General features: G+C 39.1%; 3 pseudogenes; 1 reads left to right on the plus strand and 2 right to left on the minus strand.

Moving 5' to 3' along the window:
• Positions 1 to 21,002: 21,002 nt before the first annotated feature.
• On the plus strand, positions 21,003 to 21,634 carry LOC114510010 (annotated as a pseudogene).
• Positions 21,635 to 27,131: 5,497 nt separating this feature from the next.
• LOC114510385 lies at positions 27,132 to 27,990 on the minus strand (annotated as a pseudogene).
• A 270,989-nt stretch (positions 27,991 to 298,979) lies between these two features.
• LOC114510518 lies at positions 298,980 to 299,105 on the minus strand (annotated as a pseudogene).
• Between the last annotated feature and the right edge of the window lie 854,328 nt (positions 299,106 to 1,153,433).

Raw genomic sequence — 1,153,433 nt, forward strand, 5'->3', positions numbered from 1 at the left:
ATAAGCAGCCCCTCGGACAGAAGAAAGCTGGGACGAAGGGGACCAGCAAGTATTATGAACATCACACATTAAACTGTCCTTTCAGGAAGGAGCCAGGATGTGCAACTGGTAGGTCTGGTCGTTCCAGAATCTGTTTCCTTAGTCGTGGCATGGGTAAGGTTTTGTGGGTTAAAATAAAAAGGGTGATGTAATAGTCTGTTTGCATTGCCATAACAAGGTGTCACACACGCAGCCTGGACACTGGTTTCCTCACTGTTTGGGAGGCTGGAAGTAGATATGCATGCTATCAGGGTGGGTTTCTGGGAAGAGGCCTCTTCCAGGCTGGTGGACGAAGCTTTCTTGCTCTGTCCTTACACGGCCTTTTCCCTGTGCATTTGCAAAGAGAGCACTGTGGGTTCTCTTCCTCTTGTTATATGTTCTCCAGTCCCACTGGATTGGGGCCCCACCCCGATGACCTCATATAAACCTGTGACCCCCTTCATCTTCTCAAAGGCCTTGTTTTCGGATGTAGTCACATCATGGGGTTGGGGCATCGACACAGGAACCCTGGGGCGGGGCACAATTCAGTCTAGAGCAGATGGATTCTTTCTGGGGGACCCTGTGTGGGAACTTTCTGGAAGAGGTCTTCCCAAGTGTGCAAACCCTCCCCGGCTCTATCATTGAAACGGGTGGGGAGGGGGATGCACCCCTGAAATGAGACCTTCGAGAAGAGCTGACAGAGCCTCAGACTTGACCGTGCTTGTTGGGGTCAGGGACCGAGCAGGACCCTGGTCCGGGTTCAGGAGCCCGTGGGTACCTTCCAGTCCACGCATGTGCCGCGGGCGCCCAGACTCCAGCCTGGAGGCCGTCCGCGGGGTAGTGTGGCCCTGTAGGCTCCCCGAAGCTCTCTCCTGCAGGTTAAGTAAAGGCCGCCCTTTGCTTTACTGTAGCGTTAACCCCCACCCAGCTGCGCACGGTTCTGAACTCTGGATTTAATGCACAGCTAATGGCCGGTTCTGTCGAGGATTTGGGAGGGCTTCTGTGTGCTTTTTAGAAACGTGGGCGTGTCCACACGATTTTTTTCACCTGCCTCCCTCTGTAGACGTCCAGTTTCCCAGCCTTCGTAGGGGAACAACTGTGCCCTCCTTGGACACAAAGGCTCTTGCTGTCAGGGAAATCGGGTCTGTTTTCTTTTTCTTTTATTTTTTAAGATTTTATTTATTTATGTTTAGAGAGGGGCAAGGGAGGGAGAGATGGAGAGAAACATCAGTGTGTGGTTGCCTCTTGAGCACCCCTGGCTGAGGACCTGGCCCGCAACCCAGGCGTGTGCCCTGACTGGGAATCGAACTGGCAGCCCTTTGGTTCGCAGGCCCATGCTCAATCCACTGAGCCACACCAGCCAGGGCTTATTTTTTGTTTGTTTGCTTGGTTTTTGACTACCTGGGCATTTCCTCTTAGTGCGGTGATAAATAAGCAGAAAGGCAGGGGACATCAAAACAACTCTAAGAAGCAGAAAGCACGCCTCAGCATCCCCCGTCCTCTTACACCCCAACCTCTGCTGTCTCTGACCCCTTCCATCAGCTCCTCACACACCTTTTTTGGGGGGAGAAAGTAGAGTGGGTCACTTTTTATTCCGATGAAATTATACGTTTTTAAAATACTTGTAAGTATAATACAAAGAGCTCCCTTTTCAAAAAGCGTTATTATTTCTTTCAGAGCAGTTTTAGATTCACAGCAAGAGGGAGGGAAATTTCCCGTATCCACTCTGCTCCTACACATGCCTCGCTCCCCCGGTTATCGAGACCCCTCACCAAAGTGGGGACATGGTTGCATTGATGAACCTGGATTGACACATCATAGGAACCCAATGCCCACAGTTTCATTAGGGTTCATTCTTGGTGTTCTACATCCAGTGGGTTTGCACAAACGTATAATGACTTGTGTGCATCATTATAGCATCATCCAGAGCATTTTCGCTGCCCTAAAAGTCCTCTGTGCTCTGCCTATTCATTCCTCCCTCCTCCCAACCCTGGGCGACCACTGATCTTTTTACTGTCTCCATGGTTTTCTTTTTCCAGAATGTCCTATAGCTGGAATCCCACAACTTGGATCACTTTTAAGGATGGGTCACAAAAGGCTGGAACCTGAGTGAGGTTGGAGTCTTCCAACTGTGAGCTTTACTGGCTGTCCCCTTAACGCGTCCCATATATCAGCATTGTTAGGTTTTTCCGCTGGGGCTGGTTAGATTCTTTTGTTGTGTTTTGCCCAGAGGGTAGAATTTGGGGTGTCAATATTCTGGGCTCAGGTGGGGGAGGGAGGCTGGGTGGGGGAGGGAGGCTGGGCCGGGGTCTCATGTTTGGGTGGGTGGACTTTTTTTTAACTCTCCTGGTTTGGGTAGATGATCCCTGCCTTGGCCCTGAGTTATCCTAACGGGCCCTCTGTGCAGAACCTAACGCTTAGGGGCAGACTTGGTCAGCCCCCAGGCTCCTGGTGCCATCCTCACTCAGGGTCCCTGGGGCATTGAAGGGGACAAATTCCACTACATTTTGGGTTCTGATGTCAAAACGGGTTGCTTCTTGGACCTCACTACCGCCAGCTTAAGATTCTCTTTCCCCGCACCGGCTAAATCAAAGACCCCTTGGTCTAGAGCCCCGAGTTCTATTTTCATTTCTCTCTCCTCTTCTTTGTCCTTTTTAAGTCATCCTTTTGGAATGGATATAATGAAGTTTGGGGAGAGAGAGGAGATAATGCGTGTGTTCTATTTTCTGAATTTTATTGAAAGTTTCCCAACAGTTTCTTTGTGTTGTGTTTGGATTCCCGTGTAGGTAGGTGAGGCGCACGGCTGATTGAGAAGCCCTGCTGGTTTATCTCCCGCCTCGTTCTTCCAATTGCAGGCTCCGGGGGGAGACAGATGGCTGCTCCAACAGCAGCTCTGCCAGTTGCTACCTTTCTCACTCTGCGAGAGTCACTTCCTCTCTCCAACCCCCCATTTCCTTACTTTACAATGAAGATGAAAAGGGTGCTTGCCTCACAGGCATGTGTTAGGGATGAACTGAAAGGAGAGGTTTAATGAGTTACCAAGTGCCCGGGGGCGGGGGCGTAGTAGGTGCTCAGGAAAGGCTGCCTGTAGCCTTGTGCCAGTCCGCATGTCAGTTTAAGGTGTGAGCACAAAGTGGTTGAGAGAGAGAGCTGACTTTTTCAGGAATTGAGTCTGCTCCTGAAATGCCGAAGTCTGTAAAAGGTGATCTCCAGGTCTCACCTAGACTGGCAACTCTTGCCATTCGAAGCACAGCGACCCAATCCACAGGTGACACCTCGGTCATTCACTGGCTCCCTCTCCCCTTCAGCAGAAAGTGCCCAGTATGTGGAAGATTTTAAAGCAAATATTATCCATCCTTCCAGTGAATCATTCAATACTTCACAATGCCTTGCAGAAAGGGACATTGTTGTACAAGAAAACAATGGAATTAGGAAAATATACTCAATATTATCTAATATCCAGTATAGATGACAACTGCTTTGTCATAACATTTTTCCTCCCTCAACAATTACTCAGCTTATTGATTTGGTATTGATTTCGAAATGTGATCTGTTTATTGTTTTTTGCTTTTTTTTTTGATTCTTAGATCTCAGTGTTCTCTTAGCTCTATTCCCCCCCCCCCCCCACACCCCAGCATCTCCCTCTCCTTGTTCTCCCTATTTCTTTGCTTGTCGAAGACACAAGGCCACTGTCCCACAGAAAGTGCACGTCCTGGATCCGGGCAATGCCTCCTCCTGGTGCGGGTTAACGTGTTCCCGGAGCCCTGGTGCTCTGTGCGATGAAGAGGGTGGAGCTGAAAGCAGATTAGTCCCCACACCGATTTATTTGTTTGGAAGAACGTGCTATAGTAGACTACTATGTAAGTCACATTTCCTCTTTCCTGTGATGCTGTGCGATGTTTACTGTTTGCCATTAAGTGATGCTAATGTTGACTGGTGGGGTCAGGTGGTGTACAGTCTCCCATCAACATTTTATTTCATTTTTAAATCATCAGTTGATGCTTATTATGCCTTGAATTGTGTGCCCCCACCCCCACCCCAAGATCTGTTGAAGCCGTGACCTCTGGTACCTGTGAGTATGACCTTATCGTGGCTGGTAGTCAGGTTAAGGTGAGGTCCTTGAGGAAGCCTAAGTCCAAAGCGACTGGAGCCCTGTATGAGACAGAGGTGCCACGCGGAGTCAGAGGTACAGGGTGAAGGCCATGTGACAACAATGACAGAGACAGAGTGATGCCGCTGCCAGTCAAAGAGTGCCACAGAGCCACATGGCCACCAGCCGACGGGAGGAAGAGGCCAGGCAGGATTGTCCCCAGCACCTCAGCAGGAGCCAACCCTACCGACACCCTCACTTCAGACTCCCAGCCCCCCGAGCTGTGAGAGGACACATTTCCGATGTCCTGTGGCACCCAGCATGTGGTCCTTGGTCACAGCAGCCCAGGAAGTGAGCAGAAGGACCGCTGCCTGGATTTGGTTATTTCATCGAAAGGCTTGCAAGATGATGATTGTGAAATTCTTTCCTTTCTTCTGAATTTATCAGCTGGGATTCTCTTAGATAGAAAGACTTTCTTTCCTTCACTAAGGGTATTTGTACTGCCTTGAAATATATTCACCCAGGAAAGGTGTAGTATATATATATTTTTTTAACGATCAAATTTCGGAGTAGTGAGCTGGTCCTCTAGCAAACTTCAGTGTTGTCAGTGAGTTGGTTTCATTCTCCTTTTCCTTTTGAAAGTATTCCATACTTACGAAGAGAGCTTATTTAAAGAAAATGTCATTAACAAATTATTCTGGGCCTCTGGGCTTCCTCCTCACTGTAAATGGATCATGGGATTGATATCTTGCCCTTGAGTAAAACCATTCACCAAGACAAATGACCTTGTTAGGATATCTAAGATCAGATAATCTTCTGTTGACCCAGTGAGAGTCTATCTAAGCTTGAGAAGGATCAAAGTTGAGTTTGGTTTAGATAATTCTCTGAATACCAGTATAATATTGGGTATAATGATATTACTGTTTATATTTCAGTTTGATGAATCTTCTATCTCCTTAGAACTGCCACCATTTATTTTCTGGGAAAAAAATTAAACTTCGATACAATCTCAAAATTTCTTTCTCCACACTATTACAAGTTCTGAATAGAACCTCTCTTTTTACGGGGTAGCCGGGCAGGACAGAGAGCTGCCTAGTGGCGACCAAATGGAGGTTCCTGTTTATACCGACACTGTCTTTGAAAATAAAAATTTGGGTATGAGAATTAGTGCCTTCGAGAATAGAAAAGAATAGAGCACTTCACATTGGAAATGTCTTGGAAAAACCAATTTCTTAGTCTTGTCTATGGCTCCCCACTAAATTCAAGCTCATCCATTATAAAACCTTCCTTGTCTAACATCATTAAATCCCCAAACACTCAGTGTAATGTTTTCACAAAGTGGGTGCTTCATAAATAATAAATATAATCAGAATTTGGCGCCATTAAAGTTCCTCGAAAGATCGATATACTTGAGACAAATTGAGAGCAATGAACATCACGTGGGAAGACGAGAAAAATCCAATTAGCTTAATAATGCAATTTTAACTGTATACAGAACTCCGTGGAAGTACATTGGTAAAGCTGCATGAAATACAAACCAGGCGATGGTGTAACATAGCATTCCGCCGTACAAGGAAAAACGGTAGGTAGCGCGTCCACGTGAATTGAAAGGGACCGAGAAGAACATTTGCATAATGGGCGGAGTCAGGACGCAAGGAAGCAGCAAAGGCAGGTCAGAGGGGGGTTGTGTACCACTGGCCAACGCGCACGCGCACACATGCACACACGTGCCCCCCCCCCCCCCAACAGTAATGGTGAAGTGACTGGTAGAAATAGTGGATCTACAAAGAAAACACGCGGGGCAGAAGCTCACAGAGAAAAAATAATGAGGGATCAAGCGCCAGCTATGGAAGAGCCTGGAATACAAAACAGAGACTGGCTGAGTGGCAGGGGGTCTCGGGACCCAAGCCCTAACCCATCTGCCCCGTCCTCCACAGAGGACAGCGTGGGCGAGTTTTCCGCAGCACTAGGGGGCCCCACGGGAAACACTCCAGGGCGGCACAGGGCACCCTGCAGTGAGCAGAGGCTGGCAGCCGCCGAGAACCATGAACGTGTCAAAACCCTTCCAGTTCGGAGCTATCACGTCGCCATTCACCCTCGTCTGCCCGGCCACTGGGGTGGGTGGCTCAGAGGGGGAGGGAAGTGATCAACAGTGGCCCCTGACAGGTAGCAAGGGAGGAAGCGAAATGGCCACAGGTCGTGCTGGCCAGGCTGTCTGACTCTCCAGGCCTGCCCTTGACCTTCATGCTGGAGAGTCTGCATTCCTCCTAGTCACTAAGTCGAGATCACACCCGGAGGCCTTCTGGCGTCAATCCTTTGCTCACCCCAAGCTCAAACGCGCCTGGCCTTCAAAGCCTGCGTCATTTATGTACCAACGCCAACCTTCCTGCCGTTCTTCGGCATGTGCGCTGTGTCAGGACCTTGGCTAAGGCCTTTCCCAGCACGTACAAATCCACACACGAGAAGTTAGGGACGTTGTTATCCTGGAAGAGAGAAGAAAACAGAGGCATTCCGTTTGAGGTGTAATGTCTCCACTCTGTCCAGTTCACCACGGTGGGGAAGTTTTCCTTTTCACTCTCTGTTTAGGCACCAGGGTCCTGGCACCCCCCCGCCCTTCCCCCCCAGAAGCTGCCTACCCAGGAAGACCCTCTGGGCTTGTCTTGCCACTGTGGGCTTGCACGGCGCAGGCAGAGGTGGTATACATTAATGGGGTGGAGACAATAAATGAGAGCGGAAAGTGAAAGGTGTCTCTCCCTGCCCCACGCGGGAAGGCAGTGAGGTGGGAAGCCAGGTAGGGGCGCTGTGGCAGGGAAGTGGCTGATGTCCTCATTAGGTCTGCGAGTCGGGCGTGCTCGCTCTCCAGCTGCCTCCTAATGACGCTTTTTCTTCTTCATTTCTTCGCTATTTCATAAGAAAGCTCAGCGTGGAATGAAACTCAAAGTCCAGCCACTGATTTGAGTGGAAGCTTTATTATAAGTGATATTTGTGCTTTTTAAAATTAAAAGTCCCCCCCATATATTGCCCTGTGTTATAAATGATTTATATGTATGGGAAGGACGTTTTTCACCCTTGTAACCTCCCACCCTCTTTGGAAAACAGCTGCATGATGTCTTTTGACCACAGGAGGGCAGTAGTGTCACATGTAAAAGGTACCTGCCTTCTGCTCTCTGAACAGATGGCACATTCGTTAGACTTCATTGGATGTATTTTTCCCTTATTGAAGCACAGGGGAGTTTCACATTTGCAGGTAGAACGGGGGAAGATAGTTAAAATTTTATACCGTAGTTTTATCTCTTTGTTTATGCTGATAAAGGTAGCAAAGGCAGTTGATTTATCCTCGTTTTTGCTCTTTTGAGGGATGGGCGTGCTAACAAGCTGGGGCGAGCGCTCACGACCACCGTGAGACCCTGGCAGAGGATGTTCTGTTGATTTTGCACTTAATTGGAAATGTCACAAAGATAATGCGTAAGCCCGTCCTTCCTCCAGCTCCTCAATACCCTTAGATAGGACTTAAATCCTGCTGTTGCCATCAGGAAAATTTTGCATTTGATCTTTCTCTCTGCTTTTGAGGACGCAGAATCCCGGGAGCTTCCTCTGAAGATGGAACCGTGTGACCTTTTCCCGAAACCCCATGATCCCAGGACCTCTGAAGGGTCTCTTTCACAGGTAGTCCTGTTGGCCCTCTAATGTCCCGTGGCCCCCACAGAGGCGGGAGTTCTCCATCAGAGTGAATCAGTGGACGCTTGTACAGGCAGGATAATGCTGAGGTTTGGGCACCAGGGTGCAGAGTTCTAGTATCCGTCCTGCGAGCAGGCTTGGTTTGGCCCGCGGCTTTGGCCCAGTGTTTAATATATATATGTATTTTAAACGAGTTGACAACACGAAAATGCAAAGAATTCTTATTAAAGATCCAGGTTTCTTGAAACACTGGACCCTGAGGTATGACTGATCTGCACGGGACCCCTCCCCCCATGAGGGGACCCCCCCCCCCCCGCAGTGACAATCGACCGCAGCCATGTTCTTTGTGCCTACCCACAGACAGGACACTCCTGGGTTTCTTTTTGCTTCTTCCCCAACGCTAAGGAAGGTGCCCACTGACATCACATTTGCACAGTTTTGTTACAGAAAAGACGAAAAGGAGAACTTAATGCCCACATCTGCTGTCTCAAGGCAGAAACTTAAAAATTATAGCCAGGGAGCCCCATGTGTGAAGAAAAACGAGCCCGAGTGTAGCCTGGCCTGCTGCAGCACTCAGAAAGACCGCCGGGTCTCCCAAGCACCTGGAATTCCGCACCTGGGAGGGCTCCGCCTTGCAGGTGGGCGGGTCTGGGAGTGGCCTGGAGGCAAGTGGCTTTGGGGCTGCGAATCCGGCCTGGTCACCAGCACTCTGGCAAGTTGCAGATCCATTGCCTGGCCGGCTTGGGGTGCAGAAAGTTTTAAGGGGGAAGGGACGGGGAAAAGGAAAGCCCTTTGGGTGGGGGCTCTGACCCCACGCGGGTTCTCGAGCCTGGCGAAGGCAGCTGCGCTCCGCGCGCCCCCGAGGCTGGAGGAGCCGACGGGAAATCCATTCTTGCTCGGCAGGTACCTCGGCAAAACGCCCAAAGCAAACAGCAGGGGAAATTTGCTCTAGTGGAGACAAACTCACAACTTTGCTCTTTCAAAGCCTCTGTTTACAAGTCAAAGCCGAGGCTCAGACGGGCTTTCTTCGGGAGCTCACTTCCAGAGGTGTCACCTGCGGGCCTGTTGTCACGAAGGCGCCGCAGTGTGGGCACGCTCCGGTGGAGAACGAGCTCTCCATCACCTGGGGAGCCAGGGACAGCTCACCCCAGGCCTCCCAGGGTCCAATCTGAGCAACAAAGAGACGAGAAAAGCAATTCTTAGCACCTGCTAGAGTTGAGCCTCAGCTGTAGGTTGTGAAGTGAAAATTGACAGGTGCTGGCCTTAGGTAACCGCAGCCTGAACGGAGGTGCTGAAACACGCTGCTCAAAGAAGAGAAGCCACCCAAGATCCCTCCAAGGGGTGGGGAGGGTCTCGGCACCTGTACTGTATCCAATGCTATAACTGGATTGGGTGTATCTGTTAGTGTGAAATAAAATAACTGACAATAGCATCTGGAATAAAAAAATATGTAGGCTAAAGGTGGGCCTTGATAAATTTTAAAAAACAGTAGCAAAGATCTGATGTAACTTTATATTCCAATGAAACGTTTCCTGTGGGGCAAGCTGGCCAGTAGGGAAGAGGAGACCCAGAGGCACCTGGGAACGGTGGGGTTTGGGCGAGTGCCTGGCTTCTTCAGCCCTGAGGAGCCGGAGGGGAAAATGTCTCCGAGGTGGTGTAATACCACCTGCAAGTCCCAAGGTTCAGGAGGCGGCCACGTCTGGTCTTGAATGCTGGCTGGGATGCTTCTTAGCAGTGGAACTTTGGGCAAGTCGTACTCCTTCTTTAAGCTGTTGTTTCCCAGTTTCTGGGAAGCAGGTGGAGTGAGATTAAGCATCTAACCCAAGGTTCCCCAGGAGGTGGGTGACGGGGCTGACATACAAGTAGAAGTGTCTGGTGTCAAAGCTCTGGCCCACCCAGAGCTTTTCTGTATGCAGTGCCACTGGGCAAGAGTACTTCTCACCACACCCCCTGCTCCACCCTCCCCAGCATTTCCTTCCGACTCAGATTTTGAGCTCTCACATCCAGAGCATCGCATCGGGGAACCTCCCACTTTATGTCCATTCATTCTTTGCAGTTTCTTGGTAATCTGATCCTGATGTGTTCAAACAGAATCTTTGACTTTTCCCAACCATAATTTCTGGTTAATCTTTGCTCTTCTTCATGCCTTTTTTTTTAAGGGTAGCCCCACTTTCTGTAATACCCATTGGGTGGTCTTCCACCTCCTGCATTTCTTGAAACTATTCATTTGTAGGCTGTGCCTTGTGGTGCTCAGTGGACAAATAAATTTGGAACATGATTGCTTGTTTAACCGGAGTTCTATGCAGATGTGCTTTATAAATCTGTCGGGAGGATGCTATAGCATGCAGGGTTTCTCCGACTATTTGGGCCTAGGAATTTAGAAGTTCCTCCCTCCCTTCCTTCTTCTCTCCTCTCCTCTCCTCTCCCTCTCCTCTCCCTCTTCTATCCCTCCCCTTCCCTCCCCTTCCATTCTCTTCTTTTTTCTTTTCGTGTTTTATGGGGCCAGGATATCGTGATACCTGTACTGGAGGCTATAGCTCTGACCTTTACAGCTGAGGTTGTCGCCCGAGGCCACACTCTGGGACCAGGTCTGTTCCTGGGCAGGGCTTGATGAGAGCATCCTCAGCCGCCCGAGGATGCTCTGCTGGGAACTCGTGGTTCGCGTCCAGAACCGTGCTCTTAGCATCTCACCTGGTAACCAAATCCCTGTCTTTTTTTCCTTTTAGTTGTATTTTTCAATTACAGTTCACATGCAGCGTTGTTTTGCATTAGTGCCGGGTGTACAGCATGGTGGTTAGACAGTCGCATACTTGACAACATGGTGCTCCCCCCGATATTTGCAGTCGCAGCGTCACACACAGTTGCCCAGTATTAGGGACTCCGTCCCCCGTGCTGTGCTCAATATCCCCAGGACCACTTTGTAACCGCCCATCTGTGTGTCCTAACCCCTTCACCTTGTCCACCCAGCTCCCCAGCCCCCTCCGCTCCGGCACGCATCTGTCTGTTCTACCCACGAGTCGACTTCTATTTTGCTTGCTCATTTCCAAGGCCCTGTCTCACAAACCGTTCGGTAAGGGCCTCCCTGCTTTTGTCTCCTGACCATTATCCCACTTCCCGTGGCCTTATTTGTCGTTCCAAGATCTGGCATCCTACTGTGTCCCCAAACATTTCCCCTCACCCAGACACCTTTTCCCATCCCCACTTGCTTTCTCCCAGGAAGCCTTTCCCAGGGGCCTGTTTGGGTATGCCGGTCTCCATTGTTCGCCCCGTGTCTCTCTGACCCACCCTAGCTCTTCGCCAATGATTCGGTATGATGCAGTTGTTGAAGAATTCATGCTCTGGGGTCAGACACAGTAAAAAAATGGGAGTTCAAATTTCAGTTCCACCATCTAATAATTGTAAACTCTTGGGTTAATTATTTAACTGCGGGCCTCCAGTTTTCTTATGTGTAAAGAAAGCGGGGGTAACTCCCTCTTACAGCTCCGGTGAGGATTAAGTGGGAATCTGCCTGCGAAATTCTTCTCGTAGCGCCTGGTGTCCAGTGGGAGCTACTAGCAGACCCGAGCCCTAGGGTCTGCTATGATTGGTTGACTTTGGAGCTCGTGCCACGGACTGAGCGAGCACTTGGTTTTTGTTGTGTCGTGGTTAGAGCTCCCCACACTACATTTGGACTTGATTAAAAAAAAATCATGGTTAATTCCAAACAACCGTAAGTAAGCATAGAGAATAATAGCACGGATCTCCTGGTGCTTGTCGCTGGGTTGGGTTCTCACGTTAAATCAGACCCTGCTCCCTACTCAGGGGACACGATGCAGGCTGTGTGACGGGGCACCAGCCACGCCCCGGGTGGGAGGCTGTGCGTAACCACGTCTCTGCGCAGCCTCTTGTGGAGGGTGGGGCCCACCAAAACGGCCCTCTGTGCCGTCTTTTTCTAAGGGGTGGGAGGGGGGGATGGAAAAGGAGCAGTCTCCTGGGCTGTGTTCTGGAGGACACACTTCCTCTTCCAACGATAAACCTTCCTGCCTTCCCTTGTCCGTCCTTCCAGGGCTGGAACTGTGTGTGAGACTCGTTCTTGCACCCCCGGGCCCTGGCCGAGCCTGGTGCAGAGCAATGCTGGAACCCGTGACTTCCCGTTCTTAACTAAGGTTCTCCGAGAGCTGCTTTCTGGGGTCAGATTCGAGTTCCAGGTTTGCACCTTTGGGGCTTAAGGCTGCCGATGAGAGAAGACCGACCTCAGAGCTAAATCTCTCTCTCTGTATATTATTTATTTATTATTTATTTATTTGTTTGCACTGAGTGATTGGCTCCTGTCTCAAGATACGGAATGTAGTAAGAAGTGCGTGCAGGAGGAGACAGGCTCCTACCCTCGGTACCGTGGCATCAGGCGGCATCTCTGGGAACAGCTGTTTTATGCCGAAATTCCTCCTGATGGCACTGGAGCCTTGCGGATCATCTCGAGCCCGGTCCTGCACATTCTAAATCCTATTATCTAGGTTAGCTCATCTGTATTCAAAAGATCAATGTTGCATTATTACAAAGATCCTTTCAAGTGTAAAAAGGATGGCACTTCATTACAGAAAGTAAAAGAAGCTAATCAAACTTTCTTGGCGAAATCATTGACTTTTTTAAGTAAAGGGCAAATTTGAGAATTTGAAAGTCCGAGATGCGAGGCAACTGCTGGTTCGGGCGGAGGGCCTCTGGCCGTAGCCTGTGAGTCTTGGACAAACCTTAAGGAGAAAGAGGCATTTTGTTGCGAGTCTCCGTGCTCGAGGCTCTTAATTTCTTCTGCCGTTGTTTTGTGTGGCTGGGGGGTGGGGTGGGGGTGGAGAGTGAGCCGCTGCTGGAAGTACGCAAAGAGACAGTCCATGATGCATGGAATATGGGCAACACTTGTTTTGACCTCGTTAGTAACACTTGCTAGGAACACTGTGGCAAGTGTTATTTGTTCATTGTCTGGGCTGTAATTTCAACCAACAGTTCTTGCCGCTTATCATCACCCGGTGGGCTTTGTGTCCACAGGCAGCGTGTGTCAGGGAGTGCTTTGGGGGTGACACCTGTGGAAGGGAGGGGGTGGCTGCAGGTGGGGGCCCTGAGAGAAGCTGCTCCAAGTGCGTGCCCTGGGCCACCTGCACAGGGCTCAGGGGCTCTGGAGCTGGAAGGACTTGCAGAGCTCTCTGCCTGGAGGAGGAGGGAGCCGCCCGACGGCAGTCATTGTACTGTCAGCTGTACGCCTTGGGAAAGGGGCTGGATTTAAGGGAGCCAGTGGTCTTGGCGGGGCAGCCCCCTCAGGGTGGGGACAGCTGAGGGCTGCCTGCTACCCCCAGCAGCCTGGGAAAAAGTCCTTTTCTTTCTGAAAGTGGGACCAGGGCAGCGAGGGTAGGACCACGGTGCCCACCGCTCTGAACCTTGTAGAAGAACATGTTCATTGCCCACTTCGTGTCCAGGACCGTGAGGAACAGTCCTTGCCTTTGGGTGTCTCCGATTAGCATCCTCTGGCTGAGGTTTGTGGGTTGTTCTGATGCGCCAGGCACAGTTCCAAACACTCCACTTAGGTTCGCTGATGTAACCCACTAAGCCATATGAGATAGTCAGAGCTCTTACGTTTCTCTTACAGATGGGGAAACTGAGGCACGTGGTGGTGAAGCTTGGGGCAGGCTTTTCCCAAGGTCCTGATCACCTGCCTCTAAAATGTTGCCCTTTGTGTGAGATCCCAGCCATTCTTCAGCTTCCTGTAGCTTATGTCTGAGAATGTGAAAAAAAAAACCCCTCATCCATCTTTTTATATTAATTATGTAATGAAATGATGATATTTCAGATATAGTGTGTGAAGTAAAAATATTTTAAAAATGGATTTCACTCGTTCTTATGTGTTTTTGAACCCATATATTTTTATTTTTCTTTTTTTAAAAAATTTATTTTAATTGTTGTTGAAGTACAATTTTGTTCTTATATTTTAATGTGGCTACGAGAAAATTTTAAAGTGACTTCGTGCTTTGTATTTGCAGCTTGCATTTTATCCCTACTGGGCAGAGTTGCCTTCGGGGGTGTCTGAGAGTCTTCTGATGAAGACGCATTTTGCTCTTAAATTCAGAGAAAATTCTATTTATTTTGTTATTGGGATCAGGCTTTTAAAAACGTGCTTGATTTAATTTGTACTTATTAATAGGGGTGTTATCCACCAAATAGCCACTTGCTGGTTGTTTAGGGTTGTTGAAAACTAGTTAGAGGCAGCGAGAGTGAGATGAATTAAAGTTCTATCGTGGTTGGGGAACAAAGTCATCAACGTGAAATTAATCAGCGGGTTTCAGATCACCAGGAAGGGATGGTTCCCCCTCAGCACTACAGTTTGGACGTGTAAATTGCTGTTTAGAGGAGAGCCAGTAAAACCCATCCAACCCTTCTGCCTTCCGAAATGAAAAGCAATTTATATTTATTTTTGGCAAATTCTGAAAAGCACTCGTACGTCCAGCTCCTTCACCCTGACACCCCGCCCAGTGCTGCCTGTGGTTTGGACTTTTGAGTCGAGAGGCAGGGAAATTCGGTTGTCTGGGTGTCCCACAAGATTTGGAAGAGACCCCTCGAACTGCAGTTGGGGAGCCCATCTGTCCGCACCTGATACATTTTGTTTCAAATGAGTCAGAAACCCTGAAGTTACACTTGGCCAAAGTAGCACAGAGCATGTGGACTGCAACGGAAGCCGTATGCATCATCATCCCGAAGCACACCAAACTTGGCCCCCAAACGGGGTGCAGGTTTTCCAATCTGGTCCTGGAATTTGCCAGAAGGCAGGAGGACCACAAGGATGTGTGGGAAGCATCTGGCTTTCGTCCCAACTTCTGTGGTTAGTGAAGCTTGTCTGATCTGGAATTGGCTATAAACACAGCTTGTGCATTCAGAAGACACCGTATCACCTTCAAGGGTCATTTGGTCCAAGCTCCTGCAGAAAATACCTCCACAAATAGCTGTTTAACCAACCACCCAACTTCTCCATAACCCCTCAGGATTGGAGAAAGATCCTGGGAATCTTTCCCCAGGAATGGAGAAAGATCCAGAGATGGTTTGTCGATATATATGAGGTCTGTCTGGGAAAAGCCCAACCATTGTTATATAACAAGAATGGTTTGTACAACCTCAATGTAACCTGGCAGCCAAGGAGAGTGGACTGCAATGCACATGTGTGAACAAGGATGACCTCACTGTACTAGTCCACGGGGGCAGTAGATGCTGTTGAGTGAGCATGTGTACTGTGTGGCCGTCGCATTCAAAATGACTACCTCCACCAGCTCCCTTTCCCTCTGGTAATCACCATGCTGTTGTCTGTGGCTATGAGGTTTTTTTTTTTTTTTTTCTTCATCCCCTCCTCACCTTTTTCATCCAGCCCTGCAACCCTCCCCTGAGACACCTCTCAGTTTGTTCTCTGTCTCTGTGAGTCTCTTTGTATTTTGTTAGTTTATTTTGTCCATTAGATTTCATTTCATTCAGATTGTCCAATTTGTTGGCATATGGTTTTTCGTAATATTTTCTTTCATCTCTTTTTCTTCAGTTTATGATTTTCTAGTAGATTTCCCAATAACTATCACTGGCTGTGGACATCTAATAAACTCAGCATTCACTAGATTTCTCAAATCTTTGTTTTACAAACTGTAATCAGGTGTCATATTCATATAAATTCCTTTTCGCCCTAAAAGGCAGAATTTGTTTTTTTTTTGTTCATGGAAATTTTACCCTGTTGATTTCCACCGGTTGTTATTTTGGGAGCAGCCACCTTAGGACATTTGAGACGTGCAGTCACAGTTCGGAAAGGGTTCGAGGCCTGCCTGGCTTGTGTTCACCCCCTGCCCCTGAGTGAGCTTCCACCAGGTACATCTGTAGCTCCCCCTGCGGCAGACTCTTCTGAGCCCCAGATGTTGCCCTTAGAAAAAAGTACGACTTTTATGCATGATCTATATAAGACTTCTCAAAATATTTCCTGACTACACTCTTATTCTCTCTCTCTCTCTGTACAACAGCACACTGTGTTGAAGGAGGTCGTTGAGAGGGCATGACCCTTGGCTGACCCGTGAGCCAGACTGGGCCAATCAGCAGCTCCTCACCTCCTCCCGCCCTGTCCTTGGAAGGTGCCTTTTGCCCACTCTTCCCATGTGAGGAACTGTTTCAGGATGGAGTCTTGAGAGAGTCGAGTGTTACTGAGATCATCACTGAACTCCATTAAGGCCTCTTTACACGCTTTTAGGATTACGGCAGGTGAGTGAGGATCCCTACTTACCTTGCAACTGCTCAAGACAAGCTTTGTCTGCAAGTTCCCTTACTCATTCCAAACAGCCACCCACCCACCTGGAGTGCTGAGTGACTTTCTTCAGTCTTTCCTTGCCCTCTGTGTACAGAGTCAGTTATGTTTTATTTTTTATGTGTGCTTTTTATCCTCACCCGGGGACTTTCTGTTTTCATTGCTTTTGGAGAGGAAAGGAGAGAAGAAGCGAGAGTGAGAGAGAGCGGCGTCGAATGGTTGCCTCCCTTCCGTTCCTGGACTGCGGGCTGCATGCCCCTGGACCGGGACTGCCCCTGGACCAGGGCTGAACCTGCAGCCCAGGTGTGTGCCCCTGCCCCCCAGGAAAAAACCTGCATCCTCTCCCTTATGGGATGTCGCTCCAGCCACCTGAGCCTCACCGGCCAGGGTTACAGGGTCAGTTTTAGGTGTCACCCCAGGGAGCTCCTGAGTTTGCAAACCAGCATTTTCCTTTACACATTTTCTATCCAAACACGACTGTGGAAGAAATTGATGTCTATCCAGCAAGTTTCTGAATTTTAAAAATTTGTCCTAATAGTTTGTCCATAGAATAATCTGGATTGTCTGTGTTCACAATGTCATTGCCTTTGATCATACCAGTTGTTATTTTTCCTTTCCAGTGTTACGCATTTTATTTCTTATTGAGTTGTCTGCCCTCCGGTTCAGTGTGGAGCAGAGGCGGTGGCTGGGCACCCTTGGCTTTCTACCGACTTGAAAGGAAACACTTCTGACTTCTCGTCATTAAATATTCTGTTTGCTGTGGGTTTTTGTTTGAAGACACTAGTTATCAGATTAAGGCAGTGTCTTTCTTTTTTCCAGTTTGCTTTATTTTTAATGTCTGGCTGAATATTGAATTTTATGAGGTCCTTTTTCTGCATTAACTGATGATCGTAATCCCCTTCCTTCCTTTAATTATTGATATGATGAAATGCAGCGATAGGTTTCTATAGTCAAACTCTTGTTTCATTTCTTATTGCCGAGTGGTGTTTCAGCTCAACATGTATTGCAATTAGTTCATCGCCCGACTTGTTGAGTGGGGGACATCTGGGTTGTTTGCAGTGTTTGGCTCTTAAAAGTGAGCTGTTATGAATATTTATGTGCAAATCTGTGTGCAGACATACGTTTTCACTTTTTCATGAGTGAACACCTAGGGATAGAAGGGCTATCATATGAGAGGTAGATGTTTAATTAAAAAAAAATAACTACCAAGCTGTTTTCTAAAGTGGATGTACTGTTTCCCATTCCTATCCATGATCTATGAGAGTTTTTTTTTAGCTGTTTCACGTACTTTTACTCGGTATGAATATCTTCGAAACTTTAGCCATTCTAATCTCTGTGTTGTGATAGCATATGGTTCCAATTCACATTTTCCTGATGACTAATGCTATCCACCTTTTCACATGCTTCTCAGCTATTTATACAGCATCTTTATGAACTGCATTTCAAAGTTTTGGCCTATTTTTAAGATTGGGTTGTTTTCTTATTGAGTTGTAGTGTTCTTTATGTGTATTCTGGCTATAAGTCCTTTATCTAATATGCTTTTGGCAGATTTTCCCTGAGTCTTTGACTTGCTTTTTCATTTCTAAAAATGCTGTCTTTTGAAAAGCAAAATTGTTTAATTTTGAAATCCGACTTATCATTTCCTTCTTTTAGGACTTGCGCATTACGTGTTCTATCTAAAAACTTACCTACCTCCAGGTTGTAAAGATGCTTTTATTTTCTTCTAGAAGCTTTATAGGTAACTTTAACTTTTATTTGTATGTCTATGGCCCATTTTGAATTAATATTTTTATATGGTATGAGGTAAAGTGTTGATGTTATTGAATTTTGTTTGCCAATTAAGAAAATGTTTTTATATCTATGCTTAGTGAGTTGGCTGTATTTTTTCTGCATTGTAGTTTTTGTATCTGTTTTTGAGATGAGGTTGTTCCTGTCTCACAGAATGAAAGGGAGGGTTTTCTGTCTTTTCCTGTTCTCTGCAGTAGTTTGTATGAGACCTTCACAGCCAGAACGGTGATTGGTTCCTCATAGCAGCTCAATACCATGTTAACACTTACTAAAATTATTTTGTGATTTCTGTATGTGGAGAAAGAGAACCAAAACATTTTTATAAGCAAGGGGTACTGTGGAATTGTTTACTTATCTGGTAATTTTAGAAGATAATCATAGATGATAATCATGCAGGGACTATTTGGTGGCTCAGATACAATTGTTTAAAATATCGTACCTGAATGTTTTCACATTTTCTGATGCACTGATGAATATTTGACTTTTTAAAAAATGAGAGCCTTTTGCCTTCTTGATTTTCCATTTTCTTTCTCAAAATCGACTACTTTCTAAGCATTTATATGAATAGTCTAACTTGGTATAACTTAATGATATAACTTGACCTTTGCATGCTGGTATGTTGAACTTAACTCCACCTTGGTTTTTGGATAGCAGTTGAGTTTTTTCCTTGAATAGATGTACAGTTATGGGTTCTCCCAGCCTCCTACTGATTGTAGTGGTCCAGACTAGACAAGTTCTAGAATATTAATGCTGATAAAATGTTTTCACATTCATGTAAATTACCATGTGCTAAAGGGACTAAAGAAAATCAACTTGCCCCTAAAGGGAAAAAGGCAGAAATTTCAAAGGCATTTAAACAACAATAGTAAAATAAAATTAATTAACTTCCCTTTAAACAAATTCTTTTAAGTTTTCATGGCAATTTTGCTTGTGAAAAAGTTCTTAGCCTACCTTCTCTATGGAAGACACGAACTCTCTGGAAACCCCAGTGACAGGAAGAAAAGAGGATAACTCCAAGTACAAAGGAGAGACTCTATTCACACTGGGCAGAGCAGAAATAATTTTAGTTGTATGGTTGTTTGCCAAAAGGCCCTTTGAAGTGACCTGGAACTAAAGTGTTGATCCATAGTGGAATTTCCCTGTAGAATAATAAAACGTAGGTTGGTTATGAGGCGACGGTCTGTAGTCTGTTTCCAGACCCATTGTCAGTTCTCAAATGTTTGCGGAATGAACATGGGGTAGATGACCAAATGCAGACCTGGAGGAGGATGTGGCTGAGACCTTGTGGTGGGCCCACCACCACGTGGACCACGAGCCCTGAAGAATGGCTGGCAGCCCACTGAGGCTTCCTTAAGGGCTGCAAAGTGGCTTCAAAATTTGGCTAAAGCCCACAAATTGCAGTGTGGGGAATATACACAGTGCTCCAAACAGGGTCTAACCCTCAGCAGCCAGGCACCAGTTAGATGTTCCCACTGCAGGAAACCCCTCATAGGGACCCTCCTAGGGATACCACGAGGTAAGATTCTTACAAAGTTGAAGGATGATTATTAAAAATAAAGGATGCTCTTTGAATCATGTCAATGTCCTGCAGAGATCACTTAAAAAATGATTGCCAGGTGTTTTTCAATCACTTTTAAAGGGGCCTGTGGCCCTAGAGTAAAGCTTCAACGTTTGACATGCACAGAGAAGGAAAACATAGACCCATAGATACCGGAGAAAATTTGACTCTTCCTACTATAAATTGATATGGAAAGCTGTGACTTGGGAATCATGTGATAGATAATGATCTCTTGGAACCCTAAATTATCCCCTGGTAATAACGTAGTATGATGCAATTGATCAAATAGCAGAAGATTTGGGCTCTGATCCTCATTTTTGCTCTTTAACGACTTGTCTATCTTTAGGCAAGAAACGTAGCCTGACTAGGCTTTATCATCAGAAAGCTGGGAATAAAAATACCGGTCCCGCTTATTTTGCAAGGATGTTTCAAGGATGAAATGAAATAAGTGAATAGGAAAACATTTTTAAAAACGACTGTTCTACCACCATAAAGTTTCACTACTTGCTGAGTTTACGATGTCCTCAAACTTTAGGGTGTGGATAAGAATCTTTTATGGTGAAGAATGCAGTCTCAAAAACGTCTATTTCTAGCAATACTTAGGCCACAGAGTTGGAAAAACCCTTCCATTACACAGCGCCTAGGAATGCTGCAGGAAGGAGAGCTGGCATTATTACAAATGCATAACTGAGCTTTTGAGCAGGAAAGGACAGTTCCTGGGGCCAGAACCCGGAAGGGGCAGTGGTGACTTGGAGACGTAATTAGGTGCTAAAGCCACAGCTGCCTCCAGGGACAATAATTGGGTGTCATGTATTTTGGGCTAGAGGGGAACAGAAGGTGAGGTCTGATGCTCACCCAAGGTGCAGAGCGAGAATTGAAATTTCCCGTCTACCCATCTCTCCTAAAGGGATCTTTCCTCGTTAAAAAGGCAGAGCAAAAAATGAAGATAAGATCTGTCATCAGCAAAGGGAAGTGCCAACGGCTCTAACCCTCTTGGTCCGAGTCCCAGGAGGGCCGAGGGTGGGCTTTCTCTGGTGGGTTATATCAGAGGCTTGCCCGTTCATGACCTCACAGCACTGGGGTGGTCTGCCAGGACCCAAGCCCTGAAAGCTGCTCTGAGTTCATGGTCGGTGGAACTGAGGCATGGAGGGTGGATACCAGCAAATTCTCCCTTTCAGGGATGCCCCCTTTGCCCAGGTATCTCTGGACTCTAGACATAAAACCCAGCCTAACATGTATTCCAGTTCCTAAGCCCATTTGTAACAAGACCCAGTAGAATTATAGATATCCAAGGACTTCAGGTATTGGATCTAATATACAGAATATACATTTAAAATGTTTGGACAGTGCGGATTCCTGGGTCCCAATGAATTGATAGCTGGAGCGGGCCCAGGAATCTGCATTTTAAGGCAGCATGCCAAAGGAGTGAGATGCAGGTGGCCCTCAGAGGACCCACTGGGAAATGCAGCTTTGTCAATCCTCCAACATTGATTCCGTTGGCCACTTGAAAGACCAAAGGGATCCACTCTTGGTTCCACCTCCACGTTAGTGGGTTAGAAGGATAACCTTCAGTGGCAGCAGCCATGAGAATGGTCAGACTTCAGAAGAGGCTTTCCTCCAGTATCGTCCCCTGGCCAAGAAGGTCTGGCTGGACCCCGATGACCAATGAAGTCACCAATGCCGACTCCCGTCAGCAGGTTCAGAAGATGATCATCCAGAAGCCTGTGGCTGCCCATTCCTGGGCTCGATGCTGGAGCCACACCTTGCCTGCAGGAAGGGCAGGCCTATGGGCATAGGTAAGTGAAAGGGTATGCCAGTGCTTGAAGGCCTGAGAAAATGACCTGGAGGAGGAGGAGGAGGAGGAGGAGAATGCTTTGCTGGCGACTCAGAAGATACCGTGAATCTAAGAAGACTGACAGGTGCGTGAACCTGGAAGTGAAGGGAAACGTGTTCAAAAGCAAGCGGATTCTCATGGAACACGGGTTGAAGGTGGACAAGGCGCCCAAGAAGCTTCTGGCTGACCCGGCTGAGGCCCGCAGGCCTAAGACCAAGGAAGCTCACAAACGCTGTGAAGAGCAGCTCCAGGCCAAGAAGGAGGAAATCCTCCATACTCTGTCGGAGAAGGAAGAGACCAAGAAATAAAGCTCCACCTCTCTTATGTGTACAGAGTGGTTTTGGCAGATATATGGATCAATCATTGAGTAAAGTAGCCTCATGCACCTAAAAAAAATAAATAAAAAAAAATAGAAGGATATCCTTTAATGAGCAATGTCCTTTTCTCTTCTGGGACGATTCAGGCTTTTTGAGCCTTCCACTGGCCTAGATACGAGCTGACAACCACGAAGAGTGCTACTGAACTCACACGGAGAGCCAGCGGAGGTGACGGTCGCTCCCCCCTCTGCTCCACCGGCGCCCCTTGCGCCCTGCTGCCGAGTCCGCCGGGCTGGCGATGCCCCCTCATTGTGTTACGACTTGTGGAGGTTAAAACGCTGCACAACGGGCCACTGAGGCAGATGGCGACTTGCCTTCCTGTTGATGTTCTCTCCCTATCGGGAGCTTGTCCTTGCTGCAGGCGCGGTTTGCCCTTCGAGGAGGGTTGGGGAAGGAGCGGAGGTAGGCTTAGGGGAAGGTCTTCGGAGAACAGCCACCAGGAAAATTTTCGTCCTGGCTGTCCAGTTTTCTGATTCTTTGTCGCCTTTTTATCTATTGAAGGCACCATGAGAGGGGTTTGCTTTTGAAAGCCCTGTGCTCGGAAACGTTGTTTTTCCTATCTTTGAGCTGTTCAGCCATCTGTCCCAATTTCTTCCTGGTTTCCTGTTATTTTCAGTCTGCCTTTTATTAAGATTAACATGCAGCGCAACCGCATATTCTATTAAGCTTGTCTCCTCACTACTTTATCTCATTAACTGCTTGATCACTGTGAATAAAAATAATCTTCCATTAAGTCACAACTTCAAACGTCTGTGAGACTTTAGATCAAGCAAACCTTCAACAGCTTAAACAAAAATCTCTTTAAATCCAAGAGGTTCACTTCAAAGGAAAACCTATGGGTGTTCTCAACCCAACTGACAGGTAAATAGTCATTTGTAACTAAAGATATGCAAGTGAGAAAGCAGGACTTACTCGGGAGTCTGTAGCTTCTTCTAACTTTTTCTCTGGTTAAGGCAACTTAGAGATGGCGCCGGGATGGAATGGACTTGGGTAACACAACATCCTACACATGGAAATGGGATGGTGTCAACAAGCAACTGGGCAGTTCTCTGTCCAATTTCATTCTTTATTTTTTCTATCTATAAAATTAATACCAAAAGAAATAAAACTCTGGCTGATGTGGCTCAGTGGATTGAGTGCCAACCTGCGAACCAAAGGGTCACTAGTTCAATTCCCAGTCAGGGCACATGCCTGGGTTGTGGGCCAGGTCCCCAGTAGCGGGTGCCCGAGAGGCAACCACACATTGATGTTTCTCTCCCTCTCTTTCTTCCTCCCTTCCCCTCTCTCTAAAAACAAATAAAATCTTAAAAAAAAGAAATAAAAAATAAAACAGAAAAAAGGGTGGAGGTGGTAAGGGCAAATATCACCCTAATTGGAAATAACCAATGAAGATTTTGATAGCCCTTCTGGTTTTTCTGTGTGTGCGTGTGAGCACACAAAAAAGTAGTGTGATGTGCATATGCTTTTGTAGCCAGTCTCCCACCCCCAACATCCATATACTTTCTTCTTGCAAAGGATAACCGCTTTTGTGGCTGCTGTTTCTTTTGCCTACACTGTCCTTCTTTGACCCAAGCAACTCCCGCTCTTCCTTCAGATCTTTACTCTGAATCACCGTGTTCTTGGGGCCATTTGTCATGTCTCTGATCTGTCTGTTGCCATTGGATGTGTTCACCGCTTAGTGGTCTTCTTCTGGACACCGGTCACAGTGGTACATTGATTGCTCTGTCTCTCCCACTGGACTGTGAGCCTCATAAGGGTCACGTCTGTGAACTCTCAAGGCGCAGCACAGTGCCTGACACACAGTAGGTGCTTCGATGACTTTGGTTTGGACGGATGAGTGGTGGGCTTCCAGGCCTACAAGGCACTCCATGCAAGGGTGAATGATTGCTTGTCCAGCTGTAGTTTAACTCGGAGGTTGCTTATTGGCCATGATAAATGGGATAACGGGCATTTTTGTATAAACAGCCTTGCTCACATCCTTAGTCACATCTTTAGAAAAATTTCTAGGACAGAAAGTATTGAACTATTATTGAACTATAGAGTATGGGACACATAGTGCCTGAGATCCATACTGAAACGATAATTGCTTCCAGGAAAATACCAGTTACTACAAAGGCTCCAGCAGTAGAAGAGAGTGGCTGTTTCCCCACATTGTTGACAACATTGTCATGTTTTTATTTATTTATTTTAAAATATTTTAATTATTTATTTTAGACAGAGGGGAAGGGAAGGAGAAAGAGAGGGAGACAAACATCAATGTGTGGTTGCCTCTCTTGGGCCTCTAACCGGGCACGTGGCCCACAACCCAGGCATGTGCCCTGACTGGGAATTGAACTGGCGACTCTTTGGTTCAAAGGCTGGCTCTCAATCCACTGAGCCATACCAGCCAGGGCAACATTGTCATATTTTTAATTATTTTTGCTAATTTTAATTTTTTCTGAAAATTGACTATTTCTCATCTTTATTTTTGTACTTGGATATCTATCTTTCTGTATTTATAACAATTCCACAAATTAAGATTTTTGGCCAAGTATCCATAGTCTGTTGACTTAAATATTCTTTTAATCTATCAATTGCTGTATCTGTTTATTTGCAAAGATGCAAAGCTCTCCATTTTTTCCCTTTCTTGTTTTGTCTCTTACAAAACTTTTCCCACATTAAGATTATAGAAATAATAGCTCAGAACAAATAATCTCAGGGTATATGTTTGAGTCTCTAGAGGGAAAAGGCTAGATTCATTTGTAAGTGATGCTGGTGAACTGATCAGTTATGCAAAGGAGGGAAAGTTATCCTCGCTTAACATCTTGTATCCATGTGGATTCAAAGAAAATTTTTAAAAGCATAAAAGAACTGGAAGAAAATACTGGTGAGTCTATGGGTCAATGTATATGTCTTATTTAGCTGAGGTCTCCAATTTGTGAGAGTTTAAGAATTACTTCGGATAAAAAAAATTCCTTCTTGTTAAAAGTTTTGGTTAGAAATCTTGATAAGAAATTGCCCAAGAAGTTTAAGGTTGAAAGGGAGATTCTAACTCTTGGCCTTTGAACCCCAGGCATATTTTTCTGAACCCTACAACACCACTTCTAATTCAATCAAGCCAGGCTGAGTTAAGGGTATGGTGGAGAAAAGACCCTGGACTTGGAGTTCGGTGACACAGTGTTTGGTCGTGCCTTTGTCTCATTACTCATCGCATAGTTAGGTCATTTCGGAAGAACTTTTTTTTAGACATGCTCCTTATCTGTAAAATGGAATAACAAAAATCCCTGTGCGTTCCACTTTGCAAAGTCGTTGGGAAGTTCAGATCGGATACCGTCAATGAACACTTTTTCTTACGGAAGGGTTTCTTCACATGACATAATAATAGCAGAATGAGCTTTATATCGTTGCTCCTGATGTTATTACCTATCTCTCCTACAGAACTGTTATTTTACCAGCGACTTTGTCCACCCCTCTGATAATGCCTGGTGTGACGGCTTGGCTTAATAGATTACATTTTGCAGTGATTGAGAGCTCTGACTCTGGAGCCCTGCTGGGTTTGGTTTGAATCCAGGTTCTGTCATGTGTATTTTTGTGACCTTGGGTGAGTTATTTAATAGCTCTAAGTTTCAGTTTTCCCATCTTCGAAAAGAGGATAACAGTATCTCTCTTGATAAGTCAAGGCTCTTCGGTTATGTCAGTAATCCAAACTATGGTCACTGAAGCAAAAAAGGGATTGCAGTGGCTAATCTATTTCTATATATCTATATATCTATATAGCCATATATCTATCTAGATGGCCGTACTCTCCAGGAGTGGTTAGTTAAGGTATGATCTTATCACCCTCTTTTGAATTGCTGCTTCTTTTAGCTTCAAACTTTCCCCCGTCCCACAACAGGATTTGTCCACCTAGCAGAGGAAAAGGTGTTACAGCCTCTAATTTACATATATCCCATTTTCTGACTTCAGTTTACTGATTTTAAAAATGAGGGTGAAGTGGTTTTCATTGTTTCTCCTTTGGTCCTGTCCCCACCCTGGACCAACCCCTCTGTGTGGTGAAGAGGAAGCTTGGATTGTTTAGACCAGCCGGTGTGCCCTCCCTCGGGGCAGTGGTCCCTTATTGGCACTGTGGCCCCACCGCCACCCTACGAGTGGAGAAGGGGAGGGGCAGTTCCCCCAAGAAACTCAGTAGTGTAGGGTGGGTTGACAGACAAGAAGAACCAATGTCTACTATTTTCTCCATAGCCCGTTGTGAGAATTCATTTGATAGACTTTTTGTGTGTGTGTGTGCCATTGACACATATGAAGTGCTTAAGACAAAAGAGAAAAGAAAGAAGCTAGCTCCTGCTAGTAGTGCTATTCATTAGAAGGATGTTTGTTTCTTGGCATCCTGTGGGCGGCTCTCAGCTGTCTGCTGGCTGAATTGTTGCAGTTAGACGGCCTTTGAGTAAGTTTATTGTAAACACCTGAAAAAGAGTTCCAGGAAGTCATGTGACCTGAGGTGAAAGGGGAGGGAGTTGTCATTTCTCTTCTCAGGACTCAGCCTAGAGCAGGGGCAAGAAGCTTATGTTTTCTGACTAGGAGCTGCTCATCATAAACGCTCGTTTTTGGGGCGGCTGTAGGGGTGCACTAGCCTTGAGTCTGTTGACTTTCCCAGCCTCTCCTCAGAGTCAAGGGATCAGTCTCAAACTCCATTAGAGGGACACGCGACTCTGATTTCTCTCCCTCCTATTGGTTAGCCTGCTACACCAGGGTTTTGTGCTTTTGTCTCCTCGGGCTTGAATTTATCTTAGTGTGGAGTTTTTCTTCTGGTCTGTGGAGACGGAGTCCATATATTAGCACACAATGAGGAACAGGGGGTGTAGTTCAGCTTCTTTGTGTGTATTGCATTGTTAAGACTTAAAAAAAATGTTGAACTTTTTGATTTGGAGCCATGGAAACACATTCTTATTAAGTACCATCAACTTAAAGTTGAGGCTTCCTTCTTCCTTTTCTTTTTTTTTATGGCCGAGTAGTATTCCACTCTGTAAATGTACCACAGCTTTTTTGTCCACTCATCTACTGATGAGCACTTGGGCTGCTTCCAGATCTTGGCTACTGTAAGTAATGCTGCTGTGAACGCAGGGGTGCATCTGTACTCTCAAGCTGGTGTTTCGGGATTCTTTGGATATGTTCCCAGAAGTGGGATTGCTGGGTCATAAGGCAGTTCCATTTTTAATTTTTTGAGGTAACTCCAGACTGCTTTCCACAATTGTATACGTGAAACCCATATAATTTTATTAACCAGTGTCAGCACAATAAATTCAATAAAAATAAATACTAAAGAAAAATTAATATAAACAAACAAACAAAAAAAGATGAGGTTTATTACTGGCCCAGATCATCAGAGCAAACTGGCAAATCTGTTGAAACAAACCCAACTTTTTCATACCAGTTTGTAAAACTGGGCCATTTTAATGTTCTTTAAATAAGCAGTTCTCTCGGCGGCTGCAGACACGTAAGCTCTCGTAATATTGTAGCATGCAGAAAATCACAGTCAGGTTTTGCTGATTGGTGTATAGTCTTCAGTAATTACAAGGATTTGCTTGTGTGAAATTGCTGTGAAACCAGTAAGACTGCATTTATACATCCATCATTTTCAGGATTATTGGTAACCTGGGCATATTTTCCCCCAAATAACCTTGCCTCCTTGTGTCACCAGGCCCAACTCATTTATGTTCACCTCTGTTTTGGTGCCTTTGGTAATAACACCCCACGTCTATAAAGTGGGGATGAGGGATCCTGCTTTACACCAAGTATTGACAGCCCAAAGGTGGCTTTCCGTTCAGGATGTAACTTGGGCCCTCGGGAAACATAAGCCCATTGGCCTGATGGGTCTTTCACATTTAGGTGGTTTTCGAGGAAAACCATCTCCAACAAACAGACTTTAGGAACTACCCTCTTCCATGATTTTCCATGTATTTTCTCTTTCCTATTTGAATAACTTTTAATACCTCAGTTTCTCCCTGGGCACGAACTTTGGGCAGAGGGCCCTCCCATTTCCCCACTTTCTCCTTTCGTTTTTGTTTAATCATATTGGAAAGTACTTCAGCTCGAGACTGTCTGTCTCTGTCCAGTAGATATGCAGGTACTGTTCCTTGTGGAGTCTTTTCATTGTTCTTTTGTTTGGTGTTTCTCTTTTCCTGCATCATCATAGTCTTTCATTTGTATTTTCTCGGCATGTGGCTGTTTACGGTAGAGCTTAGCTTTCAGACCAATCATCTTTTTTGCCTTCTTTGAGCATTCATGAACCCCTCGACCTTCCTTCTTTCTCTTTTTCTCATGGTAATCCAAACGGTATCCACAGTGCTTACACCACAACTCAATATACTTGTTTTGCAGCATGCTTACCGCTGCTGGGCTGCAGGGTGCAGTTCCCTAGCGCACAAAGAAGCTTTCAACTTTTGGGTCTCAGGGAACTGCCGCATTTTTTTTTCTTAAAGACAGATATCAGGAGCACGTAAAAAAAATCATCTGCACCAGGATGTCTTTTGGGTGGCGACTTTTTTGATGATATACAACATTCTGGCTTGTTTCTAAACCATCTATGAGAAAGAGTTCAGGTGAATAAATACAGTGTCTGCATTTCATGATGTGATTTTAATGCTCCCACCTTGGCTGCTTAGGGATGACAGCTTAATCTTCTATCATTGAAAATAAGAAATATCTGTATTTCCATGATCACTGAAAGTTCCCAGCTCCGACAGAGCTGACCCGCGGCTTATCAGAGCCAAAGCAATGTGGAGCTGTGTGAGGACAGGGAAGATTTAATCAGAGAGAAAATTCTGCTTCAGAAACTGCCTTTGCCCCACCAAAAGGTGCTTGAATTTAGGAGGAAGGAGGAGAAGATGAGAAACAGAAAAAAGGAACATGTCAAACATTTTTTTTAAAGTAGTTTTTTCCCCCACCTTCACTCAGTTGGGTTTAATAGGAAGTAATCCTGCCTGTTTCTCAGGAAACCTGTCTCCATCCTTGTCGCAGGCGGAACAATGGGGATATCTGCCCTGTTAGAAAAAACCACCATCTAACAATTCTGTGTTTTGCTTATCATGCCTATTTGCGGCCGACATGCCTTCCCCTCTCTGCAACTTGGCTGCTTTATTTATGGAAGTGATTTTTATCTTTTCCTAATGGTGAAGTTTGGAGGACCAAGGGAGTAGTTATGAAGGCAACTCTGTAGGGCAGATAGCCAGGCCCGTGGAACTGCCTGACACCCTGAACTCACGACCCGTGGCAGGCTCGCTGTGTTCCCAAGGCAGGCTGTGCGTGCTTCAGCCCATCCTGCTACTCTTTGGGGCAGACAGGTGTGGGCACCGAAGATGCTGCTGTTGGAGGATTTTTCTGCTCAGGAAGAATGAGGGACTATAGCTAAATCTTTACTTCTTCTTCTCCTTATCTTTTTAAAAAGATTTTATTGATTTATTTTTAGAGAGGGAAGGGAGGGAGATAGAGAGAGAGAGAAACATCAATGTGTGGTTGCTGGGGGTCATGGCCTGCAACCCAGGCATGCACCCTGACTGGGAATCAAACCTGGGACACTTTGGTTCACAGCTGGCGCTCAATCCACTGAGCTACGCCAGCCGGGGCCTTCTTATTACCTTTTTAATCTCAACTTGAGGATATGTTTATTGATTTCTGAGAGAGAGAGAGAGAGAGAGAGAGAGAGGGATTAACGTGAGAGAGAAACATCAATCAGTTGCCTCCTGTACGCGCCCTAACAGGGGAGCAAATACACAGCCTAGGTAGGATGCCCTGTCTGGGGATCCAACCCATAACCTTTAGGTGTACAGAACAGTGCTCCAACCAGCTAAGCCGCCTGGCCATTGCTAAAACTTTCATTTTGACAAATAAGGTGACTGTTACTTTTCTAATGCCTGTGATTAAGGTTAGCAGTGGACATTACTTGGGAGTAACTGAGAAGGATTTTATGGGCAGATGACAAAGGGGGAAATTCTTTTTTCTGTCTCAAAGAGGGGGGCTACCAGAAGAAAATGTCTTGTATACAAATTCTGTCCGTTATCTAACACTACGTGATATGTTACCTCAAAACACAGCGGCTTCAAACAACATCCATTTGCTTACTCTTACTTGTGCAATGTAGGCAGGGCTCAGCTGGGCTGGCTCGTCTCTGCTCCATGAGGCCGCTGGATTCACTCACGCGTGTGCAGTCAGTTGGCTGGTTCCCACGGCTTCTCGGACATGCCTAGCAGTTGGTGGGGTTGCTTGGTTCTCCTGTGCATAGCTCCTCAGCAGGGTAGCATGGGCTTCTTACATCGCATGTGCAGCTTCCCAAGGACATAGCACGAAACTCAACCCCCTTAAGAAATATTTCACCCCCTTGCCTGGACTATTTCCTGTACTTCCTGGGAAAGTGGCACAAGTGTTCTCAGAAAAGACCCTTCCATGGAAATGTCCTGCTCCGCCAGATGCTGCGGTGTTTGGCTGTCCCTCCACCTCTTACTGCCCACCTTCATTCCCGTGTTGGACCCTCCTGTCCCCAAGGCAACGTGGCTCTCTGGAACAAGGTGGCACACTGCTCCTTTCACCCTTGGGCTGCTATTTCAGAGGGGTCCCCAAGCAAGGCCACTGTGTCCTCATTTTGTTCACCTTTCTCCACCCTCTGTTGTCCTTCATCCATTTCAGACTTGAGCCCAGTGTCCGCTTGGCTGGGAATGAATGAATTTGACAAAGGGCACCGTGCTGAATCAATCTGATGGTATTTTACATGATCAACCCTATCCTGCTCCATTCTATCTATCTTTAGAGTGAACTCTCCCAAGGTTCTGATTTTCTAAACAGTCTCTGATCTTCATCTCACTGTCCAGCTAGGATGACTATTTCCCTCTTCATCCCTCCCTTGAACTAGTACCATTATAAAGTGAGGTTCATTTTAGAGGTGAAGAAACTAAGCAAAGGAAATGAGAAATTTAATTACTTTGATTTAGGCAGTCACTGAAGTTCAGGGCCAAAAAAAACCAAAAGTGAGATTCTGGGGCTCTATTTAGTCCATCCCCTCAGCTGGCAAATCCTCCTTATCCTAAGGAATCAAAGATATCCTGTGGGGGTAGCAACGAGATACTCCATATGGTGCTCTGCTCTCTCTCACCCTTTTAATTTGGCTCATTGTTCAGTCTTAATTTGTAATTGTCACAGCTGCGATTACATTCCCGATGTTCCGTCAACTCTCAAAACCCTCGAATCTGAACCCTTGGCGGCTTTAATTTTATTTTTGTTGAGAAAGGTTATGTTGTCACAATGGGTAAAGCTAGCTCTTCCGTGAGGGAAAACATTTTCTTTTTTGGAGAAAGAGAATTCTAATTTCAGATTAAGCCGCAGAATGGGCTGCAACGGTGGAGCCTCAAGTGCAGGGGAGTTGACAACTCAGCCGTAATCAAGCTAACTGAATTGGACAGAGCCTTGCGAGAGACATAATTAGCAATTCCATTCAGCGAGCTGTCTCCTGCAAAACTTAAAATACCTTCGCGGCCTCATGCATATGCAGTGCCTCATTTGCTATTGTTTTTACCCAACAGGTTGGAATTCAAAAGGAAAAAAAATTCCGAGTTGTCTGTCTCCCTTTCACCCTCCACATTCTCCTCTCTTTTCAGCAGCGCCCCACCCCCACCCCAGCCCGTCCCATTTCAGTACAACGGGCCGCCGCAGTGCCAACTGCACACTGACAAATACAAAATACTCCGAGCACATTTTTTTTTCCTCTTGTCACGTATCAACTTTTTCTCTCAATTAGATCAATGGAGCAGGTGCATTTGTCCTGGGGAATTATGACCTTTGGTTGTGGGGGTCAGCCTTCTGTTGGGAATTCGTTCTGTCGCTTGGTTTTGGGGACACGAGTAGATTTGTGCTGGGTGGAGACGGATGGGTGAGCGCACACTTTCCCTTCTGGTCTCCATCCACCTGGAGCGGGGAGGCTTGTCTCTCCCTCCGTTTTCCAGGTGGTCGAGGTTTTGCAGGGAGGCCTTAGAGGCAATGGCGGGGGAGGGGGGAATCACGTACATTCCATCTGTTCATTGCGTCCCTCTGTAGCTGAGCCTGGAAGCTCCCCACGAGAAGGCTGGCTGTTTGGCACCCAGAATGTGTCGGGTGTGATGAATGCTCTGGAAGGATCCCTGGAAGAATGGTTGCTCGTTTGATGAGGCAGGATAGTGCGGTGAAAGCAAGAGTCCGAGTGAGAGCTTAAGTCAAATCCTAGTTCTATACGGATTAGCTGTGTGGTCTTGTTGAAAGATTTTATTTTTCAATTACAGTTTATATTCAGTATTATTTTGTGTTAATTTCAGGTGTGCAACAGAATGGTTAGACAATCATATACTTTACAAACTGTTCCTTAGTGGGTTCCAGTACCCACTAGGCACTGTACATAGTTATCACAATATTATTGACTATACTTCCTATGCTATACTTTATATCCCTGTGACTATTTTGTAACTACCAATTTGTACTTCCTAATTCATTCACCTTTTCCACCCAGCCCCCTAACCCCCTTCCCTTGGGCAACCATCAGTCTGTTCTCTGTGTCTGTGATTTTGATGGAGTTTTGCTCATTTGTTTATTTTGTTCTTTAGATTCCACATGTCAGTCAGTGAAATCATACAGTTATTTGTCTTGCTCTGACTGACTTATTTCACTCAGGGCACTACCTCTAGGTCCATCCACATTGTCACAAGTGGTCAGATTTCATTTGTTTTTGAGGATCCTCCATACTGTTTTCCATAGTGGTAAGACTCAAAACCATAAAACTTCTAGAAGAAAACATAGGCAATAAAATCTCTGATATTTCTCCTAGCAATATGTTTTCTAATATATATTTCCTCAGGCAAGGGAAACAAAAGAAAAAGTAAACAAATGGAATTACATCAAACTAAAAAGTATTTGCACAGCAGAGAAAACCACCAAAGAAATGAGAAGGCTGAATGAGAGAAGATATTTCCCAGTGATACACCTGATAAGGGCTTAATCTCCAAAATCTATAAAGAACTCATAAAACTCAATACCTCAAAAAAACCCCCCAAACAATCCAACTTAAGAAATGGGCAGAGGACCTGAATAGACACTTCTCCAAAGAGGACATAGCTGTGTGGTCTAGTCTTCAAAGGCTTTATCTGAAAACAAAGGTCATACCAAGCACATGTGTGTGAAGGCCAAGGCTATGACCCACCCTGCTCACCAAGAGAGATGGATGGACAGGAGGGACGAAAAGATGATATGGCCAGAAAAGAAGCCGTTGACATGAGCATGTTGAACTCCTGCAATGAAAGAGAGGAAGAATGGGGTGAAGATGGAGAAAATGTGAAAGACGGGAGAGAAATGGTGGTCTCTTGGCTTCCGGGGAGAGAATGTGGACGGTGAACAAGTTCAGTGTCATAAAGGTGGGGAACAGGGTGGAGGAGGTACTAGAAATCATGCTACTCCAGCTCAACGCGTCTCCAGCAGGCGCTTGGTTAGCAATACTTACCGGAGAACTCGGGGAGCCAGGACGCCGCAGCTCAGGGATGAAATAGTAACTGGACGCTGGCAGCCTCTGGAGAGGATCGCACACTGTTAGCAGTGAAAAATGCCGTCCTTTGCCTTCTTGCAAGAAAGTTCCCAGAGCTTTCAAAGGAATTAATCTGGTATCTCTCCATTAACCCTAATAGAAGCCTAAATCCTGAAAAGTCTCTGCAATAAGTATATTTTGTTGACAGGTCATTGTATAGGGTATAACCTCCCGCAAAGAGCTTGTCTAAATCCACCGGAATGGTGAGAGTGAATGATACTGTATCAAAGTCTTGGCTGTATTTGCTGCATTGCCTTCACTTTCTGCTTCTTTCTTCCTTAAACTTTTTTTTTTAAAGCAGGGAGTGTATTGAAAAGTCTTATTAAAAATCAGAAATAGAACAGCAGACTTTTTTTTTTGAGAAACAGATTTTAAATGATAAAAAATTCCTTTAATCCTTTTGTAACATCTTGACAGTTTTGCCAGAAAATGTCTGCTTCTGCCTTCAAAATATAATTGCTTTTGGTCTGACATAGTTCATTTCCCACTCTTTCTCCTCTACCGGAAATCCTTGCCCTTTAAGCTGAGGACTTTCCCTGAATTGTGTGGCGACTTTTTGGGAAGGGAACGGAAAAGGGTCTGGAGCCAGGAGATGAAGGAGACGGGCCTGACTGTCACCATACAACCCCTCATGTAAGTGTAACACGGGTGAAGAGAGCACACGTGAACCCAGGAGCGGAAAAGCCTGCCGTTGGTCATCAAACTGAGGTTCACGGGCACTGTGTCGAATACTTGGTGCCATAAAAGGTATTTGGCCTTTCAAAATCCACCTGAGCATGTTTCTGTTGTTTGTTTGATTTTCAATAACTTGGGTGAAGTCATAACACAGTTGAAAACCTTTCTAGCAGTTAGTCTGGAAGATCCCAAGTATTACTTGTCCCCCCCCCCCCCCCCCAAAGAATTACTTTATAAATACTGGAAGAAGAGTGTCATCAGATTGCCATAAAGTCTGTGTCTATGGGCTCTTCAGCATGCAACATTCCTGATCTATAAACAAACCTAACGGGAACCAGAAGTAAGTGATCTCAGCAAGAGGGAGCTTCAAGGCGGGGGGTGGGGGAGAGTGGCTAGGCTTCCGGGAGGATCCCTAACTGCGCTGTAGTGCGGGGTGTCGTCCTAACACCCAAACTCACGTCTGGATTCACGAACTCCAGAAAAGGAATGATAATAAAGGGGAAAAGGGGATGAGAGAGAGAGAGAGGTGTTTGATGATTGCTGTACATCTGGTCGTTTGGGGCTCCTTACAATGTAGTGTACATTGTTTTCATAGATTTCTGGCATTTCTTTTCCAAACCCGTTCTGTGAAGGTAGGTGTAGTCCACTAGCAATTCCTGCACTCCATTTTACGAATGTTTCTGGCTTCTTTGCATCTGCTCCTCTCCAACACCACCACAGCCTGGAAGAGGACCCTGCCTCTCACGTGGGAGTGGGGGAGGGAGGGGGTGTGGTTTAAGCAACTAACTGTGCTGCCCACTTCTGTCCAGATCTGATCTGCTGGATGAACGTGGAGATCGGTGTACTGGAGCAACTTCTCTGCTTTCCTCGCTGGCTAAGAACGTAGGAAATACCTTAATAAAAAGGGAGAAAAAGGGAACCCCACGCCTACGTTGCAGTAGTCCTCAGAAACTGTATCAGGCACACGGTTACTTTCACGAGCCTTAAGGCTACTTAGTTATGGAGGTCCAGGGCGGACACCTTGCGGTTCTGTGTAGGCTCCCTGAGATGCTGTGATGAGAGCCATTTCGGGGTCCTGTGTGTACTCTATGGGAAAGGATGCTGGGCTTCATCGCTATGTCTATCATGGCCATGTGTTGGGGTGGCTTTGCCAATTCTTCACCGTATCTCACGGGGTTATTCAAAGCGGGGGAAGTTGGATAAGGTATTGAAGAGCTGGGTTTTGGACCACTACCGTCCTGAGTCCACAAGGTACGAACTGTGGTGTCGACAGGAAATGACCCACCCCGTCTCCATTGTTTAATCCTTTGGCTGAAGATGGTCACAGTATCCCTACTTTGGGGTTATTGTGAGGCTTCAGTGAGACGATGTGTTTAAAATACATAATATAATCCTTGGCACATTAGATCTTCATTAAGTGCTACCTGTTAGAAATAAATGTGATGAGAATGGAAGGTTAATTTAATAGACCACTTACCGTCTTTTATTTTTCTTTCTCTAATCTTAGCGAGGTTCTATCTCTAAGGATACCTAGTTGACGGAGTTTTCACAGTGACATCAAAGAGTAGTTATGTTCCCATTTATTACCCTGACAGGTTTCTCTTCCCTTCCTTAAGATCAGAAGTCCTAATCTGGCTAATTGATTTAGTCAATAATGAGCACCAAACGCTGAATGGGAGACCCCGGAAAGAAGTCATCTGCAAAACCGCAGATGCAGGCATAGTACCTTTCAAAAAATCAGGTTAAGTGTAATAGTTGTAAAGGGCTGTAGGGGGTGCAAAGGAGAGAAAACCCTGGTGTCCTTGTTTTGGGGGAAGGTGACACTGCCTTTGCAGACCATAATTTCTCTGTCTACGCTGCCACGTTGTGAGAAAGAGAAAGATGAAAGGGGCTGGGGAGGGGCTGAAACTGAGAAATGTAGCCACAAACCACTATGTCTTGTCTCAGTTCCATTAGCACCGCACAGTCAAGTGCTCCGGTATCATGAGTGTACTTCGGAAGCTTGTAATTGTCCTGTGCTTCAGTCAAGAGATGGGTAATTGCTCCTATGGGCCGTGGATTTCCTGCTAGCAGCAACTGATTGAAAGCAGCCATTTATTGTGGTTAAAAACCCTAGACTTACTGCGGTGTTTACAGATAAACCTTCTGTGCGACAGTCATTTACTCTACCCAGCCATCCATATATTAAAGATATTACACACCGCCCCCTCCCTTTCTCTTGAAGACAGATCCACTGTTCTTTTCAGTTTGATCAAGTTTCAGTATGGCGTGCTGTGATGCCAACTCTTTTACTTCGTAGCTGATGCTTTAAATAACGTTGCATTTCTTTGGACCAGAACGCATTCTGTTTTGGGGGCACTTGTGAACAGCCACAGCGGTGCAGTTTTTAGTTACTTTTGCAAAGGTGCTTGTCCTCTGTCCTGTTCCTCTGATAAACTGGATACAGCCATTGTGCTGTGTGTCTGCTGGCGCCCTCACGACTTAGCCTGTAGGTCAGCCGTTCACTTTTCGCAGTCAGGAGTGTTTTGGGTTTGGGGGCAGCTGAAAGAGGACTCTGTGTTCTCAGTTCCGAAGGACAGCTGAAACAGTAATGGATACAATGGATGATGCTACACAATATCGTAAGATAGACTCTCCATCAGATGACAGTAGGTCCACACTCAGCTTTTCCGGTTCCTATTCCTCCTCCCTGCACGTCTATTACAATCGGGTTTAGGGGCTGAAGGAGCAGTTTGACATTGACCTATGGTTCACATCTGTCCTGTGAATATTGAGATTTGGGGTGGGTTTAATTTGGTTTCCCTGTTTATAAAAAGTCATATTGACACTATCTTCTTTTTTTCACTTATTTATGCATTCATTGGTTGACTCTTGTATGTGACCTTGACTGGGGATCGAACCTGCAGCCTTGGTGTATTGGGAGATGCTCTGACCAGCTGAGATATCCTCGTCTACTTGTTCCCTGTATTCTTGTGCCAAGAATGAAAGGTAAAATAGTTAGGGATAAACTTGGAATACCCTGGACTTGGGGAATCAGAAAGTCTGTCATTTCCCACCACATCCTCCTTTCTGCCAAATGCATACACATGGTTGGCATTCCAGAGTAATTTATGCTCTTTCTATAGGAACAAATAAAATTATCTGGTGATCTTGACACTGATGTGCAGATTCTCTTAGGTCGATCGGTAGGAAACAATGTTTAATTCAGTTTTTTGAAAAACTGAGTGACTGTGAGGGATTTATATCACCCTAGTCAGATCGAGTCAAATTAACAGGAAAGATGAGACTTGTTTGTGTGCTTTCTTTAGCCCTGTCATCTCTTCTCGTAGCTCTCTCCTCCTCACAAATACGGAGCTGATCAACTTATTTGTAAAGCCACACGAAGGGGTAAATTAATTAGCATTCTCAGGCTCATGTCTAAACCTGCGTTCCTGGAACCTCTAATAATGACTGAGGCGAAATTAGTGGTTTGAGCAGAAGCAAAATAAAGAAGCTGAATTAAAGCAAAGAGCACTTGCCCGTAGCAGACAAGTCCATGGATTTGGTCTCCTGGTAGATGACGGATGGGGTGCATACACTCTGGTGTTTAAGAACATGGACACGGGACAAGAAAATAAAATGGACTCCTACGATTGTACAGTCGTATGAGCATTATAGCAGATCCAAGTTTCACACAAAGATTAATGGAGTAATAGTTAGATTTGCAAAAGCAATTCTTCATAAAAGGGAAGTGATACATTAATTAACACCTACAGGTTCAGGCACTTTGCTTGTATCTCCTCATTCCTGGTTTACGGATGATGTCTTCTTACCTGCAAATGAGGAAGCGAAGGCTCCTGGAGGTGAAATGACTTGGCCCCTTGTCAGAAAGCTTGTGAGAGAAACAGCTGGGATTCAATTCAGGCATTCAGGCCGCCTCCTAAATTCATGCGCTTTCCATTATTTCACTGAGCCCTGGACTTTGCTTGCGAATTCTCCAAATATGAAATTTCCTCAGTGCAATTAAACATGATTTGATCGATCAGTATTTGGTTTTCATTTGGCTTTTCAGGAACTCATTTAACTATTGATTCATTCGGCTAATATTTATTTATTTTTTTATCTCCCGGGTGTCAGGCAGTGCGAGGCATGGAAAATACAAGATGAATGAGATGTGGTTTCTGTTCTGCAGAAGCTTTCAGGGAGGGAACGGATATGTTAAAAAACAAACAAACACAAATGACAGCTTGTGATTCTGTATGAGACCCACATTAGAGGCATATCCAAGTTCCAGGGATGGAACAAAAGAGTAAGTGGTCAACATACAGGGTTAGCAACAGGGGAGGGAGGGGGAGAGAGGGGGGAAAGGCAACGAGAATAAGTAGCATAGACGGTAGGTAGAAAATAGGGGGAGGGCAAGAGTAGTATGGGAAATGTAGAAGCTAAAGAACTTAGGACACATGGACATGAACTAAAGGGGGGAATGTGGGTGGGAGAGGGTGTGCAGGGTGGAGGGGGATGAAGGAGGGAAATGGGACAACTGTAATAGCATAATCAATAAAATATATTAAAAAAAGAGTTAAGTGATCCATTTGTTTGCAAAAAGAGGTTGTGTTTGGCAAAGAGGTTTTTTTTCAACCCCCTCCCAAAAAGGAAAAGGGCTTTAATGGTGGTCTTAAGAGATAGTGATATTGCTAATGATGATGGTAATGATAATAGCTGATAGCCTTTGAACACTGTGTTCTCCAGAGCTATCTGAGTAAAATCCTACTTCATTTCAACTGTCCACATCTCTAGGTGTTATTCCTTTCCACATCTCAGAGATGAGGAAGCAAGGCCTAGAGATGTTAAGTAACGAACTATGTGAGATGGCGGAGCCAGGATGCGAATCCAGCTGGCTAGCTCCCAAACCAAAGCTGCTCTGGGGCTCTGTATCACGGATGCCCTGGTGAACAGGGTTTGCCTGAGGATGGGTGGGCTTGGGGAAGCTGGTGGGCTTTGGGAGGGTTTGCCTGGCCAAGTGAGCAGCAGGTGCAAAGATGAAGGGTTGAGAAACATTGTGGCACCAGCTGGGGGGTTGTAAGGGGTAGCACTTGGCTGAATGTGCCTTGTCTATTGAGGGCTGTGGAGGACTGTGGCCCCGAGGCTGTGCCCAGATCAGGAAGGACCCGTCTGGACCAGACAGGATTTAAAATAGGGGAACGGAATCGATTTTTATCACTAAGGTATTGCATATACAGGTCATGGGGAGAAAGTCTAAGTTTCAGGAATATGAGTTAAAGCCCTCGAAATAGGTTAGCAGCAGGAATTTCATAACCTGATCTTAAAAAAGCATTTTAACAGTGTACAATATTCATTTCAATATCTAAAGATGCAAGGACCTCAACTTTTAATGACCTTGCATCTTTTCCTAGCCAAAGTGCTTCTAACAGAGAGGTTCCCCCAGTCCCTGAAACCGAAGGCTGCCGAGACCATGATCATTTGTCCACGTTTCAGACAGACCAGCGTAACCTTCATCACTCCCTCCGTCACCGAGATAAGGGACTCATTCTGGACTCGTGCAGCAGGCCCAGATGCTTTTGCCCAACGAAGGGTCTCAGGAGGCATTTGAAAAATCACAGATTCAGCTTTTGAGTTGTTCCAGGAGCCCATTCCAAGGTTTCACAGACTGTAATCCAAACTTCAGGCATCTGAGCCCACAGATAGGTGTTGACAAGCCATTTTGGGCATGGAGAGCATGGCAGAAAGGCCGCTGGGTCACTGGTCTTATTGGCTGCCTTTTAAGACCCTGCTGCCCTCTGAGGGAACCCACTGCCAGAAGATTTCAAATTAAAATGATACCTTCCGCCTTGGACTGGGTCGGCATTGCCCGCCCCTGGCAGCTCTTTCCCCTGACTTGCTGTGCTGTTATGTGATGACCTTTTCTTTGTGTATTGTTGTTTTGGACTCGCTGGGAGTTTGTGTAATTGATGGGTTTGCATGCCGCAGTGTGTCTGGGAATCTGCTGGTGATTTACTACAGTGTCTGAATGTGTGGGGTGTTTCCTTTCCTGCCTTCCCACTCTCACCCCTGGTGTCAGACGGCATCCCGGCTGGCGAGCTGTTAGGGTAGGACAGACTCTTTTTTTTTTATCTTGTAAGTGAAGGGTTTGGGTCCATCCGAGTCGGCTAGGTCAGCTCACTTTAAACATTTCAGCTTCTTGTTGACAATCTCCAGGGCGCTGGTGTAACACCTGAGCTGGAGGTTTCGATATATTTCTGAACAGAAGCTCACCTCGGCTAATATCACCTCAGCCTGACTGGGGAGATGAACTATGCAAATTATTAAATTATTCATGGCTTATGAAAAATAAGCAGTACTTGGTTGTCAATATGATTTGATATCGAATCACTTAACAATTTTATCTGATTTTAAAAACTATAGGCATGAGAGAAAGACAAAGAAAATGAGAAAAAAAAAAGCCAGCCAGTGATAAAACAGTGCATAGGACCCCAGTTTTGAACTCAATTATATATGATCTTAGATGAAAAAATGTGGAAGCAAAAACATCAGAGAGTGAGTACTGATAAGCTTGGACCCTCATGGGTTTTCTACGTCATCCTTCCCTGTGTTATCAAGGACGTAATTTCTTATATTTAGAAAAGTCTAAAAGCACCAGCACTTTTTAAAAAAGATTTATTTATTTATTTATTTTTAGAGAGGGCAGGGAGGGAGGGAGGGAGAGAGAGACACACACACACATCAACGTGCGGATGCTGGGGGCCGTGGCCTGCAACCCAGGTATGTGGCCTGACTGGGAATTGAACCTGTGACACTTTGGTTCGCAGCCCTCGCTCAATCCACTGAGCTGTGCCAGCCAGGGCTGCACTAGCACTTTTTTTATGCTGCTGGTATAACTCAGAAGCTCCTAATGTGCAGGGTGGTAGAATGATTAGTAAATGATGTAAATATGTTGTGTGTTTCAAATAAAGGAGGTAATTGTTCAGCGGACATTGTTAAACCTTAAGTTTCTTTTTTTTTAATTTATTTTTTTTTATTTTAATCATTGTTCATATACAGTTTTCTCCTTTTTACTCCCAATCCAGTCCCCCCTCCCACCCTCCCCACTTCCCTCCCTCCCCTTAGCTTATGACCATGTGTCCTTTAAGTTTGTTCCTGTGAACCCTTCCCACTGTCCCCTTAAATTCCCTCTTCTTTCCCCTCTGGTCACCGTCAGCCTGTCCTCTATTTCAGTGACTTTGGTTATATTTTGCTTGTTTCTTTGTTTTGTTATTTAGGTTCTAAACCTTAAGTTTCTTAATTGTTCTTTTAAATTAAATCGTGCTTGAGTTTTGCAGGAATCACCGAGTTGCTTACATTTTGGCACTAAGGAATCAGCTTGGTGAATCACCACTTCCATATTCGTAGAGCCTTGATCAAGGCAAGCATTATAAAAACATACTAGTTTTAAAAATTGATATGCAGACAGATGTACCTGAGCTGACTTGCTCACCTGTGCTGTTAGGCATGACCATACGCATATGCCTAACCGTAGATGTATCAATTGGTCAGTCTGTCCAACATCTATTGGGAGCATGCAGTGTGCCCAACACTGTGTTGGGTCTTCGAGATAAGAAAATACTCCATTCCTGACCTTAGGGAGCTCATGGTTGCTTTGGGAAAACACTCAGCATAAGGCTGAATTTGGTTGCTTAGGTGTGTTTTCCTTCAGAGAAGAACATCCTTTCTCGAATTGGTGATGCTTTGCCATCCGTTGGGAGAGGTGTTCTGAAAAATGGCATACCTGCCAGGCGATGTTGTGGTTGAATATTTTCTCAAGGGCATGCCGTTCATCATTAAGCATTGACTTTGGTGCTGATTTAGCAGCAATTCTCCATGAAAGTTCATGACTGAGATTTTCCTTGAGTTCCTTAGAATGGCTGTGGAAACCTGCAGGCAAGACGTGAAGTGTTTGATTTGGGTCAAGGGCATGATATGGAGGGACTTTTAAGGGTTCCTGCAGGATTCTGTAAAGTTGCTTCTGTGTTCCGTCTTTATGGGATAACACCTTACAAGAGAAGCTTCAAGGAGGATAGGATCGATGACTTAGAGGGCGTTCATCAAGGTGGATTAGTGTTCTACTCCATTTGGGCTGCTCTAACAAAAGACTAGACTGGGAAGCTTATAACATTAGTTCTCAATGTCCAGGAGGCTGAGAAGTCCAAGATCAAGGTGCCAGCATGGTCGCTTTCTGATGAGAGTTCTCTTCCTGGTTCTTTTTTTCCTTCTTCTTCCCGGGTCACATCCTTCACCTTCGCACTATGTACACACGTGACAGAAAGGGCAGGGACCTCCAAGGAGCCTCTTTTATGAAGGTACCAGTCTCATTCTCGAGGGCTGTATCCTCATGGATTAAGGACCTCCCAAAGGCTGGTACTTAATAAAATATAAAATGTCTGGTGGGCTTATAAAAAGAATCCAATGGATGAGCCCACCAGACATATTATATTTGAGGCCCATCCTGTTCTAATATGACCTTAGATTAACTGATTACATCTGTAACAACTCTGTTTTCAAGTAAGGTCCCATTGGATGTACTGGGGGAAGACTTTAACAAACTTTGGGGGACACAATTCAACCCATAATAGAGCCCTTTCTGATACAAAAAGTGTTTTGGTATCTTTCCAAGGTACATGCAGGAGCAACTGACTAGCGTTTCTCCCGAAAGCTGCAGTCATTGGAAAGTTGTATGTGTTATCCTGATGACACATACCGAAGAGCAGGTATTGGGAAGCCAGGTTTCCCTGGATGCTTTCTCTTGTCTAGATCCTTTGTCCCAGTTATTTCATGTAAACTAATTTAACTCTCATTAAAACGTGTTCATAAGGTCACGCCCATTTTGCAGATGCAGAAACCGAGGCTCAGAACCATGGAATAACTCCCAGAGTCCGGAGCCACAAACGTGGAGGCCTGGGATGGGAAAACTAACGTGTTGGGTTCTGGAAAACATCTGCTGCTCTCTCAAGAAAAGCTGTGATGATAAACATAAGATTGTGGAGGCCAAAGATCCTAGACCTCCTTTCCTATAAAAAGCACCTCTCCCAGGTGGAGCAAGTAAGCTTATGAGTTGCATTTTTTATCATATTTTAAAATTTTGTAATGGGAGCAGATCCCCCCCCATGTTCTCTCATTCTTGCAAAGATCACTTTACAAGGCTGAGATTAGAAACTCATCAGTCGAAGCTCTAATTCCAAAAACGTACCCTCGTGTGCATGTTCTTCCTCTACCTGTCTGCTTGTGGACCACCCTGGGAAAGAGCTGAGCCCGCAGTGGTGACAGAAAGAGACACTCTTGTGGTGGCTCCCCTGGAGAGTCTGGGCACTTCAAATTTGACTTTCTTCTGTTCGCTATGCAACATATTCAATTTCTCCCCCGTTCCCTTTTCTTCATCTCTATTCTTGTCCCACCACATCCGTGTTATGAAAATGGCTACTGAAATAAATCCGTTTCATTCGCGAAATCACATTATGGTTCTCTTTGCTCATGCCAGTTCGCCCAGATTAGCCCAGGCAGATGGCTGCAGAGTTTCATCGCTGGTGAGAAGACGGGCCCTTTCCAGAGATGAAGTACAGTGTGGGAGAAATGTCGTGGGTGCCAAAAAGCTGTGTGCATGCGTTTTTGGGCTTGCAAAAGTGGCGCTGTGCTTCAGGTTGACTTTGACTTCTGAACAGAGGGCTCTTGGAGAGCTAGAAGCAGCTGGTTTTGGAGAAAAGATGGCTTGAAAAGAATCAGAGGCATTATGAGTCTTAAATTATTTAAGTTCCTCCTGTGGCAGTGAACTGTAATTGCTTCCTATTTCTGTAAATATTAGCAGCTGTGAGCCTTTCATGTAAGGAGCTAAAACAGCACTCAGTGTATCACACTTAGACTCTGGAATATTGTTAAATATCTGACCTTGGGCTGTCAAAGCACACTCATTACCCACGCTAGCCCTTCTGCTGGGGAGCTGTTGACACTCTGAACTGGTACATTATTTTCAGCCTGGTCTGTAATAGCCTCAATAGATGGGGAACCGGCAAAGGGAATTGCAAGTCACCGAGTAGCAATGTCGTGATCCCTTTCCTCCCAGGAGGTCGCCTCTGTGCCCAGTGCCGTTTTGTTGTTTTCACACCTGTGACTCCACCTACAGCTGTCCTAGCTAATCCTTGATCAAATGGGCAAAAACTTGAAATAGGACTAATTTGCATAGCAGACCTTGTCTCTTTAGTCTCAGTTGATCTCTCTGCCTTGATCTCTATGTTTGGTGGTTTGTTCATGCTGAATTTTGTTTTCAGTCCTTCACACTCTTCATATTCATACTTGTCGCTTGCACTTGGCCTATGCCGAGCCTTCTGCCTGGAGCACACCCTGCTGTCCCACAGCCTCTCCCTGCTAGCTTCTACTTACTCTGACACCTGCTCTCAGAAGCCTTTCTTGACAGGCTTGTACATGGGCTCATTATGTCTTTATTATCCCACAGGCTGCAGGCACTTTCTCCAAAAGAACAAACATCATATTAGATTGTAATAACCCATTTAGTGCTCTTCATCTGCCATTGTATGGTGACCTCCCTGAAGGTAAGACAACTGCTGGCTTTATTTGTTGTTTTAGTTGCAGGATCTGTGTGGAGACTGGCAAATAGAAAGGGATTGATGAATATCACTTGAGTTGAATTCATAGTCCTGTATCTAGCATTGCTGGGATATAATACCTGTGGCAGAATCTCATAGATGTCTTCAGGTAGCTGTTTGCCTTTCTTCCTTGTTAGCACATTTGTTTGGGACAGAATGTGCCTGGCTCTGGTAGGTGAATCATGATTGGCTGAAGCTCGTCATCACAGTCTCATTCCTTTATGCCAGTGATTGGTCCAAGAGTGGGCACATGACCCCCTTCTAGCCAATGAGACATAAATGGAAGTATGTTGAATATTTTTGGAGTTATTATTATTATTTTTTTAATTAAGAGAGTTGGGTGAGAAGAAAGCCATTTTTATCCTTGTCCCTTTATTTTTACTTGGATGCTTTCATAGAAGATACAAAGAAATGCAACAACTATTTGGCAACCAGGAGGAAAAAGGCCCCAAATGAAAGCCACACGTGAGTGAGCATGGCAAATGGAAAGATGGAAAGTTCTTAGGTCCCCGATGTTATGGTTGAGCTATCCAAATCAACTCTGGGACAAGTGACCTTCAGACTTTTATAAAATGAACAAAAAAATAATCTCTGTCTTAAGGTAGTTTTTGCTAGGTTTTGTTACATGTAACTGAAATTGGCCTAACATGTAGATATCAGGAAAAGGAAGGTATGTGTGTGGATTTTGTAGCTCATTTCAAAAACATAACAGAGAAGGCAGCACAGAAAATATTTTGGGCCTGGAGTTAAAACACTTAGTTTACCTGAACCTTTCTTGGGTGATCCTGGACAAATCACTCCTCTCTCCAATTCTGTAGCCACATGGTCATACTATGATAAGTGTTTATTTGATTGCCAACGTATATTTAATTGCCAACTATGTGTTATATACCATTCTAAGTGCTTATTTAGAAAAATATGGTTGAACTGAGCTCTTTTATGTGTGACTCTGACCCTGCAAAGAGTTTTAGGAACCAGGAGTGTACAAATGCTCCTCAAAACCTGCCTTGATTCCCATCATGTTTTCCATGGGCCTTTCTCCTTATCCAAATTTCTTGCAGATCCCTATCTGGTAGAATTAGGAGAAAACAAAACAAACAAAACCCCACAAGCACCCGTCTCTGGCAAGCATGCTCAGCAGGCACGTCTCCTCTGAAGAGCTGAGTCTCGTGACACCAGCTGATAATAAGGAGCACATAGAGAGGAGGCAGCCTACTCAATTTATTTCAGTTCCAGCGCTAACTTCCAGTCCACGTGCACTTCTGTGTTCGGTCGCAAGGTCTGGGCAGGTGCAGTCTATTTCGGTGACTCTGCTCTGGCTCGCCTCTCCAATCTCCTGGCTGAAGAGAGAGGCGAATGAGCTGCCATCAGGGGTGTTAGAGCCACTGCTGACCAGGTTCAGTGGGTGGTTTCAAATTGGTTCATCACGATCCTACGCTGATGTGGCCAGGAAGCTTGATTCAAGCTGTGAGGGCCCTGTGAGTTGTCTGTACGCACCCATTCTTGGTGGTGGTGGTGGTGGTGGTGGTGGTGGGGTGAGATTATCATGGCACCAGGCTGCTAGATGGGGGGTCACCCATGCTTGACGAGGGCACTGGGCACTGTCTGGGGCAGAGATAGTCATCACTCTGAGTGAGACGGAGAGGGGTAAAGAACTGATCAATGGCAATTGGTGGCTGTAAGTTTTAGGAATTGGTTCAGCTGAGGACTGTAAGCAGGCTAGGGCTTATGTAGAGGGTCCTTTGTGTGGGGAGTCAGTTCTTGCTGTGTTGCCCCTCTTGCATTTTTAGCACGTGCCTTCTGACCCGTGGTCTATGGTAGGTGCATTCGCTCTCACTGCAGTGTCTGAATTCCAGTGAGTGGGAAGAAAGGCAGAAGAAGAGAATTGTATGTGCCTTATATCTTAGGGGCATGACCAGAAAGTTGCAGCAGTAACCTGTGCTCCTGTTTCCCATTGGCTAGGACTCGGTCGCATGTCACATCTGGCTTTAAGGAAGGCTGGGAAGTGTAGTCTCAAACCTGGCAGCCAGGTACACAGATGGGAGACTAGACCTCTCAGGCACAATGGTCCTTACGGAATAGCAACCTGAGTGGCTGCTGGTGAGCCTCAGCATCTACGCAACTCTGAAATCTTTGTGGAATGATTCTGCTGCAGCCACGGCTCTAGGTTTCCTCCTCTATTTTCTTGTTATTGTCTCTTCTCCCAACTTGCTTCTACCTTATGGGAATGGAGAAGCCTGTTTATCCCACGATCTTTCTATACTGAGTTTAGGTCAGTGATAAATACATACACAACACACACATATGTATATATAGTGTTATATATATATATATTTGTGATTTAAATAGTATTTGCACAATTGCCTCTGCTTTTACAGACTGAAGAAGCAGATTGACACCTAAACGTATACCTTCAAAACATAATTCCGCCCCATCCTCTCCCTCGCTGGTAACACAGCCCTTTGCCACTAGAGGAGGGAGCAGGACCCCAGTACCAGTTGCGAGTGCAGAAACCAGACATTAAAGGCAACTTTCTTTGCCTGATGGGGTGTGTTCTCTAGAGATGCTGTGCCTTGTTAAGGGAAAGCAACCAAACTGCCTTGGGTCTCTGTTTAGGATTTGTAAAAGACAGCAGCAGGCAACAGGCGGGTTGCAAATTCTCCAGACACATCAGCTCTCCGTGAGCACTAAGGAGAAATGACACGGTATCTGTTTCCTGACAACATAATCTGGGAATATTCCTCTGAAGAACAATTCTTAATTTGTACTTTATTTTTCTTTTTAAGAGATACGGTATTAGAGACTCTAAAAGTTGTAATATTTCATACTAGAGGGATTTAAGTTCTTTCTGTCCATTATTTTGACTGTGAATTGGTGACACTTTCTCATTCTCCAGTGAATCTCTGATATATCCTTATAGAACCCTATGAGTACACAGATCCATGCTCTGGCTTCTGTAAGGAATGAAGGGAATTTTTGAGCAGTCCTCCTGTACTGATCTCTACATAATTAACAGATTTAAACATGAACAGTTTATTCTGGTGACTTGTGGTTGGTTAGGGAAAAGAGGCCATTGGTGGAGTATTGTTCCCCTGTTGTATGGTGAAATTCATAAGGCTTTTTCCTACAGAAACATGAGGAAGGTCAGGAATAAGTTGGTGTTAGACGGGCAGTGAGCAGGGGGACACTACCTGACCCCCATTCCCTTATAGCCCTCTCTCGCTTTTGGGCTCTGGGCTGGTCAGGAAATGCCATCTTGGGACGGAATGTCAGTATCCTCTCTTCTAGAGATGCACCAGGCTCCTGCGCTCTACCATCCTCTTCCACGTGGATGAAGCTTGTGGGCTACGACTCACAGCTTCAGAGGCCAGTTCTCTGCTAGGTGAAAGGTTTATCACCCTAAGAAGATGCTCTAATGGTGGGAGCATCAGGCACCTAGGTGGCTGTACAGAAGAGATATTTAAAGGCAGGATATTTTTATGTTCTGTAGAAGCTCATTCCTGTCTAATTTCAGAACCATGGACTCACTTGGGCTAAAATAACTCAGAGATTAAATTTTTCCATGTAAATAAGGAAATGAAAGAAGCTTGAAGGGCAGGTTCTCGAGAGTGAGAAAGTTCTCCAACCCTCCTTTTTGCCTGGTTTTATAAGAATATCTTTCTATATGTATGTATGCATGCACGTATGTGTGTATGAATGGATGAATGGATATATGTATCTGTCTACCTATAATCATTTATGTTTCTGGAGGGGAAGATTCTCCAAGTATGTATGCTGCCAAAAACCTGCTTTTTACTCTTTAACTAAAGGGTGAAGAATGGGCTGAGGCAGTAGGGAAGATATCTGACTGCTAAAAGTGGGGCTGATGTCATTATAGATTTATTGATCCATTTTGTCCTTGTGAGACAATTCATCTTTCAGAGAATCAGAGCATGTTTTGCATTAGAAATCTGAAGACCGTATTTCCAAGTGCTTATTTTACACACGATGGAAACTTTACATCAAGAGATAAGTGACTTGCAGGACTTCCAGCCAAGATGGAGGTGTAGGTAGACACACTGTACCTCCTCGCACAACCAAAATAAGGACAACAACAATTTAGAAACAACCAGAACTGACAGAAAATTGAACCATATGGAAGTTAGACAACCAAGGAGTTAAAATAGACACATTCATCCAAACCGATAAACCAGGTGAAATTGGGGAGCAAGACAGACCACACAACCCAGGGTCCCAGTGCCAGGAAATAGAGCCTCAGGGCACTGATTGAAAACACCTGTGGGGGTTGAGGTGCTGGGAGAGACTCCCAGCCTCACAGGAGAGTGCACTGGAGAGACCCACGGGGTCCTAGAATGTACACAAGCCCACCCACAGGGGAATTAGCACCAGAAAGGCCCAGTTTGCTTGGGGGAAGCAGCGGAAGGGACTGAAATCCGACAGAGAGTGGAGCAAGCACCATTGTTCCCTCTCAGACCCCACCCCCACATATAACATCACAACCCAATGACTGGGTTGCCCCACCCTGGTGAACACCTAAGGCTCCACCCCTCATATGGAACAGGTGTAACAAGACAAAAAAAAAGGCCCAAATGGAAGAACAGATCAAAGCACCACAGCAAATACAACTAAGCGACTAAGAGACAGCCAAATTTATCAGATGCACAGTTCAAAGCACTGGTAATCAGGATACTCACAGAATTTGTTGAATTTGGTCACAAATTTTAGATGAAAAAAATGAAGGCCACACTAAGTGCAATGAAGGGAAATGCACAGGGAACCAATAATGATGAGAAGGAAACTAGAACTCAGATCAATGGAGTGGACCAGAAGGAAGAAAGAAACAACCAAAGAGAAAAGAATGAAGAAATAAGAATTCAAAAAAAATGAGGAGGGGCTTAGGAACCTCCAGGACATCTTTAAATGTTCCAACATTATAGGGGTACCAGAAGGGGAAGAGGAAGAGCAACAAGTGGAAAACTTATTTGAACAAATAACAAAGGAGAACTTCCCCAATCTGGCAAAAGAAAGAGACTTCCAAGAAGTCAAGGAAGCTCAGAGAGTCCCAAAGAAGTTGGACCCAAGGAGGAATACACCAAGGCACATCATAATTACATTAGCCAAGGTAAAAATGAAGGAGAGAATCCTAGAAGCAGTAAGAGATAAGGAGACAGTAACCTACAAAGGGGTTCCCATTAGACTGTCAGCTGATTTCTCCAAAGAGACCTTGCAGGCAAGAAAGAGCTGGAAAGGAGTATTCCAAGTCATGAAAGGCAAGGACCTACATCCAAGATTGCTCTATCCAGCAAAGCTTTCATTTAGAATGGAAGGGCAGACAAAGTGCTTCTCAGATAAGGTCAAGTTAAAGGAGTTCATCATCACCAAGCCCTTATTTTATGAAATGTTAAAGGGACTTATCTAAGAAAAAGAAGACAAAAAACATGTATAGTAAAAGGACAGCAAACTCACAATTATTAACAACCACACTGAAAACAAAAACAAAAACAAACTAAGAAAACAACTAGAACAGGAACAGACCCACAGAAATGCAGATCACATGGAGGGTTAGCAACAGGGGAGTGGGAGGAGGAGAGAGGGGGAAAAGGTACAGAGAATAAGGAGCATAGATGGTAGGTAGAAAATAGAGGGAGGGCAAGAATAGTATGGGAAATGTAGAAGCTAAAGAACTTATGACACATGGACATGAACTAAAGGTGGGGAATGTGGGTGGGAGGGGTGTGCAGGGTGGAGGGGAATGAAGTGGGGAGGGAAATGGTACAACTGTAATAGCATAATCAATAAAATATATTTAAAAAAAGACATAAGTGACTTGCTTAAGGCTCCCCCCATCCCAACCACAAAAATTGCTCTGTTGTTTTACTTTTTGGAAAGCAAACAGAAAAGTCCAAAAAAATTCCCCAAAGTGACTAGATTTGTATAACCAACTTATATACTGAGCACAGAACATTACCAAGCACTTAAAAATTTCCCTTCACAGTCACTACACTTTTCCTGACTTCCAAACTCAACTACATGCTATTCTACTTAACATGTAGCTTAATATTGCCTGTTTTAAAATTCTCTGTAAATTGAATCATACAGAATCTCTTGTCCTTCTTCTCCCCCTCCCTCTTCTTCTTCCCCTTCCCCTCCCCCCTTCTTCTTCTTCTTCTGGGGTGGGGTGAAGGGGTGGCATTGAATTCTGGCTCTTTCATTCAACATAATGTTTATGAAACCAATCGATTTTCCATGTTGTAATTGACCATTTGTATCACAATACTTTCCAGAGTATGAATATAACAAAATTTACTTTCCCGTTGCTTTGTTTTTAATGACCAGAGAGTCCTAGTGCTGGTTTTCACGTCTATCTTAATTATTTTGCCTCTAGTCAGGGGTATTTTCTCAAAATCAACCCATACGGCAGTTGTCTGAGGTTGAATCGTTAAGTACAACCACCAGGAAACCAAAGTGTATCCCACTACTTATTGTTTGCTACAGCAGTTCCTGTTTGCCTTTGGCCTGACCCTCTTTGATTACTGAGAAACTAGTTGAACACGAGTTAGATGACATTCATCCCCTTCTTGATTCTTCAGGATGGCATTTTGCTATTATGAATTGATTTAAAATTTGGTTTTCAATGATTCATGTGAGAGTGGTTTGTGACTTTCCTGTTCATTTTCCGCAGATCCGCTGGGAGAATCCAGATGGTTCTCGCATTTTTAGTGAATGAACACTTGCCATCTTGCATAATCTAATTGTCTGAAACTGTCCACATGCTTACCATCTGAGGGAGGGTTTTCTGCCAAAGGTGTCAGGTTATCTTTCAGATGGCTTGAAGAAAGAAGGCATTTTAATCTGAAAACATGGCATGCAAAAACATCTCTCCCGGGTGACTCATACCGACAGTTCTTCAATGCCTTTATTAAAAATACAATTCACCGGTCTGAAAGAGAAAATCTAATTATTTAACTGCCAGCCGTTTTCCCCATGGGAAAATAAACTTTAGGTGTTTACAATCAAGTTACCTAGATTTTAACCAATTTACTTATTTAACCAAGTACTTAAAAAATCAATACCGTACCTTGTAACTTCTTCATTTCCATTGATTTTGATTAAACAGGTAATTGGCAGATGATCAATAGGCACGATTCTGATGAGCTGGTTTGGCTGAGCATTCCCTGTGACAGAGCTCTGGGGAAAGGGAACCCAGAGGTTTGCTGACATGCCATTCTATCTTCAATAAATGCAAGCTGGCTAATAAATATTTAATGGGCGGTTGTTTGCAGTTAATAGAATTAGATAATTCTATTCAAATCCTGTTTGGAGACCTACAGGTATCATATATCACCGTTGAAGACATGATTAATAATTTAAGCTAAGTGACTAGTAATTAGAGAGACAGTCAGATTAAGTAGGAACTTAAGCCATTTGGGAATTTGTGTGTGTATATGTAGGTAGCGTGTGTGTGTACGTGTGTGTGAGGGTGAGAGAGTCAGAGAGACAGAGGGATAGAAAGATGAGAGAGAGAGAGAGAGAAACACACAGAGAGACATATATAGAGACAGAGACAGAGAGACAGCAAGAAGAAGAGAAAATGTGTATGATTTTTAGACTCTAAACCATTATAAGGATTAGCTAATGCAGCAAGTCTGGGACCAGTCTTAAACATGATAACAAAGCACGAGGCCCCTGGGGGTTATTTAATAACTCATCCTCTCAGTTAATGAGATGGAAAATAGTTCACTGTTTATCTACACTAGATTGAGCAGATGTTGCCAATTCCGTTTTATGGGATGTAATCTTGGTGAGATTGTCTTCTGTCCATTACCTTTTCACGGCCCCAATCTCTGCTGTACTCTTCTTATTGGGGGAGGAGGGTAGGTTGCTGACACCTTCCTGGCCAAAGACTAGAAGAAAAAACCTTGAAGTCAGGACTTAGTGGCCTTTCCTTCTAATACAGCAAAGCTGATTGGTTGACACCGGATAGTGGACAACACAGGGCTTCTTAAATGTGAAGACTATTGACTCTATGGACCTCACCCCCCAACCACTGTTTACCATGTTCTTTAGGCTTGTGATTTTGTTTCAGTTATTTCACTTGCCATTTTACACTTTCCTGTTCTGTGAATGCATAATGTATTAACTTTTTGCATTGGGCCTAAAAGCCTAATATGATTTTTTGGTAAACATTTTTAATTTTCCAGAGCCATTAGATAACCAGTATTTTCCCAAATTGTGGGACCGGGGAACAAGCTAGTTTAGAAATATAAAGCAGTAAATACTTAGTTGGAGATATTAAGCCACTTTAGGAAGTGGCGTATGAATGGATCTGTTAGGACTTCCCTTTGTAGCAGATTGCTGAACTTGTCCTAGGCATGAAAATAAAAAGATTTTTTTCATATGCAAAAGTGTCTGAAGGTGTGTGATATTTGGTATTAGATCAATGGCACAAGGATCTGAGGGTGAAGTCTCTGTTATTCTCTCTACTTTCTTCTCTTGTCCCAAGGTGGCTGCTGCCACTCTAACCATTACATTTGCTGTCCAGGCAGGACAAGCAGGCAGAGGTAGTGTTTCCCAGAAAGTCCCAGAAGATACCTGCTTACTTCTCATTGGTCATGCATGCGTCACATGGCTACCCTGACTGGCAGGTATCTCTGTAAAGGTGGGTGTGTATCTCTCTAGTCTCTATGGGAGAGGAAGGGAAGGGAAAGAAAAGGGAATTGGAGTAAGTATTATATGAACCAGCATGTTTTATCAGAATTAGTGTTTGGTATATTTGCCACATTCTTTAAGGACATTTTCTAATTTTGTAGTAAATACTGACTTAAATCTCTCCTATCAGAGCATAAGCCCTTGAACTTCTTTTAGGCTCCATGTTCCAGATGCTAAGTGTACGGGCTTACATGTGGCATATTGGAGGTTCTCGATGAATTATGCTGTGTTCCTGGGAGAAGGAAGTAAGAAAGGGAAGAATTAGGGAGAAAAGAGGAAGGCAGGGGCCAAAGATGATGTTAATATATGTAAATAACTAAACTATATATCATACTGAACTATTAGAATGTTCCAAACCCTACTTATCCCCAATTATTCTGGTTAATTAAAATTTTATGACCAACTTTGTTTATATTTACGAAGAGGTTATTATTACTGAAGCATTGCCAAGTAATATTTGCACTTGAGTTTTTCTTAGCCTCTTTTTCTTAATGTTTTAAAAATACTTATTTTCCTCTTATTCAAAATAATAAGCATTTATTGCAAAAGTTTTTACAAAATACAGATAACAAAGAAGAAACATTCAGAAATTTACTAAATAGATATAACTTATGTTGATATTTCTAGTATAATAGGACCATATTTTGTGCAAATTTTAAGCAAATTGTGAAATGATATCAAATAAATGTTAATGTTTGATTAAATATGCAGATTTGAAATGATACTGATTTCTCAAATTTAAAATCATGAATTACAAGGTGTAATTTCTAAGCTGGCTAGCCCTAGAATTAAAAAGGATGTTTAGGATTGTGGGTTGGGTCACTGTAGTTGGTAACTCAAAATCCCCAGCATGTTTTGTGAGAATTAGTCTTTGGTAGGTCCACATTTGCACCAATCTGACCATTTTTTGAAAGATTTTATTTATTTATTTTTAGACAGAGGGGAAGGAAAAGAGAAAGAGAGGGAGAAGAACATCAATGTGTGGTTGCCTCTCACACACCCCCCACTGGGGACCTGGCCCACAACCCAGGCATGTGCCCTGACTGGGAATTGAACCAGCGACTCTTTGGTTCACGGGCCAGTGCTCAATCTACTGAGCCACACCAGCCAGGGCCCAACCTGACCATCTTAAATATGACAGTTTGTTTATTTAGATAAATATAAGATTATCCTCTACATTTTTTTTGTAAGAAGATTTTATTTGTTTAGTTTTGAAGAGAGGGGAAGGGAGGATGATAGGGAGAGAAATGTCGATGTGCTAGAGAGATATCAATTGGTTGCCTCTTGTACGCCCCCAACTGGGCACCTGGCCTGCAACCCAGGTAGGTCCACTGACTGGGAATCAAACTGGTGACCTTTTGGTTGTCAGGATGACGCCCAGCCCACTGAGCCAACCAGTCAGTCCTCCACATTCTATTTCAATGATATCTTATTTTAATTGTTGGCCGGGTTTGTTCTCCCATCTTGTCGTTAGCAGATATGTAGCGGCCAGTGAGAAAAATGTTCAGAAATGTTTGTTGTCATCATTAACAGTCAAGATAGTAACAATATAGGGTCTGCTGTATGGTTCATTCTTCTCATTTGTTTCCCTCTCTCTTTTTTGAGTAATATAAACAAGGCTCAGATTCAGCTAATGTGTATTGAGCTCTGGTTGTGTTCCAGGCATCCTGCTAGGCACAATTACAAACATTCATTCAATTAGCACTCAGAATAACTCTATGTGAAAATGGTCATATTGTCTACTTGGCATTTCCCTCAATTTCTTTTTCTTGCCTCCCTTATCTAATTGGCAAATCATATCAGCTCTACCGCCCAAATCAGTCTGAGTCTGCTTACTTCCTGTCTACCACTACTACTTTAGTCTAAATCACGGCCATTTCTGCCCTGATGGCTTCAGGAGTCTCCACGCTGCTCTCTGCTTTCCATCTGCACCTTCTCTTCCTTCCTCTCGGTCCGTCATCCATTTCCTAGTGGAAAGACAGAATGGAAAAGTATGATCAGGTTAATATACAAACATACTGTATAGTTTCTAGTCTCAGGTGTGTCTGGAAAGTGGAGGAGAAGGGAGGTTTGGAAAAATGTTCTGCCTTTAAATAACCAGAAATGCAAAATTATGAGATGAGGATTCCATTTTCATTGATGTCTAGTCAACATGGAAGTACTGAAGAACAGATCTGATTATGTAGTGTAGAACATTTAAATATGCCACATATCTTTTCTTCTGTTGGGAGTAATGCAAGGCAGAATGTGTCAGAGTTCCTGTCCTGATAGCATGAGGACAAGTGCCAGTCCTGCAAACAGTGAGCGCACCTGTATATGATGTTGCATGTTTTCTGCATCCCATTGTCAGTGATGAATTTCTACCCACTGTGCTAGAAGAAGAACTGAACTACCTTTTTATTCTCTTAGAGAAAATTACAGTACAAAATTATTGTCCTTTGGAGGGGTGATTAAAGAATAGCACAAAGTTATTAGAGAAGTGTTATTGGCCAGTTAATTGGAAAAAATTCTGGATTTTTTTGTGGTATTTGTTACGTTTGTTAACATTCAAAAACTTAGTTTGCTTTGATTTTTTCATTCTCAATAAATATTCATGTTCATACCTAATTTGTATTTGAAATAAAAGAGACCACTCCCCCATCCACCATTATTTAAGCCTTGGGCACTACAAAACCTGGATCTTGCTATATGTTTGTGAACTTACCCAGTTAAATGATTTGCAGAAGTTTCTTCTCCTTAGCTGGAAGTGAGACACAACCCAGATCTATTTCATACAACCCAGAGAGCTTTCATGAACATGAATACCTGTAAAGAAGTTAGTGACACAGTGGGACCCAGAGGAAAGGAGAAGAGGACTTGTGTGGTGGGTGGGTAAAGAAAGGTCCCAATTAGGGGACACTTCTCAGGGGAAGAAGCATGCTCATATGGGTGTAGATGGGGGTCCTTAGGGTGTTCCTCATCATCCCAAAGGCACCTGGTAGTCATAGGACAAAGGAAACTCCTGGATGCCAGCCCTACAAAGAAAAAAGCCAGGAAGGAGACTGAAACGAACTGGAGGATTTAGCCAGCAGCCAGCCCACTCCTTGCAAGTTGTACACACTCCTCAGTCCGGGGTGTTGACTTTGTTCAATGGGCCGGGCGCCGCTCTCCATTCAGCCGGGGCCGGTGGTTAATGAAATCATAACAGCGGGAGCTGCTCAGTGGAGAGGGCTCTTTTGATTTGCAGCTCCCTTTGTTGCTTTCCTTTTGAGTTTCCTTGGTTCTGTGGTGTGGACCTCCAGTGCCCTAGAAAAGTTCAGGAACTTGAAAGGGAGAAAGCCCGCCCTCCCTCCGCAGGGCCGGCTCCTTCACTTTCATCCTGGGGCAGGTGTTCCCGCCTCACAAAGGTGCTGCTAAGTGGAACTCTCTGCAACCCCTGGGTGGCTGGGACTCCTTCTGAGATGTTATGTCCCGGAAATAATGGAGTCTTGTTACTACAGGCTGTTAACATACACCTTTCCATTGAAGAGAGACATCCAGGCGGCCGCAGAGCATGTGGCTTCCTGCAGAAGAATCTCAGGCTCCGGGATCTCTCAGGGAGTGTGGCTCTGTGAAAGGAGCACGGAAACCTCAGGCCCTTACTTCTGAGAGTTCTTTTTCTCCTTTTCCCTGTGTAAGTTGTTCAGTTTTATCTCTATGTTTTACAACATAAGCAGTGTCAAGTGGATGGTTGTAGGAAACGACCCAGTACAAACAGTTTCAGGGAATGTGCTCTGAAATGTGGCTGTGTTATCTTCTTTAAAAGACCGAGATTTAAAATATCTATATTAATATCTACATTTATGTCTATATCTGTATCTGTACCTATATCTCTATGTTAGGCTGGATCCCTTGCTTTCTGGAATTTTCTGTGTATCCTTCTACCTTGACTCCTACAGAGGATGAATACATGGACACCGTCCCCTGTCTGTGTAGGCACTGCTATCCGATCATGACATTTTTCCTGCTGAGCTCGGGTGTGGCTTCCAACCCATTTTTAAAGAGGGTTCAGGAGAGCCACTCTTGATGAATTGAAATTTGTGCCTTAATAAAAAAAAATTGTGGAGGGGACGAAACCTTCCCTTTACATGATTCTATGATCCTTTTACTGAAGATCCTCTTAAAGGCCAGGTACTTATTGGCTTAATTCCAAGACAGAAAAGGAGAATAGGAAGTTTACAGAAAGTTTAGAATAAACGTGGGATAGCAGGGCTGCTGAAATGTGAGGGGGAGAGAGAGATGTTTAATTTCTATTAGGTATTTTTTGTCTGCTGGGCTGAATAAGAAAAAAACCCTCAGCAAATCAATTATAGTTAGAATGACAGGGTGCCATACTAAGAGTTGAGACAAGCTTCATTAGGCATTTGTGAGTGTGGCTTTTTTCCTTCTCGAAGGTCTGCCTGGGTCACTGGGATAACTCTGAATTTGGGTCAAGGACCCAAGTAAGGAGGGGAAGGCTCATTTATCATCCGAGAGGGGCGAGACGACTGTCAGCACTCCATTTGATTCCAGCTGTGAAGTGAACGGCTTATTTTGTTTTAGTGATGATTTGAGAGACTCATCAATAACATCACCAATACTCTGCAGTGCAGCAATCCCTCAGAGTGTGTGTGTGTGTGTGTGTGTGTGTGTGTGTTTGCACATGTGCTTGCTGCAAGCAGGGAGAGACAAAGCAGGGATAATTTGATCTTTGCACACCGATACTCCCTCCTTTCTCTTCACTGGTGTTAGGGACTCATCCCAGGGTCTCCAGCTGGTCCACCGTCACCCACGATGGTTGGTTCGCATAGTGAGTTTGTTTCCCAGCTTTATTGCTCAGCTGTGCTCCAGCTGCCTACGGTGCTACTCCTGTAACCGAGTCCAGAGGACTCTTTGGAGGAAGGGGTGATTAACTGGAAGAAATGGACTGAGTAGCCTGTCATCAATCACTCTCCCCTATTTTCAAGAGCTCATCTCTTGCAGCTTAATCATTTTGAAGACTCTAAGGCCCTCATCATAATTTCCCAGGTACTTACTAAGCTAACACACACTGGACACTTAGGATGTGCCAGGACTGTGCTGTTTCTTTTTTCATGATTTTATTTAATTTCCACAGCCACACTGTGGGTCAGGCACTGTTATTATTTCCTGCATTAGTTAGTGTAGGCTCACAGTTCTAACAAATAGGCCCAGAATGAAAGATGGCTCAGATACCATCGGTTTCTTAATACAGTTATTCAGGGACCTGGGCTGATGCAGGCTTTGCTCTTTTTAACAAACAGTTTTTAAAGTCACCCTGGGGAATTACCTCCATTCTAGCAGCTGAAATGTGACAAGAAGAGGGATGGAGAACTGTGTGGGAGGTCTCGATGCATCAGGTCTGGAAGTAACGGGCTTAGCACTTAGTCACATGACCATATCTAATGGGAAGCCAGGCTGGAAAATTCCATCCCCTGGGAGGGGAGACCAGCCACTTGTCTGAGAACACTCCACACGCTGGGGGAAGTGCAGCACAGATTTTTGGTGATCTGTTAGCCATTTTTGCCCTCGTTTGTTTCTTCGGCTACCAAATACCTAAGGCTACCTTTCTTCTCGTGCCATTCTCTAAGAAAGACAATCGAGAGTCACATTCAGCTATTGCTGCCAGGTCAAAGTCCATGCTTTCTGGGCAGTGTACTGTTTCTATACCCAATGCAGATGGGTGTGATTCCTTGCGCCTTTCAGCATAGGAACTTCCGTTATCTTCCCTGCCCCAGCCGTATACCCAATATGAAATGATAGAATAGCCATACACACACAAATTCCATCCTGGAAGATAAAAGCATGGGAGACTCCAAGCCATCACTGACCTGCAGCAATGATGAAATCATCCCTGACCTAGTATATGATGGATTTTTCAAAAGAGGTTTTATGGACATTTGAGAAGAATGCATCTTTCCTGTTTGGTACATACACACACATAATATGTATGTGTATATAAATATACATTATATGTATCATACACATGTGTATGTACTGTATTGAATCTATATGGATATTTTATATTCATACTTGCATATGAAGAGAGAACACGTGCCATCAATAGTGAAGTCACTTCATTGGTATTCAAATCCTCAGTATTTTTACTTCATTTAAAACCTTTTGCTCTGTGAAATAAAGCATGTATTGAGAAAAATGCTTAAAACATATGTGCAGTTTAGCATAGCAATAACATGAACACTAGCATAGTCATTCTGTGGACCAAGAGGTAAGCTCACTAGCACGCCGGAAGCCCTTCTCCCCCATTACTTCCTCATCACAACCCTTTCTATTGCTGTCTAAGGTGCTTACTCTCCTCACTTCATAAGACCCACTTTCCTGTTTTCCTATGTAGTTTTACTATGTAAGCATGCACTCCTAATATACATACCTTCAATCTGTCTGTTTTTAAACATTTTATATTAATGGAATCATACTGTGTGCATTTCTGGTGCCTTTTTGCTAAACATTGTAATATTTGTTTAATACAACTGTAGCTGATTTATTTTCATTCATGATTTAGAAATGTTTATCTGTTATTCTAGTCTGTTACATTTTTAAGTCTTAGTTTTTCAGGAAATATATTTAATCCTACAATCTGTTGCTTGGTCAAAATTTAATCAAGAACAATTATTCTGTATTAACGACAAGATATATTGATTTTTGTTTTGCTTACCCCTTTAGCTTTTTTTTTTTTTAATCTGAGAGAGGGGAGGGGAGAGAGAGAAACAGCAATATAAGAGAAACATTCATTGGTTGCCTTTTCGTAAGCACCCTGACCGGTAACCGAACCCACAACCTGGGTATGTGCCCTGACTGGAAACTGAAACAGCAGCCTCTCAGTCCATGGGACGACGCTCCGACCAACTGAGCCACCTGGCCAGGGCCCTCTTCAGCTTTTTAAAAACGTTGTTATATATCCAGTAAAGTACACAAATTTTGAGTGCATAGCTCAATGAATTTTTATAAATGCACATTTGTAACCACAGCTAGGACCAAGTTATGGAACTTTTCTAGCACCTAAGAAAGGCTTTCCCCCATTCTTTCCCATCATTACTCACTCTCCACAGATAGCAGTCATGCTGAATTTTATCATCAGAAATTAATTTTTCCTTTGGTTGGCCTTCATATAAGTGAAATCATGTGGGAAATTCTCTTTTGTGTCTTTCTTTCAATAGGTTTTGGGGTTTCATTCATACTTGGGTGTTATAGTAGTGTAGTTTTTCATTGCATCAATATATCACCATTTGTTTATCCATTCTGGCTTATAATGAATATAACTGCTCTGAGCCGTCTTCAACACGTCTTTTTGTGGATATATATATATGCATTCATCTTGGAAATATGCATAGACATGGAATTGCTGGGTAACGAGGCAGCTGTATGTTTCCCTTCAGCAAAACTGTTTTCCAAATAGCTTCAGAAAGTGCTTGTAACACTTTTCACTCCAAGCGGCCCTGCCTGAGAATTCCAGTTGCTTCATATCATCATCAACACTGTGTTGTCAGTCTCTTTAAAATTCTAACCAGAGGTTGGCAGACTTTTCCTGTCACTGGCCAAATAGGAAATGCACTAGACTTTATGGACCAACCATTTAACTCTGCCATTGTAGTGAAAAAGCAGTCATCGACGGTAAGTGAACAAATGGGCATGTTTGCGTTTGCTTATAATTGGTGTGAGACATCTTTTCCATCTCATTTGCATACCAGCCAATGGGTAGGGGAGAGGAAAAGTGGAAAGCATCCTTCTTTTCTTCCAGAGCATGGCCCACATTTACACCTATCAACCTATTCCACATCTACTCGGTCAGAATGTTGTCACAGGGTTAGATTGCAAGAAAGAATGGGAAATTATTTAGCCTGGTCTTCTGTAATCAGCTAAAAGTCTCCAGGGTTCTAGTAGAAGAAGAAAGGGAGAATGATTGATAGACAATTAGTTGTCTTTCCCACAGTGGGCCATGTGCTGTTGAAAACTTTAAGTTAAGAAAAATGGACGTTTATTTGTTTCATTTTATGTTTCCTCTCTATGCTTTTCATTCTTTTTCTGGAACGCATCGTAGACAGGTATTGGCTTTCTAAGATCTGTCTTCTGTTGGTAGCTATCGCTTCTGTTATGGAGATTTCTCTCTCTGTCCATTTGATAGATTTTTAGCTTGTTAAAATTCAGTCGATGTCCATTTTGGTATTTGGTTGATTCATTTAGTTTTCTAAAAATCTTAGCAATCACATTTTTAATTTGTAGACTGTGATCACTGCTTCTCACAGTGTTCTTTTATAGCTGCAACATCCTGTCAAATCTGTTGCTGATATTTATTTATATATACATACACACATTTCTATTAAATATTGTTCATGAGCCCTGTGTAAGTGGGGTTGGTTATTTTTGTTTTCAGCCCAGTGCCTCATTCTCTTGTTAGTTTTCCTAAGTTTTGGTATTTCGGAGTTCTTGCTCACATTTATGAATGGCATCTTGATGGACTGTATTCATAGTTGAATGGAACTTCTTCAGCATAAATGAAAACAGCTGGTAGTTAATATTTAGTAGCCGATGTAAGTATCTGGATAGAGGATTCGGTTAGGGTTACAGGATCCAGGGCTCTAGCCCTCTGCGGGGGTGGAAGGATGGAGCAAAGCCCAGCTGTGTAGCTCCTCCCCAGGGACGTGAGCAGCGAGACTGTGGGACGCTAGGAGCTCCTTGCATAACCAATGTTCCTATGCTCACTCAAGTTATCTTTTGGGGTGTATTTTTTAAATTTTATTTAGAGTGGTATATTTGAGGCTCATCATTCAAAAGATATTGGAACCACTTTGAAATCAGGGACCCCTGCAATTTGTCTCCAGCGCATTGATTGATTTTCGTACAGTCACAAGATTTACTGTCTCTGCCAGGGCTCGCCCACTATACCTGATCCTCTTCTTTTGGGGGTTGTTCTGTGGCTCTGTAGGTTCTCTCTGGACTGCACGGGGCTGTAGATTTCTCAGTTCTGTGGGAGTTCACTGTGGATCTCATGGCATGTGTTTTCCATCTTCCAGAAGTTCCTTCGTGAGCAGGTTGGCCAGTGCACCGTCTGTGCTCAGCCGCCATGAAGCCGGGCTTGTCTGGAGCAGCGGAGGGCTGTAAGGGAGCAAGCCAAGAATCTCAGCAGGGTTCTTGGAACAGGCTAAAACTTTGAAAGCATTACCCTTTCTGTGCTGCAATAACATGTTTAAACCATTTCCGATGGAATGTTTTATTTTGCTGGCATCTTTCAGAAGGACAGTTTTGTGGTGAGCCTGGGAGGTATACATCTGGATCACAGCACAGAGGCTGGGACAGCGGGCATCACGGGACTGTGAGGGGATCAGTTACCTCGCCAGCACCGGCCTGGAGGAATGAAATTAAGTGACCAAATGGGAGATGGGGGTATTTTTGTTTGCTATATCTTTCTCTGATTTTGTTCCTCTTTATTTAGGGTTGAGCCCATCCACTTATTTCACATGGACTTTTGGCTTTTCTTTTTTAACCATATGTAGAGGAACAAAGTTGGGGTCTAACTACTGTTTGGATTCATCAAGAATTACTCTGTTAAAACTATTATTTTATGCATGTTTTCTTGGTTAAATTTATTATTATAGAATATGTTTTTATTACAAAAATAATATATGCTCAATTATAAAAATGTTTTAGATAATGCAGATAAACTAAAATAAAAAATTAAATAAAAATAATTTGATGCTGAATCCTTCTTCCTACAGATAATCACCATTAACTTTAAAACTATATATCTTTAGCTCTTTTGCTCCCACGTGTGAATGAAGCTTAATAGAAATTAGCTAATTTACTGACAGTTATACAGTAAATGGTGAAGCGGTGACATACAACAAGGTAGACGTAACCCAAAGCCTTTGTTCTTAAACACTGCAGTTTATGCTGGGCCTTATAAATCACATCGTGGCCTTAGGAAGCCCGGAAGGTGCAGGACTGTCGCAGTTGGGGGGCGTCAGCCTGGGGCCCTGAGTGGAGGCAGCTGACACTGTGAAATTTTCTCTTGGGTCCCAAGGGAAGGGTTGCACTGTAGGGCGTCTGATTCTCTTAAGTTTCCCAAAGGTCCTGCTCTTGTTGATGGCTTGTTGGTTCTGAAATTCTGTTCTCTTCCCAGTATCCTACAGATACTTAGTTTTTTTTTTTTTTTTTTTTTTTTTTTTTTTTTTTTTTAATAGAAACTTTGCACTGGTTAAACTCTATTGCAAAGCAAAAAAAAAAAAATCACAGACTCTCATCCTGGAATTATCAACCTGGGTGCAGTTTTCTCCTGGAGGCTGAGCAGCCATAGAGGAGATACGGTGCATGCCACAACCTTGTTCATTATCCTCCCATTTGCTCATCTTCTTGGCAGGCGCAGGGAAGTTTGCAAGGACCCAGAGAACCGGGCTGCCATAACGTCTCTCTAAGAACTGCTTCAGGCAGTGCATTTCAGCAAAGAGCGAGCCATAGAAGATCGCAGGTATCTGAAATTGAAGGTGATGGTCCAAATTCTGGGCTCCTGCTATGAAATACTGATTTCCCTAACTGCTCTGCTCTGCTCTGGGCTCTCTTGCTCTGGGGCCAGCCTGGCACCGTTTGTGGAGAGCTCTGTTCGGTTTGAAAACAGCTGTGCCTAGAAGCAGATGAGAGTCGGCAAAGCCGAGATCATAAGTCAGCAGAATTATGCTAAGAGGCGTTTTCTGTTGCTGCTTTTGGTGGATGCTGACTGGAAAAGCAGACTCTCCATAATCGAGGGAAATGATACATCCTGCATTGTGGAAGTGAAACATCTAAGCTCAGATCCTTAACAATTTACACCCCTGGACAAGAACCGCGGCTCATAGGGTCCGTGCTTCATGGCACAAACATTGTTATCTCATCAAAGCACAGGTTAGAAGTTTTAAATAGGTTTTTTGAAGTTTATTAACTTATGACTATACAATCTGCCCATTGCTCCTCTGCTGAATGTCACGTGGCCTCCCCCTCCCTACGGGGGTGACATGAGCTGCATCTACGGGCTTCAGTGGGATGTAACTATCCACAGGGACCACAGGGAAAATGTCGTTTCACTGTGTGAGGGGCCAGGGGGGTGATGGTTCCTGTCCCCTGGCTGTGCATACGCTCCTCCTCCCTCCTGTGCAGTTCTTGTAAATGACAAGCTTTCGGGTTTTTTGTTTTGTTTTTCCATTTATGAGTCTATGGTCTTTCGCTCCCCAGTAAAGTCCAGCCATCTCTGGTTGACTGAAAACGTAAGCAAAGCAGGAGTTTGAGATTTCCACTGATATGCTGAAGAAGGCATTTTAAATACATCTGTTTCCTTCCCTCTTGTGCCATCTGACTATCTTCTTGGATGACAGCATCTGACTGTCATCTGTCTCCTCTCCTGTAGCCCTGAGTCATGACCCAGAGCTTGGCCTGAGTGAGAAGCAGCTGCTGATGCTGATGGCAAAGCCGGTTTCATGCTCACACTGTGACCCAGGTTTCTCGGGCAGAGTTGGACACGATCAACAGCCTGTCACCAGACTGGGTGTGAAGCTTTGGAGCAGAGTGATGAAAAAATGAAGAAGCGTCAGTAGTTTCTCCTTCTTCATGAGAAAGGCAGTTGCACTCTATGCCTGCTCCTAACAGTGCACCTATGGGGCATCTTTGTTGTCTGGTTGGGTCTCCTCCAACGCCTTGGAAAAGAGAGTTAGCATGATAAGCATAGAAAATGATTGGCTCTAAGGAATTAGAAAGATGGGATGAAACACTCAACTCGTGTAGTCAGTGATAAAGCGCAAGATGAAATAACTGGGATCTAAAAACAGCTCGTGAGTTTGTTAGTTTATTTTGTTCATTAGATTCTAGATATAAGTGAAATCATATGGTGTTTGTCTTTCTCTGACTGGCATATTTCACTTAGAGTACTACTCTCTGGGTCCATCTATGCTGTCACAAAGAGGAAGATTTCCTTCCTTTTTATGGCTGAGTAATATTCTGTTGTGTAAATGTACCACAGCTTTTTTTTTTATCCCCTTATTTACTCATGGCCACTCGGGCCGCTCCTGAATCTTGGCTCTTGTACAATAAATACCGCCCAAACTGGCAGCTCCCAGATGGGAGGGGTTTGGGGGCTGGATGAGAAGGGCGAAGGGATTAAGCAAAGGAAAAAAAAGAACGACTGATGGACAAAGACAACAGGATGGTGAATGTCAGAGGAAATGGGGGGCAGGGGGAGGCAAGAAAGGGTCAAGGGGGAATAAATGGTGATGGAAGGAGACGTGACTTGGGGTGGTAAAGATACAATACAATATACAGATGATGTACTGTAGAATTGTACACTTGAAACCTATATAATTTTATTAACCTGTGTCATCCCCAGAAATTAAAAAAAATAGTTGCTAAGTAGACACATTATACAAGAGAACATATTCTCATAGAAGAGACTGGATCTTCAGTAAAATTTAGTGTTATGCCTTCCCTGGCACATATTCAACCTCGAAGCTACATTGCCCATTTAGGGGTCACATATCCTGGCCTCCCTTGCCTCTGAGAGGGGCCATGTGACCATTCTTGTAAAGGAGCAGAAGTACTATTTCCTGGGTCAGAGTTGTAAGCAGCCTACGTCTCCTCTACCTTCCTTTCCCCTCTCGCCTGGACCACACAGGAGACTCCAGAACAGACCGAGTGAGAAGATGGGAGGATCCTGGTTCTCTAAATGTCCATGTGGAGGAGAGTAGCCTGCTCCCCAGGAACACGTTCATTGAACGCTAACAGAACGCTGAATAAATTCTATGTATTTATTCATTTTATTTTAAAGAGCAGTTAGCATTGTCCTGACTAATACAGTCAGGGAGGTAAATCGGGATGATGCATCAGTCACAGCAATGACCTTGTCTGTATTTGTGGTTTGTGTTTCAATAGCCCAGATGATGTGGTACCCAAATGCTAATGTCCAGATGCCCCAGCAATTGATGTAGTCATTGAAGTCCAGCCACGTGATCCTATTCCTTTGTCACTATTTCCACTAGCCAGGGTTTAAAATGGAATGCCTTCCTTTCTCTGAATATGCACTCTCCAAGTTCTCCATCCACCAGCAGCCATAGACAATGCAGCTAACAAAACCTGCTTCTTTTAGATCTATCTCTGTATGTCTCATATTCTCAATGTCACTGCATACGACCCTCCTACACCTAAGTGGTCATCTGGCCTTCCCTAACACAGTCCTTTGATTTCACTGAGAACAGCCATTTGCCAGATTTAGGCGGCATATGTGCTAATCTCTATGTGTTAATTGGTCTCTCCCGGTCTGGGATGGTACAGGTGCGACACAAATAAAACATATATGTGCAAGGGAGGTGTTGGGATTACAGTCAACTGACAGGAGGCATCAACCTCTCAGTGGTTGAATAACTGGTTGATTGGATAAGACAGGACAATTACCGCAACTGGCCTGTCGGAATGGTGAGAGCTCCCCACAGGCTTTGAGGCAGGTGTTTGTGCCTTCAGTTTAATCTTTCTTTTTTTCTGGTTCCAGGCCGCACGCAGCCCTTGGCACCAGCGGAAGCATTTATACAGAAATGCGGGTCACCTGGATGTCCAGCCCAACGGATCTGGACGTTCATTGCCAAACAAGGCATGAGCTTCCTGGAATGCAAGCTTAATTTCTCCCGGGAAAAGGTAACTTGACTTGCAATCTTTTTCCGATCATCTGTGTGTTTGATTTAGTACAATAGAATCGTGGGAAATTAGAATGTTTTTCATCAGCTCCACGGGACCCTCTAGAACCTGTGCCTCTCCAATCTCTCATTTTACAGTTGAGGGTTTGAGGGTCTCAGAGAGGTGAGGAGAGTCCTCCAGGCGTGGCTGGTCAGGGTGAGTCAGCACGTGGCTTCTCAGCCGGTGCTGGTTCCACGGCCCATCGCTGCTGTTCTGAGCATCCTTTTCCATCGCTGGTCAGCTCCCACTCACTGAAGGAGATGATGCTTCAACATTTCTAGAGGTTAGAGAAGTAAAACCAGTACCTCCAGAAGGAGAGGCGATGAGTAATTATTTTCCGCTTTAATCCCTTTCTTTTCTGGGGCAGGGATTTTTGTATCCCATGGCTATCGAAGTAGTTGTTACTCTACGGTGGCGTTTCCTTTCCTGTGGGGGCAAAAGTTTTGAAATCTGTGACAATGCTGCTGGATAGCTGGGTTCTATCTCATATATTATTGTGGTTGATCACCAGCTTTTTGTTTTATAAAGGACATCCATGGAAGTATCATTATCCCCGTTTTAGAGGTGCAGAAATTGGGTGTAAGGAATGTCTTAGAATTTTCCTAAGGTCATTGGGGGTAGTAATGGCAAAGCTCATATTTGAACCTGAGATTGGCCTCCACCAAACATGTGCTGTTGACCCCATGATGCATGATGCCACAGGGCACCGAGCATTTCCATAGTTGTTTAACTTACTCCTGGGGAGTGGAGTCAGTTTTGGGAGAGTCTGTTGCACGGGGTTGAGATATTTCCTCAAAACTTCTCTTTCAGAGTCCGTGGACATTTTCTTTGTTTTAGAGCTTTTCAAACTCTGGGTAGTCTGGATATTGTCTCAGTGACCAAAGTAGGATGAAGCTTGGGGTTATGGAAATGGGCCAGGGCAGTGGAAAACACCAGAGGCCTTCCTGAGCACCTCCGTCCAGGAAATCCCTGCTCGGCTGTGTTACAAGCCAGTTCAGTCCCTTCTGGAAGCAACTTAGTGCCTTTGATGTGTGGGCCGAAATTGCTCCTGGCTATGTTTTACGTATTTATCACTTTCCTTATAGAAATATAGGCCTTGCTACTTGGGTCATTTCTGTCAAAGCTAAACAATTTCAAAGCTGGTAAAAAATTTGAGCATTACTGTTTTATGGACAAATTTATAAAACTGTCAGCTTTCTAGATGGTATTTTTTATTTGTGGATTTTTCTCAGAAAAGCACCCTCCCCCCCTGCATTTTTATACCATTTATTACACACCTCTTACCTCCATGATATCCCTGGTGGTTGTGGACCATTCATCCCGTTTCTTTTATTCTCATTACAAAGAACAAAAGGGATAAAGGCAGCGGAATGGCTTGTTAAGAAAAGCCAAGTTCTGGGAGAAATTGGCAGACACCGTTCGGTTAGTGGTTTAGGGAAAGCACTTCTAAATCCTTGTTTGGATGGCGGGGCGGAATGTGAAATTTGGGAGGCGTTCTGATCCAGATGGTTTTCTTGATCCCTCGCAAGTCTACATTTTCTTCTTTTTTGGAAGGCGAAGACAGAAAAATGACAGACTCAGATTTTGGTTAGCTTCACATTGAGCAGCAATTACTCTAGTCCACCCATGTTTTGCATGTATTGCTCTTCATAATTACCAGTTAGCCTATTTGAATATACAAACACGTCTAGATAAAAGTATGATGAATTTCAGAGCCTGGGCTACATGTACAAAGAATTGTCACCCTAAATAGATGTGTTCAAGGTTGGAAATGACCTGGACAGTCTTGTCCATCTGCCAGGAACTTGTTCAGTGCCTAGGTGCATACTTCTCATATTGTATTTAAAGCCTCATCCATTTTTTTTCATCTTTTTTGGCTTTTGTTTTCTTCTCTGGTATTTGTTTAACTGATGTTCCATTTTCTTTGGTGTAGTTCTCTGCTCCTTGGTTGGCAGATATCCTCATAGATTTAAGGGATGTGCAATAGGATTATTAACAGGATGAATGGAGGGGCTAGACCCTTGCCCCAGTCTGTCCTTGTCCTTTGACATAAGAGCTTTGGAGTGTTAGTTTGAATTGGAGGGGGGAGTCTGATTACAATAAAGTAATCAAAGTAAAGGGAGTTTGGTTTCAAGGAGGAGGAGAGGCAAAAATCTTGAGGGTGTTGCTTTGTCTTTCTTGTCTTATACAATGGAGTGGGCTTGAGTTCATTAGTGGGACAACAGTCTAAAGTTGTGGTCATTTTTCTTTCTTATGCAAGTCTTTAGGGACTCTACCCAAGCAGTGTGGCTTCAGCGTCTCAGTGTCAGGGCGTGGCACAGAATGGAAGAGGAGGAAGCTTCTAAGCACTGTTTGGTTCACCTTTGGGACTGTCATCTCGCAGGGACACTGGCACTAATAAGGTGGAGGTGGTCAGCAGTTGCCAGAGGGACCTCAAAACACCTGTGGAGGCAGTTGGCACAGGAGAGGGAGAACAAGGTCCTTTAGTGTGGGGACCTAGTTGACACATTGGTTTGTGGGCATTCCCTCAGGAGTAACAGTGATTGGGGAATATTTTAAGATCACTTAAACCACTGAAATTTGGGAGTCAAGCAACTTATTATGCCTATAAGGGAAGAATTGGTTATATTCTAGTTACAGGTTAGTTCATTAAGTTTGGGGAATGCCCAGAACTGAAGGTCAGAAGTTTAACTCTGTTTGCAGGGTTACACGTCATCCTGCAACAGGTTCGGGGATGCGGCTGAGGTGTGAGGCCCCTGGGGAGAGGCAAAGGACTTCGTTATTCACAGGTTGGCAGGAGCTTCAAGACCACATTGGTTCCCCTTGTCCCCAAGTCTGTAGGGTGGTGCAGAGGGTCCCTTGGGGAATACTGTGCCTGAAGTGGTTTTGTGTCACCGTTGAGGAACCCCAAGTTAGTTTAGAAAACCCCATTTTTTACAGGGCTTCGAGCAAACCTGTCTCAGCTTTGCCTCAGAGGGTGATGATGCCTTTCTTACCCTGGTCAGGAAATAAATCTGTCCTCGGCCCCAGAGGGGACACTGCATCTTTCAAGGCTATTTGCTGTTCAAACATCCTTGAGAAGCTGGCCAAGGAAAACCCTGCCAACGCTTCTTCTCAGAAGACTTCCAGGAATGTGAGAGACCCATCGAGAGGTGTCCCCCGACAATATGTTCCAAAGTCTCGTAGTTTTGTAATTAGTGCAGGCAGATAATGCCTTGAGTCACAGTGGGAAGACCTACAGTGATAAACAGGGGCAAGTACTTTGGGGGCCTGCTGTTTTTGTCTGTTGGTTTCCTGAGTTATACCCACGTCTTCCTCCTGTGGCCTGTGACAGGGGATGCCTTTTCCTGGGCTCTGTCTCTTCTCTCTTATTGTGTAGGTTTGTGTGGCTCAAATGCTTAGGATCTGTTCACAATGCTAATAGGTTTTAGCATTGGGATGCAAGGGAAAGGCCTCTGACTGAATGTTCCAGGGGCCATTAAAGACTAGAGACAGGACCAGAAGATATCTTCACATTTCCTGTCACTGTGTATTATGCTAGATCACTTCAGCAGATTAACTAGGAAATAATGACAAGTCCATGTGTGAATGATTGTGTGTGTGTGTGTGAGAGAGAGAGAGAGAGAGAGAAGAAGGAGGAGGAGGAGGAGGAAGGTGAAGCAAGAAGAAAAAGTGGGAGAAGAGGAAGAGGAGGAAGTGGAGGAAATGGAAGAAGGAGGAGGAGGAGGAGAGGGGAGGGGAGCAGGAGGAGAAGGAGGGGAGGGGGAGGGGGAGGAAGGGGAGGAGAGGGACAGAGAGAAGAGGGCAGTGGGAGAAAGAAAGGGAGAAGGAGAGGGAAAGCGGGCCAATTTCAGCCTGCATCTTGCAAGGAGCGTGCACACCTCTACACTTTGACACCTTGGGCTCATGCAGCTCACTTCAAAGGCATTTTAAAGCTCTTACGTTTATTCTCTTCTACTCTGAAGACCTGCAAATGAGAACCCGAGCTTTTGGGATGGTGATTATGTTGATACACATGAAATTAGCTTCAGCAACACCTCCTCTGAATTCAGATAGCTCTTAAATCTGGGGCTCAGTATTGCCAAGTCCTAAAGATTTTCTGGGCAGGAGGAGAAAAGAAGTCAGTATTTTAATTAAGTGTTTGGAAACATAGTGAGAAGAGGAAAATAATATCTCCTTTACAGGAAGAGCCTCCGAGGCCCTTTTTGCAGCTAATCTGCTAGGAATTTCTTGGTGGAGGTGGAATAAAGGTATTATAGGTGAGGCTCTATCGGGCACAGTGTGACGGCAGCTTCATCGGACTGTGGCTGTGTCTCACAGATCCCTGTACCCAGTCAATACTCTATTATTGCAAGTTAAGTGGTTTGCTACAGTATTCCACACACAGGGCACTGGAAGCTGCGCTCCCTAATTTCCTAAGCAATAACGGTGTAAGCAGTATGCATTTTTTATTATAAAAACTAACAATTGCCTCCACAGAGCGAATGGTTTTCTGCATACCACTGGTACCCGGGAGACTCAGCCATAAATCAGAGCAAAATTAAATGTAAAATGTACTAAATTTTGGCAGAATTCGATTTTCTGTGCCAAGAGGCTGAAGTCTTCAGTTTTGCTTGGAATCAAACTTGGGTTTCCTTCCTGGTGTTTTAGTTTTATTTTATTTGAACGGGCGTGTTGTTTCCTGATTAAAATTGATTCCGAACAGTAGGTCACAGCACGGGCCTGGGCAGCATTCTTTATGGCTCCTGGAGGCTGTCTGCATCCAGCCTCTCTGTGCTCACCAGTGTGCCAGTGCTGAGTGTGTCCGAGGCGCAGCCGGGGTTGAGAACAGCACCGCAAAGACTGTAGAATGGAAAGATCTTTGCTCCTTTCAGATGGCTGCTGTTTGGACAGTGCAGGGACTCTGAGCAAGATGGAACTCACTTAACTGACTTGCTTATCTCCTCATGTTACAGTGAGCAGGAGGTAAGAAAGGGCAATGGTTTTTTCCTGTAGAGGAGACTTGTTAAGAATTAGTTGCTTCCACGTATGAGGAGCCCAGTTCAGGAAGGGGGAGAGGGGAGTGGGTGACTGAGACGGGATGTGGGTGTCTCATTCAGACCAAAGTAGAATGAGAGCTGCTCTAGGGTGACAGGGGGAAGAAGTTCAAAGTCGGCACAGTCAAGCTTCCGTGTTATCTCCCTAGTAATCTCTACTTGGCTTCTCTCTGCACATGCCCTTCACTTTTTCTTGCTACAGTTGGACTTTCTTGATGCAGCTGCATCTTTCGGAGTATGGAGGCTTCGCGGGGTTCTAGGTTATACCTTCTCAACCTCAGTGACCAGTCCCGCCCAAAAGACCAGAGTCAGGCCCAAAGACCTTCGGGGGCTGGGCCACATTTTCATGAATGTAGAGTGATGGGACAGTGGCCATAGAGAGTACATTTCTAGCCTAAAAACATTCAAATGGAATAATGCTGATGGCCAAACGAAACATAGCCACAGTCTGAAGGCCTCGAAGCTACTAGTTTAAGATCCCCTGACCAGTGTTTCTCAGACCGTGTCCCCAATTCAGGACACACCCGGCTCTGTCAGCACAGATGGAACAGGGTAGGGTGAGTGAGACCTCAGGTAGAAAATATAATGTGACACCTAAAAGTATCAATAATCCAGAAAAATAATACTTCAATGAGATATTTTTTAAAATAAAAATTAATGCAAAAAATTCCATGATGAGCACAATGCAACATTTTAAATAAAGGCAGGATCGCTATTGATTTCTCCTCTTGCCTCAGGCTCCAGGATGGCGGGGAGCAGTGTGGTTCACCAGGCGTCTCCCTGTTGGTGGGCGGGGGAGTGAGCCCATCAACGCCCTGTGGGTGGGGGGGTCTCTGTGTAGTGGTGGGGAAGTAGGCCTGGCAGGTACACCCCAGAAACTACCTGCTAAAGGATGTTAGAACATGGTACTTTTTTTTGGATATGGTTCCTATATTAGTCAGCTTGTGCTACCGTAACAAAATACCATAGACTAGGTGGCTTAAAGCAACAGAGCTTTATTTCCCCACAGTTCCAGATGCTGGACGCCTGAGATCAATCAGGGTGCCGGCATGGTCAGGTTGTGGCGAGACTTTTCTAGCATACAATTACTGCATTTAGCCGTGGATAATACATAGCTTTTCAGGTGTATTCCCCAAACTTTTGAGGAAAAAATAAGGATGCACATGACACATGGGTATAATGATTACACACCGTGGGTATGATAATGGATATAATAATCCTGTGTATAATGCACACAGAAATGTGGGTGGGCATCATATACAGCCAAATATGGTGCCTTCTTACAATGTCCTCATACGGCCTTTCTTCTGTACTTGCCTTAGGGGTGGGGGGACAGTTGGCCCTCTGCTGTCTCTCTTTATATGGATACTATCACGAGGGCCCTACCCTAATGACCTTATCCAAACCCGAGTACCTCCCAAAGGCCCCAGCTCTAAAAACCATCACGTTGCGGAGTAGGGCTTCACCATGTGAGTTTTGAAGGCCCACAGACATTCAGTTTGTAACAGCCTCCAAAGATTAGGGATACACTCCACACATTCTAAACTCCCCTCTGGTAGTCTTTCTTGGATTGATCACATATCAATTAATCTTGAGCAAAATTAAGCTATCTTTTGACAGTTGTGTCAAAATAGAAGCTCAATAAGATAAGTTGAGGCTTTGTCATTGACTTCTTACCCGGAGGAAGTTGCCACAAGGGTATCTTCTGCAAAGCCGAATTAATCACCAGGAGAAAGACTCAAAGATTTAACTAGAAATTGAAGCTTGGGTGCTTACCCATTTCTGAAGCCTCTGGGATCTGACCAATAATTACCCTTTCCATCTGTAAGAAGACGGAAACATTTAGCATACGGTTCTTCCTTTCCCATCTGAAATCAATCAGAATGTGTCCCTTTGTGGCTCACTGGAGTCCATCAGAATGTTTTGTCTCGTTCTCCTAAATGTAAATCTCTTAAAGACATTTTTCAGAAAGAACTGTCAAATCATTAAGTGATAGGAATGTTGGTAGAGAAAATAAATTCCTTTAGACATTTTATAGGGACTAAAAAATTAGAGAATGCTTTTTTTTCCTCCCAATCTCCTTGAGGGTTGCTTTGGTTTTGGTGTTCAAACACCATATTGGAAAACGTTTTTACTGTGAATACGATTCTGAAAACACTTCGAGCCCTGACAGTATCTGTCCTGGGCAGTCTCGTATCAAGCTGGCGAAACAGATCCTGGAAAAATAAGGAAAAATTTTTTCAGAATGCTTTATATGCAATTCCCCAGAAACAGCTCAGAAAAGATGGATACTCTTTTCTAAAAGGTTGCTGGTTCAGCACTTTCCAACTCATAAAGGTTGGAATTTCCCAATGGCTCCGCAGAGAGATTTGTATCAGTTATTTTAGATTCACCTAATAGCGCATTTGTGTTTGAGATGAAGCGTTAGTCCCGCCAGACAAGTGAGACTGTTCTTAAAAATTGCTCTCCCTCCCCCCACGCACACTCAGGTCTAAGGTAGAGTCTTCTCAATGTTGTTCCACAGCTTGATAGGACATCTTAGCTGCTGATTCTCTTTGTAGAGAACATGGCTGGGGTCCAGCCAGGACGTCTGTGAAGACAGGGGATTTGTCAGTTCCTTAACTAAAGCCCTAACTTCAGTGTCCACCCCCACCGTTGTATGGGTGCAGATGGAGGCGAAGGAAGGGAGGTGCTGACACGTGGGAAAGTACTGTGAAGGTTTATACCAAACAGTCGAGGAACACCTGCCCCAATCACGTGTGATCTCAGGGTACTCAGTGCATTTTGTTTTCACATCTGCCAAGACATTCATCATATCTTATCATTTTCCTCCTTTGCTGGTAACCTTTATTATGATTTTTTAAATTAAGACTTCATTTTTAATTTTTAAATTGGTTTTAGAGAGAGGAAGAGAGAGAGAGAGAGAGAGAGAGAGAGAGAGAGAGAGAGAGAGAGAGAAGTGTTGATCTATTGTTCCACTTATTCCTGCATCCATTGGTTGCTTCCTGCGTGTGCCCTGAGTGGGGATCAAACCCTGGCACATCGGGACGATGCTCCAGCCAGTGGAGCTACCCAACCAGGGCCAGGAATTCACTCTTAAAGGCAGTTTAAGGTTCACAGCCAAATTGGAGAGAGGTACAGAGACGTCCTATATACCCCTGTCCTTCCCACATGCACAGCCTCCTCATTGTAAATGCCCCCGCCGGAGCGGAACACTTGTTACAGTGCATGAATCTACATCGACATGTTGTAATCACCCAAAGTTTGTGGTTTCTCTTAGGAGTTCACTCTTGACATTTCATGGGTTCGAACATATGTATAGTGACCTGTATCAACAGTTATGATATAACACACTGTATTTTACTGCCCTAAACATCTTCTGTGCTGTGCTTAGTTGTCCTTCCCTGCCCACCCCAGTCCATGGACACTACTGATCTTTCTACTGTCTGCATAGTTTTGCCTTTTCCAAAATGTCATAGAGTTGGAATCGTACAGTGTGCATCCTCTTTAGCTTGGCTTCTTTCATGGAGCACTGTGCATCTAAGGCTCCTCTGTGTCTCTTCATGTCTTGGGAGCTCATTTCTTTTGACGCTGAATACTTTTGGCAATGATGAATAAAACTGCTATAAACACCCATGGGCAGGCCTTTGTGCGGACCTAAGTTTTCCTTCCCGTTGGGTGGATATCAGTGAGCATGGTGGCAGGTCGTATGGTACGAGGGTGTTTAGTTTGGGAAACTACTGCTATCCTTGGCCGTTAGGTTTTACTGTAATAATCTTTAACTCTTTCCCTGTTCTCAAGAACCTGTGGTTTTGGAATTACTACTGTTTTGATGTTCTTTTGCAGTGTGGTTTATATCTGCTTACATCCCAATTGTACAATCTATTAAAAAAAAAGGGAATGTACTCAGGTCAGGTGAATGTAGCCTATTCGTGCCCGAATGGTTGTTGAATTTTTACAGTGACCTATCACATTTAAAATACAGAAAGTATTCTAATCAAAATTCTTTGTTTTCCAAGTGTCAAAAAATCATGGAGGGACTTAGCAATGACAGGAATTTGTGGGATCATATAATGGGGAAGTCCAGGATGTGAGGAGCTTCAGCAGGGTCCGGATAGTCAAATGGTAACTCAGTTGGTCAGGACGTGGTCCTCTAAGGTCTTAGTTTAGGTTTTTTTTTTTCAAATTGTATTTGATTGATTTTATTCATCAAGCTAAAGGTAAACTGGCAAGATGGCCTCCATCCATCCATCCATCCATCCATCCATCCATCCAGGCAACCATGTTATCTTCTTAGGCCTCAGTGGAAAAGCCTCCATTTTACCAATATTTTCAATAATTTCTAGAACTTGCATTCATTCAGCTGGCCGAGCTCATCAGCCCAACCTCGATCAGGCCGGCCCCACTGAAACTACACGGGCATACACAAAGGAGCGAGGGTTCTCCTTTAACATGTTAAAAGGCCACTGTCAGAAAAAGGGACCTATTTGTGGGTCAGGCCACCATAAACAAGCACGCGTAATCTGCACCCCATTGCGTGTAATGTAGAATGCATTACATATGCTACATGTAATCAGACTTTCTACTCTCAGGTTTGCCAGAGGCTTATGGAATCAGTCCCCTCCCTCTGTAGCCATGTGCCAGGCGCTGTGTACGTGTGTTTGTTTATATCTCGGATGAAATCTGCCTGATGGGAAGATCCACTGGTGCTGCCCAGCCAGCAAGTCAGCCTGGTGGGAGTGATCAGAGGATGTAGGTAAATTCATCTTTGAACAAATGAATTAAACAGGCACAGTAAATGGTTTCATGCACAGTGGGAAAGTGCCGTCTAATCGCTGGGGAAGAAGGCAAAGCCAGCGGAGCGGCGAGCCTCACGCAGTCCCTCCTACGGTTGGGTCCGAGAGGTGGCCGTAGCCAGGAGGCTAGCATAGTGCTCTGTAGCACGGCGCTTGCCTGAGTGTGCAGTATGCCGCCTACAGCTGGGTCTGGCATAATCATCCCTGACTAATGGGAGGCGAGAGGAGGGGGTTCAAGAGCTGAATAAATAAATTACTTAATTACATATTATCAGAGAGAAGAACAGATGGTCAGCTTAGCCCATCTCTTGATGCCTTGCGCCTCGGAATGGAGAGTAGATCCTCAGAGACGGCAGCAGGCTGGGCTCGTGCTTCTGTTTATCCACTGGTCCAAGCAGAGGCTCCTGGTCTTTGGGCACAAATGGGCCTCCTGTCCGCAAGGCCGAAAGGCACTGGGTGGCCTAAAGCCCACTCTGCGCTATAAAGCTGGACAGGCCTAAGCTGGTCGGCATTTTCCACTTTGTTAATTTGGGCGCCAGATGGAGGTGGATATGAATTTCATTTCCCAGAAAAGTGGTTGAAAAGTGATTTTCAATCGAGGGTCTAATCACACACGAAGGGGGTAGTTGAGCATTTACTTAATGTGCTCAGGAACGTCTATCGCTGAAGACCGTATGCTTGCGTTTCTCGGCTTCGGGCGTCCCCATGGAGAATCCGCTTCTTTGGCTGAGTATTGGTTGCTCCGGTGTGAGAGGGCAGTGTGCGCTGGAGGCATCGTGTTTTCAGTGCTCCGTGTTGGCAGCGCAGGGTCTGGACAGCAGCGGTTTGCAGATGCTGGTCTGGGGATGCTGGCCACGTTGGCTCTCCCAGAATCACCTGGGTTATTTATTCAAGTTACATGTTCTTTAGCTCCAAGTGTAGAGATTCTGCCTCGTTCAGTCTCAGGTAGGATCTGGGAATCTATGTTTCTACAAATGATTATGAAGCAAGTTCCGAGGTCACTGTGTGTCAGCTTGGGAGCAGGAAATAGTAAACTCAAAAGGGTTATTAAAGATGTTTTAATAATGGCTTATTTACAAAAGTATAGGCAAGTTTAAGGGACATTATTAAGGGACGGTGAGGCACCCACACCTAACAAGAGTGGGAAACAGATGTGAGGGGAGGCAGTATTGATCAGAACCTGGTAAGACTCGCAGGGGTAAAAGACCCCTGGAAAGGAACCATAGTCAGCCATTGTCAAACCATAGTCCAGTAAGGGGGAAAACCTCACTCTCCTTCTGCTCTCTGAATTCTTTTTGGAGCTGTCCATTGGCCAAAGACAACGGGCCAGGGAATCTGGATGATGCAGTCTGTAGAAGTCAGACTCCAGAGGCACAAAACAGGCTGGAGAAGGCTGGAAGATGGACCCAGCAGATAGAGACCATCTAGCACATGCTGATACACATAACATTTTCTGGTTGCACATCTATGTGCCAATTTGTGGATGGCAAATATACGGGTATGTTTTGTGCTACAGATATGCTATATGCTTCTTTTCTCAGTGTAAAGTCGCCTCTACAATTTCATCATAGCGACATAGAAACTCGTAAGGACCAGGGGTAACATCTTTAGATGTCCTGTGTCCTGCCCATGGTTCAACCAGTTCAGATTTGATCTCTGGAAAGAGCTGCAAGGGAAAGATTTTGGAGGATCATACTTGTCTACCAGGGGATCAACTTTAAATTTAGCAATATACCTGTAAGTCATTCTAGTCTCCCCAATTAAGTCATTATAGACCTCCCATTTTATGTTCTATGAATTTATTTACTTTCTTTATTGTAACTTTATAGGTCTTCATGTTGACTAGTCTAAACGTATCTTCTTCAAGAAACCACATTGCTATACCTCCTAAGTGATTGCATTCAGCTGTATTGCTTTGCTTTGGCTGCATTTCTCTCCCTGTATTTAAAGCATACCATTGATAGTCATTGGCAGTTGTAGCTCCATATGAGAAGGGTTGGATTGCTTTTTGTGTAAGCATGTTGCCCTTGAAGATTGGAGCACATCTTAAAACCCAGCACTAAAAGAAACTGTAGAAATCGTTCATGATATCCCTGGAGATTTATCTGTAGCTTCTGAATTAAGAGTCCACCTCCCTGTGCCCGTGAAGAAGTTCTTGGCATTTAGAATCCTCCTTCAGGATAGAAACCAACAACTCAAACCAACAATGGAGAGACGAAGTCTTCCATTACAGCTGTCCATTGGGCCACCTGTGCTTGGTGAAGAGGACAGTCACTGGTCTCACAACAAGGGGATTCTATGTGACCGACTGCCGGCGTCTTTTAGCACCTACTGCGTCCCAGGCCTTTTACACGCCGCTCGGTTCTTCCAGTTGCTCAGGCGGCAACCTCAGAGTAAACTTTGATTTCTCTTTATCCTGTATGCCACATGAATCTATCTGCAACTCCTGTAGTGTCTGTTTTCAAAATATGCCTAGAATCTGGCTGGTTCGAGTCCCCGGCATCTCTCTCCGGATTAGTGTAGTTACCTCCTAACTACTGTGCTTGGCTTCTCTCCTTTCTCCCTGCCATCTTTTGCCTACAGAGCAAGGAGGAAAAGCCTTGCAAAAGGTCAGCTCATGGAGCGCCTCTGTTCAGAACCCGTCAAGGGCTCCCATCTGACTCAGAGTAAAAGCCAAAGCCGTTACCAAAGCTTATGAGGCAGACCGTGAGCTTTTCCTCTGCTCGCTCTCTGGCCACATCTCCTTCCACGCTCCCCTTCTCATTGTATCCCAGCTGCAGCGGCTCCCGCTTCTGGGCCTTTGCCGTTCCTTCTGCCCAGGATGCGCTTCCTCTTGTCATCTGCCTGGCTGATGATGTGCCCTTTTCTTCAGGTCTCTTGAATGCCACCGCAGAAGAGAGGCCGTCTCTGACCGCCCTATGTAGAGCAGCCACAGCCCTCCTTTCACTGCCCCGCATTGTGGTTCCTCATATCGCCACCTGACACGCTCTCCTGTGAGCCTCTTCCCCACGAGGAGGAAGCCTTGAAGGCTGAGACCGTTGTGTTCACTGCTGCATCTCTGGTGCCTATTTCAGGACATGGCCCATAGCTGGTCCTCTGCCAATGTCGGTCGAATGAATGAGTGGACTAATGAGTACATCAATTGTTCTTAAGAAGTATATGCTGTTTAGCACTTAGCAAAAATAACTCACAGAGTTTCTATTTCACGTCATATTTTTATCGAGTTCTTCTCTGATGCTTTGCTAAGCATTTTGTCAGCCTTATTGCCCCTGGGAGGTGTTTTTGTTTATAGTCAGGGAAGGGGATATGGTGTGTGTGTGTGTGTGTGTGTATGGTATATATATATATATGTACAGAAAATAAGCACACACATATAATATATAAACACGTATGTGCATATAGGTATGAATATAAGTGAATGCTGTTAGAAGGTGTGTGTTTATATGTGTGGCCCAGGAAGGAGAGAGCTTTCTACTCCATGTCTCACTGGGAAATCTCCACGTTCTGCCCTAGGAGACGGAGCCAGAAGCGGGACGAGGAGGCAGGAGGATGGAGACAGTGGGGACCTGCACGCTGACGGTGGAATGCTAGGCAAATGTATTCCAGGACTGAGCCATATCTCTCATGGTCTCTGTGAAGCCTTGGACTTACTCAATGTCAATGGAATCTGGTCTCACAAAGACCATGACCTTTAGTACGAGTTCAGTCCTCGATTGCTACCTTGGGAAGCAGTAGCCTAATCAACTCGACTGGTCAACATTTCCGGTACTCCTCTCTCCCAGCATCCTTTAAAAATATATATTTTTTGGGATTTAGTTTTGCCTGAAAAAAAAAATCCCTGCATCCAATTTGAATGAAATTGAATATGTTTCAGGGCTCAAGCAGCATGTCTTCTCTCTGAAGCAAAATGGAGATGAATTTCAATTAGATGTTCCCATTATAATCTGTCTCCACCTGTAGTTTTCATCAAAAATTGCTAGGAAGTGTGATCTAATGTATGATCAGGATTTGCCCACCGGCAGCAACGTCCCATTTTCTTAGTAAAAAAGCACAAAATAATTAGTCTGATGCATATAGACAGCAGCTCCTTACTGCGAGCGACTTTAATTGTGGTGAGTAATATATATGGAGTTTAAAGCATTATATATTTCCCTCCCAGGAAGGCACCAATTACTAACTCCGTTGACAAAGTAACAATGTTCCACAAGATTTAATGGAAACTGAACACCACAGTCAATAGCCACTGCAAAATGTCCATTTTTATGGCCTTATTTTTGCCTGAGCTTAATTTATGGTAATTTGGCGGCAGCGTACCGTCTGAAGTATGCTCTTAACTGGAGAGTTAGTACTTGGTAATCGCATAAATCATGGCTGAATGCGTCCGCTCCATCGAATGCTCTTCCCCCCACAACTGGATCGTTCCCTTCTAGTTGTTTCCCTCTCCTCGTTCCTGCCTGCCCCTTCCCTGAGGCTCTCAGGGCGCAAGATTTAGGAGGTCACTTCTGTGTAGAGGGCATCTTCCCAGTGCCAGGTGGAGTGTTTCTGGGCTTTAGAGGGAAGGGGTTCAGCAAGGCTTTGGGAGATACAGTGTTTAGGCCAGCTCACCTTAAGTTCTTTAAAGGAAAATAAAATTCCCCTTCCCCATTTGCTGCTAACCTCTATGCTAATACAACAGGGGAGTTTTGAAAGTATACAGGCTGATTATTTGTCTTCGGGACAGGTTCATATTAGTTTGTGTGTTTTTTTTTTTTAAAGAACAAGTAATGTTTTGTTTTTGATGCGAAAACAAAACTTCTATTTTTTCAAAATTTTATTTTAATCATTGTTCAAGTACAGTTTTCTGTCCTCTACTCCCATTCCAGCCTACCCACCCATCCCTCCCCACCTCCCTCCCATTTCCACCCTCCCCTAGTTTTTGTCCATGTGTCCTTCATATTTGTTCCTGCAAACCCTTCCCATTCTCCCCTGAAATTCCCTCCCCTCTCCCTTCTGGTCACTGTCAGCCTCTCCTCTCTTTCAGTGTCTTTGACTATATTTTGCTTGTTTCTTTGACAAAACTTCTATTGATGCCAGCATGTTCCAGGCCTCCAGATAATCCACCTGGGGGCCTAAATAATCTGAACCCCATTAATTGCATTGTGGGGTTTAGTTTAGGCGACTGGTCCTCAGAGAAATATATTGGATGTTTCAGACTGTTGAGATAGTTGCCTACTTATTTACAGCGATTTTGAAATGTTGGTGGCGATTCATCCTTTTTGGAAGTGGCTATGTTTTGAAATAAACAAATGCCACACGTCTAATTGTGGACAACTTTATTCTAAATGTCGCAGGAAGCCATGTTGTAAAAGGTTCTTCCCTTGAACCCTTACGATCATAACACAAATATCGTCACCTACTAAGGTGGATTTCAATATTCTTCTAATTCATTTATACAGCTTTTGTTCCTTGTTTTATATTCTTGATAGCCAATGTATACATATCAATTATATGTTACAGTTATGTGCAAAACATGAATATCGGCTCCATGTTGTAGGCATTGTTGTCTGCAATTTGAAGAAAGAAACAAGCCAATTGAAAATTTGATCAGCTAGAGCATCGTGTTTACACTTGATCTTAGCCAAAAGGAGAGGTGATTGAGTACAGTGTTTAAATGACGTCTTTAGCCTTTCCTTTTACAAATTCCGCTAATTTCCAAAGTTACTTAGGTGAGCACCCTTTCCCCCACCACTTCGAGCGAGCTTGTTTCATTCGTTTGTGGTTCAGTTAAATGATCGTCCCGTTCTTCTTTCCACCCTGGGACCCCATGTCACCCCAGGTAATTTTAAAAGGTTAACGTGCATTAAGGTCCATTGTAGAATGCTGTCAAGTTGAGTGGGTTTTGATAGTTACATAGTTTCATTCATCAGCAGTTGTATACCGTTCAGGGTAGTTTTACCTCCCTAAAAACACCCCCTGTGCTGTAGTTAGCCAGCCTCTTCCTGCTGGACCCCTGGCAACCAGCTGCCTTGTCACGGTCTCCATAGTTTTGCCTTCTATGGGATGCCTTCTAAATGTAATCAAGCAGCAGGAAGCCTGTTTAGACGGGCATATATGATTCATCTGTGTATTTTGTGACTGCATAGCTCATTTCTTTTTGTTCCCAGATAATATTCCATTGTTTGATTGCCGTTTGATTTTTACAGAGGTGCACAAGCAATTCAATGGGGAAAGTATAGTGATTTCAGCAAACGGTGTTGGATGCATTTGGACCCACTGGCAAAACATGAGCCTACATCTCATCCTCACACCTTGTATGAAAATCAACTCGAAGTGAATTACAAATCTAATTTACAAATTATTAAACTTTTAGAAGAAAATCTTCATGACCTGGGGTTAAGTAAAGTGTTTGTCACGGAACTCCAAAAGCAGGATCCATCAAAGAAGTTGAAAAACTGGAATTCGTCCAAATTAAAAACCTCTGCCCTGCAAAGTGTACTATTTAGAGAAGGAAAAGACAAGCTACAGCCCGGGAGAAAACCTTGACAAACCGCATGCCCAACAAAGGACTCGTATCCAAAATGTATAAACCCCCTCCAAACCTGATGGTAAAGAAACAAGCGAACTAATTTCAACATTGGCAGAGACGGGGACAGACGCTTCCCCGAAGAAAACAAATGGCACTGAAAGGATGTTCAGCATCATTAGCCAACAGGGAAATGAAAACACATAATCCCGCCCCTAAGTCCTTCTCTGGACTCTCCTCCTGCATCTCCCCGCCTCACTTGCTCCGCATCAGCCACACACGTAGCTTTGTTCTCCTAGAATACCCTGTACAGCCTTGCCGTCTGCCTGAAATGCACTTCCTACCTGGACTAAATGCACCACCTGAACTAAATACCCACATAGCGAGCTCCCACCTTCTCCAAACTTTGCTTCACTGGCACTGCCCTCATGAGGTCTACTATCTCCACCTAGTTTCAAATCGCAGTCCCCCATCCTCTCTGGTTTTGTCTTTATAGTATTTGTCATCTTTCAGAAAATGACATATGTGCTGATTGCATTTATTACCTATTGATTATTTACTAATATCTAAATTTTATGGAGACCGAGACCTTGCATCTTATTTACTCATAAATCCCACTGCCTGGCATATAGTAGATGATCAATAAATATTATGTTTTGTTTTTAAAGAGATAAGGTTGTTGCCTATATTTGGGTAAGATTTTGACATTGTGATGTCTGAATATCAAATATTTTCTGTGCTTTAAATCCTTAAATTTAGTAGTCTGTTGTAGGGGGTAGCAGAATTACATGATGATTTTACCCAGAATCCCTAGTTCTAAGACTTATGACTAATTATTCTGCTTTCTCAATGCTACTTTATTTTCCTCTATCTTTCCCTCTTTCCTCCTCTCCTTTCTTGTTATTTTTTCATTAAAAAATTGAGCTATATTGGTGGGAGTCTTCTATTTTTCTCTCAAATATGACATTTTCCTCAAATAAGAGAATAAAAAAACCCTCAAGAGCTGAATGTATTATTATTAAATACATTTGTAGAAATAGTTTATTTTTCAAAGGAAGGGGCATTATAACAGAGCAAGGTTTTGCCTTTTTAATTCACTTAAAATGTGGAATTGGTACCAAGGGACCCAAGTAGGACCGAGTAGGACCAGAAGGAAGCAAATAGATATTCATTTTCACCTCACAGATTCGGTAAACCTACAGACACAGAAGGTTGGCCACTTTCATTTTTACCTTGTTGCGCATGACTCCGGTCGAGCCTTTTGGATATGCCTTCAGTGAGAAGAAAAGGGCGGATAAAAGTGTTTTGCAAAGTGTTACTGAAAACACATATGGGAGTTTCAGCTCTCAGCTCAGCTCTTAGCTCAAACTCATTTGAAAATACTGCTGCTGTTATTTCTCTTTTGTAAAATGAATCAAATTGCATAGGTTTAGAAAGCCTACGTAAGCAGTCTTCACATTGAGAGCTGTTTAGGTGAAAATGGCCATTTCTCCTTTGCCACATCTATCCAGAAAGCAGTGGGATGAGTACTAGCCTTGGGGCCAGAGAAGTCCTGAGATTTAAGAGGCGAGAAAAGCAAAGCAAGTCCCTGGCTTCCTGGTGAATACTGTCTGGTGCAGGTAGATGGGTATTCGATGAAACAATCACAGCGACATGGAACTGCGAGCTCTAAGAGATGCAGAAGTAGAGCAGATGGAGGTTAGAGAGGATTAGAGAGTGGTGTCTTATTTGGGGAGCTCGAGGCAGGCTTCCCTGTGGAAGTGGTGTTGGCCTTGGGATTTGAAAGGGGAGAGCTTAGTCGGTGATGTGAGATGAGGTTAGGAAGAATTTCAAGTCCGAGGTCATGATATTTAACAGTCTCTAAGGTAGAAAGGACCATGGTAGGTTGGTAGAACAGCAATCACAAAAGGCCAACAGGGCCCAAGTAGGGAGAACAAGAACAGGGGGAAGTGGTTTGCGATAAGATGTAGGCAGTGGCTAGATCATGCATCACCTTAAAGGTGCCAATAGGAATCTTGATCTAGCTTGAAAACATAATTCCTAGCAGCTCTGGGGAGCCATAGGAAGGTTTTATACAAAACTCAGAATTTGGTTTCAAACATGTCACTTCACCTACCCGCATGTGGAAAATCAACTGGGCTCAGGGGAGCTAGAGTGGAAACAGGCCAGGTAGGAGGCTATTTACTATTGGTGATAGCCAGGGAAGTGATGAGACTAAGGTGGTTTGGACCAGATGATTCAGGAGGCTCGTATAATAATCCAGGCAGGAGATGAGAGGGATTTGGACGAGAGAGGTGGTAGGGGATGGAGAGGGATGACTGTGTTCTCTGTATCTGTCTCATTTCTTCAGTGTCAAATGGACCAGGATAGGCTGTCCATGTAACCGATGCAATGAATTAGCTGCCTGATGCCAGCTGATATGAAATTTACTGGCATGGCTGTCATATAATGAATCCCATTTTGGAGATCAAATCACAGTGCAGTTTTTTTAAAGGACTAAGGTATCCATCAGGCTCTTTCTGCAGTTTTAAGAAAGATGGCAGGTTGCTATTGGGAATGACGGTGCGGATAATCTGTTAAAGCTCCAGGAAAACACCAGACGAGGAGGGCCCGTGACTCGGGAGCCGCTGCAATGGCTGGCAACTAACACAGCAGCAGGAGGTAGGGAGGCAACAGACACACAAGGCAGATGTTCCACTGAGCTCCTCCATCTGGATGGGGCCTTTTGGTTCTACTCCTCCCAGCTGTGCAGCAAGCACGTGCCAACCATGCATCTTCATTAGGATGAACAGGACCTTGGAGAGAGGAAAAGCAATAGCCACTTACTGAGAGCCCAGGGTCAATGAGAATCCAAAACTGTGCTGATCACCTTGTAAGAAAGAGATGGGGCCATAATCTGTTCCGCAAGTGTTGTTGTTGTTTTTGAAAAGTTAAATGTTGGCAGCGCTAAGGGAAACCAATTCGAATCCTGAATTGCGCCAGTAATACAGGGATGGAATGTGTTCACGATCGCTTCCTTTTGGATACTTGCTCTGCACCAGCCAGCCTCCCCTCCTTTCTTCTCACTTCTCAGAGCTCATTCCCTCTAACTCTCCCGTGGGCTACAATGACCACTGTGTCCATCAGGCACAGTGACCTCCTGATTGTTCTTGGAAGACCCCAACCAAGCATGGGCTGTCCCAGTAAATCTGCACTTGCTATCCGCTGTCTGGAATTCTCTTCTGCCACACAGGTGCATGGCTCGCTCTGACACTTGACTAGGTCTCCACTCAAACTCATGTCCTAAGGGACGCCTTGCTCGATCAGCCTTGCTTGGCTCCCCTCCTTCTCAGGAACACTTTTTCTTACTCTCTAGCCTCTCACACTGCTCTCGTTCCTCTACACAGTTCCCTGCACTGCCTGCCTGTAACGGGCACATATTTGGCTATCTCCCTACGTAGAATACAAGCTCAACAGTGTAAAGATTTTGAGTCTTCTTCACTGGGTCATCCTAAGTAGCTAGAATGACATCTGCCCAGAATAGACCCTCAAGAAGTACAGAGTTGAATGACCAGGGGGATCTTATTTAATACTCACAGCACAGTCTGAGAAGCAGCTTTTATTATTACCCAATTTGACAGAGAAGGAAACGAGATTAAGCATGTATACAGAATCAAACACCTATTGATTACAGAGACGAATCTCTCTACTTAAGCCATTCTGCCCCATTTTAATCTCTGATTTTTCTCTGTATCATATCAGCTGGAGGGAAGGATCAGAAAGTGCTGCTTAGCTTGTTACCAAAGCTGTCCTTTTGCCAGGCCAGAGAGCGTCACACAAAGAGAGGGTGGCAGTGTGGATACTGTCTAGGTGTAAGAAAGCCCTTTTGAGATGGGAGGTAGGAACGGATAAACAAATGTTTATGATCTGAATGTTTGTGTCCCCTCGAAATTCATATGTTGAAATCCTGACATCAAAATGACAGTAAGAGGAGAGAGAGCCTTTGAAAGATGATGAGGTTGTGAGGACGGAGCCCTGAAGTAAGATTAAGTTCTCCTTTTACAAAAGGAGACCATGCTCAGACCCTGCCTGCGTCTCTGTCTCTTGTTGTCTCTCTGTCTGTCTCTCTGTTGCTCTCTCTCTGCACATGAGGATGTGAGAACACAGCAGGAGAGCTCTCACTAGGAACTGAATCTGCCAGCACCTTGATCTTGGACTTCTCAGCCTCCAGAACTGTGAGAAATGCGTGCTAGTTATGGAAGCCGCCCAGTCAGGGGTATTCTGTCATAGCAGCCCAACCTGACTGAGACAAGAATATATTCTCAGCATTTATGCTGAAGGTCACCCCTATTTTGAGCAGTCTGAGAGAGAGAGTGTGTATGTCTCCAAGAAGACACAGGGACTGATGCTTCTTCTGAGTAGCCAGCAATGGCTTTTCTGAACAAAGGATCAATGAGAGAAACTCAAGACAAATGCCCAGGAGATTCTCAGCCTCTAGGAAGAGTGCACCAAGAAGGAAAACTGTAAGCTGTCAGTCTTCTAGAGATGAAACTCTGACGGAGGATCTCCTTTAGCGTTCTGGGCAGTCCCAGGCAGAGAGGGTGGCCTTGAGGAGGATTCAGCGATGTGAGGCTGTTTGTGTCGGTAACTGTGGGAAACCGCAGAGCTTACAAATGGGGGTGGCCATGAACCCCTGTTCCCTAAAGCCAGGTGTGTGCTGTAATCCATCTGCGGGTGTTGTGCTCGGCATCACGTTCAATGCATCACGTTCAATGCTTCCGGCCGGGGTATCACGTTTCCTTCCCTCTGCTGAGTTAGCTTCTATGGAAAACCAGGCACATTCCGCACAAAAAGCTCTAAGCGGCGTAGGCTTAACTTCTTGGTGAACCGTTACTGTAAGTGGGTATTTTTTGGTTTGTCGGTTGCAGACATAGTTCTTCTTGGTTAACAAGCACATTATCAATTTACATTCATTCGAAATGATTTTGCCAGCACGGAAACTTTGAACTGTAGATGTGGTAAGCAATAAGCGAAAGTAAAATGAGGACTTAGTAATGGAACTCGGGTAAAGTCGAGTGCTAGGAGACTGGGGTATTCTGGATAATGAAATCTGTTTATTTTTGGCTAGCTGAGGGTTAGGCATCCTTTCCCCTTTTTTTAACTCTGAAAACCTTAAATAATGTTTGCATTTACTCTTCTGTGATTAAAAACAGCATATTATACCTGATGAGATCCACTTTTAATTAAAAAATCTTATAGTGCATCAGGTAAATCATTCCAATTTATCAATTTTCATTGATTACCGTAGTTGGAAGTTGGGCCTAAAGGTTGGGACTGATTTTGTCATACCTAGAATTTTAAAAATTCACCTTTATAAATATTCTAAGTTTTAGTTAAATGGGAAAATCCTAGCTAGTGAAAAATTAAAGTAGTTTGAATTCCAAAGCTCCTCCCTGTTTTGGTATTTTCCCTATAAAAGGCTGATATTCCCCCTGTAACCTTTTCTTTTTAAATACCAATTTAATATCTCCATGATCTTATAATTCCTTTATTTTAGTGCTATTCCCAACTTCTAATAATGTCCTAGGACCTGAGTTTTAACTGTAGTTTTTACATTGACTCTCTTGGTTTAAGCCACTTTAAACCAAAAATTGACACCGTAGTCCTCCCTCCCCTTTGAATGTGATAAAGAGAATCAAGATGATTGGTCTAGAACAACAACAAAGGGAAACATCCAAATAAAACGAGACACACAATGAACAACATTTATAATCTTGATCTTCATGTGTGTTACCATCTTAGTTTTATTGGACAGATCTTTATGGGGAGCTCACCATATTTCAGGCACCGTTCTAAGGGTGGAATAGACATTAAGGCCTTTCGTTAATCCTTGTAACGCCCCTAGGAGGGGGTTAATTGCCTTCCCCATTCCGCACATCAGAGAATGAGACACAGAGAGGTTATGTAATTTTCCCTGGGTCACCTTCCTAATAAATGAAAGATCTGTTTTGAAACCTCCAGAATACATGATAGTAACTCTCATACGATGCTGCTAGTCTTGGTGGCTTAAAAGACAGCGGTGGTCAAAATGTCAACTTCCAGTATGTGTTACTGTTGGGGACTACTAACATCTGGGTGTAAATTAGATGAACTTTATGACTTATTTCTCTTCCCTAAGGAATGTGTAACAAATACTTTATAAGTGTGTGCATTTATGCATGTGATACACATACACTACAATAAAAGCTGTGTTTTTATAGTGCGGGTGTTTCCTTACAATTTGTCCTCTTCAAGGATGCAAGCATTTCTGGGTCATTGCAGAGGAGGCTAGGGGAGATGTCCTGGTCTTGATCAGTTTGTAGTTCTTATTTCTTTTCGCCTCCCTTCACCTGTGGGTGCTGATTATTTATGTGCTTGATGCTTTCCCATATTCTGTTTGAACCCATGATGTAGTCCTGCTTAACTTATGTCGTGGTTGATTACAGCCAAAAAAAGTCAGCCTGCAGCAACTCAACCTCCTCTGTGAAATAGATCAGAAAAGCCAAAATTCTCTTTATGACTTAGATGTGACTAAACACGCAGCTTTCTTCATTTCCTTTAACAGATCTGATACTACTCTCATGTTTCTCTTTTAGTTTTCTCTCTAGTGGAAGGAATGAAAAAACCATAAACTTTCCAGTCCTCTTACCTGGGACTCCCCCAGTTGGAGACCATCTCCTGGAGACAGAGACACAGTCATTTCAGAGCTGACACTAACCCGTCAGGGCTATTGGCCTGGCGCTGATGCCCACAGTGGCAAATGGCTGGTTTGGTTCCCTAGGCATCCTGGCGTCTGCCTCGGGCCATGGGCCCCTATCTTCATCTCTGGTTGTGGGGTCCCTACTTCCTGAGGTCTCCTTGTTCTGAGCACTGGTCTCCTCTTGTCACCTGTCCCTAGAAACACCTACAACAAAACACTGCAGTAGGGAACACTTCTTATCTTTCGCAAAGGTAAGAAGATGTTACAGATGCTCCTTAACTAGGGAACCAGACTAAAATGCAGCCCATGGAAAGGAGAGGAATCTTTCAGCCAAATCAAAATAGAGAAGTGTCAAAATATTGAGAAGAGAGCATTTGGGGAGATGTTCTTTAGAGAATGTTACATCAAACCCTGTGTTAGTCACAGTTCTCCAAGGAAACAAAGCCATTAGGATGCAGATAGACAGGCAGACAGGAAGACAGACAGAAAGATGGATTCGTTTTAAGGAACTGTCTCATGTACTCCTGAGCTCACAGCTGGGACCCCTGTGGGTCTCACTGGCATCAGAAAGATGGATCTGGAGAAACCCGATTAAAGACAGAGAGAACAGTTGGAAGACTGACTGCAACCTCATCATATCCCCTAAGGGCCAAACAGGAAATGCACCTTTTCCCTAGACCAAACGTGGTCCATGAAGGTCAGACCTATCCCTGGGCTGTTTCAGGTTCTCCCTAGGAGGAGAGGAAGAGCTGCCAGTGGCAGGAGTCTGTGCGTAGAGCTGCCGCTGAGAACCACCCCAGAGGAGAAATCGCATCCATACCCTTGGAGTGGTCCCCTGATGGGCCCAGGGCAGAAGGAGCCTCTGAATATCCAACAAAGCACCCAGCTTAAACACATGCCAGGCCCACAGAGCATGCATTTCTTTGTCCTTTTCATGTCTCATGGATGGTGGTGCCCTGATGAACACTCCGGCTTCTTCTGAGAAGCTTCTGGCCTCCTCAGCTATCCCCAGGGCAACAGGGCACCTGCATGCCGTGTTCTCAAATCCAACAAAACTCTCCAGGTAGTTCTGGGCCTGCTTCTCCCTGGAAGGTTGTAGGTCGTGAGGCCACTCCCAACCTTTTCTTTTTGTTCTTTATCTACTCCCCATCAGTGGCAGAATCTTAATGCAGGCAGGATGCAGGGAACCAAGAGTATTTTAGCAAAACTAAAAAAATATATTTGGGGAGATAACCTTAGAGCTGTTTCTTCAGAAGACCTTCTCTCCTTTGCTTGGCTGTATCAGTGGAATTTTCCGGGCTTGCCATGCTGTGGAGGGTTGGGGAGGTCCCTCATGGCACTAAGACCTAAACTCATGCATGTCTCCTGCGTTACACGACTGATTTCTCTCCTTTGATCTATCTGCCGATCTCTTTTCTTTTCCTTTTTTTTTAATTTAATAATCCTAAGGTTGCTTTTCAGAAGAATTAGCTGATTTCTGTCCTTTACTCTCTTTCATATAAGTTGTTTGTACGAGCCAGAATCAATCAATCACTGGACTCAAAGGAGTGGGTAAGTTGGACACTAACCATATTATACCATTTAAAGATGCATGCACAAAATAAAATCCTGGCTTTTCTGTAGATGAAAAAACACATGAATATTAGATCAGAGATATTTCTAATAACTTCAGCATTTTGTCTCAATAGGTAGCTCAGTGAGTTTATTTTTTTCTAGTGGGGGGGACAGAGGCATATTTTTCATAAAGATGTTAATTGTGTAATTTGACTTTTTAAAAATAGGATGCTAGATATAACGCCAGTACGCGCACTTTCATTAAACATTCTTTTCCATCAGATATATTTAAAGGTTCTTGTTTGGGTGAAGTCAGATGTGTCAGCTCTTCAATCAGTTTGTAGTACATTGTAAAAGAATATACTCAAAACAGAGCTAAGCTGTCAAGCTGTGACAACTTTGAATGAAGAAGATTTTCTAAAAATTATGAGTGAGATATTTTTAATGTCTCCTTGACATCCACAGCCCTATTCAAAATACTTCATCAGAGGCATGTGCTTTAAAATGTACTTGAAAATTAATGTGAGGAGGGCAATTTGTCAGTCTTTGTCTTGGCAAAGCGGCGCTGACAGTCCCGGAGCCTTTGCATGAACACTGCCCTGAATCTCTCTGCCAGGGCGCTGCCAGATGCCGGGGAGAAGGAGTGACTGCCTCTGGGGGCGCTTAGAGGAGCCTCCAGCAAAGCAGAAACAGAAGAGGCTTGATCCCAAGTCCTGTCGATACCTGTCTGAGCCGGTGGCGAGGGGCAAACTCCATTTGTCCTTTGCCAGGAGAACTGTATGATTTAGTGATTCTTCGAAGGGGCCATTTCATCCTTCGCTGTGAGTCGGGGACGTGAGCTATTTGTCCTGACTCCAGCTCATACTACGGAAGGCGATGGCAAGGAGACAATGTGTCGGCTATTTATTTTAAGGAAGTGTCTTAGGGGGCGAAGACATATCACAGGCCTGGGGCTGTTCTGCATTAGCTTCCTCTAAATGCGAGGAAGCCTTTCCAACACCCGCCCTGCAAGACCCTCCAGGAACACCACTGTCAAGGGGCTAAGCATGGATCTTATGAAGCCATGGACGTTCATGCCCCTTCTCACTGCTTCTCAGCTGCAGCAAAATGAATGTGTTGCATGCCCGTCTGTGGTCCAAGGTTAAGAAATCGAGGTGGCTGTGTGTACACAAAGCTGGGGAGTAAAGAGGAAACTTTAAATGAGATTTAATGTTCTCTCTTTTATTTGCATAGTGTCACCGGTCTTTCCAGCCCCCCGGTGCCCCCCCTCCCCCCCAGCAAGGGAAATTCACAGTGCACATTGAACATAAATGACACTGTCACAGAACTCAAATTCAGGAAGCCGGGGACCAGATTCTAAAAGCCAAAAGAAATGCAGGCCACTGCTGTCTCCCGCCCCGGTGGCTTCTCTTCTGTGTTAACAAGACTCAGGGAATGGACAACAGGGCAAGAGGCTGTGGAGGCAACAGCAGCCGCTGGGCTTAGTGATGAGGGTGACCGGAAGAACAGCTGTATCAGCGGTGGGGTGTGGGATGGACAACAACCATCCCACCCCCGCTGGAGTGGGCTGAGAAGTGCCCGAGAAGCAAGAAGGTGGTGATAACCAGTGTTTCCATGCCTTACATAGTCTCATTGCTCTGCGGCCAGCCCATCAGGAAGAAAGGGCAGTAGAAAGGTTCAGGACTCTGCCTGGAATTATACATCTAGTGAGTGGCAGGTGCGGGATTCAAACACATGAATGTCTGCCCTGCAGCACTGAGCTCTTAACTGTGGTTAATTTTTCCACCGTGTTGGTCAAGGCCAGGGGTACGTGGTCACTGACAGAACAGAGCCGCCTTGGTCCTGGGGTGTGCTGGGTACATTTGTGGCCACAGACACTGTGCAGAAGAGATACCTTGCGTATTTTGTTGAGCCTCACAGAAATATGACATGGAAGAGGGAAGGAATTTTGATTCTTAATTCAGTTATTTTTAGCTGGACTTGCCATCATCACAATTGTCTCATTCGTCCCAGCCCTCCAATATCAGTGGAAGAAAACATACTATTTTAGTGGCTTACTGTCCCTTATCTGGGCACCTATAATGATATAGTATTTGGCCATGTCACTTGTATATTCTATCTGTAGCTTTTAGGATAAAAGAATAATAGGGACAATTAGTCCTGCTAAATGCATCTTGGAGCCGTGTGCTAGCTTATCTATGGATTTTTCTCTTTGGATGTTTAAATATTCCCCCTGCAATTTAGGTTTCATCAAACAAAGGAGATCTGATTCGAGATAATTCTCCGGGTAAGAAAACAATTGTTGCTGCAATCTGCCATTCACCCAGAGCCATTGATCCCAGGATAAACATTCATTTATCAGAGAATTAGAAATAAAACACGACATATGCTGCCGTTTATAACAAATTGATGGGCAGAACTGCCGCATCTTCCTAGGTTCTCCTCTCTAAGCGTTGTTTCATTTACTCGGGTGAAAATTACTGTCAAATATCAGTTCCATCGTTGGCCACTCCCCTCAATTCCACATACAAGCTGGTTAATTTTTTGTAAAGTCAGCCCATCGTCTTAACCTCGCTGTACTGTTATGTTTATTTGAAATTGTCTTTTAAGAGCATCATGAATGTTGAAATGGTCTCTTTTTATAAGCCACTCCATCCTTCGGAGCCAGTTACCTTGTGTGATGTGCTAGGAAGTTGCTTGGGAGGAGTTCAGATGCCTGGACTGTGACTTCGGCCTTGCGTGGTGACCTTCTTGCAGCAAACATATAATCATCTCTGAAAGCAACAGTCCAGGTGTAAGGAGGTCACGGCCCTGCTGAAATGCCTTTCATCAGAGCTGTTACTGGGTTTTGCAGCCTGTGCGTAGCAGGCAAAATGACCATGAGATGATAATTAAGCGGTGTCTTTATTATTTCAGAGAGGAGAAAAGTTTGCAGTTCTGGTGATTGCAGAGCCTCTGAATTGGAGATTAAAAGGGAAAACACGACATAAAGCACTTGTGCAAGCACAGATTTCCTCCTTTCATTTTTTAAGTGTAGAGGATATTTTTTTTTCCTTGACTAATGAGTGTCTTGTAGGACAAGAGGCTCTTGACTGCAGGTTGGTATTACAATACTTGCTATCTAACAGCAGCCTAAGCAGATTGTACAAAGGAGACCACAGCTTAATAACTGAAGTTCAAAACCAAGGTTTCTCTCTCTGAAGGGTGTTTGGAGCCTCTGAAAAATGCAACAGATGGGTACCTCAAGTTTAAATTCTTTTGATAATGATTAAGGATTTTCCGCTTAAGATGATGAAAATAAAACTTTCACTGATGGGCTTTGAAGATGACAGGTGAAGATCTATGAGGAAATTATAATTTTTTTGTGAGACTCATTTGAAAACAAATGGTTTTTACTTCTCTGCACTATGCGATCTGACTTTTCTGCGCTTTAATAAAAGTTTTCACTTCGGTTCACATAAAACTCAGAAAGAGGCTGTAGTTCTAAATGAGAGTCTGTGCATTACTTCTTGTGCTTTTATTATATTGGAAAACTTAACAAAAGATTTTTAAATCTCTAGTGAGAGAAATATGGATGGTTCCAACTGAATTTTTATTTTTTCCTATTTTTTATTTTTAAAATATTTTATTTATTTTATTTTTAGAGAGAGGGGGAGGGAGGGAGAAAGAGAAGGAGAGAAACATCAGTGTGTGGTTGCCTTTCCTGTGCCCCCTCCTGGGCACCTGGCCTGCAACCCAGGCGTGTGTCCTGCCTGGGAATCAAACCAGCGACACTTTGGTTCACAGGCCAGCGTTCAGTCCACTGAGCCACACCAGCCAGGGCTGAATTTTTATTTATCATTCCTCTCTTGGTTTTACAGAACATCACCCCGTGAGCAGAAGAAAAAAATAAAAACCCACCAAGGACCACATGGCACAATAGTGCCAGCCATATATTTCTCTGCTAGTTTTCTCATCTGTTATCTGGATTGGATTAGGTTCAATTCCATAAACATCAACTATGGATATATATTGCTAATTCCTAATAAATTCTTGCTTTTTCCCACGTCATTAAGGAATTGTTTTGAAACCTTTCATTGTAGCAGGTCCTTCGGGCATTTCCAGGGAATTGCTACCCCATGGTGTTACTACCCAGAGGAAGAATATCTTAATTCACCTTTGGTTATGCTCAGTGTATAGTCTAACATGATGTTTATTACATCTATGGATACGATTTGCCATTCAGGTAGGGCGCCTGTGCTTTACCAATTCAGTAGTCAAATACCTAGTAAATTTAATATCTTTATAGAATCTGAAAGAGTACCTTGCGTAATATTCTTGGTTAATATCTGGAGGAAGATTTTATATGTTATAAACTGTCAGCAATTATTGATTGGACCAGAGAAGGCTGAGGAATTCTGGAGTGGCAGATTTGTACTAAGTACATATAAACAAAACATCATATAGAACCACGGATTTTTCAAGCTCCAGAAAGGACTTTTTATATCATCAGTGTATTTTGTAGTTTGGATGGTATACTGAATATGGATGAAAAAAATCAATACCAAATGCATTTTATTTAAATTAAAAAATATGCAGCATATTCAAATGCACCGGCTCAATGGCTGCACTAAAACAATCTGAAAGTTGTTAATTCCACAGCATGAGGTCCTCTGTATGGGAAATGAGGTGACATCCCCCACGTGCCAGAGTTCCAGATTGCCAGCCGCCTTTGCCTTCTGATATATGCAAGAGTTCAGTAAAACGTGGTCTGTGAGATGGGAAACCAGGGGTTTGGATTATTATTTCTGGTAGGAAAGCTACATTTCTTTGTGAATAATGTTAGAGCCTCCCATTGTTTGCTCTCCTCTTATTTTTGTGTTATAAGTTCCTCTCAGAATGTAGAGGGGTTAAAAAAAAAAAGGCTTTTAGATTTTTACCTTTAAGGAACTAGCCATAAATCTACATATATTAGGCTTCTTACAGTTGTATTTGCATAACTGATTTGAAAGCAACATTTGTTATAAACTCATGTCTTGATGCTATTATCCCATGGCCATTAATTCCAACCGCTGTGAAATGTCAAGGATGATCTGTGTCTAGCGTGACCCCTGTTCTTCTCCCTTGTGGAAGCAGAAGGCACTGGGTGAGCACTTACAGACTCTAGGAAGCTGGGAAATGCGCCCTTACCATTTCTCATGATTGGTTATTTATCTCCCCCGTCCCTATGGAGTTAAAAGCTTCCCCAGCTGTTGGGTGCCTCCACTCTGTTCTTCTTTTGATATTTCCTATGGCCCCCAACTAAAAAGTCAAATCCTAAAATTTGTATCTGATCGTGAACCTTCATCGTCCTCAAATTTATATGTTTACAGAGGCCTATTCCGCGCCCCGCCCCCCGCCCCTCCCAGCCACAGCTCAGCTGGAACAATGTAATTCTCAAGCGGCATCCTTGGCTTCAGAGCACCGATCACTACCTGCCACGAAGAGTGCTTGTTTACTGTCTTTACGCCGCACAGTCCTCACAGTCCCCGAACTCGAATGGACTGTCCATGAGGGCAGCGGCCCTGTTTCCTGTCCTGGGGATTGGATCTGGCACATAGCAGGTGCTCGATGAACATTTCCTTTGAAACAAAACCCATTTTCTTTCAAGGCGCGCTGTATCTCAACATTCCCGTCTGCCGTCTTGCAGTTCCGCTGTTTCACCATAGCGGGGCGTGCCATTCCTCATTTATTAACCCAAATATAAGTCTTTTCCTGGTTGGGTACAATGTGTGATATGTTAATTCTATGGCTGGAGAGCCCCCTTGGTTAAAGAGGCATTCATGAGAAATAATCAGTACACATGACAATATTTATGTTAAGCTCTTTTTTTTTTCTATGACAATAATTTCTTTAGAAATTTTGCTTTCCCTAATCTTTCCAATCTGCCGTAAGATTATCTGTGAAATTGCTACAAGATTTGCCTGTGGTCTCTGGGCGTGGGGGTGGAAGCATAAAAATTACACTAGAGTATTTTAGAAAAATACATGAGGATTAACTTGTTGTTTTTGTTTTGATCTATAAGTAGTTTAAATTCACACTGGCCTCTGCCATCTGTGGGAGAGCTCCACAGATAATTTGTGCTTTTCGTGACAGAAGCTCTCTTGATAGAGTCTTAACATGAATGCCCAGACAGCAAAGGTCAAGTTGCCTTTTTGCCCCTTAGAGACACCGGACAAAGCAGCGGACCAGTGTCACCTAAAATTTTGTATCATGCCAACCTACGCTCCTTGTGTGGGTTGATGAGGGTTTGCCTCCATTTTAGCGGTTTCCTGCCAGTTCCTCCAGAAATAAAGGGTTAGTTCACAGAAGGCAGTCTTGAGATTATTGATATAATCGCAAATTGAAATGGGACCCTGAGCTCTCTGTTCACGGAAAAGCCTGCCTCACTCTCCCTGTAGTTGAAGTGATTAACGATGCTGTGGCATTAGGGGAAAATGATATGCCTATAATTATAGGAAGCCACAGGGGGGAGAAACCCTTTCTGGTGGTGGTCTTTGAAGGCACTCAAGTTATTTGAGTCTGAGCCATTGCAGGGGGCGCGGGGTGGGGACAGGGAGAAAAAAGCATGACAAATATTTTTTTTTAACAAAGAACAGACAATCTGAATATGCGGGAGTGATTGTGTTTTAAGGGGAGATTGTGTATGTGAGAAAGAAAAAAAAACTCAGATTGGGGTCATGACCAGCTAATGGCTAGGAGGAGACAGTGGTTCCGCAGTTAAACAAGCCACTGTAAGAGAACTCTTACCCTCCCTCTGACTACCTCTCTCTATTGTTCTTCTCGTTTCACCCTCCTCTCTAATACGTAATATAAACACAGTATTTCTCACCATCTTTCTGAGGCACAATGACACAGACAGACTTTACTAAAAAGATGAAATCCTATGTAAAGATAAACAGTGGTATGGGATAAGTGATTCTAATTGCTACTCGCCCTGTTTCTTTGGTGTTCGTTAAAATATAAGCCTCCCGCCCTGGCTGGCGTAGCTCAGTGGATTGAGCTCGGGCTGTGAACCAAAGCATCACAGGTTCGATTCCCAGTCAGGGCACATGCCACGTCCCTAATGGGGACTACATGAGAGGCAACCACATGCGAATGTTTCTCTTTCTCCCTCCCTTCCCCTCTCTAAAAATAAATGTAAAATCTTAAAAATATATATTTAAAAAAATATAAGCCTCCTTAAAATTAGGAGAGTTTAGGATTCGTGTGCATTTCAGAATCACCTTCAGAATCATTTTGTCAAGCTTATATCTGGCTTTGTTCCCGTCCCTGGCCTTGGTCGCCTACTTCCAGGAGATTGGCGGGCGCCTCTGGCTGCCTGGGAACAGTCGACACCCCTGGCCAGCGGAGGATGTGAATACAAACTGGCCGCCCAATTCCCTCCCTGACCACTTGGTGCCGCTCTAGCTTTAAGAACTGCTCAGCCCCAGCCTAATCCTGGAAACCGGCTTCCTCCTGGGTTGGCTTCTGTGGTTTCAAAGACAGTCATTGTTTTGAAGAAGGTCATTTGGAGAGCTGATGTGATTAGAATGTGTACAGCAAGTCGCATTCCAGGTGCTTTGTGTGCGAACACTTAGGTGTTATTACCGGCATTAATTATCCCAGGGACATGTAACAAACACAGGTGGGCCCTTGTTGGTTCATTTATTTGAAAAGCAAGGCTCTGAAGAATGCAAAGCGCCAGGCAGCCACCCGGGCCTTTAAACCTCCAAGTCTCAATCTGGGGATAGGCTACGGCCCTCTCCTCCCCCTACCTAGTCTATTTATAGATCGGATGTTATAGAAAGAAAATCACTTCAATATTAGTTCCTCTGCAATATGTCACACACACACACACAGATACACACAGGCATCTATAGTAGAAGCAGAAAGAACTTAAAACTGATGTGGTTGAGTCAGCTCCCAGACATTCAGTAGTTTCAGGGATTTTTAAAAAAAATTTCATCCTCACCCTCCTTACAGGTCTAACTTTTTAATTCAGCAACAAAAAGGACATTTTCCTTCACAGAAAGAGTCATCTTTCCCATGTGCTAACCACCTTCGAGTGCTGTCCAAAATGTTACCCAGATGACATCTCTCTCCCCACCTGTTTTTCCTCTGGGGCCGAAAGAGCTTTGAGGAAGGAACCTGTGCGTGGGGCTTTTCCAGCGTCGAGGGGACATTCCCAGCTGGAGGTCATGACGTCATGCAGCTGAAGGTCCTGCATTGTGTCTTCACGGGAGCCTGGGAGGGGGGCGGGCTTGCCCACTTCCCAACATGCTACCGAGAGCACTGCTTTTCTGACTCATTCATTTGGAAAGGCAAGAAAAGCCTGCTGTTAAAAAATGTCTTTGCCACTAATTGCACGTAAAACTTCAAGTTGTGATTTTTTTTTCCTGTCTGATGCATTTATAGGAGCTGCTGTGCCTCGTTTGTGTATGCCAGGGCAGAGGAGTGGAACCGGCCCGAGGCAAAGCTGAGCCGCTTCTGCAACCCTTCTGATTCCCCTGCTGACCTGTGCCTCCTCTGAGCCTGCACCTTCCTTCTGTTTCCCCGTAAACCTTCCCAGTTTTGAGTTTCATCGCCTCTGGCATTTGGCCTTGCCAACTGTGGGCTGTCCTTGGGTTTGGGGGTCTGGGCGCTGTGTTAGGACCCTGATCTGCCATTTTCTTGCTGTGTAAGTTTAGGCAGATTATCTGAGTTCCTTGCACTTCGTGTGCCCGTGTGTCAGTAGGGCTATTTTTGAGCAATAAAGGAAACACCACCTGTCTGGTATCAGGAGAATCAAGCACTTAAGGTACCTGTTAAAAATGACGTTTTCTGAACCTTGTTCTCGATAACTGACTTGGAGGCTTCCAAGCTTCGTGGCCCTTGCTTGAGAACTCAGGGAGTGAGAGTCTTACCCCATCTGCCCGTTAAGTGAGGCTGCAGGTTAAGTGCCTCGGGCGGCAGGTGTTCAGTGACGGTCCCTTCGCTGCCTTCATTGAAGACAATGAGCTGTGTGTGATTCCAGTAGACTGCCAGGTCAGGGGGCACGGTCACCCTCTCCCGTGGTCCTTGCTATAGCCCCAGCAACTAGCAGAGTTCCCAACCCAGAACTTGCTAACTGTTGAGGCAAAGGGGAGACCTCTCAGGAAAAATGTGAGGGACTATCGTGAGGTCTGAGCCAGAAGCGTTCACACCTGGAGTCAGGTGTGGGCAAGTGGGAGGTAGAGGAGAACAGGGGCCTTGACCCTCGTGGAAGCCTCGTGCGAGGGGCTGGCTCTGCCCCACCCAAGGGAGGGCATGTGGGCGTGGCTTGTTCTCTCCACCGTCTGAGCTCTGCAAGCTACTGAGTCAGCCCTACATGGTGACACAGTTTGTCCACAGTGACCTGCCAGCCACGCACGCCCAACAGACAACAGTAGAGTGCCTTTGGGAGTTCTCTGATCATCCTAAGAGGATCCTGCATCGTGTGAGTGAAGAGAGAGAGCAGGACCCGTGTACAAGCCCCCTATTGTCTGCAGACACATGTCGAGGACCTTTGGCTACTTGCCGTAAGTTTCTCTACAAATTCCTAATGTGTTTATTCAGGAACCTTTGGTGGAGAGAGAAGGTGTTCATGCCATGGCCTTTTGTCAGTTAATTGAGTTCGCATACACAGCAACATTAATGATACAAGGAGGAGAAGCCAGTGATGTATGGAAAGCAGCAGTTTACACAAATGCCAGGAGCTATCAGAGCCCTTGGCATCAGAAACAGAAGGTGAATGCGGCGCTCCTCTCCCGTTCGAGGTACGAGAGCATTTGTGGAATATAGCATCCACTTTCGGATGACGCTGAAAAAAAAAATACTAGAGCGTTGTTCTGCCCCACGGGCATGGTGTCATTGTTTGCTGAAACTGAGAAGGTTCCTGTGACTTGTTAGGAAGCAGGAGTTGCCTTAGAGATTTCTCTTCCCCAGCCTACTGAGGTGCATGTAATGTACCCACAACACAGTTCACCCATAGGAGTGTAGAACTCGAATTTGGTAACTGTGTACAGTGGTGTAACCACCACCACAGGCAAGACGGAAGAATGTTTTCATAGCCCTGCAGTCCACCCTGGTCCATAGCCTCGGACAGCCCTGATCTGATTTTCATCACTGCAGTTTTATCTTACTTAGAGTATCATATAAACGGACTCCTCCAGGGTGCGGTCTTTCCTATTTGACTTGTTTCCCTCCTGAGCTATGTTTCAGAGATTTGTCCCTGTCGTGAATGAACTATTTCGTTTCAGTTTGTTGCTGAGTAGTGTTACATTGTATGAACATACGACCTGTTGGTGGACATTTAGGTGGTTTCCAGTTTGGGGCTATTATAGACAAAGTGGCTGTGGCCATTTGTGTACAGAAAAAGAATTCAAGGGCCTTACACAAGCACTTCCCAATTAAGTAGAAGGAGAATAGCGTTCTCTCATCAAAATATAATGACACTTAAATTAGTATGGCTGTTAACTGATTCAGTGTAAGTGATTAGGGGAAATTTTTGAAAATCTCAAGTTATGGCCCTGGTGGGTAAGTTGAGTTGGTTAGAGCATCATTGCAATATGCCAAGGTTCTGGGGTCAGTTTCCACTCAGGACACACGCAGGAAGCAACCAATGAATGCATGAATCAGTGGAACAATAAATCAATGTCTCTCTGTCTCCCCCTTCCTCTCTAAAAAAATTGATCAATAAATTAAAAATTCCACATTATGAAATAGACTACAGAGGTCTATTGCTAAAAGTCTTTAGGCAGAGTAGGATCCAGGATAGATTAACTTTGAAATGTGTTTTTTCTCATTTGGTTTTCTAATGATCCATTTGTTTCTGAGTCTCTTCAAAGCAACTGTTGCCAAAAGCACAACACTGCAACGAAGCTCTGCCTTTACTTTCACCTACCTCCTTTCCTTCGTCCTCATTTTTATAACCGCCCTGTTTCTAATTTGAGCTCTGACTCCATCCCGACTATATGAAACACCTTAATGACATTCTAAAATGAATCATCTTAACGACATGTTGTCATCCATTTTACAGATGGAGGAACTGAGGCTGTAAAAGGTAATAAGAAATAATAGCAAATCCAGGTTTGGAACCCAAGGCTGGTTTCTCAGCCTGGGCTCTTTCTCCTAGAGCACTTGGTACAGAGAAACATCTTCACATTTCTTTCTGGCTGGATGTGATTACCTATTGCTCCAGCCCTTAGCAAGGGTAGGTGAGCTCAGTGAGTCTTAGAAGACTTGTAGGTAGAAAAGGAATGGAGAGAGAATTGACAGAACATGAACCATAGGCAAACAAGGGTAGCTTTTGTCTTCAGCTGTGAAGTGCATGCGTGCACAGCAGTGTGGGAAAAACTTAAAAGGGAAAGGCTTTATTGATCTTGGACATGGACAAAGGGTTGCCCTCAGTGCTCTTGTCCGTTTCCTTACTACCAGCTGGTTGCTTCCGTTCCAAGTTGGGGAATTTGAGCTTAATTTTTCCCTGGCCTCTGACACTGGCTGAGTGGGCTCCCTCCTGAGTCCTCCTAATTCATGCAAACTCAGAGCTTCTTTCAAAGGAATTCTGACCAGTCCAGGCAAAAGTGATTGCTCCTTGGAGTTCCTGATTCTGTTTGACATTCATGAGGTATTTAACGACATATTGCTTTCTGGTAGCAATAAATTAGCTAAATACATGAAATAGCTAAATAAGAACTCATTTGCATATCCATAATAACATCACAGCAAAAACATGTTCTGTAACTTGTGACTAACTTAATTGTATGTCATGGGTGTCTTTTCCAGAAAGGACATGTAATTCTGTCATACTTTATTTTATTGGTTCTGTAGTGTGGATATACTATAATTTATTCAGTCATTCTACTACCTGTCAATGTCTAGATTATTTGTCATCCTGAGAAAGTAGGAAACTATGTGCATGTGAGTATTGTAGTCTCTACCATCTCTGTAAATGCCCATTTTATTTCTTTGGCTTAGGTCTGAAACTTTGGCATTGTCCTCATACCCCATGGACAATTCATCAGCAAATCCTGTGGATTTCATTTTTGAAATAAATGAAGATTCTATTTTAAAAATTATGCAGATATCAGCCATTTCTCGGCACCTTTAACCACCACCATCTGGTCCCCACCATTATTCCCTCTTATCTGGATTATTGTCATCATTTTCTAGCAGCCTCTCCACTTCCCGACAGCTGCTGCAGGTGAGCTCTTCAAACTCAGCTAAAAATCTCTCTGCTCCAAGCTCTTCCATGACTACCCGTCTAGCTCACTAAAATCTAAAGTTTTGCCATGGTCTTTAAGACCCCACCATGAGCAAGCATTCTGCTATATTTCTAGCCTTGACCTCTATCACTCTCCCGTGTACACCTGCCACATTCCAATAGTTGCTATTACTTAAATGTAATAAGCACCAGTTCCCCTCAGGGACTTTGCTTTCGTTGTTCTCACTGCCTAGAAACCATTGGGCCCCCTGCCCCGACCCCCCAGTATTTGTCTGACTCCATCCCTTATTTCTCCTTTAGGTCTCTGTTGCGATGTTGCCTCATGCTTGTTGAATGAGTGCTGAATGAACATAGCTTTATGAATAGATGCTTTTGTAGAATAAACTTCGAGAAGGGAAATTGCTTACTTTTGCACCGAGTGCAATTGTTATGTTTTTGTTCTTGCACTCCTACCTCCCACACCCATGCCTACTCCATTTTACTCTTCTCCTGCCCTTGTTCAAAATGGTTCTGAGTCTGCCCGTGGAGGGCTGCCTGCTCTCTCCCCAGCCTGGGAGCTCTGGGGGCAAAGCAGCCACTAGGCAGCTGGCCTGGTCCCCGTGAGCCTCTTCACGAGGGCTGTGATTTCAAGGGTGACCTTGGGTATGACTGCGTTGTCATTAAACAATTTTAAATAGGTGAAAACATCTCCTCTTCATACTTTTTTCACGTTTATTTCTCCCCCAATATCTGGCACTCCGTTGTATACATTCAATACCACAAAGAAAAGTTACAAAAAAGGTCTGAGGTATCATGTTGCTTTAACATTTTTAGAAGATATATTGAAATTGGAGTACATCATAGAAATCCTGGGATTTTAGTCATGAAATAAAATCCTTATCCATGTGTACCTTGAAAAGGATGGTGATCCCTATCACCATCTTTTTTTAAAAAAATAATACAAGTATTTATTCCTAGATAATTTGCATTGTCTCCTTGATTACTTGGATGATGATGACTGACCAGAATGACAAAATTATGGAATTGTTGAACTAGAAGAGCTCATTTGCTTAGTCCCCTAATTTTAGAAGAAGGGAAACAGGTCTATAGAGGTTGGGTGACTCATTCAAGGTCACACAGTTAGTTAATGGTACAGGTGGGTCTTCCAATTCCTCAAGTAGTGCCCAGGAGCATCCACTGAACAATGCCTGTGAACCAAGCTCTGTGCTAAATGAAGTTCTACCCACTAGATCATTTCCGTTCTTTCCAACTGTCCGGACACCCTGCAGTTTATTTAGATTACGTGATTTGGCCTCATATTTCTTCTGGAGCAAGCAGGACAAGGATCACCCTATTAGAGCGCTTAATTTTGCGCTAATGATCCTTCGTTCTGTCTGAAGTTTCCAGGTTGCAGTTTTTCAAAGGCACCGTGTGCTGCTTGTCCTTTTCTGCCTGCGACATGGTGTGCACATCAGAGCCTCCTGCAGCCTTCCACTTTTTAATTGCCTCTCCTTCCTAATGAAGCCTGCCTCAGCTCCAGTGCTAATTGAACTTCGTCCTTCATTCAGACTGTGTTATTAAACAAATAGTCACAGTGTTTGGTCTCACTTTAATAGGAGCATTGATGTTTGCTTAACATCAAAAACTTATTAGTAATCCATTGAAAAGGCAATTAATGGAGGACATGTGGGCGAGGAAATTGAACGAGTCTGGGGCTCAGGACAAAGAACGGCAAAGACACTCTGGCATTCTGGGGCTTAACTGTCTGTGTCCTGGAAGTCGCAAACTGATTGTTAAATTTGGGACTCCTAACCCAGGCCAATGAAGTTATCATTTGTACGAAGTAGCATTTATGTGTCTGTTACTGAACTGAAGGATGTCATCTCCTTCTATCCCAATCTCTCTCTCTCTGTCTCTGTTTCTCTCTCTTTAAAGCACTTTCCCCAAGCTTTTTAGCATATGCTTGTCATTATAGAAAACACGAACATGTAAAAAAGAAGCAAACACTTCATACGCACTCTCATTTATTTTATTTTTTTCTCCCCCTGGCTTAGGCTATTTTATTTCATTTATTCAGTTTATCGGAGGGGGCATTGTTAATAAGATCAGTAGGTTTCAAGTGTACATTTCTGTGATACATTATTTGTACATTGCATTGTGTACACACCACCCACAGTCACATCACCATGTATTTGACATTTTTCCTACCCCACACCCCCTCCCCTCTGGCGACCACCATACCGTTGTCTTCATATGTGCCCTTAACCGCCCAGAGATAACCACAGATAAGATTTTGGTGTATGTTCTTTCTTGCCCCATTTAAAAACAAGTATACAGGAAAAATATTGGATCACATACCATCTTGGCCTGCTGTTTGCTTGTGTTTTAAATGGTATTGTGTCCTAGGTGATAAAATGGAACCGCATGTCATAGTTGGTGGCTTTTACATATCCCCTTGGGTGGACAGGCTGTCACACACTTTCATGTTCTGTCACATTGTCGAAAGCTTAGAAACTTAGCAAGTGCCGCTTGTTTGTGCAATGCCAAGTGAGCACCGGTGTTTGGGTGAGTGATACTAACATTAGGAAATCAAACTGCCACACTGATCTCTTCTAAACGTCATCCTCTGTTGTGTGATAGTATGCAATATTTGGTATAATTAGGCTACAAATTTATATCCCATGCAACAGCTTTCCCTTTACTTGTAATTATGCCAATAAAATAATTCAGAAAAAAAACCAAGAGGCTGATCAAGAAATATTCTTAGACTCTAATGGCTAATGGGGTGGATTTCCCCTTACCCGTGAACTCATGAGGATAAATGATACCTGGGTTCACGGGAAAACAAACTCTAAAAATATGAACCTTATGCTATTTGGCAGTTGGGTGTAAGGCATCACAATTTATATTATTGCTTTTTTAATAATGCATGTTAAACAGATACAAGAGGAGAAAACCCAACAATAGGCCACTCCATTCCTTCCACAGGCCTGGGGTATGGCTGGGAAGCTCCCGTGTGCACTGATGTGAGGCAGGCAGGGCCGGGTCCCCAGGCAGTGTTTAGTAAACGGATGCAGCTCCTGCCTGGCAGAGACCCTTTCAGGAAGTGCCGCCCTTGGGAGAACCTGACTCCTAAATATATACACACACACTCTAGTTTAGCTAGGATTGTGGTGCATAACATGTTGGTAATAGGTTTAAAAGATTAGTACAGACCACCTTGCCATGAGATTGTTCTCTCTCTCTCTCTCTCTCTCTCTCTCTCTCTCTCTCTCTCTATATATATATATATATATATATAATTAAGTGTTATTTCTAATGTCTCCATAAAAGTAAGGCTGGAGGATTATCGGTTTTTGGAGGCTTTTTACTAGATAGCTTGATAATCGACTCACATTTTCAGTCCTTGGCCCTGGGTTTGCTGTTTACCTGGCTTCAACAATTTGGTATAATTAATTTTAACAGCTGTATTCACTTTTAGAGTTTATACTTTGGGGGAGAGTTATGTCTAGTCAAAGTCTCATAGAATTCTTAATGTCTCTTTTTGAGTTAAAAAGTACATTGGTTTAAAATAAAAATCTCCTGTACAATTTTAAGAGAGCAGAATGCGAAATCTTTTAACGTGTTTATAGCCCCCTGAGACAGAAATGCCTATAGATGAGGCTTGAAAAGAAAAACAACCAGAAAAGCAGTTAGTATGTTAGATGATGAAATTGATGAATATTTCTAGTAAAGAATACATAAAAATTGGAAAAAGGGGGCTTTTAGATAAAGTTAAGTCTTTTTGTTTGCTTGTTTTTGATGCTTCCGAAAAACTGAGTGGATGCTCATCTGTCAAAAGATGTGGCTGGGAAAATGGTTATTGATCATGGGGACTGATAAATGTAATCAATCAGGAATCGCATGTGGCTCCGCAGGCTTCTAAGAGAGGAGAGAAACCATGGGTCCGGTTAGAAAGGGATAGGGGTCCGGCTTTGGGGAGCCCTCCCTCTTCTCCTGTTCCTCTTCCTCTTGGCAGTTGTCTTCTAGGGGGTATTTTTTTTACCATATATTACCAGGTCTCTCAGTATCTCTTAGGCTAACACCTTGTTTCTTCTAATCTGATAATTAAGACAGATAGAAAATTAAAAAAAAACAGTTATGATCACAGGTCTCTATTTTTTGTTTTTAAAAGGATTTTAAGAAACATTTTAAAGTTAAATTTAATGGGGTTAATAATATTATGTCATTTTCATGGGTACAGATTTTTAATTCTGGATTTTTAATGTACTACATGTTGATTTTTAAAAGTTAGAAATGCAAATAATGAAAAGAAAACAAGTATAATTGATACTTTTTTAAGTCCAGGTTATATCATAGTATTAAATGGTTTTATTTTCAGACCCTTATTCTTTCCAAATATCCAAGTGTGTGTGTATTTTTACTACAAACATAGAATAAAGTGGTAATAAGCCCTTCTGTACACACATTTTGTGTACAGTTCTAATCATTTTTTAGCATAAATTAAAATTACTTTAAATTTCTCTGAAATCATCATGGGGCTTGGGGCTGGAGAAGGGGTTTGGTAAATAGAAGAAGGAAGGAACCACAGTGTTTGAAACATTGTTGGTTCTTCTGGTAAGCAGAGGGGATAATATGAAATAGTCTCTGGCTAGGTGATACTTCTGAGGACTCGCTGGCCGATTCCAGGGAACATGGGGAAAAAAAGTTCAGAAGGTTCTTATGCATGTAAGTCACTTCTTATCCATTTATAGAAAATTGAAGGTTATTTGAAATTATTATATGTTATAAATATTCTGATCTGTAAATTCATGGTTTTTTCCCCTTAGAAAACATATAAATCACAGAGTATCCTGAGTATTCTTTAAAAGAGAACATGGGTTCAATTACAGACACTCACAAATGGAGGAGTAAGAGAAATATGAAGTTTTGCTTTTGCAAACATACTGAAGTGGAAAATGGAAAAGCCAAAATCAACAACAATAACAAAAAGAATGCCACATCCATTTGGACTAAAATACATGTATATATAACACACCTTTCCAAGCATAAAACGAAAACTCTAACCAAGGGAATGAAAGAAGTATCTTTTGAAAAACTGCTGAAATAGGCCGGTTGTTGAAATAGTTTTATTTCCCCTTTAGGAGATCTATTTACTACAATTCTGAGAATGAGAGGGATGATTTTGAATAAAGAATAGAGCCATTTAAGATATTGTGCGCAGTACCAGAATTTATGGAGACTGGTTTGAATTAAAACGAAATGTCACCAGCAAATAGAAAACAGCAGAAATGTACATGTTATTTATTGTACTGGGAATTGGGGACAGAAGTTGAAATGGGCTTATTCTTACAGGATTCTTATGTGGCACTAATTTTTACAGGAAGAACTTAGACTTTACAAAGCATATATTTCTCCCAAATCTTCATAGCCATTGAGATGAATTCATTAATTGGCAAGAGTTGGTACAAGGTCCTTGGACCTAGTACAACAGTTGGAATTACACCTCCTCCTTGGACCGTATGGTTAACACAATTGTTCATGCAGCACATTTGTACTAAGTACCAACTGTTTGTCAGGCGCCATTCCGGCCGATGTGAATACTTGGGTGGACCAGACAGACAGGCCCTTGTCTTTGGGGTCTTCTCGAGTTGGAAGGTGGGTCATACATGGTGAGAGAGAGATGAGCGCCCTGCCAACGATTAAAATTGGGTAATTGGGAGAAGCTGGTTTGGAGACACTTCAGGTTGGGTGGTCAGAGAAGGCCACTGTGTCACATTTCAGAGGACCTATGGAGACAATTCTGCAAGCCTGCTTTTACTGTGCATTTCAGAGTCTGTCTCTGTCTTTTCTCCTGCTGTGGCCTTCACCTTCTCGTAGAGGGCTTGCTATCATGATTTGCTCTGACTGCAGAACTACAAAGCAAATAAAGATGCCATTGAAAAAGAAGAGTTGGAAATGCAATTTTTATAAATCAGAAGCTCTGGTGTACCTTCATTTTCTCAGCTCCAAGAAAATCATAAATTATTTTTTATTGGAGGGAATTACAGCAGCTCTAGATCTTAATGATTGCCGAACAGGAGGTCTTTTCTCGTGGTTTTTTTTTTTCTGCTAAATATCAAGTAGCTGTCAGTTTTAATTTTCCTTTAGAATTTACACATTAAAAACGTTGTTCTAGCTGTTGAACAAAACGGCCTATTACATCCAAGGGATGGTGCGAGGGTATGCAATGCACATCTCGGTTTGATTTCTTCCCCTCCAGCTTGAATTACGAGTGAAATCCAGCCTTGCACTTTATGATTAGAGGGCTAGTGTTCAATATTAATAACTATGGAAAAAATCAAACTCCAGCTTTACCCTTTAATACCTTCATGCGCAGAAGTCATATGTTCTTCAGAGCCGCTGGACCACATTCCTGCTCTCTTTACTTGATTGTGCTATGTGGTTGTTTAGCAGAGATTACTAGTGCATTAATTCTGGCAGGTAGATGGCAAGAACCAACAAAATAGCAAACAAATGAACAAATATTTACTCATTGTTTGTTATGCGTCAGATACTTTTCAAGGAGATGAAAGATAGCGGTGAACAAGAAAGAAAAGGGTGGGCAAAAATGACTTTGCCCATGTAAATTCATTCAGATGTGGGGAGAGTCAGACAATAAATGCCAGGTGGTGACAGGTACTATGAAGAAGGATTTCAGAGAGGGGATAAACGGACAGTCAGGATGGGGGTGAGGGTTGCTGTTTTAGAAGGGAAAAAGATTGCCTTGGAAAGTTATCACTGAGCTGGCAACTTTTGAGTATAGATGGGAAGGTGGTGAGGGAGTGAATCGATGTGAATATCTGGGTAGGTGAGAACAGTATGTGCAAAGGTCCTGAGGCAAGTGAATGCCTGGTGTGGTCTAGGAGTGGTAGGGACGGCAGTATGGCTGGAGCTGGGGAAGAGGAAGAAAGAGTTGTGGGACTCAGATGAGGTGAGGGAGCCAGATCACGTAGGCTATTAAAATCCGTTATAAAGACTTTTTGGCTCTTAGCTGGAGTTAAAGGGGTAGTAACTGAGCACAGGAATTTCATGACTTGACTTTCTAAGAATATATTATAGGAGAGAAAGGGAGGAAGCAGAAAGACCAATTAGGAGGCTGTTTTAAGAATCCGGGCAAGAGGAGATGGTGGTTTGGATTGAGCGGTAACAATAAAGGTGGTTGAAGTTGTCTGATTTTGACTTTGTTTATAATTAGAGCCAACAGGTATTACTTACTGTTGGGTTGAATGAATCCAAAGGTTTTTTTTTTTTTTTTTGCTACAGCAAGTGGAAGGTGGCTATTGGTGACTTGCCTAGAAATTTTGTTTGTGGCACCCAAAGTTGTAACCCAGCTTACAGCTGGGCCTCTCAACTGTGATCTCTGGCTTAATTCTGGGTTGGGACTGACTTTATGTTTATTTATTTATTTAAAAAATCAATATTCTTTATTTGCCCTACTCAGTTATAACCACATAGTTCCTTATTACCTGTGCTCCCCAAAGGGCGTGGGTGGGGGCCAAAGGGTTGTCTGTTGAGTTGGCAGCCACAGGAAAGCAATGCCTTTCTGATATTCCTCTGTAGAAGGCTCTTTTTGAGAACATTTTTGTTACCTTTCCAATTAACCCATCTTAGAGTTGATTATGGTTTTAAGCTTTATGATGCAATAACCTGTGACATTTGCAGAGTGCCATTATCTCTTTCCCAGCACTTGGTGAACATTTGTTAATTGCTCTCCTTATCACGCCAGGAGGCAGGTAAAGCCAAATTTGCATTCATTGTGGGAGTTTCCCCACAAATGGTGGTTTGAGCAGTGAAGTAACCGCCTGTCAAACATCTGGTCAGTCAGGGATGCAAGGATTCATGATGCAAGTAATGATGGTGAACGGATCTCCATTATTATTCTTTTAGTACTTCCTCGTAAAAGTCAGAACCCCAAATAAAAGAGGTGTTTTCTTTCCCTTGAGATGACAGCTGATAATGACCATCTTCATGAACAGATGGGTGCTACACAGCACCAAGAGGATAAATGAGGAGGCGGGCCGACTTTGCCTTTAACGCTTCTAATTATGAAGAAGGAGAAGTTACCTCCAGGGGGCTGTAAAGCACACTCAAGAATCTGGTAGAGTGAGAGCAGGAGCGTTCGACTAGCTAATTACACACTTCATTTCTGCTAATATTGTTGGAGGACTCGGGTAAAAATATTTTTTAATTTACTCATTGATAAATTTATTAATATATCCTATATGATATACACTTCCTAGTCTCAAAGGGAGATAGCAATGTATGAAATAGATTCCATCCCTTCCCCCATGGAACTTTCTAGGAAATAATGTAATTAACATTTAATGGGTGTTTACCATTACTGAACCCTCTTCTATTCTACATTAAAAAAAGCACTTAATAACAATAGTCCTATTATTATCCACATTTTTCAGAGAAGGAAATTAAGATATAGGGAGAATAAGTTACTTGCTCAAATGCCCTAGTTAGTACTCGGTAGGGCTTAAGTTGAAAGAGAGCTACTGTGCTTATAGTTTAGTTTTGTTTTCTACGTGAAGTATTGGAGATGAAGGGGGCGGTTGGTTTAAATAATTCACATTAACTACTGGCAATGGTAAAATTGGACATATTGTCCTTAAATTCTTCGGAGCCAAGTGCACGCATCCACAATTATGTCACAGGCTAGAGAAAAATAAAGTGGTCTCCCCTTGTTTTCCTTCAAGTTTTTCCCTGGGGCAAGTAGGACTCGGGTTATTCCATTCTCACATCTCTTCTTTGCTGTTTATCTATTTAATGAGGACTGCTGATTCTTTGGAATAAGTCTTATTTCTAGGATATTTGGTGATGGCAATTCAGGGCTGGCCTCAGGCAAAGTTGTGCAGCGTGTGTTAGGAACCGCAGATACAGTCTCTCACTGTCTCCCTACCCTCCTTTCACTCAGTCCCTCATGCAACCCCTTTTATGTTTCTTCCTACAAACAAAACACAACAAAAATAGCTCCAATTTAACCTTTTCACTGCACAAATAACTGTACTTTTATGTACTGCAGATGGGATTCCACTTTTCATGATGAAATTTCATGCAAACTTTAGGTCACGGTCCAGGCCTTGGGAGATGTCTCAAACACGTTTTAATATCTTCCAAGTATGATTGAGTACGATGCAGTAGAAAGTGTGGATACTTTCAAGTTGGGTAGAATTGGGTTTTAATTCTGACCCACTCATTTAAAAATTGTGGGATGCTGGGCAGAAGACTTCAGTCATTGATGTCTCATTTTCCACATTTAAGTAGGGTGAGATAATTTCTAATCATGTGAAGTGACTTTTTTATGCCTAATACTTGACAGGTGCTTAATAAGTGGTTGTTGTTTGTTAGTGTCCATCTAACAGGTATTTGGGTATCTGTTATGTATGGACTAGGTTCTGAAGAGAGAAATTAAGGTGCAATACAAATACTGTGGGTATTAATAAGAAAGACAGTGGAAATTGTATTCACTCTGAGCCTCAGTCACTGGACTAGATTCCCTCTTTTTCATATCTTCTTCACTCCCCCCATCTCTCTTATTGATGAGTACTGTGGTAAGTAAAACACGTTTCTCACTGCCCATTATTCTGTTAAGAATTTCTCCTCTGCATCCTGTTGTCATTTTTCTGGCCTAAGCTTTGAGAGTGGCCATGAGTGCTGCTCCTTCTATTTCTGTGGGTTTCTTATTGCTCTGTTCTTCTGTAAGATGAGGAATGTGGGCATTCTGATTGCAGCACCTCCACCTCTGAATCTGTGCTGTACCACCTCCCTGAAGCGATGACTGGGATCAGGCTCCAGGGGGAATACAGTGGAGGGCTGGATTTCAAATCTAAGTATAAGTAGGCAGCAAGGGAGAGGAGTTGGTTCTGCAAAGTTCAACTCCACAAGAATGGCAGTGCCATGAACTAAGATTGTGATGACATTGAAGAAGGCAGTTTCAAGTGGGTGACGGGAAAGGTCTGGGCAAAAGGCAGGTGGTCTCATCTTCAGACACCAGTTTGACATGTTCAAAATTTATCAGAGATATTCTATAGTTACCTGTATAGAGATCTTTAAAAGAAGAAAGGATATGGTATGTATTTTTCAATCTCTGGCAGTTCCCAGACTATACAGGAACGGAATGTGCGAAAGTTGAACAGATCAGGAAAGAGACAAGCATTTGGAAGAGGAGTCTGGGCTGGAAAGAGAGAGATGAGATGCGGATCAGAGTCCTTTGAAGAGTGATGATGTTTAAAGCCACGAGACTGAATGGAAATACCAAGAATAGCAAAGGGGCAGGTGGGGAAGGAGAGCAGAGGGGAGGATGAGGGCACTTCTCCAGGGGAACTCACAGCTAGTGGGGGAGCAGCAGGAGGACCTGCACTGGATCGGGCACAGAGGAAAATAATTGATCAAGAAGAAGGAAGACTGAGAAATAGATTTTGGATTTTGTGATGAAGTGGCCGTTAAAAACTTTCAGAGGAGCAGTTTGGGCATGGTAGTCGGCACAGATGGCTGCGGAGTAAGGGGGATGGGTAGCCCTGGCCGGTGTGGCTTGGCTGGTTGGAGCATCATCCCATACACCAAAAGGCTGTGGGTTCAATTCCCGGTCGGGGCATGTATGGAAGGCAGTCGGTCTATGTTTCTTTCTCACATCAGTGTTTCTCTCTCCCTCTCTAAAGCAATGGAAAGAATGTCCTTGGGGGAGAGTAAAAAGAGAAAAAAGAGAAAAGAGGCAAGGGCAAGGATGAGCTACTTCTTCAAGATCTTGGGTGGTGAAAGAGGTGGAGGTAGGGAGGCAGGTAGGCCAAAAGCAAAAGAAGACTTGAGTAAAGAAGACAGAGGGTAGGAGACAGCTTTTAGCAGAGAGGAAGCCTCAAGAGGAAAGGGGGAGAAGAAAGTTACAACCTCAAGTGTCTTCTTAATAAGAAGCATGGTTGTTCTTAGTTGCAAAACTAGTGGGAAGAAAATAGATTATATCTTCATAAATGCTGGAGGGTGAAATAATATTTAGGATTTAAGGAGAAAGTAAAGGCTTGATATAGGCATGCTGGTAGCTGTTTTGCTTTTGAGCAGTTACAATTTCAGACGAGGAGGATAGTAGGTATTTTTACTGGAACACATCAGTTCCATTTCAGTTTTCTCTAGCAATGCTTATGGTCACGTATGTGCTGTAACATTACAGTGGGACCAGTTAAACTGCTAACAGGACCATCAATACAGAGACTTGACTTCTGAATGTATCATCATTATCACCCTGAGTGTATGTTTCCCTTTTTCTGTTTCTGTTCACACATTCATTTAAGTCATATTTTATGATAAAAAAACCTGTTGATTTTGAAGAACTGAAAGAACCAAAGGGATCATACTACCTAATCCATTATGTTGATTTCAACTTATTAGCAGCCAATAGTTTTGTGTCCTTGTGTTTTCTTGAGGACGTGACTTTTCTTAGAATAATGAAGTTATGCTATTTCTGCAACGCTGTCTCCAGGGAGATAGGCAGAAGAGAGCTGAGATTTGGGAGAGCCCAGTCTAAGTCATGTGGCTTTAGTATCTCGTTGCATCACAGGGCATCATAATAGTGACGTCTGTCTCATGCATCTCTTAAAGCAAACATGAGAAATCATAATTTAAGAAAACTTTTGAATACTTAAAGCGCATAATGGTGTGTTTTTATTACGTCAATGATGGGCCCTGGAGAAACCCATTAGTTTATTTAAAAGATCAATATTTTATCAGTTTTAAAGTGTTATTTCTAAGAATTTGAGGTTCTAATTTTAAAGGACTTCAAAGGAAAGCCATTAATTTAGTGTCCAATTTTTTGTTTAAGTTCCAACTGAAAGTTTAACAGTCTGTGTTTACTGCGTTACGCATCATCTGAATAGATGATAAAGAGTGATAATTTCGAAGACAAGTGTTTACCAAGTATTTACATACTCTGCATCAGGCATTTTGTGCCATTCATGTCATGCTGTATTTAGAAATAAGCTTGGAAAGTCAAATTAAATATGACATGATCAAAATGCTAACATCTACAGTTCAGTTACATACCATATAGTTTAAGGTGAAGAGAAAATCAACACAGGTTGTCATAGGTTGAGAGGACCCCATTAAAAGGAGCTCAAGACAGAGTCTGAAGGATGGGAAGAATTTGATGTAAGGGGAAAGGTAAATGTGAAGTTTCAACCAGGAATCACCCGTTGTATTTTATTTGAACTTGAAACTATACTTTTTTAACACGAGGTCTATCTGTATCACTAGAGTACAAAACCTCATACATCTCAGACTTTAATCATTAGACATCATGCTGATATCAGCATTCAGACATATTCTCACATACAAGCAACTCTGCACACACACAGGTCATAGCTGATGAAGTGCTGGGAAGTTCAAGGGAAGACAACTTTAGTTAGACTCGTATGATGAACGGCCCACTTCTGCTGTGGTTTTGAGGAAATGACCCAGGGAGGGTCCTTTTATTTCTCCAAATAATAATAAAAATCTTATTTACCTTTGAGGGACTAAGATAAACTACTCACTTTTAGTAAAAAAACAACTAACCAGTTGAAATGCTTTTTTTGAATGGCTCATTTGCACAGAGACGTGGGGGCTGGTCCATGGGTCCAGTGGGAGAGGAGCACCTCCCGAAGCAGGTTACTTCCGGTAGAAGGGAGGAGTACTGGGAATCCGGTACTTGCAGGAATGCCTTGGGCTGCAGGTCACGGAATACTCAAATCCAACAGCGCTGCCTGTTGGATTAACACAAATACAAAGGGAGGTTGTTTTGACAGCTGATTGATAGTAATAGAACCTAGGTGCTTAATGATTTTTTACCCTCTTCTATTCTCGAATTTTCCTGTTCCCTTCTGAGGAGTGTTGCCTCCTGGCCACAAAATAGCTGCCAAATGCCGAGCAACCAAGTCCTGATATGACCACATAAGGCTGTATTTGAATAGGAGGCAAAGGGTTTGCCAGGGTGACAAGACAGCCAGACCTCTTCACGTCCTCCTGTTTGTTTTTGGTTTCATATTGCCAGGTACAAAACATCTCAGGAGAACTAGAGCAGAGTTGTTTCTTCTTTTTCTTCTTCTTCTTCAAAAATCAACTTTATTGAGGTATAACTTATTTACAGTAAAATTCATAAGTAAGGGTGCAAATTCAGTTGTCACGATGTTTATAGTCATGTAGCCAACACCACAATCATGTATTTGTGGAATCTTCCCTTCGCTTCACAGAGTTGAGATGTTCCTTTCTAGTGGACCCAGGTAGAATACAATGTCTCTCATGGGCAATCTGAAAATCCTGCTGTCCATGATGGTATTTTCTGAGGGCCGATCATCAGATCCTAATGGAAACTGCCATTGCAATACCAGCGCCCATTTATTGAGTGCTGACTAGGTTCTAGCCACTACACTATTGACACTCATCGTTACCCCCTTTACGTACCTCCACATGTACTTGACACACGTTACCTCCTTTAATTCTGAACACAGTAGGATGGGGTCAGTTCCGTGAACAGGGCTGCGCTAGTCTGTGTGGTGCCTTTGGGTGAAGTAGAAAAAGGAAGCCCCTTTGGTTGGAGGGAGGGGATGAGTTTGGCTAAGTAGAGCAGGGATGGACTTGGGCTCCATTCCTCCCAAACCCAGCCTCTCTGTGGAGCTCATCCACATTGCATCTGGATGAGGCAGCCTTGTCGATTGTCCCCCTTTTACAGCATGAAAGTTGCAGGTTCAGAGGAGTGAATCAATCTACTCTTATATCGATTCTATTATATTCTACTCTGCGTGCTTATATATGCAACAGGGGGGCATTTCTTGGCTTTTGACAATAGAGTTTTATTCATCAGCATCTTTGGTAGGTTTATGGAGAAATGTTCTTGACTAAACAATTCCTTGAATTTCCTCTTCAAGTTTCACCTCCATCCTATTACCTGTGTACCCAGTCTCATCCTTATTGGGGTATATGTCCTCATGGATCGATTCACATGACATAATTTTCTTAGTTATTATACTATTAACAATTATTACAATTACTATTTGTTCATGGAAACTTGCATAATAGCATATATTTTTTAATGGATATTAGTTTTAGATGAGAATTATTACATTAATTTTTAATTGAGTTTGTTAACATTCAGACACAAGACATGCTCATATGTATGATTTTTCTCGTTTTGATAATATCAGTCTTTATTGAAAACCCACAAGCCTCTTTGAATAACTATGTATTTTCTTTTATTTGTCATAGAAGGTTATTAAGCTCTGTTAAATTGCTTGATGATGCAACATAGAAAGACAAATCTGGTCCAACATTATATGCCTTGTCCATTTTTTATATCATTTTACAATTTTAAACCTGTCATAAAAAATCCCAAGGGAAATATCTTTGGGAATTGCAAAACAATTTTTTTAAATAAATTTTTTGAAGTTTCCAGTTGGTACTAGGTATTGCAAATGGAACTTGTAATTGGAATTTTCTGATGTTGAGAGAAAGTAAATTAAAATCAGATGTGCATTTCTTGCTATTTAAGTCCATGGCTTATGCGTCCTGTCTTCTGAAAAATAGGTATAATTAAATCTCTCACAAACTAAATATTCTATTAAAAGCAGCGTGCGGATTAGTAAGTAAATAGAAATGGTGACAGAAAAGACTCCCAGTTAGAAAATGATTGATTAGTTTGTGGAAGCTGATAAAGTATTAGTGTCACATTTTCAGATTCCAAGGCTCTAAAGCAAGTAACCTACTGAGCGTTAAAATCAGAGGCAGCCAACTGCTTTGAGACACTCTTTGTTCGAGTAAATTTGTTTCCCTATTTCTTCTGTTTTGCTTTTGTTTCTCAAAGATAATACATCTCCTTGAAATATTACAAGGCACCTCTTAAGCAAAAGACAAATTCCTTTACGTTTATGTCAAGGTATAAATCTGGGACGGTGATCCCCAAAGTGTGGTTCTTGTACCAGGAGCATCAGCATGGCCTGACAGCTTATTAGAAATGTGAATTTTACAGCCACCCCTTATCCTCCTGCCCCCCTCCCCTCAGACCCACTAGATCAGAAACTCTGGGATGGGCCCAGCGATCTGTCTTTGTTTTAAGAAGACCCCCCAAAGGGAATTCGGATTCGTGCTGAGATTTGAGACCTCCTGGTCTAATGGAAATTGAGTATACCCAAATGACCTAGACTGCTAGGTAAATTAATTATTTACAGTATTTTACGACTGGGACTGCTAAGTCACAGGGTATGGCTATATTCAATTTTACAAAGTAATGGTGAATAGTTTATAAACACTTTTCCCAATTTAACCTGTCCCCAGTCTAACTGGAAGTCTTAGTGTCTTTGTACCTAACTGTATGAGTTAATTTTTTACAAGTCTGGTGGGTGTGAGACAGTGTCCAGTTGTGGTTTTCATTTGAATATTCCTAATGAGGTTTAGCATCTTTTCATATACTTATTGGCCAGTTGTGTTTGCACTTAAGTGAATTGCGTATGTTTATTTTATGCCCATTTCTTAGTTGGGTTGTCTTATTTGATTTATAGAGGTTTAAAAATATTCTGGGTCCTAACCCTCTGCCACTTTATATTTTAGTTATCTTTTTGCTAATTATAATTTTGTGTCACTCTTTGTCATGAATCTTTGAAGAAAAGGAGTAGATAATTTTAATGTAGTTACATCTGTCTTTTTATGTATGAGTTTCCTTTCTGAGATTATTTTAAAAATATTTCTATTCCTAGAAAACATAGAGCTATTCTTTTTAAAAAAGGTGTTTAATGTTTTGTCTTTAATGTCTCAGTTCTTCATTCATATTTAAATTGTATATACATATATACTTTATTGAGGTATAGTTCACATAAAATAAACCCACTTAAAGTGTACAATTTGGGTTTTGACAAATGTGTGCACTCCTGCAGGCACCACCGCATCAAGATGTAGAACCTTTTCACCTCCCCTCAAAGTTCCCTGATGTCCTTTTTCAGTCAGTTCCTCCAACTTGCCTGGCCCCGGCCAGACATCGATCTGTTTTGTAAGCAGAGATACGTTGATCTTTTCTAACTTTCCTATAAATGGAACCATACGGCTGGTCCTGTTTTGCCTCTGGCTTCTCTCACTCCGCAAAATGTACCTGGGCTTTATCCATGTTGTTGTCTGTAGCTATAGTTGGTTCCTCTTTATTATTATTATTATTATTTTCCTGAGCCCTAGTCCATTGCATTGCGTGCACATGCTACAACTTGGGTATCTGTTTACCAGTTGATGGGCTGTCTCCAGTTTTTTGACTATCACGAATAAAGCTGCTGTCAACAATTGTATTCAGGTTATTTTGTGGACATATGTTTGCTTATTCTGGAAAGATATCCGGGAGTGGTAAGTTCAAGTTTAACTGTTAAAAACTGCGAAGTGTTTTCCAAGTCGTTGTACCTTTTCGTATTCTCATCAGCTGTGCAAGAAAATTCCAGTTTTTTTTTCATAGTCTCGCCAACACCTGTTACTGTCAGCCTTATTAATTTGAGACATTTGAATGTGTAGGTAGTAATATCTCCTTGTGGTTTTGGTTCACATAAAATTGGCTTTGTGATGCATGGGAGAATTTCCACTTGATTGTTTTTCCATATGACCAGCCAATTGTCTCAGCACCATTTATTGAATAAGGCAAATTTTTCTTAATGTGTCATATGTGATGATAGTTCTGTCACATGTTAAATGAAATAATTCAGAATAATTTCATATTGAAAGTTAGTCTTTGGCTTTCTCCTCAATCCCATTCTTCTATATGTCTTTTATCATTAAATATATAATCTGTCTTATGACTATTATTAAAACTTGTTTGACTACTTTTAAATTGTAAAGCTAAGACCTAGTAAAAACTATTTACATTATCGTGACTATATCTTTTGAATTTTTTAACTTATTTTTTAAAAAGAATTTATTTATTTATTTTTAAAGAGAGGGGAAGGGATGGAGAAAGAGAGGGAGAGAAACATCAATGTGTGGTTGCCTCTCACATGGCCCCCACTGGGGACCTGGCCCGCAACCCAGGCGTATGCCCTGGCTGGGAATCGAACTGGTGACTCTTTGGTTTGCAGCCTGCACTGAGCTATACCAGCCAGGGCCTTTTGAATTTTTTACATAAAATATTATTTTAAGACATAAGCACAACAACAATAAAAATATGTAGCCATGATTACAATTAAGAAGATACGTTCTAAAATATGTCAAGGTTGCAATATTATTTGACCTGAGAGCTATGTTTGGTCTTGTTCTGAGTCAAGGATGTTAAATTGTGCTAATGTTAGTTTTATATAACAATTTTTATAGAAACCCTATAGTGAGGTAAATAGTGCAAAGTAAATTCATCTATTTTTGTTTTTCTTGAGAAAAATTTATGTTTGCATCCTCAAAGCAGAAGCTTCAAATTTATTTTCTAACATTTAAATTCCCTAGTTAAGGGCAGAGAAAAGAAGATTTAAAATGTCTAATCTCTTAGGGTTTAAAAATACACACAATTATGGTATGTTGGATTTATTACTTTTGTAGATTAAAATCAATGGGATTTTAGCAATTAATGACAAAATTGCATATAACGGTCTTATGGGTCTTACGGTATTTATAGTCTTAGCAAGCCATCTGTAGCAATTTTCAATTCTCAACATAATTGCATAGAGTAGTTTATGTTTTCTAAGGAAAAAACCTCTAGACAAACTAAAGCTGCCTCATTTTACTTCTATCTGAAGCTCATCCCCTGACTAAATCTGAGATCTGTGAGTTATTCCTCTTTGGAGATTTGGGAGTTTGCAGAAGTATAGAGATTATAAAATCATGATTTGAAAAGCTGCATACTTTTTAGAGATAGCAGCTTCTTTCTATGCCAGTATCAGTATTTTCTTTCTTTTTCTTTTTCTTTTTTTTGGCATGGAGGAGGAGGGGAGAATGGAGAAATAAAATTCTCCCCTTCCATTTTGGTGTGCAGGCTCATCATTTGGGTGTAAAAAATATCCTGGAAGTCAATTGCATGGAATAAAATCTATCAATTGACATTTAGTTACATGACACCGATGGTCATTTCCCTTCATACAAGTGGATGTGTGCCTGAAGGTGAAGGCCATAGATCAGTGTGGTTTTCTTAGTGTCAACTTCAGGTGCAAGAATTTCATTAATTTCAGTCAACCCAATTTCATCACTGCTTAGTATCTTTTACCTTCTTTTATGATGTTTTCCCCCTTTATCTTCAATTCTTTTAATCATTCCACTGTGTCTATAAGCACCCAGTTTATTGAATTTAATACATCTTTCTAATCTATGTTCATATCTTATTAAGATATGTCCTTTGCAAACAAGATGCTATTTTGTGTGTGAGTAAAATTTTGGTTAATATAGATGGTATCACGCAATGCAACACACTCCTGATTTTTCCCGTCAACATTTAAAAATATTTGATTCATTATTAAAGTCTATTATTCATTACTGCTTGTTTCCATCATATACATTTATTACATTTACTTACCTGTTTTTTAGTGATGTAAACTTTGGGGGCCTCTCGCATCTTGGTATGAGAAAGAGTGTGCAGGAATTATCTTTGTGGGTGTCTCCTTAAGCAGTCTTGTTGGGTGCCAGCATGTACTCATACTAATGCTCTCCCACAATAATTCAAGGGGCTTTTACTAATTGATGTTATGTGATCTTTTAAATTTTAGCATTCTAATGTATGTACAATGGCATTTATTCCTTTGAATTTGCATTTCTCTGAGTACTAATGAGGTCAAACATCAAATACTTGTTAGACATGAAAGGTTTTCTTTTTGGTAAATTGCCTATTCATATTCTTGTCCATTTTACTTATATATTCTTAGTTTTTTCTTGATGATTTATAAGGATTTCCTGTACACTGTTGTAATTAATCCTTTGTGTTAATTACTCTAAATGTCTTCCCTTAGTCTGTCATTCATTTTAATGAAATTCTTTATTGAAGGTAAATATTTTATGAAATTTGCAATAACATTATTTTCTTTTCCTAGTATTTGATTATGAGTATTTAAAAATTATTTTTCTTCTCTACCTCCCAGGGTCTCAAAGATCTACTCTTACATTTTTACCTTAGCTTTATAGTTTTGTACATACAGTTTTTTCTTTTTGTATTGAAACAATATCCCAGCATAGTCTACTTTGTAATGCACCCTACACTTACTGATTTATGGTGTTTCTCTATTCCAAGACTTCTCTATTCTTTCCCACTGGCTTACTTGTCTATGAGGTCTGTCCAGAAGGGATCCAGCCAGGTAATATGAAAATTAGACATTTATTGAAGAAGATACAACATACAAGAAACACCGCACATAGTACAGTGACACCTCAGTCCCCTTCAAAATAGGCACCTTGGGACCTCACACAGTTCTCCCATTTGCTGTCAAATGCCCTGTTGTATTTTTCTGAATCTCATCGATGGTCTGAAGTCTCTTCCCTTTCAAAGGTGATTTTAGTTTTAGGAAAAGCCAGAAGTCGCAGGGCACCAAATCTTGGCTGTAGTGGGGCCGAGTCACCGGGGTGATTTGATGTTTCACAAAAAAACTCTTCATGAGACATGATACATGAGCAGGTGCATTGTCATGAAGAAACTGCCAATCACCAGTTGCTTGTAGCTGTGGTCTTTTGAATCATCCAAATAGTTTCTACGGAGGAATGTTCAAGCTTAGTGAAAAATTTAATGCAGATTTATTGCTCTACTCACTCAGTCATTTTGAATGTAATGGTCACAAAATACACATGCTCACTCAATGGCATCTGTCACCCCCACTGACTAGTACAGTGAAGTCATCACTGTTCACACATGCACATTCCAGTCCACTCTCCTTGGCTGCAGTTACATCGATGTCATGCAAACTGTTCTCATTCTAGTAACAATGGCCGGACTTTTTCTGGACGGACCTCATATTCTTGCACTAATTACTGTCTATTTATCAACATCATCATCATCATCATCTGTCTATTTGTCTAATATATATCTGTCATATATCTTTATGTCTTTGGCTTTATAGTAACTGTTAAAACAAGATCTCCTTTTTTCCCCTAAATTGTTCTACCTATGGTTGATTCTGTCTGTGTCCTTTCATATAAATTATAGGAAGAATCTATCAAATTGCATTCAACTTTGCATATTCATATTTTTTGGAATGACATGAGCTTTATAGAGTAGTCTATATCTTAACTTAGTTAATTGATATCTTAAGTATTTAATTATTCCATCCATAGACATAGTATAACTTTTTACTCAGTTTTAAACTTTTTATTAAAGTTATTATTTTTTCCTGCAAGGACCCTTTTACTTTATAGGGCAGTTCCTAGGTATTTGATAGGTACTTTGTCATGGCTGTTGCTGGTATTTTGCTTTCTATTTTATCATTTAGTGAGGTTTTGTTAAAGATATATCTATTTATTTTCATGTTAATATTTGCAAGCTTTTCTCAACTCTTATTAAAACATTTTATTAATTTTTATATGTTGGTTATGCGAGAGAGAGTATTATCTACTAAAAATAACAGTTTCACCATATTAAAAATCCTCATACCTCTAATTTCTTTTCTTTGACTTATGACATTGGCTTATGGCTTTCTCATTGTCTGTGGCTTTTAGTACTATGTTGAAGAGTAGCAGAGTATTTGATGTTAAAGGGAGTATGTCCAAACTTATACCACTGATTACGTATTTACTAGAGAATTTGGGCAGATATTTACCAAATTAAGAAAGGCCTCTTCTGGCCCTGGCTCGTGTGGCTCAGTTGGTTGGGTATCCTCCCTCATACCAAAAGGTCAGCAGTTTGATTCTGGGCCCGGGCACATGCCTGGGTTGCAGGTTCAATCCCTAGTCATGGCAAGTACCAGAGGCGACCAATCAATGTTTCTTTCTCATCCATGTTTCTCTCCCTCTCTTGTTCCCTCCCTTCTCCTCTTTCTAAATAAAAATCAATAAAGTTTATTTTAAAAAAATAAAGTCTTCTCATCTGGTTTTCTATGTTTTTAAAATAAATTATCCTATAAACCGTTTAGATTTGTATAATGCCTTCTTGCATCTACTGAAATTAAACGATCACATCTTTTTCTCTACTTTAGTCCATTGTTCTGGTGCATTACGTCGATTACATTTTACAGTTGCATCCTGTCTGCTGTTACACTTGCTGCATTCCTGGGACGAGCCCTGTTTGATCATGCTGTAGATATTTTCATATAGAATTAGAGCAGTGAGCTTATTAATACTTAGCTCTGCAATATAGTCATGGAGTTTATATTCTTGTTATACTTTCCAGAATTTCTTGAATAAGGTAGAGATCACTTTTGCCCTCAGAGCGTCCGATGATGGACTCAGGGTTACTGCTGATTAGCAGGGAACCTACTGACACCTTTGTATCTGTCACGGTTCATACTGAGCATATATAAATATTTAAATATTTAAAAATATTGGGGGAGCTTCCTGTTTTAAGTGTTCGACAATTTCTGTCCTGTGAATACTTGCCACCATGTCTGATTTCAAGCTATTGATATGAAGTCTGTGAGAAACTGGGAAGAAATACGCGTGGTCAGCTCACGCGAGCTGGTACAGGCTGGCTGCAGCATACCACGGGTCTGTCCCCACGTCTGATGGTGACGTCCTTCAGAGAGCAAGGGTGGCTGCTTTGTTTCTGTTTCCCCAGTCTCTTATGCATTCCTCTTTGGCCCGCTCTGACTCAGAACCACTCGGGGACGGGGGTTCTGGGAATCTTAGTTCTTGCTCAACACATGTCACACACTTAGTTTATTTTTGTAATTTCGTTTATAAGAGAAATCTGCCTTTTGAGTTCATCATCACCAAGCCCTTATTTTATGAGATGTTAAAGGGACTTATCTAAGAAAAGAAGATAAAGAAAAAACATGTGTAGTAAAAGGACAGCAAACTCACAATTATTAACAACCACACCTAAAGCAAAACCAAAAGAAACTAAGCAAACAACTAGAACAGGAACAGAACCACAGAAATGGAGATCACATGGATGGTTAGCAACAGGGGGGTGGGAGGAGGAGAGAGGGGGAAAAGGTATAGAGAATAAATAGCATAGAATGTAGGTTGAAAATAGATAGGGGGAGGGCAAGAATAGTATGGGAAATGTAGAAGCTAAAGAACTCATAAGTACGACACATGGACATGAACTAAAGGGGGCGGGAATGTGGGTGGGAGAGGGAGTATAGGGTGGAGGGGAGAGAAGGGGGGAAATGGGACAACTGTAATAGCATAATCAATAAAATATATTAAAAAAGAGAAATCTGCCTTTTAAAAAAATTATGTGGCTATAAAGGCACTTGAACCTAAACTGTCCACTCCTAAGTAATATTTTACTTTTCAGACATTTTATTCTCATGTTGTCGTTTTTGCCACACGAATTTGATGACATCATCATTATCACTACATCTTAGGGTACATTTTTATCCACATTTATCATTTTTCAACCTTCCTTCTTGCATTTTGGACTTCATCTGAAATCATTTTCCAACTTCCTGATGTACATTTTTTACAATAATTTTAGTGAGTAGATAGTGAGTTGGCTATCAACTTTTTGTCTGAAAAAAAATGTGTTTATATGTCCTTTGTGCTTGAAATTGTAAATTTTGCTAAATTTATAGTTATAGATTAACAGCAGTTAGACTTACTAGAATTATAGAATTTAGTTAACACTGGTCTCCCTACCCCTAGGCTGCCTCTGTAGTAGGATGTGAGGACTGACTCGCTACACAATGACGGAATAACTTTCATGGCTTCATTTGGATTTATTCCATTCTACCACTCCAGGTGGTAGTGGTGCTCATGGGATTCTTTCTGTGTCTTTGCTTATTGGTCTTTTGTTTTAGTTCATTCACTGACACTGTTCTCTGTTTTTCTCAGTTCACTCAGTAATACATTATGTTTTTCTGCCACATAGCTCATCATACAACTCCTTGACTCGAAACCTTTCATTATTTTCTCTGTGTTGCCTTTACTACGTTGTCTAACTCTTCACAGTGGCATTCACAGTCTTCGGTCTGGTCCCAACCTTCTCTTTCAAGCTCATTTCCTCCCGTCTCCCTGCATAATAACAACAGCTAACTCTTACGCACTTGCTATGTGCCTGGCATCGTTGTAAGGGATTGATATGTATCATGTCATTTCGCCTTTGAAACAATCTAGGGATATGTACCATTATTCTTCATTGATGGATGAGGATACTGTGGTTGAGAGGGCTTAAATAATTTGTATGGGTTCACACAGCTCACGATGGGTGAAGCTGGAATTTGGATCCAGGCCACGTCACTCCAGAGCTGATGCTGTAAGTCACCCACTTACCTGCTCACCTGTGTGCTGTACCCTGTTCTGAAGCCAAGATCGGTTATTCGTTGTGTCCTAAACCTACATTATGCTTTTTTGTTGTTGTTGTTTTGGTTCCTTTGTTTATACTTTGTCTTTCTTCTGCAATGCTGCAGGAATCACATGTCAGAATCTACCATGGGCCCAATTGGAATTTTATTTCTTGCAAATCTCCCCTCATTTCTCAGCTCCTAATGCACTCCACGTGCCCTCCCTTATCACCCTGTCACAAACACATACGTGTGTAAGATACAGTGATCTTCATCCACCTCCTTTCTCCCTGGGCCAGGGACCAGTTCCGGGAGGGGAGATGATGTCTGTATTTCTCCTGTAGGGACTGGCTTTGAGATGTGAGCCAGCAGAAGTGAGTTTAGGGGCTGCTTCTGCCGTGTTGTCGGGGTGTTGATCTTGAGCAAAGTGCTCAAGTTTGAGCAATGTGCCCCGGGTGTCGTTTCCTCACCTGTACCATGAAGTCGACAGCCCACCTCCTGGGGCTGCGGTGAGAGAGAAGCGAGGTGACAGAGGCCAAGCTGCTGGCAGAGCAGTGTCCGTCCAGTGCTGCATCCTCTCCTCTTCCCCATGTGTGACTAATACAGGACCTTGCATGTACTGCGTGTTTGGGAAAAAGTGGTTATGAGCTCCCTTGTGTCTGTCATTGGCAGACTCCACCGGTGCGTCCTGTGATTGCTTCTTTGGCCTGTGATTTTCCCGATGTTGCCCCCTCATTCTCCACCGCCCCCCACCTCCCCAAATATAGTCTCCTGGCCTCCTGGTACTTTTTTCAGGTCACTTCACTTTTTTCTAGGTGACAGTGGCTCGAGTTGGTTCAAGAGGTAAACTAATCCTTTCTGTCGAATGAGTCGTCTAGTGTTTCTTTGAGAACAGGTATTAATCCATTTCAAAGCAGAGACTCCTATAAATAACATATCCTTTGTGGGAGCTTCTTGTCGGGTTTAAAAGAAGTTACATTTGGTATGTGGGCTCTTTTTCAAGGATCGCTCAAGGCTGCTGTTGTCCTTCATAGGACTCACCCTATTCCCACTTCTCCTCTCGCCCCAGTGTGCAGATGGTACGGGGTTTGTCGTGTGAGTACTTGGAGAGGTGGAAATAAAATTCCTCATCACTGAGATCACTTTTACCTTAAGAGATGAGAAGCGGAAACCCCTTTTATTTGCGGGGCCATCAGGAATCACCTTGATCGGCAGGTCGCTCTGGGCCTTGCCCCAGCTGAACACGGGCTCCATCTGCCCACTGAGGAGCACCGTCTGTCCGTCTGTCCGCCGCCTGAGCAAGGGCCAGGGAAGTTCTGGGGCTGGCAGCCGCTGGGCGTTCTTCCGTCTCTGTTTCACTCAGAAGGTGGGAAATGGCTTTTTATTGTTTGTTTTGTCTTGTTGTTTTTTTTTTGGGGGGGGGGGGAGGGGGGGAGTCCACCTTTGGGCTCCAAAATAAAGTGTTTTCAAAAGGTCATTGCCATGCATGGTCTCTGAAGACTTAGTATTATTTACATATTAGTGTCCTTCTGCTCTATTTACCTGACACAGTTTTAATGATAATAACAACTGTTACAAATGCCTTGGAGAAAGGACACAAACCAGCCGTGGACACCTTGCGATGGATAGCTACACAATGCTGATGCTCTCTGCAAATGTAACCAAGCGATCTTTTCGACAAAGCCAAAGGAAGCTGTTGCTGTAATTAGTGTTAACATCCCCAACAAAACAAGGCTAATTACTAAAAATCCAGAATGAATTCTCAGAGAAATAGGCCAACTTCCTTACTAGGCAGCTTTTCTTTTCTTTTTTCTTTTTTTTTTTGCTGTTCCCCTAACTCTGGGGAATAGGAATTCTGATGACATTAATGCAGCTTATTAATGATCATTGTAATTCACTCCCTCCACTTAATTAAATCATCAGCTACAATCGGTAACAGGGGAGCATAATTTAAGCGGGGCTGTTCTGACAAACTGGATGCCACCTCACTCCTAAATATTTAATGCATCCTGTGGCTGCAGGAACAGCAAGGTTTAAAGTGTCATTTAGCCAGGTCTTTCAAAGGTGCTGAGGGACATTTTCTGTGCCTTTTTAGAAAAGTCAAATTAATTATAAATAAATTTCTGCCTAAAATCTTTTGTCATTGGGTGGAACATAGACTGAGAAATTATAATTAAAATCATTTTTTTATTCCAGTGATAAGACAGCTGAGCCCCTGAAGGAGAACTGATTTATTTTAAGCACTTTCTGAGGACCTCACATCCCCATGACTTATTTATTTTAGAACTGGAGTTTGTACCTTTTGACTCCCCTTCATCCATTTTAATATCAAGCCCCGACCCCTGCCTTGGCAACCGCCAATCTGTTCTCTGTGTCTATGAGTTTGTTCTTTCAAGATTCCACGTGAGAGTGAGATCATAGGGTGTTTGTGTTTCCTTCTCTGACTTATTTTATGTAGCATAATGCCCTCAAGGCCCATCCATGTTGTTGCAAATGTCAAGAATTCATTCGTCTTCATGGTTGGATAATATTCCATGGACAAACTTATCTGGTCATTGGCCGACAGGCACTTAGGTTGTTTCCATATCTTGGCTATTGTAAATAATGCTGCAATGAACATGAGGGTGCAGATACCTTTTTCACTTTGTGTTTTTTTTTTCATTTTTCTATTGTGGAATAAATTTTTACCTTTTTTGTGTATTTACTATGATAACTGACTAGATTTGTGTATTTGTGTATTTACTATGATAACTCTTAGATTAGATTTATTAATGAGTTATCAGGAAAACACTTACTAATGGATGGGAGGGCAGGAAGGTATAGATAGGTATTGCTGTGTGTAGCTGACAATGACCCTTGAAGGCTAGAGCGGTGTTGCTAGTACAGCACAAGGTTTAGCAAGAACTGCTTAGCGTACTTGACTGATTAAACAATAGGCATATCCTTAAATAATAGGCATATCCCATTTTCCTTATGCATTTATTAATGTACTTGTCTTGGATAGATTTGTGTCTTTTTGGGGGGTGGGGCAAGGAGGTAATGATTTTCCTAAGACTATTATATCCTGTATGAAGTAATGCTTTTATTTTCATAGGCGTAACCATTTACCCTTCAATTGTGTTTTTGCTTTAGCATTTTGAAATTTATACTTTAAAGAGTTTATTTATTTATTTTTAGAGAGGGGAAGGGAGGGAGAAAGACAGGGAGGGAAACATCAATGTGCGGTTGCCTCTTGAACACCCCCTGCTGGGTACCTGGTCGGCAACCCAGGCATGGGCCCTGGCTGGGAATTGAACTGGCAACCCTTTGGTTCGCAGGCTCAATCCACTGAGCCACAGCAGCCAGGGTGCATTTTGAAATTAAATTACTCTTATATGCCATTGATTTTAAAATTTTAGGTCCTGCTTTTTTATAGACTTCCGAAGTTTCCCATTCTGTGCTCACATGGCAATCTCTCCCTCTGTCTAGTTGGTCACAATACAGAGAAGTGAAATGAGGATGGTATTGTTTGCTTCTGATGGCAACTGAAGTGTGTAACCTTTAGGGTTTGGCTTGTTGCTTATATAAACACATGAGGTTGTTATTATGCAGAAGTTGGTCATTTTCTTTTATGGTATGTATGTGTGTATATATATATACAAGTCGACATGATACATATATATGCATGTGTATGCATGTGTGCATATGAATATATTTCATCCTGTTATTTTAAATTAACCTGTTGAAAAGTAATTTCATCTCTCTTGAGCAGGTATTGGAGCTGAGGTTAAGATAGTCTGTGACTGGTTCAAAGGATGTTAGTAGGTGAATGTGAAAATCCTATAGGTCAGGTTTAATCACGACCCTGCTCTTTTTACTGGGCATTGGCCTGGGCTGAGGACTTGGGGGCTTGACTGTTAAGAGACTTTTAACAGATCTTGTGAATACTGAGTCTGTAGCAAAGTTCCAAGCCGAATACCATGAACAATGACAAATTTCTTTGTTTTAGTTCTGTTGCATTTACATGATGGATTGTCAAATAAAAGGGCATGAATGTGACAGTTTAGTTTCACATTAATCAGATCCTGCTTTACTGCTATCACAAAACTTCTGGGGTCATGATCCAGAGTGTCTGTGATTCTGAATCTCATAAATATGGTTTTATAAAATGTCCATGCAAACTTGTTAATATTAATTGTGTGCAGTTTTCCCTTGGTGTTAAATCCCTCATTGCTATTGTTGGTTTATTCTGAGTTCTGTGGTTGGAATTCACAGTGTTTCTGAGATCATGCATATTTGAGTTGCTGTATATTATAATCTTTAAGAGGCATAATGGCTTTTTGGCCTCTGATCAGTTGTCCAAAAACATAAATGTTTTGCAGTTCTCATTATTTAATTTTTTCCCTTATGGCTCCAAAATTTTCCTCTGTGATGATTTGTTGGACCACTTTTTAAATTTCTGTTAGGCTCAGTTTCCTTCTGTAGAGTGGAGATGCTGGCAGTAACTTCTTTACGGTGTTGTTGTGAACACTGAATGTGCTAACAAATGTAGGGGAGTGAGCCCCATGTGCACTATTTAGTAAGTGCTAAGAAAATGTCATCCCCAAATGCACTGGTACTCTCAGAATTAGAAAATAGGCTATAGGCAAACTCGCACTCATTTTAATTTGCAAACGTGAGCATTTGTGTTTTCTTCCTTTTTTTCTGCTCAACAATGTCTAGTCCTGGACCTCGGTGTCAGGTAATATTAAGGAGCCACCTCTGAAAGGTCTTTAATATTTAGAGTCTGTTTATGCACAACTGAGTAAACTGACCCGCTAGGCTTTCTAAATGGTGTTCTAGAAGAGTTAGCCTTTCTTTTTTCTAAGAGGAAAAAGTAGTGGAGGTGGTTTGTGGTGGAGGTGGCAGGGAGATCCTGAATGCAGCTCCTCCCATGGGCAAAACTCTACAGCGATGCATGAACAACGTCCTGTGGAAGAGACCGGAAAACTAGCTAAACGGCTTCTCTACAACGAAGGATAAAGGGGCCACATCAAGGCTGGGAGGAGAGGCAGAGGCGTGGTTTCACCCCAAACCTCCCTCCCAGGGTGGAGGGACTCCCACAGCAGAGAGGGACTCTGACAAGGCAGAAACCTATAGCAGACACAAGAGACAGTGAAAAAGGAACCCAAGCTCAACACTATGGAAAGCCATCAAACCACAAGGTGAGCAAGCGAGAGGAGGAAGGAACAGAGGGGAACTACAACACGGCCAGAAAACGAAATGTCAATAAATACATACCTCTCGATAATTAATTACTTTAAATGTAAATGAGCCAAATTCTCCAATCAAAAGACATATAGTGGCAAAGTGGATAGAAAACCAAAACCCATAATGCTGCCTATAAGAGACTACTTCCAGATGTAAGGATACCTGCAAATATTTGTCCTTTTTTCCTGTATAAATATAAAGCATACCCCAGGAGAATCAAATATACAGGGGTGGGCAAAGTAGGTTTACAGTCATCAGTGAGTACACAAGACCCAGAGTTTATTTTTGTATTCTTAATTATTGTGTTATTTGTTTGTATTATGTAAATCTACCTACCCCCCTTGTAATATGAGTGGAGGATTCATCTTGTAGAAAGCATTCTAGGTAAGAAATGAATTGATACTGACAGGAATGGGGTGTCAACATTTCCTGTCCACGAATAAATCACTAGGCCTAGGTGTTGATCGTCCGTCACATTAGCATCGTAAGAAGACTGGCAACTGGACAATGTGTGCTTTATTGTGTGCATTATGATTGTTTTGGCCAAAGTAGCTGCACCTGAACCTGACTGAACTTCTAATTCCAATTTTCAGTTGACAGGAAATCCAGGGAACAAAGGTGTATATTGTACTTAGTAAAACCCAGACTTTGGGAAACTGGACAAGACAAATGAAAGAGAGTTAAGTGGGTACATGCGTGCATGTGCAAGACAAAGAGGGAGAAGAAGAGAGAGAGAGAGAGAGGGAGGAATAAGGAGAGAGAGAAAGAGAGAGAAGGGGAGGGTGGAGAGAGAGAGAGAGGGAGAGGGAGAGGGAGAGAGAGGAAGGAAAGGGAAATCTTAACTGTATAGATTTTAAAAGGCCTGAGAGATTTATTGCTTAATAAATATTAATAAATTTGAGTTTGATCCTGATTTGAATAAATAAATTATTTTAAAAATGTTTAAAAAAGCAAAACAAAAGGGAAAAGTAGTTTATCCTTTCCTCACTACAATTTTTAGACCTGTTAAGCTCAAAGTAATGGTAAAGCTTCTGTGACTGCTTTGAGGAATACACGTTTTTTTTAAAAAAAATTCTCCTTCTGAAAGGCCTATTACAGCTCTGTCATTGAGATGTTTGTTCTTTGATTTCCATCAAAGAGAGTAATTCCGGCAAAGGTTAACAAAGGCCTCTCTGTTTCTCATATTGCCTTTCTATTATCTGACTTAACATTTACTGATTATGAAAAAGTTAAATCACCACAGAGTTTAATAAAATAGTTAAATAAAATAATTAAGCAAAATGAAAAGCATAGCATATCTCAAAGGCTTAAAGGGCATTGTGGGTCTTTTTCAAAATTTAATTAGTGTACACAGCTAAAAGAAATACTAATTATCAGGATAACTCCTGGAAGGACAAGGGAAGAAAGGGAAGGAATGAACAGGTGGAATGAACTTTAAATATATATAAGATATCGAGTCTGGCTCCGACTGCTGTGGCTCAGTGGGTTGGTATCATACCACACAATGAAGGGTCACTGGTTCGATTCCCAGTCAGGGCACATGCCTGGGTTGTGGGCCAAGTTCCCAGGTGGGAATGTGCAAGGGGCAGCCGACCTATGTTTCTCTCGCACGTCGATGTTTCTCTTCCTTTCTGTCTCCCTCCCGTCCCCTCTCTCTAGAAATAAATAAGGAAAAACTTTTTAAAGGTGTTTAAGATACCAAGTCTGCCACATTGCTGAATATGAAATTTATGAAACCAAAAAGGCAAGTGGCCTATGAATTCGAGTATCTTTTGAAGATTAAATACTAAACTTGGGCAGTAGTCTGTTTGCCTGTTCATTTGGAGGAGTCATATTCCTTTCTCACTTCATCTCTCCCTTGACCTGGGAAATAATGAGAGAATCTTTTCACAAATTCACAGCCTTTTGGGGAAAGGTTCTGGTGACCCTAGCTGGTGAAGGCCTGGCACTTAGTAGTTCACCTTGTCTGCGTGTGTGTTGGTCACTGATTTTTGCCCATAGTCTGGTAGGAAATTAACTCACACTCAGATTTCTGAATGCAACTTGACCAGGGACTTTCATTTCAGAGCTCTTTGGTCCCAGAACTTCAGGATTAATCTGATGCCCTTCCAGTTGCCCCCCGGGTGGAAGAGGTACTTACTTTGGGAGCTCCTAGGTTAAAATCCCAGGAATTCTGAATGACAGCAAGGGAGGCCATTCTGCAATGCCGAGTATGATTGTAGGTACCACAGTTGTGACTTCCAGCAAAGCCCGCTACACCCGGGAGAACCCAGCCCCTTGAAGACGGCTACAAGCGGAGGATGCTGTGACTCCTCTGCAGAAGGTTTCTCCCAAGGTCCTCCATTACTCTGGGAAATGCTTGTTTTGTTTTATTTTGGTCTTTTCTAGTCACACCTGATCTCGGTGCGGTTTCTCTCTCTCCGCTCCTGGCCAGGCTGCCACGCTCTACATCATTAACCCTCCACTCCGGGGAACTGATCCCCTGACAGCCTCTTTGATATTAGATTAGATCTCTTCCAGGCTGCATTTAATTGACTGAGTTCCTGGGGGAATCACCGGCTCCCGTTCCCTCTGTGTTCCTGGGCCACTCTTCTTTCGTCGCTGGTTGCTAATACACTGCGCCTCCGTCAAGAAGAGGTATGACAGATAAAACAAATGCCTGTAATTCTGAATTCTGCTTCTTCCCCTTCTAATGACCAGTACATCCTGCAGTTAGACCTGTCAACGAACCCCATTGTTCTTTTTGAACCCTCTTCCTCCAGTTAATGAGAAAGGGGCTTCTTCCCTCTTATGTCATTCAGCCTGCACCTTGTCAATTTTTCCAGAAATGAAAGGCCAGAGTGCTGGTAATTAAAGGACCAGTGCATTCTCCTTGGCTCAGATATTTCACCTCTGTTTCTAAACTTTTAAAACGGTTTACTTTCTAAAAATTACTCTTACATTGTGAACGTTGTTGCTGATCTGGTGTTTTCTGGCAATGAGTACAAAATTAAAACCACCTGTTCTTCCCCAACTATAAGAGGAATATATACTCAGTGTCAAAAAATTCAAACATTATAGAGCTATATAATGCATAAAATAAAAATGTCCATAATAATAATGTATTTCTTCCTCCAAACCTAATTTTTATTTTATGTGTTTATATATATATATATAAATATATAAAACACTATATACATACTGCTAATTTTTAATGATATGTATATGGAAATAGAAGATATACCAGAGAACAAATATATATATAATTATTTTAGGGAGGATAAGTGTTAGAGGTAGAGGGTCATGCTGACTACAAAACCAGAACTGCTAGAGGAGAAAGGATATTTTCTGTAGGAGGATCAGAGGACGGGATGGTTGATCAAAACCCTGAATGAGGTGAAGGGTCGTACTGGGCGAAGCCCTGGCTAAACAGAGCTCCAGGTGGAAAAGACAAAGTCTGAGGCCGAGCCAGGAATGAGCCGGGAGCCCAGGGAGGCCGGAGTAGAGTGGGAGGAGGGCAGGGTGGCCCAGCAGAGCCCAGAGAGGCTGCAGACTAGACCGTGCAGGGCTGGAGAGGCCTGCCAAAGAGTCGGGAGCCTACACCGATGAGGACCATTCCTACCTAAGGAAGACTTTCTCTTGTGAGGTTGTCGGAAGAACTTGCCTGGTCATCACTCCCCCCTGGAGAACTATCAGGGCTTCTTTGAAGTAGGGAGCCTCACTGATTTTTTTAAAATATATTTTTACAGGCCTGAATTTGGGATGTGAGGACAGCTCAGAACAGTGTCATAGTGCCTTTGACATTTGTCTTTCCTAGTGGTAAATTAAAAAATGGAGCATCTTATTCCTGGCTGGTGTAGCTCAGTGGATTGAGCGCGGGCTGCGAACCAAAGTGTCGCAGGTTTGATTCCCAGTCAGGGCACATGCCCGGGTTGCAGGCCATGACCCCCAGCAACTGCACATTGATGTTTCTCTCTCTCTCTCTCTCTCTCTCCCTCCTTTCCCTCTCTAAAAATAAATAAATAAAATCTTTAAAAAAATGGAGCATCTTATAATTGATGATGTCTTAGATTTGGTGAAATATGGAGCATCCAGGTTTCCCAATGGCTCCTAATTGACATCTCTCCACTCTCCCTAGCTTCGTAGTGACCTCATGGAAGAGAGCCACAGTCAGACGCTCTTAAGTATTGAGGCCTTTTCTTAGAGTGAGAATGAATGCCTTTTAGGCATCCACGCTTAGGAGTCAGTCTTTCTTCCAATTGTGCATTTTCAAGGTGACGACCAACCGGAAACAGGAAGATGGCTTACAGGTTTGGGGTGGTTTGTTGTGTGCCGAGCTGACTGGGCCACAGGGCGTATGCGTGTACCTCCCTGATGTTACTGCTGCTCTGCGCGACTGGCTGAGCACAGCAGATAATAGTAAACCATCTGGTGATTTGGTGTGTGTTCCTCGTGTGTGTGCAACTTGGATGGCCCTTGCGTTCCCTCTGAGGTTTTAAAACATGGAAGGGATCTCTTTGCTTGTGAATGGACCTATGGGGCTCCCCTATTAGAATAATTTCTTTCTTTCTGTACTGCAGACTCTGAGCTCCTTGAGGGAAGGGGCTGTGCCATTCATGTCTGTATTTTTAGTCCCCACTAGAACCCCTTGGTCATGGTGGGTATTCAATCAAAGTTGATGAGATGGATGCAAGATAGTCACAGTTCATCACCTCAAGTAGCTTATGGTCTAAGAAAGGTCTTGCTTTTTAACATATTCAACATTTGAACAGATTCCTTGTTCAATAGGGCCAAACATGGATGTATTGCAACTCAGACATCAAAATAAAAGGGCCGTCTTTGTGGTTTTTGTCTGATCTCATGTTGTTCTTGGACTCCCGTTTCTGCTGACAACAGAAAATACTTAAACTTCATGTTTAAAGTTATCTCAGACTTGTTGGGTATGAAACAATGTTCTTTGGGTAGATATTCAGCCAGTTCAAAGTCCAGGAACTTATCAAAGTCAATTCTTTCTTCTTAGGCAGCCTTCTTTCCCAAGACGATATCATGTGTGCAGCGACCTTGGTTCAAATGGTGTATTGTGTATGTTGGCTGGTCTCCAGTGAGAATTAGTCCGTCAGTTCACTGAGTGTCCGTCTGGACAAGTAATATGAAGTCATGTCATGGTTTAGTCTTTGGTGGGGGGCAGGGGGGGTCACACTGTATTGGCCCCAAGCTGCTTTTGTGTGAGGAAGCCCAGGCTGAGAAGAAAGGCCACATGTCTGTGTTCCAGCTGACACTAGCGTCAGCTGGGTTCTCCAGTTGATAGCCATCATCACTGACTGCCAGGCAGCTGCGTGAGCACACCTTCAGGTGCTTCCAAACCTCAGCTTTCCAGTTTTGGGCGGAGGGTTCAGCCCCACAGGGAGCAGCGATAAGCCACCTCCATTGTGTTTTGCTCAAATTTTTGACCCAAAGAATCCACGAACATAACAAATGATTGTTTCATGCCACTAAGTTTTGGAGTAATTTCTCATGCCATCCTTGTTATGTTATACTTTTTCCCTCCCTCATTCCTCTACTTTCTTCTCTTCCTCCAAAAAATAAATTGCTTTAAAGATTCAGAATATTTGGAGGACAGTCCTAAAAATAAGGACTATTTTTCAGGACCATAATTAATGAGTATTTCATGAACTATAGGAATGATCCCTGAAAGTATAGTCTTGCATATTTTAATCATAGGGTGCTTTTAAAATGTGAAGAAAAGCATTCACTGTTTTTTAAAGGACTTTTGTTAAAGCCAAATTGTATGAAGATTTTTTTTTTTTTAGAACACAGGACAATTTCACCAGCCTCACCCCAGGCCAAAAGCTATTTTCATTAAAGAAAAAAAATATGTTTTTCATTTTCTCAAATGATAATATGTGCACCCAAATAAGTACAAAGTTGAAAGTCAAAAGTTGTGATACAGCTGGCTGCGTTACTTGATCTCTATCTGAATGTTAGTCGCGTGATTATTGGAGTTCATTGTCACAGCAGGGCGGGGAGAGGACATGGCGGCATCAAAAGGAAATTACATTTGCTGGAAAATATGGGTGAAAATGTCTTCAGCAATTACCACAGGTCATCTGTGCCGCACACAGCAAATGGCAGAGAAAAAGGGCTTCCTGTGGGAAGGAGCAGGGAGGAGGGTTAGAATGGGGCTGTTGCGCTGTGGAGAATCAAAAGCGACCCCCCATTATGCAGGCTTGGAATAAACAGTATAATGGGCTGTAATGAATTACTAGTGGTTTTTAAGACTGCGGTTTTGTTCTTTCAGGTCAGCAAACATGCCATCCACTTTCCTTGCTTTGTGTCGTCTGCTCTACCCTCTTAGACCCAGATGATTCCCTTCTATTCCAGCTGGCTGCCTTTCGATTTCCAAATTAGCACTCAATATATTTTAATTCAATTTGGGAACTAATGGATGCCTGAACTTAGTTAGCCCATCCATTCAAGCATCTTGGAGTGCAATTCTGATGGAGGCAATTTTTCTAATTATAATTTTAATTCTTCATTTTTTTCTCTCTGTTTCTCAAAAAAAAAAAATCTGCTCCATTGGTGATCACAAAACTCTAAGCAAGCAGTAGAGGGAAAGTAGAATCTAAATCTTTTGAATTTTTTTCCTGGTATGGCAAAGAAGATAAGTATTAAATAATGTTAGATTTATGGCGATTATAAAAGTCTTGTATATAAGTCAGCCTTTTTCTACCCAGATTTTACGGGTGGTCTGGGGGGACAAATTGTGTTTCTCTACCAGAAAAAGACACATGAAATAAAGACCTTGACATGGTTAACCTATCAGACAGGTGTTTCTCTTGTTACTTGGCTTTTTTTTAAGGGGGCTTAGGTATTTGCCTTTTGAGGACAAACTCAGCATCTTTTTGCGTCAATCAGCTAAGTATATATTCTCTATGTCCCTTCGCTCTGCTGTTTGAAAAGCTCTATGTTCATGGTGGGAGAAAGACACCTGAAGCCAACATGGAAAGGAATACACAGCTTTCCCCACAACAACAAAACCTCTTTTCCTGTGTTTCCAAGGGCGGAGCATCTGGACAGCCTGGGAGTTGAGTCATGTGTCATCAACTGGAGGGGATGGTGGCGCTCTTCTCTGGTTTGCTCGTCACACTTTTCTACCTCCCCCTTTTTGGGCAACTCACCTAGGATCCCAAACACAGGAATGGCTGGAATTGCGGTCAGACCTTGGTTCTATTTTCCATGTCTCTGGCAATAGAAATTGGTCCCAGGCGTGGGCTCATGGACCATGCAAAGGTCAGCAGAGTCCTTAAGTAACATTGATATGTAGACACTGGGAGAAAGAGGCTCACATTTTCTGATGAGAGTCCTTGTCTGGCTGTGGTTCCTGTCTTTCCTACTATTTCGACTACTCTATTTTTGCGACAGGTCACAGAAATGCAAAGAGAAACAGTGTAGAGAGAACGTGTGTCCTAGCAGCAAGGAGTTACACATTCTTTTCCCCAGGTCTGAGATTTTTGTGGCCTTCCATCAATTCTGTAACTTACTCCATGATTTAGCTACATTGCCCACACATTTCTCTTTTGTACAGGTCAGTTTGAGTTTGGTTTCTGTTACTTGCAACTAAGTCACATTGCATTGGATTATATGGTTGGAGTGGTGTATATGTAAATGGGTATTTCCTTCTGTCATGAGAGGTATATGAGACTGGCCATCCCTATTACCTCCCCCCAATGCTCTTTCTATAAATTAATTCAAAAGATGTATATATTAACTACTACTATGTAATGATTACTGAGGTTGCAAAGACCAGTAAGAAATCAGTTCTACTCTCAACTAGCATACAGATGCTTTGGGGAGACTGACATGTAAAAAAATAAATTCTGTAAATAACCACAAAGCAAGTCACCTTTCCTAAAATATTCTGCAGAACACTAGCCGTAGAAGTTACCATTTTCTACACGAACAACTGTATACCAACTTTTCCCCCATGCTGTATGTAGCACTACAGAAATCACGTAGTGGATACTAAAAAGAAATGGAATGAATATTTATTTTTTTTCTTCTAAAAGGAATCCTTGCTTTCATCTTGGCTTTTGTCTTTTTTGCTGGAGAACACAGTATTGATGTGACTCACCACACTGGGCTTTGGGAAGGTACTTTCTTTTTTGCTACTTGAATATAAATAGCATCGAACCAGATGCTTGGACTTCTCCATGACTTTATCTGGATACTTTAAGAGCATTTTTGGTTATCACCTTTTCTCTTCCAGTTGCCCTCTCCTGACAGCTGAGAAGTGCTTTTTCCCCTCTCTGACTGACCAGTGCTATTTTGTCTGGCAAAATTATCACCGACGTTCTCCCTTTACACTTTTAGGTCAACTCTGTCCTGTGGGAGGAATGTGGATGTGCAGGGACTGATCTGGGTCTTGTAAAATATGAATGAGGAGAGGGATGAATGCCTTTGGTACGTACATCCAAACGCCCCAGCCAGGGCTCCACTGAGCTTTGCTCACTTCTCATTAATCAGAACTAGGACTCAGGGAACCCCCATGGCTGACAGCTCCCAAAGTGTGTGCCTTGTCCTGAACATCAGGCTCTGCAGAGATCCTGGGGTGTGGGCAGGAGTGGGAGAGGAAGACCTGCCGTTTGGTACTTGTTACGTGTCAACAACCTAGTGGATTAGACATTTATTCCCACTCTCCGTGTGAGCAGACGGATGCTTAGAAATCTAACCAACCTGCTCAAAACCCCACACGTAGCAAGAGACACAGGTGGGATTAAAACCAGACAGCAAAGCCCTAAGTCTGTCCATCAAGACCTGATGCTTTTATTCTTTGCAGTTGTCTGGGGTAAGAATAGGATGCAGTGACTATAGTACTGAGAGTGTGTGGGCAGCAATGGGGTGAGAAGGATGCAGGAGAAGGTTGAATTGTCCCTTACGTTGTCCTGGACATTTGGAGACCTTGGTTGTGGTCTACCGCTCTTTCTTCCCGGTGTTCTGATGTTGAGCCAGTCATTCAGTTCACTCTGGCTTTCCATGGGGCTGCTGGGCCTGGCCAGGAAGTTGGTGCTCTGCACAAAAGCACTGGGCCGAGAGGGCGGAGGTGATTATCATCCCTGAAACATGGCTGCATTTGCCCAGTGCATTCACTCATTTATTCATTCTTCCTGATTATTGTAGGTATTTTTTCCATTTCCTTTTTTAAACTATTTTTTTTTATTTTTTAAAAAGATACTATTTATTTATTTTTAGAGGGGAAGGGAGAGGGGAAGAGAGGGAGAGAAACATCAATGTGTGGTTGCTTCTTGCACGTCCCCTACTGGGGACCTGGCCCGCAATCCAGGCATGTGGCGTGACTGGGAATCGAACCAGCAACCCCTTGCTTCACAGGTAGGCACTCAATCCACTGAGCCACAGCAGCCAGGGCTAAACTTTTAATTACAGTTTCCATTCACTTTGTTCTGTATTAGTTTCCGTTGCACAGCACAGTGGGTAGAGAATCATGTCCATTACAGAGTGGTCCCCCTGCCTCTTCAAGTACCCATCTGGCCCTGTACATAGTTATCATCATAGTGCTGACTGTTTTCCCTGTGCTGTAAGCTATATCCATCTCTGTGATTCTCTAACCACCAATTGGTGCTTTGTAATCCCTTCACTCTACCGATTTAACTTTGCAGCCTAATCTAAAGGATGGGTCCTAACGTTGCAGTGACCATGAGTACAAAAGCTTGGGGCCCTGCCTCGCTTAGAGATAATATTCTACTGCATTAGTTTAAAAATTGTGTATGTTAAACGTGGTGGTTGGGAAGATGAAAAAGGACCCCCTACATTAAAGAATTTGGTGTGGCTCCTTTTCTGGAAATTTCTATGCCAGAATTTCAACAGGGGAAATGTGAGTGATGGATTAGAAGTTTGCAGTCCAAACGGAGATGAACCCCGGAAATCTGCTCACGCTGCAGCCAGGCCCGGTGTTGGGGTGTGCGGTGTGTGGGTTCACGGAGAGGGACTTGCCGTCACGTGGTTACGCAGCAGGGATTAGAGCCAGCGGCGCGAGTTAACTCCCGTCCTTTTCGTGTGTGAAGGGAAATAACACTCTGTCCGGCTGCTTCGGGCACACGGAGCTTCACTTCTTAATTTAAACCCTCTTAAAGGTTTGGAGAAAAGACTGTAGAAACTCTCAGCCATTTGTCATCAAGGTGATCAAGATGATGGGGAAGCAGGAGCACGGCCCCTTAGGCGTTACCACCTTCCTACCCAGCTACCTGCAAGAAGCATTTGCTTTTCCTCGAACAGGAACTATCTAAATGGCAGTCGTGGGAGCAGCGGAGAGAGATTCTTCAGAGGAGGCAGCAAGAAGAAAATAGCCTTGTTATGTTGTCTATCATTTTTCCAGTTGGGGTCTCCTGGTTGGAAAGTTTGCTGATGCCAGAAAGCACTCAGAATTCCTCCCTGTTTCCCTGGGCTCCCAGATCACTGTCAGCACAAGTCCAAGTGCAGGTCCCTGGCCTGGCTGGGCCGCCACCCGCTGCGCTGGGCTCCCGATTCTCCTGCCAAGCCCGCGATGCCTCTGCGTTCACCCTGCGGGCTGTGCTTGCGTGCACTTCTCACTTATTACTCTCTTCAATTCAATTAGTGCCCTCGCGCCGGGGGAGGCCAGCGTGCCCCCGGAGAGCAAGAAGGAAGCAGCCCCAAGACCTTGTCTGTGGCCCTGGCTTGGCATTTTCGCGGAGTCCTCACCTCCTCCCCAATTTAAATTCAGCCCACAGCCAGGGTCACAAATCAGCAGTTGTTAGAATCTATTATGAAGAAATAAACATTTATCAAATTGCTTTTTGAGAAGGTGAATAATTTAGGGGGAGAAAAACATTACCGCCACCGTCACAAATGAGATTGTGCTGCTGACCGACTCTTTTATTCCTCTGAGAGGTGTGGAGCTGAAGCACACTCAGTGAATATTGATTAGCTGGTGCAGATAAACAAAATTCTTTGTAATTTTGGGTTACCAACTTGTTGCCAATTAAGAGTCAAAAAACCATTTAATTGCTCTCATAGCAGTGGAGACCCCGGGGTTTGCTGATGACCCGGGTCGCCGGCTCGTTACTGCCAACTTGCTGTTTAATCACCGCAGAACCACAAATTATTGCTGGAGTGCTTGAGAGAGGCCTTCCCGTTCGGGTCTGTCCGTGTAAAGCTGCATTTCTTCCTGGGAATGTTTGTTTTGAATGTGTATTATTATCACCTCTTCCAATATTTATTGAGCCCTCAAACTGTGTCAGGCATCTATTAGCTCTTTTAAGTAACAGATCTAATTTAGTCCTCTCCACAGCCCTGTATGGTAGATCCTATTATTTTCGTCTTACAAGGAAACGTGCTCAGAAAGGCACATTCGCTAGCCCAGGGTCACACAGCTTGGGAAAGTGCACAAGACCTCAGCCTACCTACGTGTTCAGTAAGGCATTTGGAAAATAATGTATTTCTAAGCTACGAAAAGATGCATGTTAATTCGATTGAGGATAAATGGTGGGGGTCGTGGGGAATGGCGGGAAGGAGGGAAAATGATTTGCCTGAGTCTCTGAAGAATGCCTCATTCAGAGGCTGTCGACGTCAGAGCCAGACGGGGTTGCTCCTCAGCGTAGGAACATTCTAGGTGAGGGTGTCAGAACAGACCACGTGGACGCCAGACAGCATTCCAGGATGAACATGCCCACTGCCAACAACGTTCCGGGATCTTCAGTGAGGAGAGAAGGGATAAGATTGACGGCATCCCCAAATTCCTGTTATCGCCCCCTTTTTCTAAAAAAACAATCTTTTACTTGTCACAAGCCCTAATCTTAGAGGAGTCATACCCAAAACTAATTGTGAGGACTTTTAGCAAGTCGAGATCTTTAATTTCTTTGTAAAGAAATGCATCCCGTCGTTGTGTTACTTATTGGACAATTTGGGCTGTCAGACTCTCAAGAGAAATCATTCTTTGTATCCTGAATCAAACTGGTGGGACACTGGATATTCAAGTTCTTAGGTCGAGTTTGCAACCGGAATGCGGCCCATAGTAACAGACTCCGCAGACACCCACAAACATTTCCTAGTTAAGACAGTATAAGCAGACATCTCAGAATTCCTGTGATTGATAGGGAACTGGCTTCAGTGTCGTGACTTCTTTTACTTGTCCTGAGACAAGTAAACAAGGCAAGAGTCAAGTAAAAATCTCCACACGACGCATTAGTTGGAGATGGGTCAAGAGCAGTTGTTTGGGAAACTCTTCTTGTAGTCTTTTGGACACGTTAAAAATGTTGCCATTTGCAGTGGCTGCAGGCTAAGTAAATATTTATTGGGTGCAGAACATCTTTGCATCTGCGAGCGAAACCTGTCTCGTGCCTGAAGCTGGTGTTTGCCCCCGCAGGCTTTCTCGCACGGTGTTAATGAGGAGGGGGTTCAGTTGGATGAGTGAGACCGAAGGAAAGCGAGTAGACATTTCCCATTTGAGCTCCCACTGCCAGAAAGCTTGGCAGGCTCCAGAAAGCAGCTACCGCAGGACTAGAAAGTTACAAGAATACCAGAGGGAAAAAACTGATTTGCTCACTGGGAGGCTCTATTAAGTGAACATCTGTTAACTGTAAAAATCCCATGCACGAAATGGGAAAATATAATGAAATTCAGAGCTTCCGAGCAAATTAAAATCATAAAATACCAGTGGGCAGGAATCGCTGTGTGTTTCGCGCTTCTGAAATTTACATGGAAACTTGGAGCAAGGCAAAACAGAGCGGAAACACTTAAGATTATTTACTGCAGGTGTGTGTGCGAGCGCTATCCTTCGCTTTGGAAGCAAACTGGCAATCGGGAAACTACACGCTCAGTGAGGAAGTTCATGTGAAAGGCCCCCTAAGCCCATAACTGTTGACACAGTAAAAGACTGAGGTTTTGTAGTAGGAGGGCTCCTGTCAGAACAAGGGAAGTCTGGGATTTGGCTCTGGCCTTTGCAGAGGTGGGGACTGTTAGGAGATTTGTGCTGTCCAGCTGCTGCTGAAATCCCGAAGGAGGGAAGGGAAGAAGCTGAGAGTGTGTGGTTTTTCCATATGGCATGTGCCCAAGGAAAAGGCCACTGAGCAGTGTGGCATGTAGAGGGGATTCTGTTTCAAATGCTCATCCCATTTGGGGCACTGAACATACAGGACAATGCTGGGACAACCTTTAGACTGGGATTTTGTGCATGCTCACAGCTGTGGAAATTCCATTAGCTATTTCCTTGGGTGTTTTGAATTGTCACCATCCTAAACTAGGCAACAAGAGAAAAACACAGGTTAACTAGCAAGAACAGCTGTACGTGGAAGATGGGATGAGGTCAGTTCAATTTCAATACTGCATAAATCCCTGTGGCCACTTGGGCATTTGTTATATTAATGGCCTTGAACGTGTTAGCAGTGGCATTGAAGTTATTTAATCTTGTGATTATCTTCACTGATTTCCTATGGGAGCAAAGGAGGGGTAGGGCATGAACAAGGGGACGTGGAGCAGAACCAAAGGGTCAAAGGTATATGGCACATGAGGAAAAGTTTGATTATTGTCAGGTGCATGTAAATGGAGTGGGTTTCTGGAAAGATGTGCTTTGTCCCGTGTTTGGCTGCGCTCTAATTGGAGGCCTCGCTTCCCTAATTGTGCGGTGAGGTCTAGTTACTGTCGTTAGGAGGGGAGCTGTATATCAGAGGCCAGAGGGTAAAGCTTTTAAGTAAGGCTTCTTTCCCAGATGCCTAAGCAAGAAATTGGAACAGAAAGAGACTGTAGAGCTAAAAAGTCTTAAAGTGCCTCTTAAATCTTTACTACAATTACCATAATATAGAATAATAGAGCCGGTACTATTTTTAAGAGCTTTTGAAGTTTGCAAGTAGCAGCCATAAATTGTGGGTTTCAGGAAATCTATAACTGTAGTTTTTTTCAGGGGCTTTTTATTTTAATGAAAGAGAAAAGGTTCTAATAAAACCAGAGAGAACTGATAGGGGACACTGTGAGGTGATGGGGATGGCTCCTTAGCTCTAGAAGTGCAGAGTAGTCTCAATGATTGGCCAGTGTGTGCTTTCGTTTTTTGAAGAAAAAATCAGATTCTTTTTCTGGCTACATTTGGGGATTTTCAGGTAAGTTTGATTTATTGTCAATGACATGGAGGTAGCCAAGCGTGAGAGCAAGAAATAATCGGACACTGCCCGAGATGTAAATAGTTTGGAGAAAACGAGGCAGATATTCTGGCTCCTTTGAAGGAAAGGACAAAATGCCATTGGGATGCCTTGCTGTAAAGAGAAACTCGGCACCAGTGACACGAGTGGCCTGGAGAAAATCGCTCCCGTGTCTGAGGAGGCATGTTATGGGTGGGAGTTCTGGAAGAAAAACTTTCAGTAGTTGGGCTGCTTACAGATTCCTTCCTTCCCCTGCTGACTTCTACAGATAGAAGGAACATCTCTTTCAGCGGCTGTAGTTAGCTGCTAACCAAAAACACTGTTCCCCTTTGAGATGTAATTAAGGTCTGATGTGTTCATAACCCATCAACAAAAGTTTAATGATCATTGATAGTCAAGGAGAGCAAAGTTATTAATGGCGTTGGGTTTCTTAAGGAAGTTGGTAGATGAAGCCCCAGATGGTTTATACCACAAAGCCCCTAAGAGTGCCACTTGCTGTGATGTGGGTGGGGCAAAGGATGCAGAGGCAGAGCGACGTCCAATGTGAGGTTTCTTTCTTTTCTCTTTCTTCACTCTTTCTTCCCCCAAAGCAGTGAATGAAAACTCTTTGAAGGCAGGGACTGTTGCAGTGTAAGATAGGGGGCTGACCCAAGGCAGTGAGGATGGAATGTGACAAGAGCCGTCCTGATGGTGGTGGGGGCAGCGATGCTGGCGATGCCGATGATGCTGGTGGTGGTGGAGGGGGTGGGGGTGGTGGTGGTGATGGTGATGGTGAAGGCAATACTATCAAAGACAGAAAGTGATGAAGTTATACACATCATTTTGTGAAAGTCTTGATTTAATACTTTGATGTAATATTTTGAGTATCTTGGACTATATCCAGATTATTTTGATATGTCTCATAGATGTAACTAAAAAGTAATTGTCTCATAGTATACCTATGAAAGAATACGTTGTGTATTGCACTGTCATGGAATTCATTTCCCAATCTGCTCTGCCGGTTGTGCACACGTGTTGTCTTTGGCTGAAATTTGACATGTACATTTTTATTTTTTTAACATTAATCAGTTTTCTTGCAGATTAATCTTGTAAATGAATTATTAAGCATTTTCATATTATAACAAATGACTTTAAACCATCTGAAACTCATTTAGAAGATTCATATACAAACTAGAAAATTTCATTTCCAAATTGAAATGTGTTGATATATATTTGTTTAAATATAGGGCATTCTTAAATTATTTTGGTATCAACATTTCTAAATATGAAAAAATTCTCATTGGTATTTGAAATGTTTTCTCCAGAGCTTTTTTTCCTCTCCCCAAAACGGTTACTTTCTTAGTTTTTAAAATGTTTACACTTAACTTGAACAGACAGATAAGGCATGTATGATACTTTAAATCTATTATTACCATAGAAAAGGCCAGCAACTGGGAAATCATCTCTCTGAAAGATAAATGTACAATTCGTCTTTAAATTGAGGAAACGGACAAACATCTGAGTGATATATAAGATGTTCCTGACGAGTCCACATTTTGTTATAGAGTATTACGAGAGTTCTAATTAAACTTACCCACACTGATAACGTCTCAGAGCAGCTACAAAGTACTGCAGGTGAGGGCGAGACTGAGGAAAACACACCCCCTCTGTCGAGATTCCTTTCAAGATCGTGTCCATTCGACATATGAACTAAGTAGGGAAGCCACACTGATTACTGTGTTCGATGCCTTAAGTAAGAAATAGATATTTTAACGTGTTTTTACTGCACTACCCTCAATGGATGAATTATTCTGTAAACCCTGTTCGTAGGCCCCTGCACGAGAAAATGAAGCCCAAACTCTCTTGTACAGAGTTCAGAACCTTCTACGACCTCATTTCCAGTTCTGACTTACCTGTAAACCTCTATCCTATACATTTCCTGTTACACATTCTACACAGACCACCATTCTCCCTCCCTCCCCCCATTCCGCCTCATCTGGTTCTCAACATTCTGCCCATCCTGCAAGCCACAGGGCCTGGCTTACTGCCGTTGCCCCGCCAGTGGTGGTTGAACGAAAGCCCTCTATTCACTTTTTCCCATATACTTTTCTTAATTTGTAATTACGTATCCACTGATGTGTTGATCTGTTTGTCCGTATGACAAGACCAAGGTCTGCAAAGGCACTCAGGCACTGTGACAGTTGTACTTACCATCAAATCAATATTTGCACCAAGGTCAGTGATGGGCACGAAGTAGGTGCCCTTTCACAGCTTGTCAGGTGAGCAAAGCTCGTGTCACCCTGAATTCTCATCCCACTTGGTCCCCACCTGGTTGTAACCAGTATTTTCCTTTTCTGTTCTCAAAATCTATACTTTGATTAGAGTAAGATTCACTATGTGGCTCAGGCTTTTTTAAATTGTTACTTTATATATATATATATAACATGTGTATAGGGTGAGATCTGGCCCCATGATAAAGGCACAGGTAGCAATTTGATTGCTCAAGTGCCTTACAGTCGAGATGGAATTTTACCCGGAAGGATGCCTGATGCTGAGCATCGAACCTTTAGTTGTTCGCTTACCAAAGTCATCTCTGTATGTTATTGCCCAGCAACGTGCAGATTGCTTATGACTGCACCCACTAGAGTGGTCCTCTCTATCTCGGCTCATTGGCAGCCGTTTAAAAACAAACTCTAGAGCCCAATATCGCAACTGTTTTCTTCCTTTTTGATCTTGCCTCATTAGGGGGACAGGGTCAGAGTCGTATAATGTGCTGAAAGCTGTCAATACTTTGCATTTCTTATTCATTAAAGCCTTCAGATGTTGTTTTCCTGGCAGGTCCATTTACCAGGGAGGGCAAGGAGAAAAGCACTAAACAGGTGTTCTTGACTTGAAAAATGGCAATTCCAAGCAACTCACAAGGGGAGAAGTTGAACATTTTTTAGATTCCTGAGTTGTCACTGGGAGATAAATTTGGGTACACATTCGTCTCTCATAAACAGACTTTCTTTAACATAAATTTCTGCTGTGCACGAGGCACCTGATTTCTCTGGAGGCAGACATGCTTCACGGAGCAATTGTGCAGCAAAAAGATAGCGTGTATCTTCCCAGCCTCGTTCCAAATGCGCAAATACGAGCTGGAGGAGCAGTATGCTGAGCTGCTAATAGGGAATTCTTGCTTCCCTTGGCAGGGAGAAAAATACTTATGGTAAATATTTGGCTTGATTGATGGGAAAGTGTCTGAATTTTGGGTAACCTGAACTCAAGCTCCAATGTTTCTTAACACCATAAGAAGATTATTTGTCAAATAAACAATGAGGTACATTCAGTATCGTATACAAAAGAACTAACTGCCTAGTACAGTGCTCAGTTTTGAAGCAGTAGCTTTCCGAAGCAAGGGGAAAGCTAAAAGAGAGATTTTCTGTCTCAGCGGTTCTAAAACTGTGGCCCCTAGGCCTGTAGCGTTTGCACTATGCAGTAGCTTGTTAGAAATGCATAGTTGTGGGCCACACCCTAGAACTCCTGAAGGAGAAATTCTAGGGGTGAGGTCTAGCAATCGATGTTTTCGATGTGCTCCAAGTGATTCTGGCACATGCGAAGATTGGAAAAATCTTGTTCTACTGGAATTCTATCCATGAGTTCATTCTACAAACGTTGATTGGCTATCTACTATGTGCCGGGCACTCTTTTTAGGCACTGATAATGGCTACCTACTATGCGCCGGGCACTCTTTTTAGGCACTGATAATGCAGCAGTATGAAGAAATGGTCAGACTCTTGCTCTCTTGCCATTCATAGTCTAGTGAGCCATCTTGGAGAGTCAAAAGAAATGAGGAATTCATTAGTTTAAGTCTGTCCTTTGGGGCCGCAAGGCGCTCTTCTTCGTGACTATGGTGTTTTTACTTAAGGCTTGGCAGAAGTAGTGTGAGCTTTTCAGAACGGAACCAGCCTGACTTCGTTTTCCAATGTCAGCTTTCCCGTTCCTTTCAGGCCAGCTCCCCTGGGGCTGGTTTCAAGGTCTCTTTCGAGGTGCTTAGGGTCCATGGCTTACCTGAATGGGCAGTTGATCTGCATTTTTGGTACCTTTGAATTATTTAGTAATCATCGCTCTGTGTGTGGCACCCTAGTGTGGGCATGGGAAATGAATTGATTGGCAGGATCCTGACGTCTGGGCTCTTACTCCAGACGCTCTATTTCTTTCTCTCTCTCTGTCTACACACACACACATACACACACACACATTATTTTGCCATTGCATTTGGAAGTTTAAATTGCAGATACTTAAAAATATTACTCACCTATAGTTCAGCGTGAATCTTAACAATAGAGACATTTGCTTAAATTACAACAATATCATCATCATTCCTAAAAAATAACAATAGATCGTTGAATATCTAAATCCTCCTCAAAAATATTTGAATTTTTCTCAAGAATGTCCTTTTGTAGTGTTTTTTTTCCCCATATGAAGGTCTTATTAAGATTCATGCAAATAACTTTGATTTTATGCTTCTTTGGTCTCTTTGAATCTAGAATTATTCTTCCACTTTGTTTTCTCCATGATATTGACTTTTTGAAGAGTTCAAGGTTGTTATTATGTATAATCACCCACATTCTTGATTTGCTTGATTGATTCCTCGTGGCATCATTTAATGTGTATCTCTGTCCCCTGAATTCACTGTGCGCTGGAATTTAGATCGAAAGGCTCCGTTGGATTGCATTCAATAAATGTTTGACTGCTTGTCATGTGCCAGGCATAGTGTGGTGAGCAAAACAGGCGAAGACTTATTTTCATGAAGCTCCAATTATTTGGGGAAGCATACAATAAACACATATATTATAAACTTTCATATATGTTTGTGTGTGTATAAAATGCACACACACACACACACACACACACACACACATACACATCTTACCTTCCCATAATGGTAAGTGCTGTGATGAAAATGACGTACAATGATGTGACTTGAGTTAATGACACTTGGTGGCACATGGAATGGCCAAGCAGGACCCCACTGTGGATATAGTTGAGATATTATCTGAATGGAAATGACAGAAAGTAGAAGATATGGGTGAAGAAAATCAATTTTCTAAACTCACTGACCGAAGCAAAGACTTCTTGGAGGATGTTGAATTTAATGAGTTTCTTGAGTGAAGGCAGGGAGAACTTGGGAAGGACTTGGCAATTTCAGGAGGTTACTCATGTGGGTCACTGGATGGAAGGCAGGGACATCAGTAATGAGATAACAATTCCAGGGAATCATGGAGCCTGTTCCTTTTTGGTGGTAGTAGCTGCACATAGATACATATATTTTTACCTGTCTACTACATATTTTTTTTACCAGTGCAGTGAGCCAACACAATTGGCAAAAAGGAGAAAATTTAAAACAAACTCACCAGGAAATAGAATGAAAATTTGTCAAATATTGTTGACTCTCTTTATTCTTGTAAGTTCCTAAAATGCTCTACAGAATTTCCTTTGGAGTCGTGTGCCAGGAAAATCTCGTCTTCCACCGCAAGAAGTTGGGGAAGTGGTTCTTCTGCCAAGTTTACCATCCTTCCCATCTCTTCAACATGTTATGTGATATTATTCAGGTTATCCCATGAGTTGCTGGAGCTCACTCTAGATGCATTTATGAATATGACATTATTAAGCACATACAAATAAATATCAGTATGACTTTTGTAGCCAGTAGAGAGGAAAACTGAAGAGGATGCCTTGCCGAATACTTTTCATTTGGTTCCTTGGCAGAAAAAGCAATATAAAATTGGATATTCAAGTACACTTTCATGTCATAATAGTGTGATGCTTAATTGAGTCAGATGAGATACCACCTAGGTGTATAGCACACATCTAGTAGGCAGTATCTGGTCCCTGGCTGATGTCTCAGCCAGCATTTGGCATAACCCAGGAGTGGTTTTGGACACCTGTCAGGGAGACGAAAGGAAATGCTATCTCTGGAAGTTCATGCGGAGGGAGCAGACTGAGCTCTGGCTGTTGCGAAAGGGGCTTCAGAGAGAGAGAAGCACACTGACATTCGTCATAACTCTTCCTCACACTAGGCCTCAGTCTGCCCACCTGGAAAGCTCATCTGTGAAATGTGTTTACTGAAAATGCTTAATGCATTGGCGTGTCGGGGAGAACAACCGAAAAAGAAGATGCTGACTGGTTATAATGTGTTTCTAGTGATTTGTAATCAAGGCTTATGGTTCCGTGCAAGTTGGATTTTGTTTTTGGATTTTGTTTTGGATTTTGTTATTGATGCTTTTCAAGGTGTAATGCTCTGTGTGTGTGTGTGTGTGCTTGTACTTCCTCTGGAGAAGAAGGACCGCAGAGGATGAATAGCCACTTTCCCCAACCCCTTCCTCCAGGTGTGTTTTCCTTGCCCCTCCCCTTCTTCCAGGCTGCAAGGACTGCTCTTCTGCCCCTGTCACCTGTTTCCTGAGCCCGGGCAGCTCAGCTGGCTCACTTCTTCCACGGCTCTGTTCTTCCACCTCTGGGACTTTCTAAGTAAACTTTGCTTGTCTTTGAAAAAATAGCATGATTCCATTATAATACCAACACATTTCAGGAAAACTAGTAGTTAGTTTAAATACTTTCAAAAGACTATTGTCTAGAATAGTGCTGCCCAATAGAAATTTCTGAGATTGGAGAAATACTCTAAATCTGCACTGTTCATTTCATTAGCCACTAGTCACCTGTGGCTATGGAGCAGTTGAAATAGGAAGTAAAATTTAAACTTAATTTAAGTTAATTAACTTAAATTTAAATAGCCAGAAGTGTTTATTAAAGGCTATCATTTTGGACAAAGTAGGTCTACAGAAAATGTTGAGGAAATACTTTTCGAAAGGTCATCATCTGGTTCTGCAGTTTGCTAATTAGATTAGTTTTCTCTGCATTCATGTTAGTAATATATTTTCTTGTACTTAAAATGCACATCAGTTCCTACCTATCTCCTCACTCCTTCCTCACACATACACACTGAATATACACACATACACACTGATTTTAGACACACACACTCCCATTTTTTTCTGCTGTTTTCATGAAGCACTAAAATTTTCTGTTTTATGACACTGCTTGAGGCTGTACTATATACATATTCTGTTGAATCAAATTCTTCACTGTTTGTTCTCCTTTAAAATTAGGAACCTAATATTCATCCCTGAGTTGTATTCTCGAAGGTTACCACTGTCTTCTGTGGAGGTCAGCTCTGTCTCTTTAATCTTCTAGTGGCATTTGCACTGTGACCAAACCCTGCCTGAAAACCACCCTTGAGCCTCCTAAGTGCTGTGGCATCCTGAGTATCTTCCCTTTTCTCCCATCAGTCTTTTTCTTTTCTTTTCTTTCCAGTTTCCTTCAGTGTTATGGGTATTACTGTTCTCAGATCTTCTCCCCTGGATAGAGCCAAAAGCTCTGATTTATGTTTTCTGTGAGAAAATACATCTAATTCTGATTTCTCCAGCTGTCTGCCTTAAAATTTCATTATTTTCTCCTTGAAATTTCTTGTTCAATGTGCACACATCTGTGCTTAATAGAAGAACATAACTCATCATTTTTCTGTCAATACTTATCTCCCACCATATGTTGAAAATGCATCGACTGTTGTTTCTGTCACCCAAACCAGAAGACTTGGGCATCCCAACTCTCCACACTTTATGGTCCCCTTCAACTCAGTCAACACATGCTGGAAGTTCTTATGATATAAGATGTGGAACATTTTGTGACCTTATGCGTTATCATTGTTCAAGGTCCGTGCTGTCTTCTCTGTGTCATTCCAGTTTTTGTTTTGTATCTACTACCAAGGTGAATGCAGTTTGTTCTTTCTGATGAAAGTGGGTTACAACTGGTTTCCTTCTCCACTGCCCACACCCTGGCTCAGTTTCCTTGGCCACTTACTGATGTTATTCCCTTCAGTCTCAGCTGGGGTTGTATTAATCACTTTAATTCCGTTTCATCTGATCGTTCTGCTTGCATCTTATCCTCCAAGTACGTTGGCCTGCCTAGTCTTGCTTTTCCAACCATGTGCTTTTGCTTAACATTGCTAGCTCTGCCAAAAGTTGGATTGCCTTTGTTTGTGTTTTCAAATCTTACATGCCTAAATCCTTTAAGATTTGTTGTGTTATTCACATATTATTAATCAACAGTTTATTGAGTACATGCTATGTGCAAGGATTGAGTCCAGCACCTGTGTCTTTAGTGCTCAGCTTATAGCATCACAGAAGCTTCTGTTGTAGCAGGAAATCTGGTAAGTAAACAGGCAAGGATGGTAAAATGTCAAGTTCCATTCCCCATCTGGAAACCATCCCAAACCGCTTCAGCTCCTCTGAATGTATAGAAATTACTTGTTGGCTGCTTAATTACATTACTAATTTTCATCTGTCCTATAGACTTTACTATTATGTGTTTATTTCCTTTATTAGATTATGAACTCCTTGTGGGCGGAGCATATATTTTATATCACTGAATATACTCTATCGCTTCTAGCCCACAATATTTCATATGAAAATTACATATTAAATACCTGGAAATTTATAAGAGAGCTATATTTTACCTTTGAGAAGCTTTCCTATGCACTGCATAACCATTTCTCTGTCTACATAAAATACAGACATATGGTGAGAAAAGGCGAGATTTGTTTGTATTCAGTTTACACTGAATGATGATTTTAAACACGTACATTGAATTACCTGTGTCACAGCATAAGACATATTAAAAATGTCAGGTGCTTATATTTCAGATTTCTCCTGACACAGAATACTCTATGAATCTTAAAAATAAAAAACATAAATTAGAATTGCACTTCCAAACTTCTATGAAAAATATGAAATATATGGTAATAACCAGAAGTCAAGAGTAAAATATTATAATTGTGAAGTTTTAAAACCAGATTTTGATTTCTTAAAAATGTGAGTCTTTTATTAATATAGCAGGACTTGTGAAGCCCTAATTAGATAAAGCAGGTGTTTCTGATGAAGTGATTTTAAAAAGTAAGTATAAATGAACTATAACTTTTCAATAGTCTCATCAATTAAAAAATTATTATTGCATGTTAATGTAGCCCTGACATATTCCCACATGTTGATGATAATACTTTCTATTAAATTAACTTTGCATAGGAACTTTTTCTCTATGCTTCTGGTTTAATTTCTAAAAGTTAATATACTATCTCACTGTGGTTTTAACTTGCATTTCCCTGATGATTAGAGATGGTGAGCATCTTTTTCCATGTTCATTGGCATCTCTGTGTCCTCTTGAGAGAAATATTTATTCAGGTACCAATGATATTTTTTAAAATTTCAAATTTTATCAACAATAGTTAACTGTTGGTGGAATGTAGAAATACAATTGGTTTTACATATTGATCTTTTATCTGCACCTTAGTAAACTCATATATTAGTTCTAGTACCTCTTTGTAGATTCCATTGGGTTTTCTATGTAGACGATCATGTTGGCTGTAAAGAAAGAGTTTTATTAGTTCCTTTTTAATCTTGATGCATTTATTTCTTCCCTTTCCTGATTGCACTGCCTAGAACCTCTAGCACAATGTTGACTAGAACTGCATAGAAATAGTGAGTGGATGTCTTTGTCTTATTACTCATCCGAGGTAGAGAGCATTTTATTTGGTCTTTTACCATTAAGAACAATGTTAGCTGCAGATTATTTGTAGTTTCTTTTTAACATGTGAAGGGATTTTGTTTTAGTTCTAGTTCTGAGGATTTTTATTAGAAATTTTCGAGTTGATTCATTTTCTCTTTGAATTATACACTGAAAGTTTTGAACTGAAGACGCATAATTTTCTAAGAGCCTATAACTACAATTATCATCTTTTTAAGTCATTTGTTTTAATTCTTAAATTTCACCCTTTGGCACCTTTACAAGTCATTAGTGCACTAGAGCCAAGGACTGATTTTTGTTAAATATATATTTTCCTTTTTGTTTCTTTACGAAAAGTTACTTTGACTATTCATGTATGATTTTAATGTTTTAAGATCTCTTAAATGTATTTGGTTACATTTGCCTAATAAGGATCCCTTGTTCTAAAAACTTATATGCATTGACTATCTATCATCAAGTTGGAGAAAATTCATTTTCCTTGAATTGGATTTATTAAAGATGAGGAGTTTTAAGCCTGAGTTACATGAATTTAGTTATTATATATAATAAAATGTGGTTATATGTGGACTAACTTCCCCAGCCTTTTGAAGTACAGGAGGAATTACATGGTAAGGAGGGTCAGGAAGTCTGGAGAGTATGTTCAGTTCAGCAGCACAGGGGAACTTCTCAGGGCTGACCTGATGGCGGAACGTCCCATTGGCCAGAATAACTACAAAATGCTGCCTTGACTAGAACAGTAGTCATGCCATCTGGGGTCGGTAATCACCTCACTGTCCATTGCCATAAGTCTGGTTGTCTGAAAGGTGCTATGCACAATCCAAAATTTCACCATCTGTTGTTTCTGATGCTTGAGATCCCAAGAGATTTTTATCCCTTCTTCTCCTGCTTTGCTGTATTTGTATACAACGCACATGTAGTTTTTATGTAGGTTTTGACAAATTAATTTAGAAACCCTATGGCCATACTAGAATCTGTTTTCTAAATTTGTAATTGATAAATTAGCATAATCCAACTAACTTCAGGGACTTTTGCTAGTAATCCAATGATTAGTACTTCGGAAATTCCTGGCAGTGGTGTCTTTGTCTTTTTCATCACCGATAGTTAATGGATGGGGCATTTTGAATATTTTGGGTTGCCATATCCTTAAAGAGAATTAGTTTCTATAGGGCCTAAATATCAAGGGCTTGGTAACAGTAAGTAGGGGTTTTAATTTAATTTAATTTTTTTCTTTGCTGTCAGCAAAATAAGGATCTTAGCATTTCAAACCTTACAGAATCCTGTAACCATTGCAGACAACCATTGCTGACTATTATCGCGTGGCAATTGTAACCTTCACACAAGAAGTTGCTGTCCAAGGTGACCGCTATTTCTTTCCCATGCTTTCTAAATATCAGGAACACCAAGGCTGATTGAGAGCCCCTGTTCCAGTTCTCTAGGTTCCTGACATAGGACCACGGGTCAGTAGTTTCAAGTTAGCGTCTTCATTGTAGCTCCAAACCTCAAGGTGGCCTGGGGGTGAGAGGGCTGGAGGGAAGGCTTACTACCGATACATGCTATTGCTAAATACGAGGGTTAAGACTGGTTTAAAAATGATTATTGTTCAGAGAGAAGGAAAAAGAGAAGGAAAGTTGTCTAATACTCTGATGCCATGAACCTTGAGCTCAAGCAAAACAGGCAAAGGAGAAGCCTTATTAAATTTGCACAAAGGTGTATTTCTGTCCATTTTGCTATACACATTTGGAGTGACTAATTGGGTTTTTTCCATCTTACCTCACAAAGACAAAAATATTAAAGGAGAGCCGGTTATTCATAAGCTTGAAATACAATCATCTTACGACATAAAAATTTCCTTGGACAGTCTTTCCCCTGCAGTGAGGTAGATAATTCAATGATGTATACTAATTGTGATTTACAATTATGCCTTTGGATGCTGTCATAGAAATGATCTCATGTTTTGGGAGTCACAACAGGTGCATTCCTGTAAATGAAAGGCAGTGCAGTAGATGCAGGATTAGATTTAATTAATATTGTCCTAGGAGTAAAAATTAAAGCCAATGAATAAAACTTAAGGAAAGAGAAGGAAGAATTTACCGGAAGTGGAGGTATTTTAAAGAATGGAATTAAATCTCTCTCTAGGTGGTGAATGCTTCCCAGTTGCTGACTCGCACAGTCAGTTTTGGGGTAGGTAGCCTCTGTTTGCATGCTCATTTCTGAATATTTGCTGTGTATCTGCCTTGTACTAACAAACTCAAAGTCTTCCCAAGATAGAGAAACCCATTTTAAGGAGATAAAGAGCAGTGTCTATGGTCACTTGGTTACGTTTTTCTTCTGTGCTTAAAGTTATTTAAATCCAAAGGAAAAAAAATAAAGTCCACTGTTCTGGCCAAAGAAAACCTGTCATCAGGCTAACCACTGCCTCTACTGTGGTAGGCATATGCATATGCAGTTTTATTTTATCATTAAAAATCAATACGCCACTATTCTGGTTTCAGAAATAAGGGACCTGAGATGAGAGGAAGTTGAATAATTTGTCTGAAGTCAAATATAATAGTTCTTCTGTGGAAGAGCTAGGATCAAACTCCAAGTACCGTTTATCAGGGCTAATTCATGTTACCTTCCTGATAACACAGATGTGAAGAAGTTAAATCACTTAGCTCTAACATCCCCAGGTAGTTTCTGAAAAAGCCCAAACTGGTTCATTGACCACCTTATGCTAAGTCAGCCTGGATTCTTTGATTGACATCTGTTGATACCATTGCCATTTTATGGATGGGACAATGGGCCCTTGGGAAGAGTTGTCTGTATGTAGTTCCAGGCTTGGAACCATAAGGAAAACATGGGAGGGAGACACAGATGGACTTTTGTTTAAACGAAGGAGTGGACCGCAGGGGAGGCATGGTGACCTCGGTGGGTAGAATGGTGTCCTCTCCAAGTCTGATGTCTACACAGAACCTCAGAATGTGACCTCCTTGGGAAGCAGGCTCTTTGCAGCTATAATTAGGTATGGAAATAGAAATGCAGATGTAATTAGTTAAGGATTTAGAGAGAAAATCAGCTTGGAGGTAGGAGGAGACCTAAAGCTGATGACGGTTGCCTTTCCAAGAGCAGAGGGCGCACAGAGAGACACACAGACGCAGAGGAGGCGGAGAGAGACAGAGGAAGACCATGGAGGGATGCAGGCCGGTCCTGGAGCCAATGCTGCCCCAGGCCAAGGAGCCGTGACGGGTGCTGGCAGCTGCCGGAAGCTCGGGTGGAGGCTCGGGACAGATTGTTTCCGAGAGTCTGCGGAAGGAACCACACCTGCGGACACCTCGCCGATTTCAGGCTTCGAGGATCCATGACTGTGAAAGAGTGAATGTCTGTTCTTTTAAGCCTCCCAGTTCGTAGTACTTGGTTATAGCAGCCTCAGAAGGGGAGGCGCTGCGGAGGGGCTCCCTAACGCCCGCCTCCCCCTCCCTCCGAGCCATGCACCTGTATATGCTTTGCAGCTTTGGGTCTCTGAAAATATTGCCGCTAGAATTCTGCTGAAGCCCATTCTTAATGTGATTCCTAACAAAATAAATGTGTGTTACCTGGGAAGAGTAACAAATCAGACATGGCCACAATAGCAGAGTCCTTTTTAAAAAACGATGATTGTTTCAAACATTTTCCTCTAAAAGCTCTTAGGCTGATTCGGACAGTATTTTAACTGGATTTGAGTTAGGATATTTGAAGGTAAAAGTCAAATGCTTCTGGCTATTAGTTGCTGAGTGTTGCAATTATTATAAATCATGAATCTATCTTTGAAGCATATTTTATATCATTAATGTACTAAAACTCATGGTGATATAGAATACTTGATTGTAGTCTGCTGCCCAAAGGAAGACATTTTTAAAGCAGTAGATTTAAATGTGGTATTGAATGTGTTCTCTATGTTTCAAGGATAGTAGGACTGAAAATTCCTGTGCTGGCTGGAAATCGGAGATAATTAAGCCTATATTTCTTACCACTTTGGGTTACTTGGAAGGGTAAATATTTTAATGGGTGCATTTTCTATTTTTTCTTCAGGTACTTGTGTGCAGGCTTTATTACGCATAAAGAAATGAACCCAGTCTAAATTTATGACAAGTCTTTTTACTCATAATAGAAGAAAGCATAATTTTTACTTCCTCTGCATAAAATGCCCATATATCTCCCATATAAATTTGAATTATTTTTCTCATTTTCTTAGAGATGATTTCTTAAGAGGAATTCTAGCAAAACTTCTGAAGTGATATTGAGATAGGACAGCCAGGGGTGAATAATTTATTTAGGTATTATTTCATTTTTTTTTAAAGCCTAAGACTTATACAAGCGGTTTTGCCTTAGCAGTGCAGCACTTGGGTATTTCTGGGATTTTCTTGCCCCCCCCCCCCGCCCTTAGCAGCTTCTGGAAATGCGATTTCTGCATTACTCTGGACACTTGGCACTACTGGCATTTTGCACCAGGCAAGTCTTCCTTTTGGGGCGCTTTCTTGTGCACTGTGGGATGCTTAACGGCATTTCTGGTTTTACCCACTGGATGCCAGCAGCACCCCCAACTCTGGACAACCACAAACATCTCCGGACCCCGCCAAACACCCACCCCCTGGGGAGCCAGATCACTCCTAGTTGAGAAGTGCTGAAGTTCACATGCATTTTCTCCTTGATGCTAAATCAATCAAAGGGCTTCCTGAGGATTTCGGAGTGGTCAGTTGCATCCTTTATTTTTCCCATGTCGTTGGTATTACAGGCTCCTGGAATTTTAGAATTCTTTCCCAAGTTTCCTTATACAAATCCAAAACCTGAGATTCAGAAAGCCACGGATTAACTTCCCTCAGCTGCAGAAGGGTAGAAACTGGCCTAGACCCTGTCACACTCCACGTCTTATAATCCTTGTGAACCTTCCAGTGGTTTGAGAGTCACGAATACTACTATGCATTTCAGCGTTTCCTTACTCTTATGTCCAAAAATCTCTCCACCTTTATTCTCCTTTATTCAGTAGTTCCTCCTCCATTTTCTGGATGTCCAATCTCTCCACTTTGTTTCGTGGGCATTTCTAGTTTAGTGCAGTAGGTTTACTAGGTCTCCCCCCCCACCATGTAATCATTTCATTCATTCTTTCATTTAGCAAAGATTCTAGGCATCTAATAATAAATGCGACTGCTTGACCTGAAGATAACACTTGACACAAACAAACTTAAAATACCTTTGTGGGGCATTCATTAAACCTCTCTCGGCTCCCTCTTCCCTGTACCTCTCATTTGCTGCAATCTGCAGGCATCAGCAGGTCTGGAAATCTCTCTCCTTTCTGGTCCTGGAGTTTCATTTGCCAAACAGTGTAAATAGTGCTGTTTACAGTACAACCTGTGGACGCCCCTTCCCACCCTGTGAAAGCCCGACTCCTGCCTCCTCCCCACTTGTTCAGGGGACCCACGGATTACTCCCTTCTCCAAAGTGGAGTCTCATTTTGTCATTCCCTCACTCACCTTAGGATTTGCTGGTTCAGTGTTGGAGAACTGTGATATAATTTTCAGTCAGTCACCTGAGTCACTTTATAAAGCTGTATGATAGAACTAGTATGTAAACGACATATGTGATTTAAAATTTTCCAGATAAGAGTTGAATTTCATTTTACTGATAGGTTTTATGTAACCTAATATAACTAAATTGTTACCCTTTGAACATCTAACCGTTGTAAACATTATCAACGTGATATTTTATATTTTTTGTTTATACTGAGTCTTTGAAATCCAGTGTTTATTTTATACCACAGCACATTTCAGTTTGGACCAGACACATCCCAAGAACTCAGTAACCCCACGTGGCTAGTGGATAACCTATCAGGTGGTAGAGATTGAATAGTAACTTTTCAGGCCCACCACAACCCGAGGGCAGAAAGTCCCAGCAAAGGGTTACCGTGTCCTCCAAACTGACACATTTTCCCACTCCTGACATATCTTTCTCTCATCTCCTATCCATTTAAGTGCACTCTCCATGGGCAGGAGAGGGTTATTCCTGCTGGATTCTTCACCGCAGTGAATGTAATAATCTGGGCTTTACACGGTTAGGTCCCTATAAAGCATGCTGTACATCTCCTAACAAGACTGCCATTCATTTTTTCAATAAATCCTGCACAAGGGTATTAGGGCCTGTGAACTGACAATTGATTTACTGCCTGGAAAATTATTCTTTATTGATTTATATTACATGGAGGCGACTGCAGATCTATAGGGTCTCTAATCAAAGGGAAAATGCTGAAGTTAGTGTCATTCTTATTTAGACAGGCAATTCCAAGTAGGGGAATTGGTTTAGCGCCTCCAGGTGACATCTGCATATTATTCAATTATGGAGTCCAGTAATCCGTGAATTATAATACATAAAGCAAGTGAGAGCAGGATAATTAATTAAAAAAAAACCACCCAAGTGTCCTTTGTGCAAACAAGTATTTTCAGTGTTAAGCTATGTTTCCCTTTCTATGTGGAATGTGACCGCCCGGCTTGACTTCTGAAAATTCTACATCATACATGGCTTGTTATCTACACATTGAAACTGCAAAAGCGTTCTAAATGAGTAGTACCTTTGAAATAGAAAGTAATCTAAGTTGCTTAATCAAGTTAGGGGAGGTTCCTAAAAACTACATGAAAAAGGATTTATTTACTGTCTGTGAGCTACATCAGGAAGCTCTCTAAGATTGGGGGAGGGGAGACAGGGTTTGAGATCACCTGCCGTCTCAGCCTGCCTTTAGGGGTCACCTTTTTGTGACCCGTTCTAATCAAGAGACTTCTATCCAGAACATAACCTGAGCTTGATCTAAATGCAGAAAGGCACAATACAGCAGCATGTTAGATTCCTGCTTGGACAGAGGGCAAAGGAATTAGTAGGATGGCTACATACATACACGCTAGCTACATGAATTGTCTTTGGAAGATCTGTAACTCCCCTGAAACTGTATGCAAGACACAGACGTATTTGAAAGTGCTGCTTTTTCCCCCGGTGAGGAGCGTGTCTATATATCAGATTCTTAAATTTATGCAGGGCCTTCAAAAATAACGTGGTCTGTGCATTGCCGCTTCACTGTAGGTGTATCCATAGCACCTAGCACAGTCCTTAGCGAATAACACGTCTTTAAGTATTTATTGTGTAAATGAGTGCTCTCAAGTCATGTCAATATATCAAGGGCGTTTCCTGGAATGCTCTAGTTTGTCCAGAGGGAATTTCTCTACTGAGCTAGTGTCTTGCAGTGCCCACCAAGTCTAGCCACAGTTTAATCAACTGTATTTAGGTGAGTGAAGATTGCCATTCGGGATCTGGAGGGCACGCTCCGGATGTGTTGGTGCCAGGTGATATTTTCCCATTTCCCAAAGCGTTTCTAGCTCTCCCATTTTTCTACCCTGGCCCCCAGGTCGCTTTCTTTCCCTTTGATACACTCTAAAAAGGGGAGATCAAGTGGGAGCTTGGGAAGATTTCCAGCCTGAAAAGTTAATGGTGAAATATATTTTGATTTCCATTCAAAGATACTTTTCATTTGAGTCAGTGGGAAATTAAAATTCACTTACTTTTTCAAAAGGCATATATTAATTGTGAGCCACATTCTGTGGTTAGTCTTGGGGACACAGCCGCGTGCGCACACACACACACACACACACCCCTCGTTTTTATGGTGCTTACAAATTAATATGGAAATGACTGAGTACACATTTTTACCCAATGGCTCAGTAGTTTGGTTTTATATCACATGATGTCATCAACAGGAAACTTGGAAGTAGTTCATCACCTTGATCTCTTTTGAACCAAGTGTACTTTAAGTGATTAAAAGCTTTTTGGTTGGTGTTTATGGGCTCATCACTGGGGCCTCAGGTGACAGGCAGAGTCCTGGGGAGCGGAGTTAGGGTGGGCGAATTTGTTCTTTGTCTGCCGGATTCACCTTCTAGGCTCAGGGGCCTGGGGTCAGTCACGTTGAGATACCAATCTTGCCCTGGCTGCGAACCAAAGTGTCGCAGGTTCGATTCCCAGCCAGGGCACTGCCCGGGTTGCAGGCCATGACCCCCAGCAACCGCACATTGATGTTTTTCTCTCCCTCTCTCCCTCCCTTCCCTCTCTAAAAATAAATAAATAAAATCTAAAAAAAAAGATACCAATCTCAACTCGTGCTTTCTTGCTTTATTTTTCTGTCTTCCAACCTAGGACAGCAAAAACAAAGCCCTGTGTTTCCTGTAAATAATCTCTAATTCTATGCTTTTTTCCAATGAAGGACATCTCTAGATCTTTTATTTACCATACAGTGCACCACTAGGTTAACTATTTTCCCTCATTCTATTACTTCATTTTTTTAAAAAAAACCCAAATGACAGAGATACTGGGCCTTAAAAAAAAACGGAAAACTAGATATTTTTTGCTTGTTGTAGACAAGCAATTTAATGAAAATGCTACTGAAATGTGTTTTCCTCTATGAAAACTAGTAAATCAATTACAAAAGCAATTTTCTTACACAGTATGATTTTATTGTGTTTGACCAGGGCATTTGATAAGTATTAGTTCTTGCTGAGAGCAAAGAGTAAATTTTATTTCCAGCTTTTCTCTCATGCAAACAGCAAGAGACGTTGCAGACGGACAGCTGGACAGCAGCGTTGCTGGCTTCAGTGCCCAGAGGAAGGGGGAACCCATGTATTGGCCTCACTGCGTCCACGTGTACGTGGAGAAGCACGGGGGGGGGGGGGAGACTCCTTTTCTAATAAAAATGGCGGAGAATGATGGGCTGATTTCCTGCAGGAGCAGGTTTTATGGGATTCCTTCCTCCTGCTCCCTGAGGGACTTCCCTGCATTAAGCAAACACATGCTCAACCCCAATCCAAACAAAACAAGTAAACGTATAAGGGAGAAAAAAAAAATCTAGGTCTGATGTGTGAACATATTGGAGAGGAGAGGTTGCAGCTGTGGATTTCATGTCTGCCCCCGAGCCTGGTTTGCCGATTGTGCTTGCAAACAATTTACGGTGCGCCTGGTACTGTCCTAAAAGTCATCTGACACATCTACCCCCTCCCCTTGCTCCCAGTGTAGTTTATGTCCGCTCGCAATGATTGAGGCTCTGCGGCACAGTGGGTAAATAAGATAATGGGTGCGCTCAACAGATGTTCGCCGCAGAAAGTGCTGTGATGAATGTGACGTGGTATTTTATCGTAGGGACTCAGAGAAAGGAGACGTAATACTTTTCTTAACGACTTCTCCTGTTTCTCTACATTCCATGCTCAGTCAGAAGGTGTTCGCTTCTCGAGGCTGACTCAGCATCTTCTACAGCGTCTCACTGCTTTGTATTACAACTATGCGTTTAAATACCTCCCGCTGCCACCCCCCTAGCTTGCAGGGTTTACAGGGTATAATCTATTACTTAATGGCCACCTGCTATCCTTGGCACAGAGAGTTGAAAAATGTTCCTAAAACAAGGAGCAGAAAGCAGGAAAAAGTCAAGAACTAAAGTGGCCCGTGGAAGACTGTATGAGAAATTAATTGTAAGAGATGAAGACAGTTCAAGATAGGAGCAATAGATTAAGCACTGACCAGTTGTGGGGAGAGGGGAGGAGTGAACTATGGGTAAGTGAGGAGGGAAATTGTTTGAAAATAGACTGTACATGGCACAAAATCGGTGTTTTCAAAAGGGTATTCAGAACATGCTACGTATTTGTTGAAAAGGTATTTGATGTCAGCTGGAAGAATCTGGTAGGAATTTGGGTTTTGGAAATCATTGGAACAACTCAATTAATCAAGCATTTAGTGAATTATGCTTAGTTGTGTATGAAGCCTATATGGATTTTTAAAAATACATTTAAAGCAGAATCCTAAAATCACCATGGACTTGCTTTCCCATGCCAAGGTGTGAGATGCCAAGCCTTGAAACCTGATGTGTCTGAGACAAGGAGAAGAGTTGGCAGTTCCTGACAACCTTTCGGTCTGCAGTCTTAATGAGACTGACTCAATAAATATTCAGTGACAAGTCGCTGTTTTCCCCGGCACCTTGCTAGGAGCTGGTGTTGCAGCAGCGAGCACAATAAAAATGGTCCTTGACTTAAAGGAACATGGGTCTGGCAGGGGAGAGAAAAGAACATAGGTGATGTGATAGTGTGGGTTTAGATAGGTAAGGCCTGTATTTCAACGAAAGGGTTCAGGGAATATTGCCCTCAAGGATGTGATGCATAAGCTGATATCCAAAGGATGAGTAGGAAGTAGCTAGAGAAAGGACTAGTTTGTGTAGAGGAGGTGAAAAAAAGTCAGTGAACCTGGAGGGTAAGTGTCAAGGAAATGTGTAGGGAACGCAATCAGGGCTCAATCATGTAGGTACTCATAAACTATATAATATAACTTCCCCTGTTTGCATAGTTTGCAGGCTGATTTGAGGGGCCAAGACTAAACAGGAGGGGTCCTTAGAAGGCTCTGGGTGCTAATCCAGGTGAGAAATAGCTGTGATCTGAGGTAGAGCTGGGAAAGTAGGGACTTGGAGACAGAGGAACAGGAGATATGTAGGAGTAGAACTGACAGGTGTTGATTGATTAGAGGTGTGCAGTTAGGGAGGGAGAGGTGAGAGATTTAAGTTTCGTATTGATTTTCGACTTGCGCATCTCAGTGGGTGGAAGCGAAACGTAGGGAGCCAGGAGGGAGAATGGTTAGGTAACATTGGACACTGAGCACCAATTCAGATGTGCTGGGTTTGGAATGTCTTGGTAACATCCAGGTGGAAATTGATTATATGAAAGTGGTAGTCAGGAGGTAAACTTGGAGATAAGCAACCCGGAGCTATAGAGATAAGAATATTAATTGAAACACAGGGAGGAGATAAACTGACCTGTGGCCTGCAAGCAGAGTAGGAAGGAGGCCAAACAGCTCTCTAAGGGACGCCAATTGTTTTCTTTAAATCATCTCTATAGGCATATAATTTATGTACAACCAAAGGCATTCATTTTAAAGACACATGTCAATGATTTTGAAGTATATATATAGTCCTTCAACCAACATGCTACTCAACGTACAGAAATGACCTAGTTTTGAGTTGGATCTGACTTGCAAGTTCTGATGATTTAATTTTTAGGAATTTTGGATGCTGATTATCCAAATAATGGATCATTTTGGTGGCTGATTTGGAAGCCACTAGTTAAAAATTATATGCTCTTACCATTAAGTAAATTATATTAAAAACAAAACATGCTAAAACTTATTACTTCCTACTTATTCACTATATTTAATCCTATCTGTGATCTTGGGGATGTTTACATGTGTTTTATCAAACAGAGGAGATACTATATGTTGGTATAGGTTCGGTGTTGTGTCGGTAAGTTGGATTCAGCCCTGGTGAGAGTACATGTACCATGGAATTTGGCAAACTGTACAAACCAGGGCTTGACTTATTTTTTTAGTTGATTGTCTAGACATAAGAAAGAGAAGGATAAATAGTTAATAACATAGATTAAGTGTAGAAGTTCCATGCCTGTAGCTGTGATTATGAATAGCACAAAAACGCTGAGGACATTTTCTTCCTGCATTTGAATACTATTATCTGGTCCAGCAAGGAAATCACTCATGTCTTTCATGAGCAAGTCAGTTTCCAACACACAGAACGCTGAAGCTCAATAAATGTAATTTTCAAGAGAATGAGAAAGAATTTAACAGTTTGTCACATGTCAGATGCAATGAAAATACATTTATTGGGAAAAGAATTAGAGAACTGGAATGCAGGTTCATTTGTGAAACCTTGGTAAATTGGAGTCGTGGGGAACTCAGGCATGTGAGTTTGGCGAAAATCAATGGGAGCATTCTGTGAGAATTAATTGGCTAGGTGGAAGTTACCGTAAAGCGTATTGTGTATTTTGTTATTCGTAAACTGTGTGCTGTACATTGTTTAATATCGGTAAAACTTACATAGGCACATGCACATACTCTTTTGTTCCAGTGAGCTGGTAGTTAAGCGTTTACCAGCACAGAACTAACCACTCTCTTCCCCCAAACTTCTCTCTTGGCCTTTGCTACATACCCCAGTCCTAGGCCCCAACCAACTGTTCATTTGCTTCCTAAAATTATAGAATAGTTTTCCGGTTCTAGAAGTTTCATTTAAGTGCAGTAATTCTCTTGCGTGTTGCTTCTTTTGCCTACTAGAAGGAGTTTGAGATTTATCCACGTTGTCCACTGAGACCCGATGTCAGCAGTTTAGTTCTTTTGATGGCTGGTGTAGAACCCCATTGTATGGATGTACCGCTACTGTTTTTTCACTCACGTGGCATGATGTCATTGTCTTTTTCAGTTGTTAGTTATAGATAACGCTGCCATGAGTTTTCACGTATAAGTCATTTTATGGAGCAAAGTTGTCATTTGCTTTTGAGCAAAGACCTTTGAGTAGAATTGCTAAATCATGTGAAACGTGTATGTTTTGGTTCTAAGAAGCTGCTAAATCTTGCTAAGTGACTACACTGTTTTACATTCCTCCCCGAAGGGGCCGAGAATTCCAGCTGCTCCATGTTCTCACCCACTGCACCGTGTTCATCTTTTCAGTTTTACCCACTCCAGTGTGTGTGCATTGCTTATTGTGGTTTTAACTGGCACGCCATTTTTGAAGAAATGAAAGAGCACAGCAAAATATCTAGCCGAGTCAGATGTCAGGGGAGTCCAGAGGGAAGGGTGTTTTGAGAAACTGGGAACAGCCTACTCCGTGCTAAGAGGTTAAAGAAGATGAAAACAGCAACGTGTCCATTGGCTTCAAGAGCAGAAAGGTAATTTGTTACTTTGGTATGAGTAACTACAGAGAAAAAATTGAAATCATCCAGTGGAAACTCCCATGGCTTTCTAGTCTAAAACATAGGATCCAAGTCTACTGTGAAAGTATCATTCTTTATATGGCTTCGAACCACAACATCGGACTTTAGACTGGCACAGAATCCTCCCTTGCTAGGACACTTCACATTCAGACTGACCTAGGAGTGTGGCATTCTCATCAGTCTCCTTCCTGGCTGCCACGTCCTTCTGCCTCTGCATGAGTTACCAGAGAGTGGGTGATACTTCATTCCAGCCGCAGTGTCTTTCTGCTTGGTGATATGTTCCCCAAGAGGCCAGGGTAATAAACTAAATTATCCCCAATTTGTTCTCATTAGGCAGTAAGCAGCACCTTGTTCGGTGCCTACCACATTAAATTTTATTTGATCAGTATTTATACTGAATATATAAGTGAAAGAATAATGGAGTGAATGCATTATCATATAAAATAGGGTTTGTGGCTGAAGTCTTCTTTTCCAATTTGGACCTGCTTTTCTTTTTCTTCCTGGAAGTATTCAAACCTGTATGAGGGGCTTGGTGGGCGGTAGTTGCGGACAGGTAGTCTTGACAGGGAAGTTGTGGGAGTTGGAGCTCTGAATTCTTTCCTTAATGAAGGAAGACTTAGAAAATGGCCAACAGGCTAAAAAGAGGGAATAGGAACTCTGATGGAGGGAAAGGCAGAGACGACTTGAAGTTATGGCTTCAGATTTTAGCTGATCTCTTCAGCTTGCCTCACTGCAAAATAAGGGTTTATTGTAAGATGCAACCCTTACAAAGGGTTGGTTATGTGCATCTGAGGGCTCTGGACAAACGTGGTCTGCAGTTCAGGCTTCTCTGGAGGGTATGTGGTGTCTGCTTCCAGATCAGAAAGGACCTGGTCTCTGGTGCAAAGATTTTCTTGAAGCAGGGAGTAGTTGCCGAGATCTATGGGGAACTCTGAATGAAGCCGAAGGTCCTTTTCCAGGGCTGATGCAGAAAGCCAGAAGGGAAGAGCTGAAGCCAATCATAACAAAGCTCCACAGCTCAACATGGTCCTGGCCAGAGCTATACTTCTCGCCCTTTGCCCCACACTCACGGTCGTTTCTCTGCAGTCCAAGTTCCAGTCCACCAGGAATAATCTCACGCACCCTTCGTTTCTATATGCCTAGCCTCTTCCAGAAGTCCAAGATTTCTCAGATAACTTTCATGACCTTGGTTCTCATCCCCACTTGGCTTGGCACACCCTCTAGTCTGGCTTCATCTTCCCCTTCTTGGGTTCCTTCTACTCTTTCCAAAAGTCTGGTGTCTTTGTCTGTCATTGTCAGTTAGAGGTCATTCTCCCTCTCTCTTCCCAGAAAGTCTGTCTTGAAGCTCAAAGGGTCGGACTACACTGCTCGTTGCCCCTTCCTTCTGCAGTCTTCAGAGAGACACTATTTCCTTATGTCATTAGGGTTTCAGCTCCTCACTCCCTGTCATTCCCTCTAATGCTTCCCCATTATCACTGTGCCGCCCTAACTCCCATATACCGTGACTCTTCCTCTTCCAAGGATCTTGTGCTTTGCCTTACTACAGCCAAGTCCTCCCTTGGTTGAATCCCAGACTTTGAGGTTCTCTGAAATCACACCCCTTCCATAATTTGAATTATGAGCATCTCGCTCTCCCACTACCACCTTTCATTCTTCTCACCAACAATATGCTCACCAACTGTTCTTTCACTGCATCGATTTCACACTGACAACACATTCCCCGTGTTCTTCTCCTCCCCTCAGGTTAGGAAACGTCTCTGCTCACACCTTGCACTGACACTTCAGGGTCTGGCCATTGCTTGACACTGTGTCTTTTCCTTCTTTCTTTAAAAGATTTTATTTATTTATTTTTAGATAGAGAGGGAGGGAAGGAGATAGAGAGGGAGGGAAGCATCAATGTGTGGTTGCCTCTCGCGCACCCCCTACCGGGGACCCAGCCCGCAGCCCAGGCGTGTGCCCTGAATGAGAATCAACCATCCACCCTTTGTTTCGCAGGCCAGTGCTCAGTCCACCGAGCCCCACCAGCCAGGGTATGACACTGTGTCTTTTCCAATCTTGCACCGGTTTTTCACTGAGTTACTTTATCCCATCGTGTTGAGAATCAGGCCCTCTTTTATTCCTGCCCAAGTGACCAGTTATGCCGATAAATTGAACAATACTAAGAAAGGCTTTCATTCCATTTCTTTAAAATAAAAAAGTGCGTTTCAGAATCCTATTTGGATAGAACTTCCTCCTTCTTGCCCTATCACTAGTGTCAGACTTGACACGCACAGAAACTCACTTTCCTCCCCAGAGTGACTTTCCCTTGCCTGGCAGGCTGATAGATTCGTTCAGCTTTGATTTGTCTGGTCTTCGGTTATTCTTGAACAGGTCTGCCATTGTAATCGCATCCCTACATCCATTCTCAACCACATCACCCTTTCTTTCTCTATCCCTGCACTGTATTGACCCGGTAACCCTTAACTCTGGGAGAATCCAGCTCTCCACTTCCTCTGCTTCTGGACCTATGTAGTTGAGCCTGACTGGGTAAAAAACTTACCTGAAAGGGCTGCTTTCTTCAAGTGAGCCTGACTGCTGTTGAGCTATCCTACCTCACCTCCCTACTCATCTGCCCTGTGACTGTCCTAGAGGACTCTTGTCATCTCATTTTATCAAACTTTCAACCCAGGCTTTCTCATCATCATTCTCATGGGATAACCTTGCTTTGCATCTCATTGAGAAAGCAGAAGTGCTTGCAAGAAAATTAATACATGGTTCCACTCTGGCATCTGCCAGTCTGCTGGAAACTATACCCATGCAATCTGTCTTTCCTTAATTTGCAGGAATGAAATCTTTGTGTTTCTCTGTAAGAACAATCTCAACACTTGTGTTCCAGCAATTTCCATCCTCTCTTCCATTTTACTCATTTATTTTTTTATCAGAATGCATATTTGCTATAATTTCCCATATCTGAAACAGATTTCCTGACCTCGCATTTCTCTCCAGCTTCTGCTCTATTTTTCTGATCCTCTTTCCAGCAAAGCTCCTTGAAAGTGGTGTTACTGGCTCACTCCCACAGTCTCTTAAACATACACAAAGCAGCTTTTTACTCCCACCACTTCTCTAAAACCACTTGTCAAAAATCACCAGTTGCCTTGGTCAGTGTGGCTCAGTTGGTTGAAACATTGTCCCATAAATTGAAGGTGCCAGGTTCGATTCCCAGTCTGGGCACACACCTAGGTTGCAGGTTCAATCCCTGGTTGGGGCACTTATAAGAAGCAACCAGTCAGTGTTTCTCTCTCTCATCAATAATTTTCTCCCTCTGTTTCCCCCTCCCTTCTCTGCTCTCTAAAATCAGTAAGTGTGTCCTTGGCTGGAGATGAAAACAAAAATCACCAGTGACCTCCACGTGGCTGAATCCAATGGTCACATCTTAGTTCTCATCTTTCTTGACCTCAGATATCGTCTTAGATCCTGGGTTTTCCTCTTAGAAACTAGAATCCTCTCCATCTCCTTTTCTCATCTGCCCGCCTTAGTCCTTGGATGTGTTCCCTTCTCTATTTACTCTCACTCCAGAGGGAGCTCATCCAGACTCTTGCTTTTTAAAAACTGTTGATTTCTAAATTTGTATCTCCCGCCGAGGCCAATAGGAACCCATCTATCTGGCTGCTCTCCCTATCATTCCATTTGGATGGTGCATTGGCATCACAGGCTTAATATATATTGTCTACAGTTTGACAGCCAATTCTTCTCTCTGTCTCAACCTGTTTCTTCTCGTCTTCTCCATCTCAGTGAAGAATAACTCCATCCTGCCAATTGTTTGTGCCAAAATCTTGGATTGGTCTATCACTCTTGTCTTTTTCTCAGATCCTCCTCTACCATTTGGCTCTACCTTTAATATATATATAGAATTCTGATGGTTTCTAACTACTTCTACTGCTATTTTACTCATGCAACAACCATAATTTTTTTCTCATGACCTCCCAACCCCCTGTCTCTGAGCACCACCAATACGTTCTCTAACAATCATAATTTTGCACCTGGATTATTGCAGTAGCCTCCTAACTGTTCTCTTTCCTGTGCTCTCACACAAATAGCCACTTGCAATCCAGTGGTCAAAAATGATCCCTTGAAAATATGTCAGATTACAGCATCTTCCAGTGGCTTCTTCCTCCTCCGACCACTTTCCCTTTCTTCCTTACTGTGTCTTATTTTCCCCCTAGTTTATATTTTCTGTTGTCTATTTGTTTACCAGCTGTCTTCTCAGCAATAAACTTGGAATTGTGAACTCCAGGCCATCAGGGGCCTTGCGTGTTCTAGAGGGCAGCAGAAAGCAAGGGCTCACTATGTCTTTGTTCAACTAATTAATATGAGATCATTCTCTCTCTGAGTTTCCTGCTTTTGGCTTAGAAAATACTCTTGTTTTATGAAAATTCTACAAACAGTGCTCACCAAGCAACCCCAGATTACTTTTCCCCTCCCATTCGGCTACTCCCAGTTCATCACTGGATTAGGTGATTTACCTGGCATGTCATTTCCCAAATGCTTTTCCACTTGAATTTTTTTTTTAAAGCAAGTAAACAAACATAAAAGCAAATAGAAAATCCTCACAATGAATATTTCTGGATGAGGGACATACTGAGTCATATTAGTGGAGTGGTAATGGGTTCTGGTGAGGTTTGAAAGAGCTGGGGGTCCGAGCAGGCTGGAGAGACCCGGAGAGGACGCTCCAGACACCCAGAGCACCGGAGGAGAGGGCGGGAGGAGCAGACAGATTTGCAGAAGCAAGTTGGACTTCATCCAAAGTGGGTTTTCAACATTCTCCGCAGGCATTCCAATTGATTTAAAATGTTGCAATTAGCACTAAAACCCCTTATTTATCTATTTGAGCATTTTCATCGGAATGCTACGCACTCATTAAAATGCATGGTTGGTGTAAAGCTCATGCTGCACTGCCCCTTGGCCTGAGGACCTGGACCTCTGACCCTCGTGCTGGGCAGGGGTCCCTTCCTCTTGTGGCCGTTGCAGAGGTGGCAACCTCAGCCCGCATTACAGGTGGTGGCTGAAAACAACACACTTCAACCTTCGGAGGCGACCTTGACTAGGCTACTCACAGGTCTCTCTCTCTGTGCTCCATAAATTACAGGTAATTACGCAGAAAGAGGAGATCAGTTCATTCCCTTGAGTTATCTATGAAGTGCAACTGATTTCACTTAAGGCTGAGCAGCAGTCAAGTATATTAATATCAGCTTAATTTGTGGTAATGAGGTAGCAATAAAGAATTATCCCTGGAATATTTTATTCCCATGATTATCTAAGTGTTTAAAATACGAAAGTGCTTTCTTTGGTCATAGTATGAAATGTCCCATTCTCCCCCATCAGGAACTTAGTGTAATTAGCATCTGGCAGACACCGGTGTTCTGTCATTTAGCCTGTCCCTTGGATGCATTTTTATTAGCCAAACCACCAAGTAACCTTATTTATTATTCTAGATAGAAACATTTTGATCTCATTAACATGGGTAATTTTCTCCAAACTTATGGAGTCACACTGCAGCCAAAGCTCCCTTTATGACTATTAAGATATACTGTTTTCCTCTTCTGATGCCGCGCTATACAATGACAATACCATTCAAATCAGTAAATTTATTAGTATATTAACACACTAATTGGATTACAAACACATCCTCTTATTTCTGAAATGTTTATGATTTAATCGACTTGTTAAACTAATTTTCATCTCCCTGTGCAATTAAAACTCGTAGTTAATTGAACTTATTTACACATGGAATACAGATATTGCATTCCCTTATACTGAGGAAACATATCTAAAGGTCTCCTCGGAGGGTTAGGCTCCTGGCTTTATTCTTTGGGCACCTAAAACGGCTCCCAGAGATCATAATGACCATGTGATGCTTATTTGGTGAAACGCACAAGAATTAGTCGCAGTAACCTTTAGGACAAATAAGTATGATTCTTTGAGTCAATAATCATTCGTTCACTCATGCACATTATATGTGGAAGAGCTATGGCTTAAAAAATGTATTACTTTTCTCCCTCCCTGGTTCGGGCAGGGGCTCTTCACTGCAGTGGCCAGGTCCGGTATCACAGCGATGAAGGACACAGTGGCGTGGATTAGGTTGCTGTTATTCTGTGCTGCTCTTTCCGAGTCTGGAATGCTTTCTGATTGAAAGTTTTTAAAAGAGAACATGCACGCACATGTAGGCAAAGTAATTGCAAGTGCATTATAAGGTTCAATGGTAACGATTTACATCCGTGGGGTCAAAATGATGACTTGAGCTCAAAAAACATGTTTTGGGAAAAACTAACTGCGAGGTACACAGAATTGTTTTTGGTGATTTTGAGAACTTTAGCACTCTAATTTTCCACTTGCAGCTTTACATTTTCTTTTTGCCAGTACTGTTGTTGTGAAATATAACCCAAATGCAGTAAAGCACACACAATAAAGATGGGACCCGTGTGACCACTCCCCAGGTCAAGGAATCGATCATCACTGGTATTCCACGAAACGCACCCCTGCACCCTGTCTTCCTGCTTCTCACAACGCCTCCCAAAGGTTCTCACCGTCCTGACTTTTATGGGAATGACTGCCTGCTTTTCCTTTTAAGTTTACACCTACCTGTGCATTCCTACATGCTGGAGGACAGCTTTTACTTTTGTGTTTTCCAACTTTCTGTGGGCAGTCATACACCGTATATTCTTTTGTGTCAGATAATTGAGCAGAGTAATATGTCTGTGAGTATGCGTTCAATATCCAAGTTGTCGTGGGTAGCTGTACTTCCCTTATTTTTATTGTTGCATAATATTGCATTCTGCAAACACAACCTAAATGAGGAATGTAGTCCATTGTTGATGGACATTCTGGTTGTGTCCAGGTTACAGCTATGACAGCTGATGCTGCTCTTCGACATAGGCCTTGGAGTGACATTGCTAAGTCGAAGTTGTACAGTTTACTCCTTAAAAGTTGCTTCTGAGGATTCCTATTGCTCCCCATCTTTGTTAACCTTTATATTGTCCATCTTTCTACCTGGTGCAATGGTATCTAGCTCTGATTTAAACTTGCCTTTTCCTGATGGCCAATGAAGTCCAAGAAATTTTTCACATTTATGTTGATTGTTTAGGTATGTTCCCAGTTTTTCAGTGTTTTTATTTACTGAAGTTTCTTTTCAGATGTTCTGGCTCAAGGTCCTCAAATCCCCCTCCCCTTGTCCCATGCTGTACCCCACCTTACCGGCTCGGATTCTGAGGTCCCCACACCCCAACACATTTTCACCCATAACTATACGGAGTAGTATATTTCAGAGCTTTCTTCCATGCATGGCAGGCACATAACCATGTAAATCCAGATTCCTTGCCAACAGTCTGTTCCTAACAATTTAGGTATTCTGAGACATAGTATATTTTCTCTAACTTCTCTTCATTTCCTTCGGATTCCTCACTAGCAGGGTCATTATCATCCATGTTTCCACTAACACTCCATGTGAGGCAATCTAGGTTTTTTCTCTCACAATCTCAAAATTTTTTCCATTCTCTCCATTTCCCAATTACAAAACCACTTGCAGCCCTGGCTGGCATAGCTCAGTGGATTGAGCTCAGGCTGCGAACCAAAATGTCACAGGTTCGATTCCCAGTCAGGGCACATGCCTAGGTTGCAGGCCACAGCCCCCAGCAACCGCACATTGATGTTTCTCTCTCTTTCTTTCTCCCTCCATTCCCTCTCTAAAAATAAATAAATAAAATTTTTTTTTTAAAAGAATTCTCTTAAAAAAACCAAAAAACCAAAAAAAAACCACTTGCACATTTTAGATGTTTGTTACAGCATCACCTGCCCCGCCCCCCATTCCAGGCACCAAGATCTGCATTAGGTTTTTGTTTGCCTCTCTAACAGATTACCACAAACTTGGTGGATTAAAAAAAAATCATCCATTTGTTGTCTTAGTGTTCAGAAGGTCAGAAATCTTAAAAGGATCTCACTTGGGAAAATCAAGGCTTTGGAAGGACTCCATTGTTTTCCAGAGACACTGGGGAAAATCTGTTTTTTTTTTTTCCCTTTTCTAGCTTCCATGGGCTGCCCACCTTCCAAGGCTCATGGCCTTTCCTTTCTCACATCACATCCCCCTGGCACTCACTTTTCTGTCTTTCATTGATAAGGTCCCTTGGGATTACAGTGAGCTATTTCAGGTAACCCAGGATAACGACTCCATCTCTAGGTCCCTTGATGGGCAACCTTAATTCCATCTGCAACATTAATACCCTTGACATGTAACATAACATATTCCCAAGTTCCAGTGATTAGGATATGGACATCTTTGAGGGTATATTATTATGTCTACCATGATTGTCACGTGAGGAAATGGTTAGAAAAACATCAGGAATCATATATGCGTACTAGTTTATGAAATTTTTATCCTGCATACATTCATGTTCTTGAACTTATTTATATGTTTGCTTTCCAAGCAGAGAATTGACCTTAGTATCATAAAACATTGTAGATTAAAAAATTCACAGAAAAAAATATTCATGGGCGAAAAACCCGAGAGTAAAATTGTGGTCCAAATAGATCATTTCAAACTTGAAGTTGGCGTAGCTGGTTTGGGAAGTCCCTTTTACCCTCAGGCAGATCATGCCACTTGAAACAAATCTGTTTCTTGCAGACGTATTTATCATTTTCACCACTTCATTCAATTTGCGTTACAAGAAATTCATTTGGGGATGCTGGAGAATGCTTTTCAAATGCATGCTGTTGATTAAACAGGGCAGAGAAGTCGTGGACCAGAATTGGTAAAGAGTTATAGAGGGAGAAGGCAGCGGGAACCGATGTGAGTAATGGTGTCTACCCATGCCTTGAAAAATCCTCCCTAAATTACACTTGTGAGTGGCTGGGAGAGCACATTCCCTTGAAGCCGCCATCAATCCTCTGCTCAGGTTGCCACTGTCTCCAATACATCAGCGGACCTCCCTTCTAGCACTCTCGCTCTTTTGCTGTGGGAAAGGTGAGAGCTGTAGTCTTCACCGTGAGAGAAGGACAGGAGGGCCATGGATTCAAGAGTGACATCGAAGGACAGACTAGCCCCCAGTTCTCTGGGCAGTTGAATCAACCTCCTGGGGCGAAGGTGTCCTCAATATAAGGTGTTTGCCATTGAGTTGAATTGAAAATATGGCTGATTCTTTTATAAAGCAAGGGAAAGAGTTCACTAATGAACAAGGTGGTCATCTTCCTTTAGTAGCTCTTAGATCATATTCTGATGCTTTTAGCTATTGTTTTGGGAGTTGTTTTTAATAGAAACATTTACAACATAGTCCTTTAGAAGCAATACACATAGTAGTTGGAGTACACAATTTAGGTATTATACAGACTTGTATTCAAATACCAGCTCTGCCGATTGAGTGTTGCATGACCTTAGGCAAATGAATACATCACTTTATCTGTAATATGGGAATAACCATGTGTAACACATTGGGTGGGTATTATGCTTGATTGTGGGGTAATATACGTAAAGCATTTAGTGAAGTGCTCCTGTATTTTCTTGATATCATTATTATCATCATCATCTTCCACCAGGGTTGTTGTTGTTGTTCTTCTTCTTCTTCCTTTTTAAGAGAGAGGGGAAGAGAGGGATAAAGAGAGGAATAGAAACATCAGTGTAACAGAGAAACATCATCAGTTGCCTCTCATGTGCACCCCAACCGGGGACCAAACTCTCAACTCAGGCATGTGCCTTGACTGGGAATCGAACTGGTGACCTTTTGCTTTGCAGGATGATGCCCAACCAACTGAGCCACACCTATCAGGCTTCCCCTGGGGTTCTGAAATTCTATCAGGAGCCATGAAATTAATGTAACTGTTGGAAGCTCAGTCTAACAGATGGCACATGAGGGAACTGTAACACATTGGTGAGCAAAGGACTTTCAGTTACAAACTGCTGAGGACACTTGGTGGGACAACCGTGACCTTCAGACTGACAGTTTACTGCTCCCTTCAGGAATCTTCCTTCACCATGACCACACATAGTGGAGGCTTTGCATTTAGACACTCCAGGAATTCAGAAGCTGTTTCTAGTGCTTCCCTGGCTTTGTGAGCCACTATTAGTTACAGCTGATCCTAAGTTACAGCGTAAAACAATTTATATGTACTTCACAGTGATACTGTGAGAATTAGAGGTGATGTCTATAAAATATGATCACTTTGTAAGGTATGTAAATGTCTAATCACTAAGCGTACTAAGTACACTTAGTACTTACTAAGTACTTAGTACGCTAAGCTTAGCTTACTTAGCTAAGTACGCTTAGCTTACTTAGTACGCTAAGTACTAAGGGTACTTAAAAACTAATATAATGTTGTATGTCAACTATAACTGAAACATTTAAAAAATAAAAATGATAAAAATAAAATATCTAGCAAAGGTTTAGAAACTCTGGGTACATAATGCACAATAGGAATATATTCTTTTGAAAACAAACTTGGGATAGTTTCTCATTTTCTACTATGCTCATTATAGTTATTTTAGTGTTTCTAGAATTGCCTATCTCTGTCCTCTCGATGGTGAAAATAATTCTTATTTTACTCCTACTATATCACAAAACCCCACACACTCAGCCATACTCAAGTTTAATAGGGAACAGGAAAAAGGAGAGAGATTCTATGGTCCAATTACATAAATAAAAAAATCTATTCACGCTATGCTGAGAATAAAAACCTTAGAAAGCATTGTCTCACAGAAGCGACTTTACAGATTGTGGTCAGATTCTGTCTCACGGTATTCACGCTTTTATACGGATGCAATATGTGTTTGCGGAGACTCATAGGGCTATAAACATTGTAACATAGTTTTTAGGAGAAAATGCTCCAACAAGCAGCTTATACTCAAGGTGCAATATAATAGAGTGCTTGAAAGCGTAGCTTCAGGAGAAAGAGAGCCCTTCATCGAAACCCCGGGTTTACCACTTCCTAGCTGAGTGACCGGGTGGCTTTCTTAACCCATCTGTCCTTCAGTTTCTCTGTCCACAGAGGAGGACGGCACACGTGCATCCCTTAGACAGTGTTAGGTGGAATAACTGAGATAATGAATGTCATACACTTAATACGTACATATAGTAAGGCGCCAGGTGTTAGCTGTTTAATATCACCATTGTTATTATAGGTGATGTTTGAAGACTCTTTTCAGAGTTAGCCAGTGTTTATGTTTATACTTTTGGAAATCACAGGGCAATTGAGAGAGGCCAAGTCAGACACAAAACACAATTTCCTAAATGTATACATTAGTTTGTCCAGTTACCCAGCAGCAGAGAAGCTTATGGTGCAAGTATTTGATGGCCTGTAGTTAATTACGGTTCCCAACCTTAACCCCGAATGATGCCAAAAGCAGATATGTAAGGAGAGAGATCTCAAATGAAAATATAATAGCAATCTTCGAAAAGTAAAACATGTTTTGTTCTCTTGTTATAGTGGAGTTTATATTAAGGTAAATATATTTTGGGGACTAATGTAGTGTGGCTTTTCCATAATACTTTAAACAAAATATATGTATGAAATATAATACTTTCTATTGCATTGTAATTGATTTCTCCTATATCTTTACGTGTAGAGACACTGTGTTGTGCTTCCTCGGCCCTTGTATCTTTTATTAAATGCAATAACATGGACGTAATCTCAAATAAAAGAGCAAGGGTGAAGATAACTCAGCAGTTTGTGTCTGTGGCATTTTCGATTACGTTTCCTGGGAGGCACCAAAGCGTGGCTTTTGTTGATTCACAGGAGGAAATAAAAGTTAAAGAAGTTGACTGCGTAATCCATCTTTCCATACACAAATTAAATATGTCTCTCAATGTGTACATAGTGCTTATTGCAGACTATAGAGGAATATGCCTTAGCACTTCAGCTAAGCCATCTTTTGCTTGATATTTAGCAAGATGTTAGACCGATATCACGGGCTAAAAATAGCAACAACCAGATAACCAGCCATGCACACTAGGTTGTATTCTAACGTGATGGAATAAATGCAATGTGTACAGGGGAGATGCTATGGAGATTGTACAAACTATATTTCCTTATTATCTGTATTTATTTTTCTTCAACATCTGAAATAGCTTTTTTTTTTAATATGAGAGGGTTTCTTCCCTGCTTGTTAAAGTTATACAGATACATGTTGGACAGTTTGGGAAATAAGAGAACTATCTACAGTCCCATCACATGGAAAGAATTCACTGTTGAAATGTGGGTGTGTTTTTTCCTAGTCTCTGTGCATTAATTAATGTTTATGTGTATGTAGTATATCAAACATACATTTCCCCTATTGTTGGATGTTTACATAGTTTTTATTTTTCAGATGGCCTGGAATGTGTCACTCTATCTTTGGTAACACAGACATCTATCTACATACATTTTTCTCCATATTTCTGTGGGATAAAATCATTTCTTTAGAACGAATTCCTGCAATTGAGTTGTTAGACCAGAAGACATGAATATCTGATGGATGTTGATACACATTAATCTAGAAAATTTGCATCAGATCACATGTACACTTATAATGTCTTGTTTCACCCAAAGTAGCGTTGAATGATTACTTGTTAATTTTTGCTATTTTGATAGGCAAAATGATATTATTCTTACTTTTTAACTTTATTTTTCAACTACAGTTTTTATTAAATACCTGTATTCTGTATTACTGTGTCGCACATGGGGCCTCACTGATAGGGTTAGGGAACGAGGGAGTGTGTCGGGGGGCGGGAAGCGACTGCCCCTTTTCTAGAGGGGCAGCACCGGCTCGCCTGTGAGTGTGGCTTCCATGTGCACACCAACCCATCCTGAGTCCACACCCACTCAGCCTCTGTTTACTGGGCTCCTGATGTCCTGGGCACAGTCCTCTTGCTCTGTGTCACACAAGACCAGATCCTGGGAAACCGGAGATCAGCCCTGTGGCCCAGAGCTGCCTGAAGTCGTTCAAGCCACTCGATCCCAAGCCCGTTCCGCTGCTTGCTCTGCCTGGCCCAGTCCTTCCCATGAAACCCACAGCGAAGGCTTTGCCCACCTTCCCCTCACTCCTTGCACCTCCTGACTAACCCTGCTGGGTGTCTGGGTGCCCCCTCCCCATGGGGACTGTGGACAACTAAGCCTCTTTTCAATGGCAATCCTCTCATCTGTTGGCCTCATCATATCTGAATAAAAACAAAATCCCACATTGACTTTCAGGTGCAAATCCAAGACATTTGTGTCATTCAGATTAGCTCTGGTGTCCACAGAACGACAGAAGAAAGCATCCCCCATCCCAGGAGTGGTCGGGAGAAAAAACTAACGAAAAGAGTACCTTTTTCTCTTACTTCATTCATTCTTTTGTTTCCTCTCCCAGCCGTTTATTATTACGTGCATATGTTCGATGTGACTTGCGGCATGGAGATACAGCGTTAGGGCAAAAGCTCTCCAGAAGTGTCATCCAGTGAGTCAACCTAGAGGACTGAGCACAAGGAGAGGCATGTCAGGGAGGGGGGAGTGAGCCGCCAGGGTAGAAATAATGAGGGCGTGTTTCCAAGAGGGAGTTACAGTTCCTTTGGGGTTTCCTGTGCCTGATAACTTTTTTAAAAGTGAGGCTGATGGGGGTTAAATTTTCATACAATAACATCCACCCATTGAAAGCATTCAGTGCCATGGTATTTGTCCAGTGTATACAGTTGCATAACCCTTATCACAGTCAAAGTGTCACAGGTGGGCACAGGTAACCAGGTTCTTGGTGATCGGGACAAAGAATTGAACCAAACACCCAGAGTTTATAGCAGAGAACATGGGAGCAGGCCCACTCCAAGCAGAGACTGACCTCGTGGGCTGGAGGGGCTCCATTCTTATAGGGCAGATGCTTTCTGGCTAGTTTTGGTGGGCTTTTACTGAGCATGTACAAGTAGTTGTATTACTTTAAAGCTACTGCACATGTGGTCTCCCATGATTTTCCCTGACTGGCCACCAGGGAAGAGGGTCCCACAATGCTACTGAATTGACCCCCCTTTCTCCTGGGGTCCCCCTGTACTAGGTTCACCTTTTCCTTTGCCAGAGAATTATGGCTTTCCATGTTAGAGATTGGTGAAAAGGAAAGGAATTATTCAAGTTATACAGACTTAAGGGTATTGACTTAATGTCTTCATCAAAATCCCAAAGTCCCTTAAAACACCCACAAACACACATCATCCTTCCTTCGCCCCTTTTCCCAGTCTGGGGTACTGTATCTCAGGAAAAGAAATAGAAGTCCATGGCTCAGGCAGCCCCCGGTTCTTCCCAGTAATCCGTGCTCAGCTGGTAGGCCTCCCTTGGTTTACGGCACCATCAGCTGTGTCACCTGGGTCTCCAGCTAAAGCTGCATGGTGGTTCTCTGCCAAAGCTGTGTGGTGGTTCTCTGCTGAAGCTGCATGGTGATTCTTCTCATGGCTGCGGGGGCGGGGGTCCCCACTCTGCCAAAAGTGCGTGGTTCTCCTTACATGATTGCAGCCACGGGCTTCTCTCCTCAATGGTTGCCGAGTCTGGGTTTAAATCCCTGCGCCAATCTTCCTCTGCAGCCCCATTTCCGACTCCTCCCACAATCGGCTACACTTGCCAGCACTCCCATATCCTTCTAGCTTTACTGGGCTGCCATCATGGGTCTGGGCAGGGGTGGCCCCATGTCATGGAGCCAATCATCTCCAAGCTCTCACGCAGGCTCTATAACTAGGGGGAGTTGCCTCTCAGTTACATCTTGGGGGAAAGTTCCTTCCATTCCCCTGGCTCAGAGCATGGCCACAGCTATTTAACATATCTATGCAACCAGGTAAAGTTATAGATGTGTTAAATGACCATACCAGAGGTTAGCTGCAAAGCTGTTGCTATGCAAAACAGCTCTCAATGGCCCTGCTCCATATGTCCCTTCCCCCAGCTCACACCTGTGGTGGAGGGTGAGGACATCCTATATATCTTCCTAATATTTCCTGGACATCTTGAGTTCTGGACCCCATTACAAATCCTTTTAGGGGCCCCCTGGCTGCACCCTCCTACAAAGGTAGAACATTCCATAACCACACCAAGGTTCTCTTTTTCTTCTTTGCAGTCAAACTTTGACTCTGATGCCTAGTCTCTGGAAATCTTTTTCTGATCTGTTTTCTGATCCAGTAGTTTTGACTTTTTCAGAATGTCATGGGAATGAATTTATACATATGTGTGTATGTGTATTGCCCATGCTCTCTCTTCTGTTTCTCAATTTAAGTGTCTGTCCAGTCCCACACTGTCTCAATGATTGCTGCATTCTAAGATAGCTTCAAATCCAGGGTTGGAAGTTTTCCAACTCTGTTCTTCGTTTTTAAAAGTCATTTGGGTTTTAAAAATTTCCTTAGTCTTTGCATATTAATTGTAGAATCATCTCCTAGGTTTCTACACAGAATCTGTTAAAATTTTGATTGGCCTGCAGTGAATCTATAGGTCAACTTTGAAGCATTGACATCTCACCAATAGTGAGTTTTCTAAAGTGTGGGAGGCCGCTCTCTGTGGCATGGACCCAGCTCCCACTGGGAGATGCACAGGACCCATGCCCAAGGATAGGTTTTCCAGTGGGGAATCAGGCCTGCAATGTACCTAGGTCGCCATGAGTCTTGCTTTTTGCTAAAACTCCCTCACTCTGAATTGAGGACATTTACTGCAAAGCAACTTTCTAAAAACTATGCTAAACCTTCCAAGGATGAGTATAACTGGTTCAACTACTTTTGCCTTTTCATTTGCAAATATCCTTCTTCTGTGATGTGATTACCAGCATTCTCTCCTTTGTTTTCTGTATAAGGTAACCACCTAAAGCAAGCCTGTGCATAGTTAATGAGGACCTTCTTGTAATGTGCCCAGTAAGACAATAAAAGCTCATTGGAGTGAGGGCCAAGGCTTTTGCCCCTTTTCCTCCACTGGACTCGGTAGTCTGTGTGAATTTGTCTCATATTTCATCCATAACAAGGTGGACCCCATGATCTGGGGTCCACATCACTAAAGTGTGAGGATAATCTTTTGTCTTTTTTTAGGTCTTTACAATTTTTTCTCAGCAATATTTTGTAGGTTGGTGTATTGCTCTTGCACATAATCTATTTAGTTTACCCTCGGTGTTTTCTGCTTTTATGCTATTATTATATAGATCGTATTTCTTTAATTCCAAGTTATGCTGTGGAGCGATATGCATGAGGCCAGCAGTTGGAGAAACCAGCGGGTGAAATGGACAGTTACTGATTTAAATGTATATTAAATGTGTGCCCAAAAGAGGCTGAGAATATCAAAAGTGTTCTGAACATCATTGCTATAGTGATATTGGTATTTTTATTATATGGACAAATAAATATACAAAGATGTATGTCATTGGTGCTATATTTCATTTTGGAATCAATTCTTTTGGGTGCAATGAGCTTAAAAAACTAGAAGTACATACTTAAAAAATTAAGTATAAAACTTCTGATTTTCAAGAAAGTTGACATAGAACACTTAGCTTAAGCAAAGCGTTTGTTGACAGTTGCTCCTTGCTCTGGGACCACAGTGATACCAGTGACTACATAGGATACATAAGACAAATATACTGAGGAAGCATCAGAATTTACTCCAAACCTTAATAATTATATTAAGAAAAATGTGCCTGAAAACTGTGATTAAATACGCAGCTGCAGATGGTATGTTTATATATCACTTTGTGAACGATCATTCATCATTTAGATAAAATGCTTGTTTAAAATAGCTTTTATTCCATTTTTATTCCAGACATTCTTGTGCCTGTAGAAAAACTTAAGCAGTAGCTGTAAATGTGTTGGTTGCATTAGCAGAAGATGATATCCAGTAATTAAATGATGGCGAGTTTGCATTGGAATGTTCAGACCTTTCAAACAGAAAACTAGTTCATTTCAATAGTGGATCAATTTTTTGCCATCCAGTTATGAAATCAAAGTTAAGTCTTTAGATGTACCTTCTGTCAAAGCTGAAATACCTGATATTGTGGTGGGTGCTTTCGTGAAACTTAGTTAAAAAATTCACCACTCAAAATAAAATTTCTTGGTTTGGCTTTGTTACTAAAATGGTGGAACATATTATCACAGGAAAATCATATTGTTATTAAATTAAGAAAACGTGCGGTAATGTGCCTGGTATTTATCATGGCAAGTACATAATTCGTCCTTGTTTCTATTCAGTCAAAGGTACCAGAAGCAAAAATGCTCAGATTTATAGTTTTAAACTTGTACACAATTTAGAGTAATTGAACTCCAAACTTTTTATGTGAGGAGCTCCTCTGAATAAGAGTAAAAAAAAATTTAGCTGGCAGAGGTGCTTTCCACCTTTGCTGTCCACAGTCAGTCAAATATTAGAAATGTTTTAGGCTCTAGAAATTCTGAAGTAAATTGAATTTCTCTCTCATGATACTGAGCCTTTTTAAAATTTTGATAGAGTCATCAAAATTTACTATTATATTTTATTCAAAATCAGCTGGAAATATTTAATCAATGTATTTATGAATGGAGCACCAAGAAACATCAGCTCTGAACACTTTTTAGCAATTTGCAATGTTCAAAATAAAACCCATGAACAGGAAACTGTGGCAATGAATCTCTCCCAAAGCAAAGGCATTCAGAACAAATTAAATATTATTCCTTGAGTGTGTATGAGATCTAAATGTGAAATTCTGTGATTGCACGTTGGAGCATTTCAAAGTGTGGGGAAGATCTTTTGATGGAGCTGCTATTTTTAATGGAATGCGTTTATCCTCTGTACTGGCAGTGATTGATTTGAGTAATTCTGTTTAAGTTTTTAGTAGTTGTATTTTGTGAAAGATGTCAATAACATATAAATATAGAGAAGACATTTGAACATTTTTATCATGTAAAAATGGTTATAAAGAAAGAGAGTTATAATGGAGGCAAAAAGTCAGTACTTATAAATATAGTGGGCTGAGAAGTATTTACAAAGTTCAACAAGAAAACAGTAGAAGCAGGAGTATTCTCTATTTAGCAGGGTTTGTTCTGCTTACCTTGGAACCTCAATAGAGAGTACTTTCTTAGTCAAGTACATGATACGGAGAAAAGCCAACTGAAAGTGTCAATGATTTCAATTTCACTAACTCTAAAATGCCCATTTGAAAAAGGATTACAAGCAACTTCATGAATAAATTAATAAGATCATGTTGGAAGAGTACATACTTCAGAACGATACCGGTGACTTCATAGGAAAGACACATGGATAAGAATGATTATTGTTCTTATGTTACTTTTCAATGTACAATTAGTAGAAACAAATATGCTTAAAAGAACATGTGTATATGTTTTGATTTTTAGGGAGAATTTTATTCTTTTTTGAAAATAAGTTTTGAATAGAATTATTTTATAAATCTAACAATATAGTGAAACAAAATTGTTGGCCAGTAAATACATATTTCAGAAAGTATATATTTTAATTATTTGAGCTTTGCTTTTACTTTCCACATTTTCCCAATTTGAATGATAAATTATATGGTCAGTCAACTCATTCTATCGTTGTTATGGTTATGTGTGTTATGTAGGGCAGGGGGCAGCAGACTGTGATTTGTATGACAAATTGGCCACTGCTGGTTTTTGTGAATGAGGTTTTATTGGAACGCAGCCACAACCATTTATTTATGTATTGTTTGTGGGTACTTTCACACTACAGTAGCACAGTTTGCTGTTGTAATTAAGATCAATAGCCTGCAAAGGTAAAACTATTTACAGAAAAATTTTGTTAACCCTGATATAGGGAAATTTTATGTCAAAAGTTTCTAAGGAGACTTCAGTCAGTGAAATGGTAACTTCTAGCTCCTAGACCTAAGAGAGCCTGGGGCATGGTGAGGAGGGTCTTGGGAATGGTATTCCATACTTATTATTTAGCTATACAGTTTTACAAACCAACAAAAAAAAGTTCATAGCTTTTCTCTCATTCTGTTTTATTTTTTTCTCAACAAATATGGGCTGGCTTCACATCAAATTTAGGAGAAATGATAGTTGTGTATAGATTGGATGAAAATCATCTAATGAAAAGTTATGATTCATTTTCATGAGTAGGTTATATAAAATGCATATAATTAAGCATATTTGATTTGAACCCTACACTTTTATTGGTTTAAAGTGTACTTTATTGATTATGCTATTATAGTTGTCCTAATTTTTTTCTCCCCTGTAATCCCCCTCCACCCGGTACCCCTCCTCCCTCCCGTATTCCCGTCTACCACTCAGTTCATGTCCATGGGCCATACATATACATTCTTTGGCTTCTCCAGTTCCTATACTATTCTTAACCTCCCCCTGTTTTATGCCTACCGATTATGCTTCTCATTCCCTGTACATTCCCACACCCCCCATTCTCCCCTCCCTTTCCCTGCTGCTAGCACTTCGTGGGATCTCCATTTCTCTGACCCTGTTCCCCCTTCTAGTTGTTTGCTTAGTTTTTGTTTTTGTTTTTTAGGTTCAGCTGTTGCTCTTGCGGGTGGTGTTATGACTCACACAAGTTCTAGCAAGTGTGGCACGTCCCAAGCGGCGCTGAATGTTGAAGCAGTTTTTTCTCATCCAAATACAATGAACACAAGGTTGACAAATACTGAAGCCGACGAGTACCAAGGTATGGCTGCGTTATAAGTGTACGTTTATGTGAGCATGCACTCATTGTCTATAGCATTTAACTGTGCATATTATACAGTATCCTAGTTTGTTCAAGTAGTATGCCGTGGCCGATTTTTCATAAAATAAATCCTACAGCCTAGTTTTAGTTTTTTATATTTTCCCCTCGTATGTATAAACTACAGTTTATTGAGCCCCTTTCTTAATTTGAGGAACTTCAGTTGCTTCCGTTACTTACTATTATAAACGTGCTGTAACAGCTATGTTGTGGTTCCAGTTCACACATCTTCCAAGTTCATTCTCTCTGCAATTTCTAGAATTGCCGATTATGGGATGGAGGGTATCCATACATGAATACTTAATCCACTTTCTGTTGCTGAGTAGTATTCCATTGTATGGCCAAACTACAAGTTGTTTATTCACTGGGTCATGGACATGTGGGTGGGTTCCTCCTGGTGTTGGCTCGTTATGAACAAGGCTTCTGTAAACATTCTTGTTCAAGCTTTTGTGGATGCATGTGTTTTCATTTCCCTTGAGTGGATACCAAGGGGTGGACAAGCTGGGTCATCAGGCAGATTTACATTTTATTTATCATAAACTGTCAACGGTCCTCCACAATGGTTATACTATTCACATTCCCCTCCAGGAAGAATGTGATTGCCCTCTGTCATATGTGAAGTATCTCATGGTGGTTTTTAATTTACGTTTTCCTGATGATTCATAGTGTTGAGTAAATATGCCTCTGTTTCTTGGCCAACTAAATATACAGGGGCAGGCAGAAGTAGGTTGATAATAATAAATAATACAATAATTAATAAATAAACAATAGTCCAAGAAGAAACTGTGTTTTGTGTACTCACACCTGCAAACTGGCTTTTGCCTATCCCTATATTATGGTGTTCAATGTCTGTTAAGTCTTATATCTATTTTTTCGACTTGGGAAATTTGCGGGACATTTTTATTGGCAATTTGTAGGAGGTTTTTATTCCGAATACAAGTTCTTTGTCAGATATATGTGCTGCAGATAATTTTCCCAGTCTGTGGCTTGTGCATTTTCTTCCTGGATAGGCAGACATCCTGCTGAGGTCCAGTCTGTCATTTCTCTTCTGGTAGCATTTGTGCCTTGTGTCCTGTCCAACCCTGTGCTACGTCCAGAGAAATATCTTCTATATATATTTCTAGAAACTTTATGCTTCCATTTTTGGTTCTATGCTCCATCAAGTTTTCCAATATGGATGGATAAAGGAGTTGACTACAGAAATTTCTGTTGAGCTTTTCAGTTACATAGCCTGTCGACTCAGGTGATTAGCCAGTGCTGATCCCAATGGCTGGATAAGAGACACTGAATGTTGGTCTCTGGATGAAACACTTTATCCAGATTTCCAGCTGTTCTCCAGAGGCTTTATCCAAAGCAAGTTAGGCCAACAAGGGCAGAAAGGAAGTCACACCCCTGGCTCACAGCCTCAGACTCCGGCTTCAGATTGCGATCTCGTATTAAACCATGTCCAGGAGCAGATGAAGCTTTTTGAGTTAGTTACTTGGGCACAGTTCCTCTTGTGCTGAAGAACTGAGAACTTAAGGAACGTACCCTGCCTTTCTCCCCTCCCCAGCACACACACAGGTAAGATACAGTGATGGGAAGTAGAGACACTAGACACTCTCGTTCAAAAAGGTGGGATACCCTGGCTGGTGTGGCTCAGTGGATTGAGCACAGGCCTGTGAACCAAAGGGCTGCCAGTTCAATTCTGAGTTAGAGCACACGCCTGGGTTGTGGGCCAGGTTCCTGGTGGGGGGCGCACAAGAGGCAACCACACATTGATCTTTCTCTCCCTCTCTTTCTCCCTCCCTTCCCCTCTCTCTAAAATTAAATAAATAAAATCTCTCAAAAAAAAAAAAAAAAAGAGAAAAAAACTAGTAATGGAGGAATAGGGCTCTGTCCTGCTCTCTGGGAACAATTCACTGCAACTCTTGGGCCTGCCCTCCGAGTTAGTCTTTCTTCACCTAAAACATGGCCACTGTTGCAGCTGAGACGCTGTCTTAGTCTGTCCTCTGTCCATGGATTTTGAGGTTCTTAAGAGTCTCAGAAGCACCGCTGTCTCGTTGACAGGGTCTCTGCGGCACGCTCTCAGTGCTCTCAGAAGCCTTTCTGTGTGAGGGAGAGAGGGAGGCGCCGACGCGTGGCTTTCTCACTTCTGAAGAAGGGATCTTCCAGCCGAAAGCTGGATTCCTCGGGGCTGTGTTTTATTTGCAGGGCTCTGAATTTGATCTCGTTCCTTAGGCTATGTCTTTGAACACATCAAGTTGCTTGGAAAGGATGTCTGGAGGCCTTTATAGCTCCTCCAAATCCAATTCAGGAACGGAAGAGTTTATTCTCTGATTCGTTGCTCTCCTCTTTCAGTTTATTGCAGGCATTGAATAGGTCAGAGTGGCCTCTCCAGCACTGTGTAGAGGTCTCCTTAGCTAGGTCATTGAATTCACTAAGTACAGGTGCTTCCTATTTGCTGTGGCACTCTAGAAAACAACAGTGTTGGCCAACTTTCTGCAACGGCATAACGAAATTTCTTTTCCTCCAGCCTCCCATAATTGTTCCTCATTTACCATCAAGCCCTTTGGCAGGCACCTGGAGGCCCCTCATGCTTTCATCCACGGCCTGTTTCCCGTGTTACACCCTGTTGTTGCATGTTACACCTTTGGTTTTGCCACTTCTGTTATCAGATTCTGTTGCTGTGTACCAAACTACCCCAAAACCCAGGGGCTTAACCCACCAGCCACTTTGTTATGTCTGAGTCAGGCATTCAGGCAAGGCTTGACTGGGTTTTTCTTCTGAGCAAGGGGGCATTGATGGAAGTCATACCATGATATGATGCTGGTACAATAAAAGTGCACTGACGGCTGGAGGCAGGTGTCACCTGTGTGCCTGCATGTGGCTTTCCTGACACAGGTTTTTCAGAGCCGTAAGATACTTCACACAGAGGCCCAGGGCTCCATTGGTGAGGGTTCCACTGGACAAGGCAGAAGCTGCATGGGATTTCGCTGTTTTCTAAATCCTGAAAGTCACAGTCACATCTGCTGTGCTCTACTGGTCAAGGCACTCATAAGCCTGCACTGAGTAAAAGGATCTGGACTCTCACATCCGGTGGGAGGAGCATGAAAGAACTTGCTACCACGGTCCACACCTGCTCCAATAGGATCTTTCTTCCTCCCTCCCTCCCTCTTTCTTTCTCTCTCTCTCTCTCTCTTCCTTCCTTCCTTCCTTCCTTCCTTCCTTCCTTTCTTCCTTCCTTCCTTCCTTCCTTCCTTCCTTATCTGCTTCTCTGAGTATGAGGTTTGAGGATAATTCTGCTCGACCCATCATTTGCTCTTGGTGTTTCCTTTGCATACTGAAAATTCTACTCTCTATCTTTTCCCTCCATTGTTGAGAATTGTCTCAAAACATCCAGCATTTCATGGAACAGTTAAAAAAATTTTTTTCCAGGAGTAATACAGATTTGTTCTATTGCATTTTTTTTTTACTAATTTTAAGGAAATTTGAAGATCAAGAGTGGTGGAGGTTTTATGTATGGGCTCACATTTTTATATGGAACCTGAAGAATAAACAAAGTTTTAAACCATGTTTAGAAGTAAGAGGTAAATTAATTTTTAAAGACTTGTTGAACTTAAGGTACCTGAGGGATATTCACAGGAAGATCTATAATTGCTTTTTGGAATCACAAGCAGAATTATTTATTGAAGCTCAAACTTTAATATAGTACTAAGCTCAGCTAGTTTCTATACATGCAAAGATGGTCATTTCCTTTCTTGTAATCTTTTTCTTAGTTTTAAAAAATAAATGAGCTTAGAGGAAAGGATATAGGGCTCCCAGTCTAGTTGAAAGTAATTAAGCCAATATCTTAGGACTTGTTATTATAAGTTATGTCAGAATCTTAGGGTTTCTAGGAAACTGGAATATTTGTTTGTTTTTAAAATTAATTGTTATGAAAGAAAAGATAGGGAGGTCAAGTCATAGCAGGAGGGAGAAAATGAATGACAAATATGGAAATTGAACCTAGTCTTCATTTGATTTTTTGTTTTTACTCACTCATTTGTTCATTCACGGGATCACCCAGTTATTACATTTGTGGTCTTTCCTTACTATGTAGATGGCTTGGTTGTAGCCAGCAGGAACCACTAGTGACTGATTGAAGCAGGAAATGCATTTATTTGTAGAACACTGTGCCGTTCTCAGCATCAAAGACCTGGGCTAATGACACATGGCCAATGACAGCACACACCACAGCCAGGCAGGTGCCAGGGTTCACGCAGAGTCTTTTTGTGACCGTGATTGCCAGCCCTGAACTCCGGATGGCACAGAGGGCACTGCAAATGATACCTGTTCCCTGTGCCAGGGGTGGGCGTGTGGCAGGCAGGTGTCCCGTGCAGCCTTTAAGCTGCGCATTGTGAGTGTGTGCCCTTTATTCTAGCACGCTGCACTTTCAGGGAGAAGTGAAAGGGACCAGAATCCTGAGGCCCCGATCAGGTTAGAGAATGACACATGCTCTTGTGCGTTCTTCTTTGAATTACGCTGGATCGCCTGTATCACGAGCTCATTGCTTCTCCCACCCAGCAAGTAGATGGCACTATCCCGTTTTGCAAAGGCAGAAACAGGCACGCATGGAGGTTCTTTCCCCAGGGTTACTTGTCTAACAAAGAGTTCAGTCAGAAAAGGAATCCAAGGTGTTTTACCTTGAAAGCGAAGTCTCTTTCCTCAATCTGGGTTCCCATTGTTTTACTCCCGTTCTTGTGTTTTGTATTCATACATTCCCTTGTTTCTTTGTTTACGGAATACATTCAGTGTGGGGGGGCTCGACTCTCTGGGCAATAGGCACCTGCCAGCCTTGCCCACACCTTTCATCATGGTTTCTGTAGGACCTGTCCACGTGCAGCACCTGCAGGACCTGCATTCCCGAACGGGCACCTGTCCCATTGCTTGGTCCCTGTTTCCAGTGACTGTCCGCTGGTCTCCCGCTGCCCACTGACCCAGCCCGTTCCATTCGGGTTTTGACAGAGGTTGTTCTGTGAATCAAACACATTTCAGACATTCTAATTGTGCCTTTTCAAAATGAAGGTGTGATACTGGGACTTCTTCAGAACAAGAGGAGAAATGTTCCTTTCGCTGAGAAGAGGGTAGAGGGAGAAGAGTCAGAGGCACGTGGGGAAGTGACAGAGGGGGAAGATGGCAGGGGGCAGGGGCACTTACGCCTGTATAGGGAGGGGGACAGAGGGCATCCTTTCTGGTTCCAATTCATAATTCTGGGCTCTCTGGAGGAAAGGTAAACTTTGTGTCTCTGGTTTTTTTGTGTGACCTCTACTTTTAACGTGCATGTACCCATCCATTTTGGGAGGTCGGGTGGACTTTTGTTATTTACAGTCATAGGTAAAACAAAAAAAAATCCAGTGAATTCTAAATATCTAATTAGGCCATAAAAATGTTTCACTGAGTTTTTCTTTAGACACGTCAGCTATGAATCTATTTGTGTAGGCTGACAGTTCTATATGGTTTCCCTTGAAAGTGGTTCTGTTGGGGGAATCCTTCCAGAGCTTCGAAAATCTCTGCTAACTTTTGCTGGAAGAGAGCATCCACCAGAATCACACTTTTTTTTTTTTTGGATGATTCAGGCATACCAGATGAACACTTCCATCTAATACTCATTTTTAAAAAGCAGATCCAGGGCATGCGTTAAATATACAGCTTGAATAATGTCATTTCATTATAACATTGATGAGATGGTGTAGGAGCTTAACTCTTGTTTGTATCAATTAGCTTACGGTAAAACTGGTTTTGTTACATGTTTTGCTTCAAGTCCCAGAACCTATCAATGGCCTTAAGTGAGGACTTATTCTGTGGAGAGAGGGGGAGAGGGTGGTGGATGGAAAGAGAGAGAGAGAAAGACAGCCAGACAGAGGAGAATTGCAATACTTCTACATTGTAATTGAGGCACTGGTCAATTATATTACAATAGGAGATCAGTTTAAACAATCAAAAAGAACTGAAAAACAGTTCACCCTTATTAGCTAATTGCAGTATTTCAAAGAGAAAAACACCCAGCTCTGATAAATTACCTTAGGCTCAAGACCCACGTTCTTTATTCCCACTTGACCTTCAGTGTTGGAAACAATCATTTTCACATGGGACATTTTCTTCAGCACTCAGTCTTACCATACGGCTGGGGATTGCATTTTGAGTCATTGAGCTGAAAGGAGGTCTAAGACCCCACGTCCTAATGTCTCATCATGGTTTCTGTAGGACCTGTCCACGTGGTGTGATTCATTGGTAAGACAGCTTTGCTGATTACCAGAATTGCCAGTTGTGTTTTTTTTTTTCAACTCACTTCAAGTAAATAAACCCTTAAGAAATTATTCTGAATCAAATTATTTGGAATCTGGGCTGGGCGAGCTGAGGGAAAACTCTGCAGTACTCTGTAATGTTTATTTTGCATCACACATTGTCAAGTGCTAGGAGAAGAGCAAATGCTTTAATTAAAAGGAACAATTTTCTTAGGAAACCCAATTGCTATGTTTGCTACCCGACGCTAATGCGTTGCATTGCCAAACTGGGGTTTTAATATGGGCTATCTTATTAGACACCAACTGAATCTGCGGTAGTGGGACTATGCACGTATTTAGTGTAATTGACAGAAATGTTTAATTAAATATCAGGAAGGGTAATTCTCTGGCTTTCGCTATCAGATAAATGGAAACCAAGGGCTTCGGAGATTATTCTTGTATAATTAAATAAAAACACCCAAAGAACAGAAAAGCAATGCGGCCAAAGTTCAAGATGGTTTTAAAACAGTTTTGCTTATAAAAAAAACCCTGAATAAGAAATTGCACTTGTTTCTTTTCACCACCCACCATCACTCCTTTTCTTTTTCCCTCAGTCATGGATCTGCAGTGTGAAGTGACTATTTGGGATAAGGATTAAAGAAAAGACGGACCTTCCATCAAAGATTAAAGGATTGTCTGATAAATAACAGATAATAAGTGCCACAGTGAAGAAGAAAGTAAATTATATTTTCCAATTGAGAGGGGAAAACCCGATTCAAAGTGACTCAAGTTTTAACATTTAAAACAAATTGTTAGACTGCCTTCAGTGACTTTATTTTAAACTCTGCTTGATAAATAGAGGGTGAATATTTTACTAGTACTTAAGCTTTAAATAGACCCTATATCACTGTGTTAGCTATCTGTGTGGCTGTAGCACCCTCAGGTTAAATATTTGTGCACTTGAATGTAGCAAATGTGCATTAAATGGCAAATATAGGCCATATTTTTTTTAAGTAGCTAATAGATTTGACAAAGTAATTTACCTACATTTTCAAGTACCAAACAATACTAAAAGGCATAGTTAAAAATAGCTGTCCCCTGCTCCTTACCTACCAACCTCCTACCCCTATATCATCTTTAGGGAGAAAAAAAACAATTTTAAACTATTTTGCCCATTTCATCTGGGATTTACGTCCATGTCCTTAAGTAACAAGGTTATCCTGCATGCTTTGAGGGGGAATAGTTTGCTACAGCAAAGATGATGACTAGGGAAGTCTTCTGTCATGTGTGTCTGTCTGGTCACGTGTGTCTGGTCACGTGTATCTGTCTGGTTATTTTCCAAAAATAGTCCCCATTTTTTGCTTGGTGATTTAAGAAATTAACATATAGCTCAACCTTTCTGAATAAAGTCAAATGTGATTTGCACTAAACAGACAACAATTTTTTTTCTGGGTGTCCATTGAATTTGTAGAAATTATTTGTGCAAGGTGAGAAATTTGTGATGTTAGAGAGCCAGGTGTTTCACCTGGACTGTTCGTGTCACGTGCAAAACGGCAGTGAAATGCCGGGAGCTCTGTGTTGCTGAGCAAAGACACTTCTTGAATGTGAACACTTCACCCTAGCCAAGCTTGTATATCTTTACATTCCTGGATACCTATAATAGCAACTCTTCTTATAAACTTCTTCATGCAGTATCAACCCTGGAGACCTTTGCTGGGTCAGGCTCCACCTGTGAGACCCCAGGAAGCTTCGTGCTGGATACTCTGTGTTTTGCTGGAGTTCTTGTATTCCCTAAATAGTATTTGTTTTACCTCTGCGCTTTTTGAAATGTTTTTCTAAGACTGTGGCCTGTGGCACACTGGTTCCAGGGTGCACTCACTAGAATTCCATGGTCAAGTGTGTTTGGGAGCTGTTATACCTTTTGCCTCCCCTGGCCAGCCTTGCCACTGGTGGGAGTGTGCTGAGGGCTGCTCTGAGAATCCCCCCAGTGTAACAAAACCCCCAAACAACAGAATATTTTATTGAACTGTTTATATTCGCCTTTCTGTAGCTCGTTTGAACTAGGGCACGTTCGGAGCACAATTATTAACAGTCGGACGAGCAGGCAGCCAGTTTTGAAGGTGCTGTTTTATGCTATCCCTTTGCCTATGATACTCCCCAACTTTTTCTTCACTGCTTTCTACGCAGATCCTATTCATCCTGTAAGAGGGAAAGGTATGTGGTGCTTAGGTAAGTCAGGAAAGAGGAAGGGCATTGTGGGTAGAGGAAAGTGTAAAATCATCTCTACCATTCAACTAGCATTGTGTCAATATTCGTCTCGCTCTTCTCAATTCTATTTTAAGCTTTTTTTTTTTTTTTTTTTTTTTTTTTGCGAGCAGAGCTTGTTTAAACAAAGAAGTACTGCAAACCAAACTCCACACAACTTCCCAAATTATCCTGAGACACTAGGTGTAATTCCAGCAGAAACACCCGGAAAAGACGTAATGCCATTTAAAAACGGTCTGTTAAGGAACCGGGTGACTGTACGAATCCAGAGTTGAAATCAGAGTTTGTCTAAGGAGAAAATGGGCTTTCTGTTTGAATCTGGAAATGTCAACCCAAAGGGATAGGCTGTGTGATCTGAGTGAAGTAAATAAAGGGAAAAAATGAGGGGAAACACTACAGAGTCACTAGCAGATGGCTGAGCAGAAAACATAAATGAACATAAAGAGGGTTTAGATAAACTTAAAGATGGCATAACGCCTCTTAAGAGAAACTGGGAATATACTTATTTTTTGTTTGTGGAAGAGAATAATTTTCCCAGCGTGTTACATATGGCGATCACTTGTTCGCTGTGCAACCTCATGGAATTGTTGAACTTCTCTGTGCTGCGGTTTCCTCAAATGTAAAAGAGAAATGATTGTAGTGCCTCCATCACTGGAATGTTATGAAGATTAAACAGCTCTTAATAGGAATTCAGCATATAATAGCTATTATTTTATTATTTCTTCTGTATGCCCCATGGTAACTAATAATGAGAATATTAGTAGCGAAGGGTTGGTGAGCTATGGCATATATCTTATTACTCACTTCCATTATCCACTTAATCCTCACAACATGGTGATTAAGTTTTATCGACTCCATTTTACAGGTTTATACATAGAAACTTCTGCTGGGGTAAGAACATTCTCCAAGCTTGCACAGCCAGTGAATCAGACTTTAGAGAGTTTAATTCCGAGAAGTGTGCACCTTAACCAGGGCTGGTGTGTGCATGCACGTGCGTGTGTATGCGCGTGTGACAACACGAAACACCTGGAAAGGAGGATGGATGGCCCTCAGAAAAGGCTGGTGACTTGACGAAAGAGACAAACTTGTTTTAAAGATTTTTGGTTGGAGAGACTTTTCCATCGCCACCCCCTGCCACGCCCACCAGGCACTCGCTTCTTCGGGCCTCTGACGCTGTCTGCGCATGCGGCAAATGCCCCCTCCATCAGACACGGCCCATACATTGGATCCTTTTCTACTGACTGGAATGGGGTGTGTAAAACAAGTATCCACTTCTGTAGGCGGAGGGAGTCACTGTCCCTGTTCAGCTCCACTCCCACGCAAGGTTCGTCTTCCTCGTTATTGTGATTCTTAATCACTTGGGCTGGCGCTGGCCCTGCGGTGGTCAGGTCTGCTGGAACGCAGCTCCTCCTGTTTAACCTCGTGTCTCTGTCCACTAACATGTAACCTACGGCCCATCGTCACTTTATCAGTGTCTGCTGCATTAATAGAAGCAAAATCTCCGAGTTATTCACCTTGTTGTTGCTGTGAACTCATTTCTTTGGATTGCAAAGATGGAACAAGGGTTTTGGGCTCCATTTATAGCTTCAGTGTACAACTTCTCATTTGATGGTAGCGCTGTATTTTTGCCAAATAGAAAACGGTGACACATTTTTTTAAAATGCTATGATGTCAATTAATCCGGCTAGTGTACCCGAAGTCTAGATAACCAATTTACTTGAGTCCAATTTTTTTTTTTACCTGATAACTTGGTCTTGTGAGTGTTTTTACAGCTCACAAATATGAAGAAAGAATGCAGGCATAGGTGATCTGTGAATGATTTGACAAATTTCCAGCATCGTAGAGGTTGTATTATTTAAATCCTTCCTTCACATTCCAATGGTTTCTTAATCACCCATGATATGAAAGACTTTTCTAGACTTCCCCCCCGTAGCAGGTCTGATTAGGGAAGGAGGATTTTTACATATTCTAAGACATCTTAAAACACACAAGGTTAGTTATCCAGGAAATTATTGTCTGGGAGTGTGATTCTATTTGGTGGTTTTGATTTACGGTCGCTGGACCTTGTATAGAAAAGGCAGATATTCCAAGAACAGCAACATGTCAGGAAAGCAATTTAAAGATTTTTGAGTGGGAAAAGGTTTTCATCCTAATAAAAGAAAAAGGAAGAGAACTGTGATCTTGAAATATCCTGTGGCCTGCTGACAGACCCGGGGAAAAGCCAGACAAATGGCTACAGTTACAGCTTCCCTATGCAGGTGTATCATTGTATTTGTGAGGAGCTTAAAAAAAAATACAGGCTCTGAGATCTGACAGACTCAGGTAATGCTTTTTCTCTTTATTTCTTCTTTTATTTAAAGCTAACTTGCTCATGAATGATAGCTATTTTGGTAAATTTCCTGTTGATGGTGAATTAGTCATTTGTGATGAAATTTACTTTCTACATGAGGCACTTTGGCCAGAGTTCCTATCACCATGGCAACCTGTTATTGGTATTAATAGTGCCAGAGTCATGGATTTTATTTCCAGAATTGATCCCTTGATACTACACTGTTTAGGGTTCCAAGTACACCCAGGCCATTGTTTTCCAAGTGCATGGTTCAATAGAAACTACAGAAGGTGTTATAAAGGAGCTCATCATATACATTCGTGGCATTTAAGGTGTAGAAGGAGCACAAGTCCCTGACTTCGCAGAGCGTGGTCTGTAGACCCAGGCCTCTGAATCCTTGTGGTGCTGTTACAAATGCAGATCTGGGGGTGAGAAGCCGGATCTACCGAACGAGAATCTCTGGGAGCCCTAGAAACTGCTTGTCAAACAAGCAAACCAGATCTGGTCTGCTCACTAACGAGATCGAAATGAGAGCCTTTTTACATACGGAGGTCAGCAGGTTATCATTAAATACATGAATGATTAGCAGCTGATTATTCAAATGTGTCCTTCAGATCCCATGGTTTCTGAATCATCTGTGGAGGAAGGACTTTCCTAGACTTTTTATTTTTTTATTGTAGGAAAAAAAATAAAACAATATGAGGTTTACTCTCTTAACAAAATGTAGGTGTACAATATAGTTATTGTTAATGATAGGCAGATCTCGAGAACTTTTTCATCTTGAATGACTGAAATTTTACACCGATTGGCCAGCAACTCCCCTCACCCCTAAATTTTCCTTGGCTTTTGATAGAGCAGTTCTGATCGAAGATGAGGGAGTTTCTTCATTCCATTCAAACAGGCAACATGTCAGAAACTCAAATACTAGATTCAGTCCAATGGCCCAGCAAAATTGGCATAAGTAAACATATTAGTTCTTTGTTTTCCTTAGAATTATTTTATTTCACCAGTATTACCCAATTGAAAGTTGCCTTGAATGTGAACAGAAACTATAATTTAGAGTCAGCCCAGAGATCTGAAGAAAAACAAGTCAGTTTTGAGCTACTGTTTCTTTAAAGAAGGAGACTAGACAAGTGGTAGCGTGACCTAAACAAGTAATAACAGCTGATATTTACATATGGATTTACCTCTGAGCACTCATTTCCGTTCTTTCCTTAAGCTGGATGTATGTAGGGTTACAATCTCTTTGAGGACAGTGACTGTAGTCCCTAATAAACATACATAATTCATTTTATTTCTAGTTAGCCTTTTATAATAAATGTTACCAAATGGCATGGCAAGCAACAAACATCTGATGAGTATCTGTTAAACATGTGCAAGATGCTGCTATTAGCTGAGTAGGTTGTAAAAATAGTCTTTACCCTCGAGAAACAAACAATATTGAAGAAAAGATGAATGTTTTCTTTGGGTTGTTTGACTTGCTAGGGTAGTGTTAGGATCAAGACTCAGATTTTTGGGAAGCCAAATGCAAATCTACACTATGGGGGTGTGTCTTTTGGAAAAAAGTAGAGGGACGAAGAAAAAGAGAGCTGCCATGCCTTGAGCAGTGCCGTCTGGAATCAAAATTTAAATACTTCAAAAGGAACATAGTGACTTTTTCCTTGTTTTTTTTTTTTTTTTTTCCCATGCAAATGAGAGCAATGGTCAATGAATTATAAGTCCAGCAAATAACACGGACATAGATTTCACATTCCCCTTTGAAATTAAAGAGTTGAACCGGGGGTGGGGGCGGTCACTGCTTTGTTACTTTTCAGTCACAGAGAATAATCTCTTCGTTTTCATCCCCTCTGGAACCCAGGGTTTTAGACAAATGTGCAGAGAGGACCCCGCTAAATGGTACGGGCAACTCATTGTAAAGGTTAAAGGATGAGATGCAATTAGCCTCTGAATTCGGACCTGATTATTGAATCAGATTATCCTTTGGTTTAGAACAACGTAACCAGACATTTTAGTGCATAAATGTGTCCGCGAGTGGGCAATTAGGGTTGTCAGTTTAAGCAGTCGATTGAAGGGGCAGGTTAAACTGAAATTGGTAGTGTTCTACGACCTTGTCCTCAGAAACATTTCTCTGGAAATACAATCACGAGTTTTGAATTGGAGAGGGAAGTGGCAGAATCTAATTATGGCCCAACTGCCAGTGCCTACCCTCTTTTCACGGACATCGCAGACAGCTGACCCACGAAAGGACAGGTACTGGATGGATAGTCTCGGAAGGCAACAGTCATTGGGACCAAGAGGATCCAGCAGTTTTTGTGGCCTATCGTATGCTTTTCCAATGGAGTCCTGATGGGGAGAAAGAAGGATCACAGATAAAGTTGTTTTCTTCATCTTCCCCTCTCTCCTGTTCGATATGCACGTGTATGGAATCTGCAAGGAGAATCCTGGTCATCCCTTGGTCATGAAAATAGCAGCTTCCTATCGGATGGCAATTAGTCAATTTTAATGATCTTTACTCACTCTGTTGACACTTTGTCCAACATGCCTGCCACCATGGCAACCAGTTATTTGGAAAGCTAGGCTAAAACCAAACATTTGTGTGGGAAGAAAAGTGCTTTTGCCATTCAAATTTGTATTTAATAAAGTGAGTAGTTATGGGAGATGTGATGAGAGATAATGAACCCATACTGGCAAGAGTTTCTTAAAGTAAGTAAAAAGCCGGTGGAGTGTCCCTAGCCCAACTGCAGCCTGCAAATGGCAGTGAGGGACCCGTGAACCCTAACACTAGCAACAGAACAAGGTGGGGACTTGAAGTAGGTGTGCTCAGCTAATTCCAGCAAGAAAGACACAGTCAACATTTTGGTCCAGGTTCTGTACTAATGATTAGCAGTAATAAGCTCTCTTGTTCATCAGACTGAATTGTTCTTGGTAATGAGAGGCCACAATAGCCTTTAATTTTGCACTTGGGCTTGTTCACAGGGAGTGTTGCGTGTTCCTGAAACAGACAAATGTGGAAATGGTAGTGAAGGAAAGTTATTAACAATGGGTGGATTCATTAGTGAATCTATGAACAGTATCCATGCTAAACCATATTAGTTTATTCTCTTTACCTTTTTTCCCCAGACAGTATATTGTTAACCTTGTTCTGTTGCAGTTCATCAAAGGATATTTCTGTTTACTACCTTTGTAAACTTAAGTCCAAATGAAGTTAATGAAGTTAAACTGGATAAAGGCAATTGTTATTTAGTATCTATGACTTTGCCTTAATTCAAATTTTCAATATGTTATGCAATTTTATTGCTATAGATGTGAGTGCAAATTGGGTGAAAATTTCAGCTTTTTTATCTCCATGACTTTCCTTTCCCTTATGAGAATCTAGTGAATGTTTTCTATATTGGAAATTAGTATTTAGTTCTATTTTTACGTGAAATTAGTATATAAACGAACAATTAGATTAGATGAAATAAGGTTATTTTTCCAAACATAATTATTTAATTTCAAGGAGCACAGAAATCTACCAGAGGAGAAAATTGACCACCTTTAACCTTTTCCCTTGGCTTTTAGTCTCTATATTAAGTGATATTTTGTCAAAAGATGGAGTTGAATACAATAAAAAGTATACAGACTGAGCAATGGACTGCCAGTTTGGATACTGATGTGCTTCAATGAAATGGTGTTGTTATAAAACCTTACCCAAGCTACATTGCCAATTGAAAAGGAATCTGATTAGCTGAATTTTCTACTCAACTGAAAGTAAATCAGTAGGACTTTTTTTGGGTTTGTTTCTAATTTGTTGCTAGAGTTCTAAATTCATATTACCTGCATGTTGTTCTTAAAATGCACTTATATAACTTTTAATTGTGTTCTTTGGGATGTGAGACTCTTTCTGGGCAGTGTATCATAATTCTGAACTATTATTTTCCTTGTGTAATACTAGCAATATAAATGGTAAAGTTGATGGAAGGTAAAACTGCTGTGCCGCTTGGACCAGAGTTTCCCAACTCTTACTACGGCCACATATTTCTAAAGTGGGGCTGAGTCAATAGATAGATATGGTCTCTGTTTCAAGTATATGCAATTGTCTAATGCATAATGAATTATAAATCCATGTGTTCAGTGCTACTGCATTTTTGTAACGTGGTCATGATAGTTTTAAACATGAGTATTCCTACTATTTTGTGGTGAGTAGAACAGTTAATAGTTTAAGTTGTGATTAACTAGTATTGACTGTTAACAGTAGGCCAGGTACTTTTCTAAGCACACCATGTGTGTTATTTAAATTCCCAGTGATGTCGGCAGTTTTATTTCCATTTTTCAAGTACAGAAACCAAGGCACGGAGAGCTGAGTTATCTGGTCCAAGTGCATATAGCTAGATATTGGTAATTAATGAGTTATGATGAGATAGGCCCAACTGAAAAAATTTGTGCCCGCTGCTCTAGATGACAGCATAAATGAAAAAAAAAATCCTCAGAACACTTTCTTTTGGTCTTTAGTCAGCTGCTGAAGTTCAAGGAGGAATGAGAAACCTAGCTGGTAACACGGAATAACTGGGCTCAGGTTTGCTGCACTTTATTCCAAGTGGGTATGACAGGGAGGGCAATTGATGGGTCCTGGTGGCTGTCGGGAGATGTGTGCTGATGGGCGACAGAACTGTGTCACCCGGAGTCTGCCAGCACTTAGCCCCGTTTGAGGGACTCAGCTCTGCAGCAGCCGCAGTCTCTGGGGCCTCAGCAGAATCCAGGTGCTCGTTTGCCAGGCAGAGCTGAAGTAACTGTTATTTATTTATAGCCTCTGGCATTGTCTGAAACATTCTGCAACACAGCTAGGTTAACAAGTTCAAGTTAATGTAAACACTTGGAAAATGAAAGCGCGGGGGCTGAGTCGCAGATGTGGCCAGGCAGAGCAGAGGGAAGGGGAAGGGGAAGGCCACACACAGGCTCCAGAGTCCACGAGTGAGTCATTCTCTTGGGTCAAGTTTGAAGATGCCTGGTTGATGCTGGGTGCGGCTGCCAGCCAAGGGGTCTGCCGCAGGCTTTCAGCATCTGGATGTGAATGGCTATTATAAAGGAAGGAAGCAGGAGGAAGAGACAGAAGTTCATGACAATATTCTACTCAGAACTTTGAGCTGCTGATCAAAACTCTGCAATTCACTCACAGTCCAGGTTAGCCCGTAAAGTGGTCTTCATGATCTGCTGCCCTGCTTCCTCTCTGAGCTCATCTCCTGCCACTCTGTTCTTTCCTTACTCCGCTTTGGCAGAGCCACCTGGTGATCCCTGAACATGACGAGAGTGCTTTCATGAGGTCCTTTGCCTGATACTGGCACGTCCATCACATGATGGTGCAGAGGTTGCCTTTACCAAAGGGGTACTCCTGACCACTCCCTGTGCCTCTGGTCTATTACTGCATATCAACTACCCCAACACATAGTTGCTTAAAGCAACAACCATTTTTTTTTATAGTGCACAATTTCTGGGGTCAGAAATTTGGGCAGGGCCTAGCTGGATGAACGGTCTAATGCACTTGGCATTGACAGAGATCATTCAGTGCTATCTCCTTGGGGGGTGGCTTTGTAAGGAGCCTTCGCTCGCATGCCTGGCACTTTGGCAGGGGCGAATGAAAGACTGGCCTCAACCAGGGTCATCTTCCAGGATTTTAGTTACTTGTTGCCGTGTAAGAAGCTACTCCAAAACATAATGGCTTAAAATGACAGATATTTAGTAACTCAGTCTCTGTGGGCCAGCAATCCAAGTGGAACTTAGCTGAGTCCTCTGGCTCAGGGTTTCCCACGAGGCTGCAACTGCTGTGTTTTCTGGGGTTTTAGTCATCTCTAGACTTAGCTGGGGAGGAGCAGCTTCCAAACCCATGGGGTTTCTAGGTCTTCAGTCCTTGCTGGTTGTGGGTCAGAGACTATTTCCTGCTACGTGGGCCTGTCCATAGGCTGACCTTCCAACATAGCGACATGGTTCTGGAATGAGGAATCTGGGAGAGAAAGAGCAAGAGAGACCAAGCCCAACAGAAGACCTAGTTTTTTGTAACGCAGTCCTGGAAGTGATACCCCAACATGTTTGTGGCCTTCTCTCTGCTGGAAGCGAGTCACTAGGTCCAGCCCATACTATGGGGAATGGGAGACACAAGGACATGCATATTAGGATGTTGGGATCATTGGGAGCCATTTGGGATGCTGCCAGCCACAAGCAGAGTGTCTGCCTATGACATCTCCAGACTGATGCTCCCAGGGTCCCCAGGGAGAGTGCTCCAAGAGAACTGGGCCATAGCTGCACGAATTCTTATGTGCTGGCCTCACAAGCTTCAGCAAATCACTGGTACTGCTTCCTTTTGTTCAAGTAAGCCATCAGAGCTGGCCAGGTTCAAGGGTAAGGGAATCAGGTTCAATGTTTCTTTTTCTTTTCTTTTTTTAAAAGATTTTATTTTTTAAAATATTTTATTTATTTGTTTTTAGAGCGAGGGGAAGGGAAGGAAAAAGATAGGGAGCACAACATCAATATGTAGTTGCCTCTCTTGTGCCCCCATAATTCAGGCATGTGCCCCCACTAGGAATCAAACCGATGACCCTTCAGTTAGCAGGCTGGCACTCAATCTACTGAGCCACACCAGCCAGGGCCGGGTTCAATGTTTCAGTGCAAGGAATTGAAAAGAATTTGCTGTCATCCTTCATCTACCACACTACTCTGTATAATATAGCATGCCTTCCCCCACCACAGACTAATTATCTGCTTTATCCCATTTTCTTTTTCTCCATAGCGTTTGTAGTTTCACAATTTTATTGTCTGTCTCTGACAACTAGACACGGAGGTCCCAAGGTCAGAGAATTGCCCCGGTAGTTCATGGACGTGTCCCCAGAGTTCAGCATAGTGCCTGGCACTGGGTGGGTTTTCAGGAAATATTGTACAATTCTTTGGGCCCACCGGGTCTTACATTATCCAGTCCTAACTGATTCCCCTTCCTCTAGGTCAGTGTTCTCCATCCACATCAACCTTTTTAAAAAATGTTGTGTTCCCCAAGGCACGCTACATTTATTCTTGTCTCACAGCCTTGGTACCAGCTGTCCCAACATTTACTCGATTTCCAAATGACTGGGAACTTCTCGTCATGCAGGACTAAGTTTGAGTGTACACACCTCAGGAAGCACTTCTGTGTGATGTCCCTGGTCATTTTCTCTTATATTACATAGTTTAATGTCTTCCTAGCCCTTACAGCTAGCTAATAGCTTCCGGTACATCTGTTCATCCAGCTATTTCATTCCACTTAAAAATGAGTTTGGTGAGCGGGAGGCCTTGCCAGTCTTATCCCAAGCTCCTTCCTTTAGTACCTGGACCACTGTTTGGCTCAGTCTCGGCCCCCAGTATATTCTGTTAATGAAAGGAGTCTATTGATAATCAATGTATAGAAATGCTGTTTTTATCTTTCTTAATTTATTTTTCGTGTACAATTTAAGTCTGGGTCAATGCCTGTAGGTCTCCCTGGCTGGCACCGCCTCCCTGCTCTGTTATTGTCGTCATCAAGAAATCACGGAATGTCATTACACCACTCTTCTTAATGACAGTGAAATATCTCCTCAAGATGGGCCTAATGACCCGAAGTAATTGCAAGAGTGTGCGAACCAAGGGAGCTGCCAGTTGGCCACCGGAACTGATATTTTATGCTCAGAGCCTTGTCCCCACAGCAATAAATCTGCCTTTGGTTTTAGACCTGTCATGGAAATTGATCATTAAAACTTGGAAGAGCTTGGGAAAAAAGAACACACAACACATCTGGAGACTTATTTTTTATAAAGTGTACACGCGGAGCTGGGGAGGTAGAATATTGGTGACATTTAGTGTGCGGCGGAGGGGGGGAGTTGTGGGGGTGGGTTCTGCATTTTGAACCTAACAATTTTCAACAGATAGGAGCATCTTGCCTTCATACCTGTCCTGTTGGATCCCCTGTTTTCTTCTCCCAGGTTCAAAGCTCTCCCCTGCCTTTTCACAGATAATAAAATTTCATCCCTCTGTCACCCTGCTGAAGTTTGGGAGACAGTCATGAGCTCAGCAGCAGTGGAAAGTTCTTGCTTCACGGGGGGCTTATTGAAATGGCTAGAAGGTGGTGGCCGGGCTGAGAAACTGAGAATGGGGGGCTTCAGGCGAGTCTTGAGACTGTTAGTCGTTGGGAATGTGGTGCATGACCCTTCCAGCCCCATCTGTTTTAGGCAATGCTGTCCCCCTCGGCAGACCCAAATTCCTCCTTAAGCATATACTTCTAGCATGAACATCAGCTAGCAAATCGTCCACATTGAAAAATAACTGTCTAAATCACAGCTAGTTTACCAAGAAAAGAAAAGATTAGATGACAGGAAGAATCGGCTAGATCGAAGATAAAGGTTCCTGAATTCTAGGCTCAGGTCACTGGATTCTGTCCAGTTGCCCCTTTCTCCACGTGAGAATCACCATGTCGACAGTGCAGACTGTTTGGTGAGAGAGCTCTCTAGTCTTGGAGCTCCTCTGGCACTGCCGCTGTGTAAGGACAGAGCCCCCACACACATGTGTATGGGAACCCATCATGTCATTGATGAGCACAGCAACCAGTATTGCAGGGTTTATTACTGGCAAGGGAGCATCCCCCTGGGGCCTAGTGCTATGGACATGAAGTTGAAAATGTTGGCAGCGCCCACAGGCAAAGCGGTTTTGACTTAACTTATGTTTCAGTGGGTAAATGGCACTAGAAGTCATTGATTTAGAATAGCATTTTAAATTTAGGTTTGTCACTTGCTAACAATAGCTTCTCGTCCTTTTCAAGAAGGCAGGCACGCTCTTGCTCCCCTGGTGCTTTTCACTCCTAACTCCAAATCTCCTGCCTCAAGGTTTCTTTGAAGTCCACTGAAAATTGCCAGATTGGAGGACTGCTCTTGGAAGGCCATGGAAGCACCGTCGGAAAATCACTGGGACCGGGTTTGGGAGTCTTTTGTTCCAGGTTCCCCAGTTCTGTGCTTTGGTGGCTTTTGGCAACTCATGAAAACAGTTTTTTTTTCCTTCTCTCACATTTTATAGAAGTTATTGTAAACTTAACAACTGACTTGTGAGAAAACATTTGAAAATATAGAATGCCAAAGGAATATAGGTATTATTATTTGTGTGCTTGAATATATACTTGTATGTAGTGTCTGCTGATAGAGATAGCTTACTGGTGCTGCTGGGTACAGAGAAAGGAGACTCTGTGTCAGACAAGACACCATTTGCCTGGCTGGCGTAGCTCAGTGGATTGAGCGCAGGCTGCAAACCCAAGCATCACAGGTTCGATTCCCAGTGAGGGCACATGCCTGGGTTGCAGGCCATGGCCCCCAGCAACTGCACATTGATGTTTCTCTCTCTCTCTCTCCCCCTCCATTCCTTCTCTAAAAAAATAAATACATAAAGTATTTTTAAAAAAAGAAAAGAAAAGGTACCATTATTTCCAAATGGAATTTATTACATATACAGCTAACTGTTCTGTATGAGCCAGTGTTTTAAGTGCATGTTCAAGGTTGAAGGAAAGTGTAACAAGAGAAGGAGGGAGATAGATCCAGACTCTTCGGGTATATTGGAAAGTGTTTCCTGCATAGAGACGAGAGTAGAGAACTGTGTTTGATTGAGGGATGAATGTCAATAGTGGTACAATAATGGTCTTTTGTCAGATTGTGGATTCTCTGAGGACAGCGTCCAACTGGGATCATTGTTGTATTTCGGGGTCCTGTGTGGTAGTGGGCACTTAAGTAATGTTTGAGGGTGAATAAATTAGGATGTCATTAAGGAGCCATTAATATTTTGATGTATCTGAAATATAGGGAGACTTGAAGGTTATTTTAGGGATGAGGCTAGAAAGGAAGATGGAGACACTTTTGTGACCTCTGAATAATCCTGGCTTCCTTTCCTTTCATCCTTTTTAATGAAGATACGTTGGTAACACCTATAGTGGTGAAATGATCATAACAATGCCCATACAACTTATGAGGCAGTTTAGCTTCTCCTTCCACATTGTACAAGTGAGTGTAATGAGATTTAGAGAGATTAAGCATTTGCCTGGGGCCACAGAGCTGGCAATGGCTGAGCTTTGATACAGAGGAGACAGAGGCCTAAGGCTGAGCCAATTCATCCCCCCCTATTACTTGCACTCCGAGGGGCCTTTAGATTTTGGATCAGTGTCTTCCAGATGATCTTGCAGGGATGTCTGCTGAGTGTGTGAACCATGGTTGAATGAAACTTTGAACACAGAATTCGTCTGAATCACATAAAAAGGCCACACTTGGAATGTCGGATTCCAGCTTCATTTACTATCCATCACTGCATTTTGAATTTAAAGACAAAGGAAGAAGAAGTGTTCCTTGATGTAATCTCTGGGCTACCACATTGCCTTTAATGATCTTACATGAAAAAATCACACAAGAAGAGGAGAAGCAAGATTCTCCAGGAACTGATGAAAATCCCTATTTTTTGTCCAATGGCAGTAGCTTTTAGAGGAGTAAAGGTAGCATCTCCCCTACTTTTTTTGTCCTATGGATCCCCCGCCCAAATGGAATGCTCACATCATCATTTCGTAATAGGCATTATGTAGGGCTTTACTCTACAACAGGCATCCTGCTAAGCACTTTTCAGTGCATTCTATTGTGATGCGTACACACCAGCCTATGAGGCTGCAGACCCTGGGAGAGGCTGGCCCTTACACAAACATCCTGTGTAGGTCAGATTGTGACCCCGAGGAAATTAGTCTAGGGTGCAAAATGTTTGTGTGAGTTAGGTGGATGCTGAGAGGTGGAAGGACTGGTTTCAGCAGATTTTAGCTTCCCTTGTGTCCCGGAGTCCCTAACAGGAGATCACTCAGATCTACAGACAAGATAGGGTCTCGTGTCACCTGAGAGTATGGCGTTTGCTGGGCCTCAGTCATTTTTGTGTCCCCATTCAGTAGGTTGTACTAACAGTATCTGTGTTCCCTCTTGAGAGATTTTTTACGATAACGGGACACATGTGACTCTGGAACCCAACAGGAATACCAACTCTATGTCCTTGCCTGGAAGCAGAACAGAATCGATGTGTAGCTTCTGCCAGTTTTCGGGAACTACAGAGATCCATTTCCCTGAAGTCTGCCTCAACGCTGGTTTAACAGCCTTTTATTTGGGTGGTTTGGATACTAAGTTCATGTAAGGACCATGGAAACACAGTCATTTTCCCACAGTTAGACATTATTATTATTATTATTATTATTATTATTATTCTCGCTGTAAGATGAGGAAACTGAGCCTTGGAGGTTAGGGACCCAGCACAACTTCTCACAGAGAGTGATGATGGAGTTCCGGCTTTGAACCCAGCCTAAGCTTTTAGCAATTACACTGTTCTCTTTAGTTTTGAAAGGAATTAATGCCTGGGCTTATGCTGTATTGTTTTGTGGGATTGGTTATATTGGTTATATTTGTGTATATTGGAGGAAGATGGAATAAATGATGTAACATGGAAAATCACTAGGAATTTGCTTTTCTGTGAATACAGTTGTTGCCCATGTATGGATAAGACAATAGACTATGAGAGAATCATTGTAATTCCCTAGTTTTTTATTTTTAAAAAATCCCCTGTTTTTGTTCATTGTATCTCAGACGGTGTGAAGTATTTGTATTGGGAATACGTGTGACTTATAAAAGGAAAAGTCACGGACCTCGTTCTTCATTTGAATGATTATACGTGGCAGATACGTGTGCCCAATCTATTTCAAAGCAAGGGGACAGAAGTGTGAGCCGAAGAGAACGAAAGTCCTGGGCATCTGCAGAGATTGCATAAAAAGGGCCTGAAACACTCTCGGTTTCCCCCCAATCTTGCTTATTCTTCAAAGGCTTCTTTGAGCAGAAATCTTGAAAAAGGCTGCGCTGACCATTTCAAGTCTCAGTGTACGGGAACTTCTTGCATGAATTCACAATGAGGAGTGACCTGTATAATACAAAGTATTTTCCATGACATTCCTCAACACTTACTCGATTCTCCGTTGTTGAGGGAGGATAAGATATATTCTATTTTTAGATACGTTACGATTTTAAGAGCTACTGCTATTTAGGATCTAAAAATGGAGGCAAATGTCTACTTGTTGGTGTGATGCTTAAGTTAAAGAATATATATCCAGATATTCTTTCTGTAGATCTTATTATATTATCAAAAATGGGAGTTCATGTGCCTTATGCCCTATAGTACTTAGTGTCAGTGCTGACTGTGTATATGCTTTCTTTGGATGGGGAAGTAACAGCTTTACTAAGATATAATTTACACACCATACAATTTACTCATTTAAACTAGACAATTCGATGGCTTTTATGAACAGAGTTGTACAAACATCACCACAATTTGGAGCGTTGTGATTTCCCCAGAAAGAAACCCCATGCCCTTCAGCTATAATTCTCTAATTGCTGCACTTCCCCTCATCTTCAGGCAATCCCTACCTTACCTTCCGTCTTCATAAATTTGCCTATTCTGGACATTTCGTATAAATTGAATAAAATAGTATATGGTCTTTTGTGACTGTATACTCTCACTTAGTGTAATGTTTTTAGGGTTAATACATAGTGAAACATGTATCAATAGTTCAAGGTTTTTTATTGCTGAATAATATTTCATTTCACAAATAAACCGCATTTTGTTCGAACCATATAATTATGAACACTTAGCTTGTTTCCCTATTTTGGCTATTACAAATAATCTGAATTTTGAGTGTGAATTTTTGTGTAAATGTATGTGTTCATCTTTCTTCAGTATAAATCTATGAGTGAAATTGCTTGGTTACGTAGTAAATCCGTGTTCAACTTCTTGAGGAATTGCCCAACGTTTTCCAAAGCAGCTGCACCATTTTATATTCCCACAAGGAGTGTACGAGGGTTCCAATTTTCCTAATCCTTACAAACCCTGTTGTTATCTGACTCTTTGGTTCTAGCCCTACGTGTGGGTGTGAAGTGGTATCTGCTGGTGGTTTTGATATGAATTTCCCTAGTAGTGATACTATTATGTGTGAGGAGGTTGGTATCTGTCAATGCTTACTCTTCAAGTTCTGATTCTTTTAAACATAAATATGTCCTAAGTTTTCAGTATTTCCTTGGCATTGCAAGGAGTTTTGTCTCATTTTCATCTTGCAATTCAGTTTATAAATGCCATTCACATTAAAATATCATCTGATCTCATTAATTATTATTATTATTTTATGGGTGACAACCAACACTCAGAAAATGTATGTGAGTAGCCGTAGACCTAGAGCTATTGAATCTCATTACTGGGATTTAAAAAGAGGTCCGTTTATCCCATATCCCGTAATTCCCCCGCTTCTGCCCATATTCATAATAAGTTAATTACCAATTTGGACCTGTAGCAATCTTTTACCTTGTATTTCAGTCTGTGAGACTGTATTTTTTTTTAAATGGCAAGAAATGACCAAAGACACACTGATTTTTTCCCAAGTTCATCTTACAGCTTTAAACTTTGAAGTTTGGGCTCAGCTCTGCGATAAATTTTTGCTTTTGGCTGAGATAGAAGAGCTTGTATTTGTCTAACCCCCTGTGGCAAACAATCATAAAAAACATAGCAGAGCAACCAAAGTATCCAGGATTTGAGGGTTAAAGATGCCGTAGAAAAGGGTGAGGTAAACCTAACATTCTCCTCCGCTTTTCATTAAAAGTGTTCCCCGGTTCATAAGTGCTATGGGCAGTGGCTCAGAGCTTTTGGCTGCGCCCTGGGGGATGAGGAGATAAAAGGTGGAGTTCAGGGCTATGAAGGAAGTCAGGGCCTGAGAGGCCAAGATTCTAGAGAGAAGGGATCAGCAATAATCAAATGGACTTGACATTCTGTGGTTCTTTCCCAAATGAGGCATTTACTGATTCATATTCTGGGCATGGCAGAAGGCTCATGCCTAGCGGGAATGAATGGAGGCTAAAAATCTAAGCAGGGTTTCTATCAGAATTCTGGCACTCCAGAGCTTAAAACAGCTCATTATTATGTTTAAGAAAATAGAAAAGAATATGAAGAATTAACTGTGAGAATCAACAGCAAAGAATCAAATGAAAATTCTAGAACTTGAAAATAAGTAGCAATTGTAAACCCAATAGTTTGGTTACGTCATAGTAGCAAAACAAAGCAAAGAATTGGAAGAAGCCTCTTAAATGATGTATATTTACACAGAAAAATAACAAAACATTGTTGAGAGAATTTAAAAATGTCAGTGACTAGCGGGACCTACTACATTAATGGAAGAAAGATTCAATATTGCAAAGATGTCAATTCTCACCAAAATAATCTATTCGTAATGAAATTGCATTAAAAATGCCTGCAAGTTACATTTTCTTGTGGACAAAGGACCAAAGTAACCTAAGGAATCCATTATGGAATGAGAACAAAATTGGAGGAGTAGTTCCACCAGATATTGTGACTTTAAAGCTGTACCATTAACTGGTGTGCTCTTGATGCAAGGAGAGACAAATAGAGCCCAGAAATAGACTTGCACACGCAGAACTGACTGATTTGTGAAAAGGATGCCATTGCGGTGCATCGAGGGTACGGGGTAAGGGTGCTCTTTCTAATAAAAGGTCACTTGTGTATATAAATGAAACTGGTCAATTGTGTATGTAAATGAAACAAAATAATTTTAATCTCCATGGACATCATATATAAAGATAAATTTGGATTGTTGACCCAGTTTGAAAGGTAAAACAGCAGAGATTTGAGAAGCTAGCACAGTTCACTCTGTGAACTTCAAAGAGGCAAAGATTTCTTAAACAAAACATAAAAAGCTTAAAATATCGATGAATTAAAGCTTTTTTAAAAATTAAGGACCTTTTAGGGACTCAAGAGGGTGAAAAAGCAAGCCACAGGATAAAAGTTAATTGCAATACATCTATCTCACAAAGAGATTGCATCTCGTGTAAATAAAAAAAAAGATGAATCAGCCGAAGAATGGCCAGATGACTTCAACAAACACTTCACAAATGACCAATAAATTTGAAAGTGTTCTCGGTTGTATTAGTCATCAGGGAAGTGTAAATTACAATTACAATACAAAACCATGACATACCCATGAGATTGCTAACATGAGAAAAGACTCATACTTTCAGGTGTGGTCAGCAGGTGGAGCGACTGAAACCCTCTTACACTGCTGGTGAGTGTCATTCATTTGGAGAATCGTGACCAGTCCACAGCTAGATCTAGTCCTATCAGAAGTGCATATGTATGTTCACGAAAGACAGGTATGAAAATAGTCAGAGCAGCACTATTTGCCATCGCCCCAAACTAGAAATCCCAAAAGCTTATCAATGGCACATTTATGGAATATACTTACCTATATCAAGGACAGTGAACAAACACTCCTACATGGAACAGAATGGCTGAATGGAGGAAGCAGAGTGGTGTGTGAATGAAGACAGACATAATATGGTGAAATGGAGTCTGCCTCCATGCATTTCAGAAAGACGTAAACTAACTACTTGGTGCTACAAGTAGAATAATGGTCATGTTGGGAAAGGCCAGAAGAAGGCCAGAAGAAAGGCCAGAAGAAAGGCCAGAAGAAATAAAAATAATAAGCAATTTTCTTTAATTTCTTTATCAGGGAGCTGTTTATATGGGTCTGCTCATTTTCAGAAATTCCTCAAGATATGTGTTTTTGATTTGTTCACTTTTCTGAATCTATTCGATGTCAATAAACATTTAAAAGTTGGAAGGATATTTTTTTTAAAAAGCTCTTGGAGGAAGCTGAAGGAAAAATCTTAATTAAAAATCAAACCACGTAGATGGTTTAAGATGGGATGAGGTTTCTACTTAATCGGTGCTTTGGTTCCAGGCCCGTCCATTCCGTAATCATGGGGCCCTCCCGAGCCTGCCTTGGTGACCCCTTCACAGGTGGCTTAATCTTCTTAAGATGCAGTTTCTTAAAGTATAGATTTTACTTCCATATTTAAAGCAACTGTGCTGAACAAAAGAGATGGATTAATTGATGCTTTAAAATCCCATAAAAATGCTAAATCCCAGCAAATGAAATTTACATCTTAAACAATCAATTTTCACAAGCAAATGTCTAAGCTCAGGGAGAAACAGCCTGGCAAATTCATCTGGTGTTCTGTATAAATACAATTTTAAACTACCTCTATTTTTTTTTTTCTTGCCATGCCATCTGCCGAATGGCTCTTGGAATGGAATTTTAATCTCTAATTGCAAATGCAGGGATTAAAAAGGTTACATTCAAAATGTGCTGAGAGACTGACTAACAATTCAGAAAGAAAGAAAAAAAAAAGTCTCTATCTGCAGGTTTTTCTGGCATAGATGTTTCCTGGAAATGATAATCGTGCCTTTCACTGTCAGAAGTGGAGAAGGAAAATAACCTTCCCTGATTGGGCCTGAACTGGCTGAGCCTTGTGTAAACTCCAGATGCTTTTGACTATGGAATCAGAGCAAGAAGGGACAACTTTACTCTTTCATTTTCTTAGAAATGAGAGCATTAATTTAGCTGTCAGTTAAACGATTAAGACGAAGAAAAGAGAATATAACACTTTTTTTTTTGCTTTGGGGACACCTGGTATACATTCGGTTAAATGAAGACGTAGGGCCCCCAAAATCACAATTGGAAATGGTAAAGTCCGCTTTGAACCCCCCAGAAAATTGTGTAAACTGATGACACACATATATCCTTGCTTCTCAACCAGGTAGACATGTATGAAAAGATTTCAATTGAATTTTTAGTGTTAATATGTTTAACATACAGAGGTAGCTATAAATCCTCCTCCCTTCTCATCTTTCCCCCTTACTTCTTCCTCCCTGGCCTCAGCTCCTGTGTACAAGATGTTAAAATGCGTATACTGTGCTCATACGTCCCCTGTGCACTCTCGTGATGGGACCTTCTTGGGCTGCTCTCCAGACAGCCGAGTCAGATCGCTTTCAGTAATGACTTCCACACACTGGAGTGTCATTATTGGAGTAACATTAGGTACACTTCTGAACTTTGTGTCATGGAAACTTAAACTCGATTTTACTGTTCCTCAATGGTTTTAAATGTGTATATGTAGTCTACTGGATTCCATATTGAGGACCATGACTACTTGTTTTATGTTTCCTAATGAAAGCGAGATTATAGGGGGCGTACTGAAAAAGTCTTTAAAAAAATCAGCAAGAGGACCATTTCAAAGTTGTAATGTGTAAATTTTTTATAATATAAAAGATTATTTTTGTAATGCATTTTAATTCTCCCATGTTTCATGATTTTTGTGCATGAGATATACACACACATAGAAAGTTACAGATATATAGGTATACACACATGTATATATTGTACACACACACATATACATGTTTTGTACGTGTATATCTGTATATCTCTATCTCTGTATTTATATATGCAAATTGTCACCCTATAATAAACTTTTGTGGTATATGGGGCTATGTCCTATGGGAGTATTTCCTTCCTTCTTTTCTTCCTTCCTCCCTCCCTCCCTAAAATGACTCAGGAAACCCAGTGAAATGAACATTAGATATCAAAAACAGCTCAAATGGGAAAACACTAGAAGCAGCTTGGGCTAGAACAGCTATGGTTAATCAAAAGTAATCTTACCTCTGAATATTGGCTTTGGTAAGGACAACTTAGTGAAACTTCACCAAAGCTTCTTCTTGGTAAGAGAGTCATAGAGGGAAAATAGACCTCCAAAACATGGACAGGGTAAATATTCTTTAGTGTGTTTGGAGCAATTCAGAGGTGTGACAGGCAGTGGGAGGGCCAAGGACAGAAGGCTGTATCCTCATGATTTGGGCTTTACTCCCACCCACCCGCCAGAGTTTATTCCACCTGAGGAATTGGATCTCACTTTTGAAGGCCAAATATTTAAAATTGAACGAAGAATCCCTCCCAAACAGAATTTGAAGCAAGGAGTACAATGTGAGGCAGTGACTGTGAACTCAGTAGTGATGGGATCCACCACATTTTTTATGGTTCATTTGTGACTGCTAAAACACAGATTAAAAGCAACCTCTCAAAACTCTACCTTCTCTAATAATAATATGAGGGTGGCAGAGCTGTCACTTGAACTTGAGTAACAGCCTTTGCTTTCCAAAGTAGCATCATTTCTACATGGTAACACAAGTCCCAGGAATCACCCAGAGTATCTGTTTGGGCAAGAGACACCTCTGTATCCCTGAGATCATGAATTTTCATCTTTTCTGCCTTTGACTTGGTTCACTGCTCTGCCTTTTGTTCTTCCAGCATTTCCCCAGGAGAATGTTGCTTTTCCTTTCCAAATCTGTCTTCCTTGGTAAGACCACATTTTCTCCTCGGGCAACAAAAATATACCCAAGGGTAAACAACTTATTTTTTCACAGATAAATAAACTTCGCAGTGTGATGAAACATTAAATTGACAAAATAATGATTATTTCCTAAAATATCTTTTCAGTGTCTTATGTTAAAGAAAAATGATTCATGGTGCTTGTTAAAGAACAGCAAGGCAGACTTGATTAGGACTATTGGGATAGGTCCAGGGGCCACTGCAATGGCCTTTTGCAGTAGGGTTAGAGATTGGGCTCCACTCTGAATACAAGGCAATGGGAGTTTATAGTCAAGAAGTGTGGGGGGCTCCGCCCACAGCCCCCCCTTCCCCCCGGCTGCCATGGTTGAGAACAAGTCTACCAAGACATGATCTGCTTGGGGAGGAAAGGTGGCCCATCTCTCAAAGGAGAAGGGCCAAGAGCTTTTTCCTCAATGGGTTTTTATTGGGTTTGTTTGCACAGGAATACAGGTAAAGCTCATTAATCATTGTCAGACAGTAAGGATCAAACAATAGATAACCAAGAACTCTGAGGGCCTATTTTGAGTCAGGGTCAGATAGCCAAAGAGCCATAAAACTTTGAGGAACAAACTCACTTTTTGCTTGGACCCTTATCATTTAATTGAGGACATTCTAAACAAAGCAGGTTTCACAGGATTTTACATATTCTTTCTTAGGCCTGATCACCTGGGGAACCCACCCTTTCCAGCACAGGGCTGCATTGCCCTCTGTCATTGTTTCAGGCTTAAGTCAGGCAGGGGAAGTAAGGCAGCCAAGAGATTAGGAGACTTCTCCCAGACAGAATAAGGACTCAGGGTTTGCCAAAGTCGAGGGGCAAGGGTCTATCACCCCCTTCCTCCATAGCCCCCCAAGTCCTTCCCTGTGGGCCTCCATGTGATTGTGCCTGTCTTAGGTCATTTCCCTTTTGGGGAATCTTACCTGTCATTGGCTAACCGATCAAGCATTGGGGGCCAGGCAGGGTGAAGAAAAAGGAGCAGAAGCGGCACCCCTGCCAGGGAGATAAGCTTTGTCTCCTTAGTGGCTTCTTGTCTGAAAGTTGCTCACTCAGCCTTAGCCTTGGTGGGGGGTGGTGAGGGGGGGTTACAGCTTCTGAAACCAGGCAGGGTGGTTCTCAACAAAGAAGTAGGTAGGAAATTGCTAAGAGAAAACACCAGGGGTAGGGAGGGATTCTGGTCAGACTGACCTAGCAGGATTCTTGCTAAAGGCCAGGCAGGGCCATCAGCAATAACCTGGGGTATAGGACGGGATGAGAAGTGTGATCGAATATCAAGGGTGGAGGATTCTTGCTAATCTGTCTTGGCAAGATTCTTGCTGAAACTGGATTTAAGGACATGCCCAAGGACAGTACCTAGTGAAAAGAGCTTAGGGGGACCTGACTAGAGTTTGGCCTTCGTTTTTATCAGGTTGGTGCAAGAGTACATAAACTCATATTCCAGCAGGACTAGAGGGTGAATGGTGAGGAGAGGACATGCAGACGCCAACATTTTCTACCTGCTGTCATCGATGGCAGTCACTGTTTTGTGTGACCTGACATCCTCTGTTCTTCTAAACCAGTCTGCATGAGACCGTAAAAGGTTTCATGTCTAAATCTATAAAAATTCATGATTCACACAAGCCTATAATACACATAAGATGTGTTGCAGCTCATCCTGTGATGATTTTATAGTTCCAGCAATAAAGAATCATTGACTTCCTCTTAAATATCTAATGTGTGAAGTACAATGTCTTTTGCAGAGTGCATCTACACTTTGTTATTTATTTATTGTCTAACCCAACTGCAGTTCACCATGGCAATGCCCTAGACAGTCAAGTGACATATTTTGAAAGAAAAACTTTACAGGTCATCTGTGGATCAGTTCTGGCGGGCAGTGCTTGTCTCTGCCAAGGAAGTCACAAAACTTATTACCGAGTGGTAAAGCCAACACAAAATCAAAAATCTCCTCCTGCTGCCACCCAAAGCAGAATAAAACAAAAACAAATGCAAAGCTTTTACTGGTAGAAGGCCCTACTTAAAGTAATTGTTTGGGTTTTAGAATAAATGGCTCCATCATCTTAAGCTATTATCAAGTCAGTATACCCAGAATACAAATGTGTTCTCTCTTCATGTGGATGGATTCACTCTTGTTAAAGTTTTGACCTAACTATCACATGCCTTGGGTGATATTAGAATAGACCATTGTACCAAAGCCAGGTGTCAGCACGGAGAGACGGGGTGTAAAATGGAAGAAATAACAGAAATATCCTCGGTGCCTACTGAATTCTTTGGGAGAATTTGACTGCACTATATAGTCTTATAGTAGTGCCTAAGTCAGGGGTGTCAAACTCATTTTCACTGGGGGCTGTATCAGTCTTGCAGTTGCCTTCAAAGGGCCAAATGTAATTTTAGGACTGTATAAATGTCACTACTCCTTAACTAGGGGCAAGGAGCTTGGTGCTGCTGCCAGGTAGAAACAAGGTGCCAGGCCAGATAAAACAAGGTAGAGGGCCAGATTCAGCCCACAGGCCTTGTGTTTGCCACCTGCGGCCTAAGTGAAAAGACTTTGTCCAAGTCATGTGCTTCTGTCTTTCATCCGTTTGCCAAGGCAAGAGTGGCTAAGATGCTAAAGAAAAGGCTTCAAAGTGATGGCACAGAGGTGGGAGGGACAGGAAAGACCTTGACCTTGATGTTTCCGGCGGAGGTGATGGGAAAATATGTGTCATGGAGTTAGGAGCAATGGAATAGTGAAAGACTGTGTTGAAAGACTGTTTCTAAGGACATTTTTCCATGGGCATTTCATCATTATTAATGGGGAACTGAAAGGTGTAAAGGAGGCTGTGCGGCTGGTACAAGGGTGAAGATTAGAATTTGTGGAGAAAGGTCATTAGTACAGAGAGTTCTCAAGTCAGCCACACCAATGTAGATGGCCAGCTACCAAGCCCTTGTTCTTTGTGTGGAAATGGGATCTCAGTCTTCTTCACAGTCTTTTTCTATTTCCTGCTCAAACTTAAGCACACTTGCCCAGATGTCTTCTCTCTCCCTTCTTCCCCCTCTCTCTACACCCCGTCTCTCCCTCCCTCCCTCTCCCTGGATATTTGGGAGTCCTCATACGTTTTATTGATATGGGGAGGTGATGATGGAGATGATGGGTTTACTGATATTTGAATTTTTAATTGTTGCTGATGTTTCTGTGATACGTGTTTCAAACGAGAGTCAGGATTTCTTCCTCAGCCTCTTCGTTGAAAAATCCTGAGAAAGCTTGGAGTGTTCACTTCAGTGTTCATTCACTTCAGTGTTACTAGCTGGGGCTTATAGTTTTCTCCTTCACAATTTTCTTCTCTGGAAGACTTGCTGTTAAATGCCTCCCAGTTCTCAGTGGGGATCAGGAGAAATGCGTCTGAACGGCATCTGACTTTTGTGGTATCCTTGTTGATGAAAACCAGAGGCCTAGGATCGATGCCCTAATCTCTGGTTGTGCAAATATATGCATTTCTTTATTTCCCTAAAGCAAACTTCACAACGGAGAACAGAGCTCTTCTCTGACACTTCAACAGTTCTTCTGACAGATACATTTGAGAGCTATTATTTCACAAAGCGCATTTGGAGGAGCAAGCCTAGTCTGCAAATGAAGCTTATACCTGCAACATAACCGAAGATCGCTAACATACATTTGTCGGTGGATCGGGGCGGGGAGAACTGACCCAGACCATATTCACAGAAGGAAATGACTTCTTTCTGTACATGGAAAACAATATTTTACAGTCATCCATCCTCTTTCATTCACCAAAAGCTTATTGAATGCTTCTCACAGTGTCAGACACTAGGCTAGACATTGGGGAGAGGAAGTTGAATATGATGCTGTATTTACCCTCTAGTCACCCATGGATGTGTTGGCTGTTTGATGTTCTGTTGTTGTTTGTTTTGTTTTGTTCTGAAAAATACGTGAAGGGTATCAACAAAATAGAAGCAAGAGTGCAATTGAAAAGGAAGAAAACAACTCTACCTTGCGGGGTTTTTGTTCTTTGTTTTCATTGCTTCATCTGCTATACAGGCATCTGGAAATGCAACACGGACATTCAAACACAGAATGATCGGTGGGGTCACTCACCGCCCCGTTATCAGCTGAGAGGTTCCTGGGCTGCAGGGTTTTCCGTGCTGAAACCGAGATATTGGGCAAATCTCATGCCACAGTTTTCAGAGAAAGGAGCATCTCGAACTGCTTAAGTCTATAAATGTCTCATTTTTAAAAGAAGCTGGTGATCAGTCATTTCCATTGGCAGAATGTCTATAAGCCTGGGAGGGTGTTTGGAGTATATTTTCAATAACGTAGATCGGTGTAAGTCTAGTGGTCAGTGGTGAGTCCTTACACGTGATCGTGGGCCGGAAGGAAATTGCGGTAGAGTGAGAAGGAAGGCATAGAACCTTCCAAGGATTACCATCTCTTTCAGAGTTTTCTGTATTGGTTCTTGTCATAACCATGTATAAATATAGATTCCTGCACCTACTCCAGAATTAGCCAATCAGCTTTTTAGGGACCATTAATTTTCTCAAGCAATACTTGGTAACCTTGCAGGATGGCTGTTCTGTGCTTCCTGTTTTATTTTGTTTAAATCATGCAATTCAGCTCTTGTTCCAGTCCTCTGTGTGCTCTTAGGGCACTTTTGAATAATACTTGATTTGGGGCAGAGGCAAACTTAAAAGACTCAAAACATTAAATTGTCACTGTGGGAGATACATTAAACAATTCTTCTTGTTTTGTTTTTAATTTTAACACCTTTAGGAATCACCCTCTTTTCTTGGGTGTTGTTTAGGACATGCTATTTTATTTTATTTTTTATTTATTTTATTTTTTTTAAAGATTTTATTTATTTATTTTTAGGGAGGGAAGGGAGGGGGGGAGAGAGAGAGGGGGAGAGAGAGAGAGGGAGAAAGAGGGAGAAACATCAATGTGCAGTTGCTGGGGGTTATGGCCTGCAACCCAGGAACCCAGGAATGTACCCTGGCTGGGAATCCAACCTGGGACACTTTGGTTCCCAGCCCGCGCTCAATCCACTGAGCTACGCCAGCCAGGGCAGGACACGCTATTTTAGAGAACTCTGTATCGCCACTACAGCTCCGTCATTCATCACAACAATAGGAAGCCATCAGCGTCCCAGTCAACACGAGTTCTCTGGTTGCTGCTGATGTTTTATCTTGTGGTCTTGACTTTCGGCTGTATTTGCCTCTTACCTGTTCTTTGAAGAAACAGGCACTCTAATCTCTATTGTCACAGCAACACTTGGAGTCGTGTTACCATGTGAATGTTATAGAAAATGTAAAATTTGTATCAGGATCAAGTTGTGGCCAAGCCAGTATCGAATGTGCACACTAGTTGCCTTTGGCACAGACATAGAAAACTACGGCCTTAGCCATCGGTAGAAAAGCGGCAGTGGTGCTTGCCTCCTTACAATAAATGAAACCGCCGTAAGGTTGGGAAGTATTTGAACAAGGGGACCATCGGACCGGGGCGGTTCTCGTGCCTTGGTGGCTGAGGTTGGCGAACCAGAACCTAAGCCAGAGCCAATGCGCTCACATCTATGAAAATGAAAGTGAAGCACGACCAATCACAAATCGCCAAGTAGGCGTTCCCCCAAAAGGCAACTTCTTAGGCTGTGACCAATCAAATAATTTTCCGCTTTGCTCCGGTCAGTGGCGAGCTCCTGCACCACCTTCAGTTTGGGTGCTGCCCGACTTGAATTGCTATGTGCTCATGTAAACTCTCGAGTTTCATGTGCCCCGTTAAGCCTTTAACGATGTTTCTGGTCATAAAACGTAGGTGTGCAGAAAAACCTAATTTACTTTTTCATAATTGAATGTGACTTTTATCTTATTTGTCTGTTGGCAGAAAATATAGTCTTACATTTTAATAGTATCGGAATATCATGCCCACTGAACTGATTTTGTCACACAGGTGATATAGATATTGCTCTGTTTTATCGAGCATCTTTTACAGTTCAGGTGTTTTTAGAAATACCTTAATCCGCAATGAGGTAATACTTTCAAGTCAAGTCCTGAGCTAATGACTAATGAATTTTTCTCTCTATGGCTGAGCCTGTGATGATCACAGTGTGGTCCCCAGACCAGCAGCCTCAGCATCACCTGGGAGATGGTCAGAAATACAAATTCTTGGGCCCCACCGCAGAGCTACTGAATCAGAAATACAGGTGGAGCTAAAGTTTGAGTGCTTGTGGCTTAGGCCTCTTGTGCTATAGAAATAAGGTGGTCTCAGCCACTTATCCCCAGTGTTTTATTTCTTCAGAAATCCAGCATAAAAGAAATGGAGAAATGGCCAGAAACATGCTGTCATCTGCATAGGAATAACAATATTGTTCTCCTCTTGTCTTGAATGCTCTGAATATTTTCTGAAACATTTGTCATTGGAGTAGGCATAGGGGGCCCATCTAAGAGAAAATGTATTTGTTATACAGGTACCTACTACTCAGTAACGCTGAGTGATAGATCTAAGAAAGTGTTAACTATTATCCCAACCATGGCCACTTACACATATTTTTTCCAATGAGCCTTTTGGGGTTCCAATTAGCTTAAGGGACAAGAGAAGATAAATTGTTGTTTTAAAAATATGCTAGCGAGGAGTTCTTTTAGACAGCGATAAGGTGTGATACCATCAGCATGCAGCGAACAAACCCAGATAAATGGTTCACCATTTACAAAAAGGTGAGGGTAGAAGGAACACTGGCCTGTGGGAAGCTGACCTTGAATTCTATCTCTTATTTTCAAAGGGATTTCTGTTTTCCATTCCATCTGACAACCGCGCGCTGCACCTCAGTGAACCCTTTAAAAAGAATATCAATAACGATGCACTGCTTTGCATTTGTGAGCCACACAGAAGCTACTCCCCTGTTATGTTTCACCTTCCAACTCTTCTAACTATGCCTGGCCTCCGCAACAAAGCTAGGGCAGCTGATAGAAATCGAAGAAGCAATTAAATGCAGAAGTTTCTTTTCCCTCTTGTCTTTCCTGAATAAGATATTTCAGACATAGTGAAAATAACCTCTTAGGTGCTGAGGTAAAGCAAGATGCTTTCTGGAAATCCTACGCCACAGATCCTTCACCGACACTCAGAAACTCAGAAATACGTGACATTTCTTGAAAGCATGGTCAGAGTAAATTTATGCTTTTTTTCCCTCCCTTTGGAAATAGATAGATGGTAAGTTAACATGTATATACATAAAAAAGCACTTTAAAATAAAACCTAAAGATATATAAGATTTAATATGCTAGTTTATTGCACTACTTAACAATGGTATACCAATAGGAGTGATGATGTAGCTATCCATGCAAAATAATACATATGCAGATATATATATTTTTTCACGTAATTTTAGGTCATTAAAGAAATCTCCCTCCAATTTAGCCCTGACTGGTGTGGCTCTGTGAATTGAGCACTGGCTTGGGAACCAAAGAGCTGCCGGTTTGATTCCCAGTCAGGGCACATGCCTGGGTGGCGGGCCAGGTCCCCGGTGGGGGGATGCATGACAGGCAACCGCACATTGATGTTTCTCTCCCTCTCTTTCTCCTTCCCTTTCTGTCTCTCTAAAAATAAATAAATAAAAATCTTAACTCCCTCTCAGGAAGCAAGAAATGTCCCCCAAATTTAGATTCAGAAACTTTGCTCTAAGCAAACCTGTGAACTTGGAGTGGTCACCCATTTATGGATGATCATACTCAAGCTCAGAGAAGTTCAGCAAGTGGACCACAGTTTATGTTCTGCAGTTGGTGCTGTCAATACTCATATTCAGGTTTACTTAACTCCAAGTGTCATGCTCTTCCTACTCCACTACTGTGTGCTAGAATTCCGGCTGTCCAGAGAAGACTTTCCCCAAGAACTAAAGCTACCTTTTACCTTTATCTTCCTCCTTCTTGGTCATGCTGATGTCTCATTAATGAGAGTTATGCGGAGAATCATTCGGAGATCTTAGTGTTGTTCAGTGTACTGTGAACTCAAAATTTAAAACACGTTTGGAAATCTCACCTGACATTTGTTAGGAGCTCAGTAAATGTTTGTACAATGCACAAAGTTGACTGACTTATAGAGAATGCAATATGATTTCTACTTTTACCTCCATGGGGTAGGATGAGAACAGAAACTACTTGACATCTCAACATATCTCCCTGAGCTCCAAATATTCTGTTAATTCAAACCACACTTCTGTGAGAGTTAGGTCTCAGAGCCTTTGGGATTCAGCCTGCCAGCATTTTGATGCTGTGGAAAGCGAATGTTGAATATTTATTTAACACTAATGACCCCTGCTCGAGACTTTCTTCTTCAGCTGTGGTTTCTATTGTACTCCATCATTTCTACCACTTATAAGCATCTCAGTGATTTTGAAAGTAAGACTTTTAATTTAGATTATTGTTACCCCCCCTTTAAATAAAATATCTTTAGTCTTTGCCTGTGCATGCATACTGCCTATTAAATCACATGTCCTGTTAAATTTACTGTTTATTCTATCAATCCTGTAATTTATCTTATACAAACAATTATACATATTTAGCAACTTTATATTTACTATCTTGCATTGAAAATAATAATAGTGCAAATGAAATGCATTGTTATCATAAAGTACTTGTACTAACTTGTGAAGAAGCGTAGTGTTATTTGAACATGGGCTTGGATTAGTAAACACACATAGCAAATCTATAGCAGCCACTAAGAATGTAAAAAAAAGGGTATAAATGATTTGCTAAAAAGGAGAGAAAATGAAATGATATAAAATGCTCAGTTAAAACCACAAAAGTCAGAAAAAAGACTGGAAGACAAAAATAGGGATAAAGAATGAAGAAATAAATAGAAAACTAGGAAATAAGGGAGAGATTAATTTAACTACATCAGCAATCATTCTGAAGAGTCTAAATCAATAGTCCAAATGTATAAATTAAAAGACAGAGATTGTCAGAGTGGATAGAAAAATAGGACCCAAATATATGTTCTATACAAGGAACCCACTTTAAATATAAAGACGCATACAGAGTAAAAGCAAGTGGGTGGAAAGAGATATACCATGCCAGCACTAATTGAAAGTAAAAGGTAGCCACTCTATTAAATGTAAACATTTCCAACTTCCAAGCGAGGAAAGTTATCAGGGATAGAGGCATTACGTAATGATACAGGGGTTAATTCTCCAAGAAGACGTAATTCTTAATGTGTGCACCTAACACTGGTGTCAAAGTTAGTGAGGCGAAAACCGATAGAACTGCCGGGAGAAACAGATGAAAACACTATTTTGGCTGGAGACTCCAGCATCCCTGTATCAGGCAGAGATGGACAGATCCAGCAGGCAGATAATCAGTAAGGACATCGCTGAACTCAACAGCACCATCAATCAACCTGGTATAATTGACATCTATCGACCCCTTCATCCAATGACACAGAATATACATTTTTCTAAAGCTCATACAGGGCATTCTTGAAGAAAGACCACATTCTGGGCTATAAAACATACCTTAACAAACTTAAAAGTATAGAAAATATATGTCTCCTCACAGACAATAATGGAAGGAGGTAGAAATAAATGAGAGAAATAGCAGGAAAATTCCAAAGTACTTGGAGATAAAATCAAACACTTCTAAATAACGTATAGGTCAAAGAAGAATTCTGAAGTAAAAATAAAAAACATTTTGAACAGAATGAAAATATATCTTATCAACAGTTGTAGGATGCAGTGAAAGCAATGTTTGGGGGGAAATTTAGAGCATTGAATGTATATATTACAGAGAAGGGAGATTTGAAACAAATAATCAAAGTTTCCTCCTTCAGAAACTACAAAAAGAACAGCAAATTGAATCCAAAGGAAACAGAGAAAAGAAATAATAAAACACAGCAAAAATACGTGAAATTAAATGCAGGCAGTCATTGAGAAATTCAACAAAACTAAAATCTGTTTCTTTGAAAAGATCAATACAATTTTAGGCCTCTAGCCAGGCTAAGAAGAAAAAAAGGTGGCACAAATTCCTAGTAACAGAAATAAAAAGGGGACATTACTATAGATCTCATGTTCATTGAATAAATTAGTAAAGGAATACAATAAATAATTCTGTGCCCGCAATTTTATAATCTAGATGAAATGGATGTAAGAAGAAATAAACTATGTGCCTAGTCCTATATGTATATTAAATACACCGAATCAGTAATGAATAATTTTCCAAAATACAAAGCATCAGTTCCTGATTGGTTCACTCTTATAAATATTTAAGGCAGAAATTATACCAGTTCTCTACAATTTGTTTCAAAAGATAAAAGCAGAGGCCATAATTTCTAACTCATTCAGGGAGGCCAGCATTACTCTTTTAGTTTTAGTATTAAAACTAAATTAAGACATTACAAAACAAGAAAACTACAGACCAATATCTCACATGGATGTAGGTGAAAGAATCCTCAACAAAATATTAGCAAATTGAACAATGTATAAAAAGAAATCCAACAATGTATAAAAAGAATTATACATTGCTCTGACTGGTGTGGCTCAGCTGGTTGGGCATCATCCCACAAAACCAAAGGTTGCTGGTTCAGTTCCCAGTCAGGGCACATGCCTGGGTTGTGGGCCCCATCCCTGGTAGGGGCATATTTAAGAGGAAACCAGATGGTGTTTCTTTCACACATCGATGTTTCTCTCCTTTTCTTTCTCCCTCCCTTCTCCTCGAAGAATAAATAAATAAAATCTTTAAAAAACAAACAAATAAATAAAAAGAATTGTACATCAGGACCAAGTGGGATTTATCCTAGCTGTGTAAGGCTGGCCCAACATTCGAAAATCAATTAACGTAACCCATCCCATTAACGAGCTGAAAAAGGAAAATCACATGATCATATGAGTAGTTATAGAAAAGGCATTTGAAAAAAATCCAACATCCGCTCATGATAAAAACTCTCAGTAAACTAGGAAAAGGCAGGGTAACTTCCTCAACTTGATAAAGAGCATCTACAAAAATCTACAGCTAACATCATATTTAATGGTGAAAAACTAGAAACTTTCTTTCTAACAGAAGAAAAAGGCAAGGATATTTTTCCTCACTATTCCTTGTCAATGTCATGCTGGAAGTCCTAGCCAATGCAATAGTATACAAAATGAAATAAAAGGTATATAATTTGTGAGTCATGAATGAAAATATAAATTATGATCCAATTGAATTCTTGATCTAAAAAAACAAAATTATAAAGGACATTATGGGGACAATTAGAAAAATTTAAATGTGCACTGTTTATAAAATAGCATAATCAAAATTAAATTTTTTGGTTATGGTTATGGTATTTTGGTTATAAAAGACATATCTGTTGAAGTGTACAGAGTTAAAGTGTCTTAATAGCTATAATTTACTTTCAAAAGTTTTAACAACAGTGAGAAGTGTACTCAATAATGAAGAAACATGAATTAACTTATTTTGTCTTTCAGTGTGGGAAAGATTAGCAAAAATTATAATATTCATGCATGATAAAACTATATGAAGGCAAATTTACATACTACTTATTGAAATAGAAATTGATACCGCTTTCTTGGAAGGCAACTTTCCTACACTTAAAAAAAGTTTCAAAATATATGTACACACTTTGACACTTCTACAAAGTTATTCTATTAAGATAATTAGAAAATAATACATAGACACACATAAGGATATCCCCTGAAAGATATGTATTGTGAAAATTAAAGAGAACAACCTAAATTTCCTGAATTGACTTCAGTCAAGTTTCCAGGGCTGGCCATGCCTATTAGTTCTGGCCAATCAGAATGTTGTTTCTTTCTACCTGCCTTGATTAGTTCAGGGTTGAGCATGTGACCCTGCCAGGATAAACCTGAGACTTTTGATGGAGTGTTTGAGAGAGAAACATTTAGTCTTCTACTGGATTCAAACCTGAAAAAATATAACACGAGACTTGCAGGAATACATCATGAAGAGAACCCTTTTTGAGAATGAAGCCAATCAATATGTAGGAAAGTAAATTTAGGACACAGAGAGATGTCAGTTATGAACTTGGTCATTTAGGGACCTGGCTCGGTATATAGTTGAAACTCTGGACTCTCTGAATCACTAAGTCTTTTCTTGTTTGTCCTAAATTCAACTTGAGTTGCATTTTCTGTTACTTGGAACAGACATCGTTCTGACAAACACAGTATTTTTAGACGTGAAATAAGAAATGTACCAACATGAAGGATATGTAAACATTCCTCACGTTAAGAATATGGACACATTATCTACATTGGTAGCCTGAAAGGAAAATTGTTATTAAGTATAGTTTTAAATGGGAATAATTATATACTGCTTTTCTGGTGATTTCTCTAATTTCTGTTTCTCTACAGTTATTTTGATTCAACTGTTCAATCGGCTGCGACATAAAAAACAGAGTTAGTAAACATCCACAGGATGCTCTTTTTGTGTGACAGGTATCACCAAGTTTCTCTGTATTACAGCGATTCCCTCTTCTGCTCCACACTGAGTCACCTTCAGGCATGCAGGACAGCAATGCACGTTGTAATTCACATTGTAAATGGAGTGAGGATGGTTCAGAGAAAACACAGTGAAAATAAGAATGTCTTAAGTGTGGAGAGGGAGGTGGGCATTGTAAATATTGGGACTCTCAAAATGATTTTTTTCAGTAGAGTTTCAAATGTTTTAAGTAGGCTTGTGCTGTGGGTATGAAATACATTAAGTATAACTTCATTTTTTCCATCTGTTGGTCCTTCTTAAACTCAGGTCTTCATCATCCTATGACATTGTAACGTTAAAAAAATAGAATAACCTATGGCTTTGAAATTAAAGTCATGCTTTTCAAGTTGGGTTCCTTGTGATGGTGCTTTAGGCATTCTACAATGCTTTACTCTTTTCCCTTCGACTTAAAATGTATTTGCTTTTTGTATTCCAGTGGGTTGAATGGTGCCCTCTCCTAAAATATGTGCAAGTACTAACCCTCCATACCTGGAATGTGATCTTATTTGGGGAACGAGTCTCTGCAGGTGTAATTAAGGGTCTGGAGATGAGATCATCCCTGATTACCTGGTTGAGACCTAACTCCAATGACAACTGTCTTCATAAGGGCACTTATGCCCTTATGCCAGAGAAGGGGGGAGATGCTTTGACGATGGAGGTTGGGACTGGCATAATGCTGTTACAAGGAACACTCAGAGCCACCAGAAGACGGAGGAGGCAGGAAGGATTCTCCCCTTGAACCTTTGGAGAGAGCACTGTCCTGCTGACACCATGGTGCTAGACTTCTGGCCTGCACAACTGTCTGAGGATAAATTTCTATTGTCTCAAACCACCAACTTTGTGGTAGTTTATTATGGCACCCACAGGAAACTAGGTGGATCTTAAATCTCATTAAAATAAAAGCACCTACCTATATAGGGTCTGTCCAGAAGGTATCTAGCCATGTAATATGAACAATAGAGGTATTTATAGAGGTATTAAGATACAAGAAACATTGTACACAGGACAATGATACCTCAGTCCCCTTCAAAGCAGGCACCTTGGGACCTCACACCCAAGTTCTCCCAATTGCCATCAGCAGCCCCACCGTATTTTCCTGCATGTCATTGATAGTCTGAAATCTCTTCCCTTTCAAAGGTGATTTTAGGTTTGGGAAAAGCCAGAAGTCACAGGGTGCCAAAGCTGAGCTGTAGGGAGGCTGAATTACCTGGGTGATTTGATGTTTCACAAAAAAACTCTGCAGGAGACATGATGCACGAGCAGGCGCATTATCATGAAGAAGCTGCCAATCACCAGTTGCCTAGAGCCGTGGCCTTCTGAATCATCTGAATAGTTTCTGCAGAGGAATATTCAGGCTTAACACAAAATCTGATGCAGATTCATTGCTCTGGTCATTTTGAATGTGATGGCCACACAGTGCACATGCTCACTCAATGGTGTCTACGCCCCCACTGACTAGTATGGTGGAGTAATCATTCACGCATGCTCATTCCAGTCCATTCTCCTCATCTGCCAGATTACATAGATGTGGGGCAAATCATTCTCATTATATTAATGATGGCTAGACTTTTTCAGGACAGACTTTGTTTAATCTGCCAAATCTGAACTCACTGGAGATCACTAGTATGTTTTTCCTTTGAGGTTCCCATTTTTGTGCAGAACTTAGACATCTGGATAAAGTTTCTTTTACCCATTAGAGTCAGTGATACACAATCCTAAGATTTCTTTCTTTTTTCTTGTTGTTGTTCAAGTACAGTTGTCTTCACCCCCTCCCCCCACTTCTCCCCCCTGGCCCCCTAAGATTTCAGTGTATGGTATTAAAATACTGTTACTTTGTAATCAATCACATTGTTTAGTTAGGGCTATTTCAGATACAAACACAACATACTTAGAAAGGAGGAAAATCATTTATTGGTTCATAAAACATAAAAGTTCTGGAGTAGTATTGTCACAGGTGGGCACAGGTAACCAGGTTCTTGGTGATCGGGACAAAGAGTTGAACTGAACACCCAGAGTTTAGAGCAGAGAGCATGGGAGCAGGCCCACTCCAAGCAGAGACTGACCTCGTGGGCTGGAGGGACTCTATTCTTATAGGGCAGATCCTTCCTGGCTAGTTTTGGTGGGCTTTTACTGAGCATGTACAAGTACTTATATTACTTTAAAGCTACTGCACATGTGGTCTCCCATGATTTTCCCTGATTGGCCACCAGGGAAGAGGGTCCCACAATGCTACTGAACTGACCCCCCTTTCTCCTGGGGTCCCCCTGTACTAGGTTTACCTTTCCCTTAGCCAGAGAATTATAGCTCTCCATGTTAGAGATTGGTGAAAAGGAAAGGAATTATTTATTCAAGTTATACACATTTAAAAGTAATGACTTAATGTCTTCATCAAAATCCCAAAGTCCAGCCCTGGCTGGCGTAGCTCAGTGGATTGAGCACGGGCTGGGAACCAAAGTGTCCCAGGTTCGATTCCCAGCCAGGGTACATCCCTGGGTTGCAGGCCATAACCCCCAGCAACCGCACATTGATGTTTCTCTCTCTCTCTCTCTCTCCCTCTCTCTCTCTCTCTCTCTGTCTCTCTCTGTCTCTCTCTCTCCCCCTTCCTTCCCTCCCTACAAATAAATAAATAAAATCTTTACAAAAAAATCCCAAAGTCCCTTAAAACACCCACAAACACACACCATCCTTCCTTCCCCTCTTTGCCCAGTCTGGGGTACTGTATCTCAGGAAAAGAAGTAGAAGTCTGTGGCTCAGGCAGCCCCCGGTTCTTCCCAGTAATCCATGCTCAGCTGGTAGGCCTCCCTCGGTTCCCAGCACCAGCACCATCAGCTGTGTTGTTGGGGTCTCCAGCTAAAGCCAAGTGGTGGCTCTCTGCTGAAGCCTCATGGTGATTCTTCTCATGGCTGCAGGGGGTTCCCCACTCTCCCAAAAGTGCGTGGTTCTCCTCACTGCCACAGCCACATGGTCCTCCCTCCAATGGCTGCCGAGTCTGCATTTAAATCCCTGCCCCTATCTTCCTCTGCAGCCCCATTTCTGACCCCTCCCACAATTGGCTACACTTGCCAGTACTCCCATATCCTTCCAGCTTTACTGGGCTGCCATCATGGGTCTGGGCAGGGGCGGCCCTATGTCATGGAGCCAATTATCTCCAAGCTCTCATGTAGGTGCTGTAACTAGGGGGACTTGTCTCCTAATTACATCTTGGGGGGAAGTTCCTTCCATCCCCCTGGCTCAGAGCACAGCCACAGCTATTTAACATATCTATGCAACCAGTTAAAGGTTATAGATGTGTTAAATGACCATGCCAGAGGTTAGCTGCAAAGCTGTTGCTATGCAAAACAGCTCTCAATGGCCCTGCTCCATGTGTCCCTTCCCCCAACTCACACCTGTGGTAGAGGGTGAGGACATCCTATATAGCTTTCTAATATTTCCTGGACACCTTGAGTTCTGGACCCCATTACAAATCCTTCTTTTTGGGGCCCCCTGGCTGCACCTTCCTATAGTATGATTAATTCAGGAACTCTTAACAGAGACTTTCCAGACAAAATACTCATGTGCCCAAATCATAGGCTTTTTATTACCCAACATTCTTCAGCTTAATTGAATAAAATGCTGAAATAGATGGAATTGAGGCTTTATATGACAAGATTTTATTTGTATCTTTATTTTCTAATTGTTGATATGATGAAAATAGCTTTACTTTTCTAAAGCATTGACTTAAAAAATGTGTACAGTTGATGCTTAAACAACACGGGGTTTAGGGAAGCAACCCTCTGTGCAGCTGGAAGTTCACATATAATTTTTGACTCCCCAAAACTTAGCTGTGTACAGCCCACTGTTGACTAGAAGGATTATAGATAAAACAGTCAATTACCATATGTTTTTATGTCATATGTATTAAATACTTTATTCTTACAATAAAGTAAGCTAGAGAAAAGAAAATTATTAAGAACATGATAAGGGCCTTGGTCTTGGCTGGGTGGCTCACTTGATTGGAGCATTGTCTCCCTCTCTCTCCCTCTCTCTCTCCTTCCCTCTTTCTCTAAAATCAATAACCACATCCTCAAGTGAGGATTTTTCTAAAAAGAGCATGGTACAGAAGAGGAAGTACATTTATGCACTTACTGTGTTTATTGAAAAAATCCATGTGTAGGTGAACTTGTGCAGTTCAAACCCGCGTTGTTCCCGCGTCAACTGTACTATAAAATAATGCCACGATCGACCCTATTTCTGAGTTTTCTCTTTGGTTTAATTTTGGGGGAAGCGGTGGCAGCTCTGTTGAGATAACACTGAGAGGCAGTGATTTAAAATGAATGAAACAAGCCCGTGTGCTATACTTGTCTTATTCGGATGCCTGTGTCTGATTCGATGCTCTGAGTGAAGTGGCCTCAGTGGAGAGGACACATCTTTGCTAAAAGAAGAGCTTTCAGTCAGAAATCTATTTTCTCAGAGAAATCTGGAAAGCCATTCTTTTATGTACTGTTTAAAATCAGTATGTTTATCTGACTAGTGTCTTAAGCAGACTTTACTAATTTGTTTTTTAAAACTTGCTCTATTGAAAATCAATTTTAAAAAAAAAATGCACTGTATATTTAAGCATACATTTCTTACTCTTTCCTTGACATTGGAGGCAAAAGTACATGTGAAAAACATCAGCATCTTGCCCCTTCCTATAATAGGTCTTGCGTTTCCATAGTTTCAGCAATGGCTGAATATGGAGATAAATATGGAGTAGATTCCCAGTGTTCTAGTTGGTAATCACTTGGCATTGTTTGCATGTATTCCTTGCTAGGCGGGCACTTTGTTTTTATCCTCCGAGTGGGGACCTTCCTCATTCAATATCAGATATTAGTTATGCACTTTCTCAAAGATTACACGTCTCACAATGGAAGAGCAAAGATGTGGTTCCCGGTATCATTTAGACGACATCGATTTCAAATTCTCACCGAGGCTTTTATAGGTTTTTCTAACAACCACTTTAAAACAGTAGGTGGAGTTGACTGGATGGTACTATTAGCAAACAACCAAGACTGATGAAATGACTATTTCGGAACGCCTCTTTTCAACCAATTTAGAATCAAAGCTGTATTTCTGAGAAATTGCATAAGTGCCAGCTATTCCATGTTGTTTTCAAGTCAGCCTGAAATATCATTACGTGCATGAATTCCCTCTATAATTTTGTATGCAACAAAACGAGGAGATTTGTGTTTCTTCTTTTTTGGTGGGGGTGGGAATAAACACTAAAATTGATGAAAACAAACAGACAATGGTTCCTTTCATGCACTCCCGGTCTTTTACCCTCCCCCTTATTTCAGTAAGCATGTTTGGAATTGGGATTATAAAGGAGCCACCAGGAGAGACTTTCCCCTTTCTTACTCAGTGAATAGCAGCACAGCGGGTGTGTATTTACTGATAGGTACTACAGAAGAGACTGCCAAGTGGTTTTGCTCTAAAACAATACAATCTAGGGACATCTCACCGCAACCTTATTTTACATTGCGTTCCTGTTCTCTCTTTGTTTTTACCTCTCCCTCTCACCTTTTACAACAAAGTCTAAATCCTCCCGGGGAGGAGACCACAATTATGTCAAGACACAGGAAGACGTACATTGTTTTAGTTATCCCGAGAGTAGCAATGAATTAACACTCCATATTGATAATTCTAACTTCTCCTTCTTCCCCGAATGATATTTGATGGTTCCTTCTGGTAGACCCCAATGTGCCATCATTTTTCTGCCAAGCCCTGCACTGGTGCAGCTTGGTGATTCGTCTGAGCCATCTGATCTAATCTGTTCTGTCTTCTTATATTGAAATTAACAAGGCATATACCCCGAGGCACAGGTCGTATCTACAACAGTGAGGCACAAATGAACTTGAACATGAGGTCAATCAAGTGCACAAAATACATCACACAGTTATTCCAAATCTCATGCTGTGTCTATAATTGCCCCTTGTTCTGTCATTAGGGCTCCCTTACAAGTCATTATTTTGAGTCAGCAGAGCGACAGGGAGTATTCTTCCTGATGGCTAGTGTAGAGTTGAATTGATAACATAAATATCTCCCAGCACAGAAACACAAGGAGCAGGTATTTAGGTTAGATCTAATAAAGTGTGCAGTTGTTCGGCCTCTTTATGAATCCTGACTACAACAATAATCACAACCTTCAATACGGGCTCTCCTTCAGTAGCCCCGTGAGAGAGAAACTGCTTTTCTAAATGAATGGACACGTGCCCTATTAGAATGTGCCAGTCTGCTCTTACCCTAGATTGTTTTTGCTTGGCCACAGCCAATGTGATCCTGATTACATGGGAATTTGGCCTTAGTCAGCACTGTGCAAAAATGATTTCATTTTAAGGTAGAAGCATCATTTATTCATTTTGTTGTGGAGAGAGGTGGTATGAGTTTAATGCTGAAAGAAGATACCCAGTTCATGGCCTCAAGCACGTTTTTAGAAATATTACCTTTCCTGGGAAAAAGGAGAATTCAAATCCCCTGCTCAAAAGTAGCTGGCAGGGCTCAGCTGGGGCTTGTAGAGATGAATGCATGGTAGATGCTGCTTGAGCATCTAGCCGTGGGGCAAAAATGAAGTGGCCAGAAGGCTGAGCAGGGAAGACCAGCGTTGGTTTTGGAAAAATCCATGCACTCAAAGGCAAACACTAACATACTTTTTAAAAAGTGACCGAATGAGGTGAATCCGTGCATGTGAGGTCCAGTTACTTAGTGTTGGAAAAGATTTTATCTCCTTCTTAATTGTAAAATGAAAGGCTTAAGCTGTAACACACAATGGAAAATCGTGGCCTGTGGGCTGGATCAGATCCGCAGAAATCCTGTGTTTGAACTGTGTTCTTTTTGAAAAGCACGAATTGGCTGCTAATATTTTAAAAATACTTCTGTTAGAGAGAAATATCTCTATCCTACAGGGATAATGGATGGGTTGTTAGAAAAGAGGAAGCTAGACCAATAAACAGATGGAAAACACTTTGTATTTTCTCCCAGATCACTTTGCATGATATTTCTCTGAACCTCTTTCAGGCATGAATTTTACAAATCAGAAGACTTCATTTAAGAACCTGGATGCATGTAGCAGTTTTCTACTACCACAATAGTGTCGCGTAACGACCGAGCACAGAGCTTCAGTGGCAGTGCCAAAGTAAGTTTGTTGCTCATGTGCCTGGGGTAAGTTGCGGGGAGAGCTATGTGGCTTCATGACCTTGGTGGGCTCACACATCTGGCTGATAGCCAGGGACGTTTGGCTTCTCGCCCATTCTTGTCTCTTGCACACCTCTGGCTAGCTGCGGTGAATCCTCGTGCTAATTGTGAAAGAGAACACAGTAAAACACGCAAGACCTCCTAAGGCACTACGGTCACTTGTACGTCATTCTGTTGGTCAAAGCGAGTGTCAGAGGTAATCCCAAAGCCAGAGCTTAGAAGCATTGTATAGCTGCACGACAAAGGGCAGAGACACAGAAAGAGGGGGCATTTTGGTTATTGGCCACATTTTGCTTTTCAGCCACATTTTGCTTTAAATTCAGACCTTCTGATGATGTTGGGATCAGACAGCAGGCATGGCAGTGACAGGTAAGGCTGGGGAGCAGCTGCCAGCTTCAGGGGACCATGCATTTGCCAGTTGGTGACCATGCCTGCCCACTCCTTATCTCTCTGAGATGAAGACCAATGTTCTTTTTTCATTATCATTGTGCTTTGGTGCTAACTTTCTCAGGGAGATGCTTGTTTGCTTCCAGGCCATTATGAAAAGGGGACAAGTGAGAGGCCATCCTCCACCAATTGTTTTTCACACACAGATCAGGTCATTCGCTCACACTGTTTGCCTAGATTCTGGGGTAATCTGAGTTTGGGGCACCTGACCTAGATGGCTTCTAATTCTGGAACATTCTTCAGGACTTTAGAATGAAGATAAAGCAAGGCACTGGGACTCTTGACAAAGCCTGACCAAGCTGTAAGTTCATGATGAACTCGTAAAATTTCTGAAACTATTTCTACAAGAGCTAGAAAGAACTGTTAGTTAGAATTTGTGTAAACATAGTGCAACCACGCATGACTGGTTTGGTCCGTATTCATTCACTTAACCTCCATGATAGACACATACCTATGTGCTACACGGATGAAGAAGGTCGTTAGAAATGGGGAGGCCAGTGCAGCCCGACAGACCCAACAAACAGACTGAAAACACTTTTCTCCCTAGATCGGGCTGCATGGTATTTCTCCAAGAAATGCTTTCAGGCATGAATCTCCTCACAAATTCCTGAATCCTACCACACAACATTTCTATTTTTACTGTTGCCCAGACTTAGAGAAAGATATGTTCCCAAGGGCTCTTCAAGAATATTTCCCATTTTTTCTTCCCTATTCCCTGCAGGGCCTCGCTCCACGAGTTAGTTATTCCTTGTAGTATCCAGCCTTCTTCTGTAGCCTTGTGAATATGTACGAGTGTGCCTGTGTGTATATGTATATGCCTGCCAACCTATATACAATTCCTTGCATCACCATTATTACTACAGGTTGTATCATGTTTGCATTTTCTGTGAGATACAGAGGAAGACAATTAGGGTAAGAGGATTTGCTGACAAGTTACATTGGTTGAAGAGGCAGGCTCTTGGACAATTCACCTATCTTCCTGCCTCTGTTTTCTCATCTGCATAATGGAGATACTAGGGTTTGTACTGCAAATAAAATAGAACCCAAACCATAGTGTTAGTGTTTTCTCTTGCTATTGTTGTTGCTTCTGGACCTGCTACTGTACAAATTGTGTAGAAATACAGAGTTAGCAGTGATTTGGGTGTGTGCTTTTAGAACCTTTTTATTCCTTTTCTTCTGTTTAGAGCCTCCTCTCCACCCTGCCACCCCCCTCCACCATTATCCTATTAAGGGATAAGTTTTGTTGTTGTGCATATACTAGGGAAATTTTACTTTTCTTAAGCGAATATACTTGAAAAGCTGTTTTTTTTTCCTTCAAAAATATGTATTCCACCACATTACTAGGCTTTGGAAGGGGAGTTATGAGGAGTACCTCCCCTGCCTTTCTGCACCCTTTCAGACTGAGAGAGATTATTAAATGAACTAGGTTTCACTGTTCTCTGGGAAGGTCCTGCCTTGTGGTCCTAACCTCAAAGTTCCCTTTTATGGTCATTTTTAAATACCATGCCCTGGTAAATCCTACCCTTTGCTGAGGACATTATATTTCTCCTCAGACTAGGAGTCTCCTGACCCTTCGTGGTCATAGAGCCAACGCAGGACCTTTGCTGGTGACTTGGCCGTCATCAGCGAGGCCATTTTAGCGTGCTCTTTGGCAAGGACACGCAGCGAGGGTTGTGTTACTGCTCCTTGCTCGGTGACTTCCTGTGGGCAAATATAAGCTTTGAGCACAGTTTATGTTTCCTTAATATGTTCCAAAAGGCCTCTGTTATGATCTAGAGCAGTGTGTGTTCTGAGGGTGAGCTGCAGTGTGTTATCTTACCAAAAGGAGAAACAAATCCATAGTCAGATGGACTTTGTGAAGCGTTGTAAATGGCTCCTCTCAGAGCAATTTGGTGACGAACCAAAGAACTCTGGCCACCAAGCTCGAGCAGAATTCACTAGGAAGGTCAGAGAAAGCTCAGAACCCTGGAGGAAACCCGAGCCACCAGGCCTTGGGAGGGAGAGGAGGCCCATAGCAGGGAAAAAGCAGTGATGACCACAGGGGAGATTGTTTCTTTTCCTGTCCATTCTTAGGAGGGAGAACCTGATTGGCCTGGACGTGGCCACGTGGCCACGAGTCCGGGAGGGGCTGTAACCCACACACTCCGACAGAAAATCCCAGTGTGAGCAGCCATCTTGCTTCTCGAAGGAAAAGTGTCGAGGTGTCGATGGGGGAACAGAGAACAGGTGTCTGCCAAGCACCTCCCTTGGTGGGCACCCCAGTGCGCACATTAGCTGTGAATATTCTCCGCAGGAAAGGAGCCTGTGCAGCCGCATGGATCCTGGTCAGTTTCCGTATTTATTGTTTTTATGTAATGCGTATTACCCTCGGGAGAGACTAGTATGCCTTGAATACCCTCTGAAAATGTTGGCTTATGCCTTTTGGGCATCACGCTTTAATATTTGGTTAGATTCTTCCTATGCTTTACACTGCAGTTTCCTAATCTTTTGATAGTATTATCTGCCCCTGACCATTTCTCGTATTTTAAAATGTCAGCTACTGTAGGTGGCGTGGGTGTTTGCTTGTTAATGACTTTAAACAGAACAGACATTTCTAAAGATGCTTATCTTTTGGAGCTTATTTGGAGCTGCTTATCCTCCTCTTTGCCTCTATGCCACTGTCTTGGTCTGTGACCCTTCTTCCATTTCTGAAGTCTTTGTCCTTTGGAACGACCTTCGTGTTCCCTGGCTCGCCTCTGAGCACACCTCTCCCAGCTTTTAGGCCCTGTCTGTATGTATATGGCTCCTGACAAAGGCTTCTTTCTATGGCTTTCTGTTTTTCTAGTTGTTGTTGACCTTGAGCCCTTCCTTGTGTCTCCGTTGGACATGTCCTGTAAATCCTGCCACTCACCAGATGGCCCACGTCTGCCTGGCGTCTCACTGCTGTCTCGTTCTTTTGTGCATGTGTCACTTAACTTATTGATTATTTAATCTCTCTTCTACCCAGGGTCCCTGAGTTTTATGTTTTTGGGTTATTTCAGGGTTTGACTTGTAATAGCAAATCCTGAGTTGGTAGCAACTCCAGAAGGAGAGAGAGAAATGATTCACACAGATTTCAATAATAACTGTTTACCAAATGTGAGGCCATCCAGTAGTCTGAGGGTAACTCAAAACATTAGGTTTCAGAATACAGGTGAACACGTGTTCTTGACTAACACTTGTTTAATGATTTCTTATGCGTTCCGCTGTTACCATTAGGTAATCACCTAGCTGGATAATACGTGATGATTATCTTTTATGCGGGGGCAGGGGAGGGGGGTTACATCCATCCATCAAACTGTTTTCAAAAGCTGTTCTTTTAGATTTCTTTTCTGTCACTTTCCCACAACCCATCTCCCATTCTGTTCTTGCCTTTCATTTCTTTTCCATTAAAACTGGAAACAGACACAGAGATTGGCTGCGTGCGATGGACACCTGTTCCTTTCTCTCCTCAAGGCCAAGATAGTTGATTACCATACCCACTGGCTTTTTTATTATTTAACAAAACCCCCAGTACCAAAAAAAAAGAAAAGAAAAGGAAGAACAGAAAAGCCATTTCCACTTCGATTTCTGACAGTTGCCCGGTGACACTCTCTATTTATTACACAGTGACAGTGACAGAATTGAAGGAACTTTCTTTAGTCCTGTCCCCTGGCTTTATGCCGTAAGCTCTATCTAATCTTTTCTAACAGACATCCAGGCTTTGTCTGCACCGTATCAGCAGACACAGCGTTTCAGTGCCACTCTTTATAGTCTCTCTGTGGACCCCCTTCCCGTGTGGTGCCTGCCTTCGGTCCAGGACTGGGAAAGGTTGTGTGAAGATAATGGGCCAGTGAGAAGTAGGTTTAGAGAATCTGACACTTCTGACTACTCATTATGGCCTCTTAAATAAATTTCATTTACTTATGATTCTGAATATAAAACACAACACACATTTTGGGGGCCCTTTCTGGGTTACAGCTATTGGACCAAGACTGTTATAGTTATTTCGTATTTAATTTTCACAACCAGCTGAAGAGATAGAGGAATCAGAGACCTAACTAGTCCCACAGTATATAAATAGCCTGGATTCTCCTTTTCTTTCTGCAGTAATAGGGACCTAGCTATAGCTGAACACATCCAGTGAAATACCACACTTCCCAGCTTCCCTTGCAGCTACTATGACTGTATGACTAAATTATTACCAGTGGCACAGGAGTGGAAGCGATTTGTACAAATTCTGGGTCATAGCATTAATAGGAAAGTGATGTCTTTTCCTTTTGCCACTTACTGCTTGACCAGCCACCACAAAACTTAGTGGGTTAAAACAACAGCAACTTATTTTTGCTCATAATTGTGTAGTTTGGCAATTGGAGATATGGTCAGCCAATAGGTTCCTCTGGCATTATCTGAACTTATACATCTGTGATTAGCCATCAGATTGGTTGGGGGCTGACCATTAGCTAAAGTAGTAAGGATAGTTGTGCTACATGCCTTTCTTTATCCAGAGGGCTACCCTGGGCTTGTTCACACAAGGGTACTGTAAGGGTACCAACAATGAGGTGGAGGAGTGCAAGGGCTTTTGAGATCTTGACTCAGAATTCACACACCATTTTTGGTGCATTCCCTTGGTTAAAGTAAGTCATAAGGCACGCATGGATTCAAGGGCTAGAGAAATGAACTACTTTATGGGAAATGCTAGAGTCACCTTGTGAAGAGGAATAGATTCAGGAAAGAGTGGAGAGTGGTGATCATTTTTATAGTGAACCTCACCTCCTCTTCCTTTGCTCACTTTCCCACTGGCTGGTACATGTATGAGGTCTGTAGGAAAAAAGTCCAGTCATTGCTAATATAATGAGAATGGTTTGTGTGACATCAGTGTAACCTGGCAGCCAAGGAGAGTGGACTGGAATGTGCACGTGTGAATGGTGACAACTTCACTGTCCTAATCAGTGGGGGCGGTACAGACCATTGAATGAGCATGTGTACTGTGTGGCCGTAGCATTCAAAATGACTGAGTGAGTAGAGCAATGAATCTGCATCAGATTTTGCATTAAGCTTGAACATTGTTCTGCAGAAACTATTTGGATGATTCACAAGGTTGCAGCTATGGGTAACTGGTGATTGGCAGCTTCATCACAACAGTGCACCCACTCATGCATCATGTCTCCTGTGGAGTTTTTTGGTGAAACATCAAATCACTCAGTTAACTCAGCCCCCCTACAGCCCAGATTGGCACCCTGTGACTTCTGTCTTTTCCCAAAACTAAAATCACCTTTCAAAGGGAAGAGATTTCAGGCCATCAGTGAGATTCAGGAAAATATGACAGGGCAGCTGATGGTGATTGGGAGAACTGTGTGAGGTCTCCCAATGGTGCCTGCTTTGTATATTCAATAAATGTCTCTTTTTCATATTGTATGGCTGGATACCTTCTGTACAGACCTCTGTACACATGATAATATGAACCACGTCCCCAGCACCATAGAACTGCTATCTTAGAATGTTGTGCTCAGCATGTCATTGAGAGCAAAACAAACTTTCATCTTGTTTGAGGCAATGTTATTTTATTGCCTGTACTATAGCAACTGAACCAGAAACCAAACTATTACTATAGCCATTTTGCAGATGAAGATGAGCTTCTGGGAGAAAAAGAAACTTGTCTAAAGTCACCCAGGAAGTGGATAGACAGCCATGGCACCATTTGAACCCGGTGTCAGATTGCAGAGCCCATAAGCTTAAGCCATCTACGGCATTTGACTATGTCAACAATATTTACTTTTCACTTCTCAGGGAGTAAACCTTGCATGATCTGTTTTTCCATCTTTACTAGGAATTTATGGATTCTCTCAGATGAGTGCACTAAATTTAGGATCTCAATCACCAGCCACCAGTCATATGTAGTTCAATACATTTGCCTTGTGTAGTTGAAGGTAAAAGTATGTATATGGGAGCTTATCTATCTATGTAATCTTTAAGCAAGCATCGTGCTTTAGCCCATCAGCTATTGTACTTCATCTCTTAGGAGTTTACGTTGTGTTACCAAGGCCAAAACTTGAATGATCGGCCAATCAAGGAGAAAATAATACAAAATATAAAGCATCTGAGGCAGTTGTAATTGATATCTCAAGCTAAGGGTGGTAGGAGACAGAAAGGCTCTGTGTTTATCTATCTTTGGGGTAGAAATTTCAAAACATGTAAAATGATACAAACAAGGCAGTCAGCTGAGGCATTATGGGTATTCCTAGTCAGGAACAACTTAAATGTATGGAAATGAGATCATCCCTGGCTTATATCTGTGATAGATAGCACGTTCCACTACTCTAATTAGAGTTTGAAACTCATCATTTTGGGGGCTTGTCTAGGGGTGTGTTGACATTGGGATGAAAAGCTGTTTGTTCTGGTTTGGTTTTTGTCCGGGTAACAGGTAAAGGAAACGAGCAACCCAGAACAACTGTTCTCCAGTACTTCGCTTCCTTACACCTTGGGCCGTTGCCTATTTCCTTCGGTTTGCTCTAAAGACTTAACACTAGATATTTCTATATTCATGGGAAGGTTTGTCTATGTCAAGTTATTAAAGGGGAAAAAAGGCTCAGCGCTGCTCATGTAGAGAACTGAGAATCTTCTCCAATTTCTTTCAATCTTTTGTGTACATGATGGGCTAGAATAACCTCACCGAACTGAATTATCCTTCCATGGTACGGTTCAGTGAATACCATTATATTTCAGCACAGCTTGAGTGATTTTTAATGCCAAAAACATCAGCAAGAAATACAAATGTTACAAAAATATTGAAACAATACCATAAAGAAGCCCAGGATCATAAATACTTTACTTTGCAAGGGCTCAGAGGTCAAAATAGCAATACCATGGAAAATTAAAATGCTGCTTGTGTGAGTGCCTTTCAGAGGAAAACACCCACAAGTGTTTTACTGTAAAAATGCACAAAACCATTTTCTCACTCTCTTTTAGGCTGATTATCAAAGAGAAGATGATTATTTTCTGGGAGAATAAACTTATGAAGTTATTCATGTGCATGTTTCTTTATTTGGTTTTAATTACAATCTAATTAAGGGAGAATTACAGCCTGCGAAAGAGAGAGATGACTTTTATATGAATCGTGCCCTTAACTGCACAAAGGAACAGGGACGACGTACAGAAAAAGAGTTGCGGATTTGGGTTTGGACGGTTCCAGTATCGAGCCCCGTTGCCTGGGAACAAAGGTTTTGAATGTGGGGAACTTCCTTTCAGGAGAGTGCTCTTTGAGAGACTGTGCCACCAGTGCACGTAAAGTGAGTCAGGAAAAGGGGAAAACACAAACTACACCTCTCGAGCTCTGTGCGCAGAGCCAGGCAAAGCTGTGCTTTATCCTCTGGCATTCTGACGTGCGCCGGCGGCTTCTAATGGATCTGCCCACCGTGGGTCAGATCCTCCCGTCTGTTCTTCTAGGTGATGTGTCAGCTTCAATGGAAGTCACTGCAACCATGGAAAAAAGAATCCAGCCCGATATTTCTAACAAAGAGAGGTGCCCCAGTTTCTTAAAAATCGGTTAACAAAGAAGGATGGCTCTGTATTACCGTCTGGGCATCTCATGTTTTTAGATCCTTTGGTGTCCTTTCAAGCCTCTGTCTTTGCACCTCTTCATATATCTGCCAGGGTTTCTTGTTTTTCATGTAGCTTGCTTGGTAGAACTATAGTGTGTCCCACCATTTTATTAGTTTCATTTAAAAAAATCAAAAAGTCTAAAAAACCTTTACCTGTAAAGGCAATTGATATTACATAAAGTTGCAGAGAACATTGAATGGAAAAACAAGAGTCGTTTCAAAAAATGGTGCTGGGAGAAAAAAAAATGGTGCTGGAATACCCGTGTGCAAGAAAATGAACATGGGCCCAGATATTCTATCTTACAGGCAAATTAACTGAAAATGTTTCCTAGACTTTGATGCAAAACCTAAAAGCATACCCAAAATCTTCTTTTAGAAGAATACATACAAGGAAATTTTTGTGATCTTGGATTAGGTAAATATTTCTTAAAAAGAACAATAAAACACAATTTTAAGAAAATGATAAAACAGTCTCCATCCAAATAAAAACTTCTGCTCTCCAAAAGACGTTCTTAAGAGAATGAAAATCTGCGGGCTGAAAGAAATGTTTGCAAAACGGGTACCTGATCAAGGACAGGCATTCAGACTGCCTGAAGAATGCTTTGATAGGAAAAGAGCCCACTTGAAAATGTGGGCAGAGGTCCTGCACAGCCACTTCACCGAAGAAGAGAAATAGATGGCAAAAAGGAAATGAAAAACATGTTCACTATTGTTTTTATTAGGGAAATGCAAATTAAAAATACATAGTGATACTACATACTCACTAAAACAACTTAAAAAATCAAATGTGACAAAAACCTGGTGCCGGTGAGGAAGGAGAACCATTGGGCCTTTCATACATACACTGCCTGTGGGAATGCAAAGTGGTACCACCACTTTGGAAAACGGTTTGTCACGTATATAGTTACAAACATCCTACATGGCCCAGCTCCAAAATATGTACCTAAAAAAATTAAAACTTAACATTTACCCACAAACTTTTATGTAATGTTTATAGTAGTTTTATGAATATTTGATGAAATCTGGAAATAATCCGATATCTTTAAACTGATGCATGCATAAACAAACTGTGTGGTGCACCCATACAATGGAAAACTACTGAGCAATATACATGCAAGAACTCTGATACATGTAGGTATGAATATAAACACATATGAGTGAACCTGACAAGCAATAAGTTAAATGAAATAAGCCAGACTCAAAAGGCTGGAAACTCTGTGATTATATTTATACTATATTCTAGAAAAGGCAAGACTATGGGGACAGAAAACAGATGAGTTGTGTCATTGGCTGGGGTGGGGAAGAGGACACAAGGAAATTTGGGGACAGTGGTAGAACTGTACTCCATTTTGACTGTTATGAGAGTTATATAACTGTATATGCTTCTCAAGCTCACAGAACCTTGCGCTAAAAAGATCTAATTTACAATGGGTAAATTATAGCTCAATAAACAAAGTATATCAGATAATTTGTTGAATCAACAATAGTGTTAATCATCATGATAATAAAGGCTTGAATGTATTCTAATTTATATTTTATCAGATCATTAGCAGATGTGAATTATACTCATTGAATACTTTATTCTGGACCAATTCAATTTCTGTGTGTGTGTGTGTGTGTGTGTGTGTGTGTCTGTTGGGGGTGGGTGCGTGGAGGCATTGAAATGGAGGAGAACATAATAGCAATCTCTTGCTCTTTTTTTCCTATATGGTTGTGTTTTAGGTGTACAGAGGTAGTTTAGGTAGCCACTTGAATTCTCAGAACCTAGGATCCATACTCGTGTGTGTGCAGGAATCCTGATTTCCTCTGCAGCATCATCCACGTCTCCCCCTTGTGCTCTAGCATCTGATAACTCAGAGAGCCTTTAATGGCTCTTGCATTCCTCGCCTCTGTATCTGTTTCCTCATTCCAGGTCAGCCCGGGATGCCAGTGCTCCAGTTCTCTGCCTGGTGAGCTGCTCTTGTTTCAGGCTCTAAGTCGAACCTTCTGTCCCCATTGAAGCCTCCTGTCCCCTCAAGGCAATGCCCCTGCACCTTCGTCCTAGCCCGTGACCCTTCCTCCGTTCTTCCCCTCACAGTGCCGTCTTGCCCCTCTCTGATTCCATGTTTAGCTTCCCTAGTAAACAGTGAATTACTGGACAGATCTCCTTGCTTTATAAAGTTTTACGTCTCCTCAGCTCCCAGTACAGTGCATAACATGTGGCAAGTTCTCAGTATATTTCTCTTAAGTGAACAAATGAATAAAAGCATACTTTCTTGGAAAAATATAAAATGCCCATTGTATTGCATATTTGTGCCTTCTTAGCATTTGCCTCCAAATTGAACTATAAATATGTAAATATAGATTCATTATTTCAGATGCATTCAAGAAGTATAGGATGTAATTTCTTAAAGAAGTATTCTTTGATTTTAAAAACTGCCTAATCTTTGCATAAAACAAAAAGGCACAAGAAAAGTGAAATTGCCACGTCTACATAGGCTTGAACTACTGATGTCTGTTTATTTTGGGAACATTAACTTTGCTTTAGTTTAGAATAATGGGGTTAGGACCATGCTGTGCAGAAGTGTTCCCAATTTTGCAGTGTTACAACTTAATTATTAGTCTTCGGATGGTATGGCCAGTCACTTGGCATCTTTATTAATTTGTGTGTAATAGGCAGAGCCTGGGAAAAGCAAGAGATATGGTTATTTATAGTCCCATGTGAAACATAAAGTTTATTAATTATGGTCATACCATTATATTATGCTTGCGTACAAAAAGGAGTTCAACATCTATTTTTGATTTGTGGCCAGGGCTCATAAGCGTATGAAGAGGTTGACAGCCCTTGACTGCTGGTCATTATTAATTTAATAAGCAGTCTTCAAAGCTCTCGCAGATACAAAGGATTCTGAAGTTACATGTGTAATATGCCACGTGTGCAAAATGCTTAATTCTATGCGCTTTGAATCCTAGATGACAGTTATTAAAATTGTATGGTGCAAATTAAAATTTAAGATTAAAATACAAGATCAAAAGAATCTTTTTTCTTCCCTCACTGCTATTAAGGATCAGCTTTCTGAATAGAGAGACTCGATGTTCAATGTCATGTCCTTTTCCTCTGGAGAGGCAGATGAGGGCTAATCAGAAGTGACGACAGAGACATATCTTTCTGTATTTTTTTAAGTGGGAACACTTTTTTATCGCTTTTAAATATATAGTGTAATTATAGTCACAGGGCAGAAAATATGGGTCAAATAAGTATGGGAAGACATTTTTGGAGAAGGAAGTACGATGGGAGAAAAGATAAAATTTGCATCAATGACATTCCTAGAACTTTGAACAGAGCTGTCGTTTCATTATATAACAGCTATCTGCAACATGAATAAATGCAGACTCACAGGCAAATTCACCTGCACTCTCACCTACACATGATTTAAACAAAAAAATACACTGGTAGTTCTTTTTTGGGAGTCCCCGTGAATGGTCAGGAGCATGTCAGATGAATTTTGAGGAGTGATTGGAGAAATCAACAGCAAAGCTTGTGGTTCTGGACTGGCACCTCTAGATCTGACCACTTCTCACATAACATGAATGTTACGGTGACCCAGGAGAGAAGACTTCTTGTGAGTGAAGAAATTTCAGTTTCTATCCAGTTGTCTCTTTGGCCGCTACACAGGAAGGAGGCATGTATGAAAATCCCTTTCCTCCCCTGGAGAAATTCCAAGGACAGCATAAGTATACTCAGAGGGCAAAATATCTCCTAAAATTAGTCATGTTTAAAGTTTATTGCTAGTCAATAACTTCTGTTTCATTTTTGGACAAAAAGAGGCAGTCATGGCCCTGGCAGGGTAGCTCAGCTGATGAGACCATCATCCCCATACGCCAAGGTTGTGGGTTTGATCTCTCGTCAGGGGTCATGCAAGAATCAACCAGTGAGTCAATAAGCAGAAAAACAAATTGATCTCTCTCTCTCTCTCTCTCCCCTCCCCTTGCTCTCTATTGCGCTCTTGCTCTCTTTCTCTCCCTAAAATGAATCAATAAATTTAAAAAAAGGTCTGTCATAATAACTAAGGCAGCACTTCCCCTTTTCTTCTGAATGTTCAGATCTTGAGCTTGTCCCCACACTGAAGTGCTGGGCAGAGCTCACCTTGTCTGGAGGTAGTGTTGCCTGTAGGTTTCTGCCAGGAGTCAGCAAACTGGAGCTCAGGGCCAAATCTAGCCTGCTGCCTAATTTTATATGGCCTGATATATAGTAATTTTGTTTACTTTATTAATGGTTGAAAACATAAAAATAAGATTAATAGTTCATGATGTTAGAATTATATGAAACTTACATTTGAGTGTAGATACAGTCATGCGTATTTATTTATATATTTTCTATGGCTGCTTTTGTGTTATGAGAGCACAGTTGAGTGGTTTGAAAAGATAGATGAAAGCCTATCTTCTCATCGTGTTCAGTTTGCTACAAATTGCAATGATGCTGTTATAAGTTGACAGCATTTCAAAATGCATATCATTATACACTGTCTTACATATTTACTTTTTATTTTCAGTGCATACTCATTATATAAAATTGAGAACAGTATATTATGGGCAGTAGGCTGAATATCACTAAGGTGTTCACATCCTAATTTCTGGAACCTATTTCTATCTCTTACCTTTTATGGCAAAGGGGATTTCGTCAGTGAGGTCAAATTAAGGATTCTGAGAGGGAGAGATTATCCTGGATTGTTTGGGTGTGTCCAGTGTGATCGTGGGCAGGAAATATGAAAAGGTAGAGAAGTCGATATAACAGAAGCAGAGATCGAAGTAATGTACCCCCAAAACTAAGACATCCCAGCCTCTGGGAGCTGGAAGAAACAAGAAACAGATTCATTCCAAAGCTTCCAAAGGACCTGGGTTTGGCAATATTTTGATTTTAGCCTGGTAGAGATTTATTTCAGACTTCTGGCTCCCAGGACTATAAGAGAATGAATCTGTGCTGCTTTAAACCACTAAGTTAGTTTGTGGTAATTTGTGACGGAGGCTACAGGAAAACTGACATGGGCTATCATACTTTAAAGCACATTGGAGTGTGAATTATCGTAGTGAATTAGATCCCCAAAGTTGTGTTTACGATGCAGTGGTGAAATAAATGTGGTAAAAGACGACACTGCGATGATATTACCAAAATGAGCACTCGTTACAATTTGCCCAATGCACAAGAAAGCAATGGTCAGGAAAATTAGAAAATATTACAAGACTGTCTCATTTCCAGCAGAAATTCGTCACAACAAGGAAAACCAGACATGAAGCTGCACACAGTAAGCTTCAGAATAGCTTATTTGTTAACTAAGCAAGAAAAGTGACTTACTGAGAGTGAGTTAATTAAATCATGTCTGATTGAAACAGCCAAAGAAATGTATTTAGAGAAAACCAGCTTGCTTAAGACGATGAGCTTTTCAGAGAGAAACTGTCTCTTACTTTAACTGTTGCTTAAAGAGTTGAGATCATTTGGAAAAACATCAACAGTCAATTATAAAGCAAGGCAAACAATTTTGAGTGGATTTCGTTGGTTATGGGTGAGTTGACAGATCTTACCTTACTTCTCATTTCTCTGAGGAGTAACACTGAGTTTGAAGTCACCGAAGAATCAGTCAATATGGATACTTACAGGCAAGCCTTTCTGAAAAGACTTGCAGAGGATGCTAACTTGATACCACCTGAAGTGGAATCTGCTAAGACGTGTTATAACCGAAGGTGGTTATAACCTGTCGAGCAGGAATCGATTTAGTTGGACAAATTTTAAAAACTTGTGACAATATGAAGTGTTTAAGTAGTATGGTTATTCATTGTGTCATGCATCGGCAGGTACTTTGCAAAAAATATTTGAATCTTTCATGTGTTACTAAGCTGGCAGTCTCCGTGGTGAACTTCATCCACTCTCATGGACTTAGCCATCGTCAGCTTTGTGATGTTTTGTCAAAAGGGAAGTTCAGTGATCATGACTTGCCCTGCACTCAGGAGTCTGAATACTTCGCGGGGATCAAGTTTTATTGCCCTTGTTTGAACTCGGGCCTGAGATTAAATTTTTCCAAACAAGAAGAACCATCTTCAACTGTCATGGGACACTGCACATTTTGGAAATGAATTTGTTTTTGTTGAGGACTTGACAACATGTAATACATTAAAACTAAAATTACAAAGCAAACAGCGCATATATGAAATTATTCTACAACAGTGCTATTTTGATGACAACTAATGTTGCTTGAATCACAACTAATGTCAAGCTGCTTGTGCCTTTTCTGTACTATTGAGACTTAAAATAAGAAAGATCTTCAATCACACACATTTACAACAGCTATGTTTTTGAAGCTAAACCTACAGATCTAGCAGCATTTTTTATTTTTATTTTTTTAAAGATTTTATTTATTTATTTTTAGAGAGGGAAGGGAGGGAGATAGAGAGAGAGAGAGAAACATCAATGTGCGGTTGCTGGGGGTTATGGCCTGCAACCCAGGCATGTACCCTGACTGGGAATCGAACCTGTGACACTTTGGTTCACAGCCCGTGCTCAATCCACTGAGTTATGCCAGCCAGGGCTTAGCAGCATTTTTTAGATCTTAGTGCAAGTGGAAAGGAAATTTCCATGTTTGAAAATCCATTTTACTGTACAGCCAAGGAGCTTCCACTTAACCTTCCACTGGAAGTGATTAATTTACATTGTAATGACATGCCAAAAGACAAATACCAAGAGAGAATCTAATGAAATTTATAAATGTCTTCCAAATAATGAATATCCTCAATTAAAATTATATGCTCATGAATTGGTGTTAGTACTTGACAATACCTATCTATGTGAAAAGACATTTTTTGAAGATGAAATTAGTATAATCTCATTACAGATCAGCATTAACAGACGGACATTTGAAACTGATTTTTATAATAGGGAAAACTTGTCATGTTAACTTCATCTCTCTGTGCATTTATCTACCTATGCTAAATCACTTATGCATATACTGCAAACATCAAACCACTTTATGTCCAAATGTTGTTACGTACATATTCCCAAAATAAATAATTCTTATGTATACCTAAGAAAACAAGCAGTAATTCTTTAATATCACCAAAATATAGTTCATAGTCAACTTTTCTTTTTAGTTTTATTTAATCTAGAATAGTTTCTAACCTTCCTTTCCTTTTTTTTCTTTTAAATAATATTGACTTGTGAAGAGATCTGGCCAGTTGTCAGGTAAAACTTCTCCATTCTGTACCCATCTCTCTGCTTTGCCATGGTGTGAACTTGTCTGTGCCCCTGTCTTTCTTATAAATTGAATGAAGGTTAAATAATATTCTGAGGGTGGGTCTCCGATCTAATTGTCTTTCTAAGAGGAGGAAGAGCCCCCAGGATGTGCATGCGCAGGAAAAGGCCACATGGGAGGACATGGGGAGAAGACGGGCTTCTGCCGGCCAAGGAGACATCTCACTAGAAACCAGTCCTACTGGCTCCTTGATCTTGGACTCAGAGCCTCCTGAACCATGAGAAATAAATCTCTGTTGTTCAAGCCACCCAGTCTACGACGCTTTGTTATGCAGACTGAGAAATAAGAGTCTGTGCTTCTTCACACTTCGCCATCCATTCACCGGTTTCTTTCCTCCCTGCTCGCTTCCACTACTCACTCCTTCTGAGTTCAACACCCTCTTCACAGGCGTTCTTGTAGCAAACTCGCTTCTCTCCCTCATTCTTGACTGACAGTTCTTTTATTTGCCCTCATTCTAGAATAATACTTTACCTGGTAGTAGTTTAACAGTTTCTTTTTATTTCAATAGATTCTGCACTCCACTGTTGCTACTAAAATTTTGTTAAAAATGTAATTGTCTCTTTTTAAAGGTTATCTGTTTCTTTCTACCTAGCTATTTTTAAGATTTGTTCTTTATCTTTATATTCAGCGTATCCAGGTGTGGGTTTTGTTTTACTTTTCCTCCATTGTATTCTGTATGTTTCCCAAGGCAAAGGATCCTTGCACTTCATTATGGAGAATTCTCAGTTGCAATATTCAGTATGTCACCTTTCCGAGTTCTTTGGACTCTCCCCTTTGTACATGACTACTAAATAGTATGTATTTGACCTCATTCTATCCTGGGTGTCTCTTGCCTGCTTTTCCAAGTGTTCTTCTATTCATGTGTTCTCAGTCCTGGGTGATTTCTTTACATGCACAGTTTTCTAAATCTCCTTTTAGTGACTTTATTTTGTTTATTTCCAAAAAAGCTTAACTTGTTTCTTTTTCAGTTTTGCCAGGTGTTAAAAATTATGTCTCTTTTATTACAACTTATGCCTTCAGGTTTCTTTTTTCATGAATATAATCGTTTGAAAATATGCAACTGTGGTAACTTCATCATCTGAAGTTGTGTGTGTATGTGCTGGGTGTACTGACTTACCTCCTGCTCTGTCATTTGCTCGAGTGGTCTGCAGCTTTGTGCTTTGCGGCCTTATTGTCAGAAGGCCTTTATCTGCAATAATTCATCTTTTAGAGGTCTGCACTTCCTTTTGCCAAGAGCTTTTGCTTGTTATCATTGCCTCTTTAATCCTAATTTTTCAGCTTGGGAGGGTCCAGATCAAATAAGCGATTTAAATCTGAATGTCTGGCCTATGAATTTTCAAGGAAGACTTAAAAAAAGAAAGGAATTCAAGCCTACATTTTCTTCTTGCCTCCCTATACGAGGTGTTAGGTAGCAACTCATTTAATAGCATTTTCCCGATTTAATAGCCACTCAAGTGTCCTGCCTTCATCTAAGAATCTATGCAATAACACCCCTTCCTCCTCTGTATTCCTATGATCCCTAAGTCCTGAGTCCCTTAGTTATGACAGCAGTTCACCCTCCTTGTGGCATCTATGGAGTCAGCTCACATGCCAGCCCCCAGCTTTCTAGATTCTTTTAGTTTTTGTTTCTTGGGAGACCCAATTTCTCCCATGAAACACATGCGCATTGGTATGCTTTTAAAGGGTTGCTTGTTATCTCCTAAAGTTTCTTATCCTTGGTAGCAGTAGGTTTTCAGTTAACAGCACTGTAGAACTGGAGGTCCACACGGGTCGTGACACAAATCCCGGATGGAAGGGACTACCACGTAGCAAGCAAGTTCACAGTCAAAAGAAGTGTGTGCACCGGGCTAAGGACCACGTCATTAGAAAAAGTTAGAAGGCTGAGCAAGATAATTTCAACCCTGAGATTCGTGGACAGAAATAATTTCTACCTAATAATTGATGTGGTGATCCAGGACAGTGGTTTGCGGGCCTTGGCCCCTGTTCTAGAAGCTTGCAGTTATTGCTGCCTTACCACAAACTTGTGCTGACATTTCTGAGAGGTGATAAGAGAGTTACAGGCTTCACTTTCGTGCTTCCTGAACCATTTCAACAATGACCAAACCAAGACGTTTTCTCTGGTGTTATTGAACTCGAGCAGTGCACTTTGATTCTGATAACTTTGACACTGTCTTTACAATAAGTGAATATCTATGCCATTAGTGGGAAAAGATTTGATTTCTAGAATTTTCCTTTCAAGGTATCCTTGAGATATTTGTTTTTTTCCTTTGTGACACTTTACAAAGGCTTCCTGGATAAAACAAAATATTAGAGAAGATGGATTATTTTGTCCTTACCCAAATGCTTCAGGTTATTAATTTTTCTTTGTATAAGAATGTTTTTACATCCCTACAAGCAGGACTTAAGCTTACTTTCTGTGGTAGGTAAGGCTTTAAACACCATGGCTTAACTGCTTTATATTATTGCACGGACTGTAGAAATGGATGGATTATCATCAAGAAAATAAAAACAGTTTTCAGAACTACTTTGCTTGGCAAATTGAGCCTTTTAAAGCATACCCCCTCCTCAAACACCGAGTATTATGTGGTCTAAGCTCCTGTAATTTCTGCAAAGAGCTTAAAAGACGGAGTGACTAGCATGAAAAAGCAATAGAGCATTAATTGAAATGATTTGAAACAATTGAGTTCTACATTTGTTAAGAACATAATAAAGGATGTTATCAAAGGTTCACATGTGGATACACCATTCCCAAAGCTGCTTATGAAAATAATAGACTTTGATGCTAAGAGTGAAAAAAAAGTATGGGCTCTAAAAATTCATTAGGAAACTTCCCATAAAAACGAACCATAGATATTTCTTTCTGACAGGACGCAGTTATCAGTTGCCAGATTTGCATATCGTTGAAGCAAAATTGTGAAGATACAGGGCACTGTAGATTGAATACAGAAAATTCCATTTCCTAACAGAAGTCAGAAATAGAAATGAGATCAAATGAGATCAAAGAGGGCAACTGGGAGAAGGAAAACGGAGAAAAAAATGTTTTCCTTTTATCTGTAGAGTGCGTCTAGGCAGCAGAGTGGAGAGGAGTGTCAGGGAAAACAACCAGAAATCAGAATCAAAGGTGCATTATCTGTCTACTCTTTGTGAACTGATCAGCATGCCAGCATATTTTAACTCGGAAATGTAGTCATCACAACACCCAATTGATAACTGTTTTGTGAAAACTGTTATTTCAGTAGTTGAGAAATTTACCTGTTTTTTAAAAAAAATGAGAAAAAGCTTTAAGATACAAATCAGTACTTTTTTTTTGAACAATTATGCAGAATTTGGTAATCTCTTAAAAGCACATTGAAAGATTTTGCTACTGTCTTGTGAATATTAAGTAATAAACATCTATTTTTTTAAGAGTAATCGTAGTCGACGTAATGTATATATTCTTAAAACAAAAAGCAGTTTCCACATGTTATCATTGGCTTCCTTATAGAATGTTGTCTCTAGGTTATCACACATGAATGACTAAATTCTATGGTATATTACTCCTCTTTGTGATAAAAGAATAAGCTTGTTCACCTTTTAAATAATGTGACAAGTAAGGAAGGTATTCATCCATTCAACGAGCAATTGTTGAGTGATTACCTCTTTGTTCCGAGCAACGGAAATACAGCAGTGAATAAAACAAAGTCCATGCATTCATGGAGCTTGTAATCAAGCTGGAAGGAAGAGAGTAAACAAAGAACACATAGATGTCACATAGATGTCAGCTGGTGATGAATGCTAGGGGTGAACATAAAGAACAGCAAAGGAATTACAGACAGAACGAGGCTGTGATTTTATGTAGATGGTCGGAGACACCCTATCGGATACAATACTTCAGCAACACTGCGAAAGTCAGTGTGAGGACTTACTTTACGTGTCCACTTGCTGGGGCCATGGGGGGCCTAGATAGTTGGTCAAACATTCTTCCGGTGTTTCTAGGAGGGTGTTTTGAGTGAGGTAATGTTTGACTCGGTAGACTGAGTTAAGCAGATGGCCCTCCCTACCGTGGGTGGGCCTTGCCAAGTCAGTGGAAGGACTGAATAGACGAAAAGGCGGACCCCCCTGTGAGTAAAAGGGAAATCCTCCTCACTGCCGTTCCTGCTGCGACAGGACCTTTCCTCTCTTTGGACTCAAACTGAAACATTGGCTCTTCCTGGGTCTCGAACCGGGAATCTGTATGTGTTCTGTATGCATCCTCTTGGCTGCATTTCTTGGGAGAGGCTGGCTAACACAGACTGTGAGCAGATGAGACATTTGGATCTGGGCAAGTAGAGAGCTTCAGGGCCCGGGAGAGGGGAATGCTGGGACCCTGTTAGTTGGGTGGCCAAGAAGGGATGGGAGGCTCTGGAGGTAGCCAAGGTGGTTTACCCAATGAAGCAGCAGGAGTTAAGTTTCGAGAAGTAGGGAGGGTAGACTGGTCAAATCTTGTGTTGGGAAGAGACCAGACTTTATACAGAATCTAGTGAGGAAGCATTAGATTCTGAGTAAAAGATGATATATTCTATACATTAAGGAGAGTAATTTAATAATAAAATAGTAAAGGTATCAGAGGTCCAACTCACCACTAAAATATTATTGACATAGCATTTCATTATTTTCATGGAGCTATAGCTACCTGCTATTAAGTGCATTTGAAATTTTGATATTCTGCCAATAACAGTTGCTTTTTTAAAAGCTGAGGTTCATTTGACAAAAAGGATGCCAGGCAAATCTTGACAGTGGTTTACCCTAGAGGCTCAGGTGGGTTATGTGTAACCCCTGGCATCCTTTTATTTATTTTAATTGCAACTGAGACATTCAGGACATTTCTGCCAACGACAATATTAATGATCATCATAGTAACGGTTACCTGGAAGCAATACAGATGCCCACGGAAACTTATTACTTTATAAAAAGTTCATCTTTAAGTGTCTTCCGGACACGATGGAACATTTAGGGTCTTGGCATGTCTCAGGAGTATAGCAGGAGTATAGTAAATGGACTTAGAAAATGCAAAATTGCTACATTTCAGGTGGTTGCCACAAGTCATCTGTTACATGCTGACTGCACCCATAAAATACCTCAATTTTGTATATTTCCTGAGGGAATGCCTCCCTTCCACATACAAATAAGGAAAGTTGTAACAGATGATCAGGCCAGGTGGTAAATATGAGAAGGATGGGAACTCTTTATCATACAGATGTTTTCTGGTCTTGTCCAGTTAGAGGGCACGGCCAACAGGATTCCTGTCTCTGACTCCTGTCTGTTTATGTTTCTAGACCTTGTTAGCTTTCTTTGTGAAGGCCGGTTTGGACCTAAAATATTCAGTCAGTTCATTTTTCTAAACCCACAAAATTGCACAAGCTCTCTGCGTTATGCAGCCAATGGGGTGGTTGGACTGATTTGGATATTCTGATGTGAAATTGTTTAGGCACAAAGTCAACTGAGCCCCATGCTATGGAGAATGTGAGGAACAACCAAAACCCTAGAAAGATTATGTTCACATCAACTGATGGCTTGGACATCTCAAATTGCAAATTAGAGGGGGAAGTTTAGATTATTTTCTTCACTTCCATCACCACGCATGTACAAACGAAGATGTCTGACATATCTCTCTATTCTGTTGTAGAACTATGTATTCACATTGTATTTAATTTCACATTGATTGTCTGGAAATAGTGTTCGAATTTTGTAATTCTAATTTATCTCCTACAGAGGAAAAGAACTAACATACAGCACATTCATATTGTAACGTGCATTTCGCTGCTATGATAAAATCCCCGTGAATGTCGTTGGGACACTCCCTGATACCGCGTACGTTGTGAGACAGGGGAACACAGGTATCTTCTGTTTTCCTTAAAAGCCTCCCTCGAGGAAGCTGGTTGCAGAGGGGCTCGGGTTTGAAGGAGGAGGTGAGGACCCCAGGAGAGCACATTTTGGGCTCGGCAGAGAGCGATATTCTTACACAGGATTTAAATCTCAAGTCCTCAATGGGTGATATGTGACTTAAGACCCTTGAAGGAGATGACTTGTCACTGGATGTCAAGTGCCACTCTTCCAAGGGACCACCAGGGGAGGAGGAATGACAGTATACTCTGGCGCTTTGGTCCGGAAGGGTCCTGGATGAGCAGGTGTCCTGAAACGGAGTGCTGGGTTTAGGACGGGCGGTGCCACTTCTTTGGAGTTTTACTGAAACATGCCACATGGTCATGCGTGTGTCCCATGGGCAGGGATAATGAGGAAGATTTTAGCTCTTACCCCTTTTGCAGGGGTGAGCTTTTTTTTTATTTTTTTATTTTTTTAGGAAGCTTGAATCTGTCTGTGGTGGTACTGTTGCTCCTCTCTTTATGGAAGGCGTCAGGGAGGCACACATCTGGAGAAAGTCCCACAATTGGGCTTTTGTTGCACATTGTGTTTTTCTCAAAGATAGCTGTTGCTTTTTATATCTTAGGGGAAGATCAGGATTAAAGGAACAATGGACTCTGTTTTCTTCTATTCATTCACACTCGTAGTTACGCATGTGTTGATGTATCAATAGCCACATAGCAGTACTTTGTTTTAACTGTTCGTATCACTTAAACAGTGTCCAAGAATCTGCAATTATATGATGAGTACTAAGACACACAAGTTCATCTGGGTAACTTGATTTAGCCTTGTGTTTGCTGATGAAGTCAATAGATATTCAAGTTGTGTGTTTTTAGTCAAGAAGGCATGCAGTTCTTGCTGCTAGAAACTGTATCTCCGCTATTATCAACTTGTAAATACCAGGAATGCTACCAGTAGAGGTACATTCACTGCAATATTTAATACTCGTCATGTGGTCTCTTAAGATGCAATTAAAGCAGCAGTAAAACCAGCACGCTTCCTTTAAGGTGGGAGTGGTAGAGACCATTCAAAGACACTGATTGCCAGTTTTGTGGTAGGTGAACGATGTCAATGATATTTCATAATTTTGCCTTTATTCCCAATTGCACTTGGAATCAGATATCTATATGTATACCTGTATCTGTGTATATGTATGTATGTATGTATGTATATATATATATGTATGTGTGTACATATATATGAAATGTTCTTTCCTCCAAACTTGCAATTTGAAATCCTAATTTCATTGTGATGGCATTAGGACTGTGGGCCTGTGGGATGTGATTAGGCCATGAGAGTGTTGCTCTCATGAATGGAATTAGTGCCGTTACGAGAGGAGGCCAGAGAGCTAACCAGCTCTTTTCTGCCACGTGGGAACGCAGCATAAAGGCCACTGTCCCTAAACCAGGAAGAGGGCCTTCCTCGAGAGCCCAACCATGCTGGGACTCTGACCTTGGACTTCAGCCTCCAGAACTGTGAGAAATAAATGGTTGTTGTTTAAGCCCCCTACTCTATCCTTACTTGCTAAAGCAGTCCAGGCTAAGACAGCATGCGTATGAGCAGCACCTCGATTTTAAACCTACTTCAGTTTACATATACATTTTCAGAGCTTCTCCACTAATTGTTAATGGTGTGACAATGAGCCCTAGTACTTTTACCTTTAAAAGAGAACAGCTTATTTGAGAAATAGGCTTTGGATGCTAGGAGGGATATAGCTCCCTATAAAAAGACAAATATATTTTGTGTGAAGGGGATCTGTACTGGGAAGATTGAAAATCAGCTTGCGGTTAACAGACGCAACATGGGTAAGTGGAATGTTTTTTTTAGCCTGCCCTGGAGACTAAGGAAAAATGAGTGGGTAGGTACCCAGGGTAGAGAGGGGAAGAAAGTCCTCTTCTTACTTTTTTAAAATTTGCACTAAATATTTGTTTTAATAGAGAAGCAATTTAAAGAAGAGTGGAAATAAAATCATTAAGATTATCTCTTTAAAGTAAATGCTCAGCCAAAGGAAAGAACAAAATACAGACAGTGGGCATGGATTTCCTATAATCCTGGGCCAAGTGTTGGGGCTACAAATTATTCAAATAGCCACCAACAAAGTTTCATGAAGCCACATGTGATTACAAAGGAACATTTGCACCAGGCCCTGGCGACTTGCTCCTAGTTTCTACTGAGACCCAGATGACTGATGAAAGATGATTGCTGGAGGGTATGATTTGTTTATCTTTAAAGGGTGACATATTGCACAGCGATGCAAGATACTCAAGAGCTGCCATGTCGGTGATCAGGCCAGACCTTATTCTGCTATCCCAGCTACCTGGAGTAGGTGTGTAAACCTGGTTTATCTGCCCCCCAAGCAGAATGACCCTGTCGGGCACCCATCTGATGATGGCTCCTGTAACTGTGCTTCCAAGTAGTTGTGACATTTGACACACCTTTTGACTGTCATCTGACTTTACGATTTCCATGTTTTTTCCCCCTTGTTTCTTAAGCAACTGGAAACTTACCTGTTTTTTCAATCTATGTTCAAGCTCTTCTTCCCAGCCCTCATACTCTTTCTTTTTTTGCCTTCCCCCCCTTTTTATTTCCCTTTGGCTCTCTCCCTCCCTCTCTCTTTCTTTCAATCTCTTTTTTCCTTCCCCTTCCCACTCCCTTCCTCCCTCCCTCCCTTTTCTTTTGAGAGAGGAGAAAAACCAAAACTAAGGATTCTTTTCCAAGGGTAAAGATGATTAATGTTGTACTTTACAAATTTAGCACAAGAGCACTCACCAAACAAGACTGATTAGCTTTAATACTGTAACAATTCATCAGGAAAACAGAAAATTTTGTTTCCCTTGCCTGAAAATCCTTTGCTTAATTTTCTATTATTTCAGTTTAATAACAAATCTTGATCGTAAGCAACGTTTTGCTGTCTCTACCCTCTTTATGTTATTAAGGCTCCGTGTTGAAGAAGGTAGTCGTATATTACAATCAATTTTATGAATATTTTATAGTAGATAATCACAGATAACCATGAAATAAGCTTATTTTGTTATTCTTACAGAGGAGAACAGGTTATGATAAATTCTTAACAATATTTAAATTGAGCAGAATTATAGGGGATTTATTTTTAGGGATATGTAAATGCTAAAAATGGGAATGAGTCATATGTATTCATAAACATTAACAGTGTTTATAATATTGGTTAGTAAGGACCGTATCAGAGTCTTGATTATGTTCATAAAGATATCAGAGGAAAAAGAAAATAACCTTGTGTTTGAGTTTTATGCTTATGCTGATCAGGATTCTCAATCATCAGTGGGTTATGGAGTAATTTTACATTTTCCCTTTCATTTGGGCTCTTATTTATATTTATAAGTATAGACTTCCTTTTTCTGTTTCCCTGTCAAAATAACTTACAGTCTATTGTAATGTAGCAAATGGAACTAACGTGGAGGCAAGACAGTTTTTCTAATAAGGTATTAAGCAACACCACATAACACATTTTGCAAACTCTCCCACCTGTCAAGATCCTTGCAATGCATCACAATGAGAAACCCACAGCAATTGTGTTATTAATTATAAAGAATAAAATTGCAATTGCTGATACATAAAATACTTTTACATCTTCAGGAATAATGTCTCAGGAGGAAATGATAGTAAATTTCAATTAGAAAATAAATCTCACACTGTAAACTTTGTTGTTCCACAGTGAAAATATATACAGCATAACTGCTACTTTGTTGAATGCAGCCATATGTTGGAAGGTTTACCTCGTTATCAGGGAAGTGACTGGTTTCGGGGGGCGCTGCTGGGAATGCGTCAGGGGTGTTGTGTATATACTGTAGGCTCTTCAGTCCCCAGGCAAAGTTCGAAAAACAATTTCTTGATCATCCATCGAATCCAGCGTAATAGTTTTGATAAGCGTTGGGTGGAAAGTCACTATAATTTTGAAATGTGTCACGGGGTTAGTGTTTCTCAAGCTCTTGTCTCTGTCTACATCCATCACTCTTTGGAAAGCTCCTATGCAGACATCTGAGCATGCTTGGACTGGTATGGCAAAATACTGCAGACTGCATAAACAACAGAAATTTATTTTCTCACACTTCTCACGTTACTGGAGGATCGATAGCCCAAGATCGAGTTTCTCTTCTTAGCTTGTCTTCTCTCTGCCTTCTCTGTGGGTCCTGACACGGGTGGGGGAGAGAGAGAGAGAGAGAAAGAAGGAGAGAGTCGGGTGGGGGGTGTGAGGGAGAGAGACTCTTGCTTTTCCTCTTATAAGGCCACAGTGCCATGGAATTAGGACTCTATTCTTATGACCTCTTTTAACCTTAATAACCCCCTAAAGAGTCCGTCTTCAGATGTGGTCATACTGGGGATTAGGGCTTCAATCTATGAACTTGGGAGGTGTACAATTCAGCCCATAACACACATGATTGACTGCCTTTGGTCTGTTTCTGTGTATGTATTTATGTATTCATTGACAGGGGAGGCATTGAAACTTGAAGCAAATAGAGACCAGCATCAAACCAAACAACAACAAAAAAACCTCTTACACAAAAATGCTATGTTTTCTTTGAATTCTGTTGTTTAAGTTCCTTTATGCTAAGCAGGGTTTTCTCATCTTTGGCCCTCTTACCATTTGGGACAGATAAGGCATTTCTGTGGGGCTGGCTGTGCATTGTGTGATGTTTAACAGCATCCCTGGCCTCTAGCCCCTGGATGTCGACCAAAACATGACAACCGGAAATGTCTCCAGGCACTGCCAAGTGTCCCTGTGGAGCAAAACCTACCTCAGGTGAGAATCACTGTTTCATAGGCAGAGTTAATAGGTTTTTTTCACTTTTAGGGATCAAAATAAACAATTACATTCTTTATATTTTAAAAATAGCTGGTGTGGCCCTGGCTGGCGTAGCTCAGTGGATTGAGCACGGGCTGCGAACCAAAGTGTCGCAGGTTCGATTCCCAGTCAGGGTACATGCCTGGGTTGCAGGCCATGACCCCCAGCAACCACACATTGATGTTTCTCTCTCTCTCTCTCTTTCTCCCTCCCTTCCCTCGCTGAAAATAAATAAATAAAATCTTTAAAAAAATAGCTGGTGTGGCCAGTGGATTGAGTGCTGGCCTGCAAAAAAAGGGGTTGCTGGCTTGATTCACTGGGCACATGCCTGGGTTGCCTGCCATGTCCCCAGTAGGGGGTGTGTAAGGGGCAACCACACACTGATGTTTCTCTCTCTCTCTTCCCCCTCCCCCCCCCTCTAAAAATAAATTTTAAAAAATCTTAACTAATTCCTATGAAATACAGGATGAAATAGGGACATTGGCACTGAAGAAATGTGAGTCACGTGCAGTCACATTCATGCCTAGTACCCTGTAGTGACTACTCATGTTACATAAAATAAAACCCACACTTTTTTTTAATCACAGTCTGTAAGGTTTTCACGAGCTGCTTCTGTTGCGAGCTCTCATTTTAACCCCTACCATTCACTCCTTGCTCACTCCAGCCCCTAGAGTTTCTGCCTGGTCCTTGAGCAACCCAAAGTTTATCCTGCCATAGGGGTCTTCGCTCAGTCTATTCTTTCTCCAATGTTCCTCACCCAGTTTTTGTACACCCTCTCCTTCTTGTCATTCAGGTTTTATCTCAAATGCCATCTCAAACAAAAAGACTCCTTCACCACCCTATCTAGATAGCAAACTCCCACCCCTGTCACTTCCTGTCACTTCCATTGTTAGAGTCCATTGCTATGCCTCACAGCATTAACGCTAGTTGAAATGATGCTGTTTATTTGCTTATTTTATTTTTCTGTCTGCCCTGGCCCTATCCATCTGTACTAGGATTGAGTATAAGCTTTTTGAGGGCAGGAGTCTTGTCTGTCTTGCTCACACTATTATCCCCAGAATGTACCTGGCACAGAATGAAAACTTCACCCGCATTTGTTTACAGGGAAATATTTAAGTGAGGAAATTTTCAGAAATGTTTTAAGGTCTAGTCTCATTGATGTAATATACATTCACATGCCTCCCTTGACTTTGAATGCTACCCCAGGCCTCCTTGGGGAGAGGAGGGAGCGGAGCACCTTCAGTAATAGTGTTGGAAATTTATTTGTATTCCTTTATCTCCGAACTCTTACTGAGACCCAAGAGACAGGCTTAAAACACACAAATCCTATTCTTTTTTCAAAAAACACATACTCTAATACCTCTGCAAAGGTGTCATCTGAGATTTGAGACTTAAATGAATATGTTTTAGCTGTTTCCTCTCCTTATTTTCACATATAAAACTGTTTTAAGAGAGAGAATATCCACGTCCCTCAGCTTGAAAGTGCATTACTGATACCAGAACTATTTGCAAAGCAGAGTAATAGATAAAAATGCCACAGAACTAGATTTTATTTGACAGTCCTGAGACTTTTTTCAATGACTGCACAAAAGCATTAAATAGAAATAGCCTAGGGATAGGCATTGAATCAATATGCACCAGTAAGTTTGTAGAATCAATTTTTTGCTCCTCAGATACAGGAAAATTGATGTAACTGATGCTGTGTAACTCCTATTAATTGCCCACAGTGACAGAAAATTTATCAATTGCTCATTGACTTCTTTGAGACCATGGGAAAATGGTAGTAGCTCCAAGGTTAAGTGTATAATATAGAAGTCTTTCCTAGCTGAAGGAAAGTGTAACTAGAAACCAACCAGATTTTAAAATGCATATCTCTGTGTTTAGTTTACATATTCATGTCTCTTCCCGCTGATGTCTTGCCTCGGACATTAGGTACCAGAAACGCCTGTCATTTAAAGTTTATTATTGCATTCTCCCTCAGTTCCACTTGGAAACATTTCCTTTGCTCTTCATTTTGTACCCAACTTTGCTCCATCTTCCTTCCCTTTTTTTCTAGTTTAAAAATTCTTCATTCAATAGACACATTGTGCCTTAATGCTTAGAGAAGAGATTTTATTGGCTCATGAGACCAAGGTTTTGTTGTGGAGAAACCTGTAGTTTCTTAGATAATGGTACTTTCTGTGTTATACTTCTAGTGTAGGTATTTTGGGACCACATCAAAAGTCCCTCTATTAGATTAAAACTTCTCAAAGATGGGGCATTATAGGGCCTAACCTTATTCATCTATACATTCTCCATAATGCCTTCACAAGAGTAAAAATAGATAATGAATGTACTGAATTGAAATAATTTCATTTGATTGAATCACTTGAAATTTTTCTGTGGGAAAGTATTATAATGGATTTCACATTTTGGCTAACTTTAGGTGGCTGATAAGCTTAGTTAGTGCTCTTAATAACTCAGGTTCATTGTAGAGAAGATACACCACCTATAATTTAAGCTTTTCCCCAGTAGAATGACTTCCCAAGTTTTCACCAGAGCCCATGAGAATTAAGCTAATGTAGTGCAAATGATTTCTGCTTCCTTCAGTTTTAACATGACTCACCGTTTGGACATAAGGTGGACAGGACTGTCACCAAGTCCCTAAGAGAAGAACTTTTATATTCCACACTACTTTATTTTCAATGTGCCCATGTGTTACCCTGAAGTCTGATGCCAAATTTAATTTGAATTGCATTTAAATCAAACACTCTTGGTGAGCTAATTTATAAACATTAAATGAGACGCTGCTCTTCCTCTTTGAACTTGCCCTATTGTATTATTATTTATCCTCAACTGTTATTGGGATGTGTGTTAGTTTACATCAGGGGTGATCTGTCAGGTACAAGGATTCTAGTCTACTCTCTTAGATCATACCTCAGACTTTCTTAAATCCTTACAGGTCAGTCATCGTTACATTTAGAGAAAAGCCCCAGTTCTGTGTATATAAAAACTCACATATGCATATATTACATTAAAAAGAACAGGTACACATACCTCCACATTTATTTCAATATATAAATCACTGAATGAATGAACTAAAATTCGTCATTCCTATATATTCCTTCTTTTGCAGAGACAACAATTTAAAATGTTTTAGAACAAAGTACAGTCATAAAAATGACCTTCATCTGGGAACTTGGTGTTTTTCCCTTATGAAGAACATTTTAATTTTTTGGAAAGCGGGTGGATGGCAGTTTCACAATGACTCCTTTCCGAAGCTGCGAAGTCCCTGTCAATGGGAACACCTTCCAGCGGAGGGCATGTGACCATCTGTCAGAGCAGCTGCGCAAGGAATTCCTACTTTGAATGGGAGGTTGGTCTTGATGAACTCTCGGAACATTTATGGGTCCAAGTGTCAGAGAAGAAAATAGGTATGTGTCACAGAATTGAGATATTTAATCAAGAACAGCCTCTATTGACTAGGGTAATTATCATACGAATAAAAGCTCCAATATTGAGCACATTTTATTTTCCAGGCACTTCGCTAAACAGATTTAAATTGCTCAGTGCTGATGTTCGTATAATAAACAGCAAGTTTAAATTTTTCCCAAACCACAAAAATCTAAGTCGATGACCCTCATTCCAAAACTGGCGAGCAGTGCAATATGGGCCATTTTTCTATCGGTAACCGTTTTTAGCCCTTGTGTGGTGCACGGAAACCGGGAGGGGCTTGGTTTCACGATCCACAGCTCACCCTGGCAGCTTTCCTTCTCCCTGCGCCCGTGCAGTCATTTAAGGGTGGGCTTTTCCGTTGGTGCACCACTTCCCGGAGGACACATCTGTCTGAGGGTCTTCACTGAGGTGACAAGACTGCTTGTCGCGTCACCATTTCCACCTCAGACTTAAACCTTTGCCCCATCTCTTACCTTAAGAACATGGCCTTTGGCCTCCTCCACTCTGTGTCAAGTTCCGAGATATCTAACACACCTGAATCTCACTGCGTTTTCTTTCATCTTTGTCTCCCCAAGCAGATCACCAGGGGCTTAGTGATCTGTTTGGGCTTGGCTTCCTGGCCTTTTATAAACAACTCCAAAAAATGTTCTCTAGGGTTGTCTAACTCACAGCCCACGGGCCACATGCTGCCCAGGAGGACTGTGAATGTGGCCCAACGCAAAAGTGTAAGTTTACTTAAAACATTAGGAGACGTTTTTTGTGGTTACGTGTCGTAGTGTATTTAATGTGTGGTCCAAGACAACTCTTCTTCTTCCAGTGTAGCCCAGAAGTGCCAAAAGGTTGGACACCCCTGCGTCTAGGGGTAAGGAAAACCTAGAACTTGCGGATACAGGCCTGCACACCCAACTGAACACCGGAGGGAAGAGTGCAAAAAGGAAGCTTCCGCATTCTATTTTGATTCTTCCTAGTGAACCTGTCATAGAAAGAATCAATTTGCCAACAAGTTATCCATGAATTTCATAAGAACATTTCTATTATTGCAAATATTGAATTTAATATTTATAAGATTATAACATAGGGATTACTGACCCAGTTTATAGATGAGAAACCTGAGGCTTAATAAATGGAAGCAACAGTCCAAAGTTCACACAGCTAATAGGTGGGGGACCACGAATGAAAATCCAGTTTGTCTGATTGCAGAGCCTGTGTTCATGGTCACTATAGCAAACCAACCTGCAGAGCAATGATTTCAACCTTTTTCATTTCATGGTGCATATAAACTGATTACTAAAATTCTTCAGCACACCACAAAATATATTATGTTTTTTGCCAATCTGACGAAAAAAAAAGAACAGGTATAATTTTGATTCATTGACACCAAATGGCTATTGTTTGGTTGTCTGATGTCATTTTTTTATTTGACAATGGAAGGGAAAAGAGATCAGTGCCCATGGTGAAGTAGTCAAGCATTGCATGCTTTAAAATTTTTGTGGCACACATTTTCGTGTTCCTCTTGCAGCACACAGGTTGAAAATTGCTGCCCTGGAGCACCAGAACCCTGGTCCTGAAGCATTCACCCAGATATTCTGAACACCTATGTAGGAGGTCTATAAATCCTTGTCCTTAAATGAACATAAGAATAAAGTGATAAACACATTTGAAATAATATGGCACACCTTAGATTAGTGAGCTCCAAGTTCACAAAACATTAGTGAATGGAGTGACTTGTCACAAGCTGAGAGGGGTCTTGAGATTTTACCCTATTTACAAGGTAACAAGTTAGCCTGCAACATGGGTGTTTTCAGAAGACGGGAGGAGGCAGTGTAAATGGTCCCAGATTGATGTTTGCACACACAGTGGATTGCTTTACAAGACAGAAACTCTGAGCTGAGGAACCCAAATCTCTTATAATGGGCAGTAAGCCTGACTGTCCTTTGCTTCAGATGAAAATATCCTCTTTCTCTCCCAAAGCTGTTCCACATACAAACATCTTTGACATGATTGTCCAGAATGAAAGGGCTAGCCCTGCTTGCTCATAAGATATGCAGAGATTCAAGAGATCCCTGGAGAATGATCTCCCGTCTTTACAACTTAGATTGAATTGACTGGAAAATTTGTTTACGAGTTCCATTTGGTTTGAACTCCTATTTTTCTATATTGAAGTAACAGGTTGCTTTGGCTTGTATAGGCACTGATGAATTATCATCTTTTTAGTAAAGTATGCACTTGTTAGAGCTAAAATACATAAGTTATATTCCTACAAATGCCCCATAAGTAGAGTAAATGAGTGATGACATTTGGGTATAAGGCAATTCTTAAGGGCTCAGTGTTGGAGACATGAGCAAAAAAGCCGAGGACTGTGGCGAAGTGGAAGAGTGCATTCCATTAAAGGAGAGGGGTGACTTGGGCTTGAATAGTTCTCTCCAGGTTTTCCAGTTATTGAAGAGAAGTCAGAATCTAGTGCATCTGTGAAAATCTACAGATTTTATCGAACTGGGCAATTTGATAATTTCCACAGCCTCAACAAAAATAATAACAATGTCTCAATCCCCCCCTCTCTAGAATACATATTCATACATATATATATCTCATAAAAATGTGTGCACATAAGATGTGTTCTGTAGATTTCTACTTTTCATTCCCTGATTTAGCATTTTCTAAGACGAGAAACAGGTCTGAGAACATTCATACAATTTAATGGGATTACAAATGATTCAAGTACCTAATGTGCCCAGAGATATTCATTTTCATTTCTACTATTCATTAATTTTCATTCTTGTCGAGCAATGCTATAAAAAGGACTCATGTGTATGTTTTTCCTGTAGTGTTTGAATAACTGTGGATTAAAAAACACTGAATACAGCAACACTAAGAAAAAATCATTTCTTGTTACCCTACTATTTTTTTTGACAGCCATTAGCTGCTTATGGTTTTCGTAGCAGTCTGTATTTGAGAACTCACATTCAAACGGCTGGTTGAAAATGACAAGGCATCTGAAAGGATGGATCATTTTTGACTTATCCAAGTGATTTCACTGAGCTGTCAGGATCAACATTCTTCCACCGTGATTTAAATAGTGCCCGTGAGGAAGCACGCGTGTATCAGGCAAAGAACTTAAGAAGGAGCAAGTTATTCATAACAATAGAGAATGTGGTGGAAATGTTGTCCTGTGTGTACACAGAATTGAAGGTTTTGTGGGGAGAACTCACATTATTAAAAGCTCATATTGTGTTTGTATGTTAAAAAATACATATTGTATATAAAGTACACATATATCATAAAGCACATGTGTTTTTATTTTAACTTATGTATAATTTAATATTGCATATTACATGTTACATAAATGAAGATGATAAATAATGTACAGAGTGATCCTAGCTTCCATAAATGAGAAAAGTGTTTGCAATTTAAAAGCAATGGGATCTTCTATCTATCAAAGGCATCGTAGAAAAATGAGGAGGGAAGCTAAAAGATACAGAAGTCTTACTGGGAAGCATGAGACTTGGATTCTTGTTCCAATTTGTTACCAATTGGCCATGTGAACTTGGAAAGGTATTTCAATGTTTAGATTTCAGTTTTTTTTAAAAAATATATTTTATTGATCATGCTATTACAGTTGTCCCATTTTTCTCCCCTTTATCCCCTTCTGCCTGATACCCCTATTCCCTCTAGCCTTCTCCCCAACCTTAGTCCATGCCCATGGGTCATACATATACATTCTTTGGCTTCTCCATTTCCTATACTATTCTTAACCTCTCCTTACTTTATGCCTACTAATTATACTTTTTATTCCCTGTACCTCCCCCCCAATTATCCCCTCCCTCTCCCCACTGATAACCATCCATATGATTTCCATTTCTGTGATTCTATTCCTGTTCTAGTTGATTGCTTAGTTTGTTTTAATTTTAGGTTTATTTTTAGGTTCAGTTGTTGATGATTGTGAGTTTGTTGTCATTTTATTGTTCATAGTTTTGATCATCTTCTTTTTCTTAGTAAGTCCCTTTAACATTTCATATAATAAGGGCTTGGTGATGATGAACTCCTTTAACTTGACCTTATCTGGGAAGCACTTTATCTGCCCTTCTATTTTAAATGAAAACTTTGCTGGATAGAGTAATCTTGGATGTATGTCCTTGCCTTTCATGACTTGGAATACTTCTTTCCAGCCCCTTCTTGCCTGCAAGATGTCTTTTGAGAAATCAGCTGATAGTCTTATAGGAACTCCTTTGTAGGTAACTGTCTCCTTTTCTCTTGCTGTTTTTAAGATTTTCTCCTTACCTTTGATCTTGGTTAATGTAATTATGATGTGCCTTGGTGAGTGCTTCCTTGGGTCCGACTTCTTTGGGACTCTCTGAGCTTCCTGTACTTCCTGGAAGTCTTTTCCTTTGCCATATTGGGGGAGTACTCCTTTATTATTTGTTCAAATATGTTTTCAGTTTCTTGCTCTTTCTCTTCTCCTTCTCGCACCCCTATGATCTGGATGTTAGAACATTTAAAGTTGTCCTGGAGGTTCCTAAGCCTCTCTTCATTCTTTTGAATCCTTGTTTCTTCATTCTGTTCTGGTTGAATGTTTATTTCTTCCTTCTGCTCCAAATCATTGATTTGAGTCCTGGTTTCCTTCCCTTCATTGTTGGCTCCCTGTATATTTTTCTTTATTTCACTTTGCATAGCCTTCACTTTTTTCTCTATTTTGTATCCATATCCAACCATTTCTGTGAGCATCCTGATTACCAGTGTTTTGAACTGTGTATCTGATCATTTGGCTCTCTCTTCATTGCTTAGTTCTATTTTTGGAGCTTTAATCTGTTCTTTCATTTGGGCCATATATTTTTTTTTTGTCTCAGTGTACCTGTTACATTGTAAGGAGTGGAGCCTTAGGTATTTGCCAGGGCAGGGCAACCTACATTGGTGCATTGTGGGACTGTATGTGGGGGAGGGGTCCACAAGGGAACAATGCTGCTTGCCTGGTTCTCAGATGGCTTTCAGTCACTTCCCCTGCTACCCACAAGCAAATTGGGTCCTTCTGGTGCTGACTCCCAACTGGGTAGTTTTGTGTATATTCTAGGACCCTGTGGGTCTCCAACAAACTCTTCTGTGAGCCTGGGAGTTTCTCCTGCAACAGCAACTCCTACAGATTTTTATAGCCAAAAGCTTTGAGGCTTTATTTCCCTATGCTGGAACCCTGGGTTGAGTGTTCTGTCTCACTCTCCAGTTGTTTCTCTCAGTATATCCACATGCAAATGTGGGACTGTGGTCCACCAGCAACTGCCTCACCTGCCCAGGTCCTGCAGCCACCACCTTGCTGCACATTCTCTCCACCCTGATTGCCCATCTCTGCCCCTCCTACCAGTCTGGATGAATGTTTCTTCTTTTACTCTGGTTGTTAGACTTCTATACAGTTCAATTTTCTGGCAGTTCTGGTTATTTTTTGTTTTTAAATTTGTTGTTGTCCTTTTGATTGTGTGAGGAGGCAAAATGTATCTACCTATGCCTCCATCTTGGCCGGAAGTCTCAGGAAGCTAGATTTCAGTTTTCATATATGTAAAACAAATGGGGTCAAACTGACTGCCAATCTACTAGAGAGCTGAGTGGTTGCAATCTTGTATTTATGGGGATGCCTTTCAGAATGCATAGCTGGAACAGTTAGCCTTTAGGCATCTATGGAAATGTGCTAGAAACCTTAAAGTAGAGATTTTAAGCACTCTTCTCTGAGATGTTTGATCCATGTAGGGTGTTCAATTTTTTAAAAAATTATTTGGTAAGATTTAAAAATTAGATTTTAAATAAAAACCTACGTTTCTGGAACAAGCAAGCAAAATATAACCAAAGACACTGAAATTGAGAATAAGCTGACAGTGAACAGAGGGGAGAGGGGAGGGGATTATAGGAGAAAAGGGTGAAGGGTTTGCAGGAAGTGTTATAAAGGACACATGGATGATAACAAGGTGGGGTGGAAGGGAAGGGTGTGGGGGGAAAGGCAGAAAACTGTGCTTGAACAACAATAAAGAAATGCTAAAAAATAAATTTTCTTATACAGAAAAAAACCCCTAGATTTCTGAATTATTTTAAAAAAATGGGCAACATTATTTCCACATTTCTGTCTGTTTATCATTCGTTGAGCCAAGTAACAGCTGTCCCCCTAAATGGGGCAAGTGCTCACGCAATCTGAAATCATGAATTTTAAGAACGACTGGGATAGGCATGATGAAAACTGAGCTTTGGGAAGCAAATATAGGGACATCAGACACAATACGGGGCAGAAGGAATGAAACATGGGTAACTTGGAGATCTATTATATTAGTATTAATTGAAAAGGGTTAAATCAGAATCATAGACAAAATGGCCTAGAGTGATTAGAAGGAAGCATGCTATACTTTATGAGTAGAGGGATCATCTTCGCCACCAGTCTAACAAATGAGGAAACTAAGGCCTGGATTGCTTAAGTGACATGCCCAAGATCATATAGCTCAAGACAAAGACAAGATTTGAATCCATTTTCACTGACTTGTGATCCAACTTTCTTTGCACCACTCTCTTTCCCCTCTTTAAGGGGTTATGTTAGAAGCTCATACACCACTGAGGCTACACACTGCTAGTCAGCTCTAAGTGTTAAAAAAGAAAATGTCAATAAGCCCTCTAAGGGTTTAGTCCCGGAAGAGTTAAGCACTCAGAACAAAGAGGCTGGCATAGCAATGGCGCCCTTGAGACAATTTTTTGAATGAAGGCATCATTATTTACCCCAGACAAGTTCTAACAGTTCATTTTAAACAGCATGGCCCTCCTCTGATGTGTGATAAAGGCAGACAAGCCTCACAATATCCCCTTTGAAGGATGGTTGGGATGGATGGAGGGAGGAGATTTGTATGTGACCTTAAGGAAAGGCACAATTAATTACATTAAATAATTTCATGTAATAGGACGAGATTTGAAAGTATGGAATAAATAGTGGCTAAAGTTTAGGTGACACATGTCTCATTAGTTACCCAAACTGTTAACGATGGCTTGCTTTCTTCTTTATTCATTTTCTATCTCGCAGTTCAATCAGGATGGAAGGCTATATATAATGTTCCATGGAGTTTCATAATATTACAGACTGCTTAATCATGCACCATACAGGTTGGGAGAAAATAACTTGTCTTACTGAAATAGGAACTTTTATAAATATTTATAACAGTGGCTTGAAATGATAATGCCTTAAAACCACCTGCTGTTTTATCAAGTTATTGCAGTTAGGAATAGCATGGTTGACATCAGCTTTATTGAAAATAGAGGACTGCCATTTTTAAACAAATGTAATGTCATGAGGTAAGCAGTAATATTACACATTAGGGAATTTCATAATTTAGGTATTTTTGATATAGAACCAAATATTACAGTAAGAATTAAACATACTTACATTTATCCATACTAAGTTTCAAGAATGGCTTCATTCATTGTCAAATACGAGCTAATTTCTCCCTGGGTCGAGGGAGAGAGGATTTCTCAGATAAGAAGCAATGATGCAGATCTGGGGAAAGAAAGCATATATGCTGCTTTGGTGTGTTATTTCACAGGCACAATGACTAGAATTAAATTTGCATGATTAGGATGATCTCTTTGTTATTATGCACCAAGAAAAAAATTTGCCACCTTGCACATTGTCTGGAAGAAATGTTGTACATATGGAAGATAACATATTTCATTTATAATTTCAGAGAACATCTTGTACAATATTCTTTCTTGTAATCGTATTTTCAACCTAGGGTAATCATCATCATCATCATCATCATCATCATGAAAAGCTAATAAGATTCATTATCGTTAATGCAGGCTAATATTAGTCTCATTGCCATTTCCAAGGGAAACAGTTGAAGTACCTATTAGTGCAATATTTCTCTCATTCATTGGCTGTTAGCTTTGCCAGTCTAATTCCAAAGATAAGAAATCAATGTCTGAATGTATCTTCTCTCTTGTAGTTACTATTTTTTCTTATTGATGTTTAGTAGAACTCTTTTTGAAGCCACAAGACTGAGAAGAAATTAAAAAAAATTTCAATGAAAATTAGGCTGCAAAACATGCAGGTTTGAAAGTGACTTAACTGTATTTTATAATAATTTAAAATTAACAGAGTTAGAGGCACTTCTGACCTAGAGAGATAGTATGGCTAATGTGTATTTTGACAGCATTGTTGAATATTGGATCCAAAGTATCTTTTGGCATATTTCTGATTAAAATGTGTTCTGAGATATTGATGGATGATTTATTATATGAAATCAACCCTAATAAGTCACCTATTTTCATATTCAGAAACTTGAAATTTGTTGTGTTTTGATCTTTGTAATTTAAAGATTATACTGTGACTACTCTTTGCTCTTTACAAATGTCAAAAATTAAATTCTTCTATGATCTAGAATGTTTCTGTATACACTCTTAAAAGATAAAACGGAAGTGTGGGTTTGCAATGGGGTGTAGAGGAAAGGTCGCCCCCCCCCCCAAATAGGAGAAAATCCCCAAACCTTTGGCTGGAGGAAGTAGATGATAGGACATTTAAGATACTTTGCATAACAATGGCAAGTGAATAGCTGTGCCTTTTGAAGTGAGAGGGCTGCTGCTCAGGGTAGAAGGTGTATGTGACTTTAAGAGTGTAAGTGATGTGTGGCATAGCCAGGGGAGGTGGATGCCCACCACAGTGTCTGTGTATCACTGGGGACTCTTGTCCTGACTAAAGATGGCAGCTGAAAGAAGGTAAAAGATACAGGGGAACTGCCAAAAGTGGCATGTGATGGAAAGGGCCAGATATGAGGTCGCATAAGAAGTTCTGGGCCAAGCATTTAACATAAGGGGGTACTGAAAGGGAGGAAGCAGTCATGCAGTAGGAAAGGGTGTGGGATGGGGGTCTGGTCCACCTTTAGGTCTGGTGTGTAAGAAGCAGCTATGCAGGCTGGGAGAGCAGCAGCAGCTATGTGGTCTGGAAGGGTGAAAGGAGAGAGCTGATGGAGTTGTGCAGGACCTGGCAGAGCTGATGGAGCTGGGTGGAGACATGCCTAACCAAGCACAGATTCGGGGGAGATGCCTGGAGCTGAACTGTGACAGGGAAGGCAGAACTACAAACTTCTGCTTTGAAGGATGTATAGAGAAGCCACCCTCTTGGGACGTGTGCCTCCCTGGATTCTCCCTGATCCAGTGTAACATGGCACATGTTTCCCTAAACTATTGCATGGAGACTGAGAACCCCAGATCCTGAAGGAGAGAGCTGCTGCGAGGGGATGGTGACTCTGCAACCCACAAGGGCACATTCCAGAGGGGATGGAGGGCTGTTTGTACAGCTGGCTGAAGAACAGATAAGGATATGGGGAACTTCTTGGCATGGTTTTGGCTTATAGCCATTTGGGGAGCAAAGGAAGTGCTGGGTCTTGTGGGAGAAAAGGGCTCTGAGCAGGAGTGCTCTCAGCCCCTCTGAGATAGGAACCCTGCAAATAAAAACCTGTTTCCTTCAACACTAATTGCTGAGCCACGTGTCAGGGCACCACAAGGCCAAGCCCGGGTTTGCTTGGTTACAGACTGAGTTCAAGATGGTTTGATTAAATTTGAATGAATGTGATGTTTTGAGGGGTTTTTTTGTTTTCTTTTGTTTTATCTGAGCTTCTTCACCAAATCTTAACATTACTGATTTATTTTGTTTCCTGTCATGGGAATGTTTTTCTCCCTATCTTTTGACCTTTGAAATTTGAACTTGTTTTGTTGTAACCATTTAAATTTTATAGCAAGTTTTCATTGCTCAACTGTATCTTTCTACTGGACATTGTGTGGCTTCTGTTCATTGTTGCATTATTTTTTCATATTGTTTTTCAGTTTTCTTTGTTCATATTTATAGATGAATTGCCTTTGAAATTTTACTTTGCTGTTTCACAGAAGCCCTCTGTTTTTTTCTCCCTCTTGTAACAATACGATCTCTGAAATATAGTTTTCTTCCAAAGATGCCATCAATATAAAAGCTAATTGTGATTTCACATACTAATTAGCTAGTTATACTATGCCTATTATTTCTGTAGAGATATTCAGTGAATATATCTTTCTCCTTTTCTTTTGAAATATGGAGAATAGAGTCACTATCATCTTTGTTAGCTCCATCTCTTTTCCTGTACTTTTTCTTACGAAAAGAAAAAGAAAACAACAAAGAAAATGAAAGAGGAGGAAGAGGACAGAAATTGTAAGAGAGAATTAGAAATATTGACTATTGAAAGGCCAGTGAAACGAAGATAGGCAATGATGAGAAAAAAAATGTGGAGACCAATAAAAGTTTCCACAATATTGATGAAACACAAAGAGGAATAAAACAGATGCTTGGCTTCTGCGATCCTTTGTGACGAGGCACAGGCTTCTGCATAGAGATGTAGCTGCTGATTATAATTAGTTGAAGACTTTATTTCCAACTTTCCATCTTTCAAATGCAAATTAATGGTTTCTGTGACAAAAATAAAAGTCCTTGACACCCTCTTGAAGAAGGACTCAAGTAACATGAATAATCATTCCAGATGAACAGCCTAAAGTTTTCAAGAAAGGATTCACAGATTCCGCTTTTCCAATAAAGCAGAAGGCGCGGTTGGAAGATAACATTTGTTTCAAAAGAAGCATTTGATGATGGGCATGTAAAATAATAATATCCGATTAAGACCTGGTGCGATGGGACGTCTGTGTGCGGATGGCTGCTTCCACAGGGTTTGATTACACGTGGCTCTACCTTCCCAGCAAACACTGTTCAGTTTTTCTTATTTATAGGTGCTTCCAAAAAAAAGTTAATCCTAAAATATTATATTACCAGAATTAACACTCCCCTATTTCTTCTTAACAGCAGCATTTTCCCTCTTTTCATTGCATCTGTGACAGATTAAATTTCTATGATTTATTTTTGTTTACTTTCTCTTCCTGTACGTGAAGTTCTTTTTCACAATGTTTCCAATAAGGATGGGGTAACTTCAGAGCGTTAAGAGGTTTCCTTCTGGTAGAACAAGCTGACAAGATTTCTCAAGCTAATTCCAAATGGCATAAAAGCAGATGCAAAAATCTAATATCTCCACAGATTTCACTTCTTTCAAAAACAGTTTCTTTAGGTATTTGTGCATGCCTGGCTCTTATGAAAGATAGTTATGAAAATGAAAATGTATTAAGACTGTCACTGCAAAGAGCCAGCATTTGGTAAGTGCCTACGATGTGCTAGCAACTGTGAAAGGCAATTTCTGCATATTATTTTATTGAATTCCCATGCAGTCCCATGAAGTGGCTGGTATTATTCCAGTTTTTAAATAAGTAAAATAAAATATAGAGGAGTTAATGTTACTTGTCCAAGATAACATAGGCAAAAAACCCAATACTGTTAAAAGACTATATTTTATTTATATATATGTGTGTATATATATATATATGTATGTGTGTGTGTGTGTTTACACTAGCTGTGTAGGCAACAACCATTGACTAAGCCCACAAGTGTGTGGATCCGTACATTAGGCAGGGCCCCATGGGGATGACATGTGTTAACTTCATGATGACTTGGCTTCAGCTGGGCCAGCTCCATTGTGACCATGTGCCAGGAGTCTCAGCACTGGCTGTTGACTGGATTCCCTTGTTCTTTTTCATATCGTGTCCGCTGGGTCTGGCATATCCGAGATGGCTTTCCCTCACCTGTCTAACTGGAACAGAGTGGTTGAAACTCATCAGGCCTCTTTCTTTTCTTTGCAGAGCCTCTCCAGATAGTAAGCATGGGCTTCCTCGCTGCACGACTCTCTCAGAATAGTTGAACTTCTTAAGTGGCAGCTGGTCTCTCGCAGAGTGAGCATTCTAAGAGACACAGGCAAAGCTGAAGGTCTCTAATGGACCAGTCTTAAACATTCCAGATAGTCTTTTCCAGCAGCAGGCTGTTGATTGGGGCGGGGGCGGGGGGTGAGCTTCCTGTGGCTTGAGCAGCAGGTTGGAGATGGTTGGACTTGGTCTGTTTTGCCAAAACTGAACTAAAGCTGTCCTCCTGTCAGCGGAAATGGCACCAGCTATAAGAGTCTGAGTTGGGCTGCCTTGGAGGAGGGACTGAGAAGAGAAAAACAGATAACACAGGAGCTTCCACGTCAGGGTTTTGTGCCATGGGGGTGGCCCCCTCCAGCATCCTTGAAAGACTAACTGCAAGCCAGCCTGAGGAGCGATGACAGCCGGCCTAATGGCAAACATTACTTTTGTCCTGTTAGGAAATGAGATGTTGCTCTTGTTCCCTTGTCTACTTCAACAGTCCCTACAGGCGAGCCGGTACTTAGGTAGGTGGGACAGGTGTGCACCATGCCTCTCCCCTCTTCTCCAGCTTCAAGACCTTATGTCTAAGCTTAGTGCAGGATTTACAGATAGTCATTTTAGGTTAAAAAGATACAATGAGCCCTGGCTGGCATAGCTTAGTGGATTGAGCGCAGGCTGGGAACCAAAGTGTCGCAGGTTCAATTCCCAGTCAGGGTACATGCCTGGGTTGCAGACCATGACCCCCAGCAACCGTACATTGATGTTTCTCTCTCTCTCTCTTTCTCTCTCCCTTCCCTCTCTAAAAAATAAATAAAATAAAATCTTAAAAAAAAGATACAATGATTGTGTATCTATTTTACATATTTATGGCACATATTTATATTTATTTCTTCTATGCATTCATTACTATGTATTATGTATTAATATAATTTATAAATTATATATGTATATGTTTTTTAAAACTGTCCACTCTGACTTTTTCAGCTCACACCATTGAATATGGCCGGGCAGAGTGCTCGGCTTCTACTGCAGGTCTAAGTCTGCATTTAGGGAATGACATAACCCCTGGAGCAGCTTTTGACTTTTGGGGCAGGCTCTGTTTTGTGGGGCATGGGGGAGGAGGCATGTATAGAGAATGGCCTGTTCCAAGGAGAAAGACACAGACTAAAGGAGGTGAGGAAGAGGGAAGGTGCCAGCCGATGATGCATTTCCAGTTCCTCTTTGTAAGCTTTTCCTGAGGATCAGCCTTACTGCCTGACCTTGACCTCCACTAGATAGTCATATAGCTTTAAACGCAGTTTATGTGTTTCCTCAGCTACGTGAAAATAATGACAATTAGAGGCACTTTGAACAAAATCCCAGGTTGTCCATTAGAAATGTCTGACAGGCATTTGTCTAAAGATATATTTTGTTTGAGGCCAACCTTTTGCCTAAAAGCAGCTTCTCTGGAAGGGATATGAGGTGGCCGAACCACGGCTACATCTAAGATCACAGAATACCTAAAAACACGGCAAAATGTCATTCTTCATTCCCAGAAATTATACCTGTCAGAAACTGTTTTCTTTTTTTCTTCCTCTCTTAGGCCCCATTTATGAGTGAAATGGACCACAATCTATTGAAGAAAAATTCTTATAGTTAAATGTAATTGTGCTAGCCAATCAAGGAACTGGAGGAAAAAAAAACCAGAATATATCATTGATATAAGAAAATCAATCTTCCAACTCTCTCGGCTGTTTTTCTTATTTCTTTCCATTTGTTCCTATTTGCCATTACCTGTTGACTTCCAAGGGCAGTGCTGGTATTTATCTTTTGATGAGGTTACTTTATTTTAGACCCAGAGACTGGAACAAACCATTATTCACTAATAAGTATCATTTATTTTCATTTGGGCTCTGGGGTTCTTACTAGGTGGATGCTTATTATGTTGAAATAATAAATACACTTGAGGACTAGCATATTGCAAAGCATTTTTTTCTTGGTGTTCTTGAGATGAAAACATTTATAAGAGCGTGTGACCCCTGGATTTGATTTTCCCTACAGCTGCTCATGAGTGACCTTGGGCAATTATCTCCCAGCTTGCCGTGACTGTGTGTCAGTTGAACTCCAGAAACAGCTAGCAACATCTGAGCCTTGGAGCTCTTTAGAGAGCCTTAGATTGAAGCTGTTAACTTTAAGCGACAAAATGTGAATTATGGTTTCGTTTAGGGACAACTAGGGTGTTGGTTCTATTCACCATTTGGGATGTTAAAAAGAGCGTATTTCTATATATTTAACTGGCTTTAAGTTCTCTTTTAAGACAGAAACTCAGTTCCAAATGAATGTTGCATTCTCTTTACAATATCAAATATAGGCTAATTCATGGCAAGTAAATAGGATATGAAACTAAGAGATTTTTTAAAGAGCCAGTAATTGCAAATGGGGGAATAATAAATCACTAAATTCTTTTGCTTGGCAGGCATTTGACGGACAAATCACTGATTAACGTTTAAGAACCTCAAATAGGGTTTTGGCACTGTATACATGTTTTGCCTTGAATTTTCCATCTGAAAAAATGGGCCTACAAATTGCAAAGATTACTAATGTTTTAAACTCTGAGAAAATTGTTATGTAAATATAGATTGTCATCTTACAGGTTTATATTCCAAATAACATAATTAGGGTAAGCTAATAAAATAGGATTCATTTTTGAAGCTTATATCCATCTGCCTATCTCTCTGTCTTCCCCCTGCTTAATTAAAAGTTCATTCATTTTGAATGGATAGAGATAATAGAAACAGGCAGTATAGAATAAGAAGTTGCTGACATCCTAAATTCATTAAAACTATGTAAAATTATAGATTGTATTATATTGGAACAAAAAATATAGTTCCTTCTTTTAAATGCATGGTTAGGGGAGAGGTGAGTCCCCCCAAATCTCTCTCTCCTATTGATTTTAATTTCATTTATGATTTTCATACTGAGAATTCCTAAATTGTAGTTCTTTCTAGACAGAACAAAAAAAAAAGTCCTTGGAAAATCCAGGTATTTCTCCTAGTTCCTAAGATAAGTGTGAATAGGAGTTAGCTCACCCAATAATGGTTGGCACATTTATAACCCAGATAGAAAGTTCTTGATATTTATAGGAAGACTAAAATAAACTAAGGGAATGAGGCTACCATCCTAAGATATATGTCTGGCTATTTGTTGAGTCTATGGATGGAATACATTTTTTGTTGCTAAGGACAATGCTAAGAAAATCCTCTGACATTATTTACATACAGGCAAAATAGCATAGGCTTGAATTGGGTGGCCCCAACTTCAAATTCCAAGTCTACCCACTCATTTGTGAAAACTTTGACAAGATGCTTAACTTTTCAGAGCCTTCAAACCTTTTTCTGTAGAATGGGGATATAATAACCATTCAGTTGCTGTAAGAAGTAAACATTATTATGCACAAAAAGAATTTAACCAGTGTCTAGCACATGGAAAGGGCACAAGAAATGGAAGTCATAGGAATGATGGTCACTTATTGCTTGGGACAGCCATGTTCAGATTGTGTATCAATTCAGAAATAATTTTCTCTGTAGGTTGATTAGATACCTTTTGGTCCTGAGAACAAAGAATGTTTGTCCAGAAAGGCCAGTTTTCCAGTGTGTTTTTAAGTTGCTCTGAAAATTACAAAATAGCTCAGATACTCTGGGGGAGAATTCCATCTGTTCAGTGTTTAGAGCAGTTAAGGGATGAGCCCAGTTTAGGATGGGACTGCATGGAGCATGGGGCTCCCAGTCTGTCCTCTCTGATGTCTTGTTGCCTGTCTTCTTTTTTTATGATTACAAGTTTTACACTGTTTTTGTCCTTCCCTGGTGAATTGACTATTACGGAAAACGAAGTGTGTGGTCTAGAAGTTAAGAATGAAGAAGTTAGAACCATATTTCCATTGTGACTTTGGGCCATCCATTTAGATGTAATTTACCTCATTTTCTCCCAGCAAATAAAGATGATAATGGTATCTATTTTTTAGAGTTGTCTCAGGCACTAAATAAATTAATGGTCCCAAAGCCCCCAAAATAGCAGTTGGCACTTAGAAAGTGCCTCATAGGTATTAACTATTATTGGTACTCTCTCTTCTGAATTTAATCTGTTTTCTAACTCTACATCCACCACTGCCATCATCCAATATTTTTGCACTGCCTTCAAAATTTTTCAATACCTACAATATTTTTCTGAAATTCAATTCAATTGCTACTTAGCTTTATACTGAGCATTTATTGTTATGAGATCATGGTTTTATAAGTTTTGCATATTTTCATTGCATTGCATGAAATCAACCTATTATCTGACAAAACCAGTTGTAATGTGTCACCTTAACTCCTTTTACATCCTGCCAGTATTATGTATACACATGTACTTACAGTTTTGTGTCATTTGCTTGGAGCTTCAAATCTACCTAAAACTACCTATTTCTAATATTATGCAAAAACTAGAAACATATTTTAAGAGAAAGAGAGATGCAGTTAATGAGGCCATACTGATTATACCCATTTTTAAAAATTAACATCAGCCTATGTTCATATAGTTTCCCAGATAATTTCTTTATAGGGAGATTAGACACTTTTGGTCCTGAGAACGTGAAATGTTTGTCCATGAGAGATAGTTCATACACAGAGTGCATGCATCCAAATGTGTGTATAGATATGCATAAACACACACATGTGTCTATATCAGAGAGAGAGAGGGAGAGAGAGAGAAAGCTCTAGTGGAGCCTTAAAGAAATTCAAATAGTGAAGTAATTATGGCATACTTTTCTTTGTAGCACTGCATTATTCATATGTGAAGTTTAATATTTGTGTCTATATGATGAGCTTTAGCAATGGCCCTGAAAGCACTCTCTAATGGTGATAAGATACAGATTTATTCTCAATAGTTAGCACTATGCTATCCCATCTGACCTTAAGGAAATGCCAAGTAATTCTCTAGAAACAGAACGATAAAATAGTAACTTCTTAGAACGACAGCTGTGTCTGTAAAGGGTCTGCTAATCATTTATGTTTCTTAGTAGAAATCAATAGCTAACTACTATTTAATTGGTGAGTATAGTGTGCCCTAATCTTCTTGACGAAGTCCTCCTTTCAGGAAGTTTATCCCTTGGGATAGCAGGCATGACCCTGAGGAATAAGGAATTAATTGCAGAAAGATAATGAACATGGTTTCAATCAGGCTGAAGGGGACAGACAATGGGATAGAGAATTTAAATCTCAAGGTTCTGATTCCTCTACTTTATTATTAATTAGAACAAAACATTAATCAAGCATGACATCAAAGTAGGTACTGTACAAAGATATAGACTAGACTTAATAGCAGAGTCGGGGAGAGACAAACTTAAAAATGAAACCTGGTCTCAGGGATTTCACTTAGATTCTTAGTAGGGAAAACCTCCACAGTGTATTCGATGAAGTCTGTCCAGAAAAAGCCCAGCCATTGTTGATATAATGAGAACAGTTTGTGCCACAACGATGTAACCTGGCAGCCAAGGGGAGTGGACCGGAATGTACATGGGTGAACAATGATGACTTCCCTGTGCTAGTCACCACTAGGGTGGTAGATGCTGTTGAGTGAGTATTTGTACTGCGTGGCCATCGAATTCAAAATGACTGAGTGGAGCAACAAATCTGCATTGTATTTTGCATTAAGCTTGAACATTCCTCTGCGGAAACTATTCGAATGATTCAGAAGGCCACAGCTATGAGCAACTAATGATTGGCAGCTTCATCACAACAATGTGCCTGCTCATGCCTCATGTCTTATGCCGAGTTTTTTGCAAAACATCAAATCACCCAGGTAACTCAGCCGTCCTACAGCTCAAATTTTGTGCCCTGTGACTTCTGGCTTTTCCCAAAGCTAAAATCACCTTTGAAAGGGAAGAAATATCAGACCATCAGTGAGATCCAGGAAAATATGATGGGGCAGCTGATGGTGATTGGGAGAACTGTGCAATGTCTCAAGGTGCCTACTTTGAAGGAATTAAGGCATCATTGTCCTGTGTACAATGTTTCTTGTATCTTGTATCTTCTTTGATGAATGTCTCTTTCATATTACATGGCTGGATATCTTCTGGACAGATCTCATATATATAGATTGCAGATGCTTTCAAATTCCTTCTTTTCCATCGGCACTGCCTTCTCCTCTTTTTATTTTTTAAATCCTCACCTGAGGATATATTTCTTGATTAGAGAGAGAGGAGGGGGGGGGAGAGAGACATTGATGTGATAGAGAAACATTCATTGGTTGCCTCCCATGTGCAACCCGCTACCAGAGATTGAAACCACAACCCAGGTGCATGCCTCCACCAGTGATCAAACCCAAAACCTAGGTATGTGCCCCGAGCAGGGATTGAACCCACAACCTTTTGGTGTATGGAACGACACTCCAAACAACTGAGCCACCCCCAGGGCCCTTCCTTACTTTTTTTATCTGAGTGGAGGTTCACAGCTTTGTCAGAAAACAGAGGTAGGCATTGCCTCCCAAAATATTTTAATTTGCTTATGTCATAAAATAAGACAAATAGACAAATAACAATAGAAAAAAACCATTTTCTGATGTTACCATATTATTTTAGCCAAGTAGACAGATGCACACAATTCATGCTACCACTTAATAGACACTATCACTAAATGGCTATGGAATCTTTTCCTTTTTTTTGAGTCAGTTTTTTTATTGTTATTATGTATTGGTTTTAGATGTACTGCTCAGTGGTTAGACAGTCAGATACTTTACATAGCGGTTGCCTCAATATTTCCAGTACCCCAATTGGCACGGTGCATAGTTCTTGCGGCATTATTGACTATATTTCCTATAGTTTACTTACTTCCCTGTGACTATTTTACAACAACCAGTTTGTGCTTCTTAGCCCCTTTACCTCTTCCACCTTCTGCTCAAACCCTCTCCCCTCTGGCTCCCACCTTGTTCTCTCTTTATGACCCAGCGATTCCTCTTCTGGGGACTTATCCAAAGAAACCCAAAACACTAATATGAAAAAAACACACACAATCCTTTGTTCATTGCAGCATTATTTACAATAGCCAAGCTATGGGAGCAACCCAAGTGCCCATCAACAGACAAATGGACAAAAAAAGCTGTGGTACATATATACATTGTAATGTTACTTGGCCATAAGAAATAAAATGTTAACCATTGTGACAGCATGGAGGGACCTAGAGGGTATTATGCTCAGTGAAATAATTCAGTCAGAATAAGACAAATACCATTATGATTCAGTTATATGTGGAATCTAAACAACAAAATGAACAAACAAAATGGAAACAGACTGGCTATGGAATTTTATGCAAAGTATTTTATCTCTTTAGGCCTTAATTTCCTGACGAGAAAATGATAACATCAACGCTACCTCAAAAGTTTTCTTTAAAATGTATTGTGGTAAGATCACTTAACATGAGCTCTACTCTCTCAGCAAACTTTTAAGCGTGCAACACAATATTGTTAACTATAGGCACAATGTTGTACAGCAGATTTTCAGAACTTATTTATCTTACCAAATTGAAACTTTATGCCCATCGATTGGCAACGACCTATTTTCCCTTCTCCCTCCTCCTCAGCCATTCTACTCTCTCTACTTCTAGCAGCCTGACTGTTCTATATTCTTCACAACAGTGGAGTCATGCAGTATTTATCCTTCTGTGACTGGCTATTTCACCTAGCACTACGCCTGCAGAATTCACCTGTGTTGTTGTACACTGGAAGATGTCTTTGCAATGTTGCACTGTCTCTACATTCCACATTTTCTGTCTTCATTCATCCATTGGTGAACTTTTAGGTTGTTTCCATGTCTTATGAATAGTATACTACAGTGAACATTAGGGTGCTAATATTTCTTCAAGATCCTGGTTTCCGTTCTTTTGGATATATACCCAAAAGTGGTATTGCTGGATTATATAGTGATTCTATTTTAATGTTTTGAGGAACTGCCGTACCGTTTTCCATCATGGCTGTAGTATCTTGCATTCTCACCAACGATACACAAAGGTCCCCTTTTCTCTACCTCCTAGCTGGCATTTATTAGCACATGTCTTGTATTTCTGATGATAACCCCTGGAACAGATGACGTGATACCTCACGGTGGTTTTGATGTGCATTTCCCTGATGATTAGTGGTGGGGAGTGCCTTGCCATGCACCTGTGGCCATTTGTACTTCTTCTTTGGACATTTGGGCTTGTCATATGTGGCCTTTGTTATTTTGAAGTACATTCCTTTTAATCCTGATTTGTAGACAGTTTTCATCATGAAAGGGTGTTGAATTGGTCAAACATTTTTTCTGCATTCATTGAAATTTCCATGTGATTTTTGCCCTTCATTTGTAATGTAGGGCATCATATCAATTGATCTGCAAATGCTGAGTCCTCCTGTATCCCAGGGGTAAATCCCACTTGGTCATGGTGTATGGTGGTATTTTCTTGAGAATTTTTGCATCTATATCCATCAAGGATATTAGCCTGCTGTTGTCTTTTCTTACGGTGTCTTTGTCTGGCTTTGATAGCAGGGTAATCTGGCCTCAGAGAAAGAGTATCTAGGGTTGAGGTAAAAGGCAGCCAAGAAAGATCTTGAGTTTCCAAGCAATATGATCCAACTTTTGCTTTGAAAGTCAACTCTGATAGTAATAAAGACAAAGCTTCAGCAAAAGGAGAGAGAAATTGGGGGCAGGAGTTGAGATATTTCAGCTATTTCAAAACTAGACTGACGAGGAGAGAGGAGCCATTCAGTCTGGCAGATGGACTCATTGACAAGATCTTTAAGCTGACAGTCAGGGAGCCCTGACAGTAGTATTCGGAGGATTAAGGAAGCAAACATGAGTAGTCGGTGAGAATATTCTGTTCATTTAAGGAGTCTGATAATGAAGAAGAGGCAAAAAGATGGGGGCGGTACGCTTGAAAATGAGGCTGAATGAAGAAAGCTTTTCCTTATAGGAGAGACTTGTGATATTCGTAGACGGAAGGGAAGAGATGAGAGGGAGACCGGGTGCCAGAGAAATAGGTAACTGGCGAAGAAAGATCCAGAAGTAGAATAAAACACACAGCAAAGATGCCTGCCATGGCTTGGAAGAGATTAGGATCAGATTTTTTTTCCTCTAATAAATAAAGGAAGATATATTCACATTTTAATAAAGAGAAATCTTATTCACCTCCCTTTTTCTTTTTTGATAAGCTTGATGTGATGAAATGATGAACTTGGACTATATAAGACAATTGGGTGACAAAGTCATGTGGATATGGATAGCAAGGATACGTATATTTTAGAAGTGAAAGAGAGAAACAGTTGGTGTGGATCTCGGCTCGTGTTCCTCTTGTCCTATCGGCAAGAAGCATCACGTCCTGTGTGAAGTCTGATTTCAATTATATAAGCCTGGGGAGGCAGCGTATTGACATGTTCCACTTCCCCATGGTCCTGATTTCCTTCACATTTTGTTACAGTCACAGGATCTGTCTCCCTTATAATAAGAACACCTCAAATCCCTTTGAGAAAGTAGTAGATACACTATGAATAAATACTGAGGATGTTTGAGAAAGAGTCTCGTTATGGGAGTGACGGGGCTGTATCACTGATGACTTAAAAAAGATACAAAATTAGAAGAGGTACCATAGGCCTTTGTGTTCAGTCTGGACATCTTGAAGATAAGAAAAGGCCTTTAGACTTTTGCAGGTGTCTCCTGCAAAGCAGGGGCATTCCAACGGAGCACAGAGAATCCTTTGACACTCATAGCTTTGAAGGCTGCTGTGTGTCACGGCTTGCTTCAGCAATTCAATAAGTCCAGTGCAGGGTCTCCTAAGACCATGCAACTCTCAGCCCTAATTTGTTCCTCTCTGTGGTGGAATTACCCATAATGCTAAGAGGTACATTCCCCTGTTGGTATGGTCGTGAATTGACTAAATGCAATAGCCAACATAACTGACATGAAGTTTAGCGCTGTCCTTTCTAAGACTGAGCACCGGCGTAAATCTCTAGATGTAGAAAGACACAAGACAATTATTTTTCATAGTCTCTGATTAAACACAATAAATTAGCTAAACGCTACCGCTGAGATTTGGGCTGTGGAAGTTGAGTTCAGGACTCCATTGACAGCTTGTTGGACACCTTAAGAAAAGAATAATTGCATCTGAGAGAACCTTACCTTTCAGCAAAGAAATAAAATAGATTACAAGTACTCCTGGAGATATGAGAAGCTTAAATGGGATTCTGTTTGTTAAATGTGAGGGGAGGGATTTTGTTTTTCAGGGAAGCTCAAGGTGACATTCCAAGGACTGGGGAGCAAGTTACATAGACAATAGCATTCTCCAAGCATGTGCCCTCCAGGCAAAAATCATTTAAAATCAGAAAGGAATCACAGTATCTTTTGAAAACCATCCTATCATGTAATTTGTTTTGCTTTCAAATGTACCTTCAAACTGGCTTGCTGTAATCACTCAATGAGAATAACCCCCTCACCTTTTCATCCCCTTTGTGATCGACACCCAGGTGTTGCTGCATAACTCCCTGCCTTCGGAACTCCAAGGGTTCCGCCTCCCCAAACCCAGGTCTTCCGTGCCCATAAAGATGAAATGGGAAGACAGCTCTTTGTTAACTTTCTATAGGAGCTGGAGTTCCCATTGCGCCGTAATTGGTAACCAGAGCTGAAGGCTTAGCAATTAAATCCCCCTTGAAAAATATATGAATAAAAGTAGAAATGTTATGGGCTGATTTTTTGACTAACCTTCTGCCAGCTCTTGCAATGTTTTATGAAGAGATGTCAGCACATTCAATAAATCTCAGCTGGCTGTTGTCCAGGAGAAATTATCACCAGCCTGTTGAAGGATCTCTGGCTTCTTTGTAAGAAAGGGAGGGGAGGAAGAATTGTTCTGGTTCATTCCGAGTTGTGCATTATACATTAAATTAAAATATATGTTTCACCCATTTAGCCGTCTGAATAATAAAAGCCGTATACAGCTGCAACAACTCTACTCCATGCATTTTAATGACTGATTTGTGAATATACTAGAATTATAGCTGCTATTCAAATATTTTCCTTTTTTGAAGAAGTCACAAATCCCTCTCTTTCAAAATTCACAGACAAACACTTTATAATCTTTTAATAATTTGTACTAAAGAGTTTTAAAGCTTAGACTATGTGGCAATTATTTGTTTTAGGGCCAGTAAATATAATGGGCTTGTCAATATGGTATTCAAATAATTGTCAAAATATTTGGAGTATTGCCAACAAAAGGAGCCAAACTTGATTTCTGCATTCAAATGAATTTCAAGCAGAAAAAGTGATATACAGTTCAAAAGGAGACATTAGACTATAAAGCACCTTTCCATTTCTCTAAGGAGTTGTGATCTCTTTCTCAAATAGACTTTTCAATGGCTGCCGAGTTTTCAAGGCTTCTCAGATGTTCATATGTAAATCAGTTTGAACTAGTTGAGTCACAATTAGAATTGTAATTTCTTTTCTTTGTAGTTTAACCAATAAGAAAGCTAATGAAATTGGGAAATGAACATCTGCAATATTTAATATGATGACTAGGTCTTAGAAGGCTGGAGCAATGCTGTCTTGACTTCCAGAAGCTACTTTTCTCAGTGTAATTCCAGTTTCGACATAGTGGTTCTGTGCTCTTTGTATGGCGATCTATAAACCACACACCAGGCGCTTTCTCGAATGAGTTCTAAAAATCAGGACATTTAGAGTCAACTGATAAGGAAAATAATGACATATTATGCCAAAGGTGGTAATATAATATTCTCAGTTTCTCAAAGAAACTTACAAAAATATTAACCCAGCAGCCAGAAGTTTAGGATGCTCGGATGCTTATGATCAGTGAAAGGACATTCCAGGAACTTCCCATTAATTCAGATGTCCATTCTTACGTTGGAAAGCCGTCAGTAAAACACGATGTTCTCGGGGATCTTTTGCAGTGCAAACGATAGCTCATTATGGCCTCAAATACCCCTCAGTTTCTTAACATTGCCCCAGGATCTTATTTTACAAAACATGGTTAAAAAAAAAAAAACCTACCGGAAGATTTTTAGAAGCTGGGAAAAAGTGTTTTATTTCAGAATGTGTTAGCGTTTTCTCATATTGACGATTCACATTTTGTCCGAAGCAGCTTTCTGCATCTACAAAACTGATTTAAATGTCTGTTATGAGGATTAATTTAGAAAAATGTATTTGGAATAGTTGTCCTAGAGCAGGGGTCAGTAACTTTTCCTGTAGAGGACCAGAGAGCAAATAATGTGGACTTTGGGGAGCCTCTCTGCCAGTCACTCTGCTGTGCTGTCGTAATGCAAAGGGAACCACAGACAACATGCAAACACACGTGTGCAGCTGCTGGGTTTGGCCCGCGGGCCATTCCACAGCAGCGACTCCCAGGCGGCATCTGTGTGTGATGAGGAAGGAACTCATTGGGGGGTATAGGTCAAGAGAATCTCTACCAAAGATGTTCATCTTTTTTCCAGTCAGCAGTTAACAGGAAATTGTTGTTGTTTTTTTGGCTGAAATAATAATTTGGTGGGGTCTACAGTTCATCACTTGTGTAAATAATGTACATGAGCACCAGAAATCACTTCAAATATTACTGTGTCATTCATGTGTAATATAAAATAGTGATATGCAATAGAAATGTATGAGGCATATGTGGTTTCAGATTTTCCAGCAGCTACATTAAAAAAAGTAAAAAATAGCCCTGGCTGGTGTGGCTCAGTGGATTGAGCACTGGCCTGTGAACCAAGGGGCTGCTGGTTCGATTCTCAGTCAGGGCACATGCCTGGCTTGCAGGCCAGGTCCCTGTTTGGGGGTGTAAGATAGGCAACTGATCAATGTGTCTCTCACACATTGATGTTTCTCTCCCTTTCTTTCTCCCTCCCTTTCCCTCTCTCCAAGAAGTAAATAAATGAAATCTTTCAAGAAATACTAAAAGAAACCAATGTAAACTAATTTTAGTATTTTATTTAACTCAGTACATCAAGATTATCATTATGTTACACCATCAGTATTAAAAACTATTAATGGAGTATTTTACATTGCATTTTGTAAAAAAACACTGAAACCCAATGTATATTTTATATTTACAGCATAATTCACATTGGACTAGTCATAGGTCCAGTGCTAAATGGCTGTGTGTGGCTAGTGACTGACTACCGTATTGGACAGTGCAGGAAAAGATCGGTTAATGTGTTATTTATGCTCACTGGATTATACTTTGGGAGCAAGTGATGTAGGCCACAGGACAGATAAACACTCTCTTTCTCCTCCATAACAGCCCAGCAGCAGCCTAAAACGTGTTTATTACACAGCATTTTGGGAAGTCACTGACAATCAAGGCAGCTGGCCTTTATGATGAAACCCCTCGGCCAGCCACACAGAGACCTTAAGATGGATTCAGCCACGTCATCGATCATTTCAAACCTCAGGACTCGTTGCAAACTGTTTTATTTGCCTATCAGGAGACAGAAATTTCAAAGCCAGGAAAGAGCAGAGAGAGAGAAATGAGAGGATCCAGCTGGGTGAAGACTGGAGAGTGACAGACGGAAGGGACCATCTGTGGCCAATGGCAAGTGTATACACTCTGGGAAGTATCCACATATCACAAACTAAACATCCCATCACCACCAAACAAAATGCAACTGCAAGGCACCCCCCCCCCCCCCCCCCCCCCCCGCCCAGCCCTGCCCCAGCCTGACTGGCCCAGATCTATTAGTTTGCAGTGTCTGGCCACACACATGAAGCCTAAAGATGTATTACTAATCTGAGAGTACACGAACATCACCGGACTCAAGCAGCTCAGCACTCGTCTGCTCTCTGACAGTTTTGTGGGGTCAGGTGACTGAACCCCAGCCTCGAGTCTTGCAGGGAGGGGTAAGTGTCCTGCTCGCTGTGACCAGAGAGTCTGCCGCACAGTCCTTTGCTTACAATGTCTGCGCTCTTATTTACCAACCAGGAAAAACACACCCCTTTCTGACACCTTCACAACATGTCCCTAATGTGCATAGCCATACAGACCCACAGAGCCAGAAATTCAAGGAGCTGTGGAAATGAAAAGCTTTTAGAAACTCCTCCATTGATGACATCTTACATGATCTGACCTCATTCCTCAGGAAAACCTGACTTTACTGATGGGAGCCTCTTGATAGCTGTTTATTTGTGAAAGTTCATCTTGTAGAAATATTAATGTTCATGAATGTAGGTGCTGCCCTAGATCCCACTGGGATGACTGTGCCGTGAATGGTATTCATCCCGTGTTATCTTTCTAGTACCAGAAACCTTCTGGAACACATCTGGCCCCAACGGCGCCTTTATTCATGCACCTTTATTAGTAGTAGGAGAAGTAATATGACTAGTAAATAGTCATTTACCCCTGCATATGGTCCAGGTGCTTTACCTTCTTCATGCCGCACAACACCTGTGTCAGGTGAATATTATTATTAACCTTCTTTTACAGATGTGAAAAGTAAGGTGCAGTAGAGTGAGGTAGCTTGCCCCGAGTCACACAGCTCCTGAGCGGCACCGCTGGGAAACGCCAGTAACCAGAGAGGGCCAGGCCGGCCGAGAGTCTGTAGTCTTGACCACAGTGCAAAGTGCCTCTCCAAGTCTTTGCTCTGCACCCCCCTCATGTGACGTTTCACGTGTGAAGTCTCTCTCCGGCACTAGAATTCCTGCTCCTTGAAGCCCGGGATTATCTCCCTGATGCCTTCTACCTGATAAGTGTGAACAGCATTTATAGCAAAGAATCACTAGGTTTAAAAGAGACTTATGGATTTCAGGCACTTACTATAGATTCTGCAGATTGTATTCCCTTTGGTTCTGTCTTCTGCAAACAGTGAATAAAGAAACCCTGCTTCCCTCGGTGACAATAAGCACACGCACAGCCACACAGGTAGCACCTGGACTCCAGCGACGGTGAGCTGTGCTTCTGGTTTTGCGTATTGAAGCCTTGCCCTGAGCTCTGGACACACTGCCCTGCCATGTGTAAGAGCTACCTATATATGTCTTAGCTCAGTTGTTCCCCTGTAGTTTCTGGGGAGGTGCCATTCCCGTTCCCCAGTTATAGACGGGAAGACCCAGATTGGGAGGGGGATAATCATGATGTGAAGAAGTGGGGAAGTTGCATTCAAACCCCAGAGCCCACAGTCTTCCTCTGTTTCCTTCTTTGCCTCCGGCGTTCTCCTGAGACTGCTTTCTAGGGTGCTGCTGGGGTTGCATTTCTGAGACACGGTTACTTTCTGACCTCAGTTTTTTCTTTCCGCTCCCATCTCTCGCCACTCCAGTTACATTGGAGGACTTACCAGTCTCGGAACATTCTCTCTCTTCACCATAGACCATACTCAGGGATCCTCATGAGAGCATTATGAATTCGTGCTGTTGGTGAGTCCATTCAACAGATGACAGCATTGAGGCTCATAGACTTGCATTCATTTCACACGGATAATTTGTGGATGACCTGGGACTCAAGCACGGTTCAGCTGATCTAAAATCTGGCACACTGACAGCCCACACTAGCCTGCCTCGTATTGAGTTAGTTTCTATAATGGCATCACTCTCAGCAAAAAATGACCATTACTCAAAAAATATGAAAGTAAGCCATGGAACTTGTTTTACCTGAAGATCCTACATACTGACTCAGTGGAGAAACACGAACTTACTGGACTATTCTTCTTAGATTCACTCGGGGTGATTTTTGGTCTTTAAACAAAGTATTTCTTGTGTGCCTCTGTTCAGCGTATACATTTCATTTTCAAAGCCAGAGTCTTTTTCCAATTAATCATATTTATCAGCAAAACACAGTCCAAGTCACTGAAGTAAAAACGAAATGAAATAAGAGGACAAAGGTGGAACAAAAAAAGTTCTGGACAAAAGCCTTTTGACCACAAATGGAAGCAAGACTGGGAATTTTGGTTTTCTTCAAAAGTGATTAATCATAGCAATCGCCAGTAAATAGCAATTCATATTTTTTGTGTCAGCTCTTTATGCATTAAAAAAAGATCAGAGCAACCCAGAACCAGCTCATTTGGTTTGACTGTTGGAACATCAATGCAGTTAAAAAAAAAAAAGACCTTATAAACACTCTGATTGATTGGAAGTTAAAAAGAGTGGGCATTTTTTTTTCTCTTTCCTTGGTCTTGAGTGCTGCGGGGGTGTCTCCCTATCTTTGATTGAGTCCCTCCAAGGGAGAAAGCATCCAGCACTTACAACACGCAACCTCAGTGCCTGGGGGGTCCCTTCACCTCCAGTTGGAAGTGTTCAGTGAGTCATGCAGATCTCGAAGACTGGGTCATAAAAGACCAGCACCATGCAACCAGGGAAGCCTATTACTCACCTCTTCTACTGATAAGAGTTAGCGCTTCGATGTGACAGTGCAAAAATCTCAGGTTTATTTTGCTTACTTGAATCTCAAAGCTTGAGTGGTCTCAGATTTGGGAAATGTAAATGCTGCTTCCCTTTAAACTAAGTAATAGTTTATGATGCTTGTCATGGCTTTTTGCTTCTTTTTGCATATGAAATGATGCAATACATACATGGACTCTCATGTTTTGGGTAGGGTATGTTCATCACACTGATTTATTAGAAAATACGCAAAAAAACCCCTCTAGAAACAAAAATGCGCTCACCTGGGGGTGGGGGAGGTGTTGGGGAGCTGTGGCCCATTCCACTGACTTACAAATGACAGACGAAAACCCATTCTGTCCCTTTGTAAATGCACGTGGAACCTTTCTTTTAGTTGGGCTGTTTGATTTCATAGCGGAAAGGTGCTGAAGGTTTTGTTTCAAGACAATTTCATTTCTCAGGGTGCCTCCTACCTTTTGTGTATCTATCATTTAGAAAACTGGCGAATAATAACAGCTTAAGCAGCTAATAACCAATTCCAGTTCCCATTTTTATCGGTGGAAGACAGTTTCTGTGTCAGAATGGTAAGTTAAATGCAAAACTAACCTAACCAACCATTGGGTGGCACTGTTGCTCCACTGAGTTCTTGGTTAAAGACCATTTCTACTAAAATGAAAAGGGAAAAAAAAACGAAGCATGATTTTACCCTAAGAAAGTAGCGTTGTTTACATGGGACGGTTGGCTTTTGTCTGATTCTTTCTATCTGCTAAGCACCCTCTGACTCAGGAATGACAAGGAGGATTAAACTCAAATGTCAGGATCTACTGTTTGGTGGTCACTGCCTAGACCCTTGTGTTGAGAAGGATTCTGAGATCACACCCAAGTCCATGGGGAGGATGTGACGGACTGATGAGCAAGGTCTGCTGGGAGTGAGGAGCATTCGAGGGTGACATGGCTCTAGCTTACGTTTTGCGCTCTGTGTACCAAGGACCTATGGGAAGGGCGAGTTCTGCATTCCCATGGGGGCTAGCAAGAGAACACGAGTGACATATAGAAAATGTTTGCGTCGTGACGGGCAGTGTGCTGGGAGTCAGCATATTGGAGCACATTGTTTATCCTTAATAATGCGAGCATGACCTGGATTATAAGTGTCCTCTTCTCTTGCCTCACTTCATCTGGCCAGAGTTTTCAAGATGACGAGAGAATGAGTCGTCACCCCAAGGAGGTTAATAGTTTTTGGCTGGCTGGTACCAGAGGGTGGAGGCCAAACAAAAAAAAATTCTTGATCACAATATCAGAAACCTCAAAGCCCAAATTATGTAGTCTTCTTAGAGCTTAAAACAATGCTGTTTATTTGATTTCAGCTCCATTATGGTTTTAAAATTGATCATGAAAGGACTATGACCGCCCCGTAAGTGTGATTCTATGAGTACATTAAACTTTCTGCAACTCCTCTAAAAATTGTACAGAATTCCACGACACCGGGGTATTTGTTGAATGGGCCGCACAGCAGCGTTTTCTGTGATGATGCAAATGACCTGCACCTGCGCCATCCAATAAGGTGCGCGCCAGCCTCAGGCTGCTACTGGGCACTTGGAATGCGATTTGTATGACTGAGGAACCGGCTTTTTTAATTCTGGTGTGACTGTAATTGATTTGCATGTAAATGTAAATAGCCAAACGTGATTATTAGCTGTTGTATCGGATTGTGAAGTTCTAACCACTGCAGAAATGACCGATACTGGGGTTGGAAGAATACACAGCCACAGTAACGCCCAAGAAGTGTGTAGTTAGGATTCTTAAGCACACACTATGGGTATGGCACTCTTTTAAACAGTTTACACATTGCATCTCAACAACATATGAGAAAAAGCTTTATCTTTGTTTTCCTGATGAGGAACTTTATAACAGAGGGGTAGGTCGCCCCCAGGGATCTGTGGGCCCTCTGCCTCAGCTGGTAGTTTGGGTTCCTTCTCAGCAAGTATTGTTTCAATGTGTATTCCTTGTTTCTTTAGAAAGGGATTGAGTCGGGGGTTGGAAGGGGCAGAGAAGGATGTCCGAGGCTGTCTCCGGTCCACTTTGCAGACAAGGGTCTTCTTTAGTGCCCAGCTCTTGTTCTCTAAGCAGCTACCCCTCTAAGTATGCTCCCTAACCAGACAGAATTCCTTCCCAGGGCCGTTTCTGGCAAGTACAATTTCCTCCAACTCACTACACGTACAGCGTTGTTCTAACATGCTCTGTGGATCAGCTCTGCCAGCGCGCACGGCCAGAGTTCCGTTGTAGCCAGAGGGTGGCAAGGCCTCATCCTACTCCCGAGGATGTCCACCTTGTAACGCCCAGAACCATAAATCTGTCACTGTATGTGGCAAAAGCACCTGTGAGTCTGGGACTAAGTTAAAGATTTTGAGCTCGGTAGATTATGCTGGGTTGCATCTCTGGGCTGGCTGTCACCACAGAGAACCTTGTGAGAGAGAGGACGGGGTCAGAGCTGAGAAAGCAAGGTGATAACGGAAGAGAGAGACGAGAGAAGACGCCATCCTGGTGGCTTCGAAGACAGAGGAAGGGTCCACGAGACAAGGAGTGTAGTTTGAGTCAAGAAGCCAGAGAAGGCAAAGAAACAGATGCTCCCTGAAATCCTATAGACCCATTTTGGACTTTTCACTTGTGGTCATAAATCTGCGTTAAGTAACCTGTTGTGGCAACAATAGGAAACTAGCTTCTTAGAGAGGGAGACCTTGGAAGAGTCTTACAGAACCGATGGGTAGCCTCAGATAAAGGAAGGGTGTTCCCATGGAGCCGGCATGTTCAAAGGCACAAAGCTCCAAAAAGGCGTTGCATGCATTGGAACCATGCGTATCTGAGGTATCCCACTGCTTAGATGCGTTTCAGGGGAATAAGAGGCCGCACCCTGGTGCCACTGCTGGAACTCGGTGGTACGGGGCCGGGAGCCTTCTGGGTGCACCGCTGACCACAGGCATTATGAGCCCCGTGCCCGGGCCAGGCTTTCTCTTCTGGGCCCCATGTGGACCTCCGGGGTCTCCTATGGTGTTGCTCTATGTATTTCCATTCTCACAGAGATCAAGGGAAAAACCTATAAATATTTGCTACAGGGAAGGATGAAGGATCAGAGTGAAGGTAACCATTAAAAGTAAGAAAACAACTTGAAAGAGAGAAAGCTACTTGTATTACCTCAGATAGAAGTTTTTGCTGGCATTAGGACATGGATGAGGAGACAGATAATTATCAGTTTTAGCGCAAAGTCTCCTAAAGGAAATCTTTTTGAACCTTATAATGCATGTTATGCTTTTAGCACATTTATAAATATTTTATAGCAGCCCTGGCTGGTGTGGCTCAGTGGATTGTGTGCTGGCCTGCAAACCAAAGGGTCCCTGGTTTGATTCCCAGTCAGGGTAGATGCCTGGGTTGCTGGCCATGTACCCAGTTGGGGGCACTGGATAGGCCACCACACATCGATGTTTCTTTCCCTCTCTTTCTTCCTCTCTTCCTCTCTCTCTAGAAATAAATAAAATCTTTAAAAAATATTTTATAGCAGAATGTTGAAGAGTAAAATTAGTTGAGATTTCTTCTTAAGGTCAAGCTCTTTTCCTTTTGGGAAACTTTTTTGATAAGCCAGTTCTCTGCGGGGGAGAAGCTAGTTCTGAAACCTGAATGCATACACCCCAAGTTTTCAGAAGCATTTGCAGGGGCTCACGATGAGGGGAGAAGAGGAGCAGCGAGGAGGCTGAGAGGAAATTCACTCTGCATGGGGCTGATCCAGGACATCACCAGGAAAGACTCCAAACGCCATGGAGTACCTGGCAGGTTTATTGTCGCACCTGGCGAACACACAAGCTCATGTCTGGGATGCTACAGTGGAGGGACAGAGAGCAGTCACAGAGACAAGCACAACAGGCCCCATGGACAGGTTTTCACAACGTGTTCTGTTTTTACACTTGATTTCTCTCTGTTACGCTTTGAATCTGCACCCATAACACAAACCAGTTTCTTCAGAGTTCCTAGGGTGTTGGTTGGTAAATGAGACAGGCCAGAGTGAGGTGAGTGAGGGGTGGGGGAGTGAAGCAATTACCTAGCACATACCATTTAACGACTACCAAAGTATCAGTCGTCAGGGTACAGGATATGTGAGTACGACATCTTTCAATTAGCAATAACCGTGCCTTGGACAAACCTCATTGGCTACGATACTGCCGCTGTGCAAAGCTTAAGTACAACATTTTTAAAAATTGAAATCAATGTGGAAAATAAAAAAAAGCACGCTGCCATGCTGGAGCCTAAGGCAAAATGAACAATGAGTAACACCGATCCTGTCTTTTTAAATTTTAAATGTTTGACATTTTTGTCACCACGGATTGTGCGTTGGCTTTGATTTGAAAAAATATTCCAATAATATACGATTTATCTTGACAGTTGAGTTTTTTGGCACCTCTTTGCATGGATACTGGATGGCCAACAGCAAGCTGGGAGACAAGGAGATCGGGAAAGATAAGAGGGAACTTTATTTAAATATTAACGACATAGACTAGGTTGGAAGTGATACTATTAGCCTCCTGTAGTGTGGAGAACAAGGCGCAGGGTGGTTAGATGTCTCACGTGACAGCTCAGAGCCAGAACAATGCCTTCTGATTCCTAGGTCTATATTCTTAGCACAGTTGATTTCCTGGCTGAGATCTGTGATTTCCTGCTCTCTTCCTTTTATTTATCTTCTTGTCTATTTCAGGGATTTTGATACTCTAGTATGTGGAAGAGATTGAGAATTTATGTGTGTGAATTTGTCTTCTGTTTTCTTATTTGTTTAGGAGAGAATTCCTTGCCTACTTACAGTCACAGCCCTAAATATAAGAGCTCATAGGCTCTGGCAGGTGATTATTTAAATTGCGTTTAATTGCAGTTTAATTAGAATTTGGCATTTTACTATTGTTTTTTATCTTTATGGGTAAACAATTTAGTAATAAATTTAGATAGATAGATAGATAGATATAGAAAGATGAGTGGATAGATAGGTGACATCTGTTAAGTATTTCAATGTAAATGAGGTTACATTTTGTTTTCCCAAAATTGTTACCTATTTACAAATATTAAACATTAGTTAGCACAAGCTGTATTTATTAATAAATTTGGAGGCAATTCTTATTATTCAGACCTCATATAATCTTTGCCTGATCTAATTTTTGCGGCATGATTCAGCCCTGATAAATATGGGAGAGAATTCAAAATCATAAAGGGAAAAATTGCTTTAAGAGAGTAGCATATAAATGTCAAACTGTTTGTTTTTGTTTGCCCGTGATGGAAATGCTCCAGCTAGCGGAACTCACACTGGACGAGTAATGATGAGGGACATCTGGACCGAGCAAATGAAGACACAAACCACATTCACAGGCACTAACGAGGAGCGAGCCTGTCACTCCTGCATTTTGGTCATGTTCAGAGGGCAGCAGTGTGCTCCCAGGTCAAGGAGAGAGGGAGTGGGTATGTCCCATCCCAAGTATGTAGCCAGAAAAGCAATGGATGGGAGGCCCTTCCTTTAAGACTTGACTCTGTGTGCAGAACTGTGGGCCTCCGTGGATGGTGGGGTAACAGATCCCCTTCCAAGGAATCTTTTCGCATTGGGTACTGATTGCCTTGGGTCTGGAGCAAACTTCCAACAACTGTATCATGTGTGTACTTCACTCCAGGTCTTAGAGTACACGGGTTAAGGTCACTGAGGATAGCTGCGATGTCAGCTCTTTCTCTAACTAGCTATGTCCTTGGCTGAGCTGAGCTGCCTCACTAATCTCTCTGAGATGCAAGAAGGGGCAGCGCCGACCTCACAGTGTGGTGGTGGGACTTCAATGAGCTAATGGAATGTAAGTGCCTCCCCACGGGGGAGTGGTCTTTTAACACATAAACCACAGTATACGTACACAAGGTCCATGCAGGTGTGACCCCTACCAGGCTGACCTCATGTGAACACTCTCCCCTTCCTTCCCCGCACGCCGGTCTCTCTGGCTTTCGTTTCTGTTGTGTGCATGCACAAGCTCATTCATTCCAACACACAAATCTGATGCGGCTGTCCCTTCTACCCGGATGCTCTCACCCCAGCTGGTCCCAGAGACTCTCCCTGAGCACTTAACCGAAATGCAGCCCCTCCCCATGCCACAGGGGCCTTCTACTCCTTTACAGCAGGGGTGTCAAACTCATTTTCACGGGGGCGGGGGTGGGACTGGCCATCAGCCTCGCGGTTGCCTTCTAAGGGCCGAAATAATTTTAGGACTGTATAAATGTAACTAAACTTAACTGTTAAGGAGGTGAAATTACATTAGGCCCTTTGAAAGCAACAGCAAGGCTGATGTGGCCACCCCCCCCCCCACCCCCCATGAAAATGAGTTTGACACCCCTGCTTTACAGTATAATATTTTCTCTACTGCACCTGCCACTATCTAAAATCATCTCTTTTTTAATTTTCTGTCACTATCCTCCTTGCCTCAATGAGGATGTCCCTGCATGAGCAGGGGCATTACCTGGGAGCTCACCTGTCGTATGCAACATGGCATGCCTGGGAGTAGGCGCTCACACAGCGTGTTGCTCAGAGAGGATTCCCTGTTATTTGGATCTGTGTCGGTGGTACCATGTACAGAAATCAGGCTGGCGAATTTGGGTGGGCCTTGTGAGGATTGTTTCAGCACTGTGTTCAGTGTGATTCCTCTTGGGCCCAGGGAGAAACGGCCTTTTGTTTCAGGATTAGACTATTTGCTTTTACGGCTCAGAATATGTACCGTCACAGGTTGATGATTTGAACTTTCCTGGCATTCAAGTGCTGATGCAGGTATTTAAGATCTTAATGGCGAAGGTATAAAGAATATTTACATAGTTCATAAAGGACACCCTATGCTTCCTGCCTGCGTTTTACAGCACCTCATCACAGTGGAGAGTGGGTGCAGCGATGCACTGAGTTTTATATCATCTCCGACTCGTACCGCTGTCAAATGACCACCCCGGCTTTAAAATTTCTTGGAGCAAATCACTCCCATTGCCACTGACACTAAAATTAAACTCCTGCCTTAAATCCCAATAGATCCCCCAAATGTTATGCAAATTGGAAAATGCTCCTGTCGAAAGACTGTCAGATAACACCTGCCATTCCCAAGGACTATTTGTAAGCATACAGAAACATCCAGAAAGAAGTAATAAATTGTCCTAGTACCCTGTTCTGGCAGCCATTAATAAATCAATATGAAGGGAAGTTCTGAAGGGCAAAATGTTGCTGTCGGTGGGTGTCCGATTTAATTTTGCTCTAAATTAATATTTCGAATATGATAAGTGAGCTGGCAGGAACAGATTTCATGATTAATTCTGTGGAGTCGAAAATGCTTTGATGGCACTTTAATAGTGACTCCACTGATGGACAAGCACCTGAACGGACCTCATGTGGGCAAGCCCACAAATTGCACGATAAGGGGGGTCCCACCCAAGGAGGAGACACACTTTTTATTTTCAGATCCCGGGTGTACCTTGGGATAGACGTGTTCCGTCACACACAGACGTTTCTATAGCAATGTTAGCCATGTCTGTATGGTCCACGTGGTCCGAGAGAGCGGGAAGTGCCGTTTGAACCCTTCTGTGGGTCCTGCCTCCCTGAAGCCACATCCATCAGCATCCACTGAAAATGAGGGTCCAGAGGGTGGAGACTTCTATTCTGAAAGGACCAGTCACGTGCATACAACCTGAGCCCATGAATGAGGAGAAACAAGGACGGAAGCTGAGTGTGTACTTTGGAGTGGACATTGACCTACACTTGTTGCCAGCACGTGCCTGTGGTTTCGTGAATGAGGAGGCTACTGCCCCTGAAGTGTTGTATCTGTTAAGTGGACTGAGTGCATTGGGAACAGTCAGGCTCAAAATCTTGGTAAACACATCATTCTGAACAGCTACCTTTGGCCAAAAGTGATGAGTTTAGAAATTTTTGTCACCCTTGTGGGGTGTATTATGCTGTAGTACAGTATCTTTAGTTAATGGGGCTTAGCCTAGGCTATTTACATTGAAGTATTAACTGAAGTCATATCAGCTTTAGGAAACGAATGGTATTTTTTATTTTTTCATTTAGATAATTTAAAATTCATTTTTGCTTTTATCAAAGGATATAGACATATTTTAAAGTCTTTAAGTATATGCACAACTTTATAAAGTATGTACATATAATTGCTCTACAAGACATTTTGTGAAAAATAACTGACCCTTCACCCCATTCCCTAAATGATTTCCCACTTTTCAAAGTAACTACTTTCAATCCATTTAATTCATTCTTTCAGTTTTTACGCTTACATTTCTAAATAATATATGTCTACTGCCATGTTTTCATTTTTTAACATTATTTATTGACTTTCATCTTTAGAATTTTACCTTTTACTTTTCTTTCTCCCACCTGCTGTGTTTACATGAGTACACACACACACACACACACACACACACACAGATTTCTCACCTTTCTGGCCTCCCAGTGAACAGTTGTACCATCAATTTCTTTAGATTGATATTTAGCATTTACATTATCTGACTATGCAAATGCTATTGTCAGCTGAGCAAGGTAATGACTACTTTTCCTTTCTGTCATATTTTTGTTTTTCTGGAATTCATTGTTGTTGTTGTTTTGCCATTTATTTGCTTAGCTCCCTATGAACTTATCAGAAATACAAGTGAGTTGTGTACGTATTTTTTAACAAGGAAGGAGGCGTCAGATAATGTGCATGTCTTATTGGAGAAGCAGCTTCCTTGAAGCCTGCCCAGGCTCCCATCCAGAATGGTTGTTCCCTAGACTGTGGTCCTGGGTGTTTCATTCTGATTTCCTAGGGACTGATTCCATTTTTCCTCCTCTGTTCCCTGGATTCCTTGCCTTCTCCTTTCTTTAACTATCCCTTTTTGGAGAAGCCCATCTTCTAGGAGATTTTGGAGAATGATCTCATGAAGAGTGCTTTTTTTTCTTTTTAAGATACAACATGTCTGGGGGGAAAGCATTCTTCTCCCTTACACTTTAGTTCATCCAGCTCCTGAATTATGTTCAGAAAACAGTTTTCTTTCAGAATTTTCAAGGTGTGTTGGCTTTGTCATCTACCATGGCTGTTGAGAACTCAGACGCTGTTCTGATTATTCCCTTTATTGGAAAGTCTGTTCAATTCTCCATGAGGAGGATTGGGCATCTTCTTTCAATCTCCAGTGTTATAAAATTTCATGATGAAATTATAGTGTTTATTGTCAGTGCCAGTATATTGGTGTATATTATGCTGGTCACTTGGTGACCTTTACAATCTCAAAACTCAAGTTCTGGGAAATTTTCTTGAATTTTATTATTTCCTCCCTTCCTTTCTATGTTCTTTTTTGCAGAACTCCAGGTACACTGATATTGAGCCTCTTGCCCTGGATTTTGAATTCTTTTTATGCTATTTTTCCATTTCTTTATCTTTTGTTCTACTATTAACACTTATGTCGAGTCTTATATTTCTGCTATCATAGTAATTTATAAGGGCTCTTATATGAGCATTCTTCTTTTATAGCAGTCTATTGTTTCATTCAACAAATATCTTCACTTACCTTTCTGAATATATTAATGACTGTTTTTAAAATTGTTTTTTAAGTTCCTGTGCATGAGTCTCATAAATTGCTGGTGGGAATGCAAAATGGTACAGCTGATTTGGAAGACAGTTTAGTAGTTTCTTATAAAATTAAAAATACTCTTTACCATATGATCCAACAATCACGCTTCTTGGTATTTACCCAAAGGAGATGAAAACTTATGTCCACACAAAAGCTTGCATATGGATGTTTATAGCAGCTTTATTCATAATTGCTAAAACTTGGAAGCAACCAAGATGTCCTTCGGTAGGTGATTGGATACATAAACTATAGTACATAGAGACAATGGAATATTATTCGGTGCTAAAAAGAAATGAGCTGTCAGCCACGAAAAGCTATGGAGGAAACTTCAGTGCATATTACTAAGTTAAAGATGCCAATCTGAAAACTCCACACACTATATGATTCCAACTGTGTGACATTCTGGAAAAAGCAAACTTATGGAGAAAGGAAAATGTTCGGTTGTCGCCAATGGTTGGAGGATAGGGAGGGATGAATAGGCAGAGCACAGAAAATTTTTAGGGCAGTGAAAATACTCTGTGTGACATCCTAATGATGGATACAGGTCACTGTACATTTGTCTAAACCCACAGGATATGGAACACCAAGAGTGAGACTGAATGTCACCTATGGATTTTGGGCGATTGTGATATGTCAGTGTATCACATCAGGGTAACACATGTGCTACTCTGGGGGGCATGTTGATAATGGGCGGGGCTGTCTGTGCATGTGTCGGGACAGGGAGTATATGGGAAATCTCCGTTCCTTCCTGTAGTTTCTTCTATGAATCTAAAACTGTTCTAAAATAGTTTTAGCTTTAAAAAATTGTAATTAAGTGTCTGAAGGAAAAACATGATGATTTCATTCCTGTGACTACAGGATTAATAACAAATGGCCAGCATATCACTGGAACATTTTTAATATTAACCAATGAACAATTGTCTATGTAAATAGTTTTGTTCTTTGGTACTATGCTAGTAGATATGTCTCTATATATATCATATAGTGCACTGTAATATATATTGTATTATTTATATGTGCTATATATCATTTATATATATTATATTACCTATATCCATCTGTGTCTCTATACTATTATGTATATGTATATGTATTTATGTATGTGATATATACGTATATAAAAATATATATATGCACATACTACGGAGGAATAAAGGAAGAGGCATAGTGAACATACATGTGTTTCATATTAAGTCATTAATTTAAGTTAATTAAACAATCTAGAGTTAAGAAACACAACTTCTGGCTATTATTTGGATGCAACCACCCCAAAATACTACCAAGTCAAGCAGAAGACACATTTGACTCATTCAGTGTGCTATTTTCAATTTTCTGAAATTTCCTTCATTAATAATCTACTGTACACCCTTTTTGTAAAAGTTTTTTGTCTTGTAGATGTATCAAAGTTCTTAGAACATGGTAGCTGTAACATGTAATGAAAAGCATTGTTCAGTTTCATAGGATAATCTTTAGTTGTTTATGCTACAGGTGAGCAGATGGCTAGGTAGTGTAAGATACAAGCTGCTTGAAGATACTAAAAATGGCTTCTTCTCATAGAGATTCATTCAACTTAGCCATAAAAGAAAGCCTATTAATTAGACTTTTGAATCCCATTAAGAAAAACAAATACCAATACTTAACTGCTCAAATATGACATGATGGAAAATTGCTAACATAATTAGATTTTTAATAGTGTTAATGACTCTTGTATCTTATTAATAAGAATTAAAACTAATATAATATTATATGAAGAAAAATTGCCACTGAATGCTCTTCTACTGGGAAATGTAGCACAATTATGTCTATTTCCACATGAAGGGGTTTTAATTTTTATTCCCTTGCAGTTGTAATATAACTCACATGTTCCTTGGCTTAATATATTATCCCTGACATTATGTGACAGAAGGTCCTACAACTACACCATTTAGGTCTGAAGTCTCATTAGATATCCCAAGTCAGGCATGATGTAAAACTATCTGTATTAAAGCTTGCAATGTCTTTTCCCTGCCCTCTTTCTCTAGCTTTGTGTAGATGATCACTCCTTCAGTGTTTCACCTCAACCCCTTTGAATTTTCCCATATATTAGTGAAATCACAGTCACTGTTTATGCTGTGCAAATTTGTCATATTTAACGTAGCATCTCCCTCTTTAGTTACTCCATGAGCATGAAAAGCAGGTTTCATTGTGCAATGAATAGGTCTCATCAAATAGTTAATATACCAATACTTTATTGGTATCTTCCTTATTAGCATGTTCTTCTCATCCATCACATTGAAGACAGTGTCACGAGACATTATTAAAGACGAACATGATCTTTGTATTCTGGCAGGATGTTCATTTGCTCAAATTATATAAGTGTTTTTGAAAGCTTTCTTTCTTACAAACTCGGAAGTGCAGTGTTCACATTTCTGTGCATCCCTTCAGCTCGCTAAACTCACCATGCTGGCTGCCACAAAGACAAATAGATGTTGGTTTCCAAACTAGGCACTGAGCTTAACATCTGAGAAAATAGCCAATGTTTGAGATAGATGGCTCGCCAGCCAATTTATAAACTCAACAGATTATGAAAGATTCCATGGAATGACTTATGATTCAACCATAAGTCATTCCATGTTTTCTCTCTTTCCTCTCTCTCTCTCTCTTTCTCTTCGTACTAGCATTTCACATTAATATAAGTTTACCAGCATGTGGTCCTCTACTACTCAAAGTATGGTCTGTGGACCAGCAGCATCAGCATTGTGGAAGCTCCCTGGAGGTGCAGAATTCTGAGTGCTGTCCCGGAGATTCTGAACCATAATCTACAGCTTCACAAAACCCCCAGGTTACTCTTAGGCACAGTATTTGTTTGAGACACCCTGGACTGTGTTCACTTGGATAAGACGGAACAGTTTCTTGCACTAAGAAAGGTGGAAGTGGTAGTGATCCTGCTCAGGCCACCTCGTGGGTACAATGCTTATCTGAGAGCTACAATTTAGACAGCATCATCAGAGAATGAAGTTATTGAGGAATACATCAATTAACATAATAAAACATTTGAAATATGCACAGTGGTTCTCAACCCTGGTTGCACATCCAGAATTGCCTGGGGAACTTTTAAAAATGCCAGTTCCCAAGAGATTCTGATGTATTTTTCCTAGTGAGTTTTCTAAGCATCAGGATTTTAAAAAAAATTCTTAGGTGATTTTTATGTTTGGCCAGTGTTTAGAACCATTGATAAAATAGCGAGAAATGGATGATGGACCTTGGTTTAATCAGTTCGGAGAAGAGAAAGAAACCTGACATGGATGATAATAGGACAGATTGATTTTGTGTAGCTCCAGGAAGCAGGGTTGGACTGGGAGAGACACTTCATGATCAAAAACCAATGCAAGAAGAATTTGGGTAATTTGAGCTATGAAACAGAAATGGGCATCTTTGGGGGCATTTGGTGAGTTTGGGCAGAGACTGCTTATCCAGAAGGCTCCCAGGGACCCTCTAGAACATTTATGCATTTGACATTGGCCTTTGGGTCTGTAGGGGATGGGATTGTCAGGCAGCATTATAATGGAGTAATAATAAATATGTGTAATGAATACTTCCTGTCTGGGCACTTTATGTAATGACTAAGTTTTATTCTGAACATAAATATGAGGATGATCCTTTGACATGGAGGACTAGAGGGTTGTAATGAATTATTTGAGATTACAAATGAGTGAGTAGCAGAACAGGCTTGCCAGACCCCAAACCCTGTGATTCAAAACCTTATATAGATTCTACCACACTGCTCATTGATACTCAGTTCTATGACTTTTAGATGTGCTAGGCAATGATCACTGTGCTGTTTATTTGAAGATCGAATTTTAATGGCCAGGGGGGCTTTTCTTAGCAAACTCCCCTAAACATCAAAGAATATTTTTTATGATCACTTGTTCAAGACTTAGAAAATAGAACATCTTTAGAACAAGCCCAAGTTAAAGGACCTAGAGTCTCAATTTAAATAAAGAAAGAAACAAGTAATACAAACAAGGTAATTTGCAATACCAACACATTTTATTACAATTCTGTTTTCCCCCTCTGCTGTGATTGAAAGCATATTTGTTTTTACTCTCTCTTTTTCAAAATTGTAATCTGTGTTAGTATTGCAGAACTAATTATGAGTCACCCAAGTGTAACCACAGAGTGCTGAGGGCTCCTGAAATAGGACAAAGAAAATTCATTAAGAAATAATGTTGGGTTTATGGTCTCAAAGGGTCACTAGAAATGTTAAACCAGAGAACACCTACCAAATCGAATCGTTTATCCGGTCCCAGGGGTTGGGACATGTAGTGGTCATGGAGCTCCTTAAACCCCCAGACAGTAAGTCGGCTGCTTTCTACAACTTGAGTCTAGTTGATACTAGCCCTTGCCTCTACCTCAAGCTACATACGCTGTGCCTCTTGGGGAGCTTAGCAGCTTGGGAAGATTCTGTTTTCAGCTCAAGGAGACATACTTTAGGTTTCAGCCAGAGCCATCAATTCTATTCTGTTTTCTCTGTGACATGACACTGGGCTGGCTTTTGTCAGCCTTTTACAAGAGAATTTCTTTAATGGCAAGTAGGGTATAAAGATCTGTAATCAAAAGGTGAATATTTCAATGTCGTATTTCAATAACTGCAGGTCCTCTTATTCAGAGGCATGGCATAGCATAGCATAGCATACCTAGCATAGCATAGACAGCCATTACCATAGGGATTTTGCCAGGTGTATAAAAGGGTCCAAGGACATTCAATCTATCACCATTCTCATAAAAAATGATTTCTTCCTGAGAGTCCAGTGCCCCCAACACCAACATGCAGAGGCCGGGAAAGCAGTCACCTTTTTCTGTAGAAGAAGTGTTTTGGACTCTGTGAGCCCCAGGGTCTCTGCCTCAGATGCTCAACTCTCCCACTGATGTAAAAGCAGCCCTAAGCGGTGTGTAAGCCAAAGGACGTCGCTGTCTTTCAACAAAAGTTTATTTATGGGTAATGAGTGTTAAATCCCTTATAATTTTGATGTGGCACAAAATAGTCTTATGATTTTACCTCCCAACGGTTTAAAATGCAAAAACCACTCTCAGCTCGCAGGCCACGCCAGACGAAGCTAGTTGGCCGACTAGAGCTGTCCTGGGGCCCAGGGTTTGAGTGCCCTTCCTCTGCTTGCCTAAGCATGCTTCGATTTCCGGGGAAGCGAAATTCTGAATCTAACTCTCCAGGTTGATTGATTGGTTTGTCTGTATTTATCTGTCTCTTTATATCAAGCTGCTACCCATGTTTTCCTTCCAAAGGAGTTTAGAGATAGAAATTTGTGGTAAAATTGTCACTTCCCTTGAGGATGACCTGGCTTACGTTCCTGGCCAAAACAAAATGACTTCTAAGGCAGCAAGTGACTTTGGAGTCTGCCAGCCTGAGGCCACAGCACTCCATCCCCACGTGACTTTGAACAGTGATGTTTCTGACTCTTAGGGTCTCTATCAGTGAAACAGGAACAATGACTAGAATAAAGTGAGAAGCAAAGAAGATTCTGTGATTCCTTTGTCATTTCTGGAATATTGTACAAAGGATTGGTTTAAGGACTTAGCATCTACTCATCCATTTAGTTCTCTCAACAACCACATGAAATGCATAGAATTTGTTTTCAAATCACCACCTGCATGCTTGCATTTTGGGGCACAAAGGGGTTGAGTGATTTGCCTCTGCTCTCCCAGCTGGTCAGTGACAGAGGGGGGATTTGATCCCTGCATTCTGTTCCTGAAGTCCACACTCTTCACTGCTCTGCATTCTGTTTTATATCATGAGCTAGTCATGTCCCACACACTCTCCTAACCATTTTACACACATTGTATAATCGCATGCCCGCAAATACGCAATGATAGGAACGGTGGCAGATAGCGGTAAAGTGTGTGGGTCCTGGAGGTGGGCTTCATGGGCTCACTTTTCTTTTTCCCTACTCTGTGACCTTGAGCAAATGACTCATCTCTAAGTCTGCTTTTACTGGGGACGATAATAATAGCAGGTGCCTTATTGAGTTTTGTGAAGATCAAATGAAATGAAGCATGTGACATAAATAACATACCCCTGGCTTACAGTTTTATATCTGCTCTTTCACTCACTTGCTCATTCATTTATTCATTTCTATTTCTCTCTCACCATCAGAGAGACAAATTTCTGAGGGTGTTGTTGAATAGTGGAGCTAATTAAAATTCAAATAATGCAAGCTATGTTCTCCTTTCTGAGGTTTGTTATATGAAATATCTGTGGGTGGGTTAATCTGGTGCAACACAATTGAAGATATACTAATGTGGAGACTGACATATATTTTGCTTTAAATAGCTAGTCTGATGTTGTGATACGAGTCTGAAAACCCAGGGGCTGCATGCATGATATCTAACACAGTATGCTGATTTTGACCTTGGCAGTCATATCACTTAAAAAATGTCTACCTTAAAGTTGAGCACTGAATATATAAATAGGAGCTTTCTTTAATTGGCTTGTACCTGATGATGTTATGTGAAAAAAAAAAGACTGTTCTGTAGTCAGAGTTTAAGCATCTTGTGTTTTGACAAGGTATCTATGAAAAGACCTGCAAAATATAGGAAACCTTCAATTTCTCAACATCTTTCCATAGATTATTCTATAAGATGCTTAGAATTAACCACATCTTAGAAAAACATTTGCATTAAAATATTTGGAAGACAGATCTTGGTAGGTAATTATAGAAGCATTAGCTATGCAATCTAGCTAACACGGTAGTAATATTTGCACACATTAACTTGAATCACAGAGTAGAAAGTAGACTTAGAAGGTATGATTTGCATCTTTCATTTTACAAATGAAGAGAGAATGAATGAAACACAGGCCAAATAACTCACCTAAGGTCAAACAGGCTTTATCAAACTGACACTTTCAAAGAATACAGATCAAGCATTGATCCTATATTGACATTCAGCACTTGGCAAATGGTTCTATGTCTGAAAACTTTAATTCTGTTGACAGGAAATACATTTAAAAAAATCTAAATACCAGTCTGACCTTCCGACCTCTTTGAGATCAGCTTCTACCAATTGCAGGCCTCTCCTCTCCAGTAGCGGTGCTGCTGCCAAATTGGATGAGGGAGTATAACAAGGGCCATCTCTGAGGCAGCGAAAAAGAAAAGTATTTTGCCAAGAGACCGGAGAGTAAGAGAGAAAAGAGGACTTTAGATCGAAAATCGCAGACGTTTACAGGTTATTCCTCAAGGGAGTGGTGGAAGTTATTGTCAAGGAAAGACAGCAGGCTTTGGACAAGATACAAATATTGATCCTTTAACTGAAACAGTGCCTGCACCCGCAGCCCTGCTCATTACCACAGTCGCGCGGGGCGCTGAGAATTCCGACGCTGTCCCTGGTGTTGTAATTTCAGATTCTGAAACGGCGCGGGGAAGCATCATCAGGAAATATAAAAGTGAGACGGATTAAAGGGAATTGAATTGGGAGGCTGAAGTAAAAGCTGGAATGCATAATGAATCTTCGGCAATATCACCCTGTTATTTTTTTTTTTCTTTTCACGAACGTGGTTTTGGGATCTGGATTTTAAAAAGTTAATGAGTTTGATTTGTTTATCTCCGTGTCCCTTTGTGAACAACATAAATCGAAGTAGGGCTCTTGCCATATGGATGATTAATTGGTCAAAATACATAGCTGAGTTGGACCATCTTTGAGGCTGGAATACACACTTCAAAGCCCTGGCTAGCTTGTTTACTGACGATATAAGTAACAGTGCAGCTGTCTTAATGACTTGTAGATGGGGCATATCCATTTTGTTATGTTACCCAGTTGTAAAAGACAAGGAGCATTTCCGGTCAGTACTCATCCATTTTCTTTATTTACACACTGCAGACTGGGAGGTGATCACCTGTACAGGTCTGAGATATATTCTATGAAAGGTGCAAAAATAAACCCAATGATGACGGGCCGATACATAAAATCCAGTAGCTGATAGAAGTTAAACAGGATAAAGACAGGTACGCTGTTATATTCACAAGTACAGTGAGTGTTGTGTAGGAGGAAGTTCAGGTTGCTATGAGGTGAGTTTGTGGCTCACCGGGTTCGCATCACAGGAAACAAATTTCTACTCTGCTGCTCACTTCAGTGAAGACACCTTGATTCTGCATATCTTGGAGGTGGTAGGAAGGGTTGAGTCTCTTTAGTTTTCCGTGTCCACTGCCAAACTCGTGTTTATTCCCCTTTCTGGGAAACCCATTCTCACATGCTCTTGTCTCTCCCTGCCCCACAACTTTTTTGTGTGTGTTTGTGAATTGGCTCCTGCTTCAGCCTTTCCTTTCAGTCCAACCGCCATCAGCTATCTCAGGCACTCCAAACCTTTGCGTGGCCACCCACTCAAATCTCTGGCCTTTTCTTCACACTGTAGCCAAATACCTAGATGGTATCATGGCTCAGAGATGTCTTATCTCTGGAATCTTAAACCAAATTCTGGGAAACAGAAAGAATCTCTAACACGTCTTCTGTGGCCACTCCCAACTGCCTTTGCCTTAGGGTCTCTTCCTTTTGTTGTTAGGTGGGGAGGGGCAGGAGTTTTATTTCTTGGGGCTTCTTCAAAGAGCCACAAACACACAGGCACTCAAGTTCTTGGTCCTATGGTGGGATATTGGGAGGGGGTAAGGTTGCTTTTGAGCATCCATGAGATAAAGGCTCTTCGAAATGCCCTAAATCTCCTTCAAATGCTCTTGGATACAATCCCGGCCTCCCCCAGAGGGAAGGTGGACCGGGAGGAATGACACTGAAGTTCTTGATGGCTAAAGCTGCTGCCGTGAGGGGCTTCCTCCCCTGTCCCACTGCCTTGTTTTCCCTCATCCTGGGGCTCTTCTGCTCATTGTCCTCTGGGATCCCTGCCCCCACATCTCCCACCAGGAGACTAGTCTGTTCTTTCGAATGAAGAATATTAAAGTGTCCACAAGGGATGTTTCCTGTGGCTTGTCTTTATCTTTTACCCAAAGGGCTTCTTCCTTTTTATTCCCAAATTCATACAAACTCTCTCGCCACCATCTCTCCCTCTTTCCTTCCTCCTTTCACCTCTCCCTCTTCCCCTCCCCTTCCCCTCCCCCTCCTTCCTGCCTTCCTCCCTGTCCTTTCATATTCCTTATGAATATGAGTATAAAAAAGTCAAGCAGTTCTTTTAGATGGTCTACATCAGTCTGTGCGTATGGGCTAGACTCGAACGTAACTTAATAAGCATAATTTATGTTCTTACCTCCATGTTGTAAATTCTTGTACATTCCTTATTAAAAAAAGATGAACCTAAATTAAATACACGTTTTAAGGCTCTGTTGTCATCTGGGATGTTTTAGGTTTCACAAAATCTTGGGAAATAATATATAGTTGATAATAATAAATCAATCTGTTATAACGTCAAATTACATTAATGAACTATTTGTGACTGACCGGTAGTTTTCTTGGGCACTTCTGTCTTTGCCAAAGGAGAATATTTTCTGAATCATTCTCTTTTTATGCCTCGGTGGGCCTGAGGTTTTCTGGGAAGCACAAGAACCAAGCTCATTGACAATGGAATGATGTGGGGGAAGGGAAGACTTTTAATACCTTTGTGTTCTTGCCTTTACACTGGTGCTTCCACAGCTTTTTATAAATTGTCTGTGGGAGAGCAGATGCCAACTTAAAGGCTGGCTTAGTTTTAATATCCTCTTGTCGTTGTATTTTTTTTGTTGTTGTTGTTCAATTGAGAAGGAAGATGAGAAAATGGGACAGGTTCTCTATTATTTCATATGGTACGTCTGGCAGCTGGAGAATAGCAGTGGTTGACAAAATGTTCAGTTAATTGAAGTCATGTAGTGGATATTGATGATCTTTCTACATTTAATGGAGAGATAAATCTGCTGCTCGAGAAAAAAAATACAAATGGCTCTTTGGCTGATATATGTCCACACTATCCTCTTCAGGCAAATCAAAAAATAATAATTACTACTTTCCCAGATGTAATATGTTAATGCTTAATTGCTCTCTACAGAGCATCTCAAGTTGAAGAAAAATAACAGGATAGCTGATTCCTCAATTTTTAACTGTTAGACACAATGAGAATGTGCTGAGATGAAAACATCTAATTCACACAGCAACCTGCTGGTGACAGCAAAGTTACACAAATTCTAGCACGGAAACATACATTCAAATGAGACCATTCAAGCTTTCAAAATATTTGTGAAATAATGGACAAAGAAGAGGTATTTATTAAATGAGGCTGTTAGAAATGCATTTGAAACTCTCTGGTTACTTCTGTTAATACTCTATTTTGGATCTATTGAGGTTTCGAACATACAATGGTTTGCATAAACAAAAATTATGGTTCTGCCCATCAAATGTCCTATTCCTCTCAAAACCAGGGGAACAGTCACTCTTAGGCAGTGTCGTTAATGAAAGGAGGACTTTCTAAAGACAATCAAATAAGTGGGGCTGAAAAGCCTCAGTATGAATTGTATTAAACCCATTATGGTAAAATTTAAAAAAACTCAAAAATTCTCGAAAGTGTTTTAAATTCCTTAAATTTAGTCTGTTTGGGAGTACTGCCTTAAGGTTAACAATTGGACAGTGTTTTTTTGCATGCTCTTCCCTCTTCAATAAGACCAGTTAGGGAAATCCTGCCATCACACTATTGTGAACACCTGGCCCTCTGGTACCATCTCAGTAGTTTGAGAATGGAAATGAACATGATAGGATTTAAAAGTTAGAGTAGCCCAAATCTCCTTTTGCTCTGGCTATTGGGTCCTGTTGTAGTCCCCTTTTGTCTGGTTTCCCTCCACTCTTGCCCTCCCCAAGCCCCACAATTCTTCTCCCTGCATTTAGGAGATCTTTCCCCCACCCCATTTCTTTTGTTCTTTCCTTTCTCTTGGGGTATCTTAAAACTCATGTCTACGTGTCTAACTTTCTCTGCTCCATTGCTGAAGCCTATGTCCTCAACAGTTTTCTATGTACTGAGAAGTAGCATGAGTCCTGTTGGAAATGGTAGCAAGAATCAAAGAAAGATTTCAACTCAAGGTATAACTGACTGATTGCCAATAGTTCCTGCATCTTTCTGTTGAGGATGCTGGGGCCATCATCCTGTCTCAAAAAGGAAGGTTACTGTAATCAAATACCAAAGTATGTTCTGCATACACAATGTAGGGTTGGAAATACCACCCCTATTATAAGATTGGCCTCAGGCAATGCCTTCAACCATTAATTTATATCAGAAACACCCTGAGGGTTTTGAAAAATACAGATTGCTGGGCCCCACTTCCCAGGGAGTTTCTGATTAGTGTACCTGGGGTATGGTCCAGAAATTGGTGCTTTTTCTCGTGTTTAGATGATGGTGATGCTGCTGGTTCATGGATCATACTTCGAACACCACTGATCAAGTGCACTGTTTCTTTTCTTTGTTTTGTTTTGAAATTGTATGTGTGTTTGTGCATATGTGTGTGCATGTGCAGTATTTCTTAACTAGGAATAAGTATCAGAATACCTTGAGGATTGTTAAAAGCGTAACTGGTTTCTGACTTAGAAATCCTGATGTCGTATATCTGGGGTTAGGCATTCGTGGTAGGCACCTATATTTTGCCATGTTGCTGATGACACCCTGTTATGTTTAAACAGTAGTAGGAACAAGCTAGCACAGAGGCAGTGTTTGGCAATTCAGAAAGAGATACAGGTAGGTGTGTAGAATTATAGCAAACATCGACGTAATTCTCCTTTCAAATGGTCTGTTTCTATTGTGCAGTAGTAGAGAACGATCAGGGTTTGTAGAATAGATGGGAAATGGACAAGAAAGTTGATCATTGCTGCTTTGGAGAACGGATGAGCGCACTGTCTCAGGAAACACAGGAAGACGGGGTCGGGGGCAGACTTGAAGGTCTGGCCGGGATTAGAGACCAGGCGTCTGTGGCGATTCCAGTGTGCTCCCCTTTCCTGCACGGATCTAGGCCATGTTCTCCGAGAGTGAAGAGAGTTGTCATCACTGGAAACATTGCGGTGAAAGTAAGTATAGAATGTTTTAAGGAAGACTTTAAATGGTGGATGCAAAGTCTGAGCTGCACAGGGAAGGAAGAGCAGGCCTTGGGTGGGGATGATGGGGAAGATGTGAAGGGCTAAAGGTAGAGGAGACCTCAGTGGGGTACGACTGAGTGCAGTACGAATGATGGTTGCCGCTGGAGGAAGAAAGCACGAAGGTTGGGAGGATGTGCAAAGCGGGACTTTCGATAGGAATTTTCAGTTGGAGGGCACTTTGGGGAAAGATAAAATTTTAATTTTATGCATATAAATCAACTAAATTCTAAAAACTCCATGAAGACAAGGAACTGTATTATAGTCAATATTCAATATATCTTTTGAGCCGTTTCTGTGGTTCATCTCAATGAAAGCATTTTTAAAGGTTAACTAGTTTTTTTTGTCTTTGAGGACCCTGAGTTGCTCAGCATCCAGGGAAGCCAAAAATATGTGAGCTCTTCTCTGCTGTTGTGGGGACTGTAACAGAGTTTATAAGTGGTTAACAAAGGGGATCACTAGCCCTGATAACTTTGTCTGCCTGAGTCATTTATGTGTAAGGTATAACACAATGCTCTGGGTATACAAAAAACTCTATGTGATAACAAATGTTTGCACATTGCGTACAAAGTGTACTTTGGTTGGCATTTTAGCATACGTTATCAGGCTTGATTTTCATAGAAAACTCTATTATCACTGCTATTTGACAGATAAGGAAAAAGATCTTGGATGTGCTGTTTAATGATCTTATCTGCAATCTCAGGGTTAGATAATGGCCTCGCAAGGCAAACAAACAGGAGCTTCTAACTTAACAGTCCAAAGCTCTACCCACAAAGATGCTTTTTTAAAAAAGATTTTATTTATTTTTAGAGAGAGGAAGGGAGGGAGAAAGAGAGAGAGAGAATCAACGTGTGGTTGCCTCTCACATAGCCCTCACTGGGGACCTGGCCTGCAACCCAGGCATGTGCCCTGACTGGGAATGGAACCTGTGATGCTTTGGTTCACAGCCCACACTCAATCCACTGAGCTATGCCAGCCAGGGCCAAAGATGCTTTTTTAATTGAAATTTACCAGTTAACAAAATTATACAGGTTTTAGGTACAAAGATGCCTTTTAACATTGTGAGACAAACAGCCGCTTTGACTAGTTCAAAAAATGTTTTGTGTCGTTATTCATGTTTGTGCTTTTAAACTAATTGACAACTAATTTAAAATTAACGTACTCTCCTTCTAAAGTTGACTTTACAAGACGGTTTTGGGAAAAAACTGATTAAATCTAGGTGCTTGGGTTTCCTGCTCTCTGTGGTAATAGTAGAAGAATTGATCATTGTTTTAATTCCTTGGTCACAAATGCCACATGGAAGTAACATAAAGGGGGGTATAGTATTTACTGTTGTGTTTCCTTCCCTTCAAAAATAAAAGACATTCTCCACTCATAGGACAAAAAGGGTAAAAGAGAAAAACACAGATTGAAAAGCGTGTGACAGAATGCCAGAAATGAGCTGGGCCGATTCACAGGGTCTTGAATTACTAGTAAATCCAGCCATCTTGCAGGCAATTATGTTGAGCCACATCTCAAACATAGTACTACACAATAGATACTACACAATCTAATCTCACCTGTTGAATTGAGAAGTGTGGAAAGAAGCATTCAATGTCACTTGGTTTCAAGTGCAAGACATTTAACTGGTGTAAAGCATTTTGTGGGCAGATTGCAGGGTAAGTGTTCGTGGTTTGTCAGTTCCACACGCGTGTGATGATACCACACACTCGGCTACACTCGGCCAGGGGCAACAGACCCAGACTTCTGGTTGCTGCTCAGATGTCAAGCAACCAGAGACTCCATGGAGTGCTTGGATAAATATCACAAAAATCCAGATTTCTTAAGTGTACAAATATTTCTGTATTTTCACTTATAACCTGAATGGTCCTAGACTCACACATGGAATACCTCATCCTAATGCCAACATATTTGTTTTGACCCATTCATTAGAAGGTTAAAGTGGGCATTACCAGGGAGAAATAAAGAGTGCATTGTTGGGGTCACTGAGTTACAAAGTATTTTTCTTGACTATGAAGGGGCAGGAAGCAGATAGAGTAAGTTGTCAGAACATGATTTTCTGTCCATTCGACAGCAACAATATCTACTGAACCTTCATCACATCTCAGACACTGCGGAGGACAGGTAAACAGAGCAGACAAGATCCCACACTGGTAGAAGTTAATGACAATTTGTAGACCTTGTAGCTTTTAACGTCATCTTAATGGTGAGTCCTCGAAAACAAATTATGAGCACCCTGGAAAATTTCACCTGCCAGAACACACCTTTTATTTCATTATAAGAACTAAATTTGATCATTTTTATCCTAGCATTTCAGTAGGGAGCCAGAAGATGAATCCAAAGCCAGAAAATACAAATTTGAGGCGGTACCCGTAGTATCAGGTAGTTTGCATGAATGCAGGGCTTTGAAACTTTGCAGAGACTATGCTTTCACTGGTTAGAAGAAGCCACACAGAACTATCTTTGATTTAATGACATGGTATTAAATTAAATAGTATTTTTGTACTTGCTTTTCCCAGTGCCTAATGGACTACTTCATTGAGACTTTGCTCTGAAATGACCTCTACAAAGTCCTTTCTGGGAGTTTAGGGGGAACTAGTTGTTCCCTTCGCTGTTTCCTGGGACGTGAGCTCTGTGAGCACAGCTGCCATGGCGGTCCCAGGCCTGATGGAGAACATAGGCATGTGCGTCTGAGATGGCACGGATTTCACTTTTTTATTTGTAATTATAATTTTTGCTTACCAACATATATCTGCTCCTTAGAGTTTAATCCAAAGAATATTCATTTAAATAATCCTATGCTTAGCGCATGCTTCCTATATGATACTGGTAAATTTGATGGATTTTGATGAATGAATGCGGTCATGTGGAGTGAAGTTTCCATCACTCCACAATACCTTTGTGCTCATTCCCAATAAAACCTCATTCTCATCCTGGCAATCACTGGCCTTTATTCTGTCACTCTCCCTAGAATTTCAGGTAAGTTCTGTTATCTGAAAATATAATATATAATAATAATAAATTTTATTAACATGTATTCAGCTTCATAAAAGTGGAATCATACAGCATACATTCTTTTGTGCCTGGTTTCTCGTTCACTTCATGTTCTGCGTGAAGATTCATTCATTTGTCACATGGACCAGTGGTTTGTTTTCCCTTGATTCCTGGGTAGCTTTCCACGGTATGGACACATAACAACTTGTTCAGTTGATGGACGTAGTGTTGCTTCCAATTTTGACGGTAATGAACAGAGCTTCTGTGAATATCTTTGGGCATACAAATCTCTGGGCAGATGTACATTATCATATGATACAAGTATGATTAACTTTATAAGAAAAATTTGTTTACAAAGTAGCTTACAATGTGGCATCAATATCAACAGTGTATTACAGGTCCAATTGTTCGTCCTTTTTCTAACTCCTGGTCTTTTCAGTGGTATTCGTTGTAGCTCTTCTGGTGAGTGTGCAGTACTATATAATTTTGTTTTAATGTGAATTTTCCTCAGCTAATGATGTCGAGCCTCTTTTCATGGGCTTATATATTGTTTGTCTTTGTTGAAAAAAGTTACAGTATTTTTTAACCAATTTTTAAATTAAATTGCTTATCATATTATACGAGTGCTTTATGTATTTGGCATAGAAGTTCTTTATCTGACATATAGATTATGCAAATACTTTCTTTCATTGGGTTTGCCTTTTCAATGTATTAAAAGGGTCCTTGGAAGAGTAAAGTTTTAAATTTAGATGAAGCCTATCAGTCTTTTTTTCTTTTTGCATCTTACTCAAGAAATCTTAGTGTAACACAGTGGCACAAAGATCTGGATTTTCAGTAGTTTAAGAGATAACATTTAGATGTGGAATCTGTTTTGAGTTAATTTTGTAATGATGTAAAGTGAGAATTCAGATTATTATTTCTTCTTTTTTTAAAACAAATTATTTATTTATTTTTAGAGAGAGGGAAAGGGAAGGAGAAAGAGAGGGAGAGAAACATCAATGTGTGGTTGCTTATCAAGCGCCCCCTATTGGGGACCTGGCCCGCAACCCAGGCATGTGCCCTGACTGGGAATTGAACCAGCAACCTTTTGGTTTGCAGGCCCATGCTCAATCCACTGAGCTAAACCAGCCAGGGTGAGATTATTATTTCTTATGTATAGATATTATGTTGTCAAAATTACTTCCTCAAAATGAGTTTTATTGTAGACAGCATATAGTTAAGTCTTGCTGTTCTATCCAGTCTGACAGTCTCTGTCTATAATTGGTGTACTTACATCATTTTCACTTGATATCATTAACAATGTATTTGAATATAAATCTACCATCTTGATATTTATTTTCTAAGATTATTACCTCCTTTCTTTGATTTTTTCCTTTTTTGTTTTTAGATTAAGCTCTATGATTCCATTCTACTTCCCCTGTTGGTTGTCAGCTATATGTCTTTGTGGGGTTTTTTAGGGCTCACCTCTAAAATTTACCATAACAGCTTTAACTTACTACATTCTGCCTTCTATAATGTATCTTTTTACATATATCATATAAATCTTACAACAGTATATGCTTTCATTTTTTTGTCCTTTGTTTTTCTAAACTAGTTTTACATAAATTATGAACAGACTTGTTTGACAACAAAGGTGTTATTACAAGTCTCATAAGCTACGGGAAAAACAATTCTCGGTGAATTGTGAACATAACTATGAAAGTCAAAACAATGAATTTTTAGATAATAATAGGATATCTTCATGACTTCCAGAGTAGAACAAATTCTTAAATTAGATATACAAATATTTTTAAGCAGACTATACTATAAGAGTTTCTAACCTGGGTGACTCCATTAAAATCATGAAAACTGAACATTGAAAATACATTTACCTGACAAAGAACTCATACTCATAATACGTAAAGGAATTTTACAAATAAAAAAAGGATAACCCTGTTTCTAAAATCTGGAAAAAAATTTCACCAACACTTCTAAAGCATGGAAATCCAAATAGTCAATAGATACTACAAATGCTCAGAGGAGGGAAAATCGAGGTCTCAGTGTAGTGCCCCTGCAGGCCTGCCTGACTGGTTAAAGGGAGAAATACACCCGAGAGCACAGAATCCTGGTGAGAATGTGGAACGACAGGGAATCTCCCACGCTGCCAGACACGGAGGAAACCGGTACTTTTGAAAACCATTTGGTGTATTATTGTTCATAACGACCAAGCCCTATAAACAACCCAAATACTTGCCTATACTCAACAAGTTATCTACATTGTGACATATATAAAAATTTAAATACAGACGGAAATGGAAGAACCTTAGCAATTCTGAGCATTGAGATTGGGTAAATCTTAAAACTATAATTTTGAGTAAAATGGAAGCCAACATGTTTCAATTTATATCATGTTCAAAAATAGGAAAAGTTAAAAAAATACATTGTTTATAGAAGCATAATTATATAGACTACTCTTTCAAATCAAGGAGAAGAACAGCATAAAAATCAAATCAAGGTACTGGTTATTTATAGGTGGGAGGGAATGCATTACAATCAAGATGCAGGTAGAAAATTCTGGGCTGCAAGAAATATTTTATTTCATAACCTGGGTGGTGTTTACGTGGGTGTTCGCCTTACAGCAATTGGTTAAGCTACACATTCATGTGTAGTGCACTGTCACACATGCGTGCTTTAGTTCACAGTCATACACTGGAAAGAAGGAGAATGACAAAAGAGGAATTAGAGACAGAAAATTTAAAGTGGTTTTCTGTAAAGGAGAGTAGAGACACTGGAGAAGTAAATGGTGTCCAGAGAGGAGTTTTTTTTAGGATGGGAGAGATTGTATCACGCTTTACACAAACAGGGTTTACACCTGGAGCATGCCCCTGTACACGGAGGTGTAGCTGGTTCAAAGGGGCCCCCTTTGATATGTCCGCTTTAGGGTGCATGAGTATGGAAATGATAAGGTATTCTGAAGCTGGTGTTGGCCTAATCTTCCAAAATAACTCCTTAGATGATGATATTTTCATATAAATTGTAACTAATATTTTTCCTTTTTATATTTTCCCTCTACAGCATGGGGAACCCAGGCATACAGGTAGTTGAGGATTATAAACCAACCCGATATGTATGCATGTACATACATCTATAAATATTCTGTGGCTGCAGCATGTTCTATGGCTTCACAGCGGGGCAGGTGGAGTGGGATGGTGGTGGGGCACGTGGAACTCATCTTCAGTGTAGGAAGTGCAACTCTTTCGCTTATTAACAGACCTTCACCCTGTCCTCCCTCCCAGAAAGGGAAATGGGAGTTCCATGTGACTTTGGCCAGGTCTGTTAGCAAGATGACCTTGTAAAACCTTTCAAAAGGAGGAGAAAAACAAGGGATTCCCATAAAAAAGAATCCATTGGAGGTGCTCTCATGCATTCTCACACACTTGGTAACAGACAGAGCGTGTGCTGTATTTTTTCTTCTGTCGTTCTGCTGGAGCGGATGAGCTCACACCCGCAGCATAGGGGCTTGTGTATTCTCCCTCGGCCCACCGCAGTGCAACCTCCTCCTTGCCTTCTTCTCCTTCCCGAACATTCTGTCTTTAAGTAGTCAAAATTACTTCCTTCATTGGTGTTAGCCCATCCTCTCTTCCTTCACTACCTTGATTTCACATGCATACAATGCCTTAATATTTATTGGGTAATATTTAAACTTTGCGGAATTCTAATATCGCCTACCAGTTTTTGTAATCTGAAACTAAACATTGTGTCTATCTGGCATTGTTTACATCTCTTTTCTAGGGCCTCCGGCTTTGAAAGTGTTTGACTCATTTTAACCTGAGTTTATGATATTATCCTCCACATATTTCCATCTTGATATAATATTTCCATCTTGATATAATATTTGGAGAGATGCCACACTCCATCTATCCTCTCCAGTATACCCACAGCCCCACTTCCTTTGATTGCTTAGAAGGGCTCAGTATCATTAACACTGGGAAGCCTCTTATTTGCAAAGAATCTTTATTTAAAAGACAAAACCAAACTGTTCTGACACCGGACCAATGACCACGAGGGGCAGCAAATCTTTATCAGAGTAGCGAGCCTATTTTCATCTTTATCAAACGGACAGTTGTGAATTCAGGAAATACTGGAGAGTTAAAATTTCTTTAAAGAAGGAAAAAATGTAAACTTCCTAAGAGTGAAAGGATTATCCACAAAGGCATTGACAGTACGAATTGACTTCTACCAAGAGCCCAAGAGCTTTTCCCATATGTTTGATTGTGCTTGGTGCCTGTTTCTAGCCAGGGTATTAAACAGAGCAAAACTTGATATGATCAAGAGGCTGTGGCAACCTGGTGATGTGGAGTTATTTAAGAAGTCAGTAGGCCTTGCCCGAAAATCACGCGGGGACTGGCGAGGGGTGAAAACATTACCCAAAGATAACTTCTGCAAAGGAGCACATGAATTCCCTGTTTTTGCACTGTCCCTTTTGACAGACCTTCAAGCCAATATAAGAAACAAAAGCAGGTTTTAAAAAAGGTACTTCTCCTTTTAACCACTCCTCTTGATTTTCTCCTGAGCTGACTAGTAAAATCTGAGCATTAAAAAAAAAAATCCGATGGGAATGAATTGATTCACTCCTGACTGAGACAAAAGTCACTTTCACCACTTCAGCAGATTAAACGACTGTTTATTGAATTTGGGGTCACTTCACAGAAGCTGTTTGACCTCCGTGGTCCTCCATCAGCCTCTCCAGCTGGCTCACGGAAGTGTGGAGAAGGCCAGGAGGGGTCTGTGCCACTGGGTGATGTTTGGGGGCCGTAGGGTTTGTTTTACCCAATGGTCTGTGCTGGGTAAACCAAAGGTGCAGTTTTAAAGAGTCAGGGGTCTTAGATTCAAAGGGTTGGTTTTAAATTCAGGTTAATCATTTCTAAAACGCGTGACTCAGAGCACTGACATAATCTGCCTCAATCTGTTTCCTTGTCTATTTTTTTTTTTTTTAAATCTGTGTCTCCTACAGCCTACATTTTGATTAGCAGGATCACGTAAAATGCTGCGTGTAAAAAGCTTCTAACCCAATGCCTGGCCCAATAAGAATGTTGATTTCCATTTTTTTAAGGGTTTTTTTTGTTTGCTTGTTTCATTTTGTTTTGTCCCATTTCCTTAATGAGGTAATCGTAGGCATTTATACAGACGTGAGCAGAGTAGGAACGCTAGACCAGGTACAGAAGGTCACCAGGGCAGAAAGCCCCAGTGTCTACCTGGCAAGGGGCAAACTGGGAAAACAAGTATTATAGGCTAGGGCCTTACCCCAGGGTCACCTTTCCGCCCTTGGCTTGTCACTGGTGATGTGGTTTAGACTTCCGACCTTTCATATCACTAGTCACGTGGTTTAGACCTTCTTAGGGGAGGAACAAGGGGGCCGGAGAATAGCCTCGTAAGACTCCCATGTAAGCCCTTGCCTGACCACTCCCGTAAGCACCAAGCCCTCAGAACAAGGAGGTTCTGACCCTCATCAGATTATCTTAGGGACAAAGTGTCACCTCTGTGGACCACAGAGACAGAATTTTGGTCAAACTAGAGAGAACATCTAGGCCTCAGTTGAGTTTCAGCTCCAGGCCCAGAAAAGCAGCAAAACCAGATGAAGTGATGCCACAGCTGACGTCAGGCTGAGCAGCAGTGACTGCTGACCCCCCACCCTAGCGCTGACCAATCAGGAAAGACCATGACCCTGAGAAGGACACACCTGGAAGCGGATGAGTATTCTATTGAGATCCTCCCCTGAGGCCTCCCCTAAAATCCCCACCTTTAGAAAACGGGTAAAATCCCCTACGATGAAAGACTCCTGTGTGCTCCCTGTCTCTCTCCCGTGAGAATGCCCGTGCCTTTCTCCACCCACTTTCTTCCCTCAAGGAGGGTACCTTTGCTCCTTTTCTCTGAGCTCGAAGGGCCCTTCTTTTGCCTCTGTCACTATTTTTCCGAGTCTACCCAGCTGGCTCACTTCCACCTCTGTGACTTTCTAAAGAAACCTTCTCTTATAATTAGAATTCTTGGCTCTGAATTCTCTTGTAGCCAACCTCACAGACCAAGGGGTAACTTCACCTGTAGTATCTGTTGCTGTTCACCATTAACAATACTAAGCATACATATATATTCCCTCTGTGCCCGTGCTACACCGTGTCCCTTTCAGTTATAAACATGCATCTTTTTTTCCTGTGGTTAATGGTCTGACACACTTCCAACATTCGTTCTTAATGTTGAGTTTCTCACCTTATCCAAAAAGGTCAGAAATCAGTCCAATTTCTCACACCGACCACTGGTTTTCTATGTTATCATACATATTCTGTGTGCTATATAAGAATGAGGATAACAAATCCCAATACTGTTCTATGATAGTCTTGGCCCTTCTAGGTCCAATTACTTCTATGCTCAGAAGGAAGAAGTTATTTTTCCCCCCTAAGGCTTCCTGTATGAGTTTATCGGCAATTATTCCCCATTACACAATGAGCTTCATCAGCTTCCTGTGACCCAATCCAGTAATTATTGCCATGGATCAATACATTAGAAAATTTCCTTACAAGGAACAACCAGATAGTTGCTTACAATGGCATTATCTCCAGCCTCAATTAAGCGTGGGTGGGATGCTTTCCCATAGACATTGCAATGTGAAAATATGTATCATTGACGGGACCACTACTCTAATTCCAGAACCAAAATAGTGCTAAATACATCAGTGCATCCTGCTAATGTCAGGACATCGTCATATGCAAAATGAAACTACAGATTCCCAAGTGATTAGCATGTACTTCCCTTCTTCCCATTTCTATTGAGCTGCAAGTGGAAACCATTCCAATAATAATCAGTTGCACAAAAGCACAGAGTATATTCCATAGCTACAAATCAGAGTTATCACCCTCTTCTTCCTTTGTCATCTGACCCAGGCAAATGTAAGTGCGGGATGCCTAGCCAACTCTTCTTCCTTTTAAATCCCCTTCTTTGAGGTGGACTCTCCCATTTGCCCTTTCACCCATTTAAACTCTTAGGGGATACGGTGGCTTGCAAAGAAAATTGCTCTGTGGCTGCAAGAAATAAATAATTTTAATTTTACCTCTTAATCTTCACTTTAGCTTTCATCTTGAATTCCCCATTTTCAAGTATCTGACTAAATTGATCTGATGCTTAATGCTTGCCAAATAAATAATGAGGCTCTGAATGAGTCCATATGTAATAAGGCAAGGATTTCATTACTCCTAACATCGCTATAATCAGGCAATGATTAAATTATTTCTAACATTCTTAATACCAACGTGAAAATATGCTAAAGACCCAGAACAATTTCAGCTTTCCCACCAAGTTTTGTATTAAGCATTTCAGTTTCCAGCAGTTTATCACAACGTTGCAGGAATGGGCCTGTGAGGGTTTATGCTAATGATAATGGAAAGAACTCATCCACAGGTGTCCCCCTTTATCTCAGCTACATCTTTAAAATCATTTACAAGTTTCATGGTAATGACCCTAAGGACCACCAGCAGGAATGCTGATTAACACTTACTAGGGGAAAAAAAGAATTAAACAATCAAACAATTTGTACATTGTAGAAACCTAGACAGATGTTCAACTCGTGGTTATTTGAGGAGTGGGCAGGCAGCTCTCAACTGAAGTGTCTGCCTGCTTTTCTTCATTGGGGGGTGGGAAAAAGGGGGAGGAGATAGATAGATAGATAGATAGATAGATAGATAGATAGATAGAATCAGGCATATCTTCCAATGAAGGGCACTCAAATCTATCTTTGGCATAAGTGGCATTCCTTCCAGTCTGCAGAAATCAGATTATACCCATTGCATCCCATGGAGATGCTTAACTCAAATCTCTGAGTTATGTGTATAGTGCATTTGCAGTCTGACAGTTGCACCACCCAAGAAATGATTTGCAGCTTTAATGCGTGCCTGCAGGATGGCGATATTGATGAGAAATCTGTATTAGAGCACCGTGAATCATCATTAAAAGGCATTTAAAATTGGCTTGTAAAATATGGCTTTCGCTGCACTCTATGCACTCTCCTGGAAAGATAAAGTAGTGTATTAAAATGATGATATGGATTTTAATAAATATGAAGTCATGGCTACTCTATTACATTGGAACGTGGCAAAGAGAACCCCTGCAGTTTACTCTCGAAGATAGAGGTTCTGTTTTTATTATTAAATCCATAGGAGGCATTTTATAGAGGTCTGAGGCCAAAATATAACTTCCCCGGCCACTAAGCTAACCGCTGGTCCAGAACTTTTGTTTAAAAAGTTCTACATTGTTTCTGTTGCTTATAAATTCCATTTTGTGGATTTATTAGAGGCTGGGAGGTTGTTGAGTCTGGATACAAAGTAATTTCAAGCTGTCTGAATTTATAATGTGAAGACTTTCTCAGCTACAGACAATCCTGGGTTTTTCAGTGCAACAGCCGCTTGGAGTGGCGAGGGTGGGGCTGAGTTGAGGAAAGTGGTACGAACCTGGTGCCGTTTTGGGGGACAGAGCCTGTACCTTGAGATATGCCTAATTCTCATTACAGTCACTGTACATCAAGACGATTTATATTTAGCGATCCACCTAGCATTTAAGATGTAGCGTTTATCTTATTAGACCTACCAATTTAATTAGATATGAAAACATTCAAATTAGCAAACACATGAAGGAAAACAGCTTGTGCATGGAAGAAGATAAGCCTATATTACGGTTAATGTATTTATCCATTAATATAATCATTATCTAATTTAAGACATGCAGGTTCTACCAAAGTATCTTGTTAATGTGGGTTGAAATGCTTGCGGTCTTCAGAACGGTTTTGGTGTTACTCCTGTAACACCAGTTGGTCTTATTCGCAGGTTTACACTTCCTCCTGAGTGTCTACTTTGAAATGATATTCAGCCCAAATAGGCTGCTGATTGTCATTAAAATATTTTATCTATTTTCCTGGAATAAATCTTATGTCTAATATGCAATATAGCCTTAGAGGATGCTGTATGTCAATTTCCTAACTGTAGCATGGCTTTGACAAGCAGCTGAGTAAATCCATGGGGATTTGGAGAGTGGCCATGCAGTATTTCGGATAACATTTCCTATGACGGTCCCTTCAAAATGTTGCTTAGGGAGTTTTTTCCAAAGCTTACACAGTGTATCCATTCATTTTGTTTATCAGTTGACCACCCTAGCTTTTACTCAATATGTCATTAAAGATTTACTCTTTGACAATGAACTTCAGCCAGACTAAAAACATTAAAGTTCTGCCAGATATATTGATAGTCATTTCATATATATATATATCATATGTATCATATATATGATGTATATATATATCTCCATCCATCCAAGAAGTTCCTTAAATTCAGGAATTTCCTAACGCAAACCATGTATGTATACATGTGCATATGTATCTCCTCTTTATATACATTTAATAACTTGTTAATCCAAGTCCTGGTATTTGCAGGAGTATTCCAGTCTTTGTAACTTCATGCTGTAAGTACCTAGAATGGGAACTGGATTTCCGGGAGTCAGTCCTGGAGAACTGGCCCACGCAAACAAAGCTTTCTGTAGCATTCGGTCTTTTGTGAATACTCCTCCTGTTTCTCTCAGTTTGGTTGGAGGATGGAGGACACTGTTCTCCCAGTTCTCTCTACGTCAGTGAGTGCTCTTCTCGGCTTTCCTTCTGCTCCTTTGTAAGACTGGTTCCCAAATCCTCCCTGGACACACCCCTCATTCTGCCAGCATTCCTCACTCACGGGTATAATTGGTGGAAAAGAAACCTCTAGCGGATCTCTCTTTTCCTGACGTCCCTTCCGAGCTGAAGATCATTTTTCTTCACTTAGTGTTCCACGAGGAAATCTCAGTGGTTCCTCAAGTTCCACCACTTCCTAACTCAGTTAACCACCTCTCTTCTCCCTGACTCTGTTCTTCCCCTCATTCCTCATCTGTAAATTTGTCGTCTATAATCCCCAAATCTGTATATCTTTCCCTTGTTAAACCATTGCTATTGACCTAGCCCAGGTTCTCATCATCTCTTTCTTAGACAAGTGTATCCGTTTGCTACCTTCTTTTCTTATATTTATTCTTAATATTTTCTTGACTGTTATTCATGTGTCTACAGTTATCTACCTAGAATTGTTTATAGTTCTAATTTGAAACTATAGTCCCATGCCTTTTATGCTGGGGATACCTTCTGAGAAGTGCATCTGTACATGCTTTTGTTGTCATGGGAACATCACAGAGGCACTTACACAAACCTAGATGGTATAGCCTGCTACATACCTAGGCTGCCCGATACAGCCTGTTGCTCCTAGGCTACAAGCCCGTACCGCGTGTTACTGTACTGAATACTGTAGGCAATTGTAATACAATGGTAAGTGCTTGTGAATCTAAGCACTTCGAATCCTGGAAAAGGTACAGTAAAAATATAATATAAAGGATCACAAAGTAATACAATGCCAAGGGAAGGGCACTCACCCTGAGTGGAGCCTGCAGGAGTGGAAGTTGCTCTGGGGGAGTCGGTGAGTGAGTGGTGAGCGAAAGTGAAAGCCTAGGGTATTGCTATGCGTGGCTGTAGACTCTATAAACACTGTATACGTTGGCTACACTAAATTTATAAAACAACATGAGATTAAATCAAGCACAAGTGAAAATGATGCAATCAAGAGATGTAAACACAAGATGTATGAGGCTGCTGCTGGCATAACATCGCATAGTGTTTGATAGCAAATGATTTTTAAAAGTTTAATTGAATTTATCGGGGTGACATTGGTTAATGAAACTATATAGGTGTCAGGTGTACAATTCTATAACTCATCATCTGTGCACTGTATTGTGTGTTCACCACTCCAAGTCAAGTCTCCTTCCATCGCCATTTATTCCCCCTTGACCCTCTCCTGTGTCTCTTCACCACCCGCTTACCCTCTGGGAGTCACCGTACCGCTGTCTGTGCCCATGAGGGGTTTTATTTTTGCTCAATCCCTTCATCTTGTTCACCCAACCTCCCAAACCCCTCCCTCTGAAAGCTGTCCGTCTGCTCTCTGTATCCATGAGTTTGTTTCTATTTTGTTTGTTAGTTTCAGTTCTTCTTTAGGTTCCACATTATAAGGGAAATCATATGGCATTTGTCTTTCTCTGACTGGCTTATGTCACTTAGCCTAAGGTTCTCCAGGTCCATCCATGCTGTCACGAAAGGTACGGTTTCCTCCTTTTTTATGGCAAACAATTTTTGTAAATAGAAAGAGTACACTCTAAAATATCAATTAAAAGTATAGTAAATACAGAAAACAGTAACGTTATCATGATCAAGTATTATGTCCTGTACCTAATTACAAGTGCTATACTTTTACACCAGAGGCAGCTCAAACACATGAGTAATGTGTTGCTCTATGACGCTTCGATTCCCTGAGTAATCAGACATTTTTAGCCTCATTATAATCTTGTGGGACAACCTTGTGGGTCTGTCATTGACCCAAATGTAGTTATGTGGTGCATCACTACATGTGTCTGTATCTCATGATAGTGTTGACTTCTTCCTCTTTCTGCCTCCCTTCCTTGGTTAATGTAGTAACAACTCTCTTCTGGTTTTCTTCTACCTCTCTGCCTGTCCCTGCCAGGTCTTTTGTTTTGGATGCTCCTCTACATTGATCAATTCTACAACATGTTGTTGTTTCACAGGCTCTGTCTTTATCCCCATTTTTCTTCCATTCTATTTCTTCCTCGTGGGCAATCTCAAAAATATCCCCAAGGATTCCGTGACCCCCACTTTGCTGGTCAATCCCAAATTTGTATTTCCAGTCTATTTTGAATATCACCTTCCTCCTAGTTCTGTATCTCTATTTAAATAGCCCATAGAAATGTTCCCTCCAGTCTCACGTGTTTAAAACTGAGCTGAGGAGTCTCTCCCAGAGCACACCTCCTCCTTCTGAGATCCCTCCCCGTCAGAATGAAAATATAGTCAGCCACTGGTCTGCCATACCAGGACTCTTGGTACTATTCTTAATTTTCCATGCCCTTCACTTCTCATACTTGCAAGTCCAGTCAATCTGTCTCCTAAATATCTCTTCAAACCATACCCATCACCCCTATCCTACAGGGGTGGGCAAACGTAGGTTTATGGTTGCTTGTATGGAAAAAGACATGCAGCTTATGATTCTTGCAATGGCGTATGAACTCAAAAGAATGTCACAATGGCACCGTAAACCTACTCTTGGCCACCCCTGTAGTGAAGATACTCTTATCTTGCACCAGGGTTATTTTAGCAGCCTCCTCCTGTCTGGTCTCATCTCCTGTTTTTCTCCTCAAGTCTTTCTGTCTCCGCAGCCAGAGTGATCCTTCTAAGGCACACATACACGACTATGGTACGTTTATGCACAGGACTTTTTCAGATGCCCATTGCTGTCAGAATAAAGTCCAAGCTCCCCAAAATGGCTCAGAGAATCATTGCCCCCCAAAATAAAGTTGCATTAACAGAACCTAGGACATGGACGTGTACCTTTTGGGGTCTACCATTCAATCCACTACAAGCTCCTACCCTCAGTGGACATTTACTGTGTAGCAGGCACCTTTTGCTAAGCATTCCAACCTCAGCTATTTAATGTTCAAAACAACCGGAAATGAAATAGGTATTGTTATTACCTACATTTAATAGGTGGCGTAACTAAGGCTCAGAGAGGTAAAATAATTTGCCCAAGTTCACACTGAGAAGAAGAAGTAGAGTTGCAATAAAACACAGGGGGTGATTCCAGAATCTCCGACCAGCCATGTGATTCTTCTTGATGAAATGGAGTGCATTTAGGGGCGGGCTGATTTCTGTCCTGTTATTATTTTCACATTTGTCACCTTCCTGTAAGGTTTTATAGTTATTGTAGCCAATAGGAAGGCCCTCTTTCTGTCTGTCATCTGCTCAGGGAAACATTCTGATTTTCCTCTGAGAGACAACACTTTAGATCTGGATTTGTCCAACCTCGATGCTAACCTCTCCCTGCAAAGCTCTCTCTTGAAGAGCCCGAATGTCATATATTAACGTTCCCAGGTGTGTAAACACCGCTAATTGTACAATTCGTGGTGAGGGGGAAAGCCTTCCACCAAGCACAAACCTCCCACGGCTTCAGCTTTAAATGACATAGTCGCTCTGCCTCTCTGAAAGAACTTCAAAATAAATATACATGAACACTGTGAAAAAGAAATAACCGGAATAACTGGAGTTGGGTACTCTTTTTTCCTCCCTAAGTCACTTTTCATTAAGACAGCTTTTGAAAGCCATTTCGGTTCAAATGTACAGCCGTGGAAAAGAAACACGATACAGCGATGACTGTATCTGAAGTCACCCTCCATCCCGGGGATCGCGCCGCATACTCAGAGTCTAGGACCATCACAATTCGGTTACTCCCAAGTATCTTGTCACAAAAGATTAATGACGGCCTGCTTTTCAATAGAGCACTTAGGAGCTCGGTTTCCACCGTGCCAGTGCGTCCTAAGGAGCGGTCCATCCTTCCCACTGTGGTTTTGTGTTTCCTCTGGAGGTTCCATTTCCGTGCCTTTTCAATTCTACTTTCTGGCCGTCTTAGTTAATTTTCATTGCTTCCTCCGGCCCTTTCCAGCTTGAATCTCAATTTTATGATCTGTCTCCTGTCACAATGCACTGGAACATTATTTAGTGACCAACTTTTCCTTCCCTAGTTGGTGGCCACTGAACCAGTGACAAAATGCCCTTGTTCCCTTACAGAATACAAAGTATTTTCTAGACAGCTGCTTTTATTTACTTAGTTTTAAAATGATTTCCCATGCAAAACTACTGCCTTCTTTCTTCAAGTGTAGAAGAGTGTTACTTAGGGAGAAAACAAACAAACAAATTCAAGCAGGTGAGAAGCGTATTTGTTTCAGAGTAAGGATAAGTAACTAGTGGCTAAACAAAGCTTTAGAGTGGTTAGAGATTTTTCTGTGGCAAAAGTACATGTGTCAACCAGAGAATTTGAAACCACAGGTAATCTGTGTTACTAATGATAGTGTTACAGCTTCTTACATTTTGAAGGGTCATTAGAAAATAAATGATCTTTTTTCATGTTTTCCAAGGAAAGCGATTTGCAAAATAAAGTTCTTATCTCAGACTTCCCAAGATTGGTTGAATGCATTTATCTGAATTAATAAGGAGGCCAACAAGTAGTAACAATACTTAATATTTCTTGTTAGAATGGTCCAGAACTTCTGTTAAGTGCTGTCTGCACATTATTTTGTTTTAGCCTCCAAGGTAAAACACTATTAATGTGTCTTTCTTGTGGTGAAAAATAACTGAGGTACAAAGGAGTTAAGTGGGGAGCTTGGCAGAAGTCACATAGCTGGTAGGTCTTAGGGCAATGATCAGAGCCTTCTCGGGTTCTCCAGGTCAGCTTTTTAGCCAGTGGCCCATCCCTATAAGGTTGTATTTCCCCAGACAGAACACTTTACTCGTGTGGTTGGAATTAATAGGTTGCTGGCTACAGGTAACATGCCTGTGTGGACTGAGGTTTGTCCTGTAGCAGGGTCCTGAATCTCTCCTTCTTTATCTCTTTCAAAAATAGGAACCCTTAACTACTCTTCTACAACCATTCTGGGGCACTGTCACCTCTGCTAACAGGATAACATAAGTTACTGTTTGTAGTTCCACGACTGGCAATTTCACTGCCATGAGGCAAAACCACTAGGTTTTTGCAAAACCCCTTCTCCCTCCGGCCTGGATGCTGGTCCTTCCTTGGGCTCATCTCCCATCACAGAGCCTAGACCCCTAAGGACAGAGAGCACTTTTGTCTAGGTAAGAGTGGTGGCATTGTGTCTGCCGACAGTGAAGAATGAATCTTTCGTGACTCAAGGATCCTGGGTCTCAGTACAATTCGTTATGGAGACCTTAAAAGAGAATTTTGCCTCAAGTAACATTTTCTCTCCTCATCCGTAAGTTATAAGAGCTCGGGTTCTAGTTTATGAAACTTGTCCTCAAGCTTTATTATTTGACGTGCTGGGAAAGTCAGAAGGATTTTGCTCTGTTCTAATGCTTGGATTTGGCTGACCTACAAAGTGAGCAAGAGTCAAAATGAGATCTGCTTTCACTGGCAACCAAAGGATGACAAACATGTGGAGTGAGAAACATCCATGAAATAATCCAGTTATGAGCAAAGAAAACAGTTTGCTGCAATACTATAGCTGAAAATGTTTATACAATGAGTAGGAAAACTTAATGCTTAAGAGATATTTGCCCCCTTTGCTCTGTTTTATCTTAAGTGCCCAAGGAAGTGCCTAGCACATGGTCAATACCAAATATTTTTTTGTTAAATGCATTTTACTGGGCCTGAATTGTAGTGAACTGGCTTTTAATCTCACCTCTTTCATTATCAGTGTGACCTTGGGCAGTATAAGTCACTTCCTTGGCCTCCATTTCCTCATCCACAAAATAGGAATGATAATACCTCCTTAATAAGGCAGATGTTCTAAAAAATGTAATATAAGACACATTTTTGGTAACTAGGTACCTAAACAGTCATGCACCTGTTCCTTATGCTCAGTAGACTTCCCATCTTGTACCCTTTGAAAAACCCCATTGTGTGAAGAATTCCTTCCCAGGGGGATGCAACAGGGTCAGCAAGGCTACTTGGTTGGAGCAGGCCACAAATTCCTCCATTTTTTTTAGGGAAACTCTCAGAAGACCTCCAGATCTGGAGTAATATTATGAAGGCATCAAAGTGTTGAGCTTATCAACTGTTTCAATGCATTATTCTTCACAAAGCCACTTTCGTGGCTTTTTAACAACAGCGAATCATCTCGAATCCTTTATGCTAACTAATGTACACCGTGGCAAATTTCTATAGTGATGTCTGAAGCACTAATGCAGCCACCTCTGGAGTGTACACCTGGCGTATGGATTCCTGATTAGGGTACTTCAGATGTTGTTCAACTACTCTTACCGTGCAGACGAAAGTCATTGTAAATAGATGCTCATCACATACTTGGTCCTGATGCATCGCAAAGAAAATGAGGATACACCCAAGTTTGAATAAAAGGTGGAGACCTGGGGGAATATCTGAAGACCAGAGGCCATTCCTTGAATTTTGGGGGAAATGAATGAATGTTGGGATTCCAACATGTCTGGACTTCTCCTCAAACCTAGAAGGTAGGACCTAACTTATATTGGAAATATTTAGGAAATGTAGAGGAAAGACATGATAATTCTCATCTCTCCAAAGGGACATACTCACCCTCCTTGTTACTTGAATCTTTTCTGTGGTGTTAAGTCAGGGTACTTTTTGGGCCTTTATAGCCTCCAACTTCACGCTGTGTTTCTTCTCTTTATGATAATGATACTACTTTGGCTACTTCTTTTAAATGGAAATTTTAGTCCTAGCTGTAAAATTCTATTTGCATGGCAATGAGTAACTTGTACTGATGGGAAATAGAAACATCTGCCCCCAGAGGAGACGATGCAAGGCTGCATCTACATATGCCCTAGAAGCCCCACATAACTCCTTCTTAATGGAGAGTATGAGAGAGTCACATTTTTTAGTAGCGAACATTTTATGTGTCACTCCTACAGGTATGAAGATTTCACAAAGCTTGTATAATTATCGGTTCAGTCTATTGTAAAATATTTTATGAGAACAAGCATAAAATATTGAGATTTACCTTTACTCTAATAATCGTGAGCTAGATTTAATAATTATGTTTTTATCTAAATAATATTAAAATAGGACTTTTCAGTTTTGGCTTTAGAGCCATGTATACCTTGGAACAGAGACCTGAGCCCAGTGCCTGGCCTGGACTCCCATCACAATGCATTCTCTTCTGTTCCCCTGACAGAGCTCGGTTCTAATTTTTATGTCTGTCTGTCTGTTTCGTTGCTATGGCTTTTTCTCTCCCTGAAATAAGCTTCTCTTCATCTCATTTTGTTGTTGTTATTTTGTCCTCATCACACAGATCTCATTACCCTGCGGAGCCTTTCCCCTTCTCCTGGGGTGGGGCTCCACCCACTGTTGTCTCACTGCCACCCCCACTCCCCCCAACCCTGCCCGTCACTGGGAAGCTGTCCTGAAACCCTTCATTTCTTGGCTCTTTACACACCTGGCTGCCAGCTCTTTGGAGGCGGGGAGTATGCGTTAGTCATTATTGCATTATTAGAAACTAGCATCGTCTATGACACAGGATGAGCACCAGTAGGTAGATCCTGAATTGACTTGGAGTTGGAACTCAAGTTTTCTTATAATTTGCATATTCTGATCCATTGGAATGACTTCATGCTTTTTAAATTTACAAAGAGGACGTGGGGAAGAAGAGGAAGGGAGGGTCCCATTAGAAAAGCAGTTACAATAAGGGCATTGGACCAGCTTCCCAGCCAGCTCCCTGTGACAGGGCAGATGGCTTGTGGTGGGTGGGACAGGATTTGGGGATGCTGGCACTGGTGGGGTGCAGCCCGCAACAGAAGATGGGGGTCGGGGAGTGCAGGAGTAAGAGATAATTGCACAGTCTTCAGTAAGTAGGTTCATGCTTGGGCAAAAGGATAGGATTTTTTGGGAGACCAGAATGAGAGAACAGAGTTTCCGGCCCAGATTTGATTCAGGGGTTCAGGAGAAGGTCCGTGAGCACCCAGACCTGGAGGTAGAGGGACAGTGAGAATGTGAGACGGGAAACCTGCAGCTCTTCGTGTGAGTGTGTGTGTGCGGTGTGTGTGTTAGTAAACACGGGGGACACACACATTTTAAAATTTAGACCCCTTGAGCCTATTTTACTTAAATCTCCCAGGGACAGAAAGGCCCCCAAGTACCATCAGGTTCCAGAAACTCCACCTCCCAGCTTCTTTTTTGATTCTCCCATTAACAGAATACAATGAACACAAAGACATTATTGTTATATTTTTACAGATAAGGAGATGCAACCGAGAAAGGTCAATTTAAACAAATAAGAACAGCAGAGGCAGAATTAAGTGGCAGGTGTTGTAGGAATCGCTGCATTATCTCATTTAATTCTCTCAAACACAGCAAGGTTGCTGCTACCACTAGACTCAGTGTATAGCTCAGGAGCCTGAGAGCTTCAGTCATTTCCTCCGTGTCACCCAGGAAGTAGTGACTGATGGACACATCTGTCCAGTTCCAAAGCCTCTAGTTAGTTGTTGTGCTGTCCCATCTCTCCGGCTATGAATCTTAAAATCCAGTCTCACTCAACACTACTTTTTTCCTCATCCATTTTCAACCAACAAGTAAACCAAAAAACAAAGCAACAACAACAAAAAAACCAACCCAGGACATGGTTTTACCCCCAGTTTAACATTTGCTCATGCATTTTAATGGCACTCCACTACAACAAAGGAGCGTGGGGGTTCCAAGCACAGCCTGCACCTTCCTGCACATTCAGAACCATTGCATCACCTAGCCACCTGCTCTGTTCATTCCGTGTGATCGCAGGCACAGCCAGACACCCCGCTGTTCCTTCCCCTCCTCCCTCTTTGCATTTCAAGAGTTTCAGGGTGCCAGCAGACAGGAGCTCATCCCTCCCACCAGGTGCAGAGAAGGTCATCAGCCCATCCCTCCCAAATGGTGAAAGTGAGGTACAGGGAGAGGAACAGTTTTCGAAAGGTCATACTGAGGCGGGAGAGGAACCCCGGAGGCCTGGATGCCCCTCCCACCAGGCCCACCTGCCTCCGCCTCTGCTTCTCCTGTTGATTTTCCAGATGAAAGATCCAAGCACCAGGCGCAGGGGAGAGGGGTTGGAGCTTCTGATGCTGGTGGTTAGCGCTGAGGGAAACTTGGAAAAGAAAATGATCGACGAAGCAATGCAGGACTAAAAATATTTCCAAGGGATCCGATTTTCTGAGCTGGCTTAGAAAGAATGCAGCTCCCCCTCCTCCTTCAAAACTAATCCCTAGCAAAAGAAGGAAGCTTGAAGAAATTCCTCAATTTAGAAAATTTTACATAAGTAAAAAGCTAGATTGAACAGGACTAAATTTCCATTTTAGAAGCTGGTTTTCTGATAGCCCTAGAATTAAAATGCTTTCGCTTAGGAAGATAGTATAAAATCCTCATCTTACGAGTCCCGGGTTTCCTATGCTTCTGTTATTTTCTTTTCCTTCCTTCTGTGTGTCATACCTAAGTATGTTTTCTGTTAATTTTTTTAAGTTACTCAGTATTTTTCTTTAAAGTGATAATTTTTTAAAAAAGCTTAAATGTTTTCTTTAGTGTGTTTCCAGCAGGCTTATAACACAATTTTCTAATACACATTAAATATAAATGTGTATTAGAATGTGTATTTACTTTTGATTAAAGTAAAACTGGCTCGTTTATATAATCTAAAACCATCTCTCACATACCACCAGCAGTGCACTTTCTAGTTTTTAGACACTTTCTCTCACTCAGACTGAAAGAATCCATAGAATGTTCTGTGAGTCCCGAGGAAATATATCAGGGATCACGGAACAGAGATGTGGCGTCTGGCGGGCGTCATACATACGTAACATATAGATGCGTGTGCATCTCCTTCGGTCTCTTGACTTCGATACTGAGTGTTGCCGCAGTCACGCGTCTTCTTGCACCCAAGCAGGCAGGTGGATTTAGGAAGTAAGTCGTGCTGCACCTGGAGACCAGGTGCTGTCTTTCCTATGGGCTGAGAAGGAAGTCATTTGTCAGCTCAGAGTTCCTTTCCATATGTATTTATTCTACCAGATATGTAGACAATGTGGCTGACTCTTAAATACAATTTTATGGGATCATGTTACTTTATGTACTTAAGATTTATATCTTCTTTTCCAAAAAGAGGGGTCTATCGCCTTATTCATACCCCTGCTTCTGTCATGCTCGCAGCGCTGACACAGGAGCATTTTTCTCAAAGAGAGGTTGCCCTTGGCCTTGGCACCTAGGCTCTGAGAATGTCCTGCCTGTTAGGAGTGTATTTGTTTACCTTGGGACCTTGGGCCACACTGGACAGTCTAACATTGTGATGAATGACAAAGGCTTTGGGTCCTTTAGTATCTGCTGTGCTTCTGGAGTGGCAGGAGACCAAGGGTCAGGCGCTCAGTAGTGACTGTGTGCTTGAGTTCCCATTAAAACTCGGCACTTCAAGGTCTGGTGAGCATCTCTGGTTATCAGCGCTCTGGGCATATTGTCACACGTCCCTGCTGGGAGAGGTGGCTCTGCCCGTGACTCCACTGGGAAAGGACAATGGGAAGTTCCAGATCTGGACACCCCTTTGCTGACTCTAATATGTCCTTTCACCATCATAAGACCTACCCATGAATAGAGCAGCGTTCGGCGGGTTCTCTGAGCCCTTCTGATAAACTGTTGACTATAGGTGGGGCACTAGTTCTCCTGACATCACAAAGCACGAGGTCAGTACTGAGACGTGCTGTAACGTCATAGTCGAGAGCTTTGAAGCCAGACACAGTGGCTCGGCCATTAACCAACTGTGTGATCTTGGCTAAGTTACTTAGCGTCTCTGAGTTTTTGTGTGTAAGATGAGAATAATATCATTTCGTACTTCATAGGGTTGTTGTGAGGAATCACTAACAGTGATGTGCCTAGCCAGTTTAGAACCCGGAGCCAAGGAAGAAATCAGTAACGCTGATTTTGTCCTCATATAAAATTGTTTACCACAGATATTTCATTAAAATTCATGTCCCCCGGAATTGTAATAGAATATTATTTATCTTGATTGCTAAGTTACTGATGGCCCCTCAGTTTTGCACCTGAGGTGAGAGCTTCACTTACCTTACCTGACCCTGGTGAGGATTAACAGTAATGAAGTAAATGACACAGCACAGGGCCAGTACCCCAGGGAACACTCAATAAATAATATAATTATTGCTGGTATTACTAGCGATGTTGCTATTATTAATTGGAGAAGACTTTGGAAATTTAGTGCTGGGTTAATGGGGATTTAGAAATCACAACTGTGACGAAGGATTGGGCAGTGTTTTCAGAGGAAAACATCAGGGGTTTATTTCCATTTGCAGCCTGTGAAGATTGGATAGTGTATATGAGTGTGCGGGTTTATGCATTAGTTTTGAAACTTACTACATGAACAGTGGCAAATGAAAAGTTGGAGCAGTTAGCTCCAGGAGTTAGCCGTTATAGAACGATGCTGAATTTGTAAAGATTATCTTTAAACAAATAGCACATTCAACGTATGATCATGAATGATATACTAGTTAATAGATGTATAACGATCATGGGTGTGGTGATGATCATGGATGCAGTGATGATTATTGATGATGTACTAGTTACATGGGTGTGTCCTGAGGATTTCTCTTGGTTTTGCCTTTGGCTATTGAAACGTCTCTGTGAAATGCTTTCCTTGACTTCTCTACCCCAGTAACTAGACTACAGGGGCCAGAATCACCTCGTGGACCCTGTGGTTTTGGTTCAAATTATGTTTATAGGTGTTAGAGTTGTGACTTTTGAAACTGAATCCCTGATAAAAGAGAGGTTTTTGTTTTCTCCTAAGACTTGTATCTTACCTTTGGGGGAGATAAATAAAAAATAAATTGTTGGTATAGTATAAAAAATAAATGTATGGTCTTTGTTTCATGTTCCTGGCACAGAACTCATAAAATGCTTAGAATTTACCCTCTTTTGTGTGCTAATGACATGGCATTGGGTTCTTCTTGGTAGCTTCAGAATGGGGACGCTGGTCACCAAAAATACCAGCCAGGTGATTAGAGGGTTCAATTTTCAGTAGTCCCCCACCCCAGGCTAATGATTTAATAAGTCATGCCTCAGTCACGAATCTTCGACAAAACTCCCTAAATGGCAGGGTTTGGGGAGCTTCTGGGTTGGTGAACACAGCAAGGGTGGCACGCCTAGAGAGGGTGCTGAAGCTTTGCCCCTCCCCAAGCCTGGTCCTATGCATCTCTCTCAGCTGGCTGTTCTTGAGTGTTACCCTTTATAATAAATCAGTAAATATCAAAAAAAGGTTTTCCTGGGTTCTGTGAGTCAGTTTAGAAGTTATAGAACTTGAAGAGGGGGCCGTGACCAGATTTGTAGCCAGTAGGTCAGAAGCAGACCTGGCCCCTGGGACTCCTGAGGTTAGTATGGGAAGGGCAGGCTGTTCGTGGCACTGAGTCTTTAGCCTGTGGGGCCGCACTGACTCCAGGCTGTTAGCGTCTGAACTTGAAGGTTGGATACCCAGTTGGTGTCAGAGAACCATAGACCTGCCAATGTAATTTAGTTGAGGTTTTCCTTACAAAATCCTTGCTGAACTTCGTTAAACAGTTTGTAGTTATTCTAGTTTTACAGCTGCAGAAAACACTGGCGAGGGCCAAGGCTTCTCTCCGTTCTCCTTTTATTTCTATGAATTCCCTGAAGTTGAAATAGCATTGCACAAATGCTTTATAACTTGAATAACTGATGAACTGCATGTAAATAAAATGGCCACACTTTTAATGCTGTATGATAACCAGTTTATTGGATAAGTTTTCCATCAGTTATATTGGCTTCGTTTATGACAAGATGAGCTGTTTCTACTTCTAAAAGACCTATACAATCTGTCCATGCATAAGTACCCTTAAAAACTGAATTCACGGACGTAGGAGGGAAAACTGGGAAATGCAAGGGGTACGTGAAGTCTGAACCAGTGTTACTCAAAATGTGGTACTTGAACCAGCAGCACCTATATCAGCTCTGAACTTGGTAGAAATACACATTCATCGGCCCCACCTCAGTGTGTGGAATTAGAATCTAAGGCCCAGGGCCCACGACATAGTGTTTTAATGGATTTCCAGGAGACCCTTACGCACAGTGAAGTCAGAGCACCTCTGCTCCCTGTATAATCAAAAGTGAGCTCAGGTGAGAAGGTCAACGATAATGAGAGGCTCACATCAAATGGGAAGGTGACCCGTCGTCAGAGTCTGTCTGTGATGGCATGGTTTTCCAGGATCCAGGACTTCTGGCACCAGCCCCAGGTAAGTCCCAAGCAAACCAGGATACGTTGTCACTATGGCCAAATGATTCTGTGCCTATTTTAAAAGCTAGATTACCTTGAATTTCGTTTTATCTCTCTGTCAGACACCCTTTATTCTCTGACCGATTTCCCCAGGCTCTGGGCCTGACCAAATTAATATGGCTATCTCGTGGGTCATAGATTTGGGGGAATTCAATAAGGTAGTTAGTTAGAGTTGACATTTTGTACTTGCTGTAACTGCCGGCGTTTGATTACACTAGGGTGTGTGATCCATAACTTACTTCTGGGCTTAATTCTCTCCCACTTCAATGCTGTGTGTGCAATAGGGCTCAAAAAAGGAATCTGTTTAAAGTTCTCCAAAGTCACTTGGATTTATTTTATTTTGGTTCATTGTCTGTTTCTATTTGCTCCAGCCCAGGTTACTATGAATCTCTCCTTTTGTGTCCTGACTGAGTAGATACATTCTTTAAGCATAAGTTCTCATTTATGTCAATGAGTCTCACATTTTCACAGTGTTGCTGGGACACTGCTTTGAATTTTAGAGGTTGTGACAGCACTGTAAATGCCACTGAGAGTTGATTAATAGAATTAACAGATACTTGTAATTGAGTGCCAAGTTTACTTTGTGTGGTTTTATTTTAATCCATACTTTGAAAGCTTATTTCTAAGGAAATAGAGTAGGAAATGTTCCAAAGAAATGAGCTTTATCTTTTGCGAAGTTCAATGCGGAAACCAAACCAAACAAAGCATTTAACAATTTGTGTCTGTCTCTAATGAAATCTAATGGGTTAGTGGGTGTGTGTGTTTCTTCAAACATAATAACTCTGCACAAATTATTTGTTTTTAATGTCATAAAAGCTCATGTTATATTACTTGGTTTTCTTAAAGCTCTCACAATGAAGACTCAATTATGTTGCATTCACAAACAATTAGGTTTGACTATTTGGATGCAAACTATTATTGCGAACATTTTGCAGCATTTTTTAACCAGTAGAAACACTGTGCTTTGTCTATTAAAATGCTCATTTTGCAAATTGTTTTTCATGCGATTTAGGCTGTAGCACAAATGCTTTCTCTCGCACTCTTTGCAGCTAATTTTTTTTTCCTGTTTATCCACACAATTTGTTGGATAAGTATTCTGAGTAATTTCTGAAATACGGGCTTTCTCTACTGAATCAGCAACTCAATTTCAAGTATCAGAGAACTTTAGAGCACAATTAAACGGAGGGGTCATTTCCCAAGGCTCCGATATATCTACTGGGTTGTTCCCAAGTGCGCCGGGTCATGTGCTCTGGTCCCTGATCCTCAGTGGTACGCTGCCCTTAGAGCTTAGCCTGGCCCAGAAAGCAATGTACATGGACACATTAAAATAAAAGTACATGGCCAAAGGGTTCTGTGTTTTTCTGGGTAACATTTTGAAGTCATCACACATGATGAAAGGCCACATTCAGCGTGATCAGAAATGAACCACCAGAAATTTCTTAGGAAGGTGATACGTTGGAGACCAACATGTAGGCACATCTGGCCAACACTGGGGGCTCAGTTCCAGGCCACTGCGATAAAGCAAGTGGCAGCTGACTTGCCGGGGAAAGATCTTGCCATCAGTTTGTTAAAAACGCGATGTCTGTGCAGTGCGATCAAGTGCAGTGCAATGAAACCAGGTAGAGCTGCGCTAATGTTTCAAGTATGACACGGTCCGTATTTCTCCCAATGAGAGCCCTTTGTTTCTGACTGAGCATCAGATGAAATACTGGGATCATATTTGCTGGTCGTCACGAGCAAAAGATAAATACATCTTAAAAATGAGGGTAGTATTCAACATGGTCACCTGGGCCAACAATAGGAGAGGCGTGTAAATTAGTACTGCCTGAGGAAAGGAGAGATTCAGGTGGCCCATCTCCTGCCTCCCTCCTGCTCCGTGGCTACCTGCATGGAGGACAATGGCGGGCAGACCCACCTCCTCCTTAAATTGTCATTCGTTCTCTCCCCTTCCCTTTGTGTCTCCCCTGCTCTCTCCCTCATTTAATTCTTCCTGTAAGCTTTTAAGAATTGATCTTTTAAAAATTTCCATTTGGCAGGTAAGCCTAAAAAAAGGTTTAATGACCCTCTCAGAAAGTAAGTATTAATGCCAGCATTTGAATCCAGGCCTCCTAATGCTGCAGCTTGACTCTCCCCGTGTGCTGGAAGGTAAACCACGCCGATGGGCAGTCCGCCTTGGCGATGCGGGGTCAGGGGGAGGGGCAGACACATAAGGGAAACTGGCACCCTGAAATGGACATCCAGTGAGAATTATGTCCCTTAAAGGCTCGTCACTCCTTTTGCCACAGTGGTCTTTTATATACCTGCCTTAGCGTGCCCTTGACTTACTTCATTCTGTTTTCGAAACCTAAGATGTCACACCTTTGCAGTTGAGAGCCAAGTTTTGACACTACTGTGGCTCTGGTGTTGGTTGAGAGAAACCGTTTCACAGCCCTTCCCAAGTTCAAACACTGATTGAATGAAGGTCTTATCCCCTTAGCCTTTCAGTGTAATCTACTTCCCTCCTTGGGAGTTTGGGAATTGGAAGCACTAGTTCACTTGTCGTTTACATGACGAGGGAATGAATCGGACTGACCAAGGTCTTTCAGTTAGTCAGTGTTAGCCAGTCACCTTTAGGTGTCCTGTTCATCTTGTAAAACCCATCTGGAAGTTTTCCGTGGCACAATTCAGCACGTGTGTCTGTTGTTCCTTGTCGGAGTTCTCCTTTCCAAGTCAGCTTTCCAATACAAATGTATTGGGCTTTATATTGTGTTTGGGGGTTCATAATGTAAGACGCATGCATGAAATAATCCATAAACTATCATATGAGCTTCTGAGCCATCAGTGAGCTTTCAGGGTATCATAGTAGCCACTTGAACAAAATCTTAGGGCTTCATGATATACCAGCTTTTTGCTTCATTTCAAATTCATTTTTTTTAACGAAATGAAAATTTACTAACCTTTCACTCAACACAAAATAATGATGTGATCCTAGTTCATTTATATTCAGCTGGGCTAACCTATTTATTCAGGTGCCAGATGTAGAGTGTTAATGGATTAAAGTATATGAACAAAGTGGGCAATTGTACTGTAAATGTTACTTAAGTGAATTTGGCCTGCAAGGGTGTTATTGATTTATTTTATCTAATTTGGTTTGTATTGCAATTCAAGCTCAAGATTGAGGGTTGAAGCCATCCGTCTTCTGTAGGTGAAATGACTTCAAGTCCCAAGGGAGCGACACTAAGTGAATAGGAAGTCTCTTCCTTTGAGGAAACAAAGAGAGTGGAAATGTTTCCCAGTGGGGTGGGGGTGTAGGGAGGGACGCGTTCTCTTCCCAGGGACGCGGGGAAGTCATCTTCCACCAGGAAGAGCACGTGCGACCTCCCCTCAGTGAAACATTTTGATTTCTCTGTCAGTATTAAAACAATATCCTCTGACTAGCTCAAGAGTGGTACTGTGCAAAGCCAGGCGTGGAGAGTGGGCATGATGCTGTAAGTCAGCAGACCAGGAAGAAAGGTACCTTTTTAGGCGATGGGCAAAGCAGCCCCTGGAGAGTTCCATGTCCACTTCCCCTGTTCTCCAAGTGTTCGGGATCATGAGGAAGGGAGACAGTGGCCAGTGAGCACAGGGGAGGAAAGTTCTCTCAATCTTTTTTTAAAATTCTTTTTTGAAGTTGTTATGAAATTGCTTAATACTAAATTTGTTATTGAATGATTGAACACCAATGATGAAAAATATAAATTGTGTAGTGCCATTAAACTATCGTGAGGATATCATATTACATGTCTCTAATCCCTCAAATTAATCTTTTTATTATTGGGTTTTGTGTTTATTAGTTAAGAAATAGTATTTATTGCTGTGTACTAGCATCTCGTATAAGAGTATTGTATACCATATCTCCTGAAATAATAGAACTTTTCTTTTTGGTAGGTAAATTATTAATAGTCTCATTTTACATGTAAAGTGATTCAAGTTAAAGAAGGATGGTAACTTTCCAAAAATACTACAGGTACTGCAAGGTAAAGCCAGTTATGCTACCTGTTGTGTCTGACTCTGGACTCGAAGTAGCAACGTATGGATGATGCGTTCTCAGGTAGACAACCAGAGGTCCTGATCGTAATGTACTTTGCCCTTCAGCCTCCAGAATTTTATGTAACATATTTGATTTTAAAGACTACAAGACCATTGCAATCCCCCCAATTATTATAGCCCGAATTCATGATGATTATAAAGAAAAATAAGACACTAAGGACTAAAAAAGAGGGCTGTCAGAAAGCCAATGACTCTGATACAATTCCTTACTTGGGATTCTCTGACACACGCTTGTGGACCAAGGAAGGATACATATTCTTTAATTAAGGATGGGGAAACTGAGGCCCAGGGAATCTTGACGATCCATCCAAGGCCACCTGGAAGACTGTTACCGTTTTTCATCGAAAAGCAACACTGCACACCTGTATTTGTCCCCCGGCACCTCTGCTTCCAGAGTTGCAATGAGATCTATTAATTAAGCAAAACAGCCAGACAGCTCCCCGGGAGCCTTTGGATATGAAGTCTCTAATGACTCCGTGCAAAATGTCCCGGACCTGAAACATCTGTTGTGGAGACAGAGTCGGGTTCCATTTCGCAGTCCCAAGTTAACAACTTATTTCCTTTTCTTTTATGTATTTTTTTTTAAAGTGCATAGCAGCTGTCCACGTATTTCAGAGGACAGACCTTGGTTTAAACCACAGGCAGAGAACGTTATGCAGAAAACACTCCACACTCCACTGTATGTGCTAATTAGAGGCTTCTTGCCCAGGCACATACATTCATTGATACGCTGATGAATTTTCAGTTGCCAAATAGCCCCAGTGAAAGAGCCAGAAAAGTAAAAATAACATATCTAATGAATTTAACATTTATTTTTATGCAAGCTTGGGCAATTTTTAGAATTGCTTTGGTTTGGAGAAATGATATGCATGTGCAATATATTTGGTTTTTGAGACATTGGAAATACTACTTCTTGGAAAAGAAAGGCAATTTTTTTTTGTTTTGCTTGAGAGGCATTGAGCCGGATACCTCTAGTTAAACCCAAAAGACCAGAAGGGAAAGGCAGAGAGAGAATCCCTGGGTTACACGTTCACAAGACCTGATGGGGAGAATGAAGAGCATGAAGGAAAAGATCCGGGTGGCATGATGCCTCTGTGGCGTGGGGTGGATCTGTCTCCAAAGCCAGCCCTGCAGCCCAGACAGCCGTTACCCACTTCCCTTTCTGTCGTGTCCCCCAGTGAAGGACAGCGGGTAAGTGTCAGGCTCATTTCTCTCCTGGAAATGCTATTTCCTGTGCTGGTCTTTTTAAAACTTTCACTTTTGCTCCCACTTGACCATCAATAGACACACATAAACACATGTGTGTTTATCTGTCCATCCATCCATCTGTCCATCTGTTAATCTGTCCATTCATCCGTTATGCGCTGAGGCCCTACTATCATTGCTCAGGCGCTGTTTGGGGCCCTTGGAATAAGAATGAGAGGATCACTGTCTTATGCAGCTCACAGACTTGTGGGGGAAGAGCATAATTAAAAAGTAAGTCCACAGTAAAGATAATTAGGAGTAGAAAGAATTGCTAGACTGTAAATATAACATGATAAAGAGTTATTGGGAGGAGCAGGGGTACTGGGATGATCACTGAAAGGTCTCCCTGATGAGGCGAGTTAAATTATTTGGATGATGGGAAGGGACTAACCCTGCAGTGCTCCGAGAAGAGGATCTTCCAGGAGGAGGGAAGAACAAATACGATAGCCTTGAGGTCAGGACAATTTCAAAAAAATGGAAAGGTCACAGAGTTTAGAGCATTGCCGTCATAGTAGCAGAGTCATCATGAGAAGGAGCCAGGGCGATGAACTGGAGCTAACTCCAGAAGGATCTTACACGTCGTAAAAAAGCACTTGCATTTCCTTCTTTATTTAAACCGCAGTGAAATTATCTACGTAACATCTACGTGGTGAGCACTGCGCCAAGTACTTTATAGAAGCTATTTAATGTACCTTAGCAACAACCTTGTAAGAAGTGCAATGATATTCCTGTTTTGTGGGTAAGAAAACAAAGACTCAGCGGTTAATAAATTCCCCAAGGTTGTGTAGCTAGGAAGAGATGGAGCCAAGATTCCTAGCAGCTCGCCCTCCACAGCCTGAGCCCTCGTTCACTCTCCCCTTTCACTCCACGTCTCCGTTACACTGTTTTCCAGAGCGAGCTGGCATGTTGCACACGCACTGCAGGCGATGCAGACAAAAGCAAGTGTCTGCTGACATAGGCTGGTTGAGACCTTGTTGGTCAGAGGAAACTGCATATGCAGAAGAGTGGTCATTAAGAATGGCAGTTCATCGTTGATGGGTTTGGAATGGTCTCTGCTACATTGCCTCCTTTATTAGATTCTGCCTTCTTCCTCCCAGCTAGATGGAAAATTATCATGATGTCAGGAAGTCATCATCTTATACATACATGTGTGTGTGTCTGTGTGTTCACATATATAGTTATATGCATGGCCTATATAACTCACATCCATATACAGGGTGGGGCAAAAGTAGGGTGACAGCTGTGTGTATGGAATATAATACAATAATTAATAAGTAATAATACAACAATGAACTCTGTTTCGCATACTCACAACTGTAAACCTATTTTTGCCTCACCCTGTATACTCATACAGGAGTTATATATAAGAAAGATGGCATTCAAATGACTAAAGAATTATTTCTTTGACATGCTCTTCCAGATCCTTGCAATAACAGAGGGAGTTTAATTCTCTTCCTCTTAAAAGTGGCAGGAGCCTGAGATTCTCTCAATGACTAGAATGGACCAGGAGAGCTGCTGCCAGACTTTTGAGGCTAGACAATGGAATATGAGACCCCTCTTCCTCTTTCTCTTCCCACTCCTCTGCTCCCCTCTTCTCCCTCGCACCCTGCCTCCCTGCCTCTCTCCCCACCTCTCTCTTTTCTCTCCCAGTCCCCTTGGAGCTCAGCGATCACAGTGCAGGGAAGCCATGTGCAGTTGTTTCTGCTGCAGCCTCCGTATGGACTCGGCCCACAGATCACTGCCAGGAATATCAGTGAGCCAGCCGTCAGTGAGTCCCGCCCGCTGCCCTCAGCCACCCCACGCGATGCTGAGTGGATGAGAAACACGCTGTCCCACAAAATTCTGCCCCAATTGCAGATTTTTGAGCAGAGGAAATGTTCCCATTGTTTTAATTCACTGTTTTATTTTTTTAGGGTTACTTGTTATGCAACCAAAATAACGAAAACACACATACAGATGTTCTCTAAACTAAGCATACATAGGAAATGAAAATGGCTTTTATGAGGCTACCCCAAAACAGGGAGATGATACAGCTATTTGATCCGAAGGGATATTGTTGAAATTAGACCTTGATTTGAACTAACTCTGTTTCTTCCTAGGACAGGCCTTCAGTAGGCTAGTTATCCTATCCAGGAATCATTTTCTTGGTCTATTAAGTTGAGATAATAATGGCTCCTATGACACAGGACTGTTGTCAAAGATAAATAGGATGTTTATATATGTTTAGCACAGTGCCTAGCACATAAGAGCTGCTCAGTAATTGTCACTACAAAATAAAATTTCAAATTATTGTTATTCTTCACCCATTGGGCACAATTCCAGTGTATAGTTTCCATCGTTTCCCCGGGAATTCACTTAAAAAGATTTTAACTCTAAGTGCCACGCAAGCAGTACTATTATCTAAATAGTTTCTGAAGCACATGGGAAAATTAGAGCTGTGGATAATTAGAGGTCATTTACGGGACCCATGAAAAGATGTTTTATAAGATCTTATGGGAGAAACATTTGTTGAACGAAAAAAATGAATGAATGAATGAATCAAGACATCCATATTAGATGATTCTTAAAATTCCCTCATTAATGAATTAGAAAGCATGCATTTCAGCCCTTAGGTCTCCTGTATATTTCCACACGCATGTATCCTATGTGTACTGCAGAATGCAAAGTCAGGTGGCAGGGAGATATTTGAACAAAAATATCTTGCCTAGAGAAAAGCAGGTGAAATTTGCCTTTTCGACATTTCTGTGCCAAGCCAGATAATTTACTTCTCACCTGGGAACCACTTCCTTCCCACAGCCATATTGTGAGTTTCACCACAGCTGTGGAGCCCAAGTCAAAGTCAAAGTAGGGATTGCTGTGTCACTTGCTGGGAAATGACTTTTTAGTTTGGGTCTGTGTCCTTGTGTGGCAGCTTTCTTATTTGTGTTTAAAAACACGGACTGCGGAGAGAGGCACATCTGTTTCTGAGAGTATAAGGGGAACACGGAGGGATTTTTTTCTCTGGCTGTGGATTTAAATTCCTGGACTCTTTATCTGTCCCTATACATATATTCTGACTTCTTCTTTTCCAGCCAGAAAACAGCAGCTGCCTCTGGATGTGTGCACTATACATTTGAGTTAACAGATGTATTTAACAGAAACATACATTTCATCTTTATCCCTTGCATCCACACTTCTGAGATGACCTGGCTTGTCAATATGGCGCTGGTACCTTCCATCGCCTCTGTTTCCTTTCTTTAAAATTTTCTATCCTTAGTACCAATGATGAGACTGGAGAATGAGATATATTACTCTCTGTACCACCTTCCCATATTGCTATTTTTTCTTCTGATATTGACACTTCATAAGAGGAGCAGAGTTTTGTAAGTTGGAACCTTAGTGACAGAGATCAGAACAGGGCTAATCTAGGGTTGGATGAAGGAAGGTGTGCTTTGTTTTGTGCCAAAATAATGCAAAAAGTCATTAAGGTTCTTCAGCGCTGAGTCTGAGGCCTTAATAACAGCCTCTAATTTCCAAAGACAATGGAGATAGCAGCACGACACCTAGAACGTAGATGGAGGAAACTCTTGGGCTTTTGTGATTGCAGTACCCTGGTCCCAGAAACTCAAACATGACAGAAAAGAGGAGAAAGATGTTTTCAAACATCGCCTGTAAGTAAAGAAAGGCTACCCAGTGCAATTGGCTATGTGTCTTTCTCCTGCAGTCCCTTGTCCAATGCCTGACATAATCTATTCACTATATAATTAGAGAGGTATTCCTCTGTATACTCAAGACATTTCAGTCTTTGGAGTCTCCTTTTGATAAGAAAAGACACATTCATGCGTAACACCAAATGATGTCTCCTGTTAATGCCTTTATAGAAGTTAGTCGACCGATGGCCAGAACTATAGCAAGGGACCACCAGATAGGTTGTCTGCGGTTGTAAAGCCTCCAAGCATGAGAAGACAAGTCGTAGCAGCCCCCACGAATCAATCTCATCTGCTGGAGAGAAAGAATGTGAGCCTTGGAGACAGAGATCCATGCTTAGAATCCAGGAGTGCCTTCACCTTGCCAGCCGCAGGTCCCTCGGGGGTAAGAGTAAGTGACAGAAGATAAGCTCTTACACTATAATATTTGAGAGCCTCCTTCAGGAATGAAGATAAATGGGAGGGAGCAGTTCAGAAACTGCTTTAGTCTATTGAAATATATGTATATAGTTCATATAGTTGAACTATATATATATATATATATATATATATATATAGTTCAACTTGTGATAAAAGTTTATGGAGAGCCAAACTGAGCAGTAAGTATAGCAGAAAAAGAAAAACATACAAAGCAACAAACCAAAGCAACAGCATCAACCATCAGCTAGAAAAAAAGAGTTGGAAGTCCTTTCTTTATGTTTAAGAAGTTTTATTGGCACTCGGCCACGCCCATTCATTGAGGTATGGCCGGGGTTGTTTTCCCAGTGAGGGCAGAGCTGAACCAGTGAGACAGAGATCTGGCCCAGGAGTCTCTAATAGTCACTATATGGCCCCTTTTAAAAAAACATTGCAATCCCTAAAAATCTGGAAATCTAGAGTAGCTCTGTTGCCTTACAGAATACATTAAGCCTTGGGATCAGCAAACAGGCGCCCACGAAAGCCTCCTTGGGGCTGTTTTATGATCAAAGGACATATGGAAAATGCAAAACACATTTCTGGGAGTCTTCATTGGAAACAACGGCAATGTCCTATATGGTTTCCAGTTTCATTTTCTTACAGTAATTACCAATTACATATTAGCCAACTCTCCCAGACTCGAATGCTCATGGAGATTTTTTTCTCATATTTTGTACTTCCATCAGTCCCTGCCTGAAGATAATTACCATTTATTCTTCCACAATTTTCTTGAAAACTGAGCTGCTTCTCACCTTGCATTTTAAAATACAATGTGATATTCTGCGCTTTATTTGTGCACAGGGGCCAACTTTCATTCACCTGTTGAGTGTTGACATGAGTCAAAACTCCTCATCAGAATATAAAATGAAAGGCCACCAAAATAGCTCAGATTGGCCGGAGGCAGAAGACATGCCGAGGGCATGAAAATATTGTACTTTTGTAAGGTGTGTGTGTGTGTGAGAGAGAGAGAAAAAGAGAGATTGGTTATGTATGCAGGAATAGTCATGGTATAATGAATCCTTGGCACAAAGGATACTCTTAATGCACTGGGATTTTGACAGAAAGCGGATTTTGAAAGGTTTTGCTGAAATTTATCAATGGCATTATCTCTAGTTCTTGAGGGACTGCAGATTTAAATGGCTTTGAAATTATTTTGGTTGCTAGGCTGGGATGATTTGAATATGCTCCATACACCAACGAGGCGATGAGTTGGCTGGACTTTCTGCTGGTTGCCTGAGTCAAATAAGGGTAAAATCTAGATACATAGGGGAATTAGGAGAATCACCTCAGATAAAATATGTGAAGGCAATAAGTAAACTTCTTTTCTTATTTTTTTAAAGATTTTATTTATTTTATTTTTAGAGAGGAAGTGGAGGGAGAAAGAAAGAGAGAAACATCAATGTGCGGTTGCTGGGGTTCATGGCCTGCAACCCAGGCATGTACCCTGACTGGGAATCGAACCTGCGACATTTTGGTTCGCAGCCCGCGCTCAATCGGCTGAGCTACGCCAGCCAGGGTAAACTGTTTTTCTTAACACTGCCTCTTATCATTACAATATTTACTTTATTGTCATGGCTAATAGTCAGAAGGTTTCCCATATAACCTTGGATTAACCTGACGTGGTTGCATCTCATTTCAATCACCTCCTCATCCAATGGCAATTGATAGTGTTCTGATCAAAAGTTTTGTCACCACAGAGCTAGGACTTGAAAAAAGCATGTCATTGGCAAACACAGGGAAAAGGACAGCATTCCTAGTTTCTGACATGACTTCCCATTGTCTTTTGAACGTTGAAGCCTCGGGATATGTTATAAACTTTGTTCTTTGCACCTGGTCATACACCTTTCAGGAAATGCTCGCTGTTAAAATGATAAATGGATGCTATTAAAATGCTTTAATGCAGAGTGCACCAAAAGTGCCTGCTTAAAGGGTAATTTCCCTTCACATTTTTGAGGAAGATGCCCTCTCAGCTTTTCTTTCTTGGCACAATTCTTAAGGGAATGGGAATACTATAATGCCTGTGTTCCTCTCAGGGCCCCCAGAGATAATGGTATATTCCTGTAAAAGCTTTGAGTGGCTTTCCTTAGATATTCCTAGTTAGGAAAGAGCTCACCTCCTCCCCTTCTTCCTTCATGCCCAAGGGCTGTGAGCTCCCCAGAAGGAGAAGTCACGTGGGCTGTTTCCATGTCGAGGTCCCTAGTGGGACTTCCCCTGGGCGTTGTTTTCCGAGAGGAGACTTTGCAGCGCATGCGACGTCTGGGCGAAAACTGTGTGCTCTCATGCATTGTGTGGAAAAACTTCTAAGACTTGATGATAAAAACCAAAAACAATTTTTGGGAAAAGCCAATGAAAAACATCAATGCTTAACTGAGATTTTCCTGGTTTTACAGTATACAGAAGCCCACCTCTTTTATGAGGACAAAGGCTTTGTAAATACCCCCAGATTTGTGTGGGTGCTTGAAGTTCTTTTGGCCCTTGAGACATACGTGCTCAAATGTATTCATTATATCAAGTTATATGACAGTCACTTTGTACGATTTGGAACATTTTGAAATTTTACTTTTTTACTTGGACCTCACAGCCATGTTCCTTAAATAGTAGAGCGATTTTATCACTGTTAATTAAATACCACTTTGGAAGCCCCAGATGAAGAGATTATCCTTATAGGCTGAGTTACTTTGTAAAACATGGAAAATAAATGCTCATTAGAGACACACTAGTTAATAATTAAAAAATTTATTTTTTATTTATTTCTAGAGAGGGGAAAGGAGGGATAAAGAGAAGGAGGGAAACATTGATGTGTGAGAGAGACATCAATTGGCTGCCTTCTGCGTGCGCCCAGTTTGGGGGGAGTGCTGGGTCGGCAACCAAGGTGTGTACCTGACCAGGAATCGAACTGGCAACCCTTTGGTTTGCAGCACAATGCTCAACCAACTGAGCTGCACCAGTCAGGGCATGAACAGTCTTAATTAGGCATTTAAAGGTGTTTGGTATTTGTGTGTAACAGTTGCTCTTACTTGAATGCTCCAGAATCAGTGTTCAGTCTCTGCCCCATGAGCTGATGAACGGGGTCCAAAATGAAAATTCATGTATTGAGTATAGCTTTATACATAGAAACAAACGTTTTGCTTCATTCCACTTTTTGTTTTCATTTTGCTGAAGAAAATATAGGAAAGATCCCTTAAAAAATGACCATTGGTTTTCCTGACCAAAGGCCTGAACTTCACATTGCTTTTTCCTCCTCTTCAAGTCTGTGCTGCACTTCTTCATGTCAGTGCAAGGTGCCAGCACAGCAGAGGGGCTGGTCCTCCACCTTTAGCACGCCTTCCCCGAGTGCCTGGACAGCGGTGGGGTAGCAGGACTTCTCTCATTTCTGACAACTCCCATTGCCAAGTGCAGGCTGTTTAGAAGTGGGTACAAAGTGAGAATAAACACTTGGTTTCCCACAGGCAGTCCTCTGAAATGCTGCCCATCGTTTGTAATTCCTTGAACGTTGTTTGGTGGTTATGATTTATCACCTTGCCAGTCCAGGAGTCAGCCATGAAATCTCCATGACTCAGTGGCACATATAACACAGACAATCAGGAAAGTGACATTCAAATGAAGGGCTAGTGGATGGATTTGAACGAGATTTCATTAACTTAAAGAACTAAGGCATAGCAACTCCCCCAACTTCTTCAAATCTTACAAAGTCAGCATTTCAATTCTTTCTCTTCATTAGTTAATACCTCTACACTTGGAGCGGGGAATAACTATCAATGAGAGACAAACAAATATGATTTATGGAGGGTGACAGCATGGATTTATTTTTATTTGTCACTTAATCTCATATTTTCCCATTGTGTTCGGAATAGCCTTTTCCTAATCTTGCAAATACGTTTCCTACTGCTTTCAAATTTCCTTGCTATCCATCTGTTTTTTTTTCCCCTAGGTGGTAAATTGGTAGCAAAATAAATTTATTCTTTCAATACATATTTTGGAGCTTGAATTCTGTGTCGGGCAGTGAGCAATGAAAAAATGACTCTCCCTCTGAAGGAGAGTTCAGCCTGGTGACATGGGTCATATTTACTCTTCTAGGCTAGGTGCCATTAGCCTTGAGTGGGGAAATGTCATAAAATATTTTTCATAGTAGCAATGTGACTTTGTCACACTTGAATATTTATTTCAAGCTACAGCTGTCCTCATATGGAAAAGCGACATAAAGATTGCACTATTGACAGCAGTATGGCTGGTGACCTGGGTACCCGTTCCTCTCAGCCTTGTGGACTCTCTAGTTGGATAAGGTTATGTTACATGCTGCTTCCTCACTTTGCAAATAATAATTAGTCCCCTTTGAGCTAAGAAAAGATGTTTCGGGTGAAGTTCTTAGAAGGTCTCACCACTGGAACTCAGTTCCCCATGTGTGAGTATCACCTAATGGCATTAGCCAGAAATCTTGATATGCTTGTCATTGCGTCCAAGAGAGACTGAGAAAGAAAAGAGAGTCTTCAGGGAAAAGTGACTAGTGTGATTAATGGAAACATGACTTAAGCACAAATTCAAAAAGATGAACTCTCTGCAAATAAGAACTGTGATTTTTTCACTGTGTTGTTAGCAGTGCCTGGGATAGTATCTGGAAGAAAATGGAAATAGTAATACTGTCACCCTTTATTTGAAGCAGACTGGGTGTCAAAGATTGTCTAACTATTGAGTGCGAAGTACTGATGAGATGAGTTTCTATGGCACAGAGTAGAGAGGCATGAAGATGAGTTGATAGAACCTACGGAAGTTAGTATACTAATTTTGGATGAAATTATGCCAGCCTTCTAGTACTCAGGTGGAAGAGATACCAAACATGAAGAGAACAGAGACAATTCTCTGTAATGGTTTGCATCTTTTCGACTATAAGAGTAAGTAGAACCAAGAACTCAACAGGAATCTGATGGAGAAGAACTGGGCAGTGCTAGCACAGTGAGGCAAAGCATGCTCCATTCTTTGTTGGCCCGCGAACAGGACAAAACCTCAAGGAAATAATGAAGAAAATGCAAGCAGATGAAGCAAACAGCAATTTTGGGTGTGGATACGTCTTGCTCTACCTTGAGCAGAAGTCTGGAGAAGAATTCAGAATGCAGCTTAAGAGTGAAGTCATGAAGAGTAAATATGACTTGCATATATGAGTATTAACTTGAGCCTAAATGTTAGAGCATTATTTCTGGTCCTGATCGATTGCTGGTTTTCTCATTGCTCTGGCTGAAGTCAGCATGGGGTATAAAATCATGCAACTATTTTTCCAAGTGGCCTTGCCTGGTGTACTCTTGGGTTGGGGCTTAGAAAAAAAACCTCTGGACAGAGAAACTCAAGATTGAGAAAAGTTTGATTTTCGCGGTGTGTGTGTGTGTGTCTGTGGGGAAAATGTTTCGAGCAATTTTTAGTCTCTTGAACCACTGACCCTGGTGGCATCCCATCAAAGAGCCGGGCCTGCCTGTACAAGGCATGCTGATTAAGGAAACAACGGCAAGGATTTCACACAGATGATGGGTTAGTCCTCAAATGAGTCATACAGTGTATACGTAATTCTGAATCCAACTTTACTGATGGGGTACTTAGGGTTCAGAGAAGTCAGGTAACTTGTTCAGGGTCACGAGAACTGGGTTAGCAGCATCACCTTCATGTACTTCAGACCCGAGTGTAAAGTGAACCATGAACAAATAGCCGGACATGAGCAAAGGTCTGAAGAGAGGGGGCCTGGTTTCCAAAGAAGTCAAATTAATTTTTTATCACAGGGAGGAAAAGGGCGGGAGAGAAGATTCACATAGGTTATCTGATGGGTTAGACAGAAGTTCGGGCATTAATGCTAAAGTGATTGAAGACCGAGACAGAAATCCGAGGAGGGAATTCTTGGCCACACCGGAGGAAGAGACCTGTCAGGGCAATGTGCATCTGTGGCTGTTGCTTCCAGACAACTGGCTGTAGAATACAAAGGATCATACATATCAATCAGATCTTACAGTTCAGTCGTGATCCCAGCCCACACCGCAGCCCCCTCGGTGTTCAAGTTGCCCTGGTAGAGTAAATATAAACGAGACTGAAGACTGGTTTCACAGACCGAGCTGCCTACGCACTCACCCCTTTTCCCTTCCACGGTGCGGAGTGCTCAAGCCCCCCAGATCCGTGAATGGAACACACCCATGGGAGTTTCATAGCCCTCCAAATCGGCTCTGCGTGCTGTGTCCACATGCCCTGTGTTCTTCCCACGGGCCCACGTGGAAAATCCTCCTGGCGTTTAAGACCATCATCTCCCTCAAGCCCTCCTGTCAGGAACAGAACAGCCCTAAGTGAAATGCTGCAGATCGCTGAGTTGGTAAACCAGCTGCAGAAACTGTGCTACAGCCCATCGAACCTCTGAAAATGCCCCTCTTTGACGATGTAAGAATGAGAGACACCCACCTGGATTAGGACCCAGAGAAGCATTTGGTACGTGGGCAAGTTCAGATGGCCTTTTCAACGGACAAGAATTTTCCAGTTCTGATTCTGACCTCAGAAATAGCGTTTGAAGTGACTTTCAGTACAGAGGCTATACATTATAGCGATAAAATATAATGCAAACAATAATTATCGAGTACTTATGTGCCTGGCACTGACCTACATGTATAACATAACATGAGGACATTTAGTCCCTAACATCACCCTAACAGGTTCGTATTCTTTTTATCACTTTACAGAAGAGGAGAAATGCACAGTCCAGCACTCTGCTCCAAATTACAAAACTAGTTTCATAGCTAGATTCAAGTGCAGATCTGTGTGGCTTCCGAGCCTTTGTTCTTCATACTGCTACAAAATGAAGGCTACAAAACAACATAGAGGAAAACTGCCCAAAAGAAGCAACACCTCTGAGTACCAGTGATACGCAGGGTGGTCTCGTGAGGAAGATATTCATAATAAGAGTAAGGGTAGTCTCCGTGTCACTACAGCCTGTCTAGGACATGGCTCTTGCGAGACTCAACACGAGAGAGTCTGATGAACTTCTCCCAGTTAAGACAGAGTTCTGGGAGGCAGAATCCAATTCTGATTGTTTAATAGTACTAAATTCATCCAGAGACAAAGCATTAATCAGGAAGATGGAAAGGGAAATGTTCTGTACGAGAAGTGACAGCTGCGGCTTGGAGGAAGGAAAGAGAGGGATCGTGTATAATCTCCTGTGGGTTTTCAAGTAAACCACTGGGTTTAAAAGGACACACGGAATCAATTTGATAGAGAAAAGCGTCGTAGATTTGGGAAACCATGAAACGGTGGTGGGCTAGAGGGGTGTGGGATGGGAAGCTTGCTGGCAGCATCAACACACTGAAGTATTCATTATTTAACAGTAGATCCTTTTTCTTTTGCTTTTTATAAAAGAACTATAATTGACCTCTGAGAAGTCTGATGACAGGAAAACAGGTATAAACTGATGGTTGCTCTGATGAAGTTTAAATATTTGAAAAGGTATATAATTCATTGCAAATGTTTAGCCTTTTTTTTTTTTTCATTGTGCAAGGGTAAAACCTGCTTTGGCTGGTATTTACTTTTCTAATTAGAAAAGCTTGAGTGATGTGGACAATTAAGATAATACAATACCTTTACAAGATAATTAATCTTTTCTTTGTGATTCATTCTACCAAATCCCAAGCTGATCATGTTATTTACCTCCCAGTTAAGGGTATGTTAGATTGTAATTGGAGCCATTTGCTTTGACTATCAGAGGAGAAAAGATCATGCAATTTGCATCTCATATATCTAGAAATTAAAACTGAAGGACTGACCACTTGACACCACAGAAGTTCCTGAAATGAAGCCTGCTGAGCTCAATTTGTTGTGGGGGATAAAGGCATCCCCACTCCGATTCGAATGCATGATGAAACTCCTGTTAGAACACTGCACTGTAATAATTGACAACGTAATGAAACTGCCAAAGACGAAATGCAAATCCCTCTCTACTGACCCTTCAGAAACGCACTCAGTACTTTGATAGAAGCAAATGCCTTTGCCAGACAAGCAACATTCCCCTTTAATTTCTACCTCCCCTCTCTCAATCAGGGACTTCTGTGACACTCTTTCGGACATTCATTCCAAGAGTTAGGAACAACAGTAGGTTGCAGAATTTACACACACACACACACACACACACACACACACACATATACATGTCTACATATTTGTGTATATATCAATAACATTTGAAAATAACTAGTCTTATATCACCATCATTTTATTAAAAATGTATTTTAAGCACAAGAAAATGAGAAGGCTATTATTCTAGGGTAGCAATTTTGCAGAATAATTTAGCTTCATTAAACAAGCAAAAAAGAACTTTGATGTTTTTAGTTTTCTGGGTTTGCCTCTGATTTATGAAAGCTAGTTTAGGCGTTTGTTCTGATCTTTGGAAATCTCTGGTCTACCTACAGAGGCTCCTTTTAGTTTAATGAACCCCCCGAGCATTGCAATTTCACCTCCAGTCCTTTTAAGATGCATAACTGGTAATGTCTTCTGTTGTGGGCTCAGTGGTCACCTGTCTCATTTGTCTCACTGGGTCCCCGACAGCACTTGACACGGGTGAGCACTTCTGCCTTGAAAGACTTAGGTTTCAAGTACTGCCCGTACTCCTGGTAATTCCTCTCTGGAGTATTTTGCTGTTGTTGTTGTCTTCTCACTCCCTTCTGCAGCTTTCTCTTTATTGTCCAACGGTTGTTTTTCAGAGTTCCATCTCTACTCACCCCTCCTTTTTCACTCTGCACGCTCATCCTGGGTTGCCTTTGTTATTCCCACGTTTAACCACAAGTTGACATGTAGGCCAGTCTTCACGCCATTAGACACTTCTACTCGAATACTCTAAAGCTCTTCAAACTCATCAAGTCCCAAACTGATCTCATTATTTCTGCCTCTCCTTTTGTGGTCCTCTGCACTGCAAGTGGAGTCACTATTCTTCCAATAGTGGAATCACTATTCTTACGTGTTCCTTTGATTCAATCACTAACACCTGTTGTGTTTGCCTCTTTAGTCAGGCCACCGTGACCTTACACTTGCATTCCTTCTATAGCTAGCTAAGTGACATCCCCACCATCATCTTCATCAAATTGTTCTCTTCACTGTCACAGTGCCATGTTTTTATCACACCCATCTGATGATGCCACTGCTGCCAGTGCTCCGGTGCCTCCCATTCCCCTCTGGGTAAGGTTCTGACCCCACGCCCTGGCTTTTCACACCCAGTAGATTCATGGGCTGGTCCTTGCTTATAACTCTGGCTTATTATTTAATTTTCCAACAATATATTTTACTCCTCCATTCAAAGTTAGAGAACATCCAACATTGTTTTATATACTGTAGGATTCTAATCATGGTAGTGGTTTTAATTTCACCTAACTTGAATATTTTGGGAGACCAAATATATATATTTATGTAAAGTTATAGTGAGACAAGGAAATATAGTGGTTAAGAGTATGAGTTTTTTAAAAGATTTATTTATTTATTTATTTATTTATTTTTAGAGAGGGAAGGGAGGGAGAAAGAGAGAGAGAGAAACATCAATGTACAGTTGCTGGAGACCATGGCCTGCAACCTAGGCATGTGCCCTGACTGGGAATCGAACCTACAATGCTTTGGTTCGCAGCCTGTGCTCAATCCACTGAGCTACACCAGCCAGGGCTAAGAGTATGAGTTTTGAAATCATAAACCTGGATTTTAATTCTGTCTGTTCCCAATATGTAAAATGGGGATAATATTACTACCTGTTTTCCTGTTATTTCAGTTATGATATAATGCTGCTTAAATGTCTAATAAAGTTGGTCCCATAGTGTTATTGTATTTTTTGTGATCAAGCATTTAAACTACTTATTCTAATATTTAATGCTCTCCATAATTCTTCATACTTATTTAACCTCATCTGTCTTCATGTGCTAAAGTATGTTTTGTCTATTATTATCTATCCTGACCAATCTCAGGCCTCAAACAGGCAATATTAATTCCTTCTTGTTTGGGCTCTTCTCCCACTTAAAATGCGTTCATCCCTCCCTCCTATTTGCTGATGGAAATTTCACTTATCTCCTCACTTAGGTTAGTTAGTTCACGTTCCTCCTTCTCCATGAAGCCTTCTCAGATTGCCTTTTCCTTTGGATTTTTCCTTTCGCCGAGTTCCACTGATAATTGGCGCTGTAATACACGCATCCTCTCAGTTCTTGAATTTCTGCACCTGCACTAAACACGAAGCTCTCTCAGCAGCACTCAGTGCCTGGCTGAGTACGTATTTGAACTGAATCTCAGAGTGGCCTTTATAATGCCTTATACTTTTCCTATCCCCCACCCCCCACGACCACCTTTCCTAGGTATTCTCAATGATTTCTAGATTCTTAGTTTAAATGTTACTTGTTCATGATAATATTATAATGTTTAAGCACAAGAGGTGAGAAATAGCACTTTTAAGTGTGCTGATTTTCCTCTATTTAAAATGGAAACTCCAAGGCCTGCAGTCTGTCCCAAAGCCAACATGGTGCGCTGCTTCCTGAATCTAACTTTTTTGGATGTTTTCCAGACTTGGGATTACTTTCCAGTTTTCAAAATTTTTACTCTGTCTGGAACAATTTTTCAGCTGTCACTCTTTTTCTGGAAAGGTAGTTTTTTATTTCCTTACAAGGATGACAAATGCAAGTCTGGAGCACAATGTGATTGGCTCGAACCCATCAGGTGTGTAACGTCTTTGCTCTGCATCCCTTGCCAAGGTGGTTGGGATACTCTCCCCATGACTTGAAGGGAGGGCTATTGAGGTGCTGGCATATGAGAGAAAATTTTTCCTGCACAGTTTTCTTTTAAAATCCTAGTTTTAGGCAGTAAATCACATCTCCACAGTGAATGCTGGCCTCCTTGTACTTTATTTCTGCATAAGTCAGACATTATACGTTTATATATCTCTCTAAACTTCTTGATCTTATTTACCATGAAGACTTTCTATCCAGAAAATTGGCTTTTAAGTATCATTTGATTTTGCATCAAAACCAGAAATCTAATCAGGGTGGGTTTTAAAATTGTTCATGTATTCACTCGAATATAGACATTTCTCTCTTGGTTTTTGCCAGTATTGTTTACGGTTGGTTTCAAAAAAAATCAAACCTTGGAACTTATCATGCTGTGGACTGGTGGCATTTGCCATCTCCTGCCTCCTTCTTTTATGTGGATTGAAGTGATGCCTTTGAAAATTAAGAAAGGATACTTTTTGGTGTTGGCTTTATACTATACAGCTCTAGATTTTGCACTGTATCTAAAATGACAAGTGTTTTAACAGTTAGGTTTTGACATGAGTTAGAGAAATGTGTGTGTGTGTGTGTGTGTCTGTTTGTGTTGAGGGGCTGACAGAGGGGCAAAGAAAAAAGAGCCCAACTTTTACCCAACAACAGGCAAAACAACTTGTTTGTTTCATTTTATTGTCATATATTGACTTCCTCTTAAGATTGTCAGAGAAGACTTCTGCAGCAGCTAGAAAAGCCCCAAAAAGGAAGAATAATTTTAGTTGATCAACACAGCATGGGATGTGACTGAGCATGCTTTTTGATATCAGTTCTGTAAAAGGAATTTGCATTTTGAATTTTCCAGCCTGAACTACTTAAAATGTGGACTGAGTCTGTTATTCCTGTGGGTATCTCCTCTGTAGTTGGTTTAGTGATCGCTACTTCTTTAATTTCTCCCTTCTAATGAGGACATGCAAGCGTGCCTGTGGTATGTTCATGTTAATGTCAGAGTGATTTAAGAATGAACCACAGTGCTAAAGAGAAAAAATGTCTTCAGGATTCAGTCTTCTATTTAATTCTGTGACTGGGGACAGAGCTGAGAGCCACTTGGTAGGAAGAGGCAGCCTCTCCTTCGGGCGTCTCCTCTGGGTCCTTTGGGATAGAAGCAAGCGCAGCCATCCATAAATCAGTCTGTCCATTTCTGGGGCACCCGGCATAATTGGAAGCACTGACTCCAGGCCATTTCACCCTTGGGTGGTAGGAATGATGAAGTCAGGGCTTATAATAATTGTATCTGATTACTGCTTCTAGTTGGAAGATGGAGGGTGAAGCAAAATAAATGAGCATCTCCATCCCGTGTGAGGTCTCTGAGCAGTAATCAAGGAAAGAGGACCCTTGGCTTTGGTGTGAAATTCTTTATGATTTCTTTTAAGTAAAATTGGTAAAATATTTGATTTTCATTGACATCTTTGTTACAGTGACCCCATGTAGAGACGATGCAGTGGCATTTTTTAAACATGACTATGCGTAAATGATGGTGTTCAAGCCATGAGCCTTCCCTTCTTCTGGCCCCAGAAAAGGGTTAGCTGATCTTATACTGAAAAGTATTAGGAAGGTGATCTCAGGTGAATTATCGAGTTCAACACACAACTTCAGCGCTCAAGTATATGTGTTCCATTTGCATTAAGGTACTATTTAGTATTCCAAATGTCAACAGCAATAAGCTTAGGCTGGGTCTAAACCATTTTCATGGAAGTCTGATCCTTGAATGCAACAGTGATAATAGTATCCTATTAGCAGAGTGAATTGTATTTAAACAATAATTGCAGACAAATGACATGTAAATCAATATATGAAAAAGGCATCAAGCTACATACACTATTGATTTTCTGCCATGTTCTTCTCTAAGTTAATGCTCTGAAAATGGGATTTACAGTGTGGTTTTAATGAGTCACATTTTTTAGATATAATAAAGCTTCATAGAAGTTAAAAAGGTTTCATACTAGTAGTACTGAAAACATTTTTTAAACATGACTATGACATTACCACAAAATTGAATTTGTTTTGGAGCAGTGATAAACATGCACATGGAGGAAGTTTATAAATATCCTCTGTTGTTTTGGGAATAATAATTTGTACAAGTTATCCATTTTTATATGTAGAAAGGAGAGATTTTGTTATTTTTAAAGATGCCTTTAAAATAGAGCACAGGTCAAACGCTGAGACCCAGAAGGGATTCTAATATTGGTGTTGATTTAAAATGGTGTACCAGTGGGGAACAGCCATTTGGTCTGCACGTCAGTGGAATTCAACGTGGAATGGGATGTGATTTTAACCTGTAAGCTAACTTATAAAATGATTTGTGTGATGAATCCTACATGTGGTAGAATATAACATCAAGTGCAGATGAAGGAACTGAACCACACTTTAACACCAGAGATTAGCAGACTCTGGTGAAGTTCTCAGGCATTAAATGTGTACGTTTAAATAATTGCTACCGTGGTCGTAAGGTCAAGAGGACCTTGGCTGACAAACGGCAACTTCAAAGAAAAAAAAATCCCTAGCAAACATTTTTCCACATTCTTTGCCAAGATTCCTCTTTTTTTAACTAATAAAATAAATCATCAAGAACACTATCCACCTATTGTCTGTGACATATCTTAATGCTGGAAGCAGGCTGATGAAGAAAAGCTAAAACACCAACATGTCTATATAAATGTATATATAATCTTGGTTACTGTCAGAAAAGCCACTCTGAACCGAAAAATAACAACAAAAACAATCTTATTAAAGAATGGATAGAGGATCTGAACACACACTTTTCCCAAGAAGACATACAGATGGCCAACAAATATGTTAAAAGACATTCAACTGCATTAGCTATAAGGGAAATGCAAATGAAAACCACAATGAGATACTACCTCATATCTGTTGTAATGGCTGTTAACAAGAAAAGAAGTAACAAGTGTGAGAGAGGATGTGAAGAAAAGGAAAGTCTCATACACTGTTGGTAGGAATGAAAACTAGTATAGCCACTATGGAAAACAGTATGTGGTTCCTCAAAAAATTAAGAACAGAGCTACCCTATGACCCCACAGTCTCTCTTCTGAGTGTCTACTCAAGAATTTTTAAGACATTTATTTGTAAAGATATATGCACCCCTATGTTTACAGCAGCATTATTTATGGTAGTCAAGACGTGGAAACAATGGAAGGGTTTGATGGATAGAGAAGGTGTGGTACCTAATGGAATACTACTCTGCTATAAGAAAAGACAAAATACTGCCATTTGCAACAACATGGGTGGATCTTGACAGTGTCATGCTAAGTGAAATAAGTTGCATGGAAAAGGACAAGAACTATATGATTTCACTCATATGTGGGGTATAAAAGAAAGCAAAAGCAAAGAAACAAAGCAAATGAACTCATAGGCACAGACAACAGTACGAAGGTTACCAGAGAGGACGAGGGTGGGGGAGGGTGAAGGGGGAAAGGGAGTCATCAAACATACAGTGACAGAGGGAGACTAGACTATGGGGTTGAGCACACAGTGAGTATGCACGTGGTGTAGTGTACAACTGTACCTTGACATTTTTATTGTGTATTAACCAATGTCATCCCAGCACATTTAATTAAAAAAAAAAAGAACCAAGCTGTTATTTTCACATATTCTTCATGGTCACTATGTTAAATTATTTACATTTTCAACCTGGTATATCTTGTGATAAACTGCTAAATTTGTATATTGCTACTTCTAAATCATGAGTGAATAATACATAATTTTCTGATACTATTTAAGGAAGATTTAACTAAAGTGATTTCGCATTTTTTTTAAATCTACTTCATTATGACAGGTGTGATTTAAGATTGTACATACTTCAATTTTTCTACGTTAGAGTGAGTTCAACAGCATGTGGGAAAAACCACCTAAGTGTGGCTACAAACTTCAGGCAGCACAGTCCAACCATTTCTTTTTTTCTGTGGAATAATGTTCTCTTCTTTCTCTCAGGTCAAGGGTTTCTGTAAATTTATGTGTAAATGGCTTTGTGCTTTTATCTCACCCTTATTTTCTGAGTTTTCTTTAAAACATCTTTTTCAGTAAACCATAAATTCACAGGCGAAGGAATTTTTCACCATGAATAAGAACAGTGTCCTTTCCATAGAGATATGTCATCAGGAAATCTGAGGATCCCACCATGGTTCAGAGAACATGAAATTAGAATGGTACTAGTCATCTAGACACATGGTTACCTGACTCTAGCCACACTGATTTTTTTTAGTTACTCAGCAGCCAAGTTGTCTGGACTCCTACCATGCTCTTGTTGCTCTCTCCCCTCAGGACTTCTGCAGTTCTCCTTCCTTCCCTCTCAGCCCTTAGGACTCAGATGAAATCTCATTACATGCCCGAGATTTTCTGACTACTGTATCTAAACTCAGTTCCCTGTGACTCCTTGTTCAAGTCTCACTTAATTCCTTTATAGCTCTTACAACATTTTATAACTGTTCTCTTTGTTGAGTTCTTCTTTTCTTTTTGTGCCTTTTATACAAGAATGCTAATTACATCAGATTAGAAACCACACCTATTCGTTGTATCATTTTTATGCCCAATAATTTGCCCACTCCCATGCATATTGTGAACCCTAAATGAATCTTTACTTAATGAATCAGTGAGTAAAGATAAACTAAGAAATGCAATCAACTCATTATCTAGAGATGCAGTCAAAGAGTAGTAGGTAAAATAGATTCAGATGCCATTTTTATTCAGATAGTTTTCCATATTTATGTCAGTCAGGATAAGGTAGGTTATGCTACAATAACAACCAGTCTCTCTGGCTTAAATCTGAATGACTTAGAGCCCAAAGCTTATGCCTTTCTCATGCAAAGTCCACACACTCGTCCTCCATGAGTACATATAGCACTGAACATCCATATCCATACATGCTTCTGTGATTGCAATAGCAGAGGAAGAGAAGGGGTAGCCAACTGGCACATTCATATTTCTACTGAAGCCATCCATGCCACTTCTGTTCCCATTTTGCTGGCCATAGCACGTGATATGGCCAAACCTAGCTTCAGGAGGCCGAGACAGGACAATCCCATCAGAGGCGGAGAAGGAAAGAAGAACCAGGAAGCAGTGGGGCAGGAGTAGTGTTGGCCTCATCAGACAAACTGGATAGCACACTCTGCCCAGCACATTCTTCCATGGAGAATGTGCTACTATGGAGATCTGAACACGTGCCAGGCACTCTTATAGCATTTTACATGAACTGGCTTATTTTATATATTTATATCTTAACGATTCCATTGTTTTCATGTGGATAGCCATAACAAAATACCATATACTGTGTGGCTTCAAAACTTTTATTTTGTCAGTTCTGGAGGCTGGAAGTTTGCAATCCTAGTGCCAGCCTGGTTAGGTTCTAGAAGGGCTCTCTTCCTACCTTAAAGATATCCGCTGTATACTGTGTGCTCACAGGACCTTGCTCTCGGGACCTCGTCCAGACCTAATTGCCTCTCCAAGGCCCCATCTCTAAACCATCACATTAGGGACTAGGACTGCAACATATGTATTTTGGAGGAACACACTTCTGTCCATAGCACCTGTGAACCAGGCGCTACTACCGCACACATTGAAAAGTTAGGAGACTTTGAGTCACAAAGAGCTTCAGTAATTTGATCAGGGTCATACAGTATTAGATGACATAACTGAGCACAGTTGACGGTCTTTTAAAAATTGGACCTGGTTTCTAAAAGATATTTCTAACAGGGACATAGCAGCTGCTTCTCATGCATATACCTTTCCTTACACCAACAGGAAAAAGTAAATAAAGATAAAAAGGATAAATTTATGGAGCTGAAATTATATAAGAGCAGTTTCAAAGTGAATTGTCACAATCTGTGATTTGAAGCATATGAAGTTATTTTGAATGTGCATTTTCATTTTTAGAAGAATTGCTGAAATTTCTAAAAGAAAGAAATATCAAGGCTTGCAAACGTAGCACTTCTGACTACAATTCTCTTGCTTGTTTTGAGGAAGCTGAGCCATATGGAGAGCTTTAACTTTTTAAGTGAAGAGGTTTCACCTGAGAATAACAGAAATATCAGCAGTCAAGCAAGATGAGCCAGGGTGAAAGCTAAGGAGTGTGCCAAGAAAGTTTTCTTAGCATGACTAAAGAAGGTATTCTATAGTTTGCTCTTCTGCAGAAGCTTTGGAAGAAGTAAGGATATGCCCTGGCTGGCATAGCTCAGTGGATTGAGCACGGGCTGTGAACCAAAGTGTTGCAGGTTCGATTCCCAGTCAGGGTACATGCCTGAGTTGCAGGCCATGACCCCTAGCAACCACACATTGATGTTTCTCTCTCTCTCTCCCTCCCTTCCCTCTCTAAAAATAAATAAATAAAATATTAAAAAAAGTAAGGATGCATAATGGTGAAAATAGCTCCCTAGGCATCACCCTTCAGAATAGTTCTTTCTTGAGTAAAAAATATTAAAGTTTAAAACCTTAGATTTACCAGGATTTATTTAATCTAAATGAGAAGAGAGCAAGCATCTGAGAATGTTTACCTAAACTGATTATATCCATGGAAAAGCCAAATTAGCCACTTGGTGGATAAAAATTTATCCGATAAGAAACACTGAGGGTGCCTTCTTATTTGGGAGCTTTAAAAAATTGTCTGTATATAGGAAAAATAATTTAACTTCTGACAAAAAGGGAGATGCTTCTAATAATTTTAAGAGTGAATAGAAATATTTTTGTATCCATAAGAATCTCCTAGGAAGTGCAACTTCATGTTACCTAACTGATTTATTCATCTCTGGAAAGTCTTTGTCTTAATATCTGTTCATGTTCTCAGATCCTGCAATTGATAAATTAATTGATAAATTATTAATAAATAAGCAACCTCACTTTCACCTGATCAGAGTCAAAATGGTATCAATATTAGTAATATTTGTTTACTATGATCTCAGAAAGAATATTCTGAAAGTATTCTTTCACGTATGATAGTTGACAGAAAATAGACCCTAAAATTTCTATTTAAAAAGTATTAAAAATAAATTAAGCTTTTAAACATGATATCTAATTGTTATAGTTTACAGGGGGTTCCTCCCCACCTATCTGGGTTTGTTTTGCCTGCTGCCTGAGGAAAGATGTCTCTTAATACCAGAAAAGGAAAAGAAAAGGAACTTATTATTCATTTGAAATAACACAAACTAAAGTTCCCCACAAATGCACACAGTCCTCCCAGCACCCTCCACGTGGCAAAAGGGAGCACTTCCAAAGCCTCGTGGTCCTGACTCTCACCCAAGCCTCATGGTCCCAACCAAGACACCAAAGCCGTGTGGTCCTAAACAGATGTGTGGTCCCAAAAAGAGAGACACCCAATGGCTGCTGTGCCTCCGTGTAAATCCCAGCACCAATCTTCCTCTGCAGCCCCATTTCTGGCTCCTCCCACAATTGGCCACAGCTGCCAGCATTCTGGGCAGGTGTGGCCCTGTGGTGTGGAGCCAATTATCTCCAAGCTCTTCTGGACCCTATTACAAATCCCTATTTGGGGCTCCCCTCTTGACTGCACCCCGTTACATAATCAGTGGTAGTTTTTCCTGAGTATAATTTTATAATTCATAAAATATGCTTTACAATTACCATAGAAGCAAGGCATTATAAAAGATAACCTAACACATGGAAAATGTCTTTCTGGTCAGTGACATGATGAATCTTTGAATTGCTTCTTTAGAATTCTATTAAGCCTGTTTGGTGTCGAAAAGTCTGAGATTCTCAGGCCTCAGAGTTTTGTGATACAGACAGGCTAGATAAGTTTAGATATCAGCCTTCATTCTTTGGCTGACTTACAGAGACACTTGGTTTGGCTGTCAGCTGATTCTTCATTTCTGGTTAGATACGTATGCCCAATTTGAGAAACTGGGGGCCCTTGTGACCAGAGAATTAACTCAGATCCTACTGGCTAAGAGCACCTCTCAGCTAGATGTTATGTTCATGATCATTGCTTTGGAAATTCAGTTGCTAGAATAGAAAGTCATTACTAAAGGTGCGGTTGATGACTTATGTAGAGAACTGAGAACAATGAAATGATCGAATGGAAGGCTTTGAGTGTATTATATATACTCGGCATGGAGGCACTTTCTCTTAATCATGTATTTGAAGGGAAAGTTGTCCTTGTGAAAGACCTCAGAGAGAGGGCTGACACTGGACATTCATGCACTCATTTTTCCTCCAGAAGAAATGGGATGAAAGAATGAAAACTTTCAATAAGTGGGTAATGGAATGAAAAATATTTTGTTGAATATACATTTGTCCAAATACTTGATTATGGGCTTATTTGAAGCTATTTATCATGACCACCAAGAATAAAACCTATTAAACACAAAGTATTTGTTGCAGAAGGCTCTTAATGAAATTATGTACCTGTGTATATATGTAGTACATATATTTATTCATAAATAATTGAAACTTCATCTGGAGTATTTTGATTCATCTTCCCTAAAGCGATAAAGGATATAAAACCTGGAAATTGTAGTTCTAAAATATTTCAAAGGAAGGGAGCATTTTGGGAAGAATTTCAACTGAGTTATTCTTTTTGCAAAATAATTACCTTACCTAACTGAATATTACTAAAATGGATTACCTCCTTCCATTGCACCTAAAAATTATCTCCTGGAAAAGTATAAGAAAGCACTGATTTCCACCAACACATTTTGCTTTGTCCCAGTAATTTCATCAGAATACAGTTAGGAAAAGAACATGTTTAAAATATCTGGGACTATGGCCTAAACAAAATGTGCTGGACCCTAAGCCTGTAGCATGAAGCCATTTTCATGATTTCCAGAAGGAGAAGGCTGCTCTCAGGGCCCAGCAGCAGCAAGGAGGATGCCTGGTGGCAGATTCTGGGGCTGCTTGTTGAGTGAGGCCCTCTCAGGGATGCAGTGAGCTGTGGAGCCCTGGGGAGCTGTCACAACCTTGGCTGTGCCATTAAACCAGATGGCCGTGCACAGATAGTGCTTGGAGTAAGTACTTATTACTTAGTAATGCAAATGCAATTCTAGTAATAGGCTTCACTAAAACCATTCTTGGAATAGATTTTAAATAACAAATGTATTTACAAATTCAGCATTCCCCTTTGAAAAGAACTGCAGAAAGGCTTGAAGGGAGGAAAGGAATTCGTGACCCAGACATCAAATAGGACAAAATATAATACCATATTTAAACATGTTTCTGTTTCTTAAGACAACTAAGTACTCTTCCAACCCCCGCTGCCCCTGAATAGTTTGGCATTTAAAACAAAAAGAATTTAATTCATTACAACTTAGATATCTTAGATATGTGGGGCTTATAAAGAATCAAAATGCATCTTATGGAGGTGGATCTATATTTTTAAATAGTAAATTATTTGGAAAAGTAATTGTATATGCATCAAGAAAGGCTTGGAAATATTCAGAAAAGCCTGTTCATGGTGGTTATGTGGAAGTAGAGGAAGGGAATTTGAAAAAAAATGCAGGGAAAGGAAAAAGCACAGGATAGAAAAATACACATGGTGAAATATTATATGTAAAGGTAAAAGGATAGATTATATCATTCTAATTAAAAAATTACTGCCCATATGGCATTGGACATAAATATTTGAAGGTTAGAAAGAAATTGACAAAAATATTTATTTGATCAGGTGATTTGATTACAGATGATATTTTGTCTTTCATTTCTGTGTTTTTAAATATTGTTTCTGCAATAAAATAACACCTAAAAAGTTAACATAATCAAGGGAATGAAAGAGACAAGCCCCATACAATGATATATTTGCAAAAACTTTTAAGGATTTTTAGGGCAGTGAAGCTATAATGCATGATACTATAATCACGGATACACATCATTATACACTTGTCCAAACCTGTAGAGAGCACATCCAGAATGATCCATAATATAGACTGCGGACTTTGAGTGATTATGAAGTGTCAGTGTTGGTTCATCAGCTGTAATATATGTACCCCTCTGGTAGGGGATGTTGATAATGGGGGAGGTTATGCTGTGTGTGAACTCGGGCTATATGGGAACCCTCTGTACTGTCCTCTATTGTGCTGTGAACCTAAAGCTGTTCTAAAAAAACCTGAAGTCTTTAGAATATTAACATAACAATGACATGCCCGGAATCACTTTGGTAAATGAATTATAACTAACTCCCTTTGTTATTCTGCAAGTTGTAAAGGCAGTCACCCCACAGAGAAACGCTACATAAAACTGCCTCTCACCTATTCTCCTTCCACCCTTGTCACTCTGCAGTCTAGTTTCCTAACAGCAGGCAGAGTGATCCTTTTAAAGTACATGTCACAACATGCCACTGCTCTGTTCAAAACACTCTCAGGGCTCCCCCTCTCAGAGTAAAATCGAATCCTCCAGAATCTCTGTGCAGCCTGCAGCCTGCTCCACCCACAGCCTCTCTGGATTTCATCTGCTCCTGGCTCCTTCAGCGGTGGCCACACTGGGCTCTCCGCTGTTCCTTTCACGCTTAAGGAGCTCTCCTGCTCCAGGTCTTTGCCTCTGCTGCTCCTCCTGTCTGCATCGCTCCCTCTTCCCACCCCCAGCCGGCCACGTGGCTGTTTTTGCTCATTCCGCTCAAGTTTCTGCTCCTGCCGTGTCCTGTTGGACACCTTTCCCGAATACCTTTCTTCTCCAATTATTTTTTTATCCCCCTACTCTGTTTTATTTTCCTCGTACTTCTTCATAGTATTTTCACCACAGTTTTTGTTCATTACCTCCCCCGCAATCCCATGAGAATCTAAGCTTATCAGGGGCATTGGTGCTTTTTTTTTTTTTTTTTTTTTAATATAATTGCCTTCTCTCTTCCCAGGCAGCAGCTCAATATCTGGCCCTTACCACAAAAATGCAGTAAGTCTAAGTCTCCCCCACCAGATTTTCTCCAGCTTTAAGTATATACTTTGCAAAGAAACCACAGAATCAACATTTTCCACTGGACTCATACCATTTAAGGAAGGGATTTTCCCTCTCTCCCTCCTTTCCTCCCTTCCTCCTTTCTTTCCTTCCTTCCCTCCTCCTATTAAAAATAAATCTCAAATGAGAAAAAATTTAAAATCTTATCAGCTTTATTCAGTGATTCTGGAAACAGTCATCATCCCCATTAAGTAGCTCCAAGGAGCTGTATAGTATGGAAAACTTTTATAAGCAGAAGGTGGGCAGGGGGTAAAAAGGATGTTTTCAGCAAACACTGAATTTTATTCGGGCAGGTCACCTTCCTTTGAAAGAAGGGTGGGGTCTAATGAGGCAGATTACTTCACTAGTGTTGACAGGTAGTTCCAGACTGAGTGGCTAAAAAATTACATTCCTGGGGGAGGTCAACGGTGCAGTTAAACTTGGTTTGTTGACATGGGGCTTGGCACAAGTGATGCCATTTGGGGAGCTATTGTTTCTGTTTTTCTTTTTTTTGTTTTTACAACTTCCTTTATTTCTTTCTTTCTCTTCCTCCATTTCTCTCTTCCTTTCTTTTGAACTACTAAATATATCAATTTGCTTTTATCTCTTTACTGTGGCTCATGCCATTTACCCTCAATGAGATTGCCATTTCTAGTAATACAAATATATTTTAAAATTTATAGATAATAAAACCCCAGTATTCTCTTTGGGGCACCAGCTTATCAAGAATTACTGTTTCGTGTCATTACAAATTTGCAGACCTAAGGGAAAATGCCTGCTGACAACTCATTACTGGGTATTTGTCTCCCAGTAGGTTATTTTCTTTAAGGTTATTTGTAACAGCTTGCTACCTATGGCCTCCTTCCATGTCCACCTAATAAAGAGTAAATAGATATATAGATGCATTTATCTACAAACTGCATTTTTACTGGGAAAGGATGAATGGCATTTAAAATCTGGGCATTGATTATCTTTTACGTCTATAGAACAGGTGTAGGGACACAATGTGCTTAGTTGAGAAAGGAAAGTAAGATATTTGGAAAATTTTTGCTTCTTGAAAAATAGAATAGGGCGATTTTTAAATGACCCGGAGTAGCATGCTGATGATTTGATTCCCCTCTCTTAATACTGTACTTTAGCTTGACCTGGGGGTGGATGGTAGACAAGGATTTTGCTTTGTTTACATTCTTCAGGTAAATACTAATTTCATTAGGACTTTTTAAGGTTTATATCTGAAATTACTACTAAGAAAATTATGGCATGCAAATTAGTTTTACTTTTGACTAATTTAATTTTCATTAAAGTTAATAGATGTATGTTGTTTGAAGCAAAATACTACAAGTTTTGTTTCTGGTAGCGTGGTGACTCGATACCCCAACTAATTTATGAGTATTGGATAATTTGTAACAGTCGTATGTATAGAGCTGGTAAGAAAATAAGGAGTATTCTGATGCTAAAAATGAAGCAAAAGAGAAACTGAAGATCTATATATGACTTTGGCAGAATAGAGATGCTTAGCAAATGGAATGAAAAGTTCATTTTTGAATGAAACAGATATTAATTCTGATGTTTCAAGGGTAAGAGAAGATGAAATAGGAATAGATGACACTCTTCTTGTAATGTTAAAGTTAAATTTATACACATCCACTTCTCTGCTGCATTTGTCTGATCTTACTGAGGCCAAATTCTTATTTCAGAAATCCTGCAGTCTTTTATGCATACTTTAGGCAGACCTAGTCAGGTAACATGTCTGAAAAACTGTGTTTTCCTTTCCCAGAGATAAAGGAAATCTTCTCATCTTTTGTCTCTGGCACGTTCTCTCTTACTTGCATATGTCATTCTAAAGTCCTTCTTCTCGCCTGAACCAACCCAAAAGGCAGTCATTTCTTTTTTGTTTCTGTGCCTGCCTGTATACCTATGATATACTAACATCTTCATAAGCTAAAACCTCTACCTTTAAGAGAGGGCCACGTTTCACAAGAAAAGTGTGTGTGTGTGTGGGGGGGGGGGGGTTCTTGAATGAGAAACAATCGTCTGATTAGTCAAAAGGTAGAGGAATGTTAAGTTCAATGGTACGTTTGTATCCGATGCCAGAATGTGAGACTGGAACATTCGCATCTACCCATGGCAGGTTTCCTGTGCCTGTTTTCTGTAAATCCCGTTCTGCTCAGTGAGTGTTGCGAGTTAAGGTATGTTTTCATAAACTGAGGTGCTATTTATGCTCTGCCTCTTCCAGCTGACAATGAGCTATCTGGAAATTAGAGGTTTGCAGTCAGTTTCTGAATTGCCAAAAGCCATAGTCCCAGAAAGAAGCTAAATATAGTGGTGGAAGAGATGACAACTATCAGAGTGGCTGAGCATGTAGTATTCAAATCATTTCTCAATGATAAAATATTTAAATTTAATTCCAGATCAACCAAAATGATGATAAATCATGGAGCTATAATTTATGTTCACTAATTTAGAACCGTACATTTAAGCAAGTTCATTTACAGTAACAGGTCTGCTTAAAATAATCTGCCACACAAGGATGATCAGCCAAATAATAATGTTCATAAAGGTTATTCTGCAGAAGCATAAAGTATTGGTTCATTAGTTACACCAACAGAGAATTCACGGAGATGGAAAAAGGATTACTACTCAACAGAATTATTTTATTTCATTAGTTTAAGATAGCAGTAAACATAGTTTCATAGGTAGTGATTTCCCCAGTGCTTTTAATGGATAGTTGATTTGTTGCTTATTTTGTACAGTTTTTTTCTGTCATTTTAAAAATTATAACTTTTGAAAGAGGGCATATTAAAAATTTAAAAACATATTTCATAATTATGTAACTATGTTAATTAGTTAACTTTATATATATTTTTGGAACATTTAAAAATTACTAAGTTACTGTGAGGGTGGTGTATAACCAAAGCACAACTCAAAAAATAAAAATACAAATTGTTTGCCAATTTGGGTTTTTATGTTTCCCAATTCCATTTGTTATTTCCTTCTAAAGAAGTAACACTTATTGTAGAAAACAGTTCTGTTAAGTCATTTTATTAATAAATTTAAAAATATAAAACTTTTTTACTCAAATATTTAAATAACTTCTATACAAATGCAAAATCTGTAGTGTACTTATTATACTATTTAATATTTAAGATAGAGATACTGCTAGATGAATAGTTCACCTTCCAGACATTGAGTATGTTTCTCACATACTTGAAGTTTATACACATATATATTTTGAAAAGATTTTATTTATTTAACTTAGAGAGAGGAAAAAGGAAGGAGAAAGAGAGGGACAGAAACATGGGTCCATTGCTTCTTGCACACCCCAGCTGGAGACCTAGCCTGCAACTCAGGCATGTGCCCTGACTGGGAATCCAATTGGTGACCTTTCGGTTTGCAGGATGACACTACATCTACTGAGTCACACCAGTCACAGCTGAAGTTTATATGTATTTTATTATGAGAAGAAGGATGTTTAATGTTAATTTTTACTATGAAACCAATAGAAAGAAATGAGAGATTTATAAATAGTTTGGTCATTGGTCTTTTGGAGCGGATAATAATCTGATTAAGAAAATTGTAATTCAGCAGTTTGTGGTTCTAACTTTTAGGATGTATAAGAAATACCTAGTGTGCTTGTTAAAAATGCTGAAATCTCTACATCTCAGCTTACTCTCCAGAGTGAAAAAAGTCCCTGACCAAAGGAAGAGAAGCAGTCCGTGAACGAGGCCAGGGTGGGAGGAACCAGGCACACGCTCCTGGTTGTCTTCTCCGAGCAGAATGGCACAAATAGTGCTTCATTCTCCCGGGAATAATGTGTGACAAAATGTGCAAAGTGTATTGGGGGTCACGCGGATCTCTTTTTTCCCCTGAACTTTTATTACACTTTCCTTATGCAGTCTGTCCGTTCCTCACTCATTCATGGTGTTTATTGAGAGTCAGCCATGTACTAGCTGAATGCCGGGTCCAAAAAGAAACAGAAAGACTCCCTGTCCTTAGGAACGTTATTATTCAGCCAAAATAACAGGAAACGTAATTAGGATACAGTGATAAAGTATAGACAATGAAGTGTGAAATGAACACATGTGGGGATAGAATAGGGAAGGTCATCACATATATGGGTCAGTAAAGGTTTCCATGGGGAGTAATATTTCTGCTTACAAATGAAGACCAAGTAGAATTTATCTAGGCTCAGGTATAGGGGTAGGTTGAAAAACAGTAGCAGAACGATTCAGGCAATGGGACTAACATGTTTTACAGCAGAAGGGCTTAAGAGAATGAGGAGTTTTAGGAAGTCACATGATTTAATGCGGTTGTAAGTGTAGGGCAGGAGGCAGGGAAGGATGAGAGGTAAGTCGGGAGTGATGGGCTAGGCAGGGTGCAGGTCTGGGTAGGCCATATAAGCCATCATTTGAACTCTGTCCTAAAAGTATTGAAGAATCTGCAAGATGGGATAAATGGAGGTTGTATTATTATATTTACACATTAGAAAAGCCACTCTCACTGCCAGCAGGAAGATGAATTCAAGGAGGGGAGAAGACTTAAGAAGCTATATGGTGCTTTTCAAAGCTGGTGGTGACTGGCGTTACCATGGTAGCAGTGAGGCTAGCAAATTACCAGACAAATTTGCCAGACATTTGGAATAGTTGATCAATTGTGTCTAATGGATAGCTATGTTTGTGTTAGGAGCTACTTAAGAGCAGAAACCATGTCTCATTCTTTTCTACCTACCAAAACTTCCAAGTCATCAGTAGTGGAGTCTCATAATAAGTATTTGCTGACTGAATAAGCCTTTGGATGGAATTATTTAATCACTGAGAATTTGTAAAGATAGCTGGCAGAATATCCAGGACAAAATTCTCCATAGCTCTATTTTCAGGACAGTATAAAAAATGGTACTGTGAGGCAGAGTTCTCAGACATTACCTCCTTACAGAGGCCAAAGTAGTGAGCTGTAAAACTGGTCATGAAGAATGTACCAGTTTTTACAGCAGTAATCTTGGCTTTAGGGCAGGAAGTCAATGCCAGTGACAAATTTCCAATACATGACAATTTAAAATCCAATAAGTGAAGTTAACAAAGTTGCTTTATAGCTCAGTGGACTTATGGGTAGTCCTGGAAGCCATTTTCATCCTGAATCATCAGGCTGACTGTCTTATGGGCTGGATAAACAACAATCTGGCAAAAAGTCAGGATATCTCTTTTGAAAATAAATCATAAGAGTATATTCAGGTTATATCTGCATGTCAATGGGGCAAATATTAGAAATATATAGAAGTTGATCATTTTTTTTTTTGAAGAAAAACAGCAGAGACTGAATAAAATTGAGTATTTTTTTTAAAGGGTGGGAAATCTGTCTCCTAAGCCAAATGATTTCTCTCTTCAATCTCATGAAGTGGTAAATGCAGTTCCTTCTAAAATCCAACTGTATTATTTCTTGATTTTTCTTTGGATAATTGCTCAACATGAAGCAAAACACAAGCTATACTGTGTGTGAAATTTTAAGTGAGGATAAAAAAGTTTTCTCATGACAACTAATTAATTTTTGTAAAGCTGAGTATGAAGACCTGACATAAACAGTGCTTTATCTACTATAATGTATTCAATGTTAAAAGTGCCCTTTCTAGTATGATGTGCTCATAAAATAAGCTGGAACTAAAGATTTGTAGGTATTGAGCCCTGGCTGGTGTGGCTCAGTGGACTGAGTGCTGACCTGTGAACCAAAGGGTTGATGGCTCAATCCCTAGTCTAGGGCACATGCCTGGGTTATGGGCCAGGTCCCCCGTGGGGTGTGTGTGAAAGGCAACCACACACTGATGTTTCTCTCCCTCTCTTTGTCCCTCCCATCCCCTCTCTAAAACCAAATAAATAAAATCTTTAAGAAAAAAGATTTGTATGTATTGAAATGACAAACTAAACAGTGAGAGAACATTTTCCAGGAAAACTATCACAGGTGTGTTTCATGAAAATAAAAATTCGCTGACTACATACACTTCTGAGTTTTGTATTAAATGTGTTATTTAATTATTTCATGCTCATAACAAAATTATGTAACAGGTGCTTTTATAATTCACATTTTATAGATAAGGAACCAATACTCTGTTCAGAAACTTGCTCAAATCCTCAAATTTGAATCCAGGTCTCAGATTACAGAACTGATATTTTTACTGCCATACTTACAATCATAATTAATGCTTCCGAAGAAAGGAGCATCACTAGTATTTTCTACTAAGTTGTGTGACAGGTACCATGGACCTAATTTCCCACCAATGTAAAAAAATTTATATTGGACACTATTGCATAGTATTAATAAAACGTGATATCCTTGTCAAAGTGTCGATTACCATGATTTCTTCTGGGGTTTTTATGGTTTCTGGCCTTACATTTGAGCCTTTAATCCATTTGAGTTTATTTTTGTATAAGATATAAGGAAATGACCCAGTTTCATTTTTCCTTTTTATGTAATTTGTCCAATTTTTTCCAACACCATTTATTTATTTTTTATTATTTTTTTTCTGGGGGCTGCTTTTATGGGGACAGCCTGACAGAGGGCGTGGTCTGTACAAAACCGGGAACAATACATACATATATATATTATATACAGAGACGCAGTCCTGCAGAGGGTGGGACAGGGATAGGCCACCAGCCTGAGAAACTGGAAGCTCTCGCAGCCCCACCACCTGGCCCCGCCCCCTCCATCTGCCTGGGCGTTAAAGTGCACGGGCTGGGGCACCGAGACAGCTATTTCAGGGGGTTGGGAAACGGTTGGGGACAGGAAGGGGGAGGGAAGAAATACTGATCGATGGCATGGTCTATTTATAGGGGACGAGGAGAAGCGAAACGGATGGGACAGGGGGTTGTCTGTTTAAAAAATGAACAAAAACCCAGGCTGGGGGCAAGGGCATCAGAAAGGGGCAAAACTAGAGATGGATTCTGAAAGGGGAGGGGACCTGGGCAGGGGTCTCCCCTCCCTTGGTCCAAGCCCCAATTTGGGGTTAAAGTGAGGAAAAGAGTCAATTCCACTTAGAAAGCAGGCTGTCAGCAGGGCAGCCCTGGTCTCCAAAAAGTTTAGTAGTAAAATGTTGCCCTCCAGTCAACACGTTGGAAGGGTGTGGTTGTGGGTGGGGTGAGGCTGAACCTCTGCGGTGTTAGTACAAGGCTTTCCCGCCAACACCATTTATTGAAGAGACTGTCCACCATTGTATATTCTTGCCTTCTGTGTCATAGATAAGTTGACCGTATAAATATGGGGTTATTTTTGGACTCTCTATTCCACTCCATTAATCTATGTGTGTGATTTTGTTCTGGTACAATACTATTTTGATTACTGTAGCTTTGTAGTATATTATAAAATCAAGGAGTATGATCCACCTAACCATGCTCTTCTTTTTTAAGATTGTTTTTGCAATTGGGGTCTTTTGTGGTTCCATACAGATTTTAGAATTATTTACTCTAGTTGTCTGAAAAAAACGCCATTGGTTTTCCATAAGATTTGCATCTATAGATGCAATTTAATCTGTAGATTTTGTTCATTAGTATAGATATTTTAGTGCTATTAGTTCTTCCAATCCATGAGCATGGTTGGTCCTTCCATTTATTTGTATCATCTTTAATTTCTTTCATCAATGCCCTATAGTTTTTAGAATAACAGGTGCTTCACATGCTTGATTAAAGTTATTTCTAGGAATTTGTTCTTTTGCTGAAATTGTAAGTAGGGATGTTTACTTTATTAATTTTTTCTGATAGTTCATTGTTAGTGTATAGAAATCAATATACAATAGATTTTTGTATATTGATTTTATATGCTGCAAATTTACTAAATTTGTTGATTAGTTCTAACAGTTTTTTTGATAGAGTCTTCAGAGTTTTTATATATAATATTTTTTCATCTATAAATAGTGACAGTTTAACTTCCTCCTTTCCAATTTTAATGATTTATATTTCTTTTTCTTATCTAATTGCTGTGGCTAGGACTTTTGAATACCATGTTCAATAAAACTGGTGAAGGTTGCCATGCTTGTCTTCGTTCTTGTCATGAAGGAAAAGCTTTCAGCTTTTTACTATTGAGTATGATGTTACCTGTGAATTTGTTATATGTGGCCTAATTATGTTGATGTATATGTTCCCTTTATACCCACTTTATTGAGATTTTTATCATAATGGACGTTGAATTTTGTCAAATGCTTTTTTTTTTTGCATCTGTTGAGATACTATTATTTTTCACCCTTGTTTTGTTGATGTGGTGAATCACATAGATTGATGTGCAGATACTGAATTATCCTTGGAATAAATCCTACTTTATCATGATGTATGATACTTCTAATTAATGTACTTTTGAATTCAGTTTGCTAATATTTTGTTGTGAAAATTTGTATCTATGCTCATCAGAAATATTGACCTGTACTTTTCTTTTTGTGTAGTGTCTTTCTTTAGTTTTGGTATCACGGTAATTCTGGTCTCATAGAATGAGTTAGAAGTGTGCCTTCCTCTTTAATTCTTTGGAACAGTTTGAAAAAACTAGGTATTAATTATGCTTTAAATGTTTGGTAGGATTCATCTATGAAGCCACCTTGTACCAGACTTTTGTTTGTTGGAAGTTTTTTCATAGCTAGTAATCAATATTTTCAGATTTTCTATTACTTCCAGATTCAGTCTTGGAAGATTGTATGAATTTATCCATTTCTTCTAGGTTGTCCAATTTTTGGTGCATAATTGTTGGTAATATTTTTGTATGATTATTTATATTTCTCTGGTTTTAGTTTTAATGCCTCTTCTTTTATAAGTGATTTTATTTATTCTCTTCTTTTTTGATGTCTGGCTAAATGCTTATCAATTTTATTTACCTTTGCAAAGAACCAGCTCTTAGTTTCATTGAGTTTATCTATTACTTTTTTAGTTTCTGTTTTATTCATGTGCACTCTGATCTTTATTATTTTATTCCTTCTAATTGTGAGCCTTTTATTGCTCTTTTTTTCTAGTTCCTGTAGTTGTAAGGTTAGATTGTTTATTTGAGGGTTTTCTTGTTTCTTAATGTAAGCTTACATCACTCTATACTTTCCTATTAGAATGACTTTTGTGTGTTCCATAAATTTTGGTTTCTACTCCCATTTGTCTTAGAGTATTTTTTGATTTACGCTTTGATTACTTTTTTGATCCATTAATTTTTCAATAGTATGGTGCTTAACCTACATGTTTGTGTTTTCTCCAGTTTTCTTCTTGTACTTGTTTAATTCTCACACTACTACCGTTGGAAAAGATTCTTGATATTTCCAATTTAAAGTTCTACTGGAGTGTCAAACTCAACATATTGAAAGCCAAGCTCAATGACCTTAAATCTCCTTCTTAGTTTCAGGAACCCATGCAAAATAATACCCTATTATAATAATATAGGTGTGATTTTTTAAGACTTGAATTTCTAAGTTTTAAGTGTCATCATTATTATTATTATAATAATGATAGATAACTATTCCTTTTGCCAAGTGCTGGGTTAAATATTTTATATGCATTGTCTCCTTAATCCTTGACTCTCTCTGTAGATTTAATGGTATCGTCCTCATTTTATAAATATCTTCACTGAAGAAGCAAGGAGTTAAAAAATTCCCTGCCAGAATTATACCTAATAAATGGCAGAACTAGACATTTATTGTAGATCTATGTACCTCCCCAACACTTATTCACTGTGCAGACCTGCCTCACATAGGTTTTGGTGGTGAGATTTGCAGGTCCCTGGAGAGTCGCAGAATGGGATGAGGTTGGAAGGTGGTGGTTTATTATACCACAATCACACAGTAGGCTTTTAAAACTTATCCACACTTCCAGATTTATAGGAATCACTAAATAAATCAATGTTACATCATGAGATTTTATACAATATCTGCCATACTTATATTGTTCAAAAAACAATTCTAATTCTTAATTATTAAATACTAAGTAAAATGGTCTTCTCTTATTTAACTTACAGATTGCTTCAATCATTGCATTTTTCCTTAATCGTAATGGCATGGCTACATCAAGTTTTAATATATATAAGATGCATATCAAGAACATAATTTATTAGACAAGTACAACTCTTCAATTTCTTAACTTTTAAGATACATAATTGCTCTACTATGAAGACTTAAATGGGGATTGTCACTTTTGTAATTAATTCTTTTTGTTTCATCCTTCTCACTAATTGAAAATAGGCTTTCAATATAGAATGCTTTGAAATGGGATGAAGAGACAGAATTGGAAATGAACTTAATTAACTACAAACTGTCCAAATCAATCAGGGTTTGACGGAGCCTCAGTAACACACAGAGTTCATAATTTACTTGAGATCTGCTATAATGCACACACCGTAAATTGCACAGAAGCTATGCTCACTGTGCACAAAATTTAGTGCCAGACTATGAGGTGGCACTGAGAGAAAATTGTCCCTTCAACACAAGCTATTTTTCAGAGGATATACTTTACATTTTCATTAGTCAACTAAACTTTTGAAAATAAATGCTCTGCTTTTTTCCCCCAATGGGATCTGGCATAGGAATTTAAAAAAATGTTTAAATGTGTTTCCAATCATTTAAGCATTATGACCGCCATGGTTGGGTTTGTATGTTTTGTTACAGAGTCTCAGAGAGCTGGTTTTCTGATATATTAAAGGTTACAGGTATACCTTATTTTACTGCATTTTGCTTTATTGTACTTCATAGAATTTGCATTTTTTTTTTTTTTTTACAAATTGAAGGGAAGAATCTTCAACAGGAAAAAGATTACAAGTCACTTTATTGTGATACTTGCTTTATTGCGGTAGTCTACCATATATCTCCAAGGTATGCCTGTGTAAGGAAAAAATTCTGTCTATAAAATTCTATCATTCCCCTCTTTATATTAGGAATGTAATTTGACAGATGTTCAAAAAAGACAGGGTGACCTAACTGATCATAAAATGGGTTAATCATACTTGTTAGTAATTTGTGAGCTGTCTTTTCTGTCTGATTTTCAAGAAAAATATATAATTATCTTCTTTTGAGGAGAAGACAATAGTTGATAAAGGTTATGGCATATACTTGGCTAGGCCCTATTACAGGCCTCTTGAGGCCAAAGATATCTGTAATTATAGCCAACGGTCATTCTTCACGTGCAGATATCCTGAGCAGATATTGTTTCCTATATTTTCTTAACTAAAAAATATAAGTAGCAACCATATTATAATCAACTTATTTCAATGCTCCATGTAGTACTTGTTACATTTACATTTTATTACTTCATAATTCTTCTTTTTTTAAGTGTATGAAAATATCATTACCTCTGAACTCTAAGCTCTTTATTTTTTTTAGCTCGGTTGAGGTGTATTTGACAAATAAAATTGTAAGATATTTTAAGTGTACAACATGATGATTTGATATATGTATACATTGGTAAGGATTCCCCCCATTGGGTTAATTAACATACCCACCACTTTACATATTTTTTTGAGAACGTATCAGTTATACTGTCTTAGCAATTTCAATTATTCAATATACTATTATCAACTATGATCACTGTATTATATATTAGATCCTCATACCTTATTCATCTTGTACCAAAGTTTGTACACTTTTACCAACCTCCCCATATTTGAGCTACCCTCCTCCCCTGGCAAAATCTTTTCTCTTTTTAAAATATATTTTATTGATTATGCTATTACAGTTGTCCCATTTTTTCTCCCCTTTATCCTCCTGCACCTCCCCTCCCACCACCATTCGCCCCTGCTCCTGGCTTAGTTCATGTCCATGGGTTGTACATATAAGTTCTTTGGCTTCTCCACTTTCTGTACTACTCTTAACCTCCCCTTGTCTATTTTGTGCCTACCAGTTATGCTTCTTATTCCCTGTACCTTTCCCCCTGATCCTCCTGCCCCCACTGATAACCCTCCATGTGACCTCCATTTTTTTGATTCTATTCCTGTTCTAGTTGTTTTGTTTAGTTTTAGTTTTTGTTTTTTAGATTCAGTTGTTGAGAGTTGTAAATTTGTTGTCATTTTACTGTTCATAGTTTTTGATCTTTTTCTTAGGTAAGTCCCTTTAATGTTTCATATAATAAGGGCTTGGTGATGATGAACTCCTTTAACTTGCCCTTATCTGGGAAGCACTTTATCTGCCCTTCTATTCTAAATGATAGCTTTGCTGGATAGAGTAATCTTGGTTGTAGGTCCTTGCCTTTCATGACTTGGAATACTTCTTTCCAGCCCCTTCTTGCCTGCAAGATTTCTTTTGAGAAATCAGCTGATAGTCTTATGGGCACTCCTTTGTAGGTAACTATCTCCTTTTCTCTTGTTGTTTTTAAGATTCTCTTCTTATCTTTAATCTTGGATAATGCAATTATGATGTATCTGGGTGTGTTTCTTCTTAGATCCAACTTCTTTGATACTCTCTGAGCATCCTGGACTTGCATGTCTAGTTCCATACCCAGATTTGGGAAATTTTCCTTCATTATTTGTTCACGTAAGTTTTCAATTCCTTGCTCTTCCACTTCTCCTTCTGGCATGCCTTGATTCATATGTTGGAAGGTTTAAAGTTGTCCCAGAGATTTCTAAGCCACTTCTCATGTTTTTAAATTATTGTCTCTTCATTCTGTTCCAGTTGAATGTTTATTTCTTCCTTTTGTTCCAACTCATTGGTTCGAGTCCCAGTTTCCTTCTTTAGACTGTTTGTTCCCTGTATATTTTCCTTTATTTAACTTTGTATAGCCTTCATTTCTTCCTTTATTTTGCAACCATACTCAGCCATTTCTGTGAGCGTCCTGATTACCAGTGTTTTGAACTCTGCATCTGATAGGTTGTCTATCTCCTTGTCACTTAGTTCTTTTCCTGGAGTTTTGATCTGTTCTTTCATTTGGGCTACATTTCTTTGTCTCAGTGCACCTGTTACATTGTAAGGGGCAGAGCCTTAGGTATTTGCCACGGCAGGGCAAACCATTTCACTTCGTTGTGGTGTGGTCTGGATGAATATTTCTTCTTTAACTTCTTGGTTGTTGGACTTCCATACAATCTCATTTCCTGGCAGTTCTATTGTCTTTTGTTTTTAAATTGGTTGTTATTCTTCTTTTGGTTGCGTGAGAAAGTGAAGCATATCTATCTATGCCTCCATCTTGGCTGGAACTGGCAAACTCTTTTCTATTTCATGTTTCTATGAGTTTGACAGTTTTTTTCAGTTCTTCACATGTATGTGATACCATGCAGTATTTGTCTTTCCTCTATCTGGCTTATCTCACTTAGCTCTCCAGGTCCATCCATAGTTGTCACAAATGGTAGAAGCTCCTTTGTTATTAAAGGCTGAATAATTGTCACGTATGTATGTTATCACATTTTCTTTATCCATTCATCTGTCTACAAACAGTATGTTTCCATGTCTTGGCTATTGTGAATGATGCAACAATGAATATGGGAGTAGAGATACCTCTTTTAGATAAAGATTTTGTTTCCTTTGGCTATATACCCAGAAGTGGAATTGCTGGATCATATAGTAGTTGTTCTATTTTTAGTTTCTTGAGAAATTTCCATACTTTTTTCTGTAGTGGGTATAGCAGTTTATATTCCCATCAATAGACTTTAAGGATTGCCTTTTCTCCAAGCACTTTCAGCATTTTTTAAAATCTCATCTTTTTTTATAATAGACATCCTAGCAGGTATGAGGTGATATTTTGTATTTCCCTGATGATTAGTGATGGTGAGCACTTTTCATGTACCGGTGGCCATTTGTTTGTCTAGTTTTACCAACTCCATTTATTGAAGAGATTATTCTTTCCCCATTGTATAATTATTGCTTCTTTGTCATAAATTAATTGGCTTCGTAGGCATGGGTTTATTGCTGGGCTCTCTCTTCTGTTCTATTGACCTATAGGTCTGTTTTTATGCCAATACTGTATAAATTGCTGTATGTTTATAATATTATTTGAAATCTGGAATTATGACATCTCCAGTTTTCTTCTTCTTGTTTTTCAAGTTTGCTTGCCAATACTGTATAAATTGCTGTATGTTTATAATATTATTTGAAATCTGGAATTGTGACATCTCCAGTTTTCTTCTTCTTGTTTTTCAAGTTTGCTTTGGCTATTCAGGGTTTTTTTGTGGTTTCATATAAATGTTAGGATTGTTGTATTTTTGTAAACTATACCATTGGAGAGGTATTACATTTAATCTCTAGATTACTTTGGGCAGTATAAACATTTTAGCAGTATTAATTTTTCCAATCCACGAATATAAAATACTTTAAAATTTATTCGTGTCTTTAATTTCTTTCAACAATGCTTACAGTTTTCAGTGTATATATCTTTCACTTCCTTGGTTAAGTATATTTCTATTTTTTTTGATGCTATTGTAAATGGTACATTTTTCTTAATTTCTCTTCCTGATAGTTTGTTAGTATATAGAAATACATGCGATTTTTACATGTTGTTTTTTTATCCTGCAACTGAACTGAATGATTTATTTCATTCTAACAACTTTTTGGTGTGTAAGCTCTTTAGTTATAGGTTTGTCATTCATCACTTTTTCTGTGTCTTAAAGGAACATGGCAGGGGTCAGCCAAACTACAAGTCACTGCCCAAGTTTGGCCTAACACCTGTATTTGTCAATAAATTTTATTGTCACACAGCATGCCAGTTATTATGCATGGCTTCTGGCTACCTTTGTGATACAACATACACTGCTGAGTCACTGTGAAAGAGATTGTATGTCTCGGGAAACCAAAGTAGTTAATCTCTGGCTCTTTGTAGAAAAGGTTTGCTGACTCCTGGTATAAGGTTTCACTGATAGTGGGTATCTAATAAATGCTTGATGAAAATTGCACATGAATGTACTTTAGCTGATACCACCCAAAAGTACAGCCCTAATGTGAGGATTTTAATGGCTCAATAATTTTATCACTGCAATGCCAAACCTTATTGGATTGATGTCTTTTCCTTTTGGATGTTTTATTTGATTTTTGCATATCAGTCTGTTTCTAAGTATTGGAGATGAAATGACAATAAAATAGAGGACATAATCATTTTTGCCATGCCAGTTTATATTGGCATGAAGTGACCTCTTTCTCCATAAGCAAATGTTTTCAGGGGAAAAGTTTTACATGCCATTTTATATAGGTGCATCAAAAACATTTTACTGGTTGCTGTCAAAACAACCAAAAAATATGCTTTGAAAAAATGCTTGTGCTGACAGGAAATATTTCCAGAATGAAAATCTTGGTTATGATCATTTTGGTTACAGAAAGCATTTTATTTGTGCCTGATACAGACTTTAAAGTTTCTAAAAATGCTTCCAGCCCCAAATTTCTTCTTTGGAAGAGATAAAAACAACTATTCATGTAATATTTCAAATGCCAAGAGGTGGCTAGAGTTTATCTCTGAAACTTGGCTTTACAGGTACAACTCTTAAGATATGTTTCTTTAAAAATTCATAGTTCCTAAACAATATATTGCTTAGGCTAAACAGAATTGTAATGAGGTGGATTTTTGTGGTTGAAGGACAGTATGCCATAAGAATTTTAAATTGCAGATTTCAAACTATAGTGTAATAAAAATTGTATAGGTTTTGAGGACATTACAGTCATGTCTGATCCTGTCATTTGTTAGTATTTTATTGTTCTTATCATTGACTGACTTTTCCAAGTTATACCTTCTTACAGCCTCAAGAAAATGTAGAATTCTGAGATAATATTAATTATTCCATGCTTTTGTTGAGATAACATTAATAAAATGGCTAAGAGGTCTTGATCATTATAGAGCAGGGGTGTCAAACTCATTTTCATTGGGGGCCACCTCAGCTGTACGGTTGCCTAGGGAGAAGTTACATTTACACAGTCTTAAAATTACATTCAGCCCTTTGAAGGCAACCACAAGGCTGAGGTGGCCCCCGGTGAAAGTGAGTTCGACACTCCTGTTATAGAGAGTCCTTATATATTGATAGACAAAAGAACCAGGGTCTAGTGTAGTGATCTAACAAGCATTTTCAGACATAATCCCATGATGGCCCAGGTAGCCAAACTGTCATTTTTCTTTCTATTCGCAGATCTCAAGGTTTCAGAAAGTATGGAAGTTTGTCTGAGGGGAGGGGTGTTGGGAGGCTGGGTGAAAAAGTTGAAAGAATTAAGCAAAAAAAAAACCCAGCACAAAAAAACCAACAAAATCAAACAACCAAAAAGTTGCAGAGACACAGACTACAGTATGATGATTGCCAGAGGGAAAGGAGGGTGAGTGGATTTTGAAGAGGGTACGCAGGGGGTAAATGGTGATGGAAGGAGACTCGGCTTGGGGTGGTGAACACACATACGATATACAGAGGATGTATTATAGAATTGTACACCTAGAACCTATACAGTTTTATTAACCAATGTCACCCCAATAAATTCAATTAAAAAAGAGAGTATGAAAGCTTTGACTATCATCTATTGCTTCCATAATCATCGGGGCTTGCCTTTTATGGGTAAGTATTTAATAGTCATTGGAACTAGGGCCTAGCAAATTATGTTCTGATGATAGTTGGACACTGAAAAATGAAGCACCTTCACCAATATTCTCTCCTAAATTTACCCTGCCTATCATCAAAAGTTGCGGACTTCCAAACTAAACCTCGAATACCTGTAACTTCAAGGAGAAAGAGCATCTCCTTTATTCACCAGCCCTTGAGTTAGTGAGGTTCTGTGCCCTCATTTTTCCTCTGTACCTTTCGTACTCTTCATTGGTTTCAATTAAGCTGGCTGGATAAAGCCCTTTGTTTGGTTCTTAATCATTCCGTTTCAAAATGGTAAATTTGCTGGCCAAGCAGGTTTTCTAGAGTTCTGCCTTGACACCAAAAACTAATTGGGTATTTTAAATTTAAAATGAGAAATCATTAGAATTGCAATAAGGTAAAATTAGGAGTAGATTATACCAATGCAAGTAGCTGAATGTGTCATGCTTCTGGGAAAGACTTGAACAAATTAAGATGTAAACCTTGACACTAAATGGAAAGTTTAGATTTCAGCACTGTGTTTCAGAAATCTTATAGCATTAAAAAAAATAATAGGTTGTTGGAAAGACTGTTTAGGAAATGAGAGACTCTTCACATGTCTCAGTCAGGGGTCAAACATGCCAGGGTTTCTAGATAGTAAATTAACCATGTTGGGCTAGGTATGGGAAATGAATGATAAATCTCTGTTGAGTTCAACTGAGTAATTTCAATAGAAACACATGAATTTCACAGAGGTGGAAGTTAAATTACCTTTCCCTCTTAATCAATGTAGACAGCCAACTGGAAACAGGTGGGCCTTGAAGTTTCTCTTTTTTGTTCTCAACAATTTTTCAGTGCCTGAATGGTGTGGGTAAATAACTTTGCTTCTTCAAATGATGAAAATCCTCTTGCAAAAGCAATCCTTTTTTTTTTTTTGACAAGGTAGTAAAGTGTTTTTTAATTTAACTATTTCCAGGTAGGCGTGCTTCTTCAAAGAACATAATTTATGCAACTCTTCTTCAAAGAGTATAATTTATGCAATTTTATTATATATAATGCAGATGTCATTCATTCTATGTATATGTCTATCTCTCACATCTTCCGTATTCATCCATCCTGCAATAAACACTTAGGCCATTAACATTTCTTGGCTATTGTAAACAATGCTGCAGTGATCATGGGAGTACGTATATCTTTTGAAATTATTATTTCCCTATTCTTCAGATAAATACTAGAAGTGGAATTGCTGGGTCACATGGTAGTTCTAGACTTAATTTTTTGAAGAACCTCCATACTGTTTTCCACAGTGGCTATATGAACTCACATTCCTACCAATAGTTGACAATGGGTCCCCTTTTCTCCACATTCCATCCAATGCTTGACATCTGTTTTCTTTTTGATAATAGCCATTTTAACAAGTGTGAGATGATACCTTACCAGGGTTTTGATTAGCATTTCCCTAGTAATTAGTGGTAGTAAACATCTTTTCATATGTCTGTTGACCATTTGTACGTCTTCAAGAAAAATGTCTATTTAGATAGCCAATTTTTAGATTAGGTTGTTTTTTGTTATTGTTATTGAGTTGTATATGTTCTTTAAATGTTGGTGATGCAACTATATTAATTTAAATGGTTTGTGGGGAGAGGGAAACTCCACAAATGAAGTCACGATATGTAGGGAGAGGAAATTATGCAGACTATTTTATAATTTTGATTTTAAAATGAGGTAAGATGATTATTCTTGGTGCTGGCTTCTTTTATGAGGGTGTACTTATGAGCAACCTACAGTATATATGCTTGAAAGGCATTCATTCTTACTCTTAAGTATTGAAAAGGCCTCAATACTTAAGAGCTTCTGACTGTGACTCTCTTCCATCGAGTCACCACGAAGCTAGGGAGAGTGGAGAGATGTCAGTTAGGAACCATTTGGAAACCTGGATGCACCATACTTCGCCAAATCTAAGACGTCATCAATTATAACATGTTCCATTTTTTAATTTACCATGAGGAAAGACAAATGGTGAAAGATAATATGATACCATTCTAAGACATTCTCACATCCCAAATTCAGGCATGTAAAACATATGTATTTTAAAAAATCAATTTATAATCAGTGAAACACCCTAGTTCAAAGGAGTCCTGATCATTCTGCAGGGAGGAATGATGACCAGGAAAGTTCTTCGACAACTTCACAAGAGAAATTCTTACTTAAGTAGGAATGGTCCTAATAGGTTTAAGGTCCCAGCTCTTTGCCCAGACCTCCACAGCCCTGCACGGTCTAGTCTGTAGCTTTTCTGGGCTCTGCTGGGCCACCCTGCCCTCCGCCCACTCTACTCCGGCCTCCCTGGGCTCCCGGCTCATTCTTGGCTCGGCCTCGGACTTTGTCTTTTCCACCTGGAGCTCTGTTTAGCCGGGGCTTCTCCCAGTACGACTCTTCATCTCATTCAGGGTTTTGATCAACCATCCCATCCTCTGATCCTCCTACATAAAATATTCCTTTCTCCTCTAGCTATTCTGGTTTTATAGTCAGCATGACCCTCTACTTCTAACACTTATCCTCCCTAAAATAATTATGCATTTGTTCTCTTGTGCATCTTCTATTTCCTCCACTAATATATGTACTTCATTAGGGCAGAAATATGTCTTTTCTCAATGTTAAAAGGGTGCTTCTCATGTAACAGACATGGCATACGTATATTTAAATAAATGACATAGTCATCTAAAAGTAGAGAGTGAAGATTTTTAACCCAGTCCTGAGGTTCTGATCAGCATAAATGGAGAAAGAATTTGGAATATGAAATGGGGCAATGCTATTTGAGTCAGCCTTCTACAGAGCCCCTACAAGGTTTGTCTTCATTTTTTTCAAGGTTAGGGACAATTAGAAAATGGAAAAGCAAATCTAGAGTTGCAACATAAAGTGTACCTGTTGAGGAGCCCAATGAAAGTGCTGATTCTTACATATAGAGCTTTCCTCTTATCCCTCATGGGACTCAATACCTCTGGCGTTTGGGGACAACCAGGTCACTACAGATCAAGACAGGAGAGTTGACAACGATGTGTGGTAACTTACAGTGCGGTGGAATGACAGGGACCATTTGTGGATTGGAGGACGGATATGAATAAAGCAACAAGAAGGCCCTAGATGGGGCCAGGGCCATCAACCATCGTGAGAGCAACCACTTCCTATGTGTTTACGTGTACCGAGTATTATAGGGGCTACAGGAGGACTTGGGTGGGCTACAGTGTTTTATCCTATCCCACTGAAGAGAATCATTGTTTTAGGCTTCATCTGTCTTGTTAGGGCATACATACTCACTTTATTACATAGTCTCTGAGGTTAAAATAAAACGTGTACCCTTCATTTCAATATAGCAAAAATAGCCATAATGAGGCATTTTATGACTAGATTTTACTATACATAGGCTTCATCAAAAACGAATAATTTCAGCATGTAGAAAACACCATGAGTTGTCATGTGGTAAAAAAAAATGCCAGCGCTTCTTTCATGGGGAAGAAGTGGGGGTGCCAGGATCGACTCCATATTGCCTTGGGAACTCACGCCGCCTGGCTCACCTGATCACCGGCTGCAGAGCAAGCCAGATTGCAAGTGTATATATTCCCTTCCCGTGGTCACAGGTATCGGGTCTGTGATAGGTGCTTGGAGTGAAGAGAGTCAGTAAAAGCTTCCCTGAGATGTGTTAGGTGACTGCAAAGAAAGAAGGGGATCACAAGCTATCACTGTCACCGGGCATCTGTGGTGACAGACGGGGAGCCTTTGCTAGAATGAAGCCTCTGTACATAGGGAATGGCCAACAGAGAGAAAGAGCCCAAATGACATTGCTTGAGGCATAGAATCTTCCTAGTGTAGAGCCAGCTCCATCTACCCATGAAATCCCAAGACACGGAAGCCAATACATTTCCTTTTTGATTAAGCTTGCTTGGATGGGCTTGCTGTTATTTAAAACTGAGCCTGTGTAGTACTGCACTCCACTCATCAAAACAAGTTAGCATAGCTCAAATAGCTTTTTTTAAAGTCATTCTTTATCTTTTTATACTGATCAGAGAGACTAGATCCTAAAATGTTTATCTTGTTTTAGTCAGTCAAGTATCTGAGAATCAGTCCTTGGAGAAGACGGCTTACAAACTTCTGGGGAGAAACCAGGGTGTGATAAAGCCAAATGACCTCATGAGACTCAGGTGGACATTTCCAATCTACAATTAAGTATCAGTCATTATGAATCCATCAATACAGTCGATCTTACCTGTTAGCATGAGACATCAGCCCTTTGTGATTTCATTAGAATGTACGTAAATGGGGCAACTTGGTTGAACTTTCTTTAAGGTTTATGTTTGGGTACTTAATTAAATGACACCATTCTATAATAAGGTCTATCTAAAATATTTGTGATTAAATCTGTTTGGATAGAGAACTCAAAAATCTTGCAGGGAACTTTGCCTGTAAGTACCAAGCTTACTTCAGAGCTCTAATACTTCAGAGTATTATTTAGGACCCATTCTATGAGGGGAAAATGGAATTATTTGAAAGGATTTGTTGGATTTAAGCTGTATTATCAAATAGAGAGACGTTTTCTGAGGTTGGCTTTAGAAACAGCTAAGCTTTCCAAAATGAGTGCTTTGAAAAGACTTGAGAAGATTTGGTAGAGATATATACTTGATGTGACTGCAAAACATGCTAGACTATGTGGTTGACAGACTATTCATTCAATAGGCTTCTGCAGTACTTTCAGGCCTTGGTAATGGGAATTGTTTTCAAAAAGCACATGAATGACACAGTCTTTGCTTGCCATTGGTTTTATATGTAAAGGCTTAACTTCTGTACACCACACATGCTTTTGGTATTTTTATTATCTCCATAGTGTACTAACTATTGTGTTTCTAAACTGCCCACTATCCTGAGTTCGAGAAGTTACAGTTCTCCAGCCCATGTGGGAAATTTGCCAAGTTAGAGTAACTTTAGATGAATGGGATCCTTCTTTTGCAACATCTGATGGTGGCAAGTTCTAAGCGCCATGTGTCACATAAAGTGGATGGCAGTAGGGTGGTATCTAGATGCAGGAGCACGAATATGAATAATGGAACTGAAGAATCTATAATAAGGTACTGCAGGTGGTGACTCCAGAGGGAGGCAGTTCCGTGTAAAAACAGCACCAATTAATGACAGATGAAAAAAAAAAGTAGAGAAAAATTCCTTTGGCACATCTAATAACCTAAGTCACCCAGGCTATAAAAATCTTGAGTATTTTAATATGCATTGTGAATTTTAATTTTTTCTAATACCTTTCGAATGCTTTAAACTAACTTTTTCAGAATAAAAGATTTGCATGCTGTGTAAAATAGTCTTCCATACTTTGGAGCAGTGATTTTCAACCTTTTTCATCTCATGGCACACATAAGCTAATTACTAAAATTCTGCAAGCACACCAAAAAAATATATTTTTTGCCAGTATGACAAAAAATAACTTTAATTCATTCACACCAAATAGCTATGGTTGTGTTGGCTGTTGTAATTTTTTTATTTGACCATCTAAAGGAAAGAGGTCAGTGCCCCTGACTAAATAGTCAGGCATGGCAGGTTTTAATGAGTCTTGCGGCACAGTGGTTGAAAATCACTGGTCTCGGAGGAAAAATCAGGATGATGCAGGTCTAGTCAGATTCTGCAACACTGTGTATTAGAGAATGCTTCTATCATCCCATTACTCTGATATTCTGAGATAATATTTTTATTCTTTCCAATTCACAAAGAACTCTTTTAAAGAAATGGTGTTTATCGAAGCTCATTAAACTAGCCAGTAATTTCACTAGGAACTTTTTGTTTGAGTGTTTCCGTTTTACCCTTATTTAACAGGGTAAGGTCACACAGTCTCAAGCTAAGCGTCACTCTGTATATTATCCCTCTGATCTCACAGCCTGACCCCCGACCTCATTGTCTAGTGATGGTTTCCCTGGAGGCGTTGTGAGCTGTGATTTGATGCAGGATCAGTTGATCTGTCTGAAAGTTCTAGCCTCCCAGGCTATCATATTCAAAATACAAGGCAAATATTTCTGAGTAATCATGAGTCCTTCCCTTGCTCTTCAACGTATTCCATAAGATGTATCTCTTCCAGAATTCTTGAAGAATATTGTGATCCTTAATGAGAAGTTTTCTTGAAGAGATCCTGTAGAAATTTTACCTATCGCTTCACATGGAAATCTTCCAGACATTGTATTTCTGCATCCTCTTCCTCTCTCCAGTTTAATTCACACTGTTAGCGTTCACTAACACCTCTGCTCCTCCGTGTCTCCAGCCTCCTGACCACGGCGGTTGTCTCCATCCTCTCCCTCCCTCTTCGGTCCTTTCCCCAGCAGCACTCAAGCACCGGGCGCCCGACAGATGAAACTCCTACACTTTTGCCTTTCATCATTAAGCAACATTTAATTGACTAATTTTACAACTATTTGACAAGCTATTACAAAAAATTGTTGCATCTTCACTGAAATAAATTGCTTTTGCAAGTAAAAAATTTCACTGAGCAAGGTGTTAAATGCATTATCACATAGCATACTCTAAGTGTGAAATTTGTTTCATCTCTTTTCTGATGACACCATCTTGCCAAAAATGCTGGCAGACATTTTCCTTTGAGGGACTTCCGCCATTCCCGGAGGGAATTCTTATTTTAGCCGGTACCACGGCTTGATGCCACTGACCTTTCAATAACACCTATCATGGGGGATTTTTTTTTGTCTCCAAAAATTGTGAGCTTGTTTGCTAAGGATTTGCATGAAGTTTTTCTTGTTTTAGGAATTTTATAGATTGTTGCTCATACTTTATGTTTGAGAGAACACAGAGTCCTACTAATTTTTCAATATTTAAAATATTTTTCTTTCACTGATGATTTATAACTGCTTAGAAAAAATATGTTCAGCTGTTTTTACCTTCTATAGTAAATGGGTTTATGAGTTTGTCATCTGATGCGGTGTGCACAGGGTGGGGCAAAAGTAGGTTTACATTTGTTCATACAGAAAACAACACAATAATCGCAAATAATAAGACACGAAAAAACTGTGTTTCGTGTGCTCACAACTGTAAACCTACTTTTGCTACACCCTGTATTGGTATACTGGCTCTTTTTTAAGGTTAGAGTTTCTAATTTATCACATACCTCTTGAGCTTATAGAATGTTTTTCATATAATCAGTGATGTATACATAGTAAAAGTATTTTTAATACCATCTTTAGTCTGAAAAGCTGAAGTGAAATAGAAGGAGTTGGAATACATGGCAAGGGGCTGATTTTACGGTGGCTTTTAAGTGCCCCTGAACTGAGTAACGCTGGGACACAGACTACCGAAAAGTGCTGTGAGTTGACAAGTTAGGAAACTCATGACAACATGGCTTGTGTCTGCTTGAGGGGGAAATAGAAGCTGCTTACAGCAGTCACCTATTTTGTTTTTAAATTTCAATCCAACCTGACAATACATTCACTGATTTTATAGAGAGAGAAAGGGAGAGAGAGAGAGAGGAGAGAGAGGGAGAGAGAAGAAGAAGAGAGTAAACATTGATGTGAGAGAGAGACATCAGTCAGTTGTTTCCCATATTTACCCCAACTGGGGGTCAGACCCACAACCTAGGTATGTACGCTGACGGGGGATTGAACCTACAACTTTTTGTTGTATGGTATGATGCCCCAACCAAACGAGCCACCCGGCTAGGGCAGTCACCTTTGTTGTATCTTCCTTATTTATAAGAGTATTCTGAGTTTGGCAGGGGAAACAGTGGAGGTGGTATTGGTTAACTCGAGAAACAGGAATGAAATGGGTAGTGGGTATTCACTGTGCAGTGATCTCTTGTATGAAAATCTGCTTAAAGACAGGCTTTCAAAAATACATACCTACATGCTATTTTAAATTATTGTAACTGTCATAAGCAAATATTAATGATGGACAAACTCAACCATCCATACATATTCAGTTTTGGGGGCTGTTACATAACACAGGCTAAAATGGCCAGCTTTGTGTTTTTTTAATTTTAATTTAAAAAAATTATTGTTGCTCAAATACAGTTGTCTCCATTTTCCTGTCACCACTTTCCCCTGCCCCACCCTCAATCCTGCCTCCCTTTGGCTTTGTCCATGGGTCCTTTATACTTGCTCCTTGATGGTGCTCTTCCTTCTTTCCCTGTCACCCCCTCCCTCCTGTCTGGTTACCATCAGTTTGTTATTTATTTTGATGTCTCTGGTTATATTTGCTTGCTCCTTTGTTTTGTTGATTAGATTCCATTTATAGGTGAGACCATATCGTAGTTGTCTTTCACTGGCTGGCTTACTTCACTTAGCAGAATACTCTCCAGTTCCATCCATGCTGTTGTGAAGGGTAGGAGCACCTTCTTCTTTCTTCTGAGTAGTATTCCATTGTGTAAATGGACCACAGTTTTTTGATCCGCTCATTTTCTGATGGGCATCTAGGTTGCTTCCACCACTTGGCTATTGTAAATGGTGCTGTTAGGAACACTGGAGTGCATAGGTTCTTTTGAATTAGCATTTCAGGATTCTTAGGGTGTAATCCCAGCACTGGAATTGCCAGGTCAAAAGGCAGTTCCATTTTTAGTTTTCTGAGGAAATTCCATATTGATTTCCACAGCGGCTTATACCAGTTTGCATTCCCACCAGCAGTGCACTAGGGATCCCTTTTCTCCACAACTTCGTCAGCACTTACTGTTTGTTCATTTGTTTATAATGGCCATTCTGACCGGTGTGAAGTGGCATCTCATTGTGGCTTTAATTTGCATCTCTCTGATGGCTAGTGATGCTGAGCATCCTTTCATGTGACTCTGGGTCCTCTGTACGTCCTCCCCGGAGACGTGTCTGTTCAAGTCCTTTGCCCATTTCTTAATTGGATTGTTTGTCTGCCTGGAGTGGAGTTATGTGAGTTCTTTACATATTGTGGAGATCCAACCCTTGTCCGAGATATCGTTGGCAAATATATTTCCCCCTACAGTCAGTTCTCTTTTCATTTTGCTGATGTTTTCTTTAGCCAGGCAGAAGCTTTTCAGTTTTGTTTTTTAAGTACTCTACTACTTTTACGATCCCACTTTCCTTTCTTGACTTTGTGTGATCAAATAAAATGTCTACGGCACCAAGGGAGAGTGAAATCAAAAGCCCCTTATATTCTTCTAAATCACCAGCCTTAAACCCAAAATCTTGAAAACGTCTCTTTCACAGTGAGGGGTTAATTCTAGCGATCAAAACGCCCGAGTACATGCGTCAAACACAATGAAGCCCGGCGTTTGTGTTATTACAACGTCGATATGATACCTCTGTTGTCCTAGAAAACTGAAACCATCATTGGGATTATCAATACTGGTATTTTGCTTTATTTAAGAAATTGATTGCTTTAACATTGCAGAATGAAGAAATAGACTTCTCGCAGATCAATAACTCTGCTCTCTCCCGTGTGCCCTGCCCCTGCTCTTGATAAACGCTACTTTTCACTACTTGCCTAGCTAAGAGACTCTAACACTAGGTTCGAGCAGCTGTTGCTGACACACTGTTCCATCCTAAACGTCCTGTTTCCTCTTCAGCAGCTCAGCAACAGTCCGAGTACCCACCCAGTCATGCAAACATTGTTTTGATAGGGATTAATGGAGGATACTCACCAGCAGATGATAGAAGGCTGCTGGATCATGTCCGCATTTTGAAGTAAGCAAGAATTCTTCAGGGGAATAGTTAGCAAAGCCAGAGCAACTGACCGGTGAACGTGGCTCCCAATGTTTTGTGTCATGCAAGGAAGTCAATAGTAATTTGGAGGGCAAGAAGTGAATAATAAAATAAAAGTAAAAGAATTCAAGGCAGAGATAATGTTGCAACAAGGCACAGTGAGTGGCAAATATTTTTATTTTTAAATTTATTTATTTATTTTTACACAGAGGGGAAGGGAGGGAGAAAGAGAGGGAGAGAAACATCCATGTATTGTTGTCTCTCACGCATCCCCTCCTGGGGACCTGGCCTTCAACCCAGGCATGTGCCCTGACTGGGTGTCAAACCAGCAACCCTTTGGTTTATAGGCCAACACTCAATCCACTGAGCCACACCACCCAGGTGCAAATACTGTTTCTAAAATAAAGATGAAATTACCATGGGCTGGCCTGTTTGAGATAAAGTTTACAGAGAACATGGAACTTGAACTTAATTGTTCAAAATGCATCAGTTGAATGTCTACTGCCTGCCACGCACCATACTAAGTGGTTGATGTGCATCATGTCATTCAGTTCTCACAGGCCCAGGCGGCAAACATTGTGATTGTCCTATTTGACTAACAGCCTGAGGCTGAGAGGCTAAGGACTTGTACAGACTGGGACACTGATGCGGATCCTGGCTGGCAGGATCCGTGTGCGTTGTGGCTGCTGTGAACAAATTCACACGGACAACAGAAGTCCTGCGGAGAAAAATGGATGGCCTGGCCACTCTCGGAGAGAGAGGAAGGGCAAGAGAGCCCTGGCCCCTGCCTGGACAGGCTTTTATTGCTTCTCTGGGTACAGGGCAGTCCTCATTTACTATGCATAGGTTTACTATGCACAGGTTCGCAGCAGGTGATTACCTTTTACAGATAACAAAGGAAAGAATGCTGCTAATTACTTCAAAGAGAAGGATGTTGCAGACCAAGGGGAAAAGTGGTTGGACTGGTTACACTCCATACTTGAGAGGTTTAACACAGATTTTAGGAAGTTGCAATAAGCCCTTGCTGCCTCAGTTCAGGGTGAGGGAGTTTTAGCAAAAGCCTCATAGCCTAGGTACAATGCAGGCCTGATTCCCCACGGGAAAACCTCTCTGCAGGCATGATCCTGTGTTCGAACTCGCTCCCCACTGGTTTCCACGTGGAGGCTGAGCTACATTTCCACGCCATGCGAAACGGTTCCCTACAGGACACGGTGAAGACAGGATTCACAGTCAGTTATTTAGGCGGCAGCACCCTTTGTTCTTACCAACTATCCTAAGTGCCCTTTCTGACTGAATCTCATTGAAAAGGTAGTAGAATATGTAGATGAAATGGGAGGGGCAATGTAATTGAAGGTATGAACTTGGCAGTTCCTGTGACACCATCAAATATTCAGGGAGACCGAGTATTGACAGCCTGACTATCCTAAGGCCACCTTGTAAGTATTTAAATAATGAAATGGTGATGATGACTACAATATATATATTTTTAAAAATTCGATGTGTTTGGTGCTGTGTGCCACACTGTGTGTGTCAGCACCATTGATGCCTCACTTCAGCTCTGTGGTCTGGAAACCACCTGAACTGCGGCAGGGTGGGGGGCCCTCCAGGCCCGGTTAAGATGCTTGCCTTTTGTCCTAAATGGAAAGAGTTTTAAGATTGCCAAATAGTGGAATAATACACTAAAGCTCATCCATATATTGATGTCAATATTTTGTTATGTTTGTTTTTAGTGACCATTGTTAGTGCAATATTGTGAGTATGATAGTTCGATAAGATTAGTCTGTACTAAGCATGGGAAGAATGGGATTCTCATGCGTGAGAATGAGTGTGTGCATTTGCATGTGTATTGAGGAGAGGAACAACATTCTTGGAGGATTTGAGAGCAGACATTCATTTGGAGACTAGAGCAATAATGCAAGAGTGAGATGATAATAGCCTGAAAAACACTAACATCAGAACTGGAAAAATGGGATAGATTGTATTTGTGGAAGGAAGGATTAGAAAAAGTAAAAAACGGATCAGTTCTTGAGCCCAAGAACATAAACAAAAATTTTTTGTAGTTTTAAGCTGGGAGAAGAAAAGAGAGTTCAAATACAGTAATTACCCCTTATCCATGGGGGAAACAATCCAAGACCCCCAGGGAATACCCGAAGGCATGGATAGAACTAAACCCGCGAGGGTTTAGCCCCTAGGGTTGTCTAGATAGAACTAGACACGCTAGGTTTATACATAGCATATCTTTTCTATACATATGTACCTATGATAAAGTTGAATTTTTAAATTAGGCACAGTAAGAGATGAATAACAATAAATAATGATACAATAGAACAATTATAATGACATACTCTAATAACTGTTATGTGACTGTGACATCTCAAAATATCTTACTGTGCTGTACTCGCCTATTTACTCAGAGGCACTTGATGGCTTCTCTTCGGCATAGTTGAGTTGCCAGCACCACTCCACGACGCTTGGGGTCATTATAACACAAAATAAAGGGGACTTGAACACAGGCACTGAGACACTGAGACAGTCGATCTGATAACCAAGACGGCTACTGCGTGATGAATGGGTGGCCAGTGTGTGTGTCATGGGTACACTGGACAAAGGCATGATTCACGGGACAGAGTGGGAAGGTTGAGATTTCATCATGCTGCTCAGAACGGAGTGCAATTTAAAACTTATGAATTGTTTACTTCTGGTATTTTCTATTAATATTTTCAGAACACAGTTGACCGTAGGTAACAAGCTGTGGGAAGTGACATGGTGGATAAGGAGGGACTAACGTATGTCCATTGGAAACTGGCTGCAGTAGCAATAAAGGTCTTTCTACTCATCAACCACCCCCTGCCCTCAGGTGCTTTTTATCACTTGAATTTGGGAGCTAGCCTTTAGGAAATTTCTCCTGCCCAGGACCTGATGAAGGGTATGTCTAAACTCAGGCTTTAAGGCTGGACTGTTTGTTTGAAGCATTTACCTAGCCGGAACAAAATCAGTGGATGAGGTGCAAGTGAGGGGGGGTCTGTTTTTCTCTCTGGCTTCTCAGGATGCATTGTCATACTCAGAGCAGCCGGCAGTGAGGAATGCAGCAGCACATAGACTAATATGGTAAACTTATTGTAAGGAGCTGCCTTCTCTCAAATCAGACTTGCTGATGTGGGCAGGAAATAAATTTAACTGCCTGCGCAAATAGATGCAAAGCTGAATTCTCTGATACAGTTTATTTTCCACCAGGTAATCAAGATTCATAAAACTCTGATTTAGGATCAGGGCACCAAGAGAGTCAACGTCCTTGAGGAAAACAAAATCTTTTAATGAGAACCGTATTTCAATGGTGCTAATCTCACGAGATCTGATAAATGGACGTGGTGGAGTTGAATTTGATTTGGCTTCATTGTCCTTTCTGCCATACATTTCATTCAACATCAGGTAATCAAATACAGAAAATCTCCACTATTTTCTTCTAACCAAGAAAACACCTCCAGTGCCCTTAATCAAAAGAATAGGAGATGAAGTTGATAGCACATTATTTTCTAAGGCTATCAATGTCTTCAAAATTATTCTGAGTTCTTAAATCTCCTCTTCATGGCCCCAAATCAAATGAACACCTCTTTTCTCCAGTTTCCCTAGTACCTTATTAACATCAACACAAAGGGGTGATGACACCACCCCAAATGGGTCCTCCCCTACTGTTCTCAGTCCCCAGCGCACTACCATCAGCAGTTTTCCAAAGAACAACCCGTTAAGGAAAAGGAGACTTTGAGCAGCAACATGAGGGCAGGTAGAGAGAGGGCTGAACATAACTTTTAACACTTGCTTGTTTAAAAACGTGACACACTTCTACCTACTCTAATGTAGCTCTTAACAAAACCCTGAGTGCATCTGGACTAAGGATCACTCAGAACGTCTAGGTCAAGCATTTTGAATGGAAAGCCAAGACCGATGATGGATTCAGCTGAAGACAAATGTGCATTTTTGAAATGTGAGATAATTAATGGCACTCTTCATATTCTTCCATTCTATGTGTAAAAAGATAGCCTGTTGAAAAAGACAGTGTGCCCTGTTAGACTTCATGGGAGTCTGACCCCGGGTATTTTGAGGAATCTTCTGCTTGTAACTTGGAGATCACAGGTGACTGTGTGTTTCTTTGATCAGACAAAGGTAAGACAATAGTGGGAGGGACCTACTTGGGAGGTTGAAGAGGTAGGTGTCATAGGATGGCATGTAGCTGTAGGAGGCTGCTCTGCGTGTCATGGGCCCAGCTCCCACTGGGAAATGCACAAGATCCACGCCCACAGATAGGTTCTCCCATGGGGAATCAGGACTGCAATGTACCTAGGTCACTATGAGTCTTGGTTTTTGCTAAAACTCCCTCATCCTGAATTGAGGACATTTATTGCAAAGCAACTTCCTAAAAACCATGCTAAACCTTCCAAGGATGAGTGTAACAGGTCCAACTACTTTTGCCTTTTCATTTGCAAATATCCCTCTTCTGTGATGTGATCGCCAGCATCCTCTCCTTTGTTTTCTGTATAAGGTAACCACCTAAAGCAAGCCTGTGCATAGTTAATGAGGACCTTCTTGTAATGTGCCCAGTAAGACAATAAAATTGGAGCAAGGGCAAAGGCTTTTGCTCCCCTTGGGGGAAAAGCCATGCTGTCCTTTTTCCTCCACTGTATTAGGTAATCTGTGTGAATGTCTCATTTTTCATCCATAATGGCGTAGACCCCATGAGCCGGGGTCCGCATCATGTAGGGAAATGTAGAAATGACTCCTGAAAGGTGGCATTTATTGTTTAAAATATTTGGTTATGAGAACTATAATTTCTTCAGCTTTAGTGTACAAGTTAAGATGGAGTTAAGATGAGACGGTGATGTTTGTCAATATGTTTAGTAAGGATTTTATCATCCCCTATTAGAAGACATTCACAAGGAGATGTGTTGTCATTATACTTGGAATAAATTAAGAATTCATTTCATGACCTGCAAAGCCCCACATGAGTGATGCTCAGCTAATGTGTAGGTACCACCCATTCTAATTAAATTGGTTGCAAATGCAGCCTCAGGGTTGATAGTTTTAAAATTTCCCTAGGTGATTTAGGTGTGCAAAAAAAGGATTAAGCAACACTGTCCTCCATAATAGAACAACTCCGTAATAGAATTGGTTCTCTCTAATTTCAAAGTCCCCACTCCCTCAATATTTTGCTCATCACTAGTCCACTCAGTATTAGACTAGAGCAAGCTCACTTCCACCTTCAGACTTTGTATGTGCTGGTTTTGCTTGAAATGTTCTGATATTCACCACTCCTTCCATTGACACCTTTTAGCCTCAGTAGAGAGGGACATGGTTGACCCTTGAAATACACAAAGAGGCCCTTTGTAATTTATAGCTAATCTAAGAAATTCCCAATCTCTATGTATTGTTATCATTTCAAGCCCTCTTTTGTTTGCTTTATGGCATTAGTCACTATTGGAAATCGTCATCAAGTCTTCCCTTTCCTTGTTTTTGGCTAATAGCCCTCCCTACAAAGAGGGAGCATTGTCCCTGGCAAGCTAGTGTATCCTTGGTGCCTAAAACCATGACTGGCAACTAGTAATATTCACTTTTATGTGTTTTTAAAAAATATTTTATCTTTTTAACATAACTTTCTAATTAAAGTATAGTTGATATACAGTTATAATTATCTATAATCCTATATAGTATAATTATATTAGTTTGAGGTATACAACACAGTGATTTGATGTTTTTATATCTTACAATGTGATCACCCCACTAATTCTAGTACTTGTCTGTCACCATGCAAATTTACCACAGTATCATTAACTATAGTCCCCTTCACCTTTTTCATCCATTGCGCAACCTTGTCTCTCCTGGTAGCCATCCCTCTGCTCTCTGTTTCTATGAGTGTGCCTGCTTGTTTCTCAGTGCCCTAATGGCTCCACACTTTCTGTGGACGGGGCAGTCTTGTCTGTGGGTACCACAGCATTTGGCTCCACATGGTTCTCCAAGAGGGGCAGTATCATGACAGCACATTGTAGAGCCTCGTTATATCCACAGCTTTCTCTGGTATGGTAGCCCTGCAGGCAGATACCACAGTGTTTTGTGAGCTCCTCCGCAATCTCTCCAGGAGGGGGTGTCCCTTTCGCTTGTAGCCCAGTGGGTTTGCAAAGCAGCATCCCACTTATGCACTGGGTCAATTTCTGGGTGGAGGTGCCCCTTGTATGCATACTATGGTGCCCTCTTGTCTGCTGGACCCAGGTGGGGTGGCTGGGGATGTGCCACATCATCCTGAAGGTTGGCCAGAGAGCCTGAAGGGAGTTCCTGCCCATCCACACTCAAAGAAAAGGGAAACAAATGCTACTCACCAAGTCTCTCTGGTCCTGGGTGGTTCCCTCAGCTCCTGGAGAGCTCTCCTGGTTCCCCAGTCTTCCCTGTGCTGTCTCTTTCTCCTGCTTGTTGTGCAGCAGCTGTTCAATTGGCTCACAGTTGCCTCTCACCAGGAATTGCTCTAAATGTCAGTGTACATTCGATGGATTCTTGGGAGAGTGTGAGCTCACTGCCCACTTATGCTGCCATCTTGGACCTGCCCCTCTTTCCTGTATGTTGAGTCAGGATGATTGTTGTATATTTGTTGAATGACTATATGAATGAATGAATGAATGATTGAAATGTCAACTGGAAAAGACAATGCATTGGAAAACCTTTCTTGACCATGAATTATTGGTCACCAAATCCCAATGCCTGCCGTATATTATAAAATACATTTAATTTCCTTTCTGACAGCAGTTTTCTTCTCTAGGACTTTAAAAAAAAACTTTCTTAAGCAATAACTGAGACAGACTTTGGATCAAAGAAAATGTGGCACATGTGCCAATGACTAAAACAATTTCTATCAGAAAATTCAATCAAGGCTTCTTTAATCAGGGCATAAATCTTTTAGACACACATCACAGACTATCTATTACACATCAGATCATAACTGCTGGGGTTTTTTTTTTTTGGTCTTTTCCCCCATTCATTTTGCAATTATAACCTCTCAGTGGTGGAGGAATAGCACTGAAGGAGCAGAGAGAAAACAATACCCTGAAAAAGCAGTTTTAAACATGATGAACTTGGTACTTCCAGTTTATCTCAGTCTGCAGTTTCAACTCTCAAGGGCCTGCATGAAATGGAATCAGGCAATGCCGATCAATAATCTGAAATTCTGTTGTAAAGGGTGTAGTATAAAAGAAACATTAAGAGCCACAGATGGTGTTTACTTCCCCTTCTTCTACCAGCAACACCCTCATTTCTCTCATGCCTATAGAGCTTTTAAAATGATGGTGAGATCTCTTTCCCCGTTCGCATTCCATATTTTTTCCCGGCCCCGGGGGAACATATCATGAGAAGAGGCTGACTTTATCCCAATCAATCTTTTTAGCAATTTCATGGACTTGTCTGAAAGAGTGGCCATTTAGCAACAGGCATATTCAAAACCTGTTAAAAGAAAACTAATTGGGTAGTACTTTTTAGTACAAATGAGTAAAATCCTATGAATTCTTGGAGATTTTCATGGACATATTTGCTTAGCTCATTAAAGTTGTTGTAAAGTAGACAAGTTCAGGCCGGGTTATTTTTTTGAAACGTGAAGAGTTGAGGACGTGCAGCGGTGAATGTTGTGGAAGTGCAAGTAGAAGACATAAGGGAGAGACGCATGTTCCATCAGCTTCTGGTAAATTGGCTTGAAAGATCTCTTAATGGTTCTCAACAATGATGTATAAAGCTTTCCACAGCTTTGCCTAACTATGCAATTGATGGCCACAAGTATAACTGGCCCAGCTCAGAAAGCAGGTATTGAGTTCTGGATGGGATTCCAAAGCCACAGCAAATGCTCTTGACAGGAGCGTCTTACATAACATAAGAGCAGTTCTTATAGCATTGTTCTACCAAATGTAAACAAAGTAGAGAAATGTTTGTCAAATTAATTTAACAAAATGAAATTCTCATATACTCAGTTCTGTAAATACTTTGAAGTCTTTTTTAATATTTTAATTTTTATTAATTTTTTCAATCATTCAGCGACCCAAATACCCATAATCCAAATTTAACAAATGATGCATCTTTCTATTTTCTTCAGAGGGTTCTCTCCTTTTTCAAACAAATGTAAATTATAGATACCATTCAAACATCATCATCAATAATTCTCCCCTGCTTCTCAAAGTTAATCATTTTTTTGGAAGTTAGAGGATATCATTCCCATAATTCCTATCGATCTGTCTTCTGGGACTCTTCATTTCTGTTCATGCTTTTTATGTTTTTGTCTCTGTGGGTAGAAGCTTGGAGTAAATTTACTTACGAGCCATGTGGGTTTGAGCAAGTCACTTAACCTCTCTCTGTAGATCAGCTTCCTCATTTGTAAAATGTTGACAACAATGGTGCTGACCCCACAGGGCCGTTAGAAGATTGAGTCATTTGTGAAACACTTAGAAAAGAACCTGGTAGAAAGTAAGCATTTACAAGCATTGGTGAGTTAAATTACTAAATAATATATTTTAATTCATTATGACTTTGTCTCCAAATTACAGTTTATCTATCTATTTTGGTTTTCTTTATACTTTCAGTATTTTCTTCATTATGAATATTTCTAATTGGTTCTTTTTCACTTTCTACTATTTTTTATTTATGTGTGCCTCTGTCTGTTTCATAAATTCTTCTCCTTTTAAAATAGATGTTACCCTTTTATTTAGTTGTTTTATAGACTTATATAGAAGCTTCTATGAAATTTATTTCATCTCAAATAAATTCCTCTTATTTGTGTGTTGGTTATCATTTTTGTCAACTCTTTTATTTTACTTATTACTTATTAATTTTTTGCTTGGCTTTTCCCTCAGCTTCTCTCCAAGTCATCTACCTGCCCACAAATGTACGCTTTAACAGAGACGAGTCTCCTTTCCATATTTTGCTTCACGCACAGACACAGATTTTGCAACATACTTTCTTATAAGGTTCTTATTATAGTATAGTTGGCACACAACATTATATTATTTTAGGCATACAGCATAGTGATTCCACAGCATAGTGATTCAACACTTGTGTATCTTACAGTATTAATACCACACTAAGTCTAGTGACCATCCATTACTGCACAAAGTTATAGCGTTATTACTGACTATGTTTCCCTTCATCTTTTCCCCCATCCCTTTATCTCTCACCCCTGTGGTAAAACACCAATTTGTTTTTTGTTCCTATGAGTTTTTTTTTTTAAACAGATTTTATTTATTTTCAGAGAAAGGGCAAGGGAGAGAGAAAAATAGGGAGAGAAACATTGATGTGAGGGAGAAACATTGGTCAGTTGCCTCTCGTACTCACCCCACTAGACTGAACTGGCAACTCAACTCTTTGCTTTGCAGAACGACGTCCAACCAGCTGAGCCACACTGGTCAGGGTTCTACGAGTCTGTTTTTGTTTCATTTTGCTACTTTGATTTTGTAAAAATGTCTACATGTAAGTGAAATGATTCATTATTTGTCTTTCTCATGTGACTTATTTCACTTAGCATAATACCCTCTAGTTCCATTAATGTTGTTATAAATGGCAGAATTTTATTCTTTTTGTTGCTGAATTATCATTCTGTGGTGTATGTGAATATCACACATGTCTTTATTCATTCATCTATTGATGCACACCTAGGTTGCTTCCTCTATCTTAGCTATTGTAAATAATGCTACAATAAATACAGAGGTACATTTTTCTTTCCCAATTTGTGATTTTGTTTTCTTCAGATAAATATAAAGAAGTGGGATTGCTGGGTCATATCGTAGTTTGATCCTTTTATTAATATGTAATGTCCTTTTTTGTCTCTTTTCACACCTTTTGTTGTGAAGTCTATTTTGTCTGATATAAGTATCACTACAGCAGCTTTCCTTTTAAATTGCATGGACTATCTTTTTCATCCCTTCACTTTCAATCATGCATGTGTTTCAACCCAAAGTGAATCTCACGTAGGTAGCGTAGAGATGGGGTCTTTTTGTTTTTTGTTTTTTAAATCTATTCAGCCCCTCTAGGTCTTTTGGTTGTAGCATTGAATCCACTTACATTTAAGGTAATTACTGATTGACTTTGTTGCCATTTGGTTAAATTTTTTTGGTCACTTTTTAGTTATGTGTTCCTTTCTCAATCATTTTCCTTTTGGTTTGCTGGTTTTCTTTAGTGTTTGTTTTGAGTTCCTTTCTCTTTTTTGTGTGTGTATTTTTGTAGGTTTTTCATTTACATTTACCCTGAGGTTCATATGTTTCAGGTGAGATTGGGTGCACTCAGGGTGGTCCGGCCATAGACAGTTTCATATATTTCAATCTAAATCTATAGCAGGCTATTTTAAGAAGATAGGCATTTAAGTGAAAATGCATTCTAAAAGGATTACATTTTCACTCTCCCCTTCACTCTTTATGTCTAACCCTAACCCTGATTATTTATTGTAGTTATACTTATTTTACTGCTGTTGCCTTTTAACTTTCATATTAGCTTTTTTAGGTGTTTGATTTGCTATGGTCTGTAGAACACTCGTGGAAAATATTAAGAGGCATCATGTGAGGAAAGAGTCCTGTATCAAATAGTTTGGGGAAACATTGGACCAAACAAAGTTGAATGGGCTGCTCTGCTGCCAGAGAAACGCGTGCAAAATGTGTGTTCCTCCAAACCGTTTGACAGTGGAGCCCTTCCTTCCCGGGGAAACTCGCGTATTAGTATTACAAGGAAAGACCTTGGGAAACACAGACCTGAACTTTGCAACAAGTATCCTGTACTCCTTACTATGAATTCAGCTTCCATCCATTTAAAGACCAGATATAATCCAAATCAAGGGGACAGGAAGCCATTATGTTGGCTCTATGGCAGCTTGTTACTTTGCATACAAAGCCTGAGTTGTTGTTAGAAACCAAGTATCGGTCTTGACTTCTTACCCTGGCCTTTGAGCTGAATTGTCCTCCCAAGACCCGGGGTACTGACCTGAAACCTAAGTGTCCCACTGCATGGGCCTCCTAATATTTCACTCTCTCCTCAACGTGGGACTCAATACACAAGTTTCCATGATATCTAGATCTTCACTCTTTGCTTAACTCTTATCCATACGTAACTTCAGAAAGGGGTATAAAATAGATGACAGGGAAAATAAAGGATGTGAAAGGAACAATCATAGTTTTGACTTCAGTATTTATTGAAGAAAGACATAGAATGAGCTAAAAGACTTTTCCTTTTCAGCCATCCTTAGTCTTCCCTATACATTTATTGCCAAATTAAATGAGTGAACATATAAGACCATATAGTAATATGCTGGTACAGTATAGGCAATAAAATGCTAGTTCACATTCCATTCTTTAAGTAAGCTCACATCTCCAGGAACTCTTTGTCTAATAGGAAAACTATCTACAAAAATAGTGAGACTGCATAAAAATGTGCGATACTTTTATGGATTAATTTATGTTTCTGAAAACAGTTACATTTAGCAGGAACCTAATATATCAAATAGCACGAAAACTAGGACAGTCAAAGGTTCCAGCTTTTATAGGCCCCCTATTATGTATGAAGCATTGGCCCAGGTGCCTTATGTACTTCTGCTATGTAACAATGGCACACATCCCATGAGCATCTTCGTTGCATCTTTGTTGCCCATAGTCACAGAGCTGTTACATGAGAGTGTCTAGATGCAGACCCTGGCAACTGATAAAAGAACCCCTGTTGTACTCCCTGTGCTGCACTTTCTCAGCACAACTCTCACTCATTAGGGAATATGCATTTTGTTTAGGAGGTTTGTTAAAGTTAAAATAAACAGAAAACCAAACTTAAGAGGAAAGTTGATTCATATTCTATGCCTGTCATGTCATGTTGTCTCCAGTTTCCACAAGGGCCACCCCTTCAGACATCTAGACAATTGTATTTTAAAGAAAATATCTATTCTGATTATATGTTAATGTTGGCATTATGCATGGTCAACAATTTTTGGAGACTCTAAAGAAAAGGAGAAATGGAGATGGTAGAAACTTAGGTGGGTGGAAAGCAAACAGTTAAAATGTATTGCAGAAATTGAAGTTCATAAATACCCTCAAGTAATTGTCCAGAATAAAAGGTGGGGGAGGGGGGACAGAGAGTGACAGATGCAGTGAATTCCAAGACATAAAGGCTGGTCAAACACAAAATGTGTTTCTCTGCCAAGAGTAGAGTATTTTTGACCTCTGAACGTGAGACTTATGACTGCAGGGAACTAAGAATGCTGAAAAGGATAAATAATAACTAACTGGTAGAGAAAATAAATAACATCTCAGTGGTAAATAATTCACACACACAGAAAGTTTAGTACAAGTTTTGCACAGATGGTGAGTAAATAATGACTACTGGTACAACTAAGAATGCAGCATCAGTTTTTTTTTTTTTTTTTTTTTGTCACTGTTGTTTAGAAGACTGGGGATGAAGCAAGAAGGGCATTGAAACACGGAAGCCTTGCACGTGCACAGTGGTACAAAGTGATGTATTCCACAAGCGTGTCCTTCCCACCTGATTATATCACTAGATAAGCCTAGTTGAGCTGTCTTCAAAGTGATCAATAAATCTGACAGAGATGCATTTGCCAATTATTCCCAATCGATGCAAAAAAAAATATGTGTTAGAGTAGAACAAGCAAATAATCAAAATTTTCCTCTCTCCTGAATACCACAATTATCTCAGAATTTTCAAAACAATTCATTCTTTCTCAGCCTCTAGTAAAGGTTTCTCATGTTATTATTCACTGATAAAAATTTAATGTGTATTAAAATCATAGAATCTTACAACTGACAGTTACCAAAGAAATTGTCTGGAGTCTGGAATCTAGACTGTCATCCTCATTAGGAATTGAAACCTGTTCAGGCTGTGACTCATTGAAGCTCATGAAGTCGGTTACTAGGTCTTTGGTGAGTTTTTTGTATTACATCAGAAATTATCATTCCATTGGTTTGGGTTAATCTCTCTTTCTTCTTTCCTCTCTCCCTCCATCTCCCCCTTCCTTCCTCTCTACCTCTCTTCCCCCACCCTGAACAGAAGAAATTAAAGAAAATAACTAGGCACTTAAATGGAGTGAAAATAATATTCCCTGTGCTTTAAAAAAAAATCTTTATATGGCCTTGGCTGGCATAGTTCAGTGGATTGAGCGCAGGCTGCGAACCAAAGTGTCGCAGGTTTGATTCCCAGTCAGGGTACATGCCTTGGTTGCAGGCCATGACCCCCAGCAACCGCATATTGATGTTTCTCTCTCTCTCTCTTTCACTCTCCCTTCCCTCTCTGATAATAAATAAATAAAATCTAAAAAAAAAACCCCAAAATCTTTATATGTATGCAAATGCATTATAGCCCAAGTTGTATTGGGATCTTTTGAACTATATTCATGTTAAAATAATATAGACCCAAACTGTAATTAAGATATGATAATAGTTATTTATAATTGTTGAGATACTTACTTACTTTTACATTTAAGCAGTATGTAGTTTAGTTTTGAAAAAATATGCCCATATTCTATCCCATGTATGTAAAATTAATGTCCAAAATGAAAAAAGAAAAAAATTAATGGAACAATGTTCTAGAAAGTAAACAGAATCAAAATAATTAGTGACATTGGAATAGATTGTTTTACACAATGATTTAAAACAGCATTGGCTTAAATCTGAAGCAGAAAAAATATAAAACCTGAATATGATCTTACCAAAAGGACCTCAGCTTGGTGGTCAGTTTCGGTTTTGCACATGAGACTTGGCGAGGTTTGGTGGTTTATGCTTATAAATGGAAAATCAGTACACCTGGGGCCCCGTACATTTATCTCTTTCTGCTTAACATGGCAATAATGGTCATCGCCGGGCAGGGTTTGTCTTCAATCTTTTGACCTATCTTGAATGCTAGCTCATTGTTCACTATGAATATCCCTTGGTCCCTTTTTCCCTCTTCAGTTTCACTGCCAATATGCTCTAAAATCAATTTGCAGAAAAAGTCATTTTTAGATCATCCATTCTTTTGAATTTAATTGTATAATATCCTGGAATTTTTTTCATGTTCCTTTTCTCTGTTTAATTTGCAAGTCAGACATTTAGAAAGGCTTCATTTTACCTGCCTGTTCTGCTTGTGTTTTGGAAAAAATCAGACACATATTTGCGTCCATTTGTTGTATATTAAGACATGGAAAATGAATAGCATTTTGCACCTTGAGGTTTAGCAATGCTGTGTAAATTTAAAACATAAAATCATTTCAGTTGCTTAATCTTTTCTTTCTCTTCCTTTCCAATGCCCAATACATAAAATCAATCTATATAATTTAATTGTAATTTTAATGTGGTGGTGAGAGGAAGTAAGCACATTGTTAACCTACTCCGCCATCTTGACTGGAAGTCTATAAAAATAAATATTGACTGAATTAATATATACATGCATTTTTGTTGTTACATCTTAAATTAATATTTGGAGAATACAACCTAATGTGCAGAGTGAAAGAGGAAGAACATTGACACATATTTCCTACATATCGAGGCTGTCTTTACTGAAAAGCATCATAATGTTATTGTTAAACCTTTGCTCCTGAGCCAGGCTGCCTTGTTCAAAATCAGCTCTGTACCCTTGTAGCTGTGCGAATCTAAGAAAGTTACTTAAACCCCCTTGGTCTGTTTCTCCTCCTGCAGAATATGGATAGTTATAGAATCTTCATGAAAGCTTTGTTTTGTGATTTAATAACACCATATTGGTAAAGCCCTTAAACTAATGGTGGGTACGTTATGAGAGCTTAGTAAATATCAGTTCCTCTTATTATTGGAGACTTGTATTTCTAACAAAGTTACCTCTGGTTCTAGTATACTACCCAGTTGTATCCTTTGTGGAAGAAATTTTAGTTTGGCAGAAAGCAAAGTCCTGCAGTTAGGGAGATCTCTCTATGAACATGAGAACCTACTACTGAATATATGGATTGGGCACCCGAAATAGTGGTAGAGTCTCTCAGTTTAATGGCCTTCCTATTCAGCATGGAATTGGGAAAACTTTAACAGTAAAAAATATTCTCAAGTTGCGCTTTTCATTAAATTGCAGTTATATCAAATTTTATTGTTTACTGCAGGAAGCTCAAAGATAAAGTACACTAGACTCTTACAAAATTTACTTTCTGCTCTAGAGGGTAGCCTTATAGACCATCACAAGAGAATGATGCTTCATTGCTAATTTTATTTCAATATTACACCTTTAAGTAAATGGTACTGGAGGCTCTTTTTGAAGGTTTTAGGAAACCTGGGGTCAATTGGTATGTGTTTGTGTATGTGTGTGTGTCATCAGTGTAGTCGCCATCCTGGCTAGACCTGCATCTCTCTGTTTAGAGCAGGCGACAGGAAACTTTCATCCCTGTACCCCCGCACCCCACTTGTCAGTCCATGGATTCATTTCCAATTTGGGTACTTTCTGTAATAATACATGCTGATTCAAACCCCTTTTGTAAGTGTATTTTTTCAAGGTAAAGATAGCATTTTTGTTTCCTTTCCCATCTAATAAATAACAGAAAAAGTAGAAAACATTGGTTTTTGCATTACTCTAAGTAAAATTACTCTAAGTTTCTACACTTCAATTTCAGGGATAAAAGATCAGGGAGATTATTGCTTTGGCTTATCTCCTCCTCTTTTCCCAGGAATTGTCTTACTTCCCACATAAAAACACATATAAAATGCATGTTCAAGCTATTTGATTGTCCTCTGCGGAAATAGTGTTTTTATTTATGGTTATGAATGTTAACAATTTCCTTGTAACAGAGAAAAAAGATCAAAAGGTTTATTTTTACATGTTCTAAATGGTTTAATATAAAAAAGACATTTTTATATGTAAAATAAGTAAGAAAGTGCTCGTTTCCTGTCAATTCTATGCCAAGTAAATGGCGCAAAACCAATAATCTTTTAATAGCTTCAGAATCTCTGAATGCTCTTATTTCATTTTTGCAGACTGTGGCAAACTAAATAAGCTGTTTTCTTTCTCTTTTATAAATTGTAGCACGCTGTAAAATGTTCTAATGAAGACGGAGATTTTTGTTGGTGGTGGTAGAGGTGGTGCTTTTTAAGGAAGAGTACTTTTTACAGAGTTTGTGTTGATTGGAACCAGAAATATATTAATTACTGGTAAATATTTGGGAGAAATGTCCTCCCAAAGGTAATCAGGCAAATATCCATACCTTTGTTCCTCTTTCCTTCTTTCCATGTGCCCGACCAGCTCTAAATGTAACCCTGCAGGGTCCTCCCCAACTGGGCCAGCGCCCTCAGATGTTGGGAACCCACGCTGGCTCCCTCTTTGGTCCTCATTTCCTTCAGCAGATGTACTAATGGCACTGGGAGATCTTTGGGGAATTGTCCTTTCTGCTCTTCCTCCTCATCACTCCCGCCATCTGGTCCATTTCTGCTTCATTTCCATTCAGCAGATGTGTTCCCACCACCCCTCCCACGCTGACCTGAATGAGCCGCTTACGGTTCAGCACACCCATGAGTCTGGGCACATCCAGGGTCTAAAGCCCAGATAGGTATGAAAAGAAAGATGGAATCTATTCAGAGTCCGTTCTTTATAGGCTAATATATTTATTTATTTTTTATTTTGGCTCTACAAAGTCAACATGAAAACAAAATTCTCATTTGTTGCCAAATGGAGGTCATGTTTCATAGGATCCAAATTTCTGCTCTTTTTTCGGTCAAAACATTGTGGCTCATACCAATGAAATTTGCTCAGCATTTGACATTCATGAAGTACAAATGGATACTTGCTCATGATTTGTCAAGTTACCTATTGTTGTTGATGCTTTACACATGTTTATACATATTATACAAGTTCAATAATGTACTCGTTCTTGTAGGAACATCAATATGTAAGGTAAATTCCACCCTAAATTAGATATTAGTTCTGTTGAGAAACACGACTAAGCTATGAAATAAGTATCATCAGTTTAAGGCCACTTTTTTTAGTCCTGAATTGTGAAGTACGGATTATGAAATGCAATAGAATTGCGAAGAATGTCGAATCAGTTCTGGGTGACAGAAAAGGGATAAAAGTGGATGAGGAGGGTGAGTGCACCCACTGAGATGAAAGCACTAGACGTCTGTTTGAATCCTAAGTTCCATTTACATCTTATGCTGGATATAATGACCTGAGATGAATATTATAGTTTTGCAAATATTCCCCATTCAAACCTACTGAGAAGACAAGGATTAGATTAAGCAGAAATTGATAAAAGTTAAGATTATATTTCAGTGTCTAAGTCTACCTTTATAAAAGAATCTTTTGTAAAAAAAATGTGCACCTCTCTATTAACATTATTGAATCATGCATTTTGTGGGCTATAGCAATGATGAAATTCATAGTTTATAAAAATTCATGTGAACTTATGTGTAATGACAGGCTTTGAAAAGCCTTCTGACCTTTTGGGGGCCTTCACTGGCAGGGTGGGCACAAAAGATTTGGGGTAGACAAGTGATAGTAACAGGACCCTGTTCTCTGCATGATGGTTTCCTGGCCTCTATTCTTTGAAGTTGATCTCCATTGTCTCTGAGACCACATGTATTTCTTTGAAATCTGTTAAGTAAAACCATGGGTGAAAAGAATCTGAGGGCATCCCCCAGTGTGAAGAATCCCTGAAAGACAGTGAACTTTGGGGTAAAAACAGGGTTCATAAATCACCTTACTGAAAGGAGGTAGTAGTTTGTATTAAATATGCATATTTCATGAAGTTATATAAAAAAGGGAGCTAACCATTATAGATCTACTAGAAATCATCAATGAAAGTTTCATCTCATGAATATACTTTTATGTCTAAAATTTTATCCTCAAACTATTTCCAGACTAGTGTAGTTTTTCAAAAAATAATATGCCTGCCATGTACATTAACCTCCCAGAATGTGTATCCTATACTTCTTATATATTGTGAAAAAATAGAACTCTGAGTTAAGAATTTTGAATTCTTTTCACGTGAACCTAATCATCATGTAAATTCAGACCTAAGTTCATAGAGCTGAAAAACTGGAATCGTTGACTTTTAGGCTTAGAGGGATTTGGTTCCTCCTCCTGTCCAACTACATTTTATTGCTTTTTGCTGAGTGTAAGACTATCAAATGGAAAACTCTATCATCTTTTAAAGGTAATTGTACAGACAGAACACCTGAAAGTTCTCTGAAGTAAACAAAGGCACACCTGTCCACAGCATATTAAAATTATGCAGTTAATACCTAACCTGTTGGAAAATATTTTTGTACAGGAAGAGTCTTTGAATTGAGCTACCACTCAGAGTAGAAGTAATTCACACATGGGTAGGTGGCTTCTTGTGCTTAGTTTAAATTTAATACCATGTAATAGTTACAGAATTGTCAGGTTTTAAAAAGGTATTGACCATGATGTGTTTTTAAATAGCCCAAAATGGCTGAGCTAGGGAACCTACTGAGAGGTTCGTCTGTGGGGACCATTTCTAGGTTGCAGACGGAGAGGGCTGGATGCAGGAGTTGTTCCTCAGCGGTCTGCTGGGATGGGAGGCACCATATTTGGTCAGAAGTACACAGATAGAGGTAGCAAAAGGAGGTAGGAAACCAGTCAAAACCAGTAGTAGGATATGTGGAATGTACTGCAGAGGCAGACACACACTAAATCATACTATCATGCTAGTCAGAATCCATACTATCTCCTTTTCATACCTGTCCCTTGATTTTTGTCTGGAGAATCAAATGATAGAAAATATGACTCAAACTCACTTCTTCTCCCCTCTCAATCCATGATCTTCTAGGAAAGCTAGATTCCAACCCACTGCCCACTCTACTTCTCCTCACCCAGTCCCTCCCAGGACAGGCTCATGACTTACCTAGACAAGAGATTTTCAGTTTTTCATCTCATGGCACACATAAACTAATTACTAAAATTATCCAGCACACCCAAAATATATTGTTTGCCAATGTGACAAAAAAGGTATAATTTTGATTTACCAAAAAAATAAAAATAAAAATAATGAACTACTCTTTTTGCTCCAAAGTGACTTTTTAAAAAATCAGGTGCCTACATTTGTGTAGAAGGATTTCTGCTACCAAGAATTAACCAATCAAACACAACCTTATTATACGATGTGACCAATAAGATGCACCTCTATTGTACAACCTATATATTTATGGTTCAAGACAGGGCATTCATACCAAATGGCTATTATTGTGTTGGCTGTTGTCATTATTTAAAAAGTAATTTTTTGTTGTTCAATTATAGTTGACCCCATTTCCCCCCATTACTCTTCCTTGTCCTACCCACCCCCACCTTCCATTTGCAATTCTCCTCCCCACCCCCTGACAGAGGATTTGCTTTTGTCCATGGGTACTTTATACATATTCCTTGGCTTGACCCTTCCCCTTTTTCCCCCCATTATCTCCCTAATCCCTCCCCTCTGGTCACTGTCAGTTTGTTCTTTATTTCCATGTTTCTGGTTCTATTGTGCTTGCTTGTTTGTATTATTGATTAGGTTCCACTTATAGATAAGATCATATGGTATTTGTCTTTCACTGCCTGGCTTATTTCACTTAGCATAATAGTCTCCAGTTCCATCCATGCTGTCTCAAAGGATAAGAGCTCCTTCTTTCTTTCTGCTGCGTAGTATTCCATTGTGTGAATGTATCACAGGTTTTTGATCCACTCATTTACTGATGGATATTTAGGCTGTTGCCAGCTCTTGGCTATTGTAAGCAATGCTGTCATTATTTTATTTGACAGTGTAAGGGAAAAGAGGTCAGTTCCATGACTAAATACATATTGCATGTTCCAAAAAGTCTCAAAGACACTGGTTGAAAATCATTGTTCTAGACAATAAGGTTGTCCTATTTTCCAGTGCAGGGATCAAAATGCAATGCAATTATCCAACTAGACTTCTGAGAGTCAGGCCTAGGGTTTTATTTTAACTATTGGTGTGAGTAAAGTTTTTTTCTCCTGAATTGAAGCTGTGAGTATAATGCCTGGAGCTTGTGGTTGTCATTTTGGCCGTGGGAGGGGAAACTCCATCAGAGAAGAGAGCCAACAGACAGGAGAGTGAAGCATGCTGGATGATAAACAGGTGCTGATTGTTATTAAGTCCTTAGGTCAGTCATACCTGGAGTTAGCACTCTCATATCACATGTTGGTTTTGTGAATTAAAAATTTTTTTCCTTATTGCTTAAGTCATTTGAAGTCACATCTTCCAAAATTTGAGAATAAAAGAAACCTAACTGATATGTGGATGAGTAATGTGAGAGGGCTGTTTTACTCAAAATAGCCTATGTGACTGGGAAGCTAGGGGCTTGTGAGCACAAATTTCACGTACTCATTAGGGACTCTTGAATACACCGTCCCGGTCGGCATGCCCAATGTTGAGCTAAGTGGGAAATATCGGAGTCTCAACTCTGTGTTATCCACACCCCCAAATCAATAAATCCTCCTAAATTTCTGCAAGCCAGATCAATATTTGTTATTTGATGCTTAACTCCCAAGAACTTAAAGCAGGGCTGTTGATAAAGGAATCCTACTGATGATAACTATCGCGAAGCTGTCTTGTCTCCATCCATTTTCGTGGATTTTTCAGAGTTGCAGTGCTCACGCGCGGCTGCTGTCAGCAAGTGGCTGCTGCTCTCCACCTGTAGGCTTTATGTAGTGTTTTCAGCTCACACATGGGGCAGGCCTTAAAGGGCTGGGGAGTCCGTGACCCCCAGGAAGCAGTCCTCAGCCAGTGACGCAAGGGAAAAAGAGAATGAAGGCTCCAGCTTCCTAACTGTTGGGGTGGGCAACCCCAATACATGTTCTGTTCTATCACCCAGAGGTCTCCAAGTCTTTAGCCCCAATTGTTAACAACATAATAACTCATCCTTTTGTTATTCTTTCACTCATCTTTTTTTTGTTGCTTTCCTTTCCATATCTCACTTTTCTACTTCCCTACCATTGCTTCTGGGATCACCTCCAAAACAAACTTCTTACTCTCAAAACCTTGCCCCCCTAGGCCTGATGCTGTCACTATGTGGGTAACCAAAATAAATGAAGTTTTGTAAAATCAGAAAAAGTAGCAGGAAGCATAACAGGAGGCACACCAACAAAGGTTATGGTAAGAAAAGCCTGAAAACGATATAATTTAGGTAAGTTCAGAAGCTAGCCCCCACACAGAAAAGCTATGTCTATTAAATTAAGGGGAAATCTTAAACTCACCAGGTCTACATGGCCATTTCCTTTAGCGATAGGCAAGACACCCCAGAGACATGCCATAGGAATTGGCACCGGCCCTGGGAGGACCCCAGGCAAGGTTCCAGGGTGAAACCCTGCCTTCTTGCAGCAGCTGCTTTGAAAACACAGTGTGTGTCTCATGGTTGGTTGGCTCAGCTTGAGTCAATGCCACGCGATGTGTGTACACATGATAAAAAAAGAGAAAAGAATTCCAATCTTTAGTGGGAAATAAACACACAGAGGGAAATACTTTACCTAATTCACATAGGCTCTGTTGGAAAGTATAAAGGAACGATTTCTCTTTTTTACTTTTGGAGATTATATTGGAGCACTGCTATTAACTAAACAGCGTGCGTGCACACACACACACACACACCTGGAGGATTTTAATCCAGAGTTAAATCTTATAAGGGGAAGGAGAATAGACAGTGCTAAAGCACAGAAAAATTTTAAAATTTGTTCAAAGGAAATTCTTGACAATCACAAGCTATTACAATAGCTGTCTGGTAAAGGACAAAAGACATAAGGTGTTATAGGTGGTCTAATGCAATTCCTCATGATTGAGTTGATACTGTTCAAGATTGGGCACTTTATACCCAGGTAGTGCACTTTATCTTTTATTCAAAAGAGACTGGAATTTTTTCCCATTGCAGAAATGGATAAAAATGAATAACAAAAGGTAATGTTCCAAGATCATTATCTATCTGGTAGGAACTCAAAATTATTGAGCCAACAGTGGTGCAAGGTATTATAAATGTGAAGGTTTGTAGACTTTTTTAACAGAAATATTGGGGTGAAAAACCGATGTATTATTTTTCAAATAACTAAGTTACCTGGCCAAAACAAGACATATCCAGATTCATTCTGGAGATAATAAAAACTAAATTAGAAAAAATTTAATGTTAGACACAGCTTTTAACATACTTAGTTCAAGAAATTCCTAGATTTACCAGAAATTGACACCTTAGTTATGCAATTAATTCTGCTACTCCCACTGAAATACTATCGTGTAATGCTGATTTTGATTTAACAAGCACATTTTCCCAAAAACAATGGAAGTAAGACTCATGTGGAAAACAACGGCTTTCGGGGATCAGATCAACCACCTTTTAAGTTAATTTAGGTTCTCTTTGGTAAAATTCTACGTGCAAATATTTTCACAAAATTTACCTTGTTTACCTTACATGACTCTCTGCAGTACATCATGTTGTTTTTTTCAATAGGGTTATCGAGGTGCTCAAAGATGTTCGGGATCAGGTGTGGTCTCAACTTTCCGTTTTTCCTTTGCAAGCTTTTCCTTCCCTCCCACAACACAACTCAGACAGTTTGGTTTTCCCCCCCTATTGGACTGGTGGTGTTAGTCCTTAATACTTAATATAAAGCACCTCATCTTGTCTGCAGCCCTGCCTCTTTCTGGCTAGTTTTGCTCTTAGCTCTCTAGTTGCTGATCTTCAATGTCCTTAAACAACCATTTTTACTGCACTTAGTTTAAACAGTGCTTTTCCAAGTGTTCTGACCTTAGTCTTGTTTTCACCTTACTCTGTAGCCTGTAAGTAGTATCATAACATTAAACCTATGCTGGTATCTATTTTCCCATTTTATATAAGAAGACACTGATACACAGAGAAGTCAATAAAATTCCCCAAGGTCATCTATTCAATAAGAATCAGAGCTAAGCTTTTAACAATATTCATGTTTCTTTTACTGTACCACACGTCTCTAGGGTAGGTTGCTTAACAAGACCCACAATATGTCTGCGACTTTAACAATGTTTATTTCTCATTGTTGTTACATGTTACTACCTTTAGTGACTGCCTCTGCTTTATGCTGTGACTTCCTTGGACCCTCACTGACAGAGGCTTTGCCGTCTGAAAGGTTGCTGGTTTGGGTGGTGGGGAGAGGAAAATGTGGGGGCTGAGTACCAATAATTGAAAACTTAAATAGAGATGCGGAACATGCCTCACTTTTGCTCACAAATCCTTGGCCAAAGCAACTCATATGACCACGATTCCAGAGGAGGAAAGACAGGTCATGGTGGGTGGAAGTAATTTCTGGCCACAGTTTCCCTGTGAGGTGAAGTGCTCATCATGCATTTTATGATTGTAGTGGAAGCTTTTCACTTTGGCTACCAACTCCATTAGTTCCTCTCAGCAGCACCACCATTATCAGTGGGGAGGATTTCCTCTCCCTTGGTCCGTGTGGCCTTGTAAGGTGGATATATAAGTGAACAGATCTCCCCTACTACCTTAGCACAGCAAGTAGCCAGACACAGAATCTAAACGGGAAGGAGGATGGAAAACTCATTCATCTGGACAGAGCCAACTGGCTCAACCATTTCTAAACAAATCCCACCCATCCATTCCAGGAACTCCTGAACCCAAACTTATACATACTATGTATCAATATTCTGAAAATATGCTGGGGGCAACTAGGGTATCCACATGTGAAGGTTAGGATGTATGTGTCATTATGTAAAACTTATAGAATAAGACTCAGAAAGAAACTAATGCATTTGATATTAACTTACATACTGGTTTGAAATAATGCAATACAAAATGTCAAGAAACCATAAGAAAGCCAATGAAAGCCTCTGAAAGAAAGAAGTGCAGCGACTCCTTTGTTATACAGTGCTTCACTCCGATTGCTGAGCACCTGGGTTACAATCAGCTTAGTGATAATAAGATAAGCACTTCACTAATGTGATTCTGAATGAGCAATTTTCATATTAATGGCTTTCTCATTGTATTAATGAAAGCACAATTTGCCACTATAACAGGGACATCACTTAAATTGGATCAAAATTGCTAACATGATCAGGGGTGTTACTGCAGCAAAAACTACTGTATGTGCTAATGGATTTCCTGTCGCACTAACAATGTTCTTATATCCAAAATTTGTATCACAGTAGAAAAAACAGTGCCATTTTATTGACTGCTTGATAATGCCACTTACTGGATGCAGCAGCCACAGCCGCCGCGTTGACTTTGCATGGCTCTGGCAGGGGCTCAGCCTAAGCCAAACAGGAAGGAGAATCCCACACAACGGAACTAACGACGAACACCCTATCAACTAAGCTCCTCAACCTGGGATTGTTGTTTTCAGTCAACTAACATAGGTTATAAATTATTGAATGAAAACACTATAAGAAAAAAATTAAACATTAGAGTCATATACACGATAATGGCATTTTTCTCTGTATTAATTTGTTCAGGCTGCTGGAACAAAGTTGCATAAACTGGGTGGCTTATCCCTGACTGGTGTGGCTCAGTGGATTGAGTGCTGGCCTGTGAACCAAAGGGTTGCCGGTTTGATTCCCAGGCAGTGCCCAAGCCTGGGTTGTGGGCCAGGTCCCCAGTTGGGGGCGTACAAGAGGGAAGCACACATTGATGTTTCTCTCCCTCTCTTTCTCCCTCCCTTCCCCTCTCTCTGAAAGTAAATAAATAAAATCTTAAAAAAAAAAAAAACCCAAAGTCCCATAGACTGGGTGGCTTACATAGTAAGCCAGAAATTTATTTTCTCACAGGACTGGAGGCTAGGAGTTCACGATGACAGTGTCAGCAGACTTAGAGCTTTCTGAGGGCCACGAGGGAAGGATCGGTCCCAGGACTCTGCCCGGCTTGCATATGGCCACCTTTTCCCTGTCTGCCCTCCGTCTTCCCTCTGTATGTGTCTATGTGTTCAAACCTCCTCTTCTTGCAAGGGTGCTGGACATACTGGATTGAGGCCACCCTCATGACCTCCTTTTAACTTAATTACCTCTTGTAGGCATGTCCAAATATGATCACATTCTGACACGTTAGGGGTTAGGATTTCAACATAGGAATTCGGGGAAGTGCAGTACAATTCACTTCCCCGAATAGTGAATTCGGGGAAGCATAACTTCCTTATGCTTTAATTTTCCAGGCATGTCAGGCATGTATAAAAATATACTTAGGAAATGTTTTTATGTAAAGTTTAGCACCGGTGAGGTTATCAAGTTATTTATAATTATTTAAAGTATTCTGAAGGGTATTGTATATAGACATCCCCCAAAACTAAGCTTGCACAAGAAATAGGTTGACTAGTGGTATTTAGCTCACTGTTTATATAATGAAAGGTAACTAAAGGCTGGTATTAGAAATAGCAGGTACACTATATGTGTACACAGGGGAAAAACTCAAAAAGAAGACACGTTTAAATAATAGGTGGCATGGTTTCTGAGAGTTTTATAGGTATTTGTATTCCCTTGCAATAGCAATTCCCTAATAGCTATTTAGCTAAAGAGATCATGTGATTTTAAATATTTTGTTTCTATTCTAGAAACTTTAAACTTTGAAATATAGAGAGAAATCTCAATATATTGGTATTTAATATTTGGAATCTTGTAAATTAAAGCAACCTAATTTTTGTTTTGTGTTCAAATAACCATTTTTTAAAACACCTTTTTTTACCTCAAGCTGTGAAAGATGAAATCAGTAATTAGGTTTTAAAACAATTTGTTTTAGCTTTTTCCCCTTCCAACATTTTATCAGTGCTGACGAAGGTAAGAAAAGAAAACGCGTTTAATATTTTTATTTTCACTTCTACATCTTTTTATTGTGTACAATCTGGGGAGACCACCAAATAATAAAAGGGGCATAAAAATGACATCAGGATGAAGAAGAGGAATGTTAGGAACATGAGAATGTTAGGTGACTTATAAACTTAACAATCAGAACAATAAGAATAAATTAATTTTATAAATCTAGATTTTTCAGTCTATTTTAAGTTGTATTTTTATATGAATGGATAGCCTATATGTCTTTTTAGTAATGTAATCAGTTTTTAACAAATGTTTCATCAACAATATCTGTGGAGAATCATTTTAGTGTTTGCTTGGTTCAACAGGAAGATCTGGGCTGTTGACTGGACTCTAACTTGCACCAACTTACATAAACCATTTGTAACGTGAAAAAACTGGGTGCAAGCTGTTTAATTGTGAAATGATATAATGTAACATAATCTGCAAAGCATGTACTTGAATACAGTGCATGTGGATTTGCATAGTAATGAATCCACAAATAAAGTGTAAGCAAAGAAGTGAAGGCTTAAAATGAAATAAGATATCGCCAGTAAGAAAACATGTGGCTGCATCACATCAAATTTAAATGGAAACTCTTCCTTTGAAAATCATTCTAAATGCATTTTTGTACATAAAAAGAATAGTCTTTGGGGAAAATATTTTCTAAGCTTAGTGTGTAACAGATTGTATTATATTACACATTTTATTCATGACTTGAATAAGAATCAATAAATGGCTTCAATAATAGTATTTTTCATTAATAATGTTCTTCCTTTCATAAAACATCTTCATATATAAAACTAAAGAAAAATACATAGATGTATCTTAACATGCCTTTTACATGCATTACCTTATGTAATCATCACAAATCTATAGGACAATAAAAATAATCCTCAATTTCTAGACGAGAAAACTCAGGCAGAAAGAAATGAACACTTTCTTAAAGTCATTCAAGTACGAAATGTAAAGTACAGGGTTCATTTGTAGGAGCCAGTCAGCCCCAAACGACAAGCCATGTTGTCTCTGTGTCGTACTACCTGTGCTGACCTCTGAGAACACCTTACAGCATTGTTATGAGTTGATGCAATGAACTCAGAAAATGTTTGATGCTTCTCCCTGTGACACAGGCAAGAAGTAGTACAGCCCACTTTGGGTACCAAACCATGTTGGTCCAGATCTTTGATGAAGTAGCCCATCAAAGTCAGTGTGGCTCTCTCTTCCCTTAAGTTCAGGGCTCAGTGTACAGGTAGGTACATTTCTACAGTGGTTCAGCCCCTCCGGGTCTTGAACTCTGAGATCTGTGTTACAGGATGATCTACAAGAATACCATTCCCACTCTGTAGAATCACTTCAAAGCACCTCAAATTTTACATGAACATACAACACAGGGTTGCCTTGTACTGTCTCATGAAGCCAGACACTGGATGAGACCTTATAAGATCATTTTCTTTGATTTATACAAGTCATCTTTCTCTGCCCCCAGGACTTGCAGAAATACATGTCCACAAAGCTTTAGCAGCAACCTCAGTACCAAAAGTGATGTTTCAGATATATATGACTGCTGGCCGTGTTGGCAATATTTATCTCAGTTAAATATCATCCATCTAGTCATTAATTTATTCTACAAATATTTATTGACTTACTGTGTGAAGACATTGTTCTTGGGCACTGAATTTATGGCAGTTAAAATAGGCAGAAATCTCTAGTTGCCAAGACTTATATTTTAATGAGGGCGGACAGTTAATAAACAGAACAAACAAGTACAAAATATAGAGTGTCAGATGGTAGTAAGTGCTAAGATAAAAAATAAAGCAAATGAATGGGCTAAAGATGTTTGGGGACATGGCATTGCAATGTTAAGTAATGTAATGAATTCATTTCTCCCTGCTGTATGACAATGTACCACAAATGTACTGGTTAGAGCAACTCATACCATTGCACACTTTCTGTGTATAATGCGTCCCGCTAGCCTTAAGTCAGACAACCAGGGAATGCGCAGGCCAGGATCAAACCCAGTGGTCTCACCCCAGAGTGTCTGCTACCCTCACCCAGCTCCCTAGTGGCATCTTTGAGAACATGACTCATGGTTCCGTTCTTTCCTTCTAGATATACCATAACGGTGGGAAAATAATAAGTTCTTAACAAATGTTTTCAGGAAGCACAGAACTCTGGGGAGAACATGACTGGGACGGCTCCCACTGCCTCAGGAAGCCGGTCTGGGTTACTCGCCACAGACGGCACAAAAGCTCTTTTCTCCCGTTCGAGAGCATGTGTGGCATCCAGCATGCGGGGCCATGTCATCAATATTCATGCCTCTGCGAAAGTGTCCTTGTTGTCAGGAGAATCCTTTTAAACCAAAGGGAAGTCACTCATTTCCAAAATGGAAAGGAAACCAACAGATGAATCTTTAAATAAGTTTTGACTAAGATATCACCAGGATAAATGAGGAGGTACCATAGGTATTTTAGAAAGGAAAGCACCTATTACAAATTTCTGTATTTGCACAACAAATGGCTGCTCAAAATTGCATAGAAAATTGTGAATATCCCCTAGTAAAGTGCATGTGTATAATATATGTGTGTATATATATATATATATATATATATATATATACATATTTTAAGTTGAATTCTATAAATATGCTAGCCCCAGGAACAGGAGTTGCTATAGTACTACATAAAGAAACTCAAGGTGCATTTCTTTCACCCAACTTTTCCCCAAGAAAACTTTTCTAAATTGCTCTAGATGTGACTCTTGTGTACTCCCTAATTTCATTTTTAAGCCAATGGGAAATATATTTCCCACTGTTGTTATGAAACCTCCGAAGTTAATTACTGAAGATAGTCAGATTATTTTCTGCTTATCTTGACTCTGTTGGGACTATACACCATTTGCAGGGAGCAATGTAGGGTGAGTTCACTTCCGACACAGTCAATTGTATAAGCCTATCACCCGCTATTTTATTATGGGAACAATGGAGACAGACGGCTTGGACTCCGTGATGAATGTAGATTAGAGAGAGGTCACCCTGACATACATAATTAGTTTTAGGATGTTAGCGTAATAGGTAGCATGCCCCTCAGGCAAGCAGACATCAGGGCTGAAGCTATAGAATCCGAGGCCCAGCTCCTGTCTGCTGCTGTCGGCACTGACAGAGCTCAGTGCAGGGCTCGTGAGGTGGCATACGGAATGATGGCAAAACTAAACGGCTGTAAAAACAAAATTTGCATAATACTCTGGTCATACTACCCATATTTCCCTTTAGAAACATTTGTGCAGCGAAATTATTATGCAAATTCCTAATAGGGGGTTGGCTTCAAAAGATAAATCTTTGGATGCCTTCTGAGAACTAATACATGTTTAAACAAGGGTTTGGTGAGAAACTGATGATAATATTCGGAGATATATTAAAGTTCTGGTCTGTACTTGCCGTACGTATTAGCTTAAAATGGGAAGGTGAAATAAAAGACATGTTTTTCCAGGAATAAATTATTTATTTGTTTTCCCATCCACTTGTCGGCAGAAAATAATATCTATGGCAGAGCTCATCTGCAAGGGGGGATGAAGGATGACATCCAAACTTTGCTTTTGTTTTAATCAGTAAATGAGAGTACTTGGCATTATTACTATTGTTATCAGCTGTATGGATGAGAAGAAGGATGATTTTTACAGAGAACAAAAATCTAATTTTCTAGACACTTCTAGGACAAACTAGAAGCAATCTAGAGGCACATCTGCAGTATCATTTGTGCCGTACATTATACTAGTTTACGCCCATAGTACGATTCATTTGTTCACCGTTTAGTGCGTAGTGCATGGTGAGCAGTAAAGTTGAGAACCTATTATTCTATCTACTTTAAAACGAAATGCAAGGTGGATACTATGGCTCGCATTTTACTGAGGAGGTAAATGACATGCCTATCGGTGGGTGAATCTGATCCCACAACCAAGAGAATAGATCAGGGACTGCAGTTAGGAAAACACCATTTTCCTTCTTTTTTCTCCCTGTAAGCTCATCGTAATGAATAAATCTTTACTAACAGTGAAATGCTTTCTATCCTCCATGAAATTCAGGTATTCCCAAGCGCTACCACCACCATTTGAATCACTGATAGAGAAAACGCATTGGGAAGATAACTCGAAACATACTGAATCCTCGTTTCTTGATTTCCATAAATTTGTATTTTTCTTTTGCCTCAATGCAGCTTTTACATTAGGTGCCGTTCTCTCATTATGCTATGTTTGGAGAACATCTGACCCTGTTGCTCTTGTTAACAGACCCACAGGGGCCCACTATCCCTACTCATTGTCTCTTTTGGAAACCCTTCCCTTCCTCCATCAGGACATCATGGGTTACTCTAACATTTGGCAACATTTAGCAGATTTAACACTGTTTACAACCTGCAGCTGTGTTTCATTTCTAAATACAGCAAAAGTAATTGTGAACAAGTTCAAAGAAACATTCTTATGATGACTAATAAAATGCACCTATTATTCAATAGGAAATAACCCAGTTGAAGGTTCTTCTCATCATTAACCTCGCTTTCTATTCTCTACTTCTAAGAAACTGAGGAAAACAGTCACAGGGCTGCTTTTTCTCTAAAATCTGGATTTTGCTAAATTCTCATCAAATGCAGTAGGTTGATGACAGGTACAAGGTAGTGGCAGACATTTAAATGATCCAAATTATAATTGGTAATTAGCTCCCAAATTATTCCTGTCCTTTCAGTTGGAACAAAGACACTTTTTACAATTATGTAATTGCCACAGAGAAATATAAATATCTTGCTCAGACCCAATATTCATGTGGAATATAAGTAGCTGAAAATGTATATTTGCCCATATACAACAGAAATGTATATATATATATATATATATATATATATATATATACTCAACAACCTTGAAAGGATCTTCTTTTAAAAGTTATGCCATTATAAATAAGGGCCCTTAAGAAGTTTCTGACATAAACTATCATCATAAAATATTTTTTAAATATTTATTTATTTATTCTATTCTTAGAGACAGGGAAGGGGAAGGAGGAAGAGAGGGAGAAACATCAGTGTGAGAGAGAAATACTGACTAGCTGTGTTTTGCACAAATCCCCACCAAGCATCAGGAACACAACCCAGGCACGTGCGTGCCCTGACTGGGCATCAAACCCGTGACTTTTTGGGGTTTGCAGGACAATGCCCAGCCACCTGAACCCCACCAGTCAGGGTCATTATAAGCTATTAATTTTGTCTAGAACATCTTTTTATTCGGAAAATGTATTTCTTCCCTCCTTCATGATTTCAGCTATTGTACAGATTTTTCATTTTAGTCACAATGTTCTGCTAATCAAAACTAGAGATAGAATCTGGAGAGATCAGGGGAATTAATTAGGTACACCTCACTTCTACTCTGCTAATCTTCCCTATGTCTCCAGTTCAGGGACAAGGAGCCCATCACTGACTGATAAACCAAGGAGATTCTCTTTGCTTTATAGAAGGATCTGCAAGAAGGCTGGCTATGGTTTGTAAATCTTTTAGTCCTAACCTGACACAGCAACACTTGAATGCTGACCTTGGAATAGAAAGCACTGCACTGTGTGTAGAAATCAAATAGAAGTACTACCATTTTAGCTGATTTTATTCATATTTTAACCAGAGAGAGAGGAAAGTATTAATTAAAGCTACACGGACCTCTTCTACTTGCAAACACTTTGAATGAAGACATGTTGGCAAATATATCTACTTGCCAACTTCAACAAAATAGATCTAATCCATAAGGAAGTTTGACACACAGATTCAGTTCATTAACTTTTCATTTGAAGGGGAATGATTGAAACAAGGAAAGAGCCTTATTTTTCTTTCTAAGGGATCAGACATATCCTACTAATAAAAATCTGTTCTTTCTGCCCTGGCTGGTGTGGCTCAGTGGATTGAGTGCCAGCCTGTGAACCAAAGGGTCACCGGTTCAATTCCCAGTCAGGATACATGCCTGGGTTGTGGACCAGGTCCCCAGTTCTGGGAGTGTGAGAGGCAATCACACACTGACGTTTCTCTCCCTCTCTCTCTTGCTCCCTTCCCTTCTGTCTATAAATAAATAAAATCTTGAAAAAAAAGACTGTCCTTTCTAAGTCAGATTGGAGAACTGAAAAGCCATTTTATGCTAAGTAGAAGATGCATCACAGATCTTGAAGATGACAATGAGAGTCAAGTGTAATGATTCTCTAGAAGTTCGGGTAATTGGGTTTAGTCATCTGATACTGCTCCCCCAATAAAGGGACTAACTTATTTCTTTTTTAAAAAAGATTTTTATTTATTTATTTTTAGAGAGGGAAGGGAGGGAGAAAGAGAGAGAAACATGAATGTGCAGTTGCTGGGGACCGTGGCCTGCAACCCAGGCATGTGCCCTGACTGGGAATCGAACCTGCGACACTTTGGTTCTCAGCCCACGCTCAATCCACTGAACTATGCCAGCCAGGGCTGGACTAACTTATTTCTTGATTATTAAATACCAATTGGTATCTGCCTCCCATTTGTGTGCTTTTTGTTTTTAACCAAAATGCATGTTGAATTATATTTGCCTTTGGAATATTTAAGAAATCGTAACATAAGTGTTTGTAGTTTAAATGAACTAAAATGCTAGAAATAAAAAAAAGATCAATGTTTGGAAAAATCTGTTTCAAGAAATCGGGCCATTGGTCTTATATTTAATAAAAATTAATACCATACTCCCACTAAATATCCTAAAAGAGTTTGTTTTCTCTAAAGTTGTGCTCAAACATTTCCCTTTCAAGTCATTATTAGTAAAACAGTGAGTAGAATTGCTCAACTCCAACAACATTCAGATATGTTCTGTAATTTAGAGTAAAAGAATCGGGACTAATCTTTCTGGCGAGGAAACCTTCTGCCATGTGACTGGCAGGTTGAAGGCTCAGTGACATGAGTCCCTCCTCACCCTCTGACCCCCCTCCACGCTGCCACATTGGCAGCCCAGGATGTGGCCCAGAGTGCAAGGAGCTGGCTATCGCTGCTCTCCACACGAAGCCCTGGGCCGCAGGAGGAAACAGGACCCAGGCCCCTGGACCAGGGCCCCAGTCAGCTCTCATGTCCATCAGGAATGAAGACGGCACAGGTGGAGAATGTCACTCCATCCCCTCCGACAGCACCTTCGGGCAGGCAGGTTGCCATGGTCATCATCATCTCTTAATAAATTGCTTTTGTGTTAGCTAAGAAAAAAGAAAGAAAGAAAGAGTCAGGTGATAAATATTCAAGGTGAAATAGCAGTCTGATAAAATATTAGAATCAGTTTTTTTTATAATATCTGATTTCTGGGAACTGTCCAAACCATCATCTTTTCTTTTTTAAATTTTTTGTCCTCACCCAAGGACATGCTTACTGATTTTAGAGGGAGGGGAAGGGAGGGAGAGAAAGGAGGAGAGTGACATTGATTGGTTTCCTCCCGTACATGCCCCAACCAGGGCCCAAACCTGCAACCCAGGCATGTGCCCTGACCAGGAATTGAACCTACGGCCTTTCAGTTTATGGGACAATGCTTCAATCAACTGAACTACTCCATTAAGGCCAAACCATCATATTTTTATAGTTATACAGAGGTCTGTAGGACTGTGTACAATTAAACGAAAATAATTATTCAAAACTTATTTCCAAATTTTACCACATACAACAGGTTTTAGAGAACTGGTCTTCACATCCTTTTGTTTTGCTGCTACTTCCCACCCTGCCAATAGCAATTATATGGTAGCAGTAAATTGGACACAGAGATATTAAAGCTCTGACAAGTTCATTTCATCGTTTTTTCTCCTCCAGTTGTAGCTTCTTAAATCGAATCTCCTACAGAATATAATAAAATTGCGAGTCTCATGTCCCCTTCTGAAATTGGGAGTAACTTTGTTACTGGCCCTGAGAAATTTGTTCTCCGTCTAGTAACGGATGAGGCTTACCACTCCAGTGTGGATGCGAGCAAAGTTCCAATCCTTAGTCTAATTTTCCCAGAGACTATTTTTGCATCGCCAGACTAGAAATGGCCCCAGAGCAGTGAATTTATGCCTCCGTAATGAATATGGTTAGTCCACAATCGCATGCCAAGTACATGTTCATATCATCTTTATGACCCACATAATATATCATGGAGCTACGGGCTGAAAGGAAACTAATTAACCTTTAATGAGATGAGGACACTGTGGGACAGTTGGCATTATGGAAGGTCTGCAATTCCCAGACTGAGACATTCACCTGGGCTCTATGCCACTGTAGATCTACAACCTATGCTTGGCACCAGCCTTTGTTAACAGTGTCGACCAAATCTGTCCACAAAACCCAAAGCAAAGCGAGTCAAAATGTGGCCCAAGGGAAGCCTACCCAGCTGGGTTGATATAGAGAATATGGGGAAAAGCGAAATCTTTAATATAGCCGTCTTCAAATTATACACTTTGTAAGCTCGTCACAGAACATTCCGCTTTAAAGGACTTGAACCACGCAGGTATGAAATTAAAGGATCACACTCAAACCAAACAGTGGCATTAATATGCTCGCTCACCACAATGGAACATGACATGCTTTTCAATACTGTTGAATTCACATTAAATTTCAATTGAAGATAAAGGTCCAGTGAGTTGATCTATGCCCAGTTTCCAGGATTCACAACATTTCTGAAATTACAGATAGCGGATGAGTTGTCTCACTAATGTGCAAAAGGACAATGCTCCCAACGTGTTGATTGTTCTAAAGGTTGAGAGAGAAATCTCTTTGGAATTGTTTGACTTCCATTCTTATCATAATTGTTGACACTTACTCTAGAAAGAAAATACAGAGCCTGTCAAACATCTTTCTCTTCATATTGATCTTCCCATTGAATCCGGACAAACGTTTTTATCCGGTGGCGCGTTAATGAGGCAAACACTTAGGCGTTTATCTGGGAAAGAGTAATGATGTCATACAGGCTTCTCTACGGTAACCTGTTCCATCGACATGCGAAAGGGGAGAACTTCATTTCCTTCTCTAGCTCAAGACGGGTTGAAATAAATGACAATGAATTAACTACTCCCCTTTTATTTATCCCACTTAAATAAGAACAACTCTCAATTGTCTTTCTTTACAAACTGTATACATGTCACATGATAACATTAAGATAATTAAGGCCTTAAACTTTATGGACTGTTGCATCTATTAGGTGATGATGTTACCTCACTACTAGTGACTCATGTTATAGCGAAATTTCTTCTGTTATTAATGCCAGTATCGTTTTCAGGTCTAGCAACCAATAATTTGCTTTTCCCAAAACAGTTGCTTTTGCTGGTAATCGGAAGTATTGGACTCTCTGAATTTGTTTAGCAGAATGGAGAAGTGTGAGAGGACAGTTTGGTTGACAGCAGAGCTCAACCTGCAAACCATTCCCAACCAAGTTGAGTATGTCTTTAGTGGCAAGTGAGTTTGTTTGATAGGTTCTGGGGATCAAACACTCTGTGGGTTCAAAGTATGAGCAGAGGAACCAAGGGGAGCCTCCTTCCACCTGCCGTCACTACACACAAACATACAATAATGCTTTTTGTTTAATGGAAAATTGTCTACCAAAGAGTTGGGGAAATTTACTGACTATATATTGTATCTATAACTCAGGCACATGGACCATGAGAATTGCATGTACAATGTCCTGAGCTATCTATCACCTGGTTCTCAAACCTCAGACATGAGAGTCCTCAAAGGGTCTAGTTTCAAGTGTTGCAAAGGGCAGAAACTGTGATGTAGTGAACATGAGCTGAGACTTGAGAATCTGATTTTGTGATTAGTACCCCACATACTTTTTATGCAGGTATTTCATGGGTTACAGAGAATGTTAGTTTACCTTTCCTTGAAGAATATATGTTCTGAATCCTAAAATGAATATGACAGGGGGAAGTTCTCGTGGTCTGGGAATCAGGCTGTCGTGGAACCCTTTATCTTGAGGCTGCTACTGTTGAAGAGTACTGAGGGACCATGTTAATTTCCTGGGAGGAGCTACACAATTTGCATAAACCAAACAGGTGCATTAGGTGAGAAAGGATGGCTTTCAAACTCAAAGAGACTTCTTTGGATGAGAATCCTCGACCCCTACCAAGGCTCTGTAGCAGGAGAGGACGGAGACCCTTAAATGATAAAACCTCTTTGGAGGAGTATAATTTGGTGGTCTGGTCATAAAAGAAGAATCTCAGAATGTGTTTTATTTTTTTACAATAACACACACACACACAAAGAAAATGTCTTTATTTTAACTTTATTTTTGAAGGGTATTTTTACTTGGACAGAATTCTGTATTGGCAGGTTTCTTCCCCTATACAACAGATGTTATTTCATCGTCTTTTGGCCTCCATAGTTAGTGTTGAAAAGTCATCTATAATCTTATTCCTTGTGCTTTTTAAAATACAATATGCCCAAAGCCCCAGTTGTTTTAAATTTTCCTTTATCATTACTTTTGCTAAGTTTGACTATTTCTAAGTGAGATATGAATTTCTTCTTATTTAACTTCCTCAGGGTTCCCTGAACTTATTGAAACCATATTTTGATGCTTTAATCAATTTAGGGAATTTTCAGTTAGCATCTCTTCAAATAATAATTCTGGTCTTTACTCTGTTCTTTGACTCCAGCTTCATGCATACTAGTCAAGTTGACTACGTTGTACATTGCTTGTCTCTTATGCACTGTTCTGTTCTCCTCTCTTTTTCAGTGTGTACCTTTGTTCGCTCATTACTCTGTACTTGGGTTCACTAATCTTGTGTTCTGCAGTGTTAAAGCTACTACTAAAGCTGTCTGATAACCTTGGAATTTTAAATAATGTGTGCTTTGGTTCTAGAAATAACTTGCCCAACTACAGCCCATGGACCAAGTGGAGCCCACCACCTGTACTTGTAAATAGAGTTGCACTGGAATACAGTCACATCTACTTGTTTGTGTGCTGTCTGCGGCTGCGTTCACACTATCGCAGTGAAGTTAAGTCCTTCGCTCACAGAAACCACATGTGAGTCCACAAACCCAAAGCAGGTACTAATTGGCCTTTTACAAAAAAACAAAAACAAAAACAAAATAAAAACTTGCTATTTTTCTTCTAGACTACCCACTTGTTAATTGGTTTGTTTTTTTATCTTCAGCCAAGGATGTGCTTAATGATTTTAGAGAGAGGGGAAGGAAAGGTGAGGGAAAGATTGATTGGTTGCCTCTCCCACACTCCCCAGCTGGGATCGAACCCACAACTTTTTGGTTCATGGAATGACACTCTAATCGATGGGCCACACCAGCCAGAGCATAATACCCATTTGTTTTTTAATGTGGGTTTCGCTTCTCTGTTGGAATTCTCCATCTATCTCTTCATTCATTTTGTTCACCTTTTCTTCAGACATTTTAACATTTTATCATTGTCATTTCAAAGTCTTTGATTACTGTCCCCCACAAATATATAATTTGTTGGTCTGTTTCTATTGTCTGATTATTCTCTTGATTTACAGACCTATTTTCTTGACTTTTAAGTCTCAACCCTGAAAACTTCTATTTCAGCCATTGTTTATAAAAGAACAATATAGACTGGAGTGTTACTTGTGTCCAGAGAGGGCTGACCCTGTCCTTTCCTAAGCAGATAGTGTGAAGGGCCATTCACGATTCAAACAAACCAAATTGCGCTGGGTCTGAGATTCTCTTTCGGGTGGATACAGTCCAGAAATGTCTCAAAAGCAAGCTGTACAGTGTGTTCGTTAAAATATCTCCCTCTAGTCGTACTTTTTTCTTTGAAGTACCTTGAGGCCGTTGGCTTCCCCCGCTCACTGGGGCCTTCCCTGGCTTTGACTTTGGCTGCCTCTCTTCCTTGAAGTATTGCCTTCTCGCAAGTGTTGAGCTCAATTCTTCAGCCCACCTCACACCGAATCAAAATCTGGCACAGAAAGCCTTAGTATGTTTCTCTTCCTGTAGAATACAACTGGATGCTAAAGCACTACAAGACCGGGAGTTATTTCGCTGTGGCTTCTGGCTAGCCTCCAGCTTTCTGCACTGCCGTAGCACTCAGCGAATTTCCTGTTGGGAAAAACAGCTGTACATCTGGGGCTCTTCGAGATTTCGATCTGTCATGCCAGACACCATGGCCTGAAAGCTCCTCTGAGTTTGCTTTTTCTTATTCGAGTCCTTCTAGCTGCAGTTAGGCATCCTCAGTCTCACAATGTTCCGCGAGGGGTATAAATCCTGATCTCAACTCTCTCAGCAAGGCTGAGTTAAATCCTGCGTCTCTAGGATTTAACTGGTGTAGTCTTGCTAAGTTCCACAGCCCTACGATGTTTTCAGAGGTATGATTTTTATAATTCACTCCTTTCTTCCCGTGGAAACGATTGCTTCAACCTATTGCATCTTACTTGGAAGTGGAAATCCCAAATTAAATACAATCCTAACTGCTATATATAAGAACCTAAACAATATAATCTTCAACTTATCTTTCTACCTTTTTCTATTACTGTTCCTCAGCTCACATGCTATGTGCCACCAAAATTGGATTTCTTAGTGTTTTTTTTTAATAACACAGCAAACTCGTCTGCCTCTGCATCCCTGCTCACCCTGGCCCGTGCCTGCTGGAATTCTGCATGTTCTCAAAGTCTTACTGTAACTATCACTCTTTAATGCAGCCTTTTCTTAAATTATCAATTGGAAATGATCTCTCCCCTGCTTTAAAAACACTTTCCAGAGGTATTTTACCTTTCTTAAAATATGTAATATTGCCTTATCTTTTCCCTTTTTATAAAAAGGTAATAATTTTATTCCCCTCAATAGGCAGATTATAAATGCCTTACAAGTAAAATGTAGGCACGTTCTTACAAGTAAGTACTGTGCTTAATGTACTTTATAGGCTCTTAAGTATCTTGCCCGTAAAAGGTTGCGAGGGGCCAACTGATCCCCTGACAAGTCCCTTCTCTCTCACGGCTGTCTCTGTCGCTGTGCTACGTGTAGAATAGCCACTTTAAAACTGGCTTTATTGAAGTATAATGGACTTACCCTAAACCATACGCATTTGATGTATGCCATTCGACACGTTTTAACATAAATTTACATCCATGAAACCATAACCATGATCAAGATAATGAGTACACCTATCACTAGAAAGTTTCCTCATTCTGCTTCGTAATCACTCCCTTCCACTGCAAACCCACACGGCACTGACCTATTATTCTCAGTTGCTACAGACGAACCTGTGTTCTCCTGAATTTTATGTAGACAGGATCCTATGGTGAGCACTCTTTTTGTTGGGCTTATTTTGCTCAGCACAATTATTTTGAGACTGATACGTGTTGTGTGTTAATGGATATATGGGCTGTTTCCTATCGTGACTATTACACAGAAAGCTATTACGAATATTCATGTACAAGTCTTTATGTGGACGTATGTTTTTATCTTAGAAGTAGATACTTAGGCAGGTACTTAGAAGTAGAACGTCTGAATTGTGTGGTAGATGTATGTTTAAGTATTTAAGGAGCTGTAAGAAGGTTTTCTAAAATGATCTAACCCTTTTACATGCCTTCCAACAGTTTATGAGAGTTCCAGTTTCTCCTTACACTACTTGCCATCGGTTGGTATGGTAAATATGCTTTTTAAAATTTTAACTATTTTTGTAGTATGTAGTGGTATCTCATTGTGGTTTTAATTCATGTTTTCTAGTGATAAATGACACAGAACCGTTTTTGTGGAACTCTTTGCCATCCATTCTTCTTTTTGCAAAGTGTACACACACCACACAAACACAGAGTCACTGCTGGATTAAATTCTAATTAGTTACCTGACCCACTATTAGCCAGAGTCCCTAATTTAGGGACATGCATTTAGAATTTAGAAAGAAAATTGATCTCTTTGAGAGAATGTGTAAAACGTTATCAAAGGCACTGTAAACAGTCTTACTTGTTCCTAAGTCTTTAAAGCAAAGGAAGCTAATTTGCAGAGAGAGAACAAAATACTTATTTAGAGGGAGGGAGAGATGGGAGCGATACACAATACTGTTCGGATTCGCACCTCTTTCCACATTCCAGTTTCCATCATTGCTGAATTTCAGCTGCTTTCTGACCTCAGGCCTGAGGAGGCACAGTTTCCTTTGTGTTTGCAACCCATTCATGCTTCTTGCCCAGCTCCAGGTGTCTTCTGTAATCTGCAACAAAATTACATAAGCCATGCTATTTAATTTATTAAATAGTTTTGCAGTGTTGGTGGTAGGTTTTAAGGGTTTCATGATTGCTTCAGGGCAATTGAAACACTTATTCTTTAGCAAGGTGCCATATTTAGCAAGTACATTTAGCAAGCAGGTACATATACCATACTTCATTGTTTCCATTTCCTGCGTAGAATAACCTTTGTATATAGTATTTTCACAGGATTAATGGCTGGTTGGGGTTAATGACTCGCAGCGATGCCATGGGCCATCAACTCTTCTCAGTTGGCCATTAATCCCCAGGAAATGCCTTGTACCTCAATCATTATGGTTTAATTAGTCAGTAAAAATTTGCTGGTTAATTGCCACATTACAAGAATAAAGACATGGGGCAGGTGGCTGCAAATACCAGAAGCCTTGCAGCAATCCCCAACACAGAATAAGGGGAATCATAGCTACGTGTGTGTGTGCACATGTGCACAGAAGATGACAATCAGGAAATGTTTTTACCTGATAATTTTCAACTAAGAAGGTGTTTGTATAATTACAAAGTACTTTAATGAGGAAGATAATTGTATGAATAATTCTTGAAGAAGATACCAAGTTTCCAATTTTACAAAGATTAATTGGTTAAAACTTTTCCAAGTGTGATTTCATATCAGGATATACAATTGGAATAGCTTCAAATGTAGATGTTCCATCAACCAGCTGCTTAGTTAAACCCTTTGCTCTGCATCTCAGTCCTCTTACCTGTAAGTTGAAAAAGCTGTACCAAGATTGGGAGTGTTCTGACATTTTATTAAAATTTTAATTACTGAAAACTAGATTTAAGCTAAGAAAAATGTTAGTCTTGTACAAGAAATATGAATTATATTAGACTTTTATTGAATCCTATTTATCTTAGAACCTCCAATTGAGAATATAAGGTTACAATTTTCACAAATCAACATTAAGAATATTAGATTTGCACTATAATTCTACATATATTAAAAAGATAAGACAATATTATAAACAATTTTATACAAATAACTTTAGCAATTTGTATAAGATAAACAAATTCCTTCAAAAATACAAACTACCAAAGATCTCTTAAGAATATATAAATAACCAACATGAGTTCCATATTCATGAAAGAAGTTGAATTTGTGGTAAAAATATTTCCACAAGGAAAACTACACAACCATGTGTCTTCACCAAAAAATTAACAAAGAAATTATATTTATTTGATGCAAGCTTTTCCAAAAATGTATCTGGATACATGCTCTTATAATCCCGTTCTTCTAGAAGAGAATGTGTATGAGTTAGTCATTAGTTGGGATTTGTTAAATAAAATACTTCAGTTTTGATGCTAAGGCTCTGGACTTGACAGAATAGCTTATGATTCCTCTCAGAATAAAAGTATTATTAAATAAAGAGAAATATCCATTATCAGTGTTAATTAAAAAAACTTCATGAACTTAAAGATACAAACTACTGACACATACTATAAAAAGTACACAAGAAGGAATACTTAATATTAAATTATACTTTTAAATAATATGACACTATAGGAAATTATACATGGTCTCTTGCCCTGAAAGACAGTAAATAGTGAGGACTAAATAAGTGAACAAATGTTTCAGAATACATTTAATTTTTAATGTAGAAACGAGCATATCTTAGAGCTAACTCAAGTGAAAAACATTTAGTACCTGCTCATTATCTGATAGGCACTGTGAGAATTTGTGCTGGAAAAACAAAATGAAACCCAATGAATTTTTAAAAACTAGATTGAATTCTCTGTCCACACTTTCTGAATGGCACAGTTCATCACATTCTTATCTATTAAACGGCATGGCTTTTGGTTGTGTGTATTATACTTGGAAACATTGTGTGCCCATGAGGCCATTTCTCTCTCCACGTCTGCAATGAAGATAATAATAACTGGCAATCTCAGGGCCAGAGAGAGGGCAAGTACAATGGAAGGTTTCTGTTAATTAGGTAACATGGTCACTAGGGCAAAAGTGTATCTGAATTATAAGCTGTTTAAATCTCAAAGGGATAAGAGTTCTATCTTTGTTATCCTAGAGGACCGATCGGCCTCATTGGAAATCTGTTCTATGATACCAGAAATCTCTCCATAATACACTATTCTCAATATTATGATTGTAAAGGTCAAAAAATGTTGGTATTCACAGACAAGAATAAAGAAGTAGGAGGTGCCATAGCTACTCTTACTAACTGAGTATATCATGATGCTGAGATTGTTTCTGATTCTCCTCCACTACAATGTGCTCGCTCATTCATTCATTCATTCATTCAGCCAATATATGAGGACCCGCTATGTGAGAGGGTGTGCTTTAAGTTTTGGAAACACAGTGGTGAATATCCAAAGTAGGTTCTAGCCCTAATGGTGATTGTATTGTAGTGCAGAAGGAAAACACACACAGACACACACACACACACACACACACACACACACACACACACACACACACACAATAATCCCAAAGCATTTTGAAGATCAGGGAGGGCTCTGCAAGCGGCTGAGGACCTGGGGCTTTAGGCTGAGTGTGCTTACAGACCATGTGAGGATGTTGAGCCATTGGAAATGAGAGTATAAAGTCTCAGGAAGAGGTCACACCAGGCAATACATTTGGGGGGATCATTGGCATGTAGATTGTATTTAGGATCATGAGATTAAATGAAAATAGGTAAATGGAAAATAGAAGCAGCCCCAAGACAGAGAAATAAGCTATTTCTAAAATGCGATTAGATGATGTGAAACTCTCTATAAGCAGAGGGGAGTTCAGAGATGATGGGGCAGAGAGGTGGCTGCTGGATACTTAGTTAAGAAGGTAGGGTCCTGTTCAGGAAGTTCGAGAAATAACAGTCGCATCCCTAGAGAACAGGGTTGAGTTTTGTATTTGGGACACAAATTGATCCTCCATTTTGTTTACTCCTGTCACCTCGGAAACACAACACATATTATTTGCTTAGAACTTCCCGCCCTACAGGCAAAGAGCAGCCAACTTCCCGTCCAAGACAAGAGACTAAGGGCTGTTCCACCTGTAACCCCTGATTGCTTTGTCTGCTGCCTCTCAGAGCCCATTCTTTGAGGGGAAAATCAGCATTATCTCTGCATGAATGCTGCAGTATCTAGCAGCTCTTAGCAATTTATATTCAGAGAAATTGCATTTGATCCCTCGTATAATATTTTCTTTCATTCTAGCAGATACCACAATTGTATTTTAACTTGAAGACAAGTGTTTATGTACATTTGTTGTTATGAATGGGTCTTCTCTATTGACCTTTTTTCCTCGCATGGGATTAGACATAGCTGAGGCCACTATTTAGGGGGTTCTTCCCTAGTGTTGTGGTTCCCTCCAACTTTGCAGTATCTTCTGTTCTAGTTCCAGTCTTTCTGCCTTTAAGATCGGCCCTCTGCCTAACGTTGACCTGGTCTTGTCCAGAAGTTGCTGATCCCGTCAGCTCAGAAAAGGGGCAGTTCAAAATCTTCTGAAAGCCATCCTTGCCACTGCTGTCTTTGCAAAGAAGACCAGAGCAGAAAAACCACATATGAATCAAGGCCTCAAGAAGAAAACAGAAACCACTGTCTATTTTCAGAAGAGATGAAATTTAATGGAGAGAGTTCATTATCTATGTGTAGAATGGCTGAAAAGCCAACTAGGGAAAGGTTGGGTCATTGACCATGTTCATCAACATGAGGGGCACCACCATCCCAGGGCTGGAGGGATAAAGAGAAGGGACAGTAAAAATGGGCAGAGGACCTGAATAGACACTTCTCCAAAGAGAACATGCATGGCTATGAGACATATGAAAAGATGCTCAATGTCACTAATCCTCAGAGAAATGCAAATTAAAACCACAGTGAGATACCACCCCACGCCTGCCAGCATGGCCCTCATCAGTACATCTGCAAAGAGCAAGTGCTGGCGAGGATGTGGAGAAAGGGGAAGCTCAGTGCACTGTTGGTGGGGGTGTAGGCTGGTGCAGTGACCGTGGAAAACAGTGTAGAGGTTCTTCAAAAGAACTAAAAGTGTAACTCCCTTATGACCCAGTGATTCCACTTGTAGGTATATATCTGAAGAAACCCAAAATACTAATTCAAACGTATATATGCTATGTTCATTGCCACATTATTTACAATGGCCAAAATGGAAACAACCCAAGTGCCCAACAATGAACGAACATATAAAAAACTGTGGTCCATACATACAATAGAATGTTACTCAGCCATAAAAAGGAATATTATTATTTGTGACAATATACATGGAGTTAGAGGGAATTATGCTAAGTGAAATCAGTCAGACAGAGGAAGACAAATACCATAGATTTCGCTTACATGTGGAATCTAAAGATCAGAATAAGTGAACAAACACAATTGAAACAGACTCATAGATACAGAGATAGTTGCCAGAAGGGAAGGAGGTTGGGGGGCAGGACTGAAAAGGTGAAGGGATCAAGTACAAACTGGTAGTTACAAAGTAGTCACAGGTTGGGGGGGGGATGGCAAATATAGCACAGGGAATATTGTCAATAATATTGTAATAATTTTGTATTTTGCCAGTTGGGTACTAGAAATACCAGGCGGGGGGACACTTTGTAAAGTATATGTTATACGATACACCTAAAACTAATACAAAATAACATTGAATGGAAAAAAACCTGGAGACTGAAACAGGAGAGGAGGGGTGGTATCATTGGAACCCAGAAGTGGCCTGTCCTCTGGCTTCGGAGGCTGCCCAAAGCAGAGAGAGAGAGAGAGAGAGAGAGAGAGAGAGGAGGCCGCAAACCCAGATTCCTTCTGTTCTCCTTCAGGGCCTCCCACCCGCCCAGCACAGATGGAGGCATTTGGCAGTGGAGGCTGGGATATGCAAGTTGCAGGCGTCAGCCTCTGGCCAAAGGGAAGAGAGCAAGGCAAAGACTTGTTCTGGAGGCAAACAGACCTGCACCCTGGGCCTAGAGCATTCTAGATAATACTTCAACAGTGGTAAAGGAGAGGAGCACTGTATCCCATTTCTTAAGGGTGAATGCAATAAAACTAAGCAATGAGTTCAAGCTGTTTCTGTTCAATCAGACAGATCCCATTCCGACAAACCATAATTTCAGGGTAAAGTGCATCTTTTGGCATCTCTCTTAGATAAATCATTTATATTTTCCAATTTTCTAAAACTAAAACTTACTAGTAATTTAATGTTACTCAAGTCCCTCCACATCAGAGTACTGAATGCACATCAATGTTAGATTAGAAAGGGGAAAAAACCCCCGTATTTTCTGTACACAGTAGTTCTCCACAAGGTTTGCTGAAACCCTTGACTTAAAGTTGGATTTGGGTACACGTCTGTTCTCTTGGAAGAGATATATCAAGTAAAGCCCACTGCTAGTAAGTTTGGTCTTTCCTCTCGTTTTTCATTGATTCATTAACAGCAGAGTAAAACATCTAAACACCTCTGAGAGTCCACTAGTTGATTCTGACTCCTACAAGAAGTGCTAAATACATTCAGCAGACAAAGAATATGATCCGAAAAACCAAGCTTACACTAACAAAGTTCTTCATGTATTATGGTGGTCTGAGTATATTAAAGTGCTGCTGTTAATTAACTTGTAAAAACACCTGCTCTTGCTGTATCAGAGGATTATTATGAGGGTAAAAGGAAGGTTAGGAAATTCTCTGAGAATGTGTAATGAAGTACGAATGGGAAGTATTAGTATCCAGGTTAATTTATTATCAATTGAGAAGTATTTAAGACTTGCTTTTTAGCATAGCACAATCACTTGCAAAAAGTAGGGCTTAACAAATAATATTGCTGTAGTTTCCAACTGTTACTCATAAGATATGACACTTTAAAAAGAATGACTAAAGGAATTTCCCAGTAGAAGAAATCGAGGCTGCTGATGTCCTGGTGTGCTACAATAGTCATTATGGAACACTAGTCCATGTGCTAATAAATGACCAACAACGGTCTACCCAAGTAGCCAAGGAACAACTATGACTTTAAAGAAACAAACTCTTAAAGGAATAGCCAAACAGACATGCTTTATCTTAATCGTCTCTTGCCCAAAGGCGGTTTTACTCCTACATATTATGAATGAGAGTATTTCCTGGGTTAGATCGATTCCATCACTAAAATGACAGCTCAGGGTATATAAAAGTTCACCAACATCCTGCATCTTTAACCAAATTCAGTCAACTGCTTCCTTAACTACATTTGTCAAGATTTTCTAATCCTTTGTGGGGGCAAAGAGCAAAGTTTTGTATAGGCAAGGCCAACTAAGATTAAAGCTAAAATAAAGAACCAGAATTTTCCCTGTACAAGATAGCAGCATTGGGAGAGCATGTCTCCACCTCTCTCTTAATCTCGTTATAAAGGGAAGGAGGGCGCAACTGAAGGACAGCGGAAGTCAAGACTCTGCGTGTCATCTCTAGTCATTCTTGTGAGACTTTGGCTCTCAGTATAGGTTGCGCTTAGCAGTCAAATGATTATAATTTGCTAATTATTCCTTAATAAATAATGATTTACTGCCTACTATGTGCTAGCCCTGTGCTCCAGTGTCGTGCTCCCTCTGGAGATGTTTTTTTTTTGTTTGTTTTCACACTCTCCTCATTCCAGTTCTGCTGGTTAGAGGACAGCAGATGGCACAGGACACCCCCCGCCCCCTGCCCATTCTAACAGAGAACGGTCTTCCAGGATAATGTCAGTTTGGCATGACCTGCTAGGTTTCCTCCGTTCTTTAGGAAAATAGACTTCAGGATGAACCAGTTTTGCATATAATGACAAATTTATTTCGTTTTCTCATAGAAGACAACTTCATAAAATACTTTATTGAAAAAGAACAGTTTTCAATGAGTGTTTACATATTTTATTCTCTATATTTTCCTCTTCCTTCAAATTCAAAAACACAGTAAAATTGATATATTCATAATTTTATCATAGGCATATAACCTATAATTCTTTCAATAACACTTCCATCTATTCTCCATAAAGCCCCTAATATCCAGAATTAGGAAATGTGACTCATTGGTCTAAACGAGGGATACAAACCCCTCGCAAGTGCCAAAGCTCTCACTATGAGGTTGGCTCTACCATTTCCTTGCTAAGGATGTACAGGTGTGTTCTACATGCTGAACCTAACCCAATAGCTGAGTTTCTGTGGCGTGGATGCAAGCAACAGTTACTGGACGAGTGGGGAGGACACAGAACCACCTGAGCTGTCGATTAATGCGGTGTAGGTAAAGGAGGTGTGGGCTGGTTTTCTCTTTTCCGCTCACTTTTATCTGACAGCTGACAGCACGTGAGCATTGCCTACTAGACTATTTCACCCATGTAGTGTTTCACTTTGATTCCAAGAAATGAGAACTGACATCGCTCCCCACCACACTGATGGGAACACATCAATAATATAGTGAAGATATTGAAAACCAAAATGTCTCTATATTTCAAGTGATCCTTATTATGAGGCCTAAATATAAAACTTTTTAAAAACTAAATTATTGAAAATGTCTTCAAGGGGCTTTTAAATAGATGGCACTACATCTAGTTAAGCATCCCTATGAAATTACAGATAAATCAACAATGGTAACGTCTACATATTATTAAGTATCATTGTATCATACATTGAATTATATATATATATGGAAAAAATTGAACATGATACAAAATGAGTGTGCACTTGTGACAAAAATACTTATGTCTGCAGCTATGAATGCATCATTATAGTGTTTTGGATAGACCGAATATCAAAATGTAGAAAGGAATTCAAATTAAAATAAAAATTTAAAACTATATGAAACAGGTTATTTTTTACAGTTCATCAATTACTTGATAGTTCTGTAATAGTTAATTATGTTTTTATTTTGTAACATAACTTTTGATAAATGAAATCCCCATTCATTCATAATCTTTTCATTATCTCTTTATAGAGAATTCTAATACATATCACTATGCCTTCACTGCTACTTAACTTACATCATAAGCTTCATGAAGACATTAGTGTTTAGCAATAGGTAAGATAGACATGATCAAATATCTAAATAATTTTAGTGCATATCATGAGCTTAGTTGCTTAGTTCTTTCTTCATCTATTATTATTTTATTCTTTCTCATTTGTGATTATTTCATTTCTTCACTCGCCATCAAGGTGCTTTGATATATACTTGCAGGCGCTGCTATAGGAAGTTAAGCCTTGTCTAGGCTCTGTGTCTGCAAATTTCCTCATTTCTTTAAAACAAATCTGCTCCCAGAAATTGTGACCACCTCAAGCATAAAATCTCTGTGATCTTCACCCTCTTCTTCCTAGAACAGCACCTGGCACCTGGCAGGTTAATGTTTGAGGAACGATCAAATATGCTAGAAATTTTAAATCAAAATTGGTGACCAAGAGGCTGTGGTGGAAAATTAATTTATAAAATCTAACTTGCTTGTCAGCCTATGTGGTTTCTTCTACTCAACTGCTGTTCTGAAAATACAGATGCAATAATTATTTTAGATGTTTAATTTTAACGATTTTATGAACTGTTGGTGATCATGACAAATGTGTTTGAGAATACTTATTAAAATATTTTTAGCCCTGGCTGGCGTAGCTCAGTGGATTGAGCGTGGGCTGTGAACCAAAGTGTCGCAGGTTCGATTCCCAGTCGGGTACATGCCTGGGTTACAGTTCATGACCCCCAGCAAACACACATTGATGTTTCTCTCTCTCTCTCTTTCTCCCTCCCTTCCCTCTCTAAAAATAAATAAATAAAAATCTTAAAAACATATTTTGCTAGCAGAGGGCATACAGAAAGATCTGAGTACAAAGATGTTCATCACTGAATTGTTTATGACAGAGGACAATTCAAAAAAATGTAAAATATGGGGAGTTGGTTTGATAAAATCATGCATAAAGATTAAGACTTAACATAGCCAAAAGGATATTTAACAGCATGCAAAATGAATACCATATCAGGTAAGAAAGCTATGATAAGGTGTTTTGCATAACAGGATGCCATATTTGTGAAAATAAAGTGTAGGTATATGTCAAACAGCATAAAAGAACTAAAGTTCAATGCTAAATGGATTCCTAGATATAGAAAATGGACTGGGGGCCTGGGTGAGAAAGGCAAAGAGACTGGGAAGCACAGACTGGCAGCACAACACTGTCACGGGATGTAAAGGACAGCACAGGATGCTGAGTCTATAATGTTGTAACAACTGTGTACAGCGCCAGCTGGGCACTGGGTATATCCGGGGGAGCACTTGGTAAAGTGTGTGGTTGTCTAACTCGAACTACTTTGCTGTACAACTTAAACTAATACAAAATAGTATCAAAGGTAAACTGTAATTTAATACATTAAAAATTTCTAAACATAGAAATATAATACACAAAATGAGGAAAAAGTGTTAAATGGAAATTTTCTATGGGTAAGGAATGTACATAATTTTATTTTTTAACCTTTTTCTCTTTAGGGTATTCTAGGGACAGTCTTATAATAAGCACGTGTTAATTTAAGTGCTACTTTTTAATGGAATAAATGGTCACTGGTATAATAAAAAAGGCTAATTTATATGTATTCATATTTCATTAAAAATTGTTCTGTACACAATTTCCATGTAGTTTTTGACAAAATGACTTTCTAATTTTCTTGTTTATTCTATCCTGTATTACCTCTAAACCAAACAAAATTTGAAGCTAGGTATTAAATTTTCTAAAGTTGAGTTCTTTTTCCAAAAACAGTGTAAAATTCAATCTAAAATCCAGTAAGTTTAACAAAATATTTTACTTTGTGCCTCACAATAACCAGAGGAGTAAGACACAGCCTCTTTCCTTAAAGGCTCACAGTTAAGAAGGAATAAAACAAGTGCACTTAAAGTATGCCAGAAAACAAAAGAGTCATCAGAAAGATAAGATTTTAGATGTGACACCTGGAAGGGATTTCCAAATGTTTGCCAAGACAATCCTAAAACGCAAAATACGACAAAGACATGCACAGAGCATCAGGAACCTGATAGTGTAAGGTTATGTTACGGTGACACCTCCAACTCATTTCTTTCAGGGTAATTATAAATAAATAAAACACATCACATTCTGTTTGTTAGTTTAATGCTTTCTGCCACTCCACTTCCTTTAAAACCACACTTGTGGCTATTAATGGATTGTTTTCATCCAGGGCTATGTCAATTATAGGAGCAAATTAGAAAAAGGCAGGATGTAAATCAAGCTTTTTTGAACACATAGGATGAGTAGATGAACCAATATACATTCCCAAAAGTCTTCACAGCAAAATAATTTCTGCTTTTAGGAGGATATTTGAAAAAAAAACCCAGCGGCTTCACTGACACTGACATCACTGATTTCTCTTTGCTTTAGCTTTTCTTTTCGTTTTTGATAAGATACGCTGATGTATTTGATTAGGATAATTTTAATAGCAAATGGAAATTTTGAGGATATACTGGTGATTTATATGGGCTTATCCACAAAATTAACAATAATTATTCACATAAATTAAACTTGAGTAATTAATCAAACATTATAATTTTGCTGTTTCACCTTCAGAATATATTATTCTTTGTAACTCCAAAATAATGTTTTAGTGCAAGCAGCTAAAAAAGACCAACCAAAATGAGGACATACTAAACCTTTTCCTTAGAAAATTAACCAGCTTTTTGCAAGCTACAATGAGAGTTCATTTGCAATTTGTCATAGGTTAATGAATATTAATAACTACTTGTTTTCCCCAACGTTGTCCTATTTATCCCTATATTTCTATAGAGCAAGTTCCATTTCCTAGTTGTATAATTGGAAATTATCCAGTTGGACAAAGACCAGAGCTAGGGCAATGCTGTATTCATCACCTAGAGCATGGTTGGCCTTCAGTCAATGTTAAATATTAATAACAATAAAAGCTTCCGTAAGCAAAGCCAGATGAAACACAGGGGACCGTGAGCAATCACTCACTCCAACACCAGCAACTTCACCCTGATCAGAAAAGATCATCCACCAGAGAAGTAGGTAGAATTCTCCATCCTGTTCTGACCCACTCCCTTTGGAGTTAGCAGGACTGCATAGTTTTGTGGTGAATCAACAATAACATCTACAAATCCTCCAGGAAGTAAACTGAGGCCATTTAACACTGGACCTCTCAAAGTGCTCTATTTTAATGACTCTTGTTTGTCTGTTTTCAGAAACAAGGACGGATTCTATGTTGAGCTGCAAATGTTACCTCTGCCTCTTAAATTTGTTCCATTCCCTCCATCACTCTCAGCCAGCAAAGGGACAGAGATTAATGTTTATTACATGAAAACTTAACAACAACAATAACAACAACAAAACCACGTTCCACAATAGACTTCCATTTCCAGCCTGGCTCTTTTATTATATGTTCTAGGCTTGCCTTCTGACAACATATGGGAAAGACATCATGTTCCCAAACAACCCTGGCAAAACCGTAACTGTCAAAGCTCTAGCAGAATATCAAGGGCTGTATTTGGCAACCATTAAATAAATGAGTAGGTTTTGGCAGGATCAACAAATTTCATGCTCTTTTTCTTTACAGCAGAACAAAACGAAAAATTCAATAACTTCTTTATAGAGCCTCAATCCATATGACAAAAAGTACCCTTTCCTGTAACTGAATTGTCATTTTTTTCTGTTTGTTTTTGTTAATGTTGTCCTTGTTATTTTCTGTTGCTATCCTTCAAGATGATAAACGCCAAACAGAAGGCTTGCACTAATTGCTGTACTATAGTTGTCTTTCACTCGTGTTAATGCAACGTGTCAATATCTTGCATCTTAAAAGCTGAATCTATCCCCCTCTTTGCTTCCCAGACCTATGGAAGCATAATGTGACAGCAAAACTGTAGCTTTGCAGCCACGTAGCATGTTAATTAAAGAAGGCTGCAAGGAGGTGAAAGATTATTGTTAAGGATCAAGTGATTGAATTTTTGGTGATCAACAGACCTCACAGGGTTGTAATTCTCCAAAGCAGTCACAAACATGAAAAAACCAGCACTAATGGAATGTACCACATGTCAACAAGAAAGAGAAATCTGACCTAGCAATCGGATAATATTATACTAGAGAGGCAATAGAAATGAATATTCCTACGCAGTGGATATTTTACACAGTGAATATTCTTACATGTGGTCTATCCTACATAACGGAATATGAAACTGCATCTTGTGTATGAAAGTGATCACGCTGAGATAGCTGTCCCTAGGGTGTGGCAAACTGGCATCACTGTCTCAGTCCCATCCTTTGTGCCTCTCTACACGCTGTTGCAGGCGCCGGGCAGCTGCTGTGCAGAGACCAAGCAGGCAGCATGGAGAGGAAAGGTGGTCTCTCCGCCATCTGGTGATCAAAGAGTATGGGGGCTCCTATTAGGTCGCCAGCTTCTGTGCCACCATATGACAAGAACCTGGCCAAATACCCTTTTTCCATTTCTTCCAGTCTTCTTGAGGCAACAGGTGGGGTGCGGGGGCATGCCCTATATGTGCATATTTGGCCATTTTAAATTCCTTCTCAGCAGAGCAGGCAGAATAATCTTTAGACAACAGAGATCAAGTCCTACCACTGCTTTCCCACTGCCCTTAGGACAAAATCCAAACCCCTTTGTTTACAACACCCTGCCTAATGCGGTTTCCGCGTGGTATCAATTTCTTTTTATGTCACTTTTCCAACTGTTTGTTAGGCTCCAGTGCCCCGCCGACCTCCTCGCTGTTTCTGAAATAGGCCAACACTTTACCCATTTTTGAGACTTTGCACTTTCTCTTTCCCATGCCTGGAAATCGTTTCCCTGGTTTCTGGCATGGCTCCTATTGCCCATTCTTCAGGTCTTGGCCCAAATGCTGTCTCCTCAGGGAGACCCGCTACGCTCAGCTGAAGCACCCTCCTGCGGTTCCTCGCCATTATTCTATATATTTTCCTATGTGTTTATAATAATGTATGATTATTTTGGCTTTGAACAATTTGGGAGAGGTTTTGTTATTTCTGAGGCGTTTGCACAAGAATGGAGCTTCTTGAGTGTTGCAACCATTCCTCTTTTCTCTACTATTATACCTTCACTTCCTGGCCCTCGGTGGTAACTCAGTATATATTTGTTGTGGAATAAATACATGATCAAGTAACTGCCTGGCTGAATGACTTAGTGAGAATTAGAGACTATTCTCTAATTTGAGTTTAAGTCACTGAAATAAAAAAAATTAATGTAATTTGTTATAAATTCCACTTTTAACCAAGGGATAGTCTATCAAATAAAATCTGTTTTCCCTCTTTTACATTTATCTTTTCTAGAATTTACATACCCTAGTTAAGGAAGGAAACTGTATTCAGTGTGTATACTATTTAATTTAACTATGTTAATCACCCTGCATGGTGGCGTTCTATAGGCAGGGACACACAAATCAAGAAATGCTACACACCTAGGCACTTCTACAATAATTTATCTACTACTAATTCACCTCCGTAAAGCTCTGATTCAAGCGTACGTGTATTTAACTAGTTGGGCTGATTTTATGCTATATTTTGGTCACTTTCATTGTCAAGGATAAATAACATCAGGTGGAACCTGGGGAAAGACATATCGGTGTACAAACATCCTGCTATGTGAATTTAAAAAAGAAGTATGCCATGACTCTAAGTACACTCAAATAGACAGTGAGAAAAAAACCATTGGGTACCCTATGGTATCTGTCAACATAAGTTTTTGAATTTTTTAAATTAGTTTGTTATTATAATCAAGGAAACATAGCTGAAAATAAGTGTTTCCAGAAAAATAAACTACATAAGCTTAACTTATCAAATTATGCTCTAGTAATCAGAAAGGACGAATTCACTGCTAAGGGAATATATCACAATATCAGGGGATGTTTTATTTATTGCAACCATCTATCCACTTATCAACTCTATATTGTTTCGGAGTTTTATTTGTCATAATAATGAACAATAACATTTGTTGATAATTTAATGTCTTATCATAAGGGAGAATGAGAGAATTTCCCCAGAGGAGGGTCTGAACTTCTCTGTCAGTAAGTACTTGTTTTACTATGTTACTGTGGCTTAAATTTTGTAATAGTTTTTATTTTCAAGGTGGCCTTTCTAAATAAATTACTGTTCGAGATACATTAAGGTAAAAAACCTATGACAAAGGTAGCTTCCTTTCTACTTATTTAAAAATCTAGAGCAAGCCATACACAGAGAAAAAGATTGCATGACCTCATTTATATATAGATTCTAAAAAGGTCAAATACATGGAAGCGGAGAATAGAACGCAGGTTACGGGGCAGGGCGAGGTGGGGGCAATGGGGAGATACTGGTCCATGGTACCACCTTGCAGTTATCTAGGACGAAAAGCCTGGCACGATGACTATAGTAATAATACTGTGTGAACACTGGGCACTTGCTAAGAGAGGAGATGTTAGGTGCTTTCCTCACCACAAAAAATGGTACCTAGTTAGCTTGACTATAATAATAATTTCACTATGTCAGTCAAATCATCAAGATGCACACCTTGAATAGATGCAGTTTCTACTTAAAAAAGAACTAAAATGAAAATCTGAGTCAGAGCACAGGGAAAAGTAGCAGGAGGCAGATCCCCATACAAATGAAAAGAGGCAGATTGAGGCCAGACAGAGAACACAGCTTCCGTTACTTTTCAGATGCTGGAATTCCACATCTTATCAGAAGCTGCTATGGGAAACAGAGCTCTTGTGTAATGGTGGACCTCCAAAAATTGGCTCCTCCTTAAAAGCAACAACAGCACTGGTAGAATCCATCAAAATCAACTTTTTTCAGAGCTCTGGAAACTAACCACAGGTGGGGAAAAAATTCAGGGAGCATGTATTCATGAAAACTGACTGAAAATAGAAACAAACACGAGCTCCGTGGTGTTTTCACTTGCTCAGCTCCTGTCCTGCCTCTCCCTAGCTCTGTGTCAGCCTTAAAAACCAGAACCTTACAACTAAGGTAGCTGTGAAAACAACAGCCTAGTAGTTGCTGGAGGAGATAAAATGGCTTTGGAATTTCTCAGAAAGCCTCAGACCCAAATAATTGCCAATATTTTGATGTTTTTGGAAGTTTGCTAGAAAACCCTCAGTTAAAGTTCTCATCCTTATTAGATGCAATTCAGCAGGAAAGGCCCCTCCCCAAGGCAACACCACAGTGGAATCAAAAGCAACTGTTTCATAGTGCAGTTGTCTGAGGCTGTGGTACCAGTTTGGGCAAAGAAGAGGTCGGCCAAAATACATAAGAAAATCTGAGGAATGAGGTGCCTGTAAGAAACTGCATCCCCCAAAAGATCTCCAACATCTTCCTGGGGTTGTAGGAGACCATACACCTGCCCACAGTTGAGGAAAGACCAAGAAAGGCCCTAAGATCATACCTCCGGCTGGCCTTGAGCTCTTGCACATGCAGAGGGTAAGGAGTTAGACAGAACTGTAAGGAGTTGGATCCCACTGAAAGTGTGACCACACACCCAGAGCTCCTTGACAAGGGGGAGACACATATTGATTCAAGGCATTTAAAAATTTTTCTGTGCAATCACTAGCTGACCGTAAAGCTATCTGATCAAAGACTTCAGTGACCACATACAACAAAAAATATAAACTTTACAGAATTTCTTAATGGAAGTCCCTAGACAAATTGTATCAGCAGCGGCAATAACAACAAATGACAAAAACAAGCCACGATGGTGGTGGTTGGGGGGTAGTTTCCACATTATGAAAGTCTAGTTTCCAATAAAAAGAGACAAACAAAGAAAGAGGAAAATTGCCCTGAACATAGGGGAAAAAGCCAGGTGAATAGCACCTCATCCTTGAGGAAGCCCAAACATTGAACCTAATAGACAAAGACTTTAGATAAGCTATTATAAACATGCTCAAGGAATTAAAGGAAACCATACAAAGAATTAGAGGCAAGAATGACAGTATTTTATCAAATGGAGAATATAAGAAAATGGTACAAATTATTTTTAATGGAACTTCTAGAATTAAAAATATAATCACTAAAATAAAAAAAATCACTCGACAGAATGTTTTGGCAGCAGAAGAAAGAATTAAGTATGGGTCCATGGAAATTACCCAATCTGAGGATGGAAATCAAAATGCCCTGGCTAGTGTGGCTCAGTGGATTGAGCACCAGGCTGTGAAGCAAAGGGTTGCTGGTTTGATTCCCAGTCAGGGCGCAAGCCAGGGTTGTGGACCATGTCCCCAGTAGGGGGCACACAAGAGGCAACCACACACTAGTGTTTCTCTCCCTCTCTTTCTCCCTCCCTTCCCCTCTCTCTAAAAATAAATAAATAAAATCTTTTTGAAAAAAGAGTAAAGATAAATGAACAGAGCCTTGGAGACTTATTGGATACCACCAAACATCAATATATGCATAATAGGAGTTCCAGAATGAGAGGAGAGAAAGGAATAGAAGGAATATTTGAGAAAATAATATACTGAAACTTTCCAAATTGGATAAAAACATTTTATACATCAGAGAAGCTCAAAATACTTCCAGTAAGATAAACTCAACAAGATCTACACTTATGTACATCAAAATCAACTATTGAAAGACAGAATCTTGAAAACAGCAAGATAAAAGTAACTCATCACACGCAAGAGTGATAAGATTAAGAACTGACATGGGGTGACCTTTTTAAAAGTCCTGAAAGAAAAACAGTGTTAATGAACAATACTATATCCAGCAAAACTATACCTACAAAAAATTAAGAATTTACTATATTAATTTTTCTAATTGAGAGATTTTGTCACTAGCAGGACTCCCACATAAGAAATACCAAAGGAAGTCTTTTGGTTTGAAATGAAAGACAGTAGACAGTAACTTGAGTCTAAACAAAGGAATAAAGAATCTGATAAAGGCAAAGTACTCCTGACTTTTGAGCCAAGTCTGGCCTTGACCTATTGTGTTTGATTAGCAGAGTGTTTATTACAGGAAGAGAAGTTTCTAATACTTTGCGGTTTGGAATACATACATGCTTCATCCCCACACAGCGACTCCCTATGGTCACGTAACCCTGTGGGTCACACATCATTATTTTCATAGTTTCAGTGACTATTATCTGTATCTGCAAACACAGTGAACAGCATTTCCGCCCACATGGTTTCCTTGGGTTCCCCTCTTAGGCTGAGGTTAGCCTCTGATGCAGTCCCGATTTCATTGGTAGGGTCCATGATCCTTCCATCTTTTTCACTTAAAGAATCCCATCTATGTCAGATTCTGTTAATATGGTCGTAACACACATTCATTTAGTGTGACTCTTGGGAAGTCACGTGGTGCTTTTAATAGAAAATTGCTTTGAGAAAAGAAAGGCAGAGAGACCAGTCTTACAGAATGGAATTTCAGACTACCCAGTTACTATGAAGTGTTTTGAGGGGGTATGGGGCTTATAGGGGCCACTGGAATTCTAACTTTTGTCAGTATCCATTTCTACATAAAAGAGAGCCCAGAAATCCCCACAGTCCCATTGCTGACCATTTCTGTTAAGTTAATTTATTCTATAAATTGAATTATTGGTGTTTCTTCAGCTGAATTGGAAATAGAAATTGTACTGAATGATTTTCCTACTCAAGTTTATAACATGGGAAGAATTAGTGCTTTGTCTTTGGCTCTTAAGAACTTTGACCAAGTCTCAAAAAAGATTTAAGTAATATACAGATAGTAATTCATGTGCTGTAATTTACTTACATATAATTAAACTTGTTAACAGAGTTCTTAAATTTTCTTGGAAATTTTTATCTTGTAGGTTTAAATTCCATAAAATAATGTCAGAGAATGTGTAGAAAATATTTACCAAAAGAGAAGTTCTTTTTTGGTTTGTATTCTTTTATCTAAATGGTGGCAGACTGTTTTGTCCTAACTACCTAAATGGGATTTTTGGGAATATTTTTATAATCTGTAAAAGATGTATCCTCCATGCTAGAAAATAACTAATAATAATGAAAACATTGGCCTTCCTGTCAGTTTTCAACTTTTTAATCTTTTAGAATTTAGATCAAGTTCTCTGCTTGAATTGACAGTTCCTGCCTAATCCCTCCAACTTTTGGGAGCTTTACATATTATCATTTTAGCATGTAATGGGATATAGCTGCACACAGTGCAGACAGAAATCCAAAATGCCTACAATTAAAAAGAATAAACTCATTTTAAGGGATGTGCATTCATACCCAAGACTTTACCCAGATACGTTGTGGAATTTCCCAAAATATAAAATACTGTTTGTGGCACATTTTCTCCCTGTTTCTCTCAATTTTCCAAAGTGCATAGTTTGAGGGGTATTTGCATATAAAATACAGGCATTCCTCAGAGCTGTTATGGTTTTGGTTCCAGACCACTGTAATAAAGAGAATCACACAATTTTTTTTGCCTTCTCGCTGCATATTAAAGGTATGTTTGCTGTAGTCTTTTAAGGGTGCAATAGCATTATGTCTTTAAAATGTATATACCTTAATTAAAAATACTTTATTACTAGAAAATGCTAACCATCATCTGAGCCTTCAGTGAGTTATAATCTTTTTTCCAGTGGAGGGTCTTGAATTTATACAAAAAGCAGTATCTTCTAGTGCAATAAAGCAAAGCACAGTAAAACGAGATATGCCTGTATTTACCTTCCTTACAATCATTTACTTAGCTAAAAAAAAATATTGCCTGTAATAAAATAAAGTGCTTAGGTGCTAAATAAATGTTCCTTGCCCTCTTTGGTCAATCTATCTGGTAGAGTGACTTTTTAAAATCCACTTGATTCTATTAGTAGCATTCAACCAGCCTAAAATTACCTGCAGATCATTAATGCATCATTTCAAACCGAAAAGGCCTTGCATCATCAGGAAAGCATGGGCTTATCAGTAGGAAAAGCCTCTGCTAACCAAAAAGATCAGAGTCATTATTATGTCATAACAATATTGATTAGACTTAGAATATCCTGGATTTTAGTGTTAGGAAAGGGTTCAGAGTGAAGTGGAGTGTGCCCCATAGAATCAATACACTTCCCACTTCTTGACTATATTTGCCCACATCGAGAATTGGGGCATTCTTTCTTAGAGGAGCTGATTTAGATGATTTAGTTAGGTGTGCATGAGATTTCAGCTGTGCAGTGGAAACACAAAGATTTTCTTCAGTCTCGTACCTGATTTGGTTTCTTTGTGACTTCATACAACCTAAAAACCCTCACAATGCTATTTTATAAATTTCTATTAGAATTGTCAAAAGCTGAGAGAAAGTTCCTGAGCTTTTTAGATTAAGGTAGCTAAAATAATATTTTTATTAGTATACATTACGAAGATGTTTCTCCCTTATTTATACTACTTAAATGTTTCCTGATCCTCACAGGCGAAGCACCAAGACTATTTGAGTCCACAAAGTATGAAAATAGAAATACAGACACACATGTATATATACATATGTATAATCGATGTGTGTATATATATATTAGAAGGTGTTTCTTGAATATTTCTTTAACCTTCTCCATCCTTAAAGAACTGTGCATATAAATATGTATATGTATATAAATAATTTATTAATATATGTCCCTTAAATATATTATTATTTACTTATATACCATATATGCATCTTAGTAAAAATATTCATGGCTGGACGTGGACAGTTAATGACAATCCTCTAAAAGCACAAAGATGGCAATCAACTTAATCATCTTAAAATCTTTTCAGTCACATTTCTACCCTGTCCCCAAAGTATTCACAGATTCTATTTTGTTCAAACACTCAAGTCCTCCTAACTCCTTTGGCACACATTTGAAGCTCTTGATGGTTCATGTCCAACCGCTGCTGGCAAACACTACGTACGCACTCTGTCCTTCTTAGACAATATACATGTCTTGTTTCCTCATGGTAATCTTTTTCACTCTATTCTCTCTCCTCACAATGGCCATCCCTGGCTTTATCCACGTCTGACTTGTACCCACGTGTGGACAAGGGTCAGCACATATGCCACTCTGACCAGAAAGCCGTCCCTGATTTTATCTGGAGCATTTACTTCTCATACTTGAAATGTTCTGCCTTTCTCACTACACTCATTACTTTTTACTCTCCATTAAGCAGCCAGTGTCTCAGCATGATTGACACCTGTACTCTTCACAACCCTGCTTAGTAGATGCCCAGCATATTACTGACTTAAGCAAAGCTATAATAGCAGAAAAGTCACCATGACAATAAAAGCAATGGTTAATAACATGAATTGCATAATTTCTAAGTGGAAAACAGAGTTAAGCACTTGATACTTACCGGGGAGAAACTAAAGTATATAAAGTATATACATAAATTTCCTTGGCTCTAAGTATCCTGGGTATATATCTTTCCAAAATTACCACTAAATAATTTTAGGAATGATCAACAAAGATATAAAAATGTTTATTTTATTTAAAGTGAGTGTAATAGCCCTGGCTGGTGTAGGTCAGCGGACTGAGCGTGGGCTGTGAACCAAAGGGTCACCTGTGCAATTCCCAGTCAGGGCACATGCCTGGGTTGGGGGCTGGGTTCCATGGGGGCTGTATGAGAGGCAGCCACACATTGATGTTTCTCTCCCTCTCTTTCTCCCTCCCTTCCCTTCTCTCTGAAAATAAATAAATAAAATCTTTAAAAATAAGAATAAAAATATATAAAAAATGAGTGTTATAACAATGTTTGCTATTTCTATGATAGCTCAAAACCCTGACTGTTCTCCACTATTTTATAATTTGGGGAGATTTTTAAAGTAATATACCTCTTTAAAGAAAAGATCGTCAAATTCTGATGCTGTTCACTACCACAAAGCCTGAGAAGATGAAGGAAATGCTGTTGAATGCCAGTGAAGCTTAGAAAAAGTGTTTCTAGACCTCATTCATTTCCTTTGTCAGTAAGGAAGCATTGTGTCAGACAATAGGCAAAAATAATGGTAATAGAAATGGCTGCAAATTCTGTGTTTGTTGATCCTTCAAGTTCGAACCTTTCATTCCATGGGCTCTCGGAAGAGAGCTGGGGGAGACGGACCGTTCATTTCAATAATTAAAGAGATACCCAAGTCGTTGATATATAATGCCCTTTTCTGTGACTGACAGCTGGTATGATTGGATGTTAGCAATGGGCCCCATGGAAGATGAATTCAAGTAATCTCTAATTTTTTTCCCTTCTCTCAGAAATGCTTCAAATTGACACTAATTTGATAGTCTCAAACCCCAGAGCCCCTTGGATACTGAGAATGGAATGTAAAGAAATTCTCCTTGGTGTCAGTTGGTAACTTTCTCTTTTCTTCAAGTTATAAAAGGTGATTGACAGGAAGAGAAGGCCTGCTCACTGCTACAACAGAGATGAACTTCAACACTAGATTGGCAGACATCTGCTCTGGATTCTTTTCTCTAATTGGGATTCCAGGGATGATGAAGAATAGATGAGGAGAGTTTATGGGGAGAGAGACACCTCACAGCCTTCGTCAAAGTCAGTTGGCACAACTGAGAAGAAGCGCAACGAAAATAAAGCCAAGGTTCACAAAACACATGTTCCTGCCTCCCTTCTTCCATTCACTTAACACAAAGTTAAGGCCTAAAGGTACAAATACAAAGACGCAGGCTCTGTGTTTTCATTGCCTCGGGCTTTGCCATAAAATAGAGTTCCCCCCAACCCACCACGCTATGCCCACAGTAAATGAGGGGTGAATATGAGTTGAGTAAACGAAGGGGAAACACTCTCCCTCAGAAACAAAAAAGCAAGTTGCCTATTTGTGTGTTTTAAGTGGACTTGACACAGCCTGAAAGAGGCCACATGCAGATGCCAGAGGAGGAGACCCTGAGCGGGACAGAGACGGCCCTTGGAGCAGAGTTAGATGGTGCACCTCTCAGTGCACAGCACGGTGCCCCTGGTTAGGCGAACCTTTGCACAGCTGGTCCTATCTCGGGAGCTGGGTTTTGAGTTGCCTCACAGTCCATTAAAACTTCTTTATCTGGAAACACTTGTGCAATGCGTGTTTCTGGTAATATACGTTCTGTATCAGCGGGGCTACCTTTTCACTCAGGGGAAGAAATGCAGCGTAAGTGTGCAGGCATTGCACGTCACTATATCCGGCACCGTAGAAAGCACTGTTACCCCAAATACAGTGCTTTCCAAAGACCAGAACATCAAAGCAGAAACACCTATTGTACGTATTAGTACCAGTGTCAACTTCCAATTTAGTGTGTTACCTGGTATAGGCGTAAAAAGGCAATCTGAGTCACGTATACTTCGGAATAGAAACTCCATAGGTTTTTTTCTTGCTGCCCCACTGTCAGCACCCAGAAGACTTCCTAGGATAGCTGGTTTACAATTATTTGTTGAACTAATGAATATGCAAAAATATTCAGAATGCTGGGACAACTCCAGATAGTGTTCAGAGCCCTGATGATGCAGGTTGTCCCAGAAATAGAAAACACCCTGGGCACTTGCGATTTCATACTGGCTTCTATTAGTCACATTTCCTACTTGATTGCTCTAGAAAAATCAAGGAGGGTTTGTTTAATTAGCAGCAAGTATTGCAAATGGCTCAAAAAGCAATTTCAGCTCAAACCCTTTCCCCTTTCACCTCAGCTGCCTTATTCAAGCTTATGTTCTATGTGCTTTTATTACCAGGGCTTCCTTTTACGCCCTCGGAGAGAGGGTGCAGTGGAGTATATTTGAGTTGCAGGTACCACCTGGATGCCGTTCCTGAGGAACTTGTGGGCTATTGTCTTTTGCAGAAAATAGCCTGTCAAGCCTGCTGACAGAGTTCGAGGTAAAGAATAGATTCTCCAGCTTTCCAAAGACACCTTCGCCAGTCCCAGGGGCAGGCTGTTTTAGCACAGAGAAGGAGGCTGTCAGAAGTGCTGAGATGATGTTCTGCCACCCACCGGCAGGCGTTCTTCACAGGAACATGTATACCCTTCATCCATTAACCTGCACAACCAATATTTATGGATCCTTTACTTCATGGAAGCTTTGCGCTTGGCATCTTGGCAGAAGATGTAAACTCACAGTCCTTGGCTTGGGTCAAATGTCTCGGTATGGGAAGGAAATGCTTGCTGTTTGGCAGACAAAAAAAAAAAAAGACTGTCTTCCTCCCTGCTTCAAAATAAGGATTAAAGTTACAAAGTGATTATTAGTTATTAAGTAAGTCATAGTGATGGCTGTGTGCCCAAACTTTACAAAACAGGTAAACAAGTACTAAGTAATACGGCAAAGTTCCTGGTGAAATTCCCTTTATGGAAAACCTGTTCCTTTGCTCTGTTTTAACGTTGCCACTAGATAACAGCCCTCTATGGGTTCCACCTGCCTCAAGAGAGAGAGTGGAGTCGTGAGTAGCCTTGATCGCTGCTAGTGTTTCTGCCCCAGGGAAGCTATGGAGACAGATGAGAATTTCCCCACCTTGTTTTTAAAATACCTGACCACCCACCTGCATCACCCAAACCTTAAAAAAAAAAGGTGGAGAGCCCAAAATAGCTTATTTATAAAAATTCTTGCTGGTAAAGGCTTAAAACTAATGATAGTTGACTTAAATACAGTTTATTGTCACTCAGAGTATATACTAAACACATTAACAGGAGAAAAGCCCTTTGACAAGCTTCTCTCTCCTCATGACCCACGGTTTCCTCTCATTGTTCATTATGGAGAACCGCAGAGTGGGTGCGAGGTGGGAGTTCTGAAACCCCCTCTCCCACGAACTCCACAGCTGCATGATGTGACCACTTCCTTTCGAAACAAGGAAAAAACAGAACAAAGAGAAAAACCTCACAACCTGGCTGCAGAGTCCTGGGGGAAGGAGAGGCCACGTGGAAGCAAATAGGATCTGTCGGGACACAAGCTAAGTTGGGCTCTGTGCACGAGGCCCGCAGGTGCTGCGAAGTGAGAACTGGGCTCTTGCAGGAGGGAGCTCACTCAGCCGCCCGTGCTCAGGGGCGTGCCGTGGGGACTGTGTGCGTGACCTCAGTTGCCGGCATCCATCCGAAGGCCAAGCGTCTCATTTCCCCCAAGTTTGAAGCCAGCTACGTGCTCTCGGGACCAGAGCCTGATGGGCACCGTGTTCGCTCGCTCCTTTGGCCTTCCACCAGCCGGGGTCCCCATCCCGTTGCACCTCTAGGCACTCTTTTTCTTTAAAACAACAAAAAAGAAAGTTCCTTTTACTCCAAATGCCATATCTACATTCTCCCTCTGCAGTGTTCCAGAGCGTAAGTACCTCCCAGAGGGGAGCTTTTACACTCTCTCGGTGCTGCCCTAAGGTTTTGTTACTCCCGTTCTGGTTTTTGTTTTGTTGCTGTCACCCTAATGATGCCCCTGGCCCCGGGGCGTGTCCCTGTGTCCCCTGAGACTTTAACCATGGAAGAGTTAGTTGTTGCAAAGCGACTACCCACAGGCCACTTCCCAGACAGCTGAGTGAAACACCTCCCAGGCCTTCTGTGAAAAAAAGCGTGTTTACTTGTCCACAATCTTCCACCAGAATGGGGGTGGGGTGGGGAGTAGCCTGTAGATACAGAGAACAGATTGGCGGTTACCAGACGTGGGGTAGGGCTTGGGTAAAACGGGTGGGTGAAGCGCATCAAAAGGTACACATTTGGAGCTACACTTCAACAAATCGTGGGGACGCACTGCTTGATGACGATACAGGCAATTGTGGATTTGGTTCCAGGATGCGCAATAAAGCAAGTTGTAATCGTGTTGCTGGTGGAGCTTCTAAAATAAGACTTTAATGTTCTCCAGCATTCTTGTATTTCCAGTGAAAAGGCACATGTACTATTAGTTTCTTCAACATGGCTGTAAACAATTCCATGAGTGTATCCGCGTTACATAAAATACTGTATTAGGAGAAAGAAGGTGCAGGGCCGGGACACATTTTCTTTTGACCATTGAACTAGCTCCAGTGAATTTTCACTTTGTAACTCTTACCCTTAATGTCTCTGTTGTTTGAAAACAAACAAACAAACAAACAAACAAAATGATTACTTAATAAGAAAGTATTTTATTTTTCTGGAAGTTTTATTCATAGGAAAATGGTAAATTACAGATGAAGTGAGTTTGAATTTATACAAGGAGTTTTAACAAAGTATTTTTTTGTAGGTCCAGTCATTGAGTGAGTGTACTAATGACTTCTCTGTGTAAAAAACCTACTTAGGAAGGGGGGAGGGGTAGCAAATAGCCACTGAGATCTTGCGAACTCACGAAATGTGGCAGCAAGAGTAACCAGCGGTGGGAATTCTCACAAAGCACCCATTGAATCTTACTTCAAATTTCCAAGTTAAATACTTGGTTGATGAGATAACCCTTTCTTTGAGGATTTTGTAACCAGGTTAAATTTCCTTCAAATACAGTTAAACATTCTTGAACATACAACAGCTCAAGGGATGTAGCTTCATGTCCCCTTGTATGAGATGACAGATTCTGAGAATTGAATTCATTTAATACTAAAACTAGGCTAGTATAAATGCTAGGTTAACAGAAAAGCATGTGAATGTTATATGCCCTGAAAAATGTAGAAGTGATAAAAATAACGTGAACAGAGAAGAGCAGGAGGGAAAAATGTAGGGAGGGATAAGTTCTTTGTTTACCTAATTTTTATTAGCTGGATGTTGAATTAATTATTTCAAAGCAGATAAATCAAGAAAGCAATAATAAGCCCATTTGAAATAAAAGGAAACATAAGAGGAGATAAATTATTGACTAGTAGCAGGTCATAAAGGAGACGGAGAAGGGAACGAAAGAGGAAACACTGCAAATTTAGAGTCATTTAGAATGGAATAGAAATTGTTGACAGAAATAGAGAACTAAGGGTCTTATATAAAGTTATAGTTACAAAAACAGAGTGGGAGAAAATTATAACTTTCTAGATGTCAGAAGGACTATGAACAAAAATATTAGAAAGGCAGACATATCACGAGACCTTAGAAGTATATAAAAATAAAAAATTTTAAAGGTATAACATTATATGACAGAAGAGTGAATGACTTTAATACCATAAATTATAATGGGGTTTATCCAATTATTATGGAGGAAAATGATTTTAAGATTGGATCAGAAAGCAAACCCAAACTCTTCTTTCTGTACGTAATAGATACATCCAAAGAATTCAGTTCAAACTAAGTGAAAGAAAAAAATGGATGGACAATTTAAACCTTTCAAGTCAAGTGCGACTAGAAAGGAAGCAGAAGCAATGACTTAATATCAGACAAAGCAAAACTAAAACCAAAAAAGATGCTAACTGGTAGAAATAAAAGCACTTTATAAAGCTAAAAGTTGTAATACATGATGGTGTCATAAATATCTATTCTTTAAGTAACATAGACTTCACATTTCCACAAAACAGATACAAAAGATACATATAAAATTAGGCCAGAGACCAGTAATAATATCAAAATTTCTGAAAACTAGAATGCTGAATATATCTTGAAAATTTCCAGCAAGATATTAAGTTTAGAAAATGTTTTTAATTTTTAAGAAAAAAATTTTCTCCTGAAGAGACTTTGATCTACAATGCCCTATGTAATTATATCCAGACCTTCTCCAACTTCCAGAATTCATCCTGATTCGCACTTCTTTCTTGTTAATAATGGTTGGCACACATTATGACTTTATTTTGTTCCAGTCCTATGTATTCATTTACTGTGTCGACTCAGGGAATCATCACAAAGCCCTATGTGATAGGTGATATATACCTACAATGGAATATTATCAACCTTAGAAAAGATATAAATCCTGCCATTTGTGACAAGCTGAAGGACATTCTTCTAAGTGCAATAAATCAGAGACAGAACAACAAATATCACATCATATGACTCATATTAGCGTAGAGCAGAATGGTGTCAATCACAGGGTACAAAGTTTTAATTATACAAGATGCGTAAGCCTTAGAGATCTACCGTACAGTAAAGCACCTACAGTTAACAATACAATGTCGTATACTTAAAAATTTGCTAAGAAGGTAGATTTTACACGAAATGTTCTTATCCCACATGAAATAATAACAACAAATAAGGATGGAGGAAAACTTTTTGGACGTAATGATGTGTTTAAAGCATGTAGACAGAGGTGACGTTTCACGAATGTATACTTATCTCTACAGTCATCAAGCCGTACACATTAAATATACACAGCTTGTTGCGTGTCAATCATTACTCAATAATGTAGTTTTTAAAAATCACAGAAAAAATAAGGAAACGAGTATGGCTCATAAAGACATGTGCTTACAGGCACCTTGCTTGTATGTGGTAGAGCCAGGAATGCATTCTCACCTCCAGCTCACCTCTTATCCTGTGCTGGTGTCGATTAAACTGTCCTTTTTCTGGAGGCTCACAGGTTCATAGAGTAATAAGTCAAATTTAAAATATTAAGTGTACATATTTTATATTTTATTACCATGTTTATATGTTTTATTTTTCTCTATTCCCCCACCCAGGGAATTTCTCCTTTGGAAAAAGAACTGTACATCTTACATGTTCTTTGTACTTTCCACTCTAGGTGAAATAATGTCTACTATCTCAGAGACTGAAAAAGTCAATCTTGTTCAAGCGATTTGGGGAAGCATGAGATTTGTGTAGAGGTTCTTGCTTTTCATGTTTCAGTTCTGAAGAAATTCACAGCATAGGCATAAAATTAAAAGAAAGAAATGTACAGATTAAAGATCAAAACTTTCTTTCTACTTGCTTTATCTCCAACTTGCCTGGATGGCTGGCTTCCTTTTCTTCTTCCTTTCTCCCTGTTTCCCTCCTGGTCCCCATCTGCCAAGCTCATCACCCAGTACTCACACACAAAGTATTGGATAAGCATCCTTTTTACTAGTGTTATCCTGTGAGACGATGGTTTTGCTTTACTTGTCTTCAACATCACAGCTACACATCTTCTGCTTCCTGTTTATTCAGCACTGTGTTTCTAAGATACTGTGTTTATATGGCCGTGCGAACATCTTTTTTGTGTGTTTTGTTCTTTCCTAGTGCCATATAGTGTCTCTATAGGCCATACAGTATCTCTATAGGGTTTCACATTTTCTTATCCACTCTCCTAAAATCGCCACCCAGCTTTTCTCCGACTCCTTATAACTACAATTATGGCTACGAATGACCTCATTCATGTCCCATTACAAAGCCGTGGGAGAACTTCTTTGGGACATAGAAGTGGCATTTATGGGTCATATAGCATGCATAAGAATACTTAACTAAATAAGTGTGATATTTATCTCCAGAATGGCATCACAATACTACGCTCCTACTAGCACGAGGGTTATTGTAATCCTGGATTTCACATTCCACTTTTTTAAAAAATATTTTATGTATTTATTTTTAGAGAGGGAAGGGAGGGAGATAGAGAGAGAGAAACATCAATGTGCGGTTGCTGGGGGTCATGGCCTGCAACCCAGGCATGTGCCCTGACTGGGAATCAAACCTGCGACACTTTGGTTCGCACCTGGCGCTCAGTCCACTGAGCTACGCCAGCCAGGGCACATTCCACTTTTTGATAACAAAAAAAAAATATAAAGTGACATCACATTGCTCCTTTTCTCTCTCTGAAATATATTCTCTTTCAGTAAAGATCTTTGATGTCATTTTTTTTTTTTACGGAAAACACATCAGACTTTACATGACTTAGAACTCTAGAGGAAAAAGCGTTCTGTTGGCAGTGATCGTTTTATCAGAAATGGGTGGTTTTATAGCTAACGAGAAGTTTAAACATGAGTAAGTGACTCTACCAACAATTCATTCACTGTGCTGCTACCTTTTAAGAGAACAGAGAATATTCATCTTACTCCTCCTAATTACATAGGGAAGTGAATCACAGTTCTTTAAATGTAATAAAAGAGAGCAATCTGTCAAAGAAGGAGGTCGCTTCCTGACAGACTTATATAAATTAGGGCAGAAAATTAGGCTTGGTTTAGGATTTACAAGAAATTACCCACAAATTCTATTAATTAAAAGTATATATTAACTATTGTAAGTGGGGGCAAACATATATCAAGAAGTGTGAAGGTTTTTACCTTTTAAATCCACTCAAAATTACCCATTAATAGCTATTCTGAAAAATATCTTCTTGAAAAGTAACGGGGCTGCTCAACTAGGACTCCATTTTTTCCCATGATTCCTTCCTCCAACATTTAATTGATGTAATTATGTTCTAAATGATTAGTATAATTCATAGGTAAATATATCAAATTATTTCATCGTTGGTATACTTATAAGCCCAATTAGTAAAAGGATAGGATTTATTATTGACCAGAGAAATGACCACCTTTGAATATAAATATTTTACATTAATTTATCTTTTCTTCTCTAACAATAGTACAGCTATACATGACATATAAACAAAAATCTCAGTCTCATTCACTTCCAAATCTCAACTGCTTATAGCACTGCTCAGTCTAGAGTTGATGTTTAAAGAATGTATATTAAAATAATATATTTTAATGAATATTTCCAGTACTAAAGGTGTAATGGATTTAGATTTAGGATTTCTAGGTGTTAGTGTGGAATTACTTATTTATGATGATACTGAAATAAATTTACACATAAATCTGTGTGATTCACCTATCTTCTGCCTGACATTGAATTTATTGCAAAGCTGTTCTGTTTTCTTGAGAGATATGGTCTGGTTCCTTTAGTAAGGTATGTTTTAAAAGAAGGAGCAATGCAACAGAAAGGCAGCTCCATGAAAGAGCACCAAGCATGGGTATCACGATTCCTTTTGAATGGAATAACCCTAAGAAATAGGACAGAGGTAGGGCAGGTGAGGACTCAGACAGCTGGTAATAAGTTGCTTGAGAACCTATGAGATGGATCTGAAGCAGGCTCAGAAATGAGAAGAAACTAGTTGCATTTACCTAGCTACAAATGTAGCTTAAGAGAATTAAAATATGGAACTACAGTAAGAAGAATCTGAAATCTGAAATCATATGGTTAAAAGTACAGCTTCATCTCTTCCTCCCTATGTTTTCTTGGGCAACCTTTAAACAGTGTCCTCATCTGAAACCTGGAAAAAATAATATCAGCAAATGTGGGTTATTGTGAAGATTAATGCACATGAATTTTATAGTTTGCTATTAGCACTCAATGAGTATTCATTGTTATTGCAATATTGTAGCTACCTTTTAAGATGTCGATGTTAACACACCATCAATACTGTATATGTACATGCTACTATATTTTTACTTCTATTTATTTTGACCCTGCTTCTCAACCAGTATAGTGCAATGGAACTTGTATTTTAAAGAAGCTGTGTGGGAACTATGTGTTTATAGTTGTCAGTCTTCTGTTCCTTATAAACCATAAGATGTGGATAAACTACCTTTAAAGGTCTCTTGGTTGCAACTGTTCCAAGGGCATGGAGCACCTCACAATGCTCGTGCCTCTTTTATCATAATCCACATGTGCTCTGGGTCCTTCTGGCTTCTGAACACTGGAGTGCAGGAGTAGCAAGTTCAAAGTAATGCTTTATGGGAAACCACTCAGATCTTGATGAAGAAAAAATATATATAAATATAGGTAATAACATGAAGTTTTTCTGTCTCAATGTCTCTCTCCATAAATTATTTTTAAGCTGTCAATACATATAATGTCCAAGAGAGAATACCTGATTCTAAAGTCTATTTATGCATTTTTCAGGAACTAGCAAATACATTCTGTCTTCTCTCTTCTTTCCCAAATGCTGTCTGGCCCATCTCCTATTTAAATTCAAAGGCTCACCCAAGGACCGGCATCATTCCCTTGGGCGTGAATGTCTATAACAAATATACCCGTACTTTGGTGGTAAAGAGAATTAAGAATGCATCAACTATTAGTATTCTGTGAATGACATGCATACTCATGCCTCAAATGCAGAGCAGAACGGAAACCATAACATACAGACTTTAGGATCAACTGCTTTGGTAATGCGACATTGATAGTGATAATGAGAACATATTGCAGTATCCTTGAAAAATAGGGCTGTAAGATCAAGCAGAGCCCTCAGAACAATGCTGTACTTGTTACAACATTTCTAGAGCGATATTTAGTAACACATACCAAAGGGCAAACATCTGGGTGATCTCTGGTCTGGATGGCCATTCTTAGAGTTTACCCTAAAGAGTAAGAAGGAGGTGAACAAAGTTATTCCTTACAAAACAATAACAACCCTAGTGACAATTAAAAAGTATAAACAATACAATTTTTTCAACAAGTGAAAACTGATTAAAATAAGCACAGTAATTCATGCTAGAATACTATGTAAGCAATAACAGTTATTTGTGGAAACACATGTATGTAAATATGTGGATAATGCATACAGGCAAAGAAGGGTTTATGCACTTTTGTGTGTCTATATACTGATTGGTAAATGTATTTCTGACATATCTGTAATGCAGATCACCTGGAGTTTTGCACCCTTCTAAAGTGGTGTTTTCTTCTAAAAATCTCTTATAACGTTTCCAGTGTCTAAGTGGTGAATTGTGGAAAATCCTAAACTCCATAACTATCTTTATAAAGGCATCTTTCCCTACCCAAGTACTTTCTAAAGCAGAAAGTTGATCTCAACTTTGCTTCTGAATTGGTTTATACTGTGGCTTTAAAAAATTTATTTATTTAATTTTTGAATAGTTAATATATATATATATATATACACACACACACACACACATATATAAGCTTAAAATGTCAAAAGCTACGTGAACATATGCAGAGAACTCCCCTTTCCCCATCCCTTTGCTTCCTACTTATCTTTGTCATTGTATTGTATTTGAAGTGAATTTCTAATAGGCTCCATATTGTTAAACCATGTTTTTCATTACATTCTATCAATCTCTATTATAATGGGCATATTTAGATATTTTTACACTGAAGGTAATTATTGATATGTCCTAATGGCTTAAGCCTGCCATTTTATTATTTGTTTCCTCTGTTTCTCTTATGTCACTGGACTGCAGGTTATTTATTCATTATTCAGAATTCATCTTGATTTTCCTGAGGTGTTTTTGAGTACAACATTTCATATAAGTTTTTAGGGACTACTCCAGGCATTACAGTATACATTTATAACTTATCACATTCTAACAGTATTGGCGTTTTACAACTTTGAGTGATGTATAAAAACTTGCTTCACTTAGGTTCTTTTATTTGCCCAGCTTTTTAATGATAATTGTCCTACACATTTCCTCTACATGCATTGAGTACCACATCAAATGATTTTGTAATTTTTGCTTCAACCACCTAATTTGATTAATTAAACTACAAGAAATGGGTTACTTTTTTTAAAGTACCCCCTTTTGACCTAAGCCAAAGGTCTTCTTTCTTCTCTGGCATTTCAAGACTTAATTATTTTCTCCTGTTTAGAAAGCTTCCATTAACCATTTTAAGGGTAGGTTTGCTAGCAACGGTTATCTTAGTTTTCCTTCGGCTGAGAATTTCTTTCTCTCTCATTCATTCCTGAAGGATATTTTTCACAGAATATAGAATTTGCTATTGACAATTCCTTTCTTCATGTTTAAAAATACTGTGGCCCCCACTGGGAAGCCCTATTCCTTCTCATCGTCTTCAGGCTCCTCTTCTACTCACCAGAGTTGTCTTCTAGTAACTGCAGATCGTAACAGCTTTATGCAAAGAGACACATCTGATGTTCAAAGCTCTCCCTTTGGCCCTGTCCAGGGAGCCTTGCCTTTATCAATAAAAACACACAATGGGACCCTTTCCTAATCAAGACATCCACCCCAGTGCATCAGCTTTAAGAAAGTGGAAGCCTGGCAACCAACTTTATAGCATTTTTTCCTGTTTTCTGTGTAATGGATTTTTATGAAGCTAAAACGATTACAATAAAATTGAATTTAATTTTAAAGCATTTATGTATATGCTAGAATATGCATATAAAAAATCTCAAACATGGTTCCCAATGCTTGTGATACATCAGAATATGCTTGAGTGCTTTTTAAAAATGCCAAGGCTGGGGCCCTAAACCCATAAATTCTGATTTAATTTGCTTGGGTGGGTCCCAAACCACGCATTCACCCATTCACAGAGGTAGGAATCTCAGTCATCTTGGGTTCCTCTTGCATGTTCATTTGCTTTGTAACTAATTGTCGTATATACCTGTGTGATATTCTTTTCAATGCCCACTTTTCCTTTCTGTATTGCCTACCACTATGCTAATTTAGGCTGTCATTAATGTTTACTCTCATTAATGTTTAGACTATCTGTGTCATAACAGCCTCCTAAATTGTCTCTCTAATATTCCTCATGGCAGTGGGTTTATAACTGAAATGAGTAGTAGTTGCTATTTGCTGAAGACTTCTATTACCGTAGGCATATTTTGTTATTTAAATCAACAATGACCTTGATATCTATATATCTATATATCTATATACATGATTTTATTTCCCATATTACAGGGATGGAAACTGGCGCACTGAGAGATTAAGCAGCATGTCTAAAAGTGGCACAACTGTAAGTAAAATCCAAATCTATTTGATTTTCAAATGTCTTTCGCTGAAACATTCCTTCTCTCCCTCTTTCTCTCATCTCACTATGAGATGCTCCCTTGTGTTAAAATTAGATGCTTCTTTAGGTTTCTCTAGTCAAATGCAAGCTCCCTGAGGGCTGGAATTTTACATGCTTTCATGCAAAAATTGTCCTGTAAGTTTTACTATCTTTATTAGTGATATTTAAATAATAGATTACTTTACAAGATAAATTTCACTTGAAATTTGCAGCAGTCATGTTCTATTCGGTAAAATTATATTTTTTGAGTCAAACATGATCCTATGTTAGTTTTATTTTTATTTAATTTTTAATTTTTAAAATTAAAATCGACATACAATATGATATTAGTTTTAGGTGTACAGCATAGTGATTGGGTATTTATATACTTTATGAAGTGGTTACCTGGTAAGTCTAGTACCCATCTGATACCACACATAGTTATCACAGTTTTACTGACTATATTCCCTAAGCAGTATTTTACATCTTGTGACAGCTTTTGTGACTGGCAATTTGTATTTCTTAATCCTTCATCTTTTTTACCCATCCCCTTAACGCCCATCCCTTCTGGCAACCATCAGTTTGTTCTTTGCATCTATGAGTCTGTTTCTATTTTGTTTGTTCATTGATTTTGTTTTTAAGATTCCACGTATAAGTGAAGTCATATGGTATTTGTCTTTCTCTGTCTGACTTGTTTCACTTAGCAGAATGACCCTCTAGGCTCATCCATGTTGTTACGAATGGAAAGATTTCATTCTTTTTTTTTTGTGGCTGAGTAGTATTTCATTATATATGTGTACCACATTTCTTCATTTGTCTAGCAGTGGACATTTAGTTTCCTTCTGTATCTTGGCTATTGTAAATAATGCTGCAATGAATACATGGGCGCATATGTCTTTTCAAATTCGTGTTTTGCTGGGTTATATGGTAGTTCTATTTTTAATTTTTTGAGGAACCTTCGTACTGTTTTCTGTGGTGGCTCCATCAATTTACAATCATTCCCGACAGTGTACAAGCGTTCCCTTTTCTCCACATCCTTGCCAAAACTTGTCTATTGGCTTATTGATCATAATCATTCTGTTAGGTATAAGGTGAGATCTCATTGTAGTTTTAATTTGCATTTCCTTGATGATTAGTGATGTTGAGCATCTTTTCATATATCTATTGACCATTTATCTATATGTCCTCTTTGGAGAAGTTTCTATTTGGCTTTCTGCCCATTTTCTAAATGGATTGTTTGTTTGTTTGGTGTTAAGTTGTATGAGTTTCTTATATATTTTTTATATTAACCCCTTAAAATATGTATTATTACCAAATATCATCTTCTATTCAGTAGCTTGTTTTGTTTTTACTTCATTGTCCATCTTCATGTTATTAATTTGCTTGGAATACCCATTGTTTAACTATGGTATAAAAATAAAAGTCAACTCCTTCATGATAAAATCTCCATTATTCCCAACTAGTGAATGACAACATTATGAATGAATTATTTAACTGCTGAAATTGACCCTTCAAAATTAAAATTATCTCATGTGGAAATTAGATGCCATTGATACAGACTAGGGCATGTATTATTTTTATAAGCATAAAAATTACTTTAAGAATGAGAAATACACATTTTCATCTATCACATTATTCTAACTATATATAATATATGCACAGCAAATGGACTGGCAGAACATGGCACTGAAGTGTTAAGGTTTTGTAGGATGATAGATGAGTTTTATTTTTACCTTCTGCCTTTCTGTGTTTACAATTTTTAATGATAACCATATTTTATACTTGAATGGAAAATAAAATGTTTATTTTTGAAAGAGCCACATATTAAAAATAATGACACATTTCCCAATGAAATCGAAAGTAAATATCCTAGTAAGATCAAAGAAGTTTTGAGTTTAAACTTGAAACTCAAAACTTCTTTTGATCTTATTTCTTAAGGATCACTACCAAACAACCAAATAGTGATGGGGTGAGAGACAGATAAATTTATCATAGACTGAAGAATGCTAGAATTTTAGCCTAGAAGTTTCAAAATACCACAGATATTGAAGCAAGAAAATGATGAAAAAATTGACAGTTAAGACCCCAGAAATATCTCTTACCATAGTACCTGAAACAGAGAGTCCCTGAAACAATCAGACCCCAAGGCCTTACTGGGCTATTATATTTTTTTGGAAGAAGCTACAGCCACATAAAAACTCAGTGGAAAATGTCTCTGAGTATTCTGTATATGTGAAAGGATGAATATCTAAATCAAAATAAAACTATTTTGATATATGTCAGCTCAGCATCTGTACTATTTATTAAGTTCAACCATCCTGTAGAAATAATGATGTTTCTTTAGAAGAAAAACATTATTAGTATAGGATAGAAATTCTGAGATGAGTTTCCAGAATGAGCTCTGCCACTGTTCTAAAAAAAATCTTTCTTGGGGTGTCCTCTATTGCATAAAACAATCTTCTCTCTCTTCTCAAAAAACCAGATCTGCACACCAAGGGCATAAAGCAGCATTTCCTAATCCGATGAGGCAAGCAAGCCCTGTTACTCTGCATTTGTGTTTCTAAGAGGGATATGTTAATGATGCTTCATAAGATGTTGGAAGCATAATAATTTAAATTTTTAATTTAATTTTTTAATTATTTGTACATTAAAATTTAAAACCCTACCTCATATTAGACACAAACACAGAAACAACATACTTGACAATTTCAAATGATATTGAAATTATACAAAGATATAAGGTCTGTCTGGAAGAAGTTCAACCATTGTTAATATAACAAGAGTGGATTGCAAGACATTAATGTAGCCTGGCAGCCAATGAGAGTGGACTGGAATGTGCATGTGTGAACAATGACAGCTTCACTGTACTAGTCAGTGGGGTTGGTAGGCTCTGTTGATTGAGCATGCGTAACTGGGTGGCCATCACATTCAAAATGACTTGAGTGAGTGAGCAACAGATCTGCATCAGATTTTGTGTTAAGCTTGAACCTTCCTCTGTGGAAACTGTTCAGAGGATTCAGAAGGCCGCAGCTCTGGGCAACTGGTGATTGGCAGCTTCAGCGTGGCAACATGCTCACTCATACATCATGTCCGGTTCCGAGTTTGGTGAAACATCAAATCCCCCAGGTGACTCAGCCCTCCCACAGCCCAGATTTGGTACTTTGTAACTTCTGGCTTTTCCCAAAACTAAAAACACCTTTGGAAGGGAAGACATTTCGCCATCAATGAGATTCAGGAAAATATGAGGGGGCAGCTGATGGGGATTGGGAGAACTGTGTAGCGTTCCAAGGTGCCTACTTTGAAGGGGACTGAGGCATCATTGTCCTGTGTACAGTGTTTCTTGTATCTTCTTCAAGAAATGTCTCTATTTTTCATACTACATGGCTGAATACTTTATGGACAGATCTCACATAATATTGCATAGAAATTAATACTAATAATGGAAAAGAAATTCTGTGGGTCAAATGGGCCATAGTGAATTATTCTTAACACTATAGGAAACCCAAGAAAAAGGACTAAACAACAGGGATTAGCTGTGCAATTACCAAGTATAATTAAGATGAGATCATGAAAATTTTCAGTTCTCATGGGGGAATTATTAAAAGCAAACTAGTTCAGTGAAAGTGAAGTGTATGAGGCAGTACAGCTGTTTGTAAAATTTGGGTTCCATATTAGATTTTGAGACAGCTGGACAGTTATTGCATTGAATGCAAATGGTAGCAGACACGAATCTGGGTTGTATCGTAAAGTGCTACACAAAGGAAATTAAAGATCAAAAAAGGGCAAAATATTTAGTGGCTGATACAAAGGAAAACCACAGAAATATGTTTTATCAGGATTGAAAACCACATGGTTTAGTCATTTTAATAGTTAATTACTAAAAATAATTTGGGGAGGAGGTTATTGGTGCACATTATAGGCAATCTTGAATAAATTTGAAAATTAGGACTAAACTGTGCACATAAAAACAAACAAACAAACAAACAAAATTTGCCTTTGATGTTATGAATTCAAACATAGTATATCTGTACTCTGTTGGAATGAAAGGAAACAGACCACTAAGTGGAAAAACCATGTTTATATTCATTTATAATGTAGCTCATCTGTTTTATAAGATACTCAGAAGTATTTTTGTTTGCTATATTGTTTTCCCTCTTTAATAAGCCCTTTAAAAAACATTTTATCTATTTATTTTTAGAGAGAGGGAAGGAGAAAAAGAGGGAGAGAAACACAAATGTGTGGTTGCCTCTTGCATACCTCCTACTGGGGACCTGGCTCATAATCCAGGCATGTGCCCTGACTAGGAACTGAACCAGCGACCCTTTGGTTCACAGGCCAGCATCCAGTCCACTGAGACACACCAGCCAGGGCATTATGAGCCATTTTAAACAATTGCCTAATACTACTTTTTATCCAACTTAGAAACATAATAAAAACTGGTACATAGGGAAATTTAGGTGATGTTTCTAGTTGGATTGATTCGTGCTAGAGGAATAGTTTAGTATCCCCTGGCTTGTGATAAATGCTATCATGCAGTAAAAACCTTGAGATTTCCACCGTTATTCATGTGGCTCCATGAGTCGAGTGTTTTCCTGCAAGCCAAAAGGTCACCAGTTCAATTCCCAGTCAGGGCATATGCCTGAGCTGTGGGCCATGGTTGGGGGTGTGCAAGAGTCAGTGGATCAATTTCTCTCAGTCATTGATGATTCTCTCCCTCCACTCTCTAAAAATAAATAAATAAACAAATAAATCTTTTAAAAATCTTGAAATTTCCACGTTATCCATAGCATTATGGGTTCAACACCTATGCAAAAATAAATACTCTAATTACAAGCAATAGAATTTAGAACAAGCTAAATTGAACATCTGTGTCTTTCGGGTGAATCTTGGTGATGAGAGAGAGACAAAACTGGTTTTAGAACGGTCTTTCATTATCTTCTCAAAAGCATAATTCCCAGAGATAATAAAGCACGAATAGATGTTACGTTATCAGCATTACAATCATGTGCCTTATAGTGACTTTTAGTCAACAGTGAGGTGCAAATACAGCTGTGGTCCCATAAGAATATAATGAAGTAGAAAATTCCTTTTTCCTAGTGACTTCATAGCTCTTGTAATGTCCAAGTGCAATGCATTACCCACGTGACTTACAAGTCAGTAATGCTGATGCGAACAAATCCCCTTCGTTGCCAGTCATATCAAAGTATGAAGCCCCTACAGTTATTTACAATACATAATCCTTGATAATGATTGTAACTACTGTGTTGCTGGTTTGTGCATTTACTAAACTATCATTATTTTAGAGTGTACTCTTCCTACTTACAAAAATAAAAAGTTTGCAGTGAAACAGTATGCCGTATTATTCTCACAACAGTCTTATCCATCTCATGTGTACCCCACCTCTTAATCACATCATTTTCTTTTGTGTTCAATTTAATCTCATCTTGTTTTGTTCATCGTGGCCCCTGAGCATCCAGCATCCACTGCCAGCGTTGCCAGTAAGAGCTCACAGCCAGTGACTGGCCTGGAGACGAAGTGAAGGGTGACTAAGGACTACAAGGGTGGGGCGTCAGTGATGTGAGTGCTCCCCCGTCAGGCTTGTCCCACCTCACAGATCTGAGGAACAAGAACAAAGGGAGGGGAGCCGCTGCAGAGTCTGCTTCACTGAGGGCAGTGAGGCTAAGAACAATTCAAAAAGGGTGTGTATCAGACATGGAGAAACTTCTAACAACCTGTATTGGAGATCCGACCCAAAAGCTTATCCCTCTCAGCACCATGACCATGGCCAAAGCAAAAAGGGTTTGCTTTTTCTGGTGATGTTGAAAGTAATGGCTGAACCCAACTATAATGTTAAATATACTGCCAGCTCTGGGTCGTTTAAGCAGTTCAAGACCAATTGTCCATCACATAATGGGAAAGTGAGTGGTGAGTTTGCCGAGTGCCAATGTGAGAGCAGCTGAAGAAATTTTGGAAACTCTAGATAAGCTAATTGTGGAGGAACATTACTTGTCAGAGCAAATATTCAGTATGGGTGAAACCTCCTTGTTCTTGACACGTATGCCTGAAAGAACTCTCATCCTTAAGGAGGCCAGGTCAATGCCACATTTCAAGGCTTTTACGGATAGGATAACAGTCTTGCTTGAGAGCAATGTTGCAGGCTACCAATGGAAACCCGCTGGCACGGTGAGAACCCCACGGCCTTCAAGCATATCACTAAGCACACATTGCCAGTGTGCCACAGGGGGCAATAAGAAATCTGGATGACCCACCTTTCCTTCTAAGATACCCTCCTGAATTGCTATTGCCATGGCAAATGCTATGCTCACTGACAATTGCTATGCTCATTGACAGTGCACCTGGTCACCCAAGAGCTCTGATGGAGATGTACAATGAGATTAGTGCTGTTTAATGCCTGCTAATACAACATGCATGCTAATACAACATCCATTCTGCAGCCCATGGCTCAAGGAGTCATGTCGACTTTGAAGTCTTATTATTTAAGAAATGCATTTTATAAGGCTACAGCTGCCATAAATAGTGATTCCTCTGGTGCGTCTGCGCAAAGTAAATTTGGAATTTTCTGGAAAGTGTTCACTGTTCAGATGCCATTATGAAGGGTCATGATTCATGGGAAGAGGTCAAACTATCAACATTCACAGGAATTCAGAAGAAGTTAATTTCAACCCTCATGGGCAACTTTAAGGGGTTCAAGACCTCAGTGGAGGAAGTAACTGAAAATGCCAAGAGAACTAGACATGGAACCTGAAGACGTGACTGAATTACTGCAATCTCATGATGATGGTATGACAGATGAAGTGTTGCTTCTAATGAGCAAGGAAAGTGGTTTCTTGAGGTGGCGTCTACTCCTGGTGAGGATGCTGTGTAAGTTATTGCAGCGACAACAATTCGAGTATTACATAAACATAGTTGATAAAGTAGAGCTGGATTTGAGAGAGTTGATTTGAATTTTCAAAGAATCTCTACTGTGGGTAAATGCTATCAAAGAGTATCTCACACTATAGATCATTCATTCGTGAAGGGAAGGGTCAATTCACATGGCCAACTTTGGTGTTGTCTTAGTTTAAGAAGTTGCCACAACCACCCCAGCCCTTAGTGACCACCGCACTGACCAGTGGGGCTGTTACCATCCTCGAGTCAAGACCCTGCAGCAAAAAAAAGCTCATGGCTTGCTGAAACTTCAGATGATGGGTAGCATTTTTTAGCAGTAAAGTATTTTTGAAATTAAGGTATGTACTTTTCTCTAAATAAAATGCCATTGCACACTTAATCAACCACAGCATAGTGTAGGCATAACTTGTGTATGCACTGACTGGGAAACACAGAAATTGCGTGACTCGCTTTACTGCAAGCAGTCTGGAGCGGAAGCTGCAGTATCTCCAGGGCACGCCTGTGACATGTCCTCTTTTGTGTGTATCTCAATCAAAGTTTTACTCTTTTTTTTGTCGCTGTATTCTTTAGCATGCCCCTCTTGTGACAGTTGGTTTGCCTGTATCACCGGAAGTCAGTTGTTATAACTAAGCAATATTTCTTTAAAATATTGTTTTCAATTTTGTTGCAAACTGTCACCTGTTTTCAGATGACCCAGATTATGGATTTTATTCAGGGGAGGGGAAATAAAGCTGAGGAAGAAAAACAATCATATGAGTGTTTTTTAAAATATTTTTTTAAAAAGACAATTTATAGTTCAGCACAAAGAGCCTTAAGTAGGGCAGAAACTTCAGATTAGAAATCTCTCTCAGTGGAAAGCAAACTGGAAAATAAATACAAAAGAAAATGCTCAACACCTGAGAAAAACCAACAGGTGCTGTGGGAGGAAAGACATTGAACCATATATGAGCCCTCCTTTCTCATTCATCATTACCTTATCTGTGAAAACAAATACGTATATATGTAGTCTAAATCCATTTTCATTGAAGTGTTCATTCAATATCTATTAAATATCTAAAAAATTTGAAACACAGGAGTAGTAGAATAGGAAAGTAAAAAGGAATTACTGCCTTTAAGAACTAGATAGTCCTGTAGGAAAGATAAATCGCTACACACGCACAATTTACTATGTATTGAAACCATATAAAAGATAGTAGATAGTTAGGTGCCAGGATGAATATGAGAAAGCAAGCACCAAAGGAGATTAGAGGAGAGAGTGGTAAACACAGATTAGAGGACAAGACTTAACAGGATTGGAAAAAGATCTTGTAAAATGTGTTTAAGAATTAGGTTTATGATGAGAGGTTGTTTTTCTAGATAAAAAGCCCAGCATAAGCAGAGGCATAGAGGCAGAAACAGCGTTCAGGGAACACTGTGCATTTAGCTTATATTAGAAGGTGAGTTGTGTTAGAGAGTGTGAAAAATCATAACAGGAGAAAAAGAAGTTCCTAGCATTTACTGAGCATTACTATATACCAGACGATTTACAGATTCTCGCAAAAAAAAAATCATGAGGTGAGTACAATGATCTCCATTTTAATAATCAAGAGATACATTTGGATTAACAATACTTTTATGAAAAGGAAATACTATGGGCTGCGTGCCAAGTAAAAGAGGCGTTTTGCAGAAGGAAATGCAGAAGATAAGGAAGAAGAGAATAGAAATTGGGAAGCTGGGACAGTACTCGTTGTGTGAATTAAATTTCATTTTTCATAGACCACTGACATTTTAAAAAGTAATCTACAAAGTGAATCAAAGAGAGCCAGTCTAGGAAAATTCCTAGCTTCAGTGAATAAATTCATAACATTAGCACTGAACAGTGAGAAAGCAAAATAGCTTCTTTTTGAGGTAATGGTAGATCTCATTTGATACAATTTTTTAAAAGAATTTTCATACACCATGAAGGTGCAGAAATATGCCCTGTAGATTCAAATGTCTGTCAGTAGCTAAGTAGGTATTATACCCACAGAAAGTCTAAAATTTTTTCAGAAACAAAATGGGAGAAGTACAGAGGACAGAAGAAGAGCTGGACAAAACTTACAGAAGATAATAGACTTAGACATGCATTTCTTCTGCGCTCCGAGTTTGCAAGGGCTCTGCATCTCTCTCTCTGTCTCTCTCTTGCTCTCTTTCTTTCTCTGTCTCCCTCCTTCCCTTTTCCTTTTCCCTTTCTATCTCTCTGTCTTTATGTAGTATTTTCTTTTCTGATTTGCATGCGGGCAAATCCTATTATCCTCAGGGGTGCAGAGATCAGGTAAATGATTCTGGGGTTATGAAAATAAGAGTGTAAAGCTCAGTAAGAATCTGAATCTGATGAAGGTGATACTTCAGGTGAAGAAAATAGGGTCGTTTACTTAGCAAAGTGTCTTCTCCTATTTGGTCACTATGGAAAGCAAAACAGAAAAGATGGTATAAAACTAGAATAAATGATAGAGCATCTGCAGTTTTAGGGCACTGCTTTTGAAATTTGACACAGTTCCCTAACCATTACAAATATACTGACAGAATTTATGATGATAGGTAAGGTGGAAAAAGTTGGCGATCTTAGGCCAGTACATGGCTGTTAGGAAAAGCAGTAAGAATGTTAAACTCAAATGAGATTTCATCTGGATCATCAAGTTCTCTGTACAAGTTCTGTCATGTGGCAGCTCTCCGCAGCATCTTTTGATAACTATTAAAACATTTTTAATTTGAAGGGTAAAGGTTTTCTTTCTAGGTTATACAGTTTCTTTCTCCTGAATTTTAACATAAAATAAAGAGGAACAGTGTTCAAAAATATCTCCAATAAGTCAAGGAATTAACATTTGGAGTATAGATTATAAGTTGTTGATTTATTAGAATATCTCCAGAACTGTATTGTAATATGAGTTAAGTGAGAGATTTTAATTTTGAATGTAAGAAATGTAGAGCAAAGAGAAAAACAATGGCCTTGTGAAGGTCAGTCTTATCTTTCAGCTCGGTCAGTTGCCTCAGTGCTGCCATCCTTGACAAACTGCCATAGTGATTCGGAAATTATGTGGTTCTTTGACAGCGCAGCCACCAAAGACAACAGGGCTTTGTGCAAGGCCATAGGGCACTAAAAAGAAAGGAAACAAGCCAAATCCTTCTGTTCTCTGGCTTAACAAAACACTGACCACAGTTAGGTAACTTGAGGATTCGTGTCATTAAGAACATTCATTGCAATTTTAAAGTACTATCAAAAGAGCACATCATATTGCAAAGCTCATTGTCCAGCCTAATCACTCTCACCAAAGAAATGATCCGGCAACAGCAAAAGAAACAGGAAGTTATCTAAATTGATCTCTGTGGTTTCAGAAAGTTTATCAACTTAGGCATTGATCTTCATTTTCATGGGTCTTTGAGAAAGCCATTCAGAAGCCTTCACATGCTTTAATGGCACTTAAGAAACATTCAAGTTCTCCTAATATTGAGGGTAAGGTGATGCACAGCAATTACAATGGGTAAACCTGACATCAGTCACTTTAATAACTTTGCAAAGAAATCGTAATCAGAACATTTGTAAATATTCAAAAAAGAGAGTTATGCTTATTTCTCAGCGACGTGGCGGCCCTAAAACTAGTCATTACAGGCTAATTTATTTCCATTCCGAAATTGCGTCGCCAAGAATGACAAAAGGAAAGCAGAGAGAACATCTGGATTTTAGGGAGGCAGTTGCCAATGTCTTCCCACCTTATCCATGTGTGTGGGGTGGAGGGGTGAGGCTTTAGAGAAAGGAGGCCCTTGTACACCGAACACTACGTGATGCAATGAGACAGCTTCTTTATTTCGACCTCTCACTGGCTCTTTAAATCCCCTCTCAGAGGGGTGTCCTTCCACTTTCCCAGGTGAAAACCTGGGTAATTCACTGAGTTGTTCGAACCCTTTTAGCCAGATATTTCATGGCCATTTTATGCTGCAATTACACTCAATTTAGAAATTAACTATAAAGTCACGCAATAATAAAACTCCTCTACTTCAAAGTAGTTAAAATAATCTCCTTTCACCCCCAAAAGGCAGCCTAGGTAGGAAGCTGAAGAAGATGACACTGTCCCCTTTTCTTCCACCCCCGTTGCTCACTACAGTTTTTTCCCCCCATTCAAGTCAAAGGAGGGGGAGGAATGATGCATCAGGAGGCAGGAAAATGCTGAATTGTCTGCTATGTCTTAAGATGGTTTCACCTTCTCAGACCCGGCAAGTGTTGAAAGGCGAATCCTTTAGGAATGTTGTTGTGGATGCCGCATAAGCCCAGCATGTACACTTTAATCTGTGTTTCCTGGATAGGGCGTGCCCCTCTGCTTGGGCCAGTTTCCTCCGTTTCTGGTTCCCAGGTTTGCCTTAGGTGCGGGGCTCTACCCAGGCTCTCACTGTTGGGGGATTACTGACCCTCAGGCATTCTTCTTGGTGGTGTTTTTAAATGGCTCCAGGCTTTCCCCTTCTTTCAGTCTCTGCCCTTGACTCCGTCTGTCTAACAGCGTCTACATTCATCAGGACACTTCAGGAGTATCTGTTGTATTCGACTTTTCAAGTTTCCATGTTAAAGAATTCTTACTCAATTGGCTTAAGTAAGAAAGGAGATTAATGTCTGTAGTATCCGGTGAAAGGCCAGGCTGCCTTCATCTCTGGGTGATCTGGCTGGTGTGAGGGACCTGTGTCTGCTCTCCTCTTCTTTCCTCTGTAGCAGATGGTTTCTCAGATGCAATGCATGGGATGGCAAGATAGCCACCCGTTGCTCTAACATTATGTCTCTGGTGTAGCCACGCTGGTAGAAAGATTTTTTTCCTTAATAGTTCCTATTTCAATGCCAAGTTAGCTCAGAAAGGCCTGTGTTGAGCCCCTGTCTGCATTTCTGAACCAATTGCTGTGGCCAGTGGCTAGGTTCAACTCCAGTGGAGTCATTTGGGCACTAGGAGGACTTAAAGGAGAGTGAAGATGGATAGTGTGCAGAAGGAATTCTAGATGTTACCAGAAAAGGGAGAAGGAGCATTAAGTAGACAGACAGAAAGCTATTTGCTCCATCTGGACACATTTTTAAAGAATTTTGACCAACAGTAGTGAATTCAGTGAACTATAGATAGAATAAAACAAGACTTTAAAACATGTCCTATAAAAGTTAGTGAAAATTAGCCCTGGCTGGTGTGGCTCAGTGGATTGAGCACGGGTGTGCAAACCAAAGAGTCACTGGTTCGATTCCCAGTCAGGGCATCTGCCTGGGTTGTGGGCCAGGTCCCAGATAGGGGGCATGCAAGAGGCAGCCACACATTGATGTTTCTATGCCTCTCTTTCTCTCTCCCTTCCCCTCTCTAAAAGTAAATAAATAAAATCTTAAAAAAAATTTTTTTAAAAAGTTAGTGAAAATTAGTCATGTTTAGGTTGAATAAAAGAAAGATGGGGAAAGAGTTGAGGCATTAAATGAGAGCTGTTGTCAAACATTACATGAACCAGCATATAAGGGAGGTTAATGAGTTTCTAAAGGCAAAGCTTAGACTAAGGGAATTTACAGGGAAGTTTGTTTTTACATTAACTAATTTTATAAAAATGTGTGGCTATGTCAACCAATTGAGAATAAGATGTCTCATAGGCAAATTTATTTCTTGTCATTAGTAATACTCAAATGTGATACCTCAGGTACTTAGCTTAAGAAGTACCAGGCTAAGGTGGTAGTAACAAATTGAAATGGTGCAGCATGAAAATGAGCTGGACCTTTCTGCCTGCCCAACTTTGCCTCCCCAGCTACATGTAAGGGCGATAATGATGCTACTTTCAAATATATATTTTTGTACAATGTCATTTTTGCACTATTGTATGCATCATTCTAACTGTTAACATTTTCTGACCTGTAAAAGGAAAATTGCCAAGTCAGACTGAGCTTCACTAAGGCCAACTTTTATTTCAGAATTTCGTAACAGAATTTTTTTTTCGTCTATTCAGAAAACAAAAATTCAAAGAGGCAAATTAAATAGTGGTTTTCTTATGAAGTTAGAAACTAATTTGCTACCAGGATTTTGAGTGGGTTGAACTATAATCACCCCATGCAGTAGGCATGACTAATGTTTACTTATTAACCTCTTCTGTTGTTCTAATTATCTATTTACGGGTCATCATTCACTAATTTGACTTGTGGAGTAGATTTGCGCGTAGGAGGCTCGAGATGGGTCTGCAAATTCAAACTCAGTGTTCTTTAAGCGTCTTAAAAATTAAACGCAACCCTGTTTATTTGCATGTCAATCTTACTTTAATATAAAAATAGAGAGGTGGAACATTTTACATTATGTGTCTGTGACATCTAAGAGGAATAAATTATTTCTTTTTATACTTGAGTATACACACACACAACACATTTTTGAAAGTTGCAAAAAGGAATAGTTTAGTAAAAATAAATGGATGAGGTTAGGGGAAAAAGGGACGTAAGGCCTTCACCTGGACTAGAACTCTTAAGTCCTTAGCATCCGTCCAGGAGGAATGCATGTCTTTGCAAGTACACTTGGGTATGTGTGTCCATGTGTCTGTACAAATAAGTCTATACATATATTCATACACCTATGCTTCACAGACATCGACAATAATTTCAGAGGGGACAGATTGCTGCCCCATGCTGGATATGCCACTGACGGCATTTACCCCATTCATAATCCTATCCTGGCAGGCCTGTGTTTCCCACATGTACCTCATCTCACACCTAATTGGTCCAAGACTGGGCACCACACCCAAGGAAAGCCAATGGAGAGTTTGCCTGTGACTAGGAAAAGGCTATTGGAAATTAGCCCAAATCTATTGGGCCAATCAGATTTTCTCTTGGGCATTTGACCTCGAGCGAGGAGAAAATACCAGACAGAAAGAAATGTGTCAAGGGGTAGTTCATGAAGGCGTATCGCAAAATGAAGTTGTTTTAAAGTAGAGAGGGTGACTATTATGAACTGCATGTTTACGTTTCTCCCAAATTCATGTGTTGAAACCTGACTCGCAGTGGATTGGCATTAGGAGGCGAGGTCTTGGGACACCTCCCAAGTGTTAGATCAGCTCTTGAGACTGCAGCCTCCACGAGGGGATGAATGCCCTTGTAAAGGGGGAGACAAGAGACCTCTCCCTCTATTCTCCCAGGAAGGGAGCTTTCTGTCAAACGCGGGATCTGCCAGAATGGTGGACTTCTCAGCCTCCAGAACCGTGACGAATGTGTCACATGGAAGCCCCCCGTCTATGGCATTCTGTCACCGCAGCCTGAGCTGCCTAATACAAATCGGCAGAAACTCAAAGGACATTCATAGGTAAGAGGGTAAGAATCAATCATCTGTAGCGAGAGCTGAAATATTGATAAAGACACCACGAAGAACAGATCGAGGGGCTCATCCCTAGAATTGTCTCAAATTCTAATGGTGCTGGTTCTAGTTCAGGGGAATTCCCACCGTCTCTCGTTGACTCTTTCCATGTCTGTCATTTACCTTCAATTTCTCATTCTTGCAACTCAAAAACATTTCTAAATTTATCAAAAGTCAGCATAAATCAGTTGTTAAGAAGAAAAACAATTAGGATTCAAATGGCAGTTCTGCTACTTACCGCCAGTATGGCCTAGAGCAAGTTAATGGTCTCTTATTTCTTTTAAGTTAACTTTATGAAACTATAATCTACATAAAATAAAGTACCTATTTTAAGTGTACAGTTAGAAGAGTTTGAAGATATGTATACATCTATTGTAACCACCGCCACAATCAACCCACGGAATGGTTTCTTCCTAAAAAATACCCACGTGCCGTTTTGTAGCTAGTAGCTCCCTGTCCCCCTAGTCTCAGGCAAATGCTGATCTCTTTTTTCTATTAGTTACATTAATTTTTGTTTTTCCAGAATTGTACATAAGTGCAATATTAGAGAATCTTATTCTTGGATGTTCTATGATCCTTTTTATTGCTAAGAACCATTCCATTGTATAGGTATACCACAATTTATTTATTTAGTCATATATTGATGGAAATTACTTATCCTGTTTTTGTTATTGATAAAAACTGTTATGGACATTTGTGTACAAGCATTATGTGGCCTATTTTTAAAAGTTTTCTCTTGAGTTTTATATTGAGGAATGAAATTCCTGAATCATGCCATGTTTAACTTTATAATAAATTGCCAGATATTCTAGAAAATGGAAATGTATGAGACTTCCAGTTTATTTACATTTTTGCCGATACTTGGTAGCGTTAGTCCTTTTAATTTTCAATAGTCTAGTGGGAGTGTATTCACCTCATTATGCCTTTGTTTTGCTTTTCCTTAATAGCTCGTGACTTGGAGCGTTTTTTACGTGCATATTGGCCGCTTGAGTATCTTCCTCTGTAAAGTATCTATTTCACTCTTTGCCCATGTTTAAATCAAATTAGTATTCTTGTAATTGTGGAGTGGTACATTTTTATATACATTTATTACATTGATTTATAAATTTGTTTAGAAATGTAATTTATTTTGATACCTTTTTATTTTTTTAAATTCTTTAGGGTATATACATAACTGTATTTACTAATAGTAAGGGTAACTTTACTTCTTTCAACTTTGGGTGCCTTTTCTTTTTTTTTGATTGCAGTGGCTGAATACCCAATACACAACTGAATAAAAGAGGACAGAGTAGGCAACATTATTATAAGTGGATGTTGAAAAATTTTACATTTATTAGGATGATAATATTACTTTTCTTATTAATTAATTTAATTCACACATTCTCTTGTTTGTTTTTTAATATGAAACTTGAATTCTGGAGATAAACCGTTGATGGTCATAATGTATTATCCTTTCCATACACATGTATTGCTAGATTTTCTCTGCAATATTCTGTTGAAGACTTTCATATCATAGTTCATGAGGGATCTATTTTTTTTCCTTTTTGGTGTGATGTGTTTTTCCGTTTTTGGCGTCGAGGTACTTCTGGCTTCAGAAAATCGGGTGTCAGTGCTTCTTCTCTCTCTGTTTCCGCGACGGGCTTGTGATGTTTCAGTGTCAACTGGTGTCACTTCTTCCTCGAATGTTGAATTGACAAGCACAGTCATTTGGACCTGCAGTGTTTTGTTTATGGGAAGCGTTTTTTTCTTTAATTCTAAAATCAGTTTATTTACTCTACATGTGGCTATCCAGGTTTTCTTGTTATTTCTTGTGCAGTTTTGGCTATGTGTGTGTGTGACTCCATTTCTTAATCATAAAATGAGGATAATGGTAATACACTCCTAGAGCTGTTGTAAAGATTACATGAGTTCATATATTATAAACATGTAAAGCAGGGCTTGACATAGGGTAAACAAGCCCGCGGGAGACTTTGAGCTATTAAAATACAATAATTATTATTATGCACTGAAGTGAGAGCGAAAGCACACAGGATAGTCTGTTACTCTAGTGAAATCCTGAGAGGTGATAATGATAACAAAAATCAACAGTTAATTTAAATCTATTGAGCTTGTGACACGCCCCCAACTCATAAACAAATTGGATTTCTAATCATCTTAATGGGATGTCAAATTAAATTTTTGGAAAAATTCAATTAAGTTGTTAGAAACCATTTCAAATTAATACATTGAAAGTTTTAAGATCTGTGAAAGTGGAGATTTATGATGTCCTCTGTATTTTGTATTGTTCCTTTAATAAAGAGATACCACTCGGCCGTGGAATTTTACATGTGACATTAAGACCAAAGACAAGGAGTTACATATGACATGCTTAATAACAATGCTTGATTTCTTGTAGAACTGAGAGTGCTTTTGGTTACTAGTAGAAAGCCATATCAAAGTGGCTCTGAAAAAAATGCAACATATGGATGTCTATAACTAGAAGTTTAGAGAAGTGTTGGCTTCAGAGTTCGTTTATCTAAACGTTCATGGGTTTCAGCTTGGCTGGTGTGGTTCAGTTGGTTGGAGCATCGTCTTACACACCGCAAGGTCGTGGGTTCGATTTTCAGTAAGGGCACACACCCAGGTACTCAGGTTGCGGGTTCAATCCCTGGTCGGGTACATACAAGATCACATTGATGTTTTGCTTTCTCTCCCTCCCTTCTGCTCTCTTTAGAGTCAATGGGTGTGTCCTTGGGTGAGGATTAAAAAGAAAAGTTCATGGATTTCTCTTTGTCCAAATTGTCATATTCATCTAAAAACTAGATCCTAAACCCTTTCTTTTATGTTGAGCAATTATCGTCTTCTGTTTGAAGGTGTGAGGAGTGGGTCAGTGTTAAAAAAATATGCCATCCTTGAGCCAATAGCTGTCACCAAGTGAATATCACACTCCTAATGGCTCAGGCCTGGGTGGCTTCCTTAGCAATCATTTCTAGCCCGGGTGATGCTGTTACCATGATTGCCTTAGACTAAACAGGGTCTCCTGCCAGAAATGGAACCAATTACCCGAGCTGCACTGCAGCTATGCAGTGTGATAAAGGTGGGATGGATGTTGTGTTATCATTTACAGTCTCCATTATCCTTTATCTTACTGTATTGTTATACCCTCCCACATTCTATTACTGCTTTCTTCCTTAGTAAGGGAGTACTTAGGTTCCTGGCTAGGTAGATGGTTATATGGTTCCTTTCTTGTCAAAAAAAAATGTCATGTGCAACATGGTATTCTTCCAGGATATATAGTTAAATAAGGGGCATTTTCTCCTCATTCTTGTCTCTTTCTGAAGTGTGGCCATTGATTTGGTGGCCTCTGCTTGGAAAGCCACCTGTCCCACATTGAGGACGGCTGAGTAAGAGGAGCCAGGTCCCTGATGATCGTGGCGCTCACGGCAGCCCTGGATTGAGCTCCACACTTTGTGAGGGCCAGAAATACATTTATATTTTATTGCAGCCATTATTTGTTCAAGTATTTTGGTATTTAGCCCTGGCTGGCATAGCTCAGTGGGTTGAGCACGGGCTGCGAACCAAAGCATCGCAGGTTCGATTCCCAGTGCAGGGCACATGCCTGGGTTGCAGGCCATGGCTCCCAGCAACCACACATTGAAGTTTCTCTCTCTCTTTCTCCCTCCCTTCCCTCTCTAAAAATAAATAGACAAAATCTTTTTTTTTTTAAAGAATGACACTGTCTCATCTGTGTATTTTTAAAAAAGTATTTTGGTATTTATAGATAAATCTAATGTTAATTAATGTTCAAAAACTAGTATCTGCATTACATTATGGTACTTTATAAAAGATTCATCCTAGTAGTATAAATGGATTGGGACCATTATTTGGGGCTGTGCAACTCAAAGCTACATAGTCATAGTTGAGTAACTTCCTATAGCTTCTTAATATGGAAAAAAAATCTTTGTTTCCTTAGACAAACATCTGCAGGCTATCATTTATTAAATCTTTCCTGAATGCAGAATACATGTTAACCTGTGTTTATTTACATATTAATACTAACGAAACCACCCAAAAGGAACTATATATGTAGTGTGTCTTTTGGTTATCAAACCTGAATAATAGCTCTAGGACATCAGTGAGTCCCAGTTACTCACTCTGTTTATATTCCTTTGCACTTATGTTCCTCCAGACTCGTTCATCAATTTCACTGTAGTTTATCTCAGTTTCTATTTCTGGCACTTGAGAGCTACTGATGCTTTTTGTTTGCTGGTCTGCTCACCTCAGCCCCCAGCCCCTTCCCACTCAGTCCCTACAGGAATACTGAGGCTAGAGAAATCCATCTTCCGGCTACCAAGGAACGCATTTATCTGAGGCCGAACAGACCTGATCTTTATCTTCATCTTCAAAAGTTAGAAAATTCCGTTACTTTGGCAACAACTCAGGGATTAGTTAGGTTCTCCAGGTTTAGCAGAATGGGAAACTAACTAAAACCCTTTTTGTCTGAGGTGATCAGACAGAAAACAAGGTCCCCTAGAGGGGAAGCAAAGTCTTGAGCTAAACTTTCAGATGCACGTTCCTGGGAGGGGAGGGCAAGGGGAACCTGGTCCAGCCCTCTGGCTGCCTGGCTGCCTGGCTGCCGGGCTGCCTGCGGAGTCTCGGTGCAGAGCATCATTGCAGTGCTGTTTCAGGTAGTAATGCGCGGCTCTGGTCCGGGGCTTTGTCTTTAATTCACAACACATTCATGTGTCTCAGCAGGGGAGGAGGACTGCACAGTTGCCTGCCAGCCTGTCCTCTTTGACTGTCTGCCGAATAAGCCAAATGGTAACTCTCCATTAGTGATGGGGGGAGAGGGAGAGGGAGAGGGGGGCCTGGAGAGAGGGAGAGAGACACGCACACACTCAGATAGGAAGACAAACCACGCCAAGAGAAGGGGGAGAGGAGGGGAACTAAGGATGCTCTCCGGCACACTCCTGTGTTAGGTCTCCCTGCAAAGGCAGAAGGCTGCAGGAGCGGCAGCGGCGACGGGCTTTCTGGCAGTGATTCCAGCTGCTGCCCAGGCACACCGTGGTCAGGACGACTTTGAAGAGGCAGTTTATTACTTATGCGTAGAACAGTAGCTCTGCTAAAACTGGGAGTGCAACCACCCCCCTTGCTTTCTAATTTAGAGACTTGCATCTTTTCAGCACTCCACACTCTCAAGACACTGCTTCCACAGGTAAGACACAGTGAAGATTTACCTATTTGTTACATTGTTGTAGTTTTACACACTTTAATCGTGACTACTTTTGAATATAATGCCAGCTTTCTGTTGAACTGCTATGTTTTTTCTCATTCGTCTCTCTTCAGGTAAATATGTTTATAAAAACTGCAATTAAATGAAGGAACTACCAAATGTTCCCTAAGGGGAATGGATGTGATGGTGGACCTTTCCGTGAGCTCTGAGTTCATAGTTGGGAACTTGATCTCAAACTGTGATCTGAGATGCAATTCATCATACGTGTTACTTCTAAATGTACAAAATTACTCGCTGTCATCTGCATAAGCCATAATTCTTCCCTGATTACAGTATCGTGCTGTGTATATGCTTCATTGTATTTTTATTAACTTTACAGTTTGGGGGAACCGGTGACGTGGGATAGATTGTAAATTTTGATCAGATCATTACAGTGTGGGATAATGCACTCATTCACACGGTGTGCTGTAATAGTCTTCCGTGGGTATTATCAAGAGCCTGTGTGTACAATGAACAGGTGGCACAAACATGTGAAATGCTTGTGATCGTGAGAGGAAACGCAAGGACATTGTAATTCATACACTGTGTCATATCCCTGAGTCTCAAGTTTGTTTTCCTAATTAAAATTTACCTTTGTTTTGATAATTCTGCTGCACCTTTACCTGTCATTATCTTATCATTGTCTATGTATATATTTATATATACATGCTTAACTCTTAGGTGAGGTCACTCAATATTGTTGACATTGCTCAGAAAACGGCAGCCACAGGAACATACTGAGAATGTGTTATGAGCCTGTGGAGAATATGAGAGTGCCAGTGTCAACAGGTTTGTAAAACCTCGCTCCGCTGAGTTTTGACAAGAGCATCTTGCAGTGGTAGTCCCTTGTAACTTGGATGACATCCCACTGTCCCGTTCAGGGTCCCGCTAACTTGGTCGTCTGATTACATTGCTGTGTGTGATAAGATCTAAAGGCCTGGACAATTTTAATTACAAAGCCATTTTCACTTGACATTTTAACCTTAAACCCTGATTAGTGTATGTATATATTTTCCATTCCTGTGTTTCTGTAATGTTCCTTCTATTAGCCATACTTTAGGTAAGAGTTGCTCCTAATCAGCCTCCCTCACGTGAAGCATTTAAATGCCAGTCATCTGCAATCATTAGGGTGACACTTGGCAGTCAGTGGCTTTCGCTCTTTCATGCCATCAAACACGCAGCCTAGGATTAGAGCATGTGCTAAAGGAGCACGCATTTAACAGTAAAGTATCCTGCAAATGGAAGCATTTGCATACAAAAATGCATAATTCATTGGAAGACTCCAGAGTTTTGTTCCCATGCATGACTTACTTCGTTTTCCAATTTCCCTTACAAAAGGTTGAAATCCATGGGGAGCGCAAGTGCGGTATCCCACTGACTGGGGATGCGAACCTTAGAGGAGGGCGGACGATGGCTGCAGTGACCGGAGGGCTGTTGGGAAGTTGGTGGCTGGTGCGAAGGCAGAGGGTTCATTTCAGAGCCTCTCCTTGGGTGTCCCAGAAGATTAAGCATAGGTGATATGAAATACATGTCAATACGTGGAAGTATTTGGAAGAAAAAAGTAAACGATGAAGGAGGAGAGAGGATGTTTGTATAGTCTAGAAAGGAAAGACCATTTTCAGTAAACATTGAATAAACTCTATTCTTTTGTGACTGGAAGGAAAAGGGATGTATCCAAAGTACCATTTCTCAGGCATGAATGAAATCCCATTTGGCCAAATATCTGATTGAAAAATAATGTTGGGTGTTTTGTTTTTTTTTTAACTTAGTTACCATATTTCAATATGCAATTACCAACTTTATATCTTGCCTCAAAGATTTCTTGGAATCATAAAGTTATAATTTTAAAGTTTTATTTTGGGACTTTTCAATATTTGTTTTAAAATTACTTACCCCATACGGTTCAGTCCAGTTTTTTCTTTTATCCAAAAAGAGATATGTTCTACATTTTCTTTCTTAATGTGCTACAAAAGCACCATCTTTGTATTTATACAAAGCAGAGTAATATGCATAATTACATAATTTATAAATGCTTGGTATTATGCTGATTTTGTCTTCATTTCCCCAAACTCTCTAGTTTTCCCAGCTCTGTGAGAACTTTAAAAACGTCTGATAAGAGTAAATTCATAATTCACAGGATTTCCAAGGCATTGGTATTTTAAACTATTTCAGTGAAAAACTGCTTTAAATTGTAGAGAATATTCAGTATATTAATAACACTTTAAAATATTTATCCCAAAGTTGCCTAAAACATATTGGCAGGAACATGTACATTCCCTCAATTTCTTTGTAGTTTCAGATTCCAGATTGAGAAAGTTTGGAAAAGTTTCTTTCCAATATTATTTGACGTTGAGCCAGACCACAGGCTGGAAGTTTATCTTGACCTTTCAGTGACCTGAGGTTGGGTGACACTGTAATTGTTGCAGTCCCTGTGGCATTTGTTCTGTTCTCATGTGGCAAAGAGCACATGAGCTAAGACAGAGCTTGGTCAAGTTAGTTTTGAGGCTTCACTGATGTAACAAGAGTAAAAAACAAAAAAACACTTGATCTTGTGAACCAAAAGGAGTTTAAACTCTATTATCAATATGCATATTATATCAACTACTTATAATGTGTTGACGTAGATTTGGTTTTCATTGATGTGGCATTGGTCCACTGTAATTTTCCTTCTTGATTTTCTACAGGAATTTTATTTTAATAGTTCTGGGGTATCATATCATAGCATGATTTCATTTGAAATCATGGACAGTTCCTCTGAAATTACAAAAAAAAAAAAAAAGAATTCCAATCCCTTTTCATGATGGAAGCATGAATAGAAAAAGCTACAACTAAAGAAATTTGAAGTAACAAGCCAGAATACGTAATGAGAGACCTCCAGCTAGTTTTCTGGTCCAGTTACTTCACTTAAAAATATTCCTCGACTGTGATGGGGAGCTGGGAAATCAAAGCTCCTTGCTGATCTTAGTGACACGAGACGGGCAGGTAGCAGCTTCCTCATGCTTCCCACAGGCACAAGTTAATACTGACCCTTGAGGAGAATTTTTTGAACTGAAGTAATTGTTGTATGTTAAGTTATCTAAATGTAAAATGTAAGAGGCCCCAAAAGTTAAGACTAATATATTGTAAAATACCGATTGCCTATTTTGAAGTCAATTGCAGCTGACATTTTAAAGGTCATATTACAGAAGCCTGAAATAGTCATAAACATCCAGTGTCAAAAAATACAATCTCAATATTCTTTGAACCAAGTAATCATATTTCTATCCATGGATTACACAACCATCCTTAAAAATATAGTGGCAGGTGTGCTTTGCATCAAAGAAAGGAAAAACAGGAAAACTTGTTCATTCAATAAAATGCTAAATTACCAAGTTTATTATTGTATTGAAAAGTATTCTGTCCCCCCAAATCTAGTTTAAACAGTTTTTAGAAACCAGCTTATTCAAATACATTCAAGACCATTAACTTGATTAAAACATCGTTGTATCCACACCTCTTCAGAACTTGACCACCAGACAGTGAGGTAGATTTGCAAACACAATTACTTGAATACATGTGTGAACTCATAATGGAAACAATACTAATGTTAAAACTAACTGCCCATTTATCTACTTTCCTAAAACTATGTACATGCCAAATGCCCAAACCCCTTTAGTTTATACAGTTATTTGTACGTTATGTAGGAGCAGCACATATAACAAGACACACTTGCCCATATGTAGACAGGTTACACTGGTAGTTTTGTAGTAGTGTGTGAAAGTCAGCGATGAAAGAGTTTTCCTTACATGAACTTTCTTTATCAGATTAAAGGGTTCCTGACATTTTGGGAAAGTTCTGTTCAGATTAGCTCCCGGTGTTTTCTTTAAACTGCACAGACAACTATTACATGCTTTAAGGTTACTCTTAGAAGGTTACAGAGCCCAATTAATTAGTTTCTGCTGATGGATGTATACATTGTAAATATAAACCGTAGGGTTCCAATAGAGAGATTAATTCAATTGCTACAAGAGAAGACTGAGATCAATATTCTCTTTTAAGTATTCTAAGAAACATGCTAACCACTAGGCAATTATTTAATGAAGGACAAATTCCAGTTGTGATTAGAAGAGATTATTTTTGCACTTCAAAAGAGAGTGTGTAATGCTTAATCTGTTTAATAAACACAGAATATGACTTGGAGATTTTTTGAAATTGATATTTTTCCAAAGATGCTTTTACTTTTTAGAATAAAAGCATTCATGGATTTTTTTAAAGAGATTGTCAAAAAAAAAAGAGATTGTCATGTAAATTCAATCTGTTATTATTTTTGTTAAAACAGTAATCAAAACATTTGAGGGAAATAAAGGAAAGACCTATGGCAAGTATTTTAGTATGTCTGTCCCAGTTGAAAATATCATTGTCCACCCTTATTTGCTATAGTAAATCCCAAGTCCTATTTGTAGAATACATTTCTCATCATCTGGAACACCTACAGAATGCCATCACCGTTGCTTCCTTTTTTAGAGCCTTGGTCTTCTGAATGATGTTTCTTTTCCAACTGGCAACATGTGGTAAGTGCAGATGTTCAAACACTCTGACTCCCCAAAGGCTCGCAGTTACAAGTTGATTCAGGCATGGCTGTGTATAAATACACGCATCAGATTCGTAACTTAAAATTAGAACACAGGTTGGGAAGCGCACGAACATGGTAGGGGACCACGGCTGTCTGTGTAAATTCCTTGTTTAAACGAAAGTGCACTCTCTACCCCATCAAGGCCGCACATGTGATGGCATTGGTAAATTCTTGTGGAAGTGTTAATATAGATGTAAAAGGATCGGTAATATATACAGCTTTATTGTCTAAATGAGAAATATGATTTACCTGGCAACCCTATTTTAGGTAACTTTTGAATGGTATCATTGGTCCAATTGGGAAATTCCAAGGGTTCAAAGGGTTTGAAATGATACACTCCACTAGTAATTTCAATGGCATAAAGAAAGAAGTTGGTTATGAGAGTAATCACTTAAATGTTTTGATGTCCTAACAGTTTATTCAAGCCTCATAAATAACAAGAAGAAAATCAGAAAAAAGAACTCCTTTCCCTAAGGAAAGCTGGTACTGGCTAACTAAGGATATTTATCATGCTCGGCTGGCTAATTCATCCAGACAGATAATGCAAAAGTGCATGATAGAACAACAGTGAAAACAGCAGCCAGACTTAGGAACCATGGGGTGAGTCTCCTGGGAGGCCCCCATAATTAAGGCCATTAAAATCATGCGTTTCACTGCTTTATTTTTTTCTTTCTTTCTACCCACTTTTTATAGTCACATTTCCAAGAGTTTGAACAAGGATAGGAAAACCCACCTTCAGCATTTTCTTGGTTCAAAATGTATTACACCTGTTGTAATCAGATTTCCTAAACCAGTCGAAAATTTTCCTCCTGGTCCAAGCACTGTCACTGAGCCGACACTTACAAGGGTGAAGTGTCCAAGGGAAACCCCGTCAGCGGTGATTGGTCCATGGTGTTGGTTTCCACCCGCGTGGGAAAGGAAACAGACGACGCCTGGATGTGGGTCAAGTTGTAAGAAACAAAGTCTTACATCCCAAGTCATCCCTTGGTTTAGATCCATTTGGGGTCAATCTTTGGCCCACTCCAATGAATGGTGGACACACCTTACAAAGATGGGGAGAAATAATCAACTCCACTGTAAAACTTGATCCAGGAGTAGAAGCGTGCGGCTACTATAATGGACACAAAATGTCTCTCTTATTTCTCATAGGACAGGGTGAGGGGAAAGAAGGAGCCAAACAGATTCAGTTAGTTGTTCCACCTTCTAAATGTCAGAGTAGACAGGCTCGGGGTCAAGCTGTAATGGGAGAAATGTTGCTTGATGCAAGGGAACTTTTATAATGACTAATAATTACTGCTACTGGTTCTGATGCTGCTGCTACTCATACTGATGGAGTACCTTGCCATATGTCATTCTAGACACTTCATGTGTACTGTCTAATTATAGAAAATATCTGAAGTCAGAATTAGTATCCCTGTGTAAGCATGACAAGATAGACCTATTTAGGTGGAATATCTTGCTCAAGGACTTAGAAATGAAAGACAGTTTTGTGTGTCTCCCCAAGCCTGTGACCTCTAGGATTTGATCTTTATCATTTCATCCCAGGGATCCACAGACTACATAGCGGGAGTTTACAAGATGTTAAACAGCCAGCAGAAAGACAGGAAGGAGGCAATCATACCAATATAAAGCTTACAGGGTTTCAAAAATTTACAACTAGTTAATCAGTCTCAGTAATCAGTCCTTGCTAGCAACTATACTCATTTTCTTTTCTCTCTCTCTCTTTTGTCTATTTCTTTTACAAGTCTGCAATTTATGCTTCCTAAAAATGCTGAAATGGAGCTGAATGCAATTTGCTTTTCATTCTCAGAATTTATGAAGTAGTTATTTTCAAGCAAATTGTCTAAATCATGGACATGTCAAAATATCATTTATGTCCTGTCATAAAAAATGTGCTCATGTTCTTTTTGTGGCTTATAGCCTCCAGCCAAAAACAATGGATCTGCTTGCTACATTTAAGTTAGGCTGGTTCACTGGACAAAGAGTCACTATAGTGCCCTCTAACACTAAGATTTTGAACCTGGCATCATCTGTGTTGTGTAAATGACAACACATTATTTGTTACGTTTCCTCAGTCAGAGCCAAAGTAACCTAGTCCATGCCAATCTGCACTTCAGATATTCCCACTCGAATCAGTCCCTTTGGATACGAAGCACTTTGAGTCATCCCAATTCATTTCATGAAGTCATTTAAAAAATGTAGATGACATAGAGCCCTGGCTGGTGTGGCTCAGTTGGCTGCAGCATCGTCCTGCAACAGAAAGATTACAGGTTCGATTCCTGGTGAGGGCACATGCCTAGGATGCGGGTTTGTCCCCAGTCCAGGTGCATGCAGGAGGCAACCCATCCATGCTTCTCCTTTGCATCAATGTTTCTCTCTCTCCTTCCCTCTCCCTCTAAAAAGCAATGAAAAAATGTCCCCAGGGGAAGATAAATTTTTTTTTAAATATATAGATGGTATAGAACCCATAGATACTGTATGGTTGTTCAACTATAATTGAACAACAATAACAAAAAGGTTATAGTGAAGCTGGGAAATGCCTGTCACCTACTGACGTCATAGCCATGTAGTGTTGTGCAAGGTATCGTTCACGTTTTCGTGGTGAGGCTGCCATAACCAAACCTACTGTGCTGCCCACCAGCCATGTAAAAGTACAGCATAGTCAAATCTGCACAGTCCATAAAACCTGATCAGGATAATAAATAGCGTGTTACCCGTGTATATATTTACTATCCTATAATTTATATTGCTATTTTAGAGTATACTCTTTCTACTTATAAAAAAAGTTTGCTATAAAACGCACTGTGTTACGCAGACAGCAGCCTCATGCCTCTTGTGTTTACTGTGTCTCTCGTGTGTATTTAATCTCGCGTTGTTTTGTACAGTAACATTCTCAGCTACAGTAGCCTCCAAGCGAGAGGCTATACCATATAGACTAGGTGTGTAATAGCCCATCACATGTAGGTTTGTGTAAATATACTCTGCGCACAGTGACAAAATCGCCTAATGGTGCATTTATCAGAATGTATGTACATCATTAAGGGGACACTCAGATCTTAGAAATATGCAAATGCCTCAAAATCAAACAGTAAAAGGATTTTCTTTTATACAATAAGAAGGACTAAGCAGTAGGTAAGATGAAGTTGGCTGTTATGGGCTGAATTTTGTCCCCAGACTAATGTGTTGAAGCCTTATCCCCCAATACCACAAAATGTGACTGTGTTCATAAGTGATGCATGCGAAAGAAGGTCAAGTGGATGGGTCATAGTCCAATCTGACTGGTATCCTTACACGAAAATGAAGTTTGGACACACTAAAACACACCAGGGATGCAAGTGAGGACACAGCAAGATCTTGACCATCTATAAGCCAAGGTGAGAGGTCTTAGAAGAAACCAAATCTGCCAACACCTTGATCTTGAACTTCTAGTCATCAGACTGTGAGAAAATGAATTTCTGTTCAGTCACCCAGTGCTGTTTCATTATTGCATCCTAGCAGGCAGATGAGGAAGAGTAACAACCAGTGGGGTTTGGTAGGAGACGTGTCTCAGACTGGGCAGCTGATTCAGAAAAAATCCGTACGTGAGGTGTGCTCTCACTTTTAGGGTGTGCTCACGCTCGGGGGCGAGACGAGTTCAGGGGGCTGTGGAGAGGAGAGAAGCCTGACAAAAGCCTGGTCAAGACGAAGCAGAGGACACGAAATGGGCCATTGTGAGCCGTGCTTGGGTGTGAAGTCTCACTGACAGTACCTGCCGTTCACAGGGCGTGGTGAGAATGGCACTTCCCCTTCATGGTCCTCCTTCCTCCCCAAAAGCCGTAAGTGCAGTGCGATCACGAAAAAGCAGTTGGAAGAGCCCCTGGAGGGATTGTTTCAAAGTTGCAAAACATAAACGTCTCAGAAACCGGTGGTCAATGAGAACCTAATGACACATAACTATTAAATAGGAGGTATCTGCAGTGAGACCCTGGAAGAGAAAAAAGACATTGGGTAAAAACTATGGAATTCTGAGTAAAGTATAGTCTTTAGCTGGTAGTAATGCATTGATATTGGGTCATTAACTCTGATGAATGAACCAAAGTATGTGTTAGTCATAGGCAAAAGTGGGTGTGGGGTGTATGGGAATTCTGTGTCCTTTCCTCCCTTTTCTGTAAATCTAAAACTATGATAAAGTAAACACTTTAACTGGAAAATATGGCATTTATATGAAAATGAAGAATCTCACCAGTCGTCCATTTCAAACAACAAGGTAGCACAAATCCACCATCAAAGTCTTCAAATCAGCCTTGAAATATTGCTGTGTCTACTCTAAAGCATGATCCAGCCACCACGTTAGAGAGTTATGGCTTTAGTAGAAAGTATTTCTGCATTAACCGAATTCTATGCAAGTAATATTTATTTCATTTATGCTCATTGTCCATCAATGCAGATATTAGAATACTAGCTCGTGTGTATTAAATTCTAAAACATCTTTTCCCTCCAGGTCTCCAAACACAACTTGATCTGGCCTGGGCAGAGTCACTCCAGTACTCTCGCCTTCACAGGTTGTCCTCAACAACCATAGTTGTCAAGGCCCTTTTTGGTAGGGTCCTGTCCATTCCTCAGTGCTGAGTCTCCCTCCACATCCACCTTACTCATCAACCCACCTGTTCCTCTACAAATTTAGAAAAGTACTTTTGCATTCTGACAGCACATGGAACACTAAATGCAACCCATCTAATAAGCATCCTACCTTTTCCCTATACAAAATCCCAGTACCAGCCAGAACAAAGTCTGTTCCACGTAACTACTTTTAATGTCCTTTACTCAAACAAAAATGTTACTTTTCTTTCTGCCTCTGGTATGTTCCGTACAGGTGCAAAAGGGGTGGATGCTGGCTTGTTTCTAAGTGACAGGAAGCATTGTCTCATTGCAGTGTTTCCATTCATGAAAATACTTTTATGAGCCATTGTCGAACCCTGGCTATCTCCCACTTCAGAAAGCACCGTGTGAGGACACTCACCGCAGGAACCGCTTTTGTGTCCACAGACTTGAAAATCTTATCGTCCTCTTCACTTGGCATTTGTATTTAATTCTGTCTTGCTTTGAATTTTTAAAATATCATTCCTGCTTTCTCAAGGATAATCAAAAGGGAGCTAAGGAAAAAGCTGACTGGGCAAAAGAAGATAGTCATTAGATCTCACTGGCTATTTGTCATGTTTGACGCTCATTTCATAATTAAAATCTGAGTGCTACAGGAAAAAAATAATCTCCCATGAATAATAATGTTATTATTTGATAATTTTTTTAGATTTAAAAAAAATAAGTTTATGCTGGCAAGTTTGAATTTTTATAGCTATAGAATTTTATTTTTCCTAGGTTTGGTAATTTACTGTGATTAGCCCTTTGGAAAATGACTATATTTCAGTAGCTGAAATACACGGTCTGTATGTATGTATTACACTTACAGTTTGATTAGGAAACTAATGGGGTGTGATTGGCAATCTGATTGGAGAGGATCTGGTACGGTAAATTTCCATCAGCAGACCTGAGTATTTCTCTTCCAGCTCTGCATTCACCCAACCTCAGAATGCAGGCATTATTACATTGGGCATCTGCCATCGGGGCCTTTGGAAACCATCCTCCTGTAAACCACCAAATTAATGCTAGTTCAGAAGCAGGGAATACTGTAAGATTCAACTACTTATGAATTTACCTTAGAAGAGCAAACCATGGAACAGATTAAATATGACTATTAATTAGAACTCAAAATTCATTACAGAAATAAATTTTGACTGATGTATAGAACCGTATTTATTTAGCTAGGATTCATGTTTGCATAAATAAGAGTGTCTACACATATACACATATGTATCTATAATATGTTTGCAATATAGCTGGTAAATGAGAGAGACACACATTTTCAGTGTCATTAACTTTGTTTTGGAAATCAGAATTGTTTGTCACCTTTCTGGACAATTTACAAACTTGTTGATGTCATTATGCTCTGACACGTATTATTTTCTTTAACGCCAGTGCAGTGCTTGTGATTTATAGCAAATTCATATTTTAAAGCATTTTCCACACTTTCCAACTGTCTGAGTCTTATTCTCACAAGCATCATAAATTCTAATGATAATCCTATCAAACACAGAGCTGGAGTTGATAGGATGAATCAAAGTTCTCTCTTTTATGAATTCATTGGGGTTACATTATATAATAAAAGCATATAGATTTAAGGTGTATAATTCTATAAAGCATCATATTGTGTTGTGTGTTCACCACCCTGGTTGAATCAACATCCTTTCTCATTGATTGCTTTGGATAAAACCAACATTCCATTGTTAGATTTCATTTTGCTGTTATTGAGCCAAATTCTATTATTTATAAAACATTGGATATTAAATCTAATCAGTATAAGACTTAAGGGGTATTTTATTTTCTTGCTAAAAGCCAGACAACCTGTTTAAACCATACAGGTCAAATCAGAAGTACCAATAAATGCACTTGTATGTATTTTACTAATGAAGCAAGAAGTGACAAAAAGAATATTAGTAAACATAGCTACCATGTATCAGACATTGTGTTAAGTGGTTTACCATTTTTGACAGATCCTTTAAAAAATACTGTTATTACCACAGTTTTCAGTGATGAAGATTAGATACCAAGAAGTTTAGTAATTTGTCCAAAGATACAGACACAGTGAGTGCTGAATAGGAATTTGCGCCTAGGTCAGCCTGAGCACAAAGCCAGGATTTTATTATCTTGTCAGACTACAACTTAATTACCTATGAATGAGAGATGCTTTCCATGGGAAAGAAGGAAAAACTGATTAAAAGGGTATGAAAATTAATTTGAGATGAAATGAATGAAATTCTTTGCTAAGGAGCAATGTCAATTTATAATTTCTACTCTGCAAAGTAACCCAAATCTGTGAGTACGCTACAATAAATTGTTTTCCAAAAATAACTACCACTATAAAAAAGTAGTGCATCTCTCCTTTTAAATTTTTGATATGTAAAAGTGTAATGTTATTAGAAAAATTAATTTTTCTATTATATTAAATATATAGATATGTGTGTGTAGTAGAATTGTTTTTGTGTCGTGGCTGCCTGGCTCACTAATTACTTGAGACGGGGCAGGCAAATTAGAAGGGGAAGCAGCAGAGTTCAATTAAAGGTAGATTGAACCACTGACAATCAATCCCAAACGAAGGCTAAGAGCTCCGAGAAGATAATGTAAATCAATAGAAAATATGATTGGACCGCAGAAGGTGTGATTTTTTTCAAGCTGCTTTTCAGGAAACTGTCTATTGTGTAAATTAATATGCCTGGGATTTTACTTAAGAAGTGTGCCGATAGCATAGTCTTGAGCTCACCTAATCATCTTGCCCATTTCGATCCCACATGTCCCAGACATGTTGTATAAACTTTCCTTCCAAGTTCCAGCTTTCAACAAACATTTGAGCACCTACTGTGGGCAAAGTAAAAATGCTAGGTGCTGAGGATACGCTGGTAGACAATGATTTAGTTTAACTGTTAGCCCCCAGTCAGCCCACAGGCGTGCATCATGCAGTGTTAAGTGAATGGTTAGAAACCCCAAACAGGTCATGTCAACCTGCTGATCAGTGCCACAATAGCCCCAGTACTAGGGGCTTGCCGTAGGGGCCTTGCCCGCCTCACCTAGTCATGGAGGGTGTCTGAGTTTATGATACAGTTTAGCTGGAACCTTCAAGTATGATAGAGTTTAAAGTACACTTCCTCTCTAACCCATGGCTGGTCCCACTCAGAAATTTCTTTCAGACCTAATAGCTGTTATTTAAGAAATTTCTTTCAGACCTAATAGCTGTTATTTAAGAAAACCTCAAAGGCCCTTTCAGAGAATGGGTTGGACTTCTGGGTTTGATCAACTCCACTGCGTGTTACATTGGGCAGGCTTTTGAGTCCTCGTCTTTAAAATGGGGTAATCAATGCGCCTACTTACAATTTGGTGTAAGAATTGAATGGGTGTATGTGAAATTCTTGCAGCACCCACAAATGTCATCAAGAATTATCATTAGGCTCTATTTATGGTGTGACTAGTTTTCAATGTTTAGCTGAATAGACTGATTAGCCGATTAGATCGACCATTCACAGAGAAATAAGAGATGACTTCAAACATGAGAATCATACGCACATACGTACACACAGAGAGTAGTTTTAGTTTGAATATAAAATCTTAAAGATATTGAATGAACTAAAATGCACATGAGACCTCAATCGTTGACAATCCTCAGAGAAACTGAGATCACCTTCTTTTTCATTAGTAAAAGCCAGACTTTTATATTTCTGTCTTGGAGAGCATTGGAGAGCGAATGCTCTCTCTATGAGCATTTTGTGATTGTTATTTAATATGGCTTTTGGAAAATGAAACATCTGTCATTTCCTTTTCACTATACTTAAGGCATTGCATGGAAATTATGGATACATGAGCACAACACGTTTATTTCAAATATCAGGATCCTGAAACAGATTCTAAGTAACAGAAAAGTTTGAAATGTCTATATACATTTTTCTTTCATTTAAAGTCTCTGCACACACCATGGATTTTTTTTATAGCTCCAGAAAACGATATACACTTCACGTTGACATATGCTATTAAAATTTTAATTTAACAAAAGAATGTGAGTCAGAAACATTGTTCTTTAGCAAGGCATCTTAACCTGGGGCAGATTAGATTCTGTCCATGATTAGGTCAAACTTTCTGCACTATTATAAATTATATTAAAACTTGATGGATATGTACACATGTATGTTTTGTTATTTTTACCTTACTCCAGATTCTAAGACAACACGGCTTTAAGTGGTTACTAACAACAGTCACGAAGGACATTTTCACAATTGCATCCAAGTAAGTGAGGTTGTTTACCATAATTGTTCTTTTGCCTTCATTCCTTCAGACCTCCAATGTCTTCATCAGTCCCTTTCGAATTCAGGGTTTTAGATTCATTTTACAATAACAAATTCATAAATCTCTCTTTTGAGTCACAAATGTTCTCTCAAGCATCATCTAGTAGGTACATGTTACCAAGCAGATTAGTCTCAATTGTTTTAACACTAGATAGCTCATCTGCTCTTTCAGACATGCATTTTTCACTTTATTAATGAAAAAAACCCTCCTAAATAATTTATCATGGTTTTTAGTCACACACTTATTGAAATAACTAGTCTTTCTCTAGTTGTAGTAATTGTTCATTTGTCCCATAGTATATGGAGAGATGGCACAAAGATGACATCTTGTTGACACGACTGAAATTGCTTGAAGAAGACGAGGGTTATAACCCTCATGATGATGAGGGTTAAAGTGAGACAAATGTATGTTTTGTGGTTGGGTGATTTTTTTTTAACAAAAGAAGCACACATTTGTCACATATTTTCTGAAAGAATTCAAACAGTATAGGAATGAGTGAGGAGCAGACACAATGGCTTATTTGAATGACAAGGATTAATTAATGTACTAGTCTGGATGAAGCGCATCGGTTATCTCTGACATTAACAAAACGCAAAACTTAGTGGTCATTTTTTTCTTACTGGTCAATAAATCAGTTGCTTTGCTCTGCTGCTCTGCTCCAGTCATGCTTTGGAAACATGCTTGCCGGTGCACCTGCGCTCACCTGGTCAACGAGCTAGGAGGTGACTGTTCTAGGATGGTGCTGGCTGGATGACGCAGTTCTTCCCCACATGGCTTCCCATCCTGTAGCGGTCTAACCCAGACATGGTCTCTTGGTAGTATCAGGTATCCAAAAGAAATAAGAACATGTTCTTTGTGAAGCTGCTGCTTGTAACAAAAATTTTTTATTGCCCAGATAAATGGAACAATTGAGACGGTCAACCCAGGTTGCACACGGTAGGGCTCTACCAAAAGGGGAAGAGTGCAGGGAGGGCATTAGTTGAAGCAATCAATGCAATGAAACTACTACAGCCCAAGTTACGCTGTTCTAACACATGACTTCAATTTCAGAGGGCTGACACATATGACACAGATATATGATAGTCACTCTCCAATACAACCTGTTGGAGGCACCATTCAATTCAAGATGATAGGGAGCATTGGTTTTGAAGAAAATGATGGAAAGCAATGTAAATTCCCATTGTGATGGGAATGACTAACTGATTATGGTCCAGTGAAACCTCAGTTCTTAATTTGTTCTGGAAAACTGTTTGAGAAATGATCTGTTCAAAAACCAAATCTCCTCTGTTTGTCGCCTGAGGGATGCATGACGACTGATGATATAGGTACCAGCATGAAGGTTGTCTGGCAGAGAATCTGATGTTTTGTTCAACAACTGAGACATTTCTTCCACGAACAACTTGGTCAAGAACCAAATTGTTGGAGAACCAAGAATACTATATAACTATGAAAATTAATTAGAAAAAAATGTGCTTATATTCAAGTATATGTTATATATGAAAGATACATAAATGGATGAAGAATATGGCAGCCCTGGCATAATAAAGGAGCAGAAAAAGAATACACACACGCATATAGACCTTATTGGGTGCTCATTAGCCTCTAGAAGTGTAAACAAAAAGGGAAAATAGTGGTGTGGGAATAAGTAGGCAGAAAATCAGGAGTCAAGGGAAGTCTTTTCAGAGAATATCTTCTTATGCTTTTGAACCTTTCAACTCCATAGTGTTATTAGTTTATAAATGAGTAAATACATAAATTATTAAAATAGCAGCAATCACATCTGTATTCTAATCCTGACCCACCTGTACTTGAGAACTCAATCAATTTACAAAATGCTGTAAACTAGGGTTTTCCCCTTTAAAAGTGAGGGATCACAATACCTGCTTCATACAATTGTTGTGCCATCAGAAGGGGGGAATTTAGGCACTTATCTGGTGTTTGACACATGACAGCTGCTTAATGAGTTTAATATTCTTGCTGCCACAATTGTTTATTTCATTACTTGATCATAAGAAATTAACTGTAAAGTACCTGAGGTACAGGTCGATGTGGATTTCCACTGAGAATGGTTTTCTGGGTTGTTGTGTCGTCTCTCTCCATTTTAATGCCTTACGTGGAATGTAACCTTTGCTTTCTTTCTGATCTCTTCCCATCTTAATATTATTGAAAGGTCAAACTCAACAATTAGAACATGGTGCATATATATATACACACACATATATATATAAACTATATTCTTTAATGTCATTCTGGAATTCTCAGATACCCCTTCCTTATGTTTGCTGCACAAGACGAATGAATTGGAAAGACTTCTCCTTGTAGAAAAGTCAGTGGGATGATACCGAGTTGGCCAAAATGTTCATTTGTTTTTTTCTGTAAGATGACTCTAGTAGTGCTTCGTGGTCTTGAATTTCATTCGAAACAATTTTGTTAGATCGTATTGTGACAGTTGTCATATCAGTGTGCATTTTTAAAAAAACTTATCAAAATTGGTGAATTTTTGTGTAGCCATTTTATATTGAAGATGGAAACCAATATGCAACATTTTTAGCATATTATGCTTTATTATTTCAAGAAAGGTAAAAATGGAACTGAAATGCAAAAAAAAAAAAGATTTGTGCAGCTTATGGAGAAGGTTATGTGACTGTTCAAACATGTCAAAAGTGGTTTGTACAGTTTCCTGCTGGAGATTTCTTGCTGGGCAATGCTCCAGGGTCTGGTAGACCAGTTGAAATTGATCACAATCAAATCAAGACATTAATTGAGATCAATCAACATTATACCACATGGGGGATAGCCCACATACTCAAAATATCCAAGTCAGTAATGTTATTGGTGAAAATGAAAAAAATGTGTCTTTTATTTTATGGAAAAAAAACTAAATGGATTTTTTGGCCAACCCAATATTAAATTTTCTTGTGGAGGGAATTTAGGCTTTTTTTCATTAATTTTTTTCTTTTTTCATCTCAGTGGTCTTAAATGGTGGAAGTGTTAAATAATATGGTGCCCTTCACTGAAGAGAAGTCCCTCATTTTTAATATAAACAAACAAATTGACTTTTCATTTTAAGGCTTGTGCTTTGGGGATCTTGTTTAATTAATCTGGGACGTTTTGGTTGTTTTGGTGTGTCTGTATTAAATAATAGAGGTATCTTTCCACCAGTAAAAAAATTTAACATAAATTGAGCATTGAATGACACCAAGGAATTACTGTTAGTTTAGTGTGACTAAGAAAATATTCATAGTTTTTGAGATATCTACCAAAGTTTTGTTGAGAAGCAACAGCGACTAAGGTTTGCTTCTACTATATCAACTCAGGCTCAAAAAAGCAGAAAAGTAAATGTGGTATATTCTTGATAATTGTTGAACTCAGATGATATCTTTATAATCTGGGACTGTATAAAGGTTATATATGGCATTTCTTGAAATCTAGAAAATTTCTACACTCAGATTACTTCACAGGCGTCATTCTCATTTGACCTTCAAGAAACGCAACCTTTAATGTTGACCCAGTGTTTTAGGGGTGTGCTTTATGTATGGAAGCCTTTTTCAGAACTCAGATACAGCGTGCACTGAAAGAGAAAGCTTCATTCTACATAACATGTTAGCACAAGAGTATACACGTATTTACTTTACGTTCAAATGAAACGGGAAGAGCAAACACAAGCCAGGGGAACTTACTTTGTTTAAACGCCGTCTCTTTGTCTTTATCCTGTCTGCCAGGGCCCGTTCGGGCGGTTGGCCGGCCTGTTTGCATTAATGGCACATCTTTCAGCAAGGTTACCCTCCAGCTACCCTCCCAGCCCCAGAGCACAAGTACATGCTTTTCCTGTACTTATTTTATGATTATTTCTTATTATATTTCCAGCACAGAGATGTGCGAAACAAGTATTTGTTGAGTGAACTAACATAGAGATGAATAAACGCTTCTAAAATGTGGAAAACTCAAGGGCAAATTTGTGTCTGTATATTCCAACGCTCACTGCTTCCAAGTACGCAGACTCCTTTAACAAGTACTAGAGACCCGGTCTCGACTTCTACACCGTAAGTACACTTGTCTGAAGCCTGAAGCACAGCGTAAAGCAGGCATGTCATCCCAGAGCTTCGCCGTGTCTAAGAAACCAGTGTTTCAGTTTTGTGCCCAAGCTTGAGTTTTCATATAGATGGCCTTCTCCATCACAGGTAAGTTACTCTCGGTGACACTTCCTGGGCCCCAGCATATTTTTCCTTCATGTTGAGCCTCTGTGTTTTACAGAGGACAACTCTGAGTCTGATCACACTAATTCTTCTTTTTCTGGTTTAAGCACTGGGATAAGGGAGCGGTGAAGATGGAGGCAATTAAGCAGGACGTGCAGTCTAAATTGTTTCAGGTGTAGGCATCCTCGGTCTCATTGTTATTTATCTTGTTACGAGTGAAATGAACACGGATGTAAACAAGGAACAGAGTTTTACACTTACTCTCTAAAAATGAGGAGCATGCCATGTAGAGCACCAACTAGGAAACTTCAGTAAATAACCGACAGTGCACACCTGTCAAGGAAGAATTCACTGCTTATTCATCACAAACTGGGTTTTGTAATGGTGTGTACTTGTTACAAAGTCCTATTTTTCCAACCCCTCAGTTAGCAGGGTTTTTCCCTAATTAAATTGGATTTCTTCCAGTATGCCTCAGACTAGCCACCAAGATTTATTCCTCTTATTTTCCCATGGAGCAAAAGTGATATAAATAGCAAGTATAAAGATTTTCCTTCATCTGTTTATAAAATTTTAACTGAAAGGTTTCTTCCTGTATTCATGTATTCCAGCCCCTTGATAAGATAATGGCCCTCCGATCTAACCTTTTGTCTTTGTCAGGAAGGGAAGGATTTTTCTCGGAGGTATCTGGGTTTAAAAGAATGCAGTTTGTCTTTTGAATAGTAGGTCAGGGAGTTGGGGCATAGTATGCACTGTGTTTTGGCACAGGCATGTGCCACTTTAAATGAAGTGCTTCATTTATAAAGTAATAAGAACATCGGCTAAATTTGTTTTCCTCAATGTGAAGTCAAATCAAGATCTTAATTCAAACAAAAAAAATTTCCAACTTGCCCTATTGTTGGATTTTTGACAGTTGCTGCTTTGATTGGCCATTTTTCACTAGTCACAGGGAGAATTAAAGCCTTTCTGGAATTTAATTTCTTCAGTACTGGAATCAGCTGTTGTTTGTTCTTTAGTATACTTGACTTGTTCCTCTGATTAGTAATCATTCTTAATAGTCTTCTCATTAAAATCTTAGTTTAATAGGGAATTACCTAGCTATAATTTCGTTTACAAGTTCTAGAGAACTACTTTTATATGTTCATTCTTGTTTCTGAATACAAATAAACGCCCTTTTAAACTCAATTAGAATTAGTGGAACAAGCCTGTACTCTTCAAGAAATTAATGCCCCCCCCCCAAAAAAAAACTAAAAGTATATTATTTTGTAAAACTGTATGGTTCCTCCTATTCTGATTTCTCTTCAGTTAACATCAAAATATCCTCCTGTTTATCTTAATTTTGTCTTTAGTTGTTAAGTCTGTAGAAGTAAAATAATGTAAACAGAGTTATCATATGTTAAAGTATTTTTTTCTTAAGCTGTTTATCTGAGAGAGTAAGGTTCAAATTGTATCTTTAGACTAGTGAATCGTTTCTTTTTATAGCAATTAGTCATTTTACAGCTGTCATTTAAAAATTAAGGCCCTTGCCTTTTCATTTTAACAAGCAGAAAAATGACTTGACCTGGCGTATATCCTTTATTCTAGAAAATGCCTGCGTAATTGTTTGGAACTTAAACATGCCTCAATTAGCAATAGTTCTACTTGTAGTGCACTTCGGTAGGCCATAACTCCTGGAGTTCTAGTCATTTTAGCTTTGTACTGTTATACTTGATTTTTAAGTGATTATTATGCTGTAAGTGTTTATAAGATTTAGCTCACTACTCCCTTTAATTTTGCTGTCATGGAGTTTAAAGCTTCGAACTACAAGAAAAAGTGATTTCATTATACAAGAAAAAGAAATTTTGTTATTCTACAATTGAGGTGGTTATTTAGAAAAGTTTAAACTGTTTTCAACAGCAAAGGTATTTTTTGGTCAAAGTTTTGGTCAAAAGGTATCTTTTGGTTAAAAGTTTACATGTTGTGTATTAAAGGTAAGCCACCACAACTGAATAATATGATGTAACGTTAATGCAAACAGATGATCTAAAGTCAGATTTGTATCATCACGTGATCTCCTTTAGGATACATACCATCTTGCATTGTTTTAAGTTCCAAAATGTGATCGTTGGGATTCTCATTACAATCACCAAATTCCTGCTTACCTAAAACGGTGGTATAAGGAACTTCTTTGTTCATTTCAGTAGTTTGATAAATGGAATCATTCTTTTTAACTACTAAAATATTATAAAATACCAAGTATGCCACATCTAGTTTCATTTTTTATAACATAAAACCTTATGTAAAACATAAGGTTTCATTTTTTTATAGCATAAAACCTTATGTTAAACATAAGGTTTCTCAGTGTATTTTAGTGTGTATTGTACAAGTGCGAGGTTTATCTTTCTGAACATTCTTATTCTAAAATTGCAGCTAAGCTTTCCTGTTGTCTGCAGTCCAGATAAATAGGGCATTGCTCTTGTGCATAACTGTTTCATGTGTCATTACGGTGCATATCCCAAGCTGATACAATAATACATCTTAGGAAATGCTAGAGACCCTATGGATCATCTAATGACATCACTACTCTGTTTCTATGGCCCACTTTTAAATACCCTCAGTACTCCGCCAGCCAGAGCCCCAGCAAGGTGATAGGTCTGTGTTTCCTGATGCAGCACAGCCTACAGCTCCAGCCTGGGTTCCTAGAAGTTTCTTCCTACGGCAAAAATCTGCCTGTCGGTAGCTTCCACATAGTTATCCTTTCATTTTCCCTCTCAGCACACTACTGCCTGATCCCTTCCGTGGCGGGACTTCCTGAATTGTGTCTCACTCATTCTCCCCGCCGCTCGGGACGGGAGGTGTGAGTGTCGCCGTCCCTTGGCCGAGGGTGTGGAAAAGCAGAGAAGCCAGGTTGATGGAGAAAGCTGGAATGCTCTTCTGCTCAGTTGACTTTCAATCCACTCTTCTTTTCTAGGTGCTTGTCTTTTTCCTTTTTCTTCTTTGAATAGAGCCAATGGTTCCCCAGTGAGGTTCTGCATTTAGGTTAAATGGGTTTTATGGCACGGTTTTGGTTTTTTCACCGCCTTGGCCGAGTTCCTCAGAACAGTATCTCTTGGTCTCTTGCTTCACTGCATGCCTTTCTCTCCTGCCTTACCCTCCTCATGCTTCCTTCCAGCCTTCTTGTAAATATTGGTGGGGCACCTGCTCCCTGCTAGGCACCAGGCGTAACGTAGTGAATAGGACTGACACGACCCTCCCTTCATGGAGCTGACAGTCTAGTGAAGAAGCTAAACACATTTGAAACTCAGTCGTTGTGAGGCTAGTGAAGAAAACAAGCTCAGCCCCAGGAATACGATGGGGAGTTTATACGTTTGTGTAAAGAAGACATTAGGGCAGGCTTTCTTGAACAAGTGACACGTCTTCGTTCTTCAGCTTTGGCTTCCATTTTCAGTAATATCCTTAAGATCTTGCCTTTACAATCTCCAGGGGCACGCCTTTTATGAATTACTGGTCCTCCTCTGTGTCTCCATTTCTACATCCAGTGATGCTGCAGGTGACGTAGTTTGGGTTGAATGCATTGTTTCCATTCACGGGAACTTTATATCTGTACACTAGCTCTGACAAAAACCAACTGAAGAAAGGCATTGGCATTTGCTTCCCCAATGGAGTATAAGCTCCACAAAGAGGCTGTACTTATTCATATTTATAAATACAGGGTTTGGTATGGTGTCCAGCGTCTAGTATGTGTTCAATAAATGCTTTCCTAAACTGAAAAGTTAATCGATCTTTAGGTAAGGTCCTTCAAACATGTCCATACAAACCATCCTTTGTTTTATGTTTTTCCCTTTTTTTATTCATTTGATCAATTAATACTTAGCATTTACTATAAGTCATGTACAGTGGTAGGGACTGAACAAGGTTATTAATGTCCCAGCCACCATGAACTTATTTATTTTCTGGATCTGCTGGTCTTTAGAAATTAAAAATTCCTTTACTGACTAAAAGTATTTTAGGACATAATCTCATTGTCATATTATTTTATAATATCTGCCCCAGTTACAGTGATCAAAGTTTTATGATTCCTGATTTAGTCATTGGTTTCCTATAAGAACCTTCAATATAGAAGATAAATATAAATCACACAGAAGTGACAGAGAGGGAGTAGGTTTGAGGATTATAAGAAAAATATAATACACATACACAAACACAAAGGAGCCACACTACAGTTACTTTTTGGTTGTCTTTATGATACAGGTCATGTTTCATGGCTTTGAATATACAGAATAACTAAATAATGGAGACCTGTATTATTTCCTACAAAGTCTCCCAAAAGCTGCACTAGCGCTCTTGGTCAAACCTAGGTCTCAGCATTTCCTTGCTGAGAACATGGCTTTGTTCTCGTTAAGCATTCCCCACTACCAGGGCATGTACGTCCTAAGCAAGGAGACTTGTCATGTGGGGGTCTTAATCAACGGCCAATTTACTAATAAAATTCTGTGCTAGTAGTTAACAATCCTCAGTCCACCTGGCCCTGCCGACTTGGTACCCAAGTCTTCACGTTTGGGTTTTATGCATTTGCATACCCTGCCCCTGCCTGGTGCATGTCCTGCACAGTGAGCTGTTCATTCCTCCTTAAACTCCGCCTTGGAAATAATTGTCCCCTGTGGTTGGGAACCATCAAATACTTGGAACGAATGGTACCATAAATGTTATTTCCCCCCTTTCTCTCTATTGCTCATTACTTGGAAGAGAGTACAACTAGTGGGACAGGAATTACAGGTGGTTGGACCAAGGGAGCAGGTGCACCCCCATGGAAGTGTTTTCTGAGAGCCGAAACTCTGATCTGTCCTAGGCCCCAGGCACAGCCTCCACTCCATGCAAAATAACCGTTCCTTCATTGACAAAATGAACTACTAGCAAGTCATTGCGTTTAATGAGGAAGCTGTGGTATGACCCTGTAAATTCCAAAACACTTGTTAGAGAGCATGAGCTACAAGTGAATTGAAAAAATTACCTGAGAACAGAAGAGCTGAACATTCTAACAGAAGGGCAAAGGCTTTTTGTTTGTTTATTTTGGGGGTTTTATTCTGCTTGGTGTATTTGACAAAATTTCTCAAATGATTATCTAAGTAATAATGGCCAGGGATGTTTCATGTAATAAATTGATAAAATATTCATTACTGGGGAATAGAGTTAATGAAAGATTTTGTGAACAAGACGCCCTGTGGTAGAGTTTAATATGTATAAATTAAATCTTCTACTTGGAAATATACTAATAAAAGCAATGAATTAAACATCAGGACCAAGAGATTTGGGCTTATTAACATGATGTAACTCTATTTAGCAAACTCTAATTTGCTGAACACTGGTACTACTGGTAAAATTAATAAGCAGAAAAAGTGTATCCAACAAAATCCAAATGTGTAAAATATTAAACTTTAAAATTTAATAAAGAGATAGTACGATATTAAAAATTGGAAGGAAAAGAAACTTCGTAATTTTAAATAGGCGGAATGGCATTATTGCTCTATAGCTATAGGAAAACACACGGGCAGCGTTAACTTTTCCGTCATGCTCTGCAGGCTATATTCAGCAAGAACGAGTTCTCAGAAGGAAAAATATCTCATTTATCTCTCAACATTTTGAGATTTTTAGAGATTTACATTTCAAAGCCATCTAGAAACACGCCGCACACCGGTACTGACCACCAACAATGAAATGAAAAATTTCACAGTATACTGAAGACGTAAGAGTGATGAATCCTGTGTTTCCCAGTCAACAAAAGACTCCTTCTTACACCAGGAGTTTTAATGATGTATGCAATCGAGTATGTGAGTGCCTTTTAAATGTCACGCATTGTTCTGCATGCTGGGGATACAAAAGGGACCGAGACATCCATGCATTCAGCCATTATGGAGCATGTATTCAAGGGAGACAGACAGAGAAAAAAAAACCCAATTAAAAAAGTAAACTGATAAGTGATAAAACAATAAAATTTAAAATTGTGTGATGAAAAATGGGATGTCCATGGTGGAGAAGGACCTAGATGAGGCCATTTTTCTGTGGCCTCTGAGGCTGAGCAGGTACCGGAAGAGCCAAGCAAACCTTTGGGATACAGTGGAGGTGGTCATTTCCAATTCATTGGGACTTGATAGGACCGTTCTGGGAGCAGTTTCCTACAGAACTGCCATTCAGGGAGAAAGTCAATGCATGCCTCCTGTTTTCCAGAGTGGCCTCAGCGGCACTTCATTTTAGGAAGCCACTTTGAAGCACTTGTGTGATTTTTTAATAAAAGCATCATCCACTACATTTTAAACAGTCCGAGGGAGGAAATGCCGTATCTTTTGTGAACTTGAAAACTCAGAAATCAGCTTTGTTATTTGTTTGCTGTCTGTGGCGGTGGTTCGCTTTTATTAAGAGAGGGAGAACGACTTTAGTTTTAGTTAGTTAAAAATACTGAGTTGGGAATGAAAAGAGATACTTAAAACAAGTTGAAGAGGTGGGTCCGTGTAAGACACACAAAGCCAGAGAAGGCTGCTAAAGTTGGAGTATTAATTATGGAATTTGTATGTGTGTGTGTGTGTGTGTGAGAGAGAGAGAGAACTGAGAAAAATAGACTCAGCTTTGTTTGTGTGGGCATTGGCAACTATAAAAAGACAGATCTTTGCCCTGGCTGGTGTGGCTCGGTGGACTGAATGCCGGCCTGCGAACCAAAAGGTTGAGGTCTGATTCCCCGTTGGGGCACATGCCTGGGTTGCAGGCCAGGTCCCCAGTGGAGGGCATGTGAGAGGCAACCACACATCCATGTTTCTCTCCCTCTCTTTCTCCTCCCCTTCTCCTCTCTTTAAAAATTTCAATCTTAAAAAAGAGAGAGAGAGTGGCAGGTGCCAGATTTGGAGTAAATAAGTGCTGAATAAATTATAAGAAGGAAATGATCCACAGAGGTCACTTTTTTGAGGAACCTGGCATTAAAGACTAAGAATCCAGGGGTAGGATGGATAATAACTCCCCGTGTTGTATCCGTTTTATACATACGTTTTTTGCACTTGCAAAGTTCATCTGTTTTTAAAATTTTTCAGTTACATTTTATATTCAATATTCTTCTGTATTAGTTTTAGATGTATAGCGCAGTGGTTAGAAAATCATGTACTTTAGAGTCAGCCCCCAATGTTTCAAGTACCCACCTGCCCCCATCCACAGTTATCACGGTATTATTGACTGTAGTCCCTGTGTAGTAATCTCTGTCTCTGTAAGTGTTCTTTAGCTACCAATTTGCCCTTCTAAATCCCTTCACCTTTTCCACCCGGCCCCCCACCCCCTCTCCTCTGACAAGATATATATTTTTAAGGTTTTATTTATTTATTTTCAGAGAGAGGGGAAGGGAGGGAGACAGAGAGGGAGAAAAACATCAATGTGTGGTTGCCTCTCACATAGCTCCCACTGGGGACCTGGCCTGCAACCCAGACATGTGCCCTGACCAGGAATTGAACCAGCGACTCTTTGGTTTGTAGCCCGCACTCAATCCACTGAGCTACACCACCCAGGGCTCTGACAAGATTTTTAACACCACTGAAACTGGGATACATTATGAAATTGATAATGTCCTATTGTTTTTTCTTGGTGAACTATAAAACGATAGTGGGTCTCATGGTGATGGTCTTTTAAGGTTTGATTGAACAACTACTACCTCAATGGTTAAGAATAACTAGTTGAGAAGCTTTGGGCAAGATTCTTAACTGGCAAGGGCTTCAGGGTCTCTGTGTTTAGAGTAGGAATAGTGAAAAGCAATTAATCGAGTTATGGAGGCCAAATAAAATAAATTATGTAAAAGTGCTTTGTGAAATGCAAAGGGTTACAAACATGTAGCAATATAACTACCACCATTATTAGTCTTTGACCAGAGAGCACTTGCTCTTTGGTTAGGGGGCAGAATGCATTCAAACACGGAAACCTGGATTGATTGTTCTAGAATTGTGTTAAAGCACTTCTCGGCTACAACTTATCACACAAAGCATGACAGGATATAATAAAAAAGCACGTTAACACACAACAGTTTTTTCCAAATATAAAAAGGTGTGTTGAGATTTTAATGTTAGCTCTTTATAAATATAATTCATTGACAGCGGAACATGCCAGGTCTGAGCATGTTTGGTCATTTGCATATTCTGATTAGACCCAATTTTATAAAGTAATCCCAACATTAAATAAACTATATATATATAGTAGCTGTTGTTGTTGTTGTTGCCGTGTAGCCCTCCCTAGGTATTTCACCATGGAATGTAATGGAAATTCCTCCCCTCTCCCCACCACCTCCCTGCACTATTCAAGAAAGAGGGCTATCACTTAAACACAGTCTTGTCACCCCCCAGAATGTCATACTCCCCGAAGATGTACTGTAGGAGATAAAGGATCTGACTCTACAGTTTCCAACATCAATGGATTGAGTGATTGCCAGCACAAAAGGCAGAATTAAGAATCCTTCCTAGGAAACAGCTTTAGCTTGTGACCTTAGGCAATCCACTTCATCTCTCCCCCTCTGTCCTCTTAGATAGCCATTCTCTAAAAGAAGATTTACGATTTCTTCCAGCACCTGTGGCTATGAAGATGCCATGCATCTATTTTTGTTGGTCAGAACATAGTCTGCGTACATACTTGCATAAAGGAGTTAGGAATTGATTCAAATCAAGTCATACAGAAGATACATAGATTGTCTATTTGTCCATACAACTGAGTTTTCCACAGCAGTGGCATTGCAGTGACCTGCAATCTGTCATGTATCAAATAACACCCCGCGGACTAAGAAATTATAAGAAATAGAGACAAAGAAAAGACCAGGTAAATAGAGGAAAACTTACCAAGCTGGTGAATGCCCCCCACTGGTGACTGAAGCACATGTCAATAAATACTGGAATACAAAGAGCACTGAGTACATACCAGCTTAAAAAACAAAAACATATTTTTGGTCAAGGCCCTCACCAATACAGAATTCAGGGGCATTGTTATTACGATAAGAGGTTATTTTCTGTGTTATGTTTGCTTCATTTATCTTAAAATTGATAAACATTTTACGGCATCCTATCTGGTATTGTATAATTACTCCCACATTTGAAAGGAAGCAAACATGATGCTATTTACGGGAAATTCCTAAGAAAATTTTCTTTTGTGGTCATTTTCTATTCTCACTGTTTCTTTCTCACTGATGCCACTGTGGAGTCTTAGTTCTTGCTAATAGAAGGTAAAGGTCATTCAATTTCTTACTTATTGCCAGAAAGAGTTTTTTACTGCTACTTTAACTATGTAAGGATCCAGCATTAATGTCTTAATATTTCATGGAATATTGAGAAATGTCCAAATATATGGCACAGCCATTTAAAAGAAATCTCTATTTTCGTGATAGACACTTGTAAACATTGGCCACGGAGTTACCTGAACTGAACTATCTTTGGCAAGTGTCCCTCATTCTCGATTCTTCATTAGATGTCTTATGCCAGAAAGCCTCCCTAAAATATCAGTTGTGTTAGGTCGCTTCCTAGCTGAAAGATCTTTCTCAGTACTAGGATAGAGTCAAAATGTTTTTCCTTTCCAAGGCCCTGCTCTGAACTCAAATTTCCTTTCCAAGGGCATTCTTTCTGACCCGTGTGCAGGGGAACCGTAGTTTCAGCCTGACTTGTGTGGTCGTACAAAGAGCAGCCACTGTTCTTTGGAGCACTTAATGTACTCATGTACTTACTCTTCACAGAAGCCCATGAAATAAGCATCTCTATTTTAAGGTAAAGCAACTGAACACAAAGCATTTTGTCTGAGTTTATGTAAGTCTTCATTTGTAGACCTAAACATCATGCCCAAATGTGTTTTTTTCTCTGCCAGGCTGAGGCTCAGCCCAGGCAACAGAACACTACATTGTCGTTCCGTCGATCATGCTCTGTGCACAGGAAATGCTGTTTCCCTTCATTCCCGCTGCCGTCCAAATCTCACCCTTCATTTTGGTTACATTACAACCTCCTGCCGATGGCCAAAGCTGGGTGTGCTATATTTTCGGTTACACAGGGCAGGGCAAATATTGGTTTGTAAGTACACAAAACATGAAGTTTATTCCTGTGTTGTCATTTATTAATTACTGTATTATTTTCCATAAGAACAACTGTAAACCTCCTTTTACCCTGCCCTGTATTTATTGAATCCCAAAGAGATGCTGATGGTCTTTCGATGACCACAAGAGGAGGTCCTCCAAGTAGGGAAAGAAGGTGAGCAGGCTGGAGGTGAGCAGGCTGCAGAAAGGAGAGTTTTGACCGCACTGAAGGAAGCCCCTGAATGCTCCACCAAGGAACACCTCCCCAGCCACTGTGCTTTCTAATTCCATGAGGCACTAAGTCCTCTCTGTGCATTCACTTATTCTCTTTAGCCAGGTTCCACTGTGTATCATAATGCTTTCAGGAGAGAAAGATCCGATACAGACACATCTGTAATATCACACTCAAACTGTCATTTCCTGTTAAATGACTTCTATTGTAGTAAAATTGAGGTAAGAAACCTAGAACTTCAATGCTTTTCATTTTGTTGAGTTTTTAAAGATGCAAAAGTAGAATCTTCATCTCAAAAAAACTTTTCCATAAAAAGGTTTTGTAAACAAAATGAATTAGTGATTAATGTATGATAAGCACTAAAAGGACTAAAGAATTCGTGACAAAAAAGAAAAAAAGAGAAGAAGAACTCTTGGAAATGAACAACAGTGTGGTGATTGTGGGTGGGGGAGGCATGGATAGAGGTAGAAGAGGGCATGGGGGGATAAATGGTGATGGAAAAATTGAATTAAGAAGGAGAAGAAGAAGATGAAGAAGAAGAGGGAGGAGGAGGAGGAGAAGGGAGGAGGAGGGAGAGGAGGAGGAGAAGAAAGAAGAAGAAGGAAGAAGAAGGAGGAAGAAGAAGCTGCCACCAGTGTGGCTCAGTTGGTTGGAGTGCCGTCCCATATCTAAAATGCCGTGGGTTTGATTCCTAGTCAGGGCACATACCAGGGTTGCAGGTTCAGTCCCCAATCTGGGCATGTATGGGAATCAACCAACTGATGCTTCTCTCTCACACTGATGTTTCTCTCCCTTCCTTGCTTTCTAAAGAGCAATGAAAGAGTGTCCTCAGGCAAGGATAAATTTTTTTTTAATTCCTGAGAAGACCTTGGAAAAGCGGAACAATATCTTAAGTGCTTCTTTGGCCTCTTCTAAGCCAGCTACAAATACTTTTTAAACTTTGGTTAATATTTTCTGTCATCTGACGTAATATGGCCAGACTCTACTATTATTAATCTTAAAAACTCAGATTAATGGGTAAACTTACTGACAAACTCTTTCAGTTAATTTGGGCTGGTAATTCCATAGAAAGAGCTTTGAGGGAGCTCAGAATTCCCATCAGAATGATCACAAGTATTTACTGAACCAGACTTCGTATTAGCTCATACCTCCTTCTATCCTTATTTGTGTGTTAAAAATATAAATACACAATTGCTTATGTTCTGGGTGCTCTTTTACAATTTTAAGTAGTTCTATTTGTATGTGTATGTATCTTTATGCATAGAGATACATCTCACTTGATTCTATAACGATCCTAAGAAGCTGGTATTGTTATAAGACCCATGCTATAGAGGTAGAAACAAGGCACAGAAAATTTTAGTGACTACAATACAATATTAAACTTCTGAGTAGTAAATGATTTTTAATCCATTCGGTTTGCCTCGCAAGTCATTCCTTAAGAACCTCACTATCCTGCCTGTATTGTTTGTATGGCATGGATGACACATTTTACTTTCTTAGGTAAAAGGATAGGCGAATATTTTGGAGGATCAGCACCTGTCTTCCTTCCCAGTTGTATAACTCAACACACTCTAAAAGGAATGTCTGTTCAGAATTCCTCTCCAAGTTTAATGCAATGCTCTTTGAAGATAGCAATTTAATCATATATATTTTTGTATTCCTTACTGTGCTGGATAAGTAGCAGGTTTTCAGGAAGTGTTCAGTATTTAATTAATAATTTACTGCTTATGTGGGTGTTTTTAGTATAATAATTATAATTTTGAACTTGCTAGTATGTGTGAAATGCAGTGGCATTCAATTGATTCAGAGATAAGGAGACTGAGGTCACTTAATTAAAGAGCAATCACCAGTTTGGGGGCTACCAGGTTTTAGCAGTGGGCAAACTGAAGTCAGAGTCCTGTTTGCAAACTCTGATACTCCCTCACAAAAACAAGGTTGCCTTGTTAGGTGAAAAAGTCCCTACATGCTTGACGGGTAAATTCTGAGAGTCCCTTGGAAGATATTACATAATTACTTGGCTGCGGACATTAAAGATTTTGGTGCATCTGTGTAGTGAGGAACACACACCCACAGAAATACACACACTAAGGTAATTGTTACATGTCTCCTCTGTGCCTCCAGGACATTCATGGAAGCATGGGACCCAAGCGCCGACACCCCCATCATACTAACCCATGCAGGCAGTCCGGTGTCTCTGACGTTGATGAGCTGGCTCTGCAGAAGAGCCCTGGTCAGCAGCACTATCTTCACACAGGACTGGTGATGCAGACTTTCTGAGCCTCTTATAGAAACCTGGCCCAGAGCCCGAAGTGCAAGTTGACAGTCTTTTCTAACAGTTACTATGTAGTGTTTTGGGACTTAATGGTGCCATTGCACTCTGAGCCTCAACTCATTTCCAGTAGGATCCTCAGGAAAGTTCAAATCCTCATCATACAGGTGTTTACACATGCATCTCAAAGCAAAGCTGTCAATCCAGCATTATGACTTAGAGTATAAGTCTACAAAAGCCAGAAAATTCAACATCACTGCTCCCAGAGCAATGATAATTTAGCCCCTTGCACTTAAATAGCTTTCTATTTGATTAGATATAATCTGAGCTGTTTTTTTTCGATATTTATATGAAATAAATTTCCTCAAATGGAAAAATGTAGCTAGTTTTTAAATAGTTTTTTTTTAAACAAGAATTTGCTAAAGCGTAGTTGGCCAAAACTTTTTTAAAACCATGTATTTGATGAGGAAGATAGAAGGAGATTTTAAATTCAGTGCATAAAGTTATAAATTCAATCTCTGGCAAAGAAGGATGAAATGGAAGGAAAAATGGGACAAAATGCTTAAAATACTGCAGGAAGTAAAAAAGTCTGTATTTTTCTTGAGTCCTGATCCAATAGCAAATCCACTTACCAGTGTTCTTCAACTTGACTTAGGCATACAACGGAGAAACTTGGGCAGGCTCCTTGTAGTGCCGGCTTCCCTCGCTACGTGAGTGTTCTAGGAACCCAGCTGTATCAGTGTACCAGCTGGCATTGTTGTGAGAAGCTCCGTTTGGCTTCAGTGACATTTTTTTGAAGACTTTTTAAAGACATTTGCCCATTTCATGATGTGTGATTTACAAGCACACCTACCCACACCACGCTGAGTGTTCAGCAGTTTTTGACCAAAAATGGCATGACCCCCATGTCCCACCCTCCCTACTCACCCCATCTTGCCCCCAGCAGCTATATTTTGTTTCCCAAGATGAAAAAAGTCCTCAAAGGGAAACACTTTGCTGGTATGAAAAAGGTGAAACAAAAATGGCAGAAGCACTAAAAGGTGCCAAAATCAATGAGTTCAAAATCTGTTCTGAGCAGTGGGAAAAACATCTCAATTAGGTGTACCACATCACATGGGGAGTACTTTGAAGGTGACCAAAGTTTAAACATGTAAGAATACACAATTTTTATAGGTAAATTCTGTTCAGGCGGTTCCCCATAGTATACTGAGAGAGAATGAGAGAGTAGCTAATTCATTGCTCCCTAAGAACATCCTAGAAGTCAGAAATTATACATCTAAATTTTTTGTGTTAACATATAGCATCTCTTCAGAGATAAAGAGTGTTAGGTCCTCCTGAAGTCTTTATGTAATTAAGGTGTCATTTCTTATTTTGATAATGGAGCTTCTGTGCACAGCCATGCATTTGTTTTTTAGGGGGAAAATGAAAAAGGTGCCAGTGAAATAATTCAGAAATTAGTTTCACGCCTTGGCTTCTCTGTTTTAGAAACATCTAATACACAAGAAATTAATTGCGTGGATCCTCTCCTGGGAGAAAACATGAACAATCCTTAACTCTCAAGAACACAATCAAGTTTGTGATTAGGTAGATCTGTGAATATCTTGTCCAGAAAAGCAAGAGATTTTTCTGAGAAAAGTGATTGTTCATGGAATAAGACATGCGGCTTTTCTTGTTAAAGAATGCAGATGGTAGAATTGCGCTAATTATACCAGAGATTACAGTTTTCGAGAATGAAATTGTACTCTCATCAGGTATTATACATAATGAACAAGAAAGGAAAGGCCAAAGTGAGTAATATTCTTTTGGAAATTACTGTAAAGCTCTGTAAGACATTATAGTTTAGCTGATAAGTGCTAAGGGTGGTATTTTGCATAAATATTCCACAATATTGAGTATATTTTTCTCTGCCTATAATTAGAGTTCTGATTTACTCAGAGAAAAAATAAGTTTGAGATAATAATTAGAATGCATTGCCCCAAAATTGCCAGAATATATATCCAGTCTCTTGATTAAAGAAATTAAAGAAATTCTCTCCTCAATCTGTCTCTCTCTCTCTCACACACATACAAGTGCTTAAAAATATTAAATATTTTCAAATAAATTATTAGGTACAAGCATGTGCCTTTTATAGCTTCATTTGAATTAAATGTGAATTTGTAAAAGACGTTTAAGTTTTATGTCTGCACACACAAGTAAATGCAACTTTAAGATGGGTAAACTATTTGAAACCAAATTATATGCAAAATTTGGAAATTTTTATCTGCATGGTCTAAATAAGGAAGGAGCAGTGTGGTCGGTCCTCCCTGGTTTAGGCAGAGTGTTGGGACTCGTGCTAACATTCGAATATATTTGTGAGCCTATGGGTGATGAGTTTCTTGTAGGGTAATAATTTGAACACGTTTTTGGGTTTTCATGCCTGCATGTACTTTGCATGTTTTTTTTTCTCGTGGGCCAGAGAATGAGTAAATCCAAGGTGAAGTCTCTAAATTAGACCAATTGTAATTTCCTTCAAAGTAAGTGGATGTTAATGATTTAGTGGCTAAAGCCTAGAGCTTTGAGAAAACCCAGATGTGCTAGTAAAATGCTTTTTGCCTTTGGGCAATGCTGGATTTTTTTTTAAATCTGCAAACTAATCCCCAATGGGAAAGAGAACCAATAACTATATTTGATATATTTTACAATGCCATAAGTAATGAAATGTGAAGTTTGCTATGATTTTCTTATTTGGAACCCTATCTTTCTGAAATGAGAATAAGTTAATTTTAGAATAAAACTACCCATTTCAAGACTTGAGAACTTCCTAAACATTTTTTTATGTTTTAACTCCTTCGCCTTACCTATGCAAAATTATTCTCCATCTTTATGTTACTCTTATATAATCTTACATGCTTATTCTTTTTTAAATGACTTGCAAGAACTTTCACCTCTGCCAAATAATGTTATCTTCATTAATAATGCAGCTGTGCAGCACTTTACAGTTTAGAATGTATGATATTTTTTCCAGCATAAGATTAGGAGGATTTGGAAAATACTATAGAGAATATATGAATGTAGCCCTGACCAGTATGGCTTAGTTGTTTGGACATCTTCCTGTAAAGCGAAAGGGAGCCGGTTTGGTTTCCGGTCAGGACACAGGCTTGAGTTGCAGGTTCCGGCCCTGGCCGAGACGTGAATGAGAGGGAAGTGATTCACATTTCTCTTTCACATTGATGTTTCTCTCCCTTGCTTTCTCCCTCCTTTCCCATCGCTCTAAAAAATCAATAAATAAAATATTTTTTAAAAAAGTATATGAATACAAAATCACCCCAATTTCTAACACCTGGCACTCAGAAATTTATAAGTGGTTTCCGTTTATCATTGTATTGATTACTCTGGTGACCCTGCTGAGTAGTTATTCAAATAAATTTGCCACTATTTGGTAGGCGATAAAATGAGGTTCAAGACAGATAAGGGCTGTTTAATCATGACTTTGGTGTTTTAAGAAAATTGTCTTTGAATCAGGACCAATGACTTCTGTTCGATCAGATAGATACTTAATTCTGCTTTGGAAGGTTAGGTGTTGCCGGATGTAATATGTGACTTTTAGTCATAACATTGACTTTGGATGAAGAAAACAGTGACATTTGAGGAGTTGCATATAATTTTCAATACTATAATTTTAAATCAAATTATCATCTGATCTGGCAAAGAGGAAGAGGGAAGGAGGTAATGGAGGGTGAGGAAGAGGGGGAAGAAGAGGAAGAGGGTGAGGAGAAAGAGAAGAAAGAATTATAACATTGGCTAAAGAATGACTAACTGGTAATGAAAGAAATACAATAAAGATTAAATTTTTAAAAAGAATGATTCTTTGTATTCCATATACCTCATTTGATTCATGTAGGGTTACTTGAGTAGCATTTAAACCTTACTAGGATTTTGTTATTATGTCACATTGGATTGTATATGTTCTGAATTTGAATGAATCTTGAGAATTAGAACCCCTGAAGTCTTTAAATGACTCCTCACCAAAATGTAATGAGGTAATATCATCTTATGAGAAACCTGAAACTTTTTTTTACAATGTGTGAAATGTGAAAGTCTACTAGGAAATGTTAAGAGGGAGATAGAATGCAAGTAGGTTGTCTCTGTGTACATTAGTAAGTGCTGACGATATTAACGATAATAATAATTTCTAAAGGGGCAACAGATTTATCTACAACTTCAAAAGGACTACCCAAATATTTCATTTGGTGTCCCATGGTAGTTGCAAAATTGTTTCCACCTTCAAATGTCCCTAGGGTGCCCGTTTATACAATATGACTTGATGTGTTATCCACGGGGACGAGGGGTGACAGAGCCGGTACCGTGTTGGCTGAACCTCGCCAGGCTTTGCCAAAAGATAACGATGAACTGCTCAGCCTCAGAGAATCAAAGGCTCTTTTGATTCGATTCCAAATCAGCTAAGCTCTTTGGCATGAAATAAACCTTTTCGCAGGCATCCTGGAATCACAATCATCCCCCAGGTTTGTTGTAATCGTAATTCTCCACAAGGCCTCAGTAAGTTTAAGAAGTATTTCCAGATCTTCCCTGGGGGAATAGGCTTTTTTTTCTGTGTGTCCACTTCGGGGAAGACCATACCTGCTCTTGTAGCTGGTTTTGCATTTGAAAGTAGTGAAGACAGACTTTTCATTTTTCCCCTTTCTTCTTCTTTTTAAAAAAATCACACTGCTCATCTTTCTTTCCATAATATAAGGAATACAGTTGCTTTATTTCTAAAGCTGCTCTTTAAATAAGTCCAAATCATGGAATTCTAGAATTGAAACAACTTTTGTATGCTTGGGAAGTATGCAGATGAAGGGATTGGAGGGCTTGCGTGACTACGAAAGTGAAATAAATTCACCAGCCATGAAATCACAAGATAAAGGGAATGACAAAGGCAGGCAGTGGCAGGCGACAAAGATAGACGATGGAGGAGATTGTGATTATTTACTCTGGCAGAGAGAATAGAACCAGGACCAAAAATAATGGGCTGGAATGCCAGCACATGCGAGGGAGAGAGAATCCTGATAGAATGTGGGTAAAAAAAAATGTTCTGACAGAGAGAATTAGATTCAGAAGTACTGTCCCTAAGGGAAATGGTGGAAAATCCATTTCTCAGAACACGTGTAACGGGACAGGACCCAGGCCCAGAAACTGTGTTGTAGACAGCGATTCGGTATCAGCTCCCTGGAGAAGGGGGTGGAGAGGCTTTTAGAGTCATCTTATTTCTGTCACTATTTTTGACCAGTTCTAAGTAACTGTGGCATTTTAAACAGGTGTACCTGGAAAAAGTGAAATCTCAGGAAATTTTGGTGGGAGAAAGAAAGGGGGGGGGGGGGCGGGGTATAATACACAGCGCGTTCACTGTGGTTGATGAGACCAGAGACGACAATTAGCAGGAAGATGGAAAGTCAGACACAGTTGGAACCTGGGTCCCAGGGCCCCAGGCAGTGCCCTGGCACTCAGGAGTGTATCCAGGTGGCTCTGGGGAGGCTGACCCCTCTGTTGGGTGGGAATCATCTCTGAACAGACACTGGAGTTTTCAACTGGCTGAAGGAAATAAAGACCAGGAGCCATTTTCTCATTATTTCTATTCTCCATAAACTAATAGTGCTAATGTTTCAGTTGAATAGTTTGACACATTATATTATAACTGAATATTTACATTAATAAGTGTAACTTGAAGCTCCATTGTGATTCACCTACTATAGCTGCAAGGTTCACCAGAGTGAACCAAAAATGTCGAAGCAGATTGAGGCAGACCAGAGTGGCGAAGGCACCGGGAGGTTAAGAACGTCACTTGTTGCTGCGAGATGCCCAGCAAATGTCTTGATTTCTCTAAGTCGGCTTTATCAATACTAAAGTGCCTTAGCGACTGCCTGAGGAACTTCTAAAAAGATTAAGTGTAAATAAATGTCTAACATCATGATTAGCACTAAGTAGGATCTCAATAACTAATAATTCCAACTGTAGAAAGGTGGTCCCACAGGTTTACTCTGGGATTTATTGGAATGCCTTTTGTAAACGGTATCACGTGAACAGTCCCTTCTCCGGTCCTCAGTTGTATTTACCTGTAAAGTCAGGAGTTAGGACGAGAGCTCTGTGACATCAGTATACTCCATGTTGCTGTAAGGTCAGACTCCTATACTTTTGGTGGTAATTTGGACGGTGACGTGTCAACACCAAAATAAAAACGCACGCACGCACGCATCTCCTGAGCTCCAGCAGTTCTGGTTACCTTCACTGGCTGATCCTTTTCAAGCCATTGTATGCCTAACTATATCTAAAAATCAGCAAGAAGGGAACCAATTAAGTAACATTCCCCAAATCTATTTGACTATGGAACACTTTTTTTTGGGCAAAGCATTTCCTGTAACAACTATTCAACAAAACATATTTTGGGGAAAGCTGATCTGGGGAGTAGAAAGAATCTGTCGAGTCATAAATGGATTCAAAATAATGAACATGAAGTGAGTCTTCAGTTCTTGGTATATGTTGGGAGAATATTGCATCTGAATTTCTTTGAATGAATGGAGAAAAAATGTATGTACTATAGGACTTGATAAACGCGTCAAGTGATGACTTTAGAAGTGGTGAAGGCTGCAAAAGTCTAAATAGAAAGCAGTCAATGTTCCAGACGGATTATATGCATTTAGATAAATACGTGGATAGAACAAGACCAGCAGCCATTCATTTAGTGCCGGCTCCACTCCAGACGTGCTTGGCTCACGCCGTGTCAGACAAATTCACTGACAAATAGTTACGCCTCCGTTTTAGAAATAAGCGAACTAACTGAGGCACAGGGAAGTCAAGTAACTTGCCCCCAGGTTTCTGGGTAAATAAACTGTGATTTGAACACCCCTCCAAAGAGTTCCACAGTTCCTGTGCTTTATTATAGAGCGTTGTGATCTGGGGAGAAAAAGACCTTTAAAGGTGAAAAACAGAGTGCCGCGGTATGTCGACTATAACTGTGATGTTACTACAAACTTTCGTGCGCTCAGGTTAATAATGGCCTTTAAGTGTCATGTGGCTTTTCGGGGAGAAAGAAGGGAGAAGGCAAGGAAGGGAAACAAGAGGGGGAAAGGGAGAGAAGAGAAGAGAGGAAAGGCTTCCATTTTATAAGAGGCTATTTATCATGCATTGTTCATGTTAATTTTGAAGGGAGGTGGCTGGTGACCCGGACTGTGAAAGGTGGTAAATTAATAGCGGTGAATATTCAAAGCTGGGGTCTCTCTTTTATAATTGTGGGCATTTCATTCAGAAGTACATCATGCATCTCAGCTCCCACATTTTAAATTAAATTTCCTTATTACTTTTTAAGTAGCTTGTCATGGATTATTGAGTATTTACTGTATGTTTATATTGTAATTCTCTGAAATGACATATAGTAATTGCTTTAGCTACTGCATCTGATGTCTAATTACTGTAAATGCATGTAAAGAAGTAATTAAATGGAAAAAATAAACTTTTTTCATAACTTCTTATTACAGATTAAACAGAGGATGTAAGCCCCCGATTTTTTTTTTTTTTTTTGTAAAAAACAAATAAGCTTGTGCAAGCAGAATGATAAACAAGCTGCGGGGATAAATTAATCTGAGATGTGGCTTACTCAAAATGTTCTGGCTAAGTTCCACTGGAGGTGGCAGAATGACCCTGAACCTGAGCATGAGCTGTGAACCCCTGCTGTGTCCCCTCCCCCCCCACGCCCCCTTAAGGGGAAGCCAAGGCCTTCCCTGTTCAAGCCTGTTCCTCCCCCACCTTACAATCCGAATCAAGAATGCAACAAGACATCTCAAGACACTTTGCATAACACTGACCTCTAGAAATTTCCGGCCCAGTTGTGCAGAGAGAAAAAATAAACAAACATGAAAAATGACACCAAATAAACATTTTAACAGATATTTAGTTCAATTTTGCAAGAGTCTGGTTATTTTGTACGTGATTTGTAAACCAGCGGCCTGCAGTTTTATGGATGATGTAAACTATTAGGAGCCAGAGGATGATAGAAACCAATTGTATAAACTTCGAGCAGGAGTAGCAGAGATGGGGCCTATTTTAACTTCAAAAACAGCGTTACTGCACTGGTTAGGCAATGCCAAAAATTGTCAAATTGCCTTTTCCCCAGGAAAAAGAATCACAGCAGGGCGGATTGAAAGTAAGATCCAAAATTAAAGACTGCATTATTCCTCTCGTCCTTCCAAGGGCAGGTGAACGCAGAGGGGCATTTTCAACCACTGAGATAATAATAAAGGCAGACACAAAGAGCCGTTGGCAATCTTGCTGCTGGAAGGTTTAAGTGATCCAGTCTTTTTCTGACCTTTGAATTGCCAAATGGAAAGCACACACAAACCGTTCCCAGCTGAGAAGCAGCTCAGTGAGAGTTCTAGACAACCTGTGGTCCTCGCTTGAGCAAGGAGTTTGAAAAGGGACAGAATCTCTCAGAAGGGGCAACTCTCTACTCTGTGGTTTGGTGTGGAAGCATGTCTTGTGGGGCTGCCCAGTCTAACCCGCACTCCATTACTGACTTCCCGTATTCTTGGGAGCGATAGAAACACTCTGCTACTGCCCCCAGGCTGCCAAAGCTGAAACTGCAAGAAGCCCGCAGTCCGAACATAATGTCGTGAACGTGAACCAAATTCACTCTGTTTTTTGCCTCCGTTACAACTGGTTAAATTAGCTGAGACTCCCAGAGAAGGTGTCCCTTGGCTACACTCAAGAATAGAAGTGGGGAAGGGAAGTCTGTGGGATTCTCTGGAAGTGCTTGACAAACTTTTAGATGTATAATCCTTATCCTTTTGCTCAGTGTGTGAACTTGAAAACCAGCCAGGGCCCAGGCACTAAGGGTGTCTCTTTGCCAGCCCCGTTCTTCAGTTCTCCAAAGTCACCTGTTGAGTCACATCCTTGGGGAACCGAATTTTTAAAACTTTGCAATTTTTCATTAATACATTCATTCACTTATTTGTCTGTATATTTATTCATTTGTTCAATCAAAAAAATCTTTTCCCCCCAGCTTTGTTGAGAAACAGTTGATATACCAATGTATATTTATGCGCTGTGTGAGTTTAAGGCGTACATCCTGATGGTCTCATTGCGCCGGCCGCTCTGAGAGGAGGCTGACCGTATTTTATTTAAAGCCCAAGGATGACAGCTCACCTTCTCCAGAAATACTTGGTCCAGAGACTCACTGGTGAAAAAGACTTTCTGGATAATCTGGCTGGTTACACGCGTTCAACAATTCCTCTTCTATTTGTGACAAAGTGGAGCTAATGAAGTTTAGCTTACAGGTTCAAGGTCAAAAGGGACGTGTGAACATTAGGGTAGTCAGTGTTCTTGTAGTTTTTCGGATAAAAAAATATGTGCCTTTGATACCTTAAAACTGTCTGAATGGAGTTTGACGTATTCATCTTCATGGCAGGAGAAGTGTTCGATAAATAATAACTGCTAACGTATGTCATGCTTCCTGGCACTCTTCTTGGCACGCATCTAGAAGACATTCTAGACAGTGGGGTTGGAGGGGGCGTCTATAAAGTAGGTGCCACATGCCACGGCAGAGATTGCTAACTGATCCTTGCATTTCTCCCACCAAGCTCCTCCAAACACTTTCCAGCCAATTTAAAAAAAAATTTTAAAAAGTCCTCCCAAAGTTGACACATTAGATACAAATCTATTTTTTTATTCCTAATCAGGAATATGGAGTACAGAAAGAAAAGCCAGAGGGAATTGAATAAGGCACAAATAAATTGGCGGTGCTAGGAAAACAAAGGCCTAAGGTGTGCCTCCTCACAGTTTTGTTTAAAGCTGACCCCAGAAAGAAAAACTATTGTTTAAATCACTAAAATGATGTCCTCAATCAAGAATACTGTTTCCGAGACCTCGGCTAGAACTTCGTGCAGCAACAGAACAGTGGTCTTATGACCCAGACAGAGCGAATGTGTCTAACTTAACTATGCCTGCGTAATTGCTGGCAGCGAGCTGCATTCCTGCAATTAGGGCTCATCAGCCAGGCTGGCAGCTGCCCAAGACGATGCTCCTGTGTGCGCTCCATCCGGCCTGCGGGGCGAGCTGGGCCCGGGCTCCACTGTCAGGCCTCTTTCATCCGAGTTCCAAGAGGAGCCACGTCTGGACCATGTGGATAATTGCTTGTTTGCTTTTTGTCACATTTGGAACCAATGTAAATAAACCCAATCTGTAAAAGAGAGAGTAAAAAGCCCAAAGCACCTGGAGTGTTTTGATGGAACTCAGTAAGCTGAAAGCTTGCTGGCAGCCACGAGGGGAAAATGACAAATGCCGCACTAGAGGGAGCAGGGAGATGGGTGGGATGGCCACTCCCCGATGGGGACGCATTTGTCATTTCCTTCCAAGACAATGAGGGCCCATTAAGACACAGTCCCTGTAATGGAAGGAAAGGGTGATCTGTATTAGAAATGTTATTTAATTGCTCCTCACGAAATATAGACTGTTTGCCTCTAAGAAATTAGTGGGTATTAAGCAAATGTTTTTTTAAAAAGGAAATAAATTCAGGTATTTGTGTAGACATAGAATGAGAATTCATAATACAATAGAAACTCGTGAGAAAGGGGAAAACCTGTCTAGTGGAGAGTGGTGTCTTCATTACTTCTATGTGGAAGGGGCAAGAGCAGGAGCTGCTTGGTAAAGAATATAAGGGATTTGCCCTGGCTGGCGTAGCTCAGTGGATTGAGCGTGGCTGGGAACCAAAGTGTCCCAGGTTCGATTCCCAGCCAGGGTACATTCCTGGGTTGCAGGCCATAACCCCCAGCAACCGCACATTGATGTTTCTCTCTCTCTCTCTCTCTCTCCCCCTCCCTTCCCGCTCTAAAAAAATAAATTAAAAAAAGAATATAAGGGATTTACCCAAGAACAGCATTTGCAGAGCCTTTTATATAAGGTTAAAAAATTAAAAGGCACTTGTCCATATGAAAGGAATGAAAGAGAGAAGCTTACCTGAGCCATTTGTCTCATCTCCTCCCCTACAACTGAAAATCCTTTTGATATTGTCACTGCTTGTGGCTTTTTCGGGTCCTAGGTAGCTTGAGAATTTGGTAAAATTTGCAGATTGTGCTGAGTTCATCCCCATAAGCCATAGCCTTGCGTTTTGTTAACCTTCACCCACTTGGTAGGAAGGATCAGTTGATTGGAGCATTGTCCTGTACACTGAGGTCATGGGTTTAATTCCTGGTCAGAGCACATGCCTGGGTTGTGGGTTCGGTCCCGGGTTGGGGTGCACATGAGAGGCAGCTGATCGATGTTTATCTCTCACATCTGTGTCTCTCTCCATCTCTCTTTCCCTCTCCCTTTCCTTCTCTTTAAACTCAATAAGCATATCCTCAGGTGAGTATATAAAAAAAAGGGATCAGACCCCGTGTTCTTCCCCTTCAGATAAATAGTGCCCATTTTTCTCCCTGCCTTCATTTCTCATAAAAATACTCTTCCAGAAATAATCAAATACCACCTCTTTCTACCTTGTTGTGAGTTTTTAACTACAATATTTCTCCCAAAGCATCTCTAGTTACAGGAACTGTGAACGATGACATTTTAACTCTTTTGTAATTATTGGGGTTATCTTTCCTCTCTTTCCCTTCCATAAATAGTTGTGAGCAAATACACCACACTCTGTGATCACAGGAGAAAGTAAGATACAGACAAAGTCTTCAAGAAGATCATATTCAATGGGAAAGAGAGGCACACCAGAGAAATCCATGGGACAGTGTGACAAGGGCTACTGTGGAGGCTGGAGGGGGCAGTAAGAAAGGGTAATGAAGAAGCGTTTCACCCCGCCTGGCGTGCCGTCTAGGGAGTGGTCTCTGAAACAGAGCTCAGCCTGAGCCTGAATAAGATAGTGAAGACGAGAAGGTGCCTCGGTCAGAAGGAACTTCAGAAACCAGGGTACAAAGACTGGAGGGCGTAGTCACGTGGGCAAACCGTACAAACACTGAGCGGTTCACTTCACCTATAGCCCAGGACTCCCCATGGAGGTGAAGGTGGGAAGTTCAGATATTAGACTAGATTTGGGCAACATCAGGAAGGGTTGCGTGTACCTTCTTGAAAATTTCTGACTCTGTTTTGAAGATGAAGGACTTGGAGCCAGGCAGTGATTAGAGAAACACTATTTTGATTCCCTCCCCACTAGTACTGTCTGAAATCCCTGTCCCTCAAACCCTTGCTTGTGTAAAGAGGCAGCTCTTCCTGTGACGCAGCAGGGGCCACTGGACCGAAAACGGCTGTGCCCTGGCTGCTGACCTCTGGGAAACCCTGCGTAGGATGGGGTTAAACCACTATCTTTACTACCGAGCTGTTCAGAACTTTTAACATGCTAACATTCATGGAATTACTCCAAAACGGGGAGATTTACAGTCAAGAATTGATTTTCTGGGAAAAGTACATTGAAAGTCATTCCCTCCTGGACTCCTCCTTAGAAACCCAAGTACTTTGTCTAGGATTTTTAACTTGTTACATCACAGGGAAATGAGATTCCAAAGTGGAGCTTTTGTGTTTTAAAATTGCAGTTTTTAAATATTTTAGGCAAACCCAAGGAGAGAGGGATTAGTATAATGAATCTCTGTACACCCATCTCCAGGTTCATTAACTGTCAACATTTGCTCCCCTCCTTTCATTCATTGCCCCCTTTCCCACTTCACTTTGCATCACTATATGCTTTACAGCAGTTTGCTCCTGGGAAAAGCATACATGTCTGGTGGTCTCACTTCCAGTGATGGGGAGATCGATCCCTGCTCCAGGCAGTTGTTGCCAGGTCTACTGACAAATTCTCACCGGTCTTTCAGTGCTACTGTTTCATTTAGTTATAGCGCTAATATTTCATTAGTGGTTTGAAAACAGTGATTTTCTATCATTTATACTATAATACAAGATTTTGTTTTTTTACAATAAAATCTATAACATAAAGTTTTCCCAGCGTCATCTTATAAATCCCTCCCCTAGACTGGAGTCAGACATTTTTTCTAAGAAGTCTGGGTCCTTTTATTCAGACCCCTCCTGGGCAAAGGGGAAAATTTATTTGCTTGTAGCTTTTCTGTGTTGCCCATAAGCCGCCTCTTAAAATTTTGTTATTGGCTTTTGGTTGGCTGTTTCTCTTTCTTTTGGCAAACATAAGAAAATATACATTTTTAAAAGATTTTATTTATTTTTAGAGAGGGAAGGGAGGGAGATAGAGAGAGAGAGAGAAACATCAATGTGCGGTTGCTGGGGGTTATGGCCTGCAACCCAAGCATGTACCCTGGCTGGGAGTCGAAAGAGAATATACATTTTTATGTTCTGTGTTTTCTAACATAAAAGTAGCATGCTGCGTTCAGTACTCTACCCTATGTTTATTTTGTTTACCTCACTTAATATGCATCTTGTGTCTTTCCATGTCAATACAAGGAGCTCTTCCTTACCCGTATTGGCAGGTTCCTAGTGCTCTGCTCTGTGGATACTTTATTCACTCAGGCCCCTGCAGACAGATATTATTCTTATCTCTTGCTGTTACTAATAATGCCGCAGTGGATAGCCCTATATATAAATCATGTTGTTGTTTTTTTCCGGTATAATTTTGGGTTGGGTTCCAAAAAGGAGGGCTCTTGAGTCAGTGGTTTCTTCGTATACAATTTTGCTACATATGTTCAGATCCAACCCCGAGGAATCCTTGGGGATTGTGTCATCTTGCATTCCTATCAAAGTAGGGAGCAACGGTTTTCTCCCCACAGTCCCCAAGCAGAACATGTTGTATACTGAATAGAAACTTGGTGATTTGGTGGGTGATAAACTGTACCTCAGTGAAGTGTTCAGTGTAAGTTTTAAGAAAAAGAAGTTTAATAGAGGAGGAGGGGAATTAAGTTTGAGAGTTGTGTACCTTCAGACCTTCAATAAACACCCCTCTTCCTGCCATTTAAATTGAAGAGATGGTGAAATACATAATCCTCCTCTCAAGGTGGACTCTTTGCAACTGAGCAACATATGAAGGTCACAAAGCACAGGGGGCACCATGTTTAAGGAATAAGGTCCCGTAAGTGGAATTGTCCAATCTCTTCTCCTTTTTCCTCCTATTGGGTGTTCTCTCTCTTTCACAGACCATAGAATTTAAAGGCAGGGTAGGTCCTTTAAATCATTAAAATTCAGTACCTTTGTTTTATAGTTAGATCAAAGTAGTGACCAGGCTGTTATTCTCTTGATCAATTTCTTGTCTTGATCAGTTGATCAATCTGTTGATCCATTTCGCATCTCCTCCACAGCTGGCTCCACTGGTAGTAAGAAACAACGTTGCTTAGTTCTCCTTGGCTTAACAAGAAATGGGAAAGATACACTTCTCTCTTTCTTGGGAATGATAATATTTCTTTATCCATACCCAGTTACATAACCACACCTCTTTATGTATATGAAGCATAAAAACTGCCATTCCTCCCAATTCTAAATGCCGAGACCTCCCTGCAGTGTCCTTGTATTTGTCTCATCGTCTAATTTGCCCTTCATTCAAGAAGGAATGAGTCAATGAACCTACGTATTGCTTTTCAATGCCTTGATTATCACATGCTGCTGCTAATTGTCAGGAAGAATAAAGGACACATTAATTTCCTCCAGCTTTATGAATATAACAATATAACAGCACTTAAACCACAGAACCACCTATTCAGGGGAGTTAAAAAGTATAGTCACTGCAATTTAGGAGATTATGATCTAGTCGGGAAGATGAGATATCTGAAGGAAAATTTTGCTCTGCAAGGTCCATGATGGTTGTCATGAATGCTTCCAAGTTAATAGAAATGAATGTCGACCATTAGAAAGGACTAGCAAGTGGACAGTGTAGGCTAAGGAGTTAGACACCCTGTGTTTAAAAATGCAGCTGCATGACGTATGTTATCTGTGGGAGTCCCTAGCTTCTTATCTACACATGGATATTAAGCAGATTATTTGTGGTGATCTATGAGACTTCAACAAGAAAAGCTTACAAGTGCCTCATAGTAAAAGCTCAATAAATGTTAGCCATAACTACTAACGTGGCTTAGAGAAGTTAACAAACATGGAGGGAGGGGAACTGAGAAAAATTGTTGGTTTTAGTCATTAGCCGGCCTCAGGTGACTTTTCAAAAAGGCAGTTTCTGCCAACTAGAAAGGCAGGAAGGCAAAGCACAGGAGGTTAAGGGTAAATAGCCAATAAATACTTGCCATACGGAAATCAATAGAAGCAGAAATCAATAGAGCCAAGGAAGTTCATCCATTTGAGCTATTGGAGAGCAGAAACGGTAACATGGTAAGATGATGAAACAGGTTTTCTCTCTTTTAAGAAAAGGGTAACGCTCGAGAGCAGAATGCATTGATTTAGTCGGCAGGGGTGAGAGAGCCATGGTTTGGTGAGACTGAGGGTACGCCAGGTTAATGCCACGAGTCTTGACTGAAACTAGAGAGAGGCTCATTCTTAAGAACAGCGTGCCATCAGATTTATATCCCACGGGATCAAGGGCATTTCTTACTAGACAGAGTAGCTTCCCACTATATCTAAAAGCTAAAGGAGCATAAAGAATTATATGACCCTGACTAAAGTTTGCACAAAGCTGAGGCATTAATGAATTAAGTCACAGGACCTTAAAATGTGTTCAGCTGTCATTTGAACAAACGGTGGCCCTAAGGACAGATTGGAACCCATATGGCCTGCTGCTGGTAATGTAACTGGCATTACTGTGTCCACTGAGGTTGTGGAAGGGAAGGACTAAGTGTGATATGTATTAAATATGACTCTTTGTCCCAACACAGATGTATTTAAGCCTTATAAAAAATAACTATCTGTTTGGTTTCTGGCTCCAACACAAAAAGTGGCCTAGAATATAAAATCTGCTTGCTCTTCAAAAACGTTTTTTCTGTCCTTTACAAAAAGCTGAGAGGCTGAGGTGACCATTTTTCTTTATGCCCAAGTCCTATTTTAAAAGCAATTATAAAATGCAACAGCCAGCAGATGTCAATTCTTCCAGGCTATTGTGAGGAGTCAAAACAAGTCTATCATAACAATTGTATTAAACTCCATAATCTGTTCGGTGAAGCAAGTCAAAGACACAGAACACAGACACTATTTAGAGGGTCACGGCTAGAGTAGTTATAATGATGAGAGTTATAATGCCCTTGCATGGCTAAAATTGTGATGTCTGCAGAAGCAGATCATAGATAGAATTCTGGTTTACTACCGGGACTTTTCTTAACTTCTCTGATCCCCAGTTTCCTTACCTCTGAGACGGAAGTAATAGTCCGTAACCTACTGGATTGGTGAGAGAACTAAGGAAGGTGAACTCAAGGTGCCTAAGCCATTATGTACAGCACATGGCTTCTTAGTAACTGCTACGTCATTGACTTATTCTGCAAATTTTAATCTTTACTCAATCGAAGGGTGCAAATTCATGGGATGCTATCCACAGCTATTGAGAAATGCTGTGGGATGGTACGTTGTTGAGGACAGACACGCTGTCTCCCAGCGAAGCTAGACCCAGCTCTGTCTCCAGCTCCCGGATAGACGACTGGTCCTCTGGTCAGATCCTGGACATCCTGGCTGTGTGACTGGCTCATGTGTGACACAGACATACCGGCTCTTAGAGAAGCATCATACGCAGGGAGCTACACTTAGGATTGAGACAGATGAAGGAAAGGAGATTTACACCCCCCAGTGTACTGATACACTGGAGTTTGGCCTTTAGCGAACTCGGCTGTGCATTCATGTGCATGACGTAATGTTATTCCCCTTTTTCTTGCTGGAACATATGTATGTAAATGGGCATGGAATTATGCCCATGTCTGATGCTTGGGCCTGTTGGAACGCACAGGACTGCGAATATCATGCCACTGGACCAAATTCCGAAGGGCTGTGTTCTGTGTGCCCCCTTCTTTAACTCATGTTTGCAATTATACAGGTACTGCTACTGAGAACAAAAAAACAAAACAGGATTTAACATTGCCTGTCGTCCTTTTTTGCAAGTATGTCTGGAATGCCTAATCTGAGCCCTTTAGGTTTATAATCGAAACCTCAGCCTCAAATGTTTTCTCTGGTTCCCTAAATGGGCTGCGTTGAACCCTCTGCCTCTGGAAGTGGAGCCTTCGCCTTAGAAGAGGCATCTGCCAAAAGACACTCCTGCGGAGATGCGCTGCCAAGTCAGAATAAAGAATAGTAAACATTGGAGGCATTTTTACTGCTAACACCAGGAGGCAACAATCTTATCGCTAATCTGTAGCCAAGCAAATTAATCTGATTTGGCATGTCATTGGAAACAGAGAATGAAGTGGCTTGGAAAGCTCTGAATCATCTCGAGTGAAATTTAGATTAGCAGCATCCTTGAAAGTTGGCCTCTAAAAGGGAGGAGAAAGTATGTTTAATAACTTTAATGTGAAAGAGTAAAAGTAAGGGCAACGGAACAGTTCCTTCTTTAAATAAAAAGTATCTACTGTTCCATCACAATGATATACGACTACATTATAAAAGTGTGCAGCCTAACTGATAAAGTAATGGGGTTAAAAGCCTATTTTTCTGGAACAGAATGTAACTTTGATCTTAAACACTTCATGGATCTATAACAGCCATGAAAATATTCATTGGTCACTGTTCCTAGGGCTTAAAATAAGTCTCGGATGTGGATGGCTGATAAAACCCCTGCACAATTTTACCTTGTGCTCCGCTTGCCTCTGTGTTTAATTTATGTGAAGCCCTTTGAGACATATTGACTGTATTTGCCAAAGACACATTCTCAAGTACATCCTGTCTTATATCAGTGTTATCACTTAAGAAAGTGGTATGACTGCTTTATCAATATTTTATATAACATAGATCTTTTCTAGCGACAAAAAAAGAACTTTTAATTGCTGAACCTGAGCTTCATTTTTATTTTATTTATCTGAGCTTCATTTTATCTGAGAAATGCTTAGTATTACATTGAGTTCCAAACTGATTTATTTTTTGTGGCATATGCCTCAAGAAAAAAAAAACAGATTTTACCATATTCCAGATTGACTCCCACCATCGCTCCTGCCACTTTACCTGCTCTAGAACTAAAGGTGCAGTATGCCAAATGCATTGTGGTCTGCCTTGGTGAACAAACAAACAAACAAAAACTAGTAATTTAAGCAAACAAAGCATTGGCTCAGGACCATTCAGTCTGGTTATCTAATTGTTGAGAATGCTCTGTGGGAAAAGAGTGCTGAGTGAACGAGTTACAGGTATGGGGAGTTCTTGGGGAAGTTGGCCGTATCTGTAGGATTATCTTAGCCATTTACATTTAGGGTGATCATGCATTTGACCTTGCCCAGAATGTTCTGGTGTACCCGAGTTGTCTTTCAGCCTGTCTGATTGTTGACCCCTTTTGTTCTCAAAAGTATCCTGATATGGACAATAGGTATAAAATACCTTTGTTCTTGACAATTACGTTATTTCCTTCTTTCTTTGGAGCCAGAGAAAGAGAGATCCACTCATGACTGCAGTAAATCAGATGCTTTCAATTAAATGGATCTCTGCATTGCTAATGAAGAGTCAAAGATAAGTTTACCATAAGATAACATAAATTGTAATACTTTTTATAGTTCACTCAAAAATTAGTAATGAAGGGACAATAGGTAATGTTTTCATTCCTTTGACACTACTAAGATAAAACAAATTAGTAATACAAATCATTGTTAGTCACTGAAGTCAAATATTTCAGTGAAACTTGCCCCTTCTTTTAACTACTGATTTGATATTTTCATCCATTCTCACCTGGGTGAGAGACCTCTAACCTCTTTTTGAATATTACTAGTCATATGACACACTACTCCTCAAACTGTCTTGGGCATCTCTGTTAATACATTTGTTTCTTGTTTTGTGTAATTGTAAATCTACCTCCCCATTGCTCTTATCTTTTTGTATTCCAAATTCTGTTCTAGTTTTTTTCCTGTGTAACATCCTGAGAAGTTTAAAGTATTCGGCCATATCCTTTAGCCGTTATCCTTCTTTGTTACAGTCTCCCTATGACGGTTTTTCCTTCCCCACCAATGTGTTGTTTTACTCAGTGCCTCTGGATGAGATTCAGTTGGTGAATGTTTCTCCTATGTGATACTCAGCTCTGTATAGATGGTTTGATGGAGCTTAGGTGATACATTTTTTCCTTCCAAGTAGCAAAGTCAGTGGGATATAGGCAAAAAAAAAGTTACTAGATAACACTGATTTCATACTTACTATATTCTAGCCTCTCTGCTGAGAATTTTATATCAATTCTTAGTCAACGCTATTCTGTGAGGTTGTTACAGCAATTTCCCTATTGTTCAAAAGAGGAAATTGAGCTCAGAGAAAGTTTCGATACAATGTGAAAGATCACTCACCTAAGAAGTTAAATGAAATATAGGGCTCACATATGGATCTGCCTGATGGCAAAGCCAGACCCCCAACCACCCTGAACTCACACCCACACTTTTCTCAGATGGAATATATTCCCCTTAAATTCCTCACTATAGAATCACTGACATTGTATTCTTAAAATCTTGTTAAGCTTTTTATTTAAATTCTCTCATCCTGCATATTGGATATCTCATGCTTTTTATCACCTGTTCATGTTTTTAGTTTACTGCCGATGCCCTTATCCGAACCCCCATGAAAATATGCAATAGCACAGGGCTAGCCAGAGGGACACAGCCTCTAGTGAGAGATCTTTCTGCATACCGGTGCTGATAAACATTTTTGTATATATACCAACTTGTATTTAATCAAGTAGACTTAACTGTGGAGATCAGCCCTATCTTTTTTTCCCATTTATTTCAAAGATATCATTTTGAAAAACTTTAGGTGAGCACTTAATCACTACTGGTACTGAATTTTTAGGATGATACCAATAATTCTTACGTTCACTCCTCCATTCATCTACTCCTTGTATAAAATGAGTAAACAAGTAAGCGAACAAGCCAGCAAACCAGCCAACAGAGAATTGCTATTGCTTAGTGATAAGAAAATTGGATGTCTTTCATTTGCTAGTTGTTCATTCTTGGGCAAGTTACCTATGTCCCTAAATCTCAGGTTTCTTATGAAATGCAGATAAAGAATTTTGTGTGGCGAAGTGAGGGAGATGGGGGGTTAAAGGAAGAACATAGTGAAATGCTGCCCTCTATACTAGTGGTTCTCGGACTTAAACATGCATCAGAAACATCTGGTCTTATGTTAAAAAACAGGGTTTTTGATCCCTTAGGTGTGGTACAGAGCCCAAGAATTTACATTTCTACCAGGTTTCCAGGTGTTTCTGCTGCTGCTGCTTGGGGCACCCTACCTGAGAACCAGTGGGAAGATGAGACAGGTAGGAGAAGGCTGTTTAGAACAGTGAGAGGTGATGAGCACCTGGACTAAGGCAGTGACAGAGGGAATGGGTTCAAGGTGCCAGCTGGATTGGTGATTGATTAGTCGTGGAAGATGACAGAGTCAGGAGAGTCGAGTTACGTTCAAGGTTTTTAAATGGGATGACATGATACTGATGCCAGCAACAAGGAATGGAGGAGGAACAGGCTTGTGATGGAGTGACAAGTTCATGTCTGACAAAGGGGAGGTTCAGTGCTTGCGGAACCTCCAGATGGACTTTCACAGGATGGAGGTGACCATGTGGGATGTTACTGGTGTCATTTCTAGTTACAGGGTCGGAAGTGGAGGTAACTTCCTTTTTCCTTCAAATGAGTGGGCCTTTACATGCAGAACACAGGTCCTTCGGAAAAGGGTTAGACACAAATAAAATTTAATGGCCTTGCTTTGCTTTGTAGGGAATACAGGGTTACAGTTACTCACCACGTCACACAGAGGTGACTCAGCCCACGAGCAGACAGAACACATTGGCAGCGAGAGGTAAAAGGTGTCCAGACACTGTTGAGCGCTCAGTTCTTCTGCTCGGGAGAGAAACAGACTTTCTCTCCGTGGGTGACGTCAAGCCCCACTGCCACGTTCGGGTGAGAGCATCGCCTGTCCTCACCAGCTGCCCTCGAGAGGGAACCGTTGTATCTTAGCTATTTTAAGCCACTGGGTACAGCCCTACTTTTTTTCTTAAGTGTGGGCAGGCTTCCCAGACACAAACAGCAAACTCATCAATTTATGCTCTATAGCCAAGAAGTAATATTCTCACATGTTAAATATGTCACCTTTACTATAAGAATATCACACTAGTCAGACTTCAGACATCTAATTGTAAGAGATCAATTTTTTAAAAAATTAAAGCTGGGAAACATTTTGATAAGCATGATAGCATGTAGGCATGCAAAGGGGTGGTGGTGTAAACTGTTAACTGCTGCAATACCCCATACAGAGTGAAGTGTGAGCCCTGCAGTGAAATGGCGAGGTTTGAATATGCCACAGGTACAAATGCTCCTGGCCAGGGGACACGCTTTGTATGCGGTCATGTCTCCTGGCAATTCCTGAACTGCCAGAAGCGAGGGAAGACCTGAACAGAGGGCAATAATAGCACGTGTGATTACGGAAACGGGGCTCCCATTCAAGTATGGCAGCTTGCAGCCTCTGTGGAAGGAGGCTTGCAGGGAAGTAGATGGCAACTGAGAAATGAAGAGAGAGAGAGAGAAAAAAGGAAAGGCCTTAAATTTTGGTTTTTATGCCATCCTTTTGTGATGTGTGCTCTTTTCTCCTTTTCCACCTGGCATCCCAGCTGGTGACGGGCTGGGGAACATTAATCTTTAAACGAACGGTCATTCAGTAGCAGTAGGCTGCACATAAATCACCCGGCTGACTCTCAGGGGACACGGAGCTGTTTTCAGAAAGGTCACATTAAAATGTTGCCATCATAATGTGGGGAAGGCAATCACCTATGATATCTAAGTAAACTAAGGACAGTTATTTGCCTGTAATAATAACTACCTCATTGAGCTGTCGCTTGGAGACGAACTGTGCAGCGTGGGCGAAACCATTGATTTAGTGAAACAAACTGAAACATAGTGGATGTACCGTAAAAGGTAGTTTTATATCATTGTGGTAAATCATTTTAATTGGATTCTCCTCTCTGCCACTTACCTTGATACTTAGTTTCTGTATTTGTCAAATGGAGTTGATAGCATTGGATAACAGTGTTGAGAGGGTTAGAAAGAAGGTGTCTGAAACACCTAGGATGCTTTCGGGGCAGGTACCTGGTAGGGTCCCAATAAATGAGAGAGAAGGAAGAAGTGGTGGAAGGAAGAACTGGGGAGAGGAGTGTTATCTCTATATGCCTCAGTGATTACTGTGCTGAGGAACAAGAAGATTGTTTTTCTTCCTTTTTTGGTACCATAAAATATCTGAAGATACAGAACAATTCTGGGGTAAACTATCATGGAGAAAGTACTTTACCTGAAATTTTAATGCTTCCACCAAGCAGAGATTCAGAGGAAAATGTTGCGGATTGGAAAAAGAACAACACACATGCAACTGAACGAGGAAATTCAATGTCACAAAGAGAATGGCCGGCAACCCTGTAGGGCAGGGTAGGGAATCGGCATGAAGCGGGGAGACTGAACACTGCAGAGAGGTCAAAAGGTGAAGGGAAGGGTTTGGATGTAACTTGGTAAGCAAAATGCAAGGAGGCAGAAGAGGTCTGGGGGTAGGAAAAACAAAAGTGATAACCACAGGGAAGATTTTGTACGGCCAGAATCTGGCGAATAATGTACAAGATGAGGATCTGAAGCGGGCAGGGCGGTTTGTGACAGACCATGTCCAGGCCGAAGCCTACATTTGCAATGCCTCTGCCAAACCCTTGAAATGACACTCATAAAAAATAAATAACCAAAAGGAATAATTTTTGGTTACAGAAAAAAAATTTAGAAAGTAAATGCATTGAGATCTCTTAAATATGAACAATGAATATTGTTTAAAAGATTTCCTGCATTCAAAACCTTCAGGTAGCTCTATGTTACCCATTTACCCTAAAGACATAACAACAGTTTAAGAGAAGAAACAAAAAAGTCACACCTTAATATATGTTTTATATTACCAGACATCAAGGTTACATTACAATAGAATTCTATAAGCATCCCTCATTTATCTTTTTCTTAAGGTACACGGGAGTAAATGGTGACACGTTATTATCTAAGCATTCCTTTTCCCACTTTGGCTTATTTCAGTGGTTTCCGAATCTTAGGGGTTTCTGATTACTGGAGAACAGTGATTTTCAACCAGTGTGACACAGAATTTTTTAAACCTGTAATACCTGACTAGTTAGGGTCACTGACCTCTTTTCTCTTACATTGTCAGATAAAAAATGACAACAGCCAACACAACAATAGCTGTCCAGTGTGAGTGAATCAAAGTTATACCTATTTTTTGTCAGATCAACAAAAAAATAACATGTTGTGGTGTGCTGCCGAATTTCAGTAATTAGTTTATGTATGCATGAAATGAAGAAGGTTGGAAATCACTGCTGTAGAGGGTTTGTATACAGAATTGTAGGCCAATTATAGGGCATTGGCCATTTTGTATTTGATATTTCAAGTGAATAATCCCACTCCTCTATAAATGCCAATTAATTTTTTTAAACATGAGTAAGTTTCTTGAATGGCAGACATGTGGGATACATGCAGAGCAAAGCTACCAAGGCAGGGAAGCAACAGCGGAGCAGGTAGCTCAATGTCACCGAAGGTACAAAAATGTCAACGTAATGGATGAACTCTGTCTGCCCGAGGACAGGAAACAATGGGAAGAAGAAAAACCACTCCCATTAGAATCTTACTACATGTTTTTGGACACGCAGACATGAGATTTCTGCTTGATCCTGGAATTTCCCACTTGACAGAAATGCACATCAAAGCAAATTAGTGTAGATGGACATCGTATTTCTTTAAAGATCTGGCAAAGAGCTCATTCTTGAAATAACAGTTTGAAAGTACTAGATATTTTGTCGTCGTCGGTTGTGTTGTGCAATTCAGCGACAGTTTAGCACCGCTACCCACTGCTGGCCTTCTGTTCCCACATCTGCTGTGTGAAGAAAACAGTTCTCCCTGGAAGAAGCACCCACCACACGGCTTGTTTTCGCTTTCAGTTCACGTGGGGCATCGGATGAGTGATCGGTCTTTGAAGGCGTGTGCGTGCAATCCCTTGACTAATGCGGTGGCTTCCTTTTCACTAGGGTCTAAAGAGTTTGTAGCTCGAGGACACTGTGATTACCTTCTATTTGTAGTTCTCGCCTCCATTAACTCTAACCTGGACTGGATTTGTACAGCACAAGTGAGGCAGTTGACATGCAAAGTACTCCATCATTTGACCCTTCTCTCCGCACGACCCCAGTGTGACTGGCCAGGATGACGAGCACTTAGTGCTTGTTCGTGGGCCTTGGAGGTGCCATCGTTCAGATATGTGCCTTCCCTTTACGTGCTTTTACGTTGCTAGATACATCCCTTTATGTGCTTTTATGATTTTTTTCTCCTGAGAACCGTATTTTAGAATATTTCTGAACCATTTCCATTGTTATTTCCCATTTGACACATATGTTTTCCTTTATTGACAGACATTAAGAATGTTCTTTTATCTTATTATTGATAACTAGCTTAATTATTCAGTGTTTGGATACTATGCCAAATATGACTTCTGTCCTGTAAAATTTGTTGAGACCTTCTTTATGGCACAGAATTTGGTCACTTTCATAAAATGTTCTGTGTGCTCTAAAAAAAAGGGTATATGGTGCAATTATTGGTTAGTATTCTATATTAGTCAATTCATTCCAACTTGTAAACTGTATTATGAAATTTTCTATGTATCTATTACCTTATTTGTTGTTAGTTTGTTCAATTGGAAAAGATGTGTTCTCCAGGGATTAATGTGACTAACTGTTTTTCCTCTCTCCTTTACCCCCATCCTGTTAGCTGTCATGTATTTTAAAGCAACAAGACAATATTATTATTGTTTTATACAATCAGTAATCATTTAGAGTCATGTATATATTTACTCTGTCCTGTTATGTTCTTCTGTCATTTCCCTCCCTATGTCTGGGGTCACTTTTCGTCTTCTAAAAATCTCTTTTAGCTTTTTCTTTCATGTAAGTTTGTGGTTAACAAATTTTTCTCGACTTTGCTTTTTCTGAGACCACCTTAATTTTATTTTTTGAAGGATGTGTTCACATGGTGGCAGTTATTTTCTTTCAAAGCTTTGAATATGTCACTTACTCCTCCTCTGGTTTATATTGATTTCTGCAGAAAAGGTAGCTGCCACTCATGGCTTGCATTTTTAAAAATAGCGTGTCTCTTTTCCTCTGATTTTTAAAGATTTTAAAAAGGTATTATTTTGATTCCACAAATTCTGTTATGATGTGGATCTGTATGGATTTGTGTGCATTTTCCCAGTTTCGTTATACAGAGCTTTTGGCATCGTTGTCTTGGGAACTTTCTTTAGTTTGGAAGATTCTTGGTTGATATTTCTGTACATAGTGCTTTGGTGCCATTCCTCCAGGACACTCTAATTAGACTGCCTTAGACTCTTCCCACTCTTAACTGTCTCGTGTTCACTTTTGAATGTTTCAAATTATTTTCTCTCTCCTTGATCCAAGTATCTGTTGATGTACATTATAGTTTGCTGATTATCTCCTTTGCTTTTGATAATTTTGCTGTTAAACCCATCTATCAAGTTCATGATTTTAGTTATTCTACCTCTTAATATGTAATGCCTGTGCTTAATTATGTTAATGTTCAAATCATCTGGGTGTCTGATTTTATTGATCTTTTTTTCTTTTGGTTTTTGGTTACTTGTGTTTATCTATTTAGCTATTTTTCACTGAACATATGAAAATTTACGGGTATGGAGTTATGGATTTTATATTTCTAGAGAAGATTTACTCTCTCTCTGGCAGCCTGTTATAGTGGGGCAGATTCCCTTGACCCATGAGGGACTAAGATTTCTCAAGGCTGAGTTTCATTCTGTGCAAGGTCTGGTTTATTTCTGTTTTGTTTGTCCCACTGGAGTATAGCCTATCAAGGGTATTAACTGAACTCCAATGTCGTTTCCCATAACTCTTCCCATATCTTCTCTTTTGATGATATTTGAGTTTTCATTTTGTCTCAGGTTCTGCTTGGCTTTTTTGCCACTAGGGAGCCACGTTTTGTTTGGCTTGTTACTTCCTGCCCCATAAATTTTAAGAGTGAACAAATTACTTGAGGTAAAAGCAATAAAAATACCCCTGTTTTGGTTCCTCTAAGCTACCATTTTCTGCTTGGTTTCTAGCCCCCTTTGTACCATTACTTCTTGCCTCCACAAACCCGTACACATGCAGAGGAGAAACCAAAGCAAACTTCTAAGATCTTGACCCTTCCAAGTTGGCTGCTTTGGCTGCTTTCTGATGCCATCAGACAGTGTTTTTTTTAAAGTCTAGATTTAATGTTTATTTTTGGTAGAATACTGGTCTGTATCAAGACACTCCATAGTAACCAGAAATGGCAATCTCCCAAATTTCTGAACAGAACATAGGCTCATAGGAATTATTTGAAAGCCATAGCATAGAAGGGAAGCTAGAGAAGCAATAACAACAAGAAAAAGTAGAAAATAGGAAATAAAGTAGAAAAATAGGCCTCAGAAGTATATTTTCTGTATAAAAACCTAATCCATGTTAAATTTGGCAGCTTTTGATGATTACTGTGTATCGCCTTTTTATTTTTATTTTTTTTGTTTCATAAATTACTTTATTGTTGTTCAATTACAGTTGTCTGCACTTTCTCCCCACCACTCCCCCTGACTCCAGCCAAACCCACCTCCCTTCCTTGCTTCTACCCTCCCCCTTGGTTTTGTCCATGTGTCCTTTAGTAGTTCCTGAACACCCTTCTCCTCACAGTCCCCTCCCCGCCCCCCTCTGGCTATTGTTAGATTGTTCTTAATTTCAATGTCTCTGGTTCTATTTTGTTTGCTTTTTTCTTCTGTTGATTATGTTCCAGTTAAAGGTGAGATCATATGGTATTTGGCCCTCCCCTTTTTAAAAAATCTTATGTTTAGCATGGTTTCAAAGCACTGTATGGAAGAGATTGAAAGGGAGAATGTTTCAAATCAGGAAAGAATTTCCAGTCCCTAATTTCCATAGTTTGGGAAAATAATTCCCCCCATATATATGAAATTCTTAGTGTCAGCATAGACTTGCTAAGCCATTTTGAATGAAATAAAATAAGATCTAGTGCCCCTATACTCTGAAGCTATAAAAAATAGAAAAGACAACTGTGAATTTCACTTCGATGTACTTTTGAGTCAGAAAAAGTTATTGCCTTTGTTCTTTATAAATCAACTTAACAAATCACTTATATTGCATGAAAATAATGCAAACATTAACTCATTTAGCAAAAGAAGAAACAGTTAAATGCTGCCACAAATTCCAATAAAGATGACAACAATTTGAATAATCTGAAACGATATTTATTAGGCTAAGGCTGGAGAAAACATTTATTCTTTTTCCTCTAACACACTTTGAGAGCATTAGCGGGCTGGGATTTAATGCCATCCTCTGCTAAAAGGAATTAGGGCTCCTTGAAGAAATGGCTAATTCAACTACAGGGCAGAGCACATCAAAATAAGCCTGGAATACGTTGTCATTCCAGAAAGCAAGGAAGCTTTGGTAGGCTATTAGGATTTCTTCAAAAGGGCCAAGTAATCAACCTGAAGAGGTTCCACTGGTCAAACATTCACTAATTTGAGCATCAGTAAAAATAACAACTGGAATATGTTTACAACCACAAATTTCATAATGGCACTAAATACAAAAGCATATAAATAAACAAAAAAAATTGTTCCTTTCTGGAAGATGCTAGGGAATGATCTTATTCTTTTGAAAATTGGCAAATAAATGGAGACATTTAAGTATTTTTCTTGCACTTAGAATGTAAACTGTGCCTCAGGATAACCAAGTAGTTGATCATGGAAAAAAGTGTCTCTTCACTGAAGTATTTCAGATAATAAATAAGTGAAAATGAGTGCTGGCTGGCGTAGCTCAGTGGATTGAGCGCAGGCTGTGAACCAAAGTGTCGCAGGTTTGATTCCCAGTCAGGGCACATGCCTGGGTTGCAGGCCATGACCCCCAGCAACCGCACATTGATGTTTCTCTCTACCTCCCTCCATTCTCTCTCTAAAAATAAATTAATGAAATCTTAAAAAAATAAATGAAAATGATCAGATTAGAATATCACTATTTTGCAAACTGAAATATAATCATTGATCTATTCAGTGATAATCAATGAATGCTAACATTTCAGAAGGACACCTTACATGCACATTGTATATTTCCTGAGTTTAAAAGAGCACAGGTAAAACTCATGGGAGAAAATGGCACTACCTGTGACATCCCTTTGCCCTCAGCTCCCACCGAAATCAAACCTCTAGAGGCGACTCAATTACCGATTTAGAGAAAGTAGAGAGGGTGGAGTTATCTGATAACTCTGCAAGAGGATGCAATGACAGTCTCCAAACCTTGGGAAACTGTATGGGACATTTTGTTTTATTCCACAAAAACTTATAAGGAAATGAGAAAAAGATAGCCTATGTATTAGGAGATAATTAAGAAACTTATCTGTAAGTGGGTCTCATTTAAAGTCAAATTCAAACAAACATGTAGGAAAAAGTGCCTTGATAAGAGAATCTATTGTGTTCATAGTGATAATCTGGCTGATTTCTATGTCTCTTTTTCTAATCCAACTTTTGCTACTGCAGAAACAATGTGTATTCATTTTGGTTAATGAACCTGTCTTCTTTGAAGGAATCCAAAAGACATTATTTCCTCACTAACTTTTGCTACCCGAAGAAGTTGCCCTGTTTTAAAACTGGAATCATTTTATTGATCGGGCATTGCCCAATATAGTTTGAGACATTAAAAAACAAATACTGTAGAGTGTTTCCAACACACAGAACATAATATTATCAAACACAGACAAGAAGTCTTAGCATAATGAGAATGTTTTGCAAATGAGAAATTATAGATAATTGCTGTTTGTTCTTGTTTTCATAGAATGAAGTGTAATTATTATTAACAAGAGGCTTGTTCCAATAATTATATCTGGTTATCCCAGGGCACAAATGCATTGAAGCAGAAAACAATGCATTTTCATTCAGAGTTTTTGTTCTGAGATCATCTTTTATCACTGCCAGAGGTTATTATGAATGCTTGTTCTGAGTTTGTGCAAGTCTTGGCATCGCTAACCAAATATGTGTTTTCTGAGTTGAATATCACATCATCCGCTTCAAGTTTAAATACATGGACTTCAATATTTAAAAAGAAATCATCCAGCCATGCAGAGCATTGCATAGTATTGTAGAATTATTATTTACTTAGGGGGAAAAACAGGGTTCGAAGCAACTATATCCAAATGCTGTTAGGGATTCTTGGTAACAAATTACTAAGGATTAATATGTATTAATAAATGATGAGATGGTACCCTTGGCAGTGTCCTTGGAAACCTAGTAAGCAAATGCCTCTCATACCAGTCGTTAAATATTTTGAATATCGCCCCTGGACATAATAATAACATTAAGAGTTACCAAACCCTTATTATGTATAGACACTACGCTAAGCACTTTTAAACCTATCAGGTATGATTATTATCCATCTTTTTTGAAAGATGAGAAAACTGAAATACAGAATATTTAGACAATTTTGCCAAAGTCACTCTGCTAGGAAGTGGTGGCGGTAGGTGTTCAATCCGGTAGACTCACACTATATATAGCCTGAGCTTGAACACGTCCCTGTAAATTTAGCCCAGGGTTACATGGCATACTATATGGCAATGTTTTACCTTTGGTGGCCTCTGAGTTTTGTAACAAGTCAAAACCAGGGGTTCAACTAAGCTCGAAAGAGGGAAACACATTCCACAGTGGCCCAGACAATCCAACATTTATTAGAAGTAATGACAGAAGTCTAGACAGTCAGATGGAATGCTTACGTCTCTGGCAGCAGGCAAGAGAAGTGCCACGGTGGATGCAGGGAATTATTTCAGGAACTTTCAGCAGAACCTCGGCTGAAAAGGAGGGCACAGTGAGGCCCCCGGCCTAGGCGGTGCCAGGCATCTCGTGATGAGGCCAGGCCGCCCAGTCGGCACCCTCAGATGAGTCAGCTTGATGGAGCTGCCTCCCGTAAAGCAACGTCCCTCCTCCTTCCAGCCCCAAAGGAGCACGAGTCAGGGTACCTTGGCAGAAACTTGGAAAAGGCTCAAGTACTCAACATTTTGGATGACAAACTTAAATGCTTGTCTTGAGAGGATGAAGCACTCCATTCTTGCATAGGCAAGGCATTGTAACATAAAGTGGAGAATGCATAGCCTTTGGTTGCCGTAAATCGCTCTGTCCTGCTGGGAGAATCTAAGAAACTAGACAACATGATCTAATGGCTTTTTCAAAAAGGTTACTTACATGTGCTTTACATACAGAAAAATTATTTTGGATATCCTTTTGTTTATATCCAAAAGGTTACTGGTAAGTGATCTGTTTTATCTCATGTATTTGAGTAAGAAAAAAGTAACGTGATAAATAATCATGTCATATTAGCCATATTCACCATTACTAAGTGAGACCTTTTGGGTGCAGACACATGTACACACACACACACACACACACACACATACACATATAGGCACACCACATCTACTAGTAGATTTTTTTAAATTTTCAGTGATCTCTTTTAAAAAAAGATTTTATTTATTTATTTATAGAGAAGGAAAGGGAAGGAGAAAGAGAGGGAGAGAAATATTAATGTGTGGTTGCCCCTCACATGTCCCCAACTGGGGACCTGGCCTGCAACCCAGGCGTATGCCCTGACTGGGAATTAAACCGGCAACCCAATTGATTGATAGGTCCACAATCAATCCACTGAAGTATACCAGCGAGGGCCCTCATAGATTTTTGAATAGATGAATGAATGAAAAAATGAGTGTTGAAAATCATTCATTAATTAAAATTTTAAAAAAGAGGGTTACACTTATCAAGCTACTTTGAAGGCATGCATATATGTGAGTGTATATATATGTATATATACACATATATTATATCTTTGAGAAATGTAATTTGTACTTGACATAAATATTGAAGTGGAAATCCTGAGAAAATTACCAATTGTTTTATAATTTGGTAATAATCTCGGGGTAATAATTAGGGTATGACCTCATTGCACAAAATCATCATATTATTTTATAAATTTGTTTAAATTGGAAAGCACCTAAAAACTACTATTTTTTTACACTTGTAGAGTGAAAATAAGAAATTTCTTTATTAGTAAGATCTTGTGTCTGGCTTCATGCATTAATTAGTGTGTTTACTCCTCTTATCTTAACTAACTCTGCAGTGCCTATGTGGTTGAATAAGTTTATATACAAATATGTATTCTGCGTGCTCGTTTCTTATTGTAATCATATCACTTAATTATGCATTATGTTTGTGAATCTTAATGACTTATTTATACTCATTACACAAGTATAATTATATTACAAAAAAATACATATATGCCACAGCTAGAGCGAAAGGAAAGCTAGGGGAAAAATCTTTTCTAAATAGATATTCATGGATACAATTAGCAATGCAAAGAAAACGTCAGTGAAGGTGTGCTGGCTGGGTGGGTTCTGCCAAGTGTTTCCAACGGGGCTCCGTAGCTACTTCTCTTAACACTGCGAAAAGTTGCTCCTAGATGTCCATCAGACAGAAAAGTAAATGGAAGAAAATATTCTTGCCAAAAACATTTGAAGACAACCTTCCTCTCCTCTATGCCATGCTATGACAATATTTCGGAACCAGTAATCAACAAATGCATTTGTATTGGCTCACATGGTCCTTTCCGTTAAACACACCAAACGCACACACACGATGAGCAGACATTTGGTCCTGCCCGAAACGTCTGCCTAGACATCTGGTCCATGCCTAAAGGCCCCACAATTTGGCTTTGCCCAAAGTGTCTGTGGTCTTTGTTATTTGGTCCTGTTCATAATGTCTATGCTTAGAAGACAACCCTAGTCCACATATGCCGTAACTTTTATTTCTACTTTGGGTTTGCAGGGTTAACACGTGAAAAACTACTACTATGTTTTGTTGCTCCAATACTTGTGTTGTGGCTGTTTTGTCAATAATAACCCTTATTAACTCTCTAGCCTAGCCGATAACAAATTAAACATGGGCTTGGGTAGGTGGGTCAGTGTTCAAATATTGCAGGAGAATGGGGTTACACTGACTATGGACATAATGCCTCCATGGATGTTGTGGGCATGACCAAATGTTCTGTCTGCAAGGTGTGCACACACATGCACTTACACAGCAAAGGAAATAGGTGTCCCAGGGGAATACAAAAAAGGATAGCATCCATTCTAATGTGGTCTTTGTCAATCATTTGTTTTAGCCACAGGAGGTAAAGAAATCCGTTTTGCTATACCACTGCTGTTTTTCTACATCAATAGACAATTACTAAAATGCATTATGAACTCAGCACTGTTTAAAAGGCTTCATAGGTAATATTTCATTGAATGCTCACTGTAAATATACAAAGAAGATGCTGCTCTGATTTACAGATGAAGAAAAGAAAGCATGAGGAGGTTGAGGATGCTGCTCACCTAGAAAATGTCCAACCAGGTGGCCTGATGTTGGAGTCTGCTCTCCTGATCTGACATTGCAGAGATCAGTGAGACGAGGCTCAAGTCCGTTATGCTGCCTCAGTTTCTTTTTTTGGTGGTGGTGGGGGATTGCCTGAGGGAATGGGGGGTGTTGGGGAGAGGGGGCAAAGGGGGAAAATGGGATGACTGTAATAGCATAATCAATAAAATAGAATTTTTTTGAAAAAAGAGAACAACAGGCTCTGCTATGATCTATGGATAAAGTGAGGGCCATGGAGAAAGGCCAGGTTAAGCTCTTGAAGGGAAATACGTAGGAGTCACTCAGGTGGTTACGTTTACTTAGACTCTTTAATTAGCACTGTCAAAACTACTCTATTTAATGTAAACACAGGCTCGTATGAGCAGCACAGAGCTTGAGAATTTCAAATAAATCCATGGAAACTTTAATCTTGGTGCAAAATGTGAAGCTCTTTTGTCTTCTTTCCAAACAGGAGTCACAGAGCTTCTTTGAAAATGCTGTCATAAATAGGATTAGTTTCCGGCTTGAGTCTGCCTAGAGTGAACCTAAAGAGGACCTAACAGCTGAATTATCTCATGACAAACCTATTAAAGATTCATAATTCCTCCAGTTTTAATTGGGTGTGATTGATCCCCATTAGAGTATTCGTGGGAAGTAAAGTAGGCTAAGTGGGTCTCCATCCTTTGGATGAGAAGTTGCCCATGTTTATTGAATTTGATCGCTCAGGAAAACACGAAAATCATCTTGGTAATGACACATCTCAGGCTTCGATAAAAGGGATTTTATTTGCAAGCTGTATTTCCTGCAGAAAAATTGGGCTGTTCAAATTATTATCTTAAATATCCCTTATCTTTTACTTTGCTTAAAATAATATGTAGTCTGATCTATCTTCTGACTATTTCTTACATGTCCATATACTGTGGAGACAATTATATAATGAAACAGCAGGTATCTGTCACCTAGCTTCAGCACTCATTGGGTTCCTTTATACTTATATTAATTTCTCTCATTATAGATGGTTTTGAAGAAAATCAAAAACATGTTATTTTAATGTAAACATGTCACCCTTCATCGGTGAAAGGGACTCATCAAAAATATACAATAATGTGCCAGTAGTATGGTACAAAATGAAGCTCTCACTTAGTACATGCCATGGTTTTCTTATCACAACTAGAGAGTTCACCTAAGTCACATTCTCGAATTTTATTTTTCTGAAAGGCCAAACTGAAGGAATTCCACTTGGTCCAGTCTCAGGCAAACAAGGCCAATAAAGTTTCTTAAATGAGCTTTGGCTGCCTAGCTAGCACTATATAGACAGAGTTCAGGTTTGACAGTGACTTCAGATTTGAGCAAATGGAGTCAAAATATGCCACTTTCCGCATGGGCCAGGATTTCGATCTTACAGCTGTATTAATTCTTTGAAAAATGATGCAAGTTTTGAGCTATTTTACGTGATCCACACATGTTGATCTCAAGTCTGGATACCTATCAACATAAAATGCTTCATGTATGAGCTATGCAAAAACCACATTTGTTTCCTCCCTGGAATTTAATTTTCAGAGCCGGATGAGCTCAGGAAATGTTCCAACTGATCAGAATAATTTCCAGTAGTGTTGACATGCTACTACTCAGTTTGCAGGTGAAGTATAACTAAAATAAAGACAGCTAATCTGTTTAGTCACCTATTCAACTCCTGAAAAAAAATGTCCTTTTAAATTCTTTCTGTAACAAAACTTTTTTATTATTCATTTTTTTGAGTTAAGAGATTCTCCTTTGGTGTTGATTCTTGCTTATTTTCTCAGAAAATTTAATGCTATGGCAGGATTTCTTATAATCCCCCCTAGTGTAAGATCATCCTAAAAATACTTTAAAATACATTTATTTAGAATATAAATTTAAGGTACCCATCATGGTCAGGGATGTTTCAGTTACAGTAAAACCTTGCTATTTCAAATGGCCTGATGGGAATTACCATATATTATGGGATACTTTAAAGAAAACACAGATACATTTCTTTCAAATTAGCCAACAGATCAAAATAGCAATTAATAATATGGCTGGTTGGATTGAATAAAGATTTGAATGTGGACGCATTCTAAATAGGTTATCTGCAATTTGTAGGAAACATGTAGCCAAAATTTCCTACATAGTTGAGGAGGTACTAGAGTAAACTCTATTTTTATTTACCCTGAATTAATAGAAATTATATTTAAACACTTATCAATTTGGTGCTTTGTGCTCTATCTTACAGAAAATCCAAAAAGTTCATTAGCACTGACCTCCACATTTAGAAACACTAATTTTATGCATCCAATACATTTGTGAAGCAAGAAGAAATCCATATGTATATGTGATAAAAAAGAGCTATTTTGTTTTAGAGTTCAAAGACCTGAAATTGATTCACGTGTCTTCCTTCTCTGCCAACACAGCTCACAGAGGGGCCTGGGCAATGTTTAGTGCTCTTGGAATATAATTAAAAAAGACCACTGGGGTTAAAAACATAGGAATATCCTGCAAATGTTTCAATTTCTTTAAAATGTTTTCAAAGTTTAGAAACATAATAATTTGCTTTACTTAGAGGCTTTTTAGCATCATCAGAGAAAGAAAATGTATGATGAGTTGAAAAGGCAAAGATTAAGACAAATATTTTTCTTTTCCAGTAAAGAATACTGAGGTTTAAAACATAAACAAAACCGAGTTTGTAAATGGCCATGTTGGTGACTATAATTATTAGGGTGTGTGGCGGGGATGAAGACTTGCGCCAATCATGTGACTTGCAGACAGATGTAGCGATATTGCTCTGCTATCATGCTATTGCGTATTCATTATTTAGCTGCGTTGGAGTACTGCTTTTAAAGACAGTGTGGAACTCTGTTGCACACGCTTCTCTGTAGAGTGATAAGCCCATTGAGATGTCATGGCTCATGGTCCAACTGGAGAGTCTGGGAGTTTGTTTTCGGTGCTCCGCTGGCCTCTCATCCTCCACGGGAAGAGCTGCTTCCATGCCCCAGCCCGGAAGGCAGTGGTCCTGGGGATTGTCATTGATTCAGACACAGCTAATGCCCACAAGGTGTTGAGGGCAGGCACTGCACACCTCATCACACACAAGCCTCACAGAAGCCCAGTGATTTACAAGCACCCCCGGGTGTTGCTGTCATCCTTGTCTTATAGAAAATGATGCTGCTTCTGTTATATTGGTCACCACAGGGTTGACCAGACAAGTGGCTCTTCTAGTCACTCTGCCTGTGGCTTCTACTCCCCAGCTTCTTATGGCCAAGGCATGACCCTCCTCCAACTGTAGGGAAAAAAATACAGTTCCTGGCATTAGTGTATTACTGGTGCATTTGCCCCAAGGGTGAAAAGAAACCAGAGCAAAAAACCACCTAAGGACCTGTGAGGGTTTCTATTTCTGCTTCTGGCTTTCTCTCTCTTGCCTGTGTTATCTTTCCCAGACCGTAAGCTGTCAAAGTGAATCTGGACAATTTGGAAAATAGAGGACAAATGCTGAAACTGGAGATAAGTTTAAAACTTATGAAAAGTTAACTTCTAATACATTTTGATAAGTTTAAATAAGCATGAATATAAATTGGAGTTACATGTCTAGTTCTCGGCCACGATTTTATAGTATTCATCTGGGGAAGAAATTTCACAAATTAGGGAAAGATGTATTCAGTCCAATTAATAGTCCTGCTAATGACATACGTAGTAACCCTCAAGCTCTCTGATTAGAATGGCTGGAAAGTCTTACGAAGTGAGGAGTGACACAGTTGCCAGGGCTCACATTCACGTGTCCTTGTTTTCACGGACTACAACTCAGTCCGGTATTTGGTAACCAGCCATTGTGAGGCCCGGACTAAGGTAGACCCTGGGGAACGTCAAGTTCAGTAATTGAAACTCAGATTTTTCACATGAATTATGTCAATAACCAATACCCCTTGTTAAATCTATGAATAAGGTAACATGGTTATCTCTACTTTCTGACTGCAGTTTAATTGCTCTTAAGACCATATCAATAATAGATGGGAGATTTGAATTTGAACTCAGGCAGGCTGACTCCCGAGTCTGTGACCTTAATCTTTCTATCACCTCTCCCTGGTAGGAAGGTGGGACTGATTGGCTCACAGAAGCTGGGTTTATACTCCCTTTGGAGCTTGCAGGGACCTATTAACTGGGTGTTGAGGTCCTTTGTTTGTATTCCTCAAGATACCCCATCCCACCTGTAACACATGCTACTCAGGTTTATGTCAAATAAATGATCATTTATGAATGTGTATGTGTGTGTATACAGGGTCCAGCACAAATAACACCCCCTTTTTATTATAAAATCTCTTATTACAAAATCATAGGCATGCAATTCTGTAACATAACAAAATCACAGTCAAGCACACCATAGGACATTTTAGATTAAATGTTCAAATTGCTATCCATCTTCTTTGAGATATTCACGTACCCTACCAACCACACTCAAGCAGGCATTACTTCTGCCGGACCCTGTGTACATACACACACATACACATATATTCATCAAATATCATTCATCATGTAGTACATGAGGTCTGTCGTGAGAAAGTACAGCCATTGTTGGTGTAATGAGAATGGTCTATGTGACATCGATGTGACCTGGCAGTCAAGGAGAGTAAACTGGAATGTGCACGCATGTACAATGATGACTTCACTGTAGGAGTCAGTGGGGGTAGTAGATGCCATTGAGTGAGCTTGTGTACTGTGTAGTTATTGCATTCAAAATGACTGAGCAAGTAGAACAACGAATCTGCATCACATTTTGTGGTAAACTTGAACATTCCTCCACGGAAACTGTTTGGGTGATTCAGAAGGCTGCAGCTGTGGGCAACTGCTGATTGGCAGCTTCATCACAACAATACACCTGCTGCTGCATCACATCTCATGCAGAGTTTTTTGGCTCAACCCCCTACAGCCCAGATTTGGTGCCCTGCAACTTCTGGCTCTTCCCAAAACTAAAATAATCTTTGAAAGGGAAGAGATTTCAGACTGTTGACGAGATTCAAGAAAATAGGACAGGGCAACTGATGGTGACTGGGAGAACTGTGTGAGGTCCCAAGGTGCCTATTTTGAAGGACTGATGTGTCATTGTCCTATGTATACTGCTTCTAATGTCTTGTATCTTCTTCAGTAAATGCCTCTATTTTTCATATTACCTGGCTGGATACCTTCTGAACAGACATCATATATACCATGTGTTGCTTACCTCTCTATTTAAATGTATATCTTTCCTGCTAATGTAGTGTGCAAAATATCTTATTTAATGCTTATTTAAACACAAAGTATATTCTTACTCTCATTTTAAAGGTTTAAAATGGAAGCACAGGGAGGACAAATGACTTGCCCACCCATGTTCCAGACTTACATTGTCAAATGGTTGATTTTTCCTTAAAACATACACACACACATGTACACACACATTCACACACATGCACACACAAATATGATGTCTATCAGAATGCTATGTAATTTCTATATCCAGAGAATATTTCTTGACATTTTGTTAAAGAGCATGTGTGAGATTAGCTCCTAATGTTTATGTCCTTGGAGTGGGTGGGTGTTATTTTAATTACCTTTTTCTTTTTAGAAATTATAGGATGTCATGAATTTTTTACTGATGTGAATCAATAAACTTGTTTTATAGTTCATTATTTTCCCTGTAATTAGACCATCAGCTAGCCTTACTTAAACATGTCTTTAAATCTTCATCAGGGTACAGTTGTTAGAATGAGATGATTCTAAATATGCAAAATTCACTTTACACGTAATAATAAAATGCACTGACAGATTAGTTCAGCTCAAACCATCATCTAAAGTTTTCACTTACTTGAAAAGCTAAATATCTGATTACTGATTCAAAGGGAAGAACATGTGAAGTATTTACAGTTCCTGAGATGAGGTTCAGAGTCATGTCACCATCTTTTGAGATTAATAAGAAGGGATTTTGCACCTGCAGCTGTCACACTGTGTCATAGAAATTCTCAGAGTTAAAATCTGGGCAAAGTTTGTTTGAAAGTTTCTCTTTTAATAAAGTCTAACTCTGCCAATCTTTTATCCCACAGAAATATTTCTTTCCAATTGTTTCTTATGGCTAGAAACACCTCCTACTCATTTATGTTATTGCTTACACCAGTTGTCTTTCCAAATAAGAAAATAGGTGCACACACAGTGGTGATCCCAGTCCCTAGTAGCTTCCTTTTGACCTTGTCATTAAAGATTTCAATCGGACCACCTCCCTCCCATACATACCTTAATGCTTTTATTTATGACTGTCAGCACTCACTTTTAATACAGAGGGAAAATCTTCATTTTTTTTGAACTGGTAGTTTCAAAACCCCCAATTTGTTCATGGGTTTATTAATCATGTTTGAGTAAGTTTTTTATTGAGGTATTGTTGACACAGAACACTGTATTAGTTTCGAGTGTACAACATAATGATTTGCGATCTGTTTGTATTGCCAGATGATCATGACAACCCTAGTTACATCTGCTATCATATGTAGTCACAGAACTTCTTGTGTGATGAGAACTTTCTAAGATGCTCTCTCAAGCAACTTTCAAATATGCAGCAGCATACTATTAACTATAGTCACTATGCCATCCATGATCTCCCCATGACTCACTTATTTCATGACTGCAGGTTTGTCCTTTTTGACTCCTTTTACCCATTTCACCCTCTTTTTACCCCCAGTCCCTGACAACCACAAATCTGTTCTGTATGTGAGCTTGTGTTTTTTTAATTCTACATATAAATGAGATCATATGGTATTAGCCTTTCTCTGTCTGACTTATTTCACGTAGAATAATGTCCTTAAGGTCCATCCATGGTGTTGCAAATGGCAAGATTTCATTTTTTTTTTGGTTGAACGAATAATATTCCATTGTGTGTGTGTGCCAGATATCTACCATATTTTCGTTTTCCATTCACTCGTTGATGGACATTTAGGTTGTTTTGATATCTGGCTATTGTAAATAGTGGTGTAATGAACATGAAGGTGGGCATAACTTTTCTAGTTAGTGTTTACATATTCTTTGGATAAATGAAATTGTTGGATTATATGGTGGTAGTTCTATTTTCAGTTTTTTGAGGAACCTCTGTCCTATTTCCCACAGTGGCTGCACCAATGTACCTTCCCACCAGCAGTGCACAAAGGTCCCCTTTCTCTCCATTCTCACCGTCACTTATTATCTCTTGCCTTTTTGATAATAGCCATTCTAATAGATATGAGGTGATGTCTCATATCTAATAGGTATGAGATGATTGTGGTTTGACTTGCATTCCCCAATGAGCAGTGGCGTTGAGCACCTTCTCATGCACCTATTGGCCATCTATGTGTCTTCTTTGGAAAAATGTCTATTCAGAGTCTCTGTCCATTTTTAATAGGATTTATTCTTTTGCTGTTGAGTTCTCTATTTACTTAATATAAGTACTTTTGCATGTTGAAAAATAGCAAGAATGGCCTTGTAGGTAATTAGAAATAAAGGACCTTCTTAGTTTTGTTGTCCTATGACTTTCTTGTAAAGATAGAGACATTTGAATTTTAAAATATGCAGTAGTGGGTTTCTGCACAAGAAAATATTTTTCACAACAGCAATTATCCTGCTTTTAGAACTATATGCCTTAAAGCTAACAAACAATCTAAGTTTGTTTAATCTTAATTAAATTTTTCTCTCAAAATTAATAACTTTCTCAACTGGCAAATAAAAAATGTTTTTCCCCCTGGACTCGTACATACATGAATTAAAATGCTAGATGTTTTGAATCCCTACAGAGGAAAACACTTAATTTTTCACTCTGGAAGCAGATAGCTTAACTACACAGTAATGTCTACTCACCTATGTATTTCCTAGAGTAAGATGTTTCTGTTGTTTGGTGGTATCTGAATATAGACCCAGGACAGCCAGTTGACATTAAGAAGAAAAGGTATGGGTCACACCGGCCAAAACACTATTGTATTGCATCAGTATTGATTTGCTTTTCTGGCTCATTTCTTTTAGTTTACATGTGGCATAACTTAACTGTTGTCAAAACCATGCTCGTTGTGAAAAGAAACAGTGCAGAGCAATAAGATGCAAAAGTTAGTGCTGACCACTGTTAACTGAAATTGGAAAATTGTGCCACTATTCCATTTCTTTGGAACTGAGACCACAGGAGACCAGAATTCTGTTGGACACACCTCTGTCACAGAACCACCGTTCAGTGTCAGTTCATGTGTCTGACTCTCACTGGGACACTTTCACGATGACATCCTTGTGCCTCTAAAACTTAGCTCAGCATGGTTACAATAATGGTATTAAATTAAAGTCTTTGGATAGGTAAAAGAATTAATCAACTTATCTGTAAATGCTCTTGGAGTTGGTAAAGACATACATGTTGAGTTTTATGTCATTGTTTTGTAATTATATTGGTGATCTAAGTAAGACATATTAGCCAAGATGTATTGGTTTGGCCAGAAACTCCCTTATGTTTTTTCCGAATGATGGCTTTAGTAGTGCTCAGTTGTCTTGAACTTCATTTGAAATAATTTTGTTAGATTGTGTTGTGATAGCTGTTGTAGTACGCATTTTTTAAAATACCAAAATGGGTGGATTTTTGTGCAGCCATTTTTATATTGAAGATGAAAAAAATTACCCAACATCTTCATTATATTATGCTTTATTATTTGAAAAATGGTAAAAATACAATTGAAACACAAAAAAAGGATCCAGGCAGTGTATAGAGAAAGTTCTGTGACTGGTCGAATGTGTCAGTAGTGGCTTGGGAAGTTTATTGGTACTAGTGACATTTTGGCCAAATAATTCTTTGTTGTGGGGCTGTCTTATGCATTCCATGATGTTTAGCAGCACCCCTGCTCTACCCACTAGAAGCCCATAGCAGGAGATAGCTGACACTCAAAATATCCACATCCATAAAGTTATTGGTGAAAATGAAAAATGTGTCTTTTATTTTATGGAAATAAATGTAACAGACTCTTTGGCCAATAGTATAATAAACAATGGTTAAAGTATGTTGACGATCCTGTTCATGACTTAAGGTCGATATTGTTTTTCTTTGTTCCTGAAAAATCACCTAGAATGACCAAGATATTTACTGAATGACATTTCGGCAATACATCCAAAGGGACTGTAGACTATTTAATGAAATCATTTTGAATGATTGGGAAATAAAAAACATATAAGAGCAGCAGACTGTATATATGTTGGTGACATTGCATCAAATATATACATCAGTTTCTCAGGATTAATAGTTTGATAATATCAAGTTTAACCATCCAGGAATGTGCATGCCTCCTGATTTATTATTTTTTTTCAATATTCTGTAGGTTGCCTCCACATAGGCCTTGGCTCCCTACTAATTTTGACAATTGTCTTTTGTGTAATTTTTGCTTTGGTTGACAGTATTTCTTATATTTTCTAAATACTGTTTGCAGCATGCAATGAAGTAAATTATTTTGGTATATTTTTTGGATATCTAACCAGATATCTTAGTAAACTATTTCCCAGGTATCTCTTTTAAATAATTTGGGTATTCAATAACATGTACAAATACAGATTTTATTTTTGTTCTTTGAAACAGGGAGGTCTGTTTTTCCTGACTCTACCTTATTACATGGGCTTGAAATTTTGTAATATTTTTAAATAATAGAGATGGAAGGGAAGACTGTTGTCTCTTTCTTGATTTTAATAAATTGCTTTGAGTAGTTCACTGTCAGGTGTGGTATTGGATCTGAGTTTGTTTAGACAACCCTGTTATGATTAAGGTATATAAGTACTAAGAATTTTTTTTAAATAAAGAATTTTATCAAGCATCTATAAATTCAGTTCAAATGGTAAGACAAATTTTTCTTTAAAATATGCTATGATTTGTTGTATGGCAAGTGTTGATTTACATGTTCTTGCATTTCAGTGCAAACTCTTCTTGGATATGATACATCCCTCTTTTAAAACATTGGTTAGTTCAATGTGCTAGCCTCTTTATTGACTATTTTTATTTCCATGTTCCTAATTGTTGTTGGTCTGAAGTCTTCTGATTTTGTGCTCTCTCAGATTCTATCAGTGTGGTAAGTATATAAAACATATTGGAAACTTCCTTTTCTTTTAGTGCTCCACAAGGTGTGTACACACACACACACACACACACACACATACATACATACAAACACATATATCATTACTTGTGTTTGGAAAACTCAAAAAAAAAAAACTGGGCTGTATAACTGCCTTGACCTAAGGCTACTTTAGGGGACAGTTCTTTGACTACATTTCTTCAGTTTCTTCTCTGGTTATTGGTCTATTCCTTTTTCTACTTCTTGAAGGTGTTTGTTTAAGTTGTTTATGTGTTTGAGATTTCCACATTTGTCAGCTCCCCTTTTTCCCCGGCCATTCTCAAAATTCAGAAATATATTTTGTGTTCTAATGGTGTCTTTTTTCTTTCTCCTTTTGTTCTCTTTCCTCCTTATAATAGAACACTGATATTAAAGTGGCTGATTCTTCATCATCCCCATTGTCAGCCAAAACTAACTTTGGGATCTCTGCCAGCCACTTAGCACCATAAGGAAATGTTTCAGACCCATAAATCTCAAGTATCTAGACCCATCACATATGGATAATAAGATGCCAGCTGAAATGTTACTGAGTCAACACTTGGAGAGTTTTCACACTTCTATAAACATCTACTCATTTCAAAACATTTCTAATTGATCAAATGGTTATCATTATGTAGAGTTGTTCTACGTAACAGGTACACCATGTTGATGATTCAGAATTCCAAGTACAATCAGATATTATTGTACAGCAACTGAAATGATTGAGATAATTACCACTTAAGGGAAGTGAAAGTATTTCTTTTAAAATATACCTATAGTTAACAGATCCCTTTTGATAGAATGTTTCCTTGGTGGTTAAACAAACAAACAAAATCTAGAGTTGTTTAGGATTATTTTAGGAAATTAGTATTTTTTTTTCTTGACACATTTTTTTCTTCTCTTTCCATGTGCCAGGCCCTGTTTTAGGTGCTAAAAATAAGCAGTACATAGTGTAAAGGAAGGTCACAATTTCACAGAGTTTACATTAAAGCCGAGGGAACCAGATAATACATACACAAAATAAATATCAAGCAAAGCAGTATAAGTGGACAAAGTGATGGGGGGGAAGAAGGATGTTTTTATAAGGTGGTCCAAAGTGTCTTTCCAGTGAAGAGACATTTGAGAAGAGACTGGATGTAAAGGAGGAGGAAGGCAGGCACCTATTTGGAGGAGGCACTTTCTAGACAGAAGAAGAAATCATTAGTTTGGAAAAAATGGTCTCCCGGGCTTAAGGGATAGTATGAGAGGAGGTCAGTGTGCGGAGTGAGTGAAAACAGAGAGGCGGAAGCTACATGGACATGTGGGCAGGCTTGTGGGCCACAATGAAGCCTTGGGTGTAAACGTGAGTGTTAGCACAGTTGTGAGTGGTTTCTACACCATTCCAGAGTTCAAAACTATAACCGTGTGCATGCCTAAGAAAAGAATCCCCTACCTTTAGATGCTTCCCATGTTAATGCAAATGGCAATTAAAAAAGTATTTCCTTTCTTTTTCCGGAGGTGATCATGCAGGGTAGATCACCATCTACCAAGGAGAGTGGAAATGTATGAGATGATTCTTTGAATTAGATGGACCCAAAGTGCATTCTCTACTCTAAGATCGTATAATTAGTTGAGGTGTGGGATACACTTCACTCTCCTCTAACAAGGTTATTAATTTTTATGGAATTTTGCTTGTAGAAAGTAAGGCAATGTGATACTTTGGCATGAAGCATAGTAGGTTCAGAGTCAGGAAACCTTAATTTTAGTTCAGCTTGTCCTTTGCATCAGCTGTGGGTCATGGCATATGCGTCTTGTTTACTTTTCCGGGATTCTACTTCCACGCAAGACGTTTTGAAGTCGGTAAATGTCTGAATTTCAGCAACACCCAAATTCCATTGTGCAACACATTGCCCTTCCACATTCACCGATGCCCACTTCTCATTTCTTTTTCCCTCACATTTTTATATCAAAATGACTGCATTTAATAGGAGGATAGGGGTTACTCCTACTTTTTAACAGAGGAGCAATTTAAAATATCGATGCTAATGGTGTCTTCAACATCACATAGTTATGCCTGTTAAGAAAGGAATAAAATCTTTTTTAGTTAAGCCTTGCTTTTAAGGCCCAGCTCTGATTGAAGTAAAATAAGTGTCATCCAACCCTAAATGCTCTCTCCTCGACTTCTGAGCGAGATGTAAATAGGGAGAGCCTGACGCTTTCATGTTGGATCTGGCTGGAGAAAGCGTGGGAAGATGAGGCAGGAGAAGGACATTGTTCAACTTCCCTTGTCTTATTAAATAACGGTTACTGCAGTTGATCACTCCTATTGCGTTAAATGTCTCCTGTATGTAAATTTGCTTTTTCCCCTAGAGCATGTCTCGCTCCAGGTTTTGTCCCCTCGAATTTAATATTACGGCCAAAGAAAATAACATGTGACTCTGGGGTAGAGAAAGGTTACAGGAGTTAAATATTTAACTATGAACTGTGACATCAAGACACGCGCTGCAGACTCTATGGTGTCAGGGTTTTCTTCCCCACTTCCCAAAGCACAGCTTCTGTGCTGTGTCCTGCTGGAAGCAGGTTCCCTATTCTCCATCGGTGTGGTCGTTAGAGCACTGGCTTTGTCTGATAAAACAAAATCATCCGAGAGCAGATGAAGCTGTAATTACAATCAGAGTTCCTACTTGCAGGAGATGAAATAAAAATTAAAAACACTAACTTTGTGCCATTTGGAGTATCTGGAAATTCTCCCAGTCTGACAGATGACTGCAGGGGCACGTGGCTACATTTAAACGGAGAGAACAAGAGGCTTCTCGTAAATCAAACAAAATTGTTCCTGACGGAGTTTCGCATGTATTTGCCAATTTTCTCGTTCTTGCGGAATTCTAGGTTTTGATTAAAGGTTTAGTTATGAATAATGGACTTTTTTCCCCCTTCAAATATGGTTTGATAAAGTGAAAAAGTAATGCATGTTTTGCAATTAAAACAAAAAAGAGAGGAAGAAGTCTGTTTTCTGTGGGGGAAGGGGAGTAATGCAAGTTTCCAGGTTAAAAAATTTACATGTTTTTGCTGTTTTAAAAATGTTAAACTTAGCAACAAAGTCTTCGGCTACACAGGTGGCTCTTCAATTAAGACCCCATTGTGTTCAGCAATAAGGCGACACTGATGGAAGTGTGTTCTCTGTGCGCCCGTCCTTTCAGAGAGCAGGGCCTTCCTGCATTTTTCAAACGGAAATGACACGGCCATTAGTTCAATAACTCCAGGAGCCACCGCCACTGTCCAAACTTTTTATAAGGGAACACAGAGAAGTCTAATGCAACTCTTCTCCCCAGCCTACTTCTTTTCAACTCAACTTTAATGAGTAAGTGATAGACTGGTTTGGGGAGAAAGGACCAGGAAATTGAAAAGCTTTCCTTCCCTGGCTACTCGGTGTCTCCTAACACAATGAATTGTTTCTTTGCTCAGTGATGGGAAAGGAAAATTAAAGGATGCTTAGGATGACAACTGAAAGTATGTAACAGCATTATGGAACGAGAAAGTGAAGCTTGAACTTAACAACCCATACCGGTTCTATCAGATTCTTCTTTGAGGCTTTTTTGGTAACATTTCTGTTGCTTCACAAATGAACTATACAACCACAGTGATTGTTTTCTAGTGAACCCAGGAAAGGAAGGAACATTTACAGGAGACATAAATTTTTCAATTTTATTCTTCCTGTTTTTAAATCACATGACTTATTAAAATGAGTATCTGTTGAGAAATCGGATTGCAGTTTCCACTCGAGCACTTCCTGTTTGGGCACCTGGGGCAAAAATGTAATCTTTCAGAACCTAATTTTCCTTATCTTTAAAATGGGGATCGTCATGTCTGCTACCTGAATTCCAAAGGGAATAATGGAGAGAAAACAAAATCTGTGACAGAACTTGGTTGTGTGTGTGTATGAGTGTGTGTGTGAGTATGAGACAGAGAGAAAGACTAATCTACTACACAATTTCTCACAATCACTCCACAAGGGACATACTAAAACTAGGAGAGGTTAAATAACTTAAGAAGTTTTAATAGGTCTCAAAACCAAGTTTGTCTCTCTCCAGAATTTTTGAAATCACTACTATCAACTTGAACGTGCTTGTCTGATCTGTTCTTCCAGCTCTTCAGGGTGATCAGTGTTTCACAAAGGTTGTGTACAGGTGACTGGTGTGGCACTTGCATTTGTCTGTAAATCATCTACCACGAAATCAGATTGCCTGAACATTTGCCTGTATCTGAAAAGATGAGTTGGAGGTAAGGTGACTTAAATTTTAAAAAGTACTTACAAATCAAACCAAAGTACACCCCATATTTAAAGTGAGCAGGGTGAGGAAAGGCAGATTTTAACCATTCAATCAAAGCCAATGATATGTGTAGTCTGTGCAGAAATGGTTACGGGAGAAGACATTTTGAAAATGAAAGTAGAAAGAAGTAATAGTGCACCTTTGGGGACAGAATAATCCTTACTTTGCTCTATTGCACAGTTATCTAATTTAGTTTTTTACTCATTGATTTAAAAAAATCGCTTACTGGATGTAATCTCAAAATCTTGCAGATTTGTTTCTCATATGGAAAAGTCGATACCCTATGTTGGATTTGAGGTCTAGGCAACTTTTTTTTTTTTGAAGCCGAATTAGTGACTAAGGAATTTGTCTTCCCTTCTTTCATTAAGGAAAACAAAGAAGGCTTTGAGAGTTGTAATGTTTTGGAGTTTCTTAATTGACTTGATGGATTGTGCTTAATTGATTTAAGGCCCGCGCTCACAGCTGGGCTACAAAGACTGACTGCACCAGACAGCACGTTGGAGAGCTAAGTGAACAGCAAAACGCTTTGTCTTCGGGGTCAAGTATTTGCCAGAGGAGGAGATGCTTTTAAAGAAAGGATTAGAGCTAACTTTTCTAGAAATGTCTTTTATAAATGAATCATTATTATAGGAAATGCTTTGTTTTATGGTTAAACGACTACTGAGAGAATTTTACAACTTAATTCAGATCCAGGCAAAAATAAATGAACTCCATTGGTCTTCAAATTAATTTTTCATTATGAAGATTTGTCTTCTTGACCCCTTTATTTTCTGTTCTTTAAATACCCTCTTAATGAAGTGTTCCACCACACTCTTTTTTACGTTTTCTTTATGACAATGGTTCAGGCATTCACAGCTTTCTCACTTTCTCTGTAAATTCAGTCAGTGCCCAAAACTCAAAGTGGAAATCGCTGGACTTATCCTGCTTCATGTACTTCTCTTCTCTCTCGGCTAAGCAGTAATAGCAACACTGCCCTTTTAAATGTACGTATAGAAGCCGTGTTTTCAGCCAATCAGATTTGCACTAAGCCCCCACATCCAATCAATCATAGGTCTGTTCATTTCTTCATCTCCAAACCACACTGCAGGCGTTATAAACTCTCAGTACAAACTTGTCTTGAGATTTATTCCCTCAGAAGAACAACTGAAGCCATCTTTCCAAGGGGCAGCTCTGCTCGGACCACTATTCCGTTAAAACCAAAACCATGTGACTCCCAGCAGCTCCACCTGCGTTGTGCTGAGTGATGGTCACAAATACTCTTGTGCATTGCAGTGGACAGTCCACTGTGTTCTCATGCTTCCATCCTGCGGCTGTCCTTCTCACTCACCTTTCCCCTCACCACATACCCCTCACCACGTACAGAAGTCAGCTGGGGAGGGGTCCCGGGAGTGATGAAGGTGTTGGTGACAGCAGTCCGGTGGTGGTGCAGAGAGGAGTAGGTAGAGTTCTGGGCCCCCCACCCTGGCTTCAGTCACAACAGCTTCCTATTTAGTGCACTTACAAATTAAACTACCATTGAAGCATTTGTCCAGACATTTGAAGTTTCAGAGATTGATGCCTTTCCTTGTTTTGGGAGGCTGGCCTTTTGTTCTATTTAAGCCTTTCAGGGGTGTTCAGTCTTTTGGCATCTCTGGGCCACAGTGGAAGAAGAAAAGTTGTCTTGGGCCACACGTTAAATACATTGAGACACATAATCACTAAAAAATCTCATAATGTTTTAAGTACATTTATGATTTTGCGTTGGGCCGCATTCATAGGCATCCTAGGACATGCATGGCCTGTGGGCCACAGGTTGGACACCCCTGCAGGGTTAACTGATTGGATGAGACTCACCCACATTATGGAGGGCCGTCCCTTAACATTCCCTGCTTCACTTAACATTCACACCCTCCAACTTGACATATGGAATTAGCCATCCTACATGTCCATGTGAATATATTCTATGAATAATAACGATTATTTTCCAAACAAGAAGAATGGCATTGATTTACATCTTCTGAAAGTTTTTTTAATGTTTAGCTTAGTGGGATCAAGCTGGAGTCTCATTTGTTTCTATATTCCATCTGTTGGAATATCTTGTTGGTTGAAGTGGATGAAGAAAATCCAACATCACTCAGATGTATAGTTGGAAAAAGGGAGAAGCCCTTTTCAGATCATTGTGATTTTTTTGAAGTTTGGCAATGCGGAATCTAAAACTTTATCAATCAACTTTTTGTGCTCTGCTCCATTAAAATGGTAATTGACACTGAAACAAAAATAAAGATTGCCACCCTTAACAAACAAGTGTACCTAGCATTTCCAAACCAGATGGCTGTTGGTTTGTTACTACTAAGTATTGGCTTGGGCTGATTCTTTTTCCCTGACATCCTTTTAAAAAGTGTTACATCTCTAAATTAGTAATTTATTCTCTATAAAATATCAGGTTGATATGTAAAAATTAATATTTTATATAGAAATATCAACCTGATGTTTTATATTTATTATAAAGGTCAATATCAGTTTTTAATCATCTTAAATTAGAATAATGTGCTTTTTTCTTTATTCTGCTGGTGCAAGCCACATATGACCTCCACTTTGAATGGATCAGCATATACTTCAAGTATTCTGTGGAACCTTCCTTCCTTTTGACATTCTTGTACAATTCTTGTTACTTTATGTTCTGATCAATCCACACTGGCCAAAACTGCAATTACAATGAATCAATATCATATTGACAGAGTCAGAGCAATAATGAGAAACTGCTGATCAGTAATGAACGTGTTTGGGCCACATTTTATAAATAGCTTGCAATAAGAGAAGGCTGGTTGTATTGGCTCACACATAAATAACTTACAATCTATTTTCAAGCCTTAACCAGGCACGAGTACCTCAAAACAAACAGTGGAATGGCTCTATGCCTAGTGAGAAAACAAACTTCTAAGTTATTATTGAGAATGGAATAGGCGTGCTGGACAAACGGATAAAGTCAGCCATAACACAATGATGCTTTCACTCAGATTTGTCATTTTAAAAATGTCCTCTAAATCTGGTCTAACTTTAATTTCATATCCAGCAGTCAGGACTCATTTATTTGCAACATAAACGGTCTTTGAAAATTTTTAACTGGCTAACTTTTATTTACTTCTACTCATTTGTTCTTAAAACCACCATCGTTTTAAAGCTGCAAATTTTGCTTAAGGTACTCTTTTTCCTTCTTACCACATGTCAAATGCAATGTAACTGCTCAGTTCCACCCGTATGTGATCTCTGTTTGCACGATGCATTCACTGTCTGCACTGTGTACAGTCAGTCCACTGTAATATACGAGTCCATTGTCCAAACCCTTCAGGTGTGTTTTAATCTCCTTAGCAGGACAGGAAGCTATGTGAGGGCAAGAGCTAGGTCTTAAACTGTATTCACATCAATATAGTTCTCAGAAATAAGCTAAATACAAGGCAATGCTCAAAATTAATTACTTAAGGGAGTGACAGGCCCTAGAGCTAGGATTGCAGGGTCGCCGGGGCCAAGGAGGAAACATAAACATGTAAAGTGAACAGATGTGAGCCTACCACTCGGCTCCAAAGCTGCAAAGACTTCGCGAGTGAATGCAGGCTGGGGTTGCAGGAAGTTCAAAAACAGTGGCCATGATTCAGCTCTAACTCCTCTATCTTAGAAGAAACCCTGGGCCCGGTGCTAGCAAATATTCTAGTTCTTTCCAGAAATGATTGCCAAAACTCTATTCTATTTCCTAATTACAAATATAGGCAACTACTTCCATTTCAACCCACAAGAAAGGCAGGAAAAAATTAATAATCTGTGGGTTGCCTCTGTCCACATCCTACCAGTTATGAACCTCAGTTTTATGGGATATTAACTTTATACATTGGTACTATCAGAGAGTTTAAGTTCTAGAAATTTGTATGTCTATATAGTTGATAGTTCAATGGATGGCTGTGCCAATTTCTTAGGTGAAACTGTAATGGGATTCAGAAGATAGTCCCCACAAAGCTGGCTTGGGGGATGGGGGCAGAGAAGGATTCAGTGGTACTTTGCATATCTGTGACATGCAAAGTCACAGATACTTAATACTTACTGTTAGAAAGCTGTGCTGCCTGGGGCCAGGGAGATGGACATGACTTTGACTGGTGATGTTGGGGGAGGGTGGGGTGGGGGTTCTTACAGTGAAGCCAGGAGGTGGTTGCCCTGTTACAGCACCTGTGCAATAGTCAGGAAGGTGGTTCGCCCTGCATCACTGAGCCACACCTGCTTGACCTGATAATGGCAGCCGAAAGAATGTGAACTGCATAAAGAATGGGCAGGTGCAACCCCTAGTGGGAGGAGTCAGAAATGGGTCACACAGGAAGCTCTGGGCCAGGATTTAAACTCAGCAAGGCAGCCATAAGGTGCACTCCCTCGCCCCCTCGCCCCCCCTCCCACCCCTCTCTCCCCCCTCCCACCCCTCTCTCTCTCTGCCATGTGGTTTGAAAGGGTGCAGAAGGGACCCTCCAGCCTGCCATGATGTCTGATATATAAGGAGATGCCACAAGGTTTTGGATCAACACTGAGACATGACTAATGGTGCTGGGAATTGTGGAGTAGGCCAAGCATGGACTACTGGGAGAAGACAGAAATGTTGAACTATGACCAGGAATTCTGAGCAGAGGACTTCTGTGTTTAAAAAAACACAGTACCTCTGACTGGCATATTCTGAAGCTGGCCTGATTTGACAGAGGGAGGCAGGACTGTGTGCTTGTGGCTGTTTTAAAGGGAGTGGCAGAATTCCGTCATCATCCTCAATCTGTATAACTTTTAAACAAACAGTTCCTTTCCTTTTCACCAAACTCTGGCATTGGGAGTCATGCTTCATAGCGGCGGGCCACTGGCCCGTCCACAGCTATCTCAGGACTACAGGGGCTGGGGCTCCGGAACACAACCAGTCAGCCTCTGTCCCTACAATTTTCATATTTAGTGGTGATTTTCAAATTAAACTCGTAAGAATTTTTCATAGGATTTCTCCTGAATAGAAACTATGCTGCATCAAAATATGTGTGGTTACATTGCATTCAAGGAAAAGATACAGAACTAAACAAAGAACTGTGTTTTTCTAACATAAATTTGGAGAAAACATTATCTATTAAAGTTTCCAGGACACTCTGGAGTTACAATGATATTCTTGCGGTTCCGTATCTGCCCCATTTCCAGAGTTTTACCGCTCTGTTTCAGCAGCGGCTGGGTGAAGGGGGTGTCACAGTATGAGGGGAGACCTTAAAGCTATCTGCATGTTTATAAAAATGGGGAAATGAAAGATAACTCTGACTCCCTGCTTCCAGAATCCTTTCCAGCAACTGATTAAGCAAACAAAAACAGAATAAAACAACAAAAAAAAACTATCACACCTACCAGAATAGAAAAAAAATGAGGTAACATTAACCCACTGATAAATTATTTAAGCTTATCTAACCCTCCGGAGCTATTTATGAATATACACTTTTTAAGCATCCTCAAACACTACTTTCATTTGTGGTATTATTTGCTTAGAAAATACGTTTTTAAAAATAACAGTTAAAAGTAGCCTGAAAAAGTTTGTACTGTATCAAAAAGAACCCAGTTGAAAGAATTAGGTAGCAAAAGTCATATCTTTCTCTTAATAAATGATACCTTTACTATGATGTATGCTGTCTGGTGATGAACTGTATTTATTTTAAATGAAATTCTTTGATGCAATATTGCTTTGATTTATTGGGTGGTTTTTTGATTTAGTAGGAGACAGTTTTAAATCAGATGGTGAGGTTGATTTACTAGAGAAGGTATTTGATTTGATAGATGATGTATCTTCTTCAGTATTCAATAAGTAATGATTCAATAGTGGATGTCTGATTTGGTAAGTGAACTATTAGATTTGATTTTGATCTATTTTCTTAGCAAGAGATACATTTATTTTAATAGTTGATGTATCTATTTTAATGTAAAATGTGTCAAATTTATGGCTTCATGTTCTTTATTCCTGTGCTTGTGATTTATGAATTTTACTCCCAATATATATGTTTCAATTAAAGGTAATATGGAACATTCATTACATTCTACCACAGAGTTACAATATTCATTACTTTCTACCACAGAGTTAAAGTATTCCAAACGTATCTGAAAGTTTTTCCTCTTTTCTGATAAAATGTTTGAAGTTATTAAAGCTAAAAAATAAATCTCAGCTTAAGAAAATACAGTCATATCTTGGCAAAAACAAGGTGTGTTTGTGTCTTTGAGATCAAAATTAAATTATATTATAAATTTAGGTTACAAAATGTCACGTCTTCCTTTTCCCTTTCTGCTCACAAAAGTGCCTGCTCGAGTTTCTGTTCTGTTTCATCTTCTCTAATAAAGAGCTTGCTGACAATTTTCTTTTTATATAGAACTATTGATTAGGCTGGCTACAGTCTTTGTTTGGATTTACTTTTAGGTTTTCTTTGCATCGTGGCTTATCTGTCTGAACTTTAGAGACTGAGAAATGAATGACTGTAAACTTCAGACAATAATTTCACTGGATGTGTTTTTGAACCAACATTCATTTTTGCTTAAAATATAACTCACTGTGTGTGTGATTGGAAGGGCTGTGCATCTGGACCACACAAGGTGAACTACGAATGTGAGTAGGGTTTGAAAGAAGCAGAATGCCTGACACGTGTCGCCTTAGTGCAGTTTCCTGGTTTCCCTTTAGTTTCCCTTCAGCTGATCCTTGTGAATGGGCTACCGGGGTTGAAGTCCAGCTGAAGGAAGTAACATCAAGGGAATCGGTCTTCTGCTGCTTCTTTTTAAGATAACCAATAACATCATTTTGGGAAAACTCCAGGGAATGCATTCTCAGCCTGGACCTTGTCACCCTCCCCTACCCCCCCCCCCCAACCCAGAGGGTGAAAACGGGTTCCTGATAGCAGTGGTGGGAGAAGTCTTGCTCTTTCTTGCTCCTTGTATGTGTAAAGAATGGTCATAGGTGCTTCACATAAATGGGTATGTATTATGTCTGTTATGTCTATACTTCATTGTGATAGGTGGTAACTAGAAAAAAATGTCAACAGGAGCTCTTTAGAGGGACAATGATGAAGAAAACAGTCAAGAAAAACACTGCCCTAAGGATTAAAAAATGCACTTAGTCCATGACTCAATATATGTTCAAATATAAGATTTTTGCCTCATAACCTGGGTGAGTATTGAGACTATAAAGTGGATTGTTAATATTAATGACAGAAAAATCTCATGCAGCTTCCGTATTTGTTTATGGTCTTTCACTGTCATTGGAAGGTGAGCTGAAACCTAATGGAAATCTACAGGGAAGTCACATGCTTCTTTGTGATCACTTAGGCAACCCAAGCCTAGAGCAAGGGGGATGACCTGTAGAAGCCTTGTTAGGAATGGGAACACTGTCCACATGGTAACATGTTATAGTTTCAAGGAGTCACCTTCATGAAGCCAATTCAGACCAGTGCTTAGAGGAAGTGTCTTTTTTTTTTAAGATTCTATTTATTTTTTAGAGAGGGAGAAACATGGATTGGTCACTTCTTTTTTTTAAAGATTTTATTTATTTATTTTTAGAGAGGGAAGGGAGGGAGAAAGAGAGGGAGAGAGAGAAACATCAATGTGCGGTTGCTGGGGGCTGTGGCCTGCAACCCAGGCATGTGCCCTGACTGGGAATCAAACCTGTGATGCTTTGGTTCGCAGCCCACGCTCAATCCACTGAGCTACACCAGCCAGGGATTAGGAAGTGTCTTTATCTCTTAAAAAAGCATTCTGTATTTTCTTCTCAAATTATGTAACATGAAAAAAAATAATATAATACATTTTATTTCCAGGAAAAACAAGGGAATCTTTTTAGAAGGATAAAACATCCTTCTCCTCTAACAAACAGAGTAGAAGCGGCATCAAGGGCTGGCATTGTGCCTGGCCTCCTGCTATGCTTATGCAAACGGTGCCTTTCATTCCTGCGTGAACCTTACCCGGCAGCAATCCCTATGTGACAGAAGAGGACACAGAAGCTTGGAGAGTTGAAGAAAAGGCTACATGACTATTTCTCAGGGATAACATAGACAGTATTACTCTATCAGAGGGCAGACCGTAATAATTGATGGCACTATTTTGTCACACTTGTTATTGAAAATGCAGCTTTGGTTAGGTTGGGATACAAGTGGACACTCTTGCCCATGGTCATACAGTTAATTCTGTGTTCCTCACCCCGCCTCCCTTTTTAAACTATAATGCTTACGACTGTGCAACTCTCTCCTTTCCCATTCCCCACGGTGGTGTCCCTTCTGAAACAGAAATAATAAGAGAGGAGTAAAAAGAGTGATCAACACTGGCCTTGTCTTAAACTTACACAGTTCTACATGTTTTCTCATTGAATTCTCCCAAGTGCACTACAGAATAAATAGCCTGTGAAGAAAATGTTGTCATTATCTACGGTTGTGCCACCCTGCTCCACTTACGGAGGGGGCTGCTGAAGCACAGAGTGGTTAACGACCTCTTAAGTAGTGGTGGTGAAGATCTCACAGCTAGTAAGCGATGACATGGAGTAAGAACCCAAGCAGTCTGGCTGCGGAGTCGCACCGGAGAGTTGGGTGGTGGAGCAGATGTGGTGGAGACTAGAGACGGAACATGCAGCCACATTTCTTCAGGGGCACCTTAGCCCGTTCTCTCCCCTCTAGCTCACTGTGTGGCCCATCCCTGCAAATGGCTCTCAACAAGCTTCCAGCCCACGTCGCTCCAGCATCTTCCTTCAGCCTCCTAGACATCTTTCTCTTTGCCAGGCAGCTCGAAAGCCATATCTGTGTGTTACCTGTGCTCCGTCATTTCTTTTTCATTCTGTTCCTCTACTCATTCTGCTGATCCCACAGGCATGGAAAAGCCCCACCTGGTGCAGCACCAAATGAGAACCAGCCTCAGGAAGCTAGAGAAGGAAAGGTGTTGGACATTTATACATTTATACTCGCAACGTTTCATCACGGTCATCTGAACGTAATCAGTACCCCATGAAATACAGAAAAGACAGTCAACGTGCACAGTCATTTTAGACAGTCTTTATTATGCCCTGTGCATTGCCTAGTCCTTACTCTGTGGCCTCTGTGTAGACTGTGGCCAAGTCCTCAGAGAGGTCATCCGTCAATCTTACCCCTGTCCGGGTCACACTTCTCCTTATAAGACCTCCTCAGGTGCCATCTCCATGAGGAAACCTTCAGCGACGGACTTTGTATTTGTTCTTCTCTGAACTCCTGCTGCACTCACATGGAATCTAACACCGTTAGGTTTTCAATAGACTGCCAGCCTTTCTACATACATATTTTTCCATTTCATATAGATTATTTCCCAGGGAAAGATCATGTTCTAAAATATAAGTTAATTTCACAAATGAAAATGGAAAATGAAGAAATATATATTAGGTCTTCAGGCAAGATGCATTGTCGCTAAATGTCTCTTCACTATTCTTACCGTATGAAAAAAGATATGCTTAAAAAGGAAAATAGGTAGGATTATTAAAACACATAAAGCTGGAAACCCAGACCAAATTACATGCAGACTTGCTATGGTTTTGATGTCCTTTCTGCATTTACTTTTTAACAGCATGACAATTCAGCCAGTTTCAGTAGCAGGACTGAAACTTGTACCCCTGAAACGCAGCCACTAATGTGGCCTAGAGGTGGAAGGAATTCTGAATTGTCAGCCAGTACATGGATCATTAACCATTTTCAGGAAGGAAGGGCCCCCAAATGGATTTTGACATAAGTAAAGTCAAGAACATGATTCATGAGCTTGTTCTAAAGACTCTCCCTGGGTTATTTAAAGTAACCAGATGGAATATATTCTACCAGTTCATTTTTCTAAGCAAAGTCATATTTCTTGAAGGGCAAGAATGGTAAAAGGTTGCAGAGAGCAAAATTTCAGTTTTACATTCGAGTAAATTACTAAGACGTGATGTTCTGAAATTTAAAGTTATTTAACAGAAGACTGTTGTGGGGCTGAACCATGTTCTTCTTGAATTGGCATGTTGAAGCTCTAACCCTCAGTACCTCAGAATGCCACCATCTTTGGAGGAAGGACCTTGAAAGGGGTAATCAAACTAACATGAGACCATGAGTGTGGGCCCTAATTTAATATGACCAGTGTCCCCACAAGGAGGAGATGAGGGCATAGAGAGCTCCACCAGGGGCTTCTGTCCACCAGGGGGTGGCCCTGGGTAGAGGCAGGAGGAGGGCAGCCATCTGCAAGCCAAGGAGAGAAGCCCCAGAGGAAGCCGACCCTGCCGACACCTGTGTTTGGTTTTTATGGCAGTCCTAGCAGCCTAAGAGGATGATCTAGGAAAAGAAATTCAACGGCAAGCTTCTTCTAAATCAGAATTTTCTAGGTACATTTCTACATGCTAACATCCCATTATTTTATATTTAAGTGATACTGTGATCTGACTATCCCAGTAAAAGTCACATTCTGGAATTCTAACCCCCGGATGATGGCATCAGAAGGCAGGGCCTTTGGGAGGTGATCGGGTCATGGGGTGGAGCCCTCCTGAGCAGGGTCAGTGCCCTTGTAAAGAGGTCTCGGAGGGATCATTGCCCTTTTCTGCCTGTGGGGCACAGCCGTCTGTGGACCGGAATGTGGGCTTTCACCCGGCACCAAAACTCTTGGCCTCTCCACCTTAGATTTCTCCGCCTCCAGAACTGTAAGAAATCGGTTTCTGTGGTTTATACGCCGCCCAGCCTATGGTATTTTGGAACTTTTTTATAGTAGCCTGAACAGACTAAGACAAGTGATAAAACAAATGTGTGTGGGGGGGTTTTGTACAGCCAATTAAAAAGTGACTTATATCTCTCTTTGATTTTCAAATATTTACCTTGAAATCAATTTAAAATGTGTAATTTAAATAAGTCCTTACCCATGTATATATAGCCTCACCATAATAGAAATGATGGAAATGTAATGAAGCAGTGAAGTTGGGAAGTTTTATAATATGTCAATGTGAAATTTTAACTTTTCTGAACAAAAAATAATCATTTCTATCTGGAAGTTGATCCCTGGATTAGGAGCACAAGAGATAGACTTACCATTACTTTAAGAAAAAAATGTATGTCTTCCTGGGCCTGTTTATTCATGAGTATATCAAAGAACTATATAAACTTAGCACTAATATTCTAAAATAAAATATACAAGAAGGTACATTTAAAATTTTTTTTCCAAAATTCTTTAGTTGGTTTGAAGATTTGACTACACTTAAGATAATTATACAATAAAAGTAGTGAGCATTTTTTATGTACTTCATATATACCGTGACTAAAAAGTAGGTAATTTTATCATTCCCTTTTTATATGTAATTGAGCAGAGAGAAATTAAATAACTTGCCCACCATGTCAACTTGTAAACTAGGATTTGACCATTAATGACCAATTAATTTATTTATATCAATTGATTTTATTGAATAAACTTGAAAATAGTCTTATTTAAATTTTTTTGAAATCAGTTGAAATGATTTATCTGCACACAGACTAGATACACTGTGAGTCAGACTTACTCCTCGAAACTGCAGAAACAGCACATTGTGAAGTCCAGATCTGGCCAGCCTGGCAGGCTGAAAAAGGCACCTAAGGAATGACCCCTTTGAACTTTATGGGGAATAATATGTTCAGTATTTGCCTTTTCACGTGCTCTTCCTTCCTCTTCCTATTCAAGTAATTCTTCTTATATTCATCAGCTCAAAAGTAAAAAAAATTCACACTTCCCTCAGCTCATATATATCATTAGGTACCAAGTTTGTAGAAATCGCTTATACTTTATGCTAATTGAACTGGTTTCTCTATTCCTTGCCTTGAAATTCACAACTCTGTTTCCCGACTGCTTTCCCTGAGGTTCAGGGCCACTGTTTCCATGTTTGGGAGATTCTATTCATGGAGCAATTTTTCCTTCCATGTTTTTCAGACCACCCATATTATCTATCACTTATTTTTTTTTAAAAAATAACATTTTCAATGAGCTTAAATGTTGACGATCCTCTCCCAAGCTTCATTTCAGAGAGCTTGTTTCAAATGTCTCAGATTCTGCTGTTCTCCTCAAGTTAGGAAATGCCTGTTTACTGGGATTCTGAGCTGTGAAATGTACACCCAGGATGCTTAAAGGGTATTAAATAAGTGTCTGCTAAAATGTATCATCCTCTGTTCTGAAAGTATGCTTTGGATATAGAGTTTGCTAGAATAAGATGACTACTACTTTATTTGAGTATTCCTTCATTAGCACCTGTTTTTTTGTCTTTTATACTTTTTCATTTCTTAAAAAGTGACATACTCTTAACCCCAAGTGACCTTCTGACCTTTTGGGATGGGTCATTGCATCACTAATGTGCCTTTTATTGATCAGTTTTTTAAATTTGCTATATGTTTGACAGTTATTCTGGGTACATAAAAAGAATTGACCACTGTCTTAAAAAACCTGAAGTTAAATGGAAAATTTATTAATATTGAGGTTGCTTTCTACCCTTTGAAAATCAGAAAATTATTCATTACAAAAGCCGTTCAATAATTCTCACCAAACGAATTTCTGCTATTTTAAAGCAGATGTGTTCTTCATGGAGAGAAGGATTGGAGTGTTATTAGCATAAATAGAAGAATCGTAGATGTAAGCTCTAGTTTGCAATGATTTGCCCTGCACCAGTCAGCCTTCTGAAGGGAAGTGTTTACTATTACTGGGAGCTGGTGGTGTCAGTCATGATGGAAAAACCAACACCTTGCATAAGCTACCAAAGCAGAAACATCTCAGTTCCATACGAGCTAATACCTACCCACTTTCTTTACTCTTTTTCATTGATTTAACACATATTTTTGAGGCTGACCTACTGTGTGCTTGTTATAAAAGTTAAAGAACTTGGGGCCACCGTGTCAATGAACAGAAGCAGCAGGAATGTCTGCCCTCCTTTCCCTTCTACCAGGAAAAGCCATAGAATAAAAATGATTAGGTGTAGCATGTCAGCGGTGAGAAGGGCTATCTAAATATTTAAATGAATAGAGAAGATGTAAAGTCTGTTAATTAAAAAAATAGAGCAGAATAATAGGAGGGAAGAGTATGGGAAGTCTGGCAGTTTGCAAACTGAAACAGGATGGTCACGGTTGGCCTCAGTGAAATTATATTTGAGTAAGAAGAAGTGGAGAAGGCAGCTGCGTGGTGGCTCTTCGGGGGAAGAGCCAGAGAGAAGACTGCGGAGGGAAGAGGCCTGACTGTTTAAGAAAGCGAGGGAGCCACGGCGGCTAGAATGAAGTGAACCCAGGTGACAGAGGTAGGCAGGTAGGCAGGTGATTCGGACAGGTGAGGGGGCGGGTCGTGGTAGGGAGAGCATGTGGGCCTCGGAAGCCATTGTGAGAACTTGGACTTGGAATCAGAAGGAAATGGGGGAGCCACTGCAGAATGTTAAAGGAAGGCATGGGTGACCTTACATGTTAAACTCCAGTTTTTGTGTGGGAAAGCAGACCCTGGTGGTGACAGGAGAGTAACATGAAGCTGAAGAGGAGGTGACTGTGGTAATTCTGCTGAGACGTGACAATGGCTGGGCCCAGGGTGCTGACATGTTGAGAGGGAGGAGACTGAGACGTGCTCAGATTCGGGAGACACACGCACCCCACAGCCTTTTGTGTCCTACATGTTCCTGTGAAACGTTAAACGTGAAGTTGAATAGTAGGATAAGCATTCCTTAACCAGCACCTAGATCCAGCCATGTTTAATACTTTGTCATGTTTGTCTTTGGGAATGCTGTAATTTCACCCAATATCTAGTTTTTATTTAAATTATGTGAATTATCCTAAAAATATCCTTTATAATCTGTGGTATATGTGTATATGTATAGGATTCCAAGTTAGGATCCAATTCAGGCTCATGAATTCTATTTGAGTGTTAAATTTTTAAATTTAGAACAGTTGTTAATTTTGTTTGTCATTACATTACTTTAAGAATTCAGAAAATTTGTCTTGTAGAAAATCCCACACATTAAACATTCCTGGTTGCTAATAGTGGTATTATTTAAGTTTTTCAATAGTTTCTGTCAATTGGAAGTTAAATTGAATGTCTCGATTAGATTTGGGTTAAATATTGTTGACGAGGAAGCTATATGGATACAGCGGTAAACTGAGTAATGTAACATATCGAGAAGTACATAATGCTGTAGTATCCAAATGTTAGAGATGCCATAAACATGTGCCATCTGAGGTCCCTAGAAATGTTTCTTTGTTCTGTGTTTTTATTTCATCAGTTTGGTGTACAGTTAGATTATTTTGTTTTCATTGTTACGGTTTCTTATTTTTATATTTTTGAATGTATGAAATGGTTTCACGGTTCAAAGGTCAAATTGTACTAATAAATATGCCTAGAGAAGTCTTGCTTCCACCCCTATCTGCTCTAGTCTGTGCTCTTCCATGTCTGTAGACCAGGGGTCGAGAAAACTTGTAAAGGGCCAGAGAATAAATGCTTCAGGCATTAAGGCCGTATGGTCTCTTAGATAGTAGCTCAGTTCTGCTCCTGGAGGGAGACAGCAGCCACCAACAGTCCACGAGGGTGAGTGTTACTATGACAGGTGGCAGGCTGCCTTTGGCCCACGGGCCATGGTTTGCTAAACCCTGCAACAGACAATCATTGTTTTAAAATCAACCTTTGCCTTATTCTTCTTTTCATTACTTACTGCATTTTGTTTTCCTTCCTTAAACGCAAATAGCACAGTATATACACCATCCTTCACTCTGTAAATTTCATTTGAATAACACAGATACACAAACACACAATATCCATTTTTATTCTTTAAAAAAAACTGTATAGTCCTTGATTGTGTAGATGTACCACAAGTTACTCAACAGTCTTTTATTGAGCACTTGAATTGTTTTCAATCTTTCGCTGTTACAAATAACATCTAGACGACCTTGGCATAGGGTAGGATTATGTGTATAGTACTAGAAGTCCTAGAGGTGGAAGTATTGGGCCAAAAGGAAAGGTATTTGTAGTTCTGTTTAATACTGCAAAAATTCCTCCTCACATAGGTGCGCCGCTTTTCATTCCCAATGTCAAACGTGGGCATGCCATTTTTTTCCACAGCCTTGAACAGATTGTGCTGTCAAGCTTTTGAACTTTTGCCAACATGATATATGAGAAATAGTATCTCGGTTTAGATTTAATTTTCATTTATCTTATTATGAATGAAATTGAACATCTTTTCATACACTGAAGGGCCATTAGCTATTCTGTTTTCGTGAACTCTCTGTTCTCTTTGTTCTTTTATTTATTGGGTCTCAGGATGTATTTTCAGATGAGAGCCAACTGGGCTCCCTAACAGATTGAACGCGGTGTGCTTCTAGGGCCTTTGGATTCAGCTCTGGGAAGATGAGGCTGCCTTGATGTGGGATCGGGGCAATTGTGTGATCACAGCAGGGCCAGGCTCTCTCTCAGGCAAGGGACGGAGATTTCGGTGTTGGCACTTGTTGAATTAAAACTGCCCATCAGACATCCAAATGTGAACATGGACTGGAATTTGGATACATGAGTCCGGATGGGTAAAGGGTTCCGGGAATGGGAAGCTAGAAGTCACTGTGGCAGAGACGCTGGTGAGCGACACCACACTGATGGGGTCATCAAGCGAGGAGTGAGGGTAGAAGAGAGAAGCAAAAGGAGGTCTGAGTCCTGAGTCCTTGCCATGAAAGGTCAGAGAGAAGAGGAAGCTTCCGCAAGCATCACTGAGGCAGAGGAAACCAAGGAGACTGTTGTGTCTGGAAGCCAAGAACTTGTAGCAGAGGGCAGTGAGTGACCGAGGCTGGTGCTAAGTCCAGGAAAATGAGGGTAGATAATTTAGCACTGAGTCGAATGTTCTGTTCTCCTGGCTCTCACTCTGCAGCCTCAATTCCGAGCCTTCTTCCTTTGCTCACAGTTTTGCTTGGCTGGTTCCTCATTACCTTTGAAATGTATTTGCACCCTGAAACCTTTCCTAGATTCCCAGAGGAGCACCTGCTTTTGTCGTTTTCCCCCTCTGACCCTGGAACTCTCCTACAGAGAACTTATTAGTGTCTTGTAAGCACTATGTGTTTTTCTCACACTAGAACATAAGCTCCCTGAGGGCAGGATTTCTCTCCTCTTTGTAGCTAAAAACTACTCAAGACGTATTTGTTGATTCCTTTGTACACCACCCACACACATGTAGCTTGTTTGTGCCCACTCTTATTTTTATTCCTTTAGTACTTTCAAGACCTATTTTATAGAAATTAAAATTATATATTCCAGATGTTTTAATTATGGTAATATGATACCATTTTAGGATAAATTGTCAACAGGAGATAATGATAGCTACAGAACGCAGATGGAAAATGATGGTTTTGTAAATAAAAAAAGGTGTCAGGCAGTAAGGGCTCATTTTGAGCGTAAGTCTGCATCTTTTTTGGAAAAATCCAAATCAATCTCTCTGAAAAGGATTTAAAATGTCCCATGCTCTAAAATGACTGTGAGTGGAAGGTCAGATAAATGGGCTTTGCAAATCAGACCAGTCACTTGGCTAAAGCTTTGCCCTTTGTGCAAATTTGATGGTAACGGTAGTGCGATCATGCAGGTGTTAAAATCTGACCTTAAGTGATTAGATTTTGTAAATTAAACTTTTAATGTAAAATCGACACATTAAGAATCACATAATCCGGAGAGTCCTGATTTTGTCTGTTGAGGGGGTAAAGCTGATAGAGTGCTGGGGGAGACAGAGCTAGAGGAATGAATGATAATTGGCTGTATAAGGTAGTGGGATGCCACGAGACTTCAGAGAAAGGACACATTAACACTGACGCGGGTGTGACAGAGGAGGTATCATGCAATCCAGATGTTTGTTCGGGAGAGACAAGGCTGACCTTATGGACGGGGCCCCGTACAGTTACACAGGGCGCCCCACCTGGTAGTGCTCTGCTATTACCACCTTGAAATGCCTAAAGACGACTCGAACAGGAGACCCACATTTTCCTTTTGCATGGGGCCTCAGAAATTATGTGGTCAGTCTTGAGGATGGGTAATTATGGGAAGGATCACTGTAAGAAAAAGAAGAAAATACTACAAGCTAAGGATTATTTGTGGGCTGTGAGTTCAATTTTGTTAAAGTAAAAGGTCTGCAGAGATGCAAGAGCGCTTTTCCGAAGGAAAGGGAAAATATTAGGCATCAACTCCAGCAGCACAGCGTAATCCATTTCTCTTCACTGACACCTGTCACCTGTCCTTCCAGGTGCAAAGTCGTTAGTTCTAAAATCATATGAAGTTTGTGCAACTGCAATTTATAACATCTACAGCTGTCTGTCTGTATGAATTTTAATTACTGGGTTCTGATTTATACAGTTTGATCCAGGCTGTAATGCTAATATCTTAAAAAGAGTCAGGATTCATTTCATCAGGAGCTAGTTATGCAAATGAAATCAAATGACATAGGAAGAGAAAGAAGGAAAAGGAACAGGAACAAAGCCCTAGTAACCTGTATCGATTTCTTGCTGTAGCTTTCTTCTTTCACATCCTCCCTGAACAGACTTGTGACTTTCTGACTCTCCAAGGCAATACCTTTGATGTCCTCAACCAGGCTTCTAAAAGTTTTCATTAGTGATCATGCGTAGTCAGAATTACCATTCTGTAGTTTATATCCATCTTCAAGTTCCGGTCAACTGCTAAATATCTTGCACACAAATGTGGAGCAGTGGGGGAACAATGGGAAGACAGGGCATGCCATCCCTCCAAGGACCAGGACAGATACTGCTTATTTTAATAAGAATTCACCATATGGTTATGTCAGAGTCATTGTCCTATTGTAGCTCATCTTACAATTTAAATTATTTTCGCTAGTTTGCATTAACCTCACGTAGGTATTCTGAGTAAACAGTACATTTGGACAGATAATTACTCACACAGAGGCATGACAGAAACCTAGCCAGGTTCTTGTCAAAAAACAATCGTGTATAGTCAACTGATCTTTGACAAGAGAGCAAAGGCAATTCTGTGAAGAATGGATAGACTTCTCACCAAATGGTACTGGAACAACACGCAGGATAAAAGGAACTTAGGTACTGAAACTGCAGTGTAGGAACATGCCTTGTGGGCTCAGAAAAACAGAGATTTGGACGATGGCTCCTCTGAGAGTGAAATGGAAATACAGAGAGCCCCTTTTTCACGTAGAAAGGGAAATAACCACTTAGAGTCAGGAACGTTGAAAGCTCACATGACAGTTCCTTTTCTCCTTAAAGGCAGACCTTCAGAAAACCATTCTCTATCAGAAGGTTCCTTGGAGGACAGGATCTTAATGAGACCAAAGAGAACACACTGGAGGTTTAAAGAGTTGGGAAAGAACATCCTACGTCCTCCACTTTCCATCGGGAGTGGCGCTTCCAGTGGACTTACGGACTGCAGGCCCGTTAGCTCAGGGGAGCCCCACCTGACTGCATGGCCAAGTCTGTGTTTGCTCTGCAGCCGTCTCCCCCCACATTCCCATAGCTCTCTGACCTCCTTCGGGGTAACATCTTGTTGACTTTTGGTGGGTGACCGTATCTTCACTGAGGAAGGAGAAACCTGTCTAAGGGAGCATTTGTGTATCCAGGCTCTTATAGACGCAGTGCTGAGAGGGCTGTGTTTTACGTACAGGTGCCTCGATTTGATGACCCGGGTTCCAATCCTGGCTCCACTTTTCCCTGTCTATCTGACCTTAAGCAATTGGCTTAACCTTCTAAGCCGTTGTTTCCTTGTCGTTAAATGGTGAGGGCAGCAATTCTAATTTATATTAGCTTTTATAAAAATTGAATGATACTATGTGAATAGAGCACATAGCTCAGTTTCTGACATCAAACACTCAATACATATTATGTTTTTATCATTAAAGATGCAAACTTATTTCCAATGATCGGGGGGATGCCTTGCCTTTTCCTCTTCAAGTAATGGATCGAATACATGTCTATGCTCCTTTTCAGGAATGAGTGTTCTGGCCACCATTCCTGGTTTCTTTGGAATCAGCATCTAGACTTTAGAGGGCCAGGAATCTCCCTGGAAGTCCTGGTGGTTTCAGTGGGGATCAAACCCAACTTCAGAGTACAATATTTTGATTCATGTGCTACAAATATGAATTAATCAGTGTACCAAAATGCCCCTGGCCACAGTGAATAAATGCATACCTTAGACACCATTCTGCAATGATAAGAGGGTAAGATGATCCAGTCAAGAAGAACTTCGATGTGGCGGGGGATGAGGATGAGAACGCAAGCAGGGGAAGTAGAAATGGTGTTGGCCAGTATCTGAACCTTTGGATCAAGCTATGCCTGAAAGTATTTAGGCTTTGCACTTAAATGAACCATTTTTTTTTCTTAAATCAGTTTGGGTTGGATTTTCTGTTACTGGCAAAGTAAAGCATCTTAACTGATACAACATATGGCACAAGGAGTTTTTTAAAGACCCAAATGAGAGAACATACAGTAAACTGGTGAAAGTGGAATGAAATCTATGACACCGGGATACTTTTGCTGTGCATTTTTTGTGCCATGATAGTTTTAAAATATCGTCCTTTACAACCCGGATATTGTTAAGGAGGAAGCCATGTGATATTACTGTTTCTCACGGAGCAGTTGCTGAGCTGCTGTCTTCCCACCTCGTCAAGAGGCCACAGAGCTGAAACCAAGCCCAGAGTCTCTAGGGTGGCTACTCCCACCTCTGCTGTGAGAAAGCTGTTTCCAAAATGTGGGAAGAGGTGAGGAGGCCGGACCCCATGGCAGCAAAGTGCCTGTGGCTGGGAGCACTGCAGTGGGGTCCCCTGGGACCTCTGGACTGCTTGCGGATTTCAGGGCCCGTGAGATAACTGGCAGATGAGCCATACACACAGCTGGGGGAAATGAGAGCTACTCTTGAGCTAAAGCTACTCTTGAGCTAAAGCTCCACTGACCACACAGAATTCTATTTTTGCATGTTTTTTTTCTTCAACGCCTGATTCCCATCCCTATGGGAAAGGGGCAACATGTTTATATCTAAAAAAAATAAACCTCAACCAATACTTTTTTGATGTGATATAACTCACAAAAATGATATTTTAGTTTTGACTAAATCTACACGGAGACTTCAAACACTCACTACCAACACTTGTCAATATTTAAGAAATTTCACTATAACAAAGATGTAAAAAATATATAGGTGCATGGTACTTCTAGGTATACTTGCTGCTAGGCTTGGAAAATTAATATTACATGTTTTTCTGTCATTCCATGTAAAACTTAAAAAAAATGGGGAATACTTTTTAATGTATGGTTTTCCCTTCATTTGTCTACAGAGCAGAAATGTGTAAAGAGGCCACTGTGAATCTAAGTATATAACAGAATTCCATCACTCATTTTGGGCCCAGGATCATGGATTTCACCTTACATAGCCTTTCCCTAACATACTTACTGGAAAAAAAATATATATAATCTCACCATTTGTATAATCATTTCTATAAATAATTGTAACAGGTAAATAAACTATCTTGTTCAGTTTTGTTCCCATTCGATAGTTTTCACTTTAATATGAAGTTTGACTAAAAAACTCACCCTGAGGCGGCAGCACATTCAAGTCCAAGGGGCCTCAAAGGGCGCTGAGACCCTGGGTCGGTGAATGGGTGGCTAATGCTAAAAATGTTCCCAAAAGCTACCTAGGTAGAATAAATATGTAGGACTGATAGAAGAATGAAAGAAAAACTGCCATTTCACTTTTTTTCTTTTCTAGTTTCTTTTCTTCCCCTCCCCTTCCTGGCCACCAGGGTTGTTACAGTCTCCAGGGGGTTCCTCCCCACCTATCTGGGTTCGTTTTTTGTCCGCCGCCTGAGGAAAGATGTCTTTTAATACCAGAAAAGGAAAAGGAAAGGAATTTATTATTCATTTGAAATAACACAAACTAAAGTTCCCCACGAATGCACACAGTCCTCCCAGCACCCTCCACGTGGCAAAAAGGAGCGCTTCCAAAGCCTTGTGGTCCTGACTCTCACCCAAGCCTCAGGGTCCCAACCAAGACACCAAAGCCGCATGGTCCTAAACAGATGTGTGGTCCCAAAAAGAGAGACACCCAATGGCTGCTGTGCCTCTGTTTAAATCCCAGCACTAATCTTCCTCTGCAGCCCCATTTCCGGCTCCTCCCACAATTGGCCACAGCTGCCAGCATTCTGGGCAGGTGCGGCCCTGTGTTGTGGAGCCAATTATCGCCAAGCTCGTCTGGACCCTGTTACAGATCCCTATTTGGGGCTCCCCTCTTGGCTGCACCCTGTTACAGGGTCACATACTGAATGTGGCCTTCAGGAGGCGCCATACCGTTGGCCTCAGGCTCCAGCCTTAACCATCTTTTTTCTTGTTAAAATCTACTTAATCCTGTTTCCTTCCCTAAGCACCTTGCAAGAAAACATATGATAGCATCTCTAATTCATTAGCTCACATACTTGTGCAAATAGTTTAGGATTTTGTTTGTTTGAGTGTTTCCAATTTTAAAAATTGTGTCCTGGGAGTATACGCCTCTTTCAGGGAGGAATCTTTGGAGACTTGATGACAACACCATAGATTAAATCAGGACTGGCGGGAATTTCTGGGACCTGGGAGAGCGATGTTTTATGAAAGCTTACAGGGAAGGAATCTCTTCTACCATTTGTCAAACTGCCCCAGATAGACAATCTCCCTTCTGTTCACATGTAAGATAAATCCTCCTTCACAACAGCTCAACTTACTTTTTTGATGGTGTCACTCCATGTCTCCATAATGTGAAAAAAGAAGAAGGAGAAGGGGAAAGAGAAGAAGAAAAGAAGGAAACGGAATGGGAAGAGATGAATAACATACCTGCTTTCACAGGAACTCACGGCTCAGACACTGCGTCACTGAGATTTCCAACCTGGCATATGAGTAGCAGCAAAAGACAAACCAAGTACAAAATGGACATGACAAATTTGATTTATTCTAGGCAAAGATTTGCCAACCAAGGAATAGCTATTTTATGAGATTATAAATGCTACCATAACATGCTGGAGAAGATAAACAATCTTTCATTCACTTTGATTTTCTACGTCTAAATTTAAACTGGAAAAATGCTTTCCATTTATGTGCACTTAAAGGTTAAATCCTATGAGCAAAGTAAAAATAAGCAATAAAAATGGAGTTTCATTTAATAAGTGCTGCTGGACTTCTTCCTTGTCATTCCAATAGAAGTGATTCATTGCTTGGTGGTGAGTCAAGACATTTGATCATTCCCAGATTATTTTTTGATTAATTATTTTATTGTTATTATTTTTTTGCCTCCTACAAGTCTAAGCTCATTTACATTAGATCAAGGTCTTAGCTGGTTATACAGTTTCCCTCCTTCAGACACCTTCTCCACATTGAGTGCTTGCTCTTGGAAAAACTTTTGCACACCCTGCAAGGAAATGGGAGGAGGTTCTTTCTAGAAAGGTTAGTGGATGAACCAGTGGTTAAATTACATGTATTTTCAAACATTCAATAGGCCTCTAAGGTGCTGAAGTTCCCCGTGCATCTGTGAGACTGCCATTATCAATTTCTGGTGGCTAATTTCCTTCTTCAGAGAAGTGGAATATTTGCTGGCTTATGCAAAATATGCTTCAGCTTTCACTGTTGACATTTCCACTGGTGGAAAAACCAATGTAATTATTAGGATTATTTTTGGGTATGCTAAATGGAACTGAAGTTTTTAAAATGATCACAGTTTTCTTTGAAAGTTCAAAACTTTTAGGAGCACTTCTTATGGGAAATGTTCATTGAGGATAATCATAATTAATAATAACATAAATAAACTGTGTATACATCATAGAGCAAAAGAAGCTCAGATAAAATATTTTGTTTTAGGTATTTATAGAAGTATCAACAATAAAAACTCCTTAAGTCAGTATCTTTTACTCATGACACAGACTTGATATACACACTTGTCTATAAGGTAATCTTATGTCCCTTTCTGATAAGGAGTTAGATGGGGTTGGTGAAATCCATTGTATTAGTTATGATTTTTATGGTCAAAATGATAGGAACCAAAGAAACTAGTAGAAAAGCAGCAAGTGCAATTTATTGGCTGATACAGTCCAAGGCTGACCAATCAGCTGAAGAGGAACTGCAGGAGTGCCGATGCTGCCAGGGGCGCCTGGAGCCGGGAAACCAGATCATCCCAGCCTTTACCTCTGCTCTCTCTCACTACAGATCAGCTCTGTCCAGAGATCAGTGTTGACAGGGAAACCACTCTGGATAGTTTCAACAGAAGGACATTTATTACATGTATTAAATAGCTTATGGGTTACAGGGGAGGCTGAAAAAATAAAAGCACGCAGAGAAGTGCCGCCTCTGTCCTGACTGAGACGTTTCCAAAGAACTGGAAGTCTTCGCTGCAGCTACTCTTTGCAGACCCTTCCGCCTCTGTCCCACTCCGCACCCAGTAAAACCTGCGCCTCATACCATGACTCTTTCCCCAGGGATTCAAATTTGAATTCATGTCTCGTTCAAGTACTCTGGACTGGCAGAGCCCAAAGCCTCCCCAGAACCCTACCTAAAAGGAAGTGTGCAACAGGTAGTTTTAGCCCTTCAGCCTCAGCAGAATAAGAAGTTCCAGGAGGTCTGAATGGATGAAGGATGGTGAATCATCCACAATCCACATGACGGTCATGAAATACACCTGAGGTGTCCTGCGCTTATGGTTTAGAGGTTCAACTGTGGGGAAAGGATTGACTCAATGCTCTTGCAAGTTTGAAAATTCCCCAGGGAGGAACCTGAGAATCGACGTCTTCTTCCATTGAGTGAGCACTAGACCAATGAACTGTGGTCAGAGGAAAGGATCACGCTGTAGAAAAGGCTCATTTTTATGGTGCTAATGCTGACAGGAGCCACGGTTGCTGAAAGGGAGTGTTGGGTCAACAGTCCCACAGGTTTTCGTTGTGTGTGTTCGTGTGTGTTATGTATACATGCATATGAATGTATCATTGGTGTGTGTATGTATATAAATATTTAGATATTCAGGTATGCGAATTTAGATTCACTGTATTGAGTGGTGAATGCTAAGTAGGTGATAATGTCCTTGCAGAAATCTGGAGTTCAGAGTGGGTATAAACAAGATAAAAGTGTTCTGCTGTTGAGGCTTCAAGTTGCATATTTCTCGGCCGAGGGTCAGGATAGAAGAAGAGATGCCATCTGGGATTCATAACTGACATTTCCTAGAGGCAGAGAAGAATGGGGGAAATTTTGGAAAGCAAAACTTGAAGCCGAATTTTACCAGCTCTTGAACAAATGGAAAACTCAATGTTCTCTTCTAAGTGATGTATTATTCATGAAGACATTAAACACTATTTTTGAAGGTTAATCTAGGGGTGGCGTGAAAGACAGCGTGGAACAACTAGAATGGAGAATAATGCAAATATTCTGGGGCTGCATTGATGCAATTGAACTAAGATTGTGGAAAAAGGAATGGAACAAAAAATGCTACAAAGAAACTATGTTTTATACCAGTTTTAAAAGTCAAACATTTCTTATTTCACACTTTTTGCAAATGTATAAAACTTCTTAAGGTAAAGAAACATAAAACCATTTTTAAAACTTACTTTTAATGCAATAACACTTTATATTGCTATATCTACTTATTAATAAAATGATGTATTTGAGTTTGGAAAGCCAAGGAGAGTTATACAAGCCTAATTTTCCAAAGCAAATTTATGCAAGTTAAATTATTGAACAGGAGCTAACAGATCTTCCAATTAAAGAAGGGGGAAAGCAAAATCACTAGAAATTGGTTAGGTAATGAGTATACCCGCTTTCCATTTCCAAGGAAAGCAGACTTAGAAGACCCATGAAATGTCATAATTTGTGACTTAAAGAATTTTGCCTGGCACAAGAAGGGAGACATGAAAGGCTCATGCGCGATGATAAAATAGACGTGGGAGTAAACAGCAATGTACCCCAAGCCTTGGCAACTACTCCCATTACTTGCTATCTGTCTTTGCATAAGTGAACTCATTTCAAGGTGGTTTTACCCTCACATGACTCCTAACCCCACTTCCCCCTCCACTGTCTCCCTTCCTGGTCACCATTCAGCCTGGTGGGTAAGACCAGAGGTGGCAGGCAGAGAAATGATTCTCCATTCTTGCTTGGCTGCCTTAAATTTACCTTCCTGATTATAGGAATTGAAAATTAAGATGGTTTTCAACAGTCACGTTAGTTGTGATTTTCCCACTCTTGTTTTTTTAAACTAGAGCGTCATTCCGCAATAAAGAGGATTTGTAACGGCAAATTCACTGGGAGTAAAGGCAACAAGAACAGTTTCCTATCCAAGCACGCCTAGGAAGCAGACATGGGGTATATTACACAGCAATCTTTCTGAAGTCCCATGGGCCAAGACGTTGGCTTGTGTACAAGGAACTGCTCTTCAAGTTAATTCCATAGCTATGTTTCAGTGTCATTCATTTGACCCTCACTGAAAGTTATGCCTTATTCCAAGTTTGATTCATTCCAGTGTGTAAGATACTACAATTTTACCCAATATCATGATCCTGAAAGAGTATCTGGAAAGGTTAATTTGTTTATATTAACTCCCTAAGAAAGATGTCTAAATGCTTTTCAATAAATAAATGATGCACCTGTAGGTGAAATGTTAATTACTACCTAAAAAATCAGTAGTCCCATATACCTCTTATCTGCTATTTTAAAGCAACATTAATGAAAAATTATCCTTTATCTATGCTCAATGCTGTTCTTTTTATTTCCCCCCCCCAAATAAATTCAAAAATAAAATCATGGCCTCCAATATTCTTTAGCTTGACTCAGAATATAAGTTCAAAGAGGCTTAAAGCCTCTGTTTCCATTTGCCTTACTTATTCTAGGCACAACTTGAAATAAATGCGTTGTTTTTCATTTATATTTAAGGTCAGATGAGAGATAAGTTAGACTCTATGGCGCTGGCAACCGCCAGTGAAGCATTTCACTGCACTCTGGGGGATGCCTAGTACCTAATCAGAGACAGTGCGAATCGGTGTCTGTCCGAGGTGATCATTTTGCTCTACGTGTATGCCCAACGTCAGAAAATAATTTATACTGTTTATCTGAACAGCGAAAGTTCACGTGATAGAGGATAATGGAATGATGTAAGAGTTCAGGGACTCTGATAGCTGAGCTGCCTGGCATACTGGAGAAATGCAGCATTGTAATGAGTAATATTCATCACAGGGATATCTGTTAAAAGTAAAAATGCTTTTAGCAACAAAAGGGCAAGTCCAGGCCTTTTTTTCCATCTGCATCATGGGTATAAATATTTCCAGAACCGAATTGTCTAAAATGACTGAGGCAGAAATCCAGGGCTAAATGCCTTCTACCCAATGCTCTTAATGTTACTCTCAGCACGTTGTCATTTAATAGACAAATCCAGTGAATTTTCCTCAGAAAATTTCTGATCTTTAAAATGATATTTTCCATATAATTTACATACAACTTTTCAATAGTTTCAATTGTATGAATTTGATGTGCCTTAGTGGGATAGTTCCCACCGCAGTCATGATGTAGAATATTTTCATTGGACCAGAAAGTTCCTTTGTGTCCTTTTGTGTTAATTACAGCTCTCATTCTCCACCCCCAGCAACCACTTACCTGCTCTGTAGCCTGAAGCTTTTAGACTTGGGCATTCCTTAGAATGTCATGTAGAAATAGAATCCTACGTAGTCCTTTGCTCCTGACCTCTGTTATTTAACATAATGCCTGTGATGTTGATCCATGTTGCATGTGTCAGCAATTTGTTCCTTCCCTGACCCCACTCCACCCCCCACAAATGTCGTTTCATTGTTTGGATTTGTATTTTCATTTCCATGTGGAATAGAAGTGTTGACCATGGATATTTTTCCCTTGTTCCTGATCTTAGTATCAGGCTAGCTATAGATTGTTAGATATCTTTTATTGTACTGAGGAAATTCTTTTCTATTTATAGTGTACTGAGGGCTTTTATTATGAATCTTGAGAAGTGTTTTTTTCTGAATCTGTTAAGATGATCATAAGAATTCTCTCCTTCTTCCTCCTCTGCCTCCCCCACCCCTCCTTATCCCCTTCTTCTTCTTATCCTCCTCCTCCTGCTTCTCCTTCTTCTTCTTCTTCTTCTCCTCCTCCTCCCCCCTCCCCCTCCTCCTTCTTCTTTGATAATGGTGAATTACACTCATCCCTGGAATATCTTTTACTTGCTTATATCATATTCTTTTCATATATTGCTGGATGCATTTTCTTAAAATATAGTTATAGCTTTTTTGTCTATGCTTATGAGGTATATTTGTATTTTTTTCTTGTAATGTCTTTGGTTTTTGTTATGAAAGTAATGCTGGCCTCCAGGTTTTAAGTGTAAGTTAAACAACTATTCTCAGAATTTTCCCAGTTCCATTTTTTTATTTCCATATTTAGCATAAGTAGGCTAGAAAGAATTGACATACTCTTCCAGATTCTGGAAGAATTCATGAAAAATTGATATTATCTCTAATATCAATTAGAGAAGGTTTTTAACTATAAATTCTGTTCCTTGAGTGAGCTTCTGTAGTTCGTGCTTGCAAACAATTTTATCTCAAGTTGTGTTCCCCATTGGCATAAAGCTGTTCGTGTGCTCCCTGATTATCTTTCATCTTCTGTGGGATTAGCCACTGTCCCGCTTTCATTCCTCACGTTGGTGACGTGTGCCTCCTCGCTCTTTTCCATCTCAACCAGGCGTTTGGTTTCTTTCTTCTGTTGTTTTCTCAGTGAACCGGCTTTTGGTTTAACGAATTTTCTCTGTTGTGCTTACTGTTTTTTATTTATTGATTCCTACCGTTATACTTGTTTCCTTCCTTCTGCCTCCTGTGTTTAATTTGCTCTTTTGCCTGAGTGGAAGTTACCCTTTGTCTTAAGTTTTTGAAGTTGGAACTTGAAACCATCAGCTGCACCCTGTCCTCTGCTCTCAAATGCACACAAGGCTCTGTGCCTCCCTCTGCACACTGCTTCTGCTGGAACCCATAGATTCCGGTGTTTTATGTTCCGCTTTCTGTTTAGTTCAGAATATTTTCTGGTTTTCCTTTGATTTCTTCTTTGGCCCACGAGTTATTTATAAAGCGTTGTTTAATTTACAAATATTTTGGAGGTTTTCCTAAAATTTTTTTTTGTTATTGAGTTCTGATATAACTCCACTGTAGTCATAGAGTGTATTTGCTAGGATTTCATCAACCTTTGTGAGCGCATTGAGTCTTGCCTTATGGCCCAGCATGTGGTCTATCTCGGTGACTATTCTGTGGACGGGTGAAAAGAGTGTGTATTCTGCTCTGGTCACGTGGTGGGTTTTACAGATGTCATCGAGTCAGGGTGGTTGGTAGTGCTGCTACGTCTTTCATATACTTACTAGTTTTATGTCTACTCCTCTATCGATTACTAAGAAAGGAATATTCAAATCTCTAACTCATTCCCAAGGAAGTCAAAGAAGGCTTCACATCAGACATAATAGGCAAGATACCTACATCCTTCCAGATGTGAATAAAAATGTAGTAGACTATTAACTGAAAATAATGGAATCCTAGAATAAAATATATTAGAATTTAAAGTTATAAAGGACACATGGACAAAAACTAGGGGGAGGGTGGTAATGGGAGGGAAGTGGGGAGGGTTAGGTGGGTGGGCTGGATTGGGAGTAAAAGGGAGAAAACTATACTTGAACAATGATTAAAATAAAAAAAGAGAGAATTTAAAGTTAACTGGAAAAATTATAAAATGTTACCTATTTTATAACTTTAAGTATCTTTAAAAAATGTTTTTGTTCACAGATAAGACTAAGAACATATTAGAAAGATGGGACTTGGAATATTCATATCAATTTCCTACTTTATTATCTTGTTAATGCTGTTTTACTTCACCTTGCATAATAAAAGAATACTTAAAATTCGGATTCAGTATGTTGAGGCAATGATAAGTATCTTGATGGATCCAGAATTTAATTACAAAAAAACCCTTTTTTTGTGAAATGCAAAGTAGGTATGAAGAAAGAGAGGTATTTGCCATTACAGCCAGTTCATGAAGAACCTTGGAGGCATGCTAGGGGCTTGGTCCTTCATCCCACTGGCAACAGGAATCACTGAAGGATTCTGGGGAGTGAGTGACGGGATGACAGGTGGGATTTGTCAAGACCCCTTTGGCAGGAAAGTGGAGCTTTGAAAGCAGAGACGATCCATTTAGTATTTACGTGACGATCTTACGATTTTGCTGTAGGTCATTGAACATCTAAATCAGAGGGGGTTGCTGAAACTTGGGGAAGGATTTCTGAAAAAACAAATAATTTGAGGATTTTTGTTATGTGAATAATTAGAGAAGGGAGTTCCGATAAATTTAGGCTTGATGATAAGTTGCACTAGAGATCAAACTGAAAACAAAACAAAACAAAACAAAAGGATCCTTAATAAGAGATAGGTAAATCCTTTGTTAGGTTTTAAATATATGAAGTTTGAGTTGCCTCTGGAACTTTTCAGTAGAATTTCAGTGGCCAGCTGGAAATAAAGCTTTATGGCTTGACACTAAATCTGAGAAATGAATAAAATCTTTCGAAGAAAGAAAAAGGAGTAAGGGTAGTAATTTGAGCAAAAGGATTGGGACAAAAGTGACAGGCAATGGTTTAGGCAGAGGACACAAATGTGTGTCAAGTTCAGCCACATCACAGTGCTTATTGTGCAAGTAGGTTAACTGGCTCTGTTAATGAGAAGCAAAATTTTGCCTCATGCATCTCAGCTATTTCTGACCAAGGTGAAATGAAATGAGTCATCTTAGGCCTTCATTTCTGTAGTTATTTCTAATTTGAAATGGTCTGGCTTTATGTTTTGGACCCAATCGCAAAGAGTTGGGTTTTTTTTCTTCCCCCATATCTAATGATAGGGAATGATATCATCCAATTTTCTCTAAGTTAAATCTATTACTCTTGATCTTACAAGCCCTCGTCCCTTTCCCCTCTCCCTCAAAAAGATAATTTCGTAACAGAAGTAGGTATGAACCTGGGGGTTTGCATCTTTGAGCCGCTGAATGATTGCGGATAAGCATCGTTAAGTGGAAGAATTCATGGCATTGTGGTTTTTCTGCTGAGTGACTCTCGTCTTTTTTCAGACGGTTTGGAGGATCTGAGCTCAGTCTCGCCGGCCCGGTCCTCCACAGCCACATCAGCACAGATAAGCCATTGCTGCAAGTGCTGGAGTCAAGAGCGCATTGATCTTTCATAGTGGAAGCAATTTCCTGTTTTCAAAACTTGTAATGAGATTTTAAAAATACAAACAAATCTAATATAGCCACAGTAGAGATTACAGAGTCGGATGAATGCAGACACACTGATGTTTAAACTATGGTAACCTTCTCTAACATTCTATTGTTAGCATGCCCGCCGTTTTCCTCCGCTCGGAGTGGGGAGCGTCTCGAATACACACAGAAGTTTCCCAAACTGTATGGCCCACAGCGGAAATGTATATGCAATTTACATTCATTGGAGAAAGGGAGACCCTATCTTTTAGTCTCTAAAATATTTTCAAGATTGATCTGCATTTTAAAATATGAGAAAAAGAAATTTGTTTTTTCTAGGGGACTCACGTTCTAATACTGCTGTTTGTGCTGTGAAAATACTCAGGGCCGATTGCCGCCCCTCCTCCAGTAGAAGGTATATGTTGCTATTTAGTGATTGAAAGACTTCTGGTATCCTAAAATCTGAAGAAAATTTTTAGATTTTCAATTTGAAGACTATTTTCTTCCAGAAATTCAGCGCTATTACCACCTCTACCAGTAATAATAAAGCTGTGGTCACATTAAAAATGGTGGTTATACACCATCCATATTTCAGGTTATCATACGCTTTAGAATTCATCATGAAGTAAAATGAGGAAGCCTATTCCTACTAAATATGTGCGATATTGAGCTACCCCTTTCCACACCCCACACTATCTCCTTTATTTTATTTCCAGCGGGGTCATCACACTGGCTGAGGCCTTTGCTACTTAACCTAAGTCAAGGGTAACACTAAGGAAGGCACCTCCTTGAGGGTCTCCCGGTTGCCTTCCAGTCTCTTCTCTCTACCCGACATACCTCTGTCAGGGTCATATTCCCCCAAGACTGTCTGATCATTGTCACAGGACAAGGAGGCCTGCCTTTCATGAGCTTTGCTGTCTGGAATCTAGGAGAGCGAGACATCTGAAGTGAGACGTCGGAGACTAAATTGGTCCAGGACTGAAATAGTCAAGAGTTGATTATTGACAGTCCAAGAAGAAATATGTTTCCTCCATGACTCATATTTTACTTCCCAACTGACTGAAGCTCCTCTGCCAAAAGTTAAACATAAATTTTAATGTATTTAACCATGTTCCAGGAAGACTGTGCTTCTTAATGGTGATAGTTGAACTTCATTCCTTAACCTCTGTGCTGCTCTTGTCCCCTCTCCTCACACTAACACATCCTGTCACTGAACCTGCAAGTCTGAGAGTTCTCCGCATGGACCTTATGCTCCCACCACTCTGTCCCTTTGCTTATGGAGTACAGTGTTGTCTCATGCTCTCTGTTTTGAAAACGCCTATGCATCTAGTAGGGTGGCTTCCATTACGTCCGTGCATGTTCTCCTGATATCGTCAGGCGGAAATAGCAGATTGGTGTTTTCCTGCTGTACTCCTATCATCAGTGCAAACCCACACGCTAGAGCCAAGTGTAGTTCTAAGCCAGACTAATAAGGGTCCAGCAAAACCACTGATCAGGCTTATTCCTTATCTTCAATACACATGCACTGAAGGTTCATCCCCTTCTATAAGGTGCAGTGAAGAGCCAATGCTAACCAGTACCGAGCTCTCGCTTTCTCTACGGCACAGCACTCAGGACTTGACCTACATCGCATTGTTTCTCTTAACCCTCAGAAAAAGCTCTCAAAGATAAGAGTTATTACTTTCATTGAAAAGATGGTGAAACTAAGGAGCGTAGTGGCTAAAATGTTTACCAGTGCCACCCAGCCAGGATCTGGAGGGTACCATTGAACACAAAGCAGTACTATCCTTCTCTGATACACGTCTCACGCGTTACTCAGGAGCCTGCAGTAGCAAGGACTTTAAACCACCCACAGGCCCTGGGGGACTATGCAACTTGCCCCAGATCACTGGAATATAAGGCACAGCTGAAATCGAGTGAAAGATTTCCTAAGATCTATGTTTTTTTAAGTAAATTATTCCATTTGTTGCATATTTAATTATTAAACAATGATTTATTGAATTTTTCAATTCTATGTTTTTTCATGACCTATCACTGTCACAGTGATGTCCTTCAGTGAATAGAAGTTTTAGCCAACAACGTGCAATTTTGCATGTTTTTAAAAATAATGGTGCCTTGCTTTTATGCCTGCGCCCATGTCTAAGTGCATAAAATTCCCACTAGAAGTCAGGAAAAATAGTCCACTAGCACTCCAGTTACTTTCTAATATAACATTACTCCAGGAACTTGATAATGGGACATTATTAAAATCTGTATCCACAGCTCCATTTGTCCAAAGCAAGTAGCTTTGTTTGAGCTTTATTATGTGTTTAAGCTAAAGGAAACACAGAAAGCAATGATGTAGCGTGCAGCACCGATTGCCAACACTAGTTCAAACTGGACCTGCCGGCTGACCCCGATTCCTCACCTATGAGTCCAACAAACACATTACAACTGTTGGCACCACGTTCATGTTATTATCCTTAGAGCTCACAATTTACCGCCCTGGCTGTCCTTGAGAGGCTGGTGTATCGGCTACCGTCTCCTCCAGCGAGGAGTCATCGAATGGCAACTTGACACCAGCACTCAGAGAGAATTCAGGATCATTCCACTCTATTTCATGTCCCAGGAAGCATTACTATTCCTCATCGATTGTGTGCGGAGGATTAATTATGCTGTCACTTGGTGCGTTTACGTCCTTGGTGGTTGTGTTGGCTTGCTGATTTTAAAACGGCCAGTGTGTGTCCTGCAGTGGGGCTTGCCTGCTACCACACTGGCACTGTCTGAGTTTCCGAACACCCAGTAGAAAAAGTCTTCATCAGCTCGTTCTTTTGAACTCTTTAAGGGAAAACTGGGTTGATGTATTTTTCACTAAATTAATGGCTAGTCGCACGCAACGATTAAGAGCTAAAATGTTGAGGCTTTATTCCCAGCTTTACCCCAACCCCAGCCCCAGTCCAACCCCAGATCCACCCCCAGATCCACCCCAACGCCAACCCCAACCCCTACCCAACCCCCGCTTCCTGCCCCACCCTCACTCCAACCCCACCCAGCAAAGCTGGGAATCGCTGGCTCTGTGAGGTAGGGTGGGAAAACCTTTACTCAAACATTCTGTACCTGGGTGTCCTTCACCTTAGAAACATGGGTAATAATAATGTCCACACTGTCAGAGTGAGGAGAGGAGTAAAGGAGATGAAGCAAACACATAAGACAGTATCTAGTAACTGACATTCAAAAATGTAGCCATCGTTTTCCACCACTATTATTGCATAGGGTTGCTAGATAGTGATTACATAAATATGTAGTCACTAGAGCAGTGATTGCACGCTTTTATTTTTCTTTTCTTGTTTTATAGTGATCTATGTAGGAGCTTCATTTCTGCTTACCTATTTATATGGTATATCTACTCTCTTTTCAACAGAAATAAGTGACCACCATTCAAAATATTCCTTCTTGAACATTTTTTCCCTTCCTAGTACCAGATGGAAAGACTATGCTCAAATAATTCTGAATTTTACAACTGTAGGCCAGTGATTAACTCTGAAATATGGTTGTTTCTTTCCATTCATATCATTTAAGTGAGCTCCTTTGGATGAAACCGACACCATCAAATCAGTTTAGCTTCCTCTCCCTGATTCTGAAGCAAACACTGGGATTCCTGAACGGGACAATAATGTAATACCTCTCATCTCTGGATCATTAGCAACATAAGCTCCATAATGTGTGCTATTTCATCACTTCCCTGTAGTCCAGGAACGACCCTGTTTTCCTTCTTCAGTCCTCGTCCTGCAGAAACTAGGGTGCTCTTTTTAAAACTAACAATTAAACCGTATCACCCTGGCTATCTCACTTTGGAAACACACACACACACACACACACACACACACACACACAGCCTCCTTAGCACTGTCTGCAAGGCCTTCCCTAAGTCGATTCCTGCCTTCCTCCATGATCCAGTCCCTGCCTCTTTCTCTCTTGAACACCAGGTTCTAGTCATGGTCTTCTTGCTTTTCAAAGGAGCTAAGTTTATACCTGACCCAGGATCTTTGTACTTGTTCTTTCTTTTTTTCTAGAAGGCTCTTCCTCAGGTTTGCAAATACCTTCTAAAGCAATGTCTTCAACCTGCATGCCAATACATCATCCCTATTGAAATGCTTTTCCTGACTACCCTTTCATCACAACAGCCCCCCACTTTTAACCCTCTCAATCTCTTACTCTGTTTCACTTCATGATATTTATCACTATTTGAGATTTTAATAATTTACCTATCTAGGTGTCTGTGGCCTACCCCTCCCACTAGACTGACTATAAGCTGTAGGAAGGCAAAGGTTTTGACTATTTTGTTAATGGCTGTCTCCTTCCACCCCAGAGCTTAGAACAGGGAGTGGCTCAAAGAAAGGAGGTGGTCGAGGTTATGAATGAACTAAACAAAGAGCTGATCATGTGTCAACTCAGACATAAGTAACCCAAATGTTTATTATAGCAAATGCAGAAAACAGTGTCTTGTCTTACAGCTAGCTTTTTAAATGAGAATGTCATTCATTCCATTTATTCTGATGTGCCTATTTGCTCCTGCAAATGCCATTTAATGAATACACCTATTATTATAAAAGTATATTTTATGACAAAATCCATTAAAAACCTGCTGAATGAAAATTAGGAGCCATGGATCTTTTAAATCATTTATATCATTTTAGTACTTCCAAAGTTATATTATTCACCTATATAATACCCCAAATCTGACCTACTATTTCAGTAAAAGTCAATGAGATTCCCTCTTACCAAAACAGTATTTTTTTCTCTTCCTGACTTTTTAAAATACATTGTGGGAATGTGAACTATTGTAACTATGATATCTTATTAGTGTGGCCGAATTTCAATTAGAACTTTGAATTATGGAGAGTGAAAAAAATAATTTGCATCTGGTTCAACACAGTGAGCTGTGGTATAGATAATGAGGTCATGGTATCCAAATGTGGAGATTCACTATAATTGAACTAAAGGAGTTTTTGAGAACAAACCAGCAAGACAAAATGAAATTCACACTAAACATGTGACCTTAAGCTACGACTATGGAAGTGATTACTCCACTGTCCTGCTTACACAGTCATCCTGAAATGTAGAACAATTAAATACGGTTTCTAGAAGTTACGTTTCTCCAAGGATAAATTACAGGTCTGTACCTTTATAATATATTCATTACATGTCTTTCAACGAGAAACAATACAATCTCTAGCAAAATCTTACAGAAAAAACTCCTATCATTAAAGAAGGTTTTGAATAGACCCAACTGAAGTTCAAACATGTAAGAATGAATACACAATTTTTTAATAAATAAATTCCGGGCTTTGGGCCCCCCTTATATACATATAACATAGTGGTGTTAAATTATTTTTCTCTCTGTCAAAGGCTGTCAGTCAGTCTACGCTGTGTGTGTCGTATCCATGTGTCTCAGGATTGAAAGATGGGGCCATTGGCTGCACGTTGATCGTCAGTGTCGTGTCATAAGTTAGCTGTAACCATGGTTATTGGTACCACTGGCACTGGTATTCTGAAATCGGTATGGGACCCAGGGAAAATGACTTCTTTTCTGAAAATTTCTCTACGATTCAGAGAGCTGCTCCAAATATTTGCCATTTTTTGTTCCTTACACAGTTCCGAGAGATGTCTATTTTTAGATGATGTTAATTCCAGAGCAGCTTGAGGCCAGTCCAGGGGCACCTGCCTTCAGGAGCAAGGCCAGGTTTGCGGGCATGTGACACTGTAGTGGCATGGACCACCACACTTTCAAGGTGCCCCCCTTTGGTTTAAGGCTCTGGTGTCAGCATTGTTCAAATCTTCCTATTTTTGCACAAGTACCCCTCTGTTTTCTGTTTGCACTGGGCTCTGCAATGTAAGAAACCAGTCTCGTTCAGTAGCTTTAGTGCAGGAGTTCACAGGATGATTTTACCTTGAGTATTGCTCATTGAATTACTTTCCTTCTGAGAAACAGCCAAGCAGACTAGACCTTTCCCAATTATAGGTTCGTGTTAGCCAACTCTCCCTCTGACCCCATTTCCCATGGACACAATCTCAGTCTGACTACCGAACAATGGTTCCTGTGTCATAGGCTTGTGTGTCTCTGGGTCCGCCTGTGGATTAGCCCTTTGCTATTGTTATTTTTTATCAGGAGATTTATTATAGGATGCTTTTTTCCTTCATTGACTGATTTTCTCCTTCAGATTATGACCAAGGCTATGAACTCAATTATTTATTCAAATAGGAATAATACAATTGCAAAGGGCACAGTCACCTGTCCTAGGTTCTAGCCCATTGTTCATGCAGCAGTTGCAACTCAACCCGTTGATCAAAAGAAATGCACCAGCCTAATGCTGCACTGGCTCTTGCCATTATTCCTTTATACTATTTATTTTCTCTCTCTTTTGCCATCTAGAGTTGTGTGCTCCGAGCCACTCAAGGGGCTATTATGAAAGCAGGAGAGATGCATTTATGTCACATGGAGGCTGCCTGCTAATTACTAATCTGACAGGGGGTAATAACAATATAAAAGCATCGGCTAGGAGAAATAATGAGCAGAATATGCAATTGTTGCATGAAAGAATTTCTTTCCTTGAAGGGGGAATCTGCACATTTACCATCTGCAACAAAGGGGATGTTGAACTACATCAGCGAATTACCCCAGCTTTGTGTACAAGTGTATACGGAATAGGATGAACTTGAAATGACATTAAGTAATGTCATTATTGACAAAACATACAAATGAAGAACCCTAAAAGGCATGACTAATATGGTGAACTCCAAAGATGCACTTTCAAAGGGCTGCAGTCAGTCATTCAAGAAATCAAATGAATAACATGAAAGTAAAGTAATATGAAATTTCCCAGGTTAACAAATATATATCATATAAAGTTTTTATTACTCTCCAAACTGCATGTGAACCAAACAACTTGAGTGCACTGGAAGGAAAAGGAATCCGCACATTAACCCTCCAGCCTAAGAGTGAGAAAGTTTGTTACCAACAGCACATTTTCCAAGAAGTAAAACAATCTGGAAAAGGACCTGGTTTAACTTTTAGAGTCACTCGTATTTGAAGTGGCCATAGTGTTCAAGGGTTTTCATGCCAGCTTCAAGTTTAATATTGAGTGCTTACCTTAATTTCTGTAAGTCCCTTTCAAGGATTTTCAAGAAAAAAGAGAAATAGTTACTCCCTTACCCAAAAGTTGCCATTTAACTGGGGAATAAAGCCATGCACCTCAACACTATACTCTAATATTTCTCTACTCTTACAAGTAACGTTTTTTTTTTCTTTAAATGTTCAGAATGCCAAATAACCTAAAGGGTATTCTCCTATTGTGAGAAAGAATGCACCCTTAATAATAGGGAGACACAGACTTGTAGTAATCCTAATTGGTTTGTGAATTCTAACACCTAGAGATGTCACCTGTCATCAGCCTGGAGCTCTCACAGGGCTGCAGAGAAGCCACTGTCACAAGATTATGCTGTAGGTTGGGTCTGGGTGCCTGAACAAAGATTAAATCAATAGGGTCGAGGGCAGGCGAGCTTAGGAAAAAGAAGTGCATTACATCACATAGGCAGTGGCATAGAAAGGCCTCGTTAGCCTGCTTAGGATAATGTCACTTATTTTGTTGTAAGTGAAATTCATTGCCTTGAAGGATTTCAGCTGTCATGTCATAAGGAAGGAAAAATAACAATTTTTAGCCAATGTCTTTAAAAATTCATGATTTAAAAAAATACAGTGGCTTCTTTCTGTGGATTATTTCACATGTTCACATATTCTACGGTCTCAGACATTATCTTCCTTTTTTGAGTTAAAGTGCAATGGCCAAAAGCATTCCAGTGAAAAGCTAGATACGTAACAAGTGGTTGAAAACTGAGGATTAATATGTTATAGAAACCTTTTACTCCATGGTGTAAAGGTTCTTTGCCTACATTGTATTGATGGCTATCTAGTGGGGTCCCGTGACTGCTATAGATTGTCCCTGTTTTACACAAGTGCAGACATGGTAAGAGGCAGGATCAAAGCTGATGTGTGTGTTTGTTCTACAATAAGGTGATCATGAATGAACAGCTTGGTTGGTGATGCATAACTTAGTGGTGATATGTTGGTTTTAGATGTGACAGAAAAAAATATCACTAAAAATAAAACTTGACCGAACCTTAGTTGAATGTTTCTGTTGTGGCATGTCCGCCCTGCCTTTTCATCTGACCTGCTCACTCTCCACAGGTCTCTTCTGTCAGCCTGCATCAGAGCTCATTTCTGCCTCCTGGTTTTCCACGTCCACTTCCCACTGAAATGAGTTTATTCTTTTATCAACTCTTAGATCACATTCCCAAGAGAAGAAAGTTGATTGGCTCAACTCAAATTTCTGAATGCTGTCATGCATAAATACTGGTCAATACCATTATTTAATTGTCTTTGAGTCACATCTGTTCTGCACCCAGTCAGCCTGCACTGAATTTGAAGGGTCACATACCAAACATTGCTGCCTAAATGTGACCTTTTCACCAGGTCCATGGGATGAGCAGGGACACTTAGAATAAGGCAAGGGCAAGGCACAGAGAAATAGACAATGAAGGGCACATATCTTTCTTGATATTTACAATGGCAAAACTTAAAATAGGCTTGTCGTGTTTTAAAATGATACCACATTCAAAGATATGGTACCGTTAGGAATAGCAAACAACATGTTCTATTCAGTGCTTGACTTTCATTTGCTAGTAAGAGGGCTCGCACGGCCACTCAGATAAGCTCAGTACAAAAAGTTCTGAAATGAAATCATTTCTAATCCCCCAGAATTCCTTGGGAGCGTCTCTGGGTGAGGAGACTTGACTGTTCCCTGTGCCTCTTTCCTCTCTACAGTTTATATCCTTGGTTGAATTTCTTTAAGAGGTATTTAAGAAGTTCTTTAAGACTGTATATTAGAGAACAGTTTAAAATACAACTAAAGTATTTCAACTTTCTACTGCAAACCTGACTTTTGCCGCTGAGGAGCAGGGGTCCAGAAAGGTAATGAACTTGTAAAAGGTCATCTAACCAGTTATAGCTAAGAATTCAAATGCCTCGATGATCAGCTCTGTTCATTTTCCTGAAACCACACTGCTTCTACTCAAAGCTAAATGCTAAAATATTGTGAATATGAACATAGCTACTATTTAGCATGTTTGGAAACAAGGTGAACTAATTAACTGACTATTCTGTTCCTGAAGAGGTTTTGTACATCAGCTCCTTGAACTGCTAATTTTTTAACATTTAGAAAATAGTAAGCTCCATATAATAACGAGAACTGAATCAAGGTTATTTCGAACCTATTTTTGATTCAGAAGGAACTCCAGCGCCACCTTGTGATAGATATCTTTGAGTTCATATAGTTAGAAATAATCGGGTTCAATCTATGCATGACCTAGAAGCAGGTTGTGTTTGTTAAGAATGCTGGTTGGCTCAGTCTGGGTTGCTCTAGTAAAATACCAGAAACTGAGTAGCTTACCAACAGCATAAATTTTTTTCTCACAGTGCTGGAGGCTGAGCAGTCCAAGATCAAGGTGCCAACGAGGTCACATTCTGGTGAGTACCCTCCTCCTTGTTCAGAGCCTGCACCTACCTGCTGGACCCTCCCTTGATGGAAGGTGCAAAAACCGCCCTGGGTCTCTTTTTATGAGAACATTCATTAAACATTCATTAAGAAGTCGTCATCTTCTCACAGTGTCATCTTTGGGGGTTAGGATTGCAACATGTGAATGTGGGGGGACAAAAAACGCAGGTCCTAGCACTGATGCTTTATTACTCGTTATTCATGCTTCACATGGAAGTGAAGGACAGAAGTTTCCAGTTATATGGGTCCTCTGTGTGGTCCCTCAGCATCCTACGGGGAAGGAAGTGAAGGGATGTGGAAATTTATTCCACCAGCTGTGCAGGCTTCTACGTCCTGCTTCTGGGTCCCCAGCGGGCCCCACGGGCACGTGGAGAACTCTCGGCTGCACGGAGTCAGCAAGTTCCTTCGGGGGGTCATCCTCTTCTTTGTTCCCCGTGCATTTTATTTCTGAAAGACGGGAGGTCTAATCACACAAAGAAACAAACCGAAAACAAAACAGTAGGTGAGCACTGTTCAGTAGTAACATAAGGTGGCTACAAATGTACTTTTCAATTCTCTCGTAGCCAAATCACAAAGGGAAAAAGGAACAAAGGAAAATCACTTTAATAATATATTTTATTTGTGTAATGTATCAGAACATTTTAGTCTCAGCATATAATCGATATAACATTATTAATGATGTAGTTTGTTTCTTTTTTTAGACTCTCTTTGCAATCCAGTGCATATTCACTTTTCACAACACTTCTCAGTTTGAACTGGCCCCGTTGCAAATGCCCCACAGCCATGGGTGGCCCGTAGCTGCCACATCGGGGAGCTCTAAGTTCTCGCTTATAATCAATCATTACCTGAAGCACGGGAATGGGAATGATTTCATCAAGTTTGGCGAATAGATCATAGCAAAGCCTTACAATGATCATTTCACACATAGTAATATGTATTGGAATTTTTTTCTTAAGATATATGCAAATCTCCAGCTAAATGAAGATACATTGCAAAATTGTTTATCACAGAAAACTGTAAAAAATATAAATATAGCCCTTGTATTATTAGTTGAGAATAATAGATAATGTCTATATTTTCCATAGGAAATTATTTCTATGAGAAGGAAAACAATATTATCTTAAAAAAACAATGTAAAGCAGCTTTTTAATTATAATTCCATCTGTGGGTATTAATTTTCCTTTGTGCCAACATCTATCTTATTCTAATTATACAATTTAAAAAATATATATAAAGTTATGCATCTATCTTGATAACCACTTAAGATTAAAAAGAGAGCAATAGAGTGTGGCTCAGTGGATTGAGCACTGGCCTATGAATCAAAGGGTTGCAGGTTCGATTCCCAGTCAGGGCACACTCCTGGGTTGTGAGCCAAGTCAGGCCCCCAGTTGAGGGCACATGAGAGGCAACCACACACTGATGTTTCTGTCCTTTCTCCTTCCCTTCCCCTTGCTCTAAAAAATAAATAAAAATATTTTTAAAACAGAGCAATAGAAAGGAGAGGTATGTAATATGATCTCAGTTTTGTAAAAGGTGTATGTAAACATACACAAAGGAAACCAGAAACACATACTAAGTTTCTAGCAAGTATTTCTTCTGTGTAATAGGACTGAAAAGGCAACGAAAAAAAAACCGTATAACTGTCCTTTTTGTAATTTATTTTTGTAGTGTGAGAATTATGGAAGATTTTACATTTTTGCTTTTATATCTTTAAAATTAAATTAAAAATCAAAAAGTAGATATTTCCTTATTACCATTCATTTTATTAATTTATATTGCTACCATACATTTTGTCTTTTTTGCTGCTGTCTCCTAAATTAACTACTTCCTAGACTCTCAGAGTTCATGTAGACGCTATCCAGACAGTCCAAAATAGTGGGAGGATTCTGCAGCTTCCCCTTATTCATACTATGCAAAAACAATGTAGTAACTTCATCGCATTTTCAGATATGACTAACTTTGGCAGGACTGGAAACCACTGAAATCACAATTATAAGGGCAACAATTTAAGGGTAATAAGCAGGATGTCTTTCTCAACAATTGATTGTGTTCAAAGTGCATTCACTGTCTTGCAAGGAGGCTAAAGACAGTCCTTGTTTTTCTGGAGAAACAGAGTTTATGCATGTTTAAAACTCGTGAGTATATTCTATTCCATTAACAATAAATAAGATGTTTATATGGGTTAGTCATCAAGTTCACAAATATTCGGGACTTTTTTTCTTAAACCTAACACTTTAAAAGGCCCGGCCGTGACAAAATGGGTGGGAAAACCAGGCTGTCATCCTAAGGAAGAGCAGGGTCCCAGGACAATGACGACAGCCTTTTCCTGAGCCTTTGCTTATCTGAGTAAATGAGAAATAGTTCAAAGGCCGAGCAGGGAGGGGGTGCCTGTCTCCCCATGGCTGGGGGTCCGGTGGGGAACCAAACCCACATTAAACGGGGACCACAAAATACTGCACCCTCAAGGTGAGACAAGGAATCCCGATGCCCACTCCCAGGAACGGGGATGGAGCTGCAGAGAAAGTCCCACCGCCTCAGCAGAGCAGGGAGGGAGCAGCAAAGGGAAAGAAATGAAGCAGCTCTGCTCTGTGGCTGCGATGCCTAACGCATTCGAAAGTCTTGGCCTTTTACTCTGATGACATGAGGTCCTCGGAGGGTTCTGAGCAGAAAAGTGGTAGGATCAGAATTACGTTACAAAAGCAAGTGTCTCAGAGGCTGTTGTGTGTGAGGGACCGTGCAGGGGGAGGGGTCGCTGCAGAGAGGGCAGTTAGTGGCCATGGCGGTCACTGACTGGGACACATTCTGGGCATCTTCGAAAGGGGCATTGTGACTGCTTGCATGTGGGTGTGGGCCAAAGTAGCATATGACGGCAAAACAGTTGAAAATACACATACTCTACAACCCAGATTCCATGTCAAGGTATGTATCTTAGAGATAGTCCTTCTCACGTGGACAAGGAGACAAGTACAAGAAGGTGTGATTCGGCATTGCCAATTAGTGTTGGTTTTGTTCCCATCACCGGGGGAATAGGTGAACAGAATGCGGTATGTATAAATCACGTAGAACTATGGCATGTAGTAATTAATGTGTTTATTAACACATTAATGTGTCTGTGTTTATTAACATGGCTGATCTCAAAAATAAAGTTGAGTGGAAAAAAATAAGATTAACAGTTAGAGTATAATGCTCTTTGTGCTAATAATAAAATCCACAATCTGATATTGTATCTTAAGTACAAATACATAAATTTCAGGACACAGAACAACTGGAAGGATATGCAAGGGAGTGGTGGATTTTTAGGAATGAAGGGAAGTATGAAAATAAAGATGGGTATACATGGGCATTAGGTATAATATTCTGTATTTCTCTGTGTTCCCTAAAACTCTCCTAAAGTTATTCAAAGGCTTAAGGCAAAAAAAAAAGCTTTTTAAAAGAAATTTTTAACGAACAAAATTGCACATCGCTTGACAGATATGCGTGTCATTTCACACACAGTTAATTCCCACGCCTCTGTTCAATAATTTCAACAAAAATTTATTGGTAACCTAACGGGGGTCAAGGTATTAAAGGGATATTCACAAAGCACCGCCTTAACCCCAAGAAACCCGCCGTCAGGTGATGCTTCCTGTTTCTGATCAGGTAGAGGTGTCTTCCTCAAAGGAGGTGAGTGGGAGAGTATTATAAAATAAGAGAGGTGTGCCTGTTTTCTGATGGAAGAAATTTTTAATGGGGCCTGGGAGAGGGAACCCGCATATGACATTACATTAGATTTCTAACATAATTGTCCATAGTTGTTAAGAGAACAAAAACAGAGAGGTTGTTGATTCCACAGAAATATAGAAAGCCAAGCATTTCAGGTGAGTAGATGCAGTATGTAAAACTAAGAAGCAAAACACTTAGAACTGAATCTCAAAGCTGGCCAGCCTAGCAAAAAAAAAAAAGAGTATTGTGCACATTTTTTCTCATAACCAAGCTGAGTTGTAGCACCTGAAGTTCCTGTCATTCCTAACCGTAAAATGGCCCATGTTAAGCCTCTATAATAAAATAGAACATGAAGTGTTAAATAACACGTGTATGGATACTCTGTGTATGAATGAAAACACTTTGAAAATCCCGCTATGCTACCCAAATGTAAGATACTCAATTTCACAAATGCAGGTGTATGACTCTAAGACAAACAGTGAAAGCTACCTTTTAATACACACTTAGGGCCATGCATACTAGAAATTACACTATTAAACTACTTCTATGCATTGTGTTATTGAATTCCTTACCTCAGCTCTAGGAAGTTGTAGGGTCTAATATCAATCCCGCATTACAGACAAGTAATGTGAGGTTTAGAGAGAATTAATGAGCAGGCTTAGATAGTACGTGGTTCTCCTGGGTTCTGTAGTTCAGCTAGTGGAACTTCTGCAGCCATAGGGTATTTATGAGCCTTCCTGTGTAACTTGATTGTTGATTTTTAATTTGTAATCAGAGGATCTGGTTTCATATCTGTCTCAGTGACTTACCAGCTGGGTTATTTCAAAAAGCTTAAATTCTCCAAGCCAATTTCTCATTTATTAAGTTATGGTTATGCTAAATACATTAGAGATATTATAAGACTATCATGAGATTTAGAGAAGTAATGCATAACTTTAAAATAGTCCCTTGCTCTGACCTGTGTGTCTCAGTTGGTTCGGTGTCACCCCATGAAGCGAAAGGTCACCAGTTAAATTCCAGACAGGGCACATGCCTGGGTTGTGGGTTTGGTTCTTGGTCGGGGTACGTACAAGAGGCAACCAATTGATGTTTCTCTCTCACATTGATGTGTCTCTCCCTCTCTTTCTCCCTCCCTTCCCCCTCTCTCTAAAATAATAAAATAAAAGTCCCTAGCATCTAGTAAACATTGTTTCACTCTCTATCATATATATTTTTAAATTGTCATCAGGCAAGTATGAGATAATGGTCATTCTCGGGTTGACATATTAATTGACTCACAGCTAAGAGACAGGCACAAATTAGAAACATTTCTTACTGCACAGCATTCTGTCAGGAAGAGTTTTTTTTGCCATTATTTGGGATGAAGTACATTCTTCACACAGTCAACATATTAAAAATCACATGAAGAATCAAAGTCCTAATAATATTCTGGTATTAAGCACAGATGACATTTTGATCGTTATAACTGTCCTTTGTTGTTGTAGACAATTGAGAAATGATCCTAATAGCATTTTTGTTCTCGTGTTTAACCATTCATGAGATTCCATTTACCACCCCACAGTATTAGAGTGACAGCTAATGATTTAATTTTTATGTAATTCGATCTCACTTATTTCTCCTTTTCCTTTACCTCACCCTCCTTCCCTAACCTCATGCTAAAACCTCACAGTTATCGGAGAAAGAGGTGGAAGTGCAGGGAAGCTGTTACCCAATGGTCCATGTTTCCTATGTAGTGAACATGAAAACAATGTACTTTTAATAGCCACTGGTCTGAAGTCGATTATGTTTTACTGCGATCCTCATTGTTGTAGATATTATTTTGTTGATTATCCGATGATTTGTTGGTGTCTTTTCTCACAGTCACTTGATAAAACATTGGTTTCTAAATGTTCATTCACAAATCCCTACGATAATAGCCAATTTACAATAAGAATCCCTCTCTCTCTCTTCTCCCTTCCTCCCTGTCTCTCCTATCTCTTAACCTATTGAATAATAAACACATATACAATTAGGCCTCAACCTCCTTTCTAAACCAATGTGTCTCTCACTATCCCTTAAATGAACCCTCCGTAAATTGAGGCGGCATGCATGTAGCTGTCTTCACAAAGGGGAGTAAGTTTGGAAGAATTGTGATCTACTCACTTTTCCTCAAATATGTAGACAGCCAGGGTAATCTAAAATTGCCATTGTCTCTTGTAAAATAATCTTGATTGAATTAAAATCTAAACCATTTATAATTTCGAGCAAAAGCGTGCTCTCCAATGATTTTAATTCACTGCGTACTAAAAACCTCACATTAAAGCAAGCAAGCGACGCCACGATCTGATTGTGAAAATCAAATCTTAGTGCCCCTTGAACAGAATGTTCTCGTGGAAACAAGACGTGGGAGAGCGAAAGTGATGGAGCACGGAGAGCAGTGCGTGCAGATGAGCAGCTGCCTGAGCTTCACTCCCCTCAGTGTTCAGTGCCTTACTAACGCCTCACGTGTGAAATGAGAAAAACGGACAATAAAAGAAGATATTCTGTTTACAAAAAGGAACGTGATCAGAACTGATCACAGTATTAACACGTGCCAGCAGGGAGAAACTGTAGCAGGTAGATGGAAATACAGACCCTGAGATATGAGAGACAAGGATGGAAATCCTGAGGACTCACTGGGCGGGTCTTACCTCCTTAACTTGCTCCCCTTCCAGAAGCAGCTGTAAGCACTTCCTCATCGATGGAGCCCTGTCACAAAACGATGCAGGCGAACTCTCCAAAGTCCTAAGCACTTACTCTCAACTCACATTTATTTTCCCTGAGATATTGATCTGTATAGGGAACATATATATTCAATTCAATTCATTAACTGAATAGACATATAAATTTAAGTTTAGGCTTCCCAACTTGATGGCAAACAGTGTGCTATCCCCCACAGTGCCTGGCGTAGTGGCTTGCACAAACACTGATTTCTAAATTGATGGAGATAGCTGTTCAGGCTCAAGATAGAAGATTAAAACCAAGGACCTTGACCTTGTAAGTTGAAGAGAAGCAGAAGAATGTTGATTTTGGAATCAAAGCAGTTTCTGTAATTCTTATTGTGGTTGTTAAAACGCTATCTAACTCATATCCAAAAATACATTACTTTACAAAAAAAGCAATAATAAAGGAAAATAGGGGGTTTTGACTTAAGAACTATATTGATCAATATAGAAATGATTCTTTGATCTAAATCAAAGAATCCTGACTACATGGGTTTCATTTTGAGACCCATTCGATTTTAACCCCTGCCTTAGAATGTATGAGTTGCCTTTCCTTTCATCCCCAACCCTCGTGCTCTCTGGATATATGTATGTCTCACTAAACGTATCTACCACGGGTCATAATCTAGCATTTGTGTCACACATTTCTGCAATGATGCCAAAGCTTTAGTGGAACTAGAATGCGTAAAAGGTCACCTTTAAGGAATATTTCTGCATCTTTCAACCTTTATGCACATTTGAATGCATGTAATTTCTGCCCTCGATTGTGAATTCGGTGTTTGCCACAGACAAGGTAGATGTTTTCCAGTGGCCGTGGGTAAGTCAACTTTAGTATCACTTTTCACTCTGGAATAGTACTTTGCAAATAGTAGATGCTCAATTCATACACACCTAAGAGGAAAAATTAATAAAAGCCTCACATCGACATACATAGATATAACCTTGCTCATGTATCTTAAAAATCAATTGGAGATGATATCAATTAATGCAAAGCTCCTGAGCCATCAATCCAAACTTGCCCAGGTTTCTGTCCAGACGTTTATCTTGTTGGGTCTGTGTCTCTGGACAAGTTCTGTTATAGGACAGAAGTAATAACATTTACCTCAAAGTAATGATAGTCAACCACGGGGTCATTTTTGTCCACAGAGGGTATTTGCGATGCCTTAAGCCATTTTTGACTGTCACAACTTGGGCTGCTGGAGGCCAGGGATGCTGCTTGAGCATCCTGTAATGCGCAGGATAGACTCTCCTTCCCCCCAGATGATTATCCAGCTCCAAATGCCGAGACTACCAAGTCCGAGAAACCCTGATCTCAGGGTTTGTGTGAGGACCAGTCACACTGTGCTGCAAAGTTTCGTTATGTCTGGCTCAGTAACTCCTAACTGTTAGTAACAGGATCCACCCATTTCTAATGGCTGGTAGAAAATAAACATGTACGCAAATTGTGTTTTGAATGAACACAAACATGTATGAAAATAAATGAGTATTCATTCTTTGAGCTGGAAGCATGCATGTCGGTGCATTCATTTACATTAAATAATAGTAATTGATGCATACTCATGTGTGAATTGACATCTGACTTCCACATGTTTGTGAGCTTTAAAAGGTGTTGAATGATACTTGCCGATTCTGTCATTGCCCCGATAAATGTTTTACCTTGATGTTAATGTCTGACTTGCTCTAAATTCACGTGGGAAATTGGAAAGTTCCATTTTCCTATCTTAAAATTCAATGACAACTTAATCAATGCTGCTAAAAACAAACCCCAGTTCTTATGTAGTAGAAGAGCAAACAAGCTGGAGAATTGGAAGTGACAGAATCTTCCCATCAAGGACGAAGAGCACACACACATCCAGCGAGCTCTTCTGCATCTGCAGCCTGAGGGGCTCCCTCTGTTTGGTTCTTCCCCCAGGGGACTGAAGCACCTTGCCAGGGTAAGAGAACCTCAGCATAGCAACAGTGCTTCGTGTCATTAGGTTTAAATTAAGTAAGCAACAGAATACTAGGCTGGGGACATATCCCAGGGTTACACTAGTCATGACTTGAGATATCCAGCACTTCTTTAGAACCTTCTTCCTTAGCTGCTCTTTCTCTCAGCTTCTTCTAGGGGCAACTGAAGGAGAGGGAGCCAGGAGGAAAAAGTAAAATATTTCTGAGATAGCACGTACACACACTGAAGCTCAGGTCCTTACTCACATACAAATACAAGTTAACAATGGTCTGTTGTACTCGGTAAAGGTGGCTGGGACCCTGTCGGTCCCCCGTTATATCCAGTGCGTGAATGCCTGCATAGAGGTGTCCCTTGCTACCAAGTGGGTGCGCTGAGTTGCAGTGATGGGTGAGGTCTGTGGGAAACAGTACTGTCTATGCTCCCATCTAAAAGCATTGGTGAATGTTCAATCCCACTTATTTTTGGCTATATAGGTCCGATGTCAGTCTTCCAGTTTTTTTTCCTAAGAAAGCCAGAAATCTCTGTTGTTGAGGTTAACATAAAATGATCCATCAATGAGACTTAACTAAAATACCAAAAAAAGGTTAAAAAAATTAGTGTCAAATGGTAGAGCCACATTGGAAAATGGGCAGCTTCAAATGAAGTTGAACATATACCTAGCACATAGCCCAGAACCTCTGCTCCTAAGTATTTACCCTGGAGAAATGTCCAGGGTACATTTCCACAGAAAGCATACCCACAGGAAGACCCATGCATAATGTGTACTTGTTTGCCCAAATTTTGGAGGGAAAAATAAGAAGGCATATTATACATGGGTAGTACTAATTCCATATCTATGTAAATGTTTTTAATTCTTTTCTTTATGCTTATGAACTAAAAGCATGACTCTAGAGAACAATAAAGACCTCCATATGCAAAATCATACCCTGGAATATGATCATTGGTTTTGTTTCTAAATATAAATAAATAATATACTGAATTAAAAGATGAAAATGAAATATTATTTCCCCCTGAAAGTTTGGGCCAAAAACATGGGTGCACATTATACACAGCAAAATACGGTATATAAAAAATATCCCCAGCAGCTTATTTTTCATAGCAGTCCGAAATAGGAACAACCTCAGCACTGTTCTCCAAGTCATTACTCAATGACACATTTTTTTTTTCTTTCCTGACTAGTCTTGTCTGAATATGTTTCTGTTTTGTTTGCATTCAACTTAGACCGGACCTTGAATCACCTACAAGATTATCAGTGTTCTTGACAGCAAAAAGCACAGTGGATCTGATCTTTGCTTTAGATTGCTTTCTATATTTTTATAGATGCAATTAAAGAGATTAGTAGGTATTTTGGTAGTTACATCTTTCCATTGATTCTCCCTGAATGTAGTTTCTGAAAGGGTTCTAATGTTTCCAGACCTGCCTCTGACAGACTATGTCATTTTTCTTCCCTCTCTGTACAAAAACACCATTTTACTGAACTTGCATAAGGCAATTCGCTTTCCTCTTGTTGAATTAGGCTCACTCATTTCTGTTTGGAAAGTCTGTTGTTGAGAGGCAGTAACTTGGGGGACACCAACATTGTAATGACCTCCAGCATAATGACGCTTACTATATGATGTGTTTTAATCCCATAAAAGTCCATGTAGTTATATAATCCTTGCAGTGTGTAGATGCTCTTTCTCTGTGATAGTTTTACAGATGCGGAAACTGAGGTTCAGAAGGGTGAACTCCCTCGTGTAAAGCTGCACGGCTAGGAAGTGGCAGAGCCAGGACCCTGTTCTAAGTCCACCAGTTTCAAGGTCCATACTCTTACCCTTTATAATATTGTTGATCTGAAATTTTAAAATCACCCCTGCCAGTTGCTTCAGTTGGTAAGATGTACGGTGAGACTTGAGTCAAAGTCCTAAAGTAAAAAGAAAGTTCCTTTTGGGTAACACACACATTTATCACTTTTGCTTAAGTAAGGAAACACAACCAATTATATTTATATGAGGAAATCTCACCTGCCTGAATTTTAAAATATCTTGCCCAGAAGGATGTAATTAGAGGCTTCAAAAAAAAAAAAAAAAAAACCAAACCTATCAGGGCTCCAGCATAACATTTTGCCGACTTATACTTCCCAGCCTTCTTCTGGTCAGCTCATATAGTTATCCTAAAACACTTGCTTTGCCCACCTACATTGTCACATTCCCGAAATCATTTTGTCCCTGAAAAACTGACATATTCTTTCAATTCAGTAGAGTTTCTGAAGGCGGAGTTTCAACAGGATGTCTCATTGAGGAACGAGGGTAACTGTGCTAGAATCTTTTTTTTTAACTGTCCACAGCATTTCTTCATTGTTTATTTATCAAGAAGAACTATTCCTTAGCTCAAACATTGATGTTTCATAGCTCAGGATCACAGGTCAGTGACAAAACTTCCATGGGATTCAACCCAAAGAAATTCTTGCATTCCAAGACCACTTTGCACTCTGAGAGATGCCAGCCTTCCCCATCTCATCAAAGTCTTCCACGGGATTGTAATTTCTGCAGAAATCTGCATATGCCCGCTTTCTTTGTTCAGCCACAGCAAACTTACAGAAAGCTCTACCCCAGGGATTTAGTGGTGGCTCCAACAAGATGAACTCACAGACGCTGGGCCAGAAGGCCACATCCCTGAGGTTTTGTCAAATCTCTGGAAGACATGGAGTTTATCCTCCTCAACACCAACATCCCTCCTGATGGAGACATGTCCCAGGATCTTCTGAATGCCCAAGGGCAAGCCCTGGTCTGTGGTTGTCAATATTTATCTTATTCCCCTTTTGAGAAGAGGAGCTGTATTTTCTTCTCAGTTTCCCTGCATCTCTTTTCTTGGCCCTTTGGTTCCACACGATTAACTCAGCACTGAGTTTTCAGGCTTCCCTGTGAGCTGTTCACTTGGGAATGTAGAAATCACAAGGCAGAGCACAACATCACTGAGGGCAGACGGATTCCCCCCCCCCCCCCCCCCCCCCCCCCCCCCCCCATACTTCAACCGTACAGTCGCCTCACCCACCCTCTCAAGTGTCTGTTTTACTCTTGGAATGCGATCCTTATGGGGGAAAAAAAACTATGTTGCTTTGTTAACCCAAAGAACTTTTTTATTTTGTCCTTGTAAATATAAAAACCTCGCAAGATCTTCAGCTTGTCCTCGTAGACTTCAGCTCTTTGTATTTCAGCTTTCCCAACTTCATTTTTAACTCAAAAACTGCCATTTGTCTCTCTCCCTTGTACATGCACTTTAAAAATTGAAAAGGTTAATACACAGTTTCTTGTTCCACAATGTTTAAGAACAATAAAACCTAGTGTTTTAGAGCATTTATAGATCAGACGCTCCAAGTAATTTACAAAGTTTACTAAATCTACACTTCCCAAAAAGTGTAAGCCTTTACCCCTGTTTGACAGATGTAGACAGTGTCGGTTTAGCCCTGACTGGTGTGGCTCAGTTGGTTGGGCATCGTCCCTCGAAGTGCAAGGTCACCGGTTCCATTCCTGGCCAGGGCACGTGCCTGGGTTATAGGTCCAGCCTATAACTGGGGTGTGTACGAGAGGCAGCCCATTGATGCTCCACTCTGGTGTCGATGTTTCTCTCCGTCTCTTTTTCCCCCCATTCCCCTCTCTTTAGAAATAAATACATTTTTAAAAAAATACCTTAGAAATGACAGTTTAATTTACTTAGGTTACATACCCATAAAAGCAGAACTAATCCATCTTACTCCAAAACCATGCTTTTAACTAACATTCTTGCCAAAATCTCAGCTTTTGTCAAGTCCCATTATATGCCTTTCCTTACCATCTTGCCAGACATCTTCTACTGCAGAATGATACTTTCTTTTCCTCTTGACTTTTAAAAATCTCTCTGAAGACTTCAGAATCACATGCGCTTTATTTAACCAGGTCATAATTGTCCTCAAAGGGTCAATCAATAGTCTTTTTACCAAATTGGTACTTAATAAATATTCGTAAAGGAAAATTCTTGTAAAATGTAAAATTTATATCCCCCTTAAACATTTCCCCATTAAATGGACCTGATTCCTTATGTTTGGGCAGATGTCAGTCACATATCACAAAGAAATGGGCTGTGAGGCTGAAGAGATGCATGTGCAAACACTCTAAGAGCTCGTAGGATGGAAGTGTGACTTCCAACCAGTGATGGGCAAGCACCGTGGAGGAGCCAGACTCCTCATTAACCCTTTGTATAGAGCAGGGATCACAGCTTTCCACCGAAACCCATTACTCTCTTTCCCTGTTAATCAGATTTTTTTTGGATAGATGATTAGAATGCATTTCTCCAAGCTCCCTTGCAGCACTCTTTGACCATGTGACTCAGTTTTCTCCAAGGGAATGTAAACAGAAATGAAGTGGCCTCCGGTCCAAGGCTTTGTAAAGGGCAAGTGACTCTCTCTCTCTCTGTCCTTTTTAAAAGATTTTATTTATTTATTTATTTTTAGAGAGGGAAGGGAGGGAGAAAGAGAGAGAGAAACATCAATTTGGGGTTGCTGGGGGCTATAGCCTGCAACCCAGGCATGTGCCCTGACTGGGAATCGAACCTGCGATGCTTTGGTTCACAGCCCGTGCTCAATCCATTGAGCTACGCTAGCCAGGCTAAGTGACTCTTTTGAATGGTCCGTTTTTCCTTCTACTGTTTGGGTTCAAAAATAAGAAGGGACAGATGAGATGGCAGAGCTAGTGTATAAAAGGAGCCCAGATCTGGTGTCAATGCAGATTAAGAGGGACCGGCAGTCCAGGAACACTTGCTTTGCATTATAAATGAGCAAGAAATAGCCTGTTTTGTTGAACCACTGATCTGTGGAGGAGTGTGTGTGTGTGTGTGTTTGTAGTGGCAGCTCAGCCTAACCTATAGTACACTCTTTCGAACATTTAACAAAATATGTCTACCACCTTTTATGATTTTACAGTTGGGATGGTTGGGGAAAAGTGTGTCTCTGGGAGCCCAGCCTGTATATATTGAGTGCTCAAATGAGGGAGAGACCAGTTCCCCTTGAATTTCAAAGTCTCCTGGAGTGGAGGGCTTGAAGGATGAAGATGACATTTTCAAAGATGTTACAGAACAACCACCTAGGCAATGAGAACAGCGTGAACCAAGTTGCGGGAGTCAAGAGTGGATCATGGCCTGTTCACAGGAAGTCAGGTGTGGCTGAGGTGCTTGACACAGAGAAATGAGGATGCCCCCTGAAGGGGGTTGGGATGGAGAGTTCGACTGGGCCAGATCTTGAAGCACTTTCAATTCCACTGTGTGGTGGGCAGAATAATGACTGCCCCCACCCCCCGCCCCACCAAAAAAATAGATGTCCATGGAACCAATAAATTTATTAAAATACATGGTGAAGGGAAATTAATGTTGCAGATGGAATTAAGGTCGTTAACCTGGTGACCTCAAAATAAGGTTATCCTGGATTACCTGGGTGGGTAATCACAAAGGTCCTTCAAAGAATTAGAGGAAGTTGTGATTATGAAAAATCAGAGAAGTGGCATCAGGACTTAGCCCCGTGGTGCTAGCTTTGATGATGAAGGAAGGGGCCGTGAGCCAAGGTATTCGGGTGACCCATAGAAACTGGATGGTACAAGGAAATGGTTCTACCTTAGAGCCTCCAGAAAGTACTGCAGCCCCACGAGCACCTTGACCTAAACCCAGTGTGATCTGCGTCAGACTTTGATCTACAGACAGTAAATACGTGTTGCTTCAAGTCATTACGTGTGTGGTCGTTTGTGACAGCGGCAACCCGAAGTTAGCACTGTATGTAGTGCTAGAACTAGCCGAGCCTGATGCTAGAGAAACACGGGCACTGGGATGAGACCTGGCTCTACAGGTTAGTTTAGAAGCATGCGCAAAACGGGTGACTTGGGCAAGGCCAGGGAAAGGAAGTCGGGGGTCTGTTGCAGTCGATCAGGCCTCAGCTTAAAGTGTTACAAGAGCACTCGTAAAGGAAGTGTGGAGGAAGGATATGCTAGGCGCTGAGAATAAACTCACATGGAGGCCCTGAAAGTGGAGAGGAAACTTCACTGTATTCTGAGGGCTTATACAGCTCCAGGGGGATAATTCCAGCTTGGGGGTACTTTGCAAGGTATTGTTATGCAAATTGATGGCAAAGTAAGAATTCTGGCTCCGTTTGTGCTTCTGAAGCATTTGTAAACCTGCCTGGTGCTTTCTCCCCTCCCCGGGTCCCGCACGGAGCCCAGGCAGCTGTGTCCTGGAAGCGCAGGCCTATGTAAAAGCGACACCTTGTGTTACTTTGATGCATTGCATTTCGGGGTTTCTCCATCACCGTTCCCGTGCTCTGGAAGCTCTTTTGCTTTTGCTTCCTTTACTCAACAGAAAAGAATGACTAAACTACCATCCCAATGTAAGGGATATGACTTATGCTACTAAAAAAAAGTTAGGCTGTTCTCTACGTTATTTATGCATTGTGTGAGAGTAACAGGTAAATCTTTCTGAGGACAGAATTTATATAAGCCATTACAGTATCTTGTAATGGATATAAATCTGAGAGAAGAAAGATGGATATTTCACATCAGATTTAGTAACTGTTGTGAAAAGGCCTTAAAATAGAAAACCCACTGATTTGAAATGGCTGGCAGCCAGCCTGTTCTCTGGAAGCTATTTTCTGGAAATGTTTCTGCTCCTCACTAATGAGGTACTGTGGTTCCAGGTGCGAGTACATTTTCCTACCCCTCGCTATAAATTCCTATCACGGTGAAGTCTGAGCCTTTAATGACAATGACATCAAAACATGCCGGTTCGTTTTCGTCAGGCCACAGAGAAGATGCTCACAGTGTGAGTAAATCAAACACCATGCAAAAACTCGAAGAAACAGGTGCATGATCAATACAATTAATAACGAGGGTGTTGATGGTCCCTCCTCATAGTTAAAAGGCTGCTCTCAGAAACGCGAGGGAGGGAAAGCTCTTTCGGGCCTGCTGGTGAAGATTAAGGCAGTATGATAAAATCTAGAATAATGGGAAACAGAGAAGAATATACGGTGGGAAATGAAAAAGAAAACGAAATGAAAGAAACAGCACGGACACATGATCACCTCAGATGGAGAGGGAGCCCAAAGCTTGAAGCCCACGGAGCAAGGGAGGTCTGAAGTCCGGAATAATGACACCGGGGGACCGCTGGGAAGAAACACGCTGCAGAAGAAAGGAGAGGGGCTTGGATCAAAGACAGATGATACAGAATCTTAAACAAAGAGGAAAAAATGGCTGTCAAAGAGAAAGGAAAACCGCAGAAGCTAGAAGCCTGGTGCAGGAGAACATCATTACCGATCCCAACCTTGGGAGGAGAAGGGGACCCAGGGACATGGGGGGTGGGGGGAGGACAGTTTCATTTGTACAATCAGCCTGGTACGGGGGGGGGGCATGCACAAAGTCATCATTTCCTCACCGTCTGTAGCCCCAACACGATGACGTGCAATACCAGCTGCTCGAGGCGGTGAAAGCAACATGGGTTATAGAACCAGACGCCTGGATTTGAATCCACCTTTTGCTCGCTGCGTGATCTTTGCAAGTTCTTTAGCTCTTCATCTTGTGTCCTCATCTGGGAAGTGAGGACGGTTGCCCCCTCCTCCTAAAGCCATTTCAAGGGGAGGTGCAATCAGGAAATCTCCTTGTGTCCTGCTGACACTAAAGCTTCAATGAACAATTTGTTGGAAGAATGTCAGGTATGGGGGGGGGGTTCAGTTCTTTCTGCCTAAGTAGACCATAATGATGTGAGGGACCAGCAAAAGAAGCCATTCTAAAATTACTTGTATGTCACTGATGAGGAGCAGGGGAACACAATTACTGCCCCTCCCCCAGCTCGTTGACAGAAAGAGCTAATTATGGACAGCACACAACAGAGGAGGGAGTTGGGTGCAGGCCATTTGGCAAAAGGTAAAAGTTTCAATCTTTTAAGAATTTAATTTAAATTGAATTGAATTCCAGTTCTTGCTTCACAGAACTTGTGGTCGGAAGAACATTATAGAGTGTGCCTTTGTTTCTAAGTTAACCCACAAGATCAGGGATAATTTACCTGGGATAAAATACGGTGTGTGGGCCACCCACCACCTTACCCACTGTGGCGCTGGTTCAAACTAGAAAGTCCTGCAGTCACGCCCAGCCACACTTTCTGAAACAAATCTCTAAGCCTAGGGCCTCACCATCTGATGGTGTGTTTTAAAGGGAGAGTAGGGTTCAACGGTGATTGGGAGGTGTTTTGAAAAAGAGAGAGGCAGGTTTAGTGGCTCAGTCTTGGACCACTGTCTGAAATCTCGCCTGGTGATGCTGTTCACCCTGTATAGTCTGTAGCCTGGCTGAGAACCACCAACTGGACTTGGGTTCTTGTCACATTTTCCTGGCCTGTGCAGTTATGTACATTGGTACCGGGGCGACTACTTGGGCAGGGTCCACATGTCTGATACGGCTTGTTGTGCTACCTCCTATTGGAAACCATGTTACAACTACAGGGTTAAGAGGCAACCAGTGTGGGTCCATGGAACCAGTCCTGGGTGAGGCCAAGTGCTGCATGGATTGAGGGAGGCCATTATTGTGCTGTTATATAAAGGCAGCCGAAAGTAGGAAAATTAGAGCCCGGGATCCATAAAAACATTGCAGCAGACATTCAGAAAACTAAAGAGACGGAAGAAAATAGGGTGGAGTTTGTTTAACCCAGTTTCATTTTAGGAGCTGTGTGTAGATCCATTCAAATAAGTAGGATAGATGGAAGAAACTGAGCATCTACCACATATAGCTCACTCCTGGAAAAATCTTATCTCCGAAGCTTCTTACTTGCCCCCAACCATTCTGGTATCTGCACTCCCCATACTCAGCCCACGGAGAGGTGGCCATTTCTCTCTTCATCCCGTCATTGTGCCCTGTGCTGTGCTTCATTATTCTATAGCGGTGCCTTTAGACATTTGTTTTCTGCCCTAGAAAATGGTGACCCCTTGGAAGACAGATGTCAGGTCTCATTTATCTTTATACTCCCAGATCCTCGTCCTGATGCTCAGATGCTCAGGTCCTGGCACGTAATAGGAGATCAATGCATATTTGCTTAATGACTGAAGTTACGGTTACAAAAAAAAAATGAATAAGCGTCCCCTGTCTTTAAGGAGGCTGTTTCAGTAAGAAGGTAAAGGCAGGCGCATGAATCACTACGTCGTAAGGTAGAGTAAGGTTAGCGGCGTCAGAGATTTCATCTAATTAAGGGGATTTCAAAAGGCTTCACAGAAAAGATGGTGCTCAAGATAGGACTTAAGGAATTAATAGGTTTTCAACAAATGGAGTGTGTATGGAGGAGAGTAGCTATTTGAGATTAATGAAGCCACAGGAACAAAGGTAGAGGAAGAGACTCGGGGAATATCGAGTGAGCACACGGAAGGCCTTTCTGAATGGAGTTCATTGTAAACAGGGCAATTAGATTTTATCTCGCAAGCCGTATATGACAAGTGGCCGGGACTGTCTGTACAGAAAGTAATTCCTGGACGGAGACTGAGTTCAGCGTGCAAAAAAAAGTCATAATCAATACAAAAATAGCTTTCCTGGACTCAGGAGAATCTTTGAATTAAGGTGCTTAACACTTGCCATCTGTACTTATATGTGAGCGTGGCAACATTCTCCCCGCCATTTATTTTGGCAGACACTCAGTATCAACTGCGGGCCACTCTCCATACTGGGTACTGGACACACAGAGGTAGCCGGGAAAGACAGACATGGCGCCTAAAGTAACAATAGTCAGTAAATAAATACTTTTTTTTTTTTGCAAATAATTGTACAATTACAATTGTGATTATCACCATGAAGGTTAATCACGGCCTGCTGGAAAATTGCGAGGGCACCTGCCTGGATAGGAGACTCTGAGAAGGCGTCCCTGGCCAAATTGCCTGAAGACTCGCTCTCGCTTTTGGGGGCACAGGAAAGCCGATGCCCCTTGGCGTGTATGGAGTAACTCAGGTTTGGAGGCTCCTATAGCTTCTGTGTCAAAGTTTTAGACAAAGGCTTTGATCCTCACTTTCCTCTTTATTAACCTTACACCCTCATAATTAGTGGAAACATCTTTAATATGCAGAAAAAAGGGAAGTACATTTTCTTCAAGTACTAGTTTACATGGTGTGGACCTTGGGCCAGCAGATCAGTCTCACCTGAAAAAGTGTTCTGCAACGCCAGTTCTCACACCCTGCATCACACCTACTGCATCAGGAAGTGGGGGGCGGAGCCTAGCAAGTGGTGGTTGAGCAAGCAGACCCTGGTGACCCTGAAGCACCTGAGGTTTCAGAATCACTGCCCTGGTCTAAATGACACATTTAGGAACAGAAGGGAGTTTCTACTAAATAAAGGAATGCCTCTTAAATGTTCTTCTGCCAGTGACATAAACAAATAAATAAATAAATAAACAACCTAAAGACGTGTGTTCTTTCTTGAAAACTGAAAAGGCGCAAAGGGTTTGGTGGTGGGTATTTGAAGAGACCTAGCAACTGGTTGGCAAAGAAACTGTTGTCTGATGTGCCATATGCTCCTTGTAGTGCCCTAAGAAATACTGTTGGTCTTTAGGAAATATGGACTACTCATGACTGCTATCTGTGAGACAAAAATGTTTTTCTCCCCCCCCCCCCCCGCCAAAATGAATTTGTGCACTTTTGGAAGTTTCTCAGAAAAGGTGAAGAAAAAACACATTTTAAGAAACTCTGTCACATGGAATATGAAGAGTTTTTACAGTGCCCTGAACTAAGTCCCCCAAAATGCTTAGTTCAAATGGCAAATTAAGATGAAAAATAATGCAAATATATTACAATTTACAATTACAAATAGACAAAGCAGCATTGATAACTACTAAAGATGCCTTTCACCTTAACAATCTGTTCTGCTTTAGGAAGGTCGAGAAAGATAGAAATATTGGTTTTTGCTTGATTACCATAGTTCAGCCCTGCTGAAGCTCCATGTATGAGTAGCAAACTCTGCTTTCCAAAATAGCTGTGAGACTTGCAGTTATTAAACCTATCATGTCAAATCTACTCTTGGCTTACCAATGATACCTAATCCCTTGCTACTCAAAGCAGCATCACCATCCCCCCTAAACATGTAGGAAATGCACAGTCTGGCTCCACCCCTGACCTACTAAATTAGGATCTACAGATAAATACGGGCTCCAGGTGACTTGTAAGCCCATCCAAGTCTGAGAAACACGGAAACACTCGCATCCTCCAGGAGTAATACATTGACTGAAAATTCCTGGCATGGCCATACATAATTCCTATACATGGTAGAGTTCTAGTATCAGCCCAAGCTGTTACTGCATGCTAATCTTAGAAAGGTTAATTAGGGTTGAAAAAAAGAATAATTCCAAACACTGTCAATAGAAGACATTCTGAAGTTCAACCTAAAATGATCTACAGATTCAGAAAACTCAAGTCGATATAAATGGAGGTGTTGAAAAATTATTTATTGAAGGAGAGTAAGCGATAACTATTTGGTCTATAATATAATGGTGTAATAGCCTTGGTTTAAGAACTACCTAACATAACATTTCCCATGAAAATCCATTAGAACAGAAGTCTAAACAAATCCTTTTGCTAAAAAGAAAAGCCTTGGAGGAAGATAAAAGATAATTAATTATGCCTGAAACTTGCACTGTGAGCTGAGAGCAATATACCATTGAAAATCAAAGGATCGTTGCAGACTATTAACAGTAAAGATGTCTACTGTGCTAGACAAAAAATCTTAATTTTTACCATTTATGACTAGGCTAATTCCCCAAACAGATAGTTGGGTGACATTTATGGTAACTGAGGAAAATCCCCCCTTTTTTAAGCATTGGAATTTGCATTTTCTAATGTCACATATGTGGTAAAACATTGTCACAGAGGGAGTGTTATTCAGAAGTCGACTCAGCCTACAATAATATCAACACTTTCATTTCAAACTCATTGATTTTTTTTTACCTTAATGAGTACTGGAATTAGTAGAGTACGAAAAGGACTATATTGGTTGAAAATCTTCTCCCAACTCAATTTAATTTAATTTGAAAATAGCTGTTTCACTGTCTCTCAAACGAAATTTAAGAAATCAAACAGAGCATTAACATGTTAATTAATAAGAGGTTCAGTGGGAAGGTAGGACGTGGTGAGTTGCATGACTATTTCTTCACATTTCCTCTAGGAAACTCATTCAAGGGCTCTTCAGAAGGGCTTTTCTGAAAGGATGACAGACACGTGGCCATCTCAGGGGGTGAGGCCTGACTCTGTCTGGCTTCTCTCCACAGTGCAGAGACTTAGAGATGTGTTCAAAAGGGGACACTCACCTCAGTGGCATTTAGTAAGTGGCACACAGCATTTCCCAGGCCAAGAACACACACCTGTTTGGGAGAGAAGAGGTCAAACTCAATGCAGTCAATGTGAAGGGGAGCCTTTTTCTTTGGTTTGGCCAAGCAAGAGATGTTCCAGATTTTCCTTGTAAAAATTAGACATGAGACTGGGGGTTCTCTAGGTAACCTACACTTTACAGCTCTTTACATTTTGCAAAAAGTTTCTATAGATATTAACTCATTTGATCTCAGCTGCTCTGGTAACTGTGTAGGGTGGACTGATTCCCAGAGGAAGCAAAGGGCAATTGACATGGTCCAGACTTTAGCTGTCCTGTTGCATGTGTTTATAAACTTCAGATTCTTTTTCTTTATCTCACTTGATTTTTCTCCATACCTAGACATATAGTTTTCCAAGAAAAGTAGCTTAGATACCTATACAAGTATATGAAATTCCAGATAAAATATGCTTTAGTTATCAGGATAGGGAAGTTAAAGAATGCCAATTGTGAAATTATTACTTGACATAACAAACAAAGTCTTACATTCTTGCTAGAGAAAAGGTTGCAGAACTGGATCTCACTTTTGTATCAGGCAATGGAAGAAAAGAAACAGATGGCATTTTAGTCATTGTTTTTAAAAACTGTGGTCCTCAGCCCATAGTATCAGTATCACTTGGTAAATCCTTAGACATGCCAATTCTTGGGCCCTGCCCCAGGCTTAGTGACTCAGAACCTGTGAGGGTGGAGCCTAGTCATCTCTAGCTGAACCAGATCTTGGATCTTGGGTTAATCGGATGCCCACTCACATTGGAGACCCACAGCAAGATAGAAGTAGTCATATGGTAAAAGCGGTCGAGTGGTTATGCAGGGGAGATTGTCTTCATGAGACATACCTTCCTTATTTTGTGCACTTTGCATTCCTACCACACAGAACAGAACCAGCCATACTGCACATGCTCCATAAATTCTTGTTGACACAGTAAACTAGTCCCCAAGATATCTTCTAAAAGTTCTAGTAAAATAGACACTGTTTAATGTAGCAAACAAACTCTCAATAAGTAGAAGTAGACATTTCTTGGAATTTTCATAATTAGTAGAAATTATAGGCAGGCTTGAAAAAATGAATAGCATGAGTAGCCAGTCCTTTGTAAGCTAGAAGAGCTAGTCTCAAACTTGGCTATTCAAACCTGGTCTGGTCATCAGAATTATCTGGGTTGGTCCCAATAATTCTGATACATGCAGTTGGTCTAAAGTGAGACCCAGGAATGCGAATTTTAAAGTGTTCTGTAAGTGGTGATTAATATGTACATATACATGTATACAGACATACACATGTATGTAAACACATAGCTTCTTCTGAACTCAGATCTGTGCCTGTATATAAATGCATATAGATAAAACTATATGCATTTTTATGATAGAATGTATAAAAATTAAAAATACATAAAGTGCATAAAATATAATAAGTAGGATTATTTTTACTTTCTCCCAAGTTTTAGTTTTATTTACACGATGTGTCTTGGACAACCTTTTAGCCAATATATAAAGGGCTAACTCATTCTTATTAACTCATTCTTTTATAAACATTCAGAGCTACAAATAACAGCATGATAAACATCTTTGCAGATTTTTTTGCTGGAGAGATCCTATAAATGGAATTTAGCAGGAAGGAATGGAATGTGAAAATTAATTTAAATATGAAACTAATAGAATTTAGATTATTTTCAATGAAGATGTCTGAGTGGGAGCTCCTTGGAGAGTGAATGGCCTGGGAACTGTAACGTCTGGGCAGCAGACCCGGGTGGGTTAGGGAGAGGAAGGCGAGTCTTCTGGTGTCGACATGATCTGGTTTCACTGTGCCTCCCTCGCATCCATCCTGTGGGTGGTTCTGTCCCAGAAGCTACCATCATGGCCTTGGTTAACGTCCAGATCCCCCTGCCAGCGCTGATGGGGCACACTTACCTTTATTTCGAGTTCATTAAACATTTATGCAACATGTTTCAGTGGTATGGCCTCAAGTTTACTCCTCTATTTTCTATTTGTGTACCACTAATGAGACAGCCAAAATAACAAATGAGAGAAACAGAAAAAGAATCTCTGGCTGCCCCTGGCAAGCAGGAAATTAGGTTACTCTAGCCGTTTTACCTCCTAGTTTCATAATTTGATTGTAAGCATTTTTGCTTAATTTGAATACTATCAAACTACAAATTAGATAACTCAAGTTTCCAGTATTTTATGATTTTGTTAGTATTTAATACAGAAACATTGGTTTCATTTTCGTAATTGTGTGTTTCTTTAATGATTGAAACTCACAATAATAATTCAGCATTTTAAAATATAGAATCTTCTACATCTTGGTGGAGGGTAGTCTAGACAGGCAATTTGGAATTATTAATTTTTAATGTGTCTTTTGGGGTCATTACTCTTTTGAAAAAATCAATAACTGATATGTTCCCTGGTCTTCCTCTTATATTAACCACATTCTTACAATATTTTTTCAGCCTAATAATTTTTAGTATTAATTAGAGGGACATGCACAGAGTTATAGGGACTGGCAGAGTTTAATCATGAATATTTATGCCACGTTATTACAAGTACAAATAGCACCCGTAAAGAAATGTGACTTTCTCCTAGGTTTTGAGGTTGAACTGGACATAAATATCCACAAGATAGAAATGCAGTAAATTGATGCCATATATCTTCTGTATGGTGCCATTATTGATGATATTAAATAAATTTAATTTTCAAGCGCATATATAGCACTTACTCTGCGTGGTGCTCTTTCCTATGCTTGATAGAGATTAATCAACGTAATCCTCCTAACAATGCCATAAAAGAGATGCTGTTATTAATCTAGCTTTATCGATCGGAAAGCAAAGAAACAGCGATGATAGATGACTTGCTCAGGGTTTCACCGAGAGTCAGAAGGAGAAAAGGGACTTAAAACAGGCAGTCGGTCCTCAGAGTCTATGCAGTTAGCCACTCCCTACATATTTCCAAACAGGAGACCTCCTCTGAACAATTCCTGTATCTCAAAAATTGGGCTCCAAACAACTGAGCGGTTGCGCAAACATGTAATCTTAATATCTTAAAAGTATGTTAAGAAATATGGAATGTCTAAATGGTTAAAAGGATAGAAAATAGAGATGAGGGGAAACCTCAAAGAGAGTGGGGTAATATTGCTTGGGAACAAATATAATCATGCCGACAAAAAGGCAGAATGCAGAATAAATAAGACCAGAGGAACATCCTTTGACCCACAACCACAGTGTAATTCTATCTGAGGAAGAAACATTCGTGAAGATGCGTTGGTGGGGATCAGCAAAGTTAAAAACAAAAGAAAAGCTCCTTTTAGTTCCAAGCTTTATGAATATAAGAAACTAGATGAGTATCACAAACTGGACCGGCCTTTGATGTAGAAAGCATTCTTTTCTCATCCTCCTTGTGGGGGAACCCATGAAATCAATTGCAAACATATAATGCCGATTTAGAATATCCACAAAGTACTCTTTTCTGACAAATTTAATTTCTCATGTTTCTGTTACTAGGAAAACCAGGAAGAACTGGTTTCTTTTGTCATTATTTGCTGTCCATATGTTAGGAACTTTTGTCCACCTTACTAGGAAAGGCTCAGCAACCCTCGAAAAGCGTAAAATGAGGGTGCTTACCAGGAAGTGCTGAGTGTTAGAAGCATTGTATTAACTCTGTTCTGCCTAACAACTTGGAACTTAAAGAGTGAAGCTTACATAGTTTTGATGGTACTTAGTTACACTGCAAAGGTTTAAAATGAAGTATTTCCACACCAGGTGACAAGGTTCCCACTTACAAGCAGCGCGATGAGATCGGCTGCTCTTTAGCGTCGAGCCAAACCTGCAATTACGGTAAAACGTTCACTTGCGGTGAGTGGTGGGACTAAGGGCAGGTTTAAATCTGCTTTCCTCACAAATCGTAAGTGGCTACAGTGGAACAAGCTGATGGGATCTTATCCAGAGGGACATGTCAGAAATGAGGCATAAGCGTAAGACAAGTGGACACGCGGGCAAATGCGGGGTGACTGAAACCCTGTCTCCTGTGACTTTTATCAGTAATGAATGTTCCAGACCCCAGAGGAGGAGAGTATGGGTTTCTCTGTTTTACACACAAATGAATGAACGTGGATGGAGGGGAGCTCCCAAATGCTAGACAATAACATCTTCCGTGTCTTGAGCAAGCCTCAGACCTTGATGCCGTTGGCCACTCTCTCCTTGGTCCACCTTCTCCACTTGTCTTTCAGGGTCCCGTAAGCTGTGGCATTTCTCTCTTCTTCCCTCACGTTGGCCACTTCCAAAGACTGGAGTTCCCAGCGCTTGGCTCTCTCGCCTCTTCCTTTACAATCCACATTTATTCTCCTTACAGTCACTTAATTACCTTGTCTTACTTATTAGAAGACATGAATCCTTTGATAGGTCACATCTTGGAAAATTGAAGAAAGGTACTTCCAGACAGGTATTTATTATCTAATCAGGGGTGTCCAACCTGTGGCCTACGGGACGCGTGCAGCCCAGGATGGCTGTGATTGAGGCCCAACACGAAATCGTACATTTACTTAAAACATTATGAGATTATTTTTTTATGATTATGTATCACAGTGTATTTAATGTATGGCCCAAGACAACTCTAGTACTTCCAGTGTGGCCCAGAGATGCCAAAAGGTTGGACACCACTGAAAATTATCATATGTCAGACTCTGTACAAGGCACGTAACACAGGTTATTTTATTCAACATCGGTGCAACCCCTGTTAGGTAGGGAACTCCTGTTCTACTTTGTATGTGACTGGCGTGCTCAGGGTCACATACCCGGGCATAATACCAGCTGATACTTGAGTGCTCCCTCTGTGCTGTATGCTGCTATAGCTCTTTGATTTACTGACCCGGCAATCTTGTGAGGTAGATGACGTTACTATTCACACTTTACAGGTGAAAACAGGTTTAGAAAGTAACTTACCTAAGATGGCAAACCGATAGGCAGAATATCGACAATTTACTTTTTTTTAAACTCCAAAGTTGCTGCCTATAACATAGTGTCCTCATGGTGTCTTCTGAGGAGGCAAAGAAGAAATAATGTGTAGACAAGGCTATGAGAAGACCCAGGTAAGGCATGGGTGAGCTAAGGGAGCAGTAGGAACTGGGTCATCAAGGGCCAGCATGATGATTAGAAACTTGGCCTAGGAGTTAGAGATAGAGCAAGGGGAAGAACAGAAGAGAGAGAGCAGGAGAGACTGGGAAAGACTATAGAGATGCACTTTGTCTACCTACAATTTTGTCTGAAAAATCTGCTGGCAGATCCCACCGCGTGCTATCTATGCAATGAGAGCATTTATAGCTATGGTACTTCTCCCATTACAATAAGAAACACTCCTCTTGATTTGCTAGTTTTTCTTCTTGGTAGATAACTACTCTTTTTTTTTTTTAAAGAACAGTTAACTTGCCTTACAGGGTCAGTGCTCCACACTAATCTTAAATCTAGAACTACCACAGGTTGCAACTTACAAAATTAAAATAAAAACAAAAAGTGACTCTCTCACTATGATTTATCCTTTTATCTTTCTTGAGATATATTTTTAAAGTTTAATAGTGTTCAGGGATGAATTTAGCTATCTTATAAAACTGACTCTGATAATTGTACATTTAGATTATCTCTTACATCTAAGAAATTTCACAATCTAATTATATAGGCTGGCTGAGTAGAATCACCACACGAGGCTCATAAAACCTTTATCCAGAAGAATGGAGTAAGTCTAAATGGACCTTACATAAATCTATAATTTTCCACAGTTTGAGTAGCAAAATGTCAAAGTTAGTCAGCTTTATCTGGATTGGATCGGCAACGTGGATGAAATACTTTATATTAAACTTTTTCCACACCACCCTAAATTCTCATGATGAAGTACGTCCTCAGTTTGTTTTGAGTCCTGGGAAGGGCACCTCTTCAATACACAAAATGAATCTGGGAGGTCAATCTTCAAAGCATTTTGCACTTGAGCTATCCATGCATCTGTATGTATTGATTAAAGAGAGAAGGGGATAAAGGTATTCTTGAGTTGTTTACACTGACAAGATCTAGCCCATATTATGGCAATGATGCATAATCTTAATAATTTCCAGAGTAATTGGCCTCTAATTTGATTGTTTAAATTTTAGATTTTTCTATGTAAATTTTCTTGAAGCAAGGGAACAAGCTTCTGTATTTTGCACAAACACACACGCATGTGCACACACTTGAGTATCTAGATAAACACATTCAGGAAGCCAGTTGAAATACCAAAAAATATGCCAAAGCAAGAGCTTCTCTTGAGTATTAGCAGCTATGATGATCCAATGCAGTCTGCACAACTGGATCCTTAAGCAGTGGCTACTTCTCTGTGTTCATTTCAGATGATTTTTAGCTCTCAAAACATTCTTTGAAAAGAGGGAAAGAAATTTCTCTAATGATTTTAATGACCATATGTATAAATATATATATGTGTGTGTATATATATATATATATATATATATATATAGTCTGACCAGAAGAAATTCCAGCTATTAATATAACTATATAACGAGAATGGTTTGCGTGTCATCAACATAACCTGGCAGCCAAGGAGAGTGGACTGGAATGAGCATGTGTGAACAACGATGACTTCACTGTACTGGTCAGTGGGGGCGGTAGACGCCATTGAGAGAGCATTCGTACTGTGTGGCCCTCTTATTCAAAATGACTGAGTGAGTAGAGCAATGAATCTGCATCATATCTTACGTGAAGCTTGAACATTCCTCCATGGAAACTATTCAGGTGATTCAGAAGGTTTTGGGGAATGATGCAATGAGTGCAGCTCAAATAAAAATGTGGCACAAAGGTATCAGAGGTGGTCGAGGGTCTGTTGAAAGTGACCCGTGTTCTGGAAGGCCTGCAACAAGCAGAACACCTGTGGATATTGAGCGTGCACGGCTGCAATCAACAAAGATCGGTGACTGACAGCGTGAGAACTAAAAGCTGATCTGGGGATTCCGAAAACCTCTGTGTCCGAGATTTTGACGCAGGGTCTTGGCATGAAACGTGTGGTGGCAAAATTCGTTCTGTGATTTCTGACGCCACAGCAGAAGGAACATCATGCTGCAGTTGCTAATGGCTTGATTCAAACCACTACCAACTAACCAAATTTCCTCAAGAAGGCCATAACTTTGAAGGGGACTGAGGCATCATTGTCCTATGTACAAAGTTTCTTGTATCTTCTTCAAGGAATGTCTCTATTTTTCATAGTGTGTGGCTGGATACTTTCTGGACAGATTTATTTTTCATTCACAATTTTGTATGGTATTTTTCACTACCAATCACCCCCTTATATTTATAAGAACAATTGCTTTGTATTTTCAGCACACTATAACTGAAAACCTAAGAAGGTTTAATTTTTTTCTCTCTCTTAATAGTCCTTTTTAGACATACACATTACCAAATAGCAGTAGCTTAAAATGCTATCTTCAGGACTGTGACTATTAAGTGGTTTTTCACTTAGTGGTCTGTGTATTTCTTTGTTCTTAAAAATAAATTCATATTTGCTTTCTTTGTTCACTCAACTAAACGCTGAGCGGTTAACACATAGCCTTAAAGTAGTTGCGTGAGATGTTTCGGGGTGCAATTTGATAGTATGTCGTTCCCATGTACGGTATTGCTGGCAGGTCAGCTCAGTCAAACACCATGGCTACAGTGGGTCTGTGTTGTCACGTCAACAATTTGTATATAACAACAGCAGATTTCCTGCCCCTGGCTGATGGCCCGTTTGCTCCGAGTAACAGTTGATAAAACACAATTGCAAGGCAGCCAGAGAATCTGGACCGTCCCTTGGAGTCTGCTCAAATGGATTTGGCCCGTGGCTCCGCTCCTGATAGCCAGCTGTCTTTTCACGACCTGGTCTCCTCTTCCGTGAGCGTTATTTATAGCTGGAAAACGTCTCCACCGCTCAAGCAGTAGCACACACAGGGTGTTTTCGGTGCTGTGCCGATGATGGAAGCACTCAGAGAAATAACTGTTGTACGAAGATAGTCACTTTTTCCTTCTTCAGGAAGCCCCGTGCGAGGGGGTGAGCCGCCACTTCTCACTGGCTATTACACATTACTGACAATGCCTCTTCCCGCTGATCTTTTAAAGAGGACCTCAAATTAAACCTATTACACCTTAGATCCCCATTACATGGAAATCCATAACCTTTCAGAAACGCGTCTGAATGCTAACACGGAGACCCACTCCATTCAATATTCCTGCTAACGGGTTTAGGGTCCTGACATTGCCTAGTAAGAAGATTATAGAAATGCCTGAAGGGCAATTCTGGGTATAAAACCAAATGCCCCCATGCGCATTACAATTGCCAAGGAAGAAAAAAAATCCCTTTCATCTTTTTATTAATTGTATAATTAATGCATTCTGTGTACTGATAAGAATAATGCCATGTAATTAATTTTTAAGAATTAAAAACTCGCCTTTATCCAGCTTCATGCTCTACTTTCATGTTTATAGCTGTGAATATAAATCCTCTTATCTAATTATAACATGACTGGTTTCATTGTTGAAACAAAGCAGTTCTTTGTCATTTTTTATTCGATTATGTAATATTTATTTTATTATATTAATTATACTCTATCCAGAAAAAAATAAGACCCAAGGACTTAAAATTTTAAGTCTCCCAAAGCTTATCAGAAAAATGCCACGCCGCTTTGGATAAGGAGTGATATTTCATTTGTTTTCTGCGTCTGTTTTTGTCTTCCATGATTACCCATTCTGTTTACCAAAAGGCTCAATTAGCATGTGAATAGCGAGCCAGAGAGCAGACAGGTTGAGAATTCTTACAGAACTAATTTGGCAGCCCTTCTCCTTTCCCCTTTTTCCCTTCCTAGCCTTTCTTTGCCTCTAATCAAGCTGCAGTTATTAAAGCTAGAATAAAAGACCTGATTTTCCATTACATTGATGCATGCTGAACAGAGCGTTGATTTGCTTTTTCTTTCAGCAATGCTAATTGGACTCAAAGGAAATATTTAGTTTATAATAGCGAATGAAGAATTCATTTAATTTTAGGGAAGGGGAAAAATCAGCCATGGAACTAGCTGATATATGTATGTTTTTCCAATTGTTTCTTCCCTTGAAGAATATTTATCTGAATCCTTCTCATAAATAACAGAGTTACTTAATTATCCATGCTAATAGCCTCAGGTTGTGGAAGTTTTCAAGTGACAGGGAAACATTTTTGATGTCCGCTTAGAAGGAAAAAAAAATTCAGTGTATTTGGGAGATTTGCTTTCAATTATGCCTGATCAAAATATGAGAAAGAATTTCATTTAAGCACGACGTTTTTAAAGTTCTATTTGCACTTCAGTTGGCTGGCTGTCTCCCAGACTAAGTTCTCATCACCAATCCCTCTATCAGAAAATGGGCTGGTATTGATCATCGGGCCATGTGGAGAGTGAGCAAAAACAGAACTTCACACAAAACACATGGGTAATATTATGTTAAAATGTCCTGTCATGGCTGTTTCTCAGCACTTTAGAGCTTCTGTTTGAGAAAAGTGCTCATTTTATTTTATTTAGTTACTTATTTTGCTTATTTAATTTGTATTTATTTTGGGGGGGACGGGTAGGAGTTCTTTTTTCCTGAAAAAATTTTTTTAAATTTTCAATTACAGTTTACTTCAATATTATTTTGTGTTGGTTTCAGGCGCACAGCGTAGTGGTTGGAGAATCATATATTTTATAATGTGTTCCCCCGATACCCCCACGCCCCACCTGAAGCCACACACAGTTATTGCAATATTACCGACTGTGTTCCCTACGCTGCACTTTACATCCCTGGACTGTTTTGTAACTGCAAATTTGTGCTTAACCCCTTCGCCTCTTTCCCTCACTTCCCCGTCATCCCTCCTCTCCGGCAACTCATTTTAAAAGTGTGAATCAACATATTAACAGAGGAGTTTTGATACATCAACTTATGTATAATGGGCTCTTGAGATGCTACGTGAAGAGTAAAAGCAACTTCCTGGCTCAGAGACGTGTACTCCCCTATGTCCGCGTGCAAAGCTTCTGGGAATATGCATCACTATAAAGGTGTTTATATTTTCATTTGATACATTCCCTCCAATCACAGGTTTGGCAGGATTCCCCTTGCCAGCTATTTAACAGAAGTGCAAGACTTCATTTGGGCATCTACACTTCTTGAAATGAAGCCTTCTACCCACTCCCATCACAGCAGAGTGCTTTCATTTCCCAGGAAGCATTGTGCTCTTGACTCCGGTCCTTTGAGTATACTTTTTTTGTTATTCTTGGAATCCTCCCTTTCCCCCATGTGCTTGGCTTTCTTCTATTTATTCTTTAATACTCAGCTTAAAAATTGCTTCCGCTAAAAGTCCTCCACGGTCCTCTATGCCTATTCCCATTAAAGTCTGACCCAGCTACCTCCACACAATGTGTCACTGCAGGTCCCCTAACACATGTGGCTTGGTGGCTATACTTTGACTTGTCATCTCTGGGAACTGGTTGGAGCCTGTCTGAGCTACCCGTGTGTGGCTGGTGCCTAGCACAGTGCCTGGCAGAGTGGGCTTTGGGTCAATATGTGTAGGTAAATGATTTGGGGTAAATTAATTCAAGATTTAGTTCAACTGGGAAAGGTAAAAAATATAAAGACAAATTTCAGTCTATTTATTGATTTACTCAGAAAACTGATTTATACCCTAGCCAGGTGGCTCAGTTGGTTGGACTATGCATCAAAAGGTTGAGGGTTCAATTCCTGGTCAGGGCACATACCTAGGTTGCGGGTTTGATCCCCACTCAGGGTAGGGGATCATTTGGGAGGCAACTGATTGATGTTTTTCTCTCATGTTGATGTTTCTCTCTCTCTCTTTCTCTCTCCCTCACTCTCTCTCTCTGTCTGTGACCAGACTGGGCTCCGTGAGAGCAGGACCCATGTCCAACATAGCACTGGCACATAGTAATCCTATCATTCATGCTTGCTTGCTGAATAAAAAATAAAAAACGTACTGGGCTAAGAGCTTTAGCTGTTCAATAAATATTTGTCAACTAAATGAACTGTTCAGGAGGCTAGGTGTTTGGTACCATGGAAAACAGTTGAGTACTGAACATTTTTTTCTTTCTTAAAAAATATGTATCATCATGATATCTATGCAACCTTTCAGGATAATTCATTTTTATGACAATGCCCAAAAAGTGCCTAGTATTATTTATCATCTTATGACATAACAAATCAGCAGGTATTTGTGCACCCTTCAAGTATGACTTAGTTTTTGAGGTGAGAAAGAGCCTGAGTACTTGAAGAAAGAAAAGAAAAGAAGGCACGTAAATGAACCACATTTGTGGTATCATTTCCTCTGTCCTTTGCCTCTATAGATTTTTGGATAATTCTGAAAATATTCTTTATTCAGTTTTGAAAGTGAGGAAGCACATGCCCGGAGAAAGTAAATAATTGGCCTATGTTACACTACCAATGTGTGATAATACTGGAGTGAAAATCTGTAACTTTCATCCTTCACCCAATTTTTTGTTTATATTCTATACAAGTGCAGTTTGAACTGTACAGTTATAAGGCATTTACCCCAACAAATCTGTTTGATCCTCGGCAGCCACGCTTGTCAGTCAGTTTATGTGTATAGCAACTAACTGTTTTCAGGTCTATGTTAACTCCATTAATAAATAGTAAGTAACCCCTGCTGGGAGCATATTTGTATTTGTATTTGTTTTTTTTAAGTACTCATTTCTTGCTCTTAGCATCTTCATGATAATTATATTTGGTTAATTTGTCTCTCTTTTTTCCCAATCAAAACCTGTAAAAATCATCTTTGTTTGCGTCTGATATGTGCTTGTAATGGTTGAACAGTGTCCTTCTAAAATTAATATCTACCGAGAAATTCAGAGTGGGGTCTCGTTTGGAAATAGTGTCTGGGCCGACATAATCAATTAAGGATTGAGATGACATCCTAATAGATTTAGGAATAGGACCTAAATCCATTGACTGGCGTCTTTATAAACTGAGGAGACAATACAAAGACACAGAAAGAGAGGGACATGAAAGTGGAGGCAGAGATTGCAATAATGTGTCCGTAAACCAAGGAATGCCCAGGATCACCAGCAACCACCAGACCTGTACAGAAGCAAGGAAGGAGTCTTCCCTGGGGCATTCAGAAGGCGCATGGCCCCGCTGACAGCCCGCTTTTGAACTTTTAGCGTCTGGAACAGCGAGAGGCTAAATTTCTGTTGCTTTAAGTTTGTCGTAATTTGTTATGGCAACCATCATAAACTAGCATAGCGCTCTGAGTTATAAGAATCCATTTCATTTTAGGGAACAGGTCAGTTGAGAAACGTCTCTTAGATACGGTGCTCCCATGGGCCCCCACCCCTGCCAGCTTTTCAAAAGCATGTGGGGAGCTGACTCGCTGGTGATGTTTTAGTAGTTTTAACAGAAGATAGGCACACATTTTTGGTGTGCATGGACTTGTAAACTGGGATGGACCTCAGAGACGAAAGTGTCATTCACTGTGCCTAAACCTGGCCATCTATTTTAAGCAAGAATATAGATGGAAATGAAACACTGAGTGATTTTCAAGAGGCAGCCTGAATGGCTAAGAAACTAGTTGTTAATTGGAGACAGGAAGGAAAAGTAGGGCAGAGGTTAGGATGGAAGAGTCACTGTACATGTTTTCACGCACTCTGCCAACTCAGTCATTCGCATCTTTGCCAGCTGATAGAGTTAAAATTGTTTTAAAAACAAACTTTTATAAAGAACTAAATAAAGCGTCTTTGGTACGTAGAAAAATCTCCCCTGCTACCGGTGCCTGTGTCTCAAATTTCTCCTGTCAATTAAGCAAAGATGCTGATGACTTATTTCCAAACCTACAAAGTGAGGAGGAAAAACACTGGCCTGAAGGTCAATACAATGAAATCTGGATGTGATACAGGCTGAGTCCACGCAGAGGGAGCCGTGGGCCGGTCGCGCTCTGGGCTTCAGAAGATGCAGATCATTAAAGCTCCATTCCAGTGTCTGTAGCTGACTTGTTTATTACGGAAGAATCACTAACATGTCCACTTTGCTAGAACCATAAATCTGACGTTTCTCCTTAAGCAAACTGAGATTTGACAACTGCGATACCATAGCTCCCTCTGCTGTCCAGATGCATGTTGTCAGCCGCCTCTGGCAAAATCTTGGTGTGAATTGCCCTCCTCCGACTGTTTCTGGGATCTACGTTTCTGTTTGCTTCTTAATGCTTCATCTCACCTTTCTCTGCTATTTAACAACCCGATGGCAATTTGAAAATCTATTTTTAATGATCCATATGCTAATATCATCTTTCACACCCAGGTGGTCCCCAGAACGATTCTGCTTTTCTTTAGTATAATTTCAACCATTCTGGTAGAGCAGTGATTTTCAACCGGTGTGCCGCAGCTCACACACGGACTGTTTAGTCAGGGGCACCGACTTCGTTTCCCTTAGGCTGTCAAAGAAAACGACAACAGCCAACACAACAAGAACCATCTGGTGTAAATAAATCAAAATTATACCTTTTTTTGGTCAGATCAGCAACACATATATTTTGGGGTGTGCCACAGATTTTTAGTGATTAGTTTATGTGAGCCACGAGACGGAAACAGTTGCAAATTGCTGTGCACCTTCGGTCTTCCACCTCCTTCCTCTGAAATGCAGGTTTCACTTCCACAGACCCCTCTGCAAAACTCTCCGCACGCTCATGAAGTAGTTACATCACTGAAACCAAAGAAAAGTGCATACAAGCAAAAAAAAAATGTCATGGAAAATTTTAGAGGAAAAAATCAGAGAACAACATGAAACCATTTGCAAATTCCTTCTATTTCCAAATTAACACCTTATCAAAATAAAGGAGGCCATGTTACCACTGGCTCTTTAAAAACAATGTTTATAAAGTATTTTTATGACCTTTTAGGGAAAGGCCATATACAGCCATCTCCTCCACTTTTGGAGTGAAATAGATTTCCTTGCTCTGAGCCAAAATTCTGTCAGCTTGGACAAATGAACTGATGTGTATATATACACATACACACACATCTCTAATATATATGTATATATATCAGTTCATTGTATATAATATATATCAGTTTATTATATATAATATACATCACTTCATTATTATATATATAATAAGTTTTATATATATGACTTCAGATACATTGTAGAAGTTGCTTGGAGCCTGAGTTACAGGTGGTTGCAGAATCCCAATGTAGAAAGATCTAGGCCCCGAAGACATTTTCACAAGTTAAAGTAATGCCCACACGGGGGATAAGGAGCTTGTGCAGACTTTGATGAAAGAGTGAAGAAGGCCAACCAGCGTTTTAAGGAGGACCAAGTGGACGGTGTCATCTGCCACTTGTAATCGTGCACCTCGGTGTACACCTGACTCACACTCAGCAGCTCCTCGAAGGCAAACGCTGTGATTTGTGCGGATCCCGTGAGCACAGAAGGCACCCCGTGAATCCCCCACGGCTGGCGGAGGTGGTGTGTGAGTGAGGAGTGAGTCCCCGTGGGCCTTTCACCTCCGGCGGTGTCTTTCCTTTCCAGGCGGGTCTGGTAGGGTTCATTCAGAGTGAAGCCACAGACAATGACATGACTTTCAGTGTTTCAAAATTGGAATATTTATTTGGTTTTGTTTACATTTTCTCAAATAGTAGGCTTTACCTTTGTAAAATATCCCATGAAGTTCTTGGGACAGCTATAATAAATACCTTACCAGAGTCAGAGAATTATGTCAGATAATCTGGAAGCCAAACCCACTATTTAAATAAAATATTTAATTTCCAAAATGTACTCTATAAGTACACCTTTTAGAATTGATTAGTTAATATATATTAGTCCATCTTTTCAGCTCATCTCCCTTGAGAAAAGCACCATGTGGACATATTATTCAAGAGCGGTGGTCATCGAAGGTTGAGAAAGTGAACCCGGGGAAAGCCTGTAAGATAGTGTTACCTAGAGCAACTCACCCAGCGCACCGAAATTGGTGGGATCTGCTGTCAGCAAGAGCAGAATATGGAAATTATGGGTCTTTGCAAAAAGTACGCATCGGGCTTTCTGCAGCACTGGGCGAGTGCAGACCACGGGGCCCGCAGCCAGGGGCCAGACCAGGCAGAGGAAGCAGGAAGCAAAGGGTGTGCAAGAGGACTAATCACAGGGACAAATGACTAAAACCAGGAGCTTCTCTGGGGTGACACATTCCTGGAGGCGAGCCTTTCACACAGGACCTTATAGGAAGGACTGCAGTTGCCAAAGCTTGGCCTGAAAATGTACTCTCATCTGTTACAGAGAAAGTACATTTTGTTGTTGTGTTAGCTCTCTGTCAAATTATAAAACCACTTATGCTGATTGTAAAAAGAAAGATTAGATACAATACATCTCTGTACTCTTTCATTATCACCCCCAGATGGAACTACGGTTATCAACTTCATAAAAGTAATTTCAGATCATTAAAAATATATTTAATAAGCTGAAAACACATAATCATTATGAAAAAATAATACTTTATCTCTCTTCCTCTGTGTATATGTGTATCTAGATATATGATTTCAAAATATAAATGGGATTTTATAACATTGATATGAATATCCTGATAGAATTTAGTGACCATTCTTGTGGAGTGAAAAAAGACAAAAATACTAATTATGGGGGACACAAAGGAGAATTAGCAGACTCTATGTACATATAAAGAAGGAAAGAAAAAGAGAGCATGGGGACAAAAATTAATTTTTTTCAGTGTACTTGATCACCGAGTTATACCAGCTCCTCAGTGAGTAAGAACTTGAAATGCACACCATACCTCTATTGGGTGTGTCTATATTTTGTGTGCTCTCTATACCCTTGGTGCTGTAAATTTAGTCCCTCTCAATTTTATCTTTCACAAGTCGAATGATTTTTTAACATAGGATTAGATTCAGAAACCCCACCTGATAATTACTGTCAACCTTCTGATTCCCAGTGCAACATGATCTGGGAAAGTCTCACCTGTCACATAGACTGTTGCCATGACAGAGGTTATTTTCGTCTGAGTGTGCTCCCATCACTGCTAGGAGTTCCGTGGGATATTCTCCTCAGGATACTGATAGGGACCTAGGGGGAAAAATGTTTGTGTGTGAAAATAAGCTTGGGAAATGGAAGTGAAACAAAGTTTAGTAGTAGTTCAGGAATTCTGAGCCTCAACAAGACACTCATGTCACGATGCCAAGGGAAAATGTAAGATGCTTGGTTTCCCCAGTGAATTTCCTCCAGGAGCCATATTTTGAGCAGTGGGACTATTTAACTCTTCTAGAACTAGTCTTCGGTAGAATCCAGTTGGGGAAATTATGTTTGAGTCCTAAAAGTGTGCAACATGTTATGTTACTAAGATTGGGATGATCAGTCAGAGAGTATCCTGGAAAAACTCAAGCTGAGACATATTTTTAAAGGAGGTGAAGAAAGCCCGGTAACTTGTACATTTTCAAATACATCCATCTTTTAACTTGTACTTTTAAAAATCATTTGTATATTAGAACACCACCAGTTTCTTCTTTCATGTTCCATCTGGAGATGAACAGCTAGAAGGTATAAGACTCCAAAGTTAACCTCGCAGGAAAGCTACTGATCTCGGGTGGACACCGTTGACGTCTGTCCTCATGAACCACAATGTCCTTTGCATAACTGTCTTACTTCAACTGTGTTTCCCATTGAAGTAGAGTTTTTCTTCTTTCTCAAGTTCACATTAGCTTCGAGGAAAAAAATCAGAGCCTGAGTTTAGCCACTTGAAGCCATTCTGTCCATCAGTGTTAGCAAACATTCATATTTTTACCGTATGTGTAGTATCTGATACTCCTTTAAGTATTTTGGACCATTTTTATTTGGTAATGAACCTCCTGGCAGTGTTTTCTAGGTAGAGTTGTTTTACATCTTTGTCAGTAATTACTCTGAAAAGGGAAAGACTCTCAATTGGCAGCTAATTTACTTAGAATAGGAACACATCGCCATCAGAATCAAATATATCTCAGTGAGCAGTATTTGTTTTTGTTTCACGAACTGCTTTGGACAATTTATCAGGTATAAGTGATCAGAAATATGGATTCATTTGATTGCTACATTATAAAAATTAAATGCAATCCTTGCTCAGGTAAAGTCATGAAGCTTACTATTTTGCTCAAATTCCAGACTAAGAAAAATGGCATCAAAAAAGAAAAAAAATGGGTTTCATTCATTCTGATAGTAAATAAATGAACAAATCAGGGAAAGCAGAATGGATTTTATCATGTTATGCTGATTTTATTTATTATGTAAAGCTAATCAAGACATATTTATCTACTAAATGATTTAATATATGTAAAGAATATACCAAAGTTTTTTATGCAGTAATAGTATTTTAGTTCCTTTACCTTCTTCTGGATAAACAGAAACAAACTCTGAAAACATCAATTCATAAATTAAAAAAAGTGTCAGTGATGTCAGTAAATTATTATTTGAATAAATAGAAAAACAATGATTCCGGTAATAAAGTATCAGAAGCCAACTTTTGAGCATCTTCTATGTACTCTGGATTGTAACACAGCTTATTTTAGAGTAAGCTCTAGGATTCACATCTACTGTCCAAAAACCTATTTTTCCCTCAAAGCAAATGTACAGAGTGAGCCGAATGCGAGCTCTAAGGGTTAAAAGGGAGGGTCAATGGTTTCCTCAAAAGAAAGATGTGGCATCTACTGCCAAAATAATTGAGTTAAATTCTTAGCCAGAAAGTCATGGTTTTTTAACTTCCAACCTTTTAAAAAGAATCATCAGCACTTACATATTTAACAGAATTTTATTCGTTAGCCTTCTTCCATTGATAATGGTCTGGGATTGTTAATTTATTTAATATCTCATCTTGAATTCTCCACTGCTGTCTGGATCCTTCATCCCACCCTTTCTGCTAGTCCTTTATTTTATGCCTATCATTATGTGTAGATATTTTCCAGGATTCTAACCTCTGCCCATTGTCCACTGTATTTTTTCCCTTTAAACAACCATTCTGGGCAGGCAGATTGTTGTTGATTATGATACAGAGAGCAGACTCAATTCTACAATGACAGCTTTCAAAATAAAAGCAACAAATATTCTTCTTAATTCTAACCTTTGAGGGACATTTCTGGCCTTTGTCCTTGCATGATGCCCAGTACTAATCTTCCCCAATATTTTCTGAAAATGGGTAAATAATATCATCCATCGAAGCTGAAATGTTTGTGGAAAAATTAGGCCACCAGGAAAGTTTGGTTATTAATTAAATTTACATATCTATCTAATATTTTATACAAGAGATTTTCTGATCACTGGTCCAGAATATAGATTATGTTGATCATTTGCAAATAGATGTTTGCCCTTATAAAAACAAAGTAGAAAAGCCAAGTTTTAAGTGATTCCTACCTACACGTTCTCAAAGAGCCTTGTTCACATTACTAAATAAGACTGTTAGTATTCATTTATTTTCTCTTACCACATATTCATATGTTTATTATAAAATTCAGTAAAATAAATGATAAATAGGAAAAGATGAAGATTTATTTTGGGAATCTGTTTTAATTTAATACTATCATGCCACTTTGACATTAGGTAGTTTGTTTTACTAAACAACTAAAAATTGAGATGTCCTGAGGAAAATAAATGTTCATATAAAGTTGTAATACATGTGCAAAATATTTTAAGAAGCAAATCAAATTGTAAAATATTGAGGACTTTTCATATCTGCAGCAATAATATCTCAGTGGCATAATAAAGTTTGAAATCCACACATACAAGAAGATGCTTTTTAAAATCTCAAGAATTTTAACAAAATAGTTCATGGAAGACGAGAAAATAAAAGTATTGAGTCACATTCTTTGAATAAAGAGTACTGAAAATGAGCACTTTTTCATATGGCTAATAACCAGTCATTACCAGAAAATATTCTAACTACTTATCCTTTTTTAAAAAGTTGATTTGAGAGAGAGAGAGAGAGTGAGAGAGAGAGAAACATAAATTTGTTGCTCAACTTATCTGTACATTCATTGGCTGAGTCTCGTATGTGCCCTGGCCCAGGAAGGAACCCGCAAAGCGTGGTGTATGGGGATGATGCTCTAACCAACTGAGCTACCTGGCCAATAAGAACTACTTATTCTTGCAGTCACTCCATTATATATAAGCAATAGAATTTTGATATCTTGAAATTTATAATTAAAGACAGCTAACAATGAAGAGGAATATGAGTTAATTGTTGAACATTTAGGATGACATTTTCTATTTCTGTGTGCATTCTCTAAGATGGAAGATGTGCTTTTGATCAAAGTGAATTTCTCAGTTTAGTAATTTGTTGCTACTCATTGTTTCAGTTTTATTCAGGTGTTTGCAAAGATTTCTGAAGTCCTAGGTAGAAATATAATGAAATATTCCCCATCAATACATCACTGATGATGAAGTGATATAAAGAAACTGAGGATGTAAACAGACTTTCAGCCTATAATTTCTTCACTAGATCTTGGAGCTAGAGAGTTCATTTGGCTTTCATCTCCTGCCTTTAAAAGATTTGGCAAATCTTTTAAAACTGGGCTGCCGTTGCTAAAGATATTTGATATTGTGCTTAAAATCACAAACATCATGCTTTCAAACAAAAACCAGCCAATGCAACAACAGAAAGAATTACGCTTTGCTTTCTTCTAATAGCAGATCTAACAAGTCAAATTTCACTTTTACCAAATGCCTTTAAAAATTAACAAGAAGCATGTAAGAAGTTGAATGGTTGGTTAAGCCATAATATATTGTTTATGTAATGTTGGAACTGCTCACGATACATCATTCACCTGCGCGTAAGAAAGCAACAAAACAGGTTGTCTCTGTGTACAGTTAGTTGTTCGAGGCAGCACAGTGTTGAATGAACTCTTGGTCTCACACCGTATAATATTCCTGAACTCACTTTATATCTTTGACGAATTTTAAATAAATACTTCTAGCTTTTACAGCTGACATTATAAAGGAGTTTACAAAGAAATTAGGGAGAAAAAAACCACAAGATTATACATTAATCAAGCAACTCAGAGGTTGTAGCGGAGGGCAAAAAAATTGTGCCATAAGAAAAATCAAGTAGGATGGTACAATTTTCAAGAAACATGTATCTCTTTTCTAATTTAACTTCTAAATGGTGCTCTGGCTTTTGAAAATTGTCTTGGTTGGTTTCACCTGTTAGCAGAAAAAACTCTCCTTGTAATGGCAGAGAACAGATGCAGTCTTTGAAAACCTACTGTGTGCTGAGCACTGTAGTGCTGAGATTGTCCTGGACCATGAGAAATCTCTTCTACCTTTTCATCACTGTCTTCAGATTTTCTTCAGAACACTTTTGTTTTTTTTTTTAATCAAATCAAATAAAAATATCCTTGTGGGTAAATGTAGATTTTGGGGGGGGAATCCTTCTCATAGAGAGAAGGAACGTAATTGGTCCTATTTCTGATGCTTATTTAAACACAATATTTCAATATAAGAAAGCTACCTGGATATATGGCCAATAATTTCTCTTTTGGGAAAACCAGTGTGCACTTTTTATTACTTTAAATCTTAAATGTTATTTCTTATGCAGAGTTCTCTTTTTTTATTTAGCCTTAATACAGCTTTGTGAAGCAGCAACGGCATTATTACAAATATTCATCATTATATCTTCAAAATAAATCACTCTGAACAAATGTTCCAGCAACTTTTTAAGGAACAACTTCCTATTTTAAACCCAACTCAGCAGTGATAATGTTCCCATGAATTACCCCTTGTCTCACCTTCACTGGAAGCAGAACTTGAAGACAACCATAAAACAGATTCAACTCTACAATGCACTAAGAAGAAAGAATGTTTTATTGCAATATGAAAAGAAATTGTCACCATGAGGCAAAACTTTATAAAATCCTCTCAAAACCTCTGTATTCTTTACCCACCACCCAGAAATCCTCTGCCCCCCGAATCCATTTCACCTCCTACCTCCTGCCTCCCTTCCTGGTGTAGAGAGTGGGTGCAGGGACAGAGAATAATAGGACATGGGAGACCTTCTCAGCGTCTTGCACCCAAAGAAATTCCTCCATAGGTACAGAGAGTTTGGTATTCTGTACATTGAGTCTTATTTACAGTGATATGATCATGGGTTCAAATCCCATTCTTGGAACTTATCAATAGTGGTGGTACATTTGGACAGTTTTAATAGCTGTGTACCACATTTTTTTCAAGTTATAAAAGTGAAATTTAATTACTGACCATATGCTCAGCATGTGTTAGTCCTTCAATAACAGTTTCTTTCCCCATTTAGAATGTAGAGAGCAGAATTCTTTGTCGATATCCTGAGGACATTTATCTCTTGATCTTTCTTGAGAAATTTGTTGTTCCCCTTTTTTCTATCCCTCTCTAGTCTCAGCGAGTAGACTTCTTACTTCATGAACAGATTTTGCAAAGTCTCAGCGAGTGCTGACCGCATACAACACTCAACACAAATAGAAAAAAGCTTATTCATACTGTGTGGAACCAGGAAAGTGTTTTAAGAGCCTTAGCACAATAAAGGTAAATTTTTATTTTTATAGCATTTGTCACTTCTAATCCATCAAGCTAAGTAACTACAATTCATTAGTCATTCTGCAGAGATTTTTGGCAAAGTTAATGCTATAATTTTCTTACATTGGTTAGATAATGCAAGACAAAGTTTATAGCAAGAGGCTCATCCTGCCCTTATTTTTGTGTTTCACTCTTGTACTTCTCCTCGTAGACATTTCTTTTTGTTTGTTTGTTTTGCTTTTGTTACATTCATTCCCACTCATTTAATCAAAGCTCTAGCCACTCTCTTAGTCCTGCATGAGTCGGTGCAGGACTTAGTCGGTGATGCGGATCTCAGTCGTGTCCCCGAGACTGGTGTTCTGTTTCGAGCTGGCCATTCAGACAGTTACACGACAGAAGCCATACGGGTTGATTCAGAGACAGCACGTGATCAAAGAAGAGTGGTACAACAGTTGTACCGCCAGAAGAGAAGGCAGCCCGTTGAGTCTGGTTTCTTTTCCTTAGTATAATGCTGGATTCATGCTGTTGAACCTGAGGGAGATGATAGGAAGCTGGAGGGATGCTCTGGCAACCTCGCTGCTACGGGATGAAGATGAAGAAGGCAAAGTTAAACAATGAGAGAAAGTAAACTTCAACCCCAGTGACATTGCTTAAAGTCTCTTGGGTCAAGCTATGCACGAAGCTGCCGTTTGACTTATTCATGTGCGCTAATACATTTCTCTTGGTTTTTCTTTAAGTCAATTTTAGCTGGACTTCTATAACTCCTGATTCTTTAAGCATTCTTAACTGATACTTCCTCTTCTCTGTTTTTCTTTTCTAAGTAGTGTTTTCTAACTCCTCCTTTTCTGCTCTTTTTTCCCCTCATGTGCCATTTCCTGTCCTCTTGGCTACTTCACAGTTTAAGTAAAATTATGAAAATGGCCTCACATGAATAAACATCCTCAACATCATTTATTTATGATGTCTTTTCCTCCTTGAGGTGTCACTTGCCCTTTATATCTGATGTCCCTACAATGCCTTTAATTAATTTCTATCATGCTTCTTAGGGACCCGGCATGGCACCATGAACCCCACGTGCACTCAAAGTATTAATTGGAAGTGACGATGATCAACCTCCTGAAACACTTTTAACTCTGTCCTTGTTCACCGAGCAAGCTGTGCGCATGAAAGATGGGCAGGGAACTAGCCACCAGGAAGCAGAATTAATGAACAGGGATAATGTCTGATTCTATATATTTTTAATCATGTCTATTACAGTTAGCACTCCGTTTAAATTACTAACACTAAGAGCAGAATCCGCAGTTCGCTTGTGAATAGGTCCGTGGGCTCTGTCCTAATAGGCCGTGAACCATCAGTTCATGGCTCCCCTGTTTTTATGGGTCCTTTTCCTCTCCTTTGGCTCGTCCATGGAAATGCTGAAGAATTCTTTTTAAAATAGCTTGTCATAAATCGCGATTTCCCGTTCCTTCATGTCTTTCAGAAGCAGATCACATGTCACATTCTCTTCCAGGATATTTCATGTGAATTTATAAAGCCATTTTCATATAACCTCGGCCAATGGTCTTCATTTTTATTCCGAGACACTCCTTGCCTCTCTGAGGTACCGCTTCACCTGCAGAAAGGTGAGCTGGGAAGGAGGCAGCAGTGCCAGTGAGTGTGCGTGGACCGGACACGGAACACACACTTTCCAGGATCAGGCTGAGGGCTCAGAGTGGGGACCAGCTAGGTCCTGTGTTTCTCCCTTTTCCCGTTCACTCTGGACAATGTGTACAAATGTGCATCGGAGGGAACAGTAGCCACAGAGCCTGCCTTCTCTTTAAGGGGTGGTTAAAGGAGGTCAGGGAGATGACATGTAGTCTTTGGAGATTCTCAAATATACCCTGAATGTTCACTTTTCACACCTCTTTTTCCTAGGCCAGTTCCACTGAGATAAACTCCTTAGCATAATTAAGATTTCTTCTCCACTGTACTCTATATAACCAGAATTATGCTCATTAAAAAAAACACACACAGAGATATATGGATAGAAAAAAGACTGGAATAAAATATGCCAAATGACATATTTTGTTTCTCAGAATACTAAGCTAGGTGATAGTTATTTTCTAAAATGTACTTTCTACGTTGCCAAATCTCTATATTTAATAAGCATAACTTAATTTTTCATAGTAAGCAAATTTTCAATAAATACAAAACACATTTCTTAATACTTTATTTAAACACATTTCTCAACACATTACTCAAAACCCCAGTTCTCAATACTTTTTGTGTGTGTGTCCAAAGATTCTAAATAAATGTGCCATCACATTATACACAGAATATTTCCCTGAATGAACCAAAAGGGCAACACAGAGAAAAAATATTCAGTTTAACATCACAAAAACCATCGCTGCCTGCTTAGGCTATGGCTTAATTTTTCTTTAGTTGAGTAAATAACATTCTTTTTCTTAACAAATGAAGGTGATGGGCTATTTCTTCTGTAAAGGAGGCAGAGAAAGAGTGATGCAGAGATGTGGGGTAAGTCTTTCGGAGCTTCCTAACAGTGAAGGGATGTGAACTCACTTCGTAGGAGGTGGAGGGGCCAGAGAGGAGGAAGGTGGGCAATGAGAAGGTCTGAGGTTTCATTTCTGACGTAAGAGGGAACAGAGACTCCACCCCGTTCCTTTTGAGTTGAAATGCACACAGGAGAAAATAATATGTGATCCTTGGCTCCTAAGAAGAGGAGGGGAAGCAAAAGCAGAATTCAAATGAACTGATTTTCTTGTTCAATTTATCCTTTTAAAAATAAGTAGGTAGGTACTCCCTCCCTGCGCTGAATTTGAAAACGTAATAATTCAGTACAATTTGATTAACACACAGAGGCATGATATAAAATTGATTTTTATATAACTATGCCTTTAAACAGCTTTGCAAAGGTGAATGAGTGTTCTAGTGAATCTCACCCTTGCTGAGGAGCACAATCGAAGTCTCGCTTGCCTGAAGCTTTGCTGGGATCACAAGGCTCATTTAATTTGGCTTCACCAATGTTATATGATAGAATATTTTGTTATATTTTTTGTGAACAAGTTTTGTTGGCTAACCCCAAAGAAGTGAATGTCACATCAGGAAATATTCCTGAAAATGCTGTATTCCCAGAAGAGCAAACATGGGAATCTTATTTGAAGGTTTTTTTTTTACCCTATACCATCTGTAAAGGCTTTGATAATTTTGTTTTAAGCCCTACAGGGAAAAAAAAATGACTCCCAGCTTCGTGGTTTCAGAAAAAGGAATCTAAGCCAATAAAAGTAAGAAAGATCTATTAATGATAATAATATATAACTGTGAGGCCATCTGATTGAACAAGATCCTTTTCATTCATCAGAAGGTGTATTGACACTCTCCTTTAATCCTTGAGAAACACAAAGTCCCTGTAAGACTCTTTAGACAATGTAAGCCTACTTCTCATGTTTTTAAGTTCTTGTTACTACAGTAATGAACTTCAAATACATCAAATAGAAAAGATCAGTCACGAGCTTATACACTTAGAAGTTTCTCTGCTAGGAGCACAGACTGGACTTGTAGGGACACTTTATTACTGGTCTGTAGGGGGAATCTCCTCTGGAATAGGATGAAATGTTAGACTCCTTTCTTTCATGTGCTAAGGTAAAGGAACAATTTTAGTGAACAGTGTAGTAAGTAACTATTCCCCACTGGTCACTGAAATTTAAGCATGTCTATGCTTGTGGTCCTGGCCACTTTGAACTTTTCATTTCTTAAGAGTCGAATGTACTCACATATCATGCCATAAAAATGTGCTTGCATCGCTCTCAAGGAAAAAAAGTGCAGTCTTTGATTAAACATGTTTTTAAAAGAACTAGTAGTGATAAGAAGAGCTATTATTAATCAGAAATGGTCTGTTTTGTGCTTTTTTCTGAAAACTGCATCAATAGTCAATTATGCTATTAATTTTCACGATACTAAGAAAACCATCAGGTTACTCGAAATAGTCATTATAGTCAGCTCTGATTCTGTTGAAGACAAAACACCTTTGTTTGTGACACAGCACATTTTTACCTTGTCAATGTTAATTGTTAGCAGGGAATGAGAAATGTAGGAAAGAGATTGCAAGTTTTCCATTTGAGCTCTTAAAGGATATCAGAGCCCCTCTCCTTTTTAATCCCTGACCCATCAATCAGGAAATGTGATTATAATTCAAAAGGAATTATATACTTAACTGTGTACTTAAGTAAGAGGTTTGACTGGGTTACTGGCTTTGAGGTTCAAGTAGCATTTACAAAATCAAAGTCACGCAACAGGGAGAACAAGGTTACCATCTGGGCAGCACTGAGAGACTCGGACAAGTGCCCAAGGGAGTCAAAATGGTTCAGGTTGCCCACGTGAAGCAGCATCTCATAGAACATTCTATCTTGAGCATTACTTCTATTTACAAGAACGGACTAATTCATTTATGTCAAATATGGCTTTTGGATATTCAATTTTTTTTAATGTCACCAACATTATCTCAGAGGAGCAGCCCTGACAGGTCAGTCACTGCAGATGGTAAGTGCTTTGTTAATTATATAGAAATTTAGAAACAATTGGAGAATGTCTTGCCTCAGGAGGAATTTCTCTCTTCCTGTTTCAGAACTGCTTCCCACTCCTGAATTAATTTTGTGTTTATGAGCAGATTACAATCTCTCTGCCACGTGGTAGAAATGACTCGCTCCTTGCTCAAATATGCAAGTGTAAATAAGCAAAGAATATCACAAATAAACAATGCCATTCTTTTTAAAATAATGTAGTGTGTGTAATTAGGAGTATGCAATTACAACAGTGTATAGCTCTCAGTGTAACAATTAGGTTTTCAGTAAAATGTAATTTGTTCCAATGTAAATGTTTTTCCTCAATTCAGAAGATTCCCTTGAGTTGTTTCAATAAGCGTATTTCTGCAAATACATGCATTTGTGCACAATGTTCCAATATACAAATCAAAGAGGACAGCTAGGTTATAATAGGCTACCACAATTTTCCAAGGATGGGTTTTCAGTGTAATCTTGAGATAGAAAAGTAGGGGTGATCACTTTTGGGGAACAGTTGACATACAAGAATGCTTTGTTGCTCCTTCCATAAGGAGGTGGATTCTTCATCTCCACCTGTTGAGTCTGGGCTGGCCTTTGTGACTTGCTTTGACTGCTCTGGTGTAAGTGATGTTATTTGACTTCTGAGGCTGGGTTTTCAGAGGCCTTGGAATGTGACTCTGAAATTGCCATCTATAGAAGCCAGGCTAGTCTATGGAGGAGATGGGGCAGGAGGAGCACCAAGGCTCCCAGTGACAGTGGACACCAGCTGCCAGACATGTGAGTGAGGCCCCTGGGATCTCCTAGCCTTGCTGACCTGTGGCTGAATCCCACTCACTGAGTTAGTCCGACTGGAATATGGGGGATAACATTCCAGCCAACTAACAGAATGGAAAGAAATAACTAATTATTATTGTTTTAGCTTCTAAATTTTAGAGTGTTTTTTTTTGTAACAAAGAACAATGAAAATCGTTCTAAAGTTCTCCTATCATAGTGTTTGGTGCTACCATTGAATTAATTGTGTTTCCCCAGTTATTTAGGCAACATGTAACATTCATTGATGAAATTGTGAAAACATCATTCCATTTTTAATACAGAGAGAAAAATGAGAAAAACAGAACTTTAGTATGATAACGTTTAAAGTAAATTAGGGATTAGAAGCCATCTAGTCCAATGATGGAAAAGTGCTCTTCTTGGATGACTGATACGGGGTGGGGGAGGGTAAGGACATTCTTCAGGGCTGTTCTAGTGGTTGGGATGGAGGGGAATGGTCTGGATTCCACCTGCTTGCTTCAACCACACCAGTTCCATTTTTATTTATTGCATTCCCATGTGCAAAAACAAAAGGAAAAGAAATCCACTGGAGTCCAACCCTCACACTTTCCACATGAGTATTTAATGAAAGCCCTGAAAGAAGTAATCAATGTAAACATTTATCCTCAGTTTTGAAAAAATGCTTCCTCCTAATGTTAAATTGCCCACTGTATCATGCATGGAAGCTAGATGTAAAAATCCTTAATGATATGGTTCCTGTTTACTTCGCTAGCCTTCTGCTTGTCTCAGCATCATGGGCCATCAGACTCGTAGATCCTGAGCCTGTCTTTCCCCAACTCAGTCCTGGGGCCCTACACTCACGCATAAAGTTCTTTCTCCCACCTTCCTGCCTTGAAACATGATATGCTGCTACACGCTGCCTGTGTCACCCCTGTCAGAAAACCTTCTCAGGAGTGTCCCTCTCCATCAATGCAAGCTGTGTTTGGTTGATGTCCTCTTCAAGATATCCATGTCTTTTCTTTGCATCCCAAGTAGGAAGGCCTACAGGATATAGTAACCCTGTGTTTGCTTTTCATCTTATCAGAGACCGTAAGGCTGTGTGGGCAACACACCTGGGCATAAAGGGAAGGGATGCAACAGATAGGGGTGGACTAAATGGACAGATGAATGAAACCATGGAATTTCTAAGTGAATAAGTGGACTTTCACCAAATTTTATCAAATAAAAGGCTGGCTACAAACTGGTAATGTTAATGTTGGGATTAGAGGAAGGTGGAGACACATTGCGTATGGCCTTTTAAACAAGGCCTAATAGGAAGACTAGAGAAGATTTTAAGCAGGGGAGGATATGAAGAAGTATTATCTTCAGAGATATTTCTGTAGCTTCCCTGTAGACTTCAGATTCCAGATGGTACAAAATGAAAAGTAAAGACATCACTTAGGAAGGTGGAACATTTCAGTTATTTTGTATAATTTCACCAGTTAAAAAATCAGGAGCGAAAGAAAGTGAGATGTGGAAGGAGACCTGAGTTCAAACTCCGACACTAGCTTTTGTCATGCACCTTGGGCCCGTTATTTACTCGACGAGATCCCTAATGTCTTCACTGCTGAAACGATTACGATGCATGTCAACACCCGCACTGCTGCCACATCTGCCAGGGCCACCGCTTCAGGCTGTGGCTCTGTCTCCATCCCCACATCCTGTCCCCTGCTTGCTCCGGTACACCCACCTTCAGGGGTCTCCATGCACAGGCCTCTCAGACATGTTTGGGTCTTGAGTGGGGAATCCTTTGCTGAAGTACAGCTGACCAACTGGTTGTAGCTTCACAGGGAGACACACGGAGGTCTTCTCTTGCTGCCGTGATGCGGAAGTCACTCACCAATAGCTGCCTTCTTAGAAGAGATGAATAATTAAGTTTTACCACTCCTTATTTATTTACTTACTTATTTTTGCAGGGAGATAACTGTTGAACCTCATAAAGTAGAAAGGATTCATGTGACCTCTCTATCATTCAAAATATATCTTTGTGATTAATATTAAGTTATCTTGATTGAACTGCCTGTAGTACCGGTAGAATTCTGGTTTCAACCTGTTTGTTGTAACAGTTTTCCTGTGAAGACTCGTCATATAAACGATCAAGTGTAGTGATATCTTCAGCCTTACTCTGGGGTCTCTCTCTCTCTCATTCTAGTCTGATAAACTTCTTTTCACTAATGGTTGCCCTCATGTTTAAAAAATTTTCCCGCTTAAAGCTTGTTTTTTTCTTCACTTACTATGGTTGAAGTCATGCTTTTTAAAATACATTGTTTTTTAATAGCTCCCTCAGTTATTTTTACACTTGAAATGCTATTGAGCAAATGCATGTATAGGCTAAGAAAGGTTGGAAAAATACATTTTACTTATTTGACTGTATAACAAAAATATATTTTATTTATTCAACTGTGTGGCAAAAATTACTTAATTTGCTCTAATGCCTATTTCCTCATGATTTCAGCAGTATTTTCAGTGCATGCAGCAGCACCATTTGCAAACAAAATAGTGCATTTTAATTTGCTAACAAATCATTGGCCACACATCTTCTCAGTCATTTTTACTGTGTCAGGAAGAATTAGTGCTCCTCAAGGGGGAGGGTTTTTTTTTGTCTTTTATAAAGAGAAAACTTTGAAAGAGATTCTGAATCCTTACTTTAAAAAATATCTTGCTAATTGCCATGGCTTTGCTTTAACATTATTACTCATGTTTCAAGGCAGCGTATCTACACATAAAGCGTATTTTAGCTGTATTTCAAGGGGCCCCTAGATGACTCCAAACATTTGACCTATTTGTTATGGATATGATGATATTTTTAAATCCACAACTGTGGTTAAAAAAAGTTTGTACATCATGGAGGGTAGAGAAAGTATTAGCTCTTGTTGCCCCTGGGGCTACCCAAGTCATGGGTATGATCTTCAATGTGTGGTTTATACGTAGTCATCTTTTACAGCACGCCATCGCTGTAGGGATCTAGTCTGTTTAAAACTGTAGAGCATAACCCATAAACCCACCTAGCGTAGCTCGCGTCCTCTTCCGTTTTCACTGTGCCGCGCGTGACACAGGAGGGAAGGTACTTCGGCTGTTCTCTGTGGAACTTCACCTTCCCCCATGAGACTTTCCAACACGCCCTGCCTGAAACACCCAAGGAGGGACCCGAGTCCTCTGTACCTTTTTCTAACCTACGGTGCGTACTTTCTACATTTTAACCTCTTGGAACTACGGCTACATCTTGCAATCCATGGCATGTTGCAATCAGGTTACAATTTCCATCGCCTGTGCATTCGCGGACTCGGCCCGTTGCTCCCGAAGGCGTGCCCGGGTAACTGTAGCCCATCGCTGTTGATGTTTTCGTGCACAAACCACTGGCAGATCAAATGAACAAAGAACTTGAGGCCTAGTTGTTGTTCGAGGGTTTTCTGTGGACACCTTCAGATACAAATAAGAAACTTAGAAGCATCAAATTTTGCATCATGAGTGTCAGCAAATTAAAAAAAAAATCCTGGAGGCAACGTGAGGGGGTGGGCGGACTCTTACAAGAAAATATTACAGGACGGGTTAATTTGTTGGCACGGAAGATGGTAGCCTGTGGACAAAGTCAGGCTTTGATGACTCTGAGTTGAGGAATGGTTCATGAAAATTTCGTACAGGGTGAAGAAGTTCTAAGCATTTTTTAAAAAACAATTATTTACCGTAAGATTTCCTTTTTATGTCAAAGAATGCTATGATAAAAATCTAAGTGTAGATAACTCTAAAGGACTTCTTTCAATTAAATCAAAAGCAAATCTGAAAGGATAAGAAATACAGTGTTATTTGGCAGAACTTTTTGTTTCTCAGTGGTCCATAAAAATGTGTTACAATTGAGAGTGTTGGAGACTTGGTGGCACATGGTGTATGCACTAAGAAAAAAAATAGGTGAAATATTTTGGCAAGTTTCCAGTACATGCCCCAGAGTGAGGCTGCAACTAGGAACGTTAAGATAAATTAACCTCAGTTCCTCTTTACCTTTTAGAATGTGAACATTTTCTCACAAAATGTGTGAATTCAGTGCTGGGTTTTTAAAAAGATGTCTCTTTAAAATATGCAAAGCAATGATCTGGAGCTCTAGGTAGAATGTTTTACATTTGGAAAAACAGCTGGGTGAGTTCATGAATTTTCTAGGAGGGTTCCAAGTCCGTACAATGACTGGAACAAGCCAATAACTGTTTAAGACAGACTTCACTCTACAATCTCTCACATATACGCATGGTAGCCATACTCCCTGCAAGACTTAATAGGATGTTTTCAAATTTGTCGGCCGCCATAAGCAGCCAGGAGGAGAAGATTCCAGCCTGCACCAGCAGGACGACGGGTCCCTGCCCCATCTTCCACAACTTCCCTCCACAGTCGTGTTTCTTTCCAGCCTTTACAGGGAGGCCCAGCTGCCGGCAGACAACAGGCTGAACAGTAGCCAGCTGCTTTATAACTGTGTTAGCCAGAAGCCCTCATGAGAAATATTTTTCCTGGAAAATAAATTATAACATGTCTAAGTGGTGCCTGACAAAGCTAAACAGAAGGCATGCTGCTCTATTGCAAATTCATCTGCAGTCTCTGGGTAGAGAGACAAATAAAAGCACTTCATCAAAATCAGTCACAGAAACCCGGGAAAACCCATAGGAGACCACTAAACTCTAAATACCAATCAATTTCTCCAACTTTTTTTGTCAAACTTGCAAGTCCTTTTAAGCACTGTCTTCTTGAACTGCCAGGCGGCAGCTGGCTGGTGTGGAGAAAGATCAGAAGGAATGCGGTCTGGGGGCCTTCTAGGCCACAGTGCTTTATCCAGCCGAGGAGCCTTATTGCTGAAGGGGGTTTTCGGCCTTAGAGCATCAATTAAGGTTAAGGCTAAAAGCTGGCTTTTACTTCTGTATATTTGAAATGTCTCTGCTGGAAGTGGTTTGGCTAAATATAGGAGGAAACAATATAAATAGAAGTGTATTAGGAAGCTGCCCCTTGTGACTGCGGGTTTAAAACTGCAACTCTGAACGTAACTCAATGTGTAGCCTGTAGATATTTTAACATTTGCTGGTTCCATAACCACCACTATTGCACTGGGGCAAGGTATGCTTGATTTAATAAGATGCTTGATTTAGCCAAGGTCTTAGGATGGTATTTAATCAGGATGCTTATGATGTACCGACGATGCGGACGCCACTTTGCTAGTCACTGGCAGTGATGCGTCATAATATCTGCCTTCGAGGAGTTTATATTTTCATTTAGGAATCGGATATCAGAAGAGATGGTTTTTCTCCAGGCTGTGCATTTGAATAATTGTGTGACCCTGAGAAAGTCTCTTAGCTTACTTTGGACAATAGATTAGGAGAGTAAAAGCATGAAAGAAGGAAGAACGACTTTGAGCCCACTGACTTATGGAGCCACAAAGCAAGGCAATGGTAGAGATGGAGAGGAGTGTCTGGATCCATGAAATATTTTGGAGAGAGACTCAAAGGCTCACCAAAGTTACTAGCAAGGCTGAGGATGTCCTATTAAATTTCCATTGATTCCGTGGATATGGTGATGTTTTCTCTCGTCAGACTGCAATATTGTATGGGTCTTTTGTGACTCAACATGGGGCTTTCAAGTGTCATTTAATCTCACTGGAGGTCAATCTTCTCTACAATGAAATATAGGTCATACCCCTGTGACCAGTGTCTCTTCCAAGAATATCCAAAGAAAAAGAGATAATAGGTGTAAAAATAGTTGGAAAGAAAAATTATGTTTCAACATGCAAGACAATATTATTATTTGCAAAAAAGATTTCAGATAAGGATTCAGGTAAGTTAAATGGACCACTCAGCTTTTAAATGGTCTCCTCTAATAAGTGCAGCCATATGTAATTTATGTAATATAAAATTAAAGACACTAAATTAGAAGAGTCAGAAAAATATGACTATTTTGTTACATGCATTCCGCTCACATTAGAGAAATTCAAGACCCAATGTTAAATGGTCAAAGTAATCTTACCCAAGTCTGACTCCAAATTGCCTTACAAAACAGACTCATTCATGAGGAATTACTAGGGAAGTATCCATGCAATTAAATACGGTGTCTACATGTTGATAAAGTCTAATTTTTTTCCAGATTGAACTGGATTAATTAATTTTTTGCACAGCTAGTAACAAACCATTACATTTATATTATAAATGCAAATTATGTTTCTATGATAGATTCATCTGGATTAAATAAAAGAAAAATGTATATGTTTACATATAAGTAAACTCCTGGGTGGCCTTGAATATGCCTTGGGGTAGCCAGAGGAATCCTTATTATGTGAGTGCGCATAACTGGTTAACAACAACAAATAAAAAGTGATTTTAAACAGCAGGAAACATTTTGATTCAAGTTTCTTCTTGAAAAGTAAAACAAAAAGTCATGAAAAAAGTTGCTGTCCCTATATTTTAAATGTAGGTTTAAAAAGCAATTGTGGTCTGGCTCTTTGAAGAATGACTCAATTGCAGATTTCATAATTATTCAAAGTTATAAATAATTCCACAAACTGTATTATTTCCAGCAGCGTTTATGGAATACTCTCTGTAAGCTCCATGCCAGAGGGGCATCAGTTACAGTTCCTGCGTTAAGAACTTTGCAGATAAATAAGCAGTTGCAATGATTTTTAAGTAACACTCATTCTCAACAATTTTATTGAATTAATTAATTAATTGATTTTTATTTTTCAATTACGGTTGACGTTCAATATTATATTAGTTTCAGCTGTGCCGCATAGTGATTAGACATTTACATATGATTAGACATTTACATAACTTATGGGGTGATTGCCCCTGGTGAGTCTAGTGCCCACCTGGCCCCACACATAGTCATTTTCAATGTTTTTAATCACACTTATCTGGCGACTCATTTAATTGCTAAATTACGATCCACCCAAATAGCTAGATGTACCTTTTATGTGGATGATTGAATAATCACAACTGGTTGGATTATTCTAAACTCAAAAAATTATGATTGATTACTTTAAAAAGATTGAATTGCCTGATCATAAGAGTCATGCATTCCTTTAGTAATATTTATTTTTAATAAATGTCACCAACTCCAAAGAACTTGCTCCAAGCAATAGCATTTTCACTTCTTAATGTGCTTCTTTCATAAACTCCTAGAATGAATGATTGAAAAAATATTTAGCATAATATGACACTAATTTTTGAGCCCTAAAAAATAATATTTTAAGTTGGCGATGGAAATTGATAGGCCTATTTAATAAAGACATGTATATGTATATACTTCTACCAGCCTATACCTTTCATTCATGTATAATTCAGGGAGCTATTATTTCAATTGCCAATTAAAATATAAACAAAAACCAATTTTTTCTATACATATTAATATTTTAACTAATTTTCAGAATCATTAGCTTCATAGCTTTACTATTTGTCTTTTAAGAATATTATTGACCAAAGATTAGAAGAGGCATTTTTTCTCTTTGACAAATACTACATTAATTAATAGGTTCTTTCTGCAAAGCATGTGAATAAAAGAGATTCTCAAAAGATACATATCCCTCAATATATTTTTAACAAAATTCTTTTTAGTGTGTAAACATTGATGAAAATCATCACACTTAGTATCCCACAGCTATTGATAAAAACGTTTTGCAAGTCCAAACGCTCCTCGGTTTGGTTTACCACCACCCGCCACCTTCGTCTGGGAGGTGGCCCCCACACTTCCTCTGCTGTCAAGCTCTGTATCTGTGATCTGGACGGCGGTGCCTGAGGTCAGGGCACCCTGACACCTTTGTATGACCAGTGCAGTGAACACAGTGTCATTTATATAACATCTTTCCTATCATTGCAGCGGGGGGTCTTTTCCTCTATTTTTAAATAAATGCATTACAAAAAGCATTAATGAAAACTTTCTCATGACCTAGAATGAGATGCAAAATTTGTGCTTTCATTCTCTCCTCTTTTTCTGTGAGATAAATATTAAAATAATCTCTCAGGAATAAGATGGTTAAAATCTTGTAGTACTGTGCTCTTCTACAGACAATTTTTTTAGTTTGGCCTTTTCCAGATGAAGCAAAGAATTTTATATTGCAAATAGCTAAGAAATGCTCACGGCCCATGAGGCAGAGTTTTTCAGGTATATTTAGCAGAAGGAGAAAAATATAACATCAAAAACGATTGGTTACCATTAAAAGAGTGAGTAGTAAGGAGACACTAATACTCATGAAAGGGTTACCTCTGTTTTACTCCAGAGAACACTGAAACTTCCAATAAGAGATTTCTAGCTAGATTTATTTGTCTTCTAAGTAGGGTTATTTGCCTCTCAATGTTGTATTCTCTCTTTTTTTTAGAGATTTTATTTCTTTACTTTTAGAGAGAGGGGATGGGAGAGAGAGAGGGAGAGAAACATCAATGTGTGGTTGCCTCTCATGTGCCTCCCACTGGGGACCTGGCCTGCAACCCAGGCATGTGCCCTGACTGGGTATCGAACCAGCAACCTTTTGGTTTGCAGGTTGGCACTCAATCCACTAAGCCACACCAGCCAGGTAAATATTATATTCTTAAGTTAAACCAAAAATTCCATGTTGAGATTTTAAAAATAAATAGAAGAGCAAATACATTAAATATAACAAAATTATTTTTTAATTTTTGAAATTTTTATTGTTTATTCTATTACAGTTGTCCTGATTTCTTTTTTTCCTTTTGTCATCCCCCACCCAGCACCCTGTCTCATCCACAGTCAATCCCCTTTCTCCCGTCTGTGTCCATGAGTCCTTCATACATGTTCTTTGACTAGTCCCTTCCCCTTCCTTCTACCATTCCCCTCTTCTACCTCTCCTCCTGCAACTGTCAGTATGTTTCATATTTCCATGCCTCTGGTTCTATTTTTCTCGTTAGTTTATTTTGTTTATTAGATTCCAAATACCAAACTCACATGGTATTTGTCTTTCACCAACTGGCTTATTTCATGTAGCATAATAGTCTTCAGTTCTATCTATGCCATGGCAAAATGTAGGGCTTCTTTCTTTTTTTTTTTCTGCTGCATAGTATTCCATTGTGTAAATGTACCACAGTTTTTTAATCCACTCATCTACAGATGGGCACTTGGACTATTTCCAAGACTTAGCTATTGTAAATAGTGGTGCTATGAACACAGGGTTGCCTAAGTTCTTTTGAATTGGTGTTTCAGTATTCTTAGGGCATATTCCCAGGGTATATGGAATCACTGGGTCATAAGGCACAATTAGTTTGTGATACATGATATTTATAGTTGGCGAGCTTGCCAAATATTTGCTGCAAGCCTTTAGCAAAACAAGCACACATTAGTATCAATAGATAAAACCCCAGATAATATCTTTGCTGAGAGGAAAACTCAAAAGTCTGAGAGATAACCAACTGTAATTGTCCTACATGCCCTTGTCCGTTGCAACAAAACAAGAATGTTTGTTGTAAACACAGTGTTGATTAAAATATTTGAAAAGGCTTTGAAAGACTGACAGCTGAAAGGCATGGATCTGCAAGTTATTTGCTCTGCTTCTGGTGAAAAGGATAGTTTTAAAAGAAGTGCTGTATTTGAGCCCTGTAAATTCGAGTAGGAAGAATAAGGAAGGAAGAAACTTCTGCAATCACAGGGTATCTCTTAGGCCTTGTTCTTCCCTTTCCTGGCTGTGGGGGTTTGCTTTAGTCATTAGTCTTTCTGAGGGCAGTTCTCCTTAATAAACAAGTAAACACATGGCACAGAATAATCGTATCTTATTAGGGACTGAATTCCTTTAAGAACTTGTTTATTCAAAACTTTTACAATTCGAGGTGGATCCATATTTCTGGTTACCACTCAAGTTCCTTGGTCATTCTACTTCACTCATCCAATGTAAAGAAAAAAATTTCTTAGATAATATTGTCTACAAAAACCAAAATCTAAAATCAGTAAAGAAAGAAAACAAAGGTTATTGACCTGGAAATATAGTAGCATTGTTAACAATGTTAACAATGACGACACATGTTCATGGAGACCTAATATTTATCAGGTTCCATATTCATTATCATTGGATCCTCACAACAGATCTATTAAGGACTGTTGTCTCTATCTTTCAAGCTTCCGCAGACAGTATTGTGGGCAAGATTTGGGTCCAGAAAGCCAGGTCCTGGGATGTTAACAATGATGCCATCTCATCTATACAACCATCCCATGGTCTTCCAAGCCTTTAACATGCTCCGGAATGTGTATGTGTGTGTTTTCATCTGTTGTGGCATTTTAGAATTAAAGTACCCAGTGCACGAGAGGGCCTCACACACTTGTGGTACTCATCAACATGTTTCTACTGTCAGGCCTCCCAGTTCTAATAAAATAATATAGTCAGGCCACGTAAATCTGTAGGGTCTCTGTCACACCATACCATGGGGCTCTGACTGTACGCCCATCTTCCCCGACAGAATACAGGTTCCTTGAGTTGCGGACAATATATTGGTCATTGTAGCATGAGTATCCTAATGTGTTTCATAGTGAGCCCTGTACAGTGGTCCCTGACCTTTTTGGCACCAGGGACCAGCTTTGTAGAAGACACTTTTTCCGTGGATGGGGTCAGGGGATGATTTTAGGATCATTCCAGTGCATTACCTTTATTGGCACTTTATTTCTATCACTACATTATAATACATAATAAAATACTTATACAACTCCCCACATGCCAGGGTTAGCACGCGGGCTCCCCAAAACCGTGATCGAAACAAGTGCACAGTGCGGGCAAGAGGCACAGACAGAAGTGATGAGTAATATAATGTTCGAGCCACATGTGGACTAAAGTAAGTGTCTGACTTAAAGCCTGCCACCAGATGCATCTTAATTGTCACTTGCCACTCACTGATAGCGTTTCGATATGAGTCCGCAAGCGATTGATTTATTACGGCCTCTGTGCAGTCAAACCTCTCTGCTAAAGATCGTCTGTGTTGGCAGTTGCCCCCCAGCACGGGCATCACCCCCTCAGCTCCACCTCAGACCACCAGGCATCAGATTCTCACAAGGAGCACGGAACCTGGATCCCTCACATGCGCAGGTCCCAGTAGGGTTCGCACTCCTATAATAATCCAACGCCACCGTTCTGACGGGAGGCGGAGCTCGGACAGTAAGGTGAGCTATGGGGCGTGGCTGTAAATACAGATGAAGCTTTGCTCACTAGCCCGCTGCTCACCTCCTGCTGTGCAGCCCAGCTGGGGACTCCTGCTGTACAATGTATTTACCAAATACTATAACTATGATGAACAGTATCAAGACATGTAACTGCTTAAATGCAAATAGGCACATAGCTTCTTAAATATATCAAAGCAGAATTCTCATATATGTGCTTTGTACAAAATCCTCTTCCCTTCAGTGAATGACCATCTGCAAAATTAAGTTAGAATAGGCTTATTATATTACATAATTATTCTTGAATATGCAAAATCAAATAGTCTCAGAACCGTTTTGTATAATACTCCTTATACACTTTAATGTTTCTAAAACAATCAGTGTGCTCCTATGCTAAGATTCTTTCACTGCTTAGTTTTCCTAAGAATAAATTTTATTTCAGAATATTACAGAATACTTGAAAATGTGTTTTGCAAAGCAAATGCTGGCTTTGAATTTCCAACCTGTCCTTTTAATTGCTGATCACGTGAGGGATAACAGTATATTTGAGCAGTTCAGCAATTCATCCAAATAAGTAACAACTGTCATATGAATCATGAAAACATGTTAAGGCACTAAATTTCATTGTAGCCATTCTTATTAGAGTTACATTAGTTTGTTATCAGGCATTTTGCATCAGTAGAAATAAAGGATAGATTCTTAATAACTCTGTCCTTAAGGTCACATAATGATCCCTTATCTGCAATATGACAAACAAATTAAATAGTATTTTCAGTAGGCAGTTCCTCATTTTGAACTATAAGGAACATAAAGCAGCAATAAAGCTTTTCTTTAGACAATTCCATGGTATGCAAATAGATATGGTGCACACTGCTTTAATAAATAAAGCCCCATCCTGCTGTTTTGGAGGAATGCTAACTGTACTTAACATATCCATCCATCTCAGCATTTTTGCATTTATTCCATTTAGAAGATGGCTAAATCTCAGTGGAGAAAGCCTTAATTTCCTTTCAAATGTCATTGGTTTGGAATGCTTTGATCATGCTGAGATCTGTCCAGCCTCTGTCATGGCAATCCTCTGATGATTTCAGGCTGATTTGCTTTGTACATCAAAGGCATGAAAGGACCATTCTGACTCACGTGCTCTTTGGCTTCACATGCTGAAGTCTCTCGAATACTCTGGAGCCACACTGGTACAAGGAGTGGACCCCGTCATGCACTCACACAATATGGCGACTTGTTTCACCTGGCCTTTCTCTGCTTTTTCTCAAAAGCAACAGTTCTTATGGGGCTGTGCCTCACTTTATAATTGTGTTGAAATAGCTACTTGAAAGTCATAAAAGAACATTCCTAAGTTATATTTTGATGCTAACATGTCACATTTTAATTTTGTCAAATACAAAGCTCTTTAAAAAATAGGCAATTTAGAAATCAAGAACTATGATCAATAAGTATTTGAAAAAAGTGATGATTACAATAGTTTTTAATTCGCTAATTTCTTTTCTTACATTTTAGATATTGTAATAAAAATGCTCTAGAGAAACGGGAATAACTTCTGATTATTCTATCAATTTATGTAAGGTTATAGGTCTTCTGTAGATCTTCGGTTATTTTTGCTACCATTTTTCATCTCGAGTGTGTATGTGTGTGTTAGTTGACCAGATAATGAACAACAGCAACAAGAAAATAAAAATGTGACTTAAATTGACATTGTCAAGTGAATATTTCTAGTAAGATGTTAATTTCAAAGACAGATTTATCTATTGATTCTCCTAATAACCAGATGCTGGAAAAGGTAGCATTTCCATCCATCATCATTGCGAACATTACCATCATTGAGCAAAGATGAGCAATGTTCGTAATAGGAATGTTAGAATTTAGCTGTGATGAATAAATTATCGATCACAAATAATAGCAGTGGCTGAGATTCAATAGGTACTTACAATGTACCCAGCACTTTTTTATCATAGTTTTCAGAACTGTCCTAGGAGGTAGATTCAATGATGGTGGTGATTTTGCATATGGAGAAACGGAAAGGTAGATGAATAATCTGTCTAAAGTCAGAACCTGTATTTCTAGCCTTTCTGCTCTGCTGTTTCCCATATAGAATATTTTACCTTCACTAATACTGAGATACTTTATGATAATTTTAGATTTGAAAAGTTTTCCTAAGGATACTTACTTTTTACATCCAGAGATCTGTTCCAGTTTGCAATAATCTAGTGAATGATTCAAATTCTTTATTATTAAATTTTTGGGTGAAGGTATATACCTGCTTTATAAAGCTTTTAAGTAGCTATATTGAAGTGAGGATTCCATTACCTAAAAATTACATATTTACTTCTATGTGATTATTATTTAATGGAAATATTTAGAGAATAGTTCTTTTTAAAACATTTTTATTGTTTGAAAATCAGAAATATATTATATGAACACACACAAATACACTAAAGGACATGCATAAACTAATAGAATTTTCTAAAGTTGCATGTTCTAAAATCCCTGATAATTACAGCATATTTCCAATTCAATATAAAAGTCAGTACTAAGTCTTACATATGCTTTAACTACTGATTAAAGCCTGTAAACATTATAATCATATATTGTAATTCTTGAATAATCCATTAAAAGAGAAATTATTAAAATACTCCTTGGTAAATTGCCAGTAATATCATGTCAGTTAACATTCAGCACCTACAATTACCTGTGCAGTGAATTATCTTCAGGACTTATAACTTAGCAAAGTATAAATAAGCCCTGAAAAGACTAAAAGAGATCAGAAATATCTAAATATGTTGGAAATATGAAAATATAATGCAGTATTTTTCAAAATGTATCTAAAAATGAGTAGAGTGGTTTAAATGAAGATAATTGAAGGTAAAGACGTAATATTTTAATCCTAAATTCTATTCAAAATGTTTACTTTAATTCTTCGTAAGCCTGTGAAATGTGAATCATTGAAGTTGTATTTTAGACTTTTATTTAATAACTTGTATTATTAGTAATATCATTTCTTGTTTGTGGTGAGCTTTAAAAGTAATTTAACAAAATAATAATTCACCTATTAAAATAAAGTGTAGAATAAGAATGGCCTGAAAGCTAAATAATTAAACTCTGCAGACATTGTTGATGAGAACTCACTGCTGTGAACAGTTGAGTACCGACTGTGAGTGTATGAATATAAGCAGTGATGGAACATCTCAACCCCAGAGGGGACTGTCAACTCTCTTTCTTTAATCAAACTATTATGATATTAAAGTATCATTTAACACTACTGAAAAATGATTTTTCAAACAGCTTACAAGTTACACCATATACATCTATATCTAAATGTATATTGTATTGTACATATGGGTGGTTTCTATTATATATAGAAACATACATTAATGTGATATATAATGTGCATACAATTATGTTTATAATAGACTACATATACGTTTGATACCCAGTGCATAATTTATGTTTGTAAAATCACAATACACCTTTTTTTTCTATTTTGCCACATCATTTACCCGATAACTGACCTGAGAGGAGAGAGGTGATGCACTCAGGGTGTGTGATTTGATTTCGGGAACACTGAAATAGGAGAACATGTTTACCTCAAAGCTAGGGACATAAATTATATTACTCCAATGGCAAATCTGAGCCTAGATAATTTTTGGTGGTTTGAGCAAACAATATAGCCCTTCCTTCCTCGTCATCCTCAGGTGACTGGTTCCAGGACTCAGACAGAAACAAAAATCCATGGACGCTTAAGTTCCTTAACATGAGATGGCTTAGTGTTTGCATGGAACTTAAACATAGCTTCCCGTATGCCTTAAATCATCTCCAGATTCCTCCTAACACCTAATACAACATAAATACTATATAAGTAGTTGTTATACTATATTGTCTAGGGAATAATGATGAGAAAGCAAGCCTGTACATATTCAATATAGACACAACCATTTAGGCCACACTACATACTACCCAGCAACAATGTAACATTTTTGGAATATTTTCAGTCTGGGGTTAGTTAACTCCGCGGATACAGAACCAATAGATATGGAGGGCTGACTATATCTTCATGTAATAATTCTTTGGTTTTCACTGCTTTGAAATGAATCAAATTGGTACACTCTACAAAATGCCAAATGACTCCCGTGAGTTCTGAGCATTGTTCAAGTTCAAGAACAGTATCAGGTAGAAAGTAGGTGATTTGGACTAATTTTAAACCGTGTCTGCTGTGCATTTCCTACATGGTTAGCAACTCTTTTGTAACAATTACACTGTTTCTCTCACCATTTACAAGGGCACAGCCCCTCTTCATTGCAGCCTTGGCTCTATGGAAACAGCCTTTGTGAGAAATCTGGACTCCATTCCTGGTATAAATGCAAGCTGACTGGCACCAAGTCTAGGAAGTAGAACATTTATACAGTATACTCAGCCAAAACAACTCACTTATAAGGGAAAAACAATCATTTGGGTCTGTGAATTGGTTTCCCTTGTCGATTATAGTTGCATTCAATAGAAACAGCTTTGATCTCCATGTTTAATTGTTCTCTAGTCCTCTCCTGACAATAAGTGGAAATTATACCAACCCTTACTCATAATAAATGAGATTGAGCTGGAGTACATTTTATATACCATGGAGAGCATAAAAAAGCCTTTTTAGACATTATTAAATAGTCTGAAGTGTCTTCAGTCTATACAACCAAACATGCCAAAAAAGTTTATATTTAGACATTGCTATTTGACTTTATTTCTTCATCTAAATGGCCGTCAGTACACAAAAGTAAATTTGCACTTCAAAATAATATTCATGGCAAGTATATTGATTCTTGTCCACGGTCCAAAACAAATCCTCTTTTCTAGAGAAACCCACTAATATTTTCATTGTCATTTATTTCCAGTGAACAAGAATGACCATCATTTAATGAGCAGCTACTAGGTGCCAATTCTTTTGTTTGCAGTCTGCACACTCCCACTAATTCGTACAACATCAGATGTGTTATTGCTCCCATTTGACAGGAAGGGAAACCGACTACCAGAGACATTCTTTATACATTCATTGATTTAGCAAATGTGCATTGAGCACTACTACGCTAATAAAACTTGCTGGTAAATAAGTTAGGAATATAAAAGAAAATAAGTATGCTGTAATTTCTGACCTCCCTGACCCAAATGCCAATGGACAGTTGCTTAAATAATAAGCTTAATAGTAAGCCAGTAAGTACTTGAATGTAGCTTCTGAGCACTGTACTTTTGTCTGTAATTTCTGGATGATGGAACACACTGAGTTGCTAAGAGAATCCGCAGAGGAGTTTATGTAACATTATCATTTGTTTTCAGTTTTTTTCTCTTTTGTCACATTTATTACTAAGTATTTTATATATGTATATTTTTTATTATTGATCAAGTACAGCTGTCTCCATTTCTTCCCCACCTTCCCCCCACCTGCTCCACCCAACCCCACCTCCCACCCTCAGTCCTACTCCCCTTGGCCTTGTCCGTGTCTCCTTTACACAAGAACATGTATAAAGGGCATCATAATTTTTATTCTTGCCACTTCTGTCTTTAGACCGTTTAAATACACATTCATTTCATTTGATATAGGGTATATGTTATTTCCAATCATGGCCATGAGTGATATGTTCTCAAAGATGCCGTGAATTGGTGTTTGACTGGAGCCTTGGATTGATCTTGGATTATTAAGAGTGGGGAAAAGAAAGTGTGTGTTGCTTTAACATATGACAGAGGTTTCATTAATATGCTGAGAAGCTGTGCGCAAATGGAAATCTCTCATCGTAGCGCTCTCTCCTGGTTCTAAATGGTGCCGTGACTGGGGTCACGGCTTGATGTTTAGCATGGTTTGCGAGACTGTAATAGCTTGGCTTTTTTGACAGATTTTTCATTTAAATATTTGGCTCCACTTACATAGGAGGTTGCCATCATTTGTAAGCTTTCCTCCTTTTCGTCTTGTAATCTCTGCAGGATGAAAAATGTTCTGATGCTATGGAAATTATTCCAGCACAGATGCAGAATTTAGATTGCAGAAATTGCTTTTGGTTGTTTTAAGCAAGACATTTTTGATTGTTTCCATGATGACTGGATGCTTCATTAACCCCTTTATTGTTGACATCCTATGGAGACTCGATATGTAGTCTTAATTATTTTAAAAGACAATTCTTTGTTATTTAGCTGGTGATTAAAAACACATTAAAAGATGGCACAGAAAGACTATTTTTGTTCATTACCAGATCTGAAAATCTAATCATGTAGTAAGAGACTAATTTTCACATAATTCTTAAAACAATAAGTACACTACTGTAGGAATTATTTGTGCTGCCTATAACAGTTAATTAACCAAACCGCAAGAGAGAGAGAGATGATTATTTTCTATTAATCAAATGGAAAAGTCAAGAGTAGACACTTTTATCAATGCTCTTAAGAAAAGATCTTGGAGTGAATTCATGAAATGAACCTCAAATATTTTAATGTCAGAACAAATGTAAGGAAGAAAAACAATGCACGGAAAGCATCTGAAATCAATTTAACAGAAAGAAACGAAATGGGCAGAGCTAGAATTACTGGTTTTCAGAGGGAAAGCTGGAGGCCAGAGACACCATGTCTCTTACGGCACGTTAATCCATTCCCAAGTAAAATACGTCATACCTAAACCCTTCATCAACACAACCCAGTTCATTTCATGCTTATGGTGACATGGAAACATTTATGCCATAGTGTTCGCATACTGGAAAAAGAAAAATGTTCCACATCCCCTGGAATATGGGATTATTTCCAGTATGGACCAGTTGTTATCTGTTACTAAAACGTTTAGGAAGAATGATTTTCTTCTATAACTTCAATTCCTCACCTCCCCTGATCCCTTACCAAAACCTTCTATTTAACAATAAGCGAATGTTCTGTGAGTGGGTTTTTTCAGCTAAAAAGCCCCACTGCTATCTATACCACGTGCCAGGCAATAAACTAAGTAGCTTTACATACACTATCATTCTAACCTTTAGCCAGAATTTGCCAGATAAATATTACATCTATAATATAGGTGAAGAAACTGAGGCTTAAAGATGTAAAGGTTAACCGCTAAGAGGTGACACTTATTTCACTCTGGTTCTGTTGAATTCCAAAGACAATGAATGAACTGACTGCGGTGCAATTCTGTTTGCCTCCCAAACCTCTGTTTTTTTTCACTCTGTAAGAGGCAAGGACCTAAAAATACAATTACCTTTTATCAAACACATATTATTTATTTATTTATTTATTTATTAAGAGTTTTAAAAAATATTTTACTTATTTATTTTTAGAAAGGGAAGGGAGGGAGAAAGAGAAAGAGAAACATCAATGTGCGGTTGCTGGGGGCTGTGGCCTGCAACCCAGGCATGTGCCCTGACTGGGAATCGAACTTGTGATGCTTTAGTTTGCAGCCTGAGCTCAATCCACTGAGCTACACCAGCCAGGGCTTAAACACATATTATTTAAAATGTTAACTTTCATCTCAAAAAAAGCCTGTATAGTTTTTTTTTAGAAAAATATTGCCATATCCCATTGATCTTGTTATTGATTTAACCAACATTAATATGTTGTCATCATGCTTAGTGACCAAGGTGCTTTGCTTGGGTCTGGCATTGGCTCCTGTGTGGGTAGTTACACAATATTGAGTTGTGTTAATACTACATTAATTTCCTCCATTCTCCGGAGTGATTCATGATCTTGAATTCTAACATGGAAAGGATGCAGTTTAAGTTAACAAACCCAGGCTCAATCTTCTATTTTACTCTATTCTTCTTGTGCATATAGGACAATCTAATCCTCCCTACAATTGAGGGGATATTGCTCCTTATTTTTTCAGCATCTGATGGGAGCTAGAGCAGTTTTTTGGTCTCCCACATCTGAGTCATTTCTAATTTTAATTTTAATTGAAGTCATGTAAAACAATTGGCTTCTGTTAAGTGTCCACTGGATATCATATAAAAATAACAGTCTCCATCCATAAACTTGATGACCAGATGGCAACGTGAGTTTGGAAGGAGATGGATGGCTTTCTAAAATCAGGGATGCCTGCATCATGAGGGTCAGTGGAGAGGTAGGGGTGTGATTGGTTTTGATGAGCAGTAAACTCCTGTAAGTGACACAGTAATTGTGATGCATGAGTTTTCACTGCACATTCCCAGAGGATCCGTCCGACGTGAGAGGAGGACACAGTTGCCCTCTCCGACCGAGCAGATACCTTAATCAGTCAGATCAGAGGTCAGAGCAGTTTAAAGAAACTGGCCAGGCTCAGGGTGCAGAGAGAGGGCACACTGTTCCAAGCTTTCATTTTTTAACTTTGTATTTTTTTGGAGTGCAACTTTAGAGACTGGGGCAACAAAGAACATCCCCCCTCCCCTCTCTCAGTTGACTGCCACCTCTTTTGCTGTGTAAACCAACTCTTTGCCAGAAAGACAGAGCAAAGCAACACAGCATTCATTTCTATCTTTGACGGCCAGACCTATGGCATACCTGTGATCAACATAAACCTGAGGATAGGCTATATAAATACATGCACCATGGTTTTGGCCTTCTGTTAGAAATTATTTCTAAAAACCATGTTCAATGAGTAATGTGACACTCTAAAAGCAAAACTTGGAAAATATAATGGATATTAAAAAGGAGCTTAGAGTTTGCTGTCATGTGAATTATGAAGCTCTGTGAAGAGCTTAGAGCTTCATAATTCTCCCATTTGAAAACTGAAAGACAATTTTCAAATGGGAGAAGCCAGAGTTGAAGCCGCGAATGAGCTGAGATGGAACGGGTGACCAAGTAAAGACATTGCTTTCACTACAGAAAATTCAGGAATGTGTTTGTCCTTCAGATAATGGAAAATACAAATGTTGGCGATTACACATTTTTGCAATTACTCGCTTTTCTCTTTTTATTAAGAAGATAGAAGGAAAATATTTCATCACATGGAAAAAAAAAACCAACTCTGAGAATGCAGCTGAAAGAAGGTGAATCTTACATAAGAGAAAAATGGAATTAACAGTGGGCGGTCATCTAACGAATTGGGTGGTATCAATCCAAATAATTTAATGTAAATAAAATGCTGAGATCTTGGTAATTCAGGGAACAACCCATGGCCATCAAAGCAGCATCTTATTAACCTTTTAGACTGACATTCATTAAGCCTTTACTTCTTCAGTCCCACTTGAAGGTCACTATGATAGCAGAAGCCTGTGGTTCATGCCAACACCATTGCCTAATCAGAGAAATCTCACCATCCAGCCCCAGGGCAAATGGATACAAGAGGTCAGGGTCATTGTCCAATGTTACTTCAAGCCTTAAAGAGGAAAAAAGAAAAATAAAGCTTACGTCTAGATGGAATTTCTTTACATGTTTAGGATAGCTTCCTGATTATATTTCTTTGCACATAGCAATTAAAAGTGAATATTATAGTCTGTGTTATAAAGTGCAAGTTCCATATTTCACTTACCTTCATTTGCATTTATTTTTTACAAAACAACAAGTTCTAATAGCAATTTTAAGTAGTTATGTAAACTGAATTATTGCAAGGCAAACACCGGCATCTGGAAAGAGAACTTTGACAGACACCTCAGAGGCCTTTCCTTGTGTCTCCTTTACAAAAACAGCTGCTATGCTGGCTTTTATAGTAATTACTTCCTTGTATTTATTATTTTATCATCTAAGCATTACACCTGTAGACACTAACAGGTGGTCTTGCTTATTATTTAAAAATTTAAAATTTTTATAATTTGTACCTCCTCCCTCCGTCTCTTTCTCCTATTTTTCTGTTAAAGAAACCACTATTCCTGTTACAATATTATTACTACAATATTAGTATTATGGCCACCGATAAGATGAATGACAATGGTGTATAATTTTTATGCATATTCCTTTCTCATATCTACACTGTTAAAGTATATGACCATTGTAATATTATAGTAACTCAAGTTAAACACTCGTTTAGTTTTTGGCTGAAGAAGGAACTATTTCATAGCTCATTAGCAATCTGTACGTTTTTCTAGTCTTGGCTATTGTCTTAAGCTGATTCTTTAGTAAATTTCTAAGGACACAGTCATAAAACCAAAGTTCTCTGAGGTTTTGCATGATGTTAACAGGTTAACTGTGCATTTTATACTTCAAAGTGAGTTTAGCTGGATAGAAAATCCTTTGTTTCTATTTATTTCCTTGGCCATCTGTGATATATAGCATCATTTTCTTCTGTCATAAAAACTGTCACTGTTTAAAGGCTTTCAATAATCTAATTTTCATTTGTTCTTTCATTTGCTATGTTCTGATGCTCTAAAGCTATTTTTTTAAATCTTTTTTAAAGCTTACTAATTTTAATAGATAGAATATATCTTGATATTTATTACTATGGGTCAAAATTAACAAGGAACGTGGTATGTCCTTTTAATATGTAGTTTCATTTCTTTTTAATTTCAGGAACTTATTTTTTGAATTATGTATTTTTAGTGTATCTTCTGTTTACTGGCTTTGGTTTTATTCCTCAAGGAATTCTGTTATCTATGGGTTGGACTTTTTGGTCTATTTTCAATGTCTGTCACTATTTTTAGGAAAAAAAATGTTTTTATTGATTTTATTTCAACTTTTACATCTTTCCTCCTTTTCAGTGTTTCCTTCCTTTGCCTTCGATTTGTTTGTTCCTGTCGTCTGGTCTTGTCTTTGTTTCTGAAGTGAGCTTTGTTTTTTTTATCTTTGTCTTCCAATGTTTTTTATCTTTTTTATTTATGAAGACTTTGGTCATTTTTATATGATCATTTTAAAAGTGATGCAGGGCCCTGGCTGAGTAGCTCAGTTGGTTAGAGCATCATCCCAATGAGCAAGGTACAAGAAGCAACCAATGAATGCATAATGAGTGGAGCAAAAAAATTAATCTCTCTTTCTCTCAGCCTATTGTTGCCGAGATAAGGCAGGTGTGTCAATGTAATTAGTAGAGTTTGTTGTTGCAGATCTTGATACAACTACTCCATTTGAAAACAGGATATCTTAAGATTATAAATTCATGTGGCTCTCCTGTTCCTAACACACTTTTCTAGTCTGTGCCTGTCGTGGGAATGGGCTTACTTGGTGGTACCTATTATTGCATTGCATGTGGTCCAAGTTGTCCTGGTTCCATATAAGATGACAGGCAGCTGAATAATTGAAAGTATATAAAACTTGTAAGCTCTCACTCCTTCATTTTAACATCTATGCTGACAAGATGATTCAAAAGAATAGGATGATGAATGCTTAGGAAGGTAGGAGGAAAGCTCGCATGATTGAGGCTTCCAGATGGACAGAATCTTGTACCCAAGTCAGTAAGTTATATAAACCTTCACTGATGTAATAAACCCCTTATACCATGAGATGGCAACAAGCACCGTTCAGCATAAGAATTCAGAATTGGGCCGTGGCTGGTATGGCTGAGTGGATTGAGTGCTGGCCTGTGAACCAAAGGGTCACCAGTTCAATTCCCAGTCAGGGCACATGCCTAGGTTGGGGGCCACGTCCCCAGCTGGAGTGCACAAGAGGCAACCTATTGATATTTCTCTCCCTCTCTTTCTCTCTCTCTCTAAAATAAATAAAATCTTTAAAAAGTCGGAATTGGTAAAATGTTAGAATTTTGTTTTGAAAATTAAAGTATTTTTATTAATTACTTATAGACAATAACATTTACCTAGATATCTAACATTTATATATTAGAAAAAATAAATTCTTATTTTTCTATTTAATGAACATTGAGGACTAAGGTCAAGTAACGTTTGCTATTATTATTAGTGGTGTTATAATTTTTGCTTTCTTGGTTTTAGTTTTAGCTAATTCTGGCTTGTGAAAATTTAGTTTATGACCTAGGTGCTAACAAGTTTCACCTACACCAAACGGTTTCCTTGTAAGAGCTGACCTTTGTAGAAATACACTCAGAAAGTTAGAAGGGTTTGGAATTAATTCAAATGACAACTTAAAAATTTTCCCCCATATTGATTTTAACTTAAGGACAGACTTCAAAAAATAGACCATCTCAATTATGTTGAAAAGTAAATATTTTTGTAATATATAGGCCAATTAATTATACATAATTTCTCTAAAATATCTTCCTCAAATATTGAGTAAATATGAAACCCTGGCTACAAGAAGATAGGGTAGCTCTTTAGCAACCCATCTTCACTAATAGGAAACATGTTTTACAGACTCAAAGTGTATAGCCTGCCTTTATTATTTAAGGTATAGATGAAATGTCTTTATTGTTACATTATTACTGTGCCTTGTACATTGTTAGGATTAATAAATGCTTGGCAAATAAGTAAAAATAAAAGTACAGTTCATTAATAATTTCTAGTTAGAAATTATGCACATTTAAGCTAATTTGAATTTCTCATCTAATCCAAAGCAGCCATTTAGGGTAAATGGTCAGCCTAGTCCAGAGAAACTGCATTGTCATTTCTTTTTGTCTATGAGAATGAGACATAAAGCAACCCCTGACTGGGACGTTAGCAAGGAGAAATGAAAAGTTACAGTGTTTGGGAATTTTTCTGAAGATAGTTACTAGTGGGGAAGAGAGCAGTCATATTGTGAAAAGGTGACAAGATGAAAGAAGCTTCTCTTCACAATCAAGTTCAGAAAGAACATTGAAAAGGCAATGGAGAAAGAATATCACAAATGTTAGGCTCATGTTAAGGGAAGAAAAGAGCTTTAGGGTACAAGTTAGCCGTTACATAGGACCACCAAGAATTGACCTTGCTTACTGAGAAAACAGACACACACACCCTACATACATTCATACGCATGCATCCCATACATAAAAGAGAAGAACAATTCACAAGCACTAGTTATCATTACATTATATAATGTAAGATTTTTAGGTACACTGATAGAAATGGTACCAGCTATGCCTTAATCAGTTCACCAGCCTGGCATCTTGCTTCTCTCATGAAAGTGGGCATAGTGTTTCCATTCAATTGCACAAAGGTCTCGTGTCACTTTCATGTGTTGCCAGCCAGTTTAGAGACAGAAATCAAAGTTGAGGGGTGCAATGTGAGGGCTGCCAAACAAACGACAAGATCAATCTTGACTTTCTTTTTAAGTCTAGAAAGGATAGGAAGCCTTGACCAATCAACGCATATTGATTGAGTGAAAAATCTCATTAAAATCTTAAATGTTAATTTTGACCCAAGAATATTTTTACGTTCTTTTAATTAGACCTTTAAGCAGAGCTATCCTATTTGTGAGCACTTATGAGCTAGTATAACATTGATCGCCAAATGTCTTGGTATATCATCTTATTGAATCCTTTTTTTTGAAATAAAAATCAGATAGATGAGACCACTGTTTTATGTTTATTATGGGTAATTACATATTTGATAATTCTAGAAATATTTTCAGTCTCAGTCATAAATAATAAACGAGCTTACAAACCCCAGAAGAGGCTGAGAAATTAGGCAACTTGTTCTTGAGCCACTTTCTTTTTGTAGTCCAGCTATATCATAGTTACTTTAAGTTATTTTGGAAGTTAATATTTATTTTATAAATACCTAATGCCCTTATGAGTCATTTGTAAATAGACATTTTTATGGCTTGAGACATTTAATGAAGTTTACCAAGGATGTTCGACAAATAGGAAATAATTTAACCATTGAAATGACCTGCCTTATTCTGGTTGGACAGTTTTATTCTCAAAATATGTGGGACCTCCTCTGGGGTCAGGCAAAGCTAGACCATGGACTTAATCTCTCTTAAAGCATGAATTGGTGCACCACTCAATTCAGACTCTAAACCTTATTGTAGTAGATTTTTAAAAATTTACCTTCAATGTGGAAAAGAATTTCAGGGAAAATGCCTGGAAACAGGAAGAGCAGCAGCCATTAAATATAAATGATTATAAACTACCCAAAGCAACCTATAGATTCAATGCAATTCTTATTAAGATACCAATGGCCTATTTCATAGAAGCAGAACAAATATTCCAAAAATTTATATGGAACCACAAAAGATCCTGAACAGCCACAGCAGTCTTGAAAAAGAAGAACAAAATGGGAGGACACACAATACCTGATACCATACCACAGTGAAAGACAATAGCAATCAAACAGCATGATGCTGGCATAAAGCAGACAGATAGATCAATGGCACAGACCAGAGAGCTCAGAAACAAACACACACCTTTATGGCCAATTAATAATCAACAAGGAAGCAAGAACATACAATAGGGTACACAACGTCTATTCAATAAATGATGTTGGGAAAATTACATGCAAAAAAATGAAATTAGATCACCTTCTTACACCATACAAAGAATAAACTCAAAGTGGATTAAAGGCTTAAATGTAAGACTTGAAACCTGAAAAACCCTAGAAGAAAGCATAGGCAGTAAAATCTCAGACATTTCTCATAGCAATATTTTATCTGATATGTGTCCTTGGGCAAGGGAAACAAAAGAAAAAAATAAACACATGGGACTACATCACACTAAAAAGTTTTTTCAAGGCAAAGGAAACCATCAATAAAATAAAAAGACAACCCACTGACTGGGAGAACATATTCACCAAAGATACATTCAATAAGGGGCTAATATCCAAAATTTATAAAGAAATTATAAAACTCAATACTAAAAAAAACCCCAAACAATCTAGTTAAAAATGGGCAAAGGAACTGAATAGACACTTCTCTAGAGAGGACATATAGGTGGCCAACAGGCATACGAAAAGATGTTCAATGTCACTAATCATCAGAGAAATGCAAATTAAAATCACAGTGAGATATCACCTCACACCTGTCAGGATGGCTATCTTCAATAAATCAACAAACAACAAGTATAAGTGAGGATGGAGCCCTCTGCACTGTTGGTGGGAGTGCAACTTTGTGCAGCCACTATGGAAAAGAGTATGGAGTTCCCTCAAAAAATTAAAAGTGGAACTGCCTTATGACCCAGTGATTCCACTTCTGGCAATATATCCAAAGAAACCCAAAACACTACTTTAAAAGAATATATGAATTTCTGTGTTCATTGCAGTGCCATTTATAATAGCCAAGGTGTAGGAGCAGCCCAAGGGCCCATCAGCAGATAAGTGTGGTGAGGAGAGGGATGCCGTGGTACACTTATGCAGTGGAGTAGTACTCAGCCATAAAAAGAAGATCTTGCCTTTTGAAACAGTATGTGGACCCGGAGAGTATGATGCTAAGTAAGACAAGTCAATCATGGAAAGACAAGCACCATATTTTTTAACTTACATGTGGAATGTAATAAACAAAATAAACAAACAAACAAAATACAAACAGACTCAAAGAGACAGAGAACAGGCTAACAGCTGTTAGAGGGGAGGGGCTTGGGAGTTGGTGAAAATGGTAAAGGGATTAAACAAAAAACAAACAAAAAACAACCTCGTAGACACTGACAACAGTATAGTTGAAATGGGAAAAGACATGGAGTTCGGGCTGCCTGTCACTACCAAACCCAATAACGAATGACAGCAATTAAACCTTTATGGGAGCTTTATTCAGATGGCCGGTGATCCAAGAAGATGGCGGGTTCATACCTTAACAGGCCATCTTAATTTCTCTTTCCAGGCCAGACTTTTTATAACAGGGAATAAACAAGGTGCGGTGAGGGCTTTGAGATTCAGGGAGGATTAGGTGAAAGAAGCTGCAACATTCCAGTCCTGGGCAGTCAGCTGTTCCCAGGGGCAGTGGTCATCCATCTCTCCATGGAACACAAAGGCCGGGATGCCTCCACCTGTCCCCAGGTGCTAATCTCTAGCAGTACCCTAGGAGGCTGGCTGTTTTCTCAGGAGCCAGGATGGGCCTTATCTGTAGTTTCTAAAACAAAAGCTTCAACATATACATTACTTGCTAGGCTTATAACTTTTTACCTTAGGCTAAAATTTTCCAACTCTTGAGTCCCCTATCATAGTGATTGCCAGAGGAAAAGATAGGAAGAAGAGGGCCAATGGGAGAAAAATGGTGATGGAAGGAGACGTGACTTAGGGTGTTGAACATATAATACAATATACAGATGATGTGTTACAGAATTGTACCTGGAACCTAAAGAATTTGATTAACAAATGTCACCCCAATAAATTCAATGACAATTATGAAAGATAAGTGATCATCAAAAGAGAGGCTGATATTTGCTGATATAAATGGTATACTGAGCTTCTAAAAACACCAAGAAACATTCCAGTTAAGGAGTTAATACCCTTTCAAAATGTCAGCGAGACGGTCTAATGAGGCTTCTCCATTGCTAATTCTATACCTAACAGGGTTAATCAAACCGTGAAGAAGCAGCGAGGGCTTTCACAGTTAATGCTGTAAAATACATAAGCCAACAGCTAATTAATCAGCCCTAAGGTCGCTATATCACTTGCAAAAAAATTAGTAATAGTGAAGATTCATGGCAGAGAGAGAAGGAGATGACAGGTCACGGTCTGTAGGTTTCACTTGTAACTGGCTGAGACTGTCAGAGTTAGATCTAAGTTGCAGTAATCTTTTTAACAGCAGTAGAGGCTTAACTATCACTAGAAACGTTTCTATTTTTGAACGTATTTAGAATTCAAGTACTATGAGAAAAATATTGTTTGTTTCAGATTTCTTCTCTTAATAGCATTTCATTAAGTTATCCATGGAAAAAGGTTGAGTTAAATACATATAACTAGTTTACTAGATGATATATTTAACCTTTGAAGCTTTTTAGTATAAAAATGTTTTAGTTGCCTTTTTTATATATGTAAAATTCCATTTAACATTTTGAAAAGAAAAATTGAGAATCAGAGTAAGAGGGATAAGCAGAGGAAAATATATGAAAACATAAATTATCTGACCAGAGAAATGTCACATCTTCAAATAAAGAAAAGGAAAAATATGTTAATATGTAACATGCACATTTAATTTTTAGTTTAGTGAATAATGTCTTGGTTTGTTAGGTGATAGAATTAGTTAGAAATTTGGTGTACTTTATAATTAAAGGATAACTTTCTAATCATCTGCGGCTTATGAAGTTCTTTCACATATCACCCATAAGATTTAAAATTTTTTTAATATAAAAAGGATGAGGGAGACAACAACAAAGTGACTTATAAGCCCAGCAATCCCTGATTTTAATTAAAACAAAATTTAAAATAAAATAACATTATAGAACAATGCTAAAAGAAATATAAAAATGTCTTGAGCAGCTGATGCTGAAATTTTGTAGAAATGTAAAGGCTCAGGATCTTCTTGAGGGAGAACAAGTTTGAAGCAGTGTATCAAATAATAAAATTTATTACAAACTATTAATAATTCAGACAATTGGTTCAAAGTAAGCAGAATAATGGACAAATTATAGAGGGTATAGAAGCAGACCAAAACAATAGGGAGCCTTGATATTTGTCTTGAAGCACTACAATTTTTTTGTTATTTTTTTACTTTACTTTTCTGTTTTGATTTATTTACTTGTTGGGTGGGAGGGAAAAAGTAAGGGAGAAAAGAGAGAGAGAGAGAGAAAGGGGGGGGAGAGAGAGAGAAGGGTACATGGAAGGGTAATGAAGAGGGAAGTTAGAAAATCCAACTTTTGGGGGGAATCATCAATGGGAACTCTCATTTATTGCTAGTGACAGTGTAGATTAATACAACTTTGGAAGAAAATTGAGTTATCTGGTAAAGTTAAATAAATGCATTCTCCAATACTTATATCCCTAGAGCTCTACCCTAGACTAGAAAAATGTATGAATATGTTTATATCCAAGAATGTTTAAGGCAGCTATATTCATTATATCCCAAAACATGAAATAACAAAAATGTCATAATATCCCCAAAGTTGACCCAACAAGAAAATCTCAACAGTAGAATGAATCAACCAACTGTGCAACATTCTCACGTGATGAAACAGCAATGACAACAAATGAACAATATCTTAATGCAGACAGTATGGGTTAATCTTAAAAATATAACATTGAAAAAAGATATAAAGCAAAATAATGCATTTCCCAGTTGGTAAAAAGTATAGACAAGTAACGGAATTGTTATAAAGGTCAGGCTAGCAGTGACTTCTACATGGGGGAAGTGGAGGTTTGAATCAAGAAGAATGCACAGTGAGAGCTTCTGAGCTCTAGTATCTTTTTTTAAATTCGTTTTTCAATTATAATTTACATTGAATAATATTTTGTATTAGTTTCAGGTGTGCAGCATAGTGGTCAGGTAACTGTATATATTACAAAGTGTTCCCCCTGGTATTTCCTGTACCCGCTTCACACTGCACATAGTTATCACAATATTATTGACTACATTTCCTTTTCTGGGCTTTACATCCGCATGACTATTTTTACTACCAATCTGTACCTCTCAATCCCTCCATCTTTTCCACCCAGTCCTCCCACCCCCTTCCCTTCCACCAGCCATCAGCCTGTTCTCTGTATCTATGAGGCAGATTCAATTTTGTTTGTTCATTTATTTTGTTCTTTAGATTCTACATATAAGTAAAATCGTATGGTATTTGTCTTTCTCTGACTCAGAGAAACTTATTTGATATATGTGTGTGTGCGTGTGTGTGTGTGTGTGTGTGTATTAATCATGTTAGGGTTTCAAAATAATTGATAGATCTATTTTAAAATAATGACTGCTTTTGAAAAAAATTGTATGAAATATTACAGCAACACAAAAAGCAAAGTGAAAACATAAGAATAAGGAAAAGAAAATGTCACAGAGTTCAATCTCAGAGAACCATTAAGGTGAGGGAAACACCATTTGTTCCTTTTTCCCAGAATATGTGTAGCTAAAGGAGAGATGGGGAAGAATACTTGTAGTAAAAGAGGACAATGCTATATTTTAAGCATATGAATTAAATTAAATTTATTCTCCTTTAACCAAAATGATACATAATTTATGGAGAAATTGAAGAAATTATTAAGATGCAGATAAACATGATTTTTTTTTGTTCAGTAAAGTGTATCAGTTCATAAAAGATCATTCTCGAATTTAAAACACTATAAAATATTAAAAGAATTAAATGACACTTATCTACATTTTTAAACGTTAGACAAGATTTGTGATTCCCTGAAGTGAAGGATGACTATCATGGCTCTCACGCTATCCCCAGCTCTCCTCTGCCCATACACTGCGCTTGTGTTAACTGACCAGGTGTACATAATGTTTTTGTAATTATGCTGAAGATTTGGGGGTCACTCTGTTGTCTGATTAAGTCATTCCATATGTATCACCACATTTTTTATCATGGCACCTTCACGCTTTAGGCCCTTATTCAAATGCATCATTTGAAGTCTAATTTTTAATTGTCAAGTAGTGTTTTGCAGGGTCGCACTATAAATAATTCTACTTACATTTAGGGGAAACCCAAAAGTTGTAATACATATGGCCCAATGGAATCTGACACTATAGTTGTCAATTTCTCAATAACAAGTGAAAACTGTGATGAAAAGCTATCAAAATATTTGATTGATTACTCAATATATATTCTCAAGAGTTAAAAATCTTAAAAGAGAAAGTAGTAGTAATTCACTAATCCCTCTTCTAATCCACTTTCCTCTTCTCATTCTTGCTTCCTGACATCTGTCTATCTATCTATATCTATCCATCTATCATCTATCCATCTATCTACCTACCTACCTACCTACCTACCTATCTGGTATAAAGTGCTTATTTCATATAGCTTTTTTCACTATAGAAGAGATTCTAGTTTTCAATGACTTTGTAATTCTGCTTGACCTTCCTACTTTGTTTTTTTCTCAGTAGAATAGGGAAGATATAATGATGGAAAAAATAGAAATGGCATTTCAGCCAAATTATACATTTCAAACAAGCAAAACCTAGACCAACACATAATTCTGTCAGAGGCTGAAGCTAAATTTTATGCATTTCTTTCTACCTAAGGACCAGCAGTACTTGCTCTCAAAGATTCAGTTAGAATGTTATGTCAAAATATTCTTGTGGGATTCTCCTTTAGCTTCATTTGAATGAAGCTAAAAATCTTTAACAAATTTTCAGGACCCTTTTGCATAAAAGTCAGATGGTGTTGGGCAAGTATTTCTTCCATGCAGAAAAACTTGTTTATCCTTGTGCATGTCTGGGAGTTCCGACACACACACACACACACACACACACACACAATCTTAGTGAATAACTAAATCACAGATTAAGTAAATCTATATTGTTAGGAAGAGTGAAAACAGTTTTCCCTGGCTCCTATTCACTTACTTGTATAGTGTGATTTCTTGAAGAATGAGATCTTAATTATTATGATTTATTCAGCACAGAAGTTCAAAGTTGTGCATTTTACATTTTGATTTGAAGATTCAAAAAGCCCTTTGCTGTGGAAAAATAAACATTTCTATGATTACTTTACAAAATACAGTTCACTTGAAAATTGAGTCTATATCGCGAGTAAATTTTTGACTTTAAAAACTGAGCCAGCCTTGCTTTCTAACCTCATTTTTCCCCACATTCGATCCCATCTTTTCCTCCTTCCCATGGCTTTAATAAAATGGGAGATGAGGGGAAAGTGTTTGCGGGCCTGATTGTAAAACCAAGAGCATCTCGGGTTCGGGCACGTGCACATATGCATCGCCTTGCGAATGGATCCCTGATCACTCCTCCAGCTTCACGCAGGTTGTGATCTGTGGGGTCAGCCTGGACCAGAAGTCACTTCCTACATTTTCACTGCAGCAGCTGCACAGATCATACGTTCTATGGAAACACGGGTCAAGAGTTGAGCCAGCTGGTCTCTCTCCCTGCCATTACAAGGCACGTTAGGAGGTCCCCTTGTATTTGTGTCAGCTGTACGGTTTAATTTAAAAGCAATTCCAACCCTTTCACATGCTTCCTTCATTTTAAAGAATCCTTCTTAAACATGAAAAGGATTCAGTCAGTTTTTAGAGACAGACCGAGTGTACAATGTAAATGTTAAGTCCCATCAGTGCGGGACTGATGGTTTCTGATTTGAATAGTTTTTATTAAATATGAAATGTCCCAATTACCTAATAATTGTCTCCTGTAAGATAAACACAGTTTTCCCAGGCCTTTCTCCGGAGTCTTATCTCAGAGCTGCAGGATGTCAGTTGATAATGTTGCCTTCATGTTAGACAAGCAGACAAAATAATTTGATTGTGCTTTTTGCCATGTTGTTCTAAGCAGTTCTTTAAGAAGTAAAACCACTTTGTGTCTGGTGGCATGACAAAGCTCATTACTTTCATTTTTTTTGAACTCCTTAAACAGCTTCAATATCAATCAGACTCTTTTCAGAGTGCACGGGTGTAATGTGTTTAGTCTTGTCTAGCCTACCCTTCCAGAGGTAGACATAAAACAAAATAAAATAAAAGTTAGGATGGTAGGAAAAAAACGTTTTTCATGCAGCAGAACCATGGCAAAATTACAGGTAATTAGTTTTTAAACTGTCGCTGAAATGAGTGTTTAAAGTTAAATTTTAAATAAATTGTTTAAAAACATCCCCCATATTCCTCTATTCAATGCTGGGCTGTAACTTCTGTACTGTTTGAGTAGCACCATGCTGGGATTATACCATCAGGGATATGAAAAAAGGATAGAAGTAATCTTTTCCCTTTATTTTCTGAGGGGAAGAGTAAAATATTTTAATGTTAGAAATGTTAAATGATGTCTTCTAAGTATTTTACAGTTCTGAGAGGGGCACAGGAAATGTGAAAATAAAGTTAATATAATGAAAATCCCATTTGACACAGGACAGTAAGTTAAGTGATTGGGAATTTCTAAAGGATAAGCATGGAGAAAAGCAAGTTCTTGTAGAGATTAAAAATCAAAGCCTAAGTACAACGGACATCCACTTTTAGACCACACGCAATGCACACATTTTAAGTCTCAGTTTCCTAATTTATAAAATAAGAATATAAACATAGCTGCTTGAAGGGAAGCATCCAATCAACTCGCTCCTCGTGGACCCTGGTGGACAGACATGGGCGTGGTCTCAGTCCTCGGTGAACTTCTGTTTTGCCCCAGAGCACTCACAACCTAACCCGATCCTTGTGTGCGCATGTGCAAAAGTGTGATGGTAGCAAGTGCTGTGAAGGAGAGCTGCGTGGTTCCCTGAGAGCTTATGTCTGGTTGTACTTAGGGGGTTAGAAAAGATTTCTGTGAGGACAAGGCTGTGCTGCAGGTTGGAATAAAGGAGGGAAGAACATTCCAGTCAAAGGGGCTTGGTTCATAAAGATACTGTGTTTGGGGCCTGAAAAAACTACCAGTGTAAAGGGAAGTGAGATTTGAAAATCTCATTTGAAATGAGATTTTTCAAAACGGTAGAACCACACGGGGCTTTGGTGGACATGGTAAGGACTTTTGTTCTTATCCAGCAAGGGAACATGACCAAATCTAGGAAGAAAAGTGATTTCTGATCTGCTCTAAGGAGAGAGGAGCCTGAGCACCTGTGGAGATGCTGGAACTGAAAATGTGTGTGATGACACTTGCCTCCAGTGCTGACCCGCCATACTGATGGCCCTGCTCCTTGTCCTTGTCAGCACCACTTTGGGGAGAGAGTTCCAGCTCTTTTTCTTTCAGTTAAGCACTGGGCACGAGGCTACTATACAAGAGATTTGAATACATGTTAGTAAACGGGAGTCAATTTACTGACATGGTGACATTGAAAGACAAAAATTTTCGCCCTGGCTGGTATAGCTCAGTGGATTGAGTGCGGGCTGGGAACCAAAGTGTCCCAGGTTCGATTCCCAGCCAGGGTACATTCCTGGGTTGCAGGCCATGACCCCCAGCAACCGCACATTGATGTTTCTCTCTCTCTCTCTCTATCTCCTTCCCTTCCCTCTCTAAAAATAAATAAAGAAAATCTTTAAAAAAAAAATCCTTACCAGAGGACCTTTAAAAAAAAAGAGAGACAAAAATTTTCAACAAAATTTTTGTTAGACAGTTTTTGGATTTTAAGAATGAATAGACTTTCCAAGAAAAAATAATTTCTGTGCTCTAATATGTTAGTGATTCTACTTTAGTAAGTACAAAAATGAATTATGATGAAAGCAACTATAAAATAATGTTGAAATGAATGTGTTTATAATTTAGTATTTTAAGAAAAAAGATACATTTATACTCGAGATATATTCATCTATTTTACCTTTATTTTTTAATTATAGTAGGTATATACTATTGTATTAGTTTCAGGGATACTACATAGTGATTAGACATTTATATATCATATGAAGTGATCACCCCAATAAGTCTAGTGCCTATCTGGCACCATACAAAATTATTAGAATTTCATTGATATATCCCATATGCTGTGCTTTACATCCTGTGACTAATTTGTAACTGTCAATTTGTTCTTCTTAAGTCCTTCACCTTTTTTGGCCATCCCCACATAATCCTCAATCTTTTTAAATTACATAGAATGGTTGAATCAATATGTATTTGTGATTTCACTGAGTAACTAAAACAGAATGAAACCAAACTGAGCACTGAGTCTTAGAGCCTCCAATTCAGGAATTAATATGAAAACCATTGTGCTAGAAAGATTTGTTTCTTTGGGTTCTCCTTTAGGAGAGATTGCCACGCTGGCCACTAAATTGTAAACGTGTGCAAAGTACCTAGCCTCTGTGGGATGCAGATTCTTCACGTGAAAGATGAAGGCATTGACTGAAGTGGCCACTAAAATCCCTCTAACATGGTGCTATTAGGGGCCCTTTAATTATGATTACGAAAAGACTCTGAATGAACTGCTGTTGGGAGCCAGCCATCAAAACCATTCCCTTCTGTTCATCTGAGTACCAATATTATAAAATAGCACTTCGGGGAAACTGCCAACAAACTGTATCATAATGAATATACCTTATTATTCCCTCAGTATCAGTTATTCCAGGTAGAAGTTATCAAGGTATTTCCCTTTTAATTTATTGGCACCAAACCTTACAGCTTCCATTAAATTACAGTCATCCAGAATAATTGTTTTTTCCTCCTACTCTTGATCTGTGACTTCTAAAATAGTAAACCTAAGACCAGTTTTTTTTTTTTAATCTGAATTGATGAGCTCATCTGGCTAAAAGGTGTTCCCCCTGCTTTATCTTTTAGTACTTGACTAACTTCTTAATTCTGAGGGATCAACACTAATTTCCAGTGTTTACCAGCAATCATAGATGACTAGCAGTTAAAAAGCCATCAGCCCTGTCACATTTTTCAAAGAACAGAATCCCTTTCCAGATGGCCCTTCATTTGGCTAATGGACAGCCTAAGGGGATAAAAATGTCACCTGTTCTAGCTAGTCAACAGTATTAATAAAAACACAAAAATAGACCATTCAAGTAATGGCAACAACCCAAAAACAGATTAATGAGTTCCTTTATTGAGTTAATTTGCAGTGATCATAATTTAACACTTAAAGTGTTCATGTTCTCTGAATTTTCCAATGCTATTTAACAAAAAACCCCAAAAGATAGATATTAAAAATGAAAAGTTATTTTTAAAAAGCTAAGAATTTTTTAAACATTTGTACCGCATAAAATAAGTAGTTTTTAAATATATTTCTCATGTAAAAGTAAATAGTCACATAAAGGAGCATTCATATATATTTTTTGAAACTCTGGTAAGATATGGGCGATTTTATTTTTTCTAATTCCTGGTCTAATTATGTGTTACAAACTACAAGCTAATGCAATCCAATGGCTGATTTTCAACAGTCTGTTTTTCTTTTCCCCTTTTCTAACTTTTATGTAAGAGATGCCTTCTACCTGTAATGTATTCCCCGCTTGGTAAAACTTACCTGTCATTCAGGATCCATTTCACAGATGCCCATCTTCAAATATGAATTGTTTGTCTCCGTATTTTCAGTGCGTCACGAGGTCGCAGGTGCCCCAGAATCGTGTGCAGAGAGGCTGACCACTGCAAGGGGATGCCCGTGGAGTCACCTTTCCAAGTCAATACTGACATGAGTGTGCAGAACATGTGGGGCCTCATCTGCAGAAGTATCCAAAATCATAAATTACCTTCTTACAGAGTCATTTTCTTTTCATTCCTTCTGGAAATTTATGTTTTAATTACCTAACAATAGAGAAATGTAGCAAGGGAGTACACATTTTAAAAGTCTGGTAGTAATAAAACAAGTCAGGTCCGTTAGCCTAATTAGTCTACCTAATTTTTTCTTTTTCTTTTACTTTTTCTTTTTTATTGTTGTTCAGTTACAGGTGTCCCGCCTTTTTCCACATTGCTCTCTCCCACCCCATCCCCCCACTCTCACAGTCAACCCCGCCTACCATTGTCCGTGCCCATGAGTCCTCTATTTGTGTTCCTTGTATTTTTTCTTTTGTTTCAGTGACAAAAAACAAAGACACATACATTTCATCATTTTATTTTAATAGCATAAAAATATTTCAAAAACCATGATATATATATGTATTCCAAATAATCTGCTGTTATAGTTTTCTAGTATGCTGTACACTTTATTCTTAAGAATCATGGGTCTATGAAAAGTGAGTGTCAACAATATGCATGCATAAGATCATCACCTTTCTTCAAGCCCTAAGGGACACAGTAAAAGTTCAACAAGTCTTTATAGGTCATCGAGTAAGTCACTAACAAAGAAGCAAAGCCGCATTTTCCTTCCAGGCCTGATTACGATGCCAGTGTCCACTCAAGTGCCTTTAATGATCAAGAAGGGGCACAATTAACAGTGGGATACCTTCCCACTAATAGCTCCACGTGGAAGGAAAAACCTCAAGATTAGAAACTAGCTGAGACAGTCACGCAATTAAATGTACTCTCAATCAAAACAGCGTCTTATAAATTTATGGCTTTCTCTTTTAACATTTGGCTAAATATATGTAAGAAAGATTTCAGGGATAGCTTTTAAATTTAATGATAACAATACTGACTTTAGAGAAGATGCAAAAGTCTCTTTAAAAAGTAAGATTCAAAATCTAGCATTACACAGACAGAAACATGTGTAGTTGGAATGGATAATGACAACAACACATATTTGATATTGGCCTTTAATTCATAAAATTTTACACATAGTTTCCAAAATAATTGACCAAGAGTGTTTGATAGATTTCTCATTGCATTTTTAGCAAATTCAGTGAAAAACTTTTCACATAATGATATTTAAGCAGTTTTTGAGAAATCTTTGTTTTGGATCCTGCAGCACATGAAACACACATACCAAAACAAAGAAAACAAAAACGTTATAAAATATTAAGTAAAGTAACCTAAAAAAGAACTGGAAACAAAACATAACAACCGAGACATTATACGTCTGTAACTAACTGTTCGTTTGGGAATCTGCTTTCAACTTTGAGTTGGTGGAGGGATGTTGCTAATAATGTCACAGAAGGTTATGTCTCCATGTTTTAAATATGCAATTCAATAACCTCCACTCAAACAGTAAAGAAAGGAATTAGTGACTAAAATCACTGTGCTCAGGAATCATTAACAGGGATATTAATGACGGCTGCTTATCTATTCTCAAATCCCTTACATAAAGGAAAACGCCCCTGCAAACGTAATCTGTAAGGGCACACCTCAAAATAATGACATTTCTAGATTTAGCAGGTTTTCTTCGGATCGTTTAAATAATAAGTTCTCGATATTGACCCAGAAAAATCACATAAAGTTTGGTCAAAGCCAAATTACTTAATTTCATCTTAAAATTCACAGGGGCCATGTCGTTTTGAGATGTTTGAATCTCAGGTAAACACACAGTCACACTTTTATCTCTAACATGTTCATTTCCCAAGCTGCTCCATGTATCAGTTTCAGTTCACTGTTTCCCAACAGATGCCTTTTATCTGCAGCTCCAGTACCTTATGGCACGTGAACTGCAGGAGCAGATACCAACCAGAAAGCGATCTGCTTCCGAGTTGGCAAAGCAATAAACAAAAAAGGCCATCTACTGCCTTTCCCCCAAAACTTTTGGTAGGTAATCTCTGGAGCAATCAGTTGAAGAAGTAGATATATTTCCTCTTAACAGAGGGCTAACCTTAAAATGCTTTACGTACACTTTTCTTCTAACTAAACGTTAGTTCGTTCTAATGACATTGTAAAAATAGAGGTTATTGTAATTTCTAACACATAGGGCTATTATGAGGGCTCCATGAAATGTTTCATTTAAAGTATGTAGGACATTTTTTGGGAAAAAACAGATCCTTGACGAATGCTAGATAGTCACTATAGTAAGACACGTGGGAAATAATTGCGAAGAGCCTCCCTCCCTGCAATACATTGATGTAAATCTAAACACTTTTAAGCAGAAGCCTCCTTTTCACCTAAAAATCAATACTTTCAGAAAATTGGCAAAATAAAACAACTTCCTTGTCCATCAGTTGTGATCATCCGTTTTTGGAGGAAATCAATCAGCAAGGATGATATTTGCTTTCCTGACAAGACAGCTATTGCATTGATAAAGGAGCATTTTTTGAAATAAAACAAGAAAAAGAATAATTATTTCTTTCTCTTCGTGAATACATTACCGTCTCACTGGATATGTACTATTGTATTTCTTTGAATAATTCAGGGAATAACAAAAGAACACCTGTGTAACAAAGCACTTCCACTTGAAATTCAAATTCTCCTTTATGAATTAAAACAACACATTAACTACCATCGATATCATGGAATTAGTCAATTATGAAAATGACCATCCTCATTTAACAAAGTCAAATGGAGACATTACAAGGATGTTGTCCAAGGTCACTGTGAATCACATTGGAATTTAGAGTCTGGTTTTTAGATCCAATTTGGTTGCTAATTGATGCATTTCAATGAATAATACAGTAACTACCTAGTGATAGACTTTATTATCTAAATGCCTGGGAAGAATCTCTTCAAATATTTTGATAATATTTAATTTTTCATTTATAATTCAGATTTTCTCTGACACTGTAAGTTACCTAAGTACTGTGTTTATATTATTCACTGCTGTATCTTCTGCTTTAGCCTTAATCCCTGGCATGCTGTGGGTGCATCAGGAATATCTGTTAACAGAAAAATCAGTCTTGAAGCATAAAGCAAGACTAAGCAGTCGCTTCTGTAACATGGACTATTCGGGTTTTTTAAGGCATACAAAAATTCCCTTAAAAATTTTTGAGTATGTACAGAGGAAATGAAATTTAAACTTCACCCCTGGGGTTTTACAATGCAATAGATGAACTAATTAACAGACTATGGTGAACCATACATTGTGAGAAGTGAAAATAAGTACTGAGAGCATAGAAAGCAATAATGAATAAAGAAATTAAGCAAGGTCTGGAAGACTAAGTAAATGGTTATGTTATTGGTTCTATACACAAAAATTCTCTGAAAGCAAGATCAACTTGACATGGTCTCAGAATGTCAGAATGGATATAGAGGGCAAGACAGATGGACAGACAGAGTGACAGTTTGGATGGATGGGGGACCAGGGAGAGAGAGGGGGAGAGAGAAGCAAAGGTAACCATGGTTTTAAGAAAAAAAAAAGAGCAATAAGAGAGGGAGAAGGTGGAGGAGGTTAGAATATAAATGGAGAAGGATGCATTTGAGACTGTTGGGCTTATTTTCTAGGATCCTGTGTGAGCTAAGTGCATTAGTGACACTTTTGCTGCTGTAATATGAAATGGTTTGCAGAGCACTGAGGAATGTGTAGGTGAAAGGCTAGATAATTGAGATTTATCTTAGTGAGGAATGAGCTTTCATATTAGCACCATGCTAAATGTGATGCTGTTGAAGTTCATTATAGTGTTGCCAATTATCTGACAACTTACCAATAAATGGGACAATCTGACCTACATTTAACAGTGAGTGATAAATATCTTAAGAAAGTGATAATTTTACTCCCTTATATCAATATTTGAGTAGAACATGAGATAGATGTGCCATAAACTGTATGCTTAAGTATTGATGATTACAAAATTACAGAATAGGTTGTGCTGTGCTTCTGCCACTGACTAGGGGCCACACAAAGTCAAGACTAAAATTAAGTTTACAATTTGCGAGGAAGACAGACAGCCACTTAATAAAATGCAATCTAGTATTTCAGTGCTTCCCCAGTATAAATAAGTTACCAATAGCAGACAGAAAATGGGGCAGCATTTCTGCTGGGTTGAGGAAGGTTTCAAAACCTTCACAGAGCAGGTTTACTTCAGGTGTACCTTAACAATGTCCTGCGTTATGGCAAATACAAACAAAATTGAAAGAAGATGATGATGAAAATATCAGAGGAATTTACATACATCATTTGTTTAATGAAGAGTACGCCTCAAGAATGAGCTTTAATTTTAGCGGGCAGTAGAAAAGTTGGAAGGGAAAGCAGAGGCCAGCCGGCTTTGCACTGAGGTGTACATTGTGCTGCCTCAAAGGGGTTATTGAGACACAGGGGAGAGTAATAGTAACACTTGGACTTGGGGCGGGCAAGAGAAAAAATGCTTCCCTCCCTGTGCATATGCAGTGGATTCCACCAGCCTGGATATCCATATGGGGGTTTTACTAGAAAAAGAGTCATGTTCAGAAAGCCTGGGAGACCTTGAAATTCAGTTTGGGGCGGTACCATGCTGGCTGCCATATAATAAAAAGACCTAGATCAACATGGTTTGGCCACCTGAAGAACCCATTTTACTCAAAGAAGTGGAGACATATAGAAGGCAAACATGCACACATACACAGGTAAAATACGTGTATTTATATTCATGTACACTCACCCAGTTACACATATAGATACAGGCACACACACATATAAATGAGCAAAGATCCATATGTATACATGCGGATTTGTTTTCTCTTTTAAAGGCTCCGTAATATTCCATGGTGTGTTATACAAAATTATTTATTTCCTTATGGGACATTTCTTCCATTCTTTTCTGCTCATATAGTAAATAATGTAATAAATATCTTTGTACAGAGAATATTGCCTATGTTAATCCTTTACCTAGTAAATATTCTAATTTATTAGTTTTTATTTTTAATCTCATTCTCTCAAATTTGGGTAGAAGATATTAGTGTTAGGAATTAATAATATTTTTCTTTCTCATACTAAGTTGTAATATATTAGAAATATGTAAATTTGCTTGATAATAAATGTCCTTGTAACAATAACTTTCATAGAAATACCTATAGAATCAATCTGTATTTGCTATAGTTTTCTGATAGATATTTGACAAGGTAAAAAATATTTCTTCCATTCTAAACTTACAACTTAAAAAAAACACATTGATAGCTGTTCAATATCAATGTGTTTTTCTGTGTTTAGTGAGATTTATTTCCCTTTAATGTTTTAACAGAGTGAATGCTATTAATAAAGTTCCATTAGTTACAGGTTTTGCCTCATCCCTTAACTCCTGGAATGAACTCTAACTTGTATTGTGTCTTATTAATTTAATATTCTATAGTACAAATCTTACTGATAACTTGTATCTGTGTAATTTATATTTTTACATGAGTGTTTATATGCTAGTAAGCATTTCCTTTGAAGTTTATTTCTCTAAAATAAGTGCAGATTTTTCTATTTTATATTCTAGTTCAATAGTATGGATTTTTAAAATTCCCATCTTTAAAGATATCTGACCTTCATACTATTTATAGAGTATACCCAAATTTTCTATTTCTAAGTTAATTTTTGTGATAGATATATTCTTAGAAACCTAAGCTTTACTTCACCTATTTAATCTAGATCATTAACTTTATTGTTGTAAATTTACAGATTTTTTTTTCAATTTTTAAAAAAGTGGTGTATACAGTTCTGTGATGAAAAGATTCTAAAATGAATTCTTCAGACTGGTGGGCTTAGAGGTCTCCAAAAGCTCTTATTAAGTTCCCTGATGGCACATTCATAGTTGACGGTTTGGCTCAGTCCATGCATTTGCACTAGAAGGCAAACACTATTTTCTCCAAATGAAATAATCAGTTACATTTTGGAGTCAAATCCAAATTTACAATATATTTTTTTAGATAGGCAAAATAAGAGACATTAAAAGGCTTATCATTTACTCCAGTCCTTGAAGGGATGCATCTATTCCACCTTCAAATCAGAAGTATGAGCCGCACAGTGGCATGCGACCTGGATGGAGACCCAGAACCCTGCCTCAGGCCTGTGGTCATTTCTCCGCGCCTTGGCCGTCCCAGACATGGTTAATCAGACAGCCCACTGGGGGTTCCCGATGCTGCCTGTAAGTGATCACTGTTAGCAGGAACAATGGAATCTTTTATTTTTGCACAGGAAGGTTAAGAAAGTTAGTTTCGAGATTCTGCCATGATCCTTACCATCACTTTAATCTTGGGTAAGTCACTCGGGGTTTCCTCACCTGTAACAGGAGGCAAGCACAAGTCGCCCCTGGAATTCGGTGAGGAGTCTCCTCGGGCTACTCCAGGAAGCGAGGACAAAGCAGTGGGAGCATAGGATATCTAAATCAAAGTGCGACAATCAAAACTGTACGAAATCCAACTGAAGGACACCCTTCATACGCTTCTGCCACCAGTCCTTCCAGTGCTAATGTATATCTTTAAGCTGATGGAGAGAAAAAAAGATATCTCAAAAGATATGTAAATGAGAAAGAGCTTAAGATAACCACAGGTCTCTTCTAAAATCAAATTCCAAATTAGACAAGAATGCTAAAATAATGATGATGATGATGATAATGATGATGATGATGATAATGTGTAGATATAAAGATCAGAGATAAAGCATGGCATCTTGTCATTATTCTGTCCTAAAATACAAGGTGATAATGAATACATCCTCCTTTATTCTAGCTTTTTAATCTGAACAACTTTCTTTTATTCTGCCTGTCCCTGAAAAGTATTATCACAGGTTCTCTGTAATCATAATATTGTGGTAATCTATGATGGGCATCATTTTTTACCTAAGATTTTAATATTATTTTTCTGATTATTTTCTTATCCTACTAGAACGTTTTAAAGTATTTGTTTAGATTACTTCTTTTTTTAAAAAAAAAAGTTTAGAAGCTAGAAACAAAATAGCAACATTACACTATCTAGGTAATATAACATGTTGGTACCCTATTCCTAAACATTAATAAAACTCCACAGGGGAAAAGACTCACTAAAATAGCTGGGATTTAAGATTATATTTTTCAGCCTGTTAATTTATCATCTGGAGTAAAAAATAAGCCATAGGTAGGAAATGGAAACTCTACCATATGCCTCGGTGTTGCAGTGACTTAATTATACAGCACACCATAAAATGACAGTAATACCAGAGAGGAAAAGTAGCAATTTCAGATGTGCAATAACCGTTTTTTACAAGGATAGAAATTACATCAAATACAGGTACCTGTTCAGTCTAGTACTGTTTTCTAGTAAGAGCCAGTGGGATTCACAGGTGAGTGGAGGGAGGGATTTAGCTAAGTAGAAGTCTCCTTAGTTCAGGAAGGTTTGCCTGCGTGAACCACTGCATGAGCATTCATTTGATAATACATGATAAATATCTAATGTAGTTTTTAAAGGTATATGCACACATGTGCAGGTAATAGCTTCAATCAATGCCATTATTAACGGATGGACTCTAGGCTTTTAAAGGGGCTCTGAAAAGTTTCTTTTTACTACATCTTCTCTATGTCTGTATATATCACAGGGAGGGACTTTTTGAGGACAGCATCCTATTGTGAATTTAACAGGATGAATCGTAGTGTTTCTGAAGAAGCTTTATGTGATCGTGGCAAAAACCTCTCATTTAAAAATCTGAAAGCTTGTGATTGACTTTTTATTTTAAATTGGAAAGGTTGTTATTGATTTTCTGCCTTCTGGTACTGTTTTTATACATTTAAGGGACATTAACATAATACCTTCCTTGGGATTAGGTTTCTTCTTTATGAGTTTATTAGTGCACCAATCATGGTCTTGCTTGATTTCTGTGCCTCAAGGTCCCTTTAAAGAAGATTTATTGTCACACAAACCTTGTTTAGTATGACAGCTCTGTCACTTACTATCCGTGTGACCTCAGGGAAATTCTCTAAAATGGAATCTGCTTCTTCGTGTACAAAATTGGTGTATTAATGCACACACATTTTATAATTGTTATTGAGGGTAGAAATAAGGCCTGCAAAGTTCCTACTCCACTGCCGAGCACACATTAAGCGGATAACACACTGATAGCGGTTTCTTCTATCGTCACACATGGTTTGGTACCACTTGACTGCACTTCTCATTTCAATCGTACATTTCTCTGTTGACTTTGGACACATCAGCCACTTTGGGGCGTTGATAATACGGTTTACTTTTATCAGATAATTGCAAAATCTCCAGATTCTATTAAAGATAATATGTGCCTTAATGCTATCTATGTATGTCCTATATTTACCATTCCACATAAGTAAATTAAAAGCAACATAGAGTTGTGTTTTAAGACACACAGAAGTATGGTCATGGCATAAAAATATCACGGATTACTAAGTAAAAATGTTACTTGGCTAAACACATAAAATCTCCAGTCCCTTTGAGGGTAAAGGGGTTGGAGAGGGGGACTTATGCAAAACCCCTATTTGAGTGCCCCTGTACTGTGTGCTCTTAGGGTAAAGAGGGGAATGGAGAGATAGCTTCAGAGGAAGGGGCCCACTATCAGCTTTGTTAGGACACAATGAATGTCCTCAGAATCCCAAGGAGTCAGTACTAGTGGATGGATAAAGTCTGCTGCTTCCAGTATAATGAGCAATAGGTTTCCATCAGCCAGAGCAAAAACTATCTCCTTATTTCTTTGTTAATGCCTAAAATTCTTTTATCAGAAGTAGGAGTCAGAGTTTTTTGTTATACAACTGATGGTACAAAAGCTGTATGCTTTTGAATATGTTTCAGGATGATGTGTCAAGCAAGTTCATTGAGTTATCCCTCTGCACAGGTGTGTCATGGGCCATACCTGAACTGCCTGTTTATGAGTACACTCCCTCCTCCCTTTCTCCCTTCACCATTTTCTTTCTTCCTACTCACCTGCCACGCACTGCATTTCCCTTCTTCCTCCCTATGTATTTATTTGAATAGAATTTTATTTCCCCTCTTACAGATCTCTTTTTGTCTGCTAAGAAGGTTAGCACTAAAGATCACATCCCTAAGTTTATTTTCTCTGGCTAGAGTTGGTATAATGATAGGCATATAACCAACAAGTAACATATTGGAAGATTTGTAAAACAGAATTAGTTCTTTTAAAAAAGTAAATATATCTTTCCTAGGGATAAAATTTGAACTATTTGCTCACCTCTCAGATAGGTCATTGGCCACACATGCCATGTGGCAGATACGGTAGAGTTAAAACAGGAATATTAGGATGTTTTTCTTTGAAGATGCAAAGTATAACAAGTTACTTTTAGGATGACTTAGATAATTAATTGTCTACTTTGAACTTGACAGTGTATTATGCTTTTGATATACATCAACTGTAAGCTTACAGAAACTCTACAAAGGTAGATGTCGTGTTCCTTATAGAGAAAAATATGATTATCAAAAAAATCAATGATTATTAATCCACACTCAATAGTAAATAAGTAGTAAAATGAGGATTAAAGTTATGTGTATGTAAGTATATAATTCTATATCTCCAGAGCCAACAGAATCAACTTTTACTACCTACTTTTAAGTTTTCTATTGTCATATAGACATAGCCTTTGCTTTTTGTACCTGTAAGAGTTACTACAAAAATCAAGAAAGGTAAAACTCTGAAGATATGATGTCAATGTTTATATCAATTTATTTTTTAAAAAAATTTTAAATGGAAACTTTAATTTTCACACTTGTAGGATATAAATTGTCCATAGGAAGAGGTCAAAGATATTCCGATGTATTGTCATTCAAGACGTAAGTGGTGCTTTTCAGTTGGAAATAAAGCATCTATCACCAGCTGTGCGAGCTCAAGGGAAAAAATTATGTTGCAAGAGTTCATTATTTTTCTCCATTTCTAGCCACTGTCCCCGTTCAGGTATAGCAGCACAGATGGCGTTGTGGTTAAGACACAGAACGCTGTCAGAAGCTGTAACATATGGCACAAATCTGGCATTCCACAGTCCCACAAGTTTCAAGGTGAAGACAGAAACTTGTTACTTTCTGCCATCCATTAGTTTCTTTCCTTTGCCTTTACAAAAAGTATAAAATAATCTTTTAGGAGAGATGCCCTCTACTCTCATAGTTAACTCATTTGCAGGACTATATCTATTTTCTTTACTTCATTAACTTTGACCTAAGATTGTTTTGAATTATTTCAGTGTATCCTGTGTCACAGTATATTCTTAAAAATTATTCAATTAGAGATTGAATTATGTTTAAATGCATTAGAAAACCTGAGCAAGTTTTTGCAAATTCAAAATTATACCTTCCTTCTAATATATGTAGTTTTCCTATGTACATATATGATATATATGGTTTACTTGAAGTAAAAATGTGAACATACTTATTTTTATCTATAAATTACTGACAAGGTTTGTCATAGGTTATATATATGAAATTTCTCTTTCTGGGGACTATAAATTATAAAGTTTCATAGGATGATAATATTCTCAAGAATGACATGATAAAAAAAAGTCCCACTACAAATGAAAAGGCAGTAAATAGGCAATAAAGGAGAAGACGTGGTCTGCCATAACCACACACAGAAATCAGTCTAAAATTGTGGGCTTTCAGCCCAAGATTCTTCCTTTGAAATTCAACAGCTTATTCGTGTCCTCTCCCATAGTCTTCATCCAGATGCCCCTCATCACAGGGAACAAAACGATGAGCCATCTTCCAGTAGGAAAACAACTAATCCAAGAAGTTGAAAATGTACCTGGATATAGAAGGTATTTAAATCAACATGCTGTGTTAAAGGATATTGATTAGCGTGCTTCCTTTTAGAAGGCTGAATTAGTTTTCTCCATTGAATGTAAAACACAGAACTAAACAGTAAGAATGAATCTGCTTTAAAGAGTGAGCGAGTGGAATAAAGGCGTAGAATTACGTTGTTTGTCCTCAGAAAGATACATTTAGATTCCCAAAACATTCATCCACAAAGGCTAATGTTTTAAACAGCGGAGGGTTGCACTATGTTTAAGACAACATAAAATGTCTTTTTAAATATCTCTGAACCAAGATAGATTACTAGACATACGTGTGGTTTCTCAAATACAGCTTGTCAATGAAAATTGGCAAAGTCTGCTGTATTTTTGTGGACAAAATGGGAAATTTAAATGAGGCGACAGTGAGCATAACATGTATAATGACAAGTCAGGTCCGGGAGATTCTTTGAATGATAGAAATAACAGGAATGTATTTAACCACCTGAAATTTTTGAAAAATCGCATGCCTTCCAAATAAACACACACAGAAGTAAAAATGAAAACAGCAGAGTTCCTTGTAGAGGAACTAAGGCTAGAATCAACAGTGTCAGCAGAAGTGCAATATGACCATCCAGAAATTCACTTGATTGTAGTTCACATTAATAGAACTATTGTATTCAGAAAATGGCTTAAGAGGCACTGTGTAATTTGGGTTTTATTCCTTCGGCACCTTTATCCTTTACCATCCACTCCTCCTGCACTTCTGCATTGAAACCAGGTGAGTCAAGGGAATCCACGCTCACCTGTGTGTTCCGTGAGTCCCTGAGAGCAGGTACCAAGCAGGCTTTGCAGTGGAGAAAGGCTGGCTAGTTAACTATGAATGGCGCCACACAGGGGAGCAGGAAGGCAACTGCTCCAAAGCCCAAACTCTTGCTGGCTTACATAGAAGAGGTTTTACAGAGGGAAAATCATGAGTCCCTGATTGGTCCCTGATTAGATAAGCAATTAATTTTCACCTTCCAGTCAGCTGCTTCCCTCCTAGTACCACCTTGCCTGCTTTCAGGGAGATGGTAGGTTGGTCATTTGATCTGTGGGCTGAAAAACATCTTAATAATGTATGTCAGTAGGTTATCTCAGTGTGCAGGGGTGGAAGCTATATATATCTATGGCTCTCACTCATTGCTATTATTATTTCTGCTGTCTTGCTCATGCGTTTTTTCCTGCAGCCTAATAGCCTTAGGCTAAGCAATTTCTATGATGGTTAACAGGGTGCTGCTTGACCTCCTTCTTTGTGGCTATTAGTCTAAACTAGCTCACAAACCTATTTTGTATTACACGTATTTTCTGAGGGTATTAATTCTCCAGTTTCAGAATCCAATTATATTCAACCCTGCTTAGTTTCTCAAAGGCAATGTGCTCTCTTACTTAAGAGGCGGAAAATCATTCTTGGTTTGATCCCTAGACACCCCGTGACCAATTAATTGTCCTTTTTGTGCATTCCCATTGCACTCTGTAATTAACTAATTTTCACTCCGTTCACGGTGTTTATTACAATTGTTGCCGGCCATGCTTGATTTTCTCCCTTAGACGTTGAGCTCTATGGAGATAGAGCCATGTGTGTCTTGTGGTCCTGTTGAAACTTCTGTGCCTATCAGAGTGCCTGGAACACAAGTATCTGTTGTATGAAAGTATTTGAAAAAGAAAATTGTTCAGTTCATCATGCCTGTGCAGACAGCTGCAAAAGGGAGTGCTTTTATTCTGGAGTATTGCAGGTAACGATAAGTACCTAGCTAAAAAGATCTACCCAGAGGAAAATCTACCAATAGCAAGAGTGAAAAACTTCTGTCTTTAATAAGAAAAGTGCTAGAAAGGACATCGTAGTTTTTTTCTTTTTAGATGAATGTACCATGGAAAACCAATTATATATGTTGCCTTGCAGCACCAAAAGACATAACTGAGCTTTTTCAAATGTAATTTTTAAAATTAAATTTATTGGGGTGATGTTGGTTAATAAAATTATATGATTCAAGTGTGCAGTTCTGTAGTATATCATCTGTATATTGCATTGCGTGGTCACCACCCAAAGTCAAGTCTCCTCTGTTACCATATGTTGGACCCCCTTTACCCTTTGCTACCTCCTTCCCCAACCCTTGTTTCTTTTTGATAACCAACATACTGTTGTCTGTGTCTATGAGTTTTTGTTTATTTGTCTTGTTTACTTACTGTTTTTTTTAGTTTTATATTCATGAGTGAAATCATATGATTCTTGACTTTTTCTATCTGACTTATTTTGCTTAGCATGATATTCTCAAGATGCATTCATTTTACCAAATGTGACGAGCTCTTAATCTTTGTATGAATGGTTTAGCTAGAGGTAATATTTTAGGTTGACTGTTATTTTCTCTGAAAACTGTGAAGGTTTTTCTTTTACTTATTTCTATTGATAAGGAGATTGTCCTTCAGTTTAATATGTATTCCTTCCCAGTTAAGGCCATCTTTTTCTGGCTTTTGAGATTTTTAGTTTATCATTGATATGTGTAGTTTCTCTATCATGTGTAGGTAGGCATTTTAATTTATTTTTCCTATTCAGTACTTGGAGTGCCTTCTGAATCAGAATATCCATGCCATCATAAACAAAACCCAACAAAAGCACTGGAGCCAAAAAGGAGAGACATTATACACTTACCAGTTTGCAAAGCAGGGAGACATAGCTTCATGTAGAAACTTGTATGCTCTGTGGAGACAATGTAGAGGCTATTTTTTTATTAAAAAACAAAATAACAACAAAAAACTCCCTACCTATAGTTCCTGTGTCAGCCCATTTCATGTAGATGAGGTTCCCAAATTGTACAGTTTGGATTGTTTGGTATAAATGCAAATGAGAAAATGTTTTGTAAAGTTCTGATTGCTCAGGGCAGGTCAGCAGGTCACAGTCTATTGATTGGGCAATAGCATGGCAAGGAGGGAACAGGAAACTTTCCTGCAGTGGCTGACTCAGACAGCATAAACTGGTGAGCCGGAGTGTGGGAAACCTGGAGGTCAGCCTGTGGTTCTTCCTGGTAAAGAGAGAGGAAGAGGCCCCTTGGGATGTAGGCCCCAGTGATGGTAGGGAGCCGGAGTCCATCTTGGTTGATAAATTCCTTCTCAAGGCTCACATTAGATGATTTTCTCTTGGGGGTCTCACCATTCCTTGATTCTGGAAGATATTACCATTTACTTTTTTCAAATATGGTTTCCAGACTATTCTCTCTGCTGGAGCCACCGTTGTGGATGCTATATAGCTTTAAATTTTAAAAATAATGTTTATCTACTTGTGTTGTGAGGCTGTTTTCTAAGTAAATTCCTCAACATTGTTTTCAAATGCAGTAAGTCTCTTCCCAACTGTGTCAATTGTGTGTAGAGGTTAGTCTTTTTATTGAGTTTTTTAAATTTTTATTTTTGTGATATATGCTTTTTTATTAAGATTTCTTATGGTGTCTTTCCTAGCTACCTGCTTTTCTATTATCTATATTTATTTCATTTTTAAAAAAGATTTTATTTATTTTTAAAGAGAGAGGAAGGGAGAGAGAAAGAGAGAGAGAGAGAAATATCAATGTGTGGTTGCCCCTTTTGAGTCCCCTACTGGGAACCTGGCCTGCAACCCAGGCATGTGCCCTGACTGGGAATCAATCCAGCGACCCTTTGCTTTGCAGTCTGGTGCTCCATCCACTGAGTCACACCAGCAAGGGCTGTTTATTTCATTTTTAAAAATTTGATATAATTGTCATTTGTGTCTTTGAGAAGTATAAACTGTTATCAATGTGTCTTATAGCCTTATTCATGTAAATACTTCATTGTGTATAAATTCAGGATTTGATTGGTGATCTCGAAAACTACTTTTCTTGGTACTATGTTTCTTCATCCACCTTTGGTTGCCAGCCTTGTTTTGAGTGAGAGGTTCTTTGTTTCTTTCTCTCTCTCTTTTTTTTCTTTGTATGTTTTTCCTTTCATATTAATCAGTTTGCTGGTTGCCTCCATTTGACTGCCGGTGCTTATTCAGGTCCCAGGCCTTTTATAGTAATAGTTGGGTACTCTGACTCAGAGGCAGGTAAAATAAATGGCCAACAAGCAGATAGGGAATGTGACTCATTTCTCATTTATGAAGACGTGTCCTCCTGCTTTCATAATGTCACTGCTCCATGTAAGTGGCAGCCCTAGTAACAGATTTTTTTGGTAGTGTCCTTTAATGAGCCATAGGAGCTCCAGCAACCAACCTCTGCTTTAAGCCCTAGGTATAGCTCTATAAATCCATTTTATGGGGGCACTTTTAATCCCCATAGCCCCAGAAAAACTGACCTCTTGTCACTGTCTGACTTTGAACTTTAATCCCAGAAGCCCAGAGGGTATAGTCCTGCTCATCCCCTTATACTTATGGCCCATGAAAATGTCTTTCCAGTTTGTAAGGCCTGCTGTATCTTTATAGGTTTTTTCTCCTATTTTATATATAATTGTTATGAGGTTGGGGCAGGCATTGCATCATAGTATGATTTTGGTCTCTTCTCAACAACAATTCTTCTAATTCATCATTTCAAAATCTGTGCTTGCTTTTGTTTATGATTGTGGAGGAACAGGACTGTATTTTTACCGGGACATTGATGAAAAGAACAGAACTGGACTTATAACATACTAACACACTGCTGCCCGTGAAGGATCAAAGACACATACTAGACAGTGGACAGTATAGAAGAAATCATCCCTTGTGGTGCATCCAGGGCAGCAGTGAACTGAACTCAAAAGGATGTGGGTTTGGCAATCATCCGTAGGGTCACATTCTAAGTGGTAATTTAGTTTCAGCAAAATGACATTATCTGTGATAAGAAATTAGTGTCCTTGATTTGAATAACATTGATATTTTTGTTTTGTTTGTATTCACTTTGTAAGTGTTTTGATTACGTGAGTGCACCTGTCCTACACATATAGGCTTTAACCTCATTTTGAATATAATCTTAACCAATTTAATAAATACTAGATAGGTTTCTTTTTAAAGAAAAACACTTCAATTTTAAGTAACATTAGATTGCATGGTGCAATCTTCATAATAATTATGAGGTAATTATGAGGTGAAGTAGTCTCAATGTTGACTTTTGTTTCCCACATTCAAATAAGGAAGTTAGAAAAGAATGTTTAGTGCTTCTTGCAAGATCAAATAACTAATAAACCAAAATATAAATTGGTTTGCAGAACTCTTACACTTAATGACTCAGAAAGATGAACAGATATAGTAGAGAGACAATGGGGAAAAAGATCTGTTGGTTAGGCAATGGCTTTCATCATAGCTTTATCATAAACCCAGCTCCCATCTTTTTTCCAGAGGTCTAGTATACATGGGATTTAAGAATAAACTGAACTTGGGCTAACTGAACCTGGGCTCCCCACCGAACAAGATGAAAAAACTGAGAGAGAATGGTAAACCAGATGATGTAAAAAGAAATTTGAAGACACAGAATATCATTGGGCATAGAATATCAAAATACATAGTCATTCTTAAAATTTTCTATATTATGTGCTTCTCCACTTTTTTCTGAGAATAAATACTTTTAGGTACAAAGAAAGTTTCAACATTTGCAGGAATAACCACAGCAGTGGGAAAACACTGTGTGATTTCCTGTGTGTATTTAAAAATGATTTAAAAAAAGAAAAATGATACTCAGGTTTTCTGAAATTAAATAATGTAAAACTCAATAGTATAAAATTTTATGAAAATGATAATATTGCTTGAGTAGAAAATTAAAATTTCATTAAATAGGAAGATGTTATAATACCATTATAAACTCCCATTTGCACACTAAGTTTTGACTGCTGTAACCAGTTTAAAATGTAACTGCTTTTTGTAGTTAAAAACTATTCTTATCATATTTTAAATAAATTATTTGTCATACATAAGTCAAAATAAGATTATTTCACAGGAAAAAAGTGACACTTCTTGCCTTCTCCATTTTTTTTAACTGAGGGAAATTATGTACTTTTCAAAAGTTATCTTCCATGTGCCCTGGCTGGTGTGGCTCAGTGAATTAAGTGCCTCCCTGTGAACCAAAGGGTCTCCAGTTTGATTCCTGGTCTAGGATCTGTGCCTGGGTTGCAGGCCAGGTCCCCAGCAACAACGACACATTGATATTTTTCTCCTTCTCTTTCTCCTTCCCTTTTCTTCCCTAAAAATAAATCAATAAAATCTTTAAAAAATAAAATCAAATAAATTAAAATAAAACAAAAGTTATCTTCCATGATAACTCATTTAATCTATCAGACAGAAATTAAATGTTGAATATTTTTAGCATGTAAAATATTGTGTCGTAGTAGGTGAGAGAGGGAGAGAAACAATTGGTGCAAATATATCATTTCTTACATATACAGTTGACCCTTAAACAACATGGGGGTTAGGGTCAAAAATTCTCATAGGACTTCTAAATCTCCTAAAATGTAACTATTAATAGCCTACTCTTAATCAGAAGCCTTACTGATAACATAAACAGTTGATTGACACGTATTTTGTCTGCTTTATGTATTATGTACTATAGTCTTACAATAAAGTAAGCTTGAGAATAGCAAAGGGTTTTATGGGAATTACAAGAAAGGTAAAATACTTGTACAGAATTTATTGAAAGAAAATCTTATGTGAGTGGACCCATTCAGTCCAAACCCATGTTGTTCAAGGGTCAACTCTGACTGGATTTATACTCTTTAGCAATAACCTTAAAGTTGTTAAAGCCTGTCTTGTTTATTAAGAAAAGTCATAATCCAAATACAGAATTGTGGTCAGGCAAACTTTACCTCAGATTTGAAGTCATTGTTGCTATAAAACTTAAATAGATAGCTATTAAAATTCAGAAAAAAATTAAACAAAAATATAGTTGAATGTTTAAATTTTAGCAAAGGCACCTTAGCTAAAATTGAAAAAATAAAAAATATGGAGAATGATGGAATCTTAAGCATATTCAACAATATCTTATATTCTCGTTATTTAATAATTATATTTAGAATGTTGAATAATAGTAAAAAAATAGGTACCTACTACATGTCCAGCACTCAAAATTTTTCAATTCGAGGGAGGAAATGATATAAATAGTATAAAATATATTTAGCTATTACCAGTAAATTTAAATTAAAAATAGCATTTCATTCTCATCATCTTAAATCAATGGGAATGTACTGAATATTGTATTTCTCAGATGCCTAAACTTTATCTGCCAGACCGCCTCCTGATTTCAAAATTAGACAAAATCTTTCTATCTTCTTTCTCTTTTGTGGCGGAGTAGGAGGAGAGGCAATATGGGTGACAGAGCTAAGAAATACTCAGGATATTATATGGATACAGATAGAGATATATAGTGGGCAAGGTATGAAATCAACATCTTCAAGGTTGAACTTATACTGACTATATGTTCAGTTCAGTCACCTATATCATCCATTTTTAAATTTACTGCTGACGTTCACTAATATTAAGGGGAAAAAACACCCTAAAAATGTAAGAAAATTATAAAGGACCCACTATAGTGTGCATACCAAGTTTAATATGACAGAAAATACTCATTAAAAGTGAGAACATAATTTTTCTCTAACCTGTAACACTTTAAAGAAGGTTCCTTGTCTCTGTGTTGAAGAACAAGATTACCAGCTGTGAGAGGGGTGGCACACACAGACTAGCCCCTGTCGCTTTCGCTTCGACTTAATCACGATTGCCAGAATGTTACAAGGGGAGACATTTTTTCTTTGCATTATCCCACTTAGCCTAAACGGTGTGCCTGCACATCAGGAGGTGATCCCGGGTGTTGTAGTAGGTAGGCTTGTAAAGTGCTGAGACCAGTGCCTGGCACGTCTCATGTATTCAGTAAACATGGGCTAGTGTCATAAATATCCCGCGCTTTCTAACAGAGCTGTAAATAAAACTTCCTTTCTCCTATGAAACAGGATCAAATAGGACCCGTGCCCCTAGAGTTGTACTTCATTGAGACTGTCATCTTTTTAAAGTAATTCCTGTCTGCTACCATGTATGTTAATATTTATAAGATTTCTGACAAAGGAAGGCACTGGAAATTTCTGGAGAGTATTAAAGTAAATTGAAAAGAGAGTAGGGAAGAGGGACTATATTGAGTTTGATTCACAGAGGAGGCAGAAGCTACTAGATCAATGACCATCTTCAGTGGAGTCAGAGCTAAGCTTGCCTCAAGTAGCCCTACTGTTAAGTAGAGAGCAATGATGTGTAACAACTGGAAACTGAAAGAGGAGAAAGGAAATTTGACTTCTGGCAACTTGCTCACAGCTATTCAAGAAGTGGACATTCTTTATACTTAAGAGAGAATAGCTATTAAAAGCTTACTGCTTAATACAATAGATCCTGCTTAGAACATAGGTTTAATTACAGTCATTTAATACTCACTTAGTATATGATGATTAAAATATGCAGTGAATCTTGTCAAAATATAGACAAAAAGTAAAATTTCACACATTTGATAACAAAGTTATTATGCCTTCTACATTTTATTAAATTTGCTGCTTTAAAAATCAAAAGTCCAGAAGCATCAGGATTCCCCCAAATACTCTGGTGTGAATCTCATGCCCAGACTAATTAAATTAATGGTTTGATTAAATTAATTAAGGAGAAAATTGAGCACTATATTTGTGAATTTATAACAAATACCCTTGTGTATAACTAAAAAGACAAGTACGTAACCTGGATCCCGTGAATTGCCACCATCCGTACATGAGATGCTTTCAGAGCACTCCAGTTGTGGTTGACATTTGCAAAAGAAACAGTATTGAAGTTTGCTGTAATTAACAATGAAGGAGTAAGAATGCTTGGAAATCTGCAAATCAATAAAGCACATCCGATTTATCACCTCCTTGTTACAACTGCACCTCTCATTCAACAAATAAATGCTTTCTTCTCCAAAGCCTAAAAGTGTTATAAGCTTGTTTTCAGAGAAGTCAGCGGTCTGTGACATCGCTTTCCCATGAAGGAACTGGGCTGTCCAGCCTCGAGACAGCCAATATATAGAGAGGGTGTGGGGAGGTATCCAGAGTCTGGACTCACTGAGAACGTGGGTCACATCCTTTGATGACTAAAATCTGTTTTGAAAGCCTTTGAGGGACTACTAACAGTTTTACAAAGAAGGCAACATGTGTTTGGAATGGTTCTCCCTTATATGTTGAAATGGCATACAGTTGACCGTGGAACAGTGCAGGGATTAGGGGCACTGATCCCTGACAAAGTCAAAGATCTCTGTATAACTTTTGCATCCTCAAAAGCTTAACTATTAATGGCTTACTGTTAACTGCAAGCCTTACTAATAACATAAATAGTTGATTAACACATATTTTGTATGTTATATATATTACCTACCATATTGTTATAATAAAGTAAGCTAGAGAAAAGGGAATCATAAGGAACAGAAAATATATTTACAGTATTTATTTTAAAAAATCTTTGTACAAGGGGACCTGCACATTTCAAACCTCTTATTCAAGGGCCAACTGTACTTGCAATAAATTGTCCCTTGGTTCATGAGCTCATAATAAGGCTCACGTCTTATTTTTTGTCTGTTTATTGTGGTAAAATATACATGACAAAATTGTTCTGTGTATAATTCAGTAGCATTAGGTACATCACAATGCTGTGCAGCAGTCAGCAACATCCATCTCCAGAATTCTATTCCTCTCCTAGAGGTAACCCTGCTACCATTAAACAGCAACTTTGCATTCCTGTATCCACTTGCCCCCCACCCCTGGCATCCGCCATTCTATCTTCTTTTTGTTGATTTGGAACTACTTTAGGTACCTCATAGAAGTAGAACCATATAATATTTGTCTTTGTAAGTGGCTTATTTCTTTAGCATAATACCTTCATGGTTAATCCATGTCATAGTGTGTATTAGAATCTCCTTCCTTCTTTAAGGTGTGGTTATTCCATGGTACATATATATTACATTTTGTTTATCCATTCATCTGTTGATAGATACTTGGTTGTTCCCATCTTTCATCTGTTCTGAATAATGCTGCGATAATCACGCATGTACAAATATCTGTTTGAGTGCCTGCTTTCAATTTTTTGTTTATTTACCCAGAAGTAGAATTGCTGGAACATATGGTAGTTCTATATTTAATTTTTTTTTTGAGGAATGACTATACCATTGTGGCTTATTTTTATCCAAAGGAACCCATACCATTTTTTTGTGTGTTTCTGCATTTCACTCTCTTCACATCACCAGCACCACACACACACACACACACACACACACTCGCACTCTTTCTCTCTTCTTTATTCAGATTGGTATTAGCAGGGGAGAGTAATTATGAAGCCCATTAATCTTCATTTTTCACAGCAAGATTCATTTTATAGCACTGGAAAAGGCAGAAATGGAACCACGCGACACTTCGTCAGCAGCAAGGGTTTCTAAATGTGATGCCGAGTGAAAATTAAACACAAGAGACCAGGCAGCCGCTCTAATAACTCAGTAATTTCTAAATAAATAGACTGAGATTGATGGAAATGAAAACAGTTTTCTCTAACAAGGGTAGAGATGTGCAGGGTAGTAATATTTGCCTCAAATATGCTTTGCATAAGGGATTAAAATTCCTGAAAGCCTCTCATTTGCCCACCAGAGAACTCGTATCTTCCATCAGTCAAATTGTGGTTAATTATTATAGTTCAAGGAGCACCTCATTAATTCATTAACTAAAAATAACTGGATATTTATGTAGGAAGATAACACATAATAACGGATAACTTCAATGGCTCTGTCAATGTAAATTGTCTTTCAGTTTCACAAAAGTTTCAGGAAGGATTGCATACTGAAAGTTTGAAATGGGTGTTAATTTACATTCCAAGAATTTAACAAATTTTTAATTCTGGAATGAAATAAATTTTAAACTACATCTTCAGGGAAAACTCTTCTCTTTTTGTTTAATCAATTTTGTTTGGTTGTTAGGTATCGACAAAGAAGGGTACAATCAAAGGAATAAGAAATTGGTTAGTCAAGAAATAAGAATTATGATGACAAACTATACCAAGGACCTGAAAAAAAGGAATGGGGGGAAAAACACCAAGAGAATGGGATTTTTTGTCACCTTAATTCCAAAGTACGCTCCAATTTCAGATAAAAAAATGGCATATATACTTAGCATACTATTTAAAAAGCTTCCATTAGGGGCAACATGTTCAGGCTTCCTTGGAAAGGAAAATATTGTGAAAATAGAAGAGGAAAGAGTGACTAAAAAAATAGAATTTATTGCAGCATTTTTAGACTTGAACACTATAGTCTAGACACATTAAACTTTCAGGAGGAGGAAACAAGGAATATTGAGAAACAGTATTTGTGACTCATTACTACAGAAACTTTGGCCTAAAATATCTCCTCTTTTGAGACACAGATCACTAGTTTATGTTGCTGCTTTACATTAATGATATTATAATATAATAATTGTGAGTATATGAACATGTATAATTGTCATTAAAGCATTCCTTAAACACTCCCCTGCTGGGGCCCGCCCTGCCTGGTCTCAGGAAGCTGTAACCCCCCGTGACTTAGGCTGAGTGAGAGACCTCCGAATCAGGAGCCACTAAGGAGACAAACTTATTTCCCTGGCATGAACGCTGCCTGGTCTGTGCCTGGCCTCCAATGCTTGATCAGTTAACCAATGATGGGTAAGATTTCCTATGGGGGGAATTATCTAAAACAGGCATGATCACGTGAAGGCCTCAGGGAAGAGACTCAGGGCTGAGGAAATGAAGGGGTGATTGACATCAACCCCTGCTCTCTTAGCTTTGTCAAAGCCTGAGTCCTTGTTCTTAGTTGTGAGAAATCCAAGTCTCCTGGTTGCCTTTGTCTCCTCTGCCTGACTCAGGCCTGCGGAAATAACAGGGGCGGTGCAGTCCAGACCAGAGTCAGCAGACCCCCAGGGTAATCAGGTCTGGGACATAGAATATGCAAGATCCTGTGAGATCTGCTTGCTGGAGGATGCTATTGAATTAGAATGTGAAGGCATGGGCAGGAAACGAGACTAGCCTTTTAGGTCCTGTAGTGATAAAACCCCAAACTCTGCCCAGAATCCCAGCAGGAGTTCTGTCAGACCCTTTGAAAATTACCTATTCCTTTTGATCTTCCCTGCCAGACTGTACTCCACAAACCATGTCTGTATTCTTAATAAAAACCTGCTTGGGTGGGAAGATGGGGCATTCTCCACTAGAGACAGTGGCCATTTCGTCCCTGTTTCCCCACAAAACTCAGTTGTCCCTGTGTATGTTTTTCTCGTGTTTCAACGAGCATCTGCAGCAGGGATGGATACTGCTAGCCAGTACCCTACACATTCCCCTACCCCCCCCCCCCCCAAATTTTTATGATTAGTCTGGTGGTGATAATGGTAGAATAAATCTCTGGTATAATTTTTTAATTTTATTTTTTAGCTACAGTTTATATTCAATATTATTTTGTATGAATTTTAGGTTTACATCATAGCTATTAGACAATCGTCTACAAAGTTTAGAATTCTCCTATTCTTTACAGCCTTTCCATAAAATGGTAGGATTTAAGTTGAGACCCATCATTTTATAATGAAATTTCAAATAACAATAGCACAGTATAAAAAAGAGATGTATAAATGCAAAGTCAAACCGCTTTGATACATATAGTCTGTCTCTATCATCAGCCAATAAATCCCAAAGTATGACACAGAAAAGGGGAATGAGTCTGGCTTTGCATTTGACTTGCGAATAGGCAAGTGCAATTCAATGGAAAACTACAGCAGACAGACCTCTTCTCATGGACTTTCATATGAGTGAGAAGACTGTGCCCCAGGATTTGGCCTTGTCTTTCTGCAGGAGAACTAGCAGGAAAGGGGGGTTCAGTAACCATGCATCAGGGAAATGCTTAAAAACAGGGAGTGTTGTTTCCCTAAATCACTGTTTACAAAACATATAGAATAAAAAGAGAAGGATACCAACCTTACTATCTTCAAAACTATATTCCTGAAAATGACTGACATTGTTTCAGTAGAGTAAAAACTCACCTTCGGTGAAAGGAGATATATATATATATATATATATATATATATATGTGTGTGTGTGTGTGTGTGTGTGCGCGCGCTGTATATAGCCATATATATGTATGACTAACATATATATATCACATATATATATATTTATATATACAATTTTCTTTTCCCTGTAGGTATTATCCACCTTTAAATTCTAAGCAATGGCTTTTTTGTTTAAATAAGAATATGTTCTGGGAGTACTTTTCTAATTCCTATCTTTTATGAAACCAGATAAATATATGCAGCTGAGAGATTTTGATTAGTAACAATACATTTTCAACTTGAAATTATGTGGTAACTGACAGACTTCACATTACTTTGGATTTTGCACATAAAATGAGTTTCACATAAATTTTATATTGTACTATCTTAAATTAATGTCATTCAGATTAATGTACACATACATCTTTAAAGACACATTTGGAGATTTTCCTGTCAAATATTTTATTCAGAAAACATGACCTAATTCAACCCCTTGAGTTGGTATGGTTATGTCCTTCCTTACCTATTTGTTGGCTTTAATGTGTTTCTCAAAAAGATAAAAGCTGAAAGAGTAAATTCCTTCTTCAACATAATAAAATACTGACCTTAGTATTATACTTGGACATCAAATTTTATAAGAATTGTTACTTCTCTTCAGCCTTAAATTTTTAATGCAATTTGGTAGATTAATGACAAATTTTATTTTATTACCTGAATACACATACATGGCTCTTATTTCACATGGTGTTACCATAGTTATTTTTCCTTTTAAGAATGTGACTTTTACAGAGCTTATTAAGATGACATTGTTATACCACAAAACCAGACACTATAGGCCTATATAGCACAATAATCAAGGTTACTTGAAAATTGCTAAAAGTATCTGAGAAGAGAAACATCTGTTTAATAATTTCCCCTTTTATGGAAGCAATGTCCTGTGTTACTAAAGCTTCAGGACTTTGTTCTATTGTTAGAGACAATGTTCATTCCAGCGCACAGAAATGATGGATCGGTAACACATCTGAAGATAAATGACCAAATAAACATGACAGAAGAAGCCATATGCATCTTTTTTAAGGTTGTTTTTGCAACACTTTTAGGAGTATAAGTTTGTTTTTGCTCTTTTCTATTCAATAATAAATTGAAAATTATATACCTAAGTAGTAGCAAGCATAAAATGTATATGACCACATAACTGACAGACTAATTAAATTAGGTTTTACTATGAGGGAATCTTTTGTAGATGAAATGACCTAGAGGTCTCTTCCTGTAAATAAGCACTTTTTAAATACAAGGTCATAACTAAACCAGTACTTTGCATGAAATCATCACTAGGAATGATAGTGGTTTTATGAATTTGTATAATGAGCTCTTTAGAATAAATGACTACAGTCCCTGTTTAGTTCATCTGGGAAACCCAGTGATTACCAATATTAAATCTAATCATATTATATCCTAAAACATTATTGGAAGTCATCGGCATGAAGGCAACTCATCACAAATGCCCCTTTAAGCACACTACAGAGGAAACAAACACCCTGGCCATTATTTCTGACAGAGGACAGTATCGCAATGCTGCTGGAGGATAGGCCAGCTTGGGCTTACAGAATTAATGAAGAACAAATGTTCTGGGTGACGCGTGCGCCTGATATTCTCTCTGTGGGATGACCTTCATTCTTCTCCAGTTAGCTAATGAGGATTTCTTTGTAATCTTTCTTGCCGAAGGACCTCGGGGCCTTGTATCATTATTGAGCGAACACAATGTCACCTCGGCTGGCAGAAACGTTTCGTCTCTTGTCAGGAACAGAGGTTTCCGTATGTCATCTGGAGAAGGCACCAGGGAGGGACTTGCAATTGAGACCAGACATTTCAATCAGTAAACTGGACCCGGTGGAGATGTTTAACCTGCTGGAGTTGTTCGGATCAGAATATTTAAACTCTCTCTCTGTCTCCCTTGGAATTGAGGATGTTTATTATGGATGAAGAAGAAGTCACATTAATCTATATATTTCTTATCTAGTAGTCAATGTTATTGGGTTAGAACATCTATTTTTCATGATATTATGCATGGGTAAGCATGTGGGTACTTCTGATTTCCAAATTAATGAGCACAGGCTTTCTAATTCAAATTCCCACATTGATTCAACGGATGGGTACAAAGGGAGGCCAGAGAGAGGGGATAGGAGCCTATGAAACAGTTTACCAAATAAGGTACAAGCAGGATGTTTTCCTTTGAATGCTCAATTTACTTGAACAATAACAACAACAAAAAGCATCAAGGGATGCCAAGGTGTTGTTGTTGTGAAAATAAGGGCACCAGGAGGTGCTAGGTAAGAGGACAGTCATAGCTTATCTCAGCAGGTAAGGAAGGCAGATTTTCAGGGAGCTTAAATATTAGCTCTGACTCTTTGCATTGAAATGCACTAGGATGTGAATTTAACTCTCCGTGGGTTAAGTCCTATCATGTAACTGTTGAACTGTTAGCCAGCCTTCCGAATGCCATTCAGGGACTTTTCCATATAAACTAGTAACAAACAGAAAGTGTAAAGCTTATGTTTGTTGTTTTGGTGATGATCCAGTGTAGCGGTGGTTAACTGCTGTAAGCAGTTATTACACACAAGTTTGTAAGTAGGAAATAGTTATTTATTTATTTGTTTGTTTGTTTGTTTGTTTATCATGTAAAGGACTAAGTTACAGTTTTCAGCCAAGGCGTTCCATGGCACAGCTCACACCATCTTGGCTTCGGGTTGCTGGAGTAGCAGATCTGGCTTTAGTAGCGTGTAGCCTAGAATCCCAGGCAATGGGAAAACCTTTCTCAGCCTCAGTTCCCTCGTTCACGAAAATGGATATTGAAAATGTACTCCAGGTCCTAGATGTTAAGTAAATGATATACAATATGAGGCACTGCCTTTAAATTTAAGGTAGGGTCTTCCATCATTTATCAACATGTTAAAATCAGTGTCTGAATTTTGTCAGTGACCTCCATGCTTCCTTCAAATGGATTGAGTTGATATTTCTGGCCAAGCCATGGAGAATTTATGAGTTATGTAATTAATTGGGTATATTAACCATGCTTCCAGCTCCTGTAATTCTGATGTTTTAATATCTTCGCTAGTTAAATACATTGGACGTGCCTTGTTCTGCACAACCCAATAATACACTTGAGCCATCTTGCCTCCCTCATCACCCCACCTCCACAGAACTCCTACTTCTAGGAGTACAGTTTCCAAGTAGAAGCCAAGGCCAGAGCCTACACCCCCAACCATCTACTTTATTGGGTTCTCACCATTGGGCCACCATACTTTTGCTTTAAGCCCTGTAGGGTACAGTACTGAACAACTAGGGTCAACCTCTGTGCCTCACAGCTAGCTAAAATGATTCAAACCAGACCATACTATTCCTGCTAACCTACCTGCCACATACCTTCCCACAGAAATGACGACACAGGTTCTGGCCCACAGTTCCTACCTCTCCCTCTGCCCCAGGATTGACCCTGGTGCGTCCCTGCGCACCTCTCCCACCCCAATGCCATGGCATGCCTACTCCTCTGGGGAACTGTGGGTAATAACTCCTCTTTTCAATGTCTTCTTATCTGTTGGCCTAACTATATCTCAAATATTATATCAACACCACTATATTTTAAATCACTAGGTTCTTTTTATACCTACGTGTGGTTAAAATTATGTTAGTGTACTAAAGGCATAACAAATAATTATTTAGTTATCCTACCTTTACAATGGCCAGGTAGTCTAAGGAAAGAACTCAAAGGAGCATTCTAATAACCATGTTTCAAGCTATTTTTATTTAAGTTTTAATTGGCCATGTGCACATTGTTTGAACCTCTCTAAAAATATTTATATGTATAGGTAGAAAGAAGTTACTATTTTACTTTTCTTTTCACTTATTCAAAATTTATTCGCCCAGCATTTGTTATGCCTCCCCTATGGTGGTAGGCACTCTTCTAGACATTGGGGATATAGTAATGATCAAAACTGACAAACATCTCTGTTCTCCTAGGACTTTATCTGCTAGTGTGGAGGTAATAAAAAGTTAAATACTGGACTGTTGTTTTACATGAGGTAGAGATAAATGATAGGAGAAAAACTACTGCAGTGAAGAGTGATATAGTACGTTGATGTGTGTGGCTGTGTGGGAGGTGGGGAGCTACACAGAGGGACCAGGCACTCTGAGAGTGAGTATGAATCTGAAGGAAGTTAGAGAGCAAGGATATCTGGAGGAAAAGGATCCCAACCAGAAGAATAGAAAGATCAAAGACCCTAAGAGCAGAGCAAGGTCAAGGATAAGAGTAGAGACTGCTATCATTAGGGCATAATGAACTGGAAGGAAAGTAGGACAGGAAGTCAGAGGGGAAATGGGAAATCAAAGGCAGATCAGTGAGGCCTTGAAGGTAGCACCTGGACATAGGATCCTCTGGAACAACTGACTGACGTTTTAACAGAACTACTTTGGCTCTTCTACTGAGTGTGCACTCTAGGAGTTCAAGGACAAGAGCAAGAAGCTAGGAAATTAAAGCAACCAGTGAGTTGAGAGAGACCATGGTGTCTTGGGCAGAAGGTTGGCAGTATGAGTGGTAATAAGTGTCCAAGTTACTCAGAAGAAAAAAATCAAATGGACTTTTTAATAGATTGCATGTGGGGCGCAAGAAGAGAGTCAAGGATGATGCCACATTTTAAACCTGGAAGAACAGATTTACTCTTCACTGAAATGATCATTTGAGGGAGGGGAGGTGGATATCAGAAGCTCAGTTTTGAGCATGTTAAGTTTGATATTCTTATTGAAAACCCAAGTGGAGATATAAAATAGGGAGCATAATAGATGGTGTGAAGTTTATGGGAACATTCAAGCCTGGTGTAATTTGGAAGTCATTAGCATAACAGTTATATCTAAAAGCATCAGACTAGATAGGTCTGCCTAAGGAGCAAGCATATATGGTACACGTTACTACATTATCTTGAAGCGAACACCCATGTGACTACTACCCATGTCAAAAAAACAGTATTATCAACCCCCCAAAGCATCCTTCATCTCCTCCCAATCACTGCATACTTGGAAAATATTTTGCTGAGTGTGTTTTTTAGTTTGTCAGATATTTTCCTTCATCACTCTAGAGATATCAATCTGAGTTCTCTAGATTTCATTTTTTCTGTTGAGCAGGCAACTGTCATTCTGTTGCTCCTTTGATCATAATATTTATTTTTCTTCCTTCTGGCTGTGTTAAATTTTTTATCTTCTTTTTTTTTCCCCTTCAGATGTTGTACTAGGAGGGGACTAGGTGTGATTTTCTATTTATTCATCCTTTCTTGCATTTATGAGCCTTTGTGAATATTTGGCTTGATGTGTTTAGGGCAGATGTGAGTAACTTGAGAGCTGGGTAATCTGCAGTTTACTGGTATATTGTTATCAGCTGGCTTTCCAATATACTTACTTTAAATAGCTTAAAGTTACATCAGAGAAAATGATGGTAAAATAAAATAATATCTGGAGTACAGTGAAGTCAATAGCCTTTTTATAATGGGATCTACTTAAATGTTTCATTCAACTATTCCTTAAAACAAACACAACTGTTCAGGAATAGGTTATGCACATAAAGCTTCGTGTTTTTGTCCTTGTCTGTTTCATATCATTAGGTTATCACTAGCCATGAGATGATACAGTACACGGCAGGCAGTGTCATCCATCGTGGGTGGCAGCATGTGAGCATGTGAAAAATGAAGAATCTGTTCATTCTCCTGTGTTGGCCACCTGCTATCATGTTACGGTTAATAGCCCAAGACTGAAGAATGAAAGGAAATGCAAATTTAAAAAGTAAAGAAGTGTTATAATTTGTGTTACCTACTGAATAAAAGTCCCCATTAAAGAAAATTTAATTCATTCAGGGTTTTGAGTCAAGGTCTGCAATTATCATCAGTATGGAAACTTACTGATGGTCAGGTAGATATTTGTTTTGTTTTATTTTTTCCTATTATGTATGAATGAGACCCCTTGGTTTATACCCACATGTACCTCAAATATTATTTGAGAAGCAAGGCTTTCAGTTCAGGGAAGAATCGTAGAAAGAACATGCTAGTGGTTTTGATAGAAATAAAAAGACCAGCATGCAAAAGAATAAGAAGAAAATGTAAAACTGAAGTGTAAACGGAGGGTGGAGCAAAAGTAGGTTAACAGTCGTTTGAATGGAAAATCATACAATAAATGATAAATAATAATACAAGATCAAATTCTGTGTTTTGTGTACTCACAACTGTAAACCTACTTTTGCCCTACCATGTGTATATCCAGGCCACCTGGTACATAAATTACTTGATAATAACTTAAAAATCAATTATTCCCTAGAACAGCACATTATGTCTAGAGTCATTGTGAAACCATCGGAAAGTCATTTTTTGGAGTCGGAATTGAAGCTGGCTCTAGAGAGAATCAAGTTGAAGGCTTCGTGTTTTATTTTGCTATTTCACAAATTGACGGATTACAGACAGGCCAGCCTACTCAGGAGTACGGAGAGCAGTATGGAGACTCACACATACTGACTTTGTGTAGATGTTGTTATTAGTGTTTCATCCCTCAAATGTCCCCAGCATTAAAAAAAAGTCATAATTATATATAGTAATAAAAGAGGCACAGCTGCTTAATGTTTGTTTTTACATTCACAGCTTTTCCAAACACACTAAATTACCTGGCTACTCTCTCATGGGTCATGATTTTTTATTTTCGTTCTAAATAATACTATGTTACATTATAATTTATATACATCATTTTTCATTTTTAATGCTTCATTATTCCTTTTTACTTTATTATTTTTATTTCAAAAATAAGTCAAGAATACCTGTTAGCTACTAGTTATTCGGACACACACATCTACTATATACATTCATTTCAGAGTTCTTTAGGGGACACATTAATACAATAAAGAACAGATGAGTGAGCATATGGCTTGTTAAATCATGTTTATAGTAATTAGATCCAGACCACATTTAAATAAAGGGTCAGTGGCACATAAATTGGTAACTCTGATTTAACACTCTTTGGTGGTAAGAGGTTAGGGACATTACTACCAGTGTGAACAGAAAAGGCACATACCATGAAACAAACAAATGTAATTATCAAAATTTTAAAGCACCACACTGCATAATAAGGTAAGACATTTCAAAAACATTTTAGTGCTTCCATGAAATCTTTACCAGATGGTCACAATTGCCACAAATCCCTGACAGATATAAAAATATTTCTTAATCTAGATACATGGGTAGCATTAAAAATGTGTGGACAACAGTTCACGTAGATACTGTGAAAATACTTATATGTTTGCAGAATAACTATTGATACAATTTTTTTAACTTCCTATACCTCACCTAGTTTGGAAGGGCCATGTGTATTGACTTCTTATTTTAATAAATCAGTAAAAATGTATGATTTTTATTGGAAACAGATGATTTCTTTGAAAACTAGTTCTCTAATAGTATTGGGGCATTGTAAATATACTACATTTTGGAAGTATATTTCTCTGAATATGGAAAATTTTGTGAAGGCAAGTTTCTCATTCCAAGGTGTCATGTCATTCATGAGGTATTTCTCATTCCTTTTGATGCATAGAATAAGAGAGAGAAGTTCTGTAGGCTAAAACATGTCATTAAGTCAATTATATAACAATCTATGAAGCAAAGATAAAACGAAGATAATGTAAAAAAAATCTGTGGCACATTTCCTATAAAATGTATTTCTGCTTAAGGTGTCTCTGCCCCAGAATTTGCACAATTCCTTGTGACAGTAATTATTATGTTGATAATAATCCTACTACCCGGGATGCTTAGTGTACACTAAAAGCTTCAATATTTGCTTTTCAAATACCTTTCCCAGAAGTTCAATTTATCAACTGTTACAAGTTTCTCTTTATTTTCTTATTTCACTACTTGTGTAAAAATGTGTAGGAAAGCATAAAAAACTTTAAAAGTATGTATTTGCATCAGAGTTGTTTGGCAAATAATATACTTGATGCTCTTCTTGAAGAATCACAGTTCAAGTTACTATATTACAGTCTTCAAGTAATATTCTAGTAAAAACTTCTATTTAGTCTGCTCTAAATCCAAATGTATTTTCCTATAGAACCCCTTTCCCATATCACACTGTTAACATATTCTGCAATTCTAGTACTTCATGAAGCACAGTTGGAAAAAATTACCTTGGCTGATAAACACTTTTAGTTATAGCTATAATTAGAACTGTTATAAATTCATCATATTGATAGTTTCCTAGATAAGTGTTTTTCAGATCTGCTCAGAATTTCCAAGTTCATGTTTTCGTGGTCTACTCAGGTTCCAGTGAGCACCCCGGCATGGAAGTAGAACTTGTCATTTTATCAGATGAATCTGTAGTCTCAAAAATACTGACATGTATCTCTAGGACCTTTAAGCAAGGACAATTTATTATGCTTCACATGAGAGAATGCCACTCAATTTGGAGGACTGTGATCGGTGTAAGAGTGACCAGCAATCCAAGGACACAATAAATATTTTTTAAAAAATAGCCCCAGAGAAACAAGAATAAATGAAAAAAAAATCTAGGTTAATAGAAATCCCATGTGAAAAACGAGTAGAACATCAATGTCGGTTAACCTGGTTAGAAATAGCATGAAAAGAGAGAAGAGATTTCCCCTGGAGAGAAGGACACCGTGGCCATTATGTGGGGAAAGGGACTTGGAAGGATTGGTTGCCAGGGAAACTGGAAAACCAGTATGTGAGAGTCTTGTTTCTCCGATGGCTGAGACAGGGTGCAATTCTAGAGATAGACATCTATCAAATCCCTGTGTTGTGCCAGGTGAGCTTAATAAGGCTCATTGAGTGAAACTGTGCCATCAGCACTAAAGTTTAGAAGTTAAATAGCTGCTAATTTTGAATCTCAGTAAGAATCATGATATTATTAAAAGAGAATAGTGTAAGAAACTTGTATGGTGGTTATTTATGACCTATTCTCCCAGACCTTACCAAAGGGGGACAGACAGGCACAATGACCTCTATCTCTACCCCTTGAGCTGAAAGAATTGATGGTATATTATTCAAGAGAAGAAGGTCTTTGGAAGAAAAGCACAGGTAGCTTAAACTAGTTACTTAATGAATTAAATGGCTGGGTAATTTTAGAACCTAGAGTTGTCATCACTTAAGATCTGATTTCCCTCAGAGTCTAGGTTACCCTTGAGAGGTACGTGTGTTTGATTTCCTCCGAGGATTTCTGCAAACAATGTGTTAACAGTAGACAGGATTTTCCTAGGAAATATCAGCTTCTTAAGTCTTATCACGACTGCCTGTTTATCCCATCTGCTTTCTGTTTTTCCGAATCCCCTCCCAACTTGCTTTTGGTGTGAAGTTACTGAGAGTTCCTTCAACTGGGCAGTTTCTTAATTCTCTGAAATTTGGGCCCGTGGGAAGGGAGAAATGGACGGGCTGGTTGCAAATGGTGATTCTGAATAACTCGTCTTCTGTGCACATAGTAGATGTTTAATAAATTGTAATGGAATGCATTAATTTAAAAAGTTGTAACCGCATTGCTGTCATTAGGGGACTTGCTTATTGAAAATTATGGAAATTCCTCTGGATCCATTTACACAGAGGGATCAAAGCTTCAGGTTCTCAGGTGAACATGCGAGCCCAGATGGTATCTTGTTGTGTTTTGTTTTATTATATTTTGATGGAGTAACTCCATATTTCTCTAATTATTCTCAGGCAATGTTTAAAGGAAAAACCCCTCAAGTAAATGAAAACAAAACAATTCCAACATCTGTCCATGTATTCTAGAAATATCCTTTAAATTCTCTTTACCTATGAAGATACTGCTGCTGTTAAGCATAGATTCTTAGTAGCAGCTGGACTTGAGGTACTTTTCCCTTTTTTGTAAATACTTTTTAGAGATTTAACCAGATTACAGCTTCCCATTGCTAAGATAAGGGAAAGTCTTCAATAAGATGAAAATTATTTATAATATTTCAGAAATGCCATTGGTCACTTTTAAATTTATTCTTTGTATTATATAGATAACATTTTTTCCTCTTTTCTCATTGCCAGGTTAGGTCTGAGTTTTACCCTAAGGCTGGGAAATCAAGCAGAAGCACTTACTTTGTTCAATGACCTTCAAAATTTCAATTACATAACATTCTGGCTCAAACTGGGCATGTTAGAAAGGTTTTTTTTTATTATTATAAAGCATTAATTCATTAGGGTATTCCCGTGCTCTCTTGTCCTTTGTAATATACTGCTTTCTTTCTTCAGTCATACAGTATGGCATAAATAGAAAACATTTTGGCTTTATTGCTTATAAAACATGAGCATAGAACATAAGATTTGAAGAGGTATAGATTTCCAAATAAACTTCTCATTAACTATAATAAAATATTATGTGTAGTTGTAGTAGTATTGAGCCCACCTAATCACATCTGCTTTTATTTTAAGAACTATTTTATTGGTGAATATGTTCTCTAACATATCCACATTTGCAGATAAAGATTCTCATTTCTAGACTGTGATGCTAATTTTAGAAATAAATTTTATAGACATACCAGGCACTAAATATGTATAAACATTTTTGTAGACTAGTGTTTATTCTTTAGGCAAGAACCCAAAGCATTATTAACAAAGTTTCAGTTTTAGAAAACAACCCAAATTCCTTTCCCTCACATTGTTAGAAGCCTAGAAGTAGTTTTCCGGTGTTGCCTGCATTAACTACCATATGTAGTCACAGCCCAGCATTCGTGATTTTTTTTTTATTTATTATTTTTAGAGAGGGAAGGGAGGGAGAAAGAGAGAGAGAGAGAAACATCAATGTGCGGTTGCTGGGGGCCGTGGCCTGCAACCCAGGCATGTGCCCTGACTGGGAATCGAACCTGCGACACTTTGGTTCACAGCCTGCGCTCATTCCACTGAGCTACGCCAGCCAGGGCCTGCATTCGTGATTTTTAATGGACCAATGCATATATTCACACTGTGTTTTACCTTATCAAGCAATTTTCAGAAAGCAAGAAGAAAGTTTCTAAGTGCTATTTATCCAAACTTAGCTGGTTTTTCTTTTGAATACTTTTATTGCAATTGATTTTATGTTACTGGCAAGTGATCATCTTCCAGTAGAGGAAAATAAACACAACTGTAATAACTGCTAATGTTGATTGTCATTTTAGTGAAAATATATCAGTATTGTGTGAGATAAGAGAGTTGATCTTTATCAACAACAGGTCCCAAACACCAGAAATGAAAATACAGCTACATGGAAATGAACAGAAGTAAGAAATGGAAAGGGAAAATATTATAGTATGATGGGAGATAGATGTAAATCATGTGTAAAGCTATCTCAAAGGAAATTACCGAAAAATTATAACTTTTTAAATTCTGAAATATCTCTTCACCTGATGATTTTTAATATTTAGTGTGACTCATATCCCCTGGACATCTGTAAAACTACTGATTAGATTCAGTAGGTTAGGGTTGGAGCCCAAGATTCCAACTGAACACAGGTGACACTGTTGATCTGTGCATCGCTCTTTGAGTAACGAGTGTTTGGAGAAAACCTGGGGACTCAGTTCAGATATTTGGAGGATCACCCACAAAATTAAGTACAAGGATTATAACTGGTTAAATTGAAGAAATGAAAACAATGCAAAAATTATAGGACCACAATCAAAATACATGCAACATAGTAAACATTAAAATACTAACCTATAAATCTTGTACAATATGCTATTGAATAGCCATAAAATATTTATAGCGAATAAAAAGGGAAAGAAAAATGCTCATTGGCTCCTGAAGGGTGTGGCGTTGACCCCATGAAATTTATTTGAATCATTCTTAGTGTAGCTTCCAAAGATGAACTTCAAAGTGTTTGTAATCTCCCAAACAATATTTGAAGGATTTCATTTTGACTGTATGTATAGTTTTTCAGGGAGAGGGAACCATAGATTCCACAGGTCAAATGGTTATAAGAAAAAGATTCTGAAGACATCTTGAAGTTTAATTCCTCAGTTATCAGCTTCAGGGAGAGAAGAAGCGGCTGCAGCACCAGGACCATATCGATATACTTATATCTATACCTACCCACATATACAACATATATATAAACACATACATGTGCATGTAGACATATCTGTGTGTATGGATGTGCACTGTTTAGTATGTGGATATTAAGCAGTGTGCTTATAATTTGCTAACATACTTAAAGAAAATTATTTATTTTTTGAGTCAAATATTTTTATTTTAGTTTATTTACTATCTTTGGTGTAATTATACATAGAAAATAGGTGAGGCAAGAGTTGTACTCATCTTGAGGAACAGATGAAGTGTAGCTTCATTTCAATGCATGGGGAACAGAAAACAGCTATGCTTGTTATTTCTATATTCTTATTCACATTGATCTTGAATTATAACTATAGTAATCCAGCATAAGTGAATTTATCATCCTGAAAATAAGTATACTTCAGTTTTCTTTGCATAGTATTTATATGAACAAAACATGCAAAAATATAATACAGAACTTGAAACTGTATTGGTGTAAACTTTTGAAATAAAAAGGAATAATCAACTTATATCCATATATACATTTTTATGAAATGTATACCATGCAGCAATTCCACTTGTATATGTGACATTTCTAAAAAATTTTGCATAAGACAGTTATTTTATTTAGTCACTCTAGAAGCTAGAAGAAAGGGTTCTTAAATGATTTTAGACTGTTTTGGGAAAACAAAAGGAAAAATTTAGCAACAGGATATGATGAGTTGTTTCTCATTGTCTAGCTGTTCTGGACCTCCAAAGAAGATGGAATAGAAAGTTAAGCGTAATAGAAGTAATTATGGGAAATAAAGGTTTCATTCAAGTTAAAATTAATTAAACAGTCTTTCAAGAAATAATGCAGAGTCTCTCAAAAGCCACCTATCATAAACCATTGTTGTCGTCTAGCTGATGACAATGTAATTTTAATATAAATGATTCTGTTTGTAATCGGCAACATTTCACATATATCATATTGCCAAAATTTCAAATATGTATATAAATACAATTTAAATATGTATAAATTTTAAGATCCCTATAGGGGACAGCCTTGTTATTAATACAGTGAAGTGCAGATGCTGCAGCATATGGCGCACTAACTCATATTTATGTTAATTTTATGTAAATAGGATTTTAATACAGCAACATTAATCTGTTGTTGCTTTGGTTTTCTGATGTATCACTTTACACTCTTTTTGGATGAGCTGAAAGTAGGTAGTTTAGCAAAAAGTCCCTCTTTAGCAGTGTAAAGAGCAACGGCTTTAACACATGTTTAACTAGAATGTCAGTTCCATAAAGAAACTAAGAATAATTTATCTAAATCTTGTTCTCTTGCTCAGTTGAAACAACTATAAAAAATACAAATGAGAAACAATATGGTATCAGTGGAGGAAATGAACAAACTTCATTTCAGTTAAATAGCTGGGAACTGGACAACTAAAATAGACTGGAGGAAAATTCCCAAATTATGTTCTTAACTTGTGGATGCTGTTACAAGGATGCACACATATCTTCTATTTTAGAAGCTAGATGGATACCCTGTTTTTTTTAAGGAGAGTATGGGTAATTGTTTTTAAGGGCTGGTTATCTGCTTTTAGGTTTATTTATTTGTATTTTTATTGAGTTTGTTGTGGTAACATTGGTTCACAAAACCGTACAGGTTTCACATGTACGACTCAGCAAAACATCATCTGCATACTGCATTGTGTGCTTTCCACCCAAAGTCAGGTCGCCTTCTGTCCCCGCTTTGTCCAGAGTCTCTTTCCATCCCTCTCTGCTCCCCTCTACCTGCCCCTCCCCCTCTTTTCCTCTGGCTATCACCACACTGCTGTCTGTATGTGTGTGAGTGTATACTTCTGCTTTGTGCTTAATTCCTTAGCCTTCCCACTCCGAGCTGTCAATCTGTTCCATATTTCCATGCCTCTGTTTTAGGTTTATAAGCACAAAAAATGTGTCCAATTTTCTTATTTATTTATTAAAGAGTATTGTAACTTAAAATTTATTTTCTATTTCAGGGGAATTTCAGGGGAAGGGTTTACAGGAACAAATATAAAGGACACATGGGCAAAAACTGGGGGGGTGGAAATGGGAGGGAGGTGGGGAGGGATGGGTGGGTGGGCTGGGATGGGAGTAAAGGACAGAAAACTGTACTTGAACAACGATTAAAATAAAATTTTAAAAAATATTTTCTAATTGATATGCATATATGTAATATATTAGTCTTAGGTATACATTGCATTAGTTTTCATTTAGGCGATTTCATATATTGACACACTGTAAAGTGACTACCGCAGTAAGACCAGTTCATGTCCCTCATCACACATACTTGCACAACTCTTTTCTTGTGGTAAGATCTTTCAAGATTTACTTAGCAACTTTCAAATGGACAATACGGTGTTGTTAACGGCCGTCACTATTCTGTCCATGGCGTCCCCAGGACTTTCACCTTGTGACCAGAAGCTTGTACTTTTTGACCGGCTTCATCCATGTCACCCACCCACCCACCCCTCCCCACTTCCCATCTCTGGTAACCACCAATCTGGTCTGCGTCTCTTGAGTTCAATTTTTTTGTTTGTTTGTTGTTTTAAATGTTTTTACATCAACACCCAAGGACACATTGATTGATTTGAGAGAGAGAGACAAACACTCATCAGTTGTCTCCTGTACACACCCCAGCTGGGAATCAAACCCACAAGCCTTTGGTGCCTGGGATGCTCCAACCACTAACCCACCCAGTCAGGGCTGCTTTTTGTTTTGAGGTCCATGTGCTGGTGATATTTTGTGGTGTTTGTCTTTCTCTGACTTATTTCACTTAGCATAATGCTCTCAATAATGTTTTATATTTTCAGTTTCAGAATCAAAATATAAGACCTGACATCATAATAGATGAAATATAATAAAGGAAATTCAGCTCTTTAGTTTATTCAGAAACGTATTGACATTCTACTGAAAGAAGATAGGAAATGGATTTTTGATATTATTTTGATATGTATTACAAATTAATAGCAATTTAATTTAAGATATTAAATTAAGATATTGTCCTAACTTCATTTCAGGTTATATTACAAACTATAATAATATTATACTACATTTAACAACTCTTATAATTCAACATTAAGGACATTTACAACAGAAAATGAGCCACATAAATCTCACTACAAGAATAAAATTGTATTGGTTTGTGGTCTGGATTTGCAGAGGCCTGGGAAGAAAATTGCTTCCAATATTTGCCTATGGTAAAAATAATAGTTTTAAGGTGTCTAATAGGTATTGTTTTTAGAAGGTCAGGTTTATAATTATGTAACTATAAAGCAGAAAGAAATGCTATTTTGCCTTTGTGATTTGATCAAACCAATCAAATTCAAATCAGATCTTTATATGTATATGATTCCAGTCTAACATGAGGAATTAATGTTTAATTTAATCCAGCACTTAATTTCATTAAGCAAAATAAGTGCGTAATGATTTAAACATACCAAATGACAAATGGCACTGCTATAAAATAGCCAATGGCTGGAAGCAGCCTAAGTCCCCATCAGTAAATGAGTAGATCAAAAAACTGTGGTACATTTACACAGTGGAATACTACACAGCAGAAAGAAAGAAGGAGCTCCTACCCTTTCCAACAGCGTGAATGGAACTGGAGAGTGTTATGCTAAGTGAAATAAGCCAGGCGGTGAAAGACAAATACGATATGATCTCACCTATAAGTGGAACCTAATCAACAAAACAAGCAAGCAAAATATAACCAGAGACATGGAGATAAAGAAGAAACTGACAGTGACCAGAGAGCAGGGGGGTGGGCGATAATGGGGGAAAGAAGGAGAGGGTCATTAAGGAACGTGTATAAAGGACCCACAGAGAAAGGCACTGGGGAGGGGGATTGAATGTGAGAAGTGGGGGTGGGCAGGGCAGGAGAGAATAATGGGGGAAAACTGGCAACAACTGTAATTGAACAATAAAAAATAAAGTAAAAATATTAAAATTAAAAAACATAAATGACATTTTTGTGGGCAATGGATGAGTATTTGAGGAACTACACTGTCATGAAACAGAATGACTCTAAGTCCTCAGTTCCTTAAATTTAGGAATAAATCCAAATTTCAGCAAGTGGTTTTTTAATCTTTTGAACTCCTTTGTGATGTGTATGAATCTCTTTTGCAGAAATTTAAATAGACATATATTTAAAATACATGCTTATGATGAAAATTTGTTATTTGATATTGAAAATTATGACACAAAATTTTCCTATATTAATTCTGAAGAAAATATCAATGCACTAATAGTGAGCCTAATGTTGAAATTTAATTGACAGTTCATATTTTTAGCTTATCATGATTTGAGCAGACGGTGTTGTTTAAAAACATATTTGAAGCAATTTTATTAAACATTTTATTTTTTTGTATTTTTTAAAAGATTTTATTTATTTATCTTTAGAGAGGGAAGAGAGAGAGAGAAACATTAATGTGAGGTTGCTGGGGGTCATGGCCTGCAACCCAGGCATGTACCCTGACTGGGAATCGAACCTGCGACACTGGTTTGCAGCCTGAGCTCAATCCACTGAGCTACGCCAGCCAGGGCTGAAGCAGTTTTAACAGAGAAAATGTCTTTTCACATGACCTCACATGACCTTTATAGAGCAGTATTTTCCTGCCTATTCAAGTTACCATTTAAAGTGTTATTTTAGACATCTTATAAATATTATGGTTAGTGATTATTCCTATCCCCCCAAAACCAATTTCAACTGCTGAAATCTCATGACTTTTGCACCATATAAAGATGCATGTAGTCTCCTCGATGGAATCCTGGATTCTTCAAAGGGCCAAGCCTTTTTTTATAATTGTGGTAAATGCTCAATTTACTTCTTTCAAAGGATATTTGATACCCAGAATTTAAATGGAAAAGCAGAAGATAATATCTTGTCTCATGACATGTGTGATATTTTCTGAAGTGGGCAGTGACATGCCTCCTGCCAAGAATAAAATTGACTTTATTTGGGACCTTTAAAAGTTCGGCTCGCAAATGCCATTCTTGTCCATGAATTGTTGTTGCAGCCTGCTAACAAAAATTTATTTTTTTTTTGTTTTAAACAAAACTAAAAATTATTAAAGAGAATCCAGAAGTCCTACTCTACCTATAAGATCCTGAAAACCTGAAATAGAAAGTATTTTCTTGACAGATATACATTCACCAGATTTAAGGTAGAAAATGACAGGTACAGAGAGACAGAAAATAAAGCATGTGCCAGAGCCAGAGTGACCCAGTAAATGCGTCGATAAATGGCATACAATCAGAACACAACAATAAGAGTCATGTTAAATGATTAGACTTTTTTTTTAATTTCAGGGAGATTTGCCATTTTGAAAGGTCAATAAAAGCTTTTTGTTCTCAAAATCTGTGGTTAGCAGAAAGTCCTGGGAATTAACAATCCAGCCACAGTGAGAGGACAACTCATGTCATCATCCAGAGACTAGGACCAGATCATGTCCCTGCACTTGACAAGAGCTGGCAGTCGAATCCGACAAGGTTCTTGCCAAGGAGGACAGCGTTAGGAGGTCCACCTCTGGGGCGAGGAGCCGACCTGACACTGACGGATGTCGTGCAGAAGCTTGGCAATAAACCGGCACTTGCTAATGCACTTTAGAATTGCTGTAAAAATTTATTAGAAACCAGAGGCTGTAAAATTACTATCCTTCTTCCGAACTGTTTTTCTTCCCCTTGCTGAATATGCATGTGATGTTTAATGCACAGCACATGTTTTAAAACTTGTTTCCTGATGTTGTGAAAGTAGTCTATTATTATGCACATGAAATCGCACTAAATTCAATTAAATGCATGAGAGAGTAAGTAGAATGTCCACCTGGTAAGCCCATTTTGACAAAGATTTTTTTTCATTGACGGTTTTGGTTTCTGTAAATTTAAGGGGGTTCATAATGACACGTATGTTTCAAAAAATGAAAGATATTTACAGTTAACTGGGTTTAATTTAACAACTTAAAAGCATGTATGACTTGGAGTACCAGCATCCTATGTGTTTGTTTAGAAGGGATGAGGGGAAAGTCTGAGTTAAAGTGACTAATAATTGGCAACACAAGTGTGGCTTCTGGGTGATTCCATATGATCCATATAGGTCCCTAGAAGAAAACAGAAGACAGGTTTGACACATTACGATTCTGGGTCTCTTTTCTCAGTGTACCAGCTCTTTAAAAGGTATTTCCAAATGGTAATATGGGTCAACTAGTTCCTATATGTAAATCAGAAAAGCAACAAAAAAATGAACACCTTTTCTCAGCTCCAATTTGTCTGAGCCACCACTTCAGACAAGTGAGAATACCAGTGAAATATCAACAAAGAAGGCTGACCTTGCGCACCCAGCCCTCACTGCACACCTGTCGCATTCCAGGCCGTCTGCTAGCTGGTACAGGAACACAACTAGGAGAGGTGCCGCCAAAAATATGCCGCATGAACAAACAAATACTTATGCGTTTGAGAGTGATTCATCATGAGAGATATGACCTCAAGGGGACTGGATAGCATGAAGGTGTAATGAAAGGAAGAAATAGATTGATCTGAAATTTGGCCACCCAACCTCCCAACTGTACTTTAAGATCTCGGAGGTATCACCCATCTGATAAATCCATTGGAGGAATTTACTCAAACAGTTCTCACCATTTTATTTTCCGCTCTCCATTTACTCAGTTTCTCCGCAGCCTCTCCAGTAAAGGATAAGCTACATTCGGCTAGCCTCAACAGGATTGCTGAACCCCGTGCCACTTCTCTCGGCCACTGGTACCTGGGGGAACGCACCTGAGACTATCTGGGAGGGAAAATCATAGTGGGAACACTGGGAGATGGTTGAAAGACTGACAGGACGACGAGGCATACCCATGCAGAGAACAGAGTTTGGCAGTCGATCCATCACTGATGTATTCCCATTGAAGAGTGCAGCCACTTTTGCCTTGAGGATTGACTGCGCACTGAATTGCATTTCAGACTTTGCCGAGTTCCCTCTGCATTGTGCGGACTTGGCACTCTTATTCCACTTCACACTAATTGTAATTGCTGACTCGGGCCGGGGTGGGAGGCTGCCAAAGGGCCAGGTATCCCAGCGAGACATCATTACTCAGCTTGGCAGATATCTGAGAGCCCTATTTAATAATACAATCTTAGTTTTACAGCATGGGGCAGCCTTCCAGTCTTCCAGCATCAGTTCCCGGCCATAATATTGTTTGGCAAAAACCTTTCGTATTCTTTTGCAAAATAAAAAGAAATAAACCATGGGGATATAGAGCGATGGTAGATGATCCGATACCTGGGAAGAGTTGGGAAGATGTGAATAGCCCTAGGGTAAACATATTTATGTAATTGCTGAAGAATAACAGTCGATGGCTTGCCTAGATTAACTGGAGAAATTATATACATAAAAAATAGCCCTGGCTGGTGTGGCTCAGTGGATTGAGTGCCAGCCTGCAAACCGAGAGGTTGCTGGTCTGTTTCCCAGTCGGAGTGTGTGCCTGGGTTGCCCCCTGGTTGAGGGCATGGGAGAGACAGATCAATGTCATTTCTCTCCTTCTCTTTCTACATCCCTTCCTCTCTTTAAAAGTAAATAAATGAAATAAAAACCCAGTAACTTCCTATAGAGAGCCAGAACTTCTTTTTCCTTTAAACAGACTTTGTTCAGATATTCATTCTGAAATTGAGGTCACTGTTAAGTCACTGAAAACTAGAGGGAATGTATGTGACAAGGGACAGAGAATATGTGTAGCATTTAGCAGGGTACATTGGTCAGTTTCTATTGTGTATTCATCATTATATTTTAGTGCTGTATTTTCAAAAGCTAAACACGTTCTCCTTTTGTTTTATATGAATAGTGATTTTTGAAAATGAAAAGTAATACATATATGTGGTGAAAAATATCTAACGGTACAGTGAATAACTAGATTCCAAATCTACATCACCAATGGCAACCATTTTTAAAAATCATATTTATGTATTTCAAAAAATTATCTCTGTGTACAAATATACATAAATCAGTAGGTATTTCACATATATACAGACACCTCTTTAAAATACATAGATCAAAGCAGAGTACACACAGCTTATTTTAATTTACTTCTATAGAGATTTTATATATCAACACATGGGTTTCTTGCTGTTTACTGAAGAACTGAAGAAGAATTAGATTACATTTCATTATGTGAATTTGCTGTATTTTCATTGTGACTAAAGGACATTTATTACGAACACTTTCAACAATGAATCATTTTGTACATACCTTTGAAAATCTATTGGATTAATTCCTGAAAATGAAATTACTAGTCAGTAATTTGGCAATTTAAAATTTTAAAATATATGTTAATTCTCCCTCAAAAAATTGTTACAACCCTTGCCCCAGTAAGTATGAAAGTTCTTGATTTTTTACATCCTTGTTAACAATATGTTCTTTCAAACATTTCAAACTTCACCTTTTTCAACCTGATAGGTGAAAAGTGGAGTCTCATTGACACGTTTTAGAGTGCCAAGCTAATGGGTGAATGTCAGAACTTTAGCAACCTTTCACTGTGGTTGATTCAAGCACACGTTCCAGCTCTAAAAGATAAGAGACCCCATTTCAAATTCAAAAAATTATTCAATGTATTAGTGACTATGCACATGAGTCCCTCTTAATCAGATTAAATTAACCAGCATATAGATTTAATTCTAATAGACACTAATTCAGGACCACCAACTACACTTATTGTGGATAATTATGGTTTTGAAAATTAATGGCCAAAGAAAGAGAAACATTTTTAAAAGATTCTAGGCAGATAATTACACTCAATTTAAATCAATCTTTAGTGCGATGACTTGAGGAACTGGCTGTAGGCAAGTAGCTCGGTGCTGGGATTTTTATAGTACAAATTCTGAAGTGCAGAAAAGTTTCTCCTTAGTGAAAGCAGTTAAAAGCAAAATAAAATAAAATGTTCCCTTATTGTGGAATTAGTGCAGTTTTATCACAAAAGTGAATTTTGTCAGGAATGACAGTATCACAGCTAGGTAAGTCTGTAAGTATTCAATCTAAAAAAAAAAAAAAAACCTGACATGGTAAATACCTATATTGTACCAATTTCGATGCTAAGTTATCCATTTAAACTATGTCAATCATGTGAACTTTTTTATTCCGTGTTGCAGCTCAAAGTTTGACTCCTACTTTTTTCCCACCTTTAGTTCATAAAATATCCCTTCTACTTCTTAGTTCAATGTCATCCATAGTTCTATACATGACCTAGGTGACTTAGCAGAGACAAAGAAAGACAAAGTATCTTAACCTCAATGCAGGGCAACATCTTAAATAATCCTACATTATTTCTTTGTGACACATTTTAATCTGTCACTATTGAAAATGTGCTTCTTGTCCTCTTTTCTTACTTTTTGGGATTCTTGCTTAAGAATAAAGACTAAATTTCTTAGAACATTTCACTTCCACTTCATATTTTTAGAAGGTAAAATTCTTGCCAGGCAAGAGACGTATTTATACATTGTGTGGAAAGAGTCAGATTCTCAGTTTCCCCATCTGCTGTCTCATGCGCTCTTCCAGTCTTCTCAAATAAAAATTCTCTCGACTTGAAGCTCCTAGGACAATCTTAACTCTCGGCATAAAAATAAACAACCCAGGTAGAAAGAAGCTCTCTTTCCTAACTCATGCTAGTGCCAGTGAGTGAGAATATTTACCAAAAAGAAATCATGTTTTTTTTTCTTCATGCATAGTTAAATGACGATCTAAGAATTTGAATCTTCATTACATCATAACTTCATTACAAAATGCAGTAACAAGCAACTCCAGAACATAAATAATCCTATTTACACCAAATGTGCCTTTCATTCGCCTTTGTATGCCACAGAGAAGTGTGATCCAGACTGCCGGGGCTCCATCACATTGTCCGTTGGACACGTGAGTGAACCGGACAGTGTGAGAAGGAAAGGGACAGATCGCAGAACCGGCGTTTTGGTGTCTCTGTCTGGAAGCAAGGCACGTGACTTCAGCCAGTCTTTCATTGGCTGATGCCCACCACGTGGGTCTGCCCAAACGAGGACACCAGATACTATGTTTTCAGGGAAGGAAAGGGAAAGAGGATATTGGTGAAAATTTGTAATATTTTAAGAATTATATTTATAAAAAGAAAATTTCCTGAAATAATTTATTATGAAGCTCTGGTAAATTAAGAGTGGGTATTACTGACATAGTGTTGAACCAATAGGCCCACGACTTTCAACCTTTTTCATATCGTGGCACCCACAAACTAATTATTAATATTCTGCAGCACACCAAAAATATTCTATATTTTTTTGCTCATCTGACAGTAAAAGAGGTATCATTTTGATTCATCCACACCGGATGGCTATTGAAGTGTTGGCTATTGTCATTTTTTTACTTGGCAATGTCAGGGAGAAGAAGTCAGTGCCCCCGACTAAACAGTCAGGCGTGGCGTGTTTTAAAAATTCTGGATGCACAGCAGTTGCAAATCACTGCAATAAACCAATGAGATAAAGTGAAGAGCCCAGAGAGATTCCTGCAAGATTATAAACTGTTGGCTCACAAAGGTGACTCTCCACACAGGGGAAAAAAAGAGAGAGGGGGGGACCATTCAGTGGAGGGGGGAAAATAGCTGGTTACCCATAAGGAAAATATGAATATGAATCCTTATTGCATACAAAAATAGTTCACTATTTATCAAAGGTGTTAAGAATAAAAGAAAAATTCAAACTCCTAAAAATATTTATGCAATGAATTACTTCCAGCAGAGAAATTAAATATGCAATATCAGCAGTAGATGAATCTTAGAAACATCTTATTAAATGAAAATGTCCCAAACAACTGGATATAGCATCATGTCCTTTATATAAGTTAAAAATTAAAGTATAAAAAAGCAAGATTTAATGAATACATACAAATATAATTAAACTATATTAAGAGAAAAAAGGTAATGGCAAACATTTCATGGTATAGCATGTGTTCACAGGTATGCACTATTTTATTAAAATTAGCTAATTAATAATGACATGTCCTGAATTAGGGATTATAGTCAATCCATTCTGTGAATCTAGGCACTTAAATAATTACTAGAACCCAAAGTGATGTCATACATAGTTTTAAGAAAACACTTCCACAAATATAAAATGGAGGCCCTGATTTTAAAAGCATTTCTATTTAAAAATGGAAGTTTTTGTTAACTATGAGCTCAACATGAACTAGTCTATGATACCATAGATGTGTAAAAAGGCTTGAGTGAATTCCGTGAAATAAAGATCGGTAACTCTTTTCTTAGGTGAGCACCTTCTTCCATTTGCGTTTCTCTACGATAAGCTCAAGTTAAATACCAGGAGCAGCTGTGAAGTCACCATTTGAGAGGTGCTTCCTGGGATAAGAAACGGTGGTTGTCACGCAGCAGAGTGGTTGAGAACATATGGGGTGGTGTTTCAAAATATGAATTCAAATCTTCATTTCAACTCGTTACCAGAAACAATGGACAAATGACTTCGATGCTCCTAAACTTGATTGCTTCCTTTTTAACATGGGAATAGCAACTTCGAGGATGATGCTGCTAATATAGTGCCCAGCAGGTGGCAATTGCACAAGAAATGGACTATTATCATCAGTTTGATAGTTTTCTGGAATTTGGAGAATGAGGCTTTACAGAAATCACTGTTCCATGAAAGATAACTAAGGGAACTGGATAAATTTGCTTAGAAAAGATTTCTAGGCTAGGGTAGGGTATTCTAGCGTGTAGTGTGTGTGGGGGGGATTAACATGAATGATCTTTTTTACAAATATGTCAAAGTTTTGTAATTTAATAGAAAAGTTAGAGCCATTTGGTGTTGCTTGAGAGACAGAGCTATGGCCAGTCAGTGGAGATGATAGGGAAGCAAAACTGAGTTTAGAATAAAACAAAGAATTTCTAATTAGCTAGCTCTCAAACTTTGCAACAGATCACTCCATAAAAGAGTATATTTTGCCACTGAAAATGTTAAAGCAAAAGAAGCCTAACTTTTTTAATATAGATTTTAACCCTGGATCATAAGTCACCTACACACTTCCTTCTTCAATGTTTGATGATAGAAAACAAAGATGTGAAATTAACAGAGTGCCATTTGCTCAAATACGCCTGTGGATTCCTAGCTTTTGGACACGGCATTAGTTTTCTGTAACTTGTGGAACACAACAACACATCCTTAGTGGCTTTAAAAAACAAGTATATATTTTCTCAAAATTCCCAGGTTGGGTATCAGAAATCAGGTTTATGGCGCTGAAATCAAGGGGCTACAGGGCTCCTGCCAGGAATTCTGGGGGAGAATCTGTTGCTTTTTCCTTCTAGCTTCTGGTGGCTGCTCAAGGCACTCCAATCTCTGCTTCTTGGTCACATGGTCCTCTTTTCCCCTGTCAAATCTCCCTCTGCATCTTTCATAGAAACACAGCGACGATGACATTTAGGGCCCACCTGGGTGACCCAGGATAATCTGCCCATTTCACGACCCTTAATGAATCCCCTCTCTAAAGGTCTCCCCACCCCCCGCCCCCCGGGTAAGGTAATATGTACAGTTTCCATGGATTAGAGTGAGGATGTTGTTTGTGGGGTGGGGGACAATGATTCAATCTAACACAACTAATTTGATTTGAAACAGTTGATTTGATCAGATCTGTTTTAACTCATCAACATTTTTTTAGAGCAAATCTACTTATGTCATTAAAAGTTTGGCGTATTTCTCAGCAAAGTGTTATACGAAGTTAATGCTTTCTGCCCTGGCTGGCATAGCTCAGTGGATTGAGCGCGGGCTGGGAACCAAAGTGTCCCAGGTTCGATTCCCAGCCAGGGTACATTCCTGGGTTGCAGGCCATAACCCCCAGCAACCGCACATTGATGTTTCTCTCTCTCTGGGTCTATCTCCCTCCCTTGCCTCTCTAAAAATAAGTAAATAAAATCTAAAAAAAAAAGTTAATGCTTTACCATTTAATTTAGTATACATGGTGATTTGAATAGTTAGTCTTCTCTACATTTGATAGTAAATATTATAGTGTATTGCTTTATTTAATTAACCTAACCCTAACAGTTCTTATTCCCCGCCCCCCCCCCCCACACACATAGGCCCTGATGGGATTCCTCTAGACAAAAAGGAAAATTAATCATTTTCTTATAACAAATCGTTTTTTGCAAATCCGCATTTGCACTTACCCTAGCTAACTTCATCTAGCTTAGGTCACCGACCACTTCCGTTTCAGTTTGTAAGTCACTATTTCGGCAGTCACGTCTCGGTCTTCCCAGAATCCCTTGCGGGCTCTTGTAGGGGAGTGCAGCCCGCTTCCCCCGGCTGCCACCGCCACCGCCCCGCCCTGGCATCCCCCGCAGGGGTCTGAAGACTCCGCATCTTTGGCTGCCTTCGCCGCCTCGTGAGTGCTGTCGTCTTGCTCTCAACCCCATCTGCGCACTTGCGTGGGGCGGGGTGGGGGGCGTGGGGGTGGTGCCTGAGTGCGTTTTCCAGTAACTAAGACAAGGGCTATCTTCCGAGGCCTGGGGTTTTCCACTCCCTACCCTGGGCGGCATAAAATATAGTTTCTTCTGCTCGGGCGGTCTACTCCAGTGTACCTGAGGTTTCTATCATAACTTTACCATTGAGGCCCATGCCCTCACACCAAATTCAGCCACTGCTTTTTTCTTTATAGTGCTCAAACTAAGAGTAATTTTTACATGGCTAGACAAATAAAATTTTAAAAAGGCTATGTCGTGACACAGGACAAGGGCTGAGATTTCTGTGTCCACAAATAAGGTTGCGTTGGGGACACAGCCACACTCATTCCTTTACACACCGTCGGGGCCCCTCTCAGGCCACAGGGCAGGGTGAGCAGTGGGGACAGAGCTCGCATAACCTGCGAAAGCTGAACGATTTGCTATTTCATCCTTTGTGTGGAGAAAGTTTGCTGACTACTAATGTAGTTTGCTTTGAGTCGTCAAACATTGCTCTGTGTACGTAAAGAGACACTTTTTTCTTTTCATTTTGTTCCAGTACAGTTGTCTCCGTTTTCCCCCTGCCCACCCATTCCCACCTCCCACCCTCCATCCTAGCCCGCTTTGGCTTTGTCCATAGGTCCTTTAGACAGGTTCCTTGACGACCCTTCCTCTCCGAGCCCCTCTTACCGCTTCCTCCCTCCCCTTTTGAAAGGGATAAAGCAGAACAAAACTTCTCTCTTTCAAGTGACTCCTCCGTGCATTTGAAAGCCTTGGCTTTTGTGACTAGTATCTCTAATCCATTAACAAAATCTACTTAAGGGCTCAAGTAGCCGCACATTAGTTCTCATTCTCTTTATTATTCGTATCCTGAGGACAGTAGATGAAAAAAAATCTTTGCTATTTCTTGAATGGTGGAGAAAAGTTAGGAAAAAAAACAATTGCGAAGGCAGAGTTTAGTATTAAAAACTACCTTGGCTTTACCTTAGAAGCAGTACTTGAATAGCATTATACAGAAAAAAAGTAAGATTTTTTTCTGTGCTCCCATAACCGTTTAGTCGGTATCATATATTTTAGGTGAAATTTCTGTCTGCATACAATCATAGTGAACTGATAAATTAATGAATAAGATTTATTATTATATTCAATGAGGATAGTAGACAATTCACATTAAAACAATTTATTTGAGGTTTGCTCAAAAATTAACCTTTTCAAATATATTCAACAAAAGCTTAGTTTGCACTTTACTGAGTCACACCTGCATGGATATGATAAAAAATTATCATTCCACACACCTGGAATGATAAAAAATTATGTTTAGATTGGAACCACAAAAATTATTGTTTGTTCTTCGATTAATTGGCAGACTTTTTATTAATTATCTTGCCAAACTAAGACTATCATCAAATTAAGCCCTCAAGCTAAGAATTATAGGGTTTACAATCCTTTTAGTTTCACTCTTTCAGGTTTTTAATAGATCTCAAACTGGCTGTCCAATCATACATGCATGTGCACATATGTATACACACATACATATGCACACACACATATTAAGGTAAATAATGCATATAGTGAAGATATGTGTGTATATAGATCTTTGTATACACACCTATGTCTCTACCTGGCCATAGATAATAGAGCATCCTGTTTTTGTATCAAAAACAAACCAAACAGTGTTGAGCTACAACTGACCAAAATTATACTTTAAGACTCTAAATGCCTGCTTATCAAGTCTTGCTTCTATCTCATTTGTGTTTTCTGGGAAATATTAACCTGTAGATATAGAAATGATTTTACTCTTTCCATTCTCTGCATTCATTTATTACCTGGCATTAATTAAATATCTATAGAAATAGTAATGTTAGCATGTTTCATAAGTGTATCACAATTTAATTTGGCTTAGCATATGGATTTTCAAGAATGAGTTAGCTCCTTTTTTCAGCTTCTAGTTGACAATAAAATACTGTACAGAATTTGTTCTCCTAAGCCTAGTGTCAGTCATAAGCCTATTTTAATAGATTTCTTTATTAAATCTATATCTCACCAGTTTTTCATTCTATAAATCTATTGGAGAAAGATTTTTGAAAATGTTTGTTTTGGCAGGGAGAGAGGGAAAGAGGTGCTAGAAAATAAAATTGAATTTATGTATTTATGTATTTTCTTCATACGAAAAGTATCAATGTGCTCAGAGTTAAAGAAAATTGTTTCATTTTGAAAATAATTTTTCCAATTCCCTTTTCAAGATATGGATGTCTTTGGTTATATTTTCCCAATAAATTGAATGCAGTTATCAATACTTCTACTACTTTTGGAGATAAAAGAAAGCCAAACTTTTTCCTTAACAAAACTAAGTCATTTTTTGAATCATCAGGACAAATCAGAAAATTCTATGCTATGCTATGCTATAAAGTCAGTGGTTAGGTAGTTCAATAACATAGCAGTCTTTTCTGTTTTACAAACAATAGTTATAGTTTATCATGCTAACCTTTAACAGAACATTGCTTTTAAGAGGCTGAATAGATTGTATTCCCTGATTCATTACCATATATATTTTAATGATATGCATATATGAAGATAATTTATATGGTTAGTGTCAATGAACTGCTACTCCACTATTATACGTCTTGTAACAAAGTAAAGGCTGTGTGCATCTGTGTGTTCATGCACACGAGTGTAATAGTGCTAGGAAGCACAAATTGTGGCAGGGATCTGTGTCTGGATCCTCCTAGCTTCTTGCCACCCTTAGACAAATACAATTTCTGAGGCCTCAGTATCACTGTTTGTAAAATGCCAACCACATAAGATTTTCATGACGATTCAAAGTTATATCAAATATGTATGTCGTATATTTAAGTCTTAAACTTTAGTGTCCATCCACTCCCTCTCACCACTTTATAGTATGATTTTATTACTGTACACATTTTTAAAAGAACTATAATTACCATTCAACATAACCTTTTAATTTAGAATCCTAAATTTCATCTTGGCCAAACAACCAATTATTCCTGAAACCTGCCTTTTTAACACCAAAATACAGACCAGTCTTACTGTATTACATCTTGAACGTTGAATAATTAAGTCAATTGCCATTCATGGCCCAGGAATATAATGCACATTGGATATGCTTTGCAAGTCACCTAACAGTTTCATTCTTAGAATTTTTATATATGAATATATTTGGAAACAATTGGCAAAGTGAAGAGAGGTGATATCTAAATGTATATTTTGCATTGAGCTTAAACATTAAGACAATAACGAAGATTAAAACATCTGTATGGTAAGTAAGATTTTGCAGATAAAATTTTATCAATAAATGTGCGTCTATTTTCTGCTCTAAAGACATATAAATTTATGTAATGTTTTCATTTCCCACTCTAGAATAAGAAATTTGAAAACTAGGGCACTTTATAATTAGCCTAAAGAGAGTCGGTGCTCAATATACATATGTTCTTTAAGTGAGTAAATATATAAATGAATAAATTACTGCCAACATAGATGTCTGACAAACTTGATTCATCAAACCTCTTTGATGTATTTCATCAAGGACCTTATCTTTACATGCACAGTTTTTTAAAGGGCAAACTAAAAAGATCACTAACAGCTTGAATCTCATTTTATGGCCTCTCTCTCTCTCTTTGTAAACCATAGACAAATAGGCTCCTCTGTCTTTCTCAAAAGTCTCAATACGTATTTGCTTTAAATTGTGGTCACCTGACCAGATGCCTGAAAATTACATGATCTATTTAATATAACTTGTTTAGCTGAATCAATTTAATTTTCAGGCCATATGTTCACACAATTATTTCATTTAATCCATTTCAAGGTGGCTTCCTCTTTGGCACCTTGCTGATTCACCTCTCTTTGGTGATTCAGCTCTAGAATAAGTAATGACCTACATGAGAATGTTAAAATAACACTGCTGAACATCAAAAGACACATTATACTCATCTTCTCAGGCCAAGTATTTCAGGAATAATAAGTTGTCTTTAAATTCTGTGTCTTGCCTTTTTCTTTCATAGAAAATGAAAGACTTAAATGGTATGTCTTGGTCATACCTACAAATTAAAGTATGAATATTGGATTATCACTGGAGGTACAATAAATTCCTGTTAAATCAAAAATATGATCCATTACATTTTCTATAGTAATTTATCAAAAGTCTCCTTTCACTTTTACATGTGCTGTGCAAAACTGAACATTTAACAACTATGACAAGACAGTGTAATTAACCATTTTTTAGTTAGAAATGTAGGCAACTTTGTTTTCTTGCCTTTTGGCATTAATTTGATGTTTAAAATGTTTTTTGCTATATCTAAGTTTCAGTAGTTTTAGCTAGATTATCAAATACTGTTTCAAAATGTGATCTCCAAATAATGGAGATTTGAATGAAACCATCCTGTTCTGTGTAAATTGAGCCCCAGTTCCTTCCTGTCCACTTTAAGTCCACATTAAGGTGGCCATTATAAATAAAAGGAAGTGCAAGGGAATAGAGGGATACTTTTTATCTTTGCAATAATTTTCTTTTCTTCTATATCTATATTCTTAGAATTATGATTCAACCACATTAGACTTTTCTTATATGAGTTTCCCGAGTCTCAGAAAATCCGTTTTGCCTGCCCCTCTTTTTATGGTAGGTAGACATGAGAAGATGCCTATTTCTTAATTTTCTTATATACAAGATTCTGGCCTAGTCTTGATGAGCTCTTCTTTACTCATTAACTGAAATAATCTAATATCATTTCATTATTGTTTTGAGGTGTTTTAAAAACAACATCTTTAGCGTCTCAAATATTTACATTAGCTATGAAATCTTTGCATTTCAAATGGTACCCACTGATACGAAATTTCAGGTCATTGACGATTTATTCTTTCAAAAGGATAAAGTCGACTTATACAAACTGAATTTCTGTAAAAAAATCCCAGCCGCAGCACTGGGAATACTGTAACCTTACTGTGCCCTTAACCACTAAACCTAACAGATGGGTGGAATATTCATTAATTTTCACCATGGAGTATTGCGTCACTTGAACTCCACACAGTAACGAATATGTAGGCCTGTCAACTTCTATTGATTTACCTGCTTCCTCCTGAATATTTTAAGTGCTTCTTGTTAATGGAAAGCACATTTCTCAACTTTATTGTCTCTAGTATCAAGTAATGAGAAATTATTTGTTGACTGATTAAAACAACAGATGTAACGTAACTGCTGGGGTATTTGAAAAATATCCCGTCATCTAAATTACATTAAACCTAAAGTGCTCTGCATTTCATGCATAGAAAAAGTGTCCCACTCAGTCTGCAAACTTATATACTTATTCATCCAACCAGCACTTGTTCAACATTCAATATATACGCCAACAATCAGCACTTGCATTCTTTGTTTGAGGGCTTTCTCTGGTGACCCTGCTACTGTATCACCTGTGGGACAAGTCAGACCGCTGTCCACCCAGAAGCAGCCTTGACCAACTGCTGATGGGAGCTGATACTTAAATATCCCTTCAGGTGGCCCTTCAGGTGGGAAGATTCTGAGGCACAGGTTTTTACTGGGTCCCAGATTTCTCTCACAAGATTCAATTCCATTCACCCACAATCGTAACTTGCATAACAATAAACCCTTAATTGGCTGTCTTCCCTGTCCCGCCTCCGATTCCTCTGGTGTTTTTTTTTTCCCCAATGACATTCCAAAATACCTACTTGTGCCTGAATCCTTGTCATAGGGTTTGTTTTTCAGGAGACCAAACTAAGGCAGGTAGATATAGATGATATATGTAATAGAAATATACATGTACATAATTCATTGTCATCATCATCAGGAAGAAATGCTGATCCTCAATTCTGAGTTGTATTTCAAAAATAATTCCTTGTATACATCACGGCCACATTTTATAGTCAGCGTCTCTTCCTGTTTGAAGTTGCTAGTGAATTTCAATAAATAAAATGATGGTAACCCAGGGAAAATTTATTATGTCAAGGAATAAAAAGAGAAACATAAAGGAGTGAATTTTGCATTGATAATTCATTGGTAAAATAGTATCTTTTTTTAGACTTCAGAGTATGATTAATGAGGAAAATTTTGTGGTTTTTTATTATCCTTATATTTATAGCCACTTTCAGTTGCAAATAAACAAAGTTTCTGTCTTTTTTTTTTACTTTAACACTAAAAAATTACAAACTAAAAGTAGACTTTTTAAAAACATTTTCCTGTTTCTACATCATAATTCTACTTCAGTTCTATTTCCTAATTATATTTTTAGAAATTCTGATTAATACTGACAACATTAAAAAATATAAAAATATCAGAGTATTTCCAAAAGCTTCAAAAGATGTCACTAAAGCAAAGGAAACCGAAGCTGTGAACACTGTGTCCACGGTTAAGTGCTTTAAAAAATAACTTGAAAATAGTTTGACTCAAATGGAAAAATAATGGAAAGAGTCCCTGTGGACACTGTGTCTCGCTTCCCCTAATGACAATCTCTTACACGTTCACAGTACATTGTCAGAACCGGGAAATTGACATTGGAACGATGCTATTAACTATAATACAAACTTTATATAGATTTCACTGGTTTTTACATGCACTTTGTGTGTGCGTGGGGGGTGGTGCTTCTATGAAATTTTGTCACAGGAGCAGTTTTGAGTAACCTCCTCTACAATCTGGAGGAGTAACCTCCTCCTCACAATAGTTCTCCTCCGCAGAACTATTCCAACACCACAAAGAAACTTCTTAATGGGATCCCCTGATGATTCCATCCTCTGCCGACCCTGACCTCTGGCGGTCATTGGCCTGCTCTCTACCGCTACAACCGTGTCCCTTTGAACACATTATGTAAATTGAATAATATGGTATGTAAATGCTGTGCAATTCACTTTTTTAAATTCTGCATAATGCCCTAGGGATCCATCCGAAATTGTCTCAAGTATCAATAGTTTGGTGCTTTTTTTTTAAGTAGTATCTCATTATATGGATGTATCACAGTTTGTTTATTCATTTACATGTTGAAGGACATTTGCTATGATATTTATGTACAGACTTTTTTTGGAAACATCAGCTTTCATTTCTCTAGAGTAAGTTCTTAGGGGAGTGTATTTTCAGGGTATATATAAGCGTATGTTAGTTTTTAAATAAACGCCAAGTGGTTTTCCACAATTGCAGTGTTACACTCTCACCAACAAATGTATAGGAGATCCAGTTTTTTTTTCATTCTCACTATTGTTAAATGCTTTTGACTATTATAGAAATCATATGATCACTTTAGAAAAGTGATTCTCAGGCTACCTTAATTGTTTGTGTATAAAATCACTCAAGGTGTAGAAGATGCAGGTGTCTCCATTATTATTAATGATAATAGCTAAAATCCATTGTCTGTTATGGGCCAGGTTGGCTCTTGGCTATGTTGTTCCTGTAACCCATTCAGACAGGTTATTATTACCATCTTACTGATAAAAAATTAAGCCCGAAAAGGATTCACTAAATTATTGATAGGCACATAGGCAGTCAAGGAGAATGTCAGGGTTCCAAATCGGACTTGAATTCAAAACCAAAGCTATTAAGTCACATGAAAGATAAGAGACGAAATGTTTCTGTGCCATAATTATGAACTGAAAACTACATAAATTCATGAACATAACTGGTCATGAAAAACGACAGCAATTAATATGTTGAAATAAATTTTTCTGTTAAAGCTTGTTGTTAAAATGCTGATGGCTAATTTGTTAAGTGAACAGTGGAGCAAGTCCTCTCAAATACCTTTGAAATATAAAGATCAAGCATGCAGTTACAGAGAGTAATGTTTTGTGGAGATAAGGAAACATTTTAATTAAGTATATGTCTGAAATAACGTGAAATAATGCAAACATATATACCAGTATAAAAGATAGTTTTAAAAGTAACTGAGACATGATTCTCCGTACGTTAAACTTGGAACATTATATCTGTGGCATACTGAAATTTTGTAGAAACTGAACTTTCCAGACATGAAATAATCAAAAAGGCATCATATGGAAACCGGAAAAGTCAGCATTCATGCTGCCTGTCACTACCAGAACCAAGAAGTAGAGGCAAGGATTGAATCTTTATGGGCACTTCATTCAGATGGCCAGTGATCTGAGAAGACAGTGGGTTATGTACCCTAAAAGGCTGTTTTACATCTCATCTCAAACCAACCCTTTTCTTTTTTCTTTTTTTTTTTTAGTTTTTAAAGGTTCTATTTATTTATTTTTAGAGAGGGAAGGGAAGGAGAGAGAGAGAGAGAAACATTAATGTGCGGTTGCTGGGGGCCGTGGTCTGCAACCCAGGCATGTGCCCTGACTGGGAATCGGACCTGCGATGCTTTGGTTCGCAGCCCGCGCTCAATCCACTGAGCTACGCCAGCCAGGTCCGATCCTTTTCATAAGGAGAAGAAAAGTAAGGGATTTGGAATTCAGGGAAAAGGTTAATCAGATAAAAGCTGCAGTCCAGCCACTTTCTTGGCATCCTTTCATCTGTTGACCAGCGATTCTTCATCTGTATCCTGAGTGGCAGGCGTCTCTGGCTCAAACACCATCTTGGTCACTTGCAATCCTCCTGGGGCACAAAGGACGGACTGCTATGGGTGTTCTGGAGGCAGGGTTGGTCATACCTCCAGTTCCTGGATATTTTTTTACATGCATTAATTACTAAGTTTATCTACTATAATTTAAAGCTAAATTTTTTTCAGCTCTTGAGTTTCCCCATTAATATCATTCAAGTTAAAACATTTTTTAATAGAAAATAACTGAGTTTTCTATGGCTTGTCATTGACTGATAAATAATATTGTATGTTTGGTTAATAGAACAAGATCCTGCTTAAATGGCATCTATGTAAACATTTGACGTACAGAATGATATTGGGTTTGTACTCAGTGTTTGCTGACATGTTAGCATATGTCTTCAATCTGTTTAGAGAACGAGCTCCCAGGTTTTTATTTGTTTATAACATTGCAGCTCTTTGTCCATGGTAACAGAGAGGCTTACTGGAAAATATGCTTTCCTCCAACCTTAAGAATTATAGTTTAAAACATCATTTTGTAGGCTCAACTTTCAGTCTAGATGTACACCTAAATTACCTAGGCTGGAGCAGCAAGGTAATGAGTCACCATACAAATTCAATCGCTCTCACTGAAAAATAACATTACTTAAAAAAAATATACCTTAAATGCAAAACCTTTGCCCATCCTCCACCCCAGGATTAGATATGGATGTTTACCAACTTTATGTAACTACTAATAACCCAAAGGATATTTATAAGCTGTATTCTCCTTCCTAATGAAGGTGTGTTTTACTTTTTATTTTATTATTTTTATTTCTATTGAATTTATTGGGGTGACATTGGTTAATAAAATTACGTAGGTGTCAGGTATACAATTCTATAATACATCATCTATATATTGTATGTGTGTTCACCACCCAAAGTCAAGTCTCCTCCCATCACCATTTATACCCCTCCTCACCCTCATCTATCTCCTCCCACTCCTGTTCCCCTCTGGTAATCACCATACTGTTGTCTGTGTCTGATTTTTTTCTTTTTTTGCTAAGTCTGTATTTTAGATTTGTTCCATATAGGACCCAGGGAGGATGGTAGAACTCGCTACAGTTTATTTAATTGGATAGGGAAGAGTGTAAAATATTAATGCAGCCCCACCGAATTCTTACCTGTGACCCTCTGACAGCCTCCATCACGCTTGTGAAATAGGTGCTATAATCCCAGACATGTTCTGATTTCCGTGCATCTCTAGCCTCATTCCTTTCGCCTTGCCATGTATTGACCCTACTCTTCTCTTGGGCGTTCCAGTGGGCAGAGCTCTTTCCTGACTCAGGAAACCTTGGCGGCCCCCTGCCCCCTCTTCCTGAAATCCTCTCGCTCACACTCCACTGGCCCTGTCAGTGCGTCCCTTGGATTTCCTTCCCCAGGCTTCAGAATCAACACCAGTGTCCCTGTGAGACGCTTCACATGCTCCCCAGCTGTAGTTCATAAGTGTAACTGCAAAATATGGTGTTATTCATGGGATTATTTGTTTAAAGGCTGACTGACTTCTACAAAGTGGAAACTCCATCAAGGAAGAACGAATTATCCCTTTACATATTCAGTAATTTACCTAATACTAGTCCTAGAGAAAGAGCTCAGTAAACACTTGTGTGAATTATCTGCCCACTAATCCGTGCTCTGCTAGCTTACAGGAAATGCCCGAGGGGGTCTCTGTTAGGTAAACGTTGGTGTTTAAGCACAAGATAAGGTAAGAGCCAGTCAAGGATCAACTTTCCTTAGTTAAATTTGAGCAAAATAGTACCATAGCTCTCTATGGTCTAGAAATAGACTTTTCTTTCTTTTTTTTATTTGTTAATGCTTTATTTAGAATTTTTGTATTTTTTAAAAATAATTTCATAAAAGTTTTAATTAAAAGTGAACAAACACAGGGCCTGGACATTTTGCATAGCTTATGAATTGATCACCCGGATAAGGGCAGTGCCCATATGACACCCTACATAGTCACTACGATTTTATTGACAATATTCCCAATGCTGTACTTTACATTCCCGTGACTGATTTTATATCTGCCCATTTGTATATCTTAATCCATTCCCATTTTTCACTCAGCCCCCTAAGCTCCCTCCTATCTGGCAACCAAAAAAAGAAATAGATGTTTCTTACTATGTCATGGACATTGTTATAATTATAATTATTAGTATAACCATACGACCTGGCTAAGGTGTCCTGTACAATGCTCAGCAGAGGGATTTCCTCTGGTGAAGTAAATATGCTGCCCACACAAGATTCGCTATGATCCATTCTGCAAAAGATGGTGTAAGATCCAATAGGGATTTAAAAAATACTATCTAGGAAATATATCAATCTTTTATTTCATTGAACTTTTGCTTCACATGGAATGTTTCACTCCCCCCTTTCCATATTTGGGACCTTACCGTTGTAAAAGAGACTTTGAAAAACTAACGTTACTTGCATTCTTCAAACAATGATTTTATTAGGAAAGAAAATTAAAATCAGATTGAAGGTGGTAAGATATCACTGTGGCAAAGATGACTATTCAGATTTTACTCGAATGATAGCTTGAGGTAAGAAAGAGATTAATCATTTTATTCGAGTGACAAAACATTTCAGTTACCTATAAATTTTAAAGTTTCATTATGACGGTGCAAATGACATTGTTAATACAGTATTTGGTTAGTTTTCTAAAATGTATAACATTAATATAATTTTGCTTTGGTATTATTCACATTTTTTTCTAAATTCGAAGATTATTATGGATATTAAAAACATTATTTAACATTTTAATCTTAAAACAGTCTGTGGATATTTTAAAGATCAACTTAAAACAGTACTTTTCCCTGGACCACTATCAAAAAGCTCATTGACCTAGATGAGTAGTAGCAGTAAGCTTTCACTGACATAGTTAGAAATTCTAGGTTTCAACTTGTCAGACTTGTAACTTAAAAGCATATTTTAAAATACAGTTGCAATTACTTAATATAATAAAGACAAACAGGATTCTAAATGACTCCAAATATATAACAATTATATATATATAAAATACAAATTCTGTATATCAATATATCACACGTTTTATATTTCTTAAGGCTCTAAGAACATGCTAGAATGTGATCTCCGGCCATAATTATATTGATATGAATCTGAGATTACATACAGTTATTTAAAGGGATGCAGATATTTATTTAGGTACATGTCTATTAAAACTATTCTTCCCAATAGAAAGAATAAACTTTTTACAATTTGTTTGTAACAAAGAATATTTTTATTACAATAAAGGGCAATCTGACATAGTTACATTTCAATATCCTAAAATAAGTAAAAAAATAAATACATCTTAGTTTTTAGTTTCCTTAAGGCACAAAGGTATATATTTTTTTATAAGAAAATAGATAACTGGGTCCAAATTTTTAATGGTTCATTGATTTTCTTACATATTATCTATTCTGAAGTGTACAGGTCTTTATAATCAATATAAATAAATTTAGTTTTCCTCTCTGTAAGGGTATCAAGAGAAAGCCACCCTAAATCAGAAGGTGCTTGGGGGCTCTTAGAATTAGATTACTGTCAGCGTGATACATACGAAAATCTCTTCATGGGACTGGAAGGGAGAGCTTCAAAAACACAGCCACTCGCCAGAACACTTGCGTGTGTTAATTAGAAACCCAGACACATCTCAAGTGGGCAGTTTCATAGAGGGTCAGGAGCAGCGACAAACAGAATCACCCGTTGAAGGGTACTATCCCAGCACAGCTGCCACGGGGTGGAGCCTCCACTATTGGGAACATTTTACTGAAGTTCCAAGAAGAGAAGAGAGGTGAACACTTCACTCAACCCTCACCCAGAAGTAGGGCAGCCTACTGCCATCCCAGCTTCTACTTGAGGGACTAGCCTCCCCGGCAATGCTGGAGAGGCCTGATAACAGATAATCAAACAGGTGATCAGTAGTCTTCTCCTGAAGGTTCATACACCTTCTGCTTAGCATGCTTCTGTCATTCAGAGTTTATTGAAAGTTAGCTGAAAATGACTGCGTGTTTTTTCCTACCATCTCAAACTAGTGAACTTGGAGAGTACACAGCTTTTTAAATTAAATTCCAGAGAGACTTAGTTTTTGCATAAAAGAAAAAAATATCCTAACAAGAGTTAAGAGGATGGGATTTAGACTAGGAGGACTCGTGGATGTTTTCTAAAATTTGAACTGACTCGCAACAATGAGAGTACAACTAGCAGTGGTTTAGGGATTATCTTTAAAGATGAGGATGACTGCATCATGCTGATGTGTACAAGCGACTCCCATGAAAGAACTGGCTGGCTCCTGTTTGCTTAGTCAAGATTTCCTACAGGTTATCTCATTTAAGCTTGATAGCTTGTTAACAAAGAGCTTCTGCCTGAGGGCACCTCATAGACATTTCACATTGTATTAAATAGCAAGGAAAAAATTTACACTTGGAAAAAACGGTCTGTTTATCAAACCTTCCCGATATTTGCAAAGCAAATTCACAGCACTTCCTGCGTTAATTCACGTCTCAGATACCAGGACAATGCAGCAGGTGAAAAATCAGACATGAATTAAAAAAAATATGTTTACCTTTAGGTATGATTAGTATGAACTCAGAACACAGCTGTCACTTTTTTGATAGGGTGCTAATGCCCAATTAGTGTATGATGTAAACAAATGCCTTGCTACTGGAGATTTGTGTGGCAGTGATTTTGTGAAAGCGAAAATATTATACTATTGGCCATTAAAAAATGCTACTTCCAAATACACAATATTGTTTTAATTTTAAAACATAGGAAAACAAAATATGTCCAGCTCATCCAAGTTCCTAAGTTTGAATGTTTTTTATCTCTAACAGAAATTGAACATTTCAACCGAGTTTGGCAATACATGTTAACAGACATAGTTTCATGAGAATTCATTACATTTACAAACACCCCAAATGTAAGGTTTAAATGACCTTCTATTTGCTTAAAATTCTAATTCATAAAAAATTGTCAGTATTTTAAAGAGGAGTCCATGTAGTGGCATAATATTTAAAAGATCGGGGAAAAGAGAAAATAGCAAAGGTGCAACTCACTAAGGCTGAAGATGAGTTAATCAATCAGTCAGAAGTGATGTTAGTTTTACAAGGGACCTTAGGAATAAAACAAAAACCAAAAATCGTACTAATAATAAATCACAACAACCTCTAAAGTCTTCAAATTTAAGAAGAGATTGTAATGTGAATTTTAAAGTGAAGAGCACTTGTAAGTAAAATAAGAAAAAGGCAATTGGACATAATCTTAATCTAGACTCTGCTCATTTAATTGCCATACACTTGAACGTTTTGATTTGCAGAATGAAACCTGCTGCATCCCTGGTCCCCAGACTTAACCCGTGGTCATCACCCCCGTCACTGCCGCCACTTCCATCTCCTTCTCATCCTCACCCTGGTCCTCAAATGCCTGAAAGGCTGTGATGTGCCTACCACTTACCTAAAGTGATTAGCACAAACAAAAAAGGGGTCTTGACTCCAAACTTCAAGTCTGTTTCTCCTGAATTCTTAACTACTTGTAAATATGCCTCACTTAACTAAACATCATGCCTCTCCAGTTTCATATGTGCTGAAACTAATTTTAATGAATGGTTTTTAAGCCATATAGAGAAAAAAAGGGGTTTCAATTCTTAAACACATTGGTTAGGTAGCTATAAAGGTAGAATTTGATGGCCTTACTTCTGAACAGAAAAATAAATTTTTAACCAAATTTTTTATGTTGAGGTCATTGCAGAGTCACGTGCAGTTGTAAGAGAAAATGCAGAGAGAGATCTTGTACCTTTTATGTAGTTTGCCCAACATGACAACATAACTAGTTGTCACAGCCAGGATTTGTCACAGTAAAATGTCACAGCCAGGAATTTGACTTCGTAAAGTCAGAACTATTTCATCACAGTAATCTCTCCCGTTGCCCTTCCATAATAACTGTATCTACTTCCCCACCTACTTTGCCCTTCACCTTCTCCCTAAACCTCGATGACCATGAATCCTTCCTTTGTTATATAATTTTGTCCTTTCAATAATGGTGTATGAATAGAGTCATACAGTAGGTAACCCTGGGAATTAGCTTTTTTTTTTTTTTTTTGCTCAGCATAATTCCTTGGAGAATCTGAGGTGTGTTGTGTATCAGCAGCTCAGTCCCTTTTTATTGCTGAGCAGGACTCCATGGTGTGGATGGACCACGGTTTGGGTAGCCACTCACCGTTCGTGGAAGATACCGGTTTCTTCCAGCTTTGGCCGTCACGGTAAAGCTGCCAAGAGCGTCATGCTCACGCTTTTGGGCCACAACAATTTTTGCTTTTCTGGAATAAGTTTGCAAGGGTGCAAATGCTGGACCCTATGGTAGTTTCATGTTTAGTGTTAAAGAAAATGCCAAGTTATATTCCAAATAATTTTAAATTGTTTGTCAAAATGACTATACCATTTCACGTTTTCATCGGCAGTATATGGATAATCCCATTTCTCTTCATTGTCACCAGCATTTGATGTCATTATTCTTTATTTTAGGCATTCAGATATATATCTTGTTGGAGTTTTAATCTAGGTTTCTCTAATGGCTAACAATGTTGATTATTTTTTTGTGTAATTATCTATGATCATCTTGGATAAAATGCCTGTTCGTTGTCCATTGGTATCTTGTATTCATTTTTTACTGTAGAGTTTCCAGAAATTTTCATATACTCTAGACAGTATACTTTTTTGGATAAATTGTTTACAAATGTTTTCTTCTAATCTGTTTTTTTTCTGTGTGTGTGTGAGTGTGAGTGCATCTGTGTGTATATGACTTATTTTTTCATCCTTTAATAGGGTCTGTTGGAGAACAAAGGTTTTTAATTTAAAGATGTTTAATTTATTGATTTTCCTTTTAATGGGTTGTGTGTTTGATGCCAAATCTAAAACTCTACCTACCCTAGAACCTAAAAAAATTCTATATTTTCTTTTAAAAAATTTATAGTTTTCCACTTTAAGTTTGTGCTCCATTTTGAGTTATTTTTTGTTACTGGTATAAAACAGATTAAGAATAGTTGTTTGGTTCAAAATTGACTGATTGATTTACCTATAGCAGCAATTTTCAACATTTTCCATCTCACGGCACACATAAACTAATTACTAAAATTCTGTGGCACACTAAAATATATTTTTTGCCAGTCTGACAAAAACTAGGTATGATTTGGATTCATTTACCCTGGATGGTTCCTGTGGTGTTGGCTGTTATCCCTTTTTCATCTGACCGACCGAGGGAAGGCGATCGCTGCCCCTGCCTAAACAGGCAGGCGTGGCAGGCTTTCCAAAGCCGTGCAGCACACAGTGGACAACCAGTGACCTGCAGAGGTCTAGTTGTGCCAGGGCCATTGGCTAAGAAGCCTGCCCTATTTTACTGCTTTTGCTGTGCTGCCCAGGATCAGTGGGACCTATTTGTCTGGGTCTGTTTCTGTTCCCTTTTTGTTCCATCGATCTGTGGGTTCGTTCCTCCACCAGTACCACCCGGTGTTGGTCCATGCAGCCATATCACGGGCCTGTATGTTGGTTGGAGCAATTCCTCCCACATTACTCTTCTTTTTCAGATTGTTTTGTTTATTTTAGTGTTCGTACCTTGCCAGATGAATTTCACAATAAGTTTGCTTATACCTATAAAACATCTTGCTGGAATTTGATGGAAACTGTATTTAACCTATAGATCAATTGGCATCTTTACCCTGCTGCTTTCCAATACAGAAACACGTATTTTTCTTGTTTTTAAAAGTTTTCCTCTGGTGTCTTTTATCAGCATTTTATAAATATCAGTGTATGAATCCTGTAGAACAAATAGAATTTTAAAAATTAAGGTACACTTATTTTCTTGGCGATTTTAACTTTAGTTATAAATAAGACAAAAATCCAAGTGGCATAATTTAGGGAAACATAACAAATTCAAAAAAGAAAGAATATAGAGGGGCAGGGAAAGGCACTGGTGAACATGCAGAAGAGGAGAGGGAGGAGGAAGGAGGAAGACCAGCCTTCCACACTGTTTGGAAAGTGCTGGCGTGTCTCTGTGGCTGAGGTGGCCCTTCCACCCTGCTGTATGGTTGGCAGCCACACAAGAGAGGCAGACATGGGAGTGACTTTAGGGCCACAGATTTGGAGAGTGCTGTGGATCTACCCCACCTCTACCTCCCTCCTTCCCCATCACCCGGTGCAGCAGCTTTCAGCTCTCCTGTCCAAAGTCCTCTGAGGAAGTTTCACTTCCGGGAGCTGCTCTGCATTTACTGGGGTCCAGGAGGTTGCCAAGACCAGGGCATGGAAACCGCAGGCTCTCATAGTCTATCACCAGGGACATTCATCCACATATCTCCATGACCCCTGGGTCAGGAGGTGGTCAGCCATCGTGCTAGGGATGGTACAGTATGGCCATGTACCTTTCTCCAATGCATCACCCACTCTGTGATTAAAGTGCTACGTTTCTGTGAATACACCGTCCTCTTGCAAATGTCCGTGATCACAAACAAGGGACTTGATGTCAACAGAGATAAAGATGAAGGACAAGCTGCTCTTCCAAAAAGAATATGCAGAAGCTCCATTTGTATAAGATGTTACAGAAACTATAGCACTATTCTCCCAAGGTCCTACTTGACTATTATGTGCTCCCTAACAATTAAGTATTTGAACTTCGACAGGGACCTTCTGAAGGCATATATCAAATTACATCAACAGTGAGAATGCCAAACTGATTCATTCCTGACTCCTTACAGGTATTTTGGTTTTGGTTTACTTTGTTTTGTCCTCATCATTCTGCACTTTGCGGAGCAGGATATTTTAAGGCACATTTCATCTGGAGTGGCCCAGAAATTATCCTGAGGCCTGGTTCTACTGCAGAGTAGCTGAGTGACCTTAGCCAATCCTCCTCTGAGCATTTTTCCATCTCTCACATGGGAATAGTGGCCTCTCCTTTCTGGGGAAGGAGAGCCCTAACTGTGATGATTAAATGGAATGCTTAGTGCAAAAACCATTTAATCTCTGGTACCTCATCACTGTCATACATGTATGAAGTGATAGGTTATCTATGTAATGGCAGCAGGCCAGACAGCAGCACGAACTATGACGGAACCATCAGGAAGGCCAGTAGACATCCAGGAATGTGGTATCATTTTAGAGGTCCTAGGAAGGCCTTTCACCCAGAATACCTTGGGCAAACTTTGATACACCTAAAATAATCCTATTACATTGAAACTCCGTTTCTATTATTTTTCTCCTAAAATGCAAATACTCCTGGGCAAAGGAAGACATTGAAACTTTAGTGGATGCTAAGAACTTTTTATAAAGTGCCTGATCAATATTGTGTCTGTATGCAACACTCAGTCCTATGAGAAGAGAGATGTTTGTGTTTTGAAGCATTTGTTAAGAAAGGATGTTGAGGCTGAGGACCCCTGAAGACAATAAGGAGCGGGCCAAACCCATGGGAGACAAAGATCTGAACCGCTGGTTCTCAGTCCTCCTGCATTTTAACATCATCGCGGGAATTAAATCCATGCACACAACACACATACACACATATACACGGATACAACCTGTGTGCATACACACACACACTTATGTATGCCATGGCCCTACCTGGAGGTTTGTTTTTGTTTCACTGGACTTCAGTGAAGCCTGTGCCTCAGTCGTTTTCATCATTTTTGACCCCTCGCCCTGTCCCCTAGGTGTGCTTGTGGCTAGGTTCAAAATGCCCGTGTATGCACATTACAGAAACCGAAATGACTGAAGAGTTGAAGTGCATTGTGATGATCTCTAGACTGAAATTCAAGAGCCAGGCTCTACATAGGAACTTTGTGAAAACAACATGATGTTTCTAGATGTCTTCCTTCTCATTTGGAAAAATAAAATAGTTCTATTGCATTTAAGTCTAACAAGCCTTATGATTCTAAAACAACAGGACTCTTCCCACGAAAGATATTTCAGATTTCTCCTTCCTTTGGCTATTTGCATCAACATTTGCACCTAGACTGAATATGACAGACCCCCCCCTAAAGGGGCATTAGACTAATGGATGGTTAGAGGTAGTTTATACTTCCCATCCCCAGAGTAAAGCTTCATCAGACATCCTGAAAGGGATCTGGGTACATTAGGGAAAATAACATTTCCATTCCAGACTCAATACTGATCCATCAACTCGGCTCGCCTGCTGTCAGCAGACGGTATGGCCAGATGCTGGTGAGGAGTGGCCAGGACACTCCTGAATGTCACCAGTTAGCCGCACAAAACTCAACGGTGGGGAGCGCCTCTGCCTTGTTCCTCCAGACGCTGCTCAGACATTACACACGATTAGCTTTAATCACGCTTAGTCGTGTGGCTCTGAGAGGAAGGATCGGCTACTCTCAAATCCTCCGCAAACAAGTTGTAAAAGCCCCATCACTGGGTTAGCTTATCTGCTTCAGGAGCAGATAAATGTTCCGGTGTGTCCTAAATAATCCCAGGACATTATTCTGAAGTCTGTGCCAGTTTATTTTCTGCTCCTGGAATAATGGCGCTTCAGTGATTTTCAGGTTTTTTTTTTTTTTTAAAAAAAGGTCGATCTTGATGGTTTGATTAGAGACTATATCCAAATAGCTTTGAGTTCAGAGTGAATGAGGATGCAAGCATGAGACCATGGATATGTTGTCAGTTAAAACATTTATTTGAATTTTAAACAGAAGTTTAGCTACAAAGTGATGGCAGTGAAAGCTACCCTCACTGCCAAGGGTGCTCGCTTTGGCTTTTCTGAGGTTGCAACTAGCTCCGAGCATGGAAAGGCAACTTCGTGAGAGTGGGAGAGCCAAGTGCCCCAAGGCCAAAATCAAATAAAGATCTAGTTAAGTGCCTAATGAACCTCTCCAGCAGATGTGGGTGGTTTCAATAGGCTAACTGTTGTATGAAATTATTAGGTAGAGAATGCAGAAGAAAATGCAACCAAGGCAAAACACAAGATACGGAAAATGGAAAAAGTAAAGGGAAGGCTTTTCCAAATGATTTTGGACTGAAGTTCAGTTCAGACATCTAGCATGTGTACGTTCTAAGTGTCTTCTTTCAAAATCCAGGGTCCGGCAGAAGTACTGCCTGCTTCCTGGCTGGTAGGGTACACGATGGACAGCAATTTGAACAGTTCACCTAAAATGTCACATGCTGTGCTTGAGCGTGATATTGTTATACTACAGAATTACATGCTTATGATTTTGTAATAAAAGAGTTTGTAATAAAACAAAGGGGGCACTATTTGTGCTGGACCCTGTATAGGTTCCGAGGTCATTTAGACTTAAATTGAATTAAATTTCCTCTTGTTTCAGAGCATCTTAGAGGTCTTACTTTTTAAATAAATTCAGTGGAAACAAAGTTTTTAAACTTCTCACACTGACTCTAGGTTGGAGTTAAATCTGATACTGCGGAAAAGAAATAGCTATCATCTTTTAAAGGTTTCCACCTAGTGGCAAAGTTATTAATGAACAAGAGATAGGAGCTCAGTGATTAAGGCAGATGGAAACAGTAACATTAGACAACAGTTCACTCTCATCTTTAGTGAAGCTGAGGACCATGCATGAAGTACCTGCGAGATGCTCTAGTGAGTGGTCAACAGTGACTTCGAGTAAAGCCACTTTCTCCTTTCAGATTTGCCTAGATTGCTGCCTAAATTGCTGCTAGAGATGTCGTAACACCGGGACAACTGTGAGCAATGCTGTGTTAAAGGCTTCAGAGAAAGATGCAGCACATGCAGTAGTTATTTTACTTAAGATTAAAAATAAAACTTGTGCGTGGACAGCAGTCGGATGATTCCTACCCCTGCAAGCGAGTGAGCTGATATGAACTTTCGCCATGAACGAATCCTGCAAATTTGGTTAAGGGCACCCATCTCTATTTCATGGTCTGTAACGTGAAGGGGTTGAGATTAAACCTGAGATTACACCCCAGAGGCTATGGGTCAGTCTGGTTTTGTGGCATGTTCTACTTATTCTAGACACAGAGGAGGAGAATAAGGTTTATGGGGGAGGGGGAGGGAGAAAATTGGGAGTATTTTAGGGAGAACAGGCCCTCTATACCAGGCCTCAGTCTCCGTGAGTCCCTTTGTAGGCTAGCTGTTTTCCTTTATATGTTATCCACCTGGGCTTTAAAAACATCTGGGTGTGTGTCTCCCATCCTGGATGGCTTCTAAGGCGATGTCTAGATTTAACATATTCCCAAGTTATCTAGGTGCCAGGCAAAATCATTGTTAATGGCTAATATTTCTACAGACAGCACACATGACCTGAATCCTTACACCACTCTTAGAGGTAAACTCCTGTCATTTCTATGTTCTCAATGAAGGGAGAAGCCGAGGTTCCCAGAAGTTAAATAATTTGCCAGAAGTCACGTAGCCAGCAGGTGGCAGGGCAGGGATCCTGGTGTATTGCCATCCAGAACTCAAATTCTTAACATCCCACACTGGCGATGGGGACGTCTGCATTCTATTGTTGATTGGTTACTCTGTATCTTGCCTCTTTTTGGAAGATGTGTGCATGGAAACAAAGAAGTCATCTTTTATTTTGCAATAATTTGTTATTATGTTTATGCCTACTGTGATTCACATAATGAAACACATTTAGATGGAGGTAAGAACAAAGGACAAGGAAGAGAATCGACATATTTACCCCATAAGATCCTGTTAACAACTTTAGCATTATCTTGTGCATGGAATATTTCAAATCGCATCGAATAGAATTTGATATTTCTCTAAAACAAATACAGCATTTGGGTGACACACACTTATGCAGCTGGCCCTACAAGAATATTTGTGTCCAAGTGGGACTAAGGAGTTCCATTCATCAAGTTATCGGGTGCAAGAAATGTGGGCTTTAAATGTTTACATTATTTAAGGCTTATTTCTCTTCTAAAGACACATTTTAACATTTTTGGTACATTTGCAGGGGAGAAAGGATATGAAGTATATTGCCCGTGGACAGCCACATTAAATAATCACAGATTCAGTGATTATAATGTCACGATTGCCCCAGAAACTTGCACATAACATGCCATATTCCCACAATATATGTTGTACTTGGGCCACAGTCAATTTGTGTGATTTGGAGCAGCCTACTGTAAAGGCAAGGGTAATAATATATACTGATGAAAATGTGCACATTGCTTTTCCAGTAACATTTTACTGTGTTGTTTCCGTGTGGAAATTGCTAAAGTCTGTCTTAAAATGACAAAGAAATTCTAAGCACATTCAGGCACCTGGGCTCATTGTACATGTGAAATTGCTCTGTGCTCTGCTCTGTATAAACTGACCACTGGGGTTAATAGTCATCAAGCCGGGGCTTCCTGACCTATTGGAAATTTGGATCTTGGCTTACTTTGTACCGCAGCATCCTGTGCTGGCCCTCCAAGGACTTACCAGAAGCTGTTAGAAAGCAACTGTGAGCCTGGGAAGAGATAAAGCCAGAGAGAGCAAGATTAGCTTCCTAAAGTTCTCCTCTCCGGCTTCCTCATGTTAGCGGTTCTCCCCACAATGAGTTAACACAATGAGGCAGAGCAAACTGCCCCCATAGTTTGGAAAGTCAGACCTCTTTCCCTGCTTAGGTGATAGCATTAACACTTCACACAGAGGGCTAATTTACATTTAATGCTCTGGAAATTAATTACAGAGAATAAAGATAATTGTAAAAGCACCCCCCATAAGCAATTCCCAAAACAAATAAACAAACCACATCGTGATTACTAAGCAGCCATCTAATGCTTCATTTTATGCACAGTGGGAAGGCCCTGGTAGTCTGGGAACAGGTGGGGTGGGAGGAAAGCGGGAAGGACACTAATTTGAAGTACACAACCGCAGAGGCTGTTTTGTGGAGCGATAACCTGGGGCTTTCCCAGCGGGGATTGGAGTCCTCACAGCCTTATGCGGGAGCCCAAGGATGTGTGTATGGGGTTCTGGGTCTCCCAGTCAACCAAATGGTTTAAGTAAGTTGACCAAGTTCGAGGCTGTTTCCTGTGCCAGTGAGTGGACATACCATCTTGCTTCTTTCTGTTGTTACGATGAGATGATGTGTCTCATTCCAACAGATCCCCTTGACTGAATTTATTGTTTTACATAAAAGACTGAGATCTGTTGTCCTGAACAAATGGAGTCACAATGGGATCAAGTTTATATCTGATGTTCTTCCAGAAAATTTGAGGATAGAACTATCTTTCTTTAAAATGCTGCTGTTGACTTCAAGGTAGGCAAACACGACCCTTCGTCCAATGTTCTGGCTGGGCCTCCACCAGACACTGGTCGGAACCATGGTGCTGAGACCACAGCCAGGAGGAAGAGCATGAATCAGTAATTTCTGATCAAAGGTCAGACTATGGTTGAGGGCTTGGTTCCATGATTTCTATTTAAAATAAAAAACCTTTCGCTCCCACTCTCAGAACTACTTCTTCCTCTTGACATTAACTGTCCCTCTTTCTTTATAATCAGTTGACATTATTTAGTTATTTATTTGTGTTATTTATTTATTTAGTTGTGTGTTTATTGGTGTTCAGGTCTACTCATACGTAAACTTGATAAGGGCAGGGTATTCTGTGGGATACATGTGCCATTCCTAGATCAATGCCTGACATACAATAGTCACTCCGATATTAGATGAGAGGATAAACAGACTTAAACTGTATGTACTTCATTTTACAAGGTTACCATAAACCAACTTTATTAATCAACACACAGGGCATCTCTGTCATAAAGAGTAGCCTGAGTTAATCTTTAAAGAAAAATTTAAAAAAAATTTAAAAATAGAGCTGTGGAACACTTACAAGGCATTGAAATGTTATGCTAAACAAAATGAACTCTTGGCTGAAAAAGCAATGCCAAATAATTCAATTATAGGAAAAGTCTAGAATTTATAAAGCAATTGGGAGCTCGCTACAGACAACAAACATGAGTTGAAAGTTCTCAGAATGTCGTGACAGTGTACATAAGCTCATTTGTCAGTAACATAGTCTAAACTCATAGTCTAAACTTGAGTTTTGCTGATATGAAGCACAGAGCTAATGCCCTTTATATTCCCAAGGCCCCGCCTCCCTACCTCCCAATAGATGTTAGAAATTGACCACAGCCTACCTGGCGGGTCTTTAGGTACTGTTGCCAGCCTTCAGAAGATACATGGCCAATTAATCGTTCGTCTGAAGTCTAGAGAGCGAAGGAGCAACAAAGGCTGAGATAGAGAACTAGAGCTACTGCATGTGGTACCCTGCGCCGTTGGCTTCAGAATGTCACGTCCTTTTCAAAGGGTCATGTCCAGTCTAATAGGCACCTGTTGGGTAAGGTGTTTGAGTTGACAGCACATTTCAGAACTTATTTGTCTTTTTAATTATGTGTTACTAGTGTTCTGTGGCTGCTATGAGGAAAAATGAGGGATTGGGTGAGTGGAAACAACAAAAGCTTATTCTTTCACAGGGTTGGAAGTCAGAACTTTGCAATCAGTCTCACTGGGCTGAAATGAAGATATTGGAAGGCCACATTCCCCCCAGAGGCTCTAAGAAATCGTTTGCTTTTTCTTCTTTTGTTTTCCAGTGGTTGCCAACACTCCTGGTCTTGTGGTGACATCACTTTACTTTCTGTCTTCGGGTCACATTGCACTTGGGACTTACCCAGATGATGCAGAATAATTGCTCTATTTCAAGATCCTTAATTTAATTACATCTGCAAAGTCCTTCTCTTTTTTTGCATGAAAACTAATACTCAGAGATATCATCTTCTAGGGGAGGACATTGTTCAGCTGACTTCTGTCCACCATCCGGGTCTCAGGGAATCATGTCCAGCTCTCATGCACAGTATATCCATCCTATCCCAGCATCCACAAATATCTCCTCCACTCCAGCACCACCTCAAGTTTAAAATTTCATCTAAACGTTATGAGCTAAAATGCTCCAAATTTCATCTGCAGAAAGGAGAGTAAATTTCCGAAAATGCCAATATTTACATATGTAAAAATACACTAATTGCAGAAGGAAGAACGCATCTTGACCTCTATGCAAGCGAAGTGTTTTTAAAAGCACAAATGCATGCATGTATCTATTGTTCTCCTAGCTCAAGAACAGAATGGACCGGGTAGCAAGAGAGAAAGTGTGGGTGTCAGGGCCTGGATGGGGCTTGTCTGTGAGTGTGCCCATGAGGAAGTGTGTGAGCATGTGTGTGTGTGAGCAGAGAGGTACTTCTAGTGTTGGAGATACAACAGGGTAGAATTCTGAACTTAATTCTAAGACATAAATAACTTAAAAGGCAAGGGATGCAATTATTTTATTTACCTTTGTCTTGTGAATACATATGGGAAATTGGGGAAATGCCTGCTTGCGCTTCTGTTTAGACAGTTTGAACCTTCCCCATTCCCTAGGCAATGTTTTGGCTTGTTTGTGAGCACGTGGCCCCCTTTCCTAGAATACAACCCAAACAAACAGATCCGGGCACAGTCTGTTGCAGGCTCTTTCATACGAATGGAAGGTTTAAGAAAATGTCTCTCCGACCAGTGTTTGTAAATTGTGTAGCTAGTTTTCTACTCTGCTTTCATTGGACTGTGATTTGGGGGACTACTCTGTGGTCAACTAAGAAGCTACACAGATGTGGACATTTCTCTCAATCATTAGCATAAAATATAAGCCTCAGTCATTTCTGGTATCAAATTAGGAGATAGTTTCCACACTCCTGTTCTCAGCTTTGTGCTTTCACTGTTCTTATGAGGACCTCTTCCATCAAAGAAGGGATCAGCAAAACAAACTGATTTGCTTTCTGGCTGGTTTGCTATGCTCCAATGGTAGTTTAGCTTTTTAGCAATGCATTTCTAATCAATGTAATTGTCATTTGTTTAATGAACCTCATTTTAGCATAAACACAAAGTATGAATGTAGGTAATTTGGATTATAATTTGCTGCTGTATAGTTTCTGTACACACAGACATCCATATATGTTTGTGTGTGTGTAAAATCACTCTATAATTTAAACTATATTGACAAATTCCACATTGCCTTTTCCAAACACTCTTTTGGATAAACATTTTTTAAAACGATTTTATTTATTTATTTATTTATTTATTTTTACACGTAGGGGAAGGGAGGGAGAAAGAGAGGGGGAGAAATATCAAGGTGTGGTTGCCTCTTGCACGCCCATCACTGGGGACCTGGCCCACCACACCCCAGGCATGTGCCCTGACTGGGAATTGAACCAGTGTCCCTTTGGTTCACAGACAGGAGCTCAATCCACTGAGCCACACCAGCCAGGGCTCCATAAACTTTTACCAATCTACCAAAAGGAAATAAAATCTGATGAAAGCTTAAAAAGTAGTCCAACAAAAGCTTGCTCCCTGGATTTTCCCTGGGCTTCCATGAGGACATAAAGGGGAAGGTTAATGTCTACTACTTGTAAATGCCTATAGAGGCCATTGAATGAATGCAATTAAGTGTTTTATTTTTCCTAATTGGTGTGTGCCATGTTTAACCAACAGACATTCCATCCTCCTACACAGAATAAAAGCCTCTGTTATCTCACAAGTTGGGTTTTATTTACACCAGTAAATTATACAATGAATGTCCTTTCCAATTAATTTGTCTTTTCTAATTGGTTTGATAGGGGGACTAACTCATTTAGCACTTCAGGCAGATGCTTAGAATGTCTTTAGGGAATTGACCACTTCATTGAAGTTAAAAGTATATTATTTGCATGTGGAAATGGATACCGTATCTCCTTTTATGTTTTAGACCTTGGTACTAAGTGTAGTAGGCCATACGCCCACTGTTAGCCTTAATAAGATTAGTTTTGATATTATCAAAAGAACAATTAACACTCATTGATACGATCACAGATGGTAGTAAAGAGTAAGAGGAACTCAATTTTACAGGGACACTCATCAAAAGCTTTTATGTTGGAAGTGCCATTATAAAAAAGGCTACGAAGTTCAAGGACAATATATTGTGTAACTATTAGTGGTACAGTATTAAAACGAGTGTGAAATTAAAAGTCTTTCTCTAGCTTGCTTAATTTTGAGCAAGGGTTAATCAAATAATACTAATTCTGTCAGTCTGGGTATGTTATTTAATTTCTCTTTGCATAGGTTTCTTTATCTACGGAATGCAGACCAATAATAGCCCTCAACTCTTGGAACTGTGGGGAGGGTTAGATGAGGTGATCCGAGTAAAGGGCATAACCCCATTTCTTTCCTCACTGTTCCAGCTTTTATGCTGCCATCTTTACTGATTTCATAGACTCCGCAGGGAAGTTGTGAAAAAAATCAACTTGGAAATACTTTGTGTTTTTGATGGATAACATTAGCCTGATTTCCGAGGTTTATAATTTTATTTATGAAGTACTAGTACATTTTATCATATGCTTTTTCAACTTTGGAAGGTGTTTTTTCCCCTTATGTTAGTGTAATATATTATTTAACAAACTATAGAAATGATCCCTGAAAGCATAGTCTTAGTGTAATGTATTATTTAATTAATAGGTTAGACATGTTGGAATAATTTAATATTAAATTATTATTTTTATATACTGCTATTTCAGTTTGCTAATAGTTTGCCTCAATTTTTAAACTATATTATTATATATATATTTATATATATGTAAATATATATACATACCTATAAACATACACAGAGAGAGTATCTTTTGATTATAGTTTCTATTTTGTGTTTTAGGGTCCTGCTGGCCTTATAGAATGAATTAGGGGTATTTATTGCTTTCCTATGTTCTGAAACATTTAAATACTTGATAACTTATCTTTTCCTTGATATTTATAGAATTTCATACTTATATCTGTGAGCAAAGAGAAAGGAATGAAAAGGAGAAAATGCTTGACTTTTCATTTTTTGCTTCGGTTATTTTTAAATTCAATTATGAGTACCTTGAGAATTTGTATTTTTCAGAAAACTCTAGAGGTATACAATTCTAGAAAATCCACAAAAGTCCCAAAACAAAGCAGAATCTAAAATCTAGTCTTTTGAAAGATCATCCAACTAATTTTCATAATAGAAAATTACCTCTCAGAAATCAATTTCTCTTTCAGTTTCACAAAGGAATTTCACATGTATTTACTAGTGTTACATCTTTTTGGCCCTCCCAAGTACCATGGAAACATGAAATACGCAGGGAATGCAATTTAGACTATTTAAATTGGGAACCAAAATTTAGACAATTTAGATTCAGAATCAACTGACCAAGACCACCTCACACTCATTAGAATGGCTACTGTTAATAAGTAAATAATTAAACAGGTAAATAAATAAGTAAAAAAATAAATAAAACAGAAAATAAGTGTTGGCAAGATTCGGAGAGATTAGACCATTTGCGCTCTCTTTACGAAAATGTGAGGTGGTGCAGCGGCCATGGAAAAGAGTATGATGATTCCTCAAAAAATTAAAAATAGAATTATTATATGATCCAGCAATTCCACTTCTGCTTGTATACCTCACTGATTGAAAGCAGGGCTGCAAAAAGATACTTGAACTCTCGTGTTCATAGCAGCATTATTCATAAGAGCCAAGGAATAGAAGCAACCTATTGCCCATGGACAGATGAATGGATGAACAAAATTGTATGTACATATAATAGGACATCAGTCAGCCTCAAAAGGAAGGTGATTCTGACATTCTGACATGTGCTAGAGCGTGTATGAAACTTGAGGACATTATGCTAAGTGAAATAAGATGGTCACAAAACAGACAAATGCTGTACGATTCCACTTACATGAATCAGCTAGAGTATCAGTATGTGAAGATGGAATTCATATAGACAGAAAATGGAAGGGTGGTTGTCAGGGTAGGGGTGGGAGCAAATGGGGGCTGAGTGGTTAGTGGGTACAGAGTTTCAGTTTTGCAAGATGTAAAGAGTTCTGTAGACAGATGGCAGTGATGACTGTACAATGTCTGGTTATATTTAAGACCACTGAAATATACTTAAAATGGTTAAGATGCATATTTCCCTATAATTAATAATTTAAAACTTCAAGTGGCTAGTACGTAACAGAGCGAAGTCAAGGAATGCCTCCTGAGTTCGAGGCATGTGAACTATTCTTGAGCCCTCTACACCTGACAGAGCATATTTCCTGCATATCTAGTCCCTCAAAAAAATACCCCAGGAATTCTTTTTAGCATCCTCTTGTTCCTTTATACATTAAAAAAGAGAGAGAGAAAAAGTATATATAAAAGCTAAAACTTAAGGCCCTAGGGCAATGCCGAATAATTTTCTCTTCAATCCAGGTTTTCATCCTGTTAGGAAGCCTTCTCCGGGGTCCATGCCGAGCTTGCCTCATACTTCACTGCGTGCACCTGTCCCGCTTCAGCACACCCGCTGCACTCCAACCTTCCTTTGCGCTTCGCATCCCCCCATCTTCCAAGTATCCGAGTTTGTTTTTCTCGTGCCCTCTAGAACGGGAATCTCTGAGAAGTAGCCAATAAAAGGTTCAAGACCTAAGAGCTACCCTCTGTTTTTACACTCACGACATGGGTTGCAGTTGCTTAGTGTTTTATTGTCCCTGTTAGTTGTTGATTTTTGTATACATGCAGCCAAGTAAACAAACATGCGAGGTCTTATTCTGTGCAAGATGCCATTCTAGGTTCCAGGGAGATAGTGGTATAAAACACAACAAGAAAGCCCAAAGCCTCCTTCGTCATTGAGCTCACATTATAGAGGAAATAGGCAACAAACAAAATAAAGAAATGTAACACGTATTGTGTTGCATATGGGATAGAGGCTTTTTTAAAAAGCAAGCAGGAATGGGATGTGACAAGTGTCTGGGTACACAGGACGTTTTAGATAAGGGCCAGGTAAGGAGGTCGCTAGTCTTCACAAAGACTAGTGAAGGCAGTGGATTAGTCTGCTGGGGCAGCCATAACAAAATGGCACAGACTGGTGACTGCAGCAAGAGACACTTGTTTTCTCAAAGTTCTGGATGCTGGAAGTCCAAGGTCAGTTCCTCAGGGCTGATTTCTCCTGGGAGCTCTCTGCTCGCTTGCAGCTGGCCAGGCTCTGCCACATGTGACCTCACGTGACCTCTCCTCTATGCGCATACATCCCTGGTGCCTCTCCATTTTCTTGTAAGGATATCAGCCCTATGGCCTCTTTTTAACTTCATCGCCTCTTTAAACAGCTTTTCTCCAAATATGGTTCCATTCAGAAGTGCTGGGGGTTGGGACGTCAACACATACAGTTTGGGGTGATGCAGCTCAGGAGGCATGCAGCCATCAGGGGCAGAAAACTTCAGAGAGAACAAGTGCCAGGCGCTGGAAGCAGGAGCAGGTCTGCAGTGGCAAGGGTGCTATGCCAATGATGATGGTGTTTCCTGTCCAAAACTTCCAAAAGACTTGATGAGAATCACCAAAATAATGATAGTCTTTATCCTGGGCACCATGTTAAAAATAGATTTAGTACAATATTGTGTTCCGAGAGTTTGCAACTTATGTCAAGGTGACCCCCGCACATGACCCCCTGTGCTTGCCAGCCTTCCTTGTCACCTGCAGGTGAGGGAGCAAAAGAAGCTGTCTCCTTGAGTAACGGTTGGCCTTTTATGCGTTAACAGTACTACACCAAATGTGTTCCTTGTCTTGTATCCTTCAAGAAAACTAAATGCAAGACCTGTTGGTGTCTTGTGAGCAGACAGCCGACTTTGAAGTGCATTTGTACTGCTTCAGTGATGGGAGGTCTCCATGCACTCCCTTTGGAAATCAGGATCTGCAAGCCCCAGCACTCGAGAGAGCCAGGGAGGTAGCACACAGGAGAGAATATTTAAGAAAAGGGCAGAAAGGAATGAGAGAGGATGGCTGTGGCAGGCTAAATAAAGACCACCTTCCCGAGGTGATCAGGTTCAGGATTTTGTGATAAAGAGATGATCCTGGATTGTCTGAGCGAGCCCAAGTGATCAGAGGAGGTCCTCCTGAAAGAAAGGGAAGAAATGCAAAGACAGGGAAGGTCATTTGACAGTGGAACAGAGGTTGGGATATTGCTCCTTGAAGATGAGGAAGGGGCTGTGAGCCAAGGAATGCAGGTGGTCTTTTGAGGCTAAGAGTGGCAAGGACATGTTATCCTAAAGAGAGAAGGACAAGGAGGAACACAGTCTTTCTCCAGAAGGAACATAGCCCTGCCAACCAACACTCTGATTATGGATTTCTGACTTCTGGAATGGTAAGAGAATACATTTATGTTGCTCTAAGCCACTGCCCTTTCTCAAAGCCATAATGAACATTTTTTAAAGATTTTATTCATTTATTTTCAGAGAGAGAAGGGAGAGAGAAAGAGAGAGAGAAACATCAATGTGCAGTTGCTGGGGGCCATGGCCTGCAACCCAGGCATGTGCCTGACTGGGAATCAAACCTGCAATGCCTGGTTCGCACCCCGAGCTCAATCCACTGAGCTACACCAGCCAGGGCTCAAAGCTGTAATGAACATTTTTTTAACTGAAATTTAACTTAAAAAATAAACACACACAGGGATGGCCAAAGATTGAGCATTCAGAGTTTAATCCCAACTAAAGACTTTGTTTTCAACTAGTGTTAAACTATGATTTCCAGGAAAACATTTTGCTTACTATTTTATTTTTTTAAATTGTAATAAAAAACATGGTGTCAAGTGTATCTGATTTTATATACCATAAATAAATGATGTGAATAGTAATTCTCCCGAATAATAATACTCATTACTTTTAAGTAAAACAGAGAAAAGAAGGGACAATGGGAAAATTCTTAGTTATTCATAATTGGTTTTTACTACTGAATAGTTACGTTTAATTTTAAGAGGCAGAATTTTCCATCAGTTGTGTTAAATTACGTTAGAAGCTAAACTTTCACAATTAACCATGGCATGTGTTTCCTTGCTTTCCGATATGAAATTTGCTTCTACATCATGATCAGTATAAATGGGGAGAACCTTACCAGAACACATACGTTTAAATCACTCTCTCTCTAAAATACCGATGAAGTAATTTTTAATGATATGCATATAGAGCCCCAGCTGAAAACTAAAGTAAATACGTAAGTCCAAGTGTAATTTAGTCAATAAAATTGTCCAGAAAAGTAGTCAGTCTACTGGCACATCACAACTGTGTGGCTAGCATTCCCTCTATCTCAGGGGGAAAAAAAAGGTTAAAATGACATGAGAAATGAACAATTCTTAAGACTGTGTAATGGTCATCTCCCAAATCTCCAATACCATCCTTCAAATTAAACAGTGCTGTATTTAGTTAACATTTAATCCATTTCTCTAATAATTTCAGAAATCAAACTAATTAAAGTAATGCTTACAGCATAATGTAGATTAGATCAGAAATGTGAAATTATCACAATCAGAGCAAAACATAAGCTAACCCTTAGTTCACATGAAGAATTAATTACTGGGGGATCTTCTCTTGCTGGCCAAAATGGAGCGACAGGGATCAGCTTTACCCTCCTGCAGAAAACACCCAAAAACAAAGGAACAAAAACACCTCCATAGGCAAAATGTATGAAACAGTGTTTTCCAGGACCAGGTATTCCCAGCAACGAGAGCCAGTGATCACGGAGAGCTGTGAGAATAACCCGCATGGGTATGCCTCACTTGAAAGGAGGCAGAGAGAAGAGTTGGCGACAAAGAGAACTTCCGATCTCAGAGGGGCCCCTCAGCGTTGCGGAGGGAACTATCCAAGTGGAAAAGAACCACCGGAAAGCATTGGTAGGAAGAGTACCTGGGACACACTCAGAGCTGGGAACATTGCCTGTTCCCACCAACCAGATCAGAAAAACTCACAATCCTCAAATCCCTGGAGGGAATATCAAGAGGGTTTTGCCTCAGTTGTGGGGAAAACTAGTCCTGACTAACGAGCACTTTGGTTTTGCCAAATGAGTCTTAAAGGCAAGTCCCAAAGGGATGAAACTGCTTTCAAGTAACTTGACTGTGTTGCAGACAAAGCTTAAAAATATATAAAGGGTTACAAAAATATGTTGACGAAAATATTTTACATTGACATCTGGTCAAAGATACAAAAGGAATATATATTCATACAAATGGAATATATGCCCCACAGGGGTAGAAAAAGAAATAAGTTATAATTGACCCACAACTGACACGTGTGGTATAATTTGCAGTCAAATACATTAGAACAGGGCTGAGAGTTGCATTCCATATGCTCAAGCGTTATATAGAGACATGAAAGATATAAAAAGACTCTCGTCAAATTTCTAGAGATGAAAACTAAAATATCTGAGTTGGAAAAAGATACACAGGATCAGATAAATGGCAGATTGAACATTACAGAAGAAAAGATTAGAACACGGGAAGACAGCAACAGAAGCATTTTGTCATAAAACACAGAGAAAAAATTTATAAAAAAAAATGAAAACTACATCAGTGAACTGCGGGACAACTCTGAGTGACCTACACAGGTAGAAGAAACATGAAGAAAACGACACCACATCATGATAACATCAAATTGATCAAAATCAACCATAAAGAGAAAAGATTAAAAGAAGCCAATAGCAGGAAAAAGACAGGCTGTACACAGAGTAACAAACATATGAATGGCAGCAACATCTTTAAAGTGCTGAAAGAAAAAAACAGTCAACCTAGGATTCCGTACTAAGCAAACATGTATTTAAAAATGAAAGGCAAGTGAAGACTTTCTCAGACCTACAGAAGCTAAAAGAATGTATCACTCACACAGGCACACTGCAAGAATTGCTCAAGGAAAATGGTACGCGGTGGAGAGGTGAATCTATGCAAAGGCGTGATGAGCATTTCAATAGAGGAGACTGGACACCCCATGCCAGAAGTGTCTCCAGAGCTGAATGAGTCCATACCTGTTTCCAAGTCAATAAACCAGCCCGGGCCCTTTCAAGTGTTTAGTAGTTTGGCCTGAATCACCACGTTCTCGACTCTGCAACCTGTTTCAGTTTACCTGAAATTTACCATTTACCTATTGGCTCCTCACACTTTTGATGTCCTCTTTCTTACTTTAAAGCTCCTGGATGCTCACGTATTTGCTTACCTGATTTCAAGGTGACATGTTCCTCCTTCTTACTTTTTATAATGTTCAGACTTTGCCACAAAAGGAAAGTACAATTGACTCTGGAAAAGTGTGGGAATTGGGGATCTGGGTTGCAGACCCCCTGCACACAGCCAGAAACCCACATATAATCTTTAACTTCCAACAACTTGACTCCTGATAGCCTACTGTTGATCAGAAGCTTTGCTAATAACATAAACAGCTGATTAACACATATTTTCATTATGTGTACGATATACTGTATCCTTACAATAAAGTAAGCTAGAGAAAAATGTTATTAAGAAAAGCATAAGGAAGAGGAATACATTTACCGTATATAATTGAAAAAAATCCATATATAAGTGGACCCGTGCAGTTCAAACTCATGTTAGTCAAGGGTAAACTTCACTCCGCTTGACCTTGTTATGTTGTGATTACACTTAAACCGTACACATTTCTTGGTGGGACTCTATAGTGTTAGCTGATGCTCTGTGAGACTGCTGAGAACAGATGTCAGGTCCTTTTTATGGTGTACTGGGGACAAGTCACCAACACAGGCGACACTTGGGTTTGATAGCCGCAGGTCACCACCGGGAATGCAGATTTCTTCATCATATAACAAGGTTGTCAAGGTTTCTTTGACTGCTGCATTTTCTCTACATGCATTTTTAGAGATATTCTACTGACGTGAACTCAATAAATGGTCATGGATGTAGGGAAAGTGAGAACAGTGATTTAAAATCACTTTCTGTAGTGATGATTTCTTGGAGATTAGACTCTAATGGCATCTTTCTAGAAATTAGGAAGTTGCCTATAATTAGTTTTATAACAGATTTTATGTTAGGCCATTAAACCAAGCTTATGAATTCAGGCCTAGAATAACAGACGATTAAAAGAGGAGTCTTGAGTCTATAGTGGGAGAGTCACTACATGCATAAGATGTGATGATAAACTAACTCAATAGGGTTCATGATGCTTTTCCAGTCTTTATTAACTACTTCTACAATAAATAAAGTAAGGTGGTTCCAAGCAATGCAAGAAGTGGTAAGGTCACTGCCTGTTAAAATATCACATTTATTTTTCATCCCAAGTGTAGAGGTGGAGGTGAAGGGGTGGGTAGGAAAGGTGTGCAGTGCAAAATCAAAACACAACTAAAACAGTTGAAAAATGGTTGCATCTCCACTTTACACTCATATTCTTTTAGTCTCTGGAGGGAGAAATGAGGAGACAAATCACAGGAAAAGCAAAACAAAAAACAAAAAACCCTTCAAAACTCCGAAGTTTATTGTAATATTAATTCAGCACTTGAGAGATGAAAGGATTGGTTTCATAACATTTAAGTGATCCATTTAAAAGTAAGACAAGGAAGAAAATATAATTTGTTATCTTGCTGGATGATGTGACTGCAAATTTATGTAATTACTTATTTCATGAAAGCCATTTGAGGATTAAAAATTCCAACCACTGCATTCTTAATGGCTAGAAGTATTTAAAATAGGGGGGAAATGTAATGGGCTTTAATGCTAAACTTTCATTTTTTAAAAAGTTATGTAACAATAAAAGAAAATCCAAAGTCTCAAGTTAATTCTGCACACGACCTTCGGTATGAATATAAAGCAGCGATACCGATACACCCTACAGCTGCTCATTGTAAAAGCACAAAGTGCTCATGATTGTGGACCCTGTCTGTTAGTACAACACTTACTACCATTTAAGTTGCAAAGAACAATCATTCATAAAGCAGATCTGTCTTTAAATATTTTTATATGGTCTTCAGTGTGCCAAAACATATTAATTTTGTAGTTTTTATGTTAAACAAAATTTACTGACATTCTATAGAAAACTATTCAACACTGTTTGTCCCATCTCTGTAAAGGTTATTAAATGATAAGAAAATTAGCAGTGCTGTATCAAATTAAATGGCTACTGTTCCAAAAATATGTCCTTCAAATTAATGACAAGGTAGCCCATGTGATCATGTTTCTACTTCTGCATCTGTGGCCAGTGCTTTCTCACAAGACTACTACCCCCTTCCAAATACAATGGACGTTTGCACCTAATATTTTGTTTTAGGACTAGTCTCGCTCAACATAGTTTTGCTTCGTGCATAAACAGACATTTGTTCTTTGAACTTGATTCCATATTGTGAAAACTAAAATTTATTTTTTGATATTGTAAGTTGAAGTGGTTACCAGAATATATCATTTTTATTTAAAAAAGAACAAAAAATAGCAGTAATAAGAGCCAATGTCTATAAAAAGAAGGCACATACTTCCCAATTTGCAAACCTCCTGTCCCCCAATTACTCCATCAGACTGTTATGAAAAGCTTTTCATAAAACATTAAAGGAATTGCTGAAACCTAGAATCATAGCCTCTAATTTTTTATTATCCACAGAAATATCAGCATCCTCTTATAACAACAGACAGGATAATGAAACCCACTGCTTCCAGAAAGGGCATATTTTGATTAATCTGAGCAGGTAGCAGGGAGACTCACTAATACTCCCTCCACCTTGTGCATAACTTTAAAGCAGTCATTCCCATTGTGTGGTTCTGCCGTATTAGCATCACCTGGGAGCTTGTTAAAATGCAAATTCTTAGATGCCACCACAGCCTTATTGAATCAAAAACTCAAGGGGTGGGGCCCAGGAACCTGTGGTTTAATAAGCTCTCCCGGTGAGCGTGAGGCGGGCTCAGGTTTGAGAACACTGTCTTAAAGTAATGACACGGAGAAGGAGCAGGGAACTAAACTGGGCTGTAAATCCTGATTCGGAATCGTAAACTTCAGTGTCATAAACTAGGCTGGAAACCTTGCTCGGGAACTTCTTAGAAGTACGAGACAAGAGAAGATCTTTCTCTCCCTTTTAAAATTTATGAATTGGCGAAAATGCTATATACATATATAAATTTAGAGAGGAGGGCAAGGGAGAGGGAGGGAGACAGTTTTTTCAAGTATAAAAATAGTCTGTAAAGGACGCAATACAGTGTCATGCAGTAGCAGACTATTATTAAATGTTGCTGTTATTTAACAGATAACATTATTCAACAAAAAAATAAACAGGTTCTGTGATTAGGGACAGTCAGTAAACTGCAGTTTAAATCAACTTCCCTAGGCCTAGTTCTTTACCTACTCACGTTCAAATATTAGTCGTGGAAATTCTGTTTCATACACAGAGTAGAAGATGGAAGGTTTCCATTCAGGCAAGCCAGGAGCCCTACAGGTGATTTATTTTTTAGATGAATCTCTCCATTAAGTCCTACCTTCGAGGGCCTGACGCAAACTTCTCATATATGAATTTTTAAAACTGTGGCCCAGCAATTCCACTTCTGGGAATGTATCCAAAGAAACCTGAAACACTAAGTCGAAAGAATATAAGCACCTCCGTGTTCATGGCAGTATTATCTATAATAGTCGAGATTTGGTTTGCTTTGGAAGCAACCTGAGTATCTGTCCGTGGTTGAGTGGATAAACAAGCTGTGGTACATTTACACAATGGAATACTACTCAGCTGTTAAAAGGAAAATCTTACCTTACAAACAAAGTAGAGACAGACTCATAGACAGAGAGCAGGCTGACGGTGACCTCCCTGGGGGATGGGGAGTGGGGGTGGGGCAAAGGGATTGACCAAAAAAGAAAAAAAAAATACTTGTGAACACAGACAACAGTGTGGTGATTGTGAGGGGAGGGAGAAGGGTGTGGGTGGAGGAGGGTATAAGGGGGATAAATAGTGATGGACAAATACAATAAAATGTGTAAAGAAAAAGTACTTGTGAAGTGGTTAGAGTAGTAACAAGACAACATCCACAGAATGAACTCAGACCAGTGGAGCTGAAGTCTGGGTTCTTGGAGGAGGAGACCAAATCCACATCGGAACCTCAGCGAAGCACAAACAATTCAGTGAAGAGAAGAGTTCACGTAGTTTAAGCTTCTGCGAGAAAACTGGCTCCTAAAGTTTTATTGATTTATTCATTTATTAAAGAAAAATATTTATGTTTTAAGGATACTATAACTCCAAACAAGTGTATTTTTAAATCGTTTTCAATGCTCCAATGGCTCCAGTTTACTTGAGATTGGTATGTAGTCTCTTAAATAATCCTATGATTTTTTTAAACAAATACTGTTAACTTTCTGATGCATTTCTTTTATTATTTATTTATTTATTTTTTAGAGAGGGGAAGGGAGGGAGAAAGAGAGAGAATCAATGTGTGGTTGCCTCTCACATGGCCCCCACTGGGGACCTGGCCTGCAACCCAGGCATGTGCCCTGACTGGGAATCGAACCTGTGACACTTTGGTTCGCAGCCAGTGCTCAATCCACTGAGCTTCACCAGCCAGGGCTAATCCTATGATTTTGACTTTGCTGAACTACATCTCTTTTTCCTCCTGCATTTCTTGAAGTCATACTGCGGGCTGTTAAAACCTCTCTCCGACTCCCCGGGCAGAGAGTGCTACCGCAGAGCCGAGTTTTCTGAAGGCGCTCTCATGATCTGTTGACTCAGTGATCTGTTAATGACAGCTGAATGCTCACAGCAGAGCCCGCCGGGGCTTGCTGCGGCTCCTTGCTGGCCCACGGAGGATGCAGGTGCATTGTAAGCACCTAATTCAGCCATTAAGGTCCCTTTTATTAGTGGTTTCTGCTTACAAAACAGGGCTCGTGGGCAGCATGGCTCAGTCTAGGTGACACCTTGACGCCTCAGAGAGTCACGCCATCAGGGACCGGCCATGTCTTGTTACCGCAAAGGAAGCAAGAACAGTGCTAATGTTCTGCATCCATTTCTGTAGACCCATATGCCCTATTATGCAAAAAATTTAAGAACACCAGTTTCCCCCCTACCTCTTCATGTTTCCCCTCTGGTAGTAAGGAGTGTTCATGTGAACCGGCACTCCATCTCTTCTTAGCTAGGATTCATTCCTTTGGAAATGTCCCACTTATTTTGCTGAAGAAGTCCACCGAGCAGACATAACTGTAAACAGTTTAGTTATTGAAACACAAACAGCTTTCAATTCAACTTATGGAGAGCACTGTGTGAGCCCAGCCCCGCGTGGGGCGTTTAGCCTACATATTCTTTGGCTCCAGACAACCTCAATGATGTAGACAAAAGTGGGCCTTCTGCTGTTTGACCCTGACTTCTTTTTTTTAACTTGTATCCGCAACTTGTGCTTTATTTCAGTTGATGGGGTAATAGTACCACACCTTCAGCCATTTGAATTCTGCCTGGAATTTTAATTGCCTACTTGTTTCCTGAGCACCCTGAGCACCCTTGTAACCACTGGAAAAACACACCAGTTTTTTTTTTTCTTCCCAATTCTCTGCAGCGTTCATTAATAGTTGCATGAGTAATAGTCATCCTTCTATTTTAATATATAGTAGAGAATAACAAAGGGCAAAATAGGTCAAGCACATGGTGAAAGAAACAGATTTGATTTTGGGTAGTGGGCAATATACAGATGATGTATCATAGAGTTATATACTTTGTGAAAATTTTATAATCTTACCAACGTTACTCCAGTAGAGTTAATTAAACATAAAAAATATTTTGGAAAAAAAGTTATATATTTTGGAAATAATTGATAAATTCTTATTTGCAAAAATATAGATGTCAAACCATTTTTGACAAGATAGCTATAAAATATTAGGAGAAAATCACAGAAACCTATAAATATTCTGCATTTGTGCATCTAGTAAATATCTGTAGGTTTCACTTGTGACATTAGAAAAGAATTTAAAGCGTAATACTCAGTTCACACATCCTGGGTGTGGTTCACGCAGGGAAGGTGACAGTCATAGGAAGACAATGTACAAGAGTAGATTAATGGTGATACTTCTTTGAGAAAGAATTTATGGGTCATGCCGACAGCAGATGCAAAATGAAGGAAACAGAAGAATCTAAACGTGATGCAGGAGAGATTGTACCACATCCAGAATGCTTCAAAAACAAACCTGTTTCTTTTTATTATAAATATTTTCTAACATTTATGGTATGCACAGTCATTTTTTGTTGGAGTATAACTGACATTCCGAAAAAGGCATGTGTCATAGGCTTGATGAATTCTCATAAACTGTGCATATGTGTGCAATCAGAGGGAGTGCATTACTGGTACCCCAGCAGGTCCCCTTATGCTTTCTTCCAGCCACTTCCCCTTCACTCTGTAAGGGTGAGCATACGTTAGGTTTATATTATTTTTGTGTCTGGTTTCTTTCTCATCATGTTATGTTTATGAAATGTTTGCTTTATTTAACCATAGAGTACTCTCTGTCATTACTGCAAACTATCCTTTGGATCTTTGCAGAGCAGATATTGGGTAGATTTAGTGAGAAAAAGGTTTTTTTTTTTCTTATACATATCAATTTTGCATTTTATTACTCAATTCCTTCTACCTTGTCTGATTTTCCTCTTTTTAAAACCCCTGTTGTCAAAATGTATTTTCTATAAACCAGACGTATGACCCTGTAATAAACCAAAGAGTGCGTGTGAAATCTTTTTTTGACTTAAGGGCAGAACCGACAAGATGGTATGGCTAATTCAGAGAGCATTTGAGGGACCGCATACATACAGGGATTGGAGGGAAATGTCAGGATGGGGTTGCTAGGTAAGGTGCAGAACCGGTGACTGTCCCACTGGATGAGCATCTCCAAGTTACCGCGCCGCTTCAGAGTCTGGTCCGAACACCAGAGACAGTAGTTTTTGTTGAAATCAAATGGACTTCCCCTAGAAAATTAAATAATAATCATTGGGTGGGTCTGTTGAACATTTTCCCAGGATAATTCTGATGGGACCCATAGATGTCATGTTGCCTTATTTCCTATGCATCTGTCAGGGTCAATTTACACCCCACCTCCACTCTGGAGTCTTTCATGATCGCTCAGCTGGAAGTCACCTCTCTGGCCGAGGAGCACTGGGAGTCCACGGAATATGCTCAATATAAACCTGGCGAATGAGTAATTGTATTCTGCCACTCTAGGGGCATATCACACTCCTTGAGCAGAACTGACTAATTAGGAACATAATTAAATTTTAAATTATAGCTGGAGAAACGGTACTGTAGAAAGGAGATAAATTAGGATATATCATGGTGCCGTTAGCAGGTCTGTGTTCTCAAAACGAGTCTAGATGCTGTGGAAAAGAACTGATGTATAAAGTACTTTGCTCTTTCATTTTTATGTTTCATCCTTTGCCCTTTCTTTTAACTCTGCACTATTGAAATAGTCCCTTTGTATTTCTCCCTTTATTCTAGTCTTGTTTAGTGAAACTACAGGTATCATCTATCTCAAACTCCATCTTAGTCACTTTTTCTTCCTGTATCAGAGCCTAGATAGGCTGTCCTAAGTCATGTTAAATCATGGCCTTGTATGGTCCCTAGTCACCTTTGTGACTCTGTGGCCCTTTATGCCATTGTTCTTACCACTGTCAAGTGCTTGCTACTCATCTCATTGGACTCACTGGACTTTGTTTTTCTCTTCCTCCTGTTGTTTACAAAGACACTCTCTTCCACAAAGCTTTGTTAAACACGATCTTTTCTCTGTGGCTTTACTAGGAGTGTCTCAATACATCATATCACTTAGATGAAATGTGTCTGATGTACCAGCAATAAGTCAAGTTTAATCAGACTTTGCTTTTCTTTTTCTCTCAACTCCTCCTAAGTCACTAAAAACATTCTTACTGAGATAATTTTCTATTGATTATGTATACATTGTTGCTTGGACCTCATTTGCTTACTTTTTATATCTCTAACTGGAGTTGATAATGCAAGATAAGAAGTGGGAGGATCCTATATAAAACTTATCTCTTTCCTTGGGGACTCTGAATTGAAGTATGAAGAGAAATTGACAAAAATCCCAAATTCCCTTTTTATGAAAATCCAAGAAAACAAAGTTTAATGATACCCCAAATCTCTGCCCTTTAACTGCATAGAACTGATTGAATTAAAATAAAAAAAATAATAAAATTCAAAATTATGTTCATAAGTCACCCCCGCCACATTTAAAGTGCTAGCCACCTTTGGCCACCATATTGAACAGGGAAAATACAGAATGTTCTGTGGGACAGTGCTGACCCAAAGCGTGCGGTAGCTGTTCCTTGCAAATATGCAAACCGGTGACCTCGGTTACACTTTCAGGGAAAGTGCTTTTGCTTTTTACAGACTTTTCCCTTCCTGTGCTCACTAGGGATTGATACTATTGAGCAGGTTTATAAATGAGTTGGAGGAGACAGAGCCCAGTGAAGTATTCAAGTGTGTAGATGAAGCTAAGCTCTTCCGGGAGCGGAAATGCCAGGTTGGAACACTGTGGCTGCAGGCTTTATGAGGGGGCAGGCACGCTTCAGACGAGCTTCTCTGTAAGCAAGTATAGTGGGATACAGCTAAGTGAAAGTGATTTCATCCTTACAGGGTAATGGGTTCTGTTTTCCTGGTTAACAATTGATAGGACAATGTCAGTTTCATCATGTGGTGTTCTGCAGAATAATGACATTTTGTAGTTGCTCAAAACAGTGAAAATGCAGGTGGGTGGGTACATGCTAAAAAAGTATGAAAATCCTAGTTAGGCATAATAATTAACACTCGCATCTTTGAAATAACACTTTACAGACGATATTTTTAACTTGTTTTAATAGGCTAGTCATAATTTCCCAAGTAGAGGTGGAGGAAGTGGAAGTCCTTGTTGAAGGATCAAGATAAGCAAACATAGAGAAGCACAGAGGAGGGGTGGAGTGTGTTGTTTGAGAGACAGCAGTTCTTGCAGTGGAAGCAAAAGTGCCTGATGTGACGATTTAGTTAAAGAAATGAGGACCAAGCCTTACTGCAGAAGTCCTGGATAACATGCTTACCTATCAGGTGAAGAAGAATAACTGTTAAAAGGAATTATTTAAACAGCAGAGTACATAATATAATGGGTCTAATAGAAAGATAACTCAGAAGTAATGCAGATTCATGGTTGTCAGTGGAGGTCGTTTTGCCTCCCAGGGGACAGTGGGCGATGTCTGGAGACGGGTCTGGTTGTCCTGCTAGGTTGGGAGGTGGTTGTTGTCCTCTAGTGGGTAGAGAGTAAGGATGCTTCTAAACATCTTTAATGTGAGGACAGTCCCCACCGCAGATGTGGTAGCAATTATAACTGTACTTCAAAGGCGAGTCCCTGGATTTTATTTAATAATAAAAAATGGCCCTGGCTGGTGTAGCTCAGTGGATTGAGCACAGACTGGGAACCAAAGTGTCCCAGGTTCGATTCCCAGCCAGGGTGCATTCCTGGGTTGCAGGCCATAACCCCCAGCAACCGCACATTGATGTTTCTCTCTCTCTCTATCTCCCTCCCTTCCCTCCCTAAAAATAAATAAAATCTTAAAAAAATAAAAAATGAATAAAACAAATTATGAGCTTTAACGTTCTACTTTATTTAATAATTCCTTTTCCTTGTCTGGAAAAAGAAAATTTTTCTTCTTGGGAAAGACTCAAGAGGTTCCATGACAATAGTGATAGTGAATGATGATGTTTCAATGATTTGGAAGAGACAGTGGGGTGTTCAAAATATTTGTGGAAATGCCACTGATAGTCATTGTATATTTTTAAAACCTGAATTATTTCTTGCTGAATTGGAATACTTTATGGGATTTTGGCAGAAATTTTAAACATATTTCTGAAACTTTTAGTTATTTTACATAAAGAATGATTCAAGTTATTCTGAAATAATACATAAAAAATTCCAGATATTAACTTGGAAAGCAAATAAAGTCACATTTCTATGCATTCAGTCAAGAAGACAGAAAGTAATCTAGATTTTTTTCAAACAGTTAAAAAAATTAGATTTTCCAAGGAAGCTTTTTTTTAGTGTTTGATTATTTGTTATAATGGCCAAAAGAAATGTTTAGAATATTTGCTTTCAAGTTTTCTAGGCTAACATCACCCCAGCTATGCACTGACAATGCTACTGGTATATCCTGGTCTGAAGTAGACCAAGAACTATTTGAAAAGACTTTGTACGGAGGTCCCATGTGGACACATTGTAGAAGTGTACCTTAATGAATTTCTGCCAACTGAGTATCCTTATGTCATCAGTACCCAGATAAAGAAACAGATCATCCCTGGCACCCCAATACACCCTCTCTGCCTCCCCAAAGGTTGTCTATTATCCTAACGTCTTAAAGCATAGAATACTTTTGTTTGCATGTATTTTATATGAAGGGATGATACAGTCCGTGTACTTTGATGTGTGACTTCTTCAGCTCAACATTATATTTATGTGACTCATTCATGTTGCAAGACAGTCATGGTCATTGCCGTATAGGATCCCATTGTGGGAACATATCTCAATTTATTCTTTTACTGCTTATGAAGATTTGAGTACTATCCAGGTTTCAGCTATCACAAATAGATTCTATGAACATTCTGTTGTGTCTTTTGTTCAACATTTGTTAGACATTTATGATGCATACAAATACCAAGAAATGGACTTCCTGGGTCATAGAGATTGCGTATGTTCACCTTTATTAGAAAAAGCCAGACGGATTTCCAAAGAGGTCACACCGAGTTTGCACTCCCACTAGCTGTGTGTAGAATTCTGCGTGCTCTACGTCTTCATCAACACTTGCTGGTTTTCTGTCTTCCTTTTATTTTCTGAGTGACTCCTCGGGTGGTTATTTACTGGTATTTCATTGTGGTTATAGTTGTATTTTCCCAGTGACTTGATATATGTGTATCGACCATTTGTGTAATCTCAAAGAGAAGTGTTCAGTGCAGAGAACTGTTTAGGAAGTGGTGGGTGGGCAGGAAAGGAGAAGAGTGGGTGTCACCTCAGATCAGGACGCTGCACCTGCCTCTGTTCCGGGCACACTTGTAGCTCAGCTGTGGCACCGTTCTTCCCTCAGTTTTCACTGTTGGTACCTGGAAATACTGGGGTTTGCACTTCCCTAGTAGCCGCCTTCCTGTACTTCGAGGGTCGCAAACAGAATGACTTCTGTCTCACTTTGCCTTCTACATTCCTACCAGCGCCTCCCGTTCATAGAACCAATCAGGAAACCAGGCAAGAGAATCAAGGAGTGTCATTCTCAGAGCTTCCACATAACACATTCCCTCCCCCCTGAGAGAAAAGGTTGCAAAGTCAGGAATCAAGCTACCTTTGGAGTGACTGCATGGGCCAAGTGCTTTTCCCTTAGCCCTCTGAGTCTCAAGGAGTAGGGAGGAAGTTCATGGTATCTCTAGCCATACAATCTGCATATAAATCTGTATCAGAAATTTCAGGCAACTCGTTAATATTTTTTTTTCTTGCATGTGAGTGCTTTGCAAAATGCTATAGAGAAATAGAAAGTAAAATGTAGGACCCTCACAATTCTTATAACTCCTAAGCAAATAAAGAAAATTATACGTGAAATAGCAGTGAATAACGCAGAAAACCGGGAAGCTGCCTTGTGGTGATGGCCTGTGAGCGTTAAATGGTTTGTCTGAATGCAGGAAGGAAGAAATGACAGCTAAAGTAGTTAGGTATGCAGTGGGGTTGAGCTTTCTCTCAAAGGGTAAATAATGTTTGAAGAGGTGAAGGGGAGAAGAAAAAGCATTCTGTACAACTGGAGGAATGCGGGTGGAATAAAGAACACAGGATTGAGCCGTGGCATGTTCCCCAAATATTAAGATTTTGTTTAACCTTGATTTGAAGTTGGCTTTGGAAGAATATACCAGAATCAACAGACTAAAGTTGTATGACACGATCGCTGTCACCTTGGAAATCTGGAAACCACAGTGCAGTAGGAACAAGGGAACTGTGATGTTTAGCTCAGAGAGGGAAAACTTAAAAGGAATACCTGGGAAGTGTTATGCAGAAGAAAGTGTCCATATTTTTTGTTTGAAAGGAAGAGTTACCATCAGTGCTCAAGTTAGAAGCACTCAGCTCTCAATTCAATGAATTTTTTAAACAATTGCCACCGAACAGTGAAACATACTGCTTCGTGGAGATAGGATGTCCCCAGCACTGAGTTATTCTAACAGCAGTTAGATGACCCAGTGTACCAGAGAGAGGATAGCTACAGTCAGAATAAAGATTATCACAAAGTCCCTTTATTCTGAAAAAAAATGGGGGCAGATAGGGTGGCATTGAACAAGAAACCTGAAAGTCAGTTAGTTTACACTTTAATGACTGATGCGTAACTGGTTTTCCTTGCATGCCCAGCCTCTGCCAGGTACTCTTCAGGGAACAGGTCCACAGAATCATTCAGTGTTCTCTGAAGTAAGCGAAAAAACTCTAGTGTTCAAAGATACTCCATGAAAAAAATAATGTTGAAAAATTCTGCATCCATTTAACCCTCTTTATAATTATTAACCACACGTAAGACGTGTTTATGGCTCTGGGATGTCCCTCAGTAAATAAATTTGCTTAACCTCTGAATCGCCCAGCAGTTCCCAAATGTCCCTCAAAAACCAAATGTGCCTTGCAAGTATCGTATCAACACCCTAGAGCCAGTGCTTCCACAGGACTAACTTCTTCGGACACATTTCAGCTGTGGTGGCTTGTGCTGCTCTGGGAGCCCGTGATCTGGTTAGGGCAACACACAGGAAGGGTGAGGCGTGGAAAGCACAGCCCTGCGTGGGGCATGCACGCCCTGCGGAAACTCACGGATGGGCACCGCACAGTCCTGGGGAGAGAGCGGAGCGGAGTGGAACTCTTGGGGTACGGAGCTAGGGATCACTGGGGAAGAGGAGGAGCAGAGACTCTGCAATCCAGGAAACTCCCAATGTGAGTAAGTGATTGTGGTATGTTCGTGAGGAGTGCGGCGAATTTGCAAAGACGCGCTTCGTAGGGACTTGATATTTAAAGTATATTAATGCAGATTTGTTTGGCCTCTCAGATTTTCTTGTGGGGTTGTTACAGAACAAAGGGGCCAAGGCGGGTGAGGACAATATACTGTTACCAGAAGGACTCCCCTGGCCCCACTAGGTTCGTTATGTCCGCTGCCTTATAGGAAAGACCTCTGTAAATGCCAGAGATTTGTGAAAAGGAAAGGAAATGTTTATATAAAGCTGTACAGACTTAAATTAGTGACCTAATGTCTCCTTTAAAATATCCAAGTCCTTTAGGATACCCATAGACGCCCACAGTGCTTCCTTCTCCCTCTGCCCTAATTCGGGGTACCGTAACTCTGGAAAAGGAGCAAACATCCGTGTTTCGAGCTGCTGGCACCATCAGCTGTGTCGCCGTCCAGGCAGGATCTCCAATTAATCCAAAGCCATGTGACACCTTCTCATGGCCTGCTGGCAAGAGTTCTTTCACTCTTCTTCCAGGCAAAGTCTCTCTTGTTTACCAGGCCACTCAGTCAAAGGGAGCACCCCAAGGCCGCGTGGTCCTGTTCTACCAAAGCTGCAAAGATCCCCACTCTGGCCAAAACCACATGGTTCTTCCCTCCACCAAAGCTGAGGAGAGGGAGGTCGCCACCCGCTAAAGCTGAGTGGCGGTTCTCTGCTAAAGCCGCATGGTGGTTCCCCCTACTAAAGCTGCGGGGGTCTCTCCCTCACATGGTTGCGAGGGTCCCCACTCTGCCAGAAGTGCATAGCTCTCTCTCTCAATGGCTGCCGAGACTGGGTTTAAATCCCCGCGCCAGTCTTCCTCCCTACCCCCATTTCCGACTCCTGCTGCAATCAGTTACACCTGCCAGCATTCCAGCTATTCCTAGTTCACTGGGCTGCCATCGTGAGTCTGGGCAGGTGCGGCCCCATGTCCTGGAGCCAATCTTCTCCAAGCTCCCACGCAGGTGCTGTAACTCGGGGGCCCTGTCCCCCAGTTAACATCTTGGGTGGAAGTTCCTTCCATCCCCCTGGCTCAGAGCATGGCCACAGCTATTTAACATATCTAAGTGGCCAGTTAAAGGCTATAGATGTGTTAAATGACCATGCCAGGGGTTAGCTGCTCAGCTGTTGCTGTACAAAACAGCTGTGCATGTTCCTGCTCCATGTGTCCCTTCCCCCAACTCACACCTGAGGGGGAAAGGGGTGAGGACATCTTATATGTCTTTCTAATATTTCCTAGACACCTTGAGTTCTAGACCCCATTCCAAATCTCTTTTTGGGGTCCCCCTCTTGGCTGCACCGTGTAACAATGTCACTAGAACAGTTATCAAAGCACAGAACGATATAATCTTGAATGTGGAAAAGAAGCGTTGACACCCTCTAGCCGGAAGCCTTTACTAGAGTGTCTAACGTGAAGCCCTCCATCCCCTGTTGAAGGGTTGTTTTGTTCCTGGGAATGCCCTGCCTCCTGGTGCATCTTCCCCCTCATATGAGGATGAAATCAGCCTTTTGGGAACTTTCCCCCACCCCAGGTGTGCTGCTTTCTTGAGCGGCACAGGAAGAACACTGGGTGTTATTGCCTTGTGGGTACCAGAGTCATTTTCTGTTGGCGATGGAATCTAACACGAGAGCTAGTTAATGGGCCCCACCCATTCACTTTAATTCCAGACATTTCACCACTTTTAACGTGGACTATATCTGTGTGTCTTCAAGTTTTGTGAAGCCTGCAATATGAACGCTGAGTTTTATATAACGCTTTATTTATCAAGAGAGTATTTTGGGGATTTTGTTTCGGCATCTTTTTGTAAAAATGTTGGATCTTAGAAACATTTTCATAATTCAGCAGGGTCTGCAGTGTTAATGGAGCCGAGCAGCAGGGTCCTCGGACCACATGCGGTAATTACTCCTTAGAGTGCTTGTAATTTCAATTCCAGAGCCCAGTGCTGGCTGCGATTTATTTGTTTTTCTTCTCCTATTGAAAGTGATTCACAGCAGCCTTCTGATGTTGGAAATCTGTTGCTTTTGCTGAAGTCGAAGTTGGTAGTTCAAATTTAAAATATGGTAGAAAAAAAACATGGTAGGGATTGAAAATAGTAACGGTGGAGAAATAAGTCTTTTCTGTGAACAAAAGATTCTTCTAAAAGCATTTAAATCTCTCAGGGACAAATTAGAGTTTTCCTCTCTTTCTTTCTTCTCAGGCTTCCAATATTCGGAATAGTAAAGTATAGGAAAATAGCTTCTTCTCTTAATTAAAAATTTACCCAATAACTTAAAATTTCAATCTAAACATGAGAAGCATGAAATATAACTTGATACTGTGTGCATGTACGTGCATGCATGTATGTCTGCTCATAATTGGCATCTCAAAATTAACACGTATAAAACTTTTCTTTCAACTAGTTAAAATTAATTTGGCTTAGCTTTGAACAGAATTGGAATTTTAGATATTCTGTAGTTCAACTGAAGTCAATTCCATGATTATATAAAGTGAAAAAAAATAAGGACAAATTAAATGATTAGCATTAGAATTAGATGTGGAAAATCTCTAAGGACTTTTACCCTGTATGATTGGTGTATTTTTTTTATACTTGATAATAGGCCAATAGTGTCACAAAAATGTAAAAGTATTTTGACTTTCCAGATATTTCAGATAGTAACAGTAGTCTTATTTGAATAAGTAGGGTCAATTTCAGGAATAAAGGCATCTAAATTTGAAAAGAAACCCTAAATATCATATCATGTAATGCTTATTATTTCTAATTTTCATGGTCTATTTTTTCCCCACCAGGAAAATCATCTTTTGGAATCTTACCTTATGAAGAACTTCTTAAGGTAAGGACATTTAATCTATGAAAATTTTATTAAAAACACAATCATAACATGTTTATTGGAGGTTATTATCTGTGTTTTCAGATAGAATATGTAATATATAAAGGGCTGACAAAAAGTAAATTGCTTCAATAATTATTGTAGCTGAGGCTACTCTCTGAAATTAATAATCTTCTGTTTATCTAAGAAATATGGTTTCCTCCTTTGAATTGTTACATGTTCAACATTAACCTTGAGTGTGTTTTGCTCCCTGCGTATATTGGTGTGAATTACAGGTTTACATTCACAGGTCAACGTGTAAAGGACTGGAGCTATAGTATTTCTCTTAAGAACTAAGGACATCCTAATTTGCTGGGGCATGACACACCAAATTGTTGGGGATATGTTATAGCATTTATTAATGATCTGCATTTCTCTCATAAAGTTTCTTTGCTAGCCTGGCAGCTTGTCTCTACTATTCTAACCTTAAACTGTAATAAAACAAACAGCACTTGCCAAATAACTCCAGGGAAGGAGACTGTTCTAAAAAAAATCCAAATGCATAATTAAATGCATGTATGCATGCATTTATATATATATATGCACACGTACACACATACATATGCATGCATGTATATATGACTACAAACTGTACAATTCTACTCTATTGCAGCAAAGTTGTGCTATTGAAGGCTAAGACTAGGAGACTAAAAGAAAGCCTATGTTTGTTGAGTACTTGCCTTATACAGATTACTAAAATTGCACGTACCTTATTTATATCCTACTAAGACACATTGGGAATAGACCCCTGTGCAAAGGTGGCAAACATAGGTCCGTGGGCCAAATCCAGCCCCCCACTTTGTTTTATCTGGCCTGGCACCTTGTTGTTACTCAGTGGCAGCACCAAGCTCTTGTTTAACTGTTAAGGAGTAGTTCCATTTATACGGTTCTAAAATTACACTTGGTCCTTTGAAGGCAACCAGAGGCTGATGTGGCCCCCGGTGAAAATGAGTTTGACACCCCTGCCCTCGTGTATACATAGTAACTGTGACAGAGGATGGGTAAATAGTCCTCTACCAAAAATTTAAATTCAGACAAAGTTCGGAAATTGAATATTTATGTCGATTGCTACTGTTTTTGCCCATTAGAATTAAAAAAGACAAAAATACAAAAATACTGATGCATACGTGTTTTAAAAATATTGATTGGTCTCCTACTTTGTAAAGGCTCTGATCCAGGTGGTGGAAAATCTAAGTGAACAGTCCTTGCTAACAGAGCTCATATTCTAGTAGGGGGAAATAATGGGTGGGCATGTGAGGAAATGAATGGGAAATGTTCCAACACCTTGCTGTGAAGAAAATGAAATAGGGTGGTGGTGGAGAAGGGTGAGAGAGGTTGATGACAGCTGTGTTGGTTAGGGGGACAGAGAAACTCCCCGGAGCAGGTCGGCAGAGAAATGAACGTGGAGCCAGAGCCAGCAATGCAAAAACTTGGAAGTAGAACCTTCTAGGTTCAGGGAATTGCAAATGCAAAAAGACCTTGAGATGGGAAAGAGGCAGGGGACTTTGAAAGATAGGTAGGCTTAGCTCTTTGCCTTAGAAACAATTGCCTGGAGTGCTGACTTCTCTGAAGTCAGAGTCGTGATGGGCAGTACTGGTCAAACGCTGTTCTGCCACCTTGAGATCACTTACTAAGTGGTCAATGAGAACAACGTCGCGGCAAGGGAATCATGGTATGTTCTAGGGGATGATGCAGAAAGCAGCAGCTGGAAGAACAGAAAGCTTGAAATACCAAAGAGACTTGTAAATTAAGAAGCAAGGAAAGTTCGATATACTTGAGGGGACAGGGGCATTGCAGTTTGAACAGTTCAGGGAGTGGCCAAGGGGCCAGGGCACTGGAAGAGTACACGCCAAGCGAAGAACAGGGGGTGAGACCACAGGTCTGCCTTGGAGGCTTTAGGAAATTGTTGGTCTTTAAAACTATTTTTGTCACTAAACCATAATGGCTGAAAATACGGATTCTGAAGCCAGGACTCCTAAGACTGAAAATTAATACAACCGCTCGGCAGCCTAACCTTGAGCAAATTACTATCATTATTTGAGCCTCACTTCCTGGTACTAATGGTACTAATATTTGAATGTACCTCAAATGGGGTTTGGAGTATTAAGTGAGTTAAATATGGGGAAACACTGGGGAATTTTAAGCTCTTGCTTGGGTTTTAATGGGATCACTCTGGTTATTGTGTTGCTAATGCACTGAAGAGTGAGAGCAAAGGTTAAATGAGGGAAACAAGTTAGAAGGTAATTGAAATAATCTAGTTTGGAGCAGGAGGGTGGCAGTGGGAAAAGCAAAAAGTGGTCCAAATCTAGATATAATTTGAAGGTAGACCGAACAGGATTAGCTTGTGAGTCAGATGAGAGACACGAGATAATGTAAGGATACGGGAATGACCCCAGCTGTTCCGGTGTGCATACCCATAAGGATAGAGAAGCCTTCACTGAAGATTAATGACTGAATGAATAATTGTGGAATTTAAATTAGATACATATAAAATTACATAAAAATGCATATAAAACAAACATTTGGAAGATGCAAGATGAAGCATGTTTAATAAGAAAATCAACATTCTGCTTCAAACTTGTTCATTTTGATATGCCACTTAAATGTCAAAGTGGAGATACTAAGTACGCATCTGAATATTGACCTTAGGGTATAAAGTAACACAGCAGGACAAAGTTACCAAGGAAGTGGATCAGAAATGGAAATACAGAGATCCTAGAAGCAAAGATGGGATACCTCAGTGTTGGTCACCAAGGTACTCAGAAAATAAACTTGAACTTCAGGTAAAAAGAAGTGTTCCAAGGTGTAGGCAATGGTCACTGTGTCACCTGCTGCTCTTGAGTAATATGAGGCTGAAGAGCTGATCATTGGTGGGAATGAAAATCAAATGAAAGTAGGAGAAAAATAGAATACAGTGAGCATAGAAAATTGTCTCGAAGTCTTTTTCTGTAGAGAAGAGCAAAGAAGAATGGTGGTTGGAGGGGAGGTGGGCATGGGAGCCGTCTGGTGGTGAGAGCAAAGGTGCCAGTGACGGAGAGTGACAGCCCTGAACAGGCAAGAGGCCATGGGATGTGGATCACACGTGGGAAGCCTTTGGTGGGAGTGCTGGCATTTCATCTGTCTAAGATGAAAGACAGGACAAGTGGGTAGGGGTGTGGAAGTTTGGAAGTTTTGGGGAGAACTTTCGGGTTACTTTGATTTTCTCAGTAAAATAAGAGATAAGATTATTGACTGAAAATTGATGGAGGAGATGTTGGAAATTTAAAGAGAAAAGGCATGGAACAGTTTTTTATGAGGTTAGGAAATTTAATACAAGCACCAGGAAAACTTAAGGAATCACTTGGGGTTTATGTTCAAACATTTAAAGTGAGACCAGTATCCCCACATCTATCTATCTATCTATCTATCTATCTACAGTATCTATGTAGGTTTTCTCCAACTGTATTCAGCTGGGTGGGTACTAGTGAAAAGTTGACAGAGAGCTCAATTTCATTAAGGTTTTGTTTTGTTTTTTTTTAAGAGTGAAAATCATAAATCATAAGATGAATAAGAGTTTAAGGAGTATGTTAATGTGTAATTGTAATGATTAATTGTGGAATTTAAATTAGATACATATAAAATGATGGTGAGAGAATGAAAAGGAGAAAGATTTTTAACCTAGAAAGAGTGGTTGGTGTTAAGGTAACGGAGGGAGAGAGCGTCAGAGGGAGTTCTAAGCAATCAGTAGGTAAATGTTTGAACCTGTGAATGTGGACTGTTACTGTGTCATGTATGTCCATTGGAATTTCACTGAGATAGGGTGGAGGAGAGAATCGTGGAGGATTTCAAAGAACTATGAAGTTAGAATGTTGGAATCTTTCCTACAAGTTGATATCATTAAGATTTAAGAGTGGAGGCATCTTTGAGAGTGTCTGATGCAGATAAATGAGGGGAGGAGCTGACTGTAAGGAGGGATGGTATACAGTCATATCTGGTGACCTGGTTCAAAGCCGGAGCATTTCAGAGAGAAAGAAGAGGGAATAATCCAGAACTAGAAATGAGGTATGGAAGAGGACCAGCCCCAGAGGTATGAGGAAAGAGATAAAATAAACAGACAAAGCACTGTCCTTGGAGAAAATCCAGGGTTGCTTTGAGCAAGATGATGAAAGGAACAACTGGAGTTGAGGGTGAAGTTTAGGGACCGGAGTGGAGTTTCAGAACTGTGAAAAGTGGGACAGGGGGACTGACCAGGAGATGCACAGAGCCTAAAGAAGTGAGAATGTGGAACATGAGAGGGAAGTCAAGGGCTTCTTATGGGTAATCAGAAATAAACAGAACAAAGGGTGCAGGGGTCATGGTCTGTGGGTGTCTGGGGGACCCTCTGCTGTATTTCTGAAGGCATTAGGGGCAGGATGAGTTCAGCATTGTACCCACATACCTCTCTTGACCACTGTTACTGAAGATTTTCATACCTGATGAAGGGTGGCCTTAATCTGAGTTTGAAAATGTAAAAGTTTGCACTAAATTTCTAGTTGAGATAATGTTCATTTTAAAAATGGACTAATCAAAATGTTGCTTATATTCTGGTTCAGGCTAATTCTATCACTTAGAGGTTATTTTGGAAGAGACGGTGGTCACTGTCCTAAAGTTTCCCACAAAAATTCCACATTGGCTGGGAATCTTGTTAGGTCAATCTTAAGTTATTTTTACATCTCAGCTTTAAATAATAGGTGGTTACTTTCAGAAGCCGCCCCTTTTGTATTTAATTTCTCTGTGGATTTAAGCATGACAGTTTTCACTCCGAGATTTCTCTCAGCAGGAGGCTTTTCACAACTTTCCTCCTTATCCTTTCTCTTTCTTGGTTGTCTGGTAATAAAATCATAATCCTATATTTTGCAGCATCACAGGCTGATAACAGCATGAACACACTCAGAGGATTCTTGCTCCCATTAAGCTTTTGATTTCTTTATTGACTTTAATTAAATTCGAGAGGCTATTTCACTAACAAGAAAGATGTTTGTATGTAAGACTATTAGCATTGTATCTATTAGCCAGACTATAGATGATATTTTGGGTACAAAGATACATTTTTCTCTTATTTTAGCATCACAAGTGTGAAGTTTTCCATCCCTACATTTCTCGCTTCTGTTGAAGATGGACATTATACCGCACAACTCCCTTAAAAGTTGCATTGCTTCCTTGACAAAGCCTAAGAGTCACCGACTCTCAGGTAAAGCTGTCTAAACATTTTAGCTGATTTGCTTAATGCAAATTGCATCAAGGAGCATCTCTGCACTTAAAATGCAACAAGAATGTTTATTCATTCAATGAGCAAATATGTATCGAGCACCTCCGACGTGGTGCGCACGCTCCCAAGCAGTGAGCAGCACTGGTGCTCGAGGAAAGAAGCGTGCCTGCGTTCACAGAGCCTGCCGTGTAGCGGCAGCGATAAACAGTAAACAGACCCGCTGATCTACATAAATGACACGTTTTTAAGCAGTTACACGGACCATGAAAAAACACTAAGCTGGATTCCATGATGGAGGGAGTGGAGGAACGGAGGGTAGAGACAACAAGAGAAGGTGGTCGGAGATTTCTCTGCAGAGCTGATAATTCAGCCAAAGGAATTACTAATTTATTATATTTAGTCTTTCTCTAGTTTTGGTAAACGTTGATTAAATCTGCATATTGAATTAAATTAGCATATAGGCATTTGGAATTGAAGTTAATGGGAAGAATAATAGATCATTTATTTTTTCATGAAAGGGCCCAGCTCACACGTGTTTTATGTATATTTGGGGTCCTTGAAATAATTCGACCCTCACCCTAAAGGAGCAAACAGAAGTAGATAAAAGTGCACAAGACCTGAGATTGCTCCATGGAAGGTGACATTCTGTAGCCACACTGTTGACCCCTGGAGACAAGGCTGTCTGTGTCACACCAAGACAGGCTTAGTGTAAAATAAATAATGTGTCTAGATACATTTAAATACTGTTTTATTAATTACAGGTTAAAATTATAGTACTTTTGGTATATTAAGTTAAATTATATATATAGCAAGTCCTTGAATAAAGTTTCGTCACTGTCATTTTGTTATGTTGATGAGTGGAAAACAGAAAAGATTTCTGATTGGGGCCACCGTGTGGAGTTTGTGCATCCTCCCCCTCTCTGTGTGGGGTTTCCCTGGGGACTTGAGGTTCCTCCCACATCCCAGAGGTGGTGATGTTAGGTTCGCTGGCATGTCTGAGTCGCCCCAGTGTGAGTGAGCGTGGGTGTGAGTGAGACCAGGGATGGAAGCGAGTCTGGGCCAGGGTTGTTCCCACCGTGTGCCTCCAGCTGCTGGGATAGACTCCTGATGCCAGTGACCCTGAACTGGAATGAGCAGGTTGGATAACTGAATCAAGTTATCTTACTTGTGTTTACTGATCTTCCTTAAATGTCTGAAGAGCTCACATTGATTTCAGTGTTTAACACAAGAAGCATTTGGGGTCTTGACTGAGAAACCTGGTTGTGTTATTCATAACCAGGAATATTTTGTGGGGACTTTACAGCAGTTAGCCTGTGATAAAATTGGGTTTTGTTATGCATTGTTTCCCCTAAAAGCTGCAGTTTCCAAGGACCTATCAGTCATGTTGGATAAGGACTTATTGTATTATAAAATTAATTTCACTGATTTCTTTTTACTTCTTTAAATGTGGCTGTTTGGAAATTTAAAATTCTCTATGCTGCTCTTTTTTTCTGGTTCACATTGCGTTTCTCTTGGTCAGTACTGCTCTGTGGAATTGCCAGTGTCCCCTTAAATGTATTGCACAGAATTTATATCCACATTAGCCATTTAAATAAATTAAAATAAATGTGTATGAAAGAAGAGATGGTTTCAAGTTTAGATTATAAAATCTAAATATAATTTATTCAAAACAAAATAATACTGAGGTTCTATTACATTATAACTAACATCAACATTTGGGAATGACAGGCTACTATAAAATCATCTTTGATATTTAATAATCTTTGCATTCTGTTAGGAAAAAGAACATTCTGATTTGTTGGGAGACTTGGGAATGTCATCTTGGATATCTAACGACATTGACTAAGTTGAATAGATAACATTTTCATTCTTTACAACCATGTAGAACTTATCTGTCTTGCTCAGGGACTACCTTTGGGCAAAAATAAGTTTTAACTTTCATAAGTGAAATTATTCCAACCAGAAATTGCATTTTAATTTTTAAATAATTTTTTTTGAATTACATTTTTTAAATCACATTCAAATTCCTTTGTACACAGACCTTGGTCTAAGTAACTCAACCAACCGAACAAACTGTTGGAAAAATATTCTCTAGGTTGAAACATTTCTGATGACAAAGAGGCTACCTTCTGTTGTTTTCCTTGCTTGCTTGTTTGCTTATTTTAAAGAGCCATCTCCCATGCTCGTGAGGCATATTTTAAAGGGCGAAGTACTTCGAAGTAGAGCATTAAATGTGTGACAGAGATAGCAGTTCAGAATTACAAGTTCAGTCCAAGTAGAAAAGACAAATCCAGTTTTAATTAAAGTCCTTAAGCACATAAAGTTTCTAAACAGTTCTTAGTTTATTAGAACCACTATAATACCCTCTCTGGTAAATATTGTTTAGAATCTTCAAATGATAGTGTTTTTTTTTTTTCTGGGCTAAATGGAGTCCTCTTGATGATAAGTAACGGGTTTTTTAAGGATAGGCTTTTGTGATAGAAATCTCTTGAAGGATTATCTATTTTTCACTCCATGCTTGTATGAATCTCTTGTTCAAGCTGATAAAACTTACTCATCATTTTTGCCTAGTGATTATTAGTACATAACAATCATTCCAACACACGACAACTTAGAACAGCAGTTCTGTTACGCTTACTGATTCTGTGGTTTAGGACATAGGAAGGTGATAGCACAAATAGGTTTTCTCTGCTTTAGGATGTCAGTGGCCTCAGCTGAGGAGACTTAGCATTTGAGAGTGAGTGACCTGGATCTATCTTCATTCACAAATATGATGGTGCGGTTCAGCTGTCAGCTTCAGCCTGAACTTGGGCTCTCGGAAGGTGGAGCTACGTGTATCTGCATGTGTCTGTCTTGAGCTTCCCCATGGCATGGCTTCCTCAGAATGGTTAGGTCCTTGCGTAGCAATTGAGAGTTTTGCAGGCCAGTGCTCCAGTGAGTAACACAAAAGCCGCATAGGTTTGAATGACCTAGCCTCAGGAATCATGCAGTGTCAGCTCTACCCCATTCTATTAGTTGTAACCAAATTAAAAAAAAAATAGCAATGCCACCCAGATACAAGTGAAGGAGGGTACACAGACTGTGCCACCAGATGCAAGGAATATCAGAGAGTTTGCAGTCATGTTTCAAAACCATCCCATACTGGGGGTCAAACCTCTTATAGAATGAGTCCTAAAGAAAACTGTAGAATTGTAAAGGTAGAGAGTAATAGAAGAACTGGTTTCAGGTTGTTTAATGTAGAGAATTATGTGATTTTTATTAATGGGGATTAGGGGTGGGAGGAGAACTGTGCTTTGATCCGTTAGGAAATTAGTAAGTACCCGATTTCTTGAAGAGAGAATTCAGAATTTAAGCTTTTGGCAACAAGTCTGTTTTGCTTTCACTGTAACAACTTCTATTTTCCTCAAACTTGATCTTTTTTATGAAGTCTGAAAATAAATGCATTAGTATTTTTTGAGTAAATAACCTAAATATATAATTTTTAATACAAAATTAATCCCTATGGTATGAGACTATGCTCTTTGGGGAATCAATATGTTTTTCATCCTTGAAAGTTTTGATATTGATTTAGGATTATTTGCTTGCTTCTTTTAAAAATAGTTATTCTTCTAAATGATGATTAAGATTCTGTATTCTCATTTGTGGCTTTCAGGTACATGCAAGACACGTTTCTAGGTTCATCCTTCAGAACGTTCCATGTGTCTTAGGATGGTCTCTGTTTTTGTGGAATCTATATTCTTAGTGGAAAGAGACATACAAGAAATAAATATATACATAACAAAAAAATCAGGAAGTCATAAGTTTTACAGTGAAAGAAAAATAGGGTGAAACTAAAATAAGGTGATGTGATAGAACTGGTGTGATTTTGCATTAGATTAGAGAATCAAGGGAAGCTATTAATGGGACTATAATATTTAAACCAAAACCTAAATGACAAGACAGCTATAGTTTTGTGAACTGCCTGGGAGTTAATGGTGATGCTGATAATTTATTTACTGGGCTGAGGAATGCCCAGATACCTGGTAAAACATTAATGCCACGTGTGTTTATGAGGGCATGTCTGGAAGAGATTACATATGATTCAGTAGACAAAGAAGTCCTCCCTCACCGGTGTGTGTGAGCCTCATCCAGTTTGTGGATGGCTTGAAAAGAACAAAAAGGCAAAGGAGAGGTGAACTCTCTCTCTTTCGGAGCTGGTATGTCCACTTTTTCTTACTCCTAGACATCGGATCTCTTGGTTTTAGGGTTTTCAGACTCTGGGCTTCCAGCCTTCCAGAACCGCATGAGCCAATTCCCATAGTAAATCTTGTGTTATACATGCATGTATATCCTATTGGTTCTCTGTCTCTGGAGAAACCTGACTAATCCAGTGACCAGTTCAAGTAGAGCAGCCTTTTTGGGTACTGAATCTCCAACCTATGGAACAAGTCCATGTTACTGAAACGTGAAGTGGTTTTACCTTGCCATACCTTAGCGCCTGATCCCTGTGCCTATTATGTACTTCTGGAGAAAATGTGGGGTTTTTTTGGGTGTGTGTGTGTGTGTGTGTGTGTGTATTTGCATCTATATCAGTCTTTGGCACAGAGTAAACTAAAAAAAAAGTTTCTTTAATGTAGCTTTGAATCCAAAAAACTTTTCATAAAAAAATTAAGAGAATGCTCTTTGATAGTAAATATTTTCAGAAACTTCAGCTCATTGAATTTTATTTGGCTGCGTCTTTTGTGTCTTTCCCAAGCCATGGTCGGCAGTGTTATGAAAAATGACCTAACAACTCCCGTGGAACACTTGTAAAACTTGAAAGAGGGTTTAACAAATTGACTGTAGTTTTCAGTCAGTGATATGAAATAACCCCTGAATGAGAGGATTGATATTCTTTGTATGGAATTTGCAGCTTTTCTAACACATTCGACCAGCTAATCACCTCCTGTTAGGTGAAAATGTGTTTTCAGTGTCCTGCTATCCAAAAAACGACTCTCTTCATTTTTTGGTAATTATAGGTTAGCTTGTCTATTAAGGGCTGTGAAATGAAAATAACCATGGTGACAAAGACATCCGTGTGCATTCTTATGCAAAAGAAGTCCAGGGGGAAACCTGTTGTCTCCACCTTGTTTTCATGGAACTTTTGCATCCTAATGTTTTTCCTGTCTCTTCATCTGCTCTTTTTTTTTTTTTTTTTGCCTAACTTGGGTTCTCTTTCTATTTAAGTATTTTTTTTATCTAAAGTTCAAGCTTTTTTTGCTTATTTTCTCTCTTGATTCTTGCTACTTAAAATTGCATTATTATTTTGGTTTCCAGATCATCATGGAAGAGGTGTGATTATAGTAACAATGGATAACTAGTCTACACTTCAGAGTTTCTAAAGAAATTGTCACAAATATAGTGTTTGGTATAATTTTATATTCCTGTAATCTAATGCCTGCAAGGGAATGTTTTTAAAATAACTGTTTCAATTTTAATTTTCTGTATCATCCATTTCACTGACGCGCTGAGGTTAGTTTCTGGACTGCTCTCTGATGACATGGTCCTGACTCCTGCATCCTTGTCCTGACTCCTGCATCCTTGTGATCATTTTTTATTTACGCCTGCTCCACACCCCTTACAAAATGCTGTTTATCAGTCTTAAAGTTTCAAACCTGCCTCTGTGAACTCTCCCCTCAGCCCTCATCCACATTCTCATCCTTCTCACTATAGCATTAGAGGAACTGACCCAATAGTTATTATTATATCCCACTGTATGGTGTTAGAGATTTTCAAATATTTATAACTAATATTAGAAATTCTTCAAAAGAAGTAACCATCACAACTTTAAGTTCTTATTACCTAATCAGTTGTGCTGTATGTCACAGGTATACAATAGAGCTTTTTGGCAAATTGATTTCCAGGGAAAAAAGTTTCATGTATCAATTTTGGTAAACTGAAATACAAAAGGATAAGATTTAAAAAAAAATATTTTCTCTTAGGACATAAATGTTTTTATATTAAAACTCAATACTGTCACACTTTGGCATTGTAGAGTCCCCAAGTTCCAGTAGCGCCAGTAAAGCCTGCTTGAAGTCGATAGGTTTTACACAAAGGTAAAGTTTGAATAAATTAATCTTGGATTAGGAACTGTATTCAGAGAACAGATTTGGTGCAGAACCTGAAGAATGCAGAGCAGCTCTTGGAGAGGCTGTTAACACAATAAAGATGGTAGCATAATTCTTGTTGAGTTGATGACCTTCTTAATTAGGTGTTGACACATGCATTCAGTTACATTTAGTAATTTGTTGAACTGCTGGTCATCAGCCTAGAAATTCTTAGTTCAGCTAATAGATAGATCTAAACTTAGCACATTTCCTATAATAAGACTTATGTTGAATGCTACGACTTTTCTTAGAAAACCGAGAAGGGACAATAAATGGTATTCATTCCCTTTATCATTCAACATTTTTCTTATCAGTCAATATGTATAATCATCAAGTGCATCTTAAGTGCATTACTCTGGGGAACACAGGTACTGTGGTATTTAAATAAAAACAAAATCTTTATAACTTTCAGTGGGGAAACATGCTTAATGTAATTAATAGAAAAATAACTTGATATCTGGGTTTTTGTGGGGGGTTTTTTTGACTCAGAGTAGGATCTGAATTTATGCAGTGGGAAAGTATTCTTCCAGTTAAACAGGGTGGCATATAAGGCCACAGCACTAAAGCAACTGAAGAAGGTATTAGAAAAAGTATTGCAGCCCTGGCTGGCGTAGCTCAGTGGACTGAGTGCAGGCTGTGAACCAAAGCATTGCAGGTTTGATTCCCAGTCAGGGCACATGCGTGGGTTGCAGGCCATGGCCCCCAGCAACCACACATTGATGTTTCTCTTTCTCTCTCTTTCTCCCTCCCTTCCCATTCTAAACATAAATAAATAAAATCTTAAAAAAATGTATTGCCATGTAATCAGAGAACCAAGAACTAGGGATGGGGCGGAGAGATAGTGCCTTATATCATATTCACAGCCAATTAGAAAGAAAAAAAGATTTTAGGTGATAATAACTAATATAGAAATTTATTAGAAAGCATTAGAAAAATATAAAAAATCAATGATAAGAACTGTACTTAAAAAGTCAACTTTGATTAATTGCAGATGCAGACAGATATTTTATGCTATTAATAATGTAGACTGTATACATAGAAGTGACACCTGAAAACAGACTGGCATAAGTATGATGATCATACCCAGAGTAACAAAATACCATAACTCATGTGAAAATATATAGAAAAAGTGGTCCTGATCCTGATAGGTCCAAAAAGAATGCTTTGAAGGACCTGCCTTAGGATTTCCAATACTGAAATTATTGGGACTTTCTATCAGAAACCCACTATTTATCATGATGGTATAATTATGCTTAAGTAAGTACCATGATAAATAAAGCCTCCTATTATGGAATGCCATCATTCCTAGTCAATTGTGTTGCTATTGCGATACAAACTTATTCCCGAATAATCTATCCAATAATTATATAAGGAAGATATCTGGACAGATCAAACCTCCTGTCTTTCCATTATAGTTCAGGGAAGAAGGCCAGGTTAGAAGTCTCCCTAACAGAATTTTGGCTTGGTGAGGCTTGTTTTGGTTCCTGTACATTACATTTACTTATAGCTATGGAATATATATGATGGTGTTCAAGTATTTAAACATGGAGAGTATTAGAATAGGGTGGCTCTAATGCCTTAGGAATCTTTGTAGGCCAACCAAACCCTAAGCCAGAATCAATGCGTTTGAGTCCAAGAAAATGAAACCTAAGAGCAACCAATCACAAACAGCAAAGTAGGTTGCTCCACACCAGGCAACTGTTTAAGCTATAACCAATCAACTGACTTCTTTGCTTCAGTGTCTTCTCTATAAAAACCTTGCTGTTAGCTCCTGTTGATGGAGTGCTTCCAACCACTCTTGGTTTGGTGCTGCCCAATTCAAATCGATGTGTGCTCAAATAAGCTCTTGAAAGCTTTAATTCAGTCTACCTATTAACACTGGAGAACATGGCTGATCATATGACAACATTTTTCTTGTAGAAATTAAATCATACCTGAGGGATAAAAACAAGCAATATTAATACATGCTAAATAATTTAAACCCACGTGTGATTAGATGCCAACACACACAGTTTTAATTTCTATAGAAAATCAGAAGTGGGAGTCGTCATTGCTCTTAGTATTAGTTAATAGTATTTTGGTTGCCCGGCATAAAATGTGATGAAAATTGGTTTAAACAAAATGCAAAATCTCTTGCCATTGAGAATGTCCAACAATAGGTATAAACTTATTAGCTGCTTGATTCACAGTATCACACAATGTCCCTCCATCCATTTGCTCTGTTTAAATCTTGGTTCCCTCTCATATGAGCTCCATTCTCAGACAGACTTCCTCCTTGTTTGCAAGGTGGCTGCCACCAGTCCAAGTACCACAGGGAAAGAAGTGAACCCTGTATGAACAATCTCGGCAAAAGCTGCAGAGTGTTCCATTGGTTCTGATGATGTTATGTACCCATCCTTGAGCCAATCAACGAGGGGGGAAATGGGAGGCTCTACTACGCCAGGCTTGAGTCACATGCCAGTCTTTTAGCTTGGAATGAAATCAGTTTTATGGGAACCTCACGTATTGAGAGTAGGTGATTAATATTTTCCAAAATAAGAATTGATAACCAAAAACATATATTAGCTACTATATGACAGAGCTAGAATAACCTGGGTAGGTTTATAAAGGAGCCTGGACTAGCTTGGCCTTAAAGAATGGATAGACATGACCCTCTTCACTAAATAAGAAAATGGAAACTCCAAAGGATTCAGACTTTTGACTGGCTTGGCCACGTAGAGAGTTACTATCAGGGAAGATATCTCTTTAAAAAAGTGAAAAGATCATACTAAATGTATACAAACTAATAAAAGTCAGTTATTTCATTAAATCATAATTAACCATACTAAAGAATTATACACTAATTTATTCTAGAATTACTATTTCTAAGTTCCAGGTAAATAGAGAAAGATGCAGCATATTTTTCTTTTAAATTATATTTTATATATAGGCTCTGTTTTCTTTAAATGGTTTAGGAAAAGTTAAATTTTAAACACTAGATTATTATGGTGCCCTAAGATTTTTTGTGGGTTTTCTTTGGTTTCCTGAACTTCAAGTTTACAAAAAACAATCAGGTGAACAGAAAGTGAAAGTATAAGCTATGCTATAAATATTATGTCCCCTAAGTGTTATATTCCAAAGGGTCTGTTATAAATCTATGGTTCTCAATCATGTAGTCAATTTCATTGATTTATGTATATTTAAGGCAAAGTTGAGGCTCTTGTGTGATTTAGCAAGGAAGTGGGATCTGCGGTCAAGGAGGAGAGAGTGTGGAAGGGAAGGCACAGGGTGGGGAGAGAAAGAGAGGGAAAGAGGGAGAAAATAGTCTGGATTATGATATGAAATATTTTCATATGCCAGGTGAGTACAATTCAAGCGACTCCTGATCTGTAGAATGTGTGAAATGTGTTTCTATTAGGATGGAAATATTCTGCTATGTGAGCTTTCTATATTATAGGGGAGGCAATTGGTTTTCCGTTCATGCTTCAGCCTTATTTTTGCCATCAAAGGTGCTGCTATTTTGGTGTCAGGTCCTGAAATGTGATGACAACACATGACCTTCATAGACTCTGAATGGAATCCAGTGGGTGGTATATATACTCCACACCTGTGTTCCTCTCAGACACGCGTACTTATACGGGATAACTTTACATCAGCTCTGTTAATGATGTTGTATCATCAAGTGATAACACGATCACAGCTTTTGACACTGATTTTCCTAGGTATGGCATCAGTTTTCTTATAAACTTATTACCTTCTTCTTTTCTTCCATTAGCTTCATTTTATTTTGACTGTGAAGTTAATTTTCATTTTAGCTGAGTGAGATACTGAAGGGAAAATATAGACTCTGACAACTTCAACAAGAAAGGGAAAAGAGAAGTGTCAGAAGACTTCACAACAAATGTAAAGGAAGGCGAGGTAAGGTTGACTGTGATTAAAATTAAGAGCAAAGGAAATAGGTGCTTGGAGACTCAACCGTGAGGAAATACTGTGGTTTATTTAGTGTTCTTAAAGGGAAGTTGAATGGCTTCCTACTTGCTTTCCCTGAGAGCCTGTTGTATTTAGCATATTAGGCAATTGGGCAATAGATAATTAGAACTGTCAGCTTATTTATAAAATGTATTTTACCTGCTTGTTGGAAAATATTGAATTGTAGAAAGTAAAATAAATAAGTGAGGGTTAATTTACTTTACTACATGATGTACCATCAATTTAGGAATATATTAATTGAACTCTAAAAAAATCATTATTTATAGAAGATGACCAGATCTTATTTTAAAAGGTGATTCCTAGGAAACTTCAGTATGTATGCATGTGCAAATATGTGTGTGTACGTTTTATTATTTCTTTTTAATTCAGATAATCATGTGTTCATGTGATATTAAGATAGCTGGTCCAGAGTAGCTTTTACCCCTATATAGGAACTACTACTTCTTTTAAAAGATTTTATTTATTTATTTTTAAAGAGAGGGGAGGGGAAGGAGAAAGAGAGGGAGAGAAACATTAATGTGTGGTTGATGTTTCAACTTGCACACCTCCTATGGAGGACATGGCCTGTAACTCAGGCATGTGCCCTGACCCCTGACTGGGGATCGAAGCAGTGACCCTTTGGTTTGCAGGCCGGCACACAATCCAATGAGCTATACCTGCCAGGGCAAAACTGCTTTGTAACAATTTACTCAGTGTTCAGGACAGGATTTTAAAACCAAGAAAATTAGTGTCAGGCACTATTCACTCACTCTCAAGAATTAGTAAGCAAACAAATAGGTCCTTTATCTTGGCATTTATAGGCTTAAATCAAATTTGTCTAAATTTTGATACATTAAAAAATATTTGATTCTATGCGTCTGGTCCTTCCTGTATTTTGGAACAAACAAAAAAATGTGTCAGACATCGAAGTTTCTGTGACCTTAAGAATCTGCGGTGACTCAATATTTAACATAGTTGAATAGAAGGAAGTTCTATTCCTTCTATGGAAGGAAATTCCATAGAAGGAAATTATCAATTTCCTTCTCTCTGAAAATAGACTTGATAAAGTTGAAGGATTACTTAAAGTTCACAACTCGCTAATGCCACCAGCATTGTTCAGAACTTTCAATATGAACATCTACTAATAGGCTGGAGAATACTTGATCTCATCAGATTTGGCCTAAATCTGCTTTTTCAAAAGGGTAGATGTCTTTTTGTATTTTTATAGTTAAAATTTTGGAAAAGTTGAAAACATGATCATTGAAGAAAATAATATTGAAAAGAGCCCTCCAATTGCCATTCACAGAACATATTTTATATATTTTTAATTAATTCTTAGTTCATATCATCAATGTTCTTTGTATTTTGCTTTAAAACTTTTATTGTAGATAATCTTCTATATCGAGTTATTCTCAAGATAATTGTAATAAATATGTATTTTAGTTTGGCATATATACATTTATTTAAAATTTCCAAAGAATTTGGATATGTTGTTAATTTTTCATTTAAAAGTAAAATTATAAATATTTGTGTACATTAATCTTTATACATAAATATACAGTAACAGGTGATGACTGTAAATACAACACCAAAGACATGATCCTTGAAAGGGAGAAGTAATGAGCTGGACTTCATAAAATCAAAACCTTTTGCTTTGTGAAAGGTTATGTCAAGAGAATGTGAGCACAAACCACAGACTGTGAGGAAACATGGCAAAAGACATACCTAAAGTATGCTAAGAACCCTGAAAACACAATAATAAGAAAACAACTTGTTTAAAAATGTATTGAAGACCTTACCAGACACCTCACCAAAGAATATACACAGATGGCAAATAAGCATATGAAAGGATGCTTCACATCATGTGTCATCAGGGAATCACTTATTTAAACGACAGCGAGGCACCAGTATACACCTATTAGAAAGACCAAAATCCGAAACACTGACATCAGTGAATGCTGATAAGGATGTGGAGCAACGCAAACTCTGGTGGGAATTCCAAATGGTACAAACAATTAGGAGCGGGGAAGGGATGTACAGGTTGAGCGCAGAGGGTTTTTAGTGCGGTGCAAATACTGTGTGTGATACTGTAATGGGCATACATGTCATCATACATTTACCCAAATCCATAGAATACGCAATGCCAGGAGTGAAGTGCCGTGTAACTCACGGACGTTCAGTGATTATGATGTGTTTCCTTGCAACTCATAGCTGACCTCAACAAGTGGGAGTTTTTACAGAATCCCGAGTCCAGGGACACTGTGCTTACAGCATCTTCTCTTGCTGGAGACGAACAATGCAATGCCATGCACCAATCTCAGCAAAAAATGTGGACTTTATTTTGAAGTTTATAACGTATTGGGATTTTGAGGAGTAACTTAAATCTTTATCATGCCAAAGTAAATGGAGCAAATGCCAGCTTATCATTATGTTTTTCTGCTTATAACTTGTTGTGTATACAGGTTAGACCAAAATTATTTATTTGAAATATAGTCCTCAGAAGCCATCTGCCACTCTCATTCTCCGATTCCATTGGGTCAGCTCGGAAGTTTGGCTGTAAAAAAAAATGTAACCCTCTACAACCATTCTGACAGATGGTTATATTCATGATTTTCCAGATTGTTCTGTGTTTTAAAGTGAATGTATTGGTGACTATCGGAGGAAGTGCCCACTGAGAAGTGATTTTTTTCTTTGCTTTTAAAACATTTGTTTCCATCCGTCTGAAAATGACTTTATGGGAAAATGGTGACAGCCCCCGAGGCAGTCGCATCCCATTATCTGTCATGTAGCCACATCACAAGCAGAACAGATCTGCTGGCCTAATAGAATTTCTGATTTAGCGAAGACGGTGTAACACTTCTCTGAGTTTTTTCAGGATAATGTTCTTCTTTCCTTCATCCATGACTATATTAGAATGGTAGTCTTGAAAATAAGTGTCCTCTTCTTCCATGTATTCATATTACAGTATTTTTTTTAGGCTAAGGGTATACATACATTTTCTAGGCTGCCTGGGGTCAGGGCAGTTTACTGTGTCTGTGTGTTTTTGTGGATTTGGGTGTGTATTTAAAATCGCTGATTTCTTTTTGCTTCTCTGAATCATATTAAATACAAATATATACCAGAGGCTGAACTTAAGTTCTAGATATAAGCATTAAGTATTTTAAAGGTTAATTTCAATGTATTTGTGTACACATTCTTTCAGAATTAATATGAGATTGTTATATTAAATGCTATGAAGTTGAGCAAAAAGGAAAAAGGACTCATGGACATGGGCAACAGTGTGGTGATTGCTGGTGGCCAGGGGTATAAGGGGACTAAATGGTAATGGAAAAAATACAATAAAGATTAAATAGAAAAACAAATAAATGCTGTGAGGTTGAGATGCATGATGTTGTCAGCCAATGTAACGAGGGGAAAGGATAATGGTCAGTGAGGCCAGGGCAAAAGATCGTTCTCTGATATCTAAACTATGTGGAGTAAATACTTAAACAAGGGCATGGTAAGCAGAACGCAGAATTTGTAGCAAATGGTGGGCCAGTATGAAAGTACTTCAGTTTACATAGACGAGATTATACTTGTTTTTCAGTCCCAATGTAAACATGTATCGGTAAGTGTAAGTTACAGGTAAGTTAATTTCACATAAGCATAAACAAAATCTTTTAGACATTAATGGCTATAGGAGTAAGAAATTAGCTTTGGAGGTGGAATTTTCTTATTGACTTATATAATTGATCAAAGGCCAGGAAGTCATAGTTTTAATGTTTTCAGAGCTGATATTATTTCTCTTATAAAATAAAAAACTACCAAATATTCCCACTTCATTTGTAACTTTTTATATTAAAATATAGATTCTTTAATTAGTTTTTGAACATAATAAAGATGAGTAAAAGAAAATGAGAGGCAAATATAAAAAATGAGTATTAATGAAGTCAATAATTTTAAAAATCCTAATATGACATCCACAGTCAGAAAGTTAATATTACCATGCTTTAGCAACATCCCTATCTGAAAGAGAGGTTTGATGTTTTAATGAATCCCTGGGTTGGCTATCACACTTAGAGAAATGGGGAAGTCATACCATGTTGCACTTAAACTTTATGGAGCATTTTACAGTATCATTTAACTAGTTTCTGGTTTTATGTCCATCATAGCATTGTCCTCCAACAAAGATAGGGTAAAGGTAGAGCAATGGGAATAATTCCGTAGATCAAGTTTTAAAAGGTGCTGTAGGAATCACATAGTCCAACAAGTTTGGTCTGTGGTCATAAATTGTTCATGGCCAGGATTGCTGAATCAATCACTGCACTTAGCAGTGGGTCACTCGCAAAATGCTACATGAGGAATCATTGCACGTTTGTCACAGAAAAGTAAATATGTGAGAGCAGTACTTTAAAAAAATATTTTATCTAGCCCTGGCTGGCGTAGCTCAGTGGATTGAGTGTGGGCTGAGAACCAAAGTGTCGCAGGTTTGATTCCCAGTAAGGGCACATGCCTGGGTTGCAGGTCACAGCCCCCAGCAACCGCACATTGATGTTTCTCTCTCTCTCTCTCTCTTTCTCCCTCCCTTTCCTCTCTAAAAGTAAATAAATAAAAATTTTTAAAAAATATTTTATCTACCTTTGCATAACCATTTAATGATGGAAGAATGCCAGAGCTGCAAGATTTGAAGGTTCTATTCAACTTCATTCTTCATCTGTTGTTTCAAAAATGATATGCCTGCAGAATAATACATTCTGTTGTAAGTAGTAGAAATACTGTAGTTTTAATTATTGGGCTTCTGTAGGGAGCCGCTTCATGTAGAGTGGAAATGTAGCTCAGCCTCCACCTGGAAAAACAGTGGGGAGTGAGTGGCACGCAGGACCATGCCCACGGAGAGGGTTTCCCGTGGGGAATCAGACCTGCATTGTACCTAGGCTGCTGTGAGACTTGCTTTTGCTAAAACTCCCTCACCCTCACCCTGAATTGAGGCAACAAGTGCTTACTGTAACGTCCTAAAATCTGACCTAAACCTCCCAAGTATGGAGTGTGACTGGTTTGACCACTTTTCCCCTTCGTCTGCAATATCCTTCTCTTTGAAGTAATTAGCAGCATTCTTTCCTTTGTTATCTGTGAAAGGTAGTCCCCTGCAGTGAGGCTGTGCATAGTAAATGAGGACTACCCTCCATGTAATGTACCCAGAAAAGCAATAAAAGCCTGTCCTGGCAGGGACTGGGCACTCTGGCCCTCCCTCTCCCCCCTCTCTTTCTCAGAGAGTGGGCATGCCATCCCTTTTTCTCCACAGGACTTCTGTAGTCCGTGTGTATTTGTTCTCTAGCAGCCACGACACACACAGATCCTGCCGGCCAGGATCTGCTGCAGGCTTCTCTCTGCAACACCTTAAAACTCGTTTTGTCAATCCATACGTTTTAACAGCTGCTATTAAAATTTCTGCTAGTTTCAAAGAGCAAAAAAAGAAGCATATCCGGTGAGAAATAGTGGGGGAGGTGATAGCATTCCATAACATTCTCCATATCTGCTTTTCCTTTTATTTGGTGGAATCTAACATTTACCAAGAGTGCTAACTTCAAAATTTCTTCTAGGGCATACTGTTCTGTAGAATTATAAGGGAAAACACAAATATTAATCACACGTAGTTTTCAAATTTTCATAGCCATATTACCTACTTATTGGTAAAATTATTTTATATGTTTTATTTTAATAAATGCATAAACTATTATTTATACATCTCAATGTAAAATTATTGAGGTATTTTACATTGCCTTGTACTATAAGGCATCAGTATCTGCTTTGTATTTTAAACTTACAGCACATCTCAATGCTGACAAGTAAGACATTACAAAGGCTCACTACCTACAGATGACTAGTGGCTACCAAATTTTGGGGGTTAAGGGACTCAAACATGACATATTCATAATTTCTGATGATCTCAATAGATATATGGAAGGTGAGAAATACGCGGAAGGGTCTCCGATTTGAATAACACATCAAACCCAAAAGGAGAGGCAGGTTACTGCAGTGCTAAGAACATACAAGCCAGCCTCATTATTTATATATGAAATCAATAAAAGTGAATTTTTTCATGAATCAAACAGTATAATCCTAGATAATAACTGACAAGGCTCTGAGCCCTGCAGTTAAATCAGAACTTTTAAATAAGAGTACTTATATTTGGTAGTGAATGAAGTAAACAGACCTACTCATCCATGGAGAGTAGAGAGAGGGTCAGAATGGCACAGATCCAAGGAAAATTAGTTAGAAGTAAGAGTCTCCAAACTAATTAGCCAAAGAACATACATGTATAACTCACAGACATGGACAACAGTATGGCGATGGCCGGGGGGGGGGGAGGGGGGAGTGAAGGCAGGAGAGGGCGGTGGGCAAAGGGGGGAAATGGGGATGTCTGTAATAAGTGCAAACAATAAAAGTAAAGCAAAATAAAATAAATAGCAAAAAATATCTTTAGTAGTTAGTGGGGATTGTACCTTCATTTAATTATCTCCAATTCCCAGGAGAAATTAGATAAAATTGGTCCACCTTTTGATGCCTCATTAAAAACTCATTTCGATGAGTTAAATGTGTCCCTTACAATATTGCCTGGGGATTCCAGAAGGAAAAAAAATATTGACTTTTCCTTTTTTTTCAGTTGTGCAACATGCAAATCACCTACTTTTATAATCTACATATTATACTAAGACTGCCCAGATAACATGTTTGCTAATATATTCTATTTAAATTTTTTTTTGGTATTTCCTTGTCATTTCAACCTACTCGGTCTTATTATTTCTCACAGCATTTCTGATCAACAGCAGCAAAAAGGCAAACCTTAAAATAAGCTCTTACTAAAAGTAGCAGAATTAACGTGTTCAGAATTAACACACATACATTTCCTCAGGGATGTTATCAGGTAACTTCTCTCTTTGAAAATTTGAATCGCCTCTGAAATCCAGAGATTCTGAGGAACAATTATGTATAATGAGTTATTCTTTACAATTTCACCAAGAGTGAGAATACTGAATTACTCTGCTGGGCTAAATGAAACTTCAGTATATGTGTCAAATATTTACCAGGGTCTCCACATTTATCTAGTCACCTTTCCTATTAAGAATCTTATGAATTGAAAAGTGGCAAAAATCAAATAGTATTTTTTTTGACACCATAGTTTCTTAAAGCTTTTAAATTCATTTTGAAGTATATCAGTAGCTGTTAGCAGTTAGTTCAGCACTTTTCTGGAAACAGATATGTGTATGAGGCTTTTTCCTATGTATGTGTCTTTTCTGGAAACAAATCTATAAGGCAACATCTTTAGAAAGTAATGTCTCTATTTATGGGGTTGGCCAAAAAATTCACTTGCTTTTTTTCCATACTATGGCTCTACGAGTACTTAGTTGTCTTCAACTTCATGCAAAACAATTTTGTTAGATTGTATTGCGACAGTTGTCATATCAGCATGTTTTAGAAAAACTTATCAAGTTGGTGAATTTCATGCAATCATATTAATATTGAAGATGGAAGAAGATGCACAACATTTTTGGTTTATTAGGCTTTATTACTTCAAGAAAGGTAGACACTCAACTAAAACACAAAAAATGGTTTGTGCATTATGTAGAGAAGGTGCTGTGATTGATCAAACATGTTAAGAATGGTTTGCGAAGTTTCTTGGTACTTTGACATTTTACCCAAATAATTCTTTGCTGTGGGGCTGTGTCATGCATTGGAAGATGATTAGCAGCACCCCTGGCCTCTACCCACTAGAAGCCAATAGTGGGAGACAGCCAAATACTCAATGTAGCCAAATCAATCAAGTTGTTGGTGAAAATGAAACAATGTGTCTTTTATTTTATGGAAAACACTAAGCTGACTTTTTGGCCAACCCAATAGCATTATGTAAAAATAATTCTCCCTATGGTTTAATGACATTATTATCACATAACAGTACACATTTTCTGAATTATACTATGAAACATTGAAGGGGGTTTTCTTTTTCCTTTTTAATGTTTATGGTATAGCAGCAATCCTATTTTTTTAGTGAAAAATATGATGACTAATAATTAGGAATCTTGCTCAAGCTTGTCTCCTGTTAACATGTAATGGCTTTCCTGGCTCCTAGGGTGTGAGGACGCTTCTTCCTAACCACTTCCATGCATTTCCCGGCCCATCTTCAAGGCCAGATTTCTAGACCAGCATAGGCAGCTCACTATCCTTCACAGTTGTTCTATTCTCAAAATCTTACACTCTTTATCTGAAACCCTCTCTCCTTCCAACCTTCAAATTCCCTCCCTGGCACTCTTACTGAGCCTTGCTGTTGACCTTTCCTCTTCCCTCACCCACCTCCTGCACCTCCATCCACCTCCATCCTGCCCCCTCCGTCCTCCTGCCACCCGTGGCCTTTAGAATTGTGATCTGCCTTAATGGGTCAGTCTGCAGTTGGCTTTGCTTCCCTGTTCATCTAGCCCGGACACATTCATCGCTCATTTCAATGGTGCTCTCACCAGACTTTCTATCCTTTTGTTTCCCGTAACCATCCACCAGACAACTTGCCATTGAGAATAGGGACCAGTCCAAGCATTTGATTTGTCTCATCCTCATCTCAGCAGCCGAGACTGCTAGACAAACATTACATAGCCATGCTGGTCAGGTCCTTTAGGGTCAAAAGATCTTCTTTCTTAATTGCATGCTTAATTATGCCTGACAGTCTTTTCCTTTTTCTTTCTGCTTGTGGGCTCCAGCTCCTTGTTTTGTTGTGGCTGTTCCAGTGCTACTAAACCTCTGACACTTGCCTTTGACAGACGTCACAGTCCATGTCTCGACTGAGAAAACAGAAGTCAACAGTGATGAAATTCCTTAGCTGCCTCTACTTACCCCCTAAGACAGTTCTTGCATATTCAACAATACTAGTATATGAGATCTGTCCTGAAAAAGTTCAGCCATTGCTACTACAACAAGAATGGTTTGGGTGACATTGATGTAACCTGCAGCCAAGGAGAGTGGTCTGGAGTGCACGCGCGTGAACAATGATGACTTCGCTGTACCATTGAGTGAGCATGTGTACTGTGTGGCTGCTGCATTCAAAATGACTGAGGGGGGAGAGCAACGATTCTGCATCACATTCTGTGTTAAGCTGAAGCATTCCTCTGTGGAAACTATTTGGATGATTTAGAAGGCTTTCAGGGATGATGCAATGAGTGTAGTGCCCATAAAAGTATGGCACAAATCCTTCAAAGATGGTTGAGAATCTGCTGAAAGCAATCTACATTCTGGAAGGCCTGCAACAAGCAGCATACCTGAGAATGTTGAACTTGTATGGGCTCCATTCAACAAAGACTGGAGAACTGTGTGAGGTCCTAAGGTACTCACTATGTTGAGAGGGACTGAGGCATCATTGTCCTATCGACAATGTTTCTTGTAGCTTCTTCAGTAAATGTCTCTTTTTCACGCTATGTGGCTGGATACTTTATGGACAAACTTTGTATGTCTCCCTCTCATTCCTTCTGTTTCAGAGGATGAAATGTCTTTAGTCCTTTTCAGACTTAGATCTCCAACCATGTTTTTCATCTCCCCCCTCCCACACACTCTAGGGTCTTAACTCACCAGATTTTCCTTCACTTTCTTGGATCTGCAAACTGTCCTTTCCCATAGACCCTTTCTTAAAGAAAAGTAAAATTTCTGCTTGTCCCTTTCTTAAGTATTCCCTCCAGCAGTCCTACATTTCCCTCCATGTAAGTTTCCATCTCTGTCCTGTTCATATTCATACTTAAAAATGACTGATTTCCCCATGATCACATATCATTTTGCCCATAGTGATCTGTTTTTCATGTCACTCATTCAGATATTCTGGTTTATGGACTATTGTATTCCCTATGTCTCAGATCCATTGGACTTTCCCTAGTTCTTATCTGTCTGGGCACTTCTAAATCCTGCTCATGGGGCCACCACGACATTCCTTACACTCTCTTCTTCTTTCTACAGGTTGAACTCTCTTACTTCTCCTCCTACATGCCTTCTCATAAGTTCACTCACTGAGCAAAGTGATTAATCCTTTTCACTTGACCTGTTCCTTCAATGCTAGTGTGTTCTCCCTGCTTCAGCTCTTGCAATTTACTTCTGCTGTTTGACTTTCTTTCCTTGGGTAATTTCTTGTACTACTTTGGCTCAATTGTAACTTCCATGATAAATTTCACAAATAGATAGCTAATCTAATATTCAGCTTTAGAGATGGTGATGACGATGATGATGCTGCCCTTCAGTTGGAGCCTAACAAGTACACACACCTACAGTTGAATGAGTTGAATTTCTTGCTCGTTACGGTGAGGGAGAAAGCATGGGTGGATCTGTGAGGCCCCTCGGTAAGAGGATTTTAGAAAAGACTCATGGGATTTGGGCTTGCATGTGGTGTTTGTGATGGGGGTGCAAGACATGGTACTGGACTCTGGATTGGAAGCTACTAGGTAGCAGGCATAAATCTGTGGTTAAATATCTCTATACATATTGTCTAAAAGAAAAAAATTACATTAGTTAAATGTTAGTAAAAGACCGAGGCTAAAGCTCTAATTAGTAAAGAAGAGCAGTCTCTTCTGTCAGTCCCTGGAGGGTTGCTTTTGGTATTTTGGGTTTGTATAACGATCTTGCTTTTGTCTGTGCTTAGACATGAGAATGAAGTGGCCTTGTTTTTTGTTTGTTTGTTTGTTTCACATCATTGTGCTCACAAAGTGACCTTGTTGGATCCTGGCGTTTTCTGCGAGATAATTTATTTTCAACAAGAGAACATTATTTCCTCAGCACTGAGTGCCCAGCCAGCTTTTTCCAGCACCAGGGCCTTGCTGTTGGTGCCAGCCGGCTCCTGAGTGGAGGCAGCTGACGTTCCTCTTTCTCAACAACTAGGATAGAAGTGAGGCCAACAACAAATAATGCATTTGGTGCTTATGTTGGTGTTATTTGAAGTGGTTGATGTATATTCAATCTTTTAATCCTGAAAACACTACAAGGTGGGAACTAGGGTTTCTTCACTTTATAGATGAGGGAATCAAGTCACTGGAAGGGAAAGAACCTCAAGAAAAGCAACAGAGCTGGGGATTTGTAGAGACCGGGTATATCAACTACTTCTTACCGGTCATTGCATAGCTTCCCAATTGCCCTTGTCTCAGCGACTTGACCTCTATATTGTGCTGTCTTCCTTGTGGTTGATTCTTAGAGGGCAACGCCACAGTGCCTTGTCTTCTGTCTGTGCTGTATCCCTCTGGCCTCTGCCCCAGGACATGTCAGAGGCCACTAGGGCCCACTTGGTACCTCTGTAGGAGCAATCTGGAAAGGCAGGAGACTTAAAGTTTTGGGAGCAAATATTCAATATTCTAACTGATGTCGTTGAGAGTCAGTGGATATTCTCCCTCTCTTCCTCCACATGGACCATCCTGGAACACAGTTGTGTAAATGGCCTCCTCGACACTTCATCAAACAATGGAGGGTGCTTGATTACTACACGATGGTGGCTCTCCCTATCTCCATGACTCATTATTTCTCCTCACTCCCGCTTCCCTGGAATTGCACTCCCTAACAAGCTAGTAGTACGCAAGTTTTGAAAGCAAGTTGTGCTTTTTGGAGAACCCGCACAATCTGGGTACAGAGTGTGAAAACACCACCTCCATGGTCCAGCCTCCTTCATGCAGCAGAGCATAGAGGATGATAACCTTGGCTTTAGAAGAAGGTCAACCTCAGGTGGAGTCTAAATCGTGCCACTAATAAGCAATGTGACCTTAGACATTTATTTAATCTCTTACTCTTGTCTTAAAAATTAGGGATAACAGGACTCACTTTAAATAGCACTACCTCCCTGTCAAGGGTTGTGACAAATACAGTGGCTGCTGTGACTGGCACACTGCCTGAGACATAATAGCTGGGAAGTGTTGTGTGTATCATCATTGTTCATTTTCCTTAAAATGCTCTGCTTCTCCTTTGTTTTGGGGTTTGTTGATATGAACGCCATCTAGCCTACCACCCAATCTAAGCAAATCTTAAGGAAACCACTGGCTCTTCCTTCTGCTTCAGCTTTCTCCCCCCTGCCCCAATTTTCACCACCTCATTGTTCAACAAATCAATGTTTCTTTCACCTGTCAAATTTCCTTTTACAGCCACTTTTTATTAACCTTGCCATCTTCATTTTTGGTGCCCCTAGTCCAGACCTCGCCAACATCTCACCATAATTAGCAATAAGAGCGAACCAAGCCAAAGTATCTTCCTTGCATACTGTCTTTAACATATCATGACCTATTCTTTAATTTCCTGAGTCTTTTCAAATACAGCCCCATTTCAACACTAATAATAGTGCACTGTAATTGGTTGCCTATTTCTCTCTCTTTCCCAAAGATTTATCAAATTTGGCATGAGGCACATTTTGGATAATTATTCATAGCGAGGGGCTTTCATTTGTGTAGTGGGATGTTTAACAGCCTCTCTGGCCTCTACCCAGTAGCCAGCAGTAGCACACTCTCCCCAGTGGTGACAGAGAAAAATGTCTCCAGACGTTGCCATATTTCCCTTGAGGGAGAAATAACCCTGGTTGAGAGCACCGCTCCAGATAATTACTTCTTCACGGACGGGGGTTGTGTTTTATGGCCATAAATCCCTGACACTAAGGACCATGTTGGGACTATGATAAATGTTCAATAAATATTTTAATAAGTGAATGAATGAGTTTCCTCCTAAAGTCTTTTTTATCCTCAGGGACCATCGTTTATCTGTGCTTCCGCAGCTCTGAACACTTCGCTGTGTATACGCCTGTTTCTCCAGTGTGTTGTATGATTTCCTTGTATCTTCAGCAACCGCAGAATGAGTGGAATATAATAGGTTCTCAATAAACACTTGTTTAATTATATTTAACTGTGCATATTGATATCTATAGATTATTCTATGAATATGTTCAGACCACACGTTTCTCATTTTTCAAGGTATTATATAGTAACAAGCACATTCTTACAAAGGGAAGAACTTTCCCTTTGTAGCACTTAATGCCAACAGTCATTAACAATGAGTTGTGTCCTTAATTGCTTAGTGTCTGTCTCTCTAAGTTATGTGAGAGTGAGGACCATGGCTCCCTCTTTTGTCTTGCTGCCCAAGGGGCTAACACAGAACCTCCTGCCAAGTACACATTCAGTACATTGTAAAACCCTTGTCGAATGAATGAATGAATTAAACAAATTCACACGGATGCTAACGGAAACAGAAAACATACGTACCAGGAGAATTTTGCTCAATATATGTAGCCTGGCTCACTGATTTAGATGATGCTGCAGTCTTTGAACCTTTATTATATTATGCAATTTTAGAAAGTTTTCTCTTTGTCAAATTGGCGGAAAAGTCATTTGCTCCTCTGAACCACTTCATAGAAGCAAGAACTTGAGGCTGTCATTAGTCAATACAGATGTCCGGTGCCCCAGACTTGCAATCTCCCGCAGCCTGACGTGTTCATTTTGTTCCAGTGCCGATGAGTTAGCCTGCCGTCTTAATTGACATATTGACCTTGAAAACTCCAGAAAATGATCTCATCTGCCAGCTGCATTATCTATGGCTTTGTTAGCCAAGGAAATTTGACAATAGAACATGAAACCATCATAATTAATCTACATACGAATGCTATAAATTATATTTCTATCAAATAAAAGGAACCAGTATAATCCCTAATGCTGGATCTCACAAAAACATTTGGGTTTCGTATTTCAAATATAAAATAAATGGCTTTGTTCTGATGTTGTCTGAAATTACTCATTAGCCCTTCATTTTTTAGTCTCAAAAATGAATGTTTTATTAGCATTTCAGAGAGCAGAATATGTTTACAAGCCTACATTTAGTGTCTTTGAGGAATGTTCTTCCATCAGAGAAAATCAGCGTGTTATCATAAAGAATAATAAAACTAAAATAAAAAATTCTCATCCACATTGCTGCATATTTTCTTTCCTTATCACAGGCTCCCGCTGTTCCCTACAGGGATCCCAATTTTAGAATATGTAGCAGACATCTGTACTAGAGCAGCTAACACTCAAAACTGGTTGGGAAAAGCTGAGGCATGGCCTTTCATTTGATAAGAAATAGAAAGCAAAGAAATCATCGTATACAGTGTGCGATAGGTGACTTCCAATGGAAGCGTACCCTATGTTTTTATTAATGGACTTAGAATCTTCTGAAGGAAATAATAGGCCGAAAGAAATTTGAATTGGATCCTAACCACGAGCAGTCATGTTAGGCACCCGATGACTCTTCTGTGCCGTGCGTAACTTAACGTAGAAGACAGGCGTTTCTCACAAAGGTGAGACTCTGCTCCCCACAGGTGGGACAAATTACGAAAGTAACAAATTGTCATGTCAACTTCAAACCTACCAATATTTACGTGGACATTTAATTTTAGCTGAGAGAGTCTCTATTACACATAGTTCCACTCCTTGTAAGATTCTAGCAAATACACAGATTTTCTCCAGGACATAAAAATGAGTTATTATTTTGTTTAGTTCCATCGCCGGGAGGGTCAAGTCCAAATTCCCAAGATGCTTAATGGTTGGTATTCTGTCTTCCCTTATACCTTTCCTCCCATGTGTCCCTTGGTTCCTGTCCCGGCAACTCTTCGCAGTATGAGAGCAGCCGTGAGGCCTAAGTGTGCGCTGCTTCGGGCTGGACTGCTTTCTCCCTGTGCAGTGAAGCCCTTACCGTTTGTCCCCCTGGAAAATTCCTCCTTGCCTTTCAGATCTCGGCTCCAGCCATCACTGTCTCCTCTCTGAGACTCATGGACTCCTCTAGGCAGGCTTAGCAACTCCTTCCCGCACACAGCTGACTCCCGCTTTGGCCCTTTCCCCCACTCCCTCCCCCCCAGCACAGACTGAGAGCAGTGTCAGTGTGAACGGGGTGGGCCTGGCAGCGCCACTTGCCTCTGCACTGACCAGACCACGTGTCAAAGATTTTTTTCTTCTTCGCTGTGGCAGAGCAAACGCTGGTGAATCAGATTACGTTCTGAAAAGAGAAGTCAGTGTATCATGAGCTTCCATTCCTGCAACTATAAAATAGGAATAATATCTGGTACTGTTATAAAATTGAAATAAAATAACACATAACAAGGCTTTGTTAACGTGATAAATGAATTTTGAAGAAAGCGTTCCATTTTGATCAACTTTACTCTCCTTTTATTTACCGCCCATCAGTCTTGAAAAAGTAGACTCCCCTGTGTGCGTTCATTTTCTCCGTTTATAAATAAACATAATAAAATCACTATATTTTATCTTTTTGTTTTGTCTTCTTTATTTTATCTCCTTGATTGAATAGAAGCTTCTTAATGGCAGGAATTTGTTAAATTATTTTTCTATCCTTGAATACCAGCACATTAATACTAAGCACATAATATGTAGTCTTGAATGCATATGAATAAGAATGGAAGGAAATTGAGTTTCCAAGGAGAAAAAACATTGTGTTCTTTCAAACAGCTAAAGGGCTGTCACATAGAGAGCGGTAGCATCACCCTGCGCAGCTCTGAATAGTAGTGCAAGGAAACGTGTGGCTAGCAGATGACACATTAGTGTAGGAAGACACTGAAAACCTTAAAAAAGGAAACATGGGTTTTATTATCTCAGTACCCAAATCACCTCTGTCGGTTGAAATACATGAAAGCAGTTCCTGCGAATGATTAGAAAATAGAAGTAATTAAAAGGTATAAACTAAAAATAAAACTCAAACCTTGTCTTTCTAGAAAGCACTATTTATAGTATCCTTTAAAAAGGTATTATGCACATAAGTGTGCATATGTGAACACAGGTACATCCTAAACATAGTTTTCACTGACGGCATTCTCCCTGTTCCCTATTTTAAAGCCTCTGATATATATATGTGTGTATATATATGTATGTATTCATATACACATATATATGAAGCATTTATATATATGAATATATATATATTTATATATATGAATACACACACACATCCCTGCTCCTCCCTCCCTCTCTCTCTCTCTCTCTCTCTCTCTCTCTGTCTGATTTCAGTTCCTCATTCTTTATTGGTGGACATAAAATTCTTAAATTTCTTTGTTAATATAAACAGTGTTATCATGAGTAGTATTGTTTATATTGCTTTGAAGTGTCTTGGGGACGTGTCTAATGTTTTGATGTTAAAAGGAAACCAAAGAAATAGACTTTCTGGTGAGGCATCAATGTGTTATCGATGTAACTTTCCAGAGGCTTTTCTTTAAGGCATTCCTGCAGTAGACGTGAAGTTTGACTGACGGCTACCTAAGACCTCTTCATAATTCTAACATAATAATGAACAACTTTGTTGCTATTTATACAAAGTAACACTTCTTAACTCGGATGTATATTAGGATTATCTGGAGAGCTTTTAAAAAATAATAAGTTGCAGATTCCATCCCTAATGAAATAAATCAGAATCTCTAGGGATGGGACTACGGCTTCTGTAGAAGCTCCTGAGTTATTCCCATTCACAGTCAGTGTTGAGAATCACTGACATAAAGTTCCAGCCATTAACGTCATTTATCAATATGTGGAAAAAAGAATGGTAGCAGCAAAGGCACAAGAGCATTCAGAGACCTATTTTCTTCTCTTTTAGCAAAATGTGGCCAGTATGGCAGTCATTGAAAGAGCAGAAACAAACAGAGAAACCTGAGGCCATGCGAGTACAGAACTTGGGTCATTTTCTCAGCGCAGCCAGGCTCTCGTCCCCGTTTCTCTCCGCTTGCGTCTCACCTGTGCAGAGGAGGAAAGGGCCCCTATCTGCCCGCACTCTTTCTCATTGTTATTCATTGGTCCCAGGAAGCTGAGATGGGCATCTCAGTTTATTTAATCAGTGGTTTTCTACAAGAAGGTTAGGAATCATCTCTGTGTATCAGAACTGATACGTAGCGACGTCCATCAGAAGAGATTAGTGGGCCGCTGTCGGGGTAGGCGCCGCGGGGCCGAATGAAACCTGGAGCTGGGTTAAGTAATTGGGTTCTTGCTCAATAAAAGTGCTTGTTTGTGCTGTGTAATGAAAGATCTTTGGTGCAATGGATGTCTGAATCCAAACACCCTTCGGATTTTCTGATGGATAAAGAGATAAGGGTGAAAGGGATTTAATTTAGAACTATTGAAAAACTTTAAAGAGATTAGAAAAATTGGGAAACGGACTTTTAAAAAAAATCAAGATTCTTTGTTACTTATCAGGACAAGTTCTTTTTTTAAAAAAAATGGACAAAACTTTTTTTTTTGTTGGTTTTGTTTTGTTGTCTTTTCTTTCCTGGTTGCTGTCATTAACTGACCTTTAAGACTCAGGTTACGAAGAAGATCACGGAGAAACTGTAATCTCCCGCCCTTGTGCCTGAAGGTGAATTCAGGAAGCGATAACACTTCTGGGTCTCCCCCGGAGTGTCAGCGCGAAGGTGTAAGCTGAGGGCTGGTGAACAGCACAAAATGCACATCTTGCGTCAAGTGATGCTTAAAAAAAATTATTGATTTCTTGGGGTGGCATTGGTTGATGAAATTATATAGGTGTCAGGTGTATAACTCTACAATACCAAGTGATCATATTTTTCATAACCCCGATATTCACTAGTGCATCTAAGTTTCTGTTTAAAAAGGACATTTAAACCAATTTCTGAAAGAACGTACTTTAAAAACATTTGTAACAAAAAAAAATATATGTGAGATATCGGAGTGGTATGGAAGTAGACTAGAGGGTGGAATTTGGTGAAATATATTAATTTCAATAATAAAATTTTATTCATTGGGTTTTCCAAAGCATTGGCCCCGCTAATTTTAACAATTATTTGAATCTCTTTACTTTCTTTGGCATAAAAAAGTATATTAGATAAGTGAGAAATAAGGCCCCTATGTTTTTCATTCCACTAATTTAACACCTGATTCAATGAAAAGTTCTATTTGGATAAATTAAAAAAAAATCTGGATTCACAACTCCAAGTGGAAGGGCCCCATAACTCAAAGAGGGAGAGAATGCCTTGCCGGAACGTATCTGAGAGGAAACTCGCTGCACTCCCTTGGACGTTGGGAGCGTTGGATCCCTGGTACAATTCACACACCTGCTGCTGTTTCAGCCTCTGTGCTTGCCTTCCATAGGGCACCTTCTCTAACCTCCCCTTCTCCGGGTGATCTGCTTACTGTACTCATCTACCTGTTCGTTCCCACCGTCCCCTTCTGTTCCTCCTGGCTCCCCCCTGCCCCCCAGCTGTGTGTATGAGAGACCAAGCCCAGTTTGGGAGTCAAGACGTCTAACAAATAGATTTGTTGAAATTAATTTTTCCTCGGGGGTTGCTAGCAAGCCACGTGAACTGGCGGCGCAGGGAAGTAAGAACACCGGGTTGAAGAAAAAGTGTGGCTTAAAAATCTGAACGCCTTTGGTGGCCCTTAAGCACGTTAGAGGTATCTGTTCTTCCCGCAGAGGGTCCCAGGCGCAGCAGACCAAGCGTAGCGGTGGAGGTGCTGAGAGTGTCTGCCCATGGGAAACGGGCTCTTCTCAGCTTCTGGGAGCTGTGTGAGGGGCTGAATTAGCAACACCTTTAAAAAGAGACAAGTGTCTTCGGGAGAGAAACCCCCCCTTTAAAAAAGACCGGCGGTTGGACTTTCTATTTATCTTTAAATGAGGAAGGAGACCTTCTCCATTTTCCCCGACTAACTCTTGACTTCATTTTGAAGCTGACAAGTTTAAACAAGATGAGGATCAGATTGCCTCTGCCTATCTCAGCCTTGTGGCTTTAGCCGACAACGTAATTAATGTTGCTGTTAGAGAAAGAAAAAGCGTTCTTGACAAGAACTTTTTTCCTCTTTTTTTTTTTTTCCCCAGGAAGACTTCTTGAAAGGGTATATGGTCTTTTTTGACATACCACCTAGGGGAGGTATCACACACAGATACCCTTGATGATTTGTGTGTGTGTGTGTGTTAATTTGTAGTTAAGTCAAAACCACTTTTGTTTTTTTAATCCTTTTTGTAATACACAGAAGTTGATAATTACCAGAATGTAAAAAAGTAGCATTTAGAACAAAAGGAAAAATAATATTCACACACACACACACACACACACACTCATGTACATAATTTTTTCAGCTCTTCTCCCCTATAATATATGACTTTCTTTAGCATGTTTTTCCCCCCTGAATATGTTTCTCTGAGGAAATTAGTTACACTCAAGTACTGGAGTTATACTAGTAGCTATCTGGCTTCATAACTATTACCCTCAGCTCAGAGTTTTATTTCTTCTTCCATAAACCATCCACATAGCCTTTCAACAGCATTCCTACAAATTCCAGTAGACATCCCATCTTCTTCTGCTAGTCTGGTTTCCTGCTCAGAATCCTCCCGTTTCTCTTGCTTATTTGCACAACAGATTATGAGTGCCGGATGCTGGCGCTTGAGGTTGTCCACAGCTAGGCCCACCATTTATGATTCCCCGCCCTGACATTCCAGTGCTTCAGTCTCCGGTCTCTAATTAAATTACGCACATTAGAGTGTTCAGGCCTTGCCCATGCTATTCTGTGAAATGACTGCATTTGTGATCCACATAGATTTGCTGTAATTCCACTCATGTATCCAGACCCAGTTCAAATGCCATTCTGTCTATTTTTTCCTCATTTATACTCTTCCCAGTGTCAGGGACCCATCGCCTGCTAATACCATGAGGACATCTTGGTAATTCATTTCTGACTTGTTGCACATTTGTCCATGTAGCGTTGCAAACACACAATGCCTCACGGTGTGTTGGTTTGCATGCATACCTGTCCGTCTTACAAGACCCACTTACTAGGCCTAAGATCTCTCTTTGTACCTAATATACTCGCTACCTACATGATTCTTTGCACATTTATGAAATGGTTTAAATGCTTATTGCAGAGAACACATCTAAAGCTTTTTTTTTTATATTTATTTTTAAGAGCCTGATTAGATTCTCATGAAAAACAATTTTATGGAGAATACTTTTGATGCCTTCTATAGATGAACTTAACTTCTGTCAAGAAGACAAACCAACATCTATTTCAAAGGCAGAAAACATGTTCTTCGTTTCTTGCTGGTAATAATGGGAAATAGTTTAACCTCCCATTTTTTAGTCAAAAGTGAACAGTGTTATTTGTCATTCATTGATTTGTTGTCTCTGGACTTACAAAGGTGGTTAGGCTACTTATAGTCAATGTGGGATGTTATGTATGTTCAGGGTTGCAGATGAGGAGCGTTAGAATGAATCCTGTGGGGACTCTTAGATATGAGGAGAGGGGACATGTACAACTAATTGTGGATGCAAAGGAAAGGAGAACATGAAAATGTATATGATGACTTCAAACGTTAGCTATTTTCTGGCATAGCTGATGTCAAACCACTCTTTATTGAAATCGATGAAGACTAGAATTCAAACATTCTTATTTTGTGATCATAATTATTTGGAAATGGTTTCCACTTATCATATAAAGCAGTATTTGATCTAGTGGATCCTAAGGATGCTAGGAGAGGTTCAGCATTTGTGGATTAGAGAGAATAAGGAATATGAAAGGTGTGTGGTCACTCTTTTTCTGCTTTCCTTTTTATAAAATATATTTAATATGTATCATGAGTTTCTTATAAATAATAATAAATATTCCTCTGCCATTATAGTATATGCAATTGATTATTTAGAGTGTCTAGTAAAAATGAACAAAGTTGTCTTTGTACATATATTCTACATGCAATTCCAAATGACACGGAGTCCACTTGGTGTGGATGAAGGTGTCCTATGACTGAGATAAAATTTATATCAAATTGCTACAAAGTATCTATTTAGTGTTACCTAATCTTCAATGAAAAGCTAATTTGCTGTTTTTCTTTATAGAATATCTTTATTTTAATAGATTTTATGTATTATAATTTCTTATGATTGATATTAATATAACTAATAAATTTTTTATTGAGTTAATGCAGATAAAGCACTTAGCAAATTGTGTTCCACAAGTAAACACTCAGTAAATTGTTTCTCATTGCTACTGACATTAGTTATTTTAATGGCTGAAAAGTATAGCATGTAATTTATCTAACAGATTTCTCTTAATGGACACCATTCCTAAAATTCAAATTAAACTTTGATTGAGCTTCCTGATTCAAGATGTTTGGTGAAGGAATGTAATGTTCTAAATTTTTCATATGATTTATAATAAAACATGATACTACATATAAAAGCTATACTAAAACCAAATCCATTTTTCTTTGATGATTCAGTAATTATTTGAGTGTCTCATTACTCTTGTTTCATTGTTTTGACCCTTAGTTTCCATTCTGCCATTGGAATATGCAAATGTTAAGAATTATTTCTAATAAGTAATATGAAATAATTTTGTTAAATACTTTTTCTTTTTATTTATTAAATACTTTTATTAAGAAATAAGGAATTTCACAAAGGGAAATAACAGAAATAAAACCTTTTCTATTAGTCTTCTTTTTGTTCAAATGAACTTATGATCAAAAGCCAGAAATGCCCTAGTGTAAAGGTGCTAACGCATTAAACTAATAACCTCTAAAAATTCCTATTCTTATTATATCTCCCTTCACAATCAATTTACTAAAGAACCAGTTATAAAACGAAATTTTTAGAGATCCTTGTGCTGGTTTCCACAGGCATGATTCCTTCTGGGGAAGTAAGTGAAGTTTAGTTTTTCAGCCCGCACTTTGGTGAATCCACCATATTGAACCATGTCCACCTTGAAACACAGCCTTTCAAGGTCAGCTAACTCTTAGGCTGATTTATCGGATTTCCTGTTGGCATTCAGTCCCATTCGTGCACCCTCGGTGAGATACCCACATGGGTGAAAGCTCAAGAAGTACATTTCCCCAAATCCTTGTCAACATCCAGTCCTCCAGTGAGATTTACTTACAGAAGGCTGGGAAGACTGCTCGGTCTGACAGCCGGAGGCAAATAGGTAGGCTCCAGCAGATATAAATTTTGTATCAGCCTGTGGCTTTCCATGGTGAACCGCCTCTCTGTCTCATTATTACAAAGAGCTCTGATCACTCGGGGCTGATTCCTGCAGAGCTAGTGAAGACCTTCCCTGACCTTCACTCTTACAATGCGTTCAGTGGTCTTATAGGCACTTTATACCCTACGTTACATCATTTTCTCCTGGAAATACCTAGAATAGCTCTGCTTTCTTCATGGCCCATGGACTAACTTATTTTGTTTATTGTGAAACGTTTGACAACAACAGGGTTTCATTTTGCTGGATGTATGATCTGGTGGGTTCATGTGGAATCGCAAGCTCTGTTTCACTTATGTGAGGTAGAGAGAGTTTTCTTAATGGAATTTCAATGTGTGCAATATAGTTGCTAAAAGTAAACAGAAGAGCTTTGGGTAATGAAGAGCTGCATTTTTTTTTAAAGAATGCAAATCATACATGAGAAACATTATAGCTTTTGGAAAAGGAGAGATGAATTATTGGACAAACCAAGAAAAGTTCGATTTCTTTTTAATGCTTCAGTGAGTTGTGCGGGACTCTGAGCACAAGCACTTCAGTGTCACAGAAGGCAATATTACAGAAACCGATCAGTATCTGTCCTATATCACTCATCTTCCCATGTGATCCTTTCTCCATCAATGTCATCTTTTTTCATCAATGTCATCGTGACCCTGCTTGTAAAGAATTAAGATACTTTAGGCCAGTATTCCATAATAAGTTATCCTTCGTTCTGTTCCGGAAAATTGACTCACAGTGACTGCATCCTGTAGCAGTGGTAACTAGATTCCAATTTTAAGCCACTTTTCACTTGGATCTCACAATCCTCTAGTCCTCATGAAAGACTATTACCTGAGTACAGGTAATAGTGCTTTCTGGTGCTAATTGTTTTCCTATCAGCTAGCAGCTCTAAACGCCGCTTCCTTTATAACAGCTCTTTCCTCTACTCTGTGTGCCTAGTCGATTACCATTCCCTTCTGTGTTAGACTTCGCTGATGGAGTTTATGCTAACTGCTTCCCTAGGTTGCCAGATCTCTTACTCTGCCCTCTCACTCTGCATGCACAGGGTGTCTGAGTAAAATAAAAGCTTCATATCATTTACTAAATCCTGACTGAAACAATTAAAAAAATAGAAGGAAGAAAATCTGTGTTACCTGTGGAATTTTGCGAAGGAGGCAAGCCATACACTAAATACAAATGTTTGTCATGCATAAATAACCGGGAACAGGCTGAAGCAAAACAGTGGCATAAAGGATCGTGGTGAATGGCTTTCATTAGAGGTTTGGCAGAACACTATAAATATTCACTAACTTGGTGCTGTAAAATCTAGAGGCCAGAAAAAAGCTGGAATAGATGTGAAACCTCCCCTTAGAAGTCCTTTATGCAGTATAGATCCGTCCTCTGGTGAGTCTCCAAGAGTGCACGTGGCCCCGGGAGACAGGGAACCAGGTGAAAATGTGTCCTTGGTGCATTGAAGGTCATCTGGGATCCACGGAGCAGCGTCACCAGTAGGAGAGTCTGACGGGCAGGTTAAACAGGAAACCAGAAAGAATAGTCCAGCAGTCTTGTCAAATCCAGAGACAACCAGGTCTCTGCATATGATGACCCTGCAGCCTCCGCTGGCTCTTGGGTCCTCAGGTTGATCACGTGCATGACCCAGTAGCTCTGCACTGATTGGCTGTGGAGGGCAGCCCCAGCACGGTGAGATATCGCTTCCCTTTTGGCATAAAAACTAGACCTCTTTTTCATGATTAATAAATCTGTGTAAAAAGGGCAATAATGACAACAACATTAAGCCTATGAATTGTTTTCAGCAAAAAATGAAAAAATAACATTCAAGAGGCAGTAATATATTAAAAAAATAAATGTTAGCTACAAAAATCAAAAGATAGAGTTAGCAGAAAATGGACAAATGCCTTAGGAATTGACTATTTCAAACATGATTATTAGGAAATGAATATTTTCCCCAAATATAAAATTTGGGGGTGGGGGAGGGGACAGACTATACTAGAGAAAGTCAGTGGAGGATGAATTTGAGAATCTAAGTTGCAGAAAGAAAAAAAAATAGTGAGGAAGAGGTCAATAGACTAAAAGAATAAAATTCCAACTTATAAATAATTGCTATTCCTGGAGAAAAGACTGGAGTAAAAGAAAGAAAGGTAATATATAATGAAAGAAATAATTTTCAGCAGATTGACATTTGAATTTGGGCCATCATCTATGCAACCATAGATGAATAAAATTAAAAACTCCCCAATAGGAAGCTTGTTGTACAGAAATCCTGCTACAATTCAAGCAATTTAATCATTGAATTAAATACAAATAATGATTGAACTAGGATTATCATACAAATCATAGAAATAAACGTAAATTCTCACAAGGATGATTAACATACTAAAGTAGAAGGCTAGAAATGATTCCTTATAGAGAGAGCAGGTGATCTTTTGACATCACCAGTGAGTTTGCACATTGCTGTTTCTGTATGGCCATTGTGTCAGAATTTTAAAGATCTGTGTTGTGAAAGGTAAAGGCAGGTGTGAGAGAGGTTAAAACTCAGACAGAGAGCCCTGGCTGGCATAGCTCAGTGGATTGAGCGCGGGCTGGGAACCAAAGTGTCCCAGGTTCGATTCCCAGCCAGGGTACATTCCTGGGTTGCAGGCCATAACCCCCAGCAACTGCACATTGATGTTTCTCTCTCTCCCTCCCTCCCTCTCTCCCTCTCTCTCTCTCTTTCTTTCTCTCTCTCTCTCCCTCCCTTCCCTCCCTAAAAAAATAAATAAATAAAATCTTTAAAAAAAAAACTCAGACAGGGGCTGAGTGACGGAGACGGAACAGAGTGCAGGAGTTCAGGGAAGGTGTGCAGTTCAGCGTGGTCAGAGAAATCAGCAGGGTGGAGATGGGACTTCCGGTCTGTGTAATTTGGAGTCCAGGAGCTTTGGGTTTAAATTCTACTTCTGTCCTATAGGAACTTGAGACCAGAGACTAGATGTGTAATTTCCATGGGCCTCATTTTCTTGTTGATAAAAAAGGGGAACAATGGAATCGTATTGTGTTATAGACAGCTTGGGAGAACTAAGTGAGATATTGTGTGAAAAGCCTTTGACAGAGGCTGTGATATATATTTTTTTCTTTTTTCAATCCTTACCTGAGGATATGCTTATTGATTTTAGAGAGTGGGTAAAGGAGAGAGGAGAGAAACATTGATATGAGAGAAAAACATCAATCGGTTGCCTCTTGTGCCCACCGAGGACTGAACCAGCGGTCTAGGCCTGTGCCCTGAATGGGAATCAAACCCATGACCTTTTGGTTTATGGGCCAGTGCTCCAGCCAACTGAGCCACATTGGCTAAACTCTTAATAAAATCCTCCTCAATATCTATCATTGCTGTTGTTGTTAGTATTATTTTTATTATCTCTTTGGGCTCTATTAAGGAATATCCCGACAGGGTTTGCAGTATAAGCTGTCTTTTCCATGGATGAAGCACGATATTTGGGGGACCAGAGAGAAGCATTTAAGTGCTGACAGGATACAACTGTGCTCTATATTTGAACTTCACATGCGATTTGTTTCAGTTGCTGTCTTAAAAGTGGCAGTGACTTTTTGTTTTCCACACTTCTCACCATTCTGTATAGTTTTATACCCAGCTTTAGAGAAGTATGCGAATCACCTCACTTAACTTTAAAAAGCCCAGAACCTTGACATTTATAACATAAACTGTCCTTGTTTTCACAAATGCCGATATCACTGGTAAGTAAAGCACTGACCATATCCCTGGCCATTTTATAAAGATTTAATGTAAATTTTGACTTAAATACAGGACTGAATGCTGTTTTTGATGGTCGGGCGTGGAGGTGGCAGGTGTGAAGGAAAAGGACCATAAGGACATTAAGACTCACCGAAATAGCCATCAGAGAAAGGGAGGGCTGTGGGGAAGGAGCACAGGCTTGGAGCTCCGAAGATAAGCTTTGCTGGATGTCCGATGTTCTTTACTAAGGGTGCCTCTGAGTCAGACATAACGTATGTTATGCACTTTGCTTTGTCATTCAATAAATAGGAGGATCTTTTCAAAGGAATTCTTGTCTTACCAAGAAATCATTTCATACCCTTCAGATAAGGTCACCTACCACCGTTCGCTAATTCTTGATATAGAGATCAGAACTAAGCACCCGTCAGGAATTTTGTGGCAAAAAATGAAGTGCTTTGCTCAAATACCTTCTGACATTTCATTACATTTTTAGAAATTTATAGCTAAATTTATTGGAGTTATGAGAATGCAGCAACATAAATCCCGGGGAGCTAGAATTCATACTAAACCTTAGAAACTTCTCGTCCAATTTTCAGCATTATTTAGAAACAAGTTCTACAGGTTCCCCACCATGGAAACCATCAATTATCAGTCTTCTCTCTTTAACAAAATGGGATTTATTTTCTTTCCATGGAATTTTTACACAGAACGCAACATGTAGGACAATAAAAATTATGGCAGTTACGAAGGTAGGGTGGGAGCCTCCGTTTCTTCTCACTCCTTCCCCTCTGGCCTCAGGCCTTACCTGACTTGGCAGTTCCAGAAGGCTACTCAGAATACAGCTTGTTATCTGTCAGTGTAAATTCGTCTTAAAATCTTGTAGAGTTAGGAATCCCGAACCTCCTGAGAGAGACTGTTTTAATATTGGACTGTCCAATTTGTTTTAAATGCATTGCCACACGCTTCCTATTATTTCCCGGTGACTTACAGTTTTTTTTTGTAGTCCGCAAGTGACCTACTTTGAGATATTTAATAAATAATTTCACCTCTCTTTGGCTTTATGCCTGTGTTTCCAAGTCACTTATCCAAACACTATTAATCATAAACTATTGTGAATGGAAAAAGCAGTTTAGTCCCTTTTCCTAAATCGAATATAGGTACATAACAAAGACATGAATGGAAGCTATCTTTTGGAAGATTCAACTGCATCAGAGTAGGGGGAAGGTTTACAGAGGAAAATTGTAGGCACCTCTACCCATGCATGCGAGATAAAGAAAGCAGTGAAATGGATATGCTACTGCCCCTAAAATTACCCATTTGTCTTTCCTATGCCCTGTGACACTCTTGGGTATTTGAATACCAAATTAGCTCACATATTTGAATCTTGCTGCAATTGTGAGTTTGAGGTTAACATGGGGATCTCAGACTCATGATAACTATTTACCGAGCTCTTGATCCTCAATCCTAATGCCTTGCAGTAGGCTCTGACCTGGTCACACAGTACGCCTGTGTGACCTGGCACTGGGGAATGCTTAGAAACACTGTTGGGTTCTGATAACACAAGAATATACATTTACAGAGAGTTAGCAATTGGTGAACATGAAGAGAGGGGATACAGTGAATTGGAAAATCTCCTCCAGAGGCCGCCATAATAATCGGGCCTGAGATGGTAAATGCCTGGAATAAGATTATATTAGAACTGAAAATCCTGGGTGACGTATCTAAGTAAATTTAATAGATGTTAAATACTAATTGGATGAGGGAGGGGGTAAGAAATGATGACCAAATCTTGAGCCTGGCAGGTTAGGAAAACGTTTGTAGAGAGGAAGCTGGCAATAAGTGCCAGTGTGAGTTAGTTATACTTGACATGGATTACAAATTCTGAATCAATGAACCGAGGTGGACATGACCTGGGAGTTATTGTAGATGGCAGACTATTTCTACACTGAATCTCAAAGGTGAAAGTTGAAGACTTTGATTCTGTCCAATTTCTGGGGAAAAGGTTTGATGTAAAAAGGGAGGATGACCAAGAATGATTGTTGAAGATTGCTGGAATTGAATATATTAAAGGAAAGTGTGTGTGTGGGGGAGAGAGAGAGAGAGAGAAGAGAGAGAGGGAGAGGGAGAAGGGAGAGGGAGAGGGAGAGCTAGAGGGAGAGGGAGAGGTGCATTAAGGTGGATGTGTGGGAGGAGGGGAAGGCAGGGAGCACGGGACGAGGTCTGTGCTTACAGAACAAGGCAGCCTGGGAAGGGCACGGTACCCGATGCAAAGGGAGGAGGGTTTCCTGAAGACTCTTCCAAAGAAGGCAGACAGAGGAAAACATGGCCTCAGATTTAGAAAGAACAACTGCCCTCAATCAGCTTAAAGTTGCTGCTTCAGCCAAGCTGTTTGTCTTCTGTCAAAAATTATTTAATTTCTCATCTCCGTATTCTTATTTTCATCATTTGAGATTCCTTTCTAGTTTCACACAAAAAAATGTTTACAAAATTTGTATAAGAAATTTTCTTGAGATTATTAACTATATAGTCCTGTGATAACCATCATCTCTCATCTGAGAACTGACATGGGGATTCAATGAGATAAACTGTTTCACACTATTGTACAGACAAGAATTGAGACATATTGCACCCCCACCGTCTCACCTCTTCGCACTCTTTCCCTCTCACACTGTTCAATGAACGCCGTCTCTCTTCTCCTTCAAGCTCATTCAATCTCAATGCATTACACATACCATTCCCTTCGTGGGCTGCCCCTGCCCCATTTTACATGGCTGCCTACTTCTTGTCATCAGACGAAAGCTTCAATCCTTCCCTCTGGCCCACGTGCTGCATGTGTACCCACACATACAACATGAAGGCATTTACACATGTTATTCCTTCACAGGCATTGCTCCCCTCACCCCTTCTTGTCATTACATGAAAGTGAAAATTGTCCCCTGTGTCCCATATACTGTTCCATACACACAAACACAGGTGCACAGTTTTTTTCCTAGTGCTTGTGCTTAGATGAAAGTATCCTGTTTTGCGTATCTAATATATGTCTCCTCCTATTAGAACAAAGTGTGTACACAGCAGTAATCTTTCTTGTCCTCTCCCTTATTCCCACATGTATAGATCAGTATCTACTTACAGTGAGAACTCAATAAGCATTTGTTGAATGAACATAGTCTTTTAACAAGGCAAAGAAAAGAATGGTGTGCCTAGATCCTGTACTTAATGTTTTACTGATTATTACTGTACTTAATGTTTTACTAATATTTTGTTCACTTTGTCTGGCAGATATGGGCCATCTTTTCATTAGCTAGTATTAAGATGAATGGGACTTACACAGGTAGATCTCACTACTGTGCAGACCAGCAAGGGACTGATGATTATTGTAGATACATTGCTAAAAAGGTGGCAAGTTTGTGTTAAAATTACACACACACACACACACACACACACACACACAATATGCTCTTTTTAACCCCTGAGTATTGTGTGATTTGCATGTATGTTATTAAGTATAGCTTAATGCATTGTTGCCATTTGCTAAGGCCTCTAGATCAATTTCTATATTTTTACAACTGAAGTTAGATGTTGACACATACATGCACAGCACAGTTTTGGAGGCCAGAATACTTATTTGTGTATCATTGCAAATTTAGCTGTGAATGATTTATATTTAGAAAGCATTTATGTTTAAATATGTTCTATATTAGACAACTACCAAATGCCTAAGCCCAACTGCATATTTTAAATTTTCCAAGGATGGTTGAAAGTGTAAGATGGTAATTATCCTTTTCTGATGTGTTGGTGCTATTAAACTCATATCATGATAACTTATCATTTACATATAAATCTTGTTACACTTTCAAAGCCCTGCGCTGAAAATATAAAAATAAGTACATTTAATGTAATTGACATAAGATTGCTATTTTCCGCAATTTTTCTGAAGGTAATAAGAGAGACCCACTTTTGCACGCCTCTTCAAACAGCATCTGAATTCTATCAACATCACACTCCTTTTATCCCCAGTAGCTGAAGCCCCAGAAGACTATATCGCCACAAAAATAACATCTGAAGTATCAACTCTATGCATATAAATTCAGTCGGAAGAGGAAAACTCTCCATGACTTTCGAGATGTTGATTTTATTACAAACAGCGATGAGGGCACGTGAGAATTTGTGTGTAAATTAGTGTGCATTGCTTTCATTTTCCATTACAACTCAGTGTGTAAAAGAAACATATAAATGCAAGTTCACTGTAAAATCAAGAGTTGTTACAGGCTATATACCTGTTTATATGTGAATTCTTTATGCCTTATAACTTTTAAATTGATGCCAGATAAGTCAGGTTAGCAAATGATATATAGGCAGGCCCTCCTCGTCCTGAAGTTCAACCCTCCTGTTTTCTGTTAAATTTCTTCTTTCTCTTGAACTATGACAAATCACAATGTTGAGCATTATTTCATGTACCTTTGGCTATTTGCACATCTCTTTTAGAGAACTGTCTGTTCAAATTATCTACTCATTTCTAATTGAGTTACTTGTCTTTTTATTGCTGACTTGTAAGAATGATATATTCTGGATACAAGTTCTTCAATAGATACATGATTTGCATAGATTTTTCTCCTACCCTGAGAGTTGTTCTTTTAAATAGAAATTTTATAGTTTTTAAAACTTACATTTATAAGTTTGATCCATTTGGTGTCATTTTTTGTATATCATGGTGAGGAAAGGTCCAACTACACTCCTCTGTATTTAGATGTTGAGTAATTCAGCATCTGTTCATTGAACACTACACTTCCCACATCGGACCGCCCCGGCACCCTTGTGGACAATGGAGTGCCCATTGTCCATTGACCACGAAGGCTTATTTCTGGACTCTCAGTTGTATTCTATTGTTATGCCAGTACCATACAGTCTTGACTTTACTGTAGCTATATAGCAGGTTTTGAAGTGGGGAATTCTAAGTCCTCCCATTTTCTTCTTCTTTTCAAGATTATTTCGACTGTTCAGGTTCATTTTCATTTCCATATGAATTCTGTGGTCATCTTATCAGTTCCTAAAAGGAAAAAAGGCAGTTGAAGTCCTTACAGAGATTGCATGGAATGTATAGGTCAATTTGGGGGTTACCATCATCTTAAAAATATTACTGTGGTATGTTTACACAATGGAATACTACACAGCAGAAAGGAAGAATTAATTTCTACCCTTCATGACAGTATGGATGGTACTGAAGAGTATTATGCTAAATGAAGTAAGCCAGGTGGTAAAAAAAAGATACCATATGATCTCACCTGTAAGTGGAAACTAATCAACAAAACAAAAAAGAGAGCAAAATAGAACCAGAGACATAGAAATAAAGAACAAACTGACAGTAACCAGCGGTGAGGGGGAGGAGCATAATAGGGGAAAGAAGGTGGAGGGTCAAGTCAAGGAACGTGTATAAAAGACCCATGGACAAAGACAACAGGGGCAGGGGATTGAATGTGGGAGGTAGGGGGAGTAGGGCAGGGGAGTGTAATGGGGGGAAACGGGGACAACTGTAATTGAACAACAATAAAAAGGAAAAATATTGAATCTTATAATTTATGACTGCATACAGTATTTCCACATACAGTATTTATATATTTTAATTTTTTTAAGTTACAGTCTTACATTCCATTTATTTCTATCTAATTCTCTTTGGTGCTACTGTAAGTGGAATTGTTAATTTCATTTCATTTCTAGATTGGTCATTACTGGTGTTTAGAAATGCAACTGATTTTAATATGTTGATGTCATATTTTTTAAACCTTGATGAACTTTATTATTAGCTCTAATAGTTTTTTTTTGTAATTGTTAGAAATTTCTATTACATGATTATGTCATCAGCAAATAGAGATAGCTTTATTTCTTCCTCTCTAATTTGGATGAGTTTTATTTTTATTTTCTTGACTATTTGTCCTGACTGGAATCTCTGGTACAATGTTGAATGGCTCTAATTTTAAAGGGAAAGTATTAGTGTGTTACCTCTAAGTATGATGTTATCTGAGGATTCTTGCAGTTGCTCTTTTTCAGGCTGACAATTTTCCATTTTGGTCCAATATTTTTGAGTGTTTTTAACATGAAAGGGTGTTGGAGTTTGTTAAATACTCTTCTGCATTTGTTGAGATTATCAGTGGTTTTGTTTTTACTCTATTAATACTATGTATTACATTAGTTGGTTTTCATATGCAGAGCTAATCTTGCTTTTGTGGATAAATCTCACTTAGTCACAACATAAAATCCTTTTATAGGTTCTTGGATTTGACCTTTAAATATACAGATGATTCCTCAAATGTAATATCCAGCCTACCATTTTAGATAATGAAGAACAGGAAAATTCAGGGAACCATGGGAGAGAACAAAGCCATTGTTATTCTTTCAATGACCACCAGAAGAAAAGGAGTATGTAACTTCCAAACTGTCATAGGAAAATATTGATGACCACATTTCCCTCTTTTTCTTTATCAATGCAAATAGGCAAAAAAGTGAAAGGAGAAAGAAACAGGACAGGTAGACAATAGGAAGCATGTGAAAGGGTGCTATATAAAATTAGTCAGACAGCCCTGGCTGGTGTGGCTCAGTGGGTTTAGGGCTGGCCTGAGAACCAAAAGGTCACTAATTCATTTCTCAGGTGGAGCACATGCCTGGGTTATGGGCCAGGTCCCCAGTTAGGGGCAAGTGAGAGACAACCAGTCTATCGATGTTTCTCTCCCCCTCTTTCTCCTTCCCTTCCCCTTTTTCCCCTCCCGCCCCCCCCCCAAAAAAAAAAGAAAGAATGAATGAATGAATGAATAAAATATTTTAACATAGAGAAAGAGAAACACTCTATATGATACCATTTATATGCGGAATGTAAAAAAAGCCAAACTACTATAGACAGAGACTAGAATGGTGATTACCAGGGGGAAGGGGTGCTGAGGAAAATGGGGTGACATTGGTCAAAGTGTACAGGCTTCCAGTTATATGAGAATAAGATCTGGGGCCTGGTGATTATGGTTAATAATACTGTATTATATACTTGAGAGCTGCTGAGAGTAGATCTTAAGCATTCTTACCACAAAAAGAAATGATAACTATGTGATGTGATAATCATTTTGCAGTACAGAAATGTATCAAGTCATCATATTTTACACCTTTAATTTATGCAATGTCGCATCTCAATGTTTATGTTTCAATAAAACTGGAAACACACAAAATCTTTAAACATAAAATAAGCAAAATATCAGTAATTAAATATAAATGGAACAAATGTTTTAGTTTAAATGAAAGAGTAAAACTGAGGAAATAACAAAATCAATTTTTGTGCTTTTTTCATGCTTTCTCATAAGAAACAAAAAATAATATAGATTTTAAAATAAAATAATAAAAATAGCATATAATTGTAAACATTAAACAAAAACTCACACTGCTTGATAATAATTTCAATGAATGTAGGCTTTAAGGCAATAATCATTAGAGAAATAAAGAAGATGATCACTATATGTCAAACGGATAAATGCTAATCATGGGGAAGACATAGCAGTTATAAATTTGTATGCAAATATAAAACATGGCCTCAAAGCATATACTGTGAAAAGTGACAGAACTTAGAGAAGAAACAGAAAAACCCACAACCTGTGTACTAGGAAAGTGAAAAATCTACAAGCAAATTATTACAATTAATAAAAGATTTTAGCAGTCTTTCTGACTGAAGGTTTGTTATATACACAGAATACCCTATTATAGTGAAAATTGATGAGTTATAGCTCCATGCAGTAATATGTAGATTAAAACTCTATATATAGAGTTCCAAGCAAGGATAAATAATGATGCATTTAATTATGCATACCCACTAGTAAAACTATAAAAGGAGAAGTAAAAAATAAAATTACAGACAGACTATAAATGTTTTGTGATGGGGAAAAGGTGGACCAAAGAAGACAGTGTTCCTATGGACTGCAGGCATCTTTGCTGTGATCATAACAAGGCTAATCTGTTACAATAACATGTTAAGTTAATCATCTGTTTTATGAGCTTTCTTGAACTCTGGGGAAGGTGCTGACATAGAGGTGAGCAGAAACAAAAATCTGAGCCCCATTTCACAATCAAAAGTGGAACCTAATCTACAAAACAAACAAGCAAGCAAAATAGAAGAAGGTATGGGGAAATAAGGAACAAAGTGACAGTGACCAGAGGGGAGGAGGGAGGGGGATAATGGGGGAAAGAAGGGGAAGGGTCATCAGGGAACACGTATAAAGGACCCATGGACAAAGCCAAAGGGGAAAGAGCTGAGGGTGGGAGGTGCGGGTGGGTAGGGCAGGGGAAAGTGTTGGTGGGGAAATGGAGACAATGGTACTTGAACAACAATTAAAAAAAGATTTTACAATAAAAAATGTTTGAGAAATTAGCTGTGTAAAAGATATTTTACCAAAAGTTACCTTCTCTTATTTTTTTTTAAAAATAATATGCTCTCTTGATATAAGCATCTAGTACAAAATGAATAAGGAGTGTTCAAAGCATGTCACTTGGTTTCTGAAATTTTATGACTCAAGAGTTAAAAGAGCTTTGGGACACTGTTTCACCTTATGGAAACAAAGCTTAGGTCAATTTCATATCATCTGCAGAAAACAGAAAGAAACTCCAGCAATATTTAGGCTAGATTGTGTGTTACATATATACATATTTATAATTTGTGATCCCTATAATTAGTATTAAGAATCTGTACTGCCATTCAAAGAGAGTGTTTAAAAAATAAATCCTGCTTTGGTTTTTAAAATGGACAAGTTTAAAATAGATAATTGTACCTAATCATATAAAAGAGTATTTCTATCAAAATTTTAATACATTTAAAAAACAATAGCAATAGAGACGCATATTGATGTTGTGCTCTTTACAAAATGTTTTCATCTTCCAAACTATCATAAAGATAAATTAGTGGAACCTTAATAAAACTACACTTCTGATGGAAAGTGGTAGTAAAAGTAAAACATGCAGTTTTACTTTTGCCTGAATTTGAGAGGTGTGAAAACTATGACAATACAGTAGCTACACAGGAGTCATTTGTATTAAAAGAAGGATCAATATCCAATTCTTAGATGAAAGCATCTTTTTTTGAAGATGTGGTAGAGGATGTCGAACCTAGTTAACTTGATCTATGATAAGCTTATCAAAAATATAATGGGTGACAGCATCAAATTATTTTATGATTATCATTTACAGGTGGCTGAAATTCCATAAAAGGGGCATTTGTGATGCCGCGCAGCCCTGAATTATTTGAGGAGCACTGGACAAATTCAGTGAAATTCATGATATTGCAGTCACCCAGAGAAAACAATATGGGATGTTTTTTAAAATGCAAGGAGCTTCACAAAATACTATTTCTTCCCTTTAGAAATAATTTGGTAATAATTATTTCGAATCATATATATTAACTATAGGAAAAGCATCAAGAAAAGAGATTTCTATAGTAATTGGCTTATGATATTCTGAAAATTAAAACAAAAATTTTATTAATGATACCCAATATTTTAAAATACTTAAAAATCATGTTAATGGCTTTTTTTGGTTCATTACTATCACTTGTACAAGTACATTGTTTTGATATTATGCTGTCAAACCACATAGAATGTTCCCCTGGCTATGGAACTTGTATAAACGTCCTACATTCCACGTGAGAAAGGACTATCGCACGGATGGATGACAAGGGGAGGGAGAACATAGTAACATTGTGATACATTTACATGGTGATGGATGGTTACTAGAAGTAGTAGGGTGATCACACTGTAAGGTATAAAAATGTGGAATTACTACTGTATGTGCAACTGAAACCAACATAACCAACATAAGATTACATACCAACTATACTTAAACAAAAATAAATTTTGCCCTGGCTGGCATAGCTCAGTGGATTGAGCTCAGGCTGTGAACCAAAGCATCGCAGGTTTGATTCCCAGTCAGGGCACATGCCTGGGTTGCGGGCCAGGTCCCCATGGGGACCACATGAGAGGCAACCACACATTGATGTTTCTCTCTCTCCCTTTCTCCCTCCCTTACTGTCTCTAAAAATAAATAAATAAAATACTTAAAAAAAATAAATTTAAAAAACAAACTAAACAATATCTAAAAAGTAGACAGTACTATCATATAATGAAAATTTTATATGCAGAGTCATTTTGGAATTCTAAATTAGAAGCATAATATTTTGTATATTTAATATGAAAATAGATCATTGGCAATGTCATGCAAAGAGAGTTTGCCAAACTACCAGGCACACAACTTAATTTTCTCCTAAGAAAAGTTACTGTTCTATTAATATATAATTAACATATGTCTGCTAGGTCTGTTTTAACACATTTCTAGAGCACAGATTTTGATTTCTAATTATAGATCTTAGGAGTTACATGCTTCATTAATTATATTTCTCTAGTAAAAACAATTGCAAATAAAACTAATAAAAATAATTGAGTATTTATTATGGCCATCCAATGATATAAATGTCTATGAGGAAGGAGCTTATCTCATTTAAATGAAGAATAAAATTATCTTTTTTGAGTTAACTATGTATTTTAGGGATATTCTCTCAATAAAATAACCTCTAGATTGTTATGTAATTAATTACATGCATTCTAGGGATTTTTAAATCAGTCTATATTTATGTTTTTAGGATATATATTTATCCAGGTAACTTTCATTCATTCCCCAAATATTTATTGAGTATATTTTATGAGGTCAGGTGCTTTACTCAGCATTGGACACAGAGTTGTAAATTGGAGCTGAAGTCGTCAGACAAGTTGCTTCTTCTCAAAGTTCACGTTCTGATGGAGAGAGAGTGAAATAAGACCGTTAGGATAGTGAAAAACTCAACGTCAGAACAAAGGCATGTGTAATGGCAACGCCAGGAGGTGCACTTATTTATATATTCTGGTCAATAAAGTCCTGTTTGAGATGTGACAACTGTGTGAGCTGAATCCTGGACTAGAAGAAGTTGGCTATATCTAGGTCTAGAAAAAGAGCTTTTCAGGCTGAAGGAATGCTGAGGTCACAAGCATGGTAGCCTGCGGACAAGTGGTGAGGCCAGTGTTTTCGACTCCTGAAAAGCAAGAAAGAGAATGATAGGATACAAGCTCAATGAGTTTGCAAAGACTAGTGTGCAAAGGGCCCTTTTGTGACCTGACAACGAGTTTGAATTGTAGTCTCCATATCATGGGAATCTAAGAGTATGATGTAAGTGACATTTTAAATACATTTTGGTTTTATATATAGACTATGAATTGCAGACACCAGTGATGGGTTTTTGCTCTGGTTTAGGTGAAACGTGTTTTCTATGGCTACTAGTATAGCGATTGTTTAAAATCATCTCTGCCACAGGCTATTTATCTGGGGAAAAACCTCATGAGAGAAACTAGCTTCAATCTTTTTTTTTTTAATTTAGTTTCAAATGGTTTGAATGATACATTTAATCTATGTTGTATACAATCTTTGACCATAGTTTTCAGCTTGATATAATAAAGCAAAAAAATAAAGCAATGACATCCATATATATTTTGTCAGCTTGTTTGTGAGAAATAGTTTATAAAGGGAACTATAACATAAGCTTGAGGGTTTTATATTTGATTTATTTAGGGTAAAAAAGCCAGGCACCTTATTGGAAAAAAAAGCAAAAATACCTTCCAAACACATTTGTTGTATTCAAATTATGAGCTATGGCTCCTTTACTAAGTCATGGCAAATTACTCTTTTTTTTTTTTAACCTTTAGCAGATACATCTTCAACTCTGATTGATTAGGTAGAGCTGATCAGACTTATTGAAGAGTTAGAACTTATTTGATGCAGAGTGTTAATTGGCATTCTGAAAGAGGGTCCCATTCCCATGTATGTGAAATCAGTTAAGCCTTTAAAGTGGCAACCTACATCAGTGTATATTTTTAAATAAAGGGCGCAAGCAGAATTTGTCTTACACATTTTCATATGGGACAGTTTTTACTTTCCAGTGGTTGCTCCTGAACTTTATCCAGCAGAACACCATTTGAGAAGGCAGATAAGTGAAATAATTAGTTTGGCTACATGCCTTTTTATGAACAGCAAGCTTTTGTTATCTTTATTTTTACAGAGGTATCATACAGCCCTTGTAAACCTGACTGAGATAAATACATCATGTATCTATGTTGTATCTATGTATCTGTTTACCCATCTGTTTTCATATTTGGCTTTATATAAGCTATTTATAGTTGCTTAAAGAACACACTTTCTGTTTTTGCTCAGTAGGAAACACAAACTACAAATTTTCACTATTCTACTGCAGGCATGCTATCAGCGTGCTTCCGTTAGTTTTTCTACAATATATCTGCATTGTGCAAACTGGTGTGCTAAATAAATAATTAAAATGCTGCTGTATGGGCATTCCCTGCATGTGGTTAGTATAATGACTATTATGCAATTTCCTTGATTATCTACTTATGGCTTAATAGTGAGCTTTCCCTATGGGCCATTGCAGTCAGCTAATATTGGTTCTGAAACTTGAGGTTCGGTCTTGCTTCACCAGAGGAGGTTGGTTCAAGGCACCTTTCTGTTTTAGGGAAACCATGATTGTTAGTCTAACGATTTTTTAAGCTTTTAGTTGGCCTTATTATGTGATTTTACTTATACCATGATTTTATACACCTTTCATACTATTCGGGAAGGTATAATGTTAAAAACATTAGCTAGAATGCATAACTAGTTTTTATTTTTATTCATTATGACATGCAATTTTTATGCTAATTAATTAGAAATAAATAATAGCCCAAGTGAATAACCAATGGGTAATAAACCAATAGACTAGTAATTTTTTTAAATGTTTTTTTAAAGATTTTATTTATTTATTTTTAGAGGGGGAAGGGAGAGAGAGAGAGAGAGAGAGAGAGAGAGAGAGAGAGAGAGAGAGAGGGAGAGAAACATCAATGTGCGGTTGCTGGAGGCTGTGGCCTGCAACCCAGGCATGTGCCCTGACTGGGAATTGAACCTGCGACACTTTGGTTCACAGCCTGTGCTCAATTCACTGAGCTCCGCCAGCCAAGTTAGACTAGTAATTTTTAATTGAGGACTCTTTGGGATTGATATTATTCTTGGGGTTGGTTCATTGGAGGAAGAATACGTGACACAGGAAAGCAAACAGATTGGGAGATGACGAGAAGTGCAGATGTTTGAGAAAATGCTGAACATGGGCACGATTTTTAAAGTTAGTGTAGTCATTAAAGGTAGAAGAGCAGATAAACAAAAAGAAATACTTGTTCTGGACATTAATCTGGACCTTTCCCATCCATGCATTTTTCATGAATGTTTCTTTTTGTCTTTCCAGCAAGAAAAGAGCTTAATGGAAATATTGTTGCATTTTTATTTTGGCTTTGGCCATTATCCGGGCTTTAATACTCTTGCAAAAAATTGCAGGTGAAATATACAGCATGCTCTGTGTGGTCTGTTTGATTTTGTCTTACTCAGATTTTCAGCTTAGTGCTAAAACATTTTTAAAGTTGTTAAAGGGAGGAAACCAGCTATAAGAAGAAAGTAAAAACAATTAAAAAATAAAACATCATTTAAGCAACCTCTTGTTAGGATGAGGTCTCTGCATATGCTGGGCCTCTCCTAGTTCCCTCCATCCCTGGTGCCAGAGACCCCTCCTTTGTGAAAAGTCCTGTCTTCTTTGTATTAGTATTCAGTGTCTCTCTTCTTCTTGGGTGCACCATTCAAAATTATGACATTTTAATCACAGGCATTAGGGATGGAAATGATCTATTACTATAGGTCATTTAATACCCTCCAGAGGTCAATCGGTTCTACTCTATTATTCACTGCTTTTCATGGGTTATTTTAAACGACTCAAGAAATGGAGATTTTTTTTTCCTTTTTGCTGATTACACAACTCTCTTCCCCATGGAATTCACTCTGCTTTGATACTCTACCCAGTCACTAACAAGCAAACCATTTCCTGACACATGTAAAATTGCACAGACTTGTAATACCTCGGGCACATTGTGCTCTTTAACACTGTTATTAATATGTTAACAGGTGGAAACTTATTATCATCAGACTGCTTGGAGTGTGAAATGTCTTATACACATTTCATTTTCAAATTCTTTGTAGTTTATGGTTACACTTGATTAAAGGTGGTACTGTGAACACTTCAAGTTGTTTTAATTCAAGATAAAAATGCTGAGGACTGCATTCAGAAATATATTAGGTATTGATTCTCACGTGGCCTTAGCACTTGTCTAATCTGAATTCAAATACCAAAAATGTGTAACAGTATGGCTAAGGTAGATTAACACATAATCAAACTGTAAATCAGAATTAGTAAAATCAAAGCTGTGGAAAAACTCTAGAGTGGGAACAAGGAAATACTAGAAGGGAACTTAATACACTGATATAATAAGTCTCCAAATACAGAATATGAGAAGGCTAATGATGGGTTCTCTTCTTGCTAAATTAGAGCTTACCTGCATTGCTCTGATATTGGTGACCTACAGGGGTGTTGAGGAAGAATGGGGACATTAGGGACGCTGGTGCAGAAGAAATATTAGTGTCTTTGATGTGTATGGTTTAGATTTTTAAAAATACCTTTTCCTGATTTTTATTTCTTTTTTTTTAAGATTTTATTTATCTATTTTTAGAGAGGGAAGGGAGGGAGATAGAGAGAAATGTCAATGTGCGGTTGCTGAGGGTTATGGCCTGCAACCCAGGCATGTACCCTGGCTGGGAATCGAACCTGGGGCACTTTGGTTCCCAGCCCGCGCTCAATCCACTGAGCTGTGCCAGCCAGGGCTATTTCTCTTTTGATTTACTCCCACAACCTAGAGTTGGGAGTGTGGTACTCAAACACGGAGCAACAACAGTGCTTGGGGATAAAAATAGTAGTTCTATCAGAAGTAATGTAGAGAGGAAGACCGTCCTTCTGTCATTAAAGCATCCCTTATTTTGAATGTAAATGGAAACTTGATACATTATGTTGATATTTGAAGGGTGAATCCATGATGGAATTATAATCCATGTCCCCTTTCTTATGGAGTAAAATTGTTTTGTAATGGGTGCAGGTGAGTTTACTTTAATTGCTCTTTCTCCAGGCTGAAGACGGAACCTAGCTGTGAAACTAATAGCAAATGCAGGAAGAAACCAGGTGGAACTACCCCCCAGAAAGTCTAGTCCTCCAAAACTGTATCTGCTGTTACATTGAATGTATCCTCATGGCCTCATGTTCTTGTGTCATGCTCTGAAACTTTTACTAACAAGATGATTTTGCTCTCAAAATTTCTCAGGATTGAATTGTCTGAACTTGACTCAGTGCAATGGGAGGAAGGGAACCTGATTTTGTTGGTTTTTCCATTGGTAGGAATTAAACCGCCTCCCACCAAGCCTATCCATGACTGGAAACCTCCAAAAGAGAGGGATGAGTATAGAAAGTGGGTACAGGTGAGTAGGGGCGTTATTAGAGAGCCAACCACTTGAGCTTTCTGCTAAGTTCACTACTCACCTCTCTCCACTTTCTTTATGACAGAGCAGTGATTTTTCAACCTTCTTCATCTCATGACACATCAAAAATATATTTTCTGCCGATCTGACAAAAAATATCAGTGTACTTTTGGTTCATTGACACCAGGTGGCTATTGTTGTGTTGGCTGCTGTCATTTTTTAATTTGACAACCTAAGGGAGGAGGGGTCAGTGTCTCTGGCTAAACACTCAGGCACTGCATGTTTTAAAGATTCTTGTGGTGCACCAGCTTGCTGTGGCACACCGGTTAAAAATCACTGCTATGGAGTGGTATATTAAGTACCTCATGCTTATTATATTGCTTTAATATATGAGCCAAATATATATAATCTGTTCCTGAATTCATTTATTCTTCACCAGTAGTAATTACTCTTAAGTCTTTTATCTTTCTACTTTTATGTCATGAACTTAGTCTAAGCCCTCAAATGCCTTCTATTTTACACACTGGTTTCTGCAGCACTCCCTTTCACTCCAGTCTCTGGGGTCACCTTTAAGTGATGGTCTCCTCTACTCCATGTGAGTCCCTTATAATCCGTATTGTCTCTCCAAGGACAGTGTTCCCCACGGAATCCTCTCTTCCTGCCCCTCCTTGTCTTTAGCATCATTAACAGACAAGGCAGAAAACTGTACTTGAACAACAATAAAAAAAGAAAGAAAATTATATAAAAAATTAAAAAAATAAAATAAAATCATTAACAAACAGTAGGAAAACATGGCAGGGTGAGAGAGAGCAGGAGGAAAGAAGCAGGGTGCAAAAACGAGAGTGCTGTTGGGGGAGGCTCAGAGGAGGAGAGCCTCATTACCACACCGGGGGCACGCATTATGCTAAGTTAGTTTATAGGTAATCTTACAGAACAGGGATTGGCAGATTTAAAGCAGTGGAAGCAGTAGTAGCAGCAACAGCAGCAGCAGTAGCAGTAATGGTGCAGTGACATTCATTAAAAGGTCATTTTTTTGGTACTTTCCTAGCACTTTGTAGCCATCTTCTCATTTACTTCTCTTAATGACCCTTTCATGGACCTATATCAGAAACAAATGACATGGATAAGATTTGACTTGTATTTGTAATGTTTTACAGAAGAGAAAACTGAGAAGTATGGAAGGGCAATGTATAAAGTGAAACAGTTTACAGGTAATAGAACTTGTAGTTGAACTTGGGTCCATCCAAGGTTGAAGCTTGAATGCTCACCATACCATACTCCTCCGGTGCAGTAAACCTGAAGAGCATTTTTGGTGAATGAATGATAAATATTAGTACATAAAAACCTATTATAAAAATAAGTTCTGCGGAGAAAGAGCACAGGTAATGTGTGCTCCTGAGCTTTATAAATTATAAAGTCATTTGTAAAAAGTTGAGAAAGACCCACTGGGATCTTGGAAGTGTGTTTCTGTTGGACAGTAGAGAGCTACTATATGGTTGAGGGTGTGGGAGCACTCTCGGGGAGCTGTGCGTGGCTTAGCCTCCTCTGGAATATGTTACAGTGGTAGACTTAAAGCTGTGTAATAACTTACCCTGGAAGTGGATTGGAGATCTATACCTGAAATGGAATTTTGCCCACTTGGTCAAGTTACGAGTATTTGTGATAAAGATTTTTCTATCAAAAGACAAAATGTTCTTACAGTCTTCCTTACTCACACTAATCTACCAGAAAGGAACGTATATTTTATTTATTTTTCCAAGGTTAAAGTGGAGTAGGAATGTAAAAATCTAAAGACACGAACAAACAAAACACACAGTCTTATAGATACAGGAAAACTGATAGTTGCCAGAGGGCTGGGTGGGAGGGGTGTGGACAAAGAGGTAAAGGGCGTTCAGAGGTACAAACTAGTAACATAAATAGGTCACAGGATGTAAAGTACAGCATAGGAAATGTCAATAATATCACAATAACTTTGTACAGTGAGACATGGACAGTGGGTTTTTTTGTGCTGAGCACTTTGTAAGGTTTATAAATGTGAAAGCTCACAATTTATAACACCTGAAACTAATACTATACTGTATGTGGACTGCACTTTAATTAAAAAGACCATTACATTCAAAAACAAAAATTAGACATGAGAAAGAAGATAAGGGGAGTAAAGAGTAGGTAGAAAAAGTAAAATTAGGTAAAAAGTTCTCTGTGATAATGTCTGTGATAAATATTTTAACTTTAGCATTAAGTAATTGTTCATTTATATAGAAATATGAGCTCTTTAAGTAGGTGATAATGACAAATTGAAGAGTGTAGTGTAGTTTAGACTGGTGAATGGTGTTATTAGAAACCTAATCTTTATACTTCGCAGTAAATACTTTAATAATGATTATAGACCAAGAAATAAAGCTGTCCACTTTCATTTCTAATGCTATTATTAAATAGCCAGTGACCATTCAACAGGACAGAAGGGAATTGGCCTGTCATATAAAAAGCAGTGTAGTTTAATTAAAAATGGTTTGAATATTTTTAGAAGAAATAAGTTGAATGTGTAAATGGCCTTTAAAGTGGGATTTGAGGGAGAAAATAAACCAGCTCATAAACTGAGCGAGCTTATCTGAGTCTTAAAGTCTTAGTGTCTTTAACTCTATATAATCAAAGGTAATTGCAAAATAATTAAGTCAAACAATACCTTCAATAATATTTAATTAATATTTTATATTTAAATGTCTTCCTGGAAAATAAATTTTTGTTATTTATCGTGATAAAATAAGTATCAGCAGTAGGGCAAAATGCTTATAAAATGTACTGATTTCTCATAGGGAACATATAGTTGGTCCTCTTTTACCTTTCGTTTTAACTTGCCTTTCCCGGAAATTTGTATGGGAATTGATGAGTTCATATATTATTGTGAGATACTTGTATTTCCTGATAGACTATCTTAGAAGACTTTACAAGCTAAAGTCATTCCATGATAATCTTTACCATTAATTTCAATTTCTATAATATGAATATATGTGTGCAGTTGTCATATGCCTCGAATTTATACAAAAAAGTAAGAATTGGCTTTTATCAGGTTCTTCTTTTATGTTAGTAAATATACTAAGCTGCTTGCTTGCGTTGTTTTATTTTATTAATTCACTGGAATACCTATTTAATAGAGAAACTGAGGCTTGTAGAATTTAATTTGTATGTAATCACACAGTAAGAGTCTCAGGATTTCAGCTGAAAATACACGACTGTGGTGTAAGCTTCTTCACCACATTACTAGATCCATGTGCATGTGCTGTCATCCCCTAGTTCTGCAAAGCTATGAGGTTCTCGTATGCAAAGCACATATATGTTCCTCACTCCCTACGGTTTTCTTTGACATAGATCTTTTTATGCTAGGGATACTAATAATTCTTCTACTGATTGATTTTGCAACATCAGGCATATGAAATGTGTATCTTAGAACTCAGTCAGAAGGTATACTGGCAAATGACTCAAAAAAATTCAAGGCCTGTTTGACCAATAGTGTCATAGTTTTTCAATTTAAGAACATCTGTTCATTCTTCTATAAAACAAATTCAATGAACTCTAAATCTGAAAATTAAGACTTGGTGGTGGTTTCCTTTTTACATTTGTTTCATGGCAGTATTATGAATATAAATCATTCCCTTAAATGTTTCTTTATAACCTAGAAATATGCAAATTATTTAATAAAGTTCCCAACTTCATATTACACAAGACTCTTGCAAAGTAAATTATAATTGCCTCTGGTCAGATGTGAGTTGAAAAAGATTAATTCTTGTATCATTTCTCTACATCAGCCTAAATATTTACACCCAGGATTTATTATTCAGTTAACTATTTGGAACACATTAGAAATGTGTGGAGAGTAAGCACACAAATGGTTTTATTAGCTGGACAATGCGTGATTGTAAGTACCTGGAAACCCATGACAATAATGATAATAATCGCTATGACTTATTGGGTTATAACTGATGCTAAATACCACACTAAACACCTTTCAGAGTGAGTCATTTCATTCATTGAATAATTTTTCATTGAATGCCTACTATTTGTTAGACAATGTTCTGGGTTCTTACAATGGAACAGTGAAGACAGCAAAGTTCTTTCCTTCATGGAATGATTATGCTACTGAATCTCTTCCAATTCCAAGCACTTCAGCACTGAAACACGGAAAATAAGCTGGTTGAGTAGATTAAGACACTGTATCAGCACTGTACTTCAGATGTTATCTAAAATATAATCAAAATGTCTCATAGGTCAATACTTTGTCTTTTGAATTACGCTTAAAATTTGTCACCTCTTATTACTCAATTCTTTATTGGGCCTCAGGCACCTGGGCCTATGAATGGCATGGGACTCTTCTGGCTTGAGTGATAAAACAGGTTGAGCAGTGAGAAGTCACAGACTATATAGGATGCTGGATTGCAGGTGGATGCATTGAGAAGAACTGCCTTAAAAGTGTAAATTTCACTTTTTAAATCGAAGTTATTTAAATATATAAATGAAAATTGTTATTAAAATTTAGTGAACATGCAATAGTCTAAAATTCCATCTTACATAATGATGTCAAGTGATGTCAGTCTTTAGACAAGAAAATGACAGATGTTACAATTAAATAGTTGAACGATGTGAAAGGAGTATCAAAGAAATCCTCTCCTTTAACCACCGAGGGCAAGAACTGAGTCAATTTTAGGAGTAAACAAAAGGCTCCATTCCCACATTCTTTGTGCTTTGTTGACCCCACTCCCAAGAATGTGGCTAATGTCTGAAGTACTTTTTTGGATGTCTTGCTTTTGTTGTGTGGGCTCCAGACAGTAATCACCAGCATTCTTCAACAGAGTGTTAGTCAATCAGTTCTACTGGTGAGAGGGAGAGGATAGCAATTTGAAATAATAGGAATAGGAGTAGGAATAGGGGTAGGAGTAGGAGTAAGAGTAGGAGTAGGAATAGGATTAAGAATAGTTATAGGATGGGCTTCCCATGTTCATTTTCAATTTAAATTTTAGATAATTTAAAGAGAGATTTCTCCTGGTCTCTCTATAGAGTTAGTAGTGGCTTCACTGAGCAAATAAAAAACAGACTATCACATACAAAAATAATAATAATGATAATATCTGTTAGAACATAAGTGACTTTTTCTTCTTTAAAATTGTTTTTAACACTGTGACAGTTCCCTGCCTTTGATCTGCTTACATGATAGAATTTATAAATCTCAAATATCCTCATAGACCTATGCTGTCACTGAAATATTCTTGTACTTGGAAATAAACAGATCTCATAAAGTCTTTCTCAATAGATTAACATGTACATACCCTGATTTGATTTCATTTACATTCATGAAATCAAATCAGGTGTTTAGAGTAAGTTGCCTGTGGGATAAGGAAACAAACACATAGTGAGTTTGCTTTTAAAGTATATATATTTTTAAAGATTTTATTTATTTTTAGAGAGGGAAGGGAGGGAGAAAGAGAGAGAGAGAAACATCAATGTGCAGTTGCTGGGGGTCATGGCCTGCAACCCAGGCATGTACCCTGACTGGGAATCGAACCTGCGACACTTTGGTTCACAGCCCGCACTCAATCCACTGAGCTACGCCAGCCAGAGCAAAATCACTTAATTTTTTTTAAAAAATTCTCATTTTTGATTTTCCACATTATGTCTCTCATTTTATTTCATCTTAAAATGCAATTATAAAATTAAATCTCTCAAATATTGTAATACAGATTATTTAAGGGTATATTTCAAGTTAGTTGTTTTTACATATTTATTCCTTTCAATTCAAAATTTTGATAAAGAATAAAAATTTATAGGACTCAATTTTGATTGTCACTATAGTAAGTACATATTATACACTTTTAAATTAAAAATTAGTAATAGAAAATAATACGAATAATTTGCTGTTTATAAGAAATCTTACTGATATTTCTGTTTTTTTTTTTCATGTTTGGATATTGTGGCAGAGAAAAGAGTAGTTTGAGTCAAATGAGGATAATAGTCTCAACTTACTGAAGAATTTTCTCTATCCCCACCACCACCCTTTGCAGTTTCTGTAACACCTACAATGTCTTACTGCCTGCCTTATGGTTCTCTGGAGTGTTGCCAGCGTCATAAACTAAAAGACAAGAAATAGTGCAGTGAGACTTCTGGTAACAGTGGAGTAGATAATTCAGACCCAGCTTTCCTGCTGAGGACAACTAGAAAAATTGGACTGGAGAAATGGTATTGAAAGCAATGGAATTAACAGGGAAATATTCATGGCCAGAATGCTTTCCCCTAAGGGTTCCTGAATGGGTTGATCAGGATTGGGCAGTTCTTCTGACAGCTTCTTGGGGCTAAGAAGAGAGAAATAGGTGTCCAGGGAGGCATCATAATGGTAAAGAAAAACTAAAAGGAATGCCCTCTAGGAATTGCTGCTTAGTTTTGTATTCTCTCGATACCTGGAATTGCATTGAGGTAATCTCACATTACGGATGCCCTTAAGCATCTGGAAGAAGCAATAGTAATTCTTTCTAGAGTAAGATCTTATCCTCTGAAAAACAAATTGTTTCTACAAATACTATTTATAAAGATCTGGCACCCCATGAAAATAACTAAGGCCAAGAGTTAATGAGATCCAGTAAATTATATTTTAGGTGGGAAATACAGAATTTGTAGATTATATAGAATATCTTTACATTGGAGCAGGACAATATTTCTTAAGTAGAACACACACAGCACTAACTATCATGGAAAATATTGGTAGCTGGCAAACTTTAAATTCAAGAAGTTATTTTAGAATGTGACATAAGGGAATGAAAAAGCAATTCAGAGCACAAGTCTATGGACAATGCATAACTGGGTGAAGGACTGACATCCAGAATATATAAAAGAACTACTAATTGTTAAGAAAAAAGACAAAATGGGCAAGAGGCTTGGATAAGATTCCTAAGTGTCAAATAAAAGTCTGGAAAAGTTCTCGGCCTTATTTGTACTCCGGGAAATGCAAATTAAAACATGATGAGACCCCATTCTATACACACTGGAACGGGTAAAGTTAAAAAGGCAACTCCATGTCGGCAAAGGTACAGAACACTGACTGCTCTTTTACGTGGCATGGAGTAACTTTGAGAATCAGTTTGGCTCTCATTCCTATATGTGCATGTATGTATACTCGACAGCCTTGTGATTATACCCCTAGATATGTAGCAAAGAATACATGCAAGAGACCTGTACAAGACTATTCATAGCATATCATACATGCAAATAATGGGATACCAAACATCAATAAAAATCAAAGACCTACAGACACATTGAACAATATAGCTGAATCTTACAAACATAACATTTGGTAAAGGACAGCAGACAAAATGCTACATATCATATGATCACACTTATACGTACTTTTAAAAAGAAACAAATCTGGTTTTAAATTTCAGTTACCTTTTACAAGTTGGGATTAGGTAGCTCCTGGGAGAGAGTACAGGTGTGTGTGTGATACATAGCTGTGCCATATACATTTGTTTACTTTTGTTTGTGAGATATTTTACTATAAAAAGGGTTAAAGAAAACAATGAAGCTTCAGCATCTTCTTTCAGAAAGACCAGACAGATTGCTGGGCTGTGGACGAGTTAGAAAGAACATTACTAAGAACCTAGGGCTCCGGTCAAGGTTACCTCCCTGCGTGGCAACACAGAGCACAGAGGCAGATAACTAGAATCAAGACATGCCAATCAGATGTGCAATGCTGTGGAAACAAACGATAAAACAGCGGTTCTCTTAGCACCGTTCTGGACAGAACTAAATAAAAAGAAATCCCAAAACACACAAACAAAAACAGGCGACACTGAAGCTGAGAAGGCAGATTTCAGCTTTACGTTCTGTCAGATATCTTTGCTTAATTGCACTCAAATGTCTCCATCCTGGCCTTTCCTAGTGGCCATTTCTAATGCATCTCTAATGCATCTGCACACGGAGCTTTCAGAAGTGGGATTTAATTGGCTTTCATGATCAATACCTTCTTGATCACTAAGACTGTGCCATGAATGAGGTGGTGGTGATCAAATTACTTCCTAAACAATTTGAGAGAAAAAGAGTTAGCAGCACGTCAGTGAAGGCACTGGTACCAAAAGAAATGCATAGAATGTTTAAGGTCAAATAATATTGTCTGTTGCCCTAATGCTTAAAAATATTAAAAATGTGCTTTTAGCTGAACATCTGGTTCTGATCTCAATTTATTAGGGAGTATTATTATTTAAACTTTATATAACAAGTATATTTGAAATTCTTGGCTAGTAAGTCCAATAAACAATAGAAAGCATATTGGACTGAATGGATAAACATCTCTAATGTGGTCAGCTCCACGGTCCCACCCTCAAAGTCAGGCCCCGTTTTCTAACAAAGAAGCCTTCCTGCTGCTCCGAAAATGATGTTCTGTATTTCATCTTTTATATTTTTAAAAATCCCAAAATGATCTCCTACACACAAATAACCATTTTTATTTGGTTTCTCTTCAACCTTTTGTTCTCACCCCCTTTTTTTCAAATTCCTATTTAAGTTGTCTTTCATTTTAGAGACTTTCCTTTCTGTTTTCTTCCACGTTTTCGTCATTCTTACATTAGTGAAACCACAATTTCTACAACAGCACCATTGCCTTTAATGTAATTTTTATTGTGCTCAAGCACTTTTCTGTTTTTATTATTTTTATATTGTACTTACTTATGAACAGCTAAATTTTGTCTTAGGCTTTCTGCCTACTGTCTCTACTGTGGTTGAGTTTCTAGCATTCCATGACTTTCATTTCCATATACTATTAATGGCTACCAAGTCAACGTTTATCCCCCAGAGAGCTGGAGTAAGACATGCTTCATATTAACATGGTCTCTACTCGACAAGACACCCCAGAACGTGGTGTTCAGTAAGGCAGCCTCTCTCACGTATTCATTCCTACATTTGTTGAGCACATCTATTGATGGGGAAGAAATTTCTACGTTATTTTAGCAGCGCAGTTTGGGTATGGAAAAGCAGTTTTGGGTGATAAGAAACAATTTCAACTAAGTACATGGTTTGAGAAATTCAGAGATTACAAACTCATAAGTAACTGCCCAACATCAAGGATCAGAATGCAGGGATGATATCTTTTCTTAAAAGTCAAATTTTATGAAATGTGTTGGCATTTTATTAAATGTAATGTCAATTTTATTTCACCTGGAAAGTCTACTGCTCTCCATGTATGAGTTATTTTCCTATTTATGTGAACCCCTGATACAATACATCTTAAAGGCTGAGATTTTTTCACCAATCATTATTATGATTATTATAAAGGAATTATTCACTCAAAGTCTTGAGCACACACAAAAAGAAACAAATAAAAAGACATTATTTTTGAACTGTGAAAATGACATGTATTTGTACCTCCTTGAAACCTTCTGGAGGTATATATTCTTTAGCTATAGAATATTAAATACAAAATAAAAGAAGTTCTGCAAATGGAGGTAGAAAGGATTAGAGTCCACTTTGACAAAAATGATTTAAATATAAATTAAATATAAAAAAGGGGAAATGTGTTTTTATACTCAAATGCAAATGGAAATGTTGGTGTATTTTAGAATTGTTCCCTAAATTCTTAATCTTTAAGACATGCTAGCCCTGGCTGGTGTAGCTCAGTGGATTGAGTGCGGGCTGCGAACCAAAGTGTCACAGGTTCGATTCCCAGTCAGGCCACATGCCTGGGTTGCAGGCCACGGCTCCCAGCAACCACACATTGATGTTTCTCTCTCCTTCTCTTTCTCCCTCCCTTCCCTCTCTAAAATAAATAAATAAATAAATAAATAAATAAATAAATAAATAAATAAAATCTTTAAAAAATTATTAGAAAAAAGACATGCTAAACATTTATAACATACTAATAGCATATAGGACCTTTATCCTCTATATGGCACCCCCATAATATAACTAGGGATCTCAAAGTTAAGCAACTTGGTTAAACCTAGATCCCTGGGCCCCAGCCCCAAGGTTTCTGATACAATATTTGATCTGGGCTAGGGACTGAGAATTTGCATTTTTAGCAAGTTTCTGGTTGTTGCCTTTTGGAAGACCACTCTTTGGTAAGCATGGACTTCTGATGATATTTTCTTTCACACCTGTTTTAAAACATTCTACAAGTTGAATATGCTACCTTGATATTGAAAAATTTAAAAAGTATGATGATTTAGTACTTGCAATCCCTTTTATACAATTCTTATTTAAACCTGGAGTTAAGCCATTTGCACATTTAAGATAAAATCATTTGCACAAAGCTCCAGGGAGCAATTTTATTGTATTAACTCCTAGATCAGCATGTTTACTAAAATATCATAAACTTTCAGATCTCCTCACTGGAAACAACACTGTGCAAAAGACAACTTATTTGGAGAACTATTTCAGAACGAACTCCAACATCATGAGTGATTATTATGCACAGCAGGTGTAAATGAATTATTTATCAAATATGTTTTCATTATTTCTCAGTGAAAACATTGAAGATCTACTTTCAAGCACTCATTTTCAACAATCATTTGTACACAGAGCAGGTCTTTACTTAGACAAATATTTATGGATATGCTTTCACATGAAAAATGAATGAGCTATTACAAACACAAACACCGTGCCATATTTTGAAAGCATAAAGTGAATAATTAGTAAATAATTATACCATTTGATAAGCAATTTTCTTCATTGCTAACTTTACTTCATTTTAAATTTTAACACTTGGCATTTTTAAAGGTTTATTATATATCTTTCCCTTCGAAGAAAAAGTATTCTACCATCATAAGCTGTTTATGTTTATTTTGCTATCATAGATGTTAAAACATATAAAGATTTTACATACATGTATATTAATGATATGGAATCTGTTAGGTGAAATAGATCTGTTAGGTCCTTGCTAGGATCAGCAAGGATGTGTGTGAATGTACGCTCGTATAACACAGACACAGAATGCTTACAGGGTGACAATTTCTCCTTCAGATGAAACACAGTTTTCATCATATACTGGATCTGAACTGCATAGAGCTTAGCTTTTCATCTGAAGCATCAAATTATACCATAAGATTGTATACTCGGGGCCAAAATTGGTAGCTTACCAAATGGCTATCTGAAAATAGAAAGTTGCAAAAAAAAAGTTTTACAAGTTGTTAAGTTGTTTAAGTAGTCTGATGGATTAATTCAATAATTTCAATGATCTCATGTAGGGAACCTGAGGGATGTGAGGTATAGTTAATCACATATGTTATTCTTCAAATGGAAATAATTATCTATGTTTTGGTTTTTAAAGTTCAAGCTTTATTACTTATTTTTTGGCACTGTAGAGATCAAGTCATAGAAAAGGTCATAGACTAGGAGGTTCTCCCTCCCCACCCCAAACCCCACCACCCAACCTGGGACGTTGACTGTAGAGGGAGGGAGCCACGGTCTCGGCCTCCAATTGTCATTGAAAATACTTCTGTGGAATCCCATTGCCTAGTTTTCCACTCTGGCTGGATCCATGCCATTTCCCTTCATGAAACCCACCAGCCACTTGGTAGAAAAATGAGTGCAACTGTTTGTTTTATATCTTGTAGGATACATTTATTTTCAGGTGAATATTTACAGTTTCAGTAGTTGATGGATATCACAATATCCTAACTTTTATGAAATATCATGGATTTTCCAAGACCAACCAAAGACTGGCATGAAATGAAATTTGTTATTACAAAGATGAAGACAATTGCTTACATGACATTCCAAACAAAATTGTATATGTTATTTTCAAAGAAAAATAATTAGTAATATAGAATAAAATGAGCAAAGTATCAAATCTGAGTATTCCCTAAGAAAACCAAATTTCTCATGAAATTCTGTCCTTATGGGAAGAGCATGGTTTAGGGCTATGTTCTATCAGGTTTTCAATAACTTAATTATGAGGAAATCTGGTTTGCTATGTCTCAGTCTTTATAACAGTAAATTAAGTCTATAGCTATTGTTTCCCAAACAAAAAAATCATTTTTGGATATCTGTTTCATCTAGATGACATATTTAATTATTGGTATCAAAGTCCTGGACTTGAAATTGCATCTTTTTTTTTCTATATATTGAAATTTTATAGGTGACTAAGGAAGACAGAGCAGACCAAGAATCACATATCATGTCAAATTTGTGGTAACTCATGACCACTCTTTAATCATTAATGATAGTATAACTACATAAACTAAATTGAAACATGATTTTGAGTGGACCCCAAGGCCTTTACTAAACATTGAATTTCATATTAGAGTGAGTTGAAGTATGATCAATGATATATACAGGGGATGCATGTGTATATCCCCTGAGGTATGATAAATTACACATAATTAATTAATGTATAATTATTAATTAATGTATAATGATCTCCTAAATTTAGGAATATTTTATTATAACTCACAAGTAATGAGAAATTATGCCTCACTCTAGTAATTCTATCATATGTTATGTGAGGTATATAACTTAAAAACCTTTAAAACAGTGAAAAATCACAGTGAAAAATGGATTCAAACTTTCAAAAACTGGATGTGTTCATGGAATAAAAATAATGGTGATGTATTCTAGGAAAGAGAAGACAAGGCTCACTCAGTCATAGCTTTTGAATTGTTAGCGAACATTTTATAACCTCTGTAGTATGTATCTTTACAGCAGATGTAATTATAACTTAAAACATGTGGTTCTGAAGTTAGAGAATGAGAGTTTTATAAATAATTGTAATTCTATTCTGTTACTTATTATTAATAACTGTTGTTGGATTTCTCTGAAGATGACCAACTCACTTATCTTTTAGAAAAGGTGGGAAAATAGAACCATCTTTCAGCCTGTGAGCAATACTGTTTGCAAATATGGCGGCACAGAGAGCTCAGCCTATAAATCCAGGGAGACATTGTTTAAAACCCATGCTAACAATCGTAAACTGTTTAATTATTTCACTTCGATGAGCTGATTTTCTCCTCTATAAAGGGGAATAAGATAACCTTTGCCATAGGAGTAAAGCCCTTGAAATACTTTATATTCCCTAGCCTGGTGATTAATTCCAGAATGTTCGGTCGTTGTTCTTTTAGTCTCTCCTTTAAGTTTTTCCTACAATCCAACACTCAAATATAATAAACGTGTTAGAAATCTTTTCTGGACTACAGTATTTGTTTATCGTGACTTTTAGTTACCGGTATCTTTAAATATTCGCAATATCTGTTGGGCATTATAAACTTCATCTTTTCTACTTCCTAATATATAAATCTTCTTGAATGAAAAAGAAAACAAAACAATAAAAACATGAGACATGAAAATTAGTGGCATTTTCTAAATTTCCATTTTTTGTACATAGGCTTTAATGAGGAGGCTACCAAATGTGAGAAACTGAGGGAAAAAAAAAAGAAACTCAACCATTTTCTTGCTGGTAAATTTGTTGTCCTGAAGTCAAAATACTGCAGTAGAGAATTTGTTACTTTTCAATTCTATACATTGTGTGATGCTTTAAAGCGTAAAACCTAGCTCACACTATTAATCCCAATAATTGACCCCTTCTGTGGTTTAATTCTAGGAAAAGGTAAAGTTGACCACAAAGAGACTGCAGGAATCTGACAGTGGTCATATATATAAGAAATTGTGTCCTAGTTTTTCTCCATTCAGCCATCCACCAGACAGCAGTGAGCGATTTTAGCAAGAGAATAATCTTTCTTACACAAGTTCATTTGAACATTGATTTAATTATTTACTTCTCTGGAATTATTAAATTACTAAAAAAAATGATTTACTGGCAATCTACCAGTGGTTGGTTGCACTGAAATCAGAGGATCAATTTACTGTAAATTAAAGAAAATATTATTTAAAGCAAGAACATATTTTCCTCCTCCTTTGTAAAGACTATCAACTATGAAACTACAGGTTTTTTCTCTCAATCTTTAGTTACAAGTAAAGAAACAGATAACGAGTTCGTGTCTGTAATATTGGGAAGGGGAAAGGAAATGTGTTGGCAGGTTAAGCATAAGGAGTGTGTTATTTTCATTTTACAGCGGCAGGCTTTAATCTAAGTAGATCAAGGAATCAGTTCCAAAGAGACTCTCCTGGAGTCTACAGATTAGAAGAAAGTGCTGGCTTTTTTGGTACCAGTTGATATTCTGGTAATGAAGTAATAAGACTATATCCTGCTGTTTACATAGCAACTCCAAAAGGGTGTGTGTTTAATTGTCAGGTCGTTCATTATCCCTGGTGTGCGCTGTGGCTGAGAGGCCTGGAGAAGCTACACCCATTGCTCTCTAATAGCAAACACTTCCGGTAGCAGTCATTTGATTGCGGCCACCCGAGAGAAGACCATTAAAGTAAATTGGGGACATTTTCCAGAGCTGTAAAAACTGGCAAGATAAGCCATTAAGCCATCCGAATGGAACCTGACACAGGAACAGCAGTTTTGCTGAGAAGGGGGAATGAAAGTCAACAATATGAAAGGCAAAGCCGGGTGTCTGAAGATTATGGAGATTTTTGTTCTCTCCTGAGAGCTGGAGGTGATAAAGATGGCCCTGTAGGTTAGCCGTGCAACTCCACAGAAGAGAATTTAAATCCCTAAATCGTGCCTTCTTTCTAAAAACAAAAACAAAGAACAGCAGGAAAAATAGGGAAGCATCTAGGAAACAGTATTTTCTGTAACCTGAATCAAAACAAGTCAACTGGTAAAAGTAAATAACAAAGAGAATTTTCGCACCTTTTCTTTCCTGACCAATGTGCATGAAACTTTGTATTTGATAAATAAGAATCTCTGTTAAAACATGTGAAAGATTCCTTAGAAATCACACTCTGTCCACAGAATTGCCGCTTCATCTGACACTAATGAGTGCTTTGTACATGCACATAAAAAGAAAAAATTTAAAGTTATTTCTATTGTGAAGTGAGGAAACACATTTGCATTGATCCTGATGCAGACTTTGAAAATAAGAAAATTTCAGGTTGACAGCCACTGAATACTTCAAAAGGATGCAGAAAATACCAACCTTTTGCCTGACTCTACAAGGCCCAATTATTAAAGAAGGTAGTCATTTAACATATATAATTTGCTAGATCTATAGGAGTAAAAATTATGATAAAAGACAACTTTCCTAGTTTGGTCTTAAATCACAAAATGAACTCAAAATTCCTCACAAACTCTGAACTGACATTATTTTAACCAGAATAATATGAAGAAGAAAATTGCATGGAATCTAAAATGTAATTGGGTTGGGGCTAGATTATTGCCTTTAAACTGAGTCAAAGTATGAATTTAATTTTAGTGTTGGGTAAAATGAGAATACCAAATACGTTTTAATGCCCTATCTCATGGGAATATGAAAGTTTACAGAAAATAAACACATTTGTTAATGCAGATGTTTCCTGCTGTGTATGGTAATTTATTTCCGTGGAGCAGGTATCACTCTATAACCTTGAACATCACAGTAGACTAGGGGTCAAAGACGCTGATGGACTTTCTCTTTCCTTCCTCCAATCTCTCTCAACCTAGCATCACTCCCTTTCCCAAACCAACCAACCAACCCACCAACCAATCAACCCACCAACCCACCAACCAACCAACCCAAAACAAAAGTAGATGCAAAAACCTAAAGGTTTTGTTTTGTGTTTTAAAAAATGTCTTTAAAGGAAGAGACAGAGATATCCAGAGTATATTTTTAAAAAAGAACTAATAGAGAAGCTCCAAAGTCAAAATTTATAGCAAAAAAACAAGCTTATGGAATGTTCATGTGTGTGCGTACACACTATTCCTCTCTCCTTCTCTAGCTCCCTCTCCAGAGACAGATAATAAATAAATATATATCTGCACATACAAATACATATATGCACATATAATATATTCATTCAAAGGACTTTAATTCAATACACAATGAAAAAAAATCTGAGAATAAAAATAGTCAAAGTTGAAAAATTTTTAAAGTTAATTGTTTTTAGCCATCAATGTTAAATAGTCAAAATGACCAAAAATCCACCCAATACAAACAAAAAATATTTAAGCAACAGTTGTCATATTTAGGCAAACAGCGGTAATATTCAAGGAAAAGGTAGGACAGAATAAATCAAGATATGAAGAAAAATCTGCCCTGGTTGGCGTAGCTCAGTGGATTGAGTGCGGGCTGTGAACCAAGGTGTCGCAGGTTCGATTCCCAGTCAGGGTACATGCCTGGGTTGCAGGCCACGGCCCCCAGCAACTGCACATTGATGTTTCTCTCTCTTTCTCCCTCCCTTCCCTCTCTAAAATAAATAAATAAATAAATAAATAAATAAAAATCTTTTAAAAAATTAAGCTTTTAAAAAAAGAAAAAAGAAAAATCTATAAAAACAGGAAAAAATATATGTTCACACACATTTATATAAGAATGCATATATGCCTGTATATTTATATATATAAATAATTATTTCTATGCATATATGTGTGTATTTTATCTGAAAATATTTATTTATATATTTTATTTTATATTTTATATGAAAATTCCAAAGTGTGTCATGAATTTAATTATTCTATACTTAATACATATGCTTATATATCTTATATATTTTATGTATAGTCATGATATAGGTGACTCTGGCAATTTTAGACCACTTTTCCATAGGTAGATAGACAGATAGATAGATGTACTACACATATAAAAATATATGCCATTGAAATAATATTAAAATAGTAAAAATAAAATTTAAGTGATGGATTTTCAAATGACCAAGATTGAGTGTTGGCAACACAATATTTTTGTCGTTTCCCCATAACATTGCTACTTGTTTTTTGTGGGTGTTTCTTTGTTGTTAAGAAAGTTTAAAAAAGACACTTTTTTAGAGCTGTTATATGCTCAGCACAAAATTGAGAGTAAGGTGCAGACATTTTCCAGTATACCCTATCCCATCACACATGCAAACACATCTTCCCTTACCAACAGCCCCACCAGAGTGGTGTATTTGATACAATTTGTTATAATGTGAAGGTTCACACATTCACACATTATAATCACCCAAAGTCCACAGTTGACATGTGGTTCACTCTGGATATTGTACATTCTGTGGGTTTGGACAAGTATATAATGACATGTACCCATCATTAGGGTATCATATAGAGTATTCTCACTGCCCTAAAAATCTGTGCTCTGCTTATTCAACCTGACCTCCAGCAAACACTGAATTTTTACTCTTTCCATATGCCTCTTCCTGAATGTCATATACAATATTTGGAATTATATACTATATAGCCTTTTTGATCAGCTTCTTTGACTTACTCATATGCATTTAGGGTTTCTTTATTTTTTTTTCATGGCTAGACAGCTCATTTCTTTTTAGCATTGAAGAATATTCCATTGTCTGGATGTACCACAGTTTATCTATTCATTTTCACCAACTAAGGGACATCTTGGCTGATTTCAAGTTTTGGCAATTATGAATAAAATTGCTATAAACATCCACATGTATGTTTTTGTTTAGATATAAGTGTTCAACATAAATTTTCAACTCCTTTGGGTAAGTACAGAAGAATGTGATTGCTGGATTATATGATGAGTGTATTTAGTTTTGTAAGAAATCACCAAGCTGTCTTCCAAATTGACTACCAGTTTACATTTCTACCAGCAACGAATGAGAGTTCCTGTTGTTCCACATCCTCGCCAGCATTTGGCCTTGTCAGGGTTTCATATTTTGGCCATCCTAATAGGTGAATAGTGGTATCTAATCATAGTTTTAATCTGTAATACCCGGATGATAGAAGATGTGGAGCATCTTTTTATATCTTTATTTGCCATCTGTGTGTCTTCTTTGATGAGCTGTCTTAAATTCCTTGGCTTGTTTTTAATCAGGTTGTTCATTTTTATGTAGTTGAATTTTAAAAGTTCTTCTAGATCTTGATTGAGACTTTATTAGATGTGTCTTCTATAAATATTTTCTTTCAGTCCATCACTTGTCCTCTCATTCTCCTGACATTGTCTTTCTCAGAACAGTTTTTTATTTGAATTTGAATTCCAGCTTATCAATTATTCATTGTATAAATCATGTCTTTGGTGTTGTATCTAAAGAGCCATTGCCATACCCAAGGTCACTAGGTTTTGTCTTATGTTATCTTCTAGGAGTTTTATATTTTTATAGTTGGGTCTGTGTTCCATTCTGAATTAATTTCTGTGCACATTTACTTGTCTTACTTTTCCAATTTTCCTTCATTCTAGCCTATTTCTGTGATCAATATTGTTCTTCTTGAGCAACAACAACCAGAATATCCTTCAGTACAAAGCCTACTGGTGATGAATCCTCCCAGGTTTTATTTTTCTTTATTTCCTTTACTTTTTTCTTATCTTAAAGTGTATTTTTTACCTGAATTCTCTGTAGATATTTTTCCTGGATGTAGAACTCTAGCTAAGCAAGGTTTGGTTTTGTTTTTCATAAGTTTGAAGATTAACATCACATTGTTTTCTGACTTTCGTGTTTTCTATTAATAGATTGGTTTCAGTCTGGGTTATCAGTCCTTTGAAATTACCTGGCTGCGTGTAAGATTTCCATCAATTAGGAGTTGATTTTTGTGAAGGGCGGTAAGATCTGTGGCTAGATTAATTTTTTCACATGTGGACGTCCAGTTGTTCTAAAACCACTTGTTAAGTGTATTTTTCCATTCAAGCATAGGCAAAAAAATGTTGGTGAAGGCTACCGGTCAAAAATTCACATCTATTTTAATAATATTCTTTCTTTTCCAACCATGATTTTGTTTAAGAGCTTGGAAAGAAAACTTAATAAATATTTGAGCATAGGTAAGTTAACATATGTTCAGATCCCAAGAACAAAGCTGTTGCAAATTGACTTAATAAAATGGGGAATTTACTTGCTTACATAACTGGAAGGTGTGTGGTTTGTGCTGGTCTTAGATTAGAATAATTTCAGGGTCTCAGTGTATGTCACCAGGCTCTTTCTATACCTGTGTTCTTTTTTTTTTCCTTTTACCCTCCTTTATAATCATTCAATCTTCAGAGATGCTCTCTTTGCAATACAATTCAGATTGGAATTCTGGGGCTAAATCTGATTGGCCCTGTTGGAGTGGTTCACCACTGTAAGGGGTATGTACAAGGCATGAACTTGTTTATTCCCAGGTCACCTGCCTGCCCTTGGATTTCAGCATTTATTCAATGTTCCCTGCATTATGTGGGCTAACAGTGGGAGTAATGATTCTCTGAGGGAAATTTGTGATAATGTTACCAAAGTTTGGAAATGAATCTAGGAAGGACAAAGTCAACTCTGTGATGATGAATGCTTATGAGCAGAATAATGAGCACGTGTGAATGTTCAGCATTAAATGAAAGAATAAAAAGCTACATTGCCCTGTAGCCAGGTGGCTCAGTTTGTTAGAGTGTCCTGCTGTACACCAAAATGTTGTGGGTTTGGGGTTTGATGCCCAGTCAGGTCACCTACCCAGGTTGCAGGTTCCTGTCGGGGTGCATGTGGGAGGCACCGATGAATGTTTCTCTCTCTCTGTTCCTCTGTCTCTCTTTCCCTTCCTCTTTCACTAAAATCAATAAACATATCCTCAAGTGAAGGTTAAAAAAATAATTAGCTATATCGACACAGATATTTTTATCAGGCCACATCATTTTACTAAATGAGTTTAAATTCACAGATTTGTTTTTCCCATCCTGGGTAAACTTGTGTTCTGAGGATAGCTGAGGTTGACTAGGAACTTGCAGCATATGCAGCTTCTAGTTGTGACTTGCGTATTGTGCTTTGCCCTCCTCGTTGAAAGGTTTCATACAAGCTTACTCTCACTGAGCTCCAGTCTTTCCAGACTACTCTATTTAAAAAACAAAACAAAACACTTCTCTTTCTCCTAACAATGATTACATTCTGACATCCCTTTACGCTGATTCAAGAACTTGTCTTTACTGCATCAGTATTGATTTTACAAGAGTATGTCCTTAGAAGAAACCCTTTGGTTTAACATACAGCAATCAGTGTTCCAAGGGAGAACACATTCTGTAAAATGTTGCTACATGTACCTAGGAAGCCAAAATAACACTGTAGATGACTAATCCTTGAAAGCACTGTTGTCCTGTTGACCACGGTTTGCCCTATCCTATGTGACTGTGCAGCTTTTGGATGGCCACACGCATACACATAAATGGTGTTGTTTCTGTGTACCCAATACACTCCCACTGCCCTACCCAAGGTTGTTCCGGCGTATGTAGCATTGTCAGAGTATCCAGAATGGCATTGCAGTTCTTGACCTGTTGAATAAGTATTAATAAATATAAACTTGGATTCATTATCACTTACAAAATAAATGAGTTATCCACAAACTTTGGTACGGTAACTATTATTAGTAACAAATTGTTTAATGCCCATGTTACCACCCTGTAATAACAACCATTATCTGGTGCGGCCATTGCGTGCCCAGTTTTGCTTCAATAGAGTTGTTTTCCACGGCACCTCTCTTTGCTGAAGTTCTAATAGATTGTAAAGGGAAACCAAGGTGGTTTTATGAAAATGTTCCCTGGGCTAACATGTCACTCATAGAATAACAACCTGGAGTGGATGACAGTTCTCACACCAGCTGCTTGACATCTGAACAGCTGCTAATGTCCTAGGAAATGTCACGCATCAGGTATAGGCTCTGAGTGGGCGAGGAGCAGAAATGCATCTGGTGGAGGCCAGCACCCCCGGCCCCGACTCACACCCCGGGCCCCGACTCCCACCCCAGGCCCCAGCATCCCATAAGCTTGGAGCCAGGGCTGAGCTGTCAGTTTAATAAATGAATAGCCTCTTTGTTTTGATCAGCGTTGTCAAGGCTTATTTTAAAAAGGGACTCTGATTCCTCTCACTGCCTAGCCCAGCCAAAGTCAATTGGTACAATTTCAAGGTGAATTTATTCATTCTCTCTAAAGTTCTGTGCGCGAATATATCAAGACAGTCGAATAAATTGAAATAAATAGACTTGGAGTTACATATTCTCCCAGTAATTGAAATAGTTTCCCCCCAATATATTTATAGCAATAATTCTACCTTTATGAAACCTCGTCTAGCTACAGAAAGGAAAGCACAGAATTACCATTTTGATAACATATTTGGAAAATGCAATTGGGGCTAATATGTTGATAAGGGCACCTGAAAGTTGTCCTTGCCTTTAACCATTCCATGTTAAACTTTGAGTACAGCACCCCCTCTACCACTTGATAAGGATGCCTGATAAGCCTGCACTGAGTGCAAATATTTACCTTGGATTTAGTCATTTCTAAATACAATTGCCTGAACACTGGTTCTTTCTGTCTGCTTTACAGTGCTTTGGATTTGAGTTGCATGCACACTAAACTAACACATATACACGGAACTAAAAAAATGGCAGCAATGTTGATGCCCAGCTGAAAAGAGCAAATCTAGTGGATTTGATGTATAGAATTAATTTAACATGAGTCACCTCAGATATCATCACCACAGTTTTAAACAATACACAATAGTATTGTATTCCCTTGCAGCTTCAAGGCTCCCTTTTTCCTTTATTCTGCAGATAGGGCAGCGGCTGCACCATAGTCAGAAAGGGTTACTGTGGCAGAAAGCTCTCCTGATTATCGTAGAAAAACCTCCCCAACTTTATCTGCATGTGATGAGGAGAGAATTAATCTCACACATGTACAGCATGCTGTTCTTAAAACCATTTTCAAAGTATAAAATGTCTTATCGGGAAAGTTTTGCTCCCCTTAAAACCATCAGGAGGCCTTGGGAAATGCTGCAGTCTGAGGTTTGAGAAGGAAAATACTTTGACTTGATAATGAAGGACACCTGGGAGTGACTGGCATTTGCTAACAGAAAAGTCAAATAATTGAGGTATAATGGTGTAAGGAGCGGTGTAGGGAACAACTTAGTCCAATGCTAATCCTTTGAAAACTTGAAGCAATGCCTGTGATTTTTTTCCCCATCTGACAAGCAATCTATAAAAATGATCAAGCTGATCAACTGAGAATGCCATTTTCCCTTATCTCTTTTTATCTCATTCTATTAAAGTAAATTGAAGCTCCCTTTCCTATCCATCTATGTGCATATAATCTCTGATGTATGACCCATGGGCAAATAAGCATTTTTTAGCCACTGTCTGGAACATTACTTTTTCATAAAACATAAACAATAAATGTGTGAGTTACAGTTGGGCTGAGGAGCTATATGGCTTGAATAATATACATTTCAAAAGAATATGTTTACCTCTGGGCTGTTTAAAATATATATTTACAAGGGTGAGCAAAAGTAAGTTTATAGCTATAATTCAAATAAATAATACATTAATAAATAATAATACAATGAACTGTATTGCATGGTCACAACTGTAAACCTCCTTTTTGCCCACCCCTGTATATATAGCCAAGTAGTTATTGATTAACAGTCTTTTTTTACAGCTTTTCCAGGATAACCCAAATGAATGAGCTGAAAATTTCAGCTCCCGTGTTAGTAGATGAATATCTACACACTCACAACACATCATCAAAGCAATACCTGTGTTGATTGTAAACAGTCATTACATCTACTTTGAGGTTTGAGCTCACCTTACATCTTAGAAGGGTGCCCGTAGGGCCTAGACGAAACAGCCACGTGGCTGTGGATACAGAGGCTTCCCTGTTGGTTTAAACCACTCGTCTATCATCAATACTTTAACGGGGGAAATGTTGTTAAGGAGAAAAATGATTGTTAAAAATCTAAGGACCAAGTGAGAACATGGAAGTGGCAGTCACCTCCCATGTTTGGAATCTGGGTTGGGATCGGAGCGCAGAAGGCTCCTTGAATGAACAGTTAGAGTGGTACTAGGAGAGCATGTCTAACAGTATGGAAGTTTAACAGCCCATGCCTCTTGCCTTTCTTAACCTGAGAGAATAAGCAGTTCTTATTTTCAAGGAAGTTTTAAGAGCATTTTCACATAAGGATTCTATTCCTTTCCCCTTCAGGCAAAGGACTGAGTAATTTGTGTCCCGATGCTGAGGGCTATCCAATGTCTCTGTAAGCTGACGAAAGCATCTGTTCCACAAAGAACTTCTGGCACAGCAATCTTTACCTCTGTGAAGGGCCAGAGAGTAAATGTTTTAGGTTTTGTGGTTTCTGTCTCAATGACTCAACTCTCCTGTTGTAGTGCAATAGCAGCCATAGACAATTCATAAATGAATGAATGTGGTTGAGTTCCAATAAAACTTTGTTTACAGAAGGAGATGATGGGCCAGATTTGGCTTCTGGGTTATAGTCAGCTGACTTCGTTCTAGAATAAAGAACATCTAGGCCCTGGCTGGCATAGCTCAGTGGACTGAGCTCGGGCTTCGAACCGAAGTGTCGCAAGTTTGATTCCCAGTCAGGGCACATGCCTGGGTTGCCGGCCATGACCCCAGCAACCGCACATTGATGTCTCTCTCTCTCTCTCTCTCTCCCCCTCTCTTCCCTCTCTAAAAATAAATAAATAAAATCTAAAAAAAATTAAAAAAGAACATCTAAATAATGAGAATCTATTGTTATGATTTATATCAATCCATTAATATAAGCTACTGTTATTGCCCCTTGGAGTTAGGATAATTCCTGATGAAGACTTGTGCTAACCTATTAAGCTTTTCAACCTCCCATTAAACTGATGAATGCATTCTTACAATCATATAACAAAATACCAGTCATGTGTCAGACCTTAATGTTTAGTTGCTTTTCACAATATAATTAAGGCCCTCTAAGTTTCATAGTGGGCTTCCTATACTCTAGACAGTAGAGATTATGATGTTCTCTATCATGGAACAGAACACAATCAAATGTACCAGCAAATAAATAAATGATTTACATTTGTGATGAATGTTTTATACCAAGAAAGCTAGGGAGCTGATATTGAGAATAATGGTGGTGCTGACCCTATTTTATACTGAGCGGTTTAGGAATCTCTTACACGTTTCTCCCTCCTGGGAATAAATGTATAGCAAAGTGAGGCTCTGTCTGGATGCAAGTTCAGAAGCAAGAATGAGCTGGTGAATTTGGATATTTTAGAAAGATAACTATTTCTGTGCAGATAAATGTGACAAAATTTAGAAGGCATGAAAATATTTAGTAAAAGTAAATGATCTTTCTCACATGTCCCCAGCTATGCGATTTTCCTCCCTAGTGGCAATACTATGGCAGGTTTTTTAATTCATTATATTTAGGTTATAGAAAATAAGACTTGAAAAAGAGTTATAGCAATCACCTTCCTTTATTATACATTCATGCATTAGCATGTAGAAGCTTTCTAATATGTTTAGAGCTTTAATGATGGGTACTTTATATGTTTCTAATAATTTGTTGTTACTCAGAGATGCTATAAAAATGCTCGGAGTTAAAACTTAGTGTGAGGTACCTGTGTCAAGGGGCGATGCTCCACAGGTGTGAGGAGAGGCACTAGCTGTCATTTAATTCCCATCTGTATCATCAAGGATGACTGGGTAGTGAACAGCCATGGGGACCAGAGATGATATCTCCATCTGGAAGGGGAGCAGGTCTAGTTACTGGTTGACATAAAAGATTCAAAGTTCTAAGCTCAATCTTCCTCAGCTGTGATACAAACACATCACACATGTAGCCTCTACCTGTGGCCTCCTCCTGGGCCCCTCCATGGGTCCCCCAGGGGGACCTGCAGGGACGGAGGAACTGATGAAGGCATGCTGCTCACACCGCTGACTATCCTACTAAGTGATAAAGTTTCTTTTTCTTTCTGGCTCACAAGTCTCTAGTCTTCTGTCAATGTCTATAAAGCTGTTTCAGGGTAATTATATCAAAAGTAAAAAAAAAATAAATAAATCTCAGACCCTTCATAGCTCATGATAATCTGTAGGATACATTTCTAAAATTGAAATTTTGAGGCCAAAGATTAATGGAATTATAAATACCTTTTAATAACTGTCTAAACATTAAGACATATGGGAGTGACTGTTTCTTGTTGTCCAATTTCAGTAACAAATTGTGTGATCTCACTTTTGCTATTTGTCAGTTTGCTAAGTGAAAATGATATCTTGATTTATCTTTAATTTGTATTTCACAATGAGGAAGTCTAAATATCAGCTGAAGTACTTAATAGCTATTTAGATATACTTTTCTGTAGTGTTGTGTCTTTTAATCTTCCTCATTTTTTTTATTGATTTTTTTCTTCCTGGTTAAGTTTTTTAAGTATTAAGAATTAGGCTGTGGCCCTGGATGGTATGGCTCAGTGGACTGAATGCTGGCTTGCGAACCAAAGGGTCGCTGGTTCAATTCCCAGTCAGGGCACATGTCTGGGTTGCAGGCCAGGTCCCCAGTGTGAGGTGTGTGACAGGCAACCACGCATTAATGTTTCTCTTTCTCCCTCCCTTCCCCTCTCTCTAAAAATACATAAAATCTTTAAAAAAATTAGTTTGTGTCTGTCACACATTACACATATTTCCTTCTAAATTTTAATCATCTTTTTTCCTTTAAGATATTCATACAGTGAATTTTAAAAATTTTAAGTAGACAAATTTATCAGTATCCTCTTTTAGGGCTCCTGGATTTACTTCTTAGGTCTTTCTTAGTGAAAGATTGTATAAAACTCATTTTTCCTGCTCTTTGTACTTTTCTGATTTTATTTTGCACATTTAGATCTTTGATCCATGTGCAGCATATTTTCAAGCAAGGAGTAAGATATAGATCTACCTTATTTCTGTTTCTGAGTTAGCATATTTTTAAGACAACCCATACCATGTTAGAAATCGTAATTGATATTTGGAACAACAACAACAAAAAGAATTTCCTCCAGAATAACTTAATCACACACTTGAGATAAACTATTAGCTGAATTTACTTAACCGTTAAATTAAACATTTCAACTAATTAGCAACATCCTATTGAATCGTAAGATGTGCTTTGACCACAAGGCCATCTGCACAGAGGGAGGGAGGGGGGCATGTTCTCTGTGGAGGCCATTTTTCAGGACTGCTATTTTCATCCTCCCTTCCACCTTCTCTCCCCTCTTCGCTTCCTTCCCCCTCCCTTCCTTCTTTCCTTCCATTTTTATGAATCAGACAAATCTCCCTCAAAGAAATGAAATGTTTGCGGCAAGGGAATACCCCCATATCTTTTGTTAGTTATTAACATTTCATTTTTCTCTCTCATCCCGATACCAAATAATTTAATGAAGTAATTTTTATATGTTTACTTAGACTATAATTATTTTTATTTTTCCTTTTCCAGAAAAGCAATACGACCTTACCTTTCTAGAGTCATCCCCAGATCACTGGGCTGTATTCCAGCTCGCCAGCATGGATCACTAACTAGCTCATCACAGAACATCTGCCCTAGTTGGGAGGATGCAGTGCTTTGATTGGTCATGTCTGAGTCATGTGCTCACCCATAGAACAAAGAGAAGTAGAATGTTTAACTCTGATTTGTTGCTCAAGACTAGTTCATTTATCCCAAGGCCACTTTTAATACGGGATTTCATGTTTTGTGATGAGGGGAGCAATATTATTTGTTAGGTGAAGATCATGTTATACAGAGGTATTGAGGTTTTAGCCACAAAAATACATTTAAAAGACAATTTTAGGTGTAAGACTCTTAGTATAGTTTTATTAAGTATTCCAGAACACACTGCATGCGACAAATGTCTCCTCACTGTGAACTTTCACAACATGCACTGCCCCTTGAGATCAAGAGTTTGTAATGGACTCACGGATGCTGCTTTAACTGTGCTAAAGTGAGCTGCACGCCTGTGATAAGGGGAAAATGCATGTTTGCCTTTGGAAGACTCGTCATCTTTGTAAATCATGATTAGTTGGTGGCAGGACAATATAACACCGAATTGTACACTAAGATAGCCCGGATTGGAAATATGAATCTTTTTGCCAGTGCAACAGATGAAGATGACAGTTGTAATCTCTTCAGATTCATAATTTACTAAGTTGTAGGCAGGTTAGCAGTGATTGATCATCTCTGTGCGAGGTGTTAGCAATTTAAAAATGGTTTTATTGCATTACACAAATGTAAAGTTGAAAAGTGTTGGGCTATTCTTATCTCTACTTTAAGCAACTCTTAGCGATAGGCTTACCTCCAGAAACTAGCCTACTGCAATATTTATCTCTACTGTAGCTTATCATTTTATATGGTACATATTACATAGAAGATTGTTTATAGCGTTAAAGGTATTCTGTTATTGTGAGGATGCAAAACACAACTATAGAAAGAAGTATGGCAAAGAACCATGGGTTTTGCTTCCAAATAACCAAATGAAATTTTTTATCACCTCTAGTTAATAAGGAACATTTTGAAATGTAATTATTCAAGGTTTTGTATCAGAGGAAGAAAGGCTAAACCTGCTCCCCATAATAAACTAAGAATCCATTGTAGTTTAACATAGCAAGGGACATTTTCCATTCCCAATCATTAAGGAAAGGCATGTGAAGACATCTGAATAAAAGAGATGAAGGAATTCTCAACGGTGGCCTCATGCAGGTGTCTGCTTTATTGTCACCTGGAGAAAGCATTGTTAAATTGGTGTGGCTTAGGGCACAGCAGAGAGACTCTAGCTGGAAATACCAGAGGACATTTCCTTTTACGTCAGATGCCTCTCTTTCTTACCATTTCTCTGATCCTCTTACAACTGAACTTCTTAGGTGTGCTCAGCGTTTGATACTCTTAGCTCAGCCTGTATCACTCCAAAAGCTTACAGGAAGGTTTTACCACTGTTAAAAGATAAATCGAGGCATATGGAATTTTTTAAGTGTGTGTTTGAGCAAAAATGTATGTGAAGAAGGCAGCATCAAACTGGAAGTGGTTAGGAATTTTGAAGGGAAACTTGAACACGGGGAAAGAGTTTGATGGAGGAGAGACCAAAGCAAAGTGCGGGAATTATTGATTAGCCGTAGCTTAAAGCCTAGTTGACTGTGATTGTTTGTCCTCCGGTTTTAATTTTAGAACCTTGAGGCACTTACAGGCTTAGATCTGGTGAGTCTCTGTAGCAGCGACAGCGCTAGACCCACAGGAGTCTAATAGCCTCCTCGTTTAATTAATTTAACGCCGCTGGCTGGGGGACTCTCTCCCAACCCCTCACCCTCCCAGAGCCCCAGTCCATCCCTAGGTGTCTGGAGAAATGAAAGTATAGGAGGTAAAGATTAATTACCTGCAGAAATTTCGAAAGAGTGATTATCTTCATGAGATTTCTTCATCCCATGGAAATCAAGTGGCGGGGGCGGGGGGGGGGGGAGGTTTCTTTAAGTTTCAGCTGGTCCATTAACAAGAGAAAGCGACCACATTTAGTTGTATACAGATGTATGAGAGCCCCTCATAAGTGAGAGATTCAGAGACAGAGAGAAAATGAGGTGTATATGACATTTTGAGCTAAGAATGGGGCGAAGTGCCACAGGGCTTCAGAGAGGAGGACGATCATAAACATTTTTCATGAGCCAACAGGGTCTCAGTTGCCTTTAGCCCACAATAATTCCCATCCCACCCAGGCACCTCCTGGGGAGACTCATTGTAAATCCCTACACAAGTCAATATCCAAGGTCATGTCTGACTCGATAATAGGAAGATTTTCACAAAGATTTGTGTGCTTCAAAAATGCAATGTTTGTGCAAGACTGTTTCCTTCTTGGTTTAACACGCTATGGAACAGAGATTAGGAGACATTACTTGAGATATAGATAAGAGAACAAGTTTTCCAAGGGATACTTGATAATGTGAGAGTCAGCAAGAAGTGCTTATGGGCCCTCCGTCTCATGATCTGCAAAGGGGCTCAGGGCGGGACAGCTGTGCTCTGCTGGGCAGGACGCAAAGGTAAATTCCTGAGACAGAAATTCGACCTCCTGTTGTTTACTCTTTTGTTAGGGCAAGCAGAAGACCCGCTTGTCAGGGTGGGAGAAAATAGATTATTTTTGGTATCAGGCAGCCTGGGGTTAGATACCAACGGATTGTATGAGGTCACTGGGAAAAGTTCCCACTCTTTCTTCTGGGAAGGAAGCTATTAGCTGCTGGGTGTGAAGGTGGGAGAAATGTCTGGTCCTGGCAAAATGATTGATCAGTCAGCCATCCCAGAGAGCATTTAAGGGCATTTCAGGACAAGAATAAATTCAAAAAGTCCTCCCCGGTATAATCTTCCAGACACTACAAGCTGTCCCTTCTGCTTATTTCACACTCCTGGGTAGGAGAAAGTGGAAGTTCGCACACAGTAACCCTATCTCATGTATTACTGTTCCATATAGATCATACCTTGTGCCAAGTAAATATTTAAGGGAAAAATTGCTTTTGAAGCTTTGGGAAAAATACTTCACAAAATTTAATGGAACTTACAGTGTTAGTTTCAATAAAACTTCCATTTTAAGTTAATTGATCTCCAGATATGACTGATTTAGTATTTACAGCAGAATATTGAATAGGCTGTTGTTGTTTCTAGTGAAACACCAGAGTTTGCCATGTCCAAGCATTTCAGTTTGACAAGTGGAAGAAGGAAATGCTATATTTACATGCAACGTACATATTTTCATAAACTCATTTAAAGAATTTCCACAAATGCTGCCTGAAAAGTCAAAACTAATTAGAATGACATATAATAACTATAATACACATGGAAGCACTTTCAGTTATGTTACATTTGCTAAAATTATATACAGGAAGGTTTAGGAAGTTACAAAGAAAAATAGAGGAAACACACTTTAATCCATTTTAGTTAACATAAAAATCATATAAATTAAAACTTTTGAGCTCTTCAAGGAAAAACAATTACATAGATGGATGTAGTAAAGCATGGCTATTAAATTTTGCATGTCCACGGGGGTATTAAGCATGACATATTATGAAAAAGATTGGATTAGAAGTCAAAGAAATTTTTATTTTAAAATGAGAAAAATAACTTACATTATATAATTGCCTGTTCCAGTCCTTGGTCTCCTGACTTCTTTCTGCCATGCTCTAGTAAACTGTATTTCACGAAAGGGCATCGTATTATAGCATTTCACAATATAACAAGATTGTTTATTTGTCGAATGCTAACCATGGCATACTTCTCCACGATGGGCTGTAATGAGTTACATTCTTCTTTTCAATCTTTAGTGTCTATTTTCCTATGTGAAGCCTCTAACTAAAATCTCATGGATAAACATATATGACTGACATATCTTTTGTGCAAGTAGGTGATGCAATGTCAGAGCCAGGATGCGAGGCTAAAAACAAGACATTTTTTTAGTGTTGCTTTAATGATGTCAGAGAAATTTAGTATTAAATTTAGAACAAACTTGGCTTGATAATGTCTAATCATTTCGTTTAAATGGTATATCAAATCTGGTACATCAAAATCAAAATTTTATCTGCTTGGGGAGTAGAATGTGTTTGGGAAGATTGTTTTGGGATTTAACCATAGTCAATCAAATTGAAAATGTAGGAATGATGTTGAAAATGTTGACTTACTGCCTTGTTAGTACACATGTCAGAAACCATGCTGAGTGGAAGTTAGGGAAGATGATGAAGGTTGTAGTAAATTCTTCCTGCTGGAGAAAATAACCAAGTGATCATAACTCAGTACCTTCACATTTTTTGAAACTAAAATATATGCATTTTCAAAACTGACTTAAGGTCATCACCAAAGCTTTTCAAGTAACATGAACTACACCCTGCCTCTTTTTTTTAGGTCACTGGTTTATTTAAGGGTAAGGCTATATATGTGATAGTTTGTGTGTCAACTTGGCTAGGACAGGCATGGTACCCAGATATTTGATCAACATTATTCTAGATGTTTCTAAAAAGCTTTTTTTTTAAAAAAAGATGAAATGGCATTTAAATTAATAGACTTTAGGTAAAACAGATTATTCTTTGTAATGTTGGTAGACTTGATCCGTTCAGTTAAAGGCCATAATAGAAAAAGACTGGTTTTTCTGGAAGATTTGGCAATCTATCCTGCAACTTTTAGACCTGCCAAGAAAGATTCCGTAATCTCATGAGACAATTTTTAAAAACCATCTCTCTCTCTCCCTCTCTCCCTCCCTCTTCCCCCGCACCCCATCTTAAGCTTGTTGACTTTCTTGTCTCAGGAAATTCTGACTATTAAAATATGCTATTGAGATGCCACAGTTGTATTCTGCAAACTCTGCTTCATATCAAAGCACCATGAAAACTCAGGCAGGTGGATGTTATCTTTAGTGTGATTAGTTTCATAGTCTCGAAAAAAGAATGGACTAGGGGTTCACATATGAGTGATTTGTGATAGTTTTTTCAAGTTGCAATGTGGAATTATGCTTCTTTTTTATATGGATAAATAGCAGTAGATAAAATTACAAGGCAGCAGGTAGGGATAATCTGTGATAAGGGGATACTTTTAATGGTTTCAGATGATTTAATCTTATTTCTAAATCACCATAGTGCTAAAAATAAAGCCTTAATCTCAATAAAACTTTGTTTCCTGAAGAAGCAATTCCTGTATAAATAGAAATGTGAGTTTAATTTTCTTTCATTGTTTTAAAGTTTACTTAGTTTTAGAAGAAAACCATGACACAGTTTATTTATTCTTAAGCTCTCTCTATTTTAAAAATGTATTGCTAATTTTTTCTACTTATAAGGAAAGAATGAACATTCTTGTTCAGCACAGGTCTACCCAGCCAGGCAGATCAAAGCATTTCTGTGTTTGAGGCGCTTCCTGGAACGAAGGGCCCCGGGAACCACACTTTCCACCTGTTCCTACCTGCCCTTTGGCAGAACTGCACCTGAGTTAAAAGGATGGATAACAACAGCTTTTGATCACACATCAGGAAAGGACATCATGAGTAAATTAATAATTTGTCTCTGAAACAAAGTATTGTCATTTGCATGTGTAACCCTTGGTGACTACTGAATATTCTCTTTTATTAATTTAGTTGCCCTTGATTAACTTGATGCATTTCCATGTATATTTTACACATTTCCTACTATTAGCGCCACAAAGAAATGAGAAACTTGAACATTTTCTGCAAAGAGAAATAATCTTTTGAATCAGCACAGATGGGTCAAGGACCTGCAATTTTAACTAGCACAAAATACCAAGTTAAAACTAATATTTTTGTCACTTAATTCTATGTATTCACAGTATTCTTTACACAATGTGCAATTTTCGTCTCAGAGGATCAATTAAATAATTACCTATCTGTCTATCTATCCGCCTATCATCTATCGACATACCAGCAATATGTTAGCTCCTCTTTTACATATTAGAAGTAGTTACTTCATAGCTTAGGTTTAAGACTACATCTTCGAATCCAAATACTCTTTCATCCCATTTTTCTTTAACAAAACAAATCATCAAGTGCTGTTATTGCAAAAAATGACATATTATCTTGGAAACTATTAAAATTTGCCATCACTGGCTTGTATAGTTGTTGAAGAGACTGTGGCCAGAGTCCCTTCTCTTGCATTAGGTTGAGCTGCACACTGGCCACTGTGTGGAACGGGGTTTCATGGTAATGACTTCTGTTAGGCCTTCCACACCGAAGAGTCTACTTCTAGGGTGGAAAAATCTTCATCACATGTGAACAAACTAGGTGTAAGCTTTATGGCACGAAGGATGTGACCAGCAGACTCAGGAAAGGTCAAAACATGCCATGGCTCCAGGCTCCTGTGGGAGGGAACACAAGTGGTGTTGGTTGATGCATGCCCCTGAAAAACATGATGGTCAGACTTTTCAACAGGCATCTATTTAAATTTAAATAAAATAAAAACTCAAATCCAAAATTCCGTCCCTTATTCATCCAGCAAACCACATTCCAAGTGCTCACTGGCCACATGTGGACAGTGGCTTCCATTTTGAGCAGTGCAGAATAGCATATTTTCCTGAATCCGTTGTTTGTTTGTTTTTGGTAAAAAAATGGTGAACGATAATTCACATTTACATAGTAATTTGACATTTAAAACTGCTTTTTCATAGTTTGCCTACTTATTACAAAACTGATGAGAAGAGAGTTTAGCAGTTAATTTTGCTCTCTCAAAACTGAAGTTCAAGGAAATTAATTCTCTATGACCAGTAAAAGGCAGAATGTGAATATAGTTTACATATTCTGATTCCAAATCAGAAGTGGTTAGTTTCTCTTGACTATTTTGCATTTGCATTCCCACAGCTACAAGTTAGAGTAAGAGGCAAATCTAGAAAGATAAGGAAGGAAGGAAGGAAGGAAGGAAGGAAGGAAGGAAGGAAGGAAGGAAGGAAGGAAGGAAGGAAGGAAGGAAGTTAGGAAGGAAGGGAGAGAGGGAGGGAGGGAGGGAGGGAGGAAGGGAGGAAAGGAAGAAGGGAGGGAAGAAAGAAGAGAGAAAGCGGGGGGGAGAGAGAGGAAGACAGAAGAAGGAAGGAAGGAAGGAAGGAAGGAAGGAAGGAAGGAAGGAAGGACGGATGGAAGGAAGGAAGGAAAGGAAGGAGAAAAGGAAAGAAAAGGACAGAAACACTAATTTATTTTGGTAAACATCAGCATAGCATCATTTGTGTATATTCTCAAGATGATCCTGAAAAACATACTTTCCATATATATAGATCTTTATACTTATTATCTACTCAGTATTAATTCTTTATTGTTATCTTACATGTTTATAGCACCTAGCTATTATTAACTCTCTTTTAAAATGAATACCCAACATATAATATTCATCTCTTTGTTCATGAAAGAAGTGGAAAGCAAACAATTTTGTCACAAACTGTAGTATATTATTTGGTCATTGCTTTTGCCACAGTTACTATACATGGATTAATAATTATAACTTCTAAACCTAATAATTTATGCATTAATATTTTGTCCCTGTCATGCTTTAATATTTGCAATTAATTGTTTTAATAACAGAAAGGTTAATTGTGCTATTCATCAGAATTGCTGGCTGTGAAACGGTAGACAAATAAAAACCTTACAGATAAAGGGCATACTTACTAATCAAGCCTGTCATTTCTTTAGAAAGTAAACTTGCTGTGACAGTCTAATAAATTCATTTAATTTGTAAAATCTTAGGGTTCAGAAAAGTTCCTGCTAAAACAAATGGGGTTGTAACAAATTGTCAAATTTACTATATTTATACTCAAACATATCCAGAGTTGCATGTATGTCTAGGTGTATGTATACGAACATTTGTTTACACTGAGTACACAAATACGCAGTGTGTGCTCATTTATCTATTAAACTATAACCTAGGAAACCAGGATTTTGCTTTAAAAGCATAATTGGATACCAGGCCTCTTAAAATTATCAGTGCATGGTATAATAGATGATATAACATAGTCTTACAATGATGAATATAAAGCTAGTGAACATTATTCTTATTAACATTCCACTAGATATTTGGAACCTTTTAAAAGTATAATGATAATAATTATATGCTAGTCAACTTCTCCCAACGCTGGCAAAGTACTAGAAAGATCACAAAGTAAGGCAATTTTCAAACCTCTAAAACAGTGATTCGCAGTTGGTTCTGATGCCTACTGGCATGAAAATGCATTTAGGAACTACATTTGGGGTTAGTGTAGTGGCCTAGAATAATAGTGTCTTAAACTAAGTGAGGATTTATTTTTCTTTCACAAAACTTAATGTCCAAAATGGGTAATAATAATGACTGACTTCAAACTTTTTGCTCTAGTATCACTGGCTTTCACCACCAAAGTTGCCATGGTTACAAGGTGGTCATTGAAACACCAGCTATTTCATCTATATTCTAGATTCCATTAAAGGGAGAGAATATTAATGGTATGAATTCCAGCTGGAGCTGTCCCCTAAAATGCTTTTGTGGAAGGCCCTTTGAATGACTTATCCTTATATTTTCATTTCTACATATACATAATCCACACACCACTCTCCAAAAAGGGGCATCCTAAAGTCTCATGCGGTTACTACATCTCCCACAAATTCCAGGACGTGAGTGTGGTGTCTGATTTTCCCTATCAGGGCTGGATACTGCGTTTCATAGTCTACCGAGCTAGGACCCAGCCCACTGAAGTACAGTGTTAGAGGAAAAGCACTATAACAAAACAAAAATGCCCTTTTGAAAAATGGAAAATTCTAAGCAATCATTGTCCTTAAGAATGATTACATTCCCGTGAACATAAAAATGTATCGGTTACCTACTCTGGAAATCTTCACATAGCTCCCCGGGCAGCCTCGGTCCTGCGCAATGGAGGCTCTCCTCTGTGGGCTTTCACTGCTAGCTCTGGGTCCTGGGGAGGAAGGTCTTGTCGGAGGTGGCCCAGCTCGCTGCCCGTGGCTGCAGGTCTGAAGCCAAAGGATCTCACAGGTTCCTATCAACGAGTCTTGCATTGGCTTGTTCTTTTCATTTCTCCTTTCCAATAAGATTTCTTCTGAAAACTCAGCAGCTCTTCAATCAGTTTGGGTCCCGCTCACTCCCTGGTGGCATAACCACACCCAAGACCTTGCTTCGACTCAGCTTTTGGCATGGGAACCCTGGTCATTTACTTCTTATTCCATAAACTCTGCTTCTAATGGCCAAATCAGTGGGTTCTTTGTTTTAATTTCCTGAGAATTAGCCATTAAGACAAGAGCTTCACTTCTAAGCTTCTTTGTTAAGCCATTGACCCTGAAAACAATGAAACAAAGGCTTGAGTGGGAGGACAGTGACTTTCCCCTGTCCCTACCAGACAGCTGAATAACAGTTCTACTTCTGCTTAAAGCGATATTTTTAAGACCACCACGGACAGTCCTTTCAATATGCAGCCCAGAATCAGTTGGTTTTTCAGTCTCGTAAGGTTCCTATTTGTAAGACGCCTAGTCAACATAGATTTCAGGAAAAGGGCAGATACCAGAATTTCCTTCCATTTCTGTCTTCAGAAAGGTTTGCTGTACTCTACATTTATCTGTATATTCTGAAACTTTGCTAAAAGTGGCAAGCAGGGAACTGGTAAATGCCAGCTCATCCCCTGCCATTTTCCTCTGTGATCCAGCTGGTTTCATTTGCTAAATGATGAACTAACTATATCTCACAAAAATAGTCTTTACCTTTCTTTAATGATAACATTGTGTAGTGCCATTTTGAGTGAAGATCCTTAGCCTTAAAACATAGGTTTTGCCCTTTACTTGGGAAGCATTGATTAAATCGGTGTCTCGGTATTGGGACAGAGGAGCATGAGTTTCATTACCATGAAACAGCTGCTTGCATTACAGAAGCAACCACACTAGTCAGCAATGAGTAAGTTCCTAAATTCTAAGTAGTGATGATAGCAGCTTATAATAGAAAAGTTTGATTAATAAAAGGCAAGAGGAGGGTATACTCACCACTTCAATCCATTTATGGGCACAGTATTTTAGTAATTTCCCCAGATATCTGCCAACCATTTAATCATTCAATGAATAGTCTTTGAACCCAGTTATATGTCAGGCACTTTAATAGGTTGGAAAAATGAGAATGACACAAAACCAACACATTCTTTTTTTTAAAGATTTTAGTCATTTATTTTTAGAGAGGGAAGGGAGGGAGAAAGAGAGAGAGAAACATCAATGTGCGGTTGCTGGGGGCCGAGGCCTGCAACCCAGGCATGTACCCTGAACTGGGAATCGAACCTGCGATGCCTTGGTTTGCAGCCCGTGCTCAATCCACTGAGCCATGCCAGCCAGGGCAAAACCAACACATTCTTGCCCTCAGAAACCTGAAAAGGTAGCTTAGTAGGTAGGCTAAAATTTAATTTGAAAAAGAAATCTATGTTGTTTTAAGAAATCTGTAAGAAACAAGCAGGGTGCTAAGATACTGATAATAAATATTGTTTTGGATGTTTCTCTTCTTCCATTCACTGTTCTAAGTGCTTTCCTCTATTAGCTTATTTAACCTAAAACCCTTTGAGGTATTATTATCATCTCCATTTTATAAATTATGAAAGTGAAGAAAACAGAAAAATCAAATATGTTATTTACACCTGCAGTTATTGATGGCAGAGTATTAAACTGTTATTTTAATATAAAGTTCATAATATAATCATGACGCTACATTTTCTTTCTCAAGCCAATAACCACTGAAGGCTTTTTTTTAGAGAGAGCTGGGAAAGAAAAGGTGATATCTGAGACCTTAGGCATGAGGGGGAGTCAGCCATGAGAAGAGTGGGAAGGGGCTGTGGCAGGTAAATGAAACTGCATCGAAGATTATCTCAAGATAGAAATGGGTATGGCGTGCCTGGCACACTGAGCCAGGCCAGTATGTTTGGGAAATTAGGAACAAAAGAGGCAAGTGATGATGGATCGCGTGGGATTTTAGGCCATGATAAAAATTTAGATTTTTATTCCAGGTGCAAGGGGGAGCCACTGGAAAGTATTTAAAAACTATTTTCATCTGCTAAACATTGCCATCCTTTCTGAAGGTGTTTAGAAGATTTTGGGCTACTGCAGCAGAGGGTTTTAGAATGCGACGATTTCTCACAATATGGCATCTGGTCATTCTATTCTCCCTAGAAAATCAAATCAATGCGATTTGAAGTATTTTCAGAAAAAGGCACTTTAGGTTGAAATCCTTTCATTCATACACATCTCTCTCTTGCCTCGTGCCTTCTCATTGGAATACACAGCCACAAATACTCCTCGCTCCTTCAATCAGAGAGAAAGGAATGAGCAGATGGGAGATCAAAGCAGCAGCTGAGCAGGGAATCTGGCAGACGCATGCAGCAATTTATAGGTGGATGAATAAAAATTTGGTGGGCTAACATAGAAAGAAACTACAAAAATCCATGTTATGGATATTGAGAAATTCTGTGATCTCTTTTGATAGAAGCTGGTATGATGAATACGTGGCTGAACTTTCTACTAGTCATCGTAATAATTGCTGTTCAGTAAATATCGAGTGTGGTGTCTTTTCCTGGAAAAGTACAAGTCTGGTGAATTATTTTGCGAGGAAGTAGAAAAGAAAAACAAAACTAATCAAACAAGTCATTTCTGTGAAACGTTATCACCCTAGAACTAAACATGTGGCTTACTGCTTGGGAGCTTATTAGAAATGTGCTCCTTTAATTAGGTTCATTTACCTTCCTCTACATCTAGCGGGGATTTCTACCAATGATACTATGCAATAAGAGTTTCTAAATGGAAGGTACATTTTAAGACAACAGCCTGCTCCCACTGTTCAGCCTAGATCTCACTAATTTCTTTGTGCCTGGTGTGTTGCACCCATCTTTCCCCTCATTCGGTGTTGTTATTTGTTCCTTTTGTAGACACATCCTACTGTCCTTTGAAGTTAGAAATTATTTTACTCATCTTTTTAGGTCCTACTACAGCACTAAATGTAAACTAAATAATTGTTATGTAAATAGCACAATTATTTCAATGCAAATTAACATAAACATTAAGATAACAACTGACGCATTTCCAACTCTAAAATTTCTTGCTTCTGTAACCTCCATAAATAAGGATGTAACTATTACTTATTGATTTTTTACAGTGTATGTGAAAATAACTAAGAACTTTTGCAAGGAAAGTCTAGTTATTTTTCAATTCCTACTTGTGCACTTTGTTCCAAAATTTGTTTTAGGTGAAGAGAGTTTTCAGCGTTTGTTCTTTGAATTTTTAAACATATATTTATTAACACCCATGCCCTATTTTCTATTTTCCAGACTTACAAATTAACATGGGCAAAGCCAAAGGGGGGTAGGATTGAGGGTGGGAGGTGGGGGTGGGTAGGGTGGGAGGAAGTAGTGGGGGAAAATGGAGACATTTAATTGTTGTTCAACTGTACTTGAACAGCAATGTAAAAAAAGATAAATAAATAAATAAAATTAACTACTTTGAGAAGAAAACCTTCTCAATTTGATAAAGAACATCTACCAAACAAAACAAAAACAAAAACCAGCTACCATCATATTTAATGATGACAAACAAGGAAGTTTCTCTCTAAGATCAAGATCAAGGCACGTATATTTTTTCTTACAAATCCTTTTCAACATCATACTGGATGTAGTAGAAAATGGAGTAAGAAACAAAGAAGGTATTCAGATTGGAAGGAAAGAAGTAAAAATCTTTATTTGCAGACAACATGATTGAAAATGTAAGACAACTGAAAAATTATACAACTAATCAGCAATTATAGCAAGGTTGCAAGATACAAAGCTAATATAGGAAGTAAATTGTTTTCTTGTATATCAGCAATGAACAGGTGGAATTTGAAATTAAAAACACAATACCATTTATATTTGAATTTGTCTAAATGAAATACTTAGAATAAATGTAAAAAATATGTGAAAGAGCTATAAGAGTAAAACTACAAATATTTAATGGAAGAAATAAATAACTAAGTAAGTGGAGAAATAGTTCATATTCATGGAACAGAAGACTCTATATTTTCAAATGTCAGTTTTCTAACGTGTTCTGTAAATTCAGTGCAATCCCAGCAAGTTATTTGTTTTGAATATCAATAAACTGATTCTAAAGTTTATATGGAAAGGCAAAAGACCCAGAATAGACAAGAAAATACTGAAGAAGAAGAACAAAGCTGGAGGGCTGGCATTACCTGACTTTAAGACTTAGTACAAAGCAACATTAATCTAGACAGTGTTGGGTCAATGGAACAGGAGAGGCGGCTCATAATAGACCTGTGCGAATAAATTCAACTGAACGTCGACAAAGGAGCAAAGGTGAAGAACACATAGTGCAAGAACAATAGGACACCCACACGCAAAAAAAAAATCTAGACACAGATTTTACACTTTCACAAAATCAACACAGTGTGAATCATAGACTTAAATGTAAAATGCAAAAATATAAAACTCCTAGAACACAATATAGACCTTTGGCTTAGCAATGACTTTTTATATACAATGCCAAAGTCACTTTCCATAAAAGAAATGACGTAGCTTGCACTTTATTCAAACAAAAATTCCTGCTCTGTGCAAAACGCTGTCAGGAGAATGAAAAGACAAGCCATAGACTGGAAGAAAATATTTATGAAAAACATATATGATATAGGATTGTTATTAGAATATATAAAGAACGCTTATAACTGAACAATGAGAAGAAGAAAAAAACAATTAAAAATGGGTAAAAGGCCTCTGCAAAGAAGACCTAGATGGCAATCAGCACACGAAAAGATGCTCAACACCTTATGTCGTCGGGGAATTGCAAGTTAAAATAATAATGAGATACCACTACACACAAAGAATGGCAGGAATTCAAAACACTAACAATACCAAATACTGACAAGGACGTGGAGTAGTAAGAATCCTCATTCATTACTGGTGAGAATGAAAATTGGTATAGCCACTTTGGAAGGCAGTTTGACAATTGTTTTTACACACTTAACCGTACTCTTATCACATGATCCATTAATCACAGTCCTTGGTTTTTACCCTAATGAATTGAAATCCTATGTCCACACTTTTACTCAATAAGTCTAAGCCTCTATGAGAATTTCTGGAGGCTTCTGCCTTATTGTGCTTTTAACTGTCATTCACACTACATTGAACATGGTTATTTTTAATGAGGACCTCTTTGAAATTAACTAACCACTATTTACCATGCCTGCACTTTGTTTGAAGTGTATAGAACCATCCAATGTTTCAGCAGAAGTAAAAAACTACTTCATAATCACTGCTTTAACCTAAAAAATCAATATGAGGTGATAATGATAGCAATTTATATTTCAGAGCAGTATAGTTTTTTTTCCCAAGAGTACAGGTGAATCAATGTTAATTTGCACCCGAAAACTAAGTGTTCTGAGATTCTGGTTGATTTCTAACCATCTGGCCTTTGGCCCCCATTAAAAAAAAAACAGAAAACTTTATTTACACTGTCGGTAGCTTAAATATAAACAAATACATTATAGTTCCCAGTTCACAATAGATCCATAGAGCACTGTTTTAGCACCTACTAAACTGATCATTACAAAAAAAGGATTATTTTTTGTGTTTACCAAGTAGATGCAGAGTGGAAGAGGAACATGTGTGGCAATGAGAATGAAAATGCCAGTCAGAAATCATGTTTCAGTGAAGTAGGCCAAATTAAATTTTGGATTTTAATAGCACGCTACTAATGATGCTTTTCTTTCTGTCCTCCACCACTAGGTACTGACCTATTTCCCAGGAGAAATGGAACTTTTTCACATTTCCTAATATTTTAAAGTGATAAACTGAGCTATTGTTTGGGAAGCATAATTGTTAGTAATGAAAAGCTGCTGTGTTTCTCTGCTACAAATGTGTTTTAAACACAAGCGGGATACTCCATGTTGTAGCTGTTCTTGTAGATCAGTTAAATTAGAATGCTTTGATATCTTAATTATTTATCACCTTAAATTATGAATCTCCTAAAATTAAAAAGCATATAACCTATAATTTATTATTCATTTAGCATGAACATGTTTCTTTGTGCAGCTGCTTCTCTTCTAGGCATGGAATTTCTGTTTTGATGTAAAAATTATCAACATATGGCTTCAAGTACAGGATTGAAAAATTCAGGGCTTTTTTTTAATGCACCCCAAACCCCCTGTCACTTGTTTTCCACTGCAGTTGTACCATTTGATATGTCTTCATGATGTCCCAGGCCTGTGTCATTAGGAATATATGTGACTAGATTATATAGATAATAGCTGCCAATATAGATATAAATATAGCCATAGACAGAGAGTGTTTGTATACGTGTATTAGCTTCTATGAAAATGAACACACTGGGATTTAGACAAATGCAATAAATATAGAGCACATTGAAGTGAATAGAGGGTTCTCTATAATGAAATATGAAATTAAATAGCATTTTGCTCACCTGTAACAGTCAAGAGTCTGTATTCTTACCCATCTCCAGTTTGCACTGAAAAGGAACCAAGTAACCCCAGGCAAGAACTACAAAAGAAAAAAATAAATAAATAGGACCACATCAAATAAAATGTTTTCGTACAGCAAAGGAAATCATCAACAAAATAAAAAGAAAACCTACAGAATGGGAGGACATATTTGCTAATATATCTGATAAGGGGTTAATACCCAAACTTTAGAAAGAACTTAAAAAACTCAAGACCAAAAAAAAAAACCACAACAACACACAACCCAATTAAAAAATGGGCAAAGGACTTGAGTAGGCACTTATCCAAAGAGGACATACAGATGGCCAATAGAAAGATGAAAAGATGGTCAATGCCACTAATCATCAGAGAAATGCAAATTAAAACCACAATGACATATCATCTCACTCCTGTCAGAATGGCTATCATCAGTAAATCAACAAACAAGTGCTGGCAAGGATGTGGAGAAAGGGAGCCCTTTTGTACTGTTGGTGGGAACGCAGACTGGTACAGCCACTATGGGGAGCAGAATAGAGATACCTCAAAAAATGAAAACCGGATTTACCTTTTGACCCAGCTATCTCACCTCTGGGAATATATCTGAAGGAACCAAAAACAAATTTGAAAGAACATAAGCACCCCATGTTCATTGCAGCATTATTTACTAATTGCCAAGACATGGAGGCAGCCCAATTGCCCATCAGTAGATGAGTGGATAAAATGACTCTGGGACATTTGCACAATGGAATACTATTTGGCTATAAAAAAGAAGAACATTTTACTCTTTGAGACAGTATAGGTAGGCCTGGAAAACATTTTGCTAAGTGAAATAAGCCAGTCAGATGGGGGCAGACTCAGAGATGGAGAGCAGGATGGCGGCTAGTGGAGGTAGGGAAAGGGGAGGGGGGTTCAGCTAAGAGGGAAAAGGACTCATGGACATGGACAACAGTGCACTGATTGCTGAGGATAGGGGGATATAGGGGGAATCAATGGTAATGGGAAAAATTCAACAAAGATTAAATAAAAAAAGAATGAGATGGCTACAAGTGTGAATGCATATGAGGACAATGGAAGAAAATGTTTTGCATTATAACTAATTGGAAATCCGAAACAATAGATTTATCTATACCTAAAATGTTTTGAAGATACTAGGCTCAGACTTCAAAGAACCTCTCTAATGCCGTACATTGTGCACTGTCCCAAATAATTTGGGATGAATATTTGGGTGAGGCTGACTCTTGGAAGACTTCAAAGTTTATTTACCACAAACTCAGCAACCCGCAGGATCTTGTTACTGAGGGTAAACCACGCGGTGGAACGGAGAATCTATGTGTGGCGGGCAGGCAGACTCTAGGGTGGCTCCAAGTCATCCCTACTTCCCGACACTCACAACCTGGTGTACTCCCCTCCCCGGCTGTGTAGATTGTACTCAAGTTTTTTTCTGATTAATATAATGCTACACAAGTGAGGGGATGTAACTTCTAAGATTAGCTTACATAAAGCCTGTGGCGTCCATCTTTGGTATGCCCTTTCTGTCTGTCTGTCTCCCTCCCTCTCTGTCAGATGTCCTCCTAAGGGCATGGGTGTCCACCTGCGACCCACAGGCCACATGCGGCCCAGGATGGCTGTGAATGTGGCCCAACACAAAATTGTAAGTTTGCTTAAGAGTAATGTGATTTTTTTGGTGATTACATGTTGCAATGTATTTAATGTGTGGCCCAAGACAACTCTTCTTCCGGCGTGGCTCAGAGATGCCACAGGGTTGGACACCCCTGCAGGGAGTGACAGTTGGCAAGTCGGGAGGAGCCCTGTGGAGTGGGGCGGAGGCCCACAGTCGGGAGAAACAAAGCCTGCCGACAGCCACGCATGTGGGCCTGGAAACGAGTCTCCCACTCCAGGGCTGCTTTCGGGAGGGTGCATAGCTGGGGCCTCCAAGCTGCCTATGACCTCCTGAGTCACCTTGGGCCAGAGATACCTGGTTCAGGTGTGCCTGGATTTCTGACCCACAGAAACTGAGATTTAAAAAAAATGTTTGTTGTTTTAAGCCACTGATATTGGAGTAATCTCCTTCAGAGCAAAAAATAACTAATGCACAAAGCAAAAAGTAACAGCATCCACAAAGAAAGAGAGGCTGGGGTGCTGCAAGCTCATGACATCCTCTAAAGAAACCTGTCATCACCCTGGGGACCGTAAGAGGTGAGTGGTTTAACTGCCTTTGGTGCAGGTTGTTCCTGCAAGACCATGCTGCTGTGTTGCATAAAACATGCACCACATAAACTACTCTTCCTATGAGATGCTTAGAATGAGATGGTCAAGTATTAGATGACCAGTGTCAGCCTTTCAAAAGGATTCCTCTTGAAGAACAGCACTGTTTTATTGAACATTTATTTATTTATTTATTTATTTATTTATTTATTTATTTTAAGCATCAACATTTAAAAAAATTTAATTGTTTCAGTACAGTTTTCTGTCTTTTACTCCCATCCCCACACCACCCCCCAGTCCTCCCCATCTCCCTCCGATTTCCACACCCCCACTGCCCAGCCTAGTTTTTGTCCATGTGTCCTTTATACTTGTTCCTGTAAACCCTTCCCTCTTTCCCCTGAAATTCCCTCTTCTCTCCCCTCTGGCCACTGTCAGCCTGTCCTCTATTTCAGTGTCTTTGGTTATATTTTGCTTGTTTGTTTGTTTTGCTGTTTAGGTTCCTGTTAAAGGTGAGATCATATGGTATTTGTCTTTCGCTGCCTGACTTATTTTGCTTAGTAAAATTCTATGCAGCAGAAAGAAAGAAGGAGCTCCTACCCTTTGCAACAGCATGGATGGGATTGGAACTTGAACATCTATTTAAATTGCCTTTACTGTTTGGAAAATCAAGATTGTTACCCCAATATATTCTTATAAATAGATCTCCCTGATAAGAGAGCTTTAGAAAGTTACCTTTGCCAACATTCTATTTCTGCCATCACTTCTTATCATGAAAGATAATAATCATACCTTATAAACTAGGCCAATATTACCTGCAGCATAAATCATTATAATGCAAAACCTTAATATTTATTGCCTGTTCTATCTTGCCGTTGACAGTCCTATTAATGCTTTGCTTAGCAAGTCAAAAAGCAATACCTCAGTACTATATAATACTAGAAAAGATAAAAACAACTCTTTGTACACAAATCAGCTGAAAGCATAACCTATCAGTTACAGCACAGAAAGATTAAACACATAGTCATAAAAATTCCTGCAATCATGGTAATTGCAGGCGAGGTTGCCTCTATTGCTTTCATAAATCCTGTAAGCTTGCTTCCCATCACTCACCGGTCCCTGACAAAGCTCAGGTGCAGCTGCGACTCTGCCTACCTGGAAAGTCCTGAGGGTGACTAGCTCACGTGGCTTTACGACTCAGCCGTCTGAGTCCCTGGTTTCAGAGGAGCTCTTTGCTTACGCTTCTTAATACCTTATTAGTTGAAGATAGATTTGTACTTCCAGCCTTTAGCCAGCTAATTTCCTGTTACAGAAGACAAAAGTTTTACTTTTGCAAATGATGAATGAGGTGATTACATTTCCCAAACTTTAAGGCCACAGACCATTAACTGAGTCACTCTGAGCACTTGTCGCTTCACCCTGTGTGTGTGACAGGAGAGGAGACGGTTGCGTTGTTGTCATACCCGATGATAGCCACCAACATTTTCTTGTTAACTTTCTATGAAAACTTCATTTGACTTCTTTAAGTAAAAGACAAAAAATATCACTATTAACATTAACCCTTCCATGAGAACTGACATGATTGTTCATATTTAAGCTTGGATATCAAGTAGTTACTTTCTATGTATCCTTAGGATCCTTAGTATAGTGTCAACCAGAAGATTATGACAAATGACATTAGGGAAATATAAATAGGTGAATATTCCTGTTTAGTTCTACATGTCTCTTCACTGAAGTTTTGTGAGTTCAGGCAAAAGAATATGATTGAGACATTGAGACATTTGGATTTAGGAAGCTTCTCTTGCTTGGTATTTCAAGAGAGATCATTTTACTTCAACCCGTCAGCCATGGACACTAATTTCTATTTGGGGGATTAGGGCCTGACATTTCTCAGTGACAATTTAAGGCCAGCAAGGTAAACAAAATAATTGGCAGAGTGTCTGTTGAGGAACTCCACATTTTAAAAGCCGCATTCCTAGAACATTAACCCCACCACTTTTTTTTTGCAAATAGAATCAACTGATTTTTAATTTTTATTTTTTAATTACAGTTTGTATTCAGTCATTTGTGTATTAGTTTCAGGTGTACACACAGCCAATAGACATTCATAGAAGTTATAAAGTGTTCCCCCTGATAATGCAGGTGCCCACCTGGCACCAAAGGTAGTCATCACAGTCTTGTTAACTCTATTCCCTGTGCTGTACCTTACATCCCCATGCCTACTTTGTAACTACCAATTAGCGCCTCTTACTCCCAGCACCTTCCTTCCCCCTGTCCCCCAACATCCCTCCACTCTGACCTCCATCAGTTTACTCTCTGTATCTATGTCTGTTTCTATTTTGTTCCTTCACTCCAAGGTGATATCACTTATGCCTGGACGCTTAAGAACAAAATAACCCTACCATGTCTTAATTCTAAAGTTTCTTCTTGTGGGGATATGCAGCCTACATATGAAGTGAGTGAGGCAGATGACAACTGGAGATGAGTCAGGTTGTGTCCTCACAAATAAAACAATGAGAAAATGAGTCCATTTTTGAGGGTCTGTGTTGCTCTATGTAGAGATACTGCATCTTATGAGTTGATTGTATGTCAAAGCGTGCGGGAGAAAATTGCACACGGTCAAAATGGGCCCTAGACACTTTTAGGATGATTCCACCTTGGAGACGAGGCAGGTATTATTCCCGGCAAGTTTGACTTTGCCAGTTTATCTTCCAGAGCTGCCATAGATGGTCCGTCCTCTAAGCCTCAGAAGGAATTGACTTGTGCTTAGGGGCCATGTGGTATGAAAACCATGTAAAACTGATTTATTGATAGTCTCCCTTCACTGGAGGTGGAAACAAGAAGAATTCACTTTTCTGCAATCACTGCGTTCAACTGAGATGGGTCAGAGTGGCCCCGCGGACATCTCTGACAGCGTCCCTAGTTTTCAAGCACTCTGATTAATCCAAGTTCACTTCAGTTGACGGAAAACTTTTCTTTCATCTTTTAAAAATATAATCTTCATCCCATGTAGATTTGATCTGGGGGCCTGCCTACTGCAGGTGGATTAGGCGGAAGGAAGAGGAGTCATTTTCTGCCTCTGAAACTTCCCCTCTGTTCTCTTTAAGTCTCTCCTACACCAATGCGCCGGTGGGGTGAGGAGGGAGAAGAAAAGGGACACGTATCTCCAGTTGACTGTTATGGAGTCACTTCTCCTTGGCAGTTTCTACTTCTCTGGCTGGGAGGGACTGGCTTCTGCTTTGTTCTTATTGGCACGGGTGCGAATTCGCCTGGGGGCCACAGTGGGCCACCCCACTTCCCTCCACTGTAGTCATCTGGTGTGATCCCCACACTTCCTTCCCACTTGGGCTCTTGGTCCTGTACAAAGCCGACTTGGGCAAGGTGCTGGCTAGGTGGCTCCAGACACGCTGTCTCTGCAGGGTGTTGTCGACTCCCAGGAACCTGCATCTCCTTAGCAGGGGAGACAAGGATGCTGCCCAGCTTTGCCCTCCCATTCCTTGTCATCCTTTCCAGTCCCCTTTTTCCTTGCTCACAGGGTCACAGAAGATCACAGCAAGGTTCACGTTTAAGTAGATAGCAAGTTTGGAAACCAAAAAAAATGGCTTTCTGTTCTCAGGTCTCTTAATCTCTACAAGAAATTTTCATGGAATTCCATCACCCTCAGTGCTGCTGTGGGAAAAGATGAAGTAATCTCTCTCCCGGAGCACTGCTTTCCTAGAGACTCTCTTCTCTCTCCTTCCTCCCTTTCCCAAGTCCCTATTTGTAAGGATTGAGGCTAAGTGGGGGTGTGGGGAGGGGTGACTGTGGCCAGAACAGGTTAGAACAATTGAACAAATTGAAGTAACTATGGAAAGATAACTAAAATATTTTGGGAGACCAAGATGAGTTATTTTAATGAAGTCTGTACTGATTTCTCTCAGCCTCCTCTTCCTGTCTGTGGTGATGAGGAATTTTTGAATCCTGATATATGGAGGGCATCGTTCACGTAGGAGTTTTATCTCCTGCTCTCCAGGCAGGTCAGAGTGCCTTTCTCACACTTTCCAGTTTCAAGTGCCTTCTAGCAGAAAATAATCCTTATACAAAAGTAGCATATTTTGTGGTGGCGTATTCTGTCACTTCTCAGTACTTAGCACCTTTTGTTCTCATCCTTGGGCACAAGTCACCAATTGCTGTCTGCACATATCATTACATAATGAAAGTCATCCTAGGTTGGACAGGATGTTTCCCTATGGGAGGCACTCAGGAACGAGAGTAATAGAGGGGATACAGATTCTTGTGTCTCACACGTGTTCACTCAGGGTGTGTCCTCATTGAGTGGCAAGGTACACAGGATAAGCTAATATTTGCTCATGTTCTCATATTTGCACTGTTCACTCCAACTTAGATGGAGTGAAGTTCAGGTGAGCATGTATATTAAAATTTAAGTTACATTATTTCTACAATATAGATGCACTATTGTGAAAAATAGTCTTGGGATGACATTCCTATCAGGAATGGCATTCCTCATTAAGAATGACCATACTAATGTAGTAACACAAATGTATACTTCATTAGTTCACTGAGATGCTTGAGTAAGGAGATGGGAACAAATATAAAAATATGGTATAACCCATAAGGAAGTATAAGGTATCAGAAAGACTGTGGGATACTTTAATACTCTAGTGTCTTTAAAAGAAAATGAACCCAGAAAAGGAAATATGAAAAAAGGGAACAGAATAGAACCTTACAGATTAAAAACAACAATTTTAATCAGAGGGGAGGGAGAAGGGGATCGCGTGGGAGAGAAGGGGAAAGGTCACCAAGGAACATGTGTAAAGGACCCACAGACAAAGCCAAAGGGGGGTAGGATTGAGGGTGGGAGGTGGAGGTAGATGGGGCAGGGGAGAGTGGTGGGGGGAAAATGGAGACAACTGTACTTGAACAACAGTAAAAAATGGAAAAAAGAAATATAACTTCTGATTTGGGTAGCGGATAGTGTCCACTACCCAACATGGGAAAAATAAAAAATAAAAGCAATTAAGAGAAAATTAATCATTTATAATTTATGAATTTAAAATTTTTAAATCAAGCCAAATAAGTTCTATAATTTAAAAAACACATTAAGAATATAATTAGGGAAAACTAAACCCTGGCTTCCTATTTTGTAATATTTAGGAATCATTATGTTAGATTTTTTAAAGGTATGTAAATGGTACTGTATTTATATTTTTTAAGTGAGTCTATTTTTTTAGAAAAACATTAAAATATTTATAGATATAGTGATCAAATATCTGAGATTTGCTTCAAAACAGGTTAGGGAAGGGCTGGAGTGAGAGATGCAATCAAATTAACCTAGGCACTTAGGAGTTTATTGTACTATTTCATTTTTGTACATGTGTGAAAATTTTCTACAACAAAAAGTTGTAAGAACATTTTTTACATTAAAGTGCTAATTATTTTTTGGATATTTTATTTATTTATTTTTAGAGAGAGTGGAAGGGAGAGAGGAAGAGAGGGAGAGAAACATCTACTGGTTGCCTTTTATACACGTCCTGATTGGGGTCCAAACCTGCAACCTAGGCATGTGCCCTACCAGGAATCGAACCCACCAATTTTTGCTTTGCAGGATGATGCCCAACCAACTGAGCCACAGTGATCAGAGCTCAAGTACTGATTCTTAATGAATCCACCCCGACCCTGTAATCTTCCTAAGTGCTGTATTATATGATGGCTAATTCTGCACTTTTTGACATGGGGATGTGAGGTAGACTGTTATCCCAAAAGAAAATCAGTACTTCTACATCCTGAAAATGAAAGATCTGAGTAGAGAAAGATCATCCAGACAGCTCCCCTCCTTCCCTCCCAAACTGATGGGGAAATATACTTAGAACATCAGGTGTAGATCATGCAGTAGGCATGGATATAAACTGGAACATCATGCAAAGCAGATTCAAGTATGTGAGAATTTTCCTCTTCATTTTAAGATTCCTAGAGACTCAAGATAACCATTTTGTTCCTGTAAGATTCAGGGTGAAGATTAAGCGTGAATTCAGAGTCCATTCTTGCCCTCTTCTAAAATCCATCACATTCTCCTGAGAACCACCGCATCTGCATTATACAATGAAGCTGTGGTTTAACACACTAAAGTGAGAATATTGAAGTCAGTCTAGATTAAGCATGAGTTTAAAAAGATAGCTTCTTTTAGATTCCATGAGATATCACATTTTAATAATGATAAATATTTCTAGTTTAATTAATCATCTCTCTAATTTATTCTAGCCTAATCCTGTATTCTTAGTGATATTAACGATGAGTATTTCACAAAAATTTAAATAGACTCTTTTGGGAACACACTTAACATGCAAAATGACTTCAAATTCAACTTTTCTTCATATTCCAAGGGTCTTAATTTGCTGTACATAAATTAATATATTTAGAAAAGATGAGAAAATAATTTTCAGCAAATTAATTAATAATATGAAAACAATTTTGATTTATGTTACCTAAAAATACCACATTGTGTATACCTAAGTATAGTTTATTATGCTGTAAATACTTTATAATGATATTTTCAAATAATATTATTACGATTATTCCAAATATGTTGGTAGCTATACAAGACATGGTCAAAATACTTACAAAATTCTAAAGATGATAGATTTCTCTTAGAAACTCTTGGCATGTATTAACAAAATGAAGGCTTTGATAAGTTTTATAGCAAACACTTCTCTAATTTACTTATCTGAATATTTCTCAAGCTTATTTAATTGTGAAACATTTTTGTAAACTTATATTAAAATATTTCAGAGTACTAAAGTTTATAAATTTCAATTTTCAAAATGCTGCTTGAAAGTCTTATTAGTAACATGAGCAGAGTTTTAAAATAAATGCCTACTCTATCTTAATATATGAATAAAATATTAGAAAGTTTTAAAAATTAAGCTTGTATGAAATAACCTTTCTATAACAAAGAAGAATTTGTATTTTACACTTAGTATGCTCTGTAGTTGCTTGCCTATACACAGAGATAGAAGTAACTCTAGGTAAAACTGGAGAAAGCTACTTTTAGGAGCCTTTTTGTAGGACAGGTAACAGAAAATAAGGGAGTGAATTAAAATAAAGGTAGTAGAGGACAATGATTTGACATTGGGTGGTGGGCACACAATATAATATGCAGGTTATGTACTGTAGAAATCTTCATTTGAAACCAACATACTATTATTAATCAATGTCACCCCAATAAATTTAATAAAAAATTAGAGGTAGTAGAGATGGAGAAGAAAATATGGATTTAAAAGTACTTAAAAGGACAGTGGGACTTGGTGATGGATGTGGGGATGAAGGAGAGAAATTACGTGTGACAGGATATTTAATGTTGGTACAGATGTGACTATACATACAGGCGTGGGGGAGCTATAGCAGTTCTGTCTTGGGCTCGATGGGGTCCAGTTGTCGCTGTGTCAGCGAGGAGCAGATGAGCAGCAGTAATCAAATATATGTGAGTTCAGGGGAAGGATGGCGACTAACGCTGGGTAAGGCATATTATCAGCCTATAAAACAGAGTTGAACGTATGGACTCAGATGGGATTCTTCAGGAAAGACTCTTTACTCAGAAGAACAATGTGGGATATGAAATCCTAGGCAAAAAAAAATTCCTAGTAGGTGACATTAGACAGAAAATGGAACTGAAAAGGAGCCAGGGAAGAAATAAAAGAAAAGGGATATATATATATCCCGTTATATATATATATATTTATGGGGATATATATATATATATATATTATATATATATATATATATATATATATATCCCTTTCCATATATATATATGGAAAGCCACAACAGTTCAATGTCGTTGTGACCTAGTGACTAGAAAGTTTCAGGGAGAAGAGAGTGACAGAAAATGCCAAAGTGTGGCAAGTAACCCCGTTCAAAGGAATACTAAACAATTGCTACTAAACTTAACATTTGGGAGCTCACGGAAAGGATTTAGTAAGAAAACATAGTGATTTGAAAATCTTTTGGTAGCAGAAGTCAAATTTCAAGGGCTGAGGAGAAAACAGATACCAGTTGAGGAATGGAAATGTGGAAGTGAATTTTTTTTTTTAGGAATTTTAAATGGCTTGAGAGGGGAAGGATTTGTTGTCAACCGGAGAGAGCGAAGTGTGGAGGGAGAGCAGTGAAGTTTGTTTTGGTGAAAGGAGGGAAGTCACGGAGGGGGAAAGAATCCTGATTCCTGGGGAAAATGGAGGGAATGGGATTAAAACCTTTAATCAGATAAATTGGACTGGATTATAGAAAACGGCTCATAGACGTCTAGAGGAAATGAGTGGCATAACATATTTTGGGATTAATTCCCTTGATGTTATTGGACACAGATTTTGTGTTGAGAGTGAGGAAGTTTAGGGTCAAAAAGAATAATGGAGGTTCTGGATTGTTGCTGAGGAGAAAGGGAAAGCAGTGTCTTTTTTTCTTTTAAGATTTTATTTATTTATCTTTAGAGGGGAAGGAGAGATGAAGAGAAATATCAATGTATGGTTGCCTCTCATGTGCCCCCTGCTGGGAACTGTCCTGCCACCCAAGCATGTGCCCTGACTGGGAATCAAGCCACGATCCTTCAGTTCATAGGCCCAAGCTCAGTCCACTAAGCTATACCAGCCAGGGTCTTAAATGGTGAATTTTGGGGTGAGTCACCTGTTCTCACCCTGGAGAACGATCACATTATTCTAGTGCAGTATTTTACCTTCTTTCTTCCTTTCTGCTTTGCAGTTTCTTAATCTAGTATAATATTTAGGTATTCTGTCTCCTTTTTATTGTTGTCCTTTATCTTTCCTTTCTTTTCTTTTCTTTTCTTCTTCCCTTACCTTATTTTTTCCCTTGCAATTCCACATACAGCTTGCTGCTAGCCGAAGTGTTATATATGTACACACAGATAGGTATATACACAGGAGCATTTGGAAAAGTGAAAATCATGGCAAAGTGTCATCATCAGAGGAGGTATGTTTTTCATTTATTAGGAAACAATCATCCATTTAATGTCAACATAAAAAACTGAACTTTCCTATGTTGTCACAGCTTTACTATCTTTATTTTTGTTACTTTCTGCCATTTGCTCATGGAAGTTTTCCTTATACATTCCCAAATGATAATGGTACCGCTTACCTTGGATGCAGTTTTCCTCTTTTTTTAATATTTCAAAGAGTTTAGAACATTATATTTTATTCTTTATGAAATTACTTCACTTGTTTCACTACCAGATTATTAAAACTTTGAAGCCAAGTTCCTGCTGAAAAGGATGAGCAAAATACTACCTAGTTGACCTTAGAAGAAGTTAGTTCTTTCCTAACTAACTTGGTCCTTCTCTCTTTCCTTCTTTCCGTTATGCCTTTTTCCAGAAAGCTAAATGTAGCACTTATCAGTAGAGGTTCTGTGATACTCCACTTGAACATTTTCCTCGAATAAACTAGATTTTTGGAGAATCTGCTGTTAGCTTACCTCTTAATTATTACCTATTAACTTTTACATTTTCATCTCCCTTTGTGTAATTTCATTTATAATTTACAGCTAGCTATCATTTTCTTTCCAAGCTTCTCAATTTTTGTTTTGCTACCTCTGGAGTATTATTCTTTACCTCAATAATTTTATGGGAAGAGAACCCACCTGTTGTGAAACAGGCATAAAATTCCAGATACTCATTTTTTGTAGTGAATGTGGGCCAGTTTCATACCTGGTAAAGATTTTGTTTTGAGAGAGGAATGCATCTAATGAGAGAATCTATTTTGGCTGTGGGGGTATTCATAATAGGAGTAATGTCCAGGTTCTAGGTCTGTCCACGGCTGTGGTTTGGCAGTGGCACCTGCTGCCCAGTACTGTTGGAGAACTGATGAAGTTCAAAGTTACTGTGCTGGAGGTTTTTCACTGGACTGATGATGGATATGACTTTTACCATGCAACCTTCTTTATTCTTGCCCATGCATTTTAGCCCGGTTCTTGAATTTTCCTGACAGTTCAATGAGTGACCTAGTGTTTTTATTTTAAATAAGTTTTAAATGTAAATTAGAAAGAATTTGTTTTTATTACTCATTGTAAATATCACCAAATGATATATCTAGAGAACACTGTCATTTTTATTTTACTTGTGTTTGTTTGTTTTTTGTTATTGTTTAACATGGCTGGTTCCTTGTGATAGTTTTATATAGATTCGGTACTTCTAATTTGGTATATAATTAAAGGACTTATTTAAAATTAGTTTTAGGAGGTAGGGAATTTATGTCCTCATGTGTTTTATATTACAAATCTTAATGTGGTTTTATATGTAGATTGTGTCAAAAGTATATATTTCAAAATTTAGTTATTTTTGCTCATTTTTAACCTTAATGTTTCACTAATAAAAAGGTAGGAAATTTTAAACACAATTTTGTAGAGTAAATTAGGACAAATTATATTTCATTTAAAGTATTCTAATTAATTTTTGCTTGTGCTAGAGTGTTAAAATATTTTGTGGGCATTTGGTGTGCCCTCTTTGCGATATGAGGAGATACAACCGTATCACCAGTGAGCATATCCAGTGTCTGAGTAAATTTAGCTGGGACCTGCCCTATTATGCAAGTTCCCACTCATCCAAGTTGACTCCCATTAGCCACTGTGCCATAATGGCTTGTGGGGAGACTGCACAGAAAATTGAATTAATGCCGGCCATTTCTCAATCATTTCTCATTCTCATAAAATGATTAAAGCTGATGTAAGAGGGCTCATTAAAATGGAAAACATTAGACTCATTAAAAAGCCATTAAACCATCTCACTCCTCTGATTTATTTTATCGTAACCTTATTTGGCCATTGTTTAAAAGTCACTGCACCCCACATTTCTTATCATTGAAGGAGTGTTACTCAAAGCATCCACTCCAGCTTTGTGCCATTTAATCTTGAAATCATCGCATACTGCTGTTGTTTGGTTTAAAACTCTTTGAGGCCAACGTCTGACTACTACTACTAATTGTAAATCAGCTGATAATAGCCATTTGGATTAGCTTTACCTTCCAGTGTTTACTTTAGCTATTCCTAAACTGCACAAAAGTTCTGAATTTTTTAACCTCGTATCATCTAACCTTGAAGCTAAATTACTGCTTATACAGGCAAAGTAAGTGCCCACAGGTCATTGCAGGATGGTAGTGTGGATTTTGTTGAGCAGCAGTAGTTTCTGTTGCCCGACCAATAATAGATCTGACCTGTGGAAATGCATCTTTAGGACAGGTTACATTTTGGGCTGGCTATGCTTTTGGTGTGAAACAAGTAGGATGCTAACAGGCTTTATTTTTTCCTTAAGGATATTTCCTTAATATGTCTCTACAAGTATAGAACCAAATAAAACTGACTTGGTTTAAAAAATAAGAACATATATAGTTGTAATTTACATGGAAGATAAAAACATGAGATATACTTGCATTAGGAAAAGTAGCACTAGCCGAAGTGATAGATAAACTCTGACATCTCAGCCGCTCCTTCCCAATGTCCCAATCTGATGCTGGTTGGAATACACTGCAGTCATTTTCTCCTGTTATTAAAATCTTACTTTACTATGGTGCATTTGTTACAATTAATGGATCAATATTGATACAGAATTAACTAAAGTTCACAGTTCCCTCCCTCCCTCCCTCCCTCCCTCCCTCCTTCCACTATAAGGTACCTGCTACTTTTCTGCTGTAGTCCTAGAATCAGCCATTTCTTTAAAGACCCCTGGTTTCTTTTGTTGGACCATGGTGTCTGAAGCTGATTTGGACATAGGGTATGCTTGTATACTAGGTGTACTGGGGTGCCATTACATGTGTGTATATGTACATGTTTGTATAATAACCTCTTTGTGTATATATACACATACAGAGGTACACACACACACACATATTTCTATGTATAACCGGTTCTATCCATATTAAGATAACATGAGTTAATATGGATGTGTCCAACTCTAATCCCTACCATGAATCTTTGCTCCTTCCTCCCTTTGCTTATTTGTCAATTCCCACTCTAATAATAAGAAACCATTTGCTACCTATTTACCTAATTTCCTTTCCAGTATACACACATAAGAATATCAAAATTGTAAACCTGTACCCCCACTAGAAGAACAACCATATCGGTGAGACTAGACTACTTATGTACTTATTTGCCCTTTAGTTTTTAGGGACTCCACTTATTCCAAAGTTACTTGGGTTAATGTCCTCTCCCCCACCTACTGAAGTGAGGTTGTTTCATGCAATTTTACATACAGTGTGTAGCCATTTCAAACCAGCTTCTCTCACTTAGCAGTCAGCATTGAAAGTTCACTCATGTTGTTGATGCCTGGGTACCTCATGCTGACGATCCGCCTGCAATCAGCATGTGTGACCCTTTCAATTTAAAGTGATTCTTGATATACTTGGAGTAATAGCTCCTTTCTTGTAACTTTTCTATTGATCGAGCTTCTCTTAGGATTCCTACCTCCCCTCCTATTCTTTCTCAGATATTAACTATTTTATATAATTTATAAAATATGATTTTATTTCCTTTATTTGTATATCAATTATTTCTTTTAAACAATAGTAGTTTTTCTTGCAATTACAATATATGTTTTTAACTAATACAAACCCCACTTCCACTAACACTGTATTGTTTCACGTGTCGTGTGGGTAGCTTATAAAAGAGTATATTCAACTTTTCCCTTCCATCCCTTCTAACTTCTCTGTAATTTATTTCACTTAACTCTGTAATTGTCAAATACTTAATTAGTATTTTAATTTCAACAGAGTCTTTCAGATCATTTAAGTATAAGAAACTAAAAGACCTTAATTTTTCTTTAATTATTTGGTTTTTTGTTGCTCACCCAGTCTTTATGTAGTTCCAAGTTTTACACTTATATTATCTTCCTCCTACCTAAGAACTTCTTTAAACATTTCTTACAGGATTCTTTTGCTGTCAATGATTTCCTTAGTTCTTTGTTTCTTTCAAAATACTTGTATGTCTTTTATTTTCAAAAAGGTTATACAATTTTAGGTTTGTGATTATTTTCTTTTAATACACGTATTTCACTCTAATCTCTTCTTCTGCATGGTTTTTGACCATGCAGAAGTCCACTGTCATTCTTACCTCTCTAGGTAAAAATTGTTTCTGTCTTTTTGACCTCAAGATTTCACTTTTGTCTTTGTTTTTCTGTAGTTTGAATATGCGATGCCTGAGTATAGATTTTTTGGCCATGATCCTTTTCGGTGTTATTTGAGCTTCCTGGATATGGGGTTTATTGTCTGTTGCTAATTTTGGAAAACTTTCTGTGGTTATTTCTTCAAATATTTCTTTTGCTCCATTCTCTCATACCTCTCCTTCTGCTATTTCAATTACAGGTATATTAACCTTTGGAAATTGTCTTGGATATTCTGTTTTTTAAAAAATATTTTTTTCTCTTTGCATTTTGGGTAGAATGTTTTTACTGATGTGTATTCAAGCTCTCTTGTTATTTATTTTGCCATGCAGTTCTCCCAACGAGCCCATCAAAGGCATCCTTCATTTCTGTTGCAGTGGTTTTGACTTCTACATTGCCCTTTGTTTCTTTCCTAGAGTTTTCCTCTCTCTGCTTATGTTACCCAACTAGTTCAGTGTGCTCTTTGCCTTGTTCGTTAGAGTCCTTAACTTAGTAATCACAGTTATTTTAAATTGCTTTACTGAAAATTTTAACATCCGTGTCATATCTGAGTCAGGGTCTGATGCTTGCTTTGTATTTTCAGACCATGTTTATTTTTTTGCCTTTTAGCATAATTTACTTTTCATTGTTGTTGTTAAACCCTGACATAATGTGGCAGATAATAGAAACTGAGATTAATAGGTCTTTCATGTGAGATTGTAGGTTACTCTGGTAACGAGTTGGGCTGTGTTTAGTGTTTGCTGCTGTGGTGGATACCAGAAGCTTCAAATTCCTCCCGTGTTTTTCTGTGGTCTGTCTCTCCTGTTGTCTTGGTGTTCCTGTAAGAGCTCTTTCTTAGTGTCTTACAGATCTTTCAGCTCTTATACACTGTTATTGATTTGGAGCTCTTTTGTTGTGGTGATAAAGAGTGGAAGAGGGGATTCATTCTATAATCTTATGATTAAATCTCAGTCTTTTAATGGGCCTGTATTCCCTGCCTGTGTGTGACCTTCATAAGTGTTTCTTAGTTTTTTTTCTCCCCTTAGGTAAGGGACAGTGGGGCCCGTGTTGGGGGAAATTTCCTTCCCCCAGCTTAGATGACAATCTGGTAAAATCTTTTTCAGTAGAGATTAAACCTTTTTGTATAGAATGCTCTGAGTTGATTTTTCAAATTGTTACTTTCTCTCTGCTTACCAGAGCCACAAAGCCTTTCGTCTTGAGAAACTTCCAGAACCTCCTAAGCAATGTGTGATACAAAGAATCCCAGAATAGGAAATCAGAAACCTGGGTCTTGGTGAATTGATTCGGATTTTAGGAACATGATTCGAGTCTTAATTTTGAAAAAGGAGCTGGATAAAGGTTATGGTTTAATTGACCTGTAAAAGCCATTTAAGCTTTGACTTTCTAAACCCAAACCAAGTATAGATTAGGCTCTTCAAATAGAATCTTCAAAGGCTGGCACAATGATCAGACTTGGTTGTAAGGGGTGAAAAGTACCTTCTTAGATGTGTTCGAAAGCTTGTTTAAGGTTGGGAAAGAAAATGGAGTTAGGGAATGATTTATACTTTAGATAAAGCAAACTACATTAAAAAACAAGCACTACATGCTTTTGTGAAAAAGTAATCTAGTAGTTATTTAATTTATAGTGTATTCAAATGTCCAACCCCTATTAAATTCAGAAGCAGATACAGATGCTTACAAAAGAAGTTAGTGTATATGTTTAATTCAATGGTACAGTTCTTTTTCCTTGTTTCTACCTATTTACTCATTTCATTCCCTACTACTTTTTAAGAATTTGTGTTTCTAGTCATTATCATTGGATAATGATCATTTGATTTGTGAAAGTGCAGGTGAACAGGCAAAACAGGTTTAAAAATTGTCCCAGGTCCTCTCTGAGTTAGCATTGTAGAATAGTGACATTGGTATTTATTTATAGAGAATCGCAGAGATCAGAATAAAAAATACAATATTTATTACTATAGATTTTTTTCAAATCAATATCAGCAATTGTTTAATATAGAATGAGCATGGACTTTGCATTTATAGCAATTTGGCTTAGAATCCTGGTGATACTGAACCCAGGACTGGCTGCCCGCTGCACCAAGAGCCAATGACAGGGAGACAAGGGCCGGTGCAGGGAATGTTGGTTTATTCAAGAGCCAGCAGCCTGAGAAGACGGCAGACTAATGTCACAAAGACCATCTCGACATCTCAGTGCAGGGAGGGGTTTTTGTGCGTGAGGAAGGGAGAGACGGAACAAGGGAGACTGCAGGAAGGGGGCTGAGGGCTCTCCATGTAGGGTGCTACGTGTCAGTCAGCACCATCTGCTCTGATAACTGTCTGGGAGCTCCTCTGTTATTTGTCGTCCTGGTTTTATGGTCGAAGGTCAGCAAATCTCCTGGAGCTGAAATGCCCGAAGGCTGGAATCTGCTTCCTTGAAGTTAGCTCCTAGACTCCCTGAAGCAGTCTGTTTTTTCATAGCTACATGTGAATTTGTGAGTCATCATTTACAGGAACAGTGTTGAAAGAATGGTGGGGTGGGGTACACTGATTGTGACCTACACTGCAAGGTTGTGGGTAAGTCATCTGTCACACTGTGCCTTCATTTTCTAACTGGATGTTACTATTCCAATATCATAGATTAGGTGTGAGAATTAAATGAGATAACTTGAACTAATAAACCACATAGAATGGCTTTGGCCCTTGGGAATGAACAGTATAAACAGTAGATGACATACTATTTTAATGGCAACAGTTATGGTTATGATACCTTTCACCCTACAGTTGAAATATTATTAATTCACACATCAATCTAGTACTTGCCCTGTTGGTTTCAGTAGAATGGACAAACACATGAATCATCTCATGAAAATCAAAGTACGGTGTCAGAGAAAGAATGCAAGAGCATAGAAGAATTTCTCTTTTCCTTATATGTGCATGATTCGTTGGTGATACATTTTCAATGCTATGCTTAGATAATATTTTAAAATGATAAAGCTGGGAGGTTATTTATTTTGGCTCCAGTATTCAAAAGATACAAAAATAAGGTCATTCAGCATTTAAAATTGGGGAGGCACACAATAAAATGCTATTGATATATTGTAGACTAATAAGTGAATGAATATATACTAAATAAATGGATAAGTAAGCAACTGATTCAACCCTGGCTTTAAAATAGCTTATAGTTCAGTGGAATAGAGGGAAATTAATCAAAACAATTTACAAATAACTAGTGCATGGGTGTTGTGATGTTTTTTACATGAGTAGAGTTTAACACTGAGACCCTGATTTCCCCAATTTAGGGCAGTGTCCAGAAATAATTTATTGCACAGTGCAAATATTCTGACTTTTATTTTTTAATCTCCTAAGAGTATTACATTTTCCATATCAAATGACTTAACATTTTATTGCTTAATTATATTGTGCTAATCAAATGATATGCCAGTAACATCATATTTGGTTGATTCTGTCACCTGATAGAATCTCTCAACATAATCATTGGCTCATTTGCAGTTGAATCATTATAGCATTACAAATGGTAATTGTTGCAACTTTAGTGTTCAATAAAGCTTGAATGAACACATGAATTTGTTTAATATGTGGTGTATATTATTAGTTTACCTGTTACATATAAATCAGTAACTCATATACTGTTATAAATCAGGGGTTAAATAGTACACTTAATCTTAAATATGCTTTCTAATTCTAGTTAATGGGTGATAACATGATTAATCAATACATTCTGACAAAAAAGAATACTCTAGGGGAAAAAAGCGCAGCCACCTCAATAGCACCAACCCTTATTTATCCTGCATTGTGTTACTATTTACCAGCCCTGGTTTGGCACTTTGCATTCATTAGCTCATTTAATATTCACCTCAGCATTTGAAATGTATACTATTACTGGTCTCATTTTCACATAAAGAAAATGAAGCCAAAAAGGCATAAACAACTTGGCCCAGATCACATCTTTAATCGGAAGGCTACACAAAATATACGATTGGTGACAGATCTATTATACCGATAGTGAGGGACATACACGTTCAGAAGGAGTGATCATGAGGAGGGGAAACTGAACATTTTTACTGGGTCCTTGCCCAGGAGTCATAGTGTGAGAATCCCAGAATTCAAGTGAGGATGCGCTTGTGCACTGTGAGTGAAATAACGTGCCCCTAGACTCGTATGAACGTGAAACTATGAGGAGAAAGTCAAGATGGAAGCCATGGTCTGCAGGGTGAGGGCTGGACTCTTTCCTGGAATGGCAGGTGGTTTCAGTTTCAGAGGATTTTAAAAGGCATGGAAGAAAAAGATGGAAATAACTCGTTTTCTTATTGTCTGAAAGAGATACTGAAACATTCTCCTATCTCAGCTTCTAAAGGAACTTTTCCCATGCTGGATAGTATTTGAAACTAGGAAATAATTTCTTAGAATGACACTGTGAACTTGGGCCTAAGGCAGTATGGTCCAGTAGTCTCCTGTGCCAATGGGAAGAAACAGACTCCTTCGATATCGATAAAGGATGGTACTCTCAGTGCTGCGTTCCCAGACATATCTGGGAATTACAAATGAAGTAGTGATACATATAGATGCTCCACAAAAGCTACAAAAGCTATAGAGCCAAACAGAACGCTTATTCATCATAATTCATTGGAGACAGTTTCATAGATTTCATCTCTGAGTTTACCTTCCAGATAATAAGCAGCCAGTACTGTCTGCCCAATCCAATATCAAGAACCTACAGATAAAGTATGTTACAAAAACAAGGAATAAAATAATGGAGAGATGAGACCGATGATTTGAACTGATTTTGTTGCCTTTATGCTGCCTTCATTCTAAATTCTTTTGACTTTACCAAGTTCTGGATAATGAAATAAAAAAAAAATACTCACTGGTTTTCATTGATTTTGAAACTCAGTCAAATCCACTTACTCTCATCAGTTGCCTTAGCTAGACAAGCTTAGTGTTAAGAGCGTCTCATCGAAAGTAAATACCGCACAAATGCTTAATCATCTCATTTTCTGTGTTTTCACGGTCCTTTACATTTTAAGTCATGCCTTATCTTTTTACTGCAGGGGAACACAAACTGAAAGGCTTCTTTAGGTGGGAGCAGGCATCCTATTCTATACAGTGGTCATGCGCAAGCCCAAGTGTGTTCTAATTTATCACCTACCTCATATTTCTGAGGTTTCTGTTTTCCTTCTTCATTAATTATTCAGTACATTTTTAGTGTGCTCCCTTGGTTTCTTGTGCTTAATATAACTGGAAATTTACTCTTGTGCTCCATAGGAATGTGACATAAAAGGATAGTTATGAAAAGTTTGCAGAATATAAAGTGGTACTTACTACTTAATAATAATTAATAATTCTGTAGCTAAGAGAAATAAAAGAGAACTTTAAACATATACTTCCCGGTGAAATATCATCTCTGTCCAGAGCTTTCTAAATAGATAGCACCTTTGAATTCCTATTAGGCTAGAGAGAAATAAATCATAGTCTAAAATACCAATGTAACAGTCAGTATAAATAACAACAAACCAGCTACAACAGCAGCAAAAAGCATCACTACTTAGGTGGAAGGAAATTGCGAAATGCCTGTTTATTATTTAAATACACGCAAAATCATTTTACTTAAAAATTATTTTATTTACTTGACACAGTGTCTTTGAGAACTTCAAACTATTGTAATGAGGAGACTTGAAAGACAAATATTTTAAAACAGTAATTCTGAAGCATCTATAACATACGGAACCATGACAGGGAAAAGCTAAAGTGACAGACGTGGATTTCCTGGCCTCTGAGAGTTGTTAGCTGAAAGTGGGGCACTTTGGGGCGACCTGGAATGTTAACGGAAGACATGAGAAGAAAAAGAGCTGTTTAAATGTTCAAAAATAAGCAACAGCCATTCCAGTTAAAGACATAGTTATGTATGTCATTTTGCATCTTAATATGACATTGATTTAAAAAATAGGATCTATTTAATTGTTCTGTAGTAACTGGTCAATATGGTAAAAATGCTATGGCAGTGATGTATAAACATGCGATGAATTTCTCAGGTGAGAAAAAGAGAAATAATTAAATAAAACCAAGAGAAAAATCTCTTTTTTACTCTATTTCCTTTAATTTAAAAAAAATACACTTTGTTTTGTCATTTTTTAAATTCAATAGTTTATTTAGGAGCCTTTCATAAAATATATTTCAGAGTCATTTATACTCTGTAAATTCAGTCTGCTGTTACTGTTCTTATTTGTAGGTATATTTATATTATTTTGGATCAATAATAAAATAATGAGAATAAATAGGAATAGAAACAAGTAATATCTAAAGGGTGATATTAATTAGTTTGACAGCAGCTTCTAACAGTAATAGAGAACAGGGTCATACTCTCGTGCACTGACTATTATTCACACACATATTATGCTATCATTATATTTGTTTAGCAATGATTCAAGTTTTAATGGATGAGTTTAAAAATATCTTATTTGACCCTGGCTGGCGTAGCTCACTGGATTGAGCACAGACCTGCGAATCTGAGGGCCACTGGTTCGATTACCAGTCAGGGCGCATGCCTGGGTTGCAGGCCAGATCCCCAGTCGGGGGGGCACATGAGAAGCAACCACACATTGATGTTTCTATCCCTCTTTTTCTCCCTCCCTTCTTCTCTCTAAAAATAAATAAAATCATTAAAAAAGAATATCTTATTTGATGCGTTTAGAAAAGAAAGATAAATTCTTAGATTCAGCAAAATAAACGGAGTACATTGAAATATTTTTTCTTTCTGTAACCTGTATCAAAGCGATCCAGGAAGAGACTTAGAATCATATAGTAATAATTGAGAGGTCCTAATTTGCTTCCCACTTTTACTTCAAGTTAGTTCTTCCTTGTTGTAAGGCACGGACGCTATTGAATTTTACTCCGTTCACCTCACACTGGTTTCCTATCAAACAGAATATCAGTGGAACACCTCTGCTGAGCTCCCTACATGAGACTGTCCTTTTGTGCGTCTCGTAATCGGCGGCGATGTGGCCAAGCACCTGGTGGTGACAAGCAGACGTCTTTGATTTATTGGCTAATATCATCACTTGTTAGTGGATGGTTGAGCAGGAGACTAAAAGAGCATGAAATCAGAGAGAATAAATTATGAAGGCGCCGAACTGTGCCATTATAAACCCTTCCTTGTCACAGCTGTGACATCTCATAGGAAATGGAGGATGACAGCAGTGTTCTTTCATCAAAGGGCCGCTGCCTCCCGCTTGCGATCCTGACCATAAATAAATAAATAAAGTGAACAAACTGCATGAGGAAGTGTGAACCCCACCAGGAAATGCCTTCCCCTCAATAGAGCTCTGGGGTTCCGGTTTTCTTCTCCCACTTGAAAGGAGGCGAGGGTGTAGCCGACTTCGATTAGAAGTGTGGACCAGGAGGACATTCCTTCAGCCAACCCAGAAAGCTCACCTGTGTTTAAATCGGTTACCCAGATTCCAGTTTAGGGAGTCATTGTAATCAGCCTATTTCTACCACCCATCTCTGCCCAGCAAATGACTTCAAGGTTAGCAGTTGATAAAACAATGTTCTGGAGTAGTTCAAAGTTTGAATTGGGTTTTTAACTTAAATCTGTGAAAGTAATTAAAACCCATCTGGAAATAAAGGTTTATTTAAAGCCCATCATAGTAAGAAAATGACTGTGCACCATAGTGGGTAGAACACACATCTTGCAACCTGGAGTCTTTGATTTTTGTCTTCTTATATAATATTCAAAATATTATTTAGGTTTCTTTGAAAGATACATTTATTTCATTCTATATTGAGGTTTTGATACATGGTCCAGCAGAAGTAACACCTGCTTGAGTGTGGTTGCTAAGGTAATAATATGGGTATAATAATTTATAGTTTTAATTTGAACACTTCACCTAAAATGTCATATGGTGTGCTTGAGTGTGATATTGTTACATTACAGAATTATATGCTTATGATTCTGTAATCAATATTTTTTATAAAAAAAAGGGGTGTCATTTGTGCCGGGCCCTGAGTCTTCAATATTCCCTAATGCATGTAAGACTAAATCAAAGAAAAAGCAAAGTAAATGATAGTGTTCTCGCCTTTCCCCAATACTATTTCCGCTGCATTCTTTTGTTAGTTCATTTCAAGAGTCATGAAAGGATAGCTTTTGAGATTGACCTTTAATGTGTCATTTACAGGGAAGTAACAATAGAAAGGTTTGTAGATTAGGGTCAGCATTGGCAAACAGTGTGTCCGAGGAATGAGAAGAAATGGTAAATCTTGTGTTATATGTTCTTATCAAAAATAATAACAAAAGGGCATTAGGGGGATATATTTATGGCATAGATTGGCGTGATGGTGTCACAGATGCTTACTTATCTGCTGACTCATCAAGCTGTATACATTAAATGTACACATCAATGTTATATGTCAATTATACCTCAGTGTAATGGCTTTTAATGAACTCGGTATGTGCAAGAAAATAGTGCATGAGAAGGAATGGTGGGAGGAAAAGCTAAAGACAGAAGTGGGGACGATATTACAAAAGGGTCTGTCTGCCATGAAGTACATTAAAAATACTTAGGAATTTATAGACAGCCCTATTTTATAAAGGAATTATTATTACTAATTATAAAACTTGTGAAGTACAGAAAAATGCAATAAATTAATAGTAGATTTTAAATAAGAAAAATGATAATAAATATCAAAATGAAGCCAAGGAATAAAGCTAATACTAAAATATAAACTATAAGCCTCTTTAATATTCTAAAGATGGCTCATTTTTGCTTATAGCTTTTTATCAACCACCATGAAAAGAGAAATTGGATCAATTATAGTTTAAGACAGTCTTGACATTGCAATAGAAAAAATGACAAGTTTATGGTGGTTTATAATTTATTTCCGTTGTATCTCACTAAAGCATTAAATAGAGATAAAGCCATCCCACGGAGGTGGGGTGCAGTGGGTGACTGAGACCGTGACCAGGTTTGTGGCAAAATGGTCATCCTTATGCAGTCGGCCCTATTTCCTTGAGTAGGGCCAAGGTTTTCTTCCAACTAAGTTGAAGACTTTTTCAAAATATTTCTTAATAGTATTGAGAAAAAATAGTCTTTCTACCTATTTTAAAATTTTATTTTCCACATTTGTGCAATATACCTGGATGTATTTTTACTTAAATAGAAGGTATATTTGATACGTACGGGTCAATGTAAAAATGTATATATGACTATGTGGCATATGGTAAAATCACTTTGGCATGTACTAATGGATCTTTCTAAAATGGTCATCTTATACACAAGCTGACACAGGTTACGTAAGAGGCCTTTGTGACTTCCGATTAAGAGGAAAGCATGCATTACATTCCTGCAGATATTTAAGCCATAGTGAGCTATCACCTCATGCCTGCCATAATGGCTATCATCAAAAAGTCAACAAACAGTAAGTGTTGGTGAGGATGAGGAGAAAGGGGATCCCTCGTGCACTGTTGGTGGGGATGGAGGCTGGGGCAGCCATTTCAGAAAAGAGTTTGGAGTTTCCTCAAAAATTAACAATGGAACAGCCTTATGACCCAGCAATTCCACTTCTGGAAATACACCCAAAGAAACCTGAAACACTAATTGAAAAGAAGGTATTCACCCCTATGTTCATCGCAGAGTTACTTCCAATAGCCAAGATTTGAAAGCAGCCGATCAGTTGATAAGTGGATAAACAACCTGTGGTACTTTCACACATGGACTACTACTCAGCCATAAAAAGAGAGGGGAATCTTACCCTTTGTGATGGCATGGATGGACCTGGGGAACATTGTGCTACATGAAATAAGCCAGTCAGACACAGACAAATACCATATGATCTTACTTATATGTGGAATCTAATGAACAAAAGAAACTAACCGACAAAATAGAAACAGACTCATAGATACCTAAGAAAAGACTGACAGCTTTCAGAGGGGAGGGGGTTTGGGGAGCTGGGTGAAAGGTAGAGGCATCAGGAAAAGATAGGCACAGACAGTGGAGGGAAAAGGGGCGGAGGGGGTGCAAGAGGCCAAAGGGGGAATAAATGGTGGCAGAAGGAGACTTGATTTTGGGTGGTGAGCGCACGATGCAGGATGCAGGCGATGTGTTATAGAGTTGTACAGTTGTGCACTTGAAACCTGTGTAGTTTTATTTACCAATGTCACCCCAATAAATTCTGTAAAAAAGAAAGAGTAATCTACAAAATCTGGGTTTTTATAACTAGAGATCCCATGTTCAATTTCTATTTCAGGCCCTTTCTAATAATGAGCAGAATGATGAGTGTGAGGATAGTCTGTTCATCTCCCTGACATCTATTTGCATAATGTGTTTTCTTGGCAGCCGGAAAGCCTGAGCTAAAACCATGTTCTCTCTCAGTAGGTTCAACATCTGGACCTACTTTCCCTGTTAGTCTGTTTGTCCTACACCTTGCATGAGTCCATTTCTTACTTACTAAAACGATAGGGTAACAAAAATTTTAATAAAGTGAGAGGATCAGCTAAAAGTTTTTTTTTTAATTTTAAATAAAATCCTGTAGATAAAGTTACCAATGAATGCACATAAATCAAAAGGTGCAAATGCAAACTGCCCTAACCACAGGTAAACACTTGGAATAGCACTGCTGCTGGTGGGGCTTTTATCCAAGGGGAGGAGGGGCTGGGATTCCAGTGTGTGCGTGACGGATGCTCCTTCCACCATGGAAACCCAGGAAGGAGAGCTATTCCGTAACATAGATGTGAGGGTAAAGCCTCACAGTCCTGCTTTGAAAGACAGGAAGTTTTGCTCTTAAAAATATCCTGACGAATTTTGAGGGTAGAAGTTCTCACATATGTATCTCTAATAAAAGGGAGTCTTGAATTGGCCCACGGTTGACTGCACTTGTTTGCAAGTCCTGCCGGCATATTTACCATACATGCACACTGAGATCAGAAGAAATCCGGAGGACCAAAGGGCAGTAGACTATGGTGAAGAAAAAAATAAAAACAAAAATTACATCGGGAATCATAATATTTGGCTTAAACTTGTCTTCTTGAATTTCCCTGCTAAATTCACACAAGATGGTATCTATCTGAATCTCCGTAATGTTGGTTAATCTTCAGTATTGCTGTGATTGTAAGTAATGCAATGTATAAGATGAACTGTCAGTATAAGGCTCTATGTAAATTCTTACTGTAGCCATAAAATGCATAAAATATTTTGTTGATAGAATATAGATAATTCTGGACTATATTACCAACTCTCCAGATGGTTTCCAAAATGAGATTTAAGCTTGTATTCCTACTTTCTAGTGATTTTCTGCTGTCTTTTTCAAAGCAAGGTTAATTTTTGGCTTCATGGATTTAATTTTCAGAAGTGCAGATTATATTTTATCTTGGAGCAAATTCATAAAAGTCAGGATTTTTAAGATTTGGTAACACACAACTCACTTGGTAATTTTATTGTCCTATTTATGTACATGAATATTACTGGATTTTAGACAACAATTTTACCCAAACATAGGAGTTTCAATAAAGAAACTAACTATTAGCCCTGGCTGGCGTAGCTCAGTGGATTGAGCGCAGGCTGGGAACCAAAGTGTCCCAGGTTCGATTCCCAGCCAGGGTACATTCCTGGGTTGCAGGCCATAACCCCCAGCAACCGCACATTGATGTTTCTCTCTCTCTCTCTCTCCCCCTCCCTCCCTTGTCTCTCTAGAAATAAATAAATAAAATCTTTAAAAAAATTTAAAAAAAGAAACTAACTATTAAATAATTTATACATGCACATATAAACATGTGCATAAAACTGTGTATATATAAAATATGGAAGTGGTAAATTAAAATTTGTTTTTATATAATATATGCCCATTATTTATGCACAATACACAACAATATATAATACTATTCCTTGAGTATATACTGTACTTTGACTGTATATACTTGAGTGCCAGTCACCATGTTGAGTGGTTTATGTACATGATTTTAATCAGTCTTCATCAAGTATCTGAAAGGTAGGTATCATTATTCTAATTGTTCAAAAATATGAATTATCTGGCTAATAAGTGGAATAGCTCAGATTCGAATTTGAATCTGTTCAATTTAAATTCACTTTTAAATTAAGCACACCATTAATTTTCTCAATAATGGATTAAAAAATGAAGGATGGTACATGCCTAGTATTTTATTGCCTCAGTAATCTAAGTTTTTAGAGGTACTGCATGCCATGATTGTACAAGTCTGTGTCTTGAACTGAGCTGAGACTGTGTCTCAAGATTTCTGGTTATTATCTGTTAAAATGTTGCTTGTTTTAAGAGGCCGAACTTCTCCCTTTCATATTTTGTTTTACTTTCTCAGATATATGGAAAACGATAAGAATTTTTCTTAGACGTTATCCAGTCTTTAATAAAATATATGCATGTTTAGTTGCTTTATGTGAAAAGGAAAAATCTTGCCTATGATGGATCTCAACAATCCGAAGAGCAACCTCAACATTTTAATAGGTAATGATAAGAGTGACGAAAATATATACCTTCAAACAACACAATTCTTTGCAGTGAAGAAAACAGCAGAAATAAGGGGGGCAATGCTTCTTTCTCTCAGGCCTTGCTTCCTTCCTTTGAGGTGGAACGGAAATTAAAACATCACTAAGGCAATTTCTTAGTGGCTCCGGACTAGTCACCTCTTCCCCGCTCGAGCGGGTGAGGCGTAGCAGCCAAGCACGGCCCACCTGTCAGAACCAGCAGCAGGGGCTCCGATGGGAGTCTGCCGTCAGGGAGCCTGCTGGATAGTTCAAGGTGCTCGAATTCTTATGATAACCAGCCTCCAGAAGTGAGGACGCTCTCAGGGGTCTGTTCATGCTTCCTCCGCGTGTATTTCTGAAAGTTCATAGGGTTAGTGCATCTTGGTCGTTAGAGATCCTGTGGGAGTTGAGACATTGGCAGAGCCGTTGTCAGAGTTAAGTCCTTTTTTTCCCCGTGCATGGGAGAAATGAGGTAGATGGAGGGTGGAGCAAACTCTCTTCCAAGTAAACTTAGTGTGTTTTTGAGAGTAAAGGACTAATCTGAGGTGATAGTGTATTATGTTAGTGGGCTTGTTGGTATGTGTCCTTTCGTGCTTGGCTTCTTTAAGTCGGCAACGTTCCTGAGGTGGATGGAGGTTATGTACATAAGTAGTTTGTTCCTTCTTAGGACGGAGCAGTGCTCTGCCACGTGTTTATGCATTTGCCTGTTTATGGACCTCTGTGCTTTTTCCAGTTTTGGGCTATTACGTATAAAGCTTCTATGAGAATTCTTATTGAAAAAACGAATGCTCCTTGAGCTCGGGCTGTGAACCAAAATCTCGCAGGTTCGATTCCCAGTCAGGGCACATTCCTGGGTTGCAGGCCACGGCCTCCAGCAACCACACATTGATCTCTCTCTCTCTCTCTCTCTCTCCCCCTCTCCCTCTCTCTCTCCCTTCCCTTTCTAATAAATAAATAAATAAAATCTTAAAAAAAAAAACAACGAATGTTCCAACCTGGATGTTATCTGAATATAATGATAACACGATAATCAAAGAGTTCAAAAATATCTACTCCTCCAGTCTAAAATGACACAGTATTTGAGAAGAGAGCGAGAGGAAAGGTTTGGGGAATGAACAAGTAATCTGTGTGTTTAGCTCTATCACTTGTTAGTGGTGTAACACTGCAGAAGTCGGTGGATCTTTCCAGACTTTCCAGTTTTGCTGTTGTTGTTATTGTGCAGTGTTGGTTTAGGTTGGTTGTTTGGTAGATTGAGGCCTTTTTGCAAGATGGATTATGGAGCCCCTTATATGAATAAATGCTAAAACTGCAGGGGAACTGATGTCACTTGGAAAAATAATATGACCTTCCCAATTCACTTGCTGTTTGTGGAATACTTTCATTTTTGGGGTGGGATGGCAGGGGTTGAATTAAACATCCCCATGCTCCAGTATTGTATGACTGTATGATTTAATGATTGAATAGGAATAAATTGGGATTTGCCTGTTGTATCACCTCAGAGTCGTGACCCAAGAGGAATTTCGCAGCTGAAATGAACAATGACAGGTCATCTCACTTGTGTTTTCACCGTGCATCGTGTTGTTCGGCGTTCCTCTTTAAAATGTGGTAGGGGCCGTGCGTAGTAGGTGGAGTGTCTCCAGTTTTAATCATTTCACTTTTGATTTGAAAAGTAATTCATCATGAGAAGTCAGTGGGGTATAGAGAGCACTAATTGCAGCAAAATATCAAGGACAGTTTTCCTCTGTCTTAATTAAACATTAATGAGTAAAGTTATTTGCAAATGCATGCTGCAGGGGTGGACTTGCCTGTCTGGGTTTGGTAAATACTGACACTGTGTGTCAAAATAAAGCACCTTAATTGATTTATACAGGAATGGTTTAAGAAGATTGCACCTGCCTTGACATTTCCCTAGGTTTTTATAGAGTGCCTTCTAATAAATTATGTACAAAGATACTTTTCCTGACCTCCCTTAATTACAGGAGTGATTGTTTCCAAACTCATCAATTTTGTGTAATTTGACTTTTCTTCCATCAGTGTTTCTAGCACCTTATGGAATTTTATACTAGATGATGAGGAAATCAAATTTTAAAAAATATTTTCAGAAGGAATATGTAGTAGTTTACTTTTCCTTGATTATTGGAAATATTTTGTAAGATTTTTAGACATTTTATTCTTTAAATTAATAATTTTATTTCTATATATTTGTTAACCTAACTACTTTACTTGAACCATAATCCAAAAACCTTGAGTAAAATTAGAAGCCTAAGCAGTACATTCAATTAAAACTTCAAATTTTAAAATAATATTTAAGGTAACATTACCTTTGATACTTTAGAATGCATGTAAGTTAATATACAAGAAAGGGCATAAAATGAAACTTTTGGGCTCTCTAGATTAGTCGATATGTAATTTTTTGACAAGAATTCCAAATACTTTTCTCTGGATGATTCCCCTGCAATGTTTATTTTTATGGGACAATTGAGTAATAATTTTGAAATCTCAATTATAATTAATGTTTTTTAAAAAATTAACTGTATACTACATTAAGTGCTTCTTATTTCTCACATTAGAAATTACCAATAATGTCTAAACCTTGTAACAAAATTTTCTGTACAAAAATGTAACAATGGAGAAATTGTCAGAAAATGACAAAAACGCTGCATGTACAGCTTTAGAATTCTAAAATATCAGTAGAGGAACATATACATGATATATATAATATATATATATATATATATATTATATATATATGTATTTTTCTTAAAGATGGGGAGAAAAAAATCTTTCTGCTATGTCTTAGAATGGTTTATAAACTCAGTAGTTTATTCTGTTTTCAGATAATGCTGTTAAATTTCACTCCGAATCCTCGTGAAACCCCCAGTTCCCCAGACCATATGGCTCGATGCAGATAAAATTGGCTTATGGCAAGTACTATAAACACACTTCACATTTTTCCACCTGTGAAACTAGCGGAGTGTTCAGGTGCACATTTTTAAGGTTATTACTACGGGGTTTTTCGTGGGTCTTTATTTTCAGACATTTTGTCCTTCTGGACAATTTCATTACCACATTTGAAAATAAGTAAGCCTCATAGGACACAGATCTGAGAAGAATTTCATGTTCAATTTGAGATTAAAATGAATATAAGGGATATTTTATATGTGTCTGTTTTAAACTATGGAGTAAGAATTCCTATTTTAAAACTGTAAACACAGCACATCGACCCTTTGATTGGCAGGCCCGCGCTCAGTCCACTGAGCCGCACCAGGCAGGGCAGATGTCCAAGGATTTTTATACAATTTCCTTGATCTTTAAAGGACAGTAATTTTTCTAGGATATGTTTTATTTTTGACTATTCTAGGTTGATTTTGCTAGTTACATAGTTTTCACTTTATAAACATTCTTTTTCAAAACAGTCAATTTTCCAGTAATACATGGAGAAAAGTAAGCATTTCCATAAGTTACCAATAAGGTCCAGGCTGCCCATTTTTGGCATTTTATTAAACATTTTCAAAAATATGTACCAATTCATTTTGGCAAGAGAAAGAAATGAAGTATGCAAATTGGATAGAAAAATATAAGTTGTTCATTATTTTTAGATAATATGACTACAAACTTTAAGGACTCCAGTTAATTAACTCAAAAAATACCATGACAATTGCAGATAATAAAGACTTTAGTAAGTTGGTTGAATAATTTAATATGCAGATTTAAAAATAAAACTTTGGTATTATGAAACATCTAATATTGCAGTTTTATAATACATTTTAGTATCAGGTACAGAAAGTACATAATCATTACTCTTTTTGAAATTATTTTCATGTTTATGCCCATTCTCATATTTTAAATTAACCATAGGATAGATTATTCTGAGATGTGAGAATATGACCGGAATGCTATTACATTTCTGTGACACCTTGAATTGAGAGAATTAACCTCGTTGTGTGACTGAGGTCAGAGGGAAGGAGGTCCTAATCGTGGAGGGCCACGGAGCACTGGGAGGACTTCAGCTTTGCTTCCGGCACAAACGGGAGCCATCGCGAGATGTTCAGGGGACTTGTGATGTACATTTATGCTTTCAGAGGAACCCTTTGGTAGTAGCAGCTCTAACTCAATGTTCCAAATCTTTACATTATGCTGCTTTCTATCCTTAAACTCAGAATTCTCCCTTTCAATCTTAATGTAAAGGAGATAATAAAAAATCAGGCAAAAATGCCATTTAAATGGGGTTCACTTGACTTTTGTTTTCATTGTTGTCTTACTGATGATTAGAAATTATACAGGGCTTTTTGTTTTGTTTTTTTTTTATTCACATACACCTTCAGCGGTCACTGGATCTTTGAATAGGATTAAATTGAGTCATTTGTGCACTTTCTTCTTTTTTGCCACCCCATTGTGCAAGAACACACATTTTAAATAGATTATCTGAAGGCTAAAGCCTTTCCATGATGCATTAAAACTGAGCCATAAGTACTGGGTTGGGAGGTGCAATAATTAATTTTCTCATTTCTTCACATTTCCATGTTGTTAAATGTTAATCAATTCCTGCTGTTCTGGAGGTCAGAAATTTAAATGTTAACAATAATACCCATAAGGAAATACATTTATTGATATTCAAGTTATTGGAAACAAAAGGATAAAGCGAGAAACATTTAACCTGGAACTAAATTAAATTTACTTGATATTTCCCAATAAATGAACATTTCATGATTGCCATCACTATAAATACCACTTAATAAAGTGGGCTATTTTTAGTTTTATATCCTGTTGTTTATTGCCTCCCAGAGTTTTCAGAGAGCTTCAGGATTTATTTACTTTGAATTGCTTAATTTATAATACAGCATTAAGCTGTGGAGTGAGCATACAGTTCCTTGCATTCATGCACTTCCTTAATTATCCACTCATTCTAAAACTGTTTATTGAGCACCTGCTCTGGGCCTGATCTCTGTCTGTCCTAGTGGAGCTTTCACTTTGGTGGAAGAAGTAAGGCAAAAAGCAAATTTTATTATGTGGAATTCACAGGGTTTTGAGGGCTATAAAAATTACATAAATACATAGAGCAGAGTAAGGGAGACTGAATGTGGGGAGATGAAGCCCCAGGCATCGTTGCAGTAAGATATCAATCAGCATAGGCCTCACTGAGAAGGCGAGATGCCGCTCTCCCGGTGGGGAGGGGGTTCCGGGAGGGAAGCACAGGAGTGTGGCTGGACAGGACAGCTTCCGGAAATCTCGAGAGTCAGACAGGATGAGAGAGAGTAATGAGAGGTCAGATCGCACAGTTTTGAGGACATTTGTAGGACTTGTCTTTTATTATAAATGGGAAGCTATTTCAGGGCTTTGTGGAGTGACTTCCGCTGAGTTAGACTTCAACAGAAACATTCTGGCCGCTTGGCTGAGAGCAGGCTGAGGAGCACAAGGCAGAAGCCAGGAGCTGCGTTAACAAGCCACCGCAGTGGTGCGGGTGGCAGGTGATGCTGGGCCGGACTAGGGTGAAAGCAAGGGACACGGTAAGAACCACTCAGACTCTGGGTGTATTTTGAATTCAGAGTCTTGGAGATGATAGATTAGAAATGAATGTAAAATAGAAAGCAAGTAGATAGGGTTCTCTTTTTTTTGACCCGAGAAATTAGAAGATTGGGGATGCAATCAATGGCAAGTGTGGGGCTGCAGAAGGAGCAGGTTTGGGGGACACATGAGGAGTTGAGCCTGAGATGAAGCACTGAATGTTCAACTCGAAATGTCTGGTAGATGGCCAGATGGACGTGCGTACTGGGCAGTCAGATATATGGGTCTGAAGTTCCCCAGAGAAGCCTGGCCTGGAGATGAAACTGTGAGGACCCTTGCATATTGATGGTTTGCCAGGCTATGAGACAGTGAGAGAGCACCGGAAGTGAGTGTAGATAGAGAAGAGGCAAAACCTGAGCTCCCAGGCACCTCGGGGTACAGAGATGGAGCAGAGGAGCTAATCATGGAGACCACAAAAGGAACACTGGATGGTAGAATGAACCCCATGCAGCACCGGCTTCATGGACATCCAGCCTGTGCAGGGCCTTGGGCTCCAAAAGGCCTTGGCCTTGTTTTAATGCTCTTCCCACAAGGCCTTGAAATTCTCAGTGAAGTTTTAACAAGAGGCCTTATGTTTTCATTTTGCAGAGGACCTTGTAGATTATGTAGTTGGTCCTTATTCTATTCCATGTACGTAATACATCAGACACAAGTAAGAGACCTTATAACTCGGTAGACAAGGCTATTTTTATATAATTATATATATATCCATAAAAACAAAGAAATCTTCAACCTACAATTTATTTCTTTCCTTCCTTCATGTCATATACACACATTTCTTTAATGTCCTTGCCTTCTATTCATTTTTCAAGGCTTCTTTTTCCATCACCAATACTGAGGCTTAAAAAACCATGCATGTAAAAGTCATTTCTATTCATTATTACATTTTCCTTATTTTTCCCCCCACACATATAATCTTCAGACCCTGACACAGTTTCTGGCATGTGGAAAATGAATGCTCAATTATTTTTTGCTGTCAGATTTTCCGAATGTTGTAGCGATCACCTAATTGATAAACACAATGATTTTTTCTCATCCCGTCATCTCTGCAATATCTGCAGCGTTTGATAGGTTTTCCTCTGTCCTAAATTTAGTTCACCTTGAATTTTTTTTAACTATATTGTGTCGATTCTCTTCTCCTTGAATGTCCCTTTGACATATTTTCCTCTTTTTACGTGTTCTAAATAAATACATAAATTAGATATAAGTAGTTTAGATTAATAATTAGTCCCCAGCCTCCTTTTTTTCTTATTGTTTGCTAGTCCTTTCATAGATTTCTGTAACTGTTACCTTCCCAGTATAGCTGATCCTCTCTCACCAGATTCAGAACTGAATGTTGTGCTGACAGTAGACCATCTCAGCCTCTGTTGTTACTCAGGCACCTAACTCTGGAAATGTTCAACTGTCTGTACTTTCAGTGCTTTATTTCTGTCGAGTACCAGGTGGTCAGTGACCTACCCTCAGAGCCTTCCTGGACCTTTATCTGTCAGTACTAAACTGCTCTCGCTCTCTCCATCTTTAGAGCCACATTTGTCTATATTCTTTCTTTACTATATTCACGTGATTCCATCTTTTAGCTGCTGTCTTTAGACTACCGAATTCTCCCTGATCCAACCCTTCCCACACAGTCAGATTCACAATCCAAAGCATACTTTCTATTATATTACTGATTTTATAAACAATAAAATCTCCAGTCATTCCTTGTTGTCCTTGGTTCCCAGAATGTGTTAGGATCCTCTGGTATACTATAAAGACATGCCACCAGTGATTAGTTACCAATGGTAATTAAAGCCTAAAGGTTGTAAATAATTGGCTTTTTAAAAAATGAAGTGTGGGCTCATGCACATAATATCACATTTAACCCCTTGTTTTCCAAAACACTTCTCGAGTAGAAGGGAAAGCCAAAAAGGACAGATGGCAGTGAAAACACAGATAAAATTCAAAAATTGGGCAAATGCACAGAATTTTCTTTCATAGCTCTAAATTCTAAACCATTCCTGACAACTATGAATAGTTAAGGTGTTTAGGAATTATTATAATCTGTAGCATTGTTTTTCTTTGTTTCATCTTCGATTCTTGATTTCTTTTTGTAAATCAAAATACATGAAGTTGCTTTGCATACAGTAACCATCCATCTTGTCTGCTCTAGCATACACACATGCAGAGAACCTCTCCAGAAATCCCTCCTTTTCTCATTTTTCTAATCTTTCTTCTGGCAACCTCCTTCTGTTCCTCATGTTCATGTGGGCAGTGCTTATCTGCATGTCAAGGCTCATTTCAAATGATGCCTTGCTACGATCTTCATCAAATCTCCCATCTTTGAACCTCAACGCTTTATGTGCTCTCCTGTATGCACGTACCTGCTCAGTCTCCTTTGTCCTTGTATTAGCATCCTGCAAGACCGGAAGTGTTTCATGTGGATCCGCTCTGGGCCCAGAAGTGTCTTGACACGAACTAAAAAAGACTTAAACACTGAGATATTTTAAATGTTTATAAAATTCTTGGTTCTTTCCGGTATGCAACAGAAAACACAACTCTTACTCAACCTTCTGGTGAGATTCCTCATTAGTGTTTGCTATATTTTCTGATGGGATCAAATAAATCCATTGTTGTGTGAAGGTTGACATTAGATTCTCTATATTGTTGCATTATTCACATAACTACAATGATTACCTACAAGGTAAGTGTTAAAACAAAAAGCTTCAAGTTTCTAAATAGTATAAATCCTGTTAAAGATGAAATGCATGTGCTTCCTTCTAGTGTCCAAATGTCCAGGCAAAATGGACGAGCCATGTTATATAAGCTATGGAGTTACATTTTAAATTAATCCAACTTAAAAAAAATACATCCTGTTGATTTAATAATATTGCTTTAAAAAAGTCCCAAGCAGTGATATTTTATGCTGTAGAATAGTAAATACTACAAAATAACAATTTACTCTTGGATAAGAATTTAGAATTTATATTAGTTAAAATACATATGTTTAAGCTCTCCAATGTATATGCTTTTGACAAAATGAGTCCAACCCACAAATCAGACATAGTTAAAAGGCAACAGATAAGCATGCATTGTAATAGCAGGAGAAATACAGGTTGGGGAATTATATTTGAGGATTACTGATGTAAAAGCAGCATACAACAGGTGCATACTATAGGTGTTGAAGAAGACTGTCGTCATATTTTCATTCCTCTACACTGAGTACTACATACCAATTCATAGTGGAATGTGAAGTAAATCACGCAGGGATTTAGAAAAAATAACATGGTGGTATTTACATTTGAACTCTTGTAATGTGTTATGGATTAGAGGTGCAGTGACACGACGGTTCAAGTAGTTTGTCCTTGTAGTTAAAATATAATTGCATAGGTGTTCAACCCCCCCAGTTTGTGCCAGAATGTCATGAAAAATGCTAGGGATAGGCCATGATGATAACACGGTAATTCCAGATTGACTTTATGTTTTCCTGCATCTGCATATTTTAGGGCTGGATTGTAAAATCTCCAAAAATATTCTGATATATATCCATTCTAGTATATAAATTTCAATAAGCATTTCTTTTTATGAAGTTGAAAAAGATATATATATATATACACATATATATATTTTTTAAAACTTGAGTTTCACCTCTATTTCCCCCAACACTTATGAGAAAGAATATAATTATTTTATTCCTTAAACTCATGTTATATAATATTGTACTGTGAGGTTCATTATCTAGCAGCCTCTTTTTTCCTTAAGGAGTATACATCGAATGGGAAGACATTATAAGTCACACATATCATACATATTAAAGTAAGGCAGCGACTTTGAAGATTCGTACAAGGAGTATGTGACACATTGAGTGAGGTTTCTGGACCCAGTTCCAACATGGAGAAAGTTCCCCCCCACAAACAATTCTAAATCATCAGTAGGTGTCTAAGCATTTAACTCAGTTCTGACACTGGATACCCAGAGATAGCACCAGATGCCACAGGCTAAGGGTTCAGTCCTGCAAGACTGGCCCCCCCCCGCCCCCCCGCCACACACGTGCACTGTGGGCACCAGCCACAACTGTGCTTCTCACCAACCAACTATAGACTGAAGGTCTCACACCCCCTTTCTTGGGTTCAGTTAATTTGCTGGAGTGGCTGATAGAACCCAGGAAAACTGGTTTGCTCGCTAGACCATCAGTTTATTACAGAGGATGTTCAGGATGTGAATTAATAGCCAGAAGAATAGACACACAGGCAAAGCTCCCAAACAAAAGTGCTCCTGTCCTCATAGAGCTTGGGGCCCAGTGTGGTGGCACGTGGAAGCATACTGGGTCCCCAGCATGGAAGACCTTCATGTAAGTAAGGGCCAGTGAGCTGTCCCTTTGGGTTTTTGTGGAGACTCCATCATGCAGTCATGATCGACTGTTGTGGGCCTTTGGTGACAGATTCAACCTGCAGCCCCCTGCCTGTCCTCGAAGGTCTGGGGGAAAGTTCCACACCTCTAATCACATGGTTCTGGCAACCAGTCAGGACCCCTGGGCGTGGTCCAAAAGTCACCAACATTAACATAAAAAAGACACCTTTATAATTCTCAGCACTCGGGAGATTTCAAGGGTTTGGGGATCTGTGAGCTGGAACTGTGGTGGAAGATTAAATATCTTTAAATCACAATATCACACAAGTCAAACAGTGAATTCTTGTTTATGCTTACTGAGAAGGAGCTGAATAGAATTTCAACTCTTTGAAATAGTTCCAGGTAGAGAGAATTGCCAGCTTTAGAATTTTGGATTTTTAATGTCAGGTTGTTTTCCATTTAGGAAAAGTGCCTCATTTATTAACAAATTTAAACTCCAATAGAGCAGTGGTTTTGTCATAATGAATGAAAGAATTCAATGTAGCCGACAGAAATAACTTAAAAGTAAATGCTATTGAATTTACATAAAGAAATCATTTAATCCCTGGGCGTGTTTAACAAACACACTGAAATGATCATGAGAGTTTATGTAAATAAAGCCAGAGTAAAAGTTGAAAGTGCAGAAAAGAATAATTGTAAAATACAGCAGCCGTGTGCTATCACTGGTGTGCTGAGGCACCTGGGAGCCATGGGGATAGTCTACCCCAATCGGGAACTTGTTTTGATTTGGAACCTGGTGCTGTGGGGCAGGGCGAAATTTCCCCTCTTTAATAAATCTTAATTCTCCTGGCCAGCCCAAGAATTAAATTGATAAGAGATACATTAACAGGAGTAAAACAACCAAATTGTTTACATAAGTATGTGTGGGAGGGGGGCGGTGTTAAGAAGAAAGTGGGGGGAGGCAATGAACATGCAGGTGGAAAGCAAATGTCTGGTAAACAAGTGTTTGCTGAGCCACCTTTAACAGTGAGTGGGACCCAGAGAGGACTTTGATCAAATAAATGGGTCTTGCTAGGCTCCTCCCTGACTGTCACATTCTTGGTGTTTTGCTGGGTATTTCATCTGTCGTAGTCAGCTATGACAATAACTCTGTTTCCTGGAGAGGTCCTCTCTCTAAATTCTTTTAGGTACTTAGGGGATGAGTCGAAGATTCCTCCTGAGTCTAGTTTCTTCAAATAATCAGTATCCTAAAGAGGCCTATTTTGAGGTGGCAAACTCTGCTCCCAGCAGTAATAATAAAAAGACAAGTTATGCTTAGTCAGTGTTAGTGTCCTTTTAAATTCCCTGCAGTTAGCCTCATGCTGCCTGGCCCCAGGGGGGTTGTTCCTACTACACTGCCCTCTTCCTACTCATCGCTTCTGCATTTGACGTAACAAAACAGAAGAAAATGTCACCATTTTTTAAATGAATATTGTTTGCAGTGTTCATATAGTGAGTTTATAATAATGACAGTTGTATTAGTTTGCTGCTCTAAATTCTTTATTATACACAATCTCATGTAGTATTCACGTCTCTCTGGGGTGGTAGGCATGGTGATCCCCATTTAAAGGAGATGTGTGGAGGTTATGTAATTTTTCCAAACCACACAGATGGTGGATGGAGAACCTCAGAACTCAAAGCCTCTGTTCTTTAACCACAAGTTCATATGTATCGTTAGGTATCTGGTATGAGCAATGTCTTGACGGAGAAATACTGCTATGCATAGATAAAATGACGAGGTGATCTGCCCTGAAGTACCCACCCACCCGTGCTTGCTAATGAACATAACTGAGTAATGTTACCTTGGATAGCTACCATCAGCTGTTTACCTTGTGCGTGCTAGATACAAGAGTGTTCGGGTCAAGAACATATTTATTCTCCTTAACAGTGCTGTGGGGTAGATACATGAACACTTTTTTATAATGAGAAATATATATTTACAAAAGTCTCACACTTGAGAATTTGGAAGGAGACATTAAGTTTAGGTCATCTTGACTCCACAGCTCATGTTCTGATTTGGTAAATTAAAGGCCACAAAATCAGAGCATAAGGAAAAAGAGACAAAACCTATAACATTCATTATTTGATAGACAACCTATTTTACATTCACAGTTTAAAGAGTTTAACATTAGTTAATTCTCACGTGACCTAAATTATTAAGCTTAAATCAGAAGAGAGGTTAACACATTCAGGGAAACTTTACTGACACACAAGGAGATGTTAAGGAATAAAAAAAATCACCTAGGAATTATAAACATAACAAATACAGCAGTATGGTATTCAATCTTCTAACTACAAAAGAGAAATTTTTTCAGATAGTACTGGAGCCCAGTTGGTGACTAGAAGTAATAATTATGGAAAGCCAATTCCACAATGAGATTTTTTTCAGAGTTGAGGAAATGTAAAATTCTTATACACACACACACACAAAGAAATAATAAGGTTTTATAATGACCAGCTTCCCATTGGAAAGGGCATCCTTTTTATGTGAGGTTTTAATATCACATCTTGGAATTTATTTTTTTCGTTCAAAATTTCTCTGTGGTATCCTTTTGGAAATAAATGGTAAAGTTGATTCGTTTTGCAGCCAGTCACTTTAGTAACATTTATAGGTACCCATGATATTTTTAATAGTTACTTGGTATCAGTTGAAGAAATCAGTAATGGTGTAAAATGTCACAGTCTGCAAGAATCTGGAATCCAAAAGAAGTTAATGTATTTAACCCTTTATACCTTCTGTTCCTCGTATTCATATGCAAAGAAGAGTCCAAAGCTTCGATGAGAAGGAATGTTGTGGACAGTGGAACCAGGTCAGGAAAACTTACATGGTCCGTGGCCTTATAGTTGTTATTTCAATCTTTACCTGATGAACAGTGTAACTGTTTTTTTAATCTTCACCCGAGGTTATGTTTATTTATTTGTTGGCTTTTTTCTTTTGAGAGAGAGAGGGGCATCCATGTACAGAGAAACATCAGTAGGTTGTCCCATACCTGCCCGACCAGGGATCAAACCCTAAGTATGCGCCCTGACCAGGGAGGAGTCAAGGACGATGCTCCAACCAACGGAGCCACCTGGCCAGGATGAAGTTAACTTTTAAGGGTCTCATTGCAATCACAAAATAAAATTTCGCAGAGAAGTTGCAAAAAACCAATGCCAACAAAACACAGGGAGATGTTTCAAAATTCTCTTAACCAATTCTAATGTCTCAAAGATGCGTATTGCGAGAACTCGTTTTGTCTGAGACTTTCCAAGGGCCTGGAGGTAGGGAGGTATTCACTTCTTGTACAGTAGGGTAGCACAGCTCGGTGTTTAATGACATGAATCAAGTGTTCAAACCCTGGCCTCAGTCATCGGTGTGTGGTTGTGCATCTCATTTAACCTTTCTGCTTCTCAGTTTTTTCATAACAAAATAGGGATAATAACACTCTTTATCTTACAGAATTACTGAAAAGTTTAAATGAGTTGATGTTGTGTATAAACTTAGGAAGTTCCCAACACAACTGAGTGCAATGCAAGCTTATAGACACATGTACATGCACACTGAGAGTGGCTATAGGTATGGGGCATTTTTATAAATGATTCCATATAAGAATATATAAAACATTATATGTAATTATAGGACTGTATCATCTTCAAAGCTTCCCTTTGTTTTACAAATAAACCTAAGGCTCAGAGAGCTTTGCATTTTTTTCTTGAGTTCATATAGATCTTTACTTGCGTATTTTCAAAATATATTCATTTCTCACTAAAATAGTGGATTTTAAAATCTTCTCCACAGCATGCAGAATAAATGATAAGAAGAGACTTTACACTCTGATAATGAATGAAATGCCCTTCTCGTTGTCCCCACATGCTTGGTGTCCCCCGGTACCTCCCCAGTAACGGCCAGCAGCCCCTCCGTGTTCTCCCCTTTCCCTGACTCAATCAACGCACCAATTCTCCGTCTCCCAGAAAATGCCATAAAAACACAAACTCAGAACCCATCCTCCTCCAATACCAAGACATTTCCTGTCACTAAAATACTCCTGGGTGCAGTACAATCCTAAAACAGGGAAGTATAAGCAACAAATAACTCAAAACCCTGCTGTGATCTCAGGGTACCCGAAGCCTTCCATTTTTCAGTAACTGCTTCTCGCTAAGGCAGCTGGAGATAAAATAAGCAATGGGTTACAGATGCCAATGAAGCCCTTTAGTCCTTGGTGAGTTCCTTTCCTGTCGCCATCATTAATATGTGAACAAGGTTTTCTTTTTTTTTTTTTAAATCAGGACAACCATGGATTGCTCTAGATTACATGAGAATAGAAATTAATTTGCTAACTTCATTACTTATTAGTGGTAACAAATTATCTGCCACACCTCTTGATACTCACCTGAGACACCAGTAGTGTAACAATGAGTCAGGAGAGCTCTGTTGAGAACTGCTTTGTCATGTTGTCCAAAGCAGACATGTACGATTAGCACTTTTGACTCTAAAGAGAAATGCATAGACTCGCTTTTCATTGTGCTTCTGTTTTAATTATTTTTTTTCTTCTCTAGCCTGATCTCTAATCTAGCTGAGGCTTAAGTTTCACGTTATGTATGACTTTGATATCTTTTTAAATTTAAATAAGACCCAAAGGCCTCAAATTCTAGGAATAAAGGAATCACAGGGAACAGAAAAGGTGAAGAGAAGAAAAGTGATTGATGTGAAATAGAAAGGAATTTGACAAGAGGAGATACAAATCTTTTCTGTTTCCTATGTTACAAATTTGAGCAAATCGAAGATTAAAAATCTTCTGTGCAATTTGCCTAAAGTCCCAATTCATCCTCAGATTTTTTAACACAACCAACTTAAACACTTTCTATTATCTCCTAGGATCAAAAGAATCAATCAACATCTTCTACAGTCTTATGGGTCCTCAATCATGCTTGCCCAAGGCAATGAAAATCAAATCAAAAGCTGCCTCTGTGGGCAGGGGGTTATAACTCAGTATAACAAAAAGTACTGGAGAAGTAAAAACCTTGCATAAAATGAAATGTAATTCATGCTCATTGAAAACTATATCCGTTCAGAAATTATATGGAGATTTTTTTCAATCTGCTCTTTTTCTCTCAAAATGAGATTTTAAAATGTCAATCTGTTATTCTTTCTGAGGCAGAAGATTAATTTTGTAATCAATCCAACCACTATGTTTCTAATATAATAGATGTCTCTTCATTTAGGTAACTTTAGATTATGACATTCAATTTGGATTTTTTTTGAGAAATCACTACTCATTTTGAACATAATAGAGTTCATAGAAATATACAAACCTGCATATTAACCAATGTGATTATGATTCTGTATGTGTGTGTGCATGATGTATGTTTATATATGTGTGCATGTATTTTGTATGTATGTGTATATATCTATATATCCGATTGCTAGAGATAAAATATATTAGATACAGTAATTGGATTGGTCAAAAGGCAGAAGTGTACAATACAAATTCAGAGTAGTTTTTCAATCTGCATTTTCAATGAAGCCATTGTACTATAATTCAGTACAATGAATTATAGAAAAGGAGAGATTTCTGAAGTGGTTTGCTGAGGGCGTCTCACTGCACGTAGATCAGAGCTTGACGTCCCGACTGTCACGGCCTTGACTTGTATTTGCTGCATATGCAATGGATATTAGAAACAATGCAATAGAAATGTTTGAGATTTTGAACCTAGTTTTGTGAAATGTAAGAAATCAAATATATCTAATTGTTCTAGATGAGACAAATTTTTCCACATCCCCAGCATCAATTCTGTATTCATTAGTTACTTTTCTATGATTTGAAGTAGTATATACTAAAATCTTATTACTATTAAGATTTAGGTGTTTTTACCACTTATTACTATTAATGTTATTACTACTACTTGATACAAGAAATAAAACAATTAACATAGTAAATTTTGATCATTTATTAGCAATCTATAACAAATAAATTATCATAGGGAAATTATGTATATATACATATATGTGTGTGCATACCAACACATACACACACATGTATAGCCATACCCACACAGTAGAATGAGGCCAAATGCTCCCAATGCTGTTTCCATACTTTGAGAAAAAAAGAAGCGTGCTGCAATCACATCTCCGTATTGTATACACATGTTTGAGTTTCATTAAAATAAACTTTTTTAAAATGGGGGAGTCGTTGTGGATTAAGCATGAGCTGTGCACAATTAAAAAAAGAGACAAAAATTATGTTTATTTGCACTGATTGTGTTCAAACTTCAGAAAGATCGAACTTGTTAACTTTACAAAAATATAACATTAATAATTAACTTCATAGAATATTAACAAACAAAATAAAGCCATGAATTTTAGGGGTGTTATCTTTATAATTCACAGATGGACTCACCTAGAGCATTATTTTACATCTTCTTCTGTTCAAACCAAAACTTTCTTTCCGTGACTCAAGCTGAGCTGATTAACCTGCTTCTTATTTAACTAACAGAGAGAAGCAATCATAGTGGACCTTACAGAGATTTCCACAGCCACAGGCACTACTGTAGAAACAGCTGTGTTCATAGCATCTGCTGTCCTTTCACTTGGATAAGCTGTGTGTGCTGCTAGCCAAGGGTGAGGCTCTCATTTACAGACTCACTTGCCCCCTCCTTTGAACTATAAAAGGAAATGGTACAATTGCCTGCCTCTCTCTGGCATCCCCAACTTCTCCCACTCTTCTAGATTGTTTTAACAAGCATGCAGCCTCACTATAATGTGTCCCATCCAAATTTTTATTTAAAAAAGTGAAATTCTCTGTACTTACAATGTCATTTATGGCTCCCCCCCCAACCCCATGCTGTCACCCTTATCCTCAAAGTAGTCTAAACTTCCTTTGCTATAACAACAACAAAAATGGGCTGTCCTAAAGAGTGGGCCAGAGTTCTTCACAGCAGTGCAAAGTACTGGCCAAACTTTGGAAACAGTGTGTTTTATCTCATGTGATGACAGGGCTTTTTTTCCCCACCCACCTGTATAAGTAGCAAAGGAATAACACAGAAAGTCTTATTTGAGATCAAAGCTCATAGAGACCAGACACAGATTTTCATTTTGATTATAGTATTGTTGGAAAAACAATTGTTAAGTGGTTAACCTCATGTCTTGAATTTAGTAACCACAAAATAAGTGTTTTCTGGATCATAAAAAAATATAGAATAACATAGATAAATAAAATGTTGCCCATGAATCAGGATTTAGCATTCTTAAGTTACTTTTAAACAACTGCTCAGCTGTTTCTTAACATAGTTATTTTTCTTTGACTTTTAATATTCCATATACTCACAACTCTAATTAGTGTATGACTCTAATATGTTCAAAATGTTCACATAAAATGCAAAATTTATTAGATGTCACTTAATAAACCTGATATATCCTTTTCTGACTAAACTCTTACAGCAGGGAAGAGACTCATTGCACAATGCTTTCATGTTTTAGATTACACTTGACTGAATTTTCTTCTCTCAGTTTCATTGGGTGTGGATTTGTTGTTTTTATTATTGAGGGTAGTATAGTTTACTAGCTGTTGTATACAAAGAAACAACAAAAAAAGCAAATATAATAAACATCCTCCAAGTGAACAAAAAAAAAGAACATGAGTATTTTCTATTTCATTTTACAAGAGGGATGAAGCTCATTGCCTCTTAATGGATATTTTGGGGAAAGAATATTCTCTCCATTTTTGACTTGCTGTAATTTCCATCTCAAAATGCTTAAATGAATCCACCCTATTCCTCTTCTACTCATTTTTATTCCCTCCAACATTAGTTGCACTTTTTAAAATTATCTTTTTATTTCTCAGTTAAGACTAACCAGTTGTTCTATGAGCTTTCTCGTGAATAGCTTTGTACAGGCACAGCAGTCGAAATGGTGGCAGCTGGGTGAGGGGTCAGAGTAAAGTAACAGCACTGGTGGCCATGCAGGAACTCGGGACATTCCAACATTGGTGGCATGTTATTATATGTACATTAGTGGTTTGCAACATGGAGTCTGGGGCTGAATCATTTCTGCTTAAATCTTGGCTGTCCAGGTAATTTTCATAGCAACCTGGGGTAAATTATTTATCCACCGTGTGTCTTGATTTCCTCAACTGTAAAATGGCAATACTAAGAGAATCTATCTCATACAGTGGTTTTGATAATTAAATGACTTCATACATATAAATACATAAAAGGGATCGTTGTGCGTAGTAAGTATGCAAGTTCTCAGGAAGCCCAAATACAACAGAGGAGATTAAAACAAAAATGTCAGAGGAATTTAAAGCCTCTGGCAATTATGGATTCAAACATTAAACACCACCAAACACTTAAGACACACCAAGACCTATTCATTTCAGATTCAGTATTCAACATATCAAGTCTAGCTTTTAAGAAAAGAAATCACAGACATACAGCAGATTTACCTAATACACAGAAACCAATACAGTAGGGAGGCAGTCCAAATGGGGAAACAAAGAAACGTCCAAGATGAAAGAACTGGAGAAATCTCCAGTAAGAGAGCTAAATGAAATGGAGGCAAGTAATCTATCAGATACACAGTTTAAAACAATGGTTATAAGGATGCTCAAAGAACTGGGTGGGGGGGATGGATGAATTCAGTGGGAACCTCAATAAAGAGATAGCAGGCATAAAAAAACGACATAGAAACCATGAAAAAGAACCTGTCATAAATGAAGGTCACAATATCAGAAAAAATACATTGGAAGAAATCAATAGCAGATTAGATGAAGCAGAGGATCAAGTCAGCAATCTGGAAGATAAGGCAGCAGAAAACGTTCAATCAGAACAGCAAAAAGAAAGAATAAATTAATAATCAGAGCAGCTAAAAGAAAGAAGAAATTAATAAAAAATGAGGATAGTTTAAGGGCCCCCTGGGCCAACATCAAGCCCAAACAACAACATTTGCATCATAGGCATACCAGGAGGAGAAGAGAGAGCAAGGTGGTGAGAACATATTTGAAGAAATAACAACTTAAAGCTTCCCTAACCTGGTAAAGAGCATTGGGAGGGGGAGGGGGAGAGAACAAAAGAAATACTTGAAGTAATAAGGAATGCAAACTTTTCAAAATTAATGACCGATGGCAAACCACAGATCTAGGAAGCTCAACCAGGAAAAATTATTTAAAGAAAAACCCTACATAGAGGCACATTTTATTTCAACTGCAAAAAACTAAAGATAATGTAAAGACCTTTTAAAAAAGACTTTATTTATTTCTTGAGACAGAAGAAGTGGGGGAAAGAGAGGGAGAGAAACATCAGTGTGTGGTTGCCTCTCATGCGCCCCACACTGTGAATATGGCCTGCAACCCAGGCATGTGCCCTGCTGGGAATCGAACTGGTGACTCTTTGGTTCACAGGCTGGCATTCAATCCACTGAACCACACTAGCCAGGGCAGAAAAAAATTTTTTTTAAGATTTTATTTATTTATGTTTAGGGAGGGAAGGGGGGGGGAGAGAGAGAGAGAGAGAGAGAGAGAGAGAGAGAAACATCAATGTGCGGTTGCTGGGGGTTATGGCCTGCAACCCAGGAATGTACCCTAGCTGGGAATCGAACCTGGGACACTTTGGTTCCCAGCCCATGCTCAATCCACTGAGCTACGCCAGCCAGGGCTACAGAAAATTTTTTAATAGAAGCCAGAGGAGGGGAAAAACACCTTACATGTAGAGAAACAGGATAGCAATTATCCAAGCTAGAAAAGAATGGAGTGAAATATTTACTGTTGATAAAGAAAAAAGCCATCCAACCTAGAATCCTGTATTTAGTGCAATTATTCTTCATATATGATGAAGAAATAAAGACTTTCTCAGATAAATAAACTGAGTGAATTCATCACCTGCAGACCTGCCCTACAAGAAATGTTAAAGGAAGTCTTTTGGAGGGAGAAGAAAGATTACAAAGGTCAGAATGTTATATCTAGATAAAGAAGGGAAGAATGTCAAAGAAGGAATAAATGAAGTCAAAAGGGAAGGGAAGAATGGCAAAAGAAGGAAATAAATGAAAAAATAAAACATTTTATTTTTATTCTTAATCTAAAATATAACTCATTAAGGTAATCATAGCTGTGAATGGGTGGTCACAGCACATGGATAAGTGAAACTGAAGACAGTAATGTCATAAGAGAAGGGAAGAGGTTGGGAATATTGTGTCACAAGGCAACTATACTACTCATGCACATGAAGTGACATAATGCAAATTCTGGGGAAATAACTAAAAAACTAATAAAATGAAGCATTACTTGCATGCTATGAAGTCATATAAAATGCTAACATAAAGGTAGAAAAGACCCAAAAGAAGAGAAAAAAGTGAATATCAAATTCAATAGTTTTAAAATTGGTAGTTATCTAACTATATCAATAATTATTTTATATGTGAATCTTCTAATGGCATTCAGTGAAAAGACAGACATTGTCAGAATAAATACAGGACTCTGTGGTCTCTTGTCTATTAAACATGTCCTTTAAATGTAAACACATAGGTTAAATTTAAAGAGTGGACAAAGGTATAGTGTGTTCACACTAATCAAACAAAGCTGTAGTAGTAAATTTCAGCAAAGCACAAGTTAGAACAAGGAAAATTATCAGTGATAAACAGAATTACAGGGTAAGTCATTTCTCAAGAAGACACAGCAATTGAAAATGTGTATGTACCTAAAAACAGAGAATCAAAATATAGTAACACAAAATCCGATAGCACAACAGTGAGGACTAGGCAAATCACTATGGGTTGTAGTTGGAGACATTAACAAGCCCCTGTCAGTGATTGCTAGATGAAGGAGAAAAAAAATCAGTAAGAACGTAGTTGACATGAACAGCATAATCATTCAACTTGATCTTATTCATAGTATACTGTACCCAGCAACAGCAGAATATGCATTCTTCTCAGGCTTGCAGAAATATTTACCAAGATAGACCACATTCTGTGCCATAAACATATCTTAGCACATATAAAATATTAGATTTCACACAAAGTGTGCCCTCAGACAAAAATGAAATTAAATTAGAATTCTACATCTGAAAGATAGCTGGAAAATCACCCAAATATTTGGACATTGAACAGCACAGCTCTAGTCAAATGGGGATCAAAGAAAAAGTCTCAAGTAAAAAGTAAAAATATTTTAAGTAAATAAAAACAAAAAGGGAACTTACAAAAATGTGTGGGATTTAATGAAACCAATGCATAAATATAAATTTCTAACATTAAATATATAAATTATAAAAGAAGGAAAGTCAAAAATCAATCATCTAAAATTTTACCTTAGGCAACTAGGGTCATTGAAGTCTCAAAAAGCAGAAAAAAATAAAAATTAGAGTAGAAATCAATGAAATTGTGAACAGGAAAACAATTTAGAAAATCAACAAACCCAAAAGCTAGTTCTTTGAAGAGATCAATACAATTGATTTATGTCTAACTAGGCTAACCAAGAAAAAAAGAGAAAAGACAAATTGACAGGCTCAGAAATGGTCTGGCATGAGGCCCTCCACGTGATTTTTAAATGCTTCTGGGAAACGAGGAAACGGAATTAAGAAGCCCGGGCTAGACTGGAAGTTTAGTGAAGACCGAAACCTTTTTAATGAAGCTCACTACTTTATCCATACAACCTGCCTTTGTGCCCGGTACTGAGCAGACACAACATTACATATTGACTGAATACATGAATTATACTGTAGTGAGTGATAGAAGGAGCTGTTACTATTTAGCAAAACAACAAAAAAAATGTGCTTCCAACTCATTTCCAAAGGTTTTCAATGTAAGCACATTTGTTCAAAACTCAAGTACATAATGAAAATATTTTCATTCCACATAACATTTCTGTTGATATATGCAAAATGTGTATTTGCCATATTGCACAAATAATTAAGCAATTATAAATCTTTTCTGTGTCACAATATTAGATCTCTTTTGTGTTGATGAGAAAAAGATTAAATTTCAAAATGGCATTGAGAATATAAACAGAAGTAGTATGCTAACAGAAAAGCTATTTTCATTTTATAATATTTGCGCTGTGCAACAGACACTATCTTCTTTTAAAACATTCATATATGTTTATACACATATGTGCAACTACACTGTGATCTTTCCTGCTTGTCCACTGATGACTACCAATGCATACCATAGTAGGAGATACAAAAATGAGACCTTTTGAGAAACTAAATAGATGAATAAATGCATACACTGAATATCTGAAAATCTATTTAAATACTTAAAATGACATTCCTGCTGAATTCTAACTCAGTACATTTATTGATGATCTCAGTTTAATATTTTCACTCACCTTCATGTAGGTATGTGTGAGTATATATATTGTGGACAGTATTATACATACCAGCAAACTGCGGGAATGATTTGAAGTGCTCACCAATTACAGGATCAAATGGACACGCCCTCTATTAAAATAGCTTTAGGGAGATTGATGGCATGAAAAATGAGTATTATAGTCAGATTAGCAAGAAAATTACTGAATCCAACTGCAAAGCAAACTCAGATAAGGTTTATCAGGTACAGAAGAGACAATGGCAACACATTTGTGTTATGCAGCTCAGTGCCCCACGTTCAAAGGCACTGGCTGTGGGGGTGCCTGCCTTAATGGTTGCAGGCAGGAAATGAACTGTAGTGAGTGACGAGCTAAAATGTCGGGCAGACAGGCAGGACTGGCAAAGAGTATTCAAAATGATAAAGAGCAAGGAGCTATAACCAAGATTACCCAGCAGAGCTTTCATTTAGAATCAAAGAACAAATAAAGAGTGTTCTAGACAAGAAAAAGATAGAGTTCATCACATACCAAAGCAGTATTATTATAAGAAATGTTCAAAAGTCTTAAGATGGGGGAAGGGAGTTGAGGGGATTAGTGAAAAAGATGAAGGGAATTAGAAGTGCAAATTGGTAGTTACATAATCATCACTGGGCTGGAGAGTACAGTATAGGGAAGACAATCAAAATATTGTAGTAAGTGTGTATGATGTCAGACAGGTACGAGATTTATCAGGGTGGTAACTTAGTTATATAATGTCTCAATACTGGGTTGTATACTTGCAACTAATATATTCTTGTATGACAACTGTAATTGAAAAATAAGAAAATCATTTAAAGTAAAAAAAGTGGGGTTGAACCAAGCACATCTATCCATTTTGAATAGCTTCCAATTATGAAGTATTTAAATAATCTGTTATTGAATTTACTAAGATCATCATTTCTTCCCTTTCTTAGTTCTAGTTATAAATCAATGAATGTCTCATCTTCATCCTGGCAATATAAGCAGAGAATCTTTTAGACCTATGCTCAAAAAGAGAGATGTCTTGGTCAAGTTGCCACTTGAAAATAATCATGTTATTCGAGGACCGTTGGGAAAAAGTTCAGCCATTGTTAATATAACGAGAATGGTTTGAGCGACATTGATATAACCTGGCAGCCACAGAGAGTGGACTGGGATGTGCATGCTTAAACATCATGAACTATTTTTCCACTAAGTATAGCAAAATGTAGTGTGGGTAACTATTTGGGAACTGCTATGGAGTTATTACTGGATATTAAGAAATCAATGATTCTCCTTTCTCATGGCAGAGTCATTTATACAGACTTTCAACAGATAGCTACAGTGAAGCTCAATTGTTTAATATTTGATCTCTGATTTGGAGTAGGACATGTATGCTTAAACATTTCTCAACAAAGAATTTTAGTTGCCCTTTTGCTCCTACTCAAAATGCAAAGCCAACCCCTTACCTGTTAGTCATCAGTCACATTAAAACAAAATTCTCCCATTTTATATCATAGATATTCATGGTGGATTTTACAAAGTCTAAAGAGGGTACGACATTTAAATGTGGACTTAAAACATCATGATGCTTTCATTAACATTTTAAAATTCCTTATACTCCATATCATAATGATTTAAAAAGTGTTGTCTCTGAAAGTGAAAGATAATGAAAAGTACAACAAAATATTCTGTGTAAGTATTTGGACGGTAACCCATAAGTTAAGAATGAGAACAAAAACTGATACAAAATAATATTGAATGTAAACTACAATTGAAAAATAAAATTCAAAAAAAGAACTAGAATGAGTTCATTATTGTTTGTAATAGTATTCATTCTCCAAAATTTATATAATTGCCATTATATTTTATAGAAGTCACAAGAATGCAAATATCAATGAATTAGAAGATAGGATCATGCACTCAGGCCAAAGTTACATATAGTTGTAGGGATTAAAATCTATTTTTTTAGTTATTAAAATACTATGGAATACAGGCTTGAGAAAAAGTAGGTTTATGGGTGTTCATATGGAAAATAATACAGTAATTAATAAATAATAATAAAAGAATAAACTCTGTTTCACACCCTCACAACTATAAATCTGCTTTTGCACCATCCACATAATAGTACTGAGTTAGACTATGCTTTACAAACTGCTTGCTGCTCCTGAATAGCAAGATATTAACTTAACTAATGATCCTTTAAATGGGTATGTAAAATATAATTTAAGATACTTGCAACATGCAAAAGAGAGGCATCATTTGTTACTGCCAAAAATTAGTGGCATGTGGAAATCAAAAAATCATTAGTCTTGGGAGGAATGGCTTAATACAACAGGGAAGAGAACACATTATTTAGAGCAGTTAAATATTAACTCATGCAACCACTAGTGAAATGTCGGAAAAAAAACAGAAAAGATTTAGTGGAAAATAAATTCTGCCCTTAGTATTTGCACACGCAGAGGAACGGAAATCCTTGCTCATTAACCAGTGCACTTAGAATGTGCGCCAAAATGCTTGGGGCTGTAGCCCTGTTTGTCATAAATGCATATTCCTGTGCAAGTTAAATGTAGGCTAAAGAAAAAAAAAATGTTATCCTGAGTGATGAGTGATCCTACATCCTTCATTTTCTTCCTCAGCCTGCCTCAGCTTACTTCAGTTCCTGTTCATATCTCTCCTTTTCCATGAAGTCTCCGTGGTACCCTCACAGGAATGAATGTCTTTTTCCCTGTGACATTCCACTTTTTTTTTTTACACCTACTGTACCCTTGTACCTGATGATGTAGTTACAGGCTGAACTTACTTTGCCTTGCCGTGGAGAACACCGATTTGTCATAGCAGCTCAGCAGAGTATCATACTGTGCTTCCTCAGTTTGGATGGCACTTGCCCATCTGTTCTGTTTATGCTCTTGAATCTCGTTGCCATTAACAAACCATTTTTCAGCTGGTGGTAATTTCTACTTGATTCTCAGCAAATATATTGAAAGTTTCCCCAAAGTAAGAACAAGCATGGATCCTTGTAATGATTTTTAAATGCAAAGATGGCAGGCAGTACCCTGGGGATGCATCCTAGATGGATGTGGGCCGTGCTGTTGGACTACCCACTCTGCCATTGGCTATCCGCAGAGAGGATGGAGAAATCAGTCAATTTTTCCGTACTCTTATGTTAGTTTGGTTTTCAAATGACTCCGCAGGGAATACTTCTCCAAAGGGCTGTCATGACTTTGATTTATTCATTGCTCACATTTATAGACCTCTCTTCCATTGCATCTTTTTATTGTGATTTTTAAAAAATGATACATTTTAAATTAAATGTAGGCAGGTGACATTCACTAATAAAATTACATAGGTTTCAAATGTACAATTCTATGATACATCATCTGTATACTGCATTGTTTGCCCACTGCCCAAAGTCAAATCTTTGTTCATTGTAAAAGGGAGAAAGTGGGATATGCCTTTATTTGTCTGTGTAGCTTTGTATCCTTGGACATTGAGAATTTTAAACCAAGAACCTTATTAGCAACTGAAGAGTGCCTATCTGCCTAAAGAGGGCAATAGCTAGTAAGGAATCACTGACTATTTCCAGGGAATGAAGTAAATATACCTTTCCCATGTCGTCCCATTTTTCAAGAGAAACCCAATCTAATTTAAAGAGATTAAAAAAGCATATTGGCCATTGAATTGAAATTACAGGTATTTTCAATAACTGTGCAAGTTTACATAAAACACTCCCATGGGTGAGATCCAGCTCTGGGGCTAACCTGCGTGTGACCTTGGCCACCACCATTTTTCTCTTCCTCCCTCCTGTCCCCGCCTTCTTTCTTCCGATTACTTCTTTTCCTCATTCCATCTACGGTTCCCGTTCTCTGTCTGTGCATTTGCACGTGTACACACACTTGTAGCCTGTGTGAATGACTGAGTGAACAGGAGACTTTTACTCATTCAAGCATTTCTATGACAGCATTTCCAAGTTGGGTCTCCAGATGACCCGGATCAGAATCATTAATGCAGGCTCTTGTGCCCTGCTCCCCGGTCACAGACCCTGTTGATAATAATCTGTGAAAGTGTGCTTTTAACCAAGTTCTCAGTTGGCTTTTGTGCACACTGAAGTCTGAAAACTACCAGTTTGGTAACTCCCCTGCCCAGAGGAGGAGTACTGGATAGAACGTGAAAGTAATAGAAAACCCAGGGGGACTAGAAGGACAACGGAGGGCACCCCAAAAGTTATTGCAAAGGTAGAAAGGGCATTCTTGACCTACTTCAGATTTTCCCCATAAACTGACCTCACTATTGGTTTTATTTCCTTATTGAAATCTTTAAAGTACTCTTTCTATGAACTGGAGAAAGTGATGTTAATTTTGAAAGATAACTATTTAGGGTGGGAACCTCAAGAACTATTCAATGCATCAGGCTCTCACATTGTCATTTAGATAATTTGAGTATTTATGTCAATATTGGTATTATTACAAAATGCTTTTCCACAACCGTGTTTTTCCTAACTACTACTGCCCGTGTTTGGGTTACCTATTAGACTATGTTTGCATGCATCTTCATGTGTTATGAATATAGGCTAACATTACTGAACTAAAATACCTAAACTCATGCAAATTCTGTAGATAGTTTTCTTTCCAAGTTTTAAATGATTGGTCTTTGCTGTCTAATTATAGAGGTATAAAAATTTAATAGCCATTCGTATGCTCATTATTGTGGTATTGCTTGTGTTTTCATAAGTCATTCTTTCTGGAGGAGTATAAGGATTAACTTGATAGTTTAAATTTTATTGATAGATTGCCTTATGCTATAAAAGCAACCTATTGTGTCTTTGTGCTTTGATGCAATCTGGAATAAAATGAAACAATCCTCACCTTCAAAAATATAAAACATGAATATATGAATTACTGTATCTTCAAGGTTGTTTTACATTTGAAAATGATATTGTAATTTGTATTTCAGTGGCACTGTGCAGCTTTCTGTATCTACATATCTTCAAGGTTTATAAATTTAGTAAGGTAAAAATGTGTACATTTTAAATTTGATGCATAATAAAATATTTAATGTATTAATAATACATTACTCTGAAATGTCTTGATTTTTGTACTTTGTGTAACAATTCAATTTTTAAAATGCTTCAGAATACCCATTTGTGCTATTAAGTACATTTTTATGCTTTAAAAATACTTGTCTATTCACACACATGAATCTAACTTTGTGAATATATAACCAGCCCCTGAAATCCACATTACTGCAATGGCAAAACAGATTGGTTAACTCACATCTTTGGGAGAGATTATGAAGTGCTTTAGTCTCCAGAATATCTCTCAAAGTCTAGGAGCAAATAAACAATTATCAGTTGTTCCATCAAATGAGTATTGCTCATTTTGTTTAATTTTACCAATGAAAACTCAAAAAAAAAATTACATAGTAAATTCTTGCCCAGGCAGTCCAGATTCTTCAAACACAGGATATAATTGAAATGACTTATATCAAGACTGAAGTGTGACATGTGAAATGTAAAGTGTAAATTCTACAGGCTATTTTATGTTCGACATTGCATCCTGAGGGTGGCTCAGCCTACTGTGATGGACGAGAGAGGACTTGGGTATCTGTTTCTTAGAAGAGGATAGATTACTTGAAGACATTGCAGAGAAAGAGGGGCTTATTGAAAAAATATCACACGTGTAATATTTTGCTTAATCCTTCTTTATAAGTCTGTATCTAAGGGAACATTAGTATATTTTTTGCTTCCTTAATGGCTTTTAGAAAGTCACAAATATATTTATATATAATTTAAAAGGCATATATATGTCTGTGTGTGTGTGTATAATATCTACCTCACATTTGGAGCTTTAGAATGTCTCTTGGATTCTAGAAAAAATATGTATGGTTATTAATATCATGGATTATGAATAGTTTATTAATATTTTAAACTTTTAGAGAAAGAGGGAGGGGGAAGAGAAACATCTATTTATTGTTTCACTTATTCATACATTCATTGTAAGTGTCCTGACTGGAGATCGAACCTGTAACCATGGCATGTTGGGATGATGCTCTAACCAACTGTGCTACCTGGCCAGGGCAGTTTATTTATTTTCAAACATAGTCAATCTTTACATTGAGGTTTATTCTCCCCATGCTTTGCATTGGCTAGTCCAGGCAGGAGTGTCTCTCCCTTTAACAATTCAATGAGCAGTTCAGCACAGGCTCCTGAAAATGTGTTGTCCTCAGCTCCAGTAGAGACAGCAACTTTTGAGAGAGTTATCCACCACCAGCAACAGTTTCCGAGGAGGATTACGTATATACATAGGTGCACACAGTCTTGGGCATCATTCGTGACTGAGATCTTCTAATAGAAGTCGATTGATTTTCTTGGATGACCACATTCTGCTACTGAAGTAATGAGAATAAGTTGAAAACCTAACTGTATCGTGCAGCTTGGGGAACTGAGACCCGTGTACTAACTGGTTTTGGCTGCTGCTCTTGCTGAAAACCAGCAGTGTTTGTTCCTGTTCACCCATGTCATCCATTCCCCCTTCCTTTCGAGGAAGATAGTCTCGAGTTAAAACATTGTTTAGAAATGGTACGTGAGGTCTAATCAATAACCTGTAATTGTGGCCATATGATGCAGGTTGAACAGGGTCTGCCTAAAATGCAGGTGCAGGAGTCGAGCTGGAAGTGTTAATATAGCAGCAATGACCCTGACAAGCCACATAGTTTTAGTGCATTCAACCAACCTCTTTCAGCTGAATAATAATAACCAGTCAGAGGTGTACTTTCAAAATGCTCAGAACTGTTGTACATTGTGCTGAGATTGGTGTTGGCTCATAGTTGATACCTTCTACATGGAAGTTTCTTTCTTCTCCATCTCTTCTTCAAAGTTATATGTTACAGGAATGGAAACGATTGGCATGTCATAAGTTCCTGGCATTAAAAGCATATGGCCTTGGAATAATTAGCATTTTCTCGCACTGTAAAGTATAAACCTAAACCTAAGGAGGTCAGTTTTACTTCGTGAAAACAGTTCTAAAATTTGATGAAGTTTAATCACTGTGTTAATTGTCAAAGTGAGAAGTACCAAATTTCTCCAGATTCCTACAACATTTTACTGGTATAGAATTTATCATAACAAACTTTAAATGATATTTTCTTCCTTTTAAAATGACCATTGAATTAGTTCTCATAGTTTGATAATTAGATGAAAGCATATTTGGTTTGTCTGGTATTTCCTTTTTGTAGAGGTAACGCTGATTTTTCCCACATCCATGTTGGAATGCCACCCCAGTTAGATTTCTAGTGAAGACGAATATTTGAAAAATTACATAGTCTCTCTCCTTAAAGTTTCCTCTACAGCTTCCTGTCCTTAATGAGAGAGGAGATCTCATATGCCTGCCCGTTAGCACAGGACCACATACATTTTGGCATGTAATGTGCACGTTGAAATTCCAAGGCAATATTTTACAAGTTTTGAAACCATGAAACTCCTTTTACATTCTTTAAAAAGGGGTTACATAATATTTGAGCTCCAATGTATGCTAGCCTTATAATACAAACATTTCAAAAACAAACCAATTATAGTATTTTCTATTGTGATATGTCCCCTGTTGTTGTTTTTTGAAGCCTTTATGTTTTTCTTCAAAAAATCACTACTCTAGAGCTTATACTTTTAATATGGCACATTCAACCCATTTGTAACTCTATCATTCCTTTTCTGAACATTGCTATGTGGATAATAGTCTCTGGAAATATATTTAGAGAGAAAACTACCATGATCATTAAGGGAAATTTTATACAGAATCTCTGTGTTTGTTTCATGGTGTGACATTCCCATTCAGACTTGTAGAAAGGACATTTCCTTTTATTTTGATTTTGAGGAACTCTGATTTATCTCATTTTCAGAAAAGATCTCTTCTTTCATGTGTGCAGAAACACCACATTTAATGTAATTCTTTCCTTTAATGTATGCAAGACTCATGTGCCTAATGTGCTAGTGTACAGATGCCATTCTGTCAGAATTTACTCTTTAAAGTAATTTGGCATTGGAATTCTCAGGCTAAGCTGGAAGATTACTGAGCATTATTTTCTTTCTATTTTATGTATTTATTCATATTCAACATTAAGATCAGTCTTTGTGCATTTTAATTTCCGGTAATATTTTTCAACTGTTGAGCATATAAGTAGAAATTAAGCTGGTTTATTACTGCACTTTAAAAGATTACTTTTATTGTGATAGAATTATCAGTCAGGGGAACCTTAATAATATTTCTACTGTAGTGTAATATCTATTAAATTAACCTATGGCTAGATAATTTGTAACCCCTGTAGTTTCAGGAAAATAAACTTTCAGAAATTTTATCACTAAAATGTATGCATTGGTCACAAATGAATCTTTTCATTAGTGATGAGATTCAAGTCTAAAAAGAGAATGTAGACATGTTCAATCACATCCAGGCAGCAAAATGGGACTGGAAGCCAACATCAGTACACTTGGCAATGGGCCATCTTCATGACACAGACACAGCTAACATGAGAAACAAATCATCGTGATGGGAACTTATTTCCTCTTGGTAATTCCTTTTTTTTTTTTTTCATTTTACGAACAGTGGTCCATTAGACCGACTGAGTAGGACATAGTGTTTTTCAACATCTCTTGCTCATCTGGCGGACCATGCTTTTTTAAAAAACAATTATGTATGCATGTCTCTGCTTCTACCCCTCAGTGGGGAGCGCCATCCACTTCACTCACTCCTTCGTCTTGTTCAGTGCTCGCATCAGCATCATTGCGTGCACAGGCCGCCTTGACCGCCTTCCCTGCTGCACCAAGGCTTTCTGTATTATCTCTACAGACCGTATCAGTATCTGAAACCATTTTATTTATTAATATGTTTATCTGCTTATTCTGTGTTTTTCCCTTCTCTTTCCATTGTATAAGCCATGGAGGGAAGAGATTTAATTATTATTACTTTCAAGCATATAAGTTCTAAGATGATGTTGGTAGAAATAAAATGAATTGAACTTAGGAAAAAAAAGTCCAAGTTTCCTCCCGTGATCCAGGCTCTGTCTGATCTGGCCCTTACCTGGAATTCTGTTTCCATAAATTCCCACAGGGATTCCTTGTTTTGGGATTCAGTCTCCATGTGGTTCAGAGCCACCCCTCCTAAAGACCCTCCCGAGGCAATTGTTTCTGACTTTTGTGCATCATAGTTATCTATTAATTTCCTTCTGTGTCCATGTTATGCTCTGTATTGTTTTATTTACTCGTTTACCATTTGTATAGTTTATGTATTAATTTTTTGCATGCTTTCATTATTATTTCTCTTTTCCAGAGTGTACATTTCCTGGGATTGGGACTTTATCTCTCATTCATTGCTGCATCCTCAATTTGCAAGAAATGAAAATTTTTCTAGAGGAGACAGTGGGGATAGTATATAGGAGAGAGTAATGAGTGCTTCAAGGAGAGTATCAGGGAATGAATGGGGAAGGAGGTAATGTCAGAGAGGGTAGAACTAAAAATGCCTTCTCACGTCGCTCAGCCACTGCATAGACGGTGCAGTTGAAGGCTTCACATTTAATCATGTAAAAGGTGACATTTTTCTCTGTGTCACTAGTGATGAGGAAGGGCTCCAGATTACTAGTGGATGTGTGGAATAAGCATTAGAAGAAGTGAGAGAAGATACTGAGTATGCATTCACAGAGAAAAAGAGAACTCTTTCTAGGTAGAGAGATGACAGTACAAACTATTGTATCCTCTCATTATGACACCAATGTAATTCTCATTGACCACATATTTACTTTTCTTAATTCACCTTGCAACATCGGGTACTTTCTTATACCACTGTTGTACAATGGGGGAGGGGCACGTCCATACACGCTGATGCTACTCCTTGTGAAATTAAAATAAGGTTATCTGGTAAAATTCTGTAAGTGAAGGGCCAGTAGAACATGCATAATTCTTCAGAATGGCATTATCCTGTACAAGAGGTTTTTGCAGTATTTACAGAAAGAAAGGGACATGGAACATCTGTGACTATATGACAATGGAACATTTCTGGTACAACTGACCTTATTAGAAAGGGGGAGTCTTCAAAATAACTCAGACTGACAGGACCACTTCCTTCATAGGTTATCAAAGGTGGGGGAATAAGTAATAAGCATCAAAACAGTGGGATTTGTCCCTTTTCAACCATGACATGCCCCTTTTGAACTGATTGTGTGTGTGTGAATGTGCATGTCCATTCCTGTATGTGTCTACCGGCTGTTTGGACATTCATTGTAGCTCTCATAACAAACACTAAGAAAGTAAATCTAAATACTGAATGGGGATTTCATGAGAGCTTAACGGAAATACAAATATGCATACATGTAAAAAGAATGCTAGTAACTTCTTTATTTAGTAGTATTAAAAATGTTACACATTGGATTGGAAAGCTCTTTATATATATTAACAAGTGTCTCAAATGTAGCTTTCTGTTTATTAAGTTATTTAAGTCATTGATGAGCAATGAGATAAAATATGCAAACTGACATATTTTCAATTTGCTCCTAATTTTATAATTTCAGGTAAAAAGGTTATTCACCCCCTAATGTCTCTATAAGATTATCAAAGTGCATATTATTATTGTTTGGCTTCCTAGATATAGTTATGGAGTATGCTTCATTTGTGTATATTATCATACACTATCTATTCTTGAAAGGCAGTATTTTATAGTATAGTTATGGTACAAAAATAAAAACATATGTAAATGAAACAGAAATACACGGTTCAGAGTCAGCAAAGAGAATTTTATAAGTTGTGTGCATAATGAGGTTGACATTTCAAATCAGTGGACAGATTTACATTATTTTTTACAATTCTGTTGGTTGAAAAAAGGGGAATTTTGCCACTTTATGTCATACTCATATCTTAGATGGTTAAAGATCATTTTGGTTTAGAGGTGACATGTCTTGATCCCTTATGCAGTGAAAGGAACTGTTCTAACATGATTTTTCAGCACGCTGTGCTATAGGCTCTAATTTCATCCACATTTCACTGATAAAGAAGGTGACAGGGGATGATTAACTCAACTTGTCAAGGCTGCAGTGTGAACAGGTGAACAACCCTGCTACAGAGCTTTGCATTCTGTTAAAACAAATTTTGATTTGGGGGGAGCACAGGTCAGGGAGAGGAGGGTATGGTGAAGAAAATGCTTGTATGCATTTCTGCATATATCTTTTTAAACCATATAAGCCCATAGAAATAATCATACAACCAGGCAAGTACATAAGGGTGCACTGCAGAAAGGTTCTGAAATGATAAACACTAGCGCGAAAACCTGAGAGGTGAGAGTCAGAGGGCGCTGGTGATACTAACGTTTTTTAATGCTTATTCTTCCATTTTTATTTAACCACCATCTCTTGGCAATTATTCTTTTAAAACTTAAAAAGTAGAGTGTATTGTTTGAAGTATTTTGATTAAAACATACATATGCATCCCCTACTTTGTTGTTACATTTCTAAGAAAAATGTATCTATTGCTTAAGTAACGTGAAAGGCAACACCTAAACTATTACCTATAACCCAGTGACCCCATGGTATTCACTGAGCAGTTTCATAATATTCTCTTCCACCAAGATTTTGCATCAGTTAGTGATATTGGTAATGAGTTTTATTTCTGAAGTAGTCACATCCTTTTCTTATCCTAACTCAAGAGGAAATAATAATGCTTTAGGAAATTAGAAGCTTGTGTTCACATTCTATCACTTGGTGATAGCAGATAAGTCATCCTGCATCCTCATCTCCAAGATCAGTAGCATCATTCAGCAAATCCCCATTTTAATCAAGTTGCATTAAAAGAAGATATCACTTTGCATGTAGTGGAAGTGCTTGTGGTGCTTTGTAATATCAAATCTGTATAATTCTATGCAATCCTCAGTGCCTCAGCAAATATTTGCATGTGGTAATATGCTTCAGCCCCCATTGTGCCTTCACTGAGCAGGATTCGAATGTAGCATGTAGCAATCTCTTTAATTTAAAATAGACTAAATTGAGATCCCTCCTCTGACCTGGAATCTCTCCGGTTGCACGTTCCTTTCCTCATCAGGAAAACAGTGATAACAGTATCGCCTCGTGGGGTTGTTTTAACAGTTAAATTCAGCTTATATCATAATATTAGTACAGATTCAATATATAGTAAATTAAAAATAAATGTTCATTCCCCTCACTGACCCCATGCCCCTTGAAAAGAAAATAAGCTAGGAAACCTGTTTCTTTTTCATTTCCTGAAGTGCATATACCTTATTCAGTTTCTACCTTGACTCATGTTGCAGAAATTATGGCTTTTCATTAATGAACAGTCATGGCCGAAACTCGTTCAGAGGGAGAAAGAAAGAGTCAAGGGCATTTCCCACATGTAGATATTGCCAAACTTGTAGACTCACAGGAAGGCTGAGGAGAAGATAAAATGCATCAGCTTCTGCTTTCAGAGAAATTCACATTTTGAAAATTGAGGTTAAGTCTTCAAATATCTGGGGTGGAGTTTATTCCATGTCACGTCCTTTTAGTAGGGAGGAGTACAGGGCTATCTTTTTCCAACTGGCTTTGGGATCTCTCTGCTCCACAAACTCGCCTCCACTCCGGCTCTACCAGTTTAGCATCTTCCAGATGGTGGTTGTGATTCACCGATGGTGTACAGTTCCTGGGAGTTACCCCTAGTTTCAGCCTTTTCCACAGGGTTTGTGTTTTCCTAACACTGTTACTCCCTGACATTGGAAGGTGATTATGTGCCTAACTAATTAACTCATTATAGAGGTGTTTCTCCACCATGCTGGAAAAAAATTATGAAAGGTACAAAAAAATAGCTTTCCAGCGGGGATAGAAAATTGGTTGCACAAGAATGGTATGAAATGTTACTGTAGGATTTTACTCAAAGCACGTCAGTTCAATTCCTGACTTGCAAATTAGTAACTCTGGCCCTCAGTTTCCTCATATGTAAGACAGAGTTGAAAGCAACTGCCCACTTACCCAACAGGAGGCTGGTAATATCTATGGGTTAAGATCATGAATTTTGGAGCTGAATTACTTGGGTTCAAATCCTGGAGTCTCCACTTTCTAGCTACGTGAATTTGAGTAAATTCCTTAAACTCTTGCATGACCTTAAACTCTTGCACGAAATAACAGTACCTTTCTCATAGATATTATTATGAAGTTGAACTAAGATAATGTCAAGAAAGTACTCAAAACAGTGTGCATGAAGGAAACACTATTGTTTTTCCCTGCAATTATTTTTTTACAGTTATTGTCAGACTGTAATGAGGGTTAAAGTGAATATGCTCTAATTATAATAGTTTATATATATGGTGGAAAATGTAATCTTTGTCTTTATTTTAGATGCCATTCCTCTTAGTATGTTTTCTTGCTCATAAACATTGCGTAAACTTGCACAAAGTCCAGGGAATTATGGATTTTTTGTGCAAAGAAATAAAACTGTTATGTGATATATTCACATTAAAAACTTATAGCCTGAAACTGTTGAAATTATACCTATTTCTAATGTTTTTAGAAATTTCTTGAGCAGAAAATAGTTGTAAGAATTTTCTGAGAATAGAATGAAAAATAACAAATATATCAAATAGCTATTATTAATGAGGTTATACTAGTTAATAAAAATACCAAGTGTGGGTTTTGTTTTTAGACAACTAATAGACTTTGAAGCCTTTTTTTAAGGAGAGAAATTAGTTATTTTTAAATAATATTGTTTTATTGATATATAAAGTTGACATAATTTCTCTTTTATGATCTATGTAGAATGGGAGTACACCAATTTTGAGAAAATTTAATAATTAATACACCTGCTATATAGCACTAAGATGAAGCGTGGACAATTAGACAAAGATATACATGCATAAGTATAAAATTTAGTTTTTATTTTCTAAATTACAGAGAGTTGCCATTTAATCCTTATTAAAATTTAAACTTTCTATGGCAAAGAGAAAACAATATAATCATAACTGTGACCTTTCTGACATAGATATTACAATTTGCAATTCATATAACCAGTTAATTTCCACTTGTCTTTTTATAAACTTATTTAAATGTGAGTTTCTGTGCCTGGCATGGTCCTAATTGTAACTGATAGTAGATAAATAAATCAACTAAAGATGATAATGAAACCAAATTATGAGATATCAGAGCGTTCTGCTTTCATCATGACTTTGACACTGACTCCAGGTACAGAGCTGTGCCACTGTGTTCTTAAACCTCAGTTACTTCCCGGTGGAGCTGAGTATGTGAATAGTAATACTGCACTGTTCATGTCCCTTTAAACACTTAGAGAGAGAACCCAATTCCCAATGCTTAGCTTTTACTGTTAGGCCATGGTGTAGCCTCTCAATAATGCTGGTAAAATTATGTTTTCTCAAACTTCCTATGATCTCTATGATGAAAAAGTAATGGAAGTACAAGCTTAGTAGATGAGATAAATTGTATTTTTGTAAAATTAAAGGACATCATTATTCTTCCTCTTGATGTAAGCTATACATTCTTACTAAGACTCAGGAATCAAGTTTTTATGAAATATGATTTTATCTTATATGTTATTGATCATCATCCATAGAGCCATTGATTTTTCCTGGCTTTGTGATGACAATATGGCAATACAAACGATGGTTCAACATTAAGGATCATTTTATGAGCTTTCCAGTACTCCAGGCTTACTTAATTATAGCATATTTTGGTCTCACTGTACTAAGACAGAACTATGACTCATATATAATATCCCTTTCTCCACACCATTCCCCCACAGTCATTCCATACAACCCTAGTTTTACAAGGAGATGGTAAATAGTTTGGACAATCACATAAATTAGGGGAAAGGGACACTGTCTGCTATTTTCCAGTGTATACGGTAACACGTCAAAGGGTCTGAGAAGCCAAATATAAGGAAAACTATTTAATTATGTATCAGTAATATTATCCCTTTTATTAGTAACAGGAATGGTTATTTTGTCAGTAGTCAACAAGCCATATTGGACCACCCATTGGGAAATAGGTTTTTGCCTGTTTTATTTCACTTAGCAATATACTTATTTGTTTTTTTAGATAGGTACTTGTTATTTATATTGAAATATAATTGACATATAATATTAGTTTCAGGAGGGCAGCATATGAATCGATATACATACCTATTGTGAAATGATCAAATATTCCAAAGAAATTCAGGACCTTAGTCATGAGAATGTAGAAAAATGGCCACAGAGCTTTGAAATAAGGAAGGTCATTGTCTCTTGAGAAACTGGTGATATAATTGCATTTTATTGATACTATTTGTTAATAATAAACATGCTTATATGTAGTTATTGATACTTGCAGGGTAGTTATATATGGTTTAGACAGTTTCAAGTCCTTAGATCACCTGAGCCCTAGAAAGTTTCCTTACATTGGCATATCACTCAAAGGCCTATTTAAAGTTTTTTAAAAAATTAATTTGCTGCCCCCAGTGAATTCTCCATTGCATGTTTCTGTTGAACTGGTAGTTTGAATAATTCATTCCTTGTTGAGTCAATCTCATATGAAGGGTTAATAGCTTTAAAGTTTATAGTTGTTTCATGATTCAAACTTTTTTGCTTAAAATAAAACATGTCTAAATGTAAAGAAAGCACACCTCGCACAGCCTGAAATGATAGGAAGGTGTGTAAAGCACGTGTGAATCATCTCCTATACACTAAACTGTTTGTTCTTCAGTCCGTCCTTGCCATCCCACTCCCTGGCTAATGGTATGAAGAAGGGATGTTTGTTCCCACAAATCTTTAAGTTCATGTTTATTATTACTATCCAAAAGAGTTTTCTGAGATGATAGAAATGTTCTAATCTGTGCTGTCCAAGACAAAGGTCAGTAGCTGTACATGGGTGGCTACTGAGCACTTCAAATGTCATTCACGTGGCATTTCAAATTTTACTCAATTTTAATTAATTTGAATTTCAATGACTGCATGTGGCCAGTGGCTACGAACAGTTAATTTATTAACATTTTGAGGTCTTATTACATGTCAGGCACTGTTATAAGAAATGTAGGTGCGTTAACCCTTTTACTCTCACAACTGGTATATCATATGGGTACTGTTTTTATTTCCATTTTAGAGATGAGGGAATGGATATGAGGTAAATAAGTGATTTAATAGCAGCACCAACTATCAGTTCTGTGTTGCATATTCAGCACTTACCAATAGTAGCCACTAGTCTAAGTGATTGGTCCCAGCCATTTGCCTAGTACGAGTGCTAGTGATTCACACAGGTTCACAGTCAGTAGTTACAACTCCCCAGTAGGGTGTGCTACTCTTCTGTTTTTAGGTTAATAAACAGGCTTGAAAGAGGTTGAGTAACTCACCCAAGTTCATAGTCAGTAAGTAGTAGGGCCCACATAGAACAGCCTGTCTGCCCTCAACACTTGCTTTTTCCCTTGCCAAATGTTAGGGCTTTCCTGAGAAGAAGAAAAGGAGAGTCAGTGTTCTGGCTGGGCCCAAAGGGCCTCGAACACCCTCTATTGGACATTCTCCCACCATATCCCCATTCCCAACAACAACAAAATGCACACTGGCTTCAGAAAGACTTCCCTGGGCTCCCATGCCCTTTCCTACCAACAAAGACAAAGAAATAAATAGGTTTACTATTTTAAAAAAGTCTCCTTTTACAGAGGAACAGAATAGTAAACCATTAGAAGTCTATTTTTGAAGTTATTCCATCAGAGCTGACTTAGGGCCCTCCTATCTATTAGCACGACTTCACCTCACCTGCTGCCCCTTTGTTTTTTGCCACCTCCTGCCTTTTGCTAACAGAGGAGATTAATTCTACATTTAGAAGAAACGTGTCCACGGTGCACTGAGAAGAGAAATATTTCATCACGCTTGTGTGGGAGATTTGATTCCACTAAGAGTCTAAGTCTGTCTGACTATGTATCATTCTTATCCCAACTTTTGGCAGAGCTGTGAATTTCCTTCAAGAACTTAATAAATGACATTTTACCAACTGAAAATGTGGGGTCTCTTTGCCTTCCCACAGCAATTCCCGAATTACTAAAAATCTTATAATTATGCCAATTAAAAGCTAAATGCACTGCCTTAAAAACACAATATACTGTGATTTGTTGTCATAACTCAAACATTCACTGAGCCCAAGGCATGATTTATTAGAGCTGAACTCATTTCTTATCTGAGTGTGTGTGTGTTTTTTTTTTAAATTTGATTGATTGGCCGTATTGTTATTTAGGCTCTGACAGAGCATGGAGGGATATTGTGCATGAGACATTAATCAGGAAATTATGCATTGCTTTCACAACTGGACTTTACTTAGTAATATTGTATTAGCTCTTAACATGCAAATTATTTTAGGTAATTACCTCATTTTTCAGTGGCCACTTGATGGATAGAAGTTTCATATAGTTTCTTCTATGTAATTTAAAATCTTGTGGTGAATTGTTTTTCTTTCTTTTTCATAAAAATCCCAGTTGAAATTCTCATACATCAGACTCATGGGCCAGTTGTGGAAAACCCTTGTGGTAGAAGCTCATTCTCCAAGTCTCTTTTAACTGTATTTTAAGCTGGCAATTGGACCAAGTGTGACATGAAAATGTTAAATGTAGTATCTTTGCATATCTGAAACTCCGCCCATGATTTAGACTTGTGTACTATTGGAGTAGAAGACGAGATGTCCTCTGGCCCCTGGGTAGATGACAATGGCTGGCGTGACAAAGTCAGTCTCCCTGTCTTTCTTGTCAGGTCAGCTAGCCAAGTTGCTGGTATTTTTTTTTCTTTAAAAAAATTCAGCCTTAAACTGAGAATTTCACGTTACAAATTCATGCTGCTGTTCTCCAGTTTTAACATAAAATAGTTTAGCTTAGTAGTCAAAACAGTATAGCTTTGATCGATATTGTTGTATGATGAATAAAAATAGGTAGGCTATGACTATATATGTCATAATTGTACTGGTCAAACTCATGCATGAGTGGACCGCTGAAGCAGAGTTTTATTAGATATGTTCATATATGTGAGTTGTCCGAAGTATTTAGGTTATTCTTCCCCCGTATTCTTCAATCGAGCGTGCCATGTAATCACGAATGTTTGTTGTGATCTTGTCTATTTGGAAATCTGCTGCTGTAAAAGAGCTTCCCCATAAATGTCAAGTAATGTAAAATTGAATGCCTATATTTAAATAGATTTTAACAGATAATAAAACTCTCGAGACGAAAGCGGTTTCATTCAGGGAGGCAGACAATTCTCTCCACAGTGTGCAATTTATATGTCACATTATGTAAAATATAATTTTAAAAATACTTTAAAGAGCACAAATGAAAAGTATCTATTGAATTTTTTTTTTTGAAAAATGAAGCTAGTGTTCTCGTGGCAAGTCTAGTTGAAAATGTGAACTGTAATGACAAGGTACAAACTTCTATTTTCTAAACATTGCTTGGAGTCGATTTGCTTTCTACTAATTCCTGTGGGGGTTATTCCAAAGTATCAAGCTATCAAAACAGAATTTTTACTCACAGCCTAACCTTTTTCATTTAAGACAAAACAAAGGAATTAGAGAATTTTGACATCTATGATAGGAAGCATAAGAGAAAATTGCTATTCCATTTACAGGTATGCGTTTGGCACTTTATCTGCGAACACCCAGCTACATCACAGCTTGCAGCTGATTCACCAGCACAAAGAATGTATCTTGTCTCTCAAGAGGACCGCTTCTGACAGTCTTTCACTCACTAAATATTAAAAATGGACATGTAAAATTAGGTGTCTGATAAAAAAGTATTTTTTAGGAAGGGAATTTTAGAATAATAAATATTCAGCAGTCTCTAGTATGAGTTGGAGGTAGGGACGGGAAGGGCACAAATCCCAATTAGGTTGCCAACAATTTAGTGCATGAGGGATAACTGATCTTACCTGTAAAGGGGGTGCCAGGTGGGTTCTGAAAGAAGGTCCAATGAATGCTCTACAGTATCTTGAATATGCCAACATCATCATTCTAAACTATGTCTAAAAGCGGTCCCTTAAAATAAAGAAGCAATGGTGAATACCATTATGATATGAATACATAGAAAGTCAAGCTAACCTCAATGGTAAGAAAAGGACATCGTACCACATATCTGAAACACATGTTACAGGATTAGAGTAGTTAATGTTACGTGTCTGGATGTTTTCATCTCACGACTGCCCAAAATGTCATCATCAACTTATTACTCTCTTATTTCTTTTATTCGCAATCCAGTGGAGCAACTCTGAGAAGCATTTCCTTCCATTTTCTCCCCTAGACACGGATCTCTGCCGGGAAGGGAGTGCATTGCCTCGGTTGTGCTGACTTGAAAAATACTGCTTTGTTTCATAAAGTGAATACCTATTTACATTTTACTTTTCTTTTTATGTTGCAGATATATGACGCCTGGGGGCAAGACCTGCAGTGATTTGCTGTAAGGTAGGGACACCTGTGTGTCTTTCATTGTCATTTGTTTAGAGCTGCCTAAGTAAACACAATGAGAATGAATGGTCCTCATCAACATCCAAGTGACAGGGGAAAAACCCCACTCTCCTTGAGATAAGGCAGCAAAGACAGTATATATCCCCTCCCCAAAGCTTTTATTGGCGTCACCTTAAATCGTAAGTTACTAATATTTTACATAAGTGAAAGTTTCATTTTTCTTTATCTGTTTTCATCTTCAGACACTTAATGAGTACATGCTAATGCCAAAAAAAAAAACAAAGATTGAGTTTTTAATGCAAATTACATGATGTTCTTGCTCAATAGTGGATATTGAGTATGGATATTCCTCACCAAATCCATGCAGACAATACTAGAAAGATGAGCATGCCAGAAGGGTGATAACAGCCTTATAGTGTCTACCTGGGGGCATGTAGTAAGAGAGGAATATGAGTGGGAAGTGGAATAAATACGAGCTACAACAATGGGGGAACGTGAATTGACATTCAGTAGGAAGGCAGCCTGAGGCCAGCATGTTATGTTTCCTGCCAGAGTTGCGCCCTCTCAGTCAGATCTGGATAGACCAGGGCTCATGGGAGCACATGGTGAGACATGTGACTGAGAGATGATGCTGGATGAGGACCAACGCATCGCATCCAATCTCAGGTGCCTTTTCTCTTCGCATCCAGAATGAGTGACCATTCCGTGTATTTGAGCATTTAATCCATCCACTGTTAGGAGGTGGGATTATGTCAGTTTTTTTGCCCATGATGACTAGATTTTTCAAACTTATAATGAATATAGTCCTGGTAAAAGAGAACAAACATTAGGTTCTTTGACTGTTTGCATAGTGCTACAATGTTTCCTTGTTGTGGTTTTGTTTTTATACGGGCAGCAAGTGAAATGCGAAGTCAATTAAGTAAAATAATCTTCCTTTAGAAAACAGAATTTGAAGAATTCTCAAAACATTAAGCTAAATGTCCAAGGGCTATGATGGGGGAATCCGTGAAAAAGCCTATTTAAATACATGCAGATTGTCTGATCAATGTTGTACGTGTCCTATTATAAACCCTCCAGCTCAATACAACCAGTATTGCCCATCTGTGCAATAACTGGTGAACTGGCAGCAATGAGTAACTTAAGTTGAGGCACCTCTTTAGTTCAATTGGAAACTTTTTATTGAACTCTCGTTACAATCCTCTTCAGTAAGTTATCACAATTTTTTTTCTTAAGATAGATGGGTTAAAAATACGTGACAAGGAGCAGAAGATTTCAATCTAAGTTACAATTATTTCCTACATCTGTTCTGATACATTTAGAATGGTTTGTGCTTGTAAATTAGGTGTTAATGAGGTAAAAATTTGTAACCGTGTGGAGCATCAGCATCGCAATTGACTGAAGAAGATTCTTCTGTCAATTATTCCAGGATGCTCTATAGCAACGAAAGCTCTTGTGAGCTACCCACTACACTCAAAATTATATCTTTATGCACTTAACTATTGGATTTAAAGTAATGACCAAAAAAAAAAAAAAGCCAACAGGAAGCATTGTTGAGATCTGCCTTTTAAAGACAAGCATTCTACTTTTAATACTGTGTGTATATTTTGTTTCTAAACCAATCAGCTGCACATTGCATAAAAGGCATAGTGTTTCATAGCCTTCTAACCCACTCTGCGGGGACACAGGCTGTCCCCACAGGCTGAGAAAGGGACAGAGCGGTCCTCAGCAAAGGAGCAGGGAGCAGTGGCAGTGTGCCCTGCTTGCCTTTTATTCTTCTCACCTTCCAATCACGCTGGCAGGGTTGTTGTTACGCAAGAGATTCTGCTTCTGGTGACCAGAGGGGATTGCAGTTGTATATATACGTTCTTTCAGCCAAATGCCTACTTCAATAAGATTTCTATTTAAATGAAGTATGTTACCATCAAAGAGATGAAATAAATAGATCCATAGTGACATTATTCCAGAGAAGGTCATTTAACGTAGGCACTGTGCTATTGGTTTTGTCACATTCATGTAAAATATGAAAAGCAGAATGTTCAGGAATATTCAGTTATAATACTTTGAAAATTGCAAGTAAATGGAAAATTATTCTATATGTCCCTAAAATTTAACTCCAAATTCTGTTTCCATCGCAGTCAAAAACACCTAGCAGGTGTTGTGTGGGAATATTTCTTAATATCCCAATCTTCTTAATTCAAGGTACTGATTAGAATGGAAGACTGAATTTAAAAACCTAATAAAAGAGTTTACATTTACATGATAATTTATTTTACCAAACAATTTAATTTTAAAATTATGGTTACAGTCAAAATTTCAAAATAACATGTTAGGATTTATTTAAAATGCAATACCAATATAATTTTAGATTCTTCAAAATTCTGGATAATTTTTCTTGGACTTCAGGTTGTTGAAGGATTGTGCAGCTTTGCAAATAAAGAATGTTCTATTTAAGCAGATTAAATGAAAATCAAACATTTTCAATAATATACCAACTAAGAGAAAATTGTTAATTCTCATCATAATTCCTGAATTACTTTGTAAGTAGTTTTCTCTGGTGGAGTAAGAACTCCCAAGTATTGTACATTTCATGTTACTTCTGGACTTGTCATTGTTCTTTATGATTTTATTTATTTTCTTATGTGTGCAGTATATTAGCATTTGCTTCTGTTTTTGAAGAGGACTAATGCGTATTTTTCTTTACACTGAAGTTAGAAAAATAGCTTATCCTTTAATAAAAAGCCTCTCTGTGCACCTAGTATTCTGGATTTCTCTTTGTTCACTTGCAGTTACCACTAGGTTATTTTTCCCCTGCTAATATCACTAAGTCCCTAAAATTGTTTGGTTGACAATTTTAGGTGATGGGAATTTCAATGCTTGCTACAGTCTTCTTTCTACCTATTAGGTAGCATCTGCAAACACACTATTTCTTCCTATTCTCATTTAGGCATTAGTTTTTTGTTGTTGTTTGCTTTTTTATACTAAGGCAGGTTTTACAAAATTAAGAATTACGAATTTTGGAGTCTGCCGGAAGTTCAAAGACACACGATGGTTTTACCTGCTATCTGCTGAAGAAGAGAGAGTTCAACTAATTCCTGTGGAAATGAGCTGGCGCTTAGTCTAGTAACAAACTAGTGACTAACAGTAGTGTGATGAGAGTAGATTGGACGAGCAGGGTTGGGGAAGCGAGAGTTAAAAGCCAAGCGGAGAACACATGGAGAGAATGACACCTGGGCTGTGCCTGGTGGGCTACGGGGGAGTTGGTTATTACTGCTCAGAAAAGGAACTCACCCTGGTGCAGAGGACCCGTGAGCCAGGAACAGAGTGCAGGCCTCAGTTACCACGGGTTGAAGGGGTGAGGAAAACCTACAGGAGTCTGAGGTCAGAGTCAAACCATCAGAAACTCCTGCTGAATGGCAAATGAAGACACAAGGAGGCCAGAAGGTAATCGTCTCGAGCAGGATAGTCACGACGATTGAGGACGGCATGGGGGGGGGGGGGGCACATGACCTGGCATCCGAGTGAAGCCCTAGGGCCCTGGGGAGTTGCAGTTAGCGTCCTAGTGAGCAGGTCTCACGGGCAACCTCACTGTCCTCACATGTAATATTCTCGTCAAGTGCAGTGGAAGGTGGGCAAGAGAAGCTGGTGGTGGAGAGCTGGTGTAGGCGCAAAGCATCCTCACTCCAGTGTTGTGAGGCAGAGATGGGTGTTACATCAGAGCTTTAGATTGGCCTCAGTTAACTTACGTTGCTCCTAGACTAGCCTCAGAGAAGAACATTGTACTGTGTGCTATGCTGAGATGTGCCAATGCCCTAGTAATCCTTGAAAAATTTTAAATGAAGAAGTTGGCCATGGGATCCTTCTTTTCGGCTCTCTGAATTTATTACCTCCTAATGGTTTCCTTTCCAAGTCCATTGGGTCTCTCCAGCTTCTCTAAACCGGTGATTTTTAAAACTAAGTATATTTCACAGTCATGGAAGGAAGCCTTGTGAAGCTCAGATTGCTGCTCCCCGTTTCCCAAGAATCTCTGACGCAGAGGAATGGGTGGAGGCAATCATTTGCATCACTGACATGTTCCCAGTGGAGGCCGCCACTGCTGGTCTCCCTCGACACTTTCGGAACATTTTTGCCTTAACCCTCCGACCCTGCTACTTTACCCACGTTCATCATCCCCTGCGGCGAGAAGCCTATGAGCATAAATCACATATGTGTTCCCCAGATCTGAAACACACACTAAAATCAACACTATTTCAAGGCATATAAACTCAACAAAACTGAGTCATCTCACGAAATGATGGGTACACATATGTAAAAGACTAATGTCCACAGCAGATTCTCCGGCTTCATTATTTTTGTTCAGTTAGATGGGTCTCTGATGAGAAGAATGGTCCGAGCAATGAAGGTGTGAACTTCCACCTTGTGAGCAAGGATTTTCCTGGCCCGAGTGTTGGTATGTGTTGTACAACCACATTGCCACTTCTGTTGCAGTTCCTCTCTCCACCTCAAAACCCACATGCTCCACGAATCGATCAACAAGTCCTTCTTCTTCCCAGCTCTTACCATTTCATTCCCAGGAAACTGAGTAAGGTGGCCCATGGGAATTTTGTGTCTGGAGGAGAAGGGGGTGATGTCACATGCAAGTTAGTCCTTTATAATTTGGAAACCACCTGTTCCATATATTTTGGCCATCACCAAAAAAAATTTCCATGCCAGTGAAGAGTCATCTTTGTTTCAGCATTTCCCCAAGTCTGAGCATATTGCTTTGTTTGACGCTGTCTTCGAAAGAACCATGTATTTCTGTCAAGAAACATTGTCCAGCGTGGCACTGGTGAAAGGGTTAATTCGGCTCTCCAGTTTTGCAAAATGATTTTCTTTTTTTCCATCACATGGCATTTCAGTGAAAACATAAGAGAATGCTCCCATTTGCAGGGCCTGTATTTTGAGTGGTGTCCTGTTAGGTGATGTTGAACACAACAGTAGAAGTGCTAATTGCTATCCTGGCCTGAAAGGTGACATCTTACCTCAAGTTCAGTGGCTTGAATCTGCATCTTTATCCGCGTCTTAGGTCAAATGGCATAAAGCTGAAAATTTCGACAGGCTATTATTTTGTGTTTTAGCCCAAGTCAGGGAGACAAAACAGCATCCTCTGGGACTATAGCTAGAAATGTCCTCAAAAGCTGTCATTCGTGTGTCCTCATGGACTGCGTTACGTGATGCCTTGTGTGTTTAGGAGAGTACATATGTTTTTCCAGTTCAGGGTTTCTCAGCTCTCTTACTCACAAGGTGTTTTTAAGGAATTAAAATACACTGAACATGTAACGCTGTGTTCCACGTTTATTTTTCTGCTTGCTTTCTTCCTCTTTTTCATCTGCCAGGTTTGTTTTGTGTTCCCTCATCCCTTTAATCGCAGACAGAAAAGAAGTTCTGTGTGCCACTTAGTAATTCCTCGGCCAAGGTATCTTCAACCATATCACAATGGACAGGGTAATTTTTTAGATTTTTATCAGTTTAATAGCCTGACCACAGTTCACATTTAGAAAATAGAAGGGATATTCAAATTGCTGCCATAAATTCAAACTGTATCTCCTATTATATGTCAATTTTGTGAATATTTCCTGAAGCACATTAGAAGTGAGCTTTTGAAGTTAACGTTCATTCTCATTTAGAAGTATCTTGATTCATATGAATCAAAATAGGAAAATAGATCTTTTATTCTATTTCAAATTTACTATTTGATTACTATGATAATGGATTTCCTTAGCAGTTCGGTTGTGTTCACCATCACACTGGGTTCTATTGCACAAACTTTCTTTCTATTGTTCAAACAGTTTGTTCAATCACCTTTATGGTATAATCAAAGAATGATTATAGTAATATTAGGAAATAACACCCCAATTGTTTAACGTTACTATGTGCGTTTTGCATGCAAGTGGACAAATTAATATCTACTAAAGAATGTTGACATGGTTCGTTACCAATGACGTTCCACACTCTACTTTTAATGACTGCTTTCTCTCAAATACATTTAACTTGGTTAACGGCTCCCAGTCTTGACTCTGTTTCTATCTTGACCTTGCGTATTCTTTAAAGTGGCAATGCCGCATCTCAGCTACCCGTGATGCTCTGTTCTCCAGAACTCCCCAGTGGGCTGGCATCTTTACTCTTGGTGTTGTGGGGGGAAAATAAGACCCATGCCGGGCTGGGTCTGTGCTATCCTTGATTTTCAGCTCGCATGTAACCACTCTCCATGTGCATCTTCCCCTCGAGCCACAGTTCTTTGGTTAATAGTGATTAAAATCAAGTAATTTTAAATGAAACTTTAAGCAAAAACCCAATATCATAGAAGCACTTGGAGTAATGAAATTGTTTCCTTTATTGCAAATTTTATTTTAAACTTCCCAATTATCGTCTTCATTGACAATGTAATCAGGACTTAATATTGAGTTGCTGTTAATTTTTAATGCTACTTATGTTGTTTAATACAGTGTATAATTTGGCACTGAATCTTTTAGTAGAACTGAGCTTTGACATCCTCTGAAGTCATCCACTCAAAACTAATATTTTTAATCAATTAATGTCCTTCTCCTTCCCTCCCTCATCTGCTTTTCATCTTAGAATGCACATAACATATAGATTTTTTAACATTTTAGGATATTAATAAATAGGATTTTACTTTTCACAAGACAAAATTATTAGAAGGACAGAAAAATATTCTCCCAGGATTTTAAAAACATGAAATATTATAGCTGGAAGTAAGTTGACTTCTCAGCAGATTTTCAGCTGTAGACTCTTTTTGTTAATCAAGTGATGTTACTGACATCTGTCTACTCTAAATGAAGCGGAATATTTAGGATAAGAGTCGGTCCTTTTACCTAAAAATAGGGTATATCATTAGGACATTATGCTGCAGTTAAAATCTCACTAGACATTTTACTGTCATGGTTCTTGGGCACTAACTTTCCTGTAATTTTCACTTTTATAAGTTAAGGATGCATTTCTTAAGACTTAGCTTCGTAAGACCAGCTCATGTTTCCAAACAAGAACGCAGCTCCCATACCTTGGGGAGTGCGTGGGTGCCTATGTAGTCTGGATTTCAAATGCCGACGGAGGATCATAATTAGAGTATAGCTGCAGTTTCATGAATATTCAGTCACTCCATAAAAAGAATTAACTTCAGCTGTAGATCAATGACATGAAAGTTGATAAACTCCCTAAGCAAGTATGATAGTTTTCTCTTTTTTCAGGGAACAAATTCAGATGCAAGAGAAATGTCCTTTTCCTTCTTTTTCTTTTCAATAATTCAAATTAACCATTCTGTGTGATAGCAGAAAATGTAACGTAGTCCAGTTTCTTCATAGATTTAAGCTCCTCATCGCCTGTTCTCATTGTGTCTGCCCTCAACTTCTTTTCCCTGAGATGAGGTCTCGAGGCCAGGGTGGGAGGGATAAGGTGGTTTCTGTGACTTGCATGTCGCCGTGGCATGAAAGGATATCCCAGCACCACTTTCTCACCCTCTATGATGTAACTCATCCCCTCGGTTCTTGTCTTATCCGGTTATGAGAGGTTGATATATGCCGTCACCAAGCCCATGTTTTCATTTGGTCGCTAGCTCTACCGTCCACTCTAACAGTAAAGGCTCAGTCTCTTGGTCCCACCTAAGGTGTGTTTGGGGTACCACAGCCTTCCATGCTGTCCACAACCACGCGGAAAAAAAAACTATGGTGCTTCCCTGCAACACACGTAGGTTATGAAACGCTCTCGGGTTTTTCAGATGGCCATTCTGCTTTTTTTCTCTCATATCCTGACTGCCTGGGAGACTCTCTGGGTTGTGTGCCGGATAGAAGGTGAACTACGATTCATTTCTACTCTTAAATTTTCAGAACCATCTGGGAGTGCAGTCCCCTGTCCTAGCTAAGCCCGCGGGGGCTGCGGGATGCAGAGCTCCTCATCAGTGTTTAGTCCTTTCAGACTCTGCTCCAGCCTCGCTCCCTCTGTAGCTTGTAGGAATTTGTGCAAGTGGAGGGTGGCCATGCCAAGGAGGCTGATGGGGAGAAAAAGCAACCAAACAAATAAAACCCCACAAGTGTGCTAAGGTCTGCTCTCTCACATAGCCACACTGCTTTAAAGTTAGGCTCTGGAGTAAACATCCAAGAGTGTGCTGATCTGTGGTTGAGTGTGGTTTTGATTAGAGATTGCACCATAGACCATCATGGATGGGAATTATTTGGAATAAATGCTACATTCCAACAATGTCAATAACTGTACTCCCTTCGATCACAAACTTAAGACCATCACATTTCATAACAACTGAAAGTCAGGCAAGTGAGAACAAGAAAAGAAAGGGAATGGAGACAGAAATGCTGGAACCCCACATCTTGTATTATTTAAGCCCAAGGCTCTTAAAGTTCTGTCTAACCAACATATTCATACAATCTATGGATTCCTTGCCCTCTGACCAATCCTGTAGCCTCATACCTATTTACTTACATTGTCGTCATAACTCAATTATCTGTGTCCCTCTTTCAAAAGTTGGAGAGCAGTGCTTTCTATATAGAAGTAAGTTACTGCATGCCTATATTATTTCATAAGTGAATATTATATATGTATCTGTTGAATATTATATGAGTAATATGTTTATTTAACATTTTATTATTTAAAATACAAGTTTAAAACAGTTAGCTTGCTGGACTCTTTTAGGTGAAGAACCGGATCAGATTCCTTTTGGCGGAAGTATAAGGGGGTAAAGAAAGGATGATCTGAAGTTCAGGGTCAAGAACAGAAACATGTAAGAGTGAGAGTGAGATGGCTCATAGGCCATAGTTAAGAACCAGGAATCAGTTTCAAGAGTCAAAATATAAAACGAGAGTCAGTAACTCAGAGGGACTCTCTTTCCAGTTAGGCCTCTGGACTGTAGGGATAACGGGTTAGGTTCTGTTGAGGGAGCGTAACAAGGTGATTCAACATGTCCCAATTGCTCATTCTGAGGTCAGCCAGGATATATACAAATCCTTATTTTCCCCTGACTTTGTAAAACCAAGGTATTTTAACTCTCTGGATTTCCTTTCTATAAAGTAGGAATATTAATAGGAGTTACATAGTAGGATTCAGAATGGAGCTCTTCAAGTACAGCAGAAAATGACTTTATTCTTTGTCTTTCATGATTCATTTTGTGGGTTTCTTGGAGATAGCATGCAGTGGGTAGCTACATCTCTCTCCTGCCTTTAGGATTCCTCCCTCAGCCTACTGATCTCAGGTTCAAGCTCCAATGGATGTTTTTCCCCCTTAAGACAATAGAACTTAAACTGAAGGACTCTCTCACGCACAAGTTCTATCCAAAGCCCTGAGAGGGAACTTAACAATGTTATTATGATTCTGTTTTATTAATTTTCAGAATTAAGATATCCTTTGTATTGGTTTTCATAATTCCTCCCCTACCCCATCAAATTTCATGTTTTAGGACCCACATAATCTGATTCTGCTCCTGTACCAGACTCTGTTTCTTAAGATTTTATTTAATTATTTCTAGAAAGAGGGAAAAAGGGAGAAAGAGAGGGAGAGAAACATTGATGGAAGAGGGAAACATCAAACTGAGAATTGAACAAGTGACCCTTCACTTGGCAGGACAATGCCCAAGCAACCAACCCACACCAGTCGGGGCATCAACAGATGATTTATGCTGAGCTTCGCTTACTCTTTAATATTTCCTTCCAAGTCATAATTCTGGGCCAAACAGGCTGCCGTTATTTCAAGAGCTGGTTCTTCAAGTGAGAAGCGACAATAGCCCACCAGCTTTCTCATACTCTAGAGGAAGCACATCAGTTTCTCTGATCAATTCTTTTTCCTCCATTCCACTAAGTTTTATTGAGACCATGAATGAGGTAACCTTTACTGGGAATGGTCTTCTCAAAGCTATTCCTCTCTAGGCTTTTCCTCCTTCATGGGTAGGGAACACAATTTATAACACACTATCAAGTCTTTCCCAAAAAAGGCTCTCCGGAATTTTCAACTCTCTCTGACTATCGACAACCTTTTGCATAGTCTGAAAGTGGGGATCAACCAAAGATCACACCACAGGTTCTTGGATACCTCATTTGTAAGTCCTTTTTGGACATGTAGCCTTTCACATTGGAAAGTGGACGACACGTGTGGTGTTAGGGCGTCCCATGAACTGAGTGAGGATGCGAACATTATAGCAACTGTGTCATATGACATGAGCCAGAAAGTAATGGAAGTTCAAAAAGTTTGAGCTATTATCATTGTCAGAATACCTTCAAGAACTGGCTCTAGGTCTAGACATGACTCCACACCCCTGAAATGATGTCTGAATTGCTGAGGCAAGTCTTATAGTAAGTTAATGAGAAAAGCCATGGAGATTAAAACAATTTTTCTTTGGTTGAATAACATAAAAATATTTCAAAGCAGAAACACTCTTATTTCTAGTTTGAAGGTATATATATTGATATAATTTCCTTTTTTTTTTTTTTGATTAAGGATGTCTGGTATTCCAAAGTTGAACAAGTTATTTTTAGAATTTTCTTTTATTTCTGATAAGGATCAGATTAACTTAATTCATTGCATTTGACTATTATAATTTGCATCTGACCTCTAGTAAAAACAGAGCTTCCGCTGCACAGGCACCAAATTCAATTTTCTATTGTTTCCATTTTATGGAAATGTAAAGCTGTAGTGTTTCTTTGCAAAAATAATTGTACCAAGTTAAGCACATTTAAATTCACAGAAGCATGATTTTTATAGAACAAAAGGAATAGAGGCATCTAGAGCATAAGAATAGGTAGATTAGACTGAATAAGCATTAATGATATTTATTTGACCCCAACTTGTGCTTTAGTACAATATTCTTTAACATAAAGCAAAAGATGCGGGTGGGTTGTTTACTTGCTTAACATTTCATATTCCAAGGAGAAATGTATGCAATTAATTACTACACTCAGAAAAGAAAATCACTCACATGGAAAATGAAATGTGAAGCACAATGTGCGTATATTTCAGTTCTAATAGTGCAAGAAAAAACTAACCTTGAGAGTTCATAGTTTTCTTTAAGTTATGTTATCTGTCATGTATGTGGATGTCTTTAAATGTTTGAAAAAATGCTATATATTATTTTGCATGTTTAAATTATAGTGTAAATTTTCTTCATTTGTATTTTATAAACTTGACTCTTATTTTATGATATTTAAGTAGGAAAGAGATAACAGAACCAAAGTATGTAATACTTTAGTGTGTAATCCATACTAAAGCAAAAGTTAAGCACAAGGATGCCCTTGCTGGTATGGCTCAGTGGATTGAATGCTGGCCTATAAACCAAAAGGTTGCTAGTTTGATTCCCAGTCAGGGCACATGCCTGGGTTGCAAACCAGGCCCTCAGTAGGGGGTATGTAAGAGGCAACCACACATTGATGTTTCTCTCCATTTCTTTCTCCCTCCCTCCCCCTCTTTCTAAAATATAAATACATACAAATTTTTAAAAAATGTTAGGCAAAAATAGGAATTGACCTGTACATGAGGGTATGAATTCCTAGGAAAAATAAAGACAATAATCACAATCATGATGAAAAAAAACCTAATAACAGATATACAGGGTCCAGCAAAAATAACACCCCTTTTTTATTACAGAATCTTTTATTACAAAATCATAGGCATGCAATTCTGTAACATAGCATCCCACTCAAGCACACCATATGGCACTTTAGGTGAAATCTTCAAAATTGCTGTCCATCCCAAGCAAGATATTCATGTACCCTACCAACCTCAAGCAAGTCTTAGTTCTGCCAGACCTTGTATTTTAGGTTTTGTCTAATTTTCTTTCCATTAAGATCTTACAGCTCTTTATAAGAATCGTTCATGTTTCTCTGTCCATGTGCTTTGGCTAGGTGAGATCACAGGTCTGCCCCCACAGAAGAAACGTAACTCAGACTTCATCAGTTATACTATTTCAACTTCCTGCCTATTGGCATCGATTCAGGACGCATGTTCCAACAGGCCAGAATTCACTAGTTCTTTTGAGAAGCTTCAAAAAAAATGTTGTTCATCATCTGGACTCTTCCATCAATGAGGGCAAACTCCTCACAAGCTCCTGGACTTCAAAGTTCCCAGCATTTGGAGAAAGCCCACATAAGGAAGCCAACAGCAAGGGTGCAGGACTTGGAGAGAGAGAGAGAGAGAGACAGGGGCAGCAGACAGAGGCACCCTGATGACTGCTGAACTCCAGATGCAGCAGAGGTTGGATTCTGGTCTCTGGATTTTTAGTCTATTTGAATAATTCACTCCACTTTTTGCTTAATCCAGTTTGACTTAAATTTCTCACACATGCAACCAAATTCTCTCAGCTACAGATCTATGATGCATCTTCCTGCCCCTATTTCTCCTGGTAGATTTTGATTTTCCCCTTGATGCAGTGGCTTTGCCACAGTGCTCTCAGACAACCTGTATTTTTGCTCTCACAAGGAAGACTTTCATTCCATGGACGAGACAGGGGGTTTGTACCCCAAGCAGTGACCCCTGTCCCCACCTTCCAGGCCTGCATCATGAGCCATGCTTCCTCAAGACCAACCCAAATTATTCTTGTGAGTACACAGTGGGGCCTTGGAGGAAGAAAATTGCCATACTAAATGGCAATTTTTGGTCCCCTGGGCTTCGCATTCTCCTGTCAGCCTTAGTGCGTCTCCCTCAGTTTCCAACCTTTTCTAGCTGAATTCTTCTGACCAGTTTTCTGGCTGCTTCTGTTCTGGGAAAAGCAGTTCTTATGTCCCACCCCCTCCCTATATGTGCCTGTCTCTGTTTAGATTTTGGAGTGGTTCGTTGCCCTGTGATGCCAGTTTTTTCTCAGGTTGAAGAAAATGGAGTAATATTTCAGTTTGTCTGGTTATTAAAATTTTTTAAAATGTATGAATGGGGCTACATGTTTTCTAGCTCTCTGCATCTCTCCCTAGTCCCCACCATACATCATTTTCAGGGGAGGAAACTCCAGGTAGTCTCTGTTCCATTTCAGTGGAGTAATTTTATGGTAAGCAATTAGTCTCATCTCACAAATGGAACAAAAGATATACCCTAGGCTGCTGACCAAATTAAGCAGAAATATGACCAAATCTCCAAGTGAGTCCTGACTTTTGGTTACAGAGCCATAGGAAGTCCAAAACTGCTGTCTGTCACTGTCACCATGCGCTCATACAAGATGGACATGATCCGTCCAGAACTCTGAGTTCATGATGTGCCTAACTCTGTTTACTTTCTTAAGCCTCAGAGAAAATCTGTGAAGTAGACAACAGGAAAATGAGGCATGCAGTGACTAAGAAAGGTACCCAGAGTTGTGCATCTAGCACATTTCATGGGTGAGATTTGCACTTGACTTCAGAGCCTATACACTTAATCACTGAACTCCTTTTCTTGTTCTGAAAAAAAAGGAGGTGACATTAAATATTAGTCATTCACTGGTGAGTGAAAAATAAAACCCATCCCCTACGTCTACATTTCCAGACACTTGGCCACACTTTGGGAAAATGAGCAGTGATCATTTTGTGGGTTTTTCAAACTCACAAAAAGCTGCCAGTGGAAGTTATGAGAACACTCCTTGTTCATTTTTATGCTAGCCCAGCAAAAACAGCTACTACTGTTTTAGTGTACTTAATAGGATGCATGTGTCAGTCTGAAATACACACTTCATTACATTCAGCTCTTAGACCCAAGCCAGCTAGTCAGATTTTCTTTGTATGGTGAATAACTGTTTTTTTTTTTTACAATTAATTACAAATATGATCCTCAAGTGTGTAGAAAAATACTCTGGATGAAACTTCAAGATTTTAATGAGTAAAAATGACTGCCATTTGACCTTAATTCATACAGTCTTAATTGAACAATAAGTAGTTATCCTAAAATAATCATGGACTCCAATGGGAGATGGTAATTGCTATATTAGGCTGATTGATTAAGGTTATAACAAATTATTAGTGTGAGGGTGAAGGCCACAAATTTACCTTGTCCTTAGTTTAATTTGAATTCTTTCAATAAAAGGGGAAATAATTGTGGTCCTCATATTTTATAAAAAACCATTTTCTCTTCCAATTAATGTCTTTTCATTCTGTGAGTAATTTCCAAAAATAAATTATGGCTCACAACCACCATAGAGAACATTGTTTTATAATATTTTTTTAGTTTTTTTTTTCTGGTAAGTTAGTCTATTGATATAAACTAGCAGCAACTAAATGCAAAGAAATGTAAAGCCTAGGATTATTCTCATATAACTACATATTCCAACTTTATTAGAAGTTGGTGTGGAAGGAATTCACACTTATTTTCACTTCTTATACACTGTAGGAGATTCTACCTATTTAATATATTTTACTTTACTATAATAAAATTTGATAAGACAAAATCTTAATAATAAAATTTGATAAGATAAATTCTATTAATCTCATATTATTGATAAGGAAACCTAATCTCAAGGAAGCTATAAAACTTGCACATAATTTTGATTGGCAGTGAACGGAGTCTCATCTACTCTAACTTCGTATTCATTTACTAGGAAAATCACAGTGTCGCTGAAATATGTTCTGAAGTTACTTTTCATAATTATTGGTCTAATTTTAAAATTCTATTAATTTCCTCAAAGTTCCTAATCAGTACATCATCAAATAGTTATTGTATGGGGCACAATATGGTATAAAATTATTCAGAAAACAAATGGGATTAATCATTTTTCAGATGCTTCAGGTAGCAGGGCGGTTGCCCGGTTATCCCTTCTTCCCTCTTGGCAAAACTATTAGCTGTGTAAACGTGTGACATTCATGGCTGGAGGTGTTAATGAGGCCTCTTCCGGAGATTTCAGCCATAATTAGCAGTAATTACCCCACAAAATAAAGCCAGAGAGAAAAGAGAGGGAGACAGACAGACAGCCTGAAAATACAGATGGAGGTAGAAAGAAAGGAGTAATTCAGAGCCAGGCAGACCTATGTTCAAGTTCTGGCTCTGACACTTAGCAGCCATATGACCTTGAGCAACCAGCTTAATGCCTGAGATCACTTTTTTAAGTTGTCAGGAGGAGATAATAATGTCTGTCTTATAAGATTATTGGAAAATGTAATTACGGAAGTATTTCTAGTGCAGCTCTTGCATCAAATGAAGTCTCTATTGCTATTAATTTCTCCTTTTTCTTATTCTTTCCCTCTTGTGTTCTTGTCTAATAATTAGCATCGGTTCCAAATTGTCCTTGGAATGTGGCCTAAGGCATGGGGTAGTGTTTTCAACCATATAGCCAAAAATAATATGTACCCAGGGGAAAAGCTATTTAATGTAGTAATGGTTGAAGCTGCTGATGGCAATATAATTTACACTGAAGTGAAAATACAGAAATCCCTTAGGATGATGACTCTTCAAAGTTTTCAGGAAGAATTACTCTCCATAGGAGAAGAGAATTGCTTTATATCCTTCCCTTTTAATATGTCTCATTACACCTTTCAAACATATACATTTCATTACACGCTTCCATTAAAGCATCTCATTATAACTTTCAAATATGTGCATCTCATTACATCTCCTTTAAGGATCTTTACATATTCCCCATTTGTGAATTTCATTAAGGCTTTTCCCTTATATATCTCATTACTAAATTGCTTTCATGTATGTTATTATAACCTATATTTCTCATTATATTACTTAAACATGCACATCTCATTACACCTTTCTATTTATGCATCTCATTACACTCCTCAAAAATGTGTATCATATTACATTTTTCTCCTTTGCATATCATTACATTTGTCCAATTATGCATCTCATTATGCCATTTTATTATGCATTTTATTATACTGTTCTCTTTATCTATGCCATTGCACTCCTTGAACCCAAGCATCTAAAGTAAACCTCTACTTTATGCCATTTCATACACATTACAGATGTACTATATTGATTTTTCTGGTACTCCTGAAAAATATGAATCCCAGGCTGAGGACTGAAGGCATTGCTCTTCTTAAGTATGCCTATCTAATTATGTATTTATCATATTTTAGAAGATGTCCCTTTATGCTTTAAATTAGTATTTTCCCTTTTCTATTGAAATGTTTTAAGAAAAAGCAACCTATGCGTTTCTTGATAATGTCAAATAATAGATCTCATTATACCCTCCAAATAGCATTGTCTGTTTTGTATGACTTCCTTGCATTCCTTGTTTTAACAAACCTTCTGGTATTTTTTTCAAATATCTGCATTTCATCGACAGTCTCTTGGATATACACTGCTATTTACCCTCTACCCATTATGTTTCTTTTCTTTCCTTAAATCGTCTCTATCTTAGAAGGCTGGAGTTATAGTCTCAGCTGATCATTATCCTTAGCCATAAAAGGAATTTCCTGTGTTGTTTGCTCTTCTCCGGGTGATTACTTTTCTTCTATACAAATATCCTCACTCCCCGAGGCAATGGATGCCTTTGGAAGGCATCTATTAAGGAGTCAAACATAACCAAATGGTTCATGTGTTACTTTACATAAATTCTGTTTTATTGTCAGATCATTTTTGTTGTGGTGCTATTTAAAAGCATAAAGTTGTCGAAATTTCAATACTCACTATGTTTTAATTGTGCAGCTTTATCAGCAACATTAAAATAAGCTGTATTGGTACATTTAATATATGGACATGTATAATCAAGACTCTACCAACAAGAAGCCATTGTTATCTAAATGATATATCCAGGATTCTGTAAATTTGAGTATAAATTGGGATGCTTACTAAATATAGTTACTTGAGAACATTCTAGGTATTGAGTCATTCAGCCCAGACCAGGAAGAGCACTGAATTGGATTTATTATGTTAAGTTTAATGTCATAGTTGCCCCTTTACCATGTAAAAGAAATTACTATGTGGCAAAAAATCAATGCCAGAGATTCAGTGAAAAGGAAAGGAATTTATTATTCATTCAAAATAACACAAACTAAAGTTCCCCACGAATGCACACAGTCCTCCCAGCACCCTCCACGTGGCAAAAGGGAGCACTTCCAAAGCCTCGTGGTCCTGACTCTCACCCAAGCCTCATGGTCCCAACCAAGACACCAAAGCCGTGTGGTCCTAAACAGACGAGTGGTCCCAAAAAGAGAGACCTGGTCTCAAAAAGAGAGATGTGTGGTCCCAAATGAGAGATGCCAAATGGCTGCCTCGCTGGGTTTAAATCCCAGCACCAATCTTCCTCTCCCACCCCATTTCTGGCTCCTCCCACAATTGGCCACAGCTGCCAGCATTCTGGGCAGGTGTGGCCCTGTGGTGTGGAGCCAATTATCTCCAAGCTCTTCTGGACCCTATTACAAATCCCTATTTGGGGCTCCCCTCTTGGCTGCACCCTGTTACAATAGTTCGTGACATTTTGGAATTTTTTCTTTCAGTCATTTTTTTTCTTTTTTTTTTTTTACTTTAACAAGTATTTTGAGCTCTTACTATATGCCAGGTACTATTCCAGGCTCTGGAAATACAGCAATGTATCAATAAAATGCAGGTCTAGAAATATTTCTTAGTGAGGAAAATAGGTACTAAATAAATATATTAAAAGGATAACCAAAAATTCATATAGGGAGAAATGTTACAAAGAAAGGTGAAGAGGGAACTAGTCACATTGATACATGTGGAGACAAATGACAAAGGGTAGCTGTTATCAGTGAGGCCTGAAGGGGCAGGAGCAGAGGATGTGCTGTCACAGAATCCAGGGAGAGTTGAACTAGGGAAGACAGGATACCAGATAAGAGCTGTGGTTGCAGAGGGATCAAGCCATTGCCAGAACTGTTGCATTGAAAATGAAAGAAACCAAGGAAAAATTACCCCAAGCCCTTGTTGCTCATTCTCTGATCTTCTTCTGGTTTCCCCCATTATCTAAGCCCAACAGGATTAGAGAGAGAGCCCTGGTAATATATACAGGGTGGGGCAAAAGTAGGTTTACAGTTGTTCGTATGGAAGGTGATACAATAATTAATAAATAATAATGCAAGGATATACTGTGTTTTATGTTCTGACCTGTCAATCTACTTTTGCCCCCACCCCATACTGTTGCTAGAATCTTGACTGTATGTAGGAGATGCTATCCAATACACACATTGAAGCTTTAAATGGAGACATAAATGGTTAATTTCAGGTCATAAGTGGGAAGATAGAGAATCTAGGAGTGGGTCCACATGGGTGTGTACACGTGGTGATGAGAATATGCAGAAGCTGTCTTATGATTACTTCAATTTCACCAGTGCTTTGGAAAGTAAAGTAATAGGTGACATAAAGTGAGAGTGGGTAAGTGAAACCAGAAGAGTCAGCAGTTGTGCTGCCTGTCACTACCAGACCCGTTAAGTAGATACAAGGATTGAATCTTTATGGGCACTTTATTCAGACGGCCAGCTGTCTGAGAAGACACTCCAGGGACACAATGTCTGCCTAAGTCTGAGGCTAAATCAAGACACAAGAGAACAGCCTTTTCCCAAAACCAGGCTTACAACCTAAACAACCCAAAGACAGTGATTTCATTAAGTGTGGTTTTGAGGTTAAGTTTATTTTATTCTATTCAAATTCTTTAAACATTGGGATTGTGTACATATGACCACTTCCCTCATTCTTTCACAGGGCTTTATGCCAAGGTGTTACTGTTAAATTCCTTTCATCCTAACCTCATTATTTAATGACATTACATATCAACTCAAGTTAGACTGCAATTGGTATTGGCTGTTTATTTTTTATTACCACCTATCACAGGATAGAAGATATCATCGAGGTCCAGAACACACACATTCCTGTGTTATCTTCTTCAGGATTGAGTTGCAAGTTACAAAACACAGAGCCTTTGACTATGAACATATTATAAAAAAGAATTATAACACAAAGCTAAACTGAGTAACTCTAAATTGGACTCAGGGCTTCAGGTAACAGACTGAAGTTCATGGGCTCAGTGATGGGGCCCTCAGAAATTCCTAAGAAACCCGAGCAGTTAGGCTGACACTTGTCAACAAAGGAGTTACCATCAACTCAAATGCCCGCTGTATTCTAAATTATACCATTTACCCCTGGAGCACAGAATGTACTGAGAAGAGAAAAACTAACTCATCATAGTGATTAAAAATTAAAGTTTTAATATTGTTCAGAAGAAATAAAAAGCCAATATTGATGTGAATAAAGTATGTACAGATAAGTATGTTTTCTTAGTAAAAAATGATTCAAAATGCATTCAAATAACTATCAACAGGCAAATAAGCCCTGTGTCAGGTTTTTATGTCTTTCCTGATAGGAACTGTGGGGGCTGAATTGTTCTGTGAGTCAGAGTGTGTCTAAAAGAGGTGTCTGTTGCTGCCCCATGAATTCAGTATAGACCTTCTGTCATGTGAAGCTGGGGGTGGGGGTTGCAGTTGCTGGTGTGAATGCCACAGACTCCCAGTGTTCTGGCTGCTGTGCAGTAGATGCTCTTGAATATGGACTTCCAATTTTTCATATACATTTCATTCAATTTCTAGAGACTAAAAATAATACTTTTCAACAGTTTTGTCCAGCTTTTTCTCTTTTCTCTCTGAAGGGAGGATTTTTTAAGTACCTCACATGAACATTCTAAGACATTTTGATTTTTGAATCAAGCTACATTTAACGTATGTGAAAGCAAAATGGCAGAATGGATATAGTGACATGCAAGGTTCCTTTGGTGAATAATTCTCTGATATGTACCTTATATGCATGGAAGTAAGATTTTTCCATCCTATACCTCCATGGATTATAACTTCTTTTGATGACCTCAATATTTCTTCCATCAAAGAAATTGACCACATAATTGGGTGAAATTACCTTTGAGTTAATGATTTACTTAAACTGACCCAAAGTTTAATTTTATCTTGAAATTTAAATAAATATGAAAACATTAAAATGCTTACCCTCCTGTATCTTTACCCTAACTTCCCTTTACTGAAACATTCTACGTTATTTGATTATGGGATGCACCATTTCCTGTTATTCTTCCAATGAAATCAACTTCAATCATGCAAACAATCCAATTCAAATAGTTATGGGAAAGCTATCAAAACGTTGTGTTTCTATGGCCAAATGCCATGTGTCAGACATACGAATAAAAGGGGTTCAAACAAAATGGTAGCCATTGAGGAGAAAGTGGTGTGGCAGAACTCAGCCAATTAACAACAATTTCCTTTTATACTTTATAGTTCTCATTTCTACTATTTTTCCTGAAACTTGAACCTCCTCTCTAATCTCAGTATTCTCCTGTTTCTTATATGTAAGATATTTAACATACCCTTTTAGAGTTACATTTGCTTCTTGGCCATTACGTATTGCCAAGTATGATATGATATGATATGATGCACACGAATTTATATGATAGCACTATTTAACAGATTATTAAAATTAAAGTACTTACCAATCACTGGTGATGTATGAACACTTTTAAAAGGCAATCTAAAGCAATTCATCAAAATGAAAATTAACAGGCAAATACTTTCTGAAATTCAATTTATTGGCAGGTAAAACTAAAATGTTTGAGTTGTAAGTAATTAGGAAAACATATGCTCTCCAATACAGAACCCACAGCTTGCAGTATTCTGAGTAATGATATATCTAACCTTACAAAAACAGCAGCTCATTATTTGGCAGACAGCCAAAGGAATATTGGCATATATAAGTATATAAGATGTAGAAATTAATTATCCTAAGCTAGTTAATTGTTTCTTTTCACTTAGGGCATGGACTTATTTTTGTTTGATAATTTATTAATTTTAAGGGGAAAATCCATATTAAAGGTCTCAAGAAATATTCCTTGAATGCATTCTGCTTTTTTAAAAAGGAAATATTTTCTCCTGTTATTATAAAACATTCCAAACAGAATTATGCTTACTCGGCTTATGCCCTGAGGTTCAGAATTTAAATTATTGAGCACGTATACTTTTTAAAATATATCTGAAGTATTTTCTTTTAACCTGTTTTACAAGTGGCACCCAAATCCACACTGTGAAAGGACTATATATTATTAGCAAAATAGTTTATTTAACCTAACATACAGTTACTTGCAAATAAGACCTGTTGCAGTTCACCAAAGCCTCTCCTTTAGGGCTCTGGAAGACTCTTCGCTTATGTTGCTGTAAGAGTAATTTTTGTAATATTGAATCTGGATTTCTCATTTTATTGCCAGTTCCTGCTCCTCCTCTTGCCCTGCACTAATGCATGCTAGGATTCACATTTCCTTATAGCAGTAGCCTTATTCCTGATTCCAGACAATTATCACACTTGGGCATTTCAGTGTCTCAAATGTAAAATACAATCTTAATTTGGTCTTTATTCAAGTGCACTTAAAAGCGGTTGCTGTCCTTCAATGGTCTGCACACGGCATCTGGTTTTAGTTTCTCATTTTCTGTCTGTGCTGGGCTATTGCTCAGTCCTGCGTCCATGGTGCCCTACTTGGTCATCACGCCATCTTCTCAAAGAACCTTAGATTTGGCATTTGTAGGATCTGATCTGAATCGCCAAGCTGAGGAATTTTTTTCTTTCTTTTTTTGCCTTTTATCTTTGTGAAATTTTTGTAGAGCTAATTAATTCTAAAAACTTCAAAAATGCATCTAAGTCATCCACTGGAGGACTCATAAACCTTTGCCTGAAGAGTAAAGGATTTCAGTACCCCATCCTTCCATGTCTAGATGTGTGGGCAATGATTTTTGTAACTCAAATGTATGTCTTATTTACATTTTATTATGAAAGTAGAATCCAATTTTAAGTAGGCAGTCTAGTTTTTGGTAGACAATCAAGAGTCATAAATGCTTCTGAAGCTGTTAAACAATCTGTGATCTATTGAAGTATTTTGCGTTTGTTCTTCTTGAAGTATATTAGTGATAGGACAGGCAGCCATCTTTATAAAATGCTCACTCATTTTGTTTATTAAAACAACATTGTCTCTACTATCTAGTAGAGGATTTCACCTAGAATAATATTTTATAAATATTTATGTTAATATTTATGTAAAAGGAAGCAACTTTAAGCTGCACTAATACATTCAAATGATTATCACTTTGGCAAAGAGAAAATCTGTGGCCATCACATGATACATAAATTTTAAGGAGAATTCAGGAATCTTTGTGGTCCCAGCACACAGGAACTTCAGTGAAGTTGAAAGAATTCTATTGTTCATTAAAATATGATCTAAAAACAAAGTTTGACAAAAAGCTAGGGAACGACTCTAAAACAGATTATTCCACAGGTGGAACAAGGGAATGTTCAAGACCACTTTTATATTATATAAGTACAATATTTCTTTCACTGAGATTATATATATATATGTATATATACATGTGTGTGTATAATTTTAAAAATTAAATTTTGAAGTTGAAATACAAAGTTTTATTTTCCATGAAAAATTTATTGACTGATCCTATATTAATAACTATCTCCTGTGAAAATCTGTAGCATTTTTAGCATGTCATACAGTTTATTTCTTGACTATGTATACTATTTTGCATTGATCCTTTATCATCATATTAATCTTGCTACCCAGCTAAAGGAATTGTTTAATATCAGTAGCCAGCTACTGAAGTTTATGGTGTCATTAGAGCAATTTGATTTCTTGAATAGCCATTAATCCTTTCATTTAGAAAGTGGTTTTTTAAAAAGATTCTTTCAATCCCTCGAGTGTTACAAGAAATCTATCTAAGCAATTTTTTGTTATATTTTGAGGCTACTAAGATGCATTTGGGTGTTCATTTTTAAAATTAAAAAGTAATGCATTTAATCATTGACTCACCTATAAAAGGCAGGGTTGTTCCCTTTATTCTATTGTTTCAAAGAATCTTTTGTGGGCAGGTAGGAGAGTCTGAATGAAGAATTACTAAATAGTGACACTCCCATTCAGACCATGCCATCTGATGGGGGAGTCTGAAAGGGAAAACGGGTCTTAATAGGCAGGGTCGTACTGCGTAAATGTGTTAATGTTATCACATTCTTTCCACCACATGCTTGACTGGCATTTATCTCTCTTCTCCAGCGACGCACAGCTTGTTCATTGTGTTGCGGAGAGTTGGTGCCAGACATTGTAACTGGGAAATGAAGCCGACACTCTTTATCTTTTCTTTGCAATTCCCCGTTTGATATCTTTTATTTATTTTTATAAAACAATTAACACCATTACCAGTAATAAATTTGGGGCCATGCTAAATACAAATTTTAAAATAAATATTTCCAGAATTTCTATTCTCCTGCCCTCATCACCCTTGCCACCCCAACCCCAAATACAGAAAAGTGAAGGGGGATTCTACTTTTGAATTCACTATTTTTATTATATCTTTAAAAAGGAAAAAATGAGATTTCACAGGGTGAGCTTAATTAAAGTAAATGGAGAGTTTTAAAGACGGAAGAATCATGTTGTTTCTTAATTGTGCTGTTGACTGAACATATAATGACTCTTTCCAACTCATCCCATATAACACCATCAGGATTGGTTGCATCTATTTTCATACGAGTTTGTAAAAGGGAAAACAATATCCCACTTCACTGTTTATTTCGGAACTAAGCCCATGCTCTGTGAGTGAAAATGACCTCTGTGCTATTCTTCAGGGTTTTATTGGTCTCTGGTGCAATTTGAGAAAAAATCAATGAAACCATACTTACTCTTTTAACTTGAGGTCACTCTTAGGTTACTTCAATGTTGTCTCAAAAGGTAACTTAAAGAAGTTATTTCATAACCAGTCATTTGATTTATAATTTTTCCTAATATTAAACTTTGCATGATTAACGACTAATACGTAAGAATAAAAAAGAGTGGATAGTGCATGGGAACAGTGTGAGTTTAGATTAAGAAACTGGATAAAAGGAAGATAGGATGTAATAGAAAAAAAAATTCCTCATTATCACTACGAACAGAAGTGTAAAATAGAATCAAGCCAAGAACCAAGTTAGAATCCAATCAGGTGGAGCAAATATTCCAAGTAAGACTGAATCTCTTCAAGTCATTCACCAGCTATTCGTTACCCTATACACTTTATTGAAGACATTTTAATAGGTAAAGCTACATCTAAGCAATATGTTCAGAAATCACAGTTGAGTGAAACCCATTCCTTCTGCTCTACTAGGGGAAGAATTGTGGTGAAGTTCAAATGCAGTTGGAGTGGAAAGGAGGAAGTGTCCTCAATGAGGGGAGGGCTGGGGGGAGGGTCTGAAAGGGAGGTCTCAGTCGGCGCTCCCTCACGTGTGTTGGGCAAGTAAGTGTCTGTCAGTGCTTTAGCCCATGTCACGTAAAGAGCAAAGTGTCCCACAATTCTGCATTGGGAAAACAGAAGCAAAATCATGAGAATATACATATATATATATATGTGTGTATATATAATATAATATATATATATATATATATATATATATATATATATTCTAAAGGAGTAAGAAAGGGGACTTGGTTGAAGAAGACTCTAACAGGAAGAAATACCTTAATAAACTGATCGCTGAAAATTAGCAAGCACGGGTCTCATCATTTCATCACTCTTGTTAGAACAATGCCAACTCTAAATTCAATTTCCTGTCTTAAAGTCTATTTTAGATTTTGCAACAATGACCAGCCTTATGCTTATAGGCACATTACTGTACAGGATGGGGAAAAAGTAGGTTTACAGTTGTTTGTATGGAAAATAATACAATAATTAATAAATGAATAATACAAGAATAAACTGTGTTTTTGCCTACTCACCACTGTAAATCTCTTCTTGCCACCCCCACCCTGTATTTTTCTGTCAGTTACATTCTACAGGATGGAATTTTAGTGAAAGAATAGGAGTGCATTTTAGGGGGTTACACTGAATTTTTTTAATGTTTGTGAAGATTCATGAAGACATTAAAATGAACAGGTAAGATATATAACGTTTATTTACTCTGTACTACTTAGTGGAAATTTATTTGAAGGAACAAATACTGTAGATTTCAGATCACTCTAGGTTTATAACCACTTTCAAAAAATAACAGTTCCTTTTAAACAATCTAAATTTAAATTCTCTATAATCAGAATAAACATTCCACTAAGCTAATGTTATAACCAGAGTCATTTTATAATTATTTCTGGGAAAGAATAATTTTGAGGAGTAACTGTCCTCATAATTTTGAAAATGTAGTACATTTTTAGAATACAAAATGCCCATCTACTTGGAGAGTAAAGAGCTTTAGAATAGGTACTAAAATTATTTTTTTTCCTGCCAAACACAATGGTGGTTTAAAATAAACTAAATTCCTCATATAAGGCAGAACGTAAGCACACACAAAAAAATTATTGCTTCAAAGGATACAAAGCCTTAAACCTATTTCCCAAGATGGGATTCCAAAGTGCAGCAGGACTGTTGTTCTGCAATATGAAAGGGAGATAGAGCTGATACGTCTGATTAGAGATCATTTTGCATTCTCTCTTTTTCTAATGGAGATGAAGAAAGCACATTTTGTGAGTTGTTTTGTTTTGACTCAGCCTGCCATGGAAGCTGTTTAAATCAAGTCTTATCCCCACATTATTTCGATTGCCAAAAAACATCAAAACAGCAACAAAGGAAAAGCTAACCTTGAATTTTCAGCTTGTATTTCAGTCCTTGTAAACAAGTTACCATGGAGATGATACCCAAGTGAGCTACAGGCTTGACTCAAAACAGCCTGTGTGTGTGGACTGTCAGCACGGTATCACAGGCATCGGGCTCTCGTGAGAAAACCTGCACGCGTCCTGCGGTGCTTAAGAGTGCTGAGGCCTGCCAAGTGAAAGCTTCAAGTTGCCCAGACGCTCATCGATTGGCTTGAAAGGCAGCACAATCAAGGAGGACACAATAGGAAGTATAGGTTCGAGTATTATGAATTTGGTAACAAAATGAAACATTTTGTGTCTTTTCTAAAAAGTTTATTTTTCAGTTACAGTTTTCATTCACTGTTGTTTTGTCTTAGCAATGGTGTCAGGTGTACGGCATAGTGGTTAGACAGCGCCATCTGCTTTTACAAAGTAATGTCCCTGGTATTTCCAGTACCCACCTGGCACTGTCCATATTATTATATTATTATTATTGACTGTATTTCCCAGGCTACACTTTAACCCCCCTTGACAACTTTGTAGCTTTTGAAGATAGTGATTTGAGGTTGTATTTGAGCCTTTTGGTAGGTCTCCAAGATGTAGATGTAGAAGAAATCTCATCTATAGCTTTAAATTATTTTCTCAGAGCAAATAATTTCTCAGAAGGCTAAGTTATATCTGACCAAAAAAAAAAGGTAAAATAAGACCTGTCACTATAGATCAGGATTTCTGTTTTCTACTCTCTGTCTATAGACTGTAACTGCATGGATACCCCTAAGAAAGTTAAGAACAAATACAGATTTTAATGGCTAAGATATCATTTTCTAAAAATTTCAAAACCATGAAAAATAGCATCCCTTTATTCAGAAAGTATTTATACACATTCCTTCTTTTCCTGGATTTTTAAAAAAATCAAGTTCTCTTGTGAAAATACATACATTTCAGATTGCTAGTTTGTTTCACAATTGCATATTTTGACTTGAAAAACTTGGAATTCTGTATCTATCTTATATTGAACTTACATTCTTCATGTTTAGCTTAAAACATTCATTTGATGTAAAAAAACACATAGTATCTATTAAAAGACTAGTGACATATTTGTTCTATGAAACACAGTTTAGTAATTCATAAAGATTCAGTGTTTCAATATGTACTCTTATGTTGCCAGGTGTAATAGACGTTATTATATATGCATGCATATGTTTCTGTACATAAAATTATATCTAATTAGAGTACATGCAATTATATTACAAAATGAATTTGAGTGAAAAAGTCAGTTGCATAATGACATAGACACAAATATACTATTTAAAATTCTTTAAATTATAATATAAAATAGTGTAAAGGTAAATATGTATGATAGTAACCACATTAAAAAGAGATATGGAAGACTATAAGCCACACTGATAAAATCTGTGTTTATTTCTAGGTGGGATAGGGGAAAGAGAGGCATTGATAGAGGCAAAGAGAAATAAACTGGGTTGTAGGACATATTAAATGATCAAAGAGTATCTTTGGCTTTATTTATACTATTGTTTCAATAATTAGAATTTATGCAAGTATTACTGTAGCAATTAATTTTGAAATTAAAGTAAATTTATAAGTATTATTTGAAAGAATACTAATCATTTCAATGAAATTCTATCATACATGTGATGTGCCTATAGAATGTTACTTCATTCAAATAAAACGGAACAATTCCAGTGCCTTGCTACTCAGAGTATTGCCCGAGGTTCTTTGCAGTCAGCATTATCTGGCATTTAGAAATGTGATGTGTCTGTCCCCATCTTTAAAATATGGCTTAGAATCTATACTTTAAAAAAGTCTTAGGTGATTTGTAGGCATATAATGTTTAAGAAGCACCAGTCTAGGGGACTGTCTCTGGCCCGAGACTGGCCTGCTGTCCAAGCCAAAATAATCATCACGTCCCTGCTTCGTGTCACGTTATCAGTCCTGAAAATGAAATTAAATATTCTACTGACTGTCTTGGTGCGTATCCAGATCAGAGACCTTCTGAAACATCACTTGTTACTTCTGTTTGTAGCCTCTCCACTTAAACAGATACATACGCTCTCACCTATACTTGCTTCTTCTGGGAAGCAATTGATGAAACTAACTGGAATGCAGGCTTAGAGGCACACAGAACCCTGAGTACATCTCCACCAACCAGTGATCAGTGGATGCTTATCGAGTGGAATTGCCTCTCAGTGCGACTCATGTAAAATGTGCTCTGTATCGACGCAAGGCCACTGATGGTTTTGCCTGACTTGAGACTCAAGTGGGTATTTAAACAAGGTCAAGTGCTTTCAAATCAAGGATCTCTTGGAAACTTGGTTCGCTTTACCAGTAAAATAAATTAAAATTAAATTTATTGGGGTAACATTGGTTAATAACACTATGTACGTTTTAGGTATACAATTTTATCATGCATCCTCACCCGCAAGGTCTCATCTCCACTTGTCACCTTACCTTTGACCCCCTTTACCTTCCTCTAATTCCTCCACCCCCTTTCCCTCTGGTAACCACCATAGTGTATTCTGTGTCTATGAGTTTGTTTGTTGTTTGTTGCTTTCTATTTAATGTAGCACATATGAGTGAAATCATGTGGTTCTTGTCCTTTTTTGTATGATATATTTCACACGGCATTGTATTCTAAAGATCCATTCATGTTTCCACAAATGGCAATAGTTTATTATGTTTTATGGCTGAGCAGTATTCCCTTGTATATGTGTATTGTTAGAAATGCGCAGGATATAGGGACAGGAGGACCCAGATGATCTGATCCCAGCACCTTTATTCGAAGCGGCACCACAGGCAGGCTGTTTGGGTGGATTACAGCAGTGGGGGAAGGCAAGAATAAAGTTTTAAAAAGAGAAGGCACTGGGTCCTGGGGGAATAAGGGAGGGGCTAGTCTCTAGTTCTTCTGGATTGTTGCCTCAGGGTTGCAGGGTGTGAGTTAGGACGATGGGTTAGGTAAAGGGCCGGGCTGTTCCCAGGTGCAGGAAGGTCGGTCTGACCACAGGCCATTGTGGCTGGCGCCAGATGTCTATTGTGCAGGAGGACGGAGAGTTTCGCTGAAGCCTCGGGCTATGAAGTGAGTCAGGAAAACTGAGTCATGCACCCTCTCTCGGATTAGAAAACTGGCCTGACCATTTCTGTTTCAGTTTCTTATGTCCAGTCATAGGTTGGATGACACTGAGGTTGTTTCCATGTCTTGGTTGCCATTGATAGTGCTGCAGTGACATACCACTTGTTTTTCAATTACAGTTTACATTCAATACTATTCTGTATTAGTTTCCGATGTATACAGCATAATGGTTAGAAAATTACATACTTTACAGTGCAGTCCCCTGATTTAGCAAACACCCACCTAGGCCCTTACATAGTTACTTTGATATTATTGGCTATATAGTTCCTATGCTGTAATTTACATCTCTGTGACTATTCTGTAACTGCCAATTTGCACTTCTTAATCCCCTCACCGTTTTCACCCAGACTCCCAGCTCTGCTCTCCTCCACCAGCTGCCAGTCTGTTCTCTGTATCTACGTGTCTGTTTCTATTTTGTTTGTATGTATAGCTTTACAAATAAATGTTTTAAAACTTTTTGGGGGTAGAGACCCAGAAGAGGGATTGCTAGGTTATATGGTAACTCTATTCTTAATTTTTTGAGAACATCCATACTATCCTCCATAAAGGCTATATCAATTTCCATTCCCACCAACGGTGTACTGAGAGTTGCCTTTTCTTCACGTCCTCTCCAGCTTGTTATTCCTGGTCTTGTTGACAATAGTTATTCCAACAGGTGTGAGACGGTGACGTTGCTGTTTTGATTTCCATTTCCCTACTAGCTAGAGAAGTCGAGCGTCTTTTCATATGTCTACTGGCCAGCTGTATGTCTTCTTGGGAGAAGTGTCTGGTCAGGTCCTCTGCCTATTTTTTTCAATTGGATTGTTTGTTTTTGGTGTTGAGTTTATGAGTTCTTTATATATTTTGGATATTACCCCTTTATTGGAGGTATCATTTGGAAATGTCATCTGCCATTTGGCTGGTTGCTTTTGTTTTGTTGATGGTCTCTTTCATTATGCAGAAGCTTTTGAGTTTGATGTATGAAACTGAATTCAAAGGCAAGAGAAGTAAAAGCAGAAATGGATGAATGAGATGACACTTCACCATTTTTAAAGAAGTCAACAATGGTATATTGATCAGGGTTCCCCCATTCCAGCACTAGGACACGTTGGGCCAGGTAATTCTTTGTTGCGGAGACTGTGCTGTGCCTTGTAGGGTGTTTGGTCGCACCGTGGCCTCTACCCATTTGATGCTGTGAAAACCAAACATGACCCCTTGTGGGCAACAGTGCCTCCAGTGGAAAACAACTGCCAACGGTAAATACTAGGTCATGGTTGTTATCATATGGATATTACCAGACTTTGCATCTGTAACTTGGAATTGACTTTGCCATTTTATAAATAGCATTTTAAGCAACATGTATTTAAAAATGTCTTCAGGCTCTACTGTGAAATCTAGCTGATTTCATAGGATTCAGGCTTCCCCTTAAAATATTTGTCATTCCATAGTCATCCTTTATCTGCTTTCTTACTTTCTAGCACTCTCCTCTTCATTTTAATTTTCCTATTTACTTTTATCTTCTCATTCCTTTTTCTGCTCTCCTTTCCTTTCTTAGTACATACCCGTTTATCTATTGCAATACAGTTCTATTTAATGGATATTTTTTTACAAATATTGCTATAGATCTTATGTCTTTGTTTTCAAGCTGGCATTTTTAGAGTCCATAATATCTGCCTGTGCTAACAGAACAAAGAATGACATCCCAGTAACACTAGAGATGAGAGGAGGAGCTGGTGCAAGTCAACTCCCCTAGAACACAATGAAATCAGCATATCTGAAAAGGATTAAAAATAATAAGTTTCAGGACAATTTCAAATCCTGTTTCACACTTTTGAATTAAAGATAATGGAGTGAGAAATGGAATATCTACTCAAGAAGGTACCAAATTCTTCTGTTAGACTTGCCACACTTTCTATTGCAAATTAAAGTATATAAAGCAAGCATTTTTATAGGTTATCAGTAGCATTAATGTGAAAAGTATAAGCTTTATTGCTAACCGTTTGAGATGTGAGGAAGCTCTCTCTTCCACGGAATTGGATGACCGTGCAGGCTGACAGCTCCCTTGTGTTATAAAATAATGCAAACAATATTTTTTCACCCCAAACAAAATTGGTTAAAATTACATTTTCCCAAGTCATATGGAAATGTACTAATTTGTAGCTTTCTAAGGCCAGCACATTTATGCTATAGAGATACATAATTTAGTAACAAACAGCAGACTGAATTTTGATCAGGTTTTAAAAATGGGTACAATAGCCTTCTCGGACTTCAAATGAGCTTCGAAAACTCTCTTGGTATTTCTCTCCTTCATGAATTTTTAGGGTAACTTTCCCTTGGATCTTTTAGCAATGTTCAGTGAGAAAAAGTGAAACAGGCTTGCGTATTTGTATAATATGTAAAGGCTCTGATGATTAAAACACCCTTCAGACTTGATAGCTACCATTTTACTTCAAAGGCAATAATTCTCCAAGTAACTGGAGGAAAACAGGATTATTGTGCTTTGCTTTTATGGAATTGATGGCTACATTATAGAGACAGGAAAGGTAATACGTGGTAACAAGCAGTTCTGATGAAATAAAGAAGCCTTAATAGAAATTTTCTTTTTTTTTAAGAAAATATCTAGATTCTTAGGGTTAAAAAAACACTACATAATGTGCTAGTCCTCCAACTCATAGCAAAATAAACACATTGATTTCTGTAGCAAAGGTGACATTGGCAGAGAATTTTGTATCAACTTTGCAAATGATTTTATGGGATAAAAACAGATTGACAAAGTAGGGATCAACACCACCACAAGATATTATTGACATAGTGCAAACGATAGAAATAAAACAACTGCTTGAGAATATTCTCATGAGTTCTGGGCACCTGTTTTCCTCTGTTCCCTTTCCTTACAAATTTTATTTATTTTTGATGTGCTTAATATTCAAGAAGGAATGCATATTGTGGTATAATTCATAATTTTAATCATTCTCTGTCAGTTAATTTTTAAAAAATATAATGACTCTTCTACATATTAGAAAAATCTGGTCAGAAAGAGTAAATTCCTCCTCTGTGCAGCCATATATTTTATATTTAGATTTCATAAGTCTTGGAATTTTATTTTCTTAAATTAGATTTAAACATACCAGATTGAGCAAATCCTATCAAAACATTATTTTCATTATGGCTCATGAGACTTCAGCAGGATTTGTGCTGTTTCATTTAATTATTAACTGGTGAGGAGTGATGGCATGGATCCCACGTGAATTATCTTCTCCCTGATTCTCATTTTAAATGTGCAAATCTACTTAATGACAGGATTCCAACATTTGTTAACTATGATTTTTGATTCAGTTATTGTACAGAAAATTTTATTTGCCTATCTTTTCAAAAAGCCAATTTGAAGTTTTGAGATGCTGACTGAAGTTGGCCAGAATCTATATGTTTACAAATATATATATGTTTTTATATATGTTTACATGTGTGTGTGCACACACATGCACAGGGCATGTTAATCTTCAGATTATGTATTCATTACCCATTTGTTTAGCCAGCACACCTAAAGTAGCCAATGTGCTGGGAATAAACATACTGGTGATGAGTGTCAAAGGAAAATTGAGAATTTTTTGCCATTTATCTTCATCAGATGTATACATCATGAAATAATGTATGTATTTTTCTGTATGTAGTGTAGACATAGAACTGTGTATCTGGGGCACTTAGAATCTACGTTGCACTTACTCTTTTTGATTGAAGGTATTCTCACAATAAGTCTGTCCATCAGGACAGTAACAGAAACCACCTCAAACATGGCCTGAAAAACAAATAAATAAAAGGAATTCCTGGTTCACCTGAAAAATGTAGGGGTACCACTGGCTTTGAGTTTAGCTATATCCTCATTTGCTAATGTCATCAGAAATCTACCCCTTTCCACCAGTCTAGTTTTTTGTCTTGTTTTCTTACCATTTTGGTTACATTCTAAGACAGAATTCCTCGAAGTTTGTCAACAACTTACTCAAAACTTGGGTCTGGGACTCTAAGGAACACTGCTCTCTCAAAGTGTTCTTGACGTCCTCAATCAGCCCACATGCCAAACCGCTCTTCCCTAAATTTCTGGTTGCTACAACAGGGCCAGGTCGGGGAAGCTTGCCGCTAGCATCTACTTAGTAGAGGTCAGAGACATGCTAAATACCCTGTGATGCACAAAACAGCCCCACACTCTCGAACAAAGAATTACGCAGCCCAAAATACCAATGGTGTCAAGGCGGAGAAACCCTGCCCTAAAAGCTGTATCTGTTCCTGCTGATCCACCGTGGGCTATAGAGTGACAAGAATAAGAGAAACTTATCCAAGGAAACGAGTCTGTAATTAGAAGAAAGGGCCATAAATGCTGATTAGGCAGCAACTCATGTTGACCAGAGGGAGTGTTTTTAGCCTGTAAAGTATAAGTAGGAAAATAAAAGTCATGTAAGAATAAAAAAATTTTTAAAATATATTTTATTGATTATGCTATTACAGTTGCCCCATTTCCCTCCCTTCATTCCCCTCCACCCTACACACCCTCTCCCACCCACATTCTCCACCTTTAGTTCATGTCCATGTGTCATAAGTTCTTTAGCTTTTACATTTCCCATACTATTCTTGCCCTCCCCCTGTCTGTTTTCTACCTACCATCTATGCTACTTATTTTCCATACCTTTTCCCCCTCTCTCCTCCTCCCACTCCCCTGATGCTAACCATCCATGTGATCTCCATTTCTGTGGTTCTATTCCTGTTCTAGTTGTTTGCTTAGTTTGTTTTTGTTTTTGTTTTATGTTTGGTTGTTAATAATTGTGAGTTTGCTGTCATTTTACTATATATGTTTTTTAATTTTCTTTTTCTTAGATAAGTCCCTTTAACATTTCATAAAATAAGGGCTTGGTGATGATGAACTCCTGGAACTTGACCTTATCTTGACTTTATCTGCCCTTCCATGCTAAATGAAAGCTTTGCTGGATAGAGCAATCTTAGATGTAGGTCCTTGCCTTTTATGACTTGGAATACTTCTTTCCAGCCCCTTCTTGCCTGCAAGATTTCTTTTGAGAAATCAGCTGACAGTCTGATGGGAACTCCTTTGTAGGTTACTGTCTCCTTATCTCTTGCTGCTTCTAGGATTCTTTCCTTCATTTTTAGCTTGGCTAATGTAATTATGATGTGTCTTGGTGTGTTCCTTCTTGGGTCCAACTTCTTTGGGACTCTCTGAGCTTCCTGGACTTCCTGGAAGTCTATTTCCTTTGCCAGAATGGGGAAGTTCTCCTTTATTATTTGTTCAAATAAGCTTTCCACTTGTTGCTCTTCCTCTTCTCCTTCTGGTACCCCTATAATTTGGATGTTGGATCATTTAAAGATGTCCTGGAGGTTCCTAAGCCTCTCCTCATTTTTTTGAATTCTTATTTCTTCGTTCTTTTCTGGTTGTTTGTTTTTTCTTCTGTCTGGTCCACTCCATTGATGTGAGACTCAGCTTTCATTCCATCACTGTTGACTCCCTGTGCATTTTCCTTCATTTCACTTATTGTAGCCTTCATTTGTTCATCTAATTTGTGACCAAAATCAACCAATTCTGTGAGCATCCTGATCACCAGTGCTTTGAACTGGGCATCTGATAGGTTGGTTATCTCTCGAGGGCTTAAAAGTACTGATTGTGGGGCTTCCAATTCTGTTTGAGTCATCTTTCTTTTTTCCTTTGGTCTGGTTGACCCTGTTACATATGAGGGGTGGAGCCTTAGGTGTTCACCAGGGTGGGGTAACCCAGTCACTGGGTTGTGATGCTGTATGTGGGAGTGGGGCCCGAGAGGAAACAATGGCGCTTGCTCTGCTCTCCGTGGGACCTCAGTCCCTTCTGCTACTTCCTCCAAGCAAACTGGATCCCTCTGGTACCAATTCCCGTGTGGGTGGGTTTGTACACCCCGCGGGACTTTCCAACGATCTGTCCTATGAGGCTGGGAGTCTCTCCCTGCACCTCAACCCCCACAGGTGTTTTCAATCAATGTCCTGAGGCTCTATTTCCCAGCGCTGGGATCCTGGGTTGCCCGCAGAGCCTTGCCTCACTGTCACTGCCTCACTGGGTCTGCCGGTTGCCACCCCTCAGCCGGGATCTGCCAGCTGCCACTTGCAAGCTCAGGGGCCACCCACTGCAGTCTTATGTGCCTGGTCCCAATGCTCTCTGCTCTCCTGCTCTCCGCGCTGCAACCCGCACTGGCCTGCCCAACTCCACCTCTCCTGCTGGTCTGGATGAATGTGTCTATTTTAACTTCTTGGTTGTCTGACTTCCATTTAGATCAATTATCTATCAGTTCTGGTTGTTATTCTGTTTCTAAATTGTTGTTTCTATCTTGGTTGTGCGAAGAGGCACAGTGTGTCTACCTATGCCTCCATCTTGGCCGGAAGGCAGAATAAAAAAAATTTTAATGATACATTTTTACCTAATACATAACTGACAAAGTTAATTTTTCTTTTTTTTTCTTATCATTTTTCCCTGTTCTTGGTTGTGTTCCTTAGTGTTTGAAAAATAATTTTCATTTTACTATGTTCATTTGAGTTAGAATTCTACACTATTAACACATTAGCTGATGCCCTGACATATATTTGGAAAAAGTAGAACAGATTTTTCAGTTATTCTATTTATAGCTATTTTGTTGTCATATCACATATTTTAGCTGAAAACCATTTTACCATCAAGGGGAACTATTTTACCCTACTGGTAAATTCTAGTTGTCTTCCTTCTTCTTCCTCTTTTTATTTAATAACTTAAGGATGGCAGGCTAATTGATTTTGTTCTTATATTAATTAAATTGAAAATGTTTATATGTTCATAAAATAAATTATCAGAGTTAATAAAAGTTGAGAAAACTTCAGAGAGCTTTAGATATATTTGTTTAAAGGACCTAAGTAGTTCTTTTGCAAATATACCTTGACAAAATATTCTTATCCAAATATTTAATTTTTCCCCTTTCTTAGATCCATTCATCATTATTTAAAGTATTTTCTTTAAGAAAACAATACCACTAATGGGGAAGGTTGTTCTTACTGTTTTTTTCTGTGTGTGTATGTTCGAGACAAACATTGAGCAGATTTAGGTAGCAAGATAGGTTCAATCCACTAATCAGGAACAAAAGGCAGAGAGGACACGCCCTCCCAAATTAATTGCCGAATTACCGTGGGTTTTATGATCAGATCCGTACCCACGTCTATGTGTGCACACATCTGACCGTCGATCAGACCCTCAAGCTCCCCACCAGAAAAGTTGAAAGACTGCATCTCACAGGAGGGGAAAACGCATTTAGAATTACTATAGCCATAAAATAAACTGGCATAACCCAAAGCAACAGATAATGGAAGGGAAAAAAAAAATCCTTCTGGGGCTCTTTCTCTCTTTCAGCAAAGACTTTGACTTTCTGTTTTTATTTCTTGTCAGTGATCCCGGGTGAGTTTGAAAATGACATAAAATGCATTCATTATACCCTTAGACTCCAAAGGCTTCAGCCTTTCTCGTACGTTGCTCAATAAAAGGCAGACTTCTGGAATAGAGAGCAGATGCAGAAGAGGCAGAATGACAGCCTTGTGGCATGTTTGGTGGCTTGAAAAAAAAATCTCGGAGCAATTTTCTTTATTGCATCATGCCTGAAAAGCAGCTTAATTCCTCTGTTATGATTAAAGTTGATTGACTGAATTGATCTATGATGTATCCTGTTCCCCTAGTTTACCGAGATGCTCAGGAAGAGTGAGGAAGCTGTCTGAACAGGATCCAAGTGCTTAATATATGCCGAGGTCCCACTTAACATTTATTATCTGTTATCGAAGGTAGGAGAAAAGCATGTAAATTATATGGATGTCTCTGATTCAAGGAAAGGGAAAGATAAATACTTAAGCAGTGATTTTCATCAACCGTTTTCTAAAATATACCCCATCTTTTTTTAGACTTATCAGTAACTTTGTAAGAAGCTTTTCCATCGATGGGAAGTTAACTTGTTTTTTTTAGTTCCTGTTGCTTACATTAGGAATTGGAAAAACTGCAAATCTGACTCTCAAGATTGCTCATTAAATGTAATTACAATAAATATAATTTTTTGCTGCCACCTATGGAAGTTATCAATAAAATTTAGGACCCTCTGACATGTGGGATACCTTAAAACTATTACTATCATAGCCCTGGCTAGGTGGCTCGGTTGGTTGTAGCACCATCCTGTACACCAAAAGGTTGCAGGTTTGATTCCCAGTCAGGGCCCATACATAGGTTGTGGGTTCGATCCCTGGTCAGGACCCATATGGGAGGCAACCCATCAATGTCTCTCTCACACTTCTCTCTCTCTCTTTCTCCCTCTCGATTCCCCCCCCCCCACCTCAAGTCAATAAGCATATCCTCATATGAGGATTAAGAACAAAAACAAAAAACTATTACCCTCATAAGTATTCTTTTTCCCAAAATGTTTTTTAAAAATGAAGATGAAAATCATCAGCAGGTAATTCATTCAGTTTTGGGTAGGTGTGAAAACGAGGTGAGACAAGAATTTTCAGTGCCTGCTAAAAATATATGCTTGTGAGGTACAGAATTTACATAGAATCTGTTATTAAATATACTGAAATTTTCTTAAGTACACATTTTTAATATGCATAGTAAAAGCAATAGATTAAAGCAAACTATGGCTTGGAAAATTATACCTTAATCTACTTTAAGGAGACACCTTCTCCTTTACTGACTTAGAGATCCATTGCCAATTTTTTTACTAATTTCTTTTAAGTTATGGTATTTTTATTCATACAGAGGCCTAACATAAAAATGAAATTAACCATAAACTGTAAAGGGCAGAAATTTTTCAAATTTTCTTTACTGCTAAGCAGCTCTTTAAGGAGCTGTCTTTGTAGAGTCATATATCTATATAAATGCTTTTTCTTATTCTCAACAGAATCAAAAAACTTTATTAAAGAAATGTTCAAACTTCCAGGTTTTAATCTCAGTCACAGCTATGACACCTATAAATGAGATATAGGTGAAAATGTATTACTACTACTAATTAAAATAATTATAACAACTACAAAAAGGATATCAATAGAACAGCTAAAAACTGTAAGCTTTTGATGTGCCAATCACTGCCTTAAACCCATTATCATTGTTATCTTATTTAATCTTATATCACCCTAGAAGGATGATACCATTAGCATCTCATTTTATAAATGAGAAAAATAAGGCACTTAGAAGTTAACTAAATTCCCGACTCTAACAGATTTCTCTCTTTCTCTCTCTGTCCTCCTCTCTCAGGTTTGAATTGGAAGATTTCTTGACTTCCACAACATGTGGGATATTATGTGGCAAAAACAGAAAAACAACAATGATTTAATTTTTTTCAGTTTAAATTGCCTGAGGGTCACAAAGAAAACTGAATACCAAATAGATATACCTCTTTTTAAGAATTCAGCTTTTCTCAACAGCTCCCCTTCCCATTTTCTCCTTTCTATCTTGAATTCAAAAGTTTAATATTTGGAATTAAATTAATCTTTGAACTTAAGTAGCCACAATTTTTCTGCAACCAGGCACTGTTACTGGAAATATATGTTTTAAAAAGGCATTTAAGGTTGCTAGAAATACCACAGGACATCCTATTAAATTAGAATTTCAGTGAAACAATGGAAAAATGTAATATAAATATGTCCCATGCAATATTTTGGGCATAAACTGTAAAATTGTTTTTCATTGTATGAAATTCAAATTTAATTATCATGTATTTTTAATTGCTACTTAATGATACTTTAAATGCTAACTCTGGCAATACTATTCTATGACATTATACGTTTCCATTTCAGGGACATGAATTTTCATTGTCACTAGTATAATCCATCTGATTTTAAGCATGCATTTCTTTACATAAAACTTCTAGAATTGAGTAATTTAAATATGATAGATAATAGCCTAACCTCATGTAATACATGCACCCTTTTCCCTATCTTTGATAACTGTTTCTCCCTGTCTTTATTCCTTCCTTCTCTCCTAATTTAACACTTTCCTTTACTCTTCACTATAAAATTTTCTATTTCATCCAAGTTTTGTTTAGGGGTTAAGCATTACCAATTCTCCCCTGAACCCCCCAATATATATTTCATGATTTATTTTCATGATATCTCTTTTAACATTTCTCATCCTTTCCAAGTATGAATGAGGAAGAAAATTTTCAGTGATTTCTGCCTCATTTTCCTAAGAAAGATTAAGGGAGTTTTGGCTACTCTGTTTTCTTTTCAGTCCATTATTGGCATTGTTTGCCCATCATGTGCATGAAGTCATTGTTTATACCCTAGACGCATACCTGAGTGCCAGTATTATACCAGCATTTTTTGGATAAAACAGCTTTTTTAAAATACTGGATAAGGAAAGTTCAGTAGAAGGTCTCAGATTCTACTACTGACACCTAAGGAAGTTGTCAATGATCAACCACCATTGTATTTTCCAAAAAGCAACATTGATATCCTTTCAATAAATTGCCCAATAGCTGCTCTCATTCAGGTGTCCATACTCAGGATGACAATGTGCTGCTCTCCTCAAAGGGAAAGAGCTGTCAGCAAGTGGGACTAATTAGGATGGAGCATCCAGGGTTCATGTTTTCGATATAACCACAAGGATGAGTTGAGAAATTATGAGGACCCGTCTGTGGAAACAGGCTGGTTAGCAGATGACCAGGGACTGGTTTTACCCTCACAAACATGTGAAGTGGCATTTTGGAATTAGTTTGGCTGCAAGTAAAAGAAAATCCACATTCAGTGGAATTAAACAGGAAGAAAATGTGCATCTAATGTGAAATCGAGAATTGATTGATTCAGTAGCTCAACCATATCACCAGATATCTTTCTTTTGCTCTACTGTAGGCAAAATGTCAACTTTAAAGTGGAAATATATTTCTCAGAAGTGTCCCAGCCGACACCCTTTATCTGTTAAAGGTCATAAAGACTTATTATCCTCGCCTAAATCAAACATTTAAGGAGAATGCATTAAGTTGGCTGGCTTAGATCAGTCAGGACATGGAAAGTGATTCTATCTGTGGAGGGCAGTTCCCTGGAAAAATTAGCATCCTCTCATCAAGGAAAACAGGGGGTGCATTCACAAGCATTCCTCTGCGTGGTGCTTGAGGGTAAGGAGAACATGGTTAATTTTCTAGAAAAGTTTATTGGTTACGGTGGAGCCATCCCAGATTGCTTAGTCATCAGGCTGTTTACCTATGGGACACGAGGAAAACGCCCTCTGGCTTAGCTGCAAATTAAGTCGAATTCCTAACTTTTTTTTCAAGAAATGCAGAAGTGGCAGCAGTTCTGTGACATTTTGCTTCTGGCAGAGTAGACTATCACATGGCCAGCAAGTGTCCCATTTATTAGGCAACAGGAAGTTTCCTCTGTCTCCAGAAGGTGAATTCATTGCCCAGCCGGCCTAAGGGCTTTGTACTAAACTCCAGCACTCTTGTTCTGCAGAAACTGAAACTCTTACCTGGCTACTTTCTAAGTCAGGACTTTTTATTTTCCTTCCCAAATCAGTGACAGACCTTATTAACATCAAACACGACCTGTTGTGAGTTCTTCAAATAGGCAGCATTGAAGCATTAGGTGGTGTCGCACTGTCAAAAGCAGTCCGCCCAAAACAAATGGAACAAGTGGTCATCGGTCATTGAAACATATTTTTAGTGCAAGAATTAGAAATGTCATGTTGATTCTTCAACTTTTGCTACTCCTTCCCTGTCTCAGTTTCAAGGGCATATCGGATTTAAACCATCTCTTCATGCTGTTTTCATTTTTTTAAATATCATTCTTTGATAGGCACTTGTCTTTAGTAAAATATGGAAAATGCTTTGCCTGGGTTCCTTCAAAATTATTGTTTTATTGTCATTACTTTCAAAGCTCGGTGGGATGAGAGGGTTTCTAATGTGATCTTCAATGCAGTGAATTTGTAATTCATGTGGAATCCATATTGTAATTTAAATTAATGACCTTAATTCTATAACACCCTTGTCTTCTGTGTTACGGTATTTAAGATTGAATATATCTTAAACACAAAAGAACAGGTTCTTTTTATTTTTGGTCAGCTTTATCAAGGTACAATTTACATACTCTACAATTCACTCAAAGTGTAAAAACAAATTACCTTTAGTATATTCAGAGTCATGTAACCATAGCACAATACGTTTTAGAACATTTTTATGACCCACAGAAAGCAACTCTCTGGTACCTGTAAGTAGTCACGTTCCTTTTGCCCCCAGCAGCCGCAGTCCTAGGCAACCACAGATCTACCTTCTGAGTCTATAGATTATCCCGTTCCGGACACTTCATATGAATGGAGTCATACAAACTATGGCCCTTTGTGACTGGATTCTTTCATATAGCATCTTTTCAAGATTATTTTATGGCTAAGTATGGACCAACACTTCATTTTTTTTTTAATTGCCAAATAACATTTCATTGTATAGACATGGTTTAACTCTTTTTAACGCATGCTTTTCAAAGTGACTTAATTATACTTTAATATCAGGCTGACTAAATACAAACCTACAGTCAAGATTGGAAAGTTTGAAATAATTTTTGCAATCTAGATTGACGTCTACCCACCCACACATCCCACTCTATTGAAAAATAGAGATGGTTAAGAATAAATGTGCTGGAAACAGGGGACGTATAGACACAACATCATGGCGTTAATGTTTATCTTATTAGAATCATTAAAGCCAGCAGCTGTTTTTGTCCTGTCACTTGCTATCTGCTGCCCATAAGTGATACTTATCACAGAATTTCCCACAGAATGTAATACATTTCTCAATTTCCTAAATTCTTATTCTTCATAGAAAACACTCTATCAGCCCCTTTGTCTCTTCCAGCTGCCCAGACTGTACTCCTCAGGCCACGTCCTTGTAACAAATGTGCTTATTCATGTTGTACTTTGAGTAATGGGACCTCTGGTATTTAGAAGAATTCTGTAGATAATCCAGTAATTTTTATCCTACTGTCACACATGTATGTAATATGTTTAGCTGCCTACCAATTTATTTCTCTCTTCAAATGTAAGAATAAACTCGTATATGTACACACACACACACACACACACATTCTTACATGCATATGTCCCAGGAATTTTATGTGTAATTTTAGCATACCTCAATATTCTAACTCTATGGAGATAACAGATACATGTGCATGTGTGTGTATGTGTATGACAATACCTATAATTATCTTAGAATGTATGGTTGATTTGGGAATCATGTCAGCATTACTTTTTAAAATGAAACACTGCTCCCTTGCTCAGTGTACTAAAATATGTGACAAGGGTATCTTCGTCCTATCTGTACCTTTTCAGGGCCAAGATGGAAAGTAGAAGTTAAGAGAGATATAATCTTTGGCAAAGTAATAGATGCTGCTGTTTTGGAAAATTTTCATCTTACAATCACAAGCAGAATATAAGAAATTTGCGAAAGTTTAAAAAGTCCATGCTGTGAACCATGATAATTCAGAGAAGCTTTAAGGAATAAAGATAAACTGATAGATTAATAGATGATAGATAGATAGAATAGATGCATACATACCTAGATATAGAGATCATAGACTGCATTGCCCAGAATTGAGAGACATAAATCCTCAGATAAAATACACTTCAGAAATCAAGCAGGAAAAGTAGAAATAAGTGCATACCTAGCTAGAAACATCATAGTAAAAGCAGTCAAACTCTAGTTTATAATGCATAAAAATAAACTAAAATACATACACAAATATATTTAAATATAGAGAAAAATATAGAATGAAAAAGGAAGCTGCTATAGTTTTAGAACAGAGAAAAATATTACATCCATTTCTTGTTAAGGTATGAAATATGACATTAAGAATGTAAACAAATTATTAACAGAGGCCAGTAATGGGCAGATATAAAAAAGGATAAAACTAGGAAAGAGTTCATATAGGACTTTTACTTCATCTTTAAACCTCTTATTCATGAAAAAAATATTGGAAAACTATGAAAAGATGTGAAATTTTAATGATTGCATATAGTAGTTCATTGTTCTTTATCAAATTCTGTATTTGAAAATCTCATCAAGAACAAAATCCCAGGAAAATATGGCATGGATTCTGGGGTGGTCCTGGGAAATTCTGGCACTTTAGGGCAGTGACTTAACTGTGGCTCTGCTTCCTTCCCTGTAAGACGGTCACACTAAATGCAGACACAGGACAGGAGCAACTATGAAGGTTATTGTGCTGTAACCCATAGTCATAAGCACTTAAATATCAGTCGGAATCATCCTTCATAAGGAATAGAGTTAAGTGATTTATTATTCATGTATAATCAAGAGACGCAAAATCAACCAACAAAAAAGGAAGCAAGGCCTTATCTGAAAATGATGTAAGAAGCTGAGTGGGGCAAGACTTCCATGAAATATGTAGTTATGTAAAAAAGTACAACAATAAAAGGTAATTACCAAGTAAACAGTAATTGCATGATATTTAGTACTTTATATGCTATAAACCAAATGTATGTGGACTGTCCAAAAGTTCACGTGTTAAATCTTAATGCCTAAAATGAGGTGGTGGGGCCTTTGGGAGGTGACTAGGTCACAAGGGTGGGGCCTCATGAATGAGATTGGTGCCCTTTTAAAAGAGGCCCAGAGCCTTTCCTTACCTCCTTCATTGTGTGAGGACACAGCCAGAAGATGCTACACACAACCCCGAAAGGAGGGCTTCTTAGACACTGAACCTGCTACCTCCTTCCTCACAAACTTCCCACGGTTCAGAATAAGGAGAGATACATTTTTGTTATTTCTAAGCCACCCAGCCTGTGTATGGCATTCAGTTACAGCAGCCTGAGCAGACTAAGGCAACATATGAACAAAAGGGGCCATTTATTCAAAGCAAAGCAAAAGGTTATGTATTTTTTTAATGGAGTGAGACTGTATATATTTTTTTCTGAATGACATGAGATGTAAAAAGATACAGGTTGACTATCACATCTGTTGATGTTTACTATTGATTTTGTTGAATAATTGTTCTTCCTCCTTGAGACGAATATTTCACAAATGTAGCCGAGAACATGAAATCTGACAGCATTTGTTCACAATGAACATATGCCTACTTATGAATTCTTGTCTTAGAGGCTAATTTAATTTGTAAATTCCAACTATTATTGCTTATTAATGGCTAAATGTGCATTAATAATCCAAGTTTTCAACTGTGATTAACATTAGCTTTAGGTTCTTGACAATGAAATGATTACATTTTAATATATGGGTTGTTAAACACAGTTAATCTAATAGTAATAAATAGCAAATATAACTTACATGTGCTCTCACTCTGTAAATTGATCCATTGTGTACTATGAAGTCTGAAAAAGAGTGGGTGTCAGAGCAAAAGTGTATAGACCTCCTCCAGTACAACCCTCACACCTACTCAGTTCAGTGTACCACACTGGGCCTGAGACATTCCCACACACGTTATTTTCCCAGTAAATAATTAAAAGTTTTTTTGGCCTGCCTTGATATCCTTTTACAGTTTTCTGTATTATTTACTTTTTATACTTATATCTTATTTTAGTATGTTCTTAACTGAATTGATTATTTTATAGACATCCCTGAATGATGCATTTGTATGCTTACTTCTTGTTCTTAATCCTAGCACACCATAGTGTCCACATGCATTTGCCTAGTATTAGTCTGTTTTACCTCTACATGAAGAAAGATCGTATTGATGATACAACGGTACCTGAATGAGGAAAATGTTTTCTTGACTTGGCTCTTTATTGAGAAATATTTAGCAGACTTTTCCAGCATATTTAAAAAATAACCGGGTTCAGGTGATGCAAAATCTCCATAACTGAGTTGTTAGTGGGGGTACTTGAAAATCCTCCAACACGGTGCGGCCCCAGGTGGACCAGCCGCAGGAAACCACAAGGTTCCTTTTTTTGGGTGGGGTCGATTGTTCAGAACTCCACAATGCAGAGGTGGTTTTGATACGTTAAATGCACACACTTTATGGTCATTATATCCTAGGATGTTTTCTGAAACAAACTCATAGAAATGGAATGAGGTAACCAAAAATACTGCTTAAAGAGCTAGTCTAATCTCAGATGTCAGGCTACAGAGCTAAGGAAGGAGCCTTCTTTTTAAGTCTGATTGCAGTCATTATGAGAACAAACTCAAAGTCACCTACAGCTTTTGAAATCTGTGTTCTTTACCCTTTGAAGATGGATAGGATTCTATATAGAATTGGGCTTAAAGAAGAAGCTAATCAGACACTTAACACAGGGGTAGACTACAGTAGGTAAATTACCAGGCATCTTTACCTAAAAATAAATCACAGGTAGGGATATAAAATAATAACAGTAATAATAAGAATGATATAAATAAGTAATACAATAATTAATGAATAAATATAGAAGAATAAACTGGGCTTTGCCTACTCACAACTGTAAATCCACTTTTGTCCACCGCTATATCCGTCAGAGACTTGATGGGGACTTTAGCAAAGTTAATTTTATTTAATCCTAGAAATGAACTTGTAAAATCAATAATACCTTATATTCCAAGCAAAAAGAAAACAAAACTAAGTTTCAGAGAAGTTGAATGATTTGCCCTTGTAACAGCGGCAGAACCTGAAGGTGTGTTATATGATATCACAAAAATGTTTAATTGCTAAAAGAAATTACACATGATATATAAGGATATATATACATATATATATTCTTATATATAAAAGTATATCCTTATATATATACTTTTATAAGGATATATGTAAGGATATATGTATATATAAGTATATATATATTTTTTTCTGCATGCCCATCTCCCTTCTAAATGCTTTATGTGGACAATCCTGGCTCTCAAATGAGGACTCCAAGGTCTAGAGAATTTAAACAATTCACTGAGGTCTCACATTAGAAAAGAGATTGAGAACTTAAGTATTTGGCTCTAGGTGTATGTTACAATTAACTATGCCTACTCACCTTCTACCTGCTAAAGCATTTGGAGCAAGTAAAGCAGGGATGCATCTTAATTTCCTAAATATATGATTATTATGATGTCTAAAGTCACAATTGACACATAATAAGCCTTCCTTTGTCATCCCAAAATTATACTAAATGTGCATTAGAATTGACTAAGTCAGTTTCCTTTTATTGTTTTTTTTGCATTATTCTAGTTACTATGCTTGCATATCAGTATTTCAGTATTGCACTTTTTACATTTATTATTTGTTAAGTGTCAGATTTATCACTTTTGTTAACTTTCAAGATAATCTGACCAGATGGCATTAAGAATGCATTAATTAAATTAGGAGTTATAATAAAGACATACAATATTTTTTTATCCCCAGGAAGGCTTAACATTTCATTCCCTTTCTTCTGTTTGTGTTCAATAATCCCAAATGTCATGAATAATTACATGCAGTTATTCAAAAAAGAATATTGTGTTGAGAAAGAAATTCTATCAGATGCCATTATAATTACTGGGTGGTTTTTTTTTTGCAGTTTAAATTTTAGGCAATTGTTTGAAGACACATTGAAAGAAAATGAACATTTATTTTTATCAAAAGTTCCTTGTTTTGTGTTATATTTGTGTTCAGATATCTAGTGTTAATTGCCAACTGTTTTTCTTCAATCTTTATATGTGGTGACTGGCAATGATTTTAAACACAATGAACTTTGGTTGTTAGTTTTAAGTACTAACTAGAAACATTTGAAATGCATGATGAGATTGTGGCATGAAAATGCTGTGTCCTGTTGTAGTAAACATACTCTTTAACAGCTGAAATAATATGTTAATTTCATGAACAAAACAACCAAAATACCTCATCACGTGATACTCCTATCATAACCTTTCCTACCTAGGTCTTGAGATTTTCCATAATAATAACTAAGTTGCCAAGGGCTATTTCTGTAAACTTGTTCCAGGAATTCCTCTACTTTACAGTATCTCAGACTTACTTGCAGATGGTGTTAAAAAATAAGGGCCCTCGGGCCTCCCTCCCAGAGATTCTGAATTAGGAAGAGCAGAGTAGGACAACTCATTTTTAACAAGCAACTCCACCTTGTTCTCCTGCTGCCAGTGCTGTTTCTAAAGCAGGAAATCCGCAACTCGTACTTTGAGAAATACAGTAAGTCTCTCCATATCCGTGGTTTCACCTGTGTGGTTTCAACCAATTACGGATCAAAACAGTGTTTTCCATCTGCATTTAAGAGGTCACAAATGCAGGGGGTCAACTGTTTGCATTGTTCTTTGTGTGAGAGACTTGAGCATCTGAGCATTTGGGAATGGATGGGGGTCTTAGAACAAATTCCTCACAAATACTGATGCTACATAGGATCATGAGGCTCACTAGCTGTGCACAGAGTGACACAGGGGGTGATTTAAGCATTTGCATGCCGAAGTCCCTGGGTACCTTCATAGAAATCCAGAATAGATCTCTCCAGCACATCTGTTCATGAGAACCACTGACCCACACAATTTAAATCATTCATGACCATCAGAAGAGAGACAAACTTTCTCTTTGTCCAGCGCTTTCTCCTTTCCCTCTATTGTTCTTTTTGTTTCGCACTGTCTTACAGTGCCTTACCACTGCCCTGTGTGTGTGTGTTTCAAGAGAACACACTTACATCTCCATGTTCAAACAGTGATCGATGGTAGACTTGACAATATCTTGAATGCTTTTTTTTTTTAAGATTTGGCACAATTACAATTACTTATGGAAGACAAGTGGTCTTTTGTCTGTCATTAATTCAGAGACTAGTCAGTACAGTATTAATATTCAGGATACTCAATTCAGGGAATAAATTTTTCAGTCAGCAAAGATGATAACAAAATAATGAATCGAATCTCCGACTCCTACCCTCCCCACCAGTGAAACTACAATATGAATGGAAAAGGGGACCTATTCTCATTATGATCTGTAGGCTGCCATCATCAGGGCTAATTCTAATGTCACACTCTTGGATGATGAGTAGTTGGAATCCAATTTGAATGCATAAGGCCGCATTTAATTTACACCACTACCTGTCAATAAAAAATAGACTGAGGCATATCTTCTGAGATACCATAGGGAATATTCAATTATAATTAACCTTCCTATTTTTGCTAAATCTTTGTCCTGAAATGGATTGTTTGTGCCATTTCTTATTCTTGTAACAATCTGTCACTAGAAAGAATTTGAATTTTAATCTAATATTCTCTGAGAAATACAATAAAGGATGTTTCTTTTAATCTCCTCAATCCTACTACTGCTTGTCTTTTGCATTTATTTCCATAGGTTAATTATGACTAAGGTTATGATCTTCATACAGGTGTAGGATACTTAGGAAGGCTGCAGAAAATGATTTTGCACAAACCATATTGAATAAAATATATGGCAAATGAGAAATTTCATATTTCCCAACTTAATAGGAAGGAAAAAAATTTATTCAACTGATGCAATTGAAAGTGTCTAAATTTATGCTGTCATTTACGTAGCTTTATAAAACTACTTTTAAACAATAATTAACTGCAATATATCACCTAAAAACTACAAAAATAATTTAAATGTTACCTCCAAATAATATAAAATAAAAAAACTAAAATAGCTTATGCAGAACATTAGGCACTCGATTTAGGAATGTATCTTCTATTAAGTCAGTTTATTGACAGTTGAAAATTACTACTTCTATTTCTTTACTCTTACATCACAGTTTGTAACATTAATGAGACTGCCGTTCTTTCCCAACCTACATACGAGTTCTGTCCAGAAGAAGTCCAGCCATTGTTAATATAACGAGAATGGCTTGCATAACATCGATGTAACCTGGCAGCCAAGGAGAGTGGATTAGAATGTGCATGGGTGAACAATGATGACTTCACTGTGCTAGTCAGTGGGGGCAGTAGACACCGTTGAGAGAGCATGTGTACTGTGTGGCCATTGCATTCAAAATGACTGAGTGAGTAGAGCAACGAATCTGTGTCAAATTTTGCATTAAGCTTGAACATTCCTCCATGGAAACTATTTGGATGATTCAGAAGGCTGTAGCTATGGGCAACTGGTGATTGGCAGCTTCATCAAAATTCTCACTCATGCATTTCGTCTTGTGCAGAGGCTTTTGGTGAAACATCAAATCACTCAGGTGACTCAGCCACCTACAGCCCAGATTTGGTGCCCTGTGACTTCTGGCTTTTCCCAAAACTAAAATCACCTTTTAAAGACAAGACATTTCAGACCCTTTAATGAGATTCAGGAAAATACAAAAGGGCAGTGGATGGCAATTGGGAGAACTACGCCAAGGTGCCTAGTTTGTAGGGGACTGAGGTGTCATTGTCCTGTGTACAGCGTTTCTTGTATCTTCTTCGATAAATGTCTCCACTTTTCATATTATGTGGCTGGATACCTTCCGGAGAGACCTTGTATCTTAGAGGAAGTAAGAGCTGAGAGAGCAGAGGTGCTGTTTACATTTTCAGAAGTGCTTTCTTCATAGGTTCAATGCCGGAGGTCAGCGTGAATCGGTGTGCCTGCCTGTTTTGCAGGCAGTAAGCTGGGTTTTGCAAGCAGCCAGGTTATGCAGACACAGGCAGGACTATCACCTTGCTGTGGCACTGTGTGCACTTGAGCAAACGACTAGATATTTCTGAGCCTTATTTGTATTGATTTCTTAACAGTAAAGTAGGAGTAATAATGCCAATCACAGAGAATGGTGTAAGGTTTAAATATGATTACATACTTAACACCAAGGTTGCACTCAGAAAAAGGCAACTGATATTTTACTTCTATGTCATAAATATTTCAATCCTAACTTCACAAAATGATTGGATTAGCTCTTTTAAGTGCTTTTGAATGGGAAAGAGGAAGAGAAAGAGAACTCTTTCCAGTTCTGATTTTAAATGACTCATACATATTCTTCTCTTTCTCTTTATAAAAATCTAATTCAGTTCACACAATGCAAAGACAGAAAGTCCAGCATAAACCTGAGTGAGAAGGAAGGACCCAGATCTGAATGAACCTAAATTATCCAGGAAGTACAGCAATGACCTCTAAAAAATAATTGGTGCTATTTGTGTATTTAAAATAAAACCAGTTCTTTTAAAAAAAAATCCACTGAAACAGTACTTAGGATGGCGCAGAAAAGGAAGTGGGACTCATGGATAGGACAACAGGGTGGTGATTGCTGGGGGGAGGCAGGCGTAAGGGGACTAAATGGGAATGGAAAAAAATAATAAAGATTAAATCAAAAAGAATAAAAGTAAAAATAAAAAATAAGTAAATTAAAATGGTTACCTAAAACATAGTATACATCCAATACATGTTAGCTAAATATGGTTATTTTAAAACACACCTTTGGTATGATGAGTGCTTAAAATACAAATTTGACTCTATTTCGGGAAAATTATGCCCACCTACGAATGAGGCCACTGATGATCCCTGTTTTCTTCTCAGAAGACTGGCTGGCATTGTCATGATTTTGGTTATTTTTCTTTGAATGGGTAGTTATTCAAGGAATTTAAATGGCACAGCACTTTTCTATAAATGGATTAATTAATTAATAAGTAAATAGAGACATAATTTTAAGTGGCATGTGATTCTCCAATGGCAAAGACTTCCTTGGAAAAACTGAACATTTCTAACATCTAAAAGGAGAGAGTTAGCAGAGTTCCTGTGGTCTCCACGAATTCCCAGGGCCAGTGGGCTTGGGATATGCCGGCTCCACTTCTTACAGGTCACTCCCCGCGCCTCAGTGCCTGCTCTGTACCGTGAAAGAAAAAAAAAATCCTTCTCTATTCATAGGTTTGTTATGAGGACTTAATCAGTTCTGATTTATAAAATATTGAGAGCAGCAAAGGTGCATAGTAAATGCTGTGTTGCTAGCCATTAAAGAAAAGAGATACACCTACCTTGATATGCATCTTCCCTCAGCTGAAATGGAAATTATTTTTTTCCCAAGATAGAAACCTATCCCTTCATCCTCAAAGAATACAAAAAAAATCATCATCTGACTCTATTTCAAGAAATAACAAATGGCCACTTAGGACTCGTATGCAATTGGTCTTTTAATCTTCATGACAATTCTATGAGGCATGCGCTTATGCCTGTTTTCTAGGTATGGAATAAGAGTGACAGATGACTTTGTCTTAGACATTGCCTTGTAACCACAGTCAAGCATGAGATCAGCTTCTGTGCTGAGGCCACGCTAGTAGGCTTACAGGTGAAAGTTTTCCCAAGATTTAGCAATCCTGTGGATGAAGTTCATGAGAGTGAGCTACATTTTCACAGAAGTTAATGCACCTCCTGCATCTCCTATAATGGCAGGTACGACTTCACCCCGCTGCCTGCAACGGCTCTGGTGGCCACACACAACCTGTGTCAAAGTTATTTCCCTGGAAGCTCAAACTACAATTTTCGCATTGTATTCACACAATAGGTATGAAATAAAAGGCAGAATAAATGTTAGATATGTATATTAAACCAATAAAATACACACATATGCCAATAACCATCAAAGCAGATAAAAATAAAAGACATCTTTGGTTTCCTGGGATCTTCCTCAACTTCTTGTGAGGATTTGAATTTGATTCTTTTCCTGTCTTTTAAATCTTGGGAGGATGTTTGAATTTTTCCTTTGGCATCATTTTATAATGAGTTTTTGTCACGTCCTAACCTTTCTTCTTCAAACAGAGTGCTTCTTTAAGGAAGCATGTGATTCTTATTTGAATAGCTAATTTATTTATCAGGTTTACCTGTAGATAACTTGTGACAGACTCAAGCTGCACGTATAAGGAGACAGACCCTCCTGTTCCCAAGGTGATTCGTATTTATCAAGGCCAACCTGTCTCTGTCTACATTCACACTCTTAGACTGCCACCCAGCAGCAGAAGGCAACCTGTTATTTTAATTTCTGCTCCTTTATTTTGACTAGTAGGAATATTTCCCCTTCTTAATGAGAAACAAAGACCACATAAAATACTGACAATGTGTGTTTCTTGATAAAATAATTTAGCAATACAGGAAAACCAAATATTCTATGCACAAAAAGCAGATTTCAGAGCAATTTAACTCAGTTATTCTGAAACTAATATATCAAAATATATTTTTAATGTCTACTACATAGCCTGCAATATGCATTGAAAGAATTAGTAATTGATAATGAAAGACATAGCAACAAACACAAATTAAGCATCATAACAATTGCATATTATAAGTATTAATTATTAACTTCATTGTCAGGCATTAGATATTTTGGGATTTATGGAATTTATCTGTAGTCTGCTATTTAAAAAGTTCTGACTTAGTGCTACTTTTCATGCCATTTGTCTTTGCTTGAGAACATAGGTTAAACTTTTAAAATTAACTTTTAAATATTCAATAACTTTAAACAAATGTATCTACATCAGATAAATTTTTAATAGAACCTCTTTAAGTATCTTAAGTACTTAAAAATTGATTTTGTGATCTTTTCCTATAATTCAATAGAGGTTCCAAATGAACACTTGATATAGAATATCCAGCATAATTTGTGAAGTTCTGTAACTGGAAAAATCAAAAAGAAAAATACTGAATTATTGTGTGGTAATTATGGTAGAAAATTACTTTCAACACTAAAGAACTTCCTAGTCACCTCTTCAATACCACTTCACGATAAAAGTCGATCACAAACAGAGCTAGATTCTATGTTGACAAAAAGCTTTCTTATAAATCTAATCCATGAATCAAATCACTGAAATGATAAACAGCAAAATGACACTTTTATTAGGGGATTTTACATGGCCCTGTATTAATTTGAAACATAATATGACATTTACATACAAAATGTAATATTAGTTCTTAGCTCCCAATTTGACAAACCTGTCTGTCTCCAAGCCGTTTCATCCTAGAAAATGGTATCACCACTTGTCAATTAGCTCAGGGCAAAACTATTGTTTATTCTGTATTTTTCTCACCCTCATATTATTGGTATGCTCTACAAATTCTATTTTCAAAATATAAGCCAGGTCTTACCCCTTCTCACCGTTTCCACAGCTCTAAGGTTGGTTCAACTCATCACCGTCTCCTGCAAGCAATATTGCAATAATGTCCAAATTCAACTTCTCACTTTTAATCTTAAATCTTAACATCTCTTTTCTGTAGACCAACTAGATTGATGCTTAAAAAGAATTAAAACAAGTCATGGTTCAACCCTACTCTTTTTTTAAAGATTTTATTTGTTTATTTTTGGAGAGGGGAAGGGAGGGAGAAAAAGAAGGAAGAGAAACATCAATGTGTGGTTGCCTCTCATGCACCCCCTACTGGGGACCTGGCCCACAGCCCAGGCATGTGTCCTGACTGGGAATCAAACTGGTTTCCCATTGGTTCTCAGGCTGGCACTCAATCTACTGAGCCACACCAGCCAGGGCTTGCCCCTACTCTTTATACGACATCCAACTTTTTTACTACATCTATCTTTCAAGCTCATTCTTGTCTCTGGTTCTCTGCACTAACAGTTTCACTCATTCTACCTGGAAAACCCTTCCCCACCATCTTCTTGTTGCTAACTTCTTCAGTACATTCAACTCTCTTCAAAAAATCATCTCTGTAGAACAACTTTTCCTGCCCACCATGTCCAAAGGCATGCTGATAAATTGGCTCTCAGAAAAGGGAGCTCTGATGTGTACCTTTTGCCAGTTGCCGTGGTATACCTATTCCCCTCATTCCCGTAGGAGGCTTCATGAACAATGTTAAAAACCAATTCCTGAATACTCCACCTGGCTCCTGCATAACGAACACTGAATCTAAACAGCCAACTCCCTTATCATTCTCATCTATCCTCTGTCCTCTACCTTGGTTTATTTTCTCTTATTTTTACTGCCTGAAATTATGAGTTTGTTTGACTATATTCTGTTTCTCATCAAGAACGTAAATGCCCTTAGAGCAGGGAACGTGTCCTAGTCACTACTATATCTTTAACATCCAGAACAATCCCTGGAGCCCAGTAGATAGCCTATAATCATTAGATGAACAAATTAATAAATAAATGATCAAGTCTATGTATATACTTAGTGCGCCTTAAGAACACTGTAGTTTGAGGCTCATACCTTTGAATTCTTCATGGCAAAGTTTTTTTGGTTTGTTCATTTGTGTGTTTGTTTTTTCCTCCCTGCAAGGAAGAGATAATCTGGGCTAAAGATATCCTAAGTTTTAAGGGGTCAGAGGAGTAAAGGAAGTTCCAATTCTTTTTTTTTTTTAAGATTTTATTTATTTATTTTTAGAGAGGGAAGGGAGGGAGATAGAGAGATAGAGAAACATCAATGTGCGGTTGCTGGGGGTTATGGCCTGCAACCCAGGCATGTACCCTTACTGGGAATCGAACCTGCAACACTTTGGTTCGCAGCCCGCGCTCAATCCACTGAGCTACGCCAGCCAGGGCTGAAGTTCCAATTCTTTACTCAGTCCTGACATGAGCTCTTGCTGAAGCTCTTTGTCATACAGATGAAAGTTACCCTTCCTTTGAAAATTTATTTTGCATGTGGCTAAAGCACCACTAAAATGTCTTGGCGTTTAGATTTATATGATCTAACCCAGTTTTCATTACTTAAGGTATGCCAATAGTTGACACTTGCTTATTTAGATCTGATGATAATTAGCTTGTTACAACCATAACTATCCTCTCTGTAATAGATAGAAGGAAATTTTCCTTTAACAAAATAAGGGGTATTTTGAAATCATTTTCTGCAAAGCCAACCCCAGTTTGACAATGTGTTTTATTGCCTTTGAATAACTTCTCTCGTAATAAAGCCAAATGGGTTTTCTATTACTGCATACTACTCACATAATACCAGCAGAGTAAAATGGTGATTCTAAAGAAAGAGTAAATAGCCAATGACTCAATGTCCCCATTTAAGTTGAGAAGTAAAACAATTATGTATCCCTTTCTCCCTCCTGTGGCCAGGGAGTGATCTATTTGATATATTTGGAATTACCTGCAGGCAAAAAAAAAAAATCCACTAGGTATCTGAGATATCCAACCTTGTTTCATTAAGCACCTCCTGTTTGAAAGAGTGTCTCTGGCACTTTAGTCCACCTTCATGAATTGCCAGCTTTGAGACCTGGAGAATTCTGTTCTGAATTGTGCTCTTCAGTGACATAAAAACATCCAGCTGTATGATATGTGCTCACCTTGTCTCAAGACAATGACCTTTCCAAGGGTATTTGAAACTTGGCAGGTTCTTCCCTATGTTGGACATTTTAAAATTGGCATGACAGTTATCCAGATCCCTCCAGACTGCCCATAAATGATAAAGTTGGCACAGAATTTAATCCCAAGGAAATGAGCCAACAGTGTTTCTTTAGCCCCAGTTTGCTGTGGTTTTACTAGTGTCATCACCAAATAATTTCCTTATTCTATAAATACAGAAGCATACATATTCTTCTTTAGCCACTGGAATTCTGATTTGAGTCTCAATTTGTGCATCTACAAAATGAGAAATAGTGTGGTGATTGCCTGGGGGAGGGAGGGTGTGGGGAGGTGAAAGAGAATATAGGAGGGATCAATGGTCATAGAGACTTGACTTGGGGTGGTACACAATACAGTGTACAGATGACATGTTGTGGAATTGTGCACCCCAAAACTGTATAATTTTGTTAACTAGTGTCTCCCCTATAAATTCAATAAAAAGGAAAAAATGAGCACGTGTGTGCCCTTTACCCTAAATATATTCAGACAGGTTAATAGTCACATTTTGAAACCTATCATGATTCACAAAGAAGATCACAAGAAAAATCTCTCCATATTTATATCTGCCAAGAAGAGAATTCTGTTTATAAGATCTTATCATGGAAACTCTGGGTAAATCCAGCTTCAAACAGAGGATAAGGTTTGCCTCACTACAGGGATTCAAAAGCTGCTCCTTCCACATTTACACAAAATAAACTACAGGCAAGTCAGAATTGCAATCCAAGCACTGACCTCTATCTGAGCCCCCATAAACCAGATAATTCACCTCTGCCCCGAGCAGGCTACAGTCTTTGGAGATACGTGCTGCTGGCTGGATGCGGATCTTCTCAGCAAATCTGCTCTTAGCTATGATTCTTTCCTCTGGAAAAGAGAAATGTTCAGTGGAAATATAAACAAGCCCATCCTGGGTTTCCTGAAAGATTAGTTTGCTTTATAGAACTGTCTCCTCACATGACAGTTTTAAATTTCCGTGCTCACATTAAGGATGCCTGACTAGGCGAAAGGCTGATGCTCGTACCTCGTGTGAAGCTATTATGGTAGTTTATTTTTCTCCTAATGAGTTGAAAACATATTTACTGTGTCAAAATATTTCTAATCAATAGATACTATTTTAATTGTATGATGTACTAGCAGAGATAATTACTTCCATGCAGCATTTAGATAATCAGTAGTGGAATTACGAACAGGACGATGGTTTTTGAATCTGTATGTAAAGTGCGCACACTCCTTCGTTAGCATGTGCACCCTCTAGCCACTTTGAAATATTTACATTTCAGCATTGTACCGATACCTAAAAATTGTCCTTATTTACTAGGCAGTCTAATTTACCAGATTCTTGGTGCTTCTTTTCCTTATACATTTAGAGGTTGTTAGCTTTTTTTTTAAATAGGAAGGCTATAATAGCATTTTAACTTATAAACTATACACAGAGTTGATGTCAGTGAAATTGTACATCGACAGGGGATTCACTAGACTGTAAATCCTTTGGTGAGTGTAAACCATGTCTTCTTCCTAACACATAGGAAACATCTTCCTCTCTGCTCTTTAACTCACTGGGCACAGTACATAAGCAAAGGAATGTATAACAAATGAACTTTAGAGGCGTGCATGGAGGCTATGGATTATTAGGACTCGCACCTAAAATTTGATGAGCCTAGTAAACTTGGATGATTCCATGGGATGGTACCAGAAATATCCTGCCAAATTGCAGGTCAAATAAAATGAAAAAATATCAGTTGATAAAGTGAACAAATCCTTCACAAATTAAAGCGGGACTGTAACTAAAGCCAGATGCACATGTGTGCGGCAAAAGCCAGTTGGAACTTGAAGTTGAATGTCTTTCAACCAGCTGGGCCAGTGTGGTCAAAACAGGCTATTAATCCAAAACGGATAATGCCAGATTCAGTAGTATTAAGTAGATCACGCCTCCCAGTCATGTGAGAAAAACATCTCCCTGATAAATTTAACTCTCTTTGATTTTATCCCTGCTACCTCAGATCAAAATATTGGTTTAAATGATATGAATATAATTGTGTAAATGCAACAATTATTGATTTTTTTTCCCAATGGCGACCTTCATGTGGTATGTGTTAAGCTCTTGTGCTAAGCCGAAATGCCACAGGCCTGGATAATTTTTAATTCACTATGGGAAAATTGGCAGCACCCTCTCTGAGCACAAATGGAGGGACATTTTGAAGGGAAAGTCAGATAAATTCATAAAATACGATGTAAACGACAATTTCAGAAAGTTGTGGGAGCCGTGGAAAGCAAGCTGGGTAATGGGATAGAAAAGAAAGGGATCGAAGTCAACGTGAGTGAAGGCGATGTGGCTGGGGAGTGACCTCAGATGATCTGAAGCAAACAGAGGTATTGTCACACACAGGATATCAAGATTTGCCCGATGCTAGATAACAACTCTCAAGATAGATTTGTGGATCGACCCGTAGTAAAATTTAAACAGAATGTAAAAGAAAGCTCTTACTTTCAATGTGTTTATTATTTTTGAACTGAAGTGGCGTTCTAATACGCTGTTGCATATAGTTGGTACAGATACTAGAGTAATCCCAACAGGTAGGTATTCAAATGGTAAAGGAGATCGCTTCTCAGCCTTTTGGCTAAGATCAAGTGTAAAATGGTGAAGAGTTTAAGATAACCATGTTGGTTACTCATTCAAGTATGGGGAAAGGATTGTTGCAGTTTTATTATAAGATGAAGAAGGGGAAGCATTAAGTGAGCCAAAGTATATGAGATTATAATATTCAGAGTACTAGCCATAAACACCATGTAGGGGGCTCACCTGTTTATCATATTGTTGGGTATAAGTGAGCAAAATATTTACTCTTTCATAGTCTAGCATGTCCCAGATAGACTCAGCCTAAATTTGTGTCTATGTAGTGCAATGTTCAATTGGGTTCCTCATATTCAGATATTTGGGGGCAAAATTACAGTAAAAAATGTGCCTGCTTCCTAAGAATCTGGAGGTTGGAATCTACTGGTTTTTCTTTCGGTGTTCATCAAGTTAATTACATGTAGTTCTAAAAAATGAATATAGCCACCTTAGAGTTAGATACATTTTGAATAGTCAATAAATAATATATAATCCACACATTTTTTTCATATTTAGGAAATGTGAGCACGGTCATAATGAACACACCCATCTTTAGGAAAGTCTAAGAAATCTACAGCGAGCAGAATCACAGTTACTTAGAAATTCAGATGTTATGTTGAGATAATTTCTCAGCAGTTTTATTCTGAAATGTGTTTGTGTAGGTCCTTTCTTGTTTTTATAAGTAATTGAGTATTTTGATGATTTTAAGACACAGTTGCATAATAATCGCATGTCTATTATGATTGAAAGCAGGAATGAAACTAATCTATGCACGTAAGGCCAATCCTCCCTCACCCCAAGAATAATTGCATATTCTGTCATGTCTGAGAGCTTCAGTAGTATAAAAGGCAAGAGGAAAAACTGACTACACAAGTCAGTCGTTCTCAGAAAAATTTGAAATTAAATAACAATAAATACTACTACTCTCATATTTTTCATGAATTAGAAAGAATAAGCTGCTGGCTTTACTTATTAGCCTGTATTATGATTGACTCCATACCAAAACCTAAAATAGTTATCTATAAGCAGAACTTAACATGGCACTGTAAATCTGTACACTACAAAGAATTTTAAGAAATGATCCCTGCCTCCAAGGAGTTTATAGTTAATTTAAAATATTTTTTTTTCTCTTCAGTGTCACATGAATGGTTTTTAAAAGAACAGAGTGTGGCAGTAAGCTAACTAAAAAATACTCATGATTGAATGCTGAGAAACTATGGTAACAAGTGTTTTAGAAACAGAAGAGAAAATGTCCATAAACATAAGATAGACATAAATTTATGTTTTCAGAACATTATTGATACTTAGGGTTGAAATCCAAAGACACAAAGTATGGTATCTGGACTCTTTTAAAAACTCCTTTCCATTTTGATGATTATTAAAGAAATACAGGCCTAAAATATAGTTTTGTTTAATTTTCACTAAAGGAAGAAAGCACCTTTAATAATCTCACCCAAACAAGTTCCGTTTCATGAAACAGCATTGATGTTTTATAATAAGGAAAATGCCACTCACGTTTTCAGAAGGAGAAAAATTTTTCTTATTTGGCTTTGTTTCTTTTCTTTCATAAACGTGCCATGTGTGAACATATTCTGACTTTATAGCCCAGCAGTAGAACCGGCATGGCAGCGTATTACAAAAAGAGACGTGCAATATTAAGTGAGAGAGAGCGAAATGAAAATCTCCCTCTGCACTCGCCTTGATCCTTTGCTAGAATGGAGTCTACCATCTATCAGGGGATTCACCCTGTCACTTTTATATTGGTATGGAGCCAACTCTTAGTGTACACCTTGACAAGACAGAGTAATGGGTCTAAAACCTAATAAAAGACCTAACTTTGTGATCTAAAAGAATCTATAAAATGTAATAGGAAGAAAGAGAGCATTCATTTAAACTGAAACACCCAAATATAGAGTCGGCAAGAAGAAATGTACCCTAAATACACTCAAGCCAGGAGAGAGCAGGAAGTGCAAGAATGGAGCTGAGGACAGGTCTTTATAAAAGAGCCTCCGGAAATGGCTACATTGTACCTGCCCTTTCAAACAGGAAGCCACCTGAGTTCACATGGAATCCAGGTTCCCTAGATTCCGAGCCAAGCAAAGATTGTCTTCAAGAGTATGGGTGTAGCAGTGAGGCAAGCAGTTTGCATCAAACAGAGCAAACTGATTAGGGTTACTGCTAAGGGGCATTGTAGAGAAGAGAAGTGAATCTAGAGATGCAAAATATGAATCAACGTGAAGAACTCTGAGAATGTAAATGATAGTAACAACAGCAAAGGTTTAGCTCATTGACACGTTGATCTTGATCGCATGCATTGTCTGACTTTATACCTGCAAAACCTTCTGGGACAGAACTACAGCTACCATTTCATCTTAACAAGGAAAGCACCAATACTCTTTCCTCTTCTGTAAAATGGAAATAACACAGCCCCTGTTTCCCTGGGCTGCTGTAAAAACTAAATGGGATCATGGATGTAAACAGCTGATCAGTGCACTTGGCTAATCTCAGGTGTTCAATAAATTGTTCTGACATTAAAAATAAAAGAGTACAGGGAGTTTAAAGATACTGTCCTATGGACGCATAGCTTAAAAGTAACAAGAACTGAGACTGTATTAAAATCTTCTGAATACAGATTGTGGGTTTTTTTTTTCTTGAGTACTGTAGTGCTATTTTTATGTTAAAGATTGGGGCTTACAAAATGAGTTTTAGTTATAGCTCATGAGAATTTCTCAGTTTTAAAATTGTATTAAGGTAAAAGAGAACCCCCTTACTTTTTTTATGTCAAGCTAATCTCTAGTGCAAAATTCAATCACCCCACAAGAAAATAGTATCATTTTTGTGAACTCAGGATAAATTCAGTGTCTTCTTGAGCTTGTGAAGGTGGTCTCCCTCTCTCCCTCTCTCTCTCTCTGATAACGATCTGTTAACACGGATGTCTCTCAAGCAACTAATGGGCAGGTAATGTAGAGACCATGGGTATGCCGGATGCGAGTCCCCTGTGGGTTCAAGAGGGATGGTGCCAGATTTCATCACAGTGCTTAGCATGCAATTTAAAACTTCTGAAGTTTTTATTTCTGGAATTTTCCATTTAATATTTTCAGACCACGGCTGACTATGGGTAACTGAAACCTCAGATAGTGAAACCACAGATAAAGGGAGACTACTGAACACCAGAATGATAAAATTAAAAAGACTGATAATGCCAACCCGTTCTGTGGATGTGGAGTAACTGGGATTCTTATACAATATCTGTGTTATGTGTAGCAGAGCAAAACTTTTTTTTGAAAATCATTTGCAAGTTTCTTACTTAGTTAAGCTTAGCTCCTTCCTATGACTTAGCAATTTTTACCCAAGACAAATGATAATTAATATTTGGGAAAAATTCTCATTCAGGAATACTCAGGACAGGTTTATTCTTACTAATGAAAAATTGTGTATAGCAAACGTCTACAAACAGGAGAATGGATAAGAAAAGTGTGATATATTCATACAATAGAATACTATTCAGCAGTAAATTACAGGTATGTATAACAACATGGATAGATCTACTCTGCTGAACTATTATGTTGAATGGAAGAAGTCAGATTCTAAATATTAGGTTGGGCAGAAAGTTCATAGATAATTTTTTCCATAAAATAAAAGACACATTTTTCACGTTCACCAATAACTTAATTGATTTGGATATTTTGAGTATGTCAGCTATCTCCCACATGGTATAATGTTGATTGTTCTCAATGTCTCGATTTGATCACTATCAACTTTAATTGGTGTACCTAACCATGGAGCATTGTTCAGTGAGAAATATCCAGCATGAACTTCGCAAACCACTTTTGACACATTTGATCAGTCACATCACCTTCTCCACACACCACACAAATATATATTTCTTTTACTTTTCAGTTGCATTTTTACATTTCTTGAAATAATAAAGCATAATATGCCAAAAATGTTGCATATTTTTCCACCTTTAATATTAAAATGGCTATACAAAAATTCACCAATTCTGATGTTTTTCTTTAAATGCATGCTGATATTACAGTTGTCACAATACAACCCAACAAAATTGTTTCAAATGAAGTTAAAGACAACTAAGCACTACTTAGAGCCATCTTACAGAAAAAAAAACTTTTTGGCCAACCCAAATAGTATGATTCCATTATATGATATTAAAATATAGGAAAACTAACCTCTATATTGATAGTAATTAAAATAACGTTTTTCTGAGTGTGACATTGATTCTAAAAGGCACAGAGTAACTAGGGTCAAGGGAATCTTCTCTACCTTTATTGGACCTAGCACAAAGATGTGTATTTTTATTAAAACTATTCAAACTCTATAGATTAATTATATCTCAAAAATGTACAGTTTAATTTTTTTGAGTCAAAAATGCTTTGGAAATAAAAGCTTATGAGTCTGGATTGCCATAAAGTAGATGACTTTTGAGTAAACCTCAGTGATATTCAGTGACTTATTTGGCTATCAAACTTTTTGTTGAAAAACTACTATGACATTTTCTTGACATTTATGCTCTAAAAACTGATCTGTGGTTTTTGAAGAATAGTCCATGTTAAAGGAGAACTAGACTTTTTGTAGGTAGCCCATGGGGTAGAAATAGAGTCAACGGTTAAGGGTCGAAGGTGACATAATGCTTGGGAAAAAGCAACTATTGTACAATAATTAAAAATAATAGTATTCAAAGCAAAACTTAATGACTTATTCTGTCTCTAGAGTTCCATTTTTCTGGAAGGATTCTAGCAAGACGTGGCTACCCATTTTTAAGTGTCCTTATTAACCTCATGTTAATGACTAGTAAACTTAGATACACAGGGTTTGTGGTCCGGGAGCAGAAGAATGGACATTCAGATCTAGGACTGTCCATGTATTGCACATTCACGCTCTGTAAATAACTCTCCATGGGAACCCCTACACCGTTAGGTGAGTGTGGAACCATAAGTGGGAAGCATGACAAACTAAAGGTTAAACGGCATCTTTTGCAGAAAGCTTAGGCAGTTATTTCATCCCCTGTGCAAAGAATGGTCTTGTGGGAATAGCATTGAGCACAACTCAGGAGGTGTTACAACAGGAAATGCCTGAGGGAGCCAGACTTGTAATGCTCGATATTCAAGGTCCGATGCGAATAATTGCATACAGACCGGAGAGTGCGTGTCCGCCTCTGAAACAGCAGTGGCTCCTCAGTGTTGACTGACCACGCTGGGAAATGAAACCGAATCATCCTGACTTTCCAAAAGAGGTTAAAAAAATGATGCTTAGGTGAAGCATTCCAATCTTTTTTTTTTAATTTGGCAACTTATTAAAACAGTTTTAAGAAGACACTGAGGGCCCATAAGACTTGCAAGCAATGGATGGCGGTCCACCACTTTGATGCAGCTCTCCTTCAGTCTACTCAGGATAGGAACCCATCTCGTCATTGGGATGAGAAATACTCAGAATCTGGTGTTGGCTTCTTCCCATTTGGAAGGCACTGCCAGTGTTCGCCTCTGTGACTCTTCTGGACTCTTCCGCCTTACGTAGGAGTGCCATGGCCTTTTGGTTTTCTTGACATTTATGCTCCAAATATTGGCCTATGTTTTTTGAAGAATAGTCCATGTTAAAGGAGAACTAGACTTTTTGCGGATAGCCCATGGGGTTGTCTACAGTACTCTGGCTGGCCTAGAAGCTGTTCAGTCTGCTTGTAGTGACTTTGCAGCATTTTGGACTGATTCATTACATGGTGCTCTTTCAGCTTAGCTTCATCTCTTTTATTATGAAAAAACTTCACACATAAAATGGTAAAAACCAGAACCGTCACTCCCTAGCTACTTGTTACTCGGATTCAGAATGATCCAGACTTGTTCACATTGGCTTCATGGGTATACCTTTCCTTACTTTTACTGAAGCATTTTAAAATACATTCTACATATCATGTTTAAGCCTTAAGTACAGAGGTGAGCAAAAGTCGGCTTACAGTTGTTCGTGTGGTTATAATTATTACAACAGCTTCATTAACTGGGAAGAACAGCACAGTGGCACAGTGCACTTAGGTGCAATCCCATGAGCGCTCAGTAGCCGGCCTTCAGTATTTACACATTCTTGTGAGCACACTTTGGCACAGAGATCTTGATTGTCATCCATAAACCTACTTCTGCCCACCCCTGAATTTTAGTAAACATCTCTAAAATTTTTTTTAAATAAAATCTATCTTTCCAGTGCCACTAGCCCACCTGTCAAAGTTAACAATATTTCATTCATCCCAGCACGTCCCAGGTTCTGCTTCATTCTCCTTGCCTCCTTATGGTGTTATTTACTGTTTTCTTTTCCCCTCATGTGTCTTTATAATAGACGTTAGCTCTAGAATAGAAGCTTTGCTGGGTTCAGGTTTTATTTCAGGGAGGCACCGGGTGCGTTTGGCTTCTTGAAAGCGATCCAGTTGCTCTCACCTCCTGGTTCGTAGTAGCACACCGGTTCAGGGTGTCCCCCAATTACTGACAACCATTTTAGTGTCTTACAACCCCAAGAGTGTCTTGTTTGAAATCACAGGCAAACAAAGAAAATCTGCAGTGGGCAGTTTGCCTTTGATCTCTCCTTTTTTTTTTGTCTATAACCATCAGTCAGCAAATGCTTTTTCTGAGTTGCCTTCTAGGACTTCCCCTAGCACTCCCTTCTGAATCTTTGTGAAATTGTCTTCCTCCATTCCCAAATAAGAGGTGCCTTAGGAATAGGTGTAACGCAGGAATACTTGGAGAAGGGAACATAATTCAAAAAGACTGCAGCCCTGAAAACAAATCGGTATCTATCCGTTGCTTTAGCCACAGTCACCGCTATGCTTGCTAGTAGTCAGGGAGACAGGGAGGTGAGGTCCTTCCCTTCACATTTATCTAAATGTCCTCCCTTGGAGAGAAAAGTCTGGGAGATGGTTTTGAGTGTTTCAACAGCCGAGTTGCCAGTAGTACCTAGATACTAATTGATTCTCAGCAGTCTGTGAAGTGGGTGATTACTGGTACCTATCGATTACCATGGAGGGGGGTTATCCCAACTCTCCCTTCTGGAGACCATCTTATTTCTCTGACTTTGTAAGATAAAGCAGACATTATTCTTGCCCTTGCTGTAGGTTATGTTACAATAGTATTCTGCCCTTGACTGGAAAAGAGGGGCACCAGGCATGTTCTTCTCTCCCTTCTACTTGGGATTCTTCCTGGGGGTGGCGTTAGTCTTAGCTTAACTCTTTTTATCTGTTGTTCAGAGAAACCAAGGATGAGCATACTATTTGGTTCAAATTAAAAATTGTAATATTGTACAACTACTCTGAGAACTTTTACTTCAGATTATTATATCAAATAGATAAATACTTCCATTTATTCCAATTGTATTTAGTTATCCACTTTTTGATTCCTAAATTGTAATTTGAACACTATTCTAAACCCTGGATTTAACAAAAGGCTGTATTCTTTCTCTTTCATCTTTTTGGGCATATGTGTTCTTACTGCTAATCTAAGTGTATAATCTAAAAAAGCTATGAAACATGCCCAGGGAATATTTCGGAAAGCGGTGACACCCTATTTTTTTATATAAGTTTGCTAGGCTGCCATAACAAAATAGCACAGACTGGGTGGCTTAGAGAACAGAAATTCATCATCTCGCGTTTCTGGAGGGTGACAGTCCAGGGTTAAGGGGTTGGCAGGTTGCTGTCTCCAAAAACCTCTCTCCTTGGCTTGCGCATCACCATCTTCTCACTGTACCCTCACAGGGCCTTTACGCTGCGCGTGCTCATCCCTAATATCACATCCTTTACTTTTAAGGAGACCATTAACAGTAGAGTAGGGCCCTACCCTTTTGATCTTACTTAATAAATACCTCGTTAAAGCCCCTACTTCGGAACTGCTAGTTATGAGATAGGTTAAGGCTTCATCATATGACGTTGGAGAAACACCATTCAGTCCATAGCACATGCTGGAGAGTACTTTTCTGATCTATAAATGTTCCCATAAAATAAACCATCTAAACTCTATGGGCTCCATGTTTTGAGTGTGCATGCCAAAGTCAAAATGCGTGTTTATCAACAGACTTGGATCATAGCCAAATAGTTTGCAACTAAATCATATTTCCATTTGATCCTAGTTCGCTGGGGAAATGATCCAGGTGTTCATCCTGAGGTGTGCGTCTGCTCATTTATTTAGTTTATTTCTGATTTTAATGATTATATGAAGTAATCCCCTCTACACGGTTCCTCTCACCCCCTCAAGAATGAGCACAAAAAAGTTTGGATCTGTTTTATGTCTCAAATCCACTCTTTTATTTTTTAAGGTTAATGTTATTAAAATGATACTACTCCTCCGAAGGCTAGCACATTTGTAGCCTCTTGCCTTCATGTGTAAATTTTAAATCCTTTCCTTAGTGCATGTATGAGAAGTTACAAAAAAGTAATGAGTGATTTAGCAGTTCCTTGAAATTCATTAGAAAGTGTGGCTCAGATGTAAGCAATAAATTGAATCAGAGAGAGAGAGAGAGACTGGTAATAAAAGAAATAAAAGAGGACGGTGACTTCCATATAAACATCTGAATGAAAAAAAATGGGCAAATTAATGATTGAATTTACCAAAGTTAAGTTCATTCCATATAGAAGTAATAGTCTTAATTAAAACAGTGAGCTAGAAGACTCTAAAATAACAGTTTGCGGGCATTTTCTGATATCATACAGTAGGCTATTTATACTATATATTTTTAATGTCACTATGTTGTTTAGGGTCAAAACTGTAGTTTTGTTTAAGCTTTTATTCTTACAAAAGACTCTTGCTAAAGAAATGTCATATTCAGAAATTCTCGTGATTTATTTTAAGTTAGCAATTTAGGACAAACTAAACCCTAAACTGTCTCCTGTCTCCTATAGGTTAAGACAATTAGCAACGATTTAGAGTAATGAAATTAGACACAATTCGGTATAAAGAGTTGTCTTTGGGTGGCACGAGAAGCTGTGATTCTGATGAGTGGGAAAGTTTAGGTGCCAAACATAGGGGATTGTCACCTTGATTTTTTTTTAAGTCTTTCCCAGGCCAATTCAACTGTTACATTTTAATTTAACTAAATTTGGTCAGAAAAAAATAACAAAAAAAATCAGGTTGGAAATGTTAAGTATATTTCTTTTATCTAGCCTGAGCTGTTGGCAAAGCAAACTGGCTTTTCCACACTTGGCATTTATTAATAATATTTTGAATACCATTGTGCTTTTTAAGCTGAGTGTGGTGGAATTCTCTTGTGGGATTATTAAATGAGTCGATTTGCATTCTAATGAGAACAAATGTTTGGGATTGCATTGTTAAAATGCTAAAACGATGTGTGTATAATTATTTTGCAGCTTAGATTCGCAGAACTCATTTCCCCAAACTCCCTTTTTTTTAAATAACTAAAGAGTTGGAGCCCACTGAAGGCTGGAGGGGAGGTGATTAGGGTAATTTAAACTGTTCACAAATGACTTTGCCATGGCATGAAAGCATTTCTTTGACTTTGCCTGGCTCCTTTCATTATCTTTAAGCGGCCGCAGTGTTGAGTCCCCTAAGAAGACTCACCAAGCTCTCTTTCCTTGTGCCGTTCCTCATTTGTATTGATTAATCATTTTGTAATTCCATTCTAGGTTGACTTGCTCATCTTAAAGGCATTGGCTGCCGCTCCTTCGCTTGTCTATCCTGGAACGGTTATGTTGTCTCTCTAATACCTTAGCTTTATCACTGCAAGTCAAGCTTTAAAACATTAATCCCTTCATGCTTTAATTTCATATTCTATTACCAGAACGAATGCAAATACTGTTTCCTTTTTCTCCTTTTTAATCATCTTTACTACGGCGCTTGCACAGGGACCAATAGTAAAGTAAGCTTTTATTATTTAGAACAGAACTGCTTTTGGGGGGTAGTTTTTAAGTTCCTTTCTTTGGTTAGTTTCACATTTTGTTGACAAAATATAAATACCTGTTGCCTTAAAACTTACTTCATTGTTGCCAAGTTTTAACAAAATACATATTGTAAGTTAACAGTACTCATGTTAACAGGAGAAATGTTTTCTTAGGTTTTCAAATATTTTGATTGTTAGCCTTGACCCGGGGCACTCATTCTAATGACAAGTTTTGGACAATGATGATTATAAATTTCTTACAACAAACAGTTTGTTGTTGGCAGAGAAACTAGAGAGCATATACTCCATGCTCCTCTTTTTTCTGGGTAATGATTGTTAACCCAGAAAAATTAAATAATTTTCCTATAGACCACAATCATCTCATGCATGTTTGTTTCCAAAAAACAAGTAAAGCAGAGTCCTGTTTGTATAATTTTATACCGTGATGACCAATGCTTTACTAGGTTAACCGGTACTTTATGTGTATTATATAAAGTATATATTTATAAATATACATAAACACATACATAATACAAATATAGTCATGTTGAAAATATTGACATGGACATTAATTTGAAAAATGCAAAACTATGAAAGTCACTCACTAAAACATTATGGCAGTTACTAATTAATCCAGTGGAAGCAGGTGGCCTCACAGTTAAAGCAAATGTTAAAATTTGGTAATATTCAAATATAAAGAAAAATGCCAGTTAACTAATCTGCTGATAGTTGTTCCCTGCTTGAGACCTTAATTAAAAGCTCATGATAATTAATGTCAAGACTTTTTGTAATCTAAAAATTGCTACTTTTGTTCAAAGTCAATCTTCGATGATTCTAAGCACTTAACAATCTTCAGAATGTGGGATGTTTTAAAAGAGTACAATTACAAAAGTGGGGAAGCTTACAGTTTTTCATAACCCTAATTGAACTGTTGCTAGAGGTCTGTCCTGCCAGGTGAGATTCATTTGTTTGCAGTAAGCGACCAGAAACCTGAGACAGACCAATTTAAACAGAGCAGTGGGATTTTTTTTTTGTGCAAATAGGTGAAAAGACCAGAGGCGGGACTGACATCAGCTTTTTCTATTGATTTGATCTGCATTATGGGTCTCATCCCAAGGCAGCGTCCTTGGACCATATGGTTTTCTAAAGAAAATTAGTAGCCATTGGGAAGGAAGGACCAGGGGGGATGCTCAAAAATATCCACAATATGGAATTATCAGTGAAAGCTCCCAGATTATAATATACTACCCAAATGATCATGTCTCTGTCCTTCTGTTTCTCTCCTCTGCCCGTGTGCTTTCCTCTTGAGATGCACAGCATGTGTGAAGACAAGGGGACCTGATAAAATAAATGCATTCGAGTGAATGTGGTTATTCCACCTGCACTTCGTTTTATTTCCAGCCTTCAGATACATGGCAGATATATGCATCACCACCAACACCTTCTCTTGTATACAGAAAACTGCAAACTTTGTTCTCCCCAACTTTGAATCCTTTAATCTTCCCGCGGATGAACAGCTTCTTCCTCCTGCCCCCCAAAGCCTTAGTCTGTCATGACCTTTCCTACCTGTTTTGTCTTTAGAAACAGCTTTGTAAATGTCACGAGCTTAGGATTCTTTTTAGAGGCTTTGGGTTTCAGCTCTCTAACCACTGAGTAATCAAATTCAGGTTGGTGGTGGTTCATGATATTTATTGACTGCTGGTTTGGCTTCAGAACCCTAATGCCATAGGTTGAAGTGCCATATTGTCCTATTAGCAAAGAAAAGTCAAAGGCTGTGGGTCGTTAGTTTCTCCCTCTTTTTTTTTTTCTAAATACATTTCCTGAATTACCTACAGCCTTAATAGTTTTAACTTTATGGTTTTTCTTCTGTTGGTATGTAAGAAAACCAAAGAAACACGGGCTTGGTCCAGTTTGTACTAGGATAATGTCGTCTAAAAACTGAACTAAAGAATGATGACCCAAACTCCATCTTCAAATGAAATTAGCAGGAGGTAAAAATAGTAGGCATTTATGCCAGCGTAAGAAATGCTTTTAACTTACACAGATCATGAGCAAAGACAAAACTGGAAATCGAAGCACTATGGATTGCAAAAATGTAGCATTATAGATGATGTTGATATTTCCGAATGGTTTAGAAAAATGATCATTCTCAAGAGCATTAACCTAATTTCTAAAATAAAATATATCAAGATCAAATCCTTAATAGCACTGATAATCCAGGTAATTGCAGAGAATGTACAAAAAGCCTCATGGTGAGAAATTTTACTCAGGAGCCAGCCAGAGCTGTTTATAGCTGGCAAGAAACCACAATTACACTGGAGCAAAAGCTATTGGAGCTGATTAAGCAGCTCACTCATTGTATGAACGCAGAGAAATGCGTTGCCCCGAACCTGTTTAGCTGGTGCTTTCTGACTGAGCAGGTGTGCTGTTCAAAGTGTGTTCATTAAATGGATTTCAGCGTGTGTGTGCGTGTGTGTGTGTGTTTGTGTGTGTGTTTGAATCCATACTGCAAGTTTGCCAAATGGCTCTTGCTATTTCTGTGTTTAAAAATAAACATAGCAGTGGCAATGTAGCTCAGTTTGTTAGTGTTGTCCCGATACACCAAGGTTGCAGGTTTGATCCCCAGTCAGGGTGCATATAAGAAGCAGCCAATGAATGCATAAAGAAGTAGAATAACAAATTGATGTCTCTCTCTCTCTCCCCAATTCCTCTCTCTCTAAAAAGGAAAATAAATAAACATAAATTCCCTGGAAAACATGTACATCCTGTAGTATTTAGATGAAAAAAGTGTGTATATATATATATATGTATATATATATAGAAATATATTTCTATTACTTTTACACCTATATAAGTAGAGGATCTTCTTTTTCTTTTAAAAATAATCTTACCTTTATTTTTTACTTTTCCTTGGCTTTTGGAACTTTAAAAATCTTGCCATTTGTCAGAGCAGTGCTTATCAATTTACCAAAATATTAAAGTGAATTCAGAACTCTGACAATATCGATTTGCAATGGGTGTTAATCTTGGCAAAACTTATTCCTCTAGTTGTAATAAATCCAATTATTCAAAAGCATATTTATTGTGCTTTACTCTCTTAAAGAATTTCTCTTTGCTTCTTTCTACCCAGGATTAAAACACTTAGTAACACTATAAAGGTACTTGGCTAGCTTCAGGAGCCTTCCACCAGTCTATAAGAAAGAAAAATAAAGCTACGGTGAAGACAAGTCAATTAATATATTTAAGAAAAATTAATCCCAAGTGGTTTAATAAGTGGCTGAACTCAACACTATAAATTATAAACTATGAGGGGATTTTAAAAGCCATTGTGAACCACTGGCACAGCGTTTTACTTTAGCCAGAGGCCAAAAAATTTAGGCAGCTTGTTGAAAGCTACATGGAAATAGCATATCCATATATTCTTTGCATTGCTTTTTTGCTTTAGAACATAGAAGATGCTTTCACTACATTTTTGCAATGTGCTCACAAATTCTTCTATGGTGAGAAATTCATAAATATTTGCCTTTATTTTATGGATTGAGAAATGCAGATATAATAAGGTTCAGCTACCACCTAAAACCATGCAGATGATCACAGGGGGATCCTAGAATTGTGTAGGGTGAGACAAAAGGAGGTTTACAGTTGTTCATATGGAGAAGAATACAATTCTTAAGAAATAATAATACAAGAATAACCTGTGTTTCATGTACACACGACTGTGAACCTCCTTTTGCCCCACCCTGTATATATATGTTGTTGTTGTTATTACTGAACTGTTTCCCAGATCATTATAATCATGGCATGTTAGATAAAAGTCACAGTAGATCTAAAGAAAATTTAGATTACACAATGAAAAGATTAGGGAATTAACTAGGGGTATAGTAAAAGCCTATCATTGTGTAGTCATCAAATAACAATGTATGTTAAACACTAAACTGGGTGCACAGTATAAATAAATAAGTAGGTAAGTACACATGCTTGCCTTTAGATGACATACAAGGGTGGGAAAAAGAAGGTTTGCAGCTGTGAGTATGTGAAACAGATTTTATTCTTGTATTATTATTTATTTAATTATTATATCCTTTATCGTGAATGACTCTAAGGCTACTTCTGTCCTCCTCTGCATGTAATTGGGAAAAACACACGTGCAAGAGAAAAAACAGTGAGTATAAAATTTTGCAGGTATAGCCTTTGGGAAGGTAAATCAATTTGTACAATAGAATCAGATTATTCAATTCAGTAGTCTTTAGTCGCATGGCATTATTGAACCCTCGAAATGTGGCTAATACAAATTGAGATGTACTATAAGTGTTCAATACAGAAGAGATTTTGAAGAATTTGGAAAAACAAAATGTTAACTAATTTATATTGATAACGCTTAGACAATAGTTTGGGTATACTGGTTTAAGTAAAATATTTTTTTAAAATTGATTTCACTTCTTTTCACAAGTGTTTTGAAGATGCCTACTAGAAAGTTTGAAGTTACACACATGGCTCACATTTAACCCTCCTGGACAGGGGTGATAGAGAGGGCATATGAGCCCCCAGGGTTGCTTGGAAGGAAGAGACGAGAAGCAGACGTGGACAGAGGCAAAAGACAAGGAGTCCACGGAAAAGTAGAAGACTCCTTGAGGATACTATGTTCCGTATCTCTAAACCTTCCATCCAGACTACTCAACACAAAATCTTTCTTGTGAGCATTTCTTATCAAAAGGCCAAATTTTGCATACAAGGCAGAAGGGGACAACTATTCAGTGTCACAGAAAGACTTAGGGACCTATGGTCAAAGGGGCTTAAGGGTAATCCCATCCCTCTTTATATCTTGAATTAATTGAATAGGAAAGTCTCTGAACTTGATCACACTGTAAAATCAAAATTCAGTTAGGTTTTACAAAGGTGAGGGAACCACTGTCCGTGGGTGAAAACCACATTCTAAAGAAATAGAAATAGCCCTCGATACCAGGTTCACCAATCCATGCAATAATTTATGCTATAGATGTACCACCTGTTTTGTGCAAATGTGTGTTGTGTACAGTAATGAACCCCAAGTTGGTCAATGATACCAGGGCAGCTAAATGAATATCTACATTCAGTAAATGACCATTGATTGAATGTAACTCTCAAGGAATTGATAGTGAAAAAGAGGAAATCAGATGCATACATCTGTTATTGTAACAGAAGGAGAAAGTGGTTAGAGTTAGGAGGGTATAATGGAGAAAAAATGTCAATATGGGGATATGATGCAACTTCATGGAGCAAATGCCTTTAAAACCAGTTCTTAAGGAACGGCTGGGTATAGGTATGTATAAACCTTGAAGAGTATGTTTTACATATAATTAACAAAGTTAACACAGAGGAGAAAGCTTAGTAGGGATAAATAGTTCAAGATGATTAAAGAGGTTTTAAGTCAGTATTCAATATGGAAAAATTAAATTGGGATAGACGTGGGAAGGCTTAAAACAGTAAGGCAGTGAGCTTTAATGAGGGATATAGGATCTTATGGCAGCAATTTTTTAAAATAATAATAATAGTTTGTTTACATGTAGGTCAAAAAGTAAGTCAACCATGTGAACCTGTTCTGTGATGGTTAGACTAATTTAATAGATGTAACAAAAATAACAAAATAATAACAATGACAAAAAACACTTGAATCTGCTAATGCCTCACCTATTTTTAGGTTATTCCTAAAGGGTTACATTTAGAATGCGGTGTTCACTAGTAGATTCCCAGATTCCCTTGCCTGTCTTCGATGGTCTAAACCATGTAGAATCATTCCTTTGCTCCTGTCTCAGTTGAGGTCTTGTACCACAGGTCTGAGATATGGCTTACACCCTCACTGAGGAGCTAGACAGAACAACCTGAGAATAGAAGAAAAGGCCCATGTGAAACAGGAGACTGAAGGTATCTTGGTTGGATGCATTTTCCTTCCTTTCTTCTCTCTGTGTACAGTTCCCAGATATAGTTCTCCCTGCAAGGACCTCCCCTTGAATTCCCGCATGACAAGCAAAGGCATTTTCTGTGTGACCCTTGTGTCTCTTCGCAGCTCATTGGGAAGCAGCAGACATCACGGTGATACAATCCATGCTTGTCCGTGCCTTGCCCTCCTGCCCAGGGCTTTCATGAATAATCAACACTTAAACTTTTGCCTGAGCTTGTTAGTTTTTGTTTGCCTGTTTTTAGAAGGCTCAGCCTAAGAAAAACAGCAATATTGACAAGTGTGGTTAAGTCACAAGGAGGATTGAAATACTACCATTTTTCAAGTGCTTCCTATGTTCCAGAAATTCATGTTTAGTACTTTCCACAAATTATCTTTGGTAGTTTTTCACAGCAACTCCATTATTTCCATACACAGATGTCTCAAGAAGGTTATCAGTAGGAGAAAAGAAATTGAAAATAGCCTCTCATGCAAACAAAAAGGGGATACTGATCTGGTTGAATATTTTCCTTAAGCTTTTATAGGCATTTTAGGATACTGTAGGAAACATGGCCTTCCAAATTCACAAAGAATGTCTTTCTGTTCTACCTGCTGTAGATATTTTAAACTTTCAATGTTGGCATCTTACTTGAATGTCTCTGGAGGAGCAATAAAAGCAACCACAGGCTCATCTCAAAGTTTCAGAGATTTCCTTTGCTTTTTAATACAAATGGCTCAGGTACATAATGGACAGGTCATAGTTGCACCCTACCCCCAAAATAGATTCCTTGGTTTTATTAACTGAATCCTTTAATGTTCCTTTTCATCCCCCCCTCTCCTAACATGCATTATTATTGCTCGCTTGAACTGGGATACTTTTCCTGACATCTTGACTTTCAGTTGGTGATGTGGACTCCAGCCAGCGGGGTCTGTGTGTTGTGGCTGTGAGGAACAAATTCACACGGACTTCAGAAGTCCTATGGAGAAAAGGGATGATATGGTCACTGTCTAAGTGAGAGAGAGGGCCCCAACCTCAGCCTGGACAGGCTTTTATTGCTTCTCTGGGCACACTGCATTGAGGACGGTCCTCATTTACTATGCACCGGTTCTCTTTAGGTGGTTACCTTTTACAGATAACAAAGGAGAGGACGTTGCTAATTACTTCAGAGAAAAAAGGATATTTGCAAATGCAAGGGGAAAAGTGGTTGAACTGGTTACATTCCATACTTGGGAGGTTTAGTAGAGATTTTAGGAAGTTACTTTAAAGATATGCAGTAAACATTTGCTGCCTCAATTCAGGGCCAGGGAGTTTTAGCAAATGCAAGCCTCAAAGCAGCCTAGGTACAATGCAGGCCTGATTCCCCATGGGAGAACCTATCCTGGGCTTGGTCCCTGTGTGCTGACTCACTCACCGCCAGTTTTCTGAATCAGGGGCTGGGCTGTATTTGCCTCTGCCATGTGGAACAGTTCCCTGTAAATTGGTTCACCTTCTTTCCCATGGGTGTGATAACCAGAGGAAGTTCTGTCTCAGGGCTTTCCAGTTGAGTTTCTCCAAGTATGCTGCTGCAGTAGCTCTATTATTATCATCATAACATAAGTCTGGTTGGTGGATCTTGTGTTGGAATGTGTCAGACTCGCGGCAAGCCGGGTTCCTATGAGGAGCTACTGTTGGAAGTTTTGGAGCAGATCGTCCTCTTTCTCTTGGCGATCTCTCTGTTCAGAGAAGGTATTCCCATGGAACATAATGGCCTGAGGAAATAGATCTCCACAATGTGTTATCTTGTTTTACAGTCAAATTGTGTAAACTATACAGACCTTCAAGTAACAAATAGTTTTGCATGTAAGGCTCTGCATTCAGCAGGATATGGATCCCAGAGAAACCCTTTCATCCTGATTTCATCTTTAGAAATAAGTGAGCCGTGACCATTTCTCACAATGTATGCTGCCAGTTTGGAATAGAATCGGGATTTTATTATCTGAAGGCCATGAGAAGCATCACTTCTCTTTGGTTCTACAGCACGTGTGCCCTAGTGTAGGAGAGACCAGAACAGTGGGACAGAAAAGGGTTAGTTGGGCTCTGTCGCCTGAGAGTGATGTAATCCTGACTGAAAAAAAAAATGTTGGAAACCAACTTGGGAAATAAACTTTTTCTCAGCTGATGAAATTTATAACTTTTACTTTTGAGTGATTGACAATATTATGGAAAAAATGCTAGAATAAGTTAAAGATAAGAATACAATGCTCTCCGAGGTAGATGGGATTTTGGTTTTTGCTCTCTTCTCCCTCACCCTCACATGCCCCTCACATTACTGATGTGTATCCGAGTGTTAACCTCTATGGCAAAGGGGACTTTGCAGATGAAATGAATGTTTTTTACCTTAATATAGGGAGAATATCCTGGATGATTCAGGTGGGCCGGTGTCATCACGTGAGCCCGGGAGAGTGTTAAGAGGGAGGCAGAAGTACTGGAAAGAGCAATGAGCGTGTTAGAGAAACATGGCATGAGTAAGACTCCTGCTGCTGTTATTAGCTTTGGATGTGGAGAAAGGAGGCCAGGAGCCAAGGAATGTGAGCAGCAGCCAAAGCTGGGAAAGGCCTCAGCTGATGGCCATCCAGCCGGGAGCGAGCACCTTTGTGCCCAGCGGCATGGAGCTGGATTCTGCAACCAACCCAAATCACTGAGGAAGTAGATTCTTTCCTGGAGCCTCCAGAAAGGGTCACAGCCATGCAGATGCCTAACCTCTGCCCCTGGGGCTCTCAACACCTCCTGCTGGGCCCGCTGGATGTCTGGCTCAAAGCCACAATGAGATAATGAATGGGTGTCTGTTTAAAATGTAAAGTTGGTGCTATTTAATTGGGGAAACCGTCAAAGATAATACCCTCCCCTGTTGTTGTAGGCAGCCACATCATTATTCTTATGCTGAAATTCTCTCTGCGTATATTGAAATTTCAGTGCACTCAGATGTCGTTGTTTCCATGCACTTGGGATTAGAAAAATAATTTCTCTGACTCTTACACAATTTAGATTACAACCGGAAACACTCCTTTTCTTGAAATACTTTGTTAGACTGTTTCATAGATGGAGAACAATAATATTACCTACTTTGTGGCCTGATCTCACAGTTTACAATCCTTCAAAAATTAATCAGATGCACCTAAACTGCCAACATTCTATTTTCTGTTAGCAGGATAACAGTGAGGCAAATCCTTCAAGACAACGCTCTTATTTCCTTTTATTTAGGCGTGCTGTTCCCATGTTCACTCAGACATTTATTTTCGAGTGTTGGATATATTGTCATGCAATTACTAGTGACACATAAAAATGTATAGATCTTGTTCTAATTCACAAATATTCTCAATATTAGCCAACCACTCTAGAAGAAAATCACCATAAAATACTCGTGTTGTTAATGCGAAGTCCCGCTGCCTATCTTTGACCAGAAAAGAAAAAGTCATGTGTGTCTTTTACATAAATTTCCCACCAGAAGTCCGTGGACTTAAATAAGAGGAATCATGTGTGTTATTAAGTTACACTGGCCTCTGTTTGCCTCTGGTGTGACAAGGGAGGAATCTTGTGGTCTCTTTTTCTGTGTATACCCAGCGTGTTTCCAGAGAGTTTTCTGTTACCTTTGAGAAGGCAAGGTATTTCTTCCACATCTATTGGGAGAATCTGGGAGTCAGTCTTAAGGGGTCTCATTCTGCATGGATTTAATGCCCCTACCCACACTGATAACTTGCCACGGGTTCATGACTTATAATTTGGCCTGCTTAGGCTGTAATCCACCACAGTGTCACATAAAACAGTGCTATAATAGCACATTCAAGGAAAACACAAACACAATTAAGATAAAAAATGAGTTAAGTAAAAAACTGGGAGAAAACCCATTTTTTTAATCCCTCTGCTCTGTAAACAGCACGTGGGCTCAGACGGCTTCCTCGTGAGTGAACCACCTCAAAAACAATAGGCCGCAATGAGGCAGGTCGGTGGCTTCACATTACAACATCGCTTCGGGGCACATGTTCTTTTGGTGAAGGAGTATATTTTTATTGAGAAAAAATTGAGTGTATCAAGTTAAAATCTCAGTGACAAACCGGTGCTAACTAGCACATGTCTGCATGTCACCAGAGGTGGCTGTGCCTGACATTTCCTGGAGGACAGCCTATAGTTAAGGGATATTGAAAGGCACCGCAGGCATTATAGCAAATGTGTAGGCGACAATGAACAACAATGGGGCAAAATCAAGCTATTTGAGCTAATGGCTGATGCTGTGTTCAGTGTATTATACTTGTGCCATTCACTTCGCTGTGGCTAAGGTTGTGCTACTCCTTTCATAACAGAGCTACTGTTTTAGAGGTTTATAACCTGGCAGTAGAGATTGGCTTCCGGCAAACACTTGACATACAAGACAAGACCTCAGCAAGAAAATGATTTTTGAGAAATCCTATTTTGTTGGGGGGAGAAGATGTGGAATATGTTTTGTTGTTTCCGATGTCCATTTAAGTTCCTGTAGCTTAAAATCCAACTCAGACCTGGAAAATGGCATTTTGTAAGTTATTAGACTGCAAGGGGAAATCAAAGTTGTGAAAGGCTGGTCAAACAATACTTATTGTTACCAGTTGAGCTCAGAACATTTGTATCCTTCAAAATGTCTTTTCTAGGCTTTTTGCAGTGGGGGCATGGGCAATGAGTCGCAGTCTTTTATTTTGACATATAAAAAGGCACGGTTGTGTGTGAAGATCGAGGAGTTAAAAGGAGTTTGATTTTCAAAAGAGAATATTTTATGTGTGGCTTGTTTGTTTGAAGTCGGTCTCTTCAATATCACCTAATTCATTAGTTCCATTATTAAATGTCACTGATTCACTGCACGTAAACATTGGAAGAAACCCAGCTTCCACGAAGAGGATCATCTGCTATTGCCATCATCTCATTACATCTTCAGTCTGTGCCCACTCCTATACCGGAGACTTGGCTGCCACCGCTTACACTCTGTGTTTGACCTCAGACGTCTTTGCTTCATCCAGCACCAGAGAGAGATACACACACAAAGAGGAAATAAAAGAAAAAGCAGCAAAGTTTACAAATAGGTATCCTGGTGCACACTAAAGTTAATGATAGTTTTTAGACCAGAAGTTTTAAAACTTGTATTGTAAGCATTTAGTGTAGGCATGAGCACCATCAGGTTTTAAGAAACGGATTGTAGACTAAGACAGGAGGCCAAGTGGGTTGGGAGATGTGGGGAAAGGTCGGAGGGGAGGACATTGGCTCAGCAGCGTTCTCTGACTACAGAAGATATAAGTGGAGATTCCGATGTTGGTTTTGTTAAAAACTACTATAAGTAGGTCAGACATAATAAGTAGTATTAATATGATTAGCAACTAATTTTCCTGATGAAGAGCATGTGTTAGGCATTCAGCGGCTTCACAAGCATGACAGGGCAGCTGTTGGCAAACAATGTCAGTTTTCCTACAGAAATATTATTGCATATTTCTCCTTAGAAAGATGCCTGTCAAGCTCCTGAGTATAGAATAGCAACAGGCGTGTCAAGTGAGAGCTGGATGCTCATGCTATTAACATTCCCTGTGCATTTGCCGGAGGGAAAGGAAGAACCGGAGGGGCCTTCAGGAAGCCACGCCCCCGGACTGTGTATCCTGACTAACAGACCTTCCCATCTAGACTTTGTAAAGCACGCGTCCTCTATGGTGTGACATGGTGTCATTGCTGACAGTTTGGCTCCGTGGGTTCAAATAATGGACATTGGTTATTCCAGTCTATGTTAATATGAAATAGAAAAAATGGTAAAATCTTTTAAAAGCAGGATTGAAGAATCGAGATAGAACTGAAACAAAATTAATTTGACCCTTTTTATATTTATCCAGGGATGTAACAAAGACTTGGCTAAATTAGAAAGAGCCCACTTGTACATTATTTTCATGAAAGAGACAGGATTATCGCTGAGGTTATGGGATTTTTTTTCCTCTTCATTAATGAGAACCCTATCTTACCTTACTTTAAACTTTTCCACTTGTGCGAGTCTTTCAATGTGACTCTTTGTTTTACACTGAATCTCACATCAGATATCTGACAAGTTGAGAGGTGAGTTATCTGGAGCAAAAAAAAAAATTAAGCTTGTCAGAAGCAGTCCGCCCACACAGAGTTAAGATCACAAATTGTTAAGTTCTCAAGATAATTGTTCTAAGGAGATATTTTTATCCATACCACCAGTACTGAGTAGATTGTAGGAAAAAAAAATAGTTTTTCTCTCCCATATTTCAGAGTCACTGTTTTTATAGAGATTCTGAATTTTTTTTGTTCACTTTGTCCTAAAGAGAGAGATATACTGCTGAGGTTCAGTTATTGGAGAGTAGAAGCCTATAGGGAAAAAATATTTTTAGCCATCTCTTAGCAGGAGCAAAGAAGTGAATATTTGTATTATAACAGGGATTGAGAGGAGAATGGGAGATTTATTCAGAATGCATTCGGTTCCAAGTGGAAAGGTGCAACTCAAAAAATAAAAAAGCGATAAAAGGTAATCTCTGAGTTCCAGGAATGAGAAGGAACCTCACACCCATAGTAGTGAACTACATTTGAAGCTGAAAGAGCCAGATTCAGTCTCTGACCTAAAAGCTGGGCTCTTAATGCCCACAGAGAAACCTGAGCAGGGAAAATAGGAGTGTGCATAGCAGCAAACTGGAACTGGGCTCCCCACATAAAGGCTGACATCCTATAGGAGCTGTCCTTTCTGTGAAACAAGAATAAAAAAAATTCACCTACTAGTTGTCGGATTGGACACAAAAGCAAGTCACCCACCCTGGGTAGTGGAGGAATGCTAATGTGCCCTCCTGTGTGACTAAAACGTCAAGCCTGTCAGAATACACATGACAAATAAAAACTGACCATGCAGTAGTGAAAACCCTTAGTGTCCCGGCAATGGCAAGTACAAAACCACATCAACAAAGAAGTCTCTACCATCCGCAGTGAAGAGAAGAACACGGGAGACAGAGGACACAGAAACCCAGGAACAATTCTGTAGATCAAAAAAGCATTTAGAAGACCTTGAGGTGAACAGTTAATCTATATCATACATCTTTCTTTTCCCCACCCATAATCCAATTGCAAAAACCAAGAGTACAAATAGGAAAACGACCAGCATGGATTCTAGAATTGAGGAAAAGCTGCCTAACATGTGCTAGAGATTTTGATGAACAATTGCCATACATAGTAAAGACGGTGCAAGGGTAAATATAATACTAATTTCTTGAAAGTCACAAACTACCAAATCTTACTCAAAAAGAAGTAGGTAACATGAATAGTTCTATAAGCATAAATATATTGAATTTTAAGTTATATACCCAGTCTATATAGGCAACCTAAAGGGTATCTGTGAAAAATAGACAGCTAAAAATCATAAGTGGTAGTGGAAAACTGATTTTTTTCATCTAAAATCAGTAGCAAGGCAAAGACGTCTCTTCTCATCACTTCTATTCAACTTTGCTCTAAACTTTGTATTCATTGAAATAAGGCAATAAAGATGTGTAAAAAATAGACTGACTAGAAAAGAAGAATAAACTTTTATTGAAGATGACTTGATCATCTATACAAGTAAATCCAATGGAATGTTAACAAAAAAAGAACTACCATCACTACTAAGTTTAGTAAAAGTGTAGAATATAAAATCAATATGCAAAAAAAACCCAATTGAATTTCTATATACTAGAAAAATAATTGGAAATTGAAATTTAAAATAGTATTTAAAACAGAATTAAATATGAAATATGGATAATATGAAAAACCAGCACTTTGAAAATTACAAAATCAATAAAGAAATTAAAGAAAAACTAAATAAAAGGAGAAATGCATTATAATCATGGACTGGACAACTCAATATTGTTAGGGTGTCAGTGCATTACTTTTGGAAGAAATGGACAAGCTTATTCCAAAATTTTTATGGATGCACAAAGGACCTTTTCAGAACTTTGGAAAAGCAAAATAGATTAGAAATTAATCTAATTTTAAGTCTTATTATAGACCTACAGTAATCAAGATGGTATGTTATTGACATAAAGGTAGATAAATAGATATTTAGAACACAATAGATTCACATATTTATGGCCAATTAAATTTCAATATAAATGTCAAAGTAATCAAAGGGAAACAACATTTTTTTAAAAATGCTGAATTAATTTAATATTTCTATGGAAAAACAGACAAAAACCAGAAATAAAAACCCTTATGTCACCTATATACAGATTTAATTCCTGGTGGATTATAGAGCAAAGTGTAAAACCCAAAACTAATATAGATCTAAACGTGGTGTGCACACACTCACAAATATGTGTGTATATATATTCACACACATATGTATATATGCAATCCTATCTAACAAGAAATAAAATAAATTATAAACCCTGAGATATAATTTTTACATATATTACAAACAAGTTTTGGTAACATAAAGTGTATGTTTTTTAACACAAAACACAATACTGGCTTAACCAGTAACTTAAACTTCAAAGACTGTTATGAAACTAATGAGGCTTATAGTTTCCGGTTATATTAAGTTGGGATGTTTATAATAAAGGTTCTAATTAGTAAAGACATTCTACTTTTATGGCATTTCAAAGCGGATATATGACCATAATGCATGTGGCAAGATACACGTGTAATACTGGGGTTAATAGGGTGGAAAGTTCAATGACAAAACCAAATAAAATAAAACCTCAAAGGTCATGAGCCCAAAATAAAACAGTACACTTGATGATAACTGAAAACATTATGATGGTTTTGTGAAAATGATTAGGATGGATGCAGAGAACAGGAGGCGAAAGAGAAAGATATACAATATACTAGAAAAAAAATTGGGTTCTCTAAATTGGGCAGAGAACAGAACTTCCTAATGAGTACTTTTCCCAAGAAAGTCAACTATTATAATTATGGACTTCCAAATAAGCATAGAAAATTCTTGTCACTTATCTCAACACATCATGTGCATTAGATTTAAAATGCACAATCTCAGCAAATAATCAGAATCTTTCAGAATCCCTGGGTCGTCAGGTGACTGAAGTTAAATGTCACAGGAGACAGGAAGATGCTACAGTTTAGCATATTCATCAGCATCTAATGAGGGTCTTAAGAGGAGGCAGAAAGTACTCAAGTTAATTTGTGAAATTTATTTGTATTATAGATCAAAAAGTGGCAAATATATTTAGCTATCTTAAACATAGGAAGGGTGACTCATTATAAAATTTTTGAATTATTTACTCATAAAGTACAAGTAAAGTAATTAGGTATGCATATATAATCTTATTCTGTCAGTTTTACTCAAATTATTTAAATTAGTAGTAAGTACCCTCAATGCTAAGATGTCACACGGTATTTCGCGATGTTAATAGAGAGCATTCTCTACTCCTTTACAACTGATGTCTGTTCTTTAATTCAGTAAACATTTATTATGCACTGATGGCATACTCAGCAGTTTATTAGGAGCTATTGAAAATGAAAGTAGCAGGAGATATTACAGTTATCTTAAGTCAGGTTTCTGAGAAGCAAAGACTGAATGTGATTGACTAAGGACACGCTCCTTAGGACAAGTCTCCAGAAGCAGGGTGTGACAGCAGCTGCGGTAGGAGAGCGGAACTGGGCGAGGGGGAGGTCAGGCGTAGCCTGGGGCTGATCCACAGGTGGCACATCTAGAACGTGAAATGCACTGCAGAGTGGCTTTCTCCTGGCAGCAACGGGGCTGGCTCTTCATTCCCACCCTCGGTCAGTTGTGGGAAGCTTTGGGGAGGCTCCATGTCCTGGACGAGGAGATGCCATCTGGCCTGGGGACAGTCTCCAGAGGAGCAGGCAGCTGTGAGCCCCGAGCAGCTGGCACACAGTGCACAGCCTGCCAGAGAAAATAAGCCCTGAGGTGTGTTTTAGAAGGCGTTGGTTCTCTTCTTCCCCCTGGGCTACTTCCTTCCTAGTCTCTTATCTCCCCAACAATCCCAATACACACTTCTTAAAAATCGTGTCACCGTCTCCCTGTTTCTCACCACATTTTAATATTGCTCAGCCAGACTCGCCGATACCTTAGCCTTCTTCTCTTCATGGATAAGGCTCGTACTGACGAGATTGTTGATGGAGGCAGCACAATTTAGACTAGCTGGCTCCTCTAGTCAGAGCCCTCCCATGACTTCACAAATCCTTGAGCATGGCCTGCATGACTCTCCAGGTCTGAATCTCGAATACCGTTCTGGTACCCTTGCCTGTCACTCACCATACCCTGAGCTCACTCAGCTCCGTTCAGGTTAGCCTTTATGTGGATTCTTGCACATGCTGAGGTCATTGCAGCTGCCGGTCACTCTCTCTAGAACATTCTCCTTGCCCAGTGAGTTTACTCATTTACTTATCCTTTAGGTCACTGATCAAAGGTCACTTTTTGCAGTTGGCCTTTTCTGATCACACGATCTAAAATAGCCTCCACTTAAACACATTCATCCCTGCCTGACATGTACTATTTTTTGATTGGTTGGCTGGTTGGCTGCCTAACCAGTCTAGGATGTAAGCATACCATAGGAGCAAGGGCACTGCTGTTCTGTTTACTGATGTTAAGAGTGCAGTAGGTGCTCAAATTGGTTAATGAGTAAATGGGTGCCGAAGGAGCAAAAAAGCGAAGATCCTTTGCATTTCTTAGAGAAAGCCTTGCTGGAATGGCTTTTGTGCTGCAACTTTCTGAAAGGTGAAGGATTTACCGGTGGGAAAGTAGACAACTTTCCAGGCGAAGGCATGAGCCAGTGCCTCCGAATCAAGGGAGCACAGATGTCTGCAGTTTTCTGCCCATGTTCTCCACTTCGAAGGGCCCATCAATCATCGAGCAGTTTTCTGTATGAGGCTCCCTCTCAGATCTATATTCTCCTTTCCATTACAGGGTGGCTTGCTGGGTATTTCCACTTACAGGGGCTTTTGCCATGGTAAAGTGACACTTCCTTGATTTATTACTGTCTCTGTGGCTAAGGTATTAGAATGATCAGAGACCCTGCATTATTGCTCACTTTCTTATCCCATCAGTTAATAACTTGTATTGATTCTTTTCTTACAATATCCTTTACTTTCCCCATACCCACTGCCACATTCATGCCCTAATATGTCATTGCTGTACTTGCCTGTTGACTGGTCTCTCTGACTCCAGGCTCTACCTGTTTGCTTCATCCTATCCCACTGTGCCGCAAAAAACAGTTCTAAGTTATGTTTTCGGCTCGTCATCCAACGTACTCCCAGGGCTATCTACAATGTTTACTTCCAAAGTCATGGTCTGACAGTCAAGGCGATCCAAGACTTGGTTCCAACCAATTTTTCACTTTGTTCTCTTTCTAGGAAGCCTCATTTCTCTCGTATTTGTGTTTACTGCGTACTGTTGTATTTTTATCCACAGTTCCCCACCATCCTGGAATGTCATCCCGTTCCTCCACTATGAATTCCACCTATCCTCGGAAACCCGGTCCAGGGTTTCCTCCACACACAACTGTGATGGCCAGTCCATGCAAAAGGGTCTTCTAAATAGTTTAAACATCTCAAAATGCGTTCTCTGTGATTTACCTGGAAAGTCATAATTCATTTCCATATAACATATTTCTTCTTTTATGTTGAAACATAATTTGAATTTACTATTTTTATGTATGATTTTACCTTGAATGTCTTGTTTGTCTAGGAGGGTGTTAAGTTGTCCTTGGGGCAGGGCTAAAACCATGGTTCAGGAACCCACTTCCTACTCCCTGCTGACCCAAGTCATTCTGGATAACACTGCCTAGTGCACCTCCCTAAATGGGTTCTCCACCCACACAGCCGCACGGCCACTCATGACATCGAACTGCAGTAAACATGTGTTCGTGTTACCCTGGCTAACAAAGTATATTTACAACTTCTGGCACATAAAATACCTACTTCGCCTTTAAGATTTCCTCAGGAGCAAAATCATTTCAATTAAGACTTAGGTAACCTTTCTAGGTAGCTTTTCTTTCCACTTCCTTTTTGCTGGTTCAGCACCATGAGGTTCCTTCTATTATTTCTATTTTATAAATGCATGAAAATGTTGATTGTCAGAAATTAAGAACATAGGTTTCAGAGTCAGACCTAGAGTTCAACATGACTTTGCTCCTTTATTGTCTCTGTGACCCAGAACAGCTAGGTATAATGATACATCGTGCTCACCTTATTCCCTAAAGACAACTTTGTTTGGTGGATGAAACCAACGTGTGTTGTTTGTGTCACTCTGTAGACTCACTGCGGTAAAGTTGATAGAGCCTGGGGTGTTTTCTTCTTTTAAGTTCCGAGGCTGTGCGTAACCATCCAGAAACCGAGGAAGGAATGCATGGGGTGGGCGCCGCAGATTGGGATGGATTCCCTAATTAATTCTTCAGGGAAAACAGTCTTACTTTTGTTTTACATAATTTCATTCTGGTTAATTTTCATAGCTGTTTTCTTGTCTGACACTTGCGTATCTGATAGCGATGTGTGGTCGTTTGCTTCTGCCTTTTGAGAGCTCTCGATGATACCTTGTTTCATTACAAAACTTTCCTACAAAAATAGCATCAAAATACATATTCATATTTAATGTTAGAAGAAGCAAGCCTGGAATATTATTATTCACCTGGCAGTTACCTTGCAATTAAACATTTATTCTCCTAGAACATGCCAGCATAGATCATTTTATTGCCACCTTATGTCATATGATCTCTTTGTCGTTTGAGAAATAAACTGCCAACTTCTGTTATCCCAGGTAATACCCATTTCTTTCAAGCATGTACAGTTCTAAAAATATTTCGCAATGCAGCAAATATTTTTAACTGAAAAAGGAATACTTCTCTCAACAAATTTAGTTCGAGATACTTCATTATTTTTGTCAGGTGGAATACTCCTGCCTTCTAATAACAAAAACCCTGACTCAAAGTGACAAACAATAAGGAAAATGTATTACTGGTGTAATAGGAAGTCTTGATTCATGATGGATGTCAGGGGTGATTGATTTATTGGCACACGAATGTGATCCGTTGCACCAGTTCTTTTTATTTCTGGTCTCTGCCATCATAAACACGTGCTTTGTTCAAGCCAGATGCGACATTTCCAGCCATCAAATCCGGGAAGAATAATAGGAGGAAGCAAAGTGATCACCCCTTCTTCCTCCTGCCCTAACAAATACAAAAATTCACAAAAGCCACTGAATATACTTCCTGTACCCCATGCCTTATCGATGAGATTTTGGCTGCAAAATTATATCTGAGCTAATCAGACTCAATCCTTGGTCTGTGACAGATGAAACTATCAGATGTGACCTTGTCGTCATGCAGTCGGCGCCATAACACAAGACTGAGGCTGATAAGAACATCATTCTTTTTTAATACACTGCTAGTGCCATCTTGAAATTCTTGATACTTTTTTACCAAGGGACCTGCATTTTCATTTTGTAGTAGACCTCACGATCTTATGTAACTGACTCTACACATCCACCTGAAGTGATGAACCGCCTGGGGCAGGGATGCATACCTATACAGAACCTGTAAGTCTCCGAAAGGAGGATGGGATCCTGGGTAGATGACTAGCAGGTTTTACTCCATTCATTATTTGACTTTAGAGCTAGTTTGACTCCCTTCTAAATCACCAAGAGCAACAACAGTTAGTGAGTTAGGGCTTTCCTTTCTATATTATTGCTCTTTTAAAAAATATTTTATTTATTTATTGTTAGAGAGGGATGGGAAGGAGAAAGAGAGAGAGAGAGAGAGAAACATCAATGTGCGGTTGCTGGGGGCCATGGCCTGCAACCCAGGCATGTACCCTGACTGGGAATCGAACCTGTGACACTTTGGTTCGCAGCCCGCGCTCAATCCACTGAGCTACGCCAGCCAGAGCTTCTATATTATTGCTCTTGATGGCATCTAAAAGTCATATGTTTGACAAACCAAGCTGTTTCTCCTCCAGTCTTGCCACATTACCCTCTTTACACACGCACACACACACAGTTTGCAGTATTTCTCATTGCTATAAGAGAAAAGCAGAAACTCCTTAGCCCACATTACGAAGTCCACCATAATTTTGCTCTCCAGCTCTCCTACATTATGTAGCAGTTCAGTTTCCACCTGAGTCTCTGAGCTCTGACTGCCTAGGCCCTTCAGTTTTCTTAAAGCTCCATGGCTGTCTACAGCTCAGGAATCTTGTCCCACTATTCTGTCTGCTTCCTTTTTCCTTCTGTCTTTGTCACAGTGAACTTTTACTTATACAGAAGATCAACCTTGGAGTTACCTCCTCAGAAAACCTTCCCTGTCCCCAATTCCAGATCCAGTTATTTTCATAGGAGCCAATGGAATTATATTGCTTTCTTTTAAAAGTGGTGTCTCATTTTGCATGTACACTTTTATCAGTGTTTGCACTTTATAAATTAATATCTGAGACTTTACCCCTAGGAGATCAAAAACTAGCTTCATAAGCCTTTCTTAAAATTTTGCTCAAATCCATTAGAACCTAACAGGTAGCACACAAAGGAAGAATTTGCATCACACCTATAACTGGAGACTGTATTGTGTAGAGAATATGAGTTAGATTAACTAAGCTTTAGAATTCCCTTGAATTGCTGTGTCTGTTATTTCACTCAGAAACTTTTGAGTCATTTATTTTGTGATTTGGACCTGCCTAATTGCCTATTTTAAGCAGGAAATCAGCAGAATTATGAGACTATCCTGATTCAGTGAGTTTTGGTTAGGTGATGTCCCAGGTACCTTGAAGACTCTTTTAAACTCTACACTTGAAACTGACCACTTCAGTGAGTGCTCTCCAGTCATTCCATTGTTTTTTGAAGCTTTTTATATTCCTCACCAAATTCAAACATTGAAGTTTTATGGGCTTGAGATGGTTTCTAAGGAAACCTGGATGCAGATTTTTATTTCTCTTTTGTTGTCCTTTGTTAAAGACATTAGTGACAACTTTGAATTTATATTTTCATTACATCTCTTTCCAAGTGTTAATAATACGATCAGTAATCTCATTACTAATAAAAAATATAGAGTTAAAATAGAGCTGGTAGATTTAAAAATGCAATGAGTGTTTTTATATTTATCTGTATGTGTATGTCTGTTTATCTGGGTCTATGCATATATCCATGTTATCCAGTTATGCATACACATTGGTGACTACATAATTTTTGAACTCAATTATTGTACTGAATCCATTCATTCATTCATTCAATAGGTATTTGCTGAGTATCTCCTATGAGTACAGCTACTCATCTATAAACATTAGAGGTGGAGTAGCAAACCAAACAGATGACTCTGTCATGTAACTTACATTCTAATCATGGAGAAATATAATGACAAGAAGATAAATATGTTCACATGATAACTTTGAAGAGAATATATTGGGTTAGTCTGAAAGGTAAGTGGCAGACAGTGATTGAAATAAGGAAGAGAGTTGCTATTTTATTTCGGGAGTCAGGGGAGATCTATCAGAAAATGTGATATTTGAGCTGTGACCAAAATGATTAGAAGGAATGAGCCCTGAGGTAGGAATTGAGTCCACTTTTACAAAACTAGAAACTTTGATTGGTTGGAACATATATTCTAAGTCCAGCAAACTTTGCTGTACTGTTTTCTTCTGCTTTGAGACTGCATGGAAGCGCAGTGTCTGTCTGCTGTGTCAAAGTCAAGGACACTTCCTTCTTCCCAGCCGAAACCCCCTCCTGTCCTGGTTCCCTCTGATTATGCCACCTTGTTCAAATCATTTAACTTCTTGGATAGTATTATTTCTTAAATTATTTAAAAGTTAAAAAAAAAACAAAACAATCATGTTTGTCTGGTTATCTCTCCAGAAGTTTTTAAGAGAAACTGTATAGGGTCATACTTAAGGAGAAGATTCATAAATTAGATTTATAACTCAATCCCTGTGGAAACTTGGACAGATTAGCCTTTCTGAATCCCAGTTTCTGATCTGTAAATAATGAAATAATAGCATCCACACCAGTGCTATCATGAGAATTAAAGGGGATGATTTATGGAAGGCACCTGGCACATGGAAAGTCCTCTCAGACTTTCACTTAGATATCACTATTGTTTAAAGCAGAAAATGTAGTGACCATGAGTTTTTTTTGTAAGTCACAAAACCCATATACATATGTGTTTGGTAGGTAGTCACACAGTAATTATTACGTAGTAGCTTTAAGCATTTTCCTTAAAAAATGACATTTTTTCTCAATGTGTGACATATTTTGAGAAGAGAATTGGGCAATTTTAGGACCACAGAATTTTCTGTCTATAAATATCCTTTCCTTTTGGGATACTAGACAGGTAGCAGGTCAGCATATTTAGTATGTCCAGGGAGGTAAGTATTTCTTGTTCTCTTATGGAGGAATGAGTGTTTTCATCTGATACTCTAGTCTTGAAGACACAAAGGCTATGCACTGGGTACTTATGCACTAGGTACAAGGTGAATGAAGATAAATGGAGACAGTTCTAAATATTTAGAGGAATAAGAACAGTTGGATGAAAGGGTCACTTCCATTTTTAAGCTTAAGAAGGCTTGCAAGGCCACAATGAATAATTATATCCTAAATGAAATGTGCAATTATTAATGGTACTGTCTCACTTTTAGCAATTTAATTGTCTACCAGAAGACTATTCAAAGATACTACATTATATTCTCCAATTTTTTACTTCTTTGCCTACTGAAGCTTTTATAATGATTTACATTAGTAATAGGCTTTCTCCAGTTCACTTAATTTAATCATTCTCAATTTATCCTTCCTTTGATGGAAAGCAAAGAGAATGCAAAGCTCCCTCAAACCATAGTCCTTACCTCTGCAGTCGCAGGTGTGTGGTACTACACACTTGTTTTCTGTGTAGTTTCTCCAGAAGTTCCATTTAGAAGCCACGAATCAGCGATGATAGCCCTACCTTAAAGGCAGAAAAATGATCTGATTTTACAACAAAAAACTAATGATACTAGTAATAGCTAACTTTTCTCAGACACTCCTACATGCTGCACTGTGCATGTCTCTGTGTGGATTTCCTCATTGAATCCTCATTTCCAAGCTAGGAAGAAGGAATGGGTATGGTCCATACACTGTGACTGGGCAAACTGCGGCCCCGAGAGGTAAAGAAGCTTGCCACGGCCACATAGCCTGGGTATGCTGGTATGGTCACCCACATGCAGGGACCTAGTCTGACCTTGCAGCTGTGCTCCTAACCACCACTGGTCAATGCAGTCAGATTATGTTATCCTCGTATGCATGGTTTTCTAAACATTTCCCTGAAAACTTCACAATGGCCTTGATGCCTGCATCCCTTCACTCCCTCCTTTCATTCAGGTCTCTGCTCACATTGTCCCTCTGTGGAGAAGTCTGTCCCAACCATGCCATGCCCCCCAAAAACAGCCACTGCCACTCTGTCTTTTGACCCACTTTCTTTTTCTTCATAGGTCTTGTCATTACTTGATACCATGTACTATTGATTTGTTTAGTTAATATTTCCTCCACTATGCCATAAGGATGTTGAAGACAGTGAATTTTTTTGTGCCTTGACACTGGAAGAGCTCAATAAATATTTATTAAATAGAAAAATGTATGAACAAGTATTAAATAATATCTAAATGAGTGGCAGAACTAAGCACAGTAGCTGGCACAAGAAAGCACTTAATAAAGGTTGACTTGTTTATTTATTTAATTCTATAGTAAAATAACAATAATAATTATTATTATTAAAAATGATGAGACAAGGCCCTGACTGGGTAGCTTTGATTGGAATGTTACTCCTACATGCCAAAGTTGCAGGTTCAATTCTCAGTCAGGGCACATATGTAGGAATCAACCAATGAATGCATAAATACATGAAAAAAATAAATCAGTATCATTGTTTCTCTCTCTCTGCCTTCCTCTACCTAAAATAAAAAAAGATTAAAAGTGATGAGACAAAATATATTTTGACATACAATTGTATAAAATTATATAAATTATATATATTTTGAAGCATGTATACATCCAAACCATATGGTTAGATAAGATAAAATAATATAAACTAGTAAATAGAATGATTTATATGCATTTGTGGTATAGTTTCTTCAACAGAGAACAGAATTGTTCTCAACATTCCCATGTTCTTCAAGAATTGAATTTGTCAATTTATAAAAAAAAAACAGAGAAAAGCAACTCACTCACTAAATTACTAAAAATGGTGTTCACATGCTTCAGTTTATGACAACCACACTGATTTTTCACTTCATGCATTACTTTTTATAGATCTTTTGTTAACCACAATGCCGATGGGTTACCCAGCATTATTTTCCATAGCAGTTCTAAAGTGAACCATGGATATTAAGTTATCACAGTTCTCTGAAGAGTTGATATACAGCTAGTAAATTTTCTGAATCACAGAAATGTCACTTTCTATTTCCTTAATTCAGAAACACAGATGCATTATCTAGAGAAAGATGACAGGAGTGTCTCTGACAGCACCCTGGATCGAGAGAAACAATTCTATGATTAACTTCTAGGCTCTGGAGAGGCAGTAAACAATGCCAACGAAATCCTTTCCTTGTGTAGTACACAGGATTTTCAGTAGACACAAGTGGCTGTGGCTGCCTGGTTGGCATACCTGTCTTCTGTGGGAAGAGAAGAAGTCTCCAGTTGCCAGATTCTGGCTATCTTGTCCTTCATTCATAACTGATGCTTCTGGAAATAGATTCTTAGGCTCATTTCCTGTCATTTTCAAATACCTTTTTGAAATCTGAAACTCAGAGTTCTTTGTGGTATAACTAAGGGATGTGGAGCCTGTGAGCTGTTGGCAGCTACATTTCCCTCTCTGCAGATAAAGCAAATCTATAGTGTGAGAGAATGAAGCTAAGGGACATAGAAAATGAGCAGCCAAAGCAACCCAGAAGCTTGGAGAATCCATGTGCAGTTAAACCACAACCTAGACACACATCTGCCCTTCTGATGGTTTGATTACATGAGATATTCTAGTACATTTTAAACCAATAACCCTCTTTTTACCTAGATTAGTTTGAATTGTGTTTCTGTCCCTAACAATTATATAAATTGTAGCTAGTATAATTAGACCTACTGTGTACTGGCTCACATCTGAATGTACAATTGACAATTGAGCACCATTACATTAGGAAAAAAATATAAAGCCATTTTTTTAAAGATAGGTATCTCTGGGTAGTCTTGCCCAGTAATTATAATGGAGGTTGAAAGAATTAGTTGCCAAAATAAATAGTAAAATCAATGAAGAAATTGATAATATAAAAACTAAAGGAAAAGTATAAGACTCTTCAATAAGAAAAGATAAAAATTGAGATGAAGGATAATACTTATTTTTAAACTATTAGTGGGAAGCATACTTAATACACAGAAGAAAAAATTTAAAACAAGCACACAAAAGAAAACAAGTAAAATAGAATTTATTATGTATTGCAATAAGCCAAGTATAGTGGGTAAGGTACATTGTAAAGAGACATATATATGCTTAGCTATTAGAGATAAGGTGACAAAGGTTTATATGTGTGTGGTGGGGTAATGGGGGATACTAAGGCCAAATTAAAACTTAAATGTCAGAGTAGCACAGAAATAGGGCAAAGAATTAAATGCATATGCACTAAAATAATATGGTGGAACTGAAATTGAGAAAGAAGGACTTAAATACTGCATAACATTGGGAGAGTTAGAGGGCAAGAGGTAGGTAATTTGGGATAAATGAAAGGGTCCCAGGTGCTCCCAGCCCCTAGTGCTAGTGTGGTGTGATTGGAGGATATCCGAGGACGTACAGTGCTTATTGGGAGTGCTACTGGTAACGAGCAGTAAGAAAATCCTTCTCTTCCTCCAGTCAGGTCTTCCTTTTCTTTGTTCTCTCTTCTCTGGACAAAGGAGTCACTACTCACTATCACCCCCTCCCCTCCTTATTACATACACCGCCTTCACCCTTCCCCTCTTCAAGCCAAACTACTAATTTTCCAACTCAGAGATCGCTCGTGGCTCTGTCTGTACCAAACACAATCCTGTTCACGTCTCATCCTCTTTGGCTTTTCTGTGGAGCTGGACAAAAGCATATCCATCAAGGTTGACATCTGGGCTTTGAAAAGAGCAAAGAAACCCCCTCCAAAGAAATGATTAAGGTTCTCCATGTCTGAAGTTCAGCTTTCATGCCTTGGAGCTCCTTTGGTTCTTTCAGCTACGGACCCGAACTGACCCACTGTTAGCTTGCTGTGTTGCACCCTTTCTATACTGACTCTGTTTGAAGGGAAAGGTGAATGCCTTCTCAGCTATGATCAAGTGAAGGGAAAGGTGTGTTAGAGAAAGCTTCACATAGACGGCAAAATGTATACCTTAATTCGCCGTTCTCTTCCATTAGATTCAGTTAATCCCTGTTAAGGCTGAGCTCTTAGTCTCAGCTCTTAGTCATTGTAGTGTAGTTATCTTTTCCCATATTCTCTGTGTGCGACCAAAGGCAATGACCAAGTAGCATTCAACTTTCAATTCTCAATGGTTAGACAGCTCCTTGCCACAGTGCTCATCAAATTGTGGCTAAGCTGAGAAAAATTGTGCCATTACTCCTAAAGCTTTCTCCACAGCTCTCTTTCATAACATCTAATATACTGTATTATAATTTATTTTCTATTAATTTATCAAGGGAAAACTTTCTGTTTTATGTTCTTTTCTTTATTGTCTAGCACATAGTTGGGATTTGCACAGTAGGTTACATGTGTGTAATAAACAAATACATGAATGGGCAAACAATTCAGTGAATGTTAAATATGATGGCGTGAAATTAAAGTGATTATTGAGGTTTTGGGAATGATAACGGGGAGAATGGATGGAGGTTGGCATGTCATATATATTTTGCTGGAATATACACAGTTTGAGATGAAATAGGAAATCCAAATGGACAAGAAATCTAGCCTAGAATTTTTGTGCTCCACCCCCTGTGGTTTAGTTGCATCATGAAATACTTTGCCTCTGCAGCTTTACTTATGTGATTCATCCACCTGGAATAACCCTTTTTCATCTGTTTTTATTCTTTTTTCAAGTCCCATTTGTCCTTCAAGATACTGTTCAGATCTCCCATCCTTCCAAGCCCATTCCCAGTTCTGCCCAATGATGTGCATTCTTTCCTCCTCCGGACTATTATGCATTTCAGAAAGGTCTTTATAGAAACCCTTAATACAGTCCATCTTGTGTTATGTTTACTTGTACATGTGCCATCATCAGCAGTATTTTGCCATGAAAGAAGGGCTATGCTTTATTTTTTTAGATTTTATTTATTTATTTATTTATTTATGTATTTATTTATTGAGAGAGGGGAAGGGAGAGAGAAAGAGAGGGAGAGAAACATTGATGTGGGAGAGAAACATCGATTGGTTGCCTCTTGTACATGCCCCAACTGGGGTCAGAACCTGCAACCCAGGATGTGGCCTGATGCCCTGCCTGGGAATTGAACTGGTAACTTTTGCATTGTGGAATGACGCCCAACCAACTGAGCCACACCCATCAGGGAAGGGCTAAGTTTTTTAATTCTACTTACAATTTCTAGACTGCTTTGTGCAAAACATATTTTCTTAATGGTGATTAGAAACACAAGACTGGAGATTCTACAAAAGCTCAGCAATGTAGACACATTTAGTACCGCATGAGCATATCTGATATATTGGAATGATAGATATAGCATATCGATATGTTGGAAGCATTCAGCTTTGGGAAGTGGCCTGAATGTCACACCAAAATTACTGTGTTGGAGAGATCAAAAGTGGTATCACAGGTAATATGAGTTTCAGATTATACCCATTTATAAGATATACATAGTCAAACTTATTTTCTTCTTTTTTAGCTCAAAATTTAAGTTCTGTGCCTATAGATGTGTTATTCACCAGGACCTCAGAGACGTTTAAGGTTTAAAAATGTCACACATGCGTGGGTTTGCATAAATTACTTTCTAGGATTTTTTTTTTCTTTTTTGTTCCCAAATGGTTTATCAAGCTTGGGAGAAAATATTATGCATAATTGCTACACCTTAGATTGCAGTATACTACACCAAACTAATCATAGATATTTATAGCCTGCATAAACTCTGTTTGCCCATCCATGGCAAGCATTTAATAAAGATAGTTCATCTGGAAAAGAAGTTAAATTAAATAATTCAAAATGAATGTGATGCATATTCACAAAAATGTGGTGTTTAGACTGAGCTAACAAAAAGGAAGTCAGGCCCCAGCAAAGACAGACAAGCTAAAATTCAGACTTTCTCTGTACATCATACATTAGGTCTTCATCTTAAGTATTGTGCCTGTTCTTTTTAGACATTGTGCCTTGGTCCACTTTTATTAATCCTTCTATAATCCAATACAGAGTGTAACAAAAATAGATTTACAGTTGTTTATAAGGAAAACAATACAATAATTAATAAATCATTTTATAAGAATAAATTCTGTCACATACAACTATAACCTACTTTTGCCTCACCCTGTACATGTATATTGTATATGCATAGCTATGTTAAAAAATTACCCTCCAATTGCTGTATACAAGTTGAAAGACTGTATAATATATTTAAATATTTAAATAAAAATAAAATAATATATTTAAATAATATTATTTAAAGTTTTCAAGGTAGATTTTCTTGTTTTTAACTTTAAAAATATTTATTGTTGTTCACTTACAGTTGTCCCACGTTTTTCCCCATTGCTCACCCCTCCCCCGCCCCCCCACTCCCAGTCAGTCCCCCCCATTGTCCATGCCCATGACTCCTCTATTTGTGTTCCTTTGCTTACATCTTCTCCTTCTTTCCCTGTTATCTCCTTCCCTATACCCCGTCACTGTCAGTTTATTCTTTATTTCCAAGTCTCTGGTTCTATTCAGTCATTTGTTTGTTTGGTTGATTAGGTTCCACTTGTAGGTGAGATCATATTGTATTTGTCTTTCACTGTCTGACTTATTTTCCTTTCTTAACATGAGAGCAAAATCAATTTAAATACGATGTGTGGAAAAGCTAAGAGAAGGCCGTAAAGTAAATTCTAGTATTTTCATTCTTGAGAAATAATCACCCTATTATAATAATAATCTATGGAAAAGGAAGAGACCCAGGGCATTTAAGTGAAGACCATTTTTCACCACCATGCAGACTGAAGAAAAACTTAACAGCCAATAACAATGACAGGCAACACTACTTTGGCTCATGAGGCCCATGATACAGGTCCATAATCACTTATCTGCAACTCTAAAATTCACGTAGCCCTAATTTCAAAAATGTTTTTGTGAGTTAACTTGTTATCAGAATATCTCTTGACACGAGGAGGAATTTGATTTTAGAGTGCTTCATAATTTTTATATGCCATGCGCTTCTGTTTGTAGTATGTGTGGGGGTATCATCCTGGCTCTTGACAAAATGTTCCTGTTTCCCAAGTATATTTCCAAATCTAGACATGGAACCAGCTCTTCTCCACGAGATTCTGGTTGTTGTGATCTGGAAATATTATTTCAAAACTAAAATCTTGGCATGAGGTGCTCATTGCCATTGAGTTTGACACTTTTTCTAGAATTTTCAGTGGACATACTCAGGATTTTTTTAAAGGTAAAGTACATCATGTGCTATTTAAATATAAAATATGTAATCCCCTCTTTTCATTTACGGTTCAGTTAAGGTCTCCAAGAAATTTAGCTCACCTCTACTACCTTATATCTGTATTTCCTTTTTCCCAAGCTGAGAAATCTGGTTGTCAATAACAATGAAATGATAGAATATAGTTACTTATTTGCTTTGTCCTACAATGCAACAGAATAGATTCTAAAATACACCTTCAAAATTATGCTCAACAATTTGTTATAGAAACCATTCTAAGATCTTCTTTGCTATCAGGATATACATGTTAAAGTTTCTGCAGTCAAATTATTGTGTTTTTAAGTGTTTTTATTGTGTTTCTTTGACTCACTTGGAATAAGTGAGTCAAAGAAAACCACAGGATAGTGAACACTGTTCATTGAATACTTACTACTAGTCAGGCAGTTCTCCAAGTGCTTTATAAGTAATAACTTATAGTTTGGAAAGCAACCCCATGAGGTCGGTGCTGTTTTAGAGATTACGGAACTGAGGCAAAATTGGTGTAATCATTTCTTGAAGATTTTATGGGTAGAAAGTGGCTGATCAGGAGATGGAACCCCAGCAGTCTCCACAGCGCATGCTCAGAACCACAGGGTACCATGAAGGATTTATTGGAGGGGGTAGAACATGTAACCCTTTGGAGAAGGAGAAACTTGAGTTTCTAGCCACTTTTATCTTCCATCCCATAAGGTCTACCTATAATTCATAATTCGGCTTCTGAGACTGTGAGGATATTTTACACAGGCTAACACTTCCTTATAAACAAATGATTTTAGGTTGGACTTAATGGATAATTTATATCATATGGACAGGAACCTGATGTAGCAAGAACACAGCTAAGCACAGTTTTTCACCTAAAGAATTCACTCCTGTTTAAAAATGAATGAGAGCTGTGTCCTGTGTGAAGTGAGGAATACAATATGCATACCTAGTTATTTTTTATTTTTAAAAAAAGCATCACATAGTTTGTAAATACAATCCTGTCAATTTTTATGTAGACAATAAAGTGTACTAACTGTGTAGTGATGAATATACATTTTTGGGCTACATGAATACTCAAGACTCTCCTCAAGTCAAGAAAAGTTGTGTTCATTAGCTAGGTCTTTGGGGAAAACCTTTAGAATGAGATGGCTCAGCCTAAAATATGCAGCATAAGTTTACTTTCAAAGTGTGTAAAAGCATCTATACCAGCGATCAAGATAAACTTATCGAACTGCAGGCTAGGCATTGGTAGTTTTAAAACTAGTTTTTAAGAGTTTTTTTTTCCATTTGGTAGAATATACTCTTCATAGCGGTAAGAACTAAGATGAAAAGGAAATCTAACTTTCATGCTTGAAAAAGTAGCTTCCTTTAAAAAAATATCAAACACCGCTTGCTTATAATGTAGCAGCTATGTTCAGTTGTTTCATAGGTTTCTTTATATTAAGGCAGAGGCAAGTGACACTTTGAAGAAGAGCTCAAGGATCGAAGTACACACAGCTGAATGCTCAAACTGGTGTGCACCGGTCGTGAGTCTGCACGCGGACGATCTAATGCTGCGTTGCTCTCCTTCCACACCCAGAGGCCCTCTGATGGGTGGGTTTGGCTTCCCAGAGGCTGATGGCTCTCTGTGAGCGGTGGGCTCTCCCAGGGAACTTACTGATCCTCATTACAATATATTCATTGTAGGGGCAGGGGCTCTCTGGTTAAAGGAAACCAAGAGGGGAGCAGAGGTGGAATCTCAAGTCAGGATTCTATCAATCAAAGGCTTAAAAACAAATAAAAGTGTTCTTACTTACAGTTCGCCCTAGAGGAAGCTCTCCAAAGGAGATTTAACGTGCATTACCTTAACCAAAATCCAAAGGACGAGTTTACTCATTTAAAAACCCAACAAACTATATTCATTTCAGGTAAGAGGTATGAAGAACAGCTATAAAAGAATGACAGCAAATGGGGATATGTCTTCTTTTGTGAAAAGGGCAAATATTTCTTTAGCAAGCACTTCCATTGGCAAACCGTTAATGGGGCTATCACGAAGGGCTTAGGTGATGATCTGGGAGATAATTGAGAAATTTGGGATGCTTGCTCTTCTCTACCAAATCTGGCTTATGTTATCTCTAAGCCAAGCTGTTGACCTTTTCTTACTTCTTTTGTTAAGCTGTGGCTCCAAAAGGATTATATACCCAAATAACTTTAGAAAACCTTTTCACCAGGAGAAAAGTCGAGGCTTAAAATTATTGAATGCCGCTGCACATGCCCTGTTTAATTGGAACACGTTAATTAGATGTAATTGCAAAGTTGTTTTAATTGGAAAATCAAGCATTGCACTGATATCGGTGTGCCTGATTAAACAAAGTAACTGACGTCACCAGTAGATTGTGTAAGATTTATGCCTGTGATCGATTAAGTATGAAAGTTAATCAATGCAATTTATGTGATTGATGTTGATTCTTTCCTTTTCAAATTGCCTGTTTACACCCTATTTTATCAAGATACTGTGTGTGGAATGTCAACTAAATGACAGTAGCTCTTCAGTTTGTTTATTTTGGTGTAATGATGTATTTATTCCTCATCTAAGTAATTTTAACATGGCTTTGTGTCACTAATTAAGATTTTCAAGTGACTCAAGATAAAATTAGATTTCCTATTAAGAAAATTTAATTTTCCTGGGGAAATAATTCAAGCAACATGGGAAGCTTAACCTATTAGTTCCATCAGTGGACTTGATAGTTTATAGTTTATGAAAGAAAACATACGCCACGCATCTCAGGGACAAAGGTGCCCCCTTTTTTAATCATCTCAGTGTCAATGTGCTTTATGCCTCCCAAAGGCCCTGATGATATAGTTACAATAATGATAACAATGAGAAAATTAGGAACATTTTTATAGTTACCCATATGTGCTAGGCATTGTTTTAGTTCCATTAGATATAATAACCCATCTAATAACATTATGTAAGTGCATATGCTTCTGTGAATTATCTTTCATCAAAATCCCACTAATAATATCTTCTGGTATATGAATGCCACCCCTGCACAGTGACAAACATCCATGATTAAGTCATAACAAAATTATTTGCCTAGGTCACATGGTTAGGTAGGCACTTGATAAATTTTCACATTTAACTGCAAATTTTGAACCTGTTTATGTGACTGAATCTATATCTTATATTAGGGTTCTCCAGACTAGCAGAACAATAGGCAATATCTCTATCTACCTACCTACTTACCTCCCTGCTTGCCTATCTATCGAGTTACATTACATATTTCATTTTAAAAATTGGCTCCTGTGATGGGCTTGGGGGCTGGCAAGTCTGACATTTGTAGGCAATCTTGCACTGGAAACTCAGGCAAGGCTGAGGCTGCAGTATCGAATGTGAAACCTGTAGTGGAAGCCACCTGCCTGGAAACTCAGGAAAGAGATAATACTACAGTCTTGAAGAAGTTCCTCTTCTTTTGGAAACCACAAGTATTAGTCTTAAGTCATTCAACTGACGGGATGAGGCCCACCCACAATACTGAGGGTAACCTCCTTCACTTAATGACAACTGATTGTAAATATTGGCCACATCTACAAAACACCTTTACAGAAAACCTAGATAAACCAGAAAACATTTAAACCATTGATTAAATAACCGGGGGCTATAGCCTAGCTGACTTGATGAATGAAATTAATTATCACACATCTTGAATGGTGCCTAAAGATAAGCAGAGGTCATTGGAATAAATATATGACTAAATACAGAGAAACATCCGTATAGTATTGAGCATTATTCTGCAGCCTGAGAGCAGTGCTAATAACTTGGTAATAAGTTTGCAATGTTAAAGCTGTGACAAGCATTAAAGTTTGGTTCACTGAACAACACTTCTGAAGTTTTCTTGCTCTCTTTCCAATTTTTTAAACTCCTCTGCAGCCTGGGTGTTAGGGAATTCAGTTTTGGTGCAGAGGACACAGTAGAGATTTGGTGAGGCAGGGATATTGTGCTGGACAATTTTGTGATTTTTTTCTAGGTAAAACAAATGCTCCTGCACAAATTTCCCCCTTCTCTTTCTTCTCACTCGAGCTACATAAATGAAGCCTAGAGAATGTAACCATGAGGACAGAAGGCAATGTGCTAAAGAGGCAGGGCTGTGAGACAGAAAACACTAGCTTTCTGGGGGATAGTGGTGAGTTGTCCGTTGCCCCAGGCTAATGCTGCCTGTCACTGGACTTCTTGTTATACAGAAAAAAAAAACCCCAAAACTAATGCTTGTTTTGTTCTCATAGAACAAAAAATATGTTTGAGGTGATATTAGTGTTATACACTATTTATAAAATAAATTGGGATATCAGTTTATATCCAAATATCTTAGACTGCATAGGCATAGCTCAACAATAATGTATTACAGACTCATAAACCAGTATGGGTATTAGATTTCAGAAATGCTGGAATTTTTAAAGGTTATTACATTTCTGTGTATTACCTTATACCCATAGAAAAATTTGGAGTAGCGCTCTGTATTAAAAAATTACTATTTTTCACCCTGGCTGGTGTGGCTCAGTGGGTTAAGCACCAACCTGCAAACCAAAAGGTTGCAGGTTCAATTTTAGTCAGGTCTGCGGGCCAGGTCCTCGGTTGGGGGTAAGCGAGAGGCAACCGATTGATGCTTCTCTTTCTACTCCCCCCTTTCCCCTCTCTCTAAAAATAAATTTTTAAAAATCTAAAAATATTACTATTTTTCTAGTGAAACTTATCACCATTCACAACACATGGGATTAATGAAATTAATAAATTGTGTTGTATCAGTTCAAGGTTAGAATTTGTGCAAAATATGTCCATGTCAGTACAAGTTTTGCCATTAAATGAATTCTGAGGGAAAAAAAAAACTTTTGGTTATCAGAAATATTTGCATTTTGGAATTGTGGCTAAGGAATTTTGAAATTGTGCTATGCCAATACTAAGTGACCCAGCTAGATTTATCATCCTTTACTCTTTAATTCAAAAATGAACTACTAACGGTGCCTTTGACTTCCTATTTTTTTTCCTATTTGTTGAGCAGCACAAAATTGCCCACCGAAATTTTTGGCTTTATGATTTGTTAATCATAAATCAAAGAATCAAAGAATCCTTACGTGGCTAGTGGAAGAGAAACTGTGCCATTGAAATGTGAAGATGGGCTGGTTGATCACTTCATCTTTTCTATCACTGAAACAGATTTAATGCTTCAAGGTCTTTAAACAACATTCTCTCTGGAACTGAGAAAAGATGGAAAGAAACAAAATCATGACAGAATCTGCATAGGAAAGCTTTTCAGTCATAATTAGACATTTTCATGCTTCTGTTTTTAAAAATGTAAGAAACTGTATCTTTTGTTTTCTAAACCTAAGGACCAAATTTTTAAAAATTTCCTGAAAACTTTCAGCACTTATTTTATTCCTTGAAGAAAAGGAATCTGAAAAACAATACTGAATTATCCCGTATCTCTTCTTTGGCACTTAAATATTTGCCTCACACTTGCATCTTCCTTCCATGGTCTTCACAGAAGCTCTTTAATTTTTTGGCAGAACTCTTGCTCCAGCATCTTTCTACCTACTAGTGTGCCTCCCTGTTTTCCCCATGTGGGTCCTCGCTACCTTCAGGCTGTGCTCCTCACCTGTGGAGCCCTTATGCTGCACCAGACCATCGGTCACACACTTTAGATCTATTTTCTCTTGTTAAATTCTTAAAACAAATTTTGATTTCAAGATAACATTCAGTAGCTCAGATTTTGAGAAACCTGGCCAAGTTTGGTTCTGGTAAGAATTGCAGTTCTTTTATAACTATCATTTGTTTTCTGAGTGTCATTGTCTTTCAGGGAAATCACCACAGGTTAATTACATCATTTTCAGTTATGGTAAGAATGTTCAGGAGACTCACCATAAATTCAAGCATATTTCCATATGTAGTGATTTATGTAATTGTGCTGCAGGTTTGGAAGCTACAGAACTCTACGTGTGTCTATTTTTTACATTGTCAGTACTAATAAATTAGTATCCAATTTACATGTCTTTTATTTTTTCTCTTGCCTAATTTACTTGGCTAGAACCTGCAGTGTAGGTTGGATGTTGAATGGAATCGGTGAAGCAGAGATCCTTCCTTATTCCTGACCTAACAGAAACCGTTGAGCCCTTCAGCATTAGGTATGATGTCCGCCGTAGGTTTTCTGGGGACGACCTTTATCAGGTTGAGGAAGTGCCCTTCTGTTCCTGGTTGCTGAGAATTTTTACCACAAATAGATAATGGATTTCCTCAAAAGCCTTTTTCTGTATTTACTAAAACGATTATGTGTTTTCCTTTTTTTTTTTCAGCTTGAATGTTAAACCAGCCTTGCATTCCTGAGATAAATCTCATTTGGTCATAATGCACATTCCTATTTCTATATTGCTAGATTTGTTTAAAATTATGTTTATAATTGTTGCATCTATCTTTAAGAGAGATATGGGTCTGTAGTTTATTTTCCTTGAGAATAGTGTTTATCAGATTTTGAATCAATGTAGTGGTAGCCTTAAAGGATGAGCTGGGAAGTATTCCCTTTCCTACAGTATTTTAGAACAGTTTATATAGAAATGGTATCATTCTCCCTTGAATGGTTCATGGGTATCACCTGTGAAGACATTGGGACTTACAGTGTTGTTTTTGTAAGAAGGTTGCTAACTGCAGCTTGGATTTCTTTAATAGATATAGGGCAGTTCGTGTCTTCTAAGATTTTTTTTCATTTAATCCTGGACTTTATTGGCATACAGTTTTTCAAAATATAGTCCTTTCATATTTTTAATTTCTTGTGAGATCTGTAGTAATGCCACTATTCTCTTCCTCAAAGGGATGCTGTGCACCGTCTTGCCTGTTACTCCTGACTGCTCTGGGGAAAGCATGGCCAATTTTATTAATCTTCTCAAATAACCATTTTTTTGGTTTCTTTAGTTTTTAAATAAGGTCTTTCTTTGTTTGATATTATTAGTTTCCATTCTTATCTTTAATTGCTTCCTTATTCTGTCTAAGTTGGATTTAATTTTCTCTTATTTTTCTAGTTTCCTATGGTGGATGCTGAGGTCATTGCATTTACATTTTTTCTTCTCTAACATAGACATTTAATACTATAGAATTCCCCCTAAGTTTTGCTTTGTCAACATGCAATGTATTTAGCAAGTCAGAGTTTCATTTTCATTCCACTCAAAATACTACTTTTCCTTTTGAATTATCTTTTTGACTCCCAGGTTACTTAAAGATGTATTTTCTAGTTTCCAAATTTGGGGGCTTCTCTCTGCTCTGACTACACTGAGGTTGGCTCCTCCTCGACACTGTCCATAGTGTACCCTCGGACTTGCTTGTTGATGCTTCTCCTCATGTGGCAAAGCCCAGGGTTCACATTCTCGCTCAGTGTCACCCATGGAAAATAAATAACCTCCTTTAATAATGGAAGGTAACAAAACAGAAAGTGAAAATTTTTCCCATATAGAAAATCTTAATAGATATCTACTCAGGTCACACTGAATCCGCCTATTTAGAGTAGTCTGTACATGAACTAATTACTGCCGAGGTCATGGGACATATTGATTAGCACGGGCCTGGGACCGAGAATGGCTTCAGCTGGATCCGAACCATAGGGCTGATAATAATGGGTAAGGCACAAGGGGTTTTGCAGAGATGATTCAAAAGACTGGTAAAAATAAGGAAGGTGAATGGAGAAGGGGAAAAATAATAACCACCTTGCCTTCCATACCACCATCTAATGGTTATTTACAAGCCAGGAATTTTAATTCATCACAAAAAATTCTTGCATTATTGAGAATAGTCAAGTAAAATTGTCAAATCTTAAGTGGCAGACTGATAATTAGCTAGATTTCTGATTGTACTTTTTGTGATATATTTGTCACGGCTTTTAAAACATAATTATAGGATTTGGATGTATTGTGAATTTTTGTCCTGTTGATTTTTCACTGCTGTGCCTGCTGGTTGAGCCTTCTCAGAATCTTGAGTCTGTCAACTGTCATATTAACTTGCCCCCCGAGACAGAGGTCACCTGAAAGTGTGATAAGCGCACCTCCTTCATCTCTCTCCATCATGGAGATAAACATGTGTCACAGGACAAGGCCGAATATATGGGTTGAGCAGGGTTTTTTTTTTTTTTTTTCAAATCTTGAGCAAAAACTTGAATAAGTAACCACTAGAACATGATAAAGTTTTGGTAAAAAATATTCCATTTTTCAATTAGTATCTGTGTCACTTGAGTTAGTTAAGTCAATAGTAAACTATCATCACAATCATAGGATTAGAGTCACGGTTAGGTAAGGATATAAAAGAAGATTAAGTTCAGGTTTCTCTGCTGTACAGATTTCATGGTTTCTAAAGAAAGGATAATTAGTTTGCATTTTGAGGTATCCATTTTGATCATGTCAAAACAAAGGAATTCAATGTCACTGTGTTAAAATGTCAACATATGTGGTACACATCTATTGGCCCTTGTTCTATAAAACCACCTACAGTGAGAGTTACTGGCTGCCTGCTAACAATCCACTCTCCCCTCCTAATTGCTCTGGCACTCTGATGGTACAGTTTTTGAGCTCTAATTCAGCCTTTTGATCGTTTATATGACTTTTAATAGCCCTGCTTGTTCTCATCTCTGCCTGCTTACTCTGTCAGTATGCTCTGTGATCACACATTTGGCTGGATGTGCTGTATGAATCATGTAATTTATTTACTGATGGTGCATTTCTCTATAGAAGAGAAGTATATCAATATCAGAAAAATGCAAGTAGAAGAATTGGGACAGCATGGCTTTTGAGTAAAGGCTTCACACAAATTTTTTGAGGGAATCTTATAGGGTTTTTGTTGTTGTTGTTGTTCCACTGAAAGCCAAAGTCAAGACAGGAAATTTCCCTTAGTGCCTCCCATTGCTAGCTCTGGTGTTGCTGTTGTTTTTGTTTGTTTGTTTGTTTTGTTGAAGACCACACTGCATCTCCGCCAAGACCAAGTATCCTCAAAATAGGAATGCTTTTCGCAGGCATCAGGACAATATCAACTTCATTTCTTCATCAGCTTGACCTTGAATATGATTGCTCTTCTAGCCACAAGTGCTGCTCTTACATACACGATGCCTACTGAGTTGTCAGATGGGTAGCAGATCTAAAATGTGCAAATTTAGAATAAGATGTACAGCCAGGTGCACAGAGTTTAAGGTCAGATCCATTCCTGTTGCGATAAACTGTTAGGTTGAAAGAGTTGTGAGTCATAAAAAAAACTTCCCCACGGTGGACTCAGCTACACCTAAATTCAGCTGTGGTTCATGCAGGCTCCACTTCTTTGCTTGAGGTGAAATTCACATAAACTCAAAATGCTTGATCAGGAATATTTCCCTGGCTTTGCCTGGCCAGGGAGAGCCAGGGAGAGAAAAGCTCTAGGCCAGGGGCATCCTGCTGGCCAAATGTTGCCAGTCTGCAGCTCAGAAATGAGGGAGGAAAGAGAACATCGTTAGGCTGCATGGGAAGTTCAGGCTTTTAGACTTTTTGTTTCCCAGCCTCTCAGCAGCCTTGGTTATTGTGTATCCATTGCCTGTCCCCCCAAGCCCCCAACCAAACCCACAACAACAACAATAACATTAAAACCAAACTTACACTCTAGAGATAGAAATCTCCTTTCTGTTTTCCATTTTGAAACCACTGATATTAAGTCCCAGGAAATGCTGAGATTAGTCTGATTATTTGTAGTGCCAGGACCACTGGAGCCAGCGGGTTCTTATAAGAAGGGTTACAACCTGGGTTGCAACAGGAAATATAAAAGGATAATTAGAGACAGACTTTGGAGAGACCTCGAGAGACCTGATCAGTCGGAATAGGAGAGGACCGTAGCATTGCATGAAGACAGAATCAGCCAGTGAAACTGACCCTGGCATTTTGGAAGGATTGCAAAATTATAGATGCAAGGAGTATTCCTCAAGATCATACCCCAAGATACCACTAAATACAAAGGCTGGTGCTCTTGGATGCCTTTCTCATAAGATGGGAGATAAGTGGTGAAGGAGTACAGGTCAAACAGAAGGGGAAGGATGGGGCAGGACAGGCCAATGGGGCAGTGACACGCTAGGATAGTAGCTTAGAATCTTTCATTCCTTCCGCTTGTATTTATTGAGCCAGTAATATTTTTTTGTACCATGCAAAGAGCCGGGGGTACTATAGTATATAAAATCAGACAGAATCTGTGGACTCCTCACATGACTTTAAAACATGGAATGCAACACTATAAAATTATAGCTTTGTTATTGCTGGGCACGAGAGCTGGGCAGTGAGAGACTCTCACAGGGAAACTGCGATGACATGCAGGTGACGCGTCCCTGAGAGAGTCGGTTCTAAGCTAAGATGAAAATGAGGCGGTGTGTGAAGAAGAGGGCAGGGGGCAAGTTGTGAGCAGAGAGAACTGTACGCCAAAGACCGTATGCTGGAGGGAGTCTGTTCGTTGTGAAGGATTAGTTGTGATGGAGCAGAAGAGGGAAAATGAGCATCAAAAGAGACGAGGACTGGAGTGTGATGATCCAAGGTCTTGGAAGCCCCATGAAGAAACCTTGTCTGAACGGGAAGCCAGACTTCAGTGTCAGCAGGGTGTTTGCTCTCAGGAAGAGCAGATGTAGGCTGGCTGGTCAGGAGGTTACTTCTAGGGATGGGGAGGAGGGGTGGGGTTAGACTGGCCCAGAGCAGGATGGAGAAAGAGGGGAGGGGAGGGGAAGGGAAGAGAGAGGAGAGAGGAGGGAATTATGGGGGAGGGAATTGGAGCGGAGGGGAGGAGAAGGGAGGGAAGAAAGATATTTTTAAAGGGTACCAGACAAACTTAAGCAGAATTTCCACAGGTAGAACAGAATATGTAATCACCACAAATTAGATGCTGTTTTCACCCCTCCCTAAATATAGATTTCATTTGCATCATCATCTCATCTGCTAAATGTCATTTTTAAAATGTGAATTTTTAAATGTCAGCTACCAAGGAAGTTTGACTTCTCAGTCTCTCCCGTTATCCTGACTCCACCAGTCTGTTATTAAGGCCATCTTCAGCAGCTGATTGCTGATATTTCTAATTAAGCATTAGTTGGTGTAAATTGATTAAAGGTGACATAAGTTTTTAAAATCTTGTGGTAGAGAATCTGCTGGATAGCGCTTATCCCAGCCTTGGCCAAAATGCATTAAGCAGATTTGCACAAAGAAATATAATTGTAATATAATTGTTGAAACTCCCACTGAGCTGCAAATTACATGCTCTTAAAGGCCACTGCTCAGAAGTTGCATAAAAAAGATGGTTCTGCTTCCGATGGGAGAATGGGTAAGAAACCCAAACAAACCAGAAAACCTTCAAAGTCTCTCGAACTTGCTGCTGCCATTCTTGTCACCCTCAGCCATTTAAGGTGAGCAAATCCTACACTCGAGCTCTTAGATACTCGCTCAGACAGAATCAATTAACTGCTGCCACCACAGTCACAATCAAATTATCTATCCTGCGACAATCCTGACTCTCTAATTAATGTGGCAACACACGTGCATTAATCTGTTTGCTCCTCCAGTGCTCTAACGAGACGCTCACTCACTCCAAGGTCTTCCTTGAGAAATCATCAACTGACCGCCTCCGCGTGCCACTAGCACCTAATTAATAAAATGGTGACAACTCCGAAATTCCTGTGCTGGGATTTCCTGGGAAAGAAAAGGGTTTTGCAGATTGGCAAAAGGAATCCAGAAAGGACGTCCGTTGAGCACTCAGAAACCTTTGACTATAGGAACAGGGGATTCGATGGGGTCAAGGCTGCCGGAAAGAATTCCCCCAACCAGTCCAGGAAATCTGGAAAGGCAGGAAAATAGATCTATCTCAGAGAAAATGGTCTGTTTACAGTGACATCTAGTGGTGTTCATGTTCATGCTCGCCCGTTCCTCACTGAATTCCCAAGGAGGATAACAAATACAGAGAATGCATTATGTTGCTATTTGTATCAATGCAAGCATGTACTGGATGTCCCACGTAATTGGAGTAATGTGAATAAGAACTGCACTATACTGGGCATGAATGGGAATCCTCTGGTGATTTGAAGAGCCTCTATTTGAAAGTGTCTGGCGAGTGAATTATGGCTGGGATGATAATGACCACACGAAGGGAAATTTGTGTGTGTGTGTGTGTGTGTACATACATATATATTTATATACACATTATTTATACACACAAACATGTAGTGGATATAACATGTATTTGGAGGTAACATGAATAAGTATTTCCCAAAACTGGGGCGCATTTGTGGTGTTAAAACATGTGACCATGGGTTATTTTTACATCTTTATTTTAGATGAGTGAAACCAGCCAATTAGGAGGTTCATGGTATAAATACCTTTGTGAAAAATGAATCATCCTGTGATAGATGAGTCTTTTACAACACAGAATACTGACAACCTCTATTTTCTGCTAGCTTGCACTGGAAGAGTTTGACTCTTTCTGCTAAAAAGGTGTGTGTGCTGGGTTGGGGTGCGACTGTGGGGGTCGAAAGCACAACATAATTATCAGTTTGTCCTGACACTGAGGATGGACCTTTTGTTTATAACACATTTTTATAATGGTAGAGATGAAAAGAAGGGTAAAGTTTTTTAATAAAATACAGTACTTTGCAATATTAAGCCCAAGTTTGTACATGTTAGAAACTTGTTATAATTAAGGGGCTTATGGAATTGTAGTCATATTCCCTCACATTGATTCAGAGGAGGCATAAATGTGACAAGAGATGCTTTTTTAGAGGAAGGTTTCGTTTTGCTGCCAATTCTGAAATTTGTCCTTCTGAGACAGCCCGGGGAGGAATCCATTCTCTGCGTTCACCTTCTCGTAGCTTCTGGAACCTTCTAAAGCAGGCCTCATCCATCATGGACAGATGTGTTCACTCAACGATGCATTCGACCAATACATGTGGGCACTCCCGTGCCAGCTTCTGTGAATCCGAACCAGTACAAGCTCTGAATCCTTGAAAGTTCACGTCTTCACTGCTTTCCCAAGAAGAAGTCTTACCTGGTGTCAGACAGTTTCTGTCTCCAGCGGTTGCCATTAATATTCCATGATATTCAATAGAAAGTTTCAGAGAGTCCTTGAAGTTTATGTCTTGTCCACTTGTACGTACCCCTGGTACTTCAAGGCACATAAAATGACTTTGACCTTGGAGATCCTCTTTTCCCTTCGCAAGATGAATCCTGCGCAGGCCACCTCAGTCAGCGTGACTTCAAAGGCTCACCGTTCTACTGTATTCTCCCATGTGATAACTATTTTACCCGAAAGTGTCATGGGTGAATATTTTGAAAGACGAAATGTGACAATAATTCCTCTAGATTCTACTCTGAGTATTTTTTTAAAAAGTCTTAGAATATATAATAAAGTGAAAGAACTTGACTTTTCAGACAGTAAAATTTATCATTGAAGCATAAATTAATTATACAGTGGCATGATTTAAATACCACTTCTTGCCCACAGTAGAGAATTATGGTAAACAGATTCATAGAATTTCTATCCTAAAAATGTGTCTGGGTGTTGTAGGGCATAGCCACAGGCAGATTTCAGAAGCCTTTTAAATGTAGGAATTGAAAATGCTTCAGACGTGCACCTAAGGATAAGGGAAAAAAATTTACTTTTAACTTCTATCCACAGGCTTGAATTTGACTGACTTACAAAGTCTTCCTAAAGGGACAATATTAAGATTCAGTTAAAATATTTAGTGATGCAACATATAAAACACTCAGTGTACATTTGCCACCGTGAGGAGAAGTGCAAGTCCCCTTCCATCACCTTTGGTTTTGCTGTGTGCTGAAAAATGTAGCCTCTGCCTGGCGACCTGTCATTTCCCCCAGTTTGAAACAATATATCAGTGAGATTTTGTTACTTGTGACAGTGTCTAGACTCTGCAGTATTTTGCAAAAGGCATTTTGATGGGAGCATGCGGTCAAGAATACCGAGTGGTCCACATGGAAATGTACCAGTGACGGTTTTACATAAATACGGAATGGATATGTATGCATTAACAACTGTAATAATGATCACGGATGTGTTCATTGCTTTACTCAGAGAATAAGCAACCCATCTCTCCTTTTTCTCTTACTCTGCTTTTATTTCATGTAGCTGAATTCCTCAAGATGCATACGTCCAATCTACACCTCAGTCCGTTGTCAGGCATCTTTCTAGGGCTGGCCAGCTTCAGGTTCAGAATGGGTTCCTTCGTCTCCATGGAGTCTTTCCTCACTCTGGTCCAATGGTTCCCAATTCAGCTAACATATTAGAATCACCAGGGGAGCTATAAGTATACATTCGTATCTTTATTTCAGATGAATGAAACCAACCAATCTAAGGATTTATGGGATAGGTGCCTTTGTGAAAATAAGTCAGCTCATGGCAGATTTATCTGAAACTAAGATAACTAAAAGGACCATATTCCTGCAATGTGTGTGTGTGTGTGTATAACATGTATATATATATAACTATATAACATGTATATATATTATGTGTGTATATATTTATTTTGTGTGTATATGCACACAGACATATATACATATATGCATGTATACACATATAGAGTCATATATATGATCGTGATGGCAATCCAGACATCCTGTATTCCAATTTTATGATCTGGGGTGGAACTTGGGTAAATGTAGTTTTAAAAAGATCCCTGGTGACCCTAATTGTACATAGCCATGGCTGAAAATTCTGGTGTTGTGTTTCTTCTCTACCAGTAATACTCACTTTTTTCTTTTGAGAAAGACAGGGAGGAGAACATTGGTGATAAAAACCAATGATATAAAATTTCAAAGATAGAAAATGTATATGGTAAAAAATAAACCTTCTCTTTTGCCCTAATTCCTAGCCACTCAGCTGCCCTCTCCAGAGGCAAGTACTATTATTAGGATCTCGTCTTTCCTTCAGAGATAATGTATTCACAAACAGACATGATTTTTTCCTTCAATAACTCCCTCTGCTTCCCACATACCATTCAAAAGGTGGTACTGTACAAACTCATATGAATATTGCTTTTAAAAATACTCGATAATACATATTAACACCTCTCCATATCAGAACACATAACTTTGTTTGATTCTTCTTAACAATGCCACAATATTGCATTCCATGAATAGGGAGTAATCCGTGTAGCTGGTCCCTGTTGCAATATTTGAATCTATGCTTTTGCCTAGTCAACACGACGTCCCATGTGTGAGAATATTTGTGGAATAAATAGTTAAAATGATTGTGATACATCTAAGAATTGGGCGTCTCTTCCTTTGGTACTTAGCACAGGTCACCTTCCAGAGATACTGGGTGACTGACACTTTCCCTAGCAACATGCACATCTTTTCCTCTAGCCAGCACAGTGCACTAGCAACACTTTAATAATTACCAGTCTGATGGATTTTTTAAAAAGGGTATTTCTTTGTAGTGCTAAATGTCCATCTCTTCTAAGGGATAAGATGGAACACCCTTTTTATGCTAAGAACAATTTGTATTTCAGCTTTTGTGCACTATTTATTATTCATGTACTTTATCCATTTTCCTATTAGATTGAAAATTTTTTAACCTATTGGTTCTAAGTTTTATTTGGCATAGGAACAAAAGAACTCTTTTGTTATGAGTTACATGTGGTGTTTTTTTTCCCTCCATATATAATGTTTTGTTCTAAGAGTAAATTTCTTGTTGTTTTAATTGTTTAGGTTTTGAGACATAATAGAAAGGACATTTGAACACTGAAACAATTTAAATATCATGAAAGCTTCTAGTGTTTTTATAATTTTATTTTTACATGTAAACGTTTGATTTAAAATGTACTTGAAGTTTATAATTAGTGTTTATCAGTATCTGATGGTATATATTTTAATATTTTATTTAATTATTTACATATTGCCTCCTATATTGAATTGAAGTTGACATAAGACCTTAATACAATGTAATACATAAAATAAGTTTAGAGTGAATGAAAACAAAGAAGAGAAACTTGGTGTAAATAGTCAGAGAAATATGTGAGTTTACTGTCAAAATTACATGTAATGAAGAAAAATATTTCATTGAAAACGGCCCACAAGGATGTCTGATAGTGTGAGAAGGAAATGTGACATAATGTAACTATTTATTAAATTTATAATCTGGTGTGCATGTGCACTCTCTGTCTCTCTGTCTCTCTCTCTCTCTCTCTCTCTCTGTCACACACACACACACACACACACACACACACACACCCCTTGTTTATCAAGAATGCTTCCTAACACTGAAAATAAAAAAAAAAGTCAGAATCCGCTGGGCTTAATTGCTAATAATTGATCACTGAAAACATAGGGACAGCATAACCAAGAGCTCGAAGCAGTAGAAAGAATACTATGTAATGATTTTGTTCACCTCCCCCTTCTGGAATCTTTTTCCACAGTGTAGCAACCTTTGGAATAAGGACCACGGGGAAGTTAGCTGGGGCCAGAAAGCTGGCAATAGATTAACTCATGATCTATGTAAAAAGGCAGTGACTTACTTTTTAAAACACAATATACACTATTCTGGATGCTAAAAATGAATGCCAGTGTCAATTGGTAACATTTATTCAATAATGCTCTGTGAGGACCACCGTGAACGTGCTTTCTTTGGCTTACCTTGTTTAATCCTTCCAACAAAGGAGAGTAGACTGACTACTCAAGTGGAGGCGGTATGTTTTTGTCAGTCCATTATTTGCTTATTCCACAATTATTTAAGAGCCTACAGTTTATTAGCGCAGTGTGAAGAGCTGAGGATCATGAGGTAGATACACTTTTCGAGGAGCTTACGTACCAGTAGCGGGGGAGGGGGAGAAATAGAAGAAAGAAATGTGCAGTTTACCAAAAGGGCTTTGAAGGCGGTAAGTAAGGTGATAAGATAAATTGGATTAGGGAGGGCTGGTTAGACAGGACGTCTTCTAAGAGGTGATATTTGAGCTGAGACTTAAAGGGTGAGGGGTGGAAAGAAGCCAGCTGCAAGCTCACCAGTGTTCCAGTTAAGCAACTATGTTTAAAGGCCTGGGAACGAGAAGGAGCATTCTGTACCGTCCGTCTTGCTCCCCGGTAATACCCCTTGCTCTGAAGTCTGTTATGTCTGATATGAATCTAGAGCTACTCCAGCTTTCTTTTGACTAGTGGTTGCCTAGCATATTTTTGCAATTCATTTACTTTTAACCCATTTATATGGTTATCATAGATTTCATAGATATTAAAACATACATAGATATTTTTAACTTAACTCTGACAATTTTAATTGGTATATTTAAATCACTATATTTAATAAAATCATCTATATATTTGGATTTAGGGTTACCATTTTGCTATTTATTTCCTAACTTACTCTGTATTTTTTATTCTTTTGTTTCCTCTTTCTTGCCTCCCTTTGACCTATTTAAATAATTTTAGTATTTCATTTTAATTTATCTATTGATTTTTTGATGCTATCACTTTGCATAGTGTTTCAGTGATTTCTCCATAGGGATTATAGCACCTACTTATTTTTTTTTATATTCTTCAAAGACTTAACATCTTATCATTTTATATAGTAAACAGAAACCTTACTCCAATATAGGTTCTTTTACTCTCTCCTCCTTTTATACACAGATCTCATATGTTACAATGACATAGATTGAATAATTAGAAGACGTCATAATTTTTGCTTTTAATCATCATGCACATTTTAAAGAACCAAAAGAAGAATGTCTGTTATATTTACCCTGGTGCTCACCATTTCGATCACTCTTCCTTTATTCCTTACATTACAGGTTTCTTATTGGCGATGAATACTCTTTGTTTCCTTTCATCGGAGACTGTTTATTTTACCTTCGTTTCTCAAGACGATTTTCACTGGGTATAGAATTCTAATCTAGAATTTTTGTAGCATATTAAAAATGGCTCACTTCCTTCTGACTGCCATGGGTTCTGATGTAAACTATATAGTCATTTGAGTCAGTATTCTCTACGTGTAAAAAGTGCCGGGCTGTGTTTAAGACTTTTGCATCTATCTTTAATTTCAGCAGTTTCATTAACGATGTGTCTGCATGTGGATTTTTTCAGTTTATCCCATTTCTAATTTCCTGAACCTCCCTCTTGTTTCTGTAGGTTTATTTACCAAATCAGGAAAGCTTCCAGTTATTTTTCTTCAGACACATTTTTCGGTACCACTCATTTTCCCCTCTTTCTGTGATTCAGATGACACCAATATTAAACCTTTTGACACTGTCCCACAGGACTCTGAGGTTCTGTTCATTTTTCAGAATAAAAACACCTAAGTTTCTCTGTTTATCCGAGCGCTTAGTTTTCCATGACCGGTCTTGAAGTTCCCTGTTTTTCACTCTGTCACTCCATTCTCCTTTTCAAACCATCTGCTGAATTTTGGGATTGATTATTGTATTATTCAATCATAAAATTTTCATTTGACTCATCTTTGTATATTCTCACTCTGCTATGACTTTCATTTTTTTTCTATTTATTATACAAGTGTTTGTATTTGCCTATTAAAACACAGTTATAATAGCTGTTCCAATGTCTTCATCTGATAAATACAACTCTTTGTCATCTTGTTTTTGGTATCCGTTGATTGATTTTTCCTTTGAGTGTTAAGAAACACTTATCTTGTGGTTATCATATAATTCTTCATATGCCAAGTAATGTTGAATAATATCCTGGCCATACTGAATATTGTGTTATGAGACTCTGACTCATTTGAATCATAAGAAAGTTGGTTTTCTTTTAGTAGGGATTGACCTGTATCAGTTTAAGGTAAAAGGTCTGATCTCCTTTCTTTGTATTGTTTCCAACATCAGTGCAGTTTTTCAACACATTTGCAGTCCTGCTTGAATCAGTTGGTGTGTCCACTCTCTAGTGGCCATTCTGGACCCTGATAGTGGTCTACACTCTCGCTCAGTTTTTAAACCTGCAATACCCTATTCAGTGTCAGGTCCCCGCATGTTCAGCTTAGAGGTGAGCACAGGAGTTCATTCACAACCTCACGGGATTAGTTTTGTTCTCCTGAGCTCCCTGCTCTCTGTGGCCCCTGATATTTCTGGCCCCTGGAGTCTCCTTTCCACATCCTCCAGTCCACAGCGTGGGCTTCGGTTCCATGCACTTCTCCACGTGTCTGAATTATTCAGCCTAGAGAAACACCCTGCAGGACCTTAACTTTACAGCTTCCAGTGGTCTCTCCTCTGCACAAGTCACTTCGATGCCCCCCCCGACTACGTGTAATAAATGCCTGGTTCTTTAACCTTCCCTTGGTCTTCTGGTCTCTAATGAATAGCTGTTATTCGGAACACCCACTTAATGAAAAATGCTCACTGCCTGCTGGACCTTCTTATCATCTGAAATGTAGAACTTGAAGACAACCCGAGTTTCTACTTGCTAACAAATCATGATGACCTATCAATAATTCATTCTGTCAAAACTTTTATCCTAAAGCAGGAAAGATATACACACATACATCATTCATACACACACACACTACACACACGTACTGTTCACATACACACACTGTATATACACGTGCACACTGTTCACGTACTCACCCTGTATACACACACACAGACACTGGCAAGTGAGTTGGAGAAGTTGGAGTGGTCTCTGTTTTCTACATTTAATCTGTAGAATTCTCTCATGTAACAAGAATCACGTTTCTCTGGAAAAGAAGACACAGAAGCAGAATGCTATCTAATTAAAATGTTTACAACATTTCCCATGAGATACAAGTTACTGACATTTTCCAGAACGCAAGCCAAGACAGACTCAGGACGGTACGGATGTACTGTGCAATCTGCAGTCCCAGTGAATGGACACGGGGCTTAGACACAGTTCAGGGAATATGGATCGGATAACCTCCCTTTAGAACTTATAAGTGAAAAGTTCAGTCCTGTGAGAACTTACGGCAAGTTGAGCAGCTCAGCTCTTCTCAAAATAAATCAAGAATCCATTTTCTCTGCTTCGTAGACCATTTTCCTTTTGAATGGTTTCTAACATCTGTATCTGAATCTGCCCCAATCATAGTTGCTTCATTTTATCTCCTTCTCCCAACTGTTCTTCTTTTTTAATTTTTAAAAAGTTGTTTAGTCATTGATTTGAGAAAGAGACATAAATACCATTGGTTTTTTCTACCCATTTACACATTCACCGGTTGTTTCTTGTATGTGCCCTGACCAGGGATCAAACCCACAACCTTGGTGTATCGGGACAATGCTCCAACCAGTGCCCAGCTGCTCTTACCTCTACCTGAACACTCTACTCTTTCCTCTGGTTGTCACACTCTGGTTTCCTAGCATGGTAACATTTCTAAGATGTGAACAAGAATGCTGGTTCCTCAATTTCCTCTAATATTACACATCCATACATTCAAATGACAAATGTCTATTGAGGAAATACCTTTTCCCAAGCACCCTGAGAGAGAAAAAGATATGTCAATAATCAGTGTAGATGAAACTCCTGTTCTCATCAAGCTTATATTTTAGTTCAGAGAGTGGACAACAAAGAACAAGAAATAAGCAGTCAATGTGACTTTCTATAGTGATGAACACCATGATAAAAATAAAACAAACTAAGGGAACAGGTAGTGATAACAGAGAGAGTGATTTTGGCTTTTTTAAAATATTTTTTTAAGATTTTTAAAATTTATTTTTAGAGAAGAAAGGGAGGGAGAAAGAGAGAGAGAGAGAGAGAAACATCAATGTGTGGTTGCTGGGGGCCATGGCCTGCAACCCGGGCATGTGCCCTGGCTGGGAATCAAACCTGTGATGCTTTGGTTCGCAGCCCATGCTCAAACCACTGAGCTACGCCAGCCAGGGTATGATTTTGGCTTTTGCACTCAATTCCTCAGAATGCAAACCTTCACTTCCTTGCTTCATGGGTTAGTGTTGCTCTCGAGTTGGTTCTTCCACGTATGGAGGCCTTCATGAGACCACCAGGTCCTCAGCTGGTTTCCCACAGTTCTTGTACATTAGTCTAAACTAACTGTTTGTAGGAGAATGATGGAGAGCATACTTTGTCATTTCAAGCTGAATTTCTTATTAGCAATACAGATAGGTCTTTGAATTGTTATGTAGAGTATCATCAATTTCCCTTTTCTTACTCTTACCTTCAGATTGTGCCTACAGGTCCTCTTCTAATAGAACCATCTATTTTTTTCTACTTATAATTTTTCAAAAGAAAATAACCCAAACAACACATAACCTTTGTGAGGAAAGGAAAAATTCCTGTACACTTGAGCCAGAATTGATTCTTATGCAAACCTTTCTTTTACTAATCATTGTGAGCAAAAAGGTGGCAATATACAAATAATCCCCCCTGGAACAGAGAAATAATGGCAGTGGCATGGGTAAAGGAAAACATTTTATTATTTAAATAACATCAATTAAAAGACTATTTTAATGCTTTGGAAATGAGGAAAACATTCCAAAGGAAAACTTCTGCTACGCTAGATTTCGCCTAGGCAAACCTGTAGATGCATTAGAAGCAAAGCATGAATTTGGGTAGAGAATGAGTATAATAAACCCTTCTTAACTATTAACCTCCATATCAAAATCGATATGCTAATATGGACTCTTGAGTGACTATTGTTTTTATAAGGAATATTTTCTAACACTGCTGAAACTTGTGTATTTTTCACTCCTTTCCAAAAGGGTTCCTTGAGCATTGCTTGTGTTTTCTTATGATAATCACCGTCATCTAATGTGCAATAGTTTCTTTGTAGCCTTTCCACGTATCCATTGCATATTATATGATATATATGCGTGAAGGCAGGAAATAATTGGGATCAACATGATATGCACACCTTTAATAGGTCTAAGTGGAACGCTATGTATTTTCTTAAGTATCATCAGTTGCTGGGTGAATGTATGGAGCTGGCAGGGGTCATGAGAGAGTTCTATATCCAAGGGATTATATCAGACAAATGGCCAAAAAGGATTACATACACAGGCTGAAGTCAAGGATACCAAAGGATGGCAGAAAGTTTGCAGTTCTGAAACAATGAAAGCTTGTTAGTTTAACACTTTATACATTTAAAAAATGTTCACAGATATAAAGTGGAAATTATAGCAAAATGACTGAAAAATATACCATGATAGCACTGTTGAAACTGTAGAAAATTTCTTTGCAAAATATGTATTTTTATAGAACATGTGATATTTTATATCGTCTTTGATGATCTGGTTCCTTTCTCTTTCATGTCAGGCACTGTGTTAGGTTTAATAGTAAACACAGCAGATAAAGTTTCCGTTCTCACAGTCTGCGATATAATGCATCTTTCCATGTTGATAAATATTCATTATCACATAAATGCCGAAATTTGTATTCTATATATTACTTAACCTTGCCTATTGCCAGATATGTGGTTTGTTCTCTATCTTTTCCTATTAATCACAATAATTCTCCACCTGTGAAGAGACCAAATGTCCCTTGCCTCCCATTTAATTCAACTTGACCTCCTACCTTCTCATCTAGTGTAGAGCCAGCTGTTGGACTGATTAAATTAAAGTCATTCACACTATTGTAGGGAATACTTTCCATGCATATTAGAAGGAAAGTTTAATCCATATGTGCACTGGTGTTTGTTGCTGTCAAAGTCAGCCAACAATCAATTCTTGAAAAGCCAAGTTCGTGAAAATTAACTTGCCAAATACTGACTTTATGGAACGATGAGTTTTAGACACCTAGCACTTCCTGGTTTCTGAACATTTTATGTAAATGAATGAGACATCCCTTAAACACAAATATTTCTCTTTAGTTTTGAGGACTTACATTCAGCCAGCTCACCTTTCTCTGTCCCTGACACTGTGCCCCCGTGCCTTTGGCCTTGCACGTACACTCAAATCTCCTCCTGCCTTCTAACTGTCATTGCCCTGCTCATGCCTCTGGCAATGAATAACAAAAACAAGTTCTCCTAGGCTGGCTTTAATGTACTTTTCTCATAGTTTTCTGCAAATTGGTCATTTCACAAATTGGTCTGAGCTGTATTGTTTAATCTTCCCCCAACCCCCTTCATTAAACCATTGCTGAAAACATGGCTCTTATTTGAAGGTTTCAGGTAGTAATACTCGCTTATTCTAGGTCAAGCCACCTTCCTTCATACCAGATGAAGCAGAAAAATGACTTCACAGTATTCACCTTCCTTTCCCACTGGTTCAGGCAGTATCCTGATAGTTTGAAGAAGGAGAATGATACATACAGACATTTTTAAATTCATGCCCATGAATAAGAGGACTTCCTAAGTCTGATTTAAAAGTGATAACTACACCTGGCAGTTTTAGTCTGTTTTTCACAAAAAAAAAATCAGTTTTACCTACAAAGCCCAGACACAACAAACTGGGTTATCATTTCTAATTTTTACAAAACCTTCATTGGCTGGATTCAAGAATAGGTATTAGAAGTGGTCTTCAGAAAGTTGTTTCCTCATTCAAATATACTTTGACAGTTGACAGTCACAGGTGGACTTTGGCTGGTTGTGGAGTGGCCTGGTGAACCCCACGACCCCATCTGGGCACAAATAGGAGTTCCTTGAAAGTTTGAAATGCAGAAATGAAATCCTAATTTCATATCACAGAAATATAAATTGGGATCTCTTCTGCATATTGCACTTGCATGGACGTTGATGGTAAATTCTATTCTTTCTCTATCGTCTCATCCCTTTATCTCCTCACTCTCCAGCACACAGGAGATAAAGGTGACCTGCTAGGGCAGATACTCATGTTTTAGCGTAAAAGAACAAAGCACCATCCAATAATGCATGTTGCACTGCATAGAGTTTAAAGTAAACATTACACAAAGAGGACACAATTCATCATTTGTTTTCATACTTGTTAAAATAAATCATGTAGCAAACCATAGCATAAGATATAGAAGTTTACATTTGCCATAGTGGCTTAAATACATTTTCCCTGTAGGAAGTATTCCAATGATAATAGGGTAATGTGAAAAATTGCCTGCGATAAAAAATAAAATAAGACTATAAAAGATAACTCAGCATCAATGACACCCCAAATATAATATTGTAACTATATAATTATATATATACACACACATATATAAATCTTATTAAGTAATTATCATTATGTAACTTTAGGGTTTCCTATTATAATTTTCTGAAATATTAAACTCAACATTTAATAAGTTCAAAGTCTTTGCCCCACTCTAGTGCTTCAGGTGTTATATTAAAATACCTTTACATTTTATAATGCCAACATGCAAATAAGCACTAGCCTACCCATTAAAACACATTAATCAAGTATTGTTTATTCTGTCTGAGCTCATTGAGCTCATGCAGATAATATTAACTCTTTTCTGACTGTATGTGAATTTGTAGCAAGGAAGGTTATATTCATCAAAATGCTCAGCTAAGAAACTATCTAGACAACTTGATTGACAAGGTGAACATGGTAGACCCCACTATTTGCCCACCTCAGATCTGTTTGTTTTTTGTACTTGTTTAGAAAACCCTGTTTTGGTTGACAGTGCATAATGATTGACATTATTGAACCATAACAATTCTGTCTCATGTTTTGACACTCTATCTTGCAACTAAAGATGGTCTTGAGGACCAGTTCAAGTTGATGGGCCTAAAGGGATCATCTGCTGGGGGGAGTGCAATGACTTTTCTTGTAAATCCGTTCAGAAATAGCTGCCCCCTGTTCCACCACCCACTGCCTGCTGTGAATATGGCCATACAGCCTGTGGATTTGCAGAAGAGCATAAACATGAGAAAGAAAGCAAGCATGCTGCTATTAGCAGAGCAGGAAAATACAAAGAAAAGTCAATTCCTAACCCACACTTAGCTGGGTTTTATTCTTAAGAGAATAAATGTTCTCTGACTCACAAGGACATTTGCTAATATTTCTCCCCAAACAAAATTCTATGTTTTTAAATCTACACAAAGAGAATACCTTACCATACAATGTTTAGTGGGCAGCTCTACCTTGATTCAGGTCTTTAGTGACAAAACTAAATAAATATTCTAATATCATACAAACTTGGGACAAATTTCAGGAATAAAAATGTAATACTCTACTCTATCCCAAGTTTGCATGATGTAAGAGCTGTTCATTCAGCTTTTTCACTGTCTATTTCCTTGTCCCAGGTTTTTTTTTTAAACCTCTTATTCTCTTCCAAATAGAAGCTAAAGATATCCAAAAGTCTTTGACCCTGGCACCTTGAAAATGTTCAAATAAGACTAAAGTAAAATCTAATTTTCACAACATTTTAGGGATTTCAACACGACTGATTTAATGTCAGTAGCCTTTGATTACTTTGTAGTTGTGATAAGCAGAGATTCACATCATGTAATACAACACCAGGTGACAAATGTAGGTAGTTCTTGCACTAATCAGAGATTACCCTCAAGCATCTGATCTCTGATGCCACTCTTGTTGGCCAGCTGACCTACTGGATTGAAGTAGTGAGAGAATTCCCAGACTATAATGTTGTATAGTGAAGATATTTTTGACAAGAGATACCAGAATATGCAACAGGAAGTGGCTATTGTAATGAGATTAATTAAGTTCACCTAATAAGTGCAGAGCCTACCGATTCCAGGGTTTCTGCTGTGGCTTACACAAGTACCCAAGGTCATTCCCCTTCTAATAAGCACTCAGTGTGCTGGTGATGTCTCATCACATGGTTACAAGACATTCGCCACACTCCATAAAACAATTTCTGTAGTGTAAGGTTAAGCATATAGGAAAAATGCATTTTTTTTCACATGTCAATCTCTTTCCTTAAGAGGCAAAACCATTTCCAGAAGCCTATTAGCAGATGCCCCTTGTGAGTCATTGGCCAGAGCTAGGTCACATGGCTTTTTTAGACCAATGAGTAGTAACTTGGAATGGGATACTACGTCTAGACCAGAGAAGAGCCCCAGCCTCCTTGCAAATACAGTCATCCAAATGATGTCTGAATTAAATTGATGTTCATCTAGTAAAGACTATCAGGTTCTTTAGGATTTTAAAAAATGTATTGGGGTAGCATTGGGTAATAAGAAGTTAAGGTTTCAAGGGCCCCCCTCTGTGATACTTGATCTGTATATTGCATTGTGTGCTGACCACCCATAGTCAGGTTGTCTTCCTCACCATATAGTTTGGTTTGTTAATGTTTACCTGAACATATGTTTATTGCTTTTAGAGGGAGGAAGGAGGGGCTGGGGAGAGAGAGAAACATCGACGTGAGAGGAAACATCAGTAGGTTGCCTCCTGTACGCAGCCCTACTGGGGATCAAACCCACAGCCTTTCGGTGAATGGGAAGATGCCTCAACCAGCCGGGTCACCCATCCAGGACCACTATATTTGGCCACTGTTACCCTTTACTACTTCCTTGCCCCCTTTAAGATGTTTCAAAGACTTTTTTAAAAAAAGAATTTGGAATAATGGTTATATTAGTTTTCTAGGGCTGACATGCCAAAGGGTGTTGCTGGCAATACTGACTTATAGAGGAGTCACACCGACCTCTGCCTCTGCTGTCACACGGCGTGTTCCCTTGTTTGTCTGTGTGGCCCTTATGAGGACACCAGTCATACTGGATCAGGGCCACCCTAACCATCTCCTCTTAAATTGATTACATCTGCAAAGACCCTGTTTCCAAATAAAGTCACAGGTACCGGGGGTTAGGCATTAAACATACTTTTGAAAGACACAATTCAACTGACAACCCTGACACAATCGAAAGGATGCCTGAGGCTGAGGAGTGAGGGAAAGGACCCTCGGAGAGCAGCAAAGCAGAGCTGCACTGGCGAACACTTGTGACGGAAACTAATATTTATTGTTAGAAGTTGCCGGGGAGACAAACTGTTTCCTTATTTTGAGTTCTTCTGTCTCATTGTTCAAGATGTGAATTTCTACGAGTGATAATTGGTGGGCGCCTGTTGGCAGGACATAGGGGAAACCAACCGCACACTTAGCTTCACATCCTACCAAGCCTTCTTGCAGTTTCAAAGGTTGGGGGGATGGGATTCCTAGAGGAAAACTAGGGGTGGTTACCAAAAGAAAAGGGGAAAAAAAAGGAAATTTTTGTGGAAATAAGAGTAAAAAGTAAGCACTACATGATGTAGTCATTTTTTTCCCTGTCTGCCCCACTGATTGGCAACTGAGCCCCTGAGTGTGACCCCGGCAGTGACACAGGTCTGGGTCCCCTTGGACAGCCCGACTCTGCAGCTCTGCAGGAGGCACGGGGGCTGCTGCAGCAGCCAGCGCAGCCCGCTCAGCAGGTGTGAGGCTTGTCAGCAGATACCAACAGGTAGCCCGTTCCTATCAGCATGCACCAGATGACTATCAGCTCTGAATAGAGATACAAATAAAATGTCACATTGGCTGCCTTGTTTATGAATATTTTATAAACAAGTTATGTGTCGTCCTTAGCACTGGAAAGGAGTTACAGAGGAGAGGGCTTAAAGCAGAAGAAGGGAAGAAGGAAAGTATGAATATCAACTTTAGTTGTCATTCACAAAATATCTACCAAACTAATTTGACTGAGTGTATAAAAACCACCCCAAGGTTTGGGGAGAAAGGAAAAGGGTAGAGATGAAAGAGACCAAGCTTCCAGCAGATCTGGATTGAAACCTGGGTTTATTTGTAGGAGGTTATTCTAGTAAGGCAAACAGTGCTTGTTACATGAATGCATACTTGCCGAGATATTTCTTAAGGAAATGAATGAACAGTGAGTCAGTAAACTTGATAGTAGCATATGATGAATTCCAACGTGTGTGTAAACAAAATGTTAAAAGGGGGAAATGCACATATACAACTGTGACTCCTTATCAACTGCACGGCAAATGGCACTGCACACACAATAAGAATGATCCCGGTTGGCTCCGATGATCATCTGTGGATGTGCCTGGTCTCATGCCTTCATTGACCCTGTACTTGGTATTTGGAAAATACACTGAAGTCCAAGTCTTTGACCTTGAAAAGTATGTAAACTGTTGAAGTTGGGAAAGGAGGTTTATGTTTTCATCCAGGCCAGATAGAAATTCGTCAGTAGAGTAGAGGTTTCAGTGGCCCAATGAGGAAAACAAAACAAAGCAAAACAAAAACCAAAAAAAAAAAACAACCCAACAACAATGAAAGGGTTGATTTATCTTTTTTAAAAAATATTTTATTTATTTATTTTTAGAGAGGGAAGATAGGGAGATAGAGAGAGAGAGAAATATCAATGTGCGGTTGCTGGGGGTCATGGCCTGCAACCCAGGCATGTACCCTGACTGGGAATTGAACCTACGAAACTTTGGTTTGCAGCCCACGCTCAATCCACTGAGCTATGCCAGCCAGGGCTAGGATTGATTTACCTTGACTGATATCACCAGGAAAGTCTTCACCTTAAGATGAAAATTGAAATTAGGTCCTGAGACTACTAGCAAGGTCTAGTTGTGATGTGTAGTTGTTCCCCAGTAAAACAGGGGTGTTAAGAGAATAAAATAGCTACCTTACCAGTCAACGGGAATGAGAGATGGAACAGCCTTTGCTCCTTACAGACGTGATTGTTCTCCCTTGTGAATTGCCGCGTGTCTCACCACGGACCCTCTCTCTGAAGTTGACCGTGAAGCTCTTTGCACTTTTAAAGAGCTGCCACTTAATTATTCAGACATATATTATGAAGAATCAAAAAATGTGAAGGTTAAAGACATCAGAAAACTTCAAGTAAATAAACAGCCTCAACTCAGATGTTGGAGGGGAAAATGTCAATGGCGTTTGTGGAGGCTCCTGAGTTAGGTGAGCTTCGCAAGGACTAGAGGGGACAGGTTTCCCACTGCCACCATCTACTGCGTCAGATTGACTTGAACCTTTGTGCCTTGTTCCCTTACTGAGCTCTGACTCCCTTTTCTTCTCCCCTGTGCATGAGGACAAGTGATCTGTGAGTGCGGGTGGGGGCAGGGCGGAGATTAGTTTAGCTTACTTAACCACTGATTTCCCTGAACTATTTGTCAACATCTATTCCAGCGAAAATGGTAAGGTGAACATTGAAGGGCGAAGAGAAAAGAACACTTTCAAGAAGCATAACTGAGTTTGTGCTGAAGGGTACTTAGTCTGATATATGGCAGCATTCTGAAAAATAAATAGATACATCACTTCAGCACAAAACCCAAAGCCTTCTACTTAATAATTCCCCTGTGTTTAGTTAGGAGTTCACATATTTCCAAAGGCATTCCGGTGTAAATTAGAACAGCCTCCAGATGTTTTAAAGGCCCTGTAAACGGTCAGGCGAACATTCACTCTTAATGAACCCTATTTTAATGCCGGTCTCTCCTGTTTCCTTAAATGACAAAGAACTCATCTGACTTTGTAATGAATGTTCAGCCATTCCATTTCCAACTCTGCCATTTAAAGTACCTTTGGATTTGCCTGTGGACTCACAGAAATTTTAGATGTGCTGAGTAGGAAAATGTCTAAGATGTCGGAAGGGCGTAAAATCGGAATCACTAGAACCTGGACTCTCTGGGTAGAATACAAAGACTTGGTTGTGACAATTTTCTTACTGAAAACTGAAGGTTCAGAGGCCAGAGAAAACATGAATAAATACAGAGGATATTGAAAAGAATAAATAACCTGAGACGACAAGCTTGGAATCCCGGACTTTGAGTTAACTCTATTTCCTATATCACTTCCTTGTTATTCGGAAGCAAAGGTTTAAGGAGAATTGAGTCCAAAAATTTCATAGAACTCAACCACAGGATTATTTGGATCAATGTGTTTGGAATTGCTTTTGCAGCATGAACTTACATACATATAATGTTTCTCTACTGCTATACCTATTGAATTACAAAGCTCTTGGCATTATGACTGGATGGAGTGAAAGGTTATATATAACTTTCTATATAACTTTGTCCTTTCAAACTCACATAGAGCTTCAGTGCTAAAACTGGGAAAGTCTCGGGCAAATGACAGTTGGTTACCTTTGGTGCCCGGAAGAGCTCCTAGCCAATAAAGAAGGAGAGAACATTAAAAAAATTACCAATGGGATAGATGCATAAAGTGTAATTTATTGAATTTATTCATTTTATTTTATGTAATAAAAAGTGACTTGTGATTTTAGAAAGTTAAATGTGCAGCTCTACATGGATATAGATGTATAGATATGCATAGAAATATGCACATTTATAAACAAGCACAATCATTTAGAGAGTGAGGTGACTTAGCAGAATTTATCTGTTACTTGTGGATTCTAGGTCCTGGGCTGAATGTTAAAGGAATAATTTGTCAAACTAATTTGAAAGTTATAACTAGCAAGTAAGTAAATAAACTCAAAGAAGAATAAATTTATTGAATCATATTATTTTTTCTGTTTGACAGTAGGAAAGGAAATATTTTAGGTTGATGAATGTATGTTAGAGTTTGTAGTAGGGGAGAAATACGTACACCTTTATCAAAAATAACTCTACTTATAATGTCTCAAGCATTTAATGAGCTGGGCATTCCTTCCTGAGCCTGCTTTTCCACCCCGTTCCCTAAAGCTCACTGCTAAAGTAGACAAAGCTGCCACTGTTGGTATTTATAAACCACCCAGGAATATCATGTTGAAAGATGATACCTTTAAGACATCTTTTATTTCTTTCATCATTTCTATTATCTAATTTGAATTTATGAATATCAAAAGAAGGTTTGAACAAAGATTGTGGGAAAGCTTCAAATCAGTGAGCTCTTTGAATGCACTTGGTTTTACTGTACTGCTACTTCATTTGCTTCCTGCATTATATCATTATTTTGTTAAATTTCGCATTCGAAATGTAATTGCCTATTCAGTGATTCCTAGCATTAGTCAGATTTCTTGGATGACATAAATATTGATTTACTTTTACTTTGACTGACAAAAAGAATCACTCTCACTGAAGTGTGGGGAAAAAAAACTGTTGAGAAGTCTATTCAAAATGCTTTCATTTGGGCAATTTGTGTTTATAATTTTTTAATACACCAAATGTATTTAAAAGGACAAATGAACTTGAATTGCTTGAGTAAAATTTGGCAAGATTGTCTTGTGGGTTTTCGGCTGTCATTCCCAGCAGCCGCCGTGAGGATGGACGGTGGCCGTCAGTATCACCAAGGGGATGGAGGAAGAGTCAGTCGGAATCTTTTACATTTTATCATAGTGACAACCTATTAAGATGAATAAAACAAAGAAATAGGTAAATTACACTCTTTGTTAGGTGGGAATTTTATTTTATATTCTAGTATATTCATTTCATACATAACATTGCAAGATGCCAGGTCTGTAACCAGAAGGGTGAGGCAGGGTATGACCAAATTTGAAGAGATTGTCTAGTCCTAACTATAGCCATATTTTAATTTGATTTGATTTAATTTAATTTTACTTTATTTTATTTTATTTTTACATCAGAGGCAATGAATGTCAAGGAATTAATTCTTTTCAGTCCATTTGCTTCTCAGTCTTGGTGTTACTAACATTTGGGACTAGAAAATTCTTTGTTGTAGGGGACGGTCTTGTAGAAGGACATTGTAGGGTGTTTAATAGCATCCCTGGCCTCCAGCCAGTAGAGGGCCACCTTCCCAACTGTGAAAACCAAACCCGTTTCTAGATACTGCCTGATGTCCTCTGTGGGTCAAATGTCTCCAGCTGGGAACCTCTGGGGTCACCTATAGTATCTTCTTTCATTGTCTAAGCATATAATTTTTAAAAAAATTCAGGTTACCAACATAACCTGTATGCAACTGGATTAATCTCTTCGAGGAGGAAGATAGAAGCATAGGGAATAAGAAAAACATCTTTTTTAAAAAACTAAGAAAAGGCCAGGTCAAACACTTTGTTCCTTAATTTCGAGGACGGTAGAAAGCGTGCCACCCCGCACAGGACCCCTGCCTGCATTACCGTCTACTGCTCCTTATTGCCACGGATCCGCCCACAGCCCCGGACTTCACGGGCTTGGCTCACGGAGGGGTCAGGCTACCATGCCAGTGCATTTTTCTGAAACAAATCCTCTATTGCCTGAGGCATGACTAAGTTTTTTCTTAATGTCAGGCTTGCCACTCATCTCCTCCTCCCTCATTCCTTCCAGAACAAGTGTGGATGCTGCAAATGCTCTCCTTCCCTCTGGAGTCTGTCTGTAAGGTGCCTTCCATATTCCAGATGCAACACCTCTTCCGTATTGTTTGTTGTGTGTGTGTGTGTGTGTGTTCATTGTTCTAAGGTTGAAGTACAGGTATCATGTTTATACCAATGGACGAACAAAATGATCTTGAAATTAAATTTTGCGGTAATGGTTCAAGCAGCCGTTCCTCACTTGCAGTCACTAATCAGCAGCAGCATCCTCGCCTGGGAACATGTTTGACATGCCAGTTGTCAGATGCCGCCCTAGTCCTCCTCAACAAGAATCTCTGGGGTGCTGTAAGAAGCCCCCTGGATGTTTCTAATGTACACTCAAGTTTGATTCTACTGTACCACCGGTTTCGAAGCATTGTTTGGGGAAAGTCGAAGTTTATCCAGAAACTGGTCTGTGAAGAGCACATGCCCTATAGTATTTTCCTAGTAGCTGTCAGAGTGATAACAGCTTCCTGCGAGGCAGAGAACTTTACAAAATTAATGGCGGAGCAGGATATGCATATTGATAGCATCTTCCAAGCTCATTTACACCCCATTTTTTTCTTTCTCTGTGTCTAAAAGGCCATAAAGCCTTTTCCCTCAGCCCCGTAAATTGGCAGTAATTGACAGCCTGAATGGGAGCTGGGCTCTAATTCCAAGTTTGAAGGAGCCAGGGACACGAACCCTTGCTTCACCCCTCAAGATGGATGTTGGGTCAGCAGCAGGGAGCAGAGGGGTAAAGGGTTCCCTGAAGCCTGGACTGGAGGCTTTTGCCTGCAGCCTTTGCTTGAAGTACACAGAGTTCAGCATGAGGGCTGGCAGATGAATATACCTCTCACCAGCATTACAGTCATTTTTCTTTTTAACCTCCACCCGAATGACCCAACGAGGGTTGTACCCAATGACAAATTTATCCATGCTGGCTGACACACTCCAAGTGTTTCATCACCCTGCAGAAGACAGTGCAGGGGACTCTGAGCCAAGGCGGTGCTCCGTTCAGCAATGGCAATAATAACGTCACTCTGACAATTGCAGCTAGTTCTTGCCACTGCCGTGTCGGCAGCAATAATTGAATATATAAAGCTTTTAATGCTGCCAGGCCTCAGTCTGCACTGCGTCCTGTCAACACCTGCTTCTTGAGCATCTATAGTTTGTCTCGGAATGGTATAGATAGAATTCAGCACCCCCATCCTTGGTATCAAGATGGCCATGGTCTCATCGAGAGAACCATAAACTTAGAGTTATTAATAGCTCAACCCTGTGATTGAACACTTGCTAAAGCTGAAAGAAACATATCTCAATTTGTAAAGACAGTATGGTACTTCAAGTTTTATCTCCATTTCTTCTTCCTTGATATAGTATTTCTGAAGTCATGTATGTTTTTCAATTTTTGGCTCAATGAACACACAAAAAAAGTCAATGGACTTCATTTTAAGTCTAATTTGTCACTGATTCCCGTGTAGTCTTTTCATACCATACCGCCTATCTTTTCTGAAATACCACATGGAGGAACTTAGACATTTTTTGGTAGTCATTTTATTTATAAGTATAGAGTACTCCAAGCACTTGGATGTTTTAGGGCATTTAGCAAGTTTGGCAGGAGTGGCTGGAGTTTGAGAAACTACCCACAAGAGAGGGAAAAGGTTCCATATATAGTATTCGGGTAGCAATCTAACCGGAGGCTTAAAGAAAAGTGAAATCTGAAGGAGTGTGAATCACTTCTTCACGTAGAAGTGTCACAGCTCAACCGAGGAGATATTAAACAATAGAACTGGGTTGTTGCAGAAATATTTTCATTCAGATCCTTAAAGAAATTAATAATGCATTACAGAGTGATATCTATAAGATTGTTCATTGACAGATAACCAATAAAAGAGTTCTTTTTTAAAATATCTGAGCATTTATTAAAATGGCCTTCTCATAATATTTTATTCACTAGCTCATTCTGCTAGGCTCTCAGACTTGAAATATTTATAAAAATAAACCAGACAAATGAAATTCATACTCCAGGGAACAATAAGAGTGAGAAAGTTTATTTTTGTGGACGTCATTTGTCATCAGCAGCACTGTGACCGAAAAATGCTCCTTTTTTAGTCTTGACTTTCTCAGTTTGTAGCAACTTCAACTCAGTTTACAGCAGGCTTCAACCGAGCAAACTCAGTTTGTGGCTTAATCTGGAAACCTGGGGATCTTTCTTAACTTTCTCTCGCTCTCCACTTACATCCAGGTTCTGTGAATTCTACCACTAAGCCATAACTCCACTGACACACCATCCTAGTCAAAGACAGTACTGCATCTTCCCTAGGCATGCTACCACCTGCTAATTACTTTCCTTGTCTCCGCTTTTGCCTCAATCCTCCCTTCTTTACACACAATACAAAAAACTCTTTTAAAAGGGTAGACAGAAATTCTCCTTCTTAAGAGTACATGAGTGACTTCCCATGCTCCCAGAGTGAAACTCAAGCAAGAGCCCTAGAAGGTAATTGTTACTATGATGCCCTGATTCCAGGTGAGGGGAAGAAAGCTTTGAAAACATAATTTTGGGGGGAACATGTGATTTGCAGGGGCTCGGCCCAGCCAGTCTAAATCGGAGAACTGATGTGCTGTGCAGTTGCTGTTCTCTGGTGTGCTGGGTTCACAGCATTACTGAATAGACATGACAGGACGCATAAAGCTAATTACGAGACAATGGTGCCAAGAGCTGTCAGATTAAAACACTAATGATAATCCTAACGTCAGCAATTAAGATTTCCTAAGCACACAACTGAAGACCTATAAACCTGAGGCTCTGTGCATGTCATATTTTATTCTCACAACAAAACACATTAATCTATACATTCTATATTAGTAAATAAATTAAATTAATATATTCTGAATAGCAGTGCAGTGTTTTGAACATAAATGAGCAGAATAGAAAACTAAATATTCTGTCAAAGTATCCTATCATTTACTTGCTATGGGATTTGGAGGAGAGTGAATAATTCTAAGCCTCAGTTTTCTCATTCTGTAAAATGGCCTTACTAATATTATGTATTTCACAAAATTTTGCTGAGCAGTGGTAAAGAGATAATACTATGAAATGTAGGCAATTAAAATAGTGATAGTATCACTAAAGTATATTTACCTATGACCTTATGTTTAGAGGTGTTTACTAAACTGGCTGAAATTAGTTTGTCATTGGTAAGTTGTGTGTTTGAAATCAGTAGATCTAGGTTGATGAAATGAGACATAAAATGGGACAACATTGTCGATTTTATATAAATACTTCATGAGGACAATTTAATCAAATGTGAATTTATTTATGGTCTATTTGTATCAGTCAGAGTTCAATCCAAGAAACAGAACCACTGGAAATGGATGGAGAGAGAGAGAGAGAGGGAGAGAAATATGGATATATGCATTTATTTGCAGCAAAGATGCAGCCATATGCGGTCGTGGGGTCAGTGAAGCAGTCTCTGCCAAATGCAGTCTTTGCTCTAATGCTGGAGCTTGGAGTCACAAGAAGACAATTGGGAAGGGAAGATGGACATAGAATAGGGGAGATCAAAAATAATCTGGAACTCACAAACACAAGCTCAGACCCAGGAGGATGAACTGAAACACATACCTTCTCTCGCTGGCTCTAATCTTGGTGGGCTGGGAGTCCTAGAGAAGGTAGGGCCCTTCTCCAGGAAGCAAAACACAAACACCTGGCCCAAAAGTGAGAAGAGGTGAAGGAAAATGCAAGGGGAGGTGCAGCCGTTGTAGGCCTACCTGCTCCCTCATGCCAATAGGCCGAGGAATCAAACCAACAGCAGATTGTGCAAGATACGAAATAGTTGTTGCTTTACTTCCACCCTACAAGAGCCCTTAGGCCTATCTAAGTGGACAAATACAGGGAAAGGGATTCTGGGACATGTAGTTCAGCATGACCAAGCTGACACATTGTAGAGCCACTGCAATTCACTTTTATCAATGTGGAACCTATAAATATTTCCTTAAATCATGCTAGCTTCCAAATAAAAATAATGGCAAAGTCAAACTTCCACCTTAAATGATATAACTGTTCTAAGTGCAACCAAAATAAGCTCCTTTTTTTCCCCTAAGAGGATGCAAAGTCCTTCCTTTGTCTTTGGTTAACGTTCATTCTTCTCCTAATTCGTACCTAGCTGGTATGTAACTGAGACTCCAATCACCTATTCCATTATCCCATCCAGCTAACTGCTTCAGCAGGATGGAGAATATGATAGACTAGTAACTTCCAAAGCCATTCACGTATTGCTATATTTTATTTGCCATAACATGAATTTCTTGGTCAGACTGATGTTTTGTAGAGAACTGTGGATAAGATATGCAGGAAATATATGGGCAGTATTTTGGGCAATGCACTGCAGGTGTATATCCAGAGTAACGTCTATCCCAGTAAGGACAAGTACCGTGCCTATCATGTTGGAAGAAGTCCAGTATAATCAACCTGGCACCAGGTAGCTGACTGATCATTCAGGAAGTGGTTCTATAATGGGGGTTCAGTGTTGGTGTCTTCTGCTGGCCAAAAGGGGCATTCATAAGTGACAGGGTGAGTGGAAATTCATGTTGCTAATCCTATCACTAACCTCCATCCCTATCACAATGGCCTGTCTATTAATGAGCTCATTTCATAATGAGAGGAGTGGCAGGGAAGACAGTTGGTAATGGAAGATATTGTAAGGAGATTAAGAACAAGCCGCTGCCCCATGTGAACGAAGAATCCCATGACAGTGTTGTTGCCTCTGAAATGTTTGGCATAGATGCTGTGCAGAAATGAGGGGTGTTGTCATTCTTTGTTGTTGTTTTTTGTGCTGTAACCAAATATACACACCGGGAACCCTGGCCCAGGAGCCAGAAAAGCTGAAGGAAAACCCAAGCAAAGGTAGATCAGATGCAGACCCAGCTGTAGACTCACACCAGTGAGGTCAGAAAGCTGATCAGTGATGCTGTGTGTGAGCTACGAAGTTGTTACTGGTTTACTTCCTTTCTCCAAATTGCATAGAAGAATCTCCTTGTGGCCCACCCTAGCCAGAAATATACAAGAAAGGAATTTTGGAAAATGAAGTTTAGTCTCGCCAAGTTGAACATTACAAAGACACTTACATATTGAAATTAATTGTTGATGCCTAGATGATTGAGATTGCCATAATTTTAATTTGGAGAGCTTGCTTGTAGACAAAGCAGGAAGATTTGGGAATTGGGAATCTGCGCACTGGGAGTTTCTGTTGCAGTTCAATCATTACCTGGACATGTGGCCATTTTAGTCATTTATTCCCACCAGGCCATCATTTCTGTCGCTATAAAATAAGGAATATGCATTAGTGATTATTTAGAGGCCTCATTGTATAATGGGCAAAATTATTAACTTTTAGACTGATAAGACTCAAATCCTGCTTATGTCAACTGTGTGATATTGTATAAGATCTGGAATTTTGTGTACTTTGGTCTCCTAATAATACTTGATTCAGGGGTGTTGAGAACGGAATGAGCTAAAATATTTAAAGTTCTTAAGACCTTGAGGGGCGTGCGCTGAGCAGACGTTAAATATTAGCTAGTAGTGGTGATTTGCCTACAAATTTTATGATGCCTTGTTTGTTGTAGAGTTTTAAAAACATAGTTTCAAAATCTACGCGTCAGCTAAGGGAATTAAAAGAAGCTTATCACAGGTCTTTGTAAATTTGTTTTTACCATTTGTAAATTATGACTTTCTCCTTCTTAATAAGGATGCATTGAATATCCATAATGAGGTGGACATTGTATAAATATGCAAAGGAGGCAATTATTTAGTAGCCTTAATAAAAGATGAGTATAATGGTATGGAGGGTTGTTAATTGTATTAAAAAAATGCTGACAGGGAAACTTTCTTCCTGCAATGATAATGGTGCCCAAAGAAGTAGGTTTAAAGTTTAAATAATTCTGATGTGTATTTGCCAGATTTGGAGAGCTATCAAAAATTTTCTTTTATAGACACAAGGTCTGATTCTAGTAGAATCCCTGCTTTCTCTCATTTCCTTACCAATACCCCAATTCAGTTCAGTAATTCCAAACGTCGTTTAAGAATGTGATATGGAGCCCTCTCTCTCACCTCATCTCGCCTAAGAGCCTCGTACTGACCTTGTTTTTGTGAGTTTAGTCTCCTCGTGTGCTGCCCTCGGCCCCTGTTGATATTGAGAGTATATTATGGAGACGGGGATGAAACAGAATCGTTATATACAAGTCATGATTCCTTTCATTGTAGGAGACAGCAATTCAACTAAAACCAGCTGAAGGAAACCAAATAAAACAAGAAAAGAGGAAGAAGAAGGGAAGGAAAGGGGAGGGGAGGGGAGGGGAGGGGAGGAACATGTGCTGTTTCACACAGTGACAGAACCCAGCGGCTGACTGTGCTCCTGCAGAAACTGCCCCGAGCAGAGACCCCTGCCGGGACCTCTGCCCATCTGCAGAGCCAGGTCAGGGGCCCTGTGCAGGCGGGGAGCTCAGCGGGAGGTGGAGAAAGAGGAAACATGAGGATTATAATCTAATTTCATGTTCTGAACTGAAATACAAGGTTAACAGTGACACTATTCAAAGATAGGGAGCACTTGACTAGGTAGATCAAGCAATCATGTTTGAGTAGGAAGGAAGATCATGAGCTTGGACAAATTTTACTTCAAGGGAAATACCCAAGAAGCTTAAATGGACACAGGTCTAGAATTCCAGGGAGAAATCTCAGCTAGAAAGAGGTATCTGTGGGTCATCAGCATAGACAGCGACACTGAAGCCATTCCCTATAGAGTATGTAGGTGCAAGGGAAGTGAAATAGATTTCTGAGGGTTAGCAACTTTAAGGGCTGGGTTAAGAAACAGATCAAAAGGGGAAAAAGTATATTCTGAGATTAAAATGGAATGATATAAGAAAAATTAGGAGTTACTTTTTGGCAGAGAAGGAAAATGACATCCAAAGAAACAGCATAGGTAAATACTGAAAGTTCAGTAAGACAAATATGACAAATATGTTTTATCTGAAACAGGGAGCTTGTCATTGGTCTGTCCCTGTGTTTTGATTGAGGAGGTAGGGAAGTCACTGATATTGAGGGAACAGTGAAATAATAGTTTGAGTGTCACTTGGGCTTTCTTCATGGACTTCGAAGTCCCCCAAGATGATAGGAGAACATCAGGTAGAGAAGTCTCTCACCCGAGGTCAGAAAAATCAGTGTACTGAAGGAAGTTGAAGGAAACTTCTTGGTTTTCTGGCTCCTCCTACTTCCACTACAGCTCTCCATTTGAGCATCACTTTTTAAGGGGATTCTCCCTCGACCCCCACAAACTAAAGTTAGGTGTCCCCGGAAAGCCCTGCACCATTTTATTAGCCCATCATATTTCTGAAGAGCTCTGCCACAAAACTGAACAGTTGGTTCTCTCTTCATGAGACTATTAGCTTCATTAGCCAGTTTCAAGACTAGCCTGTTATTTCTCATCTGTTTAGCACTGTATTTAGCACATAAATGGTTCTCCCATAGCGTTTGTTGGTAGAATGAATAAAGAAAAGGTAAATAAACAGAAGGGATAGGAGGAGATTTCAAGAAAGCAGAGGGGGTTTCTCCAAGGCTTCAGGAATATTGAGGAAAGCAGGCTGCAACTCCTGGACCATGCCCCCCGCCCGCCCCCGGCCCCGTAAAAACTCCAACAGCAGGATTCCTGATGCTTCTGGGAGTGCACTGGCCTAGAGCTGTGCAGTTTCATGATTTATGTGCACAGTAAATCCGTAAAACTCTGTCACCCCAAACATGTTGAGATCACGGGAAAATTCCAGGTTACACTTTTTTTTTTCCAAAAAGGCTAAAATGTTCAACTCATCACTTCTAATATGCAAAACTATATATGTAAAATAAGCTATTGTGAATAAAATAAACAAGGAGAAATGTCTTTAGTCACATTATTTGGCATGTTAAGGAAAGGCCATAGATTGAGAAAAGATAGAAGAAACTAAAAAGGGAACAAATAATGGCAGAAAATTAAAATCGGGATATTGTTTAGTTAGTAAGGTGAAACTAAGTATGGCAATATTTATTTATGTCCTGCATTCTATTATGTACAACATTCTGTAATTTCACTGAATAAATGGTTTCTTTATTTCTCATGTCAATTCTGCCATGTAGGCATTATTATGATGGAAGGAAAGATTCCGAGAGTGTGTAACGTGTTCAAGGACACACAGGTGAAAAGTGTGTGAAGCTGGAACTCGGATCCAGTAGACCCCACTTGGTTTTCTGTACACAGGAGTTACAGTGAGTCTCTACCCCCGAGGATATGAATGAGGGGCGCTGTCTGGAGATTAAACTTTGTGATGATTGCAACGTGTATGTAGTGACTCTAACCCCAAAGATGGATTTTCTGGTAACCGAAAAGCTCTCTGTGTGTTGTGTGTTGATACCTGGACGGAGCAGGTAGCACCACATTCGGGGTTGTGTCTGGGCGAAACAAATGTTAATGGAAGTGGGTTACTATAGCGATAGTGTTTTCAGGTGCTACTATGAGATATTTTTAAATGTCACAGTGTAATTTGAAGGTATAATCTCATTATGGGGCTATATTTAAGGTTCATATTATGAAACAAATCTATAGGATTTAAATATTTTTTCTTTCCATACTGCATATGCTAATTGGTCATATTTTGAAGCCAATGGATTACACTGATATTTTTAATAGCAGGCTTTAGAATAAGTAGAACTTCCACAGTTAAATTTGAATGTGCTTTGAATAGAAGTATCTTTTTTTCAGGATGTATAACTTTTTAGAGTAAAGATATGTTTTTGTTTTAAGAGCTACTTGGGTAAGAAATGAAGGAGATAGTTCTAAATTAATATAAAAGTAAGTCTATAACTTGGCAGAATCTTAATTGTATTATGTAATATGTTCAACTACATCTTATTTTACATACACATTTGAAATGACATTTTTATTATTTTAAATAATTTTAAATACAAATTAAATTAGTAGGGATGCATAAGCTCCTTAAAAGTTTTGGAGGTTCATGTGTACTGGGGTGTTTTGCAGTGTGAAGGTTTTGTCTTGACATCTAAAAAGAGGTGAGTTTACTCACTAACAGGATCACCGGTTCTGGTTTTCCATCGTGGTTTCAGAGGTTCCGAGGTTACAGAATTCGATTTCTTGGATGTCAGTCCCAGGCAATCAGCCCCCGCGCGGACGGACTCCTAGTTCTCTTGTTCCGGACTCCCTCTTTTCTGTGCTTCTCTTTTCTTTTACATTTTACTTTCTGGGAAGGAAGACGAGAGATGCTACTTAAGTTGATTTAATAAATATGTATGTGTTTTGAGAGTCACATAGTAATATCTATAATGTTTATAAAAAATAGATGTAAATACTAATGTTTTAAATATTACCTGATGTGATCATTTCCGAACATTTATTCAGGTTTGAATAGTTTTCTCTGCATAATTATTTACATTTATTTATATGAATACATTAATAATATTTGCTCACAAGTTACTTCCTTCATGTTAGCTGGCTTTTTGCCTACTCTTTTAAAGGTATTTAATAAATGTCTATTATATGCAATATACTGTGGCTAAGTGCAGTTTGGAAATCAAGATCCATAAGCCTGGGACGTGGGATTGACTAATTCCAGTTTAGGAATCATGGGAAGAAAGAGAAAGTAAATTCTCTTCTTAAAAGAGTCATCGATTTTTGATATGTAAAGAACCTGTTCTTTGCACACAGGGAGCAGCAGGAGGGGACACACAGAGATTAGCAAATGTCCTTGGGGATTTGTCCAGGCACCGATGTGACTGGAATGGAGAGCGATGAGCTGAGGGTAGGGGTGGGGGTGGGGGCGGGGAGAGGGCTTGGTGAGACTGAAGACCGCAGAGGACAAGGTGAAAGGCTGAGCCTGAAATTAGCCCACGGGTTGCTGGTGGACACTTCATCTCTGCCTTGCCCCCGACTACGGTCTAATAGCAGACACTTCTCATTGACACATTCACCCAACAGAAATTCACAGAGCGTCTGTGCGTGTAAAGTATTGAGCTGCTGCTTAGAGAGCAAATGCAGCATAACCAGATACCTGCATTTTAGGAGAATTGCATTAAAAACACTTTCAAAATAATCTCTATTAACAACGACCTTCTTTAGTCTATATATGGCAGTTGTTTTTTTGTGTGTGTTTGTTTGGTTTTCATTTTTGGGTTTTAATTGTTACAAGGTGTTGAAAGATACTGAATTGGTGATTTCAGATGTGATTGGTTTGAGGAGGTCCATCCTAAATTGTAAAAATACACATAAGGTTTTGCTCACATAGTTAAGTTAGTGACAGCATTGATGTGTCTCACACCCTCCTTACTCTGCATCTCTCCTGCCGTCTCTGAGCTCGGGTCCCTGGCTGGGTGATTGAAATCAGAGACACCTCAGGTAATATGTGTTTGAAGGCAGGTGTTTTATTTAACCCTGGATGATTCAATCTCATATAACTTGGTCAGATGACAGTCATTGAACCGTGAAATTTAATGTCTGTGGCTATTGTTTTATAAATAAAATCACTGAGGCGAGTTTCACTATAGTTAGAACCACTATGTGGGGTGTATCAGAAAAAGAAGTTGGTGAACTGTAAGCAGCCATTCTTATATAAAAATCCTAATATTTATGTATTTCAATTTTTCTGATGTTTGTGCTGTCCTGCTAATATTTATGTAATTTTATAGAAATATAGTTAGAACCAGTTAGTCCTTTGTATCACATGAATAACTTTTAAAGGTATATGGAATATTCATCTCATTGCAAATGGTGCCATGTAGCTAAGAAATAAACACACCTATACAATAGGAGTCTTAATTTTTTAATCTTTTGATAACAGAGATGAGACAATAATAATTCAAAGTGCTGAACATTGAGGAAGACTGAGATGGCATTTTGGATGAATGTGGCTTAAAAGAAAACTCAAGGTGTAAAGACAAATTTTCTTTATCTGTTTTTTGATGGGCAGGCTAAGGGATTAAATTGAATCATGATTTTGGAAAATGTGCCCATGCCATTTTAATGATAGAGAAGGGAGGGAGGGAAAGGAGGGAGGGAGGGAAGGAGAAACGTAGGGAGAGAGGGAGAGAGAGGGAGAGGGAGAGAGAGAGAGAGAGAGAGAGAGAGAGAGGGAGAGGGAGAGAGAGGGAAAGATAAGGAGAAAGGGAAAGAGAGAGAAAGAAAGAAAGAAAACAGTAAAAGAACTGATTACCCAGGGAAGAGTAAGATGTGGACATCTTTACTTCTTTCTCTAGAGTATAATAATTGGAAGAAAAAAAAATAAGGCAAAAATGTGTCAGAGTTGATTGGCATTATATAGTGAAATACCAGAAGAATTTATAATGAGGCTGAGAATATGGAACTAATGAAGAAGTAGTACAACAAGAAAGGAAAAGGAAGACTGGAGTGGAAAACTGAAGATGAAGTGAAGAACTCAGTGAGGAGATGAGACGATTTCTTCAGTGCTCCAGGGAGTGAACACAAAAAGGAGCCCAATTAGAACTAAACTCGCTAGAAGAAATATTTCATAGTTAATTGGGGATTATCAGCTTGCCTGAAGGGAATAAAATCAGAGCATTGGAGCCTCCTCATTTCAGATCCACTTGCTTTATTTTTCCTGGTTTGATACAAATGTTCTTACTTTTGTATCATAATTTTTTAAAAAACTCATGCATGAAACAAATTAACAACTAACCAAACTTTCTGATTTCTGAGAGAAGATTCATTTTTAAGTATGGCTACACTCAGAGTTAAAAAGTATTTCTTCCATGTTTCATCTTTTTTGTCACTTCTAGGTCACTGTGATGCATTTATTCTCTGGGTATCCACATATTTCGTGGAGACTTTTCATGTGCTATTTTAACCGATAGCTTCCCCGATATAGATAACATATATATGGCATATAGAGAAACACAATACTTAGTTTTTTAATTCGAAAGAATATAGCTGAACAATTCACAGGGTCATTTCTGGTTGCTTGAATAAATAAAGAGCTAACAACAACAGAAAAGGGATTTTTTTTAACAGAAAAATGGGCAGCACTTAAGGCCAAAATGCTTCCGTCTTGGGATCTTCCACATAGTTTTGGCTGCTGGTCAGTTACTAGGTAATCCTAGTGGAAAACATGCAGTAACTTAGAAATTTTTGTTACCCCTGTAAAATAAGTGACTCCATGAATAAGAGCAGTGTATTTTCTCATTCTCCACTTAAACACACACGCATGTGTACATATACATTATACATGTATATGCATATACATATATGTACACTCACACATATATATTTGTTTCTTTAACACAATACATTGAAAACAACATTTCTCATGACTCTCTGCTCTGGCGTCAGTGGTTCCACACACTACGACTGGCACCCAGAGCGGGTTGTCCTTTCATGACTATCCCAGGTTTCCTGGAGGTAAGACCGGCACCTCACTCCTGAGGACCCCAGGGTGGCTGCTCTTTGCGCACCAGGTGGCGGTCTGCACAGGAGCTGGAGAATCTGCCCTGTCTTGAAACCATGAGCTCACTGAATGGACCCATTCATTCCACAACCGTTTCTTGAGCACCTGGTATCTGGCTGAGTGCTTAGGGACAAAACCCCAAGTATAATACATTCTCCAACGCCGTAGCAATCACAAGTGAGCAAACACTTCTGATACAGTGTGATAAAGATGCAATGAATGTACATGAGTGAGAGGCTACTAGCCAATTGGGGAAGAAAGGAGGAAGTCAGAGAAGATTTTCCCCTTGAAAAGCAGGAGATTTTCTAACTGAGTCTTAGCTACTTGAACATGAGTGTTTGAGGGGAAGTGGTATAAGAATTAATGTTTCAAGTGGAGCTCCTGGAAGAAGTGTATTTTGTTTACTGTTGTATTTAGCTAATACACATTGAGCAACTATTATTATGTTGCTTTGCTGGACCCTGGGGAATAACAATGAACACAACAAAGATTTTGCCTGGAGTTCTCATTCTTGACTGAAGACAGACAGCATGCAAATTATTACAGTAATAGCTACTACTGAAAAACTGCATACTGTGTGCCAGGCACTGTTGCAAGATTTGTATAGAACCACTAATTTAAACCTTATGACAACTCGGTGAGGATGTTCTACTATGGAGTAAATTGGGGAACAGACATACGTACCGCGAGAGTGGTAGGCTGTGTCTCAAAGAAAGCCAGGCAACTGGGGTTTGGGTTTATTCTTCCAAATACCATAATAAAATGGCAATCAAAATAAATAAATGAAAATGTAGCATAACCTTAGGAAGCAGTAGGTGATGTAAAAAAAAAAAGAGAAAGCAATGTAAACAGAATGGCTGAACAGAGCCAAGACTATATTAGAAAGCAAAGTAGACATTGTCACATACCCTGCGTGGACCCCTCGGATCTGACCATTTCAGTAGGGTCAGACCAAACTCCAGCTCCTAATACCCGCCTGCCTGATCTATGGGCTTTTTCTGAAGCCAGAGGAAGGCTGCTTTGGTCTGGAACATGGCAGAACCAAAGTGGAAGGGAAGGAACCTCCCCCCAACACACACACACACACACACACACACACACACACCCCACCCCACTCTGCCAGGCCGGAATAGTTGTCAATTGGCGACTCTCATGACTTGGCCTGCAACCATCCCCAGCTTCCATAAAAGTCTCACGAAGGGTAACTCCAGAGTGTGTTCTAGACCACCTTCCAGAGCTTTTCTGCAGGACGGAGCTCCATTGGTCCACAGTGGCGGCTGGCTTAATCACATGCTTTGATTGGCTCAGCTCCTTGTCTTCACTTCCTCCCCCTGTTAACCGTGCTTTCTGTTACCTCACCTGTGAACTCTGTGAACTTGAATCTTTGTCTTGGAGTCTTCCTTTGGGAAAGCCTGAACTAAGATATGTTGGCTCATCAGGGAATGCAATTTCTGAGGGAAATTCTAGGCTAGAACATTCTAGGCAGAGGAACTATTCACGTCAAGGCAAGGCCACTGTGCCTGGCTGGAGTGGAATGAGAAAAGGGAGGAGAAGTGAGCTTGAGGTAGAGACAGGACCACGTGGCAAAAATCTCCTTAGGCTATGGAGAGTCATCTGAGTAGTTACAAGAATAGCACACTATTCTCTGTGAGGCAGGGCTGGGGGAAACTGATAGAAATTTTTGAAATTTAAGTCTAAAAGCAGACTTCACAGAAGAGCCAATCTAACCCTTTTTCTTTTTCAAATTGAATTTATTGGAGTGATATTGATTAATAAAGTTATATAGGTTTCAGAGGTACAATTATATAACATATCATCTGTATATTGTATTGTGTGTTCACCACCCCAAGTCACATCTCCTTTTGTGACCATTTATCCTCCCTTTATCCTCTCCTACCCCCCAACCTCCTTTCCCTGTAGTAATCACCGGGCTGTTGTCTGTGCCTATGAGGGTTTTTTTGTGTGTGTTTAATCCCTTCCCCTTTTTTCATCCAGTCCCTGAAAACTCCTCCCCTCTGACAGCTGTCAGTCTGTTCTCTGTGTCTATGAGTCTGTTTGTATTTTGTTTGTTAGTTTATTTTGTTCACTAGATTCCACATATAAGTGGAATCATATGGCATTTGTCTTTCTGTGAATGGCTTATTCCACTTAGCATAATGTTCTCCAGGTCCATCCATGCCTTTCTTCTTATAAATGAGGAAAGTGAGGTCCAGGTTGCCTTGCTAGGAACAGGGAAAGACAGGACTTCTACCCAAATATGTATCCTAAATCTGTCTGATTCACAGTCTACATTGAGAGTTACATTCATGTTAGAAACTTACCATAAAAATGAGCACAAAAACCAGAGATATGAATACGGCAGACATAATATCAGGAGTGCATCCTTAGAAAGAATCACTTTGTTTTTCGCTAACTACTTCTTTCTTCAAGTTCAGTGCTTCTAACTCCCGCCATGCCAGGCAGAGCAGCGCTTCCCACTCTCCCTAGTGGGCAGAGTGGCCGGTGTTGTCTCTCCCAAGGAACTGCACGTGGGCACCGTTAAGGCAGGTCTGGAAGGCAGGCCAGGTTTCACATGGGCACCTGTGTACAGAGATTTCTGCCCTGTGGGTTCACTGCTTCCCATCCTGTCATTAATGTCAAGTGTGACACCTGCCGGTAAAGGGGGGTGCTTAATATCACTCAGTAACTCAGTCGTTGGTGTAGAGCCCTCTATCCAAATAACAAGATCGGTGGGTTGGATCTCTTTGCAACTCTCTTTGCCAGAACTGAGCAAGGGCATGTGAATTCGTCTGGTGTGTGTCCTGCTTCCATATGAGAGGAGATGCAGGCTAGGAATGCCAAAGGGAGGGATTGAGTCGTTTATTAAGTATGGTCTCGGACAGGTGTCTCAAATATCAATTCTAGGATTTAATCTAAACTAATCTTCAGAAAAGTGAGATTTAATGGCACGAGAACCCAGAGGAATTCAAAGTGGAGGTAGCTGGATGCTTAAATCTCAAAGACCTCTATTTATGGCCATTTTTAAAATAAACTCTTACTTGCCTATTATCCTTTTGTGTTCTGAGGTACAAAGTGTTTAAAAACTGATACTGGTTCATTGGTGGATAGGATTTATATGGAACAAGTTGTTTATTTTTTTATCCCTAATGCTGGCATATAGTCAGTTATTTGCAAATAAAACCACGTAGTTGTAGCTGAGACCAGCACAGGGAGCCTTTGGCCTCTGTAGGTATCCCTGCATACACATGTAGGGTGTATCCGTAATCTGCTATACTAGACCATATATCCTGATCACAAAACTTAATACCAGAAGACAGAGTTTGGAATTGACAAGGGCAAATTTTGTAAATGGCCACAGCACATTGTGCGTAACTATTGGCAGGTAAAAAAATGTGGGTTATCCATCACTGGAGACAATTTGTACAATGTATTGGCAAGGCCAAAGTTGGATACTAACTAAACTCTGGCATTTGTCTTTTCTTTAAGGCACACACACACACACACACACACAAATTAAAAAAAAAAAGACTTGGCTTTCAGCGACACGGAATGAAATTTAAAAAATGTGCAAACAGATGCAAACAGAAAGATTCACGATGTATTTTGTGAATGTGTTAATCTAAATTAATTTCCCAGAGATGGTATGTGGGAGCACTTGCTGGTAGCTCCTGCGACACTGGAAATGTCTTGATAGCATGTTTGCTTTTTAATATTAAAGAGAAAAGGGCTGGCACAAAGACCAGTGCGAATGACCTATTTCATGCTATAAAATCTAAAGAGTGCTTAAATAAGCTCAAATGTTTCCAAGAAGGTCAAGTGGAAATTGTATTGTTAAAGTAATTAAAGAAGAAAGCAGCTCAGAGGAGGAAACACGTTGAGGTGAAAAGAAATGAAACAAAACAGCGAAGGCTATGATGCTACCAGATAGTTTCCTAGACTCTGCAGCAGTTAAAGGATTTGCCTTTCTTTCCTTTCTCTCCTCCTTTTCATCTTTCTTTCTTCTCCTTCTTTTTATTTCAGATATATACATTCTTATAAAGTATTTTGTCTTCTGGATAGAGTTTAGTAATTTTTCTTTATGTATAGCCAGACACTAAATACTTTCAGCTTTGCAAATGTCTTTTTTTGTAAATAATTGACTCTCCTATTGTGTTCTGAAAGCAGCTAAACATTACTAAATAAATAGGTGTAACTGTGTTCTAATAAAACTTTATTTACAAATGCAGGCAGCCTGTGAGATTTGACCAGAAGGTTGCTGGTTATCAACCCTGGTTCTAGAAAGTGATCTTTTTAAAAAATATATTTTATTTATTTATTTTTAGGCAGAGGGGAAGGGAGAGAGAAAGAGAGAGAGAGAGAAACATCAATGTGTGGTCACCTCTTGCATGCCCCCTACTGGGGGCCTGGCCTGCACCCAGGCATGTGCCCTGACTGGGAATCAAACTGGCAACCCTTTGGTTCACAGGCCCACACTCAATCCACTGAGCCACACCAGCCAGGGCAGAAAGTGATCTTTTATAGACATTTTCCCCAACACTATTGTTTTCTATGAAAAACAGAAGTAGGAGTAACCTTTTCTGGTACAATACTCAAAGAATGACCTACATATTATGCTCATGGTGATTGTTTAACAATGGGATAGAAATAATTATGTAGGAATATTTGGTCTCTTCTGCATCCTCTTTTCACTGTTTCCCAAATAGCATCACAACTAATCCTGAGCACAATACTCTAAATTTAGTATACCTTCTTGCATTTTTGAAAAATGCAGCAGTGTTCAGAAACTTGAATAGATCTGTACAGCTCTTAAGCATCAGTGTTGGAATTTAAAGCCTTTGCCTTTTGCAGATATTTGTCTGTGTGTGTGTGTGTGTGTGTATCAAATCTTTATGCATTTTTGTGATGAGAGAAGAGCTTGTCCCAGAGTCCTCGTAACAGTGAGAATGTGAATAAGCATGCCACAGGGTCTTTTATACCGTGAGAACCGCTATACTTTGATCTCACACATCCTCCAATAGTTCAGCTTAAGAAGGGTTTATTAGCTTCTAAGTTAATGCCTTTCTTTACAACTTACCCAGAATTCAAGTAAGAGACACTCACTGGCAGTGGTTCCTAACTGAGGATGGGACCCAACCCAGAGAACAGCGGGCAAGGTGTGGGGCTCTGGGGCTGGAGCGATGGGGGTTGGGGGTGTGTGTGTTGTTCTTATATTGAAATAATTCGATATCTTCGGATTGAGGCAAACAAAGTGAAAACTACATTATGGCACTTGCTTTTGAAATCAAAGGTCTCACTTTAGAAAACAATGTGTAATGTTAGACAAACTGCATCCATTCCAGGGCATAAATTAGTAAGAAGTTGTTTTCTGTAATTTTAATGAAGAACAACTGTGAAGAAATATAGTATGATACATTTTCACTCGAAAACATCTAACTCTTACTTGTTATACTAACATAATTAAAATTACTGAAATGCAATTCTATAGCTAAGAATAACCTGGAAATAAAACAATAAATAATTGAAAGGCTTATAAATTAAGGTGCATCAACCACGTAGGGGCGGCAGGTAGAGCGTGGAGGACAGGGATAGCCTTTGCCATAAAAGCGATGGAAAAGGAAATTTGAGTAGGACCAAAAAAAACCATCATTCTGCTTCATCATTTCTGCCAAAATATATATTCTCTTTCTTGAAAGAGGATGACATTTTAAGTTTTTGACTCTTAATACAATGATCTGTTCTATGGAGTAAATCTACAGAATGAACCTATAAACATCTATAGTTAAACCCATCAATCCAAAAGAGGAAAGTTAATACAACACAGAAGAGTTTGGGAGGGAAACGTGAATTTGGCTGGGCTGAGCTTGGAGATTATCAATGCCTCATCTTTATTACCAAACCAAGTCTGGAATGTATAAGTGTATCTCAATTGGAATTGTCGTCTTCTGTTCTTTTTGAATGTCAGTCCTTTCGATAGTATATGGCATCGCATATTTTCTCAGCGGTATTAGAGCGTTTTTGGACATGTGGGTGTGGGAGGGACAATAAGCATTTGCGACAGAATCTTCATCTCAGTGACTTCCCCGGTGCCATCTGGATTCCTGCGTTTTTCTCTCCACATCTAGTTGGAAGGAGAATTGGATTTAAAAAAAAAAAAAAAAACATAAAAGGATGTAAACATTCAAAGCGAAAGGAAGCGCTCTCTTGTTCAACTCCCCCAGGGCAGCTGCCGCCTGATTAAAATACTAATATAATATATGGCAACAGGCCTGTGAAGTCCGTGGGGCGGCCGGCGAGCGGCCGGTCGGTGTGATCAAAGGACCGTGGCGTCGCTGCCCGCTCCGGTCGGCAGTGACTGAGCAATCCAGCCCGGTGATTGGAAGAGCAAATTGTCTTTGTCCTGCCCATGCTGTATTTATCCTTCACAAATACCCACAAAACCCAGCAGGGATTTGGCAGAGAGAGGAGGCTCACTCCTTGCAGAAAAACTGGGAATAAATCTGGGAGGCTTTGAACAAGATCTGAAAGCTGCTTTCACGACTTGCTGGAGGAGGTGGAGGAGGAGGCGTGTAGAGCCAGGAGTAGGGAGATTATGTAAACCACGGAGGACTAGGGGAGCTTGGCCAGGCCCGGCCCGAGCCTGGACGACCTCCGAATACTCTCCGGGTGAGGGGGAGTTCACGGCACAGACCTGGGTAGACAACGTTCTCCTGCTCCCGCGGGGAGTTACACAGCAGCTTTGCATTCTCTCTGTTGTCCTTGAGGCACATAGGCATTTAAAGGAATTCTTCTGTCGCTCTCATGGACAGCATGCTTGAAAGGGCAGCTTCTGTGTTATACATTTACCTGAAACGTGGCTCCATCATGCTTATTTTCAGTATTCTCTGAGTATGGTCCCCCCTCTTCCCAGTTATTTGGAAAACGTGCTTTGGAAATGGATTCTGGAAATGGGATTTCAGTGTTCTTACAGACATTCCTTCATTTCCATCACCTGAAATGATTACTTAAAAATCTTAGCATCTGACCAGCACCTTCTTCCCCTTGTCTACGTGGAATTTGAATCCCTGGTGTGGGGCCCCGAAATCTGCTCTTTTAACAAATTCTCTAGGCATACCGGTGCACCCTAATGATCGAATTCCACTGCTGTGGGAAGTCCGTAGGCGGATGCGCTGAGAAAGAGAAAACCAAGTGACAAGCTGAGAAAATGACAAACCAGGTGGTTATTATTTTTTTTTCACCCACTGTTTTGGCATAGCTTGAATATCACTAAATACCTATCATGTCTTCGTTAGGGTGCCACTTTATCTATAATATACAGTCAGGAGGATTTGTCTTAATAAACATCACTTTCATAAATAGAAATGAAAAGTTTCTAAATCTAATTTGGCGGAGGCTTGGAAAACAGAGCATGAAATCTCAAAGGGAACATCTTTCTGTATAACCTTACAAACAGAATCATTGTTTTCTATTTACTTTGCTTCTGTATGAAACACTTCTAATACTGCATTCTTGTGCAGCACAGAGCAAGAAGCCGAACCATGCCTTCGGGGAGAGAGGTGAGCTAGGACAAGATGTTGTCAAATAAAATATACTAATACAATAATTATAAAGGTGCCTTGTTGAGGAGAAATACATTGGGGAGTGTTTGGTTGGTAAGCCTCAATAACTTTTATTAAGTTCTTCAAAGGAATATTTACTAGTAACTATAATGTTTACTCTCTCTTTTTTAAAGATTTTATTTATTTATTTTTAGAGAGGGAAGGGAGGGAGAAAGAGAGAGAGAGAGAAACATCAATGTGCAGTTGCTGGGGGCCGTGGCCTACAACCCAGGAATGTGTCCTGACTGGGAATCGAACCTGCGATGCTTCGGTTCGCAGCCCGCGCTCCATTATAATGTTTACTCTCAAGCAGGTATTTCTCTCCATGGATTTTCCAAGAACTACACCAACCGCATCAGACTTTTTAACCTCTTCTCAGGAAACATAACTTTTGGCTATAGCAAACGTAGAAGTGAATCCAGGAATGAGATTTGGGCAAAGTGGAGAGCGTTTTCTCTACTTACAATTTTAAGAGGAAAATAAGATTCTCACATTCTCATTGTGGGTGTGGACTTCGGTCTACCAGAAAGGATGCTTCTGCTGAAATTCCATTATTCATTGGCCAAGAAAACCAAGATTTCTCTCTTGGAGAGTCTCAAGTGTAGCAGTGTTTCTGTGTGAAAATGATGGGTGATGTATATTATTAGATTAATGAGATAATTAGAAAAATTCACAGCTGCATGTTTTGACAACACATTTAGTGTCTCTGTGTTAATGAAGCTGACCAGAAACTTCACAAAAATGAAATTGACAAAAACATTTATCTGATATTTATTGGGAAAGCTGATTAAAAAAAGGCCCTGTATTCAAAGAAATTAAGCCCTTGTTGATAGTATTCAGAGGCCTGTTTTTATAGTCTTGATTTTGTATTTTTTATTCATAATTATACACAAAAATTTAATATATTTGTACTTTTATATGCATATCTTTAGTTCAATTGTGAGATATTTATTACTGGTTTTCATAAATGAACCGCTAATGAGGTGGTAGAGTTGTAGCCCTGTGTTATTATCAGGCAAAATAAAAACAAAAATCTCGCCATTCTCAAAGTGAGTTATTTCTTTCTTCCTTTGTGTTCCTCCTTTTTTCTTTATTAGGGCACATGAGATTAGTTTCTAAGAGGGTAGATATTATTTGCAGGCATTTAAATATTCTTTCAAATATCTTCCTAATAAGGAAGTGAATATTTTCTCCTGTTGTCAAAAAGTGCAGCTGTGAGTTTTCTAATTGCTCAATTAATATAATGATACACTTTCCCTATCATTAGCAAACTAATATGTTTCAGAGCCCAAGCTGTATTCTCTACTGGAGCTGAGTTATTTGTTTTTGATAATATTGACTTATAGAATTTTCTACATCCTTATTATAATTTAGTAACATAAGCTCCATATTTTACATTATGAATAGATGGGGTTTTGATCACGGAGAAAATGTTGCTTCAGGCAAAATATCTCAACTAATAGTACCTTGGGCATATTCACCTTTGTTGAATTTCAGCTGCCATTTTCCTGGAATTCCATGTTGCCTAAAATTATTTTTTAATACATCTAAAAGGGACAGTATCACCATAACAATGCATGATATGAAAAAAAAAACAGCTCGACATAGAAAATCATTTTGTTGATTTAATAGATTATCCTAAACACTCATACAAAGTATACTTATTTTTTTAAGGGAAAATAAATTGCATCAGAAAATGGCTTATTATGCCATCATCACTGATTTTCAGCAGTTTTTTCTTTCTTTCTATGAGGTTTCAGAGAAAACTTCACACAGAGCATTTGCTGTCAGATTGACATTTCTCCAGAAATGGAATTGTTTTGTGAATCCCATTCAATATTATTATACTTTATTCCTATTCCAGAGGTTGCCTCTCTGCTCTGGCTCACAGGTCGTTTATCTGCATGGTCTTCACAGTCTTGCTGTCCATTTATTGACATCAGCTCTAACCCTAATCCTCTTAATTAAGCTCCCGCCACAGGCCAGAGACATAGTTGGGTGTTTGGCTCCTGTCATCCTCTTCTTGGCCCCTTAGGGTCAGCATTGGTGTCCTTCGCCTTTTACAGAGAAGAAAACTGAGTTTGGGGGCAAGGCACTTCAAAGGACATGGAGGTAGTAAGTAGCAGGACCCAGGTGCCAGCCTAATCTCATTCCAGAGCCAGCGCAGTTCATCAGTGCGCTGTGTTGCCAGGGGTCACGTAGGGTTTATTACCCACTATGCTGAATTTCTGACGGCTTTAACTCGTGGTCTGATAGGAACCTCAGCGCTCCCTCTCTTCATCCGAGGGAACGCTGAGCCTTATTAAAGTGCCATTTTTGATCAGCCTGTTGAGTTCCCTTTGAAATTTGTTCAGAGTTGCTCTCTTGGTTCCTGTCACATTATTGCAATTTAGTAAGTTTGATCTTTGTTCTAGTTACAAAGATAGATTTGTGAGCATTTCTTCTCAGAAGGTCCCATGTCCTCTCTCCACTCCATTAAAAAAAGAAGCTTCTATGTAACATGCTCGACTTCTATAATTAGGGGGTGTGAGTATAGAAAAAAATAATACGTAGACTTGCCATGCTATTTTTGTGACATTTATCAGTATTAAATATCCGAAGTAACTAATTTAAAAATAATTATTCTACATTTGGTTCATTATTTTAAAAGTAAAATAAAATTTAAAGAGAAAAAAACTTTAAAATGCCTTTCTACCAATTTCCTCTATTATTAGAATTAGTAATTAACTGATCTTGAGTTTTTGCTATTGTTTTACGCTTTTTTTGACATTTAACATAATATTGATAAGATGAAAACATTGCTAGAAATATTGTTTTACTTTAAGCTGTTATATATTTATCCATTCATATACCCTTGTTATTTATATTATTTCAATTTTGGTCTCCATAATGTATCTAGAAGAGTAGATGATATGCCAAGAGATTCATCAATTCACTAATTCAATATATGTATATACATATATATGTATATATGTATATAAATAACTAGGACTGTCTGGACAAAGTCCAGCCATTCTTAATATAACAAGAATGGTTTGTGTGACATCAGTGTAACCTGGCAGCCAAGGAGAGTGGACTGGAATGCGCATGCATGAAAAATGACAACTTCACTGGACTGGTCATTGGGGGTGGAAGATGCCATTGAATGAGCCTGTATACTGTGTGGCTGTCACATTCAAAATGACTGAGCGAGTAGCAGGGGTGTCCAACGCGTGGTTGGCAGGCCACATGTGGCCCAGGATGGCTATGAATACGACCCAACACAAAAATCATAAAATTGCTTAAAATGTGAGATTTTTTTGTGATTACACGTTACAATGTATTTAACATGTGACCCAAGACACTCTTCTTATTCCTGTGTGGCCCAGAGACACCAAAAGGTTGCATACCCCGGGAACAGAGCCATGAATCTGCATCAAATTTTGTGTTAAGCTTGAACATTCCTATGTGGAAACTATTCAGATGATTCAAAAGGCTTTCAGGGATGATCAGTGAGTATAGCACAAATACGGGTGTAGCACAAATGCTGAAAGATAGTTGAGAATCTGTTGAAAGCGGTCCGTGTCCTGGAAGGTCAGAACAGCTGAAAATGCTGAACGTGTAGGGGCTGCAATCAGCAAAGATTGGCGACTGACCGTGCGAGAACTAGAAGCTGATCTGGGATTCCAAAAACCACTGTGTCCGAGATTTCGACACAGGATTTTGGCATGAAGCATGTGTCAAAATTCGTTTCATGGCTCCTGCTACCAGAGCAGAAGGAACATCGTGCTGCAGTTGCTAATGGTGTGATTCAAACCACTACCAATGAACCAGATTTCCTCAGGATGGTCATAACTTTGAAGGGGGTTGAGGCATCATTGTCCTATGTACAATGTTTCTTGTGTCTTGTATCTTCTTCAGTAAATATCTCTATTCCTCATATTATATGACTGGATAACTTCTGGACAGACTTCCTGTATGTGTATGTGTATACATATAAACATGAATATACATGTACACATGTATCACACAAACTCAAACATGTAATTAAATGAAATACTTAACCAAAGGTCGCTGGATTCACGGTCAGGGCACATGCCTAGGTTATGAGCCAGATCTCCAGCTGGGGGCATGTGAGAGGTACCAGATTCATGTTCCTTCCCCTCTCTTTAAAAAAATAATAATAATAAAATAAAATAATAAAATAAAATAAAAACAAAAACCCTATAACTTGAACCCCTGCTTCAATGTCAGTGTAAAAGTGTCTTCAGATTAAAGGGACTATCCAGTTGAACAATTTATTACTTGCAGTTCTAAAAACTGTAATCAAACTGCAGCACATTTTTGGCCATTTTTAATATTGCACTTTATAGGATAATATACATTCGGTTTCTGATCTCATTTTCAACAACATTTGGCTGTATGATGCGATCATTATTTGAAAAGAGAGCTCAAAGCTAACTCATGCAGGAACATGAAAACTAATGCTCACACATGACATGTAGAAGCTTATAAAAATATCTTACTCCTTCAACTGCTATGGATGACATGGTAGTTAAAAGCCCATCAACCTGAACTTGAAGTTGTGTCTTGACCACTGTCAATATTTTCAAGAGGATATGATTCACATGCCATTCAAGACCTAAACATGTTTTCATCATCACTGCCAACAAAGCCATGAATGTCAAATGTCATGTATCAAATTCTTCAGTTATATCAGAAAAACAACGATAGACAAGAAAGAGAATAAAAACAGTCTAGTTTAATTGATTTAGGAGCTTTAGATATGACCCATTAATGGTCTGGGTCTTTCTGGAGAAATAAAATTTTCCTTGTGACTCAGTTTCCTCAATGGAAAAATGAAAATTTTCCTTGTGACTGAGTTTCCCCAATGGAGAAATGATGGCTTTTATGTTTTTTAATGTTTAAAAAAATGTCTGTTTTATTTTAGACAGAGGGGAAGGGAGGGAGAAAGAGAGGGAGAAAAACATCAATGCGTGGTTACTCCTTATGCATCCCTACTGGGGACCTGGCCTGCAGCCCAGGCATGTGCCCTGACAGGGAATCGAACCGGTGACTCTTTGGTTCACCGGCCGGCAGTCAATCCACTGAGCCGTATCAGCCAGATAACAAGTGATAGCTTTGAGACGAAGACTATTTCGTGTCTCTCAAACCTTAAAATCCTATGATTCCCTACTTGAAGCTTTAGCTGATATGTGTGAAACCTATTCAAAAAGCTACATCTGTCCTCCAAAAGGAGGATTACTTTTATAAACACGGAGAGTGGACAGGGCCCACGAAAGCTTTCCTTCTTCACATGATGTTTTGATGCAAGACATATTATCTCACAAAAGCCCCACTGCTCTGCATTCTGCGAATTTGTGTGGTAGCTCTCGCTCTTGCTCTTCTTACTCAGCGAAGGAAACAAAGTGCTGTGGTGGGGTTAAGGATTAATGGCAAAGCACTGCAGGACTGTACAGCATGTAACCTTGAGGGAAGAGATCAAGGGAAGTGTCAGTCAAACACCTGCCCTGAGCGCAGTTGCTAATTAATTCGTGAACACAGACTCGGGTTGCAGATTTGCTAGTGTACAAGGGAATCAAGTCCCATCCTATAAATACTGCCTTGATTTAATGAGGCTTTAATAGGATTAAATGGTTTTAACTTTATGACTTCATGTTTTTGATTACCGTTGTATCGTGCTTTTTAATGTGGATAGATATGGATTTCACCGAGTTTGAACAGCAGACTCCAAATGAAGGGTAAGGGGAATAGAAACGAGAGAATGTGTCATTAACTCAGTAACTTAATTTTCTGGAATTTCAAAATAAAATTGAAAGCTGAATTGGTCTCAGGCTACCTAGAAGTAAATATGATACATTACTCAGAGTCCCCATCTAAAGTAATTACTCTCTAGTTTAATAGACTGTTTTCTGTTACTCTGAAGCAGAGCTGTTTCACCGTGTCAAGGTCTCAAATGTATGCAGGGCTTTCTTCTAAACCATTTTAAAAATTATATTTCACTACCTTTCATATTTTAAGATTAGGTACTGCTAGTAACTGTTGCCATTCTGTAAATCTTTTGTCACAAAATGAGAGTATCATTGTGGATTGCTCATTGGCTGACATAGGCATTTATTATTAAAATTGCATTTTGACTTTTCAGAAAAAACTAAAAAGTGATTGGTCATGCTATAATTTTAGATGGTAGAATGACACTGTCCTATAATCTGACCAGAAAGTTTCAAGGCTCAGCTCAGACTTTATCACTATATCATCATCCTTCATTTAGTCATTATTAGAAATCTACTTACTTAAAATATGTTCATATACAGAGATACAGGGTGTCTGCAAGAATCAGGCATTTTTAAGTTAGTATCTGCTGGGACGGGTGGTAATTGAGAAAATCGCATATCATTGCCCAGTTATAAAACAATTCAGCCCTGGCTGGTGTGGCTCAGTGGATTGAATGCTGGCCTTGGAACCAAAGGGTCATTGGTTCAATTCCCAGTCAGGGCACATGCCTAGGTTGTGAACCAGGTCCCCAGGTGGGCTTTACTGAGGCACAGAACTGTTGGAGAAGGTAACTGCAGAGTGTCGCAAGCATCCGAAAGCTGAAGCGAGTGTTTGTCGGGGAGACAGCCTCTGTACGGACCATGCCTTGTAGAGACGCCAAGCTTCTATTGCACGGGACAACTGCAATGGCCAAAGACTGAAAATCACCTTGACTATTACTATGGTAGTAGACCTTTTTATGACCTGACATTTTATCGCGACCATCTAAATGTTGTGAGTATTAGAGAAAGCATATCCATGATCGGAACTGATTTTAGTTCACAAGAGGTTCCATTTGTTTTTATTGAGGTTAATGGATCTGCGGATGCGGATCCATTAACCCCAGCATTTTTAAATGTTAAATCAGCAGCTTTAAATAAATGTTAACATGAGACACCAATTACTGATACTGTAATACCAACTAAAGGGCAAGATTTGGAGCATTGCCTAGCAAGAATATGTTAAAAATTCTGAACTCCTTTATTAGCAAGATAAAAATGATGTAAAGATATTAATATTTTGTTGGGACAAAGCCAGTAAAAATAAATTATTTCCCCTTTAAAAATGCATTTAGTGAATAGCTGTATAGTGTCTAGGAGACTTTATGTTTCTAAACTTTCACAGGATTATCGTTATTGTTATTAATGTTACTATTACTACACTTGCACTGCCATTACCGCATTAAGGAATTGATTTACTCAGATCTTATGGCTGTAATTACCACGTGCACTCATGAAACAGTGCATTGCAGAGGTACATGTGGCTCATTGCTAGGACAGTGGTTGGGCACACGGTTGTATCCAGGCGAGCACTGAGACTTATTTTGCTCTATTTTAAATTGTTTTGCACCAACTGTGTACCCAGATGGCATTGATATGTGACCTCTGTTTTTGTGGTCAGAATTTTATTACAGTAACAAAAATTAATTCAATTCGACATGCATTTCCTGGATGCTTTCTTATGAACCTAGGTAGCCCTGCTTTCTGGGGACGTCTCGGCAGCTGGAAGCGAGCTGTCCTGGGTCGCATCCCAGCTCCGTTCAGTTGTGGAGAAGTTGCTTAATTTATCTATGCCCCAATTTCTTCACTTATTAAGTTGGCATGGTATTACCTAGTTCATGGAGTTTTTACTGACACACTGACATATGTAACTGTGAACACTATATGTGCTACAAAAGTCATGCTTTGTAAATTATAACTTATTAAAACAACATGATTGCCAGGCAGGATTGAAGAACTATAGAAAGCTACTAAATGTTTGTATGTGGTGAATGTCTTCCCTTCTACATCTATGCTTTCTATTTTGAGGCGATTTAATTTTCCCCACGTCTTTGCATATTAAGATAATTTTACCAAGTAAACATTATAACATGCGCCCTTAGAGAATGAAGACTCGGTGGCTGTAGGATTGTGTCGGTCCTGTTTATGAGGCTTACTTTATGGTCAAAGGCATGATCTACTTTGTAAATGTTGCATGTATGTTCAAAAAGAACACAACCTTTGAATTTCAGGTATCAGTTTATTTCTCTGTCTCTCTGTGGCACGCGTGCACACACACACACATACACATATACACGCAATTCCTACCTGAAACCTCTGTTTATCTACTCTTACCCTGATCTATAAATTGAATATTTGAATCCTATTAATCAGGCCTTCAGTACTTCTATTCCCTTTTATCTGTTTGCTGTGTTAATTTCTGTGAATAGTGTGTTAAAATCTTCTCCTGTCTCCTTCTCACCTTTAACCAGAACCCCTCCTAGTCATGCTGTGGGACTTTATCTGGAAACTTCTCGTCTCTGAAGGCTCACTTAAGTGCCCTTTTTTATGTTCTTATATCAAACTGTGCTTATTTTTATTATAGCATTTATCATGAACTTACTAAAATCTAAGCTCCCTTCGAACCCAAACTCTTGTTTCCCACTGTACCTGCGAGGTTTGGGGACTGCCAGGCACAGAGTGCATTCACCTCATGTACTTGTTGAGCGAAAGGTTCTGTGTCATCAAATATGTTTGAATAATTGGACACATATGTGGGAATAGTATATTCATTATATACAGCATCATCATCATCATAGCTATTAGTGAGTGCACATTTCCTATACACAAGTGCATGCCTCATGCTAAATTTTATATGCCTCATGCGAATTCACTCACGCAAAGCCATCGTTAGCCTCATTTCGGATACAAGGAGACTAAAATTCACAGAGGGAAGGCACCTGCCCAGCGTGCCTCAACTTGAACGTGACAAGGCCTCGATATAAACCCGATTCTACTTGACTCTGAGTCTATGTTCTTCATTACTAGGTTATCATGCCTACAGAGAAATGGTGGTTTACACTGGTATTTCCAGGATTTTTAAAAAATCCCTCTGAGGTTCTTCTGGAGGCTGCATCACACAGATTTGGAACCACAGACATAATGAACATCTGCATGGTAGCTGCCGTATTCACTTTATGCAGTGGACTCGGGGCCCAGCTACCGCATGTCTACAGCTGGGGTGCCACTTATTGATTCGTCTAGGCTGTTGAATTGTTATGGTTAATAATAATAGATTCATGATCATTTTGTTGTGTTACATTTCTGTAGATTGGGACAAGGTATAGGTGGCCATATTCATCTTCAGTGAGATTGTGTCACATTCTTATTAAAAATTCTCTACTTTGAATTATATGTAAACTTCTAATCATGGCACAGTAATGTCATCGTACTTCTCAGGACATGCCAAGTTTATTTCCACTGCAGGGACTTTGCACTTGTTCCCACCGCTGCCTGCCACCCTCTTCTCCCAAACACCCCTCGCTAACTCATCTCATCCTTGTGATAAACGCTCACTTGTCAGTTTCTCAGAGGAGACTTCATGGACCCCATGATCCAAAATAGTGTGCTCATAAAGCTTTATCCCTGTTGCCAAGATCAAATGATATTTTATCTTAATTCCTTGTTTGAGATTATAACATATGTGTATTTGCTTAATATATTTTTTCTGTCTTCTATAGTGTAATCATCATGAGGAAGCATAATTTTTCACTATTATATATCTAGAAATATGGATATGAACACTCAGTAGGTGACTATTAAATCATAGCAAATGTTTGAAAGAGTAGTTGGTCATATTATCTGAGGTTGTATGACCAATTACTCAAGGCCCCTCTGTTGTTAAATTACATGCACACATTATACTCCCACAGTGTCTGTGGTGTATTTCTGTTACTGCCCTTGTCTTGTCGAATCATCAGTGTCCCTTGACTTGTCTATGTCTTCTGGAAGGTTGAGATCAGAGTTCTTGTCTTATTCATGCATCTAGTCCCAGTATCTTACACATTGCATGGCATACTTTGTAGTTACCCAATAAATGTTTGCTGGCTGAACATATAGTCACCTCTCCTCCATTAAAGAAGAAGTTGTACCACTTAGTTTAGTCTACTGTTGACACAATACAATAATTTAACACCAAATTGGCATTTTAGTTATAAAATACACTATAATTACCTAGAAGATTGTATGTGGGGAAGATTGGCTGCAAATGACATTGTATCTTGAATCCATATAATTTAATGAGCAAGATGTTACTCTAATTAAATTTCTAAAGAGTTTCTACTATTTTAATGCCTAGTTTATAATTCAGAGAAAATATAGCCTTCAAATTGGGAAGTAATTCACAAGACACAATCACCATGCTGGAACTTAAAGTGATCCTCAGCTCAGCTGAAATTTCTTGGGTGAATTTAAAAGTTCAGTTAAGCATTTTCAGATGACATGGCCTCCGTTTGTGAAATGGAGGTGAGGTGCATGATGGGTTGATGGCCGAATAATGGTTGTGTTTTGAGTAAAATGGTCCTGAGTATACTGCGGTGTCTACACACCTAAGGGACCCTGGCTGTCCTTTTCATCACCACTTTTCATGTGACAAATGGATAAAAGGAATCCAAAGTCCAGATGCCCCCTTCAGCCTTCAGGCAAAATAAATCAGCTTTCAAGGAAAAAGGCAGAAATATTTAAATGTGGAAATTTTTCTCTACCTTTCACTTGACCTAGTTTTGTCTCCTTCGGTGAAAGGCCAAACATCGGGATGGAGGAAGCCTCATCCCGCCACATCAGCAGATTTCATGAAGCTCTTCTGTGGGTAGTAATTTTTTTTTCCTCTCCAGTTCTTCCCCCTCGAGAGAATACATGAACTACTTTGCCAGTGCCAGAATCCTGAGAATTCAAATTCTTTTCTACCTGCCAGGGAATCACTGGCCAATTTATGACTGTCCTCTCTGTATTTAATTTGTCTTTTTTAAACCTGGAAAACAGGAATTTTATATGGATACAAGAATGCCACCAAATAATCTAAGAATTAGTGCAAAATTAATATAAATCAGAAAAAGATATTTAAAGAGAGTGAATCTGGTATTTTAATACCTAACACTAAAACTGCTGAAGATTTAAGATGACATTTAATGATTGATATTGTACGTGATAGCATGTTTCCAGAAAACGTTCCCAGTGCCGGTAAGCTGGTTGCTCGTGGCGAACACTAAATTGGTTTCCTGAAGCTTGAAACATCTGACTATAATTAGGCTCTTAAACCTGTTCCAGAAAATCAGACAGGCATCCGAAGCTGACTCAAACAACTTTAATTACTATGAAAATAGTGTAAGACTTCAAATATCAAAGATTATTATATTATAGGTAGGATAGGCTTATGATCATAATGTACAGTATGGTAAATAAGGCGTAGCCAGTCTTGGAACGCAGTGAAAAAATATTTAAAGTATTTCTCTATTTAGCAAAATAGACATTGTCAGTTCTGGTGCTGTGAGTTTGTTTCAACTCTACTAAGCATCAGCTAGATTGGATTCTCATGTTGGAGACCAGAATGCATCACTGTGGGAATTGAAATGCATTACTCTGTGAATTGGAATGAATTAGGCACACTCGATCGAACTTCTCCCCTGTCATATTTCTGGTATTCTAAAATCGGTTTCTATAGGAGCTGACTATCAGGTCCAGGACAACACTGTATAAACAATATTTAATGGAAGCTTTACTCTGTTAAATTTCATTGCAGTACAACATTAGATCTTTCTTTTTTACACTATAAACTCACTTATTCTCCAAGTTACAGTTGTATTAGCCACAACTAACTAGGCTATGCAATAGTTCAAGTTCCTCAGGAATGAAGGAAGAGGAAGTTGTGTGGGTTTTTTTTTGCATTACATACTTACCACCTTCAGTATCTTTAAAATTAAAATGGGGCCAGAGCATTTTTTTTTTCTTTTTAGAAAAACATAATATTTAATTCCATTTTGGGGAACACTTTTAGTTTGGCCAGGATTATAATATTCCAAAGAGCTATAGGAGCAATACTGAAACTTAATAATTTTAATTATAGTTTCAATATTTGGATTTGGGGCCTGAGGGATGGTTAAAGGAAGTGATGAAAACACGTTTTCTCATCTAATATATTTCCAAAAGTAAGCATACGTTCTTGTACCAAAATGGCTCTATGTAGATTGAGATGTGGACTGAGTCATTCACCGTTAGCTTTGACAAGCTACCTTACTTGGTAGCATTTCAAATGTGTGGGGGTTGCATGGGGGACTTTATAGCATCAACATCATGGTCCCTTTTGTTCTAAATCTGTGAAAATTGAATTCATATGCAGAAACGGCAAGGGTCTGGTCTTAATCCACATTTTCTGTGTTTGCATGCATTCTTGCTTTCAACCTCATGCTCTAAGAGAATGGCACCCTGTGTGTGTATGTGTCTGTCTGTGGGGATGCGTGTGCATTGAAGAGAACGGCGTTCAATTTGGTAGCGCCTCCTAGCAACTTTTCTAATATTGGCTTTGTTTTTTTTTTGGTGATTCTGTCCAGAGCTCCATAGTGGTTTTATGCTCATGGATTTTTCGTTTTGCTCAAAGAAGTCATTGATCACCAGGTTCTGCTCTTTTCCTAATGACAGCCTTGTGCTGGGTGTCACATCTTGTGGGGGGAGGCCTCTGCGCCCTTGCCTAAAATCATTGCTTGACAACAACTTATTTAACACATAATTTAATAATTACACAAAGTGCACGGAAGAATTGACAGTCCACTTGTTGGAAAATAGGAATTGGGCAGCATTAATAGGCCAGTGTTTTGTCTGAACACGTGTAGTAATGTTTTTATATTGATATCTGACTAGGGAGAGAGATATAGCACCATGAATTCCATGTTAGACATGAGGAAACTGTAGCTAATTTGAGTATTTTTTATATATGTGGAAACCATATTAGCAAAAAAGAGCCATCTTATTTGTAGAACCATCTTAATAAAGTACTCAGTCACCCTGAATTAGAGATACAGTTTCTTATCTTGCCTCTTTTTAAAAAATACTCTAATGAACTTGAAACTACTTTTTAAAGATTTTATTTATTTATTATTTTTAGACAGAGGTGAAGGGACGGAGAAAGAAGGGGAGAGGAACATCAATGTGTGGTTGCCTCTCATGTGCTCCCCCCACCAGGGACCTGGCCCACAACCCAGGCATGTGCCCTGACTGGGGATCAAACCGGTGACCCTTTGATTGGCGGGCCAGCACTCAGTCCACTGAGCCACACCAGCCAGGGCTTATCTTGCCTCTTAAAATGTATCTCCTTTATAACTCAATCCTTGCCTATATTCTGTTTTTGATGTTAAGTTGGTGAGGTCACATATACACTATAATTCAAGTTACATTTAGGAGGTCATATACTTATATGTCTGGGTTCTGGATGAAGCACTCTTCTCTCACCATAATCTCAATTTTTTTTCTATTATAAAATTTCTTAACATTAATGGGCTCCCCCATGTAATGCTTTTAGAAAATGAAGCCATTTACCTTTACATTTCTGAGTTCTAATCTAGCTCTGATGCTTGCTGTATTATGGTACCTTATACAAATTGTTTAAGTTTTCTGGACTTTGGATTTCTTAATTTAAAAATTGGAATAATAGATATCTTATAGATATTTTATGGATGACAAATACAGTAATATAATGAAAAGCAGCCATTACAATGTCAGGAGCCCAGCAGGAACTCAAGTGTCTACTCACCTCCTTGCATTCTCCCTAGGCCCTTCCTGTGATTCTTCGTCGCATCCCACTCCGTAAGTGCTTGTGGGTGACTTGGTGGTCGCTCTGTGGGTGGTGGCTTGATCACCGTGATTACTGAAATGCGGGAATCTTGTGTGACACTGTCCACGACAGTATTCCATTTGTGCCCTATGCCTATCCAGGGGGAAATATCTTTCAGCTACAAGAAAACCCTCTAGTTCTCTAAGCAAATGCCCAATTCTCACTGAACTCTCTGAGGTCTTTGAACATTCTTACTCTGTCGACTCTGCAACTCACACGACCTGTGTGCTGTGTTTTTGACATGCTTAGTATGTGTTCATCTAACCGCAGCTACCTCAGGTAGACTACCTTTGTCTCACCTTCTCCCCAGTCCTCATCTATGTTACCTTCTTGTATGCAGCTACACAGGACCCCTTCAACACTTTCCATGGTGAATAATGACATTGCATATAAATTCGCGTGTATGCAAACAAGTAAGTTTTCAATCATTGCATAACTTCTCCATTTCTGTTTGGTTTTTTAATGGGCTCTATACTATGGGAACAGGGGTTGCAAACCAGAGATGTTTAGAGAAGCTGAAAAAACAAAGTACTGTTTTACATCATCTCAGCACATGAGTAACTGATTGAGTAGAAAGGTATAAAGAAAATATCTGCCCTTAGAAAATGTAAAATAAAAAGAAAGGGCAAAGGCGAGAGCATGAAAGAATACAAGTGCCTGGGACAGGTGCCAAATGTGGGCTGCCACAGCGTGCTCTCCGGCGGTTGTTTATTCCAGCAAGAGTTTTAATAACTTCTGCATATGTGCAGGAGAGCGATTTGAAAATCATCATGTCTTTAATGTATCAACTACATTAAAATCCTAATCTTAGCAGATAAGTAAACATGAACACTTAGAGTACAAAGGGCACTCCATTAAATTTCTTTTCCTTGATTTGCTGTATCGTGGCCTACTTACTGAGTTGAAGATTATGTACAAAGTACTACAATTACATCCACACTATGTTCACATAAGAAGCTAAAGGATAATGGTTGTTTATTCCTGACTATTGACATCAGTCTCTCATTTCAGAGTGTGTTATCACCATGTGAAAGCAAAGGCTTAACTTACTCTGCATTCCCAAAATGTAGGAGTATATTCCCAATATTTTTACACATACCCATAGCACTAAATAGTAATAATAATCATAATCATAATCATAATCATACCAGATGTTCTACATGTTACAGTGAGAATCTGATCTCCCTTTTGTAAACCATAACAAATAAAATGGGACTTTCACAATCTAGAAGAGAAAGCATATTATAGGTATTCCAAAAGAGAAGTTTCTCTCTTGAACTCTAGTAAGATGGTTAAATTTTAAATGCCTCAGTGTGAATAGCGGAATGCTTTCATGTAAGCAGTTTGGGCTAACTTTGCAATACATTCCGGGACTGAGAACGCACACATCTTTTGCAAGGGGCTCGAGCAAGCTAAGATTGGAGCATTAGATCCTGATGGTGGCACAATTTTTCATTCGAGTAAGATGTTGAAAATGGAGCCTTCTCCTACAGCGAGGACCAACAAGATTTTCCATACAGGTACAGACAGTAAATAGTTTGGGGTTTGTGGGCCAAGAGGAAAAACTGAAGCTAGTATATAGCTGAGTATGAGTCAAGAGAGAAAGTAAATTTCCCCAAATTTTTACTGATGACATTCCAAATTGTTTATTGATGATGTTCCAAAACAGACTTGAGTGTAACTTTTTGTCATATGTGTCTATGAGTGAGGAGAATAACTTTGGGCTTAATCGTAATTCAAAGCTAGTGGAAATGTGGCCTCATCCTCACACAAAGCTTCCCCTTCGCTTCTCTGAAACACAGTGATCTTCCCCCCAGGGATTCACAAAGCGTCCTGCATGCATCCCCCGTTAGCACATCCGTACCACCCACGCAGTGCTGGAGAACTCGACATGTAGGACCAGGCTGAAAGGACCGGCTCTGGGGTAACACTCCAGGGCCTGGACTCCAGCCGATCTGCTCAGTGGCTCTGTGATCTTCAACTTCTTCCTTAGCCTTCCTAGCAACCTCAGTTTTCTCTGTCTATAAAATGAGTAATCATACCTGTCACACAGATGCTAAGATGAAATGAGTATGTTCATGCAAGATTTAGAACAGTGAATGCTGTTGTAAAACATTGGATATAAATGTTATGATTTTGATGTTTCAGTGGTTTCAAAACACGCAATTATTCTTAGCTTGTGGGCCACAAGGGCAGAAAAGGGCGCGGCTGTCGTTGGCTCATCCCTGCCCCAGGGAGGACACTGTGCGCTGGCCCACTCACGTGCCTCATCTCAGGCAGGCGTATTCCTCCCCTACCCTGGGAGTGCTGGCTGCTGCTAAACCACTGTCTTGGAATCGAGAATTGCCCTCCTTTGAAGGGACTTGTCTTACCAAGGTCACACGCCATCCCCAAGGGCAGCCTGTGTCCAGTAACTAATCCAGGAAGGGTCACAAAGGTTCTGTTCTCCAAGGCAGGTCCACCCTGAAGGGCCATCCCGGCCCCGAGCCCCTTGTGAAATCCTCTGTGGTCCATGTTGCCACCCTGCCGCGGTCCAGCTTGCGTTCTGACCAGTCTTTCCCCTCGCCTGTCACAGGTGTCTGGAGAGGACACCTCAGAAGACTCCAGTTACCCACCTCAAACCCTACTTGAAAGCATTTCTATCCGTCGTCCCTGATGTTGGTGAATTTACACAGCTAAGTTCATGGCCCTCAGCTTTAAGCTGCTCGCACTATCCTTTCCCGGTCATACATGATTTTGAGGAGCTTTTAAGAGTGGTCCCTGTAAAGCATTTTTAGATGCAGAGTGGCATTAGGGCGCTGCGTTATCCCCACATGCTTCTCCTATTCCAATGTGACTATGCGGTTCTCTCCAAAGTGAAGCTGAGTGACATACAAAGAGTGAAAATATTTAAGGGCTTGCACTTACTGATATTCTGTGTAACAGGACCTTCTGAATTATAACAAAAATCCCTTCTCCTAATTGGGAGTGTTTTATTCTAATCCCCACTTACCACCATTAAATCTTGCTCTTGATTTTCAAAGTCAGAGAAAAAGCTCAGTAGAAAGAAATATTTGCAGTCTGCTTATGTGAATACATATGTATGTTCTTTGGTTTTAAGGCAGTAGTTCTGATACTGATCTGGTAATAAAGTGGGACATAGAGGATATTGTGGTAGATTATGGTTATAAAAGATGCAAACTTGTCAGGTTTATGGCTTTATATGAATGTAATGAAATGCTGGCATATAGCAGTTCTTACCGATGGCAGTCCTCTTAGCTACAGAAGACATAAATAGAAAACAGTTTCTATATGTATATATTTTAGGGTTAAATGGGACTCCCTGTTGCAACATGGATAAGGCAGCTTAGAAGAAATAAATGGAAATACTACATCACCGAAAGAACCGTAAATGGATGAAACTTTTTACTTCCAGAGGCGCATACAATAACTAGATTAAAACAGGGATGAAAGACATGAATGATTGATTGGTCTATATTAATCTAAATATTAAGTTTGGCATCTGTGTACTATCTTTAATTTTTTGCTCTATATCATGGAGTTAATATCAAAAAAGTGCTGTCTCCTTCAGAGATGGTGGATAAAGAGAGTTACCTGAGCTATCGCTTGGATATAGTATGGAAATTCATTCATTTGGAAGGATAAAGGCAAATTCTAGTTTCTTATCACCAAGATGGTCATTTCCTCCCACAGAGTATAACCACCCAAATTCCCAGGATTTTTTTCTTTTTTTCTTTTTTTTTTTTAACAGCCTGGGTATTAAGACTAGTATCCCACTATAGGGCAAGATTCCAAGACTGAGTGCATCACCCTCGAACTTGTTTAACATGCATGATCGTGTCCACTCAACAGCATCAGCATCCCCTATGAACTTGTCAGAAATGCAGATTCTCAGGCTGCACCAGGCACTTACTGAATCAGAAACTCTGGGAGTGGAGCCCAGTTGTCTGGGTTTTAACGCACCCTCCAGGTAACTGATGCCCTGCACTAAAGTGAGAGCCATGAATGAAAGGAAAATTGAAATGGAATTAAAGAAAAGGAAACAGAATAAAATTAAGTTGGCCACAAGTATGTTGCTTAATGTGGCAACAAGAGAATGAATGACCCTGGAGCTTGAGGGCCATGGACACTGGGAACTTCTTTACATTAGGCTCATCAGGAGGTCATTCTCTCCATCGGAAAGACGGGATTTTCTGAACACTCTCCCCATCTGGGCAACAAGGGACAATTTGGAGAAGCACAGCATAGTAATACAAAGAGGCCACCCCTAAGGGGAAGCAAGAGTGAAAAGAAAAAGAAAATGCAGTATCTGAATTGGAAATGAGGAGACAGTTTTGGTTTCTGGCAGTTTAGTTCCTGAGATTTTTAGACCCCAACATAATCAATGACTAATGATTGAACAATGAGTTGTTGCAGATGGAGTCAGTGAAAAAGAGCCTTGCAATTCGTGGGAAAGGTTCTGATTTTAAAATAAAAAGAAGGCATCTCCTTTATAGTTCTTAGGGCACCGCAACAGGTCCAATTTTGGAGCAGCATCATGTTAACATGGATACAAAGGTGATATAACTACATGCTCAGCAAAGCACGTTAAAATCCCACTTCTTTTGTTACCTCCTTCTCTCTCACTCTTAGTCCTTTAGCTCCTCGGCTTTATTCTTGAAAACTTCGCTCCCATGCTCAGCTCTCAGAGTTGTCTTCTTCCCCCTCTACTCCTTTGGTTATGGAGACCGACTTGATCCCAACCCAGTAGTACAGCATTCTTCTTCTTTAAGAGAGAAGAGGAGCAATGTGGACTAGCAATTGCAGTGTTTTCTTTGGGAAGTCAGGGTAAGAACTAAAAAAAACAAAACAAAACGAAAGCATTCCCTTGTTGAACTCTTCTATTCCTTTTGTACTGCATCTGCCTGGTTCGGAGCTGGTGGGAGAGAATCAGGGACCTGGGGGAATGAAAGGAGACGAGGTTTAAATTATTCTGCTCTAGGGACGATAGTTTCCCAATCCACACACTGTGCAAGATTTCACCAGCTCTTAGTTGAGTACTGACTGGAGTTTCATTCTAGAAAGCAACCTTGCCTTATCTCTTATTCTAATTGTAAGTACATGGTTTAGCTGTTTGATAAATACAATGTTGATAGCATTCCAGAGGATTAAACAGGTATTACCATCCAAAACCTTGGTGACATATTTGTTCCGACTTAAGGAACCTACTCTGATATTGTTACTGATAGATATCTGTCCATGGTGAATGTCAACTAACAACTGAAGTAAGTACCCATGAGTCGAAAGTTGGAATTTAGAGGTATCCTTATAAAATGGTGCCTCTATGTATAGTAGATTATAAACTGAAGAGTGAAAAAGAAGCCAATTAATTATGAGTTTTCTTCATACGATATCCAATAATGTTGAATTTTCATCACCAAGTCAACTTTCATTTTGGAAACTGGTAGCTTCATGCAAATTCAGGGAAGATCAGGACATTGCGTGTAGCTGATACGTATGAACATTCACTTAGGACCAGGTTCTTGACAAGGACCATATTGCATATGGTTACACTGTTTTATTTTGTCAACATCCACACAAACCAGTATTTATTCCTTCCATTTATTCATTGAATAGGCACTGTTTGATGCCACCTACATATCAGGCACTCATCTGGATATGGGGAACAGAAAGTAAAGCAAATCCAAGCCCTTGCCCTCATGGACTTTATCAGTGGGAACAATGACTCAGACACCTTAAATAGTATGACTGTGGTCCCGTATTTTGTAACTGCTGTAAACAAATACTTCAAGACTGTATGACATCAGAATGTATGCTTTTGACCTTAATATGATATCCAGGACTGTGAAATCAGTACATCTCTAATGGACTCTAGCTCCCTGGTCACAGAATACATATTTTCACTACTGATCCAAATCAGAGATGTGCACCTATTTCTTTACTCTCCCTTATAAAAGCATATATTTTCACTTAGGGCAAACTGAATATGCTGGGTGTAATATATAGCACAGGAAGCAGAAATGATATAATTTAAACACCAGTTTGGAAATATAGGAAGAGTAAATAGCTTTAAAGGCTATATGCTAGTCTGCTCTAAGATCTTAGAAAAAGAAAGTAATATACTAAAAGATAATCAAATTGTATGCTTTACAGCAATATAATAAGATATTACTTCTTTGAAAATATTTTAACATAATATACATAGTTTATGGTATCTTGTTGGTCTCAGATATTCATGAATATATTAGCATTCAGGAAAGGACTTACAAAGCTACATAAAATGTACTTTTTCCTTCTTATGAGCCACCTATTATCCTAAATGTCTTTTAAGATGAAGAATCAGCTAAATATGATACTGTGTTTATTCTTATGTCTAATTCCAAGGCAAACATTACATATAACGAGCATTCTGGTGATAAATTCTTATTTGAAACAGCATTCTTTTGGCATTATGCAAGTTGTTTATAATCTTCAATTCAATGAACATGCTGGGTTGCACTATTTCATGTAAAGAGAATAATAGATTATAAGCTTAACTCTTACCATTTCATATTTTATGGTCTCCCCAGCATGCTTGGAGACTCATTTTTCAGCATGACCTCCAGTGAGCACACAGAAGGAAAAAATTCTTAAATTTGCTTAGAAAGAGCAAAAATGTTTTGAATTAAATCTCATTCAGCCAAAGTGGTTAGAGATAGAAATATGACAAGCTCTCGGGTGAACATGAAGAAACATCATGGAATTATTATTAAAACTAACTCATCTCAGTGCACTCACAAGATGTAACTGTCTTTCAGCCTGCTTAGCTGCTTGCAAGGGACAATAACTCAATATTGATCAGAGATTAGGAGAAAGAAAAAAAATGTCATACTCAAATGTAACCTCTTATAAAAGGAAGAGTGTTCACTGAAAATGTTAGAAAAGGGACTAGTATGTTTTCTTTGTTTTCATTTTTCATTTTTATTTTTTTACTGTTCGGTTACAGTTGTCCCAATCCGCCCCCCCCCCCCCCGCCATTGCTTTCCCCTCCCCTACCCCCCTTGACCATTGCCATGGGTCCTTGATACATCTTCCTCGAATAGAAGCTTATAAATATTCTAAATATGAAGAGTGCAACCTCTGTGATCATATCCCCAACTGAAAGGCTGCAAGTGAAAGTGTGATCAGCTATGCAGTTGTTATGTAGACAGAGCAGAAAATACGAGATGGGAGTTTGTCATTTCCCTGCTAGCATTTTGGCCTAGTACCCATAAACTTTGGAGAGTTAAAAGATGGTTATTTTTATTTAAAATCAGCCCTAGGGATCAACTTCCACTTTCATCTGTGGCAAAGTGACTGACATTAAATGAGCTCTCTTGCTTTTAAAAAAATATGTGTATAAGATTGGACAAAGTAAGTGGAATGACTTTTCAGACAGGGGACAAGCCGCACTTGACCGTGCCACCCGAGAGAAGGTAAATCGAGGCGAGCCCCATGATTGCTGTGGCTGTCTGCTGGGGATTACTTTCCCCATGAGAGAAGGGATCAGGAAAGGACAGCCAGCCCGGAGCCAGGTGAACTCCCAAGCCTAAGCTGAAGAGAGAATCAGCTAGAATTTGCGGGACAGGTTATCAGAGACAAGGGATCCATTCAAAAGAGACGCTTTGAAGCCAACGCAGGGTTCCACTTGAGTCTTAGGCTGAACACAGAGATGCCGTGTTCCCCAACACATGCCGTGCGGCTGGCTAAGAGTGAGGGAAAGAGCAGCTGCTTTCTTAGCCTAGGTCTGCTGACACATTTCAGAGGGATACTGTTCAACAAAATCCCATCATTATGGAACATTTTTATACCATAAACTTTAGTTGCCGAAATCAGCAGGCTCTGTTATGGATCTGAGATTACTTTGCTTTAAAAGCAGTGTGTGTGTGTGTGTGTGTGTAGTCTGAAAAAAAACTTATTTATACCTATTTATAAATTATAAAGCCAAAATACTGATAATGGAGTTTCTTATGGTATTTTTTGCATCCATTTTAAAAGCATTCATTACATGTATTATTAGTTATTATTTGTTTGTTACTTAAGTTTCCCACTGGAATGTCAGCTCTTCAGGGTCAGGATCATTCCTAAATTACTTCTGTATTCCCTGTACAGAGAGTACAGCCCAGTACATGATCAGAATTCAGTGACCAATTTTTTAAGTGCAAGAGTGCACACTAATGAAAATACCAGATTATTTTCAAGTTAAATAAAACAAACACTCCCCTGTTTAAGTGTTAAAACACGCTTTCTGTTGCCTTTCTTTACCTCTCAAAGCATCTTGGAAAATTCTGTAACCCTCTCTCTTTCACCTGGTACTTTTTAATGGGCTCGTTGTTTTTGCTGAGTCAAGGCAAAATTAATTGAAATTTAATGGGTCTAAATTGTTCTGTGATGTGAAATAGGGTTAAACAGAACCTTGGCAAAGTTTTGTGTTTCCACTGTTGGAAATCTATTCAGAGGCTTTGTCTTTAGAATAGAGACACAGGATTTCAGAGGTAGAAGATTTAATAATTCATCTGAGAGAAAAAAAAGATTTGGTCAAGAGCTCAGGTCTCTTGTTATTTATACTTTTTTCTGTCTACTGGGAAAGCGTCTCAATGGCACTTTCACTCACACCTTATATAGTATGACCAAAGGCTGAACTTATTTACTTTTCCTTCAATAAAAGAAAGGTTTGCATTTCATGAATTAATATTAGTTTGGTCTCCCTTTCTTAAAGGATACTCTCTGGGTAGCTTATAAAGACTTTGTCTTTTAATCACATATGTAACAGGTTATGTGAGATACTCCAACTAACCAAATATTTATACTAGATAATATGTAACTTTTCCACTGGAATATTTAAATAGTTGTCTGGTTGGTTAGTTATCACTGCAAACTTTGGTTAATTATTTTATTCCTATTTCTAATGTAAATATTCTTCTATTTGCATTTTCGTGGCCACATGTACACCCACAGAACTCATTGTGGCGAAGAGACATGCCTATTTCTATAGAGGTACCCAGGAATTTTGCTATTAAAGTATAAAAAGAATCACAAGAAGCTCAGTTAAAATAAATCTATTAAAACTAAAATGTCATATAGCGAGTGAAACTAAGTTTGATTGGAACTTTGCATGAGAAGAAATTAAAAACTGTGAAAACACTTTTTATTTAAAACTTGAGAGTATAAATAACTCTTAAAACATACTTTAAAAAGTGCTGACTTGTAATGTGCAACTTCTGCCAATTTAAATTCCACTAATACTATGTGTAACTTTATTTTTCTTTCGACTTTTGCGGTGAGGTCATGAGACTCATGACTCAGAAATATTCAAGGTCTTCATCGATCTTCTACCAGCATCTACTCATACTTTGATACCTGAATAACTTTAATTTAAAACACACACTTTTAAAACACATGCCCATAATCTTTTAAGTACACCTTTACTTTTTGGTTATTATTTGCATTTCTATCAGATCTGTACTTGTATTCTTTTTCATTTAACAATCCCTAACAGATTTATTGAATATCCATTCTATGTCAGGCCCTGTTCTGAAGGCCTTATAGGCAGTACTGGACCCAGTCCTCACATCACTGTGTGCTCTTTCAGAGATCAAACACTGGAGCGCATAGAGGTGGCTACCTTTTCCACGCCTCAGAGTTAGCAAGCGGTACAGCAAGAACCGAAACCCAAGCAGCCTCCACATTGTGCATACTTAAATACATCCACTTCCAAAATAAGCTCCTCTTGTAAACATTATAGTTGTATTTGGCATATGTTTACTTTCAACACTTTCGTGGACTGTTAGGGTTCTTTCCTCTTGCTTTTTTTTTAATGTGCAGTAGCCTTTTATTATTGGTTCTTCTGTTCCGTGAGTATCCTGACTTTAGTACTCTTTGTGAACTGGTTTAACAGCCTAGAGAGGGAGGGAGACCTATCTTCTTCCTTGCTCAGCTCTTCGCAGGGACTGATTGGCAGGATCCACGTTAGATTCCCGAGCGAGAGACAAATATCAGATTCTGTTCGCTGATGATGTTGAATTTTGGCAGAACATTGTTTATGATGTTAATTTAATTTTCAAACTTTTTATTTTTTTTCAATTAGAGTTTACATTCAATGTGATTTGGTGTTAGTTTCTGGTCTGCAGCATAGTGGTTAGACAATCATATACTTTACTAAGTGTGTCCCCCGATATTTTCAGTACCCACCTGGCATCACACGGAGTTGTGAAACAGTATTGACCATATCCCCACGCTGTGCTTTATGTCCCTGTCACTGTGTTGTAACTATCAGTCTGTACTTCTCAGTCTCTTTACCTTCTTCACTCAATCTCCCATCCACTGTCCCTTCAGGCAACCATCAAATCAGTGTGTTCGCTCTATGAGTCTGTTGTTGTTTTGTTTGTTAGCTCATATTGTTCCGTGGATTCCACATATAAGCAAACTCATAAGGCATTAGTCTTTCTGGTTCTGGCTTATTTCCCTGAGCATAATACCCTCTAGGTCCATCCATGCTGTGGCAAATGGTACGATTTCAGGGTTTTTTATTACTAATAGTCCATTGTATCAGAGAAAATTCTTTGTAGGATGTAACCTTTTTAAGTCTCCAGTTTAAAGCAACATGGATAAAACTTGCCCCTTCAAAGTTTATGCCGAACATTTGTTGCTCCCTAATAATCTTAGCATTGAGTTTTCTCCTTCAGTTACGAAACTTCTGCATCTGTAGGTCACCTGCGTTCATCTACAAGTCCACGGCATTTTTTTTCCGAGCTATTATAAATCATTTTGTGTAAGATGGGAGAGGCATCGTTTACCAAAAAGTATTCAGATTTCCTCCATTTAAATTCCGGACACTCTCATGGTTATGTCGAATGTCAGGAAATGGCATGCCTTATATCTTTTAATTTTCTCCCTTAATTGTCAGTTATCACTTAACCGTGTACAAACATCTGCAGAAACATCAAGAACAAAAGCCCCGCTAATCCTGGAGCGTGGGGGAGCTTTGTAGTGTCTGTGGAGGGCCAGGTGCACCTGCGTGTTAGTCTCTGCTGATTTATAAAACTGCTGTACTCCTGCTCATGACTTCCGGTTTCCCTTTCTTTTCCAAAGGCAAGGAGGCTTTGTTATCTTTTAACCTCTATTGCCGACGCTCTGTTCTCCACTGCAAATCCAATGTCAAGAAGATGCATTAGGAAATACTAAGTAATGAACTCTTTTGAATTGTAAGATTGGTATGAGCAAGGCATCTATCTACCTAAAAGGCCCTCGATTTTTTTTTTCTCCCTGGACTGAGTAAAAATATTCAAGTCATCACTATGCAAACAACTCTTAGTGAATTCTCAACATTTCTGGCCACGTGAAATTTCGCTACCAGGAAGCAGCCACTGGTCAAACTATTCATTAACTTGGCAGTGTGGAATTCCATGCAGCGATGAATGCGTCTTGGGCTTCTCCCCCGGACGCCCAAAAGAGGGCGCTGTCTCATACCCACACCTCTACTGCAGACACATGATAACAGCGTTTTTGTTACGTTGCGTTGCCTTTTACTTGTTTATATTCTCCTAGTCTCCATTTTCTAGTCATGTCGTGTATTGTTTTAGGGAAGGAATTACATTGTCCCATGGCCCCAACCTCCCCGTTTTCTCCTCTGCCTACGATCACAGTACACAATGCTTGCGCTTGAAATTCGACATGTTTATCATTTCATAATTCCTATCTAAGCAATATGATTTTTAAAAGTAACTTCCTACATGAAAGCCATGGGTGTTCTTCAAAAGTCTGCTGAAGTCATCTTTAGCAAAAATTGTAAAAATATTTTTAATATAACAGGACACATTTTTCACCCATTTCCCATTTTTGTGTGCTTAAGGTGCTTCCTCCCACCCCCGTGACAATAATGTTTAATTTTAGTTTGCTCTTCTCCAGTAGATAATACTAAATAATGATGAATTAAATAAATAATAATAAAATGCTTGTTATATGGGGTTGGCAACTGCACTAGGAGGGCTTTAGTAAGATGTATTTAAGTCCTTTCTGTATGCACGAATTCGAGAAGTGTGAATAAGAACATGACAAAATTTTGAAAGCTCTGTGGGCGCCTCAGTTCATGACTTATCGGTGCAGGGGACCGGGCCCCCAGATCAGGAAGTGAGCCCAGACTCTTCAGGACACATTCACCCCTGTGCGCCTCTGCAATTTTTTTGGAAGAAATATGTTTACTACGGGGTCCTTTGATCCTTCTCTACACAGAAATTTTCTTATCACACACAGGCAGCATTCAAATCCATGAATGTCTGAGCACCATCTATAGTCAATGATGTTTTGAGAAACTCCCCATGGGATGCTTCCTTTTTTCAATGCTCTCTGCATCGTGCTTATTAAGTTGTATCACACCCCACAAGATTTCTTTGTGAATTTCCTCAGAAAACCCACTGAGATTCTGATAGAGGGAGCCACTGATGAATGGGAGAACTCAATTAATCAGCATTGTTTTCTCTTTCTGAGCTCCAGTTGAAGGATAAAGGACTTAATGGCAATAACAATAGCAACAACAAAAGAATTATATCACACGTGAATAAAAGGTTTTCTGCAATGTGACTAGGATCCGTCAAGATGAATTCTGATCTCCGGTGAGCCAATTTTTAGCCTGAGGCTATTCGTGAATCATGGGAAAATATAAATTAGGTTTCAACGACATACTTTCCAAGGCATAGATGAACTAGTACATCTAAAAAAATATTTCTATCCACTAGTAGGAAGAGAGAAGAGAGAGTTTGTGATGCTCAATGAACAGGAAAATGTGTTGTTTGAAGACTGTACTCTTATTTCACATTTTCACTTAACCAAAGTTCACAATTACATGTATATTGTCTTCAGTGTCTTTCGGAAATGCTGACCAGTTATCAATGTTTTCTTGACTCTGAGACCTACTGTGTCTGCCCACAAGCATGGGCCCCAAGTACCTGAAGCCCATGGCTTAGTTGAATGGGTCAAGAATACATTTCCAGTCCACGCCAGACAATTGGCCTCTCTCTTTAGGTGGTTGGTAGCATGTGAGTGAAACCAATGACAGTCTCAGGAGCGGTAGGGGTGTGGTGTGTGGGGGCAAAATCAGAGGAAGGAAGTCAGAGACGGAAGCACGCCAGCCAAGAACAGACTATATGACTAGAGTCAGTGAGAAGCCACGAGAGCCGTGGCCTTGCTGTCTCGAGACTTTCTGTCTCCTGATGTAGGCTTTCCTGGCTCCACATCCTGTTCTTCACGTGCACCTTGATCTTGAACCTGACACCACAAGTAAGCTTTAGATCCTTGCAACCAGAATAATCAGAGCTCATACACACTAAGTAGCAGGGAAGTCTCTATTACTTTAATTTCTAGACATTTTTCCTATGAGAAGATATTAGGTATAACTCTCACTATGATGTACTTAATGTACAAGGCAAACTACTTGTCTTATCAAATTCGTACTGTTCTGAAGCCATGACTATTATTATACCCCTCTTGAAAACTGAAGAAACAGCAGCCCAAAGAGTTAAGAATATTGCAAGAGTTGTCTTGATAAAGTGGAGGTTTGAATTTGAGAAGTCTGGTTCATGACCCATATTTGTAAACCTTAATTCAGTTTTGAAAGTGCAATCATAATGGTGGAGCTTATCTCCAGTATACGGCATTAGCGTTAAAAAGATTTCGTAAACCTTTGTCCAATACAAGTAAGTGTGTGTCTGTGGACACGTGTGTGTATGTATGTGTGTGCATCTTTATGTATTTGCAATGCCCATCCTGACTGGGTTAGGCTGTTGGTTGCATACGAAAAGTATATGTGAAATTAGCATGAAAAGATTCACACAGCTTTTGTCTCGTGTTATTTCCTTGGAGCACCTTCGTTCATCCCACCTCCGAGTGAAAAATGCAGCATTGCACAAGTGGGCCTCCTCGGGCCATCCATGCCTGCTCTGACTCCGCCCACTCACACAGGCCTCCCAATCGGAATCCCCAGTCTGGACGGCTGCCCTGTGGAAGCTGTCACCGCCTTTGCATAAACAATCTCCCCACTCTGAGCTCCATCCAGGCAAACCTAGCGAGGCAGGGCGAATTGAAAATGCCCCCATAAACTGAGTCACAAATTACTGACAGATCCAGTGGATCAAGAATAATTTCCTCTTCAGCCGGAAATGTAAGTGCGGCTCGCAGAGAGGCCGTATCACCTCCCAGCTCCGAGGAAGAAGGCCTGTCAGAGCGGAGCTCGCGGAGTGTAAAGTTTTTAAAGTGCATTTGTTATAGCTTGCTAGCCTGACTATTAAAGTGAAACACTACACACCGTTAAACCTTCAAAGCAGCACTGCAAAAATACTTATCAAAAATACAGCCTCTGGGAGATTTGTTTACTCTAGAAATATGCTGTCTTTGCAGTTACTTTTCCCTTAATGAGAAGGCAACGCAGGGTGTGTTTTCTTTTCTTTCTTTCTTTCTTTTTTTCCATGGGAGGGCAAAGTGCCACAGAAAGGGAACTGTCCTTAAAGTGACAGAGCCTTCCCCAATGTCTAGTTCAGAAATCTTTCGGATTTCTCATTTGATTTCTGATTTTTGATTTGAGAACACTTTAGATGCCGAAATGTCCCACATAGGAAAACCCTTTGTTTCACCTCAAATTTTTTGTGTTTAGCGAGTTACCTGTGCATGGTGTGACAGCTGAAACTGTGGGCCTGAGAGTGCGCCCCTCCTCTTGAGAGATGCTGCTTTCCCCACAGCAGAGGCTATGCATTCCTGTGCTCTTGAGCTAACCTAACATCATCAGGCACTTAAGGAGTGATAATGGTTTGCGTCAGGGCTGTTCTAAACCATCGCAAAAGTTTCCTTTAAAGCTTGAGCAGTGGAGCTGCTGCCGGTTCTTAGAAGATTCTGTCTCCTTTCGGAAACCCATACGTGAGCTCTGTTGTTCGGCTTGAGCCCTGGGTATTCCATTTGCTCAGGGCATATGTGACCTGCCTTGTCAAGCAAGACAGGGTAGAGTAACGGTGGAGAAAGAAATAAATAAGTAAACCTTCAGAGGTGGTTTTTTTTTTTGCCTTTCCCATTTAATTTTTCATATGGGTTATAAATGGCAGCTGCGATGGAAGGGAGCCTCCTGGGTTCATCAGGAGCCACTGCTGTCTTAATCGCGAGCGTGACACACGGGGAAGTGAGCGCCGAGAGAGTTGGGGGTGGCGCCAAGAAGAGGGGAAGAGTGATCCATTATTCACCGCGTGCCACCAAACACCGGAGGCGGGGCCACTGCTTGTCTCTCACCGTCTCTCCCCTAGACACGGAAACAAAGCCCTTTCCATAGCCCACCTGCCTCGGGGAGAAATGTTCCTTTCAAGTGATTCCCCTTTTTACCCTTCCATTTACATCTGACTTGATAGCTGAACGGTCCTAATTAAAGAAGGAAGTTACCGAATGTCCTCTCAGTTTGATTCCTTGTATTTTTCCCTCTCCATTTAGTTAAAAAAAAAAGGTCCAGACCAGTGACCCTGGCAATAAAAGTATTGTATAAGTTACCTAGCAAAAACCTGTAACAGAAGCCTAAATTATTAAAGTTTCTACATAAGCTCTTGAAGTTAATGCAAAGCTGTTGGCAAAGTCCTTCCACTTTTCTTTGTTTCAATGAGACACTTGTCGTATGAAAAAAAAAAACCCACTAGAAATTATCCTGACATTCAAGAACATTCCAATCATTTTATCTATAAGTGGATGTTCTCGAGTTAAAAAACAAACAGTTATTCAGTGGTAATCACTGTTTAGTGACTCATATATTGTCATTTATGAAGTGTGTAATCTTGGACGGGTCACTTACATTTATTACATCCAAGCTCTTCTCGTCTGTGTAATACTGGGTTTCCCAGGAATACATGCTCCGCAGAGTTGGTAGAAGAATTAAATGGGATGATATCTGTAAAAACATTCCATCAATGTTACTGTCCATCTCCCCCTTCATGAATGTTGCAAAACTGTTCTTCATCTTTACAGGTTATTAAAACCTAAAGTAGATACCATCCGAGAGCCCAAAACAAGGTCTTTTCTCTCAGATTTTCATATTCTTCACATGGCTTCTGCTTTTTTTTAAAGATTTTATTTATTTTTTAGAGAGAGGGGAAGGGAGGGAAAGGAAGAGGGAGAGAAACATTGATGTGGAAGACAAACATCGATTGGTTGCCCCTCGCATGCCCCCAGGTGGGGGCCTGGCCCACAACATAAGCATTTGCACTGGCAAGGAATCAAACTTGCAACCTCTCGGTTTACAGGATGATGCCCAATCCATTGAGCCACACCAGCCAGGACTGCTTCTGCTTCTAAAAGAAGCAATTATACCTTCTTTTAAAATGCGCATGTTCTATTGAGATTTATCACTTCCCGAGACTCACAGTATGTCCCAGGAACTGTGCTACCTAAGCCACTCTGGCTTTATATGATAACTTTGTATTACCACTATAATCCTGAGAAAAATATGTATCATAATTTCCATTTCACAGATGTATCAATTGAGACTCAGAAGGATTAAATATCCTCAATTCTGGGTCTGTGAAAATCCGCAATCATTGCTCTCTAGCGTTTCTCAGCTCTTTAATGCACAGGCAGATGACCTGGGGATCTTGTTAAGAAGCCAGCGCCGATTCAGCAGGTGCGGGATGAAGCCTGCAAGCCTGCATTCCAAACACATTCTCAGATGTCAGCTTCGCTGTGGGCTTGGAGGCCACACTTAGCATACCGAGACTCTGAAACACCATGTCACATAACTTGAAATCTACGTGCGCAATGGACACTCAGTAAATATCAATTACTGTCAAAGCAAAGCACTAGTCAGAGGGGGAAGAAAGAGAAGCTGCCTGAGAAATATGCTGGTTGGTGTGGGTAGAGTTTTCTGGAATTGGCGACTAATTTTTTTGTTGTCATTGGGCCCATGTCAATAGGAAGAGCTGTGTTTGACTCTGTAACAAGTGGCCTTTGCCGTATTAGGTGTTTCCCTTCACTGGGCCGTTGCCACTCACCTTCCTGAGCCCCAAGCACATGGGGCACACAAGAGCCTCTTGACCATCTCGTTGACTAGGGGATGTTGCCTTCTCCACCCAGTTACTCTCCAGATTCTTTCCTTACATGCCACGCCTCACTCTCCCTAAGAAAAATAAAAGTCATCTTGGGCTCAGATGAGAAGCTAGAGGAATGAATTTTTTATTAAAGTAATAGCAGCTGAACAATAAGGAAGAAGGAAAGAGGAGACAGAGGAGAAAGTAGCCAAACCATAGCAGGAAAGAGGAAGGAAGATGGACACAAAGACCAGTGACGTTAGAGCACTTGAGGCCTAAAAATCCAGGAGATGTGAATGGTTCATAGGGCAAATGGATAAAGCAGAGGAGTTGGTCTCTTAGCTGCTTTCGTGCTGAAAGCAGTATGTATCCTCAGTGACTGTCTGACTGAGTCTGGGACTACTTTCTCTTTGGCACGTGGTGTTTGTTACAGGACTTCATTTCCAAAGAGTTTGCTTGTGGTTTTACTCCTTGGAAAAACATAGTGTAGGAGTCCAAAGGCAACAGACCCTGGTGAGGACCAAGTGTGTGCAGCACTGTGGTGGACCTGACCTTACCAATCATAGAGACATGGGATGGGGGTGGAGTCAGCACAGGTGAACGCCACCACCCCAACGCAGGTGCTGCTCTAACGGGCCCTAAACTGCTGGCCCATAATCCCCACGCTCCCGCTTCTGAATTTTACCTAGGAGCCTTTGGTGTTGGACCACTGATTCTTTAAATAAGTGTATAGTGTAATGAATAGAAGGAAAAATAAAGTGACTCATCACTGTGTTGACTCAAGTGTACAGAGGCATGCATGCGCTTATGTGTTTCTTTCATTTCATAATTTTACATTCTGTATTCAGTATGACTGTGGTTAACACAGAGTTGGATTGTCCAAGCAAATATCACTGAACTTACTGGCAGGCACTTTCAAGCCAGACAAAGCCAGCAGGACTATGTATAATACTACTCACCTAAGTAATGCAAATTCTATATGTGTTTTGTGTCTTATATAGTGGAGGTTACCTGAGTCAGAGGCGATATAAGCACATTCTCACATAAATATATGTTCCTGACTTTATTTAATCAACCCTCGGGTATGGTTCTACTGCAAGGAAGGCAACAATAAGTGTGAATTTGTAAGTGGAGCTTAAGGTCTAGCAGGAGAGTAGGAAAATGATAGTGTGAATAAGTGTTCACAAAGCTAGAACATGTTATGGAATGCTCAAGGGCATAAAACAAAGGAGTCTGAAGTAAAGGGGTTTTAGGAGAGGAAACCCCCCTAGTAAGCAGTGACTCGAGCTGAGCTCTGAACATTGACGTAGCAGCAGCTGGGGGTGGAAGCCATTGTGTGGGGGTCAATGGCCGGTGCATCTGGAGAGCATCAGGAGAATGCAGCAGGAAGGTCAGGCAGAGGTTGTATGTCACCTGGGGTTCCCTGGAAACACAGGACGACAGTGAACACATAGCAAAGCAAAGCAAATGGTATTTCTTTGGTTCAGGCCCAACCACAATAGTTTAGGTAGGTGGGGGAAAGTGTGTTACAAGTACCAGGGAACATTTCTTTGTCTCTCAGTCACTGGAGTTGGCACGCGTTGCCCGTGTGTTTAGGTGGCCAGGTCAAAGTTGACTTTTCTCGATCCCAACTCTGTCTGCAGAGATGTCCTTTGTTACTTCTTATGTCCCCTTATGCTGTAATAAAAATGGATATGAAGGAGATAGAAAAACTGTTTTCAATTGGACTTGCATTATAATCTTATATATAACAAAAATGGTGTTTAGTGTAGAATTCTAGGAGTTATCCACGGAGCCTGGGATGGTGTGACATATTTCACCAGGGACACTACGAAAGGTTGTGCCAGTTACCCAGGGCCAACTTGTATGACAGACCTGTTAACAACCAATGGGCACAGTTCACCTTGCCTCAGACTTGCCCACCCTCACTGTCTCAGCTGGATTCAGGCTTTCAATCCCATGAGGATCCTCAGTCCCACAGTCTCATGTAATGTTCAGAGGGTTAGTCCAAATGCATGCCCACATCCAGCACACCTAAGATGTGCCAGCACTGGTCAGCTTTCCGTTGTAAAAACATGGGCAGTGATAAAAGTCCCAAATACATTAAAATGAGCCAAGATTTGATTGAGCACCTATAAGTGGAGATACTACCTCATTTATTCATTCATCTTCCATTCATTGATTTTATATCTCCTGATTTTCATTTTACGCTAGTAGAAGCCCAGGGGATACAACAGTGAAAGACCATTGTGGGTCCCGTGTTTTTGAAAATTACAGTCTGTAGCGCAGTGTCATTCTGAGGATGAATTGAGGCGGTCCATGTGAAAGAGATTTGAAAATAGCAAATATTAAACATGTGTTATTCATTGCATTCACCACCCTCCTGCCTAAGCCATGTGGAAGATTTTTTTAGGGCAACAATGCTAACTAACTAACATCAATAAAACATACAGAAAGAAATTTTACAGGAAAGGGTAGAAACAGGCAGAGAATTTCACAGTGTAACCCACCAGTGCAGTAAAATTACAAAGCCGACATTTCCATCTCACTGTGGCACAGAGAGATTACTGGTAAGAGATAAAGCTTGAGCTGGCCCTTTGAGAACGAGTTTCCATAAAGGACTACCAGTCCTCACCTGTCTTCGGGACCCTTCGAGTGTTTCGTGAATAAGGATGTCCGTGGCGAATCAGAGCACGCTCTGACATGTTTAACACACAGACCCCTTTGTATCACCCCCATTCTCACTATGACTGAGTCTAATTAATTCCGTTCTCAAAGCATGGTTTTGAAGCAGATTTAGAGATTTCCTTGCTTCTCAAAACTAAGTGGAAAAGAAACTGTTGTTTTTGCAAAAAGAGACAGAAGGTAGATTTATTTCCTGTACTGAAGAGGCAGCAGATAGCCTGTGGTTTCCTAGTCCTCTCCTCTGCAGAGTTACAGCGTGGTCAGTTGGAATTGGTATTCAGGTCAATATCACTTTCTGAAACTGGTAATTCTGTGTGGACATAACGTGTTCCTCACATGTTACTGTAGGACATGTTTCACAAAGGAACTCCACTCACAGGAAACTCTGGGCAGTTTCAACTGTCATGAAACAATCACATAACACAAAACTATTAGTGAAATGAGTGATAGAATGCTCCAATGTTTGTTGAAATTAAAAGCAGTAGTATGTCCCATTGGAGTGCAAAAGAAACAGAAATGACCTCTTCAGTTTGTGACACGATATTTTCTTAGCTCCGCTTGGGCTCTTTAATGTAGAATACCAAATTGAGAGTAAACTTGGATGTGCCTCAGAAATCCAAAGCCTTTGAAGAAAAATGTGAAACTATATGTTAAGAGTTTGCATGATAGAGCAGTTTTGATTTAGAACCTTTTTTTTAATAACTGTAGTAGTTACAAAAATCTAACTACCTATTAAGTTTATTTTGTTTCCATATTTAACCCCAATTACCCTGTGCAGGGGAATTCTTAAAAAATTTAATTCCCCCTCTCCTTTTTTTTTTTTTGCTTCCCCAAGCCTTTTTCCCCTCATGTAAATTGCAGCAGGTGCACAAAATTGAAGACATCACAATTAAATGTAATCAAATATTTTAGGCACTAATGAACAGCTCCAGGAAAACAAGTCAAAAGAAAAAAAAAAAGGCCTTTTTAAATGGGTGGATTTTCAAACACCCAAGGCACCATAGGACCAATTAAGAGAGTCAGATACCAGGACACATACTGACATTAATTATCTTTGAGTTCAGGGAAATAAAAAATAAAAGCAACAATTATCATAATAAATCTCCACACAGTGCTTGTAAGTTGTGCTCATCTACAACACACCTGGGTTTCAGATTTTTAAGGCAAATACTCAATCAGTTGGTAACGACCTCACAAAGGGGCTCCTGGGACACCGTTTCCTTCCTGTGATCTGCCAATCAGACAGAGGGGCTAAAACGGTGTCCAGCAGCTATCTCTGCTTTCTTCCCCATCACTCACGTGAGTTGCAGACAGGAGCACTGTGTAATTTATTCAGTAAAGTAAGTCACAAAGCCAGTATTCTCTTTAGGGGATGTTTATTCAAAAAAGAGAAAAGTCAAGAATAGATATTCAAGGTAAAAAAAAATGAATTGTTGGAGTCTCGAAGTCCCAGGACGTCTCTGTAAATTTATTCTCCCTGAAGCCAGAAAGATTCTTACTAAAGAGAACAAATATTTCAGTCTGGGAATATGGGTTTTCACTTTTAAAAATGCACAGGAGGGGGCAGAGAAAGTTAAGTGTTATAAGCCAAGAGGAAAAGAAAGAAAAAAACGCTTGTTATTAAAGTTGATCTAAATTCGATTGATAATTTGAAACAAGAGCATAATATTTTAACAAAAAGAGAAGATATGTAAAAGTCAGAGGTTGTTAGGTTACTTTAATCAAGGGAGAAATTAACGTAAGTACCAATTATAAGAAGAACTATATAAGTGTTTTTAATGTGAATGTCCTCATGATGGTTCTGGTATAAATGCAAAATTACCAATTCATCTCTTTAAATTTTGGCATAATAATTTAATATAGGAATATTTGTCACTGTACTCCTGAAAATAACAAAAATGATTTTTGTCTTCTTCTACCTATGGAGGTTACTCTCTTCTTGAGGAAAGATTAATTTATGTATAATTTAAAAATGTTGTACCATGAGTGTCAACATTTGGGACCATGATGCTTATGCTAAAAATGTAATTTTGATTTATTTCACTTCTGAATCAGCTGAGGACTGTGACACCATGTTAGAAATGTGACAGGTGACATATGAAGTTTGTATGCATGCCTTTTTATTTGTGCAATTTGTAAGTAAGGTGTACAATGTAGTGCAAAACAGAGAATACCTATGTAGGTATCCTTAGGGTTTTTTTAATCATTTAGTTTCTTAGACCCACAATTTCAGCAGAGCTTCTAATCTGAACCTGGAGAAAACAAAGCATGCAGTTCTTTAACTGCTGCTAACTAATACACTGGTCCTAATACACTGTAAGATTCACTCTTAAGGTATGTGGTTTGTAATATTTTGACTTCTTGAAATCATATGCCTTCAGATTAAATAGCAAGTGCTTAGTGGCAAAATAGGCTATTTTTTACTGGAGAGCTACATTTTTCACACAACTCTATAAACTATGGCATGGTCAGCTGTTTAGTTCACCTTTACTGTTAATTTATCTTATTTTTAAAATGTAGCTTTGGGTTCTGAAAAGTATTTTAAGTGTTTTACCAAATCTAGGAAACACAAAAAATTTACAGAATTTATTATTGTCAAACTTTAAAATGTATATACTAAAATGCATGATAAAAAAAATTTGACAAAATGAAAAACTGTAAAAAATTGCAACAGTTACATAACAGTTAATAATTTTAGTAAATAAAATTACTTACAAAAGTATTCAAAGAATATTTAAAATACTGAATTATAAAATATAATTAATTTGAATTGCCTATGAATGAGGATTTTAAAGTAGAATATATAAAATTATGCTGAAGGAAATGCACATTATGACATTTTTTTCAACTATCAAGTTTATATTCTAAAAATTAAATAAATTAATAATATATAATGTAATCACAATGATAAATAATACATGGATAAATATAGATTATTGCCATTAAAGGCTTTAATTTAATATATTTTTATTAATAAAACATTTAGAATCTGTGGCTATGCCTATCAGTTACAGATTGAGTAAAAAAATAGAATTTTAAATTTATTAACATGAAGGATTTCTATAGAATAATTTGGAGTGGAAGTAATAGATATTTATATATTTTATAGTATTATACTACTAACTATATATTTAAATCAAAGAGTATGTATATACATATGAACACATTCATTCTATGTAATATATATAAGAGTAGCTATATCTGGGAACTTGGGTTTAATGGCACTATTCCCTGCATATATATCTGTATTTTTAAAATAATTTTTAAAATCAGAAAACCACCCACATAAGTAATTATTGACATTTCCATATTTGTTCATATTGTTTTTAGAATCTGATTATGCATAAATTCATATATAATAAAATGGTAATAATATTCATATTATTAGAGATTTGTCTTTATTTTCTTTTTTCTTTTTTTAGTTTTTCTATGAAAACTAGTATTGTGACTAATGGCTATATACATTTTTTAAAACTTGGCATTATTCTTTTAGAAGAGAGATTCTGTACTAGAATAAGAGAGCTAAACAAAACTATTTGGGTTTGTTTTGATAGTAGTTGAGAATTTGCTGTTCCAAAATAAACTAGTAGTATATATTTACATTACAGCACTATTAAGGGAATCACAAAGTACCCTTTTGTTTACTATGCTAGTTTCAGGGGGAGAAGGACCAACATTTTATATATTTCCAATACGTTTCACATACCAAAGAACACAGAATGAGAAACCAAAATGCTTGTATTCAGCTCTGCATATTGGTTAGAGCAGGGGTGTCAAACTCATTTTCACCACGGACCACATCAGCCTTGTGGTTGCCTTCAAAGGGCCGAATGTAATTTTAGGACTGTATCAATGTAACTACTCCTTAACTGTGAAGGAGTTGCAATTACATGTGGCCCTTTGAAGGCTACCTTGAGGCTGATGTGGCCCACTGTGAAAATGAGTTTGATACCCCTGGGTTAGAGTATATGACCAATGCACAACTTGGTGTTTCACAAATGATGAGGCTGAAATAAAGAATACCATAGGCCACTTCCCAATTCAAATTCTATGGTTGAAAAGAAATGTATTCCTTTTTTTTCTTCCCCCTTTCTCTCAAGCTGACAGCAGACATGTTTTGTTTTGCCGACAAAAATGTTTTTATAACCGAGCCAACGCTGAGATCAAGATCAGAAAATTTCGTGTAAAAATCCAGATTTATTACTTCTGAGAAGTCCAAATGTTTGCGCCACCAGCCCCACCCTTCAGGTGGTGAGCATACACTCCAGGGCCCGCGTAACAGATGGGGAGGGGCACGGGCCCACGAGTAAGCCAGGGGCCCCACCGCTCCCTGTTGTCTGCCTGATACTGATGAAAGGTGTTCATTGCCATTTCAATTGCATTTGAACTCTTGGTTTTCTTTGATAGAAAAGTGTCTCTTGTTTGCATGCCCTGCAAGGGTTTGTTTATGTCCCAGACCTACTCTTTTCAACCTGCTTAATTGCAAGAACCAAGTGAAGAAACTTCACTTCATCCCGACACGTTATGATCAAAGGTCCAAGTTTTCTGAGTAGACCTGTCGTGTGACCTTTAACTTCAGCACTTGCCTCGGTAAACTCGTACTCAGTCCTGGGACTTCCTGATGTGGCACTGCCATTTTGAACGTGTGATGTTCCCTGTAAATGTTTTTTTTTCCCCCCTTTATTAGTCACTAAACCATTTTCATTGCTATAATGGTGGGATGTTATGAATGCTGACTTTCTATGCCCTGTGATTGGTACCATTTTCATTATCCAGACTAAGAAATTCACATAAATCACAATTTTATTAATAAGATTTCTCTCCTTCTTAAGCCTACTTAGAGACCTATTTGTAATTGAACAAAGCTGAAAGACAGAATAAAATGAAAAAAGCACATGGTAAACCTTTTAAAAAAGATCATTCAACATATTCAATAAAATGCTGCTGCACTTCTCTCAATAAATGTGGAAAGAATATTGGGACACCTCACATCACTAAAGTCACATGTGTCTCTTCAGTTTTCTCATTTAATTGAGTTTAAAACCATGCAGCCATTGTAAATTTTAAGAGCCTAGAGAGGATTTTTTTAACAGTTAACCATGCATTTTCTTTTAAGCAAAAAACCATTAAATACTTTTTTATGACTTTCTACTTTGCTTTTTTGTTTTAATTTTACTCTCCAGTGGGCCACATCCTACAATCAGTGCTAGGAGGGGAAGGGGGATGAGGATTCAAAAGCAGGGATTAGAGGGAGGTGTATAGGGGGAGGACAAGCGATGCATTCCTACTGGATATTTCATTTTTAAATTATTTATTTATTTTATTTATTTTCAGAGAGAGAAGGGAGGGAGAAAGAGAGAGAGAGAAACATCAATGTGTGGTTGCTGGGGGCCATGGCCTGCAACCCAGGCATGTGCCCTGACTGGGAATCGAACCTGTGATGCTTTGGTTTGCAGCCCGCACTCAATCCACTGAGCTATGCCAGCCAGGGTCATTTTCTTAATTAAAAAAAAAAAATCTAGGTCCCAGGAACACGAGCCCCTAAATCAATTTTTTTTGTATATACAAAGCAGATCAATGAAACTATGCTTTTATTTCTAAAACTAGGAATACATCATATCCCTGTTATGTGGAGGGCTAGCCAAAAGAGAGTATAAAACATGTCTATTTCCTTTTTCTGCCTTTCATTCTTCTATACTAATTTCAGTGCAAAGGAAGATAGGATACCAGATTCAATGAGATCTTCTTAGAAATTAGAAAGTAAAATTGATGGCTCAAATTTTTCACGTAGGAAATGATGAACTAGATTTATAAAGTTCTTAAGCCATGCAAAATTGTCAGCCAGTAATCTGTTTATAAGAAATAAGGTCTATGAGCCCTGACTTATTTTCATCTCTTCTTTTTGCCTGTCCTATATATACTCAGAGCAAAAATGTTCTCCTTTGTCTTGACGAAAGCAAAGCCAATTACCACAGAGGACTGACAGGCTTTCCCAACACACTCCTTTATGACAGTCTGATGTCAGGCTAATGATTGCCAAAATTAGTCTAATAATGTTAAAACCACAAGAAAAACCCATGTATTTATATCTTATATGTTCCTATTCTTGTCTCCTTATATATATGTCTTGTATATGAAATTTTTATATCTGAAATTTCCAGGTTTTTTTTTTAACTTCTGGGTTTTACATTTAGGTGTCTTGAAAACTATACTTGAAATGCATATCTTGATGGATACATGTGTATACATATCTTGACTTTTCATGAAGAGCTCTTTACCTCCTTAACTTTCAAATCCATTTTTGCTACTGAGATGAACAAATTTAATAATGTACTCAAGCTTGCTCATATTCATGTCACCGCTAGCACTTAAAAAAATGATGATCCCTAAGTTATTAGCCTTCATCCTTAGCTAAAAATAAATTATCCTCTTCATACAATGATAATTTTTAAAGGAATGATTGGATCCACTCTCTTAATTACTTATAAAAACATGACTTCTTTTTTTTCCATCTCTTCCCAAAGAACATGTATGTCATGAGGTAACTTGTATTCAAATTCCTCTTAATATTTTCAATAACATCTACATATTGCACTTCGACATGTGTGAAATATTTAGAAGATAGATTTCATTTTCAAGGAAAACAGCTGCTGAAGTGTAGGATTTAGAGATTAATCATTCATTTTACCTTCATTATGCTAGTTGAATTTTTTAGGAAGCCTGTTGAAATATCACTCTTTCTCCACTTACTCTGAAAAACACATACCCCTTAATTGGCCTTAAAAGCAGGAAAAGCATTGAGAATGAGTCCCATAGTAGTCCACCAGTCACAGCAGTTCGGAGACTCTTAGTTACAGCTAAGTCATGGGTACAAGTTGCTTTATTTATTCAACAAATATTTCCAACTCTACCTTTGATGCAACTAAGAACCTGAAAGGCCAAGTCTTTGCCATTGTGTAGCTTATGTTTGAGTTGGTTGATGGAAGTCACAAAATAAAAACATAAAATAATCATTGCATGTTGTGGTGACTGCTCTGAAGGAAAATAATACGGTGCTGTGATGAATAACGTAGGCAGCCCTGGCCAGGTGGCTCAGTTGGTTAGAGTGTTGTTCTGTCCACCAAAAGGTTGCAGGTTCAATTCCCAGTCAGAGCACATATCTAGGTTATGGGTTCAATTGCCAGCTGGGTGTATACAGGAGGCAACCAATTGATGTTTTCCTCCCACATCGATGTTTCTCTGTGTCTCTCTCTCCCTTCCTCTCTCTAAAATCAATAAACATATCTTAGGGTGAGGATTTAAAAAAAGAAAAAGCAAAAATGGAGGCAGTGGATTTAAGTGGCTGAGTGAGCCTTCTAAGGAAATAATATTCAAGCTAACCTGACATATGACTGGTAAAGAAGATCCAGAACAGAAGTTACAAATGCTCTAAACTGGAAAAAAGTTAGAATGTGTTAGGACATGTAAGAAGGCCAGTGTGGCCGAAGCCGAACCACTGGAAGTGTGCACAAGTTTGGGTCAGACAGGGCAGGGCCGGATTTTGCAGTCTTTTGGACCACAGTAAGAAGATTTAATTTTGACTATTGATTCATACATTTATATGTTATGCAGAATGGTAAAATATTATGTGAAAGATGGTAGGAGTGGAGGGAATGTTTAAAATAAACTAGTGAGCATCACTTATGTAATGAAAAAAAAATCACTCACTAAATCCCACTGTTTTATCTGGTTATGGCCAGAAATTTTTATAATCTATGAAGTTGCAAACAAAATCTAGATTTCTTTCAGTCTATAAGACCGGCCACACACACTCATAGGAGACCCAATAAAAATTCTGCTTCAGGGAAAGAGCACAGGAAATATGCTTATCAACTCATTTAACATGAATGTTTCCCCATCATACTTTTATGTATAAGTTAATTTTACATTTTGGGCACTTTGAAAACACTGGAAAGGAAATGCTTGGATACTAATGTGTAAACAGCCAGAGCATAATCTAACTACAATATTTTAATATCTCCATAAAAGAAAAAGCACAGATTCTATCATACATCATTTAAAAGTGATTTGTGTCATGTAAATCAAGAAAACACTCAAAACAACAAATTTCACATAAGTTTCTTTTTTCATTTACAGTACTGCCTTTTGAATTCATATACCTATACTAAAGAGCCTTTATTGTATAGCTTACCTTTGTTCTTTTACTAAATGAGAGTAATTGATTGTCACACTTTGCCACAATGTACCTTTTATGTCTTTATATGGTGCTGCTTTTGATACTTTTTGTACTTATTAAGAGGCCTTTATAACATCATCAGTCCCTGGAGAGAAATTCTTTGTGTTCATCCAGATGTTATTAAAAAATATTAAAGATACTTTTAGTAGCTCTTTATTTAAAATAAACACAATCATTACTGCCATGTTTTTCTGAATATGTCATGGCAAGTTTCGATTGAAAAGTGTGTGGGTGTACCTTTTCTGAGTTAAATCCATTATTTATAACAGGCATTTGGAAATAAAAGGATACAAGTACTATATAGCAATGAGAACATAACAAGTAAATGGACTGAATTTTCTTTGTCATCGGTCTAAAAGAAGTAGAAATGAGTTATATTAAAAATAAGATAGTTGAGAGATAGTATTGTTGAGAGATCCTCAAGTCCCTTTGATGTAATAGCAGGATTTTAAGGAACTTTCTTATCAGTTGTGGATGAGAAAGTAAAACATGTCTCGAAGCTTTATAAATATTTGCTGATGTTGCTATAAAACATATATACACTTATTTTACATTCTTTTCTTCTTTTAGGCCATCTAATCATTTCTTATTCATATTTATATCCCATTGTAGAGGATAAATCAGATAAAGACAAAAGTGCTATAGAAATAACTTTTAAAAACCATGCTACATGATTGTTTTCTTCAAATACAAATATCAGTGAAAGTTTTCAAAATGTGTACCTTAATCTGATTCCTAAATGAACACACTGAGTACCCCCTCATTGAATAATTTATGCTGTCCCAAATTGTCCAATTTTTAACAACATTTTAAAGAAAAAGAAACATGAGTTGTTTTTTTTTTTAAAAAGCACTATGAGAGGCCATTCTCTATTTTGTACAAACTAAGGAATGTCTAGGAGGGGAGAACTGAAAAAAATTATCAGGCATTTTAACTTATTTCCTATATTGTTGGAGGAAATTGTTTTGGTTAATAATAATACTTAAGGCATTTTCTTAGACCATTAATAATCATTACCATAGTAATTAGATGAGCACATACATTGAAATTATATTTTTATATCTGTTTTTGGTGAAATTTTCTTTATTTTTTTTTACCTCAACACACACACACACACACACACACACACACACACACAGAATGTCGTTTTGGTCGTCCAGTAAACACTGGCCTGTTTTCCTTTGATCAGTTAAAATGTACAGAGACAGAAGGAGATCAGTGGTTGTGAGAAGCAGGAAGTTCAGGGTGTGGTTCAGTGGGTAGGAGTAATTGATGTCGGATAAACTTTTATTTATAGGATAATAAAAATATTGTAAAATTAAATGATGGCAATAGTTGCACAACATTTTAAATATATGTAGAACCACTAAATTGGACATTTCACACCTACCAACTTTATGACGTGCAATTACACCTCAATAAAGCTGTTGTCATAACAGCAACAGACATTTATTGCCTTCCATTTTTTGTGGGTATGGATTTTATGAGCAGGTTGTCTGTCTGGCTGGTTCTCACACAGTGTCTTCCATAATGTTGCAGTCACAGTGTCACCTGGGGCGGTCACTTGAAGGCTTGACAGGGCTGAAGATTCACTTCCAATTGTTGGGAGCCACACTGTCTGGTTTCAGAAGCTGTAACCCCCCATAGCTAAGGCTGAGTAAAGAGACCTCGGGACCATAAGTCACTAAGGAGACAAAGCTTATCTCCCTGGCAGGGACACTGCCTCTGCCCCCTTTTACTTCACCCTGCTTGACCTTTAGTGGATGACTGGTTAGCCAATGATGGGTAAGGTTCCTGAAGGAAGGGACAACCTAAGACAGGCATGGTCATGAAGGGGTCCTCAGGGAAGGACTTGGGGGGCTATAGGAAAAGGGGGTGATGAACCCTCACCCTTGGCTTTGACATAGTCTGAATCCTCATTCTGTCTGCAAGAAATCTAATCTCTTGGCTGCCTTACTTCCCCTGCCTGACTTAAGCTTGAAACAATGATGGAGGGTGGTATAGCCCTGGGCAGGAACAGGCGGTTCCTGGGGGCCTGAACCTAAGAAAGAATACATAAAATCCTGTGGAACCTGCTTTGTTAAGAATGTCCTCAATTTTGTGATAAGGATCCAAGCATGAAATGAGTTTGTTTCCCAAAGTTTTATAGCCCTCTAGCTAACTGACCCTGACTCAGAATAAGCCCCCATAGTTCTTTGTATGTTATCTATTGTTTGATCCTTACTGTCTCTCAATGACTGATGAGGTTTACCTGTATTAATTTCAGGTTGCAAATTGCAAATTGAACCCAATAAAAGCCCATTCAGGAAAAGGCTCCTGGCCCTTGTCTTTTGAGAGATCAACCACCTTTCCCTGCCAAGCAGATCATGTCTTGTTAGGCTTATTCTCATCTGGGCTGGACGGGTGGGCTCTGTGGGCAAAGCTCCCCCACATCCAGTCTGGCTCACTCACACGTCTGTTGTCCAGAGGCCTCAGTTCCTTGCCTTGTACGTCTGTCTACAGGGCAGCCTGGGTGTCCTAATGATATGGCAGATGGCTTCCCCAAAGCAAGCGATTGAAAAGAAGAAGGCAGGACCCCTGGCATCTTCAGTGATCTAGTCTCAGATGTCACACACTGTCACTTCCACAATACCCTAATTGCTACCCCGGCCACCCCTGTTCTCTGTGGGGAGGGTGCAAACAAGACAGTGACTTGTAGCAAGTGAGGATCATCGGGGGTTACCTTTTCTGACCTCAAATGAAAATGCACATTTTACAATAAAACAATAGGTGAAACAGGGACAGCTCCATAGAATGTGATATGTATTCCCTGCTGTATTACTAATGGCTTTTTAAGCCATGCTTCTCAACATAATTCACTCGATAGAAGGAATCATTAGAATATTATCATATTTGCTCCACCTGCTGTAAAAGAGTCTCATGCTATTCCCAGATTCCCAAGGAATTTCACAAAGATATTTTTTGTTGGATGGCAACAGAGATATGCAGAGAAGTATTAACTATTGAGGAGTTTTTTTTTTAATTGGACAGGATAACAAGGTTACTTAAATTGGCTCTTTCTAAATTTCAATGCTTTAAGAAAAGCAATTGTTTAGCAGGCTTTTATTTACATATGTTCCCTTGTGATTTGCAAGCTGAAAAGCCTCTGACATTTGTATTTTTTACTGCCTTTTAAAGTGGTACCTGCATTTAGTTTAGGGTAGCTGCACGCACACACAGAATTAATGGTAATTGTGATAATAGACCATGCATGTTTTTTTCTTCCTGTTCTTGTGTCACATGAGAAAATAAGTACATGTTACACATACACACTGAATAGGATTAGAAAATGTCTCTCTCCTCACCTTCTATTTCCTGTATATATTTCGGGTCTCATCACATCATCTCCTCCTCTGATTTCTAAGCTTTTGTCCCCCCTCCAGGCTCGCATAGAAATTGTGGGCCACTCTATCATTTTGGAAATTTACTGAACAATCTGGCTTACCACC

This window comes from Phyllostomus discolor, chromosome 13, assembly GCF_004126475.2.
Source record: "Phyllostomus discolor isolate MPI-MPIP mPhyDis1 chromosome 13, mPhyDis1.pri.v3, whole genome shotgun sequence".
NCBI classification, from domain to species: domain Eukaryota; kingdom Metazoa; phylum Chordata; class Mammalia; order Chiroptera; family Phyllostomidae; genus Phyllostomus; species Phyllostomus discolor.